General features: G+C 36.8%; 5 protein-coding genes, 2 long non-coding RNA genes, 1 other non-coding gene and 1 pseudogene across 9 annotated transcripts; 4 read left to right on the top strand and 5 right to left on the bottom strand.

Annotated features, from left to right (window-relative positions):
• The first annotated feature begins 132,751 nt into the window (after positions 1 to 132,751).
• LOC128289913 (small nucleolar RNA R71) lies at positions 132,752 to 132,858 on the top strand. Its single transcript, XR_008279554.1, has one exon. It is a non-coding gene; the product is annotated as a small nucleolar RNA R71 (small nucleolar RNA).
• Positions 132,859 to 234,516: 101,658 nt separating this feature from the next.
• On the bottom strand, positions 234,517 to 235,374 carry LOC108488138 (amino acid transporter AVT6E-like; annotated as a pseudogene).
• A 31,545-nt stretch (positions 235,375 to 266,919) lies between these two features.
• LOC108488946 (2-oxoglutarate-dependent dioxygenase 19-like) lies at positions 266,920 to 268,747 on the top strand. The gene is made up of 4 exons (XM_017793204.2): positions 266,920 to 267,237; positions 267,497 to 267,717; positions 267,824 to 268,154; positions 268,279 to 268,747. Exons 1-4 carry the CDS (start codon positions 267,010 to 267,012, stop codon positions 268,534 to 268,536), a joined length of 1,038 nt encoding a protein of 345 aa, XP_017648693.1. The 5' UTR covers positions 266,920 to 267,009; the 3' UTR covers positions 268,537 to 268,747.
• A 330,699-nt stretch (positions 268,748 to 599,446) lies between these two features.
• LOC108488133 (uncharacterized) lies at positions 599,447 to 602,202 on the bottom strand. The gene is made up of 3 exons (XM_017792437.1): positions 601,938 to 602,202; positions 601,714 to 601,847; positions 599,447 to 599,521 (listed from the first exon to the last, which is right to left on the bottom strand). The coding sequence occupies exons 1-3, from the start codon at positions 602,200 to 602,202 to the stop codon at positions 599,447 to 599,449; spliced, it is 474 nt and encodes a 157-aa protein (XP_017647926.1).
• A 171-nt stretch (positions 602,203 to 602,373) lies between these two features.
• Positions 602,374 to 603,082, bottom strand: LOC108488134 (uncharacterized). Its single transcript, XM_017792438.1, has 3 exons — positions 603,017 to 603,082; positions 602,759 to 602,935; positions 602,374 to 602,634 (listed from the first exon to the last, which is right to left on the bottom strand). The coding sequence occupies exons 1-3, from the start codon at positions 603,080 to 603,082 to the stop codon at positions 602,374 to 602,376; spliced, it is 504 nt and encodes a 167-aa protein (XP_017647927.1).
• A 223,586-nt stretch (positions 603,083 to 826,668) lies between these two features.
• LOC108466491 (peroxidase 13-like) lies at positions 826,669 to 828,266 on the bottom strand. Its single transcript, XM_017766855.2, has 4 exons — positions 827,818 to 828,266; positions 827,551 to 827,733; positions 827,316 to 827,481; positions 826,669 to 827,241 (listed from the first exon to the last, which is right to left on the bottom strand). Exons 1-4 carry the CDS (start codon positions 828,040 to 828,042, stop codon positions 826,832 to 826,834), a joined length of 984 nt encoding a protein of 327 aa, XP_017622344.1. The 5' UTR covers positions 828,043 to 828,266; the 3' UTR covers positions 826,669 to 826,831.
• Positions 828,267 to 950,595: 122,329 nt separating this feature from the next.
• LOC128283403 (uncharacterized) lies at positions 950,596 to 952,335 on the top strand. The gene is made up of 2 exons (XR_008273741.1): positions 950,596 to 950,682; positions 951,887 to 952,335. It is a non-coding gene; the product is annotated as an uncharacterized LOC128283403 (long non-coding RNA).
• Positions 952,336 to 975,577: 23,242 nt separating this feature from the next.
• Positions 975,578 to 987,718, bottom strand: LOC108463638 (origin of replication complex subunit 3). The gene is made up of 18 exons (XM_017763550.2): positions 987,519 to 987,718; positions 987,066 to 987,266; positions 986,818 to 986,992; positions 986,488 to 986,657; positions 986,263 to 986,390; positions 985,548 to 985,821; positions 985,344 to 985,421; positions 984,819 to 984,895; positions 984,625 to 984,715; positions 983,880 to 984,061; positions 983,128 to 983,197; positions 981,368 to 981,453; positions 980,682 to 980,768; positions 980,267 to 980,342; positions 978,400 to 978,527; positions 977,245 to 977,415; positions 975,950 to 976,078; positions 975,578 to 975,850 (listed from the first exon to the last, which is right to left on the bottom strand). Exons 1-17 carry the CDS (start codon positions 987,588 to 987,590, stop codon positions 975,973 to 975,975), a joined length of 2,172 nt encoding a protein of 723 aa, XP_017619039.1. The 5' UTR covers positions 987,591 to 987,718; the 3' UTR covers positions 975,578 to 975,850; positions 975,950 to 975,972.
• Positions 987,719 to 989,250: 1,532 nt separating this feature from the next.
• LOC128285383 (uncharacterized) lies at positions 989,251 to 993,935 on the top strand. 2 transcript variants are annotated; one of them, XR_008275893.1, is made up of 4 exons: positions 989,251 to 989,291; positions 990,726 to 990,774; positions 992,781 to 992,822; positions 993,713 to 993,725. It is a non-coding gene; the product is annotated as an uncharacterized LOC128285383 (long non-coding RNA). The 2 variants fall into 2 exon arrangements; XR_008275894.1 differs by lacking the exons at positions 989,251 to 989,291; positions 990,726 to 990,774 and adding an exon at positions 991,720 to 991,864 and having other exon boundaries at positions 993,713 to 993,935.
• The last annotated feature ends 159,498 nt before the right edge of the window (positions 993,936 to 1,153,433 follow it).

Raw genomic sequence — 1,153,433 nt, 5'->3', positions numbered from 1 at the left:
AACCCGTAGAATTTTACCACTTTCACACTTTAATTCTATAACCTTTTCTTTGCTATTTACTATAGCATCATGCAATGTCAACCAATCCATACCCAAAATAACATCAAATTCATCAAACGGCAACAACATCAAGTCGGCCGGAAAGTAATGACCCCCAATCATTAAGGGGCATTTCTTGCATATTTTATCAACTATCACACATTTTCCTAATGGATTTGACACTCTAATCATAAATTCTGTGTACTCAACAGGTATATTCGTACTAGACACCAATTTCATGCACACATATGAATGAGTAGAACCAGGATCAATCAAAGCATTAACATTAACATCATAAAGAGAAAATATACCAGTAATCACGTCAGGTGATGAAGCATCTTCACCTGCCTTTATGGCATAAGTTCTAGCTGGAGCCCTTGCTTCAAGTTTAGCTGCAGAATCTTTGACTACATTCTTGCTGCTTACTTCATTTCCAGCTTTCCTCGAATATCTTCCCCTCGAGTCTGCACCACTAGCTTTTACACTCTGAAATTTTTCTTTTTCAACTCTCTTTGGGCAGTCTCTAATAAAATGATCTAGAGAACCACACCGAAAACATTCATTCGCTCTACATGGTCCAAAGTGATTTCTACCACACCACTGGCACTCAGGCTTAACAAATCTCAAATTTCCCACACTAGCCATGGAAGTAGTCTGAGATTTAAAACCCACATTTTGCTTCTTAGAATTTCTATATGATTGTCCAACCGAAACCTGAGAACGAGGATTCATATTTCTAGATTTTCTAGATTACTGTGAGAATGAACAGCTTGTCGATCTTTTCTTCCAATTTCTAATGTCAGCCTCTATTTTTTTCTTCTCTTTGAGTAGTTCTTTAGCCTTGCAAGCTCGATCAACAAGTACTACCATTTCTTTTAATTCGAGAATCCCAACAAATACTTTAATGTCTTCATTGAGTCCGTCTTCAAATTGTCTACACATTTTAGCCTCTGTAGGAATATATTCTCTAGCATACTTACTCAACCTACCGAACTCTCTTTCGTATTCAGTAACTGTCATGTTCCCCTGCTTCAATTCAAGAAACTCTTTACGCTTTTGATCAACAAATCTTTCGCTGATGTATTTCTTCCGAATTCTTCTTGAAAGAACTCCCAAGTTACTTTCTTTCAAGATTATCAAATCAACGTCTTCCACCAAGTGATAGGTGAATCCTCAACAATGATATAGCACATTTCAAGCATTCCTCAGGTGTACAAGACAATTCATCAAATACCCGAATAGAATTCTCAAGCCAAAACTCTACTTTCTCTCCATCATCATCAATATTTGCCCTGAATTCTTTCGCCCTTACTCACGGATTCTCATCAACCGGAGTTCTATGAAATTTCATCGATCTACACCTTGAGGCATCAGGGTACAAAGTTGAGGAATCGGGAGGTAGGGAGGTTGTGCATTCGGGTTCGCATGCATTTAACTCAAGATACCGTGCATTCATCATCCGGAGAAAGGCTTCCCAGCCCTTCTCCTCCTCTTTGACCAATAGTAGGAGGTGGACTTTCGTCAAGACCGCCTTCAATGGATCTGGTGCATTACTCTCTACATCATCAGCCACAGCTGGATCGGGATCCATTTACTATAAAAAAAGTCATTTAAAAGGTCAGAAGTCGTCACACTATCACAATATATATATATGGAATGTATAGCAAAACCCGTACATACAACACGTTAGTTTGAGAATCGACTAAAACTACTTTGATACCACTAAATGTAACGCCCCCGTATGCGAGAACGTCACTAGAGTCGAGTACGAGGTGTTAACGAACTTAATTCATTAACTAAGCAGCTTAAATAATTTATTTTTAAAATTTCTAGACAAGCTACCCAACTGCGTCACAGTCGCTTAAAAATTCATATCTCGAGTTCCGAAATTCAAAATTAAGATCCGTAAATTTTTCCTGAAACTAAAGTCATATATCTATCTACTAATTGTTTTCTAGAATTTTTGGTCAAGCCAATTACTACAGCTTATTAGTTGAAGTCTCCACTGTTTCAGGGTTCGATTACTCTGACCCCTGTGTATTACGAACCACTATTCTCTTTGTAAAGAATTTAAAAGACTATGCCATTTGTTTCTATTACAACTAGACTCAATAAGGAATCTTTACATATAAAGCATGACCTCTAATTGTTTTTTTAAAATTTTTGGTGAATTTCCAAAGTCAGAATAGGGGATTCAGAAATTGCTCTGACCCTATTTTACAAAAATTTAAATATCTCAAAAAATATAACTCATTTACATATTTTGTTCCATCCATATGAAAATAGAATTATCAAGCTTCGATTTCATAACTTATTCATCTTTTAATTCCATTTATACTTTTTTTAGTGATTTTTCAAATTCATGTCACTGTTGCTGTCTGATTCTGTTTTGTGGCCAATTTTACCTTTCTAAGGATTTTCATGGTTTAGTTAAGACATAAAGCATACATGTTATCATATATAAACTTGATTAGTCATCCAATAGCTAATCATTTACAAACCCTTTTGTTACCAAACCATAACCATATCATATGATCATTTACAAAAAGTGAGTATATTGCTATACATGCCACACTCAAAATATACAAGCTATTTTACCAATTTTGGTCTTCGGATAGTGTGAACGAGCCTTTGACCTATCTCGTTTCTCAAGCCAGCTTGTCAAAACTACAATGAAGGAGAAGGAGGGAGTAAGCATAAATGCTTAGTAAGTTCACATGCAAATAACAAGTAACATAATCATGCCATTCAACATAAACATTATTTGCAGAAACAACACCAAGACATTCATGTTACATTTGCATTTAGTATCTTACTACAATTTCATCATACTAAGTTCTCAACCCTAGGGTTTAAACACATACCTATAAAATTTTATTATTCATCTCACTTAACAACATGTCACCTTCGTATTAGGCATTCTCCTTATTCTATTAGAGATCTCCCATTGAGCACATCAAAATATGATTTCGGATCACGGATAATGTGCACATATGTGCTATACTCATAGCTAAATAAGCTCAATAGCTTTCGAAATCTATGTAGCCAAGCTACCATGTAACCCACCCATAAACGAACTCGGACTCAACTCAACGAGCTCGGGCGTTCGCATCCATCAGTGAACTCGGACTCAACTCAATGAGCTCGGATGCCTAGTTACATCTCACGAACTCGGACTTCACTCAACGAGTTCGGAACTCAACCATCCTAATGACATGTCACTTGTACCCTAATCTATTCCCAAGGTTCAAACGGGATTCTTTTCAATTACACATTTCGATCGCCTTCTTCGGAATATTGAAATCGATACTTGCTAACATCTCATACTTATCAAGTTGTTCACATAATTTGCATATCACCAAATAATAATTTACAAAACATCATATTTCATGATAATAAGTATCATGTCATATAAATAACATTAAATCACTTAAAATAAAAATTATGTTACCTTATTTACACATGAGCTTACCTCTATACAAAATATTAGCAATCGATCCTATTCCTCGTAAACTTTGTTTTTCCCTCGATCGCGACTCGAATCTCATTTCTCTTGATATATAATGACAAATTAATTTATTTAATACATGCATTCATCAAAACAGCCCTAATACAAACTTTGGCAAAATTACTATTTTGCCCCTAAACTTTTACATATTTGTACTTTTGCCCCAAGGCTCGTAAATTAAACCTCATCCTATTTCTTATCTTTTATGACATGCTGATCATTTTTCCCTTCTATGGAAACATCAAATTCACACTCTAACATGTACTTATGACTATTAGGTATTTTTACCGATTAAGCCCTTTTACTCATTTTCACTTAAAATCGAGTAGCAAAAGTTGTCTAACATAATTTAAAACCTCATATTCTTTCATAAAACACCAAAATACACAAATTTCACCTATGGGTATTGTAACACCCCGTACCCGAGTCCGTTACCGGAGTCGAATACAAGGTGCACACAGACTTAACTTAATTGTTTTCACAGTCCATAAAAAAATATTTCCAGACAAGCTGGTTACTGCATCACTGTCGCCTTAAAAATCATATCTGGAGTTTCAAAACTCGAAAATCAGTTTCGTAATTTTTCCCTCAAACTAGACTCATAAGTCCATCTACAGATTCTTTTCTAGAATTTTTGGTTGAGCCAATTAGTACAGTTTATTAGTTAAAGTCTCCCATGTTACAGGGGTCGACTACACTGACCTTTGTGCCTTACAACTTGAATATCTCCCTGTGAAGGGCTTTAATGCTGATGCCATTTATTTCTATAGAAACTAGACTCAAATAGGAATCTATACATATATGGTATGACTCCTAATTATCTCTGGTTAATTTATAATGAATTTCCAAAGTCGGAACAGGGAATCCAGAAACCGTTCTGGCCCTGTTTCACGAATACTTAAATATCTCTCAATATACAACTCATATGACCGTTTCGTTTCTTCCATATGAAAGTAGATTCATCAAGGCTCATTTACATAATTTATTCACTATTCAATTCAACTCCTGCTATTTTTAGTGATTTTTCACATCCACACCACTGCTGCTATCAGCATCTATTACTAAAACAAACCATGCCTATTTCATGACTTTTCCTTAATTTAACTAATAATTCATCATGCATGTCCCAAATTATAACCATGATTTGTGTCCAAACATCACAAAACCAATTCCAACCGAACATTTACGCCATTTTCGCATGGCTAAAAGTTTACATACCAAATTTCAACAAAGCATAACAGCCTATACATGCCGAAATGTAATCCTAGACCAACTACGAAGAAAATACCAAAAGTTGTTAGCCGGTGTGATGACTTCGATGACGGTCCCGAATACGCAAAAAGTCGAGTCCAAGAAACCTAAAATAGGTGACAAGCAAACACCGAATGAGTATATAACTCAAGAAGTCATAAGCAATGCACTACCAACCATTAATAACATTATCGCAAGAGGAAACAAAATGGAACGAGGCTAATTACTCCATTCAAACCGAACTATACCATAGTTCCTTAGACCTTCGATTCAATCTCATACCAAGTTACACATTCACATTCCATATACTAATAAATAGGATATTTGAAGCATTTTATACACCATTTTGTTTTCGTTACATTCATACATCTACATGGCTTTTCACTTATTCCACGATAATTCTTATGTACGTGACTTCAATTTAAATTGTCACATAGGTTCAAACTTACCAAGCTCAACTCCAAATATAAACATAGCGCCTATTAGCCATGAACTCAAGGTACTTACCCGATCCGCTGTCCGTGATCGACTCAATAATGTCGCACACTCAAGGTCAATAGTGATTCAAAAGCATATAGTGAGTCCGCACACTTAGTGCTATATAATCAACTCGCACACTTAGTGCTATATGATCAAACTCGCACACTTAGTGCTGTACAAATTTTAAACCCGCACAGTTAGTGCCATTCTCATGATCACAAATGTTTATACCCGCACACTTAGTTCCGAAATCAACAACTCAATACATCTCACCTCTTTTCTTTTCATTCAATACTTTCATCACCACATACATACATTTATATAAATTTATCATTCCTTTCGGCATAATTACATAGACATTATGTCTATTTAAATCAATACAAAATATATGCTTAGTGACCTACCTTGTGTGGTGTAAAATAATTCCAAGTCAGCTACTCGATGACCTTCGATTTCCCCTTGTTGGACGCCTCTCCTTTAGGATCTTGAGCTTAAACAAATAAATCAACTCATTCACAATTTAATGATTTTATGACATACGGAACGGCATGGTAAAAATTTTTATCTTGCTACCTCATGCTCTTAGCTATTCGGCTCATAACCATATGCTATAGCCCTACTATCAATAATCCAATCACACATGCATATATATATATATGGCCGAATGTACAAAGCATAGACTCATCATCACCTATGCTCTTAATTTGATGGCCGAATATGCATACATGTATATACACTATTAATCAATCACTAACATTGCACTTCACCTTAATAGTTAGCTTAACAAACCTCGATTTAACACATAGTTATTCATAACACAACTTAAGCATACTCTCCATTCCATCAATTCCAAAACTTAATGTCTTACTCAAAAATGCTAAAAAGAAAATCCAAGAGTCATCAATCCACCATCACATGTATCATTAACAAGCTTCATATTTAGCATGCAATGACATTAACACAAAATCTACCTTGGCCGAATATCATCCCCATGATATAGCAAAGTTTTGAACCATGGACTAATTAGAACTCAAGCTAGCAACTAAGAACATGCATGAATCTCATGGCACAGCCTCAAACATACCTTAATCTAGACACAAGTATGGCCAAACCTCCTCCTAATCCTCTTCCAAACCAAGCATGAAGCAAGAACCCCTTCCTTCTTCCTTAGAATTTCAGCTCAAAGAAATGAAAAAAGATGAACAACAAATTTTTTCTTCTCTTTCTTCAACTCACAAGAAAGGGGGGACACTCACCATTCTCTTTTTTTTGTTCCTTTCATTATTAAATTCCCATGGTCATTATTTTATTTTTTCTTACATACACCATTGTCCCAACATGTTTTATGACATGTTTTTACCCATAATCCCTTGTCATGGCCGGCCACTAGCTATTAGGGGGGAAATTTGACATGCAAGTCCCCCCTTTTGTTTACATGCACTATTAGGTCCTTATAGAATAGCCTATCACATTTCAAAGTGTCACACAAGTCCTAATAACTGAATTCACATGCAATCGACTAAATCGAAGCTTGAAATTTTCACACATTCATAAATACATATTCTAGACAATAAATATTACGCTCAAACATTTCGGTGACTCGGTTTAGCGGTCCCGAAACCACTTCCCGACTAGGGTCAATTTTTGGGCTGTCACAACTCTCCCCCACTTAAGAAATTTTCGTCCCCGAAAATCTTACCGGTAAATAGGTTTGGGTATCGCTCTTTCATAGAGTTCTCGGGTTCCCAAGTAGCTTCTTCCATCCCGTGTTTGAGCCATAACACTTTTACTAACGGAACCCTTTTGTTTCGCAACTCCTTCACTTCACGAGCTAGGATACGAATCGGTTCTTCTTCATAACTCATATCGGCTTGAATTTCAACCTCTGATGGACTAATTACGTGTGACGGATCAGATCTATAACGTCGAAGCATCGAAACATGGAAGATGTTGTGAATCTTTTCAAGTTCAGGGGGCAAAATCAAACGATACGCAACTGGACCGACTCGTTCAGATATCTTATATGGCCCGATGAACCTCGGACTCAATTTGCCTTTACGGCCAAATCTGAGTATCTTTTTCCAAGGTGAAACTTTAAGAAACACTTTGTCTCCCACCTGATACTCAATGTCTTTTCGTTTCAGATCCGCTACGACTTCTGACGATCGGAGGCTATCTTCAAATTTTCACGGATTACCTTTACTTTCTGTTCAGCATCTTTAATCAAATCCACCCCGAAAATTTTGCTTTCGCCGAGCTCGGTCCAAAACAATGGTGTACGGCATTTACGCTCGCACAAGGCCTCGTAAGGCGCCATCTTAATACTTGATTGAAAACTATTGTTGTGCTTAATTCAATCAAAGGTAAATCTGTTCCCATGAACCACTAAACTCGAGGATGCAACATCTCAACATATCCTCAAGTATCCGAATTATCCGCCGGATTGACCATCGGTTTGGGGGTGAAAGGCGGTGTTGAAATGCAACTTGGTACCCAAAGCTTCTTGCGCTTTCTTCCAAAATTGTGAGGTGAATCTCGGATCTCTATCCCACACGATAGAAATAGGTACCCTGTAATCTCACAATCGAGAAACATACAATTCAGCTAATTTATCCATTGCAAAATCCAGACGACGGGGATAAAGTGAGCCGACTTAGTCAATCTATCAACAACGACCCAAATCGCATCTTTCTTACTTGCCGACATCGGCAACCCGGATACAAAATCCATCGTTACTCGATCCCATTTCCATTCGTATCATGATCGGTTGGAGTAGACCCGTAGGCACTTGATGTTCGCCTTCACTTGTCGACATATTAAACACTTCAAACAAAATTGGAAATGTCTCGTTTCATACCATACCACCAAAACCGACGCCTTAGGTCGTTGTACATTTTCGCATTCCCGTGGACCGACATTCGGCTACAATGAGCTTCGCTCGAATTATTGAAATAAGTTCAATTTCTTGAATACACAAATGATTTCGAACCTCAAACAATCGTCATCATCAACTTGAAATTCGATTCCACATTCGCACACATTCATTTCGCCTTGCAACCAACTCATCGTCGACTTTTTGAGCTTCACGAATTTGATGAATCAATGATGGTTTGGCCTTTAATTCGCTACTAACACATTGTCGGGTAGAATAGACAAGTGTACATTCATCGCTCGTAAAGCAAACAGTGATTTTCGGCTTAAGGCGTCCGCAACCACATTAGCCTTTCCTGGGTGATAATCAACGACAAGCTCATAATCTTTTAACAACTTGAGCCAACGTCTTTGTCACAGATTTAAGTCTCTTTGAGTCATCAAATATTTGAGACTTTTGTGATCCGAATACACATGGCACTTTTCACCAAATAAGTAATGTCGCCATATTTTCAAGGCGAATACGATGGCAGCTAATTCGAGATCATGGGTCGGATAATTTTTCTCATGTGGCTTTAATTGTCTTGACGCATAGGCCACAACTCGACCTTCTTGCATCAATACGCAACCCAACCCAAGTAGGGAGGCGTCACTATAGATGACAAACTCTTTGCCCGATTCGGTCGCACTAAAATTGAGCTTCCACAAATAAGTTTTCAGTTGATCAAAACTTTTCTGACATTTTTCCGTCCATTCGAACTTAACATCTTTTTGAACTTAATGTCTTACTCAAAAATGCAAAAAAGAAAATCCAAGAGTCATCAATCCACCATCACATGTATCATTAACAAGCTTCATATTTAGCATGCAATGACATTAACACAAAATCTACCTTGGCCGAATATCATCCCCATGATATAGCAAAGTTTTGAACCATGGACTAATTAGAACTCAAGCTAGCAACTAAGAACATGCATGAATCTCATGGTACAACCTCAAACATACCTTAATCTAGACACAAGTATGGCCAAACCTCCTCCTAATCCTCTTCCAAACCAAGCATGAAGCAAGAACCCCTTCCTTCTTCCTTAGAATTTCAGCTCAAAGAAATGAAAAAAAAGATGAACAACAAATTTTTTTCTTCTCTTTTCTTCAACTCACTGCAAAGGGGGGACACTCACCATTCTCTTTTTTTTTGTTCCTTTCATTATTAAATTCCACGGTCATTATTTTATTTTTTCTTACATACACCATTGTCCCAACATGTTTTATGACATGTTTTACCCATAATCCTTGTCATGGCTTACCACTAGCTATTAGGGGAAATTTGACATGCAAGTCCCCCTTTGTTTACATGCACTATTAGGTCCTTATAGAATAGCCTATCACATTTCAAAAGTGTCACACAAGTCCTAATAACTGAATTCACATGCAATCGACTAAATCGAAGCTTGAAATTTTCACACATTCATAAATACATATTCTAGACAATAAATATTACGTTCAAACATTTCGGTGACTCGGTTTAGCGGTCCCGAAACCACTTTCCGACTAGGGTCAATTTTGGGCTGTCACAGGTATTTTTCCAAATATGAACCCTAGGTTGAATTATTGCTAGCATAAGTTAATTCGAGCTACCGGGATTTAAAAAACGTAAAGAACATTAGAAACGAGGCTTAGAATCACTTACTATGGAGCTTGGAAGCTTGAAACAAACCCTAGCTATGGAGAACCCTTGAAATTTCGGCCTAATGAAGAATATGGACAAAAATTGGCTTTGAATTTTGTTTTTAATTCATTTTAATAACTAAATGACCAAAATGCCCTTTATTAAAAACTATGGTGTTTTATCTTCCTTTAGGTATTTTTGTCCAAACTGGTATAATGGTCTAATTAGTATGCAAGGACCTCCACTTTAAAAACCCATTACTCACAAGTACTTAATACCTTTGTGAGCTAGAACACACATTTTACAACTTTTGCAATTTAGTCCTAAATATCAAATTGGACCCTCTATCGATAAAATTTCTAAACGAAATTTTCACACAATCATGAAATCATGCCATAGACCTTAAAATGATAATAAAATAAATTTTCTACCTCGTATTTATTGTCACAAAATCACTATTTCGATTAGGCCCTAATTTGGGATATTACATAATGAATAGGATCTTTTGGCCATATTTGGATAAGTTTGTCATTGTGTTCATTGACGCCATCTTGATTTACTCCAAAGATGAGATATAGCATGTGAAGCACATGAGAATTGTGTTGTAGACTTTGCGGGAAAAGCAACTGTATGCTAAGTTTAGCAAGAGTGAGTTTTGACTTCAAGAATTTGGATTTTTGGGTCATATTGTTACGGGTGAAGGCATCCGAGTTGATCCAAGTAAGATTTCTGCTATCATCAAATGGAAACTACCTAAGAATGTAACCGAGGTTAGAAGATTTTTGGGCTTAGCCAGTTACTATCGAAGATTTGTGAAAGGATTATCCATGATAGCAACTCCAATGATGAGATTGTTACAGAAAAATGTTAAGTTTGAATGGATGAAAAAGTGTCAACAAAGTTTTGAGAAGTTAAAGACACTGTTAACTGAAGCTCCTGTTTTAGTATTACCTGAGTCGTGAAAAGAATTTGTAGTCTACAGTGACGCATCCTCAAATGGACTGAGTTGTGTACTTATGCAAGATGGCAAGGTAATAGCCTATGCTTCACGATAGTTGAAGCCGTATGAGAAGAACTATCCTACATATGACCTAGAACTTGCTACCATCATTTTTTCTTTGAAAATTTGGAGGCATTATTTATATGGTGAGACTTGCCGAATATTCACTGACCACAAGAGTTTGAAGGATTTGATGACTCAAAAAGAATTAAATTTGAGGCAGCGGAGGTGGCTAGGGTTAATCAAGGATTACGAACTGATTATTGACTATCACCCGGGAAAGGCGAATGGTCGCCGACGCTGCTGAGCGTAAAATCCTTGTTTGCATTAAGGGCCATGGATGCTCGTTTGACATTGCTTGATGATGGTTCAGTCTTGGCTGAACTAGAGGCTAGACTGACATTCCTTCAAGAAATCTATGATGCTCAATCTAATGATGCTGACTTGTAAGCTAAAAGGACTCAATGTGATTAAGGTATTGAATCAAATTTTCGGATTGGCTCTGATGGATGTTTGATGTTTAGAGATAGCGTTTGTGTACCCAAAAACAATGAACTTATTCGAAAAATTTTGCAATAAGCACATAACAACCTTTTGTCAATTCACCCAAGAAGTACCAAGATGTACAACGATTTGAAGAAAATATACTGGTGGAATGGCATGAAAAGAGATATTTCTGAATTTGTGTTGAAATGCCTAGTATGTCAGTAAGATAAGGCTAAACATCAAGTGCCTTCAGGTTTGCTACAGCCTGTGATGGTCCCCGAAAGGAAGTGGGATAGAGTTACTATGGATTTCGTGACAGGATTACCATTGCCTCCAAAGAAGAAAGATGCTGTATGGGTCGTAGTAGATAAGTTGACGAAGTCAGCTCATTTTATTCTGGTGAGAATAGATTACTTCCTCAATAGATTGGCTGACTTGTACATTTCTGAGATTGTAAGATTGCGTGAGGTACAACTATCGATTATTTCTGACAGAGACCCAAGGTTCACTTCGAGATTCTAGAAGAAATTACAAGAATCCTTGGGTACGAAGTTAAGTTTTAGTATAGTTTTCCACCCTCAGACAGATGGTCAATTTGAGCGGATGATTCAAATTCTTGAGGATGTGTTGCGATGTTGCATCCTTGAATTTCAAGGTAGCTGGGAAAAATATTTGCTGCTAGTAGAATTCGCCTACAACAACAGTTTTCAGACGAGTTTGAAGATGGCACCTTATGAGGCCTTGTATGGTAAGAAGTGCCGAACTCTATTGTACTGGACAAAACTTAAGGAAAATCAGATTCACGGAGTTGACTTGATTAAAGTAAATGAAGAGAAAGTTAAAGTGATACGAGACTGTTTGAAAGCGGCATCGGACAGGCAAAAGTCATATGCTGATCTGAAAAGAAAGGAAATTGAGTTTCAAGTTGGAGATAGAGTATTCATGAAAGTGTCACCATGGAAAAAGGTGTTGAGATTTGGCCGGACAGGCAAACTGAGTCCGCGATTTATCGGACCATACGAGATCATTGAAAGAGTTGGACCGTTAGCCTATCGCTTGGCATTGCCACCTGAACTGGAAAAGATTCATGATGTGTTCTATGTATCTATGTTAAGGCGATACCGATCAGAGCCCTCTCACGTGATTTCGCTAACTGAGATTGAAATTCGACTGGACACGACCTATGAAGAGGAACTAGTTAAGATATTAGCTTGTGAGGTTAAACAGCTGAGGAGTAAAGATGTGGCCTGTAACACCCCGAACCCGAGACCGTTGCCGGTGTCGGACACGAGGGGTTAACAAGCCAAAACCACTTATGGCACCGACCAATTTGACATTCCAGGCAAGCTGGAAAACTGCGTTGCTGTCGCCTTAAAAAGCATATCTCGAGCTTCACAACTCGGAAACTGACTCCATAAATTTTCCCTGAATTTAGACTCATATATCCATCCATGGATTTATTTTTAGAATTTTTGGTCGGGCCAATTGGTACAGTTTATTAGTTACAGTCACCCATGTTACAGGGGTCGACTACACTGACCTTCACGCGTTACAACTTGAATATCTCTCTGTACAGGGTTTCAATACTGATGTCGTTTGTTTCTAATGAAACTAGACTCAAAAAGAAATCTGTACATATTAGGCATGACTTCTAATTCATTCTGGATAATTTATGGTAAATTTTCAAAGTCGCGACAGGGGACCCAGAAACCGTTCTGGCCCTGTCTCACGATAACTTTAATATCTCTTAACACGTAACTCCCATGACCGTTTCGTTTCTTCCATATGAAAGTAGACTCATCAAGGTTCATTTACATAATTATTTCACTATTTAATACCATCCCTATAATTTTTGGTGATTTTTCACATTTCCGTCACTGCAGCTGGCAGCACCTGTTTTTAAGGTAGGTCTTACCTACTTTGTAGTCTCCATGAACCAACTAGTCTTGCCATACATAGGTTCACCTATGATCATTTTTAGCCATTCCAATGGCTGATCATGTGACCAACACTCCCATTTCCAATCCATAATCACATCATGAAACCATATATATATATATATACAAATCACGAATGGTCTAAGTTCGTACTTTACTTCTACGAGCCATTTTCGCATGGCCGTACACATGTACATCACAACACATTTGAACCAACAAGGGATAGTCCTATACATGCCATTTCAAAGTTCAACCAAAATTATACCAAAATGGAGGCTTTGATAGTGTGGATGACTTCGACTTCAATGATCCCAGATCCGATCGCTAACTAACAAAATCTATAAAGCGTAGAGCCAAAGCAACGGGTAAGCATTTTTATGCTTAGTAAGTCTCAAGCAATAAAATCAGCTTTAACTAAAGCATTACATTCACATAGCCAAATGAATCATTTCATTAATACACATTCACATAATCATACTTACTTCACACTTCATCATTGTATACTTTCACAAGATATTAACCAATTCAATAGCTGAAAATTCGTTAGTCGATTGAACGAATGTTACTCAAACATATCGACTTTTCCAATGCACATATAAACATACCTTATCCTTTGGGCTTTTCGAGCGCATTTAATTAAATTTATTACAGCATCCAACGCCACCTTCAGCCCAAGCTTCTTCGGAATACAACCGGATATAACCACATGCACGAATGCCTTCGGGTCTTAGCCCGGATAGAACGACTTGCACAAATGCCATCGGGTATTAGCCCGGATTTAACAACTTGCACGAATGCCTTCGGGTCTTAGCCCGGATTTAGTCACTAGCATAATTGCCTTCGGGTCTTAACCCGGATTTAACTACTAGCATAAATGTCTTCGGGACTTAGCCCGGATATCATTTAATTGCTCATGCACACACATACATCAATAGTCATTACACATCCATGTTTCGCTTTTCGTTACTAAGGCTCAAACACAAACATATCACTAGCATAATCGCTTCGGACTTAGCCCGGTATCATTCAAATACTCATACACACATAAATCAATAATCATTACACATCCATATTTCATTTCGCATAATTCGAGTAGGGTCATTTCTTGAGGACTTACCTCGGATGTTGTCGAACGGCTTCAACGGCTATTCGATCACTTTTTCCTTCCCTTTATCGGATTTAGCTCCCTTTGCTCTTGAGCTTAAAGAATACAAGTAGAAGTATTCAATATTTTCTCAATAATGTTTACTAGTCAATCACATTCGCATCTCATATCATCTCACTTTATTATAATTTATCATTCAACCTTTGAACCAAAACGCCATTAGATGGCCACATATACATACATCCATATATTTAAGCTCAAGAATTTTAACATAACATCAAGTGCTCAAATTACTCATGTGGCCGATTATACATGATCATAAATACACAAAATCAAAAATAATTTCAAGGTTTTTCACCCTATACATCTACTAGGCTGAATGTACATGCAAATTTCACAACATTCTTCAACAAATTTCTTCTTTAAACAAACATATTTATCACTTTCTTCATCACCAAAATATCATGTGCAAACATATATACACATATAAGTGCAAGGCCGAATTTCAAGGTGTCCATAACCATCCAAAGCACAAATTTTAACTAACATGCAAGAAGCATAAACCATGCTCATGAATGCTTCATGGCCGAATACATCACAATCATGCCCCTTTCAACTTCGGTCATGGTTAAACAAAAAGAAAACTCAATGTCTTACTCAAGATTGCTACAAAGAAATTTCAAGAGTAGACAATCCATCATTGCATGCATCATTAGCAAGCTTCACATTTAGCATGCAATGGCTTTAACACAATAACAACTTTGGCCAAATACCATTCCCATGGCATAACAAGGATTTGAACCATGGCTAACATGAACATCAAGTTAGCAACTAAAACATGCATGAAACTCATAACACAACCTCATACATACCTTAATCTTGATGCAAGTTTAGCCAAATCTCCTTCTAGATCTCTTCTAAACAAAGAAAATGAAGCAAAAATCTCTTCTTCCTCTTAGAATTTTCGCCAAAAGAAGGAGAGAACAAGGATGAACAATTTTTTTTGTTTTTCTTTCACTTGCACGCAGTGGGGGATTGCTACACTCTCACACACATTTTTTTTATTTCTCTTCCCACATCTAATTATTTTATCACTTAATACATCATGCATTAACAAAACATGTCATAACATGTTTTCTTTGCCCATAATTCCTTGCCATGGCCGCCACCACCTATAAAAGGGAATTTGACATGCAAGTCCATTGTTTTGCATGCATGCTTTAATTAGTCATCACACAATTCCCTATCGTACTTTCAAAGTTCACTACTAAGTCCTTTCTAGTGAAATTCACCTTTATAACACTAAATCAATCACCAAAAATGTCACACATGAGCACACATATTATAGGCATCAAAATAAATTTTAAATTATTTTATGCCTCGGTTTTGTGGTCCCAAACCACATTCCGACTAGGGTCAATTTTGGCTGTCACAACTCTCCCCACTTAAGAAATTTTTGTCCCCAAAATCTTACCGGTAAATAGGGTTGGGTATCGCTCTTTCATAGAGTTCTCGGCTTCCCAAGTAGCTTCTTCTATCCCGTGTTTGAGCCATAACACTTTCACTAGCGGAACCCGCTTGTTTCGCAACTCTTTCACTTCACGTGATAGGATACTAATCGGTTCTTCCTCATAACTCATATTGGCTTGAATTTCAACCTCCGATGGACTAATCACGTGCAATGGATCGATCTATAGCGTCAAGCATCAAACATGAAAGACATCGTGAATCTTTTCGAGTTCGGGGGCAAAATCGACGATATGCCACCGGACCGACTCGCCGGATATCTCATATGGCCCAATGAACCTCGGGCTCAACTTGCCCTTACTACCGAATCGAGTATCTTTTCCAAGGTGAAACCTTGAGAAACACTTTATCTCCCACCTAATGCTCGATGTCTTTACGCTCAGATCCGCGCACGACTTTCGACGATCGGAGGCTATCTTCGACTTTCACGGATTACTTTCACTTTCTGCTCAAAGATCTCTAATCAAATCCACCCCAAAATTTTGCTTTCACCGAGCTCACCCAAAACAATGGTGTACGGCATTTACGATCGCACAAAGCCTCGTAAGGTGCCATCCTAATACTTGATTGAAAACTATTGTTATAAGCTTAATTCAATCAAAGGCAAATACCGTTCTCATGAACCATCGAACTCGAGGATGCAACATCTCAACATATCCTCAAGTATCCGAATTATCCGCCGGATTGACCATCGGTTTGGGGGTGAAAGGCGGTTTGAAATGCAACTTGGTACCCAAAGCTTCTTGCAACTTCTTCCAAAATCGCGAGGTAAATCTCGGATCTCTATCCGACACGATAGAAATAGGCACCCCGTAATCTCACAATCGAGAACGTACAATTCGCTAATTTGTCCATTGAAAATCCGACGACGGGGACAAAGTGAGCCGACTTAGTCACCATCTACCACGACCCAAATCGCATCCTTCTTGCTTGTCGACAATGGCAATCCGGATATAAAGTCCATTGTGACTCGATCCCATTTCCACTCGGGTATCATGATCGGTCAAGTAATCTCAAGGCACTTGATGTTCCGCTTTCACTTGTTGACATATTAAACATCTCAAACAAAGTCGGAGATGTCTCGCTTCATACCATGCCACCAAAATCGACGTTTCAAATCGTTGTACATCTTCGATTCTTCGGGTGGATTGCCATTCGGCTACAATGGGCTTCGTTCGAATTATCAAAATAAGTTCAATTCTTTGGAACACACGACGACTCTCGAACCTCAAACAATCGTCATCATCGATCCGAAACTCCGATTCCTGCTCGAACACACTCACCCGCTTTGCAACCAACTCATCGTCGACCTTCCGAGCTTCACAAATTTGATGTATCAATAATGGTTTGGCTTTCAATTCAGCTACTAACACGTTGTCGGATCAAACGGACAAGTGCACATTCATTGCTCGAAGTTTAATAATGATTTACGACTCAAGGCATCCGCAACCACATTCGCTTTCCCGGTGATAGTCAATGACCACTCATAATCCTTTAATACTCGAGCCAACGCCTTTGTCGCAGATTTAAGTCTCTTTGAGTCATCAAATATTTGAGACTTTGTGATCCGAATACATGGCACTTCTCACCAAATAAGTAATGTCGCCAAATCTTTAAGGCGAATACGATAGCAAACCAATTCGAGACCATGGGTCGGATAATTTTTCTCATGTGGCTTTAATTGCCTCGACGATAGGCCACAACTCGACCTTCTTGCATCAATACGCAACCTAACCCAAGTAGGGAGGCGCCACTATAGATGACAAACTCTTTGCCGATTCGGTTGCACTAGAATTGGGGCTTCACCAAATAAGTTTTAGTTGATCGAAACTTTTTCGACATTTCTCCACCATTCAAACCTTACGCCCTTTTGGAGAAGCCGTCATTGGCGTGGCTATCGTTGAGAAGCCTTTTACAAATCGTCGGTAATAACCGCCAGCCCCAAAAAGCTCCAAACCTCGGTAATATTTCTGAGGCTTCCAGCTAAGTATGGCTAAAATTTTGTTCGGTCGACTCGAATGCCCGATGCCGATATCACATGCCCCAAGAAGCTAACTCTCTTAACCGTAACTCACACTTTTGAACTTAGCATATAATTGCTTATCCCGTAGAATTTGCAAAGACTAACCTCGGTGTTCAAGATGTTCGGTCTCATTTCTTGAATAGACCAAGATGTCATCAATGAACACGACTACGAACCGATCCAAATATGGTCTCAAGATCCAATTCATTAAATCCATAAATACCGCAGGGGCATTAGTAAGTCCAAACGGCATCACTAGGAACTTGTAGTGACCATATCTCGCTCAAGGCGCCTTGGGTACGTCTGAATCTCGAATTCAAGAATCGATAATAGCCCGATCTCAAATCTATTTTCGAGAACACCGAGGTTCTTCGCTTGATCGAACAAATCGTCGATACACAGTAACGGATATTTGTTCTTCATCATCGCTTATTAAGTCGACGATAGTTGATGCACACCTCATGGTTCCATCCTTCTTTTCGTAAACAACACCGGCGCACCCCAAGGTGAAAAACTCAAGCGAGCAAAACCTCTATCCACCAATTCTTGCAATCGAGCTTTCAACTCCTTTAATTCCGCTTTTGCCATACGATACGGAGCTATCGAATTGAGTGGTACCGGTACCAATTCGATGCCAAACTCTATTTCCGAACAGTGGTAAACCCGCAATTCTTCGTGGAAAACATTCGGTATTCACAAACCATCGCACAGATTCGGGTTCTTTTTCCGAGTCCTTGTCATCGAGCACATACGCAAGGTACGCTTCGCACCCTTTTCTTACATATTTCCGCCAACATTGCCGATATTATACCGGCAACCCCTTTAAGTCCGTAGACTCAACCCGAATTATCTCGTTATTCGCAAGACTCAGATCGATAGTCTTGCTTTTGCAATTTACAACCGATCGCATGGTTAACCAATCCAAACCAAGAATAACGTCAATTCATCGAACGGCAAAAGCATCAAGTCCGCCGGAAAACAAGAACCTCTAATACTAGGGGACTTTTCTTGCACACTTTGTTGACAAGCACGTAATGACCCAAGGGTTTGACACCGAATTACAAACTCAGAGACTCAATAGGCAAAGTCTTATTGGATGCTAAGGTTTCACATATATAAGAATGAGTAGAACCAGGTCAATCAAAGCAATCACATTAGTATCGAAAAGAGTGAAAGTACCGGTAATAACATCCGGTGAGGCAAAGATCCTCAAGGCATGCAGATGGCATAAGTCCTAGCAGAGCACGAGCCTTGAGTCTTGTTGTAGCATCTCTCGCCCTCTCGACCGCCACTAGCATTGTTCGCATTTTGGATGGCCTACCTCGAGCAAAGGTGGCACTCGGGTTTCCACTTTGACTTACATTTTGTTCAAGCAACCTCGGCAGTCCTTGATAAAGTGGTCACCGATCCACACTTATAGCAGAGCGATCACGGAACCCACAGCTCCCGAATGCCATTTGCCACGATGCGCATAATTCGCCTCTCTCAACGATCATTTCCACCACGGCAATCAAGTGACTCGTGTGGTCACAGGGGTCGATCGCGATCTCGTCTAGAAAAGCCCAAGCGCCTCTAGACCAGCTCACATCATCTCGAGATCTCTTCGATGCTGTTGAAGAGACTTTCCGAGGACCTCTTTTGAAATTCTCCGTTCCCACATCAACTTTTTGTTTCTCCTTTCTAAGCTCTTGACTTTACAAGCTCGCTCAACAAGTACTACGAACTCTCAGATTTCGAGAATGCCAACGAACATCCTTATATCATCATTCAGCCCATCCTCAAGCTGTTTACACATAATAGCTTTTGACGAAATGCATTCTCGCAGCATCGACTAAGCCTCACAAATTTTCGTCAGAGTCTGTGAATCGACATAGAGCCTTGCTTAAGATCAAGAAATTCCTTCGCTTTTGGTTGATGAATCTCGATCGATATACTTTTTCTAACTCGGTTTGAAAGAATTCCCAAGTCACTTGCTCTCTAGGCACCACGAAGTCGAGTACTCCACCAATAGTAGGCGGAATCGCGAGCAAGGAGATGGTACACTTTAAGCACTCATCGGTGTACAAGATAGCTCATCGAGCACCGGATAGTGTTGTCCAACCAAAATTTAGCTTGCTCGGCATCGTCGCTATCCGTAGCCTTGAATTCAAGGGCCCCATGTTTACTTAATTTGTCGACAGAGGCTTACTTGACCTTATTTGGTCGGCCACGGAGGTATTGTAGGTGCGGGGTTGCATTAGTCGGAAAAGGAGGTTGTGGAATGACCATGTTAGTTCGAATGTATTGGTTGAACCAATCATTCATCACGCTATAAAAGGCTTGCCTAGCCCCATCATTCGGGTTGCTGGACATAGGTTGAGAGTCCGTCGGCTGCTGTCCCTTGCGCGGAGCAGCGCCACGCCTCCACATCATCACTATTGCTCGGTTGGGATCGGATCCATTGCTATAAACAAACACAAAGTCAAATTGTCGTAAATCACCACACTATCAATTCATCATTTAATGGCATGTATAGCTAGACCCCAAACATATCACGGTAGTCCTAGAATCGACTAAACCGTAGCTCGATACCAATAAAATTGTAACACTCAACCCGAGACCGCTGCGGTTTCGGACACGAGGTTAACAAGCCAAAACCACTTATGGCACCGATTAATTTGACATTCCGTGCAAGTGGAAAACTGCGTTGTTGTCGCCTTAAAAAGCATATCTCGAGCTTCACAACTCGTAAACTGATTCCGTAAATTTTCCTGAATTTAGACTCATATATCCATCCATGGATTTATTTTTAGAATTTTGGTCGGGCCAATTGGTACATTTTATTAGTTAAAGTCACCCATGTTACAGGGTCGACTACACGACCTTCGCGCGTTACAACTTGAATATCTCTCTGCACAGGGTTTCAATACTGATTCCGTTTGTTTCTAATGAAACTAGACTCAAAAAGGAATCTGAAAATAATAGGAATGACTTCTAATTCATTCTGGATAATTAATTGGTAAATTTTCAAAGTCGTGACAGGGGACCCAGAAACCGTTCTGGCCCTGTCTCACGATAACCTTAATATCTCTTAACACGTAACTCCCATGACAATTTCGTTTCTTCCATATGAAAGTAGACTCATCAAGGTTCATTTAAATAATTCTTTCACTATTTAATACCATCCATACAATTTTTGGTGATTTTTCACATTCCCGTCACTGCAGCTGGCAGCACCTGTTTTTAAGATAGGTCTTACCTCTTTTGTAGTCTCCATGAACCAACTAGTCTTGCCATACATAGGTTCACCTATGATCATTTTTAGCCATTCCAATGGCTGATCATGTGACCAACACTCCCATTTCCAATCCATAATCACATCATGAAACCATATATATATATACAAATCACTTAATGGTCTAAGTTCAGACTTTACTTCTACGAGCCATTTTCGCATGGCCGTACACATGTACATCACAACACATTTGAACCAACAAGGGTAGTCCTATACATGCCATTTCAAAGTTCAACCAAAATTATACCAAAATGGAGGCTTTGATAGTGTGGATGACTTCGACTTCAATGATCCCAGATCCGATTGCTAACTAACAAAATCTATAAAAGAGAGCCAAAGCAACGGGTAAGCATTTTTATGCTTAGTAAGTCTCAAGCAATAAAATTAGCTTTAACTAAAGCATTACATTCACATAGCCAAATGAATCATTTCATTAATACACATTCACATAATCATACTTACTTCACACTTCATCATTGTATACTTTCACGAGATATCAACCAATTCAATAGCTGAAAATTCGTTAGTCGATTGAACGAATGTTACTCAAACATATCAACTTTTCCAATGCACATATAAACATACCTTATCCTTTGGGCTTTTCGAGCGTACTAATTAAATTTATTACAGCATCCAACGCTCACCTTCAGCCCAAGCTTCTTCGGAATACAACCGGATATAACCACAAGCACGAATGCCTTCGGGTCTTAGCCCGGATAGAACGACTTGCACAAATGCCTTCGGGTATTAGCCCGAATTTAACAACTTGCACGAATGCCTTCGGGTCTTAGCCCGGATTTAGTCACTAGCACAATTGCCTTCGGGTCTTAACCCGGATTTAACTACTAGCATAAATGTCTTCGGGACTTAGCCCGGATATCATTTAATTGCTCATGCACACACATACATCAATAGTCATTACACATCCATGTTTCGCTTTTGTTACTAAGGCTCAAACACAAACATATCACTAGCATAATCGCCTTTCGGACTTAGCCCGGTATCATTCAAATACTCATACACACATAAATCAATAATCATTACACATCCATATTTCATTTCGCATAATTCGAGTAGGGTCATTTCTTGAGGACTTACCTCGGATGTTGTCGAACGGCTTCAACGGCTATTCGATCACTTTTTCCTTCCCTTTATCGGATTTAGCTCCCCTTTGCTCTTGAGCTTAACGAATACAAGTAGAAGTATTCAATATTTTTCTCAATAATGTTTACTAGTCAATCACATTCGCATCTCATATCATCTCACTTTATTATAATTTATCATTCAACCTTTGAACCAAAACGCCATTATATGGCCACATATACATACATCCATATATTTAAGCTCAAGAATTTTAACATAACATCAAGTGCTCAAATTACTCATGTGGCCGATTATACATGATCATAAATACACAAAATCAAAAATAATTTCAAGGTTTTTCACCCTATACATGTACTAGGCCGAATGTACATGCAAATTTCACAACATTCTTCAACAAATTTCTTCTTTAAACAAACATATTTATCACTTTCTTCATCACCAAAATATCATGTGCAAACATATATACACATATAGGTGCAAGGCTGAATTTCAAGGTGTCCATAACCATCCAAAGCACAAATTTTAACTAACATGCAAGAAGCATAAACCATGCTCATGAATGCTTCATGGCGAATACATCACAATCATGCCCCTTTCAACTTCGGTCATGGTTAAACAAAAGAAAACTCAATGTCTTACTCAAGATTGCTACAAAGAAATTTCAAGAGTAGACAATCCATCATTGCATGCATCATTAGCAAGCTTCACATTTAGCATGCAATGGCTTTAACACAATAACAACTTTGGCCAAATACCATTCCCATGGCATAACAAGGATTTGAACCATGGCTAACATGAACATCAAGTTAGCAACTAAAACATGCATGAAACTCATAACACAACCTCATACATACCTTAATCTTGATGCAAGTTTAGCCAAATCTCCTTCTAGATCTCTTCTAAACAAAGAAAATGAAGCAAAAATCTCTTCTTCCTCTTAGAATTTTCGCCAAAAGAAGGAGAGAACAAGGATGAACAATTTTTTTTGTTTTTCTTTCACTTGCACGCAAGCAATGGGGATTGCTACACTCTCACACACATTTTTTTATTTCTCTTCCCACATCTAATTATTTTATCACTTAATACATCATGCATTAACAAAACATGTCATAACATGTTTTCTTTGCCCATAATTCCTTGCCATGGCCGCCACCACCTATAAAAGGGAATTTGACATGCAAGTCCATTGTTTTGCATGCATGCTTTAATTAGTCATCACACAATTCCCTATCGTACTTTCAAAGTTCACTACTAAGTCCTTTCTAGTGAAATTCACCTTTATAACACTAAATCAATCACCAAAAAATGTCATACATGAGCACACACATATTATAGGCATCAAAATAAATTTTAAATTATTTTTATGCCTCGGTTTTGTGGTCCCGAAACCACATTCCGACTAGGGTCAATTTTGGGCTGTCACATGGCCTTAGTAAAAGTTTTATGGCATCGACATGGTTTAGAAGAGGCTGCATGGGAACCAGAAGAAACCATGAGAAATCAATATCGGAATCTGTTCACTGGTAATACTTTCGAGGACGAAAGTCCCTAAGGGAGGAAAAATGTAACATCTCAAAATAGGGCCTAGTCAGAATAGTGATTTTAGAACCACAAATCCGACATCAAAATATTTATTTTATGATTATTACAAGGCTTAGAATATGAGAATATGCATGTGTTAAAGTTTCATGAAGGAATTCTTTGAGTAAGTGCCCAATTGGAAAATTAGGGACTAAATTGAATAAATTGCAAAACTTGGATTCTAGAATCAATTTGCATGAAATTTCTTTAGATTATAAAATAGAAGGTCTTGGGGAGCAATTTTCCCAATTTCTAAGTTTTTGGACAAAAATGGGCTTGCATGGATGAAATTTCAAAGAAAGGGCTTAAGGGTATTTTGGTCATTTGGCATACTAATGAAATAAAATGGGAAAAAGAAGGCAAAAATCAGCCATTCTTCTCCCTTGTCCAGCCAAAATTCCTAAACCGCCATAGCTAGGGTTTCCAAGCTTTTCAAGCTCATTAGTAAGTGCTCCCAAACCCCGTTTTTAATGTTCTTTGTAATTTTGAGATCCCAGTAGCTTACTCTCTCTATTTCTACCCATATTTCATGCTAGGGTTCATGTTTAAAAATTTACCCATGCATGAGTTACTTGTATTTTGATGTTTTATGGAGGAATATGAAAGTTTTAGGTGTGTTAAACTACTTTTCCTAGGTGATTTTCATGAAAAACCCCTAAAGGGACTTTTTTGCAAAAGATGTAAAATGTGTGGTAGAAATGTGAAAATAATAGAAAATGTAGGCTTTCATAAGAGGGAAAAGTGTTTGGCTAGGCTTGAGTAAGGTAGAAATTGCATGCGTTTCATTATACGAGCCTAGGGACTAAATCATAAAAATGTGAAAGGTGAGGGGCAAAACGGTCATATGGACCGAGGATGGAATATAGGCTTGAAATGTATAATGTGGAGTGATAATGATCTATTTTTATTGTTATAGACACTGAGGAACAAATCTCGAAGGTCGATCGAGGAAAAAGAAAGGTTTCGGAATAACCGAAACACGACACCGAAACGAATACCAGGTAAGTTCGGATAACTTAAAGTAAACACTCAATGTGCCTAATTATATGATTTATAAATGCATGATGATTGCATTTATTAGTAACATGAAATTCTATGAAATGAATGTTTTAGTATGCATTGTGATAAATGTCTCGGTTGACGTTAAAAAGGGAATTCAATGGATAAACCATGGTTGACATGTGTAATGAGGTCCTGCATGTGTTGCAGTAAGGATTTAGCCCAGACGGGTAATCTATTGATCTCATTTATAAAAGGATCTAGCCCAGACGGGCGTTCCTTTGAATGGTCGAGCCTCCCGAAGAATATGTGTGCATTATGGATTTAGCCCAGACGGGTAATCCGATTAGGATCTGAATTTAGCCTGGACTGGTTATTCAGATCCGAGCTCAATAAAGGTGTTTTTCGTTATAAGGGATTTAGCCTGGATTGGTAATCCCGACACCACCTTATGAGTTCATAAATTGGGGGATTTAGCCTGGACTGGTAATTTAGCCATAAGATGTGAGGTTTGCGGGAGTGCATATCTGAAACGATCATTGTATGAATTGACGGTAAATAGATATTCCATCAAGATTTCCTGGAAACTCAACGAGATTAATGTGACATATATATACAAATGAGATGTTGAATGATGAGCTCATCTAAGATAACTTTCATAGTGCATTGTTATGTGACTAACTCATTGCTTGAGTGTAAGTGATAGGGAAGCCATCCTATGCTCATTGAATTTATTGCCCAATTTGATTGTATGCTAATTACTTGGTAAGTTTACTTTTCGGTCATTCAAGCTTACTAAGAATGAAAATGCTTACCCCTCTCTTTTCCCTGTCTCTCACAGAGCTCAAAGACTCGTAAAGACTGGAAGACTATTGGAGAGTTAGCATACTATCAAATAGACCAGCTTTAGTATAAAGACATTTCTAAATTGTTCAATGGCATGTATAGGTCTTTTGAGTATTTTGTTATATGTGTCATTTGATTTGCCAAATGAAGGCTTGTAAAGATAAATCTATCTTTTTTTTTATAGCCATAGAGATCGGCTTGTTTTGAAGTAGGCTATGACCTACAAAATTTCTATGCAAGTTTATAATCATGTGCGATGGTTGAATTCCAATTGGCAATGAGTCATAAGAACGAGCCAATCTTGAATGTATTAAAATGGTATGACAACACATAAATACAAGATGGAAAATAACCTATCATGTACGAAACCAATGATATGAGGTTTCCATGCAATGCGTTTTTGCAAAGATCACTTATGAGAGCATAATTATGTTTTACTTAGTTATCCATTAAGTATAAATGTTAAAAAGAGGTGACCATAGGCTTGGGAAATAGCCTAATAGGGTCTACATGGTTGGGTACACGGGCGTGTGCCTAGGCCGTGTGTGACACACAGGCCACACCTGTGGGCGTGTGGCATGGTCGTGTGTCCCCTGCATCTAAAATGGTAAGTATGTTAAATAAATACGGGCTAGACACACGGGCGTGTGTCTTGGCCGCGTGAATTTAACAGAATGCTCAAGTCTTAGACATGGGGTGATTGCACGGGCATGTCCCAAGTCACACGGGCGTGTGACACTTCAAGTTAAAAGAAATTTTCCAAGGTGCCCAAAGTTTATCAAACATTCTCGGTTTTGTCCCGCACCGCCTCTAGACATGTTTTAGGTCTCAAAGGCCTGTTTAAGGGAAAGGATATACATATTTGAAAAGTTTTAAATTAGAGAGCAACTTAGTGACTTGACTTAATATGCTTATGAATGTGAAATCCCGGTAAAGCCTCGAGCCATATCTCAGCATCAAATATGGGTGAGGGGTGTTACAGCTCGTGCCTCAGATATAACTGTAGTATCCTTGGTAATACCTCGACTATCGCCAACATTGTCGGGATGATGGGGTGATCTACCTCTCGAGACAGGAGTACTAGGGTTTGGAGCTAGTTTTATCTCTTTCTCAACTCTTTTTGGACAATCTCTAAGAAAAAATGGTCAAACGAACCACATCCAAAACAAGTTCCACTTCTAGACCAACTTTCCTTATGATGAAATTTGTTACAATGTTTACATTTCAGTTTGGGATTACCAACACTACCCACATTGGTCACTGACGGAGATGAAGACCTCAAGTTAGAACGCTAAAAGCCTCACTCTCTTCTAGAATATCCCGTATAGATGGTAATACGATTATAATACTTCTTTAATTTCCTAGAAGCAAATGACTGCGACTTACTCATGGTTCTTTTTCCAGAAACCCGAGCCTCTCTTTCAGCTTGTCTTTTTTCCTTACTCAATTCCTTAGCTTTGTGTGCTCGATCAGCTAACATCGTAAATTCCCTTATTTTGAGAATTCCAATCAATACCTTGGTATCCTCATTTATACCCTTTTCAAAGCGTTTACATATTTCAGCCTCAGTTAGAACCCATTCTCTGGCATACTTATTCAATCAAACAAATTCCCGTTCATATTCAGACACAACCATATTTCCTTGCTTGAGCTCTAGAAATTCTTTCTTTTTCTGATCTATAAATCTCTGACTCACATACTTCTTCCTGAATTCAGCTCGGAAGAATTCCCATGTAACATTCTCTTTTGGTACTACTGAAGTTATGGTATTCCACCAATGATAAGTTGTATCCTTCAGTAAAGACACTGCACATTTCAGACATTCAGCTAGTGTACAAGATAATTCATCAAAAGCTCAGATAGTATTTTCTAGCCAAAACTTAGCACTTTTCAGATCATCATATGCGATAGCTCTAAATTCTTCATCCTCATGTTTGCGAATTTTATCTATCGGGGGCTTACCAATTCTAGCGAGTTCAGCACCTTGTGGTACCTCAGGAACCGGTTGAGGAGTAGGTGGGGTAGGTCATTGTACAGCAAGGTTTGTTCTCAAGTACTGGGTAAATCATTCATTCATCATTTGAAAGAAGGCTTGTTTTGCCTCCTCATTTCGGCCCTCAAACATGGGCCTTTCACTACCAGACGAGACACAATTCTTTGAACTGAAGTTGAAGCATTGCTATCAGCTTTCTCGGATTCAACTCTAGCCTGGTTGGACGACATTACTATATAAAAAATTACATTTAAAATGATCAGGAGTCATCATGCTATCACAATTTATATAATGGCATGTATAGATAAACTCGTGTTTGCTACGTCAAATTTGAGAATCGGCTAAACCTGGCTCTGATACCACTAAATGTAACACCCTTAACCCATATCTGTCATCAAAATAGGGTTTCAAAGCATTACCAGAACTTTCAGAATATTTTACAAATAATTCATGTAAGTTACTATTCATTTGTCGAGATCATTCAAAATGTCCCTTAATTGGACCCTCGAGGCCCATTACGAGAATTAGAGTCAAGTCGAGACCTAATCGGAACCTCTAAGAATTTTTTTCACGACATCTCAAAAATTTTCCAAGCTACACTGCTCACATGCCCGTGTGGTTTAGGGACACGCCCATGTGGTCAGGCCGTGTACTACACACGCTCGTGTCCCTAACCTGTATAACTCTCTGACTTTTAAGGAATGAAGAAATTGAAGTCACACGGCCAAGTCACACACCCGTTTGCTAGGCTATGTAGCAAATTTAATTTTTGAAATTTAAGTGCAGTTTTCATACGGTCGTGTAACACGCCCGTGTCTCTGCCCGTGTGCCCAATTCTGAGCATTCTGTTTCTCAAAATTAAGGTGCAGGGGACACACGACCTAACTACATGCCCATGTTACCAGGCCGTGTGTCACACACGGTTTAGACAAACGCTCGTGTGGACATAAAGAAGCCATTTCTAGTTTTGATTCACACCCAAAATTTCACCCACGACCAGCACTTTAAACACATAACCAATACTGACCATTTCAAGCATTCAATTTAGGCAATTTCCATTATTCGACATAGCATACCATTCCATGCATATGAGTTTATAAACTTACCTTGGATTAACTTAGGCATTAACAACATTAGATCATATATACATAACATATCATAGATGAATATATCATTGTAACCTACTTAATCATACCAAATAAGCCATTGCTAGCCATTCCAATGGCTAGGTTACAAAACATCATTATTAAGCTACTAATGCTCAAGTTGTCCAATACATGCCATTATACCAAAATGATTTTACTAAGTATACCCAAAATGATTAGTTGATAGTGTGACGATGCTCCAATGATCTTCCAACCTTCGCGAGCTTCCGAGCACTATAAAACAGGGGAAAAATAAAACAGAGTAAGCATTACATGCTTAGTAAGTTCGTATAACGGAAACTAAACTTACCAATCTCGTTTATTAAATCTAAGAATACAATAACAAGTTTTCCATCTATTTGACTAAATTGCCTAAACCCATGCATCCAATCAAACATGTTAGTCACAAAGATTACATATACATCAAGAAGAATAGATGAGCTCATCATGCAATACTCTTTCAAGACATTATCATTTCATCTCAAAATTCTCATGCCATTTATATGTCCGTTAAATCATTGAAATTCCGATGCATGCTCAAATAGTACACTCGAGGTGTACGCTTCCATAATCCGTCAATTCTCATTCAATAGTACCCATTAGGGTACTTAATCAAGGAACCTACTCTCGAGCCACATATCGTATAATAGGATTACCAGTCCAGGCTAAATCCGTTATATAACATCTGCTCAAAGAGAGTTCAATTAGTGTAACACCCCGTACCCGAGTCCGTTACCGGAGTCGAACACAAGGTGCACACAGACTTAACTTAACTATTTTCACAGTCCATTTAAAATTTTCCAGACAAGCTGGTTACTGCATCACTGTCGCCTTGAAAATCATATCTTGATTTTCAAAGCTCGAAAATCAGTTTCGTAATTTTTCCCTCAAATTAGACTGATATGTCCATCTAAATAATTTTTTCTAGAATTTTTGGTCGGGCCAAATAGTACAGTTTATTAGTTAAAGTCTCCCCTGTTACAGGGATCGACTACACTGACCTTTGTGCATTACGACTTAGATATCTCCCTGTACAGGGCTCCAATACTGATGCCGTTTGTTTCTATAGAAACTAGACTCAAGGAGGAATCTATACATATATAGAACTACTCCTAATTATCTTTTATTAATTTATAATGAATTTCCAAAGTCGGAACAGGGGATCCAGAAACCGTTCTGGCCCTGTTTCTCGAGAACTTTAATATCTCTTAACATATAACTCATATGACCTTTTCGTTTCTTCAATATGAAATTAGATTCATCAAGGTTCATTTACATAATTTATTCACTATTTAATTCCATTCCTACAATTTTTAGTGATTTTTCAAATCCACACCACTGCTGCTGTCAGCATCTGTTTTCAAGGTAAACTTTACCTAATTCGTGGTTTCCATGGACCAACTAGAGTTTTGTCAACATAGGTCCACATATAATCATATTTAGCCATTCCAATGGCTGATCATTTGCCCAACACTTCCATTCCAGTCCATAGTCACATCATGAAACCATACATATATACATAAACACAAATGGTCTAATGCCATACTCCACTTTTACGAGCCATTTTCGCATGGCTGTACACACATATATCACAAAACGTACTTGAAAAAAAAACAGCAAAGGGTAGTCCTATACATGCCATATCCAGAGTTCAACTAAAAGAGTACCAAAAAGGGCTTTGATAGTGTGGATGACTTTGACTTCGATGATCCCGAATCCAATAGCTGACGAACCAAAATCTATAAAACAGAGATTCAAAGAACGGAGTAAGCATTTAATGCTTAGTAAGTTTTAAGCAAAACAAAGTGTTCTCAATCACTATCATTGGTCATTCATTTCATCTGTTCGATGAAGTTAATCTAGAGCTTCATCTCGATCTATTGTAACACCCCGAACCCGAGACCGTCGCCGGAGTCGAACGCGAGGTGTTAACAGACTTCAACCCACTTATTGACAATTTTCAGACAAGCTGCCAATCTGAGTACTAGTCGCTCCAAAATTCATAACTTGAGTTTTACAACTCAAAAATCAGTTCCGTAAATTTTTCCTGAAACTAGACTCATATGTCCATCTACATATTTTTTTCTAGAATTTTTGGTCGAGCCAATTAGTACAGTTTATTAGTTAAAGTCTCGCCAGTTGTAGGGATCGACTACACTGACCTTTGTGCGTTACGAATTGGATATCTCCTGTACAGGGCTTCAATACTAATGCCGTTTGTTTCTATAGAAACTAGACTCAGAGAGGAATCTACACATATATGGAGTGACTCCTAATTATCTCTGGTTAATTTACAATGTTTTTCCAAAGTTGGAACAGGGATCCAGAAACCGTTCTGGCCCTATTTCACAAGAACTTTAAAATCTGTTAACTTATAACTCATATGACCATTTCGTTTCTTCCATATGAAAGTAGATTCATCAAGGTACACTTACATAATTTATTTGCTATTTAATACCATTCCTACTATTTTTAGTGATTTTTCACATCCACGTCACTGCTGCTGTCAGCATCTGCCTTTAGTAGGCTTTACCTATTTCATACTTTCCATGATTCAATTGGCCCTTTTTACATACATAGCACAAAGCGTGATTATGATTAACCATTCCAATGGCTAATCGTTTCAAAATAATTCCATACCTCATAAGGGTCAACATACAAACGATTATAGTTCTATGCTAAAACGATATAAGCCATTTTCGCATGGCTATCCAAGTTTACACAAACCGAAGGTACATGACCTTCAACAAAGGATGGTCCTATACATGCCATTTCAAAGTTCAGCCAAAATTTGTACCAAAATGGGGCTTCGATAGTGTGGATGACTTCGACTTCTTTGATCCCGAATCCGACAGCTAACGAGCGAAACCTATAAAACAGAGAGCCAAAGCAACGGGGTAAGCATTTTAATGCTTAGTAAGTCTCAAGCAATGAAATCAGCTTTGACTAAGGTATTTTATTCACATGGCTAATTAAACCACTTTACTAATTCACATTCCCATACTCATACTTATTTCACATCACCGACCCTTATGTTCATACACAAAAGAACAACTTGGCCCAAGGCCGGTAGCTCGTTTATCAACTTAGCGCATACTTACTTGTAAGAATTCAATTAGTACAAGCACATACAAACATACCTCATTGCTGGAATTTTCACAAGTGTATAAGCTGAAATTTTCACAGCAAGATTGCTCACTTCCGAATCACATACCTTCGGGATTTAACCGGATATAGCGACTCGCACGATTTCCTTCGGGTCATAATCCGGATTTGGTGACTTGCACAAAGGCCTTCGGGTCTTAGCCCGGATATATCAACTCGCACGAATGCCTTCGGGTCTTAGCCCGGATATATCAACTCGCACGAATGCCTTCGGGTCTTAGCCCGGATATATCAACTCGCACGAATGCCTTCGGGTCTTAGCCCGGATATATTTCCAATGTTCATTTACATATATATCAATATTCAAGACACGTCCATAGTTCATTTTCGTTACTAAAGCTCTAACACAAAATATCTATCAACCTTTACTATTTCGGCTCAATGGCCACACAAACAAGGAGCATAATTTTATATAATTCAAGTAGGGTCATCACTCAAGACTTACCTTGGATGTTGTCGAGCGATTTCGACGGCTATTCAACTACTTTTTCCTTCCCTTTATCGGATTTAGCTCCCTTTGCTCTTGAGCTAATTTACACAAATTTAACTTATTAAAATCTCATCATGATAGCTTATGGCGAATATGACAAGGAGTGTAAATGGTCATATGGCCATCCTTTAGCTCAAATACACAATGGTCATGCACATTTTTACATCACAACAAGCAATTATACACTTTGAATTAGTATATATGTCATACCAATCCATCATGTGCAAACATATATTCATGTAAGTGCAAGGGCCGAATTCTCAAGTGGCTTATATCCAAATATATACACATTTCCAAAGCTTAAATTTTACTTACCATGCAACATGCATGAATTATACTTATGGATATATCATGGCGAATACCACAACACCACACCATTTCAATTTGGTCATGGTGAAACAAAGAACTTAGTATCTCATTCAAAAAGAATGCTAAAAGAAAATCTAAGAATCTTCAATCCTCCATCACATGTATCACTTTCAAGCTTGTTATTTAACATGCAATGGCATTAACACCACATTCACTTTGGCGAATTTCATTCCCATGACATAACAAGGATTTGAACCATGGGCTAACAAGAACATTAAGCTAGCAACTAAAAACATGCATGAACCTCAAACATACCTTAATCTTGATGCAAGTTTAGCCAACCTCTTCCTAATCCTCTTCCAAACCAAGTATGAAGCAAAACTCCTTCCTTAACCTTAGTATTTTCGGCCAACAAGAGAGTGAAAAGAGATGAACAAAATTTTTTCTTTCTCCCTTTAGGACATTCGCCAAGCTATGGAGGAAGATGGACACTTTTTTTTTTTTTCTCATCTACTAACATTAATTGTTTATTCCATACCCTTATTTTATTCTTTCCATCATAACCCATTTACCAAACATGTTTCATGACATGATTTTTGCCCATAAATCCTTGTCATGGCCGGCCACTAGCTATGGGGGAAATTTGACATGCAAGTCCATTGTTTTGCATGCATCCTTTAATTAGTCATCACACATTTCCCTCACACTTTCAAAGTTTATTACTAGGTCCTTTCTAGTGAAATTCACATCTATAATTCTAAATCAAAGCATAAAAATATCACACATGAGTTAACACACATTATAGGCAATAAAATAAATATTAAATTATTTTTATGCCTTGGTTTTGTGGTCCCGAAACCACATTTCGACTAGGGTCGTTTTAAGGTGTCACAACTCTCCCCACTTTAGAAATTTTCGTCCCCGAAAATCTTACCGTAAATAGGTTTGGATATTGCTCTTTCATAGAGTTCTCGGTTCCCAAGTAGCTTCTTCTATCCCGTGTTTGAGCCATAACACTTTCACTAGCGGAACCCTTTTGTTTCAGAACTCTTTCATTTCACGAGCTAGGATACGAATCGGTTCTTCTTCATATCTCATATCGGCTTGAATTTCAACCTCGATGGACTAATTACGTGCGACGGATCAGATCTATAGCGTCGAAGCATTGAAACATGGAAGACGTTGTGAATCTTTTCAAGTTCAGGGGCAAGATCAAACGATACGCGAACCGGGCCAACTCGTTCGGAGATTTCAGACGCCCAATGAATCTCGGCTCAACTTGCCCTTACGGCCGAATCTGAGTATCTTTTCCACGGCGAAACTTTAAGAAACACTTTATCTCCCACCGATACTCAATGTCCTTTCGTTTCAGATCCGCATACGATTTTCGACGATCGGAGGCTATCTTGATTTTCACGGATTACTTTTACTTTCTGCTCAGCATCTTTAATCAAATCCACTCCAAAATTTTGTTCTCACCGAGCTCGGTCCAAAACAATGGTGTACGGCATTTACGCCCGTACAAAGCCTCGTAAGGCGCCATCTTAATACTTGATTGAAAACTATTGTTGTAAGCGAATTCAATCAAAGGTAGGTACCGTTCCCACGAACCATCGAACTCGAGGATGCAACATCTCAACATATCCTCAAGTATCCGAATTATACGCCGGATTGACCATCGGTTTGGGGGTGAAAGGCGGTCTTTGAAATGCAACTTGGTGCCCAATGCTTCTTGTAATTTCTTCCAAAATCGCGAGGTGAACCTCGGATCTCTATCCGACACAATGTAAATCGGTACCCGTGTAATCTCACAACTGAGAAACGTACAATTCAGCTAGTTTATCCAATGAAAATCCATACATACGGGGATAAAGTGAGCCGACTTAGTCGGTCTATCAATAATAACCCAAATTGCATCCTTCTTACTTGTCGACAACGGCGGTCCGGACACAAAGTCCATTGTGACTCGATCCCATTTCCACTCGGGTATCGTGATCGGTGAAGTAACCTCGAAGGCACTTGATGCTCCGCTTTCACTTGTTGACATATTAAACATCTTGCAACAAAGTCGGAGATGTCTCGCTTCATACCATGCCACCAAAACCGACGTTTCAACTCATTGTACATCTTCGTACTCCCGGGTGGATTGCCATTCGCCACGATGAGCTTCGCTCGTAATTATCGAAATAAGCTCAATTCTTTGGAACACACAGACGACTTCGAACCTCAAACAATCGTCATCATCAATTTGAAACTCCGATTCCTTGTTCGTAACACACTCGGCCGCTTTTGCACGCAACTCCTCATCAACTTTTCGAGCTTCACGAATTTGATGAGTCAACAATGGTTTGGTCATTAATTGCTACTAACACATTGTCGGGTAGGATAGACAAGTGTACATTCATCGTCGTAAAGCAAAAAAGTGATTTCGGCTTAAGGCATCCGCAACCACATTAGCCTTTCCGGGTGATAGTCAATGACCAGCTCATAATCCTTTAATGTACTCGAGCCAACGTCTTTGTCGCAGATTTAAGTCTCTTTGAGTCATCAAATATTTGAGACTTTTGTGATCCGAATACACATGGCACTTCTCACCAAATAAGTAATGTCGCCATATCTTTAAGGCGAATACGATGGCGACCAATTCGAGATCATGGGTCGGATAATTTTTCTCATGTGGCTTTAATTGTCTCGACGATAGGCCACAACTCGACCTTCTTGCATCAATACGCAACCTAACCCAAGTAGGGAGGCGCCACTATAGATGACAAACTCTTTGCCGATTCGGGCCGTACTAGTCTTCGAGCTTCCGTCAAATGAGTTTTCAATTGGTCAAAACTTTTTCGACACTTTTCCGTCCATTCAAACTTGACATCTTTCTCAAGCGGTTTCGTCATGGGTGTGGCTATCATCGAGAATCCTTTTACAAACCGTCGGTAGTAAAGCAAGTCCCAAAAAGCTCGAACCTCGGTAATATTTCTTGGAGGTTTCAGATTAAGTATGGCTGAAATTTTGCTTGGGTCGACTCGAATACCGATGCAGATACCACGTGACCCAAGAAGCTAACCTCTCTTAACCGTAACTCACACTTGCTAAACTTAGCATATAACCGCTTATCCCGTAAAATTTGCAACACTAATCTCGGGTGCTCGCATGTTCGGTCTCATCTCTTGAATAGACCAAGATGTCGCCGATGAACACAACTACGAACCGATCCAAATATGATCCAAGATCCGATTCATCAAATCCATAAATACCGCGAGGGCATTAGTGAGCCCAAACGGCATCACTAAGAACTCGTAGTGACCATATCTCGCTCAAGGCGGTTTTGGGTATGTCCGATCTCGGATTCAAGAATCGATAATAGCCCGATCTCAAATCTATTTTTGAGAACACCGAGGCTCCTTCAGTTGATCGAACAAATCATCGATACGTGGTAACGGATACTTGTTCTTTATTGTCACTTTATTAAGTCGACGATAGTCGATGCACAACCTCATGGTTCCGTCCTTCTTTTCACAAACAACACCGGTGCACCCCAAGGTGAAAAACTCAAGCGAGCAAAACCTCTATCCATCAACTCTTGCAACCGAGCTTTCAACTCCTTTAATTCGTTGGTGCCATACGATATGGAGCTATCGAAATCGGTGTGGTCCTGTACAAGCTCAATGCCAAACTCTATCTCCGAACAGTGGCAAACCCGGCAATTCTTGGAAAACGTCCGGTATTCACAAACCACCGCATGATTTGGGTTCTATTCCTAACTCCTTATCATCAAGTACATACGCAAGGTATGCTTCACACCCTTTTCTTACATATTTCGGGCCAACATTGATGATATTACGGTGGCAACCCCTTCAAGTTCGAGACTCAACTCGGATCATCTCGTTGTTTGCGCATCTCAAATCAATAGTCTTGCTTTTGCAATTCACAACGCGTCATACACGGTCAACCAATCCAACCCAAGAATAACATCAAATTCATCGAACGGCAAAAGCATCAAGTCCGCGGAAAACAGTACCTCGAATTACTAGGGGCATTTCTTACACACTTTGTCGACCAGCACATAACGACCCAAAGGATTTGACACCAATTACGAACTCAAGAGACTCAATAGGCAAAGTCTTCTTTGGATGCTAAGGTTTCGCATATATAAGAATGAGTAGAACCAGGTCAATCAAAGCAATCACATTAGTATCAAAGAGAGTGAAAGTACCAGTAATAACATCCGGCGAGGAGGCATCCTCGCGTCTTGCCAGATAGCATAAGTCCTAGCTGGAGCGCGAGCCTCGGATCTGGTCGCAAGATCTCTAGATCCTCTCGACCACCACTAGCCTTGCCCGTATTTCCGGATGGTCTACCTCGAGCAAGTGGTAGTACCGGTTTCCCACTCCGATCTACATTCTGCTCGCACAACCTCGGGCAATCTTTAATGAAGTGGTCAACTGATCCACACTTGTAACAGAGCGGTCACGGAATCTACAGACTTCCAAAATGCCATTTGCCACAATCATCGCACTCGTCCTCTCTCGTCGATCATTCCCACTCATGGCGATCAAGTGATTCGTGTGGTCACAGGGGTCGATCGCGATCTTGTCTAGAAAAGCCCAAGTGTCTCTAGATCGGCCTAAGCCATCTCTAAGTTTCTTTGATGACTGTTGGAAGGGCTTCCCGAATACCTCTTCTGAAACTCCCTTGCTCCCGCTTCCGCTTTCCTTTTCTCCATACTAAGCTCCTCGGCTTTGCATCGCTCGCTCGACGAGAGTCACAAACTCTGATTTCCAAAATGCCAACATACAACTTTATCTCATCATTCAGTCCATCTTGAGCGTTTACACATCACAGCCTTCAAGAAATGCATTCTCGCAGCATCTGGCTAAGCCTCACGAATTTTCGCTCATAGTCGGTGAACCGACATGGAACCTTGTTTAAGTTCGAGAAATTCCTTTCGCTTTTGGTCCATAAATCTCGATCGATATACTTTTTCCAAACTCGGTTTGAAAGAACTCCCAAGTTACTTGTTCATGGGCACAATGAAGTCGAGTACTCCACCAATAGTAGGCGTAATCACGTAGCAAGGAGATGGTACACTTTAGGCATTCATCGGTGTACAAGATAGCTCATCGAGTCCGGATCGTGTTGTCCAACCAAAATTCGCTTGCTCGGCATCATCACTATCCGTAGCTTTAAATTCAGTAGCCCCATGTTTTCGGATTCTATCAACTGGGGCTTATTCGACCTTATTTGGTCAATTACCGGAGGCATTGTAGGTGCGGGGTGTGTTTGTTGGGAATGGAGGTTGTGGAACACCAGTATTAGTTCGAATGTATTGGTTGAACCAATCATTCATCACGCTATAAAAGGCTTGTCTAGCCTCGTCATTCGGATTGCTAGCAACAGGTTGAGAGTCCGCCGGCGCTGTCCCTTGTGCGGGAGCAGCGCCACACTCTCCACATCATCAGCTATCGCTTCGGTTGGGATCGGATCCATTACTATAAATAAACACAAGTTCAAACGTCGAAATCACCACACTATCATATAATCACATAAAATGGCATGTATAGCTAGACCCCAAACGCATTACGGTAGTCCTAGAATCGACTAAACCGTAGCTCTGATACCATAAAATTGTAACACCCGAACCCGAGACCGTCACGAGTCGAACGCGAGGTGTTAATGACTTCAACCCACTTATTGACAATTTTCAGACAAGCTGCCAATCTGAGTACTAGTCGCTCCAAAATTCATAACTTGAGTTTTACAACTCGAAAATCAGTTCCGTAAATTTTTCCTGAAACTAGACTCATATGTCCATCTACATATTTTTTCTAGAATTTTGGTCGAGCCAATTAGTACAGTTTATTAGTTAAAGTCTCGCCAGTTGTAGGGATCGACTACACTGACCTTTGTGCGTTACGAATTGGATATCTCCCTGTACAGGGCTTCAATACTAATGCCGTTTGTTTCTATAGAAACTAGACTCAGAGAGGAATCTACACATATATGGAGTGACTCCTAATTATCTCTGGTTAATTTACAATGTTTTTCCAAAGTTGGAACAGGGGATCCAGAAACCGTTCTGGCCCTATTTCACAAGAACTTTAAAATCTGTTAACTTATAACTCATATGACCATTTCGTTTCTTCCATATGAAAGTAGATTCATCAAGGTACACTTACATAATTTATTTGCTATTTAATACCATTCCTACTATTTTTAGTGATTTTTCACATCCACGTCACTGCTGCTGTCAGCATCTGCCTTTAGTAGGCTTTACCTATTTCATACTTTCCATGATTCAATTGGCCCTTTTTACATACATAGCACAAAGCGTGATTATGATTAACCATTCCAATGGCTAATCGTTTCAAAATAATTCCATACCTCATAAGGGTCAACATACAAACGATTATAGTTCTATGCTAAAACGTATATAAGCCATTTTCGCATGGCTATCCAAGTTTACACAAACCGAAGGTACATGACCTTCAACAAAGGATGGTCCTATACATGCCATTTCAAAGTTCAGCCAAAATTTGTACCAAAATGGGGCTTCGATAGTGTGGATGACTTGACTTCTTTGATCCCGAATCCGACAGCTAACGAAATAAACCTATAAAACAGAGAGCCAAAGCAACGGGTAAGCATTTTAATGCTTAGTAAGTCTCAAGCAATGAAATCAGCTTTGACTAAGGTATTTTATTCACATGGCTAATTAAACCACTTTACTAATTCACATTCCCATACTCATACTTATTTCACATCACCGACCCTTATGTTCATACACAAAGAACAACTTGGCCCAAGGCCGGTAGCTCGCTTATCAACTTAGCGCATACTTACTTGTAAGAATTCAATTAGTACAAGCACATACAAACATACCTCATTGCTGGAATTTTCACAAGTGTATAAGCTGAAATTTTCACAGCAAGATTGCTCACTTCCGAATCACATACCTTCGGGATTTAACCGGATATAGCGACTCGCACGATTTCCTTCGGGTCATAATCCGGATTTGGTGACTTGCACAAAGGCCTTCGGGTCTTAGCCCGGATATATCAACTCGCACGAATGCCTTCGGTCTTAGCCCGGATATATCAACTTCATACGAATGCCTTGGTCTTAGCCCGGATATATCAACTCGACGAATGCCTTGGTCTTAGCCGGATATATCAACTCGCACGAATGCCTTCGGGTCTTAGCCCGGATATATTTCCAATGTTCATTTACATATATATCAATATTCAAGACACGTCCATAGTTCATTTTCGTTACTAAAGCTCTAACACAAAATATCTATCAACCTTTACTATTTCGGCTCAATGGCCACACAAACAAGGAGCATAATTTTATATAATTCAAGTAGGGTCATCACTCGAAGACTTACCTTGGATGTTGTCGAGCGATTTCGACGGCTATTCAACTACTTTTTCCTTCCCTTTATCGGATTTAGCTCCCCTTTGCTCTTGAGCTAATTTACACAAATTTAACTTATTAAAATCTCATCATGATAGCTTATGGCCGAATATGACAAGGAGTGTAAATGGTCATATGGCCATCCTTTAGCTCAAATACACAATGGTCATGCACATTTTTACATCACAACAAGCAATTATACACTTTGAATTAGTATATATGTCATACCAATCCATCATGTGCAAACATATATTCATGTAAGTGCAAGGGCCGAATTCTCAAGTGGCTTATATCCAAATATATACACATTTCCAAAGCTTAAATCTTACTTACCATGCAACATGCATGAATTATACTTATGGATATATCATGGCCGAATACCACAACACCACACCATTTCAATTTGGTCATGGTGAAACAAAGAACTTAGTATCTCATTCAAAAAAAATGCTAAAAGAAAATCTAAGAATCTTCAATCCTCCATCACATGTATCACTTTCAAGCTTGTTATTTAACATGCAATGGCATTAACACCACATTCACTTTGGCCGAATTTCATTCCCATGACATAACAAGGATTTGAACCATGGGCTAACAAGAACATTAAGCTAGCAACTAAAAACATGCATGAACCTCAAACATACCTTAATCTTGATGCAAGTTTAGCCAACCTCTTCCTAATCCTCTTCCAAACCAAGTATGAAGCAAAACTCCTTCCTTAACCTTAGTATTTTCGCCAACAAGAGAGTGAAAAGAGATGAACAAAATTTTTTCTTTCTCCCTTTAGGACATTCGCCAAGCTATGGAGGAAGATGGACACTTTTTTTTTTTTTCTCATCTACTAACATTAATTGTTTATTCCATACCCTTATTTTATTCTTTCCATCATAACCCATTTACCAAACATGTTTCATGACATGATTTTTGCCCATAAATCCTTGTCATGGCGGCCACTAGCTATGGGGGAAATTTGACATGCAAGTCCATTGTTTTGCATGCATCCTTTAATTAGTCATCACACATTTACCCTCACACTTTCAAAGTTTATTACTAGGTCCTTTCTAGTGAAATTCACATCTATAATTCTAAATCAAAGCATAAAAAATATCACACATGAGTTAACACACATTATAGGCAATAAAATAAATATTAAATTATTTTTATGCCTTGGTTTTGTGGTCCCGAAACCACATTTCGACTAGGGTCGTTTTAAGGCTGTCACATCTATAATATCATTAAACGCAACACTTGGCTGCCACATATATATTTTCGAATAATAATGACCTAGATGGTCAAATATTTCCAAAGCACATTCTTCATCGCTTTTCAACTTTCAATAATCCATTCCACTTGTTCATAATCACATCCATACTTTTAAGTATTTCAACATGACAAGTACTAAATTACCATAGGCACATAAAGAACCAAACATATTCCTTATCACATATACGTAAGCTTACAAATCATAATCCTTACCTTGTATTGGCACATCTAGCTCAACCCAACCCATACTCAAATCATAAGGCTATTGGGCAGAATATGCACTAATACATAAGAATATTTCATCGCATACTTTATTATACAAACATACCATTACCAGTTAGATCATTCTCATATTTGGAGTTATAATATTAATCACATTTACCTACCTCTTTGATATTGATAATTCACCTCGAAATCACTCCACCGATGAGTAAGTAATACGTACCTGAACATCTTAAATACATAATACTTACTTGATGGTAACTTAATGCAGATACTCAATATCAAAGTCTTACTTGAATCCTAGCATTTAGCCGTAGGGACTTTAAAGCTCGGTTATAGTACGAGCATGAAGCCTACGGACATTAATCGGGATAATATTCTCGCATAAAGCCTGCGGGGTTTTAACCCGGATATAGTACTGACACAAATGCCCTTCGGGACTTATCACATTTATACACTTTCACATCCATCACATTGGCCACTCGGCCTTATCACATATATACACTTTCACATTCATCACATCGGCCATTAGGCCTTATCACATATATACACTTTCACATTCATCACATCGGCCATTAGGCCTTATCACACATATGCACTTTCACATTCATCACATTGGCCATTCGGCCTTATCACACATATGCACTTTCACATTCATCACATTGGCCATTCGGCCTTATCACACATATGCACTTTCACATTCATCACATGGGCCATTAGGCTTTATCACATATATACATATCACACATATATTCCACATTAGCCATTCGGCTTTACCACATATACATATCACACATATATTTCACATTAGCCATTCGGCTTTACCACATATACATATCACACATATATTTCACATCAGCCATTCGGCTTTACCACATATACATATCACACATATACTTATTTATCTTGCACATCAATTTCAGCCATAGCTTATAAGCAACTCAATTAGTTTGATCAATGTTTGCAACAAATTCACATATTCACCACAAGCTGTTTTCCTGAGCAATAGTCACTAAATTATTCATAACTGGAGCTACAAAGCTAAAAATCAATTGTCGTTAATTTTCCCTGAATATAGACCCATATATCTTCCACCCATAAAATTTTCAGAATTTTAGGTGTGGCCAATCAATACCAGATTTTTCTTAAAATTTCCCCTGTTTCACTGTTTGACTAATCTGACCATTCTTCACTACGAATCAAATTTTTCATTGTACAGAATTCATAATGTGTTCTATTTGATTCCATTGGAAACTAGACTCATTAAGGAGTCTCAGAATATAAATCTTATCTTATAACCATTTTTGTACAAATTATAATGATTTTCCAAAAACAGGACAGGGGATTTCGGAGTCATTCCGACACTATCCCGCACAACTTTAAATATCTCTTTATAGGAAATTTCTTTGCTTCCACGGTCTCTTTTATAAGAAACTAGACCAACTAAGCTTTGATTACATATTTTATTCAGCCTATAATTCTACACCAACAATTTATAGTGATTTTCTAAAATCACATTACTGCTGCTGTCCAAGCAATTTATTACAATTTGCTCTTAAATTTCCAAGTCCAAACACTTATGAACTTACTATTTGGGTTTAAGACATATCATGGCCACATCATATCTTATTAAACCAACTCATTATGTCCTATTATGATTGAATTTACTCAATGATTAATCACTTAAAACTTACCATGAAGTGGTCGATTTATTAGGTATCCACGGCTATTCGCTTACATTCTCTTTTCCCTTATCCAACTTTGATCCTCTTTGCTCTTAAGCTAAAGCCGCAGAGCGATTTGAACACCATCACTCAGCTTGGATTGAAGCATCGGATACAAAAACTTTAACCTTCATGTACAATTAATTTCGGCATTCAATCCCCTTAAATTTCAGCTTGTAAAGCAAATAAATAGAAGTTTTAGATATCATAGTCTTCACCCATTTAGACAACATTCTTTAACATCTAAATAGCTCATTTATATCATCTACTTAATATTTCATAACTTATCATGCTAGCTGAATATTATTTATTCAAGTTCATCATCTTCATATTCAGCATTAGCATCAAATATAATAGCCCATTTCTTCCCACTTTGAATCTATGCATCCATTTGATCATAGTTTGTTCAAGCACTCATACAACAAAATTCATCCAATTTAACAAGAAACAAAACTTACTTCCTCCATAGTCACAATGGCCGAAAGATGTAGACATCTCAATACCGAAATTTCTAACATGGGTTGCCTAAAGAATTTGGTAGGGAGTTCAAATTTATCCAACATTTCAAGTAACTTAACACATCCACATAGCTAACATGCTAGTAGTATCAAGGCATCAACTAAAATTTTGAAGCCTCTTAGCCGAATCCTAACTCTCCAACAACTCCAATTTCATCCATGAGATAAATAGAAGTAGGCTAACCCTCCAAAGGATGTGTAAACCTCCAAAAGCAACATTGAACATACCTTAATCTCAAGAACCACCTTGGCCGAACTTCCCCTCTTCTTCCTCCTTCAATTCACGGCCAAGAAGAACCAATTTCTTCTTTTCTTTCTTTCTCAAGTCACGGCAATGGGGAAACATGGATGAGACAACTTTGTTCTCATCACCCTCCCTTTTCATTTCTTTATTACTAACCCTTTATTTCATTCTTTCTCCCATAACCCACTAACACAACATGTTTCCAACATGTTTCACCCCATAACATTTTGTCCATTCTCATGCTCATGGCCGGCCACTACTAATTAGGGGGGAAATTGACATGCAAGTCCACCCTTTTTATTTCATGCACTAATAGATCCTTATGTTTTGACCTATTACATTTCAAAAGTGTCACACATAAGTCCTATTGACTAAATTCACATGCAATTTACTAAATCAAAGCTTAAAACTTTCACACATTCGTATTCACATATAATAGTCATAAAATATGACGGTTAATTATTTTTATGACTCGATTTTGTGGTCCCGAAACCACTTTTCGACTAGGGCCAAATTAGGGGTGTCACAACTCTCCCCCCCTTTAGGGATTTTCGTCCCCGAAAATTTCTACCGATGCATAGTTTAGGATAACGTCCTCTTATTGAATTATATTCATATAAACATTAGCTCATCGACAAAGAATTGTAATTCATTATTGATTTAGCATCGATCTATAAAATCATTTTCTTATCTTAAAACAAAACATAAACATTTCTACAAGTATGCACATATATCTCATTTTCTTGATTTCATAAGCAATAATCACTTAATTTAATTCACAAATGCATTTCAAACACATATTAAGCACATATTAACATGTATAATTCACATCATCAACCCACATATTTGTAACCCACATTTTCATTCATGTATAAGTCAGAACTCTGACCGAAAGTACACATATACTCAAACATCCCAATAAATATCCTTTATAACTCCACCATATCTCACTATTCAACTTAACCTATTTCCAACAGAAAATCACTTTCCACATACCTGAACATTGAATTCATTTAGCACATTTAATCATCAGTTAACGTTACTCAGTATACAACCGATTTGGCATAAAGCCTCATATAGTATACCGGCATGGGATTTATTTTAGCACATAACCCATATATCCAAAATTATCAGCATTCATCAAAATTCTTACAAACTTTCAAATGTCGAACTTAATCGAAAAAATCTCTTGAATATGATTAACAAAATAGGGTCATTTAGCAATAGCACATATGGCTCTTACAATGCTATATCCTAGATATGGTCCTACATATGCTCACATATCGAGCCGATGCCATGTCCCGCACATGGGCTTACACACTATCTCAAATCAATGCCTTCGTCCCTGCACGAGGTCTTACATGAATTCCACTTCCCACACTTAGTGCTCTTATTCATTCGTTATTTCACATTGAAATGACTTAACCAAGTCTATAAACATCATGTATGTACACTTTTAAACATATCACCTCATTTAAATTTGAATTAGTATAGTAATGAATACTTAAACTTTGCTCAAATTACCGCACGAAGCCTACTAGGCACGAAGTCCGAATACACGTCACCAAAGATGATTGCTCTTGGGGTTTAGCACGGATACATCACTAGCACGAATGCTCTTCGGAACTTAGCCCGGATACATCACTAGCATGAATGCTCTTCGGGACCTAGCCCGGATACATCACTAGCATGAATGCTCTTCGGGACTTAGCCCGGATACATCACTAGCATGAATGCTCTTCGGGACTTAGCCGGGATATATCACTAGCATGAATGCTCTTCGGGACCTAGCCCGGATACATCACTAGCATGAATTCTCTTCGGGACCTAGCCCGGATATATCACTAGCATGAATGCCCTTCGGGACTTAGCCCGGATACATCGTCGAGACCTTTAGCTAGGATGAAATCTCCAAACAAAGCCAACAAATTTTAATCCGGACATAATCTCTGTACATAGCCATCGGGTCTTTACCCGGACATAATCTCTTCATATAGTCAGTGGGTCTTTAAACTCGAATTCACATCACTGAGTCTCATACATATTTATTCACATGTTATCATGTTTCACATGGCACAAATCACATTTATAATTTAATCAATTCATTCACATGTAAACATATAACATGATTCTTGACTTTAAGTCGTAAATATCATTCAAATCTAATACATGTATGCTTCTTTTAATAAACTTTCAGCTCAATAAGCAATCACACAAAAGCATATATCCCCAATCTCTTCCTTTGTTCATTTCTCTAATAACCTTATTATGATAAGGACAATGGGACATCATTCATCTGTCATACATGTATATCATGGCATTTTAAATTAAATACCAAATTCAATTACTCAAAACTTACTTATGTTATACCCTTCTCAATATTGACACATCATAAGCATGTCTCAGTCCTCTCAATACCATCTGCTACATACTCGATTGGGATCGAATTCATTACAATAAATAAACACATTTTCAATTGTCAGAAATCACCACACTATCAAATAATCACATAATGGCATGTATAGCTAGACCCAAACGTATTACGGTAGTCCTAGAATCGACTAAACCGTGCTCTGATACCAATAAAATTGTAACACCCCGTACCTGAGTCCGTTACCAGAGTCGAACACAAGGTGCTACAGACTTAACTTAACTATTTTCACAATCCATTTAAAATTTTCGGACAAAAGTGTTTATTGTATCACCGTCGCCTTGAAAATCATATCTTGAGTTTCAAAGCTCGAAAATCAGTTTCGTAATTTTTCCCTGAAATTAGAATCATATGTCCATCTACATAATTTTTTCTAGAATTTTTGGTCAGGGATCAATTATGTAGAATTTTTTCTACATAATTAGAATCAATTAGTACATTTTATTAGTTAAAGTCTCCCCTGTTACAGGGATCGACTACACTGACCTTCGCGCATTATGACTTAGATATCTCCATGTACAGAGCTTCAATACTGATGTCGTTTGTTTCTGTAGAAACTAGACTCAAATAGGAATCTATACATATATAGCACGACTCCTAATTATCTCTGATTAATTTATAATGAATTTCCAAAGTCGGAATAGGGGATCCAGAAACCTTTCTGGCCCTGTTTCTCGAGAACTTTAATATCTCTTAACATATAACTCATATGACCGTTTCGTTTCTTCCATATGAAAGTAGATTCATCAAGGTTAATTTACATAATTTATTCACTATTTAATTCCATTCCTACAATTTTTAGTGATTTTTCAAATCCACACCACTGCTGCTGTCAAGATCTGTTTTCAAGGTAAACTTTACCTATTTCGCGGTTTCCATGGACCAACTAGAGTTTTGTCATACATAGGTCCACATATAATCATATTTAGCCATTCCAATGGCTGATCATTTGCCCAACACTTCCATTCCAGTCCATAGTCACATCATGAAACCATACATATATACATAAACACAAATGGTCTAATGCCATACTCCACTTTTACGAGCCATTTTCGCATGGTCGTACACATACATCACAAAACGCACTTGAAAAAAAAACAGCAAAGGGTAGTCCTATACATGCCATATCCAGAGTTCAACTAAAAGAGTACCAAAAAGGGCTTTGATAGTGTGGATGACTTCGACTTCGATGATCCTGAATCCAATAGCTGACGAACCAAAATCTATAAAACAGAGATTCAAAGAACGGAGTAAGCATTTAATGCTTAGTAAGTTTTAAGCAAAACAAAGTGTTCTCAATCACTATCATTGGTCATTCATTCCATCTGTTTTATGAAGTTAATCTAGAGCTTCATCTCGATCTATAATATCATTAAACGCAACACTTGGCTGCCACATATATATTTTCGAATAATAATGACCTAGATGGTCAAATATTTCCAAAGCACATTCTTCATCGATTTTCAACTTTCAATAATCCATTCCACTTGTTTATAATCACATCCATACTTTTAAGTATTTCAACATGACAAGTACTAAATTACCATAGGCACATAAAGAACCAAACATATTCCTTATCACATATACGTAAGCTTACAAATCATAATCCTTACCTTGTACTGGCACATCTAGCTCAACCCAACCCATACTCAAATCATAAGGCTATTGGGCAGAATATGCACTAATACATAAGAATATTTCATCGCATACTTTATTATACAAACATACCATTACCAGTTAGATCATTCTCATATTTGGAGTTATAATATTAATCACATTTACCTACCTCTTTGATATTGATAATTCACCTCGAAATCACTCCACCGATGAGTAAGTAATACGTACCTGAACATCTTAAATACATAATACTTACTTGATGGTAACTTAATGCAGATACTCAATATCAAAGTCTTACTTGAATCCTAGCATTTAGCCGTCGGGTCTTTAAAGCTCGGTTATAGTACGAGCATGAAGCCTACGGACATTAATCAGGATAATATTCTCGCATAAAGCCTGCGGGGTTTTAACCCGGATATAGTACTGACACAAATGCCCTTCGGGACTTATCACATTTATACACTTTCACATCCATCACATTGGCCACTCGGCCTTATCACATATATACACTTTCACATTCATCACATTGGCCATTAAGCCTTATCACATATATACACTTTCACATTCATCACATCGGCCATTAGGCCTTATCACATATATACACTTTCACATTCATCACATTCGCCACATATGCACTTTCACATTCATCACATTGGCCATTCGGCCTTATCACACATATGCACTTTCACATTCATCACATTGGCCATTCGGCCTTATCACACATATGTACTTTCACATTCAACACATGGTCCATTAGGCTTTATCACATGTATGCATATCACACATATATTCCACATTAGCCATTCGGCTTTACCACATATACATATCACACATATATTTCACATTAGCCATTCGGCTTTACCACATATACATATCACACATATATTTCACATCAGCCATTCGGCTTTACCACATATACATATCACACATATACTTATTTATCTTGTACATCAATTTCAGCCATAGCTTATAAGCAACTCAATTAGTTTGATCAATGTTTGCAACAAATTCACATATTCACCACAAGCTGTTTTCCTGAGCAATAGTCACTAAATTATTCATAACTGGAGCTACAAAACTCAAAATCAATTGTCGTTAATTTTCCCTGAATATACACCCATATATCTTCCACCCATAAAATTTTCAGAATTTTAGGTGTGGCCAATCAACAACAGATTTTTCTTAAATTTTCCCCTGTTTCACTGTTTGACTAATCTGACCATTCTTCACTACGAATCAAATTTTTCATTGTACAGAATTCATAATGTGTTCTATTTGATTCCATTGGAAACTAGACTCATTAAGGAGTCTAAGCATATAAATCTTATCTTATAACCATTTTTGTACAAATTATAATGATTTTCCAAAAATAGAACAAGGGATTTAGGAGTCATTCCGACACTATCCCGCACAACTTTAAATATCTCTTTATAGGAAATTTCTTTGCTTCCACGGTCTCTTTTATAAGAAACTAGACCAACTAAGCTTTGATTACATGTTTTATTCAGCCTATAATTCCACACAAACAATTTATAGTGATTTTCTAAAATCACATTACTGCTGCTGTCCAAGCAATTTATTACAATTTGCTCTTAAATTTCCAAGTCCAAACACTTATGAACTTACTATTTGGGTTTAAGACATATCATGGCCAAATCATATCTTATTAAACCAACTCATTATGTCCTATTATGATTGAATTTACTCAACGATTAATCACTTAAAACTTACCTCGGAAGTGGTCGACGGTTAGGTATCCACGGCTATTCGTTTACATTCTCTTTTTCCCTTATCTGACTTTGATCCTCTTTGCTCTTAAGCTAAAGCCGCAGAGCACTTTCGAACACCATCATTCAGCTTGGATTGAAGCATCGGATACAAAAACTTTAACCTTCATGTACAATTAATTTCGGCATTCAATCCCTTAAATTTCAGCTTGTAAAGCAAATAAATAGCAGTTTCAGATATCATAGTCTTCACCCATTTAGACAACATTCTTTAACATCTAAATAGCTCATTTATATCATCTACTTAATATTTCATAACTTATCATGCTAGCCGAATATTATTTATTCAAGCTCATCATCTTCATATCCAGCATTAGCATCAAATATAATAGCCCATTTCTTCCCACTTTGAATCTATGCATCCATTTAATCATAGTTTGTTCAAGCACTCATACAACAAAATTCATCCAATTTAACAAGAAACAAAACTTACTTCCTCCATAGTCACAATGGCCGAAAGATCTAGACATCTCAATATCGAAATTTCTAACATGGGTTGCCTAAAGAATTTGGTAGGGAGTTCAAATTTATCCAACATTTCAAGTAACTTAACACATCCACATAGCTAACATGCTAGTAGTATCAAGGCATCAACTAAAATTTTGAAGCCTCTTAGCTGAATCCTTACTCTCCAACAACTCCAATTTCATCCATGAGATAAATAGAAGTAGGCTAACCCTCCAAAGGATGTGTAAACCTCCAAAAACAACATTGAACATACCTTAATCTCAAGAACCACCTTGGCCGAACTTCCCCTCTTCTTCCTCCTTCAATTCACGGCCAAGAAGAACCAATTTCTTCTTTTCTTTCTTTCTCAAGTCACGGCAATGGGGGGGGGGAACATGGATGAGACAACTTTGTTCTCATCAACTCTCCCTTTTCATTTCTTTATTACTAACCCTTTATTTCATTCTTTCTCCCATAACCCACTAACACAACATGTTTCCAACATGTTTCACCCCATAACATTTTGTCCATTCTCATGCTCATGGCCGGCCACTACTAATTAGGGGGGAAATTGACATGCAAGTCCACCCTTTTTATTTCATGCACTAATAGATCCTTATGCTTTGACCTATGACATTTCAAAAGTGTCACACATAAGTCCTATTGACTAAATTCACATGCAATTTACTAAATCAAAGCTTAAAACTTTCACACATTCGTATTCACATATAATAGTCATAAAATATGACGGCTAATTGTTTTTATGACTCGATTTTGTGGTCCCGAAACCACTTTTCGACTAGGGTCAAATTAGGGGTGTCACAATTAGGGTTACCAGTCCAGGCTAAACCCTAATAATAATGTATACTCGAGAGGTACTATATCAGGATTACCCGTCTGGCTAAATCTTTTTTATAACAAGGTCGATAGGATTACTCGTCCGAGCTAAATCCCATCCGCAACAAATGCAGGACCTTATTCGTTTCGGGAAAGCGCATACATTTATCGGAATTCAATATTCAATCAGGACTTAACCCCTTTTTCACCATATCAAGCATGCATTAATCCTCTCATTATAGCATTCATGTAATGTACATAAATATAAGTTACATTCCATATAATACAGCATTCAATTAAACATATTACACGCCAGATTAAGTTACACGAACTTACTTCGACACTTGTTCGCGTTAGAAATCTACTAATCCGAAACCTTTTTTTCCTCGATCTAACCTTGAATCAGTGTTTCCAGATCTATATAAATTAATTTAATCATCAATTTCATACATTTCATATTTAAATGGACTCAATTTATGTCCTAGGGAAAATTACCATTTTACCCCTAACTTTTCCATAATTTTTGATTTTGTCCGTATGCTTGGAAAATGAAACTTGTGCAATTTACTTCCTATTCCAAGCCTAACCAAAATCCCATTCCAAATTTTACAACACTTGATTTCATAAAAATTTAGAATTTTTCTTCAATTTCACAAGTTTACATTGTAGTCTCTAAATCATGTTTCCATCAAAAATCACTTTGAAAAAGTTGTTTCTCTATCAACAACCTTCCATTTTATACCATAAATTTCTAATTTTCAGCATATACATCCTTGACCCATTTTTCATACTTTGATAGCTTTTCAAATTAATTCCTCAAATAGAGAGATTAAGTTATCTCAATTTCAAAAATATCAAAATTACTAAAAACGGGACAAGAAAACTTACCCAATTAGGCCTTGAAAGTTTCTTCTCTCTCTCCTAGGGTTTCCATGTGTTTTTAGGCTAAAGATGACGAGAAAATAAGATGATATTTTCTTTTCATCTTTTAATTAATTAAGTATTTTGCAATTTCCAATTTAGTCCTTGCCTTTTTTCGATATTTCGGATGAGTTATCAAGAATCTACATACTATAATGGTTTATAAGGACCTCTAAATTTGAATTCCATAGCTATTTAATCCTTATAGCTACTAGAATTCAACTTTCACATTTTCTGCGATTTAGTCCTTCTCGTAATTAAACACTTAATCGATGAAATTTTCATATCAAAATTTTCACATGATATGTCTATTATAATACGGACTATATAATGAAATAAAAATAAACCTTATTTTCGGATCAGATTTGTGGTCCCGAAACCACTGTTCCGATTTCACTGAAAAATGGGCTGTTACATCTATGCCATAGAAAGGCAAATGCCCTGGTTAAAATAATAACACTAGAATTAAATGTACTGGGATCGAAGACATAGTTGTTAGATCTAGAGCTACTGTATTTGATATTATTTTTGATATGTTCTATCTCTTTGATATTATTTATTGCATATGCACTGGGTGATACTGGATCAACTTACTCATATATTTGCACTGCATTAGTAACAAATAAGGATCTATTTATTGAATCAACTAAGTTTGATATTCAAGTCATAATCTAGTGGGTTAGAGTGTAATGGTTATTTTGGTATGTCGAAACTATCTACTGAAAATCTATGAATGTGATTTTCCTGTTGATCTAATGTTGAAAACTACTTTCAAGCTTGATGTGGCCCATATGAATTCTAGTAATGTTACTTGGACTAATCAATGTCTCTATTAATGTATGAACTTGATGAATCGAGTTTTTCAGTTTCATCAAGATATATATATTGTCATAGTTGTGCTTAATGATAATATTCTAATTTATTCTAAAACAACATCTGAGCATGCACAATATTTGAGAATTGTACTACAGACTTTGCATAGGAAACAATTCGAATTTTGGATCAGCGAGGTTGATTTTCTTGATTATGAAAACTTAGCAGATGAAATTTGTATAGATCTGAGTAAATTATCTTCTATTTTCATTTGGAAACTCTGTAAATATCCTTGAAAGTTATGGCCTGTTGCAAGTTTTATTGAATGGAAGTTCTATACTAACCCAGCCTGAATCCGGGAAAGAATATGTTGATTATAGTAATGATTCTGTATTAGCTAAATTGAAAACTAGACCATTGTTTCTGTAAAGAATTCAGAAGATTGCAAGATGATGATATGGAAGTTGATAACTAAATGAGAGCAAATTTAGAGTGATCCGTTTACATGATTTACAGTGGATATTGATAGTATGTTGTTTTATCGTAACAAATTGTGTGTTCTTAACAATCTAAAGTTAAATGAGACTATAACACCCCTAACCCGTATCCGTCGCCAGAACAGGGTTACGGAGTTTTAGTAGACTAACAAAATAATAAACCATTCAATTCATACATAAATGAAAACATAATCTAATTACATGACAATCTAATTACATTCTAATACATTCTCAATGTCCCTTAGTCGAGCCTTCGAAGCCTTAAAAACACTTTGAAAATAATCCAAGACTAAATTGAAAACATTTGGAAATTTTAGGAAAAAGTTGAAATTTTTGAATTGCAGGGGTCACACGGCCGTGTGGCCAGGCCGTGTGACTCACACGACTAAGACACGCTCCCGTGTCTCAGGCCATGTGGACATTCAAAATAGGGACACATGGCTATGTCCCAGCCCAAGCCACATGCCGTGTGCCAGGCCGTGTACCCCTCCATATGACCTCACACGCTCATGTTCTAGGTCGTGTAAAAGCCTGAATTACATGCCTTGAACCTGCAGGGGACACAAGGCTATGTCGCAAGGTAGTGTCTCACACACGGCTAAGACACACGCCCATGTCCCAACCCGTGTAGACCTAAAATATACCTTAATGAACAAGATTACCATTTCAAAATTACTTGGAACCTAAGAAAACCATTTACCATTCAAAATACATATCCAAACTGACTTTAATCATGCCAAAAACATACCAAAATCAACCTAATTCAGTGCTTAACCAATGTACCCTCATTGGTACCACAAGTATATATATTTATATCACAACATAACATCAATTCAACCTATTAATTCATTCAATATATCATCTATAATCACCAACTCAAACATACCATATATTAGCTACTTAACAACCAATTCATCACATTCACTTTTATCTATTCCAACAAGTATCAAATGGACATACTAACACATATTATTAAAATACCAAAAGTACCAAAAGAAGATTAACCAAAGCAACTTGTACAACCAAATTCATACTTACCTAATCAAAAATCCAAACAATTGTATCATCATTGAACCTATTTCATGCCATATAATCTGAAGTAAACATTCAAAAGCCACCGATTTAAGTTACATAGTGTGACTTGAATGCTGATCCGATCGTCTAACCTTCTGAGTATCTATAAGAACAAAGTTTAACACAAATAAGCTCAATGAAGCTTAGTAAGTTCGATGTATTAAATCGATAAATCTTATCGAAATAAATACAACAATTCAAAAAGTAATATAACAACCTTGAAAGTTTCCTGTCATCGATAATCCCAAATGGCAATTCATAATTAATCAATTCAAATTCCAAGTATATATGGAAAATTCATCAGAGTGACTCAACAAGTTAACTTACCAAGATTTTTAGCTCAAAGAACGACTTACGGATAGAAGTACATCATCAGTCCAACCAAACACACCAGATGCTCACTCAAGCCAATCTATCCATCACACCAATGCTCATAAGAGCTAATCCAACCATCACACCAATGCTCATAAGAGCTAAACCAACCATCATACCAATGCTCATACAAGCTAATCCAACTAGCACACCAAATAGAGAGTATAACACAAGAGTTCGTAACAAATGTTGAACCTTGGTTTACTTAGAAAATATACAAATTGTAACACCCCAAACCTGGCCTGGATGTTATGGTCGAATCTGGCGATGTCACATTGAAGTGTTTTTCGCAAAGTGTGATATAGTTGAGAAACCCTTTCCATATTTATCTTCGTTGTGTGATCTTAATGATGATTTTAAAACATGTCGTTGATTTCAAAACTTGCTTCCCAATCAAAAGGTATTTACTTTAAAGACTTTTTGAATGGAAAGATATCGTTTTATAGCGGAAGCTTTCTAAAACAATTGCATTCTTGCATTTACTTTGTGAAAATGTTGTTTCTTTTTAAAACTCGAGTTCCTAATACTAGCAGTTATAACCAAAGCAAATTAAAATCCCAAATTAAAAATAAAATCCAAAGAGGCCTTATTACAATAAAAATATCCAAAATAAAATTACTTATACTTTAAAAATCAAATACGGAAGTACGTATGATTGTGTGGCCACCATTGAGTCCCTCACAACACCGATCCACCTAAGACTGGGGATTACCTGGACAGATAAACAGATGGGTGAGTTATGAAAAACTTAATGTGTAATCCCATATCAAATAAACAAATAATGAGTATACACAGTCTGGGCCTAAGCCCAATCTAGTGACGGTTCAATATCAATTAGGGCCTTAGCCCATTACAATATCAATATCAGTTTGGATCAGAGCCCATCTCAGTGATAGTACAATACAAATATGCAATCAAGAGGTCCTACCCAACCAACCTCTACACTCCATCTGTGTCCAACCCTTCACTTTATGTGTGGATATAATCAACCCACCCATCCCTACACTCCAAGTAGTACCGGTTGCGGCACTAAACTGTATTTGTAGCAGAGCTGCCAGTACAGTACACTTCCTCCAATCATAATAAAACCCATCCCCATGCAATATATCATGCATCAGGTCATGTCGTGTCATTATATCATACGTGTATTCAATATGTTTAAAGTGGCATGCTCAAATATAGTCATACATCTCATAGGGTAATAATAGTCATTTTATCACATAGGGGCATAATAGCCATTTTATCGATTAGGGGTCCAGGTACACTTACTGACCCAACAATAGGTCCACAGTCATCTAGAGCGACCCGTGTAACCTTAACAGTCAAACAGTGCAAATGGGCCCAAGACCCACAATACAGGCTCATGTGGGCCCATGCCCGTGTGGCCCTCATAGCCTAGAAATGGCCTTGGCCGTGTGAATTACATAGCCTGCCACAATATTTTCCACATGTCCGTGTGGTTTACCCGTGTGGGGTCCACACGTCTTTGGGGCCCACATAGCCCAGTTCGGTCTGAAATGCCTAAAACGGCCTCGGCCCATGAAATCGCTCATGGCCAGCCTCAACAATCAAACGCCCATGTTTAGTCACACGGACCACCATACGAGCGAGGGCACCCCCGTATAGCATTATCGTTTGCTTATTCCAGCTTTTTTCGATTTCCACAATTTAGATAGTGTTTACACACGTTGTTTGCGAAAGTGTACAAATAGCTTACGAGCACTCCAACCTATTTTCAATCACAAGCTTCGGTTAATTGCTTACCAATCGAATTAACAAGAACCCTAACCAAAACACTTATCCAAAAGATTACCTATCGCTTGCCTTGATTGATCAATTGAGGCTTGTACACTTAACCCGTTGCAAGAGACTGACCACTAGGCCCTAGGGGTTACCTGCATTCCAATCGAACCTTATTAACCATTAATTAAATGAACAGTTTGAACTAGATGAATATTCACTTACCGAAAATGCAAAGTGAAGATTATAAGAAAGAAACAATCGGCCTACACCCAACACAAGAGCCGAAAGTACACGATATGACAGAGGCAAAAATGAGCAATTGCACTATTAGTAGAAAATTACAGCAAAGGAAGATGTTAGGTGCAGGACTAATGTGGCAAAGAGGGAGAGAGAGAAAAAGAATCGTTCACCCAAACCGAAAGTTAGATTTACCAAAACACAAAGCTAATGAATAGGAATGACTACAGAAATGACAGATAGCAATGAAGGGAAAGTTGGCACAGTGAGGGTAAAAGAAGAAGAAATAATCGGTCAGGGAGAAAATTGATTGAGAGAGGGAAGAAGGGATATTCGGCCAAATAGGAAAACTGATCGGGAAAAGGCAAGAAGAAAAAAATCGGCCAAAGGGATGAAGCAGTATAACAGATAGAGGAAAGAGGTTCGGCGACAAGATAGAAGGAAGAGAATCGGTTAGACAAGGGAAAGAACAATAGTCGAAAGGGAGAACACAATCAAAGAAAATCGAAACAGAAAATACATGTATGTACTCTAACAATATTCGGCCTTTAAGCATAAATAAACCAAAGGAGAATTGACAGAACCTGAAAAGAGGAGCAAATACCAACCCCAAGCCTAATTCTAGAGTTCCCAACATTCAAATTCGGGACAACACTCCTTCTCACCTCAACTTCCCACAATTTTCTCCTTAAATCCCTCCATATTGTCCACTCTTCCCTCAACTACTTAATTCAAAATTCACTCAAACACTTCAGCAGTTCAGGTTGACTAGAACTCCCACACTGCCTTAGCAATAAAATATAATGCTCCCACTACTCAAAGCAGGACTCAAACCTCAGACCTCTTGGAACAGCACTACACCACGTATCCCCTGACCAGCAGGCCCTTTCTGACATATTTTACCCCCATTTATTTAAAAGCCTACTGACTAGAGACATGGTTTACTAATGTTAAAAATAAAACTTTTGTACAAGCCAAGGCTTGAACCCAAGACTTTTCAGACTCTTCCTAGAACACTTAACCACTAAAGCAGACATGCATCTGTGTGTCACACAAACATACGAAAATGAACATTAAGGATTTTTGGGGTGGTACACAAATATATCCCTCCAATACCATCTCCACTTCGAACCATCATAATGTACCACATCCCAATTGTAACACCCCTCACCCGTATTCAACTCCAGAATAGGGTTAAGGAACATTACCGTACTTATAATACAAATAAACATACATTTCACATACATATTCCAATGTCATGTAATCACCATTCAACATCATTCATATTGCCCCTATTACGAGCTTACGAGGCCCAAAACATTCATTTGGGGTGATTCAGGACTAAACAGATAACTTATGAAATTTTAAGAAAACTTAGAAAATTTTACAAAATACAGGGGACACACGCCCGTGTGGCTAAACACACGGCCAAAGACATGCCCGTGTCACAAGCCATGTGGACATTCGAAAGGGGATTACATGGCCGTGTCCCAGCCTATGTCTCAGCTTGTGTAACTCTTTGACTTGGGTCACACAGCCAACACACACGCCCATGTAGCTAATCCGTGTGCCCTAGAAATGGCCACACAACCCTATGTGCCAGGCTGTGTGCTAGGCCGTGCCAAACCTGTAAGGTATACTGACTTATGCCACATGGCCAAGTCACATCCCCGTGTGTTTGACCTTGTAGATCATACTGACTTGATTTCTATTTCAACACCAAGGGACACACGGTCATGTAACTTGACCGTATGTCACATACGGTTGAGACACACGCCCATGTCTCTGCCTGTGTGGACAAAAATAGGCTATTTACCAAGCCATTTTGCCATCCAAAATTTGTAGACACCTACACCAAACCAAGACATAAATAGACATTCAATCAACCTCAACCAAGCATCATTTATACCATTTCAATACCAAAAAAAACATGGCACACAATATTACAATATGCCATTCAATTTATACCAAATTATCATATTCTTAAATCATCAATATGGTTACATTTCAAACATGCATTATTTTACCTATAATTCAAACATGCATTATTTTACCTATAATTCAAACATACCAAATCTCATATCTCAACCATTTAATATCCCTAATTATTAATTATCATCAAGCATCATATATCCATCAATAAACACATAACCAAAGCCATATGCATATGCATATATGAATACACAACCAAATCAACCAAATTTAGCCAACTCTAATGGCTATATACAAAACCAAAACATTAACATTTACAAGCCATTTCAAATGACTAAATTCATTGCCAAACTATATAGTAGAAACACTTAAGTTTAAAAGTACCAAAGAGATAGTAGGATAGTGTGATAAAGTCTTCGACGATCCCTGAATCCGATCTAGCTTTGATTTCACTTAAAACATGGAAAAATAAATGATGTAAGCTATAAAGCTTAGTAAGTTTGTATAGCATTAAAATCAATTAACTATAAATACACAATTCAGTCAGTCGAATATATATATCAACACATAAATCATATTAACTAACAAACCTTTCACATCTTTAATCATAATACTAAATGTACAATTAATCAATTTCTTCAATTCAAAGCTTGTATGGTTCATGTACATACTTGTACCACCTCTACTTAGTCTCAAACTCATTCGTGTCTTTGGTATACTCGTTGAACCATTCAGAATACTATTGAATACTCGAGAAACTCGCACCCTAAGTGCCACATATATAGATGAAGCTATCTCAATCTCGTATCACATATAATGCTCACACTAGAGCTATCAACGGATCTGCTCACACAAGCTAATGATCATGACAAAGCTACACGGTGCTACTCACACAAGCTGATGAGTATCTACAAGACATGCCAGATAACTAAGCCATCGGTAGGACGTACAAACCAACATCCAAATCACATAACCCTTAATGAGATGTCATTCATATCCTAATTTATTCCTAAGGTTCAACCAGGACATTCTCACTTATCAAATCATCGTTGAACATGTCTACAGTGTTATACACAATTTATGCAATAACAAAGCATTAAGACACAAGTATAATAATGTTTAAGCCATACGAACTTACCTCAAATTCAAAAATGATGAATTAAGTCTATTAATCTGAAACCTTGTTCTTTCCCTGATCTAAATATGTATTTTGCTTTTCTTGATGTAAATGTAATCAAAATTAACTTATTTAATAATCTCTCTATTCAATTTAATCTAAATCACACATTAAGACACTTTTACATTTTCCCCCTAACATTTCTTCGTATGTGCAAGTTATATTGTCTTAATCACAGTTGTTTCTATTGAGTATGCCTGATATTACTCTTCTGAATTTTCTCTGAGATATCATTAATCTCTTTATCATGTAAACATGGGTTATCTGTAAAAGATATTATTTGATCGGAGGTAATTACGTTTATTACCATTATAAATATTGACTCGATCATAAGGTACGGTGATAAAGATCACAGATTATAGAAACTATATTACTGCATTGGTCATTACTGGGGCCACTTTCGGTTTTCCCTCTTTTCAGTTGAAGTGCACTATTTGTAACACCTCTAACCCACATCCGACGTCGAAATAAGGTTACGAGGCATTACCGAAAATCACACACAATTCACATACATTGATACATTCATAACCAAAATCTATTCATATTAATCACACTGTCCCTTGTAAGGTCTTACGAGACCTTAAAACATGCTTAGAAGGGGTTTGGGACTAAATCGATAACATTCAAAAACCTTGGGAAACATAGAAAATTTTCAAAGATATAAGGGTCACACGCCTGTGTAAACAGGCCGTGTGCCTCACACGGCTACCAGACACGCTCGTGTCACAGACTGTGTGAAAACATGGCATATGTAACACCCCAAACCCGGCCCAGACGTTATGGCCAGATCTGACGTGTCACATGGACTTACGACTTAGTATGCATTCGATGGTTTGAGTGATTGGGGTGGTCTTTGTAAAAATAGCAGTTGAATGAAAATTCAGTTTATCAATCTTTAGGCTATCCATTTGTTGTGCTTGTTGAGTCTTGAAAACGGTCATTAATTTTGAAAACCCGCGCAGCCTAACACTAGCAGTTTCGTCATAGTATAAAGATAATCAGAAAATAAAACCATAGCGGAAAAAGAAATTTAAATAGTGGCCATATTACAACTTAAAACCCAAAATTAAATCAGAATATAAAAATAATAAAAATAAACTAACTTAGAAAAACCAACTTTGCAGATGATGTGGCCACTCCGAATCCCTCACAGCTCCAAGCCCACTATGGTTGGGGATTTCCTGCAAAGATGAAAATAAAAGGTGAGTTCGGTAAACTCTGTGTGTAACATAACCCAACCATAGCCCAAAACAGATCAAACCTCAGAGTCAGACTTATCTGAGCCTTGGCCCAGTACAGAAATCAGAATGAAACCCATAGGCCCATAGTAGATAAAGAACAAATATATCATGAATATAGAAATCCCAACCCAGAGCCATCCATAACACACCCGTACCAGCCTTACACCATGTGGGGAGACTACTCGACCCACCCAACCACTACACACCACAAAAATTGCAGCGAGGCTGCTAGATATTGTGACGAAGTCACCAGATACAGATATTGTGGCTAGGTCACCATAACAGATATTATATGTGGCGAAGCCACCAGATTGCAGCGAGGCTGCCAGATATTGTGATGAAGTCACCATAATAGATATATGTGGCGAGGCCACCAGATTATAGTGAGGCTGCCAGAACGCTTCCTCCATCAATATAAACCCATGTCCCATGCAACAGAAATAATATGTCATGGCATACATATACAAAAACAGAACATCATACTTTTCAGAAAAAATAACCCTAGGCGTAAAATCGTAATTTTTCATGCATAAGGGTATTTCAGTAATTATTACCTATTGCTAAGGTTTCATGCTCATTCTAACATTTACCAAGTAATCAGAAGTACTTACCTCGTCTTTTTACCAAAGTGGGCCCATTGGCCCCTTTTTGGCCCATTAAGCCCAAAAATACCGTTGTGTACGAAAATGCACACTCTGCATGCTAATCATCCAAATGCACCATATTCATTAGCAACTGTCTCATGAGCACTCGCACACTCGTGAGTTCACAAAATACCAACGTTTCGGTATTTTGGCTTTTACCGATTCAGTCTAAGGGAGGGTGTCATTTTACCCTCTAGGGGTAAATTGGTAGTCCTACCCTACAGGGGTATTTTAGTAATTCTAAAACTTATCCACTTGGGCTATGGACCCATTGGGACCACATGGTCCATTTCAGCCTATCGCGACCTGAAATAGCCGTCCTACTGCTAGAGTAATGAGAAATACACACCTATTAGGAGACTGCAGTTAATCCGCGCTCCAAACACTCTTAGCTGACGCCCAACCCAAACGAGCACGTCACAAAGCGAAAGGGATCAGCCAAGAAGGGTATGCCTACTCTCCTCATGGTTTGCTCTATTTAAAGTCATCTCTCCATCTACTCTTATGTTAGCTTCCCGATGTGGGATCCCTCTATCACCAGAGTTTAAAACCAACACCAACTCTTGTCGTCCCAATATAGCAAAATAATCAACCTTTGCATGCTAAGGGATTCAAACCAAAGTCCTCTCACATGCCAACTCACGCCACCACCACTAGGCCATCAACTCATTTGTGTCATAAATCCAACACATTAAACTTTAAAGCGCACCTACTTGCTTCCAGATTTATTGAAAAGAAAAACCAAAATATATTGTAAGAGCCAAGACTTGAACCTTGGACCCCTTGCTTCCTCTATGGCGTCACTTCCTTGTCCCCTAAGTGGCGCCACCTTGCCACTGCACTACACTCCTTTTTGTGTCATTTTTTACCCCTTTACTCTTAAAAGCCCAAACTCCAATTGCATCACCTGTTCATAAAATTAAAATTTCAAAGACTACCACGGATTTAACTTAAGTTTGGGCCTTCGGAAGGCCTACTAACCTACTAAAATATATATTTTAACCAACCAGAACACACACAAATTTTAAAAATCACAGAAACAAAGAAAACCTGAAAATTAGGGCTTTACAACTCTATCCTCCTTAAATAAATTTCGTCCTCGAAATTTTACCTGAATCAAATAGATGAGGATATTGTTGACGTATCGCCACTTCTGGCTCCCAGGTAGCTTCCTCTCTGCCGTGATTACGCCACAACACCTTTACAAGCGGAACTGATTTCCTCCTTAAAATCTTAACATCTCAATCCAAAATCTGCACAGGCTCTTCCTCAAAAGTCAAGTCTGTTTGGACCTTAGTCTCTGCAATCGGCACAATATGAGTAGGGTCAGAACGATACCGCCTTAACATGGAGACTGGAAAGACATCATGAATCCTATCCAATTCTGGAGGTAGCTCCAACTGATAAGCTACTGGACCCACTCGCTTAAGAATCCGATAAGGCCCAATGAACCGCGAACTTAACTTGCCTTTCCTCCCAAACCTTAATATTTTCTTCCAAGGCGAAACCTTCAAGAAGACCATATCACCCACAGAGTACTCAATTTCCTTGCGCTTCAAATCTGCATATGAATTCTATCTATCAGATGCTTCCTTCAATCGGTGTCTAATCAACTTGACCTTATCCTCAGTATCTGGCACCAACTCAGGTCCAAGAACTTGTCGTTCACCCAACTCGGTCCAACAACTAGGTGTACGACATCTTCACCCATACAGTGCCTCATAAGGAGCCATTCGAATACTTGCCCGATAACTGTTGTATGCAAATTCTGCCAACGGTAAGTAATCCTCCCAACTGCCTCGAAAGTCGATAACGCATCCCCTCAACATGTCTTCTAGAATCTGAATAACCCTATCCGACTGACCATCAGTCTGAGGATGAAAGGCTGTACTAAAGTTCAACCGTGTACCCAACGCCTCATGCAACTTTTACCAAAACCGAGATGTGAATCTAGGATTCGATTAGAAATAATCGACACTGGCACTCCGTGAAGTCGCACCATTTCTACCACATACAATTTGTGTAACACCCCTATCCCGTAACCGTCGCCGGAATAGGTAAGGGGCATTACCAGACTTGTAACTCATGTCAGAATAGTAAAATTTTAAACTTTTTCTTGAAATAAAGATCATTCATTTAAATAAGTACTAAGCACAGCCAGGGATAAAATTTAAACTTCTCTAAGTAAACATTCAAAAGATGCCATTTTCGCATGGCTTATATACATTAACCAAAAATATTCTTCCGCCACTAGTCTATTCTATACATGCCATAAAATAATTCTAGACATAACAGTAACAAGCAGTGGATAGTGATAGTGTGACTAGTTGTTGACGATCCCCGAGCCTGTAGCTTCGCAATGAGATCTATAAAACAGTGAAAACAAAGTAAACGGAGTAAGCATTACAATGCTTAGTAAGTTTTAAGCAGTGTCAACAGATAACAATCAAATTATAACATAGTTGTTCGTATTTTTATTTCACTCTTCCTTCGGGCATACCACCCCTTTACCGAATATGCACATCTCATCATATACAATAGGCAAATAAACTTTCACATAAAAGTGAGCTCATGTGACATAGATATATTGTATGATTTCACATAACCTCTCACACTGATCCGATGTCACATAATCATAGGAATAGTCTCATAGATTGCTCTCGTATGCATCACATAACTACCTTATGATTTAGTTCAAATCAAGCTCACATATAAACTTGAAGTACATACCTGTTTAACCTTTCGCATTGAGTAAATTTATAAGTAATTCTTATTACGAAGTCTTATAGCTTTAAACTCTCCTCGGATTATCGGTGGGACCTTTAGCTCAGATGAAATCTCCACACGAAGTCAGCGGGTCTTAACCCGGACATAGTCACCACATATAGTCATCTGGCCTTAAATCCCGGATTTACATCATAGAGTTTCATGCATATTTATTCACATGTTACAGCATTCACATCGACTATCATATTTGTAATTTATTTACCTCATCAATATCTAATAAAACACACCTTCCGCCGTTTGTCATTTGGCCACAATATATATATATATATATATATATACACATCTCATACATATCTCACATTAGCCATTTGGCTTTACCACATATCCATCTCATACACGTTTCGCATTAGCCATTCGGCTTTATCTCATATCTAACTCATACACATTTCGCATTAGCCATTCAGCCTTACCACATATATACATGTTCACATTCATCACATTAAAATCCTAAATCAAAATATAAATTTTCATGTATTCACATCACAATTATCCAAATATACTTCACATACCACATATACTTTCACGTATACACTTTGTCTTGGCTGAATCTACATCTATCACTCATATACCATTTTACAATATCACAATTTAGAATTCACGTATGGGTTTAATCAATAGCTAATGAGCAACTAAAACAAGTTTTGTCAAGGTTTACAACATAATCTCAAATTCAGCACAAGCTGTTTTTCCTGAGAAATAGTCACTTAATTATTTATAACTGGAGCTACAAAACTCCAAATCAATTACCGTTAATTTTATCTGAATATAGACTCATATATCTTCCATCCATAAAATTTTCAGAATTTTTTGTTTGGCCATTCAATACCTGATTTTTCTTAAAGTTTCCCCTGTTTCACTGTTTGACTAATCTGACCACTCTTCACTACGAATCAAATTTCTCATTTTACAGAATTCAAAATGTGTTGTATTTGATTTCATTTGAAACTAGACTCATTAAGGAGTCTAAGCATATAAATTTTATCTTATAACCATTTTTGTACAAATTATAATGATTTTCTAAAAACAGAACAGGGGATTTCGGAGTCATTCTGACACCGTCTCACACAACTTTAAATATCTCTTTTTAGGAAATTTCTTTGCTCACATGGTCTCTTTAATAAGAAACTAGACTAATGAAGCTTTGATTACATATTTTATTCAGCCTATTATTCCATACCAACAATTTATGGTGATTTTCTAAAATCACATTACTGTTGCTGTCCTAAGCAAGTTATTACAATTTGCTCTTAAATTTCCAAGTCCAAACACTTATGAACTTACCATTTGAGTTTAAAACATATCATGGCCCCATCATATCTTATTAAATCAACTCACTATGTCCTATTATGATTGAATTTACTCAACGTTTAATCACTTAAAACTTACCTCGGAAGTGGTCGACGACTAGATATCCACGGCTATTCGTTTACTTTCTCTTTTCCCTTATCCGACTTTGATCCTCTAAGCTCTTGAGCTAAATCAAACAATTTACTTCCCAATCAAACACAATCACACGGCATCCATATACATTTTAGAACCATTCTTAACATATTTACTACTCATTTACAAACAAAATACTCATATCACATTTATAAACACTATGTATAAATATGCATTTCTTCACTATTTATTAAGTCAAGCCAAACCACATGATTTATTAATCGTTAATATATATATATATACAGCATTAAAAACTTCACTTAAGCTTAAGTATAAAATTTGGTCTTACCAAATTTTGCACATTTTACCAAAATAATAACTACCAATTTGACACATAAGTGCCGAATCAAATCATACCATAGTTACAATATCACTTGACTAATGAAATATCCAAAATATCAATCTATCATTTACCAAATTCATAAACCACATATAAGGCACATTTTAAACTCAAGCATGTAACTTAACAACTTAACCATTAGTTGCCGAACCACAAACAAAACATATCATAGGCATGTAAAAACATATTTTACCAGTTGATAGCCAAATATAAATATACAACCCTTTACCATTTCCAAAATACATATGCATGGCCAACCTTTTAACCATATATTCGGTCATAAAATTTATTCCTTAATAATTCAACCAATTTCACAATTTAAATCAAAACTAATTGCATCATTTATAACCGTACCTAAATGAACATCAAATAGTATACAAAACATATTCATACGTTAACATCTCAAACCTTACTTTAACAACCAATATGCAAGATATCACATATACATAACTTAGCTTATGAAAGCATATGTATTATATCATAAACACATCTTTTACCAATTACCTCACTTAAGCCAAATTTTATAATCAACCACAAAAAAAAATATACCACAAATCATACTTCCAAAATGAGCTACTTCCATGGCGATTATATTTCATCATTAACATATCTCATTTTGAATCATATAATCAATATCACATACACATCACCCAAACACAAATCATACCTATCATATAACAAGCATAACGAAATAAACCAACCATGTCAAATATAACCATAATTTGATCAAACCTTGAAACTGAACTTAACAAAATAAACAAGCCATTGAATGATTAGAACTTGAACTAACCACCTTCTTTATACATAATTTTCCAAGAATTTCAAGGTACTTACCTCTTCCAAACCTCAAAATTCTAAGTTTAATCTATGGGATAAGTAGAGTTTGAACTAATCATCTCAAACATGCATAGATTTTCAAGAATCATTCAATACATACCTCATTCTAGCCATCTTCTAAGCCAAAAATCAAGGCAACCAAACTTTCTTCTCCCTCCCTTTAGGCTACGGCAATGGAGGACAAGGATCAACCAACTTTTGATTCAATTTTCTATATGACCGAATGCACATACCTCAAATTTTTAGCTTGCTATCTTGCCGAAATCCTCAAAACATATTTCTTCTTCCTTTCATTTTTTTTTTGGGTCAAGAAGAACAAAGAGGATGAAGCCTTTTTTTTTTTTGTTTTCATCATTTTCCCTTCCATTATTTTATTACCATGCTCCTTATTTTATCATTCCTCCCATGAAACACCAACATAACATGTTATGACATGTTTTGCCCATCACACTTTGTCCACCCTATTTGTCATGGCCAGCCACTACTAATTAGGGGGGAAATTGACATGCAAGTCCACCCTTTTTATTACATGCACTAATAGATCCTTATGTTTTGACCTATCACATTTCAAAAGTGTTACACATAAGTCCTATTGACTAAATTCACATGCAATTTACTAAATCAAAGCTTAAAACTTTCATACATTCATATTCACATATAATAAACATAAAATATGACGGCTAATTATTTTTATGACTCGATTTTGTGGTCCCGAAACCACTTTTCGACTAGGGTCAAATTAGGGGTGTCACAATTTGGCTAACTTCTGAAGTGAATAATCAGTGCGGACATGTATGAAATGAGTAGATTTGGTCAACCTATCCACAATTACCCAAATCGAGTCCTTCTTCGACGGTGTCAAGGGTAACCCACTCACAAAATCCATGGTTACCCTCTCCCACTTCCAAAGTGGTACTTTCACTGGCTGTAAAAGTCCGGAAGGTAATTGATGTTCAGCTTTCACTTGCTGACAAGTCAGACATTTTCCCACAACTTCCGTTACCTCTCGCTTCAATCCAGGCCACCAATACAACTCCTTTAAGTCATGATACATTTTACTCCCTCTAGGATGCATAGCACACAGACCTCCATGAGCTTTTTTCAGAATTGCTTGCCTCAAGTTAGAGTGCTTCGGAATACAAACTCTACCTCGGTAACACAGAACTCCCTCACTGTTCAGTCTGAACTCAGAAGTATCCCCATTCTTAACCTACCGAAATCGAGAAACCAGGGACTCATCCCTCGACTGTTTTTCCTTAATCTCATCCACTCAGGTCGGCCTAACTTGCAGTTCTGCTAACAGACTACCGTCGTCAGACAGACTCAAACGAGCAAACATGGCTCTCAAATCAAACACAGTTCTACGACTTAGGGCATCAACCACCACATTAGCTTTGCCTGGGTGATACTCAATCGCGGAGTCATAATCCTTAAGCAACTCTATCCATAAAGTTCAACAGGTAATGTCTCTAAATCTTAAGTGCAAAGATTACTGCTGTCAACTCCAGATCATGAGTAAGATAGTTAACTTCATGTGGTTTAAGCTGCCGCGATGCATAAGAAACCACTTTACCCTCTTGCATCAGCACATAGCCCAACCCTACATGTGATGCATCACTGCATATGGTAAAATCTTTTCCAGACTCCAGCTGAATCAATACATGTGCCTCGGTCAGAACTTTCTTCAGCTTCTCAAAAGATTCCTGTTGTTTCTTAGTCCAAAAAAAGGTAATCCCTTCCTTATAAGCTTTGTCAAAGGCGCTGCCATCACAGAAAATCCTTCCACAAACCTTCTATAGTACCCAACTAAACTCAGAAAACTTCAAATTTCCGACACTGACCTCGGTGGCTTCCATTCCATAATCACTTCAATCTTTCGAGGGTCCACCTTGATCCCTTCAGCAGAGACAACATGCCCCAAGAAAGTTACCTCTCTCAACCAGAACTCACACTTATTGAATTTCGCATAAAGCTCATTCTCCCTCAGCACTTGCAGCACAATACGAAGATGCTCATCATGCTTCTCCTCAGTTTCAGAATAAACCAGAATATTATCGATAAAGACAACCACGAATCAATCCAAGTATGGCTGGAACACTCGATTCATCAGATCCATAAATGCCGCATATGCTTTCGTCAACCCAAATGGCATAACCAAGAACTCATAGTGACCATACCGAGTTCTGAATGTCGTCTTGTGAATATCCACCTCCTTAACCCTCAACTAATGATACCCAGATCGAAGGTCAATCTTGGAAAATACTGAAGCTCCTTTAAGTTGGTCGAATAAATCATCGATTCTCGGCAGTGGGTACTTGTTCTTAATCGTCAGTTTATTCAACTGCCGATAATCGATGCACATCCGCATTGACCCATCTTTCTTCTTTACGAACAACACTGGTGCTCCCCACGGAGACACACTTGGTCTAATGAAGCCTCTATCCAATAACTCTTGAATTTGGGCTTTCAGCTCCACCAACTCCTTCGGTGGCATCCTATAAGGTGCAATAGACACCGGTGCTGTTCCAGGCAACAAGTCGATTCCAAACTCAACCTCTCGGTTCGGGGGCAAACCCAGAAGCTCCTCTGGAAAAACATCTTGAAAATCCTTGGCGATTCTAACTTTATCCACTGTCAAATCCTTAGTTTCCGATTGGCTTACAAATGCCAAATAAGCCTCACATCTCTTTCGAATCCACTTCTTGGCTTTCAATGCCGACACCACATTAGACAGATAATCCTTACGCTCGCCTATCACCAAAACCTCCTTATCCTTTATGGTCTTTAACACCATTCGCTTAGCAGCACAATCCAGAGTAGCCCTATGCTTAACAAGCCAATCCATTCCCAAAATGAGATCGAATTCTCCAAAAGGTAGCTCCATCAGATCTCCAGAGAAAAATTTTCCTTGAGTTTCTATAGGCACATCTCTATACAGTTTATCTACCCTAACCGAGTGACCCAAAGGACTTAGTACAGATACCCCACTCACGGTCTTCTCAGAGCGCACACCCACTGACCCAGATATAGCACGTGCAACATATGAATGGGTAAATCCAACATCTATCAATGCAGTGTACGGCATACTGGAAATCAGAAACGTACCAGTTATGACTGCATACACCAACACCAGCTGACGAGCCTCAGCAAATCTAACACCCCTGCCAGGAGCTCCTCTTCCTCGATCGTTTCCATTACCACCTCTACCTTGCCCACGTCCTCTCGGAAACTATAGTCCACCCCTCACTGGTTAAGCGACCCTCTGCTCTAAAACTTGAACCTGATCTGGTTCTTGTGGACAATCCTTTACCCTATGCTCCATAGATCTGCATCGGAAACAAGCACCAGAATGTTTCCGACACTCGCCCATATGCATCTTCCCACAATTCCTACAACCCTGTGATCTAACAGTATTCATCGGTACTGCTCGAACTGGCTCCATTATCCTTGCTCTCTTAACATTCCTATTCATACCACCTGAAAGTCCTGAATCTCTCCTAAAATGGTTCCGATCTTTCTCACGATTTTGTCTTTCTGTATGCTTCACTTCCTCAGCTATCTTAGCTTTCTCCACTAAAGCAGTGAAGTTACGCTCCCTCTGTGGAGCAATCAGCACCCTAAGTTCATCTCTCAGACCATCCTCGAAGCGTACGCTACGCTCATACTCTGTAGCGATAATCCCAGAAGCATACCAGATCAGTCTCAAAAACTCAGACTCATACTCAGCCACTGACTTACTCCCTTGGACCAGGTTCAGAAATTCTTTCCTGCGAGCATCCACGTAACTAGCCCCAACATACTTTTCTTTGAAGGCTGTCTTAAATAGCTCCCAAGTCACACTGTCAGCAGGAGTTCCATCTCTCACCGTGAGCCACCACTAATAAGCCTCATCCCTGAGTAATGATATGGCTCCCTTCAGCTTATGCTCCACAGAGCAGTCCAGATCATCCATAATCCGCTCTGTGGCTTCTAACCAATACTCAGCCACATTCGGAGCTACACCAGATACGCCACTAAATATCTCTGCTCCATTGGCCTGGAGCGGCTTAGAAATAGACCCCCGAATTTCGTTTCCCATTCTTGCCCCAGCAACCCTTTCCAAAACTCGGAGCATTGCATGGGACAGAGCATCGTCCCTGGCACCTCGATCATGAGACTCTACCTCCGTTACCGGTGGTACTGGTGCATCTACTGCCGGCACATGTCCTGAAGACGAAGATTCAGCCTGAGCATTACCTCGGCCACGTCCACGGCCTCTTCCAGGAGCTGCTCGTGTACTCATTTCGTATTATCTGATTAAGAATTTTATGAATCAGTTTAATATTTCAGTGTTTATTACAGATGTCTTATGAATAACAGTAATTTAGAGTTTGAGTTTGTTTCCTTTTGCGGTAGCCTAGCTACAGTCTCAGTCTACTTATTAGAGTTTCTATAGTTCCAGTGTTACCCTAACTAAAGTACCATGATAAGGTTTTGTACAAGCATATAACAAATATTTCAGAAACAATCAGAAAGGCTTAAAAAGCTTACAGACTTAGGATGGAGATTCAGTGTGTCACCTTCTAAAAAATGTAATTTTAGAAAACCGATTTTAATCTTTAAAATCATCTATTTGTAAAGAGAAAATATTGGAAACATTCTCGAAAACAATTTATAATCAAGTTCCAAAAAAAAAATGATTTTCGAAAACCTTTATTCAGTGTTTCTTTACAAACTCCCATTTTTAGACCCGTTCCACAGCCGAGTTGTTGCAACTTGGCTCTGATACCACTAAATGTAACACTCCAAACTCGGCTTAGACGTTATTGCCAGATCTGATGTGTCACATGGACTTACGACTTAGTATGCATTCACTGGTTTAAGTGATTAGGGTGGTCTTTATAAAAACAACGGTTGAATGAAAAGTCAGTTTATCAATCTTTAGGCTATCCATTTGTTGTGCTTGTTGAGTCTTGAAAACGGTCATTAATTTTGAAAACCCGCGAAGCCTAACACTAGCAATTTCGTCATAGTATAAATATCATCAGAAAATAAAACCATAGCAGAAAAAGAAAATAAAATAGCGGCCTTATTACAACTTAAAACCCAAAATTAAATCGAATATAAAAATAATAAAAATAAACTAACTTAGAAAACCAACTGCGAGATGATGTGGCCATTCAATCCTTCACGACTCCAAGCCTACTATGGTTGGGGATTTCTGCAGAGATGAAAACAAAGGGTGAGTTCGTTAAACTCGATTGTGTAACATAACCCAACCATAGCCCAAAAGCAGATCAAACCTCGAGACAGACTTATCGGGCCTTGGCCCAAGATGTAAATCGAATGAAACCCATAGGCCCATAGTAGATACTGAACAAATATATCATGAATGCGAAATCCCAACCCGAGCCATCCATAACACCCCGTACCAGCCTTACACCATGTGGGAGACTACTCGACCCACCCAACCGCTACACACCACAGAAATTATAGCGATGCTGCCAGATATTGTGACGAAGTCACCAGATACAGATATTGTGGCTAGGCCACGAACAAATATATACATATGGCGGTTACCAGATTCTGTGAGGTCGCTAGATATTGTGACGATGTCACCGAGCAGATATTTCGGCGAGGCCACCAGATTGCAAATGAGGTCGCCGTAACGCTTCCTCCATCAATATAAACCCATGTCCCATGCAACAGAAATAATATATCATGGCATACGTATACAGAAACAGAACATCATACTTTTTAGAAAAAAATAACCCTAGAGGTAAAATCGTAATTTTGCATGCATAAGGGTATTTCAGTAATTATTACCTATTGCTAAGGTTCATGCTCATTCTAACGTTTACCAAGTAATCAGAAGTACTCACCTCGTCTTTTTACCAAAGTGGGCCCGTTGGCCCATTATGCCAAAAAATACCATTGTGCACGAAAATGCACACTCTGCACTCTAATCATCCAAGTGCACCATATTCATTAACAACTGTCTCACGAGCGCTCGCACGCTTGCGAGTTCACGAAATACCAACATTTCGGTATTTCGACTTTTACCGATTCAGTCTAATAGAGGGTGTCGTTTACACACCTGGCTGATGACGATTGATGACGATATCTCCCATGCGATAATCCTGTTAGGAGACTGCAGTTAATCCGCGCTCCAAACACTCTTAGCTGACGCCCAACCCAAACGAGCACGTCACAAAGCGAAAGGGATCAACCAAGAAGGGTATGCCTACTCTCTTCATGGTTTGCTCTATTTAAAGCCAGCTCTCCATCTACTCTTATGTTAACTTCCCAATGTGGGATCCCTCCATCACCAGAGTTTAAAACCAACACCAAATCTTGTCGTCCCAACATAGCAAAATAATCAACCTTTGTGTGCCAAGGGATTCGAACCAAAGTCCTCTCACATGCCAACTCATGCCACCACCACTAGGCCATCAACTCATTTGTGTCATAAATCCAACACATTAAACTTTAAAGTGCACCTACTTGCTTCCAGATTTATTGAAAAGAAAAACCAAAATATATTGCAAGAGCCAAGACTTGAACCTTGGACCCCTTGCTTCCTCTATGGCGTCACTTCCTTGTCCCCTAAGTGGCGCCACCTTGCAACTACACCACACTCCTTTTTGTGTCATCTTTTACCCCATTACTCTTAAAAGCCCAAATGCCAATTGCATCACCTGTTCATAAAATTAAAATTCCGAAGACTACCATGGATTTAAGTTAAGTTTGGGCCTTCGAAAGGTCCACTAACCTACTAAAATATATATTTTAACCAACCAGAACACACACAAATTTTAAAAATCACAGAAACACAGAAAACCCAAAAATTAGGGCGTTACAGCATACATATTGACTCGCACCACACGGCCATGGACATGCCCGTGTGCCAGGCCGTGTGAAATCTAACAGGGTTATTGACTTGGGTCATACTGTCAACCACATGCCCATGTGCCAGCCGTATGCTATACACAGCTAATAGACACACCCGTGTGTCTAGGTTGTGTCAAAACTGTAGGGTATAATGAATTTAATTCGAAGGGTACCCTAGGGGACACATGACCATGTAAAATGACTGTGTGTCGTACACGGCTGAGACACATGCCCGTGTCTCTACCTGTGTGGACAAAAATAGGCCATTTGAAAAGCCAATTTTCCACCCTACTTTCAAGTACACAAAGCAACCCAAATATACCATTTTAGTACATCTTTAGCAACAAAAAACATGCCAAAACATACTCATAACATGCTATCTATTCACAACCATTCAACTTCTCAATTCCATATTCAAAACATACCAAAATAATGTGCCATAATCATCACAATTTGTTTCATTTCCAAATACATTCATACCAAAATAATGTGCCATAATCATCACAATTTGTTTCATTTCCAAATACATTAACTCATCAACCTATCATCCATTTCAAGTCACTTAATATACCTTATGGTCATTTCAAAATCTAGCCACAATATGCCAACTTCCCAACATTATTACCACAATTAATAACCAATCAAAAGAACAACAATAACAAACAAGCCAACACTTAGAACATATTATACATCTTATATATCATTTATCAAGCATATAATTCAAGCCAACTTAAATGGCCATATACTAACATTTACAAACCAAATTACATGGCTAAAATCACAACTCAAAATATTCCAAAATGACACCAGCTATACATGCCATATAACATATATTCAAAGCTTCCAAAAATACCAATGAGATGATCGATATTGCGATGATGTTTCCTCACGATCCTAGAGTCTGAACTAGCTTCAATGATCTATAAAAACATGGAAAGAACACACAAAGTAAGCTATAAAAGCTTAGCAAGCCATACACAAATAAATCATTTTATGAATCAATATCATTATCATTAATTAAGCAAGATATGAGTAAGTACAATTAAATATACATTCAAGATCACAAACCTTTCCATTAATCAATTTATACTTCTCAAACATACCAATTCATCAGTTACCTTCTCTTCTCAAGGCTCATATGAATTTCATACAGACCTAAATCATTTAGCTCATTCAAAAATTCTTTCTTGACTTGACTTTTCCCATTGAACCGTTCGAAATCGTTGAAGATACTCAGAAATCACATAAGTTCATACAATGCCATATCCCAGATATAGTCTTACATGTTAACATATATCGATACCACTGTCCCAGACAGGGTCTTACACGAAATCGATTAACGATGCCAATGTCCCAAACATGGTCTTACATGTAATCTCAATACAATGCCAATGTCCTAGACATGGTCTTACATGTAATCACATCTCGATAACCTAGTGTCATGACATCTGTAGCCTATACTATTCCTAAGGTTCGTACGGGACTTTCGGATGTCGAAACTCTGTCAATTCTTGCTCGTAAGTGCTCATTCAACATTTATAACAATTTAATGGCTAGTAAACACATATAATTTAATTTAAAAGCATTCATTTGTATATGAACTTACCTCGTAGTCGGAATAAACGGACGGGTTGACTATTCGATAACTTTTTTTCCCCCGATCTAAATTCAATTTCTTTCGTTATTGATATATATACATTCAAAATTAACCCTTTTATTCATCAACACATTCTATTTCATCCTCAAACACATTTCTATCCACTTTTGCACTTAAGCCCTTAAAATTCCACATTTATTCAATTTAGTCTATTTCCACAAATACAACAAATTCACACAATTCAATTTAATCAATGCTTAGCCAAATTACCAAAATACACCTAGCAGTCCATATTTATCATTTATTCACACATTTAACCACACATTTTCACAAATTAACCCCTAATTGACATTTTTGTCAAAACAATCACTTTACAAAACTTTAAAATCTATCATTAAACTTTCATTTTTCATCATCAAACATCCAAAATCTCAAGAACTCATCAATGGAACTTCACAAAATCATCAACAATTTCAGAAATTGAAGCATGGGCTAGCTAGAACACATAGCAATGATCACGAAAACATAGAAATCATTAAAAATCGAGCTCAAAACATACCTCAATCAAGCTAGAGAAGTGTCGAACCCTAAAATGAATTTTATGTTTTCTTCTTCCATTAGATTCCACCAAGAAGAATGAAAATGAAGCTTAATTTAACTTTTGTTTTAATTATTTAAGCTTAAATAATTAAATAAGGACATATTTGTCCATCCATTAAGATAATGGTCAATTCACAATATATGGACCTTAAAATTAATGCCTCATAGCAAATAGACACTTTTAACTTATAGAATGCAACTTTTGTATTTTATGCGATTTAGTACTTTTCTCAAATTAACCACTTAAACGATAAAATTAGCACAAGAAAATTTCACAGATACATTTTCACATGTTGTAAACATATAAAATAATATTAAAATAATTTTCCAGCCTCAGATTTTTGGTCTTGAAACCACTGTTCTGATTTAGCAAAAAATAGGCTGTTACATTATTGATGTTGAAGTGTTGCTTTATCTATACAGCTGAAATGTCAGTCATTTATTGCACAATGGTTTGAAATTTATCTGATGGTTGTGTCTCTGGAAAAACTCAAAGCTTTAATGTTAATAATCGAAATAGCTAGATTGATGACTCAGTCATTACAGAAAAGAGGTAAGATTTGAATGGACTGACAAATATCAGTAAAGTTTTGACCAGTTGGATGCTATGTTGATCAAAGTATTAATTCTGGTTTAGCCTGAATCGGGTAAGGAATTTGTTATTACGGTGATGTATTATTGAATGGGATTAGATTATGTTTTAATGTAGTAAGGCAAGATAATAGCCAATACTTTCAGACAGTTAAAGACCACATGAAAAGAATTACGTGATACATGACCTAGAATTGACAACCAATGTTTTTATGTTGAAATCTGACAACATTACTTGTTTGGTGAAAAATGTCATATATTCATCGGTTATAAAAGTTTAAAGTATCTGATGTTGCTAAAATATTTGAATCTGAGAAAGCGTATATGGTTTGAAATGTTGAAAGATTATGATTTGACAATTGTATATCACTTGGAAAGAACGAATGTGGTTACAGATGTTCTGAGTAGAGAATCTCTGTATACTTTGTAAGCCATGGATACTGATTATAATTGTCTGATAATAGCTCAATTTTAGCTAAGTATAGAGCTTAATTGATGTTTCTACAATAGATCTGTGAAGCCTAGAAAAGTGGTAATGAGTTGTAAGTTAAATGAATGTATGAAATAATTTTCGATTCAGAATTTCAGAATAGATCTGATAAATGTCTGTTATTCAGAGACAGAGTCTGTGTACTGAAGAATTTGGAACTTTTACAAAAAATTTTACATGAATGATCACATTTGTACAATGTTTGTTTATCCTGAAAATAAAAAAAAATGTATAATGATTTGAAAAAAGATGTATTGGTATCTCGGAATGAAACGTGGTATTTTTGAATCTGTATTTAAATGTTGGATGTGTCAGCAAGATAACGATGATACTTCAAGATGGGTATAGTTAGTGAAAATACCGAAATGGAAAAGGGAGGAAGTTAGCATAAATTTTATATCAGGATTATCCCTATCTATGAAAAAGAAATATACTATTGGAGTAATTGTCGATTGTTTAACGAAGCCTGCACATTCCATTCTAGAATAAGTGGATTTCACACTTGATAGATTACTTGAATAATCTATTTTTGAAAATGTTAGATTACATGATGTGCTAACTTCTGTTATTTATGATAGAGATCTACAGTTGATATTTCGATTCTAAAACAAGTTACAAGAAACTCTGGGTATACAGTTACATTTTAGTATCGTATTTCATTTTTAGATGGATGGTCAATCCGAACATATGATTCAGATCATGGAAGATATGCTTAAATGTTGTGTACTTGAATTTGAAGGTAACTAAGAAAAGTATTTTCCTTGGGTTGAATTTGCTTATTATAACAGTTAACAATCAAGTATAAAATTATACTATACGAGGCTTAATATGGTTAGAAACGTAAAAATCTAGTTTTTTGAATAGAGTTCAGTGAGAAAAGATACATGTAGTAGACTTAAATTCCTTAAACCCGAAGAAGAATGAAAGTAATCTGAGATAGTTTAAAAAAATAGTGTTTGATCATCAGAAATTCGATATGAATCAAAAAGGAAAAGAAATAGAGTTTTATATTGGCGACAAAATATTTTTGAAAGTTTCGCCATGAAAAAAAGTTCCCCAGTTTGACAGTAAAGGCAAACTAGTTTTGAGGTTTAATGGGTCATATGAAATCATTGAAAAGAATTAGACCTGTTGCGTATTGATTGGTATTATTATCAGAGTTCTACATAATTCAGAATGTTTTTATGAGTATATGTGTTATGATAGTATCAATTATACCCATCATCTGTTATTGCTTTGATGAATATTAAATTCAGCCTGACACGACTTACAGTGAGGGACTGGTCGAAATTCTAGCATGTGAAGTGATAGAAACAAAAAATATAAACGTAGCTTTAGTGAAAGTTCTTTGACAATGATATGATATAGAGAAAGCTATCTGGGAATTGAATGGAAACATGAGAAAGTATTAACTGAATCTCCTTACTGGTAAATTTTTTGAGGAAGAAAATTTCTTAAGAGGGGAAGAGTTGTAACAGCCTAATTTAGTTGAAATCAGAATAGTGGTCTCGAGACCACAAATTCGAGTCAAAAAATAAAATTTAGTGAAAATTTTGATAAGAAAATTTTATCGATTATGTGCTTAATTACGGGGACCAAATCGCATAAAATGCAAAAGTTGAATTCTAGTAGTTAGAAGGATCAAATAGCTATGGAATTCAAAACTTAAGGCCCTTATATGGTAATTAGACCATTAAATAAAGTATGTAGATATTTTGTATGACTCATCCATGGAAAACTAAAAAAAGGGCTAAGGACTAAATTGGAAAAATGAAAAGTTATTAAATGACAATTTAATTAAATGAAAAAGAAAACAATTTCATATCATCTTCCCCAAATATTTTTATGGAAACCCTAGGAGAGAGGAAGAAGACTTATCAAGCTTATTTGGGTAAGTAATCAAGTACTGTTTTTAGTAATTTTTATATTTTTGAAACCCGGATAGTCTAATCTATTTATTTGGGGGATTGATTTGAAAAGTTATCAAAGTATGAAATTTGGGTCATGGATGAATATGTTAGAAATATGAAATTTATGGTAGAAAATGAAATATTGTTGATAGATAAACAAATTTTACAAAGCAATTTTTGATGGAAACTTGATTTAGGGACTAAAATGAAAAGTGATAAAACCCATGAAAAATTCTAAAATTTGTGAAATGTATGTGCTGTAAATGTAGTATATAAATTTCAGTTAGGCTTAGAATAGGGAGTAAATTGCATAAATTTCATTTTTCGAGCCTATGGATGAAATGGAAATTTATGAAAAAGTTAGGGGCAAAATGGTAATTTTGCCTAGGAAAAAATTGAGTCCACTTGAATATAAAATATGATAACTTGATGTCAAATTTACTCGTATAGATCTGGATAGACTAAATTCGGAGCTAGAGAGAGGAAAAAAGGAAAAAGTTTGATTAGTAGATTTTTCATACACAAACAATTGTCAAGGTAAGTTTTTGTAACTAAATTTTATATGTTTTTATGCTTGAATTAAGTGTTGTGTTTGTGAATTGTAAAAATATCATATTTGCATATGACGTTGAAAATATACTTGAGAAAACCCGATTAACGAAAATGCCCGATAAATGATAAACAAGAAAAATGTTACTCTTGTGCTTGGAATGAATGTGGAATGTGATAATTTAAATTATATGAATGTTATAGATGTACGAAATAATTACATGCTGGGAAATGCTTGAAAATGTTAAATCTCGTTGAATAAATGAATATCGATGGATATGTGATTTCTCGAAATGAATGAGGTTCTGCATTTGTTGCTAATGGGATTTAGCTTGAATGAGTAATCCTATTGACCTCATTTATGAAAGGATTTAGCCCGTACGGGTAATCTATAATATCCCGAATTAGGGCCTAGTCAGAACAGTGGTTTCGAGACCATAAAACTGAAGTAGAAATAATTATTCTATGATTCTCATAAAGTCTATCATGTGATTGCATTCTTGTGTGAAAGTTTCATGAAGAAATTCTATTGATAAAGTGTCCAATTTGATATTTAGGATTAAATTGCAAAAGTTAGAAAATGTGAGTTCTAGAAGCTTTAGGCATGAAATTGCCATGGATTATTAATTAGAGGTCCTTAAATAGTAACTTTTTCAATTTCTATTTTTACGGACAAAAATGGGCATGGATAGGAAAAATTTGAAAGAAATGCCTTAAGGACATTTTTGTCATTTGGTTAATAAAAGAATAAAAAGGGAAAACTCAAGCAAAATTTGCTCATCTTCTCCATTCCATAGTTGAAATTCATAAGGTCACCATCGCTAGGGTTTCTTCAATTTTCAAGCTCAATAGTAAGTGCATCCCAGCCCCGTTTTTAATGTTCTTTATGTTTTTGAGATCTTTGAAGCATGATCTAACCATTTCTACCATTATTTTGAGTTAGGGTTCATGTTAAAAAACTTACCCATGTGTGACATGCATGTCTTTTGGTGTTTAATGGAAGGATATGAAAGTTTGATGCATGATAAACATCTTTTATTAAGTGGTTTTTCACGAAAACGCCTAAAAAGGACCTTTTTTGTAAAAGTTGTAAAATAGGTGGCTAAAAGTTTAATTTGAAAGAAAATGTGGGCTGATATAAGTATGATCTAAGTTTGGCTAGGCTTGGGTATCAAGGAAAACGAACACATTTCTTTTTACGAGCCTAGGGGCTAAGTTGTAATTATGTAAAAGTTTAGGGGAAAAATTGTAATTTTACCTAAGTATGATTTATGGACTATTTTGAACAATGTGATAATTAAATAAGCAAAATTTACTATTATAGATCAAGAAAAATGGAGTCCAGACCTAAATCGATAGAAGAACAAGGCTGTGGACTAAATCGAATAGTGGTCATATTTTAGGTATCGAGGTAAGTTTGTGTGTAAATAATGCAACATTACATTATTATGTATTTAATGATTTAATATTGCATGAATTGTATAATTGTCTTTATGGATTTAAATTAATGATGACTTGATGACGATTCGATGGGTTCGATACCTCAAAATCCCTGCTAAACCTTAAGAATAGTTAGGATACAAATGTCATGACATTAGGGTTATGTACGATCCCATGTAAGACGATGTATGGGGCATGGCTTTGGCATCAATATGCAATTTCATGTAAGACCATAGATGGGCTATCGACGTTGATATGTGATCCCATGTAAGACCATGTCTAGGACATGGCATTGGCATCGACCTACGATCCCATGTAAGACCATATCTAGCGTATGGCATTGGCATACTAACATGTATATGAGAGTTCCTGAGTATCCTTTAGTATTCTAAGTGGTTCAACGGGTAATCCAACAATTATGTCAAAGAGATGGCAATGTGTAATCATGTTGAAAGAATACAGATACGTACACAAAGCTCATACACATTGAGATTATGAATTGATGAGACTTCAAAAGAAGTGAATGAATGAATTATGATCATGAGTTTTATTGCACATTATGTAAATGGCATGATTTAAAATGTACCTATGATACTTGATGACATTGTGGTAAATATTATTGTGTTATGTGTATAATGTTGCATGGTTAATGTTGTTAATTATTTACATGCAAACTTACTAAGTTTTATGCTTACTCCCTTTCCTTTTCCATTTCCTTATAGTGTCGCTAAGCTAGCTCGGGGATCGAAGGACGTCAGAGCTCGGTTCGTACTATCAAACTAATCTTTTGCGTCTAGTGAATTTACATAGTTTGAGTATGGAAAGTATAGGGACTTGGTCATTTTGTTATATGTCATATTGGTTTAGCCAAGTGTGTTGGCTTATAATGATTTGATGATTCATTTTGTATATGGCTATGAGATATGGCTTATATTAATTATGGGAATGTAATCCTATCCATATATGCATTCATGTGCTAAGATCACTCTTGATATGGTTAAATTCATTTAGCATGGATGAATTATGGATGTGATCATAGATGTTTGGTGATGGAGTTATAAGTAAGTGGCAAAATAAAAACTAAGGCATGAATGTGTAAAATGGAAGTAAATTGATGTTTTATAATGCATGTGAATTTCTTAAGCTTGGTCTAAATAAATTATGAATTCTTAAGTAAGTATAATTTGTTAAGAAGTTGACATGTATGAGTCATGTTTATGAATGTGTAAGTACTCATTTTTGCCATGTAGGATGTCATTGAGATATATAAGTGTGCATGTGTTATTGAGGGTGACAAAAGTCTTGGAAAATAGGCTCAAAGTTGTCCACACGGGCGTGTGTCTAGACCGTGTGTGACACATGGTCTGCCCCATAGGCATGTGATCCGGCCATGTGTCCCCTGCACCCTATTGAATGAAAAATAGAATGCTCAATAGTAAACACATGAGCTGAGACACGTTAGTGTGTCTCAGCTGTGTGAAGGACATGACCGCAGGACATGGGCGTGTGCCTAGGCCGTGTGAAGTCTGCACTTAATTTTTGGAATTTAATTCGCCATATGGCCTAAACAAACGGGTGTGTGACTTGGCTGTGTGACCCTAATTGCATTAGTGATGTCATAAACAGAGAGTTACACGGGCTGAGGACACGAGCATGTCCCAAGCCACACTGGTGTGTGACCCTGTTTCATGACAATTCTTCTAAGTGTTCCTAAAATTTTCTATAGTTCTGGGTTTAGTCCTGAACCACTTTTGATATATGTTTTTGGCCTTGTAGGCCAATATAATGGACAACATGCATATGTATGAATGAATTTAATGTGAACTAAATTTTATGACTTGATTTTTGTATGTTTATTTACGATTAAGTCCGATAATGCCTCAAACCCTATCCCGGCATAGGATACGAGTAAGGGGTATTATATTTATTGGTATCAAAGCCAGGTTTAGTCGATTCTCAGACTAGCGTAGCATGTGTACGAGTCTAGCTATACACACAATAAATGAATTATGATAGTGTGACAACTCCTGACCTTTTTAAATTGTGTTTTCATATAGTAATGGATCCGAATCGAGCTGAAGCTGATGATGTAGAAAGTAATGCCCGGCGCCGGCTCCCACTCAAGGGGCAGTGCCAGTTGAAGTAGTCCCGTGACTGTGAGTCAGGGAGGAGGAGATGAGGCTAGGGAAGCCTTTCTTCATATGATGAATGCCTGGTATACAAAGTTTGTTCGTACAAAATCGAACGCTCAACCCCCTCCACCCCCACCTATTCCTCAACCTATTCTCGTAGTACCCCAAGGTATGGAATTCGTGAGATGATAAGATTTGAAAATAATGAGTCAAAAAGTTTAGAGCTAGTATAGATGATCATCCTGAAAGGGTAGAGTTTTGGCTCGAGAATACCTTCAGGGTATTTAATGAATTATCATACACACCTGATGAATGCATAAAGTGTGTAGTATCATCCTGAGAGACCCGGCTTATTAATGGTGGAATACTCTTGTGTTGGTTGCACCAAGAGAGAGATTTAATTGGGAAATTTTCCAAGAGGAGTTTTGTAAGAAGTACATTAGTTAGAGGTTTATCGATCAGAAGCGAAAGGAATTTCTTGAGTTAAAATAGGGTCGAATGTCTGTAACAGAATATGAGTGTCAGTTTGTGAGACTTAACAAGTACGCTTGGGAGTTTGTATTGACTGAGGCCATTATGTGTAAGAGGTTTGAGGATGGATTAAATGAAGACATTCGATAGAATTAAAAGCGTTTGTTGTACTGGTTGAGAGAGCTTACAAGGCCGAGGAATTGGCTAATGGGAAAAGAATAGTTGAGTTTGAGTCTTGAGATTCTAAGAAGAGACAGATGAGTAAGTCACTGTAGTCTTCATCTAAGAAACCGAGAGAGTTTAACACTCAATCGACTGCTTTAATTGGGAGCTCAAGTAAAAATAAGGTTAAGCAGTACTCGATTTCAAAAGCTCAGACTACTTCAATTACTAGTGTTGGTAACGCCCAACTGAGTAGACCGGAGTGTTCACATTGTGGTAGACGTCACCTCGGTGAGTGCCGAGCTAAGGATGGAACTTGTTTTAAGTGTATGTAACACCCCAATTTTCGGGTTTTCTGTGTTTCTGTGATTTTTAAAATTTGTGTGTGTTCAGGTTGGCTAAAATATATATTTTAGTAGGTTAGTGGGCCTTTGGAGGGCCCAAACTTAAGTTAAATTCGTGGTAGTCTTCGGAATTTTAATTTTATGAACAGGTGATGCAATTGGCATTTGGGCTTTTAAGAGTAAAGGGTAAAAGATGACACAAAAGGAGTGTGGTGTAGTGGCAAGGTGGCGCCACTTAGGGGACAAGGAAGTGACGCCATAGAGGAAGCAAGGGGTCCAAGGTTCAAGTCTTGGCTCTTGCAATATATTTTGGTTTTTCTTTTCAATAAATCTGGAAGCAAGTAGGTGCGCTTTAAAGTTTAATGTGTTGGGTTTATGACACAAATGAGTTGATGGCCTAGTGGTGGTGGCGTGAGTTGGCATGTGAGAGGACTTTGGTTTGAATCCCTTGGCACGCAAAGGTTGATTATTTTACTATGTTGGGACGGCAAGAGTTGGTGTTGGTTTTAAACCCTGGTGATGGAGGGATCCCACATCGGGAAGCTAACATAAGAGTAGATAGAGAGCTGGTTTTAAATAGAGCAAACCATGAAGAGAGTAGGCATGCCCTTCTTGGCTGATCCCTTTCACTTTGTGACGTGCTCGTTTGGGTTGGGCGTCAGCTAAGAGTGTTTGGAGCACAGATTAACTGTACTCTACTAATAGGTGTGTATTTCTCATTACTCTAGCAGCAGGACGGCTATTTCGGGCCGTGATGGGCTGAAATGGGCCATATGGTCCCAATGGGTCCGTAGGCCCAAGTGGATAAGTTGTAGAATTACTAAAATACCCCTGTAGGCTAGGACTACCGATTTACCCCTGGAGGGTAAAATAACTATTTTGCCCCTCGTGCATAAATGACTAACTTGTGTGATGATTAGGTTAGTTGACGTGGATTTATGTTAGTTATCATTAATTCGTAAGTCTAATGTGTCAGTGATTGATTGTAGGATTATCGTGTGGGAGATATCGTCATCAATCGTCATCAACCAGGTGTGTAAACGACACCCTCCCTTAGACTGAATCGGTAAAAGCCGAAATATCGAAACATTGGAATTTCGTGAACTCGCAAGCGTGCGAACGCTCGTGAGACAGTTGTTAATTAATATGGTGCATTTGGATGATTAGAGTGCAGAGTGTGCATTTTCGTGCACAACAGTATTTTTGGGCTTAATGGGCCAAAAACGGGCCAATGGGCCAATGGGCCCACTTGGGTAAAAAGACGAGGTAAGTACTTCTGATTACTTGGTAAATGTTAGAATAAGCATGAAACCCTAGCAATAGGTGATAATTACTAAAATACCCTTATACCTGTAAAATTACGATTTTACCCATAGGGTTATTTTTTTCTGAAAAGCATGATGTTCTGTTTCTGTATACGTATGCCATGACATATTATTTCTGTTGCATAGGACATGGGTTTATATTGATGGAGGAAGCGTTCTGGCAGCATTGCTGCAATCTGGTGGCCTCGCCACAAAAATATATCTGTTCTGGTGACTTTGTCACAATATTTGTATCTGGTGACTTCGTCACAATATCTGGTAGCTTCGTTGCAATTTTTGTGGTGTGTAGCAGTTGGGTGGGTCGAGTAGTCTCCCTACATGGTGTAAGGCTGGTATTGGGGTGTTACAGTGTGGTTCCCAAGATCATTTCATTAGAGATTGCCTTGAGATGGTTGAAAATGAAATATTTTAGAGTGCAAGATCAGGCAATGCTACTTCTAGAGGGAGACCACAGTGAAATCCGAGAAATGGAGCAAGTAGTAAGAGTGCATCTAGAGATCCAACTGTAAGACCCAAGGGTTGGCCACCTACGAGGACTTATGCCATTCACACTCGCGAAGAGGCTTCATCTCCTGATGTGATTACGGGTACTTTTTCTCCCTATGATACTCATGTTGTTGCTTTGATTGATCCGGGATCTACCAATTTGTATATTTGTGTGAAATTGGTGTCTAGCATTAATATGCCTGTTGAGTCTACATAATTTGTGATAAAAGTGTCAAATCCTCTAGGCAAGCATGTGTTAGTTGACAAAGTATGTAGAAGTTGCCCTTTAATGATTAAAGGTCATTGTTTCCTGGCTAATCTTACTCTTTTTCCTTTTGATGATTTTGATATAATACTTGGTATGGATTGGTTGACCATGCATGATATAGTAGTAAATTGTGAAGGAAAATCATTGAATTAAAATGTGAAAGTGGTGATATTATTCAGGTTGAACCAGATAAATCGGATAGCTTGCCTGTAGTGATTTCTTCTATGACTACTCATAAATGTATAAGAAAGGGTTATAAAGCTTATCTTGCCTTTGTGTTGAATACAAAATAGTCTGAGTTGAAAATTGAATTGGTGTTGGTAGTATGTAAGTATCCGGATGTGTTTCTAGAAGAGTTGCCAGGATTCTCTCCTATTAGGGAAGTTGAGTTTGGTATTGAGTTAGTTCCTGGTACTGCACATATTTTGATTGCTCCGTATAGGATGGCTTCGATGAAGTTAAAGGAGTTGAAAGTTCAGTTACAAGAGTTAATGGATAAAGGTTTTGCGAGACCTAGTTATTCTCTGTGGGAAGCATTAGTATTATTTGTGAAGAAGAAGGATGGTTCAATGAGATTATGTATAGACTACCGACAGGTCAATAAGGTAACCATAAAGAACAAGTATCCCTTGCCAAGAATCAATGATTTGTTTGATCAATTGAAGGGAGCCACAGTGTTTTCAAAGATAGACTTGAGGCCTGGTTACTACCAGTTGAGAATTAAGGAGTCCGATGTACCGAAAACTGCATTTCAGATGAGGCATGGTCACTATGAATTTTTGGTTATGCCTTTTGGTTTAACGAATGCGGTTGTTGTATTTATTGATTTAATGAACTGTATTTTTCGACCATACTTGGATAAATTTGTGGTTGTTTTTATTGATGATATCCTGATTTATTCTTGTGATGAGACCGAGCATGCCGAGCACTTGAGAATGGTTTTGAAAACTTTGAGAGACAAGCAGTTGTATGTTAAGTTCAGTAAAAGTGAATTTTGGCTTCGAGAAGTCGAGTTTTTGGGCCACATTGGTGGTATTAGGTTGACTCGAGTAAGATTTCAGTTATTGTTGAATGGAAACCCCCAAGGAATGTAACTGAGGTCAGAAGCTTTCTAGGTTTGGTCGGTTATTACAGACAATTTGTGAAAGGATTTTCCATGATTGCTACTCTGATGATGAGGCTGTTATAGAAAGATGTCAAGTTAGAATAGACAGAAAAATGCCAGCATAGTTTTGAGAAACTAAAGGCATTGTTGATCGAGGCACCGATTTTAGTGCAACCTGAACTGGGAAAAGAATTTGTGGTTTATAGAGACGCGTCTTTGAATGGATTGGGTTGTGTACTTATGAAAGAAGGTAAGGTGATAGCTTATGCCTCAAGGATGTTGAAGCCACATGAGAAAAATTATCTGACGCATGATTTGGAGCTAGCTGCCATTGCGTTTGCATTGAAGATTTGGGGACACCACTTGTATGGCAAGAAATGTCGAGTATTCACTGACCATAAAAGTCTAAAGTACTTAATGACTCAAAAAGAGTTGAATCTATGACAACGAAGATGGTTAGAGTTGATAAAAGATTATGATCTAGTGATTGACTACCACCCAGGAAAGGCCAACGTGGTCGCTGATGCTTTGATTAAGAAGTCATTATTTTCTTTAAGGGCTATGAACACTCATTGGCTTTATCAAATGATGGTCCGATTCTAGCCAAGTTGAGAGCTAGACCAATGTTTCTCCAAGAGATTTATAAAGCTCAAAAAGGTGACAGCGAGTTGCAAGACAAGAGAGCTCTGTGTGAGTCTGGTATTGAATCAGATTTTTAGATTGGTTCCGATGGGTGCTTGATGTTCCGAAATAGGATTTGTATTCCTAAAAATATCGAGTTGATTCAGAAAATTTTGCATGAGGCACATAGTGGTTGTTTTTCTATACATCCGGGTAGTATGAAAATGTACAATGACTTGATGACAAATCAGGCATCTCAAAACAGACTCTAAAATATCTCTTTTCATATTCGGCAGCCGAGCACCAAGTACCTTCAGGCTTACTATAGACTATAATGGTCCTCGAGTGGAAATGGGACCGTATTACTATGGATTTTGTGATGGGTTTACCTTTGACACCAAGAAAGAAAGATGCTGTATGGGTTGTTGTAGATCAATTGACTAAGTCGGCTCACTTCATAAAAGTACATACTGACTACTCACTTAATAAGTTAGTCGAGTTGTATATTTCTGAAATAGTGAGATTGCACAGGTACTCACGATCTTGAGTTAGCTGCAATTGTGTTTGCCTTGAAGATTTGGTGTCACTATTTGTTTGGTGAGAAATGTCATGTATTTTCTGATCATAAAAGTCTGAAGTATTTAATGACACAAAAAGATTTGAATCTGCGATAGAGAAGATGTTTAGAACTGTTAAAGGACTACGAACTTGTGATTGATTATCATCTTGGCAAAGCTAATGTTGTTGCTGATGCTCTGAGTATGAAGTTGTTGTCTGCATTGCATGCTATGAACACTCATTTAGCACTGTCTGATGATACCTTGGTTTGTGCTAAACTGAAAGCAAAACCTTTGTTTATACAACAGATCTACGAGGCTCAGTAATATGAAAATGAATTGATAGCAAAACGAACTCTGTGTGATTCTGAATTTTGGGTTGATGTTGATGGTTCTTTGGGATTCAGAAATAGACTTTGTGTTTCGAGGAATCCAGAGTTAATTCAGATGATTTTGAGTGAGGCTCACAGTAGTAGATTTTCCGTACATCCAGGAAGTACGAAAATGTATAACGATTTGAAACAACTATACTGGTGGCTGGGAATGAAAAGAGATATCTCTGATTTTGTTTCTAAATGTTTAACCTGTCAGCAAATTAAAGCTGAACATCAAATGCCATCTGGGTTATTACAACTGATTATGATTCCAGAGTGGAAATGGGATCGAGTGACCATGGATTTTGTTTCGGGTTTACCTCTATCTCCAAGAAAGAAAGATTCGATCTGGGTTGTAGTTGACAGATTGAAAAAGTCAGCTCATTTTATTCCAGTACGATATGATTTTTTACTTGATAAATTGGCTGAGTTATATATTTTTGAAATTGTGAGATTTCATGGTGTGCCCTTGTCGATAGTGTGAGATAGAGACCCGAGATTTACATCGCGATTCCGGAAGAAATTGCAAGATGCTCTGGGTACTAAATTGCAGTTTAGCACTGCTTTTCATCTGCAAGAAAATGGTCAATCTGAACGGATTATTCAGATTATCGAGGTTATGTTAAGATGTTGTATCTTGAGTTTGAAGGTACGTGGGAACAATATCTACCCTTGATTGAATTTGTTTATAATAATAGTTTTCAGTCGAGCATCAAAATGGCACCGTACGAAGCCTTATACAGTAGAAAGTGTAGAACTCCGTTATGCTGGTCTGAGCTTAGTGAGAATAAGATTTACGGTATTGATCTGATAAAAGAAGCTGACAGAAGGTCAAAGTAATCCGAGATAGTCTGAAAGCTACCTCCAATCGTCAGAAATCATATGCAGATTTTAAAAGAAAAGATATTGAATTTGAGATTGGTGATAAAGTGTTTCTGAAAGTATCTCCATGGAAAAAAATTATTCTGATTCGATAAAAAGGGCAAGTTGAGTCCGAGGTTCATCAGACCGTATGAAATCATTGAGTGAGTTGGGCCGGTTGCTTATAGATTGAAGTTACCATCTGAGTTAGAAAAGATACATAATTTGTTTCACATATCGATGCTTCGACGATACAGATCTGATCCTTCACATGTAATTTCTCCGTCTGATATTGAAATCCATTCTGATATGACTTATGAAGAAAAGCCGATTCGTATTCTGTCTCGAGAGATTAAAGAATTATGTAATAAGAGAATTTCGTTAGTCAAAGTGCTGTGGCATAGACACGGAGTAGAAGAGGCTACATGGGAGCCTGAGGATTCAATGAAACAGCAATATCCGAATCTGTTTAACGGTAAGATTTTTGGGGACGAAAATCCCTAAGGGGGAGAATTGTAACAGTCCGGTCCAGACCCTAGTCAGAATAGTGGTTTCGGGGCCACAAATTCGAGTCTAAAAAATATTTGAATATTATTTTCTGTGTCTGTGATATATGAATTTGCATCTGTCAAATTTTTGAAATTTAATTTCTCTGTTTCTACGTTTAATTATGAAAAAGGACTTAATCGCGTAAAATGCAAAAGTCGCATGCTATTTGTTAATGGAGTTAATTGGCCTTGGCTTTTAAAATAACGGTCCTTGCATGTTAAATATACCATTAGTATTAATGGTGGACTAATATGGACATTAGTAGGTGAGGTTTTACATGTAAATAATAAGGGTAAAGTTGGTATATGGCTTATAATGTGTAATTAAATAAAATAAACATAAAATGGCCATGCATTTTCACCTTGTTCAGCCAAAAATTAGAGAAAGAAGAAGCCATTGAAGCATTTTGATGTTTGGCTAGTGCATGTCTTAATAGGTGAGCTTATTTTGCTCGGTTTTTTATAATTTCTACGTTTCTGTAATCGCTGCTTTGTGTTCTTCAAAACCCATGCCCAAATTTCTATTTTAAGATTATAAAATGTTTCATTGATGATTATACGAGCTTTGTAGTGCTCTTATATGGATTATGAAAGATATATGTGAGATTATCATGTTTGTTCTTGAATTTTTGATGAAATGAGCTATTTTGGCTAAATTGTGAAAATGAGTTTTTAGGAATTAAATTGTGAATTAAATTTTTTATTTGGACTTGTATGGAAGCCATGTATATTTGGCTAAGCTATAGTCTTGGTGAATTTTGCGTATTTGTGATTTTGTGGAAAATGGACTAAATTGTCAAAGTGTGAAAATGTAAGGGCTAAAATGCAAAGTGCTCTAAATATGTGTTAATGGATTATTTTGAATGAAATGAATGGTTGAATGGTTGAATTTGAATTGTAATAAATCAAGAACAAAGAAAATCAGACTTAGATCGAGGGAATTCTAAAATAGTTGAGTAGTCGACTCGTTTCGTCTGAAATCCGTACGAGGTAAGTCAAAATACGGTTACATGTTAAATTGATTGAATGTTGCATATACTAGTTATAATCTATATTGGACGGCTGTGAGAGCCTGATAAGTGAATTCCGAATAAATTCAGATAATATGCTAACATTAAAAAAAAAACTTTGTATGTTTTTAAAGAACCGTTGACATTGATCGGAGATATCGTGTAAGACCGTGTCTGGGACACAGGCCTCGATTTTAGATTTACTGGAAGACCATGTCTGGGGCATCGGCATCGTATTTGGTTTTGTATAAGACCCTGTCAGGGACAGAGGCATTGATACTGAATTAAATGTAAGACCACGTCTGGGATGTCGGCATTGTACTCCATTATGAGTATTTGTATCACTTCTGAACCGTCCAATGATAGAGTACGAGATATGAGAATATATATATATGAAATGTATAATCTTTACAGGTACATTTGCATCCTACTAAATTTCTGAATGTAGAAGACTTAGTTGCTGTGAATTGGCCATGAATTCATACTATGGACTTCTAGTTTATATGCTTTAATAGTTAGAATAATTGAATTTGACTTACTAAGCTCTTTGTAGGTTACTCTGTGTGAATTCTATCTGTTTTACAATTATCGTAGCTACTGAAGGCTCAGGGATAATCCAGGATCGTCACCACACTATCGATCTCATTTTGGTACTTTTGAAAGTGTAAATTTTAAAGTATGATATGTATAGGCTAGAATGTCTAAGTATGTAAGTTTTGAATTGTATATATGTTAGGCCATGAGAGTTGGCTAACAAATGATAAGTTTGTGCATAGTTTTGGTGTAAGTTTGTAATGTGCTATGTTCTAATGCTATTTGGCCATTTTGAGTAGAGAATTGGTTGAAAATTTTGCTATGATTGTTGTATATTATTGCTTATAGGACTGAACCCAAAAAGGGGTGGCAAAATTGGCTTAAGCCAAGCCTGCATTGTGCCACACGGTCAGGGGACACGGGCGTGTCATATGGTCATGGTCTTAAGTCAGTATCTAGCTAAGTACCACACGGCCATGGCACATGGCTGTGTCTGTTGGCTGAGTGAAAAAGTCAGTATAAGACCTCTTTTTGGCACGGTTGGATCACATAGGCGTGTCTGGTGCCTGTGTGTGTCACACAGCTTAGTCGATTTAGTCCAGATCTTTTTTAAATGTACGTCTTAGGTTTCGTAGACCTTCTTAATGGATGAATTGTTGATGAATACCTAAGTATCATTGTTATATAATATCTATGATTCTATATTGTTCTAAAATGTTCTGTCCATCCGGTGATGCCCCTTACCTATTTCGGCTACGGTTAGGGATAGGGGTGTTACACTTTATCCCTGATCACTTTCACTTTTTCTTCAGTCTCTCTAATCAGATCAACCCCGTGAATCTTATTCTCGCTTAACTTAGTCCAATACAACGGTGTTCCACACTTTCGACCGTATAAAGCTTCGTATAATGCCATTTTAATACTCGATTGAAAGCTATTATTATACGTAAATTCAATGAATGACAAGTACTTTCCCTACGTACCTTTGAACTAAAGAATACAACATCTTAACATATCCTCGAGTATTTGTATAACTCGCTCGGATTAACCATCCATCTACGGGTGAAAAGCTGTACTAAAGTGTAACTTTGTTCCCAGTGCATGTTGCAATTTCTTCTAGAATCTTGATGTGAACCTCAGATCTCTATTTGAAATAATAGTAACAGGTACTCCGTGTAATCTCACAACCTCGGAGATATACAACTCAGCTAACTTTTCAAGCGAATAATTTGTACGCACAGGAATAAAATGAGCTGATTTCGTCAATCGATCAACAACAACCCAGATTGCATCTTTCTTACTCGGAGATAGGGGCAATCCCGACACAAAATCCATAGTCATCTATCCTATTTTCACTCGAGAATTATAATAGGCTGCAATAAACCAGACAGCACGTAATGCTCAGCTTTAACTTTCTGACAAATCAGACATTTAGAAACAAACTCTGAAATGTCACGTTTCATACCATGCCACTAATAAAGTTGTTTCAAATCATTATACATTTTCGTGCTACCCGGATGAACAGATAAACGACTACTATGTGCTTCATTCAAAATCATCTGAATCAACTCTGAATTTCTCGAAACACATATTCGGCCTTTGAATCTTAAACAATCATCTGAATCAACCTGAAACTTTGAATCAGGGTTTAAATCACATTGAGTTCATTTTGCTAACATTTCATTATCAAATTTTTGAGCTTTACAAATCTGCTGTAAAAACAACGGTCTTGCTTTCAACTCAGCTACAATTGATCCGTCATAAAATAAAGCTAATTGAGTATTCATAGCACGTAAAGCAAATAAAGATTTTCGACTTAATGCATCAGCAACAACATTAGCATTTCCCGAATAATAATCGATCACTATCTCATAGTCTTTTAGTAATTCTAGCCATTTCCGCTGTCCCAAGTTCAAATCTTTTTGACTCATCAAATATTTCAAACTCTTATGATCTGAGTAAATATGGCATTTCTCACCAAACAGATAATGGTGCCAAATCTTCAATGCAAACATAATGGCTGCTAACTCTAAATCGTGCGTTGGGTAATTCCTTTAATGCGGCTTCAACTGTCTCGAGGCATAAGCTATGACTTTACCTTCCTGCATCAAAACGCAACCCAAACCAGTCAATGATGCATCACTATAGATCACAAATTCTTTACCTGATTCTAGTTGTACTAACACTAGAGCTTCAGTCAAAAGAGTTTTCAGCTGATCAAAACCTTTCTGACATTTCTAGGACCATTCGAACTTTACATCTTTCTGAAGCTATCTCGTCAACGGAGTCGCAATCATCGAAAAGCCTTTTACGAACCGTCAGTAATAGCCAGCCAGTCATAGAAAATTACAAACTTTAGATACATTTCTTGGAGGCTTCCAATCCATAATCATAGACATCTTGCTCAGATCGACTTGGATACCCGATGCTGACACAATATGCCCTAGAAAACCAACCTCACTCAACTAGAATTCACATTTACTGAACTTTGTATATAACTTTTTGTCTCTCAAAGTCTGCAATACGATTCTCAAATGCTTAACATGCTGAATTTCATCTCTCGAATAGATCAAAATATCATTTATGAAAACAATAACAAATTGATCCAGGTACGGTCTGAAAATACAGTTCATTAAGTCCATAAAGACAGTAGGTGTATTTGTCAGTCCAAAAGACATAACTAAGAATTCATAGTGACCATACCTCGTTCTGAATGTAGTATTCGGCACATCAGAGACTTTAACCCGCAGTTGATAATAGCCCGATCTCAAATCTATCTTTGAAAACACTGTAGCCTATTTTAACTGATTAAATAAATCATCTATTCTGGGCAGAGGATATTTATTCTTGATCATCACTTTGTTAAGCTGTCGCTAGTCTATACACATCTCATTGTGCCATCTTTCTTTTTCACAAACAACACAGGAGCACCCCAAGGTGAGAAAGTCGATCTTGTAAAACCTCTATCAGTTAATTTGAAACACCCCAAACCCAGCCTGGAAGTTTGGCTCGAATCTGGTGTGTCACATTGAAGTGTCTTTCAGAAACCATGTTTCCATTAAAAATCCTTCTTAATAATTAAAAACTTGTACCCTTTTTAAACCTTGTTAGAAAACCTTAGCTGAATAACATTCTTAACAACTTTGTAAAAAAATCCTGGCAGTTGCGGAAGCTTAATTTAAAAACAATTGAGGTTACGTGATGTTTTGAACAACAGTAGTTACTTCGGAAAACCGTGTTCTAATACTAGCAATTATAAGAACAATAAATAAAATTCCAAATTTGAAATCCAGAAAATTGCAACGGTGTTACTACAACCCACATAAAACATTTAAAAGTAATAATTAAAATTGTAACATAAACAGTGTGTGTGGCTTCTTCCGAGCCCCTCGCAGCCCCGATCCGTTTAAGGCTGGAAATTACGAAAGGTTAATAAGCGGGATGAGTTTACGAAAACTCGCGGTGTGAAATCCCTACTATAAAAGGAATCGGTCATATAAAAGAATTAAAAGTTAGCCCTGACCCTACTTACGGTTTCAGTATCAATTGGGCCTTAGCCCATTTTAACAAACAAGATGCAGATCGGCTTTAACCCATTACGAATAAGAAACATTATCGAACTAGAATCGAATCGAATCGAGATCGGTAACATAATCAAAACCGAATCGAGATCGTGTAATGAATCAAAAATCGAATGTGAATGCAATCCCAACCCAATCCACCTATAACCAACCGCTACACTCCACCGTACCAGCCCTACACTCCATGTGGGAATAGCTCAACCCACCCACCCTACACTCCACGGTTGAAGCATTCTGCTCGGTTATCGATATTGTGTGAGTCACCAGATCTGAATATTGTGGCGAGCCACGAGCAGATATTTGTGGCATAGCCACCAGAAACAGATAATGTGGCAAAGCCACTTAATAGAATACGTGGCACGAAGCCATCGATAACTACATTATGTTAGGCACATAGCCATCAACTAGAGTAACATAACCGGCACACAGCCCTAGGTAAATGTGATCGACACAGAGTCATCAATAACCATATATTGGAACATAGCCTTAGGCAAATACGTTTGGCACACAGCCATAATCAGGTTGGCACAGAGCCATATGTAGGTTGACACAAAGCCTTAATCAGAAGGCTTTAAGCCATCGGTAGCTATATCATGTTAGGCACATAGCCATCAGCGACGGTATTATAGTCGGCACACAGCCTCGGGTAAATATGATCGGTACTCAGCCATTGATCGGTCCACAGTCGTCTTGGGCGACCCGTGCAACCTTATCAAATCAGTACGAATATACGGCTCTTAAGCCTTTAGTGGATCCACAGTCGTCAAGCAACCATGCGATCTTAACAGATCAGATCTTCCTCCGTACAAAATCCCAACCCATGCAACATGTCATGTATGCGGAATGTCATGCCCATATTTGAATCAAACAATCACAGTCAAGTCATTCATATACCAACATATATTCACAATCAAATTCGTCAACCGCACAGTCCAAGTTAGTCACTTGGCCACAAGGGCAAAACAGTCATTTAACACCTTAGGGGCAAAATGGTAATTTTACCCCACAAGGTATCTCGGTAATTCCACCCTATAGGGGTATTTTAGTAATTCTACCCTAAAAGGGTATTTCTGTAATTCTACCCTACAGGGGTATTACGATAATTCTACCCTACAGGGGTATTTCGGTAATTTCACCCTACAGGGGTATTTCGGTATTTCTACCCTACAAGGGTATTTCGGTAATTTTGTAAATCGAGGGTAAAACGGTAATTCTGTAAATCTAGGGTATTTTGGTAATTTTACAAGTCGAGGGTATTTCAATAATTTTACAGGTCGAGGGTATTTCAGTAATTTCACAAATCAGGGGTATTTTGGTAATTTTACAAACTAGGGGTATTTTGATAATTTTACAAACCAATGGTATTTTGGTAATTTTACAAACTAGGGGTATTTTGGTAATTTTATAAACCAAGGGTATTTTAGTAATTTGGTAAACTAAAGCATTTTAAACAGGGATAACAATACGAATGGGCCTAAAGCCCTTTCTCTGCCCAAATGGGCCCACATGCTCGTGTGGCCCTTTTAGCCCAAATCTAGCCACAGATATGAGATTCACCTAGCCTAGTCCAATATTTAATACACAATTAAACAAATTATCCAATTGGGCTCGTAGGCCTATTGGGCCCACATGGCCCCTTTCGACCCATAGCGGCCCAAAGTAGCCATCCTATAGCTAGAGTAGTGAGAAATACACACTTGATTGGAGACTGGAGTTAATCCACGCTCCGAGCACTCTTAGCCGACGCCCAACCCAAACGAGCACGCCATAAAGCGAAAGGGATCAGCCAAGAAAGGTACCTTTACTCTCCTCATGGTTCCCTCTATTTAAAACCAGCTTCGCAACCACTCTTATGTTAGCTTCCCGATGTGGGATCCCTCCAACATCAGAGTTTAAATTCAACACCAACTCTTGCTGCCCCCTGTTAGCAAAATAAATGCTCCTTGCTTGCCATGGGATTCGAACCCATGCCTCCCCTTAGATGCTCCACACGCTACTTGCCACTAAGCCACAAGGCTTTTTGTGTCACAATGTCTCCAACAATATTCTTAAGGCCTACCTGCTACACCCAGGGTTGATACACCTTAAACCAAAATTTTTGCTAGAGTCTAGGTTTGAACCCAGGACTTCTCCAACACTTCTCAGCACACTTAACCACTAAAACAAGCCTTCATTAACGAAATTTTCACGCACAACAGAATATTATAAGCTGCCTTCAACCGCTCCCATGCTCAAGGCCAAAAACTTCTAGGCCCAAATTCAGGGTGTTACATAATTCTTGCAATGGAGCTTTTAATTCTTTTAACTCTGTCAGTGCCATTCTATATGGAGCAATCGATATCGGTGTTGTTCCCGACACTAACTCAATGCCAAACTCAACATCTCGTATCGGTGGTAAACCAGGTAACTCTTCAGGACACACATCTGGATACTCACACACAACTGCCACTAATTCAATCTTCTTTTCAGTCACTTTCGTATAAAGCACATAAGCCAAATAAGCTTCGCAACCCTTTCTCACATATTTCTGAGCTAACATTGATAAAATCATAACAGGTAAGCCATTCAGATCATCTGACTCAATCCGGATAATCTCATTATTTTGACTCCTCAAATCAATCATCTTTCATTTGCAATTCACTAGAGTATCATGCAACGCTAACCAATCCATACCCAGAATTATATCAAATTCGTCAAATGGTAACAACATCAGATCAGCAAAAAAACAAATATCCCGAATCATCAATGGACATTTCTTGCACACTTTATCAACCAACACACTCTTGCCTAAGGGGTTCGATACTATAATTAGAAATTTAGTAGACTCTACAGGAAAAGTCTTACTGGATACTAAATTCACACATATATATGAATGAGTTGATCTTGGATCTATTAATGCAATAACTTTAGTATCATATAGAGTAAAAGTACCAGTAGTAACATCCGAAGATGATGCTTCTTCGAGAGTGTGAATAGTGTAAGATCTAGCAGGTGCTCTCGCCTTGGACCTTACAGTAGAGTTTTTAGTTGCTTTCTGACTGCCACTCACATTTCCTATGTTTCTAAGTGGTCTACCCTTATTACAGTGTTACTCGGCCTTGATTTCTGAACATCCTCTTTTTCCATCAACTTTGGACAGTCTCTTATAAAATGATCCAATGATCCACATTTGTAACAGGCTTTATTTCTTTTGCTCTAGCATTCTCTAAAATGTTGTCGCCCACACTGCTAACATTCGGGTTTGTTGTCTCTTACACAACCAACACTAGCTACTAAAGTAGCTTGAGCTTTAGAACCAGAGTGTTGTTTAGCATGATCCTTATTCGAATATTCCATCGAAGAATTCGGGTGAGTATAGAAATCTCTGAGTTTCTTCAACAAAGATTGATACGGCTTATCCATCGATCTTTTTCTGATGTCTCTAGCATCTAAATCTACTTTTCCATTTTCTTTACTAAGATCTTCGGCTTTACAAGCCCTCTCAACTAACATAAAAAATTCTTTGATTTCTAGAATCCCAACTAACAGCTTTATGTCTTCATTCAATCCATTAACGAATTGTTTACACATGATCTCTTCGGAAGAAACATATTCCAGGGCATACTTACTTAATCGTACAAATTCTCCTTCGTATTCAGTCACAGTTATTCGACCCTGTTTCAATTATAGAAACTCTTTATGTTTCTGATTGAGAAATCTTTGACTTATTTACTTCTTTCAGAATTCGGATTGAAAGAACTCCCAGATGACCCATTCCCTCAGAACTACATATATCCATGTTTTCCACCAATGATATGCATTATCTCTCAACAAAGATACAACACATTTGATACATTCATCTGAGGACAATTTATCAAATACTTTGATCGTATTCTCGAGTTAGAACTCAGCCCTCTCAGCATCATCATCAACTGTAGCCCGAAACTCTTCAGCCCTGTGTTTATGTATCTTATCTACTGGCAGCTTACTCAATCGAATCAGATCTAACACTTGAGGCACAATTGGGACTTGTTGAGGAACAGGTGGGGGTGGAGGTTGTTGAGCAGCCAGATTCATTCGAACAAATTTCGAGAACCACTCACTCATCATTTGGAAGAAGGCTTGCTTAGCCTCTCCCCCTTGGCTACTTGACATAAGCCTTGAATCGGCTGGCGCTGCCCCTTGAGTAGGAGCGGACGCATTACTTTCTACATCGTCAGCTATGACTCGTTCAGGATCCATTTCCTATATATAAAAACACATTTTAACTGTCAGGAATCGTCACACTATTGTAGTTTATATATATAGCATGTATAGCTGGACTCTCACATGCTACATTATACCTAGAATCGACTAAATCGTACCTCTAATACCAATAAAATGTAACACCCCTAATCCGTATCCGTCGCCAGAATAGGATTACAAGGCATTACTTGACAATATAACATTTATCAAACATTCAATATCGCATATTATTTAGTCACATACACAAATTCCCTTTAATAGGTCTACGAGACCTTAAAACATGCTTAAGAGTGGTTCGGGACTTAACCGATCACATATAAAAATTTTCGAACACTTAGGTCACACGCTCGTGTGAATTGGCTGTGTGCCTCACACGACCACCAGAAACGTCTGTGGCGTAGGCCGTGTGAAAACAAGGCATACATATTGACTTGTACCATATGGTCGAAGAGACGCCCGTGTGCCATGGCTGTGGGAGAACCAGGGAGATTACTGACTTGGGTCACACAGCTGACCACATGCTCGTGTGTGAGTCCGTGTAACACACATGGCTAGTAGACACGCCTGTGTGTCTAGGCTATGTCAAACCTGTAGGGTATACTGACTTAATTTGCAGGGCTACCCAGGGGACACACGACCGTGTAACATGATAGTGTGTCGCACACGGCTAAGACACACGCCCATGTCTCTGCCTATGTGGACAAAAATAGGCCATTTGTAAAGCCAATTTGCCACCCTTTTCTCATGCATACAAATCTACCTAAATTGTACCATTTCAAGACATTTATAAACAATAAAAACTAGCCAATTTATACACATATCATGTCATCTATACACAATCATTTCAACTACTCAATTTCACAACCAAAACATACCAAAATCATTAAACTTGTATAACTTGCCAATTTATACACATATCATGTCATCTATACACAATCATTTCAACTACTCAATTTCACAACCAAAACATACCAAAATCATTAAACTTGTATAACTTCTAAATGCATTTCATCATTACTTTATCACCTATTTCATGCCACAAAACTTACCATTTTAACATCACATAATCAAGTCACAACACATAAGGCATTAAATACATCTCATGTATCACATATTAAGCACATAAAATAAGCCAACTTATATGGCTAAAAAATATACCAACATTTATATTATTAACAAGCCAATCACATGGCTAACATTATAGCTCAAAACATATCAAAATGACACTAGCCTATACATGCCATATACCATATATACAAAGCTATCAAAGTACCAACAAAATGATCGATAGTGTGACGATGCTCCTGATAATCCCCGAGTCCAAGCTAGCTTTGACTATCTATAAAACATAGACAAATAACACACAATAAGCTTCATAGCTTAGTAAGTTCATAGTTAAGCAATTCAATTCATCAAATAATATAGTTCAACCATTTGCAAATTATCAAATCAACATTACATTAACACAAACCTTATTCATGTCTCAAACATAATTAAATACCATTTCATTAAACTTTCTCAATATAGTAGTTGAATAGGTTCCGTACATACCCATATCACCTCGTACTAACCTTTTTCTCAACTAGCATTTATTTATTTGTTGAATAATTAGGGATAGAAATTGGATACTCACGAATCACAATCGATAAGTACCTAGACCATGGACCATAGCCAAATCAAGGTTACGCTTCTCAAAATACCTATACCATGGCCAGTAGCCAAATTAAGGTATTATTCGCACCCGTAGTGCTGATATCTTGGCCAGAAGTCAATGCATTAACTTAATGACATTACATTATCATCACCACTGTACTTAAGTTGAATCGGGAAGTTTGGTTTGTCGATTTCATCATTGAAAACTTCTGTATAGTTGTATTCACAGTTCAAACATTATCTACAATCTCATAAATACATTTTATGCAATATCAAAGCATACAAACTTACCTCGATCATAGAAACAACGAAACTAGCCGATTAATCGAGTATTTTGTTATTGCCTTGATCTAAGTCCGAGTTCCTCTTTTCTTGATTTATATAATATCAAATTCAAATTTTTTATTCAACTACACATTCAATTTTACCCAAAAATACCTATTTGAGCATTTTTGCACTTTAGCCCCTATGGTTTCACATTTCTTACAATTTGGTCTTTATTGCACAAAATCACAAATTACAAAATTTCTTTCTAATTTCATGTTAGCTAAATTTTATATAGCTTCATAGCAGCACATAACTTTCATTTATTTCACATTTTAACCTTTCAATTTACACATTTCACAATTTAATCCCTAATGTGCATTTTTACTCAAAATCACTTTACAAAACATGTATACCAAACATCAAGCCTTCATAATTCATCATCAAACATCATAAAACTCATGGATTCATCAATGGAATTTCAGAAAATCATCAACAATTTTAGAAAGTAGGGTACGAGCTAGCTAGTACTCAAAGCAGCGATCACAAAAACGTAAAAATCATCAAAAATCATACCTTAATCAAGGATCTATATTGTCGAACCCTAGAATGCCTTAAAGCTCTCTTTCCTTCTTTATTTTTGATTGAGAATGAAAAAGATGAACATAATTGTAACACCCCGAACCCGAGACCATCGCCGGTGTCGGACACGAGGGGTTAGCAAGCCAAGTTCACTTGTTTTGCCCATCCATTGGACATTTCCAGTCAGGCTGGAAAAACTGCGTCACTGTCGCCTTAAAAATCATATCTCGAGTTTCAAAACTCGGAAACTGGTTTCGTAAATTTTCCCTGAATTTAGACTCATATATCCATCCATGGATTTATTTCTAGAATTTTTGATCGGGCCAATTGGTACAGTTTATTAGTTAAAGTCACCCATGTTACAGGGATCGACTGCTCTGACCTTCGCGCGGTATAACTTGAATATCTCTCTGTACAGGGCTTTAATGCTGGTTCCGTTTGTTTCTAATGAAACTAGACTCAAAATGGAATCTGTAAATATCAAGGAATGTCTCCTAATTCTTTTTGGATAATTTATAGTGAATTTTTAAAGTTGCGACAGGGAACCCAGAAACCATTCTGGCCCTGTCTCACAATAGCTTTAATATCTCTTAACCTGTAACTCCTATGACCATTTCGTTTCTTCCATAAGAAAATAGACTCATCAAGGTTCATTTACATAGCTTATTCACTATTTAATTCCATTCCTATGAATTTTGGTGATTTTTCACATTCACGCCACTGCAGCTGGCAGCATCTGTTTTTAAGGTAGGGCTTACCTATTTGGTAGTCTCCATGAATCAACTAGTCTTGCCATACATAGGTTCATATATGATCATTTTAACCATGCCAATGGCTGATCATATGACCAACATTCCCATTTCAAGCCATAGCCACATCATGACACCAAATATATATATACAAACCACAATTAGTCTAAGTTCATGCTTCCTTTTCGAGCCATTTTCGCATGGCCGTACATACTTACATTACAACATATTTAACAAACAAGAGGTAGTCCTATACATGCCATCTCAAGTTCGACCAAAATTTATACCAAAATGGAGGCTTGATAGTGTGGATGACTTGACTTCAACGATCCCAAATCCGATTGCTTGACGAAATCTAAAAAAAGCGAGAGCCAAAGCAACGGGTAAGCATTTTTATGCTTAGTAAGTCTCAAGGAATATAATCAACTCTAATTACAGCAATACATTCACATAGCCAAATGCATCATTTCATTTATACACATTCTTACTTCACACTTCATCATTATATAATTTCACAAAGTATCAATCAATTCAATAACTGAAATTCATTAGTCGATTGAGTGAATGTTGCTCAAACATGTCGACTTTCTAATGCACATATAACGTACCTTATCCTTTGGGCTTTTCGAGTGTCTTGATTGAATTCATTACAGCAACCAACACTCACCTCCAGCCCAAGATTCTTGAATATAACCGGATATAATCACGTGCACAAATGCCTTGGTCTTAGCCGGATAGAATAACTTCATACGAATGCCTTGGTCTTAGCCGGATATAGCCACTAGCACAATTGCCTTGGTCTTAACCGGATATAATTTCAGCATAATTGTCTTCGGGCTTAGCCGGATATTATTCGATTTCTCATGTACACATACATCAATAATCATTGGACATACATATTTCATTTTCGTTACTAAGGCTCAAACGCACATATATTCACAAGCATATTCGCCTTGGGACTTAGCCGGGTATCATTCAATTTCTCATACACACATAAATCAATAATCATACACATCCAAACTTCATCTCACATAATTCAAGTAAGGTCACTTCTTGAGGACTTACCTCGGATGTTGTCGAGCGGCTTTTTCGGCTATTCGATCACCTTTTCCTTCCCTTGTCCAATTGTGGCCCTCTTAGCTCTTGAGCTAATTCAAACAAATTCAATTTATTAAAACCTCATTGTGCTTGCTTATGGCCGAATATGACAAGGATTTTAAATGGTCATATGGCCACTCTTTAGCTTGAATACACAATGGTCATGCACATTTTATACTACATCAAGCAATTCAATACAATTTATTTGAGCATCAAGGAAATGCTAAGGCCTTCAATAGGCTACCCAAGGCGAATATTCATGTACATGTTGAGGTCAATTTTGCACTTAATACCTCACAAAAACAGCATGCAATTTACTAATTAATGCTTTGCACATTGTGGCCCAAAACTTATAATATAGCATCAAGCACTTATATGTATGCTAGGCGAATTGTGCTTGCAATTTCACAAGCATTCTTCCACATTTTCTTCTTTAAACCAATATATTCATCACTTAGTTCATAACCAAACATAATGTGAAATCATATATATGCATATATGAGCATGGCCGAATTTTCAAGGTGTCCATAGCCATCCAAAACACAAATTTTAACTAACATGCAAGAAGCATGAATCATGCTCAAGAATGCATCATGGCGAATATGACAATCATGCTCCTCTTCAACTTCAATCATGATAAAACAAAGAGAAAACTCAAAGTCTTACTCAAGAGTAGACAATCCATCTTTGCATGCATCATCATCAAGCTTCACACTTAGCATGCAATGGCTTTATCACTATAACAACTTGGCCAAATACCATTTCCATGGCATAACAAAGATTTGAGCCATGGCTAACATGCACATCAAGTTAGCAACCAAAACATGCATGAAACTCCCAACACAACCTCATACATACCTTAATCTTGATGCAAATTTAGCCAAATCACCTTCTAGATCTCTTCTAAACAAAGGAAATGAAGCAAAAATCCCTTCTTCCTCTTAGTATTTTCGGCCAAAAAGGGAGAGAGCAAGCATGAACAAATTTTTTTGTTTTTCTCTTCTTGGTTGCACGGCAATGGGGTATGCCACTCTCTCACACACATTTTTTTTTTCATTCTTTTCTTACCCATGCTTATTTGTTTACTATTTCTCCCTAATGCCCAACAAAACATGTTTCATGACATGTTTAACCCATATCTCTTTGTCATGGCCGGCCATTACTTGTAAAAAAAGGGGAATTTGACATGCAAGTCCATTATTTTGCATGCATGCTTTAATTAGTCATCACCCTTTCCCTATCGTATTTTCAAAGTTCACTACTAAGTCCTTTCTAGTGGAATTCACCTTTATAACACTAAATCAATCATCAAAAATGTCATACATGAATACACACATATTATAGGCATCGAAATAAATTTTAAATTATTGTTATGCCTCGGTTTTGTGGTCCCGAAACCACATTCGGCTAGGGTCTATTTTGGGCTGTCACAACTCTCCCCTCTTAAGAAATTTTCGTCCCGAAAATCTTACCGGTAAATAGGTTTGGATATCGCTCTTTCATAGAGTTCTCGGTCTCCCAAGTAGCTTCTTCTATCCCGTGCTTGAGCCATAACACTTTCACTAGCGGAACCCGCTTGTTTCGCAACTCTTTCACTTCTCGTGATAGGATACGAATCGGTTCTTCCTCATAACTCATATTAGCTTGAATTTCAATTTCTGATGGACTAATCACGTGCGATGGATCGGATCTATAGCGTCGAAGCATCGAAGCGTGAAAGACATCGTGAACCTTTTGAGTTCGGGGGCAAAATCAGCGATATGCCTTGGACCGACTCGCTCTGATATCTCATATGGCCCAATGAACCTCGGGCTCAACTTGCCCTTACGGCCGAACCTGAGTATCCTTTTCCAAGGCGATACCTTGAGAAACACTTTATCACCCACCTGATACTCGATATCCTTACGCTTTAGATCCGTGTACGACTTCTGACGATCGGAGGCTATCTTCAGACTTTCACGGATTACTTTCACTTTCTGTTCAGCATCCCTAATCAAATCCACAACTCGACCTTCTTGCATTAATACGCAACCTAACCCAAGTAGAGAGGCGTTGCTATAGATGACAAACTCCTTGCCGGACTCGGGTTGCACTAGAATTGGGGCTTCAGTCAAATAAGTTTTCAGTTGATCGAAACTTTTTTGGCATTTCTCCGTCCATTCGAACTTAACATCCTTTTGGAGTAGCCGTCATCGGCGTGGCTATCGTTGAGAAGCCTTTACAAATCGTCGGTAATAACCAAGCAAGCCTCAAAAACTCAGAACCTCGTAATATTTCTGAGGCTTCCAATTAAGTATGGCTGAAATTTTATTCGGTCGACTCGAATACCGATGCGATACCACATGACCCAAGAAGCTAACCTCTCTTAACCGAACTCACACTTGCTTTGAACTTAGCATATAATTGCTTGTCCCGTAAAATTTGCAAGACTAACCGCAGGTGTTCAAAGATGTTCGGTCTCATTTCTTGAATAGACCAAGATGTCATCAATGAACACGACTACGAATCGATCCAAATATGGTCTAAAGATCCGATTCATTAAATCCATAAATACCATGAGGGCATTAGTGAGCCCAAACGGCATCACTAGGAACTCATAGTGACCATATCTCGCTCAAGGCGGTCTTGGGCACGTCCGAATCTTGGATTCGCAATTGATAGTAGCCCGATCTCAAATCTATTTTCGAGAATACCGAGGCTCCCTTGAGTTGATCGAACAAGTCGTCAATACGTGGCAGCGGATATTTGTTCTTTATCGTCGCTTTATTAAGTCGACGATAGTCGATCACAATCGCATGGTTCCATCCTTCTTCTTCACGAACAACACCGGCGCACCCAAGGCGAAAAACTCGGGCGAGCAAAACCTCTATCCACCAATTCTTGCAACCGAGCTTTCAACTCCTTTAATTCGTTGGTGCCATACGATACGGAGCTATCGAAATTGGAGTGGTACCGGTACCAATTCGATGCCAAATTCTATTTCCGAACAGTGGTAAACCGGCAATTCTTGGGAAAACATCCGGTATTCACAAACCACGGGCACAGATTCGGGTTTCTTCTCGATTCCTTGTCATCGAAAGCACGACGCAAGGTACGCCGCACCCTTTTCTTACATATTTACGGGCCAACATCGGCGATATTACGGTGGCAACCCTTTAAGTCCGTGGACTCAACCCGAATTATTTCATTATTCGCGCACCTCAAATCGATAGTCTTGCTCTTGCAATTTACAACCGCATCGTGCATGGTCAACCAATCCAAACCAAGAATAACATCGAACTCATCGAGCGGCAAAAGTATCAAGTCCGCGGAAAACAAGAACCTCGGAACACTAGGGACTTTTCTTGCACACTTTGTTGACAAGCACGTAATGACCCAAGGGGTTTGACACCGAATTACAAACTCGATGAGACTCAATGGGCAAAGTCTTCTTTGGATGCTAAGGTTTCATATATATGAATGAGTAGAACCGGGGTCAATCAAAGCAATCACATTTGTATTGAAAAGAGTGAAAGTACCGGTAATAACATCCGAGAGGCAAGATCCTCGCGTGCGCGTATGGCATAAGGCCTAGCGGTGCACGAGCCTCGAGATCGATGGTAGCATCTCTAGATCCTCTCGACCGCCACCGACATTGCCCATATTTCTAGGTGGCCTACCTCGGCGATGGTAGCACCGGGTTTGCACTCGACTTACATTCTGTTCATGCATCCTCGGGCAATCCTTCATAAAGTGGTCGGCCGATCCACACTTATAGCAGGAGCGATCACGAAACCAACAGCTCCCGAATGCCATTTGCCACAATGTGGACACTCCGCCTCTCTCGGCGATCATTTCCACCACCGGCGATCGAGGTGACTCGTGTGGTCACAGGGGTCGATCGCGTCCTCGTCTAGAAAAGCCCAAACGCCTCTAGACCGGCTCGCATCATCTCGAAATCTCTTCGATGCTTGTTGAAGAGACTTTCCGAGGACCTCTTCGAATTCTCCGGTTCCCACATCAGCTTTTTGTTTCTCCTTTCTAAGCTCTTGACTTTACAAGCTCGCTCAACAAGTACTACGAACTCTCGTATCTCGAGAATGCCAACAAACATCCTTATATCATCATTCAGCCCATCCTCAAGCGTTTACATAATAGCTTCGGACGAAATGCATTCTCACGCGTACCGGCTAAGCCTCACAAACTTTCGTTCGTAGTCGGTAACGGACATAGAACCTTGCTTAAGATCAAGAAATTCCCTCCGCTTTTGGTCGATGAATCTCGATCGATATACTTTTTTGAACTCGGTTTGAAAGAATTCCCAAGTCACTTGCTCTCTAGGCACCACGAAGTCGAGTACTCAACCAATAGTAGGCGGACTCGCGTAGCAAGGAGATGGTACACTTTAAGCACTCATCGGGTGTACAGGATAGCTCATCAAGCACCCGGATAGTGTTATCTAACCAAAATTCAGCTCGCTCGGCATCATCATCATCCGTAGCCTTAAATTCAGTGGCCCCATGTTTTGAATCCTATCGATTGGGGCTTACTTGACCTTATTTGGTCAGTCACCGGAGGTATTGTAGGGCGGGGTTGCATTTGTCGGGAATGGAGGTTGTGGAACAGTAGTGTTGGTTCGAATGTATTGATTAAACCATTCGTTCATCACACTATAAAAGGCTTGCCTAGCCTCGTCATTAGGATTGCTGGCCATAGGTTGAGAGTCCGCGCGCTGTCCCTTGCGCGGAGCAGCGCCACACTCTCCACATCATCAGCTATCTTTCGGTTGGGATCGGGATCCATTGCTATAAACAAACACAAAGTCAAATTGTCGAAATCACCACACTATCGATTCATCATTTAATGGCATGTATAGCTAGACCCCAAACACATCACGGTAGTCCTAGAATCGACTAAACCGTGGCTCGATACCAATAAAATTGTAACACCCGAACCCGAGACCATCGCCGGTGTCGGACACGAGGGTTAGCAAGCCAAGTTCACTTGTTTTGCCCATCCATTGGACATTTCAGTCAGGCTGGAAAAACTGCGTCACTGTCGCCTTAAAAATCAAATCTCGAGTTTCAAAACTCGGAAACTGGTTTCGTAAATTTTCCTGAATTTAGACTCATATATCCATCCATGGATTTATTTCTAGAATTTTGGTCGGGCCAATTGGTACAGTTTATTAGTTAAAGTCACCCATGTTACAGGGATCGACTGCTCTGACCTTCAAGCGGTATAACTTGAATATCTCTCTGTACAGGGCTTTAATGCTGGTGCCGTTTGTTTCTAATGAAACTAGACTCAAAATGGAATCTGTAAATATCAAGGAATGTCTCCTAATTCTTTTTGGATAATTTATAGTGAATTTTTAAAGTTGCGACAGGGAACCCAGAAACCATTCTGGCCCTGTCTCACAATAGCTTTAATATCTCTTAACCTGTAACTCCTATGACCATTTCGTTTCTTCCATAAGAAAATAGACTCATCAAGGTTCATTTACATAGCTTATTCACTATTTAATTCCATTCCTATGAATTTTGGTGATTTTCACATTCACGCCACTGCAGCTGGCAGCATCTGTTTTAAGGTAGGGCTTACCTATTTGGTAGTCTCCATGAATCAACTAGTCTTGCCATACATAGGTTCATATATGATCATTTTAACCATGCCAATGGCTGATCATATGACCAACATTCCCATTTCCAAGCCATAGCCACATCATGACACCAAATATATATATACAAACCACAATTAGTCTAAGTTCATGCTTCCCTTTTCGAGCCATTTTCGCATGGCCGTACATACTTACATTACAACATATTTAACAAACAAGAGGTAGTCCTATACATGCCATCTCAAGTTCGACCAAAAATTTATACCAAAATGGAGGCTTGATAGTGTGGATGACTTCGACTTCAACGATCCCAAATCCGATTGCTTCGAGCGAAATCTAAAAAAAAAACTGAGAGCCAAAGCAACGGGGTAAGCATTTTTATGCTTAGTAAGTCTCAAGGAATATAATCAACTCTAATTACAGCAAAACATTCACATAGCCAAATGCATCATTTCATTTATACACATTCTTACTTCACACTTCATCATTATATAATTTCACAAAGTATCAATCAATTCAATAACTGAAATTCATTAGTCGATTGAGCGAATGTTGCTCAAACATGTCGACTTTCTAATGCACATATAACGTACCTTATCCTTTGGGCTTTTTGAGTGTACTGATTGAATTCATTACAGCAACCAACACTCACCTCCAGCCCAAGATTCTTCGGAATATAACCGGATATAATCACGTGCACAAATGCCTTCGGGTCTTAGCCCGGATAGAATAACTCGCACGAATGCCTTGGTCTTAGCCGGATATAGCCACTAGCACAATTGCCTTGGTCTTAACCGGATATAATTTCCAGCATAATTGTCTTCGGGGCTTAGCCCGGATATTATTCGATTTCTCATGTACACATACATCAATAATCATTGGACATACATATTTCATTTTCGTTACTAAGGCTCAAATGCACATATATTCACAAGCATATTCGCCTTCGGGACTTAGCGGGTATCATTCAATTTCTCATACACACATAAATCAATAATCATACACATCCAAACTTCATCTCACATAATTCAAGTAAGGTCACTTCTTGAGGACTTACCTCGGATGTTGTCGAACGGCTTTTTCGGCTATTCGATCACCTTTTCCTTCCCTTGTCCAATTGTGGCCCTCTTAGCTCTTGAGCTAATTCAAACAAATTCAATTTATTAAAACCTCATTGTGCTTGCTTATGGCGAATATGACAAGGATTTTAAATGGTCATATGGCCACTCTTTAGCTTGAATACACAATGGTCATGCACATTTATACTACATCAAGCAATTCAATACAATTTATTTGAGCATCAAGGAAATGCTAAGGCCTTCAATAGGCTACCCAAGGCCGAATATTCATGTACATGTTGAGGTCAATTTTGCACTTAATACCTCACAAAACAGCATGCAATTTACTAATTAATGCTTTGCACATTGTGGCCCAAAACTTATAATATAGCATCAAGCACTTATATGTGTGCTAGGCGAATTGTGCTTGCAATTTCACAAGCATTCTTCCACATTTTCTTCTTTAAACCAATATATTCATCACTTAGTTCATAACCAAACATAATGTGAAATCATATATATGCATATATGAGCATGGCGAATTTTAAGGTGTCCATAGCCATCCAAAACACAAATTTTAACTAACATGCAAGAAGCATGAATCATGCTCAAGAATGCATCATGGCGAATATGACAATCATGCTCCTCTTCAACTTCAATCATGATAAAACAAAGAGAAAACTCAAAGTCTTACTCAAGAGTAGACAATCCATCTTTGCATGCATCATCATCAAGCTTCACACTTAGCATGCAATGGCTTTATCACTATAACAACTTGGCCAAATACCATTTCCATGGCATAACAAAGATTTGAGCCATGGCTAACATGCACATCAAGTTAGCAACCAAAACATGCATGAAACTCCCAACACAACCTCATACATACCTTAATCTTGATGCAAATTTAGCCAAATCACCTTCTAGATCTCTTCTAAACAAAGGAAATGAAGCAAAATCCTTCTTCCTCTTAGTTTTTCGGCCAAAAGGGAGAGAGCAAGCATGAACAAATTTTTTTTTTTTCTCTTCTTGGTTGCACGGCAATGGGGTATGCCACTCTCTCACACACATTTTTTTTTCATTCTTTTCTTACTCATGCTTATTTGTTTACTATTTCTCCCTAATGCCCAACAAAACATGTTTCATGACATGTTTAACCCATATCTCTTTGTCATGGCGGCCATTACTTGTAAAGGGGGAATTTGACATGCAAGTCCATTATTTTGCATGCATGCTTTAATTAGTCATCACCCTTTCCCTATCGTATTTTCAAAGTTCACTACTAAGTCCTTTCTAGTGGAATTCACTTTTATAACACTAAATCAATCATCAAAAAATGTCATACATGAATACACACATATTATAGGCATCGAAATAAATTTTAAATTATTGTTATGCCTCGGTTTTGTGGTCCCGAAACCACATTCCGGCTAGGGTCTATTTTGGGCTGTCACAATAATTTTAGCTTTGGTTTTATTAAATTATGATTTCTTTTAACTAATTACCAATTTGACCTTATTTAATTTCATTTAAAAATCACATAATGGATGGCTATTCATGTCAAGATCCACTATCCATGGCCTAATTTCATCATAAGGACCTCCCATTTAAAAAGCCATGACAAATAGGCACCTTTATCATCTAGAATGTCACTTTTGCATTTTACGCGATTTAGTTTTTTTCTCAAATTGAGCTATTAAACGATAAAATTAGCTCATAAAATTTTCGTACATATATATTCACATGCTATAAACATAAAAAATAATATTAAAATAATTTTACAACCTCGAATTTGTGGTTTTGAAACCACTATTCTGATTTAGCTAAAATTGGGCTATTACAGAGCTAGCTTGTAAGGCCAAAAAGTTTAATAAAGAAAAGTGGAAAGCTGATTGTGAAGCTAAAGATTCGAGGAAAAGGCCAATGAGTATGCCATTTCCATCTCAGTTTAAGAAATCTAAAGAAATGTATTCCTGTTCAAATGTATCAACTGGGTATTCCCATAGAGACCATGGGAAGCAATACTCGAGTTTTAAATCTCAAGCCACTTCAATGGCAAGTGTGGTTAACGTAAGGCCCAATAGGCTTGAATGTCAACATTGTGGAAGAAGACATCCCAGCGAGTGTAGGATGAATGATCGAGCTTGTTTCAAGTGTGGCTCCTAAGAGCATTTTATCTGAGATTGCCCTGAAATGGATGAGAAAGAAAATTTTTAGTGTGCAAGGCCGAGTAATACTACTAATAGGGGTAGGCCATTGAGGAATACCAGAAATGGAGCTAGTAGTAAAGGTGTGATGAAAGATACCGCTGTGATATCCGAAGCTCAAGCACTTGCTAGAGCCTATGCCATCTGTGCTAGCAAAGAAGCAACGTCTCCCGATGTTATTACTGGTACTTTTTCTCTTTATAATACTAATGTAGTTGCATTGATTGAATCTAGATCAACTCATTCTTATGTTTTTTTGAAATTGGTAGCTAGTAAGAGCTTACCTGTTGAGTTTACTGAGTTTGTGATTAGAATGTCAAACCCTTTAGGCAAGCATGTACTAGTTGATAGAGTTTGTAAGAATTGTCCCTTGATGATTCGAGGTCACTGTTTGCTGGCTAATTTAATGTTGTTTCAGTTTGATGAATTTGACGTTATTTTGGCTATGGATTGGTTGATACTGCATGATGCCGTTATGAACTATAAAAGAAAAATTATTGAACTAAAATGTGTAAATGGTGAAATTCTTTGGATTGATTCAATTGAATCGGGTGAGTTATCTGTTGTGATTTCTTTGATGTCTGCCCAAAGATATGTAAGAAAAGGGTGTAAAGCTTATCTTGCTTATATGTTGAATACAAAAGAGTTTGAATTGAAAATTGAGTCAGTGTCGATATTTTGTGAATATCTAGATGTGTTTCCAGAAGAGTTGCCTAGATTACCACCAGTTAGAGAAGTCGAGTTCAGCATTGATTTAGTACCTGGGACCTCGCCGATATCTATTGCTCTGTATAGGATGGCCCCTACTAAATTGAAAAAATTAAAAGCTCAGTTACAAGAGTTGATAGATAAGGGTTTTTCGAGGCCGAGTTTTTCTCCCTAGGGTGCTCCCGTATTATTTGTAAAGAAGAAAGTCAGATCCATGAGGCTTTGTATCGACTACTGTCAGCTCAATAAGGTGACTATAAAGAACAAGTATCCTTTACCGAGGATTGATGACTTGTTTGATCAGTTGAGAGGAGCAACGGTATTCTCAAAGATTGATTTAAGATTTGGCTACTATCAGTTGAAAGTCAAAGAGTTGGATGTGCTGAAGACCGCTTTCAGGACAAGGTATTGGCATTGAATTTCTTGTTATGCCTTTCAGACTAACTAATGCACCTATTGTTTTTATGGACTTGATGAATAGAATTTTCTGACCTTATTTAGATAAGTTTGTGGTTGTGTTCATCGATGATATTTTGATTTATTCCTAAAACGAGTCCGAACATGCCGAGCACTTAAGATCTGTATTGCAAACTTTGAGAGATAAGCAATTGTTTGCTAAATTCAATAAAAGTGAGTTTTGGCTTCGAGAAGTCAGATTTTTGGGACATATTGTTTTAGGTGATGGAATCCGGGTTGATCCAAGTAAGATTTCAGCAATTGTTGATTGGAAATAGCCGAGAAATGTATCTAAAGTTAGAATTTTTTTAGGCTTAGTTGGATATTACCAATGTTTTGTCAAAGGATTTTCAAAGATCACTACTCCTATGAGCAAGCTGATACAAAAAGATGTTAAATTTGAATGGTCTGAAAAATGTCAGGAAAGTTTTGAGAAGTTGAAAGCATTATTGACTGAGGCACCGATTTTCGTACAACCTGAACCGGGAAAAAAATTCGTAATTTATAGTGACGCGTCATTGAATAGATTGGAATGTGTTTTGATGCAAGAGGGTAAAGTGATAGCTTATGCCTTGAGACAATTGAAACCGAATGAGAAGAATTATCTGACGCATGATTTGGAATTAGCCGCCATTGTGTTCGCTTTAAATATTTGGAGAGATCATTTGTATGGTGAGAAATGTCATGTCTTTTCTGATCATAAGAGTTTAAAATACTTGATGACTCAGAAAGATTTAAACTTGCAGCAATGGAGATGGCTCGAGTTATTGAAAGATTATGAGCTAGTAATTGATTACCACCTGGGTAAGGCAAATGTAGTCACCTATGCGTTGAGTAGAAAGAATTTGTTTGCTTTGAGAGCGATGAATACACGGTTGACTTTGTCTGATAATGATTCAATCCTAGCTGAGTTGAGAGCTAGACCGTTATTTCTTCAACAAATTTGTGAAGCTCAGATATGTGACAGGGATTTACAAGCCAAAAGAGTTCTCTATAAATCGGGTAGTGATTCAAATTTTCATATCGGATCCAATGATTGTTTGATGTTTGGAGGTAGAATATGTGTACTAAAAAATGATGAACTTATTCAGAAAATTCTTCATGAAGCATATAATGGTTGTTTATCTATGCATCTAGGTAGTACAAAAATGTATAATGATTTGAAGAAATTGTATTGGTGGTCAGGTATGAAATGCGATATTTCAGAGTTTGTTTTGAGATGCTTGATTTGTCAACAAGTGAAAGCTGAACACCAAGTGTCTTTGGGTTTACTTCAGCCAGTGATGGTGCCCGAGTGGAAATGGGATAGGTTACGATAGAGTTCGTAACTGGGTTGCCTTTGACTCCGAAAAAGAAAGATGTCATTTGGGTTATTGTTGATAGATTGACGAAATCGACTCATTTTATTTCGATACATACTGACTACTCACTAGATAAGTTAGTTGAATTGTACATTTTGGAGATAGTGAGGTTGCACGGAGTGCCTATGTCTATTCTTTCGGATAGAGATTCGAGGTTCACTTCGAGATTTTGGAAGAAATTACAAGAGGCTTTAGGTACAAAGTTGAAGTTTAGTACAGTATTTCATTCGCAAACTGACAGCCAGTCTGAAAGAACGATTCAGATACTCAAAGATATGCTCTGATGTTGTGTTCTAGAATTTGAAGATAGTTGGGAAAATATCTGCCATTGGTCGAATTTTCCTATAACAACAGTTTTCAGTCGAGTATAAAGATGGCACCTTTTGAGGCATTGCATTGCCGCAAGTGCCGAATGCCTTTGTATTGGACCGAGCTTAGTGAAAGATAGATTCATGAGGTTTATTTGGTTAGAGAAACAGAAGAAAAAGAGAAAGTAATTTGTGATTGTCTGAAAGCAGCTTCAGATCGACAGAAGTCATACGTAGATTTGAAAATAAAAGAGATTGAATTTTAGATCGATGATAAAGTATTTCTGAAAGTATCTCTGTGGAAGAAGATTCTGAGATTTGGCCGTAAAGGCAAGTTGAGTCCATGTTTCATTGGGTCATATGAGTTATTGAAAAAATAGAGCCAATGGCACACCAGTTAGCTTTACCAATAGAGTTAGAAAGGATTCATAATGTGTCTCATATGTTGATGTTGCAACGATATCATTCTGATCCATCGCATGTGATTTCTCCATCAGAGATTGAGATTCTACTGGATATGAATATAGTGAATAACCGATCAAGATCTTAGCTCGGGAAGTCAAATAGTTGAGAAATAAAAGTATAGCCCTAGTGAAGGTGTTATGGCAATGACATGGGGTTGAAGAGGCTACGTGGGAACCCAATGAGGCTATGAGAAAACAATACCCAAAAGGAGGGGAGAGTTGTAACAGCCCAATTTTAGGCCTAGTCAGAACAGTGGTTTTGGGACCACGAATCTGACGAAGTGAAATTTGTTTTTATTATATTTTCATGGTCTATAGTTTTATGGAATGATTATCTGAAAAATTCGTTCGAAAAATTTGACGTTTGGGCACTCAATTTGGTCAAAAGGACTTAATTGTAAAAAGTGCAAAACTTGAGTTCTATATGCTCGAGGTGTCTAATTGTTATGAAATTTTCAATTGAAGATCCTTAGATGATGTAATAGCCTGATTTTATTTAAATCAGAATAGAGGTTTCAAAATCACAATTTTAATGTCAAAAAATTATTTTAACATTATTTTTGTATTTACAGTCTGTTATTTGATATGTGTGAAAATTTCGTGAGCTAATTTTATTGATTGGTTGGTTAATTTGAGAAAAAAAGGACTAAATCACGTAAAATGAAAAAGTGTTGTTCAATTTGTTAAAGGTGTCAAATAGCTTTGGCTTTTAAATATGATGGCCTTAAATGGTAATTAAACCATTAGAAAAAGGTAAGTGGGCTTTTATGTCCATGGTTTATGTGTTATATTAATGTTTTATTAAGGTTAAAAAGGTAATTTAGTTAATTAGGTTATAATTTAATAAAAACAAAGCCAAAAATTCATTCTCATTCATCTTTGGCAACCAAAAATTAGAAAAGAAAGAAAGGGTTGAAGCTTTTTAGGGTTTAGCACACTCCTAGCTTGATTAAGGTACGGTTTTATCTCGATTTGTGATGATTTCTATGTTTTTGTAATCGTTGCAGCTCAATCTAGCTAGCTCGTAGCTTTAATTTTGAAATTGTTAAAGATTTGACATGTTGCCATTGTTAAATACTTGAGTAATTTTATTGTTGATGATGGATTTTGAATAGTTGTTAGTTTTACATGTTTTGTAAAGTGATTTTTGATAAAAATGCATAATAGGGATTAAATTGTGAAATGTGCAAATTGAGTGGTTAAAATGTGAAATAAATGAAAGTTTTGGGCTGCTAGGGACCTATGAATAATTCGGCCAAGCTTGGGTTTATTGAAATTATGTGAATTTTGTATATTTGTGAATTAGGGACTAAATTGATTAAATGTGAAAGTTTAGGGGCTAATGTGCAAATAGGCCTAAATGTATGTCATGGACTAAATTGAATGAATGGTTGATTAAATAAGTTAATTTTTAATATATTTAGACCAAGAAAAGAGGAATGTGGAATTAGATTGGGGGAAAGGCAAGATCATTGAGTAAATGACTCATTTCGCTATTTTCATACTCGAGGTAAGTTCGTATGTGGTAATTTCATTATAAAAGTATGTTAAAAGCTTTGATATTGCATAAACTATAATTATGAGACTATGAATAATGTTCGAATTGTGAAAATGACTCTACGGATGCATTCAAAGATACTAGCAGAAAGTGTGAAATCCCAGTTGAACTTTAGGAATAGATTTGGATACTAGTGTCATATTATTAGATGATAAGTTGAGTTGGCTTCAAGCCATGATAATTGTTCTTTGGATAAGTTACCTTGATTTGGCTACGGGCCATGGTATAGGTATTTATCGTATGAGACTATTGAGTATCCAATTTCTATTCCGAATGGTTCAATAGATAAACAAATGATGTGGTTGAGAAAGAGGTTAATATGAGGCGATACAAGTATGTACAGAACCTATTCGAGTATTAAATAGGGAAACTTAAATGAGATGGTATTTGATCATGGTTAGAGACATGAAAAAGGTTTGTGATTAATGTGAAATTAGTTGATTTACATTTATTCAATGAATAAAGTTATTTACATACGAGCTTACTAGGCTATGAAGCTTACTCTGTGTTAATTTTTTCTATGTTTTATAGTGAATCAAGGCTAGCTTAGATCCGGAAGTCATAGAAAACATCACCGCACTATCAAACATCTATTTGGTACTTTTGAGTTGTGTATATATGGTATATGGCATGTATAGGTTAGATGTGGTATTTTGATGGTGATTATAGCCATGAGAGTTGGCTTGTAAATGTATATGTTTTGGGTTTTTATATATAGCCATGAGTGATGGCTTACTTTGGCATGTTTGGTATGAATATGGTTAATTGACTTGTGGAGTATAAATGCTTGAGAAATGCTTTGATGAAGTATTATTTTAGAAGTTAAGTTGATAAGTAATTCATTAGGTAAATGGCATTGAATTGAGTAATAAAATTGGTTGAGATGGATATTATATGAAACGTACATTTGGTTGATGTTTTTGGCTGCCTAATTGTATGATGAAATGGTACCATTTTGGTTGTTTAGGTGAGCATGAGTTTGGGTGGCAAATTGGCCTTACAAATGGCCTATTTTTGTCCACACAGGTAGAGGCACAAGCATGTGTCTCAGCCGTGTGTGACACATGGTCATGTCACACAGCCGTGTGTCCCCTGGTATAGATTATAAAAAGAAGTCAGTATTCTCCACATGTCTCACGCACGAGCGTGTGATTGGCCGTATGGTACAAGCCATGTAACACCCCTATCCCGTATCCGTCGCTGGAATAGGTAAAGGGGCATTACTGGACTTGAAACTCATATCAGAACAGTAAAAAAATTTTGAATTTTTTTTTTATATAAAGAACATTCCTTTAGGTAAATACTAAAGACAGTCAGGGATACAATTTAAACTTCTATAAGTACACATTCAAAAGATGCCATTTTCGCATGGCTTATATACATTAACCAAAATATTCTTCGGCCACTGGTCTATTCTTTACATGCCATAAAATAATTCAAAACATAACAGTAACAAGTAGTGGATAGTGATAGTGTGACTAGTTGCTGACGATCCCCGAGCCTGTAGCTTCCAAATGAGATCTATAAAACAGAGGAAACAAAGTAAATGGAGTAAGCATTACAATGCTTAGTAAGTTTTAAGCAGTGTCAACAGATAACAATCAAATTATAACATAGTTGTTCATTTTTTATTTCACTCTTCCTTCGGGCATACCATCCCTTTACCGAATATGCACATCTCATCATATATAATAGGCAGATAAACTTTCACATAAAAGTGAGCTCATGTGACATAGATATATTGTATAATTTCACATAACCCCTCACACTGGTCCGATGTCACATAATCATAGGAATAGTCTCATAGATTGCTCACGTATGCATCACATAACTACCTTATGATTTAGTTCAAATCAAGCTCACATATAAACTTGGAGTACATACCTGTTTAACCTTTCGCATTGAATATATTTATAAGCAATTCTTATTGCAAAGTCTTATAGCTTTAAACTCTACTCGGATTATCGGTGAGACCTTTAGCTCAGATGAAATCTCCACACGAAGTCAGCGGGTCTTAACCCCGACATAGTCACCACATATGGTCATCTGGTCTTTAATCCCGGGTTTACATCATAGAGTTTCATGCATATTTATTCACATGTTACAACATTCACATCGACTATCATATCTGTAATTCATTTACCTCATCAAATATCTAATAAAACACACATTCTGCCGTCTGTCATTTAGCCACAATATATATATATATATATACACATCTCATACATATCTCACATTAGCCATTCGGCTTCGCCACATATATACACTTCCACGTTTATCACATTAGCCATTCTACCTTATCACACATATGCATGTTCACATTCATCACATTGGTCATTCGGCCTTATCACACATATGCATGTTCACATTCATCACATTGGCCATTCGGCCTTATCACATATATACACTTCCACGTTTATCACATTGGCCATTCTACCTTATCACACATATGCATGTTCACATTCATCACATTGGCCATTCGGCCTTATCACATATATGCACATTCACATTCATCTCATGAAATCCTAAATCAAAATATAAATTTTCATGTATTCACATCACAATTATCCAAATATACTTCACATACCACATATACTTTCATGTATACACTTTGTCTTGGCTGAATCTACATCTATCATTTTCCAATGAATAATTCAATTTCATGCCATACTATCATTTCATATTCGAATACTTATAAACTTACAATTTCACAAATTTTAATATCAAAGATCCATCTAACACTCATATATCATTCTACAATATCACAATTTAGAATTCACGTATGGGTTTAATCAATAGCTTATGAGCAACTAAAACAAGTTTTATCCATGTTTACAACATAACCACAAATTCTCTACATGCTGTTTTCCTGAGCAACAGTCGTTAAATTATTTGTAACTGGGGCTACAAAATTTCAAATTATGTGCCGTTAATTTTCCATGAAAATAGACTCGTATATCCTCTATCCACAAAATTTTCAGAATTTTTAGTTTGGCCAATCAATACCAGATTTTTCTTGAAGTTTCCCCATTTTACTGCTTGACTACTCTGACTACTCTTCACTAAGAATTTAATTTCTCATTGTACCGAATTCAAAATATGTTTTCGTTTATTTTGTTTGAAACTAGACTCATTAAGGAGTCTAAGCATATAATTTTATCTTATATTAAATTTTTTACGATTTATAATGATTTTCCAAATACTAAACAGGGGATTTCGGAGCCATTCTGACTTTGTCTCACACAACTTTGAAAATCTCATTATCGACAACCCCTTTACTTACACGATTTCTTTTATACGAAACTAGACGCATCAAGATTTAATTACATAATTTACTCAGCCTTTAACTCAACTCCCACAATTTATGGTAATTTTTCCAAAACATGCTACTGCTGCTGTCCCTAGCAGATTTATACAATTTACTCTGTAAAGTTCTCATTCACATATTTAAAACATAATATCATATATGCCGTCATTTAGAAATGTCATTGACCTTAACGTATATACATAATTCATATTCATCCCGTTTTAAAACTGAAAACTTACAAAGGAATCAAACTCAATTACTTAAGAACTTACCTCAGAAATTGCCGAACAATTACAGATTGACTATTCGATTAGGTAGCTTTTTCTCTTATCCGAATTAGACTCCCTAAGCTCTTGAGCTTGAATAAACAAATTTAATCTATTACAAACCAATTATACAAACTCATGGCCAAATATAACAAGAAGACTAACTAGATTCTACTAGCCACTCATTGCTCTATTATTAACCTTACTTAATTATAAACACATTCGGCAATTACCTCAACCTTATTTAATACAATTAACACCGAATTCCTCATGTAAAAAGTACCATTGCCGAATATCATTTAGTTCACCTTAATCCATCTCATGATCGAATGCCTTTAAGCTTAATATCATGGTATCATAACTCAACATTTATCAATATGTCATTAACAAAATATGCTCATGTCAAATTTACTCCCAATCACATCTCAAAATTCAACAAGCTTATAACTCATTTAATAATTAAATTCCATTTCAAAGTATCAAAACATTATCAAATGTATACTCATCCTAAATGACCGAATGCACCTTAACTAAGCACTTAACAATTTTCTTTAGCCATTGAACTCATTCGGCAATGATAAGGACAAATTTAACAAACCTTAAATTTAACTTATAATTGTACATATCTCATTCAAAACATCCACACCAATTTATTATCCAATCAACCATATCCAAAACCTATCATACAATTAAAACCCTTGTTCAAATTATTATTCACTATAATACTATGGCGAATCCTCAATTAGCTAACATAGCCTCTTGTATTCAATCTAAACACGTATATACAACCTAAATCCCTCTTTAACACATAATTCACTATCTTGGAACTCATTTCCTAACTAATTTAACTTAGTCCAAAGCCGAATGCTATTTGAGCATTAAGCTCATGTTCTTTTCATTATTAAGCAAGTATTATAACTCAACTAACTTCATTAGCCGACTACTCAAGCTCATTTGAGCCACATATAGTAATTTAGTTTGTTTATACTCAATTAGAAACATTTCTCCTTACAAATTATCAAAACATACACAATGTAACCCATTGAGCTCATGACCGAATGCTTCATGCATCACAAACACAAAATCATATACATGGGTCATTTTAAGAGCTTTAAAACCAATTTAAATTTCTCAAAATCCAAAGAAAAACATATGAAATCATACCTTAATTCCCAACACAAGATGGCCGAATGCCTTAGGTGTTCTTGCACAAGATGGCCGAATGCCTTAGGTGTTCTTTCTTCCATTTTTCTTTTTCTTTTCCTTATGGTTTCGGCAAGATGAAAAAAAGATGATGGAACTTTGTTTTTATCACCACTACTAATATAAATTTATTATTTCAATATATAAAAATCATTTTATAATAAAATGTTTATTTATATCTTTATTATACATAATTCCCACCAATTAAAAATGGAGACAAGAGAACACATTGTTACATGCATGTGTTGGTCGGCCATTTACATTCAAAAATGGTCTAATTGACATGCAAGTCCACATTTTTGAATACATGCTCTATTAGATCACTTTATATATTTACCTAACCTATTTTACCAATGTTTCACATAAGTCCCGTTTCAAAATTTCACATACAAATGGCAAAATTAATGCTTGAAATTTTTACACATGTATTTACTCACCTCATGAACATAGAATATTACTTTCAATTATTTATAAAACTCGGTTTCGTGGTCCCGAAACCACTTTTTGACTAGGGTTAGATTAGGGGTGTCACAAGCCAGTATACCCCCTAATTGGCATACGGCCTAGCACACGGGCGTGTGACTTGGCTGTGTTGCATAAGTTAGTATACCCTTCAGGTTTCACATGGCTTGGCACACGGGCGTGTCCTCGGCTGTGTGATACAAGTCAGTATGTATGCCCTGTTTCCACATGGCCTGAAACACGGGCTTGTCTAGAGCCATGTGAGGCACACGACCTGTTCACATGGGCGTGTGACCCCTCTATGGTTGAAAAATTTTCTAAGTTTCCAAAATTTTCGTATGATATCAGTTTAGTCTTGAACCATTTCTAAAACATGTTTAAGGCCTCGTAGGCCTTTATAAGGGACAATGTGATTTTGTTGAATGATTTATGAGAATGAATGCTTTTTGGTTGGTAAATGTATGCTATATGTTGTGAGTTGATCGATAATACTCGTAACCCTACTTCGACAATGAATATGGGTTAAAGGTGTTACATTTGTTGGTATCAGAGCTACGATTTAGTCCATTCTAGGACTAACGTAGCTTGTGTGAGAGTCTAGCTATACATGCCATATATATATACTCTGCAATAGTGTGATGATTCGTGACAGCTTAAATTGTGTTTTTGTATAGTAATGGATCCCGAACGAGCTGTAGCCAATGATGTAGGGAGTAATGCACCTGTTCCCGGTAAATGGGCAGCACCATCAGATTTTAGGCCTGTAATCAGTAGCCACGAGGGAGAGGCTAAACAAGCCTATTTCCAAATGATGAGCGAGTGGTTCACGAAGTTCATTTGAATGAATCCGGCTGCTCAACAACCTCTACACCCACCTATTCATCAAAAAATCTTTGTTATTCCTCAAGTTATAGACTCAATACAGTTGAACAAGCTGCCAGTAGATAAGATTCGTAAACATGGGGCTAAAGAGTTTTGGGCTACTATTGATGATGATGTTAAGAGAACTGAGTTCTGGCTCAAAAACACGATTCGAGTATTCGATGAAATGTCTTGTACTCCTGATGAATGTATTAAATGTGTTGTATCTTTGCTGAGAGACACTGCTTATCAATGGTCGAACACGTTGATATCTGTGGTTCCTAAAGAATGGGTCATCTAGGGATTCATTCAGATAGAGTTCCGAAAGAAATATATAAGTCGACATTTTCTTGAACAAAAGCATAAAGAGTTTCTAAAGTTAAAACAAGGCCAAATGACTGCCACCAAATATGGAAGAGAATTCGTATGGTTAAGCAAGTATGCTCGAGAGTATGTGTCTACTAAAGAAATAATGCGCAAGCGGTTTGTTGATAGGCTGAACGAACATATAAAACTTCTAGTTGGAATTCTAGAGTTGAAAGAAATTTTTGTTCTGGTTGAAAGGGCTTATAAAGCCGATGATCTTAGCAAAGAAAAGAGAAAAGCAGATTCAGAGGCTAGAGACTCGAGACAAAGATCGATGAGTAAGTCGTATCAATCTTCATTAAAGAAATTCAAAGATTCGTACACTCGCCCAAATGCTTCAAACGAATATTCAAACAGAGATCATAGAAAACAATACTCAGTTCTAAAGCTAAAGCTACATCAGTAGTGAGTGTTGGCAGTGTGAGAGACAGCAAACCCGAGTGTCAGCAGTATGGGAGGTGACATTATGGAAAATGCTGGAATAAAAATGATAAAGCTTGTTACAAATGTGGTTCGCTATATCACTTCATCCGAGATTGCCCTAAGCTAGATGAGAAAGATAAAGTTTAGAATATGAAATCAAGTAACACGTTGAATAGCGGTAGACCACCTAGAATTTCCAAAAATGTAAGTGGTAGTAGAGGGACGACAAAGGATTCAGCTGTGAGGTCTGAGCCTATGCTATTCGCACTCGCGAATAAGTGCCATCTCCAAATGTTATCACTAATACTTTCACTTTCTATGATACTAATGTGATTGCATTGATAGATCCAGGATCAACTCATTCTTATATATGTATGGATTTAGTATCTAGTAAGACTTTGCTTGTAGAGTCTACTGAATTTTTTATTAGAGTATCGAGCACAATTTTTTATCACTAAATCAATAATTTGATTGACTACCCTTAGTTTAAGTGATCTTGTTGTTCTCAAATTCATAATCAAAAGTTAAAATTATTGATGGTATGATTAGAAAGAGTGAGAAGACAAGGTCATTAAAAACCTATACCTATTACTTTTTCCAATCTATGATTAACGAGACATATATTACATTGAATCCACGTATACTCAGGTAACCTACCAATTAAAGACGTATCAATATTGTAGGTAGAGCTAAAATTTGACTAAGCATAAAAACAGGCTTAATTTCCTACTTCAGAATTTTTCGTTAATGAATTGGAATTTCTATTTTTTCGGCTACTCTGCTGTTGTTTCTATTCGATGAATTTGATGTGATTTTGGGTATGGATTGGCTAATGATGCATGATGCAGTTGTGAATTGTAGACGAAAGACAATTGAACTGAAATGTCAGAATAATGAGACTATTAGAATTGAATTTGATGATCTGAATAGTTTGCCAGTTGTGATCTCATCTATGTTAGCTCAAAAGTTTGTGAGAAAGGGGTGTGAAGCTCATCTTGCTTATGTACTTGATACGAAAGTGATAGAAACAAATATTGAATTAGTACCAGTTGTGTACGAGTATCCAGTTGTATTTCTCAAAGAGGTACCGGGTTTACCACCTATCAGAGAAGTTAAATTTGGTATTGAATTAGTACCAGGAACAACGTCGATATCGATAGATCTGTATAGAATAGATCCAACAAAGCTAAGAGAATTGAAAGCCCAGTTGCAAGAGTTGACAGGTAGAGGTTTTGCTAGATCGAGTTTCTCTCCCTGGGGTGCACCGGTGTTATTTATGAAAAAGAAAGATGGCACGATAAGGATGTGTATAGACTACCGATAGCTCAACAAAGTGATGATCAAGAATAAGTACCCTTTGCCACGAATAGATGATTTGTTTGATCTGTTAAAAGGGGCAATGTGTTTTCAAAACTTGATTTGAGATTAGGCTATTACCAGTTGAGAGTTAAAGACTGAGATATGTCAAACACTGCATTTAGAACAAGGTACAGACACTACAAATTCTTTTTTAAGCCTTTTGGATTAACAAATGCACCTGCTATTTTTATGGACTTGATGAACCAGATTTTCAGGCCGTACTTAGACTGATTCGTAGTTGTGTTTGTTGATGACATTTTAATTTACACTCGAAATTAATCTGTACACGTTGAGCATTTAAGAATCATGCTACTAATCTCGTGATTCGTAACAAGTAATAAATATTTCTAATGAAGATCAAACCTAGACTAACTATTATCACGATGAAAAGGCAAGCGCACCTAGCAAACAATAGTATAGTAATGGCAAGACCGGGATATCATACCCAAGGGAACCAAAAGCACTAGTAATAACTATATTTTTATTATCTAGCCTAAGAATAAAAGGGTTTGTTTAATTAACTAATTATTTAAACTAATTAACTGATTTAATTAAAGCAAAGAGAAAATTTGGAAAAAGACTTGAAGAAAAGCAATTGATAAAGACGACACCCAATGAGGAATCCACCTAGATTTCACTTTTTATCTAACTCTAAACTGGACGATTTATTCACTTGACTTGTTCCGTAGAGATCCCTAAGTTAAGTTATTGTCCCTATTCAAGACTAATAACGTCTAATCCCTAGATTGAATAACCGAGACTTTTCACTAATTAACACTCTAGGGTTGCATTAACTCGATCTATGGATCCCCTTATTAGGTTTCACCCTAATTTGGCAAAATCTCGTAACCCTATTTCTAGGCGTTCGATCAACTTTACTTAGTTATGCCAAATCTACTCTTAGGCAGGGTCTATTCCTCCTCTGTATAAGCACATCAAATCATGAATTAATATCTGGAATATTAACTTAAGCATTAAGAACACATAATTAAGAACAAATCAAGTATTTATCATACAGTTCAGATAATAATAACAAGATCTATCATAGGTTTTATCCCCCTTAGTACATAATAACAAGATCCTAAGGGGTTTAGTTCATAATAAAATAAGAGTACATCTCAAAAGTATGAAAATACTAAAACATAAAGAAAACTCTAGAACCCCTGAAGGAATTGTTAGAGAGATCTTCAGTCTTGGAGCAGCTCCGGCTTTTGAGATGTATCGTCTGGCTTTCTCCAAGTAATTCCAGGCGCATGATTCTGTCTTCTAGAAAAGTTCTGGAAAGAGCGGCCTCCTTCTAGGTCACACTTAGGGTGTTTATATAGGCTTTGGATTGGCTTGCTTCCTCCCTAAGTACCTTTTTCCGTGTAAAATATAACTCTTTGAAAAAGGGACACGCCTGTGTGCCATGACCGTGTGACGTGATTACCAGGCTGTGTTCGATCCGTTAAATTGCACACGGTCGTGTGGGTTCAATGTCCAGGCCGTGTGAATCGTGAAAACCTTGGTCGACACCCCCGAAGGCCACGGGCGTGTGAGATACCCGTGTGGCAAGGCTTAGGTCATGTCATCTTCTTAATTAGGCCCGTTTTTGTCCCTTTTTTAGTTTATTTTTGCTCATGTTGACTCTTGGTGCTTTCCTGAGTACAAAACATGAAATAACCGGATTAAGAGCACCAAAATCCACAAATTTCGTAATAAACATCCATAAATATGCTAAGTATTTGGGGTGTAGGTGTAGATATGTATAATTTGGCGTTTATCAAATACCCCCACACTTAAACATTTGCTTGTCCTCAAGCAAAATTCTCATTTACTGCTATAAATCATTCTTCTTAATCACATAATCATTATTGATAATGTTACAAGTTATTCCACAGAAAATCATATAGTGAGAATTCAACTATAGGGGGCATTAAAAGCCTCAAACAATCTAAATCGAATATTTTGATTATAAAATCATAGGTAATCTTTTTCCTCTAAGTAATTAACTTTTAGTCCTAAATATATAAGAGATGACATCTTCACTAAAGATTCACTCAAATCACTCAAAGTGTTTAAGGTTCAAGATTAAGCACTCGATTGTCTAACATGAAAAATTATTACCATAGGCTTGCATGAAAATCAAATCTCCACCACTTGTAAATGATACGATATACTAATCAAAAGGTCTTTGCATGGTTGTAATGGGGTTTAGGTTACAGGTATGGATACAAGTTGAAGAGAAAAGGGTTAGAATCGAGATAATTTCAATATATTACAATCAAGATAATTTCAATATATTACCCCACTATCAAAAACTTAATTACTGGACCACAAACAAATATCTAGAACTATTTTACATGAGTTCACTTTGGCTTGCTGAGAATTACAATAAAAATACTGAGTTTTTTTTTAAGAAGAAATCAAGTCGATACAATATAGAAATCATACTTCATGATTCAGTAACAAAAAATAGTGAACATAGCGAGGTAACAATATTAAATTCAATCTCGATAAAAAGGGTCAAATTCAGTAGGAGGATTTCAAAAATAATGGGTTAATGGGTTAATGATGAGGGTTAATCAATGAAAAAGGGTTAGTAGGCTCAAAGGGTTTCACTAAGGGTTTAATTATGTGGGAAGGCTTTTTATGGAGTAAATGGGTTAAACCCTAAGTGCATTTATCATCTCAGTATAACAAATCATACGTGTGATCTCGATATGTATAATCGAAGCAAGTTCTAGAATAACAATTCAATGTTGACACACTCAAACCACAAAAGAAGTGAGCAAGAAAGAAAGCTATATGCTCAAAAGGCTCAAAAATCTCACCAAAAATTTTGGTTTTTGATGTCATTCCTGTATACTTAAGATTTCAAGATAATACCTCAATTTAGGTAAATAATCTAAAAAATTTTAGTTCTCAAAATATCAACTTATCATGCTCGATTTGTTAATGTCCTATAATCAGATAATCATGCATGATTCCCATGGTCTAATTCATGACATACCAACAATAATTATAGATCAATCAGAATTTATTCGATCAAGATTATGAGAAAATCACTTAAGCACAAGACCAACTTCAGGGATTTGAGAATTATGTAAAAAGTTAGGTTTCATGTTCACCCCCCATACTTAAGATACACATTGCCCTCAATGTACAAAGATAGATTACTCAAAATAAAGAAAATCATAAGAGGAAAGGAGGTGAAACTCCCTGTTATATGGTTGTGGAGCTTGATTCTGAGGCAAAAGTGTTCAGGGAAAGTAGTAGCTGCCATTGTTCTTGGCTAGATGAAGAAATTGGGTCGTTGAACATGGCACTTGTGAGGTATTGTTTCCTATTTGTTTCCTCATTCCATAAAATATTCCTAGCAGCTCTGCTTGTAAGTCTGTAAAATCATGAAGAGCTTATTAAGAGTTGGTGTGGAAGAGAGCATGGTGGAATTACTTGTTAGAAATACCAGAAAATGGAAAAAGTAAAATTTACTAATATAGATATGTCTTGCAAAATAAAATAATAAAATTGAAATGAAAATAAAAATCAAAAGAAAAATAAAAATAAAATAAAATAAAAATAAGACTAAATAAAAAAAGGAGGATTCAATGATCCTCGTCGGTAGGGCCCTCAGGTGGTAGTGCTGGAGTGGCAATGTGGAAGTGTTGATGTCAAGCATGGGCGTTTGACGCGGGGGTATAGCCGTGTGGAGGAGAAATGGAGGGTATAGAGAGGGGAAAATGGGGATTAATGCAAGGGGAATGGATTTTAGGGTGGTTTGAGGGTTTAGCAATGGTGGCCGTAATAAAGATTAAGGAGTGGGGAAGAGAAGTTTTAGGCTAGGGTTTTAAAAGAGGGAAAAAGATGAACAGTGGTTTGTTTATATATGGGAGGATCGCACGGCCTAGGGCCACACCCATGTTCTCTGAGTGTGAGCCCATGTTTTTTGAATTTTTCAATTTAGGTCATGCCCGGCTATTGTCCCACGCCCGTGTGTCGTGGGCGTGTCGCACGGTCATGCCTAGGATTGCTTGCTTCTCCCACACCAGTGTGTTATGGTAGCACAGCCGTGTATTGTTGTACATGGCTGAATGGCATAGGCGTGTCGTACGCCCGTGTCGAAGAAACAGAATAGAGCATTGTCCTTGGCACGCCTGTGGCTTTGCATTCCCACGCCGGTGTGTTCCTATCAAATTCACCCACGGCCATGTCGCACAGCCGTGGGGATTTATTGCACCCCGTGTTTTGGGGAAATCATGTCCTACTTCAACACGACTGTATCGCATGGCCGTGTCTCTTCCCATGTTTGGCCATGGCTTTAGGCACACAAGTGTGCCTGGCCGTGTGTGCTGAAAAACTTTGGAATTCAAAAATTAAGTTAATTGATTCGAAGTGTGAAAAAATAACAATAAAAATAAAGAAATCAAAATTTGTTAGTGCTCGGGTTGCCTCCCGAGAAGCGCTTATTTATAGTCTAAGCTCGACTTACCTCTCCATTGAATGATCATGGTGGTTCAAGGAGTTCATACTCCTCGTTCCTGCTGTCAATTTTGAAATAAGGTTTTAAACGAGTGTTGTTTACCTTAAAAGTGCTGAACTTGGGATGACTCACCTCCACTGTACCGAATGGAAAAATACTAAGTACCGTAAGAGGGATTTTCTCATTTGGTGTGGTAGTGACAATGTGGGGACCTGCGGCATCTAGTAAGACTTTATCACCAACCTTAAGTTGATTAGGAAAGGTATCGATTTATCATGTGTTCTCGGTTTGTGTGCTCGACATTCGTCTAGCTCCTCTATCCGTAGCCTTCGTTCTTCATGATTGTGTTCTCTATCATTTCTAGAACATGGCTCGTGAACTTCTTTGAAGCTTAATTTCTGCAAAGTCATATTATCAGTTTTAGTAGATTGGTGTGGACTATTGCCTTCAATGTTTGATGTGATGCCAGAATTACAAGCTTGAAGGGTAATCGTTTCGTCTCCCACACGAAGTGTAAGCTCATCTGTGCTAACATCAATAATTGTTTTAGCAGTTGCTAAAAAGGGCCTCCCTAAAATCAAAGGGGTGTTATTATCCTCCTCTATGTCTAGAACAACGAAATCAACGGAAAATATGAACTTATCTACTTTCACGAGTACATCTTCAATAATACCCCTAGGGAATCTTATAGTTTTATTTCCAATTGAATGCTAATCCTAGTTTGTTTAGGTTTCCCAAGACCTAGTTGCTTAAACATTTTGTAAGGCATTACATTAATACTAGCCCCTAAATCAGCTAATGAATGACTTATATCTAAACTACCAATTAAACAAGGAATTGTAAAACTCCCTGGATCTTTCAATTTATAGGGTAGCTTATTTTGTAGAATAGCTGAGCAGACTGCGTTTAGCTCCACATGTGACGCTTCATCAAACTTCTGCCTATTTACTAAAATCTCTTTTAAAAATTTCTTTGCATTTGGCATCTGCGAGAAAGCTTCAATAAATGGTAAGTTAATATGTAATTTTTTTAAAAGTTTAAGGAATTTACCGAATTGTTTGTCTGAGTGGTCTTTCCTTATCACGTTAGGGTATGGCACACGAGGTTTATATTCGACAGTCACTGGTTTGTTTGTATTTTGATCTACCTCATCTCTCCCTTTGCTTACCACTGTTTCTTGCCTCGGTTCTGGTTCAGGCTCAACGACTCCTTCGTCATTTTGAGTATTAATTGCATTGAGTTGTTCCCTTGGGTTAGGTTCAGTATTACTTGGCAAACTACCTTGTGGTTGTTCAGAGATCAGTTTGGAAAGCTGACCTATTTGAGTTTTGAGTCCTTGGATCGATGCTTGTTAATTTTTAAGTGCTGTCTCGGTATTTTGGAAACAGGTTTCTAACATTGATATGAAGTTTGAGAACATCTCCTCAAGGTTCGGTTTCTTCTCTTTTTGACAAGGTGGCTGTTGAAAACCTTGAGGATTTTGTGGCTTTTGATTCCCTTGACAACCCCAAGAGAAATTTGGGTGGTTCCTCTAACTTGCATTATAAGTATTACTGTATGGGTTATTTTGAGATCTAAAGTTATTGTTACCCAAATAGTTGACTTGTTCCTCTTCGGTTGTTGGATTGAAGGATTGATATTCTGTATGCACACCTCCTCCGCTTGAGTCACACCTCATTACTAGATGCACCTGCGTAGAACCAAGTAAACCATCAATCTTTTTATTGAGAAGTTCTACCTAATTTGACAGCTTAGTAACTGAATCAATGTTATAAACCCCGGCTGTTTTTGTTGTCTTAGTCCTCATAACTTGCCACTGATTGTTATTAAGTGACATCTCCTCTATAAATTCATAGCCATCTTCCGGTGTTTTATTGTTGATGGTTCCGCCAGCAGCTGCGTCAACCATTTGCTGAGTCGATGGATTCAGGCCATTGTGGAATGTTTGTACTTAAAGCCAAAGCGGTAACCCATGGTGAGGGCACCTTCTCAGTAAGTCCTTGTATCTCTCCCATGCATCGTAAAGTGTTTCTAAATCCATCAGCACAAAAGAAGAGATATCATTACGTAATTTAGCCATTTTAGCCGGCGAAAAATATTTTAGAAAAAATTTCTCGGTCATTTGTTCCCAAGTAGTGATAGACCCTGGTGGTAACGAGTTCAACCACTGTTTAGCTTTGTTTCTCAGTGAAAAGGGAAATAATCGAAGACGAATGGCATCATCAGAAACGCCATTGATTTTGAATGTATCGCAAAATTCCAGGAAATTTGTTAAGTGAGCATTGGGATCTTCATCCTGCAAATCATCAAACTGAACAAACTGTTGTATCATCTAAATAGTGTTAGGTTTTAATTCAAAAGTATTTGCAGCTACAACAGGTCTAACTATACTAGATTCAATTCCCGTTAAAGAAGGTTTAGCATAATCATACATAGTGCGTGGAGTAGGATTTTGATTAGCAGCAATTGTAGGAGGTAGCTGATTGCCTTGGTTTTCAGCCATCTCGTCGGTTGGTGTTTGAGTATCGTCTTCTCGCTCATTCTCCATGTATCGTAAGCTATGCCTTATTTCTCTTTGATTTTTGCGAATTGTACGATCAATTTCTTTGTCACAAAGTAATGATCCCGATGGGTTTCTTCTAGTCATAAACTATAAAAAACCTGCCAAGAGAGAGAAAAAGTAAATTAATAAATAATAAAATAAAATAAAATTGCAAGAAAAATAAATGGCTAAAGTAATAAAAATTTAGTGTTCCTAATATTTCAGTTCCCCGACAACGGCGCCAAAAACTTGATCGCGTGATTCGTAACAAGTAATAAATTTTTATAAAGAAGATCAGACCTAGACTAACTTTTATCATGACGAAAAGGCAAGCGCACCTATCGAACAATAGTATAGTAATGGCAAGACTGGGATATCGTACCCAAGGGAACCAAAAGTACTAGTAATAACTATCTTTTTATTATCTAGCCTAAGAATAAAAGGGTTTGTTTTAATTAACTAATTATTTAAACTAATTAACTGATTTAATTAAAGCAAAGATAAATTTTGGAAAAAGACTTGAAGAAAAGCAATTGATAAAGACGACACCCAAGGAGGAATCCACCTAGATTTCACTTGTTATCTGACTCTGAACCAGACGATTTATTCACTTGACTTGTTCTGTAGAGATCCCTAAGTTAAGTTATTATTCCTATTCAAGACTAATAACATCTAATCCCTAGATTGAATAACCGAGACTCTCTAATTAAAACTCTAAGGTTGCATTAACTCGATCTATGGATCCCCTTATTAGGTTTCACCCTAATCCGGTAGAATCTCGTAACCCTATTTCTAGGCGTTCGATCAACTTCGCTTAATGATGCCAAATATACTCTTAGGCAAGGTCTATTCCTCCTCTGCATAAGCACATCAAATCATGAATTAATACCCAAAATATTAACTCAAGCATTAAGAACACATAATTAAGAACAAATCAAGTATTTATCATACAGTTCAGATAATGATAACAAGATCCATCATAGGTTTTACCCCCCCTTAGGTATCTAAAGGATTTAGTTCATAATAAAATAAGAGTACATCTCAAAAGTATGAAAATAACAAAACATAAAGAAAACTCTAAAACCCCTGAAGGAATTGTAAGAGAGATCTTCAGTCTTGGAATAGCTCCGGCTTTTGAGATGGATTATCTGGCTTTCTTCAAGTAATTCCTGGCGTGTGGTTCTGTCTTCCAGAAAAGTTTTGGAAAGAGTGGCCTCCTTCTAGGTCACACTTAGGGTGTTTATATAGGCTTTGGATTGGCTTTCTTCCTCCTTAAGTACATTTTTCCGTGTAAATACAACTCTTTGAAAAAGGGATACGCCCGTGTGCCACGACCGTGTGACGTGATTACAAGGCCGTGTGAATCGTGAAAACCTTGGTCGACACCCCCGAAGGCCACGGGCGTGTGAGATGCCTGTGTGGCAAGGCTTAGGCCATATCATCTTCTCGATTTGGTCCGTTTTTGCCCTTTTTAGCTCGTTTTTGCTCTTTTCGACTCTTGGTGCTTTCCTGAGTACAAAACATGAAATAACCGGATTAAGAGCACCAAAATCCATAAATCTAGTAATAAACATCCATAAATATGCTAAGTATTTGGGGTGTAGATATGTATAATTTGGCGTTTATCAGCTACAAACTTTGAGAGATAAATAGTTATTTTTAAAGTTCAGCAAATGTGAGTTTTGGCTACAAGAAGTTGGTTTTCTGGGACATATAGTTTCAGCCGCGGGAATCTGAGTTAACCTAAGAAAAATTTCTACGATTATAGATTGAAAGCCTCCAAGAAATGTATCTGAAGTTCGTAGTTTTCTGTGACTAGCCGGCTATTATAGACGATTTCTGAAAGGCTTCTCAATGATTGCGACTCTGATGACACGATTTGTAACAGCCTAATTTAGGGCCTAGTCAGAATAGTGGTCTCGAGACCACAAATCTAGAGTTGAATAAATTATTTTATAATTATTTAGATGTTATAGCATGTTCTTAAGAGTGCATGAAAAATTTGGTGAGTTAATTGTGACGTTTGTGAGCCCAATTGTGAAAAAAGACTAAATTGCATAAAATGCAAAAGTCTTGTTTTGATAGCTAAAACTGCCAAATAGCTAGAGAACCTAAATTGGGGGTCTTTAAAGGGCAAGTAGACTCTTTAAGGAGGCATGGCCGGCTATAGGAGACAAAGGTGGTCAAATTTTCAAAATTTGGCAAGTAAGGTGGGTTATTTTGACTAAAATAGGAGCAAATAAAGGAAAAATGATATCATTCCTTTTTCATCTTCTTTATCCACCAAAAAATTAGCCATTGAAGGGGGTTTGAAAGCTTAAAAATTTTTAGCAACTTGTAATCCTCACAAGTAAGTGATTTTGATAGTTTTTCTTGATGATTTTTACATTTTTGAGACCCTTGAAGATGAGCTTTAAAATGAAGGTACTATTTTGCAAAATGATTAAGAGTTTAGGGTTTTTTCATAAAAATACTTATAATGTTTGCTGAGTTTTTAAGGGAGAAAATGAGTCTTGGGTGTCTAATAAACAACTTTTGTGAGAGGCGTTAGCATGAAAACACCTAAAAGGACTATATTGCATAAGTTGTAAAATAGATGATATATGTGTTATATTGTGGGAATTTGGAGTTGCTATAAGAGTAAAAAGGGTTCGACTAGACTTAAGATAAGAAGAAATTTGATAAAAATCAATTTTCGAGCCTAGGGGTAAAATGGTCATTTTTCAAAGTCTAGGGGCAAAATGGTCATTTTACCAAAGATATGAATTTTCGATTGCCTAATTTTAATTAGTGACTAAATAAGTACAGTTTGCTATTATAGATCAAGAAATACCGAATCCGAACCTAGACTTGGGGAAAGCCAAGCAAATCGACTAGTCGCCACATTTTGTAATCCGAGTTAAGTTGTATGTAAATAGTACAACTACATTAATAATATATGTATTTGAATTGTATTGAAATTATTATAGCATAAATTGCTTGATTGTGGAAATGAGAAAATGTGATGAGAATAGAGATAGTAGAATTCCCGATTTAAACCTTAGGAAATAAATTGGATATTCATGCCATAATGTTTGGGTCACTTGTGTGAGCTAGTGTAAGACATGTCTGGGACATGCATCGGCCACATTATGAGAGCCAGTGTAAGACCATGTCTGGGATATGGCATCGGCAATGAGACGAGTGCTAGTGTAAGACATGTCTGGGACATGCATCAGCCTCGAGATGTAAGCCAGTGTAAGACATGTTCGGGACATGCATCGGCTATGAGATGTGTTAGTGTAAGACCTTGTTCGGGACATCGCATCGGCACCTAACCCCATATTTGAGGTTAAATGAGTAAATGATAATGTTCCAAATGGTTCAACGGTGAAAGTATGATTTCAAGTTAACAAGGAAAGTATAATCGTGTTGTGAGTGGTACAAGTACCTATATGGTATGTATGAAATGTGAGCTCAATATATGCTATATGAGGTGTATTGAATATTGATGAGTAAGTTTTGCTTATGCCACTTGTGTATTATGATACTTGTTGATGAATGGGAAAGTTATGTTGTATATTTATTTATGTGCAACTTACTAAACTTCATGCTTACTCCCTCTCCATTTTCATTTTCTTATAGTGTCGCCTATCTAGCTCAAGGACCAAATGAAGTTAAAGATATTAATCACACTATCAATTAAAGCATTCGACATAGTTTGGTTTATATTTTTGAATATAGCATTTATAGGGCTTAGACTTTACTATTTTTGTATCGTTGAGAATTGACCAAATGTGTTGGCTTGGGTTTGAAACCCTTCATTTTTTATTAAGCCTTGAATGATGGCAAATATTCATTTTGATATATACAAATGAAGTTACTCTCGTGAATGAGTAATTGCTTAATTGATATGTAGCCTATCGTGGCTGATTGGTTTAAATAAGTTATTCTTGTATTGATTTGGCTGCTTTTGTGTAGGTTGTGTAAGTAAGGGTGGCAAAGAGGCTTGTTAAATAGCCTTATATCGTCCAGACGGGTAGACACGCGGGCATGTGTCTAGGCCATGTTTGACACACAATCTGCCCCATGGGCGTGTGGTTCGGCCGTGTGTCCCCTGCACGTAAAAATTTCAAGTCAGTATACACGGTAGTAAATACACGGGCAGAGACACGGCCGTGTGTCTCAGCCATATGATAGATATGGCCTAGCACACGGGCATGTGCCTTCGCCATGTGACATTTTGGGGATGCTGACATCAGAAGAAAAATGTCCATATTTTTGTATATGGGCTAGGACACGGGCGTGTCATGGCCATGTGAAAGACACGGAACAGGGACACTAGCGTGTGGCAGGCCGTGTGAAAACCCCTATAGGTGTGCATTTAGAATTAATTCCACACGGGTAGAGGACAAAAACGTGTCCTTGTATTGCTTAAGCCGTGTGAGCCACACGGGCCATCAACACGACCATGTTGAAATGGCCACACAGGTGTGTGCCCTGTTTCAAAGTCAAATTTTCTATAAATGGTTTAAGGATCTGGGTTGATCCCGAATAGTTTTCAATGGTCGATTTGAGGCTCACAGACCCATAATAAGAAGTTTAAAGTAGAAATTGAAAAAGTTCTGATTTGGACAAAGTCTTAGTGACTTGGGGAACGTTTGTGTGCATGAGATTGAGTTAGGTAATACTTTGTATTCCGTTTCAGCGTGGGTTACGGATATGGGGTGTTACATTTAGTGGTATCAAAGCTATGGTTTAGTTGGTTCTAGGACTAACCTAGTGAGAGTACGAGTCTAGCTATACATGCCATAACTATATATTGATAGTGTGACGACTTCTGACGATTATAAACTATATTTTTATTATATAGTAAATGGATCCTGATAGAGCCACGACGGATGATGTGAAGAGTAACACGCCGGCTCCCGCCAAAGGGAGCGCGCCAGTTGAGAGTGAGCTCGTAACTATGGGCTAAGGTGGAGGGGCTAGAGAAGCCTATCTCCGAATGATGAATGCCTGGTATACGGAGTTTGTTCGTGCGAATCCGAACACTCCACCTCCTTCGATTCCTCAGTATGCCTCGGTAGCTCCGCAAGGCACAGACTTGATCAGGAGGGAGAAGCCTCCGGTAGACAAGATTAGGAAGCAAGGGGACGAGGAATTCTAGGCTAACTTAGATGACGACCCAGAGAAATCAGATTTTTGGTTAGAGAGTACCATTAGGGTATTTGATGAATTAGGTATTTGATGAATTATCGTGCATGCCTAAAGTGTAAGAGTATGCCCAAAGATCAATCACGAGATGGTTGTAATAACATAATTGGTTTATCATGTTTATTAATATAAGGCGTTGCTATTATTATTTCAGTTTCTTTTCTGTGTGCATAAATAAATTGTTTTATAATAATGTCCTGAGAATAATATGATTATTCTTAAAAGATCCTTAGTCAAGTATTAGTGTTGGCTATGACAATAATAATGCATTAAGACTAACATGTAGTTGATTGATGATAAAGAGTTGTCATTGATATGGAGTGTCAGAATCAATGCATGAATATGTGTGTTAGAGAACAACATATTGGACTGACCCGCTATGAGTATGTGTCTTGGATTATTATGTAATTGTCACAACATTACTCATAGTGATTCATATGTATATGATCCTCATTACTTGAGATCATCTTTATCCCAACATCGTGAGTTGTATATTTTGATACAGTCAAACAAACACCATAATATAAAGACTGATGTTGGATATACCACAATCTATGTTGAGGGATATAGTTGAACAATATAGGATAAGGCCCTCCTACATAATGGGAGTAATATCTCAGGCCACTTGATTGAGTGAGGCTAGAAATGCATAGCCATACTCAAATAAGTTGATATGAGATGTCATACTTATTTGTGTATCATAGTCTACTCAAGGTACCAAGAAACATGGGATGGACTATGCAAGTGTGACTATTCCATGACTTGTGTCCATTCCAAAGATATAGGACTTAAGGATTATGTCGAATCATGACTTCTTGTAACTTAGGTAGCATTGATGCATTGTTAGATGCCACTCATTGTTTGTAACATTAGAATCGTTCTAATATTACTGCTAACGTTACAAGAACCTATAAGGTCACACCCTATGGTTGAAATGAAAGTGGTAAAACATAGTTGGTATATTGCTTGGTTGTCACATGAATTAAATTAATTATAGAATTAATTTAATTGGGCAATCAAATTGTTGAACATACTATATGTACAAGGATGTAGTACACATAATCAGAACATAATTTTATTGATATACGAATTTAGTTCGTATATAAGTTTAAATAAATATAGTTTACCGAAATCTTTATTATAATTAATGTAATTATAATTTTTCGGTTAAACATTATTATATTTATTTGAATGATAATTATTATGTTCGGATTAATTTTAATGAATTAAAATTCATTATAAATATATACCAATTAAGAGGGAGTTATATATAGCAAGGGTAAAAACCCTAAAAAGGATATATAAAAACTAGCCCGAAAATATGCAAAGTGGTCTAGCAGCCGTTTAGCAAAATACTCTTTGAAAATAGTTTTTTGGGATTTCTACCGTTCATTGTCAATCGAGTGGACTACGTAGAGGCCGACATCGAAAAAGGTTGCGGCTTGGTTCGATAGTGGTTCAGCATTCCTGTTGCCTAGGCGTCGCTGTCTACTCAGATTGAAGTTTCGGTAATTTTGAAACCTTTTTATCACCCCGATTCGTTCCTTACACATGGATCCTTGGTTTTGATCGTCGGAATTTTTTTTAATTTTTTGCTGCACCTTGGACGCACCGGTGTTCCAACATGAAGAGTGCGTGAAGTGTGCAGTGTCGCTCCTATGGGATTTGGCTTATCAGTGGTGGAATACTCTCATGTCCGTTGTACCGAGAGAGAGGGTCACTTGGGAATTCTTTCAAGAACAATTTTGGAAAAAGTATATTAGCCAAAGGTTCGTAGATCAAAAGAGGAAGGAATTCCTAGAGCTAAAGCAAGGCCGAATGTCGGTGACGAAATATGAGCGTGAATTTGTGAGGCTCAGTAAGTATGCACGGAAGTGCGTGCCTACAAAAGCCACTATGTATAAGAGGTTCAAGGATGTTCTTAATGAAGATATCCGAGCATTTGTTGGCATCCTAGAATTAATAGAATTTGTAGTGCTCGTTGAGAGAGCATGCAAGGCTGAAGAGCTGGTAAAAGAGAGGACGAAAGCTGCTATTGAGTTGCGGGATTCAAAAAGGAGACAGATAGGGAAATCACATCAGTCCTCATCTAAGAGATCGAAAGAATTCACTACCCAATCGAATGCTTTGGTGGGGTTTTTGTATAGAAATGAGAACTGGAAGAACACAACTTCTAGAGCCTAGACCATTTCTATCGCGAGCGTCGGTAGTGCTCAGCCGAATAGGCCAGAATGTTTGCTATGTGGTAGGCATCACGGCGAGTTCTGGGGGAATGAAAGGGGTTGTTTTAAGTGTGGATCATTAGAACATTTCATCCAAGAGTGTCCTAAAATGGAAGAGAGAGAAAAAGTAAGAAGCGAAGGCAAGTAGTGCTCCTTTGAGTGGTAGACCACAAAAGAACCTCGGAAGCGAGGCTACTAGAAGAGGTGCACCAATAGATGCTACAGTGAGGTCAGAAGGCAGAGCGCCTGCAAGGACTTACGCTATTTGTGCCCGTGAAGAGGCAGAATCTCAGAACGTGATCACGGGTACCTTTTCTATCCATGAAATATCTATTGTTGCTTTAATTGACCTGGGGTCTACCCACTCTTATATTTGTATGGAATTGATACCTCGTATGAACATGATAGGAGAGTCCACTGAGTTTGTAGTAAAAGTGTCCAACCCTTTAGGTAGACATGTGCTAGTGGACCAAGTATGTAGAAATTGTCCTTTGACAATTAGAGATCATTTTTTTTTCGGCAAACTTGATGTTATTGTTTTTTAATGAATTTGATGTAATCCTTGGGATGGATTAGTTGAATTCTCATAGTGTTGTAGTGGACTATGAGAGAAAAGTTATTGAGTTGAAATGTGAAGACGGAATTGTTCTTCGGGTTGGACCAGATGAGTCAGATAATTTGTCTGTAATAGTATCATCTTTAACTACTGAGAAATATTTGAGAAAAGGATATGAAGCTTACCTAGGTTTGGTGCTGAATACTCAAGTGTCTGAGTTGAAGATTGAATCAGTACCAGTGGTTTGTGAGTTTACAGACGTGTTTCCGGAGGAATTACCCAGATTACCTCTAGTGAGGGAAGTTGAATTTGGAATCGAGTTGGTCCCCGGTACAGCACGCATATTAATTGCTCCGTATAGGATGGCTCCTACAGAGTTAAAGGAGTTGAAAGCTCAACTACAAGAGTTAACTAACAAGTGCTTTGCGAGACCGAGCTTTTCTATGTAGGGTGCTCCGATGCTCTTTGTGAAAAAGAAAGATGGGTTGATGAGGTTATATATCAACTATAGACAGCTCAATAAGGTAACAGTGAAGAACAAGTATCCTTTGCCAAGGATTGATGACCTGTTTGATCAGTTAAAGGGAGCCACTATATTTTCCAAGATTGATCTGAGGTCAAGATACTACCAGTTAAGGGTGAAAGAGCAAGATGTACCGAAGACTGTGTTTCAGGGCATTATGAGTTCCTCGTCATGCCCTTTGGTTTGAGTAATGCCCCGGCGGTGTTTATGGATTTGATGAACTGCATTTTTCGGCCGTATTTGGATAAGTTCGTGGTGGTCTTTATCGACTACATACTGATTTACTCGCGTGATGAGAGTGAGCACGAGAAGCATTTGAGGACTGTATTACAGACCCTGAGAGACAAACAATTGTACACCAAGTTCAGTAAGAGCGAATTCTGGCTTAAGGACGTTAGATTTCTAGGCCACCTTGTGTTGGGTGATGGGATTAGAGTTGACCTAAACAAAATCTTGGCTATTGTTGAATAGAAATCGTTGAAGAATGTGACAGAGGCCTGAAGCTTTTTGGGTTTGGCTGGATACTATAGGCTGTTTGTAAACAAATTCTCTATGATAGCTACCCCAATAAGAAGACTGCTACAAAAAGATGTCAAGTTCGAATAGAGAGAAAAGTGCCAACAAAGTTCCGAGCAATTAAAGGCTTTGTTGACCGAAGCCCTAGTGTTAGTGCAACTGGAGTCGGGTAAGGAATTTGTGATATACAGTGATGCGTCTTTGAATGGTTTGGGTTGCATGCTTATGCAAGAAGGCAAGGTTATAGCCTATGCCTCAAGACAGCTAAAGCCACATGAGGAAAATTACCCGAAGCATGATCTAGAGTTGGCCCCCATCATGCTCGCATTGAAGATTTGGAGGCACCATTTGTATGGAGAGAAATGTCGAGTATTCACTGACCACAAAAGTCTCAAGTATTTAATGATGCAGAAGAAATTGAATCTATGGCAACGAAGGTGGCTAGAGCTAACAAAGGATTATGAGCTGATAATTGACTATCACCCGGGAAAGGCGAATGTAGTCGCCGATGCCTTGAGTAGAAAGTCATTATTTTCCTTGAGAGCCATGAATACTCAGTTGGATATGTCTACTGATGGTTCGGTCCTAGCAGAGCTGATAACTAGACCGACATTTCTACAAGAGATTCGTGAAGCTCAGAAAGATGATAAGGAGTTGCAAGCTAAGATGACTCAGTATGAGACGAAATATGAATCCGAGTTTCGTATTGGTGTTGATGGATGTTTAATGTTCAAAAATAGAGTTTGTGTACCCAAAGGCAATGAACTTATTCAAAAGATTCTGCGAGAGGCACATAGTGGTTGTTTGTCCGTCCACCCGGGCAGTGTAAAAATGTACAACGACCTGAAGAAAATGTATTGGTGGTCAAGGATGAAAAGAGATATTTTAGAGTTTGTTTGCAAGTGTCTTGTGTGTCAGCAAGTGAAGGCTGAACACCAAGTCCCTTCGGGTCTACTTCAGTCTATCATGGTCCCCGATTGGAAGTGGGATTGGATCACTATGGATTTTATGATGGTTTTGTCGGTAACCCCGAAGAAAAAGGATGCTGTTTGGGTTGTTGTGGATAGGCTAACAAAGTCGACACATTTTATACCAGTACGTACCGACTACTCCCTTGAGAGATTGGCTAAATTGTACATTTTCGAGATTGTGAGACTACACGGGGTGCCTTGGTCAATTATTTCAGATAGGGATCTGAGATTTACCTCGAGGTTTTGGAAAAAGTTACAAGGGGCATTGGGAACAAAGTTGAGTTTTAGCACAGCATTTCACCCGCAAACCGATAGCCAGTCGGAAAGAGTGATTCAGATTTTAGAAGACATGTTACAGTGTTGTGTTCTCAAGTTTCAAGGCAGTTGGGAAAGGTACTTGCAATTGGTTGAATTCGCGTACAACAACAGTTATCAGACAAGTCTAAAAAATAGTGCCTTGTGAGGCTTTATATGGGCGAAAGTGTCGAATGCCCTTATATTGGACTGAGCTCCGAGAGAGTCAGATTCACGGGGTCAATCTAATCAAAGAGACTGAAGAGAAAGTAAAAGTGATTCGTGATTGCTTGAAGGCTGCTTTGGATAGACAGAAATCCTACGTGGATTTGAAACGAAAGGAAATTGAGTTTCAAGTCGGCGATAAGGTATTTTTGAAAGTATCTGTGTGGAGGAAAGTCCTTAGATTTGGTAAAAGAGGCAAGTTGAGTCCTCGTTTCATAGGACCTTATGAGGTTATTGAGAGAGTAGGACCGGTTTCCTATCGATTAGCTTTGCCTCGAGAGTTGGAAAAGATTCACGACGTGTTTCATGTATCCATGCTATGTGGATATAGATCAGACCCTTCGCACGTGATTGCGCCAATAGAGGTTGAGATTCATCCGGACATGAATTATGGTGAAAAGCTGGTCAAGATTTTAGCTCGGGAGTCAAATAGTTGAGGAATAAGAGCATAGCACTCATAAAAGTTTTGTGGCAGACACATGGAGTCGAGGAAGCCACATGGGAACCCGAGGAGACTATGAGAGATCAGCACCCAAACTTATTCACCGGTAAGATTTTTAGGGACAAAAATCCCTTAAGGGGGAGAAATGTAACAGCCTGATTTAGGGCCTAGTCGGAATAGTGGTCTCAGGACCACAAATCCAGAGTCGAATAAATTATTTTATAATTATTTAGATGTTATAGCACGTTTTTAAGAGTGCATGAAAAATTTGGTGAGTTAATTGTGACATTTGTAAGCCCAATTGTGAAAAGGGACTAAATCGCATAAAATGCAAAGTCCTATTTTGATAGCTAAAAGTGACAAATAGATAGAGAACCTAAATTCAGGGACTTTAAAGGGCAATTAGACCCTTTATGGAGGCATGGCCGGCTATAGGAGACAAATGTGGTCAAATTTTTAAAATTTGGTAAGTTAGATGGCTTATTTTGACTAAAATAGGAGTAAATAAAGGAAAGATGATATCATCCCTTTTTCATCTTCTTTATCCACCAAAGAATTAGCCATTGATGGGGGTTTGAAAGCTTAAAAATTTTCAGCAACTTGTAATCCTCACAAGTAAGTGATTTTGATAGTTTTTCTTGATGATTTTTACATTTTTGAGACCCTTGAAGCATGAGCTATCAAATGAAGGTACTATTTTGAAAATGAGTAAGAGTTTAGGGTTTTTCCATGAAAATATTTGTAATGTTTGCTGAGTTTTTAAGGAAGAAAATGAGTCTTGGGTGTCTAATAAACAACTTTTGTGAAAGGTGTTAGCATGAAAACACCTAAAAAGACTATTTTGTATAAGTTGTAAAATAGATGATAAATGTGTGATATAGTGGGAATTTGGAGTTACTATAAGAGTAGAAAAGGTTCGGCTAGACTTAAGATAAGAAGAAATTCGATAAAAATCAATTTTCGAGCCTAGGGACAAAATTTTCATTTTGTCAGAGTATTGGGGCGAAATGGTCATTTTACCAAAGATATGAATATTTGATTGCCTAATTTTACATAGTGACTAAATAAGTACATTTTGCTATTATAGATCAAGAAATACTGAATCCGAACCTAGACCGCGGGAAAGCCAAGCAAATCGACTAAATCGACTAGTCACCATATTCTTAATCCGAGGTAAGTTTATGTAAATAGTACAACTACATTAATAATATATGTGTGACACCCCGAATGTGACCCTAGTCGGAGAGTGGTTTCGGGACCACGAAACCGAGTCACAAGAATAATTAAGTGTTATATTCCGTACTTATTGTATGTGGAATTGGTATGCGTAAATATTTCGTGTCTCGATTTTTATTAATTAGGTGCTAAATTATAAGAAAGGACTTAGTAGTGAACTTTGAAAGTACGATAGGGAAATAGGTGATGACTAATTAAAGCATGCATGCAAAATAATGGACTTGCATGTCAAATTCCCCTTTCTACAAGTAATGGCCGCCATGACAAAGAATATGGGTCAAACATGTCATGAAACATGTTTTGTTGGGCATTAGGGAGAAATAGTAAACAAATAAGCATGGGTAAGAAAAGAATGAAAAAAAAAATGTGTGTGAGAGAGTGGCATACCCCATTGCCGTGAGTTGTAGAGAAGGAAAGAAAAAATTTTGTTCATCCTTTCTTTGAGCCAAAACTAAGGAAGAAGGAGGATTTTTGCTTCATGCTTGGTTTGGAAGAGATCTAGAAGGAGATTTGGCTAAGTTTGCATCAAGATTAAGGTATGTATGAGGTTGTGTTGGGAGTTTCATGCATGTTTTGGTTGCTAACTTGATGTGCATGTTAGCCATGGCTCAAATCTTTGGTATGCCATGGAAATGGTATTTGGCCAAAGTTGTTATAGTGATAAAGCCATTGCATGCTAAGTGTGAAGCTTGATGATGATGCATGCAATGATGGATTTTCTACTCATGAGTAAGATTTTGAGTTTTCTCTTTGTTTTATCATGATTAAAGTTGAAAAGGAGCATGATTGTCATACTTGGCCATGATGCATTCTTGAGCATGATTCGTGCTTCTTGCATGTTAGTTAAAAGTTTGTGTTTTGGATGGCTATGGACACCTTGAAAATTCGCCATGCTCATATATGCATATATATGATTGCACATTATGTTTGGTTATGAACTAAGTGCTGAATATATTGATTTAAAGAAGAAAATGTGGAAGAATGCTTGTGAAATTGCAAGCACAATTCGGCCTAGCACACATATAAGTGCTTGATGCTATATTATAAGTTTTGGGCCACAATGTGCAAAGCATAAATTAGTAGATTGCATGCTGTTTTTGTGAGGTATTAAGTGCAAAATTGACCTCAACATGTACATGAATATTCGCCTTGGGTAGCCTATTGAAGGCCTTAGCATTTCCTTGATGCTCAAATAAATTGTATTGAATTGCTTGATGTAGTATAAAATGTGCATGACCATTGTGTATTCAAGCTAAAGAGTGGCCATATGACCATTTAAAATCCTTGTCATATTCGCCATAAGCAAGCACAATGAGGTTTTAATAAATTGAATTTGTTTGAATTAGCTCAAGAGCTAAGAGGGCCACAATTGGACAAGGGAAGGAAAAGGTGATCGAATAGCCGAAAAAGCCGTTCGACAACATCCGAGGTAAGTCCTCAAGAAGTGACCTTACTTGAATTATGTGAGATGAAATATGGATGTGTATGATTATTGATTATGTGTGTATGAGTATTTGAATTCCACCGGCTAAGTCCCAAGGCGAATATGCTAATGATATTAATTGTGTTTGAGCCTTAGTAACGAAAATGAAATATGTATGTCCAATGATTATTGATGTATGTGTGCATGAGAAATTGAATGATATCGGGCTAAGCCCAAGACAATTATGCTGGAAATTATATCCGGTTAAGACCAAGGCAATTGTGCTAGTGGTTATATCCGGCTAAGGCCAAGGCATTCGTGCGAAGTTATTCTATCCGGGCTAAGACCAAGGCATTTGTGCACGTGATTATATCCGGTTATATTCAAGAATCTTGGGCTGGAGGTGAGTGTTGGTTGCTGAAATGAATTTAATTAGTACACTCGGACAGCCCAAAGGATAAGGTACGTTATATGTGCATTGGAAAGTCGACGTGTTTGAGCAACATTCGCTCAATCGACTAATGAATTTCAGTTATTGAATTGATTGATGCTTTGCGAACTTATACAATGATGAAGTATGAAGTAAGAATGTGTATTAATGAAATGATGCATTTGGCTATGTGAATGTATTGCTGTAAATTATAGTTCATTATATTCCTTGAGACTTACTAAGCATAAAAATGCTTACCCGTTGCTTTGGCTCTTAGTTTTCTAGATTTCGCCGAGGCAATCGGATTTGGGATCGTTGAAGTCGAAGTCATCCACACTATCAAGCCTCCATTTTGGTATAAATTTTGGTTGAACTTGAGATGGCATGTATAGGACTACCTCTTGTTTGTTAAATACGTTGTAATGTAAGTATGTATGGCCATGCGAAAATGGCTCGAAAAGGGAGCATGAACTTAGACTTATTGTGGGTTGTATGTATATATATTTGGGGTCATGATGTGGCTATGGTTTGGAAATGGGAATGTTGGTCATATGATCAGCCATTGGCATGGTTAAAATGATCATATATGAACCTATGTATGGCAAGATTAGTTGAATCATGGAGACTACCAAATAGGTAAGTCCTACCTTAAAACAGATGCTGCCAGCTGCAGTGGCGTGAATGTGAAAATCACCATAATTCATAGGAATGGAATCAAATAGTGAATAAGCTATGTAAATTAACCTTGATGAGTCTATTTTCATATGGAAGAAACGAAACGGTCATAGGAGTTACAGGTTAAGAGATATTAAAGCTATTGTGAGACAGGGCCAGAATGGTTTCTGGGTTCCCTGTCGCAACTTTAAAATTCACTATAAATTATCCAAAAGAATTAGGAGATATACCTTATATGTACAGATTCCATTTTGAGTCTAGTTTCATTAGAAACAAACGACACCAGCATTAAAGCCCTGTGCAGAGAGATATTCAAGTTATACCGCGCGAAGGTCAGAGCAGTCGATCCCTGTAACTTGGGTAACTTTAACTAATAAACTGTACCAATTGGCCCGACCAAAATCCTAGAAATAAATCCATGGATGTATATATGAGTCTAAATTCAGGAAAATTTACGAAACCAGTTTCCGAGTTTTGAAACTCGAGATATGATTTTTAAGCCGACAGTGACGCAGTTTTCCAGCCTGACTGGAAATGTCAAATTGGTGGGCAAAAACATGTGAACTTGGTTTGTTAACCCTCGGGTCCGACACCAGCGATGGTCTCGGGTTTGGGGTGTTACAATTTTATTGGTATCAGAGCCACGGTTTAGTCGATTCTAGGACTACCGTGATGTGTTTGGGGTCTAGCTATACATGCCATTAAATGATGAATCGATAGTGTGATGAATTCGACAATTTGACTTCATGTTTGTTTATAGCAATGGATCCCGATCCCAACCGAAGCGATAGCTGATGATGTGGAGAGTGTGGCGCTGCTCCCGCGCAAGGGACAGCGCCGCGGACTCTCAACCTATGGCCAGCAATCCTAATGACGAGGCTAAGCAAGCCTTTTATAGTGTGATGAACGAATGGTTTAATCAATACATTCGAACCAACACATTGTTCCACCACCTCCATTCCCGATTTAATGCAACCCCAGACCTACAATACCTCCGTGATGACCCAATAAGGTCGGTAAGCCCCAATCGATAGGATTCGAAAACATGGGGCCACTGAATTTAAGGCTACGGATGATGATGATGCCGAAGCGAGCTGAATTATGGTTAGATAACACTATCCGGTGCTTGATGAGCTATCCTGTACACCCGATGAGTGCTTAAAGTGTACCATCTCCTTGCTACGCGAGTCCGCCTACTATTGGTGGAGTACTCGACTTCGTGGTGCCTAGAGAGCAAGTGACTTGGGAATTCTTTCTAACCGAGTTCAAAAAGTATATCATCGAGATTCATCGACCAAAAGTGGAGGGAGTTCCTTGATCTTAAGCAAGGTTCTATGTCCGCTACCGACTACGAACGAAAGTTTGTGAGGCTTAGCCGGTACGCGCGAGAATGCATTTCGTCCGAAGCTATTATGTGCAAACGCTTCGAGGATGGGCTGAACGATGATATAAGGATGTTTGTTGGCATTCTCGAGATACGAGAGTTCGTAGTACTTGTTGAGCGAGCTTGTAAAGTCAAGAGCTTAGAAAGGAGAAACAAAAGCTGATGTGGGGATTGGAGAATTCGAAGAGGTCCTCGGAAAGTCTCTTCAACAAGCATCGAAGAGATTTCGAGATGATGCGAGCCGGTCTAGAGGCGTTTCGGGATTTTCTAGACGAGGACGCGATCGACCCCCTGTGACCACACGAGTCACCTCGATTGCCGGTGGCGGAAATGATCGCCGAGAGAGGACGGAGTGTCCACATTGTGGCAAATGGCATTCGGGAGCTGTTGGTTTCGTGATCGCTCTCGCTATAAGTGTGGATCGGCCGACCATTTTATGAAGGATTGCCCGAGGATGCATGAGCAGAATGCAAGTCGAGTGCAAACCCGGGTGCTACCATCGCCGAGGTAGGCCACCTAGAAATATGGGCAATGTCGATGGCGGTCGAGAGGATCTAGAGATGCTACCATCGATCCGAGGCTCGTGCTCTGCTAGGACTTATGCCATACGCCGCACGCCGAGGATCTTGCCTCTCCGGATGTTATTACCGGTACTTTCACTCTTTTCAATACAAATGTAATTGCTTTGATTGACCCCGGTTCTACTCATTCTTATATATGTGAAACCTTAGCATCCAAAGAAGACTTTGCCCATTGAGTCATCGAGTTTGTAATTCGGTGTCAAACCCTTGGGTCATTACGTGCTTGTTAACAAAGTGTGCAAGAAAAGTCCCCTAGTGTTCCGAGGTTCTTGTTTTCCGCGGACTTAATGCTTTTGCCATTCGATGAGTTCGATGTTATTCTTGGTTTGGATTGGTTGACCATGCACGATGCGGTTGTAAATTGCAAGAGCAAGACTATCGATTTGAGGTGCGCGAATAATGAAATAATTCGGGTTGAGTCCACGGACTTAAAGGGTTGCCACCGTAATATCGCGATGTTGGCCCGTAAATATGTAAGAAAAGGGTGCGGCGTACCTTGCGCACGCACTCGATGACAAGGAATCGAGAAGAAACCCGAATCTGTGCCCGTGGTTTGTGAATACCCGGATGTTTTCCCCGAAGAATTGCCGGGTTTACCACCTGTTCGAGAAATAGAATTTGGCATCGAATTGGTACCTGGTACCACCCCAATTTCGATAGCTCCGTATCGTATGGCACCAACGGAATTGAAGGAGTTGAAAACTCAGTTGCAAGAATTGGTGGATAGAGGTTTTGCTCGCCCGAGTTTTTCGCCTTGGGGTGCGCCGGTGTTGTTCGTGAAGAAGAAGGATGGAACCATGCGACTATGCATCGACTATCGCCGACTTAACAAAGCGACGATAAAGAACAAATATCCGCTGCCACGTATTGATGACTTGTTCGATCAATGAAGGGAGCCTCGGTGTTCTCGAAAATAGATTTGAGATCGGGCTACTATCAATTGCGAATCCGAGATTCAGACGTGCCCAAGGCGCCTTCGAACGAGATATGGTCACTATGAGTTCTCGGTGATGCCGTTTGGGCTCACTAATGCCCTCGCGGTATTTATGGATTTAATGAATCGAATCTTTAGACCATATTTGGATCGATTCGTAGTCGTGTTCATTGATGACATCTTGGTCTATTCAAGAAATGAGACCGAACATTTGAACACCTGCGGTTAGTGCTGCAAATTTTACGGACAAGCAATTATATGCTAAGTTCACAAGTGTGAGTTCGGTTAAGAGAGGTAAGCTTCTTGGGTCATGTGGTATCTCAGATCGGTATTCGAGTCGATTCGAATAAAATTTCAGCCATACTAAATTGGAAGCCTCCTAGAAATATTAATGAGGTTCAAGCTTTTTGGGGCTTGCTTACATTACCGACGATTTGTAAAGGCTTCTCAACGATAGCCACGCCGATGACGGCTTACTCCAAAAGGATGTTAAGTTCGAATGGACGGAGAATGCCAAAAAGCTTCGATCAACTGAAAACTTATTTGATGAAGCCCCAATTCTAGTGCAACCCGAGTCCGCAAGGAGTTTGTCATCTATAGCGACGCCTCTCTACTTGGGTTAGGTTGCGTATTAATGCAAGAAGGTCGAGTTGTGGCCTATGCGTCGAGGCAATTAAAGCCACATGAGAAAAATTATCCGACTCATGATCTCGAATTGGCCGCCATCGTATTCGCCTTAAAGATTTGGCGACATTACTTATTTGGTGAAAGGTGCCATGTATACTCGGATCACAAAAGTCTCAGTATTTGATGACCCAACGAGACTTAAATCTGCGACAAAGACGTTGGCTCGAGCCGTTAAAGGATTATGAGTGATCATTGACTATCACCCGGAAAGGCGAATGTAGTTGCGGATGCCTTGAGTCGTAAATCGTTATTCACTTTACGAGCGATGAATGTGCACTTGTCTATCCGATCCGACAGTGTGTTAGTGGCTGAAATGAAAGCCAAACCATTATTGACACACCAAATTCGAGAAGCTCGTAAAGTCGATGACGAGTTGGTTGCAAAACGGGTTGCGTGTGTTCGAACAAGGACTCGGAGTTTCAAATCGACGATGACGATTGTTTGAGGTTCAAAAGTCGTCTGTGTGTCCCAAAGAATTGAACTCATTTCGATAATTCTGAATGAAGCCCATTGTAGCCGAATGGCAATCCACCCGGGAGTACGAAGATGTACAATGATTTGAAACGCCGATTTTGGTGGCATGGTATGAAGCGAGACATCTCCGACTTTGTTTCAAGATGTTTAATATGTCAACAAGTGAAAGCGGAACATCAGTGCCTTGAGGATTACTTCACCAATCACGATACCCGAGTGGAAATGGGATCGAGTCACAATGGACTTTGTATCCGGACCGCCATTGTCGCAAGTAAGAAGGATGCGGTTTGGGTCGTGGTAGATCGATTGACTAAGTCGGCCCACTTTGTCCCCGACGCACGGATTTTTCAATGGACAAATTAGCGGAATTGTACGTTTCTCGATTGTGAAATTACACGGGTGCCTATTTCTATCGTGTCGGATAGAGATCCGAGATTTACCTCGCGGTTTTGGAAAAAGTTGCAAGAAGCTTTGGGTACCAAGTTGCATTTCAAGACCGCCTTCCACCCCCAAACCGATGGTCAATCCGAGCGGGTAATTCAGATACTTGAGGATATGTTAAGATGTTGCGTCCTCGAGTTTAGTGGTTCATGGGAACGGTATTTGCCGTTGATTGAATTCGCCACAACAACAAACTTTCAATCGAGTATTAAGATGGCACCCTACGAGGCTTTGTACGGGCGTAAATGCCGTACACCATTGTTTTGGACCGAGCTTGGTGAAAGCAAGATTTTCGGTGGATTTGATTAGGGATGCCGAATGAAAGTGAAAGTAATCCGTGAAAGTTTGAAGATAGCCTTCGATCGTCGTAAGTCGTGACGCGGATATGAAGCGTAAGGATATCGAGTATCGTGGGTGATAAAGTGTTCCTCAAGGTATCGCCTTGGAAAAAATACTCGAGTTCGGCCGTAAGGGCAAGTTGAGCCCGAGGTTCATTGGGCCATATGAGATATCGAGCGAGTCGGTCCGGTGGCATATCGCTTGATTTTGCCCCGAACTCAAAAGGTTCACGATGTCTTCCACGTTTCGATGCTTCGACGTTATAGATCCGATCCATCGCACGTGATTAGTCCATCAGAAATTGAAATTCAAGCTAATATGAGTTATGAGGAAGAACCAATTCGTATCCTATCACGAGAAGTGAAAGAGTTGCGAAACAAGCGGGTTCCGCTAGTGAAAGTGTTATGGCTCAAGCACGGATAGAAGAAGCTACTTGGGAGACCGAGAACTCAATGAGAGAGCGATATCCGAACCTATTTACCGGTAAGCTTTTCGGGGACGAAAATCTCTTGAGTGGGGGAGAGTTGTGACACCCCGAATGTGACCCTAGTCGGAGAGTGGTTTCGGGACCACGAAACCGAGTCACAAGAATAATTAAGTGTTATATTCCGTACTTATTGTATGTGGAATTGGTATGCGTAAATATTTCGTGTCTCGATTTTTATTAATTAGGTGCTAAATTATAAGAAAGGACTTAGTAGTGAACTTTGAAAGTACGATAGGGAAATAGGTGATGACTAATTAAAGCATGCATGCAAAATAATGGACTTGCATGTCAAATTCCCCTTTCTACAAGTAATGGCCGCCATGACAAAGAATATGGGTCAAACATGTCATGAAACATGTTTTGTTGGGCATTAGGGAGAAATAGTAAACAAATAAGCATGGGTAAGAAAAGAATGAAAAAAAAAATGTGTGTGAGAGAGTGGCATACCCCATTGCCGTGAGTTGTAGAGAAGGAAAGAAAAAATTTTGTTCATCCTTTCTTTGAGCCAAAACTAAGGAAGAAGGAGGATTTTTGCTTCATGCTTGGTTTGGAAGAGATCTAGAAGGAGATTTGGCTAAGTTTGCATCAAGATTAAGGTATGTATGAGGTTGTGTTGGGAGTTTCATGCATGTTTTGGTTGCTAACTTGATGTGCATGTTAGCCATGGCTCAAATCTTTGGTATGCCATGGAAATGGTATTTGGCCAAAGTTGTTATAGTGATAAAGCCATTGCATGCTAAGTGTGAAGCTTGATGATGATGCATGCAATGATGGATTTTCTACTCATGAGTAAGATTTTGAGTTTTCTTTGTTTTATCATGATTAAAGTTGAAAAGGAGCATGATTGTCATACTTGGCCATGATGCATTCTTGAGCATGATTCGTGCTTCTTGCATGTTAGTTAAAAGTTTGTGTTTTGGATGGCTATGGACACCTTGAAAATTCGCCATGCTCATATATGCATATATATGATTGCACATTATGTTTGGTTATGAACTAAGTGCTGAATATATTGATTTAAAGAAGAAAATGTGGAAGAATGCTTGTGAAATTGCAAGCACAATTCGCCTAGCACACATATAAGTGCTTGATGCTATATTATAAGTTTTGGGCCACAATGTGCAAAGCATAAATTAGTAGATTGCATGCTGTTTTTGTGAGGTATTATGCAAAATTGACCTCAACATGTACATGAATATTCGGCCTTGGGTAGCCTATTGAAGGCCTTAGCATTTCCTTGATGCTCAAATAAATTGTATTGAATTGCTTGATGTAGTATAAAATGTGCATGACCATTGTGTATTCAAGCTAAAGAGTGGCCATATGACCATTTAAAATCCTTGTCATATTCGCCATAAGCAAGCACAATGAGGTTTTAATAAATTGAATTTGTTTGAATTAGCTCAAGAGCTAAGAGGGCCACAATTGGACAAGGGAAGGAAAAGGTGATCGAATAGCCGAAAAAGCCGCTCGACAACATCCGAGGTAAGTCCTCAAGAAGTGACCTTACTTGAATTATGTGAGATGAAATATGGATGTGTATGATTATTGATTATGTGTGTATGAGTATTTGAATTCCACCGGGCTAAGTCCCGAAGGCGAATATGCTAATGATATTAATTGTGTTTGAGCCTTAGTAACGAAAATGAAATATGTATGTCCAATGATTATTGATGTATGTGTGCATGAGAAATTGAATGATATCCGGCTAAGCCCAAGACAATTATGCTGGAAATTATATCCGGTTAAGACCAAGGCAATTGTGCTAGTGGTTATATCCGGGCTAAGGCCGAAGGCATTCGTATGAGTTATTCTATCCGGCTAAGACCAAGGCATTTGTGCACGTGATTATATCCGGTTATATTCAAGAATCTTGGGCTGGAGGTGAGTGTTGGTTGCTGAAATGAATTTAATTAGTACACTCGGACAGCCCAAAGGATAAGGTACGTTATATGTGCATTGGAAAGTCGACGTGTTTGAGCAACATTCGCTCAATCGACTAATGAATTTCAGTTATTGAATTGATTGATGCTTTGCGAACTTATACAATGATGAAGTATGAAGTAAGAATGTGTATTAATGAAATGATGCATTTGGCTATGTGAATGTATTGCTGTAAATTATAGTTCATTATATTCCTTGAGACTTACTAAGCATAAAAATGCTTACCCGCTGCTTTGGCTCTTAGTTTTCTAGATTTCGCCGAGGCAATCGGATTTGGGATCGTTGAAGTCAAGTCATCCACACTATCAAGCCTCCATTTTGGTATAAATTTTGGTTGAACTTGAGATGGCATGTATAGGACTACCTCTTGTTTGTTAAATACGTTGTAATGTAAGTATGTATGGCCATGCGAAAATGGCTCGAAAAGGGAGCATGAACTTAGACTTATTGTGGGTTGTATGTATATATATTTGGGGTCATGATGTGGCTATGGTTTGAAATGGGAATGTTGGTCATATGATCAGCCATTGGCATGGTTAAAATGATCATATATGAACCTATGTATGGCAAGATTAGTTGAATCATGGAGACTACCAAATAGGTAAGTCCTACCTTAAAACAGATGCTGCCAGCTGCAGTGGCGTGAATGTGAAAAATCACCATAATTCATAGGAATGGAATCAAATAGTGAATAAGCTATGTAAATTAACCTTGATGAGTCTATTTTCATATGGAAGAAACGAAACGGTCATAGGAGTTACAGGTTAAGAGATATTAAAGCTATTGTGAGACAGGGCCAGAATGGTTTCTGGGTTCCCTGTCGCAACTTTAAAAATTCACTATAAATTATCCAAAAGAATTAGGAGATATACCTTATATGTACAGATTCCATTTTGAGTCTAGTTTCATTAGAAACAAACGACACCAGCATTAAAGCCCTGTGCAGAGAGATATTCAAGTTATACCGCGCGAAGGTCAGAGCAGTCGATCCCTGTAACTTGGGTAACTTTAACTAATAAACTGTACCAATTGGCCCGACCAAAATCCTAGAAATAAATCCATGGATGTATATATGAGTCTAAATTCAGGGAAAATTTACGAAACCAGTTTCCGAGTTTTGAAACTCGAGATATGATTTTTAAGCCGACAGTGACGCAGTTTTCCAGCCTGACTGGAAATGTCAAATTGGTGGGCAAAAACATGTGAACTTGGTTTGTTAACCCTCGGGTCCGACACCGGCGATGGTCTCGGGTTTGGGGTGTTACAATATGTTTTTGAATTGTATTGAAATTATTACAGCATAAATTGCTTGATTGTGGAAATGAGAAAGTGTGATGAGAATGGAGTTAGTAGAATTATCGATTTAAACCTTAGGAAATAAATCGGATATTCTTGCCATGATGTTTGGGTCACTTGTGTGAGCTAGTGTAAGACATCTCTGGGACATGCATCGACCACATTTTGAGAGCCAGTGTAAAACCATGTCTGAGATATGGCATCGACAATGTGACGAGTGTCAGTGTAAGACATGTCTGGGACATGCATCGGCTACAACATGTGTCAGTGTAAGACCTTGTCTGGGACATGGCATTGGCACTTGACACGATGTTTGAGGCTAAATGTGTATCCGATAAAGTTCCAAATGGTTCAACGGTGAAAGTATGATTTCAAGTTAACAAGGAAAGTATAACTGTGTTGTGAGTGGTACAGGTACCTATATGGTATGTATGAAATGTGAGCTCAATATATGCTATATAAGTTTTGCTTATGCCACTTGTGTATTATGATACTTGTTGATGAATGGTAACGTTTTGTTGTATATTTATTTATGTGAAACTTACTAAGCTTTTTACTTACTCCCTCTCCTTTTTCATTTTCTTATAATACCGCCTATCTTGCTCAAGGACCAAAGGAAGTCAGAGATATTGATCACACTATCAATCGAAGCATTCAGTATAGTTTGATTTATATTTTTGAATATGGCATGTATAGGGCTTAGACTTTACTATTTTTGTGTCGTTGAGAACTGGCCAAATGTATTGGCTTGGGTTTGAAACCCTTCATTTTGTATTAAACCTTGAATGATGGCAAATATTCATTTTGATATATGCAAATGAAGTTACTCTCATGAATGAGTAATTGCTTAATTGATATGTAGTCTATTGTGGCTAATTAGTTTAAATAAGTTGTTCTTGTAGTGGTTTGGTTACTTTTGTGTAGGTTGTGTAAGTAAGGGTGGCAAAGAGGTTTGGTAAATAGCCTTATATCCTCCAGATGGGTAGACACACAGGCGTGTGTCTAGGCCGTGTGGGACACACGGTCTGCCCCATAGGCGTGTGGTCCGGCCGTGTGTCCAGTGCATGTAAAAGGTTCAAGTCAATATACATGGTAGTAAACACACGGGCAAAACATGGCCTTGTGTCTCAGCCGTGTGATGGAAACGGCTTAGCACACAGGCGTGTGCCTTGGGCATGTGACATTTTGGGGATGCTGATGTCAGAAAGAGAATGTCCATGTTTTTCCACACAGGCCAAGCCATGGGCGTGTCATGGCCGTGTGAAGGACACGGGCGTGTGCCAGGCAGTGTGAAAACCCCTGTAGGTGTGCATTTAGAATTAATTCCACACGGATGAAGGACAACGGCATGTCCCTATATTGCTTAGGCCGTGTGAGCCACACGGGCCATCAACCCGACCATGTTGAAATGGCCACACGGGCGTGTTGCCCTTTTACAAGGATAAGTGCCCTATTTCGAAGTCAAATTTTCTATAAATGGTTTAAGGACCTGGGTTGATCCCAAATAGTTTTCAATGGTTGAGTTGGGGCTCGTAGGCCCATAATAATAATTTTAAAGTAGAAATTGAAAAGTTCTAATTTGGATCAAGTCTTGATGACTTGGGGAACGTTTGTGTGCATGAGATCGAGTTAGGTAATGCCTCGTATTCCGCTCTGGCATGGGTTACTGGTATGGGATGTTACACAGTTTCTTCAAAAAGATGTTAAATTTGAGTGGTCAAAAAAGTTTCAGCAGAGCTTTGAGGAGTTGAAAACATTATTGACAAAGGCACCAGTGCTAGTTTAGCCTGAGTCGGGTAAAGAATTTGTAGTTTTCAGTGATGAATTGTTAAATGGCCTGGTTTTTTTTATGTAGGAATGCAAAGTTGTAGCTTATGCCTTGACATAATTAAAGTCACATGAAAAGAATTATCCTACGCATGATCTAGTGTTAGTCGCGATAGTGTTTGCATTAAAAATTTGGCATCATTACTTGTTTGGTAAGAAATGTCATATTTATACCTACCACAAAAGTTTGAAATACCTAATGATTCAAAAATATTTGAATTTGAGATAGCGGAGATGGTTAGAATTGTTAAAAGATTATGAATTAGTGATTGATTATCATCTAGGGAAAGCAAATGTAGTTGCTGATGCTTTGAGCTGAAAATCCTTATTTCTTTACGTGTTTTAAACACACAATTAGCTTTGTTTGAATATGGTTCGATAGTAGCCGAGTTGAAAGTGCGACCGTTATTTCTACAGTAGATTTTTGAGGCTCAAAAATTTGATAATGAATTGCAAGCAAAATGAGCTTAATGTGAGTCAATTTCTGATTCAGAGTTTTGAATAGGGCCTGATGGCTGTTCGATATTTCGTGACAGAATATGTGTACCAAGAAATTCTGAGCTCATTCGAAAGATTCTAAACGAAGCACACAGTAGTTGTTTATCATTACATCTAGGAAGCATGAAAATGTATAACGATTTGAAATAACTATATTGGTGGCATGGCATGAAATAAGATATCTCAGAATTTGTTTCGAAATGTTTGATTAGTCAGTAAGTCAAAGCTGAGCGTCTAGTGCCATTAGGTTTATTATAGCCTATTATGATTCCTGAGTGGAGGTGGGATAAAGAAACAATGGATTTTGTATCTGGTTTACCCTTATCTTTGAGAAAGAAAGATGCGATCTGGGTTGTTGTTGACAGATTGACGAAATCAACTCATTTTATTCCTGTACGTACAGATTTCTCGCTTGCTAAATCGACTGAGTTGTATATCTCAAAGATTGTTCGATTGCATGGAGTACCACTATCTATTGTTTCGGATAGAGATCCAAGATTCACTTCACGATTTTGGAAGGAATTACAAGAAGCTTTAGGTACAAAGCTACATTTCAGCATCGTGTTTCACCCTCAAACTGATGGTCAATCTGAACGATTTATTCAGATACTTGATGATATGTTGCGTTGTTGCATTCTTGAGTTTGAAGGTAGCTAGGAGAAATATCTACCACTGATGGAATTTGCTTACAATAATAGGTTCCAATCGAGTATAAAGATGGCACCGTACAAAGCTTTATACGTTCATAAATGTAGAACACCATTGTACTGGACTGAGCTAAGTGAAAAAAAGATTCATGGGGTTGATCTGACCAGAGATACTGAAGAAAAAGTGAGTAATTTGTGATAGTTTGAAAGCAGCTTTGGATTGAAAGTGGATTTGAAACAGAAAGATATTGAGTTCTAGGTCGAGGATAAAGTGTTTTTGAAAGTGTCACCGTGGAAAAAAATATTAAGGTTTGGTCGAAAAGGGAAATTGAGTCCGAGATTCATCGGACCGTATGAGATTATTGAACGAGTTGGGCTAGTGGCATATCGGCTATCTTTACCATCTGATTTAGAAAAGATACATAATGTGTTTAACGTATCGATGCTTCGACGATAATGATCCAACCCTTCACATGTTATTTCTCCGACCGAGATTGAAATTCAGTCCGATATGTCATATGCTAAAGAACTAATTTGAATTTTAGCTCGTAAGATCAAAGAGATGAGAAATAAGAGAATAGCATTAGTGAAAGTATTATGGCATAGACACGGGGTTGAAGAAGCTACATGGGAACCCGAGGATGCAATGAGAAAACAATACCCGAACCTATTCACTGGTAAGATTTTTGAGAATGAAAAACCCTTAGGGGGAGAGTTGTAATAGCCCGGTTTTAGCTAAATCAGAACAGTGGTTTTGAAACCAAAAATTCGATGTCGAAAAATTATTTTAACATTATTTTCGATATTTACAGTATGTTATTTGATATGTGTGAAACTTTCGTGAGTTAATTTTATTTATTGGTTGGTTAATTTGAGAAAAAAGGACTAAATCTTATAAAATGCAAAAACGTTGTTCTATTTGTTAAAGGTGTCAAATAGCTTTGGCTTTTAAATATGATGGTCTTAAATGGTAATTAAACCATTAGAAAGGTAAGTGGACATTTATGTCCATGGTTTATGTGTTATATTAATGTTTTATTAAGGTTAAAAGGGTAATTTAGTTAATTAAGTTATAATTTAATTAAAAAAAGCCAAAAATTCTTTTCATTCATCTTTGGCAACCAAAAATTAGAAAAGAAAGATAGGGTTAAAGCTTTTTAGGGTTCGGCGCACTCTTAGCCTGATTAAGGTATGGTTTTAGCTCAGTTTGTGATGATTTCTATGTTTTTGTATTCGATGCAGCTCAATCTAGCTAGCCTGTACAATTAATTTCAAAATTATTAAAGATTTAACATGTTGCCATTTTTGAATACTTGAGTAATTAGATGGTTGGTGATGGATTTTGAATAGTTGTTGTTAGTTTTACATGTTTTGTAAAGTGATTTTTGATGAAAATGTATAATAGGGATTAAATTGTGAAATGTGCAAATTGAGTGGTAAAAATATGAAATAAATGAAAGTTTTGGGCTGTTAGGGACCTATGAATAATTTGGCCAAGCTTGGGTTTATTGAAATTATGTGAATTTTGTATATTTGTGAATTAAGGAATAAATTGATTAAATGTGAAAGTTTAAGGGCTAATGTACAAATAGGCCTAAATGTATGTCACGGGCTAAATTGAATGAATGGTTTATTAAATAAGTTAATTTTTAATATAATTAGATTAAGAAAAGAGGAATCTGGAATTAGATCGAGGGAAAGGCAAGATCATCGAGTAATTGACTCATTTCACTGTTTTCATACTCTAGGTAAGTTCGTATGTGGTAATTTCATTATAAAGGTATGTTAAAAGCTTTGATATTGCATAAACTATAATTATGAGATTACGGATAATGTTCGAATTGTGAAAATGGCTCTACGAATGTATTCAAAGATAGGAGTGGAAAGTGTGAAATCCCAATTGAAATTTAGGAATAGATTTGAATACTTGTAACACCCCATACCTGTATCCTACGCTGGGGCTAAATACAAGGCGTTACCTAACTTGAACTTATACTTACAACTAATTCTGAGTCTTCATGACTTATAAAATTTAAAACTTTCTTAAACTCGTCAACATATCCATAATATGGACCTTCGAGTACAACTGCCAACTATAGAAAAATGTATCTTGACATAGGTGCACACGCTCATGTGAAAGGGGCACACGCCCGTGTCCTCCACTCGTGTTGAATTTATTCTAAATGCAAAACTACAGTGGTTTTCACAAGGCCTGACACATGCTCGTGTCCCTGGCCCATGTCCTTCACATGGTCATGACACGCCCGTGTCCTACCCTATGTGCAAAAAATTAAACATTCTATTTTTGACGTCAGTATTTCATGAGGATCACACGGCCAAGGCACACACTCATGTGCTAGACGGTGCCCTTCAGACGGCTGAGACACATGGTCGTGTCTCTGCTCGTGTGTATACTATCATGCATACTGACTTGAAATGTTTACGTGCAGGGGACACAAGGTCGGACCACATGCCCATGGGATAGACTGTGTCACACAAGGCCTAGACACACGCCCGTGTGACTACCCGTGTAGACAATCCACTGCCGCTCTTACATATGTAGTTCTATACAAATAGCAACCAATACCAAAACAAGCATAATTCCTATAACCAAATCAGCCACAATAGAAATTCATTCAACCATGATAATGCATCTTTTATAAATTCAAAATGAATGTTAGCCATCATTCAAGGCTTAATACAAATTGAAGGGTTTCCAACCCAAGCCAGTACATATGGCCAAACCTCAATGACACAAAATAATAAAGCCTAAGTCCTATACATGCGATATTCAAAAATATAAATCCAACTATATCGAATGATTCGGTTGATAATGTGATATCTTTGACTTCCGGTGATCCTTGAGCTAGTTAGATGGAACTGTAAGGAAGTGAAAAGGGAAGGGAGTAAGCATAAAAGCTTAGTAAATTGTATGTGAGTAAGTATACAACAACAATTTATCAATAATTAACATGCTCATAAGACCAAGGTAGGCATAAGCATAACTTACTTATTACCATCAACACAAGTCACATATTATATATTGAGCTCATATCTCATACGTACCAATTAGGTACCTGTACCACTCACAACACGGTAATACTTTCCTCGTGTAGGGGACACACGGCTGGACACATGCCCATGGGGTAGACCGCGTGTCACACACGGCCTAGACACATGACTATGTGACTACCCATGTGGACAATATAAGGCTATTTACCAAGCCCCATTGCCACCTTTAGATATGTAGTTCTATACAAATACCAACCAATACCAAAACAAACATAATTCCTATAACCAAATTAGCCACAATAGACATTCATTCAACCATGATAATGCATCTTTTATAAATTCAAAATGAATGTTAGCCATCATTCCAGGAATAATACAAATTGAAGGGTTTCCAACCCAAGCCAATACATAAGGCCAAACCTCAATGACACAAAATAATAAAGTCTAAGTCCTATACATGCCATATTCAAAAATATAAATCCAACTATACCGAATGATTCGGTTGATAGTGTGATCGATATATTTGACTTCCGGTTATCCTTGAACTAGTTAGGCCGCACTGTAAGGAAGTGAAAAAGGAAGGGAGTAAGCATAACAGCTTAGTAAGTTGCATGTGAGTAAGTATACAACAACAATTTATCAATAATCAACATGCTCATAACACCAAGGTAGGCATAAGAATAACTTGCTTATTACCATCAATACAAGTCACAGATTATATATTGAGCTCATATCTCATACCTACCAATTAGGTACCTGTACCACTCACAACACGGTTATACTTTCCTCGTTAGCTTAAGAACATAACTTTTACTGTTAAACCATTCAGAATACTACAGGATATTACATAAGCCTCAAGCATAGGGTAAGGTGCCGATGCCATATCCTAGGCACGATCTTATACTGGCTCATATCTCAAGTCGATGCCATGTCCCAGACATGGTCTTACACTGACTGTCATCTTGTAGTCGATGCATGTCCCAGAGATGACTTACACTAGCCCTCGTCTCAATGTCGATGCCATATCCCAAACATGGTCTTACACTAGCTCTCATAATGTAGCCGATGCATGTCCCAGACATGTCTTACACTAGCTCACACACAAATGACACAATTGTCATGGCATGAATATCCGATTTACTTCCTAAGGTTCCAACGAAAATTCTACTATCTCATTTGTCATTATACATTCTTGATAATCAAGCAATTTATGTTGTAATAATTCGAGCACATATAATTAACAATGTAGTTGTATTATTTACATACAAATTACCTTGGATTACAAAATGTGGTGACTAGCCGATTTAGTCGATGTGCTTGGCTTTCCCCTGGTCTAGGTTCAGACTCAGTATTTATTGATCTATAATAACAAAATGCACTTGTTTAGTCACTTTATCAACCTAAGCACTCAACAATTCACAGTTGGGCTAAATGACCATTTTGCCCCTAGACTTTTACAAAATGACCATTTTACCCTTCGGCCCAAAAATCAATTTTTATCGAATTCATTTGTTTCTCAAGACTAGCCAAACCTCTTTGACTCTTATAGCAACTACAAATTCCCACTATTTCACACATTTTTCTTCTATTTTATAACTTATGCAAAATGGTCGCTTTAGGTGTTTTCATGCTAACATCTTTCACAAAAGTTCTTTATGTCACACCCAAGACTCATATTCTTCCATAAAATTTCAGAAAACACCCTAGATGCTCTCATGGCAAAACCCTAGACTTTCAACTATTTTGTAAAATAGACCCCTCATTTGAAAGCTCATGCTTCAAGGGTCCCAAAAATGTAAAAATCATTAAGAAAAAGTATGTAAAACACTTACTTGCAAAAGTAATAAGTTGCTGAAATTTTTGAAGCTCAAAACCCCCAAAAATGGCTGAAAAATCAGTGGAGAAGAAATGGGGAAGTAGGATGATATCATCTTTCTTTTATTTATTCAATTAAGTCAACAAACCACATAAACCTTTGAGTTTTTGACCAATTTGTTCCCTATGGCCAGCCAAGCTCTTAGGAAAGGGTCTAATTGCCCTTTAAAGACCCCCAATTTTTTATTCTCTAGCTATTTGACACCTTTAGCTACCAATTTAGGACTTTTGCACTTTATGTGATTTAGTCTTTTTTCTCAATTAGGCTTCCAAACGCTAAAATTGACTTACCAAATTTTTTTCACGTTCTCTTAAAAACATGCTAATACATCAAAATAATAATAAAATAATTTTCCTGACATTGAATTTGTGGTCTCGAGACCACTATTTTGACTAGGCCCTAAATTGGGCTATTACGTTTCTCCCTCTTAGAGATTTTTGTCCTCGAAAATCTTACCGGTGAATAAGTTCGGGTACTGATCTCTCATAGTCTTATCGGGTTCCCATGTGGCTTCCTCAACTCCATGTCTATGCCACAAAACTTTCACAAGTGCTATACTCTTATTTCTTAGCTGTTTGACTTCTCGAGCCAAAATCTTGACTGGCTCTTCACCATAAGTCATGTTCGGATAAATTTCAATCTTGGTTGGCGAAATCACATGTGAAGGGTCTGATCTATACCGACGTAGCATGGATACATGAAACACATCATGAGTCCTTTCCAATTCTGGTGGCAAAGCCAATCGATAGGCAACTAGCCCTACTTTTTCGGTAACCTCATAGGGTCCTATGAAACGAGGACTCAACTTGCCTCTTCTACCAAATCTGATAACTTTCCTCCACGGGGATACTTTCAAAAAAACTAGACCACTGACTTGAAATTCAATCTCCTTTCATTTCAAATCCGCATAGGATTTCTGCCTATCCGAGGCAGCCTTTAAGCAGTCATGAATCACTTTAGCTTTTTTTTCAGTCTCTTTGACTAAATCGACTCCGTGAATCTGACTCTCTCTAAGCTCGGTCCAATATAAGGGCATTCGACACTTTCAGCCATACAAGGCTTCATAAGGCGCCATCTTCAAACTTGACTAATAATTGTTGTTGTAGGCAAATTCAACTAATGGCATGTACCTTTCCCAACTACCTTGAAATTCGAGAACATAACACCGTAATATGTCTTCTAAAATCTAAATCACTATTTCTGATTGACCGTTGGTTTGAGGGTAAAGTACCGTGTTGAAACTCAACTTTGTTCCCAAAGCCTCTTATAACTTTTTTCGAAACCTCCTGGTAAATCATGGATCCCTATCCGAAACAATCGACAAGGGTATCCCGTGAAGTCTCACACTCTCGAAAATATACAAGTCAGCCAATCTCTCAAGGGAGCAATCGGTACGCACTGGTATGAAATGTACCGACTTTGTTAGCCTATCCATAATAACCCAAATAGCATCCTTTTTCTTTAGGGTTAATGGCAAACCCATCACAAAATTCATGGTAATCCAATCCCACCTCCACTCAGGGATCGTGATAGGTTGAAGTAGACCCAAAGGTACTTGTGTTTAGCCTTCAGTTGTTGACACACTAGACATTTGGAAACAAACTCTAAAATGTCTCTTTTCACCCCTAACCACCAGTACAGTTTCCTCAAGTCATTGTACATTTTCACACTACCTGGGTGGACAGACAACCAACCACTATGCACTTCTCGTAGAATCTTCTAAATGAGCTCATTGTCCTTGGGTACACAAACTCTATCTTTGAATATTAGACATCTATCAATGCCAATCCAAAAATCTAATTCAATCCCCGACTCACACTGAGTTCTCTTAACTCACAAAATCTTTGTCACTGTTTTAAGCTTTATGGATTTCTTACAGGAACATCGGTCTAGCTCTCAACTCTACCAGAATCGAACCATCATCTAACAATGCCAAATTAGTGTTCAATACTTTTAACGCAAATAATGATTTTCTAATCAATGCATCGGCGACCACATTCGCCTTTCCCAGGTGGTAGTCGATAATCGACTCATAATCCTTTAATATTTCTAACCATCATCGTTGCAGTAGGTCCAACTCCTTTTGAGTCATCAAGTACTTAAGACTCTTATGATCGGTGAATACTCGACATTTCTCACCGTACAAATGGTGTCTCTAAATCTTTAATGCGACCACTATAGCTGCTAGTTCCAAGTCATGGGTCGGGTAATTTCTCTAGTGTGGCTTAAGTTGTCTTGAGGCAAAGGATATAACCTTGCCTTCTTGCATAAGCACACACCCCAAACCATTTAAGGAGGCATCGCTATATATCACAAACTCCTTGCCTGACTTAGGTTGCACTAACACTAGGGCTTCGGTCAACAAAGCCTTTAATTTCTCGAAACTCTGTTGGCACTTTTCTGTCCATTCAAATAGGACATCTTTTTGCAGTAGCCTAGTCATTGGCGTAGCTATCATAGAGAATCCATTTACAAAATGTCTATAATATCCAACCAATCCCAAAAAGCTTCAAACCTCAGTCACATTCCTCGGCGGTTTCCACTCAACAATAGCCAAGATCTTGCTTGGGTCAACTCTAATCCCATCACCTAACACAATGTGTCCTAGAAATCTGACCTCTTTAAGCCAAAATTCACTCTTACTGAACTTGGCGTACAATTTCTTATCTCTCAAGGTCTGTAACACAATTCTCAAATGCTCCGCGTGTTCACCCTTATCACACGAGTAAATCAATATTTCATCAATAAAAATGACTACAAACTTATCCAAATACGGTCGAAAAACATGGTTCATCAAATCCACAAACACCACCAGGGCATTAGTCAAGCTAAAGGGCATGACGAGGAACTCATAATTCCCGTATCTCATCTGAAAAGTAGTCTTCGGTACATCTTGCTCTTTAACTCTCAATTGATAATAACCAGACCTCAAGTCTATCTTGGAGAACACCGCGGCTCCTTTAAACTGGTCAAATAAATCATCTACCCTTGGCAAAAGATACTTTTTCTTTACTGTTACCTTGTTGAGCTATCTATAGTCGATACACAACCTCGTATACCCGTCTTTCTTTTTTACAAAAAGCACCGGGGCACCTCACGGTGAATAACTTGGTCTCGGAAAGCCCTTATCCGTTAACTCTTACAGCTGTACATCCAACTCTTTCAACTCTGTTGTGGCCATTCTATACGGAGCGATCGAGATAGGTTCCGTACTAGAGACCAACTCGATACCAAATTCAACTTTCCTAGGTAGAGCTAATCCGGGTAACTCTTTTGTAACACATCTCTAAACTCACAAACCACTGGTACCGATTCAATCTTTGACTCAAACACTTAGGTATTCAACACAAAAGCTAGGTAAGCCTCATATCTTTTTCTCAAATATTTCTTAGCAGTCAAAGACGATACTGTTATAGGCAAATTATCCGATTCATCTGGTCTAACCCGAAGGATATTCCTATCTTCACATTTCAGTTCGACAACTTTTCTCCCACAATCCACTACAACACTATGAGAAATCAACCAATCCTCCCAAGGATTACATCAAATTCATTTAATGGAAATAACATCAAGTTAGCCAGAAAACAATGATCTCTAATTGTCAAAGGACAATTTCTACACATTTGATCAACAAGCACATGTCTGCGTAAAGGGTTGAACACTTTTATCACAAACTCAGTTGACTCTACTATCATGTTAATACGAGGTATCAATTCCATATAGATATAAGAGTGGGTAGATCTTGGATCAATTAAAGCAACAACATATATTTCATAAATAGAAAAAGTACCCGTGATCACATCAGAAGACCCTACCTTATCTCGGGCAAGAATAGCGTAAGTCCTTGCAGGCACTCTCCCCTCAGACCTCACCGCAATATCTCTCAGCATGCCTCTACAACTAATCCCACTTCCGGGGTTCTTTTGTGATCTACCCTTCAAATGAGCACTACTTACCTTCCTTCTTGTTGTTTCTCTCTCTCTTCCATTTTGAGACAATCTCAGATGAAATGTTCTAATGATCCACAATTGAAAAAGCCCCTTCCATTCCCTCGGCACTCATCAAAATGATGCCTACCATGTAACGCCTCAAAAATCCTAACATCTTGAATTTTTCTTTTTGTGCTTAATAATTCCAGTTAAGTGCTAATTACACAAAGATAGGTCTTGGTCAAGGTTTGCATTCGAATTAATGGGTAGAAGAAATTATAAGTTATTTATTAAAAGAATAAGGGTTGGCAAGTAGTTGGGCTTTTAAATAAAGATAGGGAAAATAGTAGCAAAGAGCCTAGTAGAGGAGTGGCTAAGTGACGCCATTTAGAGTGTAAGGAGGTGGCGTTAATAGCTAGCTAGGAGGTCCAAGTTTTGAATCCTAGCTTAGTGTTTTTAGAAGTTTAATTTTTACCTTCTAGAAAGATGGAAGTGGCGTGAAAGTGGACTCCAAGGGAAGTGTTCAGGAGAGAAAATTAAGGAAAGGTTCAAAGGGTTATCAGGGAGAAAAACGATAAGATGACAAGTGAGAAGTGATGGAGCCGAATGGGGAATTGGGCATGGGAAAATTCGGCTATAAGGCTTACAAATAGGTTCCAAATGCTAGGGTATGAAGCTAATGACAGAATTTCTTTCACCTTGTTACTAGGAACTTTTTTCTCTAAAAGCTGAAAACCCTCTGCCTTTCTTTTCTATTTCTCCTTCCTTGTGCCGAATTCTATTTTTCCTCTACCTCATTGCTGACTTTTATTTCTTTTTCCTGGGATTTGAATAACCTTCTTTTGCCATAAAAAATCATAAAGGGCCGAACCTCTTTGGTCGAATACCCTTGGTGCAATCACTACTCCTTCTACTTCGGTCAAATCGAGTGTAAGTGTTGTTCTCCCAATCGGTTTCTTTACTAAGTATTGAATATTGTCCCTCACTCTTTTTAATCAACTGTGGTAGGAAATTAGTATCGAATCTCAGATCTTAGCTCATTGCCGAATTGCCCATTAGTTGTTGCGGTTTTTGTAAGTATTCCTCATCCATTGGCAAAGGTTGGCCGAATAGCCAGAGTAAGGTAAGGGGGCTTGTTTTGGATGCAAGTCACCTATTATTCTGGTTTTAATAGTTATGATTGGTGTAGATCTAGGAGTTGATCGTGGTTAGTGAAGGGGCTGTTATACTTATCGCGCAAGGTAAGGTTAAGGTAAGATTCCGGCTTTTGGTAAAGTATTCGATAAGTATGTGAGATTAATCTTTGAGTGATATCGACTGTAGGTTTGGGCTAAGGAAATCACAACATGCTTGCCTACCAGGTGTGTACATACACTCTAGACACACTATGAATCAACAAAAGCCGAAATGCTGAAATGTTAAAAAATTGAAATGCTGAAGAGTTGAAAGTTTGGCTACGGTAGTTTTGTGAGTGCACGAACATTCGTAAGGGACAGATCAATAGGTTGCCTGAGACCCATGGGCGATTCCATGGACTTGGGATGTGATTTGGCCATACGGGCCAGAATAGGCTAAATAGGCCCGATGGGCTGTTGGGCCCATAATAGGCAAATATTGATGAGTGATGTTATTTGTTAGAAAATTTGTATGTGAGCATGAATATAATATGATTTAGGCCTAATGGACCATATGAATGTGAATTGGGCCTAGTGGGCTATAAGAATATGAACTAGGCCATGGCCCATTTGGATAAGATTGAGCCTAGTGGGCCAGATGTATGTATGTAGGGTATTGGGCCTAGTATATGATGACTACATAAAACTTAATTAATTAATTGAGACCATGGATAAGTCATAGGGTTAAGGTGTGGCAATGGGTATATGTATGTCTAGGATTGGATCTAGAGAGAGCTTGGTACTTAAACGGTCTTAATGACCCACCTCTTCTTCTCTGGAATCCTACCTGGTGCATAGTATTTGTTCGTCTTAGCTCACGAGACTTGTTAATGGGCCAAGGTCAGTGGAAACCACAATTAAAGGAAAATTACCAAAATGCTCCTAAGGGTGAAAATGAACAAAATTCCCCTAGGTGTTGAATGTAAGTTTTGTGGATGTGACATGCATACATATGATATTCTACTTAGGTTGCATATGAGTTGGGAATTATGGTACGAAGGAAGTAAATGAGGATCGCATGGTTGCCTGACAATCATGGATCCACCGACGGCATTTAAAACCCAATATGTAAATGAAGGTAGTTCTGTAACAGGGCTACCATTGGTGTGTTGGCTGGGTGGGTCGATATTTATATCCCCACATGGTGTGACGAGGGACGGAGCTGGTGTGTAGTGGATGGATAATTTGGATGGGATTGCATTGCATGGTTGATGATTTCTCTTTAAATGCTTGTTTTTCATCGAGAGTTGTACACACTTAGTTTGCGAAAACTCACCCCCTCTTTTACTTTTTATTTTCAAGTGATGCTCAGTAGAAGGTTCGATGTTTGGAGAGACTCTGGGTGGCCGGTTAGCAAGATAATTCGGACTTGGTTTCTTTTAAGCATTTAAGTTTTTATTTCTTTTTAAGTGTGTTCAGATCAAATTGTAATAAGGTTTTCATTATGTTATTAATACTTGAATTATTATTATTATTTTCATTGTAATTACGAGAATTTGAACATGAGTTCCTAAATTATAGTATGTTTTTTACGTTTCCGCAACTTAATTTTTAAATGATAAGTTTTCTTAAATCAAATGTTTTAAACAAGGCTTTCGAAACTAAAAGGTGTATTTATTGTTAAGTTAATTAAGGTTTCTTTTTTTAAGAAGGGTTTTTAAATGAAAACACGGTTTTCACTAAAACACTTCAATATAACACGTCAAATTCAGCCATAATGTCTGGGCCGGGTTTGGTGTGTTACATTTAGTGGTATCAGAGCCCAGGTTGCAAAACTCGGGCTGTGAAGTGGGCCTTATTAATTGGTTCCTTTTGTGTTTTAGAAAAATTTTGAATTACAATATTTTTGGAAAAGGGGAAGTCTTACTGAGCGGCACACCAAGTCTCCGACGTCGAACCAAGTAAGGTCTTCTGTTCTTGAGCCTGTTTAAATTACTATACAGTAGATAGTTAGATGGCTACTTTAGACAATTATGTTAGAATGGAACTAAAACCCGTAGGATCTTGAAACTGTAGAGGATTTACAAAAACAAGTCTCTTCAAATGCTTTCATAAAACATCGGGTTAATAATTGAAACTAACTAAAACTTCATAAAATTTTTAATCTAGAAAATATGTGAATCGGCGATGTGTGCTAGAAGAGGTACGAGAGGTAGTGACCAAGGCCGCGAAAGTGTGAGGGCTATTTCATCGGCATCGGGCCATATGCCCAATGTTGGAGTAGAAGAGGATTCGGCCTCACCCGTAGTTGAGAATGGACAGTACGATCGGGCCGCGGGGGATGATGCATTGTCGCAAGTAATGCTAAGGATTTTGGAGAGGGTCGTTGGGCCAATAATGGCACGGGAAATCGAGGGTCCATTCTAAAGCGACTTCGATCAAATGGGGCTTAGATTTTGACGGGCATAGCTGGTGTGGCTCCTAACGTGGCGGAATATTGGTTGGAGGCCACGGAAAGAATAATGGATGATTTGGACTGCTCACCAAAAAAAAGCTGAAATGGGCAGTATCACTGCTTAGGGAAGAAGCCTACTAGTGGTGGTTGACTGTGAAAGAGGGTACCCAACCTGAGCGGGTCACTTGGGATTTTTTCAAAGCTGCATTCTAAGGGAAGTATGTAGGAGCGAGTTATGTGGATGCTAGAAAGAAGGAGTTCCTGAACTTAACCTAGGGAAATAAATTGTTGATAGAGTATGAGGTAGAATTTCTACACCTTAGTAGGTATGTAAGAGTTATGGTGGCAACGGACTATGAACCATTAGGTTTGAGGATGGACTAAGAGATAGCCTCAGGGTATTAATAGCTCCACAAAAGGAGCAAGTTTTCTCAGAGTTGGTAGAGAAAGCAAAGATAGCGGAGGAGGTAAAGCGCACGGAGCGCCTAAATTGAGAAAAAGAAAGGGGTAAGAATAAAAGGGAGGCTGAGACTCCCTATGTTGGAGAGAGGCCTAGGGCTAGGGCCAGAGATAATGGGCCAGTTAGAGCAGGGGCCCCTGTTGTTAATCCAGGAGTGCCATCTTGTGCTGATTGTGGGAGAAGCCATATAGGCAAGTGTTGGAAGAGGACGGGAGATTGTCTAGCTTGTGGATCTATGGAGCATAGGATCAGGAATTGCCCTAGAATTTCAACTCAGGCGCCAGTCGTGGACTGAGGTGGTGGACAACCATCGAGGGGTGGTTAGCTACCACCGAGAGGCCGTGATCAAGTCAGGTATGAAAATGGTTTGGGTCGTGGAGCACCAGGTAGATGTGCTGGTCATGCTGAGGCGAGGCAGCCAACTTTGGTCTAGACAGCACGTCGTCAAGAGGATGGAGACGCTTCAGATGTGAAAAATGGTACATACTTACCCATAGTGCGCTATTTATCTAAGTTGGAATTGGAATGCGCAGTTGAAGTGTGATCTAATAGTCTATGTTAGTAGTTGGAAATTTCAAGGATGAAATTTCTTTTAGGGGGTAGAGTTGTAACGCCCCAAAAATCCCAAAATCCAAAAATCCCGAAATCTTAAATTTTTCTTTTTGTGCTTAATAATTCCAGTTAAGTGCTAATTATGCAAAGGTAGGTCTTGGTCAAGGTTTGAGTTCGAATTGAGGGGTAGAAGAAATTATAAGTTAATTATTAAAAGAATCAGGGTTGGCAAGTAGTTGGCCTTTTAAATAAAGATAGGGAAAATAACAACAAAGAGCCTAGTAGAGGAATGGCTAAGTAACGCCACTTAGAGTGCAGGGAAGAGGCGCTAATAGCTAGCAAGGAGGTCCAAGCTTTGAATCCTAGCTTAGTGTTTTTAGAAGTTTAATTTTTACCTTCTAGAAGGATGCAAGTGGCGTGAAAGTAGACTCCAAGGGAAGTGCTCAGGAGAGAAAATTAAGGAAAGGATTAATGGCTTATCAGGGAAAAAAATGAGGAGATAGGAAGGGAGAAGTGATGGAGCCGAATGGGGAATTGGGCATGGTAAAATTCGACTATAAGGCTTATAAATAGGTGTTGAATGCTAGGGTATGAAGCTAATGACCGAATTTCCTTGACCCTGTTACCAGAAACTTTTTTCTCTAAAAGCTGAAAACCCTCTGCCTTTCTTTTCTTTTTCTCCTTCCTTGTGCCAAATTCTATTCTTCCTTTACCTCATTGCTGACTTTTCTTTCTTTTTCCTTGGAGCCAAATAAGCCTCTTTTGCCATACAAAATCGTAAAGGGCCGAACCTCTTTGGCCGAATACCCTTTGTGCAATCACTACTTCTTCTACTTCAGTCAAATCCAGTGTAAGTGTTGTTCTCCCAATCAGTTTCTTTGCTAAGTATCGAATATTGTCCCTCACTCTTTCTAATCAACTGTGGTAGGGATTTAGTATCCGATCTTGGATCTTAGCTCATTACCGAATTGCCACATAGGTGTTGCGGTTTTGGTAAGTATTCCTCATCCATTGGCTAAGGTTGGCAGAATAGCCATAGTAAGGTAAGGCGACTTGTGTTGGATACGAGCACCATATTATTCTAGTTTTAATAGTTATGATTGGTGCAGATCTAGGAGTTGATTGTGGTTAGTGAAGGGGTTGTTATACTTATCGCGCAAGGTAAGGTTAAGGTGAGATTCCGGCTTTTGGTAAAGTATTCGATAAGTATGTGAGATTAATATTTTAGTGATATCGATGGTAGTTTTGGGCTAAGAAAATTGCAGCACGCTTGCCTACCAGGTGTGTACATACACTGCACTCACACTATGAATCGGCAAAAGCTAAAATGTCGAAATGTCGAAAAGTCAAAATGCTAAAAAGCCAAAAATTTGGCTACAGTAGTCTAGTGAGTGCACGAACACTCGTAAGGGGGATACCAATAGCTTTCCTGAGACCCACAGGCGATTTCGTGGACTTGGGTTGTGATTTGGCCATACGAGCCAGAACAGGCTGAATGGGCCCGATGGGCTGTTGGGCCCATAATAGGCAGAGATTGATAAGTGATATTATGTGTTAGAAAATTTGTATGTGAGCATGAATATAATATGATTTGGGCCTAATGGGCCATATGAATGTGAATTGGGCCTAGTGGGCCATAAGAATATGAATTGGGCCAGATGGCCCATTTGGATAAGATTGAGCCTAGTGGGCCGGATGCATGTATGTAGGGGTATTGGGCCTAGTATATGATGACTACATAAAACTTAATTAATTAATTGAGACCGTGGACAAGTCATAGGGTTAAGGTGTGGCAACGGGTATATGCATGTCTAGGATTGGATCTAGGGAGAGCTTGGTACTTAAGGGGTCTTAATGACCCACCTCCTCTTCTCTAGAATCCTACCTGGTGCATAGTATTCGTTCATCTTAGCTCGTGGGACTTGTTAACGGGCCAAGGTCAATGGAAACCATAATTAAGGAAAAATTACCGAAATGCCCCTAAAGGCGAAAATGACCAAAATACCCCTAGGTGTTGAATGTAAGTTTTGTGGATGTGAATGCATACATATGATATTCTGCTTAGGTTACATATGGGTTGGGAATTATGGTACGGAGGAAGTATATGAGGATCGCATGGTTGCCAGACAATCGTGTATCCACCGACGGCTTTTAAAGCCCAATTTGTAAATGGAGGTAGTTCCGCAACCGGGCTACCATTGGTGTGTGCACTAGGTGGGTCAATATTTATATCCCCACATGGTGTGACGGGGGATAGAGCTGGTGTGTAGCGGATGGATAATTTGGATGGGATTGCATTGCATGTTTGATGATTTCTCTCTGAATGCTTGTTTTTCATCGAGGGTTTTACACACTGAGTTTGCGAAAACTCACCCCCTCTTTTACTTTATTTTCAGGTGATGTTCAGTAGAAGGTTCGTTGTTTGGAGGGACTCTGGGTGGCCGGCTAGTAAGATAATTCGAACTTAGATTTTTTTTAAGCGTTTAAGTTTTTATTTCTTTTTAAGTGTGTTCAAATCAGATTGTAATATGGTTTTTATTATGCTATTAATACTTGAATTATTATTATTTCCATTGTAATTACGAGAAGTTGAACATGGGTTCCTAAATTATAGTATCTTTATTTCTGTTTATATTTGTTTTTATTCGAGAACCCTACCGAAGTATTCGATCGGGTCTTGAACTCTCATGATCTTTTTGAAGAGGACTGATGTGACTTTCCTATCTGTCTTGTCTTTGTATCTCGCGACTCAAAAGCCATTTTCCTCCTTTCTTTAATCAGCTCTTTGGCCTTACTGTTTCTTTCAACAAGTGTTACAAATTCCCGTAGCTCTAAGATGCCAACAAACACTCAGATATCTTTATTGAGGGTGGCTTCTGTAGATACGCATCCCGCGCATACTTGCTAAGCCTCACAAACTCACGTTCATATTTTGCTACTGCCATACAACATTGCTTTAACTCTAGAAATTCCTTTCTCTTTTGGTCTATAAACCTCTTACTAATATACTTCTTTCGGAACTCTTCCTAGAAGAATTCCTAAGCTACACTCTCTCTCGGTACCACAGACACGAGAGTACTCCACCACTGGCAGGCCAAATCTCGCAAGAGCGATACTGCACACTTCACGCACTCCTCAGGCGTGTACGACAGTTCATCAAACACTTTGATAGTATTCTCTAACCAAAATTCTACTTTCTCCAGATCGTCATCTACGTTAGCCCAAAATTCTTCGGCCCTTTATTTTCGAATGTGGAGCTACCAGGGCATAATGAGGAAGTGGAGGAGGTGGTGGAGGTGGCGTGTTCGGGTTTGTACGAACGAACTCCATATACCAAGTGTCTATCATTCGGAGATAGGCTTCTCTAGCCCCTACGTCTTGGCCCATAGTTAGGGGCTCACTCTCAACTGGGACGGTCCCTTCAGCGAGAGCTGGCGCATTACTTGCCACGTCATTCGCCGTGGCTCTATCATGATCCATTTATTATATAAAAGCATAATTTATAATCCTCATAAATCATCACACTATCAGTATACAGTTATGGCATGTATAGCTAGACTCGTACTCTAGCTAGGTTAGTCCTATAATCGACTAAATCATAGCTCTGATACCACTAAATGTAACACCCCATACTTGTATCCTATGCTGGGGTGAAATACAAGGTGTTACCTAACTTGAACTCATACTTACAACTAATTCCGAGTCTTCATGACTTGGAAAATTTAAAAATTTCTTAAATTCACCAACATATCCATAATATGGACCTTCGAGGCCCAAAACACCCATCGTAAATCACTCGAAACCAACTCGGGTACTATTGGCAACTATAGAAAAATTTCTTTTGACATAGGGGCACACGCCCGTGTGAAAGGGGTACATGCCCGTGTCCTCCACTCGTGTGGAATTTATTCTAAATGCACACCTATAGTGGTTTTCACACGACCTAACACACGCCCGTGTCCTAGCCTGTGTGTAAAAACCTGGACATTCTGTTTTTGATGTCAGCATTTCATAAGGATTAGATGGCCAATGCACACCCCCGTGTGCTAGACCGTGCCCTTCATACGGCTGAGACACATGGCCGTGTCTCTACCCTTGTGTTTACTATCATGCATATTGAATTGAAATTTTTACGTGCAGGGGACATACGGCTGGACCACACGCCCATGGGGTAGACCATGTGTCACACACGGCCTAGACACATGCCCGTGTGACTACCCGTGTGGACAATATAAGGCTTAGCCCCATTGCCACCCTTACATATGTAGTTCTATACAAATACCAACCAATACCAAAATAAACATAATTCCTATAACCAAATTAGCCACAATAGACATTCATTCAACCATGATAATGCATCTTTTATAAATTCAAAATGAATGTTAGCCATCATTCAAGGAATAATACAAATTGAAGGGTTTCCAACCCAAGAAAATACATATGGCCAAACCTCAATGATACAAAAAAATAAAGTCTAAGTCCTATACATGCCATATTCAAAAATATAAATCCAACTATACCGAATGATTCAGTTGATAGTGTGATTAATATATTTGATTTCCAGTGATCCTTGAACTAGTTAGGCCGCATTGTAAGGAAGTGAAAAGGGAAGGGAGTAAGCATAACAGCTTAGTAAGTTGCATGTGAGAAAGTATACAACAACAATTTATCAATAATCAACAAGCTCATAAGACCAAGGTAGGCATAAGCATAACTTACTCATTACCATCAATGCAAGTCACAGATTATATATTGAGCTTATATCTCATGCGTACCAATTAGGTATCTGTACCGCTCATAACACTATTATACTTTCCTCGTTAGCTTAAGAATATAACTTTTACCGTTAAACCATTTGGAATACTACCGGATATTACATAAGCCTCAAGCATAGGGTAAGGTGTCGATGCCATGTCCTAGACATGATCTTTTACTGGCTCATATATCAAGTCGATGCCATGTCCTAGACATGTCTTACACTGGCTTACATCTCAAGGCTGATGCATGTCCCAAACATGTCTTACACTAGCCCTTGTCTCAATACCGATGCCATATCCCAGATATGGTCTTACACTGGCTCTTATAATGTGGTCGATGCATGTCCCAGACATGTCTTACACTAGCTCACACACGAATGACCCAATTGTCATGGCATGAATATCTGGTTTACTTCTTAAGGTTCCAACGAAAATTCTACTATCTCATTTGTCATTATACATTCTTGATTTCACAATCAAGCAATTTATGCTGTAATAAATCGAGCACATATAATTAACAATGTAGTTCTATTATTTACATAAACTTACCTAGGATTACAAAATGTGGCGACTAGCCGATTTAGCCGATGTGCTTGCCTTTCCCATGGTCTAGGTTCAGACTTGATATTTCTTGATCTATAATAACAAAATGCACTTGTTAAGTCACTTTACCAACCTAAGCACTCAACAATTCACAGTTGGGCTAAATGATCATTTTGCCTCTAGATTTTTGTAGAATGACCATTTTACCCCTCAGCCTGAAAATCAATTTTTATCGAATTCCTTTGTTTCTCAAGACTAGCCGAAACTCTTTGACTCTTATAGCAACTCCATATTCCCACTATTTCACACATTTTTCATCTATTTTACAACTTATGTAAAATGGTCCCTGTAGGTGTTTTCATGTTAACATCTTTCATAAAAGTTGTTTATGTCATATACAAGACTCATATTCTTCCATAAAATATAAAAAAAACACCCTAAATGATAAGTTGAGTTGGCTTCGGGCCATGATATTAGCACTTTGGGTGTGAGTTAAACTGATTTGGCTTTGGGCCATGATAATTGTTCTTCGGATAAGTTACCTTAATTTGGCTGCGGGCCATGGTATAGGTACTTATTGTATGAGACTAATGAGTATCCAATTTCTATTACGAATGGTTCAATGGGTAAATGGATGATGTGGTTGTGAAAGAGGTTAATACGAGGCAATACACGTATGTACAGAACCTATTCGAGTATTAAATAGGGAATATTAAATGAGATGGTATTTGATCATGTTTAGAGACATGAAAAAGGTTTATGGTTAATGTGAAATTGGTTGATTTACATTTATTCGATGAATTAAGTTATCTACATATGAGCTTACTAAGCTATAAAGATTACTTCGTGTTATTTTTCCTATGTTTTATAGTGAATCAAGGCTAGCTCGGATTCGAAAGTCATCGGAAACATCACCACACTATCAGACATCTATTTGGTACGTTTGAGTTGTGTATATATGGTATATGACATGTATAAGTTAGATGTGGTATTTTGATGGTGATTATAGCCTTGAGAGTTGGATTGTAAATGATGTTAATGTTGATGTGTGTTTGGCTATTAGAAATGGCTTCTAAATGTATATGTTTTGGGTTTGTATATATAGCCATGAGTGATGGCTTACTTTGGCATGTTTGGTATGAATATGGTTAATTGACTTGTGGAGTATAAATGCTTGAGAAATGCTTTGATGAAATATGATTTTAGAAGTTGAGTTGATAAGTAATTGATTAGGTAAATGGCATTAAATTGAGTAATGAAATTGGTTGAGATGGATATTGTATGGAATGAACATTTGGTTGATGTTTTTGGCTGCCTAATTGTATGATGAAATGGTACCATTTTTGTTGTTTAGGTGAGCATGAGTTGGGGTGGCAAATTGGCCTTGCCGATAGCCTATTTTTGTCTAGACAGGCAGAGACACAGGTGTGTGTCTCAGACGTGTGTGACACACGGTCATGTTACAAGGCCGTTTGTCCCCTAGTATAGATTTTAAAATGAAGTCAGTATGCTCAACACAATCTCACACACGGGCGTGTGGCTGGCCGTGTGGTACAAGTCAGTATACCTCCTAATTGGCACAATGCCTAACACACGGGCGTGTGACTTGGCCGTGTTGCATAAGTCAGTATACCCTCAAGTTTTCACACAGCCTGACACATGGGCGTGTCCTCGGCTATGTGATACAAGTCAGTATGTATGTCCTTTTCACACCCCTTTACCTGTATCTAACACCGGGACAGGGTCTGAGGTGTTACTGGACTTAAACATAAACATTCATACAAAATCGCGCCATAAAATTTCATTCAATTTAAAACATTCATAAACATGCATCTTGTCTCTTATACGGGCCTACGAGGCCTAAAATGTACATTGGGTGTGGTTTGGGACTAAACCGAGAACTTTCAGAACTTTTGTGAGACTTCAAAAATTTTCTTGTTTTAGAGGGTCAGACGCCCGTGTGGGTAGGCCGTGTGGTCACACACGCCCATGTGGCTTGGGACACGCCTGTATCCTTAGCCCGTGTAACTCTCTGTTTATGATGTCATCAACACAACTAAGGTTACACGGCCAAGTCACACGCCTGTGTGCTTAGGCCGTGTGCTGAATTAAATTCTAAAAATCAAGTGCAGACTTCACATGGCTAGGGCACACGCCCATGTCTTGAGGTCGTGTCCTTCACACGGATGAGACACATGACCTTGTCTCTACCCATGTGTTTACTATTGGGCATTTTTTTACCTAAATAGGGCGCAAGGGACACATGGCCAGATCACTCGTCCATAGGGCAGACCGTGTGTCACACACGGTCACACGGTCTAGACACATTCTCGTGTGTCTACCCGTGTGGACAATTTTGAGGCTATTTTCCAAGCTTTTTATCACCCTCAATAAAACAGGCACATTTACACATCTTAGTGACATCCTACATGGCATAAATGAGCACTTATGCATTCATAAACATGGCTGATGCATATCAACTTCTTATCAATTTATACTTGCTTAAGACTTCATATTTTATTTAGACCCTGCTTACCAAATCACATGCAATATGAAAAATCAATTTACTTCCATTTCATACATTCATGCCTTAGCTGTTATTATGCCATTTACTTATATTTCCATCATCAAACATCCACGATCATATCCACAATTCATCCATGTTAAATAAATTTAACCACATCATGAGTGGCCTTAGTATATGCATGCATATATGAATTGGTTTACACCCCCATAATTAATATGGGCCATGTCTCATGGCCATATACGAAATGACTCATCAAATCATTATAAGCCAACACATTTGGCTAATCAATATGACATATAACAAAAAGACCAAGTCCTTATACATGCCATACTTGAAATACTTGAATTCACTATACCCAAAAGATTAGTTTAATAGTATGAATCGAGATCCAACGTCCTTCGATCCCCAAGCTAGCTTGGCGATACTATAAGTAAATGGAAAAGAATGGGGAGTAAGCATAAAGCTTAATAAGTTTGCATGTAAATAATTAACAACATTAACCATGCATTATTATACACATAACATAATAATACTTATCACAATGTCATCAAGTATCATAGGTACATTTTAAGTCATGGCACTTACATAATGTACAATAAAACTCATGATCATAATTTATTCATTCACTTCTTACGAGGTCTTATCGATTCATAATCTCAATATTTATGAGCTTTGTGTACGTACCTGTACCCTTTCAACATGATCATACATTGTCATCTCTTTGACATAATCATTGGATTACCCGTTGAACCACATGGAATACTAAAGGATATTTGGGAACTCTCATACACATGGTAGGATGCCAATGCCATGTCCCACACATGGTCTTACATGGGATCACATATTGGAACCGATAGCCCGGCTATGGTCTTATACGAAATTACAATCGATGCCAAAGCCATGTCCCAGACATGGTCTTACATGGGATCGCACATAACCTTAATGTCATGACATTTGTATCCTAACTATTCCTAAGGTTCAACTGGGGTTTCGAGATACCAAACTTTGTCGAATCATCATTGAGTCATCATTAATTAAATCCACGAAGACAATTACGCAATTCATGCAATATTAAAGCATTAAAAACATAATAATGTAATATTTTGGTCTCCCATGTAGCCTCTTCAACTTCATTTCTTTTCCATAATACTTTCACAAGGCAAATACTTTTTTTCTCAATTATTTGATTTCCCGAGCCAAAATCTTAACCGACTCTTTGCCATAATTCATATCCGATTGAATTTCAACCTCTGTTGGTGAAATCACATGCGAAGGATCAGATCAGTATCAGCACAACACAGACACATGGAATACATCATGAATTCTTTCCAACTCAGACGGCAAAACCAACCGTTATGCTACCGGCCCTATTCTTTCAGTAATCTAGTATAGTTCAATAAAGCGTGGACTTAACTTTCCTTTCTGGCCAAACCTTAAAACTTTCTTCCACGGAAACGCTTTCAAGAATACCTTATCATCCACATAGGATTTCTGTCTATTCGATGCGGCTTTCAAAAAGTTACATATTATCTTTACCTTTTCTTCGATTTCTCTAACTAAATTAACTTCGTGAATCTGATTCTCTCTGAGTTCAGCCTAATACAAAGGTGTTTGGCACTTACGCCCATACAATGCCTCATACGACGCCATTTTCAAACTCGACTGAAAACTATTGTTGTAGGAAAATTCTACCAACGGTAAATACATTTCCCAACTACCTTGGAACTCAAGAACACAACACAATAACATATCTTCAAGAATCCGAATTACCCTTTCAGATTGATTATCAGTTTGCAAATGGAAAGAAGTACTAATGTTCAACTTTGTACCTAAAGCCTCTTGCAACTTTTTCCAAAATCACGAAGTGAACCTCGGATCCTTATTCAATATAATCGAAAAAGGTACTCTGTGCAATCTCACTATTTTAGAAATATACAACTCAGCTAACTTATCAAGTGAGTAGTCGGTACGTACCGGTATAAAGTGAGCTAACTTTCTTAATCGATCTACAACAACCCATTTAGTATCTTTCTTTCTCAGTGTCAAAGGCAAACTCGTCACATAATCCATAATAATACGATCCCACTTCCACTTGGGAACCATCACAGACTGAAGTAAGCCTAAAGGTACTTGGTGTTCGACTTTTACTTGCTGAAAAATTAGGCATCTAGAAACAAACTCAGAAATATCTCTTTTTATACTCGGCCATAATACAATTTCTTCAAGTCATTGTACATTTTCGTACTACCCAGATGTATAGACAAAAAACCACTATGGGCTAATGCAAAATCTTCTAAATCAACTCGGTATTCATGGGAATACAAATCCTATTTCGAAACATTAAACAACCATCGAAACTAATTCGAAAATCTGATTCCATACCCGATACACATTGGACTCTTTTGGCTTGCAAATCACCGTCACTTTTCTAAGCTTCATAAATCTCTTGGAGAAACATCGGTCTATTTCTTAACTCAGATAGAATTGAACCATCATCTGATAAGGCCAACTGAGTGTTCATAGCCCTCAAAGTAAATAACGACTTCCTACTCAAAGCATCAGCGACCATGTTCACCTTTCTCAGGTGGTAGTTAATCATTAACTCATAATCTTTTAACAACTCCAACCATCTCCTTTGGTGTAGGTTCAAATCTTTTGAGTCATCAAGTACTTTAGACTTTTATGGTCAGTTAATACTCGACATTTCTCGCCATACAAATGGTGTCTCCAAATCTTCAACATAAATACAATGGCGGCTAGCTCTAAATCATGGGTCGGATAATTTTTCTCATGTGGCTTCAACTGCCTCAAGGCATAATCTATTACCTTTCCTTCTTGCATAAGTACACAACCCAATCCATTCAAAGAGGCGTCACTATAAACCAGAAATTCTTTTCCTAGTTTAGGTTGTACTAAAATCGGTGCCTCGATCAACAATGCCTGTAGTTTCTCAAAACTCTGTTGACAGCTTTCCGTCCATTCAAACATGACATCTTTCTGTAACAACTTCGTCATCAGTGTAGAAATCATAGAAAATCCTTTAACAAATCGTCTATAATAATCGGCTAAGCCTAGAAAGCTTCTAACCTCAGTTACATTCCTCGGCAGTTTCCATTCAACAATAGCCGGTATCTTACCCGAGTCAACTCTAATACCATCGCCCAAAATAATGTGACCCAAAAAACCAACTTCTCTTAGCCCAAATTTGCTTTTACTAAACTTAGCATACAAATGTTTGTCTCTCAAAGTTTGCAAAACCGTTCTTAAGTGCTCGGCATGGTCGGTCTCATCACGAGAATAAATCAGTATATCGTCAATAAAAACAATAACAAATTTATCCAAATACGGTCAAAAATTCAGTTTATTAAATCCATAAATACCGTGGAAGCATTCGTTAAACCAAATGGCATAACTAGAAATTCATAGTGACTATACCTCATCCGAAAAGCAGTTTTCGGCACATCCGAGTCTTTAACTTTCAACTGGTAGTAACCAGACCTCAAGTTTATCTTTGAAAATACTGTAGCTCTCTTCAATTGGTCTAACAAGTCATTGATTCTTTATAAGGGGTACTTTTTCTTTATGGTTACCTTATTGAGCTGTCAGTAGTCAATGCATAATCTCATTGAACCATCTTTCTTTTTCAAAAATAGCACCGGTGCGCCCCACGGAGAATAACTAGGTCTCGTAAAACCTTTATCTATTAACTCTTGTAACTAAACTTTCAACTCTTTTAATTCTATCAGAGCCATCCTATATGGAGTAATCAAAATATGTGCAGTACCAGGAATTAACTTAATACCAAACTCAACTTTAATCCGAGCAACTTTTTCGGAAACACATCCGAATACTCACATACTACCGACACTGATTCAATTGTGAACTCAAACTCTTTTGTATTCAGTACAAATGCAAGATAAGCTTCATAACCTTTTCTTATACATTTCTAAGTAGTCATAGAAGAAATCACTACAAGCAAGCTATCTGATTCATCTGGTTCAACCCGAAGAATATCACCACTTTCACATTTCAATTCAATGATTTTCCTTCCACAGTTTACTACTACATCATGCATGGTCAACCAATCCATACCAAGTACTATATCAAATTTATCAAATGGCAAAATCATAAGATTAGCCAGAAAACAATGACCTTTATTCATTAAAGGGCAATTCCTACATATTTTGTCAACTAACACATGCTTGCTTAGAAGGTTTGACACTTCTATCACAAATTATGTAAACTCAATAGGCATATTCATGCTAGACACCAATTTCACAAAAATGTACGAATGGGTAGATCCCAGATCAATCAAAGCAACAACATGAGTGTTATAGAGAGAAAAAGTACTATAATCACATCATTAGTACAATTCATTAACAATTAAGTTTTATTTGAATAGTTCACATACAAGAGTTAGAGTAAAGACTTACTTGATACTCACCTAAACTGTAGCTCAAAGCTCCAGACTTTGACATCTATCTTGACTTAGTAGCAACAATTGCTTAAAGAACATAGATTCACTATTAAAATTCATTTACATACAAACTTCTAACATCTCAACCATATATAACCCCTATGTCAGGCCCTGTACTCATAAGTTACTATTCATATCTCTTAACAACAATACTCTTTCAAAAGCTTAATATGCAAAGCTATAATACTTACCGGGAGGTGGAGCAACCAATAATTAAACTAAGAACCTTAGCTTCCAGCTTAATGAGGAAGAGATATCACTACAGGAAAACAGACTTTTAGTGGCACTTTTTTTTAGCCTTTAGCGGCGCTTTTAGGCGCCACTAAAACTTTTAGCGGCGCTTTCTAAAACGCCGCGGCATTTATTGGAAAAAAACGCCGCTAAAGGTCAAGGCTTTTAGCGGCGTTTGTGGGAAAAGCGCCGCTAAAGGTCAAGGCTTTTAGGGCGCTTGTGGGAAAAGCGTCGCTAAAGGTCAAGGCTTTTAGCGGCGCTTTTTTTACAAACGCCGCTAAATTTGGCAAATTTGTAATATTTTTTTACACCAATATCCAGCCCTTCCTGCATTAAAATCCAACCAAATACAACAAATATAATATAAAATGCAGCCAAAAATAGCAAATTTAACATAAAAAATACAACCAAAAACATTAATTCTAAATGATACTTCAAATTTAACTAAAGATATATGATATAATTAATAAATAAAGTATAATTTAAAATATTTTTACAATAATGTTAAACGTGACAAAACTTAAAAACATTCTTACAATAAGAAAACTAATGTCTAAGGCAATGGCTTTTGCGATTGTTGAAACATATGCATCATCTCTGAAAGTCAGTGGTCGGGGTCATCATATTTTTGCTCGTTACGCTACCATCGCTCGTGCCTCTGCCTCTCTCGCTGCAGCTGCTGCCTCCCTCTCTGCTGCCTCCGTTCTAAGTTGTTGCTGGAGTTCTTCATATTTTCGTTGAACCTCGGCAATTTGCTCAACCGTGTTCGCTTGCATCTGAGCTATCTGGTCTCTTAACCTCTGAACTTCAGCTTGAGCTTGACTTCTGGAAGGCATGTATTGCTAGGAGCCGGATCCAAAATATTAGGTCGGGGTAACACCAGATCCTTGAAATCAAACCCGACCGTACCTTTCAGGACCCAAAACTTCAGTGATAATTCTGTTATCAATGTTCTCAAGATTAACAGAACTATCACTCGAAGCAATCGCTTCATATTCCGCCTTCTTCTCCTTTAGTGTCTCCTAAAAAATCAATTAAAGAGTTAGAAACGAAATATATAACAAAAAGAAATGCAACATAACTTAACATTTTTTAAAACTACTAATGATGAATTGAATTAAACAATTATAATTAAAGATTATAAATATTTAGAATAAATCAAATATTATTAAGTGAATATACCATAATTTCTCGAGCTTCGGATGTCATAGGAGATCCATCTTTCTTCTTATGCGTAATCTCAAAAAGCTGAAGGCGTCCAACTTTTGTCCGATTTGACTTCCTACAATATAGTAGTAAGAATATTATTTAATAATAGAAAGTTATTAATATTTGAAAGAATTAATAAATTCATAATACCTCGGCCTCATTCTGAAGCAAAACTTCTAAACCGTCATCGTGCGTGAATTTTTGTTTTTGCTGCACGCTTGTTCCAACTCGCTCACGGTCCTACATAATAAAATTATTATTACGTATATAGTAAACACTATATATAAGAGTTTGGAAATCATAATACCTCTCCTTTCTTTGAATTCCAAAATCTAACCGCATCTTCCCATTGATACCTCAAAGCATTCTGGCGGAACATTTCTCATTTTTCCTCGAGGCTTATGTCTTTCTTAAAATATTGTTTCTTTAAAGTGCTTTTATTGTCTCTCCATCTTTTACCTAATGCCTTCTTGATATAATCATCGGAGACTTCTAAAGCAAATCTCTCCTAAAAAACATAAGTTTAGAATGTAAATATAAATGAAACTTAAACCAAAGTATTATAAATTGCATTCACATTTTGTTACCTTAATATTAGCGAGAGCACGGTTTTGTTGCTATCGGGCATGTGATGCCATGATTCGTAGTTGATGGGCAACATATTTGCATTTCGTGCTAAAATGCCCAAATAGCCTGCTAAAAGTCAAGCTTCAGATCCAACAGGTGACCATGAGTATTTCTACTTTAACACGCCGACAGGATCTAAGTCGTATAAATCTCTAAGTAGCGTCGTCCTCGAACTCTGCGTCCCACCACTTTCAAATGAAAAATGATATACTATTATTATATTAAAATTGACAAATAATTCAATAATAAAAGTCAACACATGTAAAATGAACATAATATTACTTTGAAATTCTTCAGGCTCATCAAGTGTCTCCGCACATTCAAGATCCAACAACTGTCTCATTGTTCACTATTTTTTCTTCCGAATTTGGAGTATTCGGACAATACTTAAATCTCGCACTCTTCTTCTACGCATTTTTCTGCAATACACATAAAATAATTAAAGTTTTAGTAACAAATTACAACAATAGTAGTACATATAAAATAGTTAAATTATATAACATGACAAAGATTAAAATTATAATATTGCATATAATTAAAAATTGTAAAATCTTACTACATCATTATTCAGTAAATATCTTCATCCACATCATGTCGAACCCATTGATGTTGTGTATTAGTACTAGGGATATTTTCATCTAAGTTTTGTTCTGGAAAAGGTAATGTTTCTAATCTTTCGACGATGTCATCTCTACTTCCATTACCCATTTCAAACAATTCTCTAGGGGTGTTCCGGAGTACAACATACCAACCCTCATCAGTTGGATCTTTCGAATAAAAAACTTGTTTCACTTGAGAGGAAAATACATATGGCTCGTCCATCAATTGTTGTCCAGTGTGAATCAAGCGAGAGAAATTCAACATTGTAAAACCAAATTGATTTTCTTTAATTCCTCGAGCAGTATTAACATCAGCCCAATCACACCGAAATAAGACAACTTTCCATCTGCCATAGTAATCCAACTCAATAATTTCGGTAATAAGTCCATAATACTCTATATTACCCTCAACCGGATTACTGTCCCTAGCACTAGCTTAACTTGTAATTGAAGAATTAACAACAACTCCACAATTTTGAGTTCTCCTCATTCTCTCACGATACTTTGTATGAAATTTGTATCCATTGATGAGGAAGGCACTATATCTTTTTATTATTCTGTTCGGACCTTGGGAAAGCCATTTAACTTCGTCATTGACGTCCTTTCCACTCCAAACCTATTGAATCGAAAGTAAATTGAATAATTAACTAAATTTCGGGATTATATGTAACTTATTAACTTTAGTTACATACCGCTTGACTTAACCATTCATGAAAAGATTCGTGAATAACTTATTAATCTCTCGATGTTGCAATCTTGAGGCGTGCGAGATCTCAAAATTTGTTTGTACTCACTATGTTAAAAACAAGTGTATTTGGTTAGAAGATAAACAAATCAAAGCGACAAATATGTGAGGAAATTTTAGAACTTACTTGCGTAGCAGTTCAACTAAATCGTGGTGAAAAGTACATATCGATGTGCTTGTATCCACGATATATCATTTAATTCGCAATTTCAACTTTGCCGATTGGTTCTCCATAACTTTGGAATAAATAAGTTTCGCCAAGTTATGATCATTGAGCCCGACATTTCTATTTGGTCTATTCAATCGTGTTTCAACATCTTCTAAATATCTAGAAGAATGTCATGCACTCCTCTGCCAAGTAGCCTTCAGCAATTGATCCTTCTGGATAACTCTTATTGCGACAATAAGATTTCAATTTGCTTAGGAACCTAAACACGATATACAATATTTATCAAAAGTTGTAACTAAATGTATAGACATGAATAAATAAATACTTGACAAATAAATTAGCACCTTTCTATTGGATACATCCATCGATAAAAAACCGGTCCACCAAGTATTGCTTCGTGAGGGAGATGGATTACCAAGTGCACCATAATAGTGAAGAAGGAAGGTGGAAAGATGTGACAGCCCAAAATTGACCCTAGTCGGGAAGTGATTTCGGGACCGCTAAACCGAGTCACCGAAATGTTTGAACGTAGTATTTATTGTCTAAAATATGTGATTATGAATGTGTGAAAGTTTTAAGTTTCGATTTAGTAAATTTCATGTGAATTTAGTTAATAGGACTTGTGTGACACTTTTGAAATGTGATAGGCTAATCTATAAGGATCTAATAGTGCATGTAATCAAAAAGGAGGGCTTGCATCTCAAATTTCCCTAAATCCAAGCCTAGTGGCCAGCCATGACAAAGAAATATGGGCAAAACATGTCATAGACATGTTTTGTTGGTGCATCATGGGAAAAAATAAAATAAAATAAGGAGTATGGGTAATAATGAAATGGAAAAAAAGAAAGAAAAAGATGAAAAAAAAGGGATTATGATGAAAACAAAGGAAAAAAAAATGTTCATCCTTTTTTCATCTCTTTTGGCCGAAATTCTCTAAGGAAGGAGGAAGGAGTTTTTGCTTCATGTTTGGTTTGGAAGAGGATTAGGAGGAGATTTGGCCATACTTGCATCTAGATTAAGGTATGTTTGAGGTTGTGCCATGAGATTCATGCATGTTCTTAGTTGCTAGCTTGAGTTCTAATTAGTCCACGGTTCAAAACTTTGATATATCATGGGGATGATATTCGGCCAAGGTAGATTTTGTGTTAATGCCATTGCATGCTAAATATGAAGCTTGTTAATGATACATGTGATGGTGGATTGATGACTCTTGGATTTTCTTTTTAGCATTTTTGAGTAAGACATTAAGTTTTGGAATTGATGGAATGGAGAGTATGCTTAAGTTGTGCTATGAACAACTATGTGTTAAATCGAGGTTTGCTAAGCTAGCTATTAAGGTGAAGTGCAATGTTAGTGATTGATTAATAGTGTAACACCCCGAACCCGAGACCATCGCCGGTGTCGGACACGAGGGGTTAACAAGCCAAGTTCACATATTTTGCCCCCCAATTTGACATTTCCAGTCAGGCTGGAAAACTGCGTCACCGTCGCCTTAAAAATCATATCTCGAGTTTCAAAACTCGGAAACTGGTTTCGTAAATTTTTCCTGAATTTAGACTCATATATACATGCATGGATTTATTTCTAGAATTTTTGGTTGGGCCAATTGGTACAGTTTATTAGTAAAATCACCCATGTTACAGGGATTGACTGCTCTGACCTTCACGCGTTATAACTTGAATATCTCTCTGTACAGGGCTTTAATACTGGTACCGTTTGGTTCTAATGAAACTAGACTCAAAATGGAATCTGTACATATAAGGTATGACTCCTAATTATTTCTGGATAATTTATAGTAAATTTTTAAAGTTGCGACAGGGGACCCAGAAACCGTTCTGGCCCTGTCTCACAATAGCTTTAATATCTCTTAACATGTAACTCCTATGACCATTTCGTTTCTTCCATATGAAAATAGACTCATCAAGGTTCATTTACATAGCTTATTCACTATTTAATACCATCCTACAAATTTTGGTGATTTTTCACATTCACGTCACTGCAGCTGGCAGCATCTGTTTTTAAGGTAGGTCTTACCTATTTTGTAGTCTCCATGAACCAACTAGTCTTGCCATACATAGGTTCATATATGATCATTTTAACCATACCAATGGCTGATCATGTGACCAACATTCCATCTCCAATCCATAATCACATCATGACACCATATATATATATATACAAACCGCAAATAGTCTAAGTTAGTACTTCACTTTTACGAGCCATTTTCGCATGGCCGTATACATATACATCACAAACATATTTAAACCAACAAGGGTAGTCCTATACATGCCATTTCAAAGTTCAACCAAAAATTTATACCAAAATAGAGGTGTTGATAGTGTGGATGACTTGACTTTAATGATCCCGAATCCGATTGCTATCGGCGTAATCTATAAACCGAGAGCCAAAGCAACGGGGTAAGCATTTTTATGCTTAGTAAGTCTCAAGGAATAAAATCAGCTTTAATTAAAGCAATACATTCACATGGCCAAATGCATCATTTCATTAATACACATTCACATAATCATTCTTACTTCGCACTTCATCATTATATACTTTCACAAGGTATCAACCAATTCAATAGCTGAAATTCGTTAGTCGATCGAGCGAATGTTGCTCAAACATGTCGACTTTCCAATGCACGTATAAACATACCTTATTCTTTGGGCTTTTCGAGCGTACCAATTGAATTCATTACAGCAACCAACACTCACCTCCAGCCCAAGCTTCTTGAATACAACCGGATATAACCACGTGCACGAATGCCTTTGGTCTTAGCCAGATAGAATGACTCATACGAATGCCTTGGTCTTAGCCGGATGTAGCCACTAGCACAATTGCCTTGGTCTTAACCCGGATATAATTTCAGCATAATTGTCTTGGGGCTTAGCCCGGTATCATTCAATTTCTCATGCACACATACATCAATAATCATTGGACATACATATTTCATTTTCGTTACTAAGGCTCAAACACAATTATAATCACTAGCATAATCGCCTTAGGACTTAGCGGGTATCATTCGAATACTCATACACACATAAATCAATAATCAATACATCCATATTTCATTCCACATAATTCAATTAAGGCCACTTCTTGAGGACTTACCTCGGATGTTGTCGAATGGCTTTACGGCTATTCGATCACTTTTCCTTCCCTTGTCCAATTGTGGCCCTCTAAGCTCTTGAGCTAATTCAAACAAATTCAATTTATTAAAACCTCATTGTGCTAGCTTATGGCGAATATGACAAGGAGTTTAAATGGTCAAATGGCCACCCTTTAGCTTGAATACACAATGGTCATGCACATTTTATACTACATCAAGCAATTCAATACAATTCATTCGGGCATCAAGGAAAAGCTAAGGCCTTCAATAGGCTACCTAAGGCCGAATATACATGTCCATGTTGAGGCCAATTATGCACTTAATACCACACAAAAACAGCATGCATTTTACTAGTTAATGCTTTGCATGTTGTAGCTCAAAACTTATAATATAGCATCAAGCACTCATATGTGTGCTAGGCGAATGTGCTTGCAATTTCACAAGCATTCTTCAACATCTTCTTCTTTAAACAAACATATTCATCACTTACTTCATAGCCAAAACATCATGTGCAAACATATATATACATATATGAGCATGGCGAATTTCAAGGTGTCCATAGCCATCTAAAACACAAATTTTAACTAACATGCAAGAAGCATGAACCATGCTCATGAATGCATCATGGCCGAATACATCATAATCATGCCCTTTTATCTTCAATCATGGTTAAACAAAAGAAAACTCAAAGTCTTACTCAAGATGGCTACAAAGAAATTTCAAGAGTAGACAATCCATCATTGCATGCATCATCATCAAGCTTCACACTTAACATGCAATGGCTTTATCACAATACCAACCTTGACCAAATACCACTTCCATGGCATAACAAGGATTTGAACCATGGCTAACATGAACATCAAGTTGGCAACTAAAACATGCATGAATCTCATGACACAACCTCATACATACCTCAATCTTGATGCAAGTTTAGCCAAATATCCTTCTAGATCTCTTCTAAACAAAGGAAATGAAGCAAAATCTCTTCTTCCTCTTAGTATTTTTGGCCAAAAGGAGAGAACAAGGATGAACAAATTTTTTGTTTTCTCTTCTTGGTTGCACGGCAATGGGGAATGCTACTCTCTCACACACATTTTTTTCATTCTTTTCTTACCCATGCTTATTTGTTTATTATTTCTCCCTAATGCCCAACAAAACATGTTTCATGACATGTTTAGCCCATATCTCTTTGTCATGGCGGCCATCACTTGTAAAAGGGAATTTGACATGCAAGTCCATTATTTTGCATGCATGCTTTAATTAGTCATTACACATTTCCCTATCGTACTTTCAAAGTTCACTACTAAGTCCTTTCTTGTGGAATTCACCTTTATAACACTAAATCAATCATCATAAAATGTCATACATGAGCACACATATTATAGGCATCAAAATAAATTTTAATTATTTTTATGCCTCGGTTTTGTGGTCCCGAAACCACATTCCGACTAGGGTCAATTTTGGGCTGTCACAACTCTCCCCCACTTAAGAAATTTTCGTCCCCGAAAATCTTACCGGTAAATAGGTTTGGATATCGCTCTTTCATAGAGTTCTCGGTCTCCCAAGTAGCTTCTTCTATCCCGTGCTTGAGCCATAACACTTTCACTAGCGGAACCCGCTTGTTTCGCAACTCTTTCACTTCTCGTGATAGGATACGAATCGGTTCTTCCTCATAACTCATATTAGCTTAAATTTCAATTTCTGATGGACTAATCACGTGCGATGGATCGGATCTATAGCGTCGAAGCATCGAAACATGAAAGACATCGTGAACCTTTTTGAGTTCAGGGGGCAAAATCAAACGATATGCCACTGGACCGACTCGCTCGGATATCTCATATGGCCCAATGAACCTCGGGCTCAACTTGCCCTTACGTACCGAATCGAGTATCTTTTTCCAAGGCGATACCTTGAGAAACACTTTATCACCCACGATACTCAATATCCTTACGCTTCAGATCCGCTGCGACTTCGACGATCGGAGGCTATCTTGGACTTTCACAGATTACTTTCACTTTACATTCAGCATCTCTAATCGAATCCACCGAAAATCTTGCTTTCACCAAGCTCGGTCCAAAACAATGGTGTACGGCATTTACGACCGTACAAAGCCTCGTAGGTGCCATCTTAATACTCGATTGATTTGTTGTTGTAAGCGAATTCAATCAACGGCAAATACCGTTCCCATGAACCACTAAACTCGAGGACGCAACATCTCAACATATCCTCAAGTATCTGAATTATCCGTTCGGATTGACCATCGGTTTGGGGGTGAAAGGCGGTGCTAAAATGCAGCTTGGTACCCAAAGCTTCTTGCAACTTTTTCCAAAATCGCGAGGTAAATCTTGGATCTCTATCCGACACGATGGAAATAGGCACCCCGTGTAATCTCACAATCTGAGAAACGTACAATTCGGCTAATTTGTCCATTGAAAAATCCGTATGTACGGGGACAAAGTGGGCCAACTTAGTCAATCTATCTACCACGACCCAAACCGCATCCTTCTTACTTGCTGACAATGGCAGTCCGGATACAAAGTCCATTGTGACTCGATCCCATTTCCACTCGGGTATCGTGATTGGTGAAGTAATCTCGAAGGCACCGATGTTCCGCTTTCACTTGTTGACATATTAAACATCTCAAACAAAGTCGGAGATGTCTCGCTTCATACCATGCCACCAAAACCGGCGTTTCAAATCATTGTACGTCTTCGTACTCCCGGTGGATTGCCATTCGGCTACAATGGGCTTCATTTGAATTATCGAAATGAGTTCAATTCTTTGGAACACACAGACGACTTCGAACCTCAAACAATCATCATCATCGATTTGAAATTCGAGTCCTTGTTCAAACACACTCGGCCGTTTTGCGCCAACTCGTCGTCGACTTTACGAGCTTCTCGAATTTGATGTATCAATAGTGGTTTGGCTTTCAATTTAGCTACTAACACACTATCGGATCGAGCAGACAAGTGCACGTTCATCGCTCGTAAAGCGAATAATGATTTACGACTCAAGGCATCTCGCAACCACATTCGCCTTTCCGGGTGATAGTCAATGACCAGCTCGTAATCCTTTAACAGCTCGAGCCAACGTCTTTGTCGCAGATTTAAGTCTCTTTGGGTCATCAAATATTTGAGACTTTTGTGATCCGAGTACACATGGCACCTTTCACCAAATAAGTAATGTCGCCAAATCTTTAAAGCGAACACGATGGCGCCAATTCGAGATCATGAGTCGGATAATTTTTCTCATGTGGCTTTAATTGCCTCGACGACAGGCCACAACTCGACCTTCTTGCATCAATACACAACCTAACCCAAGTAGGGAGGCGTCGCTATAGATGACAAACTCTTTGCTTGGACTCGGGTTGCACTAGAATTGGGGCTTCGGTCAAATAAGTTTTCATTGATCGAAACTTTTTTGCATTTCTCCGTCCATTCGAACTTAACATCCTTTTGGAGTAGCCGTCATCGGCGTGGCTATCGTTGAGAAACCTTTACAAATCGTCGGTAATAACCAAGCAAGCCCCAAAAGCTCATAACCTCAGTAATATTTCTGAGGCTTCCAATTAAGTATGGCTGAAATTTTATTCGGTCGACTCGAATACCCGTCTGAATACCACATGACCCAAGAAGCTAACCTCTCTTAACCGAACTCACACTTCTTTGAACTTAGCATATAATTGCTTATCATGTAAAATTTGCAAGCACTAACCGCGGTGTTCAAGCATGTTCGGTCTCATTTCTTGAATAGACCAAGATGTCATCAATGAACACGACTACGAATCGATCCAAATATGGTCGAAGATCCGATTCATTAAATCCATAAATACCACGGGGGCATTAGTGAGCCCAAACGGCATCACTAGGAACTCATAGTGACCATATCTCGCTCAAGGCGTCTTGGGTACGTCCGAATCTCGGATTCGCAATTGATAATAGCGATCTCAAATCTATTTTCGAGAACACCGAGGCTCCCTTCAGTTGATCGAACAAGTCATCGATACGTGGTAGCGGGTATTTGTTCTTTATCGTCGCTTTATTAAGGCGGCGATAGTCGATCACAACCGCATGGTTCCATCCTTCTTTTCACAAACAACACCGGCGCACCCAAGGCGAACAACTCGGGCGAGCAAAACCTCTATCCACAAATTCTTGCAAGCGAGCTTTCAACTCCTTTAATTCGTTGGTGCCATACGATACGGAGCTATCGAAATTGAGTGGTACGGTACCAATTCGATGCCAAATTCTATTTCCGAGCAGGTGGTAAACCCGCAATTCTTGAGGAAAACATCCGGTATTCACAAACCATGGGCACAGATTCGGGTTTCTTTTCGATTCCTTATCATCGAAAGCACGACGCAAGGTACGCCGCACCCTTTTCTTACATATTTTCGGGCCAACATTGCGATATTACGGTGGCAACCCTTTAAGTCCGTAGACTCAACCCGAATTATCTCATTATTCGCACCTCAAATCGATAGTCTTGCTTTTGAAATTTACAACCGCATCGTGCATGGTCAACCAATCCAAACCAAGAATAATGTCGAATTCATCGAACAGCAAAAGCATCAAGTCCGCGGAAAACAAGAACCTCGGAACACTAGGGGACTTTTCTTGCACACTTTGTTGACAAGCACATAATGACCCAAGGGTTTGACACCGAATTACAAACTCAAGAGACTCAATAGGCAAAGTCTTCTTTGGATGCTAAGGTTTCACATATATAAGAATGAGTAGAACCGGGGTCAATCAAAGCAATCACATTAGTATTGAAAAGAGTGAAAGTACGGTAATGACATCCGGAGGCAGCATCCTCGGCGTGTGCGCGATGGCATAAGTCCTAGCAGGGCACGAGCCTCGAGATCGATGGTAGCATCTCTAGATCCTCTCGACCGCCACGACATTGCCCATATTTCTTGGTGGCCTACCTCGGGCAGTGGTAGCACCCGGGTTTCCACTCTGACTTACATTCTGTTCAAGCATCCTCGGGCAATCCTTCATAAAGTGGTCGGCCGATCCACACTTATAGCAGGAGCGATCACGAAACCAACAGCTCCCCGAATGCCATTTGCCACAATGTAGACACTCCGCCCTCTCTCGGTGATCATTTCCACCACTGGCGATCTAAGTGACTCGTGTGGTCACAGGGGGTCGATCGCGTCCTCGTCTAGAAAAGCCCGAAACGCCTCTAGACCGGCTCACATCATCTCGAAATCTCTTCGATGCTGTTGAAGAGACTTTCCGAGGACCTCTTCGAATTCTCCGGTTCCCACATCAACTTTTGTTTCTCCTTTCTAAGCTCTTGACTTTACAAGCTCGCTCAACAAGTACTACGAACTCTCGTATTTTGAGAATGCCAACGAACATCCTTATATCATCATTCAGCCCATCCTCGGCGTTTACACATAATGGCTTGGACGAAATGCATTCTCGCGTCTGGCTAAGCCTCACAAATTTTCGTTCAGATGATGGCGATATAGAACCTTGCTTAAGATCAAGGAATTCCTTCGCTTTTGGTCGATGAATCTCGACTAATATACTTTTTTGAACTCGGTTTGAAAGAATTCCCAAGTCACTTGCTCTCTAGGCACCACAGTCGAGTACTCCACCAATAGTAGGCGGACTCGCGTAGCAAGGAGATGGTACACTTTAAGCACTCATCGAGTGTACAGGATAGCTCATCGAGCACCGGATAGTGTTATCCAACCAAAATTCAGCTCGCTCGGCATCATCATCATCCGTAGCCTTAAATTCAGTGGCCCCATGTTTTGAATCCTATCGATTGGGGCTTACTTGACCTTATTTAGTCATCCACGGAGCTATTGTAGGTGCGGTGGTTGCATTTGTCGGGAATGGAGGTTGTGGAGCAGTAGTGTTAGTTCGAATGTATTGATTAAACCATTCGTTCATCACACTATAAAAGGCTTGCCTAGCCTCATCATTCGGATTGCTGGCCATAGGTTGAGAGTCCGCTGGCGCTGTCCCCTTGCGCGGAGCAGGCGCCACACTCTCCACATCATCAGCTATTGCTCGGCTGGGATCGGGATCCATTGCTATAAACAAACACAAAGTCAAATTGTCAAAAATCACCACACTATCGATTCATCATTTAATGGCATGTATAGCTAGACCCCAAACACATCACGGTAGTGCTAGAATCGACTAAACCGTGGCTCTGATACCAATAAAATTGTAACACCCGAACCCGAGACCATCGCCGTGTCGGACACGAGGGTTAACAAGCCAAGTTCACATATTTTGCCCCCCAATTTGACATTTCCAGTCAGGCTGGAAAACTGCGTCACCGTCGCCTTAAAAATCATATCTCGAGTTTCAAAACTCAGAAACTGGTTTCGTAAATTTTCCCTGAATTTAGACTCATATATACATGCATGGATTTATTTCTAGAATTTTTGGTTGGGCCAATTGGTACAGTTTATTAGTTAAAGTCACCCATGTTACAGGGATCGACTGCTCTGACCTTCACGCGTTATAACTTGAATATCTCTCTGTACAGGGCTTTAATACTGGTGCCGTTTGTTTCTAATGAAACTAGACTCAAAATGGAATCTGTAAATATAATTCATGACTCCTAATTCTTTCTGGATAATTTATAGTAAATTTTTAAAGTTGCGACAGGGGACCCAGAAACCGTTCTGGCCCTGTCTCACAATAGCTTTAATATCTCTTAACATGTAACTCCTATGACCATTTCGTTTCTTCCATATGAAAATAGACTCATCAAGGTTCATTTACATAGCTTATTCACTATTTAATACCATTCCTACAAATTTTGGTGATTTTTCACATTCACGTCACTGCAGCTGGCAGCATCTGTTTTTAAGGTAGGTCTTACCTATTTTGTAGTCTCCATGAACCAACTAGTCTTGCCATACATAGGTTCATATATGATCATTTTAACCATACCAATGGCTGATCATGTGACCAACATTCCCATCTCCAATCCATAATCACATCATGACACCATATATATATATATATACAAACCGCAAATAGTCTAAGTTCAGTACTTCACTTTTACGAGCCATTTTGCATGGCCGTACACATATACATCACAGCATATTTAAACCAACAAGGGTAGTCCTATACATGCCATTTCAAAGTTCAACCAAAATTTATACCAAAATAGAGGCGTTGATAGTGTGGATGACTTGACTTTAATGATCCCGAATCCGATTGCTATCGAGCGTAATCTATAAAACAGAGAGCCAAAGCAACGGGGTAAGCATTTTTATGCTTAGTAAGTCTCAAGGAATAAAATCAGCTTTAATTAAAGCAATACATTCACATGGCCAAATGCATCATTTCATTAATACACATTCACATAATCATTCTTACTTCGCACTTCATCATTATATACTTTCACAAGGTATCAACCAATTCAATAGCTGAAATTGTTAGTCGATCGGCGAATGTTGCTCAAACATGTCGACTTTCCAATGCACGTATAAACATACCTTATTCTTTGGGCTTTTCGAGCGTACCAATTGAATTCATTACAGCAACCAACACTCACCTCCAGCCCAAGCTTCTTCGGAATACAACCGGATATAACCACGTGCACGAATGCCTTGATTTAGCCCGGATAGAATGACTCGCACGAATGCCTTGGTCTTAGCCGGATGTAGCCACTAGCACAATTGCCTTGGTCTTAACCGGATATAATTTCCAGCATAATTGTCTTCGGGCTTAGCCCGGTATCATTCAATTTCTAATGCACACATACATCAATAATCATTGGACATACATATTTCATTTTCGTTACTAAGGCTCAAACACAATTATAATCACTAGCATAATCGCCTTAGGACTTAGCGAGGTATCATTGAATACTCATACACACATAAATCAATAATCAATACATCCATATTTCATTCCACATAATTCAATTAAGGCCACTTCTTGAGGACTTACCTCGGATGTTGTCGAACGGCTTTTACGGCTATTCGATCACTTTTTCCTTCCCCTTGTCCAATTGTGGCCCTCTAAGCTCTTGAGCTAATTCAAACAAATTCAATTTATTAAAACCTCATTGTGCTAGCTTATGGCGAATATGACAAGGAGTTTAAATGGTCAAATGGCCACCCTTTAGCTTGAATACACAATGGTCATGCACATTTTATACTACATCAAGCAATTCAATACAATTCATTCGGGCATCAAGGAAAAGCTAAGGCCTTCAATAGGCTACCTAAGGCCGAATATACATGTCCATGTTGAGGCCAATTATGCACTTAATACCACACAAAAACAGCATGCATTTTACTAGTTAATGCTTTGCATGTTGTAGCTCAAAACTTATAATATAGCATCAAGCACTCATATGTGTGCTAGGCGAATGTGCTTGCAATTTCACAAGCATTCTTCAACATCTTCTTCTTTAAACAAACATATTCATCACTTACTTCATAGCCAAAACATCATGTGCAAACATATATATACATATATGAGCATGGCGAATTTCAAGGTGTCCATAGCCATCTAAAACACAAATTTTAACTAACATGCAAGAAGCATGAACCATGCTCATGAATGCATCATGGCGAATACATCATAATCATGCCCTTTTATCTTCAATCATGGTTAAACAAAAAGAAAACTCAAAGTCTTACTCAAGATGGCTACAAAGAAATTTCAAGAGTAGACAATCCATCATTGCATGCATCATCATCAAGCTTCACACTTAACATGCAATGGCTTTATCACAATACCAACCTTGACCAAATACCACTTCCATGGCATAACAAGGATTTGAACCATGGCTAACATGAACATCAAGTTGGCAACTAAAACATGCATGAATCTCATGACACAACCTCATACATACCTCAATCTTGATGCAAGTTTAGCCAAATATCCTGCTAGATCTCTTCTAAACAAAGGACATGAAGCAAAAATCTCTTCTTCCTCTTAGTATTTTTGGCCAAAAAGGAGAGAACAAGGATGAACAAATTTTTTTTTTCTCTTCTTGGTTGCACGGCAATGGGGAATGCTACTCTCTCACACACATTTTTTTCATTCTTTTCTTACCCATGCTTATTTGTTTATTATTTCTCCCTAATGCCCAACAAAACATGTTTCATGACATGTTTAGCCCATATCTCTTTGTCATGGCCGGCCATCACTTGTAAAAAGGGGAATTTGACATGCAAGTCCATTATTTTGCATGCATGCTTTAATTAGTCATCACACATTTCCCTATCGTACTTTCAAAGTTCACTACTAAGTCCTTTCTTGGGGAATTCACCTTTATAACACTAAATCAATCATCATAAAATGTCACACATGAGCACACACATATTATAGGCATCAAAATAAATTTTTAATTATTTTTATGCCTCGATTTTGTGGTCCCGAAACCACATTCCGACTAGGGTCAATTTTGGGCTGTCACAAATAGTGTATATACATGTATGCATATTCGGCTATCAAATTAAGAGTATAGGTGATGATGAGTCTATGCTTTGTACATTCGGCCATAAATATACATATATACATGTGTGATTGGATTATTGATAGTAGGGCTATAGCATATGGTTATGAGCCGAATAGCTAAGAGCATGAGGTAGCAAGATAAAAATTTTACCATGCCGTTCGTATGTCATAAAATCATTAAAATGTGAATATCAATATGTGTAGCAAAGCGGTTGAATGAGTTAATTTATTTGTTTAAGCTCAAGATCCTAAAGAGAGGCGTCCAACAAGGGAAATCGAAGGTCATCGAGTAGCCGACTTGGAATTATTTTACACCACACAAGGTAGGTCACTAAGCATATATTTTGTATTGATTTAAATAGACATAATGTCTATGTAATTATGCCGAAAGGAATGATAAATTTATATACATGTATGTATGTGGTGATGAAAGTATTGAATGAAAAGAAAAGAGGTGAGATGTATCGAGTTGTTGATTTCGGCACTAAGTGTGCGGGTATAAACATTTGTGATCATGAGAATGGCACAAGTGTGCGGGTTTAAAATTTGTACAGCACTAAGTGTGCGAGTTTGATCATATAGCACTAAGTGTGCGAGTTGATTATATAGCACTAAGTGTGCGGACTCACTATATGCTTTTGAATCACTATTGACACTGAGTGTGCGACATTATTGAGTTGATCACAGACAGCGGATCGAGTAAGTACCTTGAGTTTATGGCTAATAGGCGCTATGTTTATATTTGGAGTTGAGCTTGGTAAGTTTTGAACCTATTTGACAATTCAAATTGAAGTCACGTACATAAGAATTATCGTGGAATAAGTGAAAGGTCATGTAGATGTATGATTGTAACGAAAACAAAATGGTGTATAAAAAGGCCTCAAATATCCTATTGATTAGTATATGGAATGTGAATGTGTAACTTGGTATGAGATTGAATCGAAGGTCTAAGGAACTATGGTATAGTTCGGTTTGAATGGAGTAATTAGCCTCGTTCCATTTTGTTTCCTCTTGTGATAATGTTATTAATGGTTGGTAGTGCATTGCTTATGACTTCTTGAGTTATATACTCATTCGGTGTTTGCTTGTCACCTATTTTAGGTTTCTTGGACTCGACTTTTTGCGTATTCGGGACCGTCATCGAAGTCATCACACCGCTAACAACTTTTAGTATTTTCTTCGTAGTTGGTCTAGGAGTACATTTCGGCATGTATAGGCTATTATGCTTTGTTGAAATTGGTATGTAAACTTTTAGCCATGCGAAAATGGCGTAAATGTTCGGTTGGAATTGGTTTTGTGATGTTTGGACACAAGTCATGGTTATAATTTGGGACATGCATGATGAATTATTAGTTAAATCAAGGAAAAGTCATGAAATAGGCATAGTTTGTTTTAGTAATAGATGCTGACAGCAGCAGTGGTGTGGATGTGAAAAATCACTAAAAATAGCAGGAATGGAATTAAATAGTGAATAAATTATGTAAATTAGCCTTGAAGAATCTACTTTCATATGGAAGAAACGAAACGGTCATATGAGTTGTATCCTAAGAGATATTTAGGTATTCGTGAAACAGGGCCAGAACGGTTTCTGGATTCCCTGTTCTGAATTTGGAAATTCAGTATAAATAAACCAGAGATAATTAGGAGTCATTCCATATATGTATAGATTCCTCTTTGAGTCTAGTTTCTATAGAAACAAACAGCATCAGTATTGAATCCCTTCACAGGGAGATATTCAAGTTGTAACGCACGAAGGTCAGTGTAGTCGGCCCCTGTAACATGGGAGACTTTAACTAATAAACTGTACTAATTGGCTAGACCAAAAATTCTAGGAAAAAATTTGTAGATGGACAGATGAGTCTAGTTTCAGGGAAAAATTAAGAAACTGATTTTCAAGTTTTGAAACTCCAGATATGATTTTTAAGACGACAGTGACGCAAATAACCACTTTTGTCTGGAAATTTTTTATGGATTTGTGAAAACAATTAAGTTAAGTCTGTGTGCACCTTGTATTCGACTCCGTAATGGATTCGGTGCACGGGTGTTACAATTTATTGGTATCGAGCTATGGTTTAGTCGGTTCTAGGACTACCATAGCACGTATGAGTCTAGCTATACATGCCTTAATGTTAATGTTTAAATGTGTGATGACTTGACGGTTAAAATTTTTGTTTTGATTAGTAAATGGATCGGTGTAGAGAGAACCTTGGCAGATGACATTGAAAGTGTAGCGGCTGCTCCGGTATAAGGGACGCCTTTGTTGAACCTCATTCATCTGCGAATAATCAAGGTGAGGGGGCTAAACAAACCTTCTTTACCATGATGAATGAGTGGGTCGCATAATATGCCCGAACCAATCCGGCTATCCAACAATTCCGAATTTGAATAATCCACCCCAAGAGCCCGTAATGCCATCGATTCTCGATCCTGTGAGGTGGGTAAGCCACTGTAGACTTGATTAGGAAGCGGGGCTGAGGAGTTCAAGGCCATAGTTCTTGATGATGCCGAAGGGCCGAAGTTACGGCTTGATAACACCATTCGGTGTTTGATAAACTGTCATGCACACCCGATGAGTGTCTAAAGTGTGCAATATCCTTGTTGCGAGACTCAGCTTACTATTGGTGGAGGACTTTGATTTCCATAGTCCCAAATGAACGAGTTACTTGGGATTTCTTTCAAATAGAATTTCAAAGAAATATATTAGTCAACGGTTCATCGATCAAAAGCGTAAGGAATTCTTGGAACTCAAGCAAGGCAGTATGACAAGATCTCGAATCGAACATGAGTTCGTAAGACTCGATCGGTATGCGGGAAGTGTGTGGTGATGAGGTTGCTATGTGCAAGAGATTTGAAGAAGGATTGAACGAAGATTTAAAGCTACTAGTGGGTATTTTGGAGATAAAAGAATTCGTAACACTAGTTGAACGAGCTCGCAAGGCGAGGAACTTGGAAAGGAGAAGAAGAAGGCTGAATTTGAAGCTAGAGACTATCGCAAAAGATCGACGGTAAAGCTCCATTCTCTACTGTAAAGAAGTTCGGGGAGGACACTAATAAATCGAGGACGATCGCGAGAATTTCCATTAGAGCACGACCACCGACGGACTCGAGCTACTTGGTAGCTAGTGTGGGCAATAACCGTCAAGAGAAACTGAATGCCCCCAATGTGGGAGAAGACACATAGGTGAATGTTGGGGTAAGTCTACCAACAGGGCTCATTACGGATGCGGTTGAAGGACCACTTCATTAGAGATTGCACGAGCTTGATGAGAAGAATAGGATGCAAGGTGCAAGACCTAGTGGAATGATGACTAGAGGTAGACCACCGAGAATATCGGGAGGTAGGGTGGTAGTCGAGAGGGGCCTCGATACTACTGTTCGGTCCGAGACCAGTACTCTCGCTAGAGCATATGCCATTCGCAAGACGAGAGGAGGCATCCTCCCCGATGTTATCACCGGTACTTTCACTCTCTTTGATACTAGTGTGATTGCGTTGATTGACCTGGCTCTACTCATTCATATGTATGTGAAACCTTAGCATCCAGTAAGACTCTACCTGTTGAGTCTACTGAGTTCGTAATTCGAGTGTCAAATCCCTTGGGTCAATATGCTCTTGTTGACAAAGTGTGTAATAGATGCCCTCTAATGATCCGAGAATCCTGTTTTCCGGCCAATTTGATGCTTTTACCATTTGATGAATTTGATGTTATTCTTGGTATCGACTGGTTGGCCATATATGACGCAGTGGTGAGTTGCAAAAGAAAAATCATTGATTTAAGGTGCGCAAATAACGAGATAATCCGAGTTGAGTCTACGGACTTAAAGGGGTTGCCAGCTGTAATATCATCAATGTTGGCTCAGAAATATGTAAGAAAGGGGTGCGACGCATACCTTGCGTATGTACTTGATGACAAAGAGTTAGAAAAGAAACCCGAATCTGTGCCGGTGGTTTGTGAATACCCGGACGTTTTTCTCGAAGAATTACCGGGTTTACCACCTATTCGGGAGGTAGAGTTTGGTATTGAGCTTGTACCTGGGACTACGCCGATTTCGATAGCTCCGTACCGTATGGCACCAACCGTGTTAAAAGAGTTGGCTTCGGTTGCAAGAATTGACGGATAGAGGTTTCGCTCGACCAAGTTTCTCACCTTGAGGTGCACCAGTATTGTTTGTGAAAAGAAGGATGGAACCATGAGGTTGTGCATCGACTATCGTCGGTGAATAAGGTGACAATAAAGAATAAATATCCGTTACAGCGTATTGATGATTTGTTTGATCAACTAAAGGAGCCTCGGTGTTTTCAAAGATAGATCCGAGATCGGGTTATTATCGATTCTTGGATTCGAGATTCGGATATACCCAAAACTGCTTTCAGAATGAGATACGGCCACTACGAGTTCTTAGTGATGCCGTTTGGGCTCACTAATGCCCCTGCGATATTTATGGATTTGATGAATCGGATCTTGAGACGATGATTTGGACGGTTCGTAGTTGTGTTCATTGATGACATCTTGGTCTATTCAAGAGATGAGACCGAACATGCTGAGCACCTGAGATTAGTGTTGCAAATTTTACGGGATAAGCAGTTATATGCTAAGTTTAGTAAGTGTGAGTTCTGGTTAAGGGAGGTTAGCTTCTTGGGTCATGTGGTATCTGCATCGGGTATTCGAGTTGACCCGAGCAAAATTTCAGCCATACTCAACTGGAAGCCTCCGAGAAATATTACTGAGGTTCGGAGCTTTTTGGGACTTGTCGGTTACTACCGACGGTTTGTGAAAGGTTTCTCGATGATAGCCACACCCATGACGAAGCTACTTCAAAAAGATGTTAAGTTCGAATGGACGAAAAAATGTCAGAAAAGTTTTGATCAACTGAAAACTTATTTGTGGAAGTCGCAATTTAGTGCGACTGAATCGAACAAAGAGTTTGTCATCTATAGTGACGCCTCCCTACTTGGGTTAGGTTGCGTATTGATGCAAGAAGGTCGAGTTGTGGCCTATGCGTCGAGACAATTAAAGCCACATGAGAAAAATTATCCGACCCATGATCTCGAACTAGCTGCCATCGTATTCGCTTTGAAAATATGGCGACACTACCTATTTAGGGAGAAGTGCCATGTGTATTCGGATCACAAAAGTCTCAAATATTTGATGACTCAAAGGGACTTGAATCTGCGACAAAGACGTTGGCTCGAGTTGTTGAAAGATTATGAGCTTGTCATTGACTATCACCTGGGAAAGGCTAATGCGGTTGCGGATGCCTTAAGTCGTAAATCACTGTTTGCCTTGCGAGCGATGAATGTACACTTTTTTGTTCTATCCGACAATGTACTAGTGGCGGAATTAAAGGCCAAACCCTTGTTAATTCGTCAAATTCGTGAAGCTCAGAAAGTCGATGATGAATTGGTTGCAAAACGGGTTGAATGTGTTCCGAATGTGGAATCAGAGTTTCAAGTTGATGATGATGATTGTTTGAGGTTCAGAAATCGTTTGTGTGTTCCAAGAAATTCGAACTCATTTCGATGATTCGAACGAAGCTCATTGTAGCCGAATGTCAATTCACCGGGAGTACGAAGATGTACAACGATTTGAAATGTCGGTTTTGGTGGCATGGTATGAAACGAGACATCTCCGACTTTGTTTCGAGATGTTTAATATGTCAACAAGTGAAAGCGGAACATCAAGTGCCTTGAGGTTACTTCACCGATCATGATACCCGAGTGGAAATGGGATCGAGTCACAATGGATTTTGTGTCCTGACCGCCATTGTCGACAAGTAAGAAGGATGCGATTTGGGTTGTTGTTGATAGACCGACTAAGTCGGCTCACTTTATCCCGTCGCGTCACGGATTTTCATTGGATAAACTAGCTGAATTGTATGTTTCTCAGTTGTGAGATTACACGGGTACCGATTTCTATTGTGTCGATAGAGATCGAGATTCACCTCACGATTTTGGAAGAAATTGCAAGAAGCTTTGGGTACCAAGTTGCATTTAACACCGCTTTTCATCCACAAACCGACGGCCAATCCGAAAGCAGATAATTCAGATACTTGAGGATATGTTGAGATGTCTGCATCCTCGAGTTTAGTGGTTCATGGGAGCGGTATTTACCTTTGATTGAATTCGCATACAACAATAGTTTTCAGTCAAGTATTAAGATGGCACCTTACGAGGCTTTATGCGGTCGAAAATGCCGACGTCATTGTTTTGGACCGAACTCGGTGAAAGTAAAATTTTGAGTGGACTTGATTAAAGATGCTGAATGAAAGTAAAAGTCATCCGTGAAAGTCTAAAGGCGTACCGCAGATCGTCGAAATCGTGACGCGGATCTGAAATGAAAAGACATTGAGTTTCGTGGGGATAAAGTGTTTCTTAAAGTTTCGCCTTGGAAAAAGATACTCGATTTGGCAGAAGGCAAATTGAGTCCGAGGTTCATCGGACCATATGAAGTATCCGAACAAGTCGGTCCGATTATGATCGATTGATTTTGCCCCGAACTTGAAAAGATTCACGACGTCTTTCATGTTTCGATGCTTCAACGTTATAGATCGATCATCGCACATAATTAGTCCATCGAGGTTGAAATTCAAGCCGATATGAGTTATGAAGAAGAACCGATTCATATCCTAGCCCGTGAAGTGAAGGAGTTGCGAAACAAAAGGGTTCCGTTAGTAAAAGTGTTATGGCTCAAACACGGGATGGAAGAAGCTACTTGGGAACCCAAGAATTCTATAAAAGAGCGATACCCAAACCTATTTACCGGTAAGATTTTCGAGGACGAAAATTTCTTAAGTGGGGGAGAGTTGTGACAGCCCAAAATTGACCCTAGTCGGGAAGTAGTTTCGGGACCGCTAAACTGAGTCACCGAAATGTTTGAACGTAGTATTTATTGTCTAAAATATGTGATTATGAATGTGTGAAAGTTTTAAGTTTCGATTTAGTAAATTTCATGTGAATTTAGTCAATAGGACTTGTGTGACACTTTTGAAATGTGATAGGCTAATCTATAAGGATCTAATAGTGCATGTAATCAAAAAGGAGGGCTTGCATGTCAAATTTCCCTAAATCCAAGCCTAGTGGCCGACCATGACAAAGAAATATGGGCAAAACATGTCATAGACATGTTTTGTTGGTGCATCATGGGAAAAAATAAAATAAAATAAGGAGTATGGGTAATAATGAAATGGAAAAAAAGAAAGAAAAAGATGAAAAAAAAAGGATTATGATGAAAACAAAGGAAAAAAAATGTTCATCCTTTTTTCATCTCTTTTGGCCGAAATTCTCTAAGGAAGGAGGAATGAGTTTTTGCTTCATGTTTGGTTTGGAAGAGGATTAGGAGGAGATTTGGCCATACTTGCATCTAGATTAAGGTATGTTTGAGGTTGTGTCATGAGATTCATGCATGTTCTTAGTTGCTAGCTTGAGTTCTAATTAGTCCACGGTTCAAAACTTTGATATATCATGGGGATGATATTCGGCCAAGGTAGATTTTGTGTTAATGCCATTGCATGGTAAATATGAAGCTTGTTAATGATACATGTGATGGTGGATTGATGACTCTTGGATTTTCTTTTTAGCATTTTTGAGTAAGACATTAAGTTTTGGAATTGATGGAATGGAGAGTATGCTTAAGTTGTGCTATGAACAACTATGTGTTAAATCGAGGTTTGCTAAGCTAGCTATTAAGGTGAAGTGCAATGTTAGTGATTGATTAATAGTGTATATACATGTATGCATATTCGGCCATAAAATTAAGAGTATAGGTGATGATGAGTCTATGCTTTGTACATTCGGCCATAAATATACATATATGCATGTGTGATTGGATTATTGATAGTAGGGCTATAGCATATGGTTATGAGCCGAATAGCTAAGAGCATGAGGTAGCAAGATAAAAATTTTACCATGCCGTTCCGTATGTCATAAAATCATTAAAATGTGAATATCAATATGTGTAGCAAAGCGGTTGAATGAGTTAATTTATTTGTTTAAGCTCAAGATCCTAAAGGAGAGGCGTCCAACAAGGGGAAATCGAAGGTCATCAAGTAGCCGACTTGGAATTATTTTACACCACACAAGGTAGGTCACTAAGCATATATTTTGTATTGATTTAAATAGACATAATGTCTATGTAATTATGCCGAAAGGAATGATAAATTTATATACATGTATGTATGTGGTGATGAAAGTATTGAATGAAAAGAAAAGAGGTGAGATGCATCGAGTTGTTGATTTCGGCACTAAGTGTGCGGGTATAAACATTTGTGATCATGAGAATGGCACTAAGTGTGCGGGTTTAAAATTTGTACAGCACTAAGTGTGCGAGTTTGATCATATAGCACTAAGTGTGCGAGTTGATTATATAGCACTAAGTGTGCGGACTCACTATATGCTTTTGAATCACTATTGACACTGAGTGTGCGACATTATTGAGTTGATCACAGACAGCGGATCGGGTAAGTACCTTGAGTTTATGGCTAATAGGCGCTATGTTTATATTTGGAGTTGAGCTTGGTAAGTTTTGAACCTATTTGACAATTCAAATTGAAGTCACGTACATAAGAATTATCGTGGAATAAGTGAAAGGTCATGTAGATGTATGATTGTAACGAAAACAAAATGGTGTATAAAAAGGCCTCAAATATCCTATTGATTAGTATATGGAATGTGAATGTGTAACTTGGTATGAGATTGAATCGAAAGGTCTAAGGAACTATGGTATAGTTCGGTTTGAATGGAGTAATTAGCCTCGTTCCATTTTGTTTCCTCTTGTGATAATCTTATTAATGGTTGGTAGTGCATTGCTTATGACTTACTGAGTTATATACTCATTCGGTGTTTGCTTGTCACCTATTTTAGGTTTCTTGGACTCGACTTTTTGCGTATTCGGGACCATCATCGAAGTCATCACACCGGCTAACAACTTTTGGTATTTTCTTCGTAGTTGGTCTAGGAGTACATTTCGGCATGTATAGGCTATTATGCTTTGTTGAAATTGGTATGTAAACTTTTAGCCATGCGAAAATGGCGTAAATGTTCAGTTGGAATTGGTTTTGTGATGTTTGGACACAAGTCATGGTTATAATTTGGGACATGCATGATGAATTATTAGTTAAATCAAGGAAAAGTCATGAAATAGGCATAGTTTGTTTTAGTAACAGATGCTGACAGCAGCAGTAGTGTGGATGTGAAAAATCACTAAAAATAGCAGGAATGGAATTAAATAGTGAATAAATTATGTAAATGAGACTTGAAGAATCTACTTTCATATGGAAGAAACGAAACGGTCATATGAGTTGTATCCTAAGAGATATTTAGGTATTCGTGAAACAGGGCCAGAACGGTTTCTGGATTCCCTGTTCTGACTTTGGAAATTAATTATAAATTAACCAGAGATAATTAGGAGTCATTCCATATATGTATAGATTCTTCTTTGAGTCTAGTTTCTATAGAAACAAACAGCATCAGTATTGAATCCCTGCACAGGGAGATATTCAAGTTGTAACGCACGAAGGTCAGTGTAGTCGACCCCTGTAACATGGGAGACTTTAACTAATAAACTGTACTAATTGGCTAGACCAAAAATTCTAGAAAACAATCTGTAGATGGACATATGAGTCTAGTTTGAGGGAAAAATTACAAAACTGATTTTCGAGTTTTGAAACTCCAGATATGATTTTTAAGGCGACAGTGATGCAGTAACCAGCTTGTCTGGAAATTTTTTTATGGACTGCGAAAACAATTAAGTTAAGTCTGTGTGCACCTTGTATTCGACTCCGGTAACGGATTCGGGTACGGGGTGTTACAAAAGATCTTCTCCAAATTGCATAAAGTCAAAGCAGCTCGATTGTGACATCCCTAAAGTGACCCTAGTCGGAAAGCGGTTTCGGGACCGCTAAACCGAGTCACTAAATTATTTGAGTATGATAGTTCTTGTCTAAATATGTGAAAATGCATGTGTGAATTTTTTAATTCTTTGATTTAGTTAATTTGAAGGTGAATTGAAAGAAAAGGACTCATGTGAAAGGATTTAATTATATGTGGCTAATTTTAAGAGGTTAATAAAGGAATGAAGTAAAATAAATGGAGTTGCATGTCAAATAACCCATTTGACAAGGTTAGTGGCCGCCATGACAAAATTATGGGCAAGGGAACATGTTTCCAACATGTTATGCTAGTGGTGTATGTAGGAAGCCATAAAATAATAGCTAGCATTAAAGAAATGAACAAAAAATGAGCATGGATGCCCCCCATTGTTAGTAACTAGAGAGAAAAACAAAAAAAAGAAGAAGGAAAATGCTCATTCTATTCTCCATTGCCGTGGCTTGAAGGAGGAAAAGAAGGAATTCTTTTGTGCATGATTTGGCTTGGTTGATGCTTAGAAAGAGGTAAGCACTTTGAAACCCTTGGAAATTTAGATGTAAATGAGGTGATTAGTTCAAGTTCTATTCATTCCATGGATTAAATTTGGTTGTTTGGAGGTTTGGTATTTGGCCAAGTAGTTGAAGCTCTTGGTACATATATTTTTCATGAAAGTTGAAATTGGTTTGTTCATAAGGGGAGGAGGTGCCGAATGTGGCCAATGAAAGGCCTTGATGAACTATATATGTGGCTTGGGCTTATGATATTCGGTTAAGGGATATTGTGCTAGCAAGGTTGGTTTTATATATACATGTAAGTTACTTTGTATATGATGTTTAAAAAAATATAGTGAAGGGCAAGTTAATGATGTTGGATAAATTTTAGTAGAGTTGTGCTTAGGCATTCGGTCATTGATGAGCATTGTGGTAACCTAGTTGTAGTTGCAACTCCTAATTTTGAGATGGAATTTGTACACATACGTTATGTAAATGGTTAGGGCGAATGGGGACTATGTGTTTGAAAGAATAAAATCGATACTATAATTGATAGTATAAGTATTCGCCATTCAATCAAGGGTATAGGTGATGTTAGATCAATTTTAGCACATTCGCTATTTAGGTATACCCAATCCGATATTGCCTTTGATTGTATAAAATCAACTAAAATGGGTGGTTAGTGAGGGTGGCTATTTAATATACGAATATGTATATGTGTATGTGTGATAGGATTATTGATAGAATAGTAAATTGCATAAGGCTATTGGCGAATAGCCAAGAACATAAGGTAGCAAGATAAAAATTTTACCATGTCGTTCGTATGTTATATGATCATTAGAATGTGGATACCAACATATGTACCAAAGCGATTGAATGAGTTAATTTGTTTGTTTAAGCTCAAGATCCTAAAGGAGAGGCGTCCAACAAGGGAAATCGAAGGTCAACGAGTAGCCGACTTAGAATTATTTGCCCAACACAAGGTAAGTCATTAAGCACATATGTTTGATATTGCTTAAATGATTGTAAAATCTATGCAATTGTGTTTAATGGGATGCTATATATATATATAAATGAAATTGTATGTGTATGAAGTGATGACAATTGTTGAATGTAAAAGAAATAGTGAAATGTGTAGAAAGTTTGCTTTCGGCACTAAGTGTCTTGGGCAATACGTGTGTGCGGTGGCGAGATTGGCACTAAGTGTGCGTGCTGGAAATATATGGCACTAAGTGTGCATGCTGGAAATATATGGCACTAAGTGTGCGAGCTCGAAGGGTATGGCACTATGTGTGCGGGCTTAAATCGCATGGCACTAAGTGTGCGAAATCGAGTATTAAGCAACGTGTATGCGTACTCTATATATATATATATAAATATCTCCGATCGAACAATTATATGGAGGGTGTGTCTCCATCGAGTTGAGTATGGACAGCGGATCGGGTAAGTACCTTGAGCTCATGACGAATAGGTAATATGTTCATGCTCGGGGTTGAGCTTGGTAAGCTTTAAATCTATGTGATGATTGCAATTGTATGATTGTGGTGAAAATGAGTTGGTGTGTAAAATGCCTCAAATACCTTATTGTATAGAATATGAAATGTGGATGTATGACTTGGTATGAGATTGAACCGAAGGTCCAAGGAACTATGATATAGTTCGATATGGATGGAGTACTTAGCCTCGTTCATTATTTCATGTTGTAATAATTTTGTTAATGGATGGTTGTGGAATGCTTATGGCTTCTTGAGTTATAAACTCACTCGGTGTTTTCTTGTCACCCATTTTAGGTCTCTTGGACTCGTCTCTTGTGTACTCGGAACCGTCGTCAAGTCATCACACCGCGAACAATCTTTTGGTATTGTCTCCTTAGTCGATCTAGGAGAACATTTGGCATGTATAGGCTATTTTGTTTTGTTGAATTTTGGGTTGTAAACTTTAAGCCATGCGAAAATGGCCTATGTGGTCGGTTGAGTGTGATTCTAAAACCTATAGTCACAAGTCTTAGAAACCTTAATTTTGATAAGGTGGCCATAGCTTGTATTATGTATGATGAATTATAGTTGGCCATGGAAGAATTATGAAATAGTTATTGTTTGCTTTAGTAACAGATGCTGCCAGCAGCAGTGAGGTGAGATTGAAAAATCACTAAAAATAGTAGAAGTAGAATTAAATAGTGAATAAATTATGAAATTGAACCTTGATGAATCTACTTTCATATGGAAGAAACGAAACGGTCATATGAGTCAGATTTTAAGAGATATTCAGGTTTTCGTGAAACAGGGCCAGAACGGTTTCTGGATCCCCTGCTCCGAATTTGAAAATTTACCATAAATTATCCAGAAACAATTAGAAGTCATGCCTTATATTCATAGATTCCCCTTTGAGTCTAGTTTCATTAGAAACAAACAGTATGAGCATTGGAGCTCTGTACGAGATGATATCCAGGTCGTAATGTGCAAAGGTCAGTGTAGTCAAACCCTGAAACAGGGGTGACTTTAACTAATAAACTGTACCAATTGGACCAACCAAAAATTCTAGAAAAAAATGTGTAGATGGAATTATGAGTCTAGTTTCATGGAAAATTTACGGAACTGGTTTTTGAGTTCGGGAACTCGAGATATGATTTTTAAGGTAACAGTGACGCAGTTAGCTAGCCTGCCTGGAACAGAAATTCATAATTTCCAAGAGAGAAATAAGGGAAGTAAGCCCGGTAACACCTCGTGGTCAAATCCGATGACGGTCACGGGTTTGGGGTGTTACATTTTATTGGTATCAGAGCTATGGTTTAGTCGGTTCTAGGACTACCATAGCGTGTGAGTCTAGCTATACATGCCAAATTGTTAGTGCTTAATAATGTGATGACTTGACGGTTGAAATTTTTGTTTTGATTAGCAATGGAACCCGGTAGAGAGACCCTTGGCGGATGACGTTGAAAGCGTGGCGGCTGCTCCGCGCAAGGGACACTTGCCGTTGAGCCTCGATCATCCGCGAATAATCAAAATGAAGGCGAAACAAGCCTTCTTCACCATGATGAATGAGTGGGTCACATAATATGCGAACCAATCCGGCTGTCCAACCATTCCGGATTTAAATACTCCACCCAAGAGCCCGCAATGCCTCCGATTCTTGATCCTATGAGGTGAGTAAACCACCGTGGACTTGATTAGGAAGCGTGGGGCGAGGAGTTCAAGGCCATAGTTCTTGATGATGCCGAAAAGGCCGAGTTCGCTCGATAACACCATTAGAGTGTTAGATGAACTGTCATGCACACTCGATGAATGTCTTAAGTGTGCTATATCCTTGTTGCGAGACTCGACTTACTATTGGTGGAGGACTTTAATTTCCATAGTCCCGAATGAGCGAGTTACTTGGGATTTCTTTCAATCCAATTTCAAAGAAATACATTAGTCAACAGTTCATCGATCGAAGCGTAAGGAATTCTTGGAACTCAAGCAAGGCCGAATGATCAGATCTGAATCTGAACATGAGTTCGTAAGACTTAGTCGGTATACTCGAGTGTGTGGCTGATGAGGTTGCGATGTGCAAAAGATTTGAAGAAGAATTGAATGAAGAGTTAAAGTTACTAGTGGGAATTTTGGAGATAAAGGAGTTCGTGACACTAGTCGAACGAGCACGCAAGGCGAAAGAACTTGGGAAGGAGAAGAAAAAAGCTGAATTTGAAGCAAGAGATTACCGTAAAAGATCGACGAGTAAAGCTCCGTTCTCGGCTGTAAAGAGGTTCGGGGAGGACACCAAGAAGTCGAGGACGATGCGGGAATTTCCATTAGAGCAGACCATTGACGGACTCGAGCTACTTTGATAGCTAGTGTGGGCAATAATCGTCAAGAGAGACCTGAATGCCCCCAATGTGGAAGACGACACCTAGGTGAATGTTGGGGTAAGTCTGTTAATAGGGCCTGTTATGGATGCGGTTCGAAAGACCACTTCATTAGAGATTGCACGGAGCTAGATGAGAGGAATAAGACGCAAGGTGCAAGACCTAGTGGAACGACGGCTGGAGGTAGGCCCCCGAGAATCTTTGGAGGTAGGGGTGGTAATCAGAGAGGAGCCTCTAATACAGCTGTCCGATCCGAGACCCGTGCTCCTGCTAGAGCATATACCATCTGCTCACGAGAGGAGGCATCCTCCCCTGACGTTATCACTGGTACTTTTACTCTCTTTGATACTAGTGTGATTGCATTGATTGACCCCGACTCTACTCACTCATATGTATGTAAAACCTTAGCATCCAGTAAGACTCTACCTGTTGAGTCTCATCGAGTTAAATAATTCGAGTGTCAAACCCTTTGGGTCAATACATGCTCGTTGATAAAGTGTGCAAGAGATGCCCCTAATAATTCGAGAATCCTTTTTCCTACCGATCGATGCTTCTACCATTTAATGAATTCGATGTTATTCTTGGTATGGATTGGTGACCTACATGATGCAAGTGGTGGATCGCAAAAGGAAAACCATTGATTTGAGGAGTGCAAATAATGAGGTAGTCCGAGTCGAGTCTCTCGATTTAAAAGGAGCGCCAGCGATAATATCTTCTATGACCGCTCGGAGGTATGTGAAAAGGGTGTGAAACATACCTTGCGTATGTGTTTGAAAGTAAAGAGACGGAAAGGAAACTCGAATCGGTACCAGTGGTTTGTGAGTATTGGATGTTTTTCTGAAGAGTTACCGGATTGCCACCGGTTCGAGAAGTGGAATTCGCATCGAAGTTGTACAAGGGTACTACGCCGATTTCAATAGCCCGTATCGTATGGCATTAACGGAATTAAAGGAATTGAAGGTTCAATTGCAAGAATTGACGGATAGAGGTTTCGCTCGATCGAGTTTTTCTCCATGGGGCGCTTTGTATTGTTTGTGAAAAGAAGGACGGAACCATGAGGTTGTGCATCGACTATCGTCAACTCAATAAAGTGACGATAAAGAATAAATATCCATTGCCACGAATTGACGATTTGTTTGATCAATTAAAGGGAGCCTCGGTGTTTTCAAAGATAGATTTGAGGTCGGGTACTATCGGTTGAGGTCGAGAATCGGACATACCCAAAACCGCTTTTAGAACGAGGTACGGTCACTACTAATTCTTGGTGATGCCGTTTGGGCTTACTAATGCCCTGCGGTATTTATGGATTTAATGAATAGAATTTTCAGGCCATACTTGGATCGGTTCGTAGTTGTATTTATCGATGACATTTTGGTCTATTCGAGAGATGAAACCGAACATCTTTGAGCACCGAGGCTAATGTTGCAAATTTTACGAGATAAGCGATTATCATAAAGTTCATAAATGTGAATTTTGGTTGAAAGAGGTTAGCTTTTTGGGGCGCGTGGTGTCCGCGATCGGTGTGTCGGTGGACCGAACAAAATTTCAGCCATAGTCGATTGGAAACCTCCAAGGAATATTACCGAGGTTAGGAGCTTTTTGGGGCTTGCGGATACTATCGACGATTTGTGAAAGGTTTTTCGATGATAGTTGCACCGATGACAAAACTACTTCAAAAAGATGTTAAGTTCGAGTGGTCTGAACATTGTCGAGAAAGTTTCGATCGACTAAAACCCTGTCAAAAGGTTGTGTGTTGATGCAAGAAGGTCGAGTTGTGGCTTACGCGTCGAGACAACTAAAGTGCATGAGAGAAACTATCCGACCCATGACCTTGAACTAGCGACCATAGTGTTCGCCTTGAAGATATGGCGGCATTACTTGTTTGGAGAAAGGTGTCACATTTATTCGGACCACAAGAGTCTAAAATATTTGATGACTCGAGAGATTTAAACCTGCGACAAAGGCGTTGGCTTGAGTTGTTGAAAGACTATGAACTCATCATTGATTATCACCGGGAAAGGCCAACGTGGTGGCCGATGCTTTAAGTCGCAAGGCCTTTGTTTGCTTTGAGAGCGATGGATGCTCATCTATCCGTTTCACCCGATGAGGTGCTAGTAGTCGAATTAGAGACCAAACCGATGGTCAATCCGAACGGATAATTCAAATACTCGAGGATATGTTGAGATGTTGCATCCTTGAGTTTAGTGGTTCATGGGATCGGTATTTACCCTTGATTGAATTCGCCTACAACAATAGTTTTCAATCAAGCATTAAGATGGCGCCTTACGAGGCTTTATCTTTGTCGTAAATGCCGTACCCATTATTTTGGACCTGAACTTAGTGAAAGTAAAATCTTGAGGTTGATTTGATTAAGGATGCGAAGCGAAAGTTCGAGTAATCCGTGAAAGTTTGAAAGCTACTTGGATCGCCAAAAGTCGTATGCGGATTTGAGAAGAAAAGACATTGAATATCGGTGGGAGACAAGGTATTTCTCAAAGTCTCATACGGAAGAAGGTGTTTAGATTTGGTCGTAAGGGCAAATTGGGTCCAAGGTTCATCGGGCAGTATGAAGTATCCGAACGAGTCGGACCGATCGCATACCGATTAATCCCCTTTGAGCTCGAAAAGATTCTAGCGTTTTCCATGTCTCGATGCTTGACGATATAGATCCCAAAGCCGCGCGTAATCGCTCCATCCGAGATTGAGATTTAGCCTAATTTGAGCTATGAAGAGGAGCAGGTCAGCATTCGATGCATGAAGTAAAAGAGTTGCGAAATAAGAAAATCCCACTAGTGAAGGTGATGTGGCATAAACACGAATTGAAGAAGCCACTTGGGAACCCGAGAACTCTATGAAAGAGCGATACCCAAACCTATTTACCAAGAAGATTTTGGGACGAAAATTTCTTAAGTGGGGAGAGTTGTGACATCCCTAAAGTGACCCTAGTCGGAAGCGTTTCGGGACCGCTAAACCGAGTCACTAAATTATTTGAGTATGATAATTCTTGTCTAAATATGTGAAAATGCATGTGTGAATTTTTTAATTCTTTGATTTAGTTAATTTGAAGGTGAATTGAAAGAAAAGGACTCATGTGAAAGGATTTAATTATATGTGGCTAATTTTAAGAGGTTAATAAAGGAATGAAGTAAAATAAATGGAGTTGCATGTCAAATAACCCATCGACAAGGTTAGTGGCGGCCATGACAAAATTATGGGCAAGGAACATGTTTCCAACATGTTATGCTAGTGGTGTATGTAGGAAGCCATAAAATAATAGCTAGCATTAAAGAAATGAACAAAAAATGAGCATGGATGCCCCCTCCATTGTGCCGTAACTAGAGAGAAAAAACAAAAAAAAGAAGGAAAATGCTCATTCTATTCTCCATTGCCGTGGCTTGAAGGAGGAAAAAGAGAATTCTTTTGTGCATGATTTGGCTTGGTTGATGCTTAGGAAGAGGTAAGCACTTTGAAACCCTTGGAAATTTAGCTGTAAATGAGGTGATTAGTTCAAGTTCTATTCATTCCATGGATTAAATTTGGTTGTTTGGAGGTTTGGTATTTGGCCAAGTAGTTGAAGCTCTTGGTACATATATTTTTCATGAAAGTTGAAATTGGTTTGTTCATAAGGGAGGGTGCGAATGTGGCCAATGAAAGGCCTTGATGAACTATATATGTGGCTTGGGTTTATGATATTCGGTTAAGGGATATTGTGCTAGCAAGGTTGGTTTTATATATACATGTAAGTTACTTTGTATACGATGTTTAAAAAAAATAGTGAAGGGCAAGTTAATGATGTTGGATAAATTTTAGTAGAGTTGTGCTTAGGCATTCGGTCATTGATGAGCCTTTGTGGTAACCTAGTTGTAGTTGCAACTCCTAATTTTGAGATGGAATTTGTACTCATACGTTAAGTAAATGGTTAGGGCGAATGGGGACTATGTGTTTGAAAGAATAAAATCGATACTATAATTGATAGTATAAGTATTCGCCATTCAATCAAGGGTATAGGTGATGTTAGATCAATTTTAGCACATTCGCTATTTAGGTATACCCAATCATGATATTGCCTTTGATTGTATAAAATCAACTAAAATGGGTGGTTAGTGAGGGTGGCTATTTAATATACGAATATGTATATGTGTATGTGTGATAGGATTATTGATAGAATAGTAAATTGCATAAGGCTATTGGCCGAATAGCCAAGAACATAAGGTAGCAAGATAAAAATTTTACCATGTCGTTCCGTATGTTATATGATCATTAGAATGTGGATACCAACATATGTACCAAAGCGATTGAATGAGTTAATTTGTTTGTTTAAGCTCAAGATCCTAAAGGAGAGGCGTCCAACAAGGGGAAATCGAAGGTCAACGAGTAGCCGACTTAGAATTAGTTGCCCAACACAAGGTAAGTCATTAAGCACATATGTTTGATATTGCTTAAATGATTGTAAAATCTATGCAATTGTGTTTAATGGGATGCTATATATATATATAAATGAAATTGTATGTGTATGGAGTGATGACAATTGTTGAATGTAAAAGAAATAGTGAAATGTGTAGAAAGTTTGCTTTCGGCACTAAGTGTCTTGGGCAATACGTGTGTACGGTGACAGATTGGCGATAAGTGTGCGTGTTGGAAATATATGGCACTAAGTGTGCATGCTGGAAATATATGGCACTAAGTGTGCGAGCTCGAAGGGTATGGCACTATGTGTGCGGGCTTAAATCGCATGGCACTAAGTGTGCGAAATCGAGTATTAAGCAACGTGTGTGCGTACTCTATATATATATATAAATATCTCCGATCGAACAATTATATGGAGGGTGGGTCTCCATCGAGTTGAGTATGGACAGCGGATCGGGTAAGTACCTTGAGCTCATGACGAATAGGTAATATGTTCATGCTCGGGGTTGAGCTTGGTAAGCTTTAAATCTATGTGATGATTGCAATTGTATGATTGTGGTGAAAATGAGTTGGTGTGTAAAATGCCTCAAATATCTTATTGTATAGAATATGAAATGTGGATGTATGACTTGGTATGAGATTGAACCGAAGGTCCAAGGAACTATGATATAGTTCGATATGGATGGAGTACTTAGCCTCGTTCATTATTTCATGTTGTAATAATTTTGTTAATGGATGGTTGTGGAATGCTTATGGCTTCTTGAGTTATAAACTCACTCGGTGTTTTCTTGTCACCCATTTTAGGTCTCTTGGACTCGTCTCTTGTGTACTCGGAACCGTCGTCGAAGTCATCACACGGCGAACAATCTTTTGGTATTGTCTCCTTAGTCGATCTAGGAGAACATTTGGCATGTATAGGCTATTTTGTTTTGTTGAATTTTGGGTTGTAAACTTTAAGCCATGCGAAAATGGCCTATGTGGTTAGGTTGAGTGTGATTCTAAAACCTATAGTCACAAGTCTTAGAAACCTTAATTTTGATAAGGTGGCCATAGCTTGTATTATGTATGATGAATTATAGTTGGCCATGGAAGAATTATGAAATAGTTATTGTTTGCTTTAGTAACAGATGCTGCCAGCAGCAGTGAGGTGAGATTGAAAAATCACTAAAAATAGTAGAAGTAGAATTAAATAGTGAATAAATTATGAAATTGAACCTTGATGAATCTACTTTCATATGGAAGAAATGAAACGGTCATATGAGTCAGATTTTAAGAGATATTCAGGTTTTCGTGAAACAGGGCCAGAACGGTTTCTGGATCCCCTGCTCCGAATTTGAAAATTTACCATAAATTATCCAGAAACAATTAGAAGCCATGCCTTATATTCATAGATTCCCCTTTGAGTCTAGTTTCATTAGAAATAAACAGTTTGAGCATTGGAGCTCTGTACGAGATGATATCTAGGTCGTAATGTGCAAAGGTCAGTGTAGTCAAACCCTGAAATAGGGGTGACTTTAACTAATAAACTGTACCAATTGGCCCAACCAAAAATTATAGAAAAAAATGTGTAGATGGAATTATGAGTCTAGTTTCATGGAAAATTTACGGAACTGGTTTTCGAGTTCGGAACTCGAGATATGATTTTAAGGTAACAGTGATGCAGTTAGCTAGCCTGCCTGGAATGTAAATTCATAATTTCAAGAGAGAAATAAGGAAGTAAGCCCGGTAACACCTCGTGGTCAAATCCGGTGACGGTCACGGGTTTGGGGTGTTACATTTATTGGTATCGAGCTATGGTTTAGTCGGTTCTAGGACTACCATAGCGTGTGAGTCTAGCTATACATGCCAAATTGTTAGTGCTTAATAATGTGATGACTTCGACGGTTGAAATTTTTGTTTTGATTAGCAATGGAACCCGGGTAGAGACCCTTGGCGGATGACGTTGAAAGCGTGGCGGCTGCTCCGCGCAAGGGACACCTGCCCGTTGAGCCTCGATCATCCGCGAATAATCAAAATGAAGGCGAAACAAGCCTTCTTCACCATGATGAATGAGTGGGTCGCATAATATGCCCGAACCAATCCGGCTGTCCAACCATTCCGAATTTAAATACTCCACCCCAAGAGCCCATAATGCCTCCGATTCTCGATCCTATGAGGCTGAGTAAACCACCGTGGACTTGATTAGGAAGCGTGGGGAGGAGTTCAAGGCCATAGTTCTTGATGATGCCGAAAAGGCCGAAGTTCGCTCGATAACACCATTAGAGTGTTAGATGAACTGTCATGCACACCGATGAATGTCTTAAGTGTGCTATATCCTTGTTGCGAGACTCACTTACTATTGGTGGAGGACTTTAATTTCCATAGTCCCAAATGAACGAGTTACTTGGGATTTCTTTCAATCCAATTTGAAAGAAATACATTAGTCAACGGTTCATCGATCGAAGCGTAAGGAATTCTTGGAACTCAAGCAAGGCCGGATGATCAGATCTCGAATCTGAACATGAGTTCGTAAGACTTAGTCGGTATACTCGGAGTGTGTGGCTGATGAGGTTGCGATGTGCAAAAGATTTGAAGAAGAATTAAATGAAGAGTTAAAGTTACTAGTGGGAATTTTGGAGATAAAGGAGTTCGTGACACTAGTCGAACGAGCTCGCAAAGCGAAAGAACTTGGGAAGGAGAAGAAGAAGGCTGAATTTGAAGCAAGAGATTACCGTAAAAGATCGACGAGTAAAGCTCCGTTCTCGGTGTAAAGAGGTTCGGGAGGACACCAAGAAGTCGAGGACGATGCAGGAATTTCCATTAGAGCCCGACCATTGACGGACTCGAGCTACTTGATAGCTAGTGTGGGCAATAATCGTCAAGAGAGACTGAATGCCCCAATGTGGAAGACGACACCTAGGTGAATGTTGGGGTAAGTCATTAATAGGGCTGTTATGGATGCGGTTCGAAAGACCACTTCATTAGAGATTGCACGAGCTAGATGAGAGGAATAAGACGCAGGATGCAAGACCTAGTGGAACGACGGTGGAGGTAGGCCCCGAGAATCTCTGGAGGTAGGGGTGGTAATCGAGAGGAGCCTCTAATACACCTGTCCGATCCGAGACCGTGCTCTGCTAGAGCATATGCCATCTGCTCACGAGAGGAGGCATCCTCCCCGACGTTATCACTTGGTACTTTTACTCTCTTTGATACTAGTGTGATTGCATTGATTGACCCGACTCTACTCACTCATATGTATGTAAACCTTAGCATCCAAGAAGACTCTACCGTTGAGTCTCTCGAGTTCGTAATTCGAGTGTCAAACCCTTTGGGTCAATACATGCTCGTTGATAAAGTGTGCAAGAGATGCCCCTAATAATTCGAGAATCTGCTTTCCGGCCGATCGATGCTTCTACCATTTAATGAATTCGATGTTATTCTTGGTATGGATTGGTGACCTACATGATGCAATGGTGGATCGCAAAGGAAAACCATTGATTTGAGGAGTGCAAATAATGAGGTAGTCCGAGTCGAGTCTCTCGATTTAAAAGGGCGCCAACGATAATATCTTCTATGACCGCTCGGAGGTATGTGAAAAGGGTGTGAAACATACCTTGCGTATGTGTTTGAAAGTAAAGAGACGGAAGGAAACTCGAATCGGTACGAGTGGTTTGTGAGTATTCGATGTTTTTCCGAGGAGTTACCGGATTGCCACCGGTTCGAGAAGTGGAATTCGCATCGGTTGTACCACGGGTACTACGCCGATTTCAATAGCCCCGTGTCGTATGGCATTAACGGAATTAAAGGAATTGAAGGTTCAATTGCAAGAATTGACGGATAGAGGTTTCGCCGATCGAGTTTTTCTCCATGGGGCGCTTTTGTATTGTTTGTGAAAAAGAAGGACGGAACCATGAGGTTGTGCATCGACTATCGTCAACTCAATAAAGTGACGATAAAGAATAAATATCCATTGCCACGAATTGACGATTTGTTTGATCAATTAAAGGGAGCCTCAGTGTTTTCAAAGATAGATTTGAGGTCGGGTACTATCGGTTGAGGTCCGAGAATCGGACATACCCAAAACCGCTTTTAGGACGAGGTACGGTCACTACTGAATTCTTGGTGATGCCGTTTGGGCTTACTAATGCCCTGCGGTATTTATGGATTTAATGAATAGAATTTTCAGGCCATACTTGGATCGGTTCGTAGTTGTATTTATCGATGACATTTTGGTCTATTCGAGAGATGAAACCGAACATGCTGAGCACCTGAGGCTAATGTTGCAAATTTTACGAGATAAGCGGTTATCGCAAAGTTCAATAAATGTGAATTTTGGTTGAAAGAGGTTAGCTTTTTGGGGCGCGTGGTGTCCGCGATCGGTGTCGGTGGACCCGAACAAAATTTCGACCATAGTCGATTGGAAACCTCCAAGGAATGTTACCGAGGTTAGGAGCTTTTGGGGCTTGCGGATACTATCGACGATTTGTGAAAGGTTTTTCGATGATAGTTGCACCGATGACAAAACTACTTCAAAAGATGTTAAGTTCGAGTGGTCGGAACGCTGTCAAGAAAGTTTCGATTGACTAAAAACCTGTCAAAAGGTTGTGTGTTGATGCAAGAAGGTCGAGTTGTGGCTTACGCGTCGAGACAACTAAAGTGCATGAGAGAAACTATCCCACCCATGACCTTGAACTAGCGACCATAGTGTTCGCCTTGAAGATATGGCGGCATTACTTGTTTGGAGAAAGGTGTCACATTTATTCGGACCACAAGAGTCTAAAATATTTGATGACTCGAGAGATTTAAACCTGCGACAAAGACGTTGGCTTGAGTTGTTGAAAGACTATGAACTCATCATTGATTATCACCGGGAAAGGCCAACGTGGTGGCCGATGCTTTAAGTCGCAAGGCCTTTGTTTGCTTTGAGAGCGATGGATGCTCATCTATCCGTTTCACCCGATGAGGTGCTAGTAGTCGAATTAGAGACCAAACCGATGGTCAATCCGACGGATAATTCAAATACTCGAGGATATGTTGAGATGTTGCATCCTTGAGTTTAGTGGTTCATGGGATCGGTATTTACCCTTGATTGAATTCGCCTACAACAATAGTTTTCAATCAAGCATTAAGATGGCGCCTTACGAGGCTTTATCTTCGTCGTAAATGCCGTACCCCATTATTTTGGACCGAACTTAGTGAAAGTAAAATCTTGAGGTTGATTTGATTAAGGATGCCGAGCGAAAGTTCGAGTAATCCGTGAAAGTTTGAAAGCTACTTGGATCGCCAAAAGTCGTATGCGGATTTGAGAAGAAAAGACATTGAATATCGGTGGGAGACAAGGTATTTCTCAAAGTCTCATACCGGAAGAAGGTGTTTAGATTTGGTCGTAAGGGCAAATTGGGTCCAAGGTTCATCGGTCAGATGAAGTATCCGAACGAGTCGGACCGATCGATACCGATTAATCCCGCTTTCGAGCTCGAAAAGATTCTAGCGTTTTCCATGTCTCGATGCTTGACGATATAGATCCGACCCGTCGCACGTAATCGCTCCATCTGAGATTGAGATTTAGCCTAATTTGAGCTATGAAGAGGAGCCAGTTCGCATTCTGATGCATGAAGTAAAAGAGTTGCGAAATAAGAAAATCCCACTAGTGAAGCTGATGTGGCATAAACACGAATTGAAGAAGCCACTTGGGAACCCGAGAACTCTATGATAGAGCGATACCCAAACCTATTTACGGTAAGATTTTTGGGGACGAAAATTTCTTAAGTGGGGAGAGTTGTGACATCCCTAAAGTGACCCTAGTCGGAAAGCGTTTGGGACCGCTAAACCGAGTCACTAAATTATTTGAGTATGATAATTCTTGTCTAAATATGTGAAAATGCATGTGTGAATTTTTTAATTCTTTGATTTAGTTAATTTGAAGGTGAATTGAAAGAAAAGGACTCATGTGAAAGGATTTAATTATATGTGGCTAATTTTAAGAGGTTAATAAAGGAATGAAGTAAAATAAATGGAGTTGCATGTCAAATAACCCATTTGACAAGGTTAGTGGCCGCCATGACAAAATTATGGGCAAGGAACATGTTTCCAACATGTTATGCTAGTGGTGTATGTAGGAAGCCATAAAATAATAGCTAGCATTAAAGAAATGAACAAAAAAATGAGCATGGATGCCCCCCTCCATTGTGCCGTAACTAGAGAGAAAAAACAAAAAAAAAAAAAGAAGGAAAATGCTCATTCTATTCTCCATTGCCGTGGCTTGAAGAAGGAAAAAGAAGGGAATTCTTTTGTGCATGATTTGGCTTGGTTGATGCTTAGGAAGAGGTAAGCACTTTGAAACCCTTGGAAATTTAGCTGTAAATGAGGTGATTAGTTCAAGTTCTATTCATTCCATGGATTAAATTTGGTTGTTTGGAGGTTTGGTATTTGGCCAAGTAGTTGAAGCTCTTGGTACATATATTTTTCATGAAAGTTGAAATTGGTTTGTTCATAAGGGGAGGGGGTGCCGAATGTGGCCAATGAAAGGCCTTGATGAGCTATATATGTGGCTTGGGTTTATGATATTCGGTTAAGGGATATTGTGCTAGCAAGGTTGGTTTTATATATACATGTAAGTTACTTTGTATACGATGTTTAAAAAAAAATAGTGAAGGGCAAGTTAATGATGTTGGATAAATTTTTAGTAGAGTTGTGCTTAGGCATTCGGTCATTGATGAGCATTGTGGTAACCTAGTTGTAGTTGCAACTCCTAATTTTGAGATGGAATTTGTACTCATACGTTAAGTAAATGGTTAGGGCCGAATGGGGACTATGTGTTTGAAAGAATAAAATCGATACTATAATTGATAGTATAAGTATTGACCATTCAATCAAGGGTATAGGTGATGTTAGATCAATTTTAGCACATTCGGCTATTTAGGTATACCCAATCATGATATTGCCTTTGATTGTATAAAATCAACTAAAATGGGTGGTTAGTGAGGGTGGCTATTTAATATACGAATATGTATATGTGTATGTGTGATAGGATTATTGATAGAATAGTAAATTGCATAAGGCTATTGGTAGAATAGCCAAGAACATAAGGTAGCAAGATAAAAATTTTACCATGTCGTTCGTATGTTATATGATCATTAGAATGTGGATACCAACATATGTACCAAAGCGATTGAATGAGTTAATTTGTTTGTTTAAGCTCAAGATCCTAAAGGAGAGGCGTCCAACAAGGGAAATCGAAGGTCAACGAGTAGCCGACTTAGAATTATTTGCCCAACACAAGGTAAGTCATTAAGCACATATGTTTGATATTGCTTAAATGATTGTAAAATCTATGCAATTGTGTTTAATGGGATGCTATATATATATATAAATGAAATTGTATGTGTATGGAGTGATGACAATTGTTGAATGTAAAAGAAATAGTGAAATGTGTAGAAAGTTTGCTTTCGGCACTAAGTGTCTTGGGCAATACGTGTGTGCGGTGACGAGATTGGCACTAAGTGTGCGTCTGGAAATATATGGCACTAAGTGTGCATGCTGGAAATATATGGCACTAAGTATGCGAGCTCGAAGGGTATGGCACTATGTGTGCGGGCTTAAATCGCATGGCACTAAGTGTGCGAAATCGAGTATTAAGCAACGTGTGTGCGTACTCTATATATATATATAAATATCTCCGATCGAACAATTATATGGAGGGTGTGTCTCCATCGAGTTGAGTATGGACAGCGGATCGGGTAAGTACCTTGAGCTCATGACGAATAGGTAATATGTTCATGCTCGGGGTTGAGCTTGGTAAGCTTTAAATCTATGTGATGATTGCAATTGTATGATTGTGGTGAAAATGAGTTGGTGTGTAAAATGCCTCAAATATCTTATTGTATAGAATATGAAATGTGGATGTATGACTTGGTATGAGATTGAACCGAAGGTCCAAGGAACTATGATATAGTTCGATATGGATGGAGTACTTAGCCTCGTTCATTATTTCATGTTGTAATAATTTTGTTAATGGATGGTTGTGGAATGCTTATGGCTTCTTGAGTTATAAACTCACTCGGTGTTTTCTTGTCACCCATTTTAGGTCTCTTGGACTCGTCTCTTGTGTACTCGAACCGTCGTCGAAGTCATCACACCGTGAACAATCTTTTGGTATTGTCTCCTTAGTCGATCTAGGAGAACATTTGGCATGTATAGGCTATTTTGTTTTGTTGAATTTTGGGTTGTAAACTTTAAGCCATGCGAAAATGGCCTATGTGGTCGGTTGAGTGTGATTCTAAAACCTATAGTCACAAGTCTTAGAAACCTTAATTTTGATAAGGTGGCCATAGCTTGTATTATGTATGATGAATTATAGTTGGCCATGGAAGAATTATGAAATAGTTATTGTTTGCTTTAGTAACAGATGCTGCCAGCAGCAGTGAGGTGAGATTGAAAAATCACTAAAAATAGTAGAAGTAGAATTAAATAGTGAATAAATTATTAAATTGAACCTTGATGAATCTACTTTCATATGGAAGAAACGAAACGGTCATATGAGTCAGATTTTAAGAGATATTCAGGTTTTCGTGAAACAGGGCCAGAACGGTTTCTGGATCCCCTGCTCCGACTTTGAAAATTTACCATAAATTATCCAGAAACAATTAGAAGTCATGCCTTATATTCATAGATTCCCCTTTGAGTCTAGTTTCATTAGAAACAAACAGTATGAGCATTGGAGCTCTGTACGAGATGATATCCAGGTCGTAATGTGCAAAGGTCAGTGTAGTCAAACCCTGAAACAGGGGTGACTTTAACTAATAAAATGTACCAATTGGCCCAACCAAAAATTCTAGAAAAAAGTTTGTAGATGGAATTATGAGTCTAGTTTCATGGAAAATTTACGGAACTGGTTTTCGAGTTCGGGAACTCGAGATATGATTTTTAAGGTAACAGTGACGCAGTTAGCTAGCCTGCCTGGAACAGAAATTCATAATTTCCAAGAGAGAAATAAGGGAAGTAAGCCCGGTAACACCTCGTGGTCAAATCCGGTGACGGTCACGGGTTTGGGGTGTTACATCGATCCTGTACTTTCTTAAGTTCTTCAACATCCAAAACTTTGCCACAAATAGCTTTCATTATATTGGATAGTTCAATTATACAGGACGTCACATTTTTTGACATGCAGCACCGTAAAGCAACTGGGAGTAAATCTTGCATCAAGATGTATTAATCATGTGATTTTAATGAATATAATCTTCGATCGTTAAGACTCACACATCGAGATATATTTGATGCATACGCATTTGGGACCTTTATATCCTTCAACACCATACAAAACACCTCTTTCTCTTCCTTTGACATTGAAAAAATAGAAGGCGGCAACCGATATTTCCCATTCGGAAGTTCTTGAGGATGAAGATCACGCCAAATTCTCATGTCAACTAAATCAAGCCGACTCTGAAGATTGTCTTTTGATTTTCCATCGACATTCAAAATTGTCCCAATTATGTTCTCACAGACATTCTTCTCAATATGCATGACATCAAGATTGTGACGTAAAATATTATGCTCCCAATAAGGTAACTCAAAAAAATTCTTCTTTTTTTCCACAAGTCTGCCTCATTAGGATCATCCTCTTCGTCAAATTCATCATCAGATTCATCCCTCGATATTCTCTTTGATCTCGTGTTAGGTGGTTGATTCATCTTCCCATAACTAAAGTTGATATCTTTTAACATAAACAAGATTTCAGATCCAACGGTCTGCTGAGGAGCTCCTCTGTACTCTTTAGTACCGTCAAATAGAGTCCTCTGAAATCTAAATTTATGATTTCCATCTAACCACCGACGATGGCCCATGTAAGAGAACTTCTTCCCATTGTACAACCACTTCGAACAAGTTTGCGCAGCACAACAAGGACAAGCATAACGTCCTTTAGTACTCCAACCCGATAAATTAGATAAGCTGGGAAATCAGTAATTGTCCACAATAAAGCGGCACGTAAATTAAAGTTCTCCTTTCTCAATACATCATATGTCTCAACACCTGACCATAATTGTTTTAACTCTTCAATAAGTGGCTGCAAATAGATGTCAATATCATTTCCGGGACCTTTCTCTCCAGGGATAATCATTGATAAAATAAATGAAGATTGCTTCATGCAAATCCATGGAGGCAAATTGTAAGGAACAAGCACTACAGGCCAAGTACTGTACGAAGTACTCATGATTTTAAATGGATTAAAGCCATCAGCTGCTAGCCCAAGCCTCACATTCCGAGGATCGCTTGCCATGCTTGGAAATTTACTGTCAAATGATTTCCAAGCTAAAGAATCCGCAGGATGTCTTAATAATCCATCATCGGTCCATTGATCATTATGCCACCTCATAGATTCTGCTGTCTTTGAGGACATGAAAAGCCTTTGAAGTCTTGGTATCGGGGAAAATATCGCAAGACCTTGGTGGCTTCTTTCTTAATCGTGCCCCACCATCATCCGTATTCACATCTTCTGTATTACTATTCATCCAGCGAGACTTACCGCAAACATGACAAGATTGTTGGTTTTTCTGATCACCCCAGTACAACATGCAGTCATTTGGGCAACTATGAATTTTATCATACCCAAGGCCCAAATCTTTTATTAGTCTCTTCATGTCTTGACAAGACTGGGGAATTTTTACAAACGGAAACATCTCTCTTAGAAACTCTAGCAGCATTGTAAAAGAGTTTCCGGTCCACCCTCCCAAACATTTTAAGTGAAATAGACGAATGCAGAAAGACAATTTCGAATATTTTGATCCCTCGTAAAGTTCTTCATTCATTTCATTAAGTAAATTGTAGAACTTAGCCGCTTCTTCATTTGGCTCCTCATTAGGTGCACTTGTTCCGCTTTCAAAAAAACATTTCCATAATATTACAATCCTCAGATATAATAAAGTCAGGTGGAAACGATTGCTCACCATGACTACGCATATTAAATGCCCCGCAACATATCTTCCATGTCATCTTGTCTAACATACTGATGGTAATCAGTATTAGGATAAGTCGGATTAATCGTTGAAGAAGTTCCACTAGATGTACACTCTCCATGGAAAATCCATTTTTTATACCCCGAATAAAGCCATCAACAATTAGATGTTCAGAGAAAACTTCACGAAAATGCCGAGAGATGTTGCCACACTTCTTACGGACAAAGAATCATATTCTCTTGGCTTGCATTTTGAAATGCAAAATTTAGAAAAGTTTGTACTCCATTTTGATAGGCATTGCTTACCCTTGACAATTTCATCCAACTCCTATCCATTTTGTAGTTCTTGAAATCTAAAGTTGACAACATATTACAGTTACTTAAATGTTCTCAATTGATTTAAATCATATAATTATACTAAATATCAAGTCTCTAATGGGTATAAACTAATTTAGGCAAGTTGCGTGATTTTCGACTATAGATTTATGTATTATGTAAGTTAAGTAAATTTAAGTAAACTAGTTATGTATGATATGATATATATTTAAGTATTATGTAAGTTATGTAATTTATGATATGATATATATTTATGTAAATTATATATTTATCTAAGTTATATAAGTTATGTAAGTTATGTAAATTATGATATAAAATATATTTAAGTATTATGTAAGTTATGTAAGTTATATATTTATCTAAGTTATATAAGTTATATAAGTTATGTATGTTATATAAGTTATGTAAGTTATATATGTTATATAAGTTATGTAAATTATGATATCAAATATATTTATGTATTATGTAAGTTTTTATTTCACGATGTGGAAAATCACATGGATAATACATATCAAATATCAAGTATCTCTGTGTAAGTAGCAGATTAAATAATATTTAATTAAATAATATTTATAAAAATTATTTTAATTAAATAATATACATGTCGTTCGCTTTTATTTGACAAATCACATGTGCGTTAAAATAGTCCACACTTAATTTAATTTATGTTTTACAAGTCATCTTTTCTTAAGTACATATTAAAGCCTTGTGTGGACATCCGTATTTAGCTTAAAAGCTATGATTTAGTTTGAATAAAAGTTTAACTTAAATGGTAAAACAGACGATAATATTTTTGATAAAATGGAGAATAATATTTGTGATAAAACGGACGAGAATATTTCAATAATAATTTAAATTTAAGTTAAAACTATATAAAATATTTTATTAAATATTTGTATATTAGATGGGACATATTAAATTGAAACATACAAATTTTTAAGATTCATCATACGTGGCGTTGTTACACCTAGGGAGGATCCATTATATCTTGCAACTCGATATAAGGCAACCCGTCAAAGTTTCAAACCTATATACTTTGAATCTTTAAAATATTTAAAATAAGGTTAGAGAGAAGGTCGTATTGTTGTAATTTTGATAAAAAGTAGTTATAACTTTTAAAGAAATTTAAAAATATTAAATATTAAAATAAAACATTATTAATATAAAAATAGTAATTTGAATATAATAAAATCAAAAAGAATCGTAGTTTAATTTTTATAAGTAAATTGGAAATAAATTAAGGTTATATAAATATTCAATAGTAAATGGGCTCGATAGAACTTTTTTCAAGTCTTTTGAATTTTTAAGATTCATCGACGTGGCGTTGTTACACCTAGGAAGGATCCATTATATCTTGTAGCTCGATATAAGGCAACCCGTCAGGTTTCCAGCCTATATACTTTGAATCTTTAAAATATTTAAAATAAGGTTAGAGAGAAAGTCAGCTATTGTTGTAATTTTAATGGACAAGCAAGCTACACGGTAATAAAATTAATTCATACCTATTCATACTTAAGTTGAATCAAATAATAATTAAGTTCAACCAAATATTTAAAATTAATTTGGAAACAAAATAGTTCTACTCCAAATGAACTAGCAATTAAATCTTTACAAAATCGCAACCCCAAAATATTAATTTTTCCAAAATCATCATGATAAAACTATTATTGATTAGAATTTTGAAATAAAGCCTACCTTAATAAAACGTACCTGGTCTACTCCACTCTCACCAGCAAACAGAGGCTGGAGTCAAAAAAGAATTATGTATTATGTAATTTAAAGTGAAAATGCATAGAAATAACGGAAAATTTTAGCAACGAAACTTGTACGTACCTAGAACAAATGCCAATGGCTGTGGTGTATTTAGTTGCACCAAATATTAATTCAGGTGCTCGATAGTACCTAGAACAGATGTAAGATTATAAGAGTAGCACCAAATATATTTCAGTTTAAGCAAATATAAAAACTTTACCTATATCAGTTTTGCAAGTGCCCACTTGTACCAGGATCAAAGACACTGCCAATGAAGCTATACACCTTAGCAAAATATGGCAAAACTGCACAGTAAACACATACGTTGGATAGAAACATGAAAACAGACCAAAAGAACATCTAAAAAACAAAAATGGAATCACCATTAGTATGTAAACATGAAAATGCACAGCTTTAAACAAACCAACTTTGCATGTGCAGAATCATACTCCACAAAGCTCATAAACATTAACTTCTCCTAACCAGAATACCAACTTTATGTTTACAGAAGCCTTGATCAAAACTAACATAACTGTTGATTTATAACTTATCTAATAAGAATCACAGAATATGCAGAAAGTACTTGAGCATTTAGTTTCAAGAGAACCATGTATTCGCAGGAAAAGAGCCAGAAAATGATCAATGTATGTAAAACCTGGTCTATATTTCAAAACTGGAGTAAAGCTTTCATCTAGTACCAAATACATACATATATAGAGACACAAACACACAGGCATACATCTTCCATTACCTAAATCTGTTTCTTGCAAATAAAAGATAAGTAAGCTTCTACATGATTCATACTAGATTGCTAATCCTAGCAGAAAAAATATATGATTCAGTTTCTAGAGATGTTGAATCTTTCATCATAAACATAAAAAACATAAAAGGAAAAACATGTTGAAAGAAACATAAATGTTAGGGAAGACAATGTTTACCTTGATTGAATTGGAAATGTTTTCTTGAGGGTTTATTTGGAGATGCTTGGGATTGATCTCTAATAATGTCGAGAGACTTCCCTACTCATTGCATTTGAAGAACAGAAGTCTGTTTCTGGTCGACAAAACAATCAAATGAGTTCTAAAAATAAACAATATTTAATGATTGGTATAATATTAATTATATTTGCTAATAACAGGTGGGAATAAACAAATAAAATGATAAAAAAAAATAGAAGCTACAAGAATTAACTAAAATAAAGCTACGTCGACAATGGTATCATGAGAACGAAAATTAAAAATCTGAATTAAGTAAAAAAACAGAGAAAAATATAAAAGAGAGACAAATAAGGGGACAAAGGGCTGGTTTTGTTGGAATAACCGAAGTTGCCGGATTTTCCACTAAAAATCATAGTTAAAATTCTAGGGAAAGACAGTAAGTAATAGTCACCCTAATGAAGACCATTGTGAGGAGAAATAGGACCAAGCTCAATACCATTAAAAGACAGTAAGTTACATTGTATACATATTATCATTGCAATTTGGTATAAATATTTCCTATTATCCCAGCAATGCTAACTATCACAGCCAGTATTAACATTAACCATGACAAAAATTTTTCTACTCTGCTCAAGCTCATGCTCTCTTCTTGCTGACTTATCCTTAATGCAATTAGAGCAGGGAACGTAAAACCTAAGGAAACAGCTATTGTTGCTCCAGTAAATTTGAAAGCGGTCCATATATTTGGGATCATAGTAGATCCAATAAGCTTAATCAGGGAACGTAAAATCTGGGCTCATCCTTGGAGCCTCTATCTTCCCCTCAATAAGCTTAATGAATGCAACAGCAAAGCAAACCACAACGACAACAACAGCGAGAGCTACCGAAGCAGCCGAAGTCATGCTCAATGAATCAATCCTATCTAACACGCAAAGTGGAGCAAGAAAAACAACCATAACTTCCTATGATCCCAAAAAACATGTCCTAACCACTTATCGAAACCCCAATATGACGAACCAAACCAGACATAACATCACCCATAATAATCAAATAAACTATCAGGACACCTGCATTGTTGACAATTATGCAAATCTCAGACAAAACCCTAGCAGTTCTCCCCATTGCAATTTGCACAACTTCCCCATAAGATCTAGCTTTACAAGAAACTGCAAACCTAATCAACATCTCGACACTAATTTCAGACAAAATCCCAACCAGGTTTATCCAAAAAATTCCCTAAAACAAGCCCCAGAACCTTCATAGTAGCAGCTAAAGCCATGATTCCAGCACCAATAATTGTGGTGGTTAAGTTAAAAACAGCACTAGAAACACCAGACCCGGTATTGGGTTTACTTAAAACAAGGGTATAACCATCCAGATCAAACCCATTTCAAACCATTTCAAACCAAAAAAAAAAATGCAAGTAATACATGAAAAAACAAACAAACAAAACCACACAAGGAAAATAAATCAAAACAAAACAAACGCCCCAAGTACGAAAGTTGAGTTGCTTTAACACGCAAAAACTAAAGGATTAGATTAATTGGTTTAGACCATAGTTGAACTAAATTCAGTGTTCTATAAGGTGACTTTTGGTTTAAGTAATATTTTCGAATTCAATAGGCTGACCTTACCGCCAGTTCATCATTGACGATATTTTAAGGAAAGAAAAGAAATCTTGTTGAAGCTTCAAGGACCCAACGAATAAAGTGAAAGAAAAAAGCGATATGGCTTAGCGATTACTGAAAGTTTGGGATCGATCGTGTATAGTTGACGTATGAAGAGTTGGCTCTTTTGGTTCGGGTTCGATTTAAATCGAGTGAGAGAGAAGTGCTTTGCTACTTTTTCATAACATTCAGAAATTGAGCTTTGTACGAATCAACTAACCCTGATTTGTCGATAAAATGAATCGATAGGGCTTTCTTCTTGTATGTTTTTCAGTTGATGATCATTGGGCTAAAACCCTAAATATGAAGCATATCACCGTCGACGAGAGGAAAGGGAAAATAATTAGGGATTTCGGGGATGGGGGAACAGATTAAGGGAAAAGAAGGGGACTTGGGAAAAATGTTAGGGATTTTGGGTTTGGGGAATTAGGGGATGATTTGGGGAAAAAGAAAGAGGGGTTTTCTGTTTTAGGGATTTAGGGAAGGAAGAGACGAAATGGGGGAAAATTACTTAGCAAAAATCGAAACTGATTTCGGGTAAAGGGCATAAACCACAGGAGAGAAAAAACGATGCCGTTTCAAATAAGGAAATTTTGTGGCGTTTTCAGAAACGCGCCGGTAATGAGCCTTTTGCGGCGTTTTCAGTAAAGCGCCACTAACGCCCTTTTATCTACACAACAAAACGACACCGTTCTAATACGAGTTGTGGCGTTTATATTAGAAACGCCACTAAAGCCGCTACTATTCAGAGGAAACAATGCCGTTTTACTCTAATGTATATTGAAGTTTTATGGTGTTTTCTAAAAAAATACCGCTATTTCCTATCTTTTGCGGCGTTTTATGTATAAATGCCACTAGTACGTGAATATTTTATAAAATTGATCAAAATTTAAAACTATATATATTTAGAATTTCTTTTAAATTATATCTAAATAATGTTCTTGTGATGTACAAAATATATATTTCAATCTTCAATATATTAGGTTTAGTACAAATTAGCAAAAATATCATAAAATTCTAAATATTGGTTCAGTCTTCAATTACCTTAAACTTTAAACCTCAAACTATAAACTTACACTCTAATTAAACCCTAACTATAGTTAAAATTTTATTTTGATTTAATACACATTTTAAAATACATATTAGGTATGCATATAAATTAATTAAATAAAAACATGATGCTATTTATTATATCAAAATTAATTAAATATTTGACAAGATCTAGATCAAATTACAGTTCATGTACACAATTGCACACTAAACCACTTTTCATATATATATTTATATATTTTTAAAATAATAATTTATATATATTTATCTTATATACATTTATCTTCTACATTAAAATCCAAAATTATACTCTAAATTTAAAACCCTAAACTTGGACTCTAAACCCTAAACCTTAGACCACAAACATAAAACCCTAACCCCAAACGTTAAACCCCAAAACCATTCGGTAACCCCTAAACCAACCATAACTCCTAGACCATAAAGCCCAAACTATAAAGTGTACTTTAAAAGCGTTAACCCTAAACCATAATATTCAGAGACATATTTTTGGAATTCGTGTGGCCAATGTTAGTGTAGTACAAATTAAAACACACATGTATATATGTTTATATTCTTATATTAAATAATATGAGTATATACAAAATAGCTTGAATCTTAGTAAAATCCAAATGTTCTTGATTAATTTCTAGCTAGCTAATAGTATCATTTCCTTAAACCCTTAACCTAAACTTACACCCTAAATATATATTATAATCTTAATATATATTAGAAGTTTAATATATATATATATAACAAGGGACAAAAGCAATTCAAATAGAATCTTAATGCTTACCAAAACTCTAAAATAAATTAATTTTTTATCATTAATCATAACCTCTAATCCCTAATAGCATAACCCTAAAACATATATATGTACCTATTTTTAAAATAATAATTTATATTTATCTTATTTAGATTTATATAATAAAAAATCCAAGATACACAAGTTAAGTAGTTTACCATATTTACCTCTAAATTCTAAACCCCAAATCTCAAATCCTAAACTCTAGGCCCTAAACACTAAACCATAACCCATAAACTAAATTACTTTTTTGCGGCATTTTTCCAAAAGCGCCGCTAAACATCGGCCTATAGCGGCGTTTTTCCATAAGCGCCGCTAAAACATAGGCCTATAGCGGCGTTTTTCCAATAGCGTCGCTAAAACCTCGGCTTATAGCGGCGTTTTACCAAAAGCGCCGCTAAAACCTCGACCTATAGCGGCGTTTTTCCAAAAGCGTCGCTATTGTACAGTTTTTAGCGTCGTTTGGATCAAAAACGCTGCTATTGCTCTGTTTTTTGCGGCGTTTTCTTGCAAACGCCGCTAATGTAAAATATTTGTGGCGTTTTTTGTTCAAACGGCACTAAAAACGCCGCAAAAGCCCTATTTTCCTGTAGTGTATAATTCGATTTATGAAAAATAATCAGTGGGTAATATTGAATGTAACACCCCGAACCCGAGACCGTTGCCGGTGTCGGACACGAGGGGTTAACAAGCCAAAACCACTTATGGCACCGACCAATTTGACATTCCCAAGCAAGCTGGAAAACTGTGTCGCTGTCACCTTAAAAAGCATATCTCAAGTTTCACAACTCGGAAACTAATTCCGTAAATTTTACCTGAATTTAAACTCATATATCCATCCATGGATTTATTTCTAGAATTTTTGATTGGGCCAATTGGTACAGTTTATTAGTTAAAGTCGCCCATGTTACAGGGGTCGACTACACTGACCTTCGCGCCTTACAACTTGAATATCTCTCTGTACAGGGTTTCAGTACTGATACCGTTTGTTTCCAATGAAACTAGACTCAAAAAGTAATCTGTACATATAAGGCATGACTTCTAATTCATTCTGGATAATTTATGGCAAATTTTCAAAGTCGCGACAGGGGACCCAGAAACCGTTCTGGCCCTGTCTCACGAGAACTTTAATATCTCTCGGTATACTGATCATATGATCGTTTAGTTACTTTCATATGAAAATAGACTCGTCAAGGTTTGATCACATAATTTATTCACTATTTAACACCTTTCCTACAAATTTTGGTGATTTTCCACATCCACATCACTGCAGCTGGCAGCATCTGTTTTTAAGGTAGGCTTTACCTATATTGTAGTTCCCATGAACCAACTATAGTCTAGTCATACTTAGGTCCACATATGATCATATTTAGCCATTCCAATGGCTGATCATGTGACCAACTCTCTCATTCCAAACCATAATCACATCATGAAACCAAATATAATTACAAACCACAAATGGTCTAATTCCATACTCCACTATTACGAACCATTTTCGCATGGCCGTATACATATACATCACAAGTACTTAAAACAACCGAGGGTAGTCCTATACATGCCATATCCAAACTCAACTAAAGGAGTACCAAAAGGGCTTTGATAGTGTGGTTGACTTCAACTTCTATGATCCCGAATCCGATCGCTAACGAGCAAAATCTATAAATAGAGAAACAAAGAAACGGAGTAAGCAATTTATGCTTAGTAAGTTTGAGCCATAATATACACACAACCAAAGCATAGCATTCAAGTAGCTAAACAATAATTCATATGCACAATTTCTCAAAGACATGCTTACTTCACAATCCCAACTCTTGTATTCATACACAAATAACGGCCTAGTTAATGCCGATAGCTCATTTATCATTAGAGCGAATATTCATACGACTTACTCATAGTGTGCAAAGCACACAAAACATACCTTGTTGTTGGGAATTTCACAAGTGCATTAACTGAAAATTTTCCAGCAGCTTATAAATTTCAAATCACATACCTTCGAGTTTATCCGGATATAGCTACTGTTCAAAACACCTTGGGACATAGCCCGATTATGGTAACCCGCACAAATGCCTTGGGACTTAACCCGGATATCACAACTCGCACAATTGCCTTGGGCTTAGCCAGATATCATAGTCGCACAATTGCCTTGGGCTTAGCCCGATATCTGGTCGCACAATTGCCTTGGGCTTAGCCGGATATCTGGTCGCACATTTGCCTTGGGCTTAGCCCGGATATCTGGTCGCACATTCATTCACATCTTTGTTTCAATTTCATAAAAACTTTAATGCACATTTTACTTAATCAAAATATCATTCGGCTCAATGGCCATATACAAGGGCACAATTTCGATTGCTTATTACTTCATCTAATCGAATCAAAATCTAAGTTCCAATACTCAAAACTTACCTCGGATGTTGTCGAGCGATTCGATGGCTATTCGACTACTTTTTCCTTCCCTTTATCGGATTTGGTCCCCCTTTGCTCTTGAGCTTAATTTAACAAATAATTTGATTCAATCATTTGAGTATCGAAAAGAAGAACTCAAGGCACTTAGCCCACATATATTCACTAGACATTAAAGTCACATAAGTACGGAATTCATGAATCGACTCAACCCACAAAGCCTTCAACATGCTTACTCATGGCCGAACAACACAACCTCTTAGGTACTCATTCATGGCCGATTATGCATGTTGATGTTGAGGCCAATTACATGTTTAACACCACACATGAATGGCACACATTTTACTAGCTAATGCTTTACATATTGTAGCTCAATACTTATAATATAGCATCAAGCACTCATATGGCCGATTATACTTAGTCATTCTTGCACCAAATCAACAATAAATTCCAAGATTTTCACATCATATGTGTACTAGGCCGAATGTACTTGCAATTTCACAACCATTCTTCAACATTTTCTTCTTTAAACAAACATATTTATCACTTACTTCATAATCAAAACATCATGTGCAAACATATACCCATCCAAACACAAATTTTTACCAATCAAGTAACAAGCATAAATCATGCTCATGAATGCACCATGGCCGAATACATCACAACCATACCCTTTTAACTTTGGTCATGGTTAAACAAAGAATTCAATGTCCTACTCAAGAATACTAAAAAGAAATTTCAAGAGTAGTCAATCCTTCATTACATGCATCATCAACAAGCTTCACATTTAGCATGCAATGGCTTTAACACAATATCAACCTTGGCCAAATACCATTTCCGTGGCACAACAAGGATTTGAACCATGGGCTAACATGAACATCAAGTTAGCAACTAAAACATGCATGAAACTCATGACACAACCTCATACATACCTTAATCTTGGTACAAGTATGGCCAAATCTCCTTCTAGTTCTCTTCTTAAACCAAAATGGAGCAAAAATCCTTTCTTCCTCCTTATGATTTTCGCCAAAAGATGAGAAAGGATGAACACAACAATTTTTTTCTTCCTTCTTTCTCAACTCACGGCAATGGGGGAATACCACACTCACACACATTTTTTTTCATTCTTTTATCACCCATACACCTTTGTTTATTATTTCACCCTAATGCACCAACAAAACATGTTTCATGACATGTTTAGCCCATACCCTCTTGTCATGGCCGGCCACTTCATGTTAGGGGAATTTGACATGCAAATCCTTATTTTTGCATGCATTATCAACTAGTCATCACACATTTCCCCATCATACTTTCAAAGTTTACTACTAGGTCCTTTCTAGTGAAATTCACCTTTATAACACTAAATCGAATCATCAAAAATGCCACACACAAATTAACACATATCATAGGCATCAAAATAAATTTTAAATTATTTTTATGCCTCGATTTTGTGGTCCCGAAACCACATCCCGACTAGGGTCAATTTTGGGCTGTCACAACTCTCCCCCACTTAAGAAATTTTCGTCCCCGAAAATCTTACCGGTAAATAGGTTTGGGTAACGCTCTTTCATAGAGCTCTTGGGTTCCCAAGTAGCTTCTTCCATCCCGTGTTTGAGCCATAACACTTTTACTAACGGAACCCTTTTGTTTCGCAACTCCTTCACTTCACGAGCTAGGATTCTTCATAACTCATATCGGATTGAATTTCAACCTCTAATGGACTAATTACGTGTGATGGATCAGATCTATAGCGTCGAAGCATCGAAACATGAAAGACATCGTGAATCTTTTCGAGTTCAGGGGGAAAAAATCAAACGATATGCAACTGGACCGACTCGCTCGGATATCTCATATAGCCCAATGAACCTCGGGCTCAACTTGCCCTTACGGCCGAATCTGAGTATCTTTTTCCAAGGCGAAACCTTGAGAAACACTTTATCTCCCACCTGATTCTCGATGTCTTTACGCTTCAGATCCGCGTACGACTTCTGACGATCGGAGGCTATATTTGTAACACCCCGAACCCGAGACCGTCGCCGGAGTCGAACGCGAGGTGTTAACAGTCTTCAACCCACTTTATTGACAATTTTCAGACAAGCTGCCAATCTGAGTACTAGTCGCTCCAAAATTCATAACTTGAGTTTTACAACTCGAAAATCAGTTCCGTAAATTTTTCCTGAAACTAGACTCATATGTCCATCTACATATTTTTTTCTAGAATTTTTGGTCGAGCCAATTAGTACAGTTTATTAGTTAAAGTCTCGCCTGTTGTAGGGATCGACTACACTGACCTTTGTGCGTTACGAATTGGATATCTCCCTGTACAGGGCTTCAATACTAATGCCGTTTGTTTCTATAGAAACTAGACTCAGAGAGGAATCTACACATATATGGAATGACTCCTAATTATCTCTGGTTAATTTACAATGATTTTCCAAAGTTGGAACAGGGATCCAGAAACCGTTCTGGCCCTATTTCACAAGAACTTTAAAATCTGTTAACTTATAACTCATATGACCATTTCGTTTCTTCCATATGAAAGTAGATTCATCAAGGTACACTTACATAATTTATTTGCTATTTAATACCATTCCTACTATTTTAGTGATTTTTCACATCCACGTCACTGCTGCTGTCAGCATCTGCCTTTAGTAGGCTTTACCTATTTCATACTTTCCATGATTCAATTGGCCCTTTTTACATACATAGCACAAAGCGTGATCATGATTAACCATTCCAATGGCTAATCGTTTCAAAATAATTCCATACCTCATAAGGGTCAACATACAAACGATTATAGTTCTATGCTAAAACGTATATAAGCCATTTTCGCATGGCTATCCAAGTTTACACAAACCGGAAGGTACATGACCTTCAACAAAGGATGGTCCTATACATGCCATTTCAAAGTTCAACCAAAATTTGTACCAAAATGGGGCTTCGATAGTGTGGATGACTTGACTTCTTTGATCCCGAATCCGATAGCTAACGAGCGAAACCTATAAAACAGAGAGCCAAAGCAACGGGTAAGCATTTTAATGCTTAGTAAGTCTCAAGCAATGAAATCAGCTTTGACTAAGGTATTTTATTCACATGGCTAATTAAACCACTTTACTAATTCACATTCCCATACTCATACTTATTTCACATCACCAACCCTTATGTTCATACACAAAAGAACAACTTAGCCCAAGGCGGTAGCTCGTTTATCAACTTAGCGATACTTACTTGTAAGAATTCAATTAGTACAAGCACATACAAACATACCTCATTGCTGGAATTTTCACAAGTGTATAAGCTGAAATTTTCACAGCAAGATTGCTCACTTCGAATCACATACTTTGAGATTTAACCGGATATAGCGACTCAAGACGATTGCCTTGGTCATAACCGGATTTGGTGACTTGCACAAAGGCCTTGGTCTTAGCCGGATATATCAACTTCATACGAATGCCTTGGTCTTAGCCGGATATATCAACTTCGCACGAATGCCTTGGTCTTAGCCGGATATATCAACTTCATACGAATGCCTTGGTCTTAGCCGGATATATTTCCAATGTTCACTTACATATATATCAATATTCAAGACACGTCCTTAGTTCATTTTCGTTACTAAAGCTCTAACACAAAATATCTATCAACCTTTACTATTTCGGCTCAATGGCCACACAAACAAGGAGCATAATTTTGATATAATTCAAGTAGGGTCATCACTCGAAGACTTACCTTGGATGTTGTCGAGCGATTTCGACGGCTATTCAACTACTTTTTCCTTCCCTTTATCGGATTTAGCTCCCTTTGCTCTTGAGCTAATTTACACAAATTTAACTTATTAAAATCTCATCATGATAGCTTATGGCGAATATGACAAGGAGTGTAAATGGTCATATGGCCATCCTTTAGCTCAAATACACAATGGTCATGCACATTTTACATCACAACAAGCAATTCAATACACTCAAACATCAACGTGAAGTTCAAAGTACTTGGCCCTTATATACATTAGGCATCAAAGTTGTATATGTACGAAATCATAAATCGAACTCAACACATTAGTTAATATTCCTCTTAGCGAATTTTCTAAGCCAAGAATAGGCATCAATATGCTTGCCTCAAACCGAATGCATGCACACTAATTACCCCTCATGTGGCGAATATACACTTAATACCACACAAAAAAAAACAGCATACATTTTACTACTAACACATTACATATCGTAATTCATTGCACATCTCTTATTTACTTCATAATCAACACATCATCACAAGCAAATATACACTTTGAATTAGTATATATGTCATACCAATCCATCATGTGCAAACATATATTCATGTAGGTGCAAGGGCGAATTCTCAAGTGGCTTATATCCAAATATATACACATTTCCAAAGCTTAAATCTTACTTACCATGCAACATGCATGAATTATACTTATGGATATATCATGGCGAATACCACAACACCACACCATTTCAATTTGGTCATGGTGAAACAAAGAACTTAGTATCTCATTCAAAAAATGCTAAAAGAAAATCTAAGAATCTTCAATCCTCCATCACATGTATCACTTTCAAGCTTGTTATTTAACATGCAATGGCATTAACACCACATTCACTTTGGCGAATTTCATTCCCATGACATAACAAGGATTTGAACCATGGGCTAACAAGAACATTAAGCTAGCAACTAAAAACATGCATGAACCTCAAACATACCTTAATCTTGATGCAAGTTTAGCCAACCTCTTCCTAATCCTCTTCCAAACCAAGTATGAAGCAAAACTCCTTCCTTAACCTTAGTATTTTCGGCCAACAAGAGAGTGAAAAGAGATGAACAAAATTTTTCTTTCTTCCTTTAGGACATTCGCCAAGCTATGGAGGAAGATGGACACTTTTTTTTTTTTGTTTCTCATCTACTAACATTAATTGTTTATTCCATACCCTTATTTTATTCTTTCCATCATAACCCATTTACCAAACATGTTTCATGACATGATTTTTGCCCATAAATCCTTGTCATGGCCGCCACTAGCTATGGGGGAAATTTGACATGCAAGTCCATTGTTTTGCATGCATCCTTTAATTAGTCATCACACATTTCCCTCATACTTTCAAAGTTTATTACTAGGTCCTTTCTAGTGAAATTCACATCTATAATTCTAAATCAAAGCATAAAAATATCACACATGAGTTAACACACATTATAGGCAATAAAATAAATATTAAATTATTTTTATGCCTTGGTTTTGTGGTCCCGAAACCACATTTCGACTAGGGTCGTTTTAAGGTGTCACAACTCTCCCCACTTTAGAAATTTTCGTCCCGAAAATCTTACCGTAAATAGGTTTGGATATTGCTCTTTCATAGAGTTCTCGGGTTCCCAAGTAGCTTCTTCTATCCCGTGTTTGAGCCATAACACTTTCACTAGCGGAACCTTTTTGTTTCGCAACTCTTTCATTTCACGAGCTAGGATACGAATCGGTTCTTCTTCATAACTCATATCGGCTTGAATTTCAACCTCTGATGGACTAATTACGTGCGACGGATCAGATCTATAGCGTCAAGCATTGAAACATGGAAGACGTTGTGAATCTTTTCAAGTTCGGGGGCAAGATCAAGCGATACATGGCGGGCCAACTCGTTCGGAGATTTAAATGCGGCCCAATGAATCTCGGCTCAACTTGCCCTTACGGCCGAATCTGAGTATCTTTTTCCACGGCGAAACTTTAAGAAACACTTTATCTCCCACGATACTCAATGTCCTTTCGTTTCAAATCCGCATACGATTTCGGCGATCGGAGGCTATCTTGATTTTCACGGATTACTTTTACTTTCTGTTCAGCATCTTTAATCAAATCCACTCCAAAAATTTTGTTCTCACCGAGCTCGGTCCAAAACAATGGTGTACGGCATTTACGCCGTACAAAGCCTCGTAAAGCGCCATCTTAATACTTGATTGAAAACTATTGTTGTGGCGAATTCAATCAAAGGTAGGTACCGCTCCCACGAACCACCGAACTCGAGGATGCAACATCTCAACATATCCTCAAGTATCTGAATTATCGCTCGGATTGACCATCGGTTTGGGGGTGAAAAGCGGTCTGAAATGCAACTTGGTGCCCAATGCTTCTTGTAATTTCTTCCAAAATCGCGAGGTGAACCTCGGATCTCTATCCGACACAATGTAAATCGGTACCCGTGTAATCTCACAATCTGAGAAACGCATACAATTCAGCTAGTTTATCCAATGAAAAATCCATACGCACGAGGGATAAAGTGAGCCGACTTAGTCGATCTATCAATAATAACCCAAATTGCATCCTTCTTACTTGTCGACAACGGCGGTCCGGACACAAAGTCCATTGTGACTCGATCCCATTTCCACTCGGGTATCGTGATCGGTGAAGTAACCTCGAAGGCATTTGATGCTCGCTTTCACTTGTTGACATATTAAACATCTTGCAACAAAGTCGGAGATGTCTCGTTTCATACCATGCCACCAAACCGACGTTTCAACTCATTGTACATCTTCGTACTCCCGGGTGGATTGCCATTCGGCTACAATGAGCTTCGTTCGAATTATCGAAATAAGTTCAATTCTTTGGAACACACAAACGACTTCGAACCTCAAACAATCGTCATCATCAATTTGAAACTCCGATTCCTTGTTCGAACACACTCGGCCCGTTTTGCACGCAACTCCTCATCAACTTTACGAGCTTCACGAATTTGATGAGTCAACAATGGTTTGGTGTTAATTGGCTACTAACACATTGTCGGGTAGGATAGACAAGTGTACATTCATCGTCAGTAAAGCAAACAAAGTGATTTCGGCTTAAGGCATCCGCAACCACATTAGCCTTTCCGGGTGATAGTCAATGACCACTCATAATCCTTTAACAGCTCGAGCCAACGTCTTTGTCGCAGATTTAAGTCTCTTTGAGTCATCAAATATTTGAGACTTTTGTGATCCGAATACACATGGCACTTCTCACCAAATAAGTAATGTCGCCATATCTTTAAGGCGAATCGATGGCGACCAATTCGAGAGCATGGGTCGGATAATTTTTCTCATGTGGCTTTAATTGTCTCGACGATAGGCCACAACTCGACCTTCTTGCATCAATACGCAACCTAACCCAAGTAGGGAGGCGTCACTATAGATGACAAACTCTTTGCGATTCGGTCAGTATACTAGTCTTGGAGCTTCCGTCAAATGAGTTTTCAATTGGTCAAAACTTTTCGACACTTTTCCGTCCATTCAAACTTGACATCTTTACAAGCGGCGTCATGGGTGTGGCTATCATCGAGAATCCTTTTACAAACCGTCGGTAGTAAAGCAAGTCCCAAAAGCTCGAACCTCGGTAATATTTCTTGGAGGTTTCAGTTAAGTATGGCTGAAATTTTGCTTGGGTCGACTCGAATACCGATGCGGATACCACGTGACCCAAGAAGCTAACCTCTCTTAACCGAACTCACACTTGCTAAACTTAGCATATAACCGCTTATCCCGTAAAATTTGCAACACTAATCTCGGGTGCTCGCATGTTCGGTCTCATCTCTTGAATAGACCAAGATGTCGTCGATGAACACAACTACGAACCGATCCAAATATGATCTCAAGATCCGATTCATCAAATCCATAAATACCGCGAGGGCATTAGTGAGCCCAAACGGCATCACTAAGAACTCGTAGTGACCATATCTCGATTCAAGGCGGTTTTGGGTATGTCCGAATCTCGGATTCATGAATCGATAATAGCCCGATCTCAAATCTATTTTTGAGAACACCGAGGCTCCTTCAATTGATCGAACAAATCATCGATCGTGGTAACGGATACTTGTTCTTTATTGTCACTTTATTAAGTCGACGATAGTCGATGCACAACCTCATGGTTCCGTCCTTCTTTTCACAAACAACACTTTGGTGCACCCCAAGGTGAAAAACTCGGCGAGCAAAACCTCTATCCATCAACTCTTGCAACCGAGCTTTCAACTCCTTTAATTCCGTTGGTGCCATACGATATGGAGCTATCGAAATCGGTGTGGTCCTGGTACAAGCTCAATGCCAAACTCTATCTCCGAACAGGTGGCAAACCCGGCAATTCTTTGGGAAAAACGTCCGGGTATTCACAAACCACCGGCACAGATTTGGGTTCTATTCCTAACTCCTTATCATCAAGTACATACGCAAGGTATGCTTCACACCCTTTTCTTACATATTTCGGGCCAACATTGATGATATTACGGTGGCAACCCTTCAAGTTCAGAGACTGACTCGGATCATCTCGTTGTTTTGCATCTCAAATCAATAGTCTTGCTTTTGCAATTCACAACCGCATCATGCACGGTCAACCAATCCAACCCAAGAATAACATCAAATTCATCGAACGGCAAAAGCATCAAGTCCATGGGAAAGCAAGTACCTCAATTACTAGGGGCATTTCTTACACACTTTGTCGACCAGCACATAACGACCCAAAGGATTTGACACCGAATTACGAACTCAGAGACTCAATAGGCAAAGTCTTCTTTGGATGCTAAGGTTTCGCATATATAAGAATGAGTAGAACCGGGGTCAATCAAAGCAATCACATTAGTATCAAAGAGAGTGAAAGTACCGTAATAACATCCGGCGAGGAGGCATCCTCGCGTGCGCGATAGCATAAGTCCTAGCTGGAGCTTGAGCCTCGGATCTGGTCGCGACATCTCTAGATCCTCTCGACCACCACTAGCCTTGCCCGTATTTCCGGATGGTCTACCTCGGCGGTGGTAGTACCGGTTTCCACTCCGATCTACATTCATTCGAGACAACCTCGGGCAATCTTTAATGAAGTGGTCAACTGATCCACACTTGTAACAGAGCGGTCACGGAATCTACAGACTTCAAAATGCCATTTGCCACAATCGGCACTCCGTCCTCTCTCGTCGATCATTCCCACTCATGGCGATCGAAGTGATTCGTGGTCACAGGGGTCGATCGCGATCTCGTCTAGAAAAGCCGAAGTGTCTCTAGATCGGCCTAAGCCATCTCTAAGTTTCTTTGATGATGTTGGAAGGGCTTCCCGAATACCTCTTCTGAAACTCCCTTGCTCCCTTCCGCTTTCCTTTTCTCCATACTAAACTCCTCGGCTTTGCATCGCTCGCTCGACGAGAGTCACAAACTCTCGGATTTCCAAAATGCCAACATACAGCTTTATCTCATCATTCAGTCCATCTTGAGCGTTTACACATCACGACTTCGAAGAAATGCATTCTCAGCGTCTGGCTAAGCCTCACGAATTTTCGTTCATAGTCGGTAACCGACATGGAACCTTGTTTAAGTTCGAGAAATTCCTTTCGTTTTTGGTCCATAAATCTCGATCGATATACTTTTTCCGAAACTCGGTTTGGAAGAACTCCCAAGTTACTTGTTCATGGGCACTGTGAAGTCGAGTACTCCACCAATAGTAGGCGTAATCACGTAGCAAGGAGATGGTACACTTTAGGCATTCATCGGGTGTACAAGATAGCTCATCGAGTACGGATCGTGTTGTCCAACCAAAATTGGCTTGCTCGGCATCATCACTATCCGTAGCTTTAAATTCAGTAGCCCCATGTTTTCGGATTCTATCAACTGGGGCTTATTCGACCTTATTTGGTCAATTACGGAGGCATTGTAGGTGCGGGGTGTGTTTGTTGGGAATGGAGGTTGTGGAACAGTAGTATTAGTTCGAATGTATTGGTTGAACCAATCATTCATCACGCTATAAAAGGCTTGTTTAGCCTCGTCATTCGGATTGCTAGCAACAGGTTGAGAGTCCGCGGCGCTGTCCCTTGTGCGGAGCAGCGCCACACTCTCCACATCATCACTATCCTTTCGGTTGGGATCGGGATCCATTACTATAAATAAACACAAGTTCAAACGTCGTAAATCACCACACTATCATATAATCACATAAAATGGCATGTATAGCTAGACCCCAAACGCATTACGGTAGTCCTAGAATCGACTAAACCGTAGCTCGATACCAATAAAATTGTAACACCCGAACCGAGACCGTCAGCGGAGTCGAACGCGAGGTGTTAACGATCTTCAACCCACTTTATTGACAATTTTCAGACAAGCTGCCAATCTGAGTACTAGTCGCTCCAAAATTCATAACTTGAGTTTTACAACTCGAAAATCAGTTCCGTAAATTTTTCCTGAAACTAGACTCATATGTCCATCTACATATTTTTTCTAGAATTTTTGGTCGAGCCAATTAGTACAGTTTATTAGTTAAAGTCTCGCCTGTTGTAGGGATCGACTACACTGACCTTTGTGCGTTACGAATTGGATATCTCCTGTACAGGGCTTCAATACTAATGCCGTTTGTTTCTATAGAAACTAGACTCAGAGAGGAATCTACACATATATGGAATGACTCCTAATTATCTCTGGTTAATTTACAATGATTTTCCAAAGTTGGAACAGGGGATCCAGAAACCGTTCTGGCCCTATTTCACAAGAACTTTAAAATCTGTTAACTTATAACTCATATGACCATTTCGTTTCTTCCATATGAAAGTAGATTCATCAAGGTACACTTACATAATTTATTTGCTATTTAATACCATTCCTACTATTTTTAGTGATTTTTCACATCCACGTCACTGCTGCTGTCAGCATCTGCCTTTAGTAGGCTTTACCTATTTCATACTTTCCATGATTCAATTGGCCCTTTTTACATACATAGCACAAAGCGTGATCATGATTAACCATTCCAATGGCTAATCGTTTCAAAATAATTCCATACCTCATAAGGGTCAACATACAAACGATTATAGTTCTATGCTAAAAGCATTATATAAGCCATTTTTCGCATGGCTATCCAAGTTTACACAAACCGGAAGGTACATGACCTTCAACAAAGGATGGTCCTATACATGCCATTTCAAAGTTCAACCAAAATTTGTACCAAAATGGGGCTTCGATAGTGTGGATGACTTGACTTCTTTGATCCCGAATCCGATAGCTAACGAGCGAAACCTATAAAACAGAGAGCCAAAGCAACGGGTAAGCATTTTAATGCTTAGTAAGTCTCAAGCAATGAAATCAGCTTTGACTAAGGTATTTTATTCACATGGCTAATTAAACCACTTTACTAATTCACATTCCCATACTCATACTTATTTCACATCACCAACCCTTATGTTCATACACAAAAGAACAACTTAGCCCAAGGCCGGTAGCTCGTTTATCAACTTAGCGATACTTACTTGTAAGAATTCAATTAGTACAAGCACATACAAACATACCTCATTGCTGGAATTTTCACAAGTGTATAAGCTGAAATTTTCACAGCAAGATTGCTCACTTCGAATCACATACTTTCGGATTTAACCGGATATAGCGACTTCAAGACGATTGCCTTCGGTCATAACCGGATTTGGTGACTTGCACAAAGGCCTTGGTCTTAGCAGGATATATCAACTCATACGAATGCCTTGGTCTTAGCCGGATATATCAACTCGCACGAATGCCTTGGTCTTAGCCCGGATATATCAACTCGCACGAATGCCTTGGTCTTAGCCCGGATATATTTCCAATGTTCACTTACATATATATCAATATTCAAGACACGTCCTTAGTTCATTTTCGTTACTAAAGCTCTAACACAAAATATCTATCAACCTTTACTATTTGGCTCAATGGCCACACAAACAAGGAGCATAATTTTGATATAATTCAAGTAGGGTCATCACTCGAAGACTTACCTTGGATGTTGTCGAGCGATTTCGACGGCTATTCAACTACTTTTTCCTTCCCTTTATCGGATTTAGCTCCCTTTGCTCTTGAGCTAATTTACACAAATTTAACTTATTAAAATCTCATCATGATAGCTTATGGCGAATATGACAAGGAGTGTAAATGGTCATATGGCCATCCTTTAGCTCAAATACACAATGGTCATGCACATTTTACATCACAACAAGCAATTCAATACATTCAAACATCAACGTGAAGTTCAAAGTACTTGGCCCTTATATACATTAGGCATCAAAGTTGTATATGTACGAAATCATAAATCGAACTCAACACATTAGTTAATATTCCTCTTAGCGAATTTTCTAAGCGAAGAATAGGCATCAATATGCTTGCCTCAAACCGAATGCATGCACACTAATTACCCCTCATGTGGCGAATATACACTTAATACCACACAAAAAAAAACAGCATACATTTTACTACTAACACATTACATATCGTAATTCATTGCACATCTCTTATTTACTTCATAATCAACACATCATCACAAGCAAATATACACTTTGAATTAGTATATATGTCATACCAATCCATCATGTGCAAACATATATTCATGTAGGTGCAAGGGCGAATTCTCAAGTGGCTTATATCCAAATATATACACATTTCCAAAGCTTAAATCTTACTTACCATGCAACATGCATGAATTATACTTATGGATATATCATGGCGAATACCACAACACCACACCATTTCAATTTGGTCATGGTGAAACAAAGAACTTAGTATCTTATTCAAAAAATGCTAAAAGAAAATCTAAGAATCTTCAATCCTCCATCACATGTATCACTTTCAAGCTTGTTATTTAACATGCAATGGCATTAACACCACATTCACTTTGGCGAATTTCATTCCCATGACATAACAAGGATTTGAACCATGGGCTAACAAGAACATTAAGCTAGCAACTAAAACATGCATGAACCTCAAACATACCTTAATCTTGATGCAAGTTTAGCCAACCTCTTCCTAATCCTCTTCCAAACCAAGTATGAAGCAAAACTCCTTCCTTAACCTTAGTATTTTCGGCCAACAAGAGAGTGAAAAGAGATGAACAAAATTTTTCTTTCTTCCTTTAGGACATTCGGCCAAGCTATGGAGGAAGATGGACACTTTTTTTTTTTTGTTTCTCATCTACTAACATTAATTGTTTATTCCATACCCTTATTTTATTCTTTCCATCATAACCCATTTACCAAACATGTTTCATGACATGATTTTTGCCCATAAATCCTTGTCATGGCGGCCACTAGCTATGGGGGAAATTTGACATGCAAGTCCATTGTTTTGCATGCATCCTTTAATTAGTCATCACACATTTCCCTCATACTTTCAAAGTTTATTACTAGGTCCTTTCTAGTGAAATTCACATCTATAATTCTAAATCAAAGCATAAAAAATATCACACATGAGTTAACACACATTATAGGCAATAAAATAAATATTAAATTATTTTTATGCCTTGGTTTTGTGGTCCCGAAACCACATTTCGACTAGGGTCGTTTTAAGGCTGTCACAATATTCAGATTTTCACGGATCACTATCACTTTCTGTTCAGCATCTTTAATCAAGTCCACCCCGAAAATTTTGCTTTCACCGAGCTCCGTCCAACACAATGGTGTACGGCATTTATGCCCGTACAAGGCCTCGTAAGGTGCCATCTTAATACTTGATTGAAAACTATTGTTGTAAGCGAATTCAATCAAAGGCAAATACCGTTCCTATGAACCACTGAACTCGAGGATACAACATCTTAACATATCCTCAAGTATCTGAATTATCCGCTCGGATTGACCATCGGTTTGGGGATGAAAGGCGGTGCTGAAATGCAACTTGGTACCCAAAGCTTCTTGCAACCTTTTCCAAAATCGCGAGGTAAATCTCGGATCTCTATCCGACACGATGGAAATAGGCACCCCGTGTAATCTCACAATCTGAGAAACGTACAGTTCGGCTAGTTTGTCCATTGAAAAGTCCGTACGTACGGGGACAAAGTGAGCCGACTTAGTCAATCTATCTACAACGACCCAAATCGCATCTTTCTTATTCGCTGACAATGGCAGTTCGGATACAAAGTCTCCCATTTCCACTCGGGTATCGTGATCGGCTGAAGTAATCCTGAAGGCACTTGATGTTCCGCTTTCACTTGTTGACATATTAAACACCTCGAAACGACGTCGGAGATGTCTCGTTTCATACCATGCCACCAAAACCGACGTTTCAAATCATTGTACATTTTTGTACTCCCCAGGTGGATCGCCATTCGGCTACAATGGGCTTCTTTCAGAATTATCGAAATATGTTCCGAATTCTTTGGAACACACAGACGATTTCTCAACCTCAAACAATCGTCATCATCGATTTGAAACTCCGATTCCTTGTTCGGAACACACTCAGCCCGTTTTGCAACCAGCTCATCGTCGACTTTCTGAGCATCACGAATTTGACGTATCAATAATGGTTTGGCTTTCAATTCAACTACTAACACATTGTCGGATCGAACGGACAAGTGCACGTTCATCACTCGTAAAGCTAAAAATGATTTACGACTCAAGGCATCCGCAACCACATTCGCCTTTCCCGGGTGATAGTCAAAGACCAGCTCATAATCCTTTAACAGCTCGAGCCAACGTCTTTATCGCAGATTTAAGTCTCTTTGAGTCATCAAATATTTGAGACTTTTATGATCCGAATACACATGGCACTTCTCACCAAATAAGTAATGTCGCCATATCTTTAAGGCGAATATGATGGCAGCCAATTCGAGACCATGGGTCGGATAATTTTTCTCATGTGGCTTTAATTGCCTCGACGCATAGGCCACAACTCGACCTTCTTGCATCAATACGCAACCTAACCCAAGTAGGGAGGCGTCACTATAGATGACAAACTCTTTGCCAGATTCGGGTTGCACTAGAATTGGGGCTTCAGTCAAATAAGTTTTCAGTTGATCGAAACTTTTCTGACATTTCTCCGTCCATTCGAACTTAACATCCTTTTGGAGTAACCGTCATTGGCGTGGCTATCGTTGAGAAACCTTTTACAAATCGTCGGTAATAACCGACAAGCCCCAAAAACTCGAACCTTAGTAATATTTCTCGAGGCTTCCAATTAAGTATGATGAAATTTTATTGAATTCGACTCGAATACCGATCTGAGATATCACATGACCCAAGAAGCTAACCTCCCTCAACCGAACTCACACTTCTTGAACTTAGCATATAAGCGCTTATCCGTAAAATTCGTAACACTATCCTCGGTGTTCAGCGTGTTCGGTCTCATTTTGCGAATAGACCAAAATGTCATCAATGAAGACAACTACGAACCGATCCAGATATGGTCTGAAGATCCGATTCATCAAATCCATAAATACCGCAGGGGCATTAGTAAGCCCAAACGGCATCACTAGGAACTCGTAGTGACCATATCTCGTTCTGAAGGCAGTCTTGGGTACGTCCGAATCTCGAATTCGCAACTGATAATAGCCCGATCTCAGATCTATTTTCGAAAACACTGAGGCTCCCTTCAGTTGATCGAACAAATCATCGATACGCGGTAACGGATATTTGTTCTTTATCGTCGCTTTATTAAGCTGACGATAGTCGATCTGCAACCTCATGGTTCCATCCTTCTTTTCACAAACAACACCGGCGCACCCCAAGGCGAAAACTCAAGGCGAGCAAAACCTCTATCCACCAATTCTTGCAACCGAGCTTTCAACTCCTTTAATTCCGTTGGTGCCATATGATACGAGCTATCGAAATTGGAATGGTACCGGTACCAATTCGATGCCAAACTCTATTTCCGAACGGTGGTAAACCCAGCAATTCTTCGGGAAAACATCCGGTATTCACAAACCAGCGCGCAGATTCAGGTTTCTTTTCTAACTCCTTGTCATCTAGAACATACGCAAGGTATGCTTCACACCCCTTTCTTACGTATTTCTGAGCCAACATTGCTGATATTACAGCTGGCAATCCCTTTAAGTCCGTAGACTCAACCCGAATTATCTCGTTATTCGTGCACCTCAGATCAATAGTCTTGCTTTTGCAATTTACAACCGCATCGTGCATGGTCAACCAATCCAAACCAAGAATAACGTCGAATTCGTCGAATGGCAAAAGCATCAAGTCCGCCGGAAAACAAGAACCTCAAAATACTAGGGGACTTTTCTTACACACTTTGTTGACGAGCACGTAATGACCCAAGGGGTTTGACACCCGAATTACAAACTCAGTAGACTCAATGGGCAAAGTCTTACTTGGATGCTAAGGTTTCGCATATATAAGAATGAGTAGAACCAGGTCAATCAAAGCAATCACATTAGTATCGAAAAGAGTGAGGATACCGGTAATAACATCTGGTGAGGCAGCATCCTCGCGTCGTGCGTATGGCATAAGTCTTAGCAGGAGCACGAGCCTCAGATCGATGGTGGCATCTCTAGATCCTCTCGACCGCCACTAGCATTGCCGTGTTTCTAGGCGGCCTACCTCGAGTTGTGGTAGCACCGGGTTCCCACTTTGATTTACGTTTTGTTCGAGATAAGCTCGGGCAATCCTTAATGAAATGATCGTGATCCGCACTTGTAATGAAGCGGTCACGAAATCTACAACTCCGAATGCCATTTGCCACAATATTGGCACTCCGTTACATCTCGACGATCATTGCCAACACCGGCGATCGAAGTGACTCAGCGTGCCCATAGGGGTCGATCGCGGTCTCGTCTAGAAAAGCCGAAATGTCTCTAGACCGCCTAAGCCATCTCTAAATTTGTTTGATGATGTGGGAAGGGCTTCCCAAGACCTCTTCTGAAACTCCCTTGCTCCCACTTCACTTTTCTTTTCTCCATCTTGAGCTCCTCGGCTTTGCACGCTCGCTCGACAAGAGCCACAAACTCTCGGATTTCCAAAATGCCAACATCTTGCTTTATATCATCGTTCGGTCCATCTTGAGCGTTTACACATCACGACTTACGAAGAAATGCACTTTCATGCTGCATACCGGCTAAGCCTCGCAAATTTTCGTTCAGTGATCAGAATCGACATGGAACCTTGCTTAAGATCAAGGAATTCTTTTCGTTTTTGGTCCATAAATCTCTGACTGATATACTTCTTTCGGAATTCAGTTTGGAAGAACTCCCAAGTTACTTGCTCTCTAGACACCACAAAAGTCAGAGTACTCCACCAATAGTAGGCGAAATCGCGTAGCAAGGAGATAGTACACTTTAAGCATTCATCAGGTGTACATGATAACTCATCGAGCACCCGGATAGTGTTGTCCAACCAAAATTCAGCTTGCTCGGCATCGTGGCTATCCGTAGCTTTAAATTCAGTAGCCCCATGTTTTGAATTCATCATTTGGGGCTTACTTGACCTACTTGGTCGATTCTGGGAGGTATTGTAGGCGCGGGGTTGCATTAGTCGGGAATGGAGGTTGTGGAGCAGTAGTGTTAGTTCGAATGTATTGGTTAAACCAATCATTCATCACACTATAAAAGGCTTGCTTAGCCTCATCATTCGGATTCTGGCAATAGGTTGAGAGTCCGCCGGCGCTGTCCCCTTGCGGAGCAGCGCCACACTCTCCACATCATCAGCTATTGCTTTCGGTTGGGATCGGGATCCATTGCTATAAACAAACACAAACTCAAATTGTCGAAATCACCACACTATCAATTTATCACTTAATGGCATGTATAGCTAGACCCCAAACATATCACGGTAGTCCTAGGATCGACTAAACCGTAGCTCTGATACTAATAAAATTGTAACACCCCGAACCCGAGACCGTTGCCGGTGTCGGACACGAGGGGTTAACAAGCCAAAACCACTTATGGCACCGACCAATTTGACATTCCCAGGCAAGCTGGAAAACTGTGTCGCTGTCGCCTTAAAAAGCATATCTCGAGTTTCACAACTCGGAAACTGATTCCGTAAATTTTACCTGAATTTAGACTCATATATACATCCATGGATTTATTTCTAGAATTTTTCGTTTGGCCAATTGGTACAGTTTATTAGTTAAAGTCGCCCATGTTACAGGGGTCGACTACACTGACCTTCGCACGTTACAACTTAAATATCTCTCTGTACAGGGTTTCAATACTGATACCGTTTGTTTCCAATGAAACTAGACTCAAAAAGGAATCTGTACATATAAGGCATGACTTCTAATTCATTCTGGATAATTTATGGAAAATTTTCAAAGTTGCGACAGGGGACCCAGAAACCGTTCTGGCCCTGTCTCACGAGAACTTTAATATCTCTTGGTATACTGATCATATGATCGTTTAGTTACTTTCATATGAAAATAGACTCGTCAAGGTTCGATCAAATAATTTATTCACTATTTAACACCTTTCCTACAAATTTTGGTGATTTTCCACATCCACATCACTGCAGCTGGCAGCATCTGTTTTTAAGGTAGGCTTTACCTATATTGTAGTTCCCATGAACCAACTATAGTCTAGTCATACTTAGGTCCACATATGATCATATTTAGCCATTCCAATGGCTGATCATGTGACCAACTCTCTCATTCCAAACCATAATCACATCATGAAACCAAATATAATTACAAACCACAAATGGTCTAATTCCATACTCCACTATTACGAACCATTTTCGCATGGCCGTATACATATACATCACAAGTACTTAAAAACAACCGAGGGTAGTCCTATACATGCCATATCCGAACTCAACTAAAGGAGTACCAAAAAGGGGCTTTGATAGTGTGGTTGACTTCAACTTCTATGATCCCGAATCCGATCGCTAACGAGCAAAATCTATAAACAGAGAAACAAAGAAACGGAGTAAGCAATTTATGCTTAGTAAGTTTGAGCCATAATATACACACAACCAAAGCATAGCATTCAAGTAGCTAAACAATAATTCATATGCACAATTTCTCAAAGACATGCTTACTTCACAATCCCAACTCTTGTATTCATACACAAATAACGGCCTAGTTAATGCCGATAGCTCATTTATCATTAGGCGAATATTCATACGCACTTACTCATAGTGTGCAAAGCACACACAAAACATACCTTGTTGTTGGGAATTTCACAAGTGCATTAACTGAAAATTTTCCAGCAGCTTATAAATTTCAAATCACATACCTTGGAGTTTATCCGGATATAGCTACTGTTCAAAACACCTTGGGACATAGCTCGATTATGGTAACCCGCACAAATGCCTTGGGACTTAACCGGATATCACAACTTCGCACAATTGCCTTGGGCTTAGCCCGGATATCATAGCTTCGCACAATTGCCTTGGGCTTAGCCCGGATATCTGGTCGCACAATTGCCTTGGGCTTAGCCGGATATCTGGTCGCACATTTGCCTTGGGCTTAGCCCGGATATCTGGTCGCACATTCATTCACATCTTTGTTTCAATTTCATAAAAAACTTTAATGCACATTTTACTTAATCAAAAATATCATTTCGGCTCAATGGCCATATACAAGGGCACAATTTCGATTGCTTATTACTTCATCTAATCGAATCAAAATCTAAGTTCCAATACTCGAAAACTTACCTCGGATGTTGTCGAACGATTCCGATGGCTATTCGACTACTTTTTCCTTCCCTTTATCGGATTTGGTCCCCCTTTGCTCTTGAGCTTAATTTAACAAATAATTTGATTCAATCATTTGAGTATCGAAAAGAAGAACTCAAGGCACTTAGCCCACATATATTCACTAGACATTAAAGTCACATAAGTACGAATTCATGAATCGACTCAACCCACAAAGCCTTCAACATGCTTACTCATGGCGAACAACACAACCTCTTAGGTACTCATTCATGGCCGATTATGCATGTTGATGTTGAGGCCAATTACATGTTTAACACCACACATGAATGGCACACATTTTACTAGCTAATGCTTTACATATTGTAGCTCAATACTTATAATATAGCATCAAGCACTCATATGGCCGATTATACTTAGTCATTCTTGCACCAAATCAACAATAAATTCCAAGATTTTCACATCATATGTGTACTAGGCGAATGTACTTGCAATTTCACAACCATTCTTCAACATTTTCTTCTTTAAACAAACATATTTATCACTTACTTCATAATCAAAACATCATGTGCAAACATATACACACATATAGGTGCAAGGTCAATCTCAAGGGGTTCATACCCATCCAAACACAAATTTTACCAATCAAGTAACAAGCATAAATCATGCTCATGAATGCACCGTGGCGAATACATCACAACCATACCCTTTTAACTTTGGTCATGGTTAAACAAAGAATTCAATGTCCTATTCAAGAATACTAAAAGAAATTTCAAGAGTAGTCAATCCTTCATTACATGCATCATCAACAAGCTTCACATTTAGCATGCAATGGCTTTAACACAATATCAACCTTGGCCAAATACCATTTCCATGACACAACAAGGATTTGAACCATGGGCTAACATGAACATCAAGTTAGCAACTAAAACATGCATGAAACTCATGACACAACCTCATACATACCTTAATCTTGGTACAAGTATGGCCAAATCTCCTTCTAGTTCTCTTCTTAAACCAAAAATGGAGCAAAAATCCCTTTCTTCCTCCTTATGATTTTCGGCCAAAAAGATGAGAAAGGATGAACACAACAATTTTTTTTTTCCTTCTTTCTCAACTCACGGCAGGGGGGGAATACCACACTCACACACATTTTTTTTTCATTCTTTTATCACCCATACACCTTTGTTTATTATTTCACCCTAATGCACCAACAAAACATGTTTCATGACATGTTTAGCCCATACCCTCTTGTCATGGCCGGCCACTTCATGTTAGGGGGGGAATTTGACATGCAAATCCCTTATTTTTGCATGCATTATCAACTAGTCATCACACATTTTCCCATCATACTTTCAAAGTTTACTACTAGGTCCTTTCTAGTGAAATTCACATTTATAACACTAAATCGAATCATCAAAAATGCCACACACAAATTAACACATATCATAGGCATCAAAATAAATTTTAAATTATTTTTATGCCTCGATTTTGTGGTCCCGAAACCACATCCCGACTAGGGTCAATTTTGGGCTGTCACATTGAAGGAAGAAGAAACTTCCCCACGAAACCTTCTCATACCTATATATAGCTTCAATTCCCTTTAATGGAACTTGAAAAGTGTCAATAGTAATCAGTACCTATCCTTTATTTGGCCTATAATAACCGGTAGAATTATAAATAAGAGTCTTGACCGTAAGCCCTTTGACTAGTCAATTTAGTTGACTCCCAACTAGATCACATTACTAAACCCAATTAACACAGTACTTAGACAAACTAGGCGTACAATACATTTGATGGTAACTCTCACCATGTTTACTATTCACTTGGTACATTCTTTTCTTAAATAATAGAATAACATAAAACCTTTACTCACCTCTTCGGTGGGTACCATACGCCACATTCCAATTTGCCATTGTTACATGACGGGTTACACTACGGCAATTACATAACTTCATATATTTAATATATTCTCAAATCCAATTTATTTTATATATTTCTCTAATTCAATTTAATTTTAGTTAAAACATTTATAAATAAGTAATCCAAAATATATATGTATATATATAAAGATGTTGAATGTATTGGAAAAGAAGCCATTAATAGCCTTTATTTTTATTTTAGGTTTCTTGATTGATATTATAAATTTCTTGCCCCACCATTTTAAAGTTTTAATTAAAAAATTGAAAACGAAAAATTGGAAAGAAATCTATTGAAATTGGAAGAGAAAAAATTAAATCCGTTAGTAACCTTTGTACCTCCAGTTTCTTATTTTTCAGTTGTAATTCATTTTATTAAAAAAATTAAGCAAAGCTTGGGACAAAAAGTTATAAAAATTGATCAAGAAATAAAAGTGGATTTTTCCCAACAACATTGAATGTTTTTTTTATATATAATACATATTGTTTTAAAATGTTTTAACTGAAATTAAATAAATATATTAAGTAAATTAAATATAAATGATAGTATAATATAAATTTTATCTTTAAATATTAATGAACTCATATCTAAAAATTAATTATTTTTTAAATGATATTAATATTGTTAGAATTAAGTGACCCAAATTCTTATTTAAATAAAATACGATGGAAAATAAAATAAAAGTAAAATCCATATAGAACTAGACTTCTTTTATTTTATTTTAGAATAAGGTTTTAAACCTTATTAAACTCCATCTATTTTATATTGATTAGGATAAGGTGTTTCAATCCTACTAGAATATGGCTTTGCAAGCCTATAAATAGACATAGTCTATTCCTCTTGTATTTGAGTAAAAAAATTTTTCGACATAGTGAATTTTCTTCTCCTCTGCCGTGGTTTTTTTCCGAAAGGGTTTCACGTAAAATTTATGTGTTCTTTATTTTTATTTATTTTATTCTATTTTATTTTTCACAAATTGGTATCGAGCTTAGGGTTATTCATCTCGATCACGGTAATGGCGTCTTTGAAGTATGAAATTCATTTGTTGGATCGCAACACCGATTTGCGTTGTGGCAAATTAAGATGCAAGCGTTCTTGCAGATGGATCTAGAGGATGCCCTGCTAGGGATAGATAAGATGCCTTCGACATTAATAGATGAAGAGAAGAAGCGTAAGGATCGAAGGCATTAACACAATTACATCTGCATTTGTCCAACGAAATTTTGCAGGATGTGATGAAAGAGAAAACTGCCGCTGCATTATGGAAGAGGCTAGAACAAATATGTATGTCGAAAACTCTAACAAGCAAGTTGCATATGAAGCAGCGTCTTTATGCTCATCGTTTGGAGGAAGGTGCGTCTGTACACGAACACTTAACAGTGTTTAAAGAAATTCTCTCAAACTTGGAGGCCATGGAGGTTCAGTATGATAAGGAAGATCTAGGGTTGATTCTACTTTGTTCGTTGCCCCCGTCTTATTCAACCTTTAGAGACACGATTTTATATAGCCGTGAGTCTCTCACAGTTGATGAGGTTTATGATTCTTTAACCTCGTATGATAAGATGAAGCATCTTGTGGTTAAACCCAACTCTCGGGAGAGGGTCTCATTGTTCGTGGGAGACAAAACCGGAATGTTGATGATGATCGTGGTAGAACACAGGAACGGAATCCTCGTGGTAAATCTAAGGGTAGATCGAAATCTTCAAACAGAGGTAAAACTTGCAACTTCTGCAAGAAGAAAGGGCACATTAAATCTGAGTGCTATAAGCTACAAAATAAGATTAAAAGGAGGTGCGAATCAAAAGGAAAACAACCGGAAAATTCGGTGAAGGCGATGTTGTAGAAGACTACAGCGATGGTGAACTTCTAGTTGCTTCTGTCAATGATTCTAAAGTAAGCGAGGAGTGGATACTTGATTCAGGCTGCACCTTCCACATGAGTCCCAATCGGGATTGGTTTACAACTTATGAAACAGTATCTGAAGGTGTTGTTTTGATGGGAAATAATGCTTCATGTAAAATCGCAGGTGTTGGAACAATTAAAGTTAAGATGTTTGATGGAGTTGTCGAATACTTAGTGACGTGCGGCATGTTCCGAATTGAAAAGAAATTTAATTTCGTTGAGTACTCTTGATTCAAAAGTGCAGATACACGGTGAAAGTGGGGTTTTAAAGATTTCAAAGGGTCCTTGTTGTGATGAAAGGGCAAAGAAAGATTGCCAAGTTATATGTTTCTGAGGTTCTGCATTCTTGGTGATGCATTGCCGCTTCCTCTTCCTTGTCGATGATGATATTACTAAACTTTGGCATATCGCCTAGGGCATATGAGTGAGAATGGCATGGCGAATTAAGCAAAGAGGACTTCTTAATGGGCAAGGAATTTGCAAACCGAATTTCGTGAGCACCTTGTGTTTTGGGAAGCAAAGAGAGTTCGATTCACTAGAGGAATCCATAACACGAAGGAAACGTTGGAGTATATCCATTCGATCGTGGGGGCCGTCCGAGTGCCTTGAGAGGTGGAGCTAATTATATGCTAACCTTTATTGATGATTTTCCGAGAAAAGTTTGGGCGTTCTTCCGAAGCGAAAAGCGATGTGTTTTCCACATTTAAGTCTTGGAAAATTATGATTGAAAAGCAGACGGAAAAGCAGATAAAATACCTCCGCATGCACAATGGCTTAGAGTTCATTCGATAAGTTTAATAGATTGTGCAAGTCGAAGGATCATGAGACACTTGACGATTCGTCATACTCCACAACAAAAGCGGCGTTGCGAGCGAATGAACAGAACGATCATGGAGAAGGTTCGATGTATGTTGTCAAATGCCAACTTACGAAGTCATTTTGGCGAAGCGACCTCTCTGCATGTTTTTGATCAACCGATCTCCATCCGTTGCCATTGAGAAAAGACTCCACAAGAGGTATGGTGCGGTAATCCCGCTAATTATTACGATTTAAAGATTTTTGGGTGTCCTGCGTATGCTCATGTTGATAATGGAAAATTGGAACCGAGATCCATTAAATGCGTTTTCTTGGTTATAAAGTGGTGTAAAAGGCTATAAGTTATGGTGTCTGAAAATAGAAAAGTTGTGATTAGCGAGATGTTGTTTTTGATGAAAGCGCTATGCTACCTAACTTATCTCTTAAAGACTCTTCCAATAAAGAAAACCAAAAGCGGGTGGAGCATCAGTTAATCTGAATCAACTCCTCAAGCCGATACAAAATTGAGAATAGAGTTGCTTCTTCACCGCAATACTCTATCGCCAAAAATAGGACAAGAAGAGAAATTAAACCTCCAAAGAAGTATGCCGAGGTTGATCTAGTTGCTTATGCTTTAAATGTGGCTGAAGATATAGATGCGAATCAAGAGCCATTTAATTATTCGAGGCGATTAGTGTGAAGACTCGTAAAAGTGGATGTTTGCTATGCAAGAGGAGATGGAATCACTCCACAAAAAGCAGAACATGGGATCTTGTAAAACTTCCTAAAGGTAAAAAGGCATTCGTTGTAAATGGGTGTTTAAAAGAAAGAAGGGACTCGAGGAGTTGAAGAACCCGGATATAAAGCAAGGCTTGTTGCAAAGGGTTACTGATCAAATTCGAGTGGACTTCATGATGTGTTCTCTCCGGTTGTTAAGCATAGTTCGATTCGAGCTTTGCTTGGTATTGTGGCCATGCATGATTTGGAGCTTGAGCAGTTAGATGTAAAAATGCATTTTTGCATGGAGAACTTGAGGAAGATATTTACATGCAACAACCAGAGGGTTTTATAGTCTCAGAAAAAGAGGACTATGTTTGCTTGCTGAAAAAGTCCCTTTACGGTTTGAAACAGTCACCAAGACAGTGGTACAAGAGGTTTGATTCCTTTATGACTTCTCATGATTTCAAAAGAAGTGGTTTTGACAGTTGTGTCTACTTTAAGAAAAACAGTGATGGTTCTTTTGTGTATCTACTTCTTTATGTTGATGACATGTTGATAGCAAACAAAAGATAAAGAGAGATAAGAAAGGTTAAAGCCCAACTAAGTGAAGAATTTGAGATGAAAGATTTAGGACCAGCAAAGAAGATACTTGGTATGGAGATTCTCGAGATAGAAAAGTCGGAAGGGTACATTGAGAAAGTTCTTTGCGGGTTCAATATGCAGAGTGCTAAGCTGTTAGTACTCCTTTAGCGACCCATTTCGGACTTTCATCGGCCTTATCTCCTCAATCGATAATGAGATTGAGTACATGTCACATGTTCCATACTCTAGTGCAGATGGGATCTCTCATGTATGCTATGGTTTGTTCACGTCTAGATTTATCATATGCGATCGGTGCGATTAGCGAGATACATGGCGAATCACGGTAAAGAACACCGGAAAGCGATTCGGTGGATTTTAAGATACTTACGAGGCACTACTAATGTTTGCTTACGTTTGGAAGAACTAAAGATGGAGTTATAGGGTATGTTGATGCTGATTTTGCTGGAGACCTTGATAGAAGAAGATCTCTCACAGGTTACGTCTTTACAATCGGAGGTTGTGCAATTAGTTGGAAAGCCACTTTGCAAACTACAATCGCTTTGTCTACCACTGAAGCTGAGTACATGGCGATTACTGAGGCTTGTAAAGAAGCTATTTGGTTGAAGGGACTATTTAGTGAACTCAATGAAGACCTTCAAATCAGCACAGTATTTTGTGACAGTCAGAGTGCCATCTTTCTTACAAAAGATCAAATGTTTCATGAGAGAACAAAACACATTGATATTCGGTATCATTTTGTTCGTGATATTATTGCTCGTGGTGATATTGTTGTGAGCAAAATTAGCACTCATGAAAATCCTGCAGATATGATGACTAAGTCACTTCCTATAACCAAGTTTGAGCATTGCTTAGACTTGGTTGGTGTTCATTGTTGAAGTTAAACCCTTAAGGGGTTTTTTGGAAGAGGTGAAGAACTTGTTTATTGAAAGTTCGCGATGAAGAACTTGTTCATTGAGAATTTGTGTCAAGGTGGAGATTGTTAGAATTAAGTGACCCAAATTCTTATTTAAATAAAATACGATGGAAAATAAAATAAAAGTAAAATCCATATAGAACTAGACTTCTTTTATTTTATTTTAGAATAAGGTTTTAAACCTTATTAAACTCCATCTATTTTATATTGATTAGGATAAGGTGTTTCAATCCTACTAGAATATGGCTTTGCAAGCCTATAAATAGACATAGTCTATTCCTCTTGTATTTGAGTAAAAAAAATTTTCGACATAGTGAATTTTCTTCTCCTCTGCCCGTAGTTTTTTTCCCGAAAGGGTTTCCACGTAAAATTTATGTGTTCTTTATTTTTATTTATTTTATTCTATTTTATTTTTCACAAATATAAATTATTCCCTCTTATATTATTTAGAATATATAGATTTTGTTTTCTTGTAGAGTGTGCTGTTTAATTAAATATCTTTCTTATGCTAGGGAAGAAAAGTAGAAGATACCTTCACGTTTTCACTAACCATGCCATTGTCTTTATCCACATAATTTTTATTAATTATATAGGTGGTTGCACTAAATTTTATTGTTCTATAAACGCTGGCGAAAGTTTTATAGTATTGACGAAGAGGATAGTGGGATATAATTTATAGAAGAAAAAGAAAAATAGTTCATGGTTAAATTAAATTATTAAATTTAAGAATTATTAAGAGAGAGGACTAGTATTCTTTTTATGACTTTAACATTAAAATAAACAACAGTGGATCCAAGAATTCATTTATAAAAGGAGCAAAACGTCTCAGCATGCATGCAAATCCAACCTTCCCCATCTTTAGAAAGCTCTTCAGTATATTTATTTGTGCTTTTAATTTGTTAGCATAATTTCTCTTCCTTGACGTATGGCTAACCGTATGCTTGGTCAAGAATGCTTTGTTTTGAAAAACAAAGCTATTTCTCATCTTCATGATTTTTTCTTGAATTCTATCAATTCTGATGTTTCAGCCATTGATCTTTGTGATGAAATCCCCACAACTGATTACTCTTTGTTGTTTTCCGAGAATCATGATGAACGGGCTAAATCCCTGGAACACCTTGGAAAAGCATGCCAAGAATTTGGTTTCTTTTATGTATGAAAGTCCAATACACATACACATACACATACACATACACATACACGCACATGCATATATATATGGATGCATGTATACACACATATGAATTTGATGGGGTGAATGGAAATTTTAAGCTCTTGAGGACGTAGCATGGTTTCTTAATTATATTAGTTTTTGTTTTTATTTTGTTAATGAAATCTAAAAGGTCTTCTAATTTATTTATTTTCCTTTTCAAGTATAATTTAGATTTTTTCTTTTTTTTTCTTTTTTGAAGTTGATAAATGGTGTCGAACAAAGTGTGGTAGAAGGAGCACTGAAGGGTATTTCCGATTTCTTTGAACTGACAAATCAGGAGGAAAGGAGAGAGTACTTAAAGAAGAATCCTATGGATAGGATAAGGTGGGGTTTTAGATCCCATGCAGGAGAAAATAGAGAGTATCTAAAGATAGTAGCACATCCTGAAAACCATTGCCCTAGCAAACCGGCTAGCTTTAGGTATATCTAGACTCGATAATTTGTGTATTTATGTAGTTTTTCGTATTTGTTATTCATATTATTCTCATATATTATTTAAAGTTTACATATATTTATATTTTGACAGAGGTGCCATTGGGGAGTACTTCAAACGGATGCATGAGGTTGAACTTGGTTTAGCTAAAGCAATCTCGAAAATCTTGGGATACGAAGAAACCTACATCGAGAAGGAATTCAAGCTAGAAGCAGGCTTTGACGTGTCTGCCATGAATCTATATCCACCGTCTTTCCAATCCAAAGGTTCCATCGGCGTGCCGGAACATACTGACCCTGGCTTTTTTGTTTCGCTTATACAAGATGTCAATGGTGGCCTTCAAATGCTCACCCATAAAGGAAATTGGGTCACAGTTAACATACCTCGAAACGCCATTTTCATCAATCTTGGTGATCATCTTGAGGTATCTATATGTATATATATTGCTAAGGCAAGGATGCATTATCATTTTTGCCTGCAGGATATAAAAGTTTATGTTAATTCTTGTCTATGATATGTTAACAAATTTTCTTTGGTTTGGTTATTAGATACTGTCCAATGGGAAGTACAAGAGTCATATACATCAAGTGATCCTAGATAACAACGAAGTGAATAGAATTTCTATGGCTACACTTCATGGACCTTCATTAGACACTTTTGTAGCCCCAGCATCAAGGTTCATCGATGAGTCTCACCCACCAGCCTACCGAGGGATGACCTACAAGGAATCCTTGGAGTTTAATGGTTCTGATGAAATTGATGTGCAGTCATCCCTTTCTCTGCTTCGAATTCCATTCTCTCTCTAATTTCATGAGCTCAGATACTATTGGTAGTTCATCCTCCATGTGTCGTATATTACTATACACTCTCCGTGTTAATGAAATAAAAATAAATAAAGCGCCATGATTATTGTTGTTGTCTAGATGTTTGTGGGATGGAATTACTTTGTATATGCTTTTCCCAATTAATTTTAATAATTTGTTGGGTAGAATATCAAGGAGTTTCTAAAAGAAATAATTATGTTGTCAAATTCTACATATACTTTTGGGTGAAATTTTGATCCTTTTAGACGATTTGATTCCTATATATTTATATATAAATAAATATATAACTAAACATATGGATATTAAGCATGTATAATTTGACAGTAATTCTCTTGAGTTCGAGTAACATGGATGATTGGCGGTTCAAAATTAGTGTTACAAAAAGTAGATGCCGAGCCTGAAAAACATTTTAAATATTATTTCTATAATTTGTTGCACACAATGTATATGAGCCTTTTCAATGTCTATGAGATAAAAATAAATAAATATGATTTATATAATTTTTCCTTAGTTACTAATTGTTTTGTAGCTGGTAGATGTAGTAGCTGATAACTTTGGTTACACCAGTGCTAACTGACCCTTTGCGACCTCAACGGTCTCATAACTATAAACTGCCATAATTGCCACAGTTTTCCTCGAAATATTTTTCTTTTTCTTTTTAATTCTCTAACAAACAAAAATTCTTAATTAAAGGATTATTGATGAGAAAAGACTTTTACATAATGACAAAAGAATCTAGAAACTGTGTGTTTATTTATTTATTATTTTCCTACTTCTTTGATACCTAATTACAAAATTAATTAATGAAGAAGAAATTAATTAAATAAGATCAGTTATAAACATCCTTTATGCCCTGTTTGTGTTTCTGATATTATTTTTTTGGTGAATATTCTTATATTATCTTTTGAGTTATTGAATAGCTTCATTTTGAAATAAAATCCACATTTGTATGGAAAACGTAGCGTGCTGCCTTTATCCATCAAAACTGATCTAATCTGATAATTAAGTAAAGAGGAGAAGATCACTTTTCGGAGTGCATGCATGAAAATAAAATTTCTACTTACCCAACTCTTCTTGTTGGTTATTCTTTGGTATATATTGGCTCCAAATATCATTCGAGTAATAAATTTAAAATATTGACTAAATCTATTATAAAGTTCAGACATGAGTATGAAGAATTCCCACTTTCATAGATCAAATTTGGTTCAAAGGTTTAACTTGTTCAAGGTTGGGAATGTAGGGTGAACAAGAATTTCAAAAAACCTACCAATGAAAGGGCTTTTCTTGTGACTAGAGTCTATGATGTTGTGCGAGGAAGTGCCAAACTTCTCATTCATAGAGAAAAAAGTAGAGGTGTGGCACACCACTATTGGTAGATGGAGTTGTACGAAAATATGGACATCACATATATAATAAGGGTAATTACATATTATTATTTATTATTATGATAAGTTAGCCCAAATTAAAAGTGACCTAATTTAGTTAAAATTTTATTGGGCTTTAATTATTAAATAAAGTATGTGTCAAATATGTGTAAATACTCTAGTAATTGAGTTCTAATCAAATTCTAGTTAATGATAGGCTAATTAGAATTTGATTAGAACTAATATGCCAAGATTATAAATATTAGGGTTATGGCCTCCAAATTATACAAAAAATATCTTTTCTAATATCCCATCAGTAGGAAAGAGAGAGCAGATATTCTCTGAATTTCTTGTGTGCTAATTTTGAAGATCGAATCCCCAATATCCGGTAAAACTTAAAGAAATTCATAGATTCAGATACTCTTCTGCATCTAGTTTTGTTCTTTATTTGTTCTTGATTTATTATTGATGATTTGACATGATAGATCCTGGTTTATTAAGTTTTATTTCAGATTTATTTTACAAATCTAACAAGTAGCATCCAAGGCTTGTCATGTTAAATCATTAATAATGAATTAATCCTCTATTAATTTTGATTGATTCGATTTTCAAATTTCATAGATATGATATTTCATGTTGAATTTTTAAATTATTGATAAATTTCTTTTAAGTTTTGTTTAATTACGATTCAATCCTTTTAGGGTTTATACATAAAAATTTAACTTTTCCTTTGAAATTGAAATGACTGTGGACTAAACCTACATAATTTCTACTTCCAATTTTTGATATTGTCTTGTGTAAAGTATTATTTTTCAATTCACAATGACCTAACCCATGTGATTTGACTTCAATTGATTGGTTCGGTAATTTATTATCTATATATGAATATTATTCTTATAAAATATAAGTTAATGCTTGATTATTAAAATGTGATTGATAATTAATCATTAATGGTGATTGGTTATTAATCATTAATTTTTTTATGGATTTATTATCTTATTATGTTTTGGTTAAACATATCAGTTTGATTATGTTAGCAATATTTATGATTTGTTTATATGACGAATTTTTATGTTATCAATTCCATTAAGAATCAAGTTTTGTTTATAAATATATATATATATATATATATATATATTAAGATCAGCATTTGCAAATTACCTTAAAGGTTATAAGTGTTTTTTTTGGTTGGTTACATGAATTTATATTTGGTGGTTATGGATTTATTTTTAAAATATTTGTGTGTATAAAGAAATTTTATGGTAATGCCATTAGTCATGAATATAAATTTGAGTTTACATGAAATTTATAAGGCAAACTGGTATTATTTTTTATTATATAATTGTGTGTATATATATTATATGCATATAAATGATTTTGAGGATTAATGCATGATTATAGTTGGCATGAATAGGTGTTTATAACCATTATTCAATAAGAAATCTTTTATAGTTTAATTGGCGAAATTAAGTTTTGATGTATATTATTGAAGTTAATTTTTTTATGGTTATATATTCAATTTTATGGGCGCTTTGGTGCAAGATAAATTAATCTTTAATGTTTAATGTTTTGCATCATAATTGTTGTTAAAATTTAGTAATTGTGCCGCCTATTTTGATTCCTTTTCTTGGAATAATTGCTTATTTTAAGTTATTAATATTAGTCGATGAATTTCAATTATCTATGTTGCCAAGATATAAACACATATATATTTAGTTTTAACTTTGGTCAAATAATATTTGGGTTTGACATAGTATTATTTATAATATTCAGTTAAATTATATTGATATAGTCTATGGTATGAATTATGAGGTATGTCAACTATTATGGTTTTATTTATGAGATATATTGTCTTGAAGTTTTTATTTCAAGTATTCATTTGAATCTCTGTTTAATTATAAATACAAGTTTGGATTTACGTGATATATGTAGGGTAAGTTTTTTCTATTTCATTTTAAATATCGTAAATCGTGAATTGTTTTGGTGTTTTGTCAATGTCAAAATTATGAATACATGTGCTTGTTAATTATTTGGCATTGAATCACTACATTATTTCCATTCGGTTTTGACATATATGGTTAAAATATATATATATCAGTTAAAGATTAAGGTTTTGGGGGTTTTTTTATTGTGCTATTTAAACAATCTTATTTTGGGTTATTTAGGAAACTATATGGAAAAAAAATTAGTTTTGACCTTTAATTGTTATGAAAACTATAAATTTGAATATTGGTATACGTATATATATATATTAAAATAACTTAATCGAAGCAATAAGTCACCAAAATAAATTTTTTGTATAAATTTTTTGTTTTAAAATATAAAAGGTTGTGTGCATGCAACTTAAGTTATGTTAATATTGATTGACCCAAATGAAAGTTAATAATATTACATGTGCAAGTATGGTAATAAATATGCGACAGTTATTCGGTTTTACATGTGAGCAATAAATTGGCCCCAAGGAAGATTTTTGGTTCGACATGTTCTTATTGTCAATGTTTGATTATTACACTAATATATCACTTACAAGTTAATATTTTGTCTAAAGATGAAATATTAATGGAGTTTTCGATATGATGAGGTTTACCTTTATTCAAATTATTTTGGTTTAAATTTGAAGTCTTATGGTTTATGATTTATTCAACTATTATTATATTTGTGAACATCATTGTATGTTGTTTTAGGATAAATATATACATATATATACTATTACCTTTTAAATTTGATTGAATGATAAAATTAAGAGAAATACTCTGAAACAAATAAATTCAGATTTTGGCTTGAGGTTTTAATTAAGAATGTCTAATATTTTAAATAGATTAGTTGAAACAAAATGCCGCCAAAGTGACCTATTTTGTGTAGATTAGTTTATTTAAAATATCAAGATGATTATATGTTTTTGTGATTCATGCGTTTATTAATTGACCCAAAGGTAAGTTAATATTTGGCGGAATTTCAAGGACATCTGTGGTGATAAATGTGTGACAATTATAAGGTATTTTATATGAGCAATAAGTTAGTCCAAAGATTAATTAATTAATTGACATAATTAATTGTCAATGTTTGATTGCTACAACAGGAGTACCGTTTATTGTTAATATTACTATCTAAAGATTTGATATTAATGTTGTGTTTGGCATCTTGAGATGGGATTAGCCATTATTCTGAATTTATTATTTACTTACGAATATTGACGTGAGCTTATTTTTATTTTTTGTTCTATATTCAGCTAATTCATCTTCTACTGCCACAATATCTGCTAACATAAATTCTATATCCATGCTTAATGGGACTAATTTCAATGAATGGAAAAGGCACTTACTTATAGTGTTTGGTTGTATGAACATAGACATTGCACTAAGGGAAAAACAACTTGGACCTCTCACTGCGGAAAACACCCCTTATGTTAAAAGGGATTTTGAGAGGTGGGATCGTTCAAATTGCATGAGCCTAATGATCATGAAGTACAACATTTCAGAAGCCTTTAGGGGCAAAGAATCTAAAAAGATTACTCAGGCCAAAGTTTCCTTAACGAAATTGAGAAATGTTTTGCTAAAAACGATAATGTTGAAATGACATTACTTCTGACTTCTTTAATGTCTATAAAGTATAAGGGTTAAGGAAATACTGAGTGATCTAAGGGCTATGAGTTTTATGATCCCACAATTAGGAATATTTTTTAGATGAGAATTGCAACATTCTTTTAGGATGTTGAGTTTGGGGGGGGATAAGATTAGAGACATTGCTTTTGAGGAGGAATTAGATTCTAACTCAGTTCCTACTATCGCTTTTGATGATGTTTAGGTTCTTATACCTATTATTGATTAGGAAGTGAATCTAGAACCTCTATAACACCCCTTACCCGTGTCCGATACTGGGACAGGGTTCGAGGTATTATCAGACTTAAACATAAACATTCATACAAAATCAAGCCATAAAATTTCATTCAATTTAAAACCATTTATACACATGCATATCGTCCCTTATAAGGGCCTACGAGGCCCAAAAAATACATCGGAGATGATTCGGGACTAAATCAAGAATTTTTAGAAATTTTACAACACTTAAGAAATTTTCCATTTTTTTTAGAGAGTTACACGCCCGAGTGGAGTAGGCCGTGTGGTTACACATGCCCATGTGGCTTGGGACACGCCCGAGTCCTCAACCTATGTAACTCTCTGTTTATGATGTCATCATTCATTTAGGGGCATACGGCCAAGACACACGCCCGTAGGGGCGGACCGTGTGTCACACACGGCCTAGACACACGCCCGTGGGTCTACCCGTGTGGACAATTGCAAGGCTATTTTCCAAGCCATTTTGTCACCCTTACTTGCACAATTTCATAACACATCACATGGCACATTATCAAGCATATAAATGCAATTTAAACTAACTACACTCATACAATAACATGTCATTTACATATGATAAAGCATATGATTATCATAAGCCATCATTTATGGCTATGCATATTCAAATTGAATCACAACTCATTATAGGCCAACACAATGGCCCTAATAGTATTGACTAATATAACAGCAGACATAGTTCCTATACATGCCATAAACTTGAGTACTTGAATACTTATACCCCAGATGGTAGCTTGATAATGTGATAGCATCTCTGGCGATTCCAACCCGAGCTAGCTAAATAAACCTATAAGAGATGGAAAGGAAGGGGAGTAAGCTTAAAGCTTAGTAAGTTTATATGAAAACAATAAGCAATTTATTTACATGATTTTTCAAAATTCTTACAACATGTTCTCAAGGTATCACAATCATATTTTCACATTATTCCACTATTTGCTCAAATTCCAGTTAAGTTGTCTACTAGAGTCACAGTCACTAAATTATTTGTATCTTAAGCTACAGAACTCCAAATTAAGTTCTGAAAATTTTCCTTGAAACTAGACTCATCTATCTCCTTACCATAAAATTTTTAGAATTTTTTGGTTCAGCCAATTGGTACAGTTTATTCTTCAAATTCACCCCTATTCTGCTATTTGACAGTTCCGACCCTTCTTCATTAAAAATTAATTAACTCCTCATACAGCAACCAGATGATGTTTCCATTTGTTTCTTTTGAAACTAGACTCATTAAGGATTCTAAGCATATAAATTGTAACCCATAATTATGTTTTTACAATTTTTGATGAGTTTCCCAAATCAAAATAGGGGATGCCAAAAACATTCTCATTCTGTCTCACAAAAATTCAAATGTCTCATAATCTGATATTTTTCTCTTACATCGTTTCTTCTATGTGAAACTAGGCTCAATAAGCTTTAATTTCATATTTTATTCAGCCTCAAATTCAATTTCCAAAATTTTTGGTGAATTTTCAAAGTTGGACTACAGCTACTGTCCAAAATAGTTTTAGTACAAAAATGATGATAACTAAGTTCATCACACCTTCATTTCTTTTAAATTAGAAATCTATGCATTTGTAAACATATATCATAGTCCACCAATTAATACAGCATCATTTCACAATACTCATGGACTTACCATTCATGGATTTCATATTCAATTGAGTTCCTGTACATACATGTACTCATTCGTAACATAACTCAAGTTCGTTCTCATCAATGACATACCTCATTGGGACCATCATCAAATCCTTCCTTGAATTACCCATTGAACACTCGGAATACTAATGGATACATGGAAACTTGCACATAGTACCATATACACAGCTAGAACCAACTCATAGTGCATAACTTTTGTAGCTAAAGCTACCACATATTTTGTAATGCCCACATTCGAGCTACTCACGGGTCTGTACACAAAGTCAGCACTTGGACCCCAAATCATTATCATGTAATGCCTGCTCATTGAGCTACTCACGGGTTTATAAACAAAGTCAATACCCGGACCCCAAAGCATTAACATGATATGCTTGCTCAGCGAGTTACTCACGGGTTTATACACAAAGTCAGTACCCGGACCCACATTACGTATATCACTTATCTCATGAACCCAGACACAACTCATAAGTACAGACTACATTATTTCTCATGACATATCTCGTGTATCCTATACTATTCCTCAGGTTCAAACAGGATTTCTTGTCTAGCTCAATGTCGTCGCACTTGCTCATAATGTTATTTATTCTTCCATCATACATTTCATACTTTCATGATAGTAATAAAACATTTAAATGCACATATTATCAAAGCATTAAAATATGCTACAACATCACATTATTTGCTTATGTACTTACTTGTCGAATCTTCATCAAGAATATCCGTATAATCAATCATATAATTTATATAGTAATAACAACAAAGTATTTAATATTCAATTATAACATTGCATTATTATAATCACACGAACTTACCTTGACACAAAATCGGCAATTGGACATAACCGTCATATTCTTTGATTTCTCTTATTCTTAGTCTGAATCTTGTTTTTCTTGATTTAGAATATCACATTTAGCCTAATTATTAGTCACATTATTCAATCTGATCCAAAAATCATATTTTTGGCAAAACTATATTTTTGCCCCTAAACTTTGTCATAATTACACTTTTGCCCCTAGGCTCGTACAATGAAAGGCATTCAATTTCTTTGCACTTTAAGCCTAGCCGAACCATTTTCATAACTATAGAAAACTACAATTCTCACCAAAACACACTTTTATACCATTTTTACAACTTCTACAAAATGGTCGTTTTGGACATTTTCACCGAAAATTACTTAGTAAAAGTTGTTTATTTAACAACAAGGATGCATTTTCCATCATCAAGCATCAAAATAAACATATATTCATCAATGGAAAAATTTACAAACTTTAACAGTTTTGAAAACGAAGGTACAAGATAGCTAAATTGAGTTACCACGACTCCAAAAATGTAGAAATAATTAAAAGCGGGACAAAAACCGTACCTAGATGAGCCATAGAAGCTTGGCCGAATGTTTGCACATCCATGGCTTCCCATTTTCTTCATAAACAATTGATGAAGAAAGAAGAAAAGATGATAGCTTTTAAATTTTTGTCTTATTATGCCTTTATTAACTTAATTACCAATTTGCCCTTTTCTTTTCAAACAAATTTCAAAAATACCAAACAAATATCTTCCACTAACTTATTAATGGGCTAATTATCACATAAGGACTTCTACTAAAAATTCTATAGCTATTTAATACCTCTAGCTTCTGGAACTCAAGTTTTGCACTTTTTTTGATTTAGTCCTTTTTACTACTTTGAGTACCCGAACATAGAAATTTTCAAACGAGATTTTCATGAAATCATTCTGTGAAACTGTAGGCCATAAAAATATAATAAAAATAAGTTTTTCCTAGTCGGATTTGTTGTCCCGAAACCACTGTTCCGACTAGGCCCAAAACAAGAATGAATGTCATTAAAAAGGTCCATTAGAGAAATGGTTATAATGGATTTAGTGGAATATTTTGACATTACGATACATCAGATGAATATTAAGTTAATGGTTTCTCAATGGTAACATTGATCATTCATTTATATGGAGTAATTAGAAAGCTTTGTGTCTAATAATGCAAAGTTAATGATTTGTAAAGTACTTCATCTATGGGCTTAAGCAAACTTCTTGTCAATAATATTACAAATTTTACCAAATGATTATCTCATTCGATTTAGAGATGAATTTTTTTGATAATCGTATATACCATAAGTTTAGTAGGAGTAAGGTTCTATATTTGGTTTTATATGTTAATAACATATTGCTTGTCAATAATAAGTATAGCCTTAATCAATGCCCTAAGAATAATTTTGAGATTATAAAAAAATGCATTGGATTTTTTACATTTTAGCCATAGAAAGTCTAATGTATGTTCAGGTTTGTATACATTGGTACATTATGTACACTATGGGGATGTTAGGCATATATTTTAAGCAACCCTGATTTGGACCATTAAATAACATCCAAGAGGGTTATAAGGTATTTTCAGAGGACAAAATATTACATGCTTACATATCAGAGGTCTAATTAGTTAGAGATCATCAGGTATATAGACTCTGATTTTGATGGAATATGGATACAAGATTTTGTCACTAAAGTGTAAATTGTGAAAACAAATTGCAGTCTTTTATTCCAATAGCAACGGAGCACATCAAAGTAAAAACACATAGACTTTAAGTTCCTGGTTATTAAAGTAAAAGTTTAGAGTGGTTAGGTGCTTATAAAGCATATTGGGACAAACTACATGATTGCGAATCCGCTTACTAAGGAACTACACCTAAGGTTTTATAAGAGCACACTGCTCATATGGGTGTAATGTCATTTAAAGGATATTTGGTTTTAGTGGGAGTTTGTATTTTTAAATGCTTTTATGTTATAGACACATTTTCAATTATTTTAGTTTAAAGAAGTTAAGTTTATTTTCTGCAGAAATAAAGTTTATTTGGTTGATTCACACTCTGATTTTGGTAAGGTTTGATCTCACTAAGGAGGACCAGTTGGAAATAGACATGTTTAGATCATATTGTATATAATTTTCATGCTACACATCCATACTTGATCTATGTGATTTGGTTGTGTTAATATATGTGATCATGGATGGATTTAGTTACGATATATGTAATGAAAGTCGCCTTGGTTCTATGTTAACATAATTAACGGACGAGATTGTTCGAAATACCTTTTGGATATGATACTAAAATTTTGAGCTCATAAGGTTGTATAATGACATTTAATTATAGAGTAATTAGTATATATATGTGGTCCAAGTGGGAGATTGTTGGAAAATATGGACATCACATATAATAAGGGTAATTACATGTTATTATTTACTATCATGATAGGTTAGCCCAAATTAAAAGTGATCTAATTTGGTTAAAATTTTATTGGGCTTTAATTATTAAATAAAGTATGGGTCAAATATGTGTAGATACTCTAGTAATTGAGTTCTAATCAAATTCTAATTAATGATGGGCTAATTAGAATTTGATTAGAACTAATATAACAAGGTTATAAATATTAGGGTTATAGTCCCCAAATTATACAAAATATATCTTTTCTAATATCCCATCATTAGTAAAGAGAGAGCAGATATTCTCTAAATTTCTTGTGTCCTAATTTGGAAGATCAAATCCCCAAGATCTAGTAAAACTTCAAGAAATTCATGGATTCAGGTAGACTTCCGCATCTAGTTTTGTTCTTTATCTGTTCTTGGTGATTTGACATGATATATCCTGGTTAATTAAGTTTTATTTCAGATTTATTTTACAAATCTAACAGGAGTACCATTTCTCACACTATTGTTACTACTTGGGGAGATTTCAGCTTCACTCTTGACGATGTAAGTGTTCTTCTTAAATTTTCATGCTTTGGAAAATATACGTTTGTTCTCTGGAGTTATAGAACAAGAGAAGCAAATTTAAGACTTATTTGATTTATTTAAAATCAAAAGTGAAAGATCAAAGGTTTCTCAGTTCTTTAATTGGATTGAAATGTTTCACCATAAGTTTAATCCCGAAAAAGGTAAAGATAGCTGATAGGGGAAAACGGAGGAGATCGTATTCAAGTTGTTTGACAAGAGGGGATTCCAATCTGACCTGAAAACAAGAAGCTAAAAAAATTTAGGAAAACAAATAAAATAAAAACAACTAAAAGAAGAAACTTAAGGACAAAGAATAAATATTCAAAATTATAAATAAATAAATAAACAAAAAGTTAAAAGTGGAAGATGGATCAAATAAATCGATGGATATGGATAGAAGATAGTTGTCTAACTGAACCCTTTGAAATATAAACTTTAACAAATTCAATCAATGGTTCTAATCAACCCTCCATGAAATAATTCTTGACAAATTGAAGGATGAAAACATGTAATCCCACGATTCCTTGATGAAAATTGAGAAGAAAAATCGATTCTAAAAATTACAAGAAAACAATCTTGTATGAAAGAAATTAACTTCAAGAGTTGAAATTTTTATTAATGAATCAATCAATCAAATTAATTTTTTTCTTTCATAAAAAATGGAGGCCTTTATATAGGCTAGCTAAATTACATCCAAATAAAACTCTCAAGTATAATGAAACTTTAATTAATCTAAAAAGAAGTAGTTTTAGTAGAACAAAACTTTCTTGTTGACTAAGAAACATAAAACTCCTAAACGACTTTAGATACATAAGGATGTCCTAAAATTTAGAATAAATAAATAATAAAGCCTAATAAATATAATGTTGCTCTCATATATAATAAAAATTAAGCTTAAAAATCGAACCAAATATGATTTAAACTTGAACCAAAGCTCAAAACTCATAATTTCTCGTAATAATCCCATCTAGAAATTTTACTTTTCTAATATTTACTAAAATAGTCATAACTTGGGCTCCTGGACTCCAAATTGACTGATTCAAAGTGAACTTAGAAGCTAAGAGATAGAACTATGAAGACATATCAACCCAAAAATATCTAGATCTCATCTAAAAAGTCATCGTAAATTGTTTGATTTTCCAAACATGAAAATTGACAGCTTAGGTGAATAAAATTTAATTAATTTCACCCCATCCATATATGTACCAGTAGTTAATCCATTGACTTTCCTTATCACAAGTATTATTTGGAAACATTTTTGATGTGTAGCTAGCTAGGCATGTCTTTTCAAGATGTCCTAATGATGGAATTAGTCCAATCGTTGTTCTTATAGCTGTTAAGATTACTCAAGGTATGCGCTTCCCTTTAACTCCACTCTATTTGGAAACTTTATGAATGGTTGAACTTATACCACTCAAGAATTGAAATCGCGGATAGTCTGTATCAGATTTTGACTTAATTTTAATGTTTCCTTCATTCAAATATGTCTATGGGAAAGGTTTAATGCTTGCACTCCTCCATCTAATGCATGTTCTTCTCTTGTTACTTCTTCTAGCATTGTGCTCCTCCACCTAATCCATGTTCTTCTATTGTTACTTCTTCTAGCATTGTGCTCCTCCACCTAACCCATGTCCTTCTCTTATTACTTCTTCTAAGAAATATTCTTCAAGTGCTTTATATTTCTAAAAAATTTTTCGAGCGCCAATATATACAAGAAATGAAAGGTTATAGTATCCCAAAGTTTTATTATGCCATATCTTGGCAATCTTGTCCTCCAAAGCTAAATAAGCAAGAGATCGAGTTCTTTCTTACGATGAATTCTACTATGCTACCCTTTATGATTGAAAGCTTTAGTGTTGGGACCAATAGAGATTCAAACACAGTGCATGTGTGCTAGATGTGTAGAATAGCTCACTAATTTGGGTATGATCAAATTGCTCATCATAAACCACATGTGCCTTTACACGTTCATTTGTAAGATTCTGCTTCTAAGTTCCTTTCTGCCAATGAGAAGTGGAAAGAAATGAAACAAAAATTTTAGAAAATTATATTTAAAAATAGAGAAAATCAGTTCAATCAGGTTTTAGACCAATTTAATTGGTTTTTAGATTTATTCAACTTGTTGTTTCAACCAATTCACTAGTCAATTGGTCTAACCCTTTATTTTGGATCAATACATCGGCTAATTTCTGATTTCATTTTGAAAATGTGGAAATGGAGATTGGAGATTAAGAGATTTGAAGGAAAACTTGCAAAAGTACTAAAAATAGAATTTTCATATCTGAATATTTAATACTATAAAAAAAGTACTTTAAACTGGTCATACTAGAATTTAAATTAAATCACCTAAAAATTATTTGTTTAAATTGAATTATAAAATACATTAATATAAAATGATATATATATATTAAACATCTAATGAACTTAGGCCAATCCAACCGAGCACAAAATCGAGTCATAGTTCGACCAAGTTTGGTTCATGAAAATCTCTAATTTCAGAATTTTTTTAGCATATAACCCTTTAATATATGGTAACTATATCTAATCTTGCTAAATTTGAAATCAAGTCAATCCAAATCCTTAAAGAACTGGTAAAACTCTCCCAATATATTTTTTCCCATCCACCATTATTATAGGTAACCGATGAATGATTGTTAAAAGCTTCATATCTTTATATATATTTCAAAGAAAGTAGTTGTTTCTTTGCATTTGAGTATTGATTGCATCAAAACAAACTTAGGATGTGATTTTAATGTATTGTTTTAGTTAGCTTTATACCTAATAGACAAATTAGTGTTTCTATTGACTCTATTGTTTGATCTTTTATTCAAAACAACATGGAGATTGAAATAATCCATGTAACATCCCAAAAATCAGGGGTTAGTAGAATCGGGTTTGTGAATCGAGAAAGAGTGGTCATGACTTAATTATTGAGATTATCTATGCATTTTTAGGAAATAAATGAGGCATTGGTTTGTTAGTTAAATGTTAGTGCAATGTTCCTTGAAACCTAAGTTCAAATCCCTTCTCTCTCACCAATTTTATTATTTCAAAAATTTTTCCTTAAACTCTAGTATATGACATGCCTTGTTTTTTCAAATAAATATTTCAAAATTATATCAAGAATGAGTTATTGGTTTGATGGCTAAACATTAGTGAATTTATCCTTGAGGTCCTAACTTCAATTCCATTCCCATGAAAATAATTTAATTATTTTTTATAAAAAACCTTTGTTTTAATGTGTGGTCCATCCAAGCCTAGTTAACCTAGTTATAAATATTAATTTTTTGCTAATAATCAACCTTTAATCCTCCTCCTCATTGCCCTAGCTGTAACAACCCGGTTTTAGTCAAATCAGAATAGTGGTTTCAGGACCACAAATCCAAGGTTGAAATATTTATTTTATTATTATTTTAATGTCCACATCATGATAGTATGATTGTGTGAAAATTTTGTTAAGAAATTTTATTGTCGGAATGCTCAATTCGATAAAAAGGACTAAATCGCGTAATGTGTAAAAGTGGAGTTCTATTAGCTAAAAGTGTCTAATAGCTACAGAACTTAAAAGAGGAGGTCCTTAAGTAGTAATTATCCCATTTCTAAAATTATTGGACATTCTTGGACATGATTAAATGAATTTTAATGATTTATAACAAAGGTTAAATAAGTAAATGAATAAATAAGTTTAATAAATTAAAGAAATAACAAAGTATCATCTTCCAAACAAGCTTCCACCACCGAAAATACAAATTAGAAACACCATTAAAAGAGCTTGAAGGTTTGGCCAACTATCCTTTATGCATGTAAGTGATTTTTGACTCAGTTTTTAATGATTTTTATGTTTTTGAAGTCGTTGTAGCTTAATCTAGCTAGCCCAGGGACTAATTTGCAAAACTGTTAAAGGTTTAGGGTTTTACCATTGATGAATATGTGTGTATTTTGATGTTTGATGGTAGAAAATGAATGGTTGTTGTTAGATAAACTGTAACACTGCAAACTCGGACTAGACGTTATGGCTGAATCTGATGACATCACATTGAAGTGTTTTTAGCAAAAGGTGATTTCGTCGAATAAAACCCTTTTCCATATTTTCCTTTGTTCTGAGTATTTAGTGATAATTTTAAAGTATGTCATTGAATCTAAAAATGCGAGTCGATTGTTGAAAGATTAAACATATTAAATTGTTATTAATTTTAAAACATTATTTCTTGCGGAAGCTTTTAAAACATGTTGCGTAAATGTGGTGTTTCGAAAAGCATTTATCTTTTTGAAAAACTCGCGTCCTATTGCTATCAGATATAAATCAAGATAACCAAAACCCCAAATTAAAGATTAAAAATTTAAAGAGGCCTTATTACATAAAAAAAATACCCAAATTAAGTGACTTATAAATTAAAAGTCAAATATAAAAGCATGCGTGGTTGTGTGGCCACCTTCGAGTCCCTCGTAGCACCGACCCACCTAAGCTTGGGATTACTTGTATAGAGGAACAGATGGTGAGTTTACAAAAACTCATTGTGTAATCCCTTTTAAAAAAAAACAATCAATCAATCATGCAGTAAATAAATACGATGCAGGCCTAAGCTCGTATCGATGTGATTCGGTTTGATTAGGCCTTAGCCCATTGCGAGAATGATATCAATGTGGGCCTGAGCCCATCTCAATGACAGTACAGTATAGATATGCAATCAATAGATCCTACCCAGCCAGCCTCTACACTCTATCTCCATCCAACCCTACACTCCATGTGGGGATAAAATCAACCCACCCATCCCTACACTCCAAGTAGCACCAGTTGCGGTACTAAACAGTATTTGCGGTAGAGCTACCAGTACAGTACACTTCCTCAAAACATAATAAACCCATCCCCGTGCAACACATCATGCATCGTGTCATAATATCATATGTGTAATCAATATGTATAAAGTGGCATGCTGAAATATGACCATACATCTCATAAAGGCATAACAGTAATTTTACCATACAGGGGTATTTCAGTAATTTTATCAATTGGGGTTTAGGTACACTTACCTACCAAACAATAGGTCCACAGTCGTCTTGGGCGACCAGTGCAACCTTAACAGTCAAACAGTGAAAATGGGCCCACGGCCTATATTGCGGGCTCATGTGGGCCCACATGCCCGTGTGGCCCACATAGCCCAGAAATAGCTTGGCCATGTTGGTTACACAGGCTGGCCCAATATTCTCCACACTTTCATATGACAGACTGTGCAGAGCCCACATGCTCGTAGGGCCTACACAGCCCATTTTGGCCCAACACGGCCCAAAATGACCTAAGCCAATGAAATCACTCATGGTGGCCTCTACAATCCAATTCCCACTTTTATTCGTTTATATTACCACACGAGCGAGCGCACGCCCGTGTAGTGTCAATGGTCACCTATTTCGACTTTTGTCGATTTACGATTAGAGGCAGTGTTACTACACATCTTGCTTATGAATATGTGCGAATAGCCCACGAGTGCCTAACCCTTGAGTGAACAAATGTGGCTTAGCCCACTTAAACTACTGACCAAGATTGATCACACGCCCCTTGTAGAATATTTTTAATCGAGTGATGAGGGAGAGATTTCAGTTGCTTCAATATCAAAGTAAAATCCCCTACTCCTTGAGAAGTTCCAGAAGTTGAAAGGAGCCCAATAAGAAAGAAAGAGGAGATGAGAATCAGCAGAGAAGAAAAGGGAGAGATTAATGGAAAAAGAAACAATATTCTGCTACAAAGGGGAGATGGTTTTAGGCACAACAAAAATCGATTGGGAGTGGGGAAGAAACAGGGAGAATCAACCAAGGTAGCAAGACACAGGGAATTGATAGACTCAAAAGAGTTAAGAGAGAAAAAAGAGGAGTATTCGGCTAAGAAGAGAAGGGAAAGAAGAGCAATAATGACCAGTAAAGAGCTTGAAGAGAAGAAGTGCAATTTTGGAACAAACCATAAAATGAGAAGGTAACCAAAATGCTATATTCGGCCTCACAGAGAAAATAAACCAAAAGAATAACAGGAAAATGAGAGTGATTTTGCACAGTCGAATTCTATGAGTGCCTACAGTTCAATTTCGACACAACACCTCCTATGCCCTCAACTCCCCACAATTTCCTCCCCAAATCTCTCTACAAGCATTCAAACTGATCATCCCTCTATCCACATCCCATATTTTCTCCTAAAATCACTCCAACCTTCCCACTACTCAGGGCTTTAATGAAACACAAACTTTAGCCGTCTAGCACTGCAAAATTTTAATCCCTTCGCACATGCAAGGATTCGAACCTCAGTCATCTGGCATAAATAACACACCACTTACCCCCTAGACCAGCAGGCCCTTTCTGTCATAAAATACTCACATTTATTTAAAAGCCTACTGACTAGAGATAAGAGTTATTCATTTAAAAACAAAAATTTTTGCACACGCCAATGCTTGAATCCAAGACTTCTTAGACACTTTCCAGAACACATAACCACTAAAGCAGACATATATTTGTGTCACAAACATACAAAAATAAATACTTAGATTTTGGGGTGTTACATAAACAACATTAGTTAAGTGATTTTTGATAAAATTGTCAACCAGGGATTTATTTGTGAATTATGAAAAATTATGGTAGGATTGTAAAATAATGAAAAATATGGGCTACTATGTTAATAAGGGGAATTCGACAAGCATGGGTAGGGACTTAATTACATGAATTTGTATTTTTATGAGCTAGGGACTAAATCGTAAAGATGCTAAACTATTAGGGAAAAAGTGTAATTTTACCATAATGTGATTTTTGGGCTAAATTAAATAGAATGATAATTGAATAAGTTAAATTTGATATTATATAGATCAAGAAAAATGAAGTTTAGATCTAGATCAGGGGAAAAACAAAGTATTGGACTAGTCGATCCATTTCATCGTTTTTGTGAATCGAGGTAAGTTTGTACGTTAATAAGCATTAATGTAATTGTGTTTTAAATGCTTTATTATTAAATTAATTGTGAATATGACCTTAAGGATATGTTTGACTAAGATTTGGCAATTTGAAATCCCGATTGAATTTTAGGAATAGATTAGGATATAAATGACATGTCATTAGGGGTTATTGTGTTTGGGTGCTGGTCCGTACGTTCTACCGATGGCTGAGTTATTTGACATGTGTTGTGGATTCTCGTCAGCTTGTGTGAGCAGCACCATGTAGCTACATCTTGACCGTCAGCTTGTGTGAGCAGACCCATTGATAGCTCGAGAGTGAGCATTATATGAGATATGAGATTGAGATAGCTTCGGCTATGTATTGGCACTTAGGGTGTGAGATTCCCGATTATCCAATATTATTCGAAATGGTTCAACAGGTATATCAATGAATTGGAAGAGTATGAAATTTATACGAGCTAGTACAGGTATGTACATGAACTATACAATCGTTCAATTGAAGAAATCGATCGAATTCATGTTTAACCTTTGGATTGAATAAGTGTTAAGTTTTGGATTTAAATTGAATTACATTATGAGATGTTAATGTATTTGAATTGTAGTTGAATGGTAAGTTTCACTTATTAAGCATACGAGCTCACTAAGCTTTATAGCTGACTCTGTTTACTTTTCCGCGTTTTATAGTGATTTTCAAAGCTTGCTCGGATTTGGGAGTCATCGGAGATCTCATCACACTATCCAGCTATCATTTTGATACTTTTGAGCTTATGTATTTGGTTATATGGCATGTATAGGAGTTTTTGTTAATATGGTCTATATGATAGTAATAGATTTAGCCAATTGATTTGGTTTGGAAATGATGAATGTTTGGTTATGTGTATAGCCATGTGATTTGGCTTATTTTGGTATACTTAGTGATGTATATATATGTGCAAATGGCCTTTCATATGTTGTTTATCATTTATTGGTGAATGCCATGTTTGTAAATTAATATCTTGTATAGCAAATGGTTGAAATTTGAGATTGGTATGCTTGTGGTTCTAGGTAAAATGATGCATAATTGAAAGTGTCCCTATAGGTGATTTGTGAATATGAAATTGGTTTGAAATTGAATGAAAAATTGTAATAATTGTGTCTCTTATGGTTGATGACATTTATATAGCTTGAATTGAACTTAGTTTAGATGAGTTTAAATGCCATTTGAAGATATGAACATATGCATTTTGGTTTGTGTAGGTAAGTGCAAGATTAGGCGAGAAAGATGGCTTGGAAAATAGTCTATTTTTGTCCACATGGGTCGAGAGACAAGCGTGATTCTCAGCTGTGTGTGACACACGGTCAGGTGACACGGTCGTGTATCCCTTGTGTTTAATTAGAAACCAAGTCAGTATGCTCCACACGGCCCAGCACACGGGCGTGTGAATTGGCCGTGTGGCATAAGTTAGTATACCCTATAGTTTTGGCAAGGCCTAGCACACGGCCTAGCACACGGGCGTTTGAGGCCATTTCGAAGGGTACACGGGCTAGTCACACAGGCATGTGGTTGGCCGTGTAACCCAAGTTAGGGAGTTACACGGCATCAGACACGGTGTAACACCCCAAACCCGGCCTAGACGTTATGACCGGATCCGGTGCGCCACATCGATGCGTTCAAAACGTTCCGTATTACTTAGTTTGGAAAACTTAGTTGGTGTTGTAAAAGATACTTTTAAAAGTAGGTTAAAGTGAATAGAAGCTGTGCACCAGGTAGGAAACTAGGAAAAGAGGAGGTGAGTCCGTCGGACTGCTTAAGTACCAAGCTCCCTTCGGATCCAATCCTAGACATGCACACCACCATTGCCACACCTTAACGACTCGTATAATTTTGAGAAAATCGTCCGGTTATGTCTATCTTAAGAAAATGATTAAGTTTGAGAACGTTTGCTTAGCGAAAGTCTTCCTTGTAATCGTGTTATTTTGAAATCACTTAATGTTTTTGGAAACGCGTCCTAAAGCTAACCCATTTTCCTTAGTTATCATAGTTTTTTTTTTATCATAATAAAATAAGATAGTAAAAGTAAAACAAAACCATAAAAATAATTAAGCGGCCTTATTACACTTAAAACACAAAACCATAAATGAAATTAAAAGGACGTCCAGTTCACCAGAAAGAAACCAGGTTCGTAGAAACATGTGGCCAGTCCGAATCCCTCACAGCTCCAAGCCCACTATGGTTGAGGATTACCTGCGAGGATGAAAATAAGGGGTGAGTTTTGGGAAACTCAGTGTGTAATTCAACCCAACCATAGCCTAAATCAGTTCAAACCACAGAGTCAGAATAAGTTGGCCTCAGCCCAGAACAGATATCAGAATAAAGCCCATAGGCCCAGAACAGACCAAAACAGATATATCATGCTTATGCAGAACCCAACCATATCCAACCACATACACCCCCATACCATCCTTTCGCCATGTGGGGAGACTACTCGACCCACCCAACCGCTACACGCCACAGAAATATGCAACATGGCTGCCAGATACAGAAAATGTGACAGAGTCACCAGATACAAATATTTTGGGGCAGTGCCACCAGAACAGATATATGTGGCAGGGCCACCAGAACAGATAATTTGTGGCATAGCCACCAGGACGCTTCCTCCATAATATAACCCATGTCCCCATGCAACAGATATACATTCATGGCATACATCATACAGATTTAATTCATCATGCTTTTCAGACAAAATTAACCCTAGGGGTATAAAGGTCATTTTGCATACATAGGGGTATAATGGTAATTTTGCATACATAGAGGTATTCTAGTACATCTAACTATTTCTAAGGTTTTCCTGCATATCGTAGCCATTACGTTTAGCCAGAAACACTTACTGAGTGTTCTTACCGAATTGGGCCCGTTGGCCCATTAACCCACTTTTGGCCCATTAAGCCCAAAATATCCAAACGCATGAAATAGTGCGTACTGCAGGTTTATCACTTTTGATTACCAGTAATAATTACCCATACGTCTTACGAGCATTCGCACACTCGCAAGTGCCCAAAATAACGGCTTTTCGGCATTTCGGCTTTTCAGCTTTTGCCGATCTAGCCTATAAGAGGGTGTCAGTTACACACCTGTTTTTGGGATTTACTCGACAAGATCTACACACGAACTGCCTACAATTGAATCACTTAATATTACTCCAAATATCGAAATAAAATTGAGTATATAGTCCCTTACCACATTCGGCCAAACATGCCTAAAACCCTTATTGCTCTTACCTTACTGCCGAAATATGGTTAACTCCAAAGATCCGATCATTCCACCTGTCCAAGCCCTTGATCAACCACCTCTAAATCACGTTATTACCAAAACAAAATAGTTATTACCACCCCTCAGGATTACAAGTCCAAATCGACAACCTCCCTAACTTTTAGGGATTTCGGCTTTTCCTAAAATATGTAAGAAGACTAAGTTTTGGAGAAGACTTACCACCGATTCCTTAGTGAATGATTCCAATGAGTTTCCCACTCGATCCCGATGTAGATCTAAGCCCTCAGATGATAACAATAGTCGGGCTTTCAGTGACTTCAGTATTCGGCCAAGTCCTTTTTAATGTGGGGTTTTTCGGCTTTTTGCAACTTGTGTTTAGAAAGGTAAAACGAGAGGGTTTTGCTATGGTCTTGTCATCAAAACTTGAGGTTTTAGAGGGCTGGTAAATCAGCCACAAATGATGAAGAGAAGAGATGTGGTTTTGGTTAAAAGAAATCGGCACAAAAAGAATCAAGCTTTCGGGATTTCGGCTTTTGTATATAAGGCTTAAGAACAATGATAACAACGTGGAGATGAATAAAATAATGGAAGGAGTCGGCTATGGGGAAAGAAGAAGGAAGATAGATGGAGAGAAAAAAGAAAAGAAAAGAAAGGAAGAGAAGGAAGAATGGTCAGAAAAGAAAAAAAAAATGGCACAACACTCCCAAATACCGAATTTATACCTAGGTTTTGACCTAGCCGAAATTTACCCCCTAAAGAAACCCTCAGCCGGCCAACTCTTGCTCCTCAAGAGTCCACTATTCGGCCAACACCATCCTCCTTGATCAGCTCCTAAATCCTCTCCCTTATCCCCTCCTTACTCAATCTCCTGAGCAACTCAAACTCTTTCTGACAGACTTTTACTTGGTTCCACTACTTACCTTTTACATTCATAAAATTAATCCCTTGATTTTTGTCATTGTGACTTGAACACAGGTCCTCCTAGCTTCCACATGCCACTTATAGCCTTCCTTGTGGCGTCACATGCCACTTCACCACTTGCTTCCTTGTGATCTATTTTACACAATTAATTCCTCAAAGCCCAATTTACCAGAACCCCTTTCTCTAATGGAATTAAAATTAAATAAAACTATCGGGTTATCCTAAGCTTGGGCCTGCTAGAGGCCCACTATCACAATTAAACCTACACTTAACAAGCAGAACACATAATTTTAATTTTATAAACTTTTTTTTTAGAATTCCCAAAAATTTGGGGCGTTACAACTCAACCCTCCTTAAAGAAATTTCGTCCTCGAAATTTACCTGATCCGAACAGATGAGGGTATTGTTGTTACATTGCCTCCTCTGGCTCCCAAGTAGCTTCTTCTCTGCCATGGTTATGGCAAAGCACTTTCACTAATGGTACAGATTTCCTCCTCAGAACCTTAACGTCTCGATCCAATATTTGTACAGGCTCCTCCTCAAAGGTCAGCTCGCACCTCAATTTCTACAACCGGCACGACATGAGTAGGGTCAGAACGATAGCGCCTTAACATAGAGACGTGAAAAACATCGTGAATCCTGTCTAACTCTGAAGGCAATTCCAACTGATAAGCCACTGGGCCTACTCGCTTCAAAATCCGATAAGGCCCAATGAACCGCGGACTCAACTTGCCCTTCTTACCAAACCTTAGTATCTTCTTCCAAGGTGAAACCTTCAAGAAGACCATATCGCCTAATCGAGTATTCAATCTCCTTACGCTTCAGATCTGCATACGACTTTTGCCTATCAGACGCTTCCTTTAACCGATCTCTAATTAACCTGACCTTATCCTCAGTATCTGCCACCAACTCAGGTCCAAGAACTTGTCGCTCCCCCAGTTCAGTCCAACAACTAGGTGTTCGACACCTTCGCCCATACAGTGCATCATAAGGTGCCATTCGAATACTCGACTGATAACTATTGTTGTATGCAAACTCTACCAAAGGTAAGTAATCCTCCCAACTACCTCGGAAATTAATAACACATCCCCTCAACATGTCTTCCAGAATCTGAATAACTCTTTCCGACTGACCATCAGTTTGGGGATGGAAAGCCGTACTAAAGTTCAATCGTGTTCCCAACGCCTCATGCAGCTTTTGCCAAAACCGAGCTGTGAATCTAGGATCCCGATCAGAGATAATTGAAACCGGAACTCCATGTAGTCGCACAATCTCCACCACATACAACTTGGCTAACCACGAAGAGAAAAGTGCATGCGACGGTATAAAATGAGCCGACTTGGTCAACCTATCCACAATCACCCATATCGAGTCTTTCTTCGATGGTGTCAAGGGTAGCCCACTCACAAAGTCCGTGGTTACCCTCTCCCACTTCAAAGTGGTATTTTCTTGGATGCAATAATCCGGAAGGTAGCGATGCTCACTTTCACTTGCGGCATGTCGGACATTTCCCACAAATTAGTTACCTCTCGCTTAAGTCCCGGCCACCAATACAGTTCACGTAAGTCATGGTACAACTTATTCCCTCCAGGATGCATGGCACAAAGTCCCCCATGAGCTTCCTTCAAAATTGACTGTCTCAAGTCGAGTCCTTGAACACAAATTCTACCTCGAAAACACGAACCCCATCATCATTTAACCCAAACTCGAAGTTTCCTTCCTTAACTTGTTGAAAACGAGGGACCAAAGACTCATCTTTCAATTGCTTTTCCTTAATCGATCTACCCAGTTGGCCTTACTTGCAATTCATAGCAGACTTCCATCATCATACAGACTTAGGCGAGCAAACATTGCTCTCGGATCGAATCTGACTCTACGACTTAGAGCATCGGCTACCACATTAGCCTTGCACGGTGATATTCGATTGAACAATCATAATCCTTAAGCAACTCGATCCATGTCCTTTGCCTAAGGTTCAGTTCCTTCTGAGTTAGCAAATACTTGAGACTCTTATGATCTGTGTATATAATACACCTTTCTCCATACAAGTAATGCCTCCAGATTTTAAGTGCAAAGATCACTGCTGCTAACTCCAAATCATGAGTGGGATAGTTCCCTTCGTGAGGCTTAAGTTGTCGAGATGCATAAGCAACCACCTTACCCTCTTGCATCAACACACAACCCAAACCAACGTGTGATGCATCACTGTACACAGTAAAATTTTTCCCAAACTCTGGTTGAATTAACACAGGTGCTTCAGTCAGAACTTTCTTCAACCTTTCAAAAGCTTCTTGCTGCTTCTCCGTCCATACAAATGCTAATCCTTTCCTTATGAGTTTTGTGAGAGGTGCTGCCATCACAGAAAAACCTTCCACAAACCTTCTGTAGTATCCTGCCAACTCTAGGAAACTTCGAATTTCTGAAACTGACCTAGGTGGCTTCCATTCCAAAATTGCTTCAATCTTTCGAGGATCCACTCTAATCCCCTCTGCAGAGACCACATGCCCCAAAAAGGTTACCTCCCTCAACCAGAACTCACACTTGCTGAACTTCGCATAAAGTTCCTTCTCCCTTAAAACTTGCAACACAGTGCAGAGATGCTCATCATGTTTTACTTCAGTCTCAGAATATACCAGAATATCGTCAACAAAGACGACCACGAACCGATCCAGAAATGGTTGGAACACACGATTCATCAGATCCATAAACGCTGCAGGAGCGTTTGTTAGTCCAAATGGCATAACCAGAAACTCATAATGACCATAACGAGTCCTGAATGCTGTCTTATGAATATCTGCCTCCTTGACCCTTAACTGATGATATCTAGATCGAAGATCGATCTTGGAAAATACAGAAGATCCTTTAAGCTGGTCAAACAGATCGTCAATCCTTTGGCAGAGGGTACTTATTCTTAATCGTTAGTTTGTTCAACTGGCGATAATCAATGCACATAGGCATCGTCCCATCCTTCTTCTTCACGAATAGCACCGGTGCTCCCCATGGAGACACACTTGGCTTAATAAAGCCCCTATCCAACAGTTCTTGAATTTATGCCTTTAACTCCACTAACTCCTTCGGTGCCATCCTATATGGTGCAATGGACACTGGTGCTGTCCCAGGCAACATGTCGATTCCAAATTCAACTTCTCGGTTTGGAGGCAATCCCGGAAGCTCCTCCGGAAAGACATCTTGGAACTCTTTTACAGTTCCAACCTTATCCACTGTCAGCCCCTCTACCTCTATTTGACTTACAAATGCCAAATAGGCCTCACACCCTTTTCGAATCCACTTTTCAGCCCTCAATGCCGATATCACATTAGACAAATAGTCCCTTCGCTCACCTATCACCATAACCTCATCCCCTTCCGTGGTCCTTAGCACCATTCACTTAGCAGCACAGTCTAGAGTCGCCTTATGCTTAACAAGCCAGTCCATTCCCAGAATGAGATCAAACTCTCCAAACGGCAACTCCATTAGATCGTCAGGAAACATCCTACCTTGAGTTTCTAAGGGTACATCCTTATACAGCTTGTCTACCCTAACCGAGTGACCCAAGGGACTTAGCACAGATACCCCACTCACTATCTTCTCAGAATGCACTCCTAAAGACCCAGATATGGCACACGCAACATAAGAATGAGTAGATCCAATATCCACCAAGGCAGTATACGGCATATTAGAAACTAAAACATACCGATTATGACATCAGTCGTCGCCCTCCTCTTGACGACATTTTTGCATACACCAATTGGTGTCGAGCCTCGGCATTTCGGTTCCCGCCAGCGCCCTCGACCTCGACTATTTCCATTCCCATTTCCTCCCCTACCTTGTATACGTCCTCTCATGGGTTGAACAACCCTCTGTACAGTAACCTGAGCCTGATCAGCTCTCTGTGGACAGTCCTTAACTCTGTGCTCCATAGATTCGCATCGGAAACAAGCACCAGAATGTTTCCTACACTCACCCAGGTGTACCTTACCACAGTCCCCACAGATTGGCGGTCTAACCACATTCATTGGAACGGCTCGAACCGGCTCCTCCACTCTCGCCCTTTTGACATTCTTGTTTGCTCCACCCGAAGGTCCAGAATCCCTCCGGAAACGGTTCCGATCTTTCTCACGGTTCTGCCTCTCAGTACGCTTTACCTCCTCAGCGATCTTAGCTTTTTCCACCAGAACCGCGAAGTCACGCTCCCTCTGCAGAGCAATCAGCACCTTAAGGTCATCTCTGAGTCCATCCTCAAAGCGAACACTACGCTCATACTCCGTAGCAACTATTCCCACAGCATACCTACTCAGCCTCAGAAATTCAGCCTCGTACTCAGCAACAGTTTTGCCTCCTTGGACCAAATTCAGGAATTCTTTCCTACGGACGTCCACATAACTTGCCCCGACGTACTTTCCTTTAAAGGCTGTCTTAAACAGCTCCCAAGTAACCCTATCAGCTGGGGTTCCATCCTCATGGTGAGCCACCAGCGATAAGCCTCATCTCGCAAACAACGATCGGCCCCTCACACGCTCGGCGAGCAGTCCAAGTCATCCATAATTCGTTCCATGGCCTCCAACCAATATTCTGCCACATTCGGGGCTACACTAGATACACCCCTAAAGATCTCCGCTCCGTTAGCCCGGAGTCGTTCAGAAATCGATCCTCAAATTTCGTTGCCCGAACTTGCCCAGGCAACCCTTTCCAGAACTCGAAGCATTGTCTGCGATAGGGCGTCATCCCCGACACCATGATCATGTGATTCCACTTCCGTTGCCGATGGTACTGGTGCTTCTGCCGCTGGCATATGTCCTGAAGACGAAGATCCCGCTCGAGCTCTTCCTCGGCCTCGTCCACGGCCTCTACCTCGAGCTGCTCGCGTACTTATATCGTATTATCTGATTATGAATTTTATGCATTAATATCATTGTAATGTTTATTACAGATGTTTTATGTTCAGACAGTAATTCAGAAATGGGTTTTCGCAGAATCGATGTCTAGCTACAGTCTCAGTCTTTTAGCAAGCTTTTCTAGGATTTCAGTAGCATCCTATCTAGAGTATTCTAATAAAGTTTCAGTACAGACAGGTAATTCAAAATATATTCAGAAAAATTCAGAATACTTACAGGCTTGGGCCGGAGATTCGGAATGCCACCTTCAGGAGTCTAGATTTTTAAAAACCAATTTTTTTTTGAAAATCTTCATTTTTGTAAACCCATTCCACAGCCGAGTTGTTGCAACCTAGCTCTGATACCACTAAATGTAACACCCCAAACCCGGCCTAGACGTTATGACCGGATCCGGTGCGCCACATCGATACGTTCAAAACGTTCCGTATTACTTAGTTTGGAAAACTTAGTTGGTGTTGTAAAGATACTTTTAAAAGTAGGTTAAAGTGAATAGAAGTCATGCACCGGTAGGAAACCGGGAAAAAGAAGGTGAGTCCGTTGACCGCTTAAGTACCAAGCTCCTTCGGATCCAATCCTAGACATGCACACCACCATTGCCACACCTTAACGACTCGTATAATTTTGAGAAAACCGTCGGTTATGTCTATCTTAAGAAAATGATTAAGTTTGAGAACGTTTGCTTAGCGGAAGTCTTACTTGTAATCGTGTTATTTTGAAATCACTTAATGTTTTTGGAAACGCGTCCTAAAGCTAACCCATTTTCCTTAGTTATCATAGTTTTTTTTTTATCATAATAAAATAAGATAATAAAAGTAAAACAAAACCATAAAAATAATTAAGCGGCCTTATTACACTTAAAACCCAAAACCATAAATGAAATTAAAAGGACGTCCAATTCACCAGAAAGAAACTAGGTTCGTAGAAACATGTGGCCAGTCCGAATCCCTCACAGCTCCAAGCCCACTATGGTTGAGGATTACCTGCGAGGATGAAAATAAGGGGTGAGTTTTGGGAAACTCAGTGTGTTATTCAACCCAACCATAGCCTAAATCAGTTCAAACCATAGAGACAGAATAAGTTGGCCTCAGCCCAGAACAGATATCAAAATAAAGCCCATAGGCCCAGAACAGACCAAAACAGATATATCATGCTTATGCAGAACCCAACCATATCCAACCACATACACCCCTATACCATCCTTTCGCCATGTGGGGAGACTACTCGACCCACCCAACCGCTGCACGGCACAAAAATATGAATCATGGCTGCCAGATACAGAAAATATGACAGAGTCACCAGATACAAATATTTTGTGGCAGTGCCACCAGAACAGATATATGTGGCAGGGCCACCAGAACAGATAATTTGTGGCATAGCCACCAGGACGCTTCCTCCATAATATAACCCATGTCCCCATGCAACAGATATACATTCATGGCATACATCATACAGATTTAATTCATCATGCTTTTCAGACAAAATTAACCCTAGGGGTATAAAGGTCATTTTGCATACATAGGGGTATAATGGTAATTTTGCATACATAGGGGTATTCTAGTACATCTAACTATTTCTAAGGTTTTCATGCATATCGTTGCCATTACGTTTAGCCAGAAACACTTATCGAGTGTTCTTACGAATTGGGCCGTTGGCCCATTAACCCGATTTTGGCCCATTAAGCCCAAAATATCAAAAGCATACGAAATAGAGCATACTGCAGTTTTATCACTTTTGATTACCAGTAATAATTACCCATACGTCTTACGAGCATTCGCACACTCGCAAGTGCCCAAAATACCGGCTTTTCAGCATTTCGGCTTTTCGGCTTTTGCCGATCTAGCCTATAAGAGGGTGTCAGTTACACACCTGTTTTTGGGATTTACTCGACAAGATCTACACACGAACTGCCTACAATTGAATAACTTAATATTACTCCAAATAACGAAATAAAATTGGGTATATAGTCCTTTACCACATTCGGCCAAACATGCCTAAAACCCTTATTGCTCTTACCTTACTGCCGAAATATGGTTAACTCCAAAGATCCGATCATTCCACCTAACCAAGCCCTTGATCAACCACCTCTAAATCACGTTATTACCAAAACAAAATAGTTATTACCACCCCTCAGGATTACAAGTCCAAATCGACAACCTCCCTAACTTTTAGGGATTTCGGCTTTTCCTAAAATATGTAAGAAGACTAAGTTTTGGAGAAGACTTACCACTGATTCCTTAGTGAATGATTCCAATGAGTTTCCCACTCGATCTTGATGTAGATCTAAGCCCTCAGATGATAACAAAAGTCGGGCTTTCAGTGACTTCAGTATTCGGCCAAGTCCCTTTTAATGTGGGGTTTTTCGACTTTTTGCAACTTGTGTTTAGAAAGGTAAAACGAGAGGGTTTTGCTATGGTCTTGTCATCAAAACTTGAGGTTTTAGAGGGCTGGTGAATCGGCCACAAATGATGAAGAGAAGAGATGTGGTTTTGGTTAAAAGAAATCGGCACAAAAAGAATCAAGCTTTCGGGATTTCGGCTTTTGTATATAAGGCTTAAGAACAATGATAAGAACGTGGAGATGAATAGAATAATGGAAGGATTCGGCTATGGGGAAAGAAGAAGGAAGATAGATGGAGAGAAAAAAGAAAAAAAAAAGAAAAGAAGAGAAGGAAGAATGGTCAGAAAAGAAAAAAAATGGCACAACACTCCCAAATGCCGAATTTATACCTAGGTTTTGACCTAGCCGAAATTTACCCCCTAAAGAAACCCTTGGCCGGCCAACTCTTGCTCCTCAAGAGTCCACTATTCGGCCAACACCATCCTCCTTGATCAGCTCCTAAATCCTCTCCCTTATCCCCTCCTTACTCAATCTCTGAGCAACTCAAACTCCTCCGAGACTTTTACTTGGTTCCACTACTTACCTTTTACGCTCATAAAATTAATCCCTTGATTTCTTTGTCATTGTGACTTGAACATGGGTCCTCCCTAGCTTCCACACGCCACTTATAGCCTTCCCTGTGGCATCACATGCCACTTCACCACTTGCTTCCTTGTAATCTATTTTACATAATTAATTCCTCAAAGCCCAATTTACCAGAACCCCTTTCTCTAATGGAATTAAAATTAATTAAAACTATCGGGTTATCCTAAGCTTGGGCCTTCTAAAGGCCCACTATCACAATTAAACCTACACTTAACAAGCAGAACACAGAATTTTAATTTTACAAACTTTTTTTTCAGAATTCCCAAAATTTTGGGGCGTTACACACGGCCATGTGATCACATTTCGAATGTCCACACGGCTTATGGCACGGGCGTGTGTCCCTTGTATTTTGAAAAATTTTCTATGTTTTCCAAAAATTTCCTGAGTTATAGGTTTAGTCCTGAAACATTTCCAATGCATGATTGGGGCCTCGTAGGCTCATATTGGGGACAATATGATTGAATATGAATGATTTTTTTATTTGGATATGAATAATGTATGAAAAATGTATGATTGCTTAATTGTTATGTCTGGTAATGCTCTGTAACCCTATTTTGGCGTTGGATACGGGTTAGTGGTGTTACATTTATTGGTATCAAAGCTATGGTTTAGTCGATTCTTGGACTAACGTAACGTATGTGAGTCTAGCTATATATGCTATATATAATCTGTGATAGTGTGATATCTCCTGACAGTTTTAAAATCGTGTTTTTTATAGCTATGGATCCCAATTGAGCATTGGCTAATGATGTTGAAAGTAATGCACCAGCCTCCGTTCACGGAGTAGCATAGTCTGAGTCGAGACTAGTATTTGGGAGTCAGGGAGGAGAGGCTAAGGAAGCCTTCTTCCAAATGATGAACAATTTTTTCACTGAGTTTGTCCGAATAAATTCGGCTGCTCAACAACCTCCACCTCCACTAATTCCCTAATCGGTTCTCGTAGCTCCTCAAGGTTTGGAACCTTTACGTTTGAGTAAGCCACTTGTGGATAAAATTCAAAAATACAGGGCTGAAGAGTTCAGAGCTACCGTTGATGACGATCCTGAAAGAGCCGAGTTTTGGCTTGAAAATACTATACGAGTATTTGGTGAATTATCTTGTACACCAGCTGAATGTGTTAAATGTGCTGTATCACTTCAGAGAGATATTGCATATCAGTGGTAGAATACTTTGATATCTTTGGTGCCAAGAGAATGGGTCATATGGGAATTCTTTCAAACTGATTTTAGAATAAAAAAATACATAAGCTAGTGGTTTATCGACCAAAAATGCAAAGAATTTCTAGAACTAAAATAGGGTCGTATGTCTGTGACCGAGTATGAAAGAGAATTTGTAAGACTCAGTAAATATGCTTGAAAATGTGTCTCCACTGAGGCAATTATGTGTAAGCGATTCAAAGATGGATTGAACGAAGACATTAGACTTTTAGTAAGGATCTTGGAATTGAAAGAATTTGTTGTATTAGTCGACAGAGCTTGCAAAGCAGAGGAACATGGCAAAGAAAAGAGAAAAACTGATTTTAATATTATTGATTCGAGAAAGAAATCGATGAGTAAACCCTATCACTCTTCGTTAAAGAAATCACAAGATTCGTATAATCGTTTGAATACTTTAGTGGGGTATTCTAATAGAGATCGTGGGAAGCAATATACGAGTCCTAAATCTCAAGCTTCCTTAGTATCGAGCATTGGTAGTGTTAGAACCAACGAAACTGAGTGTTAATAGTGTGGAAGATGACATTTTGGAGATTGTTGGATGAACAACAAAGCTTGTTTTAGATGTGGCTCACAAGATCATTTTATTTAGGATTGTTAGCTTTACTCGAGAAAGACAAATATCAGAATGGAAGACTGAGCAATACAACTGTTAGAGGAGGACCACCTAGAAATTCGAGAAATGTGACTAGTAGCAAAGGTGTGACAAAGGATTCTACTGTGTGCTTTGAGGCTTGAGTGCCAACCAGAGCTTACGCTATTCGCGCTTGTGAAGATGCGTTATCACCAGATGTTATCATCGATACATTTTCTCTCTATGATACTAATGTGACACCCCTAATTTGACCCTAGTCGGAAAGTGGTTTCGGGACCACAAAATCGAGCCACAAAAATAATTAATTGTTATATTTTATGCTTATTATTTATGAATAAGTATGTGTGAAAATTTCACGCTTTAATTTTGTCATTTGGATGTGAAATAAATAAAAAGGGGCTTATGTGAAAAATCTTGAAAATGTCATAGGTTAATTGGTAGTGGCTAAAAATTTGCATGGATTGAAGCATGAGGGACTTACATGTCAAACATTCCTTTTTCTTGGTAGTGGACGGCAAGGATGGGCATGAATGACACATTTTGGCATTTTGTATGTTATATTTTAGTTAAATAATATCAAATAGTTTTATAATAAATTAAGTTATTATATTTCATAAGTGATAAGAGGAATTAAATAATTAAAAGGGTGAGAAAAAAAACAAAGTTGGGTCTTTTCTTCTCCTCCATTCTTAGTAGCCTAAAGGGGGGAGAAAGTTTGGTTGCTTTGATTTTTGGCTTAGAAGATGGCTAGAATGAGGTATGTATTGAATGATTCTTGAAAATCTATGCATGTTTGAGATGATTAGTTCAAACTCTACTTATCCCATAGATTAAACTTAGAATTTTGAGGTTTGAGATTCGGTCAATAAGCTTGAAACTCATAGTAGTTTGTTTTGGTAAGCTTGGTATACGGATGATAGATGTGTTTTGGTTTTGGTTTGATAATGATGTTAATGATGGTGATTTTCGGTCATGCATTAACTTAAATTGTAAGTATGATTTATGGTATAATTTGTGTGATGGAATGGTCTTGAGATTTGGCTTGATTAAATGGGTAAAATGCTAAGTATTTTAAAGATGATGTATTGGTTATTTCGGTTTATGTGAAGTAAATATAGATGATGGTTATAAGCTGTTTTATGATTTGATAATGGTGATTAAATCTTGTAGTTAAGTGTTTAGATATATATATATATATATATATATTAATAATGAATTTAGTTGTACTTGCTATGTGAGAAATGTAAAATGCTATAGGTATTTGATTATTAGATATGGTTATTTTAAGTTGATTTGTAATGGTATGATTGCATTGATGAAATGGTTTGGAAATGGTGGGAAGAATTGGCTATTATGCTTGATACTAATGCCGAATGTGAGAATGTTGTACTTGAAAAATGTAGGTGAACATGACAAGTGTATTCGGCTTAGGGCATAAAGGATATGAAAATTTGGTATTTATTTTTGATTGTGTGTGTATGACCATGGATAATTGGCTGCACAAATATTATGAATTCATAATGTATGATAAATTTATTAAGCTACAAAACATTATACATGATCGGCCAATGTAAATTATTTGAGTAAAGTATATCTTGATGGTACATTTCGACTAGTATAAAATGTATATGGATGTCGTATGACTATGTTTAATTTGGGAAGTAAATTGTTTGATTTAGCTCAAGAGCCTAGAGGATCAAAGTTGGATAAGGAAAGGAAAAAGTGATCGAATAGCCGTCAGAATCGTTCGGCAACTTCCAAGGTAAGTTTTAAGTGATTAAGCGTTGAGTAAATTCAATCATAATAGGACATAATGAGTTGATATAATAAGATATGATGTGGCCATGATATGTCTTAAACTCAAATGGTAAGTTCATAAGTGTTTGGACTTGGAAATTTAAGAGCAAATTGTAATAACTTGCTTAGGACAGCGGCAGTAACGTGATTTTAGAAAATCACTATAAATTGTTGTTGTGGAATTATAGGCTGAATAAAATATGTAATCAAAGCTTACTTAGTCTAGTTTCTTATAAAAGAAACCGTGTAAGCAAAGAAATTTTCTATAAAGAGATATTTAAAGTTGTGTGAGACAGTGTGAGATATTTAAAGTTGTGTAATCATTATAATTTGTAAAAAATTGTTATAAGATAAAATTTATATGCTTAGACTCCTTAATGAGTCTAGTTTCAAATGAAATCAAATAGAACATATTTTGAGTTCTGTACAATGAGAAATTTGATTCGTAGTAAAGAGTGGTCAGATTAGTCAAACAGTGAAACAGGGGAAACTTTAAGAAAAATCTGGTATTGATTGGCCAAACCTAAAATTCTGAAAATTTTATGGACGGAAGATATATAAGTCTATATTCAGGGAAAATTAACGGCAATTGATTTTGAGTTTTGTAGCTCCAGTTATAAATAATTTAGTGACTATTGCTCAGGAAAAACAACTTGTAGTGAATATGTGAATTTGTTGTAAACATTGATGAAACTATTTGAGTTGCTTATAAGCTATTGCTGAAATTGATGTACAAGATAAATATATATGTGTGTGGTAAAGCCGAATGGCTAATGTGAAATATGTATGAGATATGTATATGTGGTAAAGCCGAATGGCTAATGTGAAATATGTATGAGATATGTATATGCGGTAAAGCCGAATGGCTAATGTGAAATATGTATGAGATATGTATATGTGGTAAATGTGAAATATGTATGAGATATGCATATGTGGTAAAGTCGAATGGCTAGTGTGAACTATGTATGAGATATGTATACGTGGTAAAGCCGAATGGCTAGTGTGAACTATGTATGAGATATGTATATGTGGTAAAGCCGAATGGCTAATGTGAAATATGTATGAGATATGTATATGTGGTAAAGCCGAATGGCTAGTGATTCGACTAGTGTGAAATATGTAGGAGATGTGTGTATATTGTGGCCGAATGACCAAATGTGAAAGGTGTGTATTATTAGATATTTGATGAGGCAAATGAATTACAAATATGACAGTCGATGTGAATGTTGTAACATGTGAATAAATGTACATGAAACTTGGAAATATATTCCGGGTAAGACCCGATGACTACGTGTGGAGATTATGTCCGGGTAAGACCCGATGACTATGTGTGGAGATTTTGTCCGGGTAAGACCCAATAACTACGTGTGGGGACTATCCGAGCTAAAGGTTTCGCTGAAGATTCGAGTATTATATAATTTTATACGACCTCACAGTAACGATTGGTAATAAATACGTTCAATGCGTTAAGCTAGTCAGGTATGTATTTTGAGATTATATTTAAGCTTGATTTGGACTAAATCACAAGGTCGTTATGTGATGCATATGTGAGTAAAGCAATAAGACTGTTCTATGATTATTGTGCGTTTGGTCAATGTGGAAAGTTAGGTGAAAATGAGTAATGTACCTATGTTTATAAGAGATCACTATCAAGTGAGAATTTATCTGCCTAATATATATGATGAGATGGGCATATTCGGTAAAGGGATGGTATGCCCGAAGGAAGAGTGAAATAAAAATACGAACAACTATGTTATAATTTGATTGTTATCTGTTGACACTGCTTAAAAACTTACTAAGCATTGTAATGCTTACTCCGTTTACTTTGTTTCCTCTGTTTTATAGATCTCATTTGGAAGCTCTTGGCTCGGGGATCGTCAACAACTAGTCACACTATCACTATCCTTTGCTTATTCTTGTTATGTTTGAATTATTTTATGGCATGTAAATAATAGACCAGTGGCCGAAGAATATTTTGGTTAATGTATATAAGCCATGCGAAAATGGCATCTTTTAAATGTGTACTTATAGCAGTTAAATTGTATCCCTGACTGTCTTTAGTATTTACCTAAAGGAACTTTCTTTATAAAAAAAATATATTCAAAATTTTTACTGTTCGGATATGAGTTTCAAGTCTGGTAATGCCCCTTTACCTATTCCAGCGACGGATACAGGATAGGGGTGTTACAACTAATCTAATTACTTTGATTGATCCTAGATCGACTCATTCGTATATTTATAGAATTTAGTGTCTAGTGAGAGTTTACATGTTGAGTCTACAGAGTTTGTGATTAAAGTATTGAACCCCTTAGGCAAGTATGTCTTAGTTGATAAAGTTTGCAAGAATTTTCCTTTGATGACTTGGGGTTACTGTTTTCCGGCTAATTTGATGCTTTTACCGTTTGATGAATTCGATATGATTTTGGGTATTGATTGGTTGACTCTGCATGATGCTGTTATGAACTGTATATGAAAGACTATTGAGTTGAGATGTTATAACAATAAGATTCTTCGAATTAAATCTGATGAGTCGAGTGAGTTGCCTGTTGTGATACCGACGATGTTAGCTCAGAAATATGTGAGAAAAGGTTGTGATGCTTACCTTGCATATGTGCTAGATATAAAAGTGTCTAAATCAAAGATTGAATCAGTACCAGTGGTTTATGAGTATCTAGATGTGTTTCCAAAGGAGTTACCTGAGTTGCCACCTATTAGAGAAGTTGAGTTTTCTATTGAATTAGTACCAGGAACATCACTAATATCGATAGCTCCATATAGAATGGCTCCTACAGAATTGAAAGAGTTGAAAGCTAATTTGCAAGAGTTAACAGATAGAGGTTTTGCTTTGCCTAGTTTTTCATCCTGGGGTGCACCGGTGCTATTCGTAAAGAAGGAAGATGGATCGATGAGACTGTGTATTGACTATCGCCAGCATAATAAGGTTACAATTAAGAATAAGTATCCTTTGCCGAGAATTGATGATTTGTTCAATCAGTTGAAAGGAGCAACTTTATTTTCAAAGATTGATTTGAGATCTGGCTTTTATTCGTTGCGAGTTAAAGATTCAGATGTGCCAAAAACTACATTCAGAATAAGTTATGGGCATTATGAATTTTTTGTTATGCCATTCAGATTAACTAACACTCCTGCAGTATTCATGAATTTGATGAATCGAATCTTCAGACCATACTTAGACAGATTTGTTGTATTTATCGATGGCATTTTGATCTATTCTCAAAGTGAATATGAGCATGCTGAACATTTGAGGATTGTATTACAAATATTAAGAGATAAGCAACTGTTTACTAAATTCAATAAATGCGAGTTTTGGCTTCGAGAGGATTGATTTTTGGGACACATTATTTCAGCGGAAGGCATCTAAGTTGATCCGAGTATGAATTCAGCAGTTGTTGACTGGAAACCACCAAGAAACATAACCGAAGTCAGAAGTTTTTTGGGATTAGCTGGCTACTATCTGCGTTTTATAAAAGGGTTCTCGAGGATTACTACATCGATGACTCGATTGTTACAAAAAGATATGAATGTGAGTGGTCTGTGAAATGCCAACAGAGTTTTGAAAAACTGAAAGCACTGTTAACTGAAGCACCAGTTCTAGTTCAACCTGAGTCGGGCACAAAGTTTGTAACAGCCCATTTTTAGTCAAATTGGAACAGTGGTTTTTGGGACCACAAATTCAAAGTCAAAATATTTATTTTATTATTTTATTAAAGTTTACAGCATGATAGATTTGTTGTGTGAAAGTTTCGTAAATAAATTTTATCATTTGAATACTTAATTTGATAAAAAAGGACTAAATTGCATAAAGTGTAAAAGTGGAGTTCCATTACCTAAAGGTATTAAATAGTTATGGATTATTAAAATGGAAATCGTTATGTTGTAATTAGACCATTTATAATGTAAGTGGACATTCTTGGACATTGTTTAAGTGTTTCGTAAATAAATTTTATCATTTGAATGCTTAATTTGATAAAAAAGGACTAAATCGCGTAAAGTGTAAAAGTGGAGTTCCATTAGTTAAAGGTATTAAATAGTTATGGATTATTAAAATGGAAGTCCTTATGTTGTAATTAGACCATTTATGTTTAATTAATAAGGTTAGTTATGTAATTTGGAAATTAAATGTTAATTAAAATAAAACAAAATTTTGTAACATCTTCCGTTACCAATTCTCCCACCGAAAATTGCAAGATTAAAAACCTAGGAATGAACTAGGTTTCGGCTACTTTGAAAGCTCAATTGGTGAGTAAATTTTGTCCTGTTTTTAATGATTTCTATGTTTTTGAGATCGTTGCTTCGTATTCTAGCTAGCCCGTACCTTAGATTTTGAAACTGTTAAAGATTTAACAGGTTTCCATTGTTGAATGCTTGAGTAATTTGATTTTGATGACAGATTATGAAGGTTTATTGTAAAATTTACTAGTTTTATAAAGGGATTTTTGACAAAAAGGTCAAAAAGGGATTAAATTATGAAATTGTAAAATTATGTAGGTAAAAGTGTGAATAAATAAAAGATATGTGCTGCTAGAGACTCCATTAATATTTGGCTAGCATGAAATTGTACTAAATTGCATGAATTTGCAATTTTATATAATAAGGACTAGATTGTAAAAGTGTGAAACATTAGGGGCAAATGTGTAAATTTGCCAAAATATGAATTATAGGCTAAATTGAATAGAACGAATATTGAATAGGCTAGATTTGATAATATATAGATTAAGATAAGCCGAGGTCAAGATTAGATCGGGGAAAAAGAAAAGTGGACGAATAGTCGATAATTTCCATCCGAGCAATTCGAGGTAAGTTTGTATAATTAGAATTAAACTTTTAAATACTTGTAATTATTGAAATGTATGTATATAATTGAGTAATTGATCTACTTAAAATATAATGCCTTACTGATATAGTATGATGGTTACCGAGCCCTATTTGAACCATAGGAAATCACAGGATACGAGTGACATGTCACTAGGGTTACAGTTTAGGCTGAGATCCCGCATGTGTTGCGGACTCAGTGTAGCTCATATGAGCTTATTGATATATTAGCTCATAAGAGCTTATTGTTCTTAACTCGTCAGAGCTTACAATTTCCAGCTTGATAGAGCTTATCGTTTATCAGTTCAGAAAGAGCTTACCGATCATAGCTCGAAAGAGCGAATACGATGATGAATTGACGGATTATCGATAAATACACTTAGTGTGTATCACCTGTGTATCTATCGATATTCTGATAGGTTCAACGGGCATAAATTCTATTATTGGTTATGTGAAAAAGCTATGTGTCATACGGATGAATTACTGGTTATATAAATGAATTGTCGATTATATGAATGTGAATGAATTGTTACATGTGTTATATATGTTACATGAATTTGGTATGAAATAATACATTGATGTATGAAATTGAGATAAAGGTTGAATATATGTACTTAAGAGACTAACATTTTGATGAATGCTTGTGTATAGGCATTTGGCAAGCGAATCTAATATACTTTGTTTAATTTTTTTATTATGTATAAATGATAAGTTAAATTCTGAATTATACTGGCTTACTAAGCTATTAAGCTTACTCTATTTCTTTTCCATCTTTAATAGAGGCTCGATAGCTCGCTCGATTCAGATTAAGTCGGAGTTGCACATAACATTATCCAGTTGCTGATTGGTACTTTTGAACTTATGGATATATGTAAATATGGCATGTATAGGCTAGTTACGAAGATGATAGTTATAGTTACTTGAGATGGTGATTTTGGTACATGTTGTAGTATATGATAAACCATGTGATTTGGCTTAACTTGGTATAATGCTTTGGTTGCATATATGTATTTAAACATGGTATGTTTTTGCAAGTAGTATATGGAATGGAAATATGCAAATGTTGTCTTGATATGTGATAGGCATGTGAATGGAAGATGATTGTAGTTGAATTGATTTAAATTGTGTATGAAATGTTATGGATTGGCTGCCTATTGAGTTGTAAAAATGTTACAATTTATGCTTGTGCAAGTATGCAATAAAAGGGTGTCAAAATGCCTTTGCAAATAGTCCATTTTTGTCCATACGGGTAGAGACACAGGCGTGTGTCTCGGCCGTGTGTGACACACAGTCATGGTACATGGTCATGTGTTACCTGGTGTTGATATTGAAATGAAGTTAGTATACTCCACATGTTCTCACACATGGGCGTGTGGCTGGCCATATGGTACAAGTAAGTATGCCCCCTGTTGGCACACGGCCTAGCACACGGGTGTGTGAGTTGGTTGTGTTGCATAAGTCAGTATACCCTACAGGTTAGGCATGGCCTAGCACAAGGCCTAACACATGGGCTTGTGTGGCCACTTCCAAGGGCACACGGGCGTTTGGTTGGCTGAGTGACCCAAGTTAGTATATACCCCATGTTTTCACACGGCTTGTGAGACGGGCGTGTCTGGTGGTCGTGTGGGGCACCCAGCCTGTCCACACGAGCGTGTGTCCTCTGTTTTGAGTAAAATTTTTAAAGTTTTGTGGAAGTTTTATAAGTTATCAGTTTAGTCCCGAACTGATCCTAAAGCATGTTTATGGCCTCATAGCCTATTAAAAGGAACAAATTGATTGAGATTGAATGATGATTGTATGAATTGATTGAATGTATGAGAAAAGTACAGTTATATGTGTTATAAGTAAAGTAATGCTCAGTAACCCTATTTCGGCATTGAATACAGGTGAGGGATGTTACATTTATTGGTATCAAAGCTATGGTTTAGTCGATTCTAGGACTAGCGTAGCGTATGTGAGTCTAGCTATACATGCCATATATATAAATTGTGATAGTGTGATGACTCTTGACATTTTCAAATGTGTTTTTATATAGTAAATGGATCCTGATCGAGCTGTAGTTGATAAGGTTGACAGTAATGCGCCTGCTCCTGCTCAAGGGACAGTGCCTTCTGATTCTAGACTCGTAATGGGTAGTTAGGGGGGAGAGGCTAAAGAAGCCTTCTTCTAGATGATGAATGAATGGTTCACACAATACTTTCGTACGAACTCGGCTACTCAACAACCTCAACCCCCACTTATTCCCTAACCAATCCTTGTAGTTCTTCAAGGTATGGATCCTTTACGATTGAATAAACCACCTATTAATAAGATACAGAAACACGAGGCTGAGGAATTTAGAGCCACTGTTAATGATGACCCTAAGAGAGCTGAGTTTTCGCTTGAGAACACAATTCGGGTATTTGATAAACTATCATGCACACTTGAAGAATGTTTAAAATGTGTTGTATCACTGTTGAGAGACACTGCATATCAGTGGTGGAATACCTTGATATTTGTAGTTCTGCGAGAATGAGTTACTTGGGAATTCTTTCAAGTTGAATTTAGAAAGAAATACATCAGCCAATGGTGTATAGATTATAAACGAAAGAGATTTCTTGAACTAAATCAGGGTCATATGTCGGTGACAAAATATGAAAGAGAGTTTGTACGACTCAGCAAATATGCTCGTGAATGTGTTTCTTCTGATACTATAATGTGTAAAAGGTTTGAAGATGGATTAAATGAAGAAATCGGATTATCAGTTGGGATTCTTGAACTGAAAGAGTTTGTCGTTCTAGTTGATAGAGCTTGCAAAGCCGAATAGCTTAGCAAAGAGAAAAGAAAAGCTGATTCTGAGGCTAGAGACTTTAGAAAGAGATTTGCAGGCAAATCACATCAGTTAGCATCAAAGAAATCTAGAGAATATCATCCTCGTTCAACTGCTTCTACGTGAATTTCAATCAGAGATAGAGATGCGAGACATTTCAGCTCTAAACCTCAGAAGACATCTGTTGCCAGTGTGGGTAGTGTTATAAATGTTGGACCTGAATGTAAGCACTGCAATAAGTGACATTACGGTTAACGTAGATTAATGAGTGAATCTTGTTTTAGATGTGGATCTCTTGATCATTATCTATGGGACTATCTAGAAAAGTTTATAGCTGAAAGAGATCAATCGACGAATGTAAGTAATACGGCTTCTAGAGGGAGACCACCCCAAAACACTAGAAATACAAGTGGTAACTGAAGTACTACGAGAGATTCTGCTGTGAGATCTGAAGCACGACCACCTGCCAGGGCTTATGCTATCTGTGCACGGGAGGAAACAATCTCGCCAGACGTTATTACCGGCACTTTTTCTCTTTTCGATACTGATATAATTGCATTGATGGATTTTAGATCAACCCATTCATACATTTGTATGAATTTAGTATTTAAAAAGAGTTTACATGTTGAGTCTATAGAGTTTGTAATTAAAGTATTGAACACCTTAGGCAAGTCTGTTTTAGTTGATAAAATTTGTAAGAATTGTCCTTTGATAACTCAGGGTTATTGTTTTCCGACTACTTGATGTTTCTATCGTTCGATGAGTTTGATGTGATTTTGGGTATGGACTGGTTGTTGATGCATGATGTAGTTGTGAATTGTAGACGAAAGACTATTGAATTGAAATGTCTGAATGGTGAAATTCTTCAGATTGAGTCTAATGATTCGAGTAAGTTACCTATTGTGATATCGTCTATGATAGCTCAGAAATGTATGAAAATGGGTTGTGATGCATATCGTGTATATGTACTAGATACGAAGGTGTCTGAATCAAAAATTGAATCTATACCTGTTGTTTGTGAGTTTTCAGATGTATTTCCAAAAGAATTACCGGGTTTGCCATCGATCAGAGAGGTTGAATTTGGTATTGAATTAGTACTAGGAACAACACCGATATCGATAGCTCCACATAGGATGCTTCCAATAGATTTAAAAGAGTTGAAAGCTCAGTTGTAAGAATTGACAGTCAGAGGTCTTGTGTGACCGAGTTATTCACCCTAAGGTGCACCAATATTGTTTGTAAAGAAGAAAGATGGCACGATGAGAATGCGTACTGATTACAGACAGTTGAATAAATATGTATTGATTACATACAGCTGAATAAAGTGTGTAACGCCCCGAATTTGAGCCTAGAAGTATTGGGCCTTTAGTTTGGGTCTGCAAGGAGGTTGTATATAAACATTTAATTGTACAAGGAAATGAAAAAATTAAATGCCTGCTTTAGTGGTTAATGGCCCTGAGAAGTGTTGGAGAAATATTGGGTTCAAACCTGGGCTTTAGCAAAAATTTTGGTGATAAGTGAATAAAACCCTGGGTGCTTGGATGAAGGCCTTTTAAATTATTGTGGTAAATAAATAACACAAGGAAGCTTATGGTCTAATGGTTGTGGTGTCATTAAGGTTGCAAGGGAGCCCAGGTTCAAGTCTTGGCTCTTGCAATTTATTTTGGTTTTTCTTTTAAAGGAACCTAGACTTTGGCCTATATACCTTATATTTAATTGAGGATAAAATATGACACAGAAAGAGCCTGTGGTGGAGTGGCAAAGTGGCATGTTGTGTAACTGTGAGGTCTAAGGTTCAAGTCTTGGGATGCGTAATAGAGTATTTATTTTGTTGTTTGAGCTGTGTAGGAGGTGGAGTTGGACTGGAACTCTGTGGTTAAGGTGGTCATAAGAAAATAAGGAATTTTCCTAATGGTTGAAAGTAATCCCACATCGGGAAGCTAACATGGGTATTGGTGAGAAGCTGGCTTTAAATAGAGCGAACCAGATGAGTTGGTGAAAAAGAAAGAGGTGATTAAGACCCAATACAGGATGTGCCAAGGTTGGTGATCGTGGACTTCGGCGCGCTCTCATAAACAGGTGTGTATTCACACCCTTCTTTGTTAGAAATCGGCAAAAGCTGAAAGCCGCCACGAGCGTTCTCGTGTCCTGGGGCTGTTCTGGGCCCCGATGGGCCGAATAGGCCCAATAGGCCTGTGGGCTCGCTTCTGTAAATCTAACTATTAGGTGGGAAGTAGTTGTGCCTGATGGGCCATGTGAACGAGATTGGGCCTAAAGGGGCCAAATGAATAAGTGTGGATCTGTTAATGGTTAGTAAAAGGGTTGTGGATGGTAACTACTCAAGCAGACATAAAACTTAAATAATTAATTAATCGCGACTGTGGACGAGTCATAAGGTTAAGGTGTGGCAATGGGTATATGCATGTCTAGGATTGGATCTAGGAAGTGCTTGGTACTTAAGCGGTCTTAATGACTCACCTCCTCTTCTCTAGAATCCTACCTAGTCCATAATATCTGTTAACGGGCCAAGGTAAGTAATAAACCCATAATAAAGAGAAATTACCGAAATACCTCCAGTTTGTAAAATTACCGAAATACCCTCAGTTTGTAAAATTACCAAAAACCCTAATTTGTAAAATTATCGAAATACCCTCAATTGTGAAATTATTGAAATACCCTCAATTTGTAAAATTATCGAAACACCCTCGATTTGTGAAATTATCGAAACACCCTCAATTTTTAAAATTACCGAAACACGCTTGATTTGTAAATTACCAAAACACCTTTGATTTGTAAAATTACCGAAATACCCTCGATTTGTAAAATTCTTGAAATACCCTCAATTGTGAAATTACTAAAATATCCTCGATTTGTAAAATTACCAAAATGCCCTCGATTTGTGAAATTACTGAAACACCCTGGGTTTGTACAATTACCGAAACACCCTCGATTTGTAAAATTACCGAAACACCCTGGATTTGTAAAATTACCGAAACACCCTGGATTTATAAAATTACCAAAATACCCTCAATTTGTAAAATTACCGAAACACCCTCGATTTGTAAAATTATCGAAATACCCTTGTAGTGTAAAATGACCGACATACCCTTGTAGGGTAAAATGACTGTTTTGCCCTTTAGGGTAAATGATCGACTTAGACTTCGAATTTGACTGATTTGATTATGAATGTATGATTGTGTTTTAATTGACTTGACTGTGGTTGTATGACTGATATGCTCTTAATATAAGATTAAAAGACTGTTACTGAGAATGACCATTCTACATACACGTGTGATGATTGAGCATGACATACACGACATATTGGATGGGTTAAGAATTATGGAACGGAGGAACTATATGAGGATCGCATGGTTGCTTGACGACCGTGGATCCGCTGATAGCTATTAAGCCTAATATTTGATTAGCAGCTTGCTGCAATGAAGGTAGTACCGCAAACCGGGCTACCATTGATGTGTATCAGATGGGTGGGTCGATATTTATATTCCTACATGATGTGTACTGGGGGATAGAGTTGGTGTGTAGCGGTTGGATTATTGGGGTGGGTTGCACAGCATTGTGTGTATGATATTATTGTGATATTATTACGATGTGGGCTTTAGACCAACTGAGGCTAAAAAGGGCTAGTCCCAATTGATTCTGTTATGGGCTGTGACCCAAATGATATTGTAATGGGCTTTGGCCCACGTACGCTCTAAACTGGACTGTACTGTTACTGTAATGGGTTCCGGCCAGACTGATTTTGAATTTTGTCTGTTTTCTTACTGTTACTCTAGTAAGGGGATTATACACTGAGTTTTCTTAAACTCACCCCGTTTATTAACTGTGCAGGTAATCCCCAACGTTGGTGGATCAGTGTCGCAAAGGGACTTGAAGACGACCACACAACTGCACATGTTTTTCTATTTCCTTTATTTAGTTAAGCACTATGGTTTTTGATTTGGGTTATATTAAGGCCTCTTTATTTTCTTAACCTTTTATTTGGGAAATTTATTTAGTATGCTTAATATCCGTTAGAAGTAGGGCACGATTTTCCAAAAAAACAACTGGTTTTCAAAATATCTCATTTCTGTAACTGTTTAAAAGTAAGCTTCCGCAGCAAGTAAGGTTTTAAGGGAATTAATGTTTCACAAGTTTTAAAATGGCCAGAGATTTTGAGTAGTAAGAAGGGTTTTAATGAGAACATAGTTTTCGAAAAACACTTCAATGTGACACGCCAGATTCGGGCCTAACTTCTAGGCTGGGTTTGGGGTGTTACAAAGTGACTATAAAGAATAAATACCCTCTACCTTGGATTGTTGATTTATTCGATCAGTTGCAAGGGGCTACAGTATTTTCAAAGATTGATTTGAGATTAGGTGATTATCAGTTACGAGTTAAAGACTCAGATGTACCTAAGACTGCGTTCAGAACAAGGTATGGACACTATGGATTTCTTGTTATGCCTTTCGGATTAACTAATGCTCCTGCAGTTTTCATAGACTTGATGAACCGGATATTCAGACCGTATTTAGATAGATTTGTTGTTGTATTCATTGACGACATTCGGATCCGCAACACCCCGTATCCGAGTCCGTTACCGGAGTCGAACACAAGGTGCACACAAACATAACTTAATCATTTTCACTGTCCATTTAAAAATTTTCAGACAAGCTGGTTACTGCATCAATGTCGCCTTAAAAATCATATCTTGAGTTTCAAAACACGAAAGTCAGTTTCGTAATTTTTCCCCGAAACTAGACTCATATGTCCATCTACAGATTTTTTTCTAGAATTTTTGGTCAAGCCAATTAGTACAGTTTATTAGTTAAAGTCTCCCCTATTCCAAGGTTCGACTACACTGACCTTTATGCATTACGAATTGGATATCTTCCGGTACAGGTCTTCAATACTGATGCTGTTTGTTTCTTTAGAAACTAGACTCAAAGCGGAATCTATACATATATGGCATGACTCCTAATCATCTCTGGTTAATTTACAATGAATTTCCAAAGTCGGAACAGGGGATCCAGAAACCGTTCTGGCCCTGTTACACAAGAACATTAATATCTCTTAACATATAACTCATATGACCATTTCGTTTCTTCCATATGAAATTAGATTCATCAAGGTTCATTTACATAATTTATTCACTATTTAATTTCATTCCTACAAATTTTAGTTATTTTTTAAATGCTCACCACTGCTGCTGTCCGTATCTATTTTCAAGGTAAACTTTACCTATTTCGTGGTTTCCATGGACCAACTAGAGTTTTGTCATACATAGGTCCACATATACTCATATTTAGCCATTCCAATGGCTGATCATTTGCCTAACACTTCCATTCCAGTCCATGCTCACATCATGAAACCATACATATATACATAAACACAAATAGTCTAATGCCATACCCCACTTTTACGAGCCATTTTCGCATGGCTGTACACACATACATCACAAAACGTATTTGAAAAACAGCAAAGGGTAGTCCTATACATGCCATATCCGGAGTTCAACTAAAAGAATACCAAAAGGGCTTTGATAGTGTGGATGACTTCGACTTCGATGATCCCGAATCCGATAGCTAACGAGCAAAATCTATAAAGCGAGAAAGCAGAGAAACGGAGTAAGCAATTTATGCTTAGTAAGTTTGAGCAAGGGATTCCAGCACAACAAAAGCATAGCAATCATATAGCTAACGGATAATTTCGTATGCACAAATTCTCAATGTCATACTTATTTCACATTCCAACCCCTATATTCATACATAAGGGATCATCTTAGCCAAATACCGGAAGCTCATTACTCGACTGAGCGAATATCATTCAAGGAATCAACTAATTTCAAGCACATACGAACATACCTCATTGCTGGAATTTTTCAAGCGTATTAACTGAAATTTTACAGCAAGAACGCTCGTTCTCGAATCACGTAACTTCGAGTTTAACCGGATATAACGACTAGCTCAAATGCCTTGGGACAAACCCGGTTATAGTAACTCGCACGAATGCCTTCGGGACTTAACCGGGTTTAGTAACTCGCACAAATGCCTTGGGCTTAACCCGGATTTATTAACTCGCATTTAACGCCGGATCTTAGTCCGGATATGGTCACTTAACACAAAGCCTTCGGGACTTAGCCGGACATCATTCAAATAGCCAAGCACAATTATCAATAAATCATGACACATTCAGTATTTCATTCTCATTAGCAAAATTCAAACACAAGTCACTTATCACATTTGCAATTTCGGCTCAATAGCCACACACAAAGAGCATGATCTAATCAAATCATAATATAAGTTCCATTACTCGAGAACTTACCTCGGACGTGGTCGAACGATTTCGACGGCTATTCGACGACTTTTTCCTTCCCCTTATCGGATTTTGCTCCCCTTTGCTCTTGAGCTTAATTTAACAAATAAATTGGTTTTATCATTTGAGCATCGGAAGAGGAATTCAAGGTACTTAGCCCACCTATTTTCATTAGACATTAAAGTCACATATGTACGGAAATCATGAATCAACTCAACACATTAGTTAGTACTCTCCTTAGCCGGATTTTCTAAGCCAAGAATAGGCATCAATATGCTTGCCTCTAACCGAATGCATGCACACCATTTCCCCTCATGTGGCCGAATATGCATGTCCATGTTGAGGCCAATTATACACTTAATACCACACACAAAAAAAAAAAACAGCATACATTTTACTAACTAATGCATTCCATATTGTAACTCAATACACATCTATCATTTCCTTCATAACCGAAACATCATCACAAGCAAATATACACCTTGAAATAGTATACATGTCATACCAATACATCATGTGCAAACAAATATTCATGTAGGTGCAAGGGCCGAATCTCAAGTTGCTTATATCCAAATATAAACACATATCCAAAGCTCAAATCTTACTTACCATGCAACATGCATGAATCGTACTTATGGATATACCATGGCCGAATACACCACCACACCATACCGTTTCAATTTGGTCATGGTTAAACAAAGAACTTAGTATCTCATTCAAAAATGCTAAAAGAAAATCTAAGAGTCCTCAATCCCCATCACATGTATCATTATCAAGCTTGATATTTAGCATGCAATGGCATTAACACCACATCCACTTTCACGAATATCATTCCATGACATAGCAAAGATTTGAACCATGGGCTAATAAAAACATCATGCTAGCAACTAAAAACATGCATGAATCCCATGGCACAACCTCAAACATACCGTAATCTTGACACAAGTATGGCCAAACTTCCTCCTAATCCCCCTCCAAACCAAGCATGAAGCAAGAACCCCTTCCTTCTTCCTTAGAATTTCAGCTCAAAGAAAATGAAAAAAAGATGAACAACAATTTTTTTCTTCTCTTTTCCTCTACTCACGGCAATGGGGAGGGGGAGAGCCTTCACACACAAATTTTTTTTATTTTTTATTACCCATGCATCTTATTTTATTTCTCCTTACATAATGCACTTACAAAACATGTTTCATGACATGTCTTGCCCATATTTCCTTGTCATGGCCGGCCACTAGCTATTAGGGGGGGAAATTTGACATGCAAGTCCATTGTTTTGCATGCATGCTTTAAATTAGTCATCACACATTTCCCCATCATACTTTCAAAGTATTCTACTAGGTCCTTTCTAGTGAAATTCACATTTATAACTCTAAATTAAAACATCAAAAATGTCACACATGAGTTAACACATATTATAGGCAATAAAATAAATATTAAATTATTTTTATGCCTCGGTTTTGTGGTCCCGAAACCACATTCCGACTAGGGTCGTTTTAAGGCTGTCACAACTCTCCCCCACTTAAGAAATTTTCGTCCCCGAAAATCTTACCGGTAAATAGGTTTGGGTATCGCTCTTTCATAGAGTTCTCGGGTTCCCAAGTAGCTTCTTCTATCCCGTGTTTGAGCCATAACACTTTCACTAGCGGAACCCTCTTGTTTCGCAACTCTTTCACTTCACGTGCTAGGATACGAATTAGTTCTTCTTCATAACTCATATCGGCTTGAATTTCAACCTCTGATGGACTAATTACGTGCGACGGATCAGATCTATAGCGTCGAAACATTGAAACATGAAAGACGTCGTGAATCTTTTCAAGTTCAGGAGGCAAAATCAAGCGATACGCAACTGGACCGACTCGTTCGGATATCTCATATGGCCCGATGAACCTCGGACTCAATTTGCCTTTACGGCCAAATCTGAGTATCTTTTTCCAAGGCGAAACTTTAAGAAACACTTTATCTCCCACCTGATACTCAATGTCTTTTCGTTTCAGATCCGCGTACGACTTCTGACGATCGGAGGCTATCTTCAGACTTTCACGGATTACTTTTACTTTCTGTTCAGCATCTTTAATCAAATCCACTCCGAAAATTTTGCTTTCACTGAGCTCGGTCCAAAACAATGGTGTACGGCATTTACGCCCGTACAAGGTCTCGTAAGGCGCCATTTTAATACTTGATTGAAAACTATTATTGTAAGCGAATTCAATCAAAGGTAAATACCGTTCCCATGAACCACTGAACTCGATGATGCAACATCTCAACATATCCTCAAGTATCTGAATTATCCGCTCGGATTGACCATCGGTTTGGGGGTGAAAAGCGGTGCTAAATGCAACTTGGTGCCCAAGGCTTCTTGCAATTTCTTCCAAAATCGCGAGGTGAATCTCGGATCTCTATCCGATACAATAGAAATAGGTACCCCGTGTAATCTCACAATCTGAGAAACATACAATTCAGCAAGTTTATCCAATGAAGAGTCCATACGTACGGGGATAAAGTGAGCCGACTTAGTCAGTCTATCAACAACAACCCAAATCGCATCCTTTTTACTTGCTGACAATGGCAGTCCGAACACAAAGTCCATTGTGACTCGATCCCATTTCCACTCGGGTATCGTAATCGGCTGAAGTAATCCTAAAGGCACTTGATGTTCCGCTTTCACTTGTTGACATATTAAACATCTCGAAACAAAGTCGGAGATGTCTCGTTTCATACCATGCCACCAAAACTGATGTTTCAAATCGTTGTACATCTTCGTACTTCCCGGGTGGATTGCCATTCGGCTACAATGGGCTTCATTGAATTATCGAAATAAGTTCGAATTTCTTGGAATACATAAACGATTTACGAACCTCAAACAATCGTCATCATCAACTTGAAACTCTGATTCCACCTTCGGAACACATTCAGCCCGTCTTGCAACCAACTTATCGTCGACTTTACGAGCTTCACGAATTTGACGAATCAATGATGGTTTGGCCTTTAATTCGCTACTAACACATTGTCGGGTAGAATAGACAAGTGTACATTCATCGTCAGTAAAGCAAGCAGTGATTTAGGCTTAAGGCGTCCGCAACCACATTAGCCTTTCCGGGTGATAATCAATGACAAGCTCATAATCTTTTAACAACTCGAGCCAACGTCTTTGTCGCAGATTTAAGTCTCTTTGAGTCATCAAATATTTGAGACTTTTGTGATTCGAATACACATGGCACTTCTCACCAAATAAGTAATGTCGCCATATCTTTAAGGCGAATACGATGGCGACCAACTCGAGATCATGGGTCGGATAATTTTTCTCATGTGGCTTTAATTGTCTCGACGATAGGCCACAACTCGACCTTCTTGCATCAATACGCAACCTAACCCAAGTAGGGAGGCGTCACTATAGATGACAAACTCTTTGCCAGATTCGGGCTGCACTAATACTGGAGCTTCCGTCAAATGAGTTTTCAATTGATCGAAACTTTTCTGACACTTTTCCGTCCATTCAAACTTGACATCTTTTCAAGCGGTTTCGTCATGGGTGTGGCTATCATCGAGAATCCTTTTACAAACCGTCGGTAATGTAAGCAAGTCCCAAAAAGCTCGAACCTCAATAATATTTCTCGGAGGCTTCCAGTTAAGTATGGCTGAAATTTTACTCGGGTCGACTCGAATACCCGATGCAGATACCACATGACCCAAGAAGCTAACCTCTCTTAACCAGAACTCACACTTGCCGAACTTAGCATATAAGCGCTTATCCCGTAATATTTGCAACACTAATCTCGGTGCTCGCATGTTCGGTCTCATCTCTTGAATAGACCAAGATGTCGTCAATGAACACAACTACGAACCGATCCAAGTACGGTCGAAGATTCGATTCATCAAATCCATAAATACCGTAGGGCATTAGTGAGCCCAAACGGCATCACTAAGAACTCGTAGTGACCATATCTCGCTCAAGGCGCTTTGGGTATATCCAAATCTCGGATTCAGAATCGATAATAGCCCGATCTCAAATCTATTTTGAGAACTCGAGGCTCCTTCGTTGATCAAACAAATCATCGATCTGTGATAACGGATATTTGTTCTTTATTGTCACTTTATTAAGTCGACGATAGTCGATGCACAACCTCATGGTTTCGTCCTTCTTTTCACAAACAACACCGGTGCACCCCAAGGTGAAAAACTCGGCGAGCAAAACCTCTATCCACCAACTCTTGCAACCGAGCTTTCAACTCCTTTAATTCCGTTGGTGCCATTCGACACGGAGCTATCGAAATCGGTGTGGTCCTGTATAAGCTCAATACCAAACTCTACCTCCCGAACAGGTGGCAAACCCGGTAATTCTTCGGGAAAAACATCCGGGTATTCACAAACCACCGGCACAGATTCGGGTTTTATTTCTAACTCCTTATCATCAAGTACATACGCAAGGTATGCTTCGCACCCTTTTCTTACATATTTCTGGGCCAACATTGATGATATTACAGTTGGCAACCCCTTCAAGTCCGTAGACTCAATTCGAATCATCTCGTTATTTGCGCACCTCAAATCAATAGTCTTGCTTTTGCAATTCACAACCGTATCATGCACGGTCAACCAATCTAAATCGAGTATAACATCAAATTCGTCAAACGGCAACAGCATCAAGTCCACCGGAAAATAGGAATCTCGAATTACTAGGGGGCATTTCTTACACACTTTGTCGACGAGCACGTAACGACCCAAGGGATTTGACACCCGAATTACGAACTCAATAGACTCAATAGGTAAAGTCTTACTGGATGCTAAGGTTTCACATATATAAGAATGAGTAGAACCAGGGTCAATCAAAGCAATCACATTAGTATCAAAGAGAGTGAAAGTACCGGTAATAACATCCGGCGAGGAAGCATCCTTACATGCGCGTATGGCATAAGCCCTAGCAGAGCGCTGAGCCTCGGATCTGGTCGTAGCATCTCTAGATCCTCTCGACCACCACTAGTATTGCCGTATTTCTAGATGGTCTACCTCGAGTGGTGGCGCTCGGTTTCCCACTCGATCTACATTTTGTTCGGACAACCTCGGGCAATCTTTAATGAAGTGGTCGATTGATCCGCACTTGTAACAGAGCGGTCACGGAATCTACAACTCCCGAATGCCATTTGCCACAATATTGGCACTCCGTTCTGTCTCGATGATCATTGCCAACATCGGCGATCAAGTGACTCGCGTGCCCATAGGGGTCGATCGCGGTCTCGTCTAGTAAAGCCCAAAGTGTCTCTAGATCGCCTAAGCCATCTCTAAATTTCTTTGATGACTGTGGGAAGGGCTTCCCAAGACCTCTTCTGAAACTCCTTGCTCCCACTTCAGCTTTCCTTTTCTCCATCTTGAGCTCCTCGGCTTTGCACGCCGCTCGACAAGAGCCACAAACTCTCGGATTTCCAAAATGCCAACATACAGCTTTATATCATCATTCAGTCCATCTTCGAAGCGTTTACACATCACAGCTTCTGAAGAAATGCATTCTCGCGCATACCAGCTAAGCCTCACAAACTTTCGTTCATAGTCGGTAACCGACATGGAACCTTGTTTAAGTTCAAGAAATTCCTTCCGTTTTTGATCCATGAATATCTGACTGATATACTTTTTCCGAAACTCAGTTTGGAAAAACTCCCAAGTTACTTGCTCTCGGGGCACAACAGAAGTCAGAGTACTCCACCAATAGTAGGCAGAATCACGTAGCAAGGAGATAGTACACTTTAGACATTCATCGGGCGTACAAGATAGCTCATCGAGTACCCGGATAGTGTTGTCCAACCAAAATTCAGCTTGCTCGGCATCATCGCTATCTGTAGCTTTAAATTCAGTAGCCCCATGTTTTCGGATTCTATCAACTGGGGGCTTATTCGACCTTATTTGGTCAATTCACGGAGGCATCGTGAGGTGCGGGGTTGTATTAGTCGGGAATGGAGGTTGTGGAACAATTTGTGTTAGTTCGAATGTATTGGTTAAACCAATCATTCATCACGCTATAAAAGGCTTGCCTAGCCTCGTCATTCGGATTGCTAGCAATAGGTTGAGAGTCATTGGCGCTGTCCCTTGTCGGGAGTAGGCGCCACACTCTCCACATCATCACTATCGCTTCGGTTGGGATCGGGATCCATTACTATAAATAAACACAAATTCAAACGTCAGAAATCACCACACTATCAAATAATCACATAAAATGGCATGTATAGCTAGACCCAAACGCATTACGGTAGTCCTAGAATCGACTAAACCGTAGCTCTGATACAAATAAAATTGTAACACCCCGTACCCGAGTCCGTTACCAGAGTCGAACACAAGGTGCACACAAACTTAACTTAATCATTTTCACTGTCCATTTAAAAATTTCCAGACAAGCTGGTTACTGCATCACTGTCGCCTTAAAAATCATATCTTGAGTTTCAAAACACGAAAATCAGTTTCGTAATTTTTCCCCAAAACTAGACTCATATTTCCATCTACAGATTTTTTTCTAGAATTTTTGGTCAAGCCAATTAGTACAGTTTATTAGTTAAAGTCTCCCCTATTCCAAGGTTCGACTACACTGACCTTTATGCATTACGAATTGGATATCTTCCGGTACAGGTCTTCAATACTGATGCTGTTTGTTTCTTTAGAAACTAGACTCAAAGCGGAATCTATACATATATGGCATGACTCCTAATCATCTCTGGTTAATTTACAATGAATTTCCAAAGTCGGAACAGGGGATCCAGAAACCGTTCTGGCCCTGTTACACGAGAACATTAATATCTCTTAACATATAACTCATATGACCGTTTCATTTCTTCCATATGAAATTAGATTCATCAAGGTTCATTTACATAATTTATTCACTATTTAATTTCATTCCTACAAATTTTAGTTATTTTTCAAATGCTCACCACTGCTGCTGTCCGTATCTGTTTTCAAGGTAAACTTTACCTATTTCGTGGTTTCCATGGACCAACTAGAGTTTTGTCATACATAGGTCCACATATACTCATATTTAGCCATTCCAATGGCTGATCATTTGCCTAACACTTCCATTCCAGTCCATGCTCACATCATGAAACCATACATATATACATAAACACAAATAGTCTAATGCCATACCCCACTTTTACGAGCCATTTTCGCATGGCTGTACACACATACATCACAAAACGTATTTGAAAAATAGCAAAGGGTAGTCCTATACATGCCATATCCGGAGTTCAACTAAAAGAATACCAAAAGGGCTTTGATAGTGTGGATGACTTGACTTGATGATCCCGAATCCGATAGCTAACGAGCAAAATCTATAAACCGAGAAACAGAGAAACGGAGTAAGCAATTTATGCTTAGTAAGTTTGAGCAAGGGATTCCAGCACAACAAAAGCATAGCAATCATATAGCTAACGGATAATTTCGTATGCACAAATTCTCAATGTCATACTTATTTCACATTCCAACCCTATATTCATACATAAGGGATCATCTTAGCCAAATACCGGAAGCTCATTACTCGACTGAGCGAATATCATTTGAAGGGAATCAACTAATTTCAAGCACATACGAACATACCTCATTGCTGGAATTTTTCAAGCGTATTAACTGAAATTTTTACAGCAAGAACGCTCGTTCTCGAATCACGTACCTTCGGAATTTAACCGGATATAACGACTAGCTCAAATGCCTTCGGGACAAACCCCGGTTATAGTAACTCGCACGAATGCCTTCGGGACTTAACCCGGGTTTAGTAACTCGCACAAATGCCTTCGGGCTTAACCCGGATTTATTAACTCGCACGAACGCCTTCGGATCTTAGTCCGGATATGGTCACTTAACACAAAGCCTTCGGGACTTAGCCCGGACATCATTCAAATAGCCAAGCACAATTATCAATAAATCATGACACATTCAGTATTTCATTCTCATTAGCAAAATTCAAACACAAGTCACTTATCACATTTGCAATTTCGGCTCAATAGCCACACACAAAGAGCATGATCTAATCAAATCATAATCTAAGTTCCATTACTCGAGAACTTACCTCGGATGTGGTCGAACGATTTCGACGGCTATTCGACGACTTTTTCCTTCCCCTTATCGGATTTAGCTCCCCTTTGCTCTTGAGCTTAATTTAACAAATAAATTGGTTTTATCATTTGAGCATCGGAAGAGGAATTCAAGGTACTTAGCCCACATATTTTCATTAGACATTAAAGTCACATATGTACGGAAATCATGAATCAACTCAACACATTAGTTAGCACTCTCCTTAGCCGGATTTTCTAAGCCAAGAATAGGCATCAATATGCTTGCCTCTAACCGAATGCATGCACACCATTTCCCCTCATGTGGCCGAATATGCATGTCCATGTTGAGGCCAATTATACACTTAATACCACAAAAAAAAGAAAAACAGCATACATTTTACTAACTAACGCATTCCATATTGTAACTCAATACACATCTATCATTTCCTTCATAACCGAAACATCATCACAAGCAAATATACACCTTGAAATAGTATACATGTCATACCAATACATCATGTGCAATCATATATTCATGTAGGTGCAAGGGCCGAATCTCAAGTTGCTTATATCCAAATCTAAACACATATCCAAAGCTCAAATCTTACTTACCATGCAACATGCATGAATCGTACTTATGGATATACCATGGCTGAATACACCACCACACCATACCGTTTCAATTTGGTCATGGTTAAACAAAAAACTTAGTATCTCATTCAAAAATGCTAAAAGAAAATCTAATAGTCCTCAATCCCCCATCACATGTATCATTATCAAGCTTGATATTTAGCATGCAATGGCATTAACACCACATCCACTTTGGCCGAATATCATTCCATGACATAGCAAAGATTTGAACCATGGGCTAATAAAAACATCATGCTAGCAACTAAAACATGCATGAATCCCATGGCACAACCTCAAACATACCTTAATCTTGACACAAGTATGGCCAAACTTCCTCCTAATCCCCTCCAAACCAAGCATGAAGCAAGAACCCTTCCTTCTTCCTTAGAATTTCAGCTCAAAGAAAATGAAAAAAGATGAACAACAATTTTTTTCTCTTTTCCTCTACTCACGGCAATGGGGAGGGGAGAGCCTTCACACACAAATTTTTTTATTTTTTATTACCCATGCATCTTATTTTATTTCTCCTTACATAATGCACTTACAAAACATGTTTCATGACATGTCTTGCCCATATTTCCTTGTCATGGCCGACCACTAGCTATTAGGGGGGGAAATTTGACATGCAAGTCCATTGTTTTGCATGCATGCTTTAAATTAGTCATCACACATTTCCCCATCATACTTTCAAAGTTTTCTACTAGGTCCTTTCTAGTGAAATTCACATTTATAACTCTAAATTAAAACATCAAAAATGTCACACATGAGTTAACACATATTATAGGCAATAAAATAAATATTAAATTATTTTTATGCCTCGGTTTTGTGGTCTCGAAACCACATTCCGACTAGGGTCGTTTTAAGGCTGTCACAGGATCTATTTACGAGATGAATATAAACATTCCGAGCACTTGATAGTTGTGTTACAAACTCCATGTGATAAGAAGTTATTTGCAAAGTTTAGCAAATATGAGTTTTGGCTCTGAGAGGTTGGATTTCTAGGGCATATTGTTTCAGTTGAAGGTATTAGAGTTAACCCGAGTAAGATTTCTACTATTGTTGATTGGAAACCTCCCAAAAATGTGTTTAAAGTCTGTAGTTTTCTGGGTTTAGTGGGCTATTATCGAAGATTCATGAAAGGATTTTAGATGATTGCGACGCCAATGACACGATTGCTTCACAAAGATGTGAAATGTGAATGGACAGAAAAATGTCAGAAGAGTTTCAAATAGTTGAAAGTATTGTTAACTGAAGCACCAGTTCTAGCTCAACTTGAATCGAGGAAAGAATTTGTGACTTATAGTGATGCATCATTAAATGGTCTGGGATGTGTTCTGATGCAAGAAAGAAAAGTTATAGCTTATGCTTCTCGACAATTGAAACCGCATGAAATGAACTATCCAACGCACAATTTAGATTTGGCTGCAATTGTGTTCGCATTGAAAATTTAGCGACACTACTTATACGGTGAAAAGTGCCACATTTTTACTGATCAGAAAAGCTTAAAATATTTGATGTCACAGAAGGATTTGAATCTGCTACCACGAAGATGGCTCGAGTTATTGAAAGATTATGAATTTGTGATTGATTATCACCTGGGAAAAGCTAATGTTGTTGCTGATGCCTTGAGCCGAAAATCTTTGTTAGCATTACGAGCAATGAATACCCAGTTGATGATTTGTGATGATGGCTCTATTTTAGTTGAATTAAAAGCTAAACCGGTATTTCTTCAACAAATCTGTGAAGCTTAGAAAAATGACCGTGAATTGCAAGTTAAACGAATTCAATATGAGACTATCCCTAATTCAGAGTTCAGATCGGAGCCGATGATTGTTTAAGGTTCCGAAATAGAATTTGCTTATCGAGAAATTTAGAAATCATTAAGAAGATTTTGCACAAAGTGCACAATAGTTGGTTAGCGGTTCATTCGGGGAGTACCAAAATGTACAACGATTTGAAATAGTTTTACTGGTGGGAAGGCATGAAATGAGATATCTCAGAGTCTGTTTCTAAATGTTTGATTTGTTAGCAAGTCAAAACCAAACATCAAGTACTATCTGGTTTACTGCAACATGTGAAGATTCCTGAGTTGATATGGGATAGAGTTACAATGGACTTTGTATCGGGATTACCCTTAACTCCAAAAAAGAAATATGCTATCTGGGTTGTCATTGATCGACTAACGAAATCTACTCATTTCATACCAGTACGTACAAATTTCTCACTTGATAGCCTAGCTGAATTGTACATTTTTGAGATTGTTCGATTGGACGTGGAGCTACTATCTATTATTTCTGATAGAGATCCGAGATTTACATCGCGATTCTGGAAGGAATTGCAAGAAGCCCTAGGTACGAAGTTGAATTTCAGTATTGATTTTCATCCTCAGACTGACGGTCAGGCTGAGAGAGTTATTCAGATACTTGAAAGACATGTTGAGATGTTGTATTTTAAAGTTTAAAGGCAGTCAAGAAAAATACTTGCCATTGATTGAATTTGCATATAACAATAGTTTTCAAACGAGTATAAAGATGGCACTGTACGAAGCTTTATACGGTCGTAAATGTCAAACTCTGCTATACTGGACTAAACTAAGTGAGAAAAATATTCACGGGGTTGGTTTGATTAAAGAAATTGAAAAAAAGTGAAAACGATTCACGACAATTTAAAAGCAACTTCAGATCAACAAAAATCATACATGGATTTGAAACGTAAAGAAATTGAATTTCAAGTCGGGGACCGAGTGTTTCTAAAGGTGCACCATGGAAAAAGGTTCTTTGATTTGGCGGTAAAGGAAAGCTGAGTCCGCGATTTATCAGACCGTATGATATCATCGAAAGAATAGGGCCTGTAGCATACCGACTAGCTTTACCATCAGAACTTGAAAAGATTCATAATGTCTTTTACGTTTCTATGCTACGATGATACATATCTGATCAGTCACATGTGATTTCTCTGGTAGATGTTGAGATACAGACTGATTTGATGTATAGTAAAGGACCGATTAGGATTTTAGCTCGTGAAATCAAAGAATTAAGAAATAAAATTATAGCCCGAGTGAAGGTTCTTTGGCATAAACACGGGATCAACCAAGCTATGTCGGAACTTGAGAAAGCTATACGAAACCAGTACCCTAACCTATTCACTGGTAGGATTTTCGAGGATGAAAATCCCTAAGGGGGAGAGTTGTAACAGGCCGTTTTTAGTCAAATTGGAATAGTGGTTTTGGGACCACAAATTCGAAGTCAAAATATATATTTTATTATTTTATTAAAGTTTACAGCATGATAGAATTATTGTGTGAAAGTTTCGTAAAGAAATTTTATCATTTGAATGCTTAATTTGATAAAAGGACTAAATCGTGTAAAGTGTAAAAGTAGAGTTCCATTAGTTGAAGGTATTAAATAGTTATGGATTATTAAAATAGAAGTCCTTATGTTGTAATTAGTCCACTTATAATGTAAGTGGACATTCTTTGGACATTGTTTAAGTGATTTTTATGTTTAATTAATAGGGTTACTTATATAATTTGGAAATCAAAGGTTAATTAAAATAAAACAACATTTTGTATCATCTTCCATTTCAAATTCTTCCATCAAAAATTCAAAGATGAAAAGCCATGGGAGTGAGCTAGGTTTCGGCTACTTTGAAAGCTCAATTGGAGAGTGAATTTTGTCCCCTTTTTAATGATTTCTATATTTTTTAGATCGTTGCTTCGTATTCTAGCTAGCACGTACCTTGGATTTTGAAACTGTTAAAGATTTAACACGTTGCCATTGTTGAATGCTTGAGTAATTTGATGTTGATGATAGATTATATAGGTTTATTGTTAGATTTACTAGTTTTATAAAGTGAGTTTTTGATAAAAATGTCAAAAAGGGATTAAATTGTGAAATTGTAAAATTATGTGGGTAAAAGTGTGAATAAATAAAAGATATGGGTTGCTAGGGATTCCATTAATATTCGGCTAGCATGAAATTGTACTAAATTGCTTGAATGTGCAATTTTATATAATAAGGACTAAATTGTAAAAGTGTGAAACATTAGAGGAAAATGTGTAAATTTTCCAAAATATGAATTATAGGCTGAATTGAATAGACCGAATATTGAATGTGCTAAATTTGATAATATATAGATCAAGATAAGTCGAGGTCGGGATTAGATCGGGGAAAAAGAAAAGTGGATGAATAGTCAATAATTTCCATCCGAGCAATTCGAGGTAAGTTTGTATAATTAGAATTGAAATTTTAAATACTTGTAATTATTGAAATGAATGTATATATTTGAGTAATTGATCTACTTGAAATATGAATGCCTTATTGATATAGTCTAATGGTTACCGAGCCCTGTTAGAACTGTAGGAAATCGTAGGATATGAGTGACATGTCACCAGGGTTACCATTTAGGTCGAGATCCCACATGTGTTGCAGACTCACCGTAGCTCGTATGAGGTAAGTAATATATCACCTTGTAAGAGCTTACTGTTCTCAGCTCGTCAGAGCATACTATTTCTAGCTCGATAGAGCTTACCGTTTATCAGTTCAGAAGGAGCTTACTGATCATAGCTCGAAAGATCGAATACGATGATGAATTGATGGATTACCAGTTAACACACTTAGTGTGTATCACCCGTGTATCTATCGATATTCTAATAGGTTCAACGGGCATAAATTCTGTTATTGGTTCTTTGAAAAAGCTATGTGTTATACGGATGAATTACTGGTTATATAATTGAATTGTCGATTATATGAATGTGAATGAATTGTTACATGTGTTATATATGTTACATGAATTTCGTATGAAATAATACATTGATGTTTGAAATTGAGATAAAGGTTGAATATATGTACTTATAAGACTAACAATTTGATGAATGCTTGTGTATAGGCATTTGGCAAGTGAATTTGATATACTTTGTTTAATTTTCTGATTATGTATAAATGGTAAGTTAAATTTTGAATTTTATAGGCTTATTAAGCTATTAAGCTTACTCTGTTTCTTTTCCATGTTTTATAGAGGTTTGAAAGCACGCTCGATCCGGATTAAGTCGGAGTTGCGCATCACACTATCAAATTGGTACTTTTGAACTTATGGATACATGTAAATATGGCATGTATAGGCTAGTTATAAAAATGATAGTTATAGTTACTTAAGATGGTGATTTTGGTACATGTTGTGGTATATGATAAAACCATGTGATTTGGCTTAACTTGGTATAATGCTTTGGTTGCATATATGTATTTAAATATGGTATGTTTTGGCAAGTAGTAGATAGAATGGAAATATGCAAATGTTGTCTTGATATGTTATAGGAATATGAATGGAAGATGATTGTAGTTGGATTGGTTTAAAATGTGTATGAAATGTTATGGATTGGCTGTCTATTGAGTTGTAAAAATGTTGCAATTTATGCTTGTGCAGGTATGTAATAATAGGGTGGCAAAATGGCTTTGAAAATAACCTATTCTTGTCCACACGGGTAGAGACACAGGCGTGTGTCTCGGTCATGTGTGACACACAGTCATGTTACATGGCTTTGTGTCCCCTGGTGTTGATATTGAAATGAAGTCAGTATACTCCACACGATCTCACACATGGGTGTGTGACTGGCCGTGTGGTACAAGTAAGTATACCCCCTATTGGCACATGGCCTAGCACACGGGCCTGTGAGTTGGCCGTGTTGCATAAGTCAGTATACCCTCCAGGTTTGGCATGACCTAGCACACGGCCTAACACACGAGCGTGTGTGGCCACTTCCAAGGGCACACGGGCTAGACACACAGGCGTGTGGTTGGCCGTGTGACCCAAGTTAGTATGTACCCCCTGTTTTCACACGGCTTGTGACACGGGCGTGTTTGATGGTCGTGTGGGACATGCTAACTACCCACACGAGCTTGTGTCCTCTGTTTTGAGTAAAATTTTTAAAGTTTCGTGGAAGTTTTATAAGTTATTGGTTTAGTTCTGAACCGTTCCTAAAGCATGTTTATGGCCTCGTAGGCTATTATAAGGGACAAATTGATTAAGATTGAATGATGATTGTATGAATTGATTGAATGTATAAGAAAAGTACTACTATATGTGTTATAAGTTCGGTAATGCTTTGTAACCCAATTTTGGCACTGAATACGGGTGATGTAACACCCTTACCCGTATCCCTCGCCGGAATGGGGTTACGAGGCATTACTAAACGAATGTACAGTACCAAATATTTTATAGCAATTCAAGTCATAAGCACATATGTATTACTAGTGCAGATCATACGTTCAATACTGTTCGAGATTTAGATCGCATCAATACTTATAACTTAATTTAAAAACACATACAAAACAGATATCATATCAACATTTACATTCTTTGAATAATAACCCTATACTAATGTTATTAATTATATCCTGCATAAACACCAATTATATAACAATTGAACTAGGTTTCATTACTACTCCTTTTTATTTCATGTTTACGGTTTTAATGTATCAGCCCATGTAAAATTCATACATTCATATATCTTAACTCAATTGGATAACAAGCATCCAATTATAGGTAACCCATTTCATTTCAGGGTCTACTTGACTAACTTAATCCATTTATTCATATTTAATAATTTACAAAAATCAAATGGATTTATATAACCAAGCACATGTACTTATCGAACATGATATAAACTAATATATTTTTATGTGTATAACATGCAAAAACTTAACTAACATAATGTCCGAAGTATATGTACCTTATACGCAAGTAAATTATAAATAAAATACAACTAAACAATGTGGCCGAAAATCACATATATACACGTTCTAGCTTAAGTTATAATTTTTACATGACAAACTCTTGGCAAACCCTAACATAAATAACATCAATTATAGACATGTAGCCGAACCACTAAGTACTTTACAAGCTATATAAATACTTAAATACACCTTCAAAATATCACAAAGATTTTAACTACCATATCATATGGCATATTTATCAAAAGAGTTGAGCAATAATTCTAGCCTAAACCAAATTCAAGCCTAAAAATAAAGTCATTTCCATTACACAAGATACTTACCACAGCATAAACCATAATCAAGCATAATCGCATATATCAAACCAAGATCATGAGCATCATAACTAAGCACACATAAAACCAAATCAAAACATATATTTAGCAAGCCATTTTTGCATGGCTTTTAATGCATAATCAAAATCAACACTTCAAATTTTATGTTCTAGCCTATACATGCCATAATTTAAGTTTAGATAATAAGGTACCAAAAATAGTGGATAGTATGATGAGCTTGGCCCCGAGCTTGTAGCTTGACTCCAAAATCTATAAAATAGAATAACATAAAACATAGAATAAGCTATCGTAGCTTAGTAAGCTATAAGCACATAAACAGTTCGATAATACTTTCAACTTAGCTTATTAACCTAAATTATGTTATCATGACCAAAGCTTATCTTTAAACCTATAAATAAAATAAAATGGTACACTTCCATAAACCACTTCTTTTTACATGGTAGAATACTTTCATAAGCAATTTACTATCAGTAATCAAGATTTCGGATCCCAAAATATCATCCAATGATCAAGCATGCTTAGTATTAAAACAAGTTCAAGAGTCACAATTTAACATTATGTACACATAATCTTCATTTGGCCGAATACCCATATAGGCCTTTATCATGTTAATAAATAACTTCCAAAGGCAAATAGTCATATTAAAATTTAGTACATGTTCCCCCAAATGCAAAATTTCGAATATCGAAATAATATTGTATATTCATGCATTAATATATAACCAAAAATACCTCATCATATATATATGTATAAGTTATTCATGACATACTAACAATTCATTTAGCAAGCCAAATTCACATAACATACCTTTTTCTACAGTGTTTGCACCATACAAGATTTATAACACAAAGTCATGGTGTTTACGTAACTTACCTCAAGTAAGTATCATATTAATTTATACCTGGTGCATAGCTGAAATATCACATTCGAACTCGATTTACCTTAGCCCGATGAACCATTCGAAATTGGATAGGACACTCAGATAATCACATAAATCGTACAATGCTAACGTCCCAGATGTGGTCTTACATGTAGCCACATATCGATGCCACTGTACTGGACAAGGTCTTACTCGTAAACACATATCAAAATCACAGGTTGATGCCATGGACTTACTCGCACACATATATTAGAATCTTATCATGACATATGTATCCTAGCTATTCCTAAGGTTCATACGGGGCTTTCGGACATCATATCTCGGTCGAATCGAACTCGAAAGTGTGGTAACCATATTCAAACACATTTGGCCATAGCATAATTTAATCTTAACATTTCATATCAGCATGTAAATATAACATTAAATTATCAATAAACACGTCTATTTGCTTATAAACTTACCTCGGACGATACAAAACGGAATCGGGCAGGTAGTCGACAACTTTCATTTTTTCCCGATCCAAATCTGATTTCTTTGGTTCTTGATCTAAACATATTCAAATTAATCTCATTCAAACATATTTCCAATAGATTTAGTGCAAAAACTCATAAATGGGAAAATTACCATTTTACCCTGACATTTATAATTTTTACAATTTAGCCCCTATTGCACAAAACAAAAAATACACAAAATTTCCAATTACCCATGTTTGGCCGAATGGTACCCATGCCGATACAAGTCCATATATTTTATCAATTTAACATTTTAGTCCCTCAAATTATTATTTTTGCAATTAAGTCCTAATTACTCAAAATCATCAAAAACTCCAATATAAAATATGTTAATCTAAAACATATCTTTCATTTTTCATCATTAAACAACAAAAATCACAAGCTATCAACAATGGCACAACTCAAAATATTCATCAAAACCAAAAATTAAAGCTTGGATTTTGTAGTACTCAAACCTTGCTTTTGTTCTTTCCTTTTTCTTTTCTAAGTTTGGTAATGGAAGATGATAAAATAATAATATGAATTTGACATCTTATTATTAACTTATTTTATGTTTATTATATAATTTACCTAAATAACCTTTTAAATTTTATACCTATGTCTATTACCATCCAAACATCTAACTAATGGCATAATTTCAACATAAAAGCCTCAAATTAAAAAGCCATTAATAATTCGGCCATTATATAAGTTACCACCAAATTTTCATTTTACGCGATTAAGTCATGTTATTTAATTGGACACCTAAACGACGAAATTAAATCATGAAAATTTCACAAATTAAACACAAAATAATTTTTAAATATTTTTCTGACTCGAATTCGTGGTCTCGAAACCACTGTTTTGATTAGGGTCTAAATCGGGCTTTTACAGGTAAGGGATGTTACATTTATTGGTATCAGAGCTACAATTTAGTCGATTCTAGGATTAACATAGTGTATGTAAGTCTAGCTATACATGCCATATATATAAACTGTGATAGTGTGATGACTCCTGACATTTTCAAATATGTTTTTATATAGTAAATGGATCCCGATCGAGCTCTAGTTGATGAGGTTGACAGTAATGCACCTGCTCTCGCTCAAAGGATAGTGCCTTCTGATTCTAGACTTGTAAAGGGTAGTTAGAGAGGAGAGGCTAAAGAAGCCTTTTTCCAGATGATGAATGAATGGTTCACAAAATACATTCGTACGAACCCAGCTACTCAACAACCTTTACCCACACCTATTCCCTAATCGATCCCTGTAGTTCCTCAAGGTATGGATCCCTTACGATTGAATAAACCACCTGTTAATAAGATATAGAAACACGGGGCTGAGGAATTCAGAGCCACTATTAATGATGACACTAAGAGAGTTGAGTTTTGGCTTGAGAACACAATTCGAGATTTGATGAACTGTCTTGCATACCTAAAGAATGTTTAAAATGTGTCGTATCACTGTTGAGAGACACTGCGTATCAGTGGTGGAATACCTAGATATTTGTAGTTTCATGAGAAAGAGTTACTTGGGAATTCTTTCAAGTTGAATTTAGAAAGAAATACATCAGGCAATGATGTATAGATCATAAATGAAATGAATTTCTTGAACTGAAATAGGGTCGTATGTCAGTGACAAAATACGAAAGAGAGTTTGCACGACTCAGCAAATATGCTCGTGAATGTGTTTTTCTAAGGCTATAATGTGTAAAAGGTTTGAAGATGGATTAAATAGATTATTAGTTGGGATTCTTGAACTGAAAGAGTTCGTCATTCTAGTTGATAGAGCTTGCAAAGCTGAAGAGCTTAGCAAAGAGAAAAGAAAAGTCGATTTTGAGGCTAGAGACTTTAGAAAGACATTTGCGGGCAAATCACATCAGTTAGCATCAAAGAGATCTAGAGAATATCATCCTTGTTCTACTGCTTCTATGGGAATTTCGATCAGAGATAGAGATGCAAGACATTTCAGCTATCAACCTTGGAAGACATCTGTTGCCAGTGTAGGTAATGTAACATCCCAGAATAGGGCCTAGTCAAAAAAGTGGTTTTGGGACCACAAATCTACCATTGAAAAATTATTTTTATGATTATTATGAGGTCTAGAATATGAAACTATGCATGTGCTAAAGTTTCATGAAAAAATTCTATGAGCAAGGTGTCTAATTGGAAAATAAGGTCCAAATTGAATAAATTGCAAAACTTGGATTCTAGAAGCAATTTGCATGAAATTGCTTTAGATTATTAATTAGAAGTCCTTAAAGATAAATTTTCCCAATTTTTAAGTTTTTGGACAAAAATGGGCATGTATGGATAAATTTGAAATAAATAGCTTAAGGGCATTTTGGTCATTTCATTAATTAATGAAATAAAATGGGAAAATAAGCCAAAAATCAGCCCATTCTCTCCATGTTGCTACCAAAAATTGGGGTTCTCCATAGCTAGGGTTTTCAAGCTTTCCAACCTCAATAGTAAGTGCTCCCTAGCCCCGTTTTTAATACCTTTCGTATTTTTGAAATCCCGGTAACTTACTCTCTCCATTTCTACCCATATTTTAAGTTAGGTTCATGTATGTAAAGTGACCCAGTGTGACATGTTTATTCTTTGATGATTTATGGAGGAATATGAAAGTTGGATGTGTGTTAAACATCTTTTCCTAGGTGATTTTCATGAAAAATCCCTAAAAGGACCTTTTTGCAAAAGCTACAAAATATGTGGTAGAAATGTGAAAAATGGAAAATGTGGGCTGTCATAAGAGGGAAAAACTTTTGACTAGGCTTGGGTAATGTAGAAATTTCATGCATTTCATCATACGAGCCTAGGGACTAAATCGTAAATAATGTAAAAGGTTAGGGAAAAATGGTTATTTTTGTCTGGGGGCAAAATTTAGACTCGAAAAGAATAATTTGAGGTATTAATGATTCATTTTTATTGTTATAAACCTCGAGGAACAAATTTTAGAGGTCGATCGTGGAAAACGAAAAGTTTTAGAATAATCAAAACGCGAAACCGAAATGAGTACGAGGTAAGTTCGAATAACTTTAACTGAACTATTAATATGCCTAATTGCATGTTTTATGAAGGTATGATAATTGATTATAGTGATGGCATGGAAATTCATGAAATGTGTTAATAATAATGATATGATAATAAATGTCCCGGTTGAAGTCAAAAGGGAAATTCGATGGATAAACCATGGCTTACATGACTTGAGATCCTGCATGTGTTGCAGAAAAAGATTTAGCCTGGATGGGAAATTCGTTGATCTCAAATATAGAAAGGATCTAGCCCGAACGGGTGTTCCTTGAGTGATCGAGCCTCCCGAAGAATATGTGTGCATTGTGGATTTAGCCCGGACGAGTAATCCGATTAGGGTCTGAATTTAGCCTAGACTGGTAATTCAGATCTGAGCTCATTAAGGGTGTTTGTCTCTATAAGGAATTTAGCCTGGACTGGTAATCCCGGTATCACCCTATGAGTTTACATTATGGGGGATTTAGCCTGGACTGGTAATCCTACCGTATGATGTGAGGTTGGCAGGAGCGCGTACTTGAGATGATCGCTCTTATGACTTGGCGGTAAATGGATAATCCATCGAGATTTCTGAGAAACTCAACAAGATTAACATGAGATATAAAAATAACAATGTTGAATGATGAGCTCATCTAAGACAAATTACATGGTGCATTTTTATGAGACTAACTTGTTGATTGAGTGTATATGATAGGGAAATCATTCCATGCTTGTTGGTTTTATTGCCTAATATGGATGCATGCTAATTAATTGGCAAGTTTACGTTCCAGTTATTCGGGCTTACTAAGCATGTAAACACTTACCCCTCTCTTTTTCTTGTCTTACAGAGCTCGTGGACTCGCGAAGATTGGGAGACGGATAGAGAATTAACACACTATCATCTTGTCTAGCTTTGGGATATAGATAATCTTATTTCGTTCAATGGCATGTATAGGGATTTTGTTATTTTGTTATATGTGTCATTTGATTAGCCAATATGAAGGCTTATAAAAGTATACATATTCACTTGTATATGGGGAATTGGCTCATTTTGGTGTAGGTTATGACCTACCAAATTGTGCATGTTATGTTCCAATGTTCTTGTGATGATTAAATATGGTGTGTTACAATTAGTCATTTATAATATGACCAAATCACGTGGGCTAGTTAGACCACAATTTGGCAAAGAGTTAAGATAACGAGCCAAGCTTAATTGAGTTATAAGTCATGAAAATCCTTAATATAAAGTGGATAACATAACATGTATAAAAACTGATGAGATGAGGTTTACATGCAATGAGGCATATTAAGGTCATTTAAGAGAATAATTAGACCATGTTAAGTGTTATTGAAAACTATAAGTGGATATGAATATTAGAGGGTGACCAAAGGCTTGAAAAATAGCCCAATAAGGTCCACACGGGTAGACATACGGGCATGTCTCTAGCCCGTGTGTGACACACAGATACCTCCATGGGTGTGTAGTCCGTCCGTGTGGCCCCTGCACCTAAATTTTTTAAGTTAGAATGCATGGTAGTAAACACATGGGTAAAGGCACGGCCGTGTGTTTCAACCGTGTGGAGGGCATGGCCTAGCACACAAGCATATGTCTTGGCCGTGTACCCCTAAATGCATGCTGATGTCACAAAGAGAATGCTCGAGTTTTTGGACACGGTTGACCACACGGGCCAGAGACACGGGCATGTGCTTGGCCATGTGAAAAGACCTGTAGGTTCAATATGAGAAATAAATTCAATAAATTCCAAATGGGTAGGGGACATGGGTGTGTCCCAAAACACATGGGCGTGTGCATTGCAAACACACGGGCGTGTGAGGCTTATCCTAGCAAATTTTCCAGGAACTTTATCAAGTTCTCAATTTAATTTTGGACCATTCTCAATGTATGTTTAGGGTCTCGTAGGCCCATAATAAGGACACTAAGATGTTTCCAGATTGGTTTTAAATTTGGAATGAAATTTTATGACCCATATTTTTTGCGAAAATGTCTGAGTATGTATCTGGTAATGCCTCGTGCCTGGTCCCAGTCTCGGGAATGGGTAAGGAGTGTTACAGATAGTGTTAGAAATGTTGGATCTGAAAGCAAACACTACAATAAACGGTATTACGATGAATGTAGATTAAAAAGCGGAGCTTGTTTTAGATGTGGATGTCTTGTTTTAGATTAAAAAGTTTATAGCTGAAAGAGATCAATCGGCGAAAGCAAGTAACCCAAAACACTGGAAATACGGGTGGTAACTGAGGTACTACGAGAGGTCTTGCTGTGAGATCTGAAGCATGAGTACCTGCTAGAGCTTATACTATTCATGCACGGGAGGAAGCAACGTCGCCAAACATTATTACCTATACTTTTTCTCTTTTTTATACTGATATAATTACATTGATAGATCCTAGACCAACCCATTCATACATCTATATGAATTTAGTATTTAAAAAGAGTTTACATGTCGACTCTACAGAGTTTGTAATTAAAGCATTGAACCTCTTAGGCAAGTCTATTTTAGTTGATAAAATTTGTAAGAATTGTCCTTTAATGACCCAGGGTTATTGTTTTCTGACTGAATTGATGCTTCTATCATCCGATGAGTTTAACGTGATTCTGGGTATGGACTGGCTGATGATGCATGATGCAGTTGTGAATTGTAGACGGAAGACTATCGAATTGAAAAGTATGAATGGTGAAATTCTTCAGATTGAGTCTAATGATTTGAGTAAGTTACCTATTGTTATATCATCTATGTTAGCTCAGAAATGTATGAAAAAGGGCTGTGATGCATATCTTGCATATGTACTTGATACAAAGGTGTCTAAATCAAAGATTGAATCTGTACCTGTTGTTTGTAAATTTTTGGATGTATTTCTAGATGAATTATCAAGTTTGCCACCGATTAGAGAGGTTGAATTTGGTATTGAATTAGTACCGAGAACAATACCGATATCGATAGCTCTATACAAAATGGCTCCAACAGAATTAAAAGAGTTGAAAGCTTAGTTGAAAGAATTGACAGAGAGAGGTTTTGCACGACCGAGTTATTTGTCCTGGGGTGCACTGGTATTGTCTGTATAGAAGAAAGATGGCACGATGATAATGTGTATTGATTACATACAGCTGAATAAAGTGACCATAAAGAATAAATACCCTCTACCCCGGATTGATGATTTCTTTGATCAGTTGAAAGGGGCTATAGTATTTCAAAGATTGATTTGAGATCGGGTTATTATCAGTTACGAGTTAAAAACTCAGATGTACCTAAGACTGCATTCAAAACGAGGTATGGACACTAAGAATTCCTTGTTATGCCTTTCAGATTAACTAATGCTCCTGCAGTTTTCATGGACTTGATGAATCGAATATTCACACAGTAGATTTGTTGTTGTATTCATTGACGACATTCTGATCTATTCATGAGATGAATCTGAACATACCGAGCACTTGTGAGTTGTGTTACAAACCCTATGTGATAAGAAATTATTTGCAAAGTTTAGCAAATGTGAGTTTTGGCTCTGAGAGGTTGAATTTTTGGGGCATATTGTTTCAGTTGAAGGTATTAGAGTTAACTCGAGTAAGATTTCTGCTATTATCAATTGGAAACCTCTGAGAAATGTGTCTAAAGTCCATAGTTTTCTGGGTTTAGTGGGCTATTATCGAAGATTCGTGAAAGGATTTTCAATGATTGTGACACCGATGACACGATTGCTTTAAAAAGATGTGAAATTTGAATGGTCAGAAAAATGTCAGCAGAGTTTCGAACAGTTGAAAGTACTGTTAACTAAAGCACCAGTTCTTGTTCAACCTGAATCGGGGAAAGAATTTGTGACTTATAGTGATGCATTATTAAATGGTCTGGGATGTGTTCTGATGTACGAAAGAAAAGTTATATCTTATGCTTCTCGACAATTGAAACCGCATGAAAAGAACTATCCAACTCACGACTTAGATTTGGATGCAGTTGTGTTCGCATTGAAAATTTGGCGACACTAATTATATGGTGAAAAATGCCACATTTATACGGATCACCAAAGCTTAAAATATTTGATGTCACAGAGGGATTTGAATCTGCTACCACGAAGATGGCTCGAGTTATTGAAAGAATATGAATTTGTGATTGATTATCACCAGGGAAAAGCTAATGTTGCTGCTGATGCCCTGAGCCAAAAATCTTTGTTTGCATTATGAGCAATGAATACCTAGTTGGTTATTTGTGATGATGGGTCTATTTTAGTTGAATTAAAAGCTAAACCAGTATTTCTTCAAGAAATCTGTGAAGCTCAGAAAAATGATTGTGAATTGCATGTTAAATAAATTCATTATGAGACTATCCCTAATTCAGAGTTTCAGATCAGAGTCGATGATTGTTTAAGGTTCCAGAATAGAATTTGCTTATCGAGAAATTCAAAATTCACTCAGAAGATTTTGCACGAAGTGCACAATTGTTAGTTATCGGTTCATCAGGGGAGTATCAAAATGTACAACGATTTGAAACAGTTTTACTTGTGGCAAGACATGAAATGCGATATCTTAGAGTTTGTTTCTAAATGTTTGATTTGTCAGCCAACCAAAACTGAGCATCAAGTCCTATCTAGTTTATTGCAGCCTGTGAAGATTCCTTAATGGAAATAGGATAGAGTTACAATGGACTTTGTGTCGCAATTGCCCTTAACTCCAAAAAAGAAAGATGCCATCTGGGTTGTCGTTGATCGACTAACGAAATATGCTCATTTTATACCGGTATGTACAAATTTCTCACTTGATAGTCTAGCTGAATTATACATTTCTGAGATTGTTTGATTGCATAGGGTGCTACTATCTATTATTTCTAATAGAGATCCGAGATTTATCTTGCGATTCTGGATGAAATTGCAAGAAGCCCTAAGTACGAAGTTGAATTTCAGTATTGCCCTTCATCCTCAGACTGACGGTGAGGCCGAGAGAGTTTTTTAGATTCTTGAAGACATGTTGAGATGTTGTATTTTAGAGTTTGAAGGCAATTGGGAAAAATACTTGTCATTGATTGAATTCGCATATAACAAAAATTTTCAAACGAGTATAAAGATGGCACTGTACGAAGCTTTATATGGTCGTAAATGTGGAACTCGGCTATACTAGATTGAACTAAGTGAGAAAATATTCACGGGGTTGGTTTGATAAAAGAAACTAAAAAAAGTGAAAATGATTTGCGAAAATTTAAAAGCAGTTTCAGATCGACATAAATCATGCGCAGATTTGAAACGTAAAGAAATTGAATATCAAGTCGGGGACCGAGTCTTTCTAAAGGTGTCACTGTAGAAAAAGGTTCTTTGATTTGGCCGTAAAGGAAAGCTAAGTTCGTGATTTATCAGACCGTATGAGATCATCACTAGCTTTACCGTTAGAACTTGAAAAGATTCATAATGTTTTTCACGTTTCTATGCTACGATGATACAGATTCGATCCGTCACATGTGATTTCTTCGGTAGATGTTGACATACAGACTGATTTGAAGTATAGCAAAAAACCGATTAGGATTTTAGCTCGTAAAATAAAAGTTCTTTGGCATAAACACGGGATCAAGCAAGCTATGTGGGAACCTGAGAAAGCTATACGAGAATAGTACCCTAACCTATTCACTGGTAAGATTTTCAGGGACGAAAATCCTTAAGGGGGAGAGTTGTAACAGCCCGTTTTTAGTCAATTTGGAATAGTTGTTTCGGGACTACAAATTCAAAGTCAAAATATTTATTTTATTATTTTATTAAAGTTTTCAGTGTGATAGAATTATTGTGTGAAAGTTTTGTAAAGAAATTTTATCATTTGAATGCTTAATTTGATAAAAAGGACTAAATCGCGCAAAGTGTAAAAGTAGAGTTCCATTAGTTAAAGGTATTAAATAGTTATGGATTATTAAAATGGAAGTCCTTATGTTGTAATAGTCCATTTATAATGCAAGTGGACATTCTTGGACATATTTTACGTGATTTTTATGTTTAATTAATAAGGTTACTTATGAAATTTGGAAATTAAAGTTAATTAAAATAAAACAAAATTTTGTATCATCTTCCATTACCAATTCTTCCACCGAAAATTGAAAGATTAAAAACCATAGGAATGAGCTAGGTTTCGGCTACTTGGAAAGCTCAATTAGTGAGTAAATTTTGTTCCGTTTTTAATAATTTCTATGTTTTTGAAATCGTTGCTTCATATTCTATCTTGCCCGTACCTTAGATTTCAAAACTGTTAAAGATTTAACACATTTCCATTGTTGAATATGAAGGTTTATTGTTAGATTTACTAGTTTTATAATGTGATTTTGACAAAAATGTCAAAAAAGGGATTAAATTGTGAAATTGTAAAATTATGTGGGCAAAAGTGTGAACAAATAAAATATATGGCTTCCTAGGGACTCATTAATATTTGGCTAGCATGAAATTGTACTAAATTGAATGAATTTGCAATTTTATGTAATAATGACTAAATTGTTAGTGTGAAACATTAGGGGAAAATGTGTAAATTTGCCAAAATATGAATTATATGCTAAATTGAATAGACCGAATATTGAATGTGCTAAATTTGATAATATATAGATCAAGATAAGTTGAGATAGGGATTAGATCGGGGAAAAAGAAAAGTGGATGAATAGTGTGACATCCCTAAAGTGACCCTAGTCGGAAAGCGGTTTCGGGACTGCTAAACCGAGTCACTAAATCATTTGAGTATGATAGTTACTGTCCAAATATGTGAAAATGCATGTGTGAATTTTTAATTCTTTGATTTAGTTAATTTGAATGTGAATTGAAAGAAAAGGGACTCATGTGAAAGGATTCAATTATATGTGGCTAATTTTAAGAGGTTAATAAAGGAATGAAGTAAAATAAATGGAGTTGCATGTCAAATAATCCATTTGACAAGGATTGTGGCCGGCCATGACAAAATTATGGGCAAGGAAACATGTTTCCAACATGTTATGTTAGTGGGGTATGTAGAAAACAATAGAATAAAAGCTAGTAATAAAGAAAGGGAAAAAAGGAAAATGATGATAGCAAAAAAAGTGTGTGGATGCCTCCCCCAATTCCCGTGAAGTGAACAAAGAAAAAGAAAAAAAAGTGTTCATCTTTGAACATGCTTGGCGAATTGAAGAAGAAAGCAAGAGAAGGTTTGGTCACCCTTGAGCTTGAATTAAGGTAAGTGAGTTCATGTTAGTTCTTGAAAGGTTAGCATACTTTAAGCTAGCTACTAAAATTTCCTACTTAGCCATGTCAAAATCTTGGTTGTGTGGTAATATTGGGTAATCGGCCATGGAAGAAATTGAGGAAAAGGATTGTTGTCTTTGTGTTGTAATGAGTATTTGTGGATGGGTGAAGTTTGAGTTAGTTAAGTGTTCATGTAGATGGTTTGGGTGATAGGAAAAAATCGACTTGTGTGTGTATGGATAGTTGCCGAATGTGTGTATAGTCAAAGAAGAAATCCTTAAAGTGTCTAGTTAATTGATGTTAGGTAAATGGTGTGTGTAAATTATTTAAAATAAAATAATTGTATGAGTATTAAGGATGGTACATGAATTGGCCTTAGAAGAAATTTTAGTATAATATGCTTGGATGTTAATAGGTTATTGCTTTAATGACCGGTGTGTCAAGGGATAATGCATGGACTAATTGATTAATATGTGTTAAGGGAAGGTGAATAAATGTCTATTTGATAAGCTATATATATATTCGGCTATGAAGGCTGAAGGTTAAGTCATAGAGATTTTGGTGATATTCATATTCGGTCATAAGGGTTATATGTGTAACTTGGCTATGTGGGTTACGAGTTAAGGTAAATTGCTTATTTGATATGGGTATTCGCCATAAGCTAGCATGATGGGACTTTAATAAGATAAATTTGTTTGAATTAGCCCAAGAGCTTAGAGGATCGAAGTTGGACAAGGGGAAAGAAAAAGTAATTGAATAGCCGTTGAAGACATTCGACAACATCCGAGGTCTCTTGGACTCGTATTGTTTGCGTGCTCGGAACCGTCGTTGAAGTCATCACACCGGCTGGAAATCTTTTGGTATTGTCTTCGTAGTTGAACTAGGAGAACATTTGGCATGTATAGGCTATTATGTTTTGTTGAATTATGGGTTGTAAACTTTAAGCCATGTGAAAATGGCCTATGTGGTCGTTGAGTGGGATGCTGAAACCTATAGCCACGAGTCTTAGAAACTTTAATTTTGATAAGGTGGCCATAATTTGTGTCATGTATGATGGATGATTAGTAAGGTCAAGGAAAGATTCATGAAATTGGCATAGTCTACTGCAGTAACTGTTGCGGACAGCAGCAGTGATATGAGATTGAAAAATCACTAAAAATAGTAGAAGTAGAATTAAATAGTGAATAAATTATGAAATTGAACCTTGTGGAATCTATTTTCATATGGACGAAACGAAACGACCATATGAGCAGTATACTGAGAGATATTAAAGTTCTCGTGAGACAGGGCCAGAACGGTTTCTGGATCCCCTGTTTTGACTTTGAAAATTTACTATAAATTATCCAGAAAGAATTAGAAGTCATGCCTTATATGTGCAGATTCCATTTTGAGTCTAGTTTCATTAGAAACAAACGGCACCAGTATTAAAGCCTTGTACAGAGAGATATTCAAGTGGTAACGCACGAAGGTTAGTGTAGTCGACCCCTGTAACATGGGTGACTTTAACTAATAAACTGTACCAATTGGCCCGACCAAAAATTCTAGAAATAAATCCATGGATGGATATATGAGTATAGTTTTAGGGAAAATTTACAGAATTGGTTTTCGAGTTCTGGAACTCGAGATATGATTTTTAAGCTAACAGTGACGCAGTTAGCTAGCCTGCCTGAAACAAAAATTTCATAATTTCCAAGAGGAAATAAGGAAGTAAGCAGTAACACCTCGTGGTCGAATCCGTGACGGTCACGGGTTTGGGGTGTTACATTTAATTGGTATCGAGCTATGGTTTAGTCGGTTCTAGGACTACCATAGCGCGTGTGAGTCTAGCTATACATGCCAAATTGTTAGTGCTTAATAATGTGATGACTTCTGACGGTTGAAATTTTTGTTTTGATTAGCAATGGAACCCGGGGTAGAGAGACCCTTGGCGGATGACGTTGAAAGTGTAGCGGCTGCTCCCGTGCAAGGGACACCACCCGTTGAGCCTCAGTCATCCGCGAATAATCAAAATGAAGGGGCGAAACAAGCCTTCTTCACCATGATGAATGAGTGGGTCGCGCAATATGCCCGAACCAATCCGGCTGTCCAACCATTCCCGAATTTAAATACTCCACCCCAAGAGCCCGCAATGCCTCCAGTTACTGATCCTGTGAGGCTGAGTAAACCACCTGTGGACTTGATTAGAAAGTGTGTGGCTGATGAGGTTGCGATGTGCAAAATATTTGAAGAAGGATTGAATGAAGAGTTAAAGTTACTAGTGGGAATTTTGGAGATAAAGGAGTTCGTGACACTAGTCGAACGAGCCTGCAAGGCGGAATAACTTGGGAAGGAGAAGAAGAAGGCTGAATTTGAAGCAAGAGATTACCGTAAAAGATCGACGAGTAAAGCTCCGTTCTCGGCTGTAAAGAGGTTCAGGGAGGACACTAGTAAGTCGAGGACGACTACGGGAATTTCCATTAGAGCCCGACCATTGACGGACTCCCGAGCTACTTCGGTAGCTAGTGTGGGCAATAATCGTCAAGAGAGACCTGAATGCCCCCAATGTGGAAGACGACACCTAGGTGAATGTTGGGGTAAGTCTGTTAATAGGGCCTGTTATGGATGCGGTTCGAAGGACCACTTCATTAAAGATTGCACGCAGCTAGATGAGAGGAATAAGACGCAAGGTGCAAGACCTAGTGGAATGACGGCTGGAGGTAGGCCCCCGAGAATCTCTGGAGGTAGGGGTGGTAATCAGAGAGGAGCCTCTAATACGGCTGTCCGATCCGAGACCCGTGCTCCTGCTAGAGCATATGCCATCCGCGCACGAGAGGAGGCATCCTCCCCTGACGTTATCACTGGTACTTTTACTCTCTTTGATACTAGTGTGATTGCATTGATTGACCCCGGCTCTACTCACTCATATGTATGTGAAACCTTAGCATCCAGTAAGACTCTACCTGTTGAGTCTACTGAGTTCGTAATTCGAGTGTCAAACCCTTTGGGTCAATACGTGCTCGTTGATAAAGTGTGCAAGAGATGCCCCCTAATAATTCGAGAATCCTGTTTTCCGGCCGATCTGATGCTTCTACCATTTAATGAATTCAATGTTATTCTTGGTATGGATTGGCTGACCGTACATGATGCAGTGGTGGACTGCAAAAGGAAAACCATTGATTTGAGGAGTGCAAATAATGAGGTAGTCCGAGTCGAGTCTACTGATTTAAAAGGAGCGCCAGCGATAATATCTTCTATGACCGCTCGGAGGTATGTGAAAAAGGGGTGTGAAACATACCTTGCATATGTGTTTGAAAGTAAAGAGACGGAAAGGAAACTCGAATCGGTACCAGTGGTTTGTGAGTATTCAGATGTTTTTCCTGAGGAGTTACCGGGATTGCCACCGGTTCGAGAAGTGGAATTGACATCGAAGTTGTACCGGTACTACACCGATTTCAATAGCCCGTATCGTATGGCATTAACGAAATTAAAGGAATTGAAGGTTCAATTGCAAGAATTGACAGATAGAGGTTTCGCTCGACCGAGTTTTTCTCCATGGGCGCACTTTGTATTGTTTGTGAAAAGAAGGACGGAACCATGAGGTTGTGCATCGACTATCGTCAACTCAATAAAGTGACGATAAAGAATAAATATCCATTGCCACGAATTGACGATTTGTTTGATCAATTAAAGGGAGCCTCAGTGTTTTCAAAGATAGATTTGAGGTTGGGGTACTATCAGTTGAGGGTCCGAGAATCGGACATACCCAAAACCGCTTTTAGAACGAGGTACGGTCACTATGAATTCTTGGTGATGCCGTTTGGGCTTACTAATGCCCTTGCGGTATTTATGGATTTAATGAATAGAATTTTCAGGCCATACTTGGATCGGTTCGTAGTTGTATTTATCGATGACATTTTGGTCTATTCGAGAGATGAAACCGAACATGCTGAGCACCTGAGGCTAATGTTGCAAATTTTACGAGATAAGAAGTTATACGCAAAGTTCAGTAAATGTGAATTTTGGTTGAAAGAGGTTAGCTTTTTGGGGCACGTGGTGTCCGCATCGGGTGTCAGGGTGGACCCGAACAAAATTTCGGCCATAGTCGATTGGAAACCTCTAAGGAATGTTACCGAGGTTAGGAGCTTTTTGGGGCTTGCTGGATACTATCGACGATTTGTGAAAGGTTTTTCGATGATAGTTGCACCGATGACAAAACTACTTCAAAAAGATGTTAAGTTCGAGTGGTCGGAACGCTGTCAAGAAAGTTTCGATCGACTAAAAACCTGTTTAACCGAGGCCCCAGTACTAGTACAACCGGAGTCCGGTAAAGAGTTTGTCATATACAGTGACGCATCCTTGCTTGGGTTAGGTTGTGTGTTGATGCAAGAAGGTCGAGTTGTGGCTTACGCGTCGAGACAACTAAAGCCGCATGAGAGAAACTATCCGACCCATGACCTTGAACTAGCAGCCATAGTGTTCGCCTTGAAGATATGGCGGCATTACTTGTTTGGAGAAAGGTGTCACATTTATTCGGACCGAAGAGTCTAAAATATTTGATGACTCGAGAGATTTAAACCTGCGACAAAGACGTTGGCTTGAGTTGTTGAAAGACTATGAACTCATCATTAATTATCACCCGGGAAAGGCCAACGTGGTGGCCGATGCTTTAAGTCGCAAGGCACTGTTTGCTTTGAGAGCGATGGATGCTCATCTATCCATTTCACCCGATGAGGTGCTAGTAGTCAAATTAGAGACCAAACCGATGGTCAATTCGAACGGATAATTCAAATACTCGAGGATATGTTGAGATGTTGCATCCTTGAGTTTAGTGGTTCATGGGAACGGTAATTACCTTTGATTGAATTCACTTACAACAATAGTTTTCAATCAAGTATTAAGGTGGCGCCTCACGAGGCTTTATACGGTCGTAAATGCCGTACCCCATTATTCTGGACTAAACTTAGTGAAAGTAAAGTCTTCGGGGTTGATTTAATTAAGGATGCCGAGCAGAAAGTTCGAGTAATTCGTGAAGGTTTGAAAGTCGCCGGATCGCCAAAAGTCGATGCGGATTAGAAAAGAAAAGACATGGAATATCAGGTTGGAGACAAGGTATTTCTCAAAGTCTCACCCTGGAAGAAGGTGCTTAGATTTGGCCGTAAGGGCAAATTGAGTCCGAGATTCATCGGTCCGTATGAAGTATCTGAACGAGTTGGGCCAGTAGCGTACCGATTAATTTTACCCCCTGAGCTCGAAAAGATTTACAACGTTTTCCATGTCTCGATGCTTCGACGATATAGATCCGACCCGTCGCACGTAATCACTCCATCTGAGATTGAGATTCAGCCTAATTTGAGTTATGAAGAAGAGCCGGTTAGCATTCTGATGCGTGAAGTAAAAGAGTTGCGAAATAAGAAAATCCCATTAGTGAAGGTGGTGTGGCATAACACGAATTGAAGAAGCCACTTGGGAACCCGAGAACTCTATGAAAGAGCGATACCCAAACCTATTTACGGTAAGATTTTTGGGATGAAAATTTCTTAAGTGGGGAGAGTTGTGACATCCCTAAAGTGACCCTAGTAGGAAAGCGGTTTGGGACCGCTAAACCGAATCACTAAATCATTTGAGTATGATAGTTCTGTCTAAATATGTGAAAATGCATGTGTGAATTGTTAATTCTTTGATTTAGTTAATTTGAATGTGAATTGAAAGAAAAGGGACTCATGTGAAAGGATTCAATTATATGTGGCTAATTTTAAGAGGTTAATAAAGGAATGAAGTAAAATAAATGGAGTTGCATGTCAAATAATCCATTTGACAAGGATTGTGGCCACCATGACAAAATTATGGGCAAGGAAACATGTTTCCAACATGTTATGTTAGTGGGGTATGTAGAAAACAATAGAATAAAAGCTAGTAATAAAGAAAGGGAAAAAAGGAAAATGATGATAGCAAAAAAAGTGTGTGGATGCCTCCCCCAATTGCCGTGAAGTGAACAAAGAAAAAGAAAAAAAAGTGTTCATCTTTGAACATGCTTGGCGAATTGAAGAAGAAAGCAAGAGAAGGTTTGGTCACCCTTGAGCTTGAATTAAGGTAAGTGAGTTCATGTTAGTTCTTGAAAGGTTAGCATACTTTAAGCTAGCTACTAAAATTTCCTACTTAGCCATGTCAAAATCTTGGTTGTGTGGTAATATTGGGTAATCGGCCATGGAAGAAATTGAGGAAAAGGATTGTTGTCTTTGTGTTGTAATGAGTATTTGTGGATGGGTGAAGTTTGAGTTAGTTAAGTGTTCATGTAGATGGTTTGGGTGATAGGAAAAAATCGGCTTGTGTGTGTATGGATAGTTGCGAATGTGTGTATAGTCAAAGAAGAAATCCTTAAAGTGTCTAGTTAATTGATGTTAGGTAAATGGTGTGTGTAAATTATTTAAAATAAAATAATTGTATGAGTATTAAGGATGGTACATGAATTGGCCTTAGAAGAAATTTTAGTATAATATGCTTGGATGTTAATAGGTTATTGCTTTAATGACCGGTGTGTCAAGGGATAATGCATGGACTAATTGATTAATATGTGTTAAGGAAGGTGAATAAATGTCTATTTGATAAGCTATATATATATTCGGCTATGAAGGCTGAAGGTTAAGTCATAGAGATTTTGGTGATATTCATATTCGGTCATAAGGGTTATATGTGTAACTTGGCTATGTGGGTTACGAGTTAAGGTAAATTGCTTATTTGATATGGGTATTCGGCCATAAGCTAGCATGATGGGACTTTAATAAGATAAATTTGTTTGAATTAGCCCAAGAGCTTAGAGGATCGAAGTTGGACAAGGGGAAAGAAAAAGTAATTGAATAGCCGTTGAAGACATTCGACAACATCCGAGGTCTCTTGGACTCGTATTGTTTGCGTGCTCGGAACCGTCGTTGAAGTCATCACACCGGCCGGAAATCTTTTGGTATTGTCTTCGTAGTTGAACTAGGAGAACATTTGGCATGTATAGGCTATTATGTTTTGTTGAATTATGGGTTGTAAACTTTAAGCCATGTGAAAATGGCCTATGTGGTCGTTGAGTGGGATGCTAGAACCTATAGCCACGAGTCTTAGAAACTTTAATTTTGATAAGGTGGCCATAATTTGTGTCATGTATGATGGATGATTAGTAAGGTCAAGGAAAGATTCATGAAATTGGCATAGTCTACTGCAGTAACTGTTGCGGACAGCAGCAGTGATATGAGATTGAAAAATCACTAAAAATAGTAGAAGTAGAATTAAATAGTGAATAAATTACGAAATTGAACCTTGATGAATCTATTTTCATATGGACGAAACGAAACTACCATATGAGCAGTATACTGAGAGATATTAAAGTTCTCGTGAGACAGGGCCAGAACGGTTTCTGGATCCCCTATTTCAAATTTGAAAATTTACTATAAATTATCCGGAGAGAATTAGAAGTCATGCCTTATATGTGCAGATTCCATTTTGAGTCTAGTTTCATTAGAAACAAACGGCACCAGTATTAAAGCCTTGTACAGAGAGATATTCAAGTGGTAACGCACAAAGGTCAGTGTAGTCGACCCCTGTAACATGGGTGACTTTAACTAATAAACTGTACCAATTGGCCCGACCAAAAATTATAGAAATAAATCCATGGATGGATATATGAGTATAGTTTTAGGGAAAATTTACAGAATTGGTTTTCGAGTTCTAGGACTCGAGATATGATTTTTAAGGTAACAGTGACGCAGTTAGCTAGCCTGCCTGAAACAAAAATTTCATAATTTCCAAGAGGGAAATAAGGGAAGTAAGCCCGGTACACCTCGTGGTCGAATCCGGTGACGGTCACGGGTTTGGGGTGTTACAAATAGTTGATAATTTCCATCCGAGCAATTCGAGGTAAGTTCGTATAATTAGATTGAACTTTTAAATACTTGTAATTATTGAAATGAATGTATATAATTGAGTAATTGATCTACTTGAAATACGATTGCCTTATTGATATAGTCTGATGGTTACCGAGCCCTGTTTGAACCGTAGGAAATCGTAGGACACGAGTGACATGTTACTAGGGTTACCATTTAGGTTGAGATCCCGCATGTGTTGTAGACTCACTGCAGCCCATATGAGCTTACCGATATATCAGCTCATAAGAGCTTACTGTTCTTAGCTCGTCAGAGTTTACTGTTCTCAGGTCATCAGAGTTTACTGTTTCCAGCTCAATAAAGCTTACCATTTATCAGTTCAAAAGGAGTTTACCAATCATAGCTCAAAAGAGCGAATATGATGATGAATTGATGGATTGCCGATTAATACAGTTAAAGTGTATCACCCGTGTATCTATTGATATTCTAATAGGTTCAACAGGCATAAATTCTGTTATTGGTTATGTGAAAAAGCTATGTGTTATACGGATGAATTACTGGTTATATAAATGAATTGTTGATTATATGAATGTGAATGAATTGTTACATGTGTTATATATGTTACATGAATTTGGTATGAAATAATACTTTGATGTATGAAATTGTGATAAAGGTTGAATATATGTACTTATGAGACTAACATTTTCATGAATGCTAGTGTATAGCCATTTGGCATGTGAATTTGATATACTTTGTTTAATTGTTTGATTATGTATAAATAGTAAGTTTAATTCTGAATCATACGGGCTTACTAAGCTATTAAGCTTACTCTGTTTCTTTTCCATGTTTTATAGAGGTTCGATAGCTCCCTCGATTCAGATTAAGTCTGAGTTGCGTATCACACTATCAAGTTGTCGAATTGGTACTTTTGAACTTATGGATATATGTAAATATGGCATGTATAGGCTAGTTACAAAGATGATAGTTATAGTTACTTGAGATGGTGATTTTGGTACATGTTGTGGTATATGATAAAACCATGTGATTTGGCTTAATTTGGTATAATGCTTTGGTTGCATATATGTATTTAAATATGGAAGTAGTAGATAAAATGGAAATCTGCAAGTTGTCTTGATATGTGATAGGAATATGAATGGAAGATAATTGTAGTTGAATTGGTTTAAAATGTGTATGAAATGATATGAATTGGCTGCCTATTGAGTTGTAAAAATGTTGCAATTTATGCTTGTGCAGGTAAGTAATAGAAAAATGGCTTTGCAAATAACCTATTTTTGTCCACACGGGCAGAGACACAGGCATGTGTATCGGTTGTGTGTGACACACTGTCATGTTACACGGCCGTGTGTCCCCTGGTGTTGATATTGAAATGAAGTCAATACTCCACACGGTCTCACACATAAGCGTGTGATTGGCCATGTGGTACAAGTCAGTATACCCCTATTTGGCACGCGGCCTAACACACGAGTTTGTGACTTGGCCGTGTTGCATAAGTCAGTATACCTTACAGGTTTGGCACGGCCTAGCACACGGGCTGGCACATGGTCCTGTGTGGCCACTTTGAAGGGCACAAAGGCTAGACACACGGGCGTGTGGTTGGCCGTGTGACCCAAGTCAGTATGGACCCCCTGTTTTCACACGACTTGTAACACGGGCGTGTCTGGTGGTCATGTGAGACACATGGCCTACCCACACAGGCGTGTGTCCTCTATTCTAAGTAAAATTTTTAAAAGTTTTGTGGATTATCAGTTATTGGTTTAGTCCCAAACTGCTCCTAAAGCATGTTTATGGCCTCGTAAGCTATTATAGGGGACAAATTGATTGAGATTGAATGATGATTGTATGAATTGATTGAATGAATGAGAAAAGTATGGTTATATGTGTTATAAGTCCAATAATGGTCCGTAACCCTATTTCGACATTGAATGCAGGTGAGGGGTGTTACAGAGTTTGTGATTTTCAGTGACGCATCATTGCACAGTTTGGTTTTTGTTTTGATGCAAGAGGGCAAAGTGATGGCTTATGCTCCTAGATAGTTAAAATCACCTGAAAAGAATTATCCGGCACATGATTTAGAATTGGCTACTATTTTATTCGCATTGAAAATTTGGAGACATCATTTATTCGGTGAGAAGTTTCATATCTTTACCGACCACAAGAGTTTGAAATATATAATAACTCAAAAAGATTTGAATTTGCAACAACGAAGATGGCTCAATTTGTTGAAAGACTATGAGTTTGTGATTGATTATCATCTGGAGAAAGCAAATGTAGTCGCAGATGCTCTGAGTAGAAAATCTTTATTTGCTTTGTGGGAAATGAACACACAATTAACTTTTTCTGATAATGGTTCAATTTTAGCTGAGTTAAAAACTAAACAATTATTTCTTCAGCAAATTTGTGAAGCTCAGAAGTGTGACAAAGAATTGTAAGCTAAAAGAGTACAATGTGAATTGATTACTGATTGAGAATATCAGATCGGATCCGATGATTGTTTGATGTACTGAGATAGAAATTCTGTACCAAAAAATTCTAAGCTTATTCAGAAAATTCTACACGAAGCACACGGTGGTTGTTTATCTGTTCATCCTGGGAGTACTCAAATGTACAATGATTTGAAACTGTTGTACTGGTGGTCGGACATGAAATAAGACATTTCAGAGTTTGTGTCGAGATGTTTGGTTTGTTAACAAGTCAAAGCTGAACATCAAGTGCCTTCGAGACTACTACAGCTAGTAATGATATCAGGGTAGAAATGGGATAGAGTTATGATGGATTTATTATTAGGGTTACCCCTATCTCTGAAAAAGAAAGATGCTATCTGGGTTGTTGTTGACTGTTTGATGAAATTGACACATTTCATTCTGGTACGTACAGACTTTTTGCTCGATAGATTAGCTGAATTGTACATTTCTAAGATTGTCAGATTACACGGGGTTCCAATTTCTATTATTTTGGATAGAGATCCGAGGCTCACGTCGCGATTTTGGAAGAAATTTCAAGAATTTTTGGGTATGTGGTTGAAATTTAGTACTGCTTTTCATCCTCAGACAGATGGTCAATCCGAGAGAATTTTACAGATTCTCAAAGATATGCTTCATTACTATGTTTTAGAGTTTGAAAGCAACTGGGAAAAGTATTTTCAATTGGTTGAATTCGTGTATAATAACAGTTTTCAATTGACTATAAAGATGGCACCATATGAAGCTTTATATGGTCGTAAATGTCGAACTCCATTGTACTGGATCAAGATTAGTGAGAAAAAGATTCACAGGGTTGATTTGATCAGAGAGACAGATGATAAAGTAAAAGTCACAACAGTTTGAAAGTAGCTTTAGATTGACAGAAATATGCGGATTTGAAATGTAAAGACATTTAATTTCAAATCGGTAACAGAGTATTTTTAAAAGTATCTCCGCGAAAGAAGATTATTCGTGATTTATTTGGTCGTATGAGATTATCGAGAGAATAGGGCCAGTGGCAAAAGATTTACAATGTGTTTCATGTATTAATGTTACGACGAGATCGATCAGATCCAACGCATATCATTTCTCCGGCAGAGATTGAAATTCAGCCTAACATGATGTATAGAGAAGAATCGATAAGAATTTTAGCTCGAGAAGTTAAAGAGTTAAGAAACAAGAGCATAGATTTAGTGAAAGTTCTATGGCAACGACACAGTGTCAAGAAGCTACGTGGGAGCCCGAGGAAGCTATGAGAAAACAGTACCCTAACCTATTTTCTGGTAAGATTTTCAGGGATGAAAATTCCTCAGGGGGAGAGTTGTAATAGCCTGTTTTTAGTCAAATAGGAACAGTGATTTTGGGACCACAAATTCGAAGTTGAAATATTTATTTTATAATTATTTTAGTGTCTACAGCATGATAGTATGATTGTGTGAAAATTTCGTTAAGAAATTTTATCGTTTGAATGCTCAATTCAATAAAGAGGACTAAATCATGTAAGGTGCAAAAGTAGAGTTCTATGAGCTAAAAGTGTCTAATAGCTGTAGAACTTAAAAAAGGATGTCCTTAAGTAGTAATTAGCCCATTTATAAAGTTAGTGGACATTCTTGGACATGATTAAATGAAATTTAATGATTTATAACAAAGGTTAAATAATATAATGAATAAATAAGTTTAGTAAATTAAAGAAATAACAAATTATCATCTTCCAAACAAGCTTCCACCACCAAAAATACAAATTAGAAACACTATTAGAGCTTCAAGGTTCGACCAACTATCCTTTATGCATGTAAGTGATTTTTGACTCAATTTTTAATGATTTCTATGTTTTCGGAGTTGTTGTAGCTTAATCTAGCTAGCCTAGGGACTAATTTGCACAACTGTTAAAGGTTTAGGGTTTTACCATTGATGAATTTGTGTGTATTTTGATGTTTGATGGTAGAAAATAAATGGTTGTTGTTAGATAAACAACATTTGTTAAGTGATTTTTGATAAAATTGTCAATTAGGGATTTATTTGTGAAATATGAAAAGTTCGTGGTAGAATTGTAAAATAAATAAAAATTATGGGCTACTATGTTAATAAGGGAAATTCGGCTAGCGTGGGTAGGGACTTAATTACATGAATTTGTATTTTTAAGAGTTAGGGACTAGATTGTAAATATGTTAAACTATTAGGGGCAAAAGTGTAATTTTGCCATAATGCAAATTTTGGGCTAAATTAAATAGAATGATAATTAAATAAGTTAAATTTGATATTATATAGATCAAGAAAAATGATGTTCGGATCTAGATCGGGGGGAAAATAAAGTATTGGACTAGTTGATCCATTTCGTTGTTTTTGTCAATCGAGGTAAGTTTGTATGTTAATAAGCATCAATATAATTGTGTTTTAAATTCTTTATTATTGAATTAATTGTGAATATGACCTTACGGATATGTTCGACGAAGATTTGGCGATTTGAAATCTCGATTGAACCTTAGGAATAGATTAGGATACAAATGACATGTCATTAAGGGTTTTTGTGTTTGGGTGTTGGTCCGTACGTTCTATCGATGGCTGAGTTATCCGGCATGTGTTGCGTATGCTCGTCAGCTTGTGTGAACAACACTGTGTAGCTACATCTAGACGTTAGCTTGTGTGAGAAGACCCGTTGATAGCTCGAGAGTGAGCATTACATGATATATGAGATTAAGATAGCTTTGGCTATGTATTGGCACTTAGGGTGCGAGATTCCCGAGTATCCAATATTATTCCAAATGGTTCAACGGGTATATTATTCCAACTCTTCATTTTCATGGATTGTTTTTGTTAAATATTGTCCCCCGTTGCTACCAACTTCTTCTTTTCTATTGCTCTCTCTACCGTTTGTTTTTGTGGGGCGATTGTTATTTTTTCTTCCTGAAGGGCCAGATGTTGCTGAGGTTTTGTGCTAGTTTTTCCACTTTTCTTCTCTGACTTTGTTTTTCCCAATCTTTCATTGTGGTTTACCTCTCCCCTTTCTTCCTCACTCTTTGTTTAGCCGAATTTTGGACTCCCTATTTGTTGAATTTTTGGACTCCCTATACTCTTTCTTCTAGCATCAAATTATCATCTTTCTGTAGAACTACTGTTGTTTTTAGCCTCTCATTGATTTTCAGTAAGTATTCATCCCTACACTGCTAGGTTATTTGAATATTAGTCTTTAACAGGATGGTGTATTATTTCATTAGGAGTCGACCAATAGACTGAGGACCGTCGTTGATGCGTTAGAGGAGATGAGTTGTTTCTGTTATTGGGTTAACGGTATGAATAGTCCCATTGAGAGTTGGATAACTTGTTTTAGGCTAGGACTAACTTGCCTGTGTGGTGACTAATGGAATGGCTTTTTGATCAAATATTAGGTAACTAGGGTGCTCGCGCGGGGTTAGGCGACAAAATAGGCCAGGTGTGTAAGGCACTGTCCAAACTATAGATCGGCAAAAAGCCGGAAAAGGTAATATTTGATGCCACATGGGCGTGTGCTCGCTCGTGTGGTAATCCAAACGCATAAAATGTGGGCGTTTGATCGTAGAGGCCACCATGAGTGATTTCATGGGCTTAGGCCGTTCTAGGCTACGTTGGGCAGGAATGGAGCGTGTAGGCCCCACGAGCTTATGGGCCCTACACGGGTAAACCACACAGACGTGTGGATATTATTGAGCCAGGCTATGTAGTTCATACGGCCGAGGCCATTTTTGGGCTTTGTGGGCCACACGGGCGTGCCGGCCCATGCTTTGGGCCCATTTTTACTATTAGACTGTTAAGGTTGCACTGGTTGCCCGAGACGACTGTGGACCTACTATTGGGTCAGTAAGTATACCTAGACCCTAATTTGATGAAATAACTGTTTTGCCCTTATGCGGTGAAATGACTATTTTGCCCCTACATGGTAAATTGACTGTTTTGCCCCTATGTGAAGTATTTATATATAAGTACAAGTATGACTGTATTTTAGCTTGCTATTTAAACTGTAACGGATACATGTATAATTCTATGGTATGACATGACATGACTGTATGATACATTACATGGGGATGAGTTTATTATGATTGGAGGAAGTGTACTATACTGGCAGTTTTGCTGCAAGTCACTGATGGCTTTAAGCCTATTATATTGGTAGCTCTACTGCAAATACGGTTTAGTACTGCGACTGGTGCTATTTTGGTGTGTAGGGATGGGTGGGTTGATTTTATTCCCACATGGAGTGTAGAGCTGGACGAAGTGGGGTGTAGAGGCTAGTTGGGTAAGACTTGCATACTGTTTAAACTGTTACTGCATTGATTACTATTATCGTATTGATTATTATTACTGCTCTGTTTACTGTTACTACAATGGGCCAAGGCCCAAACACATGACTATTCCTGTATTGAGATGGGCTAAAGCCCAAACTGATATTATCACTGTTACTGATATGGGGCTTAGGCCTAGACTATATTTGCTCACTGAATGTTTGACTATTTGTTTATTAAGGGATTACACACTGAGTTTTCGTAAACTCACCCTTCCACTTATCTGCACAGGTAATCCTTAGATGGATTGGTGCTGCGAGGGACTCGAAGGTGGCGACACAACCACACATGCTTCCATATTTTCCTTTTATTTATAAGTAGTTTAAATTGGGAATGTTTATGTAATAAGGCCTCTCTAGATTTTATTTTTAATTTGGGGATTTATATTTCTTTTGCTTTAATACTGCTAGTAGTAGGGAAAAGACGCGAGTTTTCAAAAGGATAAATGTTTTTCAAAAATACCACAGATATGTAACTGATTTAAGAGCTTTCGCAAGAAACAACGTTTTAAACAAATGACTTACATTTTGAAAGTAAACGACAAGTCTTGAAATAATCTTCAAGGTTATTCAAAAAGGTTTAATAGAGAATGGGTTTTTAACAATTTTGCACTTTACGAAAAACACTTCAATGTGACATCGCCAGATTCGGCCTTAACGTCTAGGCTAGGTGTGGGGTTTTACAATTTGGTTATGTGTATAGCCATGTGGTTTGGCTTATTTTGGTATACTTAGTGATGTATAGATATATGTGCAAATGGCCATTGATATGTTGAGTATAGTTGATTGGTGAATGCCATGTTATAAATTGATATCTTGTATAGCAGATGGTTGAAATTCGAGATTGGTATGCTTGTGGTTCTAGTTAAAATGATGCATAGTTAAAAGTGTCCATATAGGTGATTTGTGAATATGAAATTGGTATGAAATTGAATGGAAAATTGTGATAATTATGTGTCTTGTGGTTGATGACATTGATATAGCATGAATTGAACTTAGTTTAGATGAGCTTAAATGCAATTTGAAGATGTGGTCATATGCATTTTGGTTTGTGTAGGTAAATGTAAGATTGGGTAAGATTCCAAATGGGCATGTGTCTCAACCGTGTGTGACACATAGTTAGGTAACATGGTTGTGTGTCCCCTAGTGTTTAATTAGAAACCAAGTCAGTATGCTCCACACGGCCTAGCACACAGGTGTGTGACTCGACCGTGTGGCATAAGATAGTATACCCTACAGTTTTGGCATGGCCTGGCACACGGGCATGTGAGGCCATTTCGTAAGGTACACAGGCTAGTCACACGGGGGTGTGGTTGGCCTTGTGACCCAAGTCATGGAGTTACGGTTAGACACGGGCTGGGACATAGCCATGTGATCCCATTTCGAATGTCCACACGCCCTATGACATGGGTGTGTCTTTAGCCATGTAAGACACATAGCCAGGCTACACGGGCGTGTGTCCCCTATATTTCGAAAAAAATTTTATGTTTTCCAAAAAATTTTTGAGTTATTGGTTTAGTCCCTAAACACTCCTAATGCGTGATTGGGGCCTCGTAGGCTTACATTAAATACAATATGATTGAATGTGAATAATTTGTTTTTATTTGTATATGAATAATGTATGAGAAATGTATGATTGTTGAATTGTTATGTCTGGTAATGCTCCATAAACCTATTCTAGCAATGGATATGAGTTATGGGTGTTACACTAGTTGTTCCTCTCCTCCTCTCCTTCTCTTTGATTTTAATTTTTTTTCCTTTCCTTCATTGTTATTGTCACCTAAACCTAGTTTTACCGTCTCTTTCTTTTTTTTTCTTTTTCCCACAAGATTTATTAAAATATTCTCCACCATATTTCTATCATTTCTCCTCATTAAAATCAAATCCAATATGAAATCTTGAACTCCAAGATCGATCCCGAACATAACCAAGAAAGTGCCATTGCTGTTTCTCTCAACTAGCTTGGGTAAGGTCTCTTTTCTCTTCAATTTCTTTTTGTCTTCAATTAAAAACCAAAATTTCCATATCTGGAATTTGGCGGATTTTAAATGATATCAAATTTATTTTTCCAAATTTTAATGAGATCTCAAACTATTTTAAAATTCAACCTCAATTTTGGCCACCATAAGTGGTGGTGCGTGCGCCTATGTGCAAGAAAGGGGGTTGATCTATTTCTTAGTTCTTGGTTATATTTTTCATGCCTTAATTTGAGTTCTTGATCCCTCCTAATAATATTTTAATCCATTTCAATTAGGGAAAAATGTTCTTGATTGATTGGCCATTCGAAACCTACAAATCGTGAAGCGTAAGTGCAATTAAGGGTAACTAGTTTGTTATTTCGACATAGCTGTTGGGTAAAGGTTATGAATTGATTAAATGAAGGAATTTAATCATTAATTAGCTACTTATTTTCTAGTATATTATTGAATTAGGTGCTGACCCAAACTCCCCAAATCATCCATAATGGTGAAGAACGATTGTATGTACGGTTTGCATCGATACAATGTAAGGAATCTAACTAGTTTGGATTCAGAAAATAGTTATAATTTCAACTTTTAGTTTGAACTAATAAGTGGGTGTTTGGGGGCTAGTTTAGTTATAAATTGATTGAATTTACACTAAATTTTGGTTTAGGTTCATTTGATGAATTATTAAGGAAAATTGGAAGATTCGTTAGTGTATTGCAAGGAAGCGAAAAATAAGGTGTAGGTCCTAAACTCATAAAATTGTCTGAAAATGTTAAATATAATATTATAATTGATAAATTAGCTTGCTGATTGGATTGGCTTAATATCCAAATTATTGATTTTGTGAGTGGCTGAACCAAGTATGTTTTGAGCCTTAAAATATTGACATGTTGGTAAAATTGATAGTTTGATAGTATGAATGTTTGATTGAGTTTGTAATTGCATATTTAAGTTATGAGATATGAGAATGTTTGGCTGAAAGATATAATGTGTTGAGATATTAAGCTTATGTATGATTTAAATGCATGAGATATTTGTTATATTGTGTACTGAAAAGGGTGTTATATATGCACAATGAAAATCAACAAAGTATGTGAAATTGAACGATTTTGATTGATACCAACACAATGGTAATTTGAAAGATTGGAACATTGTTTCCATTTACCAAAAGTATGTGATTATTGAGGACATGTTGAGCATGTCAAATGAATTTGAAAAGTATTAAGATATGATTATGTAAGAGATTGTGTGATATATTACATATGCATTGGATTGGGATTTTGTGGTTGATGGAGAAGTTCAGTGGAGTACCGGAGGCATATTAAGTCCGTATTATTCATAGTCAGTGCACTGCACTTGGAGTACCAAAGAGAATGACGATTTATCGTATTTTTACTTGCAACTTTTCTGCATTTTTATTGGTAGTATTTTTTGCATATTGTTACCAGTGGTTTTAACCACAACAGGCTTAAGCCCATAATGTTTTGGAGTTCAGATGACGGGTTCTGGGCAACTTGTCGTATGTAGTGGATGGTATGGGTAGGAACCTTTTTGCATTGCATCATGTGCAAGACATATTCAAATGTTATTGGTTTATGTTGCTATTGTATTTTGTTGTATTGAATGGTGTTAGAATTAATAATTGTTACTCGAATGAATGATGACCAATGCTCATACACTGTTTGACATTGATATTGATAAAGGTTATGTAATGATATGAAGTTCCGGTGATGGTTCTATATTCTTCTTTTAATGCTAATATGTTTCACTATATTTGATGTTTTTGTCTGTTTAAATAATTGTTTGGCTCACACTGAGCTTTTCATAAGCTCACCCCGAATAGTGTTTAACTTTTTAGGTAAACCTTGAAATTAGGACCGGACTCGGCATTTGGAGTGTAACAGCCTAATTTTAGGTCTAGTTGGAACAGTGGTTTCGGGACCATGAATGTAACACCCCTATCCCGTAACCATCGCCGGAATAAGTAAGGGGCATTACCGGACTTGTAACTCATGACAGAACGGTAAAACTTTTTTTTTTATTTCTAAGATCATTCATTTGGATAAACACTAAACACAGCCAGGGATAAAATGTAAACTTCTATAAGTAAACATTCAAAAGATGTCATTTTCGCATGGCTTATATACAATAACCAAATTATTCTTTCGCTACTAGTCTATTCTATACATGTGTGATAGCCCAAAATTGACCCTAGTCGGAATGTGGTTTCGGGACCACAAAATCGAGGCATAAAAATAATTTAAAATTTATTTTGATGCCTATAATATGTGTGTGCTCATGTGTGACATTTTTGATGATTGATTTAGTGTTATAAAGGTGAATTCCACTAGAAAGGACTTAGTAGTGAACTTTGAAAGTACGATAGGGAAATGTGTGACGACTAATTAAAGCATGCATGCAAAACAATGGACTTGCATGTCAAATTCCCCCTTTTATAGGTGGTGGCCGGCCATGACATGGTTTATGGGCAAAGAAAACATGTTGAAACATGTTTTGTTAATGGAGCATGAAAGAAATGATTAATAATTAGATGTGGGAAGAGAAACAAAAAAAAATGTGTGTGAGAGTGTAGCATCCCCCCCCATTGCCGTGCAACTAAGAAAGAAAACAAAAAAAAATTTTGTTCATCCTTGTTCTATCCTTTTTGGCCGAAAATACTAAGAGGAAGAAGAGATTTTTGCTTCATTTTCTTTGTTTAGAAGAGATCTAGAAGGAGATTTGGCTAAACTTGCATCAAGATTAAGGTATGTATGAGGTTGTGTCATGAGATTCATGCATGTTTTAGTTGCCAACTTGATGTTCATGTTAGCCATGGTTCAAATCCTTGTTATGCCATGGAAGTGGTATTTGGTCAAAGTTGATATTGTGATAAAGCCATTGCATGCTAAATGTGAAGCTTGATGATGATGCATGCAATGATGGATTGACTACTCTTGAAATTTCTTTTTAGTATTCTTGAGTAGGGCATTGAGTCCTTTGTTTAACCATGACCAAAAATTTAAAAGGAGTATGGTGTGTGAGGTATTCGGCCATGGCATGCTCATGAGCATGGTTTATGTTTCTTGCATGTTAGTTAAAATTTGTGTTTTGGATGGTTATGAACACCTTGAAATTCGCCTTGCACCTATATGTGTATATGTGTTTGCCCATGATGATTTGGTTATGAAGTAAATGATAAATATGTTTGTTTAAAGAAGAAATGGTTGAAGAATGTTTGTGAAACTTGCATGTATATTCGGCCTAGTACTTATATGGTGTGAAAATCTCAAATTTATTGTTGATTTGTGCAAGTATGACTAAGTATAATCGGCCATATGAGTGCTTGATGCTATGTTATAATTATTGAGCTTAAGTATGTGGATGTAAGTGTAAAAGGCCTTATAAGGGCTAAGTACCTTGGATTCCCTTTGATATTCAAAACGATTAAATCAATTTATTTGTTAACATTAAGCTCAAGAGCAAAGGGAACTAGCTCCAATAAAGGAAAAGAAAAGGTGATTGAATAGCCGTTGGAAGCTCGATAATCTCCAAGGTAAGTTTTCGAGTATCGAAACTTAGATTTTGATTCGATTGAACAAAGTAATAAGCAATCGAAATTGTGCCCTTGTATGTGGCCATTGAGCCGAAATGATATTCTTGATTAAGTAAATTGTGCATAAAAGTTTGTTATGAAATTGAAACAAAGATGTGTATGAATGTGCGAATTGTGATATCCAGGCTAAGCCCGAAGGCAATTGTGCGACCAGATATCCGGGCTAAGCTTCAAGGCAATGGTGCGAGCTATGATATCGGGCTAAGCCCAAGGCAATTGTGCGAAGTTGTGATATCCGGGTTAAGTCCGAAGGCATTTGTGCGGGTTACCATAACCGGGCTATGTCCCAAGGCGTTTGAACAGTAGCTATATCCGGTTAAACTCGAAGGTATGTGATTTGAAAATTATAAGCTTGCTGGAAAATTTTCAGTTAATGCACTCGTGAAATTCCCAACAACAAGGTATGTGTTGTGTGTGCTTTGCACACTAGGAGTAAGTGCGTATGAATATTTGCTCCAATGATAAACGAGTTATCAGCCTTAACTAAGCCGTTATTTGTGTATGAATATAAGAGTTGGGATTGTGAAGTAAGCATGTCATTGAGAAATTGTGCATATGAATTATTGTTTAGCTACTTGAATGCTATGCTTTGGTTGTGTGTAAATTATGGCTCGAAACTTACTAAGCATAAATTGCTTACTCCGTTCCTTTGTTTCTCTGTTTTATAGATTTTGCTCGTTAGCGATCGGATTCGGGATCATTAAAGTCGAAGTCATCTACACTATCAAAGCCTCCATTTTGGTATAATTTTGGTTGAACTTTGAAATGGCATGTATAGGACTACCCTATTGTTGAAGTCATGTACCTTTCGGTTTTGTGTAAGCTTGGATAGCCATGCGAAAATGGCTTATATCGTTTTAGTATGATTCTATAATCGTTTGTATGATGATCATTATGGGGTATGGAATTGTTTTGAAAAGATTAGCCATTGAATGGTTAATCATGATCACACTTTGTGCTATGTAGGCAATAAGGGCCAATTGAATCGTGGAAATCATGAAATTAGTAAAGGTTACCTTGAAAACAGATGCTGGCAGCAGCAGTGGTGTGGTTTTGAAAAATCACCAAAATTTGTAGGAATGGTATTAAATAGTGAATAAGTTATGTAATTGAACCTTGATGAGTCTAATTTCATATGGAAGAAACGAAACGGTCATAGAAGTTACATGTTAAGAGTTATTAAAGTTATTGTGAGACAGGGCCAGAACGGTTTCTGGGTCCCCTGTCGCATCTTTAAAATTTACTATAAATCATCCAGAAAGAATTAGAAGTCATGCATTATATGTGCAGATTCCATTTTGAGTCTAGTTTCATTAGAAACAAACGGCACCAGTATTAAATCCCTGTACAGAGAGATATTCAATTTTAACGCGCGAAGGTCAGAGCAGTCGATCCCTGTAATATGGGTGACTTTAACTAATAAACTGTACCAATTGGCCCAATCAAAATTCTAGAAATAAATCCATGGAAGGATATATGAGTCTAAATTCAGGGAAAATTTACGGAACCAGTTTTCGAGTTTTGAAACTCGAGATATGATTTTTAAGGCGGCAGTGACGCAGTTTTCCAGCCTGTCTGGAAATGCCAAATTGGTCGGTGCTTTAAGAGGATTTAGCTCGTCAACCCCTCGCGTCCGACACGGCGATGGTCTCGGGTTCGGGGTGTTACAATTTTATTGGTATCAGAGCTACGGTTTAGTCGATTCTAGGACTACCGTGATATGTTTGGGGTCTAGCTATACATGCCATTAAATGATGAATTGATAGTGTGGTGATTTCGACAATTTGACTTTGTGTTTGTTTATAGCAATGGATCCCGATCCCAACCGAGCAATAGCTGATGATGTGGAGAGTGTGGCGCCTTCTCCGCGCAAGGGGACAGCGGCGGACTCTCAATCTATGGCCAGCAATCCGAATGATGAGGCTAGGCAAGCCTTTTATAGTGTGATGAATGATTGGTTTAACCAATACATTCGAACTAACACTACTGTTCCACAACCTCCATTCCCGACAAACGCAACCCCGCACCTACAATACCTCCGAAGAATCGACCAAATAAGGTCAAGTAAGCCCCAGTTGATGAGGATTCGAAAACATGGGGCCACTTTGAATTTAAAGCTACGGATGACGACGATGCCGAGCAAGCTGAATTTTGGTTGGACAACACTATCCGGTGCTCGATGAGCTATCTTGTACACCGATGAGTGCTTAAAGTGTACTATCTCCTTGCTACGCGATTCCGCCTACTATTGGTGGAGTACTCGACTTCGGTTGTGCCTAGGAGCAAGTAACTTGGGAGTTTTTCCAAACCGAGTTCAAAGAAGTATATCATCGAGATTCATCGACCAAAAACGAAAGGATTTCTTGATCTTAAGCAAGGCTCTATGTTCGCATCGACTACGGCGAAAATTTGTTAGACTCATGAGATACGCTCGGGAATGTGTTTCGTCCGAAGCTATTATGTGTAAACGCTTCGAGGATGGGCTGAATGATTATATAAGGATGTTTGTTGGCATTCTCGAAATACGAGAGTTCGTAGTACTTGTTGAGCGAGCTTGTAAAGCCAAGAGCTTAGAAAGGAGAATCAAAAAGTTGATGTGGGAACTAGAGAATTTCGGAAAAGGTCCTCGAGAAAGTCTCTTCAACATCATCGAAGAGATTTCGAGAAGATGTGAGCCGGTCTAGAGGCGCTTCAGCCTTTTAGACGAGATCGTGATCGACCCACAATGGGTATCTGAGGCACCGGTCTCCGGTGTTAGGAATGATCGTCGAAACCGAATGGAGTGTCGACATTGTGGCAAATGGCATTCGGGAGTGTGAGGTTCCGTGATCGCTCTCGCTATAAGTGTGGATCGGCCGACCAATTTATCAAGGATTGCCCAAGGTTGCTTGAACAAAATGTAAGTCGAGTGGAAACCCGGTGCTACCAACGTCAAGTAGGCCATCCAAATACGGGCAATGCTAGTGGCGGTCGAGAGGGTCGAGAGATGCTACAACAAGACCCGAGGCTCGTGCTCTTGCTAGGACTTATGCCATACGCGCACGCGAGGATCTTTGCCTCACCGGATGTCATTACGGTACTTTCACTCTTTTCGATACTAATGTGATTGCTTTGATTGACCCCGGTTCTACTCATTCTTATATATGTGAAACCTTAGCATCCAAAGAAGACTTTGCCTATTGAGTCTCTCGAGTTTGTAATTCGGTGTCAAACCCTTGGGTCATTACGCACTTGTCAACAAAGTGTGTAAGAAAAGTCCCTAGTATTTCGAGGTTCTTGTTTTCCCGCGGACTTGATGCTTTTGCCGCTCGATGAATTCGACGTTATTCTTGGTTTGGATTGGTTGGCCATGCACGATGCGGTTGTAAATTGCAAAAGCAAGACTATCGATCCGAGGTGCGCGAATAACGAGATAATTCGGGTTGAGTCTACGGACTTAAAGGGTTGCCACCGTAATTTCAGCAATGTTGGCCCGTAAATATGTAAGAAAAGGGTGCGGAAGTACCTTGCGTATGTGCTCGATGACAAGGAGTCGAAAAGAAACCCGAATCTGTGCGCTGGTTTGTGAATACCGGATGTTTTCCCGAAGAATTGCGGGTTTACCACTGTTCGGAAATAGAGTTTGGCATCGAATTGGTACCGGTACCACTCCAATTTTGATAGCTCCGTATCGTATGGCACCAATGTAATTAAAGGAGTTGAAAGCTCGGTTGCAAGAATTGGTGGATAGAGGTTTTGCTCGTCCGATTTTTTCACCTTAGGGTGCACCGGTGTTGTTTGTGAAAAGAAGGATGGAACCATGAGGTTGCATCGACTATCGTCGACTTAATAAAGCGGCGATAAAGAACAAATATCCGTTATCCGCAGATCGACGATTTGTTCGATCAAGCTGAGGGAGCCTCGGTGTTCTCGAAAATAGATTTGAGATCGGGCTATTATCGGTTTCAATTCGAGATTCGGACGTATCCAAGACCGCCTTGAATGAGATATGGTCACTACGAGTTCCTAGTGATGCCGTTTGGGCTTACTAATACCCTGCGGTATTTATGGATTTGATGAATCGGATCTTGGACCATATTTGGATCGGTTCGTAGTCGTGTTCATTGATGACATCTTGGTCTATTCAAGAAATGAGACCGAACATCTTGAACACCGAGGTTAGTCTTTGCAAATTCTACGGGATAAGCAATTATATGCTAAGTTGACAAGTGTGAGTTCGTTAAGAGAGGTTAGCTTCTTGGGGCATGTGATATCTGCATTGGGCATTCGAGTCGACCGAACAAAATTTCAGCCATACTTAACTGGAAGCCTCAGAAATATTACCGAGGTTCGACTTTTTGGGGCTGGCGGTTATTACCGACGATTTGTAAAAGGTTTCTCAACGATAGCCACGCCAATGACGGTTACTCCAAAAGGACGTAAGGTTCGAATGGTCGGAGAAATGTCGAAAAGTTTCGATCAATGAAAACTTATTTGACTAAAGCCCCAATTCTAGTGCAACCCGAATCGCAAAGAGTTTGTCATCTATAGTGACGCCTCCCTACTTGGGTTAGGTTGTGTATTGATGCAAGAAGGTCGAGTTGTGGCCTGCGCGTCGAGGCAATTAAAGCCACATGAGAAAAATTATCCGACCCATGATCTCGAGTTGGCTGCCATCGTATTCGCCTTAAAGATTTGGCGACATTACTTATTTGGTGAGAAGTGCCATGTGTATTCGAATCACAAAAGTCTCAAATATTTGATGACTCAAAGAGACTTAAATCTGCGGCAAAGACGTTGGCTCGAGCTGTTAAAGGATTATGAGCTGGTCATTGACTATCACCTAGGAAAGGCGAATGTGGTTGCAGATGCCTTGAGTCGTAAACCATTATTCGCTTTACGAGCGATGAATGTGCACTTGTCCGTTCGATCCGACAACGTGTTAGTAGCTGAATTGAAAGCCAAACCATTGTTGATACATCAAATTTGTGAAGCTTAGAAGGTCGACAATGAGTTGGTTGCAAACGGGCCGAGTGTGTTCGAACAAGGAATCGGAGTTTCAGATCGATGATGATGATTGTTTGAGGTTCAAGAGTCGTCTGTGTGTTCCAAAGAATTGAACTTATTTCGATATCTTGAACGAAGCCCATTATAGCCGAATGGCGATCCACCCGGGGAGTACGAAGATGTACAACGATTTGAAACGTCGATTTTGGTGGCATGGTATGAAACGAGACATCTCTGACTTTGTTTCGAGATGTTTAATATGTCAACAAGTGAAAGCGGAACATCAAGTGCCTTCAGGATTACTTCAGCCGATCACGATACCCGAGTGGAAATGGGATCGAGTCACAATGGACTTTGTATCCGGACTACCATTGTCAGCGAGTAAGAAGGATGCGGTTTGGGTCGTGGTAGATAGATTGACTAAGTCAGCTCACTTTGTCCCCTTACGTACGGATTTTTCAATGGACAAACTAGCCGAATCAGACGCTTCTCAGTTGTGAGATTACACGGGTGCCTATTTCCATCGTGTCGGATAGAGATACGAGATTTACCTCACGATTTTGGAAAAAGTTGCAAGAAGCTTTGGGTACCAAGTTACATTTCAGCACCGCCTTTCACCCCCAAACCGATGGTCAATCTGAGCGGATAATTCAGATACTTGAGGATATGTTGAGATGTTGCATCCTCGAGTTCAGTGGTTCATGGGAACGGTATTTGCCTTTGATTGAATTCGCTTACAACAACAGCTTTCAATCAAGTATTAAGATGGCACCCTACGAGGCTTTGTACGGTCGTAAATGCCGTAGGTGAAAGCAAAATTTTTGGGGTGGATTTGATTAGAGATGCTGAACAGAAAGTGAAAGTAATCCGTGAAAGTCTGAAGATAGCCTCCGACCGTCAGAAGTCGTACGCGGATCTGAAGTGTAAAGACATCGAGCATCGTGGGGATAAAGTGTTTCTCAAGGTTTCGCTTGGAAAAAGATACTCGATTCGGCAGTAAGGGCAAGTTGAGCCCGAGGTTCATTGGGCCATATGAGATATCCGAGCGAGTCGGTCCAGTTGCATATCGTTTGATTTTGCCCCCTGAACTCGAAAAGATTCACGATGTCTTCCATGTTTCGATGCTTCGACGCTATAGATCTGATCCATCGCACGTGATTAGTCCATCAGAGGTTGAAATTCAAGCCAATATGAGTTATGAGGAAGAACCGATTCGTATCCTATCACGTGAAGTGAAAGAGTTGCGAAACAAGCGGGTTCCGCTAGTGAAAGTGTTATGGCTCAAACACGGGATAGAAGAAGCTACTTGGGAAACCGAGAACTCTATGAAAGAGCGATACCCAACCCTATTTACCGGTAAGATTTTCGGGGACAAAAATTTCTTAAGTGGGGGAGAGTTGTGACAGCCCAAAATTGACCCTAGTCGGAATGTGGTTTCGGGACCACAAAACCGAGGCATAAAAATAATTTAAAATTTATTTTGATGCCTATAATATGTGTGTGCTCATGTGTGACATTTTTGATGATTGATTTAGTGTTATAAAGGTGAATTCCACTAGAAAGGACTTAGTAGTGAACTTTGAAAGTACGATAGGGAAATGTGTGATGACTAATTAAAGCATGCATGCAAAACAATGGACTTGCATGTCAAATTCCCCCTTTTATAGGTGGTGGCCGGCCATGACATGGTTTATGGGCAAAGAAAACATGTTGAAACATGTTTTGTTAATGGATCATGAAAGAAATGATTAACAATTAGATGTGGGAAGAGAAACAAAAAAAAAATGTGTGTGAGAGTGTAGCATCCCCCCCCATTGCCGTGCAACTAAGAAAGAAAACAAAAAAAAATTTTGTTCATCCTTGTTCTATCCTTTTGGTCGAAAATACTAAGAGGAAGAAGAGATTTTGCTTCATTTTCTTTGTTTAGAAGAGATCTAGAAGGAGATTTGGCTAAACTTGCATCAAGATTAAGGTATGTATGAGGTTGTGTCATGAGATTCATGCATGTTTTAGTTGCCAACTTGATGTTCATGTTAGCCATGGTTCAAATCCTTGTTATGCCATGGAAGTGGTATTTGGTCAAAGTTGATATTGTGATAAAGCCATTGCATGCTAAATGTGAAGCTTGATGATGATGCATGCAATGATGGATTGACTACTCTTGAAATTTCTTTTAGTATTCTTGAGTAGGGCATTGAGTCCTTTGTTTAACCATGACCAAAAATTTAAAAGGAGTATGGTGTGTGAGGTATTCGGCCATGGCATGCTCATGAGCATGGTTTATGTTTCTTGCATGTTAGTTAAAATTTGTGTTTTGGATGGTTATGAACACCTTGAAATTGGCCTTGCACCTATATGTGTATATGTGTTTGCCCATGATGATTTGGTTATGAAGTAAATGATAAATATGTTTGTTTAAAGAAGAAATGGTTGAAGAATGTTTGTGAAACTTGCATGTATATTCGGCCTAGTACTTATATGGTGTGAAAATCTCAAATTTATTGTTGATTTGTGCAAGTATGACTAAGTATAATCGGCCATATGAGTGCTTGATGCTATGTTATAATTATTGAGCTTAAGTATGTGGATGTAAGTGTGTGCGGCCTTATAAGGGCTAAGTACCTTGGATTCCCTTTGATATTCAAACGATTAAATCAATTTATTTGTTAACATTAAGCTCAAGAGCAAAGGGAACTAGCTCCAATAAAGGAAAAGAAAAGGTGATTGAATAGCCGTTGGAAGCGCTCGATAATCTCCAAGGTAAGTTTTGAGTATCGAGACTTAGATTTTGATTCGATTGAACAAAGTAATAAGCAATCGAAATTGTGCCCTTGTATGTGGCCATTGAGCCGAAATGATATTCTTGATTAAGTAAATTGTGCATAAAAGTTTGTTATGAAATTGAAACAAAGATGTGTATGAATGTGCGAATTGTGATATCCGAGGCTAAGCCCAAGGCAATTGTGCGACCATTGTGATATCGGGCTAAGCCCAAGGCAATGGTGCGAGCTATGATATCCGGGCTAAGCCCAAGGCAATTGTGCGAGTTGTGATATCCGGTTAAGTCCGAAGGCATTTGTGCGGGTTACCATAACCGGGCTATGTCCCGAAGGCGTTTGAACGAGTAGCTATATCCGGTTAAACTCCGAAGGTATGTGATTTGAAAATTATAAGCTTGCTGGAAAATTTTCAGTTAATGCACTCGTGAAATTCCCAACAACAAGGTATGTGTTGTGTGTGCTTTGCACACTAGGAGTAAGTGCGTATGAATATTTGCTCCAATGATAAACGAGTTATCAGCCTTAACTAAGCCGTTATTTGTGTATGAATATAAGAGTTGGGATTGTGAAGTAAGCATGTCATTGAGAAATTGTGCATATGAATTATTGTTTAGCTACTTGAATGCTATGCTTTGGTTGTGTGTAAATTATGGCTCAAACTTACTAAGCATAAATTGCTTACTCCGTTCCTTTGTTTCTCTGTTTTATAGATTTTGCTCGTTAGCGATCGGATTCGGGATCATTAAAGTCGAAGTCATCTACACTATCAAAGCCTCCATTTTGGTATAATTTTGGTTGAACTTTGAAATGGCATGTATAGGACTACCCTATTGTTGAAGTCATGTACCTTTCGGTTTTGTGTAAGCTTGGATAGCCATGCGAAAATGGCTTATATACGTTTTTAGTATGATTCTATAATCGTTTGTATGATGATCATTATGGGGTATGGAATTGTTTTGAAAAGATTAGCCATTGGAATGGTTAATCATGATCACACTTTGTGCTATGTAGGCAATAAGGGCCAATTGAATCGTGGAAATCATGAAATTAGTAAAGGTTACCTTGAAAACAGATGCTGGCAGCAGCAGTGGTGTGGTTTTGAAAAATCACCAAAATTTGTAGGAATGGTATTAAATAGTGAATAAGTTATGTAATTGAACCTTGATGAGTCTAATTTCATATGGAAGAAACGAAACGGTCATAGAAGTTACATGTTAAGAGTTATTAAAGTTATTGTGAGACAGGGCCAGAACGGTTTCTGGGTCCCCTGTCGCATCTTTAAAAATTTACTATAAATCATCCAGAAAGAATTAGAAGTCATGCATTATATGTGCAGATTCCATTTTGAGTCTAGTTTCATTAGAAACAAACGGCACCAGTATTAAATCCCTGTACAGAGAGATATTCAATTTTTAACGCGCGAAGGTCAGAGCAGTCGATCCCTGTAATATGGGTGACTTTAACTAATAAACTGTACCAATTGGCCCAATCAAAAATTCTAGAAATAAATCCATGGAAGGATATATGAGTCTAAATTCAGGGAAAATTTACGGAACCAGTTTTCGAGTTTTGAAACTCGAGATATGATTTTTAAGGCGGCAGTGACGCAGTTTTCCAGCCTGTCTGGAAATGCCAAATTGGTCGGTGCTTTAAGAGGATTTAGCTCGTCAACCCCTCGCGTCCGACACCGGCGATGGTCTCGGGTTCGGGGTGTTACAATTTTATTGGTATCAGAGCTACGGTTTAGTCGATTCTAGGACTACCGTGATATGTTTGGGGTCTAGCTATACATGCCATTAAATGATGAATTGATAGTGTGGTGATTTCTGACAATTTGACTTTGTGTTTGTTTATAGCAATGGATCCCGATCCCAACCGAGCAATAGCTGATGATGTGGAGAGTGTGGCGCCTTCTCCCGCGCAAGGGACAGCGCCGGCGGACTCTCAATCTATGGCCAGCAATCCGAATGATGAGGCTAGGCAAGCCTTTTATAGTGTGATGAATGATTGGTTTAACCAATACATTCGAACTAACACGGCTGTTCCACAACCTCCATTCCCGACAAACGCAACCCCGCACCTACAATACCTCCGAAGAATCGACCAAATAAGGTCAAGTAAGCCCCAGTTGATGTGATTCAAAACATGGGGCCTTTGAATTTAAAGCTACGGATGACGACGATGCCGAGCAAGCTGAATTTTGGTTGGACAACACTATCCGGTGCTCGATGAGCTATCTTGTACACCGATGAGTGCTTAAAGTGTACTATCTCCTTGCTACGCGATTCGCCTACTATTGGTGGAGTACTCGACTTCGGTTGTGCCTAGGAGCAAGTAACTTGGGAGTTTTTCCAAACCGAGTTCGAAAGAAGTATATCGATCGAGATTCATCGACCAAAAACGAAAGGATTTCTTGATCTTAAGCAAGGCTCTATGTCCGTTATCGACTACGAGCGAAAATTTGTTAGACTCGAGAGATACGCTCGGGAATGTGTTTCGTCAGAAGCTATTATGTGTAAACGCCGAGGATGGGCTGAATGATTATATAAGGATGTTTGTTGGCATTCTCGAAATACGAGAGTTCGTAGTACTTGTTGAGCGAGCTTGTAAAGTCAAGAGCTTAGAAAGGAGAATCAAAAGTTGATGTGGGAACTAGAGAATTTGAAAAAGGTCCTCGAGAAAGTCTCTTCAACGATCATCGAAGAGATTTCGAGAAGATGTGAGCCGGTCTAGAGGCGCTTGAGCCTTTTAGACGAGATCGTGATCGACCCACAATGGGTATCTGAGGCACCGGTCTCCGGTGTTAGGAATGATCGTCAAACCGAATGGAGTGTCGACATTGTGGCAAATGGCATTCGGGAGCTGAGGTTCCGTGATCGCTCCTGCTATAAGTGTGGATCGGCCGACCAATTTATCAAGGATTGCCCAAGGTTGCTTGAACAAAATGTAAGTCGAGTGGAAACCCGGTGCTACCAACGTCAAGTAGGCCATCCGAAATACGGGCAATGCTAGTGGCGGTCGAGAGAGGTCGAGAGATGCTACAACAAGACCCGAGGCTCGTGCTCTTGCTAGGACTTATGCCATACGCCAAGACGCCGAGGATCTTTGCCTCACCGGATGTCATTACCGGTACTTTCACTCTTTTCGATACTAATGTGATTGCTTTGATTGACCCCGGTTCTACTCATTCTTATATATGTGAAACCTTAGCATCCAAAGAAGACTTTGCCTATTGAGTCTCTCGAGTTTGTAATTCGGTGTCAAACCCTTGGGTCATTACGTACTTGTCAACAAAGTGTGTAAGAAAAGTCCCCTAGTATTTCGAGGTTCTTGTTTTCCGGCGGACTTGATGCTTTTGCCGCTCGATGAATTGACGTTATTCTTGGTTTGGATTGGTTGGCCATGCACGATGCGGTTGTAAATTGCAAAAGCAAGACTATCGATCGAGGTGCGAATAACGAGATAATTCGGGTTGAGTCTACGGACTTAAAGGGTTGCCGGTGTAATTTCAGCAATGTTGGCCCAGAAATATGTAAGAAAAGGGTGCGAAGCGTACCTTGCGTATGTGCTCGATGACAAGGAGTCAGAAAAGAAACCCGAATCTGTGCCAGTGGTTTGTGAATACCGGATGTTTTCCTCAAGAATTGCGGGTTTACCACCTGTTCGGGAAATAGAGTTTGGCATCGAATTGGTACCTGGTACCACTCCAATTTTGATAGCTCCGTATCGTATGGCACCAACAGAATTAAAGGAGTTGAAAGCTCAGTTGCAAGAATTGGTGGATAGAGGTTTTGCTCGTCCGATTTTTTCACCTTGGGGTGCACCAGTGTTGTTTGTGAAAAAGAAGGATGGAACCATGAGGCTGTGCATCGACTATCGTCAGCTTAATAAAGCGACGATAAAGAACAAATATCCGTTACCGCGTATCGACGATTTGTTCGATCAACTGAAGGGAGCCTCAGTGTTCTCGAAAATAGATTTGAGATCGGGCTATTATCAGTTTCGAATTCGAGATTCGGACGTATCCAAGACTGCCTTCAGAATGAGATATGGTCACTACGAGTTCCTAGTGATGCCGTTTGGGCTTACTAATACCCCTGCGGTATTTATGGATTTGATGAATCGGATCTTCAGACCATATTTGGATCGGTTCGTAGTCGTGTTCATTGATGACATCTTGGTCTATTCAAGAAATGAGACCGAACATCTTTGAACACCGAGGTTAGTCTTGCAAATTCTACGGGATAAGCAATTATATGCTAAGTTCAGCAAGTGTGAGTTCTGGTTAAGAGAGGTTAGCTTCTTGGGGCATGTGATATCTGCATTGGGCATTCGAGTCGACCCGAACAAAATTTCAGCCATACTTAACTGGAAGCCTCCGAGAAATATTACCGAGGTTCGGAGCTTTTTGGGGCTGGCGGTTATTACCGACGATTTGTAAAGGTTTCTCAACGATAGCCACGCCAATGACGGCTACTCCAAAAGGACGTAAGGTTCGAATGGTCGGAGAAATGTCAGAAAAGTTTCGATCAACTGAAAACTTATTTGACTAAAGCCCCAATTCTAGTGCAACCCGAATCTGGCAAAGAGTTTGTCATCTATAGTGACGCCTCCCTACTTGGGTTAGGTTGTGTATTGATGCAAGAAGGTCGAGTTGTGGCCTATGCGTCGAGGCAATTAAAGCCACATGAGAAAAATTATCCGACCCATGATCTCGAGTTGGCTGCCATCGTATTCGCCTTAAAGATTTGGCGACATTACTTATTTGGTGAGAAGTGCCATGTGTATTCGAATCACAAAAGTCTCAAATATTTGATGACTCAAAGAGACTTAAATCTGCGGCAAAGACGTTGGCTCGAGCTGTTAAAGGATTATGAGCTGGTCATTGACTATCACCTGGGAAAGGCGAATGTGGTTGCAGATGCCTTGAGTCGTAAACCATTATTCGCTTTACGAGCGATGAATGTGCACTTGTCCGTTCGATCCGACAACGTGTTAGTAGCTGAATTGAAAGCCAAACCATTGTTGATACATCAAATTTGTGAAGCTTAGAAGGTCGACAATGAGTTGGTTGCAAAACGGGCCGAGTGTGTTCCGAACAAGGAATCGGAGTTTCAGATCGATGATGATGATTGTTTGAGGTTCAAGAGTCGTCTGTGTGTTCCAAAGAATTCGGAACTTATTTCGATAATACTGAACGAAGCCCATTATAGCCGAATGGCGATCCACCCGGGGAGTACGAAGATGTACAACGATTTGAAACGTCGATTTTGGTGGCATGGTATGAAACGAGACATCTCTGACTTTGTTTCGAGATGTTTAATATGTCAACAAGTGAAAGCGGAACATCAAGTGCCTTCAGGATTACTTCAGCCGATCACGATACCCGAGTGGAAATGGGATCGAGTCACAATGGACTTTGTATCCGGACTACCATTGTCAGCGAGTAAGAAGGATGCGGTTTGGGTCGTGGTAGATAGATTGACTAAGTCAGCTCACTTTGTCCCCTTACGTACGGATTTTTCAATGGACAAACTAGCCGAACTGTACGTTTCTCAGATTGTGAGATTACACGGGGTGCCTATTTCCATCGTGTCGGATAGAGATACGAGATTTACCTCACGATTTTGGAAAAAGTTGCAAGAAGCTTTGGGTACCAAGTTACATTTCAGCACCGCCTTTCACCCCCAAACCGATGGTCAATCTGAGCGGATAATTCAGATACTTGAGGATATGTTGAGATGTTGCATCCTCGAGTTCAGTGGTTCATGGGAACGGTATTTGCCTTTGATTGAATTCGCACAACAACAAACTTTCAATCAAGTATTAAGATGGCACCCTACGAGGCTTTGTACGGTTCGTAAATGCCGTAGGTGAAAGCAAAATTTTGGGGTGGATTTGATTAGAGATGCTGAACAGAAAGTGAAAGTAATCCGTGAAAGTCTGAAGATAGCCTCCGACCGTCAGAAGTCGTACGCGGATCTGAAGTGTAAAGACATCGAGCATCAGGTGGGGGATAAAGTGTTTCTCAAGGTTTCGCCTTGGAAAAGATACTCGATTCTACCGTAAGGGCAAGTTGAGCCGAGGTTCATTGGGCCATATGAGATATCCGAGCGAGTCGGTCCATTGCATATCGTTTGATTTTGCCCCGAACTCGAAAAGATTCACGATGTCTTCCATGTTTCGATGCTTCGACGCTATAGATCGATCCATCGCACGTGATTAGTCCATCGAGGTTGAAATTCAAGCCAATATGAGTTATGAGGAAGAACCGATTCGTATCCTATCACGTGAAGTGAAAGAGTTGCGAAACAAGCGGGTTCCGCTAGTGAAAGTGTTATGGCTCAAACACGGGATAGAAGAAGCTACTTGGGAAACCGAGAACTCTATGAAAGAGCGATACCCAACCCTATTTACCGGTAAGATTTTCGGGGACGAAAATTTCTTAAGTGGGGGAGAGTTGTGACACCAAAATTGACCCTAGTCGGAATGTGGTTTCGGGACCACAAAACCGAGGCATAAAAATAATTTAAAATTTATTTTGATGCCTATAATATGTGTGTGCTCATGTGTGACATTTTTGATGATTGATTTAGTGTTATAAAGGTGAATTCCACTAGAAAGGACTTAGTAGTGAACTTTGAAAGTACGATAGGAAATGTGTGATGACTAATTAAAGCATGCATGCAAAACAATGGACTTGCATGTCAAATTCCCCCTTTTATAGGTGGTGGCCGGCCATGACATGGTTTATGGGCAAAGAAAACATGTTGAAACATGTTTTGTTAATGGATCATGAAAGAAATGATTAACAATTAGATGTGGGAAGAGAAACAAAAAAAAAATGTGTGTGAGAGTGTAGCATCCCCCCCCATTGCCGTGCAACTAAGAAAGAAAACAAAAAAAAATTTTGTTCATCCTTGTTCTATCCTTTTTGGTCGAAAATACTAAGAGGAAGAAGAGATTTTTGCTTCATTTTCTTTGTTTAGAAGAGATCTAGAAGGAGATTTGGCTAAACTTGCATCAAGATTAAGGTATGTATGAGGTTGTGTCATGAGATTCATGCATGTTTTAGTTGCCAACTTGATGTTCATGTTAGCCATGGTTCAAATCCTTGTTATGCCATGGAAGTGGTATTTGGTCAAAGTTGATATTGTGATAAAGCCATTGCATGCTAAATGTGAAGCTTGATGATGATGCATGCAATGATGGATTGACTACTCTTGAAATTTCTTTTTAGTATTCTTGAGTAGGGCATTGAGTCCTTTGTTTAACCATGACCAAAAATTTAAAAGGAGTATGGTGTGTGAGGTATTCGGCCATGGCATGCTCATGAGCATGGTTTATGTTTCTTGCATGTTAGTTAAAATTTGTGTTTTGGATGGTTATGAACACCTTGAAATTGACCTTGCACCTATATGTGTATATGTGTTTGCCCATGATGATTTGGTTATGAAGTAAATGATAAATATGTTTGTTTAAAGAAGAAATGGTTGAAGAATGTTTGTGAAACTTGCATGTATATTCGGCCTAGTACTTATATGGTGTGAAAATCTCAAATTTATTGTTGATTTGTGCAAGTATGACTAAGTATAATCGGCCATATGAGTGCTTGATGCTATGTTATAATTATTGAGCTTAAGTATGTGGATGTAAGTGTGTGCGGCCTTATAAGGGCTAAGTACCTTGGATTCCCCTTTTGATATTCAAAACGATTAAATCAATTTATTTGTTAACATTAAGCTCAAGAGCAAAGGGGAACTAGCTCCAATAAAGGAAAAGAAAAGGTGATTGAATAGCCGTTGGAAGCGCTCGATAATCTCCAAGGTAAGTTTTCGAGTATCGAAACTTAGATTTTGATTCGATTGAACAAAGTAATAAGCAATCGAAATTGTGCCCTTGTATGTGGCCATTGAGCCGAAATGATATTCTTGATTAAGTAAATTGTGCATAAAAGTTTGTTATGAAATTGAAACAAAGATGTGTATGAATGTGCGAATTGTGATATCCAAAGCTAAGCCCAAGGCAATTGTGCGATGTGATATCGGGCTAAGCCAAGGCAATGGTGCGAGCTATGATATCGGGCTAAGCCCAAGGCAATTGTGCGAGTTGTGATATCCGGTTAAGTCCAGAAGGCATTTGTGCGGGTTACCATAACCGGGCTATGTCCGAAGGCGTTTGAACGAGTAGCTATATCCGGTTAAACTCGAAGGTATGTGATTTGAAAATTATAAGCTTGCTGGAAAATTTTCAGTTAATGCACTCGTGAAATTCCCAACAACAAGGTATGTGTTGTGTGTGCTTTGCACACTAGGAGTAAGTGCGTATGAATATTTGCTCCAATGATAAACGAGTTATCGCCTTAACTAAGCCGTTATTTGTGTATGAATATAAGAGTTGGGATTGTGAAGTAAGCATGTCATTGAGAAATTGTGCATATGAATTATTGTTTAGCTACTTGAATGCTATGCTTTGGTTGTGTGTAAATTATGGCTCGAAACTTACTAAGCATAAATTGCTTACTCCGTTCCTTTGTTTCTCTGTTTTATAGATTTTGCTCGTTAGCGATCGGATTCGGGATCATTAAAGTCGAAGTCATCTACACTATCAAAGCCTCCATTTTGGTATAATTTTGGTTGAACTTTGAAATGGCATGTATAGGACTACACTATTGTTGAAGTCATGTACCTTTTGGTTTTGTGTAAGCTTGGATAGCCATGCGAAAATGGCTTATATACGTTTTTAGTATGATTTTATAATCGTTTGTATGATGATCATTATGGGGTATGGAATTGTTTTGTAAAGATTAGCCATTGGAATGGTTAATCATGATCACACTTTGTGCTATGTATGCAATAAGCAATACTAACCGAATTTTGCGATTAGAAGCATAGACGCAACCAATCCGCAACGCGTATCCCCCGAGAATCGGGGAGTATGTCCTCTTTCCTTAGAGACCTGAAGGTCGCATGTGAGTCAGGCACTCGATGCCAGCTTCAAATAAAGTAATAAAGTCTGGAACAGACAACACCCTGCCATAATGAGTTTCCCCATTTTCATATTAGCCCGCAGGGAACACAAGAAATCAATCCTTCCCTTTCTATTACAATTGAATCGTGGAAATCATGAAATTAGTAAAGGTTACCTTGAAAACAGAAGCTGGCAGCAGCAGTGGTGTGGTTTTGAAAAATCACCAAAATTTGTAGGAATGCTATTAAATAGTGAATAAGTTATGTAATTGAACCTTGATGAGTCTACTTTCATATGGTAGAAACGAAACGGTCATAGAAGTTACATGTTAAGAGTTATTAAAGTTATTGTGAGACAGGTCCAGAACGGTTTCTGGGTCCCCTATCGCGACTTTAAAAATTTACTATAAATCATCCAGAAAGAATTAGAAGTCATGCCTTATATGTGAAGATTCCATTTTTAGTCTAGTTTCATTAGAAACAAACGGCACCAGTATTAAAGCCCTGTAGAGAGAGATATTCAATTTGTAACGCGCTAATGTCAGAGCAGTCGATCCCTGTAATATGGGTGACTTTAACTAATAAACTGTACCAATTGGCCTGATCAAAAATTCTAGAAATAAATCCATGGAAGGTATATGAGTCTAAATTCAGGGAAAATTTACAGAACCAGTTTCCGAGTTTTGAAACTCGAGATATGATTTTTAAGGCGGCAGTGACGCAGTTTTCCAGCCTGTCTGGAAATGCCAAATTGGTCGGTGCTTTAAGAGGATTTAGCTCGTCAACCCCTCGCGTCCGACACCGGCGATGGTCTCGGGTTCGGGGTGTTACAACATGCCATAAGATAATCCAATCTCATGGCTACCGTTATGGTAGATAGTGTGATGAAGTGCTGACGATCCCCGAGCTAGTAGTCAGAATCCACAACCTACAGACCAAAAACATGAACGAACAGAGTAAGCTTTCGTAAGCTTAGTAAGTTTTAAGCAAGACGATAATTTTGTTGAATCAATGACGTTTTTCACATATACTTAATCTAGATAAAATCTCATTTGACCCAATATACCTAACCAAAATTTCACATAATTTAATTCGCATTTCTTTAGCCCTGAGCTTTAAGTCGCAAAGTGTTTTCATTCAATATCTTTGGTCATTCATTTTAACTGTTCGATGAAGTTAATCTAGAGCTTCATCTCGAACTATAATATCAATAAACGCATCACTTAACTCTCACATATATATACTTTCGTATAATAGTGATCTAGATGGTGAATATTTCCAAAGCACATTCTTCATCAATGAAGATGGATTCACATGGTAAGCACATTCTTCACCAATTTACAACTTTCAATAATCCTTTCCACTTGTTCATAATCACATCCATATTTTCAAGTATTTCAATATGACAAGTACTAAATTTCTGCAGGCACCTAAAGAACCAAACATATTCCTTATTACATATATGTAAGTTTACAGAATATAATCCTTACCTTGTACTGGCACATCTAGCTGAACCCAACCCGTACTCAAATCATAAGGCCTTTGGGCAGAATATGCACTAATACATAAGAATATTTCATCCCATACTTCATTATACAAGCATACCATTACCAATTAGATCATTCTCATATTTGAAGTTATAATATTGATCACATTTACATACCTTTTTGATACTAATAATTCACTTTGAAATCAATCCACCGACGAGTAAGTGATACGTACCTGAACATCTTTAAATACGTAATACTTATTTGATTGTAACTTATTGCGGATACTCAATATCAAAGTCTTACTTGAATCTTCGGGTCTTCAAAACCCGGATATAGTACTGACACGAAGCATCTGAGACATTAATTTAGAATAATATTCCGCATAAAGCTCGGGATAACTTGGATATAATCTTGGCACAAATGCCCTTCGGGACTTATCACATTTATACACTTTCACATCCATCACATTGGCCATTCGGCCTTATCACATATATACACCTTCACATCCATCACATCGGCCATTAGGTCTTATCTCATATATAAACTTTCACATTCATCACATTGGCCATTCGGCCTTATCACATATATACACTTTCACATTCATCACATCGGCCATTAGGCCTTGTCACATATATACACTTTCACATTCATCACATTGGCCATTCGGCCTTATCACATATACATATCTTGTACATTAATTTCATCATAACAAAATTGACTAGGTATACTAGTCATTTACGGCTTATAGCTTCACTTTAATACGGATTTGGTACTTTGATTACCAATATTTAATCGATAGCTTATAAGCAACTCAAATAGTTTTATTAAGGTTTACAACATAATCACAAATTCAGCACAAGCTGTTTTTCCTGAGCAACAGTCATTAAATTCTTTGTAAATGGAGCTACGAAACTCAAAATGAAGTGCCGTTAATTTTCCCTGAAAATAGATTCATACATATTTTATCCAACAAATTTTCAGAATTTTTGGTTTGGCCAATCAATACTAGATTTTTCTTAAAGTTTTCCCTATTTCACTGTTTGACTATTCTGACCACTCTTCACTACGAATCAAATTTCTCATTGTACAAAATTCAAAATATGTTCTACTTTATTTCATTTGAAACTAGACTCACTAAGGCATCTAGCATATAAATTTTGTCTTTTAAAATTTTTTGTACAATTTATAATGATTTTCTAAAAACAAAACAGAGGATTACAGTGTCATTCTGCACTATCTCACACAACTTTAAATATCTCATTATCAGAAATTCCTTTGCTTACACGGTTTCTTTTATAAGAAACTAGACTCATTAAGATTTAATTTCATGTTTTATTCAGCCTCTAATTCAATTCCATAAATTTATGGTGATTTTCTAAAGTCACGTTACTGCTGCTGTCCTAAGCAGATTATTTCAAATTACACTTAAATTTCCAAGCTCAAACACTTAAGAACTTACCATTTGAGCTTAGAACATATCATGGCCCATCATATCTTATTAAATCAACTCAATATGTTCTATTATGATTGAATTTACTCAACGTTTAATCACTTAAAACTTACCTCGGAAGTGGTCGACGACTAGATATCCACGGCTATTCGTTTACTTTCTCTTTTCCTTTATCCGACTTTGATCCTCTTTGCTCTTAAGCTTAAGTGAAACAATAGATTGGCTTAGGTACTTAACTAATATTATTCACTTGACAATCACATTTGGCAATCACATATCATTTTCAATATGTATTAATTAATAAAACATGCCATGACTCGATTTCATGCTTATTTAATCTATATCTAATTCACATTCACAAGCAAAGAGTCACTTAATTTATCATTCTTTCTTATACAAGAATTTAATCATATTGCCAAATGTCCTTATGTGTACATGGTACATACATAAGGCATACATATACATAATTCATATTCATTCCATTTAAGTACTTAAAACTTACAAAGGAATCAAACTCAAATACTTAAGAACCTACTTTTCAAACACACCTATAGTAGAAACATATGTATATGAATATAAGATTTTCCCTCATTTGAAGAAAGCACAAATACATAATTCACTCTCTCACATACCCTTTTGCACTTCACATTATCATATCCATTCAACACTTTCACTAAGTGTAGCCCAATATCTTATTCAACAACTAATTCGGATAACACATAAAGAACATCTCAATTTATATTCATTCAAAATCAAGCTAAAACTAAATTTAATTACTCAACTTAATATGCGGCATTTATCTACCAATTCAAATGACAAGTTGAATTCATGGTCGAATGCAACAATCAACCCAATTACATAATCAATTTATCACTTAGGTGCTAATTTGAATAATTCCCATACAACTATTATCAATACACATTAATTTTTGTATAAGCCCCCACATTGCCGATTTTCACAATCAACATAGTCACAAGGGCTCACCCTATCCACTCAAAGTTCAATTCACCAATTAAGCAAATGCTATTAATGCTAAGAAATATTTTTTTTTTTTACAATTTATCCTAGTTTGCCGAAAGAAATTATGCCCTAATTCATGAACTTAAACAACATTGGCCAACTTTCCAAGCTCATTTGAGCCATCAAGCACATTTATTTTGTTCATACTCAACCAGAATCAATTATCCTCCCAAAATCATCAAACATACAAAATATACCCCATTAAGCTCATGACCGATTGCTACATGCTTCATGAACACAAAAATTTTCACATGGGTCTTGTTGCAAGCTTCAAAACCAACCAAAATTCACAAATTTTCAAAGAAAATAACATGAACCTTACCTTATTTGAAGCCTTCTTTTGCCGAATGCCCTAAGCTCAAAGGTTTCTATTTTCTTTCTCAACTCACGGCAAGAAGAAGAAGAAATGGCCTTGTTATTTTCACCTCAAACATATTTTATTCATTTATTTTATTAACTTTTATTATTTCTATTTTATGAAACCATTTTCTTTAATATAAACAAATATATTATTAACATTATTTACTAACATACAAAGCACAAAATGCCAAAACAAAGTCATCATTACCTTCCACTAACATTAAAAGGGGAAATTTGACATGCAACTCCACTTTTTTGCATGCATGAATCAACTAGTCATCACACATTTCCCCATCATACTTTCAAAGTTTACTACTAAGCCCTTTTTAGTGAAATTCACATTTTAGTGAAATTCACATTTATAACTCTAAGTTAAAACATCAAAAATGTCACACATGAATTAACACATATTATAGGCATCAAAATGAATATTAAATTATTTTTATGTCTCGGTTTTGTGGTCCCGAAACCACTTTCTGACTAGGGTCAAATTAGGGATGTCACAATGAATCTGATGAAGGAAGACTTATTTTTATTATATTTCTATATCTACAGTTTCATGGAATTGTTTCGTGAAAATTTTGTTCAAAAATTTTATCGATTGGGCACTCAATTTAGTTAAAAGGACTAAATTGCAATAGGTGCAAAATGTGTGTTCTAGAAGCTAGAGGTGTTTAATTGCTATGAATTTTAAATTAAAGGTTCTGAGATGGTAATTAGACCATTTGTTAATTAGATGGACAAAAATGGACATTATTAGGTGAAATTTTAAAGTTATGCATGAAGAGCACTTTGGTCATGTGTCAAATAAAGCTAAAATAACTAAATAAAAGCCTTCATCTTCATCAATTTAGTCCCCCTTGGCCGAAATTTACAAGAGGAAGACATAGCTAGGGTTTTTCAAGCTTCCAAGCTCAATTGTAGGTCCGTTCTAGCTCTGTTTTTAATGATTTTCATGTTTTTGAGATCCTTGTAACCTAATCTAGCTATTTCAAGGACTAATTTGAAAGAAACATGAAGTTTAAATTTTACCCATGTTAGATATTTGTGTATTTTGATGTCTAATGGTAGAAAATGCATGTTTGGTGTTAGAGAAACAACTTTTGCTAAGTGATTTTCGATAAAAATGTCAAAAATAACTTATTTGTAAAAGTTATAAAATAAGTAGTAAAAGTGTGATTAACTGGAAAATGTGGGCTGGTATAAGTATGAAAATGGTTCGGCTAGGTTGGGTTTTGAAGAAATTGAATACATTTCAATTTACAAGCCTAGTGACTAAATTATAAAAATGTGAAACATTAGGGACAAAAATGTAATTTTTCCATAATATATTTTTGGGCTAAATTTAATAATGTGAGTATTAAGTGAGTTAAATTTGTTATTATAGATTAAGAAAAATAAGGTTCGAACCTAGATCGGGGGAAAAACAAAGTGTTTGACGATTAGGTCCAATTCTACTATTTTTGTACCGAGGTAAGTTCGTATGTAAATAATGCATTGTTATGTTTATGTTTTAAATGCTTTAATATTATATGAATTGTGATTGACTCGTTGGATGTATTCGACAAAGTTTTTGACAAGCGAGAAATCTCGGTCGAACCTTAGGAATAAAATAGGATACGAGTGACATGTCACTAGGAACCCATGTGCATATGCAACTATGTAATCTGGGTGCTGGTCTCATACGTTCTACTAGTGGCTAGATAGTCTGGCATGTGTTGCAGATACCTAATAGCTTGTGTGAGCAGCACTGTGTAGCTCCGTCCTGACTGACAACTTGTGTAACAGCCAGTTTCTAGGTTAAATCGAAACAGTGGTTTCGAGACCACAAATACAAAGTCAAAATTTTTATTTTATTATTTTAATAAGGTCTACAGCATGATAGATTAATTATGTGAAAGTTTCGTTAAGAAATTTGACTGTTTAAATGTTTAATTTGATAAAAAGGACTAAATCGCGTAACGAATAAAAGTTAAGTTCTATTGTGTAAAAGTATTAAATAGCCATGGTTTATTAATATGGAAGTCCTTATTATGTTATTTTACCATGATTAAGGTTAGTAGACATTTATGTCAATGATTTAAGTGATTTATAAGTTATATTTATAAGGTTAATATGGTAAATTAATAAATAACCTAACTAATTTAATGAATAAAACAAATGGTTGTCTTCCTAATTGTCATCATCCGCCAAAAATGAAACAAAGAAAACAACCATACTTAGGTTTTCCATTTGGCCAAGCTTGAATTCTTGATTAAGGTACGGTTTTGACTCAGTTTTTAATGATTTCTATATTTTTGAGATCGTTTCTTTGTATATTAGCTTGCCCGTACCTTAATTTTTGAACTTATTCATGATTTTGAAAAGTGCCATTGTTGAATACTTGAATTCTTTTATGTTTAATGAAAAATTATGAAGGTTTGATGATAGTTTTACAAGTTTTATAAAGTGATTTTTGATTAAAATGTCAAATAGGGATTCAATTGTGAAAATGTAAAATTTGGTAGTTAAAAGTGTGAAATAATGAAAGATATGGGCTGCTAGTAATATCTAGGAAATTTGGCTAGACATGGGTTGGTATTAAATTGCATGAATTTGCAATTTTATGTGCTAAGGACTAAATTGTAAAAATTAAAAAGTATAGGGGTAAATAGGTAAATTTTCCAAAATATGAATTATGGATTAAATGAAATAGATTGAATGTTGAATTATTGAGTTTGATAAAATATAGATTAACATAAGCCGAGATCGAGTTTAGAAAAAGAGAAGTGGACGAATAACTGATAGTTCTATCCGAGGTTACGAGGTAAGTTCGTATAATTAGAATCGAACTTTGCAATACTTGTAATTATTGAAATGCATATGTATAATTAAAATACTTGAAGTATGAATGCTTTATTGATATAATGTATATGTTATCGAACAATGTTTGAACCATATGAATTCATTAGATATGAGTGACATGTTACTGGGATTACCGTTTTGGTCGAGCTCCTGCATTTGTTGCGGACTCACCACAGCTCGTAAGAACTTATCGATATATCAGCCCCGGTAAGGGCTTACTGTTTGAGCTCATTGGAGCTTACCGTTTCAACTCGTATGAGCTTACTGTTCAGCTCGATAGAGCTTACCGTTTCAGGTTAATAGAGCTTACTGTTCATCAGCTTAGGAGGAGCTTACTGATTATGGCTTGAAAGAGCATATATGTTGATTAATTGAGGGATTATTGATGATGTTCACTCGAGTATCCTTTGAAGTTCTAATAAGTTCAACAGGCCTAAATATTGTTTATACGGATAAGTTACAATTTATAAATGTTACTAATGTTATATATATGATATGTGAACTTTGGAATGAGACAAAGTGTTGTATTAATGAATGGTTTCATGTATTTTTCAAATGACTAACATGTGATGAATACTTGTGATTAGGTGTTGGTTAATTGAATTGGTTGCATGTTTGTATTGCTTTGATTATGTATAAATGGTAAGTTTAATTCTGAATTATACGGGCTTACTGAGCTATAAAGCTTACTCTGTTTCTTTTTATATGTTTTATAGAGGCTCGTTAGCTCGCTCGTTTCAGACAAGTTGGAGTTGCACATCACACTATCCAATTTTCGATCGATACTTTTGATATTGTGGATATATGTAAATATGACATGTATAGCCTAGTTTGAAAGTTGTTAGTTATGTTACTTGATATTATAACTTTGGCATATTTTTGTGTATAAGTTAAGCCTATGATTTGGCTTATTTTGATGTAGTATTTTGGTTGAATTGAAGTGTTCAATTATGGTGTGTTTTGGCAAGGAATGATGGAATTGAATTATGCAAATGAAGTCTTGTTATATTGATGGTAGATTAATAGATTACGCATGATAATGGATAGGTATTTGGTTATGAATTTGTTATGTTTTGATCTGGAAAATATTATGTATTGAAATGGTTATTTTGGTTGTCAATTGAGTTACATAAATGTGGTCAATTATGCTTGTGTTTATAGGGTGACAAAGTGACTTTTCAAATAGCCTACTTTTGTCCACACGGGAAGGGACATGGGCATGTGTCTCAGCCGTGTGGGACACACAGTCCTGTTGCACGGCCGTGTGTCCCCTGTTATAAAAATAAAATTAAAGTCAATATGCTTCATACAGCCTCACACACGGGCATGTGACCGGCCGTGTGGTACAAGTCAGTATACCCCTAAATGGCACACGGCCTAGCACACGGGCGTGTGACTTGGCAATGTTGCATAAGTCAGTATACCCTACAATTTTAGCATGGCTTGGTACATGGGCGTATGTGGCCATTTCGAAGGGCACACAGGCTAGACACACGAGCGTATCGCTGACCGTGTGGCCCAAGTCAGTATCCTTTCCATTTTTCACACGACCTGTTCACACGGGCATGTGGCACTTGAAAAGTGGAAAATTTTCTAAGTTTCTGAAATTTTTAATATGCTATGATTTAGTCTCGAATGCATGATTAAAGGTTTGTATGCTTGTTTTAAGTACATATTGAATGTGAATGAATGATATAGATTGAAAATAGATGTTATCTAATAAATAACTGTTCTGAACTGAATTAGAAGTTCGGTAATGCCTATTAACCTATTTCAGCGATGGTTACGGGTTAAAGGGTTACATTTATTGGTATCAAAGCTACGGTTTAGTCAATTCTAGGACTAACGTAGTGTATGTAAGTCTAGATATACGTGGCATATATAAAACTGTGATAGTGTGATGACTCCTGACATTTTCAAATGTGTTTTTATATAGGAATGGATCCCAAATGAGGTGTAGCAGATGACGTAGAAAGTAACATGCCAGCTCCTGCTCAAGGGACAGTGCCTTCTATGACAAGTAGTCACGGGGGTGAGGCTAAAGAAGCCTTCTTTCAGATATTAAATGAGTGGTTTATATAGTACATTCGTACGAACCCAGCTATTTCGTAACCTCCACTCCCACCTATTCCCTAACTAATCCCTGTAGTTCCTCATGATATTGATCCTTTACAATTGAATAAACCACCTGTCGACAAGATACAGAAACACAAAGCCGAGGAATTTAGAGCAACTGTTAATGATGATCTTGAGAGAGCTAAATTTTGGCTTGAGAATAATTTGGGTATTCGACGAATTATCTTGCACAGTCGAAGAATGTTTAAAGTGTGTTGTATCGTTGCTAAAAGACACTACGTATCAGTTGTGGAATACCTTGATATCCATAGTTCCATAAGAATAAGTCAGTTGGGATTTCTTTCAAGTTGAATTTAGAAAGAATTACATCAGTCAAAGGTTCGTCGATCAGAAAAGAAAAGAATTTCTTGAATTGAAATAGGGTTGTACCTCAATCACATAATATGAGAGAGAGTTTGTTCGACTCAGCAAATATGCTCATGAATGTGTTTCTTCTGAAGCTATAATGTGTAAAAGATTCGAGGATGGATTGAATGAAGAAATCAGAGTGTTGGTTGGGATTCTTGAGTTGAAAGAGTTTGTTGTTTTGTTTTACTGAGCTTGTAAAGTCGAAGAGCTTTACAAAGAGAAAAGAAAAGCTGATTCTTAGGTTAGAGAGTCTAGAAAGAGATTTACGAGTAAATCACATCAGTCAGCATCAAATAAATTTATAGAATATCATCCTCGTTCTTTGGCCTCTGCTAGAATTTCGATTAGAGATAGAAATGCGAGACAATCAAGTTCAAAACCTCAGGGGACATCTGTGGCTAATGCGGGAAGTGTTAGAAATGTTGGACCTGAATGTAAACATTGCAATAGGCGACATTACGGTGAATGCAGATTAGTGAGCAGAGCTTGCTTTAAATGTGGATATTTTGATAATTTTCTCCGCAACTGTCCAAGAAAGTTTACAGCTGAAGGAGAAAAACTAGCGAAAGCAAGTAACACGACTACTAGAGGGAGACCTCCCCGTAACACTAGAAATGTGAGTGGTAATCGAGGTGCTACGAGAGATTCGACCGTGAGATCTGAGGCACGAGCACCTGCCAGAGCTTATACTATTCGTGCATAAGAGGCATCATCTCCAAATGTTATTACCGGTACTTTTTCTCTTTTTGATACTGATATAGTTGCGTTGATAGATCCTAGATCAACTCATTCATATATCTGTATGAATTTAGTATTTAAAAAGAGTTTGCATGTCAAGTCCACAAACTAAGTATCAAACCCCTTAGGTAAATCTGTTTTAGTTGATAAAATTTGTAAGAATTATCCTCTGATGATCTGGGGTTACTGTTTTCAGCCTAACTTGATGCTTCTACCATTTGATGAGTTTGATGTGATTATGGGTATGGACTAGCTGACTATGGACGATGCAGTTGTGAATTGTAGACAAAAGATTATCGAATTGAAATGTCAAAATGGTGAGATTCTTCGGATTGAGTCTAATGATTCGAGTGATTTACCAGTTGCGATATGATCTATTTTAGCTCAGAAATACTTGAAAAAGGGCTATGATGCATATCTTGCATACGTATTGGATACAAAAGTGTCAGAATCAAAGATTGAATCTGTAACCCCCCCGTACCTGAGACCGTCGCCAGAGTCGAGCACGAGGTGTTAACGAACTTAATTCATTAATTAAACAACTCAAAACAATTTATTTTAAAATTTCCAGATAAGCTAGCTAACTGCGTCACAGTCGCTAAAAAATCCATATCTCGAGTTATGACACTCAAAATCCAATTCCGTAAAATTTCCTTGAAACTAGACTCATTTATCTACTTACTAATATTTTTCTAGAATTTTTGGTTAGGCCAATTAGTGCAGTTTATTAGTTAAAGTTTCCCCTATTTCAGGTTTCGGCTACTCTGACCCCTATGTATTACAAATCAGATATCTCCCTGTATAGAGTTTCAATGTCTATTCCGTTTGTTTTTCATAAAACTAGACTCAATAAGGATTTCATACATGTAAGGTAAAACTCCTAATTATTTCTTTACAATTTATGGTGAATTGTTAAAGTCAAAATAGGGGATTCAGAGATCGCTCTGACCCTGTTTCACTAAAACTAAAATATCTCATAAAATATAACTCATTTACCTGTTTCGTTTCTTCCATATGGAAATAGACTCATGAAGCTTGGATTCCATAACTTATTCATCATTTAATTTCATTTTTACTATTTTAGTGATTTTTCAAATTCATATCAATGCTGCTGTCTGATTCTGTTTTGTGGCCAATTTTACCTTTCCAAGGATTTTCATGGTTTAGTTAAGACATAAAGCATACATGTTATCATATATAAACTTGATTAGCCATTCCAATATCTAATCATTCTTAAACATTTCCATTCCATGTCCAATTTTTGTCCATAAACTTAGAAATTGGTCAAATTGCTATTTAAGACTCCTAATTAATATTTCAAAGCAATTTCATACTAGAAACTTCTAGAATGCAAGTTTTGCAACTTATTCAATTTAGTCCCTAACTTCAAATTAGGCATTTTATGCATAGAATTTCTTCACGAAATTTTCACACAATCATGCAATCATATCATAGACCTCAAAATAATCATAAAATAATTATTTCTATCTCAGATTTTGTGGTCCCGAAACCACTATTTCTGTTAGGCCCTAATTCGGGTTATCACAGAATCTATTCCTGTTGTTTGTGAGTTTTTGGATGTATTTTCAGAAGAATTACCGGGTTTGCCTCCGATTAGAGAAGTTGAATTTGGAATTGAGTTAGTACCTGGAACAACACCAATATCTATAGCTCTGTACAAAACGACTTCAACAGAATTAAAAGAGTTGAAAGCTCAATTACAAGAATTGACAGACAGAGGTTTTGTACAATCAAGTTATTCTCCCTGGGGCACACCAGTATTGTTCGTGAAAAAGAAAGATGGCACGATGAGAATGTGTACTGACTATAGACAGTTGAATAAAGTGACTATAAAGAATAAATATCCTTTACCGCGAATTGACAATTTATTTGATCAGTTGAAAGGGGCTACAGTCTTTTCAAAGATTGATATGAGATCATGTTACTATCAGTTGCGAGTCAAAGAGTCGGATGTGCTGAAGACTACGTTCAGAACAAGGTATGTACATTATGAATTCCTTCTCATGCCTTTCGGTTTAACTAATGCTCCTGCCATTTTTATAGACTTGATGAATCAAATGTTCAGACTGTATTTAGACAGATTTGTTGTTGTATTCATTGATGATATTCTGATCTATTCACGAGATGAATCTGAGCATGTAGAACACTTGAGAATTGTGTTACAAACTGTACGTGATAATCAGTTATTTGAAAAGTACAGTAAATGTGAGTTCTGGCTCAAAGAGGTTGGATTTGGGGCACATTGTTTCAACCGATGGTGTTAGAGTTGATCCAAGCAAGATTTCTGCTATTGTTGATTGGAAACCTCTAAGAAATGCATCTGAAGTCCGTAGTTTTTTGGGCTTAACGAGCTATTACCGAAGATTCGTGAAAGGATTTTCAATGATTTTGAGACCAATGACATGACTGTTACAAAAAGATGTAAAGTTCGAATGGTTAGAAAAATGTCATGAGAGCTTTGAACAATTGAAAGTGTTGTTAACCGAAGCACCAGTTTTGGCTCAACCAAAATCGGGAAAAGAATATGTGATTTATAGCAATGCGTCATTAAATGTTCTGGGATATGTTCTAATGCAAGAAGGGAAAGTTATAGCTTATGTTTCCCGACAGTTGAAACCACACGAAAAGAACTATCCAACACATGACTTAGAGCTGGCAACAATTGTATTCGCATTGAAGATTTGGTGACACTACTTATACAGTGAGAAATGTCACATTTATACAGATCACAAAAGCTTGAAAGATCTGATGTCACAGAAGGATTTGAATTTACGGCAACAAAGATGGCTCGATTTATTAAAAGATTATGACTTTGTGATTGATTATCACCCGGGAAAAGCTAATGTAGTTGCTGATGCCTTGAGCCAAAAATCATTGTTTGCGTTACGAGCAATGAACACCCAGTTGATGATATGTGATGATGGATCTATTTTAGCTGAATTAAGAGTTAAATCGGTATTTCTTCAACAAATTTGTAAAGCTTAGAAAGATGATCGTGAACTATAGGCTAAACAAATTCAATGAGAGTCTAATTCTGATTCATAATTTCATATTGGAACTGATGACTATTTAATGTACCAAAATAGAATTTGTGTACCAACAAATACAGAGCTTATTTAGAAAATCCTGCATCCAGCATACAGTAGTTGGTTTTCTATTCATCCGAGTAGCTCCAAGATGTATAACAATCTGAAACAACTGTACTAGTTGTTGGGTATGAAATGGGATATATCAGAGTTTGTATCAAAATGTCTGATTTGTCAAGAAGTAAAAGCTGAACATCAAGTGCCATCAGGTTTACTAAGCTTGTAATGATACTTGAGTGGAAATGAGATAGAGTTTCGATGGATTTCGTGTCAGGATTGCCCCTAACTCCGAAAAAGAAAAATACTATTTGGGTTGTCGTTGATCGACTAACAAAATCTACAGATTTTATATCGATACGTACAGATTACTCACTTGATAGATTAGCTGAATTGTACATTTCTGAGATTGTTCGATTACATGGTGTGCCACTATCTACTATTTCTTATAGAGATCCGAGATTTACGTCACGATTCTAGAAGAAACTGTAAGAGGTTCTAGGAAGAAAGTTGAATTTCAGTACTGCTTTTCATCCTCAGACTGATGGTCAGACTGAGAGAGTTAATTAGATTCTCGAAGACATGTTGAGATGTTGTATTTTAGAGTTTGAAGGTAATTGGGAAAAATATTTACCTTTGATTGAATTTGTGAATAACAACAGTTTCCAAACGAGTATAAAGAAGGCACCGTATGAAGCTTTATATGGTCGAAAATGTCAAACTTCGCTATACTAGATTGAATTGAGTGGGAAAAAGATTCACGGGTTGAATTAATTAGAGAAACTGAAGAAAAAGTGAAAATAATTCGAGAAAGTTTAAAAGTAGCTTCAGATCGACAGAAATCTTATGCAAATTTGAAACATAGAGAGATTAAATTTCAAGTGGGGGACCGAGTGTTTTTAAAGGTATCACCATGGAAAAAGGTTCTTCGATTCGGTCATAAAAGAAAGTTAAGTCCTCGATTCATCGGGTCGTATGAGATCATTGAAAGAATAGGGCCTGTAGCATATTAACTAGCTTTATCGTCAGGATCTGAAAAGATTCATAATATTTTTCACGTTTCCATGCTACGTTGTTACAGATTCGATCCGTTACATGTGATATCTCCAATAGATGTTGAAATTCAACCCAATATGTCATATAACGAAAAATAGTTACGGATTTTAGCTCGTGAAGTTAAAGAATTGAGAAATAAGTGTATAACTCCAGTGAAAGTTCTCTAGCATAAATATGGGATAGAGGAAGCTACGTAGGAACCCAAGGAAGCTATGCAAAAATAGTACCCTAACCTTTTCACTGGTCAGATTTTCAAGGACGAAAATCCCTAAGGGGGGGAGAGATGTAACAGCCCGTTTCTAGGTTAAATTGCAATAGTGGTTTCGGGACCACAAATTTGAATTCAAAATTTTTACTTTATTATTTTAATAAGGTCTACAACGTGATATATTAATTATGTGAAAGTTTCGTTAAGAAATTTTACTGTTTAAATGTTTAATTCGGTAAAAAGGACTAAATCGCGTAACACATAAAAGTGAAGTTCTATTTTATTAATATGGAAGTCCTTATTATGTTATTTTACCATGATTAAGGTTAGTGGACATTTATGACCATGATTTAAGTGATTTATAAGTTATATTTATAAGGTTAATATGGTAAATTATTAAATAACCTAACTAAATTAATGAAAAAAAAACAAATTGTTGTCTTCCTAATCATCATCATCCACCGAAAATGAAACAAAGAAAACAGCCATAGTTAGGTTTTCCATTTGGCCAAGGTTGAATTCTTAATTAAGGTACGGTTTTGACTCGATTTTTAATGATTTCTACATTTTTGAGATCGTTGCTTTGTATATTATCTAGCCCGTACCTTAATTATTGAATTTATTCATAATTTTGAAAAGCGCCATTTTTGAATACTTGAATTCTTTGATGTTTAATGAAAAATTATGAAGGTTTGATGATAGTTTTATAATTTTTATAAAGTGATTTTTGATAAAAATTTGACACGCCAGGTTCGGCCATAACGTCTAGGCCGAGTTTGGGGTGTTACATTTAGTGGTATCAGAGCCAGATTGCAAAACTCGGGCTGTGAAGTGGGCCTTATTATTCAGGTTTATTTTTAAAAGAAAAGAAGAATTGGATCACAATGTTTTGGAAAAAAATCTTGTTGTGCGACACACCGGGTCTCCGAGGTCGAACCAAGTAAGTTCTTTTATTATTAAGCTCGTTTAATTTGATAGACTGTAGATAGTTAGTGGGCTACTTTAAATGATTATACTGAGGCTTTTCTTTAGAGTGGAACTGAAGCCTGTAAGACCTTGAAACTGTAGAGGATTTACGAAAACAACTTTCTTTTAATACTTTCATAAAACATCGGCTTAATTATTGAAACTAACTAAAACTTCATAAAATTTCTAATCCAGATAATACGTGAATCAACGCTGAGTGCTAGAAGAGGTGCAAGAGGCCGTGGCTGAGGCTGCTGAAGTGATAGGGCTGAATTGTCGGCATCAGGCCATATGCCCAATGTTGGAGAAGAAGAGACGCCGGACTCACCCGTGGCTGAGACTAGACCGGATGATCGGGCCGCGGGGGAGGATGCATTGTCACAAGCAATGCTGAGGATTTTGGAAAGGGTCGTAGGGCCCAATAATGGCACGGGAAATCGAGGGTCAATTCTGGAGTGACTTCGATCAAATGGGGCTAAGATATTTAAGGGCATGGCTGGTGTGGCTCCTAACGCGGCTGAATACTGCTTGGAGGCCACTGAAAGGATAATGGAGGACTTGGACTGTTCACCTGAACAAAAGTTGAAAGGGGTAGTGTTACTGCTTAGGGAGGAAGCTTACTAGTGGTGGCTGACAGTGAAAGAGAGCACTCAACCTGAGCAGGTCACTTGGGAGTTCTTAAAAACTGCGTTTCAAGGGAAGTATGTGGGTGTGAGTTATTTGGATGTTAGAAGGAAGGAGTTCCTGAACTTGACCCAGGGAAACAAATCTAAGGCGGAGGATGAGGTGAAATTTCTACGCCTTAGTACATATGCAGGAGTTATGGTGGCAACGGACTATGAGCGTTGCGTTAAGTTTGAGGATGGTCTTAGGGATAGCCTCAGAGTATTGATAGCTCCACAAAGGGAGCGAGTTTTCTCAGAGTTGGTAAAGAAAGCAAAGATAGTAGAGGAGGTGAAGCACTCTGAGCGCCAGAATAGGGAAAAGAAAGGGGTAAGAATAAAAGGGAGCCTGAGACTCCTAGTGTTGGGCAGAGGCCTGGGGCTAGGGCCAAAGTTAGGGGGCCAGTTAGAGTAAGGCCCCCCTACTACCAATCCAGGGGTGCCACCTTGTGCTACTTCTGGAAAAAGTCATGCAGAAGAGTGCTAGAGGAGAGCAAGAGCATGTCTGAGTTGTGGTTCCATAGAGCATCGTCTCAGAGAATGTCCCAAAAGACCGGATCAAAGGCAAGTTGTAACACCCCTTACCCGTATCCGATGCCGGAACAGGGTACGAGGTATTACCGGACTTGAGTACTTGTAATCATTTGAAACCGAGACATAAAATTTCATCAAAATCTGAAATTTTCAAATATATTCAAGTTGTCCCTTAAAAGGAAAAACTGACAAGGCCCATATCATGCCTTAAAACCTTTATATATCGATCAATAGTTTGATAGTGTGATTTAACCTCTGGCAACCTCCAACTTGAGCTAACATCTGCAACACTATAGGAAAAAGAAAAGGAAGGGAGTAAGCATTATAGCTTAGTAAGTAAATATGCAAATATTAATAAACAATACATTATCATACATTAAACAAAGTCACAATATGTTCCCGGAATATTACCATCACAAACACACATACTTTCACTATTAAAATTATAAATAGGTTCAAAATAAGCTATCTAGCAGAGTACCAGCAGCTAAATTATTATTTATTTCTGGAGCTACAGAACTCCAAATTACAAACCGTAAATTTTCCTTGAAACTGGATTCACTTATATTTTTACCATAAAACTTTCAGAATTTTTGGTCTAGCCAATTAGTACAGTTTATTCATTGAAGTTACCCCTGTTTCACTGCTCAACTACCCTGACCACTCTTCACTAAAAATAAATTTTCTCTTCGTACAAAACTCATATGATGTTATCGTTTATTTTATTTGAAACTAGGCTCATTAGGGATTTTAAAAATATAAATTATATCCATAATTATTTTTTTACAATTGTTAATGATTTTTCTAAGTCAGAATAGGGGATCACGTAGTCATTCTGAACCAGTCTCCTAGAAACTTAAATATCTCAGAATATAGAATTCCTTTGCTTGCTATGTTTCTGTTATATGAAAATAGACTCATTAAGATTTAATTTGATATCTCATTCAGTCTCTGATTCAATTTCTAATATTTTTGGTAAATTTTTAGATTCTCGTCACTGGAACTATCCAGAACAGTTTTATTGTCAATTTTGATCTTTCACACTTCAATTGTATTCATCACTTACCCATAACAATCTTTCCAATTTCCAATCACATATCGAGCATGTTGCTCATAAGTTGCACACGTATATACTTACACTTATCATCACAAAGTCATACACAATTTCATTTAATCAATTTCCCAGTTGAACGCTTCGGAATAATAACAGATACGTGATGGTATCGTACACAGCCTACCTTTAAAATCGAAGCTCAATTGTACACATAATTTTGGTTCTCTTGTACACATGGTGAACACTTAGTACCACCTATGTGACCTAGCCACTTTATCTCGTAGCTCTCTTGTTTACATGGTGTCCTTCACTTAGAACCACACATGTAACCTAGCTACATTTATCTCGTAGCTCTCTTGTCTACATGGTGTACACATAGTATCACCCATACGACCTAGCTACATATATCCCATAGCTCTCTTATCTACATGGTGTACACATAGTATCACCCATGCGACCTAGCTACCTCATAATGTCTCGTAGCTCTCTTGTACACATGGTATACATCCCGTATTACACATGTGACCTAGCTACATACCATCTGTATCTTTCGATTCTGATGGTTCAAACGGGAAGTATCTCACTTTCTAATACTTTATTCCATTCTTCTAATAGTCAATTATGATTCAAAAATCAGCTACAATACATAAAATATGCGGAAATATAAAAACGTACTAAAGATAATGTATTATTTACATACAAACTTACATACTTTCTCATTTCCATGTCGAATTAATATTGAACATTTAAATCATCATAATTATACTTACTTTCAACACCTCGACAATCATAGTAAATATATCAATTTTACATTGAAACATGCATAAATTAATGCTTATTATACATATGAACTTACCTCGATACTAAAATGACCATTTTACCAACTTTCCCGATTTTCGATTTTTCTCCCATTCTAGGTTCAAATCTCATTTTTCGGGATCTAAAACATCATATTTTACTTATTTAATTAATGTACTATTCAAAACAGTCCTTAACTCAAACTTTTTCAAATTACAATTTTGCCCCTAAACTTTTGCATATTTACACATTTTCCCCTAGGCTCGGGAATTAAACTTCATCCCTTATTCTTATGTTTTATGACACGTTGATCATTTTCCCCTTCTATGAAAACATCAAATTCTCACTCTAACACAGAGTTATGAACAATAATAACTTTTACTGATTAAGCCGTTTTACTCATTTTTGCTTAAAACCGCTTAGCAAAAGTTGTTTAACATAATTTCAGCCTTCATATTCTACCATAAAACATCAAAATAAACACATTTAACCTATGGGTATTTTTCCAAATATGAACCCTAACTTAAATTATTGCTAGAATAAGCTTAATCTAGTTAACGGGATTCCAAAAGCGTAAAGAACTTGAAAAAGAGGGCTAGAACAGACTTACTAGTGAGCTTGGAAAGCTTGAAAACCCTAGCCATGGCTTCCCCCATGCTAATTTCGGCCTCCATGAAAAATATGAGTCAATTTTGGCTTTATTTTCCCTTTTTATTTCTTTTAATTACCAAATGACTAAAATGCCCTTAAGGCCTTTCTTTAAAAATTTTGTCCTATTAATGCCCATTTTTGTCCAAACAAAATATAATGGTCTAATTACCATTTAAATACCTCCTCTTTAAAACCCCATTTCAATCAACTACTTATTAATTAGAACACAAATTTTGCAACTTTTGCAATTTTGTCCTAAAAGTCCAATTAAGCACTTTATCAGTAAAATTTCTTAACGATATTTTTACACAATATTTTAATCAATAAATAAACCTTAAAACTTAATTAGAATAATTTTTTTGATTTTGAATTCGTGGTTCTAAAACCATCGTTCCGTTTAGGCCCTAAATCGGGCTCTTACAGCAACTTTTACAAATAAACCCTAATAGGCAAATTAAACATGCAGTCTATAAAATTTCTTATCAATACTCTAACACATGCATCTAATCACTCGGTAAATCATAAAAATTAATCGAAATAAACTTTTCTATCTCAAATTTATGGTTTTGCAACCACTATTCCATTTAGGCCCTATTTCGAGATGTTACACAAGTCTTTGGTAGAGGTAATGGACAGCCACCGAGGGGTGGTCAGCAGTCGCCTGGAGGCCGTGGCCAGGCCGGGGTGGAAACGGTTTGGACGGTGGAGCACTAGGCAGAGGTACTACTGAGGCGAGACAACCAGCGTTGGTCTATGCAGCATGTCGTCGAGAGTACGGAGACGCTCCAGAGGCGAATACTGGTGTGTACTTTACCCATAGTGTGCTATTTACTTAGTTTGGAGTTAGACTGCGTAGCGGGAGCGTGGTGTGGTAGTCTGTGTTATTCAGCTGTACTGATAGTTGGAAATTTCGAGGATGAAATTTCTTTTAGGGGGTAGAGTTGTAACGCCCCAAAAATCTTGAACTTTCTTTTTACGATGGTTTTGATAAAAGGTGTGCTTAATATTCCTAGGCAAGTGTTATTTATGTGATAATAGGCCTTGGTTAAGTTTAGAGTTCGAACTTTGCGGTGAAAGAAATTATAGTCTAATAATTAAATGAACCTTGATGGCAAGTAGTTTGGGTTTTAAATAAATAAAGGAGGAATTGGATACAAGGAAACCTGTGTTGGAGTGGCAAGTAGCGTCACATGTGGGGCTTAGAGGCAGCGCCATATGCATGGCAAGGCGGTTTGGGGTTCGAATCCTTCCTTACTCAAAAGAAGGATATATTTTTTCTTAATAAATGACCGTAATGGCGTTGATGTGAACTTTGATGGGAGTGATAAGAGGAGAAACTTAAGGAAGAGATTAAGGAGTTATCAGGAAGAAATGTTAGAAGATGAGGGGTGCAGAGAAGTGGAGCCGAATAGGGAATTTGGGGATAGGTAGATTTGGCTATAGTATATATTGGTGCCGATTTTCGGGATTGTAGGGTAATGTCAAAATTGCTTCTCTACCTTTAGCCGAATTCCTTGTTCCTTGCTTACTAATTTTCCATTCTTTCTCTTCTAAAATTCTCTTTTGATTCACCTTTGGTTTTAGCTGATTCCTTCTTCTCTTCTTCTTATTTGTGCCGAATAACCCCTTTCACCATACAAATCTCAAAAGTCGAATACCTTTTTGGCTGAAGACCCTTTGTGGCACCACTATTCCTTCTACTTAACCCGATTCTTGTGGGATTAGTATCGAATCTCGAATTTTAGATCTCTACTGAATTGCTCCTTGAGTGTTTTGGGGTTTGGGTAAGTGTTCCTCTTTTATTGGTTAAGGTTGGCCGAATGGTCATGGATGTTTTAAGAGTGACTTAAGATGATTGCGAGTCACTTGTTGGTTAGTTCTTAATGATTAAGATTGATGCAGATTTAAGGAATACTCGTGATTAGTGATCAACGAAGGTCTGTAAGGCTTGTCGTTCAAGGTAAGGCAAAGGTGAGATTTTCAGCTTTTGGTGATCGTATTTGATAAGTGTGTGATTAATCATTGAGTGATATCGTTTGTAGGTTCATGGCTAAGGAGATCACAGCAAGTTTTGTACCATATGTGTACATACACTGCACACATACAATAGATCGTCAAATCCTGAGATGTCAAAAAGTCGAAATGGCGAAAAGCCAGAAGTTTGGCTACAATAGTCTTACGAGTGCGCGAACACTCATAAGGGGGAGACTAATAGGTTATCAGAGGCCCCATGAGCGATTCCATGGACTTGGGTCGTGTATTAGCCAACCGGGCTAGAATGGGCTAAATGGGCCCGATGGGTTATAGGGTCCATAATAGGCAAAATTGGCAATTTGATACTATGTGATGAAAAATCATATGATTGCATGACTATGAATGTGATTGGGCCAGACGTGCCATATAAAAGTGATTGGGCCTGATGGGCTATATGAATGTGATTGGGCCTGAGGGGCCATATGAATGTGATTGGGCCTAAAGGGGCCAAATGAATAAGTATGGATCTGTTAGTGTTTAGTAAGGGGTTGTGGACCTAGTTTTTTTGGTAACTACTCAATCAGGCATAAAACTTAAATAATTAATTAATTGCGACCATGGACGAGTCATAAGGTTAAAGTGTGGCAATGGGTATATGCATGTCTAGGATTGGATCTAGGGAGAGCTTAGTACTTAAGCGGTCTTAATGAATCACCTCCTCTTCTAGCCAACGAGGACTTGTTAATAGGCCAAGGTAAGAAATAAACCCATAATAAAGAGAAATTACTGAAATGCCCCTAAGGTCAAAAATGACTAAAATACCCCTATGTGTGGAATGTAAGATTTATGGATATTACATGTATACCTGCTACATTCATATGATATTCTGTTTAGGTTGCATATAGGTTGGGAATTATGGAACGAAGGAAGTATTTGAGGATCGCATGGTTGCTTGACGACTGTGGATCCACCGATGGCTATTAAGCCCAATATTTTATTAGCAGCTTGCTACAATGAAGGTAGTACCGCAACCGGGCTACCATTGGAGTGTATCCAATGGGTGGGTCGATATTTATATCCTCACATGGTGTGTATCGGGGGATGGAGATGGTGTGTAACGGTTGGATGGGTGGGATCCGTACATATTTGATTGCTTTACATTTGTTCTGAAATTGTATTGGGCTCAGGCCCAAAAATACTTGTTATTGCATGCTTTCCTATTTGCCGAGGGTTATACACACTGAGTTTTCAAAAACTCGCCCCCTTTTTTATTTTTCTCAGGTGATCCTCAGTAGGTGGTTCGACGGTAGGAGGGACTCTGAGGTGGCTAGCTAGCAAGACGACTTGGACTTGTTTTCTTAAACATGTAATTTCTAGTTTTTAAAGTTATTTCAGTCCGGAATGTAATAAGGCCTTTCCTCTGGTTATTATTTCAAATTAGGATTATTATTATTTTTATGCTTTATATTTGTTAGAATTAGAACATGGTTTCCTAAACCATAAATGTTTTTAAATACTATGTTTTCGCAACTTAATTTTTAAATGACAAGTTTTCAGGGATCATTTGTTTAAAATAAAGATTCCGCAGCTGAAAAGAGATTTTACAAAGTAGTTATTATCATACAAGAAGGAATAGTTCTTGTTTAAATACATCTCGCTTTGAAAGCAACAAATACAAGCTAGGATTTTACTCAAGGTTTTTATTTTAAAAGAAGGGTTTTTAATGAAAACAAGGTTTTTGAAAAACACTTCAATGTGACACGCTAGGTTCGGCCATAATGTCTAGGCCAGGTTTGGGGTGTTACATGGATGGTATAGGTAGGGACCTTTTTGCATTGCATCATGCCTATGACATATTTGGATGCTATTAATTTATGCGACATATTGTATTGTGTTGTATTTAATGGTATCAAAATTAATGATTGTTACTCGAATGAATGATGACCCATGCTTATACACCGTTTGAAATTGATGTTGATAATGGCTATGTGATAATATGAAATTCCTATGATGGTTAGGTGATCTTCTATTAATTCTAATGTGTTTCATCGTATTTGATATTTTTGTCCATTTAAATAATTATTTGACTCATACTGAGCTTTTCATAAGCTCATGCGCAATAGCATTTAACATTGTAGGTAAACCTCTAGATTAGGACCCGACTCAACATTTGGATAATCTCCTTAGACCTCATACTATTCTTAATAAGTATTATTAAGTCTTTATTGGTTTTAGTTTTTAATTTTTAAGTATTTCTGGCCTGTGGCTGGGTAACTTTTCTTTTGGGGATTTTTGCATGCATGGATTACTCAAGCATAATAATCGAATAATGCATGATATCGGGGTTAAGTAAAAATTGATATTGTTCCCTAGTTTTCACTGCGTTGCAAAGGAACTGTTTTTGAAAAAACAAATCGATAAGGCAACTAAGTTTTCAAAATGAATAAAAAAATTATTTTTCGCTGTATTAATTTAACATTGAGTTTTTTTTTTAAAGAAAAGCAACATGCAAACTATTTTTCTAAAACTACACTATCAATAATAAAATGAATCCTAAATATACACGACCTAATGAATGAATGCTTTTAAGGTAACTCAAAGTGCAACTATGGTTTTCTCTAAAATGAGTTTATTTCAGGTCTTTAAAAGTGACGTAAGTTAGCTTAGCCATTTTGGTGGCTGTTATATCCTTCTCAATCTAGCTAAGACATCTAGGCTAGGTTTGGAAGGCTACATTTAGTAGTATCAAAGCCTAGGTTTAAGACCTCAAACTGAGTTTTGATTCTTAAAAATGAGTCTGCATGCATGCATACATGAAAAAGGGGAAATTTTGATTCTTAAAAGACGAATGACATCGTGATTGCCCTTACTTCTAAAGGCAAAAAACCAGAAGCTTGGGAATGATGTAGTGTCCCAAGCAGTGTTGGGAGGCATAGAAAATGTTGTCGAGACTATGGTTGAGAGGACTAAGATGGAGGAAGAGACTAAACGCTTAGAGTGCAAAAGAAAGGAAAACAAAGTTCGAAAAAGGAAAAAAGTTTACTTCCGCTGGTCCAAATCCGCGACCTTTAAAGTGGGCCAAAGGAGCTAGACCTCAACAAAAGGTTGTAGTAGTTATTACTGGAGAAGTTGTTAGATTAGCTAAGGTTTCAGTTTGTAGATATTGTGGTAATCGTCATCTAGTAGAGTTTCTGTTAAAATTGGGAATTTGGGTAAAGGAATTTGCTAGTAACGTTTCCATACTTGTAACACCCGAAACTCGACCTGGAAGTTTGGCTCTAATCTGGCGTGTCACATTGAAGTGTTTTTCGAAAACCATGTTTCCATTAAAAACCCTTCTTAATAATTAAAAACTTATACCCTTTCTAAACCTTGTTAGAAAACCTCAGCTGAATAACATTCTTAACAACTTTGTAAAAATATAGGCAGTTGCGTAAGCTTAATTCAAAAACAATTGTGGATACGTGATATTTTGAACAACAGTAGTTGCTTTGGAAAACCGTGTTCTAATACTAGCAATTATAAGAACAATAAAAAAATTCCAAATTTGAAATCCAAAAAATTACAACGGCTTTACTACAACCCACAGAAAAACATTTAAAAGCGATAATCAAAGCGTAACATAAGCAGTGTGTGTGGCTTCCTCCGAGCCCCTCATGACTCGATTCGTCTAAGGTGGAAATTACGAAGGTTAACAAACGAGGTGAGTTCTGAAAACTCGATGTAAAATCCCCTACTATATAAAAGGAACAGTCAGTCATATAAAAGAATTAAAAGTCTGGCCCCAGGCCTACTTACATTTCAATATCAATTGGGCCTTAGCCCATTATAACAGATAGTACCAGGTGAGCCTTAGCCCATTACAGAATAAGAAACATTATCAGAACTAGAATCAAAATGAGAATCAGAATCAGAATCAGGTGACAGAATCAGAATCAAAATCAAAATTAGAATTAGGTGACAGAATCAGAATCAGCATCAGGTAACAGAATTAGAATCAGAATGTGAATGCAATCCCAACCCAATCCAACCGTATACACCCCCGTACCAACCTTACACCATGTGGGGAGACAACTCAACCCACCCATCCGCTACACACCACAGAATTTGTAGAATGGCTGCCAGAACAGATATTGTGGCAGAGCCACCAGAACAGATATTTGTGGCATAGCTACCAGAAACAGATAATGTGGCAAAGCCACTTAACAGAATACATGGCACAAAGCCATTATAACTGTAACAGCTTCGGCACATAGCCATCAGTGACGGTAATATAACTGCCACACAGCCTTCGGTAAATATGATCGACATAAAGTCATCAGCAAATATGTTAGGCACATAGCCATAGGTAAATACGTTTGGCACGAAGCCATAGTCAAGATGGCACAAAGCCATTTTTAGGTTGGCATAAAGCCATGATCAGAATAATTGGCTTTAAGCCATCGGTAGTTGTATCATGTTAGGCACATAGCCATCAACGACAATAATATAGTCGGCACACAGGCTCGAGTAAATATGATCGGCACTCAGCCATTGATCAGTCCATAGTCATCTCGGGCGACCCGTGTGACCTTATCAAATCAGTACGAATATACAGCTCTTAAGCCTTCGGTGGATCCACAGTCGTCAAACAACCATGCGATCCTAACAGATCAGATCTTCCTCCGTACAAAATCCCAACCCATTCAACATGTCATGTGTGCAGAATGTCATGCCCATATTTGAATCAAACAATCACAGTCAAGTCATTCATATCACCAACATATATTCACAATCAAATCCGTCAAGCACACAGTCCAAGTCAGTCACTGGCCCACAAGGGCAAAGCAATCATTTAACACCCTAGGGGCAAAATGGTAATTTTACCCCACAAGGGTATCTTAGTAATTCTACCCTACATGGGTATTTCGGTATTTCTATGCTACAAGGGTATTTCGGTAATTCTACCCTACAGGGGTATTTCAGTAATTTTATAAAATGAGGGTAAAACGGTAATTCTATAAATCAGGGTACTTTGGAAATTTTACAAGTCGAGGGTATTTTAGTAATTTTACAGGTCGAGGGTATTTCAGTAATTTCACAAATCAGGGGAATTTTGATAATTTTACAAACTAGGGGTATTTTGATAATTTTACAAACTAGAGGTATTTTGGTAATTTTGCTAATTGAGGGTATTTTGGTAATTTTGCTAATCGAGGGTATTCAGTAATTTTGTAAACTAAGAGTATTTTAGTAATTTGGTAAACTAAAGTATTCTAAACAGGGATAATAATACGAATGGGCCTAAAGACCATTCCATTAAATGGGCCCACACTCGTGTGGCCCTTTTAGCCCAAATCTAGCCACAAATATGAGATTCACCTAGCCTAGTCCAATATTTACTACACAATCAAACAACTTATCTAATTGGGCCCGTAGGCCCATTGGGCCCACATGGCCCTTTTCCACCTATCACGGCCCAAGTAGCCATCCTCTGACTAGAGTAGTGAGAAATACACACGATAGGAGGCTGGAGTTAATCCCGCTCGAAAGCACTCTTAGTGACGCCCAACCCAAACGAGCACGCCATAAAGCGAAAGGGATCAGCCAAGAAAGGTACCTTTACTCTCCTCATGGTTCTCTCTATTTAAAGCTAGCTTCGCATCCACTCTTACGTTAGCTTCCCAATGTGGGATCCCTCCATCATCAGAGTTTAAATTCAACACCAACTCTTGCCGCCCCTTATTAGTAAAATAAATGCTCTTTGATTGCCATGAGTTTCGAACCCTGGACCTCCTTGCCAACTCTATGACGCCACCTTCCTGCCTTTTATGTGGTGCTACTTTTCCACTAGACCACAAGGCTTTTTTGTGGCACAATTTCTCCAACAATATTCTTAAGGCCTACCTACTACACCTAGGGTTTGATTCACCTTAAACCAAAATTTTTGCTAGAGTCTAGGTTTGAACCCATGACTTCTCCAACACTTCTCAGCACACTTAACCACTAAAACAAGCCTTCATTAACGAAATTTACTTGCACAACAAAATATTATAAGCTTCCTTCAACCGCTCCCATGCTCAAGGCCCAAAACTTCTAGGCCTAAATTTAGGGTGTTACGTTAATTATATCTGCAAGATATATGTTGGGAATTTAAGGAGACACATTGTCCAGAATTGTGTTAGAATCAGAGGTGCACATGAAAAGCTTGGTGGCTTGGTTTGAAGGAAAAGGGGCAACAAATTTTGTGATTAAGAAAATTTCGAGAACAAAATTTCTTTAAGAAAGGGAGAATTATAACATCCCAAAAATTAGAGGATAGTAGAATCGGGTTTATGAATCGAGAGAGAGAGTAGCCATGCCCTAAAATTTGAGATTATCTTTGTGTTTTTAGGAAATAAATGAGGTATTGGTTTGTTGGATAAGTGTTAGTGAAACATTCCTTGAAACTCAAGTTCAAATCCATTCTCTGCCACCATTTTTATTATTTTGCTAATTTTGCCTTAAACCCTAGTATGTGACATACCTTGTTTTTAAAATAAATATTTTAAAATTATTTTAGGGATGAGGAAAAATCCTAATGGTTAAAATAAATATGACAAAGCATGGAAATTAAATGAGGTCCCACATTCTAATCTTTTCCCATACAAAATACCTATTATTTTACAACATCCCTTTTTTTAAAGTGTGTGCCATCCATACCCTTGAACTCTAAGTATAAATACAAATTTTTACAGTATTTTTTAGTCTTTAATTCAAAATTTCCCTACCCTTCTTCTCCCATTTTCTCCTCAATTTTCTTTCTTCCTCCTATTGTTTTCTTCTCCTACACCTCCAATTTTACGATCTGTTTCTTCTTCTTTTTGAATCAAGCTTGTGAAAAATATCCTCTAACCTATTTATTCCGTTTAACCTCATCTAAATTATTCTAAAATCTAAAATCTTCAACCCTATGATCGATCCTGAACATTGCCAAGAAAGTGTCATTGTCATTTCTCTCAAATAGCTTGGGTAAGATCTCTTTTTTCTTCAATTTCTTGATTAATCATGTCAATTAGAATATCAAAATTTATAGATATTTAATTTTGAGGATTTTAAATATTTAAAAGGTATTTTTTTCTAGATTTTAATGAGATTTCAAACCATTTTAAAATTTAGCTCCAAATTGGACACCATGGGAGGTGGTGCTTGCGCCTATGTGCAAGAAAGGGGGTATTTTGTTTCTTGGATCTTGCCTAATTAATTCTAGCCTTAATTTGAGTTCTTGAACCCTCCTAATTAGATTTTAAACCCATGTCAGTTAGGGAAAAATGTTCTAGATCGATTGGCCATTCAAAACTCGTAAATCGTAAAGCGTAAGTACAATTAAGGATAACTAGTTTGTTATTTCAACATAGTTGTTGGGTAAATGTTATGAATTGATTAAATGAAAGAATTTAATCATTAATTAGATACTTATTTTTAATTATATTATTAAACTAGGTGCTGATCCAAATGCCCCAAATCATCCGTAAAGGTGAAGAATGATTGTACGTATGGTTCGCAATAGAGTAAGAAACCTAACTAGTTTTGATTCGTAAAATAGTTATAATTTCAATGATTGGTTTGAACTCATAAGTGGGTTTTTGGGGGATGGTTTAATGGTAAATTTATGGAATTTATACTGAAATTTGGTTTAGGTTCGTTTCAAGAATTATTAAGGAAAAATTGAAAGATTCGCTAGTGTGTTGTGATGAAGCAAAGTGGGTATTAAACTCATAAATTTGTTTGAAAATGTTAAATATTATGTTATATTTGATAAATTAGTGTACTTGTTGGATTTTATTAATAGCCAAATTATTAATTTTGTGAGTGGTTGAACCAGGTATGTTTCGAGCCTTAAAAGATTGACTTGTTGGCAAATTTGCTAGTTTGATAATATGAATGTTTGATTGAGTTTGTAATTGCATATTTGAGTTATGAGACATGAGATTATTTGACTGAATGATATAATGTGTTGAGATGGTAAGCTTATTTATGATTTAAACGCATGAGATATTTTTTATATTGTGAACTGAAAAGGGTGTTATTTCTGCACAATGAAAATCCGTGAACTATGTGAAACTGAACAATATTGATTGTTACCAACACAATGGTAATTTGAAAGATAGGAACACTGTTTCCATTTATTGAAAGTATGTGATTATTGAGGACATGTTGAGCATTTCAAATGAATGTGAAAAGAAATAAGACATGATTATGTATGAGATTGTGTGACATATTTCATACGCATTGGGTTGGGATTTTGTGGTTGACGGAGGAGTTCCATGGAGTACTAGCGGTATATTAAGTCCATATTATTTGTAGTCAGTGCACTGCCACCTAGAGCACCAAGGGGAACGGTGATGTATCGTACTTTTATTAGCAGCTTGTTTGCATTTTTGCTGTCAAATTTTTTTACATATTGTTATCAGTGGTTTTAACTACAACAGGCTTAAGCCCATAATGTTTTGGAGTTTGGGTGATAGGTTCTGGGGAAATCGTGGTGTGTAGTGAATGGTATATGTAGGGACCTTTTTGAATTGCATCATGCTTATGACATATTCGGATGTTATTGATTTATGCTACATATTGTATTGTGTTGTATTTAATGGTATTAAAATTAATGATTGTTACTCGAATGAATGACGACCCATTCTCATACACCATTTGACATCGATGTTGATAATGGTATGTAATGATATGAAATTCCTATGATGGTTTGGTGATCTTCTATTAATTCTAATGTGTTTCACCGTATTTGATTTTTTTTCCATTTAAATAATTACTCGACTCACACTGAACTTTTCATAAGCTCACCCCCCAATAGCGTTTAACTTTTCAGGTAAACCTTTAAATCAGGACTGGACTCGACATTCGAAGAGTCTCCTTAGACTTCAGACTATTCTTAAGTATTATTAAGTCTTTATTGGTTTTAGTTTGTAATTTTTAAATATTTCTGGTCTGTGACTTGGTAACTTTTCTTTTGGGGATTTTTGCATGCATGGATTACTAAAGCATAATAATCGAATAATGCATGATATTGTACTTAAGTAAAAATTGATATTGTTCCCTAGTTTCCACTGCATTGTAAAGGAACCATTTTTGAAAAAAACAAATTGATAAGGCATCTAAGTTTCCAAAATGACTTGAAAAATTATTTTTTGCTGTATTAGTTTAACATCTAGTTTTTTTTTTTAAAGAAGAGCAACAAGCAAACTTTTTTTTTCTAAAACTAAACTATCAATAATAAAATGAATTCTAAGTACACACGACCTAATGAATGAATGCTTTTAAGCTAACTCAAAGAACAACTATAGTTTTCTCTAAAATGAGTTTATTTCATGTGACGTAAGTTAGCTTAGTCATTTCGGTGGTTATTGTATCCTTCTCAATCTAGCCAAAACTTCTGGGCCAGGTTTGGGAGGTTACATTTAGTGGTATCAAAGCCTAGGTTTAAGACCTCAGACAGATTTTTGATTTTTAAAAATGAGTCTGCTTGCATGCATACAAGAAGAAGGGGAAATTTGAAAAAAACAAGCCAGGAGAATTTTGAAAATTATATTCTACAAAGAAAAACGAGTTTGAGATCTCCAATGGCAATTGCCATAGAAAAGTTACTGTTAAATTATAGGTAAACACTTGAGGTGTATTACTATAGACAAAGAACTGAAATATTTAGTGTTCTTTTTTTTTTGAAAATGTAAGATAGGACACCATGGGTGGTGGTGTATGCGCTTATGCGCAAGAAAGGGGATTATTTTGTTTTTTGGATCTTGACCAATTAATTCTAGCCTTAATTTGAGTTCTTGAACCCTCCTAATTAGATTTTAAACCCATGTCAGTTAGGGAAAAATGTTCTTAATTGATTGGCCATTCAAAACTCGCAAATCGTGAAGCGTAAGTACAATGAAGGATAACTAGTTTGTTATTTCGACATAGTTGTTGGGTAAAGGTTATAAATTGATTAAATTAAGAAATTTAAGGAATTATTAGGGAAAATTGGAAGATTCGCTAGTGTGCTGCGAGGAAGCAAAAAATATGTTATGGGTCCTAAACTAATAAAATTGTTTGGAAATGTTAAATATAATTTTATATTTGATAAATTAGCTTGCTGATTGGATTATATTAATATCCAAATTATTGATTTTGTGAGTGGTCGAACCAAGTTTGTTTCGAGCCTTCAAAGATTGACATGTTGGCAAAATTGCTAGTTTGATAGTGTGAATGTTTGATTGAGCTTGTAATTGCATATTTGAGTTATGAGATATGTGACTATTTGATTGAATGATATTATGTGTTGAGATGTCAAGCTTATGTATGATTTAAACGCATAAGATATTTATAATATTGTGTATTAAAAAGGGTGTTATTGATGCATAAAATTGAACGATATTGATTGATACTAAGACAATGGTAATTTGAAATATTGGAACACTGTTTCGATTTAGTGAAAGTATGTGACTACTGAGGACATGCTGAGAATGTCAAATGAGTGTGAAAATAATTGAGATGTGATTATGTATGAGATTGTACAACATATTGCATATGAATTGGGTTGGGATTTTGTGGTTGACAGAGAAGTTTCGTGGAGTACCAGCGGCATATTAAGTCTGCACTATTTGTAGTTAGTGCATTGCACCTGTAGTACTAACGGGAATGACGATTTATCACATTTTTACTGGTAGCTTGTTTGCATTTTTACTGGCAAAAGTTTCTGTATATTGTTCTTGGTGGTTTTAGCCACAATGGGCTTAAACCCATAATGTTTTGGAGTTCAGATGATGGGTTCTGGGGAACTCGTGGTGTGTACCAGATGGTATGGGTAGGGACTTTTTTGCTTTGCATCATGCTCATGCCATATTCGGATGCTATTGATTTTTGCTATATATTGTACTGTGTTGTATTGAATGGTTTCAAAATTAATGATTGTTACTCGAACGAATAATGACCCATGCTCGTACACCGTTTGACATCGATATTGATAATGGCTATGTAATGATATGAAATTCCTATGATGGTTCGGTGATCTTCTATTAACTCTAATGTTTTTCATCGTATTTAATATTTTTGTCCGTTTAAATAATTATTCGACTCAAATTGAGATTTTCAGCAATAGTTTAACTTTTTAAGTAAACCTCTAAATTAAGACTGAACTCGATATTCGGAGAATCTCCTTAGACCTCGGACTATTCTTAATAAGTATTATTAATTTATTATTTGTGTTGATTTGTTATTTTTAAATATACCTGGTCTGTGGCTTGGTAAGTTTTCTTTTGGGGAATTTTGCATGCATGAATTACTCAAGCATAATAACTGGATAATGCATGATATCGAGCTTAAGTAAAAATTTATATTGTTCCCTAGTTTCAGCTACATTGGAAAGGAATTGTTTTTGAAAAAACAAATTGATAAGGCAACTAAGTTTCCAAAATGACTTGAAATTTTCTTTTCCACTATTTTAGTTTAACATCCAGTTTTGCAACAAGCAAACGACTTGTCTAAAACAAAACTATCAACAATAAAATGAATCCTAAGTATACATGACCTAAGAATGAATGCTTTTAAGCTAACTCAAAGTACAACTATAGTTTTCTCTAAAATGAGTTTATTTATGGTCTTCAAAGTAATGTAAGTTAGCTTAGCCATTTAGGTGGCTAGTGTATCATTTTCAATCTAGCCAAAACGTGTAGGCCATTTTGGAGGTTACATTCATATTTTTTCGATGTTTCATTAGTTTCTGGTTGTCGGTTCACTCAATTTAGTTTAGTATAGTTCATGGACATTCTCCACTAACCTTCAAAGATCATGGGCTATGATGCAACCTTGAACATACAGGCACTTTAGGTTTGCTTTTGCTTTAACATGGGCCTTTAAGCAAAGTGAAGTTATCAATGATGGAAAGTAAGCACTTTCGGTCTTCTTTCTGGCTCAATCATGGATTTCCTTAAGAATAATCTTCCCAGCATTGATAGACCTTTCTGTCATAATTACATACAACAAAAGAATTTACTCCATCTAGATGGTGGAACTATGTGAGATAGGCATGAAACTATATTGAATAAAGTAAAACCATACCTTAGACAACGGTTTTAGATATTCCCTTCGACAAGAATGACTACCATACTTTCTTATAATCAATTGGGATCCAGGATTTGTCACAATATTAAGCACTTGTTGAAGAAAATCTCAATTTATATTTGTCATGATGGAAAAATACTAATTTTCTTCAACATCAGACAGGTTAAACATATCATTAATGGACTTAGAAGTTAGGGGTACCTTCTTCTTGTGAACAAGAACTTTAGTCACATCTAGCTTAGTCAAATTGGTGTAGAACTTTCAAACTAACTCTTCTTCAAAAAATGGTCGTGCATCACAAAAATAATTCCAATTGAGGGCATCAATCGTCTTTCGAATCGGCAAAGGCATAACCATCTTATCATTACTTTCCAAGTTGAAACCTTTTTCCAGCATCATATGTTGATTTTTGATGATGTAATCAAACCTTTATTTCACTTCCTCATCTGGAATCACAATAGGATTTTCAGTAAAGGTCATGGAAGATCTAGGTCTTTTGTGAGACATGGTAACTTTTCCTGAAATATAGGTAAAATTTTGGCAATGAATGAAACAAGGGATTTGTGGTGGTGATAGACATGTGGCAGTGATATGCGTGCGAATGGTTTCTCTAACAAAATACTTGTGGTGGCAATAAGCTAAGGTTTTGTGACAATGAGAGGAATTTAGGCTGACAGCTGAGAGGAATAAAATGAGTGGCTAGGGTTTAAGCTAATTGCTTGAAGGGTTGTGAAAATTATGGTGGTAGGGAGGGATTTAAATAATGATAAATTAGGGCAAACTAGTAGCAAAATTTTAGCTAAAGGGTGACTTAGGCAGCAAGTATAGAGGAAAAGACGTGGTGGCATAATTAGGGTTTAGGAGAACCCTATGGACGACAACATGGGGTGAATTTTCTCCTATTTTTTGTTTCTGGCCTTGAGCCCAAATTGTATTTAGAAACTAGACTGCTTAAGATAAAATAAATTTATTAGTACTAGGGCTAAATTGACCTTCTTATTAAACATAAAAAATAAAATTAATACTAAAAACAAAAATAAAATTTTCAAAGTTAATTAGAAAATTTCTTATCGAAAGATTACATTAAATTAATTCCTAGGAAAGGTTGGAGGGGTCATGATCCCATTTAAGTTGCAATCTCTTTAGACAGAATTAATTAAATGTACTAATTTAAGAAAAATAATTTCTAGGTATGTCATTTATTCAAAAGAAATAAAATTGAAAATAAATTAATGACAGAGAGAGTGAAGAGGACTCCCTCAATGTTATTGATGATTGTCACTGATAAAGGCGATATCGAATGACCATTTATCAAACCAACCTAATAGTTATATTCAATATTGGCTCGAGAAATAGCAACAGGAAATGGTCTTTCTATTTGTTGCTCGACTTTCTATCATTTGCACAAATCTACCTACCCATGATGATCTTTAATGAAATCAACTCATTTTTCGTTATACCTTCTTTCTTTGGTACAAGTCCAATCCACTGAATGCCATAGATGGTATCCATAATCCTTGCTTTTAACCATTGAGACTTGAGTTTCCCAAGATCAAACACTCGAGGTTGAATCAAACGCTTCTGTCCCTTGACATATCACTTTTCAGTATTTTTAATAGCCCACTCGACACCTTTCTCGTGCCTCTTCAATACAGTTAAGTCTAACTTGTATGGCTCTTCTTTTTATGGGTTGGGTTTCTAGTACTCATGTGATGATAGCTCTAATGATTCAAACTAAACTTTTGAACTAAATCCTTCCAAGTTAGATTCCAAACATGTATCATCCTCATCTCAATATGAAGAGTCATACGAAATACCTTCCTATGGATCATTGGGAATCAATGGATCTTCTTTGGAGACAGTAAAACAATCTTTAACCTCATCAGGAGATCTTAAGGCCTTGAGTACATTAAAGGTCACTTTTTCATCTTTAACTGTAACAACCCGATTTAGGGTCTAGTCAGAACAGTGGTTTTGGGACCACAAATCTGACGTAGAAAAACTTCTTTTTATTACATTTTCATTGTCTACAATTTTACGGAGTGATTTTGTGAAATTTTCGTTCAAAAATTTTGACATTAAGGCACTCAATTTAGCAAAAAGGACTAAATTGTAAAAAGTGAAAAAGTTGAGTTCTACATCCTAGAGGTGCCTAATTGCTATGAAATTTTAAACTGAAGGTCCTTAGATGGTAATTAGACCATTTTACTTTAATTTGGAGAAAAATAGACATGAGATAAGAGAATTTTAGTGTTTTGATAAGAGTGCATTTTGGTGATTTGGTAATTAAATGAATTAAAAACCAAAAATCAAGCCAAAATTTAGTCCATATTCTTCATGCTTGGGTAAAACTTGCAAGGGAGACATAGCTAGGGCTTTTCCCCTTTTCAAGCTCTATTGTAAGTTCATTATTGCCTTGTTTTTAATGCTCTTTACATTTTTGAAGTCGTTATCACCCAATCGATCTATTTCTACCATTAATTTGAGAGATGATTGAGGTCTAGGGCTTGAACCGTGTTAGATATTTGTGTCTTTTGATTTGTAATGGTAGATTATGCAAGTTTAATGTTACATAAAAAACTTTTGCTAGGTGATTTTTGATGAAAATGTCAAAATGACCTATTTGTAAAAAGATTTTAAAATGTGCATAAAAGTGTGATTAAATGGAAAATGTGAGCTGTTATAAGTATGAAAAAGGTTCAGCTAGGCTTGGATCTTGATGAAATTGAATATATTTCATTTTACGAGCCTAGGGACTAAAACGTAAATATGTTAAAGTTTAGGGGTAAAAATGTAATTTTACCATAATGTAAGTTTTGGACTGAATTGACTAATGTGATTAATAAATAAGTTAAATTTTCCATTATAGATCAAGAGAAACGAGGTTCAAACCTAGATCAGGGGAAAAACAAAATATTTGACGATTAGGTCCGTTTCCTACTATTTTTGTACCGAGGTAAGTTCGTATGTAAATAATACATTGTTAATTATGCTTTAATTGCTTTAATGTTGTATGAATTATGATTTTCTCTTGAACGTGATCGAAAAATTTTGATAAGTAAGAAATCCCAGTTGAACCTTAGGAATAGATAGCAGACAAATGTCATGACATTAGGGTTATTTGAGATTACGTGTAAGACCATATCTGGGATATAGCACCGATATGAAGATTCGTGTAAGACCATAGCTGGGCAATTGGCATTGCTACGAGATCCCATGTAAGACCATATCTAAGATATGGCATTGGTATGGTACTATGTGTGCGAGAGTCCCAAGTATCCTTTAGTATTCCAAGTGGTTTAATGGGAAATGCAATAATGATGTAAAAGTTGTGAAAAACTATGGTATGTTGTAAATTGGTATTGGTATGTATATAAAGTCATGCTTAATGAGCTTGATACGTGATGAATCTGTAGCACCCCAAACCCGGCCCAGACGTTATGGCTGAACTCGACGTGCTACATTGAAGTTAAAAACCCATGTTCCATTTTTAGTGTTTTAAAAGTCGACTTTTGTTAAGCTAACCAAGTGAATGGAAGCTGGGTGCCAGGTAGGTATCCATAACAGAGGAGGTGAGCCATGAAGGCTACTTAAGTACCAAGCTCTTCGATTGGATCCAATCCTAGACATGCCCATATCCATTGCCACACTTGGTTATAACAATTGAAATTTCTTTGAGTGGTTATCTTTGGTAAATCGAATATTCGTGACGTCGTGTTATTTTAAAACAAGCATCATTTTGAAATCGCACCCTAAGTCTAGCCCATTTGAATTATTATCCATCAATTTAAAGTTATTTAAAATAATATAATCCCAGAAAATCAAATAAGAAAATAAAGTTAAAATGGCCTTATTACAACCCAAAAATTAAATAGCAATTAAAAATAGCTTAAGAAAACCAGTCTCTTTTTCAAACCCAAAAGCGTTCACCATGGCCACTCTGAATCCCCTCTGGCTCCAAGACACCCACATCAAGGCTCACCTACAAGGTTAAAGAAGGGGTGAGTTTGGAAACTCAGTGTGTAAAGAAACCCATCCAAAGCCCAAGTCAGCTCAAGCCCATTGGGCCTAAGCCCATTCAGATAACAGTGATACTGGGCCAGAGCCCTTTTCAGATTACATTAAACTGGGCCTTAGCCCCTTATTCAGATAACAGTATGGCTCATAGGCCCATTTCAAAATACATGCAACATCAATAAACATATGCAAGCCCATTTGGGGGGTCTACTCAACCCACCAACCGCTACACTCCACCCGTACCAGCCCTATACTCCATGTGGCGAATAGCTCAACCTACCCAGCCCTACACTCCTGATTCTGACCTTTGTCGCTCGATTAACAGTGAATTGAGGCAAAGCCTCCAGTATGTGGACAGGCCACTTTCAGTACTTCCTCCATCAATATCCTAGTCTCATGCATCAGATAATAACAACATGGTATGCAGTAAATAACAATAGTCAAACATGCATTCAGGTCAATTTAACCCTAGGGGCATTTCGGTAATTTATCTCCTAAGGGTAAAACTGTAAATTTTTCACTTTTAAAGGTATTTCAGTAATTTATCTATTCTAGGATTTTTCATGCATACTCCTACCTTTCATGTACTAACAGAATCACTTACCGAGGGTTCTTACCGAATTGGGCCCGTTGGCCCTTTATTCCAATTTTGGCCCAATAAGTCCAAAAATATCGAAGGCACAGAAATCATGCACTTTGCAGTCCAAACATTACAGCTTACCAAAAACATTAATCGATTTACCTCAAGAGCATTTGCACACTCGCAAATCTATAAAATACCGATTTTCGGTATTCCGGCTTTTCGGCTTTTGTCGATCTAGACTAAGAAAGGGTGTCAGTTACACACCTGTTTTATGATGATTCGTTGATGAGATCCACACTGGAACTACCTACAATTATATTACTACCACGTTAATCTACTACCGAAATGAACTACATAATAACTCCTTACCTTATTCGGCAATAACACCTTAGGCACTAGCAATCCTACCTTTGCTGAAGTTTGTGACTAGACTTAGATCCCGTTGCTCCACTTGTCCAAGCCCTTGATCAGCAGCCTCTAGATCATATTATTATCAAGACAAAATAGTTATCACAACCCTTTAGGGCTACAAGTCCAAGTCGACAGCCTCCCTAACCTTTAGGGCTTTCAGTTTTTCTAAAATACGAAATAAATACTAGATAGAAAAGACTTACCGCTGGTTCCTTCGGTCAATGATCCCAATTAATTTCTACTCAATTCTGATGCCAATCTAAGCCCTCAAATGATAACAAAATTTGAGCCTTCAGTGATCTCACTATTCGGCCAAGTCCCGAAGATAGTGGGATTTTTGGCTTTTGTTAAAGCTGTGTAAAGAAAGATGAAATAGAAGGGTTTTGCTATGGTCTTGTCGACAGAACCTTGAGGTTTAGAGAACTAGAGAATCGGTCAAGAATGATGGAAAAGATAATAAAATTGGCCAGGAGAAATCGGTACAGAAGAAAGTATGGGTTTTGGGATTTCGGCTTTTTATGGCAATGGCTATGAAGGTTTTAGAAACGTTTGAAGCAAAAGATGGAGATGCACAGGTGGTTAGAGAGATTCAGCTATGGAGGAAAAGAAGAAGAAAAAAAGAAAAAGTTGAAGAGAAGAGGAGAAAAGAAAGAAGAGGAGAATGGTCAGCAAACGGCACAACTTTCCCCCTAATGCCGAATTTATACTGGCACTTAACCTAGCCGAATTTTCCCCCCCAAAAGAAACCCTTGGCCGGCCAACTCTTGCTCCTCAAGAGTCCACTATTTGGCCATCACTACTCTCCCCAATCAGCTCCTAAATCCTCTCCCTTATCCCCTCCTTACTCAATTCCTTGAGCAATTTAAACTCCTCCTAACAGTCTTTCACTTAGGTTCTATTACTTACTTTTCCTGCACATAAAAATTAATATCACTAGTTTGCTTACCTTGCAACTCGAACCTTAGCTCTCCTTGGTCATCCACACGCCACCTCTCAAGCCCCCAAGTGACGCCACAAGCCAACTTACCACGGGCTTCCTTGTGTTTTATTTTACCCAATTAATACCTTAAAGCCCAGTTAACCAGAACCCCTTTTTCTATAGAATTAAAATTAACTAAAATTACCAGATTTTAACGTAAACTTGGGCCTTCTAGAGACCCACTAACCTGATTAAATCTATGCCAAGCAGACAGAACACCAAAATTTAAAATTTGCCAACACTCATAGAATTCCCAAAAATTGGGGCGTTACAACTCTACCCCCCTTAAAAAAAAATTCGGCCTCTAAATTTACTTGATCCAAATAGCTGAGGGTATTGTTGACGCATAGTCTCTTCTTATTCCCAAGTAGCTTCTTCCCTTCCATGATTACGCCATAGTACTTTTACCAATGGAACTGACTTCATTCTTAGAACTTTAACCTCTCGATCTAAAATTTGTATGGGTTCTTCCTCAAAGGTCAAATTAGTCCTTACTTCAATCTCCTCCACTGGCACAACATGTGAGGGATCCGATCGATATCGTCTTAACACAGACACATGAAAGAAGTCATGGATTCTGTCCAATGCCGGTGGTAACTCTAACTGATACGCTACTGGCCCTACCCGCTTAAGAACCCGATAAGGCCCTGTAAACCGCGGACTCAATTTGCCTTTGTTACCGAATCTCAAGATCTTCTTCCAAGGTGAAACCTTTAAGAAAACCATATCCCCAACAGTGAACTCTATCTCTTTGTGCTTTAGATCCATATACGATTTCTGTCTATCAGATGCCTCCTTTAATCGATCTCTTATCAACTTAACCTTATTCTTGGTATCTACCACCAACTCCGGTCCAAGCACTTGTCGTTCACCCAACTCTGTCTAACACGTAGGCGTACGAAATCTCCGCCCATAAAGTGCCTCATATGGAGCCATCTAAATACTTGCTTGGTAGCTGTTATTGTATGCAAACTCCACCAATGGCAAATAGTCCTCCCAACTTCCACGAAAATCGATGATACAACTCCTTAACATATCCTCCAAAATCTGAATAGCCCTCTCCGACTGTCCATCTATCTGTGGGTGAAAGGCAGTACTGAAATCCAAGCGGGTACCCAATACCTCCTGCAACTTCTTCCAGAACTGAGATGTAAACCTAGGGTCTCGATCGGAAATAATCGACACTGGCACTCCATGTAGCCGCACTATCTCTGCCACATACAACCTAGCTAACTTTTGCAGGGAGTAATCAGTACCAACTGGTATGAGATGGGAAGATTTTGTTAACCTATCCACCACTACCCATACAGAATATTTCTTGGTGGGTGTCAAAGGTAGCCCACTCACAAAGTCTATAGTTACTCTCTCCCACTTCCACAATGGAATTTTCACTGGTTACAGTAATCAGAAGGTAATTGGTGCTCAGCTTTCACTTGCTAGCATGTCAGACATTTCCCCATGAGTTTTGTTACCTCTCGTTTAAACCCAGGCCACCAGTACAGTTCTCGTAAGTCATGATACAACTTATTCCCTCCAGGATGCATGGCACAAAGTGCCCCATGAGCTTCCTTCAATATTGACTGCCTCAGGTCAGAGTCCTTCGAAACACAAATTCTTCCTCGGAAGCATAAGACTCCTTCAGTATTCAGTCCAAAATCCTCATTCTCACCCTTCTTAACCTGCTAAAACCGAAGAACCAATGAATCATCCTTAAACTATTTTTCTTTAATCTGCTCAGTCCAAGTAGGCCTCACTTGCAATTTTGCTAACAGACTTCCATCCTCAAACAGACTCAAACGTGTAAACAAGGCTCTCAAATTAGAAGCAACCCTTCGACTCAACGCATCAGTCACCACGTTAGCCTTACCTGGGTGGTACTCAATCGAACAGTCGTAATCCTTAAGCAACTCTACCCATCTTCGTTGCCTAAGGTTTAACTCCTCCTGAGTTAACAGATACTTTAGGCTCTTATGGTCTGTGTATATGATACACTTTTCTCCATATAAGTAATGTCTCCAGATTTTCAATGCGAAGATCACTGCTGCTAGCTCTAAATTGTGCTTAGGGTAGTTCGCTTCATGAGGCTTAAGCTGTCGCGAAGCATAAGCGACCTCCTTACCCTCTTGCATCAGTACACATCCTAACCCCACATGCGACGCAGCATTGTACACAGTGAAGTCCTTTCCAGACTCCGGTTGAATCAACACTGGTGCTTCAGTCAATACCTTTTTCAAATGGTCAAAAGCTTTTTGCTGATTCGTAGTCCAGACAAATGTTACCCCTTTCCTTAACAGTTTCGTCAATGGTGCAGCAATCAGAGAAAATCCTTTTACGAACCTTCGGTAATAGCCTGCCAAACCCAGAAAACTCCAGATTTCCGATATTGATTTTGGTGGCTTCGATCCCAGAACTGTCTCAAGTTTTCGAGGATCCACTCTAATTCTTTTAGCAGAAACCACATGACCTAGAAAAGCCACTTCTCGCAACCAAAATTCACACTTACTAAACTTTGCATACAGTTGCTTCTCTCTCAGTACTTGCAGCACAATACATAGATGCTCCTCATATTTCTCCTCGGTTTTCGAGTATCCCAGAATATCATCGATGAAAACTACCACGAATTGGTCCAAATAAGGTTGGAACACTCGATTCATCAGATCCATGAAAGCGGCAGGTGCGTTCGTCAACACAAACGGCATAACCAGGAAATCGTAATGACCATATCGAGTCCTGAATGTTGTCTTATGAATATCCACTTCCTTTACCCTTAACTGATGGTATCCAGATCGAAGGTCAATCTTGGAAAATACCGAAGCTCCTCTAAGTTGGTCGAATAAATCATCAATCCTTGGCAGTGGGTATTTGTTCTTTATCGTGAGTTTGTTCAACTGGCGATAATCGATGCACATGCGCATTGTCCCATTCTTTTTCTTTACAAACAGGATCGGTGCTCCCCATGGAGACACACTAGGTCTAATGAAGCCTCTATCTAACAACTCTTGGATTTGAGCTTTCAGTTCCACTAACTCCTTCGGTGCTATTCTATAGGGTACAATGGATACTGGAGCTGTTCCAAGCAACAAATCGATCCCAAACTCCACTTCCCGATTCGGAGGCAATCCAGGAAGCTCCTCTGGGAAAACATCTCGAAATTCCCTAACAGTCCTAATGGTATCCACTGTCAGATCCCCAATTTCAACTTGATTTACAAAAGCCAAGTACGCCTCGCATCGCTTACGCATCAGTTTCTCAGCCCTTAAAGCTGATACTACATTGGACAAGTAATATCTTCGTTCCCCAATAATCATTACCTTCTTATCCTCAATAGTCCTTAACACCATCCTCTTAGCTGCACAATCCAGTGTTTCCCTATGTCTGGTCAGCCAATCCATCACTAAAATCAAATCAAATTCTCTGAACGGTAACTCCATTAAGTCTCCACAGAAAATCGTACCTTGAGTCTCTAAAGGCACCTCCCTAAAGAGTTTCTCTACTTTAACTGAGTAACCTAACGGACTTATCACAGTTACCCCACACACAATCTCCTCAAAGTGAACACCCAATGCCCCAGAAATATCATATGCTACATATGAATGAGTTGACCCCACATCTATCAGAGCAGTATAGGGTACGTTAGAGATACAAAACGTACCAGTTATGACATCAGGTGCATCACCCTCCTCGCGGCGACGAGCAGCATATACCAAAGCTGGCTGACGAGCCTCAGTGTTAACAGTACCCCTGCCAGGTGCCCCACGTCCATGGCCATTGCCACTGCGACCTTGGCCATGACCTCTCGATGGCGGCGGTCCACCTCGCGCTAGTTGGACGGGTTGCACAGCCCTTTGTTCAACCACATGAGCCTGAGCTGGCCTCCTAGGCAATCCCTGATCTTATGTTCATTTGATCCACAACGAAGACAAGCCCCAAAACGTTTCCAACATTCCCCCATATGCATTCTACCACAATCTCCACAAGCTTGTCTAACAGTGTTCACCGGAACCGCTCGAACTAGTTTCTCCATCCTAGCTCTCTTAGCATTCCGGTTTGCAGCACCAGTTGGTCCAGCATCTCTCCTGAACTGGTTTCGATCCCTGTCGCTGTTCCTTCGTTCAGCTTGCTTCACCTCTTCGGCTAGCTTAGCCTTTTCTACCAGTGCAGCAAAATTGCTCTCTCTCTGCAGAGATATGAGCACCCTTAGCTTATCCTTGAGACCATCCTCAACGTGAACACTACGCTCGTATTCGATAGAGACAATACCACTAGCTTACCGGCTCAATCGTAGAAACCCTGCCTCATATTCAGCAATGGTCTTACCACCCTGAGTCAGGTTTAGGAATTCCTTTCTTCGTGCATCCACATAGTTAGCTCCGACATACTTTACCTTGAAGGACTGCTTAAACAACTCCCAAGTTACCCTCTCAGCTGGGGTACCCTCTCTCACAGTGATCTACCACTGATATGCCTCGTCCCGCAGTAAGGACACTGCCCCTTTTAACTTTTGCTCCACTGAGCAGTCTAGGTCATCCATAATCCGCTCCTTGGCTTCCAGCCAGTACTCAGCCACATTTGGGGCTACTCTAGATATACCCCTAAAAACCTCTGCTCCATTGGCCTGGAGTCGCTCAAAAATGGACCCCCTATTCATGGGCTCGATATTAGCTCCGGCCACCCTTTCCAAAACTCTTAACATGGCTTGGGACAGAGCGTCATCCCCCGCGGCCCGATCATATGGCCCATTCTCATCCACCAGTGGTGGTCGTGCTACTCCAGCAGGTATGTGTTCAGAAGACGAAGATCCAGCTTGAGTACTACCTCAGCCTCGACTACGGCCTCTTCTCCGAGTAGCTCTCGTACTCATATTGATTTATCTAATTACAAATTTTATGCAGTTAGTTTACTGTTTCCACTGTTTATTACAGAATATCTTATGAACAGATAAGGTTTCAGAGTTGTTCTCGCGTAACCATAGTTTAGCTACTGTCTCGGTTTCCTAGGGCTTAGTTTACCCTACAGTCTCAGTTTTGTAGCCTTTACGCTACGTTATCCATAGTACTATCTCTAAGGTCTAGTATTAACTACAGTACAGTTCGGTATGTAAAACAGAAAGGTACTTACAGCCTTGGTGTCGGGGATTCAGTGTGCCACCTCATCAGTTTTCAGATAAACTCAAAAGATTTAGGCTTTCCGAAATCTATTTTTCAAACATTTGATAATTTAAAGAAAAAACAAGTTCGAAGATTATCTCCTCTAAACAGAAAATTTATTTTTCAAAAGTCAAGTTTTTCCAAAAATACCCTTTTTGGCATAAAGTTTTGAAAACTACTTTTCAGACCTGATCCACAACCGAGTTGTTGTAACTGGGCTCTAATACCACTAAATGTAGCACACCAAACCCAGCCCAGACGTTATGGCCGAATCCGACATGCCACATTGAAGTTAAAAACCCATGTTCCCTTTTTAGTGTTTTAAAAGTCGACTTTTGTTAAGCTAACCAAGTGAATGGAAGCTAGGCACCAGGTAGGTATCCGTAACAAAGAAGGTGAGCCATGAAGGCTGCTTAAGTACCAAGCTCTTCGATTGGATCCAATCCTAGACATGTCCACATCCATTGCCACACTTGGTTATAACAATTGAAATTTCTTTGAGTGGTTATCTTTGGTAAATCGAATATTCGTGACGTCGTGTTATTTTAAAACAAGCATCATTTTGAAATCGCGCCCTAAGTCTAGCCCATTTGAATTATTATCCATCAATTTAAAGTTATTTAAAATAATATAATCCCAAAAATCAAAGAAGAAAATAAAGTTAAAATGGCCTTATTACAACCCAAAAATTAAATAGTAATTAAAAATAGCTTAAGAAAACCAGTCTCTTTTTCAAACCCGAAAGCGTTCACCATGGCCACTCTAAATCCCCTCCGGCTCCAAGACACCCACATCAAGGCTCACCTGCAAGGTTAAAGAAGGGGTGAGTTTGGAAACTCAGTGCGTAAAGAAACCTATCTAAAGCTCAAGTCAGCTCAAGCCCATTGGGACTAAGCCCGTTCAGATAACAGTGATACTGGGCCAGAGCCCTTTTCAGATTACATTAAACTGGGCCTTAGCCCCTTATTCAGATAACAGTATGGCCCATAGGCCCATTTCAAAATACATGCAACATCAATAAACATATGCAAGCCCATTTGGGGAGTCTACTGAACCCACCAACCGCTACACTCCATCCGTACCAGCCCTACACTCCATGTGGGGAATAGCTCAACCCACCCAGCCCTACACTCCTGATTCTTGACCTTAACGCTCGATTAACGATGAATTGAGGCAAAGCCTCCAGTCTGTGGATAGGCCACTTTCAGTACTTCCTCCATCAATATCCCAGTCCCATGCATCAGATAATAACAACATGGTATGTAGTAAATAGCAACAGTCAAACATGCATTCAGGTCAATTTAACCATAGGGGTATTTCAGTAATTTATCTCCTAGGGGTAAAACTGTAAATTTTCCACTTTTAAAGGTATTTCAGTAATTTATCTATTCTAGGGTTTTTCATGCATACTCCTACCTTTCACGTACTAACAGAATCACTTACCGAGGGTTCTTACCGAATTGGGCCCGTTGGCCCTTTATTCCAATTTTGGCCCAATAAGCCCCAAAATATCGAGTGCACAGAAATCATGCACTTTGTAGTCCAAACATTGCAGCTTACCAAAAACATTAATCGATTTACCTCACGAGCATTCGCACACTCGCAAATCTACAAAATACCGGTTTTCGGCATTTCGACTTTTTGGCTTTTGCCGATCTAGACTAAGAAAGGGTGTCAGTTACACACCTATTTTATGACGATTCGTTGACGAGATCCACGCTTGAACTACCTACAATTATATTACTACCACGTTAATCTACTACCGAAACGAACTACATAATAACTCCTTACCTTATTCGGCCATAACACCTTCGGCACTAGCAATCCTACCTTTGCCGAAGTTTGCGACTAGACATAGATCCCGTTGCTCCACTGGTCCAAGCCCTTGATCAGCAGCCTCTAGATCATATTATTATCAAGACAAAATAGTTATCACAACCCCTTAAGGCTACAAGTCCAAGTCGACAGCCTCCCTAACCTTTAGGGGTGTCGATTTTTCTAAAATACGAAATAAAGACTAGATTGAAAAGACTTACCACCGGTTCCTTAGGTTAATGATCCCAATTAATTTTTACTCAATTTTGATACCGATCTAAGCCCTCAAATGATAACAAAAGTTGAGCCTTCAGTGATCTCACTATTCGGCTAAGTCCCTAAGAGAGTGGGGTTTTTGACTTTTGTTGAAGCTGTGTAAAGAAAGATGAAATAGGAGGCTTTTTCTATGGTCTTGTTGACAGAATCTTGAGGTTTAGAGAACTAGAGAATCGGTCAAGAATGATGGAAAAGATAATAAAATTGGCTAAAAGAAATCGATACAAAAGAAAGTATGGGTTTCGGGATTTCAGCTTTTTATGGCAAAGGCTATGAATGTTTTAGAAACGTTTGAAGCAAAAGATGGAGATGAACAGGTGGTTAGAGAGATTCGGCTATGGAGGAAAAGAAGAAGAAAAAAAAGAAAAAGTTGAAGAGAAGAGGAGAATGGTCAGCAAACGGCACAACTTTCCCCCTAATGCCGAATTTATACTGGCACTTAACCTAGCCGAATTTTGCCCCCCAATGGAAACCCTTGGCTGGTCAACTCTTGCTCCTCAAGAGTCCACTATTTGGCCATCACTACTCTCCCCAATCAGCTCCTAAATCCTCTCCCTTATCCCCTCCTTACTCAATCCCTTGAGCAATTTAAACTCCTCCTAACACTCTTTCACTTAGGTTCCATTACTTACCTTTCCTTCACATAAAAATTAATATCACTAGTTTGCTTACTTTGCGACTCGAACCTTAGCTCTCCTTGGTCATCCACACGCCACATCTCAAGCCCCCAAGTGACGCCACAAGCCAACTTACCACGGGCTTCCTTGTGTTTTATTTTACCCAATTAATACCTTAAAGCCTAGCTAACCAGAACCCCTTTTTCTATAGAATTAAAATTAACTAAAATTACCGGATTTTAACCTAAACTTGGGCCTTCTAGAGACCCACTAACCTGATTAAATCTACGCCAAGCAGACAGAACAACAAAATTTAAAATTTGCCAACACTCACAGAATTCCTGAAAATTGGGGCGTTACAGAATCCCTCGGTAAGGTTGTGATTGAGTAAATTTGATAATGAGATTTATAATGACATTTATGTTAATTTACTTCAAGTGAATTGTATGTTAAATGTGAGTTTATAATGCTTATGATTTGCATGAGAACTTACTAAGCTTCATAACTTACTCCCCTTTCTTTTCTCTTATCTTATAGTGTCACCAAGCCAGCTCGGGGATCGAAGATTGTCAGAAATCCAGTCACACTATCAACTTATTATTTTGGGTACCAAAGAATTTAACATTTTGTGTTATGTCATGTATAGGGACTTGGTTATTTTGTTATGTGCCATAATTGAATTGGTCTAATATGTTGGACAATATTGGTTGATAATTCATTTTGTAAATGGCCATTGAAATTGGTTAATATTGATTTAAGTATATCTGCATATGATGATGTCTTTCATGGATGTGGTGTAATGCCCCGATTTTTGGGACTGGAAGTATTGGGCCTTGAGTCTAGGTTCGGGTAGAAGACGGCCTGACTAATTTGGATGTTATTGTTATTATTTCATATGTTTAGTTTACTAATTAAATAAATTACGAAGGGTTTATGGTGAGGGAAAAGTTCGGGGCTCGACCCATAGCTTTAGCAAAGTTCTTAAATTTTGCCTCTTAAGGGAATCTAGGCAGTAGGCCTTATTAATAATTTGGGCTGACTTTTAGCACAAACAAGTGCCTGGCCTAGTGGCTAAGCCCGCTAGGAGGGTGTGAGAGGTGCCTGGGTTCAAGGCACGACGGGCACAAATGGTTGTTTTTTTAGTGTTCAGGTTGTGGTTAAAATAGGGGTTAATAAGAGTTGCGAGCATAACCCAACACAAGGAGTGCCCGTGGCGCAGTGGCAGCAGCGTGTTGGGCACGTAGAAAAGGCGCAGGTTCGAGTCCTTGCACAGGAAAATTCTGTTTTATTTTTAAAAGCGGGACAGAACTGAAGCAGGTAGGGGTTATAAGTTAATTGTGAGAAGATTATGTCATGAAAGGAACTTTGGTGCAGTGGTAAGCAGCGTATGTGTGTGTTTAGAAGGTCGCAAGTTTGAGATGTATAGCAGGAAAAATTTCCTTTTTATTTCGCAAGTAACCGAGGCTTTAGCAGGAATAGATTAAGATTAATTGTTACCCTATAATAGTAAAGAAAGAAGCGTGGTGCAGTGGCCAGCAGCACGGGCGAAAGAGCAAGGGCAGACGGAGGACTGGGGTTCGAGTCTTACCTTGCGCACAGAAGGTTTGAGATTTTTTTGTTCGCGTGGGGAAGGAGTTGGAGTTGGAGCTTGGTGTTGGCCGAATGTTGGACTCTTGAGGACCAAGAGTAGGCCGACCAAGGGTCTTTAGTATAGGCAAATTCGGCTAGGTCATTTAGTGTGGGGAATTTCGGCATTTGGACTTGTGGCTGCCAAATTCTTTTTGTATTTTCGGGTCTGGGTTTTCTCTTTTTTCTTTCTTTTGCCAGAAGCCGAAACCTACACCCTACACCTATGCCGACTTCTCTTCTTCAAGAACTGAATTCTCTCATCTTCTCCCCTCTTCTTTTCACTTTTCTTTTCTTGTCGACTCTTATATTCTTTATCTCTGTTTCCTCTCAAAACCAAGTACCTGTTGCCGATTACCCCTTGGCCGAACCTAAATCTTTCACATTTCTCTTTTTTTCTCTTCATTTGTTTCCCTCACATCTAGGAGGCCGAATCTTGCTATAGCCGAACCCCTTTCCTTTTTTCTTTAAAAAGCCGAAACCTTCATACCTGTGGTTTAGGAAGCTGAACCTTTGGCTACTTGAACCTGTTTCTTCTAACTACGGTAGATCGGGATTAATATCATAGATAGGAACACTCTTTTGGGCAGAACAATGATTGGTAAGTATTCGAATCACTTTCGCTAGTTACTCATGATTTAAGGTAAAAGCCGAAACCCCTTAAGGGTGGCTAACGTTGGGACTAAGGGCATTTTTGCCTCTTTCTTTTGGTTTTGTCTGTGCTAGACTGGACAAGGGGCATACAACGAAGGGCTTGAAGGCTAACTCAGTTGGACATCTAGATCTAGTCCATATTTCGGCAGAAAGGTAGGAACTTTAGGGACTAAGGCAATGTTGGCCGAATATGGTAAGGAGGTTAGTTCGTAATTCATTTTGATATGTAGTCTGACGTTTTAGTACCTCGATTGTAGGCAACTCGTGTGTGGATCTCACCAACATATCATTACAGATCAGGTGTGTAAACGACACGCACTAGTAGACTAGATCGGCAAAAGCTGACAAGCCGAAATGCCAAAAAGCCGACATTTCGAGAACTTACGAGCGTGCGAGCGCTCATAGGATTGTTTGTATTGATAATTTTTGTAACTTCAACGGTAAGATTGCAAAGTGCGCAATTTTATGCAACTCGGTGAGTTTGGGCTTCGATGGTCTGAAATTGGGTTAATGGGCCAACGGGGCCCAATTCAGTAAAAACGCTCGGTAAGTGTTTTTGTTAATACGTTAATGGCTGTAATATGGATGGAAACCCTAAAATAGTAAATTTACTAAAATACCCCTAAGTATGACAATTACCATTATACCCCTAAGTATGCAAAATGACCATTATACCCCTAGGGTTAATTTTGTCTGAAATGCATGATAATCGGATTCTGTATGTTGTATGCTATGGCATGTATATCTGTTTCATGGGATATGAGTTCTATTGATAGAGGAATCGTTCTGGTGGCTATGCCACAATTATCTATTTCTGGTGGCTATGCCACAGATATCTGTTCTGGTGGCTCTGCCACAATATCTGTATCTGGTGACTCTGTCACAATATCTATTCTGGCAGCCATGCTACAAATTCTGTAGCGTGTAGCAGATCGGTGGGTCGAGTAGTCTCCCCACATGGTGTAAGGTTGGTACGGGGGTGTATACGGATGGATAAGGGTTGGGTTTTCTATATACATGCATAATATATGCTCTGTTACTGTAATGGGCTTAAGGGCCACACTGATTTTTGAACAGGGCTAAGGCCCAGATAATACTATTTCTGGATAGGGCTTAAGCCTAGTAAAGCTTGAAACGATTTAGGCTCTAGTTGGGTTTATTTTACACACTGAGTTTTCCAAACTCACCCCTTGTTTGCATCCATGCAGGTAATCCCCAACCATAGTGGACTTGGAGTCGTGAGGGATTCGAAGTGGCCACATGTTCTACAAATTTGGTTTTCTTCATGTGTTTCGATCAGCACTTATTTTCTTTAATTGCTTTAGGTTTTAAGTTGTAATAAGGCCGCTTTAATTATTCTTAATTGTTTAAGTATGTTTTTTTAGCTTAGGCATGGTATTGATTTAATTGTTGAAGTTGAATAGCTCTAGGGCGTATTTTAAAAAGGTTACTTGATTTCAAAATATCGCGATAACATGGCAAAGCTTCCGTAATGAAAATGTTTTCAAAATTAATAACCTTTTAAAATGGTTTTAAACGAATCAGTTTCCATGAACAAGAACTCGGTTAAAGTGTGGCAATGGTTGTATGCATGTCTAGGATTGGATCCGTAGAGAGCTAGGTACTTAAGCAGTCTAATTGACTCACCTCCTCTTTTCTGGCATCCTACCTGGTGCACAGCTTCTATTCATTTTAATCTATAATGAGGATATTCTTTAAACACTAAGAAAGACTTTAGCTAAAACATGTCTTTTTAGTAATGCTTCAATATGACACGCCGGATTCAGTCGTAACATCTGGGCCGGGTTGGGGTGTTAGATGTGGGACATTGCATGATTTGAGTTGAGATATATATGATGTTTATGTATGATAAATGATAGCATGTGAATGAGGTATTGATGCCTTGCTTGTGGATGATTTGGTTGAATGTATATGCTTGGAATGGTGCTATCTTTTGTTGTGTAAGTTTGTGCATGGAAGGGTCACAATATGGCTTGGGAAATAGCCTTATTTTGTCCACACAAGTAGATACACGGACGTGTGTCTAGGCCGTGTGTGACACACGGCTTGCCCCATGGGCGTGTGTTATGGTCGTGTGTCCCCTGCACCTTAATTGTTGCAAAGCAGAATGCTCAGAATTGAGCACATGGGCAGAAATATGGGCATGTGTCTCAATTGTGTGGATGACACGGCCTCAGGTGTGAAGTCTGCACCTATTTTATGAAAAATTATGAAAATTAAATTGACCACACGGCTTCAGAACACAAGCGCGTGCCTTGGCCGTGTAACTTCAATTTGTTCATGGGTGACAAACAGAGAGTTACATGGGTTAGGGACATGGACGTGTGTGACCACACGGCCTTCCCACACGACATGTCCCAAGCCACACGGGTGTGTGGCTCTTAAAACATCAAAAATTTTACAAGTGCTGTGAAATTTTCTAAAGTTCTCAGTTTAGTCCCGAAACACTTCCAATGTATGTTTTAGGCCTTGTAGGTTCGTTTTAGGGACGATGTGAATGTATGTGAAAAGTTTTAAATTTGGATGGAAATTTACATCTCAATTTTGTATGATTGCTTGTGTGTAGGTCCGGTAATGCCTCATACCCTATTTCAGCATTGAATACATGTAAAGGGTGTTACATTTAATGGTATCAGAGTTATGGTTTAGTCAATTCTCGGACTAACATAGTGTGTGTAAGAGTCTAGCTATACATGCCATAAATGAACTATGATAGAGTGATGACTCCTAAAAAGCTTGAATTCTATTTTCATATAGTAAATGGATACCAATCGAGCTGAGGCTGATGAAGTTGAAAGTAATATGCCGACTCCTGCTCAAGGGGCAGCCCCGTTTGATAGTAGACCCCCAATGATTAGTCAGGGAGAAGGGGTAGTGAAGCCTTTCCCCGCATGATGAATGAGTGGTATATGAAATTTGTTTGAACAAATCCGAATGCCCAGCCTCCTCCACACCACCTATTCCTTGACCAGTTTTCGTAGCTCCACAAGGTATGAATTTGTAAGAATGAACAAACCCCTGGTTGATAAGATCCGAAAGCATGGGGCTAAAGATTTTAAAGCTAATGTGCATGATGATCCCGAGAGAGTCGAGTTTTGGCTCAAAAACTCCATCAGAGTATTTGATAACCTGTCTTGTGCACCGGATAAGTGTTTAGAGTGTGCCATCTCACTTCTGAGTGATTCTACATATCACTGGCGGAATACATTAGTATCGATGGTACCGAGAGGGGGTTACATAGGAATTCTATGAATAGGAGTTTCGAAAGAAATATATTAGTCAGCAGTTCATCGATCATAAAAGTAAGAAATTCTTGAGCTGAAATAGGGTCGTATGTCAGTGACCGAATATGAGTGAGAATTTGTTAGGCTTAGTAAATATGCTCGAGAGAGTGTTTCCACTGAGGCTATCATGTGCTAGAGATTTAAGGATGGATTGAATGAGGATATTCATGTGTAAGGCCAAAGAGTTGAATAAAGAAAAGAGGAAAGCTGAATGTGAAGTTAAAGATTCGAGGAAGAGACCGATTAGTAAGTTATTTCCATCTCATTCAAAGAAATCTAAAGAAATGTACTCCCGTTCAAATGTATCAGCTAGGTATTCTTACAGAGACCGTGAGAAGCAACACTCGAGTTTCAAATCTCAAGCCACTTCAATGGCAAGTGTGGGTAATGTGAGGCCTAACAGACCTGAATGTCAGCATTGTGGCAGACGTCATCCGGGTGAGTGTAGAATGAATGATCGGGCTTGTTTCAAGTGTGGTTCTGTAACACCCCGTACCCGAGTCCGTTACCGGAGTCGAACACAAGGTGCACACAGACTTAACTTAATTGTTTTCACAGTCCATAAAAAAAATTTCCAGACTAGCTGGTTACTACGTCACTGTCGCCTTAAAAATAATATCTTGAGTTTTAAAGCTCGAAAATCAGTTTCGTAATTTTTCCCTGAAACTAGACTCATGTGTCCATCAACATATTGTTTTTCTAGAATTTTTGGTCAGGTCAATTAGTACAGTTTATTAGTTAAATTCTCCCCTAATCCAGGGTTCGACTACACTGACCTTCACGTATTACGAATTGGATATCTCCCTGTACAGGGCTTCAATACTGATGCCGTTTGTTTCTATAGAAACTAAACTCAAGGAGGAATCTATACATATATGGCATGACTCCTAATTATCTCTGGTTAATTTACAATGAATTTCCAAAGTCGGAACAGGGAATCCAGAAACCGTTCTGGCCCTGTTTCACGAAAACCTAAATATCTCTTAACATACAACTCATATGACCGTTTTGTTTCTTCCATATAAAAGTAGATTCATCAATGTTCCTTTACATAATTTATTCACTATTTAATTCAATTCCTGCTATTTTTAGTGATTTTTCACATCCACACCACTGCTGCTGTCAGCATCTGTTTTCAGGTAAACTTTACCTATTTCGTGGTTTCCATGGACCAACTAGAGTTTTGTCATGCATAAGTCCACCTATGATCATGTTTAGCCATTCCAAGGGCTGATCATTGCCCAACACTTCCAATCCAGTCCATAGTCACATCATGAAACCATATATACATACATAAACACAAATGGTCTAATGCCATACTCCACTTCTACGAGCCATTTTCGCATGGCTGTACACACATACATCACAAAACATACTTGAAAAACAGCAAAAGAATAGTCCTATACATGCCATATCCAGAGTTCAACTAAAGAGTACCAAAAGGGCTTTGATAGTGTGGATGACTTCGACTTCGATGATCCCGAATCCGATAGCTAACGAGCAAAATCTATAAAACAGAGAGCCAAAGCAACGGGGTAAGCATTTTAATGCTTAGTAAGTCTCAAGTAATGAAATCAGCTTTGACTAAAGTATTACATTCACATAGCTAAATGAATCACTTTAGTAATACACATTATCATAATCATACTTACTTCACACTTCATCGACATATACACACACAAGTTATCAACCTATCTAAGAGCCGAAAGTTCGTTAGTCGATCGAACGAACACTATTTCAAACGAATCGACTTTTCCGATGCACATGTAAACATACCTTATCGTATGGGTTTTTGGAGCGTATTAATTGAATTTATTACATCACCAAACCGCTCACCTTCAACCGAGCTTCTTCAGAATTTAGCCGGATATAACCACAAGCACAATTGCCTTCGGGTCTTAACCCGGATTTGGTAACTTGCACAAATGCCTTGGTCTTAGCCGGATATAACAACTTCATACGAATGCCTTGGTCTTAGCCGGATATAATCACTAGCATAAATGCCTTGGGACTTACCCGAGTATCATTCAAATGCTCATGTACACATATATCAATAATCACGACACATCCATATTTCATTCTCGTTACTAAGGCTCAAACACAAAACATTTATCAAACCTTTCCAATTTGGCTCAATAGCCACACACAAAAGCATGATTTCAATTGACTTTATAACTTAGTCCCTCGCACATTCTACATCTCGCCATAATATGACAAATCATTTCAATATAATTCAAGTAGGGTCATTACTCAAGACTTACCTCGGGCGTGGTCGAGCGATTTCGATGACTATTCGACTACTTTTTCCTTCCCTTTATCGGATTTAGCTCCCTTTGCTCTTGAGCTTAATTTAACAAATAAATTGATTTAATCATTTGAGCATCGAAAGAGGAATTCAAGGTACTTAGCCCACATATTTTCATTAGACATTAAAGTCACATATGTACGAAATCATGAATCAACTCAACACATTAGTTAGTACTCTCCTTAGCCAATTTTCTAAGCCAAGAATAGGCATCAATATGCTTGCCTCTAACCGAATGCATGCACACCAATTCCCCTCATGTGGCTGAATATGCATGTCCATGTTGAGGCCAATTATACACTTAATACCACACAAAAATAGCATACATTTTACTAACTAACGCATTCCATATTGTAACTCAATACGCATCAATCATTTATTTCATAACCGAAACATCATCATATGCAAATATATACCTTGAGATGGTATATATGTCATACCAATACATCATGTGCAAACATGTATATCTATATATATATATATGCTAGAGCTGAATCTCAAAGTTGCTTATATCCAAATATAAACATATATCCAAAGCTCAAATCTTACCTACCATGTAATATGCATAAATCACTCTTATGGATATACCATGGCCGAATACACCACAACACCATACCGTTTCGATTTTGGTCACGGTTGAACAAGGAACTTAATGCCTCACTCGAAAGAAAAAAAATGCTAAAAAGAAGATTTAAGAGTCATCAATCCACCTTCACATGCATCATTACAATGTTTCATTTTTAGCATGTAAATGACATCAACACCAAGCAAGAATGATGCATCCATGGCCGAGTGTCATTTCCATCACCTAACAAGATTTCGACCATGGGCTAGGTAGAACTCAAGCTACCAACTAAAACATGCATGCATCTCATGGACAACATCAAACATACCTTAGTCTAACAAATCACCATAGCTGATTGTTTCAAGCTCCTCCCCTTCCTTTCTTTCCTCTATTCGGCCAAGGATGAACCAAAGGACACACTTGTTTCCTTTCTTCCTTAGAGTTTTCAGCCAAAAGAAGTGACAATTGATGAACACTTTTTTCTTCTTTCCCCTCAACTCACGGCAATGGGAGAAACAATCACCTTCTCTCTTTTTTTTTTCATTTCTTTATTCCTCACCTTAGTTTAATTTTTCCTCCCATATTGCACCAACAAAACATGTCTATGACATGTTTTGCCCATCCTCCCTTGTCATGGCCGGCCACCACTTATAAAAAGAGGGGTATTTGACATGCAAGACCATTGTTTTGCATGCATGCTTTAATTAGTCATCACACATTTCCCTATCCTACTTTCAAAGTTTACTACTAGGTCCTTTTTAGTGAAATTCACATTTATAAGCCTAAATCAAATATTCAAAATGTCACACACAATTAACACATATCATAGGCATCAAAATGAATATTAAATTATTTTTATGCCTCGGTTTTGTGGTCCCGAAACCACATTCCGACTAGGGTCATTTTAAAGGTGTCACAACTCTCCCCACTTAAGAAATTTTCGTCCCGAAAATCTTACCGGTAAATAGGTTTGGGTATCGCTCTTTCATAGAGTTCTCGGGTTCCCAGGTAGCTTCTTCTATCCCGTGTTTGAGCCATAACACTTTCACTAGCGGAACCCTTTTGTTTCGCAACTCCTTCACTTCACGAGCTAGGATACGAATCGGTTCTTCTTCATAACTCATATCGGCTTGAATTTTGACCTCTGATGGACTAATTATGTTCGATGGATCAGATCTATAACGTCGAAGCATCGAAACATGAAAGACGTCGTGAATCTTTTCAAGTTCAGGAGGCAAAATCAATCGATATGCAACTGGACCGACTCGTTCGGATACTTCATATGGCCCGATGAACCTCGGACTCAATTTGCCTTTACGGCCAAATCTGAGTATCTTTTTCCAAGGAGAAACTTTAAGAAACACTTTATCTCCCACCTGCTACTCAATGTCTTTTCGTTTCAGATCCGTATATGACTTCTGACGATCGGAGGCTATCTTCAGATTTTCACGGATTACTTTTACTTTCTGTTCAGCATCTTTAATCAAAACCACTCCGAAAATTTTACTTTCACCGAGCTCGGTCCAAAACAATGGTGTACGGCATTTACGCCCATACAAGGCCTCGTAAGGTGCCATCTTAATACTTGATTGAAAACTATTGTTGTAAGCGAATTCAATCAAAGGTAAATACCGTTCCCATGAACCACTGAACTAGAGGATGCAACATCTCAACATATCCTCAAGTATCTGAATTATCCGCTCGGATTGACCATCAGTTTGTGGATGAAAAGCGGTGCTAAAATACAGCTTGGTACCCAAAGCTTCTTGCAATTTCTTCCAAAATCGCGAGGTGAATCTCGGATCTCTATCCGACACAATGTAAATCGGTACCCGTGTAATCTCACAATCTGAGAAACGTACAATTCAGCGAGTTTATCCAATGGAAAATCCGTACGCACGGGGATAAAGTGAGCCGACTTAGTCAGTCTATCAACAACAACCCAAATCGCATCCTTCTTACTTGCGGACAATGGCAGTCCGGACACAAAGTCCATTGTGACTCGATCCCATTTCCACTCGGGTATCTTGATCGGCTGAAGTAATCCTGAAGGCACTTGATGTTCCGCTTTCACTTGTTGACATATTAAGCATCTCGAAACAAAGTCGGAGATGTCTCGTTTCATGCCATGCCACCAAAACCGACATTTCAAATCGTTGTACATCTTCGTACTCCCCGGGTGAATTGACATTCGGCTATAATGGGCTTCGTTCGAATCATCGAAATGAGTTCAATTCCTTGGAACACACAAACGACTTGAACCTCAAACAATCATCATCATCAATTTGAAACTCCGATTCCTTGTTCGGAACACACTCAGCCCGTTTTGCAACCATTTCATCATCGACTTTCTGAGCTTCACGAATTTGATGAATCAATAATGGTTTGGCTTTTAATTCACTACTAACACATTTTGGGTAGAAACAGACAAGTGTACATTCATCGCAGAAAGCTTAACGGTGATTCCGGCTTAAGGCGTCCGCAACCACATTAGCATTTCCCGGGTGATAATCAATGACCAGCTCATAATCTTTCAACAACTCAAGCCAACGCCTTTGTCGTAGATTCAAGTCTCTTTGGGTCATCAAATATTTGAGACTTTTGTGATCCGAAAATACATGGCACTTCTCACCAAATAAGTAATGTCGCCATATTTTCAAGGCGAATACGATGGCGACTAATTCAAGATCATGGGCGGATAATTCTTCTCATGTGGCTTTAATTGTCTCGACGATAGGCCACAACTCGATCCTCTTGCATCAATACGCAACCTAACCCAAGTAGGGAGGCGTCACTATAGATGACAAACTCTTTGCACGATTCGATTTGCACTAAAATTGGAGCTTCCGTCAAATAAGTTTTCAGTTGATCAAAACTTTTCGACATTTTTCCGTCCATTCGAACTTAACATCTTTTGAAGTAGCCGTCATGGGTGTGGCTATCATTGAGAATCCTTTTACAAACCGTCAAGAGTAATGTAAGCAAGTCCCAAAAAGCTCGAACCTCGATAATATTTCTGGAGGCTTCCGATTAAGTATGGCTGAAATTTTGCTCGGATTCGACTCGAATACCCGATGTAGATACCACATGACCCAAGAAGCTAACCTCTCTTAACCGAATTCACACTTGCTGAACTTAGCATATAACCGCTTATCCGTAAAATTTGCAACACTAATCTCGGTGTTCGGCATGTTCGGTCTCATCTCTTGAATAGACCAAGATGTCATCAATGAACACAACTACGAACCGGTCCAAATATCGTCTCGAAGATCCGATTCATCAAATCCATAAATACCGCGAGGGCATTAGTGAGCCCGAACGGCATCACTAAGAACTCGTAGTGACCGTACCTCGTTCGAAAGCGGTTTTGGGTACATCCGAATCTCGAATCCAAGAATCGATAATAACCCGATCTCAAATCTATCTTTGAAAACACCGAGGCTCCTTCATTGATCGAACAAATCAACGATCTGTGATAGCGGATATTTGTTCTTTATTGTCACTTTATTAAGTCGACGATAGTCGATGCACAACCTCATGGTTCCGTCCTTCTTTTTCACAAACAACACCGGTGCACCCCAAGGTGAAAAACTCAGGCGAGCAAAACCTCTATCCACCAACTCTTGCAATCGAGCTTTCAACTCCTTTAATTGTTGGTGCCATATGATACGGAGCTATCGAAATCAGTGTGGTCCCAGGTACAAGCTCAATACCAAACTCTATCTCCCGAACAGGTGGCAAACCCGATAATTCTTCGGGAAAAACATCCGGGTATTCACAAACCACCGGCACAGATTCGGGTTTTATTTCTAACTCCTTATCATCAAGTACATACGCAAGGTATGCTTCGCACCCCTTTCTTACATATTTTTGGGCCAACATTGATGATATTACAGTTGGCAACCCTTTTAAGTCCGTAGACTCAACTCGGATCATCTCGTTATTCGCGCACCTCAAATCCATAGTCTTGCTTTTGCAATTCACAACCATATCATGCACGGTCAACCAATCTAAACTGAGGATAACATCAAATTCGTCAAACGGCAATAGCATCAAGTCCGCCGGAAAACAGGAACCTCGAATTGCTAGGGGGCATTTCTTACACATTTTGTCGACAAGCACGTAACGACCCAAGGGATTTGACACCCGAATTACGAACTCAGTAGACTCAATAGGTAAAGTCTTACTGGATGCTAACGTTTCGCATATATAAGAATGAGTAGAACCAGGGTCAATCAAAGCAATCACACTAGTATCAAAGAGAGTGAAAGTACCGGTAATAACATCTGGCGAGGAAGCATCCTCGCGTGCGCGTATAGCATAAGCCCTAGCAGGAGCGCGAGCCTCGGATCTGGTTGTAGCATCTCTAGATCCTCTCTGACCACCACTAGCATTGCCCGTATTTCTAGATGGTCTACCTCGAGCAGTGGTAGCACCCGGTTTCCCACTCTGATCTACATTCTGTTTAGACAACCTCGGGCAATCTTTAATGATGTGGTCAAGCGATCCGCACTTGTAACAGAGCGGTCACGGAATCTCTGACTTCGAATGCCATTTGCCACAATCTCGACACTCGTTCGTCTCGACGTTCATTCCCAACACCGGCGGCCGAAGTGCCTCATGTACCCATTGTGGGTCGATCACGATCTCGTCTAAAAGGCCGAAGTGCCTCTAGACCGCCCACATCATCTCTAAATTTCTTGATGCATGTTGAAGAGACTTTCCGAGGATCTTTTATGAAACTCTCTAGTTCCCACATCAACTTTTGTTTTTCTTTTCTAAGCTCTTGACTTTACAAGCTCGCTCGACAAGTACTACGAACTCTCGTATTTCAAGAATGCCAACGAACATTTTATGTCTTCATTCAGCCCATCCTCAAGCGTTTACACATAGCGACCTCGGACGAAACACATTCCGGCGTATCTACTAAGTCTAACAAATTTTCGCTCGTAATCGAATCGACATAGAACCTTGCTTAAGCTCAAGAAATTCCTTCCTTTTGATCAACAAATCTCGTGATATACTTTTTGAAACTCGGTTTGGAAAAGCTCCCAAGTTACTTGCTCTCGAGCACTGTAAGTCGAGTACTCCACCAATAGTAGGCGAATGCGTAGCAAGGAGATAGCACACTTTAGGCATTCATCGGTGTACAAGATAGCTCATCGAAAGTGCGGATAGTGTTGTCCAACCAAAATTCAGCTTGCTTGGCATCGTCGCTATCCGTAGCTTTAAATTCAGTAGCCCCATGTTTTCGGATTCATCAAGCTGGGGCTTATTCGACCTTATTTGGTCGATTCGGAGGCATTGTAGGTCTTGGGGTGTGTTTGTTGGGAATGGAGGTTGTGGAGCAGTAGTATTAGTTCGAATGTATTGGTTGAACCAATCATTCATCACGCTATAAAAGGCTTGCCTAGCCTCATCATTCGGATTGCTAGCAGTAGGTTGAGAGTCCACCAGCACTGTCCCTTGTGCGGGAGCAGGCGCCACACTCTCCACATCATCAGCTATAGCTCGGTTGGGATCGGGATCCATTACTATAAATAAACACAAATTCAAATGTCAGAAATATCCACACTATCAATTAATCACATAATGGCATGTATAGCTAGACCCAAACGTATTACGGTAGTCCTAGAATCGACTAAACCGTAGCTCTGATACCAATAAAAATTGTAACACCCTGAACCCGAGTCTGTTACCGGAGTCGAACACAAGGTGCACACAGACTTAATTGTTTTCACAGTCCATAAAAAAAATTTCCAGACTAGCTGGTTACTGCATCACTGTCGCCTTAAAAATCATATCTTGAGTTTTAAAGCTCAAAAATCAGTTTCGTAATTTTTTCCTGAAAATATACTCATGTGTCCATCAACATATTTTTTTTCTAGAATTTTTGGTCTGGAAAATTAGTACAGTTTATTAGTTAAAGTCTCCCCTAATCCAGGGTTCGACTACACTGACCTTCATGCATTACGAATTGGATATCTCCCTGTACACGGCTTCAATACTGATGACGTTTGTTTCTATAGAAACTAGACTCAAGGAGGAATCTATACATATATGGCATGACTCCTAATTATCTCTGGTTAATTTACAATGAATTTCCAAAGTCGGAACAGGGAATCCAGAAACCGTTCTGGCCCTGTTTCACGAAAACCTAAATATCTCTTAACATACAACTCATATGACCGTTTTGTTTCTTCCATATAAAAGTAGATTCATCAATGTTCCTTTACATAATTTATTCACTATTTAATTCAATTCCTGCTATTTTTAGTGATTTTTCACATCCACACCACTGCTGCTGTCAGCATCTGTTTCGTGTAAACTTTACCTATTTCGTGGTTTCCATGGACCAACTAGAGTTTTGTCATGCATAAGTCCACCTATGATCATGTTTAGCCATTCCAAGGGCTGATCATTGCCCAACACTTCAATCCAGTCCATAGTCACATCATGAAACCATATATACATACATAAACACAAATGGTCTAATGCCATACTCCACTTCTACGAGCCATTTTCGCATGGCTGTACACACATACATCACAAAACATACTTGAAAAACAGCAAAAGAATAGTCCTATACATGCCATATCCAGAGTTCAACTAAAGAGTACCAAAAGGGCTTTGATAGTGTGGATGACTTCGACTTCGATGATCCCGAATCCGATAGCTAACGAGCAAAATCTATAAAACAGAGAGCCAAAGCAACGGGGTAAGCATTTTAATGCTTAGTAAGTCTCAAGTAATGAAATCAGCTTTGACTAAAGTATTACATTCACATAGCTAAATGAATCACTTTAGTAATACACATTATCATAATCATACTTACTTCACACTTCATCGACATATACACACACAAGGTATCAACCTATCTAAGAGCCGAAAGTTCGTTAGTCGATCGAACGAACACTATTTCAAACGAATCGACTTTTCCGATGCACATGTAAACATACCTTATCGTATGGGTTTTTCGAGCGTATTAATTGAATTTATTACAGCACCAAAACGCTTACCTTCAACCGAGCTTCTTCGGAATTTAGCCGGATATAACCACAAGCACAATTGCCTTGGTCTTAACCCGGATTTGGTAACTTGCACAAATGCCTTGGTCTTAGCCGGATATAACAACTTCGACGAATGCCTTGGTCTTAGCCGGATATAATCACTAGCATAAATGCCTTGGGACTTAGCCCGGGTATCATTCAAATGCTCATGTACACATATATCAATAATCACGACACATCCATATTTCATTCTCATTACTAAGGCTCAAACACAAAACATTTATCAAACCTTTCCAATTTCGACTCAATAGCCACACACAAAGAGCATGATTTCAATTGACTTTATAACTTAGTCCCTACGCACATTCGGCTGTCCGCCATAATATGACAAATCATTTCAATATAATTCAACTAGGGTCATTACTCAAGACTTACCTCGGACGTGGTCGAACGATTTCGATGACTATTCGATTACTTTTTCCTTCCCTTTATCGGATTTAGCTCCCTTTGCTCTTGAGCTTAATTTAACAAATAAATTGATTTAATCATTTGAGCATCGAAGAGGAATTCAAGGTACTTAGCCCACATATTTTCATTAGACATTAAAGTCACATATGTACGAAATCATGAATCAACTCAACACATTAGTTAGTACTCTCCTTAGTCAATTTTCTAAGCCAAGAATAGGCATCAATATGCTTGCCTCTAACCGAATGCATGCACACCAATTCCCCTCATGTGGCGAATATGCATGTCCATGTTGAGGCCAATTATACACTTAATACCACACAAAAACAGCATACATTTTACTAACTAACGCATTCCATATTGTAACTCAATACGCATCAATCATTTATTTCATAACCGAAACATCATCATATGCAAATATATACCTTGAGATGGTATATATGTCATACCAATACGTCATGTGCAAACATGTATATCTATATATATATATATATGCTAGAGCTGAATCTCAAAGTTGCTTATATCCAAATATAAACATATATCCAAAGCTCAAATCTTACCTACCATGCAATATGCATAAATCACACTTATGGATATACCATGGCCGAATACACCACAACACCATACCGTTTCGATTTTGGTCACGGTTGAACAAGGAACTTAATGCCTCACTCAAAAAAAAAAATGCTAAAAAGAAGATTTAAAAGTCATCAATCCACCTTCACATGCATCATTACAATGTTTCATTTTTAGCATGTAAATGACATCAACACCAAGCAAGAATGATGCATCCATGGCCGAGTGTCATTTCCATCACCTAACAAGATTTCGACCATGGGCTAGGTAGAACTCAAGCTACCAACTAAAACATCCATGCATCTCATGGACAACATCAAACATACCTTAGTCTAACAAATCACCATAGCCGATTGTTTCAAGCTCCTCCCCTTCCTTTCTTTCCTCTATTCGGCCAAGGATGAACCAAAGGACACACTTGTTTCCTTTCTTCCTTAGAGTTTTCAGCCAAAAGAAGTGACAATTGATGAACACTTTTTTTTTCTTCTTTCCCCTCAACTCACGGCAATGGGAGAAACAATCACCTTCTCTCTTTTTTTTTTCATTTCTTTATTCCTCACCTTAGTTTAATTTTCCTCCCATATTGCACCAACAAAACATGTCTATGACATGTTTTGCCCATCCTCCCTTGTCATGGCCGGCCACCACTTATAAAAAGAGGGGTATTTGACATGCAAGATCATTGTTTTGCATGCATGCTTTAATTAGTCATCACACATTTCCCTATCCTACTTTCAAAGTTTACTACTAGGTCCTTTTTAGTGAAATTCACATTTATAACCCTAAATCATATCATCAAAAATGTCACACACGAATTAACACATATCATAGGCATCAAAATGAATATTAAATTATTTTTATGCCTCGGTTTTGTGGTCCTAAAACCACATTCCGACTAGGGTCGTTTTAAGGTTGTCACAGGTTCTTAGGAGCATTTTATTCAAGATTGCCTTGAAATGGTTGAGAAAGAAAAATTTTAGAGTGCGAGGCCAAGTAATACTACTACTAGGGGTAGGCCACCAAGGAATACCGCAAATGGAGCTAGTAGTAAAGGTGTGACAAAGGAAATAGCTGTGAGATCCGAAGCTCAAGCACCTACTAGAGCCTATGCCATCCGTGCTCGTCAAGATGCAACATCTCCCGATGTTATCACTGGTACTTTTTCTCTCTATAATACTAATGTAGTTGCATTGATTGATCCTGGATCGATCGATTCTTATGTTTGTGTGAAATTAGTCACTAGTAAGAGCTTACCCGTTGAGTTTACTAAATTTGTGATTAGAGTGTCAAAGCCTTTAGGCAAACATGTGTTAGTTGATAGAGTTTGCAAGAATTGTCCCTTGATGATTCGAGGTCACTGTTTTCCGGCTAATTTAATGTTGTTGTCATTTGATGAATTCGATTTTATTTTGGATATGGATTGGCTAACACTGCATGATGCCGTAGTGAACTATAAAAGAAAGATTGTTGAACTGAAATGTGAGAATGGTGAAATCCTTCAGATTGATTCAGATGAGTCGGGTGAGTTACATGTTGTGATTTCTTCAATGTCTGCTCAAAGATATGTAAGAAATTGTAGTGAAGCTTATCTTTCTTATGTTTTGAATGCAAAAGAGTCTGAATTGAAAATTGAGTTAGTGCCAATAGTTTGTGAATATTTGGATGTGTTCCCGGAAGAGTTGCCTAGGTTACCACCAGTTAGAGAAATCGAGTTTGGTATTGATTTAGTAGTAGGGACCTCGTCAATATCTATTGCTCCGTATAGGATGGCCTCAACTGAATTGAAAGAATTAAAAGCGCAGTTGCAAGATTTGACAGATAAGGGTTTTACGAGACCATTTTTTTCTCCCTAGGGTGCTCTAATGTTATTTGTAAAAAAGAAAGATGGATCCATAAGGCTTGTTATCGACTACTGACAGCTCAACAAGGTTACTATAAAGAAAAAGTATCCTTTACTGAGGATTAATGACTTGTTTGATTAGTTGAGAGGAGTAACTGTGTTCTTGAAGATTGATTTAAGATTTGCCTACTATCAGTTGAGAGTTAAAGAGGTGGATGTGCCAAAAACCGCTTTCAAGACAAGGTATGGGCACTATGAATTTCTTATCATGCCTTTCAGACTAACTAGTGCACCTGTTGTTTTGATGGACTTGATGAATAGAATCTTTCAACCATATTTAGATAAGTTTGTGGTTGTGTTCATCGATGATATCCTGATTTATTCTAATGACGAGTCTGAGCATGCTGAGCACTTAAGAACGGTATTGCAGACTTTGAAAGATAAACATTTGTTTGCTAAATTCAGTAAAAGTGAGTTTTGGCTTCGAGAAGTTAGATTTTTGGGACATATAGTTTTAGGTGATGGTATTCGAGTTGATCCAAGTAAGATTCCGGCTATTGTCGATTGGAAACCGCTGAGAAATACATCTGAAGTTAGAAGCTTTTTAGGCTTATCCAGATATTATCGAAGTTTCATTAAAGGATTTTCGATGTTCGCTACTCCTATGACCAAGCTGCTGCAAAAAGATGTTAAGTTTGAATGGTCTGAAAGATGTCAACAAAGTTTCGAGAAGTTAAAAGAATTATTGACTGAGGCGCTAATTTTAGTACAACCTGAACCAGGAAAAGAATTCGTAATTTATAGTGACGCGTCACTGAATGGATTAGGATGTGTGTTGATGCAAGAAGGCAAAGTGATAGCTTATGGCTCAAGACAGTTGAAACCGTACGAGAAGAATTATCCGACGCATGATTCGAAATTATACGCCATTGTGTTCGCTTTAAAAATTTGAAGACATCATTTGTACAGTGATAAATGCCATATCTTTACTGATCATAAGAGTTTAAAATACTTTATGACTCAGCAAGATTTGAACTTGGGGCAAAAGAGATAGCTTGAGTCACTGAAAGATTATGAGCTAGTAATTGATTACCACCCGGGTAAGATAAATGTAGTCGTTGATTTGTTGAGTAGAAAGACATTGTTTTCTTTGAGAGCGATGAATACACAGTTGAATTTGTCCGATAATTGTTCGATCCTAGCTAAGTTGAGAGCTAGATTGTTATTTCTTCAACAAATTTGTGAAGCTCAGAAATGTGACAGTGATTTGCAAGCCAAAAGAGTTCTTTGTGAATCGGGTAATGATTCAGATTTTCATATCGGATCCGATGATTGTTTGATGTTCCAAGACAGAATTTGTGTACTAAAAAATGATAAACCTATTCAGAAAAATCTTCATGAAGCATATAATGGTTGTTTATCTGTGCATCCGGGCAGTACAAAAATGTATAATGATTTGAAGAAGTTGTATTGGTGGTCAGGTACGAAATGAGATATTTCAAAGTTTGTTTCGTAGTGTTTGATTTGTCAACAAGTGAAAGTTGAACACCAAGTACCTTCGAGTTTACTTCAACCAGTGATGGTGCTCGAGTGGAAATGGGATAGTGTAACACCCCTAACCCGTATCCATTGCCGAACTAGGGTTAAACGCATTATCGGACAAAATCGAAACATTAACATTCATTTCATAAACATCGAAGCATTAAAGATCAATCACCAATATAGAGTCCCTTATATAGGTCATCGGGACCTTAAACATGTATTAGAAAAGGGGTCAGGACTAAACTGAACACATACAAAATTTCTCAAAATTTAAAACATTTTTCAAACAAGTACAGGTAACACTCCCATGTGAACAGGCCTTGTGCCTCACACGGCTTTAGACACGCCCGTGTGTCTAGACTGTGTCAAAACAGGGCATACATACTGACTTGTTCACACGGCCACAAGACACTCCCTATGCTTTGGCCGTGGTCTAATCTGACTTGGGCCACACGGCTAGCCACACGCCCGTGTGCCTTGGCCGTGCTCAAGTCTAACTTACAATTGTAGGGTACCCCAGGGGACATACGTTGTGCAACATAGCCGCGTGTCACACACAACTGGGACACATGCCCGTGTCCCTGCCTGTGTGGACAAAAATAGGCCATTTGAACATCCAATTTGCCACCCCAATTTGTATCACCTACAAGCAAAGAAACAAGCATAATTGCACAACCATTTCAGCCAAAATCCATACAACATTTATGCCATAACATAAGACCAAATCATATCAAAACATATGGTTTCATAATCTCTAAACTCATGACCAGATCTCCTACCAAAACTTGCCAAACTTACCATTTCTCTAAGCCATACATGAACACATGAAATAGAACATTTTTCATCACATTTCATATGCAAAATCAAAACATAAACACAACCATATCAAGCAATATCACTTGGCTAAATATAAACATTACAAAACCTATCCAAAATACTTCTAGCCTATACATGTCATACTTTAATAAATACATTTTCAAAAGGTACCAAAATGAGATTCGATAGTGTGGTGACGATCCTCGACGATCCCCAAGCTCACAGTAGCTTCGATATCTATAAAACAATGCAAACATACACAAAGTATGATTTTAAAAGCTTAGGAAGCCATATACAAATAAACATATCATTCAAAGTAGTTAAACATCATCAAATCATTTATACTTTGAAGACAAATTCTAACTCAAATTTCATATTCATACACTTACCTTTCATTCTCATATAAGCTATACAAAGCAAATATACCTAAGTTGGATATAACATTTCACATAGTTATTCATTATCTCGGAATGCCCGTTTGAACCTTTCGGAAACATAAGGATACGCGGATAGATCAGAAAGCATATACAATGTCAACATCCCAGATGTGGTCTTACATGTAATCAAACATGGATGCCACTGTCCCAGACAGGGTCTTACATGAAATCAGATATGATGCCGATGTCCCTAACATAGTCTTACACGTAAAAAAGAAGTTGATGCCAACGTCTCAGACGTGGTCTTACACAATAACACATATCAGAGTCCTATGTCATGATATATGTATCCTAACTATTCCTAAGGTTCGTACGGCGCTTTTAATACATTGAAAATTTGTCGATACTTTCTCGGATAGCACATATTTATCTCGAACATTCATTCATCATAATTCAATATCAAATGAATAATAATTCAATCTAAACAAGCTTATTTGTATATCGACTTACCTCGTAGGGATTCGGATAGATGGAATTGGTTACTCAACGACTTCTGACTTTCCCTGATCTAATTTCATATTCTTTAGTTCCCGATTAAAATCAATTCAAATTTAACTTATTCAATCACACGTTCATTCAAAACAATCCACAAACACACATTTAGGGTATTTTGCAAACTAGCCCTCACATTTTCACATTTTGACACTTTTGTTCCTAATTCACAAAATCACAAAATACACATAATTTGCTTATACACAAGCTTTGCCGAATTTTCATAGCTTCATACAAGTCCATACATTTCATTTATTTCACATTTTAGTCCCTCAAAATAATATTTTTACAACTTAGCCCAAATTACCCAAATTCAACAAAAATCCAAAGACAAAACATGTAAACCAAACATCAAGCTTTCATATTTCAACATATAACATGAAAAAGCTTATGAATTCATCCATGGCACATTTCAAAATCATTAACAAAATCAAAAATTGAGGCATGGGTTCGATAGTTTACGAAGCAACGATTACAAAAACGTAGAAATTATCAAAAACCGAGTCAAAACCATACCTGTATCAACAATTTACTTGGCAGAACCCTAGCTATTCTTTTTCTTTTTGATTCCTTTAAATTTTTAGAAAAATGAGCATGAAATGAACTTATTTTCATGCTTTTTTTTATTATAATTACTTTAATATGCATTTTTCCATTTTGCCCATAATTAATAAATATTCTAAACATTAACATATAAGGTTAATATTGTCCACTTACCATATAAATGGTATGTTAGCAACATAAGGACTCATCATTTAAAAAGACATAACAATTAGGAACTTTTAACAATTAGCAGACAACTTTTACAATTTACGCGATTAAGTCCTTTTTACAAATTAAACACATAAACGATTAAATTTTCATACGGGACTTTCACACATGCTAATTCACAAATCATAAACATGAAAAAATATTATTTAAATATTTTTCTAACTTGGATATGTGGTACCGAAACCACTATTCTGACTAGGGTCAAACTTGGACTATTACAATTCTCCCCCCTTAGGGATTTTCATCCCCGAAAATCTTACCATTGAACAGATTCGAATATTGTTGTTTCATAGCATCTTCAGGCTCCCAGGTGGCCTCCTCAATACCGTGTCGATGCCACATCACTTTTACTAATAGAATTTTCTTATTTCACAGCTCTTTAACCTCTCAGACTGAATTTCATTCTCAGACGGAGGAATCACATGTGAAGGTTAAGATCTGTATCGTCGAAGCATCGATACGTGAAATACATTTTGAATCTTTTCGAACTCTGGTGGCAACAACAATCTATATGCTACCGATCCAATACGCTCGGTAATCTCATATGGCCCGAAGAACCTTGGACTCAATTTGCCTTTTCTACTGAACCGAAGTACTTTCTTCCACGGAGATACCTTCAAAAACACTTTGTCACCAATTTCAAATTCAATATCTTTTCTTTTCAAATCCGTATAAGATTTCTGAAAATCAGAAGCTATTTTCAAACTATCTCGGATAACTTTTACTTTCTATTCAGTTTCTTTTATCAAATCAAATCCGTGAATCTTATTTTCGCTGAGCTCAGTCCAATATAAAGGTGTACAGCATTTGTGACCATATAAAGCTTCGTATTGTGTCATTTTAATGCTCGACTGAAAACTATTATTATAAGTGAATTCAATCAAGGGAAAATATTGTTCCCACGTACCTTCAAACTCAAGAATGCAACATCTCAACATATCCTCTAGTATCTGAATAATCCGCTCGGATTGACCATCCGTTTGTGGGTGAAAAGCAGTACTGAAATGCAATTTAGTACCCAGAGCATCTTGCAACTTCTTCCAGAATCGTGATGTGAATCTTGGATCTCTGTCTGGTACAATAGATAATGGTACACCGTGCAATCTCACAATATCGAAAATGAATAACTTAGCCAACTTATCTAGTGAGTAATCAGATCGCACCGGAATAAAATAGGTTGATTTCATCAATCGATCAACTAAAAACTAGATGGCATCTTTCTTTCTCAGAGACAGGGGTAAACCCGAAACAAAATCAACTGTTACTCACTTCCATTTCCACTCTGGAACCATGATCGGTTGTAACAAACCAGATGGCACCTGATGTTCATCTTTAACTTGCTGACAAATTAAACATTTCAAAACAAAGTCAGAAATATCTCTTTTCATTCCGGACCACCAGTAATACTGTTTCAGATCATTATACATTTTCGTACTACTCGGATGCACAGATAACTGACTATTGTAAGCTTCATTCAAAATCATCTGAATTAACTTCGGATTTTTCAGAACATAAATTTGATCTTGAAATCTTAGACAATTATTTTTATCAATTCTGAATTCTGAATCAAACTCTAAATCACACAGAGCTCTTTTAGCTAAAATCTCATTATCAATCTTTTGAGCTTCGATAATCCGCTATAAGAATAAAGGTCTTGCTTTCAATTCAGCTAAAACTGAACCATCATCGGGCAAAACCAAATGAGCATTCATCGCACGCAAAGCAAACAATGATTTTTGACTCAAGGCATCAACAACAACATTTGTTTTTCCTGGATGAGAATCAATCACAAGTTCGTAGTCTTTTAGCAGTTCTAACCATCTTCTTTGTCGTAGATTCAGATCTTTCTAAGTCATCAGATATTTCAAACTCTTATGATTAGAATATACCTGATATTTCTCATTGAACAGGTAGTGACGCCAAATCTTTAGAGCAAACACAATCGCAGTTAACTCAAGATCATGTGCCAGATAGTTCTTTTCATGCGACTTCAACTATCTTGAAGCATAAGCAATGACTTTACCCTCTTGCATTAAAACATATCCCAGAATGATCAATGAAGCATCACTGTATATCACAAATTCTTTACCCGATTCGGATTGTACTAATACTGAAGCTTCAATCAACAAAGTTTTCAATTGATCGAAGTTGTTCTGACACTTTTCATACCACTCAAATTTATTATCTTTTTAAAGCAGCTTTGTCAACAGAGTTACAATCATAGAAAAGTCTTTTATGAACCTTCTATAATAACCGGTGAGTCCCAGAAAACTATAGACTTCAGAGACATTCCTCGGAGGTTTCCAATCCAGTATAGCCGAAATCTTACTCGGATCAACTTGAATACCCGAGGCTGATATAATATCACCCAAAAAACCAACTTCTCGCAACCAGAATTCACATTTACTGAACTTCACATATAACTATTTATCTCATAGAATTTGTAGCACTAATCTCAGATGCTCGGCATGTTCGGACTCATCACGTTAATAAATCAATATGTCATCAATGAATACAACAACAAATTGATTTAGATACGGTCTGAAAATTCTATTCATGAAATCCATAAAGATAGCAGGTGCATTAGTTAATCCGAAAGGCATAACTAAGAATTCATAATGGTTGTACCACGTTCTGAAAGTAGTTTTTGAAATGTCTGAATCTTTTACTCATAACTGATAATGGCCCGATCTCAAATCTATTTTTGAAAATATAGCAGCTCCTTTCAACTGATCAAACAAATCATCAATTCGAGCCAGAAGATACTTATTCTTCATAGTCACTTTATTCAACTGACGATAATCTATACACATTCTCATTGTACCGTCTTTCTTTTTCACGAATAGAACCAGAGCACCTCAAGGTGAGAAACTCAGTCTAACAAATCCTCTATCAATCAATTCTTGCAACTGAGACTTTAATTCTTTTAGTTTAGTCGGAGCCATTCTATATGGAGCTATCGAAATCAGAGTAGTACCAGGTACCAATTCAATGCCAAATTCTACTTCTCTAACCGGAGGTAAACCAGGAAGTTCTTCAGGAAATACATTAGGGAACTCATAGACAATAGGCACAAATTCATCTTTCTTTTCTGACACTCTCGAATCAATCACATAAGCAAAATAGGCTTCACAACCCTTTCTCACAATATTTAAAGCTTTCATTGAAGATATCATAGCAGGCAATCCATTCAAATCACTAGATTCAATTCTGACTATTTCATCATTTTTGCATCTCAAATCAATAGTTTTCCATTTGCAGTTCACAATAGCATCATCCAAAGTTAACCATCCATACCCAGAATTATATCAAATTCATCGAAAGTTAACAGCATCAAATCAACTGGAAAACAAATGTGTAACACCCCGAATTTGGGCCTAGAAGTATTGGGCCTTGAGTGGGGGTCCGTAAGGAGGTTGTATATAGGTATTTAATTGTTCAATGAAATGACACACTTAAATGTCCGCTTTGGTGGTTAATGGCCCTGAGAAGTGTTAGAGAAATCTTGGGTTCAAACTTGGGCTTTAGCAAAAATTTTGGTATTAAGTGAAAAAAACCTGGATGCTTGGATGAGGGTTTTTAAATTATTGTGTTAAATAAATGACACAAGGAAGCTTGTAGTCTAGTGGTTGTGGCGTCATTAAGGTTGTATGGGAGCCTAGGTTCAAGCCTTGGCTCTTGCAATTTATTTTGGGCTTTTAAAGGAACACGGACTTTGGCCTTTAGACCTTATAATTAATTGGGGATAAAATATGACACAAAAAGCCTTGTGGCTTAGTGGCAAGTAGCTTGTGGAGCATTTAAGGGGAGGCATGTGTTGAATCCCATGGCAAGCAAGGAGCATTTATTTTGCTAACAGGGCGGCAAGAGTTGGTGTTGAATTTAAACTCTAATGTTGGAGGATCCCACATCGGAAGCTAATATAAGAGTGGTTGTGAAGTCGGCTTTAAATAGAGGAACCATGAAGAGAGTAAATGTACCTTTCTTGGTGATCCCTTTCATTGTATGGCGTGCTCGTTTGGGTTGGGCGTCGGCTAAGAGTGCTTGGGCGTGGATTAACTCAGTCTCCTATCGGTGTGTATTTATCACTACTCTTGTTGTTGGATGGCTACTTGGCCGCGATGGTAGAAAGGGGCCATGGGCCCAATGGGCCTACGGGCCAAATTGGATAAGTTGTTTGATTGTGTAGTAAATATTGGACTAGGCTAGGTGAATCGCATATCTCGTGGCTAGGTTTGGGCTAAAAGGGCCACACGAGCGTGTGGGCCCATTTGGTAGAGAATAGGCTTTAGGCAGATTCGTATTGTTATCCATGTTTAGAATACTTTAGTTTACCAATTCTTGAAAGGCCCTCGACTTGTAAAATTACCAAAGTACTCCGATTTACGAATTATCGTTTTACCCTCAGGTTATAGAATTACCGTTTTACCCACGATTTGTAAAATTACCGTTTTACCCTCGATTTACAGAATTACCGTTTTACCCTCGGTTTACGTAATTACTATTTTACCTCGATTTTGAATTACTATTTTACCCCAATTTACATAATTACCGTTTTACCTCGATTTACATAATTATCGTTTTACCTCGATTTCTGAATTACTGTTTTACCCTCAATTTCTGTAATTACCATTTTACCTCGATTTATAGAATTCTTGTTTCACCCTTGATTTACGAATTCTTGTTTTACCTCGATTTACAAAATTACTAAAATACCCTTGGTTTGTGAAATTACCGCAATACCCTCAATTTGTAAAACTACCAAAATACCCTCGTATGGTAAAATGACGAATATGCCCTTATGTTCCGTATGGTGATGTGCTTAGGATTTACATATATTGATATTGGATTAGTTAAGTTTGAGTGACGGTGGTGGTTATCGAGGCGATTGATTTGGAAACGTTTCAACTTCAACCCGTAATGTGTGTACTAACCCTCGTAATAGCTTAGATTAATATTTGATGAAAAGCGAAAGCTTCATATTTTAGTGATTCGGAATTAATATTTAGATCTATTTTCACATACGTTTAAGTTGGATTCACAACGGATATGGGGTAGGAAGGTATTTGGAACGTTCTTCAACGAGTAGATCTCTTGGTAAGTATTGAACCTTCTTTCCATTTGTATCTTGTGGTTTAAGAAAAGTGAAAACCCTCGTCGACTAAGGCTAAAAGGGTTTTGGTGTTATTTGGTTTGTTGGTGCTAGTGAGGATTAAAGGCTACCGATCGAGGAGTGTGTGAAAAGCTTGGATCATCGGAGTGACTAAATCTAGTAATCAACTTCGGCAAAGGTATGAACCCAAGGGCCATTAGGGATGGTGGCCGAATGTGTAAGTGATGATAATAGGTAGTTTTCGATTTGGTTTAATATTAACATGGTCTAATCTATAAGTGGTTCATTGTAGGAGAAATCGCATAGGAGATCTCGTCAAGGAATATCGCAAATCAGGTGTGTAACGAACCCTTTTTCATAGCTTAAAGCGATAAATGCCGAAAAGCCGAAATGCCAAAACTCTGGCATTTCGAGGACTTGTGAGCAAGCGAACGCACATTAGTTAGTTAGATTCGTTGAGATGATGATCGGGAAGGTTGGAAAAGGTAAGAGCGTGATTCTTGGCATTCACGGTAAGTTGGGCCTCGAAGAAATTTGAAATAGGGCCGATGGGCATTCGGGCCCATTTGAGTAAAATTGGTAGAATATGGAAACTTGTTAAATTGCGCATAGAGACCGATAAAACCGTTATGGAATATAAATTTGAATAGGCCTAGATGACAAAATCGGCTAAGTAGGGCCATTAGGGTTTTAGGCCCAATAACTCGATTTCGCTAAAAAATGGGCCGAATCCTTGTTTGCACCCATGAATTGTTGTAAAGTTAATGAACATGGAAACCCTAATTTTGGTAAAATTACAAGATTACCCTTATAATATGAAAATGACCGTTTTGCCCCTAGGTAAAAATGACCATTATACCTCTAGGGTTTATACATGAACTTAATGCATGGGATTTTGATAAACATGATATGTATGATATGCACATGATATGTATGATATGCACATGACACGTATGATATGCACATGATATGTATGATATGCACACGAGATGTTCATAAATGCATTAGGTTGGGTATTTATATGGATGGAGGAAGTGCAAAAGGGCTTATGCCCCAGTTATTAAAGGGCTTATGCCCCGGTTATTAAAAAGGGCTTTGCCCCAGTTATTAAAAGAGGCTAGGCCTCCAGTTATATGATAAAGACTATCTTTGCCGGTGGAGAGTTATGGCGGGGTGGGTCGAGTTAATCCCCACATGGTGTGTTGGTTGGTACGGGTGGAGAGTAGCGGATGGTGGGTTGAGTAGTCTCCCCAAATGGGTTGCATTCTTTCATTGACATTATATGTGATATTGAAATGGGCCTATGGGCCATACCGTTTACAGCAAAGGCTTCGGCCCAGTGTTATGAAATGTGAAATGTGGAAAGGGCTATGGTCCAGTGCATGTTTGAGATTGGATTTGGGCTTAGACCCAACAGGGAGTTATTGTTTTGGGCTCTGAAAGGGGCTTGTTGCACACTAAGTTTCCAAACTCACCCCCTTTTCTTAACCATGCAGGTGAGCCTTGATGTGGGGACTTGGGCCGGAGGGGATTCAGAGTGGCCACGGTATTGTCTTTGGACTTTTAAATAAGCGTTGGTTTTCATTAAATTTTCTTTATTATTTATTTTTGGTTTGTAATAAGGCCATTTTTAACTTTTCTTTTATTTCTTTTCGGGATTATTTTATTTTTAATAACTTTAAAATTGGTTGATAATTATTCAAAAGGGGCTAGACTTAGGACGTGATTTCAAAACAATATTTGATGTCAAAATATCACAACACCACGATTAATCGATTTATCAAAGACGTCCACTTAAACAAACTTAAACTCGATATAACAAGGTGTGGCAATGGTTGTGGGCATGTCTAGGATTGGATCCAATCAAAGAGCTTGGTACTTAAGTAGCCTTCATGGCTCACCTCCTCTGTCTCGGATACCTACCTGGTGCTCAGCTTTCATACACTTTGTTAACTCAACAAAATATATGGTTTTTAAAACACTAAAACGAAACATGGGTTTTCAACTCCAATGTGGCACATCAACTTCGGCCATAACGTCTGGGCCGGGTTTGGGGTGTTACATTTAGTGGTATCAGAGCTAAGTTGCAACAACTCGGCTGTGGATCGGGTCCAAAATTTTTCAAAAATTTAGGCCTAAGAAGGGTATTTTGGAAATGGTTTTGAAAAGTTCATTTTAAAGATGTTTTATGGAGTATAAATGTTAAAATGGTCCAAGTTTTTTGTTTTAAATCAAGAGTTTCAAAATAAAGGGTGTTTTCAAATCAAAGTTTTAAATTTCTATTTTGGTGATCAAAAATATGGTTTTCGAGTTTTAAATGGATTGAGAAAGAAGTGGCGCATGAATCCCGGCACCAAGTCTGTAAGTATTTACATTCCTCATATTACACTATATTAAGATATTCTTGTAGATAGAATCGAGACCATATCATGACATTATAACTAGGGCAACCCTAAAAACTCTAGGATACCGAGGCGTAGCTAGGCTATGATTACGTGAAAATAGAAACTTTAAAATACTATCTCTGTATAAGACATATGAATAAATAGTAAAATTTTTGAGATCTTTGTAGTTAATTGATATGTGTAATGGTAATGTAGAGTATTGATATGGATTCTGAGGGTAAGCAAAGTCTACCAACTTGGTAGCGGTAACTCGGAGCTTGGTACTGAGGCCTTGGCCGAGTTAGTAAGGAAAGTGGTAGAGGAAGTATTGGATACCAAAATTAAGGAAATTAGGGAAACGCTTCAAGCAGGGTGCTTGGAGTGTAAGAAAAGGAAGGATTCTAGTTCTCGAAAACCAAGCCTCATTCTCGTGAAACATGTTAAGGCACGACCAAACTATCCAATCTGCAAGAGCGCAATGGGCGTCATCCGGGTGAATGCCATAGGAAGGCAGGAGCATGTCTTAGATGTGGGTCCAAGGAGCATCGAGCTCGAGATCGCCAAGTTTATTTTATTTAAATATGTGTTACTGAATTGTATGCGTGCTTGATAAATGTTTCTTTACTTTGGTAATTAGATGTTCGGTCGTACTAAGAATTATTTTTAATTAAAGTGCGTAGCGGAAGCATAGAGGTTTGACTTGAGTAATACGGTTAGTTGATAGTTGGAAATTTCGAGGACGAAATTTCTTTAAGGGAAGTATAATTGTAACACCCCGAATTTGGGCCTAGAAGTATTGGGCCTTGAGTGGGGGTCCGTAAGGAGGTTGTATATATGTATTTAATTGTGCAATGAAATGACACAATTAAATGTCCGCTTTGGTGGGTAATGGCCCTGAGAAGTGTTAGAGAAATCTTGGGTTCAAACTTGGGCTTTAGCAAAAATTTTGGTATTAAGTGAAAAAAACCTGGATGCTTGGATGAGGGTTTTTAAATTATTGTGTTAAATAAATGACACAAGGAAGCTTGTATTCTAGTGGTTGTGGCGTCATTAAGGTTGTATGGGAGCCTAGGTTCAAGCCTTGGCTCTTGCAATTTACATAATTACCGTTTTACCCCCAATTTACATAATTACCATTTTACCCCCGATTTATATAATTATCGTTTTACCCTCGATTTACAGAATTACCGTTTTACCCTCAATTTACAGAATTACCATTTTACCCTCGATTTATAGAATTACTGTTTCACCCTTGATTTCTGAAATTGCTTTGTTTTACCTCGATTTACAAAATTACTAAAATACCCTTGGTTTGTGAAATTACATAATACCCTTAATTTGTAAAACTACCAAAATACCCTTGTATGGTAAAATGAAGAATATGCCCTTATGATCCGTATGACTGATGTGCTTAGGATTTACATATATTGATATTGGATTAGTTAAGTTTGAGTGACAGGTGGTAGTTATCGTAGGCGATTGATTTTGGAAACGTTTCAACTTCAACCCGTAACAGGTGTGTACTAACCCTCGTAATAGCTTAGATTAATATTTGATGAAAAGCCGAAAGCTTCATATTTTAGTGATTTGGGAATTAATATTTAGATCTATTTTCTACGCACGTTTAAGTCGGATTCACAACGGATATGGGGTAGGAAGGTATTTGGAACGTTCTTCAACGAGTAGATCTCTTGGTAAGTATTCGAACCTTCTTTCCATTTGTATCTTGTGGTTTAAGAAAAGCTGAAAACCCCTCTGTCTACTAAGGCTAAAAGGGTTTTTGGTGTTATTTGGTTTGTTGGTGCTAGTGAGGATTAAAGGCTACCGATCGAGGAGTGTGTGAAAAGCTTGGATCATCGGAGTGACTAAATCTAGTCATCAACTTCGGCAAAGGTATGAACCCAAGGGCCATTGGGGATGGTGGCCGAATGTGTAAGTGATGATAATAGGTAGTTTTCGATTTGGTTTAATATTAACATGGTCTAATCTATAAGTGGTTGATTATAGGAGAAATCGCATAGGAGATCTCGTCAAGGAATATCGCAAATCAGGTGTGTCACGAACCCTTTTTCATAGCTTAAAGCGATAAATGCCGAAAAGCCGAAATGCCAAAACTCTGGCATTTCGAGGACTTGTGAGCAAGCGAACACACATTAGTCAGTTAGATTTGTTGAGATGATGATCGGGAAGGTTGGAAAAGGTAAGAGCGTGATTCTTCGCATTCACGGTAAGTTGGGCCTCGAAGGGCTGAAACAGGGCCCGATGGGCATTCGGGCCCATTTGAGTAAAATTGGTAGAATATGGAAACTTGTTAAATTCCGCATAGAGACTGATAAAACCGTTATGGAATATAGGCTGAATAGGCCTAGATGACAAAATCGGCTAAGTAGGGCCATTAGGGGTTTTAGGCCCAATAACTCGATTTCGCTAAAAAAATAGGCCAGAATCACTATTTGCACCCATGAATTGTTGTAACCGTTAATGAACATGGAAACCCTAATTTTTGGTAAAATTACAAGATTACCCTTATAATATGAAAATAACCGTTTTGCCCCTAGGTAAAAATGACCATTATACCCCTAGGGTTTATACATGAACTTAATGCATGGGATTTTGATAAACATGATATGTATGATATGCACATGATATGTATGATATGCACATGACACGTATGATATGCACATGATATGTATGATATGCACACGAGATGTTCATAAATGCATTGGGTTGGGTATTTATATGGATGGAGGAAGTGCAAAAGGGCTTATGCCCCAGTTATTAAAGGGCTTATGCCCTAGTTATTAAAGGGCTTATGCCCTAGTTATTAAAGGGCTTATTAACCAGTTATTAAAAAGGGCTTTGCCCCAGTTATTAAAAGAGGTTAGGCCTCCAGTTATATGATAAAGCACTATCTTTGCCGGTGGAGAGTTATGGCGGGGTGGGTCGAGTTAATCCCCACATGGTGTGTTGGTTGGTACGGGTGGAGAGTAGCGGATGGTGGGTTGAGTAGTCTCCCCAAATGGGTTGCATTCTTTCATTGACATTATATGTGATATTGAAATGGGCCTATGGGCCATACCGTTTACAGTAAAGGCTTCGGCCCAGTGTTATGAAATGTGAAATGTGAAAAGGGCTATGGCCCAGTGCATGTTTGAGATTGGATTTGGGCTTAGACCCAATAGGCAGTTATTGTTTTGGGCTCTGAAAGGGGCTTGTTGCACACTGAGTTTCCAAACTCACCCCCTTTCCTTAACCTTGCGGTGAGCCTTGATGTGGGGACTTGGGCCGGAGGGGATTCAGAGTGGCCACGGTGATTGTCTTTGGACTTTTAAATAAGCGTTGGTTTTCATTAAATTTCCTTTATTATTTATTTTTGGTTTGTAATAAGGCCATTTTTAACTTTTCTTTTATTTCTTTTCGGGATTATTTTATTTTTAATAACTTTAAAATTGGTTGATAATTATTCAAAAGGGGCTAGACTTAGGACGTGATTTCAAAACAATATTTGATTTCAAAATATCACAACACCACGATTAATCGATTTATCAAAGACGTCCACTTAAACAAACTTAAACTCGATATAACAAAGTGTGGCAATGGTTGTGGGCATGTCTAGGATTGGATCCAATCAAAGAGCTTGGTACTTAAGTAACCTTCATGGCTCACCTCCTCTGTCTCGGATACCTACCTGGTGCCCAGCTTCCATACACTTTGTTAACTCAACAAAATATATGGTTTTTAAAACACTAAAACAGAACATGGGTTTTCAACTCCAATGTGGCACGTCAAATTCGACCATAACGTCTGGGTCGGGTTTGGGGTGTTACAAAATGTCTCAAAACATTAACGAACGATTCCTGCAGACTTTATCAACTAAAACACATCTACTTAGGGGGTTCGAAACTCTAATTACAAGTTCAGTAGACTCTACAGGCAAAGTCTTACTGTTCACTAAGTTCATGCATATATACGAATGTGTTGATCTAGGATCTATCAAAGTAATCACAGAAACATCATAAAAAGTAAATATACCCGTAATCACATCTGGCGATGAAGCTTCCTCGTAAGCTCAGATAACATAGGCTTTGGCAGGTGCACGAGCCTTGGATCTAACAGATCTATCTTTTGTCCCTTTCTGACTACCACTTACATTTCCCATATTTCTGGGAGGTCTACTATGAGAAGGATTGCCATTCGGTCTTGAATTTTGCACACTTTCTTGCTCGACAAATTCAGGGCAATCACGGATAAAATGGTCTAATGATCCACATCTAAAACAAGCCCGATCATACAGTCTACAATTACCGGGATGTCTTTTACCATAATGGTTACACTCAGGGCGATCAGATTTAGCATTTCTGACACTGGAAACAGATATACGATCTAGCACGATTTCTATTCGAATATCCCACATTAACCTTTGAACGACTACTATCATCTCTAAACTTCTTTTATGTAAATTGAAATGACTTGCCCGATAATCTCTTTCACACTTCTCTAGCTTCATAATCATCTTTTCTTTTCTCTTTCCTAAGATCTTCAGCTTTACATGCTCGTTCAACAAGCACAACAAATTCTTTAATCTCAAGAATCCCAACTAGCGAACGAATATCTTTGTTTAAGCCATCCTCGAATCTTTTACACATTATTGCCTCAGAAGATACACATTCACGAGCATACTGACTCAGTCTTATAAATTCTTGCTCGTATTCTGTAACAGACATACGACCTTGTTTAAGTTCGAGAAACTCTTTACATTTCTGATCAATGAATCTCTGACTGATGTATTTCTTTCAAAATCCGACTTGAAAGAAATCCCAGGTCACTCGCTCACTCGAAACTACCAATATCAAAGTTTTCCACCAGTGGTACGTCGTATCTCTCAGAAGTGAAACGACACAATTTATACATTCCTAAAGATTCAAAGACAATTCATCAAACATTCTGATCGTGTTCTCTAACCAGAACTCGGCCTTTTTCAGCATCATCATTCGCTGTAGTTCAGAACTCTTCAGTCGCATACTTTCTAATCTTATCTACCGGAGGCTTACTTATCTAAACCGGATTCACTTATGGCATAACAGGATCTTATGGTGAATTAATCGGGGGTGGAAGTTGTTGAACAGCTGGATTGATTCTAATATATTTGCTAAACCAATCGTTCATAATCTGATAGATAGCTTGTCTAGCCTCACTTTCACGGCTACTCGTAGCTGGTCTAGAATTGAATGGCGTCGTTCCTTGCACGGGAGCAGGCGCATTGCTTTCGACATCGTTTGCTACTGCTCTTTCGGGATCCATCTGCTATATAAAAGAACATTTCAATGCCAGGATTCATCAAACTATCGCAGTTCCTAAATATGGCATGTATAGTTGGACTCACAAACGCTATAGTAGTCCTCGAACAGACTAAACCATGGCTCTGATACAAATAAAATTTTACACCCCTTACCCGTATCTGTTACAGAACTAGGGTTAAAGGCATTACCGGACAAAATTAGAAAATTAATCATAAGATCGAAGAATTAAAGATCAATCATCAATATATAGTCCCTTATATAGGTCATCGAGACCTTAAACATGTATTAGAAAGGGGTCGGGACTAAACCGAACACATACAAAATTTCTCTAAAATTTAAATATTTTTCAAACAAGTACAGGTCACACACCCGTGTGAACAGGCCGTGTGCCTCACACGGCTTTAGACACACCCGTGTGTCTAGACCGTGTCAAAATAGAGCATACATACTGACTTGTTCACACAGCTACAAGACACGCCCGTGTGATTTGGCCGTGGTCAAATCTGACTTGGGCCACACGACTAGCCACACACTTGTGTGCCTTGGCCATGCTCAGGTCTAACTTACAATTGTAAGGTACCCCAGGGGACACACAACCATGCAGCATAGCCGTGTGTCGCACACGGCTGAGACACATGCCCGTGTCCTAGCCTGTGTGGACAAAAATAGGCCATTTGAACAACCAATTTGCCACCGCAATTTGGGTCACCCTAAAAGCAAAGAAACAAGCATAATTGCACAACCATTTTAGCCAAAATCCATACAACATTTATGCCATAACATAATACCAAATCATATCAAAACATATGGTTTCATAATGTCTAAAATCATGACCAAATCTCTTACCAAAACTTGCCAAACTTACCATTTCTCTAAGCCATACATGAACACATCAAATAGAACATTTTGCATCACATTTCATATACCAAATTCAATACATAAACACAACCTTATCAAGCCATATCACTTGGCTAAATATAAACATTACAAAACCTATCCAAAATACTTCTAGCCTATACATACCATACTTTACTAAATACATTTTCAAAAGGTACCAAAATGAGATTCGATAGTGTGGTGACGATCCACGATGATCCCCAAGCTCATAGTAGCTTTGATATCTATAAAACAATACGAACACACACAAAGTATGCTTTTAAAAGCTTAGTAAGCCATATAAAATAAACATATCATTCAGAGCAATTAAACATCATCAAATCATTTATACTTTGAAGACAAATTCTAACTCAAATTTCATATTCATACACTTAGCTTTCAGTCTCAAATAAGCTAAAAAAAACAAACATACCTGAGTCAGATATAACATTTCACATAGTTATTCATTATCTCGGAATGCTCGTTTGAACCATTCGGAAACATAAGGATACGCGAATAGATCAGAAAGCATATACAATGCCAATGTCCCAGACATGGTCTTACAGGTAATGAAACATGGATGCCACTGTCCCAGACAGGGTCTTACATAAAATCAGATACGATGCTGATGTGCTAGACATGGTCTTACATGTAAAATAGAAGTCGATGCCAACGTCCCAGACGTGGTCTTACACAATAACACATATCGGAATCCTATGTCATGACATATGTATCCTAACTATTCCTAAGGTTCGTACGGGGCTTTTAGTACATCGAGACTTTGTCGATACTTTCTCGGATAGCACATATTTAGCTTGGACATTCATTTATCACAATTCAATATCAAATGAATAATAATAATTCAATTAAAACAAGCTAGTTTGTATATTGACTTACCTTGTAGAGATTCAGATAGATGGAATTGGTTACTCAATGACTTTCGACTTTCCCCGATCTAATTCAGTATTCTTTAGTTCCCAATCTAAATCAATTCAAATTTAACTTATTCAATCACACATTTATTCAAAATAATCCACAAACACACATTTAGGACATTTTGCAAACTAGCCCTCACATTTTCACATTTTGACACTTTAGTTCCTAATTCACAAAACCACGAAATACACATAATTTGCTTATACACAAGCTTAGCTGAATTTTCATAGCTCTCATACAAGTCCATTCATTTCATTTAGTTCATATTTTAGTCCCTCAAAATAACATTTTTACAACTTAGCCCAAATTATTCAAATTCATCAAAAATCCAAAGACAAAACATGTGAACCAAACATCAAGCTTTCATATTTCAACATATAACATCACAAAGCTTATGAATTCATCCATGGCACATTTCAAAATCATTAACAAAATTAGAAATTAAGGCATGAAGCAACGGTTACAAAAACGTAGAAATTATCAAAAACCAAGTCAAAACCATACCTATATCAACAATTTGCTTGGCTGAACCATAGCTATTCTTTTTCTTTTTTCTTTCTTTAAATTTCAAAAAAATGAGCATGAAATGAACTTATTTTCATGCTTTTGTTTTATTATAATTACTTTAATATGCATTTTAACATTTTGCCCATAATTAATAAATATTCTAAACATTAACATATAAGGTCAATATTTTCCACTTACCATATAAATGGTATGTTAACAACATAAGGACTCATCATTTAAAAAGACATAACAATTAGGTGTTTTTAACAATTAGTAGGAAACTTTTACAATTTACGCGATTAAGTCATTTTTACAAATCAAACACATAAACGATTAAATTTTCATATGAGACTTTCACACATGCTAATTCAAAAATCATAAACATGGAAAAATATTATTTAAATATTTTTTTGACTTGGATATGTGGTCCTAAAACCACTGTTTCGAGTAGGGTCTAAACCGGACTGTTACAAATAGGATTACGATGGACTTCGTAACTGGGTTACCATTGACTCTGAAAGATAAATATGCCATTTGGGTTGTTGTTGATAGATTGACAAAATTGGCTCATTTTATTCATGTACGTACTGACTAGTCACTTGATAAGTTAGCCAAAATGTACATTTCTAAGATTGTGAGATTGCACGAGGTGCCTATGTCTATTATTTTGGATAGAGATCTGAGGTTCACTTCGAGATTTTGGAAGAAGTTACAAGAGGCTTTAGGTTAAAAGTTGAACTTTAGTACCACATTTCATCCACAAATCAATGGTCAGTCAGAAAGAACAATTTAGGTACTCGAAGATATGCTCTGTTGTTGTGTTCTAGAATTCGAGGGTAGTTGGGAAAAGTATCTACCATTATTGAGTTTACTTATAACAACAGTTATCAGTTGAGTATTAAGATGGCACCTTATGAGGCATTGTATGGCCGCAAGTGTCGAACACCCTTATATTGGATCGGGCTTAGTGAGAAACAGATTCACAGGGTTGACTTGGTTAGGGAAACTGAAGAAAAAGTAAAGGTAATCCGTGATTGCTTGAAAGCAGCTTTAGATCAACAAAAGTCGTACGCAGATTTGAAAATAAAACAGATCGAATATCAGGTCGATGATAAAGTATTTTTTTAAGTATCTCTATGGAAGAAGATTCTGGGATTTAGTCGTTAAGGCAAGTTAATTCCACGTTTCATTGGGCCATACGAACTCGTCAAAAGAATAGGGCCAGTGGCATATCGGTTAGCTTTACCGACAGAGTTGGAAAGGATTCATAATGTATTTCATGTGTTGATGTTACGCCATTATCGATCAGATCCCTCACATGTGATTTCTCCATCAGAGATTGAGATTCGATCAGAAATGATGTATGGTGAAGAACCGATCAAGATCTTAGCTTGAGAAGTCAAACAGTTGAGAAATAAAAATATAGACCTAGTGAAAGTTTTATGGCAAAGACACGGTGTTGAAGGGGCTACGTGGGAATCCGATGAGGCTATGAGAAAATAGTACCCAAATCTATTTTTTGGTAAGATTTTTGGGGACGAAAATCCTAAAGGGGGGAGAGTTGTAACAACCCGTTTTAGGGCCTAATCAGAACAGTGGTTTTAGGACCATGAATCCAATGTAGAAAAATTATTTTTATTACATTTTCATGGTCTATAGTTTTACGGAGTGATTTCGTGAAAATTTTGTTTGAAATTTTTGACATTTACGCACTCAATTTAGAAACAATGTCTAAATTGTAAAAAGTGAAAGAGTTGAGTTCTACATGCTAGAGGTGTCCAATTGCTATGAAATTTTAAATTGAAGGTCCTTAGATGGTAATTAGACCATTTTACTTTAAGTTGGACAAAAATAGACATGAGTAAGAGAATTTTAGTGTTTTGAGAAAAGGTCATTTTGGTAATTTGGTAATTAAATGAATGAAAAACCAATAATCAAGCCAAAATTTAGTCCATCTTTTTCATGCTTTGCTGAAACTTGTAAGGGAGACATAGCTAGGGTTTTTTCACTTTTCAAGCTCGATTGTAAGTTCGTCCTTACCCCGTTTTTAATGCTCCTTACATTTTTGAAGTCGTTATCACCTGATCTATCTATTTCTACCTCTAATTTCAGAGATGAGTGAGGTCTAGGGTTTGACCCATGTTAGATATTTGTGTATTTTGATGTCTAATGGTAGACTATGCAAGTTTAATGTTAGATAAACAACTTTTGGTAGGTGAGTTTTGATGAAAATGTCAAAAGGACCTACTTGTAAAAAGATTTCAAAATATGTATAAAAGTGTGATTAAATGGAAAATGTGAGCTGTTATTATCATGAAAGAGGTTTGGCTAGGCTTGGGTCTTGATGAAATTGAATAGATTTCATTTTACGAGCCAAGGACTAACAGTAAATATGTCAAAGTTTAGGGGTAAAAGTGTAATTTTTCCATAACATAAGTTTGGGATTGAATTGAGAATGTGATTAATAAATGAGTTAAATTTTCCATTATAGATCAAGAGAAACGAGGTTCGGACCTAGATCAGGGGGAAAAACAAAGTATTTGATGATTAGGTCCATTTTTTACTATTTTTGTACCGAGGTAAGTTTGTATGTAAATAATGCATTGCTAATTATGCTTTAATTGCTTTAATATTTGTATGAATTGTGATTTGCTCTTGAACGTGATGGATACAAATGTCATGACATTAGGGTTATTTGAGATTACGTGTAAGACCATATCTGGGATATGACATCAATATGAGGATTCGTGTAAGACCATAGCTGGGCTATTGGCATTGATATGAGATCCCATGTAAGACCATATCTGGGATATGGTGTAATAGCCCGATTTTTGGTCTAGTCAAAATAGTGGTCTTGGGACCACAAATTCAACATAGAAAAATTTATTTTTATTATATTTTTATGGTTTATAATTTTATGGAATGATCGTGAAAATTTCGTTCAAAAAATTTGACGTTTGGGCTCTCAATTTAGTCAAAAGGACTAAATTGTAAAAGGTGAAAAAGTTGAGTTCTACATCCTAGAAGTGTCCAATTGCTATGAAATTTAAATTAGAGGTCCTTAACTGGTAATTAGACCATTGGTTAAGTTTTTGGACTTGGACATGTTTAGGTATGTTTTTAAAGTTTTTCATTAAGGGTATTTTGGTAAATTGGTAATTAAATGAATTAAAAAGCAAAATTAAAAGCCAAATCTTGTCCATCTTCCTCCCATGGCCGAATTTTACAAGGAGAAACCATGGCTAGGGTTTTTCAAGCCTCCAAGCTCTATTGTAAGTCCGTTCTAGCCCCATTTTAAATGATTTTTATGTTTTTGAAATCCTTGCAACATGATCTATCTATTTCTACCACTAATTTAAGACATAATCAAAGTCTAAGATTTTACCCATGATGGATATTTGTGTATTTTGATGTTTAATGGTATATTGTACAAGTTTGATGTTTGATAAATGATTTTTACTAAGTGATTTTCAGTGAAAATGCCTAAAAGGACTTATTTGTAAAAGTTATAAAATAAGTGGTAAAAGTGTGATTTAATGAAAAAATGTGGGCTGGTATGAGTACAATAAAGATTTGGCTAGGCTAGGGTAATGAAGAAATTTGATGAAAATCATTTTACGAGCCTAGGGACTAAAATGTAAAAATGTGAAACTTAAGGGGCAAAAATTTAATTTTTTCCTTAATGTGATTTTGGGATGTTTAAGTAGTATAATGATTAAATGAGTTAAATGTGATATTATAGATCAAGAAAAATGAGGTTCGTAATTAGAACAGGGGAAAAACGAGTATTTGACGATTAGGTCCTATTCGCCAATTTTATGTTAGGGTAAGTTCGTATGTTTAATAAGCATTAAATTCTGTATGTATAAATGCCTAAATTGATATAATTGTGGTAAATGTTATATTATTGAAATAAACTGTGAATGTTATTGAGTACAACACTACGAAAATGACCGATAGAGGTTCGATACAACGAAAATCCTGGTTGAACCTAGATAGGATACAAATGTCATGACATTAGGGTTACTAAGACTACGTGTAATACCATATTTGGGATATGGCATCAATATGAGATTTTGTGTAAGACTATATCTGGGATATGGCATCGATGTGAGACTTCGTGTAAGACCATAGCTAGACTATTGGCATCGATACGAGATTACATGTAAGACCATATCTGGGATATGGCATTGGTACGGTACTATAAGTATGAGATTCCCAAGTATCATTTAGTATTCCAAATGGTTCAACGAGAAATTCAATGGGTATGCCAAAGAAGAGAAAGAGCATGTAAGTATTACGAAGTTGTACAGGTATGTACATAAGTTTATAAGCATTAACTTCATGATATTGTGAGTTCATGGATTTCATGAGAATGTTTTTGTGAAAGTCTTGTGATTATTGGTCTATATTTGTGATGTATGAAATACATGGTAAATTCGGTTGGCAAATGTGTAATTGGTTTTTGGGCCAACTAAGTTATGACATAACATGTTTTATTCGCACGAATTGTGATTTATTGGACACGAGAAAAAGGAAAGATTGGCATAATTGCCTAATAAAATGATTATGGAAGTATGAAAAGATATGGGCTTTAAACAATTGAAAAATGTTAAAATATATGCTTGAAATGTGAATACTCATAATTAATGTGCATGTTTACTATGAGGTTTGAAATGATTTATTAATTCCTGTAATATGTTACAAAGGAGAGATTACGGTTGTTAGGCTAATGTCCAGATGTGTTTAAATTATGCTTATAAGTTGATAGAGCAAACATTGTGACTAAATAAAATTACAACTATGAGATTCATAGTAACTTGTATTATCTTGTGTTTAAATTGATGGATTTGATAAAAGATTGGTAAGAGTTGCTTATTATTTTCGTACGGCTTACTAACTATATAGCTTACCCCCCTTCCTTTCCCATATTTTATAGTGCTGTCAAGCTAGGTCGAGTTGGAGTCTGTCAGAGATCCTATCTGTGACAGCCCTAAAGTGACCCTAGTCGGAAAGCGGTTTCGGGACCGCTAAACCGAGTCACCAAATTATTTAAATATGATATTTATTGTCTAAAATATGTGAATATAAATGTGTGAAAGTTTTAAGCTTCGATTTAGTTAATTGCATGTGAATTTAGCTAATAGGACTTATGTGTGACATTTTTGAAATGTGATAGGTTAATCTATAAGGATCTATTAGTGCATGTAGTCATAAGGGTGGACTTGCATGTCATTTTTCCCCCCCTAATTAGTGGTGGCTGGCCATGAGCATGAGGGTGGACAAAATGTTATGGCTAAAACATGTCATAAACATGTTGGGTTTATGCTTTATGTTAGGAATAATAAAATAAAGAACATGGGCAATAAAATATTAGTGTTAGTAGGAGGAGAAACAAAAAAAAATGTGTGTGGTTGTCCCCCATTGTGCCGTACCTAGAAGAAAAAAAAAGAAAAAAAAAGCTCTCATGTTGTTCAAGTTGGCCGAATAGAAGGAAGAAAGGAAGGGAAAGAGCTTGGAGAAAATCGGCTATGGTGGTTCACTAGATTAAGGTATGTTTAATGTTGCTTTGAAAGTTCATGCATCCCTTGGATGATTAGTCTAAATTCTAACTATCTCATGGAGGGATTTGGGGTTATTAGAGAGTTAGTATTCGACTAAGAGGCTTCAAAAGTTTTAGTTGAAGGCTTGATACTATTAGCATGTTAGCTATATGGCTGTGTTATGATGCTTGAGGTGTTAGATAAATTTGAACTCATCACCAAGTTCTTTAAGCAACCCAAGTTAAAAGTTTCGGTATTGAGGTATCTTGAGCATTCGGCCATGGTAGGAGGTAGAAGAGAAATATGGTTGTTGTTAGATGAAGTAGAGTCTAACAAATGAGCACATATGTGCATTAGTTGCTAGATGGAGAAGAATCGGCTAGCAAGTTGTGTGCTAAGGCGAATATAAGTTTGAACATTATTGAGTAATGTATGTGTTTTGGAATTGATGGAATGGAGAGTATGCTTAAATTGTGTTATGAACAATTATATGTTAAATCAAGGTTTGCTAAGCTAGCTATTAAGGTGAAGTGCAAATGTTAGTATTTGATTTCTAGTGTATATATGTGTATTAGCGAGTTTTGAACTTGAAACAAAATGGTATTTAGTCAATACAAGTGACCATATTTGTAGAATGTATTAAGTATACAATCGGCCTCAACATAGACATGCATATTCGGCCACATGAACGAGTACATAGGTTGATGTGTATGTTCGGCCATAGGTAAGCATATTGATGGCTTTATCTTGACTTAGAAAATTCGGCTAAGGAGAATATTGGCTAATATGTTGAATTTGATTCGTGATTTCATACATATATGACTCTAATGCCTAATATATAAGGGCTAAGTACCTTGAATTCCTCTTTGATGTTCAAAATGATTAAATCAATTTATTTGTTAATATTAAGCTCAAGAGCAAAGGGGAACTAAATCCGATAAAGGGAAGGAAAAAGTGATCGAATAGCCATCGAAATCGTTCGACAACATCCGAGGTAAGTTTTCGAGTATTGAGACTTAGTTTATGATTTGATTAAGTCATGACGTATGAGCATAACAAATATACGGTGATATAATGATTCTACTTGAACTATGCGTTGAGTTAATTAGTCTATACATATGACGGGTAGCCGTATGTGCATAGAGATCATGTCATAAAGCAACCAAACCATGCTGTTTGTAAGTGGCTATTGAGTCGAAACTGGGAATGCTTAATAGGTGACTTGTGTTTGAATTCTAGATATGAAAATGAAATAGAGATGTGTCATGATTTATTGATATGTGCATGAATACTCGGATGATAACCGGGCTAAGTCCCGAAGGCATTTGTGCGAGTTACTATTTCCGAGCTAAATCCCGAAGGCATTTGTACGAGTTACTATTTCCGGGCTAAGTCCCGAAGGCAATTGTGCGAGTTACTATAACCGGGCTAAGTCCCGAAGGCATTTGAGCGAGTAGCTATATCCGGCTAAACCCCGAAGGTACTTGGTTGGGAATGAGCGATCTTGCTGTAATAATTGCAATTATTACGCTCGTAAAATTCCAACGATGAGGTACGTTTCGTATATGCATTTGAGTAGTGATTCCGTTTAAATATTATTCGCTCAGTCGATTAATGAGCTTCGGCTTTTGGTTAAGTTGATCCCTTATGTATGAATATAAGGGTTGGAAATGTAAGTAGGACTGATTGTTGAGAATATGTGTATATGAAATTATCCGTTTAGTTATATGAATGCTATACTTGATTGTGCCTAATTTCATTGCTCAAAACTTACTAAGCATTAAATGCTTACTCCGTTCTTTGAATCTCTGTTTTATAGATTTTGGTTCGTCACCATCGGACTCGGGATTGTCGAAGTCAAGTCGTCCACATTATCAAAGCCCTTTTAGTACACTTTTGGTTGAACTCTGAAAATGGCATGTATAGGACTACCCTTTTTGTTGTTGGTCATGTACCCTTTGGTTTTGTATAAATTTGGATAGCCATGCGAAAATGGCTTATATACACTTTGAGCATAGTATTATAATCGTTTTGTATGTTGTTCATTAAGAGGTATGGAAATGTTTGGAAATGATTAGCCATTGGAATGGTTAATCATGATCATATTTTGTGCTATATATGCTAAAGGGCTAGTTGAATCATGGAAACAATGAAATAGGTAAAGTCTACCTTAAAGGCAGATGCTGACAGCAGCAGTGATGTAAATTTGAAAAATCACTAAAAATAGTAGGAATGTAATTAAATAGTGAATAAATTATTTAATCGAACCTTGATGAATCTACTTTCATATGAAAGAAACGAAACGATCATATGAGTCGTATGTTAAGAGATATTTAAGTTTTCGTGAAATAGGGCCAGAACAGTTTCTGGATTCCCTGTTCCGAATTTGAAAATTCATTATAAATTAACCAGAGATAATTAGAAGCCAAGCCATATATTTGTAGATTCCTTTTCGAGTCTAGTTTCTATAGAAACAAATAGTATCAGTATTGAAGCCCTGTACAGGGAGATATCCAAGTCGTAATGCATGAAGGTCAGAATAGTCGAACCCTATAATAGGGGAGACTTTAACTAATAAACTGTACTAATTGGCTTGACCAAAAATTCTAGAAAAAATATTTGTAGATGGATATATGAGTCTAGTTTTAGAAAAAATTTACGGAACTGGTTTTCGAGTTTTGGAACTCGAGATATGATTTTTAAGGTGACAGTGATGCAGTTAGCCAGCTCGACTGGAAATGTAAAATGGACTGTGCAAATAATTGAATTAAGTCTGTTAACCCCTCGTTCCGACTCCGGTAACGGTCTCGGGTACGGGGTGTTACAATTTTATTGGTATCAGAGCTACGGTTTAGTCGATTCTAGGACTACCGTAATACGTTTGGGTCTAGCTATACATGCCATTTTGTGATTATTTGATAGTGTGGTGATTTCTGACAATTGAAAATGTGTTTATTTATAGTAATGGACCCCGATCCCGACCGTGTGGTAGCTGATGATCTTGAAAGTGTAGCGCCTGCTCCCGCACAAGGTACAGCGCCGGCAGACTCTCAACCTATTGCTAGTAATCCGAATGATGAGGCTAGACAAGCTTTTTATAGCGTGATGAATGATTTGTTCAACCAATACATTCGAACTAATATGGCTGTTCCACAACCTCCATTCCCGACTAATACCACTCCTGCACCTACAATACCTCTGGTCACTGACCAAATAAGGTCAAATAAGCCCCCAGTTGACAGAATCCGAAAACACGGGGCTACTGAATTTAAAGCTACGGACAGACAATGACGACGCCGAGCAAGCTGAATTTTGGTTGGATAACACTATTCGGTACTTGATGAACTATCTTGCACACCGATGAATGCTTAAAGTGTACTATCTCCTTGCTACGTGATTACGCCTACTATTGATGGAATACGTTGATTTACATTGTGCCACGAGCAAGTAACTTGGGAGTTTTTCCAAAGCGAGTTTGAAAGAAGTATATCGATTAGAGATTCATTGACCAAAAGCGGAAGGAATTTCTGAACTTAAACAAGGTTCCATGTCGGTTCTCGACTATGAACGAAAATTTGTGAGGCTTAGCGGTACACACGAGAATGCATTTCTTGAAGTCGTGATGTGTAAACGTTTGAAGATGGTGAATGATGATATAAAGTCGTATGTTGGCATTTTAGAAATCGAGAATTTGTGGTACTTGTCGGCGAGCTTGCAAAGTCGAAGAGCTCGAGAAGGAGAAAAGGAAAGGTGATATGGGAGCAAAGGAGTTTTGTAAGAGATCTTCGGGAAAGCCCTTCCAACAGTCATCGAAGAAATTTAGAGATGACTTAGGCCGGTCTAGAGACACTTCGGGTTTTGCTAGACGAGATCGTGACCGACCCCCTGTGAGTACTCGAGTCACTTCGGTCGCCAGTGTTGGAAACGATCGTCGAGACAGAACGGAGTGCCAATATTGTGGTAAATGGCATTCGGAGAGTTGTAGATTCCATGACCGCTCCTGTTATAAATGTGGATCAGCTGACCATTTTATCAAGGATTGCCCGAGACTGTCTGAACAAAATGTAAATCAGAGTGGGAAACCAGGGGCTACTACTGCTCGGGGTAGACCGTCCAGAAACACGGGCAATGTTAGTGGCGGTCAGAGAGGATCTAGAGATGCTACAACCAGATCTGAGGCTCGTGCTCCCGCTAGAGCTTATGCCATACACGCACGCGAGGATGCTTCCTCGCCAGATGTTATTACCGGTACTTTTACTCTCTTTGATACTAATGTGATTGCTTTGATTGACCCTGGTTCTACTCATTCTTATATATGTGAAACCTTAGCATCCAGTAAGACTCTACCTATTGAGTCTACTGAGTTTGTAATTCGGGTGTCAAATCCCTTGGGTCGTTACGTGCTTGTCGACAAAGTGTGTAAGAAATGTCCCCTAGTAATTCGAGGTTCCTGTTTTCCTTCGGACTTGATGCTTTTGCCGTTTGATGAATTTGATGTTATTCTTGGTTTGGATTGGTTGACCGTGCATGATGCAGTTGTGAATTGCAAAAGCAAGACTATTGATTTGAGGTGCGCAAATAATGAGATAATCCGAGTTGAGTCTACTGTCTTGAGTGGATTGCCAACAATAATATCCTCGATGTTAGCTCAAAGATATGTGAGAAAGGGGTGTGAAGCGTATCTTGCATACGTACTTGATAATAAAGAGCCGAAAGGAAACTTGAATCATGCGGTGGTTTGTGAATACCGGATGTTTTCTCGAAGAATTACCGGGTTTACCACCTGTTCGGAGGTAGAGTTTGGTATTGAGCTTGTACAGGACTACACCGATTTCGATAGCTCCGTATCGTATGGCACCAACTGAGTTAAAAGAGTTGAAAGCTCAGTTGCAAGATTTGACGGATAGTGGTTTCGCTCGACCAAGTTTCTCACCTTGGGGTGCACCAGTATTGTTTGTGAAAAAGAAGGATGGAACCATGAGGTTGTGCATCGACTATCGTCAACTGAATAAGGTGACAATAAAGAATAAATATCCAATACCGCGCATTGACAATTTGTTTGATCAACTAAAGGGAGCCTCGGTGTTTTCAAAGATAGATTTGAGATCGGGTTATTACCAGTTGCGAATTCGAGATTCGGATATACCCAAAACTGCTTTCAAAATGAGATACGGCCACTACGAGTTCTTAGTGATGCCATTTGGGCTCACTAATGCCCCTGCGGTATTTATGGATTTGATGAATCGAATCTTCAGACTGTATTTGGACCGGTTTGTAGTTGTGTTTATTGATGACATCTTGGTCTACTCAAGAGATGAAACCGAGCATGCTGAGCACCTGAGATTAGTGTTGCAGATTTTACGAGATAAGCAGTTATATGCTAAGTTCAGTAAGTGTGAGTTCTGGTTAAGGGAGGTGAGCTTCTTGGGTCATGTGGTATCCGCATCGGGTATTCGAGTAGATCCGAGCAAAATTTCAGCCATACTTAACTGGAAGCCTCCGAGAAATATTACTAAGGTTCAGAGCTTTTTGGGACTTGCCGGTTACTACCGACGATTTGTAAAAGGTTTCTCGATGATAGCCACACCAATGACGAAGCTACTTCAAAAAGATGTTAAGTTCGAATGGACGGAAAAATGTCAGAAAATTTTGATCAACTGAAAACTTATTTGACTGAAGCTCCAATTCTAGTGCAGCCCGAATCAGGCAAAGAGTTTGTCATTTATAGTGATGCCTCCCTACTTGGGTTGGGTTGCGTATTGATGCAAGAAGGTCGAGTTGTGGCCTATGCGTCGAGACAATTGAAGCCACACGAGAAAAATTATCCGACCCATGATCTCGAACTAGCTGCCATTGTGTTCGCCTTGAAAATATGGCGACATTATTTATTTGGTGAGAAGTGCCATATATATTCGGATCACAAAAGTCTCAAATATTTGATGACTCAACGAGACTTGAATCTGCGACAAAGGCATTGGCTTGAGTTGTTGAAAGATTATGAGTTTGTCATTGATTATCACCCGGGAAAGGCTAATGTGGTTGCGGACGCCTTAAGCCGGAAATCACTTATTTGCTTTTCTGACGATGAATGCACACTTGTCTGTTCTACCCGACAATGTGTTAGTAGCGGAATTAAAGGCCAAACCATTATTGATTCATCGAATTCGTGAAGCTCAGAAGGTCGATGATGAATCGGTTGCAAAACGGGCTGAATGTGTTCCGAATATGGAATCAGAGTTTCAAATTGATGATGACGATTGTTTGAGGTTCAGAAGTCGTTTGTGTGTTCCAAGAAATTCAGAACTCATTTCGATGATTCTGAACGAAGCTCATTGTAGCCGAATGTCAATTCACCCGGGGAGTACGAAAATGTACAACGATCTGAGACGTCAGTTTTGGTGGCATGGTATGAAATGAGACATTTCCGATTTTGTTTCAAAGTGTTTAATATGTCAGCAAGTGAAGGCGGAACATCAAGTGCCGACGGGTTTACTTCAGCCGATCATGATACCTGAATGGAAATGGGATCAAGTCACGATGGATTTTGTATCTGGGTTGCCAGCATCGGCACGTAAGAAAGATGCGATTTGGGTTGTTGTTGATAGACTGACTAAGTCGGCTCACTTCATCCCCGTACGTACGGATTTTTCATTGGATAAACTTGCTGAATTGTATGTTTCTCAGATTGTGAGATTACATGGGGTACCTATTTCTATTGTATCAGATAGAGATCCGAGATTCACCTCACGATTTTGGAAGAAATTGCAAGAAGCCTTGGGTACCAAGTTGCATTTTAGCACCGCTTTTCATCCCCAAACCGATGGTCAATCCGAGCGGATAATTCAGATACTCGAGGATATGTTGAGATGCTGCATCCTTGAGTTTAGTGGTTCATGGGAACGGTATCTACCTTTGATTGAGTTCGCTTACAACAATAGTTTTCAGTCAAGCATTAAGATGGCGCCTTACGAGGCTTTATGCGATCGAAAATGCGAACACCATTGTTTTGGACCGAGCTTGGTGAAAGTAAAATTTTCGGAGTTGATTTAATCAAAGATGTTGAACAGAAAGTAAAGATAATTCGTGAAAGTCTAAAGGCAGCATCAGAACGTCAAAAGTCGTACGCGGGTTTAAAACGAAGAGATATTGAGTATCAGGTGGGAGACAAAGTATTTCTTAAGTTGTCACCTTGGAAAAAGATACTCAGATTTGGCCGTAAGGGAAAACTGAGTCCAAGGTTCATAGGGCCATATGAAGTATCCGAACGAATTGGTCGATTATGTATAGATTGATTTTGCCCCCTGAACTTGAAAAGATTCACGACGTCTTTCATGTTTCGATGCTTCGACGTTATAGATCTGATCCATCACACGTAATTAATCCATCAGAGGTTGAAATTCAATCCGACATGAGTTATGAAGAAGAACCGATTCGTATCCTAGCTCGTGAAGTGAAAGAGTTGCGAAACAAAAGGGTTCCATTAGTAAAAGTGTTATGGCTCAAACACGGAATCGAAGAAGCTACTTGGGAAACCGAGAACTCTATGAAAGAACGTTACCCAAACCTATTTCTGGGTAAGATTTTTGGGACGAAAATTTCTTAAGTGGGGAGAGTTGTGACACCCTAAAGTGACCCTAGTCGAAAGCGATTTGGGACCGCTAAACCGAGTCACCAAATTATTTAAATATGATATTTATTGTCTAAAATATGTGAATATGAATGTGTGAAATTTTTAAGCTTCGATTTAGTTAATTGCATGTGAATTTAGCTAATAGGACTTATGTGTGACATTTTTGAAATGTGATAGGTTAATCTATAAGGATCTTTTAGTGCATGTAGTCAAAAGGGTGGACTTGCATGTCATTTTTCCCCCCTAATTAGTGGTGGCCGGCCATGAGCATGAGGGTGGACAAAATGTTATGGCTAAAACATGTATTAAACATGTTGGGTTTATGCTTTATGTTAGGAATAATAAAATAAAGAACATGGGCAATAAAATATTAATGTTAGTAGGAGGAGAAACAAAAAAAAAATGTGTGTCGTTGTCCCCCATTGTACCGTACCTAGAAGAAAAAAAAAGAAAAAAAAAAGCTCTCATGTTGTTCAAGTTGGCCGAATAGAAGGAAGAAAGGAAGGGAAAGAGCTTGGAGAAAATCGGCTATGGTGGTTCACTAGATTAAGGTATGTTTAATGTTGCTTTGAAAGTTCATGCATCCTTGGATGATTAGTCTAAATTCTAACTATCTCATGGAGGGATTTGGGGTTATTAGAGAGTAGTATCGACTAAGAGGCTTCAAAAGTTTTAGTTGAAGCCTTGATACTATTAGCATGTTAGCTATATGGATGTGTTATGATGCTTGAGGTGTTAGATAAATTTGAACTCATCACCAAGTTCTTTAAGCAACCCAAGTTAAAAGTTTGGTATTGAGGTATCTTGAGCATTCGGCTATGGTAGGAGGTAGAAGAGAAATATGGTTGTTGTTAGATGAAGTAGAGTCTAACAAATGAGCACATATGTGCATTAGTTGCTAGATGGAGAAGAATCGGCTAGCAAGTTGTGTGCTAAGGCGAATATAAGTTTGAACATTATTGAGTAATGTATGTGTTTTGGAATTGATGGAATGGAGAGTATGCTTAAATTGTGTTATGAACAATTATATGTTAAATCAAGGTTTGCTAAGCTAGCTATTAAGGTGAAGTGCAAATGTTAGTATTTGATTCTAGTGTATATATGTGTATTAGCGAGTTTTGAACTTGAAACAAAATGGTATTTAGTCAATACAAGTGACCATATTTGTAGAATGTATTAAGTATACAATCGGCCTCAACATAGACATGCATATTCGCCACATGAAGCAGTACATAGGTTGATGTGTATGTTCGCCATAGGTAAGCATATTGATGGCTTTATCTTGACTTAGAAAATTGGCTAAGGAGAATATTGGCTAATATGTTGAATTTGATTCGTGATTTCATACATATATGACTCTAATGCCTAATATATAAGGGCTAAGTACCTTGAATTCCTCTTTGATGTTCAAAATGATTAAATCAATTTATTTGTTAATATTAAGCTCAAGAGCAAAGGGGAACTAAATCCGATAAAGGGAAGGAAAAAGTGATCGAATAGCCATCGAAATCGTTCGACAAAATCCGAGGTAAGTTTTCGAGTATTGAGACTTAGTTTATGATTTGATTAAGTCATGACGTATGAGCATAACAAATATACGGTGATATAATGATTCTACTTGAACTATGCGTTGAGTTAATTAGTCTATACGTATGACGGGTAGCCGTATGTGCATAGAGATCATGTCATAAAGCAAACCAAACCATGCTGTTTGTAAGTTGCTATTGAGTCAAAACTGGGAATGCTTAATAGGTGACTTGTGTTTGAATTCTAGATATGAAAATGAAATAGAGATGTGTCATGATTTATTGATATGTGCATGAATACTCGGATGATAACCGGGCTAAGTCCCGAAGGCATTTGTGCGAGTTACTATTTCAGGGCTAAGTCCCGAAGGCATTTGTACGAGTTACTATTTCCGGGCTAAGTCCCGAAGGCAATTGTGCGAGTTACTATAACCGGGCTAAGTCCCGAAGGCATTTGAGCGAGTAGCTATATCCGGCTAAACCCCGAAAGTACTTGGTTGGGAATGAGCGATCTTGCTGTAATAATTGCAATTAATACGCTCGTAAAATCCCAACAATGAGGTACGTTTCGTATATGCATTTGAGTAGTGATTCCGTTTAAATATTATTCGCTCAGTCGATTAATGAGCTTCTGGCTTTTGGTTAAGTTGATCCCTTATGTATGAATATAAGGGTTGGAAATGTGAAGTAGGACTGATTTTTGAGAATATGTGTATATGAAATTATCCGTTTAGTTATATGAATGCTATACTTCAGTTGTGCCTAATTTCATTGCTCAAAACTTACTAAGCATTAAATGCTTACTCCGTTCTTTGAATCTCTGTTTTATAGATTTTGGTTCGTCAGCTATCAAACTCGGGATTGTCGAAGTCGAAGTCGTCCACACTATCAAAGCCCTTTTGGTACACTTTTGGTTGAACTCTGAAAATGGCATGTATAGGACTACCCTTTTGTTGTTGCTGGTGATGTACCCTTTGGTTTTGTATAAATTTGGATAGCCATGCGAAAATGGCTTATATACACTTTGAGCATAGTATTATAATCGTTTTGTATGTTGTTCATTAAGAGGTATGGAAATGTTTGGAAATGATTAGCCATTGGAATGGTTAATCATGATCATATTTTGTGCTATATATGCTAAAGGGCTAGTTGAATCATGGAAACTATGAAATAGGTAAAGTCTACCTTAAAGGCAGATGCTGACAGCAGCAGTGATGTAAATTTGAAAAATCACTAAAAATAGTAGGAATGGAATTAAATAGTTAATAAATTATGTAATCGAACCTTGATGAACCTACTTTCATATGGAAGAAATGAAACGATCATATGAGTCGTATGTTAAGAGATATTTAAGTTTTCGTAAAATAGGGCCAGAGCAGTTTCTGGATTCCCTGTTCCGACTTTGGAAATTCATTATAAATTAACCAGAGATAATTAGAAGACATACCATATATTTTTAGATTCCTTTTCGAGTCTAGTTTCTATAGAAACAAACGGCATCAGTATTGAAGCCCTGTACAGGGAGATATCGAAGACGTAATGCATGAAGGTCAGAATAGTTGAACCCTGTAACAGGGGAGACTTTAACTAATAAACTGTACTAATTGGCTCCACCAAAAATTCTAGAAAAAAAATTTGTAGATGGATATATGAGTCTAGTTTCAGGAAAAATTTACGGAACTGGTTTTCGAGTTTTGGAACTCAAGATATGATTTTTAAGGTGACAGTGACGCAGTTAGCCAGCTCGTCTGGAAATTTAAAATGGACTGTGCAAATAATTGAATTAAGTCTGTTAACCCCTCGTGTCCAACTCCGGTAACGGTCTCGGGTACGGGGTGTTACACTATCACACTATCAAGCTATCAATTTTGGGTATTGATGAATTCAAGTATTTTGAGTTTTTGGCATGTATAGGGACTTGGTCTTTTGGTCATATGTGTCATTATGATTTTAGCCAATGTAATGGCTTGTAATCGTCAAAGGCTTCTTTAGCTATTTGGCCATGTAAGTTGGCTTATAGTGGCAACATGGTTGTAAGCTTAAGTATATTCATATACGTGTCAATTTCTATGGTGATATGGTCATGGTACGCTTGGTGAATGTGAAATATTTGGAAATGTGATTTATGGCATGATGGTGTAATGTTTGGAATTATGACCTATTGATGAGAAGAGGAATTTTAGCATAATTTGGTAACTAGAAAGTAGTTAAATGAAGCCTAATGAAGGTGAAATTGACATGAATGATTTATGGCATGATAAATGTTGTGTGTATGATAAATGTTGATATGGTATTGGTATGTGATGGTCAAAATTGAGAATGTGGAATCTTACATAATTTGATGTGGAAAGGTTGATGTTTTAAGCATGATTAATAATGGTATGAGAATGATATGTTATTTTTTGGTTGCTTTTACATGCTTGAATTTGTGCCATATATTGTTGTCTAGATGTATGCAAGTGAGGATAGCAAAATGGCTTGGTAAATAGCCTTGCTTTTGTCCACACGGGTAGACATACGGACGTGTGTCTAGGCCATGTGTAACACACGATCAGCCCCATGGGCATGTGATCTGGCCATGTGTCTCTTGCACCTAAATTGTTTCAAAACAAAATGCTCAGTATCGAGCACACGAGCATGAGACATGGCCGTGTGAAGGACACGGCCTCGGGACATGGGCGTGTGTCTTGGTCGTAAGACTTCAATTTGTTCTTGGGTGACAAACAGGGAGTTACACGGGTTAGGGACACGGGCATGTGTGACCACATGGCCTGCCCACACGGGCGTGTCCCAACCTACACGGGCGTGTGACCCCTGTTTGGTAGAAAAATTTTCTAAGTGTTGTAAAATTTTCTAAAGTATCTGGCTTAGTCCTGAACCGATTCTAATGTATGTTTTCGGCCTCGAAGGCTCATATTAGGGAGTTTATGAGTATTTGAAAAACATTTTAATTTGGACGAAAGTTGTGGCTCGGAAAAGTGTGTTTGCTTGTGTTTAAGTCCGGTAATGCGTCGTACCTTGTTCCGGCATCAGATACGGGTAAGGGGTGTTACATATGGCATTGGTATGGTAAATGTGTGCGAGAGTCCCGAGTATCCTTTAGTATTCCAAGTGGTTCAACAGGAAATGCAACGAGAATGTCAAAGTTATGAAAGACTACAATATGTTGTAAATTGGTGTAGGTATGTGCATAAAACTCATGCTTAATGAGCTCGATATGTGATGAATCCCTCGGTAAGGTTGTGATTGAGTAAGTTTGATTATGAGATTTACAATGACATTTATGTTACTTTACTTCAAGTTAATTGTATGTTAAATGTGAGTTTATAATGCTTATTATTTTCATGGGAACTTACTAAGCTTCATAGCTTACTCTCCTTTCTTTTTCCTTGTCTTATAGTGTCACCAAGCCAGCTCGAGGATCGGAGATTGTCGGAGATCCAGTCACACTATCAACTTATTATTTTGGGTACCCAAGAATTTAACATTTTGAGTTATGGCATGTATAAGGACTTGGTTATTTTGTTACGTGTCATAATTGAATTGGTCTAATGTGTTGGCCTATATTGGTTGATAATTCATTTTGTAAATGACCCATGAAATTGGCTAATATTGATTTAAGTATATATGCATATGATGATGTATTTCATGGATGTGGAAAGTTGCATGATTTGTGTTGAGATATATGTGATGTTTGTGTCGGATAAATGATAGCATGTGAATGAGGTATTGATGCCTTGGTTGTGGCTGATTTGGTTGAATGTATATACCTGGAATGGTGTTATGTTTTGTTGTGTAGGTTTTTGCATGGAAGGGTAACAATATGGCTTGGGAAATAGCTTTATTTTGTCCACACGGGTAGACACAATGGCATGTGTCTAGGCCGTGTATGACACACGGCTTGCCCCATGGGCGTGTGTTCTGGCCATGTGTCCCCTGCACCTTAATTATTGCAAAAAAAAATGCTCAGAATTTAGCACACGGGTAGAGACACAGGCGTATGCCCTAGGTGTGTGAAGTCTGCACCTATTTTCTAAAAAATTATGAAAATTAAATCGACCACATGGCCTAAGCACATGGGCTTGTGCCTTGGCCGTGTGAATTCAATTTGTTCGTGGGTGACAAACAGAGATTACACAAGTTAGGGACACGGGCGTGTGTGACCACACGGCCTGCCCACACAGTTGTGTCCCAAGCCACACGGACGTGTGGCTATTAAAACATGAAAAATTTTCCAAGTGTTGTGAAATTTTCTATAGTTCTTGGTTTAGTCCCAAATCGATTCCAATGTATGTTTTGGGCCTCGTAGGTTCATTTTAGGGAAGATGTGAATGTCTGTGAAAAGTTTTAAATTTGGATGGAAACTTACGTCTCAATTTTGTATGATTGCTTGTGTGTAAGTCCAGTAATGCCTCATACCCTGTTCCGGCGTCGAATATGGGTAAGAGGTGTTACATTAACTTTCATGGTCAGTTCACCATTTTGGACATCGATTCTCATCTTGCCAATTTCCAGGAAAGGCTTTCTTAGAATGATTGGTACTTCTTGATTTGCTTCAAAATCTATGATAATAAAGTCAGCAGGAGATATGAATATATCAACACGCACCAAGATATTCTCAATTTTTCCTTCTGGGTATGCCAAAGATCGATCCACCAATTGGAGTGTAATTGTAGTCGGTTTGGCCTTAGCAATACCTAATTGCCTAAACAAAGACATAGGCATTAAGTTGATACTCGATCCTTAATCGTACAAAGCCTTACTACAATAGGATTCTCTAATATTGAAAGGTACGATGAAACTTCCTAGATTTTCAACTTAAGAGGCAACTTGTCCTAAAAAAATAGGCTACATTCTATAGTCAGGGCTATAGTTTCAAATTCCCCACACCTTCTCTTCTTTGACAAAAATTCCTTGATAGCTTTTGCTTAGTTCAGCATTTGCTCCAAAGCTTCTACCAATTGGGATGTTGATACATAGTTGTTTCTGTAACACCCCTAACCCATCCCCGTCACCGGAACAGGGTTTCAGAGCATTACCAAAACTTCAGAACATTTTTCAATTAATTTGCGTAAATTACTAATCATTTACTGAGATCATCCATAACGTCCCTTGATCGGACCCTTAAGGCTAATACGAGCATCAGAATCAAGTCGGGACTTAATTAGGACCTCTAAGAATTTTTTGCAAAATTTCAAAATTTTTCCAAAGTGTAGGGCTCACACACCCATATGGTCCAAGGGACTCGCCCATGTGACCCTGGGACAAACCTGTGTCGAAGGTCGTATTCGACCCTGTGTAACTCTCTGACTTGCACACACGGCCATGCCACATACCCGTGTAGTAGGCCGTGTGGTTAATTATTTCAATTTGAAATTAGTTGCAGGCTTCACACAGCCAAGACACACGCCCATATTCTTTGCCATGTGGCACACACAGCTGAGACACACGCCCATGTGCCCAATTTTTAGCATTTTGTTTCTCAAAAATTAAGGTGCAGGGTATACACGGCCTAACCAACTACCCGTGTTACCAGGCCGTGTGTCACACATGGTCTAGACACATGCCCGTATGTCTGCCCATGTGGAAAAAATGAAACCATTTCTAGCTTCATTCCTCACCCAAAATGTCACCTAAGACCTGCACTTGAAACACACAACCAATACCAACCATTCCATGCATTCAAAATAGGCCATTTCATCATTTAACATGACATATCATTGTAAGCAAAAGTGTCTATAAACTTACCTTAATTTAACTTAGGCAATAACAGTATTTGATCACATGTACTAAACTTAACACATGTGTATATATATCATAATAACCTACTTAGTCATACCAAAATGGACCATCACTAGCCATTCCAATGGCTAGGTTACAAAATAACATTTCAAGCCACTATTGGCCAAGTTGTCCTATACATGCCATTATACCAAAATAATTTCACTATAAGTACCCAAAATGCTAGTTGATAGTGTGACGATGCTCCAATGACCTTCCAACTTTCATGAGCTTCCGAGCACTATAAAACAGGGGAAAGATAAAATGGAGTAAGCATTACATGCTTAACAAGTTCGTATAACGGAAACTAAACTTACCAATCTTGTTTATTAAAATCTAGGCATACAAAGTTATGTTTCCATCCATTTGGCTAAATTGTCTAATCACATGCATTAAATCAAACATGTTAGTCACTAGAATATTCATATCAATCAAGTAACATAGATGAGCTAATCAAGCAATATTCTTTCAAGTCATTTTCATTTTATCTCAAGATTCTCATACCATGTCAAGAGTTCTATGTCCGTTGAATCATTGAAGTTCCTATGAAGGCTAAAGTAGTACACTCGAGGTGTACGATTTATTATTCCGTCAATTCTTATCGAGGTTACCCCTTAGGGCACTTAACCAAGAAACACTCTCTCAAGCCATTTATTATATAACAGGATTACCAGCCCAGGCTAAATCCCTTTTATAACGTATGCTCAGAGGAGCTCAATTAGAATTACCAGTTCAGGCTAAACGCTAATCATAACGTATGCTCAAGAGGTATTATATCGAGATTACCCATCAAGGCTAAATCCTTTCTATAACAAGGTCAATGGGATTACTCGTCTGAGCTAAATCCTGTCCATAACAAATGTAGGACCTCATTCGTTTCAGGAAAGCGCATACATTCATCGGAATTCAATATTCAATCGGGACTTACCCCTTTCCATCATTTCAAGCATGTATCAATTTTCCATTATAGCATTCAAGTAATGTACAAAATTATAATCACATTACATACAACACAACATTCAATTAAACATATTTATATGTCGGATTAAGTTACACGAACTTACCTCGACACTTGTTCGCGTAAAAATTTACTAATCCAAAATCTTTTCTTTTCATTGATCTAACCTCAAATTAGTGTTGTTCGGATCTATATAAATGAATTTAACCATAAATTTCATACATTTCATATTTAAATGGATTCAATTTACATCCTAGGTAAAATTACCATTTTGCCCCTAACTTTTCCATAAATTCTGATTGTCCTTAGGCCCGAAAAATGAAACTTGTGCAACTTACTCCCTATTCCAAGCCAAACCAAAGACCCATTACAAATTTTACAGCACATGTATACATAAATTTTTAGAATTTTTCCTTCAATTTCATAAGTTTACATTTTAGTCCCTAAATCATGTTTTCATCAAAAATCACTTTGTAAAAGTTGTTTATTTATCAATGATCTTTCATTTTCTACCATAAATTTCTAATTTCCAGCATTTAAATCCATGACCCATTTTCCAAACCTTGGTAACTTTTCAAATTAATCCCCTAAATAGAGAGATTAAACTATCCCGATTTCAAAAATATAAAAATAATTAAAAATGGGACTTGATTTCATACCTTTTAAGACTTGGTAAGTTGTCTTCCTCTCTCCTAGGGTTTTCATAGAAATTTTAGCGAAGATGATATGAAATTAGATGATTATTTATTTTTATTTAATTAACATCTTTTTAATTTTGTGATTTCCAATTTAATCCCTTGCCTTTTTCTATAATTCCATGGATGAGTCACCAAGAAAAATCTACATACATTTCTTAATGGTCTAATTACCATATAAGGACCTTAAGTTTTGAATTCCATAGCTATTTGATCCTTATAGCTACTCGAATTCAACTTTATCATTTTATGCGATTTAGTCCTCATAATTAAGCACTAAATCGATAAAATTTTCATATCAAGATTTTCACACGACATATCTATTATAATACAAACCATATTATGAAATAAAAATAAACTTTATTTTTGGGTCAGACTTGTGGTCCCAAAACCACTGTTCTGATTTCACTGAAAAATGGGCTGTTACAACTCTCCCTCCTTTAGGGATTTTTCTCATCGAAAATCTTACCAGTAAAAAGATTTGGGTATTGCTTCCTCATAGTATCCTCTGACTCCCAGGTAGCCTCTTCTATACCGTGTCGTTGCCAAAGAACTTTTACTAAAGCTAGCTTTTTATTTCTTAACTCTTTTGTTTCTCGAGCTAAGATTTTGATTGGTTCTTCACCATACGTCATATTAGGTTGAATCTCTACTTCTGTCGGGGAGATAACATGTGAAGGAGTGTAACACCCCTAACCTGTATTTGTCGTCGAAAAAGGGTTACGAGGTATTACCAAATGAAAACACAACTTCCGGACATTCATGAATACACATAGAAATTAATCATTTTAATTCATCACATTTGAACATATACTAAATCGAATCAAATATAATAGGTTACATATAAATTAAAAACCAGGTTACTATTCATATGGTCATTTACCTAAACTTTAACCGAAAATATATGCAACATACCAATTACATATGCATTATTCAATGATAACTTTCATTCTTCTCTATTAATATTTATGCATATAACATTTCTTATAAAGCGAAACATTATGTCAATCATCATATATTAAATCGACTACGAACTATTTCACATGTAATTATTAAATCAAATATACCAAAATGTATATGCCAAATCATAACAAAATTGCGAATACATAATGAATTCATTTGCCCACATATTTGGCTATCAAGGTTAATCATATATATATAATACAAATTATACCGTTCAACCACAAGCTTAAATAACCATTTTCTAATCAAACAAAGTTAATCATTCCACAACCAATGACTTCATAGATATAAACTATTAACTAATTTTATTACCAATATATTATATGCAAAAGTATATATATATATATATATATAACATACATAGTTATTTGACAAGAAGATCTATCCGCAACATTTCATATCATACCTAATTTACATTTCAAATATATCATAAAACATACCTACCATATTATACCCTGTTAACATTCTTATGCGAAACCGAATGCATGAAAGCATTAATATTAAGTCACATAACAAGACCTTATTATTAAAGCATATCAACTAAGATTCACATATATATACATATAAGTAATAGCCGAACACCAAAATCAAATATGATCATCATCAAAACGAAGCATTAAATCCAAACTTAAAATAGTAATAAGCCATTTTCACATGGCTCAAGATTACATAAACTAAAATCCAACATTTCAAAATATAATCCAGCCTATACATGCCAAAGTTTCAAAAATTCAGCTTATAAAATACCGAAGATAGTCAATAGTGTGATAGACTTTCCTGATGATCCCCGAGCTCGTAACTAGATCTCGAAATCTATAAAACAGAGATAAATATAACATACAGTAAGCTATTAAGTAGCTATTTAAGCTTAGTAAGTCATAAGAAAATAAAAAATTCAATGACATAATCAATTCATTTAAACTAAACCAATTCATACTATCATAATCATATTAAACCTCAATCTTATGATGTCACGTATATCATATACTTTCACATATAAACTTATTTATGGCGAATACATATATATATATATAGATTAAAAAGTATCTTTCGATTTCAAAGCTAAATATCATTATATGACCAAGTACATTTATACACATATACATATACTCATGAATCAAAATATAATATCATATGCATATACATAGCAATGGCCGAATATACTTCACATTAGTAACTTATATAATTTACATCACATACCTAATGGTTAACTTACCTTATTTTTCTTTTCAAATAGGTAATCAACTAACTCAAACCTAGTCATTTTAGCTTGTTTTACCCTTTGATCATAACTTGTCATTGCCCGTTGAACCATTTGGAATCAAACAGGATACTCAGATAGTAACATATATCGAACAATGCCAGCGTCCCAGACTTGGTCTTACATGATATCTCATATCAATGCCACTGTCCCAGACAGGGTCTTACACAAAAACACATATATCGATTCCAATGTCCCAAACGTGGTCTTTCACGTAAGCACATATCGAAATCCTACAGTTCATACGGGGTTTTCGGACATTATAACTCAGTCGAATATAATTCATAAACTTAATTCCCAAGCATATACACATTAGGTCATGATATATTGTAACGCCCCCGTACCCGAGACCATCGCCGGAGTCAAGCACGAAGTGTTACTAAACTTAATTGATCAATTAAACAACTTAAACAACTTATTACCAACCATGCATGACAACCAAGCATATGCACATCACCAATATCAAACATAACATAAATAGCTAGATTTATAAGTCAGAATCATTAGCTCACTAAAGACCAATATATTTGGCCAAATAATAATAACACATGTTATAAAATTAGGTCCCTATACATGCCACTCACTTGATAAATCTAGCATATGTGTTTATCTTGTCAAGGTGTTGGCTTGATAGTGTGATCTTTGCCTCAAGCGGTCTCCAACCACGAGCCAACCCGACAACACTAAAAGAAATGGAAAGGAGGGGTAAGCTTTATGCTTAGTAAGCTCACATGAAATAATAATAAGCAATTTACTAACATGCTTCCCACAATAAAACTAACTCATTTGTACATTTACACATGTTCGGTTAAGCTGTTTTCTTGAGTAATAGTCACTAAATCATTTATATTTAGAGTTACGGAACTCCAAATTAAGATCCGTAAATTTTACAAAAAACTAGACTCATATATCTTTCTACCATAAAATTTTCAGAATTTTTATTCCAGCCAATAACTACATTTTATAATTCAAAATCTCCCATGTTTTGCTATTTAACAGCTTCGACCTTTCTTCACTAAACTTTATTTATCTTATAGTACAAAACTCGAATGATGTTCTTGTTTGTTTTTATCAAAATTAAACTCATCCTAGGCATATAAATTATACCCAAAAATTATTTTTATATAATTTTTAACAATTTTCAATTCAGAATAGGGATCTCAATTCATTGAGACAACATCTCACAAGAATTCAAATATCACATAATATGGAATTCTTTTGCTTCCCTGTTTCTTTTATGTGAAAATAGACTCAATAAAATTTAATTACATATTTTATTTGAAATTTAATTCAACTTACACAATTTTGGTAAATTTTCAAATTCATGCCTTTGTTCTTTGTCCAACCTTGTTTTACTACTAAAGTTCACTTTTGCACAATTTCACTTAATCCTTCCATTTTACCGAGGTTCGCTCAAATATCGAGCATATTTCTCATAAATTCAAATAAACATATACTTGCACTTGTTCAGCACATAATCACTTTCACATTTATTTTCACTTAATCGATTTCCCGTTGAACTCATCGGAATAATAATAGATACACAATTGCCCGCACATTTTCTCATTTCCACACTTGTAGCCGAAGCTATCTGGTACGCATAGTAGCCTGCACTTAGTACTACACATGCGACCAATTATCCGGTACATGTAGTAGCATGCACTTAGTACTATACACGTGACCTAACCATCTGATACACGTAGTAGCGTGCACTTAGTACTACACACGTGATCGAAGTTATTAGGTACGCATAGTAACCTGCACTTAGTACTACACATGCAACCAATTATCTGGTACACGTAGTAGCCAGCACTTAGTACTACACACTGACCTCACAATAGCTCATTGGTATCGTTTCTATTCCGAAGGTTTAACCGGGAAATTCCTCAATTTTCAACATTTTACTAAATTGTCCGTAATCAATTTAAATTCATAATTTACATCAAATAATCATTTGATAGGCAGCCACATTTCATATGATATCAAAATATAATAAAATAAAAAGAATCGATAGATTATTTATGTATGAATTTACTCGAAGTGTCGATCTCACTATCCATAGTACCAATTGTCCATTCATAGTATAATAAGACACAACTCAAATATCAAATCAACTTTTAAGAATTTACATAACATATATCACATATTTCATATATCACTTGTCATGTATCTTCATTTTCTTGCATTTCATGTAACATTCTTTCATGTCATATTTCCACATCATAAACACCATTCCATCAACTGTTCCAATATATTAAATCATAAAATATATGCAATAATAGTAAGAAATATAATTCAAACATAACATTGCATTATTATTATCATACGAACTTACCTCGATACAAGATATTAGCAATCGGGCTTATTCCTTGTAAACTTTGTTTTGCCCTCGATCACGACTTAAATCTCGTTTCTCTTGATTATTGAGCTTGGAAAGCTTGAGAACCCTAGCCATGGCTTCCCCCATGCTAATTCCGGCCTCCACATGGAGAAGATGACCATTTTGTGTTATTTTTCTCATTTTATTTCATTTAATATGCAAATGACCAAAATGCCCTTACTACTAAACTTTCAAAAAATTCCATCCATGTCCAATTTTTGTCCACAAACTACAAAATGGTCTAATTACCATTTAAGGACCTTTGATGTAAAAACTCATAACAATTAAACACTTCTAACATGTAAAACTCAAGTTTTGCACTTTTTACAATTTAGTCCTTTTGACCAAATTGAGTGCCCAAACGTCAAAATTTTTGAACGAAATTTTCACGAAATCATTCCGTGAAATCGTAGACCATAAAAAATAATAAAAATAAAATTTTTCTCGTCGAATTTGTGGTCCTGAAACCACTGTTCCGACTAAGCCCAAAATCAGGATGTTACATATATAAATACTCATAAAATTTAATTCAACATTTTAAGTTTACATTTGTTCAAAATTAACAGCATTTACTTGCTTATAAACTTACCAAGGAGGATGAAAATCGGAATGGGACGGCTAGTCAACAACTTTAGTTTTCCCCTGATCCAAATCCGATTTCTTTGGTTCTTGATCTAAACATATACAAATTAAACTCATTCAAACATATTTTCATTCATTTTAGTCCAAAAACACATAAATGGGAAAATTATCATTTTACCCCTGACATTTTACACTTTTTACAATTTAGTCCCTATTACACAAAATACGCAAAATTTCAATATGTCATGCTTAGGCCAAATATTCATCTTCCTCATACAAGTCCATATATTTCATTTATTTCACATTTTAGTCCCTCAATTTATTATTTTTGCACTTTAGTCGTATTTACTCAAAATCATCAAAAATTCCAATACAAAACATATCAATCCAAAACATATCTTTCATATTTCATCAACTAACATCACAAAACTCAAATATTCATCAATGGCATAACTCAACATATTCATCAAAATCAAAAATTCAAGCATGGGCTTTGTATATAACATAGCAACGACCTCAAAAATGTAAAAAATATCAAAAACCGAGCTAAAACTCACCTTGAATCAAGTTTGCTAATGGCTGAACCCTTAAACACCTTGTTTTCTTCTTCTTTTCTTAAATTTCGGTCATGCAAAGTGTATGATCACTTTATGTTTTATTTTATGTTTTATATTATTATTACATATTATTTAATTTACAAATATAACCTTTATAATTAAATAACTAAAACATATATATCAAGGATAAAACCGTCCATCACTAACTACAATGGTCTATTGACAACTTAAATGCTTCATATTAAAAAGACAAGTTAAATTTGCCACCTATATGTTAAACCACCAAGTTTTTATTTTACGCGATTAGGCCCTTTTTATTAAATCGACACTCAAATGACAAAATTAAATAACAAAAATTTCACAGATATAAATTCACACATAATAAACACAGAAAATAATTTTAAAATATTTTTTTCTGACTATGTAACACCCAAACCCGGCCCAGACGTTATGGCCAGATCTGACGTGTCACATGGACTTACGACTTAGTATGCATTCATTGGTTTAAGTGATTGGGGTGGTCTTTGTAAAAACATCGGTTGAATGAAAAGTCAGTTTATCAATCTTTAGGCTATCCATTTGTTGTGCTTGTTGAGTCTTGAAAACGTTCATTAATTTTGAAAACCATGACCTAACACTAGCAGTTTCATCATAGTATAAATATAATCGAGAAAATAAAACCATAGCGAGAAAAAGAAATTTAAATAGCGGCCTTATTACAACTTAAAACCCAAAATTAAATCAGAATATAAAATAATAAAAATAAAATAACTTAGAAAAACCAACTTTGCAGATGATGTGGCCACTCCGAATCCTCACGGCTCAAGCTCACTATGGTTGGGGATTTCCTCAGAGATGAAAATAAAGGCGAGTTCGGTAAACTTAGTGTGTAACATAACCCAACCATAGCCCAAAGCAGATCAAACCTCAGTCGAGACTTATCTCGGGCCTTGGCCCAAGATGTAAATCGAATGAAACCCATAGGCCCATAGCGGATCTGAACAAATATATCATGAATGCAGAAATCCCAACCCAGAGCCATCCATAACAACCCTGTACCAGCCTTACACCATGTGGGGATACTATTCGACCCACCCAACCGCTACACACCATAGAAATTGCAGCGAGGCTGCCAAATATTGTGACGAAGTCACCAAATACAGATATTGTGGCTAGGCCACCAGAACAGATATATATATATATATATATATATATATGGCGAAACCACCAGATTGCAGCAAGGCTGCCAGATATTGTGACGAAGTCACCAAAACAAATATACGTGGCGAGGCCACCAGAGTACAGCGAGGCTGCCAGAATGCTTCCTCCATCAATATAAACCCATGTCCCATGCAACAGAAATAATATGTCATGGCATACGTATACAAAAATAGAACATCATGCTTTTCAGAAAAAAATAACCCTAAGGGTAAAATCGCAATTTTGCATGCATAAGGGTATTTCAGTAATTATAACCTATTGCTAAGGTTTCATGCTCATTCTAACGTTTACCAAGTAATCAAAAGTACTTACCTCGTCTTTTTACCAAAGTGGGCCCGTTGGCCCATTAGCCCGTTTTCAGCCCATTAAGCCCCAAAATAACGTTGTGCACGAAAATGCACACTCTGCACTCTAATCATCCAAATGCACCATATTCATTAACAATTGTCTCACGAAGGCCAGACGTCATGAGTTCTAAAATGCCAACGTTTGATATTTTGCCTTTTACCAATTCGGTCTAAGGGAGGTGTCGTTTACACACAGTTGATGACGATTGATGACGATATCTCCCGCGATAATCCTACAATCGATCACTAACACATTAGACTTACGAATTAACGATAACTAACATAAATCCACGTCAACTAACCCAATCATCACACAAGTTAGTCATTTACGCACGAGGGGCAAAATAGTCATTTTACCCTCCAGGGGTAAATCGGTAGTCCTACCTTACAGGGGTATTTTAGTAATTCTACAACTTATCCACTTGGGCCTACGAACCTATTAGGACCACATGGCCTATTTTAGCCCATCGCGGCCCGAAAAAGCCGTCTTACTGCTAGAGTAATGAGAAATACACACCTGTTAGGAGACTGCAGTTAATCCACGCTCCAACACTCTTAGCTGACCCCCAACCCAAACGAGCACATCACAAAGCGAAAGGGATCAGCCAAGAAGGGTATGCCTACTCTCCTCATGGTTTGCTCTATTTAAAGCCAGCTCTCCATCTACTCTTATGTTAGCTTCCCGATGTGGGATCCCTCCATTACCAGAGTTTAAAACCAACACCAACTCTTGCCGTCCCGACATAGCAAAATAATCAACCTTTGCGTGCCAAGGGATTCGAACCAAAGTCCTCTCACATGCCAACTCACGCCACCACCACTAAGCCATCAACTCATTTGTGTCATAAATCCAACACATTAAACTTTAAAGCTCACCTACTTGCTTCCAGATTTATTGAAAAGAAAAACCAAAATATATTGCAAGAGCCAAGACTTGAACCTTGGACCCCTTGCTTCCTCTATGGCGTCACTTCCTTGTCCCCTAAGTGGCGCCACCTTGCGACTATAGCACACTCCTTTTTGTGTCATCTTTTACCCCTTTACTCTTAAAAGCCCAAATGCCAATTGCATCACCTGTTCATAAAATTAAAATTCCAAAGACTACTAAGGATTTAACTTAATTTTGGGCCTTCCAAAGGCCCACTAACCTACTAAAATATATATTTTAACCAACCAAAACACACATAAATTTTAAAAATCACAGAAACACAAAAAAACCTGAAAATTGGGGCATTACAACTCTACCCTCCTTAAAGAAATTTCATCCTCGAAATTTTACCTGAATCAAACAGATGAGGATATTGTTAACGCATCGCCACTTCTGGCTCCCAAGTAGCTTCCTCTCTGCCATGATTACGCCACAGCACCTTTACTAGCGGAACTGATTTCCTCCTCAAAATCTTAACATCTCGATCCAAAATCTGCACAGGCTCTTTCTCAAAAGTCAAGTTTGTTTGGACCTCGATCTCTGCAACTGACACAACTTGAGTAGGGTCAGAACGATATCGCCTTAACATGGAGACGTGAAAGACATCATGAATCCTATTCAACTCTGGAGGTAGCTCCAACTGATAAGCCACTGGACCCACTCGCTTAAGAATCCGATAAGGCCCACTGAACCACGGACTTTACTTGCCTTTCCTCCCAAAACTTAATATTTTCTTCCAAGGTGAAACCTTCAAGAAGACCATATCACCCACGGAGTACTCAATTTCCTTGCGCTTCAAATCTGCATATGACTTACATCATCGATGCTTCCTTCAACCGGTCTCTAATCAACTTGACCTTATCCTCAGTATCTGCCACCAACTCAGGTCCAAGAACCTGTTGTTCACCCAACTCGGTCCAACAACTAGGTGTACAACATCTTCGCCCATACAGTGCCTCAAAAGGAGCCATGCGAATACTTGCCTGATAATTGTTTTTGTATGTAAATTCTGCCAACGGTAAGTAATCCTCCCAACTGCCTCAAAAGTCGATAACACATCCCATCAACATGTCTTCCAGAATCTGAATAACCCTTTCTGACTAACCATCAGTCTGAGGATGAAAGGCTGGACTAAAGTTCAACCGTGTACCCAACGCCTCATGCAACTTTTGCCAAAACCGAGATGTGAATCTAGGATCTCGATCAGAAATAATTGACACTAGCACTCCGTGAAGTCGCACTATTTTCGCCACATACAATTTGGCTAACTTCTGAAGTGAATAATCAGTGCGGACAGGTATGGAATGACCAGATTTGGTCAACCTATCCACAATTACCCAAATCGAGTCCTTCTTCGACGATGTCAAGGGTAACCCACTCACATAATCCATGGTTACCCTCTCCACTTCCAAAGTGGTACTTTCACTGGCTGCAAAAATCCGGAAGGTAATTGATGTTCACCTTTCACTTGCTGACAAGTCAGACATTTTCCCACAACTTCCGTTACCTCTCGCTTCAATCCAGGCTACCAATACAACTCCTTTAAGTCACGATACATTTTACTCCCTCTAGGATGCATAGCACACAGACTTCCATGAGCTTCTTTCAGAATTGCTTGCCTCAAGTAAGAGTGCTTCAGAATACAAACTCTACCTCGGTAACACAGAACTCCCTCACTGTTCAGTCCGAACTCAGAAGTATCCCCATTCTTAACCTACTGGAATCGAGAAACCAGGGACTCATCCCTTGACTATTTTTCCTTAATCTCATCCACCCATGTTGGCTTAACTTGCAGTTCTGCTAACAGACTACCGTCGTCATACAGACTCAAACGAGCAAACATGGCTCTCGGATCGTATACGCTTCACGACTTAGGACATCACCACCACATTAGGCGTGCTCGGTGATACTCAATCGCAGATCATAATCCTTAAGCAACTCTATCCATCTCCACCGCCTAAGGTTCGGCTCCTTACGAGTCGCAAGTACTTAAGACTCTTATGATCGTGTATATAATACACCTTTCTCCGTACAGGTAATGTCTCTAAATCATAAGCACAAAGATTACCGCTGCCAACTCTAGATCATGAGTAGGATAGTTAACTTCATGTGGTTTAAGCTGTCGCGATGCATAAGCAACCACTTTACCCTCTTGCATCAGGACACAGCCCAACCCTACATGTGATGCATCACTGCATACGGTAAATATTTTCCGGACTCATTTGAATCAAGACAGTGCCTCGGTCGAACTTTCTTGACTTCTCAAAGATTCTGTTGTTTCTCGGTCCAAAAATGGTACTCCTTCCTTATAAGCTTTGTCAAAGGTGCTGCCATCACAGAAAATCCTTCCACAAACCTTTTATAGTACCCAGCTAAACCCAAAAACTTGAATTTCGACATCGACCTCGGTGGCTTCCATTCCGAATCACTTCAATCTTTCGAGGTCCACCTTGATCCCTTCAGCAGAGACAACATGCCCCAAAAAGTTACCTCTCTCAACCGAACTCACACTTCTCGAATTTCGCATAAAGCTCCTTCTCCTCAAGACTTGCAAGACAATACTGAAGATGCTCATCATGCTTCTCCTCGGTTTGAATAAACCAGAATATCATCGATAAAGACAACCACGAATCGATCCAAGTATGGCTGGAACACTCGATTCATCAGATCCATAAATGCTGCAAGTACGTTCGTCAACCCAAATGGCATAACTAAAAACTCATAGTGACCATACCGAGTTCTGAATGTCGTCTTATGAATATCCACCTCCTTAACCCTTAACTGATGATACCCAGATCGAAGGTCAATCTTGGAAAATACTGAATCTCCTCTAAGTTGGTCGAATAAATCATCGATTCTTGGCAGTGGGTACTTGTTCTTAATCGTCAGTTTGTTCAACTACCAATAATCAATGCACATCCGCATTGACCCATCTTTCTTCTTTACGAACAACACTAGTGCCCCCATGGAGACACACTTGGTCTAATGAAGCCTCTATCCAATAACTCTTGAATTTGGGCTTTCGGCTCCACAAACTCCTTCGGTGCCATCTTATAAAGTGCAATGGACACCGATGCCGTTACAGGCAATAAGTCGATTCCAAACTCAACCTCTTGGTTCGGGGGCAAACCCGGAAGCTCATCTGGAAAAAAATCTTGAGAGTTCTTGACGGTTCTAACTTTATCCACTGTCAGATCCTCAGTTTTTGATTAGCTTACAAATGCCAAATAAGCCTTACATCCCTTTTGAATCCACTTCTCAGCTCTCAATGCCGATACCACATTAGACAGATAATCCCTACGCTCGCCTATCACCAAAACCTCATCATCCTTTGTGGTCTTTAACATTATTCGCTTAGCAGCACAATCCAGAGTAGCCCTATGCTTAACAAGCCAATCCATTCCCAAAATGAGATAGAATTCTCTGAAAGGTAGCTCCATCAGATCTCCAGAGAAAATTTTTCCTTGAGTTTCTATAGGCACATCTCTATACAGTTTATCTACCCTAACCGAGTGACCCAAAGGACTTAGTACAAATACCCCACTCACGGTCTCCTCAGAGCGCACACCCAGCGACCCAGATATAGCACATGCAACATATGAATGGGTAGATCCAACATCTATCAACGCAGTGTATGGCATATTGGAAATAAAAAACGTACCAGTTATGACGTCAGGTGCATCACCCTCCTCTCGGCGACGAGCTGTATACACCAACGCCGGCTGATGAGCCTCAGCAAATCTAACACCCCTGCCATGTGCTCCTCTTCCTCGACCGTTTCCATTACCACCTCTGCCTTGCCCACATCCTCTCAGAAACTGTGGTCCACCCTTCACTGGTTGAGCGACCCTCTGCTTTAAAACTTGAACCTGATCTGGTTCCTGGGGACAATCCTTAACCCTATGCTCTATAGATCCGCATCAAAAACAAGTACCACAACATTTTCGACACTCGCCCATATGCATCTTCCCACAATTCTTACAACCCTGCGATCTAACAGCATTCATCGATACTGCTCGAACTGGCTCTATTACCCTTGCTCTCTTAACATTCCTGTTCATACCACCTGACATTTCTGAATCTCTCTTAAAACGATTCCGATCTTTCTCACGATTTTGTCTTTCTATATGCTTCATTTCTTTAGCTATCTTAGCTTTCTCCACTAAAACAGCGAAGTTACGTTCCCTCTACAGAGCAATCAGCACCCTAAGTTCATCTCTCAGACCATCCTCGAAGCTTACGCTACGCTCATACTCTGGAGTGACAATCCCTGAAGCATACCGGCTCAGTCTCAGAAACTCAGACTCATACTCAGCCACTGACTTACTCCCATGGACCAGGTTCAGAAATTTTTTCCACCGAGTGTCCACCTAACTAGGCCCAACATACTTTCCTTTGAAGGCTGCCTTAAATAGCTCCTAAGTCACACTGTCAGCAGGAGTTCCATCTCTCACCGTGAGCCGCCACTGATAAGCCTCATCCCTGAGTAACGATATGGCTCCTTCACCGCGCCACAGAGCGTCCGGATCATCCATAATCCACTCGTGGCTTCTAACCAATACTCACCACATTCGAGCTACACCAGACATCGCCCTAAATATCTACGCTCTATTGGCCGGAGCCACTCAAAATAGACCCCAAATTTCGTTTCCGTACTTGCCCCAAAGAACCCTTTCCAAAACTTCGGAGCATTGCACGGGACGAGCATCGCCCCGGCACCTCGATCATGAGACTCTACTTTATTGCCGGTGGTACCGGTGCATCTGCTGCAAGACATGTCTCAAGACGAAGATTCAGCCTGAGCATTACCTCGGCCACGTCCACGGCCTCTTCAACGAGCTGCTCGTGTACTTATTTTGTATTATCTGATTAAAAATTTTATGAATCAGTTTAATATTTCAGTGTTTATTATAGATGTCTTATGAATAATAGTAATTCAGAGTTTAAGTTTGTTTCCTTTTGTGGTAGCCTAGCTACAGTCTCAGTCTACTTATTAGAGTCTCTATAGTTCCAGTGTTACCCAAACTAAAGTATCATGATAAGGTTTTGTACAAGCATATAACAGATATTTAAGAAACAATTAGAAAGGCTCAGAAGACTTACAAACTTCGGCCGGAGATTCGATGTGCCACCTTGTAAAAAAACCTAATTTTAGAAAACTGTTTTTAATCATTAAAATCATCTATTTGTAAAGAGAAAATATTGGAAACATTCTCTAAAACAATTTATAATCAAGTTCCAAAAAAAATGATTTTCGAAAACCTTTATTCAGTGTTTCTTTACAAACTCTCGTTTTTAGACCCGTTCCACAGCCGAGTTGTTGCAACTAGGCTTTGATACCACTAAATGTTACACCCCAAACACGGCCCAGACGTTATGGCCAGATCTGACGTGTCACATGGAGTTACGACTTAGTATGCATTCGTTGGTTTAAGTGATTGGGGTGGTCTTTGTAAAAATAACGGTTGAATGAAAAGCCAGTTTATCAATCTTTAGGCTATCCATTTGTTGTGCTTGTTGAGTCTTGAAAACGTTGATTAATTTTGAAAACCCGCGCAGCCTAACACTAATAGTTTTGTCATAGTATAAATATAATCAGAAAATAACACCATAGTGGAAAAAAAATTAAATAGCGGCCTTATTACAACTGAAAACCCAAAATTAAATCAGAATATAAAAATAATAAAAATAAACTAACTTAGAAAAACCAACTTTGTAGAGGCCACTTCGAATCCCTCACAACTCCAAGCCTACTATGGTTGGGGATTTCCTGCAGAGATGAAAATAAAGGGTGAGTTCGATAAACTCAGTGTGTAACATAACCCAACCATAGCCCAAAACAGATCAAACCTCAGAGTCAGACTTATCTGGGCCTTGGGCCAGTACAGAAATCAGAATAAAACCCATAGGCCCATAGCATATACAGAACAAATATATCATGAATGCAGAAATCCTAACCCAGAGCCATCCATAACACCCCCGTACCAGCCTTACACCATGTAGGGAGACTACTCGACCCACCCAACCGCTACACACCACAGAAATTGTAGCGAGGCTACCAGATATTGTGACGAAGTCACCAGATACAGATATTATGGCTAGTCCACCAGAACAGATATATATATGTGGTGAAGCCAGTAGATTGCAGCGAGGCTGCTAGATATTATGACGAAGTCACCAGAATATATATATGTGGCGAGGCCACCAGATTGCAGGGAGGCTGCCAGAACGCTTCCTCCATCATTATAAACCCATGTCCCATGCAACAGAAATAATATGTCATGGCATACGTATACAAAAGCAGAACATCATGCTTTTCAGAAAAAAATAACCTTGGGGTAAAATCGTAATTTCGCATGTATAAGGGTATTTCAGTAATTATTACTTATTGCTAAGGTTTCATGGTCATTCTAACGTTTACCAAGTAATCAGAAGTACTTACCTCATCTTTTTACTAAAGTGGGCCCGTTGGCCTATTGGCCCGTTTTCGGCCTATTAAGCCCCAAAATACCGTTGTGCACGAAAATGCACACTCTGCACTCTAATCATCCAAATGCACCATATTCATTAACAACTGTCTCATGAGCATTCGCACGCTCGCGAGTTCACAAAATACCAACGTTTCGGTATTTTGACTTTTACCGATTCAGTCTAAGGGAGAGTGTCGTTTACACACCTGGTTGATGACGATTGATGACGATATCTCCCATACAATAATCCTACAATCGATCACTAACACATTAGACTTACGAATTGACGATAACTAACATAAATCCACGTCAACTAACCCAATCATCACACAAGTTAGTCATTTACGCACGAGGGGAAAAATAGTCATTTTACCCTCCAGGGATAAATCGATAGTCCTACCCTACAGAGGTATTTTAGTAATTCTACAACTTATCCACTTGGGCCTACGGACCCATTGGGACCACATGGCCTATTTCAGCCCATCACGGCCCGAAATAGCCGTCCTACCGCTAGAGTAATGAGAAATACACACCTGTTAGGAGACTGTAGTTAATCCGCACTCCAACACTCTTAGCTAACACCCAACCCAAACGAGCACGTCACAAACCGAAAGGGATCAACCAAGAAGGGTATGCCTACTCTCCTCGTGGTTTGCTCTATTTAAAGCCAGCTCTCCATCTACTCTTATGTTACCTTCCCGATGTGGGATCCTTCCATCACCAGAGTTTAAAACCAACACCAACTCTTGTCGTCCCAACATAAAAAAATAATCAACCTTTGCGTGCCAAGGGATTCGAACAAAAGTCCTCTCACATGCCAACTCACGCCACCACCACTAGGCCAGCAACTCATTTGTGTCATAAATCTAACACATTAAACTTTAAAGTGCACCTACTTGCTTCAAGATTTATTGAAAAGAAAAACCAAAATATATTGCAAGAGCCAAGACTTGAACCTTAGACCCCTTGCTTCCTCTATGGCGTCACTTCCTTGTCCCCTAAGTGGCGCCACCTTGCCACAACACCACACTCCTTTTTGTGTCATCTTTTACCCATTTACTCTTAAAAGCCCAAACGCCAATTGCATCACCTGTTCATAAAATTAAAATTCCGAAGACTACTACGGATTTAACTTAAGTTTGGGCCTTCCAAAGACCCACTAACCTACTAAAATATATATTTTAACCAACCAGAACACACACAAATTTTAAAAATCACAGAAACACAGAAAACCCAAAAATTCGGGTGTTACAGACTAGGATTCATGGTCTCGAAACCACCGTTCCGATTAGGGTCTAAATCAGACTATTATAGATTGGATCGATACCGCCGTAGCATAGACACATGAAAAACATTATGAATGCAATCAAGCTCTGGTGGTAAAGCTAACCAATATGCAACTAGTCCAATTCTTTCAGTAATCTCATATGGTCCAATAAACTATGGACTTAGTTTTCCTTTGCGTCCAAATCGGAGGACTTTCTTCCAAGGTAACACCTTCAAGAATACTTTGTCACCAACTTGAAATTCTATTTCTTTTTGTTTCAAATCCGCGTAGGACTTTTGACGATTAGAGCTGCTTTCAAACTCTCCCGAATTACGTTTACCTTTTCCTCGGCCTCTTTGACCAAGTCAACTATGTGTAACTTTTTCTCACAGAGTTCTGTCCAATACAATGGAGTGCTACATTTATGACCATACAAGACTTCATACGGTGCCATTTTAATACTAGATTGGTAACTGTTATTATAAGAAAATTCGACCAAAGGAAAATACCTTTCCCAGTTACCTTCAAACTCAAGTACACAACACTGAAGCATGTCTTCCAAGATCTGTATTACCCGTTTAGATTGACCATCTGTCCGGGGATGAAATGCAGTACAAAAGTGTAACTAAGTTCCCAGAGCTTATTGTAAATTACTCCAAAATCAAGATTTAAACCGAGGATCTCAATCTAAAATAATAGAGATAGGCACCCTATGCAATCTGACAATCTCTGAAACATATAACTTAGCCAATCTATCCAAGGAAAAATCCATACGTTCTGGAATAAAGTGTGTAGACTTTGTCAACCGGTATCATAACCGACTGTAATAGTCCAGAAGGCAACTGATGTTCAGCTTTTACTTGTTGAATCTTTGTTCATTGTGAGATGTAAACTTTTGATAATGCTCTGTATCCCTATTTCAGTGATGAATAAGGGCTAGGGGTGTTACATGACTAAGCATAATTATATTTCTAATAGTTTATTCTACCTCAATTCCCAATTTGTCAGCCTTGAAGCAAGAAATATATGAATAGGTTGAACCAATGTCAATCAAACCAAAGTATTTTACAAAATTAATTGTAAAAGTATCTACTACGATGTTGGCTGCATCACAGCCCTCCCTACGTGTAGCCGCAATAAAAATTGTAGGTTCTCTTGCATCAGCTTGGTTAGCATCCTAGCCAGATGCTCTTTGTCTTTGCCCAACATTGCCACCCTATTTTGAGCTTGACCTCTCTAAGGTAGTTGCCAAACTCTATGGTTCCAAACTTTGTTCTATTTTGAGGCTTGCATCTACTCATTACGAAGTGGACAATCACTGATCTTATGGTCTAAAAAAGGATCCATATCTATGGCCTACACTGGAGCTTCTCTAGCATTGACCTGGATGTCTATTGCAACAAGTAACACAATTTTGGGCTCCCCGCCATCAAAAATAGTAGCAACATTCTACTGTGGTCTATCATCTTAAGCCTACTTATTAGGTCGTGTGGCCTAGACAGTAGGACTAACATCTCTCTTAGCAAGGACTCTAGCCTTGTCCCTCCTCTTGCATTCCATACGCCTCACTTCCTTAAGAATCTTTGTTTTCTTCACTAAATTTTTGAAATCCCTTTCCTAATGAGGGCCTATCATCACCATCAATTTGTATCTCAGTCTATTCTCAAACCTGACGCACCTATCTTATTCAGTTGTAATCATTCCTTGAGCATACCGACTCAGCCTTAAAGATTTGACCTCATACTCAGCCACACACGTATCTCCCTGTTTGAGCTCAATGAACTCCAACCTCCGCGCTTTGACATATTTGGTACCCACATATTTATTATAGAAAGTATCCAAGAAATATTCCCATGTAGTCTTGTGCCCCTCACAATGGCCTACCACCAGTGATAAGCCTCATCCCTCAGTAGCAATACCATACCCTTCAATTTATACTCCATAGTATATTCAATATCGTCTAGAATTCTTTCCGTTGCCCCTAACCAGTATTCTACTACTGTGAAGTCATCCCAACAACAACCCTAAACAATTCTGCACCATTAGATTGAAACCTCTCCACGATAGTCCCTGGACCTCTAGACCCATTTTGGGTTCCCACTACTCATTGTATCACTCTAAGCATAGACTATGACATGACATCATCAGTAGACTCATGATGGTTCTCCTCTACAAAGACTTAGAATGCGCAAGCTATTCAAGGGAATAGGAGGTTAAGCTTTCCAAATGATGTAGGTTCACATATTAGTACATTGTACCATGAAGCAAGTGATGAGAGTTCACGAGCTTGTGCTTTCTCGAGTTCAAACATGTTTGTGCAGTGTGTTGGAGGTTCTATTGGTGTTTAGGCAAAAATTCATTTAGGTGGCTAATATGGTGTTCCATAGCTCGGGTCTGATGATTGAACTGAGTATGGGTGTTACAGACACGTCCAATTCTTCTTAAAGGAGAGCTTCTTTAGCAATTGTCTATTTAATCAAAATTGTATACTCGTTCTTCAATTACTTGTATTCCTTATATAACTGAGTGTAAATCTCACATACCATTCCTCATTTGCCTAATATCACCTTAAAAGTTTTTAAGAAATCCTTATCAGTCCCATCATTAGAATCTTCATCAAAATATTCTTCACCAATTATATTGGTAGCAAAAATAATGAAGTTTTTATGATCCACTTCTAAATTAGATCAATTAGAAGAGTCCTCATTAGTCTGAGTTACATAGAGTGATGTTTCTTCTTTCCAGAGTGTTAGTACACTCAGATTGTATGTGACATTATCTTTAACATTCATAACATTTCACACCCTTCTTCTTGTCCTTCTCGACTTCTTCCTTGATCATAACTCCTTTTGACTTACTTTTGGGAACATTGGAATTGGATTTGAACTTCTTGAATCTTCTTGTCTATTTATTGAACAATCGATTGAAAATTTAATAAGGTTATTTGCTCCTACAGATCTTCTGCGGTAGCGTTTTGTACTTTACCTCGTCCAAATTCATCTGAAAGCTTTGTAAGGAATCAACAAGTTCATCAATGACTAACCTCTCAAGATCTTTGGCCTATTCAATGGATGTGACCGTCATAGAACACCTTTTGAGGAGAGACCATAATACCTTTCTCACTAACTTGGTATTCGAATACTCCTTTCCTAAGGCAAAGCCTAATTTGATAAGTCATATAGCTTGGCATAAAATTCACCAATTATTTCTAAATTTTGCATCTTTAGGCTCTTAAACCTTGAAGTTAGTATTTGCATCTTTTTCGTCCTTGATGAGTAGTCTCCAGAATATCCCAAGAAGTCTCTGCAACTATGCACTTAACAATCCTTCTAAACTATTGTATATCAATTCCATAAAATATTGCATATAAGTCCTTTGAGTTAGCATTTGCCAGCTTTTCTTCCTCAATGGTCCACTGTGTTTATTTCTTCATTATCATTCCACTTTCAATGTCTAATTTGGGGTCTCCTATCAAGTAAACATAGCAAGCCACGTCTTCTTATTAATTCTGTAACACCCCAAACCCGTGACCGTCACCGGATTTGAACACATGGTGTTACCGGGCTTACTTCCCTTATTTCTCTCTTTGTGAAATCTGATTGCTGTTCTAGGCAGGCTAGCTAACTGCATCACTGTCACCTTAAAAATCATATCTCGAGTTTCAAAACTCAGAAACTGATTCTGTAAATTTTCCCTGAATTTAGACTCATATATCTATCCATGGATTTATTTCTAGAATTTTTGGTCGGGCCAATTGGTACAGTTTATTAGTTAAAGTCACCAATGTTACAGGATTCGACTATACTGACCTTCGCACGTTAAAACTTGAATATCTCTTTGTACAGGGCTTTAATACTGGTGCCGTTTGTTTCTAATGAAACTAGACTCAAAATGGAATCTGCACATATAAGGAATTACTTCTAATTCTTTCTGGATAATTTATAGTAAATTTTCAAAGTCACGACAGGGGACCCAGAAACCGTTCTGGCCCTGTCTCACGAGAACTTTAATATTTCTCAGTATACTGCTCATATGGTCGTTTCGTTTCGTCCATATAAAAATAGATTGATCAAGGTTCAATTTCATAATTTACTCACTATTTAATTCTACTTATACTATTTTTAGTGATTTTTCAATCTCATCTCACTGCTGCTGTCCGTAACAGTTACTGCAGTAGACTATGCCAATTTCATGAATCTTTCCTTGGCCTTAATCATCCATCATACATGACACAAATTATGGCCACCTTATCAAAATTTAAAGTTTCTAAGACTCGTGGCTATAGGTTCTAGCATCCCACTCGACGACCGTGATAGGCCATTTTCATATGGCTTAAAGTTTACAACCCACAGTTCAACAAAATATAATAGCCTATACATGCCAAATGTTCTTCAACAACGAAGACAATACCAAAATATTTCAGCCGGTGTGATGACTTCAACGACGGTTCCGATCACGCAAACAATACGAGTCCGAAAGACCTAAAATGGGTGACAAGAAAACACCGAGTGAGTTTATAACTCAGAAGTCATAAGCATTCATCAATCCACCGATAAAGTTACTACAACATGAACAATAAACGAGGTTAGGTACTCATCCATATCGAATCTATACCATAATTCCTCGGACCTTTTGGTCCAATCTCATACCAAGTCATACATCCACATTTCATATTCTACACAACAAGATATTTGAAGCATTTTCACACACTAACTCATTTCCACCACAATCATACAATTTCAATCATCACATAGATTTAAGGCTTACCAAATTCAACCCCGAGCATGAACGTATTTTCTATTCGTTATGAGCTCAAGGTACTTACCGATCCGCTGTCCATACTCAATTCGATGGAGACACACCTCCATATATATAGAGTACACACACGCTTAATACTCGATTTCGCACACTTAGTGCCACGCGATTTAAGCCCGCACACATAGTGCCATACCCTTCGAGCTCGCACACCTAGTGCCGTATTTTTTTTCCAGCATGCACACTTAGTGCCATATATTTCCAGCATGCACACTTAGTGCCATATATTTCCAGCACGCACACTTAGTGCCAATCTACATCACCGCACACACGTATTGCCCAAGACACTTAGTGCCGAAAGCAAACTTTCTACACATTTCACTATTTCTTTTACATTCAACAATTGTCATCACTCCATACACATACAATTTCATTTATATATATATAGCATCCCATTAAATGTAATTGCATAGATTTTACAATCATTTAAGCAATATCAAACATATGTGCTTGATGACTTACCTTGTGTTGGGCAAAATGGTTCCAACTCGGCTACTCGATGTTCTTTCCTTTGCCTTTGCTTGTTTCTCCACCTCGAGCTTCTTGAGCTTAGTCAATAAATTAACTAGTTTAACCGTCTTGCCAAATATTTATACATATACACATGACATCAACTAAACTATCATCATTAATACATCAATTCACAAAATTTTATCTCATAAGCATATGACCCATTTTTACCCCATATGGCGAATGCTTCATTCATTACCCAACTAGCCATTCAACAATTTTCAACCTCATTACCACCCTTTTATGTCTAATTGTCTAAATGAGATTATCAACATGCCTATCTATAGCCGAATGTGCTAAAATTGATCTAACATCACCTACACACTTAATTAAATGGCCGAATACCCATACTATCAATTATGGCATCATTTTTTTTTTATTCTTTCAAACACTTAGTTTTCCTCCCATGAACAGTTGGCCGAATTTCTTTTCTCTTCTAGCATAGCTTCACACCTATTTGTAACATCCTATGAATCCACATACATCACATTTCTACATAAATTTCTTTTACTTTTCTTCTACTTCCATTCACAACATCAAAGACACCATACACATATATCATTACTAAGCTTGACACTTAGCATGCAAATGACATCCACACAAACCCACCTTAGCGAAACTTAACTCATCTTCATGCCTCACCACCACAACATCAAATATCAAACATCAATGATACCAAGAAGACAACACCCATGGCCGAATATCATCCCCATTTCATGGTAAAGGTTTAGACCATGGGTTAGGTGGGATTCAAACTATCAACTAAAAACATGCATGAGTCTCATGGATAACATCAACATACCTTAGTCTAGCAAACTCCCATGGCTGATTTTCTCAAGCTTCCCCCTTTTCTTCTTAGTACATTCGCCAAGCAAGGAGAAAATGAGAGAATGAACACTTTTTTTTTTCTTTTCTTTGTTTTTCTTCATATTCTCTTTTTTTTTTTTTCATTTCTTTATTCTTCCTACATAATCCACTAACTAAACATGTTGGCAACATGTTTCCACTCATAGCATGGCCGGCCATCATGCTTCATTTTGGCTAATTTGACATGCAAGGACAACACTTTCCCACATGTATTAATAGGCCACCTTACATTTGCCTAGCACATTTCTAAATTTTCTCACATAAGTCCTATTTGATAAAAATTCACTTACAATTAACAAAATCCAAACATGAAATTTTCACACATGCATATATGCATATAATAAGCATCAATTATGATGGTTAATTATTATTATGACTTCGGTTTAGTGGTCCCGAAACCACTTTCCGACTAGGGTCAATTTTGGGATGTCACAACTCTCCCTACTTAAGAAATTTTCGTCCCGAAAAATCTTACCGTAAATAGGCTCGGTATCGCTCTTTCATAGAGTCTTCAAGTTCCCAAGTGGCTTCTTCCATTCCGTGTTTATGCCACAACACCTTCACTAACGGGATTTTCCTATTGCGCAATTCTTTTACTTCACGCCTCATAATGCTAACTGGTTCCTCTTCATAGCTCAAATTAGGTGAATCTCAATCTCGATGGAGCAATTACGTGCGATGGATCAGACCTATATCGTCAAGCATCGAGACATGAAAAACGTTGTGAATCTTTTCGAGCTCGGGGCAAAATTAATCGATATGCAATCGCCCAACTCGTTCGGATACTTCATATGGCCCGATGAACCTCGGACTCAATTTGCCCTTACGACCAAATCTAAGCACCTTCTTCCAAGGTGAAACTTTGAGAAAGACCTTGTCTCCAACTTGATATTCAATATCTTTTCTTTTCAAATCCGCATACGACTTTTGGCGATCCGGCGACTTTCAAACTTTCATGAATTACTCGAACTTTTGCTCGGCATCCTTAACCAAATCAACCTCAAGAATTTACCTTCACTAAGTTCAGTCCGAATAATGGGGTACGGCATTTACGATCGTATAAAGCCTCGTAAGGCGCTATCTTAATACTTGATTGAAAGCTATTGTTGTAGCGAATTCAATCAAAGGCGATACCATTCCATGAACCACTAAACTCAAGGATGCAACATCTCAACATATCCTCGAGTATTTGAATTATCCGTTCAGATTGACCATCGGTTTGGGGGTGAAAAGCGGTCTGAAATGCAACTTGGTACCCAAAGCTTCTTGCAACTTCTTCCAAAATCGCGAGGTAAATATCGGATCTCTATCCGACACGATGGAAATAGGCACCCGTGTAGTCTCACAACTGAGAAGCGTACAATTGGCTAGTTTGTCCATTGAAAAATCCGTACGCACGAGGACAAAGTGAGCCGACTTAGTCAATCTATCTACAACGACCCAAATCGCATCCTTCTTACTAGTCGACAATGGCGGTCCGGATACAAAGTCCATTGTGACTCGATCCCATTTCCACTCGGGTATCGTGATCTATCAAGTAATCTCAAGGCACTTGATGTTCCGCTTTCATTTGTTGACATATTAAACATCTCAAACAAAATCGAGATGTCTCGTTTCATACCATGCCACCAAAACCGACGTTTCAAATCGTTGTACATCTTCGTACTCCCGGTGGATTGCCATTCGGCTACAATGGGCTTCGTTCGTAATTATCGAAATAAGTCCCGAATTCTTTGGAACACACGACGACTTCGAACCTCAAACAATCGTCATCATCAATTTGAAACTCCGATTCCTTGTTCGTAACACACTCATTTCGTTTTGCAAGCAACTCCTCATCAACTTTCGAGCTTCCCGAATTTGATGAGCCAACAATGGTTTGGCCTTTAATTCGACTACTAACACATTGTCGGGTAGGATAGACAAGTGTACATTCATCGTCAGAAGCAAATAAAGTGATTTCGGCTTAAGGCATCCGCAACCACATTAGCCTTTCCCGGTGATAATCAATGACGAGCTCATAATCTTTTAACAACTCGAGCCATCGCCTTTGTCGCAGATTTAAGTCTCTTTGGGTCATCAAATATTTGAGACTTTTGTGATCCGAATACACATGGCACTTCTCACCAAATAAGTAATGTCGCCATATCTTTAAGGCGAATACGATGGCAGCCAATTCGAGATCATGGGTCGGATAATTTTTCTCATGTGGCTTTAATTGTCTCGACGCATATGCCACAACTCGCCCTTCTTGCATCAATACGCAACCCAACCCAAGTAGGGATGCGTCACTATAAATGACAAACTCTTTGCCCGATTCGGGTTGCACTAGAATTGGGGCTTCAGTCAAATAAGTTTTCAGTTGATCGAAACTTTTCTGACATTTCTCCGTCCATTCAAACTTAACATCCTTTTGGAGTAGCTTCGTCATTGGCGTGGCTATCATTGAGAAACCTTTTACAAATCGTCGGTAATAACCGGCAAGCCCCAAAAAGCTCCTAACTTCGGTAACATTCCTTGGTGGTTTCCAATCGACTATGGCCGAAATTTTGTTCGGGTCCACCCTGACACCCGATGCGGACACCACGTGCCCCAAAAAGCTAACCTCTTTCAACCAAAATTCACATTTACTGAACTTTGCGTATAAGCGCCTATCTCGTAAGATTTGCAACACTAGCCTCGGTGTTCAAAGATGTTCGGATTTCATCTCGAATAGACCAAAATGTCATCGATAAATACAACTACGAACCGATCCAAGTATGGCCTGAAAATTCTATTCATTAAATCCATAAACACCGTAGGGCATTAGTGAGCCCAAACGGCATCACCAAGAATTCGTAGTGATCGTACCTCGCTCTAAAAGCGGTTTTGGGTATGTCCGATTCTCGGACCTCAACCGATAGTACCCCGACCTCAAATCTATCTTTGAAAACACCGAGGCTCCCTTTAATTGATCAAACAAATCGTCAATTCGTGGCAACGGATATTTATTCTTTATCGTCACTTTATTGAGTTGACGATAGTCGATGCACAACCTCATGCTTCCGTCCTTCTTTTTCACAAACAATACTGGTGCGCCCCATGGAGAAAAACTCGGTCGAGCGAAACCTCTATCCGTCAATTCTTGCAATTGGACCTTCAATTCCTTTAACTCCGTTAATGCCATACGATACGGAGCTATTGAGATCGGCGTAGTACCCGGTACAACTTTGATGCCGAATTCCACTTCTCGAACCGGTGGCAATCCCGGTAACTCCTCCGGAAAAACATCTGAATACTCACAAACCACTGATACCGATTCGAGTTTCTTTTCCGTCTCTTTACTTTCCAACACATACGCAAGGTATGTTTCACACCCCTTTTTCACATATCTCCGAGCGGTCATAGAAGATATTATCGCTGGCACTCCTTTTAAATCAGTAGACTCGACTCGGACTACCTCATTATTTGCACTCCTCAAATCAATGGTTTTCCTTTTGCGATCCACCTTTGCATCATGTACTGTCACCAATCCATACCAAGAATAACATCAATTCATGAAATGGTAGAAGCATCGGATCGGTAGGAAAACAGATTCTCGAATTATTAGGGGCATCTCTTACACACTTTATCAACGAGTACGTATTGACCCAAAGGGTTTGACACTGAATTACGAACTCGAGAGACTCAACGGTAGAGTCTTCTTGGATGCTAAAGTTTCACATACATATGAATGAGTAGAGCCGGGTCAATCAATGCAATCACACTAGTATCAAAGAGAGTAAAAGTACCGGTGATAACGTCGGGGAGGATGCCTCCTCTCGTGCGGATGGCATATGCTCTAGCAGGAGCTCGGGTCTCGGATCGAACAGTAGTATCGGTGGCTCCCCTCCGATTACCACCCTACCTCCCGAAACCCTGGGGTCTACCTCTAGCTGTCGCCCCACTAGATCTTGCACCTTGCACCTTATTCTTCTCATCTAGCTCGTGCAATCTCTAATGAAGTGGTCCTTGAACCACATCCGTAATGAGGCCAGTTAATGACTTACCCCAACATTCACCTAGGTGTCGTCTTCCACATTGGGGCATTCAGGTCTCTCTTGACGATTATTGCCCACACTAGCTATCAAGTAGCTCGAGTCTACCGATGGTCGGGCTCTAATGGAAATTCCCGATCGCCTCGACTTCTTGGTGTCCTCCCCGAACCTCTTTACACCGAGAACGAAGCTTTACTCGTTGATCTTTTACGGTAATCTCTTGCTTCAAATTCAGCCTTCTTCTTCTCCTTCCCAAGTTCTTCCGCCTTGCGTGCTCGTTCGACTAGTGTCACGAACTCCTTTATCTCCAAAATTCCCACTAGTAACTTTAACTCTTCATTCAATCCTTCTTCAAATCTTTTGCACATAGCAACCTCATCGGCCACACACTCCGAGCATACCGACTAAGTCTTACGAACTCATGTTCAGATTCAGATCTGATCATACGGCCTTGCTTGAGTTCCAAGAACTCCTTACGCTTCGATCGATGAACTGTTGACTAATATATTTCTTCGAAATTCGTTTGAAAGAAATCCCAAGTAACTTGTTCCTTTGGGACTATGGAAATCAAGGTCCTCCACCAATAGTAGGTGAGTCTCGCAACAAAGATATAGCACACTTAAGACATTCATCGGTGTGCATGACAATTCATCAAACACTCTAATGGTGTTATCAAGCGAACTTCGGCCCTTTCGGCATAAATCGGTAACTATGGCCTTAAACTCCTCGCCCCACGCTTCCTAATCAAGTCCACGGTGGTTTACTCAGCCTCACGGGATCGATGAATCGATGGCATTACGGGCTCTTGGGGTGGATTATTTAAATTCGGGAATGGTTGGACAGCCGGATTGGTTCGGGCATATTATGCGACCCACTCATTCATCATGGTGAAGAAGGCTTGTTTCGCCTTCATTTTGATTATTCGCGGATGACCGAGGCTCAACAGGCGGTGGCCCTTGCGCAGAGCAGTCGCTACACTTTCAACGTCATCCGCCAAGGGTCTCTCTATCCCGGGTTCCATCGCTAATCAAAACAAAAATTTCAACCGTCAAGTCATCACATTATTAAGCACTAACAATTTGGCATGTATAGCTAGACTCACACGCCTATGGTAGTCCTAGAACCGACTAAACCATAGCTCGATACCAATAAAATTGTAACACCCCAAACCCGTGACCGTCACCGGATTTGAACACGTGGTGTTACCGGGCTTACTTCCCTTATTTCTCTCTTTGTGAAATCTGATTGCTGTTCTAGGCAGGCTAGCTAACTGCATCACTGTCGCCTTAAAAATCATATCTTGAGTTTCAAAACTCGGAAACTGATTCCGTAAATTTTCCCTGAATTTAGACTCATATATCTATCCATGGATTTATTTCTAGAATTTTTGGTCGGGCCAATTGGTACAGTTTATTAGTTAAAGTCACCAATGTTACAGGAGTCGACTATACTGACCTTCGCGCGTTAAAACTTGAATATATCTTTGTACAGGGCTTTAATACTGGTGCCGTTTGTTTCTAATGAAACTAGACTCAAAATGGAATCTGTACATATAAGGAATGACTTCTAATTCTTTCTGGATAATTTATAGTAAATTTTCAAAGTCACAACAGGGGACCCAGAAACCGTTCTGGCCCTGTCTCACGAGAACTTTAATATTTCTCAGTATACTGCTCATATGGTCGTTTCGTTTCGTCCATATAAAATAGATTCATCAAGGTTAAATTTCATAATTTACTCACTATTTAATTCTACTTATACTATTTTTAGTGATTTTCAATCTCATCTCACTGCTGCTGTCCGCAACAGTTACTGCGAGACTATGCCAATTTCATGAATCTTTCCTTGGCGTTAATCATCCATCATACATGACACAAATTATGGCCACCTTATCAAAATTTAAAGTTTCTAAGACTCGTGGCTATAGGTTCTAGCATCCCACTCGACGACCGCATAGGCCATTTTCATATGGCTTAAAGTTTACAACCCACAGTTTAACAAAATATAATAGCCTATACATGCCAAATGTTCTTCAACAACGAAGACAATACCAAAATATTTCAGCCGGTGTGATGACTTCAACGACGGTTTCGATCACGCAAACAATACGAGTCCGAGAGACCTAAAATGGGTGACAAGAAAACACCGAGTGAGTTTATAACTCAAGAAGTCATAAGCATTCATCAATCCACCGATAAAGTTACTACAACATGAACAATAAACGAGGTTAGGTACTCATCCATATCGAATCTATACCATAATTCCTCGGACCTTTTGGTCCAATCTCATACCAAGTCATACATCCACATTTCATATTCTACACAACAAGATATTTGAAGCATTTTCACACACTAACTCATTTCCACCACATTCATACAATTTCAATCATCACATAGATTTAAGGCTTACCAAATTCAACCCCGAGCATGAACGTATTTTCTATTCGTCATGAGCTCAAGGTACTTACCGATCCGCTGTCCATACTCAATTCGATGGAGACACACCTCCATATATATAGAGTACGCACACACAGTGCTTAATACTCGATTTCGCACACTTAGTGCCACGCAATTTAAGCCCGCACACATAGTGCCATACCCTTCGAGCTCGCACACCCAGTGCCGTATTTTTTCCAGCATGCACACTTAGTGCCATATATTTCCAGCATGCACACTTAGTGCCATATATTTCCAGCATGCACACTTAGTGCCAATCTCGTCACCGTACACACGTATTGCCCGCACACTTAGTGCCGAAAGCAAACTTTCTACACATTTCACTATTTCTTTTACATTCAACAATTGTCATCACTCCATACACATACAATTTCATTTATATATATATAGCATCCCATTAAATGTAATTGCATAGATTTTACAATCATTTAAGCAATATCAAACATATGTGCTTGATGACTTACCTTGTGTTGGGCAAAATGGTTCCAACTCGGCTACTCGATGTTCTTTCCTTTGCCTTTGCTTGTTTCTCCACCTCGAGCTTCTTGAGCTTAGTCAATAAATTAACTAGTTTAACCGTCTTGCCAAATATTTATACATATACACATGACATCAACTAAACTATCATCATTAATACATCAATTCACAAAATTTTATCTCATAAGCATATGACCCATTTTACCCCATATGGCGAATGCTTCATTCATTACCCAACTAGCCATTCAACAATTTTCAACCTCATTACCACCCTTTTATGTCTAATTGTCTAAATGAGATTATCAACATGCCTATCTATAGCCGAATGTGCTAAAATTGATCTAACATCACCTACACACTTGATTAAATGGCCGAATACCCATACTATCAATTATGGCATCATTTTTTTTTTTTATTCTTTCAAACACTTAGTTTTCCTCCCATGAACAGTTGGCCAAATTTCTTTCCTCCCATGAACAGTTGGCCAAATTTCTTTTCTCTTCTAGCATAGCTTCACACCTATTTGTAACATCCTATGAATCCACATACATCACATTTCTACATAAATTTCTTTTACTTTTCTTCTACTTCCATTCACAACATCAAAGACACCATACACATATATCATTACTAAGCTTGACACTTAGCATGCAAATGACATCCACACAAACCCACCTTAGCCGAAACTTAACTCATCTTCATGCCTCACCACCACAACATCAAATATCAAACATCAATGATACCAAGAAGACAACACCCATGGCCGAATATCATCCCCATTTCATGGTAAAGGTTTAGACCATGGGTTAGGTGGGATTCAAACTATCAACTAAAAACATGCATGAGTCTCATGGATAACATCAACATACCTTAGTCTAGCAAACTCCCATGGCTGATTTTCTCAAGCTTCCCCCCCCTTTCTTCTTAGTACATTCGGCCAAGCAAGGAGAAAATGAGAGAATGAACACTTTTTTTTTTCTTTTCTTTGTTTTTCTTCATATTCTCTTTTTTTTTTTCATTTCTTTATTCTTCCTACATAATCCACTAACTAAACATGTTGGCAACATGTTTCCACTCATAGCATGGCCGGCCATCATGCTTCATTTTGGCTAATTTGACATGCAAGGACAACACTTTCCCACATGTATTAATAGGCCACCTTACATTTGCCTAGCACATTTCTAAATTTTCTCACATAAGTCCTATTTGATAAAAATTCACTTACAATTAACAAAATCCAAACATGGAATTTTCACACATGCATATATGCATATAATAAGCATCAATTATGATGGTTAATTATTATTATGACTCGGTTTAGTGGTCCCGAAACCACTTTCCGACTAGGGTCAATTTTGGGATGTCACAAATTCACTTAATGTAGGTGTTCATGTGTGCTTTCCAGTAAGCATTCCAGTAAACATATTTGCCAACTTTGAGCATAGGGGACCTTGAAGTATAGATAGAATCTTGTAGCACTATTGATCTCCACTAGCTACTTTAAGTGGTAGGCTCTGATTTCAATTGTTAGATCAAATAGTTGCTAAAAATCAAACCAATGGGGTGATGGAGTGACAAGGGAGTGGGCACTTCTTCACCACTAAAATGAATAACATAATACAAAAGAGTTGTTTACGCAGTTCAATTTTCCCATATCTACAACCCTTACTCAATAAGAAATATCCACTCTCTTCAACAATTACAACAAGTGATCCTAAACTATTAAACCCTATGACAACTTCCCTTACCTTTATACCTTCAAGATTCAATATTCTCACTATTATATTCACCTCTTGTGAATTCAATACTAATAAAATAATGTTCCTCACAAGGAACGATTATGTAACACCCTCGACTCGATTCGATTCACCAAATCTGAATCTCGTGTGTTTCCACATGAATACATATATAAATTTAAACTATTATTGCAAACCACGATTAGTTACAAATTCCATTGATCACATAAACAAGAATGACATATAAAAAGATAAGTATAATAATTTAATTGCAAAACTTATCATCTAATATCATAACTTATTTCATTGATCCTGTAATGCCCTTGACTTGACTCGATCTACCGTATAATAATTTTCTCTTTTTCTTTTATTCATTGATGTAAATGTTTCATTAAAATAGTAACTGAATCTCTTAGTCTATGGTGTACAACTTACATTTACAACTTGATAAAACATTAAACTTTCCTACTTTCTTTTCTTAGTCTATGGTGTACAACTTGGTGTGCTACTTATTCATTTAGGATCAAAACTTTAGCTATAAACATATTAAATGTCTATTCAAATGACTTATGTAATGTCTACTCAAATGAATTATGTGCAGACTTTGACACTCCATTTGTTTCCCTATATATGTATAACATCCCAACACATCGCTTCCTTGGCATAGCCCTGACATTGTCTTTCTCGGCATACATTCCTTTGTAGACATGAAAATAGAAAAAAGTTTTTTAAGTTTATAAGAACTTAGTGAGCTAACCCTTAGAATATGTTTTTCAATCATTCTATGTTGCACATGGTATATACCACATCCTTGGGTATTTCTTGACCTTTCTCCCTTCTTTGGCGAGTACAGTACTGAGGCTACTATATTTCTTTCTTTAAAACCACTTTACCTTTTCTTGGGCGTACTATTCTTAACATTTCTTTACTTTCTATCACTTTTCTTACTTACATTTACTTCATTCTTAACCTCTTCACTTACCTTATTATCAAACTTAATAACTTATTTCATACTCACTAGTCTTATCATTTTCTTCGGACAGGGTAGACTACGTTCAATAGTTATCTCAGAATTTGCTAAATCTTCCTTTCCTTAGTATCCTTTGTACTCTTACTTTTAACTTGTATCTTTACTTCACCGCAAACTCTGGTGCACACTAGCCTTTCTATCAATCCTGTGTAATTATACAGAGTTCACCATTTGTTCAGTGTCAGTCTAAGGAGTTGTCTTTAGATACTCATCATGAATACCGTTCTTTAGATTCTGCCACAAAGGTGTTCTTTTTTAGCAGAGTTTTCTCCCAGACATTCCTTTAAGAGAGATAGCCGCAAAGGCATTCTTTTTACTAAGATAGCCATAAAGCCATCCTTTGGACAGAGATAGCCATAATGGCTCACTTTTAACTCAGATAACCACAAAAGCTCACCTTTATTTAGGATAGCCACAAAGGCATCCTTTCAGAGATAGCCATAAAGGCTCACTATTATAGAAATTGGTGTTTTTGGCAATAAGGATTCGTCTACATTCATTGTCGTGATATTTTTCCCTCATAGCTGATACTCACCCAACTGTCCTTTACATATTTCATAGGATGTCATGGCCTAGCCAACGTCTTACACTATATGTTCTTTAGAGTGCCATAGCCATGGAATTTTCCTTATTGTATATTTATGTTTTTAGTTCCATCGGACCCCTTTAGACGACTTTGGAGATAGACACATGCTCATCATGCATACTTATACATTATAAGTTTATTTCTTTTAGACTTCTTCATCACATGCACATTCATGGTTACATATATGTAACACATTCCCTAATACTTCATGCATAGACCCTAGATGCAATGACTTGCTCATGACAGACTTGTTCATGTCATCATGACACACATGTACCTTACACATTCAAACATATTAACCTCAGAGATCATATCCATGTGAATTTTTCATGCAAGTTCATCAGACATACATTTCACACAGAATCATTAGACCATGCATTTTTACCAAAGTTCTAACATACATAATACATTTTCAGGAGTTGGCTTAGAGACTCACCTGACTTTCATCTTTAACAGCTCTAAATATCAAATTTAGGCTTTTATCGAGTAGATCGGAAACTCTTTAATTGTCAGAACATGATAACTCATCAAGATTAGTAAGCTTTACTCATTTTATTTCACTTTCAACATCAGAAATCTCTAAATAAAGCTTTACCATACTAACTTTACCTAGCTAAAATGAGCTACTTTATGACACCCCAACTCGACCGGGATGGACCAGCCCAAATCCAATGCTACATAATAGCCACCGAAGGCCTATTTTCATCGAAATCGAAATAGTGATTTCGAGACTACAAATTTGACATTAAAATATTTATTTTACTATTATTTTAATGTGTACAACATGCTAGTATTACCGTATACAAAATTTGTTAAGAAATTTTACTGTTTGAATTCTTAATTTCATAAAAAGGACTAAATAGCATAAAGTGCAAAACTTGAGTTCCATAAGCTAAAGGTATGAAATGGCTATAGAACCTTAATGCATGAGTCCTTATATGGTAATTAGATCATTAATGACATGGCTTGGTATTAGTGAAAGTTTTAATGTTTTAAAAGGGAAAAATAGTAAATGAGTAATTAAACTAAGTAAATAATGTTCATCTTCTTCATTTTCATCAAGCCACAATTGAAATTTCTTCTTTAAGCTATGGCTATGCTTTAGCCATCCCTCTTTTGCTTCATTGGTGTGTTTTTAAGGTCATTTTTAATGATTTTTATGTTTTCAAGATTGTTGTAGCTTAATCTAGCTAGCCCGGGGAGTAATTTGTAAAATTGTTAAAAGGTTAGGGTTTTTCCATCAATGAATATGTATGATTTTTGATGTTTTATAAAATAAAATGGTTAGTTGTTGATAGTAAACAACTTCAGTTAAGCGATTTTTGATGAAATTGTCAAATGGGGATTAAATTAAAAAAATAAAATATATTTATGGTGAAATTGTGAAATAAATGAAATATAGGGCTTGCTAGGGATGTATATGAAATTTGGCCATAGTGTGTTAAAGATGAATTGCATGAATTTTAATTTTATGAGTTGGGGGTTAAATTGAAATGAAATCAAAATTATAAGGGCAAAAATATAATTTTGCTAAAATATGAGTTTGGGTTAAATTGAATAAAATAAGTACTGAATTGAGCTAAATTTATTCATTTAGATCAAGACAAACCTCGTACGGATTTAGACCAGGGCAAAGATAAAGTTTCAGAATAGTCACCTCCGTATCTACGTTTAATCGTTGAGATAAGTTCGTGCAATTAAATTGTACTTACATGTTCTTGATTGAATTATACATGTATCGTGAATTGCCATATATATATATATCGATAGCCTATCTAATGATGTTACGTCAACTACCGAGCCCTATTTGAACCTTACAAATTTGTAAGATACAAATGACATCTCATTAGGGTTTACATGATTCGGGTGCTGTTCCTGAATGTCCTACCGATGGTTGAGGTTCGGCATGTGTTGCGGATACTCCATAACTCGTGTGAGCAGCATCATGTAGCTACGATCCAACCCACATTTCCTATGAGCAGACCCATTTTTACAGCTCGTGTGAGCATACATGTATAGAAATTGACGGACTATAATTATATGAGTTAGCACACTATGTGTGAGCTATCCCGGGTATCCAACGGTATTCTAGATGGTTCAAATGGCATTATTTAGAAAGGAAATGGTAAGAGTTCGATACGAACCAAAAATATGAACACATGAAAAATTCATTGCATTGGTGATACATGATATACAAGAAGTCGATATGGATGATATATGTACGTAATATACATTTAAAAGTTGAGCTCATCTATGACTATTACTTATGTTATATGCCTATGACTAACATGTCTGGTGTAAATTCTTAGGCTTTGGCCAAGTTGTGGTTGGACTATGTCATGATTAATATACTTATTTTGTGATGAAATGGTAAGTTGAGTTTTACATTATACGTACTTATGCTTAGTCTGTGTTATTTTTCATATTTTTTAGTGAATTGGAAGCTCGTTATGGTTGGAAGTTTATATCACACTATCCATTGGCTAAATCGATAGATTTTGATGTTTCTATGTTTTGGTTATAATGGCATGTATATGTATTTTGTTTGATGATGTAGCCATTTGTTTTGGCTTGTGTTTTATGGCATTTTGGATGATAGAGTGGTATTAAGTTGGCATGTATATATTTGGCCTTGTAAGGGTTGTTATGTTGACATATGTATGTGACCTTATGATGGTTGATTTTATAGTCCTTATGATGCATACATGATGGAAGTTGAATATGGTCATTTTGATATGAGGAATGTATTTGGTGTAACAGTCCAATTTTAGCTAAATCAGAACAGTGGTTTCAGAACCACAAATCCAATGTTGAAAAGTTATTTTAATATTATTTTTGGTGTTTATAGCATGTGATTATATATGTGTGAAAGTTTCGTAAAATAACTTTAGTGTTTGAATGATTAATTTGATAAAAGGACTAAATCACATAAAATGCAAAAGTGGCATTCTATATTTTAAATGTGTTTAATTGCTATGGTTGATTAAATGTGAAGTCCTTATGTTGTGAATAGACCATTGATAGTGGGGATGGACATAAATGGACATATATTAGGTGATTTTATAATGGTTTCATTAAGGGTTAATATGGTAATTTGATTAATAAGTTATAATTTAATTAAACAAAATTAAATTTAAGCCTTATTATCAACTTGTTGGCCAAATATTAAGAGAGAAAAGAAGCCATTGTTGAGTTTGAAGGTTCGGCTAGTGCATGCTAAAATTGTAAGTCCATTTTGACTCGATTTTTTATGATTTCTATATTTTTGTAATCGTTACTTCGTATTCTAGCTAGTGCGTGTCTTAATTTTTGAATTTGTTAATGATTTTGTGTAGTGTCATTGTTGAATATATGTGCTTTGTGATGGTTGATGATGAAAAATGGAAGATCAATGTTAGATTAATATGATTTGTTAAGTGATTTTGGCTAAAAATGCATTTTAGGGATTAATTTGTGAAAAGTGTAAATTATGTGGTTGAAATATGAAATAAATATGAAATATGGCTACTAGGGGCACTATGGTAATTCGGCCAAGCATGAGTTTTTTCAAATTTGGTGTAATTTGAGTTTTTGTGAAATAAGGACTAAATTGAATAAATGTGAAAATTTAGGGGCTAAAGTGTAAAAATGCTCAAATAGGTATTTTTGGATGAAATTGAATGAATAGGTGATTAAGTGAGCTAAATTTGAATCCATATAGATGAAGAAAGAAAGAAATCAGATTTAGATTAGCGGAAATCGAAAGTTGTCGAGTAGTCGATCCAATCCGTTCATCATATATACGAGGTAAATTCATATGCAAATAAATACCTTTAAATTGGTTTATAAATGTTTATTTTTCATTGAATTGCTATGAATGTTGAATGAGGAAATATGAGCAAGAATCAACAAGTTATGATATCTGAAAGTCTCGTACGAACCTTAGGAATAGTATAGGATACGAATGTCTTGACATTAGGATTAACGAGATGTGATTATGTGTAAGACCATGTCTAGAACATTGGCATCATATTGCAATTACATGTAAGACCATGCCTAGGACATTGGCATCATTATATGATTTCGTGTAAGACCATGTTTGGGACATTGGCATCGATATGTGATAACATGTAAGACCATATCTGGGTTATGGCATTGTACGAGCTATATATATGATTTCCAAGTATCCTTAACATTTCTAAAAGGTTCAATGGGCAAAGTTAAGTCAAAAAAGAATGTGTGAACAAGTTAAGTGACTCAGGTACATACGAGATTCATACGAGTATTGAAAAAGGAAGAATTCACATGTGATATTGAATATGTATACATTGGGAAAGGTTTGTGAACTTATATGTGCTTATTCATAGTTTGCCTATTTGATGGAAATGGTGTTAATTCATGTGGTAATTTTATTTGTACTACTTTGTATGTTCTTTTGCTATTTTATAGATTATCGAAGCTAGCTCAGACATAGGGGATCATCGGAAACCATCATCACACTATCGACTACTTGTTGGTACTTTTGATACTATGTAAATATGGTATATGGCATGTATAGGCTTGTGAGTTGATGATAAATTTTGAATTATGATATTAGCCATGAGATTTGGCTTGTAAATGTTGGTGTGTATTTGGCCATATAAGTTGGCTTAATTCATGAGTTTGATAAGTGATATATGATGCATATAATGTCTTATGTTTTGGCAAGTTTAGTATAGATTCATGTGTTTGCTAGATGGTTAATTGATTTGGCTAATTATCAATGATGTGTCATGGTTGAGCAATGGCATGTTGTGAATTGATTTTAAGATGATGAATTGATATGTTTTAAGACACGAAATAGTTAATAAGATGGTGAGGAAATGCGTATTTTTGGTTACGAATTTGAGTAGTGAAATGGATAGAATATAAATGGCATGAAATGTGCATGAAATGGTCATTTTTGGTTGTCTATTGTATGTGAAAATGAGGCCAAATGAATACTTATAGGTATACGAATGATAGATGGGAATAATGGCTTAAATCAAGCCTATTTTCTTGCCACACGGTTGAGGACACAGGTTTGTAATTCGACCATATAACCCCCTAATCCTAATTAAAGCAAGTCAGTGAGTTACACGACTTAGACACACGAGCGTGCCTACTGGCCGTGTGTGACACACGGGATAGCATATAGACGTGTGGCCGGCTGTGTGACCCAAGTCAATATACCCTTCAATTTGCGCATGGTCATGGGTTTGTCACTGGCCGTGTGATGCAAGTCAGTATGTATGCCCTGTTTCCACACGTGTCTGGTGGCCGTGTGAGGCACACGGCCCGTTCACACAGGCGTGTGAACCCTGTATGCATGAAAATTTTATAAGTTTTCTGAAGTTTTTAAATCTTATCAATTTATTCCCTAATCTCTTTTAAGCATGTTTTAAGGTCTTGTAAGGCTTTATAAAGGACAATGTGAATGTGTTGAATGTATTTTGATTATGTTTGATTAATTTTTTTGTGTTAATAAATTCATGTATGTGAAATGTATGTTGTATGCTGTAATTGATTGGTAATGCCTCGTAGCCTTATTCTTGCGATGGATACAAGTTAGGGATGTTACATATGGCTTATGATGCTAAATGTTAAATGGTAAATTGGGTACTTGTGGATGTGATTTTGATATGTGAACAAAGTTGTAAGTTTTGGTTAAATTGTGCAAATTCTTATACATGTTTAAATGTTGTGTTTGGGGCACCTTTGGGCATATTGGTTGAAAGCTTATGTACCTTATTTGAATAGCTTGATTATGCATGTTTTTAGTGCAATTTGAAGGCTTGTCATATGTGGAAATTTGATTGTAGGTATGTGGTTGAATGGGTGACAAAACTGGCTTGGAAATGACCTATTTTTCGTCCTCACAGGTAGAGACATAAGTGTGTGTCTCAGTAATGTGTGACACACGGCCGTATGTCCTCTGTAGCTTTCAAAGGGTTGTAAGTCAGGCTATTACATAGCCTAACACACGACCTGGCACAGGAGCATGTAAGGCCACTTCGAAGGGTACACGGCCTGGCACACTAACGTGTGGCTTGGTCGTGTGACCCAAGCCAGTGAGTTACACGGGCATAGGCATAGCAGTGTGTCCCTACTTCGAATGTCCACATGGCCTGAGACACAGGCATGTCTCTTGGCTTTGTGAGTTATATAGCCTAGCCACACGACTGTGTGACCCCTATAGTTTTGAAAATTTTCATTGTTTTTTGAAAAATTCTTTAAGTTTTCGATTTAGTCTCAACTTGTTTCTAATTTGTTTTTAGGGCCTCCAAGGCTCGTCTAAGGGATGATATGCATATTATGGATTGGTTTTGCTATGGTTAGTCATATGAATTAAAATGCTTAAACTTTTTGTTTGTTTTGAAATGAGAACTCTGATTATGCTTCATAACCCTATTTCTATGACGGATATGGGTTAGGGTGTTAGAAACTCTCAAGCTCAAGACTGCCATTACCTTATAGCACCTCAATTCTAATTAATTAACTATAAAATTTTAATGTGAAAGCGATTTTGAGAACCATTTTATAAAACTATTTCTAATTATTTAACCCTAGGGTATTTTGGTCATTTTTCCATCTAAAGTTAAACAGTCTCATTTTTAGTTATAAATGATTACCAACATTGTTTTAGTCAATTTATCCAAGCCTTAAAAAATTTAGGATATTGTGACATGTCATTAGGGATACTTTAGGCTTCAGGCAATGATATAGCACTTCGGGTGCGAGATAAAACTAATTTGGCTTCGGGCCATGCATATCGGCTGATTTGGCTTCGGGCCGTGGTATCAGTATTTTGGAGATAAGTTACCCTGATTTGGCTACAGGCCATGGTATAGGTACTTATCGTGTGAGACCCTTGAGTATCCGACTTCTATTCCGAATCGCTCAACGAGTAAATAAGAAATAAGAATGTATATGAGGTTGGTATGAGATGGTACATGTATGTGTATAATTTTTTTTGTCTTGAATCGAAGAAATGAGAATGAAAGTATATAGTTTTGTGAATGAGCTTTTGAAAGGTTTGATAGTTAAGAAAAGCTACATATGGATGTATTCAAATTATTGATTTATGTTATGTGATTGCATTAAGTTTATATCATACGAACTTACTAAGCATTATAGCTTACTTTATTTATTCTTCTATGTTTTATAGTGAATTCAAAGCTAGCTCGGATTTGGGAATCATCAGAGACATCGTCACACTATCCATCTATCTTTTGGTACCTATGAACTTGGTATTTTAAGTATATGGCATGTATAGGGACTTTGGTCATTTTGGTTATGTTTTGGTAATGAATTTGGCCAAATGAATTGGTTTTGTAAATGAACATGTTTTGGTTTGTATATATAATTATATGAGTTGGCTTATGATGGTGAAATTGATGACATATATATAGGTGGGCAAATGACTTGTTTTGAGTTGGTAAATGACCTATATTGTGTGATTGAAGTTGGATTCATGATGCTTATTGTGAATAGGTAAATTGAATGTCAATAGGTGATGATTTGTGAATTGGTATGCTATTAAAATTAGACCAAATAATGCATATTTGAGTTTAGTTATATTGATGTTGAAGTAATTGGTATTTGGTATGTTTGAATCATGTATAGATATGTATGAATATGTCTTGTGAATTGAGTTGGTCGATGGTTCTGTAATGATTGATTATAATAGGTATTATGAATGTTAAATTAATGATTTGTGGATGTTGGTATGCTTGAGAAATTAGGCCAAATAAGGCATATTTGAGTTTGGTCATTTTCATGTTTGAAGTAGTTGATATTTTGTATGAACTAAATGACAAATTGGAATATTGTGTGTCTTGTATATTGTTGGCATTGACATGGTTTAAATGATACTTGGCTGAGGTGGATTTGATGCCTATTATGCTTTGAGTTGATGCATTGAATTGTGGTATAGGTGTGTGAAAATTTAGGTGGAAAAATGGCTTGGTAAATATCCTATTTTTGTCCAAACGGGAAGAGACACGGGCATGTGTCTCAGCCGGGTGTGACAAATGGTCAAATACACGGCCGTGTGTTCCTTGTTTTTGAAATTGAAATCAAGTCAGTATGCTCCACACAGCCTCACACACGGGTGTGTGACTTGGCCGTGTGGCATAAGTAAGTATACCTTACAGGTTGGGCACAACCTAGCACACAGCCTGGCACACGGGCATGTGTGGCCATTTTTAGGGCACACTAGAGTGTGTTGGCCATGTGACCCAAGTCAGAGAGTTACACAGGGTCAAACACGGGCTAGGACATGACCATGTGCTCTCATTTCGAATATCTACACGGCCTGTGACACGGGTGTGTCTGGTGGCCGTGTGAGACACTCGGCCTGGCCACACGGGCATGTGTCCCCTGTTTTGAGAAAAATTTTCAAAGTTCATGAAAGTTTCTTAAGTTATCAGTTTAGTTTCGAATCACTCCCAACGTATGTTTAGAGCCTCATAGGCTCGTATTAGGGACAAATTGATTGAGTTTGAATGACGATTGTATGTTTTGATGAAATGTATGTGAAAAGTATGTTTAAATGTGTTGTATGTCTGGTAATGCTCCGTAACCTATTCTGACGTTGAATATGGGTGAGCGGTGTTACATTTATTGGTATCAGAGCTATGATTTGGTCGATTCCTGGACTAACATAGCATGTACGAGAGTCTAGCTATACATACCATATATAAAATGTGATAGTGTGATGACTCCTGACATTTTAAAATGTGTTTTCATATAGTAAAAGAATCTCAATCGAGCTATAGCTGATGAGGTTGAGGGTAATGCACCCGCTCCCGCCCAAGGGATAGTGCCATCTGATTCTAGACCCGTGTCGGGTAGCCAGGGAGGAGAGGCTAGAGAAGCCTTCTTCCAAATGATGAACGAATGGTTCACACAATATATCTAGACAAATTCGGCTGCTCAACCACCTCTACCCTCTCCTAGTCCCCAACAAGTTTCCGTAGTTCCTCAATGTGTTGAGCTTTTAAGATTGAATAAGCCTTCAGTTGACAAGATTCGTAAACACAAGGTTGAAGAATTCAGAGCTAAGGTTGATGATGATCCTGAGAGAGTAGAGTTTTGGGTTGAAAATACAATTCGAGTGTTTGATGAGCTTTCTTGCACATCGGCTGAATGTTTAAAGTGTGCTATATCACTGTTTAGGGACACCGTGTATCAGTGGTGGAATACACTAGTATCAGTGCTGCCGACAGAGAGAGTCACGTAGGAGTTCTTTCAGATCGAGTTCAAGAAGAAATATATGAGCCAACGGTTTCTGGATAAAAAACATAAAGAGTTTCTAGAACTGAAACAGGGCCCTATGACCACAATAGAGTACGAGAGAGAATTTGTGAGGTTGAGTAAATATGCTCAAGAGTATGTTTCTACCGAAGAGATTATGTGCAAGCGGTTTATCGACAGGCTGAATGAAGACATTAAACTTCTAGTCGGTATTCTAGACTTGAAAGAGTTTGTTGTTCTGGTTGATAGAGCTTGCAAAGCCGAAGATTTTAGCCGAGAAAAAAAGAAAGTTGATTCAAAGGCTAGAGATTTGAAGAAAATACCGATAAATAAACCATATCAATCTTCATTAAAGAAATTTCGAGATTCGTATAATCAATCAAATCCATCAGTGGGATATCAAAATAAAGATCATGGAAATCAACATATGAGTTCTAAAGCTCAAGAAACTTTCGTCTCGATCGTTGGCAGTGTAAGAAACAACAAACCCAAGTGTCAAGGATGTGGGAGGAAACATTTTGAGGAGTGCTGGAATAAGAATAATAGCGCTTGTTTCAAATGTGGCTCGCTAGATCATTTTATTCGAGATTGCCTAGAATTATCTGATAAAGATAAATTTCAGAATGCAAGGTCAAGCAGTATGACTGCGAGAGGGAGACCACCGAGAAATACAAGGAATGTGTCCAGTGGTAGAGGTGTGATTAGGGACTCAGCTGTGAGATCCGAAGCCAGAGCACCAGCTAGAGCCTACGCTATTCACACTCACGAAAAGGCGTCGTCCCCAGATGTTATTACTGGTACATTCTCTCTTTAGGACACTAATATGACTGCTTTAATTGATCATGAATCGACTCATTCGTATATCTATGTAACACCCCAAATCTAGCTTAGACGTTATGGCCGAATCTGCGATGTCACAATGAAGTGCGTTTCGAAAAACATAATCTCGTTGAAAATTCCATGTTATATTAAAACCCCTTTTCAAAAATAACGTATGTTTAGGATATCTTGTTCATTATTGAAACTCAAGTTGTCTTAGCAAAATCTTAAACATATTAGATTCTCATTACGTTTTAAAAACAAGGTTTGTTGTTGAAACATTTTAAAATATGCTACATATACGTGGTGTTTGAAAATCATTTATCTTTTGAAAATACCACTAGCAGATATGAATTAAGTAAAAAAATCCCAAATAAAATTAAAAAATTGGAGAGGCCTTATTACAAAACCAAAACACCCAAATTAAATACTTATAAGTTAAAAGTTAAAAATGAAAGCGAATGCAGTTGTGTGACCACCATCGAGTCCCTCGCAGCACCGATCCACCTAAGGATTACCTCTACAGAAAAGCAGAATGGTGAGTTTATGAAAACTCAGTGTGTAATCCCTTATTAAACAACCAATAAGTCATACAGTGGCAATCACAATCCGGGCCTAAGCCCGTTTCAGTTACAGTTCATTTCCATTAGGGCTTTAGCCCATTGCAGTATTAGTATTAGTGTGGGCCTTAGCCCATTTCAGTAATAGTAACAGAATACAAATAGAAATCCTACCCATCCATCCTCTACACTCCACTCCGTCCAGCCCTGCACTTCATGTGGGCCATCCCTACACTCCAAAATATAACATCGATTACGGCACTAAACAGTATATGCGGCAGAGCTGCCAGTACAATACATTTCCTCCAAACATAATAAACCCATCCCAATGCAATATGTCATGTCATAATATCATACATGTATGCAACATGTCATGCTCAATTATAGTTATACATATCATAGGGGTATATCAGTCATTTTACCTCATAAGGGCATAACAATCACTTTACCTCAAAGAGGTATAATAGTTATTTCATCAAATTGGGGTCTAGGTATACTTCCCAACCCAACAGTATCCATATTTGTCTCGGGCATCCCGTGCAACCTTAACAATCAAACAGTGAAAATGGGCCTAAAGCCTATATTACGGGCCCAAGTAGGCCCACATACCCGTATGGCCTCTTTAGCCCAGTAATGGCCCTGGCCACGTGAACTACACAGCCTAGCCCAATATTCTTCATGCTTTCGTGTGGTTTACCCTTGTGGGGCCCATGAGTCCGTGGGGCCCACACTGCCCATTTCGGCCCAACATGGCCTAAAACGACCTAAACCCCTGAAATCGCTCATGGTGGCCTCCACAATCAAACGCCCATGTTTTATGGGTTCGGATTACCACATGAGCAAGCGCGCGCTCGTGTAGCGTCAATAGTCATACTTTTTCTGCTTTTACCGATCTACATTTATAGAAGTGTGGTTACACACCTGTTTGCAAGAAGAGCGCAAATCTCCACGAACACCAACCTATAATCAAACATAACCCAATGTTAGTCCTTTAGTTTATAGGGTTAACACCCTCTTATTAACACTTAATTCCCAATTGATAATTATTACTTGCCTTGACTTGAACGAAAGTGGTTTATCCATCTTGAACCGCTGACTAAGATGAACTTCAAGATCCTTGGAAAAAATTTGACTAATACCATATACGGGAATAACTTGAACCAAATAAAACAACTTACCGAAACGTGGAACTAAGAAAAGTAGATAGAAGTATTCGGTCTACAATAGCACACCCTAAAACCGAGGCACGGGATGAACAATCGCACCCCTAACTGAGACGGTAGACAAAAGATGGTGTTAGAGGGGAAAGCTATTACAACAGAGAGAAAAGAAAGGGAAAAAGAAAAATCGAGAACCTAAAATAGTGGTGGCGACAATAGCAAGATTCGGATATAAGGCAAGAAGAACCAAGTTACCTTAATCGAGTGCAAGGAGATTCGACTTCAAGAGAAGAGGATATTCGGGTAGCAACAAAGGGAATGTTGTCGGCTCAGAAACAAATGAAAGAGAGCTAGCAGAGATTCGGCAAGGGTTATGGAGGTAAAAGAAGAGTATTTTGTTAAAAAGAGAAACAGTTGAGAGAAGAAGGAGAAGAAGTAACCAACCAAGAGGGAAACCGATTAGAGAATAAAGAGAAAGTTGCCTATTAGACACAAGAAAAGAACAACCCTACGAGAAACCCGAATGGTCAATAGCCAACATTCAACTACCCCAAAACAAGGAATGAAAATAACCCAAAAGCACAATTGAAGCCGAAAATGAGAAGAGAGTATTCAGAAAATTGACAAACCGAAGTAGAGTACCCAACTCATCCCCTAACCAAAATCTTGTGTGCCACAGTCCAATTTCGACACACTTCTTCCTCTCCTCTCACTTTCCTTGTTTTTCCTATAATCCCTCCTAAAATTCAACTACACTATCCCCACACCCCTCAAACACTCTGACCGCCCACACCTCTATCAAAAACCTCCTTTTCTCTCCTACAATTCCTCCATGCCGTCCACTCCCTCTCAACCACCTAATTGAAAGCCCATTCAAACACCTCAATTTCAGTCCACCATAAACACTTCCATGGCACCTGCAGTAAAATAATATGCTCATTTTTCAATGCTACGCCTTGAACCTCAGACCCTAAGAAACACTCCAGATACCTCTATCCTCTAGACTAAAAGGAATTTTATGACATATTTTACCCACAATAATTTAAAAGTCTACTATATACGGCAATGATTAATTTCCTAAAAACAAAGTTTTTTTGCAAATGCTTAAGCTTGAACCCAAGACTTCTCAGGTGCTTCCCAGGACACTTAACCATTGAAACAAGCATGCATTTGAGTTACACAACATACAAAAAATAAGTACCTATATTTTGGGGCGTTACAACTCTACCCCTTAAAAGAAAATTTCAGCCTCTAAATTTACCTTATCAAAGCAGATGTGGGTATTGTTGTCGCATCGCCTCCTCGGATTCCCACGTGGCTTCTTCTAAGCTGTGATTACGCCAAAGTACCTTAACCAATGGGATGGATTTCTTCCTTAACACTTTTACATTATGTTCTAGAATCTGAACCGGTTTCTCCTTAAAAGTTAGATCCGGCCTAACCTCAATCTCCTCCGTCGAGACAATATGCGCAGGATTAGAGTGATAACGTCTCAGCATGGATACATGGAACACATCGTGAATCTGGTCCAACTCTGAAGGTAACTCATGTTGATAGGCAATGGGTCTCACACGCTTTAGTATAGGTAAGGCCCAATGAAACTAAGGCTTAGCTTGCTCTTCCGTCCAAACATTAGTACCTTCTTCCACGGTGAGACCTTGAGAAATACTAAGTCCCCCATAGAATACTCAATCTCTTTATGCTTCAAATTCGCATATGACTTCTGTCTGTCAGATGCTGCCTTCAGTTGATCCCAAATCAACCTAACTTTATCCTATATATCTGAAATCAATTCAGGACCCAGAACACGCCACTCACCCAACTCAGTCCCACATGAAGGAGTATGACACCTATGACCATATATTTCCTTGAAATCAATTCACGACCCAGAACATGCCACTCACCCAACTCAGTCCAACACGAAGGAGTACGACACCTACGACCATATAGTGCCTTGTAAGGTGCCATCTGTATGCTAGACTGGTAGCTATTGTTATACGCGAATTTTGCTAACAGAAGATAGTCCTCCCAACTGCCTCGGAAGTCAATCACACAACTCCTTAACATGTCCTCGAGTATTTGAATCACCCTCTCTGACTGACCATCTGTCTGAGGATGAAACGCAGTACTGAAGTCCAAACTTGTACCCAAAGCCTTGTGTAACTTTTTCTAGAATCGAGATGTGAAGTGAGGATCTCTATCAAATATTATAGAAACCGGTACCCCATGTAGTCGCACTATATCGGTCACGTACAATTTAGCCAACTTCTGCAATAAGTAATCGGTATGAACAGGTATGAAATGGGCAGATTTGGTCAATCGATCCAAGATGACCCATATTGCATCCTTCTTAGTAGGCATTAAGGGCAGCCCACTAACAAAGTCCGTAGTCACTCTTTCTGACTTCCACAGCAAAATCTTAACTGGCTGAAGTAACCCTAAAGGTAATTGATGCTCAACCTTAACTTGCTAACAAGTAATGCATTTATCCACAAGTCAGTAACTTCACATTTAAGACATGGCCACCAATATAACTCATGAAGGTCTCAGTACATCTTATTCCCACCAGGATGCATAGCATAAGGACTACTATGCGCCTCTTACAGTATAGACTGCCCCAGATCAGTATCCTTCGGTACACAGACATTCCCACGGAAATAAAGTACCTCTTCACTTTTTAGTCCAAAATCTAAAGTTTTCCCACTCACAATCTGTCGGACTCGAGGGCTCAGTGACTCATCTTCCAACTATTTTCCCTTCATCTGTTCAATCAACATCGGTTTAACTTAGAGTTCAGCCAATAGGTTGCCATTATCAAATAAACTAAGACAAGCAAACATCGCTCTCAGATCAATCATAGCCTTACGGCTTAGTGCGTCGGCCACCACATTGGCCTTACCAGGATGGTATTAAATCGAGCAGTCGTAATCTTTAAGCAACTCAATCCGTCTACGTTGCCTAGGATTTAGCTCATTCTGAGTAAGAAGATACTTGAGGCTCTTGTGATCTATGTAAATGATACACTTCTCACTATACAGGTAATGCCTCCAAATTTTTAGTGCTTTCAAGTCATGTGTCGAATAGTTTGACTCATGCGACTTAAGCTAACGAGATGCATAAGCCACAACCTTACGCCATTGCATCAACACACATACTAAATCGACATGGGATGCATCGTTGTAGATAGTGAATTCTTTTCCAGACTGTGGCTGTATTAAGACAGGGGCCTCAGTTAGAACTTTCTTAAGCTTCTCAAAACTTTCTTGCTGCTTATTAGTCCAGTTAAATGGCACCCCTTTATGCAACAACTTAGTCAAAGGTGTAGCAATCAACGAAAACCCTTCCACAAAACGTTTATAATACCCTGCCATACCCAGAAAACTTAGAATCTCAGATATCGACTTGAGATGCTTCCACTCCAGAACAAGTTCAATTTTTTGAGGATCAACCCTAATCCCTTCAACAGATACCACATAACCAGGAAATGTTACCTTTCATAACTAGAATTCATGCTTCTTGAATTTGGCGTACAGTTGTTTCTCCTTCAGAATTTGCAAAACAAACTCAAAGATGTGCATCGTGTTCATATTCAGTTTTCAATACACCAGAATATCATCTATAAACACCACTAAGAACCGATCCAGATAGGACTGGAACACTCAGTTCATCAGATCCATAAAGGCCACTAGTGCATTTGTCAGTCTAAACGACATCACTAGGAACTCATAATGACCACAACGAGTCCTAAACACTGTCTTATAAATAGACTCCTTGACCCTCAGTTAATGGTACCCAGATCGGAGATCAATCTTAAAGAAAACTGAAGCACCCCGAAACTGGTCGAATAGATCGTCTATCCTCGGTAAGGGGTACTTGTTCTTAATAGTCAATTTATTCAATTGCCGGTAGTCGATGCACATACGTATGGTTCAATCCTTCTTTTTTTAAAAATAAAACAGGTGCTCCCCATGGAGACATACTCAGTCAGATGAATCCTCCATCTAGTAACTTTTGAATTTGAGCTGTAAGCTCCACAAGCTCCACTGGTGCCATTTGGTAAAGGGAAATGGACACCAGATCTATACCAGGCAGGAGCTCAATCCTAAACTCAACTTCACGGTTTGGAGATAACCTCGGTAGCTCATGGGGAAAGACATCCGGAAAGTCCTTAATTGTTCTGAAATCTTTAATAGACGAAACCTCAGAATCAGGAACATTGATGTAGGCTAGACATGCCTCACAACCTTTACGAACCAACTTCTTGGCCCTTAGCATAGAGATCACGTTCGACAAATAATTCTGACACTTCCCAATTACCACTACCTCATTGCCCTCCACAATTTTCAGTACCACCCGTTTAGCAGCACAATCCAAATTCACTTGATGTTTAACTAGTGAGTCCATACCTAGTATTAAGTAGAATTCTCCAAAAGGGAGCTATATTAAATCCCCAAAAAGATCATACCTTGAACCTCCAAAGGTACATCCTTAAACAGTTTATTCACTCTTACTGACTGCCCCAATGGACTCAACACAGTAACCTCACTCGTAGTGTTTTCAACCATTACACCTAAAGTCTTAGACAGAGTGCATGCTATATAAGAATTCGTAGACCCAACATCAATCAATGCAGTATAAGGTACATTATGGATATAGAACGTACCCATAATAACATCTGGGGCGTCTCCATCCTGTCAGCGACGTGCAGCATAAACCAATGCCGGTTGCCTCACCTTACTATGACTAGCACCTCTGCCCGGTGCTCTCCAACCATGGCCCATACCATTTCCACCTCTGGCTTGACAATGGCCTCTCGGCGGCTACTGAACACCTCTGGGCAGCTGGACAGTACCCATACCAGTAGCTTGCATCTGATCAGGCTTTTGTGGACAATCTCTATGGTGCTCTAATGATCCGCACCTCAAACATGCCCCAATCTGTTTCTAGCATTTTCCCTGATGGCATCTCCCACAATCCGCACAAGGCTGTGGACCAGAAGTAGCAATAGGGGGTCCAACTCTGACTGGCTCATCAACTCTAGCCTTGTTCTTAAGCCTCTGAAATGAACTTGAAGCTCCGAATCCCTCTTGTTCCTACCATTTTCTTTCTCATGGTTCTGGCGCTTAGCACGCTTCACATCCTCAATGATCTTCACCTTATCGACCAAAGCAGAAAAATCTCACTCCCTCTGAGAAGTTATCAGAATCCTTAAACTATTCCTGAGGCCATCCTCGAAACGAACACAGCGCTCATATTTAGTTGCCACTATCCCACGTGCATAGTGGCTTAATCGCAAAAATTCAAACTCATATTCAACCACAGATTTATCCCTTTGGGTCAAATTCAGAAACTCTCTCCTCCAAGTATCCACATAACTAGCACCCACATATTTTCCTTGGAATGCAGTCTTGAAAAATTCCCAAATCAACCGGTCAAGCTGAGTACCCTCTTTCACTGTAAGCCACCACTGATAGGCTTCATCCCGTAGCAACGAAACCACACCTTTTAGTTTCTGCTAGGGGGTGCAGTCGAGGTCGTCCACGATCCTCTCTATGGCCTCAATCCAATATTCAGCCACACTAGGGGCAACTATAGCGATACCCCTAAAAATCTCAGCCCCGTTAGATCAGAGTCATTCCGTAATCGACCCGTGGCCCACAGTGCCAGTATTAGGCCCAGCGACCCTGTCCAAAATTCACAACATAGATTGGGACAGTGCGTCGTCCTCAGCTACATGATCGTGTGACCTAGTCTCGATCACAGGTGAAATGGTGCCTCTCTAGCTTCACTATTAGGCATATGGCCCGATGCCAAAGACCCAGCTTGAGCACCCCCATAGCCTTCGCCGCGGCCTCTTGTACCCCTTCCACGAGTACCTCTGGTGCTCATTATCAGATTACGCTTTATCTGTACTAACAGTTTTATGCATCAGTTTACAGTTCCAGTGTTTATTAATGAATGTTTTATGAAAAAATAGTATCATTAATTCAAATTTTTTGTTTTTGCAGATCGCAATTTCACTAAAGATTCAGTTTACCCTAAACAGACTATTTCAGTACAGTCTACTACTATGGCCCGATTTTGGGCTTAGTTAGAATAGTGATTTTGAGACCGCAAATTTGAAGTTAGAGAAACTATTTTAATACTTTTAATATTATTATATGTGTTATAGCATGATTATATAGGTGCATGAAAATTTTGGTGAATTAATTTTAACGATTGTGGGCCAAGTTGTGAAAAAGGACTAAATCGCATAAAGTGCAAAAGTCCTATTTTGATAGCTAAGAGTGTAAATTGCCATGAAACTTAAATTGGGGGGTTTTTTAAGGGAAATTGGACCTCTTTAGAGAGGCTTGGCTAGCCATAGGAGACAAAAGATAGAGAAAGTCAAAGTCAAGTGGAAATTTGGTAATTTATTTGACCAAAATGAAATAAAATAAAGAGGAAAATATATCATCTTTTTCTCACCATCTTCACCACCGAAAATACTAGCAAAAATAGGGGTTTGGAAGCTTGAAAAATTACAGCCACCCTTTACCTTCACAAATCAAGAATTACAAAATTTGAACCCAGACGGGGAAAAAACAAAGCTAGTGGATTAGGCCGAGCTAGTCGCCATTATTTTGTATACCAAGGTAAGTTGTATGTAAATAATCCAACTAAATTGCTATTATATGTGTTTGAATTGATATAGCATAAATTGCTTATTTGTGGAAATGTTTATGTGTGAAGAATGTTGAGATAGTAGAACTCTCGTTTCAACCCTAGGAAATAAATCAGATATTCATGCCATGACATTCGGGTTATTTGTGCACTAGTGCAAGACATGTCTGGGACATGCATCGACCACATTATGAGAGCTAGTGTAAGACCATGTCTGGGAAATGGCATCAGCATTGAGACGAGAGCTGGTGTAAGACATGTCTGGGACATGCATCGACCTCAAGATGTAAGCCAGTGTAAGACATGTCTGGGACATGCATCGGCTACAAGATATGTTAGTGCAAGACCATGTCTGGGACATGGCATCGACATGGATATGTGAGAGCCAGTGTAAGACCATGTCAGGGACATGGTGTCGGCCTCGATTTTGATAGTCAGTGAAAGACCATGTCTGGGACATCGCATCGACTTGATGGATGAGCCAGTATAAGACCATGTCTGGGACATGGCATCGACATTATACCTTATGTTTGATGCTTAGTGAATATCCGATGGCTTTCGAAATGGTTCAAGGGTGAGAGTTACAGTTTAAGTTAAACAAGAAAAGTATAACTATGTTGTGAGTGGTACAGGTACAAGTACCTATTTGAAGTGTATGAGGTGAGCTCAATATATGCTATGTGAATTGTATCGGATAGAGATGAGTAAGTTGTGCTTATGCCTACTCTTGTATTATGAGCATAATGATGAATGGCAAAGTTGTTATATTTATTTGCATGAAACTTACTAAGTTTTATGCTTACTCCGTCTCCTTTTTATTTTCTTATAGTGCTGCCTAATTAGCTCGAGGATCATCAGACGTCGAAAGCATCGATCACACTATCATCCGAAGCACTTGGTATAATTGGTTTTACTATTTTGAATATGGCATGTATATGGCTTAGACATTTGAGTTTTGTGTCAATGTTATTTTCGCCAAATGTGTTGGCTTGGGATGAATCCCTTCATTTTGTATAAATCCTTGGATAATGGCTAATGTTCATTATTGATATATGCAAATGATGAGATTTTCACGAATGAGATAATGCCTTGTGTGGCTGATTAGACCTTGTATTGTTTTGTGGATTTTCCATGTTGGATGCTATGTAGGTTAGTGCAAGCAAAGGTGGCAAAAAGGCTTGGTGAATAGCCTTATTTTGTCCACACGGGTAGACACACAGGCGAGTGTCTAAGCCGTGTGTGACACATGGTTAGTCCTATGGGTGTGTTGCTTGGTCGTGTGTCCCCTGCACGTGAAATTTTCAAGTCAGTATGCATGGTAGTAAACACACGGGTAGAAACACGGCCGTGTGTCTCACCCATGTGGAGGACATAGCCTATTGGCAGTGTACCTTAAATTGGATGCCGACAGCAGAAATAGAATGTAAAGGTTTTTAGACATGGGCTAAGACACAGACGTGTCATGGCTGTGTAAGGGACACGGACGTGTGTTAGGCCATGTGAAAACCCCTGTAGGTTCGAATTTAGAATTTTATTCGTACGGACTCAGGGTGTAATATCCCGAATTAGGGCCTAATCGAAATAGTGGTTTCGTGACCACAAATCTGAGACAGAAATATTTAATTTATAATTATTTTCATGTTTATGATAAGATTTCATGATTGTGTGAAAATTTGTGATGAAATCCTATGCCTAAAGTGCTTAAATTGAAATTAGGGACTAAATCGAATAATTTGCAAAACTTGCATTCTAGGAGGTTTTAGTATGAAATTGTTTTGGAATATTAATGAGGAGGTCTTAAATAGCAATTTTACCAATTTCTAAGTCTATGGACAAAAATTGGACATGGATGGAATTTTTGGAAAGTTTAGTAGTAAGGGCATTTTGGTCATTTAGTTATTAAAATGAGTTAAAAACAAAATTAAAAGCCAATTTTTGTCCATTTTCTTCATTAGGCCGAAATTTCAAGGGTTCTCCATAGCTAGGGTTTGTTTCAAGCTTCCAAGCTCCATAGTAAGTGATTCCAAACCCCATTTTTAATGTTCTTTACATTTTTGGAATCCCGGTAGCTCGATTAAGCTTATGCTAGCAATAATTCAACCTAGGGTTCATATTTGGAAAAATACCCATAGGTGAAATTTGTGTATTTTAGTGTTTTATGATAGAATATGAGATTTTAAATTATGTTAGACAACTTGTACTACTCGGTTTTAAGCGAAAACGAGTAAAAGGGATTAATCGGTAAAAATACCTAATAGTCATAAGTACATGTTAGAGTGAGAATTTGATGTTGCCATAGAAGGGAAAAGTGATCAGCATGTCATAAAACATAAGAATAAGGAATTAAGTTTAATTCCTGAGATTAGGGGAAAAAGTGTAAATATGCAAAAGTTAGGGGTAAAATTGTAATTTTGCTAAAATTTGAATTAAAGAATAATTTGATAATGTGAGTATTAAATAAGCTAAATGTGTTATTTTAGATCAAGAAAGACGTGGAATCGACCCCAATCGAGGAAAAGAAAAGATTGTGGACTAAATTGCAAAATCTTTATATTTTGGTACCAAGGTAAGTTCATGTGTAAATACTGTAGCATAATTGTTATTTTTAAGTTATTGATGTTAAATATATGATATGCTGATTTTTATCATGAAATATATGCTTTGTGTTTATTTTCGAATAAAATGCAAATTATGTGTATTATTTGTTAAATATAAAGTGCTACTGAGTATTGGTTTCAGTATTTTATGGAAGATGGCAAGGATATGTGTTCGAGGAAAATCCCGTTTGAACCTTAGGAATAGATTAGGATACAAGTGCCACGTCACTAGGATGGTTGAGCATCCGAACTCATTGAGTTGAGTCCGAGTTCGTGAGATGTAACTAGGCATCTGAACTCTTTGAGTTGAATCTGAGTTCACTTAGGGGCGGGTTACATGATTGCTTGATTACATATGTGGCACTTATGTGTAAATTATCCATGTATCCGAGTTATATTCCAATGTGTTCAACGGGTAAAATTTCTAGTGAAATGGAAGAACACTTAAGATGCAAGTGACGTTTTGGTAAGTGTTGTGAAATGGACACTTCAGGTATGTATTTAGCCCTCAGGTTGAAAATAGATACAACAACGATAAGGTGGTAAGATGATGAATGATGTTTAGAAATGTGATATATGTTTTGGCGATACCATGCTAAGATTGTTTGGTATAATCGTATTGTTATGTTACTTGTTATTTGCATATGAACTTACTAAGCATTTATGCTTACTCCCTCCTTTTCATTCACTGTAGTTTTGAACAAGCCAGCTCGGGATCCGGGACAGGTCGAAGGTTCGACCACACTATCCGAAGGACTTTTTTTTTTGGTAAATGGCTTGTAAAACTTAAGTATGGCATGTATAGCAATATACTTATTTTGTGTAAATAATTTTGTGATATGGTGGTGATTTGGTTAAGAAAATGCTTGATAATGGTAAGTCATGTAAATGGCTAATTTAGATCATGTTTGATGTCATGGAAGGTTAATAGGTTATCTAGTCCATAAAAACTCATGAAAAGATGAAATTTGCCATAAACAGAACATTGCAGCAACACTGATGTGAGTTTGAAAATTTACTAAAAATCATAGAAATCGAATTTGGTGATGGATTAAATATGGAATTGAAGCCTAACATGTATAGTTTCACATAAAACAAACGAAACAGGTAAAGGAATTATATGTTGGAAGATATTTGAATTTTAGTGAAACAGGGCCAAAGCGATTTCTGGATCCCCTGTTCCAACTTTAGAAATTCACCATAATTTGTACAAAAATATTTAGGTGGTGTATTTTATATTATTGGAATTATTATTGAGTCTAGTTTCAGGATAAACAAACAGTATAGTCATATAAATTTTTTATAGAGAGAAATATGGTTCGTAGTAAACAGAGGTTAGTCCAGTCAAGTCCTGAAATAGGGGTAACTTTAACTAATAAACTGTACTAATTGGCGCATCCAAAAATTCTAGAAAACAATTAGTAAATAGATATATGAGTCTGGATTTACATAAAATTTACAGGTCTTGATTTTGAGTTTCGTAACTCGAGATATGATTTTTCTTGTAACTGTGACGCAAGTACCTAGAAAGCTGTGAATATAGAAACAAATGATTCGAAGTTCTTAATTTGATAAATTATGTTCGGTAACACCTCAAGCTCGAATCCAGCGATGGTCTTGGGCGTGGGGGCATTACACAGGGCACGAGCGTGTTCCCTTGTGCTTTGGTAGTGTGAACTACACGGGCTATCAGTACGGCCATGTCATAATAGCCACACGGGCATGTTGCCCATCCACGCGGGTGTGTGCCCTGTTTCAAGGGTCATTTCTATTAAGTCCATTTAAGGACCGAGTTGGTTCTAAAGGGTTTCCAATGAAACTTTGAGGCCTCGTAGGCCCATATTAAGGAGTTTAAACAAAGTTAGAAAAATTTTTAAATTTGATCAAGTCTGGATGACTCGAAAACATTCGAATGCATGTGTTTAAGTCTAGTACCGCCTCATATTCTGTCCTGGCGTAGGGTACAGGTGTGGGGTATGACATAGTCTCAATATTTCAATTTAAACAAGCAATAGTTTCAGAGAACTTACAGGATCGGCGCCGGAGACTCGATGTACTACATATTTTGTAAAACTTTTCTAAATATTTTAAATAATTTGAAACAGTTCTTTTTTTTAAATTTAAGTTCAAAAGATACACAATTCCACAAACCGAGTTTTGCAACCTAGCTCTGAAATCACTAAATGTAATCCCCAAACCCAGCCTAGACGTTATGGCCGAATATGCGGTCTCATGTTGAAGTGCGTTTCGAAAAACATAATCTCGTTGGAAATTTCGTGTTATATTAAAACTCCTTTGCAAAAATAACGTATGTTTAGGATATCTTGTTCATTGTTGAAACTCAAGTTGTCTTAGCAAAATGTTAGACATATTAGATTCTCATTACTTTATAAAAATAAGGTTTGTTGCAAAAGCTTTTTAAAATATGTTGCGTAGACGTGGTGTTTGAAAAGCATTTATCTTTTGAAAATTTGCGACCTACCACTAGCAGATATGAATTAAGAAAATAAATCAAAAATTAAAATAAAAAATTGGAGAGGCCTTATTACGAAGACAAAACACCCAAATTAAATACTTATAAGTTAAAAGTTAAAAATGAAAGCGAATGCAGTTGCGTGACCACTATCGAGTCCCTCGCAGCACCGATCCGCCTAAAGATTACCTGCACAAAAAAGCAGAATGGTGAGTTTATGAAAACTCAGTGTGTAATCCCTTATTTACCAAATAGTCAGTCATACAGTGGCAATCACAATTTGGGCCTAAGCCCGTTTCAGTAACAGTTCATTTCTAGTTAGGGCTGTAGCCTATTGCAGTATCAGTATCAGTGTGGGCCTTAGCCCATTTCAGTAATAGTAACAGAATGCAAACAGAAATCCTACCCATCCATCCTCTACACTCTACTTCGTCTAGGCCTGCACTCCATGTAGGGATAAAATCAACCGACCCATCCATACACTCTAAAATATAGCACCAGTTGCGGGACTAAATAGCATATGCAGCAGAGCTACTAGTACAGTACACTTCCTCCAAATATAATAAACCCATCCCCATGCAATATGTCATGTCATAATATCATACGTGTATGCAACATGTCATGCTCAATTATAATCATACATATCATAGGGGTATAACAGTCACTTTACCTCATAGGGGTATAATAGTCATTTCATCAAATTGGGGTCTAGGTATACTTCCCGACCCAATAGTAGGTCCACAGTCATATCGGGCTACCCGTGCAACCTTAACAATCAAACAGTGAAAATGGGCCTAAGGCCCATATTGTGGGCCCAAGTGGGCCCATATACCTGTGTGGCCCGTTTAGCCCAGTAATGGCCCTGGCCACGTGAACTACACAGCCTAGCCCAATATTCTCCATGCTTTTGTATGGTTTACCAAATGGGGCCCACTCCACCCATTTGGGCCCAACGTGGCCCGAAATGGCCTAAACCCATGAAACCGCTCATGGTGGCCCCCACGATCAAACGCCCATGTTTTAGGTGTTCGGATTACCACACGAGCTAGCGCACGCTGGTGTAGTGTCAATAGTCATACTTTTTCGACTTTTGCCGATCTACGTTTATAGCAATGTGGTTACACACCTGTTTGTGGGAAGAGCGTAAATCTCCACGAACACCAACCTATAATCAAACTGACCCAATGTCAGTCCTGTAGTTGATATTGTGAACACCCTCTTATTAACACTTAATTCCCAACTGATAATTATTACCTACCTTGATTTGAACGAAAGTGGTTTATCTACCTTGAACCGCTAACTAAGATGAACTTCAAGATCCTTGGCAAAAATCTGCATTACCTCCAAATCTTGTTAATCAATACCATATACGCAAATAACTTGAACCAAATAAAACAACTTACCGAAACATGGAACTAAGAAAGGTATATAGAACTATTCGATCTATAATAGCACACCCTAAAACTGAGGCACGAGATGAACAATCACACCCCTTAAAGAGACGGCAGACAAAAGATGGTGTATAAGGGGAAAGCTATTATGAAAAAGAGAAAAGAAAAGGGAAAAAGAACAACCGAGAACCAAAAATAGTGGTAGCAGCAACAACAAGATTCGACTATAAGCCAAGAAGAACCAAGTTACCTTGATCGAGTGCATAGAGATTCGACTTTAAGAGAAGAGGGTATTTGATTAGCAACAAAGGGAATGGTGTCGACTCTGAACCAAATGAAAGAGAGCTAGCTAAGATTCAGGAAGGATTATAGAGATAAAAGAAGAGTATTCGGTCAAAAAGAGAAACATTTAAGAGAATAAGGAGAAGAAGTAACCAACCAAGAGGTAAACCGATTAGAGAATAAAGAAAAAAGTAGCCTATTCGGCACAAGCAAAGAAAAACCCTACGAGAAACCTGAATGGTCAATAGCCAACATTCAACTGCCCCAAAACAAGGAAAGAAAAGGACCCAAAAGCACAATAGAAGTCGAAAATGAGAAGAGAGTATTCAGAAAATTCACAAACTGAAGTAGAGTACCCAACTCATCCCCTAATTGAAATCTTGAGTGCCACAGTCCGATTTCAGCTCACTTCTTTCTCTCCTCTCGCTTTCCTTGTTTTTCCTATTATCCCTCCTAAAATTCGGCTACACAATGTCCACACCCCTCAAACACTCCAACCTCCCACAGCTCTATCCAAATCCCTTTTTTTTCTCCTACAATTCCTCCATGCTGTCCAGTCACTGTCAACCACCCAATTGAAAGTCCATTCAAACACCTCAATTTTAGTCCACCTCAAAACACTTCCACGGCACCTACAGCAAAATAATATCCTCCTTTTTTAATACTACTCCTCGAACCTCAGATCCCAAGAAACACTCCACATGCCTCTATCCTCTAGACTAACAGGCATTTTATGACATATTTTACCCACAATAAATTAAAAGTCTATTTACTACGACAAGGGTTAATTTCCTAAAAATAAAGTTTTTTTGCAAATTCCCAAGCTTGAACCCAAGACTTCTCAGGCGCTTCCCAGGACACTTAACCATTGAAACAAGCATGCATTTGAGTTACACAACATACAGAAAATAAGTACCTATATTTTGGGGCATCACAATCTATATAAATTTAATGTTTAGAAAGAGTTTGCCTATTGAGTATACTGAATTTGTGATGAAAGTATCGAACCCCTTAGGCAAGTATGTTCAAGTTGATAAAGTATACAAGAACTATCCTTTAATGACTCAGTGTTACTATTTTCCAGATGACTTGATACTTTTGTCATTTGATAAGTTCAATGTGATTATTGGTATGGATTGGTTGACTCTACATGATGCCATTGTGATCTGTAGATGAAATTTTATAGAATTAAAATGTCAGAATAATGAAATTCTTTAGATTGAATTTGATGAGTTTGGTGGATTACATATAGTGATTCGCCAATGTTGGCTCAATGATATGTGAGAAAAGGTTGCGAAGCTTATCTTGCTTAAATTTTAGATACCAAAGTGTCTAAAAATAAGATTGAATCACTGCCAGTAGTTTGTGAATATCCGGATGTATTTCCAGAAGAATTTCTTTGGTTGCTATCAGGTTGAGTTTGCTTTGAGTTAGTACTGAGAACTTCACCGATATCTATAGCTTTGTACAGAATGGATCCGACCGAATTGAAGGAGTTGAAAGCTTAGTTGCAAGAGGTAACAGATAGAAGTTTTGCATGACTGAGTTTTTTGCCTTGGGGTGCGCCTATATTGTTTGTAAATAAGAAAGACGGGTCAATGAGAATCTGTATTGACTATCCCTCAGCTCAACAAGGTTACAATGAAGAATAAGTATCCGTTGCTGTGAATAGACAATTTGTTTGATCAGTTGAAAGGTGGAACAGTTTTTTCGAAGATTGATTTGAGATATGGTTATTATTAGTTGTGAGTTAAAGACTCATATGTCCCAAAAACTGCGTTCGAAACGAGGTACGGACACTATGAATTCTTATGCCTTTTGGACTAACAAATGCTCCTACCTTTTTTTACAGATTTGATGAATCAGATATTTAGACCGTATTAGATAGATTTGTTGTTGTGTTCATTGATGGCATTCTGATCTATTCCAGAGATGAGTCTGAGCATGCTGAGCATTCAAGGATGGTGTTGCAAACCTTGAGAGATAAGCAACTATATGCTAAATTCAGTAAGTGTGAGTTTTGGCTTTGGGAAGTTGAATTTTTGGGACATATTATTTCAACGGATGGCATTCGAGTTGATCCAAGCAAGATTTTGTAGCTATTGACTAGAAACCACCTAGAAAAATATCAGAGGTAAGAAGCTTTATGCGGTTGGGTAGTTACTACTGACGTTTCGTTAAAGGGTTCTCGTTGATTATTATACCGATGACTAGACAGCTACAGAAAGATGTAAAGTTTGAACGGTCTGAGAAATTTCAAAAAATTTTGATCAATTGAAAACGTTGTTAACTGAGGCACCAGTGTTGGTTCAACCTAAGTCGGGTAAAGAATTTGTGATTTACAGCGATGTATCATTGAATGGTTTGGGTTGCGTATTGATGCAAGAGAGAAAAGTTGTAGTTATGCCTCCAGATAGTTGAAACCACATGAAAACAATTATTCGACACATTATTTAGAATTGACCGCTATTGTATTTGTATTGAAGATTTGGCTTCATTATTTGTATAGTGAAAAATGCCACATCTTTACTGATCATAAAAGCTTAAACTATATTATGACTCAAAAAGATTTGAATTTATGACAGCAGAGATGGCTCGAGTTATTGAAAGATTATGAGTTACTGATTGATTATCACTTGGGAAAAGCGAATGTAGTCACAGATGCTTTGAGTAGAAAACCGTTGTTTGCCTTGAGAGTAATGAATACATAGTTCAAATTATCTGATGATGGTTCGATATTAGTTGAATTAAAGGCTAAACCGATTTTTCTTCAACAAATTTGCGAAGCTCAAAAGTGTGATACTGAGTTACAAGCTAAAAGAGTACAATGTGAGTAGAATAGTGATTTAGAGTATCGAATCAGATCCGATGATTGTTTGATGTTCCGAGATAAAATCTGCGTACTAAAAAATCTAGAGTTGATTCAGAAAATTTTGCACGAGGCACATAGTAGTAATTTATCCGTTCACCCAGGAAGTACCAAAATGTACAATGATTTGAGGAAATCGTATTGGTGGTCAGGTATGGAACGAGACATTTCTGAGTTTGTATCAAAGTGTCTAATTTGTCAGGAAGTGAAAGTTGAGCATCAAGTACCTTCAGGTTTGCTTCAGTCTGTGATGATACCGGAATGGAAATGGGATAGAGTGACTGTGAATTTTGTATCGGGATTACCCATGTCTTTGAAGAAGAAAGATGCAATTTGGGTTATCGTTGATCAATTGTTGAAATTAGCACATTTCATTCTGGTACATACTGGCTATTCACTTGATAGATTAGCTGAACTGTACATTGTTGAGATTGTTAGATTGTACGAGGTGCTAGTTTCGATTATTTCGGATAGATATCCGAGGTTTACATTGCGATTTTGGAAGAAATTGCAAGAAGCTTTGGGTACAAAGTTGAATTTTAGTACAGCTTTTCATCCACAAACCGACAGATAGTCTGAACGAGTAATTTAGGTTCTCGAAGATATGTTCCGATGTTTTGTTTTAGGGTTCGAAGGCAACTGAGAGAAATATTTGCTGCTAGTTGAATTTGCATATAATAACTTCAATCAACCATAAAGATGGCACTGTACGAAGCTTTGTATGGTCACAAATGCTAAACTCCATTGTATTGGATTGAGCTTAGTGAGAAACAGATTCACGGGGTTGATTTGGTTAGAGAAACTAAAGAGAAAGTGAAGTAATTCACGACTGTTGAGAGCAGCTTTAGATCATCAGAAATCGTATGTGGATTTGAAATAAAAAGACATTGAATTTCAGATCGGTGATAAAGTGTTCTTGAAAGTATCTCTGTGGAAGAAAATACTTTGTTTTGGTCGCAAAGGCAAATTGAGTCTGCGATTCATCGGGCGTATGAGATTATTGAAAGAATAGGGCCAATAGCATATCAACTAGCTTTACCGACTGAGTTAGAAAAGATCCACAATGTATTTCATGTATTGATGTTGCATCAATATAGATCGGACACTTCACACGTATTTTCTCCGGCAAAAATTGAAATTCAGCCTAATATGACGTACAATGAAGAACCGATCAGAATTCTAGCTCGAGAGGTCAAAAAATTGAGAAATAAACGCATAGCTTTAGTAAAAGTCTTATGGCAACCTCATGGTGTTGAAGAGGCTACATGTGAGCCAAAAAACAGTACCCTAACATATTCACTGGTAAGATTTTCAGGGACGAAAATCCCTAAGGGGGGAGAGTTGTAACAGTCTGTTTTTAGTCAAATCAGAACAGTGATTTTGGAACCACAAATCCAAAGTCAAAATATTTATTTTATTATTATTTTAATTTTTATAATAGGGTATGATAATTGTGTGAAAATTTCGTGAAGAAATTTTATCGTTTAAATGCTTAATTCGGTAAAAAGGACTAAATCGCATAAAGTGTAAAAGCGGAATTCTTTTAGCTAAAAGTATCTAATAGCTATAGAACCTTAAATTTAAGGTCCTTATGTTGAAATTAGACCATTTTTTTGGTAAGTAGACAATATTGGACATGTAATATGTGATTTTAATATTTATTAAGTAAGGTTAATTATGTAAAATGCTAATAATAAACATAAGATAAATTAAAACAAAATAATAAAATGGTGTCCATCTTTCTTTCCAAAACTGAAAATCAAAGGAAGAAGAAGCCATGGACGCTATTTAGGGTTCGGTCATTGCTTAGCTCAATTGTAAGTCTATTTTTGTTCGGTTTCTAGTGATTTCTATGTTTTGTGATCGTTGCAACTAGTACTTGTAACACCCCTTACCCGTTACCGTCGCCGGAACAGGATACAAGGTATTACCAGAACATAACACATACCATTAACCATAACCGAAATATAAATATGTCATCCAATTTGATAGTGCATCATATAATATATGTCTTGAACAATATTAGCCAACTTTAATGGCTTGTACAAATTAGCTGGTCGAAATCTTGTAACTAATATTTTAAACCTAGACAAATATGACACGTAACAAAATAATTAAGCCTACTATACATGCCATAATTCAAAACGTTTAGTTCAAATACCCTAAAGTATGATAGTGCGGGTAGATCTTCACGATTCTTAACTCCTGAGCAAGCCGATGAACACTATAAGACAAAAGAGAGAAACAAGGTAAGCTTATAGCTTAGTAAGTAAGTATGTAAATACTAATAAAAAAAATCTAACATGTTTACACAACAATTCAAGTATATCTACTTTAACTTCACTATACTATTCATTCCACTTTGATTAAGCTGTCTCTGCTGCGTCATATTCACTAAATAAATCATAACTCGAGTTACAAAACTTGAAATTCAAATCCGTAAAATTTCCCTGAATCTAGACTCATAAATATTTTTGCTAATTTTTTTCTATAATTTTTGGTTCAGCCGATTAGTACAGTTTATTAGTTAAAGTTTCCCCTGTTACACAGCTCGACTGATCTGACCTCTGTTCACTACGAATTGAATATCTCTCAGTACACAATTCAAACAACCCTGAAGTCTGTTTCATTTAAAACTAGTCTCGATAAGGAATTTAGGCATGTAAACTATATTTCTTAATTTGCTTTGTACAATTTTTAATGATTTTTCAAAGTTGGAACAGGGGATCACGTATTCATCCTGAGCAAGTCACATACAATTGTAAATATCTCAAAATATAGAATTCCTTTGCTTGCTCTGTTTCTTTTATATGAAAGTAGACTCATTAAGCTTTAATTTCACATCTCATTCAACCTCTAATTATATTCCTCCTATTTTTGGTGATTTTTCAAAATCACGTCACTGCTACCATCTAAAAACAGTTTTAATGCTAATTTCACTCTTTCACACATTCTTTATGCTAACCTCATTTTATCTTATATATGTATATACCACAAATCATTTTCACCACATTTCATTCACCATAAGTGTAGGTCCAAACCACAATATCACCACAAAACCATCCCGTTGAACAATTCGGATCAATCCTCGATATTTAATGGTTTCAAAGACACACCCCACCATCATACTTCGTTTAGTTCGGCTCTCTTGTACACATGGTGAACACTTAGTACCACTCATGCGACCCAACCGATTTGTCTCGTAGCTCTCTTGTCTACATGGTGTCCTTCACTTGGAATCACGCATGCGACCTAGCTACATTTATCTTTCACGTAGCTCTCTTGTCTACATGGTGTCCTTCACTTGGAATCACGCATGCGACCTAGCTACATTTATCTTTCACGTAGCTCTCTTGTCTACATGGGATACATCTCGTATCACACATGTGACCTAGCTACTACAGGTGTCTCGTAGCTTTCTTGTACACATGATGTGCACTCAGCATCATACATGTGACCTAGCTACGCTCCTCTATCTCATTCGATCTCTCCAGAATGTTCAACAGGATCTCTCTCTATATTTATTTCCATTCTTCCAATAGTCGATTTATATTTTAACATCAGCTAGTATATTTATATAATAGGCTGAAATATAAGAATGTACATGAAATTATTGTAATATTTACATACAAACTTACCTTGATGCAAAATGTGGAAATTTTGCAATTTAGTCCAAAACTTTTTCCTTCCCCCGTTCGAGATCAATTCCGTGTCTTTCTTGATCTATAATAACACATTTAGCTCATTTAATACTCATACTATTTATTTCAATCCAAAAATCACATCATGGAAAAATTACATTTTGCCCCTAACTTTTCAAAATTACAATTTTGCCCCTAGGCTCTGGAATTTAATTTCAGCCCTTATTCTTATATTTTATGATATGCTGGACATTTTCTCTTCTACAACAACATCAAATTCTCACTCTATCATATAGTTATGAACAATAGGTATTTTACCGATTATCTTGCTTTTACTCGTTTTCACTTAAAACCGAGTAGCACAAGTTATTTAACATAATTTAAAACCTCATATTCTATCATAAAACATCAAAATACACAAATTTCACCTATGGGTATTTTTCCAAGTGTGAACCCTAGGTTAAATTATTACTAGCATAAGCTTAATCGAGCTTCCGGATTCCAAAAGCGTAAATAACATTAAAAGCGGGCTTGGAATCACTTACTATGGAGCTTGAAAATTGAAGAAACCCTAGCTATGGAGAGAGGAGAATTGGCAGCAACTAAGGAGGATGATGACCAATTTTGTGTTATTTTTCCCATTTTATTTCATTTAATATCCAAATGACCAAAATGCCCTCCTTACTAAACTTTCAAAATTCCTTCCATGTCCTAATTTTGTCCATGAACTTAAAATTGGTCAAATTGCTATTTAAGACCTCCTAATTAATATTCCAAAACAATTTCATACTAAAGACTTCTGGGATGCAAATTTTGCAACTTATTCGATTTAATCCCTACTTTCAATTTAAGCACTTTAGGCATAGAATTTCATCACGAAATTTTCACACAATCATGCAATCATATCATAAACCCCAAAATAATTATAAAACAATTATTTCTAACTCGGATTTGTGGTCACGAAACCACTATTCCGATTAGGCCCTAATTCGGGTTGTCACAGTACTAGCTAGCCCAGGGACTATTTTGCAAAAGTGTTAAAGATTTTGAAAGTTTTCATTGATGAATATGTATGAATTTTGATGTTTGATGATAGGTTTTTAGTAGTTGTTTATAGTTAAACAAGTTTTGTTAAGTGATTTTTAGTGAAAATGCAAAATAGGGATTAAATTATGAAATGTGTAAAGTTAGTAGTTAAAATGTGAAATAAATGAAAAATATGGGCTGCTAGGTCCATAATAGTAATTCGGATAGTATGGGTTTAATTGAATTTTCATTAATTTGTGATTTTATGAAATAAGGACTAAATTGTGAAATATATGAAATATGTAAGGCAAGAGTGTAAATGTGTTTTACAATGTGTTTTGGACTAAATTGAATGAATAGATGATTGAATAAGTCAATTTTGAATATATTTAGATCAAGAAAGGATAAATATAGGCTTAGATTGGGGAAATAATAATGTTACAGAATATTTGACTCGATTCGCCGTTTTAGCATCCGAGGTAAGTTTGTATGTTATAATTTCATTTCAAATGTATTCTGTATGCTTTGATATAACATAAATTGTGATTATGTGACTCCAAACAAATTTGGGAATGATTCAATGATGATTCGATAGTTGGAATTAAGTTGAACCTTAGGAATCGTTTAGGATGCTAGTGACATGTCATTAGGGACACTTTAAGTTGGCTTCGGGCCATGATATAGCACTTCGGATGCGAGATAAACCGATTTGGCTTTGGGCCATGCATATCGGCTGATTTGGCTTCGGGCCATGGTATCAGTATTTCGGAGATAAGTTACCTTGATTTGGCTACGGGCCATGGTATAGGTACTTATCGTGTGAGACCCTTGAGTATCCTACTTCTATTCCAAATGGTTCAACAGGTAAATGAGAAACGATTATGTATATGAGGTTGGTATGAGATGGTATTGGATGTGTATAAATGATTTTAGTGTTGAATCAAAGAAATGAGACTGGAAGTATATAGTTTTGTAAATGAGCTTTTGAAAGGTTTGGTAGTTAAGGAAAGCTACATATGGATGTATTCAAATTATTGATTTATGTTATGTGATTGCATTAAGTTTGTATCATACAAGCTTACTAAGATTTATAGCTTACTTTATTTATACTTCTATGTTTTATAGTGAATTCAAAGCTAACTCGAATTTAGAGATCGTCGGAGACGTTGTCATACTATCCACCTATCTTTTGGTACCTATGAACTTGGTATTTTTTGTATATGGCATGTATAGGGACTTTGGTCATTTTGGTTATGTTTTAGTAATGACTTTGGCCAAATGAATTGGTTTGTACATGTTTTGGTTTGTATATATAATCATATGAGTTGGGTTATGATGGTGAAATTGATAATATATATAGGTGTGCAAATGAATTTTGTTTTGAGTTGGTAAATGACCTATATTGTGTGATTGAAGTTGGATTCATGATGCTTGTTGTGAATAGGTAAATTGAATGTCAATAGGTGATGATTTGTGAATTGGTTGAAATTAGACTAAATAATGCATATTTTAGTTTAGTTATATTGATGTTGAAGTACCTGGTATTTGATATGTTTGAATCATGTGCATATATGTATAAATATGTCTTGTGAATTGAGTTGGTTGATGATTGTGTGATAATTGATGATAATAGGTATTATGAATGTTAAATTGATGATTTGCGGATGTTGGTATACTTGAGAAATTAGGCCAAATAAGGCATATTTGAGTTTGGTCATTTTGATGTTTGAAGTAGTTGATATTTGGTATGAACTAAATGACAAATTGGAATATTGTGTGTCTTGTATATTGTTGGCATTGAAATGGTTTAAATTATACTTGGTTAAGGTGGATTTAATGCCTATTGTGTTTTGACTTGATGCTTTGAATTGTGGTGTAGGTGTGTGATAATTTGGGTGGCAAAATGGCTTGGTAAATAGCCTATTTTTGTCCACATGGGCAGAGACACAGGTGTTGTCTCAGTCGTGTCTGACACATGGTCAAATACACGGCCGTGTGTTCCTTAGTGTTGAAATTGAAATCAAGTCAGTATGCTCCACACGGCCTCACACACGGGCGTGTGACTTGGCTGTGTGGCATAAGTCAGTATACCCTACAGGTTTGGCACGACCTAGAACACGGCCTGGCACACGGGCATGTGTGGCCAATTTTAGGGCACACGAGTATGTGTGTTGGCCATGTGACCCAGGTCAGAGAGTTACATGGTGTCGAACACGGGCTAGGACATGGCCATGTGCTCCCATTTCAAATGTCGACATAGCTTGTGACACGGGCATGTCTGGTGGCGATGTGAGACACACGGCCTGGCCATACGGGCGTGTGTCCCCTATTTTGAAATTTTTTTCGAAGTTTATGAAAGGTTCTTAAGTTATCGTTTTAGTTCTGAACAACTCCCAATGTATGTTTAGAGCATCGTAGGCTCGTATTAAGGACAAATTGATTGATTTTGAATGACGATTGTGTGTTTTGATGAAATGTATGTGAAAAGAATGTTTAAATGTGTTGTAAGTCTGGTAATACTCTGTAACCCTATTCTAGCGTTGAATATGAGTGAGTGGTGTTACAAAAATCAATAGCACAACCCTGAAGCATATCCTCGAGAATCTAGATCACCCTTTCAAACTGACCATATGACTACGGATGATACGTTATACTAAAGTGAGGATTCAAACCTAGAGCCTCATGCAACGTCTTCCAACACCTCGACGTACACTATGGATCTCTATCTGATATGATAGAAATTAGAACTCTATGTAATCTGACAATCTCCTTGACATAAAACTCAACCAACTGTTGAAAACTATAAGTTGTACGCACATGCAAGAAATGTGCACACCTTAAAAATTGATCCACTACCATTCAAACTAATTCCTTCAAAGATGGAGTCAACTGTAAGCCCGTAACAAAATCCATTGTGATCCATTCCCATTTCCACTCTGGAATCCTAATCAGCTGAAGCAACCCAGACAGGTGTTGATGCTCAGCTTTAACCCTCTGTCAAACTAAACATCGACCGACAAAATCAGCTACGTCCCTCTTCAACCCAAGCCACTAATACAAAACTCGATGATCTTGATACATCTTGTTCCCACAAGGATGCATAACATATGGACTGCTATGAGCCTTGGTAAGGATCATATGTCTCAGATCCTCATCCATCGAACGCAAATCTGACTTTTAAAACAACAGACACCTTTAGCATTGAGACCAAAATTACCAAGAACACCAAACTCAACTTGATGGATATGACACGCCAAAATCTTATCAAATGGCTATCTCTTTCGAATTTGTTATGCAAGAGTCGACTTCACCTGAAGCCCAGCCAACAAACCACCATCCTTAGAAACTGACAATTTCAGGAACATCAACCTCAAGTCAACCAAAGACTTCCTACTCAAGGCATCAGCAACAACATTCATCTTTCCCAGATGATATTCAATCACACAATCATAGTCCTTCAGCAGCTCAATCCAATGCCTCCGTCTCAAGTTCAACTCATTCTGGGTATGGAGATACTTAAGACTTTTGTGGTAGGTATAAATAACACACTTCTTACCATACAGGTAATGATACCAAATCTTGAGTGCAAAGACTACAATAGCCAATTCTAGATCATGGGATGGATAGTTACACTCATGTGGCCTGTGACAGCCCAAAATTGACCCTAGTCGGAAGGTGGTCTCGGGACCACAAAACCGAGGCATAAAAATAATTAAAAATTTATTTTGATGCCTATAATATGTGTGTGCTCATGTATGACATTTTATGATGATTGATTTAGTGTTATAAGGGTGAATTCCACAAGAAAGGACTTAGTAACGAACTTTGAAAGTATGATAGGGAAATGTGTGATGACTAATTAAAGCATGCATGCAAAATAATGGACTTGCATGTCAAATTCCCCTTTATAGGTGGTGGCGGCCATGACAAGGGAGGATGGGCTAAACATGTCATGAAACATGTTTTGTTGGTGCATTAGGGTGAAATAATAAACAAAGGTGTATGGGTGATAAAAAATGAAAAAAAAATGTGTGTGAGTGTGGTAATCCCCCCATTGCCGTGAGTTGTAGAGAAGGAAAGAAAAAATTTTGTTCATCCTTTCTTTGAGCCAAAACTAAGGAAGAAGGAGGATTTTTGCTTCATGCTTGGTTTGGAAGAGATCTAGAAGGAGATTTGGCCAAGTTTGCATCAAGATTAAGGTATGTATGAGGTTGTGTTAGGAGTTTCATGCATGTTTTGGTTGCTAACTTGATGTGCATGTTAGCCATGGCTCAAATCTTTGTTAAGCCATGGAAATGGTATTTGGCCAAAGTTGTTATGGTGATAAAGCCATTGCATGCTAAGTGTGAAGCTTGATGATGATGCATGCAATGATGGATTGTCTACTCTTGAGCAAGATTTTGAGCCTTCTTTTGATTTATCATGATTGAAGTTAAAAGGAGCATGATTGTCATATTCGGCCATTCATGAGCATGGTTCATGCTTCTTGCATGTTAGTTAAAATTTGTATTTTGGATGGCTATGGACACCTTGAAAATTCGGCCATGCTCATATTGTATATATATGTTTGCACATGATGTTTTGGCTATGAAGTAAGTGATGAATAAGTTGGTTTAAAGAAGAAGATGTTGAAGAATAATTGTGAAATTTCAAGCACAATTGCCTAGCACACATATAAGTGCTTGATGCTATATTATAAGTTTTGAGCCACAATATGCAAAGCATTAACTAGTAAAATGCATGCTGTTTTTGTGAGGTATTAAGTGCATAATTGGCCTCAACATGTACATGAATATTCGGCCTTGGGTAGCCTATTGAAGGCCTTAGCATTTCCTTGATGCTCAAATAAATTGTATTGAATTGCTTGATGTAGTATAAAATGTGCATGACCATTGTGTATTCAAGCTAAAGAGTGGCCATATGACCATTTAAAATCCTTGTCATATTCGCCATAAGCAAGCACAATGAGGTTTTAATAAATTGAATTTGTTTGAATTAGCTCAAGAGCTAAGAGGGCCACAATTGGACAAGGGGAAGGAAAAGGTGATCGAATAGCCGAAAAAGCCGTTCGACAACATCCGAGGTAAGTCCTCAAGAAGTGACCTTACTTGAATTATGTGAGATGAAATATGGTTGTGTATGATTATTGATTATGTGTGTATGAGTATTTGAATTCCACCGGGCTAAGTCCCGAAGGTGAATATGCTAATGATTATAATTGTGTTTGAGCCTTAGTAATGTGAAAATGAAATATGTATGTCCAATGATTATTGATGTATGTGTGCATGAGAAATTGAATGATATCGGGCTAAGCCCGAATACAATTATGCTGAAATTTATATCCGGGTTAAGACCGAAGGCAATTGTGCTAGTAGCTATATCCGGGCTAAGACCGAAGGCATTCGTGCAAGTTGTTAAATCCGGGCTAAGACCGAAGGCATTTGTGCAAATCGTGATATCCGGGTAAAGTCCGTTGGCCTTGGTGCGGGTTACCATAACCGGGCTATGTCCGAAGGCGATTGAGCAGTACCGACATCCGGATAAACTCGAAGGTATGTGATTTGAAAATTATGAGCTTGCTGGAAAATTTCAGCTAATGCACTTGTGAAATTTCCCAATGATAAGGTAAGTGCGGTGTGTGCTGGCGCTAGGAGTAGAGCGTATGAATATCCGCTCCTATGATGGAGCGAGTTATCGGCCTTAATAAAGCCGTTATTTGTGTATGAACATAAGAGTTGGGATGGTAAAGTAAGTATGATTATGTGAATGCGCATTAATGAAATGATGCATTTAACTATGTGAATGTATTGCTGTAATTAGAGTTGATTATATTCCTTGAGACTTACTAAGCATAAAAATGCTTACTCCGCTGCTTTGGCTCTCAGTTTTCTAGATTTCGCTCGATAGCAATCGGATTCGGGATCGTTGAAGTCGAAGTCATCCACACGATCAAGCCCCCATTTTGGTATAAATTCTTGGTTGAACTTGAAATGGCATGTATAGGACTACCCCTTGTTTGTTAAATATGTGGTGATGTAAGTATGTACGGCCATGCGAAAATGGCTCGAAAAGGAACATGAACTTAGAATAATTGTGGTTTGTATGTATATATTTGGTGTCATGATGTGGCTATGGCTTGGAAATGGGAATGTTGGTCATATGATCAGCCATTGGCATGGTTAAAATGATCATATATGAACCTATGTATGGCAAAGACTAGTTGGTTCATTGAGACTACCAAATAGGTAAGACCTACCTTAAAACAGATGCTGCCAGCTGCAGTGACGTGAATGTGAAAAATCACCAAAATTCGTAGAAATGGAATTAAATAGTGAATAAGCTATGTAAATGAACCTTGATGAGTCTATTTTCATATGGAAGAAATGAAATGGTCATAGGAGTTACATGTTAAGAGATATTAATGCTATTGTGAGACAGGGCCAGAACGGTTTCTGGGTTCCCTGTCGCAACTTTAAAATTTACTATAAATTATCCAGAAATAATTAGGCGACATACCTTATATGTACAGATTCCATTTTGAGTCTAGTTTCATTAGAAACAAACGACACCAGCATCAAAGCCCTGTACAGAGAGATATTCAAGTTATACCGCGCGAAGGTCAGAGCAGTCAATCCCTGTAACATGGGTGACTTTAACTAATAAACTGTACCAATTGGCCCATCCAAAATTCTAGAAATAAATCCATGGATGGATATATGAGTCTAAATTCAGGAAAATTTACGAAACCAGTTTCCGAGTTTTGAAACTTGAGATATGATTTTTAAAGGCGACGGTGATGCAGTCTTCCAGCCTGACTGGAAATGTCAAATTGGTGGGCAAACCATGTGAACTTGGCTTGTTAACCCCTCGTGTCCGACACGGCAATGGTCTCGGGTTCGGGTGTTACAATTTTATGGTATCGAGCCACGGTTTAGTCGATTCTAGGACTACCGTGAGGTGTTTGGGGTCTAGCTATACATGCCATTAAATGATGAATCGATAGTGTGGTGATTTACGACAATTTGACTTTGAGTTTGTTTATAGCAATGGGTCCCGATCCCAACCGAGCAATAGCTGATGATGTGGAGAGTGTGGCGCTGCTCCGCACAAGGGACAGCGCCGACGGACTCTCAACCTATGGCCAACAATCCGAATGATGAGGCTAGGCAAGCCTTTTATAGTGTGATGAGCGAATGGTTTAATCAATACATTCGAACTAACACGGCTGTCCCGACCTCCATTCCCGACAAATGCAACCCCGCACCTACAATACCTCCGATGGCTGACCAAATAAGGTCAAGTAAGCCCCGATCGATAGGATTGAAAACATGGGGCCACTGAATTTAAAGCTACGGATGATGATGATGCCGAGCGAGCTGAATTTCGGTTGGACAACACTATCCGGTGCTCGATGAGCTATCTTGTACACCGATGAATGCTTAAAGTGTACCATCTCCTTGCTATGTGATTCCACCTACTATTGGTGGAGTACTCGACTTCTGTGGTACCTAGAGAGCAAGTGACTTGGGAATTTCTTGATCTTAAGCAAGGTTCTATGTCGGTTCACGACTATGAACGAAAATTTGTGAGGCTTAGCCGATACTGCGAGAATGCATTTCGTCCGAAGCTATTATGTGTAAATGCTTGAGGATGGGCTGAATGATGATATAAGGAGGTTCGTTGGCATTCTCGAAATCGAGAGATCGTAGTACTTGTTGAGCGAGCTTGTAAAGTCGAAGAGCTTAGAAAGGAGAAACAAAAAGTGATGTGGGAACCGGAGAATTCGAAGAGGTCCTCGGGAAAGTCTCTTCAACAGCAATCAAGAGATTTCGAGATGATGTGAACCGGTCTAGAGGCGCTTTGGGCTTTTTAGGCGAGGACGCGATCGACCCCTGTGACCACGAGTCACTTGATCGCATGATGGTGGAAATGATCGCCGAGAGAGGCGGAGTGTCAACATTGTGGCAAATGGCATTCGGGAGCTGTTGGTTTCGTGATCACTCCTGCTATAAGTGTGGATCGGCCGACCACTTTAGGAAGGATTGCAGGAAGCTTGAGCAGAATGTGAGTCGAGTGGAAACTCGGGTGCTACCATTGCTCGAGGTAGGCCACCTAGAAATATGGGCAATGTCGGTGGCGGTCGAGAGGATCTAGAGATGCTACCATTAGATCTCGAGGCTCGTGTTCTGCGAGGACTTATGCCATCTGCGCGCTGCGAGGATCTGCCTCTCCGGATGTCATTACGGTGCTTTCACCCTTTTCAATACTAAAGTGATTGCGTTGATTGACCCTGGTTCTACTCAATCTTATATATGTGAAACCTTAGCATCCGATAAGACTTTGCCTATTGAGTCTCTCGAGTTTGTAATTCGGTGTCAAACCCCTTGGGTCATTACGTGCTTGTCAACAAAGTGTGCAAGAAAAGTCTCCTAGTGTTCCGAGGTTCTTGTTTCCGGCGGACTTGATGCTTTTGCCGTTCGATGAATTGACGTTATTCTTGGTTTGGATGGGTTGACCATGCACGATGCGGTCGTAAATTGCAAAAGCAAGACTATCGATTTGAGGTGCGAATAACGAGATAATTGGGTTAAGTCTACGGACTTAAAGGGGTTGCCGGTGTAATATCGGCAATGTTGGCCGAAAATATGTAAGAAAAGAGAGCGAAGCGTACACAGCGCGACGTGCTTTCGATGACAAGGAATCGGAAAAGAAACCGAATCTGTGTGCGTGGTTTGTGAATACGGATGTTTTCCCTGAAGAATTGCGGGTTTACCACTGTTCGGAAATAGAATTTGGCATCGAATTGGTACTGGTACCACTCCAATTTCGATAGCTCCGTATCGTATGGCACCAATGAAATTAAAGGAGTTGGAAGCTCGGTTGCAAGAATTGGTGGATAGAGGTTTTGCTCGCCTTAGAGTTTTTCGCCTTAGGGTGCGCCGGTGTTGTTCGTGAAAAGAAGGATGGAACCATGCGGTTGTGCATCGACTATCGTCGACTTAATAAAGCGGCGATAAAGAACAAATATCCGTTGCCACGTATTGACGACTTGTTCGATCAAGCTGAAGAGCCTCGGTGTTCTCGAAAATATATTTGAGGTCGGGCTACTATCAATTGCGAATCCGAGATTGGACGTGCCCAAGACCGCCTTGAGCGAGATATGGTCACTATGAGTTCCTAGTGATGCCGTTTGGGCTCACTAATGCCCTACGGTATTTATGGATTTAATGAATCGGATCTTTAGACCATATTTGGATCGATTCATAGTCGTGTTCATTGATGACATCTTGGTCTATTCAAGAAATGAGACCGAACATCTTTGAACACTGCGGTTAGTCTTTGCAAATTTTACTGGAACAAGCAATTATATGCTAAGTTCACAAGTGTGAGTTACGGTTAAGAGAGGTTAGCTTCTTGGGTCATGTTTTATCTGCATCGTATTCGAGTCGACCCAAATAAAATTTCAGCCATACTTAATTAGAAGCCTCAGAAATATTCTTGAGATTAAGACTTTTTGGGGCTTAGGTTATTACCGACGATTTGTAAAGGCTTCTCAATGATAGCCACGCCGATGATGGCTACTCCAAAAGGACGTTAAGTTCGAATGGACGAGAAATGCCAAAAAGTTTCGATCAATGAAAACTTATTTGGTGAAGCCCCAATTCTAGTGCAACCCGAGTCCGGCAAGGAGTTTGTCATCTATAGCGACGCCTCTCTACTTGGGTTAGGTTGCGTATTAATGCAAGAAGGTCGAGTTGTGGCCTATCGTCGAGGCAATTAAAGCCACATGAGAAAAATTATCCGACTCATGATCTCGAGTAGCCGCCATCGTATTCGCCTTAAAGATTTGGCGACATTACTTATTTGGTGAAAGGTGCCATGTATACTCGGATCACAAAAGTCTCAAATATTTGATGACCCAAAGAGACTTAAATCTGCGACAAAGACGTTGGCTCGTACATTAAAGGATTATGAGTGATCATTGACTATCACCGGGAAAGGCGAATATGGTTGCGGATGCCTTGAGTCGTAAATCGTTATTCACTTTCTGACGATGAATGTGCACTTGTCTGTCCGATCCGAGCGGTGTGTTAGTGGCTGAATTGAAAGCCAAACCATTATTGACACACCAAATTCGAGAAGCTCGAGAAAGTCGACGATGAGTTGGTTGCAAAGCGGCTGCGTGTGTTCGAACAAGGACTCGGAGTTTCAAATCGGCGATGACGATTGTTTGAGGTTCAAAAGTCGTCGGTGTGTCCCAAAGAATTGAACTCATTTCGATAATTCAGAATGAAGCCCATTGTAGCGAATGGCAATCCACCGGAATACGAAGATGTACAATGATTTGAAGCGTCGGTTTTGGTGGCATGGTATGAAGCGAGACATCTCGACTTTGTTTCAAGATGTTTAATATGTCAACAAGTGAAAGCGGAACATCAAGTGCCTTGAGATTACTTCACCAATCACGATACCCGAGTGGAAATGGGATCGAGTCACAATGGACTTTGTATCCGGACCGCCATTGTCGACAAGTAAGAAGGATGCGGTTTGGGTCGTGGTAGATCGATTGACTAAGTCGGCCCACTTTGTCCCCGTCGTCACGGATTTTCAATGGACAAATTAAGCGGAATTATACGTTTCTCAGTTGTGAGATTACATGGGGTGCCTATTTCCATCGTGTCGGATAGAGATCCGAGATTTACCTCACGATTTTGGAAAAAGTTGCAAGAAGCTTTGGGTACCAAGTTGCATTTCAGCACCGCCTTTCACCCCCAAACCGATGGTCAATCCGGCGGATAATTGAGATACTTGAGGATATGTTAAGATGTTGCGTCCTCGAGTTTAGTGGTTCATGGGAGCGGTATTTGCCGTTGATTGAATTAAACACAACAACGACTTTCAATCAAGTATTAAAATGGCACCCTACGAGGCCTTATGCGATTCGTAAATGCCGTACACCATTGTTTTGGTGAGCTCGGTGAAAGCAAGATTTTCGGGTGGATTTGATTAGGGATCTTTGAGCGAAGTGAAAGTAATCCGTGAAAGTCTGAAGATAACCTCCGATCGTCAGAAGTCGTACGCGGATCTGAAGCGTAAGGATATCGAGTATCAGGTGGGTGATAAAGTGTTCCTCAAGGTATCGCCTTGGAAAAAGATACTCAGATTCGGCCGTAAGGGCAAGTTGAGCCCGAGGTTCGTTGGGCCATATGAGATATCCGAGCGAGTCGATCCGGTGGCATATCGTTTGACTTTGCCCCCGAACTCAAAAGGTTCACGATGTCTTTCACGTTTGATGCTTGACGCTATAGATCCGATCCATCGCATGCGTGATTAGTCCATCGAAATTGAAATTCAAGCTAATATGAGTTATGAGGAAGAACCGATTCGTATCCTATCACGAGAAGTGAAAGAGTTGTGAAACAAGCGGGTTCCGCTAGTAAAAGTGTTATGGCTCAAGCACGGGATAGAAGAAGCTACTTGGGAGACCGAGAACTCTATGAAAGAGCGATATCCAAACCTATTTACGGTAAGATTTTCGGGGCGAAAATTTCTTAAGTGGGGAGAGTTGTGACAGACCCAAAATTGACCCTAGTCGGAAGGTGGTCTCGGGACCACAAAACCGAGGCATAAAAATAATTAAAATTTATTTTGATGCCTATAATATGTGTGTGCTCATGTATGACATTTTATGATGATTGATTTAGTGTTATAAGGGTGAATTCCACAAGAAAGGACTTAGTAACGAACTTTGAAAGTATGATAGGAAATGTGTGATGACTAATTAAAGCATGCATGCAAAATAATGGACTTGCATGTCAAATTCCCCCTTTATAGGTGGTGGCCGGCCATGACAAGGAGGATGGGCTAAACATGTCATGAAACATGTTTTGTTGGTGCATTAGGGTGAAATAATAAACAAAGGTGTATGGGTGATAAAAAATGAAAAAAAAAATGTGTGTGAGTGTGGTAATCCCCCATTGCCGTGAGTTGTAGAGAAGGAAAGAAAAAATTTTGTTCATCCTTTCTTTGAGCCAAAACTAAGGAAGAAGGAGGATTTTTGCTTCATGCTTGGTTTGGAAGAGATCTAGAAGGAGATTTGGCCAAGTTTGCATCAAGATTAAGGTATGTATGAGGTTGTGTTAGGAGTTTCATGCATGTTTTGGTTGCTAACTTGATGTGCATGTTAGCCATGGCTCAAATCTTTGTTAAGCCATGGAAATGGTATTTGGCCAAAGTTGTTATGGTGATAAAGCCATTGCATGCTAAGTGTGAAGCTTGATGATGATGCATGCAATGATGGATTGTCTACTCTTGAGCAAGATTTTGAGCCTTCTTTTGATTTATCATGATTGAAGTTAAAAGGAGCATGATTGTCATATTCGGCCATTCATGAGCATGGTTCATGCTTCTTGCATGTTAGTTAAAATTTGTATTTTGGATGGCTATGGACACCTTGAAAATTGGCCATGCTCATATTGTATATATATGTTTGCACATGATGTTTTGGCTATGAAGTAAGTGATGAATAAGTTGGTTTAAAGAAGAAGATGTTGAAGAATAATTGTGAAATTTCAAGCACAATTGACCTAGCACACATATAAGTGCTTGATGCTATATTATAAGTTTTGAGCCACAATATGCAAAGCATTAACTAGTAAAATGCATGCTGTTTTTGTGAGGTATTAAGTGCATAATTGGCCTCAACATGTACATGAATATTCGGCCTTGGGTAGCCTATTGAAGGCCTTAGCATTTCCTTGATGCTCAAATAAATTGTATTGAATTGCTTGATGTAGTATAAAATGTGCATGACCATTGTGTATTCAAGCTAAAGAGTGGCCATATGACCATTTAAAATCCTTGTCATATTCGCCATAAGCAAGCACAATGAGGTTTTAATAAATTGAATTTGTTTGAATTAGCTCAAGAGCTAAGAGGGCCACAATTGGACAAGGGAAGGAAAAGGTGATCGAATAGCGAAAAAGCCGTTCGACAACATCCGAGGTAAGTCCTCAAGAAGTGACCTTACTTGAATTATGTGAGATGAAATATGGTTGTGTATGATTATTGATTATGTGTGTATGAGTATTTGAATTCCACCGGGCTAAGTCCGAAGGTGAATATGCTAATGATTATAATTGTGTTTGAGCCTTAGTAACGAAAATGAAATATGTATGTCCAATGATTATTGATGTATGTGTGCATGAGAAATTGAATGATATCCGGGCTAAGCCGAATACAATTATGCTGAAATTTATATCCGGTTAAGACCGAAGGCAATTGTGCTAGTAGCTATATCCGGGCTAAGACCGAAGGCATTCGTGCAAGTTGTTAAATCCGGGCTAAGACGAAGGCATTTGTGCAAATCGTGATATCCGGGTAAAGTCCGTTGGCCTTGGTGCGGGTTACCATAACCGGGCTATGTCGAAAGGCGATTGAGCAGTACCGACATCCGGATAAACTCGAAGGTATGTGATTTGAAAATTATGAGCTTGCTGGAAAATTTCAGCTAATGCACTTGTGAAATTTCCCAATGATAAGGTAAGTGCGGTGTGTGCTTTGCTGGCGCTAGGAGTAGAGCGTATGAATATCCGCTCCTATGATGGAGCGAGTTATCGGCCTTAATAAAGCCGTTATTTGTGTATGAACATAAGAGTTGGGATGGTAAAGTAAGTATGATTATGTGAATGCGCATTAATGAAATGATGCATTTAACTATGTGAATGTATTGCTGTAATTAGAGTTGATTATATTCCTTGAGACTTACTAAGCATAAAAATGCTTACTCATTGCTTTGGCTCTCGGTTTTCTAGATTTCGCTCGATAGCAATCGGATTCGGGATCGTTGAAGTCGAAGTCATCCACACGATCAAGCCCCCATTTTGGTATAAATTCTTGGTTGAACTTGAAATGGCATGTATAGGACTACCCTTGTTTGTTAAATATGTGGTGATGTAAGTATATACGGCCATGCGAAAATGGCTCGAAAAGGAACATGAACTTAGAATAATTGTGGTTTGTATGTATATATTTGGTGTCATGATGTGGCTATGGCTTGGAAATGGGAATGTTGGTCATATGATCAGCCATTGGCATGGTTAAAATGATCATATATGAACCTATGTATGGCAAAGACTAGTTGGTTCATGGAGACTACCAAATAGGTAAGACCTACCTTAAAACAGATGCTGCCAGCTGCAGTGACGTGAATGTGAAAAATCACCAAAATTCGTAGAAATGGAATTAAATAGTGAATAAGCTATGTAAATGAACCTTGATGAGTCTATTTTCATATGGAAGAAATGAAATGGTCATAGGAGTTACATGTTAAGAGATATTAATGCTATTGTGAGACAGGGCCAGAACGGTTTCTGGGTTCCCTGTCGCAACTTTAAAAATTTACTATAAATTATCCAGAAATAATTAGGCGACATACCTTATATGTACAGATTCCATTTTGAGTCTAGTTTCATTAGAAACAAACGACACCAGCATCAAAGCCCTGTACAGAGAGATATTCAAGTTATACCGCGCGAAGGTCAGAGCAGTCAATCCCTGTAACATGGGTGACTTTAACTAATAAACTGTACCAATTGGCCCATCCAAAAATTCTAGAAATAAATCCATGGATGGATATATGAGTCTAAATTCAGGAAAATTTACGAAACCAGTTTCCGAGTTTTGAAACTTGAGATATGATTTTTAAGGCGACGGTGATGCAGTCTTCCAGCCTGACTGGAAATGTCAAATTGGTGGGCAAACCATGTGAACTTGGCTTGTTAACCCCTCGTGTCCGACACCGGCAATGGTCTCGGGTTCGGGGTGTTACATGGCCTCAACTGCCTTGAAGTAGAAGCAACTACCTTTCCCTCCTACATTAGCATGCAACCTAATCTCGTGTAAGAACCATCACTAAAAACAAAATACTCTTTAATAGATTTTGGCTGTGTCAATATCGGTACTTTGGTCAAAACCAACTTCAGCTTCTCAAAACTCTTTTGCCATGAATCAGTCCACTCAAAAACAATTTTCTTCTAAAGCTACTTCATCAATGGAGTAGCAATACTCAAAAATCCCTCGACAAAATGGCGATAATAACCAGCTCAGCCCAAGAAACTTCTCACCTCAAACACAGTCCTCACTAGCTTCTATTCTAAGATCGCCTTAACCTTCTTCGGATCAACCCGAATACTCTCGGCTGAAATGACATGACAAAGAAAAACCACCTCTCGGAGCCAGAACTTTCACTTGCTCAACTTGTCATACAATTGCTTCTCACTCAAAACTTGAAGAACCACTCTCAAATGCTCATCGTGCTCATCCGCTGATCGAGAATACACCAATATATCTTCTATAAAAACCACAACAAACCCATCCAGATTGGAATGGAATAATGGTTCATCATGTCCATAAATGCAGCAAGTGCATTCGTCAACCTAAATGGCATGAAAAGATACTCAAAATGGCCATAACGAGTGATAAATGTCGTTTTTATAATATTCACATCCTTCACCTTCAACTGATTGTACCTAGATCTCAGATCAATCTTTGAGAAAACTGAAGCTCCCTGAAACTAGTCAAACAAATCATTGATCCTTGGAAGTAGGTACTTATTCATGACGTCAACTTATTCAACTGGTGATAATCAATGCACAGGTTCAAAGTCCTGTCCTTCTTTTTCACAAATAGAATCGGCACTTCCTATGATGGCACACTCGGTTGAATGAAATCCTGATCCACCAACTCTTGGAACTAATGCTTCAACTTCTTTAATTCATTAGGTGTCATTCAGTATGGCATAGTTAGCACCGGAGCTATACCAGGATAGAATTCAATACCAAACACAACTTCCCCATCTGGCGGTAAACAAGGCAACTCCTCAGGAAAAACATCCAGAAAATCACAGACTGCATGAATCTCATCGAACCTTAACTCCCTACTATTAGCATTTAGGACATAGGCTAGATAAGCGTCGCAACCTTTCCGAACCAATTACTCAGCTCTAAGCATAGAAACCACATTGGAAAGCAACTCAAACCTCACTCCAACAACAGCAATCTCAAAGCCATCAACACAACACAAAGTCACCAACTTCACCTTACAATCGAACTACGCTCGATGCTCAGCCAAACAATCCATCCCAAGGATAGAATCAAACCCCCAAAACGACAACTCTAAATAATCTACTAGAAAAACTTGTCCCTGAACCATCAGAGGACAACAACAGTAAACCCATTCTACCACTACACTATCACCTAGCTGACTCTTAACTGTAACACCAAACCTAGATGTCTCTATAGAAATCCCCAACTCTCTAGCAACATCTCTCAAAATAAACGACCTCGTAGCATTTGAATCCACTAAAGCTAGAAGAGGAAAAAATTATAACGTGAAAGTACCAGCGATGACATCCGTGGCCTTTCTAGCCTGAGGCTCCCAAACTACATAAACTCTAGCTGGACCTCTATTTCCACCTCGAGCAGCTCCGCGCTGACCAATACTTCTACCATCATCACCTCTGCCACGACCCCTTCCTCGAGCTGGAGCAACAGCACCGGGTTGGTCTATAACCACAACTGCTTACCTAGGACAATCACTTACATAGTGCCCCATCTATCTGTAAGCAAAATAGGCACCAATCATCTTTCTACACTCTCTAGGACGTCGACAATTACAATGCTCACACAACGTCCACAGGGACGTACTAGTCTCAGCTGTTGCTGCTTGCCTAACCTAACCTGGCCTACAACAACTCATTTTCTAAACCTTCTAAAATGACATCTCTTGCCCTTCTGGTCAGATCTACTAGCAGACTCAAATGACCTCTTAACAGTACCAGTGACAACAGCTTTGTGCTCCTCCCCTAAAGTCTCTTTGAAATCACGAGTCTTCCCAACCAACTTGTCGAAGACCTTAGTAGACTACACAAAAGATACAACTTAATATCCTAGTTCAGTCTAAACCTAAAACTCTTACAATGACTCGCCTCATGAGCCACCAACTCATAAACATACTGGGTCAAACGCACGAACTATGCCTCGTACTCGTATACAGAAAGTACCATAGGCTAAATCTATGAACTCGCATCTCCTCGCCTCTAGATATTACGCTCTCATGAACTTCCACCAAAAAAAGTCTAGGAAAAAGTCTCAATTCATTCTTTCCAGTGCAGTACCATGCTCGACTGTCCTCTATCAGTGATGAGCTTCATCAACAAACAATGACACGACGCACCTAAGTTTATCCTCATCAGAACAACCCATCTAACTAAGGATACAAGTAACTCCTTCCAACCAGTATTTAGCACAACTAGGGTCTCTACCCCTAACTTCTCAAAATTCTTTTCCACCTAGAGCTCTCAAATGCTCTAATGGTAATCCCTGACGAACAAGAGCAACATTGGCACCAGTGATATGCTGCAATGACCTTATCATCTTATACATAATATGCTCAACTCAACCCATATGAGCATCATCACGTGGTTGTGGCGGTGCATCCTAATCTTGACTACCCTATTCATGTCTTGGAGGCATACAGTAAATCGAATACGATATAAAAAGTAGAGAAAACATACCATGAGTGAGTAGCAGAAAATGGTCCAAGGCTTCACTAAGTATAATTTTCTATAGGGCATTGTGTTTCCAATTCCTACCCCATAGAATAATTTATAAAACAAAGGATAAGCAAAGGTAAAGCGTGTAATATCAAGAAATATTATTAGATAAGCTAGACTTCAGCATTACAATATCCGTGACCTCTTATATTTAACAAAACCTGGGCTCTGATACCACCAATTGTGACATACCAACCCAACCAGAAAGGACCAAACTGAATCTAAAGTGACACAATAACCATCGAAGTGACTCTACAATTCAAGACCACCCAACACACACTCTAACCTTATAACACCTCAATTCTAACTAATTAACTATTAAATTTTAATGCGGAAGCAATTTTGTGAACTATTTCTAAATATTTAACCCTAAGGGTATTTTGATTATTTTACCATCTAAAGTTAAACAGTCCCATTTTTATTTCTAAATGATTACGAACCTTATTTTAGTCAATTTATGCAAGCCCTAAAAATTTCAATTTCAATCGAGTTCATTTACTAAGTCTAATTATTATTTTATTATTAGAAACTAAAACATAAACTTTATAAACTTTTAATACAATACCCAAAATATTATGTAAGAGTATTTCTACCAAATTATAATACTCACAAATCTAATTCTAAAATATTATCGAGTTTCAATTAATCTTGGGTATTGTATTGGCTTCAATTATAATACTCACAAGTCTAATTCTAAAATATAAGTATGATTATAATTTAGTCCTAAAGGCTTCAATTAATCTAATCAAGTTTTAGGACTAAATTATAATCATACTTAGCAACCATCAATTATAACACACAAGGTACATACCTTAGCCACAAGCATTCCACTCCTTGGAAAGTTACAATTAGACTATGTTAGTATAAAATACATGTTTTAAACACCATGTTCTTAATCACCATATGAACTCTCATCAACATACTATAAACCACACAACAATTAAGCATAAAAATCAAGCATTAAAGTAATTATAATATAACCAAAATAAAAGTCCAAATAAATGTACAATGTCCATTACAATTGATATAAATCTAGTCCTAATAAGTATCACAATGGTCTTTATTGTTTCTAAAAAAAAAATCCTTAAGCTACTATTGAGCCTTAATCTTGGATCGGCCTTGAGCTCGCTCCTCAACTTCTCAAGATGAAAATGTCTGTCCCTAAAGGTGTGAGGGTGTGGGTTTAAAAAGCTCAATGAATGATCGTAAAAACAATAAGTAAATCCCACCCAATTCATGTATAAATCCATAAAAAATTAAGCATTAAAATTTCAGTCACAATATCACATATCATAATCACAATAACACATGTTATTCCATAAATATAATTCCAATTTAATATGGCATATGAAATCATAATTTAGCTTATAAACATACACTTATATTGGGATAATACATCCATGGCAATAGTTAAATGTATGATCATACATTGGATAAACGGATCTCTACACTCCTACATATCATAAATAGTCTCGGGTTGAGTGGGCCGAAGCCACATGCTCCCTTATATCGCCTCACAATCCTGTTGAGTGGAGAAACAAGCTCAACACTCACTTATTTTCTCTAAAAATCAGAATTTCTTGAGCCATATGCTCACAAATAACACATATAATGGTGAGTACTCACAAATCATATGGCATGCCAACTATATCCAATGGATCCACCATGCAATGTTGCCAATATAATCATACATACAAGGCATAAAATCTGATGTTCAAGTGCTTAAATTAAGATGTAAAAATGCCATTCAAAGCATGTAGCTTAACAATTTCAGTATCAATATAATTAAGCACAACAAATGCCTTTGTCCATGAATCGAGTAACTCATGCTCCAATTAAAAATCCATTCAATCCAAATTAATCATGCAAAAAGCTTAACACACAATTTTCCAAAAGCCAATTGCAATAATGCCCTTGTAAAATAAAATTAATTTTTGCATATCCAACCAAATAAGATGAAATTAATTCATTAAAGACACTATTTAAAACGTCGATTTAACACATAACAGACAAATTTAACAATAGCCATTAAAATTGCCCACCTTCACACTTTGTTTTTCAAATAAAAGTATGTTCAAGTAGGTAAATTTGAGGCTCAAATCCGGTTACCATCATCCTCATCCCAGTGTGAAGCTTTAACAGAGACAAAATCTTCATTACAAACTAACATTAACATCAAGAAAGTTGAAATTTTAGAAACTATATGGATTTAAATCGTTTCTCTAATCTACCTTACCGAAATTGCACAATTAAGACGAACCATAAAATTCATCAACTAAACAACCTTCTCAGCACCACAAACCACTTCTAAACTTCATTCTCAGTCCATCAACATAAAAACTAAGTGTTAGTTTCATCTATTAAATTGTTTTAAAATTTTCTGGAAAATCAACTCATTTTATTGATTAAAAAAGAATTTATCAAAATTGATCAACCAAACGAGTTTAATCTCTTATTTTATGATTAAAAACCTCTTAATAAACATATTTTGAGTTTAGACATCCATTAAAACTTGGATTCCAACTCAAAATCATGGATTTACCATTGTTGAGTTCCATGTTCAAGAAAAAAGAAATTAAAACTTGAAAATTCATTTTAACCAATTTGAATAGCAAATAATTATTGAAAACAACTTAAAAATGAATTTAGAGTTTAGAATTACCTTCAACTGATCTCAAATCACCAATTTAGAAGATTGAATCAAGATCCTTGAAAAAATTTTGGATGACTTATGCTGAACTTTGGAAACTTTTTACGGAGATTTTGGAGAGAATTTTGAGAGAGTAAAAGGTTTAGATCCATTCTCTGATATGTGGCCTAAAAAAATGAGGAAAAAATATTAGAGAAAAGCTCTTAATTCGGGTGAAAATGGTGTGCAAAGTGAGGTAGTTGTAGTGTTTTTAAAACTGAAAACCCCTACTTGATTTTAAAAAATTGGGGAAAGTGTCATCAGGCCACTCCCGCATTTCCCTTATTTTACAAAATACTCCTTTCCCTCCAAAATTCCGAAAATAAGGATTTTTTGCTATAAAACCACTCTTACATTTCCATTGTTTTGGAAAATGATTTTATTTAGTTAATATTTTAAATTATCACAGTTAAACCACTATTGTAATTTATTTTTCAATTCTAATTAGACCCAAAATATTTATTTTACCGAAAAATTATTTAAAACCATAAATTTAATTTTTCTAAAAATATTTTATTTTCTAGAATACTATTTACCAATTTTTAAATAAAATTAAGCTAACTAAATTAAAAAAATCACTAATAAACCGGATTAACTTCTAATTTTGACTCAAAACTCGGTAAGCTTACTCGAAACTACTAGACCTATTTTGAGGGCCTTACAAATCTCCCCCTCTTAAAAGAAATTTCGTCCTCAAAATGTACCTAAATTGAACAAATATGGATACTAACGCCTGATGATATCTTCCGACTCCCAAGTGGCTTCCTCAGTCTTATGATTGCGCCACAAAACTGTCACCAATAGAATTGTCTTGTTGCGTAGCACCTTAACCTCACTGTCTAATATCAAAATCGGTTCCTCCTCATACAAAAGATTAGATCGAACTTCAATCTGCACAACAAAAACAATATGAGAATGATCTAATCTATACTTCCGAAGCATGGAAACATGGAAATCATCATGAATGCACTCAAGCTTAGGCGGCAACAGAAGACAATAAGCAACTGGTCCAATTTGATCAATAACATCGTAAGGCCCAATGAACCTCGGACTAAGCTTACTCCTCCGCCCGAACCTCAAAACCTTCTCCCAAGGTGAGGCCTTTAAAAACACTTTATCACCGACATGATATTTGATATCTCTACGTATCAAGATAGCATAAGATTTCTTCCTATTTGATGTAGCCTTCAACCACTCACAAATAAGCTTTGCCTTGTCCTCAATTTCATGAACTAGATCTAGACCTAAATTCCTCTTCTCCTACATGTCAGACCAATATAGTGGAGTCCTACACTTCCTACCATAAAGTTCCTTGAACGGAGCCATCTGAATACTCATCTGGTAAATATTATTGTACGCAAACTCAGCTAATGACAAATGTCGATCCCAATTGCCACAAAAATCAATAGCACAATTCTGAAGCATATCCTCGAGAATCTAGATCACCCTCTCAGACTGACCATATGAATGCAAATGATACGTTGTTCTAGAGTGAAGCTTTCAACCTAAAGCCTCATGTAACGTCTTCCAAAACCTTGATGTAGATCTTGGATATCTATTCGATATGATAGAAACTGAAAATCCTTGTAATCTGACAATCTCCCTAACATAAAGCTCGACCAACTGCTAAAAATAGTAAGTCGTACGCAAAGGTAAGAAATGTACACACTTCATAAACTGTTCCACTTCACCCACTGAGTCTTTCCAAGAAAGAGTTAATGGCAAACCCAAAACAAAATCCATTGTGATCCGCTCCCATTTCCACTCTAGAATCCTGATCGGCTAAAGCAACCCTGGTGGATGTTGATGCTCATCTTTAACCCTCAACAAACTAAACATTAGCAAGAAAAATAGCTACGTCCTCTTCAACCCAGGCCACTAATATAAAACCCGATGATCCTGATACATTATGTTCCTGTGAAGATGCATAGCATATGGACTATTATGAGCCTCAGTAAAGATCATATGTCTTAGATCCTCATCTATCAGAACCCAAATCTAACCTTTGAAACAAAGGACACCTTTTGCATTAAGACCAAAATCTCCAAAAACACCCAACTCAACTTGACGGATTCGACGCGTGAAACTCTTCTCGAACAACTGTCCCTCTCGAATTTGTTGTGCTAAGGCTGGCTTCACCTGAAGCTTAGTCAACAAACGACCATCCTCAAAAACTGAGAACTTAGTGAACATCGCCCTCAAGGCAACCAAAGACTTCCTACTCAAGGAATCAGCAGCAACATTGCCTTTCTTGGATGATATTCAATTACACAATCGTAGTCCTTCAGCAGCTCAATCTAATGCCATAATCTTAAGTTCAACTCCTTCTAGGAATGGAGATACTTAAACTCGTATCTCATCTCCTTTAGATATTGCTTTCCCATGAACTTCCTCAAGGAAGACTCTAGGAAAAAGTCTCAATTCACTCTCTGGTGCAATTGACTGTCCTCCACCAGTGATGAGCCTCATCAAAAGCAATGACACGTAGCACCCAATCTTATCCTCGTCAGAACAACCCATCTGACCAAGGAGATGGATAACTCCTTCAAATTAGTATTCAACATGAGTAAGGTCTGCACCCCTAACTCATTGAAATTCCTTACTACCTAGAGCTCGCAAATGCTCTAATGGTAATCCCTGACGAATAGTAGCAGCATTGACACCGGCAATAAGCTGCAATGCCCTGATCATCTTAGACAAAAAATTTTCAACTAGACCCATATGAGCATCATCATGTGGCTATGGTGATGCGTCCTCATCTTGACTACCCCATTCACGTCTCGAAGGCATAACATAAATCAAATACTATAGAAAAGAAGAGAAAATATACCAGGAGTGAGTAGCGGCAAGTGATCCAAGGCTTAACTAAGTATAATTTCCTATAGGGCATTGTGTTCCCAATTCCTACCCCATAAAACAATTTATAAAAAAATAAGGAACACGCAAAGGTAAAACATGTAATTTCAAGCAATATTATCAGGTAAGCTAGACTTCAGCATTACAAAATCCGTGACCTCTTATGTTTAACAAAAATTGGACTCTGATACCACTAACTTTGACACCTCAGCCTGAATCTGAAGGGACACAATAGCCACCGCAGTGACTCTCCAACTTAAGACCACTCAAAACACACCCCAACCTTACAACACCTCAATTCTAACTAATTAACTATCAAATTTTAATGCGGAAGAGATTTTGTGAACCATTTTTAAAACTATTTCTAATTATTTAACCCTAATTTTATTTTGGAAATTTTACCATCTAAAGTTAAACAGACATGTTTTTAGTTTAAAATGACTACCAACCTTATTTTAGACAATTTATGCAAGCCTTAAACATTTCAATTTTAATCGAGTTCATTTACTAAGTCTAATTATTATTTTATTAATAGGAACTAAAATGTAAATTTTATAAACGTTTAATACATTACCCAAAATATTATCTAAAAATATTTCTACAAAATTTTAATACTCACAAGTCTAATTTTAAAATATTATCGAGTTCCCCTATCGTCAAAGGATTCAATTCATCTAATCAATTTTTAGAACTAAATTGTAATCATACTTAGCAATCATCAATTATATCACACAATGTACATACCTTAGCCACAAGCATTGCACTTCTTGGCAAGCTACAATTAAACTATGTTAGTATAAAAATCAACATATCATAAACAACACAACAATTATGCATAAAAATCAAGCATTAAAGTAATTATAATATCACAAAAATAAATGTCCAATGTCCATTACAATTGATATAAATCTAGTCCAAATAAGTGTCACAATGCCCCATATTGTTTCTAATGAAGAATCCTTCAGCTACTACTGAGTCTTAATCCTGAATCAGTCTTGCACTCACTCAATTCCTTAAGCCAGAAAAGTCTCCACACAAAGGTGTGAGGGTGTGAGCTTAAAAAGCTCAGTGAATGATCGTAACAACAATAAGTAAATCGCACGCAATTCATGCAAAAATCCAGGCCAATTAAGCATTAAAATTTCATTCACAATATCACATGTTATAATCATAATAACTTATGCTATTTGATGAATATAATTCCAATTTAATGTGGCATATGAAATCATAATTTAACTTATAAACATACACTTATGTTGGCATAATACATCCATGACAGTATTTAAGCATATGATCATACAGTGGATAAATGGATCTCCAAATTTCGATATATCAGAAATAGTCTCGAGTTGAGCAGGTCGAACCCACACGCTCCCTTATATCACTTCACAGTAATGTCACGGGTCAGAGTTCAAAGCTCGAGACCATCACACCAAATGCATCAGATGGAGGTCTATTGTTTAGATAGGGATCATTTGGCCCAAGAGAGCTGGCCCGATTCAAGAAACTATTGGAGAAGCCTATCAAATTGAAGCCTGGTTGGCCCAATAGTGAAGATATGACAACTTAGGCTAATTTGGTAACTAATCTTAGAATATATAGGGAATCATATCTTGTAAAGATTAGATAGGATTTGATATGGAAATATCTTGTAAATCCCTTAAATTATGGGATATGGTTAATCTCGTCTGTCGATGTAAATGTATCTTGACAGTCGATTTTGGGGAGCTCAAGTATAAATAAAGAGCCTCCCCCTCATTTGTACTCACTCTATTCATTGTTTTATTATTCTTTGTGAATAAGAGAATAGAGAGCATTTACTCAAACGCTTTGCGAGCGCTCTTTCTGTTGTTCTTTTGGTTGCTTCTTTTGGCACAAATCGCTTTCGCTTTTCAATTTAGTGCCTTGGAGGAGTTCTTAAGGAATCCTCACTCGAGTAAAGGCTGACTTAGGTGAGTTTGGACGAGTGAATTGCCTAAGGTCACATGGATTGCGAGACGAAAGGTCTAGCCCTGTGACAAGTGGTATCCAAGCTATTGGTTCGAAAGCACTGTTAGGATGTCAAAAGAAAAGTTCGAACAAAAGTGGGCGAGAAAATATTTGAAGGAGATGCTGTTGGCAGTAGAGGTACACGTGGGTAAACTTAAGGAGTCCATGGAGGACGTTAAAGAGACGAAAAATGCTCATTAGAAAAGCATTGAGGACATGAAGGAAAAGTTCAGGGACTTTGTGACCACGTGTCTCACTTCCCAAAGGGATAACATGCAAGAGTTGCTAGATTCTCAAATGAAGAAGTTGACATAGAGGAACAATGCTCTCGAAGCCATGGTAAAGGCTTTGAAGGAGGAAAAAATGGCCACGACATTGCTTTGAGCACAAGAATAGAGGAGCTCAAGAGAGAGTTGGCCTTGTGTCGAGCAGTGGTAGGGGAAAGAGTGCCAAGTGCAGCACTTAGTAATGAGTATGTCCCAAAGCCGAAAGAGTTTGTGGGGACAAGGTCTGCATGTGATGAGGAAAATTTCTTGTGGAGAATGGAAAACTACTTTCATGCTAAAGGCATCATGGATTATGCGAGTAAGGTAAAGACTGCTTCATTATTTCTTACTGATATTGCTCTTTTATGGTGGCAAGGTAGGACCACAGATGAAAGGCAATGTGAGATTGGAAAGTTGAAGGGACATTTTTATCTAAAGTTTGCCGAGGAAGAGGCTCGGGCAAGGTTGCAAGGGATAACGCAACAGGGCACAGTGATGGAGTATGTTCGAGAGTTCAAGGAACTCATGCTCCAAGTTTCAGATGTGACAAAGAAAGAAGTCTTGCTTGCTTTTCAAGAGGGATTGAAGCCTTGGGTCAGACAAGAGGTGGAACAAATAGGTGTCCAAAATATGTCGGAAGCCATGATGGTAGCGAAATCCATGGTTAAGATTGGTCTAGGGAAAGATAAGCCTGGGTTTTCCAAGTCTGAGAAAAGGAGCGTATGTGAAGGGAATCACAAGGAAGACAAGGATGATGGCAATGGCAACAACGACAATGGTGGTAATGGGAAACCATGAGTTGGGAAGAAGAAACCTAAAAAGAAAAGGGACAAGCTGAAATGCTTTCTCTACGACGGTCCACATATATTGAAGAAATGTCCAAAGAAATTTGCGCTCAAGAAGAAGCCAGTGGATAAGGCCTTGAGACTTCGTTTGGGCACAAGGGATGTTAAAGCCAAGGAGGCCGAAAGTGAGAAAAAGCCAGTGGAGTGCTTCTTGTGTCATGGTCCGCATAGGTTACGGAAGTGCCCGAGGAAGTCTGTCATCAATGGAAACGATGGAGCAGACAAGGAGCCTAAGAAGCTTGGTTCGAGCAAGGGAAAAGCTGAAGCCAAGAGGGCAAAGAGGAACAAGTCTGTCATCAAAGGGAATGATGGAGTAGACAAGAAGCCCAAGAAGCTTGGTTCAAGCAAGGGAAAAATCGAAGCCAAGAGGGCAAAGAGGAACAAAAAGAAGTGAGTGAAGTGCTTTTTACGCTGTGGTCTGCATGAGTTGCGAAACTGTCCAAAGTAAGCTGTAGTCAAAGGAAATGCAACGTCCAAGCATGGTGAGTCGTCAGAGAGGCTTCCACCCAAGGAAGAGGTGAGTTTGTCATCGAACTTAAAGGAAGAAGTTGCGATGAAAACAGTAAAGCTAGGACCAATGTGGCTCAAGTTGAGAGAAGCGTCGGAGTTGGCCGAGTCATCGACAAGGCTTCCACCTATGAGAGAGGTGGGTGGTGCATCGGACTTAAAGGAAAAAGAACTGATGCATGTGGACAGTTGACCCGAGTAAATGCAAAGGTACACTCCGAACACTCTGATAGTGTGTTGCATTCTAACTTGTTGACTTTGCAAGAATGTAGGGTCCCTTTCGAAGTTTTTGAGGAAAGAGGCCAAGAGACTGTGGGCAAAGCGAAGCCAAGTGTTTTGAATCACGAGGATTCTGTTCGAGGAGAGTTAGAATACGGGCAAGGGACTGACATAACTCCTTGTCATCGAGATGTACAAATAATCAGGATGGTTTGAGTTAAGAAGCGACGAAAGTCAAGGCAGAAGTCCCGAGGGAAGGGAAAAGTTTAGGTGCCAAGACGAGATCAACGTGAATCAAGTCAATGCCATTTGGAAGTCACAATGAGGACGTTACGAGAATGGGTGGGGAAGAATGTCACGGGTTAGAGTTCAAAGCCCGTGACCATCGCACGAAATGCATCTGATGCAGGTCTATTATTTAGATGGGGATCATTTGACCCACGAGAGCTGGATCGATTCAAGTAACTGTTGGAGAAGCCTGTCAAATTGAAGCCTGGTTGACCTGATAGCGAAGATATGGCAACTTATTCTGATTTGGTAACTGATCTTAGAAGATATAGGGAATCATATATTGTAAAGATTAGGTAGGATTTGATATGGAAATATCTTGTAAATCCCTTAAATCATAGGATATGGTTGAGTGGAGACACAAGCTCAACATTCCCTTATTTACTCAAAAAATCAGAACTTTTTGAGCCATATGCTCATAAATAACACATGTAATGGCGAGTACTCACAAATCATATGGCATGCCAACTATATCGAATGGTCCACCATGCAATGTTGGCAATATAATCATACATACAAGGCGTAAAATCCAATGTTTAAGAACTCAATTTAAGATGTAAAAATGCTATTAAAATCATGTAGCTTAACAATTTCAACGTCAATATAATTAAGCACAAGAAATTCCTTTGTCCATGAATCTTAAAACAATCATAACACCAACATAAAGTGCTCAAAAATTTCATAACTCATGCTCCAATTAACAATCCATTCAATCCAAATTAATCATGCCAAAAGCTTAACACACAATTTTCCAAACGCCAATTGCAATAATGCTCTTGTAAAATAAAATTAATTATTGCAAATCCAACCAAATAAGATGTGATTAAGTCATTAAAAACACTATTTAAAACTTTGATTTAACAAATAACTAGGCAAATTTACCAATAGCCTTTAAAATCACTTACCTCTGCATTTTGTTTTTCAAACAAAAGTGTGTTCAAGTAGGTAAGCTTGAGCCTCACATCTAGCTAGCATCGTCCTCATCTCGGTGTGAGGCTTTAATAGAGAAAAAATATGCATTACAAACTAACATTAATATCAAGAAATTCAAAATTTCATAAACTATATGGATCTAAATCGTTTCTCTAATCTACCTTACCGAAATTGCACAATTAAGCTGAAACATAAAATTCATCAACTAAATGACCTTCTTAGCACTACAAACCACTTCTAAACTTCATTCCTAGTCTATTAACATAAAACCTAAGTGTTAATTTCATCTATTAATTCCTTTTAAAATTTTTCACAAAATCAACTCATCTTCTTGATTAAAAATGAATTTATCAAAATTGATCAACCAAACGAGTTTGATTTCATGTTTTATGAGTAAAACCCTATTAATAAACATATTTTGAGCATAGACATCCATTAAAACCTGGATTCCAACTCAAAATCATGGATTCACCATTGTTGAGTTCCATGTTTAAGAAAGAAGAAATCAAAACTTGAAAAATCCATTTTAATCAACTTAAATAGCAAATAATGATTAAAACAACTTAAAAATGAATTTAGAGTTGAGAATTACTTTCAATTGATCACAAGTCATCAATATAAAAGATTGAATCAAGATCCTTGAAGAAATTTTGCATGACTTTTGCTCAACTTTGGAAAACTTTTCTGGAGATTTTGAAGAGAATGTTGAGAGAGAAAAAGTTTAGATCTATTCTCTAATATGTGGTTTATGAAAATGAGGTAAAAAATGAGAGAAAAAGCTATTAAGTTGGGTGAAAATGGTGTGCAAAGTGTGGTGGTTGCAATGTTTTTAAAATTGAAAACCCCCTTGATTTTCAAAAATTGGGTAAATTGCCATCAAGCCAGTCGTACATTTCTCTTGTTTTAAAAAATACTCTTTTCCCTATAAAATTTTGAAAATAAGGATAATTTGAGATAAAACCACTTTAACAATTCCCTTGTTTTTGTAAAATGGTGTTATTTAGTTAATATTTTAAATTCTCTCAATTAAACACCAAATTTAATTTATTTTTCAATTTTAATTAGACCCAAAATATTTATTTTACCCAAAAATTATTTAAAACCATTAAATTAATTTGTCTAGAGATATTTTATTTCTTAAAATATTATTTACTGATTTTTAAATGATATTAAGCTAACTAAATTTAAAAAATCACTAATAAACTCGATTAACTCCTAGTTTTCACTTGGAACCTGGTAAACTTACCTGAAACTACTAAACCTATTTTCAGGGCCTTACATGCTTCTTAACAACTTCATATGTAAGGTTGCAAATATTACCTTAAGAAGGAGTATCTCAAAGCTTAGATTCATATCTTCAACTCAACTTGAAGAATGAGAGGATTTCTCTGCGTTTTTCCCCTTATGAACAAAGATTACTTCTTGAAAAAGAAGGAGAAATGTCCCCCGTTTCTTACTCAAGATACCTTGATATTTTACCTTTGTTCCTATGGATATTTGACACGTGTCCTAGTCCTTACAATCCACCGAATAAATGTTTGACAACTATAAAAAGACATGTATGGGAATACATATATTTACACAACATACCCTTAGGCCTTAATCCACCCTTTGTCCTTATTCAATTTGTAAGGGCGTAGTTGGTATCTTAACTAATCACACTTGGCGCGTCATGCTTCATTGGCGACGACCTTACTATCCAAGTTTCCTTAATATCTTATCATACTTTTTTTACCTAAAGACTTATTCCTTTTGAAGGTAGTTTCTCACCATAGTCAAATTTTGGTTCCACTCCCACTTTACATGTTAAGAGCATTAGTGGGGCAGACAACACTTCATCCTTTGAAGTAACAATCAGTGTACTTATTAAGTTCAGAGGAAGCTTAAATACTGGGCATTACCCTACTTTTAAGGAAATCTTGTTCAAACATCATGGTCTTAGACTTAGCTCAAAGAAATACCCCACATTTCTTTTAGTCCTATTAACTAAAGAAAAGAAAGAGAGAATATTTTTTTCTTAACATATCTTAAAAATTTAACTCAACTTGAGTTTTATTGAAACTTTTTAGATGTCACATCATTCATTGGGTGGTCTTGTCCAAACCTATAGTTTTGAAGAAAACTATTTGAATACCTACCTTTGGTCCTTAACTATTTTGGCACTCGTTTGGTTGGTTTCTAACTATTGTTCCTTCCATCTTGACTAATACAAAGCCGAGCTTATAAGATATTCTACACTGTTGACGTAAACTCGCGACATAAAGATCGTTTCCCTTATTTATTACATAGTCTACCCACTCTATATGCCCTTTTGGGCGAATAATTCCTAACAAGACACACTTCTTGACCACTATGTGCTAACCTACTAATCACCAACATCAAGGAAACACAAGCGTGCTCAAAAGGTTTTCATGATTTAGTTATAAAACTGTACATATTTGAAACTTATCTTATCCGTTTTATTTCCCTAAATAATATCCAAGCACTAAGGCTTCACTGAGAGGGGTCTTATAGATCCTAATTATAGTATTCTATATAGTGCTACTGATTGTTAAAATGCCACTAGGCTTGCTCATGTATGCATAATAAACTGATACTCCACTTCCTTGGCGTAGTCCCTACATCGTCCTTCCTGGCACAATCTCTCAACATACAAACTTGGAACAGATATACGCAGATATAATTTTATAATAACTTATTGAGAAGAACACCATTTACCATTTTGATACATGCACAATGTAGCTGATGATTCATGATGTGTTTCTTACTATTCTTTGACATCTGTCTTACTTCTGGCAAATACTTCCTACATTCTAATCTTTTTGTAAACACTAGGTATCAAACTTTACTTTGAACCCATTTCTACTTCTCATCGATGATTCCAATTCTTTGTTTGTATCTTCCAATCTTAATATTCATATATCCACTCAAATTTCATTATAAAGACCAATGCAACCATTGAATCATTTCATTTCCAAACTTAACCCATAATCAATAGCACAATCCCAAGTCATGAAGGAGCACAACCAAAGGAGGCAGATACATTCATTAAACATATAGATTTGAAGATTAGTTTAGGATATCTTTATCTTGAAATTCCTTTATACCTTTCTAAATATTTTTGGACTTTTACCTTCAATTGTTACTTACTTTTTCCATACTTAACTGGAATCCAGTAGATACAATACTATTCTAATTTCACTTATCATACTTAAATGCCATATTGAACATGCAAAATTGTTTCATACAGAACCCTCTATATAGGAAATCCCTTAGAATAAGCCATGAAGGCACCTCTTTTAGATCACACCAACAAACATTCCTTTACAATTTTGCAACAATGACAGTTCTTTCAGAGTACACCACAAAGGAAGTTTTTTGGCTGTCATGTATACCATATGGATTTGTCTAAACTCAAATTACATATGGTTTTCCCATCACTGACATGGGACATGCAGAGACTCCCCATTGGGTAATCATAATTACTTTATTCTTTTTTATAAGGTGTCGTGGTCATGGACTTTTAGTCCAAACTGGCTCCAATAGAAACCACCACGATGAATATACACAGACTCTATTGACAGACTCTTCATGCATTGATAGGATCTAAATTAAATATTTTACTTCACTAACATACACCCATTTAGAACACACATTTCGTAACACGCATTTTAGAAATATACATACTCAGCAAAACTTCAATGTTTCAATACTTGTACACCAATCATCACATACTTGACATTATCAAATTCACTATCCATATACATACTATATTTTACATAGTTTCATATTCACAGTTTATCAATTTCCTATAGGCATCTCTCGATACAAACAGTATACGTGCAGGAGTTAGCATAGAACTCACCTGGTTCTCACCTATTGTAGTTCAAGGCCCCAAATCTAGATATCCATCATCAGCTAGAAGCAATCACTGCTTAGAAACATAATTTCACTATTAACACTATTGTACATACAAAGTACTTGTCATTTTAATCGCTAACAATCTCATGCAAAAATCATATAGTTATAGTCTCATTGTTCAAATACCAAATACATATTTACTCCTTTAGTACTTAACATGCAAAGTTGAAATACTTACTTTGATGCGAAGTAACTGCTTATCGTAAAAGAACTATCGCCTCTAGATCATTGATGTATGATACATTTAGACTTAATGAAGGTTTTGGTAAATACCAATTGAGGAAGAGGAAGAAGAAGGAAGAAGAATCCCCTTTCCAAAGACACACTCACATATAAATATGAATCATCTTGCTTAGTGGAATTTAACAAGTGTCATACGTTTCAAAACTTGCCTTCTAATTGGCCTATAGTTTCTGAAAAAAATAAATTAGTTCCCTTTATCAAAATTATCAAGCTAACATATACAGTTGGTTTCTAAGTAGATTACATCTAACTAACAGAGTACCCTATACAAACAAGGTGTACTATAACTTTGGCAAATACTCATCCCATATTTCCCTTTTTTCCCTTAACACAACAAAATATCATGAAATAAAATTCTTACAAACTAAAGTGGTAGTTTCTATACACCTACACGTATATGCCAAAACCATCATTTAGGCGAAATACACTACGTTAGATAGACTTTTTACTGCTAGTCGTGAAAACTTTAAACCTACCAAAATTGAGGTGTTACAGCTTAAGTGTTTAATTCTCCCAGTTCAATAACCTATAAAAGTCTCTCAATTAAATAAATTATTTCCAGATTTGTTAACATAATAATATCTATTACAATCCCACTAAAACAGCAATAACATACATTGAACACAATATAATACTAAAAAGTAATGTAAACATGAACTCTTGGCCACTAAGGAATCAGAGTTTCAATCCAATCCAATATCCGCGATCTAATAGATTAAATGGGGTGGTCTGATTTGATTCAATCTCCAAAATATGTTTCCCTGAGTAACATGATCTTCATTGATGGGCTACATATTATCCATATACTTAGCACAACCCATAAATATCATTCAATAAATTTTCATTTATCTCAAATAAGGAAACCGTATTCACACAATTTTTGTGGCCAAGCAGTGGGCACTCCCTTAGCACTCAATTTCCAGTTTCATATTTTTCAACAATTTATATTTTTATCTTGACTAATTAGAGCCTAAGTAAGTTAAGAATTCTTTAAAATAAGATTAATTATAAATTATTTTGACTTTGAATAATTGAAATATGTTTAAGATTAAAATGAGACTAATCAGCATGAAACTGATAATTTAAAATTATTTTCAATGAATTTGTATGTTTTTCTAATGAAGTTAAAAGAGTCATGTGTATTGTTGAAAATGAAGATCATTGTGGATTGATCTCTTTTAAGCAACGAACACTTAAAATTGTGGTGAATTTAATTGCTTGATAACTTAAAATTATTTTGTGATTCTTTGCATTCTAAACTTATTTTGATTAGTAATTCATTTGGTGTTGTTTTTCTTAAATGATTAAATGATGCTTTATTTAAATTGCAATTATATTAAGCAATAAAAATGCTTTATTGAAATTCTTTAGATTCAGTCAGCATGCCATAAAGTGCAGGATTCTCCACCATTGCTTATTGTTCATTGTATTGACCGCCTTGAGTGTCCAAAACTATTGTCATTGTTGTTGTGACACCCCGAATGTGACCCTAGTCGGAGAGTGGTTTCGGGACCACGAAACCGAGTCACAAGAATAATTAAGTGTTATATTCCGTACTTATTGAATGTGGAATTGGTATGCGTAAATATTTCGTGTCTCGATTTTTATTAATTAGGTGCTAATTTATAAGAAAGGACTTAGTAGTAAACTTTGAAAGTACGATAGGGAAATATGTGATGACTAATTAAAGCATGCATGCAAAATAATGGACTTGCATGTCAAATTCCCCTTTTACAAGTAATGGCCGCCATGACAAAGAAATATGGGTTAAACATGTCATGAAACATGTTTTGTTGGGCATTAGGGAGAAAATCATAAACAAATAAGCATGGGTGAGAAAAGAATGAAAAAAAATGTGTGTGAGAGTAGCATTCCCCCATTGCCGTGCAACCAAGAGGAGAAAACAAAAACTTGTTCATCCTTTCTCATCTTTTTAGCGAAAATACTAAGAGGAAGAAGGGATTTTGCTTCATTTCCTTTGTTTAGAAGAGATCTAGAAGGTGATTTGGCTAAATTTGCATCAAGATTAAGGTATGTATGGGGTTGTGTTGGGAGTTTCATGCATGTTTTGGTTGCTAACTTGATGTGCATGTTAGCCATGGCTCAAATCTTTGGTATGCCATGGAAATGGTATTTGGCCAAAGTTGTTATAGTGATAAAGCCATTGCATGCTAAGTGTGAAGCTTGATGATGATGCATGCAATGATGGATTTTCTACTCATGAGTAAGATTTTGAGTTTTCTCTTTGTTTTATCATGATTAAAGTTGAAAAGGAGCATGATTGTCATACTTGGCCATGATGCATTCTTGAGCATGATTCATGCTTCTTGCATGTTAGTTAAAAGTTTGTGTTTTGGATGGCTATGGACACTTTGAAAATTCGCCATGCTCATATATGCATATATATGATTGCACATTTTGTTTGGTTATGAACTAAGTGATGAATATATTGATTTAAAGAAGAAAATGTGGAAGAATGCTTGTGAAATTGCAAGCACAATTCGCCTAGCACACATATAAGTGCTTGATGCTATATTATAAGTTTTGGGCCACAATGTGCAAGCATTAATTAGTAGATTGCATGCTGTTTTGTGAGGTATTAAGTGCAAATTTTGACCTCAACATGTACATGAATATTCGGCCTTGGGTAGCCCATTGAAGGCCTTAGCATTTCCTTGATGTTCAAACAAATTGTATTGAATTGCTTGATGTAGTATAAAATGTGCATGACCATTGTGTATTCAAGCTAAAGAGTGGCCATATGACCATCTAAAATCCTTGTCATATTCGCCATAAGCAAGCACAATGAGGTTTTAATAAATTGAATTTGTTTGAATTAGCTCAAGAGCCAAGAGGGCCACAATTGGACAAGGGAAGGAAAAGGTGATCGAATAGCCGAAAAAGCCGTTCGACAACATCCGAGGTAAGTCCTCAAGAAGTGACCTTACTCGAATTATGTGAGATGAAATATGGATGTGTATGATTATTGATTAGGTGTGTATGAGTATTTGAATTCCACGGGCTAAGTCCCAAGGCGAATATGCTAATGATATTAATTGTGTTTGAGCCTTAGTAACGAAAATGAAATATGTATGTCCAATGATTATTGATGTATGTGTGCATGAGAAATTGAATGATATCGGGCTAAGCCGAAGACAATTATGCTGGAAATTATATCCGGGTTAAGACCCAAGGCAATTGTGCTAGTGGCTACATCCGGCTAAGACCAAGGCATTCGTGCGAGTTATTCTATCCGGCTAAGACCAAGGCATTTGTGCACTTGATTATATCCGGTTATATTCGAAGAATCTTGGGCTGGAGGTGAGTGTTGGTTGCTGAAATGAATTTAATTAGTACACTCGGACAGCCCAAAGGATAAGGTACGTTATATGTGCATTGGAAAGTCGGCGTGTTTGAGCAACATTCGCTCAATCGACTAACAATTTCAGTTATTGAATTGATTGATGCTTTGCGAACTTATATAATGATGAAGTATGAAGTAAGAATGTGTATTAATGAAATGATGCATTTGGCTATGTGAATGTATTGCTGTAAATTATAGTTCATTATATTCCTTGAGACTTACTAAGCATAAAAATGCTTACCCGTTGCTTTGGCTCTTAGTTTTCTAGATTTCGCTCGAGGCAATCGGATTTGGGATCGTTGAAGTCAAGTCATCCACACTATCAAGCCTCCATTTTGGTATAAATTTTGTTTGAACTTGAGATGGCATGTATAGGACTACCCTTGTTTGTTAAATATGTTGTAATGTACGTATGTACGGCCGTGCGAAAATGGCTCGAAAAGGGAAGTATGAACTTAGACTAATTGTGGGTTGTATGTATATATTTTGTGTCATGATGTGGCTATGGCTTGGAAATGAGAATGTTGGTCATATGATCAGCCATTGGCACAGTTAAAATGATCATATATGAACCTATGTATGGTAAGGCTAGTTGAATCATGGAGACCACCAAATAGGTGAGTCCTATCTTAAAACAGATGCTGCCAGCTGCAGTGGCGTGAATGTGAAAAATCACCAAAATTCATAGGAATGGAATTAGATAGTGAATAAGCTATGTAAATGAACCTTGATGAGTCTATTTTCATATGGAAGAAATGAAACGGTCATAGGAGTTACAGGTTAAGAGATATTAAAGCTATTGTGAGACAGGGCCAGAATGGTTTCTGGGTTCCCTGTCGCAACTTTAAAATTCACTATAAATTATCCAAAAGAATTAGGAGATATATCTTATATGTACAGATTCCATTTTGAGTCTAGGTTCATTAAAAACAAACGACACCAGAATTAAAGCCCTGTACAGAGAGATATTCAAGTTATACCGCGCGAAGGTTGGAGCAGTCGATCCCTGTAACAGGGTAACTTTAACTAATAAACTGTACCAATTGGCCCGACCAAAATCCTAGAAATAAATCCATGGATGGATATATGAGTCTAAATTCAGGGAAAATTTACGAAACCAGTTTCCAAGTTTTGAAACTCGAGATATGATTTTTAAGGCGACAGTGACGCAGTTTTCCAGCCTGACTGGAAATGTCAAATTGGTGGGCAAAAACATGTGAACTTGGTTTGTTAACCCTCGGGTCCGATAATCGCGATGGTCTCGGGTTTTGGGGTGTTACAATTTTATTGGTATCAGAGCCACGGTTTAGTCGATTCTAGGACTACCGTGATGTGTTTGGGGTCTAGCTATACATGCCATTAAATGATGAATCGATAGTGTGATGAATTCGACAATTTGACTTCATGTTTGTTTATAGCAATGGATCCCGATCCTAATCGAGCGATAGTGATGATGTGGAGAGTGTGGCGCTGCTCCGCAAGAAGGGACAGCGGCGGCGGACTCTCAACCTATGGCCGATAATCCTAATGATGAGGCTAGGCAAGCCTTTTATAGTGTGATGAACGAATGGTTTAATCAATACATTCGAACCAACACATTGTTCCACCACCTCCATTCCCGACGAATGCAACCCCGCACCACGATACCTCGGTGATCGACCCAATAAGGTCGTAAGCCCCGATCGATAGGATTCGAAAACATGGGGCCACTGAATTTAAGGCTACGGATGATGATGATGCCGAAGCGAGCTGAATTATGGTTAGATAACACTATCCGGGTGCTTGATGAGCTATCCTGTACACCCGATGAGTGCTTAAAGTGTACCATCTCCTTGCTACGCGAGTCCGCCTACTATTGGTGGAGTACTCGACTTGTGGTGCCTAGAGAGCAAGTGACTTGGGAATTCTTTCTAACCGAGTTCGAAAAAGTATATCATCGAGATTCATCGACCAAAAGCGGAGGAGTTCCTTGATCTTAAGCAAGGTTCTATGTCCGTTATCGACTCTGAACGAAAGTTTGTGAGGCTTAGCCGAGACTGCGAGAATGCATTTCGTCCGAAGCTATTATGTGTAAACGCTTCGAGGATGGGCTGAATGATGATATAAGGATGTTTGTTGGCATTCTCGAGATCGAGAGTTCGTAGTACTTGTTGAGCGAGCTTGTAAAGTCGAAGAGCTTAGAAAGGAGAAACAAAAAGCTGATGTGGGGATTGGAGAATTCGAAAGAGGTCCTCGGAAAGTCTCTTCAACAAGCATCGAAGAGATTTCGAGATGATGCGAGCCGGTCTAGAGGCGTTTGGGCTTTTCTAGACGAGGACGCGATCGACCCTGTGACCACACGAGTCACCTCGATCGCCGGTGGCGGAAATGATCGCCGAGAGAGGCGGAGTGTCCACATTGTGGCAAATGGCATTCGGGAGCTGTTGGTTTCGTGATCGCTCTCGCTATAAGTGTGGATCGGCCGACCACTTTATGAAGGATTGCCCGAGGATGCACGAGCAGAATGCAAGTCGAGTGCAAACCCGGTGCTACCATCGCCGAGGTAGACCACCTAGAAATATGGGCAATGTCGTTGGCGGTCGAGAGGATCTAGAGATGCTACCATCGATCCGAGGCTCGTGCTCTGCTAGGACTTATGCCATCGCGCACGCCGAGGATGCCGCCTCTCCGGATGTTATTACCGGTACTTTCACTCTTTTCAATACAAATGTAATTGCTTTGATTGACCCCGGTTCTACTCATTCATATATATGTGAAACCTTAGCATCCAAGAAGACTTTGCCCATTGAGTCTCTGAGTTTGTAATTCGGTGTCAAACCCTTGGGTCATTACGTGCTTGTTAACAAAGTGTGCAAGAAAAGTCCCCTAGTGTTCCGAGGTTCTTGTTTTCCGCGGACTTGATGCTTTTGCCGTTCGATGAGTTCGATGTTATTCTTGGTTTGGATTGGTTGACCATGCACGATGCGGTTGTAAATTGCAAGAGCAAGACTATCGATTTGAGTGTGCGAATAATGAAATAATTCGGGTTGAGTCCACGGACTTAAAGGGTTGCCACCGTAATATCGCCGATGTTGGCCCGAAATATGTAAGAAAAGGGTGCGGCGTACCTTGCGTCGTGCTTTCGATGACAAGGAATCGAGAAGAAACCCGAATCTGTGCGTGGTTTGTGAATACCGGATGTTTTCCAAGAATTACCGGGTTTACCACTGTTCGGAAATAGAATTTGGCATCGAATTGGTACCGGTACCACTCCAATTTCGATAGCTCCGTGTCGTATGGCCCCAACGGAATTAAAGGAGTTGAAAGTTCAGTTGCAAGAATTGGTGGATAGAGGTTTTGCTCGCTTCGAGTTTTTCGCCTTTGGGTGCGCCGGTCTTTGTTCGTGAAGAAGAAGGATGGAACCATGCGATTGTGCATCGACTATCGTCGACAACAAAGCGACGATAAAGAACAAATATCCGTTGCCACGTATTGATGACTTGTTCGATCAATGAAGGGAGCCTCGGTGTTCTCGAAAATAGATTTGAGATCGGTCTACTATCAATTGCGAATCCGAGATTCAGACGTGCCCAAGGCGCCTTGAGCGAGATATGGTCACTATGAGTTCCTAGTGATGCCGTTTGGGCTCACTAATGCCCTGCGGTATTTATGGACTTAATGAATCGGATCTTTAGACCATATTTGGATCGATTAGTAGTCGTGTTCATTGATGACATCTTGGTCTATTCAAGAAATGAGACCGAACATCTTTGAACACTGCGGTTAGTCTTGCAAATTTTATGGGACAAGCAATTATATGCTAAGTTCAAACAAGTGTGAGTTCGGTTAGAGAGGTTAGCTTCTTGGGTCATGTGGTATCAGATCGGGTATTCGAGTCGAACCGAATAAAATTTCAGCCATACTTAATTGGAAACCTCAGAAATATTCGAGGTTCGAGCTTTTTGGGGCTTAGGTTATTACCGACGATTTGTAAAGGGTTCTCAACGATAGCCACGCCGATGACGGCTACTCCAAAAGGATGTTAAGTTGAATGGACGGAGAAATGCCAAAAAGCTTGATCAACTGAAAACTTATTTGGTGAAGCCCCAATTCTAGTGCAACCCGAGTCCGGCAAGGAGTTTGTTATCTATAGCGACGCCTCTCTACTTGGGTTAGGTTGCGTATTAATGCAAGAAGGTCGAGTTGTGGCCTATCGTCGAGGCAATTAAAGCCACATGAGAAAAATTATCCGACTCATGATCTCGAATTGGCGCTATCGTATTCGCCTTAAAGATTTGGCGACATTACTTATTTGGTGAAAGGTGCCATGTATACTCGGATCACAAAAGTCTCAAATATTTGATGACCCAAAGAGACTTAAATCTGCGACAAAGACGTTGGCTTGAGCTGTTAAAGGATTATGAATCGATCATTGATTATCACGGGAAAGGCGAATGTGGTTGCGGATGCCTTGAGTCGTAAATCGTTATTCACTTTACGAGCGATGAATGTGCACTTATGCGTCCGATCCGACAAAGTGTGTTAGTGGCTGAATTGAAAGCCAAACCACTATTGACACACCAAATTCGAGAAGCTCGAGAAAGTCGACGACGAGTTGGTTGCAAAGCGGGCTGCGTGTGTTCGAACAAGGACTCGGAGTTTCAAATCGACGATGACGATTGTTTGAAGTTCAAAAGTCGTCTGTGTGTCCCAAGGAATTGAACTCATTTCGATAATTCGAATGAAGCCCATTGTAGCCAAATGGCAATCCACCCGGGAGTACAAAGATGTACAATGATTTGAAACGTCGATTTTGGTGGCATGGTATGAAGCGAGACATCTCCGACTTTGTTTCAAGATGTTTAATATGTCAACAAGTGAAAGCGGAACATCAGTGCCTTGAGATTACTTCACCAATCACGATACCCGAGTGGAAATGGGATCGAGTCACAATGGACTTTGTATCCGGACCGCCATTGTCGCAAGTAAGAAGGATGCGGTTTGGGTCGTGGTAGATCGATTGACTAAGTCGGCCCACTTTGTCCCCGTGACGCACGGATTTTCAATGGACAAATTAAGCGGAATTGTCGTTTCTCAGTTGTGAAATTACACGGGTGCCTATTTCTATCGTGTCGGATAGAGATCCGAGATTTACCTCGCGGTTTTGGAAAAAGTTGCAAGAAGCTTTGGGTACCAAGTTGCATTTCAGACCGCCTTTCACCCCAAACCGATGGTCAATCCGGCGGGTAATTCAGATACTTGAGGATATGTTAAGATGTTGCGTCCTCGAGTTTAGTGGTTCATGGGAACGGTATTTGCCGTTGATTGAATTCGCTTACAACAACGATTTTCGATCGAGCATTAAGATGGCACCTTATGAGGCTTTGTACGGGCGTAAATGCCGTACACCATTGTTTTGGGTGAGCTTGGTGAAAGCAAGATTTTCGGGTGGATTTGATTAGGGATGCTGATGCGAAAGTGAAAGTAATCCGTGAAAGTTTGAAGATAGCCTTCGATCGTCGAAGTCGACGCGGATATGAAGCGTAAGGATATCGAGTATCGTGGGTGATAAGGTGTTTCTCAAGGTATCGCCTTGGAAAAAGATACTCGAGTTCTACCGTAAGGGCAAGTTGAGCCCGAGGTTCATTGGGCCATATGAGATATCGAGCGAGTCGGTCCGGTGGCATATCGTTTGATTTTGCCCCCTGAACTCAAAAGGTTCACGATGTCTTCCACGTGTCGATGCTTCGATGTTATAGATCCGATCCATCGCACGTGATTAGTCCATCAGAAATTGAAATTCAAGCTAATATGAGTTATGAGGAAGAACCAATTCGTATCCTATCACGAGAAGTGAAAGAGTTGCGAAACAAGCGGGTTCCGCTAGTGAAAGTGTTATGGCTCAAGCACGGGATAGAAGAAGCTACTTGGGAGACCGAGAACTCTATGAGAGAGCGATATCCGAACCTATTTACGGTAAGCTTTTAGGGACGAAAATCTCTTGAGTGGGGAGAGTTGTGACACCCGAATGTGACCCTAGTCGGAGAGTGGTTTTGGGACCACGAAACCGAGTCACAAGAATAATTAAGTGTTATATTCCGTACTTATTGAATGTGGAATTGGTATGCGTAAATATTTCGTGTCTCGATTTTTATTAATTAGGTGCTAATTTATAAGAAAGGACTTAGTAGTAAACTTTGAAAGTACGATAGGAAATATGTGATGACTAATTAAAGCATGCATGCAAAATAATGGACTTGCATGTCAAATTCCCCCTTTTTACAAGTAATGGCCGGCCATGACAAAGAAATATGGGTTAAACATGTCATGAAACATGTTTTGTTGGGCATTAGGGAGAAAATCATAAACAAATAAGCATGGGTGAGAAAAGAATGAAAAAAAATGTGTGAGAGAGTAGCATTCCCCCCATTGCAGTGCAACCAAGAGGAGAAAACAAAAACTTGTTCATCCTTTCTCATCTTTTTAGCGAAAATACTAAGAGGAAGAAGGGATTTTGCTTCATTTCCTTTGTTTAGAAGAGATCTAGAAGGTGATTTGGCTAAATTTGCATCAAGATTAAGGTATGTATGGGGTTGTGTTGGGAGTTTCATGCATGTTTTGGTTGCTAACTTGATGTGCATGTTAGCCATGGCTCAAATCTTTGGTATGCCATGGAAATGGTATTTGGCCAAAGTTGTTATAGTGATAAAGCCATTGCATGCTAAGTGTGAAGCTTGATGATGATGCATGCAATGATGGATTTTCTACTCATGAGTAAGATTTTGAGTTTTCTCTTTGTTTTATCATGATTAAAGTTGAAAAGGAGCATGATTGTCATACTTGGCCATGATGCATTCTTGAGCATGATTCATGCTTCTTGCATGTTAGTTAAAAGTTTGTGTTTTGGATGGCTATGGACACTTTGAAAATTCGCCATGCTCATATATGCATATATATGATTGCACATTTTGTTTGGTTATGAACTAAGTGATGAATATATTGATTTAAAGAAGAAAATGTGGAAGAATGCTTGTGAAATTGCAAGCACAATTCGCCTAGCACACATATAAGTGCTTGATGCTATATTATAAGTTTTGGGCCACAATGTGCAAGCATTAATTAGTAGATTGCATGCTGTTTTTGTGAGGTATTAAGTGCAAATTTTGACCTCAACATGTACATGAATATTCGCCTTGGGTAGCCCATTGAAGGCCTTAGCATTTCCTTGATGTTCAAACAAATTGTATTGAATTGCTTGATGTAGTATAAAATGTGCATGACCATTGTGTATTCAAGCTAAAGAGTGGCCATATGACCATCTAAAATCCTTGTCATATTCGCCATAAGCAAGCACAATGAGGTTTTAATAAATTGAATTTGTTTGAATTAGCTCAAGAGCCAAGAGGGCCACAATTGGACAAGGGAAGGAAAAGGTGATCGAATAGCGAAAAAGCCGTTCGACAACATCCGAGGTAAGTCCTCAAGAAGTGACCTTACTCGAATTATGTGAGATGAAATATGGATGTGTATGATTATTGATTAGGTGTGTATGAGTATTTGAATTCCACCGGGCTAAGTCCCAAGGCGAATATGCTAATGATATTAATTGTGTTTGAGCCTTAGTAACGAAAATGAAATATGTATGTCCAATGATTATTGATGTATGTGTGCATGAGAAATTGAATGATATCCGGCTAAGCCCAAGACAATTATGCTGGAAATTATATCCGGTTAAGACCAAGGCAATTGTGCTAGTGGCTACATCCGGGCTAAGACCGAAGGCATTCGTGCGAGTTATTCTATCCGGCTAAGACCAAGGCATTTGTGCACTTGATTATATCCGGTTATATTCGAAGAATCTTGGGCTGGAGGTGAGTGTTGGTTGCTGAAATGAATTTAATTAGTACACTCGGACAGCCCAAAGGATAAGGTACGTTATATGTGCATTGGAAAGTCGACGTGTTTGAGCAACATTCGCTCAATCGACTAACTAATTTCAGTTATTGAATTGATTGATGCTTTGCGAACTTATATAATGATGAAGTATGAAGTAAGAATGTGTATTAATGAAATGATGCATTTGGCTATGTGAATGTATTGCTGTAAATTATAGTTCATTATATTCCTTGAGACTTACTAAGCATAAAAATGCTTACCCCGTTGCTTTGGCTCTTAGTTTTCTAGATTTCGCTCGAGGCAATCGGATTTGGGATCGTTGAAGTCAAGTCATCCACACTATCAAGCCTCCATTTTGGTATAAATTTTGTTTGAACTTGAGATGGCATGTATAGGACTACCCCTTGTTTGTTAAATATGTTGTAATGTACGTATGTACGGCCGTGCGAAAATGGCTCGAAAAGGGAAGTATGAACTTAGACTAATTGTGGGTTGTATGTATATATTTTGTGTCATGATGTGGCTATGGCTTGGAAATGAGAATGTTGGTCATATGATCAGCCATTGGCACGGTTAAAATGATCATATATGAACCTATGTATGGTAAGGCTAGTTGAATCATGGAGACCACCAAATAGGTGAGTCCTATCTTAAAACAGATGCTGCCAGCTGCAGTGGCGTGAATGTGAAAAATCACCAAAATTCATAGGAATGGAATTAGATAGTGAATAAGCTATGTAAATGAACCTTGATGAGTCTATTTTCATATGGAAGAAATGAAACGGTCATAGGAGTTACAGGTTAAGAGATATTAAAGCTATTGTGAGACAGGGCCAGAATGGTTTCTGGGTTCCCTGTCGCAACTTTAAAATTCACTATAAATTATCCAAAAGAATTAGGAGATATATCTTATATGTACAGATTCCATTTTGAGTCTAGTTTCATTAGAAACAAACGACACCAGAATTAAAGCCCTGTACAGAGAGATATTCAAGTTATACCGCGCGAAGGTCGGAGCAGTCGATCCCTGTAACAGGGTAACTTTAACTAATAAACTGTACCAATTGGCCCGACCAAAATCCTAGAAATAAATCCATGGATGGATATATGAGTCTAAATTCAGGAAAATTTACGAAACCAGTTTCCGAGTTTTGAAACTCGAGATATGATTTTAAGGCGACAGTGACGCAGTTTTCCAGCCTGACTGGAAATGTCAAATTGGTGGGCAAAAACATGTGAACTTGGTTTGTTAACCCTCGGGTCCGACACCGGCGATGGTCTCGGGTTTTGGGGTGTTACAGTTGTGCTGTCAATGTTTGGTGTTCGGCTCGCTATTGATTAAGTGGTATTTATTGTATAGTAGAGTATTGTCATTGTTAGCATTTGCATCATTTTCATTGATCATTTGGTGTTTAGCTAGACATAATTGTATCTAAATGTTTTACTATCTTGTGTTGCTTGGGCTAATTGTAAGATGTGATTTTATTTATTTATTTATTTATTTATTTATGATTCATGAAAATTGACAAATTTTTATTTCTTATGAAAAGTGTGAGTTATCCTAACGTATTGTGGAAACTCATTCAATCATATTTTATATTGATATCAAAATATTTAAAGAATTTTTCTTATTTATTTTGAAATAACTCAACATGTTGTAGATAATGTTGTTATATGATTTTCAATGCTATTTAATTATCTTTAATATATGGTAATGTTAGAATTTGGAGATCATCATTGAGTTGTAAAAAGCTCAACATTTGAGTTTTTAATTTCGTGCACATGTAACAGTCGAATCAAATAGTTCATGATTAGGCAATATAGTCTCAAACTCTCTAGAATTTGTATTTTGTAAAGACGTTGCCACTGAGTTTAGCTTTGGCATGTACTTAGGTCTGTTGAAGTAGTTTGTCATTTTTATTGGTTATTTGTTCTGTTATTTGAAAGAGATGTATTTGATGATTTTAAGTTTGTTATAAGCATGATTGTGATAAATTATCTATTCTGTGTACGCTTAATTTTTCTGTTTTAATGTATTTTAATTGAATGATTGATCAAGCAAGTCACTTTGGCAACCACTATGGTGCTTTGGATCTGACTGAATTATTGGGTTGGGTTTGGATTGTAACCTCCAAAACTTGGCCTAGATGTTATGGCTAGATTGAGAAGGCTACATTAGCCACCGAAATGGCTAAGCTAACTTGCGTTACTTTTGAAGGCCTAAAATAAATTAATTTTAAAGAAAACTATAGTTTTACTTTGAGTTAGCTTAAAAGCATCCATTCATTAGGTTGTATATACTTAGGATTCATTTTATTGTTAATAGTGTTGTTTTAGAAAAACCGTTTGCTTGTTGCACTTCTTTAAAAAAAACTTGATGTTAAACTAATGCAGCGGAAAAACCATTTTTCAAGTCATTTTGGAAAATTAGTTGCCTTATCGATTTGTTTTTTCAAAAACGGTTCATTTGCAATGTTGCAGAAACTAGGGAACAATATCAAATTTTACTTCAGCCTAATATCATGCATTATCCAATTATTATGCTTGAGTAATCCATGCAGGCAAGAATCCCCAAAAGAAAAGTTACCAAGCCACAAACCAGAAATAATTAAAAATTACAAACTAAAACCAATAAAGACTTAATAAGTATTATTAAGAAAAGTAATCTGAGGTCTAAAGTGATTCTCCGTGTAACACCCCTACCCGTATTCAACGCCGGAATAGGCTGTGAGGCATTATCAGACTTATCATACGAACAAATAGACATTTTCGAGCTGCAAATTTTTGTCCAAATTAAAACTTTTTGTGTTCAATCATAAAGTCCCTAATACGAGCCTCTGACGCCCAAACAAGCTTTGGAAGTGGTTCGGGACTAAACAGAGAATTTTAGTGTAACACCCCAAACCCGGCCTAAACGTTGTGGCCGAATCTGGCGATGTCACATTGAAGAGGTATTTCCAAAACATTACTTGAAGAAAAACTTGATCTTCTATAGCCACTTCTTTAAAGTCATAGCAAAAGGTTAGGAGGCCCAGTTTATTGAGAAAACCCAAGTTGATTAAGTAAATAGTAAGCATAACAGTGTATTATTGAACTTTAAAACCATGTTTGATACTGAAGCCTTTAAAACATGATGTTTTCAGAAAAAGTATTGTTTGTGTTTTCTTGAAAATACTAGTCCTAATTCTAATAGATAAAAGAATTTAAAGCAAATAAATCCGCAAATTAAAACGATCTTTTAAAAGCCTTATTACAATATAAAAACCCGATATCGAATGAAATCTAAGTAATAGTATTTTAAAATAAATTAACAACGTTAAGTGGCCACCTTTGAGTCCCCCGTCGCCTCGATCCATCTAAGCCTAGGAATTTCCTGCACAGACAACAAATGGGTGAGTTTACAAAAACTAAGTATGTGAAATCCCATTATATCTAACAATCAGAGTAAGCGAAAATCTAGGCCTAACCCCTTTTAGTTTACTTTAGGTCCTTAACCCCTTTTCAGTAGCAGTAGCAGTAGCAGTCTGGGCCTTGGCCCATTTTAGTACAGTATGCAGACAAAGAATCCTACCCAATCCATCCGCTACAAACCAACTCCGAACCAGCCCTACACACCATGTGGGGACAAAGTCGACCTATCTAGCCCTACACACGAAAATGTACCGTATTCGGTACTAAGCAGTATTTCCAGCAGAGCTGCCAGTACTAGGCTTATTGCCTTTCAGTACACTTCCTCCAAAGCATATATCCTACCCAATGTAATGCAACATAATATCATACGTGAATGCAAAAATTTCATGCTCAAAACGAGTCATACATAATACAGGGGTATTTCAGTCAATTTACCTCACAAGGTATAATGGACATTTTATTAGTATGGGGTCCAAGTATACAAACCGACCCAACAGTAAGTCCACAGTCGTCTTAGGTGACCCGTGCAACCATAATAGTCAAACAGTGATAATGGGCCTTCAGCCTATATTGCAGGTCCATGTGGGCCCACATGCTCGTATGGCCCATAAAGCCCAAAGATGGCCTTAGCCATGTGGTCTACACAGCCTCACCCAATATGTATCAGACTTCATGCGATTCTCTAAATTGGGCTCATAGGCCCATTGGCCCATACAACCCAGTATTGTTTTGGTCCATGAAAGCACTCATGGCCATCTTGTCGACTACACAGCCATGTTTTGTTACAAGGCCTGCCACACAGGCGGCCTCACGCCTATGTAGTGTCGACATCCCAATTTTCAGCTTTCTGCCTTTTCAACTTTTGCTATTACACATCTAAAGGTAGTGTTCACACACCTGCGATGGAGTTGTGCCCGAGATGTTTCTAAAGTTGAGAGCCTATGGTTAAGCACAACCCTTTATTAGCCTAAACCATCAGTAATCCATAATCATAATATTGGAACACTTAATCAAATGATATTTACTTACCAAACAACCAATCGTAACTTTCTCTTGCTCTAACTCCACGTTCTCCTTCCAATGCTTTTACCTTCACAAGAATAATAAATCGATTCATAAGAATCTATAACTCCACATGAAAATACAATGCCTAAAATACTTACCATGAATAATAGATTCCTCGTAGGGGAAAGGCAAATGGCCTACACCTTGGCTAAGGACAACGAGCCCTTAGCAACATTCGCATTGAAAAAGAAAAGAGATTAGATGAACTTATCCCACTGATAGACAATAGAAAATAGCCTTTCGGTGTAAGAGACACAAAAGGCAAACCTAGGAAAAGAAACCAAATGAGATTCGGCTAGAGTAACCAATCTGCCAACACTTACTAATAAATTAGAGAGATTCTGACAGCACCTCCACTAAAAAGAGTTAAGGAATAAGGGAAGAATATGATTGGCCTTAGTGGATTCAGCCAACACAAGAAGATTAAAAGGGGAAGAAGTGAGAAAGAAGAGGAGAAATAAATCACAAGCAAAGCTAAAGCGAACAACGGTTTGAGAGAGAAAGAACAAATAGTATTCAACCAAAATACCCAAACAAAGAAATGATTGCAGAAACCGAATGAGGGAGAGAATGTTATTCGACTAAGGGCAAGAAGGAAAGTCAATTGAACTAGGCCTAAAATGCCAAATACTCGAGTGGTCAACAAAAAGATTTGGCTCTCCACAAGCTACACAACTCAAAAGCGAAAACAAAGAGCAAAAAGTGTAATAGCTTTCCAACAACCAGAGAGCAAAATTTCAGTCACCAAATGCCCAAAGCCAATTAGGAATCAAGAGACCCACTTTCAATAGACAACTATCACCCCCCACTCCTTGATCCACCCCACCAATCTCTCCCCAAATCACTCCTCTATCTCCTCATTTGACCGATTCAAACTTCTTCAACTACACCCAAAATTTGGCTAAATGATCCCTTACTTCACTCCAACACCTCAACCATCCAACCTATAGAGTCTTATAACCATACAACCACCCATACGACAATTTGAAAAAATTACTCACACTTGTACATAGTATAACTCGAACTCAAGTCCCTTAGCACCAGTAACACGCCACTTGCCACTAGTCCAGGAGGCTTTTTATGAAATGCCTCAATCACAATAATTTAAGAAGCCTACTATCAGTAGACAAGGGTTTATTCTGTCAGAAGCAAAATTCTGCTCAAACCCAGGGTTGAACCCATGACTTCCCAGATACTCACAGAGCGCTAAACCACTAAGTCAGGCGTACATTCACATCATAACACACAAAAATAATTTTTAATAGAATTTCTAAGATTTGGGCATTTGGGGCCTTACAATTCTACCCTCTATAAAGAAATTTTGGCCTTGAAATTTACCTGATCAGAATAGGTGAGGATACTTTTGTCGTATCAACTCCTCGGGTTCCCATGTAGCCTCCCCAGAACTGTAATTCTGTCAAGGAACTTTCACTAATGGAATTGATTTCCTTCTTAAGAATTTCACCTCACGATTTAGAATCTGAACTAGCTCCTCTTCGAAAGTCAGATCCGGTCTAACTTCAACTTTCTCAATGGGCACAATATGTGCGTGGTCAGAGCGATAGCGTTTCAGCTTTGAAACGTGGCACAATATCCGCTCTAATTTCAGAGGTAACTCTAACTAGTAGGCAACTAGTCCCACTTGTCTCAAAATGTGGTAAGGACCAATGAACCTTGGGCTCAACTTACCTTTACACCCAAATCTCAGTACCTTATTCCATGGTGAGACATTTAGAAAGACAAAATTCCCCACAGAATACTCAATTTCCTTACGTTTCAAATTCGTACATGACTTCTGTCTGTCTAATGCTGCCTTCAGTTTATCTTGAATTAATCTGACCTTATTCTTGGTATTAGATACTAGCTTAGGACCCAGAACACGCCGCTCACCCAACTGAGTCCAACACAACGGAGTGCGACATCTACGACCATATAGTGCTTCGTAAGGTGCCATCTGTATGCTAGACTAGTAGCTATTGTTATATGCAAACTCTACTAGCGGCAAGAGATCCTCCCAACTGCCTCTAAAGTCAATCACACAACTCCTTAACATGTCTTTCAGTACCTGGATTACCTTTTCCGACTGTCCATCTGTCAGAGGATGAAACACAGTACTGAAATCCATTCATGTATCCAAAGCTTCTTGTAACTTCTTCCAAAACCGAGACGTGACGCGAGGATCTCTGTTAGATATTATGGAAACTGTTACCCCATGCAATTTCACTATCTCGGATACATACAGGTTAGCCAGTTTCTGTAATGAATAATCTATGCGAACTGGTATGAAATGGGTAGTTTTGGGTAATCGATCCACAATGACCCACACTGAATCTTTCTTAGAGGGAGTTAGGGGTAACCCACTCACAAAATCCATAGTTACCCTTTCCTACTTCCACATTAGAATGTTAACCGGCTGAAGTAACCCAGAAGGCAACTGATGTTCTGGCTTAATCTGTTGGCAAGTTAAACATTTCCCCACAAAGTCAATAACCTATTAGCCACCAATATACCTCGTGGAGATCTCTGTACATCTTATTTCGACTTGGGTGCATAGCATAGGGGCTACTATGCGCCTCTCGTAGTAAATTCTGCCTCAAATTAGTATCCTTAGGCACATAAATTCTACCTCTGAAACAGAGTACCCCTTCACTATTCAGCCCAAAATCCACCGTATTACCATTCTCAATCTGCCGGAGCCGAAGACCCAATGACTCATCTTCCAATTGTTTATTCTTAATATGTTCAATTCACACTGGTTTAACTTGGACCTCAGCCAATAAACTGCCATCATCTAATAAGCTAAGACGAGCGAACATTGCCCTCAGATCAGTCATAGCCCTATGGCTTAGTGCATCAGCCACCACATTGGCCTTACCAGGGTGGTATTCAATCGAATAGTCATAATCCTTAAGCAGCTCAATCCACCTTTGCCGCCTAAGATTTAACTCTGAGTAAGGAGATACTTAAGGCTCTTGTGAATCGTGTAAATGGCACACTTTTCACCATACAAGTAATGCTTCTAAATTTTTAATACAAATACCACTACAGCCAACTCCAAGTCATGAGGCAGATAATTCGCCTCATGTGTCTTAAGCTGACGAGACGCATAAGCAACCACCTTACCCTCTTACATCAACACACAACCCAAACCAACGTATGATGCATCACTGTAAACAGTAAATTCCTTCCCAAACTCAGGCTGAATCAAGACAAGGGCCTTAGTCAGAACTTTCTTGAGCTTCTCAAAGCTCTCTTTTTGCACATCAGTCCAATTAAAAGACACGCCCTTATGTAGTGGCTAAGTCAAGGGCGCGGCAATCAGTGAAAACTCTTCCAAAAATCTTCGATAGTACCCAGCCAGTCCCAGAAAACTATGAATTTCTGATACAGTCTTATGCTATTTCCAACCCAACACAACCTCAATTTTCTGAGGATCCACCCAAATCCCCTCAGCAGACACCACATGACCAAGAAATGTTACCTCACGTAACCAGAATTCACACTTGCTGAACTTGGCGTATAGTTGCATCTCCCTCAAAATTTGCAGAACTACACATAGATGTTCATCATGTTCCATTTCAGTTCTTGAGTACACCAGAATGTCATCAATAAATACAAAAACAAACTAGTCCAGATAGTGTTGAAACACTCTATTCATAAGATCCATAAAATGTAACACCCCTTGCCCGTTTTTTGACGTCGGGACAGGGTTTGAGGTGCTACGGGACTTAACTCAAGCTACTCATATAAAATCGGGTCATAAAAATTTTGATCAATTTAAAAATTTTCATTTCACATACATTTTGTCCCTTAAACAGGCTCATGAGGCCCAAAATATGCATTAGAGACGGTTCGGGACTAAACCGAGAACTTAAGAAAAAATTGGAAAAATTTCATGCTTTAAGGCTCCACAGGCCCGTGTGGATATAGAGCACACGCCCGTGTGCTAAGGACATGCCCGTGTCCTGTACCCATGTCTAAAAACTTGGACATTCTTCCAATTTGGTTACGAACTAATTGAGGCCACACGGCCAAGGCACACGCCCTTTTTCTATGGCCGTGTCCTTCACACGACTGAGACACATGGTCATGTCTCTTGCCCATGTGCTTACTACCAGGCATACCGACTTGAAAAACTTACGTGTAGGGAAAACACAGCTGGATAACGTGCCCATGAGGGTGGACCGCGTGTCACACACAGCCTAGACACACGCTCGTGTGTCTATCCGTGTGGACAAATACAAGGCTATTTTCCAAGCCATTTTGTCACCCTCACAACACATGCACGCATACTTATACAATAGCATAAACTTGGAAAAATTAGACACTTAAACATTCCTAACATGTCATGACCATGGTAATTTCACATGCAACCAATATCATAGCTTTTACCTTCATCTTTACCACATTAATGTTATAGCTATCAATAAATCATCAAACCTCATTTTCATCACTAAACATTCATGATCACATCCACATACCATTCATACCAAGCCATTAAAGACTTTTAATAAATAAATAGGTTTATCAACCCTATAATCAAAATAGGCCAATACATGTGGCTAAAACAATAACATATACTCAAATATTTAAACTCCTATACATGTCATAGACTCAAAGTACTTGAAATCACTTACACCGATAGCAATTGACAGTGTGATAATATCTCCGACGAACTCCAACCCAAGCTAACCTAGCAACACTTGAGAACATGGGAAAGGAAGGGGGGTAAGCTTTATGTTTAGTAAGTTCATATTAAAACAATAAGCAACTCATTAACATGCTTTTCTCAATGTTCCTAACATATTCTCAAGTTCATGATAAGCTGTCTTCTTGTACAACAGTCAATAAAATATTTATATTTGGAGCTAAGAAACTCCAAATTAAGTTCCGTTAATGTTTCCTAAAATTAGGCTCATGTACCTTTCTACCATAAAATTTCCAGAATTTTTGGTTTAGTCAAATAGTACAGTTTATTCCTCAAAGTTACCCCTGATTCACTGTCTGACAATTCTGACCCTTCTGTACTAAAGTTAAATTATCTCATAGTACAGAACTCGAATAGTGTTTCTATTTATTCCTCTTGAAAATAGACTCATTAAGGATTGCAAACATATAAATTATGTTTCCTAAATATTTTTTTACAATTTATAATGATTTTCTCAAATTAGAACAGGGGATTTCGAAGTCATTCTGACTCTATCTTACACAACTTCAAATATCTCATTATAGGAAATTCTTTTTCTTACACGGTTTCTTTTATAAGAAAATAGACTCAATAAGATTTAACTCCATATTTTATTCAGCATCTAATTCACTTTCTACTGATTTTGGTGTATTTTCAAAGTTACACTACTACAATAGCCCAAAACTGTCCAGGCTAATTTACTCATTCAAAATTATTGTTCACCAAATTAATTCCACATCATATCATCTATCATAATAAGAACACATAGCTATGCATCATAAGCATGGACCCATAATCTCAATGTCATCAAGTATCAAAGACTTATCCCAAATCATGCCATTTTCATAGTATTCAGCAAATACTATATACGTCATAGATTATCACATATCAAGGCATTACTCATAAGATTAGTGTACATACCTATACCAACTTGTAATAAAGCATATAATCATACCTTCTTTAACATGCTCTCTTTAAGGCTTTCATCATATCATCCATTACATTACCCGTTGAACACTCGGGAAGCTAAAGCATGTTCAGAATTATCATACACCAAATAGAATACCAAAGCCATGTCCCATACATGGTCTTACATGGATCCACATATCGTTGCCATATCCCGGATATGGTCTTATACAAGGTCTCATGTCAATGCCGATGCCATGTCCCGGACATGGTTTTATACTAGAACACATATCATCACCTTTTCATTGAATCATCACAAGTCAATTTCAATAAAGGCATATATCCATATTTTGTACAATATCAAGTATTAAGCACATGATAATGAAGTTGATAAATTACTTTCATACCAACTTACTCGTTTCAAAGAAACATCATATTCCACCAAACTTCTTATATTTTAAATCATACACTTAATTCCATAATAATAAACAATTTTAATTCAAGCATGATATTACATTATTATTGCCATACGAACTTACCTCGACACCAAATTGGTAAAAGAGGCCTAAACATCAATTTCTCGTTTTTCCTCGTTCTAAGCCTGAATCTCATTTTTCATCATCTATAACGTCACATTTAACTTATTAAAACAATATAGTAATCAAATTAGTCCAATGACACATTTTGGAAAAATTTTTTATTTTGCCTCTATACTTTACCATAATTACCAAATTGCCCCTAGGCTCGTAAAATGATTTTTATCACATTTTCTTACTCATTAAGCCTAGATGAACCATTTTCATAACTATAGAAACTCATAATTTCAAATATTTCACACATTTACAACTTGTTTTACAAACTTTATAAAATAGTCCATTTAGGTGCTTTCATGCAAATTTCTTTCACAAAAATTGTTTATAACACTCCCAAGGCTCATATTCTTCCATAAAAACTCAGAAAACATCACATATGCTATCATGGCAAAACCCTAGACTCTTAATCATTTTGCAAAATTGTCCCCTCTTTTGAAAGTTCATGCTTTAGGGGTTCAAAAAATGTAAAAATTATCAAGAAATGGCATTACAAACACTTACTTACTAGGGAAATATATTGCTGAAATTTTCCAGCTCTCAAACCCCCCATGTTGCTGCCATTTTCGGTGAAAGTGAAGAAGAAAAATGAAAGAAAATGACAACTTTTTCTTTTTTTTTTATTTTATTGCCAAAATTTCACCTAATATCCCACAAATTTTGGCTTTTTGACCAATCTTGTCTCCCTTGGTCGGCCATCACACTTTCAATGGTCTAATTTCACTTTAAAGACTCCCAAATTAAGATACAAAGCAATTTAACACCTTTAGGCATCAAAACACAACTTTTACCTTTTACGCGATTTAGTTGTTTTTCAAAATTGGACTAGAAATCGCTAAAATTAATATACCAAAATTTTCATGCACCTTTATAAACATGTCATATCACATAAAAAATCAAAATAATTTTCTCTGGCCTCAGAATAGTGGTTTCAAAACCACTATTCCGACTAGGCCCAAAATCGGGTTGTTACATAAAAGCTGTCGGTGCATTTGTCAGCCCAAAAGGCATTACCAAGAACTCGTAATGACCATAACAAGTCCTAAACGCCGTCTTATGCACATCAGTCTCTTTAACTTTTAGTTGGTGATACCCCGACTGGAGATCTATTTTAGAGAAAATCATCGTTCGCCGCAGCTGATCGAACAGATCATCAATCCTTGGCAGAGGGTATTTGTTCTTAATAGTCAACTTATTCAATTGTTTGCAGTTGATGCACATACGCATGGATCCATCCTTCTTTTTCACAGATAAGACTGGTGCCCCCCATGGTGATACACTCGATCGGATAAACCCACGGTCCAATAGTTCTTCAATTTGGGCCTTAGGCTCTACGAGCTCTTTTGGTGCCATTCTATAAGGGGTGGTAGTCCCGGTAACTCTTCAGGAAAGACACCTGAAAACTCCTTAACAGTCCTGATATCCTTTACCGAAAAGTCCCTAACAACTGGAACACTGACGTATGCCAAGAATGCTTAACAACCCTTGCAAACCAACTTCTCAGCCTTAAGCGCAGAAATCACATTACTCAAATAATCTTGTTGTTCCTTAATTACCACTATCTCCTGACCAGCTTCGGTTCTTAGCACAACTCGCTAAGTGGCACAATCCAAGCTTACCCAATGTTTAACTAACTAGTCTGTGCCAGTATTAAATCGAATTCTCCGAAAGGTAGCTCTATAAGATCGACAAGAAAAACAACTCCTTGTATCTCTAAGGGAACATCTCTTAACATCTTATTTATCCGAACCGACTGCCCCAACGGGCTCAACACAGGCAACATAGGAATGGGTAGATCCTACTTCTATCAATGCAGTATAAAGTAATTTATGAATAAAGAACATACCCATTATGACATTAGGGGAGTCTTCATCCTCTTACTGACGTGCAGCGTAAACCAGTGCTAGTTGCCTCACCTCAGTATGACCAGCACCTCTACCTAGTGCTCCATGACCACGGCCTATACCATTTCCACCTCTAGCATAACCATGAACTCTTTGAGGCTACTGACCACCCCACTGAACATTCCTAAAACTAGTGGCTTGCACTTGCTTGGGCCTCCATGGACTATCCTTGACACTGTGTTCCAAAGATCCGCATCTCAAACATGCACCCATCTTTTTCCAACATTCACCCTGGTGGCGTTTCCCACAATCAGCACAAAACTGTAGTACAGAAGTAGCAGCAACAATAGGGGTCGTAACATTGACTAGCCCATCAGGTCTCGCCTTTTCTCAAACCTCTAAAAAGAATTTGGGGCCTCAGCATCCCTCTTACCTCTGACTTTCCCTCTTCTCTGATGCTCAGCGTGTGTCACATCCTTGGTAATTTTTGCCTTGTCAACCAGTGCTGCGAAATCTCGCTCCCTCTGAGGAGCTATCAGAACCCTTAAGCCATCCCTGAAGCCATCTTCAAACTGAACACACCGCTCGTATTCTGTAGCCACCATCCCACGTGCAAAGCGGCTCAACCGCAAAACTTCAGCCTCATATTCAGCCACTATCCTATCACCTTCAATTAAGTTCAGAAATTCCCTCCAACGGGCATCCACATAGATGGTACCCATATACTTAGCCTGAAAAGTAGTCTTGAAAAACTCCTAGGTCAACCGATCAGCTTGAGTGCCCTCTTTGATGGTAAGCCACCACTGGTAGGCTTCATTCCTCAACAGTGATACTGCACCTTTCAATTTTTTCTCAGAGGTGCAGTCGAGGTTGTCCATGATCCTATCTGTAGGATCGATCCAATATTCAGCCACATTAGGGGCAACTCTAGTAATACCCTGAAAATCTCTGCCTTATTAGATCTGAGTCATTCCGTAATTGACCTACGGCCCACATTACCAGTACCAGGCCTAGCAACCTTTTCCAGAATCCTCAACATTGCCTGGGACAGTACGCTGTCCCTAGCTACTCGATTTTGTGACCCAGTCTCAACCATAGGTGAAGCTGGTGCCTCTCTAACTTCTTCGTTAGGCTAGTGTCCAGAAGACGAAGACCCAGCCCTGGCACCTCCACGACCTCTGCCACGGCCTCTACCACGAGTACCTCTAGTGCTTATTATCCAATCGCGCCCTTGTTTGTATTAATAGTTTTATGCCAATTAGTTTATTGTTCCAGTGTTTATTATAGATATTTTATGAAAAGTATTATCTCAAAGTTTGTTTTCGCAATTCGCAATCTTGCCATGGTTTGAAGTTTACTCTAACTAAAGAGTTTCAATGCAGTTTTACTACCTAAAGTAGTCTCGATAATATTTTGAATATAACTTTTTCAGTATAAATAGTCAAAAGACTTATCGGATCGGTGCGGAGACTCGGTGTACCACTCCTTCAGTAAAACATTTCCAGTTTATACCAATCACTTTAAATCGTTTGAAAACTATACTGTTGAAATTTTTATGTTTTTGAAAACCCAAATCCATAGTCGAGTTTTGTGACTGGCTCTGATACCACTAAATGTAACACCCCAACATGCCCTAGACGTTGTGGTCGAATTAGGCGATGTCACATTGAAGAGGTTTTTCTAAAAAATTAGTTGAAGAAAAACTTGATCTTTTATAACCACTTCTTTAAATTCATAGCAAAAGGTTAGGAGGCCCAGTTTATTTAAAAAACCCAACTTGATTAAGTAAATAGTAAGTATAGCAGTTTATTATTAAACTTTAAAACCATGTTTCCTTTAAAACGTGATGTTTTCAGAAAAAACTATTGTTTGTGTTTTCTTGAAAATACGAGTCCTAATTCTAACAGATAAAAGAATTTAAAGCAAATAAATCCTCAAATTAAAACGATCTTTTAAAGGCCTTATTATAAAATAAAAACTCGATATCGAATGAAATCTAAGTAATAGTAGTTTAAAATAAATTAACTAGGTCGAGTGGCCACCTTTGAGTCCTCCGTCGCCTCGATCCATCTAAGCCTGGGGATTTTCTGTACAAACAACAAATGGGTGAGTTTACGACAACTTAGTGTGTGAAATTCCATTATAGCAAACAATCTGAGTAAGCAAAAATCTAGGCCTAAGCCCTTTTAGTTTCCGTTAGGGCCTTAGCCCATTTTTAGTAGCAGTAGCAGTCTAGGCCTTGGCCCATTTTTGTACAGTATGTAGACAAAAAATCCTACCTAATCCATCTGCTACAAACCAACTCCAAACCAACCCTACACACCATGTGGGGTCAAAGTCGACCTACCTAGCCCTACACACCAAAATGTACCGTATTCGGTACTAAGCAATATGTACAGAAGAGCTGCCAACAATAGGCTTATAACATTTTAGTACACTTCCTCCAAAGCATATATCCCACCCCATGTAATGCAACATAATATCATACGTGTTTGCAGAAATGTCATGCTAAAAAATAGTCATACATAATATAGGGGTATTTCAGTCAATTTACCTCACAAGGTATAACGGTCATTTTATTAGTATGGGGTCCAAGTATACTTACCGACCAAACAGTAAGTCAACAGTCGTCTTAGGCGACTCGTGCAACCTTAATAGTCAAATAGTGGTGATGGGCCTTCAGCCCATATTGTGGGCCTATGTAGGCCCACTGCTCGTATGGCCTATAAAGCCCAAAAATGGCCTTAACCATGTGGTTTACACAACCTTGCCCAATATTTATCACACTTCCGTGCGATTCTCCAGAGTGGGCCCACAGGCCCATTGGCCTACATGGCCTAGTATCGTTTGTGTCCATGAAAGCACTCATGGCCATCTTGTCGACTGCACGACCTTGTTTTGTAACAAGGACTACCGCACGGGCGGCCTCACGCCCACGTAGTGTCGACATCCCAATTTTAAGCTTTCCAACTTTTCGGCTTTTGCTATTACACATCTGAAGGTAGTGTTCACACACCTGCTATGGAGTTGTGCACGAGATGTTTCTGAAGTTAAGAGCCTATGGTTAAGCACAACTCTTTGCTAGCCTAAACCATCAGTAATCCATAATCATAATATTGGAACGCTTAATCAAATGATGTTTACTTATCAAACAACCAATCACAACCCTCTCTTGCTCTAACTCCACGTACTCCTTCCAATGCTTTTACCTTCACAAGAATAATCAACCAATTCATAAGAATCTATAACCCCAAATGAAAATACAATACCTAAAGTACTTACCCCAAATAATAGATTCCTCGTAGGGGAAAGGCAAATGGCCTACACCTTGGCTATAGACAACGATCCACTAGCAACATTCGAATTGAAAAAGAAAAGATATTAGATGAACATATCCCCCTGATAGACAATAGAAAACAACCTTTCTGTCTAAAAGACTCAAAAGCCAAACCTAGGGAAAGAAACCAAATGAGATAGAAACCAAATGAGATTCGGCTAGAGTAACCAAACCGTCGACACTTACTAATAAATCGGAGAGATTCCGATAGTACCTCCGCTAGAAACGGTTAGGGAAGAAGGGAAGAATATGATTAAGCCTTAGTAGATTCAGCCAACACAAGAAGATTGAAAGTGGAATAAGAGAGGAAGAAGAGGATAAATCAATCGCAAGCAAAGCTAAAGGCGATAATGGTTTGAGAGAGAAAGAACAAATAATATTAGGTGAGAATACCCAAACAAAGAAATGATTGTAGAAACCGAATGAGGGAGAGAGTGCTAATCGACTAAGAGGAAGAAGGAAAGTCAATCGAACTAGACCTAAAATTCCAAATACCAGAGTGGTCAAAAAAAGGATTCGACTGTCCACAAGCTATACAACTCAAAAGTGAAAACAATGAGCAAAAAAGGTAATAGCTTTCCAACAACAAGAGAGAAAAATTTCGGTCACCAAATGCCTAAAACCAATTTGGCATCAAGAGACCCACTTTCAGTAGACAACTACCACCCCCCACTCCTTGATCCATTCCACCAATCTCTCCCAAAATCACTCCTCTATCTCGTCATTTGACCGATTCAAACTTCTTCAACTATACCCAAAATTCAGCTACATGATCCCTTACATCACTCCAACACCTCAACCGCCCAAACTATAGAGTCCCATAGCCATACAACCACCTACACGACAATTTGAAAAAATTACTCATACTTGTACACAGTAGAACTTGAACTCAAGTCCCTTAGCACCAATAACACGCCACTTGCCACTAGTTTAAGAGGATTTTTATGACATGCCTCACTCACAATAATTTAAGAAGCCTTATCAGTAGACAAGGGTTTATTTCTTCTCAAACCTAGGGTTGAACCCACACTTCCCAGATACTCACAAAGTGCTAAACCACTAAGTCAGGTGTACATTCACATCATAACACATAAAAATAATTTTTAACAAAATTTTCGGGATTTAGGGCATTACATTTAGAAAATTTTACAAAACTTAGAAAATTTTCGACTAAACAGGGGTCACATGCCTATATGGATATGGGACACGCCCGTGTGGGCAGGCCATGTAATCGGACACGCTCATGTCTTGAACCCGTGTAACTCTCTATTTGTCACCCATGAACAAATTGAAGACACATGGCCAAGTCACACACCCGTGTGCTAGGCCGTGTGGTCGATTTAATATTATGATTTTTTATGAAATAAGTGTAGACTTCACACGCCTGTGTCCAAGGCCGTAGCCCTCACATGGCTGAGACGCACAGCCGTGTCTCTGCCCGTGTACTTAATATTGGGCATTCTATGTTCAAAAATTAGGGTGAAAAGGTCACACTGCCTATACACATGTCCATAGGGCAAGCCGTGTGTCGCACACAACCTAGACACACGCCCATGTGTCTACCCATGTGGACAAAAATAAGGTTATTAACCAAGCCATTTTGCCACCCTTTAATGTACACACCTACACAACATAACATAGCACTAATCCAAGCATATACATACAACCAAACATCCACAACCAAGACATCAACACATTATTCATCAAAGGCATCATTATATGATTATAGTTATAACCAATATTAACCCATCTCCAATGGCCTTATACAAAATGAATTACTAACCAATATAAGCCAACATATTTGGCCAAATCAATTATGATACATAACAAAATGACCAAGTCCCCTATACATGCCATAACTCAAAATGTTGAATTCATTTGTACCAAAATAATTGTCGATAGTGTGAATGGATCTCCAACGATCTCCAAACCTCAAGCTAGCTTGGTGCCACTATAAGACACGGGAAAGGAAGGGGAGTAAGCTATATAGATTAGTAAGTTCCTATGCAAATAATAAGCATCATGACCACACATTTAACATACAATTAACATGATTGGGATCAGCATGAACGTTATCAAAATCTCATAGTCATAACTTACTCAATCACAGTCCTACCAAAAGTTTACCACATATCGAGCTCATTGCTTATGAGTTTTACGTACATACCTGTGCCAACTCGCAACTTAACCATACCCTTTCACAACTTTGACATTCCCGTTGAACACTCAGAATATTAACAGATACTTAGAAATCTTGCACATAAGTGCCACGTATGTATCCGAAGCTATCTCATATCTCATAATACATATGGGCTCATTTTTGAGGTATTCACGGGCTAGCTCACACAAGCTGTAACACCTCTAACCCATAACCATCGCCGGAATAGGTTAAAAGGCATTATCGAATTTGTAACTCAGTTTAGAATAATTATTTATCTAATAACATCTATTTTCAGTCTATATTATTCATTAACATTCAATATGTACTTAAAATAAGCATACAAAGCTTTAATCATGCATTCGAGACTAAATCATAACATATTAAAAATTTCAGAAACTTAGAAAAATTTCTACTTTTCAAGTGCCACACACCTGTGTGAACAGGCCGTGTGCCTCACACGGCTAGTAGACACGCCCTTGTCTTAGACCGTGTGAGAATAAGGCATAACACGCCCATGTCTTAGACCGCGTGAAAATAGGGCATAAATACTAACTTGTGTCACACGGCCGAGGACACGTCCGTGTGCTAGGTCATGTGAAAACTGGAGAGGATTCTGACTTGGGCCACACAGCCAACCACACGCCCGTGTGTCTAGCCTGTGTACCCTTCGAAATCGCCACACACGCCCGTGTATCAAGCCATGCTAAAACTATAGGGTATACTGACTCATGCAACACGACCGAGTCACAAGCCCGTGTGCTAGGCCGAGTGCCATTTAGGGGGTATACTGGTTTGTACCACACAGCCGGTCACACACCCGTGTGTGAGGCAATGTGGAGAATACTAACTTCAATTTTATTTTCATACCAGGGGACACATGGCCGTGGAACATGACCGTGTGTTACACACAGTTAAGACACACGCCCGTGTCCCTTTCCGTGTTGACAAAAATAGGCTATTTGAAAAGCCACTTTCTCACCCTATAAACACAAGCATAATTGACCACATTTGTGCTGTAAAGCCCCGCACCCGAGACCGTTGCCGGAGTCGAACACGAGGTGTTAACGAACTTAATTCATTTATTTACACAGTTCATTTTAAAATTTCCAGACAAGCTGGCTAACTGCATCACTTTCACCTTAAAAATCATATCTTGAGTTTCAAAACTCGAAAACTGATTCCATAAATTTTCCCTGAAACTAGACTCATATATCCATCTACAGATGTTTTTATAGAATTTTTGGTCGGGCCAATTAGTACAGTTTATTAGTTAAAATCTCCTCTGTTTCAGGGTTCGACTACTCTGACCTTCATGCATTACAACTAAGATATCTCCCTGTACCGGGCTTCAATACATATGCCGTCTATTTCTAATGAAGCTAGACTCAAAAAGGAATCTGTACATATAAAGCATGACTTCTAATTATTTCTGGTTAATTTATGGTAAATTTCCAAAGTCAGAACAGGAGATCCAAGAATCGTTATGGCCTGCTTTCTAAAACTTAAACATCTCATAAAATACGGCTCATATAGTCGTTTCGCTTCTTCCATATGAAAATAGACTCATCAAGGTTCGATTACATAATTACATTCATACTATTTTTAGTGAATTTTCAAACTCACATCACCGCTGCTGTTAGCATCTATTTTAAGGTAAATTTCACCTATTTCATAGTTTCCATGATTCAACTAGCCATTTCACATACATAGCACCAAATATGATCATGATTACCATTCCAATGGCTAACCATTGCCAAGCATTTCCACACCTCTCAATAACCATATATATACAAAATGATTTCAATACTAAGCTCAAAATATTTAAGCCATTTTCGCATGGCTATCCGAATATATACACATTACCAAAGGTACTTGATTAACAACAAAGGTTAGTCCTATACATGCCATTATCAACGTTTAACTAAAAGAGTACCAAAAGGGCTTAGTTAGTGTGGACGACTTCGACTTCGACAATCCCGAGTCCGATAGCTGACAAACAAAAATCTATAAAACAGAGAATTAAAGAAACGGAATAAGCATTTAATGCTTAGTAAGTTTTGAGTAACGAAATTATTTACGACTAAAGTATAGCGTTCATATGACTAAATGAATAATTTCATATATGCACATTCTCAAAATCATAATTTCTTCACGCTTCAACCAATATATTCTTACACAGGGTATCAAACCTAACTAGAGGCCGGAAGCTCGTTAATCAATTGAGCGAGTACTATTCGAAAGGAATCAACCTTTCCGATGCATATACGAAACATAACTTATCGTTTGTATTTTATGAGAGTATTAATTGAAATTATTACAGCAAGATCACTCACTCCCAAACCCAAGTATCTTCGAGATTTAGCCGAATATAGCATCTCGCACAAATGCCTTCGGGTCTTAGCCCGGATATAGTCACTAAAGCATGAATGCCTTCGGGTCTTAGCCCGGATATAGTCACTAGCATGAATGCCTTTGGGACTTAGCCCGGATATAGTCACTAGCACAAATGCCTTCAGGACTTAGCCCGGGTATAGCAACTACTCGCACAAATGCCTTCGGGACTTAGCCCGGATATAGTAACTTGCACAAATGCCTTCGGGACTTAGCCCGGGTATAGCAACTACTTGCACAAATGCCTTCGGGACTTAGCCCGGATATCATCCGAATAATCAAGCACATATACCCATAAATCATGACACATCCATATTTCATTATCATAACTAGAATTCAAACACAAGACGCTTATCAACCATTACCATTTTCGGCTCAATAGCCACATACAAAAAGCATGATTTTGATTTGCTTTATAACATGATCTCTATACACATTCGGCTACCCATCATAGGTATAAACTAATCACCTCAATATACAATTCAAGTAGAATCATTATATCACCGTTTATTTGTTATGCTTATATGTCATGACTTAATCAAATCATAAACTAAGTTTCATTACTCGAAAACTTACCTCAGATGTTGTGAAACGATTTCAATGTCTATTCGATCACTTTTTCCTTTCCCTTATCCAACTTTGATCCTCTAAGCTCTTGAGCTAAATCAAACAATTTACTTCCCAATCAAACACAATCACACGGCATCCATATACATTTTAGAACCATTCTTAACATATTTACTACTCATTTACAAACAAAATACTCATATCACATTTATAAAACTACAAGCCGAATATACCTATGTGTGACCATCCCAATTTAATCGATTTCTTGTTTTATGCACTACCACATATTCACACATATATATATATATTATGCCACTTACTCATAAACCCCATTATGCCGAATATTCATTAACCAATAGTCACACACACTACTTATGTACAAAAATTTATCCACCCTAGCCTATAGTTCATTCGCCATTCATCACTCAACCAAACAAAATTTCATAGCAAACTCCTATGACCAAGCACACACATATACTTACATCCCAATACTCATAACATTCAAAATCACATTTTAAGTAAATTATCTTAAACAATGCGAATCCTTAAGTAATTAAACATCAAATTTTTACTCAATTCCCAAACATATAAACAACATTTATTCATGACATCAAGCATCTTCATTTTAGCTATTACACATATATACACTAGCAATCAAATACTAACATTTGCACTTCACCTTAATAGCTAGCTTAGCAAACCTTAATTTAACATATAATTGTTCATAACACAATTAAAGCATCCTCTCCATTCCATCAATTCAAAACACATACATTGGCCAATAATATCCAAAATCATATTCGGCCTTAGTACTCAACTTGCTAGCCGATTTTTCTCCATCTAGCAACTAATGCACATATGTGCTCATTTGTTAGACTCTACTTCACCTAACTACCAATTTTTTTATTTTCATCCAAATAACATGAACAACAACCATTTCTCGAACATTTTCTCTTAACCGATTACTCATGTTACCAACAAGATTCAAAATTTGGACATGGGCTAAGCAAGGAGCTTAATGACTAACTCAAAAAAAATGCTAGAAATCCAAGAATCATCCTTGAACTTACCTTGATTTAGCTAACCACCATAGCAGAATTTTTCCAAGCTTGTTCTCTCCTAGTCACGGCAATGAGGAGCAAAGATGAAAACTTTGGTTTCTCCTCCCATTTACCACATGTTTTATTATTCTTAATTCCTTATTTTATTTTGTAAACTAATAATGCTAATAGAAAATACATATTATCATCAATGACCCATACCATGGCCGGCCACTACTTATTATAAATGGAAATTTGACATGGAAACCCATCATTTTTATAACATGCATTAATAGGTCCTTATAGATTAACCTATCACCTTTTAAAAGTGTCACACATAAGTCCTATTAATTAAATTCACATGCAATCGACTAAATCGAAGCTTAAAACTTTCACACATTCATATTCACATATTTTAGACAATAAATATCATATTCAAATACTTTGGTGACTCGGTTTAGCGGTCCCGAAACCACTTTCTGACTAGGGTCAATTTAGGGCTGTCACAACTCTCCCCCACTTAAGAAATTTTCGTCCCCAAAAATCTTACCGGTAAATAGGTTTGGGTATCGTTCTTTCATAGAGTTCTCGGTTTCCCAAGTAGCTTCTTCGATCCCGTGTTTGATCCATAACACCTTTACTAATGGAACCCTCTTGTTTCGCAACTCTTTCACTTCACGAGCTAGGATGCGAATCGGTTCTTCTTCGTAACTCATATCGGCTTGAATTTCAACCTCAGAGGGATTTATTATGTGCGAAGGATCAGATCTGTAACGTCGAAGCATTGAGACATGAAAAACATTGTGAATCTTCTCGAGGTCAGGGGGTAAAATCAATCTATATGCCACTAGGCCAACTCGTTCGGATATTTCAATGGCCCTATGAACCTCGGACTCAGTTTGCACTTACGGCCAAATCTGAGTATCTTTTTCCAAGGTGAAACTTTAAGAAACATTTTGTCTCCCACCTGATACTCAATATCTCTTCATTTTAAATCCGCGTACGACTTTTGACGATCTGATGCTGCCTTCAGACTTTCACGAATTATTTTTACTTTCTGCTCAGCATCTTTAATCAAATCAACTCCAAAAATTTTACTTTCACCGAGCTGGGTCCAAAACAATGGTGTACGGCATTTACGACCGTACAAAGCCTCGTAAGGCGCCATCTTAGTACTTGATTGAAAACTATTGTTGTAAATGAATTCAATCAAAGGTAAATACCGCTCCCATGAACCACTAAACTCAAGGATGCAACATCTCAACATATCCTCAAGTATCTGAATTATTCGCTCGGATTGACCATCAGTTTGTGGATGAAAAGCGGTGCTAAAATGCAACTTGGTACCCAAAGCTTCTTGCAATTTCTTCCAAAATCGCGAGGTGAACCTCGGATCTCTATCCGACACAATAGAAATAGGTACCCCATGTAATCTTACAATCTGAGAAACATACAATTCAGCTAGTTTATCCAATGAAAAATCAGACGACGGGATAAAGTGAGCCGACTTAGTCGATCTATCAACAACAACCCAAATCGCATCTTTCTTACTTGCCGACAATGGCAACCCGGATACAAAATCCATCTTGACTCGATCCCATTTCCATTCAGGTATCATGATCGGCTGAAGTAAACCTGTAGGTACTTGATGTTCCGCTTTCACTTGTTGACATATTAAACACCTCGAAACAAAATCGAAAATGTCTCATTTCATACCATGCCACCAAAGCGACGTCTCGAGATCGTTGTACATTTTCAGTACTCCACAGGTGAATTGACATTCGGCTACAATGAGCTTCGTTCAGAATCATCGAAATAAGTTCTGAATTTCTTGGAACACACAAACGACTTCTGAACCTCAAACAATCGTCATCATCAATTTGGAACTCTGATTTTATATTCGAAACGCATTCAGCTCGTTTTACAACCAATTCATCATCGACTTTCTGAGCTTCATGAATTTGGTGAATCAACAATGGTTTGGCCTTTAATTCTGCTACTAACACATTTTCGGATAGAATAGACAGGTGTACATTCATCGCTCGTAAAGCAAAAAGTGATTTACAACTTAAAGCATCCGCAACCACATTAGCCTTTCCCGGGTGATAGTCAATGACAAGCTCATAATCTTTTAACAGCTCGAGCCAAAGTCTTTGTCGCAGATTCAAGTCTTTTTGAGTCATCAAATATTTGAGACTTTTGTGATCCGAATATACATGACACTTCTCACCAAATAAGTAATGCCGCCATATTTTCAAAGCGAATACGATGGCAGCTAGTTCAAGATCATGGGTTGGATAATTTTTCTCATGTGGCTTCAATTGTCTCGACGCATAAGCTACAACTCGACCTTCTTGCATCAATACACAACCCAACCTAAGTAAGGATGCGCCTTTGTAAATGACAAACTCTTTGCTCGATTTAGGTAAGACTAGCACCGAGCTTCATCAAGTAAGTTTTAGTTGATCGAAACTTTTTGACATTTTTCTGACCATTCGAACTTAACATCTTTCTGAAGTAGCTTCGTCATTGGTGTGGCTATCATCGAGAAACCCTTTACAAACCGTCTGTAGTAACCGGCAAGTCCCAAAAAGCTCCGAACCTCAGTAATATTTCTCGGGGGCTTCCAGTTAAGTATGGCTGAAATTTTGCTCGGATCAACTCAAATACCCGATGCAAATACCACATGTCCCAAAAAGCTAACTTCTCTCAACCAGAACTCACATTTACTGAACTTAGCATATAACTGCTTATCCCGTAAAACCTGCAACACTAACCCCAGGTGTTCAGCATGATCGGTTTCGTTTCTCGAATAGACCAAAATATCATCAATAAACACAACTACAAACCGATCCAAAAACGGTCTGAAGATCCGATTCATCAAATCCATAAATACCGCTGGGGCATTAGTGAGCCCAAACGGCATCACTAAGAACTCGTAGTGATCGATCTCGCTCGAAGCGTTTTGGGTATATCCGAATCCCGAATTAAGAATCGATAATAACTCGATCTCAAATCTATCTTTGAAAACACCGAGGCTCCTTTAGTTGATCAAACAAATCATCAATACGCTGAATGAGATATTTGTTCTTTATTGTCACTTTATTCAACTGACGATAGTTGATGCACAACCTCATGGTTCCGTCCTTATTTTTCACATATTTTTGAGCTAATGTCGAGGATATTATTGTTGGCAATCCATTCAAGACAGTAGACTCAACTCGGATTATCTCATTATTTGCACACCTCAAATCAATAGTCTTGCTTTTGCAATTCACAACCGCATCATGCACGGTCAACCAATCCAAACCGAGAATAACATCAAATTCATTAAACGGTAAAAGCATCAAGTCCGCGGAAACGGAACCTCAATTACTAGGGACATTTCTTACACACCTTATCAACAAGAACACAATGACCCAAGGGATTCGACACTTTAATAATGAACTCAGTAGACTCAACAGGTAAAGTCTTACTAGATGCTAAAGTCTCACATATATAAGAATGAGTAGAACCAGGGTCAATCAATGCAATCACATTAGTATCAAAGAGAGTGAATGTACCGGTAGTAACATCAGGCGAAGAAGCATCCTCGCGTGCACGTATAGCATAAGCTCTGGCAGGAGCACGAGCCTCAGATCTGGTGGTAACATCTCTAGATCCTCTCTGACCGCCACTAGCATTCCCCGCATTTTTAGATGGTCTACTCGAGCAGTAGTAGCACCCGGTTTCCCACTCTGATTTACATTCTGTTCAGACAATCTCGGGCAATCTTTAATAAAGTGGTCAACTGATCCGCACTTGTAACAGAGGCGGTCATGGAATCTAAAACTCCCGAATGCCATTTACCACAACATCGCTCTGTTACGCCTCGACGATCATTTCCAACACTAGCGATCAAGTAACTCGTGTACTGTGGGGTCGATCACGGTCTCGTCTAGAAAAGCCCGACGTGTCTCTAGATCGGCCTAAATCATCTCTAAATTTCTTCGATGACTGTTGAAAGGGCTTTCCAAGATCTCTTATGAAACTCCTTGGCTCCCATATCGCCTTTTCTTTTCTCCTTCATCGAGCTCTTGACTTTGCAAGCTCGCTCGACAAGTACCACAAATTCTCGATTTCTAAAATGGCAACATACGACTTTATATCATCGTTCAGTCCATCTTCAAACGTTTACATCACGCTTCGAAGAAATGCATTCTCGCGCATCGCTAAGCCTTACAAACTTTCGTTCATAATCGAGAATCGACATGGAACCTTGTTTAAGTTCAAGAAATTCTTTTCGCTTTTGATTAATGAATCTCGGTGATATACTTTTTTCAAACTCGGTTTGGAAAAACTCCCAAGTTACTTGCTCTCTGGGCTAAGAAATCAACGTATTCCACCAATAGTAGGCAGAATCACGTAGCAAGGAGATCGTACACTTTAGGCATTCATCGGGTGTGCAAGATAGTTCATCAAGTACCCAAATAGTGTTGTCCAACCAAAATTCAGCTTGCTCGGCATCGTCGCTGTCTGTAGCTTTAAATTCAGTAACCCCGTGTTTTCGGATTCTATCAACTGGGGGCTTATTTAACCTTATCTGGTCAGTTACCGGAGGTATCGTAGGTGTAGGGGTTGTATTAGTCGGAAATGGGGGTTGTGGAACAGCCGTATTAGTTCGAATGTATTGGTTGAACCAATCATTCATTACGCTATAAAAACCCTGTCTAGCTTCGTCATTCTAATTACTAGCAATAGGTTGAGAGTCCACCGGCGCTGTCCCTTGTGCGGGAGCAGGCGCTACACTCTCAAGATCATCAGCTACCGCTCGGTTGGGATCGGGATCCATTACTATAAACAAACACATTTTTAAGTGTCAAAAATCACCACACTATCAAATAGACACACAATGGCATGTATAGTTAGACCCGAACGTATTACAGTAGTCTTAGAATCGACTAAACCGTAGCTCTGATACCAATAAAATTGTAACGCCCCGCACCCGATACCGTTGCCGGAGTCGAACACGAGGTGTTAACGAACTTAATTCATTTATTTGCACAGTTCATTTTAAAAATTCCAGACAAGCTGGCTAACTGCGTCACTGTCACCTTAAAAATCATATCTCGAGTTCCAAAACTCGAAAACTGATTCCGTAAATTTTACCTGAAACTAGACTCATATATCCATCTACGTATTTGTTTCTAGAATTTTTGGTCAGGCCAATTAGTACAGTTTATTAGTTAAAGTCTCCCCTGTTTTAGGGTTCAACTACTCTAACCTTCATGCATTACGACTTAGATATCTCCCTGTACTGGGCTTCATTACATATGCCGTTTGTTTCTAATGAAGCTACACTCAAAAATTAATCCGTACATATAAAGCATAACTTCTAATCATTTCTGGTTAATTTATGGTAAATTTCCAAAGTCAGAACAGGGGATCCAGTAACCGTTCTGGCCCTATTTCACGAAAACTTAAACATCTCATAAAATACGGCTCATATGGTCATTTCGCTTCTTCCATATGAAAGTAGACTCATCAAGGTTCGATTACATAATTTATTCATTATTTAATTACATTTCTACTATTTTTAGTGAATTTTGAAACTCACATCACCGCTGCTGTCAGCATCTATTTTAAAGTAAATTTCACCTATTTCATAGTTTCCATGATTCAACTAGCCATTTGACATACATAGCACCAAATATGATCGTGATTACCATTCCAATGGCTAATCATTGCCAAGCATTTCCACACCTCTCAATAAGCATATATATACAAAATGATTTTAATACTATGCTCAAAATATTTAAGCCATTTTCGCATGGCTATCCGAATATATACACATTACCAAAGGTACTTGATTAACAACAAAGGTTAGTCCTATACATGCCATTATCAACGTTTAACTAAAAGAGTACCAAAAGGACTTAGATAGTGTGGACGACTTGACTTCGACAATCCCGAGTCCGATAGTGACGAACAAAAATCTATAAAACAGAGAATTAAAGAAACGGAATAAGCATTTAATGCTTAGTAAGTTTTGAGTAACTAAATTATTTACGACTAAAGTATAGCATTCATATGACTAAATGAATAATTTCATATATGCACATTCTCAAAATCATAATTTCTTCACGCTTCAACCAATATATTCATACACGTGGTATCAAACCTAACTAGAGGCCTAAGCTCGTTAATCAATTGAGCGAGTACTATTCGAAAGGAATCAACCTTTCCGATGCATATCTGAAACATACCTTATCGTTTGTATTTTATGAGCGTATTAATTGAAATTATTACAGCAAGATCGCCGCTTCCAAACCCAAGTATCTTGGATTTAGCGGATATAGCATCTCGCACAAATGCCTTGGTCTTAGCCGGATATAGTCACTAGCATGAATGCCTTTGGGACTTAGCCGGATATAGTCACTAGCACAAATGCCTTCAGACTTAGCCGGGTATAGCAACTACTCGCACAAATGCCTTCGGACTTAGCCGGATATAGTAACTTGCACAAATGCCTTCGGGACTTAGCCCATGTATAGCAACTACTTGCACAAATGCCTTCGAGACTTAGCCCGGATATCATCCGAATAATCAAGCACATATACCCATAAATCATGACACATCCATATTTCATTATCATAACTAGAATTCAAACACAAGACGCTTATCAACCATTACCATTTTCGGCTCAATAGCCACACACAAAGAGCATGATTTTGATTTGCTTTATAACATGATCTCTATACACATTCGGCTACCCATCATAGGTATAAACTAATCACCTCAATATACAATTCAAGTAGAATCATTATATCACCGTTTATTTGTTATGCTTATATGTCATGACTTAATCAAATCATAAACTAAGTTTCATTACTCGAAAGCGAAAAAAAAGCGTGACGAGAATAATTACGAGATAGACAATGAGACAAAGCCGCGACATGCTTACCTCGGATGTTGTCAAACGATTTCAACGGCTATTCGATCACTTTTACCTTTCCCTTATCCAACTTTGATCCTCTAAGCTCTTGAGCTAAATCAAACAATTTACTTCCCAATCAAACACAATCACACGGCATCCATATACATTTTAGAACCATTCTTAACATATTTACTACTCATTTACAAACAAAATACTCATATCACATTTATAAAACTACAAGCCGAATATACCTATGTGTGGCCACCCCAATTTAATCGATTTCTTGTTTTATACACTACCACATATTCACACATACATATATATATATATATGTTATGCCATTTACTCATAAACCCTATTATGCCGAATATTCATTAACCAATAGACACACACACTACTTATGTACAATAATTTATCCACCCTAGCCTATAGTTCATTCGGCCATTCATCACCCAACCAAACAAAATTTCATAGCAAACTCCTATGACGAAACACACACATATACTTACATCCCAATACTCATAACATTCAAAATCACATTTTAAGTAAATTATCTTAAACAATGCCGAATCCTTAAGTGATTAAACATCAAATTTTTACTTAATTCCCAAACATATAAACAACATTTATTCATGACATCAAGCATCTTCATTTCGGCTATTACACATATATACACTAGCAATCAAATACTAACATTTGCACTTCACCTTAATAGCTAGCTTAGCAAACCTTAATTTAACATATAATTGTTCATAACACAATTAAAGCATCCTCTCCATTCCATCAATTCAAAACACATACATTGCCCAATAATATCCAAAATCATATTCGCCTTAGTACTCAACTTGCTAGCCGATTTTTCTCCATCTAGCAACTAATGCACATATGTGCTCATTTGTTAGACTCTACTTCACCTAACTACCAATTTTTTCTTTTCATCCAAATAACATGAACAACAACCATTTCTTGAACATTTTCTCTTAACCGATTACTCATGTTACCAACAAGATTCAAAATTTGGACATGGGCTAAGCAAGGAGCTTAATGACTAACTCAAAAAATGCTAGAAATCCAAGAATCATCCTTGAACTTACCTTGATTTAGCTAACCACCATAGCAGAATTTTTCCAAGCTTGTTCTCTCCTAGTCACAAGAATGAGGAGCAAAGATGAAAACTTTGGTTTCTCCTCCCATTTACCACATGTTTTATTATTCTTAATTCCTTATTTTATTTTGTAAACTAATAATGCTAATAGAAAATACATATTATCATCAATGACCCATACCATGGCCGCCACTACTTATTATAAATGGAAATTTGACATGCAAACCTATCATTTTATAACATGCATTAATAGGTCCTTATAGATTAACCTATCACCTTTTAAAAGTGTCACACATAAGTCCTATTAATTAAATTCACATGCAATCGACTAAATCAAGCTTGAAACTTTCACACATTCATATTCACATATTTTAGACAATAAATATCATATTCAAATACTTCGGTGACTCGGTTTAGCGGTCCCGAAACCACTTTCCGACTAGGGTCAATTTAGGGCTGTCACATATGCAACTCAATTGGCAACCAAAATAACCATTTCAATACATAATATTTATCATATCAAAACATAAAAAAATCATACCCAAATACCTATCCATCATCATGCATAATCTATTAATCTAACATCAATATAACAAGACTTCACTTGCATAATTCAATTCCATCATTCTTTGCCAAAACACACCATAATTGAACACTTCAATTCAACCAAAATACTACATCAAAATAAGCCAAATCACGTAGCTTAACTTATACACAAAATATGCCAAAGTTATAATATCAAGTAACATAACTAACAAATTTTAAACTAGCCTATACATGCCATATTTACATATATCCACAATATCAAATGTACCAATCGAAGATTGGATAGTGTGATGTGCAACTTTGACTTGTCCGAAATGAGAGAGCTAACGAGCCTTTTTAAAACATAGAAAAAGAAACAGAGTAAGCTTTATAGCATAGTAAGCCCGTATAATTCAAAATTAAACTTACCATTTATACATAATCAAGCCAATAAAAATATGCAACCAATTCAATTAACCAACACCTAATCACAAGTATTCATCACATGTTAGTCATTTGAAAAATACATGAAACCATCCATTAATACAACACTTTGTCTCATTCCAAAGTTCACATATCATATATATAACATTAGTAACATCTACAAACTAAAACTTATCCGTGTAAACAGTATTTAGGCCCGTTGAACTTATTAGAACTTCAAAGGATACTCGAGTGAACATCATCAATAATCCGTTAATTCATTAACATATATGCTCTTCAAGCCATAATCGGTAGGCTTCTCCTAAGCTGAAGAACAGTAAGCTCTATTGAGCTAAATTAGTAAGCTCTATTAAGCTGAAACTATAAGCTCTATCGAGCTAAATAGTAAGCTCATACGAGCTGAAACGGTAAGCTCCAATGAGCTAAAATAGTAAGCTCTTATGAGCTGATATATCGGTAAGCTCTTACGAGCTATGGTGAGTCCGCAGCAAATGCAGCAGCTCGACCAAAACGGTAATCCCAGTAACATGCCAATCGTATCCAATGAATTCATACGGTTCAAACAGGGCTCCGTAACATATACATTGTGACAACCCGAATTAGGGCCTAATCGGAATAGTGGTTTCATGACCACAAATCCGAGATAGAAATAATTGTTTTATAATTATTTTGGGGTTTATGATATGATTGCATGATTTTGTGAAAATTTCGTGATGAAATTCTATGCCTAAAGTGCTTAAATTGAAAATAGGGACTAAATCGAATAAGTTGCAAAATTTACATCCCGGAAGTTTTAGTATGAAATTGTTTTGGAATATTAATTAGGAGGTCTTAAATAGCAATTTGACCAATTTTAAATTCATGGTCAAAATTAGGACATGGAAGGAATTTTTGAAAGTTTAGTAAGGAGGGCATTTTGGTCTTTTGGATATTAAATGAAATAAAATGGGAAAAATAACACAAAATTGATCATCATCCTCCTTAGTTGCTGCCGAATTCTCCTCTCTCCATAGCTAGGGTTTCTTCAATTTTCAAGCTCCATAGTAAGTGATTCCAAGCCCGCTTTTAATGATTTTTCAAAGTTGGAACAGGGATCACGTATTCATCTGAGCAAGTCACATACAATTGTAAATATCTCAAAATATAGAATTCCTTTGCTTGCTCTGTTTCTTTTATATGAAAGTAGACTCATTAAGCTTTAATTTTACATCTCATTCAACCTCTAATTATATTCCTCCTATTTTTGGTGATTTTTCAAAATCACGTCATCGCTACCATCTAAAAACAGTTTTAATGCTAATTTCACTCTTTCACACATTCTTTATGCTACCCTCATTTTATCTTATATATGTATATACCACAAATCATTTTCACCACATTTCATTCACCATAAGTGTAGGTCCAAACCACAATATCACCACAAAACCATCCCGTTGAACAATTCGGATCAATCCTCGATATTTAATGGTTTCAAAGACACACCCCACCATCATACTTCGTTTAGTTCGGCTCTCTTGTACACATGGTGAACACTTAGTACCACTCATGCGACCTAACCGATTTGTCTCGTAGCTCTCTTGTCTACATGGTGTCCTTCACTTGGAATCATGCATGTGACCTAGCTACATTTACCTTTCACGTAGCTCTCTTGTCTACATGGTGTCCTTCACTTGGAATCACGCATGCGACCTAGCTACATTTATCTTTCACGTAGCTCTCTTGTCTACATGGGATACATCTCGTATCACGCATGTGACCTAGCTACTACAGGTGTCTCGTAGCTTTCTTGTACACATGATGTGCACTCAGCATCATACATGTGACCTAGCTACGCCCTCTATTTCATTCGATCTCTCCAATGTTCAACCGGATCTCTCTCTATATTTATTTCCATTTTTCCAATAGTCGATTTACATTTTAACATTAGCTAGTATGTTTATATAATAGGCTGAAATATAAGAATGTACATGAAATTATTGTAATATTTACATACAAACTTACCTTGGTGCAAAATGTGGAAATTTTGCAATTTAGTCCAAAACTTTTTCCTTCCCCCGTTCGAGATCAATTCCGCGTCTTTCTTGATCTATAATAACACATTTAGCTCATTTAATACTCATACTATTTATTTCAATCCAAAATCACATTATGGAAAAATTACATTTTGCCCCTAACTTTTACAAAATTACATTTTTGCCCCTAGGCTCGGAATTTAATTTCAGCCCTTATTCTTATGTTTTATGATATGCTGAACATTTTCTCTTCTACAACAACATCAAATTCTCACTCTATCATATAGTTATGAACAATAGGTATTTTACCGATTATGCTGCTTTTACTCGTTTTCACTTAAAACCGAGTAGCACAAGTTATTTAACATAATTTAAAACCTCATATTCTATCATAAAACATCAAAATACACAAATTTCACCTATGGGTATTTTTCCAAATGTGAACCCTAGGTTAAATTATTACTAGCATAAGCTTAATCGAGCTTCCGGGATTCCAAAAACGTAAAGAACATTAAAAGCGGGCTTGGAATCACTTACTATGGAGCTTGAAAATTGAAGAAACCCTAGCTATGGAGAGAGGAGAATTCGGCAGCAACTAAGGAGGATGATGATCAATTTTGTGTTATTTTTCCCATTTTATTTCATTTAATATCCAAAAGACCAAAATGCCCCTCCTTACTAAACTTTCAAAAATTCCTTCCATGTCCTAATTTTGACCATGAATTTAAAATTGGTCAAATTGCTATTTAAGACCTCCTAATTAATATTCCAAAACAATTTCATACTAAAACTTCCGGGATGTAAATTTTGCAACTTATTCGATTTAGTCCCTATTTTCAATTTAAGCACTTTAGGCATAGAATTTCATCACGAAATTTTCACAAAATCATGCAATCATATCATAAACCCCAAAATAATTATAAAACAATTATTTCTATCTCGGATTTGTGGTCATGAAACCACTATTCCGATTAGGCCCTAATTCGGGTTGTCACATACATTGTATCAATAAAGTATTGATACTTTAAGTATTTTAATTATACATATGCATTTCAATAATTACAAGTACACAAAAGTTTGATTCTAATTATACGAACTTACCTTGTAACCTCAAATAAAACTATCGATTATTTACCTACTTTTCTTTTTCCCCGATCTAAACTCGATCTCGGCTTATCCTGATCTATATTTTATCAAATTCAATACATTCAGCATTCGATCTATTCAATTTAATCCATATTTCATATTTTGGCAAATTTACATATTTACCCCTATACTTTACAATTTTTACAATTTAGTCTTTAACACATAAAATTGCAAATTCATACAATTTAATACCAACCCATGTTTAGCCTAATTTCCTATATATTACTAGCAGCCCATATCTTTCATTATTTCAAACTTTTTAACTACCACATTTTACATTTTCACAATTAAATACCTATTTGACTTGAAGTGTTTTTCAAAAACCTTGTTTTCATTGAAAACCCTTCTTTAAAATAAAAACCTTAAGTAAAATCCCAGCTTGTATTTGTTGCTTTCAAATCGAGGTGTATTTAAAAAAAAACTATTCCTTCTTGTATAATAATAACTACTTTGTAAAATCTCTTTTTAGTTGCGGAAGCTTTATTTAAAATAGATGATCCACGAAAACTTGTCATGTAAAAATTAAGTTGCGAAAACGTAGTATTTAAAAATAGTTATGGTTTAGGAAACCATGTTCTAATTCTAACAAATATAGAGCATAATAATAATAATAGTCCTAATATGAAATAATAACCATAGGAAAGGCCTTCTTACATTTCAGACTGAAATAACTTTAAATACTAGAAATTATATGTTTACGAAAAAAATTCCAAGTCGTCTTGCTAGCTGGCCACCTCGGAGTCCCTCCTACCGTCGAACCACGTACTGAGGATCACCTGAGAAAAATAAAAGAGGGGGTGAATTTTCGAAAACTCAGCGTGTACAACCCTTGACAAATAGGAAAGCATGCAATAGCAAGTCTTTTTGGGCCTGGGCCCAATTCAATTTCAGAACAAATGTAAAACAATCAAATATGCACGGATCCTACCCATCCAACCGCTACACACCATCTCCATCCCCCGATACACACCATGTGGGGATATAAATATTGACCCACCCATCCGATACACTCCAATGATAGCCCGGTTATGATACTACCTTCATTGCAGCAAGTTGCTAATCAAATATTGGGCTTAATAGCCATCAGTCGATCCACGGTCGTCAAGCAACCATCCAATCCTCATATACTTCGTCCTTTCCATAATTTTGAACCCATATGCAACCTAAACAGAATATCATATGAATGCAGTAGGTATACATGTAACATCCATAAATCTTACATTCCACACATAGGGGTATTGTAGTCATTTCCGCCCTTACGGGTATTTTCGGTAATTTCTTTTTATTATGGGTTTGTTACTTACCTTGGCACGTTAACAAGTCCTCGTTGGCTAAAGTGAATAGATACTATACACCAGGTAGGATCTCAGAGAAGAGGAGGTGAGTCATTAAGACCGCTTAGATACCAAGCTCTCCCTAGATCCAATCCTAGACATGCATATACCCATTGCCACACCTTAACCTTATGACTCGTTCATGGTTGCAATTAATTAATTATTTAAGTTTTATGCCTGCTTAAGTGGTTACCAAAAAAACTAGGTCTATAACCCCTTACTAAACACTAACAGATCCATACTTATTCATTCGGCCCCTTTAAGCCCAATCACTTTCATATGGCCCCTCGATCCCAGTCACATTCATATGGTCCATCAGGCCCAATCACTTTCATATGGCCCGTCAGGCCCAATCACATTCATAATCATGCAATCATATGATTTTTCATCACATAGTATCAAATTGCCAATTTTGTCTGTTATTGACCCTACAGCCCATCGGACCCATTTAGCCCATTCTAGCCCGGTTGGCCAATACACGGCCCAAGTCCATGGAATCGCTCATGGGGCCTCTGATAACCTATCAGTTTCCCCCTTATGAGTGTTCGCGCACTCGCAAGACTATTGTAGCCAAACTTTCAGCTTTTCAGCGTTTTGACTTTTCGGCATCTCGGGATTTGTCGATCTACTGTGTGTGTGCAGTGTATGTACGCACTTGGTACTAAATGTGCTGCGATCTTCTTAGCCACGAACCTACAAATGATATCACTCAATGATTAATCACACACTTATCAAATACGATCACTAAAATCAGAAAATCTCACATTTGCCCTACCTTGAACGACAAGCCTTACAGACCTTCATTGATCACTAATCACGAGTATTCCTTGAATCTGCATCAATCTTAATCATTAAGAAGTAACCGACAGTGACTCACAATCATATTAAGTCACTCTTAAAATATCCACGACCATTCGGCCAACCTTAAATAATAAAAGAGGAACACTTACCCAAACTCTAAAACGCCTAAGGAGTAATTCAGCAGAGATCTAAAATTTGAGATTCGATAGTAATCCCATAAGAATCGGGTGAAGTAAAGGAGTAGTGGCGGTATAGAGGGTCTTCAGCCAAAGAGGCATTCGGCTTGAGATTCATATGGTGAAGGGGTTATTCGGCACAAATAAGAAGAAGAGAAGAAAGAATCGGCTAAAACCAAAGGTGAATCAAAAGAGAATGTGAGAAGAGAAAGAATGGAAAATCAGCAAGCAAGGAATAAGGAATTCGGCTTCAGGGCACTTAGAGAGAAAAGTGTTTCGGCAACACAAAAAATGAGGAATTCGGCTAAAGAAAGAGAAGCAATTTCGGCATTACCCTAGAATCCCCAAAATCGGCACCTATATATACTATAGCTGAATCTACCTATCCCCAAATACCCTATTCGAGTCCACTTCTCTGCACCCCTCATCTCCTAAATTTTCTTCCTAATAACTCCTTAATCCCTTCCTTAAATTTCTCCTTTTATCACTGCCTTCAGAGTTCACATCCAACGCCACTACTAGCCATTTATTGAGCAAAAATATATCCTTCTTTTGAGCAAGGAGGGATTCGATCCCCAAACCTCCTTGCCATGCAGTTGACGCCACCTCAAAGCCCCACATGTGACGCTACTTGCCACTCCAAAACAAGGCTCCTTATGTCCATTTCCTCCTTTATTTATTTAAAACCCAAACTACTTGCCATCAAGGTTATTTTAATTATTAGACTATAATTTCCTTCACCCCAAAGTTCAAACTCTAAACTTAACCAAGGCCTATTATCACATAAATAACACTTGACTAGGAATATTAAACACACCTTTTATCAAAACCATCATAAAAAGAAAGTTCAAAATTTTTGGGGCGTTACAACTCTACCGCCTTAAAAGAAATTTAGTCCTCGAAATTTCCAACTATCAGTACAACTGCATAACACAGACTACCACACCATGCTCCTGTTGTGTACTCTAATTCGAAACCATGTAAATAGCACACTATGGGTAAAGTACGCACCAGTATTCGCCTCTGGAGTGTCTCCATCCTCTCGACGACATGCTACATAGACCAACGCTGGCTGTCTCGCCTTAGCATGACCAGTACCTCTGCTCGGTGCTCCGCGGCCAAACCGTTTCCACCCCCAGCCTGGCCACAGCCTTCAGACGGCTATTGACCACCCGTCGGAGGCTGTCCATTACCTCTAGCAAAGACTTGCCTCTGATCTGGTCTTCTAGGACATTCTCTGAGATGATGCTCCATGGAACCACAACTCAGAGAGGCTCCTGCTCTCTTCCAGCACTCTCCTGCATGACTTTTTCTACAAGTAGCACAAGGTGGCACCCTTGGATTGACAGCAAGGGGGCCCTGCTCTAACTGGCCCATTAACTCTGGCCCTAGCCCTAGTCCTCTGTCCAACACCAGGAGTCTCAACCTCCCTTTTATTCTTACCCTTTTCTTTTTCCCGATTCTGGCGCTCAGAGTGCTTCACCTCCTCTACTATCTTTGCTTTCTCTAAGAACTCCGAGAAAACTCGCTCCTTTTGTAGAGCTATCAATACTGTGAGGGTATCCCTAAGACCATCCTCAAACCTAACACAACTCTCATAGTCCGTTGCCACCATAACTCTTGCATACCAACTAAGGCATAAAAATTTCGCCTCATACTCCGCCTTAGATTTGTTTCCCTGGGTTAAGCTCAGGAACTCCTTCCTTCTAACATCCAAATAACTTACACCCACATACTTCCCTTTAAACGCAGTTTTGAAGAACTCCCAAGTGACCTGCTCAGGTTGAGTGCCCCCTTTCACTGTTAGCCACCACTGGTAAGCTTCTTCCCTAAGCAGTGACACTACCCCTTTCAACTTTTGTTCAGGTGAACAGTCCAAGTCCTCTATTATCCTTTCAGCGGCCTCCAACCAGTATTTAGCCATGTTAGGAGCCATACCAGCCATTCCCTTAAAGATCTCAGCCCCATTTGATCGAAGTCGCTCCAGAATTGACCCTCGATTTCCCGTGCCATTATTGGGCCCTACGACCCTTTCCAAAATCCTCAGCATTGCCTGCGATAATGCATCCTCCCCTGCGGCCCGATCATATGGTCCAATCTCAACTACGGGTGAGTCTGGAGTCTCTTCTACTCCAATATTGGGCACATGCCCCGATGCCAATGATTCAGCCCTAACACTTTCGCGGCCTTTGCCACGGCCTCTTACACCTCTTCTAGCACTCATCGTTGATTCACATATTATCTGGATTAGAAATAGTTTTAGTTAGTTTCAATAATTAAGCCGATGTTTTATGAAAGTATTAAAAGAAAGTTGTTTTCGTAAATCCTCTACAGTTTCAAGGTCCTACGGGCTTTAGTTCCACTCTAAATAAAAGCCTCAGTATAATCATTTAAAGTAGCCTACTAACCATCTACAGTCTATCAAATTAAACGAGCTTAATAATGAAAGAACTTACTTGGTTCGACGTCAGAGACCCGGTGTACCGCACAACAGGATTTTTTTCCAAAACATTGTGATCTAATTCTCCTTTTTTTTAAATAAACCTGAATAATAAGGTCCACTTCACAACCCAAGTTTTGCAACCTAGCTCTGATACCACTAAATTTAACACCCAAAACTTGGGCTAGACGTTATGGCCGAACCTGGCACGTCAAATTGAAGTGTTTTTTTAAAACCTTGTTTTCATTGAAAACACTTTTTTAAAATAAAAGCCTTGAGTAAAATCCCAGCTTGTATTTGTTGCTTTCAAAGCGAGGTGTATTTTAAAAAAAAAACTATTCCTTCTTGTATGATAATAACTACTTTGTAAAATCTCTTTTCAGTAGCGGAAGCTTTATTTAAAATAGATGATCCATGAAAACTTATCATTTAAAAATTAAGTTGCGAAAACGTAGCATTTAAAAACAGTTATGGTTTAGGAAACCATGTTCTAATTCCAACAAATATAAAGCATAAAAATAATAATAATCCTAATTTGAAATAATAACCAGATGAAAGGCCTTCTTACATTTCGGACTGAAATAACTTTAAATATTAGAAATTATATGTTTAAGAAAAAAGTCCAAGTCGTCTTGCTAGCTGGCCACCTCGGAGTCACTCCTACCGTCGAACCATGTACTGATGATCACCTGAGAAAAATAAAAGAGGGGGTGAGTTTTTGAAAACTCAGCGTGTACAACCCTCGACAAATAGGAAAGCATGCAATAGCAAGTCTTTTTGGGCCTGAGCCCAATTCAATTTCAGAACATATGTAAAGCAATCAAATATGCACTTATCCCACCCATCTAACCGCTACACACCATCTTTATCCCTCGAGACACACCATGTGGGGATATAAATATTGACCCGCCCATCCGATACACTCCAATGCTAGCCCGGTTGTGGTACTACCTTTATTACAGCAAGCTATTAATCAAAAATTGGGCTTAATAGCCATCGGTGGATCCAAGGTCGTCAAGCAACCATGCGATCCTCATATACTTCCTCCTTTTTATAATTCCGAACCCATATGCAACCTAAACAGAATATCATATGAATGCAGCAGGTATACATGTAACATCCATAAATCTTACATTCCACACATAGGGGTATTTTAGTCATTTGTGCCCCTAGGGGCATTTTCGATAATTTCTTTTTATTATGGGTTTATTACTTACCTTGGCACGTTAACAAGTCCTCGTTGGCTAAAGTGAATAGATACTATGCAACAGGTAGGATCCCAGGGAAGAGGAGGTGAGTCATTAAGACCGCTTAGGAACCAAGCTCTCCCTAGATCCAATCCTAGACATACATATACCCATTGCTACACCTTAACCTTATGACTCGTCCATGGTTGCAATTAATTATTATTTAAGTTTAATGCCTGCTTGAGTAGTTACCAAAAAAAATTAGGTCCACAACCCCTTACTAAACACTAACAGATCCATACTTATTCATTTGGCCCCTTTAGGCCCAATCACATTCATATAGCCCCTCGAGCCCAACCACATTCATATGGCCCATCAGGCCCAATCGCTTTCATATGGCCCTTCAGGTCCAATCACATTCATAGTCATGCAATGATATGATTTTTTATCACATAATATCAAATTGCCAATTTTGCCTATTATTGACCCTATAGCCCATCAGACCGATTTAGCCCATTCTAGCCCGGTTGGCCAATACACGGCCCAAGTTAGTGGAATCGCTCATGATGCCTCTGATAACCTATCGGTTTCCCCCTTATGAGTGTTCACGCACTCGCAAGACTATTGTAGCCAAACTTCTGACTTTTTGGCATTTCGGCTTTTCAGCATCTTGGGATTTGTCGATCTACTCTATGTATGCAGTGGATGTACACACCTGGTACTAAACATGCTGCGATCTCCTTAGCCACAAATCTACAAATGATATCACTCAATGATTAATCACACACTTATCAAATACGATCACCAAAAGTGAAAAATCTCACCTTTGCCTTACCTTGAACGACAAGCCTTACAGACATTCGTTGATCACTAATCATGAGTATTCTTTAAATCTGCATCAATCTTAATCATTAAGAACTAACCAACAAGTGACTCGCAATCATCTTAAGTCACTCTTAAAACATCCATGACCATTCGGCCAACCTTAACCAATAAAAGAGGAACACTTACCCAAACCCTAAAACGCCTAAGGAGCAATTTGGCAGAGATCTGAAATCTGAGATTCGATACTAATCCTATAAGAATCGGGCGAAGTAGAGGGAGTAGTGGCGGCATAGAGGGTCTTCATCCAAAGAGGTATTTGGCTTTTGAGATTTGTATGGTGAAAGGGGTTATTCGGCACAAATAAGAAGAAGAGATGAAAGAATCGGCTAAAACCAAAGGTGAATCAAAAGAGAATTTGAGAAGAGAAAGAATGGAAAATCAGCAAGCAAGGAACAAGGAATTCAGCTTCTGGACACTTAGAGAGAAAAGTGTTTCGGTAACACAAAAAAAATGAGGAATTCAGCTAAAGGAAGAGAAGCAATTTCGGCATTACCCTAGAATCCCCAAAATTAGCACCTATATATACTATAACCGAATCTACCTATCCCCAAATTCCCTATTCGACTCCACTTCTCTGTACCCCTCATCTCCTAACTTTTTTCTCTAATAGCTCCTTAATCCCTTCCTTAAATTTCTCCTCTTATCATTGCCTTCAGAGTTCACATCCAACGTCACTACTAGCCATTTATTGAGCAAAAATATATCCTTCTTTTGAGCAAGGAGGGATTTGAACCCCAAACCTCCTTCCCGTGCATGTGATGCCACCTCTAAGCCCCACATGTGATGCTACTTGCAACTCCAACCCAAGGCTCCTTATGTCCAGTTCCTCATTTATTTATTTAAAACCCAAACTACTTGTCATCAAGGATCTTTTAATTATTAGACTATAATTTCCTTCACCCCAAAGTTCAAACTTTAAACTTAACCAAGGCCTATTATCACATAAATAACACTTGACTAGGAATATTAAGCACACCTTTTATCAAAACCATCATAAAAAGAAAGTTCAAGATTTTTGGGGCGTTACAATCCACTACACACCACGAGTTCCTCAAAACCTATCATTCGAACTCCAAAACATAATGGGCTTAAACCCGTTGTAGTTAAAACCACCATAAATATGTAGAAAATTCTATCAGCAAAAACGCAGACAAGCTACTAATAAAAATGCAACACATCGCAGTTTTCCTCGATACTTTAGGTGCAATTCATTGACTACGAATAATGTGGATTTAATATGCCACCGGTACTCCTTAGAACTCCTCCGTCAACCACAAAATCCTAACCCATATCATACATAATCATATATCAATTCTTTTCACATTCATTTGAAATGCTCAACTTTTCCTCTATAATCACATACTTTCAGTAAATGGAAAAAGTGTTCCTATCTTTCAAATTACCATTGTGTTGGTTATAGTCAATATTGTTCAATTTCACATACTTCACGGATTTACATTGTGCATAAATAGCACCCTTTTCAGTTCACAATATAACAAATATCTCATGCATTTAAATCATAAATAAACTTCACATCTTAACACATTATATCATTTATCAAAATAGTCTCATATCTCATAACTCAAATATGCAATTACAAACTCAATCAAACATTCATACTATCAAACTAGCAATTTTGCCAACAAGTCAATCTTTTAAGGATCAAAACATACCTGGTTCAACAACTCATAAAATTAATAATTTTCCTATAAAGACAACCCAATAAGTAAGCTAATTTATCAAATACAACATAATATTTAACATTTTCAAAAAATTTATGAGTTTAATACCCACATCTTATTTTTCACTTCCTCGCAGCACACTAGCGAATCTTTCAATTTTCCTTAATAATTCCTTTAACCAACCTAAACCAAAATTCAATATAAATTCAATAAATTTACCATTAATCCAGCCCCAAAGCACTCACTTATGAGTTCAAACTAATCCTTGGATAACTGTTTTACGAATCAAAACTAGTTAGATTTCTTACACTATGTTGTTGCGAACCATACGTACAATCGTTCTTCACCTTTACGGATGATTTGGGCCATTCGGATCAGAACCTAATTTAATAATATACTTGAAAATAATTATCTAATTAATAATTAAATTCCTTAATTTAATCAATTCATAACCTTTACCCAACAACCATGTCGAAATAACAATCTAGTTATCCTTAATTGTACTTACGCTTCACGATATAAGAGTTTTGAATGGCCAATCGATCAAGAACATTTTTCCATACTTAACATGTGTTTAAAATCTAATTAGGAGGGCTCAATAACTCAAATTAATGCTGGAATTAATTTCGCAAGATCCATGAAACAAAATTTCCCCATTTCTTGCATATAGGCGCACGCACCACCACCCACAGTGTCCGAAATTGGAGCTAAATTTTAAAACGGTTTGAGATCTTACTAAAATCTAGAAAAATACCTTTTAAATCATCTAAAATCCACCAAATTCAATATCTAGAAATTTTGATATTCTAATTGACAAGATTTATCAAGAAATTAAAAAGAAAAGAGATCTTACCCAAGCTATTTTGTAACACCCCTAACTCACATTGAAGTGTTTTTCGAAAACCATGTTTCCATTAAAAACCCTTCTTAATAATTAAAAACTTATACCCTTTTTAAACCTTGTTAGAAAACCTCAGTTGAATAACATTCTTAACAATTTTGTAAAAATCTTGGTAGTTGCGGAAGCTTAATTTAAAAACAATTGCGGATACGTGATGTTTTGAACAACGAGAGAGTTTCTCGAAAACCGTGTTCTAATACTAGCAATTATAAGAACAATAAATAAAATTCCAAATTTTAAATCCAGAAAATACAACGGCTTTACTACAACCCACATAAAAACACTTAAAAGTAATAACCAAAACTGTAACATAAACAGTGTGTGTGGCTTCCTCCGAGCTCCTCGCAACTCCGATCCGTCTAAGGCTAGAAATTACCTGAAGGTTAACAAACGGGGTGAGTTTACGAAAACTCATTGTGTAACATAACCCAACCATAGCCCAAAATAGATCAAACCTCAGAGTTAGACTTATCTGGGCCTTGGCCTAGTACAGAAATCAGATGAAACCCATAGGCCCATAGCAGATACAGAACAAATATATCATGAATGCAGAAATCCCAACCCAGATCCATCCATAACACCCCCGTACCAGCCTTACACCATGTGGGGAGACTACTCAACCCACCCAATCGCTACACACCATAGAAATTGCAGAGAGGTGCCAAATATTGTGACGAAGTCACCAGTATGTATATTGTGGCTAGGCCACGCAGTATATATATATATATATATATATATATATATATATATATATATATATATATATATATATATATGTATGGTTAACCAGATTGCAATGAGGTCGCTAGATATTGTGATGAAGTCACCAGAACAGATATATGTGGCGAGCCCACCAGATTGTAGTGAGGCTGCCAGGACGCTTCCTCCATCAATATAAACCCATGTCCCATGTAACAGAAATAATATGTCATGGCATACGTATACAGAAACAGAACATCATGCTTTTCAGAAAAAAAATATAACCCTATGGGTAAAATCGTAATTTTGCATGCATAAGGGTATTTTAGTAATTATTACCTATTGCTAAGGTTTCAGGCTCATCCTAACGTTTACCAAGTAATCAGAAGTACTTACCTCGTCTTTTTACCAAAGTGGGCCCATTGGCCCATTGGCCCGTTTTCGGCCCATTAAGCCTAAAAATACCGTTGTGCATGAAAATACACACTCTGCACTCTAATCATCCAAATGCACCATATTAATTAACAACTGTCTCACGGACGCTCACGAGTTCACAAAATACCAACGTTTCGGTATTTCAGCTTTTACCGATTCAGCCTAAGGGAAGGTGTCGTTTACACACTTGGTTGATAATGATTGATGACGATATCTCCCACGCGATAATCCTACAATCGATCACTAACACATTAGACTTACGAATTAACGATAACTAACATAAATCCACGTCAACTAACCCAATCATCACACAAGTTAGTCATTTACGCACGAGGGGCAAAATCATAATTTAACACCCTAAGGGCAAAATGGTAATTTTACCCCACAAGGGTATCTCGGTAATTCTACCCTATAGGGGTATTTCGATATTTCAACCCTACAAGGGTATTTCGGTAATTCTACCTTATAAGGGTATTTCAGTAATTCTACCTTATAGGGGTATTTTTGTAATTATACCTTACAGGGGTATTTCAGTAATTCTACCCTACAAGGGTATTCAGTAATTTTACAAACCAGGGGTATTTTGGTAAATTTGCTAATCGAGGGTATTTTGGTAATTTTGCTAATCGAAGGTATTTTGGTAATTTTTCTAATCGAGGGTATTTTGGTAATTTGGTAAACTAAAGTATTCTAAACAGGGATAACAATACGAATGGGCCTAAAGCCCATTCTCGACCCAAATGGGCCTACACGCTCGTGTGGCCCTTTTAGCCCAAATCTAGCCACTGATATGAGATTCACCTAGCCTAGTCAAATATTTACTACACAATCAAACAACTTATCCAATTGGGCCCATAGGCTCATTGGGCCCACATCGTCCCTTTCAGCCCATCACGGCCCGAAGTAGCCATCCTATAGCTAGAGTAGTGAGAAATACACACCTGATAGGAGATTGGAGTTAATCCGCGCTCTGAGCACTCTTAGCCAACACCCAACCCAAACGAGCAGGCCATAAAGCGAAAGGGATCAGCCAAGAAAGGTACCTTTACTCTCCTCATGGTTCTCTCTATTTAAAGCCAGCTTCGCATCCACTCTTATGTTAGCTTCTGTGACATCCCTAATTTAACCCTAGTCGGGAAGTGGTTTCGGGACCACAAAACTGGGTCACAAAAACATTTAAATACCTTATTCCATGCCAAATATATGTGAAAATGCATGTGTGAATTTTAATTCTTTGATTTAGTTAAATTGAACGTGAATTGAAAGAAAAGGACCATGTGAAAGGATTTAAATATATGTGGCTAATTTTAAGAGGTTAGTAAAAGAATGAAGTAAAATAGATGGAGTTGCATGTCAAATAGTCCATTTTCTAAGGATAGTGGCCGCCATGACAAGATTATGGGCAAAGGGAACATGTTTCCAACATGATAGGTTAGTGGTGTATGTAGGAAGCCATAAAATAAAAGCTAGCATTAAAGAATTTAAAAAAATGATGAGCATGGATGCCCCCATTTCTTTGTGAATTGAACAAGAAAACAAAAAAAAAGTGCTCATCCTTTCTCAAATTTTTGTATTGCCGTGAGTAAGGGAGAGGAGGGTTTGGAGAAGCTTGGCCATACTTGCAACTAGATTGAGGTATGTTTGATGTCATTCCTTAAGATTCATGCATGTTTTAGTTGTTAGTTTGAAACCTACCTAGCCCATGGCTTAGATTTCTTTGCTATTTGATGGAGATGAAGTTCGCCATGGAGGTTGTCTTTCTTGGTTGGTATTTTAATGTTGTTGTGACAAAGCATGAAGAGAAGTGAGATGAATGTTTAATAAAAGGAGATTTTTGTGCCATTGAGTTCTTGTTGTTATATGTGTATGTGCATGAGTATTCGGCCATGCTATAGAATTCATGTTGCAAAATAATTAATGCTTAATGTGATATATAATAGTACTTGTGAATGAGCTTGAGAGTATCTAAATTATTAGTTAGAGGTGCCGAATGTGGTCTTGGATGAATTTTAAAGAACAAAGAAATTTTGGGTGACTATAGGTCAAGGACATTCGGCCAAAGGCTTATGTGCTAGCAAAGTCGGCCTAGATGGGGTAAATGTTAAGTGTTAAATGTTCATGAGATAAAATTTTGTGATTTGATGAATTAATGATGATAGTATAGTTGATGTCATGTATAAATATGTGGCAAGACGGTTAAACTAGTTAATTTATTGATTAAGCTCAAGAAGCTAGAGGTGGAGAATCAAGCAAAGGCAAAGGAAAGAACATCGAGTAGCCGAGTTGAAACCATTTTACCCAATACAAGGTAAGTCATTAAGCATGTATTTGATATTGCTTAAATGATTGTAATATCTATGCAATTGTGTTTAATGAGAAGAAATATATACAAATGTATGTGTATGAAAAGATGATATTGTTGAACGTAAAAGAGATAGTGAAATGTGTAGGAAGTTTGCTTCGGCACTAAGTGTGCGAGAAATAGATGTGTACGGTGACGAGATTGGCACTTAGTGTGCGAGCTTGTAATGTATGGCACTAAGTGTGCAAGTTTGGACTATATGGCACTATGTGTGCAGGCTTGAATCACATGGCACTAAGTGTGCGTGATTGAGTATTAAGCACTATGTGTGCGAACTCTACACATATCTCCGATTGAATATTTATATGGAGGTGTGACTTTATCGAGATGAGTATGGACAGCGGAAAGAGTAAGTACCTTGAGTTCATGGCTAATAGATGCTATGTTCATGCTCAGGGTGGAGTTGGTAAGATTTAAATCTATGTGATGATTTCAATTGCATTACCGTAAATAAGGTATCATGGAATAGATGAAAGTTCATTTGATTGCATGATTGTTGCGGAAATGAAATGATGTATGGAAATTGCTTCAAATATCCTATTGAATAGTATATGAAATGTAAATGTATGACTAGGTATGAGATTGATGCGAAAGGTCTAAGGAACTATGGTATAGTTCGGTATGGCTGGAACACTTGGCCTTGTTTCATTATTTCATTTTATGATAATTTTATTAATGGATGGTTGTGGAATGCTTATGACTTACTGAGTTATAAACTCACTCGGTGTTTTCTTGTCACCCATTTTAGGTTTCTTGGACTCGTCTCCTTTTGGGTGCTCGGAACCGTCAACGAAGTCATCACACCGTGAGCAATTTTGGTATTGTCTTCTTAGTCAACTTAGGAGAACATTTGGCATGTATGGGCTATTTTGTTTTGTTAAATTTTGGGTTGTAAACTTTAAGCCATGTGAAAATGGCCTATGTGGTCGTTTGAGTAGGATGCTAGAACCTATAGCCACGAGTCTTAGAAACCTTAAATTTTGATAAGGTGGCCATAATTTGTGTCATGTATGATGGATGATTAGTAAGGCTAAGGAAGGATTCATGAAATTGGCATAGTTCATCTAAAGAATTATTGCACAGCAGCAGCAGTGTTATGAGATCGAAAAATCACTAAAAATAGTAGAAGTGGAATTAATTGCTAAAAAAAAATTACGTACTCGAAGCTTGATGGGTCTATTTTCATATGGATGAACGAAACGACCATATGAGCTGTATTTTAAGAGATATTCAAGATTTCGTGAGACAAGGCCAGAACGGTTTCTGGATTCTATGTTTCGAATTTGAAAATTTACCATAAATTATCCAGAAACAATTAGAAGTCATGCCTTATATGCATAGATTCCCCTTTGAGTCTAGTTTCATTAAAAACAAACGGCATGAGCATTGGAGCTCTGTACGAGATGATATCCAGGTCGTAATGCGCAAAGGTCAGTGTAGTCGAACCCCGAAACAGGGGTGACTTTAACTAATAAACTGTACCAATTGGCCCGACCAAAAATTTTAGAAATAAATCCACGGATGGATATATGAGTCTAAATTCGGGAAAATTTATTGAACTGGTTTTCGAGTTCTGGAACTCGAGATATGATTTTAAGGTGACAGAGACGCAGTTTGCCATTTGGATGGAAATGTGAAAAATAGTCTGTGTGACACATGAGAGTTGGTTCGAGAACCCTCGTGTCCGACTCGTGACGGTATCGGAAACGGGTGTTACAATTTTATTGGTATCGAGCTATGGTTTAGTCGGTTCTAGGACTACCGTAGCACGTGTGAGTCTAGCTATACATGCCAATGTGTTAGTGCTTAAAATGTGATGACTTCGACGGTTGAAATTTTTGTTTTGATTAGCAAATGGAACCCGGTAGAGAGACCCTTGGCGGATGACGTTGAAAGTGTAGCGGCTGCTCTGCGCAAGGGACACCGCTGTTGAGCCTCGGTCATCCGCGAATAATCAAGATGAAGGGCGAAACAAGCCTTCTTCACCATGATGAATGAGTGGGTCGCGTAATATGGCCGAACCAATCCTACTGTCCAACCATTCCCAAATTTAAATAATCCACCCCAAGAGCCCGTAATGCCATCGATTCTTGATCCCGTGAGGTGAGTAAACCACCGTGGACTTGATTAGGAAGCGTGGGGCGAGTAGTTTAAGGCCATCACATCGATGATGCCGAAAGGGCCGAAGTTCGCTTGATAACACCATTAGAGTGTTTGATGAACTGTCATGCACACCGATGAATGTCTTAAGTGTACTATATCCTTGTTGCGAGACTCACCTACTATTGGTGGAGGACCTTAATTTCCATAGTCCCAAAGGAACAAGTTACTTGGGATTTCTTCCAAACGGAATTTCGAAAGAAATACATTAGTCAACGGTTCATCGATCAAAAGCGTAAGGAATTCTTGGAGCTCAAGCAAGGTCATATGATAGTATCTGAATACGAACATGAGTTCGTAAGACTTAGTCGGTATGCTCGGGAGTGTGTGGCTGATGAGGTTGCTATGTGCAAAAGATTTGAAGAGGGATTGAATGAAGAGTTAAAGCTACTGGTGGGTATTTTGGAGATAAAAGAATTTGTAACACTAGTTGAACGAGCCTGCAAGGCGGAAGAGCTCGAAAGGGAGAAGAGGAAGGCTAAATTTGAAGCTAGAGATTATCGTAAAAGATCGACGGACAAGGCTCCATTTTTGGCTGTAAAGAAGTTCAGAGAGGACACAAATAAGTCGAGGGCGACTGCGGGGATTTCCATTATAGCACGACCATCGATGGACTCACGAGCTACTTCGGTAGCTAGTGTGGGCAATAATCGTCAAGAAAAGCCCGAATGCCCCCAATGTGGAAGACGACACATAGGTGAATGTTGGGGTAAGTCTGCATTAATAGGGCTGTTATGGATGCGGTTCAAGGACCACTTCATTAGAGATTGCACGAGCTAGATGAGAAGAATAAGATGCAAGGTGCAAGATCTAGTGGGACGACGGCTAGAGGTAGACCCCGAGGATTTCGGGGAGGTAGGGGTGGTAATCAGAGAGGGGTCTCTGATACGGTTGTTCGATTCGAGACTCGTGCTCCTGCTAGAGCATATGCTATCCGCGCACGAGAGGAGGCATCCTCCCCGACGTTATCACCGGTACTTTCACTCTCTTTGATACTAGTGTGATTGCATTGATTGACCCGGCTCTACTCATTCATATGTATGTGAAACCTTAGCATCCAAGAAGACTCTACCGTTGAGTCTCATCGAGTTCGAATTCGAGTGTCAAACCCTTTGGGTCAATACGTACTCGTTGATAAAGTGTGCAAGAGATGCCCCTAATAATTCGAGAATCCTATTTTTCGGCCGATCTGATACTTCTACCATTTTATGAATTCGATGTTATTCTTGGTATGGATTGGCTGACCGTACATGATGCAGTGGTGGACTGTAAAAGGAAAACCATTGATTTGAGGAGTGCAAATAATGAGGTAGTCCGAGTCGAGTCTACTAATTTAAGAGGAGTACCAGCGATAATATCTTCTATGACCGCTCGGAGATATGTAAAAAAGGGGTGTGAAACATACCTTGCGTATGTGTTTGAGAGTAAAGAGACGGAAAGGAAACTCGAATCGGTACCAGTGGTTTGTGAGTATTCAGATGTTTTTCCGAGGAGTTACCGGATTGCCACCGCTCGAGAAGTGGAATTCGACATCAAGTGGTACCGGTACTACGCCGATCTCAATAGCCCCGTATAGTATGGCATTAACTAATTAAAGGAATTGAAGGTTCAATTGCAAGAATTGACGGATAGAGGTTTTGCTCGACCGAGTTTTTCTCCATGGGGAGCACGGTATTGTTTGTGAAGAAGAAGGATGGAACTATGAGATTGTGCATCGACTATCGCCGTTGAATAAAGTGACGATAAAGAGTAAATATCCGCTGCCACGAATTGACGATTTGTTTGATCAATTAAAGGAGCCTCGGTGTTTTCAAAGATAGATTTGAGGTCGGGTACTATCGGTTGAGGGTCCGAGAATCGGACATACCCAAAACTGCTTTTAGAACAAGGTACGGCCACTACGAATTCTTAGTGATGCCGTTTGGGCTCACTAATGCCCCTGCGGTATTTATGGATTTAGTGAATAGAATTTTCAGGCCATACTTGGATCGGTTCGTAGTTGTATTTATCGATGACATTTTGGTCTATTCGAGAGATGAAACTGAACACGCTGAACACCTGAGGCTAGTGTTGCAAATTTTACGAGATAAGCAGTTATACGCAATGTTCAGTAAATGTGAATTTTGGTTGAGAGAGGTTAGCTTTTTGGGGCACGTGGTGTCCGTGATTGGGTGTCGGTGGACCCGAACAAAATTTCGACCATAGTCGATTGGAAACCTCCAAGGAATGTTACCGGTTAGGAGCTTTTGGGGCTTGCGGATACTATCGATGATTTGTGAAAGGTTTTTGATGATAGCTGCACCAATGACGAAACTACTCCAAAAGATGTTAAGTTCGAGTGGTGAACATTTGTCAAGAAAGTTTCGATCGACTAAAACCTATTTAACCGAGGCCCCAAGACTAGTACAATTGAGTCCGTAAAGAGTTTGTCATATCTGATGGACGCATCCTTGTTTGGGTTAGGTTGTGTGTTGATGCAAGAAGGTCGAGTTGTGGCTTACGCGTCGAGACAACTAAAGCCGCATGAGAGAAACTATCCGACCCATGACCTTGAACTAGCAGCCATAGTGTTCGCCTTGAAAATATGGCGGCATTACTTGTTTGGAGAAAGGTGTCATATTTATTCGGACCACAAAAGTCTTAAATATTTGATGACTCAAAGAGATTTAAACCTGCGACAAAGACGTTGGCTTGAGTTGTTGAAAGACTATGAACTCATCATTGATTATCACCCGGGAAAGGCCAATGTGGTGGCCGATGCTTTAAGTCGTAAGGCACTGTTTGCTTTGAGAATGATGGATGCTCACCTATCCGTTTCACCGTTGAGGTGCTAGTAGTCGAATTAGAGGCCAAACCGTTATTGATTCATCAAATACTTGAATATCAGAAGGTCGACGCTGAATTGGTCGCTAAACGAGTCGAATGTGTTTCGAATGAGGAATCGGAATTTCAGATTGACGACAATGATTGCTTGACGCTCAAGGGTCGATTATGTATTCCGAGGATTCGAACTTGTTTCAAGATTCGGACGAGGCTCACGAGAGTCGAATGTCGGTCCACCCGGTAGTACTAAAATGTACAATGACCAAACGCCAATTTTGGTGGCCGGTATGGAACGAGACATTTCGAATTTGTTTCAAGGTGTCGATATGTCAACAAGTGAAAGCGGAACATCAAGTGCCATCGGATTACTTCAGCCAATCATGATACCTGAATGGAAATGGGATCGAGTGACAATGGATTTTGTATCTGGGTTACCAGTGTCGGGAGGTAAGAAAGATGCAATTTGGGTTGTTGTGGATAGACTGACTAAGTCGGCTCACTTTATCCCCGTGCGCACGGATTTTTCGCTCGATAAGTTGGCAGAGTTATACATCTCCCAAATTGTTCGATTGCATGGGGTACCTACTTCTATCGTGTCGGATAGAGACCCAAGATTTACGTCGCGATTTTGGAAGAAATTGCAAGAGGCTTTGGGTACCAAGCTGCATTTTAGCACTACTTTTCATCCCCAAACCGATGGTCAATCCGAACAGATAATTCAAATACTCGAGGATATGTTGAGATGTTGCATCCTTGAGTTTAGTGGTTCATGGGAACGGTATTTACCTTTGATTGAATTCGCTTACAATAACAGTTTTCAATCAAGTATTAAGATGGCGCCTTACGAGGCTTTATACGGTCGTAAATGTCGTACCCCATTATTCTGGACTGAACTTAGTGAAGGTAAAATCTTCGGGGTTGATTTGATTAAGGATGCCGAGCGAAAGTTCGAGTAATTCGTGAAAGTTTGAAAGTCGCTTCGGATCGCCAAAAGTCGATGCGGATTTGAGAAGAAAAGACATTGAATATCGGGTTGGGGACAAGGTATTTTCAAAGTTTCACCCGGAAGAAGGTGCTTAGATTTGGTCGTAAGGGCAAATTGAGTCGAGGTTCATCGGTCCGTATGAAGTATCCGAACGAGTTGGGCCATGAGCGCATCGATTAATTTTACCCCGAGCTTGAAAGGATTCACGGCGTTTTCCATGTCTCGATGCTTCAACGATATAGGTCTCGACCCGACACACGTAATCACTCCATCCGAGGTCGAGGTTCACCTAATTTGAGTTATGAAGAAGAGCCGGTTCGCATTCGATACGCTAAGTAAAAAAGTTGCTAATAAGAAAATCCCATTGGTGAAGGTGTTGTGGCATAAACACGGAATTGAAGAAGCCACTTGGGAACTTGAGGACTCTATGAAAGAGCGATACTCGAGCCTATTTACCGGTAAGATTTCCGGGGATGAAAATTTCTTAAGTGGGGGAGAGTTGTGACATCCCTAATTTAACCCTAGTTGGGAAGTGGTTTGGGACCACAAACTGGGTCACAAAAACATTTAAATACCTTATTCCATGCCAAATATATGTGAAAATGCATGTGTGAATTTTTAATTCTTTGATTTAGTTAAATTGAACGTGAATTGAAAGAAAAAGGACTCATGTGAAAGGATTTAAATATATGTGGCTAATTTTAAGAGGTTAGTAAAAGAATGAAGTAAAATAGATGGAGTTGCATGTCAAATAGTCCATTTCCTAAGGATAGTGGCCGCCATGACAAGATTATGGGCAAAGGAACATGTTTCCAACATGTTAGGTTAGTGGTGTATGTAGGAAGCCATAAAATAAAAGCTAGCATTAAAGAATTTAAAAAAATGATGAGCATGGATGCCCCCATTTGCCGTGAATTGAACAAGAAAAACAAAAAAAAAAGTGCTCATCCTTTCTCAAATTTTTGTATTGCCGTGAGTAAGGGAGAGGGGGGGGGGGTTTGGAGAAGCTTGGCCATACTTGCAACTAGATTGAGGTATGTTTGATGTCATTCCTTAAGATTCATGCATGTTTTAGTTGTTAGTTTGAAACCTACCTAGCCCATGGCTTAGATTTCTTTTCTATTTGATGGAGATGAAGTTCGGCCATGGAGGTTGTCTTTCTTGGTTGGTATTTTAATGTTGTTGTAACGAAGCATGAAGAGAAGTGAGATGAATGTTTAATAAAAGGAGATTTTTGTGCCATTGAGTTCTTGTTGTTATATGTGTATATGCATGAGTATTCAGCCATGCTATAGAATTCATGTTGCAAAATAATTAATGCTTAATGTGATATATAATACTACTTGTGAATGAGCTTGAGAGTATCTAAATTATTAGTTGGAGGTGCCGAATGTGGTCTTGGATGAATTTTAAAGAACAAAGAAATTTTGGGTGACTATAGGTCAAGGACATTCGGCCAAAGGCTTGTGTGCTAGCAAAGTCGGCCTAGATGGGGTAAATGTTAAGTGTTAAATGTTCATGAGATAAAATTTTGTGATTTGATGAATTAATGATGATAGTATAGTTGATGTCATGTATAAATATGTGGCAAGACGGTTAAACTAGTTAATTTATTGATTAAGCTCAAGAAGCTAGAGGTGGAGAATCAAGCAAAGGCAAAGGAAAGAACATCAAGTAGCCGAGTTGGAACCATTTTACCCAATACAAGGTAAGTCATTAAGCATGTATTTGATATTGCTTAAATGATTGTAATATCTATGCAATTGTGTTTAATGAGAAGAAATATATACAAATGTATGTGTATGAAAAGATGATATTGTTGAATGTAAAAGAGATAGTGAAATGTGTAGGAAGTTTGCTTCGGCACTAAGTGTGTGAGAAATAGATGTGTACGGTGACGAGATTGGCACTGAGTGTTCGAGCTTGTAATGTATGGCACTAAGTGTGCGAGTTTGGACTATATGGCACTATGTGTGCGGGCTTGAATCACATGGCACTAAGTGTGCGTGATTGAGTATTAAGCACTATGTGTGCGAACTCTACACATATCTCCGATTGAATATTTATATGGAGGTGTGACTTTATCGAGATGAGTATGGACAGCGGAAAGAGTAAGTACCTTGAGTTCATGGCTAATAGATGCTATGTTCATGCTCGGGTGGAGTTGGTAAGATTTAAATCTATGTGATGATTTCAATTGCATTACCGTAAATAAGGTATCGTGGAATAGATGAAAGTTCATTTGATTGCATGATTGTTGCGGAAATGAAATGATGTATGGAAATTGCTTCAAATATCCTATTGAATAGTATATGAAATGTAAATGTATGACTTGGTATGAGATTGATCTGAAGGTCTAAGGAACTATGGTATAGTTCGGTATGGTGGAACACTTGGCCTTGTTTCATTATTTCATTTTATGATAATTTTATTAATGGATGGTTGTGGAATGCTTATGACTTCATCGAGTTATAAACTCACTCGGTGTTTTCTTGTCACCCATTTTAGGTTTCTTGGACTCGTCTCCTTTTGGGTGCTCGGAACCGTCAACTAAGTCATCACACCGCGAGCAATTTTGGTATTGTCTTCTTAGTCAACTTAGGAGAACATTTGGCATGTATGGGCCATTTTGTTTTGTTAAATTTTGGGTTGTAAACTTTAAGCCATGTGAAAATGGCCTATGTGGTCGTTTGAGTGGGATGCTAGAACCTATAGCCACGAGTCTTAGAAACCTTAAATTTTGATAAGGTGGCCATAATTTGTGTCATGTATGATGGATGATTAGTAAGGCTAAGGAAGGATTCATGAAATTGGCATAGTCTCTGCAGAATCGCATTGCAGACAGCAGCAGTGATATGAGATCGAAAAATCACTAAAAATAGTAGAAGTGGAATTAATTGCTAAAAAAAATTACGTACTCAAGCTTGATGGGTCTATTTTTATATGGATGAAACGAAACGACCATATGAGCTGTATTTTAAGAGATATTCAAGATTTCGTGAGACAGGGCCAGAACGGTTTCTGGATTCTATGTTTCGAATTTGAAAATTTACCATAAATTATCCAGAAACAATTAGAAGTCATGCCTTATATGCATAGATTCCCCTTTGAGTCTAGTTTCATTAGAAACAAACGGCATGAGCATTGGAGTTCTGTACGAGATGATATCCAGGTCGTAATGTGAAAAGGTCAGTGTAGTCGAACCGTGAAACAGCGGTGACTTTAACTAATAAACTGTACCAATTGGCCCAACCAATAATTTTAGAAATAAATTCACGGATGGATATATGTGTCTAAATTTGGGGAAAATTTACGGAACTGGTTTTCGAGTTCTGGAACTCGAGATATGATTTTTAAGGTGACAGGGACGCAGTTTGCCAACTGGACTGGAAATGTGAAAAATAGTCTGTGTGACACATGAGAGTTGGTCTGAGAACCCCTCGTGTCCGACTCCGGCGACGGTATCGGGAACGGGGTGTTACAGCTTCCCGATGTGGGATCCCTCCATCACCAGAGTTTAAAACCAACACCAACTCTTGCCGTCCCAACATAGCTAAATAATCAACCTTTGCGTGCCAAGGGATTGGAACCAAAGTCCTCTCACATGCCAACTCACGCCACCACCACTAGGCCATCAACTCATTTGTGTCATAAATCTAACACATTAAACGTTAAAGCGCACCTACTTGCTTCCAGATTTATTAAAAAGAAAAACCAAAATTTTTGCTAGAGTCCAGATTTGAACCCAGGACTTCTCCAACACTTCTCAGCACACTTAACCACTAAAACAAGCCTTCATTAATGAAATTTACATGCACAACAAAATATTATAAGCTGCCTTTAACGGCTCCCATGCTCAAGGCCCAAGACTTCTAGGCCCAAATTCAGGGTGTTACAACTCTACCTCTCTTAAAGAAATTTCGTCCCCGAAATTTCCATCTAACAGAGTGGTCGTGTAACATCTACCCCACTACGCTACCGCTGCGCACTCTGATCCTACTATCACTATTACACTTCAACTAGAACTTGAAACATCTCATACTTACAACACTTATTCACCAAGGCATACATATTTATCACACATATATACAATTTCTATATCCAAACATCACATCCACATAAAATAAATACCAAATTTAAATTCAGACCAATATCTAAAGAATCCACAGTATTTCAATTTCTAAACAGACAAAAGTATTTAGAAGACTTACGGATTCGGTGTCGGAGACTCGGTGTGCCACACTATTTAAGAGAAATACTTCAAACTGAGCACGTGGTTGAAAATAATTTTCTGAAATTCAACCTTTGAAAACCCAATCCACAGTCGAGTTGTTGCAACCCAGGCTTTAATACCACTAAATGTAACACACCAAACCCGGCCTGGAAGTTTGGCTTGAATCTGGTGTGTCACATTGAAGTGTTTTTCGAAAACCATGTTTCCATTAAAAACCCTTCTTAATAATTAAAAACTTATACCTTTTTTAAAACTTGTTAGAAAACCTCAGCTGAATAACATTCTTAACAACTTTGTAAAAATCTTGGTAGTTGCGGAAGCTTAATTTAAAAACAATTGCGGATACGTGATGTTTTGAACAACAGTAGTTGCTTTGGAAAACCATGTTCTAATACTAGCAATTATAAGAACAATAAATAAAATTCCAAATTTGAAATCCAGAAAATACAACGGCTTTACTACAACCCATATAAAAACATTTAAAAGTAATAATCAAAACTGTAACATAAACAGTGTATGTGGCTTCCTCCGAGCTCCTCGCAGCTCCGATCCATCTAAGGCTAGAAATTACCTGAAAGGTTAATAAACGGGGTGAGTTTACGAAAACTCATTGTGTAACATAACCCAACCATAGCCCAAAACAGATCAAACCTCAGAGTCAGACTTATCTGGGCCTTGGCCCAGTACAGAAATCAGAATGAAACCCATAGGCCCATAACAGATACAGAACAAATATATCATGAATGTAGAAATCCCAACCCAGATCCATCCATAACACCCCCGTACCAGCCTTACACCATGTAGGGAGACTACTCGACCCACCCAACCGATACACACCACGTAAATTGCAATGAGGTCGCGGATATTGTGACGAAGTCACCAGATCTGATATTGTGGCTAGGCCACCGAGCAGATATATATATGTGCCGAAGCCACGGATTACAATGAGGTCGCGGATATTGTGACGAAGTCACCGTATCAGATATATGTGGCGAGGCCACAGATTGCGGCGAGGTCGCCGTAACGCTTCCTCCATCAATATAAACCCACGCCCCATGCAATGTAAATAATATGTCATGGCATACGTATAAAGAAACAGAACATCATGCTTTTCAGAAAAAAAATACAACCCTAGGGGTAAAATCATAATTTTGCATGCATAAGGGTATTTCTGTAATTATTACCTATTGCTAAGGTTTCATGCTCATTCTAACATTTACCAAGTAATCAAAAGTACTTACCTCGTCTTTTTACCAAAGTGGGCCCGTTGGCCCATTGGCCCGTTTTCGGCCCATTAAGCCCAAAAATACCGTTGTGCATGAAAATGCACACTCTGCACTCTAATCATCCAAATGCACCATATTCAGTAACAACTGTCTCACGAGCACTCGCACACTCGCGAGTTCACAAAATCCCAACGTTTCGGTATTTCAGCTTTTACCGATTCAGTCTAAGGGAGGGTGTCGCTTATACACCTGGTTGATGACGATTGATGACGATATCTCCCACGCGATAATCCTACAGTTGATCACTAACACATTAAACTTACGAATTAATGATAACTAACATAAATCCACGTCAACTAACCCAATCATCACACAAGTTAGTCATTTACGCACGAGGGGCAAAATGGTAATTTAACACCCTAGGGGCAAAATGGTAATTTTAACCCACAAGGGTATCTTGGTAATTCTACCCTATAGAGGTATTTCAGTATTTCTACCCTCCAAGGGTATTTCGATAATTCTACCTTACAGGGGTATTTTAGTAATATAGGGATATTTCAGTAATTCTACCCTACAGGGGTATTTCGATAATTTTACAAACCAGGGGTGTTTTGGTAATTTTTCTAATCGAGGTTATTTTGGTAATTTTGCTAATTGAGGGTGTTTTGGTAATTTGGTAAACTAAAGTATTCTAAATAAGGATAATAATACGAATGGGCCTAAAGCCTATTCTCGGCCCAAATGGGCCCACACGCTCGTGTGGCCCTTTTAGCCCAAATCTAGCCACAGATATGAGATTCATCTAGCCTAGTCCAATATTTACTACACGATCAAACAACTTATCCAATTGGGCCCGTAGGCCCATTGGGCCCACATGGCCCCTTTCGCCCATCACGTACCAAGCGACCATCCTACTGCCTAGAGTAGTGAGAAATACACACCTGATAGGAGACTGGAGTTAATCCTCTCTCCGAGCACTCTTAGTCGACGCCCAACCCAAACGAGCACGCCATAAAGCGAAAAGGATCACCCAAGAAAGGTACCTTTACTCTCCTCATGGTTCTCTCTATTTAAAGCCAGCTTCGCATCCACTCTTATGTTAGCTTCCCGATGTGGGATCCCTCTATCACCAAAGTTTAAAACCAACACCAACTCTTACCGTCCCAACATAGCAAAATAATCAACCTTTACGTGCCAAGGGATTCGAACCAAAGTCCTCTCACATGCCAGCTCACGCCACCACCACTAGGCCATCAACTCATTTGTGTCATAAATCCAACACATTAAACTTTAAAGCGCACCTACTTGCTTCCAGATTTATTGAAAAGAAAAACCAAAATTTTTGCTAGAGTCCAGATTTGCACCCAGGACTTCTCCAACACTTCTCAGCACACTTAACCACTAAAACAAGCCTTCATTAACGAAATTTACATGCACAACAGAATATTATAAGCTGCCTTCAACCGCTCCCATGCTCAAGGCCCAAGACTTCTAGGCCCAAATTCAGGGTGTTACATATTTGAGGGAATCGACAATGACACTTTCTTGGCAATGTTTAGGATCAATCTTGGGGTTCAATATTTCAGATTTTAGGCTGGTTTAGATGAGGATAAATGGAAGTAATAGATTAAAGGAGATGCTGCACAATCTTTATTCAAAAAGAAGAAGAAAGAGGTGGTAAAATAGGAGGTGTAGGAGAATACAACAATGAGAGAAAGAAAGAAAATTGAGGAGAAAAGAGGAGAGGAAGTGGGTGAACGGCTAGGGTAAGGAAAAATTGAATTAAAGGCTGAAAATTACTATAAAATTTTTTATTTATACTTAGGGTTCAAGGGTATGGATGACATACACATGAGAAAACAAGGGATTTTTCAAAATAATAGTTGTTTTGCATGGGAAAGGATTCAAACTTGGGACATCATTTAATTTCCATGCTTTCTCATATTTCTTTTAACCATTAGGCTTTTTATCATTCTTTAAATAATTTTGAAATATTTATTTTAAAAACAAGGTATGTCAAGCTCGGGCGATTGTTTACCAAAAACACAGGTCTCCGCAAAGTCGTAAGACCATGTATGGGGGCTGATGCCTGCCCAATGCCGGAAGGTCAAGGAAGTTGGTGACCTGATGATAGGGGAGCCGGTGACCGAAGCCCCAGTGAATGGCGGTTGTAGCTATAACGGTCCTAAGGTAACGAATACTATGGTTTAAGGCAAAATTAGCAAAATAATAAAAATGGTGGTAGAGAAGGGATTTGAACTTGAGTTTCAAGGCACGTTTAACTAACACTTATCCAAAAAACCAATACCTTATTTATTTCCTAGAAAACAAAGATAATCTCAAAATTTAAGGCATGACTACTCTCTCTCTCTCTATTCACAAACCCGATTCGACTAGCCCATAATTTTTGGGATGTTACACCTAAATCGAGGGTAACTCAGTTACTAAGACAGAATAAGCAAAACTTGAGGAAGAACCGATAAAGGAACCAAAAGTCTCTAAACCAAGAGAAGAGTCAAATGTTGATGCGCCAATTGAACCAAGTGTTGATCCTGAGTTGACTATTCCTATGAGCACTTCTTCAAGTACTGTGAAGAAATTGGAATTGTCAATTATGATGAGATTTATGCATAACCAACAACAAGATTATTAGAAATATGCAAAAGTTAGAGATGATTTTGTAAGAAATACTTTTAAAAATATCTTTAACAGTTTTATTCCTGAGTTCCCAAATTATATCTTCGAGTCATGGAAGGAAGATGAGAATGAAAGCAAGTATGGAACATCAAAGGAGGAAAAACCAAGGAAGAGGAGTTAATAAATGAACAGGGGAATTTATTTTCTTTATTTTTTATTTCTTTTTAGGTGTTTATTTTTATTTCTTAGTTACAATTATGCTTTCTCATAATAAAGTAGCAAGCATGAATAAATAAGCTCAATGCCTTTTCAATAGAAAAATAAAGTGATGTGGTAATGAGAATGAACATGTCTAGGATTGGATTGTTGAGGAAGACTTGGTACTTAAGTAGTTTAGTTGGGATTGATATGTTTAGTTGATAAGGAAATCACATTGATTGGTGAATGTTATGTATGACTTTGAAAATGCATGCAAACTTTGATTCATTTTGATGTTATGATGTGCTTAGTATAAAGTTTGGAAATAATATTTTCATTCGGGCTACTTATTAATAAAATGTATTTTTGAGCATGATTTTGTTAATGCATGATTATGTGCGAAGACTGATGCTACTTTACCATTTTGCAAAATTCTCTTAGCAAAAGTTGTGTTGTGCATTAACATTACTTGAGACGAGCAATGGTTTAAGTTTGGGAGTGTGTAAACTGAAAATTATATAGGGTTTTTCTATATATTTTTATCACCATTTTACTTAATAAATATGTTTATCTTGAGTAATTATTATTAAAATAAGTAAATTTTACTTAATTAGTAATATTGGGCCTGAATGTATAAAGTATGTGAAATTGTGCTTAATTACATGATTTTTGTTCATATTTTATATTATTTATGTGAATTTATTAATATGTGATTTTTCACTATGTAAGAGGGCCATTGAAGATTTGATTAATGTGAATGAAACATGGACATGCACAAATAAATTCATGTGGATGGCAAGACCATGCAACTTTGGCCATGAGGTTGGTTATTTGACCCAATAAAAGATGTGCTAAAAGATGGACATGTCTGCTAAATTATTGGACTGAGAAACCATCCAACAAGGGGGAGCTAAAGCCCAATTTCGGCACAAGTAGATGGCTGGCCAAAAGAAAGTTTTGGGTATTTAATTGAAGGTCCTTGAAGCTAGAAAATAATAAAAAATTAGCCCAACTATTTTACTGTTGAAACTGCCCACCCTATAAATACCATGCACCTATCACTTCTGAAATCATCCGTCATCCCTCAACACTCATTTCTCTTCTCTCATTTAGCACCTTCTCTACATTCCATTTCCATTTTCCTTTCTGTGCATAGACGCCCATTTCCCTTCCATCCTTTAGCCACAAAAGCTTTGTTAAGGCAAAATTTTGGCTGGCCACCTAGGAACTCCTTAGCAAAGAAGCATCGAACATAATGGAGAGGCGCATCAATCAAAATAGATCCGAAAGAATGCTGAAATTAGTAGAGTTTAATCTTTCCTCTTGTTACTTATTTTAATCTTGTTTGCTTGGAGTTTATTGTTTTTGACATCAACAAGGATATTCTAAATCCTATTTGCTAAGATGATTATGTTAATTCGAGAAGATATATTTTATTCATGTTTAATATGTTTAGGCCCCAGTCGATCATGTTTTCAATTAATATGATGATACATTTCGTTCATACGTGATTGTGTGCACTCTGATTAGCTGAGTGATCCTAACTAGATGACAGCTAGTAGACACATAATTGAAGCAATGCTCAATTTAGATCCTTAAGTCCGACTAAGTTGAGGTTCATAATATCTTTAGTTAGCTCTGTTACCTTGCATAGTTTTTAGGTTTATGTAATTAAACTGCTGCAAAAGTAAATCTCCCTGTGACCTTACATAAATGTTAAGAAACCCTTAGTTAATATGATCAGTAAAATGAATATTTAAGTAAGTAAAAGACTCCAAAAGGACTAAATTTGGTTTGCAAACTCATGAAAGATCAAGTTGTCGTGGAAGTATTTCTGAATATTGTTAAGCATGATAAAGTAAATTGAATTGATTAATATAATTATCCTAGACCATTTAATGTTGATTGTTTTTGTTGCTAAAGCCATCCATTCATACATTTAGGTAAATTGCATCTAGATTAGAATTGCATAGGGATCAATCTTTGCATCTAATTAATTTAGTTAATTTAGTCATCACCATCCAAATTATTGAGTTTTTACATCAAATTTTTAATTATAATTTTGCAATTAATTGGTTATGCTTATATAGTCCTTGTGGAGACGATAACTCATTTTACTTACTTATTACTTGAACAACTATGTGCACTTGCACAAACCACGTTACATTGGGAGAGCATCCAAAAGGGACCGTGACTCGCAAAAATGTTGGCAGGAATGTTAAGCGATGTTTTACATCGGATCATTCACAATAATGGAACAACACCCATGATGGAAGGTAGGGTTCGCACAAGTCTGCAGGCTGTCCACTTTGCGAGCATTGTGAGCGAAAACATCCTAGTGAATGTCGTAAAGTGAATAGAGGGCTATTTTAAGCATGGTTCCAAGGACCACTTGATTAAGTAATTCCTATAACGTCAAGAGAATCGCAAGCTCAAACTGAAACCCTTACTCTAGTGCGAGTGTAACACCCCTCACTCATATTCAATGCCGAAATAAGGTTACGAAGCATTACTGAACTTATTTCATAAATAACCATACATTTCATATACATTTTCGAATTTCAAATAAACATCATTCAAAATCATTCCCATTGTCCCTAATATGAGCCTACAAGGCCTTAATCATACATTAAGGTTGGTTCGACCTAAACCGATAACTTAGAAAAATTTCAGAAAACTTAGAAAATTTTCAAAGTATAGGGGACACACGCCTGTTTCACAAGCCGTGTGGAAATTCAAAATGGGATCACAGGGCCGTGTCTCAGCCCGTGTCCAACCCCATGCAACTCACTAACTTGGGTCACACGGCCAACCACCCGGCCGTGTGACTAGCCCGTGTGCCCTTCGAAATGTTCACACACACCCGTGTGCCAAGCAGTGCCAAACCTGTAGGGTATACTGACTTATTTCACACGGCCAAGTCACACTCTTGTGTGCTGGGACATGTGGAGTATACTGACTTGATTTCTAATTCCAAACTAGGTGACACACGGTCGTGTAACCTAACCGAATGTCAGACACACACCCGTGTCTCTTCCGTGTGGACAGAAATAAGCTATTTACCAAGCCATCTTGCCACCCAAATTTTCATATACCTACACTAAACCAAATGGCACCAAAACATGGCATAAATAGGCATTCAAACCAAACGCAACCAAGCCTAAATCATGCTAACTCCATACTATCAACCATAAGATACACAAATATCAACATAAGCCATTTCGTTCATGCCAAATTTTACGTTCACAAATCACCTAATGATCACTTTCAATTATATAACAATTTACCTCAAATTTCATGCATACCAAATCTCCAAGTTTCAAACATAAAGTGCTCAAATTACCAATTCGTAATACCTATCACTTAACCATTACCAACCACATGACAAAAGGGCATTTGTACTTATAAACACATTATCAAACATGCCAAAATTAGCCAAATCTTATGGCTATATATAAAACAAACATTAAACATTCACAAGCCAATCCAAATGGCTAAATTTATTATTAACATATATATCAAAATGACCAAAGCTCCTATACATGCCATATATCCTAAAAACATAGATTCAAAAGTACCAAATTGATAGCTTGATAGTGTGATGAGGTATCCGATTATTCCCAAATTTGAGCTAGCTTTGATTTCATTATAAAACATGAAAAAATAAACAATGTAAGCTATAAAGCTTAGTAAGTTCGTAAAGCATTAAACTCAACTTACCATATATGCACAATTTAAGCAATTTAAACATAACATACATATCTCATAATGATTCACAAACCTACTACAATTTCATCCACCAAGTTAGCTATGAACTTCATAAATTTCTTCATTTCAAAGTTTGTATGGTTCATGTACATAACTATATCATCCCATACCAAATTCAACCCAATCACATCTCTGATATACCCATTGAACCATTCGGAATACTATCAGATACTCAGGAAATGCACACCCTAAGTGTCACATATATAGCTGAAGCTATCTCAATCTCATATCACAGATAATGCTCACTCTTGAGCTATCAATGGGTCTACTCACACAAGATAACGGTCATGACGAAACTATACGGTGCTGCTCACACAAGCTGACGAGTATCTGCAACACATTTCAGATAACTCAGCCACAGGTAAAACGTATGGATAGCACCCAAATCACATAATCCCTAATGACATGTTATTTGTATCCTAATCTATTCCTAAGATTCAATCGGGAATTCTCAATTTCTGAGTCTTCACCGATTATATCCATAAGGTCGTATTCATAAATAATTCGACAATAAAGCATTTAAAACACAATTATACAAATGCTTATTTACATACGAACCTACCTCGATTGCAAAAATGGCAAAATAAGTTGATTAGTTCGATACTTTGTTTTTCCTCAATCTAAATTCAATTTTTGCTTTTCTTAATCTAAATGTAATCAAAATTAACTTATTTAATTATCACTCTATTCAATTTAGTCCAAAATACACATTAACGAAACTTTACACTTTTGCCCCTAATATTTCAACTTTTTTACAATTTATTCCTTATCTTATAAAAATACAATTTCATACAATTCAACCTATACCCATGCTATTCAAATTTCAATTAAGTCCCTAGTAGCCCATATTTTTCATTTATTTCACAAATTAACCCAAAAATTTCAACATTTCTCAATTTAACCCCTAAATGACAATTTTGTCAAAAATCACTTTACAAATGTTGTTTATCTAACAACAAGCATACATTTTCTACCATTAAAAATCAAAACGCATGCTCATTCATCAATTGAAAAACCCTAAATCTTTAACAGTTCTGGAAAGCAGTCCCTGGGCTAGCTAGATCAAGCTGTAACGATCTTAAAAATATAAAAATCATTAAAAACAGGACAAAAACAAACTTACAATTAAACCATGAAGTGGCCAAACCTTAGAAAACTTCCATGGAGGTTTGTCTATTTTATTTTGAGTGGAGAAAGATGAGTTAAACTATGCCAAAAATGTTGTTCTTTATTTTTACTTATCATATTTCATAAAGTACTAAATTAACCTTAATAATAAACCATTAAAATCGCCTAATTAATGGCCATATTTTTCTAGTCATAATAACACTGGTATAATTACCACATAAGGACCTTTACTTTAAAATTTCATAGCTATTAGACACCTTTAGATAATAGAACACAAGTTTTACACTTTACGCGATTTAATCCTTTTTATCAAATTAAGTATTCAAATGATAAAATTTCTTAATGAAATTTTCACACAATCATATTATCACACTGTAAACATTAAAATAATAATAAAATAATTATTTTAACCTCAGATTTGTGGTCCCAAAACCACTGTTCCCATTTAATTAAAAACGGCCTATTACAGCGAGCTACTGCTCGTAGAGGTGGTGAAACAAGACAAGTTGAGTAACAAAATTTGGCTCACACTGTTGTGACCCAAGATGAGACAAAAGGCCTTGCATGACACTATGCTGTGAGGGAACCATATGAGAAAGGTCTCACTAGGGTTATTACAGGTACCTTCATCTTGTGAACTATTGATCGCCTCTGGATGTACTAACGTCTAGAGTGTGAATACTGCATCAAAAGATAAATATGAATGAGGCGGTGTCTGAAAGTATACGAGTCAGGTTCTAATATAGTTACGAAGTAGTAGGTGAATACTCTATGAATCGTACCTAAAGGAGGCTAGTACTATATCAATTTTAACCTAAACACCAAAAGATCTAATTAGCACTTGAATTAAGTTATATTATGAACAAATAGATAATCAAGGTTTTCATGGTTTTTTAGAATAACAATAATAATAAGTAAATAAGTATCGAGAAATTAAAGAGTGAAATTAATCAAATCTGATTATGGGTAATTTGCTCGCTTTGGTAATCTTCATGACCTGTCGCTTCTAGGACCTCGTCAATTAGCTAGTCGATATCCTAGCAAGATCTTTTGATACGTCCACTGGAATTTCGAGTCTACAAGGACTACTTATCTTTCGTACTCACAGTCCAAACTAGTTTGGGGCTAAGGTGTTCACAGATAGGTGATACCAATTTTAGGTTAATTCCCACCTTGATAACTTCTTATGGTCGTCAAGCCTAGGGTTTAGGTTCTTCCTTTTCCTAACAACTTATCTGTTGAGCAACTGTAACAACCCGTTTTTAGGTCAAATCAGAATAGTGGTTTCAGGACCACAAATTTGAAGTCAAATTATTTATTTTATTATTTTAATAAGGTCTACAGCATGATAGAATTATTATGTGAATGTTTTGTTAAGAAATTTTACCATTTAAATACTTAATTCGGTAAAAAGGATTAAATCACATAATGCGTAAAAGTTGAGTTCTATTGTGTAAAGGTATTAAATAGCTATGGTTTATTAATACGCAAGTCCTTATTAAGTAATTAGTTCATTTATAATGTAAGTGGACATTCTTGGACATTGTTTAAATGATGTTTAAGTTATATTAATAAAGATATAATGGTAATTTATGTATTAAGTTAATAATAATAATAAAAAACCAAAATCATATTATGTCCTTCATCTTCATTGCTGAATTTGAGAAAGAAAATAAGGATTTTGAAGCTTCCATGGTTTCGACACACTCTTATCTAGATTAAGATCAAGATAATCAAATACTAGAACTAGATCGGGGAAAAAGAAAGGTTGGCAAATAGATGATAGTTTTCATCTGAGGTTGGCAAATAGATGATAGTTTTCATCCGAGCAACTCAAGGTAAGTTCGTATAATTAGAATCAAACTTTTATATAATTTTAATTATTGAAATGAATATGTATAATGGAAATAATTGAAGTATAAATGCCTTATTGATATAATGTATTTGTTTTTGAGCCCCGTTTGAACTGTATAGATTCATTGGATACGAGTGATATGTTACTGGGATTACCGTTTTGGTCGAGCTCCTGTATTTGATGCGGACTTACCACAGCTTGTATGAGCTTACCAATATATCAACTCGAAAGAGCTTACTATTTTCATCTTATTGGAGTTTACCGTTTCAACTCGATAGAGCTTACCGTTTCAACTCTATAGAGCTTATTGTTTCAGCTCATTAGAGCTTACTGTTATCAGCTCAGGAGGAGCTTACCGATCATGGCTCGAAAGAGCATATATGATAATGAACTGACGGATTATTGATGATGTTCACTCAAGTATCCTTTGAAGTCCTAATAAGTTCAAAGGTCCTAAATATTGTTTATATAGATAAGTTACTGATTATAAATGTTACTAGTGTTATATATATATGATATGTAAATTTTGGAATGATATAAAGTATTGTATCAAAGGATGATTTTATGTGTTTGTCAAATGACTAACATGTGATGGATACTTGTGATTAGGTGTTGGTTAATTGAATTGTTGGCATTTTTAATGTTGTTTTGATTATGTTTGAATGGTAAGTTTAATTCTGAATTATACGGGCTTACTAAGCTATAAAGCTTACTCTGTTTCTTTTTCTATGTTTTATAGAGGTTCATTATCTCGCTTGTTCCGGACAAGTCAGAGTTGCACATCACACTATACAATTTTCAATCGGTACTTTTGATCTTGTGGATATGTAAATATGGCATGTATAGGCTAGTTTGAGAGATGTTAGTTATGTTACTTGATATCATGACTTTGGTATATTTTTGTGTATAAATAAGCCATGTGATTTGGCTTATTTTGATGTTATGTTTTGGTTGAATTGAAGTGTTCAATTATGATGTGTTTTGGTAAGGAATGATGAAATGAAATTATGCAAGTGAAGTCTTGATATGTTGATGTTAAATGAATGGATTATGCATGTTGTTAAATAGGTATTTGGATATGAGATTGGTAGGTTTTGATATGTCTTATAATGTGTATTGAAATGATTATTTTGGCTGCCTATTGACTAGTAAAAAATGGATCAATCATGCTTGTAAATGCTTGTGTTTATAGGGTGGCAAAATGGCTTTGCAAATAGCCTATTTCTGTCCATACGGGCAGGGACACGGGCTTGTGTCTTAGCCATGTATGACACACAGTCGTTGCACGGTCGTGTGTCCCCTGGTGTGAAAATGAAATTGAAATCAGTATGCTCCATACGGCCTCACACACAGGCGTGTGACTGGCCATGTGGTACAAGTTAGTATACCCCCTAAATGGCACACGGCCTAGCACATGGATGTGTATGGCCATTTCGAAGGGCACACGGGCTAGACACATGGGCGTGTGGTTGGCCGTGTGACCCAAGTCAGTGTACTCTCCAGTTTTCACACGACATGGCACACGGGCGTGCTTGGCCGTGTGACACAAGTCAATATGTATGCCCTATTTTCACACGGTCTAAGACATGGGCGTCTCTACTAGCCGTGTGGGGCACATAGCCTGTTCACACGGGCATGTGACAATTGAAAAGTTGAAAATTTTCTAAGTTCCTAAAATTTTAATAAGTTATCGATTTAGTCCTGAATGCATGATTTAAGCTTCGTATGCTTGATTTAAGTACATGTTGAATGTGAATGAATAATATTGACTGAAATATGATGTTTCTGGATAAATGATTGTTCTAAATTGAGTTACAAGTCAGGTAATGCCTCTTAACCTATTCTGCGAGTTAGGGGTGTTACAGTAACCCTACAAAACAATTAATAGATCATACCTCCACTCGCCAATCCCCCATAAAGGTATTAGTTCTGCATGGTTTTCAGAAACAATATAAAATTGTTATAAAGCATAAACATGATAATTGAATCGCCTGTATAGAGTTTAAAAAAAAAAGGTTGATTTGTATTATGAATAATAATAAATCCAAAAAGTTTAATCACATCCATGAACCAGATCTCTTAAGATAAAAAAAGGCAATATTGAAATAAATCTAAAACCTAAGAAAAGAGAAAACCTAAACTAAAATTAAAAAAGAGATTCTAAGCCAAGTAATTGATGTCTACGACATGTGCCAAACGAGTCTATTTATAGATTTTAGGTGGTCGTCATTCTTAACTTTAGGTTAGCTGACATTCTCGAGCTTTAAGTAGGATTGTACAAACCAAAATGCCTTCTAGCTCGTATTAATTCTTGTCCGGAGTCGATGTTGTGACACCTTTAGGCTGTGTCGCGACATCGAAGGTAATCTCAGAATTTCTCTATTCTATTCCCTATGTTGCAACATCAAACCCTCCATGTTGCGACATAGTGATCAATATTAGTTTAGCATGCCTTCTAATGGTCTCCTGCACACTCTATGACAGCCTTAAAACGACCCTAGTCGGAATGTGGTTTCGAGACCACAAAACCGAGGCATAAAAATAATTTGATATTTATTTTGATGCCTATAATATGTGTTAACTCATGTGTGACATTTTGATGCTTTAATTTAGAGTTATAAATGTGAATTTCACTAGAAAGGACCTAGTAGAAAACTTTGAAAGTATGATGGGGAAATGTATGATGACTAATTAAAGCATGCATGCAAAACAATGGCCTTGCATGTCAAATACCCCCTTTTTACAAGTGATGGCCGGCCATGACAAGGAGTATGGGCTAAACATGTCATGAAACATGTTTTGTTGGTGCATTAGGGAAACAATAAACAAATAAGCATGGGTAGTAAAGAAAGAAAAAAACGTGTGTGTGAGTGAAACCCCCATTGCCGTACATGGAAGAAAAGAAAAGAAAAAATTTTGCTCATCCATTTCATTCTCTCTTGACCGAAAATACTAGAGGGAAGGGAGGAATTTTGCTTCATGCTTGGGTTGGAAGAGGATTAGGAAGAGGTTTGGCTATATTTGCATCAAGATTAAGGTATGTTTGATGTTGTGCCATGAGATTCATGCGTGTTTTTGGTTGCTAACTTGATGTTCTTATTAGCCCATGGTTCAAATCTTTGTTATATCATGGGGATGGTATTTGGCCAAGGTGGATTTTGAGTTAATGCCATTGCATGTTAAATATGAAGCTTGATGATGATACATGTGATGGTGGATTGAGGACTCTTAGATTTTCTTTGAGCATTTTTGAATGATATACTAAGTTCTTTGTGTAATCGTGACCAAAATTATGGTGTTGTGATGTATTTGGCCATGGTACATCCCCAAGTGTGATTTATGCTCTTTGCATGGAGAGTAAGATTTGTGTTTCGAAATCATGTTCATGTTTAGTTACAATCAACTTGAGATTCGGCTCTAGCATACATATATGTATATATGTTTGAGCATGATGTATTGGTATGACGTATGTACTATCTTAAGGTATATACTTACTTATGATAATGTTTTGGTTATGAAGGAAATGATAGATGTGTATTGAGTCACAATATGGAAAGGTATTAGTTAGTAATGTATGCTGTTTTTGTGTGGTAATAAGTGCATAAATGGTCTCAACATGGACATGCATATTCGGCCACATGAAGGGAAATTAGTGAGCATGTATTCGGTTAGAGGCAACCATATTGAAGCCTTATCTTGGCTTAGATTGTTGACTAAATGGGTAATAAGTGAGGATGGTTGCCGAATATACAAACATACATATGCATGTGTAATTGAATTATGAATGTTTAGCAAGATGGTTAAACTAGTTGATTTATTGATTAAGCTCAAGGAGTTAAAGAAGGAGAATCAAGCAAGGGAAAGGCGAAGGTCATCGAGTAGCCGACTTGGACTATTTTACCCAACACAAGGTAAGTCATTAAGCATATATTTGATATTGCTTAAATGATTGTAATATCTATGCAATTGTGTTTAATGAGATGAAATATATACAAATGTATGTGTATGAAAAGATGATAATGTTGAACGTAAAAGAGATAGTGAAATGTGTAGGAAGTTTGCTTGGCACTAAGTGTGCGAGAAATAGATGTGTACGGTGGCGAGATTGGCTTGAGTGTGCGAGCTTGTAATGTACGGCACTAAGTGTGCGAGTTTGGACTATATGGCACTATGTGTGCGGGCTTGAATCATATGGCACTAAGTGTGCGTGATTGAGTATTAAGCACTATGTGTGCGAACTCTACACATATCTCCGATTGAACATTTATATGGAGGCGTCACTTTATCGAGATGAGTATGGACAGCGGAAAGAGTAAGTACCTTGAGTTCATGGCTAATAGATGCTATGTTCATGCTCGGGTGGAGTTGGTAAGATTTAAATCTATGTGATGATTTCAATTGCATTCTCGTAAATAAGGTATCGTGGAATAGATGAAAGTTCATTTGATTGCATGATTGTTGCGGAAATGAAATGATGTATGGAAATTGCTTCAAATATCCTATTGAACAGTATATGAAATTTAAATGTATGACTTGGTATGAGATTGATCCGAAGATCTAAGGAACTATGGTATAGTTCGGTATGGCTGGAACATTTGGCCTTGTTTCATTATTTCATTTTATGATAATTGTATTAATGGATGGTTGTGGAATGCTTATGACTTACCGAGTTATAAACTCACTCGGTGTTTTCTTGTCACCCATTTTAGGTTCCTTGGGCTCGTCTCCTTTTGGGTGTTCAGAATCACAACGAAGTCATCACACCCGTGAGCAATCTTTGGTATTATCTTCTTAGTCGACTTAGGAGAACATTTGGCATGTATGAGCTATTTTGTTTTGTTAAATTTTGGGTTGTAAACTTTAAGCCATGTGAAAATGGCCTATGTGGTCGTTTGAGTGGGATGCTAGAATCTATAGCCACGAGTCTTAGAAACCTTAATTTTGATAAGGTGGCCATAATTTGTGTCACGTATGATGGATGAGTAGTAAGACTAAGGAAGGATTCATGAAATTGGCATAGTCTACTGCAGTAACTGTTGCGGACAGCAGCAGTGATATGAGATCGAAAAATCACTAAAAATAGTAGAAGTGGAATTAATAGCTAAAAAAATTATGTACTCGAAGCTTGATGGGTCTATTTTCATATGGATGAAACAAAACAACCATATGAGCTGTATTTTAAGAGATATTAAAGTTCTCGTGAAACAGGGCCAGAACGGTTTCTGGATCCCCTGTTCCAACTTTGGAAAATCATTGTAAATTAACCAGAGATAATTAGGAGTCATTCCATATATGTGTAGATTCCTCTCTGAGTCTAGTTTCTATAGAAACAAACGGTATCAGTATTGAAGCCCTGTACAGGGAGATATCCAATTCGTAACGTACAAAGGTCAGTGTAGTCGATCCCTGCAACAGGGGAGAATTTAACTAATAAACTGTACTAATTGGCTCGACAAAAAATTCTAGAAAAAAATCTGTAGATGGACATATGAGTCTAGTTTCAGGAAAAAATTACAAAACTGATTTTCGAGTTGTAAAACTCAAGATATGATTTTTGAAGCGACTAGTACACAGATTGGCAGCTTGTCTAGGAAATTCTCAATAAGTGGTTTGAAGTCTGTTAACACCTCGTGTTCGACTCCGGCGACGGTCTCGGGTTCGGGGTGTTACAATTTTATTGGTATCAGAGCTATGGTTTAGTCGGTTCTAGGACTACCGTAGCGCGTGTGAGTCTAGCTATACATGCCAATGTGTTAGTGCTTAAAAATGTGATGACTTTTGACGGTTGAAATTTTTGTTTTGATTAGCAAATGGAACCCGGGGTAGAGAGACCCTTGGCGGATGACGTTGAAAGTGTAGCGGCTGCTCCTGCGCAAGGGACACCGCCTGTTGAGCCTCGATCATCCATGAATAATCAAGATGAAGGCGAAACAAGCCTTCTTCACCATGATGAACGAGTGGGTCGCGATTATGCCCGAACCAATCCGCTGTCCAACCATTCCCAAATATAAATAATCCACCCGAGAGCACTGTAATGCCATCATTGCTGATCCTGTGAGGCTGAGTAAACCACCGTGGACTTGATTAGGAAGCGTGGGGAGGAGTTTAAGGCCATAGTTCTTGATGATGCCGAAGGGCTGAGTTACGCTTGATAACACCATTAGAGTGTTTGATGAACTGTCATGCACACCGATGAATGTCTTAAGTGTGCTATATCCTTGTTATGAGACTCACCTACTATTGGTGGAGGACCTTAATTTCCATAGTCCCAAAGGAACAAGTTACTTGGGATTTCTTCCAAACGAAATTTCGAAAGAAATACATTAGTCAACGGTTCATCGATCAAAAGCGTAAGGAATTCTTGGAGCTCAAGCAAGGTCGTATGACGGTATCTGAATCTGAACATGAGTTTGTAAGACTTAGTCGGTATGCTCGGAGTGTGTGGCTGATGAGGTTGCTATGTGCAAAAGATTTGAAGAGGGATTGAATGAAGAGTTAAAGCTCTTGGTGGGTATTTTGGAGATAAAAGAATTTGTAACACTAGTTGAACGAGCCTGCAAGGCGGAAGAGCTCGGAAGGGAGAAGAGGAAGGCTGAATTTGAAGCTAGAGATTATCATAAAAGATCGACGGGCAAGGCTCCATTTTCGACTGTAAAGAAGTTCAGAGAGGACACAAATAAATCGAGGGCGATTGCGGGGATTTCCATTAGAGCACGACCATCGATGGACTCACGAGCTACCTCGGTAACTAGTGTGGGCAATAATCGTCAAGAAAAGCCCGAATGCCCCCAATGTGGAAGACGACACATAGGTGAATGTTGGGGTAAGTCTGTTAATAGGGCCTGTTATGGATGCGGTTCGAGGGACCACTTCATTAGAAATTGCACGGAGCTAGATGAGAAGAATAAGATGCAAGGTGTAAGATCTAGTGGGACGACGGCTAGAGGTAGACCCCCGAGGATTTCAGGAGGTAGGGGTGGTAATCAGAGAGGGATCTCTAATACAGTTGTTCAATCCGAGACTCGTGCTCCTGCTAGAGCATATGCTATCCGCGTACGAGAGGAGGCATCCTCCCCTGACGTTATCACTGGTACTTTCACTCTCTTTGATACTAGTGTGATTGCATTGATTGACCTGCATCTACTCATTCATATGTATGTGAAACCTTAGCATCGAAGAAGACTCTACCGTTGAGTCTCTCGAGTTCGTAATTCGGTGTCAAATCCCTTTGGTCGTTACGTCTTTGGTCGATAAAGTGTGTAAGAAATGCCCCTAGTCATTCGAGGTTCTGTTTTCTGGCGGACTTGATGCTTTTGCCGTTCGATAAATTTGATGTTATTCTTGGGTTGGATTGGTTGACCGTGCATGATGCGGTTGTGAATTGCAAAAGCAAGACTATTGATTTGAGATGCTAAATAACGAGATGATCCGAGTTGAGTCTACGGACTTGAAGGATTGCCGGTTGTAATATCATCAATGTTGGCCTAGAAATATGTAAGAAAAGGGTGCGAAGCATACCTTGCGTATGTACTTGATGATAAGGAGTTAAAAATAAAACCCGAATCTGTGCCGGTGGTTTGTGAATACCCGAATGTTTTTCCCGAAGAATTACTGGGTTTGCCACCTATTCGGGAGATAGAGTTTGGTATTGAGCTTGTACCTGGGACCACACCGATTTCGATAGCTCCGTATCGTATGGCACCAACGGAATTAAAGGAGTTGAAAGCTCAGTTGCAAGAGTTGGTGGATAGAGGTTTTGCTCACCCGAGTTTTTCACCTTGGGGTGCACCAGTGTTGTTTGTGAAAAAGAAGGACGGAACCATGAGGTTGTGCATCGACTATCGTCAGCTTAATAAAGTGACAATAAAGAACAAATATCCGTTACCGCGTATCGATGATTTGTTCGATCAACTGAAGGGAGCCTCAGTGTTCTCAAAAATAGATTTGAGATCGGGCTATTATCAGTTGCGAATCCGAGATTCGGATATACCCAAAACTGCCTTCAGAACGAGATATGGTCACTACGAGTTCTTAGTGATGCCGTTTGGGCTCACTAATGCCCTTGCGGTATTTATGGATTTGATGAATCGGATCTTCGGATCATATTTGGATCGGTTCGTAGTGGTGTTCATTGACGACATCTTGGTCTATTCAAGAGATGAGACCGAACATGCGGAGCACCTGAGATTAGTGTTGCAAATTTTACGGGATAAGCAGTTATATGCTAAGTTCAGCAAGTGTGAGTTCTGGTTAAGAGAGGTTAGCTTCTTGGGTCATGTGGTATCTGCATCGGGTATTCGAGTCGACCCGAGTAAAATTTCAACTATACTTAACTGGAAGCCTCCGAGAAATATTACTGAGGTTCGGAGCTTTTTGGGACTTGCCGGTTACTACCGACGGTTTGTAAAAGGATTCTCGATGATAGCCACACTCATGACGAAACTGCTTCAGAAGGATGTCAAGTTTGAATGGACGGAAAAGTGTCAGAAAAGTTTCGATCAATTGAAAACTCATTTAACGGAAGCTCCAGTTTTAGTGCAGCCCGAATCTGGCAAAGAGTTTGTCATTTATAGTGACGCCTCCCTACTTAGGTTAGGTTGCGTATTAATGCAAGAAGGTCGAGTTGTGGCCTACGCGTCGAGACAATTGAAGCCACATGAGAAAAATTATTCGACCCATGATCTCGAATTGGCTGCCATCGTATTCGCCTTAAAGATATGGCGACATTACTTATTTGGTGAGAAGTGCCATGTGTATTCGGATCACAAAAGTCTCAAATATTTGATGACTCAAAGAGACTTAAATCTGCGACAAAGACGTTGGCTCGAGTTGTTAAAAGATTACGAGCTTGTCATTGATTATCACCGGGAAAGGCTAATGTGGTTGCGGACGCCTTAAGCGGAAATCACCTTTGTTTTTACGAGCAATGAATGTACACTTGTCTATTCTACCCGACAATGTGTTAGTAGCGAATTAAAGGCCAAACCATTGTTGATTCATCAAATTCGTGAAGCTCGTAAAGTTGATGATGAGTTGGTTGCAAAACGAAATTGAGTGTGTTCGAACAAGGAATCGGAGTTTCATATTGGTGATGACGATTGTTTGAGGTTCAGAAGTCGTCGTGTGTTCCAAAGAATTGAACTTATTTCAATGATTCGAACGAAGCCCATTGTAGCCGAATGGCAATCCACCCGGGAGTACGAAGATGTACAACGATTTGAAACGACGGTTTTGGTGGCATGGTATGAAACGAGACATCTCCGACTTTGTTTGAGATGTTTAATATGTCAACAAGTGAAAGCGGAACATCAAGTGCCTTCAGATTACTTCACCGATTACGATACCCGAGTGGAAATGGGATCGAGTCACAATGGACTTTGTGTCCGGACCGCCATTGTCGTGAGCAAGAAGGATGCGATTTGGGTTGTTGATAGATCGACTAAGTCGGCTCACTTTATCCCGTCGTCACGGACTTTTCATTGAATAAACTAGCTGAATTGTATGTTTCTCAGTTGTGAGATTACACGGGTACCGATTTACGTGGTGTCGGATAGAGATCCGAGGTTCACCTCGCGATTTTGGAAGAGATTGCAAGAAGCTTTAGGTACCAAGTTGCATTTCAGACCGCCTTTCACCCCAAACCGATGGTCAATCTGAGCGGATAATTCGGATACTTGAGGATATGTTGAGATGTTGCATCCTCGAGTTCGATGGTTCATGGGAAGCAGTACTTACCTTTGATTGAATTCGCACAACAATAGTTTTCAATCAAGTATTAAGATGGCGCCTTACGAGGCCTTGTACGGGTGTAAATGCCGTACACCATTGTTTTGGACCGAGCTCGGTGAGAACAAAATTTTTGAGTGGATTTGATTAAAGATGCTGAAGCAGAAAGTAAAAGTAATCCGTGAAAATCAAGATAGCCTCCGATCGTCGAAGTCGACGCGGATCTCAAACGAAAAGACATTGAGTATCAAGTGGGAGATAAAGTGTTTCTTAAAGTTTCGCTTGGAAAAAGATACTCGATTTGGCCGTAAAGGCAAATTGAGCCCGAGGTTCATCGGGCCATATGAGATATCCGAAGGAGTCGGTCCGATTATGTATCGTTTGGTTTTGCCCCGAACTTGAAAAGATTCACGACGTCTTTCATGTTTCGATGCTTGACGCTATAGGTCTGATCCGTCGCACGTAATTAGTCCATCGAGGTTAAAATTCAAGCCGATATGAGTTATGAAGAAGAACCGATTCGTATCCTAGCTCGTGAAGTGAAGGAGTTGCGAAACAAAAGGGTTCCGTTAGTAAAAGTGTTATGGCTCAAACACGGGATGGAAGAAGCTACTTGGGAACCCGAGAACTCTATGAAGGAGCGATACCCAAACCTATTTACGGTAAGATTTTCGGGACGAAAATTTCTTAAGTGGGGAGAGTTGTGACACCTTAAAACGACCCTAGTCGAATGTGGTTTCGGGACCACAAAACCGAGGCATAAAAATAATTTGATATTTATTTTGATGCCTATAATATGTGTTAACTCATGTGTGACATTTTGATGCTTTAATTTAGAGTTATAAATGTGAATTTCACTAGAAAGGACCTAGTAGAAAACTTTGAAAGTATGATGGGGAAATGTATGATGACTAATTAAAGCATGCATGCAAAACAATGGCCTTGCATGTCAAATACCCCCTTTTTACAAGTGATGGCCGGCCATGACAAGGGAGTATGGGCTAAACATGTCATGAAACATGTTTTGTTGGTGCATTAGGGGGAAACAATAAACAAATAAGCATGGGTAGTAAAGAAAGAAAAAAAAACGTGTGTGTGAGTGAAACCCCCCCCATTGCCGTACATGGAAGAAAAGAAAAGAAAAAAATTTTGCTCATCCATTTCATTCTCTCTTGACCGAAAATACTAGAGGGGAAGGGAGGAATTTTGCTTCATGCTTGGGTTGGAAGAGGTGTAACACCCCGAACCCGAGACCATCGCCGGTGTCGGACACGAGGGGTTAGCAAGCCAAGTTCACTTGTTTTGCCCATCCATTGGACATTTCCAGTCAGGCTGGAAAAACTGCGTCACTGTCGCCTTAAAAATCATATCTCTAGTTTCAAAACTCGGAAACTGGTTTCGTAAATTTTCCCTAAATTTAGACTCATATATCCATCCATGGATTTATTTCTAGAATTTTTGGTCGGGCCAATTGGTACAGTTTATTAGTTAAAGTCACCCATGTTACAGGGATCGACTGCTCTGACCTTCGCGCGGTATAACTTGAATATCTCTCTGTACAGGGCTTTAATGCTGGTGCCGTTTGTTTCTAATGAAACTAGACTCAAAATGGAATCTGTACATATAAGTTATGTCTCCTAATTCCTTCTGGATAATTTATAATAAATTTTTAAAGTTGCGACAGGGAACCCAGAAACCGTTCTGGCCCTGTCTTACAATAGCTTTAATATCTCTTAACATGTAACTCCTATGACCATTTCGTTTCTTCCATATGAAAATAGACTCATCAATGTTCATTTACATAGCTGATTCACTATTTAATACCATTCCTACAAATTTTGGTGATTTTTCACATTCACGTTACTGCAGCTGGCAGCATCTGTTTTTAAGGTAGGTCTTACCTATTTTGTAGTCTCCATGAACCAACTAGTCTTGCCTTACATAGGTCCACATATGATCATTTTAACCATGCCAATGGCTGATCATGTGACCAACATTCCCATTTCCAATTCATAGTCACATCATGACACCATATATATATATACAAACCGCAAATAGTTTAAGTTGATACTTCACTATTACGAGCCATTTTCGCATGGCCGTATACATATACATCATAACATATTTAAACCAACAAGGGTAGTCCTATACATGCCATTTCAAGTTCAACCAAGAATTTATACCAAAATGGGGCTTGATAGTGTGGATGACTTCGACTTCAACGATCCCGAATCCGATTGCTATCGAGCGAAATCTAGAAAACCGAGAGCCAAAGCGGCGGAGTAAGCATTTTATGCTTAGTAAGTCTCAAGGAATATAATCAACTCTAATTACAGCAATACATTCACATAGTTAAATGCATCATTTCATTAATGCACATTCACATAATCATACTTACTTCACCATCCCAACTCTTATGTTCATACACAAATAACGGCTTCATTAAGGCCGATAACTCGTTCCATCATAGGAGCGGATATTCACACGCTTACTCCTAGCGCAAAGCACACACCGCACTTACCTTGTCATTGGGAAATTTCACAAGTGCATTAGCTGAAATTTTCCAGCAAGCTTATAATTTTCAAATCACATACCTTCGAGTTTAACCGGATGTCGCTACTCGATCAATCGCCTTGGGACATAGCCCGGTTATGGTAACCCGCACCAAGGCCTCACGGACTTAACCCGGATATCACGATTTGCACAAATGCCTTGGTCTTAGCCCGGATAGAATGACTTCGCATACGAATGCCTTGGTCTTAGCCCGGATGTAGCCACTAGCACAATTGCCTTCGGTCTTAACCCGGTTATAATTTCCAGCATAATTGTCTTGGGCTTAGCCGGATATCATTCAATTTCTCATGCACACATACATCAATAATCATTGGACATACATATTTATTTTCGTTACTAAGGCTCAAACACAATTATAATCACTAACATAATCGCCTTGGGACTTAGCCGGGTATCATTCAATACTCATACACACATAAATCAATAATCAATACATCCATATTTCATTCCACATAATTCAAGTAAGGTCACTTCTTGAGGACTTACCTCGGATGTTGTCGAATGGCTTTTACGGCTATTCGATTACTTTTTCCTTCCCTTGTCCAATTGTGGCCCTCTTAGCTCTTGAGCTAATTCAAACAAATTCAATTTATCAAAACCTCATTGTGCTAGCTTATGGCGAATATGACAAGGAATTTAAATGGTCATATGGCCACCCTTTAGCTTGAATACACAATGGTCATGCACATTTTATACTACATCAAGCAATTCAATACAATTTATTCGAGCATCAAGGAAAAGCTAAGGCCTTCAATAGGCTACCCAAGGCCGAATATACTTGTCCATGTTGAGGCCAATTATGCACTTAATACCACACAAAACAGCATGCATTTTACTAGTTAATGCTTTGCATATTGTAGCTCAAAACTTACAATATAGCATCAAGCACTCATATGTGTGCTAGGCCGAATGTGCTTACAATTTCACAATTATTCTTCAACATCTTCTTCTTTAAACAAACTTATTCATCACTTCCTTCATAACCAAAACATCATGTGCAAACATATATATACATATATGAGCATGGCGAATTTCAAGGTGTCCATAGGCATCCAAAACACAAATTTTAACTAACATGCAAGAAGCATGAACCATGCTCATGAATGCATCATGGCGAATATGACAATCATGCTCCTTTTCAACTTCAATCATGATAAAACAAAAGAAAGCTCAAAATCTTACTCAAGAGTAGACAATCCATCATTGCATGCATCATCATCAAGCTTCACACTTAGCATGCAATGGCTTTATCACCATAACAACTTTGGCCAAATACCATTTCCATGGCTTAACAAAGATTTGAGCCATGGCTAACATGCACATCAAGTTAGCAACCAAAACATGCATGAAACTCCTAACACAACCTCATACATACCTTAATCTTGATGCAAACTTAGCCAAATCTCCTTCTAGATCTCTTCCAAACCAAGCATGAAGCAAAATCCTCCTTCTTCCTTAGTTTTGGCTCAAAGAAAGGATGAACAAATTTTTTTTCTTTCCTTCTCTACAACTCACGGCAATGGGGGGGGATTACCACACTCACACACATTTTTTTTCATTTTTTTATCACCCATACACCTTTGTTTATTATTTCACCCTAATGCACCAACAAAACATGTTTCATGACATGTTTAGCCCATCCTCCTTGTCATGGCCGCCACCACCTATAAAGGGGAATTTGACATGCAAGTCCATTATTTTGCATGCATGCTTTAATTAGTCATCACACATTTCCCTATCATACTTTCAAAGTTCATTACTAAGTCCTTTCTTGTGGAATTCACCCTTATAACACTAAATCAATCATCATAAAATGTCATACATGAGCACACACATATTATAGGCATCAAAATAAATTTTAATTATTTTTATGCCTCGGTTTTGTGGTCCCGAGACCACCTTCCGACTAGGGTCAATTTTGGCTGTCACAACTCTCCCCACTTAAGAAATTTTCGCCCCGAAAATCTTACCGTAAATAGGTTTGGATATCGCTCTTTCATAGAGTTCTCGGTCTCCCAAGTAGCTTCTTCTATCCGTGCTTGAGCCATAACACTTTTACTAGCGGAACCCGCTTGTTTCACAACTCTTTCACTTTCGTGATAGGATACGAATCGGTTCTTCCTCATAACTCATATTAGCTTGAATTTCAATTTCGATGGACTAATCACGTGCGATGGATCGGATCTATAGCGTCAAAGCATCAAACGTGAAAGACATCGTGAACCTTTTCGAGTTCGGGGCAAAATCAAACGATATGCCTTTGGATCGACTCGCCGGATATCTCATATGGCCCAACGAACCTCGGACTCAACTTGCCCTTACGGTAGAATCGAGTATCTTTTTCCAAGGCGATACCTTGAGAAACACTTTATCACCCACCGATACTCGATATCCTTACGCTTCAGTCCGCGTCGACTTCTAACGATCGGAGGCTATCTTGAGACTTTCACGGATTACTTTCACTTTGCTCAGCATCCCTAATCAAATCCACCGAAAATCTTGCTTTCACCGAGCTCGGTCCAAAACAATGGTGTACGGCATTTACGACCGTATAAGGCCTCGTAGGGTGCCATCTTAATACTTGATTGAAAGTCGTTGTTGTAAGCGAATTCAATCAACGGCAAATACCGCTCCCATAAACCACTAAACTCGAGGACGCAACATCTTAACATATCCTCAAGTATCCGAATTATCCGCCGGATTGACCATCGGTTTGGGGGTGAAAAGCGGTCTTTGAAATGCAACTTGGTACCCAAAGCTTCTTGTAACTTTTTCCAAAATCGCGAGGTAAATCTCGGATCTCTATCCGACACGATGGAAATAGGCACCCGTGTAATCTCACAATCGAGAAACGTACAATTCAACTAATTTGTCAATTGAAAAATCCGACGACGGGACAAAGTGGGCCGACTTAGTCAATCGATATACCACGACCCAAACCGCATCCTTCTTACTTGCGACAATGGCGTTCGGATACAAAGTCCATTGTGACTCGATCCCATTTCCACTCGGGTATCGTGATTGGTGAAGTAATCTGAAGGCACCGATGTTCCGCTTTCACTTGTTGACATATTAAACATCTCAAACAAAGTCGGAGATGTCTCGCTTCATACCATGCCACCAAAACCGACGTTTCAAATCATTGTACATCTTCGTACTCCCGGGTGGATTGCCATTCGGCTACAATGGGCTTCATTCGAATTATCGAAATGAGTTCAATTCTTTGGAACACACAGACGACTTTTGAAGCTCAAACAATCGTCATCATCGATTTGAAACTCGAATCCTTGTTTGGAACACACTCGGCCGCTTTTGCGACCAACTCGTCGTCGACTTTTCGAGCTTCTCGAATTTGATGTATCAATAGTGGTTTGGCTTTCAATTCAGCTACTAACACACTATCGGATCGAATGCATAAGTGCACGTTCATCGCTCAGAAGCGAATAATGATTTACGACTCAAGGCATCCGCAACCACATTCGCCTTTCGGGTGATAGTCAATGACCACTCGTAATCCTTTAACAACTCGAGCCAACGTCTTTGTCGCAGATTTAAGTCTCTTTGGATCATTAAATATTTGAGACTTTTGTGATCCGAGTATACATGGCACCTTTCACCAAATAAGTAATGTCACCAAATCTTTAAGGCGAATCGATGGCGGCCAATTCGAGATCATGAGTCGGATAATTTTTCTCATGTGGCTTTAATTGCCTCGACGCATAGGCCACAACTCGACCTTCTTGCATTAATACACAACCTAACCCAAGTAGAGAGGCGTCGCTATAGATGACAAGCTCTTTGCTTGGGACTCGGGTTGCACTAGAATTGGGGCTTCATCAAATAAGTTTTCAGTTGATCGAAACTTTTTGGCATTTCTCCATCCATTCGAACTTAACATCCTTTTGGAGTAAGCCGTCATCGGCGTGGCTATCGTTGAGAAGCCTTTACAAATCGTCGGTAATAACCAAGAAGCCCCAAAAAGCTCGAACCTCGATAATATTTCTCGAGGCTTCCAATTAAGTATGGCTGAAATTTTATTCGAATTGACTCGAATACCGATCTGAATACCACATGACCCAAGAAGCTAACCTCACTTAATCGAACTCACACTTCTTGAACTTAGCATATAATTGCTTATCCCGTAAAATTTGCAAAGACTAACCGCAGTGTTCAAAGATGTTCGGTCTCATTTCTTGAATAGACCAAGATGTCATCAATGAACACGACTACGAATCGATCCAAATATGGTCTAAAGATCCGATTCATTAAATCCATAAATACCATAGGGCATTAGTGAGCCCAAACGGCATCACTAGGAACTCATAGTGACCATATCTCGCTCAAGGCGGTCTTGGGTACGTCCAATCTCGGATTCGCAATTGATAATAGCCCGATCTCAAATCTATTTTCGAGAACACCGAGGCTCCCTTTAGTTGATCGAACAAGTCATCGATACGCGGCAACGGATATTTGTTCTTTATTATCGCTTTATTAAGTCGACGATAATCGATGCACGTACCGCATGGTTCCATCCTTCTTTTCACGAACAACACCGGCGCACCCAAAGGCGAAAAACTCAAGCGAGCAAAACCTCTATCCACCAATTCTTGCAACCGAGCTTCCAACTCCTTTAATTCCGTTGGTGCCATACGATACGGAGCTATCGAAATTGGAGTGGTACCAGGTACCAATTCGATGCCAAATTCTATTTCCCGAACAGGTGGTAAACCCGGCAATTCTTCAGGGAAAACATCCGGGTATTCACAAACCACGAGCACAGATTCGGGTTTCTTTTTCGATTCCTTGTCATCGAAAGCACGACGCAAGGTACGCCGCACTCTTTTCTTACATATTTTCGGGCCAACATTGCGATATTACGGTGGCAACCCCTTTAAGTCCGTAGACTTAACCCGAATTATCTCGTTATTCGCAAGACCTCAAATTGATAGTCTTGCTTTTGCAATTTACGACCGCATCATGCATGGTCAACCCATTCAAACCAAGAATAACGTCAATTCATCGAACGGCAAAAGCATCAAGTCCGTCGGAAACAAGAACCTCGGAACACTAGGGGACTTTTCTTGCACACTTTGTTGACAAGCACGTAATGACCCAAGGGTTTGACACCGAATTACAAACTCATGAGACTCAATAGGCAAAGTCTTCTTTGGATGCTAAGGTTTCACATATATAAGATTGAGTAGAACCGGGGTCAATCAAAGCAATCACATTAGTATTGAAAAGAGTGAAAGCACCGTAATGACATCCGAGAGGCAAGATCCTCGGCGTGCGCAGATGGCATAAGTCCTCGCAGGAGCACGAGCCTCAGATCGATGGTAGCATCTCTAGATCCTCTCGACCGCCAATCGACATTGCCCATATTTCTAGGTGGCCTACCTCGAGCGATGGTAGCACCCGAGTTTCCACTCGACTCACATTCTGCTCAAGCATCCTCGGGCAATCCTTCCTAAAGTGGTCGGCCGATCCACACTTATAGCAGGAGCGATCACGAAACCAACAGCTCCCGAATGCCATTTGCCACAATGTTGACACTCCGCCTCTCTCGGCGATCATTTCCACCTGTGGCGATCGAAGTGACTCGTGTGGTCACGGGGTCGATCGCGTCCTCGTCTAGAAAAGCCCAAAGCGCCTCTAGACCGGTTCACATCATCTCGAAATCTCTTGATTGCCTATTGAAGAGACTTTCCGAGGACCTCTTCGAATTCTCCGGTTCCCACATCACTTTTTGTTTCTCCTTTCTAAGCTCTTCGACTTTACAAGCTCGCTCAACAAGTACTACGATCTCGTATTTCGAGAATGCCAACGAACATCCTTATATCATCATTCAGCCCATCCTCGAAGCGTTTACACATAATAGCTTGGACGAAATGCATTCTCGCGTGTATCGGCTAAGCCTCACAAATTTTCGTTCATAGTCGGTGTAGACATAAAACCTTGCTTAAGATCAAGAAATTCCTTTCGCTTTTGGTCGATGAATCTCGATGATATACTTTTTTTTTTTGAACTTGGTTTGAAAGAATTCCCAAGTCACTTGCTCTCTAGGTACCACAGTCGAGTACTCCACCAATAGTAGGTGGAATCACGTAGCAAGGAGATGGTACACTTTAAGCACTCATCGGTGTACAAGATAGCTCATCGAGCACCGGATAGTGTTGTCCAACCAAAATTCAGCTCGTTCGCATCATCATCATCCGTAGCTTTAAATTCAGTGGCCCCATGTTTTGAATCCTATCGATTGGGGCTTACTTGACCTTATTTGGTCGATTACGGAGGTATTGTAGGTCTTGGGTTGCATTTGTCGGGAATGGAGGTTGTGGGACAGCCGTGTTAGTTCGAATGTATTGATTAAACCATTCGTTCATCACACTATAAAAGGCTTGCCTAGCCTCATCATTCGGATTGTTGGCCATAGGTTGAGAGTCCGCCGGCGCTGTCCCTTGTCGGAGCAGGCGCCACACTCTCCACATCATCAGCTATTGCTCGGTTGGGATCGGGATCCATTGCTATAAACAAACTCAAAGTCAAATTGTCGAAATCACCACACTATCGATTCATCATTTAATGGCATGTATAGCTAGACCCCAAACACCTCACGGTAGTCCTAGAATCGACTAAACCGTGGCTCGATACCAATAAAATTGTAACACCCGAACCCGAGACCATCGCCGTGTTGTCGGACACGAGGGTTAGCAAGCCAAGTTCACTTGTTTTGCCCATCCATTGGACATTTCAGTCAGGCTGGAAAAACTGCGTCACTGTCGCCTTAAAAATCATATCTCTAGTTTCAAAACTCGAAACTGGTTTCGTAAATTTTCCTAAATTTAGACTCATATATCCATCCATGGATTTATTTCTAGAATTTTGGTCGGGCCAATTGGTACAGTTTATTAGTTAAAGTCACCCATGTTACAGGGATCGACTGCTCTGACCTTCGTGCGGTATAACTTGAATATCTCTCTGTACAGGGCTTTAATGCTGGTGCCGTTTGTTTCTAATGAAACTAGACTCAAAATGGAATCTGTACATATAAGTTATGTCTCCTAATTCCTTCTGGATAATTTATAATAAATTTTAAAGTTGCGACAGGGAACCCAGAAACCGTTCTGGCCCTGTCTTACAATAGCTTTAATATCTCTTAACATGTAACTCCTATGACCATTTCGTTTCTTCCATATGAAAATAGACTCATCAATGTTCATTTACATAGCTGATTCACTATTTAATACCATTCCTACAAATTTTGGTGATTTTTCACATTCACGTTACTGCAGCTGGCAGCATCTGTTTTAAGGTAGGTCTTACCTATTTTGTAGTCTCCATGAACCAACTAGTCTTGCCTTACATAGGTCCACATATGATCATTTTAACCATGCCAATGGCTGATCATGTGACCAACATTCCCATTTCCAATTCATAGTCACATCATGACACCATATATATATATACAAACCGCAAATAGTTTAAGTTGATACTTCACTATTACGAGCCATTTTCGCATGGCCGTACACATATACATCATAACATATTTAAACCAACAAGGGTAGTCCTATACATGCCATTTCAAGTTCAACCAAGAATTTATACCAAAATGGGGGCTTGATAGTGTGGATGACTTCAACTTCAACGATCCCGAATCCGATTGCTATCGGCGAAATCTAGAAAGCGAGAGCCAAAGCGGCGGAGTAAGCATTTTATGCTTAGTAAGTCTCAAGGAATATAATCAACTCTAATTACAGCAATACATTCACATAGTTAAATGCATCATTTCATTAATGCACATTCACATAATCATACTTACTTCACCATCCCAACTCTTATGTTCATACACAAATAACGGCTTCATTAAGGCCGATAACTCGTTCCATCATAGGAGCGGATATTCACACTCTTACTCCTAGCGCGCAAAGCACACACCGCACTTACCTTGTCATTGGGAAATTTCACAAGTGCATTAGCTGAAATTTTCCAGCAAGCTTATAATTTTCAAATCACATACCTTGAGTTTAACCGGATGTCGCTACTCGATCAATCGCCTTGGGACATAGCCGGTTATGGTAACCCGCACCAAGGCCTCACGGGACTTAACCCGGATATCACGATTTGCACAAATGCCTTGGTCTTAGCCGGATAGAATGACTCGCACGAATGCCTTGGTCTTAGCCGGATGTAGCCACTAGCACAATTGCCTTGGTCTTAACCGGTTATAATTTCCAGCATAATTGTCTTCGGGCTTAGCCGGATATCATTCAATTCTCATGCACACATACATCAATAATCATTGGACATACATATTTATTTTCGTTACTAAGGCTCAAACACAATTATAATCACTAACATAATCGCCGGGACTTAGCCCGGGTATCATTCGAATACTCATACACACATAAATCAATAATCAATACATCCATATTTCATTCCACATAATTCAAGTAAGGTCACTTCTTGAGGACTTACCTCGGATGTTGTCGAATGGCTTTTACGGCTATTCGATTACTTTTTCCTTCCCCTTGTCCAATTGTGGCCCTCTTAGCTCTTGAGCTAATTCAAACAAATTCAATTTATCAAAACCTCATTGTGCTAGCTTATGGCCGAATATGACAAGGAATTTAAATGGTCATATGGCCACCCTTTAGCTTGAATACACAATGGTCATGCACATTTTATACTACATCAAGCAATTCAATACAATTTATTCGAGCATCAAGGAAAAGCTAAGGCCTTCAATAGGCTACCCAAGGCCGAATATACTTGTCCATGTTGAGGCCAATTATGCACTTAATACCACACAAAACAGCATGCATTTTACTAGTTAATGCTTTGCATATTGTAGCTCAAAACTTACAATATAGCATCAAGCACTCATATGTGTGCTAGGCGAATGTGCTTACAATTTCACAATTATTCTTCAACATCTTCTTCTTTAAACAAACTTATTCATCACTTCCTTCATAACCAAAACATCATGTGCAAACATATATATACATATATGAGCATGGCGAATTTCAAGGTGTCCATAGGCATCCAAAACACAAATTTTAACTAACATGCAAGAAGCATGAACCATGCTCATGAATGCATCATGGCGAATATGACAATCATGCTCCTTTTCAACTTCAATCATGATAAAACAAAAGAAAGCTCAAAATCTTACTCAAGAGTAGACAATACATCATTGCATGCATCATCATCAAGCTTCACACTTAGCATGCAATGGCTTTATCACCATAACAACTTTGGCCAAATACCATTTCCATGGCTTAACAAAGATTTGAGCCATGGCTAACATGCACATCAAGTTAGCAACCAAAACATGCATGAAACTCCTAACACAACCTCATACATACCTTAATCTTGATGCAAACTTAGCCAAATCTCCTTCTAGATCTCTTCCAAACCAAGCATGAAGCAAAAATCCTCCTTCTTCCTTAGATTTGGCTCAAAGAAAGGATGAACAAATTTTTTTTCTTTCCTTCTCTACAACTCACGGCAATGGGGGGATTACCACACTCACACACATTTTTTTTCATTTTTTTATCACCCATACACCTTTGTTTATTATTTCACCCTAATGCACCAACAAAACATGTTTCATGACATGTTTAGCCCATCCTCCTTGTCATGGCCGCCACCACCTATAAAAGGGGAATTTGACATGCAAGTCCATTATTTTGCATGCATGCTTTAATTAGTCATCACACATTTCCTATCATACTTTCAAAGTTCATTACTAAGTCCTTTCTTGTGGAATTCACCCTTATAACACTAAATCAATCATCATAAAATGTCATACATGAGCACACATATTATAGGCATCAAAATAAATTTTTAATTATTTTTATGCCTCGGTTTTGTGGTCCCGAGACCACCTTCCGACTAGGGTCAATTTTGGGCTGTCACAAGAGGATTAGGAAGAGGTTTGGCTATATTTGCATCAAGATTAAGGTATGTTTGATGTTGTGCCATGAGATTCATGCATGTTTTTGGTTGCTAACTTGATGTTCTTATTAGCCCATGGTTCAAATCTTTGTTATATCATGGGGATGGTATTTGGCCAAGGTGGATTTTGAGTTAATGCCATTGCATGTTAAATATGAAGCTTGATGATGATACATGTGATGGTGGATTGAGGACTCTTAGATTTTCTTTGAGCATTTTTGAATGATATACTAAGTTCTTTGTGTAATCGTGACCAAAATTATGGTGTTGTGATGTATTTGGCCATGGTACATCCCCAAGTGTGATTTATGCTCTTTGCATGGAGAGTAAGATTTGTGTTTCAAATCATGTTCATGTTTAGTTACAATCAACTTGAGATTCGGCTCTAGCATACATATATGTATATATGTTTGAGCATGATGTATTGGTATGACGTATATACTATCTTAAGGTATATACTTACTTATGATGATGTTTTGGTTATGAAGGAAATGATAGATGTGTATTGAGTTACAATATGGAAAGGTATTAGTTAGTAATGTATGCTGTTTTGTGTGGTAATAAGTGCATAAATGGTCTCAACATGGACATGCATATTCGCCACATGAAGGGAAATTGGTGAGCATGTATTCGGTTAGAGGCAACCATATTGAAGCCTTATCTTGGCTTAGATTGTTGACTAAATGGGTAATAAGTGAGGATGGTTGCGAATATACAAGCATACATATGCATGTGTAATTGAATTATGAATGTTTAGCAAGATGGTTAAACTAGTTGATTTATTGATTAAGCTCAAGGAGTTAAAGAAGGAGAATCAAGCAAGGGAAAGGCGAAGGTCATCGAGTAGCCGACTTGGACTATTTTACCCAACACAAGGTAAGTCATTAAGCATATATTTGATATTGCTTAAATGATTGTAATATCTATGCAATTGTGTTTAATGAGATGAAATATATACAAATGTATGTGTATGAAAAGATGATAATGTTGAACGTAAAAGAGATAGTGAAATGTGTAGGAAGTTTGCTTCGCACTAAGTGTGCGAGAAATAGATGTGTACGGTGGCGAGATTGGCATGAGTGTGCGAGCTTGTAATGTACGGCACTAAGTGTGCGAGTTTGGACTATATGGCACTATGTGTGCGGGGTTGAATCATATGGCACTAAGTGTGCGTGATTGAGTATTAAGCACTATGTGTGCGAACTCTACACATATCTCCGATTGAACATTTATATGGAGGCGTCACTTTATCGAGATGAGTATGGACAGCGGAAAGAGTAAGTACCTTGAGTTCATGGCTAATAGATGCTATGTTCATGCTCGGGGTGGAGTTGGTAAGATTTAAATCTATGTGATGATTTCAATTGCATTCCCATAAATAAGGTATCGTGGAATAGATGAAAGTTCATTTGATTGCATGATTGTTGCGGAAATGAAATGATGTATGGAAATTGCTTCAAATATCCTATTGAACAGTATATGAAATGTAAATGTATGACTTGGTATGAGATTGATCCGAAAGATCTAAGGAACTATGGTATAGTTCGGTATGGCTGGAACATTTGGCCTTGTTTCATTATTTCATTTTATGATAATTGTATTAATGGATGGTTGTGGAATGCTTATGACTTACCGAGTTATAAACTCACTCGGTGTTTTCTTGTCACCCATTTTAGGTTCCTTGGGCTCGTCTCCTTTTGGGTGTTCAGTAACGTCAACGAAGTCATCACACCGCGAGCAATCTTTGGTATTATCTTCTTAGTCGACTTAGGAGAACATTTGGCATGTATGAGCTATTTTGTTTTGTTAAATTTTGGGTTGTAAACTTTAAGCCATGTGAAAATGGCCTATGTGGTCGTTTGAGTGGGATGCTAGAATCTATAGCCACGAGTCTTAGAAACCTTAATTTTGATAAGGTGGCCATAATTTGTGTCACGTATGATGGATGAGTAGTAAGACTAAGGAAGGATTCATGAAATTGGCATAGTCTACTGCAGTAACTGTTGCGGACAGCAGCAGTGATATGAGATCAAAAAATCACTAAAAATAGTAGAAGTGGAATTAATAGCTAAAAAAATTACTTACTCGAAGCTTGATGGGTCTATTTTCATATGGATGAAACAAAACGACCATATGAGCTGTATTTTAAGAGATATTAAAGTTATCGTGAAACAGGGCCAGAACGGTTTCTGGATCCCCTGTTCCAACTTTGGAAAATCATTGTAAATTAACCAGAGATAATTAGGAGTCATGCCATATATGTGTAGATTCCTCTCTGAGTCTAGTTTCTATAGAAACAAACGGTATCAGTATTGAAGCCTTGTACAGGGAGATATCCAATTCGTAACGCACAAAGGTCAGTGTAGTCGATCCCTGCAACAGGGGAGACTTTAACTAATAAACTGTACTAATTGGCTAGACAAAAAATTCTAGAAAAAAATCTGTAGATGGACATATGAGTCTAGTTTTAGGGAAAAATTACGAAACTGATTTTCGAGTTGTAAAACTCAAGATATGATTTTTGAAGCGACTAGTACACAGATTGGCAGCTTGTCTAGGAAATTCTCAATAAGTGGTTTGAAGTCTGTTAACACCTCGTGTTCGACTCCGGCGACGGTCTCGGGTTCGGGGTGTTACACACTCGCAAAGTTTGTTAGCTCACCTTTAGGCCTCATTCGGCCCCTAAGGTCAAAAAAAGACTCAATTTACACATTTTATTAAATTTAATTAAACTTTACTAAAACATAATTAAAACTTAATGAAAATGCTTATTTTCTAGCTCCTAATGTAACACTCCTAACCCGTATCAATCGTCGGAATAGGGTTACAGAGCATTACCAGAGTTTATAGAGTAATTTTATATAATTCATGTCATTTACTTTTCATAACTGAAACTAATCATATTTTCCCTTGAATGGACCCTCGAAGCCTAATTTAAACATTAAAATCAAGTCAAGACTAAATGGGGATCTCAAAGAATTTTTCACGAAATTTAAAATTTTTTCTTTAATACAAGGGTCACACACCGGTGTGAGTAGCCACATGACCAATTGACATGCCCATGTCTCAGGCCCTGTGGGCATTTGATGTGAGGCATACAGCCCTGTCCCAGCCTGTGTCCTTACCTCTGTAACTCTCTAACTTGTGCCACACGACTAGCCACATGCCTGTGTGCTAGGCCGTGTGGTCAATTAAATTTTTGAAAATTAAGTGCAGGGTTCACACGGCCATGACACACATTTGTGTTCTAGGCCATGTGTCACACACGGCTGAGATACACACCTGTATCTCTACCCGTGTGTCAAATTCTAAGCATTCTACTTCCTAAATTTAATATGCAGAGGACGCACGGCGAAACCACATGCCCATGTGCCAGGTCGTGTGTCACACATGGTCAAGACACACGCCCATGTGTCTACCCGTGTAGACAAAATAAAGCCATTTCCTGGCTTTATTTCTCACCCAAATTTTGGCATTTAACCTACAAAAATACTTGCACATTTATAACAACCAAATTTCAAGCATTTAACCAAGCAAACATCATTAACATGTATGATATAATATCACCTATTTTCATATAGTTAAACTTACCCCTTTTTGTAAAGCCATATATTTTACTTTAATTCAACTAAACCATACCATATACATATAAATTAACATGATATAACCTTATAATAATATACCAAATCATAACATTACTAGCCATACCAATGACTAGATTACAAACATCCATTTACAAGCCATCATTTGGTCCAGTTAAACTATACATGCCATTATTCTAAAATAAGTTTATTATTTATACCAAAATGATGCTAGTGGATAGTGTGATGATGCTCTGTTTGTTTCCAACTTTTACGAGCTTTCGAGCACTATAAAACAAGGAAAACAAAACCTAGTAAGCATTTAATGCTTTATAAGTTCGTACGTATAACGAAAATGATGCCATTGGAAGAAAGCATCAACTTTGCCCAGTCAAAAAAGTGGAATAAAGTGGAAATGGAGACCGATTGTGTTAGCCTTGTTAACCGATATAAAAAAAGGGATTCTGATTTGACTACATTGGGCTATCGCATGTGTGAGATCCACATGCATTTGGAATAGTTTAATTGTTTTAAATTTAATTGGGCCCCGAGATGTGGTAACAAAATTACAGATAAGCTTTGTAATTTGGCTAAGGATAATATTTGTACTGTGAACTTTAACATGGATTATCCATCAGATATCCATGATTTAGTGTTAAAAGATGCAATAAAATGAGTTTGATCATTGGGTCATTTTCTTTCAAAAAAAAATAAAAATAAAATAAGCATAACAATAACATGCTTTCCAACAAATTAGCAAATTTGCCTATTCACATACACCCAAATAACAAAGTTAGTCACATAATTCACATATACATCAAGTAAGCATGGATAAACTCATCATAATATAATCTTTCAGGTATTTCAGAAGCATTTAAGATTTAACTCTCTTTATCTTACAATTTCGCATGTCAGAAATTTATTCCGTTGAATTATTGAAATATCGATGGATGCTCAGGTAGTACACTCAAGCTATACAAAGCTATAAATCGTCAACTCATAATCAGGGGTACCCATTAGCGCAGTTAATTAGAGGGCACTCTCGAGCCACATATTAGGATGCTTAAATGAGCCATGTAACAGGACAATTATCCGGGCTAAACAAGAAAGTCATAAGAGTTTTACTTAGGGAGCTCATAGAGCTTAACAGATAACTCCAAAGAGTTAATATCAAGTAGCACCGGATAAGGTAATAGGGAGTTCAAGTGAGCCATGTCAAGAAGCCCATAAGAGCTTATATCAGGACGATTACGTAGAGCTGCGTTTGTCACCGTATTGTATGTTGGATCACAACCAATCGAATCATGTAACAGTACGCTCACAAAGTGTTGCGGTAGTGCACAACACATGCAGAATTGCTACCAATCAGGATGCTCGCAAGAACTATTTAACAGAAAGCTCAAGAGGGCTTTAAAAGGATTGCTCATCTGAGCTATATTCTGTCCGCAACATATGCAGGACCACATATCATATGGGAAATCACATATATCCATCGAATTTCATTATTCAAACGAAACTTAATATTTTTTTGGATATGTTTGAACTTATGATTATTTCATTTATTTTTAACTTTTATATAATTCATGCAATCACATACCACATTCAATTCAAGCATATAAATAAACACAATTCAATTACACGAACTTACCTCAACACTTGTTTGTGTATGAAAATATACTAATCCGAAACTTTTCTTTTCCTCGATCTAACTTCAAATTTGAGTTGTCCGGATCTAAATAATTGAATTTAGTCATCAATTTATCACATTTCACATTCAATTGGATTCAATTTACACTCTAGGAAAATTACCATTTTCCCCCTAAACATTTCATAAATTTCAATTTCGACCCTAGGCTTGGAAAATGAAATTCATGCTAGCCTACCAAAATTTTAATATAACATTTGCAGCACTTATATTTCGCAAAATTCAAAACTTTTCCATGGGTTTTACCACTTTTGAATTTAGTCCCTAAATCATGATTTTATTAAAATTCTCTTTGTAAAAGTTGTTTATCTATCAATAACATTTCATTTTCTACCATAAATTTCAAAATTTCAGCATATTCATCCATGGAAAAACTTTGTTACTTTGATAAATTTTCAAATTAATACTTAAAATAAATAGATTAGAATATCCCATTCTCAAAAATATAAAAATTACTAAAAACGGAACAAGAAAACATACCTAATTAAGCTTGATTAGTTTTCTTTCTCTCTTCTAGGGTTTCCATGCAAATTTTGGGAAAGATGATGAAAAATAAGATGATGTTGCTATTATCATCTGTTAATTATTTTGATTTCCAATTTAGTCCTTAGCCTTTTCTAATTTCTCCATGGATGAATCACAAAAAATATATACTAACTTTTCTTTAATGGTCTAATTACCATATAAGGACCTTAAGTTTTGAATTCCAAATTTATTTGATCCTTCTAGCTACTAGAATTCAACTTTTGCATTTTATGAAATTTGGTCCTTTCCATAATTCAGTACATAATCGGTAAAACTTTCTTATCAAAATTATCATATGGCATTCTTATCATAATTGTAACAGCCTAATTTTGGGCCTAGTCCAAAAAGTGGTTTTGGGACCACGAATTCAACATAGAAAAATTTATTTTTATTACATTTTCATAGTCTACTATTTTACGAAATGATTTCGTGAAAATTTCATTCAAAAATATTGACGTTTGAGCACTCAAACTAGCAAAAAGGACTAAATTGTAAAAATTGCAAAAGTTGAATTCTATATGCTAGAGGTGTCTAATTGCTATAAAATTTTAAATTAAAGGTCCTTATATGGCAATTAGAGCATTTGTTAAGTTAGTGGACAAAAATAGACATGAGGTAAGAGAATTTTAATGTTTTGAGAAAAGGGAAATTTGGCCATTTGGTAATTAAAAGAATTGAAAACCAAAAATCAAGCCAAAAATTTAGTCCATCTACAACCATTTTGATGTCTAATGGTAGATTATGCAAGTTTAATGTTAGATAGACAACTTTTTCTAGGTGATTTTTGATGAAAATGTAGAAAGGACCTATTTGTAAAAACATTTCAAAATGTGTATAAAAGTGTGATTAAATGGAAAATGTGAGCTGTTATAAGCATGAAAGAGGTTCAGCTAGGCTTGGGTCTTGATGAAATTGAATGGATTTCATTTTACGAGCTTAGGGACTAAAATATAAATATGATAAAGTTTAGAGGAAAAAATGTAATTTTTCCATAATGTAAGTTTTAGACTGAATTGAATAATGTGATTAATAAATTAGTTAAATTTGCTATTATAGATCAAGAGAAACGAGGTTCAAACTTAGATCGGGGGAAAAATAAAGTATTTCACGATTTGGTCCATTTCCTACTATTTTTGTACCGAGGTATGTTTTTATGTAAATAATGCATTGCTTTAATGATATTTTAATTGCTTTAATATTGTATGAATTATGATCGACCATTGAGCATGTAACACCCCGAATTTGGGCCTAGAAGTATTGGGCCTTGAGTGTGGGTCCGTAAGGAGGTTGTATTTAGGTATTTAATTGTGCAATTAAATGGCACAATTAAATGTCTGCTTTAGTGGTTAATGTCCCTGAGAAGTGTTGGAGAAATCTTGGGTTCAAACCTGGGCTTTAGCAAAAATTTTGGTATTAAGTGAAAAAAACCTGGATGCTTGGATGAGGGCCTTTTAAATTATTGTGTTAAATAAATGACACAAGGAAGCATGTGGTCTAGTGGTTGTGGCATAATTAAGGTTGTATGGGAGCCTGGGTTCAAGCCTTGGCTCTTGCAATTTATTCTGGTTTTTTTTTTTAAGGGAACCTAGACTTTGGCTTTTAGACCTTATAATTAATTGGGGATAAAATATGACACAAAAAGAGCCTGTGGTGAAGTGGCAAGGTGGCGTCATAGAGTTGGCAAGGAGGTCCAGGGTTCGAAACTCATGGCAATCAAAAAGCATTTATTTTGGTAACAGGGGGCGGCAAGAGTTGGTGTTGAATTTAAACTCTGATGTTGGAGGGATCCCACATTGGGAAGCTAACATAAGAGGGGATGCGAAGCTGGCTTTAAATAGAGAGAACCATGAGAAGAGTAGAGGTACCTTTCTTTGTTGATCCTTTTCGCTTTATGGCGTGCTCGTTTGGGTTGGGCGTCGGCTAAGAGTGCTCGGAGCGTAGATTAACTCCAGTCGCCAATCAGGTGTGTATTTTCTCGCTACTCTAGCTGTAGGATGGCTACTTCGGGCCGCGATGGGCCGAAAAGGGTTATGTGGGCCCAATGGGCCTACGGGCCCAATTGGATAAGTTGTTTGATTGTGTAGTAAATATTGGACTAGGCTAGTTGAATCTCATATTTGTGGCTAGATTTGGGCTAAAAGGGCCACACGAGCGTGTGGGCCCATTTGGGCCAAGAATAGGCTTCAGGCCCATTCGTATTGTTATCCCTGTTTAGAATACTTTAGTTTACCAAATTACTGAAATGCCCTCAATTTGTAAAATTATCGTTTGACCCTCGATTTACAGAATTACCGTTTTACCCTCGATTTATAGAATTACTATTTTACCCTCGATTTATAGAATTACTATTTTACCCTCGATTTATAGAATTACCATTTTACCCTCGATTTATAGAATTACCGTTTTACCCTCGATTTATAGAATTACTGTTTTACCCTCGATTTATAGAATTACCATTTTACCCTCGATTTATAGAATTACCGTTTTACCCTCGATTTACATAATTACCGTTTTACCCTCAATTTACAAAATTACTAAAATACCCTTGGTTTACAAAATTGCCAAAATACCCTCGATTAGTAAAATTACCAAAATACCCCTAGTTTGTAAAATTACTAAAATACCCCTGGTTTGTAAAATTACCAAAATACCCCTGGCTTGTAAAATTACCAAAATACCCCTGATTTGTGAAATTATCGAAATACTCTCGATTTGTAAACTATCGAAATACCCCTGTAGTGTAGAATTATCGAAATACCCCTGTAGGGTAGAATTATCAAAATACCCCTATAGGGTAGAATTACTAAAATAACCCTGTAGGGTAGAATTACCGAAATACCCCTGTAGGGTAGAATTACTAAAATACCCCTGTAGGGTAGAATTACCAAAATACCCTTGTAGGGTAGAAATACCGAAATACCCCTATAGGGTAAAAATACCGAAATACCCCTGTAAGGTAGAAATACTGAGATACCCTTGTGGGGTAAAATTACCATTTTGCCCCTAGGGTGTTAAATGACTATTTTGCCCTTGTGGGCAAGTGACTGACTTGGACTGTGTGGTTGACGGATTTGATTGTGAATATATGTTGGTGATATGAATGACTTGACTGTGATTGTTTGATTCAAATATGGGCATGACATTTTGCATACATGACATGTTGCATGGGTTGGGTTTTATAAATGGAGGAAGTGCTAAAAGGGCTATGCCTTAGTTTACCGAAAAGGGCTTTGCCCCAGTTTATCAAAAAGGGCTTTGCCCCAGTTATTAAAAGAGGCTAGGCCTCCAGTTATATGATAAAGACTATGCTTGCCGGTGGAGAGTTTGGTTGGGTGGGTTGAGTTATTCCCACATGGAGAGCTTGGTTGGTACGGGTGGAGAGTAGCGGATGGTGGTTGAGTAGTCTGCCCAAATGGGCTTGCATACATTCATTGGTATTTCATGTGATATTGAAATGGGCCTATAGGCCATATCGTTTCTGATAAAGGCTTCGCCCAAGAATATGATTTATGAAAAGGCTTGCCCAAGAAGATTAAACGAAAGGCTTGACCCAAGATATGTCGAGAATGAATAGGGCTTTGGCCCGATTGTCTTGATACCGTGTTATTCACTGTTTGTTTGTTATTGGGATTACACACTGATTTTTGTAAACTCACCCGTTTCTAAGCGTGCAGGTAATCCCTAAGCTTAGATGGTTTGGAGCTGCGAGGGACTCGGAGATGGCCACACTACTGTGTCTGTTTCTTTTAATTGCAATTAGATTTCATTTTAGGTTTTTAAATTATGTAATAAGGCCATAGGTGGGTTTTAAGTTTTGATTTGGATTGTGATTTCTTATACTAAGCTACTAGTCTAGGAAAACTCGAGATTTCAAAATGGCATGATTTTTCTAAGGAACACGAGCTTCCAACAACAAAGTTTTCAAAATGCTTCTGCGATTTTAAATGAGGTAATATACCAAAGGCGAACAAATTGGTAAACGTTTTAATGAGAACTTTAGTTTAATAATAATAAAGGAATTTAGATTCAATAATGGATTTTCACCGGAAAGATCAAATTTGAAAAATGGTTTGATGTGATGCACCGGATTCGGCCATAACGTCTAGGCTGGCTTTGGGGTGTTACAGAGCATGTTTGACAAAGTTACAACAAGCGTGAAATCTCGATTGAACCTTAAGAATAGATAGGATACACATGTCATAACATTAGGGTTACTGAGGCTATGTATAAGACCATATCTAGGTTATGGCATCATTATGAGGCTTTGTGTAAGACCATATCTGGGATATGGTGTAACACCCCTATCCCGTAACCGTCGCCGGAATAGGACGAGACATTACCAGAAATTAGGAATCGGATCAGAACAGTAAAACTTTGAACCTTTTCTTAAATAAAAGATCATTTATTTATATAACTAATAGACACAAACAAAGATCAAATTTAAAACTTATAAAAGTAAACTTCCATAAGATGCCATATTTGCATGGCTTATATACAATAGTCAAAATATCATTCTATTTATAGTCTATCCTATACATGCCATAAGCTAAGTCCAAATCACATGATTACTACAATAGTAGATAGTGTGACGAAGTGCTGATGATCCTCGAGCTAATAGTAAGAGTCAACGATCTACAAAAATAAACAGAGAAACATAACATTTAAAGTAAGCTTTCATAAGCTTAGTAAGTCTTAAGCAATTTAAACAGTTGAACTTAAAAACAAACCAAATGTTCGAAATCACATAACACTTTCTGAGCACAATACAATTTGGCTGATTATGCACAAACACATATCATTTTACTCCGTTTATACTCAAACTCATATAAACATAGTATTTACAAGCTTCCGGATTAACTTTAATTCTTTCAAATTCCACTAGTGTATCATTTCTTACCCACACTTACTTTCAACATTCATAGTTAAATAACATATCAAAAACTATCTTGTAACTTTGCATAATAACTGAATGCACACATATACAATTATACATATGAATTTACAATATCTTTTCATATACTTCTCATTACACATTCTTAATTCCCGTCAGATCAATCTCACATATAATATATATATATCACATACCTGAATCACTTAATGTGTAATACGAGTTCAATTTATCATCTTAGTATAGGATCTCATAGTCATATACTTTATCAAATTCACTAACACTTGGCCTGCGAGGTATAAAACCCAAACATAACACCAGCACAAAGCCTACGGGACTTTAAACTCAGATATAATACCAAAGACTAGGCTCATGGATTTAACCCGGATATAATACCAAAGACGAAGCTCATGGATTTAACCCGGATATATTACCAGCACAAAGCCTGTGGGATTTAATCTGGATATAATTCCAGCATATAGCCTACAGGTCTTTAAGCCCGGATACACATCAAATATCATGCATCTTTAATCATATATTAACACATCTCATTCAACATATCACATTAGTAGTCATTTGCTACATTCAGATATAAGCTCGATATGAACACCATCATTTACATTTCGGTTCAAAAGTCATACATAAATATCACATATCCATTTCACCATTTAAGCTTAACCCATAGTGACCATTCGACTATAAGTCATATACATAAATTATTTATCGCACAACTTAATTCAAGTAGAACCAAAAGGTCACAATTCACCTAATATATACATATTGCTCACCGATTCGTACATAACCTTTCAAATTAGCAATTATAAGTTGGTTCCGCACATAGCCCATCCTTATCGATAATTTACGATGGTTTTACCCTTACTCACATATATGACATAGGCATTTTTACCTATGTTTCTCAATTCACATTCATGATTCAATTCCAATCGATTTAACATGCATAAATACATATCGCATACCTGACCAACTTAATGTATTGAACGAAATCTATTGTCGATTTAACACAAGGTCTCATAGTTGAACATAAACATGAAACCATTTCTTATATGTTCGATTCACATCAATCATCAAATTCATTTAATTCACATATACTTAATTAGGTTATTCGTACCTGAATAATTTACTTTACGGAACGAATCCACATATCGTATTAGCCCATAGTCTTAAAGCACCACACTTTTAATAGTTTACCTCATCGAAGTTCACATTTAATCACTTTAGTGCCAAGCCATATTTGGCTACCACAAAGGATTAATAATAATAATTTTATACACATCATGGTTTCCTTTAGATATTTAATAATCACAAATCGTGATATCTCTACCAACACATCTACGACATAGTTTACTCATTGTAACACTCATTTAGTGCATCAAATTTCCAAATCCAATTCAACTTAAGCATAATAGCCATAATCGGGTTATAGCCTTAAATCATTACATATTCGCACATTAACTAAATAAAATTTACATTCTCTTTGCCATATTAATTTAACTCTTAGGCATATAAAAGGAATCAAGCTTAAACACTTAAGAACTTACCTCGAATGTTACCGAATGATTACAACACTATTCGATTACTTTCTCTTTTCCTTATCCGAATTTGTCCTCTATGCTCTTGAGCTTAAATTCAAAGATTTTAAACTAGTCATTATTCGACTATTCAAGCATCACTTTATAACTATAATATATATATATTCGACTTTCACACTTACTGATCATAGTAAGCTTATAAGAAATCAAGAAGCAACTCATTAACGAATTTTTTTGTCAATGCTTACCACATAATCATAATTTCACTGCAAGCTGTCTTCCTAAGCAACAGTCACTAAATCATTTATAACTGGAGCTACGAAACTCCAAATCAGTGCCATTAATTTTCCCTGAAAATAGACTCATATATATTTTATCCATAAAATTTTCAGAATTTTTGGTTTGGCAAATCAATACCAGATTTTTCTTAAAGTTTCCTTGTTTCTTTGTTTGACTAATCGACCACTCTTCACTACGAATCAAAATTCTCATTGTACAGAATTAAAAATATGTTCTCGTTTATTTCATTTGTAACTAGACTCATTAAGGAGTCTAAGCATATAAACTTCATCCTATAACCATTTTTGTACAATTTATAATGATTTTATAAAAACAAAACAGGGGATCTAGAAGTCATTTTGACCCTATCCCACATCACTTCAAATATCTTATTATCGGAAATTCTTTTGCTTACATGGTTTATTTTATAAGAAACTAGACTCATTAAGATTTAATTAAATAATTTATTCAGCTTCTAACTCAACTCCCACAATTTATGGTGATTTTTCAAAATCACTTTACTGTTGCTGTCCCAAACAGATTATTACCAATTCACTCTTTCACACATTCTTTCCATACATATTATTCAAACATGTATATCACCAATCAATTTCATCATATATATCTATAATTTCACTTAAGCATAATATCAATACAACACATTGTGCTCAAATCATCATTCAAGTTCAAATCCGTCTAGCACACATATAAACACTAGTAACTAAATATTAACATTTGCATTTCACCATAATAGCCAATTGCCATTAAGAAATTAAACCACAATTATTAAATTTTACCAAGCTTCAACTTAATTTAACTTATAATAGTTTATAACACATTTAAAGCACATACATTACTAAATTTTATCCAAGTCACAATCGGCCATAGTACACCCAACACATTAGCCGATTTCCTACTTAGCATCTAATGCACATATATGCTTAATTCACCACCTAAGCAACATGAAACTCCATTACAATCACAATTATTCATTCTTTAAAACTAACATTCAACTATCAATAATTTAGCAAAAACTTAGGTAAATGGCCAAATGCTATATCCTCAACCAAAACTAAAGTTTTTAACATGGGCTTTGTAGGAAACTATGTGATTAACTAGATTTTCACAAGACTTTGAAGATAGCACATGAAACATACCTTAATTTTGATGCTAACATAGCCGAAAGTTTGGTCTCTCCTATCCCCCCTTTCGCAATGAAGAACAAAAGTTATCAACCTTGTTCTTTTCACCCACTTACTTATTTCATTATAATATAAAAATTGTTATTACATATTATAATACATTTATATATATAAATACATATAAAATTTATACTTTTTCAATTACTCAACCACATGGCCGGCGACTATAAAAGAAATGAAAATTTGACATGCACATCCTTATGCTTTTTAAACCATAGTAATAAGCCATCACATAAATACCTAGCACATTTCTTAAAATTTTCACACAAGTCCCTTTCAATAAAATTCACCTTAATTGGAAAAAATCAAAGTACCACAAATTCACATATGCATTTTCACACAAATTAAGCACAAAATTTATCATTCAATTATTTTCACGACTCGGTTTAGTGGTCCCGAAACCACTTCCCGACTGGGGTCAAATTAGGGCTGTCACATATGGCATTGATATGACATTTCGTAAGACCATAGTTAGGCTATTAGCATTAATACGAGATCCCATGTAAGACCATATTTGGGATATGGCATTAGTGTAGTACTATGTGTGCAAGATACCCGAGTATCCTTTAGTATTCCAAATGGTTCAACGGGAAATGCAATGACAGTTGTCAAAGTTGTGAAAGAATATGGTATGTTGTAATGAATCCCTCAGTAAAGTTGTGATTGAGTAAGTTTGGCTATGAGATTTATAATTTCATTTATGTTAATTTACTTCATGTTAATTGTATGTTAAATGCAAATTTATAATGCTTATTATTTGCATGGGAACTTACTAAGCTATATAGCTTACTCCCTTTCCTTTCCTTTATCTTATAGTGTCACCAAGCCAGCTCGAGGATCGGAGATTGTCTGAGATCCAGTCAGACTATCAACTTAATATTTTGGGTACCAATGATTTCAATATTTTGAGTTATGGCATGTATAGGGACTTGGCTATTTTGTCATGTGTCAAAATTAATTTGCCCTAATGTGTTGGCCTATACTGGTTGATAATTCATTTTGTAAATGGCCATATGAAATTGGCTTGTTTTGGTTTAAGTATTTATGCATATGATGAGTTTTTCATGGATGCGGAAGCTTGCATGATTGAATTTAATAAGTATATGATGTTTGTATGTGGTAATTGGTAGCATGTGAATGAGGCATTGATGCCTTGGTGGTGGTTGATTTGGTTGAATGTATATACATGGAATGGTGCTATGTTTTGTTGTGTAGGTTTATGCATGGAAGGGTGACAATATGGCTTGGAAAATAACCTTATTTTTGTCCACACAGGTAGACACACAGCCGTGTGCCAAGGCCGTGATGATACACGACTTGCCTGATAGGCGTGTGTTCCGGCTGTGTTTCCCCTGCACCTTAATTGTTGCAAAATTGAATGCTTAGAATTGAGCACATGGGTAGAGACATGGTGGTGTGTCTCAACCGTATGGATGACATGTGACAGCCCAAAATTGACCCTAGTCGGGAAGTGGTTTCGGGACCGCTAAACCGAGTCACCGAAATGTTTGAACGTAATATTTATTGTCTAGAATATGTATTTATGAATGTGTGAAAATTTCAAGCTTCGATGTAGTCGATTGCATGTGAATTCAGTTATTAGGACTTGTGTGACACTTTTGAAATGTGATAGGCTAATCTATAAGGACCTTATAGTGCATGTAAACAAAAGGGGGGACTTGCATGTCAAATTTCCCCCCCTAATAGCTAGTGGTCGGCCATGACAAGGGATTATGGGTAAAAACATGTCATAAAACATGTTGGGACAATGGTGTATGTAAGAAAAAATAAAATAATGAGCATGGGAATTTAATAATGAAAGGAACAAAAAAAAGAGAATGGTGAGTGTTCCCCCTTTGCCGTGAGTTGAAGAAAGAGAAGAAAAAATTTGTTGTTCATCTTTTTTCATTTCTTTGAGCTGAAATTCTAAGGAAGAAGGAAGGGTTCTTGCTTCATGCTTGGTTTGGAAGAGGATTAGGAGGAGGTTTGGCCATACTTGTGTCTAGATTAAGGTATGTTTGAGGTTGTGCCATGAGATTCATGCATGTTACGAGTTGCTAGCTTGAGTTCTAATTAGTCCATGGTTCAAAACTTTGCTATATCATGGGGATGATATTCGCCAAGGTAGATTTTGTGTTAATGTCATTGCATGCTAAATATGAAGCTTGTTAATGATACATGTGATGGTGGATTGATGACTCTTGGATTTTCTTTTAGCATTTTTGAGTAAGACATTAAGTTTTGGAATTGATGGAATGGAGAGTATGCTTAAGTTGTGTTATGAACAACTATGTGTTAAATCGAGGTTTGTTAAGCTAGCTATTAAGGTGAAGTGCAATGTTAGTGATTGATTAATAGTGTATATACATGTATGCATATTCGCCATCAAATTAAGAGCATAGGTGATGATGAGTCTATGCTTTGTACATTGACCATATATATATATATGCATGTGTGATTGGATTATTGATAGTAGGGCTATAGCATATGGTTATGAGCCGAATAGCTAAGAGCATGAGGTAGCAAGATAAAAAATTTTACCATGCCGTTCGTATGTCATAAAATCATTAAATTGTGAATATCAATATGTGTAGCAAAGCGGTTGAATGAGTTGATTTATTTGTTTAAGCTCAAGATCCTAAAGGAGAGGCGTCCAACAAGGGAAATCGAAGGTCATCGAGTAGCCGACTTGGAATTATTTTACACCACACAAGGTAGGTCACTAAGCATATATTTTGTATTGATTTAAATAGACATAATGTCTATGTAATTATGCGAAAGGAATGATAAATTTATATACATGTATGTATGTGGTGATGAAAGTATTGAATGAAAAGAAAAGAGGTGAGATGTATTGAGTTGTTGATTTCGGCACTAAGTGTGCGGGTATAAACATTTGTGATCATGAGAATGGCACTAAGTGTACGGGTTTAAAATTTGTACAGCACTAAGTGTGCGAGTTTGATCATATAGCACTAAGTGTGCGAGTTGATTATATAGCACTAAGTGTGCGGACTCACTATATGCTTTTGAATCACTATTGACACTGAGTGTGCGACATTATTGAGTCGATCACGGACAGCGGATCGGGTAAGTACCTTGAGTTCATGGCTAATAGGCGCCATGTTTATATTTGGAGTTGAGCTTGGTAAGTTTCGAACCTATGTGACAATTTAAATTGAAGTCACGTACATAAGAATTATCGTGGAATAAGTGAAAAGCCATGTAGATGTATGAATGTAACGAAAACAAAATGGTGTATAAAAATGCTTCAAATATCCTATTGATTAGTATATGGAATGTGAATGTGTAACTTGGTATGAGATTGAATCAAAAGGTCTAAGGAACTATGGTATAGTTCGGTTTGAATGGAGTAATTAGCCTCGTTCCATTTTGTTTCCTCTTGCGATAATGTTATTAATGGTTGGTAGTGCATTGCTTATGACTTCATGAGTTATATACTCATTCGGTGTTTGCTTGTCACCTATTTTAGGTTTCTTGGACTCGACTTTTTGCGTATTCGGGACCGTCATCGAAGTCATCACACCGGCTAACAACTTTTGGTATTTTCTTCGTAGTTGGTCTAGGAGTACATTTCGGCATGTATAGGCTGTTATGCTTTGTTGAAATTTGGTATGTAAACTTTTAGCCATGCGAAAATGGCGTAAATGTTCGGTTGGAATTGGTTTTGTGATGTTTGGACACAAATCATGGTTATAATTTGGGACATGCATGATGAATTATTAGTTAAATTAAGGAAAAGTCATGAAATAGGCATGGTTTGTTTTAGTAATAGATGCTGACAGCAGCAGTGGTGTGGATGTGAAAAATCACTAAAAATAGCAGGAGTGGAATTAAATAGTGAATAAATTATGTAAATGAGCCTTGATTAATCTACTTTCATATGGAAGAAACGAAACGGTCATATGAGTTGTATATTGATAGATATTTAAGTATTTGTGAAACAGGGCCAGAACGGTTTCTGGATTCCCTGTTCCGACTTTGGAAATACATTATAAATTAACCAGAGATAATTAGGAGTCATACCATATATTTATAGATTCATCTTTGAGTCTAGTTTATATAGAAATAAACGGAATCAGTATTGAAGCCCTGCAAAGGGAGATATTCAAGTTGTAACGCACGAAGGTCAGTGTAGTTGACCCCTGTAACATGGGAGACTTTAACTAATAAACTGTACTAATTGGCTCGACCAAAAATTCTAGAAAAAAATATGTAGATGGACATATGAGTCTAGTTTCAGGGAAAAACTACGAAACTAATTTTCGAGTTTTGAAACTCCAGATATGATTTTTAAGGCGACAGTGATGCAGTAACCAGCTTGTCTGGAAATTTTTTTTTATGGACTGTGAAAACAATTAAGTTAAGTCTGTGTGCACCTTGTATTCGACTCCGGTAACGGACTCGAGTATGGGGTGTTACAATTTTATTGGTATCATAGCTATGGTTTAGTCGGTTCTAGGACTACCATAGCACGTATGAGTCTAGCTATACATGCCTTAATGTTAATGTTTAAATGTGTGATGACTTCTGACGGTTAAAATTTTTGTTTTGATTAGTAAATGGATCCCGGTGTAGAGAGAACCTTGGCGGATGACGTTGAAAGTGTAGCGGCTGCTCCTGCACAAGGGACGCTGCCTGTTGAACCTCAGTCATTTGCGAATAATCAAGGTGATGGGGCTAAACAAGCCTTCTTTACCATGATGAATGAGTGGGTCGCATAATATGCCCGAACCAATCCGCTGTCCAACAATTCCGAATTTGAATAATCCACCCCAAGAGCCCGTAATACCATCGCCATTGACCTGTGAGGTGAGTAAGCCACCAGTAGACTTGATTAGGAAGCGGGCTGAGGAGTTCAGGGCCATAGTTAGTGATGATGCCGAAAGGCCGAGTTACGGCTTGAAAACACCGTTCGGTGTTTGATGAATATCATGCACACCGATGAATGTCTAAAGTGTGCTATATCCTTGTTGGGACTCACCTACTATTGGTGGAGGCCTTGATTTCCATAGTCCCAAACGAATGAGTTACTTGGGATTTCTTTCAAACGAATTTCGAAAGAAGTATATTAGTCAACGGTTCATCGATCAAAACGTAAGGAATTCTTGGAACTCAAGCAAGGCCGTATGACAAGATATCTAAATATGAACATGAGTTCGTAAGACTCGATCGGTATGCTCGGAGTGTGTGGCCGATGAGGTTGCTATGTGCAAAAGATTTGAAGAAGGATTGAATGAAGATTTAAAGCTACTAGTGGGTATTTTGGAGATAAAGGAGTTCGTAACACTAGTCGAACGAGCACGCAAGCGAAAAGAACTTGGAAAGGAGAAGAAGAAGGCTGAATTTGAAGCTAAAGACTATCGTAAGAGATCGACGGGTAAAGCTTCGTTCTCGGCTGTAAAGAAGTTCAGGGAGGAAACTAATAAATCGAGGACGACTGCGGGAATTTCCATTAGAGCACGACCATCGACGGACTCCCCAGCTACTTCCATAGCTAGTGTGGGCAATAACCGTCAAGAGAAACCTGAATGCCCCCAATGTGGAAGAAGACACATAGGTGAATGTTGGGGTAAGTCTACTAACAGGGCCTGTTACGGATGCGGTTCAAAGGACCACTTCATTAGAGATTGCACGGATTTTGAAGAGAAGAATAGGATGCAAGGTGCAAGACTTAGTGGAATGACAGCTAGAGGTAGACCACCGAGAATTTCAGGAGGTAGGGGTGGTAGTCGAGAGGGCCTTCGATACAAATTGTTCGATCCGAGACCGTACTCTGCTAGGGCATATGCCATCCGTGCACGAGAGGAAGCATCCTTCCCGATGTTATCACCGGTACTTTCACTCTTTTGATACTAATGTAATTGCATTAATCGACCACAGCTCTACTCATTCTTATGTATATGAGACTTTAGCATCCAAGAAGACTCTGCCTATTGAGTCTACTGAGTTCGTAATTCGAGTGTCAAATCCCTTGGGTCAATATGCGCTTGTTGACAAAGTGTGTAAGAGATGCCCTCTGATGATCCGAGAATCCTGTTTTGGCCGATTTGATACTTTTACCATTTGATGAATTCGATGTTATTCTTGGTATGGTGGTTGACCGTATATGACGTGATGGTGAGTTGCAAAAGAAAAACCATTGATTTGAGGTGCGCAAATAACGAGATAATCCGAGTTGAGTCTACGGACTTAAAGGGGTTGCCAGCTGTAATATCGTCAATGTTGGCTCAGAAATATGTAAGAAAGGGGTGCGAAGCGTACCTTGCGTATGTACTTGGTGACAAAGAGTTAGAAAAGAAACCCGAATCTATGCCGGTGGTTAGCGAATACCCGGACGTTTTTCCCGAAGAATTACCGAGTTTGCCACCTGTTCGGGAGGTAGAGTTTGGTATTGAGCTTGTACCTGGGACTACGCCAATTTCGATAGCTCCGTATCATATGGCACCAACCGAGTTAAAGGAGTTAAAAGCTCAGTTGCAAGAATTGACGGATAGAGGTTTCGCTCGACCAAGTTTCTCACCTTTGGGTGCACCAGTATTGTTTGTGAAAAAGAAGGACGGAACTATGAGATTGTGTATTGACTATCGTCAGCTGAACAAAGTGACGATAAAGAATAAATATCCGTTACCGCGTATTGATGATTTGTTTGATCAACTAAAGGGAGCCTCGGTGTTTTGAAGATAGATTTGAGATCGGGTTATTATCGATTCTGGATTCGAGATTGGACGTACCAAAAGCGCTTTCGAGCGAGGTACGGTCACTACGAGTTCTTAGTGATGCCGTTCGGGCTCACTAATGCCCTCGCGGTATTTATGGATTTGATGAATCGGATCTTGAGACGATGATTTGGACCGGTTCGTAGTTGTGTTCGTTGATGACATCTTGGTCTATTCAAGAAATGAGACCGAACATCTTGAACACGACACTAGTGTTGCAAATTTTACGGGATAAGCAGTTATATGCTAAGTTCAGCAAGTGTGAGTTCTAGTTAAGAGAGGTTAGCTTCTTGGGTCATGTGGTATCGACATTGGGTATTCGAGTCAACCCGAGCAAAATTTCAGCCATATTTAACTGGAAGCCTCCGAGAAATATTACTGAGGTTCGAAGCTTTTTGGGACTTGCCGGTTACTACCGACGGTTTGTGAAAGGTTTCGATGATAGCCACACCCATGACGAAGCTACTTCAAAAATATGTTAAGTTGAATGGACGGAAAAATGTCGAAAAGTTTTGATCAACTGAAAACTTATTTGTGGAAGCTCAATTTTAGTGCGGCCGAATCGGCAAAGAGTTTGTCATCTATAGTGACGCCTCCTACTTGGGTTGGGTTGTGTATTGATGCAAGAAGGTCGAGTTGTGGCCTACACGTCGAGACAATTAAAGCCACATGAGAAAAATTATCCGACCCATGATCTCGAATTAGTCGCCATCGTATTTGCCTTGAAAATATGGCGACATTACTTATTTGGTGAAAAGTGCCATGTGTACTCGGATCACAAAAGTCTCAAATATTTGATGACTCAAAGAGACTTAAATCTGTGACAAAGACGTTGGCTCGAGTTGTTAAAAGATTATGAGCTTGTCATTGATTATCACCCGGGAAAGGCTAATGTGGTTGCGGACGCCTTAAGCGAAATCACCGTTTGTTTTCTGACGATGAATGTACACTTGTCTATTCTACCCGACAATGTGTTAGTAGCTGAATTAAAGGCCAAACCATCATTGATTCATCAAATTCGTGAAGCTCAAAAAGTCGACGATGAGTTGGTTGCAAGAATTTGAATGTGTGCGAATGTGGAATCAAAATTTCAAGTTGATGATGACGATTGTTTGAGGTTCGAAATCGTTTGTGTATTCCAAAAATTCAGAACTTATTTGATAATTCGAACGAAGCTCATTGTAGCCAAATGTCGGTCCACCGTGGAGTACGAAAATGTACAACGACCTAAGACGTCGATTTTGGTGGTATGGTATGAAACGAGACATTTCGATTTTGTTTGAAGTGTTTAATATGTCGACAAGTGAAGGCGGAACATCAAGTGCCTACGGGTCTACTCCAACCGATCATGATACCGAATGGAAATGGGATCGAGTAACGATGGATTTTGTATCCGGGTTGCGGTGTCGGCAAGTAAGAAAGATGCGATTTGGGTCGTTGTTGATAGATTGACTAAGTCGGCTCACTTTATCCCGTGCGTCACGGATTTTCAATGGATAAATTAGCTAAATTGTATGTTTCTCAGATTGTGAGATTACACGGGGTACCTATTTCTATCGTGTCGGATAGAGATCCGAGATTCACCTCACGAATTTGGAAGAAATTACAAGAAGCTTTGGGTACCAAGTTGCATTTCAGACCGCCTTTCACCCCAAACCGATGGTCAATCCGGCGGATAATTCGGATACTTGAGGATATGTTGAGATGTTGCATCCTCGAGTTTAGTGGTTCATGGGAAGCGGTATTTACCTTTGATTGAATTCGCTTACAACAATAGTTTTCAATCAAGTATTAAGATGGCGCCTTACGAGGCCTTGTACGGGAGTAAATGCCGTACACCATTGTTTTGGACCGAGCTCGCGAAAGCAAAATTTTCGGGTGGATTTGATTAAAGATGCTTTGAGAAAGTAAAGGTAATCCGTGAAAATCAAGATAGCCTCCGATCGTCAGAAGTCATACGCGGATCTGAAACGAAAAGACATTGAGTATCAGGTGGGAGACAAAGTGTTTCTTAAAGTTTCACATTGGAAAAAGATACTCAGATTTGGCCGTAAAGGCAAATTGAGTCCAAGGTTCATCGGGCCATATGAGATATCCGAACGAGTCGATCCGATTCGTGTATCGTTTGATTTTGCCCCGAACTTGAAAAGATTCACAAAGTCTTCCATGTTTCGATTCTTCGACGTTATAGATCGATCCGTCACACGTAATTAGTCCATCAGAGGTTGAAATTCAAGCCGATATGAGTTATGAAGAAGAACCGATTCGTATCCTAGCTCGTGAAGTGAAGGAGTTGCGAAACAAAAGGGTTCCGTTAGTAAAAGTGTTATGGCTAAAACACGGGATGGAAGAAGCTACTTGGGAACCCGAGAACTCTATGAAAGAGCGATACCCAAACCTATTTACGGTAAGATTTTCGGGACGAAAATTTCTTAAGTGGGGAGAGTTGTGACAGCCCAAAATTGACCCTAGTCGGAAGTGATTTGAGGCGCTAAACCGAGTCACCGAAATGTTTGAGCGTAATATTTATTGTCTAGAATATGTATTTATGAATGTGTGAAAATTTCAAGCTTGATTTAGTCGATTGCATGTGAATTCGTTATTAGGACTTGTGTGACACTTTTGAAATGTGATAGGCTAATCTATAAGGACCTAATAGTGCATGTAAACAAAAGGGGGGACTTGCATGTCAAATTTCCCCCCCTAATAGCTAGTGGTCGGCCATGACAAGGGATTATGGGTAAAAACATGTCATAAAACATGTTGGGACAATGGTGTATGTAAGAAAAAAATAAAATAATGAGCATGGGAATTTAATAATGAAAGGGAACAAAAAAAAAAAAAGAGAATGGTGAGTGTTCCCCCCCCTTTGCCGTGAGTTGAAGAAAAGAGAAGAAAAAAATTTGTTGTTCATCTTTTTTTTCATTTCTTTGAGCTGAAATTCTAAGGAAGAAGGAAGGGGTTCTTGCTTCATGCTTGGTTTGGAAGAGGATTAGGAGGAGGTTTGGCCATACTTGTGTCTAGATTAAGGTATGTTTGAGGTTGTGCCATGAGATTCATGCATGTTCTTAGTTGCTAGCTTGAGTTCTAATTAGTCCATGGTTCAAAACTTTGCTATATCATGGGGATGATATTCGGCCAAGGTAGATTTTGTGTTAATGTCATTGCATGCTAAATATGAAGCTTGTTAATGATACATGTGATGGTGGATTGATGACTCTTGGATTTTCTTTTTAGCATTTTTGAGTAAGACATTAAGTTTTGGAATTGATGGAATGGAGAGTATGCTTATGTTGTGTTATGAACAACTATGTGTTAAATCGAGGTTTGTTAAGCTAGCTATTAAGGTGAAGTGCAATGCTAGTGATTGATTAATAGTGTATGTACATGTATGCATATTCGGCCATCAAATTAAGAGCATAGGTGATGATGAGTCTATGCTTTGTACATTCGCCATATATATATATATATATATGCATGTGTGATTGGATTATTGATAGTAGGGCTATAGCATATGGTTATGAGCGAATAGCTAAGAGCATGAGGTAGCAAGATAAAAATTTTACCATGCCGTTCGTATGTCATAAAATCATTAAATTGTGAATATCAATATGTGTAGCAAAGCGGTTGAATGAGTTGATTTATTTGTTTAAGCTCAAGATCCTAAAGGAGGCGTCCAACAAGGGAAATCGAAGGTCATCGAGTAGTGACTTGGAATTATTTTACACCACACAAGGTAGGTCACTAAGCATATATTTTGTATTGATTTAAATAGACATAATGTCTATGTAATTATGCCGAAAGGAATGATAAATTTATATACATGTATGTATGTGGTGATGAAAGTATTGAATGAAAAGAAAAGAGGTGAGATGTATTGAGTTGTTGATTTGGCGAGTAAGTGTGCGGGTATAAACATTTGTGATCATGAGAATGGCACTAAGTGTGCGGGTTTAAAATTTTTACAGCACTAAGTGTGCGAGTTTGATCATATAGCACTAAGTGTGCGAGTTGAATATATAGCACTAAGTGTGCGGACTCACTATATGCTTTTGAATCACTATTGACACTGAGTGTGCGACATTATTGAGTCGATCACGGACAGCGGATCGGGTAAGTACCTTGAGTTCATGGCTAATAGGCGCCATGTTTATATTTGGAGTTGAGCTTGGTAAGTTTCGAACCTATGTGACAATTTAAATTGAAGTCACGTACATAAGAATTATCGTGGAATAAGTGAAAAGCCATGTAGATGTATGAATGTAACGAAAACAAAATGGTGTATAAAATGCTTCAAATATCCTATTGATTAGTATATGGAATGTGAATGTGTAACTTGGTATGAGATTGAATCGAAGGTCTAAGGAACTATGGTATAGTTCGGTTTGAATGGAGTAATTAGCCTCGTTCCATTTTGTTTCCTCTTGCGATAATGTTATTAATGGTTGGTAGTGCATTGCTTATGACTTCTTGAGTTATATACTCATTCGGTGTTTGCTTGTCACCTATTTTAGGTTTCTTGGACTCGACTTTTTCCGTATTCGGGACCGTCATCGAAGTCATCACACCGGCTAACAACTTTTGGTATTTTCTTCGTAGTTGGTCTAGGAGTACATTTCGGCATGTATAGGCTGTTATGCTTTGTTGAAATTTGGTATGTAAACTTTTAGCCATGCGAAAATGGCGTAAATGTTCGGTTGGAATTGGTTTTGTGATGTTTGGACACAAATCATGGTTATAATTTGGGACATGCATGATGAATTATTAGTTAAATTAAGGAAAAGTCATGAAATAGGCATGGTTTGTTTTAGTAATAGATGCTGACAGCAGCAGTGGTGTGGATGTGAAAAATCACTAAAAATAGCAGGAGTGGAATTAAATAGTGAATAAATTATGTAAATGAGCCTTGATGAATCTACTTTCATATGGAAGAAACGAAATGGTCATATGAGTTTTATATTGAGAGATATTTAAGTATTCGTGAAACAGGGCCAGAACGGTTTCTGGATTCCCTGTTCCGACTTTGGAAATACATTATAAATTAACCAGTGATAATTAGGAGTCATATCATATATGTATAGATTCCTCTTTGAGTCTAGTTTATATAGAAATAAACGGCATCAGTATTGAAGCCCTGCACAGGGAGATATTCAAGTTGTAACGCAAGAAGGTCAGTGTAGTCGACCCCTGTAACATGGGAGACTTTAACTAATAAAATGTACTAATTGGCTCAAAAAAAAATTCTAGAAAAAAATATGTAGATGGACATATGAGTCTAGTTTCAGGGAAAAATTATGAAACTGATTTTCGAGTTTTGAAACTCCAGATATAATTTTTAAGGCGACAGTGATGCAGTAACCAGCTTGTCTGGAAATTTTTTTTTATGGACTGTGAAAACAATTAAGTTATGTCTGTGTGCACCTTGTATTCGACTCCGGTAACGGACTCGGGTACGGGGTGTTACATGACACGACCTCAGGCACAGGCATGTGCTTTGGGTGTGTTAAGTCTGCAACTATTTTATGAAAAATTATGAAAATTAAATCAACAAAATGGCCTAAGCAAACGGGCGTGTGCCTTGGCCATGTGACTTCAATTTGTTATTGGATGACAAACAGAGAGTTACATGGGTTAGGGACACGGGCATGTGTGACCACACGATCTGCTCACACGGGCGTGTGGCTCTTCAAACATGAAAAATTTTCTAAGTGTTGTGAAATTTTCCAAAGTTCCCAGTTTAGTCCCTAACCATTTCCAATTCATGTTTTGGGCCTCGTAGGCTTGTTTTAGGGACAATGTGAATGAAAATGAAAAGTTTTAAATTTGGATGTGAATTTATATCTCGATTATGTATGTTTGCTTATGTTTAAGTCCGGTAATGCATCGTACCCTGTTCTGACATCGAATACTAGTAAGGGGTGTTACATTTAGTGGTATCAAAGCTTCAGTTTAGTCGATTCTTGGACTAATGTAGTGAGTGTATGAGTCTAGCTATACATGCCATAAATGAACTGTAATAGTGTGATGACTCCTGACAGTTTAAAATTGTGTTTTCATATAGTAAATGGATCCCAATCGAGCTGAGGCTAATGACATTGAAAGTAATGTGCCAGCTCTCGCTCAAAGGCAACGCCATATGATAGTAGACCCCCAACGATTAGTCAAGGTGAAGTGGGTAGGGAAACCTTTCTCCACATGATGAATAAGTGGTATAAAAAATTTATTCAAACAGATCTGAATGCCTAACCTCCTCCAACTCCACATTTTCCTCGACCGTTTCCCGTAGCCCTACAAGATATGGAATTTGTAAGAATGAACAAGACTCCAGTTGGTAAGATCCGAAAGCATGGGGCTAAAGATTTTAAAACTAATATGGTTGATGATCCCAAAAAAGCTGAGTTTTGGCTCGAAAACTCCATCAATAAATTTGATGAGTTGTCCTGCACACCGGAAGAGTGTTTAAAGTATTCCATCTCACTTCTGAGAGATTTTGCATATCACTGATGGAATACACTGGTATCTGTGTGTGACAGCCCTAAATTGACCCTAGTCGGAAAATGGTTTCGGGACCATGAAACCGAGTCTTATAAATAATTAAAAGTTATATTATGTGTTTATGATGTGAGTAAATGCATGTGTGAAAGTTTCATGCATTAATTTGATCATTTTTATGTGAATTTATTAAAATGGACTTATATGAAACATTGTTGGAAAGTGAGAGGTTAATCTTACAATGGTCTAATAGTACATGCATTGAAAAGAGTGGTTTTACATGTCAATTTACCCATGATAAACATAGTGGCCGGCCAAGGAAAGAATATGCTCCACTAATTCAAAATTTAAAATAATTTTGTATTAACAAATGATTTAATAATTGTAATAAAAGGAATTAAATAAAAGAGAAGAAAGGGGATGGTGTTCATTTTCTTCTCATACCTCTCTCAAGCCAAAACAAGGATGAAAAAGAAGGGAAAACTTACCTAGAGCAATTCGGCATTCATCTTTAGCTATTAGGAGGTAAGCTTTGAATTTGTTGATTTGGCTTTATAATATGCTAAGTTAAATTGTGGATGCACTCTTGGTAATGTCAAGAAGGTTGAGATTTCTTATGGTGATTTGAGCAATATGCTGAATGATTAAGTGTTGGAATTAGGGGTTATTTTCATGTTGTATGGAACAATGGGGGAATGACTAGAATGGGGTAAAGATTTTTGGATGAGTGGCTTAGAGGCACCTTGTACATTCGGTCAAAGATTTAGTCTATTTAGAATGTAAATTTCTTCCTCTATGATTATTTTCCTTGCATGTTAAATGGTTCTTGATAAGACCAAAGGAATGATCAATAGGCATTAAAAGGTTAAATGTGTGAATTTAAGGTATAAGAACCTATAGGTAATTACATGGGTAATGTTAAAAATTAATGTGGTATATTCGGCCATGTAGAGTATATCCTAGAGATATTATGTTTAATTCCCTATAATCGGCTAAATGGGTGATAATGGTTTATAATGTTGAATTGAATTATGATTATGTACATTAGAATTAGATATAACAAAAAACTATGTGAATTTGGATGCAATATTACATTCGGCCTAGAGGCATTAGATGATCATTTGTGGAAATCTCAAAGTCTTAAATAATGGTGATTGTAAGATGATGAAAAAAAAGATCATTGAATTATATGTATAAGTAGTTAGCAAAGTGATTAAACTACCGAATTTAATTATTAAATGAGTTCTAAGCTTACTGAATTTTGAGATGTGATTGGGAGTAAATTTGACATGAGCATATTTTGTTAATGATATATTGATAAATGTTGAGTTATAATACCATGATATTAACTTAATTATCAAATTGCCGAATGCGTTTATAATTAAGTAAGGTTAGTAATAGAGCAATGAGTGGCTAGTAGAATCTAGTAGTCTTCTTGTTATGTTCAGCCATGAGTCTAGTTCAGAAAAGAGAAAAAGCTACCTAACTGAATAGTCGATCTGAAATCGTTCGGCAATTTCCGAGGTAAGTTCTTAAGTATTTGAGTTTGATTCCTTTGTAAGTTTTAAGTGATTAAATGTTGAGTAAATTCAATTGTAATAGGACATAACGAGTTGATTTAATAAGATATGATGTGGCGATGATATGTTTTAAACTCAAATGGTAAGTTCATAAGTGTTTGGACTTGGAAATTTAAGAGCAAATTGTAATAATTTGCTTAGGACAGCAGCAGTAACGTGGTTTTAGAAAATCACCATAAATTGTTGGTGTGGAATTATAGGCTGAATAAAAAATGTAATCAAAGCTTAATTAGTCTAGTTTCTTGTAAAAGAGACCGTGTGAGCAAAGAAATTTCCTATAAAGAGATATTTAAAGTTGTGTGACAAATTGTAGAATGACTGAAATCCCGATTCTGTTTTTAGAAAATCATTATAATTTGTACAAAAATGGTTATAAGATAAAATTTATATGCTTAGACTCTTTAATGAGTCTAATCTCAAATGAAATCAAATAGAACACATTTTGAATTCTGTACAATGAGAAATTTGATTCGTAGTGAAGAGTGGTCAGATTAGTCAAACAATGAAACAGGGGAAAACTTTAAGAAAAATCTGGTATTGATTGGCCGAACCAAAAATTCTGAAAATTTTTTTGGATAGAGGATATACGAGTCTATTTTCATGGAAAATTAACGGCACATAATTTGGAATTTCGTAGCCCCAGTTACAAATAATTTAACGACTATTGCTCAGGAAATACAGCTTGTAGAGAATTTGTGGTTATGTTGTAAACATGGATAAAACTTGTTTTAGCTGCTCTTAAGCCATTGATTAAACCCATACGTGAATTCTAAATTGTGATAATGTAAAATGATATATGAGTGTTAGATGGATCTTTGATATTAAAATTTGTGAAATTGTAAGTTTATAAGTATTCGAATATGAAATGATAGTATGGCATGAAATTGAATTTTTTCATTGGAAAATGATAGATGTAGATTCAGCCAAGGCAAAGTGTATACGTGAAAGTATATGTGGTATGTGAAGTATATTTGGATAATTGCGATGTGAATACATGAAAATTTATATTTTGATTTAGGATTCTATGAGATGAATGTGAACATGCATATGTGTGATAATGCCGAATGGCCAATGTGATGAATGTGAACATGCAAATATGTGATAAGGCCGAATGGCCAATGTGATGAATGGAACATGCATATGTGTGATAAGGCCGAATGGCCAATGTGATGAATGGAACATGCATATGTGTGATAAGGCCGAATGGCCAATGTGATGAATGTCAACATGCAAATATGTGATAAGGCCGAATGGCCAATGTGATGAATGTGAACATGCATATGTGTGATAAGGCCGAATGGCCAATGTGATAAATGGAACATGCATATGTGTGATAAGGCCGAATGGCCAATGTGATGAATGGAACATGCATATGTGTGATAAGGCCGAATGGCCAATGTGATGAATGTGAACATGCAATTATGTGATAAGGCCGAATGGCCAATGTGATGAATGTGAACATGCATATATGTGATAAGGTAGAATGGCCAATGTGATGAACGTGGAAGTGTATGTATGTGGTGAAGCCGAATGGCTAATGCAAAATGTGTATGAGATGGATATGAGGTAAATGAATTACAAATATGATAGTCGATGTGAATGTTGTAACATGTGAATAAATATGCATGAAACTCTATGATGTAAACCTGGGATTAAAAGACCAGATGACCATATGTGGTGACTATGTCTGGGTTAAGACCCGCTGACTTCGTGTGGAGATTTCATCTGAGCTAAAGGTCTCGCCGATAACTCGAGTAGAGGTTAAAGCTATAAGACTTCGCAATAAGAATTGCTTATAAATATATTCAATCGAAAGGTTAAACAGGTATGTACTCCAAGTTTATATGTGAGCTTGATTTGAACTAAATCATAAGGTAGTTATGTGACGCATACGTGAGCAATCTATGAGACTATTCCTATGATTATGTGACATCGGATCAGTGCGAGGAGTTATGTGAAATTATACAATATATCCATGTCACATGAGCTCACTTTTATGTGAAAGATATCTGCCTATTATATATGATGAGATGTGCATATTCGGTAAAGGGATGGTATGCCCGAAGGAAGAGTGAAATAAAAAATACGAACAACTATGTTATAATTTGATTGTTATCTGTTGACACTGCTTAAAACTTACTAAGCATTGTAATGCTTACTCCGTTTACTTTGTTTCCTTTGTTTTATAGATCTCATTTGGAAGCTACAGGCTCAGGGATCGTCAACAACTAGTCACACTATCACTATCCACTGCTTGTTACTGTTATGTTTTGAGTTATTTTATGGCATGTAAAGAATAGACTAGTGGCCGAAGAATATTTTGGTTAATGTATATAAGCCATTCGAAAATGGCATCTTTCGAATGTGTACTTATAGAAGTTCAAATTGCATTCCTGACTGTCTTTAGTATTTATCCAAAGGAATGTTCAAAAAAAAAATTTCAAAACTTTTACTGTTCTGATATGAGTTTCAAGTCCAGTAATGCCCTTTTACCTACTCCGGCGACAGATATGGGATAGGGGTGTTACACTGTGGTACCAAGAGAGAGGGTTACATGGGAATTGTTTCAAGAGGAGTTCTAAAAGAAATATATTAGTCAGTGATTCATCGATAAAAAAAACGTAAGGAATTTCTTAAGCTGAAACAGGGTCGTATGTCAGTGACGGAATATGAGTGAAAATTTTTTAGACTTAGTAAATATGCTCGAGAGTGTGTTTCCACCGAGGCTATTATGTGCAAGAGGTTTGAAGATGGACTGGGTGAGGATATTTGTGTGTTAGTTAGGATCTTAGAACTAATGGAATTTGTTGTATTGGTCGAGCGAGCCTGTAAGGCCGAAGAGTTGAATAAGGAAAAGAGACAGCTGAATGTGAAGCTAAAGATTCGAGGAAAAGACCAATGAGCAAGTCATTTCCATCTCATTCAAAGAAATCTAAAGAAATGTACTCCTATTTGAATGTATCAGCTGGATATGTTCACAGAGATCGTGGAAAGCAATACTAGGGTTCTAAATCACAAGCCACTTCAATGGCAAGTGTGGGTAATGTGAGGCTTAACAAATATGAATGTCAGCATTGTGGCAGACATCGTCTCGGTGAGTGTAGAATGAATGACAGGGCTTGTTTCAAGTGTGGTTCTCAAGAGCATTTTATCCAAGATTGCCCTGAAATGGCTGGGAAAGAAAATTTTCAAAGCGTGAGGCCGAGTAATACTACAAATAGGGGTAGGCCACCAAGGAATACCGAAAATGGAGCTAGTAGTAAAGGTGTGACAAAGGAGACAACTGTGAGATCCAAAGCTGGAGCACTTGCTAGAGCTTATGCCATCCGTGCTCACGAAGAAGAGACATTTCCCGATGTTATCACTCGTACTTTTTCTCTTTGTAATACTAATGTATTTGCATTGATTGATCCTGGATCGACTCATTCTTATGTTTGTGTGAAATTGGCAACTAGTAAGAGCTTTCCTGTTGAGTTTACTGAGTTTGTTATTAGAGTGTCAAACCCTTTAGGCAAACATGTATTAGTTGATAAAGTTTGCAACAATTGTCCCTTGATGATTCGAGGTCATTATTTTCTGGTTGATTTAATGTTATTGCCATTTGATGAATTCGATGTTATTTTGGATATGGATTGGTTGACACTGCCTAATGATGTAGTGAATTGTAAAAGAAATATTGTTGAACTGAAATGTGAAAATGGTGAAACTCTTTGGATTGATTCAGATAGGTCGGGTGAGCTATCTGTTGTGATTTATGTGTCTGCCCAAAAATATATAAGGAAAAGTTGTGAAGCTTATCTTGCTTATGTGTTGAATACTAAGATGTCTGAATTGAAAATTGAATTAGTGCCGATAGTTTGTGAATAACTGGATATGTTTCCAGAAGAGTTGCCTGGGTTATCACCAGTTAGAGAAGTTGAGTTTGGTATTGATTTAGTACCAGGGACCTCGCCGATATTATTGCTCCGTATAGGATGGCCCCGACTGAATTGAAAGAATTAAAAGCTCAATTGTAAGAGTTGACAGATAAGGGTTTGCGAGACAGAGTTTCTCTCCATGGGGTACTCCCGTATTATTTATAAAGAAGAAAGACGGATCCATAAGGCTTTGTATTGACTACCGTCAACTCAACAAGGTGACTATAAAGAACAAGTATCCTTTATCGAGGATTGATGACTTGTTTGATTTGTCGAGAGGAGCAACAGTGTTCTCGAGAATTGGTTTAAGATCTGACTACTATCAGTTGAGAGTCAAAGAGTCGGATGTGCCGAAAACCGCTTTCAGAACAAGGTATGGGCACTACAAATTCCTTGTTATGCCTTTGGGATTAACAAATGCACCTATTGTTTTCATGGACTTGATAAATCAGATCTTTAGACCGTATTTGGACAAATTCATGGTTGTATTTATTGATGACATTCTGATTTATTCTCGGGATGGGTCCGAGCATGCCGAGCACTTTAGGGCTATATTACAGACTTTGAGAGATAAGTAGTTGTTTGCTAAATTCAATAAAAGTGAGTTTTGGTTCCAAGAAGTTGGATTTTTGGGATATATTATTTTAGGTGATGGTATCCGTGTTGATCCAAGTAAGATTTCGGCTATTTTGATTGGAAACCGCCAAGAAATGTATCTAAAGTTAAAAGCTTTTTGGGTTTAGCTGGATATTACTAATGATTTGTCAAAGAATTCTCAATGATTCCTACTCCTATGACCAAGTTGTTGCAAAAAGGTGTTAAGTTTGAATGGTCTAAAAAATGTCAGCAAAGTTTCAAGAAGTTGAAAGTATTATATACTAAGGCACCTGTTTTAGTACAACCTGAGCTTAGAAAGGAGTTTGTGATTTATAGTGATGCATTACTGAATGGATTACGATGTGTGTTGATGCAAGAGGGAAAAGTGATAGCTTATGCCTCGAGACAGTTGAAACTGCAAGAGAAGAATTATCCGACGCATGATTTGGAATTAGCCGCCATTGTGTTTGCTTGAAAATTTTGGAGACATCATTTGTACGGTGAAAAATGTCATGTCTTTCCTGATCATAAGAGCTTAAAATACTTGATGACTTAGAAAGATTTGAACTTGCGGCACTGAAAGATTATGAGCTAGTAATTGATTACCACCCGAGTAAGGCAAATGTAGTCCCAAATGCGTTGAGTAGAAAGACTTTGTTTGCTTTGAGAGCAATGAAAACATGGTTGACTTTGTCTGATAATGGTTTGATTCTAGCTGAGTTGAGAGCTAGACCGTTATTTCTTCATCAAATTTGTAAAGCTCAGAAATGTGATTGTGAATTGCAAGCCAAAAGAGCTCAGTGTGAATCGGGCAACGATACAGACTTTCGGATTGGTTCAGATGATTGTTTAATGTTCTAGGATAGAGTATGTGTACCAAAAAATGATGAACTTATTCAAAAAATTCTTAATGAAGCACATAATGGTTGTTTATCTGTGCACCCAGGTAGTATGAAAATGTATAATGATTTGGAGAAATTGTATTAGTGGTCAGGTATTAAACAAGATATTTCAGAGTTTGTTTCTAAGTGTTTGATTTGTCAATAAGTAAAAGCCGAACACCAAGTGCCTTCGGGTTTACTTCAGCCAGAGATGGTACTTGAGTGGAAATGGGATAGGATTACGATGGAATTCGTAATGGGTTTGCCTTTGACTCCAGAAAAGAAAGATGTTATATGGGTTGTGGTTGATAGACTGAAGAAATCGGCTTACTTTATTCCAGTACGTACTGACTACCTACTTTATAAGTTTGTCAAATTATACATTTCAGAGATTGTGAGATTGCACGGATTGCCTATGTTTATTATTTCGGATAGAGATTCGAGGTTCACTTCAAGATTTTGGAAGAAGTTACAAGAGGCTTTGGGTACAAAGTTGAACTTTAGTACTGCATTTCATCCACAAACCGACGATCAGTCTGAAAGAACTTCAGGTACTTGAAGATATGCTCTGTTATTGTGTTCTAGAATTTGACGGCACTTGGAAAAAATATCTGCCATTGGTTAAATTTGCCTATAACAATAATTTTCAGTCGAGTATAAAAATGGCACCTTATGAGACATTGTATGGCTGCAAGTACCTAACGCCATTGTATTGGATCGATCTTAGTGAGAGATAGATTCACGGGGTTTACTTAGTTAAGGAAACTGAGGAAAAAGTAAAGGTAATCCGTGATTGCTTGAAAGCAACTTCAGATCGACAAAAGTTGTATGCAGATTTAAAAAGAAAAGAGATCGAATATCAGGTAAGTGATAAAGTATTTTTGAAAGTATCTTTGTGGAAGAAGATTCTAAGATTTGGTCATAAAGGCAAGTTAAGTCCAAGTTTCATTGGGCCGTATGAAGTTCTTGAAAGAATAGGGCCAGTGGCATATCAGTTAGCTTTACCGACAGAGTTGGAAAGGATTCATAAGGTGTTTCATGTGTCAATGTTGTGCCGTTATCGATCAGATCCCTCAGATGTGATTTTTCCATCAGAGATTGAGATTCGACTAGATATGACCTATGGTGAAGAACCGATAAAGATCTTAGCTCGGGAGGTTAAACAATTGAGAAATAGGAGTGTAGCCCTAGTGAAATTGTTATGGAAACGACATGGGGTTGAAGAGGTTACGTGGAAACCCGAGGAGGCAATGAGAAAATAGTACCCAAATCTATTTTCTGGTAAGATTTTCGGGGACGAAAATCACTAAAGGGGGGAGAGTTGCAACAGCCCGATTTTGGGCCTAGTCGGAACAGTGGTTTCGGGACCACAAATCTGACGTAAAAAATTTATTTTTATTACTTTTTCATGGCCTACAATTTTACGAAATGATTTCGTGAAAATTTCGTTCTAAAATTTTGACGTTTGAGCACTCAATTTAGTAAAAAGGACTAAATTGTAAAAATTACAAAAGTAAAGTTCTATATGCTAGAGGTGTCTAATTGCTATGAAATTTTAAATTGAAGGTCCTTTGACGGTAATTAGACCATTTGTTAAGTTAGTGGACAAAAATAGACATGAGGTGAGAGAATTTTAATATTTTGAGAAAAAGGGCATTTTGGTCATTTGGTAATTAAAAGAATTAAAAACCAAAAATCAAGCCAAAAATTTAGTCCACCTTCTTCCCTTGGTGCCAAAAATTAGAAGGAGGACATAGCTAGGGTTTTTCCACTTTTCAAGCTGGATTGTAAGTCTGTTCTTGCCCCTTTTTTAATGTTTTTTACATTTTTGAAGTCGTTATCACTCGATCTATCTATTTCTACCATTAATTTGAGAGATGATTGAGGTCTGATTTGACCCATGTTAGATATTTGTGTATTTTGATGTCTAATGGTAGATTATGCAAGTTTAATGTTAGATAAACAACTTTTGCTAGATGATTTTTGATGAAAATGTCAAAATGACCTATTTATAAAAAGATTTCAAAATGTGTATAAAAGTGTGATTAGATGGAAAATGTGAGCTATTATAAGCATGAAAGAGGTTCGGCTAGGCTTGGTTCTTGATGAAATTGAATGGATTTCATTTTACGAGCCTAGGGACTAAAATGTAAATATGATAAAGTTTAGGGGAAAAAATGTAATTTTTTCATAATGTAAGTTTTGGACTGAATTGAGTAATGTGATTAATAAATGAGTTAAATTTTTTATTGTAGATAAAGAGTAACGAGGTTCGGACCTAAATCTGGGGAAAAATAAAGTATTTGATGATTAGGTCCATTTCCTACTATTTTTGTACCGAGGTAAGTTCTTATGTAAATAATGCATTTCTTTAATTCTACTTCAATTGTTTTACTATTGTATGAATTATGATCGACCATTGAGCATGTTCGACAAAGCTACGACAAGCGTGAAATCCCGGTTCAACCTTAGGAATAGATAGGATACACATGTCATGACATTAGGGTTACCGAGGCTATGTGTAAGACCATATCTAGGATATGGAAACTTTATGAGACTTCATGTAAGACCATATCTGGGATATGGCATCGAGATGAGATTTTGTATAAAACTACAGCTTGGCTATTGGCATCGATACGAGATCCCATATAAGATCATATCTGGAATATGGAATTGGTGTAGCACTATGTGTGCGAGATACCTGAGTATCCTTTAGTATTCCAAGTGGTTTAACGGGAAATGCAACAAGAATTGTCAATGTTGTGAAATAATATGGTATGTTGTAAATGGGTATAGGTATGTACATAAGATTCATGCTTAACGAACTCGATATGTAATGAACCACTCAGTAAGGTTGTGATTTAGTAAGTTTGGCTACGAGATTTATAATAACATTTCTGTTAATATCCTTCATGTTAATTTTATGTTAAATGCAAATTTGTAATGCTTATTATTTGCATGGGAACTTACTAAGCTATATAGCTTACTCCCTTTCTTTTCACTTGTCTTATAGTGTCACCAAGCCAGCTGGAGATCAGAGATTGTCGGAGATCCAGTCACACTACTAATATAATATTTTGGGTACCAATGATTTCAATATTTTGAGTTATGTCATGTATAAGGACTTGGTTATTTTGTCATGTGTCAAAATTAATTTGCCCTAATGTGTTGGCCTATACTAGTTGATAATTCATTGTGGAAATGACCATATGAAATTGGCTAATTTTGGTTTAAGTATTTATGCATATGATGAGGATTTTATGGTTGTGGAAGTTAGCATGATTGAAGTTAATAAGTATGTGATGTTTGTATGTAGTAAATAGTAGCATGTGAATGAGGTATTGATGCCTTGGTGGTGGCTTATTTGGTTGAATGTATATACTTGGAATGGTGCTATGTTTTGTTGTGTAGATTTGTGAATGGAAGAGTGACAATATGGCTTGCAAAATAGCCTTATTTTTGTCCACACGGGTAGACACACGGGCGTGTGTCAAGGCCATGTATGACACATGGCTTGCCCCATGGGCATGTGCTCCGGTCGTGTGTCCCCTACACCTTAATTGTTGCAAAACTGAATGCTTAGAATTGCGCACACGGGCAGAGACATGAGCGTGTGGATGACACGGCCTCAGGCACAAGCGTGTGCTCTAGGCGTGTAAAGCCTGTGCCTATTTTTTGAAAAATTATGAAAATTAAATCGACCACACGGCCTAAGCACATGGCCGTGTGCCTTGGCTGTGTGACTTCAATTTGTTCTTAGATGGCAAACAGAGAGTTACACAGGTTAGGGACACGAGCGTGTGTGACCATACGGTCTACCCACACGGGCGTGTCCAAACCACTCGGGCGTATGGCTCTTAAGACATGAAAAATTTTTTAACTGTTGTGAAATTTTTGAAAGTTCTCGGTTTAGTCCCGAACCATTTCTAATGCATGTTTTGGGCCTCGGAGGCTCATTTTAGCGACGATGTGAATGTAAATGAAAAGTTTTAAATTTTGATGCAAATTTATGTCTCGATTTTGTATGTTTGCATATGTTTAAGTCTGGTAATGCCTTGTACCCTGTTCTTCATCGAATATGGGTAAGGGGTGTCACAATAATGCATACCATGAAACAATATTAAGATAAATTTTCTTTTCAACTCAGATTTGTGGTCCTGAAACCACTATTCCTATTTCACTGAAATTGGGCTGTTACAACTCTCCCTCCTTAAGAATTTTCATCCTCGAAAATCTTACCAATAAAAAGGTTTGGGTATAGCTTCTTCATGGTATCTTCTGGTTCCCAGATAGCTTCTTCAATACCATGTTCGTTGCCAGAGAACTTTTACTAAAGCTACCTTTTATTTCTTAATTATTTGGTTTCACGTGCCAGAATTTGATCGGTTCCTCACTGTATGTCATGTCAGGCTGAATCTCTACCTCTGTCGGAGAAATAACATGTAAAGGATCTGATCGATACCATTATAACATGGACACATGGAAAACATTATGAATTCTGTCAAGCTCTGGTGGTAACGCTAATCGGTACGCAACAGGTCTGATTCTTTCTATGATTTCATATGGTCCAATAAATCGTGGACTCAATTTTCCTTTACGGTCAAATTGGAGAACTTTCTTCCAAGGTGATACTTTCAAGAATACCTTGTCACCGACTTGAAATTCTATCTCTTTTTGTTTAAGATCAGCATAAGACTTTTGACGATCAGAGGCTGCTTTTAAACTGTCCTGAATCACCTTCACCTTTTCTTCAGTTTCATGGACTAAGTCAACTCTATGTATCCTTTTCTCACTGAGCTCTATCAAATACAATGGAGTTCTACATTTTCGACCATTCAAAGCCCCATAAGGTGCCATTTTAATATTGGAATAATAATTGTTATTATAGGCAAATTCAACTAAAGGCGAACACTTTTCTCAGTTACCTTCAAATTCTAGTACACAACACTGTATCATATCTTCCAAAATCTATATAACACGTTCTGATTTTCCATCAGTCTAAAGATGGAATACGAGACTGAAATGTAACTGTGTACCCAAGGCTTCTTGTAGTTTATTCCAGAATCGGGATATAAATCGAGGATCTCTATCTGAAATAATTGAGACCAGCACCCCATGCAATTTGGCAATCTTAGAAATATATAATTTAGCCAACCTATCCAAAGAAAAATCCATACGTACCGGAATAAAGTGTGCAAAGTTTGTTAACCAGTTAACGATTACCCAAATGGCATCTTTCTTCTTTGGAGATAGGGGTAACCCTGATACAAAGTCTATTGTAATTATTTCCCTTTTTCATTCCGGTATTGTAACTGGCTGTAATAATCCTGAGGGCACATGGTGTTCAGCTTTTACTTGCTGACATATCAAACATTTGGATACAAATTAAGAAATATCCCATTTTATTCTCGGTCACGAGTACATCTTTTTCAGATCATTATACATTTTTGTTACTACCAGGATGAATAGACATATTACCATTATGAGCTTCAAGTAAAATCTTCTGTACCAATTCTGAGTTCTTCGATACACATATCCTGCCTTTGAATAATAAACAACCATCAGAACCAATCTAAATTTTTGAATCAGGATTCAACTTACATTATTCTCGTTTAGCTTGTAATTTACTATCATCTTTCTAAGCTTCACAAATCTATTGCAAAAAAATTGGTTTAGCTTTTAACTCTGCCATAACCGAACCATTATCAGATAAAGACAACGAGTGTTCATCGCTCGCAAAACAAATAGGGATTTTCTATTCAAAGCATCTGCAATTACATTGGCTTTTCCTGGATGGTAATCAATAACAAGATCATAATCTTTCAATAATTCAAGCCACCTGCGTTGTCTCAAGTTCAGATCTTTTTGGGGCATCACTTCAAATTTTTATGATCAGTGAATATGTGACCTTTATCACCAAATAGGTAATGCCACTAGATTTTCAATGCAAACACAATTACTGCCAATTCAAGATCATGTACCGGGTAATTTCTTTCATGTGGTTTTAGTTATCTTGAAGCATAGGCTATTACTTTACTTTTTTGCATCACTACACAGCCTAAACCATTTTATGACGCATCACTGTAAATTATAAATTCTTTACCCGATTTAGACTAAACTAACACTAGTGCTTCCGTCAATAAAGTTTTCAATTTGTCAAAGCTCTGCTGACATTTGTCAGCCCACTCAAATTTCACATCATTTTACAACAGACGAGTCACAGGAAAAGCTATCATTGAGAAGCCTTTAACAAATCTCCGATAATATCCAGCCAATCCCAGAAAACATCTAACTTCAGACACGTTCTTTCTTAGCTTCCACTTAATAATCGCTAAAATTTTGCTCAAATCTACTCGGATACCTTTTGCGGATACTATATGTCCGAGGAAACCAACTTCCCATAGCAAAAATTCACATTTAATAAATTTGGCATACAATTGCTTCTCACACAGAGTTTGCAACACTATTCTCAAATGTTCGGCATGCTCATTTTAAATTTGAGAATATACTAGAATATCATCAATAAATACCACCAAAAACCTGTCTAAATACGGTCTGAAGATTCTGTTCATCAGATCCATAAATACTGCAGGTGCATTTGTCAAACCAAACGGCATTACAAGAAACTCATAATGCCCATACCTAGTTCTGAAAGTTGTCTTTGGCGCATCTGAATCTTTTACCCGTAGCTGATAATAGCTAGAACGGAGATCAATCTTTGAAAATACAGTAGCACCTTTCAACTGGTTGAATAGATCATCAATTCGAGGTAGTGGATACTTGTTCTTTATTGTGACTTTGTTAAGTTTTCTGTAATCTATACACAATCTTAATGATCCATCTTTCTTCTTTACAAATAGAACTGGTGCACCTCAAGGTGAGAAACTGGGTCTAACAAAGCCTCTATCAATCAACTCTTGCAACTATGCTTTCAACTCTTTCAATTCAGTAGAAGCCAAGTCTATATGGTGCTATGGATATCGGTGTTGTTCTTGGAACAAGATCTATAGAGAACTCTACTTCTGTAACTGGTGGTAAACCAGGAAATTCCTCTGGAAATACATAAGGAAATTCACAAACAACTGACACGGACTGAATCTTCAACTCAAATACTTTAGAATCCAAAACATATGCAAGATAAGCATCATAAACCTTTCTGACATATTTCTATGCTTATCAAATTCAACATGGACTAGCTTACCATTCTAACATTTCAACACATTATATTTCTTTTTACAATTTACCACTGTATCATGTTGAGTTACAATCACATCAAATTCATCAAAGGGCAACAACATTAAATCAGCCGAAAAGAAATAACCCTTTACCAATAATGGGAAGTTTTTACAAATTTTATCCACCATAACATGCTGGCCCAGGGGTTTGACACTTTAACCACAAATTTAGTGAATTTAACAGGTAAATTTTTAACAAACACTGAATTTGTACATATGTATGAATGTGTGGAACTAGGATCAATCAAAGATATAATATCAGTATCAAGAAGAGAAAATGTACCAGTAATAACGACTGGTGCAGAGGCATCCTCTCTAGCACGAATAACAGATATCCTTGCCGGTGCTCGTGCTTCAAATTTAACTGTTGAGTCTTTTGTATTACCTCGGCTACCATTGACATTTTCGGGGTGACGGGGTGGTCTGGCACTTAAGGTGAGATTACTCGGCTTCGAAGTTTGACAGTATATTTTTCAATCCTTTTCAGGCAATCTTTGAGGAAATGATCAAGAGAACCACATCGATAACAGGCTCTACTTCTTAAATGACATTCCCAAAAATGAAATTTATTGCAATATTTACATTTTGGTTTAGGATTACCGAAACTTCCAACACTGGTTACAGATAGAGACGAAGATCTCAGGTTAGAATGTTGAGAACCTCGCTCTTTCCCAAAATATCTCGTAAAGGTGTTAGAGCAATCACGGTACTTATTTGATTTCTTTGAAGTAGATAATTGTGACTTGCCTATAAATCTTTTACCAGATACCCGAGCTTCTCTCTCTCCTTGCTTTTTTTCCTTACTTAATTCCTCAGCTTTGTGTGCTCGATCAGCCAAAACCACAAATTCCCTTAATTCAAGAATTCCAATCAATAGCTTAATATCTTCATCTTCATTTAAGCCCTCTTCAAAACATTTACACATATTAGCCTCAGTCGGGACCCATTATTTGGCATACTTGCTTAGCCAAACAAATTCCCACTCGTATTCAGATACAGTCATGTTTCCCTATTTAAGCTCTAGAAATTCTTTCTTTTTCTGATCCAGAAATCTTTAACTAATATACTTCTTTCTAAATTCAATCTGGAAAAATTATCAAGTAATGTTTTCTCTCGGTACCAAAAAAGTTATGGTATTCCACCAATGGTTAGTTGTGTCTTTCAGTAAAGATACTGCACATTTTAAACACTCAGCTGGTGTACATGATAACTCATCTAAAACTCTGATGGCATTTTCCAACCAAAAATCATCCCTCTGTGGATCCTCATCAGCAGTAGCACTAAATTCCGCTACCTCATACTTACGAGTTTTATCCACCGGAGGCTTACTGATTCTGACATGTTCAATACCCTATGGCATCTCTAGAACCAGTTGAGTAGCAGGTGGGGGAGGTTATTGTACAGTAGGATTTGTTCCTAAGTATTCAGTAAACCACTCGTTTATCATTTGAAAGAAGGCTTCTTTTTCCTCCTCACCTCGACCCTTAGATACGGGCCTTCTACTACTAGATACACCTCGTTGAATGAAAGCTTGAACAGTGCTCTTAGTGGAAGCGCGAAAATTGACACAGTTTTTCATTCCCTTTTTAACTTAAATTCATTCAGTTTCAATAAAATTCCTGTCAGAAAATAATTAATTTTTATAAAATAATTAAAGTTTACTTAAAATATTAACATGTTGAATTTTAATTAATTTTATAATTAATTTTGATGAATTTTGGTTATTTTCGGCAGATATGTAATTTGAAGCACAAAACCGATAAGTAATTTGAAGTATCAAGGTGAATTAAATTTTAGCCTAAGACGGTCCAAAATTATGTGTATTAATTAATAATATAACTAATTTTAATTTATATTCAATTTAATTTGGGTTAATAAATTATGGAAAGTGGTCTAGTTGAGCCGAACCGACCAAGTAATGGACAACCCAAAACCGCCCCATGTGCTTACCCAAATCAGCTTATTGACTGATTATTTAGCTTGCAAAGAGGCCCTTGAAGACTTGTTCAAATAACATTCAAACCCCTCCACAAATGGTAGCTTTCTAGATTTGACCCAAGCTAAATTTAGCAAGTTTGAAATCATCAAACTTTCCAAATGTGTGGCCGGCCAAGGGAGGGCTCTTTGGCTGCTAATTTTACTATTTTTAGCAGCCCTCTTCAGCTATAAAAGCCCCCTTAAGCTGATCATTTTAAACACATCTCAAGCATTCATATCTTTTCTCTCTTCTCTCCATTTTCTCTCATCTTTTCCATTCCAAATTCCCTTGCTCTCTTGCCGATTTCTCCTCTTAGAAAAGGGGCATTCATCAACCATGTGGAGCAACAATGAAGCATTCATAGCAGCCTTGGTTGTCGAGGACAATGGAGAAGGAAGAACGAAGCAAACTAGTCAAGCCACGGAAAAACACCGGATTTGATTCTTGTTCCCTATCTCTTTAATTTTGTTGTTGTTATGATGAACATATCTATGAATATTTATGTTATTGGAATGGTTAACTTAACCAATTTATCTTGAATTTAATTCGTGTTAGGTTGATTGTATTTCATTTTCTAAAATTGTTAAAATTGTGTTTATGTTGTTATCGGCCTTGATAAGATGCTTAATTAAGTAAAATCATGACTAAGTTATTATTGCATTACAATTGTGAGGTAGCTAATAACTTAATTATTTAAATGGATTAAAATTATAATTAATGGACACAGTACTTAATTAGTGCATTTTTAATCATCTAAGGTAGCTGAGGGTTAAATTAGCAACGATATCTAACGATACATTTGCCTTGCAAAACTTACAAGATTATTGTGATTAAATTGTTTCAAGGTAGGGATACTTTGTTACCTCACATAGTATTTTATGTGCTTATTAGATTTAATTAATCATTTGAATTGACATAGGGATATGTACAAGAGACTATTTTGATTTAAAAAGTATGTATGTGCAATAACATATTTGCCTATTAAGATTTATTAATCGATTGAATTGACATAAGGATATAGTTAAGAGATGAATCGATTTTGGTAGGTGAGTATGTTCATAAGTTAGCAAATTACCGAGTTGCTGTGAATTTCATAACAATATAAACATAAGTTTAATAATTCTAAGTTAAGAAATATAATTAATCTAACACAATTATGTCCTCTTGATTAAAATCATATTTTGAGATCATACATTTGAGATTTATTTATTTAGTTTACTTAGTTTAAAAATCTTAGTTTTTAATCACCCTCTTCAAACAAAATATTTTTCCTCACCAAACTGTTTTAAATATCATTCATAAATAATTTTTTTCACAGTCCCTCTGGGTACGATAACTCGATATTTACTTTTCATCATCTTACTTGTTGTGATTGTGAACACTTGCACATTTCCATCGTTCCACTCAGCTTCCTCAGATTCAACTCTAGCTTGGTTGCATGACATTACTATATGAAAAACACATTTAAAATGATAAGGAGATATCACACTATCATAATTTATATAACAGCATGTATAGCTAAACTCATACTTGCTACGTTAGTTCGAGAATCGGCTAAACCATAGCTCTAATACCAATAAATATCCCCAACCCATATTTGTTGTCAAAACAGGGTTACAGAGCATTACCGTAGTTTATAGAGTAATTTCATATAATTCATGTTATTTACTTTTCAAAATCTAAACTAATCACATTGTCCCTTGAATGGACCCTCGAGGCCTAATTTAAACATTAGAATCATGTCGGGACTAAATCGGGATCTCAAAGAATTTTTCATGAAATTTAAAAATTTTTCTTTAATACAAGGGTCACACGCCCATTTGAGTAGCCACATGGCCAAATGACATGCCCATGTCTCAGGCTGTATTGGCATTCGATGTGAGGCACACGGCTGTGTCCCAACCTGTATCCTTACCCGTGTAACTCCCTAGCTTGTGCCATACGGCCAGCCACACACCCGTGTGCTAGGCCATATGGTCAATTTAATTTTCGAAAATTAAGTGTAGGGTTTACATGGCCAAGACACACGCTCGTGTTCTAGGCTATGTGTCACACACGACTGAGACACACGCCCATGTCTCTACCCATGTGCCAATTTCTAAGCATTCTGTTTCTCAAATTTAAGATGCAAGGGACACACAGCGAAACCACATGCCCATGTGCCAGGCCGTGTGTCACATATGGTCAAGACACACGCCCGTGTATCTACTCGTGTGGACAAAATAAAGTCATTTCCTAGTTTTATTTCTCATCCAAATTTTCCCATTTAACCTATAACAATACTTGCTCATTTACAACAACCAAATTCCAAGCATTTAACCAAGCAAACATCATTAACATGTATGATATAAAATCACCTATTTTCATATTGTTATACTTACCCCTTTTTGTAAAGGCATATTTTACTATAATTCAACTAAACCATACAATATACATATATATTAACATGATATAACCTTATAATAATATACTAAATCATACCATTACTAGCCATACCAATGACTAGATTACGAACATCTATTTACAAGCCATCATTTGGTCAAGTTAACCTATACACGCTATTATACTAAAAATAAGTTTACTATTTATACCAAAACGATGCTAGTGGATAGTGTGATGATGCTCAGACTGTTTCCAACCTTTACGAGCTTCCGAGCACTATAAAATAATGAAAACAAAACCTAGTAAGCATTTAATGCTTAGTAAGTTCGCATAACGGAAAATAAACTCACCAATCATATTCATTTAAATAAGCATAACAATAACATGCTTTCCAACAAAGTTGCAAATTTTCCTATTCACATGCACTCAAATAAGCTAGTTAGTCATATAATTCTCATATAAATCAAGTAAGCATATAAACTTTTAGGTATTTCAGAAGCATTCGAGATATAACTCTCTTAGTCTCACAATTTCTCATGTCAAGAATTTATTCAGTTCAATTATTGAAATGTCAATGGATACTCAGGTAGTACATTCAAGGTGTATAAAGCTGTAAACCGTCAATCATAATCAAGGGTATCCATTAAGGCACTTAATCAGAGAGCAAACTCTCAAGCCACATACTAGGATGCTTAAATAAGCCATGTAACAGGAGACTTATCCAAGCTAAACAAGAAACTCATAAGAGTTTTACTTAAGGAGCTCATAGAGCTTAACAGATAACTTTGAAGAGTTAATATCAGGGAGCACCGGATATGGTAATAGAGAGTTCAAGCGAGCCATGTCAAGAAGCCCATAAGAGCTTCTATCAGGACACTCACGTAGATCTGCATTTGTGTCCACATTGTATGCTGGATCATAACAAATCGAATCATGTAACAGGACGCTCACAAAGAGCTGCGATAGTGTGCAACACATGCACAATCACTACCAATCAGGATGCTCGCAAGAACTATGTAACACCCCGAACCCGAGACCATCGCCGGTGTCGGACACGAGGGGTTAGCAAGCCAAGTTCACTTGTTTTGCCCATCCATTGGACATTTCCAGTCAGGCTGGAAAAACTGCGTCACTATCGCCTTAAAAATCATATCTCGAGTTTCAAAACTCGGAAACTGGTTTCGTAAATTTTCCCTGAATTTAGACTCATATATCCATCCATGGATTTATTTCTAGAATTTTTGGTCGGGCCAATTGGTACAGTTTATTAGTTAAAGTCACCCATGTTACAGGGATCGACTGCTCTGACCTTCGCGCGGTATAACTTGAATATCTCTCTGTACAGGGCTTTAATACTGGTGCCGTTTGTTTCTAATACAACTAGACTCAAAATGGAATCTGTACATATAAGGTATGTCTCCTAATTATTTCTGGATAATTTATAGTAAATTTTTAAAGTTGCGACAGGGAACCCAGAAACCGCTCTGGCCCTGTCTTACAATAGCTTTAATATCTCTTAACATGTAACTCCTATGACCATTTCGTTTCTTCCATATGAAAATAGACTCATCAATGTTCATTTACATAGCTGATTCACTATTTAATACCATTCCTAAAAATTTTGGTGATTTTTCACATTCACGTTACTGCAGCTGGCAGCATCTGTTTTTAAGGTAGGTCTTACCTATTTTGTAGTCTCCATGAACCAACTAGTCTTGCCTTACATAGGTCCACATATGATCATTTTAACCATGCCAATGGCTGATCATGTGACCAACATTCCCATTTCCAATTCATAGTCACATCATGACACCATATATATATATACAAACCGCAAAAAGTTTAAGTTGATACTTCACTATTACGAGCCATTTTCGCATGGCCGTACACATATACATCATAACATATTTAAACCAACAAGGGTAGTCCTATACATGCCATTTCAAGTTCAACCAAGAATTTATACCAAAATGGGGGCTTGATAGTGTGGATGACTTCGACTTCAACGATCCCGAATCCGATTGCTATCGGCGAAATCTAGAAAAGCGAGAGCCAAAGCGGCGGAGTAAGCATTTTTATGCTTAGTAAGTCTCAAGGAATATAATCAACTCTAATTACAGCAATACATTCACATAGTTAAATGCATCATTTCATTAATGCACATTCACATAATCATACTTACTTCACCATCCCAACTCTTATGTTCATACACAAATAACGGCTTCATTAAGGCCGATAACTCGTTCCATCATAGGAGCGGATATTCACACGCTCTTACTCCTAGCGCGCAAAGCACACACCGCACTTACCTTGTCATTGGGAAATTTCACAAGTGCATTAGCTGAAATTTTCCAGCAAGCTTATAATTTTCAAATCACATACCTTCGAGTTTAATCGGATGTCGCTACTCGATCAATCGCCTTGGGACATAGCCGGTTATGGTAACCCGCACCAAGGCCTCACGGACTTAACCCGGATATCACGATTTGCACAAATGCCTTGGTCTTAGCCGGATAGAATGACTCATACGAATGCCTTGGTCTTAGCCGGATGTAGCCACTAGCACAATTGCCTTGGTCTTAACCGGTTATAATTTCCAGCATAATCGTCTTGGGGCTTAGCCCGGATATCATTCAATTTCTCATGCACACATACATCAATAATCATTGGACATACATATTTATTTTCGTTACTAAGGCTCAAACACAATTATAATCACTAACATAATCGCCTTGGGACTTAGCCCGGGTATCATTCGAATACTCATACACACATAAATCAATAATCAATACATCCATATTTCATTCCACATAATTCAAGTAAGGTCACTTCTTGAGGACTTACCTCGGATGTTGTCGAACGGCTTTTACGGCTATTCGATTACTTTTTCCTTCCCCTTGTCCAATTGTGGCCCTCTTAGCTCTTGAGCTAATTCAAACAAATTCAATTTATCAAAACCTCATTGTGCTAGCTTATGGCGAATATGACAAGGAATTTAAATGGTCATATGGCCACCCTTTAGCTTGAATACACAATGGTCATGCACATTTTATACTACATCAAGCAATTCAATACAATTTATTCGAGCATCAAGGAAAAGCTAAGGCCTTCAATAGGCTACCCAAGGCCGAATATACTTGTCCATGTTGAGGCCAATTATGCACTTAATACCACACAAAACAGCATGCATTTTACTAGTTAATGCTTTGCATATTGTAGCTCAAAACTTACAATATAGCATCAAGCACTCATATGTGTGCTAGGCCGAATGTGCTTACAATTTCACAATTATTCTTCAACATCTTCTTCTTTAAACAAACTTATTCATCACTTCTTTCATAACCAAAACATCATGTGCAAACATATATATACATATATGAGCATGGTCAATTTCAAGGTGTCCATAGCCATCCTAAACACAAATTTTAACTAACATGCAAGAAGCATGAACCATGCTCATGAATGCATCATGGCGAATATGACAATCATGCTCCTTTTCAACTTCAATCATGATAAAACAAAAGAAAGCTCAAAAATCTTACTCAAGAGTAGACAATCCATCATTGCATGCATCATCATCAAGCTTCACACTTAGCATGCAATGGCTTTATCACCATAACAACTTTGGCCAAATACCATTTCCATGGCTTAACAAAGATTTGAGCCATGGCTAACATGCACATCAAGTTAGCAACCAAAACATGCATGAAACTCCTAACACAACCTCATACATACCTTAATCTTGATGCAAACTTAGCCAAATCTCCTTCTAGATCTCTTCCAAACCAAGCATGAAGCAAAAATCCTCCTTCTTCCTTAGTTTTGGCTCAAAGAAAGGATGAACAAAATTTTTTCTTTCCTTCTCTACAACTCACGGCAATGGGGGATTACCACACTCACACACATTTTTTTCATTTTTTTTTTATCACCCATACACCTTTGTTTATTATTTCACCCTAATGCACCAACAAAACATGTTTCATGACATGTTTAGCCCATCCTCCTTGTCATGGCCGGCCACCACCTATAAAGGGGAATTTGACATGCAAGTCCATTATTTTGCATGCATGCTTTAATTAGTCATCACACATTTCCTATCATACTTTCAAAGTTCATTACTAAGTCCTTTCTTGTGGAATTCACCCTTATAACACTAAATCAATCATCATAAAATGTCATACATGAGCACACACATATTATAGGCATCAAAATAAATTTTTAATTATTTTTATGCCTCGGTTTTGTGGTCCCGAGACCACCTTCCGACTAGGGTCAATTTTGGGCTGTCACAACTCTCCCCACTTAAGAAATTTTCGTCCCCGAAAATCTTACCGGTAAATAGGTTTGGATATCGCTCTTTCATAGAGTTCTCGGTCTCCCAAGTAGCTTCTTCTATCCCGTGCTTGAGCCATAACACTTTTACTAGCGGAACCCGCTTGTTTCACAACTCTTTCACTTCTCGTGATAGGATACGAATCGGTTCTTCCTCATAACTCATATTAGCTTGAATTTCAATTTCTGATGGACTAATCACGTGCGATGGATCGGATCTATAGCGTCAAAGCATCGAAACGTGAAAGACATCGTGAACCTTTTCGAGTTCAGGGGGCAAAATCAAACGATGTGCCACTGGATCGACTCGCTCGGATATCTCATATGGCCCAACGAACCTCGGGCTCAACTTGCCCTTACGGCCGAATCTGAGTATCTTTTTCCAAGGCGATACCTTGAGAAACACTTTATCACCCACCTGATACTCGATATCCTTATGCTTCAGGTCCGCGTACGACTTCTAACGATCGGAGGCTATCTTCAGACTTTCACGGATTACTTTCACTTTCATTCAGCATCCCTAATCAAATCCACCCGAAAATCTTGCTTTCACCGAGCTCGGGTCCAAAACAATGGTGTACGGCATTTACGACCGTACAAGGCCTCGTAAGGTGCCATCTTAATACTTGATTGAAAGTCGTTGTTGTGGCGAATTCAATCAACGGCAAATACCGTTCCCATAAACCACTAAACTCGAGGACGCAACATCTTAACATATCCTCAAGTATCTGAATTATCCGCTCGGATTGACCATCGGTTTGGGGGTGAAAGGCGGTGCTGAAATGCAACTTGGTACCCAAAGCTTCTTGCAACTTTTTCCAAAATCGCGAGGTAAATCTCGGATCTCTATCCGACACGATGGAAATAGGCACCCCGTGTAATCTCACAATCGAGAAACGTACAATTCAGCTAATTTGTCAATTGAAAAATCCGTGACGACGGGGACAAAGTGGGCCGACTTAGTCAATCGATCTACCACGACCCAAACCGCATCCTTCTTACTTGTCGACAATGGCGGTCCGGATACAAAGTCCATTGTGACTCGATCCCATTTCCACTCGGGTATCGTGATTGGTGAAGTAATCTCAAGGCACCGATGTTCCGCTTTCACTTGTTGACATATTAAACATCTCGAAACAAAGTCGGAGATGTCTCGCTTCATACCATGCCACCAAAACCGACGTTTCAAATCATTGTACATCTTCGTACTCTCGGTGGATTGCCATTCGGCTACAATGGGCTTCATTCAGAATTATCGAAATGAGTTCAATTCTTTGGAACACACAGACGACTTTTGAACCTCAAACAATCGTCATCATCGATTTGAAACTCAATCCTTGTTTGGAACACACTCACCCGTTTTGCGCCAACTCGTCGTCGACTTTCTCGAGCTTCTCGAATTTGATGTATCAATAGTGGTTTGTCTTTCAATTCAGCTACTAACACACTATCGGATCGAGCAGATAAGTGCACGTTTATCGCTCAGAAGCGAATAATGATTTACGACTCAAGGCATCCGCAACCACATTCGCCTTTCCGGGTGATAGTCAATGACCAGCTCGTAATCCTTTAACACTCGAGCCAACATCTTTGTCGCAGATTTAAGTCTCTTTGGATCATCAAATATTTGAGACTTTTGTGATCCGAGTATACATGGCACCTTTCACCAAATAAGTAATGTCACCAAATCTTTAAGGCGAATACGATGGCGGCCAATTCGAGATCATGAGTCGGATAATTTTTCTCATGTGGCTTTAATTGCCTCGACGACAGGCCACAACTCGACCTTCTTGCATTAATACATAACCTAACCCAAGTAGAGAGGCGTCGCTATAGATGACAAGCTCTTTGCTTGGGACTCGGGTTGCACTAGAATTGGGGCTTCATCAAATAAGTTTTCATTGATCGAAACTTTTTGGCATTTCTCAAATCCATTCGAACTTAACATCCTTTTGGAGTAGCCGTCATCGGCGTGGCTATCGTTGAGAAGCCTTTACAAATCGTCGGTAATAACCGCAAGCCCCAAAAAGCTCGAACCTCAAGTAATATTTCTGAGGCTTCCAATTAAGTATGGCTGAAATTTTATTCGGTCGACTCGAATACCCGATGCTGATACCACATGACCCAAGAAGCTAACCTCTCTTAACCGTAATTCACACTTGTGAACTTAGCATATAATTGCTTATCCCGTAAAATTTGCAAAGACTAACCGCAGTGTTCAAGATGTTCGGTCTCATTTCTTGAATAGACCAAGATGTCATCAATGAACACGACTACGAATCGATCCAAATATGGTCTAAGGATCCGATTCATTAAATCCATAAATACCGCAGGGCATTAGTGAGCCCAAACGGCATCACTAGGAACTCATAGTGACCATATCTCGCTCAAGGCGTCTTGGGTACGTCCGAATCTCGATTCGCAATTGATAATAGCCCGATCTCAAATCTATTTTCGAGAACACCGAGGCTCCCTTTAGTTGATCGAACAAGTCATCGATACGTGGCAACGGATATTTGTTCTTTATTATCGCTTTATTAAGTCGACGATAATCGATGCACGTACCGCATGGTTCCATCCTTCTTTTCACGAACAACACCGGCGCACCCAAGGCGAAAAACTCAGGCGAGCAAAACCTCTATCCACCAATTCTTGCAACCGAGCTTCCAACTCCTTTAATTCTGTTGGTGCCATACGATACGGAGCTATCGAAATTGGAGTGGTACCGGTACCAATTCGATGCCAAATTCTATTTCCGAACAGTGGTAAACCCGGCAATTCTTCAGGAAAACATCCGGTATTCACAAACCACGCACGATTCGGGTTCTTTTTCGACTCCTTGTCATCGAAAGCACGACGCAAGGTACGCTTCGCACTCTTTTCTTACATATTTTCGGCCAACATTGCGATATTACGCTTGGCAACCCTTTAAGTCCGTAGACTTAACCCGAATTATCTCGTTATTCGCGCACCTCAAATCGATAGTCTTGCTTTTGCAATTTACGACCGCATCGTGCATGGTCAACCCATTCAAACCAAGAATAACGTCGAATTCATCGAACGGCAAAAGCATCAAGTCCGCCGGAAACAAGAACCTCGAACACTAGGGGACTTTTCTTGCACACTTTGTTGACAAGCACGTAATGACCCAAGGGTTTGACACCGAATTACAAACTCGAGAGACTCAATAGGCAAAGTCTTCTTTGGATGCTAAGGTTTCACATATATAAGATTGAGTAGAACCAGGGTCAATCAAAGCAATCACATTAGTATTGAAAAGAGTGAAAGCACCAGTAATGACATCCGGAGAGGCGAGATCCTCGCATGCAGATGGCATAAGTCCTCGCAGGAGCACGAGCCTCAGATCCGATGGTAGCATCTCTAGATCCTCTCGACCGCCAACGACATTGCCCATATTTCTAGGTGGCCTACCTCGAGCAAATGGTAGCACCCGAGTTTCCACTCGACTCACATTCTGCTCAAGCATCCTCGGGCAATCCTTCCTAAAGTGGTCGGCCGATCCACACTTATAGCAGGAGCGATCACGAAACCAACAGCTCCCGAATGCCATTTGCCACAATGTTGACACTCCGCCTCTCTCGGCGATCATTTCCACCCATGGCGATCAAGTGACTCGTGTGGTCACAGGGGTCGATCGCGTCCTCGTCTAGAAAAGCCCAAAGCGCCTCTAGACCGGTTCACATCATCTCGAAATCTCTTGATTGCTGTTGAAGAGACTTTCCGAGGACCTCTTCGAATTCTCCGGTTCCCACATCAGCTTTTTGTTTCTCCTTTCTAAGCTCTTCGACTTTACAAGCTCGCTCAACAAGTACTACGATCTCGTATTTCGAGAATGCCAACGAACATCCTTATATCATCATTCAGCCCATCCTCAAGCGTTTACATAATAGCTTCGGACGAAATGCATTCTCGCGTGTATCGGCTAAGCCTCACAAATTTTCGCTCATAGTCGGTAACCGACATAGAACCTTGCTTAAGATCAAGAAATTCCTTCGCTTTTGGTCGATGAATCTCGATCGATATACTTTTTTTTTGAACTTGGTTTGAAAGAATTCCCAAGTCACTTGCTCTCTAGGTACCACAGAAGTCGAGTACTCCACCAATAGTAGGTGGAATCACGTAGCAAGGAGATGGTACACTTTAAGCACTCATCGGTGTACAAGATAGCTCATCGAGCACCGGATAGTGTTGTCCAACCAAAATTCAGCTCGTTCGCATCATCATCATCCGTAGCTTTAAATTCAGTGGCCCCATGTTTTCGAATCCTATCGATCGGGGCTTACTTGACCTTATTTGGTCGGGCCACGGAGGTATTGTAGGTGCGGGGTTGCATTTGTCGGGAATGGAGGTTGTGGGACAGCCGTGTTAGTTCGAATGTATTGATTAAACCATTCGCTCATCACACTATAAAAGGCTTGCCTAGCCTCATCATTCGGATTGCTGGCCATAGGTTGAGAGTCCGCCGGCGCTGTCCCTTGTCAAGGGAGCAGGTGCCACACTCTCCACATCATCAGCTATTGCTCGGTTGGGATCGGATCCATTGCTATAAACAAACTCAAAGTCAAATTGTCGAAATCACCACACTATCGATTCATCATTTAATGGCATGTATAGCTAGACCCCAAACACCTCACGGTAGTCCTAGAATCGACTAAACCGTGGCTCGATACCAATAAAATTGTAACACCCCGAACCCGAGACCATCGCCGTGTCGGACACGAGGGTTAGCAAGCCAAGTTCACTTGTTTTGCCCATCCATTGGACATTTCCAGTCAGGCTGGAAAAACTGCGTCACTATCGCCTTAAAAATCATATCTCGAGTTTCAAAACTCGGAAACTGGTTTCGTAAATTTTTCCTGAATTTAGACTCATATATCCATCCATGGATTTATTTCTAGAATTTTTGGTCGGGCCAATTGGTACAGTTTATTAGTTAAAGTCACCCATGTTACAGGGATCGACTGCTCTGACCTTCGCGCGGTATAACTTGAATATCTCTCTGTACAGGGCTTTAATACTGGTGCCGTTTGTTTCTAATACAACTAGACTCAAAATGGAATCTGTACATATAAGGTATGTCTCCTAATTCTTTCTGGATAATTTATAGTAAATTTTTAAAGTTGCGACAGGGAACCCAGAAACCGTTCTGGCCCTGTCTTACAATAGCTTTAATATCTCTTAACATGTAACTCCTATGACCATTTCGTTTCTTCCATATGAAAATAGACTCATCAATGTTCATTTACATAGCTGATTCACTATTTAATACCATTCCTACAAATTTTGGTGATTTTTCACATTCACGTTACTGCAGCTGGCAGCATCTGTTTTAAGGTAGGTCTTACCTATTTTGTAGTCTCCATGAACCAACTAGTCTTGCCTTACATAGGTCCACATATGATCATTTTAACCATGCCAATGGCTGATCATGTGACCAACATTCCCATTTCCAATTCATAGTCACATCATGACACCATATATATATATACAAACCGCAAATAGTTTAAGTTGATACTTCACTATTACGAGCCATTTTCGCATGGCCGCATACATATACATCATAACATATTTAAACCAACAAGGGTAGTCCTATACATGCCATTTCAAGTTCAACCAAGAATTTATACCAAAATGGGGGCTTGATAGTGTGGATGACTTCGACTTCAATGATCCCGAATCCGATTGCTATCGAGCGAAATCTAGAAAACTGAGAGCCAAAGCAGCGGAGTAAGCATTTTTATGCTTAGTAAGTCTCAAGGAATATAATCAACTCTAATTACAGCAATACATTCACATAGTTAAATGCATCATTTCATTAATGCACATTCACATAATCATACTTACTTCACCATCCCAACTCTTATGTTCATACACAAATAACGGCTTCATTAAGGCCGATAACTCGTTCCATCATAGGAGCGGATATTCACACGCCTACTCCTAGCGCAAAGCACACACCGCACTTACCTTGTCATTGGGAAATTTCACAAGTGCATTAGCTGAAATTTTCCAGCAAGCTTATAATTTTCAAATCACATACCTTCGAGTTTAATCGGATGTCGCTACTCGATCAATCGCCTTGGGACATAGCCCGGTTATGGTAACCCGCACCAAGGCCTACGGACTTAACCCGGATATCACGATTTGCACAAATGCCTTGGTCTTAGCCGGATAGAATGACTCGCACGAATGCCTTCGGGTCTTAGCCCGGATGTAGCCACTAGCACAATTGCCTTCGGGTCTTAACCCGGTTATAATTTCCAGCATAACTGTCTTCGGGGCTTAGCCCGGATATCATTCAATTTCTCATGCACACATACATCAATAATCATTGGACATACATATTTATTTTCGTTACTAAGGCTCAAACACAATTATAATCACTAACATAATCGCCGGGACTTAGCCCGGTATCATTCAATACTCATACACACATAAATCAATAATCAATACATCCATATTTCATTCCACATAATTCAAGTAAGGTCACTTCTTGAGGACTTACCTCGGATGTTGTCGAACGGCTTTTACGGCTATTCGATTACTTTTTCCTTCCCCTTGTCCAATTGTGGCCCTCTTAGCTCTTGAGCTAATTCAAACAAATTCAATTTATCAAAACCTCATTGTGCTAGCTTATGGCCGAATATGACAAGGAATTTAAATGGTCATATGGCCACCCTTTAGCTTGAATACACAATGGTCATGCACATTTTATACTACATCAAGCAATTCAATACAATTTATTCGAGCATCAAGGAAAAGCTAAGGCCTTCAATAGGCTACCCAAGGTCGAATATACTTGTCCATGTTGAGGCCAATTATGCACTTAATACCACACAAAACAGCATGCATTTTACTAGTTAATGCTTTGCATATTGTAGCTCAAAACTTACAATATAGCATCAAGCACTCATATGTGTGCTAGGCCGAATGTGCTTACAATTTCACAATTATTCTTCAACATCTTCTTCTTTAAACAAACTTATTCATCACTTCTTTCATAACCAAAACATCATGTGCAAACATATATATACATATATGAGCATGGCCGAATTTCAAGGTGTCCATAGCCATCCTAAACACAAATTTTAACTAACATGCAAGAAGCATGAACCATGCTCATGAATGCATCATGGCGAATATGACAATCATGCTCCTTTTCAACTTCAATCATGATAAAACAAAAGAAAGCTCAAAATCTTACTCAAGAGTAGACAATCCATCATTGCATGCATCATCATCAAGCTTCACACTTAGCATGCAATGGCTTTATCACCATAACAACTTTGACCAAATACCATTTCCATGGCTTAACAAAGATTTGAGCCATGGCTAACATGCACATCAAGTTAGCAACCAAAACATGCATGAAACTCCTAACACAACCTCATACATACCTTAATCTTGATGCAAACTTAGCCAAATCTCCTTCTAGATCTCTTCCAAACCAAGCATGAAGCAAAAATCCTCCTTCTTCCTTAGTTTTGGCTCAAAGAAAGGATGAACAAAATTTTTTTCTTTCCTTCTCTACAACTCACGGCAATGGGGGGGGATTACCACACTCACACACATTTTTTTTCATTTTTTTTTATCACCCATACACCTTTGTTTATTATTTCACCCTAATGCACCAACAAAACATGTTTCATGACATGTTTAGCCCATCCTCCCTTGTCATGGCCGGCCACCACCTATAAAAGGGGGAATTTGACATGCAAGTCCATTATTTTGCATGCATGCTTTAATTAGTCATCACACATTTCCCTATCATACTTTCAAAGTTCATTACTAAGTCCTTTCTTGTGGAATTCACCCTTATAACACTAAATCAATCATCATAAAATGTCATACATGAACACACACATATTATAGGCATCAAAATAAATTTTTAATTATTTTTATGCCTCGGTTTTGTGGTCCCGAGACCACCTTCCGACTAGGGTCAATTTTGGGCTGTCACAAACTATATAACAAGATGCTTGAGAGGGCTTTAACAGGATTTCTTGTTTGAACTATATTCTGTCCGCAACATATGTAGGACCACATATAATATGGGAAATCACATATATTCATTGAATTTCATTATTCAAACAGAACTAAATATTTTTCCAGATATCTTTAAACATATGATTATTTCATTTATTTCTAACATTTATATAATTCATGCAATTACATACCACATTCAATTCAAGCATATAAACAAACACAATTTAGTTGCTCGAACTTACCTCGGTACTTGTTTGTGTATGAAAATCTACTAATCTGAAAATTTTTCACTTCCTCGATCTAGCTTCGAATTTGAGTTTTCCAGAGCTATATAAATGAATTTAATCATCAATTTATTACATTTCACATTCAATTGGATTCAATTTACACTCTAGGAAAAATTACCATTTTGCCCCTAAACTTTTCATAAATTCCAATTTCGTCCGTAAGCTCAAAAAATGAAATTCATGCAATTTAATCCTTTTTCCAAGCCTAACCAAAATTTTCATATAACATTTATAGCACTTATCTTTCACAAAATTTAGAATTTTTCCATGGGTTTTACCACTTTTCAATTTAGTCCTTAAATCATGATTTCATTAAAAATCTCTTTGTAAAAGCTGTTTATCTATCAACAACCTTTCATTTTCTACCATAAATTTCAAATTTTTAGTATATTCATCCATGGAAAAACTTTGTTACTTCGATAAATTTTAAAATTAATCACCAAAATAAATAGATTAGACTATCCCGATCTTAAAATTATAAAAATTACTAAAAACAGAATAAGAAAACATACCTAATTAAGCTTGATTAGTTTTCTTTCTCTCTCATAGGGTTTCCATGCAAATTTTGGGAAAGATGATGAAAAATAAGATGATATTTTTTATTATTATCTTTTAATTATTTTGATTACCAATTTAGTCCTTAGCCTTTCTAATTTTTCCATGGATGAATCATAAAAAATATCTCATAACTTTTCTTTATGGTTTAATTACCATATAAGGACCTCAAGTTTTGAATTTCATAGCTATTTGATCTTTCTAGCTACTAGAATTCAACTTTTTCATTTTATGCAATTTGGTCCTTTCCATAATTAGGTACATAATTGGTAAAATTTTATTATCAAAACTTTCATATGACATTCCTATCATAATGCAGACCATGCAATAATATTAAGATAAATTTTCTTTTTGACTTATATTTCTGGTCCCGAAACCACTGTTCTGATTTCAGTGAAAATGGGCTATTACACCTAAAGTGCGAAAGACAAAAAGCATATAAATATAATGTTCATCGTCACATTATATTAGATTCTTGGAGTTTTTTTACATTTATTGGAACATTTATTTAGTGACAAAAAGCATATAAATGTAACGTTCATCGTCACATTATATTAAATTCTTGGATTTTTTTACATTTATTGGAACATTTATTTAGTGACAAAAAGCATATAAATGTAACGTTCATCGTCACATTATATTAAATTCTTGGATTTTTTTACATTTATTGGAACATTTGATTGCTTCATATCTTGTTCGAACAAACTTTGGAACCTGCTATTACCTGCCTCTGTTCTTGAACTATTTGAATAGGTTATTGGTTAAGGTATTTCTCTAGTCAAAGAGTTGTTTCGGCGTCTTTTACAAAACGTGATCATGAGCAACATCAGTCGGTTATTTGGATATGTGAAGCTTTGTTTTTTTTTTCCATCTTATTGATCGAATGGATGATGGTTGACCATGAGCTAGTATAATTGGATATGGATTGTTGCTCAACCCCCATTGATTATTAGTTAATTTGGAGGATTGCTTCAGAAGACTTGTCGACTATTTCAAAAGGCTTATCAGGATATTATTCCTCGCTAATTACTCTTATTTATAGTTGGTGAAGGGTGACTTGTATGCTAAAAGATTGGATCATTCTGTGAGAAGAATTTGTTTATTTATTTCTAAATTTTCTTTAGATCTATTATATTGAGTTATACTTGTGTTGCATTGAGCTGGTATAATTGTGGATATGTGATATTGAAAGTGTAATAGTTTGTAATCCAACACTCTATTGGGGTTGCATAAATCCTGTTTGTTAAAGAGTTTTTTGGGTTCTATCCAGTAGGGTCAGTTGATTAGATTTATCAAATAATATTACACTCTGAGTAAGGCTTTACAGATGTAGGACCGTTGTGTTTGAACTGCGTTAACAAAGTTTGGTTGTTGACATTTCTTTCTCCCTAGTGTCCCTGTTTTCTATGTGTTCATCATTCTTGTTCTATTCTACGTTTTTAACTTCTTTTAAAATGGTTGACTATTCCATTCTTGTTTACTCATTCTTTTTCATTTGGTATTAGAGCTTGGTTTCATAAAGTGTTTAAAGATGATTTGGTGAAATATTTACAGATATGGAACCAATGAAAGAAGGAAGTTCAATGTCACGTGCTCCGCTTTTGGTAGGTTCATCAAGTTACGCCTACTGGAAAGTCTATATGAAAACATTTATCATGTCAGTTGATGTTGTTGCTTAAGAGGTAGTTAAAAAAATTGGACTCAACCAACTGTTACTAGCATTGATAGAACTATACAACCAAAAGGAAATAAACAATATACTATTGAAGAAAGGAGAGTGAAATTTGGAAATTCTAAGGCATTAAATGTTATTTCCAATGGTGTCGATATGGAACAATCCTTTAGAATCAACATGAGGGAAGGGTAGATCAAACTCCCCCAAGCATAAGTCATTTCTTGTTCATAAGCAACATAAATAAAAACAAGAACTGGAAAAGACAACCCTTGAGAAAATATGATACAAGTATTGACTTCGGAGCACATGACTAGGCATTTCATCTTTACGAATAATTTTGTCATGATGAATAATTAACTTACCACTTTTGACCTCAGATGTGACAACCCGAATTAGGGCCTAATCGGAATAGTGGTTTTGTGACCACAAATCCGAGATAGAAATAATTGTTTTATAAATATTTTGGGGTTTATGATATGATTGCATGATTGTGTGAAAATTTTGTGATGAAATTCTATGCCTAAAGTGTTTAAATTGAAAGTAGGGACTAAATCGAATAAGTTGCAAAATTTGCATACTAGAAATTTTAGTATGAAATTGTTTTGAAATATTTATTAGGAGGTCTTAAATAGAAATTCTACCAATTTTAAGTTCATGGACAAATTTAGGACATGGAAGGAATTTTTGGAAAGTTTAGTAGTAAGGGTATTTTAGTCATTTTGATATTAAATGAAATAAAATGGGAAAAATAACACAAAATAGTCATCTTCCTATTTAGTTGCTGCCAAACTTCACTCTCTCCATAGCTAGGATTCTTCAACTTTCAAGCTCCATAGTAAGTGATTCTAAGCCCCGCTTTTAATGTTCTTTACGTTTTGGAATCCCTAAGCTCGATTAAGCTTATGCTAGTAATAATTTAACCTAGGGTTCATATTTGGAAAAATACCCATAGGTGAAATTTGTGTATTTTGATGTTTTATGATAGAATATGAGGTTTTAAATTGTGTTAAATAATTTGTGCTACTCGGTTTTAAGTGAAAACGAGTAAAGCAAGATAATTCAGTAAAAATACCTAATGTTCATAACTATATGATAGAGTGGGAATTTGATGTTGTTGTAGAAGAGAAAATGTTCAGCATATCATAAAACATAAGAATAAGGGCTGAAATTAAATTCGAGCCTAGGGGCAAAATTGTAATTTTGTAAAAGTTAGGGGCAAAATGTAATTTTTCTACAATGTGATTTTTGGATTGAAATAAATAGTATGAGTATTAAATGAGCTAAATGTGTTATTATAGATCAAGAAAGGCGCTGAACCGACCTCTAAGCTGGGAAAGAAAAGTTTTGGACTAAATTGCAAAATTTCCATATTTTGCACCAAGGTAAGTTGTATGTAAATATTACAATAATTTCATGTACATTCTTATATTTCAGCCTATTATATAGATATACTAGCTGATGTTAAAATATAAATTGACTATGGGAAGAATGGAAATAAATACAGAGAGAGAGATCCGGTTGAACATTCTGAGAGATCGAATGAAATAGAGGAGCGTAGCTAGGTCACATGTATGATGCCGAGTGCACATCATGTGTACAAGAAAGCTACGAGACACCCTGTAGTAGCTAGGTCACATGCGTGATACGAGATGTATCCCATGTAGACAAGAGAGCTACGTGAAAGATAAATGTAGCTAGGTCGCATGCGTGATTCCAAGTGAAGGACACCATGTAGACAAGAGAGCTACGTGAAAGATAAATGTAGCTAGGTCGCATGCGTGATTCCAAGTGAAGGACACCATGTAGACAAGAGAGCTACGAGACAAATCGGCTAGGTCGCATGAGTGGTACTAAGTGTTCCCCATGTGTACAAGAGAGCCGAACTAAATGAAGTATGATGGTGGGGTGTGTCAAACCGTTAAATATCGAGGATTGATCCAATTGTTCAACGGGATGGTTTTGTGGTGACATTGTGGTTTGGACCTACACTTATAGTGAATGAAATGTGGTGAAAATGAATTGTGGCATATACATATATACGATAAAATGAGGTTAGCATAAAGAATGTGTGAAAGAGTGAAATTAGTATTAAAACTGTTTTAGATGGCAGCAGTGACGTGATTTTGAAAAATCACCAAAAATAGGAGGAATATAATTAGAGGTTGAATGAGATGTGAAATTAAAGCTTAATGAGTCTACTTTCATATAAAAGAAGCAGGGCAAGCAAAGGAATTCTATATTTTGAGATATTTACAATTGTAACTGACTTGCTCAGGATGAATACGTGATCCCCTGTTTCCACTTTGAAAAATCATTAAAAATTGTACAAAGCAAACTAAGAAATATAGTTTACATGCCTAAATTCCTTATTGAGACTAGTTTTAAATACAACAGACTTCAGGGTTGTTTGAGTTATGTACTGAGAGAAATTCAATTCGTAGTGGACAGAGGTCAGGCCAGTCGAGCTGTGTAACAGGGGAAACTTTAACTAATAAACTGTACTAATCTGCTGAACCAAAAATTATAAAAACAATTTAGCAAGAAGCTTTATGAGTCTAGATTCAGCGAAATTTTACGGATATGAATTTCGAGTTTTGTAACTCGAGTTATGATTTATTTAGTGAATATGACACAGCAGAGACAGCTTAATCGAAGTGGAATAAGTAGTGAAGTTAAAGTAGACATACTTGAATTGTTGTGTAAACATGTTAGATTCTTAAATTAGTATTTACATACTACTTACTAGGCTATAAGCTTACTTCGCTTTCTCTCTTTTGTCTTATAGTGTTCTCCAGCTTGCTCAGAGTCAAGGATCGTGAAGATCTACCCGCACTATCATACTTTGGGGTATTTGAACTAAATGTTTTGAATTATGGCATGTATAGTAGGCAAAAATTATTTTGTTATGTGTCATATTTGTCTAGGTTTAAAATATTAGTTACAAGATACTCGACCAGTTACTTTGTACAAGCCATAAAAGTTGGCTAATATTGTTCAAGATATATGTTATCGATGCATTATCAAATGGGATGACATATTTCTATCTTGGTATATGTTATGTTCTGGTAATACCTTGTATCCTGTTCCGGCGACAGTAACGGGTAAGGGGTGTTACATCAGACATCTAAATTCAGTGCACTACAAAGTATACAAGCATTAAGGGTCTTACATGTAGGAACCCATCAACAAATCATAAAGTAGTTTGATTATTCTAGTAGAATACAAACAATAGCTTATGTGATTGTTTAGTATAATGTCCATTTATTCATAAAGATAACTAGGTCACATGGGACTTTTCGGCTTGTAACGTATTGAGAGATAGGACATGTATGGAATTCAAAAATAGTGAGCATCAAAATGGTTATAAACATGAAAATAGTTTGGCACATCATATTGATCCCTATTCTTCCCCCTTAGCGATCCTTACCCGCTCACCGCCTTATTTCTCCTTCTCTCACCTTCCTTATTTCTCCACATTAGGAAATCAAAACATAATATAGTAACTATGGCTGGCCTACGAGTTTCTGTGCACTATTGAACAAGTTTTTCTTATTCTTGGGACTTTGTAACTTTCTTCTTCAATACATCTCACTCACAAATACTTTTGCTTTTCAAGTACTTTTTCAACTCGTATTGACTTTGTTTTTGAATTTTTCTTTTGTTCTGCAATTTAGGCTAACCTATAGTTCCTATATCACACTAACCTTTCTATTTAATTCTGTTTTTACAAAATCCACCGTGATGTATCTACTTAACCCACAATACATATGGCCAAACATCTATAGTCATGCAATTCAGGACCAAAGAAAAAGAGCAAATACAAATTAACGTTTCAGGCTCAGGTTTTGTAATAAGGTTTATCAAGAAGTGTTTACAGGCTTAAAATAGGTACTAAGGGTGAATAAATACAGGTCAACTTTTTGGCTCTGGTTATGTTCCAAACAATGCCTTAGATCACCCATTAAATATCTCAATATGCACAAATTTATTCAATCAAACAAACTCAAATTCAACCATTTATCATTTACACTAGCATGCTTGTTTCCTTCTATATCATTTGGTACAGTTGATTGCTTAATGTCTATTTATACTATTTATTGGTGAGTGCTTCCTCCTTTGCTTGTTGATAGTTCAAAATTGTTGTTTTTTTTTCTATGGGGTTCCTACATAGAAAATCAAAACCAAACCAAAAAACCACAAAAAATCTATTTCTATTCCTAATCCAAAAAGAAATTAAAATCATCCAAAAGTTTAATACAATCCAAAAAAAAATTAAGTTTTAATCATCCTCCTCATCATCCATCTCATCACTTCTATCTCCCTTTTCCTTCATAAACTAATAACTAAGAACTAATGCAAAATATCAAGTAAAGAAATTTAATGAAATAGTAAAAGTTTTAAGTTAGGAACCCTTAACCTCGTAGAAGTTGTTGAATTCCTCGTTTCATGTGGCGTCTGTTCTTCCCTTAGGTGTTCTCATTTTTCACACTAAGCATTATTGAAAGATAGAGTTCAAACAAATGAAAAAGAAGAGGTGAAAATTAGGTCTTAGGGTTTATGTGGTTTTAAGAGGTTTGAGAGACTTGAGAGGATTAAAGGCTTAATAATTGACAAAATAGGTGAATTAAGTGTTTTTAGGTTATAAAATAAGTGTTTAAATGGTTAAAAATCAGCTGGAATGGGTTTTTAAGTCATTGGGTCTTGCTAACGGGTCAGGTTAACCCTGCAAAAAATTGCAGTGTCACATAGGTTCCGTGTCGCGCTACTAGTTTACCAGCATCTCGACACTGAGGTGTTGTGTCGTGACACGCTTTACAGTCTAGAAAACTTAGGGAAACTGTATTTTATGTCAGGACATGGAACTTCCATGTCATGACATCATGGTGTTTTCTTCGATTCTTGCATTCTGCGCACAATGTGGCAACACGGGGTTGCCGTGTTGCGACACCAACTCTGTGTCAGGCTAAATTTTCCATTTTTAGAATGTATCAGTCTAGAGTAAACCTACATCTGATATAAGCTAGAATCAAACTACATGTTTAGTGGAATATACAATAATATACAATAAAATTTAATTTAAAATTTTGTTACGTTTTACTACGAGATTCATCCAAAAATTCTATCGATTCCCGCTTAATCCTCTTTTAGCATTTGTCCATTGGACTTCAGGTCCCTTTATTTTTTTCCGCTTATATCCTTCCTTATGCCTTCTCTTTAATCCTAAATTAATCACATTAAATGTATCCCAGGATGCAGGGCAATTAGATTCAAAGGTAAATTGTAATGACACTACTCCCTGATTTCCTTCGACTTTCCTTACTTTGGTGAGATCCACATTTGAAAGTTTCAATTTCACCATTAATTTTCATTTTTAATTAATTTTTCTCAAGCTCAATGGTGGATCTAGATATGGAGAGAAAGGATCTTCCCAAAAAGATGGATATCTCCCTATCCTCTTCAAAATCTAAAACTACAAAATCTTCCAGGATAATAAAACTACGTACCTTAACTAACACATCCTCTAACACTCCCTTAGGTTGGACTGCAGATCTATCAACTAACTGTAATGTAATTTTAGTATTTTTGAGGTCCTCTACCCCAAGTTTTTCATAAATAGATAAGAGCATTAGGTTTATACTAACTTCTAAATTGTATAGAGCCTTTTTAAAATAAATGTTCCTATCTCTATTGGAATTGTAAAACTTTTCGAGTATTTCAGTTTCTGGGGTACTTCTCTAGAAATAATAGCACTACAAGACGCATTTATGTTGATTTGCTCTCCTATCTTAACTTTTGTACTCCTAGACATGATATCCTTTATAAATTTGGTGTATTTTGGGACTTTCTCAATTAGTTCAATTAATGGTAGGTTAACATTCAATTTAAAATTTTGGCGTATTTTGGGACTTTCTTAATAAGTTCAATTAATGGTAGGTTAACATTCAATGCTTTAAATAAGTTTAGAAAACTTACAAACTCATTCTTGTCCCGTTTCTTTTTCTCTTCTAATATGGAAGGAAATGGTATCTATGTGTTAATGACCTTGTCTTTTACCCTCTCTTCTGGTTTAGCTGCTGGTTCGATGACCTCCTCTAGTTCTAGTTCCTGATCTACTTTTTCGGGGTTTTTTGGAGGGCCTTCTATATTATCTGTTGCATCCTCTTATGTCACAGTTTTCGGGTACTCAAGAGTTTGCATGAAAATAGCATGATTGCTTTTACTTAATTCTTCCCTTCTTTCTAAGGATTCTTCTTAGTATTGTTGGGTATACATGTGCCAATTTTCCTTTTAATATATCCCATCATACTCATCAACTGGCTCATTTGTTTCTCCAGTTTAGTCATTGTTCTCGATGAATTAGTGCACTCATATTGCACCTACGTTACTTTTGTTCTCATCAACCGCATCTCTCATTCGGTTCAATCTAGATGTTGGACACATACAGTATGGTCATTTGGGTTGGCCCTGTCTTAAGGTTTCTACAAATAAGAAGGTTGGTAATTATTACCTCCACCTTGATTTCCTCCCCATCTCAGGTTTGCATGATATCTCCAACTAAGATTGTAAGTATTCAAATATGGGTTTCCAGCCCTATTCCCAATGTATCTTACATCCTTACTAGGATTATGGATATAATAGAAGAGTGGTTTACCTCCTTCATACACTGATGGAGCACTATTTGTGGATTCAATGCGGTTAAGTATGTCCACTAGCTGTTGGTATTTATCATCTTCCTGGACAACCTTTACCATAGATGGTTTTGGGCCATACATAAACCATTCCATAGGCCAATGATAGGAGTTCATTACCATGTTTTGTATTAATTCATACACATCCTCATGCATTCTATTTATATGAGCTCCCCTTACTACTCCATCTAATCCAATTGATGATTTCAATTGATTAATTATGGTTGAATGGCTGATTTTTGAAAGATTGGTATTATATGTACAAGAGTTGAACTTTTATTGAATAATGGTAGGTAAGCATTTAGGTGGTTCTGTGTAACACCCCTAACCTGTATCCGTCACCAGATTAGGGTTACAAAGTATTGTTGTATAAACAAAATATTAAAACATACATTTCATACATTATCAAAAACATATTATAAAACATTCATTTACATACATATCATCCCTAAATCGAGCCATTGAGGTCCTAAAATCAGCTTAGACACAATTCAAGAGTAAAATTGGGAACATTTAGAAACTCTAAGAAAATGTTAGAAAAAATTTGACTACAAAGGTCACATAATCGTGTGCCTCATAAGGCTGAGACACACATTTGTGTCTCAGGCTGTGTAACTCTCTTTGTAGGGTCACACGGACATGTAACTAACTGACTTGCATGCAATAGAACTTATAGAGGACATACGGCCATACAACCGCAACCAAAGTGTTCCACCACTAATAAGCTAAATCATTCAACAATGAAATAGCACATTTCAAGCATTCCATCAGTGTACATGATAATTCATCAAAAACTCTCACCTTAGTTTCCAACCAGAACTCGACTCTCTCTAGATCATCTTCAGTTGTACCTCGAAACTCTTCAACCCCATACTTTCAGATTTTATCAACTGGAGGCTTGTTTACTCGTATTGGTTCCAAACTCTGAGGAACTACGGGGATCGATTGGGGTACAAGTGGTGGTGGAGGTTGTTAAGCCATTGGGTTCGTTTGCACGAACTTTCAAAACCATTCAGACATTGTCTGGAAGAAGGAAATTACTACCACTTGACGTTGCCTCGTGAATGGTGGTTTGCGCATTACTTCCTACTTCATCAGAATTAGCTCAGTTGGATGACATCTTATCTATATGAAAACATAGTTCAATTTAAGTCAAGAGTTATCATGCTATCATATGTTATATAATGTCATATTTCTAGACTCCATACATGCAACGTTCAACCTAAGAATCAACTAAATCATAGCTCTAATACCACTAAATGTAACCCCTATCCCGTATTCATTATCAGATTAGGGTTACAGAGCATTACCGTACAAATAGAACATTAAAACATACATTTCATACATTATCAATAACATATTCTAAAACATTCATTTACATCCATATCGTCCCTAAATCAAGCCCTTGAGGTCCTAGAATCACCTTAGAAACAATTCGGGACTAAAATTAGGAACATTTCAGAAGTTTAAGAAAAAGTTAGAAAATTTTGACTACACATGAGATAGCACAATAACATCAACCATCAAGGCATCAAGAGCACCAAACCAAGATAACATTTACAACTTTTACAAGCCAACTCACTAACTAAAAATCCATCACAATGACATTACAAATAGATCCTAGACACCAACCAAATCAGTTAAGCATTTGAAGCCGCAATATACCAGAAAATTCAGCCAAGGGAGAACAAAGTGGAACCTTTGTTCACTACACTGCGAGAGTAGTAAAAGAAACAAAAAGGTATATTCGAAATACAAACCTTACAAGATTTTGACAAAGGGAAGATAAAAGAATAAGATCAGTCGACAAACAATTGCAAGAAACCAATGCCCTAGTCGAAATTTTTGGTAGAAAGGCTATGATTCGGCTAAAGAAGTAAAGAAGATTCGGCTAGATAAGTGAAGAAGAATACGTACAGGTTTCAACAAGAGGAAGTAAGTGAAGAACACAGAAGTAGAAAAAAAAAGACGACAGTGTACCAAAATAGAAAATTGAAAGATAAGGTAGAGAGAAAACTTCAAAATTGAAACCATAAAAACTACCAAGAAAATGTCGAAATGACAGATGGTAGCCAAATTCTTTTGAGAAAGTGTTCAATTTTGGCACCAGTACTTCCTTCCCTTGATCCATTCCTTGAAAATCTCCTTACATTACTCCACCAACTAATTTGAACTCAACACAACCTCTTCTATCCAAAATTTCCTCCCCATAACAATCCTCAAATGCCCGTAACAACCGAAATTCCTCAATAATCTCCTAAAATTTGGCCACAACTCCCCACACTCTTCAAACACACAAGTTTCAGTCAAACTAGAACCTTCCAATGGCCAACAGCAAAATAAAACACCTCCATGCGCCTACCAGCATTCGAACATCAAACATCAAGTAACTACCACAAGCCACCTATCCTCTAGACCAGCAGGCCCTTTCTGTCATGTTTTACTAACATTTATTTATAAGCCTACTGACTAGCGATAGAGCTTAAACCTTTTAAAAACAAAACTTTTTGCACATGCCCCAGCTTGAAACCAGGACTTCTCAAACACTTCCCAGAACACATAACCACTGAAGCAGACACGCATTTGTGTCACTTTCTTGCACAACTAAACATTTATGTGCAGTCTCCTCACTATTCCTATGCTTGAAATCTAATACTTCTAGGCCCAAATTTGGGGCGTTACAATTCACCCCTCCTTACAAAAATTTTGTCCCCGAAATTTTCAATTATCAAATTAGTCGCAAAACACAGACTACACCACAACACTCCCGCTGCGCACTCTAATTCTAAAACACTACCACATTTAATCTGAATGATCCCAGTACAATTTATAGATAGAATGGAGCAATGTGTCAATCCAATACTTAGCCGCACGATCATGAGACCCAGCTCGAGCACCTCCTCGCCTCCACCGCAGCCTCTTGTACCCCTTCCGCGAGTACCTTTAGTATTTATTATCAAATTACGTTTTTATCTTATTAACAGTTTCATGCAACAGTTTACAGTTCCAGTGTTTATTAACGGATATTTTATGGAAAATGTTATCAGTAATTCAGAGTTTTGTTTTCACAAATCGCAGTCTTACTACAGCTTTTAGTATACACTACTAAAGATTTTGCAGTATGGTATACTACCTACAATAGTCTCAGTAATCCTACCTATGACAGTTTCAGTCAAAAATCAAAATATAGTTTTCAGAGAGAACTTACAGGATCAGCGCGGAGACTCAGTGTACCACCCATCCAAATATTTCAAATCATTTGAAATAGTTTTTTTTTCAAAATTTCAAGTTTAAAGAAAAACCCAAATCCACAGCCGATTTTTGCAACTTGGCTTTAATACCACTAAATGTAACACCCCAAACCCGGCCTGAAAGTTATGGCTGGCGATGTCACATAAGATTGACTTTTGAAAAGCTTGACATCGAGAGAAAAAAAACCCTTTTTCCATATTTACCTTTGTTACGAATTCTTAAAGATGTTTTGAAAACATTTCGTTCATAGAATGTTACTCATGCTAAATGTCTTTAGTTTTTAAAACGTTGTCTCTTGCGGAAGCTCTTAAGAAATTACGTATTTTCAGGATTTTTGGAAAACATTAGTCTTTTAAAAAACATGCCTTTTCCTACTGCTATCAATTATAAACCCAAGAAAATAAAAAAAAAACCCAAATTTAAGTTAAAATCCATAGAAGCCTTATTACATAAACAAATACCCAAATTAAATTACTTATTAATTAAAAATCAATAAGAAAGCAAGTGCAGTTGTATGGCCACCATTGAGTCCATTGCAGCACCGATCCGTCTAAGTTAGGGATTACCTGTACAGTTAAATAGATGGGTGAGTTTACGAAAACTCAGTGTGTGATCCCATATAAGCAAACAGTCAAAAAATAAGCTCAGACTGGGCCTAAGCCTTTTTTAGTAACAGCAATAATATTAGTTTGGGCTTTGGCCCATCTTAATACAGAAACAGTCATGTGTTCGAGCCATAACCCATTGTAGCAACAATAAATAGTGTAGTAACTGTAAACAGTCTGCAAGTCCTACCCATCCAGCCTCTACACTTCATCACCGTCCAGCCCTACACTCCATGTGGGGATAAGATCAACCCACCAATCCCTACACTCTATGTAGCACCGGTTGCGGCACTAAATAGCATTTGCTACAGAGCTGCCAGTATAATAGGCTTAGAGCCATCAGTGATTTACAGCAGAGCTGCCAGTACAATACACTTCCCCCAATTATATAAAAACCCATCCCCAAGCAATGCATCATGCAACATGTCATAATATTATACATGTATTCAATAGAGTTACAATAGCATGCTAAAATACAAACATACATCACATAGGGGTAAAACAGTCATCTTACCATAAAAGGACAAAATAGTCATTTTACCACATAATGGCAAAATAATCATTTTACCTCATAAGGACAAAACAACCATTTTACCTCATAATGGCAAAATAGTTATTTTACCGATTAAAGGTTCAGGTACACTTACCGACCCAACAGAAAGTCCATAGTCGTCCGGGTGACCCGTGCAACCTTAACAGTTAAACAACGAAAATGGGCCCAAGGCCCATATTGCGAGCCCATGTGGCCCCACACACTCGTGTAGCCCACAAAGCCCAACAATAGCCTTGGCCGTGTAGTTTACACAGCTTGGCCCAATAATCTCCACATGTCTGTGTGGTTTATCTGTGTGGGACCCACAAGCTCGTGGGGCCTACATAACCCATTTTGACCCATCATGGCCCAAATCGGCATTAGATCATGAAATCGCCCATGGTTGGCCTTAACAATCTTATGCCCTCATTTAGGCGTTCGGATTACCACACGACCGAGCGCACACTCATGTAGCGTTGACAGTCACTTGTTTCGGCTTTTGCCAATTTACGAATAGGGGTAGTGTTTTACGCACCTCGAATCTATTTGTTTAGAAACTGCCCCGAGCCTTTGCAACCTATACTTGATTGAATAACATCAATTATTTATTTAGCCAAATACACAATTGAGAACACACTCTAGTTACCCAAACAATAAATGGGAATATTGCCTTAAAAGTAGTTAAAGCGGAAGGTTTCGCCCTCTTAACACCTAAGAATGGCTTCCACACCACAAATAGATCCTAGACACCAACCAACATCAGTTAAGCATTTGAAGCAGCAATATACCAGAAAATTCGGCAAAGAGAGAACAAAGTGGAACCTTTGTTCACTACACCGCAAGAGTAGTAAAAGAAACAAACTAAAAAGAAACAAAAAGGTATATTCGAAATACAAAACTTACAAGATTTTGGAAAAGGGAAGATAGGAGAATAAGATCAGTCGAAAGACAATTGCAAGAAACCAATGCCCTAGTCGAAATTTTACATACAAACGGGTATGATTCACCTAAAGAAGTAAAAAAGATTCGGCTAGATAAGTAAAGAAAAATACGTACAGATTTCAACAAGAGGAAGTAAACGAAGAAAACAGAAGTAGAAAATAACAGACGACAGGGAACCAAAATAGAAATATTAAAAGATAAGGTAGAGAGAAAACTCCAAAATCAAAAATATCAAAACTAACAGGAAAATGTTGAAATGACAGATGGTATCCGAATTCTCTTGAGAAAGTGTTCAATTTCGACACCAGTACTTCCTTCCCTCGATCCATTCCTTAAAAATCTCCTTACATTACTCAACCAACTAATTTGAACTCTACACAACCTCTTCTATCTAAATTTTCCTCTCCAAAACACTCCCCAAATCCCCCTAACAACCGAAATTCCTCAATAATCTCCTAAAATTCGGCCACAACTCCCCACACTCTTCAAACATACAAGTTTCAGTCAAACTGGAACTCTCCCAGGGCCAAAAGTAAAATAAAACACCTCCACGCGCCTACCAGCATTCGAATCTCAGACCTCATGTAACTACTACACGCCACCTATCCCCTAGACCAGCAGGCCCTTTCTGTCATGTGTTACCCACATTTATTTATAAGCTTACTGACTAGCGATAGAGCTTAAACATTTTAAAAACAAAACTTTTTGCACATGCGAAGGCTTGATCCCAAGACTTTTCAAACACTTCCAAAAACACTTAACCACTGAAGTAGACACGCATTTGTGTCACTTTCTTGCACAAGTAAACATTTATGTACAGTCTCCTCACTATTCCCATGCTCAAAATCTAATAATTGTAGGCCCAAATTTGGGGTGTTATAATTCACCTCTTCTTACTGAAATTTCGTCCCCAAAATTTCCAATTATCAAGTCAGTCGCAAAACACAGACTACACCACAACGCTCACACTGCGCACTTTAATTCTAAAACACTGCCACTTTTAACCTGAATGATCCTAGTACTGTTTACAGATAGACTGGAGCAATGCGTCAAACCAATACTCAGCCACACGATCATGAGACCTAGCTCGAGCACCTCCCGGCCTCTGTCGTAGCCTCTTGTACCCTTTCCGCGAGTACCTCTAGTATTTATTATCAAATTTTGTTTTTATCTTATTAAAAATTTCATGCATCAATTTATAGTTCTAGTGTTTATTAACGTATATTTTATGGAAAATATTATCAGTAATTTAGATTTTTGTTTTTGCAAATCAAAGTCTTACTACGATTTTTAGTATACACTACTAAAGAGTTTGCAGTATGGTATACTACCTACATTAGTCTCAGTAATCCTACCTACAGTAGTTTTAGTTAAAAATCAAAATACAGCTTTTAGAGAAAACTTACAGGCTCAGCACAGAGACTCAGTGTACCATACATTTAGTATAACATTTCCAAATATTTCAAATCATTTGAAATAGTTTTTTTCGAAATTTCAAGTTTTAAAGAAAAACCCAAATCCACAGTCGAGTTTTGCAACTTGGCTCTGGTACCACTAAAAGTAACACCCCAAACCCGGCCTGGACGTTATGGTCGGCGATGTGACATAAGAGTGATTTTCACAAAGCTTGATATCTAGAGAAAAAAAAACCCTTTTTCTATATTTACCTTTTTTACGAATTCTTAATGATGTTTTGAATACATGTTGTTCATACAATGTTACTCATGCTAAACGTCTTTAATTTTTAAAACGTTGTCTCTTGCGGAAGCTCTTCAGAAATTATGTATTCTTGGTATTTTTGGAAAATATTAGTATTTTAAAAAATGCGTCTTTTCCTACTGCTATCAGTTATAAACCTAAGAAAACAAAAAAAACCCAAATTTAAGTTAAAATGCATAAATGCCTTATTACATAAACAAATACCCAAATTAAATTACTTATAAATTAAAAATCAATAAGAAAGAAAGTGCAGTTGTGTGGCCACCATTCAGTTCCTCGCAGCACCGATCCGCCTAAGGTTGGGGATTGCCTGTACAGTTAAACAAAAGGATGAGTTTACGAAAACTCAATGTGTAATCCCATATAAGCAAACAGTCAGTAACAATAAATAGTGCAGTAACAGTAATAGTGCAGTAATAGTAAGTAGTGCAAGATAAAGATGGAAGCGAAAGAATAAAGAAACAAGATGCAAGTCCTACCCATCCAGCCTCTACTCTTCATCTCCGTCCAGCACTACACTCCACGGGGGATAAATTCAACCCACCCATCCCTACACTCCACGTAGCACCGGTTGCGGCACTAAATAGTATTTGCAGCAGAGCTGCCAATACAGTACACTTCCCCCAATCATATGAAAACCCATCCCCAAGCAATGCATCATGCAACATGTCATAATATTCTACATGTATTCAATACAGTTACAATAGCATGCTAAAATATAAACATACTTCACATAGGGGTAAAACATTACCATAAAAGGGAAAAACAGTCATTTTAACACATAAAGACAAAATAGTCATTTTACCTCATAAGGGTAAAATAGTCATTTTACCTCATAAGGGAAAAATAGTCATTTTACCGATTAAAGGTCCAGGTACTCTTACTGACCCAACAGAAGGTCCACAGTCGTCTCGGGCGACCTGTGCAACCTTAATAATTGAACAGTGAAAAAGGGCCCAGGGCCTATATTGCGGGCTCCTATAGGCCCATACGCTCGTGTAGCCCACAAAGCCCAAAACTAGCCTTGGCCGTGTAGTTTACACAACCTGGCCCAATAATCTCCACACGTCCGTGTAGTTTACCTGTGTGGGGCACACGAGCCTTTGAGGCCGTGTTGACCTATCATGGCCTAAATTGGCCTTAGACCATGAAATCGCCCATGGTTGGTGTTAACAATCTTACGCCCTCATTTAGGCATTCGGATTACCACACGGGCGAGCGCACGCTCATGTAGCGTTGACAGTCACTTGTTTTGGCTTTTATCAATTTACAAATTGGGGTAGTGTTTTACACACCTCGAATATATTTATTGAGAAACTGCCCCGAGCATTTGCAACCTACACTTGATCGAATAACATTAATTATTTATTTAGCCAAATACACAATTGAGAACACACTTCAATTACCCAAACACCAAATGGCAATATTACCTTAAAAGTAGTTAAAGCGGAAGGTTTCGCCCTCTTAACGCCAAAAAATGGCTTCCACACCATGAATAGATCCTAGACACCAATGAACATTAGTTAAGCATTTGAAGCAGCAACATACTAGCAAATTCGGCCAAGGAAGAACAAAATGAAACCTTTGTTCACTACACCACGAGAGTAGTAAAAGAAACAAACCGAAAAGAAACAAAAAGGTATATTTGAAATACAAACCTCACAAGATTTCGTCAAAGGGAAGATAGGAGAATAAGATTAGGTGACAGACAATTGCAAGAAACAATTACCCTAGACAAAATTTTGGATAAAAACGGGTATGATTTGGCTAAAAAAGTAAAGAAGATTCAGCTAGATAAGTAAAAAAGAAGACGTACAGAATTTCAACAAGAGGAAGTAAGTGAAGAAAACAGAATTAGAAAACAAAAGATAATAAGGCACCAAAACAGAAATATCGAAAGATGAGGTAGAGAGAAAACTCTAAAACCAAAAACATCAAAATTAGCAGGAAAATGCCGAAATGACAGATGGTAGCCGAATTCTCTTTAGAAAGTGTTCAATTTCAGCACCACTACTTCCTTCCCTTGATCCATTCCTTGAAAATCTCCTTACATTACTCCACCAACTAATTTGAACTCCACACAACCTCTTTTATCCAAATTTTCCTCCCCAAAACACTCCTCAAATCCCCCTAACAACCAAAATTCCTTAATAATCTCTTAAAATTCGGCCACAACTCCCCACACTCTTCAAACACATAAGTTTCAGTCAAACTAGAACTCTCATATGGCCAACAGCAAAATAAAACACCTCCACGCGCCAACCAGCATTCGAACCTCAGACCTTAAGTAACTACCACACGCCACCTATCCCCTAGACCAGCACGCCCTTTTTGTCATGTTTCACCCACATTTATTTATAAGCCTACTAACTAGCGATAGACCTTAAACCATTTAAAAACAAAACTTTTTGCACATGCTCAGGCTTGAACCCAATACTTCTCAAACACTTCCCAGAACACATAACCACTGAAGCAGACACGCATTTGTGTCACTTTCTTGCACAACTAAACATTTATGTGCAGTCTCCTAACTGTTCCCATGCTCAAAATCTAATCCTTTTAGGCTCAAATTTGAGGCGCTACAATTCACCCATCCTTAAAGAAATTTCATCCTCAAAATTTCCAACTATCAGATCAGTCGTAAAACACAGACTACGCCACAACACTTCTACTACTCACTCTAATTCTAAAACACTACCACATTTAACCTGAATGATCCCAGTACAGTCTATAGATAGACTGGAGTAATGTGTCAATCCAATACGCAGCCGTACGATTATGAGACCCAGCTCGAGCACCTCCCGGCCTCCGCCGTAGCCTCTTGTACCCCTTCTACGAATACTTCTGGTATTTATTATCAAATTGTGTTTTTATCTTATTAACAATTTTATGCATCAGTTTACAGTTCTAGTGTTTATTAAGTATATTTTATGGAAAATATTATCAGTAATTTAGAGTTTTGTTTTTGCAAATCTCAGTCTTACAACAGTTTTTAGTACACACTACTAAAGAGTTTACAATAAATTATACTACCTACAGTAGTCTCAGTAATCCTACCTATGGCAGTTTCAGTCAAAAATCAAGATACAGTTTTCCGAGAAAACTTAGAGGATCAGCGCAGAGACTCAGTGTACCACACATTCAATATAACATTTTGAAATATTTCAAATCATTTCAAATAGTTTTTTTTCAAAGTTTCAAGTTTTACAGAAAAACCCAAATCCACAGCCAAGTTTTGTAACTTGGCTCTGTTACCACTAAATGTATCACCCCAAACCCAGCCTGGGTGTTATGGCTGGCGATGTCACACAAGAGTGATATTCGCAAAGCTTGATATCGAGAGGAAAAAAAAAAACCGTTTTTCCATATTTACCTTTGTTACAAATTCTTAATGATGTTTTAAAAACATGTTGTTCATAGAATGTTACTCATGCTACACGTGTTTAATTTTTAAAACATTGTCTCTTACGAAAGCTCTTAAGCAATTACGTATTCTTGGTATTTTTGGAAAACATTAGTCTTTTAAAAAATGCATCTTTTCCTGTTGCGAACAGTTATAAACCCAAGAAAATAAAATAAAAAACCAAATTTAAGTTAAATCCATAGAGGCCTTATTACATAAACAAATACCCAAATTAAATTACTTATAAATTAAAAGTCAATAAGAAAGCAAGTGCAGTTGTGTGGCAACCATTGAGTCCCTCGCAACACCGATCCACCTAAGGTTGGGGATTACCTGTACAGTTAAACAAATGGGTGAGTTTATGAAAACTCAGTGTGTAATCCCATATAAGCAAACAGTTAGAAAACAAGCACAGGCTGGGCCTAAGTCTATTTTAGAAACAGTGATAATATCAATTTGGGCTTTGGCCCATCTCAATACAGAAACAGTCATGTGTTCGGGTCTTAGCCCATTGCAGTAATAGTAAACAGTGCAGGAGCAACAAACAGTATGCAAGTCCTACCCATCCAGCCTCTACACTCTATCTCCGTCCAACTCTACACTCCATGTGGGGATAAAATCAACCCACCCATCCCTACACTCCATGTAGCACCGGTTGTGGCAGTAACCAGTGTTTGCAGCAGAGCTGCCAGTATAATAGGCTTAAAGCTCTGCTGCAAATATAATAGGCTTAAAGCCATCAGTGATTTACAGCAGAGCTGCCAGTACAGTACGCTTCCTCCAATCATATAAAAACTCAGCCTTATGAAATACATCATGCAACATGTCATAATATTATACATGTATTCAATACAGTTACAATAGCATGCTAAAATATAAATATACATCACATAGGGGTAAAACAGTTATCTTACCATAAAAGGGCAGAACAGTCATTTTACCACATAAGGGCAAAACAGTCATTTTACCTCATAAAGGCAAAACAGTTATTTTACCGATTAAGGGTCCAGGTAAGCTTACCGACCCAATAGAAGGTCCACATTCATCTCGGGTGACCCGTGCAACCTTAATAATTAAACAACAAAAATAGGCCCAAGGCCCATATTACGGGCCCATGTGGGCCCACACGCTCGTGTAGCCCACAATGCCCAAAAATAGCCTTGGTCATGTGGTTTACACAACCTAAAAACATTGAGTCCTTAAGATGTAATTTGACCTTTGGAAATATGCATGGACAAAATAGACAACCATTATTAAGTTAGTATATTATTTCATTGTAAAATGGTAAAATGTGAATTAATAATAATATAATAAAACCAAAGCCAAAAAAATTTGTTCATTATTTCTTCATCCTTGTCGAAATAAGTAGAAAAAAAAGGGTTCATGGCCATTTAGGGTTTCAACAATATGAAAGCTTAATTCGGGTATGTGTTTTGCTCGATTTTTGATAATTTCTACGTTTTTGTGATCGCTGCTTTGTATTCTATCAAGCCCATGTCTCAATTTCTAAATTTGATGATGATTTTGAATTATGTCATTTATGAAATTATGAGCTTTATGAGGTTTGATGTTAGTAAATGAAAGATATGTGTTAGATTATGTGTTAGATTACTAAGTTTTGTCTTTGAATTTTTGATGAAATTGAGTAATTTGGGCTAAATTGTGAAAATGATATTTTGAGGGACAAAAATGTGAAATAAATCAAATATATGGGATTATATGAAGTGTAGGAATATTCGGCCAAGCATTGATTGAATTGAATTATACATATTTTGTAACAGCCCCTACCTGCACCTAAGATCGGGACCAAGTACAAGGCGTTTCCAGACACATTTTCGGGAAATACGGTTTATAAAATTCATTCCAATTTTGAACCCAGTCAAACAACATCTTAATGTCCCTAATATGGGCCTATGGGGCCTAAAACATACATTGAGAAAGGTCTGAGACTAAACCGAGGACCTGAGAAAGTTCTTGAAAAATTTTCTAAGTTAAGCCTCACACGCCCGTGTCGAGGCAATGCAAACGCCCGTGTCCCCTACCTGTGTGAAATTAATTGAATTTGTTTTCTATTTTGAATCTACAGGGGTTTTCACACGGCCAAGCAGACGCCTGTGTCTCTGGCCCGTGTCCTTCACACAGCTTAGATACGCCCGTGTGGTCGTCCGTGTCTAAAAACTTAAGCATTTTGTTTATGACATCAGTATACATTTAGGGGCACACGGCCAAGACACACGCCCATGTGCTAGGTCGTGCCCTACACACGGTTGAGACACACGATCGTGTCTTTACCCGTACATTTACTACCATGCATTCTGACTTAAAATTTTTAGGTTCAGGGGGCACAAGGCCATTTCACACGCCCATGGGGGGGTCCGTGTGTCACACACGGCCTAGGCACACGCCCGTGTGTCCACCCGTGTGGACCTTGTTAGGATATTTTCCAAGCCTTAGGTCATCCTCTAATAACCATATCCACTTATAGTTTTCAATAACACTTAACATGGTCTAATTATACTCTTAAATGGCCTTAATATATCTCATTGCATGTAAACCTCATCTCATCGATTTTGATACATGCTAGGTTGTCCCCTTTATAATAAGGATTTCCATGACTTGTAACTCAATTAAGATTGGCTCGTTATCTTAACTCATTGCCAAAATTGTGGCCTAACCACCCCATGTGATTTGGTCATGCTACATATGACTAATTGTAATACACCATATATAATCATCACAAGAACATTGGAACATAACATGCACAATTTGGTAGGTCATAACCTACACCAACATGAGCCAATTTCCATGACCATATACAAGTGAATATGTATACTTTTATAAGCCTTCATATTGGCTAATCAATGACACATATAACAAAATAACAAAAGGCCTATAGATGCCATTGAACAAAATAAGAGTATCTATATACCAAAGCTAGACAAGATGATAGTGTGTTGATTCTCCAATCGTCTCCCAATCTTCGCGAGTCCACGAGCTCTATAAGATAGGGAAAAGAGAGGGGTAAGCATTTACATGCTTAGTAAGCCTGAATAACTGAAAAGTAAACTTACCGATTAATTAGCATGCATCCATATTAGGCAATAAAACTAGCAAGCATGAAATAGTTTCCTTATCACATGTACTCAATCAATAAGTTAGTCTCATAACAATGCACCATGTAATTTGTCTTAGATGAGCTCATCATCCAATGTTTTCATTTTTATATCCCATGTTAATCCCATTAAGTTTCCGAGAAATCTCGATGGATTACCCATTTACCGTCAAGTCATAAGAGCGATCATCTCATGTACGCACTCCCGTGAACCTCGCATCTTATGGCGAGATTACCAGTCCAGGCTAAATCCCCCGTAATATCAACTCATAAGGTGATATCGGGATTACCACTCCAGGTTAAATCCCTTATAGCGACAAACACCCTTAATGAGCTTGGATCTGAATTACCAGTCCAGGCTAAATTCAGACCCTGATCGAATTACCCGTTCGGGCTAAATCCACAATGCACACATATTCTTCGGGAGGCTCTGTAACAGCCCGATTTAAACCCTAATCAGAATGGTGGTTTCAGGACCACGAATCCAAGTCAGAAAAATGTTTAAAAATTATTTTTTGTGTTTATTTTGTGTGAATTTATATCTGTGAAATTTTTGTGATTTAATTTTGTCGTTTAAGTGACTGATTAAATAAAAGGGCTTAATCGCGTAAAATAAAAATTTGGTGGTTAAAGGTGAAAGTGCTTAATTGTTGTTGTCTTTATTAGTGGAGGCATTTATAATGCAATTAAACCATTATTAATTTTGGAGGACGACAATGGACATAAAATAAGTGATAATAAAATGTTTAAACAAAGGTTAAATTTGTAATTAAGTAAAATTATATTATAAGTTATAATAAAACATAAAATAAAGCCATAATTGTGTTATATTATGTTCTTGATCGAAAAAAAAAAAAGAAAAGAAAAAAGAAATAGTTCGACCATCCTTTCAAGCTTGATTCAAGGTTCGTTCTTACTCGGTTATTGATAATTTTTACGTTTTTGAGATCGTTGCTTCGAGTACTACAAAACCCATGCTTGAATTTTTTATTTTGATGAATATTTTGAGTTATACCATTGTTGAGAGCTTGTGATTTTGTTGTTTGATGATGAAATATGGAAGATATATTTTAGATTAACATGTTTTGTATTGGAGTTTTTGGTGATTTTGAGTAATTAGGACTAAATTGCAAAAATAATAATTTGAGGGACTAAAATGTGAAATAAATGTAATATATGGACTTCTATAAGCATGGGTAAAATTTAGCCCAACATGGGTATAGGGAAATTTTGCATATTTTGTGTTTTGTGCAAGAAGGACTAAATTCTAAAAATTATAAATGTCAGGGGTAAAATGCTAATTTTCCCATTTATGTGTTTTTGGACCAAATTGAATGAAAATATATTTGAATAAGCTTAATTTAATATGTTTAGAACAAGAACCAAAGAAATCGGATTTGGATCGAGGAAAAATGAAAGTCGTCGACTAGCTGCCCTGTTCTATTTTACATTGTCTGAGGTAAGTTTATAAGCAAATAAATGTTGTTAATTTTGTATATATATATATATATATAAGTTTTATATGCTGAACTGAATTTTTAGATTTTATATACCTAATGACCGAATGTGTATATGCTTGGAAATTAAGTTTACAAGTTCGATTCAACCAAGTTACGATGTCCGAAAGCCCCGTATGAGCTTTAGGAATAGCTAGGATACATATGTCATGACATACGACTCCGATATGTGATGTGCGAGTAAGACCATGGCATCGATATATTTGTGCAAGTAAGACCACGTTTAATACATTGGCATCGATATGTGATTCCGTTATATGTGTACGAGTAAGACCCTGTCTGGGACAGTGGCATCGATATGTGATTACATGTAAGACCACGTCTAGGACATCGGCATTGTACGATATGTGTGATAATCCGAGTATCCTACCCAATTCCAAATGGTTCAACGGGCAACGATAAGTTGTGGGCGTACATGTAGAATGAGCTGAATAACCAGGTATGAAATAGGTTATTACCTACTTGTAATAAGGTAAGTAAGTAGTTAATGGTTGTTACAAATGACTTATGAGGTAAAGAAAGAATGTGTATGAACATGCAAGTGAGTTCGGCCTTGAAATGTATATTGTGAATATCTTTGAGATGATACTTGAACATGTGTAATTTTGACCAGTAATTATTTGATATGTGGTACAAACATATGTATGATGTTAGTTTGAATTTGTAAGTAATTATGAAGTATATTCGGTTATAAGTTAATTGTAATTATGTGGCATAAAGGTTTGATACATGAGTGTATGTAAACAAGTGTTTAAAAGTTCAGTTTTATGCGTTGATAATATGGTTTTAATAGTGTATGTTACCTTGGTATAGACATATGTATATTAGGCTACATGAAAGGTATAAGAATGGAATATTAAAGTTTGTTTCAAGAACATATGCTTACGAATGTGTATATGTATATATATATATATATTCATATAGATAATGGTACTATGATTTTGAAATTTGAATGTTACCATGATAATAGATATAGTACATTCGTCCAAAAGTTATGTATAGTGACATCATATTTGTAACTTATGTGCAAACTTATATAAGTGGTTATGTATGGTTTTAAGAATAAAATAAGAATAATTACGAAATGATCCATGAATATTAGTTTATGGGTCTAAGTATAATTGGTTAAATAAAGATATTGTGGCTTTGAGTTTTGAATAATATTTTGATGTTGATTGTATGTGTACTTGGCAAAATGAAAGTATATGTATTATATGAAATTATAAGTTTGAAATTTTTAACGTGATTATGATAATATGAATTGGTTTGGAAATTCAATTGATATTATTATTGAGTTATTTATCTGCTTACATCTTACTAAGCTTTAAAAGCTTACTCTGTGTATTTTTCCTATGTTTATAGAGTTACGAAGATCTGCTCGGGTTGGAAGCCATGGGAGATCGTATCACACTATCTAGTTTTTAGTTTGGTAAATAAATGTTTTGAAGTCTTGGTAATGTGGCATGTATAAGCTAGTCTCGATCTGGTTTATTGATTTGTATTTTTTTTATAGCCATGCAAAAATGGCTTAATTTCTTTGCTTGAATCTGGTTATATTTGATTATGGTTTAAGTTCATTTTGGTTATAATGTTATGTGCCATGGATGAGTGGTATATATATAATATGTGTTTTGTGCGTTGAAGCTGGTTAATAACTTTGGATGTGGTATGAATGAATTGGTCATAAAATATACAAAGGTATGTTTGGTTGATTTGGATGTGGTTCATGTTAAGATAAAGTATGTATGTGACTTTGGGTTATTATGCTTGGTTGGAGATATTTTATTATGTTTTCCATATAATTTGTGAGATTTGGGTCTTGGGTATATTTACCTATTATTGGTTAATGACATGAATATTATAAATAGCTTTAAGTAAGCTTATTAAATGGAAAATAGATGCTTTTGAGTTGTGGTTTGTAAATGATGACAATTATAGTGTCAGTTCGGTTATGCTAAATATTATATTGAAAATATGTATTCATAGAATATCGTTTAATGAATGATTACGGTTAAACCTAGTCGAAATATAATTGTATGCTCAAAACATGGTTATCATGAATTTGCTATTAATGTTTGGTCTTGAATGATAATAAGTGAACTATAATTAAAAATGACCAAATGTTGACTATTACTTTATTATTGAATATAAAATTTTAGATATATTAATTATCATATATAATGAGTATAATTTTGGTTGTGTGTGTTCATAAAATGGTTTATTTTACTATGGCTAAATGCTTGTGATCTAGTGACTAAAAATAGGTATGTATAATCTCTAATTATTGATGCTAAAAATGAAGTATATGGAAATGCATGGTTATTGTTTAATGGATGTTTTAACTTGTATCCAAGTGCAAAGCATGCGAGTTCGTTATTGACCATAACCTAAGCCGCATATGTAAGTGATTTTAAAATGTATAATATGGCTTATCAAGTTATAAGAATGTGTATGCGATTAGGTGGTTATACGCATAATTACATAAGTAGTATCAGAAGTATGTTTGACCATGTTGGTAAAAAAAATTTAATGCCGTGTATATTAATGTATTATATGTAGTAGGAAATACGTTGAAATTTGTTATAACTTGTGTATACAATCTGCAAATCAATGTACGTTCTGAAATGTAAATTAATTATATTTATAAATGAGTTTGACTTGTGTGAATATATAAATGTCTGGAATGATGCTTTTGATCGGTATGCCTTATAACCCCAATCCGACGACGGATACGGGTTAGAGGTGTTACAGGCTCGATCACTCAAGGAACACTCGTCTGGGCTAGATCCTTTCGATATTTGAGATCAACAGATTACTCGTCTGGGATAAATCCTTTCTGTAACACATGCAGGATCTCAAGTCACATGTAAATCATGGTTTACCCATCAGACTTCCTTTTTAACCTTAACCGGGACATTTATCATGATGTCATTATTACTAACACATTTCATGGATTTTCATGCCATCATCAAATAGAATATTCATACATTCATAAAACATGCAATTAGATATATTATGAGTTTACTTTAAGTTATTCGAACTTACCTGGTATCCGTTTCGGTTTTGCATCTCAGTTATTCCGAAACCTTTCGTTTTCCTCGATTGACCTCCGAAATTTGCTCCTCGGGGTCTATAACAATAAAAATGAATCATTAATATCTCACATTATTGCTTTCGGGTCTAAATTTCACACCCAGACAAAATAACCATTTTGCCCCTAACCTTTCACATTTTTATGATTTAGTCCCCAGGCTCGTATAATGAAATGCATGCAATTTCCACCTTACCCAAGCCTAGCCAAATGTTTTTCCCTCTTATGGCAGCCTACATCTTTCCATCATTTCACATTTCTACCACATATTTTAGATCTTTTGCAAAAAGGTCCTTTTAGGGGTTTTTCATGAAAATCACCTAAGAAAAGATGTTTAACACACATCCAACTTTCGTATTCCTCCATAAAACATCAAAGAATATGTAACACCCTGAACCCGAGACCATCGCCGGTGTCGGACACGAGGGGTTAACAAGCCAAATCCACATATTTCACCCACCAATTTGACATTTCCAGACAGGCTGGAAATCTGCGTCACTGTCACCTTAAAAATCATATCTCGAGTTTCAAAACTCGGAAACTGATTCCGTAAATTTTCCCTGAATTTAGACTCATATATCCATCCATGGATTTATTTCTAGAATTTTTGGTTGGGCAAATTGGTACAGTTTATTAGTTAAAGTCACCCATGTTACAGGGATTGACTCCTCTGACCTTAGCGCGTTACAACTTGAATATCTCTCTGTACAGGGCTTTAATACTGGTGCCGTTTGTTTCTAATGAAACTAGACTCAAAATTGAATCTGTACATATAAGGCATGACTCCTAATTCTTTCTGGATATTTTATAATAAATTTTTAAAGTTACGACAGGGGACCCAGAAACCTTTCTGGCCCTATCTCACAATAGCTTTAATATCTCTTAACATGTAACTCCTATGACCCTTTCGTTTATTCCACATGAAAGTAGACTTATTAAGGTTCATTTACATAATTTATTCACTATTTAATACCATTCCTACAAATTTTGGTGATTTTTCAAAACCACACCACTGCTGCTGCCAGCATCTAACCTCAGGTGTTCAGCATGTTCGGTCTCATTTCTTGAATAGACCAAGATGTCATCAATGAACACGACTACGAATCGATCCAAATATGGTCTGAAGATCCGATTCATTAAATCCATAAATACCGCAGGGGCATTAGTAAGCCCAAACGGCATCACTAGGAACTCATAGTGACCATATCTCGTTCTGAAGGCAGTCTTGGGTACGTCCGAATCTCGAATTCGCAATTGATAATAGCCCGATCTCAAATCTATTTTCGAGAACACTGAGGCTCCCTTCAGTTGATCGAACAAGTCATCGATACGTGGTAACGGATATTTGTTCTTTATCGTCGCTTTATTAAGCTGACGATAGTCGATGCACAGCCTCATGGTTCCATCCTTCTTTTTCACAAACAACACTGGCGCACCCCAAGGCGAAAAACTCGGGCGAGCAAAACCTCTATCCACCAATTCTTGCAACTGAGCTTTCAACTCCTTTAATTCCGTTGGTGCCATACGATCCGGAGCTATCGAAATTGAGTGGTACCAGGTACCAATTCGATGCCAAATTCTATTTCCCGAACAGGTGGTAAACCCGGCAATTCTTCAGGGAAAACATCCGGGTATTCACAAACCACTGGCACTGATTCGGGTTTCTTTTCTGATTCCTTGTCATCGAGCACATACGCAAGGTACGCTTCGCACCCTTTTCTTACATATTTCCGGGCCAACATTGCTGATATTACAGCTGGTAACCCCTTTAAGTCCGTAGACTCAACCCGAATTATCTCGTTATTCGCGCACCTCAAATCGATAGTCTTGCTTTTGCAATTTACAACCGCATCGTGCATGGTCAACCAATCCAAACCAAGAATAACGTCGAATTCATCGAACGGCAAAAGCATCAAGTCCGCCGGAAAACAAGAACCTCGGAACACTAGGGGACTTTTCTTGCACACTTTGTTGACAAGCACGTAATGACCCAAGGGTTTGACACCGAATTACAAACTCGAGAGACTCAATAGGCAAAGTCTTCTTTGGATGCTAAGGTTTCACATATATAAGAATGAGTAGAACCGGGGTCAATCAAAGCAATCACATTAGTATTGAAAAGAGTGAAAGTACCGGTAATGACATCCGGTGAGGCAGCATCCTCGGCGTCTTGCAGTATGGCATAAGTCCTAGCAGAGCACGAGCCTCGGATCGATGGTAGCATCTCTAGATCCTCTCGACCGCCACTAACATTGCCCACATTTCTAGGTGGCTCGCCTCGGCGATGGTAGCACCCGGTTTCTACTCGACTTACATTTTGTTCAAGCAACCTCGGGCAATCCTTCATAAGGTGGTCGGCCGATCCACACTTATAGCAGAGCGATCACGGAACCAACAGCTCCCGAATGCCATTTGCCACAATGCGACACTCGCCCTCTCTCGGCGATCATTTCCACCATCGGCGATCGAAGTGACTCGTGTGGTCACGGGGTCGATCGCGTCCTCGTCTAGAAAAGCCCGGCGCCTCTAGACCGGCTCACATCATCTCGAAATCTCTTTGATGCTGTTGAAGAGACTTTCCGAGGACCTTTTCGAATTCTCCGGTTCCCACATCAACTTTTGTTTCTCCTTTCTAAGCTCTTGACTTTACAAGCTCGCTCAATAAGTACTACGAACTCTCGATTTCGAGAATGCCAACGAACATCCTTATATCATCATTCAGCCCATCCTCGTTGCGTTTTTACATAATAGCTTGAACGAAATGCATTCTCGCTGCATCTGGCTAAGCCTCACAAATTTTCGTTCGTAGTCGAGAATCGACATAGAACCTTGCTTAAGATCAAGAAATTCCCTTTGCTTTTGGTCGATGAATCTCTGACTGATATACTTTTTTCGGAACTCGGTTTGAAAGAATTCCCAAGTCACTTGCTCTCTAGGCTCCACAGAAGTCAGAGTACTCCACCAATAATAGGCGGAATCGTGTAGCAAGGAGATGGTACACTTTAAGCACTCATCGGGTGTACAAGATAGCTCATCGAGCACCCGGATAATGTTAACCAACCAAAATTCAGCTTGCTCGGCATCGTCGCTATCCGTAGCCTTGAATTCAGTGGCCCCATGTTTACGAATTCTGTCGACTGGGGGCTTACTTGACCTTATTTGGTCAGTTACCGGAGGTATTGTAGGTGCGGGGGTTGCATTAGTCGGGAATGGAGGTTGTGGAACAGCCGTGTTAGTTCGAATGTATTGGTTGAACCAATCATTCATCACACTATAAAAGGCTTGCCTAGCCTCATCATTCGGATTGCTGGCCATAGGTTGAGAGTCCGCCGACGCTGTCCCTTGCGCGGGAGCAGGCACCACACTCTCCACATCATCAGCTATTGCTCGATTGGGATCGGGATCCATTGCTATAAACAAACACAAATTCAAATTGTCAGAAATCTCCACACTATCAATTTATCACTTAATGGCATGTATAGCTAGACCCCAAACATATTACGGTAGTCCTAGAATCGACTAAACCATGGCTTTGATACCAATAAAATTGTAACACCCCGAACCCGAGACCATCGCCGGTGTCGGACACGAGGGGTTAACAAGCCAAATCCACATATTTCACCCACCAATTTGACATTTCCAGACAGGCTGGAAATCTGCGTCACTATCACCTTAAAAATCATATCTCGAGTTTCAAAACTCGGAAACTGATTCCGTAAATTTTCCCTGAATTTAGACTCATATATCCATCCATGGATTTATTTCTAGAATTTTTGGTTGGGCCAATTGGTACAGTTTATTAGTTAAAGTCACCCATGTTACAGGGATTGACTGCTCTGACCTTCGCGCGTTACAACTTGAATATCTCTCTGTACAGGGCTTTAATACTGGTGCTGTTTGTTTCTAATGAAACTAGACTCAAAATGGAATCTGTACATATAAGGCATGACTCCTAATTATTTCTGGATAATTTATAATAAATTTTTAAAGTTGCGACAGGGGACCCAGAAACCGTTCTGGCCCTATCTCACAATAGCTTTAATATCTCTTAACATGTAACTCCTATGACCGTTTCGTTTATTCCACATGAAAGTAGACTTATTAAGGTTCATTTACATAATTTATTCACTATTTAATACCATTCCTACAAATTTTGGTGATTTTTCAAAACCACACCACTGCTGCTGCCAGCATCTGTTTTCAAAGTAACCATTACCTATTTTATGATTTCCACGATTCAAATGGCCCTTTTTGCACACATAGCACAAAGTGTGATTATGATTAACCATTCCAATGGCTAATCCTTTCAAACAATTTCATACCCCATAATGATTATCATACAAACTATTATAGAATCATACTAAAAACGTATATAAGCCATTTTCGCATGGCTATCCAAGCTTACACAAAACCAAAAGGTACATGACCTTCAACATTAGGGTAGTCCTATACATGCCATTTCAAAGTTCAACCAAAATTATACCAAAATGGAGGCTTTGATAGTGTAGATGACTTGACTTTAATGATCCCGAATCCGATTGCTACCGAGCAAAATCTATAAAACAGAGAGCCAAAGCAACGGAGTAAGCATTTTTATGCTTAGTAAGTCTCAAGCAATAAAATCAGCTTTAACCAAAGCATTACATTCACATAGCCAAATGAATCATTTCATTAATACACATTCACATAATCATACTTACTTCACCATCCCAACTCTTATGTTCATACACAAATAACGGCTTCGTTAAGGCCGATAACTCGTTCCATCATAGGAGCGAATATTCATACGCTCTTACTCCTAGCGCGCAAAGCACACACAACACATTCCTTGTTATTGGGAAGTTTCACAAGTGCATTAGCTGAAAATTTTCCAGCAAGCTTATAATTTTCAAATCACATACCTTCGAGTTTAACCAGATATAGCTACTCGTTCAAACGCTTGGGACATAGCCCGGTTATGGTAACCCGCACAAAGGCCTTGGGACTTAACCCGGATTTCACAATTTGCACAAATGCCTTGGTCTTAGCCGGATGTAGTCACTAGCACAATTGCCTTGGTCTTAACCGGATGTAATTACCAGCATAAATGTCTTTGGGACTTAGCCGGATATCATTCAATTGCTCATGCACACATATACATCAATAATCATTTCCCATTCATATTTCATTTTCGTTACTAAGGCTCAAACACAAACATATCACTAGCATAATCGCCTTGAACTTAGCCCGGTATCATTCAAATACTCATACACATAAATCAATAGTCATTACACATCAATTTTTTATTTCACATAATTCGAGTAGGGTCATTTCTTGAGGACTTACCTCGGATGTTGTCGAACGGCTTTGACGGCTATTCGATCACTTTTTCCTTCCCTTATCCAATTGTGGCCCTCTAAGCTCTTGAGCTAATTCAACCAAATTCAATTTATTAAAGTCTCGCTTGCTAGCCTTGGCGAATACACATATCATTGATTCAACATCACATAACTAAGCACTTCATCAATTTTCTTTAATTACGCACACATTCGGCCTTAGCTCACAACAAGGTAGCCGATTACCTAAGTCAAGAATAGGCATCATTAAGCTTGCCTCTAACCGAATGCATGCACAATAATTACCCTCATGTGGCCGATTATGCTTAGTCATTCTTGCATAAAATCAAAATAAATTGCAAGATTTTCACATCATATGTGTACTAGGCTGAATGTACATGCAAATTTCACAACATTCTTCAACAAACTTCTTCTTTAAACAACATATTCATCACTTTCTTCATAATAAAAATATCATGTGCAATCATATATACACATATAAGTGCAAGGCGAATTTCAAGGTGTCCATAGCCATCCAAAACACAAATTTTAACTAACATGCAAGAAGCATGAACCATGCTCATGAATGCATCATGGCGAATACATCACAATCATGCCCCTTTCAACTTCAATCATGGTTAAACAAAAAAACTCAATGTCTTACTTAAAATTGGTACAAAGAAGCTTCAAGAGTAGTCAATCCATCATTGCATGCATCATTAGCAAGCTTCACATTTAGCATGCAATGGCTTTAACACAATAACAACTTTGGCCAAATGCCATTTCCATGGCATAACAAGGATTTGAACCATGGCTAACATGCACATCAAGTTAGCAACCAAAACATGCATGAAACTCCTAACACAACCTCATACATACCTTAATCTTGATGCAAATTTAGCCAAATCTCCTTCTAGATCTCTTCTAAACCAAGCATGAAGCAAAAATCCTATCTCCTCCTTAGTATTTTCGGCCAAAAGGAAAGAACAAGGATGAACAATTTTTTCTTGTTTTTCTTTCACTTGCACGCAATGGGGAAAGGATGAGCTATTTTTTTTGATTTTTTGTTTCTCATCCAACATCATTAATTATTTTATCATTTAATTCATCATGCATTAACAAAACATGTTTCAACATGTTTTCTTTGCCCATAAACCATGTCATGGCGGCCACTAGCTTGTTTTGGGAAATTTGACATGCAAGTCCATAGTTTTGCATGCATGCTTTAATTAGTCATCACACATTTCCTATCATACTTTCAAAGTTCACTACTAAGTCCCTTCTAGTGAAATTCACCTTTATAACACTAAATCAATCATCAAAAATGTCACACATGAGCACACACATATTATAGGCATCAAAATAAATTTTAAATTATTTTTATGCCTCGGTTTTGTGGTCCCGAAACCACATCCCGACTAGGGTCAATTTTGGGCTGTCACAGAATAAGTATGTCACACATGGGTCATTTTACAAACATGAACCATAACTCAAAATATAGGTAGAAATGGACAAAGTAAGTTACTGGATTTCAAAAAATACAAAGAACATTAAAAACGGGGCTTGGGAGCACTTACTTTTGAGCTTGAAAATGTTGAAAACCCTAGCTATAGAGGGCTTGAGAATTTCGGCTGGATGAGGGAGAAGAATGGCTGATTTTTGCCTTCATTTTCCCATTTTATTTCATTAATTAACCAAATGACCAAAATACCCTTAAGCCCTTCTTTAAAATTTTATCCATACATGCCCATTTTTGTCCAAAAACTTAGAAATTGGGAAAATTGCTCTCTGAGACCTTCTAATTAATAATCTAAAGCAATTTCATACAAATTGCTTCTAGAATCCAAGTTTTACAATTTAGTCGATTTGGTCCTTATTTTCCAATTGGACACCTTACTTATAAAATTTCTTCATGAAACTTTAACACATGCATATTATCATATTCTAGACCTCATAATAACCATAAAATAAATATTTCAACGTCAAATTTGTGGTCCCAAAACCACTGTTCCAACTAGGCCTTATTTTGGAATGTTACATATTTTGTATTTTGTGAAATATGGACTAAATTGCGAAAAATGTGAGATGTCAGGAAAAAAGTGTAATTAGCCCATTTATTTATTTTTAGATGAATTTAATTGAATATATGATTAACTAAGTTTAATTTGTATTGAATTAGATCAAGAAATGAGAAAATCAGATTTGGATCAAGGAAAGTCGAAAATTATCAAATAATCATTCCAGTCTGTTTGTGTAAGTTCATAAGTAAATAAATGTCATTAAATTCAATTGCATATTTATTAATAGTGCAGAATTGCATTATTACTTGTGTATATGTATATGCCAAATTGAATTAAGCATAGGAGCAATATTTACAACCTTGAATTGATCTAGTTACGATGTTTGAAAGTCCCATACTAACCTTAGGAATAGTTAGGATACATATGTCATGGCATAGGATTCTGATATGTGTTATCGTGTAAGACCACGTTTGGTACGTTGGCATCAATTTGTGATTTACGTGTAAGAAGATATCTGGGACATTAGCATCATATATGATTTCACGTAAGACCCTGTCTGGGACAGTGGCATTGATTTTTGATTACATGTAAGACCACGTCTGGGATGTTGGCATTGTACGAGCTTATGAGTTATTCGAGTATCCTTATTGATTTTGAACAGTTCAACGAGCATTCCGAGAAATAAATGAATAGATGAATGTGCATCTGAATCAGGTATGTTGCGATGTACATGAAATTAGGCAATGAAAGTGAGTATGATTATGATCAGTTGATATATGATCTATGTAAAAATGAGATATAGATACTAGCAAGTGAACTATGATCAAATGACTTATATGAGAAATGTGGAAATTGTAATTGTGTTTTGCCATATATGATTCAGGTACATGTGATTTGTATATGAAAATTTGATATGAAATGTACGATATATGAAATATATGATAATGAACGATATGTTATATATGCTCGTTATATGAAATTGTGATCCTATGTTTCGAACATGAGAATTATGAAAAATGGAACATGGTTTGGATGTGTGATTTGTTATGGTTATTCAGGTTTTGAAATGCATAAAAAGAAACTGATATATTTCTATGCATAAAATGTAATAGATGACCATGTTTCGGTTGGTTATGAAATGAAATTGTGCAAGCTTAATTTATATGAATGATCTAATGGTCATTATTTGAAATTAAAAGAATGGTTTATATGTTCACCGATTAATAAGCCTAATAAAGATACTTAATGTGGTGATGTTGGATTATATAAGATAAGTGATTGAATATATGTATGAAGTTAAGTAAATTTGGCTTATTCAAGTTGAATTATATACATAATTTTGTGAAGATTTATTTGCTTATGGCTTACTAATCTCTCGAAGCTTATTCTGTGTTTTTTTCCTATGTTTATAGATTTTTGAAGATCTGCTCGGGTTGGAAGTCAATGGAGACGTCATCACACTATCCGATTATCATTTTGATAAATAATGTTTTAAGATTTGGTTACGTGGCAGGTATAGGCTATAGGTATGTGAACATGTTTTGAGATGTAAATATGTGTTTTGCCAAGTGATATGGCTTGATAATGGATGTGAATATGGTTTGGTTTTGTTATGGTTTATGTTCTAAGAAAATGGTATGATTTGGTGCATATGAATGATTAAATGAAATGGTCAATTTGGTATGTGCTTAATTGTTAAATTTGGTATAAGTTTGGCATGAAGATGGATAAGAAATTGAGATGTTTGTAACATATGATTTAATATGACTTTGGCTAATGATTTGATATGATTGAGTATAGATTATAAGCTTGAATTTGGTTGATAATAATATGGCATGAATGATGTAAGTTTTGGTATTGAAATTGGCTGAAATTATAGTGCAAATGTGTTTGGTTTGATGCTTGTAGGTTTTACCCAAATTGGGTGGCAAATTGGCTTTTCAAATGGCCTATTTTTGTCCACACAAGCAGAGACATGGGGGTGTGTCTCAGCAGTGTGCTACACACGGTCATGTTGCAAGGCCGTGTGTCCTCTGGGGTACCCTACAATTTTAAGTCAGTCTTGACCATGGCCAAGGCACACGAGCATGTCTTGTGGCCATGTGATTAAGTCAATATGAATTCCCTAATTTGACACGGCTAAACACACGGGTGTGTCTAATGCCGTGTGAGGCACACAGCCTATACACACGGGCGTGTGACCTCTGTAACTTAAAAAGTTTATTTAAGTTTCAAAAAATTTTGTTTGTGTTCAGTTTAGTTTCGAACCTTCTCTAAAGCATGTTTAAGGTTTCGTAAACCTTCTAAAGGGACTATTTGTGTATGAATTGCTATGATATGATGATGTATGATTATGATTTTGTAATGTTCCGATATGTCCTGTAATACCTTTTAACTCTAATCCGGCGATGGATATGGGTTAGGGGTGTTACATCCGTGTCTCTGCCAGTGTTCTCAATTATGAGCATTCTGTTTTACAACAATTAAGGTGCAGGGGACACACAGCCAGAACACACGCCAATTGGGAAAGCCGTGTGTCACACACGGCCTAGACAAACGCCCGTGCATCTACCCGTCTGGACAAAAACAATGCTATTTACCAAGCCATTTTGTCACCCTTTTATGCATACACCTACACAACAAAACATAACACCAATCCAAGCAATTACAATCATAACACCAATCCAAGCAATTACAATCAACTAATTCAGCCAAAATCAAGACATTCACACATCATTCACATGCTACCATTTACCACATACAAACATCACATACTTATCAACTTCAATCATGCAAACTTCCACATCCATGAAAACCTCATCATATGCATAAATACTAAAACCAATATTAGTCAATTTCATATAGCCATTTACAAAATGAATTATCAACCAATATAGGCCAACACATTAGGCCAATTCAATTATGACACGTAACAAAATAATCAAGTCTCTATACATGCCATAACTCAAAATATCAAATTCATTAGTACCCAAAATAATCAATTGATAGTATGACTGGATCTCCGACAGGCTCCAATCCCCGAGCTAGCTTGGTGACAATATGAAACAAGGGAAAGAAAAGGGAGTAAGCTATATAGCTTAGTAAGTTCCCATGCAAATAATAGGCATCATGACCAAATATTTAACATACAATTAACATAATGATAATAAGCATGAATATTAATAAACTCTTTAATCCTAACTTACTCAATCATAATTTTACCGAGGTTCATCACATAACTAGCTCATTACGTATGAGTTTTACGTACATACTTGAGTCATCTCAAAATGGATTACATGCAATTCATCTTTGACATACTCGTTAAATTACCTGTTGAACCACTTGGAATACTAAAGGATACTCGGGAGTCTACTACACTCGGTACCATACTAATGCCATATCCTAGATATAGTCTTACATGTAATCTCTTATTGATGCCAATAGCCCAGCTATGGTCTTAAACAAAATCTCATATCGATGCCATATCCCAGATATGGTCTTACACAAAGTCTCATACTGATGCCATATCCCAGATATGGTCTTACACATAAACTTAGTAATGCTAATGTCATGACATTTGTATCCTATCTATTCCTAAGGTTCAACCGGGTTTCAGTCTTGTCGTAACTTTGTCGAACACGCCCAATGGTCAATCATAATTCATACAATAGTAAAGTATTTAAAATATAATTAAAGCAATGCATTATTTACGTAAGAACTTACCTCGGTACAAAAATTGTAGAAATAGAACCTAATTGTCAAACACCTTGTTTTCCCCCGATCTAGATCCGAACCTCGTTTTTCTTTATCTATAATAGCAAATTTAACTCACTTATTATTCACATTATTCAATTCAGTCCAAAACTTACATTATAGTAGAATTACATTTTTGCTCCTAAACTTTAACATATTTACATTTTAGTCCCTAGGCTTGTAAAATGTAATCTATTCAATTTCATTAAGACCCAAGCCTAGCCGAACCTCTTTCATGCTTATAATAGCTCACATTCTCAATTTAATCACACTTTTATACACATTTTGAAATCTTTCTACAAATAGGTCTTTTTTACATTTTCATCAAAAATCACCTAGCAAAAGTTGTTTATCTAACATTAAACTTGCATAATCTACCATTAGACATCAAAATACACAAATATATAACATGGGTCAAACCCTAGACCTCAATCATCTCTGAAATTAATGGTAGAAATAGATAGATCGGGTGATAACGACTTCAAAAATGTAAAGAGCATTAATAACGGGGCAAGAATGGACTTACAATTGAGTTTGAAAAGTGGAAAAACCCTAGCTATGTCTTCCTTGAAATTTTTGGGCAAGCATGAAGAAGTTGGACTAAATTTTGGCTTGATTTTTGGTTTTTAATTCATTTTGTAACACCCCAAACCCGGCCTGGAAGTTTGGCTCGAACTTGGCGTGTCACATTGAAGTGTTTTTCGAAAACCATGTTTCCATTAAAAACCCTTCTTAATAATTAAAAACTTATACCCTTTTTAAACCTTGTTAGAAAACCTCAGCTAAATAACATTCTTAACAACTTTGTAAAAATCTTGGTAGTTGCGAAAACTTACTTTAAAAACAATTGCGGTTACGTGATGTTTTGAATAACAGTAGTTGCTTTGGAAAATCGTGTTCTAATACTAGCAATTATAAGAACAATAAATAAAACTCCAAATTTGAAATCCGAGAAAATTACAACGGCTTTACTACAACCCACATAAAATAATTTAAAGGTAATAATCAAAGCGTAACATAAGCAATTGTGTGTGGCTTCCTCCGAGGCCCTAGCAACCCCGATCCATCTAAGGTGGAAATTACGAAAGGTTAATAAACGGGTGAGTTTACGAAAACTCAATGTGAAATCCCTACTATAAAAAGGAACAATCGGTCATCTAAAAGAATTAAAAGTCTGCCCTGACCTTACTTACAATTTCAATTACCAATCGGGTCTTAGCCCATTACAACAGACGATTACAGATGGACCTTAGCCCATTACGAATAAGAAACATTATCGAATTGGAACCAAAATGAGAATCGAATCGAATCGAGAATGTAATCGTAATCGTAATCAATATTAGTAATGTAATCGTAATCGTAATCGAATTAGGTGATGTAATCGAATCGAATGTGAATGCAATCCCAACCCAATCCACCAGTATACACCCCGTACCAACCTTACACCATGTGGGAGACAACTCGACCCACCCATCCGCTACACACCACGAATTTGCAGCATGGTCGCTGAGCAGAATATCGTGTGAGTCACCAGATCTGAATATTGTGGCGAGCCACGAATCGAATAATGTGGCAAACCCACCTAACGAATCGTGGCACAAAGCCATAGATAATCGTAATAACTTCGCACATAGCCATCGGTGACGGTAATATAATCGGCACCTGACCTTCGGTAAATATGATCGACCGTAGTCGTCAATAAATATGTTAAGTACATAGCTACTGTGGAAATACGTTTGTACGAAGCCATAGTCAAGATGGCACAAAGCCATATTTAGGTTGGCACGAGTCATTAATAACGGTCTATAATCGACGAAGCCCACAACAACGGTACATGACCTAGCCGTTAGCGTGATCGGTACTTAGCCATCGATCGGTCAAGCGAGATATTGTGACAGAGTCACCAACATGAATATTGTGGCGAGCCACCGAAGCAGATATTTTGGCATAGCCACCGTAACGCTTCCTCCGTACAAAGTCCCAACCCATGCAACATGTCATGTATGCAGAATGTCATGCCCATATTTGAATCAAACAATCACAGTCAAGTCATTCATATCACCAATATATATTCACAATAAAATCCGTCAAACACACAGTCCAAGTTAGTCACTTGCCCACAAGGGCAAAACAGTCATTTAACACCCTAGGGGCAAAATGGTAATTTTACCCCACAAGGGTATCTCGGTAATTCTACCCTACAGGGGTATTTCGGTATTTCTACCCTATAAGGGTATTTCGATAATTCTACCCTACAGGGGTATTTTGGTAATTCTATCCTATAAGGGTATTTCAGTAATTCTACCCTATAGGGGTATTTCGGAAATTCTACCCTACAGGGGTATTTCAGTAATTTCACAATCAAGGGTAAAACAGTAATTTTGTAAATCGAGGGTAAAACGATAATTTTGTAAACTGAGGGTAAACTAGTAATTCTGTAAATCAAGGGTAAAACGGTAATTTTACAAATCGAGGGTAAAACGATAATTACAGAATCGAGGGTAAAACAAGAATTTCAACCGAGGGTAAAACAGTAATTTCGTAAATCGAGGGTAAAATAGTAATTTCAGAACCGAGGTAAAACAGTAATTTTACAAATCGAGGGTAAAACGGTAATTCTATAAATCGAGGGTAAAACAGTAATTCTGTAAATTGGGGGTAAAACGGTAATTCTGTAAATCGAGGGTAATATGGTAATTTTGTAAACTGAGGGTAAAAGGGTAATTCTATAAATTGAGGGTAAAACGGTAATTTTAAAAATCGAGGGTAAAATGGTAATTCTGTAAATCGAGGGTAAAACGGTAATTCTGTAAATCGGGAGTACTTTGGTAATTTTACAAGTCGAGGGCATTTCAGTAATTGGTAAACTAAAGTATTCTAAACATGGATAACAATACGAATGGGCCTAAAGCCTATTCTCTGCCCAAATGGGCCCCCACGCTCGTGTGGCCCTTTTAGCCCAAACCTAGCCACAGATATGCGATTCACCTAGCCTAGTCCAATATTTACTACACAATCAAACAACTTATCCAATTGGGCCCATAGGCCCATTGGGCCCACATGGCCCCTTTCGGCCCATCGCGGCCCGAAGTAGCCATCCAACAACAAGAGTAGTGATAAACACACACCGATTGGAGATCGGAGTTAATCCACGCCCGAGCACTCTTAGCCGATGCCCAACCCAAACGAGCACGCCATAAAGCGAAAGGATCACCAAGAAAGGTACCTTTACTCTCCTCATGGTTCTCTCTATTTAAAGCCGACTTCCCATCCACTCTTATGTTAGCTTCCCGATGTGGGATCCTCCAACATCGAGTTTAAATTCAACACCAACTCTTGCACCTGTTAGCAAAATAAATGCTCTTTGCTTGCTATGGGATTCGAACCCATGCCTCCCCTCAAATGCTCCACACGCCACTTGCCACTAAGCTATAAGGTTTTTTTTGTGTCACAATTTCTCCAACAATATTCTTAAGGCCTACCTACTACACCCAGGGTTTGATTCACCTTAAACCAAATTTTTTTGCTAGAGTCCAGGTTTAATCCCAAGACTTCTCCAACACTTCTCAACACACTTAACCACTAAAACAAGCCTTCATTAACGAAATTTGCATGCACGACAGAATATTATAAGCTGCCTTCAACCGTTCCCATGCTCAAGGCCCAAAACTTCTAGGCCCAAATTCAGGGTGTTACACATTTAATTACCAAATGACCAAAATGCTCTTTTCTCAAAACACTAAAATTCTCTTACCACATGTCTATTTTTGTCCAACTTAAAGTAAAATGGTCTAATTACCGTATAAGGACCTTCAATTCAAAATTTCATAACAATTTGACACCTCTAGCATGTAGAACACAACTTTTGTACTTTTTACCATTTAGCCCTTTTTGCTAAATTGAGTGCGTAAACGTCAAAATTTTCAAATGAGATTTTCACGAAATCATTTCGCAAAATTGTAGACTATGAAAATGTAATAAAAACAAGTTTCACTAGGTCAGATTCGTGGTCCCGAAACCACTGTTTTGACTAGGCCCAAAATCGGGTTGTTACATCTTACCTTGACAACTAGGGCGTAAAAAAAAAATCAACTAGATCCGTACGTGGTCTATATTGATCTAAATAGACAAATTTAACCCATTTAATATCCCTAGCATTCAATCTATTCCACATTACTTTTTTTCAAATTTACTATTTTGCCCCTAAAATTTTATCATTTCACTCTTTAGTCCTTAAATTCATAAATTGAAATTTAAACATTTTAGTCCTCTTTTCAAGCTAGCCAAATTATCTAGGGACTTAAATCAATCCATACAAACCATCATTTCATAAATTTACCAAGATCTTTTATAATTTTTACAAACAAGTCCCTAAATGAAATTTTCATCAAAATTCACTTTACAAAACTTGTTTATTTATCAACAAGGATTCATAATCTATCATTAAACATCAAGAATCAAACAATAGCATTCATGGCATAACCCTCAATCTTTAACAGTTTTATAAATTGATCCCCGGGCTAGTTCCAAGAGATTTAGGCTTGGTAGAGACTTTATTACATGTTTTAGAGACTGTAATCAGGCATAATGGAACTCCCAGGTATTAGCTTAATTTTTATTGTAATTGGACTTTGGACATTGGACATTTTATTTTAGATGGCTTTATAATAATTTTGAGGCATGTTTCAGTTTAATTATTGAATGATTTATGGTGTATTGTTGCTTGATAACACGGTGATTAATAACACAATGTGTGAGGCAAGAAATTTTATACTAACGCTTGTTTAAATGAAACTTCCATAGAGTGGTTTACTAGCGACTAAGGTACATCACTTGTTTGATTTATTCGATGTTTGTTATGCATGAAATTAATTACCTAATTCTATATAATTGAGGCTTAATTGATGTGAATAAATTTAATTGAAGATGTATGTATATGTATGTTAGTTAATTGTAGTTAAATCAGGTTTAATTGGCCATTAAAATATGCAAAATCAGGTTTTAAAAGTTTTTTGCAAAAATAGGTGCAGTGGTTTTCACACGGGCATGTGCCAATCCACATAGGTGTGTGAAGGGTTGCACACGGGTATATGGTAAACGACACGGGCGTGTGGAGATTGGAGCTATCATACACGGGAATGTGCGATCAGCCTATAACTTTTTCACGATGCAAACACAGTTGATTAATGACACACTATTTGGGGGACACAACCATATGGGTTTTGCGGGTTTGAATTTGTCTTTTTAAATTGGTATTCTAATTTGTTTAAGTTACAATTTAGTCCTAAAAATTGATTAGTCTTATTGGAGCCTTAGATGATAAGGAAACGTGGTAAAATTTTAGAACTAGTATCATAATGGGTAAAATTCGATAGGAATGCACTTAATTTATAATTCAGAATAGATCCTGATAGTGTGTATTTGTTACAATCTAGTCCCTAATAATAAAACTTGAATTAGACATAGTAAACGAACTCAAATCAAGATTAAATTTTTAGGCTTGCATGATTTTGGGTAAAACAAGGTCAGTAAACACTTAGATATAAAATTGGGTTAGTTTTACCATAGGTGGTAAAATGACAAAAATGCCCTTAAGTTAAATTACCTAGGAAAAGTTTAAAATTGGCTCAAAATTTGCTTCAGCATTAATAAATAACTAATAATTAGATAGGATTGAGGTGTAGTAAGGCCAGGGTGGGTCTTGGGTGGTCGTTAGCTGGAGAGTTAGGTGGGTAATGTAATGCTTCGAATTCGGGCCAGTCCGTCCCGGTCGAGTTTAGAGTCTCACAAACTCATTACTTTCATATCTATAATGTGCAGCCACAAGAATTGTTACTATCAATTTCACAACTACATCTGTACTTGTTTGCGATACTCCAATATATATATATATAAATAACTAATAAAACTTCACATACATACCATAATTAACTAGAAACAATAATATAATCACAAGCAATTTACATTTACATAACAAATTAATATGAACTTACCTACGATTACTTCTAATTGCAAAGCAAGGGCTACTCTACAATTTTTCCTTTTCTACGATTCTTGTCTTTTTTATTTAAGTACTAAATACAATCTATTAACTTCACATACCGTTCAAACTCAATTTATTGCATATCACCCTTAACTTTTCATTAATTACATATTTTCCCTAAACTTTTACATTTACCACAATTTAGTCCTAAGCTAAAATTTCAATTTTAATAAAATTCCCAAATATCCCAAGCTAGCCAAATTTTATTATGAACTAGCACAATCCTTAATTATTCAAAATTCACAAGAATTGCAATTAAATTTTAATATTTAATCAAATTAATCTTTTACTTAAAAACTAACAAAATTACTTAATAAACTAATTTTAATAAAAGACTAACACTTTAATTTCACCATTTAACATCCAAAACAACAAGGTCTCATGTAACAACCCATTTTTGATAAAATCGGAACAATGGTTTCGGGACGACAGATCTGAGTCTGGAAAAAAATTATTTTAATACTATTTTATGATCTATAGTATGATAATAATATTGTGTGAAAATTTCGTAGAGAAATTTTATCCATTACAAGTTTAATTTGATAAAGGACCAAATTGTACAAAGTGCAAAAGTTGAGTTCTAATTGCTAAAGGGATTTAATAGCTATATAAATTTAAATTGGTGGCCCTTATATGGTAATTAGACTATTAAAAATACTTAGTTGTTAAGGATGATGATTCATCCATGGAAAATTAAATTTAAAAACAGGACAAAATTGGAAAGATAAAAAAATAAAGATGATATTTAATAAAAAAGATGAAAATATCATCATTTATTATCATCTTCCCCAAATATTTTGCATGGAAACCCTAGGAAAGAGAAAGTAATCTTTCTTGGCCAAATTAAATGCGGATAGACCAAATTCGGAGTTAGAACGAGGAAAAGAGAAAAATATCGGATTAGTAAATTTTACATACACGAACATTGGTCGAGGTAAGTTCGTGTAACTAAATTGTGTATTTATACGCTTGAATTAGATGTTGTGCATGTGACTTGTATAAATATTATATATGTATGACATTAAAAATATCTCCGACAAAAATAGATAAAAAATAATGCTCGATAAATAATAAATGACAAAAATGTTACTTTTATGCTTGAAATAAATGTGAAATGTGTTTATTTTAATATTGTGAATATTATAAATGTATGAAATAATTACATGCCTGATAACACATGAAAAATGTTGAATCCCGTTTGAATAAATGAAAGTCGATGGTACGTGATTTCCAGTATTTGAATGTGGTCTTGCATATGTTGTATATAGGATTTAGCTCAGACGAGTAATCCTGATATAGCCCTCTCGAGCATCCTAATATATAGTTCTTGTGAGCATCCTGATCGATAGTGATTTGGCATGTGTTGCGCTCTACCGCAGCTCTGTGTGAGCGTCCTGTTATGTGATCAGTTGTGATACTGCATACGTTGCAGATAGAAACGTAGCTCTTTGTGAGCGTCTTGATGTGGCTTGCTTAAGCATCCTATTACCTTATCCAGTGCTCCCTGATATTATCTCTTCAGAGATATCTGATAAACTCTATGAGCTTCCTGAGTAAAACTCTTTTGAGTTTCCTGATTAGCCCAGATAAGTGTCCTATTACATGGTTACACAGCTCATCTCAGCATCTTGATATGTGGCTTGAGAGTGTGCTCCCTGGTTATGTACCTTAACGGGTATCCCTGAATATGAATTGATGGATCTTGATTTGTATACCTCGAGTGTACTACCTGTGCATCCTTTGAAATTTCAGATAAATTCAACGGGAAAAACCTGACATGAGAAGATATGAATAGAAAATAAATTATTACCCGTATCTGCCTGAAATATATGAAAATGATGATACTTGATATATGGAAATATAAGATGATGATATCTGTACATGAAATTTATTTGATGAATATGTTCATCCATGGTTACAGATTTGTACACCTTGAGTGTACTATTTGTGTGACATTGATATTTCAAATGATTTAATGAATAAAGTTTTGATATGGAATAATTTGAGCTCGAGACGAATTATTATGAAATTGAACTTGAAATACAGGGATATGATTCACATAGGTTACATGAATACATGATGTGAAAAGCATATGAATATCGAAATCTGATTATTGTTGAGCCTATATATGTTTCTTGATGTTATAGTGGAATATATAACTAACACAGGTGATAAGGATTTGTGTTAAGGCTTGTGATTCAGTTGACTGAATATGCCTTGTATGTAACACCCCAAACCCGTGACCGTCACCGGATTTGACCACGTGGTGTTACCGGGCTTACTTCCCTTATTTCTCTCTTGGAAATATTTAATTTGCATTCGAGCGGTCTAGCTAATCTGCGTCCATTGTCCTCTTAAAATCATATCTCGAGTTCCGAACTCGAAAATCAATTTTAAATTTTCCCTGAAACTAGACTCATAATCCCATCTACAAATTTTTTTCTAGAATTTTTGGTTGAGCCAATTAGTCAGTTTATTAGTTAAAGTCTCCCCTGTTTCAGGGTTCGACTACACTGACCTTTGTGCACTACGACTTGGATATCTTCCTGTACAGGGCTCCAACACTTATGCCGTTTGTTTCTAGAGAAACTAGACTCACAAGGGAATCTGGAAATATAGAGAATGACTTCTAATTCTCTCTGGTTAATTTATAGTAAATTTTCAAAGTCGGAGCAGGGGATCCAGAAACCGTTCTGGCCCTGTTTCATGAAAACCTGATTATCCTTAAAATACAGCTCATATGGTCGTTTCGTTTCGTCCATATGAAAATAGATTCATCATGGTTCAATTTCATAATTTATTCACTATTTAATTCTACTTCTACTATTTTTAGTGATTTTTCCATCTCACCTCACTGCTGCTGGCAGCATCTGTTACTAAAGCAAACAATGACTATTTCATAATTCTTCCATGGCCAACTATTTCATCATACATAATACAAACTACGCCACCTTATCAAAATTAAGGTTTCTAAGGCTCGTGCCTATAGGTTTTAGATTCACACTCAACCGACCACATAGGCCATTTTCGCATGGCTTAAAGTTTACAACCAAATTCAACAAAACAAAATAGCCTATACATGCCAAATGTTCTCCTAGTTCAACTACGAAGACAATACCAAAAGATTTCCAGCCGGTGTGATGACTTCAACGACGGTTCCGAGCATGCAAATGATACGAGTCCAAGAGACCTAAAATGGGTGACAAGAAAACACCGAGTGAGTTTATAACTCAGTAAGTCTTAAGCATTTCACAACCATCCGTTACTAAAATTATCATAAAATGAAATAATGAAACAAGGCCCAGCGTTCCAGCCATACCGAACTACCATAGTTCCTTAGACCTTTCGGATCAATGTCATACCAAGTCATACATTTACATTTCATATACTATTCAATAGGATATTTGAAGCAATTTCCATTCATCATTTCATTTCCGCAACAATCATGCAATTGAAATCATCACATAGATTTAAAACTTACCGACTCAACCCCGAGCATGAACATAGTATCTATTAGCCACGAACTCAAGGTACTTACTCTTTCCGCTGTCCATACTCCACTCGATGAAGACACACCCTCCATATAATTGTTCGATCGGAGATATATATATATATATAGAGTACGCACACACAGTGCTTAATACTCGATTTCGCACACTTAGTGCCATGTGATTCAAGCCCGCACACATAGTGCCATACCCTTGAGCTTGCACACCCAAAGGTCAGATATTTCCAGCATGCACACTTAGTGCCATATATTTCCAGCATGCACACTTAGTGCCATATATTTCCAGCATGCACACTTAGTGCCAATCTAAATCACCGTACACACGTATTGCCCACACACTTAGCCGAAAGCAAACTTTCTACACATTTCACTATTTCATTTACATTCAACAATGTCATCATTCCATACACATACATTTTCATTTACATATCATCTCATTAAACACAATTGCATAGATATTATGATCATTTAAAACAATACCAAATATATGCTTAATGACTTACCTTATATTGGATGAAACGATTTCCAATCGACTACTCGATTATCTTTGCTTTGCCTTTGTTTGATTCTCCCCTTTTGATGTCTTGATCTCCTAGTATAAATACATTTAGTAGTTAAATTTCTTGCTGGATACTTATGTGTATAATTTAATGGTTTTCACTCCATTCACAACTATCCTTGTTCAAAATATCAAAACCTTAGCCAACATTCAATTAATGCATCAAGGCCGTATGTATTATCACTATTAAGGTAACCTAGTCTTTCCATAGCACATTCATCATCCATACTTAGATGAAACAACCAAAATCCCTTCCTTTATACCCTAGCCGAATGCTCCAATCATCCATACAAATTACAAATTTTTGCATGGCTAAGTAGGAGCCATTTAACATGCAAGAAAAATAATCATAGGAGAAGAATTTATCATTCTAAGTAAGCTCCTATCTCCAACACTAAATCATTCGGCATTTTGCCTAGACACACACAAGAAATCTCAACTTCCTTGACCTTACCAAGAGTGCATCCACCATTCAACTTAGCATATTACAAAACCAAATCAACAAACTCAAAGCTTACCTCCTAGTAGCCAAAGGTACTTGCCGAATTGACTTGAGTAAATCTCCTTCTTTTCACCCTTTGTTTGGCTATAGCAAAAGAAAGAAAACATGAACACTTTTTTTTTCTTCTTCTCAAGCCATGGCAATTGTAACAAAATGAGAAAGGATGAACAACAAATTTTTTTCTCCTTTCTTTTCCTCAACTCACGGCAACAAGGGGGCATCCATACTCTTTTTTTTTTGTTCATCATTTCCCTTTTTCTCCATTTCTTTATTCTTTCTAACATGATCCATTAACTAGACATGTTTGAAACATGTTCCCTTGCCCATGCTCTTTATTTTATTATTTCTAACATCCACCATTAGCAAAACATGTTCAAGACATGTTTTCTTTTGCCCATCTTCATTACCATGGCGGCCACTTCCTATAGTTGGCTAAATTGACATGCAAATCCCTCATATCTTTACTTCATGCATTATTTGGCCACTTAAAATTCACCTATCACATTTTCAAGTCCTAACACATGGGTCCTTTCTTATGAATTAGCACCTAATTAATAAAATCAAGGCACGAAATATTTACGCATACAAATTCCACATACAATAAGCACAGCATATAACACCTAATTATTCTTGTGACTCGATTTTGTGGTCCCGAAACCACTCTCCGACTAGGGTCACATTAGGGGTGTCACATTGTATGTTTATATTGAATTTAAATGAATGGTAAGTTTATTATCATGTTATACGAACTTACTAAGAATAATATGCTTACTCTGTTTTATTTTCCCCCGTTTATAGTAATTTGGAAGCTCGTTGGATTGGAAGCATTGGCGGAGATCACTTATATTATCCATCAGCCCATCTTGGTATATATGGTAAATTAATTATGGCTATAATGGCATGTATAGGTTAATTAGCCAATGTTTGCATGTAAATATTTGAGTTATAACTAGCCATTGGAATGGCTAGTGACAGACGTGTATAGTGTATGCTTGAAATGGTTGATTGATAAAAATTATATTGGCATATTGATGATCAAATTAAGTTAGCATATTTGGTAAAATATGTATATAAGTTAACATGGTAATTTATGTAAATCTGTATACTTGGTTATACGAGGTATAATATCATGTATATGACTTGGTTTTTAAGTTGGTTTAAATGACCTATATTGACTTGTGAATTTGTTAAAGTGTTGGTATAGGTGGATGACAATTTGAGTGAGAAATGTGGCTTGGAAAATAACCTATTTTCATCCACACGGGTATAGACACATGCGTGTGTCTCAACCATGTGTGACACACGGCCAAGCACATAGGCGTGTGCCTTGCCGTTTGTCCCCTGCATCATTAAAATGTCAAAACAGAATGCTCAGAATTGATCACATGGCCTGGCACATAAACGTGTGGCTTGGCCTGTGACCCCTGCACCTGCACACAGTTTAGCACACAAGCGCGTGACTTGGCTATATGACTTAAGTCAGAGGGTTACACGGCCTAAGACACGGGTGTGTCCTTGGCCATGTGAGCCACACGGCTTGTCCAAACGAGCGTGTGACCCTTCCACCTAGAAAAATTTTTGAAATTTCATGAAAAATTTTCTAAGTACCCAGATTAGTCCCGACTTGATTCTAATACACAAGTCAAGGGCTCATGTAAGGGACTATATGATTAAATTTGACTGAAATTTGATTTGAATGTTAAATGCTTCTAAAATGTCTTTTACTTGACCTGTAAACTCTGGTAATGCTTCCTAACCCTATTTTGGTGACGGATTTGTGTTAGGAGTGTTACATTTATTGGTATCAGAGCTGCAATTTAGCGATTCTTAGACTAATATAGCATATACGAGATTAGCTATACATGCCATTATATAATGAGTGATAGTGTGATATCTCCCGACTCTGATAAAAAAATTATTTTATAAATGGATAGAGATGCTTTTCAACCGAGCTAATTCCGATAATGCTCAAAGTGATTGTGACAGCCCTAAATTGATCCTAGTCGAAAAGTGGTTTCGAGACCGCTAAACCGAGTCACCGAAGTATTTGAATATGATATTTATTGTCTAAAATATGTGAATATGAATGTGTGAAAGTTTTAAGCTTCGATTTAGTCGATTGCATGTGAATTTAGTTAATAGGACTTATGTGTGACACTTTTGAAATGTGATAGGTTAATCTATAAGGATCTATTAATGCATGTTGTAAAAATGATGGGTTTGCATGTCAAATTTCCATTTATGATAAGTAGTGGCCGCCATGGTATGGGCTATTATTGATAATATGTATTTTTCTATTAACATTTTTAGTTTACAAAATAAAATAATGAATTAAGAATAATAAAACATGAGGTGAGTGGGAGGAGAAACCAAAGTTGTTTCATCATTGCTCCTCCATTGCCGTGACTTGAGGAGGAAGAAGAAAAGAATTCTCTTGTTTCATGTTAATTTGGGTTGATGTTTAGGAAGAGGTAAGTACTTTGAAATTCTTAAAATTTATGCATAAATAGGGTGATTAGTTCAAGTTCTATTCATTCCATGGATTAAGTTTTGGTTGTTTGGAGGTTTGATATTCGGCCAAGTAGTTGAAGCTCTTAGTACATATATTTCTTTTCTTTTCTTGAAGGTTGAAATTGGTTTGTTCATAGGGAGGTGCGAATGTGGCCATTGAAGGGTCTTAATGAACAATATGTGTGGCTTGGGTTTATAACATTCGGTTAAGGAATTTTGTGTGCTAGCAAGTTTGGTTTAATATATAGATGTAAATCACTTTGTAATTGATAATTTGAAGAGTAGGAAATGGCAAATTAAAATGATGTTGGGTAAATTTTTAGTTTAGTTGTGCTTAAGCATTCGGCATTAATGTTGATATTGGCTATTAATATGAACAAGATAGAAAATCGGTTATACATGTGATTGAGTAATTCGGTCATTGATGGGCATTATTGTAACCTAATTGAATTTTTGCTACTTTTAATTTCGAGATGGAATTTGTATATATAAGTTAAGTTGAGCGGTTAGGGCCGAATGAGGTATATAAGATATGGAAGCATGCTAGAATTAAACATTAGTGAATATGTGTGATTGTACTAAATTCTTTACTTGAATTCGGTTAGGTATAGTCATGGTATGAGCTCATTAAGGATACTACCTTATAAGGGAATATAGCTTTAGTTAACTTTATGTGTTATGCGTGTGTTAACAAAATTAATGATTTGGATGTTATTATAGGTAATTATGCTAAAGACTTTTGCGGCTATGTTTTGTACCCGTGTGATGACTCTAATGTCTAATATATATATATATAAGGGTTAAGTACCTTGAATTTCTCTTTGATGTTCAAAATGATTAAATCAATTTATTTGTTAAATTAAGCTCAAGAGCAAAGGGGAACTAAATCTGATAAAGGAAAGGAAAAAGTAATCGAATAGCCGCTGAAGTCGTTCGACAACATCCGAGGTAAGTCTTTGAGTAATGGAACTTAGTTTATGATTTGATTAAGCCATGACATATAATCATAACAAATAAACGACGATGTAATGATTCTACTTAAATTATATATTGAGGAAATTAGTTTATACTATGACTAGTAGCCGAATGTGTAAAGAGATCATGTTATGAAGCAAATCAAAATCATGCTCTTTGTATGTGGCTATTGAGCCGAAAATGGTAATGGTTGATAAGTGTCTTGTGTTTGAGTTCTAGTAACGAAAATGAAAAATAGATGTGTTATGATTTATTGATATATGTGCATGATTATTCGGATGATATCCGGGCTAAGACCCGAAGGCATTTTGTGCTAGTGACTATATCCGGGCTAAGTCCCGAAGGCATTTGTGCTAGTGACTATATCCAGGCTAAGACCCGAAGGCATTTGTGCGAGTTGCTATATCCGGCTAAATCCCGAAGGTACTTGGGTTTGGAAATGAGTGATCTTGTTGTAATAATTTCAATTAATACGCTCATAAAATCCAAACGATAAGGTATGTTTCGTATATGCATCGGAAAAGTTGATTCCTTTTTAAATAGTATTCGTTCAATTGATTAACAAGCTTCCGGCCTTTAGTTAGGTTTGATCCTGAGTGTATGAATATAATGGCTGAAGCGTGAAGTAAACATGATTTTGGGAATATGCGTATACGCAATCATTCATTTAGTCATACAAACGCTATACTTTAGTTGTGAATAATTTCATTACTTAAAACTTACTAAGCATCCAAATGCTTATTCTGTTGCTTTAATTCTCTGTTTTATAGATTTTGTTAAATCACTATCGGACTCTGGAGTGTCGAAGTCAAGTCGTCCACACTATCTAAGCCCTTTTGGTACTCCTTTAGTTGAATTTTGATAATGGCATGTATAGGGCTGACCCTTGTTGTTATTTAAGTATCTTTTGGTAATGTATATTCGTATAGCCATGCGAAAATGGCTCGTATATTTTGAGTATAACATTATGGTCATTTTGTATATATATATGGTCTTATGACATGGTTATTAAGTGGTGCGGAAATGCTTGGTAATGATTAGCCATTGGAATGGCCGATCATGGTCCTATTGGTGCTACGTACGTCATGGCTAATCGTGATTATACTTGAAAATAATGTATGTCAATTTACTAATTGATTCTTGGAAAATTATGAAATATGTAAAATTTACCTTAAATATATGCTAACAGCAGCAGTGATGTAAATTTGAAAAAATAACTAAAAATAGTAGGAATGGAATTAAATAGTGAATAAATTATGTAATCGAATCTTGATGAGTCTATTTTCATATGAAAGAAACAAAACAACCATATAAGTCGTATTTTATGAGATGTTTAAGTTTTCGTGAAACAAGGCCAGAGCTTTTTCTGGATCCCCTATTCCGATTTTAGAAATTCACCATAAATTAACCAGAGATAATTAGAAGTCATGAATTATATTTACAGATTCCTTTTTGAGTCTAGTTTCATTAGAAACAAACGGCATAAGTATTGAAGCTCTGTACAGGGAGATATCTAAGTCGTAATGCATGAAGGTCAGAGTAGTCGAACCATGAAATAGGGGAGACTTTAACTAATAAACTGTACTAATTGGCCCGACCAAAAATTTTAGAAAAAAATTTGTAGATGGACATATGAGCCTAGTTTCAGGAAAAATTTACGGAATCAGTTTTTGAGTTTTGGAACTCAAGATATGATTTTTAAAGTAACTGTGATCCAGTTAGCCAGCTTGTCTGAAAATTTTAAAATGAACTGTGTAAGTAAATGAATTAAGTCCGTTAACACCTCGTGTTCGACTCCGGCAACGGTCTCGGGTACGGGGCGTTACAGTGATACTCACATGTTTGAGTAAAAAATGGTGCTTATGATGAAATGGGACTTGTGAAGGTATGAAATAAATGTTTTATAGTGAACTTGTTGATGATAAATGTTATGTTATATGTGTGTATTTATGAAAGTTAAATTTTGAAGCTTTACGACCTCCACCCCCTCACCAGTACAGTTTTATACAATGAAATTCACAATATTTATATTGATCAAGTTCACAAGTGTGACACTGAAGAGTTCAGTGGCTGAATGATTAAAAATGCAGTCAATGTTGAGAATCGGTTAGTAAGTAAAATGGTTTAAAAAGAGATATCAGATCTTTTTAAAGATTATTTGGGATACACAATGTCACTGTTAAGGAAGAAGTTATTCATGACTAATCGATTCATTCAGGTATGGCATTTACAAGACAGATTAACCAAAGATTTCTTCTGGATTGCCTCTTTTAGTGAACTGTATAATGTAAGATTATTGATGACTTTATTAGTCAGCAAAATAGTGATGAAATTGCAAAGATATTTGAGTGCAGCTGTTATAATCAGGTATATTACAACAATCTCTTCTGAGTATTTTGTATGTTCTGTTATTCTCAGAGGCATATGAAATTGTTTATGTTCAGGTGTGATATTTATCATATAGAAAGATTGGCGAATCATGATATTAGAGAGAATTATTATTAGTCTGGTTGATTCATGATTGACATTGCTCTATCTTTCTTGGGTTTTCTAATTCATCATGATTGATAGAAGACTTGATGACAAGATTCATATGATACCATTTTCTACTTCTACTGATTGCAACCCTGACTTGTGAATATTCAATTTATATTGTCTTTATCATAGCTGTTTCTACTGGGAATGTGTGATATTACTCTTCTGGATTTTCTCTGAGATATCATCAATTTCTTTATTATTTTAAACATGGTTTATCTCTAAAATATATTCATTGGTTAGAGGTAATTACATTTATTATTGTTATAAATCCTAACTTGATCATGGGAGTTTAGTAATATGGATCTCAGATTATAGAAGTTGTACTACTGCACTGGTTGATATTAAGACTACTTTTGGTTTTTCTCTTCTATTTGGAGAATAAGCATGTATTTTGAAGTTTCTTGATAGATTATGAATGCTTGTTGATGGATATACAAGTTTTGTTAAGTGATTTTTTATGAAAATGCAAATTAAGGGTTAAATTGTGAAATGCGTAAACTTAGTGGTTAGAATGTGAAATAAATGAAAATTTTGGGCTGCTATAAGCATGATAAATATTCGGCTAGGCTTAGGTTGTGATCAAATTGAATGAATTTTGTTTTACGAGAATAGGGACTAAATTGCAAAAAAAAAATGTTGAAATATTAGGGGCAAAAGTGTAAATGTCCTTTAAATGAGTTTTTAGATTAAATTGAATAGAGAGATAATTAAATAAGTTGAATTTGATATTATATAAATCAAGAAAAGTGAAATACGAATTTAAATCATGTAACACCCCAAACTCGACCCAAACATTATGGCCGAATCTGGCGATGTCACATTGAAGTATTTTTTGCAAGATATAATAACGCTGAAAAACCTGTTCTATATTAAACCTCTTTGTGATTTTAACGAAGATTTAGGATGTCTCGTTCATTGTTAAAACTCAAGACGTTTAGCAAAATGTTAATCATATTAAATTGTTATTACTTTTTAAAACATTGTTTGTGCGAAAGCTTTTAAAATATGTTGCGTAAATGTGGTGTTTTGAAAAAACGTTTCTCTTTTTGAAAACCCGCGTCCTACAACTAATAGATATGAATCAAAATAAATAAAACCCCAAATCAAAAGTTAAAAATTTAAAGAGGCCATATTACATAAACAAATACCCAAATTAAATTACATATAAATTAAAAGTCAAATATGGAAGCATGTGCAATTGTGTGGCCACCTCCAAGTCCCTCGTAGCACCGATCCGTCTAAGATTGGGGATTACCTGCACAGATAAGTAGAAGGGTGAGTTTACGAAAACTCAGTGTGTAATCCCTTAATAAACAAACAGTCAATCATGAAGTAAGCAATTAAAGTCTGGGCCTAAACCCATTTCAGTAACAGTGCAATTTCAGTTAGGGCATTAGCCCATTACAGTATCAGTATCAGTGTAAGCCTTAGCCCATTTTAGTGATAGTAACAGTATAGATATACAATCAGTGATCCTACCCAACAACCTTTACACTCCACTCCGTCCAGCCCTACACTCCAAGTGGGGATAAAATCAACCCACCCATCCCTCCACTTTAAAATAGCACCGATTGCGGCACTAAACAGTATTTGCAGTAGAGCTGCCAGTACAGTACACTTCCGCCAATCATAATAAACCCATCCCCATGCATTGCATCATACAGTCATGTCATATCATATCATAGAATCATACATGTATCCATTACAGTCTAAATAGCATGCTAAAATATGATCATATATGAACACACATATATACAACACATAGGGGCAAAACAGTCATCTTACCACATAAGGGCAAAACAATCATTTTACCACATAAAGGTAAAACATTTATTTTACCATATAAGGGAAAAACAGTCAATTTTCAATTTGGGGTCTAAGTATACTTACCAACCCAAAAGTAGGTCCATAGTCGTCTCGAGTGACCCGTGCAACCTTAACAGTCAAACAGTGAAAATAGGACCAAGGCCCATATTGCAGGCCATGTGGGCCCACATAACCCAGAAATGGCCTTGGCCATGTGGATTACACAGCCTGGCCCAACATTCTCCACAAGTTCATGTGGTTTACCCATGTGGGGCCCACATGCCCGTTTTGGCCCAACATGGCCCAAAACGGCTTAAGACCATGAAATTACTCATGGTGGCCTCTTTAATCAAACGCCCATGTATATGCATTCGGAATACCACACGAGCGAGTGCACGCCCATGTAGCATCAACTATCACATTTATCGGCTTTTGCCGATTTACGATTTGGGCAATGTTTACACACCTGTTTACAAAAGTGTGCACACCACTATAGAGCACTCCAACCTGCCTCAATCAACCAATTTAGGCTTACACCCTTTCACCGCTACAAGAACTGATTACAGGCCCTTCGAGAACTCTTGCATACCAACCGAAACCTATTAACCTAAAACATTATTGCTCGCATAAACCACTTGAACCATCGTATGCCATTTACCCAAAACGTAAAGCCGAATATAGGAAAGGGAAACAAATGACCTATTACCCTTAAAAGATCACCCGCTATAATAGAGGCAATAGCTTATCGCGAGACACCCCTAGCCATTAACGGCATCAAAAGAAAATATTGTTATAAGAAAACTATTAGAATGACAGAAAGAGAAAAAAGATAGAAAGTAACCGAATAGTTGTAGTTACCACCAAAGTCGGCAGAGACCAATGAAGAATCGACACAGTGAGGGTGAAAGAGCTAGCAGTATTCAGTCAAGTAAAAATCGATTTGGGGTGAGGGTGTGAAGGAGGATTCGGTCAAGAAGGGACCAACTTAAAGAGAGGAAAGAAATATTTGGCAAAAGTGTGAAGAGGTAGAGAAGAGAAAAAGAATCGGTGTGATAGGAGGTTCGCAGAGGAATGCAAAGTTGAGAACAAATGGACCCGAAAGGTATTCGATATAACCAAAAACGAAAAGATACTACCCACATTCTTAGTACAAATCGGCCTCCAAGAAAGAAAAGAGCCAAAGTGTTTCAAGCAACCGAATTAGAGAGTAAAAGACTACTCAAAGCCGAATTCGAAGAAGCCAGAATTCTAATTCAGCACACACTCTTCACACCTTTCAAAAACCCGAATTTTCCTCCCCAAATCATTCAAACCGTCCACCAACCCTAAATCCACTCCTCATATCTCTCCTCTAATCTCTCAACTATCCAATTCAAATTCCAAAACAACTCTATAGTATTTCGGTCAAACTCTATTACCCATACAGCATAGGCAGCAAAATAAAACCCCCATTGCACAAACCAGAACTCAAAATTCAGGCCTTAGGTAACCATAGCACGCCACTTATCCCCTAGACCAACAAGCCCTTTCTGTCATGTTATACCGACATTTATTTATAAGCCTACTAACTAGAGATAGGGGTTATTCCATAATAAAAATAAAAATTTTTCCAGGCCAAGGCTTGAACCTAAGACTTCTCAAACTCTTCCTAGGACACTTAACCACTCAAGCAGACATGTACTTGTGTCAGTTTCTTGCACAACTAAACATTTATTTGTAGCCTTCTGACTGTTCCCATGCTCAAGACCTAATACTTCTAGGCCCAAAATTCAAGGCATTACAATTCACCTCCTTAAAGAAATTTCATCCCCAAAATTTCCAACTATCAGATCAATCATTATGCTCTCGCTGCACACTTCAGTTCCAAAACACTACCACATGTAACTTGAGTGTTTTCAGTACAGTCTATAGATAGACTTGGATAGTACGTCAATCCAATACTCAGCCACAATAGCGGGCGACACTGCATCTCACTCGCATCTAGATTTGGCATATTGCCAGATGATGAAGACCCAGCTCGAGCCCCTCTACGGCTTTTACCGCGGCCTCTTGTACCCCGACCGTGAATACCTCTTGTGCTCATTGTCTATTCGTGTTTTATCTGAATTAACAGTTTTATGCAGATCAGTTTATAGTTCTAGTTGTTTATTAACGAATGTTTTATGGAAAGCAATAGCAATACAGAGTTCCTTTTCGCAGATCGCAGTCTTACTACAGTTTTCTAGTTTACCCTAAATTGAGTATTTAACTGCAGTCTACTACCTACCGTAGTCTCAATAATCCTACATATGGCAGTTTCAATCAAAATCAAAATACAGTTTCTAGAGAGAACTTACAGGATCGGCAAGGAGACTCGGTGTGCCACACCTTTAGTAAAACTTTTCAGAACACTTTCAATCATTTAAAACAGTTCTTTTAGAAATTTCAAGCTTTAAAAGAAATCCGAATCCATAGTTGAGTTTTGTATTTTGGCTCTGATACCTCTAAATGTAACACTCCGAACTCGACCCAGATGTTATGGCCAAATATGGCAATGTCACATTAAAGTGTTTTTTGCAAGATATAATATCGCTAAAAAACCATTCTATATTAAACCTCTTTGTGATCTTAACGAAGATCTAGGATGTCTAGTTTATTGTTAAAAATGAAGATTTTTCGCAAAATGTTAATCATATTAAATTGTTATTACTTTTTAAGACACTTTTTGTACGGAAGCCTTTAAAATATGTTGTGTAAACGTGGTGTTTGAAAAAACGTTTATCTTTTTGAAAACCCACGTCTTACAAATAACAAATATGAATCAAAATAAATAAAAACCCAAATCAAAAGTTAAAAATTTAAAGAGGCCATATTACATAAACAAATACCCAAATTAAATTACTTATAAATTAAAAGTCAAATATGGAAGCATTTGCGGTTGTGTGGCCAACTCCGAGTCCCTCGCAACACCGATCCGTCTAAGATTAGGGATTACCTGCACAAATAAGCAGAAGGGCGAGTTTACGAAAACTCAGTGTGTAATCCCTTAATAGACAAACAGTTAATCATGTAGTAAGCAATTGTAGTTTGGGCCTAAACCCATTTCAGTAACAATGCAGTTTCAGTAAGGGCCTTAGCCCATTACAGTATCAGTATCAGTGTGGGCCTTAGACCATTTCAGTGATAGTAACAGTATAGATATACAACCAGAGATCCTACCCAACCATCCTCTACACTCCACTCCATCCAACCCTATACTCCATGTGGGGATAAAATCAACCCACCCATCCCTACATTCCAAAATAGCACCGGTTGCGGCACTAAACAGTATTTGCAGCAGGGCTGCCAATACAGTACACTTCCTCTAATCATAATAAACCCATCGCCATGTATTGCATCATACAGTAATGTCATATCATATCACAGTATCATACATGTATCTATTACAGTTTAAATACCATGATAAAATACGGTCATACATGAACACACATATATATACAACACATAGGGGCAAAACAGTCATCTTACCATAAAAGGGCAAAACAATCATTTTATCACATAAGGGCAAAACAGTCATTTTACCATATTAGAGCAAAACAGTCTTTTTTCAACTTGGGGTCTAGGTATACTTACTGACCTAACAGTAGGTCCATAGTTGTCTCCAGTGACCTGTGTAATCTTAACAGTCATTTTAAAATTTAGGGTCTAGGTATACTTACTGACCCAATAGTAGGTCCACACTAGTTTCGAGCGACCTATGCAACCTTAACAGTCAAACAGTAAAAATGGGCCCAAGGCCCATATTGCAGCCCATGTGGGCCCAAAACCCAGAAATGGCCTTGGCCGTGTGGATTACACAGCCTGGCCGAACATTCTCCACATGCCTGTGTGGTTTACCATTGTGGGGCCCACATGCCCGTTTCGGCCCAACATGGCCCAAAACAACCTTAGCCCATGAAATCGCTCATGGTGGCCTCTTCGATCAAATGCCTGTATCTATGCGTTTGGATTACCACACAAGCAAGCGCTTGCTCGTGTAGCATCAATTGTCACATTTACTAGCTTTTGTCGATTTACGATTTGAGCAGTGTTTACACATCTATTTGCGAAAGTGTGCGCACCACTCTAGAGCACTCTAACCTGTCTCAATCAACAGATTTAGGCTTACACCCTTTCACCGCTGTAGAAACTGATTACAGACCACTCGAGAACTCCTGCATACCAACCGAAACCTATTAACCTAAAACATTATTGCTCGCATAAACCACTTAAACCAACGTATGCCTGTAACACCCCGTACCCGAAACCGTCGCCAGAGTCGGACACGAGGGGTTAACGGGCTTAATCCACTTATTTACATAGTTCATTTTAAAATTTTCCAGACAGCTGGCTAACTGTGTCACTGTCACCTTAAAAATCATATCTTGAGTTCCACAACTCGAAAATCAGTTTCGTAATTTTTCCCTGAACCTAGACTCATATATGCATCTACAAATTTTTTTCTAGAATTTTTGGTCAGGCCAATTAGTACAGTTTATTAGTTAAAGTCTCCCGTGTTACAGGGATCGACTACACTGACCTTTGCACATTACAACTTGGATATCTCCCTGTACAGGGCTTCAATACTGATGCCGTTTGTTTCTAAAGAAATTAGACTCGAAAAGGAATCTGTACATATATGGCATGACTTCTAATTATCTCTGGTCAATTTATAATGAATTTCCAAAGTCGGAATAGGGACTCTAGAAGCCGTTCTTGCCCTGTCTCACGAAAACTTAAATATCTCTTAACGAACAACATACAATGATTATAATACCATGCCCAAAGTATACTTAAGCCATTTTCGCATGGCTATCCAAATTTACACAAAACCGAAAGGTACATGACCTACAACAAAAGGGTAGTCCTATACATGCCATTTCAAAGTCCAACCAAAAATATACCGAAAGGAGCTTTGATAGTGTGGGCGACTTCGACTTCAAAATCCGAGTCCGATAGTGAAGAACCAAAATCTATAAAACAGAGAATCAAAGAAAACGGAGTAAGCATTTAATGCTTAGTAAGTTTGAGCCATGAATTTAAACACAACCAAAGTATAGCATTCATGTAGCTAATGAGATAATTTCATATGCACAAATTCTCAATATCATACTTACTTCACATTACCAACCCTTATATTCATACACAAAGATCAACTTAGCCAAAGGCGGTAGCTCATTTATCAACTGGCGAATACTTATTTGTAAGAGCTCAACTAATTCAAGCACATACTGAAACATGCCTCATTGTTGGGATTTCACAAGTGTATTAACTGAAATTTTACAGCAAGTTCATTCATTCCCGAATCACGTACCTTCTGAGTTTAACCGGATATAGCTACTCGTTCAAATACCTTGGGACATAGCCGGTTATAGTAGCTCGCACAAATGCCTTCGGGACTTAACCCAAATTTAGTAACTCGCACAAATGCCTTCGGATCTTAGTCCGAATTTAGTAACTCGCACAAATGCCTTCGGATCTTAGTCCGGATTTAGTAACTCACACAAATGCCTTCGAATCTTAGTCCAGATATAGTCACTTAGCACAAAGCCTTGGGACTTAGCCGGACATCATTCAAGAACCATGCACACATATATCAATAAATCATGACACATCCATATTTCATTTTCATTACCAAAGCTCAACACAAGACACTTATCATATTTACAATTTCGGCTCAATAGCCACATACAAAGAGCATGATTTTGATTTACTTAAGACATAATCTAATCGAATCATAATTTAAGTTCCATTACTCAAAACTTACCTCGGATGTTGTCGAACGATTCCGATGGCTATTCGACCACTTTTTCCTTCCCTTTATCGGATTTAGTTCCTCTTTGCTCTTGAGCTTAATTTAACAAATAAATTGATTTAATCATTTGAGCATCGAAAAGAGGAACTCAAGGTACTTAGCCCATATATATTCATTAGACATTAAAGTCACATATGTACGGAATCGTGAATCAAACTCAACACATTAGTTAATATTCTCCTTAGCCAAATTTTCTAAGTCAAGAATAAGCCTTCAATATGCTTACCTATGGCCGAACAAACACATCAACCTATGTACTCAATCATGTGGCCGAATATGCATGTCTATGTTGAGGCCAATTATATACTCAATACCACACACAAATGGCATACATTTTACTAACTAATGCATTACATATTATAACTCAATACGCATCCATCATTTACTCCATAACCGAAACACCATCATGTGTAAATATATACCTTGATATATTGTATATGTCATACCAATACATCATGTACAAACATATATATATATATATATATATATGTGTGCAAGGGCGAATCACTAAGTTGATTATAACCAAACATAAACATAAATCCAAAACAAAATCTTACCTACCATGCAATAAGCATAAATCATACTTATGAATATACCATGGCCGAATACATCACAACACCATACCATTTCAATTTTGGTCATGGTTAAACAAAGAACTTAATGTCTCACTCAAAAATGCTAAAAAGAAAATCCAAGAGTCGTCAATCCACCATCACATGTATCATTAACAAGCTTCACATTTAGCATGCAATGGCATTAACACAAAATCCACCTTGGCCGAATATCATCCCCATGACATAGCAAAGATTTGAACCATGGGCTAATTAGAACTCAAGCTAGCAACTAAAGACATGTATGAATCTCATGACACAACATCAAACATACCTTAATCTAGATACAAGTATGGCCGAACCTCCTCCTAATTCTCTTCCAAACCAAACATGAAGCAAGAACTCCTCCCTCTTCCTTAGAATTTTCGCCAAAAGAAATGAAAAGGATGAACAAATTTTTTTCTCTTTCCTTCACTCACGGCAATAGGGGGAGAAACACTGCACACATTCTTTCCTTTTTTTTTCCATTTCTTTATTACCCATACTTCTTATTTTATTTTTCCTACCATACATCACTAACATAACATGTTTGTGACATGTTTCCACTCATAGCATGGCCGGCCACTACTAATTAGGGGGGGAAATTTGACATTCAAGTCCCCCCTTTTTATTACATGCACTATTAGATCCTTATAGGTTACCCTATCACATTTCGAAAGTATCACACATAAGTACTACTAACTGAATTCACATGCAATCGACTAAATCGAAGCTTGAAACTTTCACACATTCATATTTACATATTCTAGACAATAATTATCACATTCAAATATTTTGGTGCCTCGGTTTAGCGGTCCCGAAACCACTTTCCGACTAGGGTCACTTTAGGGCTGTCACAATGCCACTTACCCAAAATGCAAAGTCAGATATAGGGAAGGAAAACAATCGGCCTATTACCCCAAAAAAATCACCCACTACAACAGAGGCAATAGCTTATCATTACACATCCCTAGCCATTAACGGCAGCAAAAGAAAATATTGTTATAAGAAAACTACTAGAATGACAGAAAGAGAAAAAAAATAGAAAGTAACCGAATAGTTGTAGTTACCAACAAAGTCAGCAAAGAGCAATGAAGAATTGACATAGTGAGGGTAAAAGAGCTACCAGTATTCGGTCAAGTAAAAACTGATTTAAGGTGAGGGTGAGAAGGAAGATTCAGTCAAGAAAGGACCAATTAAGAGAGGGGAAGAAAATATTCGGCAAAAGTGTAAAGAGGTAGAGGAGAGAAAAAGAATCAGTTTGACAGGAGATTTGTAGGGGAATGCAAAGTTGAGAAAAAAGGACCCGAAAGGTATTCGATATGACCAACAACGAAAAGATACTATCCACACACTAAGCACAAATTGGCCTCCAAGAAAGAAAAGAGCCAAAGTGTTTCAAGCAACCGAATTAGAGATAAAAGACTACTCAAAGCTTAATTCTGAGATGCCAGAATTCTAATTCGGCACACACTCCTCATTCTTTTGAAAAACCTGAATTTTCCTCCCCAAATCAATCAAACTATCCACCAACCCTTAATCCACTCCTCATATCTCTCCTCCAATCTCTCATCCATCTAATTCAAATTCCACAACAACTCTGCAGTATTTCGGTCAAACTCTACTACCCACACGGCATAGGCAGCAAAATAATACCCCTATTGCACAAACCAGGACTCGAACTTCAGACCTTAGGTAACCATAGCACGCCACTTATCCCCTGACCAAAGAGCCCTTTCTGTCATGTTATACCCATATTTATTTATAAGCATACTGACTAGAGATAGGGGTTACTTTATAATAAAAACAAAAATTTGTCCTGGCCAAGGCTTGAACCTAAGACTTCTCAGACTCTTCCCAGGACACTTAACCACTCAAGCAGACATGTACTTGTGTCACTTTCTTGCACAACTAAACATTTATGTGCAGCCTCTTAACTGTTACCATGCTCAAGACCTAATACTTCCAGGCCCAAAATTCGGGGCGTTACAATTCACCCCTCCTTAAAGAAATTTTGTCCCCGAAATTTCCAACTATCAGATCAGTCGCATAACACAGACTACACCACTACGCTCCCGCTGCTCACTCTAGTTCCAAAACACTACCACATTTAACTTGAGTGTTTTCAGTACAGTCTATAGATAAACTGGGACAGTGTGCCAATCCTTTACTTGGCTACAATAGCGAGCGACACTAGCGTCTCACTCGTATCTAGATTAGGCATATTACCAGATGACGAAGACCCAGCTCGACCCCTCTACGGCCTTTACCGTAGCCTCTTGTACCCCGACCGCGAATACCTCTTTTGCTCATTATCTATTCGCATTTTATCTGAATTAACAGTTTTATACAAACCAGTTTACAGTTCCAGTTGTTTATTAATGAATGTTTTATGGAAAGCAGTAGTAATACAGAGTTCATTTTCGCAGATCGCAATCTTACTACAATTTTCTAGTTTACCCTAAATAAAGTATTTCAGTACAGTCTACTACCTACAGTAGTCTCAGTAATCCTATTTATGGCAGTTTCAATCAAAATCAAAATACAGTTTCCAGAGAGAACTTACAGGATCAGTGTGGAGACTCGGTTTACCACACCTTCAGTAAAACATTTCAAAACACTTTCAATCCTTTAAAACAGTTCATTTAGAAATTTCAAGCTTTAAAAGAAACCCAAATCAACAGCCGAGTTTTACAACTTGGCTCTGATACCACTAAATGTAATACCCTGAACTAGACCCAGATGTTATGGCCGAATCTGGCGATGTCACATTGAAGTGTTTTTCACAAGCTATAATATCGCTGAAAAACCCGTTCTATATTAACCCTCTTTGTGATCTTAATGAAGATTTAGGATGTCTAGTTCCTTGTTAAATATCAAGACGTTTAGCAAAATGTTAATCATATTAAATTGTTATTAATTTTTAAAACATTGTTTGTACGGAACCTTTTAAAATATGTTGCGTAAACGTGGTGTTTTGAAATAAAACGTTTACCTTTTTGAAAACCCGCGTCCTACAACTAACAGATAAGAATCAAAATAAATAAAACCCCAAATCAAAAGTTAAAAATTTAAAGAGGCCTTATTACATAAATAAATACCCAAATTAAATTACTTATAAATTAAAAGTCAAATATGGAAGCATGTGCGATTGTGTGGCCACCTCCGAGTCCCTTGCAACATCGATCCGTCTAAGATTAGGGATTACCTGCGCAGATAAGCAGAAGGGTGAGTTTACAAAAACTCAGTGTGTAATCCCTTAATAAACAAAAAGTCAATCATGTAGTAAGCATTTACATTCTGGGTCTAAACCCATTTTAGTAACAATGCAGTTTTAGTTAGGGCATTCGCCCATTACAGATCAGTATCAGTGTGGGCCTTAGCCCAATTCAGTGATAGTAACAGTATAGATATACAATCAGAGATCCTACCCAACCATCCTCTACACTCCACTCCGTCCACCCCTATACTAAATGTGGGGATAAAATCAACCCACCCATCCCTACATTCCAAAATAGCACCGGTTGCGGCACTAAACAGTATTTGCAGCAGGGCTTCCAATACAGTACACTTCCTCCAATCATAATAAACCCATTGCCATGTATTGCATCATACAGTAATGTCATATCATATCATAGTATCATACATGTATCCATTACAGTTTAAATACCATGCTAAAATACGGTCATATATGAACGCACATATATATATAGCACATAGGGGCAAAACAGTTATCTTACCACATAAGGGTAAAACAATCATTTTATCACATAAGGGCAAAATAGTCATTTTACCACATTAGAGCAAAACAGTCTTTTTTCAACTTGGGGTCTAGGTATACTTACCGACCCAACAGTAGGTCCATAGTTGTCTCCAGCGACCCGTGTAATCTTAACAGTCAAATAGTGAAATTGGGCGCAAGGCCCATATTGCGGCCCATGTGGGCCCACATGCCTGTGTGGCCCATATAACCTAGAAATGGGCTTGGCCTTGTGGATTACATAGCCTAGCCTAACATTCTCCACACGTCCATGTGGTTTACCCGTGTGGGGCCCACATACCTGTTTCGGCCCAACATGGCCCAAAATGGCCTAAGCCCATGAAATCGCTCATGGTGGACTCTTCAATCAAACACCCATGTCTATGCGTTCGGATTACAACACGGGCGAGTGCATGCCCGTGTAGCGTCAATTGTCACATTTACTGACTTTTGCCGACTTACGATTTGGGCAGTGTTTACACACCTTTTTGCAAAAGTGTGCACACCACTCTAGAGCACTCTAACATGCCTCAATCAACAGATTTAGGCTTACACACTTTCACCGCTGCAGGAACTGATTACAGGCCATTTGACTGCATACCAACCGAAACATATTAACCTAAAACTTTATTGCTCACATAAACCACTTAAACCAATGTATGCCATTTACCCAAAACGCAAAGCCAGATATAGGGAAGGGAAAAAATCAACTTTTTACCCCCAAAAGATCACCTGCTACAACAAAGGCAATAGCTTATATTGACACACCCCTAGCCATTAACAGTAGAAAAAAGTTACTGTTATAAGAAAGCTATTAAAATGACAGAAAGAGAAAAAAGATACAAAGTAACCGAATAGTTGTAGTTACCACCAAAGTCGACAGAGAGTAATGATGAATCGACACAGTGAGGGTGAAAGAACTAGTAGTATTTGGCCAAGTAAAAACTGATTTGGGGTGAAGGTGAGAAGGAGGATTTGGTTAAGAAGGAACTAATTAAGAGAGAGAAAGGAAATATTTGGCAAAATTTTAAAGAGGTAGAGGAAAGAAAAAGAATCGGTTTGACAGGAGGTTTACAGTGGACTGCAAAGTCGAGAACAAATGGATCCAAAAGGTATTCGCTATGATCAAAAATTAAAATATGCTACCCACACTTTTAACACAAATCTACCTCTAAGAAAGAAAAGAGCCAAAGAGTTTCAAGCAACCGAAGAGAGTAAAAGACTACTCAAAGCCGAATTCTAAGAAGCCAAAATTCTAATTTGACATACACTCCTCATTCCTTTTAAAAACCCTAATTTTTCTCCCCAAATCACTCAAACTGTCCACCAACGCTTAATCCACTCCTCAAATCTCTCCTCCAATCTCTCAACCATCCAATTCATATTCCACAACAACTCTGCAGTATTTCGGTCAAACTCTACTACCCACATGGCATAGGTAGCAAAATAAAACCCTCATTGTGCAAACCAGGACTCGAACTTCAGACCTCAAGTAACCATAGCACGCCACTTATCCCCTAGACCAGCAAGCCATTTCTATCATGTGATACCCATATTTATTTATAAGCTTATTGACTAGAGATAGGGGTTATTCCATAATAAAAACAATAATTTGTCTAGGCAAAGGCTTGAACCCAAGACTTCTTAAACTCTTCCCAGGACACTTAACCACTAAAGCAGACATGTACTTGTGTCACTTTCTTGCACAACTAAACATTTATGTGCAACCTCCAAACTATTCCGATGCTCAAGACCTAGTACTTCTAGGCCCAAAATTTGGGGCGTTACAGATTGGGGAAAGAACAATGTATCAAATTAGTTGACTCGTGTCGTCATTTTTACATCTGAGGTAAGTTCATATTTAATAAGCATTGTTATAATTATGCTTTAAATGATTGGATATTGCATAAATTGTGTATACAAGACTACAGTCATGTTCGACAATGATTCAGCTAATTATGGGCACTTAGTGTACGAAATCGAGATAGTTTCGATTATATATTAAGACTTAGTGTGTGAGATCAAGATAGCTTCAGCTATATATATTGTCACTTAGTGTGTGAGATTGATACAGCTTCGACTATTTATTTAGCATTAAATGTACGAGTTTCTCGAGTATCCATAAATATTCTAAATGGTTTAACGATTATGTCAAAAATGTGAATGAGTATGAGATAAATATGGGAATGTATAGGTATGTACAGGAACCAAGTAATACACTAAAATAATGAAAATTATGAAAACTGCATCTAGTTTGGTTGATGCAAATGTGGTAGGTTGGTGATTCATTGTGAGATATGTCATGCTATGTTATGTTTTTGGTTTAATTTGAGTTTATATGATGAGTTAATTTAAATGCTATATGAACTTACTATGCTATAAAGCTTACTTTGTGTATTTCTCTGTGGTTTATAGTGATTTCAAAGCTAGCTCGGATTCTGGGATCGTCGAAGATTTCGTCACACTATCCTACTATCACTTTGGTACTTTTGATCTTATGTTTTGGTCATATGGCATGTATAGGATTATGATCATTTTGGTTATGAATTGATAATGATTTTGGCCATTTGAATTGGCTTATGAATGTTCTAAGTTTGGTTTGTATATATATCCATGAGTGAGGACTTATTTTGTGTTATTTTGAGTGATTGAATCATGTATATATATATATATATGTGTATATGGCTTGTGTGATGTTTTGAATGTAGGATATGTGATGCTTGTGATAAATTAGTATTATGGATAGCAAATGGTTGAAATATGAATATTGGTATGCTAATGAATCTAGGCATTAATGCACATTTGAGTTTGGTATGATTTTAGATGGCATATTGTGTATTGATATGTTTTACATTGGTTGATGTTAGAAATGGTATAAATGATGTTTGATTGAGAGTAGTCAAATGCCTATATGTGCCATGCTTTGTGCCAATTTGGTTTGTTGTAGGTTTATGCAAGTTGGTGGTAAAATGGCTTAATAAATAGCCTATTTTTGTCCACACGGGCAGAGACACGGGCATGTGTCTCTACCGTGTGTGACACACGGTTATGTTATACGGTCGTGTGTCCCCTAGTGTTGAGATTAAAAATTAGGTTAGTATGTTCCACACGGCCTCACACACGGGCGTGTGACTTGGCCGTGTGGCATAAGTTAGTATACCTTACAAGTTTGGCACGGCTTAGCACACAGCCTGGCACACGAACGTGTATGGTCATTTTTAGGGTACACAGGCGTGTGTGTTGGCCGTGTAACCCAAGTCAAAGAGTTACACAGGGTCGGACACAGGCTAGGACACGGCCATGTGCTCCCATTTCAAATGTCCCCATGGCCTACGACACGGGCATGTTTTTAGTCGTGTGAGAAACACTGCCAGGCCACGTGGGCATGTGTCCCCTATTTTAAGAAAAAAATTTAAGAGTTCTATGACTTTCCAAAGTTATCAGTTTAGTCCCGAACCACTCTCAATGCATGTTTTGGCCTCGTAGGCTTGTATTAGGGACATATTGATTGAGATTTAATGATAACTGTAACAAATGTGAAAATGTATGCAAAGTGAATGTTTAATTGTTTTATAAGTCAGGTAATGCTCTGTAACCCTATTCTGGCATTGAATACAGTTGAGGGGTGTTACAAATAATACTAATATGTCTGTCATCCGAAGAATAATAAAATGTACAATGATTCAAAAAAGATATGTTGGCAGCCCGGAATGAAATGTGATGTTTCTGAATTTGTATTTAAATATTAGACATGTCAGCAAGCTAAAGCTGAACATTAGGTACTGATACCTTCAGGATTGTTACAACTAGTGTCGATACCAGAACAGAAATGGGATAAAGTTACTATGAATTTTATATGGGGATTACCCATGTCTCTAAAAAAGAAAGATTCTACTTGGGTAATTGTTGATTATTTGACGAAGCTTGCACATTTTATTCTGCCATGAATGGATTTCTCACTTAATAGATTATCTAAATTATCTGTTTCTAAAATTTATTAGATTACATGATATGCTAGTTTTCATTATTCTGATTGAGATTCACAGTTCATATTTTGACTCTAGAACAAGTTACAAGAAGCTTTAGGTACACGATTACATATTAGTACCGTATTTCATTCTCAGACGGATGGTCAATGTGAACGTGTGATTTAGATTTTTGGAAGGAATGCTTCAGTGCTATGTTTTAGAATTTGAAGACAATTGAAAGAGAAATATTTACAGTTAACCGAATTCGCAAATAATAACAGTTTCCAGTCAAGTATTAAAATGATACCGTACGAGGCTCTGTATGATCATGAATGTAAAACTCCATAGAATGGAACTGGGCTTAGTGAGAAAAAAATATATGGAACTGAATTGATCTAATCCATGAAACCGAAGAAAAAGTGAAAGTGATTCGAGATAGTTTGAAGGCAGCTTCTGATCGTAAGAGATTTTATACGGATCTTAAATGAAAAGAAATAGAGTTTCTAATTGGCGAAAAAATATCCTTGAAAATTTCGTCATGGAGAAAAGTTCTTCAGATTAGCCGAAAAGGAAAATTAAGTTCACGGTTTATTGGACCATATGAGATAATTGAAAAGAATCAAACTTGTTATGTACTGATTTGCATGATTGCCAGAGTTTGACAGAATTCATAGTACTTTTCATATGTCTATGTTATGATGGTATCGATCAGATTTATCACATGTTATTTCCCTGATAGATATTGAAATTCAGCTTGACATGACTTACAATGAGTGACTGAATGAAATTTTGGGCATGTGAAGTGAAAGAAAGAAATTTTGGCATGTGAAGTGAAAGAAACGAAAAATATAAAGGCAGTTTTAGTGAAATTTCTTTGACAATGATAGGATAGAAGAGAAAGCTACCTAGGAACCAAAAGAAATTATGATAAATGAATATATAAATCTCTTTAATGGTAAGATTTTCGAGGACAAAAATTCTTTAAGAGGGGAGAGTTGTAACAACCCATTTTCAATAAAATTAGAACAGTGGTTTCGGGACCATAGATCCAAGTCCAGAAAACAATTATTTTAATACTATTTTATGATCTACAGTATGATAATAATATTGTGTGAAAATTTTGTAAAGAAATTTTATCCATATACATGTTTAATTTGATAAATGACCAAATTGCACAAAGTGCAAAAGTTGAGTTCTAATAGCTAAAGGGATTAAATAGCTATATAAATTTAAATTGGAGGTCCTTATATGGAAATTAGACCATTAAAAATACTTAGTTGTTATGGATGATGATTCATCCATGGGAAATAAAATTAAAGAAAAGAACAAAATTGGAAAGATAAAAAAATAAAGGTGATAAATAATAAAAAGATGAAAATATCATCATTTATCATCATCTTCCCCAAATATTTTGCATGGAAACCCAGGAAAGAGATTGGCCAAATTAGATGCGGATAGACCAAATTCTGAGTTAGAACGAGGAAAAGAGAAAAATGTCAGATTAGTAAATTTTACATACACGAATATTTGTCGAGGTAAGTTCGTGTAACTAAATTGTGTATATTTATATGCTTGAATTATATGTTTTGTATGTGAATTGTATAAATATTATATATGTATGACATTAAAAACATATCCAACAAAACCTGATAAAAGATAATGCCAGATAAATGATAAATAACAAAAATGTTACTTTTATGCTTGAAATAAATGTGAAATCTGTTTATTTAAATATTGTGAATGTTATAAATATAGGAAATAATTACATGCCTAATAATACCTAAAAAATGTTGAATCCCGTTTGAATAAATGAAAGTCGATGGATACGTGATTTCTCGTATTTGAATGTGGTCCTACATATGTTGTAGATAGGATTTAGCTCAGACGAGTAATCCTGATATAGCCTTCTCGAGCATCCTGATATATAGTTCTTGTGAGCATCCTGATTGATAGTGATTTGGCATGTGTTGCACTCTACCGCAGCTCTTTATGAGCGTCCTGTTTATTGATCGATTGTGATTCCTGCATATGTTGTGGACACAAATACAGCTCTGTGTGAGCGTCCTGTTATGCGATCAATTGTGATCCTGCATACATTGTAGACACAAACGCAGCTCTTTGTGAGCGTCCTGATGTGGCTCACTTGAACTTCCTGTTACCTTATTGGTGCTCCCTGATATTATCTTTTCAGAGATATCTGATAAGCTCTGTGAGCTTTTTGAGTAAAACTCGTATGAGTTTCTTGATTAGCCCGGATAAGTGTCCTATTACATGGCTACATGGCTCATCTTAGCATCCTGATATATGGTTCAAGAGTGTGCTCCCTAGTTATGTACCCTAACGGGTACCCCTAAATATGAATTGACAGATCTTGATTTGTACACCTCGAGTGTACTACCTGTATATCCATCGATATTCCAGATAAATTCAATGGGAAAAATTCTAAAATGAGAAGATATTAATAGAAAATGAATTATTACACGTCTCTGTCTGAAATACATGAAAATGATGATACATGGTATATGGAAATATGAGATGATGATATCTGTACATGGAATTTATTATGTTCATCCATGGTTATAGATTTGTATTTCAAATGATTTAATGAATAAAGTTCCGATATGGAATAATCTGAGCTTTAGACGAATTATTATGAAATTGAACTTCAAATACAGGGATATGATTTGTACATGTTAAATGAATACATGATGTGAAAAGCTTATGAATATGGAAATCTGATTATTGTTGAGCCCATATATGTTTCTTGATATTATAGTCGAATGTATAACTAACACGGGTGGTAAGGATATGTGTTAGGGCTTGTGATTCAGTTGACTGAATATGCCTTGTATGTTTATATTGAATTTAATAAGTTTATTATATGGTAAGTTTATTATCATGTTATACGAACTTACTAAGCATAATATGCTTACTCTATTTTATTTTCCCCTATTGTATAGTAATTTGGAAGCTCGTTAGATTGGAAGCATTGGCAGAGATCACTTACACTATCCATCGGCCCATCTTGGTATATATAGTAAATTAATTATGACTATAATGGCATGTATAGGTTAATTAGCCAATGTTGGCATGTAAATATTTGAGTTATAACTAGCCATTGGAATGGCTAGTGATGGACATGTATAGTATATGCTTGAAATGGTTGATTGATAAAAAATATATTGGCATATTGATGATCAAATTAAGTTAGCATATTTGGTAAAATATGTATATAAGTTAACATGGTAATTTAAGTAAATCTATATACTTTTTTATACGAGGTATAATATCATGTATATGACTTGAATTTTAAGTTGTTTTAAATGACCTATATTGACTTGTGAATTGTTAAAGAGTTGGTATACGTGGATGACAATTTGGGTGAGAAATGTGGCTTGGAAAATAGCCTATTTTCGTCCACACGGGCGTGTGTCTCAACCGTGTGTGACACATAGCCTAGCACATTGGTGTGTGCGATGCCTTGTGTCCCCTGTATCTTTGAAATGTCAAAACAGAATAGTCAGAATTGATCACACGGCCTGGCACACAGGCATGTGGCTTGGCCATGTAACCCCTGCACCTACAAATGGCTTAACACACAGGCGTATGACTTAGCCGTGTGACTTAAGTCTGAGAGTTACATGGCCTAAGACACGGACGTGTCCCTGGCCGTGTGAGCCACATGGCTTGTCCACACTGGCGTGTGTCCCCTACACCTAGGAAAATTTTTGAAATTTCACAAAAAAATTTCTGAGTACCCGGTTTAGTCCCAGCCTAATTCTAATACACGATTCGGGCCTCGAGGGCTCATGTAAGGGACTACATGTTTAAATTTCATTGAAATTTGATTTTAATTTTAAATGCTTGTGAAATGTCTGTTACTTGACCTGTAAACTCTGGTAATGCTCTGTAACACTGTTCCGACGATGAATTCGGGTTAGGGCTGTTACAATTCATCAATGGCAACATCTAAATCTTTGACAGTTTCAAAAACAAAGGTACGAGTTAGCTAGATCTATTTGTAACGATATCAAGTACATAAAAATTACAAGAAACTAGTTTAAAATTATACCACGCAAGCCTAAAGGAGAATACCGAAGCTCAAAAATCCCCTTCCATGGAGGTTTCGGTTGTCCAAAAGGGAAATAAAGATGATTCCACTTTTGTTTTATGATTTTTCTATTTTATTATATCTTTTATCAATTATAATAAATATTATAAAGTACAAAACAATGAAATTCACCTAATAACCGTCCCACATAAAAACAAATGGTGTATTTACCATTTAAATCCTTCTTTTTATGATGTTTAAGCTATTTAATCTATACAATTCACTTATAACAAGAGTTTCCATCTTTTACAATTTAGTCCTTTTTCTTAATTTAAGTAAACCTTAAAATTTCTTTACCAAAATTTAATATGACCCTAATTTAACTCCATAAACATTAACTAAACAATAAAACGTGACCTCAAATATCATAATTGCGGTCCTGAAACCACTATTTTCGACACCACTAAAAAACGGGATATTACATTCACATAATGCTAGTACCAAAACTTTCAATTGAGCTATTCATAAACCACGATAATTCAAATCAGAACAATTCACTCTTTGATATTTAAATACATAACTCTGTCACTAATATCGAACTTACAAATCGTGCAATTCATACATATAACTATAAACTTTTCCTTCATTTCAATATTATTACAAACAACTTCTAAACACATAATCATTAATTATTCAATTTCACCACTTAACATCTCTATATTCATCTAAATATATCAATACAAAATATTTATGAATTCAATATCAACTTACCTTAACAAAGTAGATAATCAAAAGGATAAATTACTAGTTCCAGATAACTAAATGCAATATCACATTGTATTAGTATATAATAATATATAATACATAATTGATACTTTACAAAAGAACTAATCAAATTTTATCAATTACCATATTTCAGTGTACTTATCAACCTTTATACACAAGCATTTGATAATGCTATTTACCACATAGTAGCAATTCATACGTTCAAAAGAATTAAGCAAATAAATAAGTTTAAGTCAATTAATACATAGCCCAATGAACTATAGTAACTTGACTTAGATACTAAGGTAACTACACGACACTAGAGGCATCGAAGATGAGTAACAGAGGCACTGAAGTGCAGATGAGGCACCAATGTGCAAACAGAGGCATCAAAGTTCAATCCCGTGCAAGCGCGCATTCTAACCTATTAGCATGCAAATCGTATCCTAATCGATTACTACATTCAAATGGACATTTAAACTGAATTCATTACATTACAAAATCAGAGGCACTTCAACAGTATATGTACATATACCGTATATTTATTTCATCCGTTCCGAGGTAATATCATTCATATTTCACAACCATTTCTCAACTTCCGAATAGTACAATTTTACTTTATACTTAATTTTATACAATTCATAATTAAATTTCATTACTAATATTCAATCATAACTCAATTTAAACAAATAGCAAACAACATAATTTATAAACATATAAACTTATTCAATAATTTTATGAACTTACTTAATATTTGCTAATGGTTGACTCACAGGGACTAATCTGCTATTTTCCCCTTTCCTTGACTATCCTCCATATGAGTCAAATCTTTATCTATAATAACTAAATTCAATTTATCAAATTCAAATACTTATCTCAACTTATTTTTACGCATGTGACCCTTAAGTTTTCATTATTTACACATTTTCCCTAAACTTTTACATTTCTTTAAATTTAGTCTCTAAACCCGAAATTTCAAATTTATTAAGATTTCAAAATTTCCCCATGCTGGCCGAATTTCTTGACAAACTAGGACAGTCCATATTCCTTGAAATTTCACAAAAATTCTATGTCAATTTTAACATTTAATCAAATTAGTTTTTTTTACTAAAAACTATCAAAAATCACTTCATAAAATATTCCTAATTAACAACCAACACTTCAAATTCATCATTTAGCATCAATAATAACAAAGCTTCATCAATGAAAAAACTTAAAATCTTTAACAATTTTGAAAATGAAAGTACGTGTTAACTGGATCTAATTATAACGATCTAAAAAACATACAAATTATAAGAAACGAGTTGAAATTACACTCACGTGCAAATTTTTTTGCTTGGTCGAAAGCTCCCAAGAGTTCATCAATGGTTTTTGTCTAAAGGTCGAGGATGGATGAAATGGTAATGTTTTCATTAATTATTATTATTTCTTTATGTTTTATCACTTTTAACCTTTATTTACTTTAATAATAACATATAATTTAGATTTAAAAAATAAAGCATCAACCGCCCACATTATTTTATTATGGTTTAATTACCATATAAATCCTCTTTCTTTCATTAATTAAACCACTTAAATCATTAAAATTCAATAGCGATCAAGTTCTACATATTTTACAATTTAGTCCTTTTTAATTAATTAACTAATTAAACAATAAAATTTTCGGACCGAACCTTCACATGCTAAAATAGTAACTCCGTAAATATTGAATAAAATATTTATGAGCTCGGTTTAAAGAACGAGGTCCGAATACCTCATTTTCTAAAACCACTTGATTTCTGGAACAACCACTAACACTTAACTATTTATTTAATTAACTAAAACTCATCAAATCAAAATTTAATAAAAATTTATTGTTGATTCATATAATTTAAATACTAATTATTACAGATTTATTGATCAAATTTGTGGTCTCGAAATCATTATTTTTGACACCACTGAAAATGGGTTGTCACATTAAGGATGATATAAAGGTAGGATTTAAGAATTGAGATAAAAAGTAAAGAGATGTAAAGTATAGTATGCCCAAGAAAGGAGAATTTTGAAGAAATAAAGATAGTAGCCTCAGCACTGTACCCGCCAAAGAATAAAGAAAGGTCAAGAAATATCCAAGGATGTGCAAAATAACATATGCAACTTAGAATGAAAGAAAAATGTATTCTAAGGTTTAGCTCACTAAGTTCTTACAAACTTACAGAAGTTGTTTCTGTTTTCAAGTCTATAAAGGAATGTATGTTGAGAGACAATGCCAAGGCTACACCAACAAAGTGGAACGCTAGGTTGTTATTCATATGGAGGAAAATAAGTGGCGTGTCAAAGTCTGCGCATAAGTTCATTAAGTAGTATCCCAAAATGCACCCAATAAACTAAGAGATAAAGTAAGAAAGTCTGAAGTTTTATTGAGTTGAAATAATAACAATACATTATAATTTTACAAGAAAATCTATAGCAACCATAGATAGTCAATTGTACATGGGATAAATGTAAGTGTAACCATACAATCTGCGCCAATCAGAGATTATGTTATAGAAAGATAGACGTTTACATCAATGATTAAGAAAGAAAATTTCAAGTTGCATGTAACACCCCGAACCCGAGACCATTGCCGGTGTCGGACACGAGGGGTTAACAAGCCAAATCCACATATTTCACCCACCAATTTGACATTTCCAGACAGGCTGGAAATCTGCGTCACTGTCACCTTAAAAATCATATCTCGAGTTTCAAAACTCGGAAACTGATTCCATAAATTTTCCCTGAATTTACACTCATATATCCATCCATGTATTTATTTCTAGAATTTTTGGTCAGGCCAATTGGTACAGTTTATTAGTTAAAGTCACCCATGTTACAGGGATCGACTGCTCTGACCTTCGCGCGTTACAACTTGAATATCTCTCTGTACAGGGCTTTAATACTGGTGCCGTTTGTTTCTAATGAAACTAGACTCAAAATGGAATCTGTACATATAAGGCATGACTCCTAATTCTTTCTGGATAATTTATAATAAATTTTTAAAGTTGTGATAGGGGACCCAGAAACCGTTCTGGCCCTATCTCACAATAGCTTTAATATCTCTTAACATGTAACTCCTATGACTGTTTCGTTTATTCCACATGAAAGTAGACTCATTAAGGTTCATTTACATAATTTATTCACTATTTAATACTATTCCTACAAATTTTTGTGATTTTTCAAAACCACACTACTGCTGCTGCCAGCATCTGTTTTCAAAGTAACCATTACCTATTTCATGATTTCCACGATTCAAATGGCCCTTTTTACACACATAGCACAAAGTGTGATTATGATTAACCATTCCAATGGCTAATCCTTTCAAACAATTTCATACCCCATAATGATTATCATACAAACTATTATAGAATCATACTAAAAACGTATATAAGCCATTTTCGCATGGCTATCCAAGCTTACACAAAACCGAAAGGTACATGACCTTCAACATTAGGGTAGTCCTATACATGCCATTTCAAAGTTCAACCAAAATTATACCAAAATGGAGGCTTTGATAGTGTAGATGACTTCGACTTTAATGATCCCGAATCCGATGAGCCAAAGCAACGGAGTAAGCATTTTTATGCTTAGTAAGTCTCAAGCAATAAAATCAGCTTTAACCAAAGCATTACATTCACATAGCCAAATGAATCATTTCATTAATACACATTCACATAATCATACTTACTTCACCATCCCAACTCTTATGTTCATACACAAATAATGGCTTCGTTAAGGCCGATAACTCGTTCCATCATAGGAGCGAATATTCATACGCTCTTACTCCTAGCCAGCATAAAGCACACACAACACATACCTTGTTATTGGGAAGTTTCACAAGTGTATTAGCTGAAAATTTTCCAGCAAGCTTATAATTTTCAAATCACATACCTTCGAGTTTAACCGGATATAGCTACTGTTCAAACGCCGGGACATAGCCCGTTATGGTAACCCGCACAAAGGCCTTCGGGACTTAACCCGGATTTCACAATTTGCACAAATGCCTTGGTCTTAGCCGGATGTAGTCACTAGCACAATTGCCTTCGGTCTTAACCGGATGTAATTACCAGCATAAATGTCTTGGGACTTAGCCGGATATCATTCAATTGCTCATGCACACATATACATCAATAATCATTTCCCATTCATATTTCATTTTCGTTACTAAGGCTCAAACACAAACATATCACTAGCATAATCGCCTTGAACTTAGCCCGGTATCATTCAAATACTCATACACACATAAATCAATAGTCATTACACATCAATTTTTTATTTCACATAATTCGAGTAGGGTCATTTCTTGAGGACTTACCTCGGATGTTGTCGAACGGCTTTGACGGCTATTCGATCACTTTTTCCTTCCCTTATCCAATTGTGGCCCTCTAAGCTCTTGAGCTAATTCAAACAAATTCAATTTATTAAAGTCTCGCTTGCTAGCCTTGGCGAATACACATATCATTGATTCAACATCACATAACTAAGCACTTTAGTCAATTTTCTTTAATTACGCACACATCCGCCTTAGCTCACAACAAGGTAGCCGATTACCTAAGTCAAGAATAGGCATCATTAAGCTTGCCTCTAACCGAATGCATGCACAATAATTCCCCTCATGTGGCCGATTATGCTTAGTCATTCTTGCATAAAATCAAAATAAATTGCAAGATTTTCACATCATATGTGTACTAGGCCGAATGTACATGCAAATTTCACAACATTCTTCAACAAACTTCTTCTTTAAACAACATATTCATCACTTTCTTCATAATCAAAATATCATGTGCAATCATATATACACATATAAGTGCAAGGCCAATTTCAAGGTGTCCATAGCCATCCAAAACACAAATTTTAACTAACATGCAAGAAGCATGAACCATGCTCATGAATGCATCATGGCGAATACATCACAATCATGCCCTTTCAACTTCAATCATGGTTAAACAAAAAAAACTCAATGTCTTACTTAAAATTGGTACAAAGAAGCTTCAAGAGTAGTCAATCCATCATTGCATGCATCATTAGCAAGCTTCACATTTAGCATGCAATGGCTTTAACACAATAACAACTTTGGCCAAATGCCATTTCCATGGCATAACAAGGATTTGAACCATGGCTAACATGCACATCAAGTTAGCAACCAAAACATGCATGAAACTCCTAACACAACCTCATACATACCTTAATCTTGATGCAAATTTAGCCAAATCTCCTTCTAGATCTCTTCTAAACCAAGCATGAAGCAAAATCCTATCTCCTCCTTAGTATTTTCGGCCAAAAGGAAAGAACAAGGATGAACAATTTTTTCTTGTTTTTCTTTCACTTGCACGGCAATGGGGAAAGGATGAGCTATTTTTTTTGATTTTTTGTTTCTCATCCAACATCATTAATTATTTTATCATTTAATTCATCATGCATTAACAAAACATGTTTCAACATGTTTTCTTTGCCCATAAACCATGTCATGGCGGCCACTAGCTTGTTTTGGGAAATTTGACATGCAAGTCCATAGTTTTGCATGCATGCTTTAATTAGTCATCACACATTTCCCTATCGTACTTTCAAAGTTCACTACTAAGTCCCTTCTAGTGAAATTCACCTTTATAACAGTAAATCAATCATCAAAAATGTCACACATGAGCACACACATATTATAGGCATCAAAATAAATTTTAAATTATTTTTATGCCTCGGTTTTGTGGTCCCGAAACCACATCCCGACTAGGGTCAATTTTGGGCTGTCACATTGCATCTGTAAGAAGAACATAACACCTGAGATTCAGATCCGATAGATGGAGCCAGCTCAAGGGTGTTACAATATTAATTTAACTATTTAATTCACGTATAAATGAACCTAGAGCATGTATTATGATTGTTGTGAAACAAAATCAAGAATTGTAATATTAAATTTTTTTTTACCCCAAAGGAAGGTGATATATATATATATATATATATATATATATATTACAAAGCCCAAATTTAATAACAATCATCAAACCGAACTAAATCGAACCGTGATTGTCGATTTCAGATATTTAAATTTTTATTCTATACAGTTTTGATTTCAAAAGTGAAAACCCGAATAGAACGATTTGATTCAATTTTTGTTCCAAAATCAAACTGAGCCAGGTAGAACCGAATACACATCCAGCAGTGATAGAATTTAAAAGCATTTCCATAACTTCAATAAATTGTAGCGTAGGCGAATGGTTGGGGTAAATTTTAAGTGATAGGTTGCGAGTTTGATCATTTGGTAGGTTGAGATTTTTTTTTTTTTTACAATTAAGAAAACATTTTAGAAAGAGAAATTTAGAAGAGAATCGTGAAACAAAAACGAGTGTATATTTATAAAGTATCACCAAATGTTATATTTATAAACATAGTAAATATAAATAATATAAAACTCATGTTTTAATAAATATTAGAGTCCCAATAAGTATCAAATTTCTTATTTTGATGGACATATACTTTATAACAATAAAACATTTATAACATGCAACATATCCTTTATTATACTATTTTTAATAATAACTATTTTATTTTTACTATTTAAATTAGTTCTAAAAGACTGGTAAATAGATATTCCTAGTTTAGTATATTATTTTAGAATCTCTCTTTTTATTTTCGAAATCCGTGATTATCCATTCTAAGAATATTTTCTCCCAAATTTGAACTTTACTCCTTTGAATGCTTATATTAACACCTGTTTTTGGTGATATTAAACGGAAAAAAGCTCACCTGTTTTTGCTGATATTAACACCTATGAATTAAGAAATCTAATAACTCCTTTGAATGCTATCTCCCCCGATATTCACCATTCTCAAACGTTCAAGTTTCATTCAATTCCCTTTCCTTTTACATAATTTAATGTTTAACTCATCAGGTCAGGCACTGACATACAAATTATGTAGCAGCATGCGTTTATAATTTCATAATTTAGACTGCAAAAACTTCATAATATTGGGTGAAGTCCTCAATTAACAGCATTACAAGCCCGCCGAATCTCTCCTTCCGACCCTGTTTTGGCCCCAATATTTCCCATCTTCACCATTGCTTCAGCGAAATCCTGATTGAAAGAAGCAGCAGAAGAGGTTATATAAGAATCCACTATTTGCCTCGTCATCCTGTCATCGTAAAGCCTAGCATCCGATGCTATCACTGCATTCCCCTCTCTAATGTTGCGCAAAATTTTAACATCGAATACGTTTTGAGTCGACCAATCAAGAGGTATTCGGACATTCACATCTCCATTGAAAGGACACTTATCTTTGAGCTGGGGCAGGAACCCAGGGTTGATTGCTGGATCTGAACCTCCCCCTGGGGTGAAGTTGTACAGCCTTTTTTGCATGAAAAAGCAGGCCGTCGCACCAATTGTATGTGAACCTGACATGTATTTCAGCCCCTATAAAAAAACATCCGAATCGAAATCGAAGCCATTTAAGTCATTAAGCACATACCACCGCTTAGAAGAACAAGATCCTTATCAGAGAGACCCTTTTCCTTGAACTTTGATTTCAGAACATTGATTGAATCATCAACATCAGGCAAATTCTTAGCCAGAGACATCTTGGAGACCCGTCCATCTCTGCGCCCAGTTGGAACATCGTAAAATGGCCCATTGACCTGCAAAAACCGACACATGATGAGGCAAAAGGAAATTAAAGCTGTAAGTAAGTGACTTTTTGAGTTTACCAAGGAAACAGCATCTCTTGCAGCCAAAGAAACGATATCAGCGCAAGAAACAATTCCAGGGCAAAGATTTTCCAACCGGGCTTTGGCGCTGTCTATGATGTCAAAACCAACTACTCCCAAGTTTCCTTGTGCTTTGAGTTCACCATCCTCATCATTTCTTATCAGTATCGACCCATCACATCCCTAAAATTCAATATTACATTAGACATTAAGCTTCATTTCGTTTGCAGGGAGATAAACAGAGAAGGAGCAAGAAGATGTAGAGACTTGAACAAAGCAGTCGTGAAAATGAAGCCTTAGCAAGATTGCAGCATTCCTAGGATTGTCAGCCACTGCTTTCCGAACAACCTTGCGGATTATAGACTCTGCATTTGGGCAGGATTTGGAGTAGAAACCAACTCTTAGTTGGCCTTGTGAAACAACTAAAACTACAATATTTGAGATAATAAGTGAAGCCAAAATCAGGGCAATTTGAGTACTGCCTTTCTGCATTTTGGAATATGGTGAGTGAAGGCAAGAGAGTTGGAGGTTATAATAAAAGAAAGGAAAGAGTGTTTTCCAAGAGAAAGCTTAATCTTCAATATGGCAGTTGAAATTGTGTCCTACTTACTCTCTTTTCATTCCCCTTCACAATAATTGGAATTAAATTAACTAATCATACTATCAAGGGTGGAGGGATTCAAGAATTATGAAACCCACCTCAATTTGTTGATTCATTTTTTTTTTATTTAAAGATAAGTGGTCAATATGTTTTCGAATTCAAATTGAAGCACATACTACTCTTCTCTATTCTAAATTATGCCCTTTTTATGTTAACAAAATTTATATATAAATTAAAAAGAGAAGTGTTATTTTTTGAGAATATATCACCTATAATTAGGTTTATTACAATCATGCAATTCACTTATTTGGAAAAAAAAAAAATGATGCGGATAACAAATGACGGTTTTGCTTTAGGAACTGATGGATAGTAATATATTTAATTAGGTCTATTATCCTCCCGAATTTTTAAATTTTTGTTATTTTTTTCAACCCAAGAGTTTAGTCTTATTTTTAATATAAAAATCAAATTGATAATATTATTAATTGACTTTTTTAAATCCGGATGTCTTATAATTAAACAATAATTTTAATTCAAATTTTAAATATTAAAATGTGACATTAAAATTTAACAATTGCTATCAATTGGATTTTAATTTTTAGATCAAATAAGGAACTAAATGCCTAGAATTAAAAAGGGACTAAATTTTAAAGCTTGAACAGCATAGGGACCAAAGAATAATTAAATCAATTAATTATCAATTTAGTTAAACAATTTCAAAGAAAAAGAAAGAAAAGGAGGGTGAAGAAGAGAAAGGTTAAGAAAAAAAAAACGTTACATGTGTATATTTTGTTCGGACGATTAAAACTAATGAGATAATTTGGTTAAAAATGCAAAAGAAACGATTCACTTTTTCCAATTATATTTAAAATAATTTACTTAAATTAAGAGAATAAAAAGTTATTTCACATCTTAAATAAATTTATTTTATTTTCCATTTTATCCGGAAAATCATGAAAATAAAAATTAAGGATGTATTTGTTAAACTAAAAAAATAAGTACTCAATTTTTAGAATTGAATATTATTAGCACTGAATATATTGTATTGTTTGATATATTAGTAAAAATAAGCACTCAATATAATTATGTTGGTTGATAATAGTAGATCTTGATTTTTGAATATTTATTATTTCGTAATTTTAATTTTATTAATATGGTGTTATTTTTTTGAATAGTTTTGTATAAAAGTTAAAAGATAAAATTTAAATATTTTAACTTTTAATAAAATAAGGAAATAATTTATTTTAAAAATAAAATTAACTTAATATTTTTCACATTATATAATATGTAACTATCTACTACTTTATCATATTCAATTGTTTTTAAATTTTATATGTTAATTAAAAAGTTAATATACCATCAGACTCGACTAACAAAAACTAAATCTTATGAAAATTTTATTGATTTATCAAACTAGCATTTAAAAAAATTATGTCTTACTTTTTTTCTTTTTTTTTAAATTTCAACGTAATATAGGTAACATATAGAATCAAATAAGGAAAGCAATTAGAAAATGAAGAGTATAGGGGTGACTGAAGAAGTGAATGGGATGGTGAATAAAGGAGAAGCTACTAGAAATTGAGGACTATAACGTCCTCTGCTTTTAGGTAAATTTGAGCATCAGCTTATCTTCATTGTAAAGTAATACCTGTTTTTCCTTCATTTCCAAAACTGATACAGACACAGAAAAGCTTCCCTTGCAACATTCACCCACCTTATTATCATTTTCTGGATGTAACGGTTACTTAGAGGTTAGTTACGGATATTGTTGCTTTTTTGTTTGAAAACTTGAACACCTTTTTTTTTTCTTCTTCTTTCCATTTTCTCCTCTTTCTTTTATTTCATCTGACGACAGAAGTGAAGACCAATTTTCTTGTTTTGTTTTTTAGTTTTTTCTAGGTTAATAAAGTTGAGTACATCTTAAACTAATAAATTGTGTAATTTTACTTGTCATATTGTTCAATTACTTTTCATTGGAATTAAGCTAGTGAGATGTTCGGCTAAGAAGTGTTGAGCTGGATAAGAAAAGACTTGCAACATCAAAGATAATTTATGAAGGTGTTAAAATTTACACTTTGAGACATTCTCTATAGTTAAATCAATAAATACTAAATATTGATAAGAGATTTAGAGATATTTAGGTAGAATAAGTGTAGTGTGAAATTACCTATGTGAAAATGTAATTGATCCTTTTATATTGAAGATGTCCTTGGAATCTCTAGTTTCATGACAGTGGGCGATGACTAAGGATTAACTATTCTTTCATGGTGATTGGCGGGGACTGAAGTCATACTCGTGGTAAGGTTACTCAAGCAACGTGTTTATTGATCTTGCTCCTCAACCATGGTAGTACTACAGCAAAACAGGTTTTTAGCCATATTTTTTTGGCCTTATAGCAGGGCTTATAAGCGCTGCTAAAACAATTTGGGGCGTTTTGATAAATGCCACAAAAAAAATTCCACTATAGATAACGCCGCTAAATTTTGCGGCATTTATGTGCAAAAGCGCCGATATAGAACATGACCTTTAGTGACACTTTTACCAAAAATACCACTAAAGAACATGACCTTTAGCGGCACTTTTACCACAAATGCCACTAGCTTTAGCTGATTTTACCAACCCATTTTCATTCATATAAAATCTGAATTGTCAACATAATTTCCTATAACATTGTAACAACCCATTTTTCAGTAAAATCGGAACAGTGGTTTTAGGACTACAAATCCGACCCAAAATATATTTAATTTTTATTTTACCATATTGCCTGTAATATGATAGAAATGACGTGTGAGAATTTTGATATGAAAATTTTATCGATTTATTGCCTAATTACGAGAAGGACTAAATAGCGTAAAATGCAAAAGTTGAATTCTAGTAGCTATGAGGATCAAATAGCTATGGAATTCAAAACTTAAGGTCCTTATATGGTAATTAGACCATTAATAAAAGTATGTAGATTTTTATGGTGACTCACCCATGGAATTATAGAAAAAGACAAGGGACTAAATTGGAAATACCAAAATACTTAATTAATTAAAAGATGAAAAGAAATTATATCATCTTATTTTCATCATTTTCAACCTAAAAACATATGGAAACCCTAGGAGAGAGAAAAGAAGCTTTCAAGGCCTAATTGGGTAAGTTTCCTTGTCCCATTTTTAGTAATTTTGGTTTTTTTGAAACCGGGATAGCTTAATCTCTCTATTTGAAGGATTAATTTGAAATTTTATCAAGGTATAAAAATGGGTAATGGACGTATTATGCTGGAAATTAGAAATTTTTGGTAGAAAATGAAAGATTATTGATAGATAAACAACTTTTGCAAGGTGATTTTTGATGAAAACTTGATTTAAGGATTAAAATGTAAACTTGTGAAATTGAAGGAAAATTTCTAAACTTTTATGTAAACATGTGCTGGAAAATTTGTAATGGGGTTTTGGTTAGGCTTGGAATAGGGAGTAATTTGTACAAGTTTCATTTTCAAGGCCTAGGGACGAAAATGGAATTTTTCGAAAAGTTAGGGGCAAAATTACCTAGGACATAAATTGAGTCCATTTAAGTATGAAATGTATGAAATTGATGATTAAATTCATTTATATAGATTCGGAAAACACAAACTCGAGGTTAGATCGAGGAAAGGAAAAGATTTTGGATTAGTAGATTATTACGTAAACAAGTGTCGAGGTAAGTTTGTGTAACTTAACCAAGCATGTAATTATGTTAATCGAATGTTGTGTTTGTATGTAATGTGATTTATGTTGATGTGCTTGCTTATTTGTATGCTATGATGAAAAATTGATACATGCTTGAAATGATGAAAAAATGGTTAAGTCCTGATTGAATATTAAATTCCGATGAATGTATATGCTTTCTCGAAACTAATAAGGTCTTGCATTTGTTGCAGACGGGATTTAGCTCAGACAAGTGATCCCAATGACCTTGTTATAAAAAGGATTTAGCCTGGATGGGTAATCCCGATATAATACCTCTCGAGCACACGTTATGATTAGGGTTTAGCTTGGACTGGTAACCCTAATTAAGCTCTTGTGAGCATACGTTATATAAAGGATTTAGCCTGGACTGGTAATCCTATTATATGACATGTGGCTCATGAGTGTGTTCCTTGGTTAGGTACCCTAAGGGGTACCCTCGATAAGAATTAACGGATTAATGAATCTTATACCTCGAGTGTACTACTTGAGCCTTCATCAGAATTTCAATAATTCAATGGACATATAACTCTTGACTTGGCTTGTAAGTCTTGAGATAGAATGATAATGACTTGAAAGAACATTGCTTGATGAGCTCATTTATGTTACTTGATTTATATGAATAGTTGGTGACTAACATGTTTGATGAAATGTATGTAATTAGGTCATTTAGCCAAATGGATGGAAACATAACATTGTATGCCTAGCTTTTAATAAACAATATTGGTAAGTTTAGTTTCTGTTATACGAACTTACTAAGCATGTAATGCTAATTCCTTTTATTTTCCCCCTATTTTATAGTGCTTGGAAGCTCATGAAGGTTGGAAGATCGTGGAGCATCGTCACACTATCGTCTAGCATTTTGGGTATATTTAGTGAAATCATTTTGGTATAATGACATGTATAGGGAAACTTGGCCAATAGTGGCTTAAAAGCTTGAAAATGTTATTTTGTAACCTAGCCATTGGGATGGCTAGTAATGGCTTATTTTGGTATTATTAAGTAGATTATGATGTTATGTTCACATGTGATATGTTATGAATAAGTGATCAAAGGTTGCTATTGCCTAAGTTAATCCAAGGTAAATTTATAATCATTTATGCATGTAGTGGTATGCCTTGTTAAATGATGAATTGACCTACTTTAAATGTTTGCAATGGTTGGAATTGATTGAGCGTTTTATGTGTAGGTTTTTGGGTGATTTGGGTGAGAAATGAAGCTAGGAAATGGCTTCATTTTGTCCATAAGGGCAGACACACAGGCGTGTGTCTAGAACTTGTCTAACAGACGGCCTGGTAACACGGGCATGTGGTTAGGCCGTATGTCCCCTGCACTTAAATTTTGAGAAATAGAATGCTCAGAATTGGGCACACGGGTAGAGACACGAGCGTGTGTCTTGGCCGTGTGAAACTTGCACTAAATTCGAATTAAATTAATTAACCACACGGCCTAGCACACAGGCATTTGGCATGGCCGTGTGTGTAAGTAAACAAGTTACACGGGGTCGAACATGGCCTCTAACACGGGCATGTCCTAAGGTCACACAGGCGTGTCCCTTGGACCACAGGGGCGTGTGAGCCCTGCATCCTAGAAAAATTTTATAATTTCGTGAAAAATTCTTAGAGGTCTCGATTAAGTCCCAATTAGATTCTATTGCTCGTATCGGACCTCAAGTGTAACATCTCAATTTAGGGTCTAGTCTGATTAGTGGTTTCGTGTAACAACCCGTTTTTAGGGTTAATCAAAATAATGGTTTCGGGACCATAATCCAAAGTCAAAATATTTTTTTATTATTTTATTAAGGTTTACAGTATGTGTAACACCCCATCCCCGATACCGTCGCCGGAGTCGGACACGAGGGGTTCTAGGACCAACTTTCATGTGTCACACAGACTATTTTTCACATTTCCAGCCTAGCTGGCAAACTGCGTCCCTGTCACCTTAAAAATCATATCTCGAGTTCCAGAACTTGAAAACCAGTTCCGTAAATTTTCCCTGAAACTAGACTCATAATTCCATCTACACATATTTTTTCTAGAATTTTTGGTCAAACCAATTAGTACAGTTTATTAGTTAAAGTCACCCATGTTACAGGGGTCGACTACACTGACCTTCGCGTATTACGACCTGGATATCTTCTTGTACAGAGCTTCAATGCTCATGCCGTTTGTTTCTAATGAAACTAGACTCAAAAGGGAATCTGAAAATATAAGGCACGACTTCTAATTGTTTCTGGATAATTTATGGTAAATTTTCAAAGTCGAGACAGGGGATCCAGAAACCATTCTGGCCCTGTCTCACGAGAACTTTAATATCTCTCAGTATACTGCTCATATGGTCGTTTCGTTTCGTCCATATGAAAATAGATTCATCAAGGTTCAATTTCATAGTTTATTCACTATTTAATTCTACTTCGACTATTTTTAGTGATTTTTCCATCTCACCTCACTGCTGCTGGCAGCATCTGTTACTAAAGCAAACAATGACTATTTCATAATTCTTCCATGGCCAACTATTACATCATACATAATACAAACTATGGCCACCTTATCAAAATTAAGGTTTCTAAGGCTCGTGACTATAGGTTTTAGAATCACACTCAACCGACCACTTAGGCCATTTTCGCATGGCTTAAAGTTTACAACCCACAATTTAACAAAACAAAATAGCCTATACATGCCAAACGTTCTCCTAGTTCAACTACGACGACAATACCAAAGATTTCCAGCCGGTGTGATGACTTCAACGACGGTTCCGAGCACGCAAACTATACGAGTCCAAGAGACCTAAAATGGGTGACAAGAAAACACCGAGTGAATTTATAACTCAGTAAGTCATAAGCATTCGACAACCACCCATTAATAAAGTTATCACAACATGAAACAGTAAACAAAGCTAGGTACTCCATCCATATCGAAACTATACCATAATTCCTCGAACCTTTCGGTTCAATCTCATACCAAGTCATACATCCACATTTCAAATTCTATACAATAAGATATTTGAGGCATTTTCACACACCAACTCATTTTCACCACAATCATACAATTGCAATCATCACATAGATTTAAAGCTTACCAAGCTCAACCCCGAGCATGAACATATTGCCTATTCGTCATGAGCTCAAGGTACTTACCCGATCCGCTGTCCGGATTAACTCGATAATGTCGCACACTCAGTGCCAATTGTAATGCAAGAGCATATAGTGAATCCGCACACTTAGTGCTATATACATTCAGCTCGCACACTTAGTGCTATATAATCAAACTCGCACACTTAGTGCTGTACAATTTTAAACCCGCACACTTAGTGCCAATCTTGTCACCGTGTCCATTTATACCCGCACACTTAGTGCCGAGACCAATACCTTATGCATTTTGCTGCCTTTATACATTCAACAATGGCATCATTCCATACACATACATTTCCATTTACACATCAACTCATTTAAACACATTTGCATATATATTATGATCATTTAAATCAACACCAAATATATGCTTAATGACTTACCTTGTGTTGGGTAAAATAAATTCCAAGTCGGCTACTCGATGACCTTCGTTTTCCCTTGTTGGACGCCTCTCCTTTAGGATCTTGAGCTTAAACAATTAAATTAACCCATTCAACCACTTTGTAAAATATTTGTATTAAACATTAAAATTTCATTTCATAGGATACACATGACAAATTCTTATCCTTCTACCCCATGCTTTTGAACTATTCGGTTCACAACCTTAGGCTATCACCCTATTGCCAACTATCCTAATCAAGGATAGTATCACAAGTGTGTACACCCATATGGCGAATGTGCAAGATCAAATTCAACACCACCTATGTGCTTAATTAGGTGGCGAATATACACATAAGCACATTTAGCATTTGATAGATTCGGCCTTAGCATAGATTTCATTAAAAGTCCCTATTAGCCACTTCACCATCAATTATCTCATCTACTTAATATTTCATACTCATCATGCTAGCGAATATTACTTATTTAAGTTCAACACCCTTATATACCACACTATCATCAAATATGATATCTAATTCTTCTCTTTCTCTTTTCATCAAGACAACCTATATGAACATTTAACTAATTCAAACTTCACCATCTTAATGCCCATTATGGCCGAATGTACCAAGCATTTATCATTTTGCATCACGAATTCTATAGCATGGCGAATACTCATGCACATACACACACAACAACAAGAACTCAATGACTTAAAATCTCCAAAACACAAATCATACCTATCATATTTACTTATATGGCGAATATACATACCCCATATAATACCATTTTCATTTCATTTAACACTTAATTTCTACTACCGAATAATCCTAACTAGCAAAACTTCACATTTGTTCATAGCATCTTTTAGATTAGCATATAGGTTACAATAGTAGCTTGACTACTAGCTAGATTCTCATAAAATCAATAGAAATAACATGAACTCCTACCTTATTTAACCTCCAAGATAGCCGAATGCCCTAGACAAGTTCCTTCCTCTTTCCTCTTGTTTCTATTTGTGCAAGAAAGTAAGGAAGATGAACACACTCTTACCTTTCTTTCCTTAAAGGTGATAAAAATGCCTTAATCTTCAATTTCCTCTCCTTTTCTTTTCTTTTGAGTGCGGCAAAGGGGAGAAGAAGGATGAATATCTTTTTTTTTTTCTAACACTCTTCCATTCCTTTTAATTATCTTTTCTTCCATACCATAAGGCCATTAACTATTATCATGCTAACATAAAATGTATATAATATCTATCCACCATCTTGATGGCGGCCACTAAGTTAAAAGTGGTCCATTTGACATGCAAGTCCCTCATGTCAATAACTCATGCATTATTTGGCCATTTAAATTTCACCTATCACATTTTCAAGTCCTATCACATGGGTCCTTTCTTATAAATTAGCACCTAATTAATAAAAATCAAGGCACAAAATATTCACACATACAAATTCCACATACAATAAGCACAGAATATAACACCTAATTATTTTTGTGACTCGGTTTTGTGGTCCCGAAACAACTCTCCGACTAGGGTCACATTAGGGGTGTCACAACTCTCCCCTACTTAAGAGATTTTCGTCCCCGAAAATCTTACTGGCAAATAGGTTTGGGTATCGTTCTCTCATAGAGTTCTCGGTTTCCCAAGTAGCTTCTTCGACTTCGTGTTTGAGCCATAACACCTTTACTAACGGAACCCTTTTGTTTCGCAACTCTTTCACTTCACGAGCTAGGATACGAATCGGTTCTTCTTCATAAATCAAATTAGGCTGAATCTCGACCTCAGATGGAGTGATTACGTGTGACGGGTCGGACCTATATCGTCGAACCATCGAGACATGAAAGACGTCGTGAATCTTTTCAAGCTCAGGGGGTAAAATTAATCGGTACGCTACTGGCCCAACTCGTTCGGACACTTCATACGGACCGATGAACCTCGGACTCAATTTGCCCTTACGGCCAAATCTAAGCACCTTTTTCCAGGGTGAGACCTTGAGAAATACCTTGTCTCCAACCTGATATTCAATGTCTTTTCTTTTCAAATCCGCATACGACTTTTGGCGATCCGAAGCAGCTTTCAAACTTTCACGAATTACTCGAACTTTCTGCTCGGCATCCTTGATCAAATCAACCCCGAAGAATTTACCTTCACTAAGTTCAGTCCAGAATAATGGGGTACGGCATTTACGACCGTATAAAGCCTCGTAAGGCGCCATCTTAATACTTGATTGAAAGCTATTGTTGTAAGCGAATTCAATCAAAGGCAAATACCGTTCCCATGAACCACTAAACTCAAGGATGCAACATCTCAACATATCCTCGAGTATTTGAATTATCCGTTCGGATTGACCATCGGTTTGGGGGTGAAAGGCGGTGCTGAAATGCAACTTGGTACCCAAAGCTTCTTGCAACTTCTTCCAAAATCGCGAGGTAAATCTCGGATCTCTATCTGACACGATGGAAATAGGCACCCCATGTAGTCTCACAATCTGAGAAACGTACAATTCGGCTAGTTTGTCCATTGAAAAATCATACGTCGGGGACAAAGTGAGCCGACTTAGTCAATCTATCTACAATAACCCAAATCGCATCCTTCTTACTTGCTGACAATGGCAGTCCGGATACAAAGTCCATTGTGACTCGATCCCATTTCCACTCGGGTATCGTGATCGGCTGAAGTAATCCTGAAGGCACTTGATGTTCCTCTTTCACTTGTTGACATATTAAACATCTCGAAACAAAGTCGGAGATGTCTCGTTTCATACCATGCCACCAAAACCGACGTTTCAAATCGTTGTACATCTTCGTACTCCCCGGGTGGATTGCCATTCGGCTACAATGGGCTTCGTTCAGAATTATCGAAATAAGTTTCGAATTCTTTGGAACACACAGACAACTTCTAAACCTCAAACAATCGTCATCATCGATTTGAAATTCCGAGTCCTTGTTCGGAACACACTCAGCCCGTTTTGCAACCAACTCATCATCGACTTTTTGAGCTTCACGAATTTGACGTTTCAATAATGGTTTGGATTTCAATTCAGCTACTAACACATTGTCGGGTAGAACAGACAAGTGTACATTCATCGCTCGCAAAGCAAATAGTGATTTACGACTTAAGGCGTCCGCAACCACATTAGCCTTTCCCGGGGGATAGTCAATGACCAGCTCATAATCCTTTAACAGCTCAAGCCAACGTCTTTGTCGCAGATTTAAGTCTCTTTGAGTCATCAAATATTTGAGACTTTTGTGATCCGAATACACATGGCACTTCTCACCAAATAAGTAATGTCGCCATATCTTTAAAGCGAATACGATGGCGACCAATTCGAGATCATGGGTCGGATAATTTTTCTCATGTGGCTTTAATTGTCTCGACGCATAGGCCACAACTCGCCCTTCTTGCATCAATACGCAACCCAACCCAAGTAGGGATGCGTCACTATAAATGACAAACTCTTTGCCCGATTCGGGTTGCACTAGAATTGGGGCTTCAGTCAAACAAGTTTTCAGTTGATCGAAACTTTTCTGACATTTCTCCGTCCATTCGAACTTAACATCCTTTTGGAGTAAGCCGTCATTGGCGTGGCTATCGTCGAGAAACCTTTTACAAATCGTCGGTAATAACCGGTAAGCCCCAAAAAGCTCCGAACCTCGGTAATATTTCTCGGAGGCTTCCAGTTAAGTATGGCTGCAATTTTGTTGGTCGACTCGAATACCGTCGAGATACCACATGCCCCAAGAAGCTAACCTCTCTAACCGAACTCACACTTGCTGAACTTAGCATATAATTGCTTATCCGTAAAATTCGCAACACTAACCTCGGTGTTGGCGTGTTCGGTCTTATTTTCGAATAGACCAAAATGTCATCAATGAAGACAACTACGAACCGATCCAAGTATGGTTCAAGATCCGATTCATCAAATCCATAAACACCGAGGGCATTAGTGAGCCCAAACGGCATCACTAGGAACTCGTAGTGACCATATCTCGCTCAAGGCGGTTTAGGTACGTCGCATCTCGAATTCAAGAATCGATAATAGCCCGATCTCAAATCTATTTTCGAGAACACCGAGGCTCCTTCAGGTTGATCAAACAAATCATCGTCTGTGTAGCGGATATTTGTTCTTTATTGTCACTTTATTAAGTCGACGGTAGTCGATGCGACCTCATGGTTCCGTCCTTCTTTTCACGAACAACACCGGCGCACCCAAGGTGAAAAACTCAGGCGAGCAAAACCTCTATCCACCAATTCTTGCAACCGAGTTTTCAACTCCTTTAATTCCGTTGGTGCCATACGATACGAGCTATCGAAATTGAGTTGTACCGGTACCAATTCGATGCCAAACTCTATTTCCGAACGGTGGTAAACCCGCAATTCTTCGAGGAAAACATCCGGTATTCGCAAACCATCGCACAGATTCGTGTTTCTTTTCTATCTCCTTGTCGTCTAGTACATACGCAAGGTATGCTTCGCACCCTTTCTTACGTATTTCGGGCCAACATTGCGATATTACGGTGGCAACCCTTTTAAGTCCGTAGACTCAACTTTGAATTATCTCGTTTTTGTACACCTCGGATCAATAGTCTTGCTTTTGCAATTTACAACCGCATCGTGCATGGTCAACCAATCCAAACCAAGAATAACGTCGAATTCGTCGAATGGCAAAAGCATCAAGTCCGCCGGAAAACAAGAACCTCGAAATACTAGGGGACTTTTCTTACACACTTTGTTGACAAGCACGTAATGACCCAAGGGGTTTGACACCCGAATTACAAACTCAGTAGACTCAATAGGCAAAGTCTTACTGGATGCTAAGGTTTCACATACATATGAATGAGTAGAGCCGGGGTCAACCAATGTAATCACACTAGTATCAAAGAGAGTAAAAGTACCAGTGATAACCTCAGGGGAGGATGCCTCCTCTCGTGCGCGGATGGCATATGCTCTAGCAGGAGCACGGGTCTCGGACCGAACAGCCAGATCGATGGCTCCTCTCGATTACCACCCCTACCTCCTAAAATCCTCGGGGGTCTACCTCTAGCCGTCGCCCCACTAGATCTTGCACCTTGCATCTTATTCTTCTCATCTAGCTCCGTGCAATCTCTAATGAAGTGGTCCTTCGAACCACATCCGTAACAGGCCCGGTTAACAGACTTACCCCAACATTCACCTAGGTGTCGTCTTCCACATTGGGGGCATTCAGGTCTCTCTTGACGATTATTGCCCACACTAGCTACCGAAGTAGCTCGGGAGTCTGTCGATGGTCGGGCTCTAATGGAAATCCCCGCAGTCGCCCTCGACTTACCGGTGTCCTCCCTGAACCTCTTTACAGCGGAGAACGGAGCTTTACTCGTTGATCTTTTACGGTAATCTCTTGCTTCAAATTCAGCCTTCTTCTTTTCCTTTCCAAGTTCTTCCGCCTTGCGTGCTCGTTCGACTAGTGTCACGAACTCCTTTATCTCCAAAATTCCCACTAGTAACTTTAACTCTTCATTCAATCCTTCTTCAAATCTTTTGCACATAGCAACCTCATCACCACACACTCCACGGCATACCGATCGAGTCTTACGAACTCATGTTCAGATTCAGATCTTGTCATACGGCCTTGCTTGAGTTCCAAGAATTCCTTACGCTCGATCGATGAACTGTTGACTAATGTATTTCTTTCGAAATTCGATTGAAAGAAATCCCAAGTAACTCGTTCGTTTGGGACTATGGAAATTAAAGTCCTCCACCAATAGTAAGTCGAGTCTCATAACAAGGATATAGCACACTTAAGACATTCATCGGTGTGCATGACAGTTCATCTAACACTCGAATGGTGTTATCGAGCGAACTCGGCCTTTTCGGCATCATCAAGAACCATGGCCTTGAACTCCTCAGCCCGCGCTTCCTAATCAGTCTCTGGTGGTTTACTCAGCCTCACAGGATCGATGGCGAAGGCATTACGGGCTCTTGGGGTGGAGTATTTAAATTCGGAATGGTTGGACAGCCGGGTTGGTTGGGGCATATTGCGCGACCCACTCATTCATCATGGTGAAGAAGGCTTGTTTCGCCCCTTCATTTTGATTATTCGCGGATGACTGAGGCTCAACAAGAGGTGTCCCTTGCGCGGGAGCAGCCGCTACACTTTCAATGTCATCCGCCAAGGGTCTCTCTATCCCGGGTTCCATTGCTAATCAAAACAAAAATTTCAACCGTCAGAAGTCATCACATTATTCAGCACTAACAATTTGGCATGTATAGCTAGACTCACACGCGCTACGGTAGTCCTAGAACTGACTAAACCATAGCTCTGATACCAATAAAATGTAACACCCCATCCCCGATACCGTCGCCGGAGTCGGACACGAGGGGTTCTAGGACCAACTCTCATGTGTCACACAGACTATTTTTCACATTTCCAGCCTAGCTGGCAAACTGCGTCCCTGTCACCTTAAAAATCATATCTCGAGTTCCAGAACTCGAAAACCAGTTCCGTAAATTTTCCCTGAAACTAGACTCATAATTCCATCTAAAAATTTTTTTTCTATAATTTTTGCTCAATCCAATTAGTACAGTTTATTAGTTAAAGTCACCCATGTTACAGGGGTCGACTACACTGACCTTCGCGTATTACTACCTGGATATCATCTCGTACAGAGCTCTAATGCTCATGTCGTTTGTTTCTAATGAAACTAGACTAAAAGGGGAATCTATGCATATAAGGAATGACTTCTAATTGTTTCTGGATAATTTATGGTAAATTTTCAAAGTCGAGACAGGGGATCCAGAAACCATTCTGGTCCTGTCTCACGAGAACTTTAATATCTCTCAGTATACTGCTCATATGGTCGTTTCGTTTCATCCATATGAAAATAGATTCATCAAGGTTCAATTTCATAGTTTATTCACTATTTAATTCTACTTCTACTATTTTTAGTGATTTTTCCATCTCACCTCACTGCTGCTGGCAGCATCTGTTACTAAAGCAAACAATGACTATTTCATAATTCTTCCATGGCCAACTATTACATCATACATAATACAAACTATGGCCACCTTATCAAAATTAAGGTTTCTAAGGCTCGTGACTATAGGTTTTAGAATCACACTCAACCGACCACATAGACCATTTTCGCATGGCTTAAAGTTTACAACCCACAATTCAACAAAACAAAATAGCCTATACATGCCAAACGTTCTCCTAGTTCAACTACGACGACAATACCAAAGATTTCCAGCCGGTGTGATGACTTCAATGACGGTTCCGAGCACGCAAACGATACGAGTCCAAGAGACCTAAAATGGGTGACAAGAAAACACCGAGTGAGTTTATAACTCAAGAAGTCATAAGCATTCGACAACCACCCATTAATAAAGTTATCACAACATGAAACGAGAACGAAGCTAGGTACTCCATCCATATCGAAACTATACCATAATTCCTCGAACCTTTCGGTTCAATCTCATACCAAGTCATACATCCACATTTCAAATTCTATACAATAAGATATTTGAGGCATTTTCACACACCAACTCATTTTCACCACAATCATACAATTGCAATCATCACATAGATTTAAAGCTTACCAAGCTCAACCCCGAGCATGAACATATTGCCTATTCATCATGAGCTCAAGGTACTTACCCGATCCACTGTCCGGGATTAACTCGATAATGTCGCACACTCAGTGCCAATTGTAATGCAAGAGCATGTAGTGAATCCGCACACTTAGTGCTATATACATTCAGCTCGCACACTTAGTGCTATATAATCAAACTCGCACACTTAGTGCTGTACAATTTTAAACCCGCACACTTAGTGACAAGATTGGCACCGTGTCCATTTATACCCGCACACTTAGTGCCGAGACCAATACCTTATGCATTTTGCTGCCTTTATACATTCAACAATGGCATCATTCCATACACATACATTTCCATTTACACATCAACTCATTTAAACACATTTGCATATATATTATGATCATTTAAATCAACACCAAATATATGCTTAATGACTTACCTTGTGTTGGGAAAAATAAATTCCAAGTCGGCTACTCGATGACCTTCGTTTTCCCTTGTTGGACGCCTCTCCTTTAGGATCTTGAGCTTAAACAATTAAATTAACCCATTCAACCACTTTGTAAAATATTTGTATTAAACATTAAAATTTCATTTCATAGGATACACATGACAAATTCTTATCCTTCTACCCCATGCTTTTGAACTATTCGGTTCACAACCTTAGGCTATCACCCTATTGCCAACTATCCTAATCAAGGATAGTATCACAAGTGTGTACACCCATATGGCCGAATGTGCAAGATCAAATTCAACACCACCTATGTGCTTAATTAGGTGGCCGAATATACACATAAGCACATTTAGCATTTGATAGATTCGGCCTTAGCATAGATTTCATTAAAAGTCCCTATTGGCCACTTCACCATCAATTATCTCATCTACTTAATATTTCATACTCATCATGCTAGCCGAATATTACTTATTTAAGTTCAACACCCTTATATACCACACTATCATCAAATATGATATCTAATTCTTCTCTTTCTCTTTTCATCAAGACAACCTATATGAACATTTAACTAATTCAAACTTCACCATCTTAATTCCCATTATGGCCGAATGTACCAAGCATTTATCATTTTGCATCATGAATTCTATAGCATGGCCAAATACTCATGCACATACACACACAACAACAAGAACTCAATGACCTAAAAATCTCCAAAACACAAATCATACCTATCATATTTACTTATATGGCCGAATATACATACCCCCATATAATACCATTTTCATTTCATTTAACACTTAATTTCTACGGCCGAATAATCCTAACTAGCAAAACTTCACATTTGTTCATAGCATCTTTTAGATTAGCATATAGGTTACAATAGTAGCTTGACTACTAGCTAGATTCTCATAAAAATCAATAGAAATAACATGAACTCCTACCTTATTTAACCTCCAAGATAGCCGAATGCCCTAGACAAGTTCCTTCCTCTTTCCTCTTGTTTCGGCTGTGCAAGAAAGTAAGGAAGATGAACACACTCTTACCTTTCTTTCCTTAAAGGTGATCAAAAATGCCTTAATCTTCAATTTCCTCTCCTTTTCTTTTCTTTTGGTACAGCAAAGGGGGAGAAGAAGGATGAATATCTTTTTTTTTTTCTAACACTCTTCCATTCCTTTTAATTATCTTTTCTTCCATACCATAAGGCCATTAACTATTATCATGCTAACATAAAATGTATATAATATCTATCCACCATCTTGATGGTAGGCCACTAAGTTAAAAGTGGTCCATTTGACATGCAAGTCCCTCATGTCAATAACTCATGCATTATTTGGCCATTTAAATTTCACCTATCACATTTTCAAGTCCTATCACATGGGTCCTTTCTTATAAATTAGCACCTAATTAATAAAATCAAGGCACGAAATATTCACACATACAAATTCCACATACAATAAGCAGAATATAACACCTAATTATTTTGTGACTCGGTTTTGTGGTCCCGAAACCACTCTCCGACTAGGGTCACATTAGGGGTGTCACAAGATGATAGAATGTTCGTGTGAAAATTTCGTAAAGAAATTTTATCGTATAAGTGATTTTTGGTAAAAATGTCAAATAAGGATTAAATTGTGAAAAGTGTAAATTGAGGGGTTTAAATGTGAAATAAATTCAAAATATGGATTGAGAGTAATATATGGAAAATTCGGCTAGCTTGGGTTTGTGTTTAATTTCATGAAATTGTGATTTTATGTGATAATGACTAAATTGCAAAAAATGTGGAATAATAGGGGAAAAGTGTAATTTTGCCAAAATGTGTAAATTGTGTTAAATTGAATGAATTAATGATTAAATAAGTAAATTTTGTTATTATTTAGATTGAGAAAAATGAGATTCGGATCTAGAACAGGAGAAAACAAAGTATCGGACTAGTCGATTCGTACCGTCGTTTTAACGATCGAGGTAAGTTCGTATGCAATAAGCATTGTTGTATTTATGCTTTTAATGCTTTTATATCATATAAATTGTTTATACGTGACTATTGTTATGTTTGATGATATATCGGCTAAATATAATATTTAGTGTGCGATTTAAGATAGCTTCGGCTATGTACAGCACTTAGTGCGCGGGGTATCAAATATGACACTTAGTGTGCGAAATATTGAGAATGACACTTAGTGTGCGATAAATTAAGAATGGCATTTAGTGTGCGAAATAGCGAATGATTCAATAGGCATAGTCAAGCTGAGAATTAAAGTACGGTCGTAATAAGTAATACAGGTACGTACAGAACTTATGTGAGAATCGAATGAAAGTAAATTGATAAGTTCATATTGTATTATGTATATTAAATAAGAAAGTATTGAGTATAAGTATGTTTCATGTCAAAATGTGTTTATTTGACTATAATGAAGTATATATTGAATGTTATGTAAGATATGAATAATAGTTGTTTAAATTAAATATACATATGGCAATCGACCAATAAGACCGTAACCGAGTTATGGCACATGAAAGAAAGACCACGCAGGGCATTGTGTAACACCCCTTACCCGTATCCAAGGCCGGAACAAGGTACGAGGCATTACCAGACTTAACCATACACATAGAAGAAAATTGGGCCATAAAATTTCATTTAATTCAAAAATTTTCGAACACATACATAGACTCATATTTAAAGTTATATAACGTGGCATAAATGAGCACTTACACGTCCATAATCATGCAATAACATGTCATTCACTTTAAACATATTTGCTTACCATCTTGTATATAATATACATTCTTACATTAATTAGAACTAGACATGCTAAATCTATAACACCCCTTACCCGTGTTTGATGCCGGAACAGGGTACGAGGCATTACCAGACTTAATCACTAATCATCGTATAAAACCCGATTCATAATTAATAACATAATCAAGACTATCTACATTAAATGACTTTATACAATAGAGACCTTCAAATAACATAGGTCAGTATTTTAAGCCAATTCCTAGCAACTTAATAACAATTAAATGAGTCTCCATACATGCCAAAGACTTAAAATACTTTAAAACCTTTATATATCGATCAATAGTTTGATAGTGTGATTTAACCTCCGGTAACCTCCAACTTGAGCTAACATCTATGACACTATAGGAAAAAGGAAAGGAAGGGAGTAAGCATTATAGCTTAGTAAGTAAGTATGTAAATATTAATAAACAATAAATTATCATACTTTAAAAAAAGTCACAATATGTTCCTGGAATATTACCATCAGAAACACACATACTTTCACTATTACAATCATAAACAGGTTCAAAATAAGCTGTCTAGTAGAGTATCAGCAACTAAATTATTTATTTCTGGAGCTAAAGAACTCCAAATTACAAACTGTTAATTTTCTTTGAAACTAGTTTCACATATATTCTTACCATAAAATTTTTAAAATTTTTAGTCTAGCCAATTAGTACAGTTTATTCATTAAAGTTACCCCTGTTTCCTTGCTCAACTGTTCTGACCACTCTTAACTACGAATCAATTTTCTCCATGTACAGAATTCAAAGTATGTTATTGTTTATTTAATTTGAAACTAGGCTCATTAAGGATTTCAAGCATATAAATTATATCCCATAATTATTTTTGTACAATTTTTAATGATTTTTCCAAGTCAGAACAGGGGATCACGTAGTCATTCTGAACCAGTCTCTCAAAAACTTAAATATCTCATAATATCGAATTCCTTTGCTTACTCTATTTCTGATCTATGAAAATTGACTCATTAAGCTCTAATTTGATATCTCATTCAGTCTCTGATTCAATTTCTACTATTTTTGGTAAATTTTTAGATTCACATCACTACAACTATCCATAACCATTTTATTGTCAATTTTGATCTTTCACACTTCAATTGTATTCATCACTTTCCCATAACAATCTTTCCAATTTCCAATCACATATCGAGCATATTGCTGATAATTTACACACATCTATACTTACACTTATCATCACAAAGTCATACACAATTTCATTTAATCAATTTCCCAGTTGAACGCTTCGGAATAATAACAGATACGCAATGGTATCGCACACAACCCACCTTTAAAATCGAAGCTCTCTTGTACACATAGTGGCCTTCACTTAGCACCACTCATGTGACCTAGCTCAATTTTACACATAATTTTGGCTCTCTTGTACACATGGTGAACACTTAGTACCACCCATGTGACCTAGCCAGTTTATCTCGTAGCTCTCTTGTCTACATGGTGTCCTTCACCTGGAACCACGCATGCGACCTAGCTACATATATCCCGTAGCTCTCTTGTCTACATGGTGTACACATAGTATCACCCATGCGACCTAGCTACATCATAATGTCTCGTAGCTCTCTTGTACACATGATGTGCACTCAGCACCATACATGTGACCTAGCTACATACCATCTGTATCATTCAATCTTTCCGAAGGTTCAACCGGGATTTATCTCTCTTTCTAATACTTGAATCCATACTTCCAATAGTCAATTATGATTCAAAAATCAGCTACAATACATAAAATATGCTGAAATACAAAAACATAATAAAGATAATGTATTATTTACATACAAACTTACATACTTTTTCATTTCCATGTCGAATTAATATTGAACATTTAAATCATCATAATTATACTTACTTTCAACACCTCGGCAATCATAGTAAATATATCAATTTTACATTGAAACATGCATAAATTAATGCTTATTATACATATGAACTTACTTCGATACTAAAACGGCCATTTTACCAACTTTCCCGATTTTTGATTTTTCTCCCATTTTAGATTCAAATCTCATTTTTCGGGATCTAAAACATCATTTTTTTACTTATTTAATTAATTTAATATTCAAAACAGTCCTTAACTCAAACTTTGAAAAATTACAATTTTGCCCTTAAACTTTTGCATATTTACACTTTTGCCCCTAGGCTCGGGAATTAAACTTCATCCCTCATTCTTATGTTTTTTGACATGCTGATCATTTTTCCCTTCTATGGAAACATCAAATTCTCACTCTAACACATAGTTATGAACAATAACAACTCATACCGATTAAGCTGTTTTACTCATCTTGCCTTAAAACCGCTTAGCAAAAGTTGTTTAACATAATTTCAGCCTTCATATTCTACCATAAAACATCAAAATAAAAACATTTCACCAATGGGTATTTTTCCAATTATGAACCCTAGCTTAAATTATTGCTAGAATAAGCTTAATCAAGTTACCGGGATTCCAAAATCGTAAAGAACTTGAAAAACGGGGCTAGAACGGACTTACTATTGAGCTTAGAAAGCTTGAAAACCCTAGCCATGGCTTCCCCCATGCTAATTTCGGCCTCCATGAAAAGGATGAGTCAATTTTGGCTTTATTTTCCCTTTTTATTTCTTTTAATTACCAAATGACTAAAATGCCCTTAAGGCCTTTCTTTAAAATTTTGTCATATTCATGCCCATTTTTGTCCAAACGAAATATAGTGGTCTAATTACCATTTAAGGACCTATCAAGTACTTATGAATTAGAACACATATTTTGCAACTTTTGCAATTTAGTCCTAAAAGTCCAATTAAGCACTTTCTCAGTAAAATTACTTAACGATATTTTTACACAATATTTTAATCAATAAATAAACCTTAAAACTTAATCAGAATAAATTTTTTGACTTCAAATTCGTGGTTCTAAAACATCGCTCCGTTTAGGCCCTAAATCGGGCTGTTACAGCAACTTTTGCAAATAAGCCCTAATAGGCAAATTAAACATGCAATCTATAAAATTTCTTATCAATACTCTAACACATGCATCTAATCACTTCTATAAAATTTCTTATCAATACTCTAACACATGCATCTAATCACTCGGTAAATCATAAAAATTAATCGAAATAAACTTTTCTATCTCAGATTTGTGGTTTCGCAACCACTATTCCATTTAGGCCCTATTTCGAGATGTTACAAAATCTTATTCTCATTTTATACCATCATAATGTAGTTTCCAATTTGTCCATTAAACATCCATATTCAAGGCAACATTACTCATTTCCATTTAATTCATGATCCACTGGCTTGCATTTAACTTATCTGATGTATTACCAATCATGCATAACAAACAAAGCTAACTATATCATCACATCAAAACATAGGACATGGCATGATTAATTAAACTTACAAACCATAATGGATAAGGACCACATCTCATAATCATATATGATAACTCAATGCAGATCGATACGTATGGTCAAAGTCATAATAATACATATTAGAAACCAACTTCCTATACATGCCACTCACTTGATATCTCTAATATTTGAATTAATTCTCCCAAAAATGATAGCTTAATAGTGTGATTTTGTCTCCAACGATCTCCAACCCCGAGCCGACCTGCCAACACTGAAGAAGTAGAGAGGAGGGGTAAGCTTTACGCTTAGTAAGTCCATATAAAGCTGATAAGCAGTTACCCACATGTTTTTTTTTAAGGTAAAACATCATAATTATACAATTTACTCTTGTTCAGGTTAAGTTGTTTTATCGAGTTACAGTTACTAATTCATTTATATTTGGAGCTACGAGACTCCAAATTAAGTTTCATTAATTTTTCTTGAAACTAGACTCATATAGCTTTCTCCTATAAAATTTCCAGATTTTTTTTTTAGCAAATTAGTATAGTTTATTCATTAAAGTTTCCCCTGTTTTGCTGTCCAACAGTTCTGACCTCTCTTGACTAAAAATTATTTTTCTCATAGTACAAAATTCGGATAATGCTCTTATCTATTTTCTAGATAATAGACTCATTAAGGATTTTAATAATATAAATTACAACACATAATTATTTTTATACAATTTTTAATGATTTTATCACATAAAAATAGCAGATTACAAATTCATTCAGACTTTGTCTCACAACAATTTAAATATCTGATAATATAAATTTCGATTGCATATACCATTTATTCTATGTGAAACTAAACTCATTGGGCTTTAACCTCATATTTTATTCATCCCCTAATTAAATTTCCACAATTTATAGTGAATTTCCAAATTTGCACCACTGCAGTAACCCAAAACTGCCAAGGCTAAATTTACTCATTCATTACTATTATTCACCAAATCCATACAATATCATTTCATTCATAATGGTAAGAACACATAATTATGCTTCATAAGCATAAATCCATAATCTCAATGTCATCAAGTATCAAAGACTTATTCCAAATCATGTCATTTTCATAATATTCACCAAATACTATATACATCATAGATCATCACATGTTAACGTATCACACATAAGTTTAGTGTACATACCTGTACAACTTGTAACATAACTCAAAGACATACTCACCAATGGCTTATCTCATTGGGATCATCAATGAATACTTTTCCAAATTACCTGTTGAACACTCGGAATATAATCGGATACACGGAATGCATGCACATAAGTGCCATGCCCACAGCTAGACAAACTCAATAGCCTGCGGAATATATGTGTAGCCAAGCTACCATGTAACCCACCCATAAGTGAACTCGGACTCAACGCAACGAGTTCAGATGCCTAGTTACATCTCACGAACTCAGACTCAACTCAATGAGTTCGGAACTCAAATATCCTAGTAACATGTCACTTGTATCCTAATCTATTCCCAAGGTTCAAACGGGATTTTCCTCAATCACACATCTTTACTGTCTTCCACGGAATGTTGGAACCGATACTTGGTAGCATTTCATATTTATCAAATAGCTCACATAATTTGCATATTACTAAATAATAATCCACAAAGCATAATATTTCATAATAATAATCATCATATCATATAAATAACATTAAATTACTTAAAATGACAATTATGTTACTACATTTACACATGAACTTACATCTCATTTAATATCAAGGCAATAACATTAAATTACACATTGCATTGTTAAAAATCATATGAACTTACCTCGTATGCGAAAATGGCCATTTTTACCATTTTGTCCACAACCTGATATTTTCCGATTTCAGCTCGAATTTCGATTTTTCCTTGCTCTATTATTTCAAATATAGCCTAATTAGGAATCACATTATTCAAATTAACCCAAAATCATATTTTGGAAAAATTACAATTTTGCCCCTAAACTTTGTCAAAATTGCATTTTCCCCTAGGCTCGTAAATTAAACTTCATCCTATTTCTTTATGTTTTATGACATGCTGATCATTTTCCCTTCTATAGCAACAAATTCGCACTCTAACATGTACTTATGAACATTAGGTATTTTTATCGATTATGTTGTTTTACTCGTTTTCACATAAAATCGCTTAGTAAAAGTTGTTTAACACAATTTCAAGCTTCATATTCTACCATAAAACATCAAAATAAACACATTTCACCTGTGGGTATTTTTTCAAATATAAACCCTAGGTTAAATTATTGCTAGAATAAGCTTAACCAAGTTACCGGGATTTCAAAAATATAAAGAACTTTAAAAACGGGGCTAGGGAGCACTTACAATCGAGCTTGGGAGTTTGAACAAACCTTAACCATGGATGCTTCTGGTCGAAACGGTTGAATGAAGAAGATGATAGCTAATTTGGCTTATTTCCCGTTTTAATTCTTTTAATTTTTAGTTTACCAAAATACCCCTAACTTAAAAATATTTTATTACACCCATTTCATGTCTATTTTTGTCCAGAAATTAACCAATGGTCTAATTACCATTTAAGGACCCTCAATTTAAAATTTTGTAACAATTGGACACCTATAGTATGTAAAACTCAACTTTTGCACTTTTTACTATTTAGACCTTTTGACTAAATTAAGTGCTCGAACATCAAAATTTTCGAACAAAATTTTCACGAAATTATTCTGTGAAATCGTTGACCATAAAAATATAATAAAAAATAAAATTTTCATCATCAGATTTGTGGTCCCGAAACCACTGTTTCGACTAGGCCCAAAATCAGGGTGTTACACATTGACAATGTAAGTGTAAGACCATAGTTGGACTATGACATCGAAAAATCGATGAATTTGTATCATAAGCACTTATAAGCCAGAGAGGTTTGATAAGAGTATGGGTGATAAATAGAAAGGTATCAGTACAAGTATGTACGGAAAACTTCTCAAGTATCGGGTTATATGAAGTTGAGAACTTGCGAATGAGGACATGAATAATTTGATGTTAATTGATGCTTTAAATGTTAATGATTTATCTATTTTGAATTTCTATATGAATGTTGTAATCATTTTAGGCTCGCATACGAACTTACTAAGAATTGAAGCTTACTTTGTGTTATTTTTCTATGTTTTATAGTGTCTCGGATGTTTGCTCGGATTGAGAGTCAACGGAGATCGTATCATACTATTCAGCTATTAATTTTTGGTATTTTACACCTTGTGGCTTGGTTTTATGGCATGTATAGGCTATGGTCTCTTTGATATGTTTTTTTTTAAATGTTATGGTCATTCAAAATGGCTTATTAATGATTTTGGTTGATGGTTATAATGTGGCCTTATGATTTGGCATGGTTGGTATAAAATGTGTATTTGGCTTATGTTATGTATTTGTGTTTTAGTCAAAAAATGGTTGAGATTTGAGAAATGAAATGTAATGATTCAATATGGTATGATTTATGCTAGAAGTGATCACTTTTGGTTGCTTATTTGGTTGTATATTTGGTACCATTTGGATGCCTTAGGATGCATGTGACTTAAGTGAGAAAAGTATCTTACAACAAGCCTATTTTCGTGCCACAAGGTTGAGAACATGGGCGTGTGACTCGACCGTGTGATCCATGATGCTTAATTAAAACAAGTTAGTAAGTTACACAGTTTAGACACACGGGCTAGCACATGGGAGTCTGGCCAGCCATGTAACCCAAGTCAGTATGTATGCCTTGTTTCACATGGTCTGTGACACGGGCGTGTGACCCTTAAATACATGAAAATTTTCTAAATTTCTTAAAATTTTCAAATGTATACAGTTTAGTCCTGAACTTCATTTAAGCATGTTTTAAGGTCTCGTAGAGCTTTACAAGGGACATTGTGAATGTTTTGAATGGATTTTGAGTATGAATGTGTATATGTATGAATTATGTTGTGATTGATCGGTAATGCCTTGTAACCCTATTTCGGCTACGAATACGGGTCAGGCGTGTTACATTTATTAGTATCAGAGCTAGGTTTAGTCGATTTTAGGACTAATGTAGCATGTGAGAGTCTAGCTATAATGCCATATTTAACCTGTAATAGTGTGATATCTCTTGATTCTGATGAAAATTGTTTTAATTAGACAGATATGCTTTCCAATCGAGCTAATTCCTATAGTGCATAATGTTATACCCAAACGTTTGAGTGGAAATTTGTTGGTGATGAGTTGAAACTCGTAAAGGTATGAATCAGAGTGCATGATATTCTGCTATTGATAAATGTTATAATTATATGAGTATATGAGTTGGGATGTTTGGTCTATGATTGCTATATGAATATTTTGATTGTGAATTAATGATTTGATTTATCGTATGATCTATGTGTTAAGTATAAAAGTGACCATAAGTAAATGATTGTTAGGTGTTTTTAGAATGTGGAATGAGTAATGAACTGACCATTCATAATAGTATGTGGAATGTGCATGTTTACGTGAGAGTTAAATTTTTGGCTTTACAAACCTCACCCCTCATAGGTAAAGTATTGTAATGAAATTCGTATTATAAAGATTAAATAAGTTGACAAGAGTGGAATTACAGTGTTTCATGATTGAAGGTTTAGTACTGTGATCAGATAAGAGAATAAGTCAGCATGTGAAGATAGTAATAGAAAAGATATTGGATCGTGTTGAAGGCCATTCGTATTATGCTAAGTCATTGTTAAAAAAGAAGTTGAATTTGATGAGACGAAAGTATTCAGGTATGATGTTTAAAGAACGTATTAATTGGAAGTTCTTCTAAATTGATTTCTGCTAGTGATGAGACAGTGTGAGATTAGTGATTTAGAAATAGACAGTGGAATAATGTTTGAATTGAAATGATAGCTGATTGCAGTAGTTATAGTCGGACAGTTACTATGGTTTCTTCTGGGCATTCTATGTGTACATTCATTCTCAGAAGTATATATGACTGTTTAATTTCATAAGGAATTCATATCGTATGAGAACGTTAGTTAAACATACTGTTAGACGAAAGAATTGTGGTATATATGGTTTATGATTGACACTGCTCTATTTTTCTCTAGTATTATATTCTATTGTGTTGATAGAAAAGTCAACGGTAAAATCTGTATGATTGCTAGTATTTTGTTTCTACTAGTTATTGTTCTGTTGAAGTTACATGAAGATTATATTGCTTCTGTCACCTTTGATTTCAATGTTTATGAGTATTGTTCTTCCTTTTGGAAATTTTCTAGGATATCATCAAGATCTTTATCATCCTATATGGGTTGTAATTTCCAGAAATTCTGTATAGCTTAACATTTTGAGATATCGCTACCTCGGTTTTCTTATGATTCTATGTGATTTTTTGTAAGAGATATTCTTTTGACGGAGATGACCATATCTAATATGATCTAAAATTTTTGGTTTGATCTTGGGAGTACAGTGGTATATTTATCAGATTTATAGAGGTTGTGTTTCTGCACTGGTTGCTATTAAAAATCATATTTGAGTTTCTCTTACATTCAAAATGCATTATTGATAACTGGGACATTATATATCTATACGGTTGAGATGCCGGCCTTATTATGGCACTATGATTTTAATCTATCTAATGGTTGTGGCTTCAGTATGGTTCAAAGCTTCGTTGATTAATAATTGAAAAGTTATTATTTGACAGTCGAGATCGATTCAGTTGTCTAGTTTAATTGGATTAATTACTTGAAGGATTAATCGAGTTACTTGTATCTGAATCTATCCATAGGTTGGAAATAAACTTTTAACATTCATGGGTAAATGTGAATATTCTAAATGCAGGATTCATATTCTAGAAGACTACAGAATTATATCCATTACAATAGTTTTATTGAGAAATGTTCTTGTAGATTGCGCCTGTGAAGTTTGTATGATATGATACTTATTAATAAAGTGGTAAATAGTTGAAGACATTGTTAACCGAAGCATCAGTTCTGGTTTAGCCTGCATCGAGTAAAGAGTTATTCGACATGAGAATTAGAGATGGTTGACATTGTATTTGTGTTGAATAGTTAGTGACATTAATTGTTTTGTGAGTGATGTAACCTTTTGAAGACTGCAAGAGTTTAAAATATTGGATGTTTTTGAAAGATCTGAATTTGAGACAATAAAGATTGCTTGAACTATTGAAAGATTGTGAGTCAGTGATTGATTATCACCCTAGGCAAACGATTATAGTCTCGGATGTTCTAAGCCAGAAATCTTTGTGTGTTTTATGACCGATAAACATGCGATTAATCTTATCAGATGATAAGTAGTTATTGGCTGAGCTAGAAACTAAATTGATGTTTAATCAGTGAATTTGTGAGACTGAGAAGTGTATCATTGAATTACAAGTTTAAAAGGGTACAACGTAAATTGATTTCTGATTTAAAATTTTCGATTGGAACCAACAATTGTTCATTGTGTCGAGATAGAGTTTGTGGACTGAGAAATTCAGAGATTTTACAATAATTGTGACATCTAGCACAGTAGTAATTATCTGTCCAGTTGAGGAGTACTAAGATGTGCAATAATCTAAGACAATTGTATTGGTGAATGAGTATGAAAAGTGATACTTCTAACTTTGTATCCAAATGTCTGATGGTTAAAGCTGATTATCGAGTGTTTTTGGAACTATTACAACATGTGATGATATCTAAGTAGAAATGAAACAAAATTTTGATGAATTTTTGTAATGAATTATTCTTATAATTGAAAAAGATAGATGTTATTTGAACTGTTGTTGAATATTTGAAGAAGTCTACATATTTTATCTCCGTTTGTACGAATTTATCTCTTGATAGACTAGTTGAGTTATACATTCCTGAGATGGTTAATTTTTAGTTTTCATTATTCAATTGGAGACACGAGGTTTATATCGTGTTACTAAAGTAAACTATTGTGAGCTTTGGGTGTGGAATTGCTTTGTAACACTGTTTACTATCCTCAATGTGATAGTTAATATGAGAAGTGATTTAGATTTTCGAAAATATATTTTGCTACTGTATTTTAGAACTTGAAAGCAACCGAAAAAGACATTTACTTTTGGTTAAGTTTGTGCATAATAATAGTTAAAAGATGAATATTAAGATAGCATTGTATGAGTATGGAATGGTTGCAATTACTGAACTTTGTTGTATTGGATTGAATTATGATTAAAGGAATTACGGGGTCAATGTGATTTGAAAGGCTAAAGAGAAAGTGAAAATAATTCGCGACAATCTAAAAGCAGTTTCAGATTGACAAAAAACATATGCTAATTTGATACGTAAAAGCATTGAATTTTAGTTAGAAAACTAAATATTTGTGAAAGTATTGCAGTAGAAATATAATTTCTCTATTTAGCTATAAAAAGAAGTGCTTAATCTTTTTGGGTTAAAATTTGTTCACTCGATTTTACCCTATTTTATCTCACAGTCACCATTGCATCTTCCAAGATGAAAATATTATTACTAGCAAATAGTAATAAGAATCATTCGTCCCTACGAGATTATTCATGGTAGCATTCCTTTTCCGCAATTCATGCAATGCCAGTGAGAGTATACCATTTAATCCTTAATCGAGTTACGATTTCCATTATTGTAAGTGAAGTTATGTCATTCATAAGTCATATACCCAACATACCAGCTTTGAGCTCTAACATCAACTAAGCTCTGGCTTTCAAAATATCAAACTATATGAGTTACATACACATAACTAGCCACTTACTTAGGATTGAGGTAAGTCGCACAATGAATGTCACAAGTGAATTTATCCATAAATGGATTTAGGATTAATTCAAATTGGGTTTGTCCAATGTATTGTCATTTGCTCCAATACCCAAGGTATCTCCCTAATTAGACTTGATAGGCAACATAATAGTCCCTTGAATCAATTGCTCAGTTTTGATTCCTTAGACGATGAACCATAATCCATCACTATGATGCAACTTAGTATTAGTTAAACCTTAGTTAATAATCAAGATAACATTTGCTTAGTTTATTATGCTTTTCGTGTAGAAATGTAACATCCTAAATTTTAGCTTAATAGGAATGCAAAATTATTTCAAATATTAGTAATTACCCTATTTTTTAAAAGAAAAATGAGGAAGCATGGAAATTAGATTGATGTCCCAAGTTTGATTCCTTTCCCTTGCAGATAATTTAATTTTGAAAAAATCCCTCTTTTTCCTTTATGTGTGCCACCCAACCTAGTAAAACCTAGGTATATATATCACTCTTAATTAATTAGATCAGCCTTTAATTGATTTTTACTCCACCCTAGTCGCCCCTCCCTCTATCGCTCCTTTCTTCAATTTTTTTCTTCCTTTTCCTTTTCTTGCTATTGCCCAAACCACCTAGAACCACCATCTTCTTCTTCTTTTCTTTTCCCACAAGTTCTTGCATCATTCTTCTATCTTTTTTTTTCTATTTTCCCTTATTTTTCCAAACATAAATATGAAATCTTTAACCTCCAAGAACAATCCCCATTGCTACCCAAGAAGTGCCATTTCTGCCCTATTTTTTCTAGCTTGTGTAAGTGCCTATTTTCTTTAATTTTCTTGATGAATCTTTCAAGGTAATACCCAAATTTTTAGATCTTTAATTTGGGGAGATTTTAATGGTTTTATGGTTATTTTTCTAGCCCTCAAAAGCGATTTCAATTGGCTTTTTAAACTAACCCCGATTTGCCATCTTTGGTGGCGGTATGCCGCAACTAGAGGCACCAAAAGGGGGCTACTGTTGTCTTTAATTTTTACCACCTACTTCCAGAAATATCTTGGTCTAAAGAACCTCTCCTAATCAGCCTGTAACACCCCTTACCCGTATTCGACACCGGAATAGGGTATGAGGCATTACTGGAACACATACGTTTGTAAATGTATTAAACCGAGTCATAAAATTTCATTCAATTTAAAATCATTCATACTCATACATATAATCCCTTATACCGGCCTACTAGGCCTAATACATACTTCGGAAGTGGTCTGAGACTAAACCGTGAACTTTGAAAAACATTAGAAATTTTTTTTAAAAATAGGGGTACACGTCTATGTCCAAGGTCGTGTTCTTCACACAACCATTCACATGCTTCACTTTCCATAATTAGTCATCACACACTCATTCAACCAAGTCATGCAAGCTTGCACATCCACAAAATACATCATCATAAACATATAACTTAACTAATATTAGTCATCCTCAATGGCCTTATACAAAATGAACTATCAAATATTATAGGCCAACTCATAATTACATATACACATAATCAAGTCCCTATACATGCCATAGACTTAAAAATACTTGAAGATTATTAATACTATACCAATCACTAACTTGTTAGTGTGATAGAATCTCCGACGACCTCCAACTCGAGCTAGCATTTGTGACACTATAGGAAAAAGGAAAGGAAGGGGGTAAGCATTATCGCTTAGTAAGTAGGTATGTAAATCATAAGTAATCTATTAACATTCTTTTATAAATCTTCACAATATGTTCTCAAGATAATACAATCATAATTGCATATAGTTCCACTATTTATTCATGTTCATCTCAAGCTGTCTACTCGAGTCATAGTTACTAAATTATTTATATCTTGAGCTATGGAACTCAAAATTAAGATTCGCTAATTTTTCATGAAACTGGGCTTATATATCTTCTTACCATAAAATTTCTAGAATTTTTGGTTTAGCCAATAAGTACAGTTTATTCTTTAAAGTCACCCCTATTTCGCTGTCTAACAGTTTCAACCCCTTTGCATTAAAAATTAATTATCTCTTTGTAAAAGATTTGGATAATGTTCCCATCTGTTTCTTTCGAACATATAAATTATAACCCATAATATTTTGTTTACAATTTTTAATGATTTTCCTAAATCATAATAGGGGATTCCAAAATCATTCTAACTCTATCTCACAAAAATTAAAATATCTCATAATATGAAATTCTATTGCTTACACCATTTCTTTTATATGAAAATAGACTCGGTAAGATTTCATTTAATATCTTATTCAACTTCTAATTCGATTTCCACCATTTTTGGTGATTTTTCAAATTCACACAACTGCTACTGTCCAAAACTGTTTTATTACTAAATTTCACTCTTTCATGTTTTCTTTGTAGCAACTTTCATTGTAACACTTACTCCATATCAATCTTACTAAAGTTCGATCACATATCGAGCACGTTGCTCATAAGTTTACACATATGAGCTTGCACTTATTCATCACATAGTCACATTCAATTACACCTAGTCATTTTCCATTGAACACATCAGAATAATAACGGATACCCGGTGGCCTGCACATAGTACCACCCTTGTAGTCAAAGCTACCTTCTTCACAAAGTGGCCTTCACATAGTACCACATTTGTAACCAAAGCTATCTTTTACACATATTGGCCTACACTTAATACTACACATGTGATCGAAGTTATCGGGTACGCATAGTAGCCTACACTTATTACTACACATTTGACCAAACCATCTGGTACACGTAGTAGCCTGCACTTAGTACTACACACGTGACCTAAGACCATTTTAAACACATAGTGTCCTTCACATAGTACTACACATATGTTCTCACAATGGATCATTCGTATCTTTTCTATTCTGAAGGTCTAACCGGGAAATTCCTCACTTTTCAACATTTTACCAATTCATCCATTATCAATTTCAACTTATAATTTACATCAAGTGATCATTCAATATGCAAAAACCTCTCATATAATAACAAAATATTATAACATAAGTAAAAATGATATATTATTTACATACAAACTTACCTCGGTAGCACAATCGGTGAAAAGGACTTATTCATCATATTCTTTGTTTTCCTCCCGTTCTAAGTCTGAATCTTATTTTCCTTGATCTATAACATCACATTTAACTCATTTATTCATCCCCTACTCAAATTAGCCTAAATTCATATTTTGGAAAAATTATATTTTTGCCCCTAAAATTTATCATATTTACACTTTTGCCCTTAGGCTCGTATAATGATTTTTATTCAATTTCCTTGTATTTTAAGCCTAACCAAACCATTTTCATAAATATATCAGTCCAAAATTTCCATTTATTCACACACTTACACATAGTTTACAACTTTTTACAAACTAGTCCTTTTTGACAATTTCACCGAAAATCAGTTAGTAAAAGTTGTTTATTACACACTGAGCATTCATATTCTACCATTAAGCATCAAAAAACATACATGTCATCCATGGGTAAATTTTTAAACACAAACCCTAGCTCAAAATAATGGTGGAAATAGCTAAACTGAGCTACGAGGATATTAAAAATGTAAAGAACATTAAAAACGAGGCTAGAACAGACTTACAGTCGAGTTTGGAAGCTTGAAAAACCCTAGCCATGGTTTCCTCTTGTGAAATTCGGCCATAGCTTGAAGATGGACACAATTTTGCTTTGATTTTGGCTTTTTAATTCTTTTAATTACTAAATGACCAAAATGTCCCTAACTTAAAAATATTCTATTTCACCTATTTCATGTCCATTTTTGTCCAAAAAATTATCCAATGGTCTAATTACCATTTAAGGACCTCCAATTTAAAATTTCATAACAATTGGACACCTTTAGCATGTAGAACTCAACTTTTGCACTTTTTACAATTTGGTCCTTTTGACTAAATTGAGTGGCCAAATGTTAAATTTTTTGAACGAAAATTTCAAAAAATCATTTTTTGAAATCGTAGACCATAAAAATATAATAAAAATAAATTTTCTTAAGTCAAATTTGTGGTCCTGAAACCACTGTTCCGACTAGGCCCAAAATCGGGCTATTACATAGCCTTAATCATGTGTGATTTAGGAAAATCCAATCTTATCATTCGATGATTTGGATTCGATAATTCGGTACGCGTAAGTGTGGTAGATTGTAGTCTAGTGTGTAGTTTTGACTTAATTGTTGGGGAAATTGATAATTGATTGAATTAAAGAATTTGTTGATGGTATAGCTACTAATTTTTCAGTATTTAATGGTGTTATGTGCCGACCCAAACGTCCTAAACAACAATAAGTAGTTTGACACTCCGCGTACATTTTGCATCAAACTAGTGCAAGAAACCTAGTTAATTTAGATCCAAAAAATCGTTATAATTATGTTGTTTGATTGGAAACCATAAGAGGTTTTTCTAGGGTAGGTTAAGCGGTATTCATTTGATAAAAATTGATTTTTAATTTAGGCTCAGTTTAAGGTCTTAAGGGGAAACTGAGGGTCTTGTCAATGTGTTGCAATAGTGCAAAAAATAAGGTGTGGGTCCTAACTTGTTAACTTGAATGTTTAAATAATATTTTTATGTGATCTAAATGTTAATTAAGCTTGCTGGTCGGGCTTAGTTAATTGACTAAGTGAATGTGTTAAAGTGGCTAAATCAGGTACGTTACTAGCCTGAACTAAATGGCATGTATGCAAAATTATTTGGTTGACTGAATAGTTAATTGTTTGGGGTTGATATGAAAGGCTTGTTGATGTAATGTGTGATTGATTGTATGTATAGCATGTGTTATTTTGGAAATAGATATTGAATGCCCAAAATCTTGTTGGGTAAAATGCCATGAAAAGTACTAAATGAAAAACTGCTATACATGCACTGTAAATATTTTCCTAAAGTATTATTGAGTGATGGTATGTTAAAATGTCACCGTATTGATGGTGAAATTGAACACTTGGTATGTGAATATTATAATGTTTGCATGTAAACTATGCTACTGAAAGAATATGTATGAAACGTGCATTTGATTGTAATATTGTATGACATATCGCACGTGTATGGGGTGGGATATTGTGGTTGATGAAGGAGTCCCATGGAGTACTAGTGGCATATTAAGTTTGCATTCATACGTAGTTCATGCATTGCATTGGGAATATTATGGAGATTGACGATTTTATTGCATTATATGTTAAATGGTAGAATATCTGCATTATGTTTATATTGTAGTTTAACCACATCAAGCTTTGCTCGCACTGTTTGGAGTTTGGCAGATGAGTTCTGGGGGAAGCTCATGGTGTGTAACGGATGGTTGGGGTAGGAATTCATCTTTTCATTATGATATGTCCATGACTCATTCTAATGTTGATATGGTTGTTATAATTGTGTTACATGGATGATTTGAGTGATTGATCTTAAATGAATGTTGAATGTACTTATTGATTAGACTCACACTGAGCTAGTTTGCTCACCCCATTAGTTCGAACCTCTTAGGTAATGAACGAGACCAGGATTGAACATGGCATGCGGATGTATGATAAACTTCGGACTTAGATTTATATTTTATTTTATTTCATTTAAAGTTCCCTAAATTTATATAGATTTTGGACTGTAAAGCTATTTAAACTGTGGTTTGGGCTTATTTATGTTTTAAGGTTTATCATGAATTCGTAATTTACATACTTTGAATTGATTTATAAGTATATTCTAAAATTGAATTAAGCATGTTACTTGGCTTAATAAATAATTGGATCTTTAATTCGTTTTTCGTTCCAACTAAACTTAATAGGGTTTTTCAAAAGTAATGACGAGCAACGTGTTTCTCTTAAAAGCACGCTAATGTTATTTACTTGACTTAATAAAAGTGGAACTATTTAATGAACACTTTCCAAAATAACAAAGGTAACTGTAATTTTATTTAAAAAAGAGCGTACTTGAGGTTTTCAACCAACGATCGAGTAGATAAGTCATTTAGGTGTACAGTGTGACCTACATGATTCGACCATAATGTCTAGGCTAGGTTTGGGAGGTTACATTTAGTGGTATCAGAGTCAAGGTTCAAAACCTCAGACTAAATTTTTTATTCTTTTCAGAAATGAGTCTGCATGCATAAATTCATAAACGAGTAATTTTTGGGAAAAACAAACCATAGTATTTTGAAAATTATTTCTTTCAGGAAATGATGAAGTTTGAAGGTCCGATGCCATGCCCATAGAAATAGTATTGAAACTTTAGAAAGACACTAGGGGCTATTGCATAAAATTTTTAAATGAAAGAACTTAGTTGAAAGTGCAATAAAATAGTAAACAAAATACTAAAGATATTCTTGTAAATTGTAGAGTCCATAAAACATCGAAATGAATACCATGAAATGATAAGTCGTGGAAGGAGGGGCTGTAAAGAGTGACCTCTAATGGTTTCAGCTGAGTAGTCTGTGTCACAAGAGCCCATTAAGAATGTTGAGCCCAATGAGGCTGTTAGTGAACCCACTATTAAGGGTGGAAATAAGGTAATAGGAATTATGATGATAATGAATATGATGAGGATGATCCGGTAACAAAAGCTTTTTTAAGGGCTTTAAATTAGGTTATTGGGGCCACGATTGGTGGTGTTAGTCGTGGGATGATTGCTGAGAGGCTTCGCTTAAGTGAGGTAGAGTTATTTAGGGGTATTGTTGGAACTACTCCTACAGTGGCTGAGTACTAGATGGAGACCACTGAACATATTTTGGATTATTTGGATTGCACTCCTAAGCAAAAACTCAAGGGTATCGTATTTTTATTGAGGGATGAGGACATATAAGTGGTAGCAATCAATGGTTAGGGGTACGCTGTTAGAGCGTATAGGTTGGTCCTATTTTCAAGATGCATTTCAGGGTAAGTTGTGGGTCCTTTCTATGTGGAGGTTTGTCGGTTGGAATTTATAAAGTTGAAACAGGGCGGTCTGACAATTTCTGAGTATGAGGCAGAATTTTTAAGGTTGAGCCGATATGCAAGTAGTATAGTGGCATCTGAGCAGGAAAAGAGTTTCCTTTTTCAGGAGGGTTTGAGGTATGACCTTAAGGTTCAGGTAGCTCCACATTAGGAGCGTGTGTTTAAGGCTTTGGTCGAGAAGACAAAAATTATTGAGAAGATTAAGCGCGTTGAGCACGAGAAAAAGAAGAAATAGAGAGATCAACTTAAAAGAGAGGTGGGCTCTACTAGCCCAAATCTGTGTCCTATTAAGTAGGCTAGAGAGGCTAGGCCGTTGCAGAATAGGGAAGTAGTGGAGTTTAGAGAAGGGCAAATTTAGGTATGTCAGCATTGTGAGAGGCGCTATCCGGGCGAGTGTTAGAGAAGAATGGATGCTTGTTTGGCTTGTGGCTCAACGGAGCACAAGATTAAGGACTGTCCTCCTCAGAATGATCAGATGCAAGCTCCAACTCAGAATCAGGGGCCTGCTAAGGGTCAAAATTAGAGAGGTAATCAAGATGTTCATAGGGGTCGTAATTAGAGCAAAAATGGTAATGGTAATCAGGGACAAAGAGCACATCTTAAGGTGTGAATCAGACTGAAGCTAGGCAACCTGCCTTGGTATATGTAGCTAGACATTGAGAGGATAAAGATACGGCTGATGTCATATAAGGTACCTTTACTATCTATTCCGTGCCTTATTTTGCATTGATTGATATGGGATCATCCTATTCATATAATACTTGAAATGTGGCTGTTAAAATGGGGATTGGGGTAAGGAAAACTGGAAACACTGTTACTGAAGTCAATCCTTTAGGAGCATCGGTACTTGTGAATAAAATTTATAGGAGATGCCCTTTAAAAATTCAATGAGATATTTTTTCCTCTGACTTAATGGAATTGCCTTTCAAAGAATTTTATCTAATTCTAGGGATGGCCTTGTAACACCCCTCGAGGCCCAATACGAGCATTAGAATCAAGTTGGGACTTAATCGAGAATCCTAAGAATTTTTCGCAACATTTCAAAAAAATTTTAAGTTACAAGGTTCACACGCCCGTGTGGTCTAACAGATACGCCTGTATGACCCTGGGACATGCCCGTGTTGTAAGCTTTGTTCGACCTCGTGTAACTCTTTGACTTGTGCACATGGCCATACCACATGCTTGTGTGCTAGGCCGTGTGGTTAATTAATTTCTTTCGAAATTAGGTGCAGGTTTCACGCAGCCAAGACACACTCCCGTGTAGCACACACGGCTGAGACACATGCCCATGTCTCTGTCGGTGTGCTCAATTCTAAGCATTCTGTTTCTCAAAATTTAAGGTGCAGGGGACAGACGGCCTAACCACACACCCTTGTAACAGGCCATGTGTCACACATGATCTAGACACACACCCGTGTGTCTACTAGTGTGGACAAAATGAAATCATTTCTAGCTTCGTTTCTCACCCAAAATCACACCAATGACCTGTACATAAACTCACATCGAAATACCAACCATTTCAGGCATTTAAATTAAGCAAACTCTATCATTCAACATGGCATATCATTACATGCAAACACATTATAATCTTACCTTGGCATATTCCATATGTTAGGCATAATTTGAATAGCCATTTAACATGTATGTAGCTTCCATAGTATGACATTACAAGTATATCAAAAACAACCATTACTAGCCATTCCAATGGCTAGATTACAAACCACATATTTAAGCTATTTATGGCCAAGTTAGCCTATACATGCCATTATACTAAAATGATTTTATTATATATATACCCAAAATAAGCCAGTGGATAGTGTGATGAGGCTCCAATGTTCTCCAACCTTCACGAGCTTTCGAGCACTATAAAACAGGGAAAAAATAAAACAGAGTAAGCATTACTTGCTTAGTAAGTTTGTATAACGGAAACTAAACTTACCAATCCCGTATACTAAATCTAAGCATACAATATCATGTTTCCATCCATTTGACACAATTGTCTAAACATAAACATTCAATCAAATATGTTAGTCATAAAATCTTCATGTCAATGAAGTAAACATAGATGAGCTCGTCATGAAATATTCTTACAAGACATTTTCATTTCATATCATAATTTCCTCATCGTGCCAAGAGTTTTGTCCATTGAATCATTGAATTCCGATAGATCCTCAAGTAGTAGCCGTTAGGGCAATTAATCAGAGAACACACTCTCGAGCCACATATCATCATTACAGGATTACCAGTCTAGGCTAAATCCTTTATGTAATATATGCTTAGAAGAGCTCAATTAGGATTACCAGTCCAGGCTAAATCGTAATTGAAACATATGCTCTAGAAGGATTATATCAGGATTACCCGTCTGAGCTAAATCCTATCTATAATGAGGTCAATAGGATTACTCGTTCGAGAAAAATCCTGTCAGCAACAAATGTAGGACCTCATTCATTTTGGGAAAGCACATATATTCATCAGAATTCAATATTCAAACGGAGCTTAACCCTTTTTCACCGTTTCAAACATGTATTCAAATCTTCATCATAGAAAGCAAACAATTCATATCAATATAAGTCACATGCTATGCAAACACAACATTCAATTTAACATATTTAAATGATCGATTAGGTTACACGAACTTACCTCGACACTGGTTCGCATATAAAATCTACTAATCCAAAACCTTTTCTTTTCCTAGATCTAACCTCGAATTTGTGTTGTCCAGATCCAATTAAGCCATGAAAGTTTCTTCCTCTCTCCTAAGGTTTTTATTTATTTTAGGTTGAAGATGACATAAAAATAAAATGATATCTTTTATCATCTTTTTAATTAATTAAATATTTTCAAATTCCAATTTAATCCTTACCCTTTTTCTAAATTTCTATGGATGAGTCACCAAAATATCTACATACTTTTCTTTAATGGTCTAATTACCATATAAGGACCTTTAATTTTGAATTCCATAGCTATTTAATCCTTATAGCTACTAGAATTCAACTTTTTCATTTTATGCGATTTAGTCATTCTCGTAATTAAGCACATAATCAATAAAATTTTCTTATCAGAATTTTTGTAATGACCCAAAATTCAAGGGCACCAGAAAAGTGAGTTATAGGGCCTTCGTCTTAGTGAAATAAGTTCGAAAATAGTTACTAAAAATATTTATGAGTCTAGTGGTGTGTCTAATTAGGTTTTAATTAGGTGAATTTAGCTTAATTTAGAGTAATTAGCAAAAAGAACTAAATTAAATAAGAGGTAAAAGTTTAATTCTAAAGTAATAGAAAATAAAAGGATCAAAATGGCAACTAAGCCATTTACATAAATTGAGTATGGCAAATGGAAGAAAAATCAAGATTTTTCTTAAATATATGTATTATATATATTTAATTATTACGATGGTTTTATATAAAATTATTATTCGGTTTTATAATTATTATGATTATTTAATAGATATTATGTTTTAAATAAATTAAATAGTTGATAAATGTATGGTAATAAAATATACATGTGTAAAAATTATATTGGTACATTTGTAATTTAAATACTTAATTACTTGTAATTTAAATATATACTTAATTACTTATAATTTAAGTATAAAGATATTTGTTAATTGAATAATTAAATTGTGAGATTTTTTGTTTGGGAAACAAATTAAATAATGACAAATATAATAGAATTATTGGTACAAATGTAGAATTAAATATGTGTACAATTGTAAAATATGTAAATGATGTTAAAATAAATATTTATTAATTATTATTATTAAGTTAAAATATTTATTAAATAAATAATTAGATTATGAGATTTTATATGATAAACAAATTAAATGATGACAATTTATGGTATTGATAGCGTACATTTGTATGTATATGATTAAATACTTAATAGATATTCAAAATAAAAGTTTTATAATATGTGTTAAATAAATAAGTAAAGTAAATAAAATATAAAAGAAAAAGAAACAAAAGAAAGGAAAGAAGAACAGAGAGCATTCGAAACAGGGGAAAAAAAGAAGAAAAAGAAGGAAAAAAGAAAAATAGGGTTTTTGAAGCTTGGAGTTAATTTGGTAAGTCAATTAAGCCCTTTTTAGTTAATTTTGATGTTTTAGAAGCTTTAAAACAAGGTTTTGATGAAATTAATTTGATAGTTTGAAAGTTTATAAGCTTTTAACCAAAGTTCATGTAGACACTCAATTTTGCCCGGGCCCAGAAATAAGTCCAAAAAAAATAAAAATAAAACAAAGTCCAAGTCCAGTACAAAATTACAAACATATAATTTGGCCCAATCGAAATGGCCCATTACTTGAAAAGATTTAAGGTCCATCTATAAGCTTGACTCATATGGAAATATAATCTTTAAGGATATGCAATCTTAGATATGACACATATGATATGCAATCTTAGATATGATATGCAATCTTGAAGATATGATCTCGTAATCTTGGAGATTTAATTTGTAGATATCCTTTAATCTTAACCGTTGATGTAATTGATCTATACCGTTGGATTTGGGGAGGCTTAACTATAAATAGAGGCCTCTCCCTTCATTGTAAATGACTTGAGTTTTGGGAAGCAATAAGAATTCTTCAGAGCATTCACTCAAATTTCTCTCCCTCTTGCGTTCTTATTCTCTGTGGTTTGTTCTTATTTTATTCTTCGTCTATCTTAGTTTTTCAACCTTTCTTTTTTTTTTTAATTTCTTCATTTTTCAAATATGTATATTTATTCCTATCTTTTATACATTTGATTATGTATTTTATATATTATAAAATAAGATAATAAAAGTAAAACAAAACCATAAAAATAATTAAGCGGCCTTATTACACTTAAAACCCAAAACCATAAATGAAATTAAAAGGACGTCCAGTTCACCAGAAAGAAACCAGGTTCGTAGAAACATGTGGCCAGTCCAAATCCCTCACAGCTCCAAGCCCACTATGGTTGAGGATTACCTGCGAGGATGAAAATAAGGGGTGAGTTTTGGGAAACTCGTGTGTAATTCAACCCAACCATAGCCTAAATTAGTTCAAACCACGAGAGAGAATAAGTTGGCCTCGGCCGAGCGAGATATCGAATAAAGCCCATAGGCCCGAACAGACCAAAACAGATATCTCATGCTTATGCAGAACCCAACCATATCCAACCACATACACCCCATACCATCATTTCGCCATGTGGGGAGACTACTCGACCCACCCAACCGCTACACGCCACGAAATATACAAAGATGGTCGCCAGATCTGTAAAATGTGACAGAGTCACCAGATCTGATATTTTGTGGCGGTGCCACCGTATCAGATATATGTGGCGGGGCCACGTAGCAGATAATTTGTGGCATAGCCACCGGACGCTTCCTCCATAATATAACCCATGTCCCCATACACAGATATACATTCATGGCATACATCATACAGATTTAATTCATCATGCTTTTCAGACAAAATTAACCCTAGGGGTATAAAGGTCATTTTGCATACATAGGGGTATAATGGTAATTTTGCATACATAGGGGTATTCTAGTACATCTAACTATTTCTAAGGTTTTCATGCATATCGTAGCCATTACGTTTAGCCAGAAACACTTACCGAGTGTTCTTACCGAATTGGGCCCGTTGGCCCATTAACCCAATTTTGGCCCATTAAGCCCAAAATATCAAAACGCACGAAATAGAGCGCACTACAATTTTATCACTTTTGATTACTAGTAATAATTACCCATACGTCTTACGAGCATTCGCACACTCGCAAGTGCCCAAAATACCAGCTTTTCGGCTTTTGCCGATCTAGCCTATGAGAGGGTGTCAGTTACACACCTGTTTTTGGGATTTACTCGACGAGATCTACACACGAACTGCCTACAATTGAATCACTTAATATTACTCCAAATATCAAAATAAAATTGAGTATATAGTCCCTTACCACATTCGGCCAAACATGCCTAAAACCCTTATTGCTCTTACCTTACTGTCGAAATATGGTTAACTCCAAAGATCCGATCCTTCCACCTATCCAAGCCCTTGATCAACAACCTCTAAATCACGTTATTACCAAAGCAAAATAGTTATTACCACCCCTCAGGATTACAATTCCAAATCGATAACCTCCCTAACTTTTAGGGATTTCGGCTTTTCCTAAAATATGTAAGAAGACTAAGTTTTGGAGAAGACTTACCACCGATTCCTAAGTGAATGATTCCAATGAGTTTCCCATTCGATCCTAATGTAGATCTAAGCCCTCAGATGATAACAAAAGTCAGGCTTTCAGTGACTTCAGTATTCGGCCAAGTCCCTTTTAATGTGGGGTTTTTCGGCTTTTTGCAACTTGTGTTTAGAAAGGTAAAACGAGAGGGTTTTGCTATGGTCTTGTCGTCAAAACTTGAGGTTTTAGAGGGCTGGTGAATCGGCCACAAATGATGAAGAGAAGAGATGTGGGTTTGGTTAAAAGAAATCGGCACAAAAAGAATCAAGCTTTCGGGATTTCGGCTTTTGTATATAAGGCTTAAGAACAATGATAACAACGTGGAGATGAATAGAATAATGGAAGGATTCGCTATGGGGAAAGAAGAAGGAAGATAGATGGAGAGAAAAAGAAAAGAAAAGAAAGGAAGAGAAGGAAGAATGGTCGAAAAGAAAAAAACGCACAACACTCCCAAATGCCGAATTTATACCTAGCTTTTGACCTAGCCAAATTTACCCCTAAAGAAACCCTTGGCGGTCAAATCTTGCTCCTCAAGAGTCCACTATTCGCCAACACCATCCTCCTTGATCAGCTCCTAAATCCTCTCCTTATCCCCATCCTTACTCAATCTCTGAGCAACTCAAACTCCTCTGACAGACTTTTACTTGGGCCCACTACTTACCTTTTCATTCATAAAAATTAATCCCTTGATTTGTTGTTATTGTGACTTGAACACAGGTCCTCCTAGCTTCCACACGCCACTTATAGCCTTCCTGTGGCCACATGCCACTTCACCACTTGCTTCCTTGTGATCTATTTTACACAATTAATTCCTCAAAGCCCAATTTACGTAACCCCTTTCTCTTATGGAATTAAAATTAATTAAAACTATCGGGTTATCTAAGCTTGGGCCTTCTAGAGGCCCACTATCACAATTAAACCTACACTTAACAAGCGAACACGAATTTTAATTTTACAAACTTTTTTTCGAATTCCCAAAAATTTGGGGCGTTAAAACTCTACCCTCCTTAAAGAAATTTCGTCCTCGAAATTTACCTAATCCGAACAGATGAGGGTATTGTTGTTGCATTGCCTCCTCTGGCTCCCAAGTAGCTTCTTCTCTGCCATGGTTACGCCAAAGCACTTTCACTAATGGTACAGATTTCCTCCTCAGAACCTTAACGTCTAGATCCAATATTTGTACAGGCTCCTCCTCAAAGGTCAAATCAGCTCGCACCTCAATTTCTGCAACCGGCACGACATGAGTAGGGTCAAAACGATAGTGCCTTAACATGGAGACGTGAAAAACATCGTGAATCCTGTCTAACTCTGAAGGCAATTCCAACTGATAAGCCACTGGCCCTACTCGCTTCAAAATTCGATAAGGCCCAATGAACCGCGGACTCAAGTTGCCCTTCTTACCAAACCTTAGTATCTTCTTCCAAGGTGAAACCTTCAAGAAGACCATATCGCCCACTGAGTATTCAATCTCCTTACGCTTCAGATCTGCATACGACTTTTTCCTATCAGACGCTTCCTTTAACCGATCTCTAATTAACTGACCTTATCCTCGATTCGCCACCAACTCAGGTCCAAGAACTTGTCGCTCCCGATTCGGTCCAACAACTAGGTGTTCGGCACCTTCGCCCATACAGTGCTTCATAAGGTGCCATTCGAATACTCGACTGATAACTATTGTTGTATGCAAACTCTGCCAAAGGCAAGCAATCCTCCCAACTACCTCGGAAATTAATAACACATCCCCTCAACATGTCTTCCAGAATCTGAATAACTCTTTCTGACTGACCATCAGTTTGGGGATGGAAAGCCGTACTAAAGTTCAATCGTGTTCCCAACGCCTCATGTAGCTTTTTCCAAAACCGAGATGTGAATGTAGGATCCCGATCAGAGATAATTGAAATCGGAACTCCATGCAGTCGCACAATCTCTGCCACATACAACTTGGCTAACTTCTGAAGAGAAAAGTCTGTGCGAACAGGTATAAAATGAGCCGACTTGGTTAACCTATCCACAATCACCCATATCGAGTCTTTCTTCGATGGTGTCAAGGGTAGCCCACTCACAAAGTCCATGGTTACCCTCTCCCACTTCCAAAGTGGTATTTTTACTGGCTGCAATAATCCAGAAGGTAACTGATGCTCAGCTTTCACTTGCTGGCATGTCAAACATTTCCCCACAAATTCCGTTACCTCTCACTTAAGTCCCGGCCACCAATACAGTTCTCGCAAGTCATGGTACAACTTATTCCCTCCAGGATGCATGGAAAAAAGTCCCCCATGGGCTTCCTTCAAAATTGACTGTCTCAAGTCAGAGTCCTTCGGAACACAAATTCTACCTCGAAAACACAGAACCCCATCATCATTTAACCCAAACTCAGAAGTTTCCCCTTCCTTAACTTGTCGAAAACGAGGGACCAATGACTCATCTTTCAACTATTTTTCCTTAATCTGATCCACCCAGGTTGGCCTTACTTGCAATTCAGCCAACAGACTTCCATCATCATACAGACTTAGAAGAGCAAACATTGCTCTCAGATCAGATACAGCTCTACGACTTAGAGTATCGGCTACCACATTAGCCTTGCCTGGGTGATATTCGATTGAACAATCATAATCCTTAAGCAACTCGATCCATCTCCTTTGCCTAAGGTTCGGTTCATACGAGTCGACAAATACTTGAGACTCTTATGATCCGTGTATATAATACACCTTTCTCCATACAAGTAATGCCTCCAGATTTTAAGTGCAAAGATCACTGCTGCTAACTCCAAATCATGAGTGGGATAGTTCCCTTCGTGAGGCTTAAGTTGTCCAGACGCATAAGCAACCACCTTACCCTCTTGCATCAACACACAACCCAAACCTATGTGTGATGCATCATTGTACACAGCAAAATCTTTCCCAGACTCTAGTTGAATTAACACAGGTGCTTCAATCAGAACTTTCTTCAACCTCTCAAAAGCTTATTGCTGCTTCTCCGTCCATACAAATGGTACTCCTTTCCTTATGAGTTTTGTGAGAGGTACTGCCATCACAGAAAAACCTTCCACAAACCTTCTGTAGTATCCTGCCAACCCTAGGAAACTTCGAATTTCTGAAACCAGCCTAGGTGGCTTCCATTCCAAAATTGCTTCAATCTTTCGAGGATCCACTCTAATCCCTCCGCAGAGACCACATGCCCCAAAAGGTTACCTCCTCAACCGAACTCACACTTGTGAACTTCGCATAAAGTTCCTTCTCCTTTAACAGTTGCAACACAGTGCGGAGATGCTCATCATGTTTTGCTTCGGTCTCAGAATATACCAGAATATCGTCAATAAAGACGACCACGAACCGATCCAGAAATGGTTGGAACACACAATTCATCAGATCCATAAACGCCGCAGAGCGTTTGTTAGTCAAATGGCATAACCGAAACTCATAATGACCATAACGAGTCACGAATTGTCTTATGAATATCGCCTCCTTGACCCTTAAGCGATGATATCCGGATCGAAGATCGATCTTGGAAAATCTGAAGCTCCTTTAAGCTAGTCGAGCAGATCGTCAATCCTTGGCGGAGGGTACTTATTCTTAATCGTCAGTTTGTTCAACTGGCGATAATCAATGCACATACGCATCGTCCCATCCTTCTTCTTCACGAATAGCACCGGTGCTCCCCATGGAGACACACTTGGCCTAATAAAGCCCCTATCCAACAATTCTTGAATTTGCGCCTTTAACTCCACTAACTCCTTGGTGCCATCCTATATGGTGCAATGGACACCGGTCTTGTCCCGAACAGCAATGTGTCGATTCCAAATTCAACTTCTCGGTTTGGAGGCAATCCGGAAGCTCTTACGGAAAGACATCTTGGAACTCTTTACGCTTCTAACCTTATCCACCGTCACCCCTCTACCTCTGCTTGACTTACAAATGCCAAATAGGCCTCACACCCTTTTCGAATCCACTTTTCACCCTCAATGCCGATATCACATTAGACAAATAGTCCATTCGCTCACCTATCACCATAACCTCATCCCTTCCGTGGTCCTTAGCACCATTCGCTTAGCAAAGACAATCTAGAGTCGCCTTATGCTTAACAAGCCGGTCCATTCCCGAATGAGATCAAACTCTCCAAACGGCAACTCCATTAGATCGCCAGGAAAGATCCTACCTTGAGTTTCTAAGGGTACATCCTTATACAGCTTGTCTACCCTAACCGAGTGACCCAAGGGACTTAGCACAGATACCCCACTCACTATCTTCTCAGAATGCACTCCAAAAGCCCCAGATATGGCACACGCAACATAAGAATGAGTAGATCCAATATCCACCAAGGCAGTATACGACATATTAGAAATTAAAAACGTACCAGTTATGACATCAGGTGCGTCGCCCTCCTCTCGATGACGAGCTGCATACACCAACGATAGCTGTCGAGCCTCAGCATTTTCGGCTCCCCTGCCAGGCGCCCCTCGACCTCGACCATTAACATTCCCATTTCTGCCCCTACCTTGTCCACGTCCTCTCATGGGTTGAACAACCCTCAGACGATAACTCGAGCTCGATCGCTCTCAGTAAACAGATCCTTAACTCGTGCTCCATAGATCGCATCGGAAAAAAGCACGAGCGTTTCCTACACTCACCGGTGTACCTTACCACAGTCCCCACAGTTGGCGGTCTAACCACATTCATTGAGCAGCTCGAACTGGCTCCTCCACTCTCGCCCTTTTGACATTCTTGTTTGCTCCACCGAAGGTCCGAATCCTCCGAAATGGTTACGATCTTTCTCACGGTTACGCCTCTCGACGCTTTACCTCCTCGGCGATCTTAGCTTTTTCCACGAACCAGCGAAGTCACGCTCCCTCTCAGGAGCAATCAGACCTTAAGGTCATCCACGAGTCCATCCTCAAAGCGAACGCTACGCTCATACTCTGTAGCAACTATTCCCACAAAGATACCTACTCGACCTCGAAATTCAGCCCGACTCGAAGAGCAGTTTTGCCTCCTTGGACCAAATTCAGGAATTCTTTCCTACGGGCGTCCATATAACTTGCCCCAACGTACTTTCCTTTAAAGGCTGTCTTAAACAGCTCCCAAGTAACCCTATCAGCTGGGGTTCCATCCCTCACCGTGAGCCACCACTGATAAGCCTCATCTCGCAGAAACAATACGGGCCCCTTTAGCTTCTGCTCCACAGAACAGTCCAAGTCATCCATAATTCGTTCCGTGGCCTCCAACTAATATTCTGCCACATTCAGGGCTACACCAGATACACCCCTAAAGATCTCCGCTCCGTTATCTCGGAGTCGTTCAGAAATCGATCCTCGAATTCTGTTGCCCGAACTTGCCCCGGCAACCCTTTCCAGAACTTGAAGCATTGCCTGCGACAGGGCGTCTTCCCCGGCACCATGATCATGTGATTCCACTTCCGCTGCCGATGGTACGGTGCTTCGCCACGGCACATGTCTCGAAGAGCGAAGATCCCGCTCGAGCTCTTCCTCGGCCTCGCCCACGGTCTCTACCTCGAGCTGCTTTCGCGTACTCATATCGTATTATCGATTCACGAATTTTATGCATTAATATCATTCCAATGTTTATTACAGATGTTTTATGATTAGACGATAATTGAAATGGGTTTTCGCAGAATCGATGTCTAGCTACTGATCTCGATCTTTTAGCAAGCTTTTCTAGGATTTGAGAGCATCCTATCTAGAGTATTCTAATAAAGTTTCAAGATGCAGACGGGTAATTGAATATATTCGAAAAATTTAGAATACTTACGAGGCTTGGTAGGAGATTGAATGCCACCTTCAGAGTCCGATTTTAAAACCAATTTTTTTGAAAATCTTCGTTTTGTAAACCCATTCCACAGTCGAGTTGTTGCAACCTGGCTCTGATACCACTAAATGTAACACCCCAAACCCGGCCTAGACGTTATGACCGGATCCAGTGCGCCACATCGATGCGTTAAAAACTTTCCGTATTACTTAGTTTGGAAAACTTAGTTGGTGTTGTAAAAGATACTTTTAAAAGTAGGTTAAAGTGAATAGAAGCTGTGCACCAGGTAGGAAACCAGGAAAAGAGGAGGTGAGTCCGTCGGACTACTTAAGTACCAAGCTCACTTCGGATCCAATCCTAGACATGCACACCACCATTGCCACACCTTAACGACTCGTATAATTTTGAGAAAACCATCTGGTTATGTCTATCTTAAGAAAATGATTAAGTTTGAGAACGTTTGCTTAGCGGAAGTCTTACTTGTAATCGTGTTATTTTGAAATCACTTAATGTTTTTGGAAACGCGTCCTAAAGCTAACCCATTTTCCTTAGTTATCATAGTTTTTTTTAATCATAATAAAATAAGATAATAAAAGTAAAACAAAACCATAAAAATAATTAAGCGGCCTTATTACACTTAAAACCCAAAACCATAAATGAAATTAAAAGGACGTCCAGTTCACGAGAAAGAAACCGAGTTAAGAGAAACATGTGGCGATCCAAATCCTCACGACTCCAAGCCCACTATGGTTGAGGATTACTGCGAGGATGAAAATAAGGGTGAGTTTTGGGAAACTCGGTGTGTAATTCAAACCAACCATAGCCTAAATCGGTTCAAACCACGAGAGAATAAGTTGGCCTCGGCCCGAGCAGATATCAGAATAAAGCCCATAGGCACAGAACAGACCAAAACAAATATATCATGCTTATGCAGAACCCAACCAAATCCAACCACACACACCCCCATACCATGCTTTCGCCATGTGGGGAGACTACTCGACCCACCCAACCGCTACACACCACAGAAATATGCAGCATGGCTACCAACATGAAAATGTGTGAGTCACCAGATCTGATATTTTGTGGCAGTGCTACCAGAACAGATATATGTGGCAGGGCCACCAGAACAGATAATTTGTGGCATAGCCACCAGGACGCTTCCTCCATAATATAACCCATGTCCCCATGCAACAGATATACATTCATGGCATACATCATACAGATTTAATTCATCATGCTTTTCAAACAAAATTAACCCTAGGGGTATAAAGGTCATTTTGCATACATAGGGGTATAATGGTAATTTTGCATACATAGGGGTATTCTAGTACATCTAACTATTTCTAAGGTTTTCATGCATATCGTAGCCATTACGTTTAGCCAGAAACACTTACCGAGTGTTCTTACCGAATTGGGCCCGTTGGCCCATAACCCAGTTTTGGCCCATTAAGCCCAAAATATCAAAACGCACGAAATAGAGCATACTGCAGTTTTATCACTTTTGATTACCAGTAATAATTACCCATACGTCTTACGAGCATTCGCACACTCGCAAGTGCCCAAAATACCGGCTTTTCGGCTTTTGCCGATCTAGCCTATGAGAGGGGGTCAGTTACACACCTGTTTTTAGGATTTACTCGACAAGATCTACACACGAACTGCCTACAATTGAATCACTTAATATTACTCCAAATATCAAAATAAAATTGAGTATATAGTCTCTTACCACATTCGGCCAAACATGCCTAAAACCCTTATTGCTCTTACCTTACTGCCGAAATATGGTTAACTCCAAAGATCCGATCGTTCCACCTGTCCAAGCCCTTGATCAACCACCTCTAAATCACATTATTACCAAAACAAAATAGTTATTACCACCCCTCAGGATTACAAGTCCAAATCGACAACCTCCCTAACTTTTAGGGATTTCGGCTTTTCCTAAAATATGTAAGAAGACTAAGTTTTGGAGAAGGCTTACCATCGATTCCTCAGTGAATGATTCCAATGAGTTTCCCACTCGATCCCGATGTAGATCTAAGCCCTCAGATGATAACAAAAGTTGGTCTTTCAGTGACTTCAGTGTTCGGCCAAGTCCCTTTTAATGTGGGGTTTTTCGGCTTTTTGCAACTTGTGTTTAGAAAGGTAAAACGAGAGGGTTTTGCTATGGTCTTGTCGTCAAAACTTGAGGTTTTAGAGGGCTGGTGAATCGGCCACAAATGATGAAGAGAAGAGATGTGGTTTTGGTTAAAAGAAATCGGCACAAAAAGAATCAAGCTTTCGGGATTTCGGCTTTTGTACATAAGGCTTAAGAACAATGATAAGAATGTGGAGATGAATAGAATAATGAAAGGATTCAGCTATGGGGAAAGAAGAAAGAAGAGAGATGGAGAGAAAAAAGAAAAGAAAAGAAATGAAGAGAAGGAAGATTGGTCAGAAAAGAAAAAAAAACGGCACAACACTCCCAAATGCCGAATTTATACCTAGCTTTTGACCTAGCGAAATTTACCCCTAAAGAAACCCTTGGCCGGCCAACTCTTGCTCCTCAAGAGTCCACTATTCGCCAACACCATCCTCCTTGATCAGCTCCTAAATCCTCTCCCTTATCCCTCCTTACTCAATCTCCGAGCAACTCAAACTCCTCGACAGACTTTTACTTGGCCCACTACTTACCTTTTACATTCATAAAATTAATCCCTTGATTTTTGTCATTGTGACTTGAACTGGGTCCTCCCTAGCTTCCACACGCCACTTATAGCCTTCCTGTGGCGCCACCGCCACTTCACCACTTGCTTCCTTGTGATCTATTTTACACAATTAATTCCTCAAAGCCCAATTTACCAGAACCCCTTTCTCTTATGGAATTAAAATTAATTAAAACTATCGGGTTATCCTAAGCTTGGGCCTTCTAAAGGCCCACTATCATAATTAAACCTACACTTAACAAGCAGAACACAAAATTTTAATTTTACAAACTTTTTTTTTCAGAATTCCCAAAAATTTGGGGCGTTACAGTATATGTGAATTGTGCAAATTCCATATATATGAAATTGATAACATATCCGAAAATGCCCGACAAATATTAAGTTTCATTTGAATAAATGAAATTCAATGGATACAAGGTTCCCGAATTGGTTGTGGTCCTGCATGTGTTGTGGACACACCATAGCTTGAAAGAGTGTCCCGTTATTAGCTCTCATGAGCTTCCCATTATATGGTTCTTGCGAGCTTTCCATTAATAGCACTTCGGAGCATCCCGATTGGTTGTGATCATGCATGTGTTGTGGACACACCCCAGCTCTTATGAGCATTCCGATATATGGCTCTTCGGAGCTTCCTGATTAAAGGCTCTTTCATGAGCTTTCTGATTAAAGGCTCTCTAGAACTTTCTGATATTGGCTCACTTGAAGCTTCCCGTTATTGGTTCGTATGAGCTTTCCGTTAATGGCTCTCTAGAGCTTTCCGTTACTTGGCTCACATGAGCTTCCTGTTTACATGTTTGCTTGAGCATTCATGTATATGAATTGATGGATTATAGTTTTATACATCTTACGTGTACTTCTTGTGTATCCATCAATATTTTCAATGATTCAACGGGAAAAATCCAGACTTGAGAAAAATTATGAGTACTAAATGAATCATTTCCCATATAACATTGAAATACATGGAATTGACATATGTGAATACAAGATGTGGGAAATTTATGAACATGGGAATTTGATATTTGATGAGCTCATTCATGTTTCTTGAAATTTATATGAAATACATGACTAACTTGTTTGATGAGGATATGTGTTTAGGCTATTGGCCAAATTGCTTTGGATGTATTTTGTGTACTTACCTTATATGTAAATGAATGGTAAGTAATTTTTTTATTATACGAACTTACTAAGCTCTAAAGCTTATTCTATTTATTTTCTCCTGTTTTATAGTACTCGGAAGCTCGTTAAGGTTGGAAGCTGGTCGGAGACACATCACACATCACACTATCTATCGGCCCATTTCGCTACAAATATAAAACTAATTTTTGTTATAATGGCATGTATAGGTTAATTGGCCAATGTTGGCAAGTAAATGTTTTGTTAAGATTAGCCATTAATGGCTAGTATTTGGAACATTTTGATGTGTATATATATATATATATATATATATATGTATATGGTATCATAAATTGCGTGTGTGTGTGTGTGGATGAATGAATGAAAGTGAAATGGAGATTGAATATGCATATAAGTATTAGGTAAACATGAAAATAAATTGTCACTTGAGGTGCCTAAAGGCACATTGGTTGAATATGGTAATATGTCATGTTTAAGACATGATTTTGGCATGTTTTGAGTGCTTTGATATGGTTTGTAAATGTGAAATTTATTGTGATAGGTTGATGCTAAAATTGGGTGAGAAATTTGGCTTAGAAATGACCTTATTTCGTCCACATGGGAAGAGACACGGGCGTGTGTCTCAACAGTGTGTGACACATGACCTAGCACATGGGCGTGTGTTTTGGCCGTGTATCCCCTACATCTTAAAAATTTTCAAAAATAGAATGTTCAAAATTGATCACACGGCCTAGCACATAGGCATGTGGCTTGGCCGTGTAACCTCTACACCTATTTAATACAAGTTATTATGTTCACATGGCCTAGCACACAGGCGTGTGACTTGGCTGTGCAACCTAAGTCAAAGAGTTACACAGGTACAGACATAGACTGGGACATGACCGTGTGCCCTATATCAAATGCCCACACGGCCTGGCCACACGGGTGTGCGTCCCCTGCACCTTAGAAAAATTTTGAGATTTCTGAAAAATTCTCTGAGTACCCGGTTTAGTCCCAACTTGTTTCTAATGAATGTTTTGGGCCTCGAGAGCTCTATACTTTATGATTGATTCCTAATATGATTGTATAAATGATATGAGTTGCCTGTATTTTAATATCTAAATTCTGAAAATATTTTGAAACCCTATTCCCATAACAGATATGGGTTAGGGTGTTACAGAGTGCACAATCACATTGGAGTACGTCGCTATATAACATGGGCTACGAGTTGACAGTGACATTGTGACAAGATGAAGTTGAGTGTTGGCGCCATTCTTTATGGTCCCACCAAATAAAATAATAATTTTTATTTTAAATTAAAAATAAAAAATAAAAATAAAAATTCTAAAAGTGGTGGCGCCATTCTCTATGGCCTCACCAAATAAAATAATAATTTTATTTTTAAATGAAAAAAATCAATCATTATAAAAAATGTTTGACATATTAAAGTGGTGGCACCATTCTTTATGGCTCCACCAATTTTATTAATTTTTTGGCCCCCGAAATATTCAAAAATATTAGTATTAGACTGTTATTTATACAGGTGGAATCAAATAGATTGGTTTCACCCAAAAAATTATTTTTTGATCCAAACAACCAATAATTGGCTGACGTGGCAAGTGGGTGGCGCCAATTTCTTTGGCTCAACTAACTTTCATTATTTATATATCATTTATGTACATAATAAAAAATGGTAATTTTTATAATTAATCAAAATTTTCAGGTTATTTTTATAAAAAAAGCTCCAACATTGCCACAAGGAAAGGGTGTAAGGGAAGGTAAAAACCTAGCTTTGAACACATACAAAAGAAGAAATTTAAGCCTGTCTCATCCTTCACATGTACTTCACTTAGCTAGTTCTGCCTTTCTAGAATTAAAAAACTCAGATTGGTAATTGTTTAATTGAATACCACAACACTCTAGCAAAGTTGTCGTTTTTTCCACCCTAGTAGTACATTCAAAGATATCACTATTGGTGAACAAATATGTAACGCCTTTCTTTTTCTTAGCAACATGTTTACTCTTACTTTTACCATCATGAAACTAAAAGAGGTATAAAACAAAGTATAAGAATGAGAAAATGAATCTAACCTAGAACTCAGAGAAAAAGAATCACCACTCTCAGAAGTACTCCTTATAGTACAGAATAGGTGTAGTAAAACAAAAAGACAATTCAAGGCAATAAGAAAAGAAAAAAGTTGCAGAGTAAGAAGAAATGGGAGAATGTTTAGGAAACTTGGAAAGATCTTTTGAAGTTACTGAGAAATCAAACAAGAACCCTATTTATAAAAGAATTTGGCTCCCACTTGTGTGTGTAACTTTCATGCATATACCCCCTTACATGCGTAACTCTCACGCACATTTCCCAATCACTCATTGCATATACCATTCAAAGGTTACCATGTGTCTCATACCTCATCATCACCCTGATTGCGCACATGCCTCAAGTAATGGCCAAAATTACATGTCTCTAAACCATGCCTCATCATTAAGTCAACAATCAAGTCACCATCTCAAATTTGAAATTCAAATTTTTGAAAATTTGAAATTTTAGAACTTCAAAATTCTCATACACACACCAATGATAACACCCTGCTAGCACAAAGTCAACATTTGCAAGTGGTGAGATACATCAACCTTTGCCACACGAAACACACTAAACATCTGTCTTAGGAAATACCACTTTGTGACCTCCCTTTTGACTAGGGGAAAATTGCTACATATTTGTACTCTAACACTTTACCCAACCACCTGGAAACCCTTTCCAGAGTACAATAACCAGCTAGCTCTGCTCATTTGGTTCCACCAACCTTATCTCTTTTCTATTAGAACTATTCTACTAAGACCTTGGGAGTGTACAATCCAATGACCCTTAACTTGTCACTGTAATAAGACAACCATTACTTGTCATCTATTTATTGTCTCCAAACGTGCAAACGTTTAAAGTAAAATTCGTGCAAATAAAATATATATAATTGAAGTGTGGTATTTACAAACAAACAGGTCAAATTGTAATATAGTTTTGTATTACAACGAAGCACCAGTAAGTATTTCGAGGATCATACCTGAGGGAGGTTGGATTAAATTTAAAATTATTTCTACAATAATAGGTTTAAAAAATAATTGCCAAAAGTCATATTACGATAAACAAGAATATTAAAATTAATATTATGTAATAAAATAAAATAACTAGGAAGAAATAAATCAACAATAAAATCTGAACTCAAGTTTGTTTTAATGAATTAGTTATTAACTAACCAATATTGCCTGCCAGCCTCTACTAATTAATTAGTCGACAAATACACACTTATCTTCCAACATCAATTTCTTGATCGGGATAAATTACGATTTGCTTGGTAAAATTATCTTCCGGCTTGTTTATCCTAGATTACTTCCTAAACTCATCAATCTTAGGGTTTAAGCATACTTAATTTATACCAATTAATTCGTATGGAAACCGTCATTCTTCCGTTAACCACTCCTACATCCGCTCGTTAAACCCCTTAAAAGACTTAGCCACTCATCGATTCAATAAACATCTTCCTTAATATTAAATTAACCAAGTAAGAAAAAAATTAAATTAAAAGAGAGAAAGATAGAATTTGGCCCATTTGAGAATCTTAATGTGCTTGAATCCACGAAATCCTTTAACAGTTGTTGAGATATTGTCGTTTGTAAAAGAAACATAAAGGAAAATTATGAAAATATTAAATAACAAAAACTTGGACTCAAATCGAATCCAAGTCGAAGAACAAGAAATAAAGTTGTTTTTAAAATAAAATATAACTAATTTTAAATCCTAAACTACTAAACTAAAATCCTAAAACGGCTTGGCAAAAGCTCCCTAAGCTTGACCTATGCTTAACTATTTATAGGCAAAGTTAGCAGCCCAATTTAGGCTAAATACAAGCCTTAATCACATTAAATATGGATTGTGTAAATAGAAACACCCTTGGTTAATTTTTTCCCTCCGTTAGACTTGTGTCGTGACATACAACTTCAAATGTTAATTTTGGAATTGGCTCGGTTGTGCTACAACCCTAGAAGCTTGTGTTGGAACTCGGCTGTCATTCTTGATGCTTTTGGGCCTAAAAATAGGTGTGCTGCACACTCAATGAAGCTTAGTAAAACCACCTTAAGGCCAGTATTGGTGCCATAGGTCAACTAACTAGAAATATTGCGTAACAATGATTATTTTGCAATAACTTAACTCTAAGCTAAGAAAATTGAAAATGCTATAAAAGATAGTAAAATGGAAAGAAAACAAGCTCGTTAAGTTTTGAAAAGTACCTAAACTACTACTACAATTTGTGGCATGTGTAACAGCCCGTTTTTAGTAAAGTCAAAATAGTGGTTTCGGGACCACAAATCCCAATTCAGAAGAAAAATTATTATTTTATGGTCTACCGTATGATAGGAATATCGTATAAAAATTTCATTAAAAAATTTTACCGATTACATGTTTAATTGATAAAAGGACCAAATTGCATAAACTGAAAAAGTTAAATTCTAGCAGCTAAAGGGATTAAATAGCTATGGAATTCAAAATTTGAGATCCTTATATGGAAAATAGACCAGTAACGAGAGTTAGTAGATTAGTAGATAAGTATGATTAGTCATCAATGGAAAAATTGATAAAGAAAAGGATGAAATTGGAAAGGAAAAGATAAAAAGATGATAAATGATTAAATAATGAAAATATCATCATATTATCATCTTTCCCAAATTATTTTTACATGGAAACCCTATTAAGAAGAACTTGAAGGTAGCAAGCTTATTTGGCTTAATTGGATCTGAATAGATCAAATACGGAGTTAGATTGTGGAAAAGAGAAAGTAACGGATTAGTAGCTTTTGTGTATACGAACATTTTTTAGGTAAGTTCGTATAACTAAATAGTATATTTATATGTTTTAAATTGAATGCTATGTATTTGAAATGTATAAGTGCCATGTTTATGAAAGTAATCACATATCCAATGATGAGCAACAAGTATTAAGTTCCGTTTGAATAAATGAAATTCGATGGATATAGGGTTCCCGAATTGGTTGTGGTCTTGCATGTGTTGTGGACACACTATAGCTCGAAAGAGCATTCCATTATTAGCTCTCATGAGCTTCCCGTTATATGGTTCTTGCGAGCTTCCCGTTTATAGCTCTTCGGATCATTCTGATTGGTTGTGATCCTGCATATGTTGTGGATGCAACACAGCTCTTATCAGCATCTCAATGTATGGCTCTTCAGAGCTTCCCGAATAAAGGCTCTTTCATGAGCTTCCCGATTAATGGATCTCCGAAGCTTCTCAATATTACCTCACTTGAACTTCTGGATATTAGCTCGTATGAGCTTCCTGTTATATGGCTCGAAAGAGCTTCCTATTTATGTGCTCGTATGAGTATTCCTGAATATGTATTGGATAAAACACAAATTGATGGTTTATAGTTTTGTACACTTCGAGTGTACTACCCATGTATCCATCGACATTTTAAATGGTTCAACGGGTAAAGTTCTAATATGATATAACACGGGTTCGAAAGGAACTATTACCCGAATAAATCTAAAATATATGGAAATTATTTGTACATGTTATATGGACACATGATCTGGAAAATAAATGTATATGGCAATTTTTTATTTATTGAGCTCATATATGTTTCTTGATATTTCTATGAAATACATGACTAACATGCTACGTGAGCATGTTTAGTTTGCTTACCTTCAATGTGAATTAAATGGTAAGTTAATTTCCCGTTATACAAACTTACTAAGCATTAAATGCTTACTCTATTTTATTTTTCTCTATTTTATAGTAATTCAGAAGCTCGTTGGGTTAAAAGCTTGATGGGGATATCTCACACTATCCATCAGCTCGTTTTGGTATATATAGTAAACTAAATTTTGGTTATAATGGCATGTATAAGCTAAAGCTAAATTTGGCCAATGATTCCATGAAAATGATTGGTTGAAAATAGCCATTGGTATGGCTTGTGATTGTTATATTTTGATATATATAAATATAGCCTTAATATGTTTGATGTATGATTTTTTATGGTTGAATGATGGATACTAATAGGCATATTGAGGCATTGTTTGATTTGGTAGATTTAGTACAAATAAGCCTATATGTGTGATTGGGCAAGTAGGTAAGTATAATTACTTGATTATATGTGGAATTACAAACTAGATTTTGGTCTAATTTGAATGCTTTGGTATGGCTTGATGATATGTTAAAGTGATAATGTAGGTTGAAGACAAATAGGTTGAGAAATGTGGCCTTGGAAATGGCCTATTTTCATCCACACGGGAAGAGACACGGAAGTGTGTCTTAGACACACGACCTAGCACATGGGCGCGTGATTTGGCCTGTGTCCTCTGCATCTTGTGAATTGCAAAACAGAATACCCAAAAGTTTTCACACCTAGCACACGTGCGTGTGGCTTAACTGTATGACCCAAGTCAGAGAGCACTCTAATTTGGACACGAGCTGGGACACGGCTGTGTGTCCCTATTTCAAATGCCCACACGACCTGAGACACGGGCATGTCTTTTGACCACGTGAGACACACGGCTTGGCCACACAAGCATGTGTCCCCTGCACCTTGGAAAAATTTTGATGTTTTGAGAAAAATTCTCTATGTACCCGGTTTAGTCTCGATTCTGTTTATAATGCATATTTTGGGCTTCGATGGCTCATATAAGGGACGTTATGACTGATTTCTGATATGAATTTGAAATGATATGAAATGTTCATATTTGATCTGTAAATTTTCGGTAATGCTCTGTGACCCTATTCCAGCAACGAATATGGTTTAAGGGTGTTACAACATGTAACACCCCACGCTAGACTCGTCCTCTGGATCTGGGTTTGCAGAATCACAATTTGATCTATACTTAATTTTTGCTAACGTAACTGTTAGTGACCAGACTAAAATAAAACTATTTGTGTAACAGCGCAATTTCAATGAAATCGGAATAGTGGTTTTGGAACCACAAATTCAATCCAAAAATAAAGTTTATTTTTCTTTTATTATATGGTCTGTATTATGATAGACATGTCGTGTGAAATTTTTGATACGAAAAATTTATCGATTAAGTGTTTAATTATGAGAAGGACTAAATCGCATAAAATACCAAAGTTGAATTCTAGTAGCTATAAGGATTAAATAGCTATGGAATTCAAAACTAGAGGTCCTTATATGGTAATTAGTCCATCAAAGAAAAGTATGCAGATTTTTGGTGACTCATCCATGGAAATTTAGAAAAAAGGCAAGGAATAAATTGAAATTTGAAAAATATTTAATTAATTAAAAGATGAAAAGAAAATATCATCTTATTTTCTCCTCTTCTTCAACCAAAAATACATGGAAACCAAGGAAAGAGAGAAGAAACCTTCATGGCTTAATTGGGTAAGTTTCCTTGTCCCGTTTTTAGTAATTTTGGTATTTTTGAAACCGGTATAGCTTTATTTATTTATTCGGGAGATTAATTTGAAAAGTTATCAAGGTATGAAATTTGGGTCATGGATGAATATGCCAAAAATTAGAAATTTATGGTATAAAATGAAAGGTTGTTGATAGATAAACAACTTTTACAAAATGATTTTTGATGAAAACATGATTTAGGGACTAAAATGTAAACTTGTGAAATTGAAGGAAAATACTAAAGTTTTATGAATACATACACTGCAAATTTTGTAATGGGATTTTGGTTAGGCTTGGAATAGGGAGTAAATTGCACAAGTTTCACTTTTCAAGCCTAGGGACAAAATTGGAATTTATGAAAAAAGTTAGGGGCAAAATGGTAATTATGCCTAGGACGTAAAGTGAGTCCAAATGAGTATGAAATATGAAAAATTGATGCTTAAAGCTATTTATATAGATCCGGACAACTTACATTCGAGGTTAGATCGAGGAAAAAAATGTTTCGGATTAGTAGATTACTTACGCGAACAAGTGTCGACGTAAGTTCGTGTAACTTAATTGAGCATGTAATTATGTTAAATTAAATATTGTGATTGTATAAAATGTAATTATCATTTATGTGATTTACTTGGATGTTACAATATGAGAAATTAATACATGCTTGAAAATAGTGAAAAAGGGTTATCTCCTGATTGAATATTGACTTCCGATGAACATATGTACTTTCCCAAAATGAATAAGGTCCTGCATTTGTTGCTTACAGGATTTAGCTCAGACGAGTGATCCTATTGACCTCATTATAAAAAGGATTTAGCCTGAATGGGTAATACTAATGTAAACCCTCTCGAGCATATGTTACAATTAGGGTTTAGCTTAGACGGGTAATCCTAATTGAGCTCTTCTGAGCATACGCTATAAAAAGGATTTAGCCTGAACTGGTAATCCTGTTATACGATATGTGACTTGAGAGTGTGTTCCTTGATTAGATGGCCTATGGGCACTCTTGAATAAGAATTGACGGATTAATGAATCGTACACCGCGAGTGTACTACTTGAGCATTTATCGAAATTTCAATGATTCAACACACAAAACTCTTAGCATGATGAGAGAATTATGAGTTGAAATGACAATGTCTTGAAAGAATATTGTATGATCAGCTTATCTATTTTTAGCTATTTGATGTAAAGATTTTGTGACTAATATTTTTTATTGAGTGCATGTGTTTAGGAAATTTTTCCAAATGGATGGGAAACATGATATTGTATGCTTAGATTTAATAAACGAGATTGGTAAGTTTAGTTTCTGTTATAGGAACTTACTAAGCATGTAGTGGAATGGCTAGTAATGGTTTATTTTGGTATGACTAAGTAGGTTATTATCATATATACACATGTGTTATATTCAGTATATGTGATCAAATGATGTCAATACCTAAGTTAAACCAAGGCAAGTTTATAAACACATATGCATGTAATGATATGCCTTGTTGAATGATGGAGTTTGCTTAATTTAAATGCTTCAAATGGTTGGTTTTGGATGTGAGTTTTAAGTGCAGACCTTGGATGTGATTTTCGGTGAGAAATGAAGCTAGAAATGGCTTTATTTTGTCCACACGGGTAGGCACATAGGTGTGTGTCTAAACTGTGTATGACACACGACCGAGTACATGGGTGCGTAGCTAGGTTGTGTGTCCCCTGCACCTTAATTTTGAGAAGCAGAATCCTCAGAATTGAGCACACGAGCAGAGACACGAAGCCGTGTGTGCTACACAGCTTAGAACATGAGCGTGTGTCTTGGCCGTGTGAAACCTGTACCTACTTTTGTATTGAATTAATTAACCACACGGCCTAGCACACGAGAGTGTGGCAACGCCTTGTGCACAAGTTAGAGAGTTACACGAGGTCGGACACTGTCTATAGCACGGGCGTGTCCTAGGGTCATACGGGCGTGTGAGCCCTGTAACTTAGAAAATATTTTTAATTTCGTGAAAAATTCTTAGAGTTCCCGTATAAGTCCTGACTCGATTTTAATGCTCGTATTGGGCCTTGAGGTCCATTTAAAGGACGTTTTAAATGATCTCAGTTAAGGAATAACAATTTATATAAATTATTTGTAAAATTTTTTGAAAGTTTCTGTAATGCTCTAAAACCCTGTTTCAACGAAGGATATGGGTTAGGGATGTTACATTTAGTGGTATTAGAGCTACGATTTAGTCAACTCTCGGATTTAATGTAGCAAACACGAGTTTAGCTATAAATGCCATTGTATAATTTGTGATAGTGTGATGACTCCTGATCATTTTAAATGTGTTTTTCATAGAGTGATGTCATCCAATCGAGCTAGAGCTGAATCCAAGGAAGCTGAGAGCAATGCTTCAGCTTTAGTTCAAAGAGTTGCGTCTGTGTCTGGTAGTGAAAGGCACGTGTCTAAGGGCCGAAGTGAGAAGGCAAAACAAGCCTTCTTTCAAATGATAAGTGAATGGTTTACATTGTATCTGAGAACAAACCCTGCTGTACAACGACCTCCCCTACCTATTCTTCCACTGGTTCCTAAGGTACCACAAGGTGCTAAACCCACTAGAATAGGTAAGCCTCCGGTAGATAAAATCCGTAAGCATGGAGCAGAAGAATTTAGAGCAACTGCAAATGATGATCCAAAAAGGGCTGAATTTTGGTTAGAAAACACCACCCAAGTTTTTGATGAATTATCGTGTACACCTGCCGAATGTCTAAAATGTGCAGTATCTCTACTGAAAGATACAGCTTACCATTGGTGGAATACTATAATTTCAGTTGTACTGAGACAGAACATTATATGGGAATTTTTCCAAGCTGAATTCAGGAAGAAATATGTTAGTCAGAGATTTATGGATCAGAAAAGAAAGAATTTTTAGAGCTTAAACAAGGAGACATGAATGTATCTGAGTATTAACGAGAATTTGTTCAGTTGAGAAAATATGCCAAAGAACGGGTTCTAATCGAGGTTGAGGTGTGTAAATGCTTTAAAGAAGGTCTAAATGAAGATATCAAGTTATTGATTAGAATTCTCAAAATAAGGGAATTTGTGGTGTTAGTCGGTCGAGTACACAAAGCTGAGGAATTGATTAAAGAAAAGAAAAAAGCTAAAAGAAAGGCTTGAGTTTCTGGAAAGAGAACTATGGGTAAGTCACAATCATTTTCTTCTAATAAATTAAAGAAGTATTATGATCGTGTTACCACCTCTACAGGATATTCTGGAAGAGAGCAGGGCTCTCAACGTTCTAACTCGAGGTCTTCGTCTCCATCTATGACCCGTGTGGGTAGTGTTGGTAATCCCAAACTGAAATGTAAACATTGTAACAAACTTCATAATGGGGAATGTCGGTCTAGAAGTGGAGCTTGTTTTGGATGTGGTTCACTTGACCATTTTCTCAGAGATTGTCCAGGAAGAGCTGAAAAGGAGATAGAACCAGCTCAAAAGCCTATTAATCCTGTCTCAAGAAGCAGACCACCTCGTCATCTCGGTAATGTTAGTGGTAGTCGAGGTACTACCAAGGATACAATAGTTAGATCTGAGGCACGAGCACCTGCGAGGACATATGCTATTCATGCTAGAGAAGATGCCTCTGCGCCAGATATCATTACTGGTACATTTTTTTTACTTGATACTAATATTACTGCTTTGATTGATCCTGGCTCCATACATTCATACATATGCACGAACTTAGTGTCTGTTAAGAATTGACCTATTGAATTCACTGAATTTATGGTTAAAGTTTCAAACCCCCTGGGCAAGTGTGTTATGGTGGATAAAGTTTGTAAGAACCATCTGGTGATGGTAAAAGGTTATTGCTTTTCAGCTGAGTTGATGTTATTGACATTTGATGAATTTGATGTGCTTTTGGGAATGGATTGGTTAACCCAATATGATGCAGTGGTGAATTATAAACAAAAATATATTGTATTAAAATGTAAAAGTGGTGAATTACTTCATATTGAATCTGATAAATTGGATGGATTACTTAATGTGATTTCAGTAATATCAACACAGAAATATGTCAAAAAGGGTTATGATTCTTATCTTGTATATGTGTTGGATACTAAAGTATCTGAGACAAAGATTCAGTCAGTGCCACTTGTATGTGAATTTCCTGATGTATTCCCAGAAGAATTACCTGGTTTGCCCCCAGATAGAGAAGTGAAATTCTCTATAGATCTTGTTCCGGGTACAACACCGATATCCATAGCACCTTACAGAATGGCTCTTAATGAATTGAAAGAGTTGAAAGTACAGTTGCAAGAATTGATTGACTGAAGTTTTGCTCGACCTAGTTTCTCACCTTGGGGTGTGTCGATTCTGTTTGTAAAGAAGAAAGATGAATCATTGAGGCTATGCATTGATTATAGACAACTCAAGAAAGTTACAATAAAGAATAAGTATCTATTGCCTCGTATTGATGACTTGTCTGTAACACCTCTTACCCGTATTCGACGCCGGGACAGGATTCGAGGTGTTACCAGACTTAAATATTCACAAACATGCAAAACTGGGACACAAAATTTCGTCCAAATTAAAACTTTTCAAACACATGCATATCATCCCTTATATGGGGGCCTTCGAGGCCTAAAACATACATCGGGGTAGTTTGGGACTGAACCAGGAACTTTCGATAAACTTTGGACAACTTAACAATTTTTCTTGCTTTAGAGAGTCACACGCTGGTGTGGGTTGGGCCATGTGGCCACACACGCCTATGTGGCTTGGGACACGCTCATGTCCTCAGCCCGTGTAACTCCCTGTTTGTGACATCAACAAGTAATTTGAACCACACGGCCAGGCCACACGCCCGTGTGCAGGCCGTGTCATCTATACGACTGAGACACATGGCCGTATCTTTGTCTGTATGGCCAACACTTAGGCTATTTTCCAAGCCTTCTATTACCATTAATACCTCACATACTTAAATACATTATAGACACATATATTGTAGCATCAAGTAGATAATTAAACATCCTCCATTAAGACTCAATTGTAATATTCATATGGAGTCATACATATGTTTTGCTTACTCATTTTATACCAAGTCTAAACATACCAATTTACAATCAATTGAACATGTCATTTTGATTATCAGTTATACATTTATTGTAACACCCCGTACCCGAGACCGTTGCCGGAGTCGGACACGAGGGGTTTGCAGACTTAAATCACTTATTTGCACAGTCCATTTTAAATTTCCAGACGAGCTGGCTAACTGCGTCACTGTCACCTTAAAAATCATATCTCGAGTTACAAAACTCGAAAACCAGTTCCGTAAATTTTTCCTGAAACTAAACTCATATGTCCATCTACAAATGTTTTTCTAGAATTTTTTGTCTAACCAATTAGTACAATTTATTAGTTAAAGTCTCCCCTGTTTCAGGGTTCGACTACACTGACCTTTGCACATTACGACTTGGGTATCTCCCTGTACAGGGCTTCAATACTGATGCCATTTGTTTCTATAGAAACTAGTCTCGAAAAGGAATCTATACATATATGGCATGACTTCTAATTATCTCTGGTTAATTTATAATGAATTTCTAAATTCGGAACAGGGAATCCAGAAACCGTTCTGGCCCTGTTTCGCAAAAACTTAAATATCTCATAATATACTGCCATATGATCGTTTCGTTACTTTCCTATGAAAATAGATTCATCAAGGTTCGATTACATAATTTATTCACTATTTAATTCCATTCCTAATATTTTTAGTGATTTTCACATTCACATCACTGCTACTATCAGATCTATTTTAAGGTAGACTTTACCTATTACATAGTTTCCATGATTCAACTAGCCCTTTAGCATATATAGCACAAAATATGATCATGATTAACCATTCCAATGGCTAATCGTTCCCAAACATTTCCATACCTCTTAACGAACATCATACAAGACTATTATAATACTAAGCTCAAAGTGTATATAAGCCATTTTCGCATGGCTATCCAAATTTATACAAAACCAAAGGGTCCACGACCAACAACAAAACGGGTAGTCCTATACATGCCATTTCAAAGTTCAACCAAAAGTGTACCAAAGGGGCTTTGATAGTGTGGGCGACTTCGACTTCAATAATCCCGAGTCCGATGGTGACGAACCAAAATCTATAAAAAGAGATTCAAAGAACGGAGTAAGCATTTAATGCTTAGTAAGTTTGAGCCATAAAATTAGACACAACTAAAGTGTAGCATTCATATGGCTAAACAGATAATTTCATATGCACAAATTCTCATTATCATACTTACTTCACATTACCAACCCTTATATTCATACACAAAGATCAACTTAGCCAAAGGCGGTAGCTCATTTATCGATCGACGAATACTAATTGTAAGGATCAACTAAATCAATGCATATACAAGACATACCTCATTCTTTGGATTTTACGAGCATATTAATTGAAACTATTACAGCAAGGTCGCTCATTCCCAAGCCAAGTACCTTGAGATTTAACCGGATATAGCTACTCGCTCAATGCCTTCGGGACATAGCCCGGATATAGTAACTCGCACCAATGCGCACAAATGCCTTTGGGACTTAGCCCGGATGTAATAACTCGCACAAATGCCTTCGGGACTTAGCCCTAACTAGTCACTAGCATAAAATGCCTTGGGACTTAGCTCGGTTATCATCCAAATATTCATGCACATATCAATAAATCATGACACATCTATATTTCATTTTCATAATTAGAGTTCAAACACAAGTCACGTATTAAGCAATCCCATTTTGGCTCACTAGCCACATACAAACAAAGATGGTTTAGTTTGCTTTATGACACGATCTCTATGCACATACGGCTACCCGTCATACGTATAGACTAATTAACTCAACATATAATTCAAGTAGAATCATCATATCACCGTATATTTGTTATGCTCATACGTCATGACTTAATCAAATCGTAAACTAAGTCTCGTTACTCGAAACTTACCTCGGATGTTGTCGAACGATTTCGATGGCTATTCGACCACTTTTTCCTTCCCTTTATCGGATTTAGTTCCCCTTTGCTCTTGAGCTTAATTTAACAAATAAATTGATTTAATCACTTGAACATCAAGAAGAGAAACTCAAGGTACTTAACCCATATATACATTAGACATTAGAGTCGCATGTGTATGAAATCATGAATCAAACTCAACATATTAGCCCACGCTCTCTTTTAGCCGATTATCTAAGCCAAGATAAAAGCATCAATATGCTTGCCTCTAACCGAATACATGCAACACCAATCCATCTCATGTGGCCGAATATGCAAGTCTATGTTGAGGCCAATTATATACTTAATACCACATACAAATGGCATACATTTTACTAACTAATGCATTACATATTATAACTCAATACGCATCCATCGTTTACTTCATAACTGAAACACCATCATATATAAATATATACCTTAAGATAATATATATGTCATACCAATACATCATGTGCAAATATATATATGTGCAAGAGCCGAATCACAAAGTTGATTATAACCACTTCATATATTTTCATCATATACCCGAATGCACAAGTACATTATAATAACTTCCAACTCAATGCATGTTACAAATTTATACTTCACAAGAACAAATCATTAACCAAATATAAACATATATCAAAAACACAAATCTTACCTACCATGCAATAAGCATACCAAAATAACCTCTTTCTATGTTCGAATATAACCTAATATCATTTAATACCAAATCATGTATATTTTATTTTTACATGAACCATAGCCGAATCATTTTAACCATGAGTAACAGAACAAACATAAATCATACCTATGGACCTAAGGTAGAACCAAGAAAGGAACTCATAAATATCAAGATGTAAGCAACTACCATTGTTCATCTAGATTTAGCATGAAACACAACCATCACCCTTATTAATCTCCATAGCCGAAAACCTTACTTATTCCAAAGTCCCAATTTCAACATGGGTTACCAACAATAACTTGATATCTCACTCAATATCAACTAGGATTTTAAGAACTAGTATCAACTTCCTTACCTTAATATTGACCTAAGATGACCGATTGCTTCACTCCTTTCTTCCTCCTTTCAATTCGGCCAAGAATAATCAAAGAACACAACTTGTTTTCATCACCGAATGCTCTTGTTCTCTCTCTTTTTTTTCTTTAGAATTGGCTAGGAAGAAACATGGATGATGACCTCTTTCTTTCTCTTTTTTTTTTCTTTCATCATCCTACTAACCATTATTATTTTATCATTTCTAACATAAACCATTAACACAGCATGTTTTATGACATGTTTTGCCCATCACCCTTTGTCATGGCGGCCACTAGTAATTAAATGGGGAAATTGACATGCAAGTCCACCCTTTGATTACATGCACTAATAGATCCTTATAGATTAACCTATCACATTTCAAAAGTGTCACACATAAGTCCTATTGACTAAATTCACATGCAATTTACTAAATCGAAGCTTAAAACTTTCACACATTCATAATCACATATTTTAGACAATAAATATCATATTCAAATAATTTGGTGACTCGGTTTAGCAGTCTCAAAACCGCTTTCCGACTAGGGTCACTTTAGGGCTGTCACATTTATACCATGCTTGACATTATTTCACATTCACAAATGACATGCTTGCCTAAGTCATTCCACACCAATTTCGTTTTCCAGCATTATTGACTTATTGCCATATCACACTTTTATTCTCTGATTGTAACCACTTCGTTTGGTCATAAGATGTTCATCAAGCATACATACCATAACACTAACCATTCATATCAAACAAATATAATAACATGACCACATCGCAAGGCATCAATACATAGCTTGGATAAAAAGGCTTACAAGCCATCACCCATATAAGCCACGTCTCATGGCTAAACACAACGAATCAATTTAAGCCAACATCTTGACCAAATCAGAATATTACACATCATAATAACTAAGTCCCTATACATGCCACTCACTCAAATACACCTAAGGTTTATCAATACCCCAACGGTAATAGCTTGACAGTGTGATACTGCCTCCGATGATCTCCAACCTCGAGCCGACCTAACAACGCAAAAGAAATGTAAAGGAAGGAGTAAGTTTTATGCTTAGTAAGTCCATATGAAAATAATAAGCAATATGCCATCATGCTACTCAAGGTAATACGACTATAATGACACTTTTACTTATTTTCTAGTCATGTTGTTTTTCTCGAGTCATAGTTACTAATTTATTTATATCTTGAGTTACGGAACTCCAAATTAAGATCCTCTAATTTCCTTGAAACTAGACTCACATATCTTCTTACCATAGAATTTTCAAAATTTTTAGCCTAGCCAATAAGTACAGTTTATTCTTTAAATTTACCCCTTTTTCACTGTCTGACAGTTCCAACACCTATTCACTTAAAATTAATTATCTCATAATACGGGACTCAGATGATGTTCTCGTCTATTTCTTTTGAAAATAGATTCATTAAGTATTTTAAGCATATAAATTATAACCCACAATTTTTTTTTTATAATTTTCAATGATTTTCTCAAATCATAACAGGGGATTTCAAAATCATTCTGACTCTGTCTAACATTAATTTAAATATCTCATAATATGATATTCATTTTCTTACATCTTTTCTTCTATGTGAAACTAGACTCAATTTAATTTCATATTTTATTCATCCTCAGATTAAATTTCCAAAATTTTTTGTGAATTTTCAAAGTTGGACTACTGCTACTATTTAAAACAGTTTTAGTACAAAAATGATGATGATTAAATTCATCACACCTTCATTTCTTGTAAATTAGAAATCTATGCATTCATAAACATATATCATAGTCCACCAAATTAACACAACATCGTTTCACAATGCTCATGGATTTACCATTCATGGATTTCATATTCAATTGAGTTTTTGTACATACCTGTACTCATTCATAACATAACTCAAGCTCGTTCTCACAATGACATACCTCATTGGGACCATCACCAAATCCTTCCTTGAATTACCCGATAAACACTAGGAACACTAATGGGTACACGAAAACTTGCACATAGTACGATATATTCAGCTGGAACCAACTCATAGCGCGTAATGCATGTAGCTAAAGCTACCACATATTATGTAATGCTCGTATTTGAGCGACTCGCGGGTCTTTACACAAAATCAGCACCCGAACCCCAAGGCATTAACATGATATGCTTACTTAGCGATTTACTCATGCGTTTGATCATATAGTCTACATATATCACTTATCTCATGAACTCAGACATAACTCATGAGTTCAGACCATATAGTCCCTCATGACATATCCCGTGTATCCTATACTATTCCTGAGGTTCAACAGGGTTTCTTGTCTAACTCAATATCATCCCACTTGCTCATAATGTCATTTATTCTTTCATCATGCATTTCATACTTTCATGATAGTAATAAAACATTTAAATGTACATATTATCAAAGCATTAAAATATGCTACACATTACATTATTTGCTTATGTACTTACTTGTCGAATCTTCATCAAGATTATCCGTATAATCAATTATACAATTTATATAATAATAAAAATAAAGCATTTAATATTCAATTATAATATTGCATTATTATTATCACACAAACTTACCTCGAATGAAAATTTCGGCCAATTATTCAATTTTAGTCCATAACCTTGTGCTTTCCGATTTAAGCTCGAATCTCGGTTTTCTTGAACTATAATGATAAAATCCACTATTTTAATCATCATATTAAGCAATACATTTCATAATTTATACTTTGGAAAAATGACCATTTTGCCCCTAGACTTTTACAAATTCACGATTTTACCCTTAGGTTCGTAAATTGATTTTTATCGAGTTTCCTCACTACCCAAGCCCAGCCAAATTCTTTTTATACTAGGAGCAGCCCGCATTTCTCATTATTACTCATACTTATCACTCATTTTGCCATCTTTACAAGATAGTCCATTTTAGGTGTTTTCATGAAAATCCTTTCACAAATGTTGTTTATTACACAACCAAGATTCATTTTCTTCTATAAAATTTCAGTTAACAACACATATGCTTTCATGGAAAAACCCTAGACTCTCAACCATTTTGCAAAATAATCCCGTCAATAGCTAGATTAAGCTTTTGGGGTTCCAAAAACACGAAAATTATCAAGAAAGGCCACAAGAAGACTTACTTGCAAGAGTATAAGGTTGCTGAAAATTTTGAGCTTCCATGGTTGTTTTCTTGAAGAAAAATCAGTGGAGAAAGAAGGAGAGAGATGAGAAAATGACAACTTTTCCTATTTGTTTTATTTTATTCAATTTTATCACCTAATTTCCACCAAATGTTGACTTTTCTATTTCTTTGTCTCCCATGGCCGGCCACCTCTCTAAAAAGGGTCTATTTTCCCTTTAAAGACCTCCACAATGTTATTCATAATCAATTTACACCTTTAGCTAATAAAATAGTACTTTTGCACTTTATGTGATTTAGTCCTTTTTCAAGCTCACAAACGCTAAAATTAACTCACCAAATTTTTCATGCACTTATCCAATCATGCTATGACACATAAAATAATATTAAAAATAAATTTTTTGGCTTTGGAATAGTGGTTCCGAAACCACCGTTCCGACTAGGCCAAAAATTAGGCTGTTACACTGTTTGACCAGTTAAAATGTGCCACTGTATTTTCGAAGATTGATCTTCGTTCTGGTTACTATCAACTACGAGTAAAAGATTCAGATGTGCCAAAGATAGCTTTTAGAACCAGGCATAGGCACTATGAGTTTCTTGTGATTCAATTCGATTTGAAATTTTCTACGGGAAGTTAGTTTTCTCGGGCATATAGTATCTGCTGAAGGTGTCAGAGTAGACCCGAATAAAATTTCAGTCATTATTAATTGGAAGCCACCGAAGAATGTGTCTGAATTTCGATGTTTTCTGAGGACTAGCTGGTTATTATCGGAGGTTTGTAAAATGTTTTTCAATGATAGCTTCTCTGATGACCCGTTTGTTGCAGAAAGATGTAAAGTTTAAGTGGATTGACAAATGCCAGTAGAGTTTTGATAGATTAAAGGCTTTATTGACAGAAGCACCTATGTTAGTCCAGCCTAAATCGCGTAAGGAATTTATAATTTACAGTAATGCATTATTGAATGGTTTAGGCTTTGTTTTGATGCAAGAAGGTAAAGTGGTAGCCTATGCTTCACAACAGCTAAAACCACATGAAAAGACTACCTGACACACGATCTTGAATTGGCAGCCATAGTTTTTGCATTGGAAATCTGGTGGCATCACTTATTTGGTGAAAATGTTACATATTCACAGATCATAAAAGTTTAAAGTACTTGATGACTCAGAAAGATTTGAATTTGAGATAGCGTAGGTGGCTTGATTTATTGAAAGATTATGATCTGGTGATTGATTATCACCCGAGAAAAGTCAATGTAGTCGCTGATGCTCTGAGCAAAAAATCCATGTTTTCCTTGCGAGCTATGAATACTCGATTGTCATTATCTGATGATGGTTTAATTATAGCTGAGTTAAAAGCTAGACCAACATTTTTGCAGTAGATCTCTGAAGCTTAGAGAAATGATAGTAAGTTGCAAGCAAAACGGATACAAAGTGAATCAACTCCTGACTCAGAATTTCAGATCAGGACTGATAGTTGTTTGTTATTCAAAGACAGAGTATGTGTACTGAAAAGTTCAGAACTAGTACAGAAGATTCTGAATGAAGCCCATAATTGTGACAGCCCTAAATTGACACTAGTCAGAAAGTGGTTTTGGGACCACAAAATCGAGTCATAAAAATAATTAACCATTATTTTCTATGCTTATTGTGCGTGAACATGCATGTGTGAAAGTTCCAATCTTTAATTTATTCATTTGAATGTGAATTTATTTAATAGGACTTATGTGAGACAATTGTGAAATGTGATAGGTAATTTTAAAAGTGGTCCATTAATGCATGTTATAAAAACTTGGACTTGCATGTCAAATACCCCTTTTTGTTAATAGTGGCCGGCCATGATGATGATTTTTTATTAAAATATGTATTAATTTTTATTTAAATGGTTTTATACTTTATATAAAATAAAGGAATAATAATAATAATAATAATAAGGAAAATGGGTGATGAAAACAAAGCTTTATCTTTGTTCTTCTTGGCCGAATGTAAAGAGGAAGAGGGGAGAAAAGCCATTCAGTCATCTTAGGTATACATTAAGGTGAGAAGTTTATGTTAATTCTTGAAATTTTGGTTAATCTTGAGTTAGATACCAAGTTCTTTTTATAACCCATGTTGAATTTTTGATTTTGGGAATGATTAGAGCTTTCGGCCATAGTAGTTAATAAAGGTTATGGTTGTTGTTTCATGTAAATTTAGATGAATAATGGTATATGAGTGTTTGAACTATACAAATGATCATATGGGAGCATTAGATGCTAAGGGAAAAGAATTGGCTATCTTGTTATGTGCTATGACCGAATGTGAAGTTGGTTATGTTTGAGTAATGTATATGCTTAAAATTGATGGAGTAAAAAGGGGTGCTTAAAATGTGTTATAAAGAATTAGGTGTTAAATTAAAAGTTGCTAAATTACCAATGTTCTTGCCGAATATGTGCTTGTTTAAAGAAGAGTTTGTTATTGAATGTTTAAATAATTTAGATAATTATAAGTTAAGTTGAGCTTGGTAAAAAAAAATGTATACGTGTGGTTTAATGGTTTTAATGGCAAGTGGCTATCTTGGTGAAAGGCAAAATTCGGTCATGGAGTTCAATGTATTCCTTATTGAATCTTGATAAATTTTGTTATAAGAGTTATTAAAGATGAATTTGAGGTGGCTATTAGTGTTTTGTATGATTCTTTTTACTAAGTAGGGTGTTCGGCTAGGTCCTCTTTAAACAAATGTTTCGGCATTAGCTAAGGAGTGAAAATTTTGATAGTCGATGTATATGTGAATTGTATAGTGTTGCATATATGTGATTTATTTGGTAATATTTGTAGTAGTTAAACTAGTGTATAATAAATAAATAAATAAATAAGATAGGCTATGTGAGTTTGGCTTGTGTATATGAAATTGGTAAAAGTTGAATAATCGTTTATTAATGTCATATGGTCATTTTGAGTTTGAGTTATAAGTGACTTTCATGGCTTGATAAATTCTTGCCATTTTCGGTCATGGATATATATATGAAATTGAACTATGGCATATTTACAAAATATAATACATAATGAGTTCGATATGTGATTGCCGAATGTGAATAATAAGTAAACAGAATTGGTCAAAATATTAAACACCTTTATTTGTATTTATTAAGCTCAAGAGCAAGGGGGGTCAAAGTTGGATAAGGGAAAAGATAAAGCTATAAAGTAGTCAATCCACAACCGTCCCAATATACCGAGGTAAGTTCGGATAGTCACATTTAGTACATCTTGATAATGTCTTGATATGTGAATAATAACTGTACTATGCTTGATTGATTCTTTTGAATATAGTTGTATGACGAATAAATTATGCTTCAAGCTTATAGCAAAAAGTTATATAGTTGGTGCATGGCATATCACTATTCGAATGAGTAAATAAACCAAAATTTTGAGATGTTATTTGAATTGAATTCATTGTAAATAAATATGTATGGTGCTCAGTGAAGGAATATATCCGGACTTATAGTCCGCAAGCTTTGTGCTAGAAATAGATATCCGGGTTAAATCCATGAGCTTTGTCTTTGGTAATAGATATCCGGTTAAATCCAAAGAGCTTTGTCTTTGGTAATAGATATCCGGTTAAATCCATGAGCTTAATACAGGTGATTCGAATGAGATTACAAATTTTAATGTTCAAAGTAAATTATTATCTAGTATGTATGATCCATGGTAATGACCAGGTACGTATTATATACTGTTATGTGAATTGATTTCAAAACGAGTCATTAATATCCAACAATGATATAATTAAGTGCATGATTAATAGATCTATGAATAAGAGAAATTATCTATTCGATCGATGGTTGCCATTATATGAAAATATGTGAATTAAATTAGTTGTATGAGCCATAAAGTAAAGTGAAGCATGTGCTAAAAAAATTCTTGAGTATTTACATTAGACCAATAGTCTTTATGTGTGGTATACTTGTGTATATTTGGCCTAGTGATTGAAATTAGAATACCAATTTAGTAATATTCATTGTTCGATCTAATGACATGTTTTAATTGTTGAAATGCTTAAAACTTACTAAGCCTTGAAAGCTTACTCTGTTCCTTATTTCTTTGTTTTATAGATTGTTGATTTTGGCCACCGACTCGGGGGTCATCAGCAGTTCATCATACTATCGATCTTTTTGGTACAGTTATATTTTGGCCTTGATATGGCATGTATAGGTTAGGCCGGTGATAGTTATGTTTTGTATTGCAAATATTTTGGCCATATGAAATTGGCATTTATAACTTATAAATCTGTATGTATTCAGTTTAATTTTCTACTTTTGTTGATAGATTTTGTGATTGAAAATAAATGTTTAACTTGGTAATACCTCATAGCCTGAACCGGCGATCGGACTCGGGCTAGGGGTGTTACAATAATGACAACATGTCTATTCATCCTGGTAGCAATAAAATGTATAATGATCTGAAAAAGATGTACCAGTGACTGGGAATGAAACGAGATATTTCTGAGTTTGTATCTAAATGTTTGATATGTTAGTAAGTAAAAGTTGAACATCAGTTGCTTTCTAGTCTATTACAGTCGGTTATGATACTAAAATGGAAATGGGAAAGAATTACTATGGACTTTGTATCGAGATTACCCTTGTCTCCAAAGAAGAAAGATGCCATTTGGGTGATTGTTTATCGGTTGACAAAGTCTGCACACTTTATTTCGATACGTATGGATTATTATTTGGATAGATTGGCTGAATTACATGTTTCTGAGATTGTCAGATAGCATGGAGTACTTGTCTCCATTTTTTCAGATAGAGACCCTAAGTTTACATATCGAATCTGGAGCAAATTGCAAGAAGCTCTAGGTACTCAGTTACGCTTTAGTATTGTATTTCATCCCCAGACAGATGGTCAATCTAAACGGGTAATACAGATCTTGGAAGATATGCTTCGATGTATTATACTTGAGTTTAAAGGTAACTGGGAAAGGTATTTACCTTTGGTTGAATTTGCTTATAATAACAATTATCAGTCTAGTATTAAAATGGCATCTTATGAAGCCTTATATGGTTACAAATGTAGAATTCCATTGTATTGGATAGAACTCAGTGAGAAAAAGTTACACGAAGTAGACTTAGTCCGCAAAACCGAGGAAAAAGTGAAAGTGATTCAGGATAGTTTGAAAGCAACCTCTAATCGCCAAAAGTCCTATGCTGATCTTAAACAAAAAGAAATAGAATTTCAAGTTAGTGACAAAGTATTCTTGAAAGTGTCGCCTTGGAAGTGTAACAGCATAATTTCAGTGAAATTGAAATAGTGGTTTCGAGACCACAAATTCGAGTCCGAAAAATGAAATTATTTAAATTTCATAAAATAATAGGTATTATGATAGGAATATTGCATGAAAATATTTATAGAAAAAATTTATCAAATATGTGTCTAATTGCAAAAAGGACTAAACTAAATAAAATGTCAAAGTTGAATTCTAGTGGTTATAAGGATTAAATAGCTATAGAATTAAAAGTGAGAAGTCCTTATATGGCAATTAGACCATTGATGAAAAATATGTAGATATTTTTAATGAGTCATCCATGGAAAATTTGAAAAAGGTTAAGGATTAAATTGGAAATTGAATTAAATAAAGTATGATAAATGATTAAATAGAATTAAACCCATTTTATATCGTCTTATTCTTCATAAAATACATGAAAACCCTAGGAGAGAGAAAGGAAATTTCTCAAGCTTGATCTGGTAAGTTCTATGTCCCGTTTTTAGTAATTTTTATATTTTTGAGATTGGGAAAGCTTAATTTCTTTATTTGGGTGATTAAATTGAAAGAAAACCAAAGTTTAGAAAATTACCCATGGATGAATATGCTGTAAAATGAAACTTTTTGATAGAAAATGAAAGATTATTGTTAGATAAACCACTTTTACAAAGTGATTTTTGGTGAAAGCATATGTAGGGATTAAATTGCAAAGTAGTGAAATGATTGGAAAATTTCTGAAATTTATGAAATACATGTGCTGTAAAAGTTATATTGGAATTTTGAATAAGCTTGGAATAAGGAGTAAATTGCATGAATTTCAATTTCCGAGCCTAGGGATGAAATTGGAATTAATTAAAAGTTTAGGGGAAAATGGTACTTTTTCCTAAAATGTGAAATGGGTTTGATTGAATGTAAAAAGCATAAAATTGATGATTAAATTTATTTATATAGATCTGGAAGTGTCTAACAAAGAAAAAGATCGAGGGAAAGAAAAAGTTTCGGATTAGTAGATACGATCAATTGTCAAGGTAAGTTCGTATAACTAAATTAAGCATGTAAATGTATTGAATTGATTGTTGAATTATGTGTATCATAATTTATAATTGGTATGTACATGAAATAAACCAATATTGATTTGTGATTTACATGTAAATGATGAAATATTACATGAATCCGTTTGAATATTGATTTCCTATTGGACAGGTGGTTACCGTGTATATGAGATCCTGCATATGTTGCAGTAAAAGTTATTCCGAAAGAATAATCTTTTGATCTCATTATGGAAAGGAATGTAACCCGAAAGGGTAATACTTGAAAAGGATTGGTGTACCCAAATGGTACAATTTGAAAAGGTTATGTACACCTTGTGTGTACACTTGAAAGGTTAGGTATACTTTGTGTATACCATATGACAAGGAAAGGTATACTTTGTGTGTACCACTTGGAAAGGAATGTACACCTTAAGTGTACAACTAGAAAAGGAAAGGTCCATCGGAAATTCAATAATTCAACTGTAACGACATACATAGTGATATAAAGAGAAGTGGTATGATGAGCTCATCTATGCATTTTAGTATTTTTGAAACTAATCAATTGGTTGAATGATTGTGTATAGGCCTTATTTTCTAATTGAATAAGTTAATGGACATATTACTTAATGTATGAATTACTTGATGAACATAAATGGTAAGCGTATTTTGGTTATATGAACTTACTAAGCACTAATGCTTACTAGGTTTATTTTCCCTATTTTATAGTGCTCAAGGCTCGTGAAGGTTGGAATTGGGTCGGAGCTATCATCACACTATCAATCTTTTCTTTTTAGTAAAAATGATAAACCTATTTTGATATAATGGCATGTATAAGCTTTTATGGCCAAATGGTAAATTAATATTTTGGGTTGTAATTAAGTCATAAAAGTGGTTAGTAATGCATGTTTGAGATGGATATGCTGTGAATTATTATAGAAACATGTTGATTTGAATAATGGTAATTGGTTGAATTGGTTGGTGTAAACTTATAAGTTTTCATGTAGGTAAATGATTTGGTTTGGGGTGAGAAATGAGGCTTGGAATGACCTTATTTTGTCCATATAGGTATGACACACGGGCGTGTGAAATGACTCTGTGTCCCCTATATCCTTAAATTTGAAGTCAGGATAGTACACGGGCAAAATACACGGCCGTGTATCTTGGTCGTGGACACAGGTTTCAAGAATGGTTGTGTCAAAATCATGTGAAAATGGCTTAAAAATGGTGAAAAATCAGTTTATCGCACGGCCTAGCCACATGGGCATATGCCCAGGCCTATGTCCCTTTGGTACTTAAGAAATTGCAAGTCAAAATTCCACACGGGTTGGCCACATGGCCATGTCCCAAGCCACACGAGTGTGTGCCCCTATCTTCAAGGAAAAATTTCCAAAGTTGCTAGTTTAGTCCTGAACCACTTCCAAAGCATGTATTGGGCTCCGTAGGCCCATATTAGGGACTTTTTGATGAAATTTGAAAAGTTTTGATTTGGAATGCAAATTTATGACTCAGTTTTCTACAAATGCAGATGTATAAGTTCAGTAATGCCTCATAACCCTATTCCGGTGACGGATACAGGTTAGGGGTGTAACACCCGTGCTGAGTCCGTTATCAAGTCGAATCTAAGGTGCACAGACTTAACTTAATTGTTTTCACATCCATAAAAAAGTTTCCAGACAAACTGTTACTGCATCACTGTCGCCTTAAAAATCATATCTGGAGTTTGAAAACTCGAAAATCAGTTTCATAATTTTTCTCTGAAACTAGACTCATATGTCCATCTACAGGATTTTTTTCTAGAATTTTTGGTCAAGCCAATTAGTACAGTTTATTAGTTAAAGTCTCCCATGTTACAGGGGTCGACTACACTGACCTTCGTGCGTTACAACCTGAATATCTCCCTGTGCAGTGCTTCAATACTGATTCCATTTATTTCTAAAGAAACTAAACTCAAAGAGGAATCTATACATATATGGTATGACTCCTAATTATCTCTTGTTAATTTATAATGAATTTCCAAAGTCGGAACAGGGAATCCAGAAAAAGTTCTGGCCCTGTTTCACGAATACTTAAATATCTCTCAATATACAACTCATATGACCTTTTCGTTTCTTCCATATGAAAGTAGATTCATCAAGGCTCATTTACATAATTTATTCACTATTTAATTCCACTCCTGCTATTTTTAGTGATTTTTCACATCCACACCACTGCTGCTGTCGGCATCTATTACTAAAACAAACCATGCCTATTTCATGACTTTTCCTTAATTTAACTAATAATTCATCATGCATGTCCAAAATTATAACCATGATTTGTGTCCAAACATCACAAAACCAATTCCAACCGAACATTTACGCCATTTTCGCATGGCTAAAAGTTTACATACCAAATTTCAACAAAGCATAACAGCCTATACATGCGAAATGTACTCCTAGACCAACTACGAAGAAAATACCAAAAGTTGTTAGCGGTGTGATGACTTGATGACGGTCCCGAATACGCAAAAAGTCGAGTCCAAGAAACCTAAAATAGGTGACAAGCAAACACCGAATGAGTATATAACTCAAGAAGTCATAAGCAATGCACTACCAACCATTAATAACATTATCGCAAGAGGAAACAAAATGGAACGAGGCTAATTACTCCATTCAAACCGAACTATACCATAGTTCCTTAGACCTTTCGATTCAATCTCATACCAAGTTACACATTCACATTCCATATACTAATCAATAGGATATTTGAAGCATTTTTATACACCATTTTGTTTTCGTTACATTCATACATCTACATGGCTTTTCACTTATTCCACGATAATTCTTATGTACGTGACTTCAATTTAAATTGTCACATAGGTTGAAACTTACCAAGCTCAACTCCAAATATAAACATAGCGCCTATTAGCCATGAACTCAAGGTACTTACCCGATCCGCTGTCCGTGATCGACTCAATAATGTCGCACACTCAGTGTTAATAGTGATTCAAAAGCATATAGTGAGTCCGCACACTTAGTGCTATATAATCAACTCGCACACTTAGTGCTATATGATCAAACTCACACACTTAGTGCTGTACAAATTTTAAACCCGCACACTTAGTGCCATTCTCATGATCACAAATGTTTATACCCGCACACTTAGTGCCGAAATCAACAACTCAATACATCTCACCTCTTTTCTTTTCATTCAATACTTTCATCACCACATACATACATGTATATAAATTTATCATTCCTTTCGACATAATTACATAGCCATTATGTCTATTTAAATCAATACAAAATATATGCTTAGTGACCTACCTTGTGTGGTGTAAAATAATTCCAAGTCGACTACTCGATGACCTTCGATTTCCCCTTGTTGGACGCCTCTCCTTTAGGATCTTGAGCTTAAACAAATAAATTAACTCATTCAACCGCTCTGCTACACATATTGATATTCACAATTTAATGATTTTATGACATACGGAACGGCATGGTAAAAATTTTTATCTTGCTACCTCATGCTCTTAGCTATTCGGCTCATAACCATATGCTATAGCCCTACTATCAATAATCCAATCACACATGCATATATATATATATGGCGAATGTACAAAGCATAGACTCATCATCACCTATGCTCTTAATTTGATGGCGAATATGCATACATGTATATACACTAATAATCAATCACTAACATTGCACTTCACCTTAATAGCTAGCTTAACAAACCTCGATTTAACACATAGTTGTTCATAACACAACTTAAGCATACTCTCCATTCTATCAATTCCAAAACTTAATGTCTTACTCAAAAATGCTAAAAAGAAAATCCAAGAGTCATCAATCCACCATCACATGTATCATTAACAAGCTTCATATTTAGCATGCAATGACATTAACACAAAATCTACCTTGGCCGAATATCATCCTCATGATATAGCAAAGTTTTGAACCATGGACTAATTAGAACTCAAGCTAGCAACTAAGAACATGCATGAATCTCATGGCACAACCTCAAACATACCTTAATCTAGACACAAGTATGGCCAAACCTCCTCCTAGTCCTCTTCCAAGCCAAGCATAAAGCAAGAACCCCTTCCTTCTTCCTTAGAATTTCAGCTCAAAGAAATGAAAGAAAAGATGAACAACAAATTTTTTTCTTCTCTTTTCTTCAACTCACGGCAAAAGGGGGGGGCACTCACCATTCTCCTTTTTTTTAGTTCCCTTTCATTATTAAATTCCCATGCTCATTATTTTATTTTTTTCTTACATACACCATTGTCCCAACATGTTTTATGACATGTTTTTACCCATAATCCTTGTCATGGCGGCCACTAGCTATTAGGGGGAAATTTGACATGCAAGTCCCCCTTTGTTTACATGCACTATTAGGTCCTTATAGATTAGCCTATCACATTTCAAAAGTGTCACACAAGTCCTAGTAACTGAATTCACATGCAATCGACTAAATCAAGCTTGAAATTTTCACACATTCATAAATACATATTCTAGACAATAAATATTACGTTCAAACATTTCGGTGACTTCGGTTTAGCGGTCCCGAAACCACTTCCGACTAGGGTCAATTTTGGGTGTCACAACTCTCCCCACTTAAGAAATTTTCGTCCCCGAAAATCTTACCGTAAATAGGTTTGGGTATCGCTCTTTCATAGAGTTCTTGGGTTCCCAAGTAGCTTCTTCCATCCCGTGTTTGAGCCATAACACTTTTACTAACGGAACCCTTTTGTTTCGCAACTCCTTCACTTCACGAGCTAGGATACGAATCGGTTCTTCTTCATAACTCGTATTGGCTTGAATTTCAACCTCTGATGGACTAATTACGTGTGACAGATCAGATCTATAACGTCGAAGCATCGAAACATGGAAGACGTTGTGAATCTTTTCAAGTTCAGGGGGCAAAATCAAACGATACGCAACTGGACCGACTCGTTCGGATATCTCATATGGCCCGATGAACCTCGGACTCAATTTGCCTTTATGGCCAAATCTGAGTATCTTTTTCCAAGGTGAAACTTTAAGAAACACTTTGTCTCCCACCTGATACTCAATGTCTTTTCGTTTCAGATCCGCGTACGACTTCTGATGATCGGAGGCTATCTGCAGATTTTCAGGATTACCTTTACTTTCTGTTCAGCATCTTTAATCAAATCCACCCCGAAAATTTTTCTTTCGCCGAGCTCGGTCCAAAACAATGGTGTACGGCATTTACGCCCATAGAAGGCCTCGTAAGGCGCCATCTTAATACTTGATTGAAAACTATTATTGTAAGCGAATTCAATCAAAGGTAAATACCGTTCCCATGAACCACTAAACTCGAGGATGCAACATCTCAACATATCCTCAAGTATCTGAATTATCCGCTCGGATTGACCATCGGTTTGGGGGTGAAAGGCGGTGCTGAAATGCAACTTGGTACCCAAAGCTTCTTGCAATTTCTTCCAAAATCGTGAGGTGAATCTCGGATCTCTATCCGACACGATAGAAATAGGTACCCCGTGTAATCTCACAATCTGAGAAACATACAATTCAGCTAATTTATCCATTGAAAAATCCGTACGCACGGGGATAAAGTGAGCCGACTTAGTCAATCTATCAACAACGACCCAAATCGCATCTTTCTTACTTGCCGACACTGGCAACCCAGATACAAAATCCATCGTTACTCGATCCCATTTCCATTCAGGTATCATGATCGGTTGGAGTAGACCCGTAGGCACTTGATGTTCCGCCTTCACTTGCTAACATATTAAACACTTCGAAACAAAATCGAAAATGTCTCGTTTCATACCATAGCACCAAAACTGAAGTCTTAGGTCGTTGTACATTTTTGTACTCCCCGGGTGGACTGACATTCGGCTACAATGAGCATCATTTAGAATTATCGAAATAAGTTCTGAATTTCTTGGAATACACAAACGATTTCTGAACCTCAAACAATCGTCATCATCAACTTGAAATTCTGATTCCACATTCGGCACACATTCAGCCCGTCTTGCAACCAACTCATCGTCGACTTTTTGAGCTTCACGAATTTGATGAATCAATGATGGTTTGGCCTTTAATTCGGCTACTAACACATTGTCGGGTAGAATAGACAAGTGTACATTCATCGCTCAGTAAAGCAAGCGGTGATTTCCGCTTAAGGCGCCCGCAACCACATTAGCCTTTCCCGGGTGATAATCAATGACAAGCTTATAATCTTTTAACAACTCGAGCCAACGTCTTTGTCGTAGATTTAAGTCTCTTTGAGTCATCAAATATTTGAGACTTTTGTGATCCGAATACACATGGCACTTTTCACCAAATAAGTAATGTCGCCATATTTTCAAGTCGAATACGATGGCAGCTAATTCGAGATCATGGGTCGGATAATTTTTCTCATGTGCCTTTAATTGTCTTAACGCATAGGCCACAACTCGACCTTCTTGCATCAATACGCAACCCAACCCAAGCAGGGAGGCATCACTATAGATGACAAACTCTTTACCCGATTAAATTTGCACTAAAATTGAGCTTAGTCAAATAAGTTTTCGATTGATCAAAACTTTTCGACATTTTTCCGTCCATTCGAACTTAACATCTTTTGAAGTAGCCGTCATGGGTGTGGCAATCATCGAGAAACCTTTCACAAACCGTCGGTAGTAACCGACAAGTCCCAAAAAGCTTCGAACCTCAGTAATATTTCTCGGAGGCTTCCAGTTAAGTATGGCTGAAATTTTGCTCGGGTCGACTCGAATACCCGATGCCGATACCACATGACCCAAGAAGCTAACCTCTCTTAACCAGAACTCACACTTGCTGAACTTAGCATATAATTGCTTATCCCGTAAAATTTGCAACACTAGTCTCAGGTGTTCAGCATGTTCGGTCTCATTTCTTGAATAGACCAAGATGTCATCAACGAACACAACTACGAACCGTTCCAAAATCGTCTCAAGATCCGATTCATCAAATCCATAAATACCGCAGGGGCATTAGTGAGCCCGAACGGCATCACTAAGAACTCGTAGTGACCGTACCTCGTTCGAAAGCGGTTTTGGTGCGTCCGAATCTCGAATCCAAGAATCGATAATAACCCAATCTCAAATCTATCTTGAAAACACCGAGGCTCCTTTTAGTTGATCAAACAAATCATCAATACGCGAGAACGGATATTTATTCTTTATCGTCACTTTGTTCGGTGACGATAGTCAATACACAATCTCATAGTTCCGTCGTTCTTTTTCACCAACAATACTGGTGCACCCCAAGGTGAGAAACTTGGTCGAGCGAAACCTCTATCCGTCAATTCTTGCAACTGAGCTTTCAACTCCTTTAACTCGGTTGGTGCCATATGATACGGAGCTATCGAAATTGGTGTAGTCCTGTACAAGCTCAATACCAAACTCTATCTCCCGAACAGGTGGCAAACCCGGTAATTCTTGGGAAAACGTTCGGTATTCGCTAACCACCGCACAGATTCGGGTTTCTTTTCTAACTCTTTGTCACTAAGTACATACGCAAGGTACGCTTCGCACCCCTTTCTTACATATTTCTGAGCCAACATTGACGATATTACAGCTGGCAACCCCTTTAAGTCCATAAACTCAATTCGGATTATCTCGTTATTTGCGCACCTCAAATCAATGGTTTTTCTTTTGCAACTCACCACTGCGTCATATACGGTCAACCAGTCCATACCAAGAATAACATCAAATTCATCAAATGGTAAAAGCATCAAATCGGCGAAAAACAGATTCTCGGATCATCGAGGGCATCTCTTACACACTTTGTCAACAAGCGCATATTGACCCAAGGGATTTGACACTCGAATTACGAACTCGAGAGACTCAATAGGCGAGTCTTCTTTGGATGCTAAAGTCTCACATACATAAGAATGAGTAGAGCCGTGGTCGATTAATGCAATTACATTAGTATCAAAAGAGTGAAAGTACCGGTGATAACATTAGGGAGGATGCTTCCTCTCGTAATCGATGGCATATGCCCTAGCGAGAGTCTGGTCTCGGATCGAACAGCCGTGTCGGTGGCCCCTCTCTGACTACCACCCCTACCTCCTGAAATTCTCGGTGGTCTACCTCTAGCTGTCATTCCACTAGGTCTTGCACCTTGCATCCTATTCTTCTCTTCAAGCTCTGTGCAATCTCTAATGAAGTGGACCTTCGAACCGCATCCGTAACAGGCCCTGTTAGTAGACTTACCCCAACATTCACCTATATGTCTTCTTCCACATTGGGGGCATTCAGGTTTCTCTTGACGATTATTGCCCACACTAGCTACCGAAGTAGCTCGGGAGTCCGTCTATGGTCGTGCTCTAATGGAAATTCCCACAGTCGTCCTCGATTTATTAGTGTCCTCCCTGAACTTCTTTACAGCCGAGAATGGAGCTTTACCCGTCGATCTCTTACGATAGTCTTTAGCTTCAAATTCAGCCTTTTTCTTCTCCTTTCCAAGTTCTTCCGCCTTGCAGGCTCGTTCGACTAGTGTTACGAACTCCTTTATTTCCAAAATACCCACTAGTAGCTTTAAATCTTCATTCAATCCTTCTTCAAATCTTTTGCACATAGCAACCTCATCAGCCACACACTCCCGAGCATACCGACTGAGTCTTACGAACTCATGTTCATATTCAGATACTGTCATACGGCCTTGCTTGAGTTCCAAGAATTCTTTACGTTTTTGATCGATGAACCGTTGACTAATATACTTCTTTTGAAATTCTGTTTGAAAGAAATCCCAAGTAACTCGTTCGTTTGGGACTATGGAAATCAAGGTCCTCCACCAATAGTAGGTCGAGTCCCGCAACAAGGATATAGCACACTTTAGACATTCATCGGGTGTGCATGACAGTTCATCAAACACCGAATGGTGTTATCAAGCGAACTTCGGCCCTTTCGGCATCATCAAGAACTATGGCCTGAACTCCTCCCGCGCTTCCTAATCAAGCCTACGGTGGCTTACTCGACCTCACAGTCGATGGAATCGATGGCATTACGGCTCTTGGGGTGGATTATTCAAATTCGGAATTGTTGGATAGCCGGATTGGTTCGGGCATATTGCGCGACCCACTCATTCATCATGGTAAAGAAGGCTTGTTTAGCCCCCTCACCTTGATTATTCGCAGATGACTGAGGTTCAACAGGCGGCGTCCCTTATGCAGGAGTAGCCGCTACACTTTCAACGTCATCCGCCAAGGTTCTCTCTACACCGGGATCCATTTACAAATCAAAACAAAAAATTTAACCGTCAGAAGTCATCACACATTTAAACATTAACATTAAGGCATGTATAGCTAGACTCATACGTGCTATGGTAGTCCTAGAACCGACTAAACCATAGATCTGATACCAAATAAAATTGTAACACCCCGTACCCGAGTCCGTTACCGGATTCGAATACAAGGTGCACACAGACTTAACTTAATTGTTTTCACAGTCCATAAAAAAAATTTTCCAGACAAGCTGGTTACTGAGTCACTGTCGTCTTGAAAATCATATCTAGAGTGTCAAGACTCAAAAATCAGTTTTGTAATTTTTCCCTGAAAATAGACTCATATTTCCATCTACAGATTTTTTTCTAGAATTTTTGGTCAAGCCACTTAGTACATTTTATTAGTTAAAATCTCCCATGTTACAGGGGTCGACTACACTGATCTTCGTGCGTTACAACTTGAATATCTCCCTGTGAAGGGCTTCAATACTGATACTGTTTATTTTTATAGAAACTAGACTCAAAGTGGAATCTATACATATATGGTATGACTCCTAATTATCTCTGGTTAATTTATAATCAATTTCCAAATTCGGAACAGGGAATCCAGAAACCGTTCTGGCCCTATTTCACGAATACTTAAATATCTCTCAATATACAACACATATGACCGTTTCGTTTCTTCCATATGAAAGTAGATTCATCAAGGCTCATTTACATAATTTATTCACTATTCAATTCCACTCCTGCTATTTTTAGTGATTTTTCACATCCACACCACTGCTGCTGTCAGCATCTATTACTAAAACAAACCATGCCTATTTCATGACTTTTCCTTAATTTAACTAATAATTCATCATGCATGTCCCAAATTATAACCATGATTTGTGTCCAAACATCACAAAACCAATTCCAACCGAACATTTACGCCATTTTCGCATGGCTAAAAGTTTACATACCAAATTTCAACAAAGCATAACAGCCTATACATGCCGAAATGTACTCCTAGACCAACTACGAAGAAAATACCAAAAGTTGTTAGCGGTGTGATGACTTGATGACGGTCCCGAATACGCAAAAAGTCGAGTCCAAGAAACCTAAAATAGGTGACAAGCAAACACCGAATGAGTATATAACTCGATGAAGTCATAAGCAATGCACTACCAACCATTAATAACAATATCGCAAGAGGAAACAAAATGGAACGAGGCTAATTACTCCATTCAAACCAAACTATACCATAGTTCCTTAGACCTTTCGATTCAATCTCATACCAAGTTACACATTCACATTCCATATACTAATCAATAGGATATTTGAAGCATTTTTATACACCATTTTGTTTTCGTTACATTCATACATCTACATGGCTTTTCACTTATTCCACGATAATTCTTATGTACGTGACTTCAATTTAAATTGTCACATAGGTTCGAAACTTACCAAGCTCAACTCCAAATATAAACAAAGCGCCTATTAGCCATGAACTCAACGTACTTACCCGATCCGCTGTCCGTGATGAACTCAATAATGTCGCACACTCAGTGTCAATAGTGATTCAAAAGCATATAGTGAGTTCGCACACTTAGTGCTATATAATCAACTCGCACACTTAGTGCTATATGATCAAACTCGCACACTTAGTGCTGTACAAAATTTAAACCCGCACACTTAGTGCCATTCTCATGATCACAAATGTTTATACCCGCACACTTAGTGCCGAAATCAACAACTCAATACATCTCACCTCTTTTCTTTTCATTCAATACTTTCATCACCACATACATACATGTATATAAATTTATCATTCCTTTCGGCATAATTACATAGACATTATGTCTATTTAAATCAATACAAAATATATGCTTAGTGACCTACCTTGTGTGGTGTAAAATAATTCCAAGTCGGCTACTCGATGACCTTCGATTTCCCCTTGTTGGACGCCTCTCCTTTAGGATCTTGAGCTTAAACAAATAAACTCATTCACAATTTAATGATTTTATGACATACGGAACGGCATGGTAAAAATTTTTATCTTGCTACCTCATGCTCTTAGCTATTCGGCTCATAACCATATGCTATAGCCCTACTATCAATAATCCAATCACACATGCATATATATATATATATGGCCGAATGTACAAAGCATAGACTCATCATCACCTATGCTCTTAATTTGATGGCCGAATATGCATACATGTCTATACACTATTAATCAATCACTAACATTGCACTTCACCTTAATAGCTAGCTTAACAAACCTCGATTTAACACATAGTTGTTCATAACACAACTTAAGCATACTCTCCATTCCATCAATTCCAAAACTTAATGTCTTACTCAAAAATGCTAAAAAGAAAATCCAAGAGTCATCAATCCACCATCACATGTATCATTAACAAGCTTCATATTTAGCATGCAATGACATTAACACAAAATCTACCTTGGCCGAATATCATCCCCATGATATAGCAAAGTTTTGAACCATGGACTAATTAGAACTCAAGCTAGCAACTAAGAACATGCATGAATCTCATGGTACAACCTCAAACATACCTTAATCTAGACACAAGTATGGCCAAACCTCCTCCTAATCCTTTTCCAAACCAAGCATGAAGCAAGAACCCTTCCTTCTTCCTTCAATTTCAGCTCAAAGAAATGAAAAAAGATGAACAACAAATTTTTTCTTCTCTTTTCTTCAACTCACTGAAAGGGGGACACTCACCATTCTCTTTTTTTTTGTTCCTTTCATTATTAAATTCCCATGCTCATTATTTTATTTTTTCTTACATACACCATTGTCCCAACATGTTTTATGACATGTTTTTACCCATAATCCCTTGTCATGGCCGGCCACTAGCTATTAGGGGGGAAATTTGACATGCAAGTCCCCCCTTTTGTTTACATGCACTATTAGGTCCTTATAGAATAGCCTATCACATTTCAAAAGTGTCACACAAGTCCTAATAACTGAATTCACATGCAATCGACAAAATCGAAGCTTGAAATTTTCACACATTCATAAATACATATTCTAGACAATAAATATTACATTCAAACATTTCGGTGACTCGGTTTAGCGGTCCCGAAACCACTTCCCGACTAGGGTCAATTTTGGGCTGTCACAACTCTCCCCCACTTAAGAAATTTTCGTCCCCGAAAATCTTACCGGTAAATAGGTTTGGGTATCGCTCTTTCATAGAGTTCTCGGGTTCCCAAGTAGCTTCTTCCATCCCGTGTTTGAGCCATAACACTTTTACTAACGGAACCCTTTTGTTTCGCAACTCCTTCACTTCAAGAGCTAGGATACGAATCGGTTCTTCTTCATAACTCATATCGGCTTGAATTTCAACCTCTGATGGACTAATTACGTGTGACGGATCAGATCTATAACGTCGAAGCATCGAAACATGGAAGACGTTGTGAATCTTTTCAAGTTCAGGGGGCAAAATCAAACGATACGCGACTGGACCGACTCGTTCGGATATCTCATATGGCCCGATGAACCTCGGACTCAATTTGCCTTTACGGCCAAATCTGAGTATCTTTTTCCAAGGTGAAACTTTAAGAAACACTTTGTCTCCCACCTGATACTCAATGTCTTTTCATTTCAGATCCGCGTACGACTTCTGACGATCGGAGGCTATCTTCAGATTTTCACGGATTACCTTTACTTTCATTCAAGTATCTTTAATCAAATCCACCACGAAAAATTTGCTTTCACGAGCTCGGTCCAAAACAATGGTGTACGGCATTTACGCCGTACAAGGCCTCGTAAGGCGCCATCTTAATACTTGATTGAAAACTATTATTGTGCGAATTCAATCAAAGGTAAATACCGTTCCCATGAACCACTAAACTCGAGGATGCAACATCTCAACATATCCTCAAGTATCTCGAATTATCCGCTCGGATTGACCATCGGTTTGGGGTGAAAAGCGGTGATGAAATGCAACTTGGTACCCAAAGCTTCTTGCAATTTCTTCCAAAATCGTGAGGTGAATCTCGGATCTCTATCCGACACGATAGAAATAGGTACCCGTGTAATCTCACAACTGAGAAACATACAATTCAGCTAATTTATACATTGAAAAATCCGTACGCACGAGGATAAAGTGAGCTGACTTAGTCAATCTATCAACAACGACCCAAATCGCATCTTTCTTACTTGCCGACACTGGCAACCCGGATACAAAATCCATCGTTACTCGATCCCATTTCCATTCGGTATCATGATCGGTTGGAGTAGACCGTAGGCACTTGATGTTCCGCCTTCACTTGCGACATATTAAACACTTCGAAACAAAATCGGAAATGTCTCGTTTCATACCATGCCACCAAAACTGACGTCTTAGGTCGTTGTACATTTTCGTACTCCCCGGGTGGACTGACATTCGGCTACAATGAGCTTCGTTCGAATTATCGAAATAAGTTCAATTTCTTGGAATACACAAACGATTTCTGAACCTCAAACAATCGTCATCATCAACTTGAAATTCTGATTCCACATTCGGCACACATTCAGCCCGTCTTACAACCAACTCATCGTCCACTTTTTGAACTGCACGAATTTGATGAATCAATGATGGTTTGGCCTTCAATTCGGCTACTAACACATTGTCGGGTAGAATAGACAAGTGTACATTCATCGCTCGTAAAGCAAACAGTGATTTCTGGCTTAAGGCGTCCGCAACCACATTAGCCTTTCCCGGGTGATAATCAATGACAAGCTCATAATCTTTTAACAACTCGAGCCAACATCTTTGTCGCAGATTTAAGTCTCTTTGAGTCATCAAATATTTGAGACTTTTGTGATCCGAATACACATGGCACTTTTCACCAAATAAGTAATGTCGCCATATTTTCAAGCGAATCGATGGCGACTAATTCGAGATCATGGGTCGGATAATTTTTCTCATGTGGCTTTAATTGTCTTGATTCATAGGCCACAACTCGACCTTCTTGCATCAATACGCAACCCAACCCAAGTGGAGGCGTCACTATAGATGACAAACTCTTTGCACGATTCGGGTTGCACTAAAATTGAGCTTAGTCAAATAAGTTTTCAGTTGATCAAAACTTTTCTGACATTTTTCCGTCCATTCGAACTTAACATCTTTTTGAAGTAGCTTCGTCATGGGTGTGGCTATCATCGAGAAACCTTTCACAAACCGTTGGTTGTAACCGGCAAGTCCCAAAAGGCTTCGAACCTCAGTAATATTTCTCGGAGGCTTCTAGTTAAGTATGGCTGAAATTTTGCTCGGGTCGACTCGAATACCCGATGCCGATACCACATTACCCAAGAAGCTAACCTCTCTTAACCAGAACTCACACTTGCTGAACTTAGGATATAACTGCTTATCCCGTAAAATTTGCAACACTAGTCTCAGGTGTTCAGCATGTTCGGTCTCATTTCTTGAATAGACCAAGATGTCATCAACGAACACAACTACGAACCGGTCCAAATCGTTGTCAAGATCCGATTCATCAAATCCATAAATCTTGTAGGGGCATTAGTGAGCCCGAACGGCATCACTAAGAACTCGTAGTGACCGTACCTCGTTCGAAAGCGGTTTTGGGTGCGTCCGAATCTCGAATCCATGAATCGATAATAACCCGATCTCAAATCTATCTTCGAAAACACCGAGGCTCCCTTTAGTTGATCAAACAAATCATCAATACGTGATAACGGATATTTATTCTTTATCGTCACTTTGTTCGGTGACGATAGTCAATACACAATCTCATAGTTACGTCCTTCTTTTCACCAACAATCTTTGGTGCACCCCAAGGTGAGAAACTTGGTCGAGCGAAACCTCTATCCGTCAATTCTTGCAACTGAGCTTTCAACTCCTTTAACTCGGTTGGTGCCATACGATACGGAGCTATCAAAATTGGTGTAGTCCCAGGTACAAGCTCAATACCAAACTCTATCTCCCGAACAGGTGGCAAACCCGGTAATTCTTCGGGAAAAACGTCCGGGTATTCGCTAACCACCGGCACAGATTCGGGTTTCTTTTCTAACTCTTTGTCACCAAATATATACGCAAGGTACGCTTCGCACCCCTTTCTTACATATTTCTGAGCCAACATTGACGATATTACAGCTGGCAACCCCTTTAAGTCCGTAAACTCAACTCGGATTATCTCGTTATTTGCGCACCTCAAATCAATGGTTTTTCTTTTGCAACTCACCACTGCGTCATATACGGTCAACCAGTCTATACCAAGAATAACATCGAATTCATCAAATGGTAAAAGCATCAAATCGGCCGAAAAACAGGATTCTCGGATCATCAGAGGGCATCTCTTACACACTTTGTAAACAAGCGCATATTGACCCAAGGGATTTCACACTCGAATTACGAACTCAATAGACTCAATAGGCAGAGTCTTACTGGATGCTAAAGTCTCACATACATAAGAATGAGTAGAGCCAGGGTCGATTAATGCAATTACATTAGTATCAAAAAGAGTGAAAGTACCAGTGATAACATCAGGGGAGGATGCTTCCTCTCGTGCACGGATGGCATATGCCCTAGCAGGAGTATGGGTCTCAGATCGAACAGCCGTATCAGTGGCCCCTCTCTGACTACCACCCCTACCTCCTGAAATTTTCGATGGTCTACCTCTAGCTGTCATTCCACTAGGTCTTGCACCTTGCATCCTATTCTTCTCTTCAAGCTCTGTGCAATCTCTAATGAAGTGGTCCTTCGAACCGCATCCGTAACAGGCCCTGTTAGTAGACTTACCCCAACATTCACCTATATGTCTTCTTCCACATTGGGGGCATTGGGTTTCTCTTGACGGTTATTGCCCACACTAGCTACCGAAGTAGCTCGAGTCCGTCGATGGTCGTGCTCTAATGGAAATTCCTTGATCGTCCTCGATTTATTAGTGTCCTCCACGAACTTCTTTACGTACCGAGAAGCGGAGCTTTACCTTTCGATCTCTTACGATAGTCTTTAGCTTCAAATTCAGCCTTCTTCTTCTCCTTTCCAAGTTCTTCCGCCTTGCAGGCTCGTTCGACTAGTGTTACGAACTCCTTTATTTCCAAAATACCCACTAGTAGCTTTAAATCTTCATTCAATCCTTCTTCAAATCTTTTGCACATAGCAACCTCATCGGCCACACACTCCCGAGCATACCGACTGAGTCTTACGAACTCATGTTCATATCCAGATACTGTCATACGGCCTTGCTTGAGTTCCAAGAATTCCTTACGTTTTAGATCGATGAACCGTTGACTAATATACTTCTTTCAAAATTCCGTTTGAAAGAAATCCCAAGTAACTCGTTCGTTTGGGACTATGGAAATCAAGGTCCTCCACCAATAGTAGGCTGAGTCCCGCAACAAGGATATAGCACACTTTAGACATTCATCGGTGTGCATGACAGTTCATCAAACACCGAATGGTGTTATCAAGCGAAACTCGGCCCTTTCGGCATCATCGGTAACTATGGCCTGAACTCCTCAGCCCGCGCTTCCTAATCAAGCCTACGGTGGCTTACTCGGCCTCACGAAGGTCGATGGCGATGGCATTACGGCTCTTGGGGTGGATTATTCAAATTCGGGAATTGTTGGACAGCCGGATTGGTTCGGGCATATTCGCGACCCACTCATTCATTATGGTAAAGAAGGCTTGTTTAGCCCCTCACCTTGATTATTCGCAGATGGTGAGGTTCAACAGGCGTCCCTTGTGCGCAGAGCAGCCGCTACACTTTCAACGTCATCCGCCAAGGTTCTCTCTACACCGGATCCATTTACTAATCAAAACAAAAATTTTAACCGTCGAAGTCATTAAACATTTAAACATTAACATTAAGGCATGTATAGCTAGACTCATACGTGCTATGGTAGTCCTAGAACCGACTAAACCATAGCTCGATACCAATAAAATTGTAACACCTCGTGCCGAGTCCGATTCTCGAGTCGAATACAAGGTGCACAGACTTAACTTAATTGTTTTCGAGTCCATAAAAAAATTCGAGACAAATTTGGTTTTGCGTCCTTTGTCGTCTTAAAAATCATATCTGGAGTTTCAAAACTCGAAAATCAGTTTTGTAATTTTTCTCTGAAACTAGACTCATATGTCCATCTACAGATTTTTTTTAGAATTTTTGGTCGAGCCAATTAGTACAGTTTATTAGTTAAAGTCTCCCATGTTACAGGGGTCGACTACACTGACCTTCGTGCGTTACAACTTGAATATATCCCTGTGAAGGGCTTCAATACTGATGCCGTTTATTTCTATAGAAACTAGACTCAAAGAGGAATCTATACATATATGGTATGACTCCTAATTATCTCTGTTTAATTTATAATGAATTTCCAAAGTTGGAACAGGGAATCCAGAAACCGTTCTGGCCCTGTTTCACGAATACTTAAATATCTCTCAATATACAACTCATATGACCGTTTTGTTTCTTCCATATGAAAGTAGATTCATCAAGGCTCATTTACATAATTTATTCACTATTCAATTCCACTCCTGCTATTTTTAGTGATTTTCACATCCACACCACTTCTGCTTTGTCAGCATCTATTACTAAAACAAACCATGCCTATTTCATGACTTTTCCTTAATTTAACTAATAATTCATCATGCATGTCCCAAATTATAACCATGATTTGTGTCCAAACATCACAAAACCAATTCCAACTGAACATTTACACCATTTTCGCATGGCTAAAAGTTTACATACCAAATTTCAACAAAGCATAACAGCCTATACATGCCGAAATGAACTCCTAGACCAACTACGAAGAAAATACCAAAAGTTGTTAGCCGGTGTGATGACTTCGATGACGGTCCTGAATACGCAAAAATTCGAGTCCAAGAAACCTAAAATAGGTGACAAGCAAACACCGAATGAGTATATAACTCGAGAAGTCATAAGCAATGCACTACCAACCATTAATAACATTATCGCAAGAGGAAACAAAATGGAGCGAGGCTAATTACTCCATTCAAACCGAACTATACCATAGTTCCTTAGACCTTTCGATTCAATCTCATACCAAGTTACACATTCACATTCCATATACTAATCAATAGGATATTTGAAGCATTTTTATACACCATTTTGTTTTCGTTACATTCATACATCTACATGGCTTTTCACTTATTCCATAATAATTCTTATGTACGTGACTTCAATTTAAATTGTCACATAGGTTCGAAACTTACCAAGCTCAACTCCAAATATAAACATAGCGCCTATTAGCCATGAACTCAAGGTACTTACCCGATCCGCTGTCCGTGATCGACTCAATAATGTCGCACACTCAGTGTCAATAGTGATTCAAAAGCATATAGTGAATCCGCACACTTAGTGCTATATAATCAACTCGCACACTTAGTGCTATATGATCAAACTCGCACACTTAGTGCTGTACAAATTTTAAACCCGCACATTTAGTGCCATTCTCATGATCACAAATGTTTATACCCGCACACTTAGTGCCGAAATCAACAACTCAATACATCTCACCTCTTTTCTTTTCATTCATTACTTTCATCACCACATACATACATGTATATAAATTTATCATTCCTTTTGGCATAATTACATAGACATTATGTCTATTTAAATCAATACAAAATATATGCTTAGTGACCTACCTTGTGTGGTGTAAAATAATTCCAAGTCGGCTACTCGATGACCTTCGATTTCCCCTTGTTGGACGCCTCTCCTTCAGGATCTTGAGCTTAAACAAAAAAATTAACTCATTCAACCGCTTTGCTACACATATTGATATTCACAATTTAATGATTTTATGACATACGGAACGGCATGGTAAAAATTTTTATATTGCTACCTCATGCTCTTAGCTATTCGGCTCATAACCATATGCTATAGCCCTACTATCAATAATCCAATCACACATGCATATATATATATATATGGCCGAATGTACAAAGCATAGACTCATCATCACCTATGCTCTTAATTTGATGGCCCAATATGCATACATGTATATACACTATTAACCAATCACTAACATTGCACTTCACCTTAATAGCTAGCTTAACAAACCTCGATTTAACACATAGTTGTTCATAACACAACCTAAGCATACTCTCCATTCCATCAATTCCAAAACTTAATGTCTTACTCAAAAATGCTAAAAAGAAAATCCAAGAGTCATCAATCCACCATCACATGTATCATTAACAAGCTTCATATTTAGCATGCAATGACATTAACACAAAATCTACCTTGGCCGAATATCATCCCCATGATATAGCAAAGTTTTGAACCATGGACTAATTAGAACTCAAGCTAGCAACTAAGAACATGCATGAATCTCATGGCACAACCTCAAACATACCTTAATATGGACACAAGTATGGCCAAACCTCCTCCTAGTCCTCTTCCAAACCAAGCATGAAGCAAGAACCCCTTCCTTCTTCCTTAGAATTTCAGCTCAAAGAAATGAAAAAAAAGATGAACAACAAATTTTTTTCTTCTCTTTTCTTCAACTCACGGCAAAAGGGGGGGACACTCACCATTCTCCTTTTTTTTTTTGTTCCCTTTCATTATTAAATTCCCATGCTCATTATTTTATTTTTTTCTTACATACACCATTGTCCCAACATGTTTTATGACATGTTTTTACCCATAATCCCTTGTCATGGCCGGCCACTAGCTATTAGGGGGGAAATTTGACATGCAAGTCCCCCCTTTTGTTTACTTGCACTATTAGGTCCTTATAGATTAGCCTATCACATTTCAAAAGTGTCACACAAGTCCTAATAACTGAATTCACATGCAATCGACTAAATCGAAGCTTGAAATTTTCACACATTCATAAATACATATTCTAGACAATAAATATTACGTTCAAACATTTCGGTGACTCGGTTTAGCAGTCCTGAAACCACTTCCCGACTAGGGTCAATTTTGGGCTGTCACAAGGGGTGTTACAGGAAGAAAGTTCTCCAGTTTGGTCGTAAAGGAAAACTGAGTCCACGGTTCATTGGAACATATGAGATTACAGAAAGAACTGGACCAGTTGCATATCGGTTACTTTACCACAAGAACTTGACTGGATTCATAATGTTTTTCATGTGTTTATGCTATGGCGGTATCGATCCGATCCTTCACATGTTATTTCTTTGACAGAGGTAGAGATTCAGCCTGATATGACATATAGTGAAGAACCAATCAAAATCTTAGCTTGGGAAACAAAAGAGATAATAAGTAAAAATGTAGCTTTAGTAAAAGTTCTTTGGCAACGACACGACTTAGAGGAGGCTACTTGGGAGCCAAAGGATACTATAAGGAAGCAATACCCAAATCTTTTTACTTGTAGGATTTTCGAGGACGAAAATCCTTAAAGGGGAGAGTTGTAACAGCCCAATTTTAGTTAAATCGAAGTAGTGGTTTCGGGACCACAAATCTATCCCGAAAATAAATTTTATTTTTATTTTATTATATGGTCCGTATTATGAGAGACATGTCGTGTGAAAATTTTGATACGAAAATTTTATCGATTAAATGTTTAATTACGAGGACTAAATCGCATAAAATATAAAAGTTGAATTCTAGTAGATATAAGGATTAAATAGCTATGAATTTCAAAACTAGAGGTCCTTATATGGTAATTAGACCATTAAATAAAAGTATGTAGATTTTTAATGACTCATCCATGGAAATTTAGAAAAAGAGAAAGGACTAAATTGGAATTTGAAAAATATTTAATTAATTAAAAGACAAAAAGAAAATATCATCTTATTAATATCATCTTATTTTCTCATCTTCTTCAACCTAACATACATGGAAACCATAGGAGACAGAGAAGAAACTTTCATTACTTAATTGGGTAAGTTTCATTGTCCCGGTTTTAGTAATTTTGATATTTTTGAAATCGAGATAGCTTAATCTATCTATTGGGGAGTTAATTTGAAAAGTTATCAAGGTATGAAATTTAGGTCATGGATGAATATGCTGAAAATAGAAATTTATGGTAGAAAATGAAAGGTTGTTGATAGATAAACAACTTTTACAATGTGATTTTTTTATGAAAACATGATTTTGGGACTAAAATGTAAACTTGTGAAATTGAAGAAAAATGCTGAATTCTTATGAATACATGTGCTGCAAATTTTGTAATGGGATTTTGGTTAGGCTTGGAATAAGGAGTAAATTGCACAAGTTTCATTTTCTGAGCCTAGGGACAAAATTGGAATTTATGGAAAAGTTAAGGGCAAAACGTTAATTTTGCCTAGGACGTAAATTGAGTCCAAATGAGTATGAAATATGAGAAATTGATGATTAAAGCTATTAATATAGATCCGGACAACTCACATTCGAGGTTAGATCGAGGAAAATAAAAGGTTTTGGATTAGTAGATTACTTACGCGAACAAGTGTCGAGGTAAGTTTGTGTAACTTAATCGAGCTTGTAATTATGTTAAATTAAATGTTATAATTGTATGAAATTTGATTAAGATTTATGTGATTTACTTGGATGTTACAATATGAGAAATTAATACATGCTTGAAAATAGTAAAAAAGGGTTATGTCCCGATTGAATATTAAATTCCGATGAACATATGTACTTTCTCGAAATGAATGAGGTCCTGCATTTGTTGTTGATAGGATTTAGCTCGGACAAGTGATCCTATTGACCTTATTATAAAAAGGATTTCGTCGGGACGGGTAATCCTGATGTAGACCCTCTCGAGCATATGTTACAATTAGAGGTTAGCCTAGACTGGTAATCCTAATTGAGCTCTTCTGAGCATACGCTATATAAAGGATTTAGCCTGGACTGGTAATCCTATTATACGATATATGGCTCGAGAGTGTGTTCCTTGATTAGATGGCCTAATGGGCACTCTTGAATAGGAATTGACGGATTAAAGAATCGTACACCTTGAGTGTACTACTTGAGCATTTATCAGAATTTCAATGATTCAACGGGCAAAACTCTTGTCATGATGAGAGAATTATGAGATGAAATGATAATGTCTTGAAAGAGTATTGCATGATGAGCTCATTTATGTTTACTTATTTGATGTTAATATTTTGTGACTAACATGTTTGATTGAGTGCATGTGTTTAGGCAATTTTGCCAAATGGATGGGAAACATGATATTGTATGCTTAGATTTAATAAACTAGATTGGTAAGTTTAGTTTCTGTTATATGAACTTACTAAGGATGTAATGCTTACTCCGTTTTATTTTCCCCTGTTTTATAGTGCTTAGAAGATCGCGAAGGCTGGAGATCATTGGAGCATCGTCACACTATCTACTGGCTATTTTGGGTATTTATAGTAGAATCATTTTGGTATAATGGCATGTATAGGATGACTTGGCCAATAGTGGCTTGAAATAATGTTTTGTAACCTAGCCATTGTAATGGCTAGTAATGGTTTATTTTGGTATGATTAAGTAGGTTATTATCATATATGCACATGTGTTATGGTAAGTATATGTGATCAAATGATGTTAATGCCTAAGTTAAACCAAGGCAAGTTTATAAACACATATGCATGTAATATTGATATGCCTTGTTGAATGATGGAGTTTGCTTAATTTAAATGCTTGAAATGGTTGGTTTTGGATGTGAGTTTTAAGTGCAGGCCTTGGGTGTGATTTTGGGTGAGAAATGAAGCTAGAAATGGCTTTATTTTGTCCACACGGGTAGACACATAGGCGTGTGTCTAGACCATGTGTGACACACGGCCGAGTACATGGGTGTGTAGTTAGGTTGTGTGTCTCCTGCACCTTAATTTTGAGAAACAAAATGCTCAGAATTGAGCACGCATGTAACATCTCGTTTTTAGGTCAAATCAGAACAGTGGTTTTGGGACCACAATTTCAAAGTAAAAATATTTATTTTATTATTTTAATAAGGTTTACAGCATGATAGATTAATTATGTGAAAGTTTCACTAAGAAATTTTACTATTTAAATATTTAATTCGGTAAAAAGGACTAAATCGCGTAAAGCATAAAACTTGTGTTCTATTAGCTAAATGTGTCAAATAGCTATAAAACATTAAAGTAAAGGTCCTTAAGTGATAAATAGACCATTTATGGTTAGTGGAGGATGATAGCATGGCAGTTGGTGTAATTTTGAACTAATTTTAAGGTTCAAATAGTAAATTGTTAATTAAGGTTAATTATAATAAAACAAAACAAAATTTCCTTCTCCATTCATCATCATCAACTGAAATTAAGGTGAATATAACACCATTTTTTCTTTCTTCATTCGGCAAAGCTATAGTGAGCAATTAAGGTACGATTTTTTATCCGTTTTTAATGATTTTTACGTTTTTGAGCTCGTTGCAGTTTAATCTAGTCAGCCCGTACCTTTATTTTTGAAACTATTATAGATTTTGAATGATGCCATTGTTTAATGGTTGAGTAATTAAATGTTTAATGATAGATATACAAGTTTTGTTAAGTGATTTTTGACAAAAATGTCAATTAGGGATTAAATTGAGAAAATGTGAAATGTTGGGTTTAAAAGTGTGAAATGATGAAAGATATAGGCTGCTAGGAGTTTCATTAAAATTCGGCTATCATGGGTTATAGTCTAATTGTGCAATTTTGCATTTTTATGTGTTAAGGATAGTCAAAAGTCTAGGGTAAAAATTGTAACTTAGCCAAAATGAATGTTTTAGGCTAAATTGAATTGAATGAAAGTCTGAATGAGTTAATTTGATATTATATAGGTCAAGATAAGCAAATATCGAAACTAGATCGGGGAAACGAAAAGTGGACGAATAGTTGATAGTTTTATCTGAGGATACGAGGTAAGTTCATATAATTAGAATCGAACTTTTATAAACTTGTAATTATTTAAATGAATGTATATAATGTAAATAATTGAAGTATGAATGCCTTATTGATGTAATTTATTTGTTACTGAGCCCTGTTTGAACTGTATGAATTCATAGGATACGGGTGACACGTTTTTGGGGATACTGTTTTGGTCGAGCTCTTGCATTTGTTGTGGACTCACCACAGCTCGTATGAGCTTACTGATATATCAGCTTGTAAGAGCTTACTATTATTAGCTCATTGAAGCTTACCACTTCAGCTCATATGAGCTTACTATTCAGCTCGATAAAGCTTACCATTTAAGCTAAACAAAGCTTATTGTTCATTAGCTCGGGAGGAGCTTACTGATCATGGCTCGAAACAGCATAAATGATAATGAATTGACGGATTACTGATATTATTCACCAGAGTATCCTTTGAATTTATAATAGGTTTAACGAGCACAAATAATGTTATACGGATGAGTTACGGTTTATAAATATTGTTAATGTTATATATGGTATATGAATTTGGAATGATGCAAAGCATTGTATTAATGGATGGTTTCATGTAATTTTACAACGACTAACATGTGATGAATACTTGTGATTTGGTGTTTGTTAATTGAATTGGTTGCACTTTAAGTATCGCTTTGATTTTGTATAAATGGTAAGTTTTAATTCTGAATTATAGGGCTTACTAACCTATAAAGCTTACCTTGTTTCTTTTTCTATGTTTTACAGAGGCTTATTAGTTCACTCATTTTAGACAAGTCGAATTGCACATCACACTATCCAATTTCTGATTGGTACTTTTGATCTTGTGAAAATTTGTAAATATGATATGTATAGGCTAGTTTAAAATATGTTAGTTATTCATGATTTTGGTATGTTTTTGTGTATAAGTTAAGCCATGTGATTTGGCTTATTTTGGTACTATGTTTTGGTTGAATTAAATGTTCAATTATGGTATGTTTTGGCAAGGTAATGATGGAATGAAATTATGCAAGTGAAGACTTGATATAGTTGTTAAATGAATGGATTATGTATAATGTTAAATAGGTATTTGGGTATGTAATTGTTAGGTTTTGATATGGCTAATAATGTATATTGAAATGGTTATATTGGCTGCCTATTGAGTTGTAAAAATGTGGTCATTTATGCTTGTGAATTTTTGAGTTTATAGGGTGGCAAAATGGCTTTACAAATGACCTATTTTTTTTCCACATGGGCGTGTGTCTCAGCAGTGTGTGACACACGGTCATGCTACACGGCCGTGTGTCCCCTAGGGTACCATTTTGAATAAAGTCAGTATACCCTACAATTTTGGCACGGCAAGATACATGGGCGTGTGTGGCCATTTCGAAGGGCACACGGGCTAGACACATGGGTGTGTGGTTGGCCGTGTGACCCAAGTCAGTATCCTCTCTTATTTTCACACGGTTTGGCACACTGGCATTTCCTCGGCCATGTGACACAAGTTAGTATGGATGCCCTGTTTCCACACAGTCTAGGACACGGGCGTGTCTATTAGCCGTGTGAGGCACACGGCCTGTTCACACTAGCGTGTGCACTTGAAATGTTGAAAATTTTCTAAGTTTCCAAAATTTTTATATGTTACCGATTTAGACCCGAATGCATGATTTAAACTTTGTATGCTGGATTTAAGTACATATTGAATGTGAATGAATGATATTTACTGAAGTATGATAACATTTGATAAATGATTGTTCTGAATTGAGTTACAAGTCCGATAATGCCTCTTAACCTATTCTAGCGACGGTTACGGGTTAGGGGTGTTACATTTGTTGGTATCAGAGCTACAGTTTAGTCGATTCTAGGACTAACGTAGCGTATGTGAGTCTAGCTATACATGCCATATATAAAACTATGATAGTGTGATGACTCCTAACATTTTTGAATGTGTTTTTATATAGTATTGTATCTCAAATGAGCTGTAGCGGATGACGTAGAAAGTAATGCGCCAGCTCCCACTCAAGAGACCGCGCCTACTGAATCTAGACCTGTGATAAGTAGTCACGAGGGTAAGGCTAAAGAAGCCTTCTTTCAGATATTGAACGAGTGGTTCACACAGTACATTCGTACAAACCCAGTTGTTCAGCAACCTCCACCCACGCCTGTTCCCCAACCGATCCCTATAGTTCCTCAAGGTATTGATCCTCTACGATTAAATAAACCACTTGTTGATAAGATATGGAAACACGGAGCTGGGGAATTCAGAGCCACTGTTAGTGATTATCCTGAGAGAGCCGGGTTTTGGCTTGAGAACCCTATTCGGGTATTCGATGAATTATCCTGCACACCTAGAGAATGTTTAAAATGTGTAGTGTCACTGTTGAGAGACACCACATATCAGTGGTGGAATACCTTTATATCTGTAGTTCCACGAGAAAGAGTCACTTGGGATTTCTTTCAAGTTGAATTTAGAAAGAAATACATTAGCCAAAGATTCATCGATCAGAAAAGAAAAGAATTCCTTAAATTGAAGCAGGGTCGTATGTCAATCACAGAATATGAAAGAGAGTTTGTATGACTCAGCAATATGCCCGTGAATGCATTCTTCTGAAGCTATAATGTGTAAAATATTCGAGGACGGATTGAATGAAGAAATCAGAGTGTTAGTCGAAATTCTTGGGCTGAAAGAGTTTGTTGTTTTTTTTTTATTGAGCTTGTAAAGCCGAAGAACTTTGCAAAGAGAAAAGAAAAGCCAATGATGTGGCTAGAGATTCTAGAAAGAGATTTGAGGGGAAATCACATCAGTCAGCATCAAAGAAATTTAGAGACTATCATCCTCGTTCTACGGCTTCTACAGGAATTTCGATCAGAGATGGAGATGCAAGTCATTTCAGTTCTAAACCTTAGGCGACATTTGTTGCTAGTGTAGGAAGTGCTAGAAATTTTGGGCCTAAATGTAAACACTGCAACAAGAAACATTATGGTGAATGTAGATTAGTGAGTGGAGCTTGGTTTAAATGTAGATCGCTTGATCATTATCTTCGAGACTGTCCAGAAAAGTTTACAGCTAATAGAGATCAACCAGTGAAAGTGAGTAACACGGCTTCTAGAGGGAGACCACCCCGAAATACTGTAAATATGAGTGGTAACCGAGGTGCTACAGAAGATTTGACTGTAAGATCTAAGGCATGAGCACCTGCTAGAGCTCATGCTATACGTGCACGGGAGGAGGCATCATCGCCAGACGTTATTATCGGTACTTTTTCTCTTCTTGATACTGATATACTTGTGTTGGTAGATCCTAAATCAACCCATTCTTATATCTGTATGAATTTAGTGTTTAAAAAGAGTTTACATGTTGAGTCTACAGAATTTGTAATTAAAGTATCGAACCCCTTAGACAAATCTATTTTAGTTGATAAAATTTATAAGAATTGTCCTCTGTTGACTCGGGGTTACTATTTTTGGGCTGACTTGATGCTTCTACCGTTTGATGAGTTTGATGTGATTTTGGGTATGGACTGGCTGACTATGCATGATGTGGCTGTGAATTGTAGACAAAAGACTATCGAGTTGAAATGTCAAAATAGTGAGATTCTTCGGATTAAGTCTGATGATTCGAATGAATTACCAATTGTGATATCATCTGTGTTAGCTCAAAAATATTTGAAAAAGGGTTATGATGCATATCTTGCATATGTATTGGATACAAAAGTGTCTGAATCAAAGATTGAATCGATACCTATTGTTTGTGAGTTTTCGGATGTATTTCCAGAAGAATTACTGGGTTTAGCTCTGATCAGAGAAGTTGAATTTGGTATTGAATTAGTACCCGGAACAATGCCGATATCGATAGCTCCATACAGAATGGCTCTAACAGAATTAAAAGAGTTGAACGTTCAATTGCAAGAATTATCAAATAGAGGTTTTGTACAACTGAGTTAGTCTCCCTGGGGCGCATCGGTATTGTTCGTGAAAAATAAAGATGGCACGATGAGAATGTGTATCGACTACAGACAGTTGAATAAAGTGATTATAAAAAACAAATACCCTCTATCGCAAATTGACGATTTATTTGATCAGTTGAAAGGGGCTATATTATTTTGAAAGATTGATTTGAGATCAGGTTACTACCAGTTGCGAGTCAAAGAGTCAGATGTGCTGAAAATCGCTTTCAGAACAAGGTATGGACATTATGAATTCCTTGTTATGCCCTTCGGTTTAACTAATGCTCCTGCCATTTTTATGGACTTGATGAACCAAATATTCAGACCGTATTTAGATTAGATTTGTTGTTGTATTCATAAACGACATCCTGATCTATTCACGAAATGAATTTGAACATGCTGAACACTTGAGAATTGTGTTATAAACTCTATATGAGAAACAGTTATTTGCAAATTCAGTAAATGTGAGTTTTGGCTCAAAGAGGTTGTATTTCTGGGGCACATTGTTTTAGCTAACAGTATTAGAGTTGATCCAAAGAAGATTTCTACTATTGTTGATTGGAAACCTCCAATAAATGTATCTGAAGTTTGTAGCTTTCTGGGCTTAGCAGGCTATTACTGAAGATTCGTGAAAGGATTCTCAATGATTGTAACACTGATGACACGACTATTACAAAAAGACGTGAAGTTTGATTGGTTAGAAAAATGTTAGCAGTGTTTTGAACAGTTGAAAGTACTGTTAACTGAAGCACCAGTATTGGTTCAACTAGAATCGGGGAAAGAATTTGTGATTTATAGCAACGTGTCATTAAACGGTCTGGGATGTGTTATGATGCAAAATGGAAAAGTTATAGCTTATGCTTCTTGACAATTGAAACCACACGAAAAGAACTATCTGATGCATGATTTAGAGTTGGCTACAATAGTATTTGTGTTGAAGATTTGGCGACACTACTTATATGGTGAAAAATGCCACATTTATACGGATCACAAGAGCTTGAAATATCTGATGCCACAAAAAGATTTGAATTTGTGACAACGAAGATGGCTCGACTTGTTGAAAGATTATAACTTTGTGATTAATTATCATCTGGGAAAAGCTAATGTTGTTGCTGATGCTCTGAGTCGAAAATCTTTGTTTGCATTACAGGCGATGAACACACAGTTGATGATATGTGATGATGGGTCTATTTTAGCTGAAGCTAAACCAGTATTTCTTCAACAAATCTGTGAAGCTCAGAAAAATGATAGTGATTTACAAGCTAAACGAATTCAATGTGAGTTTATTTTTTATTCAAATTTCATATTAGAACTGATGACTGTTTAATGTTCCGAAATAGAATTTGTATACCGAAAAATATAGAGCTTATTCAGAAAATCCTGCATGAAGCACACAGTAGTCATTTTTCTGTTCGTCTGGGTAGTACCAAGATGTATAACGATTTGAAATAGCTGTACTGGTGGTCATGTATGAAATAGGATATATCAAAGTTTGTATCGAAATGTTTCATATGTCAACAAGTAAAAGCTGAACATCAAGTGCCATCAGGTTTACTACAGCTTGTATTGATTCCTGAGTGGAAATGGGATAGAGTTACAATGGATTTTGTGTCGAGATTGTCCCTAACTCTGAAAAAGAAAGATGTTATCTGAGTTGTTGTTGATCGACTAACGAAGTCTGTTCATTTCATACCGATACGTACAGATTACTCACTTGACAGATTAGTTGAATTGTACATTTCTGAAGTTGTTTAGTTACACAAGGTGCCATTATCTATTATTTCTTATAGAGATCCGAGATTTACATCACGATTCTAGAAGAAACTGTAAGAGGCTCTGGAAATAAAGTTGAATTTTAGTACTGCTTTTCATCCTCAGACTGATGGACAGACCGAGAGATTTATTCAGATTCTTGAAGACATGTTGAGATGTTGTATTTTAGAGTTTGAGGGCAGTTGGGAAAAATACTTACAGTTGATTGAATTTGCATACAACAACTATTTTTAAATGAGTATAAAGACGGCACCATACAAAGCTTTGTATGGTCTCAAATGTCGAACTCCTCTATATTGGACTGAATAGAGTCAGAAAAAGATTCAAGGGGTTGAATTAATCAAAGAAACTGAAGAAAAGTGAAAACAATTCGCGACAATTTAAAAGTAGCTTCAGATCAACAGAAATCCTATGCAGATTTGAAACATAAAAAGATTGAATTTCAAGTCAGAGACAGAGTGTTTCTAAAAGTGTTACCGTGGAAAAATATTCACTGTTTCGGACATAAAGGAAGTTAAGTCCGCTATTCATCAAGCCGTATGAGATTGTTGAAAGAATAGGATTAGTAGCATATCGACTTGCTTTACCATCAGAACTTGAAAAGATCTATAATGTTTTTCATGTTTCTATGCTACGTCGTTATAGATCCGATCTGTCACATGTGATCTTTCCAATAGATGTTGAAATTCAACCTGATATGTCATATAGCGAAGAACCGATTAGGATTTTAGCCCATGAGATCAAAGAATTGAGAAATAAATGTATAAATTTAGTGAAGGTTCTTTGGAAAAAACACGGGATTAAGGAAGCTATGTGGGAACCCGAGGAAGCTATGCGAAAACTGTACCCAAACCTTTTCACTGGTAAGATTTTCGAGGACGAAAATCCCTAAGGTGGGAGAGTTGTAACAACCCGTTTTTACGTCAAATCAGAATAGTGGTTTTGAGACCACAAATCTGAATTCAAAATATTTATTTTATTATTTTAATAAGGTCTATAGCATGATAGATTAATTATGTGAAAGTTTCGTTAAGAAATTTTACTGTTTAAATGCTTAAATCGGTAAAAAGGACTAAATCGCGTAAAGCATAAAACTTATGTTCTATTAGTTAAAAGTGTCAAATAGCTATAGAACATTAAATTAAAGGTCCTTAAGTGATAAATAGACCATTTGTGGTTAGTGGAGGATGATAGCATGGCAATTGGTGTAATTTTGAATTAATTTTAAGGTTAAAATAGTAAACAGTTAATTAAGGTTGAAATAAAATTTCCTTTTCCATTCATCATCATCAACCGAAATTAGGATGAATAAAACACCATTTTTGCTTTCTTCATTCGGCCAAGCTATAGTGAGCAATTAAGGAATGATTTTTAATCCGTTTTTAATTATTTCTACGTTTTTGAGCTCATTACAGCTTAATCTAGCTAGTCCGTACCTTCATTTTTGAAACTATTATAGATTTTGAATGATTCCATTCTTGAATGATTGAGTAATTAAATGTTTAATGATAGATATACAAGTTTTGCTAAGTGATTTTTGACAAAAATGTCAATTAGGGATTAAATTAAAAAAATGTGAAATGTTGTGGTTAAAAGTGTGAAATAATGAAATATATGGGCTGCTAGGATTTTCATTAAAATTTGGCTATCATGGGTTATGGTCTAATTGTGCAATTTTGCATTTTTATATGTTAAGGACTAAATTGCATAGTCAAAAGTTTAGGGTAAAAATTGTAAATTAGCCAAAATGAATGTTTTAGGCTAAATTGAATTGAATGAAAGTTTGAATGAGTTAATTTGATATTATATAAGTCAATATAAGAAAATATCGAAACTAGATCGGGGAAAACGAAAAATGGACGAATAACCGATAGTTTTATCCGAGGATACGAGATAAGTTCGTATAATTAGAATCAAACTTTTATATACTTTTAATTATTGAAATGAATGTATATAATGGATATAATTGAAGTATGAATGCCTTATTGATGTAATTTATTTGTTACTGAGCCTTGTTTGAACTGTATGAATTCATAGGATGCGAGTGACATGTTACTGGGGTTACCATTTTGGTCGAGCTCCTGCATTTGTTGCGGACTCACCACAGCTCTTATGAGCTCATCGATATATCAGCTTGTAAGGGCTTATTGTTATCAGCTCATTGGAGCTTATCATTTCAACTCGTATGAGCTTATTGTTCAGCTCGATAGAGCTTACCATTTCAGCTCAATAAAGCTAATTGTTCATTAGCTCGGGAGGAGCTTACTAATCATGGCTCAAAAGAGCATAAATGATAATGAATTGATGGATTACTGATATTATTCACCCGAGTATCCTTTGAATTTCTAATAGGTTCAATAGGCACAAATAATGTTAAGCGGATGAGTTACCGTTTATAAATGTTGTTAATGTTATATATGATATATGAATTTGGAATGATTCAAAGCATTGTATTAATAGATGGTTTCATGTAATTTTACAATGACTAACATGTGATGAATACTTGTGATTAGGTGTTTGTTAATTGAATTGGTTGCACTTTAAGTATCGCTTTGATTTTGTATAAATGGTAAGTTTTAATTCTGAATTATAGAGGCTTACTAAGCTATAAGGCTTAATCTGTTTCTTTTTCTATGTATTATAGAGGCTCGTTAGCTTACTCGTTTTGGACAAGTCGGAGTTGCACATCACACTATCCAATTTTCGGTTGGTACTTTTGATCTTGTGAAAATTTGTAAATATGGCATGTATAGGCTAGTTTAAAATATGTTCGTTATGTTACTTGATATCATGATTTTGGTATGTTTTTGCTTATAAGTTAAGCCATGTGATTTGGCTAATTTTGGTACTATGTTTTGGTTGAATTAAATGTTCAATTATGGTATGTTACCGATTTAGTCCCAAATGCATGATTTAAACTTTGTACGCCGGATTTAAGTACATATTGAATGTGAATGAATGATATTTACTGAAGTGTGATAACATTTTATAAATGATTGTTCTGAATTGAGTTACAAATTCGGTAATGCCTCTTAACCAATTTCAGAAACGGTTACAGGTTAGGTGTGTTACAACACGGGCAGAGACACAGGCGTGTGTCTTAGCCATGTGTGCTACGCGGCCTAGAACACGGGCGTGTGTCTTGGCCGTGTAAAACCTGCACCTATGTTCAAATTGAATTAATTAACCACACGGCCTAGCACACGGGCATGTGGCATGACCGTGTGCACAAGTTAGAGAGTTACATGGGGTTGAACACTCTTGTAGCACGGGCGTGCCCCAGGGTCACATGGGCGTGTCCCTCGAACCATACAGGCGTGTGAGCCCTCTAACTTAGAAAATTTTTGTAATTTCAGGAAAAATTCTTAGAGTTCCTGTATAAGTTTTGACTCGATTTCAATGCTCGTATTTCGCCTCAAGGGTCCAATTAAGGGGCGTTTTAAATGATCTCGATTAAGGAATAGTAATTTGCATATATTATTTGTAAAATGTTTTGAAAGTTATAGTAATGCTCCGAAACCCTTTTCCGACGAAGGATACGGGTTAAAGGTGTTACAATATGGCAATTAAATTAAAAACATTATAATTCTTACAATTAAGGCCTTAAGACACTAAATCTCTTAAACTTCTATCCCTAATCAGACCGCTTGTATACAATAGGCCTCTTAAACACTTATCAAGGCTAATTGTTTTATTGTCCAATCTTTGAGGAGGTCGTTTGGTAACACTATAATCCTTCTTAAGGAGAAGCCTACAATGGTACCCCTTTCCTATGTATATGACTTTAACTTCTCACGATCCCTAATCTTATTGTTCCATTTTACTTGGTCCCTCCTCTAAGACCTCGATCGTCCTCACAAATCTTGCAAACACCAATCAAATCTGTAATTTTGAATAAACTTAGTGAGTTCCTATGCGAAATCATAAATTAATCCTATCGTATAAGGTAACGAATGTAAAATGAACATAAAGTAACTATAACACCCCAAACCCAGCCCAGACGTTATGGCCGAATCTGGCATGACACAGTGAAGTGTTTTAGTGAAAACCTTGCTTCATTGAAAACCCTTCCTTAAAAAGTTACATCTCAACTGATTAGTAAAACTCTTTTCTGATTACAAAGCTTTGTCTAAAACATTCGATTAAAGAAAACTTATCCTTTAAAAATTTAGTTGCAGAAACGTAGTATTAAAAGAAAACTATGGTTTAGATAATCCATGTTCCACTTCTTATAATTACAACGCATGAAATTAAAATATCCAAATAATAACAAAAGGGGGAGGCCTTATTACAATCCATACTAAATGAAAATTACTTAATAAACGAGTAACTTAAATACTTTTAAAACGAATCCAAATTGTCTTGCTAGCTGGCCACCCAGAGCCCCTTAGACATCGAACCTCCTACTGAGCATCACTTGAGAAAAATAAAAGAGGGGATGAGTTTTTGCAAACTCAGTGTGTACAACTCTCGACAAGTAACAAGCAAACATCATTCACCATACAACATACATGCGATGCAATACAGTGCAACCCGCCCCAATAATCCATCTACTACACACCAACTCCGTCCCCCGGTACATACCATGTGGGGATATAAATATCGACCCACCCATCCGATAAAATCCAATGGTAGCCCAGTTGCGGAACTCCCTTCATTGCAGCAAGCTACCAATCACATGTTGGGCTTTAAAAGCCGTCGGTGGATCCACAGTTGTCAAGCAACCATGCGACCCTCATATACTTCCTCCGTTCCATAATTCCCAACCCATATGCATCCTAAACAGAATATCATATGAATGCAGCAGATATACATGTAGCAATCATAAATCTTACACTCATTGCATAGGGGTATTTTAGTCATTTTTGCCCTTAGGGGCATTTCTGTAATTTTCCTTTATTACGAGTTTTTACTTGCCTTGGCCCGTTAACAAATCCCGTGAGCTAAGATGAACGAATACTATGCTCCAGATAGGATTCCAGAGAAGAGGAGGTGGCTCATTAAGACCGCTTAAGTACCAAGCTCTCCCTAGATCCAATCCTAGACACGCATATACCCGTGGCCACAGTTTAACCCTATGACTTGTCCACAGTCTTTAATAAATTAATTAAGTTTCATGCAGTCATCATATACTGGGCCTACAACCACTTAAAAAGCCCAGACAAATACACATACCTATATATGTATGGCCCACTAGGCCCAATCTCTTTCATACGGCCTACTAGGCCTATTCACATTTATGTGGCCCATTAGGCCCAAATCACATTCATATGGCCACTAGGCCCAAATCACATTTACAGTCATGCTCACATACAATTTTCCATCACATAGCATCAATTATCAATTTTTGCCTATCATGGGCCCAACAGCCCATCGGGCCCATTTAGCTCATTCCGGCCAGTTTGGCCAAATCACAACCCAAGTCCATGGAATCACCCATGGGCCTCAGGAAACCTATCGGTTTCCCCCTTTCGAGTGTTCGCACACATGCAAGACTACCGTAGCCAAACTTTCGGCTTTTCGGCATTTCAGCTTTTCAGTATTTCGACTTTTCAGGATTTACCGATCTACTTGTATGTGTAGTGTATGTACACACCTGGTAATAAAACGTGTTACGATTTCCTTAGCCCCGAACCTACAATCGACATCATCCTTCAATTAATCACATGCTTAAAACATATTTCTACCAAAACCGAAACCTCACCTTTCACCTTACCTTACACGACAAGTTATAACAGTCCATTCTCTAATCATTAACCACGATCAACCCCTAGATCTGCACCAATCTTAATTATTAAAACCAAAGTAACAGGTGACTTGTATCCAACAAAAGTCCCCCTTACCTTAACTATGACCATTCGGCCAACTAAGATCAAGAACACTTATCAAGGTTTCTCTCCTGAGGAGCAAATCGGCAGAGATCTAAAGACTGAGATTCGATACCTATTCCTACCCAAAATCGATTAGAAGAAGTGAGGGACAATAATCGATACTTAGCAAAACAAACTGATTAGAAGAGCGAATACTTACACTAGAATTGACTGAGTGGAAAGGGTAGTGGCGGCACCAAGGGTATTCGGCCAAAGAGGTGTTCGGCCCCTTAAGATTTGTATGGCAACAAAAGACTATTCAGTACCAAGGGAAGAAGAAAGAAGAAGTCGGCTAAACCACAAGTGAAACAAAGAAAATTGTGAAGAGGAAGGATAGAAATCGGCACAAACAAAAGAAAGTAAAGCGAAGGGTTTTTGGCTTATAGGAAAAAGGGTTTCTGGCAACTAGGTGAAGGGAATTCGGTATTAGCATGGCCACCTCCCATTCGGCACCTATTTATAGCCCCTATTGTCTAATTTCTCAAGCCCCAGTTCCCAATTCGGCTCCACCTCATCCTTACTCCTCATCTCCTTATTTTTCTCCCTGATAACCTCTTGATCCTTTCATCAAATTTCTCATTTTATCACTCCCTGCAGAGTTCACTCCGACGCCACCTCTGTCCATCCTTTAAGCAAAAATAAATCCCTTATTTAAGCAAAGTGGGATTCGAACCCCAGACCTCTGACACTAGCCACATGACACTTATCCCCTGGGCCAGTAGGCTCTTTTCTGTCCAATTTTCCCTTCATTTATTCAAAAGCCCACCTACATGCCATCAAGGTTCTCTTACTAATTTTTAATAATTAAACTATAATTTCTTTTACCTCTAGGTTAGAACTCAAACCTTGACCAAGACCTACCATCACATAATTAATACTTAACCGGAAACGCTAATCACAAAAGGAAAAATTTGAGATTTCAAGATTTTCAGGTTTCGAGATTTTTGGGGCGTTACAACTCTACCCCCTAAAAGAAATTTCATCCTCAAAATTTTACCTGATTCAAACAGTTGAGGATATTGACGTCGCATCGCTTCCTCAGGTTCCCAAGTAGCCTCCTCAGCCTTGTGATTACGCTAAAGCACCTTGACTAATGGAACAGATTTCCTTCTTAGTACCTTAACATCACGACCACTGATTTGTATGGGCTCTTCTTCAAAAGTTAGGTCGGCTTGACCTCAATTTCCTCAACCACTACGACATTTGAAGGATCTGAGCAATACCGCCTTAGCATGGAAACATGAAACACATCGTAGATCTGGCTCAGTTCAAGAGGTAATTCTAGTTGATAAGCGACTGGCCTAATCCGCCTTACAATCCGATATGGCCCAATGAACCTTGGGCTTAGCTTCCCCTTCCGTCCAAACCTTAACATCTTCTTCCACGGAGAGACCTTAAGGAAAATTAAGTCCCCCACTGCATACTCTATCTCACGACGCTTAAGGTCAGCATACGATTTCTATATATCCAAGGCCTCCTTCAACCGATCTTGAATCAACTTCACCCTATCCTCAGTATCTGCTACTAACTCAAGGCCCAAAACTCTTCGTTCACCCAACTTCGTCCAACATGTTCGAGTTTGACACCTTCGCCCATATAGTGCTTCATACGAAGCCATCCCAATTCTTGCTTGATAGCTATTATTGTACGCAAATTCAGCCAACGGAAAATAGTCTTCCCAGCTCTCTCGAAACTCAATCACACATCCCCTCAACATATCTTTCAATACTTGGATCACCCTTTCCGACTATCCATCAGTTTGAGGGTGGAATGTCGTACTGAAGTTCAACCTAGTACCCAACGCCTCATGCAGCTTCTTCCAAAAACGCGAAGTGAAACGTGGGTCCCTATCGGATATTATAGACACTGGCACTCCACGCAATCTTACAATCTCCGCCACATACAACCTAGCCAGCTTTTGTAACGAGTAATTGGTACGAACCGGTACGAAAAGAGCAGACTTGGTTAACCAATCCACTATAACGCATATCGAGTCTTTCTTAGTAGGCGTTAAGGGTAGCCCACTAACGAAGTCCATATTGATCCTTTCCCACTTCCAAAGTGGAATCTTTACTGACTGAAGCAATCTTGGAGGCAACTGATGCTCCGCCTTCACCTTTTGACAAACCAAGCATTTCCTTACAAATTCCATAACCTCGCACTTAAGTCCAGGCCGCCAATAAAGCTCTCATAAATTTCGATACATCTTGTTTCCGCCAAGATGCATAGCATAAAAGTTGCTATGTGCTTCCTGCAGAATAGACTGTCTCAGATCATTGTCCTTAGGCATACATATTCTCCGACGGAAACACAACACTCCTCAGTTTATCCCAAAATCCGATGTCTCCCCATTCTCTACTTGCCTAAGACGAGCACCCCAGGTTTCATCCATCAACTGCTTACTACTTATCTACTCGACCTACATTGGTTTTACTTAAAGCTCAGCTAACAAGCTACCATCATCCAACAAACTTAAACGGGCGAGCATAGCCCTCAAGTCCGACTTAACCTTACGACTCAACGCGTCGGCTACCACCTTTCCTTTTCCAGGGTGGTATTCAATCATACAATCATAATCCTTCAATAATTCCACCCACATACGCTGTCTAAGGTTGAGCTCCCTCTAGGTAAGGAGGTACTTCAAACTCTTATGGTCCTAATAAATTATACACTTTTCCCCGTATAAGTAATGCCTCTATATCTTTAGCGCGAAAACCACCACAACTAGCTCCAATTCATTGGTTGGGTAATTCATCTCGTGAGTCTTAAATTGCCATGATGCATACGCAACCACCTTTCTTTCTTGCATCAGTACACATCCCAAGCCTACATGCGATGCGTCACTATAAACCGTAAACTCCTTCCCATGCACTAGCTAAATCAATACAGGGGCCTCAGTTAAAACCTTCTTAAGATTTTCAAAACTCTCTTGTTGCTTGTCCGTCCAAACAAACGGTACACCCTTCCTCAACAACTTAGTTAACGGTGCAGCAATTACTGAAAAGCCCTCGACAAATGCCTATAATACCCTCCCAGGCCCAGAAAACTTCAAATTTTTGACACTGACTTAGGCGTTTTCCATTCCAACACCGTTTCGATTTTCCGGGGATCCACCTTAATCCCCTCCGCTGACACCACATGTCCTAGAAAAGTAACCTCCCTTAGCCAAAATTTGCACTTACTAAATTTGGCATATAGCTGATTCTCCCTCAAAGTCTGTAACACAATCCTTAAGTGCGCATCATGCTCATCCTCATCTCTTGAGTACACCAAAATGTCATCTATGAAAACTACCACGAACCGATCTAGGTAGAGTTGGAAGACCCGATTCATAAGATCCATGAAAGCGGCCGATGCGTTTGTCAGCCCGAATGGCAACACCAAGAACTCGTACTACCCATAACAAGTTCTAAAAGCTGCCTTATGAACATCCGCCTCTTTAACCCTCAATTGGTGATACCCCGAATGCAAGTCAATCTTTGAGAAAACGGAAGCTCCCCTAAACTGATCAAAAAGATCATTGATTATCAGCAGAGGGTTCTTGTTTTTAATAGTTAACTTGTTTAACTGCCGGTAGTCGATGCACATTCGCAACGTCCTATTATTCTTTATCACCGGTGCTCCCCATGGAGACACACTTGGTCGGATAAATCCTCAATCCAACAATTCCTGAATCTATGTCTTAAGTTTCACCAACTTCTTTGGTGCCATCCGATAAAGGGCGATGGACACTAGAGCTGTACCAGGTAATAACTCTATTCCAAATTCCACTTCTCTACTGGGCGGCAACCCTGGCAGCTCCTTAGGAAAGACATCAGGAAATTCCTTAACTGTTCTCAACTCCTCAACAGTAGGGCTCTTAACCTCCGTATCGCTAATGTAGGCCAAATAGGCTTCACATTTCTTTTGCACCAACTTCTCAGCCCTTAACGCCATAATCACATTTGACAGATAATTCTGGTGTTCACCAATCACCACCACCTCCTTGTCCTCCATCGTTCTTAACACCATTCGCTTTGTAGTACAATCCAATGTGACTCAGTGTTTCCCCAGCCAGTCCATGCCCAAGATTAAATCAAACTCACAAAACGGAAACTCCATCAAGTCCGCTAAAAAGGTAACCCCTTGAACTACTAAGGGTACCTCCCTAAACAACTTATTCACTCCCATCGACTGACCTAACGGACTTATGACAGTCATCTCATTCGCAGTAATTCCAAACATATCACCCAAAGGTTCAGTCATATTGCATGCAACATACGAATGCATCGATCCAATATCAATTAATGTAGTGTAAGGTAACTCGTAAATAAAGAACGTACCCATTATCACATCTGGGGAATCCCTGTCTTCTCGGCGACGAGTAGCATAAACCAAAGCTGGCTACCTCATCTCAGCATGGCCTGTATTTCCCCTGGTACTCCATGTCCATGTCTATTTCCATTACCACCCCTGGCCTGCCCACGACCCCTTGGCGGCAGTTGACCACCCCTTGGTGGCTAAGCACCACGTCGGCCCACGACTGGAACCTGAGCTGACATTCTAGGGCAATTCCTGATCCTATGCTCTATGGATCCACAAGCTAAACAAGCTCTCGTCCTCTTCTAACACTCGCCTCCATGGCTTCTCTTACAATTAGCACAAGGTTGCACCCCTAGATTAGCAACAGGGGTCATACCCTAACTGGCCCATTAACTCTGGCCCTAGCACTAGGCCTCTGTCCAACACCAAGAGTCTCAGCCTCCCTCTTGTTCTTACCCCTTTCCATTTCTCGATTTAGGCACTCCGTGCGCTTCACCTCAATTATCTTTGCTTTCTCCACCAATTCCAAGAAAACTCGCTCCCTTTGTGGAGCTATCAATACTCTGTGGCTATCTCTTAGTCCATCCTCAAACCTAACGTAACGCTCGTAGTCTGTTGCCACCATAACTCTTGCGTACCAACTAAGACGTAGAAATTTCGCCTCATACTCCGCCACCGATTTGTTTCCTTGGGTCAAGTTCAGAAACTCCTTCATTCTAGCATCCACATAGCTCGCACCTACATACTTTTCTTGGAATGCAGCTTTGAAGAATTCCCAAGTGACTTGCTCGGGTTGAGTGCCCTCTTTCACTGTCAGCCACCACTAATAAACTTCTTCCCTAAGTAGTGAAACTGCCCCTTTCAGCTTTTGTTCTGGTGAACAGTCCAAGTCCTCCATTATCCTTTCAGTGGCCTCCAACCAGTATTTAGCCACGTTAGGAGCCACACCAGCCATGCCTTTAAAAATCTCAGCCCTATTTGATCGAAGTCGCTCCGGAATGGACCCCCGATTTCTCGTGTCATTATTGGGCTCAGCGACCCACTTCAAAATCCTTAGTATTGCCTGGGACAAGGCATCTTCTCCCGCGGCTACGGCCCAGTCCCAGCTACGGGTGAAGCCGGAGCCTCTTCTACTCTAACATCGAGCATATAGCCTGATACCGACGATTCAGCCCTAACACTTCCGTTGCCTCGGCCACTGCCTCTCGCACCTCTTCTAGCACTCATTGTCGATTCACGTATTTTCTAGATTAAAAATTTTATGAAGTTTTAGTTAGTTTCAAAAATTAACCCGATGCTTTATGAAAGTATTTAAAGAGAATATTATTTTCGAAAATCCTCTACAGTTTCAGAATCCTACGGGCTTAGTTCTATTCTAACATAATCTTCTAAAGTAGCCCTCTAATTATCTACAGTCTAACAATTTAAACAGGTTTAAAAATAAAAAAAAATTACTTGGTTCGATGTAGGAGACTCGGTGTGCCGCTCATCAAGACTTCCCCTTTTCTAAAACATTGTAATCCAATCAAAAAAATTTAAATCACAAAAAAGAACAAAGTAATAAGGCCCACTTCACAGTCCGAGTTTTGCAACTTGGGCTTTGATACCACTATCTCTAACACCCCAAACTCGATCCAGACGTTATGGCTGAATCTGGCGTGACATATTGAAGTGTTTTAGTGAAAACCTAGTTTCATTGAAAACCCTTCTTTAAAAAGTTACATCTCAACTAATTAGTAAATCTCTTGTCTGATTGTGAAGCTCTGTTTAAAACATTCGATTAAAGAAAACTTATCCTTTAAAAATTTAGTTGCGGAAACATAGTATTAAAAGAAAACTATGGTTTAGAAAATCCATGTTCCACTTTTTATAATTACAACGCATGAAATTAAAATATCCAAATAATAACAAAAGGGGGAGGCCTTATTACAATCCATACTAAATGAAAATTACATAATAAATGAGTAACTTAAATACTTTTAAAACAAATCCAAATTGTCTTGCTAGCAGGCCACCCAGAGTCCCTCCAAACATCGAACCTCCTACTGAATATCACCTGAGAAAAATAAAAGAGGGGGTGAGTTTTTGCAAACTCAGTGTGCAACTCAGTGTGTACAACCCTCAACAAGTAACAAGCAAACATCATTCACCATACAACATACATGCAATGCAATACAGTGCAACCCACCCCAATAATCCATCCGCTACACACCAACTCTGTCCCCCGGTACACACCATGTGGGGATATAAATATCGACCCACCCATCCGATACACTCCAATGGTAGCCTGGTTGCGGAACTACCTTCATTGCAGCAAGCTGCCAATCGGATGTTGGGCTTTAAAAGCCGTCGGTGGATCCACGATTGTCAAGCAACCATGCGACCCTCATATACTTCCTCCATTCTATAATTCCCAACCATATGTATCCTAAACAGAATATCATATGAATGCAGCAGATATACATGTAGCAATCATAAATCTTACACTCATTGCATAGGGGTATTTTAGTCATTTTTGCCCTTAGGGGCATTTTGCGAGTTTTTACTTACCTTGGCCCATTAACAAATCCCGTGAGCTAAGATGAACGAATACTATGCACCAGGTAGGATTCTAGAGAAGAGGAGGTGGGTCATTAAGACCGCTTAAGTACCAAGCTCTCCCTAGATCCAATCCTAGACATACATATACCCGTGGCCACAGCTTAACCCTATGACTTGTCCACGGTCTTTAATAAATTAATTAAGTTTCATACAGTCATCATATACTGGGCCTACAACCACTTAAAAAGCCCAGACAAATCCACATACCTATAAATGTATGGCCCACTAGGCCCAATCTCTTTCATATAGCTCATTAGGCCCATTCACATTTATGTGGCCCATTAGGCCCAAATCACATTCATATGGCCACTAGGCCCAAATCACGTTTACAGTCATGCTCACATACAATTTTCCATCACATAGCATCAATCATCAATATTTACCTATTATGGGCCCAACAGCCCATCGGGCCCGTTTAGCCCATTCCGGCCAGTTTGGCCAAATCACAACCCAAGTCCATGGAATCGCCCATGGGCCTCAGGAAACCTCTCAATTTCCCCCTTACGAGTGTTCGCGCATACACAAGACTACCGTAGCTAAACTTTCAGCTTTTCGGTATTTCGGCATTTCGGCTTTTCGAGATTTGCCGATCTACTTGTGTGTGCAGTGTATGTACACACCTAGTAATAAAATGTGCTGCGATTTCCTTAGCCCTGAACCTACAATCGACATCATCCTTCAAATAATCGCATGCTTAAAACATATCTCTACCAAAACCAAAACCTCACCTTTCACCTTACCTTGCGGGACAAGTTATAACAATCCCTTCTCTAATCACTAACCACGACCAACCCCTAGATCTGTACCAATCTTAATTATTAAAACCAGAGTAATAGGTGACTTGTATCCAAAAAAAGTCCCTCTTACCTTAACTATGACCATTCGGCCAACTAAGATCAAGAACACTTACCAAGGTTTCTCTCTTGAGGAGCAAATCAGCAGAGATCTAAAGACTGAGATTCGATACCTATTCCTACCAAAAATCAATTAGAAGAAGTGAGGGACAATAATCGATACTTAGCAAAACAAACTGATTAGAAGAACGAATACTACCACTAGAATTAACTGAGTGGAAAGGGTAGTGGCGGCACCAAGGGTATTCGGCCAAAGAGGTGTTCAGCCCCTTGAGATTTGTATGGAAACAAAAACTATTCGGTACCAAGGGAAGAAGAAAGAAGAAGTCGGCTAAACCACAAGTGAAACCAAGAGAATTGTGTAGAGGAAGGGTAGAAATCAGCGCAAAGAAAAGGAACTAAAGCAAAAGGTTTTCAGCTTTTAGGGAAAGTGTGACAGCCCTAAATTGACCCTAGTCAAAAAGTGGTTTCGAGACCACGAAACCGAGTCTTATAAATAATTAAAGGTTATATTCTGTGTTTATGATGTGCGTAAATGCTTGTGTGATAGTTCCATACTTTAATTTGGTCAGTGTATGTGAAATTTATTAGTAGGGACTTATGTGAGACAATTTAGAAATATGCTAGGCAAGTGTTAAAGTGGCCTATTAATATATGTGGGAAAGTGCTTGTCCTTGCATGTCAAATTAGCCAAATTAAAGCATAGTGGCGGCCATGCTATGGGTGGAAACATGTCACAAACATGTTATGTTAGTGATGTATGTTAGGAAAAATAAAATAAGGAGCATGGTAATAAAATAATGAAAGGAATATAATGAAAACAAAGAAAAAAAGTGTCCATCCTTTTCATTTTTTTTGGCATAAGTTCTAAGGAAGAAGGAAGGAGCTCTTGCTTCATGTTCGGCTTGGAAGAGGATTAGGAAGAGGTTCGGCCATACTTGTATCTAGGTTAAGGTAAGTTTGATGTTGTGCCATGAGATTCATGCATGTTTTAGTTGTTAGCTTGAGTTCTAACTAGCCCATGGTTTAAATCTTTGCTATGTGAGGGAGATGATACTCGGCCATGGGTGTTGTCTTCTTGGTGGATGTTTGATGTTGGTTGGTGAGGTATGAAGATGATAGAGTGTGTGTGAGAATTTGAAAAAGGTAGGTCTTAGCAACTTCATGAAGCAATCGGCCATGGTATATCCATAAGTATGATTTATGCTTGTTATGCTACTCAAGGTTAAAATGATTCGGCTATGCTTCATGTAAAAATAAAATATACATGTGAATTCGGATATATGTTTATATTTGGTTAATGATTTATCCTTGTGAAGTATAAATTTGTAACATGATTTGAGTTGGAAGTTATTATAATGTATTTGTGCATTACGGTATATGATGAAAATTTATGAAATGGTTATAATCGACCTTATGATTGGCTCTTGCACATATATATATATATATATATATATATATATATATATATATATATATGTTTGCACATGATGTATTGGTATGCCATTTATGGGTGGTATTAAGTATATAATTGGCCTCAACATATCTTGTAATAGCCGATTTTGGGTCTAGTCGAACGATGGTTTGGGACCACAAACCCGACGAGAAAAAATTTATTTTATTATATTTTTATAGTCTATAAATTTATGAAAATATTTCGTAAAAATTTTATTCGAAAATTTTGACGTTTGAGCACTCAATTTAGTCAAAAGGACTAAATTGTAAAAAGTGCAAAAGTTGAGTTCTTTATATATGAGGTGCCTAATTGTTATGAGTTTTAAATTGAAAGTCCTTATGTGACAATTATTCCTTTAATAAGTTAGTGAATGGATATTTGTTTGGTATTTTTGAAATTTGGTTGAAATAAAAGGGTAATTTTGTAAATTAATTAAAATAACCTAATAAGACAAATGATAAAAGCTATCATTTTTTCATTCTTTCTTCTTCAACCGTGGAAAGAACAGAAAATAGCAGCCATGGATGAGCTCCATTCGCCAAGCTTTTATGGCTTATATAGGTATGGTTTTGTCCGTTTTTAATGATTTTCGTATTTTTGAGATCCCGAAGCTTAAATTTTCTATTTCTACCAATTGATTGAAGAGAAATTAGAGTTTAAAATTTACCCATTCATGATATGGTTGTGTTTTGATGATTTATAGTGGATAATGAATGTTTGATGTGTTAAATATGAGTTTTATTCAATGAATTTTGGTAAAAATGTCAAAAAGGGGTTAAATTGTGAAAGTTACAAATTGGTCATAAGTGTGTGAATTAGTGAAAATTTGGAGTTGCCATAGAAGAGAAAAATGTTCAGCATGTCTTAAACCTTATAGAAATTGAATAAAAATTAATTTACGAGCATTGGGGTAAAAGTGTAAATATGTAAAAGTTTTGGTGTCAAAATGAAAATTTGTAAAAATATGATTTTTAGACCCATATGAATATTGTGACTGATTGGTAGGCTAAATGTGATGTTAGAGATGATGAAAATTGAGACTTGGACCTAGAACGGAAAGAAATCGATTTATGGACGAGTATGTCCTTTTCACATTTGTGGTATCGAGGTAAGTTCGTATGTAAACAATACCATGCTATACATGTATTTAAATGTTATCATTGCATGAATTGTACAGATATTAATGTGTATGTAATTAATAGAAATATGATAAGACAAAGCCTTAATAGACGAGGAAAAATCCCGTTTGAACCTTAGGAATAGAATAGGATACAGTGACATGTCACTAGGAATTATGAGTCTAGATGACTAGCTCGAGTGAGCATTGAAATGTCATGAGATATGAGGTAGCTTTAGCTACAATTGAAGCACTTATGTGCAAAGGCTTTTCAGTATCTAATTAGTATTCCAAGTGTTCAACGGGCAATCCAAGGAAAGAGTTAATGATGGTCTCAATGAGGTAAGTCATTGGTGAGTATGCACTCGAGTTATGTTACGAGTTGTGCAAGTATGTATACTAATCCTATGAGAATGCCTTGATATGTGATGATCTATGATGCATAATATGTATTCTTACCATGATGGATAAAATGGTGTTGTATTAATATTATGAACAATGATCATGAATGAGTAATTTAGCCTTGACAGATTTGAGTTACTGCAGTAGTGTAACTTTGAAAATACACTAAAAATAGTGAAAAATGAGTTAGAGGCAGAATAAAATATGGGATTAAAGCTTAATGAGTCTATTTTCACATGAAAGAAACAGAGGAAGAAAAAGAATTCCATATTGTTTGATATTTGAATTCTTGTGAAACAGGGTCTGAATGAATTCGAGATCCCCTGTTCTAACTTTAGAAATTCACCAAAAATTGTACAAAAATTATTAAGAGTTATACCTTACATGAATGGATTCCTTATTGAGTCTATTTTTATGGGGAATAAACGGCATGGTCGTTGGAATTTTGTACAGGGAGAAATTCGGTTTGTAGTGTACAGGGGTCAGAGTGGTCATACCCTGAAACAGGGGAGACTTTAACTAATAAACTGTACTATTTGGCTTAACCAAAAATTCTGGAAATTTTATGGAAAAAAATAAAATAAGTCTAGTTTCAGGGAAAATTAACGGAACTTAATTCGGAGTTTCGTAGCTCCAGATATAAATAATTTAGTGACCGTTGCTCAGAAAGACAGCTTGTAGTGAACTTGAAAATATGTTGTAAACATTGATAAAACAAGTTAATGAGTTGCTTATTGTTTTCATATGAACTTACTAAGCGAAAGCTTACCCCCTTCTTTCCCATGTTTTCTAGAGTTCCAGGTTAGCTCGGGTTGGAGGCCGTCAGAGATATTATCACCCTATCGAGTTAACGTTATCGAGATAAGTAAACTCAAGTGATTGAGTCTATGGCATGTATAGGGTTTTAATGTGAGTATGTAATATTATGATTTAGCCAAAGGCATTGGCTTGTTATTAAGGTAGTATTAGTCATGTAAATTGGCCTATGTCGGCTAATGACGTTATGGGCCCATATGATTATTCTTATGCATTTATGTTATTATTTCTTGTGATGTGGCTTACAACATGTATGCCTAGAGATTGAATTGAGATTCATTGATGAGCTAGTAACTAATGGAGGATTAAGTGATTGGTAAATAGTTAATAATGCTTCATGAATGGTTTGTGATGTAATGATAGTTATGTCTAGTATGTGGTAATGATATGGGCAAATTCTATAATATTTATTACATAAGAAAATAACTTGAGCATATCATGTTTGTAGATGTTTAAGAGCTCATTTATGCCACGTTGTGTGTTATTGGATAAGTATGTATCTATGCATGTGGTGTGAGAGTGACAAAAGGCTTGATAATTAGCCTATTTCTGGCCACACGGTTTGAGCACATGGGCGTGTGAAGCCTTAACGCAAGAGATTTTTCTAAGTTTTTTATGAGTTCTCGATTGGGTCCTGAACCGCCCCGAATGCATGTATTGGGCCTCGTAAGCTCGCATAAGGGACAGATTGCATGTGAAAAGAAAAGTTTTTAATTATTTGAGATTTCATGGCCCTGTTTAGTATGGAAGTGTTAGTAAAAGTCAGGTAGCACCTTGAACCCCGTCCCGGCATCGGATGAGGGCGAGGGGTGTTACATATACATGCATACTCGGCCACATGAGAAGATTAGTGTTGCATGTATTCGGTTAGAGGCAAGCATATTGATGCCTTTATCTTGGTTTAGACAATTGGCTAAAAGGGAGTGTGGGTTAATATGTTGAGTTGATGCATGATTTCACATGTATGTGACTTTAATGTCTAATGTATATATATGGGCTAAGTACCTTGAGTTCCTCTTTTCGATGCTCAAATGATTAAATCAATTTATTTGTTAAATTAAGCTCAAGAGCAAAGGGGAACTAAATCCGATAAAGGGAAGGAAAAAGTGGTCGAATAGCCATCGAAATCGTTCGACAACATCCGAGGTAAGTTTTGAGTATGTGAGACTTAGTTACCGATTTGATTAAGTCATGATGTATGAGCATAACAAATATGCGGTGATATGATGATTCTACTTGAATCATATGTTGAGTTAATTAGTCTATACGTATGACGGGTAGCCGTATGTGCATAGAGATAGTGTCATAAAGCAAATTAAACCATGCTGTTTGTATGTGGCTAGTGAGCGAAAATGGGATTGCTTAATCGTGGCGTGTGTTTGAACTCCAATTATGAAAATGAAATATAGATGTGTCATGATTTATTGATATGTGTATAAATATTTGGATGATAACGGGCTAAGTCCGAAGGCATCTGCGCTAGTGACTAGTTAGGGCAAGTCCCGAAGGCATTTGTGCGAGTTACTAAATCGAGGCTAAGTCCAGAAGGCATTTGTGCGAGTTACTAAATCCGGGCTAAGTCCGAAGGCAATTGTCGAGTTACTCTAACCGGGCTATGTCCGAAGGCATTTGAGCGAGTAGCTATATCCGGTTAAATTCGAAGGTACGTGATTTGGGAATGAGCGATCTGCTGTAATAATTTCAATTAATACGCTCGTAAAAACTCAACAACGAGGTATGTGTTGTACATGCATTGGATTAATTGATTCCTCTTAAATAGTATTCGCTCGATCGATTAAGGAGCTTAGGTTTTGGTTAAGTTGATCCCTTATGTATGAATATAAGGGTTGGAAATGTAAGTAGGACTGATTTTTAAGAATATATGTGTATATGAAATTATCATTTAGTTATATGAATGCTATATTTCAGTTGAGCCTAATTCCATTGCTCAAAACTTACTAAGCATTAAATGCTTACTCCGTTCTTTGAATCTTTGTTTTATAGATTTTGGTTCGTTAGCTATCGGACTCGGGATTATTGAAGTCGAAGTCTCCCACACTATCAAAGCCCCTTTTGGTACACTTTTGGTTGAACTTTGAAATGGCATGTATAGGACTACCCTTTTTGTTGTTGGTCATGTACCCTTGGGTCTTGTATAAATTTGGATAGCCATGCGAAAATGGCTTAAATATACTTTGATCATAACATTATAATCGTTTTGTATGTTGTTCGTTGAGAGGTATGGAAATGTTTGGTAACGATTAGCCATTGGAATGGTTAATCATGATCATTTTGGTGCTATGTATGACAACCTCTAGTTGATTCATGGAAAACCATGAAATAGGTAAAGTTTACCTTAAAAACAGATTCTGACAGCAGCAGTGGTGTGGATTTTAAAAATCACTAAAAATAGTAGAAATGGAATTAAATAGTGAACAAATTATTTAATCAAACCTTGATGAATCTATTTTCATATGGAAGAAACGAAACGATCATATGAGTCGTATGTTAAGAGATATTTAAGTTTTCGTGAAACAGGGCCAGAACGGTTTCTGGATTCCCTGTTCCGACTTTGGAAATTCATTACAAATTAACCAGAGATAATTATAAGTCATTCCATATATGTATAGATTCCTTTTCGAGTCTAGTTTCTATAGAAACAAACGGCATCAGTATTGAAGCCCTGTACAAGGAGATATCCAAGTCGTAATGCACAAAGGTCAGAGTAGTCAAACCCTGAAACAGGGGAGACTTTAGCTAATAAACTGTACTAATTGGCTCGACCAAAAATTCTAGAAACAAATTTGTAGATGAACATATGAGTCTAGTTTCAGGAAAAATTTACGGAACTGGTTTTCGAGTTTTGGAACTCGAGATATGATTTTTAAGGTGACAGTGACGCAGTTAGCCAGCTCGTCTGGAAATTTAAAATGGACTGTGCAAATAAGTGATTTAAGTCTGCGAACCCCTCGTGTCTGACTCCGGCAACAGTCTCGGGTACGGGGTGTTACAAAAAGTGTTTCTGGCAACCAGGTGAAGAGAATTCGTGTAATAGCCCAAAATTGGGTCTAGTTGGAATAGAGGTTTCGGGACAACAAAATCCGAGATAGAAATAATTATTTTATGATTATTTTGAGGTCTATGATATGATTGTATGATTTTGTGAAAATTTCGTGAAGAAATTCTATGCATAAAGTGCTCAATTTGAAGTTAGGGACTAAATTGAATAAGTTGCAAAACTTGCATTCTAGAAGTTTCTAGTATGAAATTGCTTTGAAATATTAATTAGGAGGTCTTAAATAGAAATTTTACCAATTTCTAAGTTATGGACAAAAATTGGACATGGATGGAATTTTTGAAAGTTTAGTAAGGAAGGGCATTTTGGTCATTTGGTAATTAAAAGAAATAAAAAGGGAAAATAAAGCCAAAATTGACTCAGCTTTTTCATGGAGGCCGAAATTAGCATGGGGGAAGCCATGGCTAGGGTTTTCAAGCTTTCCAAGCTCAATAGTAAGTCCGTTCTAACCCCGTTTTTCAAGTTCTTTACGTTTTTGGAATCCCGGTAATTTGATTAAGCTTATTCTAGCAATAATTTAAGCTAGGGTTCATATTTGGAAAAATACCCATAGGTGAAATGTGTTTATTTTGCTGTTTTATGATAGAATATGAGGTTTTAAATTATGTTAGACAACTTGTGCTACTCGGTTTTGAGTGAAAACGAGTAAAATGGCTTAATCGGTAAAAATACCTAATAGTCATAAGTATATGTTAGAGTGAGAATTTGATGTTGCCATAGGAGGGAAAAGTGATCAGCATGTCATAAAACATAATAATAAGGGATGAAGTTTAATTCCCGAGCCTAGGGGCAAAAGTGTAAATATGCAAAAGTTTAAGGGCAAAATTGTATTTTCCAAAGTTTGAGTTAAGGACTGTTTTGAAATGTACATTAATTAAATAAGTAAAATATGATGTTTTAGATCTCGGAAAACGAGATTTGAACCTAGAATGAGAGAAAAATCGAAAATTGAGAAAGTTGGTAAAATGGCCGTTTTAGTATCGAGGTAAGTTCATATGTATAATAAGCATTATTTTATGCATGTTTCAATGTAAAATTGATATATTTACTATGCTTGCCGAGGTGTTGAAAGTATGTAAGTTGGTGTGATAATAATCTGACAATAATGTTGTAATTTATATTTGAAAGTTAAATTTAGTGAATTAATTGAATTATGTTAAATTAAATGTTTATGGTGCCTAGTTTATGAATTGATTTAAAATATGTCTATGGTACATGAAGTGCATTGAATTATCATACATAAATGTGATTTCTATGATTATGGATATTATGAGAAATTGTAAGTTCATATGATTTTTAATAAGGCAATGTGTAATTTAATGTTATTACCTTGATATTAAATTAGATGTAAGTTTATATGTAAGTAATACATCAATTTTACTTGTATTATGATATTTTAGAATAATGTTGGAAATATGTTTGTTGATAATTACTTGATTGGTGAAATTGTTGGAAAAGAGAGAAATCCGGTTGAACCTTGGAAAGATTGGATGATCTGAGATGGTATGTAGCTAGGTCACATGTATGGTCTTGAGTGCACATCATGTGTACAATGAGCTACAAGACATTATGATGTAGCTAGGTTGCATGGGTGATACTATGTGTACACCATGTAGACAAGAGAGCTACGGGATATATGTAGCTAGGTCGCGTGCGTGGTTCTAGGTGAAGGACACCATGTAGACAAGAGAGCTACGAGATAAACTAGCTAGGTCACATGGGTGGTACTAAGTGTTCACCATGTGTACAAGAGAGCCGAACTATATGATGGGTGGAGCTATGTGCTGAAACCACCAAGTATCTAGGATTGATCCGAAGTGTTCAACGGGAGACTCTCTATGTATTGCTTTGTGAGTTTTGTGATGAATAAGTGCAGGAACTTGGTTATGTGAATGATGTGCACATTAAGTGACCGGGATGTGGTAAGGTTATAAACAAGTAAATTATACGTGAGGATGATTTTATGGTGACCTTGTAATCATGGGCCTATACTTGTGATGTATGAAATGTGGTGAAAATGATTTGTGATATGTATGTTAAAATGATGTTAATACAAAGAAAGTGTGAAAGAGTGAATTAGCAATAAAACTGTTTTGGACAGTACCAGTGACAAGATTTTTAAAAATCACCAAAAATAGTATAAATTGAATCAGAGACTGAATGAGATATCAAATTAAAAATTAATGAGTCTGTTTTCATATAAAAGAAACATAGCAAGAAAAGGAGTTCTATATTTTGAGATATTTATGTTTTTGTGAGACTGGTTTAGAATGATTACGTGATCCCCTGTTCTGACTTTGGAAAATCACAAAAATTTGGAAAAAAATAATTAGAGGCTCAAAATTGTATTTTTAAAATCCCTAATGAGTCTATTTTCAAGATAAATCAACAAGAATATTATCTGAGTTCTGTACTATGAGATAATTAATTTTAAGTGAAGAGAGGTCAGATCTGTTAGAAAGTGAAACAGGGGAAATTTAATGAATAAACTGTACTTATTGGCTAAACTAAAAATTATGAAAATTTTATGGCGGAAAGATATGCGAGTCTAGTTTTAGGGGAAATTTACGGATCTTAATTTGTAGCTCTGTAGCTCGAATTATAAATAAGTAAGTGACTATGACTCGTGTGGACAATTTGTTGTGAGCATTTATTAGTAAATTGTGAAATCGTACTTACAAGAATGCTATATACATTAAGGATGTGGAATGGAGAGGAGGAGGAGGAAAATAAATATATGTGGAATACATGGAAACTATGGTATATGAAATATTGATATAATGAAATAAATGATATGCGTTTATAAGAAAACAGAAAGAGAATGATATGTATCATGACATGTATATATATATATATGACTAGTCTCAATGTAATACTTGTTGGGTATGGGGTTGAATTGAAATGTTTCAGGCAAACATGTTATTCTGCGCATCTGAATTGTGGTATTTTATAAAGATATGATCTAGCTTTAAATATGAATGCTTGATGATTAAGCTGAAGATATTTGGTAAGATGATAATCTTGGTATAAATGTATAAGTGTGTAAGAGATTAAGGTTGACCAAAGCTTGGAAAATAGCCTAGGTATATTCCACACAGGCAGAGACACGACCATGTGTCTCAGCCGTGTATGGAACACGACTTTGGGACACGCGCGTGTGGAGCCTTAAAGTTTGAAATTTCCAAGATTTTCGTAAGTTCTCGGTTTAGTCCTGAACCCTTTCTAAAGTATGTTTTGGGCTTCGTAGACTCAAACAAGGGACTATGTGTAAGTGAATGAACGTTTTGAAATATGAATGAAATTTTATGGCCCGTATTTTAGTTTAATGTTTGTATGTTTGTCCAGTAATGCCTCGTACCTTATCTGGACCTCGGATACGGGTAAGGGGTGTTACAATTCGGCATTAGCCTGGCCACCTCCCATTCGACACCTATTTATAGCCCCTATTGCCGAATTTCTCAAGCCCCAGTTCCCAATTCGACTCTACCTCATCCTTACTCCTCATCTCCTCATTTTTCTGCCTAATAACCCCTTGATCCTTTCCTTAAATTTCTCCTCTGATCACTCCCTACAATGTTCACTCCAACGCCACCTCTGTCCACCCTTTAAGCAAAAATAAATCCCTTATTTGAGCAAAGTGGGATTCGAACCCCAGACCTCTGACACTAGCCACACGCCACTTATCCCCTGGGCCAGCAGGCTCTTTTCTGTCCAATTTTTCCTTCATTTATTCAAAAGCCCACCTACATGCCATCAGGGTTCTCTTAATAATTTTTAATAATTAAACTATAATTTCTTTTACCCCTAGGTTTAAACTCAAACCTTGACGAAGACCTACTATCACATAATTAACACTTGACCGGAAACGCTAAGCACAAAAGGAAAAATTTGTGATTTCAGGATTTTTGGGTTTCGGGATTTTTGGGGCGTTACAGTAACTCCCTGCTTACTACATGTAAATGTTCTTTATCTGAGAGGTGGACTGCACCCGATCCTCCGTACTACTCTACTCACTTATGGACCTTCCTCTGGCTGATCTTTCCACTCAACTGAATACCAGTTACCTCTTCCTGCCAGCGAACCTAGCCTTTCTTCTTATACTTCTTTCATTTCAATTTCTTTCCCTCAGTGTATTCATAGACTTTTATATGACTTGGTTGTTCGTCGGCTTCCCTTTATGAACTGCCTTTTTATATCCTTTACACTATCCGCCCCAGTGTCTCCATAGTAGACTTGTTCGTACGAATCCTTGTCAAACTCTTTCTAACCAAAACTTAGTTCCAAAGGACTCGTTGATACTTTCTTGTTATGTTGACCTTAATCAGGCCTCGCTACTCTAGTGAACCCCTTCTCATTTCATCCCTTACTTGGGGACTCGCTTGTCTCATATGTTAAGGTTTATCTATCCTTTTGGACCAATAGGTTTTCGCTCATATGACTATGTGAGCTTGTTATCTAACCTGTTCGTTTCTTCCCTTCGAAGCTTTCTTTTCTGTAATGTACCCACACTAGACTTTCCTAAAGGAGGGAACAGTCTTGACAGGCATACTATCTCCTCTTACTTTTCCATCATTAGGTCAGCTCCTGCATGACCTATCTTTCTCTAATTTGTGTTGGGTATTCTCCCATGCCTCATCGGCTTCCATCTCTATCCTTACCATTGTTAACGGATTCCTCATGATCTGCTTACCATGCTTACATTTTCTTTTAACTCTTCTTCTACCGTGCGGTTTCCCATGCTTGGTGTACTGGTAACATGCCTTGCTCTTAATGTCTTTGCAGACTCTGCTGGCTACAATAGCTAAGCTATGGTCTTAAGCTTTTATCATCCCATTTCCTTTGTCCTAACGAATTTAACCCATTTTTATTATCCCAATGAACTATCTATATTTCATGTTTATTGTCCTAGCAGACTATCTCTGTTCTGTGTTTACTATCCTGGAAAACTTCATCTTTGTGGATGCCATGGAGTCTTTGATCCATGGTCTTATATTGTTTTGCCATCCTGGCATGTTACCTCTTGATACCCTGACATCTTTCATCCATAGTCTTACTCATCATGCGTGGCTACTATAGCTTCTTTCATCTATGATCTTAAACTGATTACCTTATACCTTGTACCATGCTACGATGCCATCTTTTATCCATGTTCTTACGCTACGTACCACATGCCAAACTACCATGGCATCTTTCATCCATAGTCTTACACCATATACCTCATTACAGTGTCACCCTAAAGGACCATTCAATACTGCCATCTTAGTAAATACCATTCTATTGTTTCATTTCTCAAATCCTCCTCCCATTACCTCCTTAGCACCACTTAACCTCGATGCTTGAACACTGTAGTTTTCCCTTCGCAAGTCCCAGAGATTCACCGAAAGAGGTAACTAATGGGTTCTCTCCTAATTCCCATACTAAACTTCATCTAACCCCTTGAGGATTCCCACAATCATGCAATGCATGCTTATATCATCATGATTCATGTTTATGTATCCATGGCATGCTTAACAATGTAAACCATAATAATAGATTTGGAGTTTGGAACTCACCTGAATCCTTATCATTCCCACAACTTATCCTTTCTTTTAACGTTAAAGCCTCCATTCTCTTGGAAGTAACTTACAACCAATAACCTATTGGTTAAACTTGAATTTCATCTTAAAAGCTTATACTTTAATAAGCATGCAGAACCCTTAAGACAAATTTGAAAATTCATAGATTCATTTCCTTAACTTTTACACACCCAAAAGGGTTAAGAATCTTACCAGTTTGTAGGTTTCACTACTTTTCTAGCTTACTCTTCATGAAGTCTGCTTGTGGCACCCTAAACCCGACCGAGATGGTCAAACCTAAATTTCAAACGTCACATTAACCACTGAAATAACTCCCCATTAAACATCACGAAACACACAAACCAACTATGCACACCATACATTTGCAACATAAATTATCTTTAAAATAATCCCATATGCATGCCTTTCTAAATACACTATTAAAAAAGACAGGCAAAAAAATTTCATTTTTAAGTCCCTGGGAACCCACCTTGCGGCGAACACCTATCAAGAACCCACAAGTAGCTCAAGATGCCTGGCGAGCTCCAGTTCGCGACCTACTCATAACATCCAACTCACAACTGGCCTTGTGAACACCCTGATTCGCATACTACCTTGCGACCTCCTCTGTTTTATGAACCCTTGTCATTGACGAATTAGTTACTTTCTTCTCCTTTAGAAACTACAAACAATCTACGTCGATAGCACACTCGCAAACCATTCTCCCGAACCTACTGACTTGGCGAGCCTTCCCCATTTGGCAAACTTACTACCCTGGTGAACCTGCGTAATTTAGCATGCTAACCTACCCTGGCGAACACATGTTTTTTTGCGAACACTAGCCTTAGCAAACCCCCTTTAAATTGGTGAACTCACCCCTGATGGCGAACACTGATCTATGGTGAGGTCTTATTCCCCTTGCAACCCTTGGCACGTTGTGACAGCCCAAAATAGACCCTAGCCGGAATGTGGTTTCGGGACCACAAAACCGAGGCATAACAATAATTTAAAATTTATTTCGATGCCTATAATATGTGTGTATTCATGTATGACATTTTTTGATGATTGATTTAGTGTTATAAAGGTGAATTCCACTAGAAAGGACTTAGTAGTGAACTTTGAAAATACGATAGGGAAAGGGGTGATGACTAATTAAAGCATGCATGCAAAATAATGGACTTGCATGTCAAATTCCCCCTTTTTACAAGTAATGGCCGGCCATGACAAAGAGATATGGGTTAAACATGTCATGAAACATGTTTTGTTGGGCATTAGGGAGAAATAGTAAACAAATAAGCATGGGTAAGAAAAGAATGAAAAAAAATGTGTGAGAGAGTAGCATACCCCATTGCCGTGCAACCAAGAGAGAAAAACAAAAAAAAAATTTGTTCATGCTTGCTCTCTCCTTTTGGCGAAAATACTAAGAGGAAGAAGGATTTTTGCTTCATTTCCTTTGTTTAGAAGAGATCTAGAAGGTGATTTGGCCAAATTTGCATCAAGATTAAGGTATGTATGAGGTTGTGTTGGGAGTTTCATGCATGTTTTGGTTGCTAACTTGATGTGCATGTTAGCCATGGCTCAAATCTTTGTTATGCCATGGAAATGGTATTTGGCCAAAGTTGTTATAGTGATAAAGCCATTGCATGCTAAGTGTGAAGCTTGATGATGATGCATGCAAAGATGGATTGTCTACTCTTGAGTAAGACTTTGAGTTTTCTCTTTGTTTTATCATGATTGAAGTTGAAAAAGAGCATGATTGTCATATTCGGCCATGATGCATTCTTGAGCATGATTCATGCTTTTTGCATGTTAGTTAAAAATTTGTGTTTTGGATGGCTATGGACACCTTGAAAATTCGTGATTGCACATTATCTTTGGTTATGAACTAAGTGATGAATATATTGGTTTAAAGAAGAAAATGAGGAAGAATGCTTGTGAAATTGCAAGCACAATTCGGCCTAGCACACATATAAGTGCTTGATGCTATATTATAAGTTTTGGGCCACAATGTGCAAAGCATTAATTAGTAAATTGCATGCTGTTTTTGTGAGGTATTAAGTGCAAAATTGACCTCAACATGTACATGAATATTCGGCCTTGGGTAGCCTATTGAAGGCCTTAGCATTTCCTTGATGCTCAAATAAATTGTATTGAATTGCTTGATGTAGTATAAAATGTGCATGACCATTGTGTATTCAAGCTAAAGAGTGGCCATATGACCATTTAAAATCCTTGTCATATTCGGCCATAAGCAAGCACAATGAGGTTTTAATAAATTGAATTTGTTTGAATTAGCTCAAGAGCTAAGAGCGCCACAATTGGACAAGGGGAAGGAAAAGGTGATCGAATAGCCGAAAAAGCCGTTCGACAACATCCGAGGTAAGTCCTCAAGAAGTGACCTTACTTGAATTATGTGAGATGAAATATGGATGTGTATGATTATTGATTATGTGTGTATGAGTATTTGAATTCCACCGGGCTAAGTCCCAAGGCGAATATGCTAATGATTATAATTGTGTTTGAGCCTTAGTAACGAAAATGAAATATGTATGTCCAATGATTATTGATGTATGTGTGCATGAGAAATTGAATGATATCCGGGCTAAGCCCCGAAAACAATTATGCTGGAAATTATATCCGGGTTAAGACCCGAAGGCAATTGTGCTAGTGGCTATATCCGGGCTAAGACCCGAAGGCATTCGTGCGAGTTATTCTATCCGGGCTAAGACCCGAAGGCATTTGCGCACGTGATTATATCCGGTTATATTCCGAAGAATCTTGGGCTGGAGGTGAGTGTTGGTTGCTGTAATGAATTCAATCAGTACACTCGAAAAGCCCAAAGGATAAGGTACGTTATATGTGCATTGGAAAGTCGACATGTTTGAGCAACATTCGCTCAATCGACTAATGAATTTCAGTTATTGAATTGATTGATACTTTGTGAAATTATATAATGATGAAGTGTGAAGTAAGAATGTGTATAAATGAAATGATGCATTTGGCTAAGTGAATGTACTGCTGTAATTAGAGTTGATTATATTCCTTGAGACTTACTAAGCATAAAAATGCTTACCCCGTTGCTTTGGCTCTCAGTTTTTTTTTAGATTTCGCTCGAAGCAATCGGATTTGGGATCGTTGAAGTCGAAGTCATCCACATTATCAAGCCTCCATTTTGGTATAAATTTTTGGTTGAACTTGAGATGGCATGTATAGGACTACCTCATGTTTGTTAAATATGTTGTAATGTAAGTATGTACGGCCATGCGAAAATGGCTCGAAAAGGGAAGCATGAACTTAGACTAATTGTGGTTTGTATATATATATTTGGTGTCATGATGTGGCTATGGCTTGGAAATAGGAATGTTGGTCATATGATCAGCCATTGGCATGGTTAAAATGATCATATATGAACCTATGTATGGCAAGACTAGTTGATTCATGGAAACTACCAAATAGGTAAGCCCTACCTTAAAAACAGATGCTGCCAGCTGCAGTGGCGTGAATGTGAAAAATCACCAAAATTCATAGGAACGGAATTAAATAGTGAATAAGCTATGTAAATGAACCTTGATGAGTCTATTTTCTTATGGAAGAAACGAAATGGTCATAGGAGTTACAGGTTAAGAGATATTAAAGCTATTGTGAGACAGGGCCAGAATGGTTTCTGGGTTCCCTGTCTCAACTTTAAAAATTCACTATAAATTATCCAAAAATAATTAGGAGACATACCTTATATGTACAGATTCCATTTTGAGTATAGTTTCATCAGAAACAAACGGCACCAGCATTAAAGCCCTGTACAGAGAGATATTCAAGTTATACCGCGCGAAGGTCAGAGCAGTCGATCCCTGTAACATGGGTGACTTTAACTAATAAACTGTACCAATTGGCCCGACCAAAAATTCTAGAAATAAATCCATGGATGGATATATGAGTCTAAATTCAGGGAAAATTTACGAAACCAGTTTCCGAGTTTTGAAACTCGAGATATGATTTTTAAGGCGACAGTGACGCAGTTTTTCCAGCCTGACTGGAAATGTCCAATGGATGGGCAAAACAAGTGAACTTGGCTTGCTAACCCCTCGTGTCCGACACCGGCGATGGTCTCGGGTTCGGGGTGTTACACACGTAATATGCAATGTTGGCTCACAGGTTTTTATTCAACATGCTATTTTATTTGTTTCATGCATATTAAGTTGTTATTTTAATCTAAACATGCATTTAAACATACAAGTGGTACAAGGGTGTACCTTAACTTCCAACGTTCTCCTTAACCTACATAAGTTCGTTAGCTCAATGATTTAGAAACGTTCAACATGCATAAAATCCAATCAAGCATGCACTCAACCAAGCAAATATAAAGTCCAAAATCCAAAAATAAATAGTATGTAATGTCCATTTACAACCCATAAAAGTTTATTTAAAAACAATCTAAGTATATTTCTAATCTCGTAGGATAGTGCCATATTACCTTCTATTTTAGGGTTTGCAAACATGTTACATACTTACAAGGATTAGCCTTGAGATGGATCACCAAGTTGCCACACTTCAATACAAGTCTCGTTAACTACTTATCTGCAAGGTATATATAAAGAGTGTGTGAGCTTATTGAAACATAGTGACTACTCAGGCATATAACACTACAAACACTTCAAACATGCTAGCAGTTGAACATGCTTCAACAATTCACATAATATATAATATTTATACACAATATGGTGATATGTTGGCAATTTTATGAATGTGAAACATAAACATTTTTTGTATGCATTGGATAAACGGATCTCCAAATCACTCCAAATGACACAAAGAGCCTTACACTATCTCTTGATAATTGTAGCACAAGTGCTCACACTCTCCAAAACAATGCACACTATCTATGGTGAAAAAGCTATGCTCGACATTCCCTTATCTCTCCAACGCTATCTTCAGGTCATAATGCCCTAACACATAGTAAAAAAGGTGAGTACACACAATCCAATGGCATGCCAATGATATACAATGGTTTCAAGCGTTCACAATGCCAACATATCATTTTTATCACATCAATATTGCACAAATAAACTAGGGCTCACAATAATTCAGAGCTTACACATAACAGTTTGCATAATAGCACAATTCACATTTGGTAGAACTCGTAGGGCTCGCAATGTACATATAGGTTGGCAATAACATCAGGTTCACATAACACAATATCATGCTCGCATACATTTAAGGTTCGCATATAATAAAGGCTCGCATGCAATATATGGGTTCACACATATCAAGTAGTTCTCACATTTCATATAGTTTGCACAATATGTAGGCTCGCATGAAACATTAGGCTCGTGCATATAGGCTCGTACGTATAGTTAGGCTCACTCATTTATTTAAGGTTTGTACAATATTTTTGTACTTATATATATAGGCTTGCACGACAAACCATAGCTCGCACACTTGTTACCAGGGTTTGCATAAAGATACAACAAGGCTCGCATGAAAATTTAACATGGCTCGTACATCAAATAAGAGGGTTCCATACCTACCTGGCTTTCCAAGTCACGTGAACTTATGTTTAAGTGTGATATATAGAAACACTCACCTATGGTTTGCAGCTGATTGCCGAAGTCACACCACCTTTTGCTTGCCCTTATCCCCACTCGATGAGGCTCCATCATTGTCTTTGGCTTCGTACAATAACACAAAACACACAAAACTATCCTAGCATTAAACTAGTTCGCTACTCCCTCATAACACGACAATCCACCACTCACATGAATTTGGCGGGCTCATCTCACATAATCTAATCTGTTTAATTGCCTCTTTCTCTCTAACTTGATTTAATTCCTAAATTTTACTTATTAACCTCATAACTCATGCCTAATTACAGATCTAGGCTATTAATTTTACAAAATTTCTCTATTTAATGTTTTCCAAAAAAAAAATCACTTTCGTTTTCAATCTGAAGAGGAAAAATCATTTGATTCAGACAATTCCTTTAAAGCTTTGTTAAATCAAGTTTATAAACCTTTTTTTATGTCAAAATGAATTGAAAACCATTTTAAAATAATCAATTAGCTCTTTATTACAAGATTCACAATTTTTATCAAACTCAAGCTTTAAAAACCTTGGATCTTATGATTCCTTATCTAGATAAAAAAGAACTCGATTTAAAATCTCATGATAACTGTTTAAACCATAAAAAATTAGAATTTTTACCTTTAATTTGAAGATTTTCATGAATTAAATTAATTTGAACAAAAATGAGTTAAATGTTGATGAAAGATTGAAGAAGAAAGAGTGGATTTCTATTAAAACTGAAAAGGAAAAAAGAGATGTTTGGATGCTAAGAAAACCAAGAGGATGAAAAGAATTTGAGAGAAAACTCTTAATTTTCAGATCTAACAAACTTTTTGAAATGGTTGAAAGTGTGGAGGGAAGAGACGTTGGGTGGTCTTATATAGTCAACCAAATTTTAAATTTTGGGCTATTTACCCCCCAAGCCCCCTCCTATTTCCTCCTTTATTCTAATAGCTCATATCCTAATTAAATCTCTTAATTTACACATTAGACCTTTAATTTAACTACTATTCCAGTTTAATCCTCACTAGTATATTTTTATTAACCCATTTTATTATTATTATTACCTAAATAATTATTTATCTTATTTTTATTTTATTTTATTAATTTCTTATTTCTATGACACTAAACTCAATATCTCACTGAGCCCACTATTAAATTTTTCGATTCTACTAACCCGGTGTTTTAGGGTGTGACATTGCTCTATGTAAAACCTTCCATGGCTACTCCTTCTTCGAGCTACTGAAAAAGATGAAGAATAGGAGAAACTGAAATAGATTCAGAAAGAAATCATCCCTAGGAGCCATCTCCCAGCTATTTATAGCCCTTCTCGTGCTATCACCAACCTTAGGAGAATCGTCGATTGCTAATTATTATGTCTCCCACTAAGAAACTGACTAGTTCCATTCTAACCAAACCAGGTTTAGTTCTCAATTATGTCCAATTCAGTTTCTAGCTTTCCTATTTTTCCCAATATAGGCCACCAACTTGCAGTCTCTTTCAATTTAGTCCCTTAATTATTCTTAATTTTGGGTTATTAGAAATTTAGGTGTTACATGGTAGGTCACCTACATGCCCTACAACCTATGTGATATCACATTACTCATTTAAAAAGGAATCATGGAAAGGAAAAATGAGCCTATTTGGGGATTATACATGGCAAAGGAGGTCAAACTCATATAAGTACCTCTTTCAACCATGAGGGTAGGCATGTTCATCAACTCTTGCTCCAAATTCCATTCAAGTCATCTACTTCCCCAAGCTCTCCTCCCTTTTTTTACCTTATTCAACCGCCTAAATAGTAGAACTCTTTACCTAAATAGGGTGAACCATCCTCACTATCTACCACTTCTTCTTCCATGCTACCTTTGTTGGAAAAATTCGATTAAGAAAACGCTTTTCAATTATAAAGGAAGTTTAATTTTTTTTGAAAATTGAACTGATTTGTGACATTTATAGTTATAAAATTTTACTGAAAAGTACATGTGCTTTGTGTGAGACAAATTCGAGTCGATCTTAGCTTTTAACCAAACAAACTTTTCCGTTATCCTCATACCACAAATTGCGTTGAGTGTGGGCTCGAGCAACATGAACCAAACACAGAACACGAAACAATTTTATTACTTTCAGTAGGAAAGTAATTCTCTTTATAGAAATCAGTAAGGATCAAAATTCCCGGAAAATAAAATATATTCTTAATTAATAAATTCCTACTACTTTCTGGCAGAAAAACGATAACTAGATACTCAAGATGCGTTAGGTCAACCGACGTCATCTATCGATAGGGAGAGATAAAAGAATCCTGGTTGAATAAGGTTTAAACAAATAATATTATTTAAATAAAAAACACTCCCCTAGTCCAACTAAGAGAGAGTTAGGCTTTTGACCCAGGACTTTATAATTTAATTCAACCAATACTTATTTTTGTTTCTAAAATAAATATTAATTAATTAATTTCACTAAATTAATTTCCAATTAAATATTTTTCTCAACCCAATTCTAATTTCGTTAAAGTCATGACAACTTTAACGTAAAATAATCTATGAGAAAATATATTTAGTTTTCTCATAATTACTAAATAATTTAATTCTATTTTTGAACTTCAATTATTTAATTATAATTAATTAAATAATATTCTAAAACCTTAAATTAATTTTCAAATCTTTTCTATACCTAGTGAGAAAACACATTCATTTGTGAATGCGACCCATTTCTCTAACTTCATTATTTCCATTCATTTTTGTTTATTTGGTTCTACTTGCCACCCATTTCTAGTTTCAACGAGCTAGTGGAGGGATCGATTGTACATATATAATTAGAGCTCAAATAATTTATAATTAAGTTTCAGATTTTCACCTATTAATTATAAACATATTTAGTTATGAAGTCATTCTACTATAGAACTTCCCTTAATTACATACCATTATGAAAGCTACTTAATAAGTGTTTGTTCAATGATCTTGCCATAAGTGTGTTACCTTCATAAGTTATCCTTAATCTTTTTGGGATAAATTCTTTCTCCCAATATGATCTTATTTTATCTCATGGTAACCATTACATCTTCCTTCATGAAAAAGTCTATTAATATAAAACAGTATTTAAGTCATTTATCACAAAGACAAACGATCCATGGTCACATTTATTTTTCATCTATCATGTAATGTCGAAGAGAGGATATCATTTACCCATTAGTTGGTCTATGAGTTCCACTATTGTGGATGATGTTACATACTGTAGAAGTTATATACCCAACGCTCTAGCTTTCGATTCCTTATCTTTTTGAACTCAAGGTTTTACTTACATCAAAGTATACGTGTCACACATACATAGTTCATCATCCACTCAGGATTAAGGTATGCCACACTATGAACGTTATAAGTGAATAAATCCATAAATAAATCTAGGATCTATTCTACTTGGGTCCTATCCGATGTACTATCAGTCTAGTTAGTCACATCTATGTTTTTATCTTCTATGAATCATTCACTCTGATGCTCAAAATAAAACATCTCCCCAATTGGACATAATAGATGACATATTAATCTTTGAATCGGTTTGCTTATTTCTGATTAGACTAAGGATATATTTAGGTTTATCTACTAATACAAATTATTTTTCCGTATTACGATTCGACCAGGTAATACCGCTTAGTATTAGTTAAACGTTAGATAACCGAGAGTTAATATTTGCTTTAATTTTTTTTTTTTTTTTTGCGTGCAAAAACATCGAGGACAATATACAAAAACTATTAATGTAATTAATGGATATTTTATTAAATCAATTTATTCAAAAAATATAAGCATACAAAATAAATATACTACACTTAGAACACTAAATCTAACAATCTTGTTGCATCAATTTATCAGAAATATTTAGCTTGCTAGAAATGTAGTTAAGAGACCATTAATTGTGCATGTCATTATTTCTACGTTGTTGGCCTCTGCAACTGAATACTTTGCTCTATCCTCCACACCTCTCAAACCTAATTTAAGCTAAACGGCAACATCCCGATTTGGGATAAACTATACTGTGACATATCTTCATTTCAAAGTTTAGGTTTGGTAGGAATGGATGTTTTGATCCGAGACTATGAAGGCAAATGGGTGGCTAGTTCCCACCAATATATAGAGTATAGAACTAATATGTTTACGGAGATTTGGGCACTGCGAGATTGCTAAGGACCTCAACGTCTCTCACTTAATTATTGAAGTTGATTCTACTTCAATTATTAGTCTGAGCAGGAGTACCTCTACGAATAAAATTATGCTTGACCCATTAGTTGATGATTGTAGGATTATTTTGAAGACATTTTCGCATAATTGGTTGTTGCATGTCTTGCGTGAGGGAAATAGGTGCATTTGATGCACTTGCAAAGAAGGATAGCAACTTTAGTTCATGTAGAACTAGGGGAACTTCATACTCTTTTAATGATTATGCTATGTATCAGGGGCAAACCCAGAACAAATTTTTAGGGGCGAATGAAATTTTAATTTTTTATGGTTTATATCTTTATAATTTTTAAAGGATTAAGTTGAATTTTTATAATTTTAGGGGAGCCAAAGTACAATTTTACCTTTACTAATTTAAAAATTTTTAAAAAAGTTAAAGGACTAAATAAAAATTTTACATTTTAAGGATCCGCCCCTGCTATGTATTTTATGTTTTTCGTTTTTATGACTAATAAAGCTAACTATGTTATGCATCCTACTCTTAATTAATGTACCTTTCTTTCTAAAATTATTATATATATATTGATTTTGATTCACTAAGAAACCTTTCCTTTTTAGATTGTGTTTGTGATAAAAACACATTTGATTCTCTTGTGGTCTACAATCACAATTTGGTACTCCACGTAAATTCGTTAAGGAATCAACAATTTAACATCCGATTTTTCTTATCATTACTATAATCATTATGCATCTTAATGGAAAATACAACGCTAAAAGTAGATTGTAATGAATCAAACTTGGATAAATGAATTTTTGTTCATGTTTAATTTGTGTTCGTTAAGAATTTTAAAATTTTGCTTGCGTTCGTTTATTTAAAATAATGTGTTTTCATTTTCATTCATTTAATGTTCTCGAACATTTTATGAACATATAATTGAACATATTCACGAATAATGCTCATGAATAATAAATAAACAAATAAGCTCGTGAATAATAAATAAACAAATAAGCAAACAATAAATAATCATATTTATAAATATTAATTATTGTATATATATTTTAGATATAAAATAGTCAAATATAAATATAAATAATTATATTATAAATAAATAAAAAGCATAGAAACCATAATAATGTTATTAATATATACTTATGGAATAATAAACAAGCTTTAAATAATTTGTAAAAGCGAACATAAATGTTTGTTCATGAACATAAATGAACTGAATACGTTTTATTTATATTCAGTTCATTTAATAAATGAATTTCAAAATCTTGTTCATGTTCGTTTTTCTTAATAAACGAACATGACAAAAATTAAACTGCTCATAAACTGTTCATCAAACACTATGTTTATTTATAGCCCTACCAAAAGTTTCAAAATTATGCTTAGAAAATGTACCCAAAATAATTAATAATAATTATATACGTTAGTTGCTTCCTCCATATTATTAATCTTCTATGTTTTAAGTATATCTCTAAAAAAATTATTTGCTTAAAATGATAATTTTCTATATAAATCCTTCATTCATAAATTTCGTTAGGATCACATAAAATATTATTAACTAAAATAGTTAATTCATACGTCTTTACCAATGATATAAACATAATTCTCTTCATAATTTTTACGATAAAGTAAGAATAATAGCATGGAATATTTAAAATCAAGTGGAACTTGTCTTTCTCTGCTTGGTTTTACACTCTGATCAAGCTTATGTTTGACTAGAAATGAGTTGTCATCGGTTCATTAACCCCTGTATGAAGACTTGTAAGCAACTCGGTACACTCATTAGCTCAAATCACGTGCTTTCTCGATCTTTGAAGGTATTTCCACTCTCAGGGGAATCCCAAGGTGAAAAGTGATAATAATACGAGGAACAAGCTAGCTTCGTAGCCAACTATCAACTTAGTTGGCAGAAGTCGTGAAAACTCAATATTCCTTTCAAAATCATGGTTTTTCTTTGTAAGTTATTCCATCATTATCTAGCTTTGGGACATTAATTTATTAGACGAGAGGAATACGTTGTGCTTGGTAAATCATTGTTACGAAATATTCAAATACGTATAAGTGTATATAATTGTCAATAAAATAATAAAGTTGTAAGTAAAAAAATATCGTCTTCACAAAAACTATATAGGTAAATATTACGAAATTTATCACTTAACAAGTTGGTAAGTAAAAATAAGTAAGAGTGATTTTAATTGACTAATTAACCTAAATAAATTACTAAGTATACTAAAATAAATAAAAATGTAAACACAAAATAATACGGAGCAATTCACACATTTTAATTATTATAACATGAAGGAGTTAGATTAATTGTCATTTTAACTTAAAATTATTAAAATAATATTTATGAAGTTACAGAAGAAAATCATGACAAGTTGGCTATTTATTAATCCAATATGAATAAATTATTAAGTCATACTTATTTAAGTATTAAATTCCTCTAGTATATTTCTATATTCAAGCAATTTTACAATTTCATAAGCATGCATCATACAAGGGTTATGCAAGGTAACAATATTGTTTAATATTATTAATAATTTAATCTTTACGTGATCAAACATGCACCATTCAGATATTATGGCAATTAATTACAATATTGTTTGGATTAAATAATTAATTCAATTGCTACCCTACATTCATAATGCATGAGTAGCATGTTCATATTTGTATTTGAATGAATAAGCAACCAAAGCAGATAAATCATTAACAGAATAATAACAATTTAAGCTAAAAGAATGCAATTAATCTAATATCAACAAAATTAAGTCATTTTAATTAAATTAAAACCAGAAAAATAATTGGCAACATGTTCATCAATTCATAACAAAATAAAAAGATTAAGGGGAAATAAACTAGAAGACAAATCTGATGTTTTTTCGTAGCACAACTTGTAATTTCTTTCCTCCTTCCCTCTGCTTCGCTCCTTTGCACAATCGCTCCTTAATGTGCCGAATTCTCATCAAAAGACTTGGTAAACATGAGTTGCTTGATTCATGCTGATTTCTCATGTTTACCTATTCTTTTGATGATGGTTTTGGACACCTCTATGGATGATTGGGCCTCTTCCTCGTTAGTGGACGGTTTGGATTCTTTCTTCCTTAACAGGCTGTTCACTTTTGTTAACCCAATTTTAAAGTTGAGTCAAGAGAGTTGCCAAAATCTAGTAAACTTATTTGGGACATCCAAGGATGACCATATATTAGCCCAATTCTGCATGGCATATGGTGTAGAAATGCTATTGCATTGAGCATTAATAGGTGAATTTCAAGACTGTCTTTTCTTCCGGTGCACCAACTATCTTCAAAACTATAAAGTTCATGGGTTTAGGATATAAAATGATCAAAATAACAAACTTATCTTAATATCATTCAACATGATAGAATTATAATAAAAAATTTCAAAATTTGTAATCAATCACTTAAAATTTACATGAATTATTAGTCTAAAAATACTGAAGATAACTCTAAAAGAGTAATCAATCATTTCATTCGGAACTGTTCTTTTGCAAGGTGTGTGGTTTGATAGTTGCACGATGACATGCGGGTTTGGGTTGGGAAATTAAGAATATTAACACGCATAGTGACCAAAATAGAACTGCTCATGGGTGGGGCTACCCGGCCCGGCCCGAAGGCCCGCCCGAAATGTGGGAAGGTTTAGAAAAAAATATAGGCCAGAAAAATGGGCTTGGACAAAAAAATGAGGCCCGTTTAAAAAATGGGCCAGGCCTTGGGTAAGATATTTTTTACCCAGGCCCGGCCCGGCCCGGCCCAAATTCACTAAATGACAAAAAAATGTTGTAATTTTTTTTTGTTTTTGAATGTTATTTTCTTGTTGTTTTCTCCCTATTTTGCTACCATATTACTATTAGTTGCTCCTATTCTATTGTTATTATTTGGATATTGTATAAAACTTATTTTATTATTAATTTTGTTATTATTTTAAAGGCATTTGTTAATTTTATTATTATTTTAGAGGTATTTGTTTGTTAACTTGCATCTATCTTAATATTATTTAAGTCTACATATTTTTAAAATTTATTTTTAATTTGTTGGAAAATATTTATTTTAATTTTTTAGTATTTTGATGTATTATATATATTTAAAATTATATAAAATAATATAAAAATAAATCTGGCGGGCGGGCGAGCCAGTTTTAATATTTTATTTGGGTCAAGCTTGGACAAAATTTTAAGCCTATTTTCTAAGCCCAGCCCGAGCCCAATGAATGGGCCTAAATTTTTAGTTGAGCCCGGCCCATGATCACCACCAAAATAGGTGGATATACATAAATATAGTAGTAACCCTACTGGCAATCTGGAAATGCGAAGCTATTTTCTGTGGAGGAACCAAATCCTAGTCGAACGATGCTTAAAGCCAAGTGCTATGCCCAACGTATATATCAGCGCTTCTAAAGACCAAGATCGCCCCCTTCCTTCGGGATCTAAGCTACCGGAGCACACAGTCCCAATAATTAACGATGTCAAGTCTTGTGGAAATAATAAGTGGTTCTTTCTATGTACAACAATAGGACTTCGGGTCTAACAGGTGGTGCTGCTATAGCTCATGAAAATGGCGGGAACCAAATAATAACCTACCGCACATTAGAATGGACACAGATTCTAAACTGCACTGCAGATCACTACTACCTCTACGTTCTATCCTTTTATGATTAATGAATTTGTCACATGTTTGCAGGAATTTGAACAAGAAATGGCAGGCTATTTTACTGGATAAGGTAAATGTAAGTTGGAAACTAGAACCACTCGTAGCAGACATCCAAAGGCTTCAACAACGACTACATTTTCAGTTCAATCGGAGCTATCATCACACGAAGGTGTAGCAACAAGTTTCTGGAATAACGGGGCTGCTGCGCATAGACTACCGTATAATTGGCCATAGTTTATTTTCTTTTTTTTTTTCTTTTTCTTTGATATTAAAAAAAAAAGTAATGACCATTGATCAACTAATATAAATTTTATAATAAGATTTAGAAATTTGTATTAGAAAATTGAAATTAAATATGGGTCTAGTACCATCATGAATATATGAAAATTTTCGTATTAAAATTGAAGTTTTAAAAGGAACTAAGAATAAAACTGATAACTAAAATTTTATCTTATAAAAAAATTAATTAGAGTTTGCTTGAAATTTTAGTTTGGGTTTGAGTTGAGCTCATGTTAGGTTTTTTTTTTTCTTTTTAACTTTCAAGTTAAAACTAATAATTTTATAAAATTAATTTTATTTTAATAAATTGAAAAAAATTAAATCATTTAAACTTTTTCAATTTATAATAAATCATATTAGATAGAACAAACCAGACAACCAAGACTTTTATTGATACCCAAGTTCAACCCTTGTTAGTTTTCAAACCTATTATGTTGTTGTCTAGAAAATATTAAATATTAAAAGATAAAATTTATATTAATATATTTATACAAGTGAATTTAAGTATTCTCCTTCCATGAAAGAAAATGGGTAGACAAACTTATCGAATCTAGTTCCTTCAATAACTTCCTTTTGGAAGTGCCGCATATTGTTTGGGCCACTTGACAATACCACAAGTACCCAAATAACTGCATTGTTTCAAAAGAATCACAGATCAATTTGCATTTTAACCAAAAATCAACAGTTTTTATATATATACAAAGAAACAATTCCAAGCAAAAACTTACCTATATATATTGATGTATGAATGTTAGAGCCCGAAGGCCACCCTTTGAGCAAAATCTGGTCGTCTTTTACTGGGCATTCGAAGAAGCCCTGTAATTTGGAGCTCAGTAACTGCCCTGCAAAACCGTGCTCTATAGCAAGAATGGTCAAGGATTCTCAAATCCTTTCTTTAACTTGTTAGAAATCTTAAACTACAGCTGGTAAACAGAACTAGAAACAGGGAGGCTATGGTAGGTGAAGGCAGGCTATACGCAGGATAGGAATCGTAAGTTGAAAAGTAAAATAACATGATTTTGCAGTCCAAGAGTTCATACACTAGCAGCAAAGTAATGTATAGTAAGAGCAAACTGGCCACTATTTTCAGGAAAGAAGCTTGAGCTGAGCCTGTCTATGGTTTCTAGCTATGTTTACCCAAGAGAAAAGTTTCAGACACAGTTTTTCCAAGTTTTCTTCATATATCTAGAAAATCATATCACCATACCCATATTTGCATGTGTCAAACATGGATAGTTTAAAAATAAATAGTCAACTGAACCTCAAGTGGAGTGGCAAAAGACTTGTGTTCAAGTCTCAATTGACACCACTCCTGGATTCAATCTCTAGACAATCACTACCCCTACCCCTTATAAAAACAAAACAAAGATTTTGGATATCATACATTTCTAGAGTTACATAAATAACCTGAGACAGAGCAAACAGGAAAACGGATAAAAGATAAAAGATGGATGAGATCATGAGAACCAAAGATGATAAAATTATGGAAAGTTTTACTAAAAAGTAAAATGAATGCATTAACTACAAAAGATTTGTGACAATGGGAATTTTCATTTTCTTTAATATCTTTTTTCAACTTTACTAAGCAATGGACGGAAAGAAAATTATTTTTTCTTTCCATTTTCAATCGTAAGTTGATAAGGTGGAAAGATATTAAAAAAAATGAAAATTCCAAAAAATAAAATTCACACTTAGATTATATCTATCTAATTTTCTCTCTTATAATTCCAATTTAGAAAGATTTATGCCTTAAAAATAATCATCTTTCATATTTTCTTCTTCCTTTTCCCTCTTATCACGCATGCTTAAAATTTATTACTTTTCCATCTTTCCACTCTACTCTTTCCATCCTTCCACTTCCCCGTTCAATCAAACATACCCTAAATATGACTTAATGCAATTTTTTTTATCAGTCAAACAGTGCAACTCTGCATCTCTCAACCAGCTGCAATGCATGGCAAAGGAAATATACTAGATCAACTTACTGAAAATAAATATAGAAGAATGGTACAGCAAAGGATACTGTATAGAAGCTTCACTCTGGCTTTCTGCTTCTTTTATGCCTTTTCTTTTCTTTGGTAATGGGGACTGCCTTGGTTTCCTTTTACTATTTGGGCAGAGAACTATTGATTTGAATGATTGATACCAGTCGTGGAGATTGATAAGATCACCATGCTCCTGAGCGAGTTTATACCTAAAACCACATGATGGCAAAACAAAAGTTTTAACGAAGGCAACAAAAGTTTCAACGAAGGCATTCCATGTCTTAATAGGAATAAGAAAAACTGCATATATACTAAAAGCGGACAAGTCTGGAAAAAGTGGGGGAAGAAAATGTATCTCTTCAAATCCTTTAGCTCATAAATCATAACAAGCACTATACGAAGCTAAAATATCCTGTAATAGACCTGCATGTTGTGTTCATTAAGAAGAAAATAACACAACTTTTAGTGCTAAACTGGAAAGGACATACCAATATATCTAAAACAAAGTGCTAAAGATATTACCACACTGACATAAACACCCTTTCACGGTTTGGATCAAATTAAGCATTAAATTCTCTGAGAGGAAGGAAAAAAAGAAAATAAAAATCCTTTATATTTTATTCCTCTACCTATCAGAAACCATAAAGCTGAAGCAATTGATATTATAGTACGTCCAATTTCTCATTGAGAACTTGAAACCAAAAAGGGAAGGTGGGGAATTATAAACAGCAGCAGTGAGCAGGAACAAGCAGAAAACTATTTTTTTTATAAAGGCTGCCGAGAATTTAAAATATACCACTTATCACTTCATTAGGGAGACAATAAAGAAAAATCTGTAAATTCATTGATGCCTGAAATGCTTAAACAATCATCAACTACAACATTAGAAGAACCAAGAGAAAAGGACAAAAGATCCAGCAACCTTGTTCATTACTGAAAAAAGATGCTTTATTGATAAAATGAACAGATCACCAATCTAGTCTTAAATGAATGGGCAGAAGAACCAAAAGGATAAAAACTAAATACAATCCATTTAAACGTTAGTCATAACTCAAATAATGTAATTGGGTAGAACATGAGATGCTATCCATTAACAATCTGGGGATCATAAGTATGATTTCAAATAGACTGTGGTTACCATTAAAGTTATACGATCATTCTCTTCAATAACTGAAAATGCAAAAAGTACTTACATAATGGACGTATCATGCATGGATGGTAATAGGGCATTGCTGCTGCTGGTACAGCACCTACAGCAGAGGAGTTTCTGGAATTCAAGAAGATCAACTTGAATCCCTCTTCTAGGGTCCCCAATTAGTGCCTAAAACAAAATCAAAACATAGACCTTTACAAACACTAAAATTTAAATCCCAAGAACTTGTAAAGTGGGATGAAAGTTAAACTTTACGAAAAACAGGGACAAGAAAAATGAGAAATTGTGATGCTGTAGATATTGCTTATAAAAACTCCTATCCTGTCTGCCCCAAAAAAAGTTCCTATACTGGTCTGATTTATTGGGATGTACAAGAAGGCTTTTTGAACTAAACAATCAAAGGTAACATTCATTTATCGTCATTTACTCTTTTAAAACTGTGAAAAAGATGCAAGCCCACAACATAAACATGAACAATTTCCATCAGCGTGTAATAGCGCTCCTATTTTCATGTAGACAATAAAGGCTAGTTTGTACTTTTGAGAAATTTTGATGAATCAAAGAAACAGAACTCCAGAATCACTAGGTTCCTGCAGAAGTTTTAGAACTTATCAGAAATACTCTACATTCTACATATATATGTATATATATAAAAGTCAGTAGCAGCATTTGTGCATTATGATATTTCCATACACCACTATTGCTGGCAAAGTTATCACCACAATTTATTAGGCAATTTTTTAAATTCAAACATCCCAACAGGTAATAGTAGGATATTAATTAAGTTTGCACCAGATAAAGACAGAATTAGACAACACTAAGAAAGCACCATTTGGTCAATCCACACTTCTTCCAAGAGAAGTTTTGTTGAAATGAGTAAAACTAAGCCAAAATTACAGTAGCTAGGACATGTGAGAAAGTATCTATATTTCATATTCATCATCATGCAAAAATATTATTGATTGTAGACTTCTCTCAAATTAATTAAGATGCATAATCAGGTTACAAGGTCAAAGAGTTCAACACTAGGAACTTGGTTCTAATTAACATGAAGTTGAGAATTGCATAACATTTCAGAAGTAAAACAAATTACTTTGTATTCGATCTCAACCATAATACTTCAGGAATATCCAGAGGTGAAAAGTCAAACCCATGGTGATAGTAACAAGTTTCTTTCTCCTGTTTCTATTTATGCATGCAAGTAATTATGCTAAAGCAGTTGAATTTTCTTTAAAATTAAATAACTCAACCTAATAAAGTTAAGACCAGTTCGAATGGATCACCAAGCATGTAAATTTTAGCCTCAAGTGTACTTTCTCTTTGGTTTGAACTCCGATGGACTGGTTTTACCAGGCCTTTACCTTATAAGAAATTAATTGGTAACAGAAAGATGGGAAAATTGGCCTAAAATGGTTGTTTCCTAGAAAAAGCAATAACTAGCTAACTGTTTTGTACTTTTCCTCATGGGATTCATTTACACGCATGCATACAACATATGTAAACACAAATAATTTCTGTTACAACACAGTTAACCTAGCAAAGTTCTAGTTACATTGGAAGTCTGATTCATTTCAAAAGAATTACATCAAGTATAGGAAATCCAGCTTTTTCCACTATGTTACTTTCCCCTAATGATCTGTAATAAATTCAACCTTCAATCAAACACGCCAAACAAGGTTTTATTCCTAATTTTCACCAACCGTAGACATAAAACTATAATGAGCCCACTTTTGTAGACAACAACTGTATTCTGATTCCAAAAGAAGATGGGTAACAAACATAAGTAATAACAAATTAAATATCAATTTTACACCAGCCGTGAATTTGTGTTAACCAGCATTCTTTGATGTTTTAGAAAAGGTTCCTTCAACATAGTGAAATCATGCGAATTAAACCTCAGTGCTTACCAGTTGAAGCTTGTCAACATCTTTAAAACAGAAAATTTCGTGAAAAGGTATGCACTCAGTGGGATGCATATAATCCCTGTCACAAAAATTACAAGTCAGTAATTTAGAAACACGGTATAAAGTGAACAAGACTTGTGGGAGAGACAGATATAGCAAGAAAAGAAAATTGTTTCCACCGCATAGTACCAACATTCCAAGGCTATATAACCGGTTTTATCTAAAATGCAAATAAATAGCCAGAATTCTAAAACAGAGTACATACCCTAAGTAAGAACAACATAAAATATCTATAATACATGATAATGTAAATACCAATAAGGTGGCTGCATCCAACTGCTTATCATATCACATGCATATAGAGCAGTATCAATTCCATCAAGTATAATGGATAGATGAATGAAATGGGTGTCCCTACCTAACCATACACTCTATAAGGTTAGCAGCCTTATCACTTAATGATTTTGAGTCCTCAATATTCAATTGGGTTCGAGATGTGTGTCTCCTGCCATATAAAGCAGTGAAAATGAACCAGTAAGAAATTAGGAAAAGAATGGCAACTAGCAACAACAGTCAATTCTGAAATAAAAAGGTATTACAAGTTTACAACTACTGAAGCTAGGAAGAGAATTTTCACTCCTTGCAAGAATATTAACAGAGAAGTTGGTCAAGACTGCTATGGTCTTTTTCTTTATTAGAAGGAGAGAATATTAAACATTAACTAAACAAAACTAGGAACTGAACGCGCAGAAAAATTCTTTATCTGAAAATATTAAAAGTAATAAAAGCTTAGTGTTAAATTACTAATATAATCCAAGCTAATATGTGATTATAGTCTAGAAAATATTTTACCGTATGAAACATTGTAAAGTCTTTCTAACAAGAACCCATATGGTTGCAGGTAAGGATGATTAATCTTCAAGTCTAATTATGATAAAAAAAAGTCAAAGATATCAAAAACTAGTCCTCAAGATGGTATACATACATTCATAAGACTGCAAAAGAAATTTCAATCCCAAGTTTATTATATAAAATGATAATTTTTTTCCAAATACACAGGTATTATTCATTTTCTGAAGCAGTTGAAAAGGTAACAGTAGTTACCTGGGTGTTACAGTCAAATCTTTCTTTGAGCTCTTTCCATCCTCCACATTAAGTAAAGACAGTAACTCCTTCACCTTGCCATTTATCTATAACAAGAACACAAGTAACTTAATGTCATGTGAGCCGTCAGGTCGAAGGGAAAGTTATAGCAATTATGCAAAAAATAAAGATCAAATAAATTAAGGATAAAAGTAGCCAGAAGACCGATTAACCCCCACCCCTCACCCAAAAAGAACCTCCATACACAGCTAGAAAACAAAACTTCCAGTTGAAATTGATCCTTTAACTAGCAGCTCATACCAAAATCATCTTCATGGTAGTATCCATTTTAGAATTTGTAATAGAAGTAGAAAACAACCAGCTGTTTTGCTTCCCTAAAGGTAGCTATAACAAGATCTTTACAGTATTATTACTGTCTAAATATTATTAATAGATAAAAGAGTTATCCATTTTCTTTTTTTTTTCCTTTTAACTTTTAGGAAAAGTACTCCACACTCATGACACTTTGAACGGCCATTTGCACTGCTCATGAAACCATGAGTCAAAGAACAATATATTTTAAACAATGCCCAAATATAAAGTGATTTTTAAATTTTTCCACCTTGCGATTAGAATACCCTGGGACCTTTAATTCCTTCCCATTAATAAAAGTAGGGACCAACAAAAATGCGAGATCTAGAAAAGAAAAAGATCCAGCAAAGCTGACCTGCACTCATTTCCAGGCTTATTTGGAACCCCTCCATAAGCACGAAAATGAAATAGTTAGCAGGAAAATGATTTTGTTCAAGACTATGCATTTAAGCTTCAGCCACTAAGTGTATCCTCCTAATTGTTACACTTTCAGGAGATGGCTTGGTTATGGTCCATTATTCTTTTCTGAGTCATATAATGTTAGTCGGACATTCTCATACATGTAAAAAAAAAATTTATATGCATTCTGATCACAGTATAAAGTATAAATCTTCAAATGCTAACATCTAGGGGTCTACACATTTGTATGTTATGCTTTGACATCAGTGACAAGCAATCAAAAAAGGATACAAAGTCCAACAACCTTGGAACCATTCTTTAGGATAATGGGATAAAATTCTACCTTAGGTGCATGCACTTGGAATCTTGATGCCATACTTTATAAAATTTTCTTCTCCTTTAGTTTCTAGTTCATGTACCATAACACTTATTGCAATCATGACTGAATATCTTCCATGACCCTAACAAGTCAAAATCCTAAGTTGCATGGAGGGTTTATCCATCCCCTACTTCTCCCTTTCTAGGCGTGCTAGGAACAAGAAATTTATCTAAAAGTTATTCACCAATCAGCATAGATTATACATAAGAATTATAATCATACATAAATGATAAGAAAACACATAACTTAATTTGGATGTAAATTTAATAATTAAATTGATAGTGTTCTAATTGATAAGCAGCTGCTTCATGCAAAAGATTGGAAGAGACAAGCCAAGCCCCTTAAACTTCAACGGATGATAGTTAAAAAGAATAAATAATACTTTATTATCAGGATAATCAATATGGAGACAGTTATAAAACAGAAATCTATGGCTAACAGAGCCAACCAACAATTTCGATTACGATATAGCTGTGCCACTAGTATAAGCATTACCAATTTATAAATCGTTCTTTTTTCTTTAGAAAGAAATCATGTTAGTATTTCCCTATAACCTACTCTTCTAGGAAAGTATCAAATTATAGAGATATAGTCATCATCTGCATGGATGATGCTTCATGCAGTATCATACCTCAGGAATGCCAACAGTAAGGTTTTCCCACATCTTAAGCAACTTTCCAAGCTGTGCGGTGGAAAGATCCCTAATTCAACTTAAACTTCAGTACAGTGAAAAAATGAAATGCAAAAACAAATACCACATCATCAAAAGCAAGGAATCTGTCTAGTTTTAAAATGTTTCCATTTTCCATCACCATGTTTATATTACAAATGATCAACAAAATAAGGGAAATGCCTAAATTTGAAGTCTCTTATTTTCCTTTTTTTTGTAGTAATGGAATTTTGTTATTAATCGGTTTCCAACTTCTTAACTACAGAGGGAAACCATGTTTTCCAGTTTTCCAGTTTTCAAAGTTTAGTTATTTACCCAATCTTATTAATCATATTTACAGTGTAAGCATAAATAAAAGAACTGAAAACATTTTATAGAACTTAAATGACAAGTAATTTTAGGTTCACCAGAAAGAAGTCAGAAGAAGCCGTGGATTAGGATACAAAAATTATTTAAGAAAAATACCGCTGTTTCTCATACAAGAGCACCAAGGATACTCATTAAACTGAACTGATATGTTAGAAAAAAGAAAAGGAAGAATAAAAATGAGGTTAAAATTTGTTGGGAACTAGTCACAGATTTAGGTGGTAGAAACCACAACCAAACTTAAGCGAGCATTGAGAAACATTTTTAGCTATGTTACCCATAGAAAACCTATAGTAGTACGTGCAAGGGCAACTGCAACTGAAGCATTATGAGAATTTGAAACATACCTCACCAAACGAACTGCCTTACAGATAACATGTCCCTTAATTTGACTAGAAGATAAAACAGGATCTTTCTCTGCTTTCATGTTAGTATCGAATTCTCCTTGGTTGTATGATTCAGGATCAATCGCCTCACAGAATAAATCTAGCAGTCTGACTTTTTCACCCTTCCCAGTTACATATAGGCACTACAATGTATTATATGTCAGGAAAGAAAAAGAAAATCAGTTGAATGATGACTCGGTAACCATATCAAAGGATTAAGCCAGTAAAAATTGTAAAATGAAGAACAGAGTGGAATCATAAAGGGAAGCATGTTTCTAAAAAAAGGGCAGCAATTCAAACCAAAATTAAGCTTTTTTTTATAGGTGGAAATAAGGCAAAAGGCTAGCAAAGCAAGTACTTAGCCTAACCTTCAGTATAATAAGCCAAATGCCTCAACCTAATGCCAGATTTTCACATCTCTGATATGGCCAACAGTTTTGGTCAAGATCAAATAGACTTTGTTTTAAGCTTCTTCTAGTTAGATTAAATAATAATAAATTGGCAAACCATGTCCAAACTAACAGTGTAACACTGTATCATCAGCTGAAGTCCAAGTGCTTTGCAAGCAATGCTAGACGATGTTGAAAAACAAAACAAAAGATTTTCTGGTTACAATATGAAAAAAAAAATTTAAACTGAAAAGCCTTCCTTAAAATGTCACAGTTCATGTCAGAACATCAAAGCAAAGGAAAAGACTAAGTCTCACCAAAACCACAGCTCTCCACTGATTTTGTAATCTCTTCAATTCAGAAAAAGCATGAGCCAAGCTTTCGCTAGTCAGCTTGTTCAGTTTAACTCTGCTTGCACATTTGGAAACTCATCACGTAATTACTTCCTATTCAAAAATATTTACATAAACAAAAAATGCAACAAAAGTAACATTGTTGGTATTTGAAATACCTCTGACATGATGGAAATTCAAAAACATGCTTCCATATTACTTCTGGTGATAATCCATGCCGCTCGATTTCGAAAACCTACAACACAAAATAAAAAAGCAATAAAGCCTTTGATTCAGAGTTTTTTTTTTTAAAAAAGAATGTGAAAACAAAGAGACATTTAGACCAGAAAGTAGAGCAAAAATACTTATCGGTTAAACAATGTATGACATTTTTTCTATATGTCGGAATCATACAATAATAAAGGTAGCAACAAACTGTAACTACATGCCATTAATGCTTAATTTGTAGACTGAATTAGAATCACTTAAAAAAAAATCTGTACTACAAATCCTTAAAGAATATAAAAGCCAAAGAACCTGATAATGTGAAAATATGATCGCTAGAGCAAATGCTTATTCATAGAGACAATAAAGAACAAGACTAAAAAATTCCTTCTGATAAATTACAGAAAAATCAAGAATTAAGAATGCACTATTATTGAAAAAGCACAAGGCCTTGTCAGAGAATATACTAAGATACTAACCAAGTTATCCTCTTCAGAAGCAAATTCAAGCAAAATGACACTCAGGGGCTCTGTGTAGAAATGTTGAGTGCATGCTATCTGAAACACCTCCATAAAACAGATTTTCAGCAAGAATGCAATTATGTTCAAAGTCACAAGAAGTTAACAGCAACACTGCAAAACCAAGAATAAACTCCTTATTTATGCCAAAATGGAGTTACAAACCTTTAAAGCTCTAATAAAAGATGTTAGAGTTCCATCCTGGCTTACAAAGTAGTTTCTCATAAAAACTGCTACCTTGTGGCCAATGATAAACCCAGAACAAGGCTTCACAAGAACAGCCTCAACAACTGCATCCATTCTCTCGGCTGGGGTTCCCAAGGTGAACTCAAAGGGGCACAAGCACCGTAAAGCATTTGAAGGAAGTATATTTCTTGGGGCATCAAGCGTTGTTGCAACCCCCATTATTAGAATAACAGGAATCTTGATAACCCATTCACTGACAGAAACAAAAAGGCAAGTGCAATACAGATTATTAGGTGAGTGTGATTTGTTTGTTACCATTGGTACATTTTACTTCCAAAAGAAAAAAAAAATATAGAAACTGCGTTTGGATATAAGAGCAAATAATAAAGACAGGTTTTAGGTATGTATTTGGATATAAAAGCAAGAAAATAACTTGATATTAGATAAAAGGCTCTGAATCCAAAAACTAACAGCAAGCAACACTTATACTAGGAGATGAATAGTAAAGTGAATTTAAACCTAGTGTCAAAAGCATTGAGAGCAAGGAAAAGTCTGGTTTCATAAAAAAAAAAAAACATAATGCAGTATCATAAGACTGATCCAGAGCAAGGAGAATCTGAGTAGATAAGTAAATGATAAAGAGATAGTTTAGGACTTTCAGGTTGTAAAAGAATGAGAGGATGTGCTGTAATACCTTAACATAAGGATGAAATCAGACAAGACAGACCCACAACAACGCTCGATGTCATCAATAATCACAACCACTGGATTATTGCAGTTTTCTTCTCTGTACCATGATGCTAAGATTGATATGTCAGCTGGCTGCTCAAACAAAAAGGGAAATAAGGAACAAGCTCAAGTTACAAACTGCAAGTAAATTATCGTTCAACAGTCAAAGAGAGCTGTTACCAGTACTTACATCCAAAGAAGACATTAAAAACTGTCTTAATAAACTTCTTAGGCAACCACCAACCCCATTTTTGGCAGTAAAGTCAAGTGAGGAAAGGTTAGCAACATGGCATCCTTGATATTTCAAGTGTTTTCCAAGTTCTTCAAAAGTCAGTAGATCATCAACAAACTCCATATTCTCTGTCAACCATTATATACCATAAAGAATAGCTTTTGTAAACGATATATTTATAGCATGCATCATGCACCCAACGAGATAGACCAAAGAATTTTAGTTAAACAAGGTAAGGGCAACAACTCCAACCAAACATTAAACTAAAGTAAGAAGCATAAAACTTACTAGTAAGAACAAGCCCAGTAAATAGCCTTTTAGAATTAGCATCGGTTATAATAGGGAATGATTGAGTAGCTTCAGGAAACTCGGGAGTCCCAAGTGATCTGATTGTGTCAAAAGATTGATGCACCCAAGTTTGTATTTCGCTAAACACGTTCGTATTAATAACTCTCAAAACATCCTGCAAAGCTATACAATTTTTAAAAGGGAAAAGTAAAAGCGTAAGGAATAAATAAACTAGGACTTTTACCTACTTTAATGGTTGATTCAATTTTTGACCAAACAAATTCAAAGGCTTCCATTCTCAAGTTCATGTTTTCATCTTCCTTTTCGTCTTCGATATTCGCAGAATTCTTTGGTGATGCTGAAGACAAATCGAATCTCCTTGTTCTTCCAGTTCCTGATGATTTTCTATCTGATTTCCGAGACGGTCCTTTTTGAAGAACAAAAAACGGCTGCCATGTTTTTTTGGGGAAAAATAATTAATAAAAATCTATTCAAAACCTCAACATATTCAAAGTTAACTAAATAAGTACTTTTAACCATGAAATATATGCCATGCATTTTTTTAAAATAAATTTACAACGAAGACTTTTTTCTGAGAACCAAGCAGAAAAACGTATAAAGTGTGATTTATTATTTTTTTTTGGGAAATGAAACAAAAACATTTTTTTATGAAAAAAAAAAACAATCACAGGGAAAGGAACCTGGAGATTATTTTCGGTGAAGGCTTCGTCAATGGTTGAAGGAGGCGAATCGTCATTTAACGAAGGAGCCATTGATTTTGATTTTGATCGTTTTGATAGATTTTAGAGGAATTTTTATGCCATTTTTAGGGTTTATGGGTATGTTTTGTGAGCTAGTTTCTACATTCCAGTTTTCAATCCAGGGGTTCTTTCCTTTCAGTTTTGGCGGGAAATGCCTCAGGGGTATAAATGTCAAACAAAAATATTTCTCTTGATTTTGAGTGGGCTGAGCCGTATTTCTAGATCTTAGTCAGGCTCTTCAATATCCAAATTCAAACGGGCCATCCACTTCTTTTTGTATTATCATTTTCATTCTTGCAAGGCCCACATAAAACAAATTAAATTATGAATTTGTAAAAGAATTATTTTATAAAAATTACAAATATATCTATAAATAATTAAAATATTAACTAAATGTGTGTTTGATAAAAATTAAGTGCTGAAAAATTAAGTACTGAATTTTTATTGCTAAATTTTATAAGTGTTGAATTTATATTAGAAAATTGTTTGATAAATTACTAAATATAATTATTGAATATAATTAAGTTGTTTGGTAAAAGGAAGGATTGATTTTAAAAGATTATTCATTTTTAAAACTTAATCTTATTAATATAATATAATATATTATATTATATTATTTTGGAGAGTTTTGGATAAAAGCTACATATGGTAATTTGAATATCTCTTTTTTTAAAAAGATAATTTATTTTAATTTTTAATAAAATAAAATTAACTTAATATTTTCTCCATTAAGTGATAAGTAGCTACCTACCTACCTACCTACTTATCTTATTCCACACTTTTTTATTGAAAATTTTATATTAAGCAAAAATTAAAATAATTATCAAACACATTTAAAATATTAAATGTTGAAAATTTTCATTTTTAGTAAAACTTAACTTCCACCCATCCTAATATCCTCAAGACTCGTTTGGCATCAAAGCCAAGGAGGAACAGATAACTATAAGTTTTGGAAATCTTCAAATTTGTTTTCAATATCTTCGAGTTCTAGTTTAACGATCTTTATTAAAATATTATTATTTTTGTTGAGTATTGATACACAATCCAGAAAGCCATGAGTTAGGCATGTTTAGGAAAAAGTATCCTTGTTGGCAATTTTAGTAATTTAGAAATTTTGATAGTAGAACCCTTATAAGAAATTCGAAAACAAAAAGATATTTCCTTCCCTTAGGAGAACCAATTCTTCTACAAGTTTTACTGTAATACCCCAAAATTTAGCCTAGTAGTTTTAGGGGTATATTCAAATATTAGTTTTAGTGTGCTCGAGAATTTTGTAAGCATGGTAGTTGGAAATATTTTTTACTATAGTTTTTAAAAAATTAAATCAATTTTTGAAAAAGATGTTCAAAGGACCTTTAATTTGAAAAGTGGACTGATTTGTAAAAAGGTCTAAATTTTGAACTTTTAAGAGGCAAATAAATCAAAATTTAAAATCAGCCCATATTTCCCACTTTTCACCTTAGTTTTGACGTGAATAAAAGAAAAGAAAAGAAACATTCTCTTCCTTTTTGTTGTGCCATCCCTTTGAGACCCCCAACCTCAATCGCCTATTTTGATCTTCCAAACTGTAATCCTTTAATTTCTATCATCACCCAAGCCATAAACCTCCATAGAAATCCAAGAAAAACGCTCAAATCACCATAGATTTCTCCATTGTTAAGTTTTTGGGTTTCTTCGGGTTTTTTATCAAATACTTGGTTTTCGTAAACTAAGGTAACGATTCAACTCTTAAATAGTTTTAAATGTTATTTAGTCTTTAAAACTAAGTTTTTAGTCATTAAATCGCATGTTTTGAATAAAAGTTGAAAATTGGATCGTTAATGGTGGATGTCAAGATTTTGTGTAAAAACGTGGTTTCAAAGTGTTTTTCAATTATTTTTTATGTAATTAGAAGGTTTCTAAATTTACTTTAAACTTTCGTTAAAGAATTCTTGAGTTATAATTAATTTTCGTTAAAATTACCATGAACATGTCAAAAATTTTGATACCATGAATTGAGTAGTTGTGTAGTTTAAAGGTTGAGAATCTGTCATGGGTGAATAATCAGATGAACAGAATCAGTTTTAGACGAAAATATTAAATACAGACCGAAATATTTGGAATTTAAGTTTGCTATGTCGAAGGTTTCGGTTACTTGAGAACTTAGCTTAGGCTTATGTTTTTTATTGCTTAAGTTGAGTCCTTAGTTGATTGTTGAATGTGTTGTTGTATGATTTATTATGTTGAAGCTTCAGATTCGTTAAGACCATCTACTAGTTAAGGAAAGACTAGTTTGAGCTTTCAGCATTTCGACGAAAGTGTAATTGGTGAGTGTTTGGAATAAATGCTTGTGGACACGATTCAATACATTAATTAGGAATTTAGAAGTAGCCTAAATCCCTATTCTAAATCCCAAGTGTAAGCTTTTCATACTCATGAATTTATATGTGAAAATGTGTTGTGAATTTGTGATTATAATGTGACATTTGTGATGTGTAATAAGCTTATGATGGATATTCTGAAAGCATTGGTTGTGAGCATGTTTTATGTGTCATATGACAATGAATATGTTGTGCTTATAATGTGATTATGTAGAGATAAAGTGCAGTGAATGATAAGTAAATGTGTGTGTTAATAACGGATATTTTGGCCTTGTAAACCTTGAGACTGTTAGATATAGTTGGCATGCCATAGAATTGTGAGTACTCACCTATATGTGTTATGTGATTTGGGTGTTGAGGCCCTGGGACATGGAGAGATAAAGGAATGTGAGCTAAGCTCCATTCAACGGGACATGTTTGGTGTGATGGTGAATGTTAGCTATAAGCTTCACTTTTGGGATATGTTTGACTTTATAAGTCATTTAGTGTGTTGGAGATCCGTGTATCTAATGAGTGGTGGTAGAGTCAAATTTTAAATTTTATAGCTCAAGTGCCAAATTATTAATGAATACATTTATGAGTACTGTGGTGTATGTTTAAATGATATGTGATTCTTATGTAAATAAATCATTGCAAGATGCATGAATAAGTACTATGAAAATAAAGTTAAGATGTTGTAATTATACTAAATGGATGTTCGTTAATCCTTTATAAACTATTTGCATGGTAGTTGCTCTAGACATTCACTGAGCTTGTTAAGCTCACCCACTCCTTTAATCCATTGCAGATTAGTAATGTTTCGATATGAGCGATGTGGTTCCAAGGGATTAATCCAAGTGAGTCTCTAGTAACACTTCCTAAGTGATTTATTATTTGTTCATGATTTGGGAAATAAAGGTAATGTGGTAGAACTATTGCATAAATGTTGCCATGACATTTTGGTTATTTTCATAGCTTATTAACTTTTAGGATTTATGGATATTGTTCTTGTTATATCACTTGGTTACTCGGACATGTTTTCAATGGTTGAACTATTATTGTGGTCATTATGATGTTTATTTGATGATGTATTAGTTACAGGTTGAATGGTTTATGATTGGGATGGATTATTTGTCTTATTATGCTGTATTTCTGGTGTCTGAAGCAGAAGTATCGATATTCGGGTTTTAAAAACGATACCTCTGTGATATTTTAATGTACAGGAAATCATAATTGTAATTTGGTATCGATACCCTATCACGAGTATCAATACTCAAGGTAAAATAATCGATACTTTAATAAATGTACTAGTATTTTTTGGGGATTTGATTTTTAGACAAGAAACAAAATGTAACGCCCCAATTTTCGAGAATCCTGTGAATGTTGGCATAGGTTTAAATATGTTAGTGGGCCTCTAGAAGGCCCAAGCTTAAGATAGAACCCGGTAATTTTAGTTAATTTTTGTTCCATAAGAAAAAGGGAGTGAAATTATGAAATAGGACCTATGTGAAAATGTTTGAAAATGCTATAGGCTAAATTGAAGTGGCCAAATAAATAGGAGTGCAAAATAGGAGGATTTGCATGACAAACCTCCCATTTTACATGAGGTGGCCAGCCATCATATTGTTGTAGACAAAATGTGCACTTGATATCCATAATTTACGGTACAAATTGATACAAACTGATAATAGGTTAGGTAACTATTCCATGATAATGGGTTAGGTAAATGTTTCATGATAATGGGTTAGGTAAATGTTTCATGATAAGAATTTCATGTCTTTTGTATTAAAGAATTAGATGGATGAAATATGAAGTTTTATTAAAAGAAAAAGGGGTGAAAAGAACAAAGTTTTGTCCATCTTTGTTCATCATAGCTGAAAGTTAGAGAAGAGAAAGGAGAGGAGAAAGCTCTTGAGTATTCGGTCATTAGGAGGAGGAAAATTGAAGGTAAGTTCTTGGTACCTTGCTTCTATTTTGAGGTTCATGAATTCTTCTTGATTCTACCTTAACTCTTGAAGTATATTTTGATTTTTAGTTGTGTTGTGAGCATTTAGTCATGAATTAAAATGAAGGAAATGGTTGTTGTTTCATGTTCTTTTGATGAAAAATGGAAGATAGGAGAAGTTGAGCCAAACAAATGAGCATGCATGTGCCTTAGATGTTAAAGGGAAAAATCAGCTAACATGTTGTGCTTTAAAATGATGAAATGGAGATTATACTTAAGTAAAATCACAGATATGTGATGATTGATTGGTGATATACATGTTTAAATAACATGCATGCAAGGTATGTGTGAAAGAGTGATTTGGTAATAAATCTGCTTGGGACAGCAGCAGTAACGTGACTTTGGAAAATCACCATAAATTGTGGGAGATGAATTAGAAGCTGAATAAATTATGTAATTAAAGCTTATTGAGTCTAGTTTCTAATGAAATAAACAAGAACATATTTTGAATTCTGTACAATGAGAAATTTGATTCGTAATGAAGAGTGGTCAGATTAGTCAAACAGTGAAACATGGGAAACTTTGAGAAAAATCTGGTATTGATTGGCTAAACCAAAAATTCTGAAAATTTTATGGATAGAAGATATATGAGTCTATTTTTAGGGAAAATTAACGGAACTTGATTTGGAGTTTCGTAGCTCCAGTTATAAATAATTTAGTGACTATTGCTCAGGAAGACAGCTTGCAGTGAAATTATGATTATGTGGTAAACATTGACAAAAATTTGTTAATGAGTTGCTTATTGATTTCTTATAAGCTTACTATGATCTGTAGGTGTGGTTGGCCGAATATTGTAAGGGGTTAATACGTAGTTTGTATTTGAATAGTTAGATTAACGTGTTAGTAATCCAATTGTAGGCGATTCGTGTGTGGATCTCGTCAGCATATCGTCGCAAACAGGTGTGTAACTAACACCCTCGTTCTTAGTCTGGATCGGCAAAAGTCGAAATGCCGAAATGCCGAAATGCCGAAAATCGGTATTTTGTAGATTTGCGAGTGTGCGAATGCTCGTGAGGTAAATCTATTAATGTTTTTGGTAAGCTGCAAAATTTGGACTGCAAAGTGCATGATTTCTGTGCCCTCGATATTTTTGGGCTTAATGGGCCAAAATTGGAATGATGGGCCAATGGGCCCAATTCGGTAAGAACCCTCGGTACGTGATTCTGTTAGTACGTGAAAAGTAGGAATATGCTTGAAAAACCTTAAGAATAGATAAATTACTATAATACCCCTATGTATGGAAAATTACTGTTATACCCCTAGGTGCAAAATTACCGAAATACCCCTAGGGTTAAATTGACCTAAATGCATGTTTGATCGTTGTTATTTCTTGCATGCCATGTTGTTATTATCGATGCATGGACTGGGATATTGACGGAGGAAGTCTTGAAAGTGGCTTGTCCACGTCTTGGAGGCTTTGCCTCAATTTATGATAAGCGAGCAAGCAAGGTCAAGAATGTGGAGTGTTAAATTTGGGTGAGTTGAGCTATTCCCACATGGAGTGTATGGCTGGTACGGTGGAGTGTAGTGGTTGGTGGGTTGAGTAGTCTCCCAAATGGGCTTGCATATGTTATTGATGTTGCATGTATTTTGAAATGGGCCTATGGGCCATCTTTTATCTGAATAAGGGCTAAGGCCCGGTTTATTATGTAATGAAAAGGGCTCGGTCCAGACCACTTGTTACTGAATGGGCTTAGGCCCAATAGGCTTGAGCTGACTTGGGCTTTGAATGGGTTTTCCTTACACACTGAGTTTCCCCAAACTCACCCCTTTTATTTTCATCTACGCAGGAAATCCCCAATCATAGTGGGCTTGGAGCTGTGAGGGAATTCGGAGTGGCCACCCGTTCTAAAAGTTTGGTTTTCTTTTGGTGAACTGGACATCCTATTATTTATGTTGAGGTTTGGGCTTTTAAATGTAATAAGGCCGCTTAATTATTTTTGATGGTTTTAATATGTATTACTAAGATAGGTATTACTTATATTTAACTGTTAAAATTGGATAGCTTTAGAGCGCGTTTTCAAAAACAACAGTTGATTTCGAAATAACACGACAACAAGCAAAGCTTTCGCAATGAAAGTATTTTACAAGATTAATCACTTTTCCTAAAAATGAATTAATCAAATCGGTTTCCTAGAAATATCCATGACGTTAAGGTGTGGCAATGGTGGTATGCATGTCTAGGATTGGATCCGAAGGGAGCTTGGTACTTAAGCAGTCCGATGGACTCACCACCTCTTTTCCGGTTTCCTACCGGTGCATGACTTCCATTCACTTTAACCCTTAATGAATTAATCTTTTGAACATCAAGTACGATTTTCTGGACTTAGACTGGAAATTTTTTTTTACGTTTTTGATGTGGCATGCAGGATCCGGCCATAACTTCTGGGCCGGGTTTGGGGTGCTACACAAAATGCTATTTTGGTATCGACTTTTCAATCGATATCGATACCATTTAAAGAAAATATTAGTACTTTTGTTTCAATATCGATACCTAAGTAGTCAATTTTAAAATTTTGCTAAATGAACCCTATGCATGTTTAAATCATATTTGTAAGACTATTTGATGTATGTTTAATATGTACTAAGGATGATTAGAGTAAGTTTGACTCATAACTTGTGCGTATGTTAAAATGGAAGACGTTTCTTTAATAATAAACTCATTTGTACTGTGTATGTTGTGAGACGGTGGTGTGACATCCTAATATTCGGGCTCGACGACTGGGCCGATTATAGGGTGTTACATTTACCACCAACCATTCCCAAGAGTCTAACCAAACCTCCAATAACACTCTCAATGAACATGAACATTATGAAAATGTTCCCCAAATATGGGATGATTGGACTCTTCCAAAAGTTCCAACAAACCAAATTTATATATATAAAAAGCAACATTTGAAACTTTAATTGCCTTTTCTAGTTATGGTATAAAAACAAAAGAAAAAAGTTTACCTATCCAAAAGGAACACGAGACTATCCAATTATTAGATAGAGTCGTTATTGATAAGCTTGAAGAAAAAAATTACAAATAATTCATTTTGGATTAGTCCAAGTTGCTGTTTAACCTGCAATCAAATGTAGAGTTAATTCGGGGCAATTATGCACTTAAGAAGCTTGTTTTCTAAGCAATTTAGTATTTTATATTTCGTTTTCGGTATTTAGTCCTTAGGAATAAATATTAAAAAAATAAGTTTTTTTAACACATTTTATAAGTGTTGTGACCTAATAGGCTGACTATAACACCCCTCACCCATATTCAACGTCAGAATAGGGTTACGGAGCATTACCGACTTATAGCACAAATAATCATACATTTCACATACATTTTTCAAATTCAATTAATCATCATTCAAAATCATTCACATTGTCCCTAATACGAGCCTACGAGACCCAAAACATGCTTTCGGAAAGGTTTGGGACTAAACCGACAACTCAGGAAATTTTTACAAAACTTAGAAAATTTTCCAAAGTACAGGGGACACACGCACGTGTCATAGGCTGTGTGGATATTTGAAATGGAATCACATGGTTGTGTCCCAACCTATATCCGACCCTGTGTAACTCTCTAACTTAGGTCACACGGCAAACACACACGTACGTGTGACTAGCTCGTGTGCCCTAAGAATGGCCACAGATGCCCGTGTGCCAGGCCTTATGCTAGGTCATGCCAAACCTGTAGGGTATACTGACTTATACCACACAGCCAAGTCACACACCAGTGTGCTAGGTCGTGTGGAGCATACTGACTTGATTTTCAATTCAACACCAGAGGACACATGGCTATGTAACCTGACCATGTGTCACACACAGCTGAGACACACGCCCATGTCTTTGCCCATGTGGACAAAAATAGATTATTTACCAAGTCAATTTGCCACCCAAATTTGCATATAATTACATCAACCCAAATGGCACAAAACATGGGATAACTAGGCATATAAATCAACTCCAATCAAACTCAATTCATGCCATTTTAATAACAACCATTACAAGTCACACATTTACCACAATACACCAACAAATTTCATACCAAAACTCACTTTTACAATACATCAAAATAACCAATTCCAAATATGCATTATTTGCCTAGATTTACTAGCATACAAATATTTAACTCAACCATTTACTATCCATATCACCTATTATCAATAAGCATCACATAACTAGCATCCAACACATCACACAAGCCATATGCACATATATATATACATGATCATCTATATCAAAATAAGCCAACTCTCATGGCTATATACAAAACCAAACTTTAGACATTTACAAGCCAATTCAAATGGCTAATTTCATTATCAATCCATAACCAAAATGGCCATAATCCTATACATGCCATATACTCACAATATTTAAGTTCAAAAGTACCAAAGTGATAGTAGGATAGTGTGATGAAGTCTCTGACGATTTTCGAATCCGAGCTAGCTTTGAATTCACTATAAAACACGAAAAAAATAAACAATGTAAGCCATAAAGCTTAATAAGCTCGTATGAAAATAATAAGCAAAACTGACCATTTAATTACCATTCAAATATATGCATATAACATACTACAAAATATTTAACCACAATGTTAACATGTATTCAATCACCTATTTAACCATGAACTCAATTCTTTCATATGTTCAATTCATATACAATTTTCGTACATACATGTATTGATATATATCTATTTCTCACCATTTCATATCTTCGATATACCCTTTGAACCATTTGGAATAAAATCGGATACTCAGGAAACTCATACCCCAATTGCCAATACATAGCCAAAGCTATCTCAATGAATCTCACATACGAAGTGCCAATGCATAGCCGAAGCTATCTCAATGATGCTCACTCTCGAGCTATAACGAGTCTGGTCATACAAGCTGACGGTCATGACGTAGCTACACGGTGCTACTCACACAAGTTGACGAGAATCTGCAACACATGCCGGATAACTCAACCACCGGTAGGACGTACGGACCAGCACCCAATCACAATGTAACCCCTAATGACATGTCATTCGTATCCTAATCTATTCCTAAGGTTCATCCAAGATTTCTCGTTTGCCGAATCGTCGTCAAATATGTCCACACGGTCGTTTTCACAATTTATGCAATATCAAATCATTTAAAACACAAATATAAAAAAATTTATTGCATGCGAACTTACCTCGAATGTAAAAACGACGAATTAAGTCGATTAATCCAAAACCTTATTCTTTCCCCGATGTAAATCCGTATTTTGCCTTTTTTGATCTAAATATAATCAAAATTAACTTATTTAATAATCTCTCTATTCAAATTAATCCAAAAACACACATTAAGGCACTTTTTCATTTTTGCCCTAAATATTTCAACATTTTTGCAATTTAGTCCTTATTTCATAAAATCACAAATCCATGCAATTCAACCAAAACCCATGCTAGCCAAATTTCAATTAGGTCCCTAGCAGCCCATATTTTTCATTTATTTCACAATTTAACCACAAAAATTACACATTCTGCAATTTAATCCCTAATTGGACATTTCACTCAAAATCACTTAACAAATGTTGTTTATCTAACAACAAGCATGCATTTTCTACCATTAAACATCAAAATACATAAATATTCATTGATGGAAAAACCCTAAACCTTTAACAATTTTGCAAAATAGTCCTTGGGCTAGCTAGACTAAGCTGCAACGATCTCAAAAACATAGAAATCATTAAAAACGGGACAAAAATGAACTTACATGCATAATGAGACTAGGCTGAATGCTTCAAGCTATTTTCATGGTTTTTCTATACCCTAATTTTGGTTATGAAGATGATGAATGCATAAAATGGTTTTTTGTTTTATTAATTTATCATGTAATTATCTAATTACTTAATTAACCTTAACATATAACCTTTGAAACATTAAAATTGATGTCCACCTTTGTCCACTCCTATTAACAATGGTATATTTATCACATAAGGACCTCCACTATTTAATTTCATAGCCATTTAATACCTTTAACTATTAGAACATCACTTTTGCACTTTACGCTATTTAGTCCTTTTTATCAAATTAAGCATTCAAATGATAAAATTTCTTAACGAAAATTTCACACAATCATTCTATCATGCTGTAGACATTAAAATAATAATAAAATTATTATTTTGACTTTAAATTTGTGGTCCCAAAATCACTGTTCCAATTTGACTAAAAATAGGTTGGTACATTAACACGGGCCTTAGGTTGTGCTAATTTATTTAATTAAGTGTGTAGCGTGAAGATATAAAGGTCCAATTGTTGTGGAAGTAAGGGACAAGTGATGCACAAGCTTCCCAGGGCATCAAAGCACCAAATGAATGACACAAGGCTAAAATTGGGTGTCGTGTCGCGCGACACAGGTCGACATTATACCCAAGTAATTCGGCGCTATTTTCGTCCACACAATCAAACTTATACTAAGACTTAGCACGTGCCAAAGACCTAATTTGGGCTGCCAACACCTCTATAAATAAGACATTAGGGATCTAATGTAACTAAGTCGTCTTGGACGCCTTCAAAAATCCTAATAATTTAGGAGTAGATTTATATTATTTTTCTTTCGGATTTTCTAAACTATTTTGTTTTTCCTCTTGAAATCAGTTTTGCCTCAAGAGTTTATGTATTTAATTAAAGTATTTTAGTTTATTTTCTATTGTATTCGATTTAATTATTTATTCCAATAAAGAGATTTGCTACTCTATTCCCCTTTCAATATTTAATCCACGATTATTCAAATATCTTTTCTTTCTTGAATCATTCATGTTTTTCACATGATTTGTTCAATCGAGATAGATATTATGATTAACATGAGTGAGTAAATCCCTTAGGAGAGATTAACGAGTGGATGGGGATATGATTAATGGAGGATTTAGGGTTTCTCGAAAGGGATTAGGTGGTAAGAATTATATGTGCTTAAATCACTAGGATTGACAATCCTAGGAAGTTACCATAGGCTAGACAAGGTTGGGAGATAAGTTGAATCGAGTAAATCATAATTTATCTTGGTTGAGAAAGTGAGGTTGGGAGATAAGCGAGTATCAACCAATTAATTAGTTAATTAGAGGTCGGAAGGTAATAATTGGTTAATCGATAGCTAATCCACCCTAAAACCCTAATTCGAAGTTAGTTACAAAACCTGAAGTGATTTAATCTTTTGATTGGTTTATTGATTTTAAGTCATTTGTTTATTCTTTTCTTATTTGTTTATTTTTTGTTATTTATTTTTATCTCATCAATTTATTTTATGGTTCATCGTAATATAGGAATTAATTACTACTACTTATGTAACACCCTAGCTTTGGCAGGTATAAGGTTTGGCGTATAGTCCTAAGGTAATATGATTGGTAGAGCAGGCTTCGCCTAACTACCTCTTTCGGTGAATAGAGCATGTGTATACAATTATGTGGTTCAGTTAATAAAGGTTTCTTCTTAGGTGGCTATATTAGTTGGAATAAGACCAGTGGTCATGCAAAATGGTATCGAGAGTTTGAGTTCACTCCAGGGTTATGATGTGCCTGATTAATTGTGGTACTGTGCAAGTTAAGTTGCAAAGTAAGCTGGTTAAAAACCAACTCTATGTGAACCAGAATAGTTAAGAGATAAAGGAATACTCAATTAGGTTTCTTGGTATTTGTAATCTTTTGATAAGCAAATTCAATAATGATGTGACATTTGTCAAGTTTCAATAAGGACTTAAATTATAATAATAGATATTCAAGTTTGGAAAAGAAAGTTCTTTTCTTTCTTCTAAGATAAGGTTATCTGAGGCTTAGGGAATCGAAATCATTTCTATAAGCTAAGTTGATATCCTAGATTTTATTAGTGATTGCTCCATGTCAAGGTAAGTTTTATGGCCCTGTATGTTGTGATATATAAGAGTAGATATGAATAAGTGCATGAATAGTCAAATGAATGAGTAAGGCTTTGTATGTGGTTTATCTTGGTATGAAATGATAATGTGGTTACTCGAATAAGCTTTAATGGTATTCCTCTATTTTATAAGTAGTGGTTGTTGTAGTATCTTGATGAAGGTTGGATCTCGAGTTCAAACTGCTATCCGTGGTTGTTAGGTGAGTCTCTATATTGACTGTTGATTGTATACTGTCATACAAGATACTTCCATGGCAGTTGACCAAACTATGAAATAGAAACCATAAATGCATAGTTTGAATATTTTTTCAGGTTGCATGTATAGTTAGTATGAGAATGACAAGTTAAGTATGTGAAGTTTGAGTATGGTTGTATGGCACACCTGAAATACATGTGATAAAGTGTATGATTAGTGACTTAAAGTGTTAAGTCTTAAGCGATGTTAGTACGTGAAGAGTTTGCTAAGTAAGTTTGTGTTTGTTTATCGCGGTGGAGTCTAAAAGGGTCCGTTGAGACTTTAAACACGACCTCCGAAAGGAAAAGCCCATGGAAATGGCACCTTCAAAAAGGAGCTAAAAGACGGTGATTACCTAATGGGGTTCCCCGCGTGTCCTAGGATGATTATGGGCAAGCTTCACATAACGTGAGTTTAGGCAAATCCATATCGTAAATAGGTCAGGAAAGAAAAGCCTTTCAAGCGTAATATGGAAGGAAACTTTTGTGGCGTAATATGAAAGGAAGCCTTTGTGGCGCAATATGAAAGGAATGCCTTTGTTGCGAATTATGGAGGGATAGCCTCTAGGATGAACTCAATAATGACAGCCTTTGTGACAGTAATTTGTGAAATAAGCCTTTGTGGCGCACTCTGATGGAACATCCTACATGGAAAATTCTGAGAACAATTCCATTGTGGCGTTTCATAGTAAGGCTCTTGGTGGCATACCTTAAACGAATGACTCTTGTGGCTGATTTGGCATTAAACTGTTTGGCGCATTTAGCATGGCTTGTAAGTGTGATTAGAAAGATCAGTAAGACACATTGTCTCTATCTAATACGATAAAATATTATGCAAGACCATGATTTGATTGTGAATAATAATGTGATGAGATATAGAAGAAGTGAGGCGTAAACATAAAAGAAACATATTTTGAATAAGAATTTTTATAACTGCATATTAGAAGGAACACATGTACTATGCATAGGTGAACAAACATGGATTATGAAACAATGACTTAAAGTCACATATACAAGGGTAAGGGTGATTCAGATGAATGGACCTCTATAAAGGAAATGAGTAAAGACTAATATGAGATCAGATTGAAAGAGACATGTGGCATAACAAAAACGTTGATGGGTAAGAAAAAAAAAGATGACATGGAAAGTAAACAGAGGTTAGGTTAGTAAAAAACTAAAAGCCTAATAGAGTGATGAAGCTACTAGAGCAGCTTAATTGAATTTGAAAGTAGAGCTGTGATTGAGAGAAAGAGATAAGTTAAAAACAAGGGAGATGCCATCAAGATTGTAAAGCATCAGAAATCGAGCAGCTCGTAGCTAAGAAATGAAATGAAAATTGAAAACCAAACACATAAGAACAAGATTCAAAAATCGTAAAATAAATAAATGAATACTAACTGAGGAAAGATTTCGCTGAGGAGAAGGAATCGAAACTCCTAATTCCAGCCCCATTGAAAGCAGACTCAGAGTGTGTGTGTGTGTGTTCTTTCAATTTTGTGACTCCCTAATCCTAATTCGAATCTCATCTCTCTCTATTTTTAATTTCATCTTACATTTCCATCTCCATTTTTATTCCATCTTATCTAATGAGCGTTCCTTCCAACTAAATCTAAAAAATTACAGATGTGGGGAAGGGGGAGGGGGAACTTATTTGGGGGGAAAAAGAAAGGGTTTCTGGGAATAAAATGGGGTCGTTTTGAAAACTTTTAATACATATTCGTGACGTTTTTGGTTCAAACGCCACTATAGCCCTAACCTTTTGCGGTGTTTATGAAAAAACGCCACTATAGCCCTAACCTTTTGTGGCGTTTTTCGATTAGCGCTACTAATATATAACTTTTACGGCGTTTTTGGTCCAAACGCCACTAAAAATGCCGCTAAAAACTTAATTTCCTCTAGTGATTATTGATCTTGGTTGTTAAACAAACTTGTTTTGTTAAGTGGTTTTTGATGAATTTTGAATTAGGCATTAAATTGTTGAAAGTGTAAATTCATGGGTTTTATTGTGAAATGTTAGTAATTATGGGTTGAACCAAGGTCCCTTATAGCATTGGTTAATATGGATTTAGGTTAAAATGATTAATATTCAAGTTATGAGCTTAAGGACTAAATTATGAAAAGTTAAAATATTAGGGGTAATTTTGTACTTTTACATATATGAATTATGGATTGACTTGTATACTTGAAGTACTTAATTGAATGAAATTATCTATTTAGATCAAGATAAACCATAATTGGACTTAAATCGGGGAAAAGCTAAAGCTTTGGACTAGACTTCAACTCGACTATAACGACCATAGTTATCGAGGTAAGTTCGTATGAATTTTATGCTTATTAAATGTTATTTTGGTTGATTAGTCATTAATGTTACATTATTTATAATTGATTTGGTAATAAAATGATATTTGAATACTTGACGGTAAAAGTCAATTTTGAACATTAAGAATTCTTAGGATACAAATGACATGTCATTAGGGATTTCATGTTTTGGGTGCTGGTCTTGAATGTCCTACTGATTGCTGGGGTCCTGCATCTGTTGCAGATTCTCCACAGCTCGTGTGAGCACTATTGAAAAGAAAAGGTTATAGTTATATGGAAAGACACAATATGTGTGAGCATTCCTGAGTATCTGATGTAATTTTAGATGGTTCAACGGGTAAGTAAAGGAAATGGCATGGTAAGTATACAATTGAAATGATTCATGATCTTATGAAAAGGTTGATGGGTTAAATGATATGTATATGAAATCTACTTACTATATGATTGAACTCATATGTATCATGGATGAACCTACTAACTTGTGAGTTTGATGGTGCTTGTATAGGCTTTTACTAAGCTTATGGTCTTGTAAATGATATTATGCTTACTCTATAGTTTTTGCTAAAGAAATGGTAAGTTATGTTTGAGTTTATACGAGCTTACTAAGCATTAGTTGCTTACGTAGTTACTTTCCTTTGTTTCATAGATTACCGGAAGCTCGATCGGTTGGAAGCTTGTCAAAGATCTATCACACTATCTAGTAACTATTTCTGTAGTTTTTGAGTATTTTGGCCAAGGTTATAAATGGCATGTATAGGACTTCTTGTAATGGTAGTTTATGAATGTGTTAATGTTGATTTGGTATGTATATGCTTTGAATTTTATGTTTGGTTGATGAACTTTAGACCTTGGACAAGTTAGGTCATTTTGGCCACTTTTAGGTACTTGTATATATTATCCTTGTTATGCTTGTAATGTTATATAAATGGTTATATGTGATGTTATTTGGTAGTTAAAGAAACAAGGTTTTGTTCTTGAAATTTGACTATGTTGCTTTATTTTGATCAATGGTGTTTTGGTATAAATGTGGTGCCTTTGAATGACATACTAGTTAAATGAATTGGGATATTTGAAATGGTATGTTTAGATGTGCTTGAATGATGCTTAAGTTTATTGAATGTGTGCATGAATGGAGTGATTGAAATGGTATGTTTTGGCCTTGAAATGGCTTGATTTTAGGGTCAATTTGTGGAGCACACGAAATGGGACATGGCCTGGCTACACGGTCGTGTGTCACTTGTTAGTTTTTTAGTGTATCAAGTCAATGTGTTACACAGCCTAGCACACGACTTATAACATGGTCGTGTGTCACAAGTTATAGAGTTACACGGTTTGGTACACGGCCTGCGACATGGCCGTGTGACCCAACTCAGTGTGTTACATGAGGTGAGACACAGGCTGGGACACAGTTGAGTGTCCCTTTGTTTGATTGTTACATGACCTAGGCTATGTCACACGGCCTGACCGCACAACCATGTGACCCTTGTTTTCAAATTTTGCAATTTTATTTTTCAAGTCTTCTATTTTGTTTCAAATTAGTCCCGTGACACCCCAAACCTGACCGGGACAAACTAACCTAAATTTGAAGCATTATATTAGCTATCTAAGTGACTCTCCGTGTAACACCCCCTAACCCGTATCTTACCCCAGAATAGGGTTATGAGGCATTACTAGATAACACACCTCATTCACATACATTTATGCAATTATAATCAAAATCCATTCAAATGAATCACATTGTCCCTTATAAGTCTTACGAGACCTTAAATCATGCTTAGAAGTGGTTCAGGACTAACCGATAACATTTGCAAACTTTGGAAATTTTAGAAACTTTTTCAACATTTAAGGGTCACACGCCCGTGTGAACAGGCCGTGTGCCTCACACAGCCACCAGACACGCCCGTGTCATAGATCGTGTGAAAATAGGGCATACATACTGACTTGTACCACATGGCCAAGTACACGCCTGTGTGCCAGGCCGTGTGAAATCTAGAGGGGTTACTGACTTGGGTCACATGGCCGACCACACGCCCATGTGCCAGCCCATGTGCCACACACGACCAGTATACACGCCCTTGTGTCTAAGCCATGTCAAGACTGTAGGGTATACTGATTTTAATTCGAAGGGTCCCCCAGGGGACACACGGCCGTGTAATATGACCGTGTGTCATATAAGGATGAGACATACGCCCGTGTCTCTACCTGTGTGGACAAAAATAGGCCATTTGCAAGGCCAATTTGCCACCCTTTTCTCATGCTCACCTAGCCATCAAAATGGTATCATTTCATCACAAATATGGACAACCAAAACATGCCAATTCACAACATTTCATTCCATTTCATAATCAACCATTTCACTACTTAAATTCTCAACCAAATTCATAATAAAACAATATACCAAAATCATTAATCTTGCATAACTTCTAAATACATTTCACCATCACCTTATCACCTATTTCAGGCCACAAAACTTACCATTTCAACATCACATAATCAAGCCACAACATGTCATCATTCCAATCTTAATACTCCAATTTACAACTAACCATAATAGCAACCACATAACAAACCAAAACAAGCCAACACATAAAACATTATATACAACTCATGTATCACATATTAAACCCATAATTCAAGCCAACTTAAATGGCCTTACATATCAACATTTACAAGCCAGATCTCATGGCTAATATCATAACTCAAAACATACCAAAATGACACTAGCCTATACATGCCATATACTATATATATACAAAACTCCAAAAGTACCAACAAGATGATCGATAGTGTGATAATGTATTCCCGACGATCCCCGAGTCCGAGCTAGCTTCGATAATCTATAAAACATGGAAAGGACACACAAAGTGAGCTTTAAAAGCTTAGAAAGCCATAGACAAACATTTATCACATGAATATTTGCATTTCAATTCAAAATAGTTTAACATAGTTAATACCATTCAAATTCACAAACCTTTCCTTTGAACATATATTCAATGTCACTATTGAATTTCTCAAATGCTTCACTTTCCAATACTCGTATGAATCTCGTACATACCTTAGTCATTTAACTTATTAACACATTCTTTCTCGACTTGTCTTTGCCCGTTGAACCACTCGGAATTGTTAAGGATACTCAAAAATCACATAAGCTCATACAATGCCATATCCTAGATATGTCTTACATGTTATCACATATCGATGCCACTGTCCCAGATAGGGTTTTACACGAATCAATATACGATGCCAATGTCTCAGACACGGTCTTACACGTAATCACAATACAATGCCAATATCCAAGACATGGTCTTACATGTAATCACAACTTGATAACCTAATGTCACGACATTCGTATCCTATGCTATTCGTAAGGTTCGTACGAGACTTTTGGATGTCGTAACTTCATCGATTCTTGCTCGTATTTGCTTGTTCAACATTCATAGCATTTCAATGACAAGTAATTACATATATTTCAATATAAAAACATTTATTTGCATATGAACTTACCTCGTAATCGGAATAGACGAATCAGATCGATTACTCGATAACTTTCGATTTCCCTCGATCTAAATCTGATTTCTTTCTTTCAGGATTTATATAAATTCAAAATTAAGTCTTTTATTCCTAAATTCATTCAATTTCATCCAAAGCACACAGTTTGGGGTATTTTACACATTAACCCTTATAATTTCACATTTCTTACAATTTAGTCCTTATTTCACAAAATCACAATTTACACAATTTCTTTCTAATTTCATGCTAGCCAAATTTCATATAGCTTCATATCAGCCCATATTTGCATTTATTTCCCACATTTAACCACACAATTTCCTCTTTTTACAAATTAATCCCTTTTATCTAATTTCACTAAAAATCATTTTATAAAACATAATAATCTATCAACAAATACACATTTTCCATCATAAAACATTCAAGAACTCAAGCATTCATCAATGGAAACTTTCAAAATCATTAACACTTTCAAAAATTGAAGCATGGGCTAGCTAGAACATGAAGCAACGATCACAAAAATATAGAAATCATCAAAAACCGAGCTCAAATCATACCTTAATCAAGCTAGATTAGTGCTGAACCCTAGATTCTTTCCAAAGCTTTATTTTCTTTGTAAATTCGACCAAGAAGCAAGAAAAATGAGCTAAATTTTGGCTTTTATTTTAATTAAATTAACCTTAATAACCAAATTACTATTTTACCCTTAATTAATACATTAACAACACATTTGATGGTTGGCCATTTATGTCAAATTCCACTAATCATGGTCTAATTACAACATAAGGACCTTTCATTTAATAAGCCATGACAATTAAACACTTTTAACAAGTGGAATGTAACTTTTGCATTTTACGCGATTTAGTCATTTTCTTCAAATTGAGCTATTAAACAATAAAATTAGCTCACGAAATTTTCACACATATATATTCACATACTTTAAACACCAAAAATAATATTAAAATAATTTTTTGACCTCGGATTTGTGGTTCTAAAACCACTGTTCCAATTTAGCTAAAACTAGGTTGTTACACTCTGGCTAATGACCACCCAAGACACACCCCAACCTTATAACACCTCAATATTATCTAATTATTAGTTATTTATTACTGCAGAAGAAAACTATAAGCCAATTTTAAACTTTTACTAGGTAATTTAATTTAAGGGCATTTTCGTCATTTTACCACCTATGGTAAAACTAACCCAATTTTGGATCTAAGTGTTTACGGACATCCTTTTAGCCAAATTATGCAAGCCTAAAAATTTCAGCTTAATTTGAGTTCATTTACTATGTCTAATTCAAGTTTTATTACTAGGGACTAAACTGTAATAAATACAAACTATTAGTACCTATTTTGAATTATAAATTAAGTACGTTCCTATCGAATTTTTCCCGTTACTAGACTAATCTTAAAATTTTACCAAGTTTACTTACCATCTAAGGCTCTAATTAGACTAATCAATTTTTTGGACTAAATTGTAACTTAAACAAATTAGAATACCAATTTAAAAAGGCCGAAGGTCAAATCCCCAAAACCCACACAGCCGTGTCCCCCAGATCGTGTGTCATTAATGTTAGTGTTTGTATCGTGAAAAACTTTTAGGCTAATCGCACACGCCCGTGTGGAAATCCCATACGCCTGTGTCACTTAACCACACGCCCGTGTGAAAACCACTACACCTATTTTTGCAAAAAAAACTCATTTTTGATAAAGTAGACATTACCACCTTTTCAATGCTATAATAAACATGAATTTTAATTTACTATGCTAATCGAAATCCTCTTAGAAAGATACCTTATCAAATTTTTAACATCAAGTCCAAAACTCAATTCCTCACAAAATCTATCTCTCTAGCCCTCCTAAACACTTTCAATCATCAATACTAAACCAAATACACTTATAATAAGCATTAATTTTATCTTTAAATCAACTCACGAATCATGTTTAATCTTGATAAATAAGATTAAAAACCTTCTAGTAGATCCATTTTAAGTTGGAACATCCATTGATTTGTGGATTTCCTCTCAAACTTCAAGATCCACCATTAAAGAACCATGTGTTCTTGGAAGAAGTTGACACTGATAAAAATACTTTAGTTGACTCCCAAATCATATAAAAATGTTTCTAATCACCATAAAAACAAGTTTAGGATTGAAGATTACCTTTGATTTGCTTTAAATTCGTTGATTGAAAATCTTGATTCAAGAAACTTGAGAAATTTTAGAATATTTTTGGCTACTTTTGAGAATAATTTTGGGTGAATTGAGAGAGTATTTTGAGAAGGAAATTGGTTGGATCTATTCTCTAATGATAAATCTTTAAAATCATGCAAAGAAATGAATTTTAAAACTCTCTCATATGATGAGAAATGTGTGAAAAGTGGGCTAGATGTATTAGTTTTAAAACTGAAACCACCCACCAGAAATTTAAAAATTGGAAAATTTACCTAATGGCCACTCCCACATTTCCCTTACTTTACCATTTAATCCTTCCCCTCCAAAATTTTTGAATTTTAAGGTTTATTTTCCATATAAATACTCTAAATTTTCATTTGTTTTACAATTAAATCCAATTTAATTAATATTTAAATTTTACTCATATTACCCCAAATAAAAATTATTTTAAAATTCTTTTCAACCCAAATTGATTATTTTCACTAATAATTATTTAAAATATTTAAACTTAATTTTTGGAAAGTATTTTTTAATTTTTGGATTATTGTTTAATCGATTTTAGATGAAATTAACTTCCTAAATTAAATTTAAAATGACTAGAAACCCTATAAATTCCTAGTTTCACACTTAGAACCAGAAAAATATACCCAAAACTACTATACCCGGTTTAGGGATATTACAAGTCTCGAATTGCTTCTAAGCTATTTTGAAGGCATCGAAGGCTCGATTAGGGACCAAATGCATATGTTTAATTGGTTTTTAATGAGATTAATTTATTTAATGTTATGATGTTAAATGTTGTTTCAATTGTTCGATAATGTTTCGCCTCAATCTGACAATAAAGATGGGTTAGGGGTGTTACAGTATAAGTAGATTAAGTTGGTGTCTGTATTCGTGTGGTAATACCCAAGATCGGGATCTAGTTAACTGGATCGGGTTGAGGGCATTACAAGGTTTGTATTAAAGCCCGGTTCAATTGGTTCTCGAATTACAAAGATGAAGAAGCCCTGTATGCATAATATGCCAAACCTGGTAGAGTTCCTTAGGTATGTTGAAAATTATCTTATCATGAGATTGATTTATTAAAAATGGATTAATGAATAGAAATAATGATGAAAGAAAAAGATAAAAGAAAGAAACAGGATCGATTCATTAATATGAACAAAAAAAAGTGTTACATGATATAGAGGACAATAAAAGAAAAGACAAAATAAAAATAAATTTATTCCTTTCCCTTGGTATATTGCTCATTGAATGTGGCGAGAACCTTATCCACTAAGGGGACCTCATATGTTTGCTCCACTTCCTCTGAATTTTGTTCTGAGTTATTAAGCTTCTCAGGACTCTCTTCACCCTTTATTTCGGGCAAGTTAAGGAAGAAGAAACTAGTAATTTGTTTCAATTTTGAATGGAAGTCTTCCCACACTTTACCCTTGGGGTTGTAAACATTGAAACCTAATGAATTTGTAGAGATGTCCTTTGGGAAGTCGAAGTCTACTTGACTCAAGTCCATGGGACTAGCGACCACTTGGACATGGAGAACCAAGTTAGCCTTTAACTCTAGCAGTGCCTAGGTCAAGTTCTTGGTTGTGCCCTCTTGGTATTTTTAGAAGGCTTCATCATTTAATTGGTGAAGGCTATCCAATTTGGCCTTATAGTGTAGCTTTTAGGCTTGGAGTTGTTCCTTAAGGAAGACTTGCCCTTCTCCGATGACTCAACCTTACTCTCTAATAGTTTGCATTTATTCTCTGAATCCCTATATTTGAGCTTTCAAGTAATGATGCATGAGAAAGCACCATGTGTTTTTACATGGTGGTTAGAGTAGGTAATTTAGTTTGTAGAACACGTTTAAGTCATTTAACATCCTATTGAACGCAACGTGTCAATAATTAGGATACTTGGAAGGCCTCAAGGGATGTGATTAATTATTGGAAGTCTGCAAAAGTTTGAAGTGATTGGAGATAGTTCTGATTAGGATTTTTTTGTAAGTTAGCTATAAATAGGATCATTGAGGAAACTGGGAGAGTTCTTCATTGCTAACAAAGGTGTTAACTGTTAAAGATTAAAAGAGCTTGTACTGTAAAATCTCGTTTTTTTAGTGGTGTCAAGAACAATGGTTTTGAAACCAAAATTCTAACTAGTATGTCAGTAATTTATTAGTTATTTATTATTTATAGGGTTATTACAAAGTCATATTAAAATTTGGTTAAGAAATTTTAACTTTTATATAGCTAATTAAGTAAAAAGGATGAAATCATAAAAGTTGAGAAAGTTGATTGCGATTAGTAAAATGGGTCCAATAGTTTTAGAAACTTTATTTGGTGGCTTTAAATGGTAAATAAACCATAATAGGTTGGTGTGGTCAATTATGGGTTTTGTATTTGTTAAGTTTTAAATGTTAATTAAGGGTAAATAAGTAAATAAAAAATAAAAACATTAACAAATGAAGAAAAAACAAGTTATCATCATCTTTGTTGGGTCTTTGCCGAAATTGAGAGAAAAAAATAGCCATGGATAAAGCTTGAAATTTCGATCAACTTGACTGCTTGCATGTAAGTCAATTTTGATTATATTTTTAGTAATTTTTATGTTTTTGTGACCGTTACAGTAAAGTCTAACTAACCCGTGTAACACCCCGAACCCGAGACCATCGCCGGTGTCGGACACGAGGGGTTAACAAGCCAAGTCCACATATTTTGCCCACCAATTTGACATTTCCAGTCAGGCTGGAAAACTGTGTCACCGTCGCCTTAAAAATCATATCTAGAGTTTCAAAACTAGGAAACTGGTTTCGTAAATTTTCCCTGAATTTAGACTCATATATCCATCCATGGATTTATTTCTAGAATTTTTGGTCAGGCCAATTGGTACAGTTTATTAGTTAAAGTCACCCATGTTACAGGGATCGACTGCTCTGACCTTCGCGCGTTACAACCTGAATATCTCTCTGTACAGGGCTTTAATACTGGTGCCGTTTGTTTCTAATGAAACTAGACTCAAAATGGAATCTGTACATATAAGTCATGACTCCTAATTCTTTCTGGATAATTTATAGTAAATTTTTAAAGTTGCGACAGGGGACCCAGAAACCGTTCTGACCCTGTCTCACAATAGCTTTAATATCTCTTAACATGTAACTCCTATGGCCGTTTCGTTTCTTTCATATGAAAATAGACTCATCAAGGTTCATTTACATAGCTTATTCACTATTTAATACCATTCCTACAAATTTTGGTGATTTTTCACATTCACGTCACTGCAGCTGGCAGCATCTGTTTTTAAGGTAGGTCTTACCTAGTTTGTAGTCTCCATGAACCCACTAGTCTTGCCATACATAGGTTCACATATGATCATTTTAACCATACCAATGGCTGATCATGTGACCAACATTCCCATTTCCAATCCATAATCACATCATGACACCATATATATATATATATACAAACCGCAAATAGTCTAAGTTCGTACTTCACTTTTACGAGCCATTTTCGCATGGCCGTACACATATGCATCACAACATATTTAAACCAGCAAGGGGTAGTCCTATACATGCCATTTCAAAGTTCAACCAAAAATTTATACCAAAATGGAGGCTTTGATAGTGTGGATGACTTGACTTTAATGATCCCGAATCCGATTGCTATCGAGCACAATCTATAAAATAGAGAGCCAAAGCAGCGGGTAAGCATATTTATGCTTAGTAAGTCTCAAGCAATAAAATCAGCTTTAATTAAAGCAATACATTCACATAACCAAATACATCATTTCATTAATACACATTCACATAATCATACTTACTTCACCATCCCAACTCTTATGTTCATACACAAATAACGGCTTCGTTAAGGCCGATAACTCGTTCCATCATAGGAGCGGATATGCATACGCTCTTACTCCTAGCGCATAAGCGCACACCACACTACCTTGTTATTGGGAAATTTCACAAGTGCATTAGCTGAAATTTTCCAGCAAGCTTATAATTTTCAAATCACATACCTTTGGAGTTTAACCGGATATAGCTACTCGTTCAAACGCCGGGACATAGCCCGGTTATGGTAACCCGCACCAAGGCCTACGGACTTAACCCGGATATCACGATTTGCACAAATGCCTTGGTCTTAGCCCGGATTTAACAACTTGCACGAATGCCTTGGTCTTAGCCGGATATAATTACTAGCATAAATGTCCTCGGGACTTAGCCAGGATATCACAATTTGCTCATGCACACACATACATCAATGATCATTACACATTCATGTTTCATTCTCGTTACTAAGGCTCAAACACAAACATATTACTAGCATAATCGCCTTCGGGACTTAGCCCGGGTATCATTCAATTGCTCATACACCCATAATCAATAATCATTACACATTACTATTTCATTTCACATAATTCGAGTAGGGTCATTTCTTGAGGACTTACCTCGGATGTTGTCGAACGGCTTTTACGGCTATTCGATCACTTTTTCCTTCCCCTTGTCCAATTGTGGCCCTCTAAGCTCTTGAGCTAATTCAAACAAATTTAATTTATTAAAACCTCATTATGCTAGCTTATGGCGAATATGACAAGGAGTCTAAATGGTCATATGGCCACCCTTTAGCTTGAGTACACAATGGTCATGCACATTTTATACTACATCAAGCAATTCAATACAATTCATTCAAGCATCAAGGAAAAGCTAAGGCCATCAATCGGCTACCTAAGGCCGAATATACATGTCCAATTTGAGGCCAATTATACACTTAACACCACACAAAAATAGCATGCATTTTACTAGTTAATGCTTTACATATTGTGGCTCAATACTTATAATATATCATCAAGCACTCGTATGGCCGATTATACTTAGTCATACTTGCACCAAATCAACAATAAATTCCAAGATTTCCACATCATAGGTATACTAGGCCGAATGTACTTGAAATTTCACAAACATTCTTCAACATTTTCTTCTTTAAACAAACATATTCATCACTTCTTCATAATCAAAATATCATGTGCAATCATATATACACATATAGGTGCAAGGCCGAAATTCAAGGTGTCCATAGCCATCCAAAACACAAATTTTTAACTAACATGCAAGAAGCATAAACCATGCTCATGAATGCTTCATGGCCGAATACATCATAATCATGCCCCTTTCAACTTCGGTCATGGTTAAACAAAAAGAAAACTCAATGTCTTACTCAAGATTACTACAAAGAATTTCAAGAGTAGACAATCCATCATTGCATGCATCATTAGCAAGCTTCACACTTAGCATGCAATGGCTTTAACACAATAACAACTTTGGCCAAATACCATTTCCATGGCATAACAAAGATTTGAACCATGGCTAACATGCACATCAAGTTAGCAACCAAAACATGCATGAAACTCCTAACACAACCTCATACATACCTTAATCTTGATGCAAATTTAGCCAAATCTCCTTCTAGATCTCTTCTAAACCAAGCATGAAGCAAAAATCCTCCTTCTTCCTTAGTTTTGGCTCAAAGAAAGGATGAACAAAATTTTTCTTTCTTTCTCTACAACTCACGGCAATGGGGGGAGAATACCACACTCACACACATTTTTTTTTTCATTATTTTCTTACCCATACACCTTTGTTTATTATTTCTCCCTAATGCACCAACAAAACATGTTTCATGACATGTTTTGCCCATCCTCTCTTGCCATGGCCGGCCACTTCATGTTGGGGGGGAAATTTGACATGCAAATCCCTTATTTTTGCATGCATGAGCAACTAGTCATCACACATTTCCCCATCATAGTTTCAAAGTTCACTACTAGGTCCTTTCTAGTGAAATTCGCATTTATAACACTAAATCGAAACATCAAAAATGTCACACACAAATTAACACATATCATAGGCATCAAAATAAATTTTAAATTATTTTTATGCCTCGGTTTTGTGGTCCCGAAACCACATCCCGACTAGGGTCAATTTTGGGCTGTCACAACCCGAGTGTTAATTTGTGAACCTTTTAAATGTTTTGAGATGTGTCATTGTTCAGTTTGTAAGATTTGTGAAGTTTTATGATAGTTTTGTAAGCTTGATAGCTATATAATGTTATTTTGCAAAGTAGTTTTTGGTGATTTTGATGATTAAGGATTTAATTGTTAAATTAGTAAAATTTCATGGAATTATTATGAAATTTAGAAATTTATAGACTGTTTAAGATTATAGGAATTTTGGTTAGCTTGATTTAAGCTTAATTGTGTTCAATTCAATAGTTTTGGGTTTATGGACTAAATTGCATAAAGGGTAAAGTTTAGGGGTAAATTTGTAAAATGTGATTTAAAGGACTTAAATGCATAAATATTATTTTTTTATGGTTTGAAAAGATTTAATTAAATTTAAATATACTTTAGATCAAGAATCTTATAGATCGAATGACGTATGAGGAGAAGGAAAAATTGCCAAATAGTCCCTTATAATTGAACCATTCCGACAGGTAAGTCCACACTGTTATCCTTGGTTATAATTCATTATTAAATGTTGTTAACGACTTATTTAATTTGTTAAAATGGATTTTGGTTTGAGTGAAATAAATTTAATTCTAAAATGATTCTGATGGATCGAGTAAAAGTTTCGTACATGGGATTTCTGATTGAATTTCTGTTTTAGACCAAGATCTAGTATGTGTTGTGGTCTCAGATATACATGTGACTCAGATTTATCTTGGACTTGTAATCCATTTTCTTTTTTAAAGTTTTAACTTGGACTGGTAACCTTACATATATAAATAGCCCTGACCAAGCTATTTTTCAATGTTGTCACTGGTTCTGGTTTTGTTTAAAGGTTTAGTCTGGACTTGTAACGTTACATGTATAAATGGCACAGTCCAAGCTATTTTTCAGTGTTGTCACTGGTTTAGCCAGAACGGGTAACTTGACACATTCACTTTGTATCTGATTAACTCATACGAGCATCATCTATTTCTAGACTTATCTATTGAGTACTTTTACAAAGATCCATCAGAAGAATAAAGGTTATTTGGCACTAAACTATTTCATTGAAGTGAATAAATTATAAATTCTGAATATTCGTATGTTTAATTGTTTACTGGCTTGGAATTATTGAAACAAGAATTAAGGTTGATGTTTGAATGAATATATGCAAATTGCTATTAAATGAGTACGGTAAGTTTGAACTGAATTGTGGGAGCTTATTAAGTATTTCACATACTTACTTCTGTTATTATTTCTCTGTAAATTTTGAACTCTTGGATCGTGTTGATTAGATTAGTGAAGCTCACACCTAGCATCATCTAACATCAGTAGATTTTGAAGTCTTGTAATGTGGTTAATTTTGGCATGTATATAGGATGCTCATTTTGTAAATGTTTGGACATGTTTTAGTACTTTGGTTGTAAATAGGCTTTTGTGAAAACATAGTATTTACACCTATATGCTTTGTCGACATCTTGGAAATGTAAAGTTATGGTATGTTTAATGGTATTTATGGATGCCCATTTGGTCACAAATTTGGCATGTTTATTCTTGGTTAGATGGTTTGAATAGATGTACTGTTTTGGTTGTTAAATGTTGTTATATGTGGTGGTAATGAGGGCATATTCATTAGGTACAAATAGTTTTAGAGAGTTACACAGCCTGGCGAAACGGCTGTGCGACCTTACTTCAAATACACACATGGGCTGGCACATTATAACACCCCTAACTCGTATTCATCGTCTAAACAGGGTTTCGAAGCATTACTAAAACTTTCAGAAAATTTTATAGATAATTCTTATAATTTACTATTCATTTACTGAGATCATTCAAAACGTCTCTTAATTGGACACTCAAGGCCCAATACGAGCATTAGAGTCGAGTTTGGACTTAGTCAAGACCTCTAAGAATTTTTCACAAAATTACAAAAATTTTTCCAAGGTGCAGAGCTCACACGCCCGTGTGGTCCAAGGGACATGCCCATATGACCCTGGGACACACGGGTGCTAGAGGCCGAGTTCGACCCCGTGTAACTCTTTGATTTGCATACACGGCCATGCCACACGCCCATGTCTCTGCCCGTATGCTTAATTCTGAGCATTCTGTTTCTCAAAATTAAGTCGCATGAGACACACGGCCTAACCACATGCCCATGTTACCAGGCCATGTGTCACACACGGTCTAGACACACGCTCGTGTGGACAAAATGAAGCCATTTCTAGCTTCATTTCTCACCCAAAATTTCACCAATCACCTGCACTTGAAACACATATCTAATACCAACCAATCCCATCATTCAACTTAAGTAAATTTCATCATTCACCAGGCATATCAGTACAAGCATACATAATCACAACCTTACCTTAGTTTAACTTAGGCATTCACAACATTTGATCACATATTTTTAAGCATAACACATGTGTATATATGTATATCATAATAATCTTCTTAGTCATATCAAATTGAACCATTACTAGGCATTCCAATGGCTAGGTTACAAAATAACATTTCAAGCCACTATTGACCAAGTTGTACTATACATGCCATTATACTAAAATGATTTTTTTACTAAGTATACCCAAAATAGCTAGTTGATAGTGTGATGATGCTCCAATGATCTTCCAACCTTCACGAGCTTCCGAGCACTATAAAATAGGGGAAAAATAAAATGGATGCTTAGTAAGTTCGTATAACGGAAACTAAACTTACCAATCTTGTTTATTAAATTTAAGCATACACTGTTATGTTTCCATCCATTTAGCTAAATTGCCTAATCACATACATTCAATCAAACATCTTAGTCACCAAAATCTTCATATCAATCAAGTAACATAAATGAGCTCGTAATGCAATACTCTTCAAGACATTATCAATTCATCTCAAAGTTTTAATGCCATGTCAAGAGTTTTATGTCCGTTGAATCATTGAATTCTGATTGATGCTCAAGTAGTACACTCAAACTGTACGATTCAATAATCTAATCAATTTCTTATTCAAGGGTACCTATTAGGGCACTTAACCAAAAAACACTCTCTACATCCACATCCCGTGTAACAGGATTACCAATCCAGGCTAAATCCTTTATATAACGTATTCTCAAATAGTTCAATTAGAGTTACCAGTCCATACTAAACCCTAATCATAACGTATGCTCGAGAGGTATTATATTGGGATTACCCGCCTAGGCTAAATCCTTTCTATAACAAGGTTAATGGGTTTACTCGTCCAAGCTAAATCCCATATGCAACAATTACAGGACCTTATTAGTTTCAGGAAAGCGCATATAATCATCGAAATTCAACATTCAATTGGGACTTAACCCCCTTATCACCATTTCAAGCATATATCAATTTTCCATCATAGCATACAAGTAAAGCACATCAACATAAATCATATTACATACAAACACAACATTTAATTAACATAATTACATGCCCGATTAAGTTACACGAACTTACGTCGATACTTGTTCGCATAAAAAGTCTACTAATCAGAAACCTTTTCTTTTCCTCGATCTAACATTGAGTTAGTGTTTTCTGGATCTATATAAATGAATTTAATCATCAATTTCACACATTTCATATTTAAATGGACTCAATTTATGTCCTAGGTAAAATTACCTTTTTGCCCCTAGCTTTTCCATAAATTTTGATTTAGTTCCTAGGCTCGGAAAATGAAACTTCTGTAAATTACTCCCTATTCCAAGCCTAACCAAAGCCCCATTTCAAATTTTACAGCACATGTATTCGTAAAACTTTAGAATTTTTCATCAAATTTTATAACTTTTCATTTTAGCCCCTAAATCATGTTTTCATTAAAAATCACTTCGTAAAAGTTGTTTATCTATCAATAATCTTTCATTTTCTACCATACATTTCTAATTTCCAGCATATACATCCATGATCCATTTTTCATATCTTGATAACTTTTTAAATTAAACCCTCAAATAGAGAGATTAAGCTATCTCAGTTTCAAAAATATCAAAATTACTAAAAACGAGACAAGGAAACTTACCCAATTAGGCCTTGAAAGTTTCTTTTCTCTTACCTAGGGTTTCCATGTGTTTTTAGGTTGAATATGATGAAAATAAGATGATATATTTTCTTTTCATCTTTTAATTAATTAAGTATTTTGCTATTTCCAATTTAGTCCTTGCCCTTTTTCTATATTTCCATCAAAATCTACATACTTTTCTTAATGGTCTAATTACCATATAAGAACCTCTAGTTTTGAATTCCATAGCTATTTAATCCTTATAGCTACTAGAATTCAACTTTCACATTTTATGCGATTTAGTCATTCTCGTAATTAAACACTTAATCAATACAATTTTTGTATCAAAATTTTTACATGACATGCCTATTATAATACAAACCATATTATGAAATAAAAATAAACCTTATTTTTGGGTCGGATTTGTGCTCCCAAAACCACTGTTCCGATTTCACTGAAAAATAGGCTATTACAACTCTCCCCCCTTTAGGGATTTTTGTCGTCGAAAATCTTACCAGTAAAAAGATTCAGGTATTGTTTCTTCATAGTATCCTCTAGCTTCTAGGTAGCCTCTTTTATACCGTGTTGTTGCCAAAGAACTTTTACTAAAGCTACCTTTTTATTTATTAACTCTTTTGTTTCCCGAGCTAAGATTTTGATCTATTTTTCACGATATGTCATATCAGGCTGAATCTCTACCTCTGTTGGAGAGATAACATGTGAAGGATTGGATCGGTACCGTTGTAGCATAGACAGATGAAAAATATTGTGAATCCGATCAAGTTCTGGTGGTAAGGCTAACCGATAAGCAACTGGTCCAATTCTTTCTGTAATCTCATATGGTCCAATGAACCGTGGACTCAATTTTCCTTTACGACCAAATCGAAAAACTTTCTTCCAAGGCGACACTTTCAAGAATACTTTGTCACCGACTTGAAATTCTATTTCTTTTCATTTTAGATCAGCATACGACTTTTGATGATCACCGGCTGCTTTCAAACTGTCTTGAATTACTTTCAATTTTTCCTCAGCATCTCGAACCAAGTCAACTCCGTGTAACTGTTTCTCACTGAGTTCTGTCCAATACAATGGAGTTCTACATTTACGACCATACAAGGCTTCATACGGCGCCATTTTAATACTAGACTGATAACTGTTATTATAAGCAAATTAAACCAAAGGCAAATACCTTTCCCAGTTACCTTCAAACTCCAGAATCAAGATGTAAACGGAGGATCTCTATCTGAAATAATAGAGATAGGCACTCCATGCAATCTGACAATCTCAGAAACATATAATTCAGCCAATCTATCCAAGGAAAAATCCATATGTATTGGAATAAAGTGTGCAGACTTTGCTAACCAATCAACAATTGCCCAAATGACATCTTTCTTCTTTGGAAACAGGGGTAATCCCGTTACAAAGTCCATGGTAATTCTTTCCCATTTCCACTCTAGTATCGTAACCGGCTGTAATAGTCCAGAAGGCAAATGATGTTCAGCTTTTACTTGCTGACATATCAAACAATTAGATACGAATTTAGAAATATCTCGTTCCATTCCCTGCTACTAGTACATCTTTTTTAGATCATTATACATTTTATTACTACCAGGATGTACAGACATGTTACTGTTATGAGCTTTATTTAAATTCTTCTGTACTAGTTTTGAACTTTTTGGTACACACACTCTGCCTTTGAATAACAAACAACCATTAGTCCCAATATGAAATTCTGAGTTAGGAGTTGATTCACTTTGTACCCGTTTTGCTTGCAACTTACTATCATTTTTCTGAGCTTCAAAGATCTGTTGCAAAAAACGTTGGTCTAGCTCTCAACTCAGCTATAATTAATCCATCATTAGATAATGACAATTGAGTAATCATAGTTCATAAGGAAAACAAAGATTTTCTGCTCAGAGCATCAACAACCACATTTGCTTTTCCCTGATGATAGTAAATAACAAGATCATAATTTTTCAATAACTCCAGCCATCTGCGCTGTCTCAAATTCAAATCTTTCTGTGACATCAAATATTTCAGACTTTTATGATCAGTGAATATGTGACATTTTTCCCCAAACAAGTAATGCCGCCAGATTTTCAATTCAAACACTATGGCTTCCAATTCAAGGTCATGTGTTAGATAGTTCTTTTAATGTGGCTTTAGCTGTCTTGAAGCATAGGCTACTACTTTACGTTCTTGCATCAAGACATAGCCTAAACCATTTAATGATGCGTCACTATAAACTATAAATTCCTTACTTGATTCTGGCTGAACTAACACTAGAGCTTTTGTCAATAAAGCTTTTAACCTATCAAAACTCTGTTGGCATTTATTAGCCCACTTGAATTACATCTTTCTGTAGCAAACGAGTCGTCGGAGAAGCTATCATTGAAAAACTTTTGACAATCTCCAATAATAACCAGCTATGTGACAACCCAAAATTGACCCTAGTCGGAATGTGGTTTCGGGACCACAAAACCGAGGCATAAAAATAATTTAATGTTCATTTTGATACCTATGATATGTGTTAATTCGTGTGTGACATTTTTGATGATTTGATTTAGGATTATAAATGTGAATTTCACTAAAAAGGACCTAGTAGTAAACTTTGAAAGTAGGAGAGGGAAATGTGTGATGACTAATTAAAGCATGCATGCAAAACAATGGTCTTGCATGTCAAATACCGCTCTTTTTACAAGTGATGGCCGGCCATGACAAGGGAGGATGGGCAAAACATGTCATAGACATGTTTTGTTGGTGCATTAGGGAGAAACATTAAACTAAGGTGTATGGGTAATAAAAAAATGAAAAAAAAATGTGTGTGAAGGCTTCTCTCCTCCCCATTGCCGTGAGTGGAAGGGAAAGAAAGAAAAAAATTTTGTTCATCCTTTCTTTGAGCCAAAACTAGAGAGAAAATACAAAGAAGAAGAAAAAAAAATGTTTGTGTTCATCCTTGAACATCTTTTGGCCGAAAATTGAAGGAAAAAGGGAAGAAGGGAGTGAAGCATTCGGCTATCCTAGGTCACTTTTAAGGTAAGTTTGATGTTTTGCCATGAGATTCATGCATGTTTCTAGTTGATAGCTTGATGCTCCTATTAGCCCATGGTTCAAATCTTTGTTATATCATGGGGATGGTATTTGGCCAAGGTGGATTTTGTGTTAATGCCATTGCATGTTAAATATGAAGCTTGCTAATGATACACGTGATGGTGGATTGATGGCTCTTGGACTTTCTTTTTAGTATTTTTGAGTAAGACATTAAGTTCTTTGTTTAATCATGACCAAAAATTTTGGTGTTGTGATGTATTCGGCCATGGTACATCCATAAGTATGATTTATGCTCATTGCATGGAAAGTAAGATTTGTGTTTTGGATTTATGTTCATGTTTAGTTACAATCAACTTGAGATTCGGCTCTAGCATATATATATGTATATATGTTTGCACATGATGTATTGGTATGACATATATACTATCTCAAGGTATATATTTTCTTATGATGATGTTTTGGTTATGAAGGAAATGATAGATGTGTATTGAGTTACAATATGGAATCGTTAGTTAGTAAAATGTATGCTGTTTTTTTGTGGTATTAAGTGTATAATTGGCCTCAACATGGACATGCATATTCAGCCACATGAGGGGAAATGGTGTGCATGCATTCGGTTAGAGACAAGCATATTGATGCCTATTCTTGGCTTGGAAAATTCGGCTAAGGAGAGTACTAACTAATGTGTTGAGTTTGATTCATGATTTCCGTACATATGTGACTTTAATGTCTAATGAAAATATGTGGGCTAAGTACCTTGAATTCCTCTTTCGATGCTCAAATGATAAAACCAATTTATTTGTTAAATTAAGCTCAAGAGCAAAGGGGAGCTAAATCCGATAAGGGGAAGGAAAAAGTAGTCGAGTAGCCGTCGAAATCGTTCGACCACGTCCGAGGTAAGTTCTCGAGAAATGGAACTTAGATTATGATTTGATTAGATCATGCTCTTTGTGTGTGGCTATTGAGCCGAAATTGCAAATGTGATAAGTGACTTGTGTTTGAATTTTGCTAATGAAAATGAAATACGAATGTGTCATGATTTATTGATAATTGTGCTTGGCTATTTGAATGATGTTTCGCTAAGTCCCGAAGGCTTTGTGTTAAGTGACTATATCCGGACTAAGATCCAAGGCGTTAAATGCGAGTTAATAAATCGGGCTAAGCCCGAAGGCATTTGTGCGAGTTACTAAACCCGGGTTAAGACGCGAAGGCAATTGTGCAAGTTACCAAATCCGGGTTAAGACCCGAAGGCAATTGTGCTTGTGGTTATATCCGGTTAAATCCCGAAGGTACGTGATTCGAAAATGAGCAATCTTGCTGTAAAAATTTCAGTTTATACACTTGTGAAAATTCCAGCAATGAGGTATGTTCGTATGTGCTTGAATTAGTTGAGTCCTTACAAGTAAGTATTCGCTCAGTTGATAAACGAGCTACCGGCCTTTGGCTAAGTTGTTCTTTTGTGTATAAACATAAGGGTCGGTAATGTGAAGTAAGTATGATTATGAGAATGTGTATTAATAAAGTGATTCATTTAGTTATGTAAATGTAATACTTTAGTCAAAGCTGATTTCATTACTTGAGACTTACTAAGCATTAAAATGCTTACCCCGTTGCTTTGGCTCTCTGTTTTATAGATTTTGCTCGTTAGCTACGGATTCGGGATCATCAAGTCGAAGTCATCCACACTATCAAAGCCCCATTTTGGTACAATTTTGGTTGAACTTTGAAATGGCATGTATAGGACTACCCCTTTGTTGTAGGTCATGTACCTTTCGGTTTTGTGTAAACTTGAATAGCCATGCGAAAATGGCTTATACACGTTTTTAGCATAGTACTATAATCATTTGTATGTTGATCATTATGAGGTATGGAATTGTTTTGAAACGATTAGCCATTGGAATGGTTAATCATGATCACACTTTGTGCTATGTATACAAAAAGGGCCAATTGAATCATGGAAATCATGAAATAGGTAAAGCCTACCTTAAAGGCAGATGCTGACAGCAGCAGTGATGTGGATGTGAAAAATCACTAAAAATAGTAGGAATGGTATTAAATAGTGAATAAATTATGTAAATTAACCTTGATGAATCTACTTTGATATGGAAGAAACGAAACGGTCATATGAGTTATATGTTAAGAGATATTAAAGTTCTCGTGAAACAGGGCCAGAACGGTTTCTGGATCCCCTGTTCCGGCTTTGGAAATTCATTGTAAATTCACCAGAGATAATTAGGAGTCATGCCATATGTGTATAGATTCCTCTCTGAGTCTAGTTTCTATAGAAACAAACTGCATCAGTATTGAAGCCCTGTACAGGGAGATATCCAATTCGTAATGCGTGAAGGTCAGTGTAGTCGAATCCTGGATTAGGGGAAACTTTAACTAATAAACTGTACTAATTGGCCCGACCAAAAATTCTAGAAAAAAATATGTTGATGGACTTATGAGTCTAGTTTCAGGGAAAAATTACAAAACTGATTTTTGAGCTTTAAAACTCAAGATATGATTTTTAAGGCGACAGTGACGCAGTAACCAGCTAGTCTAGAAAATTTTTTTATGGACTGTGAAAATAATTAAGTTAAGTCTGTGTGCACCTTGTGTTCGACTCGAGAGCGGACTCCTGCACGGGTGTTACAATTTTATTGGTATCAGAGCTACGGTTTAGTCGATTCTAGGACTACCGTAATACGTTTGGATCTAGCTATACATGCCATTTATGTGATTAATTGATAGTGTGGTGATTTTTGACATTTGAATTTTTGTTTATTTATAGTAATGGATCCCGATCCCAACCGAGCGATAGCTGATGATGTGGAGAGTGTGGCGCCTACTCCTGTACAAGGGACAGCGCTGGCGGACTCTCAACCTATTGCTAGCAATCCGAATGATGAGGCTAGGCAAGCCTTTTATAGCGTGATGAATGATTGGTTCAACCAATACATTCGAACTAATACGACTGTTCCACAACCTCCATTCCCAACAAACACAGCCCCCGCACCTACAATGCCTCTAGTAACTGACCAAATAAGGTCGAATAAGCCCCCAGTTGACAGGATACGAAAACATGGGGCTACTGAATTTAAAGCTACGGATAGCGACGATGCCGAGCAAGCTGAATTTTGGTTGGACAACACTATCCGGGTACTCGATGAGCTATCTTGTACACCCGATGAATGCCTAAAGTGTACTATCTCTTTGCTACTCTGACTTCTGTTGTGCCCCGAGAGCAAGTAACTTGGGAGTTTCTCCAAACTGAGTTTCGGAAAAAGTATATCAGTCAGAGATTTGTTGATCAAAAACGGAAGGAATTTCTTGAGCTTAAGCAAGGCTCTATGTCGATTCATCGACACGGCGAAAATTTGTTAGACTTAGTAGATACGCTCAGGAATGTGTTTCGTCCGAGGCTATCATGTGTAAACGCTTCGAGGATGGGCTGAATGAAGACATAAAAATGTTCGTTGGCATTCTTGAAATACGAGAGTTCGTAGTACTTGTCGAGCGAGCTTGTAAAGCCGAAGAGCTTAGAAAAGAAAAACAAAAAGTTGATGTGGGAACTGGAGAGTTTCGTAAAAGATCCTCGAAAAAGTCTCTTCAACATGCATCGAAGAAATTTAGAGATGATGTGGGCCGGTCTAGAGGCACTTCGGGCCTTTTTAGGCGAGATCGTGATCGACCCCCTGTGGGTACACGAGGCACTTGGTCGCCGGTGTTGGGAATGAACGTCGAGACGAGCGGAGTGTCGACATTGTGGCAAATGGCATTCGAAGTCTGAGGTTCCGTGACCGCTCTGTTACAAGTGCGGATCGGTCGACCACTTTATTAAAGATTGCCCGAGGTTGCCGAGCAGAATACAAATCGAGTGGGAAACCGGTGCTACCACCGCCGAGGTAGACCATCCGGAAATACGGGCAATGCTAGTGGTGGTCGAGAGGATCTAGAGATGCTACGACCAGATCCGAGGCTCGCGCTCCTACTAGGGCTTATGCTATCTGCACGCGAGGATGCTTCCTCGCCAGATGTTATTACCGGTACTTTCACTCTCTTTGATACTAATGTGATTGCTTTGATTGACCCTGGTTCTACTCATTCTTATATATGCGAAACCTTAGCATCCAGTAAGACTTTACCTATTGAGTCTACTGAGTTCGTAATTCGGGTGTCAAATCCCTTGGGTCGTTACGTGCTTGTCGACAAAGTGTGTAAGAAATGCCCCCTAGTAATTTGAGGTTCCTATTTTCTGGCGGACTTGATGCTGTTGCCGTTTGACGAATTTCATGTTATCCTTGGTTTGGATTGGTTGACCGTGCATGATGCGGTTGTGAATTGCAAAAGCAAGACTATTGATTTGAGGTGCGCAAATAACGAGATGATTCGAATTGAGTCTACGGACTTGAAGGGGTTGCCAACTGTAATATCATCAATGTTGGCCCGAAATATGTAAGAAAAGGGTGCGAAGCATACCTTGCGTATGTACTTGATGATAAGGAGTTAGAAATAAAACCGAATCTGTGCGCTGGTTTGTGAATACCGGATGTTTTTCCCAAGAATTACCGGGTTTGCCACTGCTCGGAGATAGAGTTTGGTATTGAGCTTGTACAGGACCACACCGATTTCGATAGCTCGTGATCGTATGGCACCAACGAATTAAAAGAGTTGAAAGCTCGGTTGCAAGAGTTGGTGGATAGAGGTTTTGCTCGCCTGAGTTTTTCACCTTAGGGTGCACCGGTGTTGTTTGTGAAAAGAAGGACGGAACCATGAGGTTGTGCATCGACTATCGTCGACTTAATAAAGTGACAATAAAGAACAAATATCCGCTATCAGCAGATCGATGATTTGTTCGATCAACTGAAGGAGCCTCGGTGTTCTCAAAAATAGATTTGAGATCGGGCTATTATCGATTCATGAATTCGAGATTCGGACATACCCAAAGCGCCTTGAGCGAGATATGGTCACTACGAGTTCTTAGTGATGCCGTTTGGGCTCACTAATACCCCTGCGGTATTTATGGATTTGATGAATCGGATCTTCAGACCGTATTTGGATCGGTTCGTAGTTGTGTTCATTGGCGACATCTTGGTCTATTCAAGAGATGAGACCGAACATGCGAGCACACGAGATTAGTGTTGCAAATTTTACGGGATAAGCAGTTATACGCTAAGTTCAGCAAGTGTGAGTTCTGGTTAAGAGAGGTTAGCTTCTTGGGTCATGTGGTATCTGCATCGGGTATTCGAGTCGACCGAGCAAAATTTCAGCCATACTTAGCGGAAGCCTCAGAAATATTCTCGAGGTTCGAGCTTTTGGGACTTGCGGTTACTACCGACGGTTTGTAAAAGGATTCTCGATGATAGCCACACCCATGACTAAACCGCTTGTAAAGATGTCAAGTTCGAATGGACGGAAAAGTGTCGAAAAGTTTCGATCAATTGAAAACTCATTTGACTGAAGCTCCAATATTAGTGCAGCCGAATCGGCAAAGAGTTTGTCATCTATAGTGACGCATCCCTACTTGGGTTAGGTTGCGTATTGATGCAAGAAGGTCGAGTTGTGGCCTGCGCGTCGAGACAATTAAAGCCACATGAGAAAAATTATCCGACCCATGATCTCGAATTGGTCGCCATCGTATTCGCCTTAAAGATATGGCGACATTACTTATTTGGTGAGAAGTGCCATGTGTATTCGGATCACAAAAGTCTCAAATATTTGATGACTCAAAGAGACTTAAATCTGCGACAAAGACGTTGGCTCGAGTTGTTAAAAGATTATGAGCTTGTCATTGATTATCACCGGGAAAGGCTAATGTGGTTGCGGACGCCTTTAAGCCGAAATCACCGCTTGTTTTTTACTGACGATGAATGCACACTTGTCCATTCTGCCCGACAATGTGTTAGTAGACGAATTAAAGGCCAAACCATTATTGACTCATCAAATTCGTGAAGCTCAGAAAGTTGACGATGAGTTGGTTGCAAAACGGGTTGAGTGTGTTCCGAACAAGGAATCGGAGTTTCAAATTGATGATGACGATTGTTTGAGGTTCAGAAGTCGTCTGTGTGTTCCAAAGAATTCAGAACTTATTTTGATAATTCTGAATGAAGCCCATTGTAGCCGAATGGCAATCCACCCGGGGAGTACAAAGATGTACAACGATTTGAAACGTTGGTTTTGGTGGCATGGTATGAAACGAGACATCTCTGACTTTGTTTCGAGATGTTTAATATGTCAACAAGTGAAAGCGGAACATCGGTGCCTTCAGATTACTTCACCAATCACGATACCCGAGTGGAAATGGGATCGAGTCACAATGGACTTTGTATCCGGACTGCCATTGTCAGCAAGTAAGAAGGATGCGGTTTGGGTCGTGGTAAATCGATTGACTAAGTCGGCCCACTTTGTCCCCGTACGTACGGATTTTTCAATGGACAAATTAGCGGAATTGTACGTTTCTCGATTGTGAGATTACACGGGTACCGATTTACATTGTGTCGGATAGAGATCCGAGGTTCACCTCGCGATTTTGGAAGAAATTGCAAGAAGCTTTGGGTACCAAGTTGCATTTCAGACCGCCTTTCACCCCAAACCGATGGTCAATCCGAGCGGATAATTCAGATACTTGAGGATATGTTGAGATGTTGCATCCTCGAGTTCGATGGTTCATGGGAACGGTATTTACCTTTGATTGAATTCGCCACAACAATAGTTTTCAATCAAGTATTAAGATGGCGCTTAAGAGGCCTTGTACGAGCGTAAATGCCGTACACCATTATTTTGGACCGAGCGGTGAAAGCAAAATTTTTGAGTGGATTTGATTAAAGATCTTTGAATGAAAGTAAAAGTAATCCGTGAAAATCAAGATAGCCTCCGATCGTCGAAGTCGTCGCGGATCTCAAACGAAAAGACATTGAGCATCGTGGGAGATAAAGTGTTTCTTAAAGTTTCGCCTTGGAAAAAGATACTCAGATTTGGGCGCAAGGGCAAATTGAGTCCGAGGTTCATCGGGCCATATGAGATATCCGAACGAGTCGGTCCAGTTGCGTATCATTTGATTTTGCCCCTTGAACTTGAAAAGATTCATGACGTCTTTCATGTTTCGATGCTTCGACGCTATAGATCTGATCCGTCGCACGTAATTAGTCTATCAGAGGTTGAAATTCAAGCCGATATGAGCTATGAAGAAGAACCGATTCGTATCCTAGCTCGTGAAGTGAAGGAGTTGCGAAACAAAAGGGTTCCGTTAGTAAAAGTGTTATGGCTCAAACACGGGATGGAAGAAGCTACTTGGGAACCCGAGAACTCTATGAAAGAGCGTTACCCAAACCTATTTACCGGTAAGATTTTCGGGGACGAAAATTTCTTAAGTGGGGGAGAGTTGTGATAGTCCAAAATTGACCCTAGTCGGAATGTGGTTTCAGGACCACAAAACCGAGGCATAAAAATAATTTAATGTTCATTTTGATACCTATGATATGTGTTAATTGTGTGACATTTTGATGATTTGATTTAGGATTATAAATGTGAATTTCACTAAAAAGGACCTAGTAGTAAACTTTGAAAGTAGGAGAGGGAAATGTGTGATGACTAATTAAAGTATGCATGCAAAACAATGGTCTTGCATGTCAAATACCCCTCTTTTTACAAGTGATGGCCGGCCATGACAAGGGAGGATGGGCAAAACATGTCATAGACATGTTTTGTTGGTGCATTAGGGAGAAACATTAAACTAAGGTGTATGGGTAATAAAAAAATGAAAAAAAAATGTGTGTGAAGGCTTCTCCCCTCCCCATTGCCATGAGTGGAAGGGAAAGAAAGAAAAAAATTTTGTTCATCCTTTCTTTGAGCCAAAACTAGAGAGAAAATACAAAGAAGAAGAAAAAAAAAATGTGTGTGTTCATCCTTGAACATCTTTTGGCCGAAAATTGAAGGAAAAAGGGAAGAAGGGAGTGAAGCATTCGGCTACCCTAGGTCACTATTAAGGTAAGTTTGATGTTTTGCCATGAGATTCATGCATGTTTCTAGTTGATAGCTTGATGCTCCTATTAGCCCATGGTTCAAATCTTTGTTATATCATGGGGATGGTATTTGGCCAAGGTGGATTTTGTGTTAATGCCATTGCATGTTAAATATGAAGCTTGTTAATGATACATGTGATGGTGGATTGATGGCTCTTGGACTTTCTTTTTAGTATTTTTGAGTAAGACATTAAGTTCTTTGTTTAATCATGACCAAAAATTTTGGTGTTGTGATGTATTCGGCCATGGTACATCCATAAGTATGATTTATGCTCATTGCATGGAAAGTAAGATTTGTGTTTTGGATTTATATTCATGTTTAGTTACAATCAACTTGAGATTCGGCTCTAGCATATATATATGTATATATGTTTGCACATGATGTATTGGTATGACATATATACTATCTCAAGGTATATATTTTCTTATGATGATGTTTTGGTTATGAAGGAAATGATAGATGTGTATTGAGTTACAATATGGAATCGTTAGTTAGTAAAATGTATGCTGTTTTTTGTGGTATTAAGTGTATAATTGGCCTCAACATGGACATGCATATTCGCCACATGAGGGAAATGGTGTGCATGCATTCGGTTAGAGACAAGCATATTGATGCCTATTCTTGGCTTGGAAAATTGACTAAGGAGAGTACTAACTAATGTGTTGAGTTTGATTCATGATTTCGTACATATGTGACTTTAATGTCTAATGAAAATATGTGGGCTAAGTACCTTGAATTCCTCTTTCGATGCTCAAATGATAAAACCAATTTATTTGTTAAATTAAGCTCAAGAGCAAAGGGGAGCTAAATCCGATAAGGGGAAGGAAAAAATAGTCGAGTAGCCGTCGAAATCGTTCGACCACGTCCGAGGTAAGTTCTCGAGAAATGGAACTTAGATTATGATTTGATTAGATCATGCTCTTTGTGTGTGGCTATTGAGCCAAAATTGCAAATGTGATAAGTGACTTGTGTTTGAATTTTGCTAATGAAAATGAAATACGAATGTGTCATGATTTATTGATAATTGTGCATGGCTATTTGAATGATGTCCGGGCTAAGTCCCGAAGGCTTTGTGTTAAGTGACTATATCCGGACTAAGATCCGAAGGCGTTCGTGCGAGTTAATAAATCCGGGCTAAGCCCGAAGGCATTTGTGCGAGTTACTAAACCCGGGTTAAGACGCGAAGGCAATTGTGCAAGTTACCAAATCCGGGTTAAGACCCGAAGGCAATTGTGCTTGTGGTTATATCCGGTTAAATCCCGAAGTTACGTGATTCGGAAATGAGCAATCTTGTTGTAAAAATTTCAGTTTATACACTTGTGAAAATTCCAGCAATGAGGTATGTTCGTATGTGCTTGAATTAGTTGAGTCCTTACAAGTAAGTATTCGCTCGGTTGATAAACGAGCCTAGGCCTTTGGCTAAGTTGTTCTTTTGTGTATAAACATAAGGGTCGGTAATGTGAAGTAAGTATGATTATGAGAATGTGTATTAATAAAGTGATTCATTTAGTTATGTAAATGTAATACTTTAGTCAAAGCTGATTTCATTACTTGAGACTTACTAAGCATTAAAATGCTTACCCGCTGCTTTGGCTCTCTGTTTTATAGATTTTGCTCGTTAGCTACGGATTTGGGATCATCAAGTCGAAGTCATCCACACTATCAAAGCCCCCATTTTGGTACAATTTTGGTTGAACTTTGAAATGGCATGTATAGGACTACCCCTTTGTTGTAGGTCATGTACCTTTCGGTTTTGTGTAAACTTGAATAGCCATGCGAAAATGGCTTATACACATTTTTAGCATAGTACTATAATCGTTTGTATGTTGATCATTATGAGGTAGGGAATTGTTTTGAAATGATTAGCCATTGGAATGGTTAATCATGATCACACTTTGTGCTATGTATACAAAAAGGGCCAATTGAATCATGGAAATCATGAAATAGGTAAAGCCTACCTTAAAGGCAGATGCTGACAGCAGCAGTGATGTAGATGTGAAAAATCACTAAAAATAGTAGGAATGGTATTAAATAGTGAATAAATTATGTAAATGAACCTTGATGAATCTACTTTCATATGGAAGAAACGAAACGGTCATATGAGTTATATGTTAAGAGATATTAAAGTTATCGTGAAACAGGGCCAGAACGGTTTCTGGATCCCCTGTTCCGACTTTGGAAATTCATTGTAAATTAACCAGAGATAATTAGGAGTAATGCCATATGTTTATAGATTCCTCTCTGAGTCTAGTTTCTATAGAAACAAACTGCATCAGTATTGAAGCCCTGTACAGGGAGATATCGAATTCGTAATGCATGAAGGTCAGTGTAGTCGAATCCTGGATTAGGGGAGACTTTAACTAATAAACTGTACTAATTGGCCCGACCAAAAATTCTAGAAAAAATTATGTTGATGGAATTATGAGTCTAGTTTCAAGGAAAAATTATGAAACTGATTTTTGAGCTTTAAAACTCAAGATATGATTTTTAAGGCGACAGTGACGCAGTAACTAGCTAGTCTGGAAAATTTTTTTATGGACTGTGAAAACAATTAAGTTAAGTCTGTGTGCACCTTGTGTTCGACTCCGGTAACGGACTCGGGTACGGGGTGTTACAAGCTAGTTCTAGAAAACTTCGGACTTCTGACACTTTCTTCGGTGGCTTCTAATTAACAATGGCTGAAATTTTATTAGGGTCTACTCTGACACCTTTAGAATATACTATATGCCCTTGAAAACTAACTTCCCGTAGAAAAATTCACATTGACTGAATTTGGTGTACAGTTGTTTCTCTCGAAGAGTCTGCAGCACTATTCTCAAATGCTCAGGATGCTCATTTTCATCTCTAGAGTAAACCAAAATGTCATCTATAAATACCAACACAAACTTGTCCAAATACGGGCTGAAAATTCTGGTTCTAAAAGCTACCTTTGGCACATCCGCTTCTTTTACCCATAGTTGGTAATAACCAGAACGGAGATCAATCTTTGAAAAAATAGTAGCACACTTTAACTGGTCAAACAAATCATCAATAAGAGGCAATGGGTACCTGTTCTTTATTGTAACTTTGTTGAGCAATCTGTAATCAATACACAACCTTAACGATCCATCCTTCTTCTTTAAAAACAGAACCGACACACCCCATGGTGAGAAATTAGGTCGAGCAAAACCTCTTTCAATCAACTCTTGTAACTGTACTTTCAGCTCTTTCAATTTAGTAGGAGCTATTCTGTAAGGTGCTATGGATCTCGGTGTTGCTCCCGGAACAAGATCTATAGAGAATTCCACTCTCTTTCTGGTGGTAAACCAGGTAATTCTTCTGGGAATACATCAGGAAATTCACATACTACTGGCTCTGATTGAATCTTCAACTCAGATACTTTAGTACGTATCACATATGCAAGATAAGCATCATACCCCTTTCTAACATATTTTTGTGCTGATATTGCTGAAATCACATTAGGTAATCCATCTAGTTTATCAGATTCAACATGTAGTAATTCACTATTCTCACATTTCAATACAATATATTTCTGCTTATAATTTACCACTGCATCATATCGGGTTAACTAATCCATTCCCAAAATCACATCAAATTCATCAAATGCCAATAACATTAAGTTAACCGAAAAGCAATAACCTTTTACCATCAATGGACAGTTTTTACAAACCCTATCCACCATAACACACTAGCCTAGGGGGTTTGAAACTTTAACCACAAATTCAGTGAATTTAATAGGTAAATTTTTAACAGGCACTAGGTTCATGCATATATATGAATGTGTGGAACCAGGATCAATCAATGCAGTAATATCAGTATCAAGTATAGAAAATGTACCAGTAATAACATCTGGCACAAAGGCATCTTCTCTAGCACGAATAACATATGTCCTTGCAGGTGCTCATGCCTCAGATCTAACTGTTGTATCCTTGGTAGTACCTCAACTACCACCAACATTGTTAGGTTGGCGGGGTGGTCTGCCCTCAAGACAGGATTAGTCGGCTTTGGAGCTGGTTCTATCTCCTTTTCTACTCTTTCTGGACAATCTCTGAGAAAATGCTCACGTGAACCACATCCAAAAGAAGCTCCACTTCTAGAATGATATTCCCCATGATGAAATTTGTTATAATGTTTACATTTTAGTTTAGGGTTACCAACACTACCCACACTTGTAACATCCTGATTTTTGGGTTTTTCCGCGATTCTCGATATTTTGGTAAAGTTTTTAAAATTTGGTATTTGGTTGTGAAATTCATAATTTGAGTTTGTACATGGGCTTATGGAAGGCCCATGTGTTGGCCAAAACCCGGTAGAATTTTTGAATTTTAGACTTAAGAAGTTAGGGGCCTTGGATAGGTGGTCTTATTAAAATTTGTGGGTAAAATGTATCACAAAAGAGCCTCTGGTAAAGTGGCTAAGTGATGCCACTAGGGAGCTAAAAAGGTGGCGTGTAAGTGGTTGGGGGAAGACCTGGGTTCGATTCTCTGTGATGGAAAATATGATGCTAATTTTTATGCTTTGTGCATGCTAGAGTTTAAAGCTGAATGGAACTCTGTGGGAGAGAGTTTGAATTAGTCAAATGCATGGATTAAGGAGGGATAAGGGGAGAGATTTTAGGGATTTGAGAGGGGGATAGAGTCAGCCGATTTGAAGGGATTAGAGAGGGGATTTCGGCAGAGGGGTTTTAGTTGGGGATTTTCGGCATTAGGGTCTAGGTTGTGCCGTTTTCTTCCTTTTGTTTAGTCTTTTCTCTCTTTTTCTTTTTCAACTGAATCTACCATATCTTCTTTCATCTTTTCTTCCTTTTCCTTCTTCCAAACCAGCCTACTACTTCCCTCTATTCATCTATTGTCTCTTTTCCCTACCTTCACTTTTGCCGAAATACCGCAAAAGCCGAAATCGGTGAAGCTAGGTGGTGCCGATTCTTTGTTGACCAGCAACCCTCTTTTTCTTTTCACTTTTTAGTGGTCAATTCTCTTATCTTCTAGGCATAGACGGATTGAAGAAGAGAGACTGTGGTAAGTGCTCGAACTCTAAACGGTTCCTATAGTAACTGTTGACAAAAGCCGAAACCCCTATAGTTTAGGGAGGTGGCCGAATGTGGGAATAGGCCTTATTGGGTTCTTCTTTTAATCTTTTTATGGTTTGTATAGTGGAGGAGCAGCAAGGCGTAGGGTCGACTTGGATTATTTTGGAACATTAGAGTGGCTAGATCTAGTCATCAACTTCGGCAAAGGTATGGGTTCTAAGGCCATTATGGATGGTGGCCGAATGTGTAAGTGTTGATAATAGATGGTTCTCATTTTGGTTTAATTATTGTGAGCTGATCTATAAACGGTTGATTATAGGAGAAATAGTGTAGGAGATCTCGTTGAGGAATATCACGAATCAGGTGTGTAACGAACCTTCTTTCGTAGCTTAAATTGATAAATACCGAAAAGCCGAAAAGCCATAATTCTGGCATTCCGAGGACTTGTGAGCAAGCGAATGCTCATTGGTTAGTTAGATTCGCTAAGTGGATGGTTAGGAACATTGGAAAAAGGTAAGGGCACGATTTGGTGCACGATGGTAAGTTGGGCCTCGAGGGGCTGAAATAGGGCCCAATGGGCTTTCGGGCCCGTTTGGGTAAATTTCGCAGAAAATGGAATCCTAAAAAATTGCACGTTAAAATTGTTGAAACCGCTATGGAAAATGGGCTAAATGGGCCTAGATGACTAATTCGACTATGTAGAGCCCATTAGAGGGTTTTTGGCCCAATAACTCAGTTTCGCTAAGAATGGGCCAGAATCGCTGTTAAAACACTTGAAATTGTTGGAAACTGATATTAAACATGGAAAACCCTAATAATTGGTAAAAGTACGAAATTACCCTTATAGTATGAAAATGACTGTTTTGCCCTTAGGTAAAAATGACCATTATACCCCTAGGGTTTAATTATGAATTTGACACATGGGATTTTGATATACAATATTGATATGATATGCACATGATATGTATGATATGCACATGATATGTACGATATGCACATGATATGTATGATATGCACATGATGTATTCATAAATGCATTGGGTTGGGTTTTTATATGGATGGAGGAAGTGCAAAAGGGCTTATGCCCCGCCACTGAAAAGGGCTTATGCCCTGCTTATTAAAAGAGGCTAGGCCTCTAGTTATATGATAAAGACTATCTTTGCCGTGGAGAGTTTTGGTTGGGTGGGTTGAGTTATTCCCCACATGGAGAGCTTGGTTGGTACGGGTGGAGAGTAGCAGATGGTGGGTCGAGTAGTCTCCCCAAATGGGTTTGCATTCTTTCATTGACATTACATGTGATATTGAAATGGGCCTACGGGCTATACCATTTACAGTAAAGGCTTTGGCCCAGTAATATGAAATATGAAAAGGCTTCGACCCAGTGTTATGAAATATGAAACATGAAAAGGCTTGACCCAAGATCTGTTGAGTTTGAATTTGGGCTTAGGCCCAGCAGGCTGATATTGTTTTGGGCTCTGAAAGGGGCTTGTTGTACACTGAGTTTCCAAACTCACCCCCTTTCCTTAACCTTGCAGGTGAGCCTTGATTTGGGGACTTGGAGCCAAAAGGGATTCAGAGTGGCCACAGTGATCATTTTTGGGCTTTGAAACAAGTGACTGGTTTTCTTTAATTATCTTATTTACTATTTATTTTTGTAACACCCCTATCCCGTAACCGTCGCTGGAATAGGTAAGGGGCATTACCAGACTTGTAACTCATGCCGGATCAAGTAAAATTTTGAACATTTTCTTGAAGTAAAGATCATTCAATTGGATAATTGCTAGACAGAACTGTGGATAAAATTTTTTAAAAAAACTTATAAAAGTAAACATTCAAAAGATGTCATATTCGCATAGCTTATATACATTAACCAAAATATCCTCCCACTACTAGTCTATTCTATACATGCCATAAGATAATCCAAAACATAGCAGTACCAAACAGTGGATAGTGATAGTGTGACTAGTTCTTGACGATCCCCGAGCCCTGTAGCTTCCAAATGAGATCTATAAAACAGAGGAAACAAAGTAAACGGAGTAAGCATTACAATGCTTAGTAAGTTTTAAGCAGTGTCAACAGATAACAATCAAATTATAACATAGTTGTTCGTATTTTTATTTCACTCTTCCTTGGGCATACCATCCCTTTACCGAATATGCACATCTCATCATATATAATAGGCGATAAATTCTCACTTGATAGTGATCTCTTATAAACATAGGTACATTACATATTTTCACCTAACTTTCCACATTGACCAAACGCACAATAATCATAGAACAGTCTTATTGCTTCACTCACATATGCATCACATAACGACCTTGTGATTTAGTCCAAATCAAGCTTAAATATAATCTCAAAATACATACCTGACCAACTTAACGCATTGAACGTATTTATTACCAATTGTTACTGTGAAGTCGTATAATCTTATGCTTTACTCGAATCTTCAGCGAAACCTTTAGCTCGAATAGTCCCCACACGTAGTTATCGGGTCTTACCCGGACAAAATCTCCACACGTAGTCATCGGGTCTTACCCGGACATAATCTCCACACGTAGTCATCGGGTCTTACCCGGACATAATCTCCACACGTAGTCATCGGGTCTTACCCGGAATATATTTCCAAGTTTCATGTACATTTAATCACATGTTACAACATTCACATCGACTGTCATATTTGTAATTCATTTGCCTCATCAAATATCTAATAATACACACCTTTCACATTTGGTCATTCGGCCACAATATACACACATCTCCTACATATTTCACACTAGCCATTCAGCTTTACCACATATACATATCTCATACATATTTCACACTAGCCATTCGGCTTTACCACATATACATATCTCATATATATTTCACATTAGCCATTCGGCTTTACCACATATACATATCTCATACATATTTCACATTAGCCATTCGGCTTTACCACATATACATATCTCATACATATTTCACACTAGCCATTCGGCTTTAACACATATATATATTTATCTTGTACATCAATTTCAGCAATAGCTTATAAGCAACTCAAATAGTTTCATCAATGTTTACAACAAATTCACATATTCACTACAAGCTGTTTTCCTGAGCAATAGTCACTAAATTATTTATAATTGGAGCTACAAAACTCAAAATCAATTGCTGTTAATTTTACCTGAATATAGACTCATATATCTTCCATCCATAAAATTTTCAGAATTTTAGGTTTGGCCAATCAATACCAGATTTTTCTTAAAGTTTCCCCTGTTTCTGTTTGACTAATCTGACCACTCTTCACTACGAATCAAATTTCTCATTGTACAGAATTCAAAATATGTTCTATTTTATTTCATTTGAAACTATACTCATTAAGGAGTCTAAGCATATAAATTTTATCTTATAACCATTTTTGTACAAATTATAATGATTTTCTAAAAACAGAGCAGGGATTTGAGTCATTTCGACCTTTGTCTCACACAACTTTAAATATCTCTTTATAGGAAATTTCTTTGCTTACACGGTCTCTTTTATAAGAAACTAGACTAATTAAGATTTGATTACATATTTTATTCAGCCTATAATTCCGCACCAACAATTTATAGTGATTTTCTAAAATTACGTTACTGCTACTGTCCTAAGCAAATTATTACAATCTGCTCTTAAATTTCCAAGTCCAAACACTTATGAACTTACCATTTGAGTTTAAGACATATCATAGCCACATCATATCTTATTAAATCAACTTATTATGTGCTATTATGATTGAATTTACTCAACGTTTAATCACTTAAAACTTACCTCGGAAGTGGTCGACGACTAGGTATCCACGGCTATTCGTTTACTTTCTCTTTTCCCCTATCCGACTTTGATCCTCTTTGCTCTTAAGCTTAAGTAAAACAATAGATTTGCTTAAGTACTTAACTAATATTATTCACTTAACAATCACATTTGGCAATCACATATAATTTAATCTATATCTAAAACAATTGATTTCAATATGTATCATATTTAATAAAACATGCCATGACTCGATTTCATGCTTATTTAATTTGTATCTAATTCACATTCACAAGCAATGAGTCACTTAATTTATCATGCTTCCTTATACATGAATTTAATCATGCCGAGTGTCCTTATGTGTACATGGTACATACATAAGGCATATATATATATACCTATATATGACCATTACAATTTAAACATTTAATCATAATCGGCAAGCTTTATTTCAACCATTTAAGGTGCAAACCAATTATGTTATTCATTAACATTTCGTCATATTAAATCTTTGATTAACCAATTTAACACATACAAAATCCAATCATACATCTAACCTTTATCTCAATACTAAACCGAGTTACAAGATTATACATTACACTAAGCATATCATTAAACATACCTATTCAATTTAGCTAATTTCATAGCCGATTAATCACCTTACCCCACATTACTCAATGCCGAATATTAACCCAACATCACAAGCATAATCACCATGAAACTTACCTTAATACACATTTTATCCCATTGCGAATACATATATATATCATCAAACAAATATTTATTCACATAACAACAATTCATTCACATCTCTATAAATGATCATAATCGGACATTATAAACAAATCAACTAGTTTAGCATTCAAATTCTTCTAACCATTCCTCAATCACTTACTCAATGAACAACAATCCAAGCACATCAAAGCATAGTCGAATGTATCATTCTTCTTAAATTCATATTCGAACACTCAATTATACCTTAACTTATCCATTTCTTTCATTTAAACAACCCACATAACTTATTCATTCATGAACACATTGATACTATGCATGTTTACAAATATTTCTTGGCACCTTTATCACATTTTCACAATAGGCATAACCATGTTACCAATCTAATACATCAAAATTTACTTATCCAAGACTACATTCAGCATATATATATTCACATAAACACAATAGCCGAACTCTTCATGAAGTTACCGAGACTCATCATTTGCCATTTCACACACACTCACATCCAATCCTTTTTATTAAACACTTAAAATCAACCATCTTCATGCCTCATCACAAAAACATCAAAACACCCACCAAGACACTCTACAACCCATAGCCGAATGCATCACTTCAAACCAATAACAAAAATTGAGTCATGGGCTATGAAAGGAGCTTAGCAATTAACTTAATTTCACATAAATTATCAAGAAATAAAATTAAACATACCTCCAATTAGAATCACCAAGGCCAAATATCAAAGAGCCTTTTGTTCTACCTTAGATTTTGAGCTTGCTCCATTGTCGAAATTCTCGAAGCATTTTCCTCCATTCTTTCTCAAACATTCACATGAACAAGGCAAGGATGTATGGCCTTCTTTTTTTTCTAATACTTATTTCCTATTATAAAACCATGTAGTCATTATAATATTAATACAAAATGCATATATTTTGTATCCCATACCATCATGGTCGGCCACTTCCTCTAAAGTGGGGAATTTGACATGCAAGTCTACATTTTTTTCCACCATGCATTATTTGCCCACTACCATTTAACCTATTACATTTCCAAAGATTCACACATAAGTCCTTTCTAATTAATTTCACATTTAAAAGACAAAATCAAAACATGAAATTTTCACACACACACTTTCACTTATAATAGGCATAAAATATAACATTTAATTATTCTTGTGACTCGATTTTGTGGTTCCGAAACCACTTCTCGACTAGAGTCAAATTAGGGCTGTCACAACTCTCCCTTCCTTTAGGGATTTTCGTCCTCAAAAATCTTACCGGCAAATAGGATAGGGTAACTTTCTCTAGTTGAGTTCTTTAGATCCCACCTAGTTTCCTCAACTCCGAACTTACGCTTCAGTGCTTTAACTAACAAAACTTTCTTAGTTTGATCATAATAATTCACAAAGATCCACAAAATTGACACTTACTCACTTACTTTTCATTTCGGTAATAACACACATAGGTAAAACACAATTTACTCATCGGTTTGAACCTACTAGGTATAGGCTCGAACCCCACACACAGGTTCTAGCCTACTTAACCCAAAGTCCGAATAAACTAGACAGCCATCAACTAATTAGGCTATTAGCCTAGTATACACTTCACCGGTCCCAAACCTACTACGCATAAGGCCTGAATAACTCAAATATCCAAAATTATCACCATTCATCAGAAATTCTTACCAACTTTCAAATGTCGAAACTTAGTCAAAATAATTTCTTGAACATGATTAACAAAATAGTGTTTATTCACAATAGCACATATAACTGCATATACCGAGAATCTCATATTTATAATGTATATATATATCACGTACCTCGTCAATTTAATGTCTCGAACTTATTTCATTACCAATTTAGCACAATGTTGTATAATCTCCGACTCTAAGTAGTTCACCAGTGTTTAGTCTGTTTAACGAATTTTCTCTTTAGGTCTTACTTACTATTACAAATCAATGCCATCGTCTCACACGAGGTCATACATGAAACATACTTCGCATACACAGTGCCCACTGACTGATTTCGCACACATAGCGCTTGATTAAAGAACTCGCACACATAGTGCCTCAATTACCAATCTCGCACACATAGTGCTCGATTGAAGAACTCGGACACATAGTGCCTCAACTACTGATCTGGCACACATAGTGCTCGGTTGAAGAACTTGCACACACAGTGCCTCATAACTCCAGCATAATGCCTTCGAGGTTTAGCCTGGATATATCACTAGCACGAATGCTCTTCGGAACTTAGCCCGGATACATTACTAGCACGAATGCTCTTCGGAACTTAGCCCGGATACATTACTAGCACGAATGCTCTTCGAAACTTAGCCCGGATACATTACTAGCACAAATGCTTTTCGGAACTTAGCCCGTATACATCACTAGCACGAATGCTCTTCGGAACTTAGCCCGGATTCATCACTAGCACGAATGCTCTTTGGAACTTAGCCCGGATACATCACTAGCACGAATGCTCTTCGGAACTTAGCCCAGATTCATCACTAGCACGAATGCTCTTCGGAACTTAGCCCGGATACATCACTAGCACGGATGCTCTTCGGAACTTAGCCCGGATACATCACTAGCACGAATGCTCTTCGGAACTTAGCCCGGATTCATCACTAGTACGAATGCTCTTCGGGACTTAGCCCGGATATATATAACTCTCAATTCTCATGTATATATACATATATAATAATGCACATTAGTATATCATTTACATTACTTGAATACAAACACAACATGCTTATCGACCATTCAACTTTCAGTTCCATAGCCACATACAAAGATCACATTTATAGTCATAACACTCTTTCAAAATTGCATCACTTATACCCTTATAATTCAATCCAAATCAAAATTCAAATACGAGTACATGATCGTGCACTGATCAACTTAATAATCCGAGCATGTCCAAGTGAAGTTATATCACAAATTCTCATAGTCAGAAGCTTGCTACAGCTCGATCGGGATCAAGATTCATTACAATACAACAAACACATTTTAATAGTAAAAAATCATCACACTATCATTTTATCACTTTATGGCATGTATAAATAGACTCACGCGTCTTTGCGTTAGTCCTAGAATCGACTAAACCGTAGCTCGATACCACTAAATGTAACACCCTATCTCGTAGAATCGTAGGAATAGGTAAGGGCATTACCGGACTTGTAACTCATGCGGATCAAGAAAATTTTGAACATTTTCTTGAAGTAAAGATCATTCAATTGGATAATTACTGACACAACCAGGGATAAAATTTAAAAAAAAAACTTATAAAAGTAAACATCCAAAAGATGTCATATTCGCATAGCTTATATACATTAACCAAAATGTCCTCCCACTACTAGTCTATTCTATACATGCCATAAGATAATCCAAAACATAGCAGTACCAAACGGTGGATAGTGATAGTGTGACTTGTTGTCGACGATCCCGAGCCTGTAGCTTCCAAATGAGATCTATAAAACAGAGGAAACAAAGTAAACGGAGTAAGCATTACAATGCTTAGTAAGTTTTAAGCAGGTCAACAGATAACAATCAAATTATAACATAGTTGTTCGTATTTTATTTCACTCTTCCTTCGGGCATACCATCCCTTTACCGAATATGCACATCTCATCATATATAATAGGCGGATAAATTCTCACTTGATAGTGATCTCTTATAAACATAGGTACATTACATATTTTCACCTAACTTTCCACATTGACCAAACGCACAATAATCATAGAATGTCTTATTGCTTCACTCACATATGCATCACATAACGACCTTGTGATTTAGTCCAAATCAAGCTTAAATATAATCTCAAAATACATACCGACCAACTTAACGCATTGAACGTATTTATTACCAATTGTTACCGTGAAGTCGTATAATCTTATGCTTTACTCGAATCTTCAATGAAACCTTTAGCTCGAATAGTCCCCACACGTAGTTATCGGGTCTTACCGGACAAAATCTCCACACGTAGTCATCGGGTCTTACCGGACATAATCTCCACACGTAGTCATCGGGTCTTACCCGGACATAATCTCCACACGTAGTCATCGGGTCTTACCCGGAATATATTTCCATGTTTCATGTACATTTAATCACATGTTACAACATTCACATCGACTGTCTTATTTGTAATTCATTTGCCTCATCAAATATCTAATAATACACACCTTTCACATTTGGTCATTCGGCCACAATATACACACATCTCCTACATATTTCACACTAGCCATTCGGCTTTACCACATATACATATCTCATATATATTTCACATTAGCCATTCGGCTTTACCACATATACATATCTCATACATATTTCACACTAGCCATTCGGCTTTACCACATATACATATCTCATATATATTTCACACTAGCCATTCGGGTTTACCACATATACATATCTCATACATATTTCACATTAGCCATTCGGCTTTACCACATATACATATCTCATACATATTTCACACTAGCCATTCGGCTTTAACACATATATATATTTATCTTGTACATCAATTTCAGCAATAGCTTATAAGCAACTCAAATAGTTTCATCAATGTTTACAACAAATTCACATATTCACTATAAGCTATTTTCCTGAGCAATAGTCACTAAATTATTTATAACTGGAGCTACAAAACTCAAAATCAATTGCCGTTAATTTTCCCTGAATATAGACTCATATATCTTCCATCTATAAAATTTTCAGAATTTTAGGTTTGGCCAATCAATACCAGATTTTTCTTAAAGTTTCCCCTAGGGATTTAAATTGCGGTCGCGGCCGCGTTTTCGGTCGCGTTACGTTTATCGCGGTTGCGGACATAACGAATACTATTATGGTCACTGCGGTATCGCGGTCGTGAATTTTTAAAAAAATTCACACAACTTATTGTAAAACATAATAGCGGTTAATCGCGGTAGCGGTTTCGGACAGTGCCGCTACCGCTATATAACGGCCGCTATAGCGGTATCGGTCCGCTATTTAAAACCCTGGACTTTTCCCTGTTTCTGTTTGACTAATCTGACCACTCTTCACTATGAATCAAATTTCTCATTGTACAGAATTCAAAATATGTTCTATTTGATTTCTTTTGAAACTATACTCATTAAGGAGTCTAAGCATATAAATTTTATCTTATAACCATTTTGTACAAATTATAATGATTTTCTAAAAAGCGAGCAGGGATTTTGAGTCATTCGACCTTCGTCTCACACAACTTTAAATATCTCTTTATAGGAAATTTCTTTGCTTACACGGTCTCTTTTATAAGAAACTAGACTAATTAAGCTTTGATTACATATTTTATTCAGCCTATAATTCCACACCAAAAATTTATAGTGATTTTCTAAAATGACGTTACTGCTGCTGTCCTAAGCAAATTATTACAATTTGCTCTTAAATTTCCAAGTCCAAACACTTTTGAACTTACCATTTGAGTTTAAGACATATCATGGCCACATCATATCTTATTAAATCAACTCATTATGTCCTATTATGATTGAATTTACTCAACGTTTAATCACTTAAAACTTACCTCAGAAGTGGTCGACGACTAGATATCCACGGCTATTCGTTTACTTTCTCTTTTCCCCTATCCGACTTTGATCCTCTTTGCTCTTAAGCTTAAGTAAAACAATAGATTTGCTTAAGTACTTAACTAATATTATTCACTTAACAATCACATTTGGCAATCACATATCATTTAATCTATATCTAAAACAATAGATTTCAATATGTATCATATTTAATAAAACATGCTATGACTAGATTTCATGCTTATTTAATTTGTATCTAATTCACATTCACAAGCAATGAGTCACTTAATTTATCATGCTTCCTTATACATGAATTTAATCATATTGCCGAATGTCCTTATGTGTACATGGTACATACATAAGGCATATATATATATACCCATATATGACCATTACAATTTAAACATTTAATCATAATCGGCAAGCTTTATTTCAACCATTTAAGGTGCAAACCAATTATGTTATTCATTAACATTTCGTCATATTAAATCTTTGATTAACCAATTTAACACATACCAAAATCCAATCATACATCTAACCTTTATCTCAATACTAAACCGAGTTACAAGATTATACATTACACTAAGCTTATCATTAAACATACCTATTCAATTTAGCTAATTTCATAGCCGATTAATCACCTTACCCCACATTACTCAATGCCGAATATTAACCCAACATCACAAGCATAATCACCATGAAACTTACCTTAATACACATTTTATCCCATTGCCGAATACATATATATATCATCAAACAAATATTTATTCACATAATAACAATTCATTCACATCTCTATAAATGATCATAATCGGACATTATAAACAAATCAACTAGTTTAGCATTCAAATTCTTCTAACCATTCCTCAATCACTTACTCAATGAACAACAATCCGAGCACATCAAAGCATAGTCGAATGTATCATTCTTCTTAAATTCATATTCGAACACTCAATTATACCTTAACTTATCCATTTCTTTCATTTAAACAACCCACATAACTTATTCATTCATGAACACATTCGGTACTATGCATGTTTACAAATATTTCTTGGCACCTTTATCACATTTTCACAATCGGCATAACCATGTTACCAATCTAATACATCAAAATTTACTTATCCAAGACTACATTCAGCATATATATATTCACATAAACACAATAGCCGAACTCTTCATGAAGTTACCGAGACTCATCATTTGCCATTTCACACACACTCACATCCAATCCTTTTATTAAACACTTAAAATCAACCATCTTCATGCCTCATCACAAAAACATCAAAACACCCACCAAGACACTCTACAACCCATAGCCGAATGCATCACTTCAAACCAATAACAAAAATTGAGTCATGGGCTATGAAAGGAGCTTAGCAATTAACTCAATTTCACATAAATTATCAAGAAATAAAATTAAACATACCTCCAATTAGAATCACCAAGGCCAAATATCAAAGATCCCTTTTGTTCTACCTTAGATTTTGAGCTTGCTCCATTGTCAAATCCTCAAAGCATTTTTCTCCATTCTTTCTCAAACATTCACATGAACAAGGCAATGACGTATGGCCTTCTTTTTTCTAATACTTATTTCCTATTATAAAACCATGTAGTCATTATAATATTAATACAAAATGCATATATTTTGTATCCCATACCATCATGGCTGGCCACTTCCTCTAAAGTGGGAATTTGACATGCAAGTCTACATTTTTTCCACCATGTATTATTTGCCCACTACCATTTAACCTATCACATTTCCAAAGTTTCACACATAAGTCCTTTCTAATTAATTTCACATTTAAAAGACAAAATCAAAACATGAAATTTTCACACACACACTTTCACTTATAATAGGCATAAAATATAACATTTAATTATTCTTGTGACTCGATTTTGTGGTCCCGAAACCACTTCTCGACTAGAGTCAAATTAGGGCTGTCACAATTTTTGGGTTGTAATAAGGCCATTCTAACTTTATTTTCTTTTCTTTTCTGGGATTATTTTATTTTTAATAAATTTAAACTGGTTGTTAATAATTCAAATGGGCTAGACTTAGGATGCGTTTTCAAAACGATACTTGTTTCAAAATAACGCAATGATACAAATAATTAGTTTATCAACAATATCGACTTAAATGAATTGCAACGTGTTTTTTTCCCAAATTTAAACTCATTATAACCAAATGTGGCAATGGTTGTGGGCATGTCTAGGATTGGATCCAATCGAAGAGCTTGGTACTTAAGCAGCCTTCATGGCTCACCTCCTCTGTTACGGATTCCTACCTGGTGCCCAGCTTCCATTCACTTTGTTAAGCTTATCAAAGGTCGATTTTTTAAACACTAAAACGAAACATGGATTTTTGCTTCAATGTGGCACGTCAGATTCGGCCATAACGTCTGGGCCGGGTTTGGGGTGTTACAACACTGGTCACAGATGGAGATGAAGACCTTGGGTTAGAATGTTGAGAGCCCGCTCTCTTCCAGAATATCCCGTAGAGGTGTTCACACAATCATAATACTTCTTTAGTTTCTTAGAAGTAAACGATTGTGATTTACTCATAGTTTTTTTCCAGAAACCCGAGCCTCTCTTTCAGCTTGTCTCTTTTCTTTACTAAATTCCTCAACCTTGTGTGCTCGATCAGCTAACACCGTAAATTCCCTTATTTCAAGAATTCCAATCAATAACTTGATATCTTCATTTAAACCCTCTTCAAAGTATTTACACATCTTGGCCTCGGTTAGAACCTATTCTCTGGCATACTTGCTCAACTGAACAAATTCTCATTCATATTCAGATACATTCATGTTTCCTTGTTTAAGCTCTAAAATTTTTCTCTTTTTCTAATCCATAAATCTTTGACTGGCATATTTTTTCCTAAATTCAGCTTGGAAGAATTCCCATGTAACATTCTCTCTCAGTACCACTGAAGTTTTGGTATTCCACCAATGATAAGTTGTATCTTTTAGTAGAGATACTGCACATTTCAAACATTCAGCAGGCGTACAAGATAATTTATAAAAAACCCAGATAGTATTCTCTAGCCAAAACTCAGCCCTTTCCGGATCATCATCTGCGGTAGCTCTAAATTCTTCCGCCCCATGCTTGCGGATTTGATTTATCGGAGGCTTACCAATTCTAATAGGTTCAGCACCCTGTGGTACCTTAAGAATTGGTTGGGGAGCAGGTGGGGGAGGTCATTGTACAGTAGGGTTTATTCTTAAGTACTATGTAAACCATTCATTCATCATTTGAAAAAAGGCTTGTTTTGCCTCCTCACTTCAGCCCTCAGGCATAGGCCTTTCACTACCAGACGTAGACACAACTCTTTAAACTGAAGCTGAAGCATAGCTCTCAGCTTCCTCTAATTCAGCTCTAGCTCAGTTGGATGACATTACTATATGATAAACACATTTAAAATTATCAAGAGTCATCACACTATCACAATTTATATGTTTGCTATGTCAAATCTAAAAATTGGCTAAATTGTAGCTCTAATAACACTAAATGTAACACCCCTAACTCGTATCCATTGTTAGAATAGGGTTTCAGAGCATTACCAAAACTTTTAGAACATTTAACAGATAATTCTTATAATTTACTATTCATTTACCGAGATAATTCAAAATGTCCCTTAATTGGACCCTCGAGGCCTAGTACGAGTATTAGAGTCGAGTTGGGACTTAATCGAAACCTCTAAGAATTTTCCGCCAAGTTACAAAAATTTTTCCAAGGTGCAGGGCTCACACACCCGTGTGGTCTAAGGGACAAGCCAGTGTGACCCTGGGACATGCTCGTGCTAGAGGCCGTGTTCTATCTCGTGTAACTCTCTAACTTGCAAACACGGTCATGCCATACGCCCGTGTGCTAGGCCGTGTGGTTAATTAATTCAATTCAAAATTAGGTGCAGGTTTCACATGACCAAGACACACGCTCGTGTTCTAGGCCATGTGGCACACACGGCTGAGACACACGCTCGTGTCTCTGCTCGTGTGCTCAATTCTAAGCATTCTGTTTGTAAAAAATTAAGGTGTAAGGGACACACGACCTAACCACATGCCCATGTTACGAGGCTGTGTGTCATACACGGTCTAGACATACGCCCGTGTGTCTGCCCGTGTGGACAAAATGAAGCCATATCTAGTTTCATTTCTCACCCAAAATTTCACCCATGACCTGCACTTGAAACACACATCCAATACCAACCAATCCCATCATTCAACTTAAGCAAAATTCATCATTCACGAGGCATATCACTACAAGCATACATGATTACAACCTTACCTTAGTTTAACTTAGGCATTCACAACATTTGATCACATATTTTCAAGCATAACACATGTGTATATATGTATATCATAATAATCTTCTTAGTCATACCAAATTGAACCATTACTAGGCATTCCAATGGCTAGGTTACAAAATAACATTTCAAGCCACTATTGACCAAGTTGTACTATACATGCCATTATACTAAAATGATTTTTTACTAAGTATACCCAAAATAGCTAGTTGATAGTGTGACGATGCTCCAATGATCTTCCAACCTTCACGAGCTTCCAAGCACTATAAAATAGGGGAAAAATAAAACGAAGTAAGCATTACATGCTTAGTAAGTTTGTATAACAGAAACTAAACTTACCAATCTTGTTCATTAAATTTAAGCATACACTGTTATGTTTCCATCCATTTGGCTAAATTGCCTAATCACATGCATTCAATCAAACATCTTAGTCACCAAAATCTTCATATCAATCAAGTAACATAAATGAGCTCGTAATGCAATACTCTTCAAGACATTATCAATTCATCTCAAAGTTCTAATGCCATGTCAAGAGTTTTATGTCCGTTGAATCATTGAATTCCGATTGATGCTCAAGTAGTACACTCGAACTGTACGATTCAATAATCTGTCAATTTCTTATTCAAGGGTACCCATTAGGGCACTTAGCCAAAAACCACTCTCTCCAGCCACATACCGTGTAACAAGATTACCAATCCAGGCTAAATCCTTTATATAACATATGCTCAAAGAGTTCAATTAGGGTTACCAGTCTATAGTAAACCCTAATCATAACGTATGCTCGAGAGGTATTATATTGGGATTACCCGTCCGGGCTAAATCCTTTCTATAACAAGGTTAATGGGGTTACTTGTCCAAGCAAAATCCCATATGCAACAATTACAGGACCTTATTAGTTTCGGGAAAGTGCATATAATCATCAGAATTCAACATTCAATTGGGACTTAACCCCTTTATCACCATTTCAAGCATCTATCAATTTTCCATCATAGCATACAAGTAAAGCACATCAACATAAATCACATTACATACAAACAAAACATTTAATTAACATAATTACATGCCCGATTAAGTTACACAGACTTACATCGACACTTGTTCGCATAAAAAGTCTACTAATCAAAAACCTTTTGCCCCTAACTTTTCCATAAATTTTAATTTTGTCCCTAGTCTCGCAAAATGAAACTTCTGCAAATAACTCCCTATTCCAAGCCTAACCAAAGCCCCATTTCAAATTTTACAGCACATGTATTCATAAAATTTTAGAATGTTTCATCAAATTTTACAACTTTTCATTTTAGTCCTTAAATCATGTTTTCATCAAAAATCACTTTGTAAAAGTTGTTTATCTATCTATAATCTTTCATTTTCTACCAAAATTTCTAATTTCCAGCAAGTACATCCATGATCCATTTTTCATATCTTGATAACTTTTCAAATTAAACCCTCAAATAAAGAGATTAAGCTATCTCGATTTCAAAAATATCAAAATTACTAAAAACGGGACTAGGAAACTTACCCAATTAGGCCTTGAAAGTTTCTTTTCTCTAACCTAGGGTTTCCATGTGTTTTTAGGTTGAAGATGATGAAAATAAGATGATATATTTTCCTTTCATCTCTTAATTAATTAAGTATTTTGCTATTTCCAATTTAGTCCTTGCCCTTTTTCTCTCATGGATGAGTCACCAAGAAAAAATCTACATTCTTTTCTTAATGGTCTAATTACCATATAAGGACCTATAGTTTTGAATTCCATAGCTATTTAATCCTTATAGCTACTAGAATTCAACTTTCACATTTTAGGCAATTTCGTCCATCTCGTAATTAAACACTTATCAATAAAATTTTCGTATCAAAATTTTTACATGACATGCCTATTATAATACAGACAATATTATGAAGTAAAAATAAACCTTATTTTTGGGTCAAATTTGTGGTCTCGAAACCACTGTTCCGATTTCACTGAAAAATGGTTGTTACACACACGGTTTATGACACGACCGTGTTACCTTATTTTGAATACTCACACGATTGGGAACATGGGCTGGGACACGACCGTGTGACCCATATTTTAATTTGTACATGGTTGGCCACATGACCATATTTCTAAGCGACATGGTCTAGGCTCTTTCACACGGCTTGGGCACACAGTTGTGTGACCCCTATGTCCAAAATTTTTAAATTTTTTCATATTTTTCTGTTTTGATTCAAATTAGTCCTTAATTGTTTCCAAACCATTTTTAGGGCCCATTAAGCTCGTTTTAAGGCTCGTAATTAGAATTATGCTATGAATGAAATGTAAATTTGATGTTGATAATTAATTTAATACATGAATTGCTTAATGAAGTAAATTGTTTGATATGTACCATAATACTCTGTAACCTTAATCTAGTGACAGAGACGGGTTAGGAGTGTTACATTTAGTGGTATCAGAGCTACAATTTAGTCGATTCTAGGACTAAACTTAGCCTCTAAAAAGTCTAAAATTACATGCCATAATAACCTGTAAGTTGTGTGATACTCATGATCCGATCTGACAGTGTTTTCTTTTATAGATTTTTAATGGCAGACAGAAATAACCCTGCCGATAATGACGAAGTTAAAAGTCATGCTCTAGCTTCTGATGAGGGAGCAAGTCAAGATGCATCTAGATCTCAAACTTTGTAAAGTGGGGACTGTAGTGCCTTTTTCCAAATAATGAATGAATGGTTTACGCAATTTTTACAGAATAATCCTATGGCTCCATAACCTCCACCCCCTTCTGTGTCTCCCCCGACACCTATTCATCCTTAGGCTATTGATCAGGTATCTGTTCAATGACCTTTTACTTATAAAATTCGTAAATGTGGAGCTGAAGATTTTCAAGGGTTGTTTAATGAAGATCCTACAAAAGCTGAGTATTGGTTAGAAAATATTTAGCATGTTTTTGATGAATTAAACTGTTCGCCTAAAGATAGTCTGAAATGTGCTATTTCACTACTGAAAGAATATGCATATTAGTGGCCTGTTACTTTAAATTATGTGGTTCTGAAAGATCGACTAACGTGGGAATTTTTCCAAACTGAGTTTAAAAGAAGTATGTCAGTCAACTATACTTGGAAGACAAGAAACATGAGTTCTTGGATCTAAAGCAGGGAAACATGTCAGTTGTTGAATACGAGCGCAAGTTTGTGAATTTGAGTAAGTATGCTCGGGAACAACTAACTTCTGAAGCTGAAATGTGTGCTAGGTTTGAAAGAGGATTGAATGAGAGTATTCAAGAAATGGTGGGAATGCTTGAAATTAAAGAATCCGTGATACTATCTGGACGTGCCTAGAAGATGGAAGCAATGTGGATAGATAAGAAATGAGCCAGAACTAATAAGGAAACCTCGAGCAAGTGAAGTGAATTCAGAAACTTTTTTGCACCTTTGCCAAAGAAACCAAGAGATTATAGTAGCCAATCTATACCTACTACTGGGAATACAAGAAAAAGCACATTCAGACTGTTTCCTTCAAAGACTCAAGCTACCTTGGTGGCATGTGCTGGTAGCGTTTAGAATATAGATACACCTACCTGTAAGCACTGTTGCAAAATTCATTTGGGTGAGTGTAGATTCAAATCAGGGGCATGTTTTTATTCTGGTTCATTTGAACATTTAGTTAGAGAATGTCCAAATAAGGCTAAATTTGGTTTAGAACAAGTTGCTAAGTCTACAACTGTGTCTCAGTGGGGTAGAAAATCGAGAGTTGAAAATACTTCTGGAACTAGTCGTAATGAGTCTCGCAATACAACTTTTAGATCTAAAGGTTGAGCACTAGCCAAAACTTATGCGGTTCGAGCTAAAGAGAAGGCTATGACACCTGACGTTATTGCTAGTACTGTTACTCTTTTTGATGTTACTGTTATCGCATTAATTGATCCTGGGTCCACACATTCCTACATATGCACAACATTAGCTACAGAAAAGAAGTTAGTAGTAGAATATATTGAATTTGATATTAGAGTGTCGAATCTTTTAGGTCAGAGTATGATAGTTAATAAAGTCCATAAAAATTGTCCACTGAAAATTCGAGGTTACGAATTTCTTACTGATCCAATGTTGTTGCCATTTGATGAATTTGACATTATCTTGGGAATGAATTGGTTAATAGTTCATGATGTAGTTGTTAGATGCAAGCTGAAATGAATTGTAGAGTAGATAAAGCTCTAAAGTAAGACATTTTGGCGAGTTCCTTGGTACCTAAAGTTATAGTCTGTATTAAGACATTTTGGTGAGTTCCTTCGTACCTAGAGTTATAGTTTGTATTATTTTGGTTAATAGTTCTTGTCATTCAACAAGGTAAGTGACATCATTCCTTGCCACTGATATTCATGTCTAGAAGAATTATGTTTCAAAAGTTAGTTACATGCTTGGTCAAACACGATAAAAGACTTAAAGGCCTGATATATGTATAAAGCACAAGGACTCCTTCCTTGGTGCATAAGCTCCTTATCCAAATCGATATGAATAGGATGGTGGAATGATATGTACATTAATATTGAAGATCTAAAACGAATCATTCACCTCCAGTATGGCATGCAGATGCAAATTATGATTAGTGAGACTTGATTTTGTGAGGGAACATTTATGTGTCCAAACAAGGAGGGAAGTGAGGAGGAAATAGAGGGAACATTTGTGTATAATTCAGATGAAAAATTATTAAGATCCATGATATGATAGGTTCTTAAAGAACCAAGATCAGAAGCTAGCACAAGGAAGAGAGTATGAGAGAAAAAAGAAAAGGTTGCATGGGTTATGCACGTTATATGAAAATAATAAACAACAAACCCATCATTCATAAAAAAGGTCAAACCATGTAGGTAATAGTTTCGCAGACCAAATGTGACGCAGTTGTCATGCATAGGAACATAGACTAGTGAAATGCACCAATGGGCAGAGTGAGTCGCGGTAGGATTCGGCAGATGTCTTTTGGACTAGAGAGATGTATCCGCTAAAAATTGGCGAGTTAGTTGTTAGTTTGAGTTCCTATTCCTAACATTTGTTTTCATTCACTAAGCTTAATCTTTCTAGGAACTCACTATGTTCTTACAAACTTACCCTACTTCCCCCTGTCTTTCAGGTGCATAGATTTAGTGAAGGGTCGAATGAAACCCACAGACCATTTGTGAGTCTTCTTATTTTGTGGGTAACATGTATTCACTCGAATCTATTGGGACTTTTGTAAGATGTTTTCTGATAAATGATAAAACTAACATATTTTTATTTTAATCCCATTCTTAATGCATTTTTGGATGATTATTTATGCAAATTGGTGAATTTGATGCTCATAATCCTTTGACTTCATGTTCCTATACTTAGGTGAGTATTTAGCAGCAAAATGAGCAAAAAATGAGCTAAAATTAGACAAATAGAGCAGATTTCAAGAGCCATACGGGCTGGATACATGCCCATGTGCCAGCCCGTGTCAATTTCGCACATTTCTTCCCAAACACATGAAAAACCACAATTTTTAGGCTTTCTAAGCATTCTAAAGTCTAAATTTTATAAATACTAAAGTCTATTCTGGTATCCCACTGATGCATTTGATCGACTATGTGAATCTCAGGATTTCTTTGATGAAAAACAATAAGGTTTATTCATCGGTCTTTTTCTTAAATCTCTAGTCTCTGAATCATCTTTCCTCTTTTCTCGGCTTAAGTCTTTGGCTTTACAATCCCGGTCAACTAATACAACAAATTCTTTCAAATATAAAATCCCGACCAGAAGTTTAATGTCTTCATTCAAACAATTAACAAATCACTTGCACATGATCTCTTCGGTAGAAACATACTCTCGAGTATAATTACTGAACCGCATAAATTCTCTCTCGTACTCAGTTACGATCATACGGCCCTATTTCAATTCTAAAAATTCTTTGTGCTTTTGTTCCAGAAACCGTTGGCTTATATATTTCTTCCTAAATTCGATCTGAAAGAATTCCTAGGTAACCTATTCTCTAGGTACCATAGATACTAATGTATTCCACCACTGATACGCGGCATCTCTTAATAATGAAATGACACACTTTATACTCTCAGCTGGGGTACACGATAGTTCATCACATACCCGAATAGTATTTTCAAGCCAAAATTCAGCTTTCTCGGGATCGTCATCAACGGTAGCTCTGAACTTCTTGGCCTTGTACTTATGGATTTTATCAATCGGAGGCTTATTTAGTCGTTGGAATTCCACAACTTGAGGGGCTACAGGGATTAGTTGAGGATTAGGTGGGGGTGGAGGTTGTTGAGCAGCTGGATTTGTCCGAACATACTGCATGAATCACTCATTCATCATTTGGAAGAAGACTTCTCTAACCTCTTCCCCCTGGCTACCTAATATAGGTTTAGATTCAGAAAACACTATCCTTTGAGCGGGAGCTAGCGCATTACTTTTAACTTCATTAGCTACAACTCGACTGGGATCCATTTAATATATGAAAACACATTTTAAAATGTCAAGAGTCATCAAACTATCATAATTTATATATGGCATGTTTAGCTAGACTCACACATGCTATGTTAGTCCTAGAATAGACTAAATCGTAGCTCTGATACCAATAAATGTTACACCATTTACCCGTATTCAATACCAGAATAGGGTTACGGAGTATTACCGAACTTATAAAACATTTAAACATTTAATTCACATATAATTTCACATTTCATGCAAACATTATTCAAACTCAAGCATAATGTCCCTATAACGAGCCTATGAGGCCCTAAACATGCTTTGGGAGTGGTTCAAGACTAAACCGATAGCTTAAGAAATTTTTATGGAACTTATAAAATTTTTCTCAAAACAGGGGACACACGCCCATGTGGCCCAGCCATGTCTCTCACACGGTCAACAGACACGCTCGTGTCACAGGCCGTGTGGACATTAGAAATGGGAGCACATGGCCGTGTCGCAACCCGTGTCCAACCCCGTGTAGCTCTCTGACTTGGGTTACATGGTCAACAAACACGCCCGTGTGCCAGGCCGTGCCAAGCCTGTAGGGTATACTTATGCCACACGGTCAAGTCACACGCCTGTGTGTGACGCCTTGTGGAGCATGCTAACTTGATGTTAATTTCAACACCAGGGGACACACGACCGCGTAACATGACTGTGTGTCGCACATGGCTGAGACACACGCCCGTGTCTCTACTCATGTGGAAAAAAATAGGCTAATTACCAAGCCAATTTGCCACCTAAATTTGAATCTACCTACAACACATCAATTTGCACCATTCCTTGGCATAAAAAGGCATTTAAACCAACCAATTCAAACCTAATTCATGCATATTCAATGCCACATTTCTCAATACACACAAGTTGCAAAATAGACCAATCCATTCATACCTAAAATCTCATAAACTTAGATCCAATATGGTTACTCAAAACATGCATTCTTTACCTTGATTCACAAACAAATAACATCCGCAATATCAACATTCACTTCCATAATACCAACTACTAATAAGCATCATCAAAACTAACCTCAGTTTACATATCATAAACTATATGCACATACACAAGCAAATTTACTCAAAATAAGCCAACTCTCATGGCTATCATATAGAAACTAAGACATATACATTTACAAGCCAATTTAAATGGCCAAAATCATTATCAAAACATAACCAACATGACCTGTAACATCCCGAAATAGGGCTTAGCCAGAACAGTTGTAACACCCCAAACCCGTGACCGTCACCGGATTTGACCACGAGGTGTTACCGGGCTTACTTTACTTATTCCTCTCTTGGAAATTTTTTTTTTGTTTTCCTTTTTCTGTTCCAGGCAGGCTAGTTAACTGCGTCACTGTCACCTTAAAAATCATATCTTGAGTTCCAGAACTCGAAAATGAGTTCCGTCAATTTTCCCTGAAACTAGACTCATATATCCATCCATGGATTTATTTCTAGAATTTTTGGTCAGGCAAATTGGTACAGTTTATTAGTTAAAGTCACCCCTGTTTCAGGGTTCGACTACACTGACCTTTGCGCATTACGACCTGGATATCATCTCGTACAGAGCTCTAATGCTCATGACGTTTGTTTCTAATGAAACTAGATTCAAAGGGGAATCTATGAATATAAGGAATGACTTCTAATTGTTTCTGGATAATTTATGGTAAATTTTCAAAGTCGGAGCAGGGGATCCAGAAACCGTTCTGGCCCTGTTTCGCGAAAACCTGAATATCTCTTAAAATACAGCTCATACGGTCGTTTCGTTTCATCCATATGAAAATAGATTCATCAAGGTTCAATTTCATAATTTATTCACTATTTAATTCTACTTCTACTATTTTTAGTGATTTTTCCATCTCACCTCACTGCTGCTGGCAGCATCTGGTACTAAAGCAAACAATGACTATTTCATAATTCTTCCATGGCCAACTATTTCATCATACATAATACAAACTATGGCCACCTTATCAAAATTAAAGTTTCTAAGGCTCGTGCCTATAGGTTTTAGATTCACACTCAACCGACCACATAGGCCATCTTCGCATGGCTTAAAGTTTACAACCCGAGATTCAACAAAACAAAATAGCCTATACATGCCAAATGCTCTCCTAGTTCAACTACGAAGACAATACCAAAAGATTTCCAGCCGGTGTGATGACTTCAACGACGGTTCCAAGCACGCAAACGATACGAGTCCAAGAGACCTAAAATGGGTGACAAGAAAACACCGAGTGAGTTTATAACTCGAGAAGTCATAAGCATTCGACAACCATCCATTAATAAAATTATCACAACATGAAACAATAAACGAGGCTAGGTACTCCATCCATATCGAAACTATACCATAATTCCTCGGACCTTTCGGTTCAATCTCATACCAAGTCATACATCCACATTTCATATTCTATACAATACGATATTTGAGGCATTTTTTTACACACCAACTCATTTTCACCACAATCATACAATTGCAATCATCACATAGATTTAAAGCTTACCAAGCTCAACCCCGAGCATGAACATATTGCCCATTCGTCATGAGCTCAAGGTACTTACCCGATCCGCTATCCGGATTAACTCGATAATGTCGCACACTCAGTGCCAATTGTAATGCAAGAGCATATAGTGAATCCGCACACTTAGTGCTATATATATTCAGCTCGCACACTTAGTGCTATATAATCAAACTCGCACACTTAGTCTGTACAATTTTAAACCCGCACACTCAATTGCCAATCTTGTCACCGTGTCCATTTATACCCGCACACTTAGTGCCGAGACCAATACCTTATGCATTTTGCTGCCTTTATACATTCAACAATGGCATCATTCCATACACATACATTTGAATTTACATATCAACTCATTTAAACACAATTGCATAAATATTATGATCATTTAAATCAATACCAAATATATGCTTAATGACTTACCTTGTGTTGGGTAAAATGGTTCCAACTCGGCTATTCGATGTTCTTTCCTTTGCTTTTGCTTGATTCTCCCCCTCTAGCTTCTTGAGCTAATCAATAAATTAACTAGTTTAACCGTCTTGCCAAATATTTATACATATATACATGACATCAACAATACTATCATCATTAATTCATCAATTCACAAAGTTTTATTTCACGAACATTTGACCCATTTTTACCCCATATGGCGAATGCTACATTCATTACCCAACTAGCCATTCAACAATTTTCAGCCTCATTACCACCCTTTTTATGTCTAATCGTCTAAATGAGATCATAAACATGCCTAACTATAGCCGAATGTGCAACATTAATCTAGCATTTCCATTGCATTTAACACTTAACATTTACCCCATCTAGGCCAAATTTTGCTAGCACACAAGCCTTTGGCCGAATGTCCTTGACCTCTAGTCACCCAAAATTTCTTTGTTCTTTAAAATTCATCCAAGACTACATTCGGCCCTTCCAACTAATAATTTAGGTGCTCTCAAGCTCATTCACAAGTACTATTATATATCACATTAAGCATTAAATCATTTTGCAACATAAATTTTATAGCATGGCCGAATACTCATGCACATACACACATAACAACAAGAACTCAATGGCACAAAAATCTCCTTTTTGTTAAACCTTCAAACTCACTCATCTCCATGCTTTCATCACAACAACATCAAAACACTAATTAGGAAATACAACATTCTTGGCCGAAATTTAACTCACCTAACAACTTAGTTTCGATCCAAGATTCAAGGAAAAATTTGAACCAATCCTCCAAACTATGCATGCATTTTCAAGAGTGGCATAAAACATACGTTCTTGTATCAAAACACCTTAGTCTAGTAAGCTCCCATGGCTAATTTTCTCAAGCTTCCCCCCCCTTTCTTCTTAGTCCATTCGGCCATGCAAAGAAAAATGAGAGAATGGACACTTTTTTTTTCTTCTTCTCAAGTCATGGCAATTGTAACAAAATGAGAAAGGATGAACAACAAAATTTTTCTCCTTTCTTTTTCCTCAACTCACGGCAACAAGGGGGGGGCATCCACACTTTTTTTTTTCATCATTTTCCTTTTTTTTTTCATTTCTTTATTTTCCTTCCATAATGCACTAGGCCAACATGTCTAGGACATGTTTTCTTTGCCCATCATCATGTCATGGCCAGCCACTAACCTTAGGAAATGGGTTATTTGACATGCAACTCCACCTTTGTGTTAACATGCACTAATAAGCCATTTAAAATTAGCCTATCATATTTCACCATGTTTCACATTGATCCCTATTTAATAATTTCTCATAAAATTGGTAAAATTAGAGAATGAAACTTCCACATATGCATGCACACACATAGTAAGCATAGAATATAACAATTAATTATTTTTATGACTCGGTTTAGTGGTCCCGAAACCACTTTTCGACTAGGGTCAATTTAGGGCTGTCACAACTCTCCCTCACTTAAGAAATTTTCGTCCCGAAAATCTTACCGGTAAATAGGCTCGGGTATCGCTCTCTCATAGAGTCCTCAAGTTCCCAAGTGGCTTCTTCAATTCCGTGTTTATGCCACAACACCTTCACTAATGGGATTTTCTTATTGCGCAACTCTTTTACTTGGCGCATCGAATGCGAAAGCTCTTCTTCATAACTCAAATTAGGTGAACCTCGACCTCGGATGGAGTAATTACGTGTGTCGGGTCGACCTATATCGTCAAGCGTCGAGACATGGAAAACATTGTGAATCCTTTCAAGCTCAGGGGGTAACATTAATCGGTACGCTACTGGTCCAACTCGTTCGGATACTTCATACGGACCGATGAACCTCGGACTCAATTTTCCCTTACGGCCAAATGTAAGCACCTTCTTCCAGGGTGAGACTTTGAGAAATACCTTGTCTCCAACCTGATATTCAATGTCTTTCCTTTTCAAATCCGCATCGACTTTTGGCGATCCGGCGACCTTCAAACTTTCACGAATTACTCGAACTTTTCGCTTCGGCATCCTTAATCAAATCAACCCTGAAGATTTTACCTTTAGTAAGTTCAGTCCAGAATAATGGGGTACGGCATTTACGACCGTATAAAGCCTCGTAAGGTGCCATCTTAATACTTGATTGAAAGCTATTGTTGTAAGCGAATTCAATCAAAGGCAAATATCTTTCCCATGAACCACTAAACTCAAGGATGCAACATCTCAACATATCCTCAAGGATTTGAATTATCCGTTCGGATTGACCATCGGTTTGGGGATGAAAGCGATTGCTAAAATGCGACTTGGTACCCAAAGCCTCTTGCAATTTCTTCCAAAATCGCGATGTAAATCTTGGGTCTCTATCCGTCACGATAGAAACAGTACCCTATGCAATCGAACAATTTGGGAGACGTATAATTTCGCCAATTTATCGAGCGAAAAATCCGTGCGGACAGGATAAAATGAGCGGACTTGGTCATCTATCAACAATGAGCCAAATCGCATCTTTCTTACTTGCCGACACTGGTAATCCAGATATAAAATCCATTGTCACTCGATCCCATTTCCATTCGGTATCATGATTGGTGAAGTAATCCCGATGGCACTTGATGTTCCGCTTTCACTTGTTGACATATCGACACCTTGAAACAAATTGAAATGTCTCGTTTCATACCGGCCACCAAAATTGGCGTTTGGTCATTGTACATTTTAGTACTACCGGGTGGATTGACATTCGACTCATCGTGAGCCTCGCTCAAAATCATCGAAACAAGTTCCGAGTTCCTTGGAATACATAATCGACCCTTGAACGTCAGCGGTCATTGTCGTCAATCTGAAATTCCGATTCTTCATCCGAAACACATTCGCTCGCTTAGCAACCAATTCAGCGTCGACCTTCCGAGATTCAAGTATTTGATGACTCAATAACGGTTTGGCCTCTAATTCGACTACTAGCACCTCCTCGGGTGAAACGGATAAATGAGCATCCATCGCCTCAAAGCGAGCGGTGCCTTGCGACTTAAAGCATCGGCCACCACGTTGGCCTTTCCGGTGATAATCAATGATGAGTTCATAGTCTTTCAACAACTCAAGCCAACGTCTTTGTCGCAGGTTTAAATCTCTCGAGTCATCAAATATTTTAGACTCTTGTGGTCCGAATAAATATGACACCTTTCTCCAAACAAGTAATGCCGCCATATCTTCAAGGCGAACACTATGGTCGCTAGTTCAAGGTCATGGGTCGGATAGTTTCTCTCATGCGGCTTTAGTTGTCTCAACGCGTAAGCCACAACTTGACCTTCTTGCATCAACACACAACCTAACCCAAGGAAGGATCATCAGATATGACAAACTCTTTCTGGGACTCATTTGTACTAGCACTGGGGCCTCGGTTAAACAAGTTTTAGTCGATCGAAACTTTCTTGACAACGTTCGACCACTCGAACTTAACATTTTTTGGAGTAGTTTCGTCATCGATACAGCTATCATCGAAAACCTTTCACAAATCGTTGATAGTATCCGCAAGCCCCAAAAGCTCTTAACTTCGGTAACATTCCTTAGAGGTTTCCAATCGACTATGGCTGAAATTTTGTTCGGGTCCACCCGACACCGATCGCGACACCACGTGCCCCAAAAACCTAACCTCTCTCAACCAAAATTCACATTTCTTGAACTTTGTGTATAATCGCTTATCTCGTAAAATTTGCAACACTAGCCTCGGTGTTCAAGATGTTCGATTTCATCTCTCGAATAGACCAAAATGTCATCGATAAATACAACTACGAACCGATCCAAGTATGGCCTGAAAATTCTATTCATTAAATCCATAAATACCGCGAGGGCATTAGTGAGCCCAAACGGCATCGCCAAGAATTCAGAGTGACCGTACCTCGTTCTAAAAGCGGTTTTGGGTATGTTCGATTCTCGGACCTCAACCGATAGTACCCGACCTCAAATCTATCTTTGAAAACACCGAGGCTCCCTTTAATTGATCAAACAAATCGTCAATTCGTGGCAACGGATATTTATTCTTTATCGTCACTTTATTCAAGCGGCGATAGTTGATGCACAATCTCATAGTTCCATCCTTCTTCTTCACAAACAATCTTGGTGCGCCCATGGAGAAAAACTCGGTCGCGAAACCTCTATCCGTCAATTCTTGCAATTGAACCTTCAATTCCTTTAATTCCGTTAATGCCATACGACACGGGCTATTGAAATCAGTAGTAGTACGGGTACAACCGATGCGAATTCCACTTCTAACCGGTGGCAATCCGGTAACTCTTCAGAAAAACATCGAATACTCACAAACCACTGGTACCGATTCGAGTTTCCTTTCCGTCTCTTTACTTTCAAACACATACGCAAGGTATGTTTCACACCCCTTTTCACATACCTCCGAGCGGTCACGAAGATATTATCATGGCACTCCTTTTAAATCATGAGACTCGACTCGGACTACCTCGTTATTTACACTCCTCAAATCAATGGTTTTCCTTTGCGGTCCACCTTTGCATCATGTACGGTCACCAATCCATACCAAGAATAACATCGAATTCATCAAATGGTAGAAGCATCGGATCGGCGAAAAGCAGGATTTTCGAATTATTAGGGGCATCTCTTGCACGCTTTATCAACGATACGTATTGACCCAAAGGGTTTGACACCGAATTCGAACTCGAGAGACTCAGCGGTAGAGTCTTCTTGGATGCTAAGGTTTCACATACATACGAATGAGTAGAGCGGGGTCAATCAATGCAATCACACTAGTATCAAAGAGAGTAAAAGTACCCGTGATAACGTTTAGGGAGGATGCCTCCTCTCGTGCGCGGATGGCATATGCTCTAGCAGAGCACGGGTCTCGGATCGGACAGTAGTATTAGAGGTTCCTCTCGATTACCACCCTACCTCCGAAATTCTCGGGGCCTACCTCCACCGTCGTTTCACTAGGTCTTGCACCTTGCGTCTTATTCCTCTCATCTAGCTCCGTGCAATCTCTAATGAAGTGGTCCCTCGAACCGCATCCATAACAGGCCCTATTAACAGACTTACCCCAACATTCACCTAGGTGTCGTCTTCCACATTAGGGGCATTCAGGTTTCTCTTGATGATTATTGCCCACACTAGCTACCGAAGTAGCTCGGGAGTCCGTCGATGGTCGGGCTCTGATGGAAATTCCCGCAGTCGCCCCGACTTACTAGTGTCCTCCTTGAATTTCTTTACGGTCGAGAACGGAGCTTTACTCGCCGATCTTTTACGATAATCTCTTACTTCAAATTCAGCCTTCTTCTTCTCCTTTCCAAGTTCTTCCGCCTTGCAGGCTCGTTCGACTAGTGTTACGAACTCCTTTATCTCCAAAATACCCACTAGCAGCTTTAAATCTTCATTCAATCCTTCTTCAAATCTTTTGCACATAGCAACCTCATCAGCCACACACTCCCGAGCATACCGACTAAGTCTTACGAACTCATGTTCAGATTGAGATCTTGTCATACGGCCTTGCTTGAGCTCCAAAAATTCCTTACGCTTCGATCGATGAACCGTTGACTAATATATTTCTTCGAAATTCCGTTTGAAAGAAATCCCAAGTAACTTGTTCCTTTGGGACTATGGAAAACAAGGTCCTCCACCAATAGTAGGTGAGTCTCATAACAAAGATATAGCACACTTAAGACATTCATCGGTGTGCATGACAGTTCATCAAACACTCTAATGGTGTTATCAAGCTAGAACTTCGGCCCTTTCGGCATCATCGGTAACTATGGCCTTAAACTCCTCGCCCCACGCTTCCTAATCATGTCCACGGTGGTTTACTCAGCCTCACGGGATCGATGGCGATGGCATTACGGGCTCTTGGGGTGGATTATTTAAATTCGGGAATGGTTGGACAGCCGGATTGGTTCGGGCATATTCGCGACCCACTCATTCATCATGGTGAAGAAGGCTTGTTTCGCCCTTCATTTTGATTATTCGCGGATGACCGAGGCTCAACAGCGGTGTCCCTTGCGCAGAGCAGCCGCTACACTTTCAACGTCATCCGCCAAGGGTCTCTCTACCGGGTTCCATTGCTAATCAAAACAAAATTTCAACCGTCAAGTCATCACATTATTAAGCACTAACGATTTGGCATGTATAGCTAGACTCACACGCGCTATGGTAGTCCTAGAACCGACTAAACCATAGCTCTGATACCAATTAAATGTAACACCCCAAATCCGTGACCATCACCGGATTTGACCACGAGGTGTTACCGGCTTACTTTACTTATTCCTCTCTTGGAATTTTTTTTTGTTTTCCTTTTTACATTCCAGGCAGGCTAGTTAACTGCGTCACTGTCACCTTAAAAATCATATCTCGAGTTCCAGAACTCGAAAATGAGTTCCGTCAATTTTCCCTGAAACTAGACTCATATATCCATCCATGGATTTATTTCTAGAATTTTTGGTTGGGCAAATTGGTACAGTTTATTAGTTAAAGTCACCCCTGTTTCAGGGTTTGACTACACTGACCTTTGCGCATTACGACCTGGATATCATCTCGTACAGAGCTCTAATGCTCATGCCGTTTGTTTCTAATGAAACTAGACTCAAAGGGGAATCTATGCATATAAGGCATGACTTCTAATTGTTTCTGGATAATTTATGGTAAATTTTCCAAGTCGGAGCAGGGGATCCAGAAACCGTTCTGGCCCTGTTTCGCGAAAACCTGAATATCTCTTAAAATACAGCTCATACGGTCGTTTCGTTTCGTCCATATAAAATAGATTCATCAAGGTTCAATTTCATAATTTATTCACTATTTAATTCTACTTCTACTATTTTTAGTGATTTTTCCATCTCACCTCACTGCTGCTGGCAGCATCTGGTACTAAAGCAAACAATGACTATTTCATAATTCTTCCATGGCCAACTATTTCATCATACATAATACAAACTATGGCCACCTTATCAAAATTAAAGTTTCTAAGGCTCGTGCCTATAGGTTTTAGATTCACACTCAACCAACCACATAGGCCATCTTCGCATGGCTTAAAGTTTACAACCCGAGATTCAACAAAACAAAATAGCCTATACATGCCAAATGTTCTCCTAGTTCAACTACGAAGACAATACCAAAAGATTTCCAGCGGGTGTGATGACCTCAACGACGGTTCCGAGCACGCAAACTATACGAGTCCAAGAGACCTAAAATGGGTGACAAGAAAACACCGAGTGAGTTTATAACTCGAGAAGTCATAAGCATTCGACAACCATCCATTAATAAAATTATCACAACATGAAACAATAAACGAGGCTAGGTACTCCATCCATATCGAAACTATACCATAATTCCTCGGACCTTTCGGTTCAATCTCATACCAAGTCATACATCCACATTTCATATTCTATACAATACGATATTTGAGGCATTTTTTTACACACCAACTCATTTTCACCACAATCATACAATTGCAATCATCACATAGATTTAAAGCTTACCAAGCTCAACCCCGAGCATGAACATATTGCCCATTCGTCATGAGCTCAAGGTACTTACCCGATCCGCTGTCCGGGATTAACTCGATAATGTCTCACACTCAGTGCCAATTGTAATGCAAGAGCATATAGTGAATCCGCACACTTAGTGCTATATATATTCAGCTCGCACACTTAGTGCTATATAATCAAACTCGCACACTTAGTGCTGTACAATTTTAAACCCACACTCGGTGCCAATCTTGTCACCGTGTCCATTTATACCCGCACACTTAGTGCCGAGACCAATACCTTATGCATTTTGCTGCCTTTATACATTCAACAATGGCATCATTCCATACACATACATTTGAATTTACACATCAACTCATTTAAACACAATTGCATAAATATTATGATCATTTAAATCAATACCAAATATATGCTTAATGACTTACCTTGTGTTGGGTAAAATGGTTCCAACTCGGCTATTCGATGTTCTTTCCTTTGCTTTTGCTTGATTCTCCCCCTCTAGCTTCTTGAGCTAATCAATAAATTAACTAGTTTAACCGTCTTGCCAAATATTTATACATATATACATGACATCAACAATACTATCATCATTAATTCATCAATTCACAAAGTTTTATTTCACGAACATTTGACCCATTTTTACCCCATATGGCCGAATGCTACATTCATTACCCAACTAGCCATTCAACAATTTTCAGCCTCATTACCACCCTTTTTATGTCTAATCGTCTAAATGAGATCATAAACATGCCTAACTATAGCCGAATGTGCAACATTAATCTAGCATTTCCATTGCATTTAACACTTAACATTTACCCCATCTAGGCCAAATTTTGCTAGCACACAAGCCTTTGGCGAATGTCCTTGACCTCTAGTCACCCAAAATTTCTTTGTTCTTTAAAATTCATCCAAGACTACATTCGCCCTTCCAACTAATAATTTAGGTGCTCTCAAGCTCATTCACAAGTACTATTATATATCACATTAAGCATTAAATCATTTTGCAACATAAATTTTATAGCATGGCCGAATACTCATGCACATACACACATAACAACAAGAACTCAATGGCACAAAAATCTCCTTTTTGTTAAACCTTCGAACTCACTCATCTCCATGCTTTCATCACAACAACATCAAAACACTAATTAGGAAATACAACATTCTTGGATGAAATTTAACTCACCTAACAACTTAGTTTCGATCCAAGATTCAAGGAAAAATTTGAACCAATCCTCCAAACTATGCATGCATTTTCAAGAGTGGCATAAAACATACCTTCTTGTATCAAAACACCTTAGTCTAGTAAGCTCCCATGGCTGATTTTCTCAAGCTTTCCCCCCCCTTTCTTCTTAGTCCATTCGGCCATGCAAAGAAAAATGAGAGAATGGACACTTTTTTTTTCTTCTTCTCAAGTCATGGCAATTGTAACAAAATGAGAAAGGATGAACAACAAAATTTTTCTCCTTTCTCTTTCCTCAACTCACGGCAACAAGGGGGGGCATCCACACTCTTTTTTTTCATCATTTTCCTTTTTTTTTCATTTCTTTATTTTCCTTCCATAATGCACTAGGCCAACATGTCTAGGACATGTTTTCTTTGCCCATCATCATGTCATGGCCAGCCACTAACCTTAGGAAATGGGTTATTTGACATGCAACTCCACCTTTGTGTTAACATGCACTAATAAGCCATTTAAAATTAGCCTATCATATTTCACCATGTTTCACATTGATCCCTATTTAATAATTTCTCATAAAATTGGTAAAATTAGAGAATGAAACTTCCACATATGCATGCACACACATAGTAAGCATAGAATATAACAATTAATTATTTTTATGACTCGGTTTAGTGGTCCCGAAACCACTTTCCGACTAGGGTCAATTTAGGGCTGTCACAACAGTGGTTTTAGAACCACAAATCTGAGGTCTAGAAATTATTTTAATATTATTTTCTGTGTTATAGCATGATTATATGAGTGCATGAAAATTTTGGTGAATTAATTTTAGCGTTTGTGAGCTTAATTGCGAAAAATGACAAAATCGCATAAAGGGTAAAAGTTTTGTTTTACTACCCAAATATGTTAAATAGCTAGAGAACCAAAATTGGAGGTCTTTAAAGTGAAAATAGGCCATTTGGGGAGTGATGGCCAGCCATAGGGACAAGAAAGTTGAAAAGTAAAAAATTTGGTGGACATTAGGTGACTTTTTTGGTAATAAAATAAAATAAAGAAAAAGTTCACTACAAGAAAATAGACTTTTCGCGGCGTTTTTTTGGCCTTTAGCGGCACTTTCACAAGCGCCGCAAAAAACGCCTCTATAACTGATGCCGCTAAGGTTTGCGGCGTTTATTTAAAAAAACGCCGCTAAAAGTCATGACCTTTAGCGGCGCTTTTCCCACAAACGCCGCTAAAGGTCATGATTTTTAGCGGCGCTTTTCCTAAAACGCCGCTAAAGGTCAAGACCTTTTGGCGCTTTCCCACAAACGCCGCTAAAGGTCATGACCTTTGGGCGCTTTTCCCAAAACGCTGCTAAAAGTCATTAAATTTAAAAAAAATTATTATAAAATATTATGAAGGTCATGAAAAATTAAAATTTATTATCAAAATATTGAGAAGAATAATACCCATGATATAAATATTCTATTAAAATTCATTATCAAATTAAATTTTCTATTAAAATATTAACTAAAAATATTAAAATAAAATAAAAATTTAGAATCAAAACTAAAATAAATAATAAAAATTAGATTAAAATATAAAGATATCAATGAAATAAGGACTTAAATCATAACCATGTAAAATATAAGATATTATCATCAAGATTTACATCCTCATCTTGCTCAAATTTTGGTGGCTTGTACCCTTTCTTGAACCATTCATCTTATAGAATTTTAGGAATAGTTAAACGCGCCAAAAAGAACATGCAATTTCAACCAAAATGCACGCGCTAAAGCTTATATTGTGATCAAAGATTGCATGTAATCATAAATTTTTGAAACTTACGGTAAGAGGGTTTGGATCAAGAATACGCTAATCAAATTCCTAGCACCAGATGAAAACCATGATGGACAAATGAAAGAAGCCTCCCAGATCTGAAATTTATCGAGGTACAAACAATTTTAATGAAGTTCTCATCTAAAAAGATGGCCAAATCTGGAGGGTACTTACTTTCTTATACAAGCCTATAAGGCTTGGCTCATCAAAAGGCAAATAACCAGCCATGAGAACAAAGAGAATAACTCATAAGACCAAATATCGATGATGTACCATCATAACCTTTATCTTTGAGCACCGAAAATAAAAATATCAAATACCAAAAAGAAAAGGCAAAAAAAAAAAAGAAAAGTTACAACAATACTGACTAATTATTTTACGAGTTCATGAGTGAAAACCTCGAGCAACATAATTTGGAGTCCCAAGCGGTGTAAAAAATGAAAAAGAAATGCGATCAAGCGGCTCATTTGTAAACTTAACAGCAGACTTTGAAGAGAAAACAAAAGTGAAAATCATGTGATTAGCAATCAAACATTGTTACATCAACAATCAATCATTATTGACGGGTTGGCTTAGGAAATCATGTGATTAGAGAGTATAACGGCACAAAACAGAAGGATAAGAAAAACTATGGAATATATTTGTCTCATATAGCATGATATAAGGCATAACATCTGTTAAAATAAAGTTGACACCTAAATGAAAGCAATAGCAACAACAATGGTGAAAAAACCCAGAGAGAGGGTTGTTTTCATGCTAAAATTAGAGGTTATCTAAAAGGCATAGAAAAACAAATGTAAAATTTCTTTGTATTAAGTTACTTGGTCCCATATTCCAATAAATACATCCATCCATGACAAAGAAACAGAAACCGACACGTAAAGGAAGCATTGCTCGATCTGCATTAATTAAAGATAGAATCATAAAATTAGCTTAATTCTACTGGGCAAAATTGCCAAAGATCACATGTAATTCCTGTTTTAAGTAAATTTGAAGCCTTAAGGGCTGGTACAAGTTACTAATATCACATGTAATTCCAGTTCATGGCTGTTATAATGGTATTGTACAAGTAAAAAACAACTTTGATCATGTAATGATGAAAATGCCCCATCCAAGTTCAATTTTATAATGGTATTGTACAAGTAAAAAATAACTTTGCTCATGTAATGATGAAAATGCCCCATCCAAGTTCAATTAGTTACTGACAAACTCAAAAGAGCTCATATGACTATTACAATACAGATATACAGAGAAAGAGCAAGTTCTACCTTCTAAAACAGGACTAGCCTATTAAGTTATTGGTCATTCTTTAGCTAAAAAAATTCAATCATCATTATTTAGTTAGTTGACAAAAGGCTGTAACTTACATGCTGCAATTGATTCTAAAAGCCATGTGTGACCAATGACTTGTCCACCTAATGTTGTGGCTATATCCTATGCTTCACTAACCCTCTGCCAAATAATCAAAGAGCTTTGGTGCCTGCAAGAGAAAGAAGTTAATTATTTGCAAAAGTAACATTACCAACTTGAAAAACTAGCACACTTGAGCTCAAAAGAGTAAGACTCACATTATCCAATACCACGAGTGCGCCGGTTTAGGACCATCACAACACCCATGGTTGTCAAGATTAATTTCATCAATCATGAAACTTTTAACACCAAAAGAATCAATTAATGAGAAATTTCAGTACTTGCAAAAATATCATCAAGATCTGAGTTTACCTTTCAGACAATAAAACACATACGCAAGTCAAAGATATAATTATTAAAAAGATAACTACTTAACAGAAAAATGAGTTTCATCTAATCTAACCTTTTCCTCGGGAGACAAAGCGGATCCACGTAAAAAGAGACAATCTTTTTTTTAATTTAAGTTTAATTAAATATTAAAATTCTTAACAATTTAAATAGTAACTCCTACTTTTAGAAACCATTGAAGTTTAATATTTGGAACTTGTATTAATAGCAATAATACTTCTAGAAAAGCACAGCAGAAATAGCATCTACCTCTCACGAGTTTCATCAATACACTAAAATGGGAGCTATTTAAATCTAATTACCAAAGGACAATTTTTTAACTTATGAATCTACCAAGTTGGGGGGTTTGCCTTTACAAACAAAGGCTGAACTTGGGGGAACTTTATCATGTGTGATGTTCATCTGCAAAATCAAAGTTAGTAAAAATATAAACCATCCTCTTTGTTTTGATCCTGTATTTGAACTATCTGAATTACAAACTAACAAATAAGTCTGTCGATGAATACGATTGTTCAACGTGATTAGTAATCGCATTAGGGCGAGATTGTGCTTGTAGAAGCTCCAATCGGTTGAATGGTGGTGCGAATTGTAGTATGTAGTCCTCATCTGAATCCAACAAAAGAAAAAGAACAATCACACAGTCATTAAAAAAATAAAGAGTGAATAAAATTCTCAACAAGTATGATGTTGTCTTCAATGAAGATTTTGTTGCTCAACTCTTTCACAATTCAAAAAGTAATGAATTTGCAGAGTAAATCAATAAGTCGAAAAAGAAATTGACTTCAATATTTTAATTAAAATAATTAAATATATTAGTTAAATAATATTATGTAAAAGAATTAAATTATATTAATTTTAAATATAAATTTTAAATTTTAAATTTAAATATTGTAGATAAACTATAACCTAAAATAATTTATGTATAACATAATCATCTTTTGTTTGATTTAATAAAAGTTTGAATTAAGAAACATTTTAAATTAAATAAAATATAATTGATACAATCAATTATCTGTTGACACGAGGTGAAACAAACTAGTTAAAATAATCAACAACGGGTACTTAATCAATTAATCGGTGTTCATTTATCCATTTAAGGGGTAAAGATTGAGAAATATTCAGGAATATGGTTCCCATATTCCCATTTTCTCCTCTCAACCACCGCTATATATATATATATATATATATATATATATATATATATATATATCAAATAACAATCTCATCAAACTTTTTAATACAGATAATGGAATCCCCAAAATAGAGGAGTAATAATAATAAATGAGACGAAGTAAAACATTTTCTTTAATATTAATTTTCCTGTCAACTTGACGTGATCCATAGACTGATTTTGTACCTATTCATAGCCTAACAGTTCATCAAGTCAAATTTGCTATTTTTTTATATATATAGAGAGTAGTGTACATCAATAGATCATTAATGATTTTTGGCCAGCTATATACAGTATATATTTTTTATTCAATCATATAAACTACTATATATTTCTACCAAAAAACAACCAAAGTGGCGAAGTTGAAGCCACAGAGTAGCGAAGTTGTTGTATTGGCATCGCAGACCAAAGGGGTGCTGATGATACTTGATTTTATTCAATCTTATAAACAATTATACATTTCTATCAAAAACAAACAAAGGGGTTCAAGCACATGTTGAAATGGAAATGGAAATTAGAATCTTACTCTCTTTGACTGTTCAGTAAAGCCAAGACAAGACCTCATCAAGAAATGCCAGAGACTCTTCCCTAATGACCAAGTGCAGCACATTTTAGTCCACATCTCGAACAATTTGAACAATTGGTGCATGGAACATTTTGAACTTAATACCTCCTCATAAAGAAAAACATACCCAAAAAAAACACAGCAAATAAAGGACAATTCAAGCAACAAAAGCATGGCCATTCACCTTAGCCCAAGCCCTAAAGAGCCATCTCCGATTCTCCAGTCTCCACTCTCCATACCAAGTTACCAACAATAGTTTGGAGAGACAAGTAGACGAGAGGGCCAAATGCTTCATAATGTATTGAAGAAAGAACATAGAAAAATCAAAACCGAAATTAAGAACGAATAATGAATATAAGAATTGAATAAATAAAAGAAATTATTGGTTTGGTGCACTTATGGATAAATCTTCCGTTACTTCAAGGTTTTGATATGATTAGAAGATGAAAAACAAGTGAGAATATTTGCAATTAATCAACAAACCTTAAAAGACAATAATATTATATTTAGTGTAAACAAATGATTTAGTGGCAACCAATAGTAAAAATTGCGGATGCAAATATAGTTGATATGAATTACATAGTATTAAGCAATTAAAAGTAAAACTATTTAATATACCGGTCAAGACAGATTTGTCGATGCAAGGAACTTGAGCCAATCATCGAATGTGATCTAAGTATTTCTATAGTTTTTCCTTCAAATAGGCTGCACAATCGAGTTGGAGCAACATGCAAAGCTTTGTTACAGTTCCAACCTCCAACATTTCATGAACAACCCAACTGGTGGTGAGAACTTGCTTATCAACGAAAGTATCATTATTGCTTGATCATCGGCGCGGTGAAACTCTCATGATCCTCTTTGTGACACGGCGATGCCGCCTTTATGGCGGAGAAACTCGCTCTCCCATCAGCACAAGAACATAGATGGAAGAGTATACCCGAATAAGCTCGGTGGTTCTCCTTTCGGGTGATCCTAATTCAAGCTCGATAAGCGAAGCGCTCCCGATTCAACCATCATTAGCCGATTTCTTCCCAAGGGCAAGCGTCTAAAAGAACATGCAAAGCTGAATTTATTCCCGTTGCGTGATCCTGGTTGTGCATTGTTTCAAAACTCGACAATCATCTCGAAGAACTTGGGTTCTAATCATTCGAGTACAACCGAACTTGTTGTTTTAATGATGGATTTCAATCTTGAAACCGCATGGGATTTAACCATAACACGGTGTTGAATTCACATCCTAATACCGGATCAATGATTTGATAATTTGATCATTTTATTTGGGTAACAACTTTGCTTCAAACCGATGGAATTGAATTAAGAAAAGGGCACTTAGGGCTTCCTCTAGGCCACTAACACGTCTTCCTTGAAACAATTTACAATAAGCGATAGCATAGCTTTAGGCACCCGACTTCCACCATGTATTTCTGTTTCTTTCATTCTTGATCGCAAACAAATCCAATTCCTTGAAGCTTTCATCTTGGAATCGGGATCTGTGAAGCTGTTTGATAAGTTTAAGGAAATGGAACATGGGTTTTCAAAACCAAAGGGAAAGGGAAAGGGAAAGGGAAAGGGAAGGGAAGGGATCGTATGGGTTCCAAGGTAAACCGATGAAAATGGCGTGTGTGAAAATGAAGTTTTGAGGATACCAATTTTAGGGAAATTTAGGGTTTGAAGGAGGGAAATTTGGGAATAAAAAGCGCCATTTTGTTAAGTAAAATGATTGTTTACTGCGTTTTATAAAAAACGCTCTTATTGTTTATCTTTTATAGTGTTTTGCACTAATTTCTATTTTATACATTTTATTTTTATATTTTATTTTTATTTATTATCAATGTTTTATTTATTTATCAATGTTTTTTTAAATCTAATATTTAAATATATCAAATGGTTTAGATTAAACATTTTGAAAATAAAAGTATTAATCTAAACCGTAACCCTTAACCTTAAATTATAAAACATAAACCCTAAACTTTTACCCTTTAACAATTAAAGTTTAGCATATATTTTATAATTTTGAAACGATTAAATAAAAATTTTCCATTATTCAAAGGGATGAAGTGCAATTTTACCTTTTAAATTTTTAAAAATTTCAAAAAATCGAAATGGAAAATTTTTCATTTTAGAAAGGCAAAGACCCTTTCAAACCCCTACTTATGGCCGTAAATATATATTAATTATAGGGTTTAGGATTTAATTGAATATGATTCACTTGAGATTAACATACTACCCATGGCCATTAAACCTTAAACTATAAAACCATAAAACCCTAAATCATAGACCTTAAATCTTAAATATTAAACCCTAAACCCAAAAATAAATTTAATCAATATTAAGTATTACTTCCGTAATTTATTATGAACATAAGCTTTTACATTAATATCTATGTATATACACATCAACATCCATATGATGTTTTTTGGGATTTAAGGTTTAGGGGTTATAGATTAGTGTTTAAGGTTTTTTTGGGTTTAGGGGTTTAAGGGTTATATAGACTAGTGTCTATGATTTTTTAGGGGTTTAAGGTTTTAGGGGTTAATATTAACCCTGAACCCATAACCCCTAACTCCTAAACTTTAAACCTCAACCCTTAAACCATAATTCATAAACCTTAAAATAGTAACTCATAAACCTTAAACCTTTAACCATATACCCTAAATTGTAAATCCTAAACTATAATGATTAATTGATTCAATATTTTTAAATTAACATTATCTCTTTTACAATTATATAAGAAAATATTTATCATATAAATTAAAAATACTAATTAACTAAACCCTAAACTCTTAATCCTTAATCTTTAAACCATAAACCCTAAATCCTAAAACATAAACTCTTAATCATAGACCCTTAACCCCTAACCCCTAAACAAAACCCCAACACTTAAACCATAATTCCTACACCCATAATCCATAAAACTTAAAATAGTAACTCATAAACCTTAAACCCTTAACTATATGCCCTAAATCGTAAACCCAAAACTATAATGATAATTAATTCAATATTTTAAAATCAATATTATCTCTTTTACAATTATATAAGAAAATATTTAACATATGATGTGCATCGACATCCATGTGATATTTTTTAGGGTTTAGGATTTTATGGGTTATAGTTTAATGTTTAGGGGTTTTTAGGGTTTATGGGTTTAGTGTTTTAGGGGTTATAGATTAGTGTTTATTATTTTTTTGTGGTTTAAAGTTTTAGGGGTTATATGACTTTTAGCGGCGTTTTACAGAAAGCGCCGCTAATGCTTTGGTTTTTAGCGGCGTTTTTCGGAAAGTGCCGCTAATGCTGTGGTTTTTAGCGGCGTTTTACGGAAAGCGCCGCTAATGATGTGGTTTTTAGTGGCGTTTTACCGAAAGCACCGCTAATGCTCTGGTTTTTAGCGGCGTTTTACAGAAAGCGCCGCTAATGCTCTGGTTTTTAGTGGCATTTTACCGAAAGCGCCGCTAATGCTTTGGTTTTTAGCGGCGTTTTACAAAAAATGCCGCTAATGCTCTATTTTTAGTGGCTTTTTTTGTAAAACGCCGCTGTTGCTCTGTGTTTTACAATTTTTGCGGCGTTTTTTGATAAAACGCAGCTAAAAACGCCGCTAAAGCCCTATTTTCCTGTAGTGGTTGTCATCTTTTTTCATTTCTTCTTCTTCTTCCACCTAAAATGGCAGCAAACATTGGGGTTTTGAGAGCTTAAATTTTCATCCTCTTAGTTCCCTTGCAAGTAAGTGATTTTGATGGTCATTTTTGATGATTTTTGTATTTTTGGAACCTTTGTAGCTTAATCTAGCTAATGGGGGGATTATTTTGCAAAATGGTTGAAAGTTTAGGGTTTTGCCATGTGAATATTTATGTTACTTGCTGAATTTTTATGGAAGAAAATAAGTCATGGTTGTGTAATAAACAACTTTTGGGAAAGGATTTTCATGAAGAACACCTAAATGGAGCTTTTTGTAAATGTTGATAAAAAAGTGATAAGTGTGTGAAATGAATGAAATTGTGGGCTGTTATAAGCGTAAAATAAATTCAGCTAGGCTTGATTAATGAAGAAATTTGATAAAAATCGATTTACGAGCCTAGGGGTAAAATTGTAATTTTTGTAAAAGTCTAGAGGCAAAATGGTCATTTTGCCAAAGTATAAATTATTGAATGTATTGATTAATGTGATGATTAAAGTAGTGAATTTTATCATTTTAGATCAAGGAACTGAGATTTGGACTTAAATAGAAAAGTACGAGGTTATGGACTAAAATGACGTAATTAGCCGGAATTGCATTCGAGGTAAGTCATGTGATTAAAAAGCATGATATCCATGTTATTGTTAATATACTTGAAATCTATCTTGCTATAATTGTATTGAATTATATGTTGATGATATTGAATATGAGAAAGTGATGCCAAATGTTAATAACATTTATGTGATGATTGAATACATTGGAAATTGATGGAATATGATATTCCATTGAAACGAGTAAGTTATGTGTAAATATTACAACTTTATCATTATTATGCATTGTATGGTTAATTTTGCATAAAATGTTTGAATGTGGTTATGAGAAAAGTATGATGAGACTTAAGGTGATAAACTCCCAGTCGAACCTTAAGAATAGATTGGATATTCATGTCATGACATTTGGGTGATATGTGTGCTAGTGTAAGACATGTCTGGGACATGCATCGACCACATTATGAGAGCCATTATAAGATCATGTCTAGGACATGGCACCGGCTTGATATGTGTCAGTGTAAGACCATGTCTGGGACATGGCATCGGCATTAAGACGAGAGCTAGTGTAAGACAATGTCTGGGACATGGCATCAGCCTTGAGATATGAAAGCTAGTGTAAAACCATGTTTGGGACATGACATCGGCTTGATATGTGTCAATATATGACCATGTCTAGGACATGGTATTGGCACCGATAGATGAGAGTCGGTATAAGACCATGTCTGGGACATTGCATCAGCCTTGATATATGAGAGTCAGTGTAAAACCATGTCTGGGACATGGCATCGACTTTGATGTGTGAACTAGTGTAAGACCGTGTTCGGGACATGGCATCGGTATCTTACCCTATTTTTGAGGCCTATCAAATATCCTATAGTATTCCAAGTGGTTCAACGGGTAGTTCAAAGCTTGTGATGAAAGCGAGAAGGTAAGTATATGAACATGTTGAAAAGGTATAGGTATGTACTTGAAGCTCAAATACTATTACGATCACGAAATGATGCATCTTTTGTAAGGATACAAATAAGTAAGCTATGCCTATGAGAATGAAATATTGATGACCTTATGATTATGGTTCTATGATTATGATGTACCAATATGTATTTTTACCATGATGTTTAAAATGGTTTGTAAAGGCGTTATAAGCTTAGTTACCATTACTTACACTAAAGAGTTTTGGAACAATTGCAGCAGTCCAACTTGGAAAGTACACCAAAAATAGTGGAAAGAGGGTTGAAGATTGAGAAAAATATGGAATTAAAGCTAATCAAGTCTAGTTTTTTATAAAGGAAACGGTGTAAGGAAAAAAAATCATATTATGAGATATCTGAATTTGTGTGAGACAGAGTCAGAACGATTTTGAAATCATTGTATGGGTTATAATTTATATGATTAGAATTATTAATGAGTCTATTTTCAAGAGAAATAGACAGGAACATCATCCAAGTCCCATACTATGAGATAATTAATTTTTAGTGAAGAAGGGTTGAAACTGTCGGATAGCGAAAAATGGGTATCTTTAAAGAATAAATTGTACTAATTGGCTGAATCAAAAATTCTGAAAATTTTATGGTAAGAAGATATGTGAGCCTAGTTTCAGGGAAAATTAGCAAAACTTAATTTGGAGTTCCGTAGCTCCAGATATAAATAATATAATGATTGTGACTCGAGAAAATAGCTTGACCCAAACATAAGTAAAAATGCAAAATATGGTTGTATTACCTTGAGGAACAAGTCGATAATTTTTTATTATTTTTCATACGGTCTTACTAAGTATAAATTTTACTCCCTTCCTTTCCTTTTCTTTAGTGTTGTCAGGTTAGCTCGAGATTGGGATCGTCGGAGGCAGCATCACACTATCAAGCCATCATCTTTGGAATATTGATATATGTTAAGCGTTTTCAAGTGAGCGGCATGTATAGGGACTTGGTTTTTATGATATGTGTTATTATGATTAGCCTAATGTATTGGTCTATATTGAGTTATTAGTATATGGCCAAGAGGTGTGTCTCATATTGATTATGGTTTTTGAACCTATCTATCTATGCTATGTTCTAGTGCTTGTGATGAGATGATGTGATTATGCTTGTTGGCTATATATGGTTGGTGTTATGAAATATGTGCATGATGAATGTTTTATGACCAATCTAAGTGGTCATGGCCATGAATTAAATGTGTAATATGGAAATAAAAATGTGAAGGATTAAGGGTAACTTAAAGGCTTGGAAAATAGCCTAAGTGTTGGCCACATGGGTTGAGACACGGCTGTGTGTCTCAACGGTGTGGGGGACACGGCCTTAGCACACGGGCATGTCCCTATGTCCACACGGACGTGTGACTTTGCGTCATGGAAAAATTTTCTAAGTTTTGCCAAAACTTTCTAAGGTTCTCTGTTTAGTACCTAACTACTTTCAATACATGTTTAGGGCTTCGTAGGCTCGTGTATGGGACATTATGCATGTGTATGAAAATTTTTGATACGATTGAAATTTTGTAGCCGGTTTTTGCATGTTTGTGAATGATTAAGTCATATAATACCTCGTACCCTGTTCCGGCGTCGGACATAGGTAAGGGGTGTTACATGACCAAAGTCCCTATACATGCCATGTGCTTAAAATATCAAAGTTCATAGGTACCGAGTGATGGGTGGATAGTGTAAAGCAATCTCCAACGACCCCCAAATCCGATCTAGCTTGATAACACTATAAAACATAGGAAAAATAAACAAAGTAAGCTATAAAGCTTAATAAGCTTTTATGAAATAATCTCAATATAATCAAATCCATATAATTCAACAATTGATTATAGATATATGAATTCACATCAACTAACAAACCTTTAAATTACTCATTCACAAAATTATATATTTTCTTCATCATTTCTTCAATTCAAAGCTAATATGGTTTATGCACATACCTATACCATCTCGTACCAATCTCATTCTCAACCACATATTCATTTACACATTGAACCAATCGGAATAGAAGTCGGATTGTAACACCCCTAACCTGTACCCGTCGCCGGAGGGATTAAGGAGTATTACAAAACAAGCACAAAATTTTCATCTAACAATATTCCAATAATCCCTAAGTTCAATTCTCATCAAAACATTTAAAGCATTAATCGAATATCAACCACACATTTACATTAACTATATGGAATACATATAATAACTTAACAAGCCATTTTCACATGGCTATCCATATATACATTACCAAAAAGATACTTAATTTAACATCAAAAGTCAACCCTATACATGCCGTTATCAAAGTTTAACTACAAGAGCACCGAAAGGGCTTGGATAGTGTGGACGACTTCGACTTTGAAACTCCCGAGTCCGATAGCTAACGAAAAAAATCTATAAAACAGAAAATTAAAGCAACAGAGTAAGCATTTCGATGCTTAGTAAGTTTATAAGTAAGAAGGTCATTGAAACTAAAACATAGCATTCATAGGCTAAATAAATACATATACACAAAATCACATATTCATTTTAGTTCACACTTCTATCAATATATTCACACACTCAAAGTCAAACTTAAGTAAATTTCACTTGAATCAAATTTCATGTAACTCGAGTAAACTATAGACTTCATACAACCCTAAGAAGTGGCCGAGAGAGCACTATTCGATTACATGAACACAACTTATACTGAATCAAATCTTCCAATGTATATAAGATACATACCTGATTATCTTAGGGAATTTGAGCACATTAATCGGAATTATTACAACAGGATCGCATTTTTTTTTTAAAACACAAATGCCTTTGGGACTTAATCCGAATATAATAACCAGCACAAATGCCTTCGGGACTTAACCCGGATATAATAACCAGCACGAATGCCTTCGGGACTTAACCCGGATATAATAACCAGCACGAATGCCTTCGGGACTTAACCCATATATATATATATATATATATATATATTCCTCAATTATCATGCACAATATATATATATACAATATAATCATTAACATTACATTTACATTATTCGAACACAAGCACAACATACTTATCAATCATTACACTTTCGGCTTTATAGCCACATACAAATAACACGATTCCATTTCGCTATCCCATATGATTTCTATAACCATTCGGCTACAAGTCAATGTTCTACTTATTTATTTCAATATGTAATTCAAGTAGAACCATTAGGTCACATTTTATTTATTATGTTCATATAATTATATATCATCGTTTATCAACTCTTAAGCTAAGTTCCATTACTCAAAGACTTACCTCAGATTTATTTGAACAATTGCGGATAGGCTACTCGATTGCTTTCTCCTTTCCCTTATCTGATTTAGATCCTCTTTGCTCATGAGCTTAATTAAAACAAATGAATTTGTTCAATTACTTATTCAACATTACTTCTTTAATAGTCACATTTGATAATCATATAACTTCAATGCATAATATGTTTATAAAATATGCCATGACTAACTTTTATGCTTATTATACCAATACCTAATTCGCATGCACAAACAAAAATTCACATTACTTACCATGCTTTCATATACATAAATTTAACCATATATATATATATATATATATATATATATAGCATACCATTAAGTTATAAACCCCATTCGGCCCTAACCAAACAAATTTAACCTCCATTTAAAAATTTCATTCCAAGATCAAAGCAGAAATTTCATAATGGTTTCACCTATGCCAAACAATGACCGAATCACTCCATCATAAATATAGCCGATTCTATTTTGCTCCTATTAAGATCATAACTCACTTAGAATAATTACTAATCTTTTCCCACTCTCGTATACAATACTATAAGAAATGCCGAATGCTTTAACATAACCTAACTAGAATTTTACCCAACAACATCTTAATTAGCCGTTTCCTATCCTTAAAAAAAAAAGTCAAATACAAGGCGATTTACAACTATACATTATACCAAACTTGCTAGAACCCTTAATCCTTAACCGAATGTTATAACTCAACTACACATTTTATTCATTAAAACATCTTCAAGGACCACATTCGGCAACTCTCTTTAAACACACTAAACTCAACTTTCAAGTTAAAAACAATTTACCATTTATACATATACTAGATAAATGACCGATTATTCAAAAATCACATATGTACATAATTGAAACTTATTCCATAACATTCACAAGGCCGAATACCCACATGAACAAATTAACCAATGTCATTCAACTTTCAAAGCTAATAAGTCAATATATAACCATAACCAACCATCTTAATGTCACAAAAAAAAAATATCTACTATGAGTTTCAAGATTATTGACCGAATTTCCAACCTCAAAACCTAAGGTTAATCTATGGGATAAGTAAAATTTGAACTAATCATCTCAATTATGCATAAATTTTCAAGAATTATTCAATACATACCTCATTCTAGCCATCATCTAAGCCAAAATCAAACAACAAAATTTTCTTCTCCCTCACTTTAAGCTACGGCAATGGAGGACAAGGATGAACCAACTTTGGTTTCTCCTCCCACTAACTATTATCTAATATCTCCTTTTTATTTATTAATTCATTTGTAATATAAAATGTTAAATCGAAAATACATATTATATATAAAACAATATCATGATCGGCCACTATCCCAAAAATGGGTATTTTGACATGCAAGTCCACATTTTTGAATACATGCATTAATAGATCACTTTATATTTACCTAACCTATTTCACAAATGTCTCACATAAGTCCCATTTCAAAATTTCACATACAAATGACAAAATTAAAGCATGAAACTTTCACACATGCCTTTTCACATACAATAAGCACAAAATTTAACGGTTAACATTTTTTTACGACTCGATTTTCTGGTCCCGAAACCACTTTCCGACTAAGGTCAAATTGGGGCTGTCACAATTCTCCCTCACTTAAGAAATTTTCGTCCCCGAAAATCTTACCAGTAAATAGATTTGGGTATAGTTCTTTCATAGTGTTCTCAGGCTCCCAAGTAGCTTCTTCAATCCCGTGCTTGAGCCATAATACCTTTACTAACGGAACCGTTTTATTTCGCAACTCTTTCACCTCGCTAACTAGGATACGTATCGGTTCTTCTTCATAACTCAAATCAGATCGTATTTCAACCTCTGATGGATTAATTATGTGCGATGGATCAGATCTATAACGTCGAAGCATCGAGACATGAAAAACGTTGTGAATCTTTTCAAGTTCAGGGGGCAAAATCAATCTGTATGCGACTGGCCCGATTCGTTCAGATATTTCATACGGTCCGATGAACCTCGAGCTCAATTTGCCTTTATGACCAAATCTGAGCACCTTTTTCCAAGGTGAAACTTTAAGAAACACTTTGTCTCCGACCTGAAATTCAATGTCTTTTCGTTTTAAATCCGCATACGATTTCTGACGATCTGAAGCTGCTTTCAGACTTTCACGGATTACTTTTACTTTCTGCTCAGCATCTTTAACCAAATCAACCCCGAAGATTTTACTTTCACTGAGCTCGGTCCAAAACAATGGTGTATGACATTTACGACCGTACAAAGCCTCGTAAGGTGCCATCTTAATGCTTGATTGAAAACTATTGTTGTAAACGAATTCAATCAAAGACAAATATTGTTCCCATGAACCACTAAATTCAAGGATGCAACATCTCAACATATCCTCGAGTATCTGAATGATCCGCTCGGATTAACCATCAGTCTAAGGATGAAAAGCGGTGCTAAAATGCAACTTGGTACCTAATGCTTCTTGCAACTTCTTTTAGAGTCGCGATGTGAATCTCGGATCTCTATCCGACACAATAGAAATAGGTACCCCATGTAATCTTACGATCTGAGAAATGTACAATTCAGCTAGTTTGTCCAGTGAATAATCTGTACGTACAAGAATAAAATGAGCTGACTTTGTCAATCTATCAACAACGACTCAAATCACATCTTTCTTACTTGGCGAAATGGCAACCCAGATACAAAATCCATCGTAATTCGATCCCATTTCCATTCGGGTATCATGATCAGCTAAAGTAATCCCGAAGGTACTTGATGTTCCGCTTTCACTTGTTGACACACCAAGCACTTCGAAACAAAGTCAGAAATGTCTCGTTTCATACCAGGCCACCAAAACTGACGTTTTAGATCGTTGTACAATTTTGTGCTACCAGGATAGATCGACATTCAGCTATTATGAGCTTCATTCAAAATCATCAAAATAAGTTCTGAATTTCTTGGAACACATAGTCGACTTCTGAACCTCAAACAATCATTGTTGTCAATTTGAAACTCTGAATTCGCATTCAAAACACATTCAGCTCATTTAGCCACCAATTCATCATCAACTTTCTGGGATTCCCATATTTGATGAATCATTAATGGTTTGGCCTTTACTTCTGCTACCAACACATTATCGAATGAAACAGATAGGTGTACATTCATTGCTTGTAAAGCAAACAGTGATTTACGACTTAAAGCATCGGCTACCACGTTAGCCTTTCCCGGGTGATAATCAATGACAAGCTCATAATCTTTCAACAACTCAAGCCAACATCTTTGTCGCAGATTCAAATCTCTTTGAGTCATCAAATATTTGAGACTTTTGTGATCCGAATACACATGACACTTCTCTCCAAACAAGTAATGTCGCCAGATTTTTAACGCGAATACGATGGCAGCTAATTCGAGATCATGGGTCGAATAGTTTTTCTCATGTGGCTTTAATTGCCTCGACGCGTAAGCTACAACTCGACCTTCTTGCATCATCACACAACCCAACCCAAGTAAGGATGCATCATTGTAAATGACAAACTCTTTACCGGATTCGGGCTGCACTAGCACTGGAGCTTTAGTCAGATAGGTTCTTAGTTGGTCGAAACTTTTCTAGCACATTCGAACTTAACATCTTTCTGAAGTAGCTTCGTCATTGGTGCAGCTATCATCGAAAAACCTTTTACAAATCGTCTATAGTAAACGGCAAGTCCCAAAAAGCTCCGAACTTCAGTAACATTTTTAGGAGGCTTCCAATCAAGTATGGCTGATATTTTACTCGGATCAACCCTAATACCCGATGCGGATACTACATGCCCCAAAAAGCTAACTTCTTTCAACCAGAATTCACACTTACTGAACTTAGCATATAACTGCTTGTCCCGTAAAATCTGCAACACTAATCTCAGGTGCTCGGCATGTTCAGTTTCATCTCGTGAATAAATCAAGATGTCATCTATAAACACAACTACAAACCAGTCCAAATATTGTCTGAAAATTCGATTCATCAAGTCCATAAATACCGCAGGGGCATTAGTGAGCCCAAACGGCATACTAAGAACTCGTAGTGACCGTATCTCGTTCTGAAAGCAGTTTTGGGTATATCTGAGTCTCGAACTCGCAGCTGATAATAACCCGATCTCAAATCTATCTTTGAAAACACTGAGGCTCCCTTCAGCTGATCAAACAAATCATCAATACGTGGTAACGGATATTTATTCTTTATGGTCGCTTTATTCAATTGACGATAGTCGATGCACATTCTCATGGTTCCCTCTTTCTTTTTCACCAACAATACTGGTGCACCCCATGGTGAAAAACTCGGTCGAGCGATACCTCTATCCGTCAACTCTTGCAACTGAGCTTTCAATTCTTTTAATTCAGTTGGTGCCATACGATACGGAGCTATTGAAATCGGTGTAGTCCCAGATACAAGTTCAATGCCAAACTCTACTTCCCGAACAGGTGGCAACCCCGGTAATTTTTTGGGAAAAACATCTGGATATTCACAAACCACTGGCACTAATTCAAGCTTCTTTTCTAATTCCTTACTATCAAGTGCGTACGCAAGATACGCTTCACACCCCTTTCTTACATATTTTTGAGCCGACATCGAGGATATTATTATTGCTGACAATCCGTTCAAATCAGTAGACTCAACTAGGATTACCTCATTATTTGTACATCTCAAATCAATGGTCTTACTTTTGCAATTCACCACTGCATCATGTACGATCAACCAATCCATACCGAGGATAACATCAAATTCATCAAACGGTAAAAGCATCAAATCAGCCGGAAAACAGGAACCTCGGATTATTAAGGGGCATTTCTTACACACCTTATCGACAAGCACATATTGACCCAAGGGATTTGACACCCTAATAACAAATTCAGTAGACTCAACAGGTAAAGTCTTACTGGATGCAAAAGTCTTACATATATAAGAATGAGTAGAACCAGGGTCAATCAAAGCAATCACATCAGTATCAAAGAGAGTGAAAGTACCGGTAATAACATCAGGCGAAGAAGCATCCTCGCGTGCACGTATAACATAAGATCTAGCAAGAACAGGAGCCTCAGATCTGGTCGTAGCATCTCTAGACCCTCTCTGACCACTACTAGCATTCCCCGCATTCCTCAATGGCCTACCTCGAGCTATAGCAGTACCCGATTTCCCACTCTGATTCACATTTTGTTCTGGCAACTTTGGGCAGTCTTTGATGAAATGATCGAGTGATCCGCATCTATAACAAGAATGATCATGAAATCTACAATTCCCCGAATGCCATTTTCCACAAAATCTGCACTCGGTCCTATCTCTTCGATCATTTCCAACACTGGCAACTGAGGTGACTCGCGTACTCATAGGAGGTCGATCACGGTCTCATCTGGAAAAACCTGTAATGTTCTTAGATCGACCAAAATCATCTCGAAATTTCTTCGATGATTGCTGAAAAGGCTTTCCCGAAGATCTTTTATGAAACTCTCTAGTTCCAACATCAGCTTTCCTTTTTTCATTACTAAGCTCCTCGGCTTTGCAAGCTCGCTCAACTAGTACCACGAACTCTCTGATTTCAAGAATACCAACAAACATTTTAATATCTTCATTTAACCCGTCTTCAAAGCATTTACACATAATAGCCTCAAACGATACACATTCCCGAGCATATTTGCTAAGTCGGACGAACTTCCGTTCATATTCAGTAACTGACATGGAACCTTGTTTAAGTTCAAGAAATTCTTTCCGCTTTTGATCGATGAACCTCTGACTAATATATTTTTTTCGAAATTCAGTTTGGAAGAACTCCCACGTCACCCGCTCTCTGGGTACAACAGAAACCAATGTATTCCACCAATAATAGGCGGAATTACGTAGCAAAGATATAGCACACTTTAGGCATTCATCGGGTGTGCAAGATAGTTCATCAAGTACTCGAATAGTATTGTCCAACCAAAATTTAGCTTGCTTGGCATCATCACAGTCTGTAGCTTTAAATTCAGTAGCTCCGTGCTTTCGAATTCTGTCAACTGGGGGCTTGTTCAACCTCATATGATCAATTACAGGAGGTATCGTGGGTGCAGGGGGTGTATTTGTTGGAAATGGGGGTTGTGGAGCAGCCGCATTAGTTCGAATGTATTGGTTAAACCAATCATTCATCACGTTATAAAAGGCTTGTCTAGCCTCGTCATTTTGATTGCTTGCTATAGGTTGAGAGTCTATCAAAGCGGTCTTGCGTGCAGGAGCAGGCGCTACACTCTCAACATCATCAGCTATCACTCGATCGGGATCTATTACTATACAAAATAAAACATTTTTAATTGTCAGAAATTGCCAAACTATCGTATTAACACATAATGGCATGTATAGCTAGACCCCAAATATTTTACGGTAGTCCTAGAATCGACTAAACCGTAGCTCTGATACCAATAAATTGTAACATCCCTAACCCGTACCCGTCGCCGGAGGGATTAAGGAGTATTACAAAACAAGCACAAAATTTTCATCTAACAATATTCCAATAATCCCTAAGTTCAATTCTCATCAAAACATTTAAAGCATTAATCGAATATCAACCACACATTCACATTAACTATATGGAATACATATAATAACTTAACAAGCCATTTTCACATGGCTATCCATATATACATTACCAAAAAGATACTTAATTTAACATCAAAAGTCAACCCTATACATGCCATTATCAAAGTTTAACTACAAGAGTATCGAAAGGGCTTGGATAGTGTGGACGACTTCGACTTTGAAACTCCCGAGTCCGATAGCTAACGAACAAAATCTATAAAACAGAAAATTAAAGCAACAGAGTAAGCATTTCGATGCTTAGTAAGTTTATAAGTAAGGAGGTCATTGAAACTAAAACATAGCATTCATAGGCTAAATAAATACATATACACAAAATCACATATTCATTTTAGTTCACACTTCTATCAATATATTTACACACTCAAAGTCAAACTTAAGTAAATTTCACTTGAATCAAATTTCATGTAACTCGAGTAAACTATAAACTTCATACAACCCTAAGAAGTGGCCGAGAGAGCACTATTCAATTACATGAACACAACTTATACCGGATCAAATCTTCTAATGTATATAAGATACATACCTGATTATCTTAGGGAATTTGAGCACATTAATCGGAATTATTACAATAGGATCGCATTTTTTTTTAAAAAACACAAATGCCTCCGGGACTTAACCCAGATATAATAACCAGCATGAATGCCTTCGGGACTTAACCCAGATATATATATATATATTCCTCAATTATCATGCACAATATATATATACAATATAATCATTAACATTACATTTACATTATTCGAACACAAGCACAACATACTTATCAATCATTACACTTTCGGCTTTATAGCTACATACATATAACACGATTCCGTTTCGCTATCCCATATGATTTCGATAACCATTCGGCTACAAGTCAATGTTCTACTTATTTATTTCAATATGTAATTCAAGTAGAACCATTAAGTCACATTTTATTTATTATGTTCATATAATTATATATCATCGTTTATCAACTCTTAAGCTAAGTTCCATTACTCGAAGACTTACCTCGGATTTATTTGAACAATTTCGGATAGGCTACTCGATTGCTTTCTCCTTTCCCTTATCTGATTTAGATCCTCTTTGCTTATGAGCTTAATTAAAACAAATGAATTTGTTTAATTACTTATTCAACATTACTTCTTTAATAGTCACATTTGATAATCATATAACTTCAATGCATAATATGTTTATAAAATATGCCATGACTAACTTTTATGCTTATTATACCAATACATAATTCGCATGCACAAACAAAAATTCACATTACTTACCATGCTTTCATATACATAAATTTAACCATATATATATATATATATATATATATATATATATAGCATACCATTAAGTTATAAACCCCATTCGGCCCTAACCAAACAAATTTAACCTCCATTTAAAAATTTCATTCCAAGATCAAAGCAGAAATTTCATAATGGTTTCACCTATGCCAAACAATGACCGAATCACTCCATCATAAATATAGCTGATTCTATTTTGCTCCTATTAAGATCATAACTCACTTAGAATAATTACTAATCTTTTCCCACTCTCGTATACAATACTATAAGAAATGCCGAATGCTTTAACATAACCTAACTAGAATTTTACCCAACAACATCTTAATTAGCCGTTTCCTATCCTTAAAAAAAAAGTCAAATACAAGGCGATTTACAACTATACATTATACCAAACTTGCTAGAACCCTTAATCCTTAACCGAATGTTATAACTCAACTACACATTTTATTCATTAAAACATCTTCAAGGACCACATTCGGCAACTCTCTTTAAACACACTAAACTCAACTTTCAAGTTAAAAACAATTTACCATTTATACATATACTAGATAAATGACCGATTATTCAAAAATCACATATGTACATAATTGAAACTTATTCCATAACATTCACAAGGCCGAATACCCACATGAACAAATTAACCAATGTCATTCAACTTTCAAAGCTAATAAGTCAATATATAACCATAACCAACCATCTTAATGTCACAAAAAAAAAATATCTACTATGAGTTTCAAGATTATTGACCGAATTTCCAACCTCAAAAACCTAAGGTTAATCTATGGGATAAGTAAAATTTGAACTAATCATCTCAATTATGCATAAATTTTCAAGAATTATTCAATACATACCTCATTCTAGCCATCATCTAAGCCAAAAATCAAACAACAAAATTTTCTTCTCCCTCACTTTAAGCTACGGCAATGGAGGACAAGGATGAACCAACTTTGGTTTCTCCTCCCACTAACTATTATCTAATATCTCCTTTTTATTTATTAATTCATTTGTAATATAAAATGTTAAATCAAAAATACATATTATATATAAAACAATATCATGATCGGCCACTATCCCAAAAATGGGTATTTTGACATGCAAGTCCACATTTTTGAATACATGCATTAATAGATCACTTTATATTTACCTAACCTATTTCACAAATGTCTCACATAAGTCCCATTTCAAAATTTCACATACAAATGACAAAATTAAAGCATGAAACTTTCACACATGCCTTTTCACATACAATAAGCACAAAATTTAACGGTTAACATTTTTTTACGACTCGATTTTGTGGTCCCGAAACCACTTTACGACTAAGGTCAAATTAGGGCTGTCACACGGATACTCAGGAGTCTTGCACACTAAGTACCTATACCATGGCCCAACGCCAAATCGGTATACCTCACACTCGAAGTGCTAATATCATGGCCCGAAGCCAACTCAATGTCTTTTATAATGACATGTCACTAGTAACCTAAACTATTCCTAAGGTTCAATTGGGATTTCAAATGCCGAATTACCATCTAGTCATTTTCGAACTTATCCAAATTCTCGTATTCACAACTTATACAATATCAAAGCATTTAAAATACACTTATAATGAAATTTATCACATACGAACTTACCTCAGATGTGAAAATAACGGAATAAGTCGATTAGTCGATAACTTTAGTTTTCCCTCGATCTAGATCCAAATTCTGCTTTTCTTGATCTAAATATATTCAAAATTTACTCATTTAATAGTCTCTCTATTCAATTTAATCCAAAATACTCATTTAAGCATATTTACACATTTACCCCGATTGTTTCACCACTTTTACAATTTAGTCCTTATTCCATAAAATCACAAATTAATGAAATTAAAAATAAGCCCATGCTAGCCAAATTACTATTATGCCCTTAGCAACACATATTTTTCATTTATTTCACATTTTAACCACAATTTTTCACAATTTCTCAATTTAATCCCTATTTTGCATTTTCACTAAAAATCACAAAACTTGTATATCTATGAACAAGCATTCATAATCTATCAAGAAACTTCAAAACACATGCTATTTCATCAATGGAAACGTCTAAATTCTTTAAAAATTTTGCAAAATAGTCCCTAGGCTAACTAGACCTAGTTGCAATGATCTCAAAAACATAAAAATCATTAAAAACGAAATAAAAACAAACTTACAATTGTGTATCAAAGTGACCAAAAGTTTCAAGCCCTACAATGGCTTTTCTTCATGCTTCATTCAGCCAAGGAAGATGATAATGAGATAAATTTTTGTTTTGTTTTTTTAATTAACCTTATTTGACAAATTACTAAATTAACCTTAATGATAAAACATTTATATCATCCATTTCATGTCCATTAATGTACACTTACCTTAATAATGGTCCATTTATCACTTAAGGACCTCCACATTTAATGTCCATAGTCATTTAGTGCATTTAACAAATAGAATTCAACTTTTACGCTTTACGCGATTTAGTCCTTTTTACTGAATTAAGCATTCAAACGATAAAATTAATTTATGAAACTTTCACACATACATGCTATAAGCTCTTAAAATAATATTAAAATAATTTTTTGGCCTCAAATTTATGGTTTCAAAACCACTGTTCTAATTTAGCTAAAAACGAGCTGTTACATTATTTATCTTTTTACTAATTTGCCATAAAAAAATTCATATTTACACAAATGCCAAACCAAATATCATCGACCAACTCAAAATTGGGCTAATTATCATATAAGGACCTTTACTTAAAGGTTCTACAGCTATTTGACACCTTAAGCTATTAGAACATCACTTTTGCACTTTACGCGATTTAGTCCTTTTTATTAATTTAAGCATTCAAACGATAAAATTCCTTAACGAAATTTTCACACAAACATATTCTAATGCTGTAGACATTAAAATAATAATAAACAAAATTATTTTAACTTCGAACTTGTGGTCCCGAAACCACTGTTCTGGTTTGACTAAAAATGGGCTGTTACAACTCTCCCCTAGGGATTTTCGTCCCTAAAAATCTTATTAGTGAATAGGTTATGGTATTATTTTCTCATGGTTTTCACTATCTCATGACGATGTCATTGTGACATCTCAAATTAGGGCCTAGTCAGAATAGTGGTTTCGAGACCACAAATTCGAGATAGAAATAATTATTTTATGATTTTTTATGAGGTCTATAATATGAATGCATGCTTATGTAAAACTTTCATCAAGGAATTCTATACATAAAATGTCTAATTGAATTTTAGGGACCAAATTGAATAAAATGAAAAACTTGCATTCTAGAAGCTTTAAGCATGAAATTGCTTTAGATTATGAATTAGAGGGTCTTAATTAGCAATTTGACCAATTTTTATAATTTGGACAAAAATAGACATGCATAGGAAAAATTTGAAAGGAAGACCCTAAGGGCATTTTGGTCATTTGGTAATTAAAAGAATAAAAAGGGAAAAATCAAAGAAAAATGTGTCCATCTTCTCCATGTGCTAGCCGAATTTCTCAATAGCCATAGCTAGGGTTTTTTTCAACATTTCCAAGCTTGATTGTAAGTGCTTCCTAGCCCCGTTTTTAATGTTCTTTGTATTTTTGAAGTATTTGAAGCATGATCTACTCATTTCTGGCTGTATTTTTGAGCTAGGGTTCATGTATGAAATTTGAACCATGTGTAACATGCATGTATTTTGATGATTAATGGAAGAATATGAATGTTTGATACATGATAAACATCTTTTACTAGGTGATTTTTAGTGAAAACACCTAAAAAGGGGACTTGTTTGTAAAAGTGTAAAAGTGGGTAGTAATAATGTGAAATAAAGGAAAACGTGGGCTGATATGAGCATGGTATAGGCTCGACTAGGCTTGGGTAACAAAGAAAATGTATGCATTTCATTTTACGAGCCTGGGGACTAAATCGTAAATGAGTGAAAAGTTAGGGGTAAAAAGGTAATTTTACCAAAGCATGAATCATGGATTGATTTGAATAAAGTGATTAATAAACAAGTTAAATTTGACATTATAGATCAAGAAAAACGTGAACTGAGTCTTGATCAAGGAAAGAATAAAGTATACGACGATTAGGCTCGATTACCATCATTTTGTACTGAGGTAAGTACATATGCAAATAATGTGGTGTTGTAGCATGTTTTTAATGTTTTGATATTATGTGATAAATGTTTTCTTATTATTATGAGTTATATACTTATTGGTTATTATGAAAGTATAAATGGTAATTGGCCGTTACATACGATATCACGAGCAAGTACGGCAAAGTATGCCATGTGCAAGTGAGGAAAATCCCGTTTGAACCTTAGGAATAGTCTAGGATACAAATGACATGTCATTAGGAATTTAGAAATCCGAACTCGTTGAGTTGGTCCGGGTTCGTGATATGTATGAGGCATCCGAGCTCGTTGAGTTGGTCCGAGTTCATTATGGATGCGTGCATTCGAGCTCGTTGAGTTGGTCCGAGTTCATAATGGATGCGATACATGTAATTGGTTTCCGAGAAATGGTCTTGTGTGTTCTACCGATGGCTAGGTAATCCTTGAGTTAGTCGGATACCTGATAGCTTGTGTGAGCAGCCCGTGTAGCTACACCTTGACCGATAGCTTTTATGAGCAAGCCTGTGAGTAGCTCCATTGCGAGCGTTACATGTTATGAGGTAGCTTTGGCTACGTATGTATATGTGGCACTTATGTGCAAGTTTTTCGCGTATCCAATAGTATTCTGAGTGTTCAACGGGTAATGCAATGGATGTTATGTAAGTCCCGAAGAGGGCATGTTAAAGAGGTATGGTTATATGATGTACTACGATGAGTACAGGTATGTACACTAAACCTATGAATAATGCCTTGGTAAAGAATGATTTATGATGAGAAAGCATATGTGTACATATGATAAGTAAGTCAAAAGGTTTAAGTGATGAATAACCTTTATGTATATGTTACTATGTCTTTGCATGTTGATTGCTTACTACCATTACATATTATTTGCATGTGGACTTACTAAGCTTTAATGCTTACCCTCTTTCCTTTCCATACTTTGTAGTTCCACCAAGCTAGCTCGGTGATCGGAAGCTATCGGAGTATTCGATCACACTATCTATAGTGAAATTGTTATTTTGAGTATGACATGTATAGGGGACTTGGTTATTTTGTGATATGTGTCATGCTATTTGGCCAAATTGAGAAGGCCTATGATGTTGATGATTCATTTTGTAATGGCCATGTGATATGGCTTATATTTGATCATTGGGTTGTAATCTAATTACCCATGCATGCATGTGTTAGTGCCTTGATGATGTGATATGTTATTGCTTGGTGAATGTATGATAAAGTATGGATTAGATGCTAAAAGATAAGGGATGACTTAATGGCTTAAAATGACTATAGTAATGAATTCATAATTTGAAGTTATGGTAACAAGTTTAATAATGCATGAAATTGGTGTGGAATGCTTCTAAATGGTGTAACAAAATGAATTGTGCAATAGGATGACATTATGAAGATGTGAGAGTGCCATGGTGTTGAATATTTGAGTGTCTAAATATGTCATATTGCATGCTATGAAATATGTTTGAATGTATGAATGATTGAGGGTGACATTTGGCTTGGAAAATAACCTTTAAATGGTCCACACAGGTAGACTATGTGTGACACACGGTCTGCCCTGCGGGCGTGTTGAATGGCCGTGTGTCCCCTGCACCCTAATTTTTGCAAGTTAGTATGCTCAGTAGTAAAAACATGAGCTAAGACAAAGGCGTGTGTCTTGGCCGTGTGAGAGACACGGCCTACCCACATGGGCGTGTACTCTGGCTGTGTGAAGTCTGTACCTTTTTATGAAAAAATCATTTAATTTTAATTGACCACACGGTCTGGCCACACGACCGTATGATACGGCTGTGTGACCCTAAATTGATGCTGATCTCATATTCAGAGAGTTACACGGCTGGAGGACATGGGCGTGTCGAGAGCACACGGGGGTGTGGCTCTGTATTAGGGAAAATTTCCCAAACTTCTCTAAAGTCTTCGATTTAGTCCCGAATCCCTTCCAATGGTTGTTTTAGGCCTCGCAGGCCAATATCAAGGACAAATTGTGTATGTATGAATGAAGTTGTTTTAAATGAAAAAAAAATCATAGCTTGATTTTTGCATGAATGACTGTGTATGTGTTCGGTAATGCCTTGTATCCTATCTTGGCCTCGGGTATGGGTAAGGGGTGTTACAGTCATAGAAATTTCACTAAGGCTATGCTTTTGTTTCTTAACTCTTTAATTTTACGTGTCATAATTTGGATCGGTTCTTCATTATCTGACATGTCGACTAAATCTCAACATCTGTCAGAGAAATTATATACGAATGGTCTGATCGCAACATAGATAACTGAAGCACATTATGAATCTGTTCTAACTTTGATGGTAATTCAAGTCAGTATGTCACTGGCCTTCTCTCTCGATGGACTAATACGACCCAATAAATTACAGAGTCAATTTCTCTTTGCGACCACATCGAAGAATCCTCTTTGAGGGCGATACTTTCAGAAACACTCTATCACCAATCTAAGATCCAATATCTTTACGTTTCAAATCTGCATACCATTTATGTCAATCTGAAGCTGCTTTCAACTTTCACGAATCACTTTCACTTTTTCTCTAGAATCACGAATCAATTGAACCTCGTGTATCTTTTTCTCGCTAAGCTACATCCAATATAACAGATTTTGTCATTTACAACCACATAAAATTTCATACAGTACCATCTTTATACTCGACTGAAAATTATTATTATACGTGAATTCTACCAACAGTAAACCTTTTTCCCAGTTACTTTTGAATTCTAAAACATAGTAATGAAGCATATCGTCAAGAATCTGAATCACTCTCTAATACTTATCATCAATCTGAAGATGAATTGTAGTGCTAAAATACAACCGCGTACTCAGAGCTTCTTGTACTTTCTCCATAATAGCAATATAAAACTCGAATCTCTATTCAAAATAATAGAGACTGGTACTCTGTATAACCTAACAAATCTCAGAAACACATAACTCAGCAAATCTGCCACGTGAGGAATCTATACGTACTAGAAATAAATATGCAAATTTCGTCAATCGATCAATAACAACCCAGATAGCATCTTTCCTTTTCATAGACTAGGGTAACCCCGATACGAAGCCTATCATAACTATATCTCATTTCCACTCCAGTATCATCATTGGCTATAATAGTTTTGAATGCACTTGATATTTGAATTTAACTTGTTGACAAATTAAACATCTGAACACAAAATCAGAAATATCACTTTTCATACCCGGCTACCAGTGCTTCTACCTCAAATCACTATACATCTTATTACTCCCCTGATGAATAGACAAGCTACCACTATGAGCCTCGTGCAAAATTTTCTATATAAGCTATGGATTCTTTAGTACACAAATTCTATCTCAAAATAATAATAACAGTCATCAGGTCTGGCCTGAAATTCAAAATCAGAAGTCTATTCACACTGTACTCGTTTCACTTGCAATTCAGTATCACATTTCTGAGCTTCTCAAATTTGCAATGAAAACATCGGTTTAGCTTTTAACTCAGTTAAGATTATACCATCATTTCAAGGTCAATTGTGTAACCATTATTCACAAAATAAACAAAAATTTTCCACTCAAGCATCGAAAACTATATTTGCTTTTTCCCAAAGGTTAACCAATAACTAGCTCACAATCTTTCAATAGCTCGAGCCATCAACGTTGTCTCAGATTCAAATCTTTTTGTGACATAAGCTACTTTAAACTCTTGTGATCAGTAAGTATGTAATATTTTTCATCGAACAAATGATGTCGTCAAATTTTCAACACAAACACAATAGCAGCTGACTTAAGTCACGTGTCGTATAATTCTTTTAATATGGCTTTAACCATCTGGAAGCATAAACTACCACTTTATATTCTTGTACTAAAACACATCCTAATCCGTTCAATGACACATCACTAAAAATCATGAATTCTTTACCTGATTCAGGCTGATCTAGAGTTAGTGTTTCAGTTAACAATGCTTTCAACTGTTTAAAACTTTGTTAACAAGTATCAGACCATTCAAACTTCACAAGCGCGTTAACTTTATCAATCAGAACAACTTTAACTCAAAATAATGTCTTTCGATTAGAACAAATCTAATAGATATATTTCTGTATCATGTTTTCTAAAGCATGAATTCTTCATTCAAACTGTTAGTCTATTTACCTGTGAATACACAAAATTATTTCCATACCTGAGGATAAACTTAAATGTATATAACTCAAATTATTCTTCAATTAATTAACCCGCTCAGATTTAAAGCAACTGAATCGATCTTTTCTATCAGAAAATAACATCTCAAAGTAATCTCTTCTTCATATTGTTAGAACAACTCAAACATACAATCTTTCATAATTCCCTCAACATATTAGTCAAAGATCTTTACAAACTGCATTAACTCAATGAATCATGATATCCCGATTTAACTCATTGACCTTAATCAAGCTTACCTGAGAAAAAAAAACCATTATACAAATTTAAGCTTGAGCTTCCACTTTCTATACTTTTTTCGATGTCAACCCCTTTCACGAAAACTAGATAAAACATGAGATTAGCTTCACTATGCTCCCATGATCAAACTAGAAACTTTAACCATAATAAATATAATTATTTCCGCTCACTGAATATCTTTTACAGATGAGTCATATTTGATACATTAAATAGTAAGAATGATAAGAAAACTGAGATAATGAAATCCAAGATGTGAAACTATACTAAATTTTTGAGAACACAACCCATATTGGATGATAAAGATCTCGATGATATCCTAGAGAAAATCCAGATCATAAGCACTGGAATCAATTATGACAGAAACAATATAATTTATATATATATATATATATATATATATATATATATATAAAACAGAACAACAACTAGTAGAAATAGAATACTAGCATCATATGGGTTTTACTATCAAATTTTCTACCAAATGTAATGGAATAGAATACCAAAGAAAGATAGAGCAATGCTGATCATAAACCAACTAAACCCACAATGCCTTCATCTAACAATTTGGTTAGTTAGCATTCTCATATAACAAGAATCTCATTTGAAAATGAACAACTACATATATCTCTGAGAATGAATGACCACATAGAATACCCAGAAGAAATCGTCATAACTTACTCAACTATAACCACTGCACTCAGATATCTTTACAATTCAAACATGATTCCACTGACTATTACAGTTATCACTAACCCCACATTATTCCATTCACTAAAGAAAATAAATTCAAAAGAATTTCCAGTTAATACATTATTTAGACATTATACCTGAATGAGTAGATTAGTCGAGATTAAATTCTTCTTTGACAGCATCATCGCGTAATCGAATGATCTTTAGAACAAGTTGATATCTCTTCTGGAGTTGTCTTTATTTGCTAACCATTTCTCATCTCTAACCGTATTAATAATTATTCCACCATTGAACTCTTTAGTTTCACACTTGTGAGCTTATCCAATCTAAATCTTGTGAACTTAATTGTATAACACTATATTAGTGAGGGGGTGAAGATTGTAAAGCCTCAAAATTTGACTCTCATATATACACACATATAATATAACATTTGTCATCAACACAATATTAGGAACTTTTATTCATACCTTTATGAGTTTCAACTCATCATAGACACATTTTTACTAAATACTTGAGTATCATTTTCATATCATCGGAACTAGCTTAGTTGGAAAACATCTCTATCTAAGTAAGACAAATCTCATCAAAGTCTGAAGAGATCACACATCACAAGTTATATAATGGCATGTATAGCTAAACTCTATGTTAGTCCGAGAATCAACTAAACCATAACTCTGATACCAACAAATGTAACACCCCTTACCCGTATTCAATGCCATAATAGGGTTACTATAACAACCCGTTTTTAGAGTTAATTTGTGACAGCCTTAAAACGACCCTAGTCGGAATGTGGTTTCGGGACCACAAAATCGAGGCATAAAAATAATTTAATATTTATTTTATTGCCTATAATATGTGTTAACTCATGTGTGACATTTTTGATGTTTTAATTTAGAGTTATAAATGTGAATTTCACTAGAAAGGACCTAGTAGAAAACTTTGAAAGTATGATGGGGAAATGTGTGATGACTAATTTAAAGCATGCATGCAAAACAATAGACTTGCATGTCAAATTTCCCCCCCTAATAGCTAGTGGCTGGCCATGACAAGGAAATATAGGCAAGACATGTCATGAAACATGTTTTGTAAGTGCATTATGTAAGGAGAAATAAAATAAGATGCATGGGTAATAAAAAAATAAAAAAAAATTGTGTGTGAAGGCTCTCCCCCTCCCCATTGCCGTGAGTAGAGGAAAAGAAAAGAAAAAAATTGTTGTTCATCTTTTTTTCATTCTCTTTGAGCTGAAATTCTAAGGAAGAAGGAAGGGTTCTTGCTTCATGCTTGGTTTGGAGGGGATTAGGAGGAAGTTTGGCCATACTTGTGTCAAGATTAAGGTATGTTTGAGGTTGTACCATGGGATTCATGCATGTTTTTAGTTGCTAGCTTGATGTTTTATTAGCCCATGGTTCAAATCTTTGCTATGTCATGGAATGATATTCGCCAAAGTGGATGTGGTGTTAATGCCATTGCATGCTAAATATCAAGCTTGATAATGATACATGTGATGGGGATTGAGGACTCTTAGATTTTCTTTTAGCATTTTGAATGAGATACTAAGTTCTTTGTTTAACCATGACCAAATTGAAGCGGTATGGTGTGGTGGTGTATTCGGCCATGGTATATCCATAAATACGATTCATGCATGTTGCATGGTAAGTAAGATTTGAGCTTTGGATATGTGTTTATATTTGGATATAAGCAACTTGAGATTCGACCCTTGCACCTACATGAATATATGTTTGCACATGATGTATTGGTATGACATGTATACTATTTCAAGGTGTATATTTGCTTGTGATGATGTTTGGTTATGAAGGAAATGATAGATGTGTATTGAGTTACAATATGGAATCGTTAGTTAGTAAAATGTATGCTGTTTTTTTTTATGTGGTATTAAGTGTATAATTGGCCTCAACATGGACATGCATATTCGGCCACATGAGGGAAATGGTGTGCATGCATTCGGTTAGAGGCAAGCATATTGATGCCTATTCTTGGCTTAGAAAATCCGCTAAGGAGAGTACTAACTAATATGTTGAGTTGATTCATGATTTCGTACATATGTGACTTTAATGTCTAATGAAAATATGTGGGCTAAGTACCTTGAATTCCTCTTCGATGCTCAAATGATAAAACCAATTTATTTGTTAAATTAAGCTCAAGAGCAAAGGGAGCTAAATCCGATAAGGGAAGGAAAAAGTCGTTGAATAGCCGTCAAATCGTTCGACCACATCCGAGGTAAGTTCTCGAGTAATGGAACTTAGATTATGATTTGATTAGATCATGCTCTTTGTGTGTGGCTATTGAGCGAAATTGCAAATGTGATAAGTGACTTGTGTTTGAATTTTGCTAATGAGAATGAAATACTGAATGTGTCATGATTTATTGATAATTGTGCTTGGCTATTTGAATGATGTCCAGGCTAAGTCCCGAAGGCTTTGTGTTAAGTGACCATATCCGGACTAAGATCCGAAGGCGTTAAATGCGAGTTAATAAATCCGGGTTAAGCCCGAAGGCATTTGTGCGAGTTAATAAATCCGGGTTAAGCCCGAAGGCATTTGTGCAAGTTACTAAACCCGGGTTAAGTCCCGAAGGCATTCGTGCGAGTTACTATAACCGGGGTTTGTCCTGAAGGCATTTGAGCTAGTCGTTATATCCGGTTAAATTCCGAAGGTACGTGATTCGAGAACGAGCGTTCTTCTTGTAAAAATTTTAGTTAATACGCTTGAAAAATTCCAGCAATGAGGTATGTTCGTATGTGCTTGAAATTAGTTGATTCCCTTCGAATGATATTCGCTCAGTCGAGTAATGAGCTTCTGGTATTTGGCTAAGATGATCCCTTATGTATGAATATAGGGGTTGGAATGTGAAATAAGTATGACATTGAGAATTTGTGCATACGAAATTATCCGTTAGCTATATGATTGCTATGCTTTTGTTGTGCTGGAATCCCTTGCTCAAACTTACTAAGCATAAATTGCTTACTCCGTTTCTCTGTTTCTCTATTTTATAGATTTTGCTCGTTAGCTATCGGATTCGGGATCATCAAAGTCGAAGTCATCCACACTATCAAGGCCCTTTTGGTATTCTTTTAGTTGAACTCCGGATATGGCATGTATAGGACTACCCTTTGCTGTTTTTCAAATACGTTTTGTGATGTATGTGTGTACAGCCATGCGAAAATGGCTCGTAAAAGTGGGGTATAGCATTAGACTATTTGTGTTTACGTATATATGTATGGTTTCATGATGTGAGCATGGACTGGAATGGAAGTGTTAGGCAAATGATCAGCCATTGGAATGGCTAAATATGAGTATATGTGGACCTATGTATGACAAAACTCTAGTTGGTCCATGGGAAACCACGAAATAGGTAAAGTTTACCTTGAAAACAGATACGGACAGCAGCAGTGGTGAGCATTTGAAAAATCACTAAAATTTGTAGGAATGGAATTAAATAGTGAATAAATTATTTAAATGAACCTTGATGAATCTACTTTCATATGGAAGAAACGAAACTGTCATATGAGTTATATGTTAAGAGATATTAAAGTTCTCGTGAAACAGGGCCAGAACGGTTTCTGGATCCCCTGTTCCGACTTTGGAAATTCATTGTAAATTAACCAGAGATGATTAGGAGTCATGCCATATATTTATAGATTCCTCTTTGAGTCTAGTTTCTAAAGAAACAAACAGCATCAGTATTGAAGACCTGTACCGGAAGATATCCAATTCGTAATGCATAAAGGTCAGTGTAGTCGAACCTTGGAATAGGGGAGACTTTAACTAATAAACTGTACTAATTGGCTCAACCAAAAATTCTAGAAAAACATCTGTAGATGGATATATGAGTCTAGTTTCAGGGAAAAATTACGAAACTGATTTTCGAGTTTTGAAACTCAAGATATGATTTTTAAGGAGACAGTGACGCAGTAACCAGCTTGTCTGGAAATTTTTAAATGGACAGTGAAAATGATTAAGTTAAGTTTGTGTGCACCTTGTGTTCGACTCCGGTAACGGACTCGGGTACGGGGTGTTACAATTTTATTGGTATCAGAGCTACGATTTAGTCGATTCTAGGACTACCGTAATGCGTTTGGGTCTAGCTATACATGCCATTTTATGTGATTATTTGATAGTGTGGTGATTTCGGCGTTTGAATTTGTGTTTATTTATAGTAATGGATCCCGATCCCAACCGAAGCGATAGTGATGATGTGGAGAGTGTGGCGCTGCTCCGCACAAGGGACAGCGCCGGACTCTCAACCTATTGCTAGCAATCCGAATGATGAGGCTAGGCAAGCCTTTTATAGCGTGATGAATGATTGGTTTAACTAATACATTCGAACTAACACTACTGTTCCACAACCTCCATTCCCGACTAATACAACCCCGCACCTCGATGCCTCCGAATCGACCAAATAAGGTCGAATAAGCCCCAGTTGATAGAATCCGAAAACATGGGGCTCTGAATTTAAAGCTACAGATAGCGATGATGCCGAGCAAGCTGAATTTTGATTGGACAACACTATCCAGGTACTCGATGAGCTATCTTGTACGCCCGATGAATGTCTAAAGTGTACTATCTCCTTGCTACGTGATTTTGCCTACTATTGGTGGAGTACTCTAACTTCTATTGTGCCCCGAGAGCAAGTAACTTGGGAGTTTTTCCAAACTGAGTTTGGAAAAAGTATATCATCGAGATTCATGGATCAAAAGCGGAAGGAATTTCTTGAACTTAAACAAGGTTCCATGTCGGTTCTGACTATGAGCGAAAGTTTGTGAGGATTAGCCGATGCAGCGAGAATGCATTTCTTGAAGTCGTGATGTGTAAACGCTTTGAAGATGGGTGAATGATGATATAAAGTCGTATGTTGGCATTTTAGAAATACGAGTTTGTGGCTCTTATCGGCGGCGTGCAAAGCCGAGGAGCTCGATATGGAGAAAAGGAAAGCTGAAGTGGGAGCAAGGGAGTTTCAGTAAGAGGTCTTGGGAAGCCCTTCCACGATCATCAAAGAAATTTAGAGATGGCTTAGGCCGATCTAGAGACACTTTGGGCTTTACTAGACGAGACCGCGATCGACCCCCTATGGGCACGTGAGTCACTTCGATCGCCGGTGTTGGCAATGATCATCGAGACGAGCGGAGTGCCAATATTGTGGCAAATGGCATTACGGGAGTTGTAGATTCCGTGACCGCTCTGTTACATGTGCGGATCGATCGACCACTTCATTAAAGATTGCCGAGGTTGTGCGAGCAGAATGTAGATCGAGTGGGAAACCGAGCGCTACCACACTCGAGGTAGACCATCTAGAAATACGGAAATACTAGTGGTGGTCGAGAGGATCTAGAGATGCTACGACCAGATCCGAGGCTCAGCGCTCTGCTAGGGCTTATGCCATCTGCGCGCGTGAGGATGCTTCCTCGCCGGATGTTATTACCGGTACTTTCACTCTCTTTGATACTAATGTGATTGCTTTGATTGACCCTGGTTCTACTCATTCTTATATATGCGAAACCTTAGCATCCAAGAAGACTTTACCTATTGAGTCTCTTGAGTTCGTAATTCGGTGTCAAATCCTTGGGTCGTTAATGCGTGCTCGTCGACAAAGTGTGTAAGAAATGCCCCTAGTAATTCGAGATTCCTATTTTCCGCGGACTTGATCTTTGTTGCCGTTTGACAAATTTAATGTTATACTCGGTTTAGATTGGTTGACCGTGCATGATGCGGTTGTGAATTGCAAAAGCAATACTATTGATTTAAGGTGCGCAAATAACGAGATGATTCGAATTGAGTCTACGGACTTGAAGGGGTTGCCAACTGTAATATCATCAATGTTGGCCCAGAAATATGTAAGAAAAGGGTGCGAAGCATACCTTGCGTATGTACTTGATGATAAGGAGTTAGAAATAAAACCCAAATCTATGCCGGTGGTTTGTGAATACCCGGATGTTTTTCCCGAAGAATTACCGGGTTTTCCACCTGTTCAAGTTTTGAAACTCAAGATATGATTTTTAAAGCGACAGTGTGACGATAAATCGACTTATGTCCGGAAATTTTAAATGGACAGTGAAAATGATTAAGTTAATTTTGTGTGCACCTTGTGTTCGACTCCGATAACGGACTCGGGTACGGGGTGTTACATAATTAGAACAGTGGTTTCAGAACCACAATTCAACATTGAAAAAATTATTTTATTATTATTTTAATATTTATAGCATGAAATTAGTGTTGTGTGAAATTTTTGTAAAGAAATTTTACCGTTTGAGTGGTTAATTCGGTAAAAAGAACTAAATCGCATAAAGCTTAAAAGTTGAATTCTATAAGTTAAAGGTATTAAATGGCTGTGATATTGAATAGTGGGACTTCTTAAGTGGTAATTATCCCATAAATGTTGATGGTGGAATTCCATGGCTTGGTATAATAGAAATTTTAAATGTTATTAAAGGTTAAAATGGTAAAATGGTTAAAATGACTTAATTAACAAAAACAAAAGCCAAATATCATCATCTTTCATCCATTTACAACTGAATATAGGGTTTATAATAGCCATGGATGAGCTTGATATTTGGCCATGGTGTTTTTGCTCAAATAGGTACGGTTTTAGCTCCGTTTTTAAGATCGTTGCAACTTAGTCTAGCTAGCCCAGGGACTAATTTGAGAAACTGTTAAAGATTTTATGAGATTCCATTGATGAATATTCATGTTTTTTGATGATTTTTGATGAAATACAGAAGTTAGATGATAGTTTTACATATTTTACAAAGTGATTTTGAGTAAAAATGCAAATTATGGGCTAATTTGTGAAATTATAAAATTATATGGTTAAAAGTGTGATTATTTGGAAAATGTAGGCTGCTAGGGCAATAAGAAGAATTCGGCTAAGCATGGGTAGGATGAAATTGCATGAAATTGTGATTTTATGTGATAAGGACTAAATTGCAAAAATGTAAAATAAAAGGGGCAAAAGGTAATTTTTCTGAAATGTGTAAATTGTGTTAAATTGAATGAATTAATGATTAAATAAGTAAATTTTGTTATTATATAGATTGAGAAAAATGAGATTTGGATCTAGAACAGGAGAAAACAAAGTATCGAACTAGTCGATCCGTTCCGTCATTTTAATGATTGAGGTAAGTTCGTATGCAATAAGCATTGTTATATTTATGCTTTTAGTGCTTTGATGTCATATAAATTGTATATATGTGACTATTACTATGTTTGATGACATATCAGCTAAATATGGCACTTACTGTCCGGTTCGGTGTAGCTTTGGCTAAATTTGGCACTTAGTGTGCGATTTGAGATAGCTTCGGCTATGTACAACACTTAGTGTGCGGGAAATCAAATATAACACTTAGTGTGCAGGAAATCAAATATGGCACTTAGTGTGCGAAATATTGAGAATGACACTTAGTGTGTAAGATATTGAGAATGACACTTAGTGCGCGAGATATTAAGAATGACACTTAGTGTGCGAAATATCGAATGATTCAACGGCATAGTCAAGACGAGAATTAAAGTACGGTCGAAATAAGTAATACAGGCACATACAGAACTTATGTAAGAATTGAATGAAAGTAAATTGGTGTGTTCATATTGTATTATGTATATTAAATAAGAAAGAATTGAGTATAAGTATGTTTCATGTCAAAATGTGTTTATTTGACTATAATGAAGTATTTATTGAATGTTATGTGAGATATGAATAATATTTGTTTAAACTAAATATACATATGGAAATCGACTGATAAGACCATAACCGGGTTATGGCACGTGAAAGAAAGACCACGGCAGGGCCTTGGCAATGTATGTGTAAGACCATAGTTGGACTATGGCGTCGAAAAATCGATGAAATTGTATCATAAGCACTTATAAACCAGAGAGGTTTGGTAAGAGTATGGGTGATAAATAGAAAGATATCAGTATAGGTATGTACGAAAAACTACTCAAGTATCGGGTTATATGAAGTTGAGAACTTGCGAATGAGGACATGAATAATTTGATGTTAGCTCATGAATTAATGTTTTAAATGTTAATGATTTATCTATTTCGAATTGCTATATGAATGTTGTGATCAATTTAGGCTCACATACGAACTTACTAAGCTGTGAAGCTTACTTTATGTTATTTTTCTATGTTTTATAGTGTTTCGGATGTTCGCTCGGGTTAGAAGTCATCGGAGATCGCATCACACTATCCGACTATTGATTTTCGATATTTTTACACCTTGTGGTTTGGTTTTATAACATGTATAGGCTATGGTCTTTTTGATATAGTTGTTAGAAATGTATATGGTCATTTGAAATGGTTTATTAATGATTTTGGTTGATGGTTATAAGTTGGCCTTATGATTTGGCATGGTTGGTATAAAATGTGTATTTGGCCTATGTTATGTATTTGTGTTTTGGCTTGGAATGCAAATGTGGTAATAATATGGTTTAAGAAATGGAATTGAGTAGTTGAGATGGTTGAGGATAGATGGCATAATATGTGTATGAATTGGCATGTTTCAGCTGCTTATATATGCATTAAAATGGTATATTTTGGTTGCTTTATGTGTGTGAGAAAAAGAGAGGAAAATTGGCTTTACAAATGGCCTATTTTTGTCCATACGGGCAGAGACACGGGCGTGTGTCTCAACCGTGTGCGACATACGGTAATGCTACATGGTCGTGTGTGCCCTAGGGTACCCTTTCGAATTAAGGCAGTATACCCTACAGGTTTGGCACAGCCTAGACACACGGGCGTGTCTAATAGACGTGTGTGGTACACAGCCATGGCACACGGGCGTGTCTCCGACTATGTGGTGCAAGTCAACATATATGCCTGTTTTCACATGGCCTGTGACACGAGCGTGTCTGGTAGTCGTGTAAGGCACACAGCCTATTCACAAGGGCGTGTGACCCTTAAATGATTGAAAATTTTCTATGTTTACCAAAGTTTGCAAATGTTATCGGTTTAGTCCCGAACTACTTATAAACATGTTTTAAGGTCTCGTAGAGCCTTACAAGGGACATTGTGAATGATTTGAATGGATTTTGAGTATGCATGTAAATGAGGTGTGTTATCCGGTAATGCCTCGTAACCCTATTCTGGTGACAGATACGGGTTAGGGGTGTTACATTTAATTGGTATTAGAGCTACGATTTAGTCGATTCTAGGACTAACGTAGCGTGTGAGAGTCTAGCTATACATGCCATATTTAACTTGTGATAGTGTGATATCTCATGATTCTGATAAGAATTGTTTTAATTAGACAGATATACTTTCCAACTGAGCTAATTCTGATAGTACAGAATGTTACAATCAAACATTTGAGTGAAAATGTGTTGATGATGAGTTGAAACTCTTAAAGGTATGAATCAGAGTGCATGATGTTCTGCTATTGATAAATGTTATAATTATATGAGTATATGAGTTGTGATGTTTGGTCTATGATTTCTATGTGAATATTTTGATTGTGAATTAATGATTTGATTTAGTGTAGTAGCTATGTGTTAAGTACAAAAGTGATTATAAGTAAATAATTGTTAGGTGTTTTAAGAATGTGGAATTAGTAATGAACTGGTCATGCATAATAGTATGTGTGATGTGCATGTTTACGTGAGAGTTAAAATTTTAGGTTTTACAACCCTTACCCCCTCATCGGTAAAGTATTGTAATGAAATCCGTATTATATAGATTAAATAAGCTTACAAGTGTAGAATTACAGAGTTTCGTGATTGAAGGATTAGTACTATGATTAGATAAGAGAATGAGTCTGCAAGTGAAGAAAGTAACAGAAAAGATATTGGATCGTGTTGAAGGTCATTCGTAATATGCACAGTCACTGTTAAAGAAGAAGTTGACTTTGATGAGACGAAAGTATTAAAGTATGATGTCTAAAGAACGTATTAACTGGAAGTTATTCTGAATTGATTTTTTCTAGTGATAAGATAATGTGAGATTATTGATGTCAGAAATAGACGGTGGAATAATGTTTGAATTGAAATGATAGCTGAGTGCAGTGGTGATAGTCTGGCAGTTACTATAGTTTCTTCTGGGCATTCTATGTGCACATTTATTCTCAGAAGTATATGTGACTATTTAATTTCATAAGGAATTCTTATTGTATGAGAACGTTAGTTAAACATACTATTAGATGAAAGCATTATGGTCTATATGGTTTATGATCGGCATTGCTCTATTTTTCTCTAGTATTCTATTCCATTGTGTTGATAGAAAAGTCAACGGTAAAATTTGTATGATTGCTAATATTTTATTTCTACTGGTTATTGTTCTGTTGAATATACATGAAGATTATATTGTTTTTGTCATCGTTGAATTCAGTGTTTATGACTAGAAATTTTCTGGGATATCATTAGGATCTTTATCATTCTATATGGGTTGAAATTTCCAGAAATTCTGTATAGCTCAACATTTTAAGATTTCTCTACCTCGGTTTTATTATGATTCTATGTGATTGTCTGCAAGAGATATTCTTTTGATGAAGATGACTATATATAATATGACTAAAATTTCAAGTTTGACCATGGGAGTACAGTGGTACCGTTATCAGACTATAGAGGTTGTGTTTCTGTATTGGTTGCTGAGGAAATCATATTTGATTTTCTTTTTGTGTTCAAAATGCATTATTAACAGCTGAGATTTTATTTATATATACGGTTCAGACGTTGGTCTTATTATGGCATTATGATTTTTGTATGATAAAAGTGGCTTCAGTATGGTTCAACGCTTCGATGATTAATAGTTGAGATAGCTTTATTATATAATCCTTTCTAGTCTCTTGAAATGGTTGACATCGAAAAAAGTATGAATGATAGCAGATCAAGTTCAATTTGCATATTGGTGATCTTTCTTAAGGTAAATCTGGATATATGTCAATGAATTTAAAACGGGATTGTTATGCTTCATTTGAGATATGCAAATTTTTAAAGATCATTGATTGTATTTGGAAGAAAGTGTGATAAATGGTATATCCAGGTTATCTTTATAACAAGAAGAAATGATTTCTTTGAAAAGTTATTATTTGATAACCAAGATCTATTCAATAGTTTAGTCTGATTTGAGATATTTGCTTGAAAGGTGAATGGAGTTATATGTGTTTGAGTTTATCCTCATGTCTGTAAATAAATTTTGTACGCTCACGGGTTAATTGAGGGATAGTCTGAATGATGAATTCATATTCTAAAAGACATGATACAGAATTATATCTATCCGAACAGTTCTAATTCAGAAAGTTATTGCGATTGTGAAGTCTGAAAGGTATGATACTTGTTAATAAAGTGGTAAGCAGTTAAAAATATTGTTAATTAAAGCATCAGTTCTTATTCAGTCTGAGTCAACTAAAAAGTTTATGATTTTTAGATATGTGTCTTTAAATGGTTTGAAGTATGTTTGATATAGTTGTTAGAAATGTATATGGTTATTTGAAATGGCTTATTAATGATTTTGGTTGATGGTTATAAGTTGGCCTTATGATTTGGCATGGTTGGTATAAAATGTGTATTTGGCCTATGTTATGTATTTGTGTTTTGACTTGGAATGAAAATGTGGTAATAATGTGGTTTAAGAAATGGAATTGAGTAGTTGAAATGGTTAAGGATAGATGGCATAATACGTGTATGAATTGGCATATTTTGGCTACTTATATATGCATTAAAATGGTATATTTTGGTTGCTTTAGGTGCATGAGAAAAAGGGTGGCAAATTGGCTTTACAAATGGCCTATTTTTATCCACACTGGCAGAGACACGGGCGTGTGTCTCAACCATGTGCGACACACGGTCATGCTGTATGGCCGTGTGTGCCCTGGGGTACCCTTTCAAATTAAGGCAGTAAACCCTAAGGTTTGGCACGGCCTAGACACACAGGCGTGTCTATTGGACGTGTGTGGTACACGACCATGGCACACGGGCTTGTCTCCGGCCGTGTGGTGCAAGTCAGTATGTAATACCCTGAAAATTTTTACAGTAAGATATTATCCTTGATATAGTAAAATAAGGAAATAAAGTGACAAAAAGGGAAATTTTGAGTTATGTCAATATTGAGAAGTATATTATGATATATTAATTCAAGAAAGGACTAAATTGTAAAAGTGAGAAAAGTTTTGTTGCACAAGAGTAAATATTCATAATTTGAGGGGTTAAAGTGTAAATATGAAAAGTTGAAGGACCAATAGTGTAAATAATTTAAGAGTGGAATGATCTAGAAACTAAGGAAAATGGATGAATTAGGACCAAATTGAATAGATGAAGAACTATGAGGGACTAAATTGCAATTTTACCAAATTAAATGATGACTCAAGGATAGAATTTTAAAAGATAATGAAGGGCAAAATGGTCAATTAGAAGAGAGAGAAATCTAGAAAGTAATAATGATGCTAGAGATATTTTGATATTTTATAATTATTTAATTAGATAAATATTATTTTATTAATACTTTAATAAGATATTTTATTATTTTATTAGTATATAAAGAAAGAAAGATGAGAAATTCTCATCTATATTTTCCCATGCACTAACGTGAGAGAAAGAGAGGAAGAAAGAAAGTTTTGCTTTATTTACAATTTGGTCCTTTTACCAAAAATTTACCATTTTCACCCAAAAATCAAATGAATTTCCATAGCTACCAAGAGAAAAAAATGTTAAGGAGAGCATGGGGAGTTAGAATATCAAGTTGGATTCAAGAAATAGAAGCTGGAGGAGAGAGAAAATCAAGTTAAAGATTAGTATCAATAGAACAAGGTAAGTATATCAAGATTTTCAATATGTTTTTAAGTTTGTTATTATTGACAAAGCATGAAAATAATGTTATAGTAGAGTTTTCTTACATAAGGTCCTATGTTTTGGATATGTTAGTGAAGAGAAAATAAGAGAAAGTGATGAGAAATGGTGTAGAAAAAGAAAATAAGGGTGTTATAACATGGTAATTAATAGCTTGCACAAAAACAGTTTGGACAGTAGTAGTAGACTAACTTTGAAAAATCACCATAAATTGTAGAAATCGAATTAGAAGATGAAAAAAATATGGAATTAAATATTATTGAGTATAGTTTCTCATAGAAGAAATAGTGTAAGCAATGGATTTCTAAATTTTGAGATATAATGAATTTTGTGAGACAAGGTCAGAATGAATTCGGGTTCCCCTGTTCTGAATTTAAAAAATCATAAAAAAATTGAATAAAAATAATTAGGGGCTTAATTTTATATTTATAAAATTCTGAATGAGTCTATTTTTAATAGAAACAAACAAGAACATCATTTGAATCCTGTATGAGGAGATAATTAATTTTTGGTGAAGAGGGGTCAGAACTATCAGACAGCAGAACAGGGGTAACTTTAAAGAATAAATTGTACTTATTGGCTAAACCAAAAATTCTGAAATTTTTATGGTAAGAATATATATGAGTCTAGATTCAGGGAAAATTATCAGATATTAGTTTGGAGTTCTATAGATCCAGATATAAATAATTTAGTGACTATGATGCAGATAGACGACTTGAATATTCATAAAAGTAAATAATAAAAATTATGGATAATGTTACTTACAAGTGTGTTATCTACATTAAGGATGTGGAATGGAGAGGAGGAGGATGAAAATATGTATGAATATTCATCTAGCATGGCTAATTTGCATATTTTAGGCTCGGGGACTAAATTGAATAAAAGTAAAACTTTATGGGCAATTTTGTAAACATGTCAATAATGACCAAATTGCATGAAATGGATTATTTTATTATTTAAATTACAAAATTGAATGAAATTATTAATTTAGTTCAAGATCGGGGAAAACATGTTTTAGGGATTAAATTGAAAAGTGTTGAAATTATGAAAATTCGATATTTTATAGAATTCATGGATTGTTATCAATATATATGAGAATAATAGCTGGAAATAAGGATTAAATTGCAAGAATTTTATTTTCCTGACCCTAAGGATGAAATCGTTATTAATTAAAAGTTTAGGGGCAAAATGGTAATTTTTCCTAGAGCATTAATTAAATGCATTAGAATATGAAATGAATGAAAATGATGATCAAATTTATTTATAAAGATCCGGACTACTCAAATATGAGACTTGATCGTGGAAAAGAAAAGATATCAGATTAATGAAATTATAAACACAAACAAGCAATGAGGTAAGTTCGTGTAACTTGAATTATATTCTTAAATGCTTGAGATTGTATGTTATTTATGTGAATATGATTTGAATGTTCATTGTATGAAAATTTATGAAACATTGATAAATTTGATAAAAGGATAAGAAATCTCGGTTGAATGAAAGGAAAATTCGATGGATCTCTAAAAAGGAATTGACGGTAAAAAGGATCTAGCCCGGACGGGTGATCCTATCTGATATAGCCCTCCAGAAGAATATGTGTAAAATGGATTTAGCCGGACGGGTAATCCGAATTAGGGTCTCAATTTAGCCTGACTGGTAATTGGATCCAAGCTCATTAGAGTAATTGTCGCTTGAGGATTTAGCCTTGGGTGGTAATCCCGACAATACTCTATGAGTTTATATTCTGAGGATTTAGCTTTGACCGGTAATCCCTTTGTAAGGATGAGGTTCACGAGTGTGCTCTCGATATGAAATGTGTAAGACCATGGTTGAAAGATACCATGGCAACTTGTGTGTAAGACCATGGTTGAAAGATACCATGGCAACCTGATATGAAATGTGTAAGACCATGGTTGAAAGATACCATGGCAACCTGCTATGAGATGTGTAAGACCATGGTTGAAAGATACCATGGCAACATGACATGAAAAGAATAAGACCATGGTTGAAAGATACCATGGCAACATGACTGAAAATGAGTAAGACCGAAAGACACTATGGCATCACGTCAAAGATAAATAAGACCGTGGATGGGAGACGCTATAACATCTGTTGAACAATTGATATTCAGGTAAAATGTATCAGATGACGAATGGTTATATGAAATGGTTGTGTGAAATGTTTACAAGAACTGGTCATATGGAAATATATGTACAAAAGCGTTGTATGAAATAATTATGAAAATGGATAAACGAAATAAGTATAAGTACATGGAATATAATTTATGTTAAGTTTGATATAAGCTATTACCAGAATAAATATACATAAAATATATGGAAATGATGAAGCATAAAATATTGATATAATGAAATGAATGATATATGCTTGTGAAGAAATGGTAAGAGCATGATATGTTTCATGACATGTACATAAATGATTATCTTTGATATGTTGATACAAGGAAATTATGTAATTGAGACTATTATTAAACTCAAGTGCGACATGTCGAGAAAATAAATATATCAATGTTGAATTTATATGAGATATGTGCAAGTATACTAACAATGTTGTTGTTTGATGCTTATACAAGTGCCAAACTGTTGATTGAATGGTAATATATTTATTTTATATAATGCATTGAATCGGTAAGTATTTTAATTTTTTTAAGTGATCTGCAAATGGTAGTAATGCTCTGAAACCCTGTTCTGGCAGCGGATACGGGTTAGGGGTGTTACACAGTATGTGTGCCCTGTTTTCACATGGCCTGTGACATGGGCATGTCTAGTAGTCGTGTAAGGCACATGGCCTATTCACACGGGCGTGTGACCCTTAAATGATTGAGAATTTTCTATGTTTCCCAAAGTTTGCAAATGTTATCGATTTAGTCCACTTATAAGCATGTTTTAAGGTCTCGTAGAGCCTTACAAGGGACATTGTGAATGATTTGAATGGATTTTGAGTATAAATGTATAAATGTATGTGAATGAGGTGTGTTATCTGGTAATGCCTCGTAACCCTATTCCGGTGACAGATACGGGTTTTGGGTGGTACAGTTTTGGAGCATTACCAGACTTATAACTCATTCAAACATACATTTCACATACAATTAATCAAATCATATACATTTCATTCACAACCAATCATTGTGTTCCTGATACGAGCTTACGAGGCCTTAAACATACATTGGGAGTGGTTCAAGACTAAACCGTTAATTTTGTAAACTTTTTGAACACTTAAGAATTTTTCTCAAAAATAGGGGACACACGCCCGTGTGTCCCGGCTATGTGTCTCACACGGCCAACAGACACGCCTGAGTCACAAGCCGTGTGGAAATTCGAATTGGAAGCACATGGCTGTGTCCCAGCCCACGTTCGACCCCGTGTAACTCTCTGACTTGGGTCACATGGCCAACACACACGCCCGTGTGCCAGGCTGTGCCAAACTTGTAGGGTATACTGACTTATGCCACACGGCCAAGTCATACGCTCGTGTGTGAGGCCGTGTGGAGCATACTGACTTGATTTCAATTTCAACATCAGGGGACACATGGCCGTATACATGACCATGTGTCACACAAGGCTGAGACACACGCCCGTGTCTCTACCCCTATGGACAAAAATAGTCTATTTTCCAAGCCATTTTGCCGCCCAAATTTGTACACACCTATATTAACCCAAATGGCACCAAAACATAACATTAAAAGACATTTTAATCAACCAATTCAGCAATACCTCATACACCTTCTATTCTCTCATTCTTCATGCACACAAATCACAAATACATGCTATACCATTTATACCAATTCACATTTATAAATCAACTAATTATACACTAAACTTGCAACATTTTTCATCAAAACCATAAGCATGTAACTACTCTAAAATCAACCACTTAACATCCTAATCTTTATAATTCCCAAGCATTATATATTCATCCATAAACTCACAACACAAAACATATATGCACATATTTATACATAATCAAAACAACCAAATTAAGCCAACTCTCATGGCTATATTTACAAGTCAAAACATAAACATTTACAAGCCAATTCTTATGGCCAAAATCATTATTAACTCATACTCAAAATGACCAAAACCCTATACCTGCCATATAACCAAAACATAAGCTTAAAAGTACCAAATTGATAGCTTGATAGTGTGATGAAGTCTCTGGCAATCCCCAAATCTGAGCTAGATTAGAAATCACTATAAAACACGAAAAAATAAACAATGTAAGCTTTATAGCTTAGTAAGCTTGTATGAAATAATTAAGCAAATTTCACCATTCATTTACATTTTCAAATAAGCAACTCAAATTGCATCAAAACATTAAACACCAAGTTAACATGGAATTTAACCACATAATTGATCATAAGCTTACAACTTCCTTTTATTCATTGCTCAAATAATTTTCTGTACATGCCTGTACTGATGCGTACCTATTTCTCACCAATTCACATCTTCAATATACCCATTGAACCATTTTGAATACAAGTCGGATACTCAAGAATCTTGCACACTAAGTGCTCACATCATGGCCCGAAGCCAACTCAATATATCTCGCACCCAAAGTGCTAATATCATGGCCCGTAGCCAAATCAGTGAAGCTTGCAGCCGAAGTGCCGATATCATGGACCGAAGCCAAATCAAAGTAAATCTCACTCGAAGTGCCGATATCATGGCCCGAAGCCAAATTAATGTATCCCCTAATGACATGTCACTAGTATCCTAATCTATTCCTAAGGTTCAACTGGGAGTTTTAATGCCGAATCATCGTCCAACGTATCCGTAGAGTCGAATTCACAATTCATACAATATCAAAGCATTTAAAATATAATTATATCAATGCTTATTACATACGAACTTACCTTGGACGTAAAAACGACAACACGGGTTAACTAATCTGAGACTTTGTTCTTTCCCTGATCTAAGTTTGTATTTCACTTTTCTTGATCTATATAATATCAAATTCAGCTTATTCAATTATCTCTCTATTCAATTTATTCCAAAACACTCATTAAAGCATATTTGCACTTTTGCCCATAATATTTTAATAATTTTACAATTTAGTCCCTAGGCTCGTAAAACAAAATTCATTCAATTTCATCACAACTCAAGCCTATCCGAATATTTATCATGCTTATAGCAGCCCAAAATTTCCAATTATTTGACATTTTAACCCCTAAATTTACACATTTCACAATTTAGCCCCTAATTTTCATTTTCATTAAAAATCACTTAACAAAACTTGTATATCTATCAACAAGCATTCATAATCTATTAAGAAACTTCAAAATACATGCTTATTCATCAATGGAAACATTCAAAATCTTTAACAGTTTTGCAAGTTAGTCCTTGGGCTATCTAGACCTAGTTGCAACGATCTCAAAAACGTAAAAATCATTAAAAAGGGGACAAAAATCATACCTTAATTGAAAGAGATGAGATTGCCAAAATTTTAGCACAAAAGTGGTTAGGTTTTCTTCGAAAATCGGTGGAGAATAGAAAATAAAAGATGAAATTTGGTTTTGGTTTTATTTAGTTAAACATTATTTATTTTTTTACTAATTTGCCATTAAAACAAATTCATATTTACAGAAATGCCAAACCAAATATCATCCAATAACTCAAAATTGGGCTAATTACCACATAAAGACCTTTAATTAAAGTTTCTATAGCTATTTGACACCTTTACCTATTAGAACGTCACTTTTGCACTTTACGCAATTTAGTCCTTTTTATTAAATTAAACATTCAAACGATAAAATTCCTTAACGAAATTTTCACAAAAACATATTTTAATGCTGTATAAATTAAAATAATAATAAAATAATTATTTTGACATCGAATTTGTGGTCCCAAAACTACTATTCTGATTTGACTAAAAACAGGCTGTTACAGGAAACATTCCAATTTCTCTTGGGGTGGTCAAGGAAATCAAAGAGCACAACCCCCTCCAGGCTTCTAACAACCTTATCAGAAAGAGAAAAAGTCAAACCTTGAGGATATGTTGATAAAGTTTATCTTAATTTAAAAAAATGCATTTTCAGAACATTGAGGCAGCATTGAAAAATCAACAAATGTTGATTCAAGGACTCGAGAATCAAATAGGCCAACTTGCTAAATTAATTTCAAAATGACCATAAGGTAGCTTGTCGAGCAATACTAAAACTAACCTAAGGGAGCAGCTCCACGTAATTACTGTTCAAGACGTGGATGGGTTAGTTGAATATAAACATAAGATAGGGCAAGAAGATATGGCAGACAAAGATAAGGTTGAGGAAGAAAAGAAAGAGCAAAGGCCTGCTGTCAAAGTATATACACCTCAAGTGCCATATCCTAACGCAATAAAGAGAGGCTACACAAATAAACAATTTGGTAAATTTCTCAAGCTCTTAAAAAAATTACATATTAACTTACTGTTTGTTGAAGCTCTTTCGCAGATGCTGAATTATGTTAAATTTTTAAAGGAGCTATTGGAAAAAAAAAAAGAAGTTAGACGACTTATCAATTGTAGAGCTTAATACAGTTTGCTCGGCCATTCTTCAGAATAAACTACCTAACAAACTAAAAGATCTAGGGAGTTTTACTATTCCTTACCTAATTAATATTTTAAATATTGATAATGCTTTGGCTGATTTAAGGGGCTAGTATTAATGTCATGCCCTATAAAATGTTTAAACAACTAGGTCTTAGGAAACCCAAACAAACTAGGATGAGTATTCAACTAGCAGATAGAACCATTAATATCCTAGGGGTATTATTGAAGATGTACTCATTAAAATTGATAAATTCATATTCCTCGTTGATTTTGTTGTTTTAAATATGGATGAGGATAATGACGTAGCTTTGATTCTAGGTCGCCCCTTTTTAGCAACTACTAGGACTATTATTGATATTGGTATAGGTGAACTTGTGCTTCGTGTAGGTGACGAAAAGATTATTCTCCAAGCATGTGATTATGTGAGAGTTTTTAGGGATCGAGAATGTTTTAAATGTTCTATAACTGTTAATAACCACATGGCTCAACCTTCTTTGCAGGAAATCCCTCGTGGAAACATGATGGAGCCATGTTTTCGTCAACACAACAGAAATAGAACAATTTATGAAGAGCGAATGGTGGAAATCAATGAACTAGATGAATGGCAAACACATGTCAAGGAGAAACCAAAAAAACACGATGATGAGCCAAACGATGCCATGAGGAGCATATGAATGAGACAAACCAATTTAAGGTTGGGAACAAATTACTCTGGACAAAACAGATCCACAAATCTCTCTTTTGAAGGTCAAGTCAAATAGATCAACCCTATTTACTATACTGGATGTCTCTCCATACGTTACAGTCGAGGTAATTCATTCTAAGTTCGACAAGTTTAAGGTAAACAATACTCAACTCAAACCTTATTTTGGTAATAGAATTGATAACGAGAAAGAGGATCTTCAGCTTCGAGAACCACTGTAACTGTGCACAAGGTAAACCCAAGCTTAGACTTTAAATAAGCATTTCTCGAGAGACAACCCGAGTGTTTAACTCCTACTAATTATTTTAATTTTATTTCATGCTAATTTGAAATTAAATAAATTGGTTTTTTGACCCACACAACCTGGGAACAATAGGGGAATCAATAGTGAGTCACATGGCCTGGCGACATGGTTGTGTGACCCACATGCCCTAGATACACAGACGTGTCCCAGGCCATGTACATAAAGGAGCAATTGACAAAGAGTTACACGGTGTAAAAACATGGCCATGTAAGGCACACAGCTTGGACACACAGGCATTTCCTTGGCCATGTGAGTCCTAAGACTTAAATTTTTCTAAAATTTAATTGTTACACTATCTAAGGCGGTCCACGTGGCAAGGCGACACAGCCATGTGGCACACATGGGCCTGTCCTAGGCCGTGTGAGTACTAGAGCTAATTTTTAATTTTAATTTCGAGCTAGAGAGTTACATTGTCAAGAGGCAGGGTTGGGACACACGGGCAAGTGTGATATCGTGTGCCCCACACGGCCTGGACACATGGGCGTGTTTAAGGCTATGTGAAGACTGGATTCGATTTTTTAATTGCACACGGGAAATAAAAATCCCACACGGGACTAAACACAACTGTGTCTCCTTTTTAAACCCTAATCCCCTTTTCTTTTTTACTTTGTCTTTTTCCCATCCTACAACCCCAGCTGCTGTTGAACCGCCCTACAAGTCTGACCATCCCCGACCGTCCCTTTTACTTGCACGAATGGCCACCTCTGCATCATCCCTACACCCTCCATTCCCCCCTCTCTTCCTTTCCCTACCCGAATACCCCTCCCTTTCCCTCATGATTTCCTCCCATTTCCCATTCGCGCTGCAACACTCCTCTCTCCCTCACAACCCCAAGCATCCGACCACCGCGCACTCCCACGTCCTTCCTTTCACCTTTCCCCTCCCCTCTTTCTTCCCCTAATCGTGACCTTCACCCCCACTCCTTTCTCGTCTTCCTTACCATCTGTTTTCTAATTTTATTTATTTTTATTATATTCATTTTCTTATTCTTATTATTATTATTATTATTATTATTATTATTATTATTATTATTATTATTATTATTATTATTATTATTATTATTATGTTTATTACTCTTCTTCTTATTATTGTCGTGATATTTTTAGCTATTATAGTTTGTTTCTATTATTTGAATTAGTATGCTCTTTTTGTTTTGTTGATTTATTATTTTCATTTTTATTATTATTATTATTATTATTATTATTATTATTATTATTATTATTATCATTGTCATTTTTATGTTTAATTAGTTTTATTTTTGTTATAATTATCAATCATTTTGGTATTCTTTGTAGCTATGTTAGGAGTTGATGATTTATAATTTTATTATGTTCGGGTTTTGTTTCTATTATTATTATTTTATTATTGTTGCTTATTTTATGTGACAGTTGGATTCAATTAATTTTTTTAGCTGGGTGTTCAATCTTGTGATTTTGGATTTTAGTTGAATTCGACTTTCATTTTGTGCTTATTTTAATTGACCCATTGTGTCGACTCATTCTTCTGCATTGAATATTGAAATTTTATTTCGCCATCTTTTCTTGTAGATACACCATGACCAACACAATAGGGAAGTCCAAGGTCACCGTCCCTGCTTCAAGGGCATGACCTCATCATCGAGCACTTCTATCAATGCATGCCATCCGTGCCACCGACTTTCTCAGGGTTTTCAAGAGGAGGATTAGGCCGTTGCATTGATTGGGCCACTTTAGAACAGGTCCAGCTAGCTGATCGCATTCGCGCATTGATTGCCACAGCTCCTTGGGACTGGTTTTTCTCTATCGTCGAGCTCACCTACTCAAAAATTACTCTTGAGTTTTGTTCAAGATTCCTATTACAACAAGTGATGTCGATACATGATGAGCCGGACATTATTACTTTCAGACTTGCTGGCACGATGCATCATATGAGCACCCAGAGTTCAGAGTTGCATTAGGAATCTATAATTAGGAGTTCATGGGTGTTGTGGACTTTCTCACTTTACACCGACACGTTCACTACTCGCCCTCTTTATGCTGGGTCAACCTTACTATGACTACGACACCCTATGATGCAAGTTGATCGAAGGTGACTTCCCTACCTCTGGCCTAATGCTATATTCAAGCTATCTTGGCTCACACTTTGATCGGTCGGAGGGAAGGCACCAACGTCGTCAGTATAACCGATGCTTATTTTCTATGGAGCATAATGTAATAGCCCATTTTTAGTGAAATCAGAGTAGTGATTTAGGACCACAAATCTGACATAAAAATAGTTATTTTATTATTATTTAATTGTCTACAGTATGCTAGTATTGTTGTATAAAAATTTTGTTAAGAAATTTTATCATTTGTATGCTTAATTAATTAAAAAGGACTAAATCAGAAAAGGTGTAAAAGTAAAGTTCTAATAGTTAAAGGTATCTATTAGCTATGAAACTAAATGGTTGAGGGATTTATGTGGTAAATAGACCATTTTTATTGCTAGTGGACTTATATAGACACTAAATAGATGATTTTAAAGGTTAATAAAAAGGTTAAATAAGTAATTTAATAAATAAGTTAAGTAAAATAAATAATAACAAAATGTTGTCTTCCAAAATGCATCCATCCACAAAAATTTAAACTTAGAAACTCCATTGAAGAAGTTTCAAGGTTCGACCAAGTCTTCTTGTGCATGTAAGTGATACTTTGTCTCGTTTTTAATGATTTTTATGTTTTTGGGATCATTATAGCTTAATCTAGTTAGCCCATAGACTAATTTACAAAAATGTTAAAGGATTAGGGTTTTTCCATAAATGTATTTGTGTTATTCTTGAAAATTTATGAAAGATTACGAGTCCTTGTTAAATAAACAACTTTTGTAAAGTGTTTTTTTGATGAAATTATCATTTAGGGACTATTTTGTAAAAGTAGTAAAATATTGTGATGAAATTGTGAATTGATGATTTTTTTGGGTTGATATGAGTCCCTAGGTAAATCGGCTAGCACGGTATGTGGATGAAATTGCATGAATTTCAATTTACGAACTTAATGACTAAATTGTAAAGAAATTAAAATAATAAAGGAAAAAGCATAATTTTGCAAAAGTATGAAGTTTGGACTAAATTGAATAGAATGGATATTAAATGGATTAAATTTTTTTATTTAGGTCAAGTTAAGCCTAGTATGGATTTAGATCGAGGGAAAGATAAAGTCTCGGACTAGTTGGTTCTATTTCGTTGTCTTTGCATTCGAAGTAAGTTCGTATATTTAAATAGGATTTTAATGTTATTTGATTTAAATGCTATTATGCTATTCACCATATCATGTCATGAAATCAGAAATCTAATAACGTTGTGATGACTATCGAGTCCTGTTTGAATCTTAGGAATATATATGATACAAATGACATGTCATTAGGGTTACCATGTTTCGAGTGCTAGTCTAAATGTCCTACCGATGGCTGAGCTCCGGCATTTGTTGTAGATACTCGTCAGCTTGTGTGAGCGGCATTGTGTAGCTACATTCTGACCGTCAACTTGTGTGAGCAAACCCATTTATGGCTAGAGTGAGCATCTATGTAAAGGAAAAGGAAAAGAAATGGTTTCGACCATGAGATGATTTTGCTAAGTTATGTGTTTAATCACTAACTTATGTTGTTGATGATGCTTAGGCTTGTGCCAAGCTCTGTTGGATTGATTCATGTCTATTTTTAATATGGTGCATTGAAATGGTAAGCTATGTTCATAATTTACGAACTTACTAAGCATTATATGCTTACGATGCTGTTCTTTTCTATGTTTTAGAGATTATCGGAAGCTCGATTGGTTTGGAAGCTCACTAGAGGCCTATCACACTATCCAAAGATATCAGTAGATTTTGATATTTTGGTCATGGTTATAATGGCATGTATAGGTGAATTGTGTTTGATGAACAAGTTGTTTTGTTTGGCTTGTAAATATGGTAATTTGGTTGGTATGCTTTTGGAACTTTGATGCTATAATGTTTGATGTTTATATGGTCAAATTGATGCATGGTTTTATGACCAAAGTGGTATGTGTTGGCATGTTTACAATGTGGTCAATTGTGGTAAGTTTTGGTATGGAAATAGTTTAGATATAAATGTTAGATGAATGGTCAATTATGCATATGTTTGGACAGATCTGATAAATTGTGATTGAGGTGTTTTAATGGCATATTGGTTGTATAGATTTATGGTCTATTGAAATGGTCTTATTATGCATGTTTTGGCATGTTTTGGTATCTTGTTCATAGATGCATTTGGCTTGTAAGTACTTGTTGGAAATGGGTGAAAGGAATGGCTTGATTTTGGCCTATTTCTTGTCTACACGGCCTAAGACATGGGCGTATGTCTTAGCCGCGTGTGACACACGGCCATGCGACATGACCATGTGTCCCCTATATGTTTTAATGGTTGTTTTTCAAAAGTTACACGTCCTAGCACATAGCCTGGCATACGGGCATGTGAGGCCATTTCAAGAGTTACACAGCCTGGCACACGAGCGTGTGGCTTGGCCTTGTGACCCAAGTCAGAGAGTTATGTGACAACCCGAATTAGGGCCTAATCGAAATAGTGGTTTCATGACCACAAATTCGAGATAGAAATAATTGTTTTATAATTATTTTGGGGTTTATGATATGATTGCATGATTATGTGAAAATTTCGTGATGAAATTCTATGCCTAAAGTGCTTAAATTGAAAGTAGGGACTAAATCGAATAAGTTGCAAAATTTGCATCCCGGAAGTTATTAGTATGAAATTGTTTTGGAATATTAATTAGGTCTTAAATAGCAATTTGACCAATTTTAAGTTCATGGACAAAATTAGGACATGGAAGGAATTTTTGAAAGTTTAGTAAGGAGGGGCATTTTGGTCATTTGGATATTAAATGAAATAAAATGGGAAAAATAACACAAAATTGATCATCATCCTCCTTAGTTGCTGCGAATTCTCCTCTCTCCATAGCTAGGGTTTCTTCAATTTTCAAGCTCCATAGTAAGTGATTCCAAGCCCCATTTTAATGTTCTTTACGTTTCGAATCCCTAAGCTCGACTAAGCTTATGCTAGTAATAATTTAACCTATGGTTCATATTTGGAAAAATACCCATAGGTGAAATTTGTGTATTTTGATGTTTTATGATAGAATATGAGGTTTTAAATTATGTTAAATAACTTGTGCTACTCGGTTTTAAGTGAAAAGCAGTAAAAGCAGCATAATCGGTAAAAATACCTATTGTTCATAACTATATGATAGAGTGAGAATTTGATGTTGTTGTAGAAGAGAAAATGTTCAGCATATCATAAAATATAAGAATAAGGGCTGAAATTAAATTCCAGAGCCTAGGGGCAAAATTGTAATTTTGTAAAGTTAGGGGCAAAATGTAATTTTTCCATGATGTGATTTTGGATTGAAATAAATAGTATGAGTATTAAATGAGCTAAATGTGTTATTATAGATCAACAAAGGCGGAATTGATCTCGAGCAGGGAAGGAAAAAGTTTTGGACTAAATTGCAAAATTTCCACATTTTGTACCAAGGTAAGTTTGTATGTAAATATTACAATAATTTCATGTACATTCTTATATTTCAGCCTATTATATAAATATACTAGATGATGTTAAAATATAAATTGACTATTGGAAGAATGAAAATAAATATAGAGAGAGATCCGGTTGAACATTTGGAGAGATCGAATGAAATAGAGGGGCGTAGCTAGGTCACATGTAGGATGCTGAGTGCACATCATGTGTACAAGAAAGCTACGAGACACCTGTAGTAGCTAGGTGCATGTGTGATACGAGATGTATCCCATGTAGACAAGAGAGCTACGTGAAAGATAAATGTAGCTAGGTCGCATGCGTGATTCCAAGTGAAGGACACCATGTAGACAAGAGAGCTACGTGAAAGATAAATGTAGCTAGGTCACATGCGTGATTCCAAGTGAAGGACACCATGTAGACAAGAGAGCTACGAGACAAATCGGTTAGGTCGCATGAGTGGTACTAAGTGTTCACCATGTGTACAAGAGAGCCGAACTAAGCGAAGTATGATGGTGGGGTGTGTCTTTGAAACCATTAAATATCGAGGATTGATCCGAATTGTTCAACGGGATGGTTTTGTGGTGATATTATGGTTTGGACCTACACTTATGGTGAATGAAATGTGGTGAAAATGATTTGTGGTATATACATATATAAGATAAAATGAGGTTAGCATAAAGAATGTGTGAAAGAGTGAAATTAGCATTAAAACTGTTTTAGATGGTAGCAGTGACGTGATTTTGAAAAATCACCAAAATAGGAGGAATATAATTAGAGGTTGAATGAGATGTGAAATTAAAGTTTAATGAGTCTACTTTCATATAAAAGAAACAGAGCAAGCAAAGGAATTCTATATTTTGAGATATTTACAATTGTATGTGACTTGCTCAAGATGAATACGTGATCCCCTGTTCCAACTTTGAAAAATCATTAAAAATTGTACAAAGCAAATTAAGAAATATAGTTTACATGCCTAAATTACTTATTGAGACTAGTTTTAAATGAAACAGACTTCAGGGTTGTTTGAATTGTGTACTGAGAGAAATTCAATTCGTAGTGAACAGAGGTCAGATCAGTCGAGATGTGTAACAGGGGAAACTTTAACTAATAAACTGTACTAATCGGCTGAACCAAAAATTATAGAAAAAAATTAGCAAAAATATTTATGAGTCTAGATTCAGGAAAATTTTATGGATTTAAATTTCGAGTTTTGTAACTCGAGTTATGATTTATTTAGTGAATATGACGCAGCAGAGACAGCTTAATCAAAGTGGAATGAATAGTGAAGTTAAAGTAGATATACTTGAATTGTTGTGTAAACATGTTAGATTCTTTAATTAGTATTTACATACTTACTTGCTAAGCTATAAGCTTACTTTGTTTCTCTCTTTTGTCTTATAGTGTCCTTGGCTTGCTCGGGAGTTAAGGATCGTGAAGATCTACCCGCACTATCATACTTTAGGGTATTTGAACTAAACGTTTTGAATTATGGCATGTATAGTAGGCTTAATTATTTTGTTACGTGTCATATTTGTCTAGGTTTAAAATATTAGTTATAGTACTCGACTAGCTACTTTGTACAAGCCATTAAAGTTGGCTAATATTGTTCAAGACATATGTTATACGATGCACTATCAAATTGGATGACATATTTATATCTCGGTTATGTTTAATGGTATGTGTTATATTCTGGTAATACCTTGTATCCTGTTCCGGTGACGGTAACGGGTAAGGGGTGTTACAAGTTACACGGGCACGGGCATAGGTTGGGACACGGCTGTGTGTTCCTATTTCAAATGTTACATGGCTTGAGACATGGGTGTGTGTCTCAATCATGTGAGGCACACGGTCGTGTGACCCCTGCAGTGTAATTTTTCCAACTTTTTCCTTAAAGTTTCATATGTTTCTGATTTAGTCCCAAATCATTTCTAAAGTGTTTCTATGGCCTCAAGGGCTCAAATAAGGGACAATATGCATGTGTTTGAATGGATTTTTCTATGAATATGAAATGTTTGGAAATTGATGATATTAAGTTACATTTTTACGGTATTGCTCCATAACCCTGTTTTGACGATGGATATGAGTTAGGGATGTTACACATGGCCACGGGGTGTACCTTTGATCTTGCTTATTTCATCACCCTAGCTATCCACCATCAAACAGAGCGCAGTAGGAAGGGTACTTGTAACACCCCTAACCCGTGTCCGTCATCAAAACAGGGTTTCGAAGCATTACCAGAACTTTTAGAGCATTTTACAAATAATTTATGTAAATTACTTTTCATTAACCGAGTTCATCCAAAACGTCCCTTAATTGGACCCTTGAGGTCCAATACGAGCATTAGAATCGAGTCGGGACTTAATCGGGAACTCTAAGAATTTTTCGTGACATTTCAAAAATTTTCCAATATGCAGGGTTTGTAACAACCCTCACTCGTATTCAACGCTGGAATAGGGTTACGAAGCATTACCAGACTTATAACACATATAACTGTACTTTTTCATATGTTTGATTAAATCATACTATCATCATACAATCTCAATCAATTTGTCCCATATAATAGCCTATGAGGCCTTAAACATGCTTTAGAAATAGTTCGGGACTAAACAGATAGTTTAGAACAAATTTGGGAAACTTAGAAAATTGTGCTTCAAATAGGGGACACATACCCGTGTGGCTAGGCCATCTGTCTCACATGGTCACTAGACACGCCCGTATTACTGTCTGTGTGAAAACAGGGGGTACATACTAACTTGGGTCACACCCCAACCACACGCCTGTGTGTCTAGCTAGTGTGCCCTTCGAAATGGCCACACATGCCCGTGTGCTAGGCCGTCTGTTAGGCCGTGCCAAACTTGTAGGGTATACTGACTTATGCAACACGGCCAAGTCACATGATCGTGTGCTAGGCTGTGTGCCAATTAAGGGGTATATTGACTTGTACCACACGGCCATTCACACGCCTGTGTGTGAGACTGTGTGGACCAAACTGACTTCATTTTATTTCCAACACCAGGGGACACACGGCCGTGCAACATGACCGTGTGTCGCACATGGCTGAGACACACGCCCGTGTGGATAAAAATAAGCCATTTACTAAGCCAATTTTCCACCCTATTTTTACATACCTGCACAAGCATAAATTGCAACATTTTATAACTTAATAGGCAGCCAACCCATAACATTTCGTACACATAATAAACCAATTCAACTACAATCATTTTCCATTCATATACATATCACAAATTAAGGCAACATTTTATATTTCTACTCCATTTACTACTTGCCAAACATACCATATTGAATACTTATACACAACCAAAACATTATATCAGGCTAAGCCAAATCACATGCCTTTATCTTATACCACAACATGTACCAAAATCACTAGCGCAAGTAACCATAACTATCATCTTTTAACTAGCCTATACATGCCATATTTACATAAATCCATAAGTTCAAAGGTACCAATCGACAACTGGATAGTGTGATGCGTGTCTCCGACTTTATCCGGAACGAGCGAACTATCGAACCTCTATAAAACATGGAAAAAGAAACAGAGTAAGTTTTATAACTTAGTAAGCCTGTATGATTCAAAATTAAACTTACCATTTATACATAATCAAGACAATAAATAAGGTATACTCAATTCAACTTCCAAATGCCTAAACACAAGCATTCATCAACAAGTTAGTCACATAAGTACATGTAATCATCCATTATCTTAACTCAATACTCAATACATTGTATCATATCAAATTCATGTATCATATACATCATTTGTAACATTTCACTCTTAATCACATAAACAATAATTCATTCGGTAACTGTAACTCATCTGTATAAATAGTGCTTAATCCATATAAACAGTAATTCATCCATATAACACATAGCTTTTTCACATAACCAATAACAGAATTTATGTCCGTTGAACCTATTAGAATATCTTGGGATACTTGGGTGAGAAACATTACATGTATAAGTCAGTAATCCATCAATTCATTATCATTTTCGCTCTTTCGAGCTATGATCAGTAGGCTCCTCCTGAGCTGATGGACATTAAGCTCTATCGAGCTGGAACGGTAAGCTCTGTCGAGCTGAAAACAATAAGCTCTTATGTGCTGATATATCGGTAAGCTCATACGAGCTGTGGTGAGTCTGCAACACATGCAGGATCTCGACAACGGTAAACCTAGTGACATGTCAATGTATCCTACAAATTCCTACGGTTCAAACGGGGCTCGGTAACCATTAGACTATATCAATAAGGCATTCGAATTTCAAGGAGATCATTTACTCAATTACATACATTCATTTCAAACAATTACAAGTATTTAAAAGTTTGATTCTAATTATACAAACTTGCCTCGTTCGCTGTAACGATGAATTAGGTCGACTAATCCGATACTTTATTTTCCTTCATTCTAGATCCAAATCTCGTTTATCTTATTCTATATAATATCAAAATTTACTTATTTAATCATCATTTCATTCAATTTAGCACAATTTACATATTTTGGCAAAATTACATTTTTACCCCTATTATTTCACTTTTTTACAATTTAGTCCTTATCATTTAAAATCACAATTCATTCAATTTAATACAAATTCATGTTGGCCGAATATTACCAGTTCTTATTGTAACACCCCTAACCCGTATCTGCCATCAAAACAGGGTTTTGGAGCATTACTAAAATTTGCAGATCACTAAAAAAAATTCAATTAAATACTTACCAATTCAATGTATCATATAAATAAATATATTACCATTCAATCAATAGCTTGGCATTTGTATAGGCATCAAACAACAACATTGTTAGTACACTAGTACATATTTCATATAAATTCAACATTGATATACTTATTTTCTCGACATGTCACATTTGAGTTTAATAATTGTCTTTACTTACATAATTTCCTTGTATCAACATATCAAAGATAATCATATATGTACATGTCATGAAACATATCATTCTCTTACCGTTTCTTCATAAGTATATATCATTTATTTCATTATATCAATATTTCATTCTCCATCATTTCCATATATTTTATGTATATTTATTAGGTAATAGTTTATATCAAACTTAACATAAATTATATTCCATGTACTTATACTTTTTCATTTATCTATCTTCATAATTATTTCATACAACTATTTTGTACATATATTTCCATATGACCAGTTCTTGTAAACATTTCACACAACCATTTCATATAACCATTCGTCATCTGATACATATTACTTGAATATCAATTGTTCAATAGATGTCATAGCGTCTCCCATCCACGGTCTTATTTATCTTTGACATGATGCCATAATGTCTTTCAACTATGGTCTTACTCATTTTCTGTCATGTTGCCATGGTATCTTTCAACCATGGTCTTATTCATTTCATGTCACGCTGCCATGGTATCTTTCAACCATGGTCTTATTCATTTCCCGTCATGTTGCCATGGTATCTTTCAACCATGGTCTTACACATTTCGTAACATGTTGCCATGGTATCTTTCAACCATGGTCTTACACATTTCATGTCATGTTGTCATGGTATCTTTCAACCATGGTCTTATTCAATTCATGTCATGTTGCCATGGTATCTTTCAACCATGGTCTTATTTATTTCATTTCAAAGAGCACACTCCCGCGAACCTCATCCTTACAGTGGGATTACCAATCCAGGCTAAATCCCCTGTAATATAAACTCATAGAGTATTGTCGGGATTACCAGTCTAGGCCAAATTTAGACCTTAATTTGGATTACCCGTCCGGGCTAAATCCATTTACACGTATTCTTCGGGAAGGCTATATAAGGATAGGATCACCCGTCCGGGCTAGATCCTTTTTACCGTCAATTCCTTTTCAGAGATCCATCGAATTTTCCTTTCATTCAACCAGGATTTCTTCCCCTTTTATCAAATATGTTAATGTTTCATCAATTTTCATACAATGAACATTCAAATCATATTCATATAAAAAACATACATTTCAATCATTTAAGAATATAATTCAAATTATACGAATTTACCTAGCGAGATTGCAGAAATATCAAGATTTAGGGACATTTTGGTAATTTACCATTTTCCTAATTTTCACCCGATCATAAATTGACAATTTCACTCAATTTAGTAATTTAGATAATAAAACAATTCATTCCCTTCAATTTGGTCATTTTTGACATTTTTACAAAATTACCCCCTGAAGTTTTACTTTTATTCAATTTAGTCCTTAAGCCTAAAACATGTAAATTAGCCATGCTAGCTGAATATTCATATATATTTTCCTCCTCCTCCTCTCCATTCCACATCCTTAATGTATATAACACACTTGTAAGTAACATTATCTATAATTTTTATTATTTACTTTTATGAATATTCAAGCTATCCATCTGTGTCATAGTCATTAAATTATTTATATCTGGAGCTCTAGAACTCCAAATTAAGATCCGATAATTTTTCCTGAAACTAGACTCATATATAGTCTTACTATAAAAGTTTCAGAATTTTTGGTTTAGTCAATAAGTACAGTTTATTCTTTAAAATTACCCCTGTTCTGCTGTCTAACAGTTGTGACCCTTCTTCACTAAAAATTAATTATCTCCTCGTACAGAATTCAAATGATGTTCTCGTTTATTTCTCTTGAAAATAAACTCATTCAAGATTCTAAACATATAAATTTAAGCCCATAATTAGTTTTCTCCAATTTGTTATGATTTTTCAAAATCAGAACAGGGGAACCCAAAATCATTTTGACCTTATCTAAAAAAATTTATTATATTTCATGATTTACAATTTCATTGTTTACACCGTTTCTTCTATAAGAAACTAAACTTAATAAGCTTTAATTTCATATTTTATTCATCCTATAATTCGATTTTTAAAATTTTTGGTGAATTTTCAAATTTAGACTACTGCTGCTGTCGAAAACTGTTTTAGTGTAAATTATTAACTTTTATTTTACCCCAAATTTAACAGTTCATACAATTCAGTCCTTATTTCACTTCTAACTTGAAAATTCTATCAATTTAATCCCTAATTCAATCATTTCATTCAACATGAACAATATCTAGAAATCTAATAACTTTCAAAATATCAACTTAACTTCATCAAAACCTTATTCCAAAACTTCTAAAACATCAAAATTAAAAGAAAAGGACTTAATTGACTTACCTATTAAACTTCCAAGCTTCACACCTTCAATATTCCCTTGTCTTCTTTCTTTTCTCTTTTTCTTTCTTTCCTTCCCATGCTCTCTGTTTCGTTTGCTTTTTCTTCATTTCTATTCTTTTTCTTTCTTTATTTCTTTATATATATATATATATATATATATACATGTATTTATATTTAAATAATAAATATTATTATTTATTCATGTGTATATTATTAGTACATTTGTATCCATTTATAACCATACATTTGTCATTATTTAATATATTTATCATATAAAATCTTATAATATAATTATTTAATTAATAAATATCTTTTATAATTAATAAATATCCATTAATAATTAAATACTTATATTACAAATGTATATATTTTTATCCATACACTTGTATATTTTATTTACTATACATTTGTCTTTATACTAATTTATTTATCATATAAATATCTTATAATATAATTATAATAAATTAATTTAATATCATTTATTACTAATAAATATATATTTTATAATTGAATTCTAAGTAAAAATTTTGGATTTTTACTTTTTATGTCATCTCACTTATACTAAATGGCATAATTGCCATTTTGGTCCTTTTATTTTCTTTTAATCTATAATTAAACTTTTATACTTTATTCAATTTAATCCTTTTATCCAATTATCCTTAATTAAGCTAAATTCACTTAATTAAACTCTAATTAACCATTCAATTAACTTTTTAATATTTTTGATAAATATTTACGGATCCGTTTTTCAGTAACGGAGACTCGAAAATACACTTTTCCGATAATCGTAAAATTCGGGTTATTACATTATTTATCTTTTAAAATTCCATCCTTGAGTCATTATTTAATTTGGTAAAATTGCAATTTAGTCCCTCATAGTTCTTCACCTATTCAATTTGGCCCTAATCCATCCATTTTCCTTAGTTTCTAGATAATTCCACCCTTAAAATATTTACACTATTGGTCCTTCAACTTTTTCATAGTTACACTTTAACCCCTCAAATTTTGAGTATTTACTCTTGTGCAACAAAACTTTTCTCACTTTTACAATTTAGTCCTTTCTTGAGTTAATTTATCATAATATACTTCCCAATATTGACATAACTCAAAATTTCCCTTTTTGTCACTTTATTTCCTTATTTTACTATATCACGGATAATATTTTACTGTAAAAATTTTCGAGGTACTACACTTATATCAGCCCATTTTTTTCGTTGATTTTAAAATTCAACCACTAAATTTTCATATTTCACAATTTAATCTAAAATTGACATTTTTACCAAAATTCACTTTACAAAACTTGTACATCTAACAACAATGATTTAATTCCCATCATCAACTAACAAAATATTCATGCATTCAACAATGGCAACATTCATATACCTTAACAATTTTGAAATCGGAGATATGGGCTAGCTATATTAAGCTGCAACAATTTCAAAAACGTATAAATTATTAAAAACGGGATAAAAGTGTGACTTACATGCACAAGAGAGAGATGGCCGAATGTTGAAGCTCTCCCATGGATTTTTTCTCTTTAAATTTTAAGTTGAAACAATGTTAAAGATGATAACTTTTCCTTTTTATTTTATTTGTTTTGTCATTATTAACCAATTTACATAAACAACCTTTATACACATTTTTATTATACAAAATGCCAAGCCATTATATTCCACTATCTCTTTAATGGGCTAATTACAATTAAAGGCTTCCATATTAAATTTCTATAGCTATTTAATAGCTTTAGCTAATAGAACACAACTTTCGCACTTTATGCAATTTAGTCTTTTTTACCGAATTAAGCATTTAAACGGTAAAATTTCTTTACAAAACTTTCACGTAATTAATCTATCATGCTGTAGACCTTATTAAAATAATAAAATAAATATTTTGACTTCGGATTTGTGGTCATAAAACCTCTGTTCTGATTTAACCTAAAAACGGGCTGTTATAGGGTTCACGCGCCCATGTGATCCAAGGGACACGCTTGTGTGACCCTGGAACACGTCCGTGCTGCAGGCCGTGTTCAACCCCGTGTAACTCTCTGACTTGTGCACATGGCCATGCCACACGCCCATGTGCTAGGCCGTGTGGTAAATTAATTCATTTAGCAATTAGGTTCAGGTTTCACACGGCCAAGACACACGCCCATGCTTTAGGCCGTGTAGCACACACGGATGAGACACACGCCCGTGTCTCTGCCCATGTGCTCAATTCTGAGTATTCTATTTCTCAAAATTTAGGTGTAGGGGACACATGGCCTAACAACATGCCCATGTACCCGGTCGTGTGTCACACACGGTCTAGACACACGCTTGTGCAATTTCCTCCCTATTCCAAGCCTAACCAAAATCCCATTACAAAATTTACAGCACACGTATTCATAAAAAAATAGCATTTTTCTTTAATTTCACAATTTTACATTTTAGTCCCTAAATCATGTTTTCATCAAAAATCACTTTGTAAAAGTTGTTTATCTATCAACAACATTTCATTTTCTACCATAAATTTCTAATTTTCAGCATATACATCCATGACCCATCTCCCATACTTTGATAACTTCTCAAAATTAATCCCCCAAATAGATAGTTAGACTATCCCGGTTTCAAAAATATAAAAATTACTAAAAACAGGCCCAAGAAACTTACCCAATTTGGTCATGAAAGTTTCTTCTCTCTTTATCTTAGGGTTTCTATGTATTTTTGGGGAAGAAGATGATAAAATAAGATGATATTTCTTTTTATCATCTTTTAATTAGTTAAATTATTTCACTTTCCAATTTAGTCCTTGCCCTTTTTATAAATTTCCATAATGAGTCACACAATATCTACATACTTTCATTAATGGTCTAATTACCATATAAGGACCTTAAGTTTTGAATTCCATAGCTATTTAATCCTTATAACTACTAGAATTCAACTTTTGCATTTTATGCAATTTGGTCCTTCTCATAATTAAACACAAAATTGGTAAAATTTTCTTATCAAAATTTGTAAAATTTTCACATGACATTTCTATCATATTATGGATCATGTAATAAAATAAAAATAAATTTTATTTTCGGCTCAGATTTGTGGTCTCGAGACCACTATTCTGATTTCATCGGAATTGGGCTATTATAACTCTCCCCCCTTAAGGATTTTTCGTCGAAAATTTTACCTGTAAAGAGATTCCAACATTACTTTCTCATGTTTCCATCTAGTTCCCAGATAGCTTTCTCTATATCGTATCATTGTCAAAGAACTTTCACTTCACATGCTAAAATTTCAACTAGTCACACACTTTAAGTCATGCCAAGATGAATTTCCATCTCTATCAGAGAAATAACAGATGATGGGTCTGGTCGATACTGTCACAACACATATACACATAAAACATTGTGAATTTTGTAGAGCTCTGATAATAATACCAATCAATACGCGACAGGTCTAATTCTTTTTAATGATCTCATAGGACCCATTAAACCACAGACTTAATTTGCCTTTACGGGCAAACTGAAGAACTTTCTTTCATGGCGAAACTTTCAGAAATATTTTTTCGCCAATTTGAAACTCTATTTCTTTTCCTTTTTTTATTCACATCAGATTTTTGACGATCAAATATTGCTTTTAAACTATCTCAGATCACTTTCATCTTTCTTCGGTTTCAAATAATCAAACCTACACATGTATCTTTTCTCATTGAACTCTGTCCAAAACACTGAAGTTTTACATTTGTGACCATATAAAGCCTTCTACAGTATAATTTTGCACTTGACTATTAACTGTTATAATAAGAAAATTCAACCCAAGGCAAATAATTTTCTCAATTATCTTCAAATTAAAGTATACAACATCGAAACATATCTTCCAAGATCTGAATTATATGTTCAGATTGATCATCCATCTGAAAATGAAATACGGCACTAAAATGTAACTGCATACCCAGAGTTTCTTGTAACTTGTTTCAGAATTAGAATTTAAACTATCGATCTCCATCAGGCATACTAGAAACTAGCACTTCATATAATCTGACAATCTCAAAAATAGATAATTCAAGCAATCTATCAAGCGTGAAATCCACTCATTCCAGAATGGAATGTGCAGGCTTCGTCAAATAATCGACAATTACTCAAGTAGTATCTTTCTTTTTCATTGACAATTATAATCCCGATATAAGTTCATAGTAACTTTGTCTCATTTCTATTACGGTATCTTCACTAACTATAATCATTCTAAGAGTTTCATCCTTATCTTGCTGATACATCCAACATTTAAACACAGATTCAGAAATACCACCTTTCATTCTGAGTTACTAATACATATTTTTCAAATCATTATACATTTTATCATTCCCCAAATAAACATACATAGTACCACTATGATCATTAATGTAAAATTTTCTATATAAACTCCAAATTCTTCAGTACACAGACTCTGGCTCTGAATAACAAACATTTATCAGATCTATTCTAAAATTCTGAATCAAAAATTATTTCACACTGTATTCATTTAACTTACAACTCATTATTACTTTTTTGAGTTTTACTGATCTGTCGTAAAATCATCGGTTTAGCTCTATACTCAACTAAAATTGAGCTATTATCGGACAATCATAATCGATACTCATGGCTTGCAAAGAATACAAAGATTTTCTACTCAGAATATCTGTAACCACATTCGCTCTTTCCGAGTGATATTCAATTATCAAAATCATAATCTTTCAACATTTCAAACCATATACGTTATCTCAGATTCAAATCTTTTAGCAACATCAGATACTTCAAACTTTTATAATTGGTGAATATATGACATTTTTCACCAAACAAATAATGTTGTTAGATTTCAACACAAAAACAATAGCTGGTAATTCTAGATCATGTATCGAGTAATTCTTTTTATGTGGTTTTTAACTGTCTGAAAGTACATGATATTATCTTGCCTTACTGTATCAAAATACAGTTTAATATTGTTCAATAGTTCAATACTGTAATAACGAATTCCTTACTCGATTCAAGCTGAACTAGAATTAATACTTTGATCAATAGAGCTTCCAAATGGTCAAAACTTTACTAACATTTGTCAGTCCATTCAAATCTTACATCTTTCTATAATAACTATGTCGTCAATGTAGCTTTTTCAATTATTAACATTGAAGCTTTGAGTTTTTCCAAAGTCACAACCATCAGATAGATTTAAAACCATTGTCCAATAATATGACTAACATTTCAACTGTATAGATAAAGCAACACTTCAACATCAATAGTGCACCTTTACTTAAAAGAAAGAAAACTGAAAGTGGCCCCAATAATGACCAATGCAATAATACAGTTCCTACAATCTGTGATCTCTATCACCATACCTCATGATTGAGTCAATATTTATACGGTAATAAATGTAATTACCTTCGATCAAAGAATATCTTTTACAGATAACCCATGTTTACATAAAAAAGATATTAATGATATCTCAGAGAAAATTCAGAAGAGTAATATCACGCATACTTAGTAGAAACAAATATGATTAAGAAATATAACTTGCATATTCGCAATCAGGGCTTCAATAAGTAGAAATAGAAAATAACATCATATGAATCTTATCCTCAAATATTATATCAATCATGATGAATTAGAAAACCCAAGTAAAGTAGAGCAATACCGCTCATAAATTAACCTGACTTATAGCAATTCCATCTATCATGATTTACTAGCCTTTCAATACGAAAAATATTGCATCTGAACATGAACAATTTCATATGCCTCTGAGAATAACAGAACATATAGAATACCCAGAAGAGATTGTTGTAATATACTCAATTATCACAGTTGTATTCACATATCTTGCAATTTCATTGCTATTCTACTGACTAATAAAGTCATCAATAATCTTACATTATTCAGTTCACTGAAAGAGTCAATTTGGAAAATTTTTTGGCTAATCCGTTCTGTAAATATCATATCTGGATAAGTCAATTACTCATGAATAATTTTCTTCCTAAACAATGACATCATACATTCAGAATAATCTTTAGAAAAATCTAACATCTCTTTTAATACCGTCTTTACTTACTAACCCATCATCAATTCTGACTACATCATTAATCATTCAACCTTTGAACTCTTCTTTCACACTTATGAACTTAATAAATATAAATCTTGCAAATTTCATTGTATAAAACTGTACTAGTAAGGGGGTGGAGATCATAAGCCTCAAAATTTAAATTTCACTCATATAACATAACACTTATCATTCTCATGTACTATAAAGTATTTATCCGTACCTTTTTGAATTCTATTTCATCATGAGTAACATTTTCTTACTCAGGCACGTAAGTATCACTTTCAGTAGTATCGGAATTAGCTCGGTTAGAAAGCATCTCTATCTATTTTTAAGACAATTTTCATTAAAGTCGGGAGATATCACACTATCAAAGGTTATATAATTGCATGTATTTCTAGACTCCAAATATGCTACGTTTAGTTTGAGAATCGACTAAACTATAGCTCTGATACCAATAAATGTAACAGCCCTAACCAGCGTCTATCGTTGAAATAGGGTTTTGAAGTATTACCGAAACTTTCAAAACATTTTACAGAAAATTTATGTAAATTACTTTTCATTAACCGAGATCATTCAAAATGTCCCTTAATTGGACCTTCGAGGTCTAATACGAGCATTAGAATCAATTCGGGACTTAATCAGGAATTCTAAAAATTTTTCGTGACATTTCAAAAATTTTCCAAGGTGTAGGGTTCACACGTGCATGTGCTAGGCCGTGCGGCAAATTAATTCATTTCAAAATTAGGTGCAGGTTTCACACAGCCAAGACACACGTCCGTGCTCTAGGCCGTGTAGCACACACGGCTAAGACACACGCCCGTGTCTCTGTTCGTGTGCTCAATTCTGAGCATTCTGTTTCTCAAAATTGAGGTGCAGGGGACACATGGCCTAACTACACGCCCATGTACCCGGTCATGTGTCGATATGGTCTAGACACATGCCTGCGTATCTGTCTATGTGGACAAAATAAAGCCATTTCTATCTTCATTTCTAACTCAAAATCACATTCATGACCTGCACTTGTAACACACATCCAATACCAACCATTCCAAGCATTCAAATTAAACAAATTCTATCATTCAACATGGCATACCATTACATGCATACCTGTTCATAATCTTGCCTAGATCAAATACTTAACACATATGTAGCTACCATAGTATGACATTACAAATATATCAAAACAAACCATTACTAGCTATTCTAATGGCTAGATTACAAGCATCATTTACATTTACATGCCAATATGGCCAATATAACCTATACATGTCATTACAACCATAACTGATTTACGATACTATATTGATATAGGTCGATGGATAGTGTAAGTGATCTCTGCAAAGCTTCCAATCCAACGAGCTTCTGATTTACTATAAAACAGGGAAATAAAACTAAGTGGGCATAAAATGCTTAGTAAGTTCGTATAACATGGTACTTAACTTACCATTCATTCTATTTTTAGGTGACTATGTAAGGCATATTAAATCAATTTGACCTCAAGCCCTACACACATCCTCATTGCCCTTGTTATTCATATATTCCATAATAACATCAAAACATATATGGGCTCAACAACAATCAAGTTTCCAAGCACATATGCTTCCCACAACATGTATTCATTCAACATGCATAATTCATCTCATTATTACAAGTATAATTTCATACTAGTTCATTTCGAGTTCAGATCGTTTCATATTAGAATTTTACTCATATTACTTGAAATACTGAGGTCACAATTAGTACACTTAAGGTGTATAAGTCTATAATCAAGAATGAACATATATTAATCAACTAAAGTCCATATACAATTATCATCATCTCATGTTTTCATATATCATTTGTCATGTATCATCATTTTCATGTATTTCAGACGAATAAGTGTAATAACTCATTTCTTATTCATATCTTCTCATGTCAAGATTTTTACCCGTTGAATTTATCTGAAATATTGATGGTTAAACAGGTAGTCGACTCGAGGTGTACAAATTAGGATCCATTAATTCATATTCAATGGTACCCATAAGGTACTATTTTAGAGAGTACACTCTCGAGCCATACATGTATACAATAGAATTACCAGTCCAAGCTAAATCTTTTTTATGACATATGTTCTAATGAGCTTGATCTGGATTACCCGTCTGGGCCAAATACAATCCATAACATATGCTCGAGAGGACTTATATCAGGATTACCCATCCGGGCTAAATCCTTTCATAAATGAAGTCAATAGGATTACTCATCTGAGCCAAATCCCGTCAGCAACAAATGTAGGACCTCATTCATTTCGAAAAATTACATTTATCCATCAATTCTTCCTTTATTCAAATGGGATTTAACATTTCTCAAGATTAACAAGCATGTGGTTATTTCCTACATCTAAATCATACTTATAATTCAAATAGATACATTCCACATTCATTTCAAGCATATAAGTAACATTTTTATCATTTACCATTTATCGAGCATTATTATTGATCGAGCACTTTCATTTATTGGGATATAACGAGTATGTGATCATTTCACATATTATGGCATTTATACAATTCACAAACACAACATTAAATTCAAGCATAAAAACATATACAATTTAGTTACACGAACTTACCTCGATAATGTTTGTGTATGTAAAATCAACTAATCTGACATTTTCCTCTTTCCTTGTTCTAGCTCTGAATTTCCTCTATCCGAATCTATACGAGTAAATTTGACATCAATTTACCATATTTCACATTCAACTGGACTTCATTTTCATCCTAGGCAAAATTACCATTTTGCCTCTAACTTTTCCTTAAATTCCCATTTCATCCCTAAGCTCGGAAAATAAAATTTGTACAATTTACTTCCTATTTCAGGCCTAACCAAAATCCCATTACAAAATTTACAGCACATGTATTCATAAAAATTCAGCATTTTCTTCAATTTCACAACTTTACATTTTAGTCCCTAAATCATGTTTTCAGCAAAAGTCACTTTGTAAAAGTTGTTTATCTATCAACAACCTTTCATTTTCTACCATAAATTTCTAATTTTCAGCATATACATCCATGACCCATTTCCCATACTTTGATAACTTCTCAAATTAATCCCCCAAATAGATAGATTAGACTATCTTGGTTTCAAAAATATAAAAATTACTAAAAACGGGCCAAGAAAACTTACCCAATTTGGCCATGAAAGTTTCTTCTCCCTCTCCTAGGGTTTCCATGTATTTTTGGGGAAGAGGATGATAAAATAAGATGATAGTTCTTTTTATCATCTTTTAATTAATTAAATTATTTCACTTTCCAATTTAGTCCTTGCCTTTTTTCAAAATTTCCATGGATGAGTCACCAAAATATCTCCATACTTAATGGTATAATTACCATATAAGACCCTCAAGTTTTGAATTCCATAGCTATTTAATCCTTATAGCTACTAGAATTCAACTTTTGTATTTTATGCGATTTGGTCCTTCTCGTAATTAAACACAAAATCGGTAAAATTTTCTTATCAAAATTTTCACATGAAATTTCTATCATATTACGGACCATGTAATAAAATAAAAATAAATTTTATTTTTGGCTCGGATTTGTGGTCCCGAGACCATTATTCCGATTTCACTGAATTTGGGCTGTTACAGTGCTATCTGTTTAGGCCTTTATGTGACTAGCCTCGTACAGCACTTCGACATCCTCGACACTTTGGAGCAGTCCTCCTCCTTTACACTGGTTAGACAGATGACCCCACAGGGGTTATCGAGTATGAGTCACATTGTAACGCCCTAAATTTTGGGCCTAGAAGTATTAGGTCTTGAGCATGGGAACAGTTAGGAGGATGCACATTAATGTTTAGATGTGCAAGAAAGTGAAAAAAGTGTGTAACTGCTTCAGTGGTTAAGTGTTATGGGTGTGTGTACGAGGTCTGGAGTTTGAGTCCTCCTACGCGCAAGATGGGTTTTATTTTGCTGCTGTGGTCATGTGGGAGTTCTAGTCAACCTGAACTACTGAAGTGTTTGAATTTAGTAGTTGAGGGGGAAGTGGACGGCAGAGAGGGATTTGGGGAGAAAATATTAGGAGGTTGAGGTGAGGGAGTGTTGTGCCGAAATTGAATTGAGGGCACTCAAGAATTTCAGCTGAGGAGGGTTTTTCTCTCTAGTTTCAGTTTCTGTCAACCTTTTCCCTAGTATGCCAAATTTTGCTTTTGTCTTTTTTTCTGCTTCTTGACTTGTCATTTTTCTCTCTTTTTGGGGTCGATTTTTGTTAGGGATCATTTGGGTTTTCTCATTTTTTTGTTATTCTGAGCTTGCTTGTTCTCTTACTATCCAACTGCTTTTTCTTTTCTCTCTCAATTGATTCTTGATAGTCACCATTTTCCTTTGTGCTTTGGCCGAATATTGCTTCTTTTCCTCTCTCTTGTCTTTCGAATTTTGGATAGATTTCTCTTCTCTTTTTGGCTTGCTCTCCTACCGGTTTTCCCTTTCTCTGGTTCTTCCCCATTTCCTTCAGCAGGCCGTGCATCTATTTGCACATTTATTGGTAAGTAAGTCTCTGCTTCACTTTTGACCTTTCAGCTTTTCTCCTTTCTGAGCACCATTATTTTCCTCTTCGTGGTATTGATGGGTAAGTGTGGTTCAGTAGAGGTTGTATTATAATCCAAGAGTAGGTAATAAATAGGTTGTGACTTTCGTGTAGGTGAAGACCAAGGGTGATTGGTGCGTCTCCTAAGAACCAAAGGTGCGATTCCGATTGGTTTTCGGTAAGGAGGAGTCTATTGTGATCGTGTTGGAATTTCGTTAGATTTCGTTTGATATATGAATTAGATAACTGATTAAATGGCTTGTTGATTGAATCTAGGTATAGGGGTATTTAGAGTGCGGTTAACCTCAATCACATCAGGTGTGTAAACACTGCCCTAATCGTAAATCGGTAAAAGCCGGAATAAGTGATCGACGACACTACACGTGTGGGCGCTCGCTCGTGTGGTAGTCTGTATGCCTAAGCATGGGCATATAATCGTTGAGGCCAGCCATGAGCGATTTCATGGGCCGAAGCTGTATTGGGCCATTTTGGGCCAAGTTGGGCCATGTGGGCCCCACAGGCATGTTGTATCGTGTGGGCCTCACAGACATGTGGGCCCCACAAGGGTAAACCACACGGACGTGTGGAGAATATTGGGCCAGGCTGTGTAATCCACACAGCCAAGGCCATTTCTAGGCTATGTGGGCCACACGGGCGTGTGGGCCTACATGGGCCGCAATATGGGTCGTGGTCCCATTTTCTCTATTTGACTATTAAGGTTGTACGAGTTGCCCAAGACGATCGTGGACCTACTGATGGGTCGGTAAGTTTACGTAGACACCCTATATATGATAAAATGACTATTTTGCCCTTATATGGTAAGATTATTGTTTTGTCCTTATGTGATATATATATGTACATGCATGATCGTATTTTAGCATGCTATTTAAACTGTAATGGATACATGTATGATTCTATGATATGACATGACACGATTGTATGATGCATTGCATGGGGATGGGTTTATACTAATCGGAGGAAGTGTACTGAAAGGCTTTGAGCCTAAATTACTGGCAGCCCAGCTGCATACTATTGTATAGTGCCGCATTCGGTACTTTCTAGAGTGTATGGATGGGTAGGTTGATTATAACCCCACATAGATGTAGGGTTGGACGGAGTTGGAGTGTAGAGGCTGGATGGGTAGGACTTAGATTTTGTTTAAACTGTTATTGCACTGATTATTGTTACTATAATGGGCCAAGGCCCGAACACATGACTGTTTCTGTATTGTGATGGGCTAAAGCCCAAATTAATATTGTCACTGTTACTAAAAAGGGCTTAGGCCCAGACTGTGCTTGTTTCCTGACTGTTTGCTTATATGGGATTACGTACTGAATTTTCATAAACTCACCCATCTGTTTATCTATGCAGGTAATCCTCAGGCTTAGGCGGATCGGTGCTGCGAGGGACTCAAGGGCGGTCACACAACTGCATTTACTATCGTGTTTGCTTTATTTTTATAAGTTATTTTATTTTGGGTATTTTTACTTTAATAAAGACTTTACGGATTTTAACTTTAAATTGGGGATTTTTATTTGCTTTGGTTTATAACTGCTAGTGTTAGGAAAACTCGAGTTTTCAAAAGAAACAATGTTTTTACAAAATAAACGCAAGTACACAACTCTTTTAAAAAGCTTCCGCTATAAAATGATATTTTTGAAATGAATAATGATTTTAAAGTAAATACTTTTTGGATAGTGACGCGAGTTTTGACATGAATGACATATCTTAGAATCACCATTAGGAACACACAAAGAGGTTAAATATATAGTAAGATTTTTCATCGATATAATACTTTACGAAAAACACTTCAATGTGACATTGCCAGATTCGGCCATAACGTCTAGGCTGGGTTTGGAGTGTTACACACATGAGGATGATCGAGCGACTGCGTGGAGTGGATCCTCCTCAATACCGATTATCTCATTCTGACCCTCTGGATGAGTATGAGGACTTCACTGATGATGTCCCCTTCCACCATGAGGATCCACCTCATCCTCCATCTCAGAGTCATCGTCTTGCTACTTCTACTACCACCTTAGCGGACCTCTCCGAGTGGTGCACTCATTTCGAGCGGCACTGTTTTGAGCGGTTTAGCAGTATTGATGCGACCTTGCAGTAGATCTATCAGTCTCTCCACATCTCTTCTTCAGTGCTGAGGCCTCACGATCATGATGCCTTTGACGATGAAGACCACTAATATTAGTTTTATTTATTTTATTTTATTTTATTTTTTCTTTTAGTTGTTTTATTTTTATTTTCTTACACTTATTTCCTTTATTATCTTTTGAACTATGTTTTTATTTTTATGGTTGGTTCTAATTGAGTTTGTAACCTCTTAATCTTCTTTATTAATTGTGTTTATTTTCTTATTAGTTTGCTCGGAACCATGCACTACATTTAGATTTTCCTACATTTCGGGTTTTCACCATTCTGGAGAATTCATCCATATTCAAGGCCGTTTCAATTTTCTCCCTCTCTTATGATAACTTGCTTATACTATATTTATATTTGTTTGTACATTGAGGACAATGTACATCTTAAGTGTGGAGAGGTTATTTATATAATTATTAGAAAATCCCTGAATTATTTCTTGTATTTAAGTAAATTTCTCATACTTCCATTGGAATGAATTTTTGTTGATTTGTTTTAGATTAATTTGTAGATATTTGTGCATTGGTTGATTTAAGTTATTTTTCAAAATTAAAAATTTTAGGTTGTTTCCCTAATTTGAGGTATTATCTTTAATTTTAAAATTTGCAAGTTTGACATCAAAACCATAATTTTTTGTGAGATTTTAAGCCTTTAAAGCAATTATTTCTCATGCTTATTCTATTATTTGTTATGAGTGTGTCAACTTGATTTGTTATTTTACAACTTGTTTTGATTATGCATGTTGAGACCACAACCTTTGATTTGATATATTGAGATGATAAAGGCACTTAAGTTTTAACCCACTTATCCCATAAAAAGCCTACATTTTTAATTAACCCTTAGTGAATCCCGTTGAGCCTAACACACCTTTTCTTGATTAACCCATTAATGTTAACCCATAACCCATTTTTTTCATTATAACTCTTTCCCATTTTATTGACTCCCTTTTTGTCGAGATTTGATTTGGTTTGTTGCCTAACTATGCTCTTCTATTTGATTTGCTGAATTATTTCTGATTGGTCTAGATAAAAAAAGAAGAAAATCGAAAAAAATAATATTTATTTTTCAATTATTATTTAGTTCTATGTTTGATTGAGCTTGAATAGTTAAATTCATATTTTGAGAATAAGCTCGTTTTTGTTCTTGAATAGTTCTTGATTGATGTGTTTGTTTTTAATTCAGCATTTGTTTATCTTTTTTAGTTTGGTAATTTATCAATTTGGTCTCAATTATAAAAAAACTTTAATGGCCTTTTTCCACACCTTTAACCTAAACCCTATTACAACCTCTTAAAGACCTTTTGATTGCTATGTCGTATCATTTTATAGTGGTGAAAATTTGATTTTCAAGCAAGATTATGGTACTGACATTTCTTGTTCAACTATTGAGTGTTTATTCCTGAACCTTAAACACTTTGAGTGATTTGAGTGAATCTTTAGTGAGGATGTAAATTCTTATCGATTTTGAATTGAAGGCAATTACTTAGATAATGTGGGATATCTATGTTTTCATGCTTTAAACAATTTTCGGCTTTGATTGTTTGAATATTTAGTGGCTTTTTAGTTGAATTGCCAATGCATGATTATTTGTGAATTATTTTAAAACATTATTGATGAGAATTATAAGTTGAGAAAGATTAACTTTAATGTGAATTGAGGATTTTGCTTGAAGACAAACAAACATTTAAGTGTGGGGATATATGATAAATGATAAAACTAACATAGTTTAATCCCATTCTTAATGCATTTTTGGATGATTATTTATGCAAGTTGGTGAATTTGATGCTCCTAATCCTTTGAATTCATGTTCCTATACATTTGGGAGTGAAAGGAGTGAAAAACCAGCTAAAATCGGACAAATAGAGCAGATTTTAGGAGCCACACGAGTTGGACACACGCCCATGTGCCAGCTCGTGTCGATTTCACACCTTGCTTCCCAGACGCACGAAAAAACACAATTGCTAGGCTTTTTGAGCATTCTAAAGTCTATAAATACCAAATAGAAGAAGAGATATGAGGGTCATTAGAGAATATAAAGAAAACGAGTCAAAAAAGGCCATTGGAGGCACTTCCGAAGCAGATTTCCATCAAGATCGAAGACCTCCTTTTAATTTCTTTTGTAGTTTTTATGAGTTTCTTTGTTTCTTGTGATTTTTCTAACTTTGAAATGTTTTTATTTAGAATTATGAACTAATTCCCTAGATACCTAGGGAGGATGAAACCTATGATGAATTCTATTATTTAATTTCTATTTTACATGATAAATACTTGATTCTTGTTTTCAATTATGTGTGCTTATTTCTTGTTTTAAAATTTCAGGGATATCTTAATTCAGTGGACCAAAAGCCCCTATTTAAGAGTAGATCTAGCATAATTGAGTAGAGTTGCATGCAATACTAGAAATAGGATGATACAAATCTACCAAATTAGTGTCAAATCTAATAGGGGAATCCATATATCGAGTTAATGCGATAATAGGAGTTTTAATTAGAAAGATATTTCAATTAATCAATCTAGAGTCAGTTGCTCTTACTCTCGAAAGAGATATTAGCATAATTTAGGGATTTCTACGGATCAAGACACCAAGTGAATAAATTGTTTAAATCAGATTAATAAAAGAGGCGAATCTAGGGGTTAGCAAGGGCCCAGGGCCTCTTAAAATGGAAAATTACTATTTATGCCCTTTAAAATTTTTAAAATTTTAAATTAGTAAAAAAAAATTGCACTATAGCCTCCCTAAAATTATAAAAATTTGATTTAATCCTTTAAAAATTATAAAGATGACTAAAAGATTAAAATTTCACTCGCCCTTCTTAAAATATTGTTCTGGCTTCGCCCCTGATTAATAATAATGCAAAGAGTCTAAGTGGATCCTTTGTAACACCCTTCACCCGTATTCAACGCCAGAATAGAGTTATGGAGCATTATCAGACTTATAAAATAATTAAACATTCATTTCACATACATTTTCAATTTTCATGCAATCATCATTCAAACTTAATCACATTGTCCTTAATACAAGCCTATGAGGCTTAAAACATGCATTCGGGGTGGTCTGAGACTAAACCAATAACTTATGGAATTTCAGGAAAACTTAGAAAATTTTACAAAATACAGGGGACACACGCCCATATGGCCCGACCATGTGTCTCACACGGCCAAAGACACGCCCGTGTTACAGGCCGTGTGGACATTTAAAATGGTATCACACGGTCGTGTCCTAGCCTGTGTCTGACCCTATGTAACTCTCTGACTTGGGTCATACGGCCAACACACACCCCCGTGTGGCCAACTCGTATGCCCTGAAAAAGGCCACACACGCCTGTGTGTCAGGCCGTGTGCTAGGCCGTGCCAAACCTGTAGGGTATACTGACTTAGGCCATACAGCCAAGTCACATGCCCGTGTGCTAACGCCTGTGTGCTAAGCCGTGTGGAGCATATTGACTTGATTCTATTTCAACACTAGGGGACACACGGCTGTGTAACCTGACCATGTGTCACACACGGCCGAGACACATGCCCGTGTGGACAAAAATAGGCTATTTACAAAGCCAATTGACGCCTAAATTTGCATATACCTACATCAACTCAAATGACACAAAACATGTCATAACTGGGCATTTAAATCAACTTCAACTAAACTCAATTTATACCAATTCATTCCATTTCAATACCAACTACTCCAACTCACACAGTTACCATAACACACCAATCAATTTCATTCCAAAACTCACTTTTACAATACAACAAAATAACCAATTCCAAATATGCATTATTTGCCTAGATTCACTAGCAGTTCAATATTTATAACTCAACCATTTGCTATCCATATCATCTATTATTAACACGCTTTATATAACCAACATTCAACACATCACACAAGTCATATGCACATATATATATATATGATCAACTATATCAAAATATGGCAATTCCATGGCTATATAAAAAACAAAACTTTAGACATTTATGGCTATCCATTATCAATCCATAACTAAAATGAACATAATCCTATACATGCCATATACTCACAATACTTAAGTTCGAAAGTACCAAAGTGATAATAGGATAGTGTGATGAAGTCTCTGACGATTCCTGAATCCGAGCTAGCTTTGAATTCACTATAAAACACATAAAAATAAACAATGTAAGCTATAAAGCATAGTAAGCTCGTATGAAAATAATAAGCAAAGCTCACCATTTAATTACCATTCAAAAATATGCATATAACATACTACAAAATATTTAACCACAATGTTAACATATATTTAATCACCTATTTAACCACGAACTCAATTCTTTCATATGTTCAATTCATATAAAATTTTTATACATACCTGTATTGATACGTATCTATTTCTCACCATTTCATATCTCTGATATACCCATTGAACCATTTGAAATAATACAGGATACTCGAGAATCTAGCACCCTAAGTGCCAATATATACAGCCAAAGCTATCTCAATATATTATCTCAATAACGCTCACTCTCGAGCTATCAACGGGTCTACTCACACAAGCTGACGGTTATGACGTAACTACAGGGTGCTGCTCACACAAGTTGACGAGAATCTGCAGCACATGCTGGATAACTCAGCCACTGGTAGGATGTACGGACTAGCACCCAAAACAATAATAACCCCTAATGATATGTCATTCATATCCTAATCTATTCCTAAGGCTCAAGCGGGATTTCTCGTTTGACAAATTGTCATCGAATATGTCCGCAAGGTCGTTTTACAATTTCAGAAATATCAAGGCATTTAAAACACAATGATAACAAAGCTTATTACACACGAACTTACCTCGAATGTAAAAACGACGAATTAAGTCGATTAATCTGAAACCTTATTCTTTCCCTGATCTAAATCCGTATTTCGCCTTTCTTAATTTAAATATAATCAAAATTAACTTATTTAATAATCTTTCTATTCAATTTAATCCAAAAACACACATTAAGGTACTTTTACATTTTTGCCGCCAACATTTCAACATTTTTACAATTTAGTCCTTATTTCATAAAATCACAAATTCATGCAATTCAACCGAAACCCATGCTAGTTGAATTTCAATTAGGTCCCTAGAAGTCCATATTTTCCATTTATTTCACAATTTAACCATAAAATTTACACATTTCATAATTTAATCCCTAATTGGATATTTTACTAAAAATCACTTAACGAATGTTGTTTATATAACAACAACCATGCATTTTCTATCATTAAACTTCAAAACACACCAACATTCATCAATGGAAAAACCTTAAACCTTTAACAATTTTTCAAATTAATCCCTGGGCTAGCTAGATTAAGCTGCAACGATCTCAAAAACATAGAAATCATGAAAAACGGGACAAAAATCGTACCTTAATGAGCTATGAAACCTTGGTTGAATATCAAGCCCTAAAAATGGCTTTTTTTCTTGTTAAGAATTGTATAAGAAGATGATAGCCTTAAAATTTTGGTTTTTGTTTTATTTATTTTACTTTAATAACCAAATTATCCTTTTAACCTTAATTATAAATTGTTAAAAACACTTAATACATGTCCATAAAAGTCCATTGTAACAGCCCGATTTTGGGCCTAGTCAGAACAGTGGTTTTGGGACCACTATTTCGAGGCCATAGAAAATTATTTTAGTATTATTTTATGTGTTATAATATAATTTTATAAGTGCATGTAAATTTTGGTAAGTTAATTTTAGCAATTTCTAGTCCAATTTCAAAAAAGGACTAAATCGCGCAAAAGGTAAAAGTTGTGTTTTAATACCTAAAGATGTTAAATTGCCTTGTATCTTAAATTGGGGGTATTTAAAGTGAAATTAGGCCATTGAAAGTGTTATGGCCAGCCATGGGAGACAAAATTGTCGAAAATTCAAAATTAGGTGAAATTTGGTCACCAATTTTGACTAGTTTTATTATTAACAAATCAAAAAGAAAAAGCTATCATTTTTCTCTTCTCCTTCACCAAAATATGCAGCAAAGAAAGGGTTTTGAAGCTGGAAAATTTCAGCAACATATTTCCCTTGCTTGTAAGTGATCTTAATGTCTTTGCTTGATGATTTTTACATTTTTGGAACCCCTAAAGCATGAGCTTTCATAAGAGAGGACTATTTTGCAATATGATGAAGAGTCTAGGGTTTTTCCATGAGAGTAAATGTGTTGTTTTCTGTGTTTTTATGGAAGATTATGAGTCCTAGTTATCTAATAAACAACTTTTGTGAAAGAAATTGCATGAAAACACCTTAAAAAAGGGCTAGATTGCTAAGTTGTAAAATGAGTTGTAATGTGTAAAATAGTTAAAATTATGAGTTGCTATAGTTATGAAAATGGTTCATCTAGACTCAAGGAGTAAAGAAATGTGATAAAAATTATTTTTACGAGCATTGGAGCAAAAGTGCAAATATGAAAAAGTTTAGGGGTCAAAATGAAAATTTGTAAAAATATGATTTTTAGACCCATATGAATATTTTGACTGATTGGTAGGCTAAATGTGATATTATAGATCAAGGAAATCGAGATTTGGACCTAGAACGGGAAGAAATCGATTAAGAGATGATTATGTCCTTTTTACCTTTGTGGTATCGAGGTAAGTTTGTATGTAAACAATACCATGCTATACATGTCTTTAAATGTTACAATTACATGAATTGTACAGATATTAAGTGCATGTGATTAATAGAAATATGATAAGACAAAGCCTTAATAGACGAGGAAAAATCCCGTTTGAACCTTAGGAATAGAATAGGATACGAGTGACATGTCACTAGGAATTATGAGTCTAGATGACTAGCTCGAGAGTGAGAATTGAAATGTCATGAGATATGAGGTAGCTTTAGCTACAATTGAGGCACTTATGTGCAAAGGCTTTTCCGAGTATCCAATTAGTATTCCAAGTGTTCAACGGGTAATCCGAGGAAAGAGTTGATGATGGTCCCAATGAGGTAAGTCATTGGTGAGTATGCACTTGAGTTATGTTACGAGTTGTGCAAGTATGTATACTAAGCCTATGAGAATGCCTTGATATGTGATGATCTATGATGCATAATATGTGTTCTTACCATGATGGATGAAATGATGTTGTATTAATTTTGTGAACAATGATCATGAATGAGTAACTTAGCCTTGACAGATTTGAGTTACTGCAGTAGTGTAATTTTGAAAATACACTAAAAATAGTAAAAAATGAGTTAGAGGTAGAATAAAATATGGGATTAAATCTTAATGAGTCTATTTTCACATGAAAGAAACAGGGGAGGAAAAAGAAATCTATATTGTATGATATTTGAATTCTTGTAAAACAGGGTCTGAATGAATTCGAGATCCCCTATTCTGAATTTAGAAATTCACCATAAATTTTAAAAAAATTATTAAGAGTCATAACTTACATGCATGGATTTCTTATTTAGTCTATTTTCAAGGGAAATAAACAGCATGGTCATTGGAATTCTGTACAGGGAGAAATTCGATTCGTAGTGCACAAGGGTTAGAGTAGTCATACCCTAAAATAGTGGAGATTTTAACTAATAAAATTTAATAAATGGATTGACCAAAAATTCTGGAAATTTTATGGAAGAAAGATAAATGAGTCTAGTTTCAGAGAAAATTTACGGAACTTAATTCAGAGTTTTGTAGCTCTAGAGATAAATAATTTAGTGACTATTGCGTAGGAAGACAGCTTGTCGTGAACTTGAGAATATGTTGTAAACATTGATAAAACAAGTTAATGAGTTGCTTATTATTTTCATATGAACTTACTAAGCGAAAGCTTACCCCCTTCTTTCCCATGTTCTCTAGGGTTTCCAGGTTTGTTCGGGTTGGAGTTCATCGGAGATATTATCACACTGTCAAGCTAACGCTATTGGTGTAGTGATTTTAAGTACTTTGAGTCTATGGCATGTATAGGAGTTTAAATATTAGAGTATGTGATATGGCTTTGACCATATGTGTTAGCCTATTTTGATTATGGGATTGTAAATTCATTTTAATTATACATGCATGTGCTATGGTATTACGTGATAAGTTTATAATGATTATAGCATGAATGTGGTAAAGATGTGAGAAAAATCTATGATATCTATTGCATGTGAAATTACCATGGTCATGTCATGTTAGGAATGCTTAAGTGCCTAATTTTGCCATGTTGTATGCTATTGTATAAGTATGTGTGCATGTGTTGTGAGGGTGACAAAGTGGCTTGGAAAATAGCCTTGTATTTGTCCAGTTTTTGGACATGGGTTCGGGACAGGCGTGTCCCTAGCACCTGGCAGTGCTCTATACCCATGAGCGTATGAAGCCTTGATGTAAGAGATTTTCTAAGTTTTTCATGAGTTCTCGGTTGGGTCCCGAACCACTCCGAATGTATGTTTTGGGCCTCGTAAGCCCGTATATGGGACAGATTGTATGTGAAAAGAAAAGTTTTTAATTATTTGAGATTTCATGGCCCTGTTTAGTATAGAAGTGTTAGTAAAGTCAGGTAGCACCTCGAACCCCGTCCCGGCGTCGGATGCGAGCGAGGGGTGTTACATCCACTCATTTTAAAAATGAGATACTTATCACATAAAGACCTCCACTATTTAATTTCATAGCCATTTAATACCTTTAACTAATAGAACACAAGTTTTACACTTTACGTGATTTAGTCCTTTTTATCAAATTAAACATTCAAAAGATAAAATTTCTTAACAAAATTTTCACACAATTATACTATCATGCCGTAGACATTGAAATAAAAATAAAATAATTATTTTTACCTCAAATTTGTAGTCCCGACATCACTTTTTCGATTTGACTAAAAACGGGCTGTTACAACTCTCCCCCTAGGAATTTTTGTCCCCGAAAATCTTACCAGAAAAGAGGTTAGGATACTGTTCTCTCATAGCTTCCTCGAGTTCCCATGTGGTTTCTTTGAGTCCGTGACGTTGCTACAAAACTTTCACCAAATTTATGCTTTTATTTCCCAATTTTTTAACCTCTTGAGCTAAAATTCTAATCGGTTCTTCGTTGTAGGACATATCAGGTTGAATTTCTATGGCAAATGGAGAAATGATATGCGATGGATCTGATCAATACCGTCGTAACATCGATACATGAAATACATTGTAAATATTTTCTAATTCTGACGTAACGCTAGTCAATATGCTACTGGCCCAATTCTTTCAATGATCTCATACGACCCAATAAATTACGGACTCAGTTTACCTTTGCGACCAAATTGAATAATTTTATTCCTCGGAGATACTTTCAAAAAGACTCTGTCACCAATCTAAAATTCAATGTCTTTTTGTTTTAAATCCGCGTACGATTTCTGTCAATCCGAAGCTGCTTTCAGACTGTCGCAAATTACTTTTACTTACTCCTCAGTTTCTCTGATCAAATCAACCCCGTGAATCTTTTGCTTACTAAGCACGATCCACAATGGAGTTCGGCATTTGCGACCATACAAAGCTTCATACGGTGCCATCTTTATGTTTGATTGAAAACTATTTTTGTAACGCCCGAAATCTTACAAAAAAAATTTCTGTATGGTTGTGACACAACTGTGCATTTGTTTCAGTGGTTAAGTGTTCTGGAAAGTGTCTAAGAAGTCTTGGGTTCAAGCCTTGGCTTGTGTAAAAACTTTGTTTTTTTCTTGAATAAACCCTGTATCTAGTCAGTAGGCTTCTTAAATAAATATGGGAAAAACATGACAGAATGGGCCTGTTGGCCCAAAGGATAGGTGACGTGTGGTGTATGCCTGAGGTCTGAGGTTCGAATCCCGGTGGGCGTACTGGGTGTTTTATTTTGCTACTGTGTTGTGGGAGTGTTTTGGGTTGATTGAAACATTGAAGTGGTTGAGGAGAATTCAAATTGAGTAGTTAAGGGGAGGTGTGATCGGTTGGAGGGATTTTAGGAGAGATTATAGGAGAAAATCGTGGGGATTTGTGGTGGGAGAAGAGTTGGTGTCGAATGGGAATTGTAGGCACTCAATGCATTTAGTTTTGGGGTTGGCAAGTTGCTCTTCACTTTTCGGTAACTGTCAATATTTGTTCTTTTCTGTTCTTTAGAGACCAAATTGTTCTAGTAAGTCTTACGGTATCTTTTCGTTTTTGGCTTATTTTGAGCACTATTCAGGTTCAATTCGTGTATTGATTTTGCTTTCCCCTACAAAACCTTGTCTAACCGGTTCTTTTTCTCTCATCTACCTCTTTATACTTTTGCCGAATATTCCCTTCCTCACTGTCTAACTCCTTCGGTTGTTAGCCTTGGTCTTTGGCCGATTCTCCTTGCCCTTTTCTCTCTTCCTCAG

Source organism: Gossypium arboreum, chromosome 2 (assembly GCF_025698485.1).
Source record: "Gossypium arboreum isolate Shixiya-1 chromosome 2, ASM2569848v2, whole genome shotgun sequence".
Taxonomy (NCBI): domain Eukaryota; kingdom Viridiplantae; phylum Streptophyta; class Magnoliopsida; order Malvales; family Malvaceae; genus Gossypium; species Gossypium arboreum.
This window is presented reverse-complemented; position numbering and strand designations above follow the sequence as displayed.

Excerpts from the sequence above, each read along its gene's own strand:
- LOC108488134 (XM_017792438.1), bottom strand. The coding sequence starts at position 603,082 with ATGACTGATCTGAGGGCAATGTTCGCTCGTCTTAGCTTATTAGATGAT. Across the intron at positions 602,936-603,016 it reads ATGGCAGTTTATTGGCTGAG|ATTGAGAATGGTAATACGGT; the intron begins GTCCAAGTTAAA and ends CGGCTCCGGCAG. Across the intron at positions 602,635-602,758 it reads TGTACAGAGATCTCCACGAG|GAAAGGGTAACTATGGATTT; the intron begins GTATATTGGTGG and ends ATGTGGAAGTAG.
- LOC108466491 (XM_017766855.2), bottom strand. The coding sequence starts at position 828,042 with ATGCAGAAAGGCAGTACTCAAATTGCCCTGATTTTGGCTTCACTTATT. Across the intron at positions 827,482-827,550 it reads CAAGAGATGCTGTTTCCTTG|GTCAATGGGCCATTTTACGA; the intron begins GTAAACTCAAAA and ends CGGTTTTTGCAG. Across the intron at positions 827,242-827,315 it reads TCTTGTTCTTCTAAGCGGTG|GTTCACATACAATTGGTGCG; the intron begins GTATGTGCTTAA and ends AATACATGTCAG.
- LOC108488946 (XM_017793204.2), top strand. The coding sequence starts at position 267,010 with ATGGCTAACCGTATGCTTGGTCAAGAATGCTTTGTTTTGAAAAACAAA. Across the intron at positions 267,238-267,496 it reads AAGAATTTGGTTTCTTTTAT|TTGATAAATGGTGTCGAACA; the intron begins GTATGAAAGTCC and ends TCTTTTTTGAAG. Across the intron at positions 267,718-267,823 it reads AGCAAACCGGCTAGCTTTAG|AGGTGCCATTGGGGAGTACT; the intron begins GTATATCTAGAC and ends ATATTTTGACAG.
- LOC108463638 (XM_017763550.2), bottom strand. The coding sequence starts at position 987,590 with ATGGCTCCTTCGTTAAATGACGATTCGCCTCCTTCAACCATTGACGAA. Across the intron at positions 986,658-986,817 it reads TACTGGGCTTGTTCTTACTA|AGAATATGGAGTTTGTTGAT; the intron begins GTAAGTTTTATG and ends AATGGTTGACAG. Across the intron at positions 984,062-984,624 it reads AGTGGAGAGCTGTGGTTTTG|TGCCTATATGTAACTGGGAA; the intron begins GTGAGACTTAGT and ends AATACATTGTAG.
- LOC108488133 (XM_017792437.1), bottom strand. The coding sequence starts at position 602,202 with ATGGCACCTTACGAAGCACTATATGGTCGTAGATGTCGCACTCCGTTG. Across the intron at positions 601,848-601,937 it reads ACTGAGATTTGGGTGTAAAG|AGCGGATATTGTGCCACGTT; the intron begins GTAAGTTGAGCC and ends CTCTGAAATTAG. Across the intron at positions 599,522-601,713 it reads TTCAGATTCTAAATCGTGAG|GATATATGCTTTGGAGGAAG; the intron begins GTGAAATTCTTA and ends TACATTGGGTAG.